Here is a 1,153,433-nt window from a genome sequence, read left to right as displayed (position 1 = left end):
ACTATTATTATTATTATTATTATTAATTTAGTGGTTTCACAGTGGGATTAATATATAATGTAACTAACACTTTCTTTTTAAAATTAAAATAATAAATAACTTTCATGAAAATGTAACAATCAGTCGTTATAAACAGGCATACATCATTAAATAATACAGTTAATTTTTAATCATTAGGAAAACCAATTTTCGTACTTCACTATTTTATTTACTTCATTATTTTAATTTTGTTTCGCATATTTTCTTTGGCTTTTTTATATTTTCTTATAATATCAATATTACGGAATCATCAATAGATGGACAAAAAATAATATTTAAAAAAAAACACAATTCTGAAAAGGAGGTACTTTAAATGTGAGCATTTATTATTTTAGTATACTATTGTTTCTGGTTTACAATAAATTATACCCATAAATTCCTTGGAAATTACTCGAATTTTATATAATCTTCCAGAGATAATCAAAACAAATACTTTTCATAAAAAATCTGATCTGGACACCACATGGCTCCCTTGTACGCCTATTAAATTACAAATACAATTTTTTTTTTAAAATGAAATACATGAAATCTTATTTCATTAATAACTCTGATGTTTTTTTCATTCTTTTTGTTTCATATTATTCAATTGTTAGTTTAGTATTATTAAAGTTTTTTTTTTACAATCAGAGGTTAATGATTATTAATAAATCAATATATTGATATAATTTAGAGCTAGTGTGGACTGTATTTTTGATGAGATGGTACATGATGAAATGAAGCAATGCTATGTTCTTCTTGAATCGTTATATTTAATTTCTTGTCGACCTTGACATTTTGATTGAATTACAATAGTTACATTACACTTAAGAATGCATGACACTTTAGTCATATATGAACTTGAACATTATCAAGAAACTATTAGTCCCCTTGGATTTAAATGAAAACACGACCGCACTGTGCGGAATTCTTAAGTAGAATATAACTAAACTAATTGTCCATCCGAACGAAATGAAAAATGCGACCGCACTGGGCGGGATTCTAACTTAGCGTGGTCATATTAGATTAACTCGCCGGTCAGCGCTAGTAGATGCTAGAGTGCAGCACCAACCGGCTCAACATGGAACGGAACATATATAAAATTAAAAAAAAGTTAAAAGAAAAGGAGATAAAATCTGATTCGAACCCACGTGCCTTCCCCTTGTAAAATCGAAATATTTCCTTAATTAAATATTTATTTGGCTATAACTCTGGAACCAATGAAAATAAATACCACTTATGATTTTTCGTTGAAAATTTCTCATTGAGAGCTATTTACTGCAATTAAGAAAAAAAAAGACAATTCCAAATCAATTTTTTTTTTGTATTTTGGGCTCTTTTGGTTCTGTTGATTGCAATCAAAATGGGAGGTGCATAACTAGATGTTACAACAGTCCTAAATCCAAAATTTCGATATCTTAGGCTAGTCGTTTTTGATTTATGCGAGGTACATACGTATGTACAGAGTTATGCCGGAACTAGTCAAAATGAATTCAGAGAGGGTCAAAATGGATATTTCCGTTGATATCTGAAAACCTAAATTTTTCGCGATTACAATACTTACTTGTATAAAAACGAAACAACAGTTCCTCCTTTTTTACTGCCTCTTTTGTATGTTCAAATTGGAAATGTTATTATTTATTTTATCAGAAACTTATTGATGATAAAAATTAAATCAGTTTGGTTAGTAATCATACAAAAATAATAAATACATTTTTCAATTGAAATAAGACAATCGAACTTAAATAAGAATACGTTATGATTCCTTCATTACTTACATTCCTGGCAGTTGTAATACAGTTTATTTAACAAAAAATAGGAAAACAAAATAATCATGCCAAAAATCACCTTTCACTTATTTTTATCAAACAATCGGGAGATCATAAAATGTTGATAAAAGTAAAAGTTATACGAGAGGAGTTCTATTCGTTCATTTCTGTATGTGTCTGTTTTGACGTTTACTTTGATAATTAACTAGGGATTGAGTGAACCAAAAGGTTTTAGATTTGACATGGTTACTTCAATATACGGGATATTAATCCCATTAAAGTTTGAATTTTGTGTCTCAACGGTGTGGACTGAATAGAGTAGATCATGTGTCATATTTGAGGCCATTTGCCGATAATGTTATCAACGATGTTGCTAAATTATTTATTTATATTTTGATTAGTTTCTGTTTATAAAGTGATAACCAAATATATACTAGCTATTTACCTTCTTATTTTAGTAAAAAAAAAGTATTTTTTTAGGCTATTTTCTCCACTTCATATCTGTTAAATAGATATATATGTCTATTTTAAACAACTGTAATTATTCTTATATTTAAATGAATAACAAAAATGTAATATTTATTAGAAATTGATGAAAACTATATTTTTTCTGAATTATTCAAAACGAAAATAATATTTTCTTTATTTAGAAGTACAGAATTAACCTTATTTTAAAAGTTTCTTCCGAATGGTTATTTATTATTTTCATTATTACCCAAAAATAATTTTTTTTAAATTTTGATAATTTATTTATAAAAATTAATCCGGTTGTTTTTATGTTGCACTACATACGGAAACAAGTTACCTGTCTTATGATACTGTGAAAAAAGTACCTAATTTCAAGAAATATTTTCTTAAAATTTTTAATTGCGAAAATATAATTTGTATATATTTGGTTTTTATTTCTATTAATATATGTTTATTAATAACTATACTGAACGCGTATTTATTGTAACATCTAAATTATCATACATATTTAAAATATGTGCACATGTGTGTGTGTATGTGCTCGCGCTACTATAATTCTAATGGTAGCCAATAACTTAGTGCAAGACAAACCCATTCCTAAACGTGGCATTAAAGAAAGAAACTTTGGTTTCTACAACTTGAACCTCATATTCTTTGTATAAGCTATGCTTAAGGTTTTTCAAAAAAGCTCCCCATCGTCCGATTTTGCCCATTAACGAACTGAACCGAGACTTTGGATCGTTATATGTTATGTATCAATTTGAAAGTGATTGTCGCATTTTAAATTGACGGTGGTTTTGGAGTCTGGGGGATGTAAAACGCGAAAATATGTCAAAATTTTTGCGGAATTCTAATCATAGTAACCTTTACAATACGTAACTTTCTTATGAAATCTACCTAACATTGATTCAGCAAGAAAATTAACTGATATTATTGGCTCTCTTTGAAATGATCAATATTGACTTAACCTGAAACATTGGAAAAGCGATTAATTCAATTTCTATGTTATAAAAATAGGGGATGAGATATGGAAGTTGAAATATTTTGCTTTTTTGCCAAAGTTAGATTTATCGTGAAAACTAGTTTTGTAAATATTTTTCCGATCTTTTTCTGACAATAAATAAACTTTCTAATCGATCTTTATTGATCATTCTTTTGAAAGAATATAAATAATTATTATCTCATTGAAACTTCTCTTTAATTAATAATGCTACTACAAATTTAAAGTTGTGATGTGAAAAAATAATACAAAAAAAATCAATAATAAAAACAATTGTAAAAATTAAAAAAACACGACAGGAAAAAATTAAAAAAATCTTTTTAAAAGAAGTAAATTCAACCAAACAAAACAATAAATAAAATAAAAAAAGATAACAAGGTATTTAAATAAAGGAGTAAACATAGTTATGCTTTTTATAAAAAGCAGATATAAAAACTGTGAAGCTTTCTATGAGAAACTACAGCACAGCCTCCAACCTATAGAACAAACATACTCAAAACCTTATAAAACTGTTTGTCCTATATATGATCAATACTCGACTGATTTCATTAAACAGAATTAATAATAAATAAATGAACGATTACGTTGTAGATATACTAAATTTTAAGTTTATTTTTTTATTAAAATTGTTTATGAAAATTATCTCTTTTCAAAATGAACATGAAAATATTTTTTTTTTTTGCTCAATAACAAGTATACAATCGGCTCTCCTGCGGAGCCATAAGTAAGTTTCCTGACAAAAGCACGTGATAAGAAGGCCCTTAAAGAACCCCCAAAATAAATAATACACAATAAACAGTTGCAAGCAAACTTAAAGTAAATATGAAATTTTAAGCTCAATCAAAAATCACAAACCAACAATTCCAGCACCATATAGTCCACAAAACAAACATTAATAACAAATAAAAAAGAAAATGAAAGAGAATTAACAAGAAATTAGATACACCACTAAACTTGACGGTGTTAGATTCCAAACTGTTACGCAGACTCTAAGTCGATACATAGGACGTCTCTGCTGTTATCGAGTCGATTAATTGCAAAGTGGTTTACATGATTCTCAAGCCTCTGCAGGTATTTGACATTGCGCTGTTGTCCAATCTCACGAACCGACGGGAGCTCCAGATAATCCTGAATCTCATCATTCCGCGTGAATCACGGAGCTTCGGTAATTACCCTCGCTACTATGTTCTGAAATCTTTGTATAATTTCCACTTTACTAGTACTAGCCGTTTCCCACAATTCTACATCGTACGTCCAGATTGGGCGCAGGATAGCTTTATAAATTAAAATCTTGTTGTTTAACGTGAGGCCTGAGTTCCACCGTAGCAACCAATGAAGTAGTCTGTACCTTGCGTTTAGCTGTTTCCTCTTCATCCTCAGTAATTAGAAAAAAGAATATATAAAACCTTTTATAGAAAAATTTTCTTACGTACAAATACAGATTGCATTTTTTATTTTTCATAAATTTATTAATTTATAAGTTATTATTATTATTATAATTTTAAAGTTTATTAGTTAAATGAAAAATTACAGTGTCATTAAACTTTTAGTATCAATTAGATTTGTTTTTCATAAATATAAATTATACTTTTAATAAAAAAATTTCTAATTGAAAAAAATTGTATTAGTTTAAAAGTTTCTGAATATTGAATTTTCAGATTTATTGAGTTAAGTTAAGGTTACACCCATGTAATTACAGGCGTGTTAATTATATAATAACAGAATGGTGATATAACTTGTTCGGCCTAGCGATCTTGAACTGTTAATCTTTGTATGGGAAGTCAAACATCAGCCCCCTTTTTTCACCATAAATATTACCAGAAGGTACGAACAATCACCTTTTGATTTTAACAAAGAATAAACAAAATATATAAATGTTTTTAATACATTTTCCCTTTATTCTTTGCAATTAAGTATAACACAACCCAAAGGGAGTGTCCATATATTCAAACAGGCCTCCCTCCCTGCCTGCTATATCCGGGATGACAGATCGGTCCGCCGGTTGGATCTTTCCTCCGTTTAAAATATGTATTAACCAACTTATTTGTCACTTTTTTCTTTTGTTAAACTTAAAATTAAGAGCTTAAAACAGAAGATGAAAATGACTAAATACGATTACTGTTTTAAAATGACCGATTGAAATTTAATATAGATAATAAGTTCCCGTTTAAATATAAATGTATTACTGCGTAAAACTGGGTTAAGTGTTTATTAATGTTTATGTCTTACGGTTTAAAACAGTAAATGGCAGCTCTTATCTTACACAAAGTAATTGCTTTGCAGATGATATTAGTTTCACTATGTCTGAGTTTAACAACGTAACTTATTGTCAGATAACATACAAAAGAAAACCCATTTGTTAGGTAGCATAATTTATGAAGCCGTTGAAATGCGTTGAGTATCTTGCTATTATTAAAGTATACATACAATATCATTTTATACAATATAATATTATATCAAATAATATTATATATATATATATATACTACATTTACATTCAGTGTATTGTGCATACTGAAAGAACAATACTTTGTCACAAGCTTAGGATATAGTTTTAAGTTATTATTTTAATATTCCACTGTTTTATATAGAGCATTATGTTTAATAATGATACATCATTCTTTTGCAACTGTGATTATCGATATACTTTTTTATATATGGTAATCTTATATAAATATCATAAGTTATTTATTTGTTCAAAAAGTAATTTAAATAAAATATACTGATTCAAGTTTTGATTAAAAATCTACATTGCTTGAAAGGAAAGAGATATAATTTGAATATGATATCTGTTTCTAACTGTTCAAATCCAATTTTAAAAATAAGTGCATTGCATTAGTAAACTCTGAATGATACATTTTTCACTGCATATATTTTTGCAGGGCTAATTTATTTATCTTTTTAACTTGTTAAAGACATTTGAAGATGATTATTTTAAATTTAACAAGAACTTCTTCCCAATTCGATTTTGTTCGTTTTTTATGTTAAAGCTTTATTTTAACTAAAACAACAATTTCGGTGATTTTTTTATAATTATTTTAACCAGATAAATAAAATAAAATATTATTTAAGATAAAAGATTTATTCTTTATATAGTAAATTTGAAGGAGTTTTCGTTTTTTGGTACTTTTTTCGATATTGTTTATTGTAACATAGTTTTATGCAGCCTTATGTTATTCTTAGTTTCAAAATATTTTCAATTTTCACAAGAAAAATTTTGTTAAAACAATATACATATCCTTTATTTTCCAAAACTTGAGAACATTCACAGAACTTTATGAAGTTGTTTTTTTGTCTTATATAAAATTTTAATAAAGTACAAACAATAAACACTGGCATATATATATATATATATATATATATATATATATGCGAGTGAATTTTTTTTTTTTTGTAACTTGTGGTGCTACCATTAGGTGTTACTTCAGAGGATGACTAAATGACAAGTTTTTTAGCGCGTATAAATGCTACGCCTGACCGGAATTCGAACCTGTGACCTCCGAATGAAAGGCCGATACGCTATCACTCGTGTCTCAGAGGCCGGCAACATTCCCATATTTTTTTCCTGGAGAGGGGAAGAATCCCATTTACGGACAGAGTGTTGGACTTGCTAACAATAGTTTCCTCAAGATCTTGTTAACGTAGGTATGTGTACCTGCGCTCTACAAACGAAACCTCCACTTCATCAATTTCCCTCCCGGGGACCTGCAGTTAAGCATAAAACAGCCCCGGGAGGTGCCTTCAACCATGACAGCTCGACTCGCCGTCATCCGAGACGATAGGATTTTTTCTTCGTGCCCCCGTCTTTAAACTCGAGAACGGGATAACCAGGCCTGACTATGTCGTTTCTGGGCCCCGCCCAGAAAAAAATCCCATATTTAAAATTGTTTAGTTCATGCACTGTAGTAGTGTATTTAATATCCACGAATTACTTTTTTTTTATCAAGTCGCAATTTCCTTACTTGGTGTTTTAAACGAAATTTATTTTCATCCGAAAAAAATATCCTTTCCTAAAACTTGAAAATTACTTTTTTTTCATTTTATTTTACCCGCAATATTTTTAAGTAATTCCAAAATTCAGGATTATTAAGTTATTGATACTTTTTTTTGTTTTTAATTAATTGTTGTTTTATTAGTCAAAATTTAAACAAAAATGTTGAATAATTATTTTTTTTTACTATCAATGCTGTCATGAAGTAAATTTTTAAATAAAAAAAAGATTTGTTGAATTAAACTTAAATTTTATTATTTAAAAAATTCTGTGCCGTTTTTACTATTGGGAACATAATTAATTTATTTTTAAAAAAATTATAAGATATTTCTTGCAAGAAATTTATTTTTAAGTTAGCAGTATTTCTTTTTCTCAAATTTTTTGTGTTTTTTTTCTGAGATTAAGCCCCATCTTATAGCATCCTTGTATTACCCGATTAACTATTTTTTTAACCGTGAGTGATTTTTAAGATCGATATTACTTATCAGAGAAACACTGATCAGGATTCAAATCCGGGTCCTTCCAGATGAAGACGAAACACATCGCTAATATTCCGGTACTATTCCTATCGCCACAACACCCCCTCCGTTCCTAGCCCTTTATGGGCTTTTCTGGAGGTCATCTTTTAGACCCTATAAACTTGACAACACAACATAGTCATCAGTTTGGTCGTCTCTGTCAGAATGCCACAGATTAAAATGCCTCGGCTATTTGCATTAGTGTATTTACACAACCTACTGTCGTCTATTTATGACCTCTTCCAACCACGACCACCTTCGGTAATTTACAATCCTCAAATATCAAATTAACCGATTCGCGAAAGTGCGATCACCTCGCCTTCCTCTAACACTGAAAGTTTCAGAAAAAACTCTTCCTACATCTCAACTTCAGTTAGTCTATGCGCTCGAATACCTGGTTGAGTCGTAAAGAACAAAAATACTATCCTCATACCAACAAAACAGGTGTTGATCGCAACAGTGACAATTTTATCCTACAATTTAATTACTCAAAGTCCTCTTGAATTATATAAAAATCAAGAAACATATTCAACAATTTTATACCCACAAATATTTGTTTTAAGAAATATTTTAACGATTTTCATGAATTAAAAACGATATGATATAAAATATAAAACAGCAACAAAGAAATAGTGCTTCCGTTTTTTGTTAGATATATTCCACAAGATGTTTTTCGAAAATTACACAAAAGACATTCATGAAATAATAACGAAAAAAATTAAGAAAAAAAATGTGGTTGTGGCTTCACTTTTATATCCTCAACTTACTTTTTTATGCCCTTTCCGTAAACTTCTCCTAGTAAACAAATAAAACGGCAGTAGATTTATAATTTTACAAAATATTCTACAGAAATAAGAGAAAAATGAATATATTCATAACCTCTCACATAAAAAAAATATTATTTCCAATTAAGATGCATTGAAAAAACTTACGAATAAGTTCACATGTTTATTTTTAGGCAATTAATAAGGTTTTGTAAAGTGTAAATTTCCTTTTCATTCCTGTTTTATTTATTTATTTTTAATGTAAATATTTTTCATTTAAAAATTTGAACATAAAATATATACAAGTGTGTATTACACTGCGATATAAATATCAGTAAAAATTCAAGGCAATGAACAAATCTATATATAAAACATTACAAGAAACGTTTGCTATGTAGCATTACAATCGATTGCAATTTGTCCGCTTTACGTGAGTATCTGTTCAACGCTTTTTATGTCGACTTTTGTCGACGATAATCAGTTCCACATTTAATACAATATTATGGTCATCGCGTATCAGTCGGCTAGAGGAAATCACCCTTTACTTACTACGGTTAGTTTAAACTAGGTTAATATATGGTTTTCTCATGTCGTTCACTAATGATACCACATGTATCTATAGATAATTGTAATATAGCTTTAGGATTCTCTTCGATTGTGGCATTTAATAAAAATCAGACCACTCACAATTGATTTTATTTTTAGTAAAGCCGAAATTAATAAAAAATATAAATTTCTGAAAACATAGAAAAACATTTTTTTGTTGTAATATTAAATTTTTTTTCAAATTGGACTAGGGACATTTACATTTCCATTTGTATTAATTTAATTTATATATATATGTATATATATATATATATATATATATATTTATTTATTTATCTGAAAATGTTCTTACGTTTTATTAATTTATTTTGTGATTGTTTATTTTTAAACAGACAAAAAAAGATGAAGGTTTTCAATTCTGCCTACACCTCTTTTTAATCTATTTTAAGAAGTAACAACGATTTTTAATGGAATAATGAAACGTATTCAATGATATTTTTTGATTATAATTTTATTATGAAAACGTCTTTATTAATCCTACAGCAAATATTTTATCACTGAGGTGTTAATTTATTTAATAAATGTAAAATTATTTTCATAAATAGATGGATTTGAAGATTGTGGTTTTCGTTAACGGTCAATATTGGTTTTATACCAATATAATGTAATTCTGATATTGTATAATTTTTGTAAAAAGTCTAAAAAGTTAGAGAGCTTGAGTACACGTATTTTTTTATTATGTACTGTATATATAATATATATATATATTTATTCCTGAATAACCTTATTTCATTTTCGGTAATAATCTTCTTATCTTACTTTCATGTAGTCTTTTTTGTATTTTTGTCAGGACGCAGATTATTCGCGTTTAGTAGATTTTCTTTATATGACTACCCATATTTTATTCTAAAGTAAATCTTTTAAAAATATCTAACAGTGTTTAAACATTTTAAACAATTCTAAGGATTGTTTTTAAATTGGCTGCGGCATAAAAAATGTCAAAAATAAAAAAAAAAATATTATTATTTTGTTTTAATGCGGTTTCTTTTACAAGTTAAACTTTTTTTAATGTAATTGATTTTTTATATGACTTCTTTAACCATTTTTCTTGGTTTAATTTTTCTGTTTTGGTGGTCTTTCTTTACAACTCCTTAATATTGTTTTATTTTTCTTCCATTTTATACCGTAATTTTAAATCATTTTCTTTATTTAAAAAAAAAAAAAAAATTGTACCTGTAATATATGTGGTTATATGTGTGTCAACAAGATAATAAAGTCTATCCTTTTCGTTCACTTTTAAAATGAAAAAAATCATACAACAAATTTCTTTTTCTACTTTTCTTCAAAAACAAAAAATTACTATTTTTTTTTGGTTTATTGATTGAAATGAAATACATTTTATAATTATTTAAATTTTATAAAAACCTCGATTTTTTTTTTTTTTATGTTATTTGGTTTGGTATGAAAATTTTTTTCTGAATTGTAAAAAATTATAAATCTTACGATATTACGACCTTAATAATTTGTTTATAGTGAAAAAAAAACTTTTTATTCTTTACTGATTTTATAACCAAACGTAAAAAAAATATTTTTATAAGAAAAATATGTTCTTTGATGAAAAAATGCAAGTTGTTTCTTTCTATGCAATTCTTTATTCATAAAAACATTTGAGAATTTCTTTTATTTTTTCCCCCATTCTAGTACTTGTATAGTAACTTAATTGTTAAAAAACAGATAAGCTACACGTGCGAAATAAATTTTATACATTTTCTACAATGTTAGAATATAAATTACAGTATTCAATCGGGATTTTATTTAAATCTGGTTTGAAATAAAGGATATACAAAAAAAGACATTTATGATAAGTATATAACACAAAATAGGAAATATATATGTTTTTTTTTTACCTCCTGGACCACCGTTTGCTATAACCTCAGAGGAAGAGACGAATGACAATTTTTGTAGCGTGTGAAAATGCCATGTCTGACCGGGATTCGAACCCGGGACCTCCGGATGAAAGACCGCGGAATATATATGTTAATGAAATAGTTTTATATAGAAATTATTCGTAAGACAGTAATTTTTTTTTTTTAATACTATATTGATTTTCATTTGAAGAAAAAGTACTATTGGTAATGCAAGCGACTGTACGAGTATATTAATATTAATAAACAGTTGTTTATAATAAATAGAGACCGTATTATCAGTAACATAACAAGTTTACATATGCTTGCAAAGATGCATGAAAAAATGCTTAAAATATGCATGAAAAGTGTCAAAACATGCAACTTTAAATAGTAAAAAAAATAATAAATTTTTAGTGTTTTCATTTCAAAATCAGCATACAATTTGTAAGTAGTTGAATAACATATCGATAGATTCGATAATTAACAATTATTTAACATTTTGTACTTTTGTAAACATGAACAGTCAGAGGTTCTGTTCCGCGACTGCTAAGTGCGTTCTAAGAGCCGTGCAAATAGGTTTAGCCGGCTACAAAGTAAGATTTCATATATTAACAAGTTACCCTACGACAAACTATTATAAACATAGTGAAAATATGCTTCATCACTAATTTTAAGAAATATATGCAATAACCGGTGAGAATGGGCGTAATATGCAAATGCTAATAATCCGGTCTGTAATAATAAACATTTTAAGTTACCAACTTTTAAATTACCTGCAAATGGTTTAACGAAACTTTTTTTCTATTCCTTTTTCCATTTTTTCAAATGTCCTAATCGCTTTTTAAAAAAAAATATATATGATTTTTTAGATGTTTCTTTAGACACTTGACAAATCTTTAATTGGCACTTGACAAGGTTTAATTGTTTAATATGGGGAAAATAAAAACCAAACTTCATTAGTTAGAAAATATACTGTACTTTTTTAATCTTTCGTTTGATAATAACGATAATGTCTTATGTTACATCCAATACCTTTAAATAATCGAATTTTTTTTGTTTTGCATAAAGATCTAATTTTATAATCCGTAATACTAAAATAAATTACATACCATTGTAATAAAACCTTACACCCATCAAAAGTTTCTTTTCTAAAATAAAAATAACGTTTGTTTTAATTACTTACTACTGCAGATTGAACACTCGGTGTGTAATTTAAAATCGCCATTAGCAGAAAACCGCACTGAGATTCAGTGGTATGCAAGCGGTTGCAGTGGAAAAGTAATACGGACTTTCCGGTAGTAAAAGGAGTGTTAAACATTACTACTAGGATAAATCTTGACAAAATATTTGTCTAAACTTTAAATTTATAATGTAATAAAAAAGTAATTTAAATGTAACTTTATTTTCGCAGAAAAATATTGTAATCCAGATTTTTAATTACACAAATTTTTAAACAGAGCTATTACTAAAGATTAATAAAATAAAAATTTATAAATATAAAAAACGTTTCTTAAAATAGAATTTTTAATGATATTTAATCATATGCAACGAAGATAGATATCATAACATGATAGGTAGATAAAAACGATGAGTTGCGTCACTTTTATTAGGTTTCATTATATGCGTTACATTCGTATACGGACGTTTTTAGTAGAATTATTTACAGAATAAATTGGTGGTATTTGGTATGGAAGCGTAACGAAAAGAAATTAATTTTATTAAGGATTAATATAAACAATTGAGATAAATAAAAATGTTATTAAAAATATAATACTCCTTATTGCAATGGTTTTACATAGATACCGTTAACTGAATATGGAAAAAAATTCACGGTGATCAAATACAGTAATTATGAAATACACAAAAACAGCATTACCTTATTATAATATGAAATGATTCAGAGAGAAGGGACATATGAAATTTATGTTGGTAGCTCTGGGTAAGTGTTAGCATTGAATAACTTTTAGAAACCGTCTCACAGCGTCTTGCCATTTATATTATTCATAATGGATGTTTGGAGGGGTGCGAAACTGCTTTGGTCATCGAAGCTTTTTGTGGCAAAAAAATGATAATATGAAGACTGCGCATAAAGAATTACGCCGCCAGTTTAAGTTAGGACGCTACAATCATGTATCGTCTGCACATATAACTAACATATGAATTGAAAAAAACAGATTTAGCAATAAAATTGACCTCCAGGCGGTGTGCGGACTGTTGGAGTGCCGAATAATATCGAGATTGTTTGATCTGCCCTCGTAAGACTCACATCGTACAATTAGTCATCGGCATGTGTCTTTACAGTTGGATAGTTTGACTGTTTGAAAAATACTGTTACAAGACTTACTTTACCATCTGTACAAGTTACAGATCGCCCAGGAACTGAAACCGAATTCACATAATCCGCCATCAATTCTTTGAATGAATGTTTGTAATGGTAATTACTTTAACAAACTCTGGATATCGGACAATGCCCATTTTCAACTTAACGGTTTTGTTAATAAACAAAATTTTCTTTTTGGGCTTTTTTCCGTATTTCTTTAATTACAAGAATATTCCAAAATGCTACAATAGAGCCTGTTCCACAACAAGTTACAATGTGCAGGGTGCAATATCATCGTATGGCAAAATTAGGTACATATTTTTTTTTTTAAAAAAAAGAGCATGCCCCACGACTACAATCACATGAAATCGATACTTTTAGTCACGGAAAATCCTTATTGCATAAAACTACCGAGATTTCCACAAAATAATTGCAACGTCTGCTTTCAACATAATGATCAACCTCACACGCAGCACGAATATCGATTGCTGATGTTTACTAATTGTTTGGCGATCATATAATTTTGAGAAATGATAACATTCGTTGGCCTACCAGGTCTCCTGATTTTCCGGTATGCGAATTTTTCTTGGAAGGTCATCTTAAAAGCAAAATCGTAGTAGGTCGATTGCTGTTCAGTAATCTGAAAAAATTATAGCCTATCAGAACAAATTGCTGATACTCATGTTAAAATGTTGCGTCGAACCGTGAAGACTTTCTGTACGAGACTGCAGGAATGTGTACGCGGAGACGGAGCTAACCCACAAGTTGTAATTTTTTTTAAATTATTTTTTTTATGTACTCATAAATTTCATGTTTTTCTACTTAAATTTTGTTAATAAATTTACTAATATAATTTTTTCATAAGAATGTTTAATTTTCAAAATTTTCTGTTTTCCTAAATTACTGTATAAAAAAGGTTTGGAGAAAGTACAGATAATAATTTCATAAAGCAAAGATTGAGCAGTGATAAAGCATATTAAAAAATGCATATTTCTAGATTTATCATAATTATTATGATTAAAAACCATTTTTATAATAATTTTCTTAACGTAAAATAGACCAATTACTCGATTTTTTTACGTGGTAAGCACTCAGATAACCAATTCATTACTTTTTCCCGCTTTAGGTATATTATACGTTTATTAGTGTTAATAGTTATTAGAAATGTTACTTTAGTAATTTAAAATTTAATTTTGTAATTAAATAGAATTATTGGTTTACCATCACCAATGATTGTTTTTATATTTTTAATTGAAGATTCAGCTTTTAATGCCATGTTTTACAGAATAAATAGGGTCCCGCTTGATCTGAATATTTATCGCAGAGAAATGAATTTCATTAAATATTAGTTTTACTTGAAAGTCTAGAAAGCGCATATTCAAAAGAACCGAAAAAAAATTAATGAATGTCACAAACAGGTTAATTCTCTGCTGCGTTTTTATTTCAAAACATAGAGAAAAGGAATTAAAGAAACAATAATGAAAATTGCGTATTACCTTCTGTATAACAAGTTTAAGAGTAATTTTAAGCGGATATTAATGTAAAAATTGGCTACATCTGGATAAATAACCTCTATCCTCGAAAAGGATAGAAAGAGTGGAAATTTATAAATTAATTTGTAAAGAAAATAATTTGATTTCGGTTACCTAAAATAAATTTAAAGAAATGTACAGGTAGAAATATGGAAAAATTTAGCTTATTATAAAAATAAAAGATAGAGAAATCGGATGTAGCCTAAAACTGTATAAAAATTAGTTTTAAAATTAATGTATTAAAGTTTTACAGCATGCTCATAATTAATAGGAATTTGATAGTTGGAAATTTACATTATTAATGGCATAAGAAACTTTACTAATGAATAATAATAATAATAATAGACGACAAATAAACTAACAACATTTTAAAATTATAAAGAAATTTTTTGTAATATATTTTATCATAAGCATCACACGATTATTCCCTTAAATTTTTTTCACGAGAGGGATGACTTGGATTGCGGTGGACAATATAATTTACTGATTTATTGATTTAGGCTGGTTTTACGTCCTTCTTGTTTTTTCTGCATTTTTAACGGTACTTCTTAGCCTTTCGTGAACATTTGTTTTTTATTTTTGTACTTTTTTCTACTTTTACTTTACAAATACACTTTTGTAATTAATTAACATATCTTTTTTATGCGAAAAGGCTAACTTAGAATAACGCAAACACCACTTTTTTCTAGGTTTTCTCTTTATTTTCATTTTTCCGGCATGGGTTCATCTTTCCTCATCTGTCAATTTTATTCCTTTTCTATTTTTTGTCTAAATAGCGTTTATAATGTGGTTAGAAGTTTAATATTATTTCCTAGACCGAAGATGAATTAAATCTCGTACCTTCTTTGTCACCTCATGTATTTGGAATTTCTGCCTGTTCCGACATCCATCTTTTCTTCGGCCTCCTAACATATCTTCTCTCTCTTGACTTAAGTTTTATTGCAAGCAGTTGCAATCGAGTTTCAGGCATTTTTTGAAGACGCATATTCAGCTTAACTTTTTATTATCATATTTCATCCTATTGTATTGTGTATGTATTTCTTAGTTCATCGAGAAAAAATTCTGCTCCTTTCGAATATCTTATTTTAACAATCTGTCCGATCTCTTACAACTATTGAAAGAAATGTCATATTTTTTCTAAGCTTCACTTCCGCTGGAAATTGTTATAGCCACTGTTTTATAAAATTTCAGCTTAACCTGTTGTTTTGATCTATTTCGTACTATTTTATGAATCGCCCTACATATTAAATTTTGTTAAAATTTTCTTAATATCGAAATGGCCTTCTTTATAGGGATGAAATCCTAAATAATTAAGGGGGATGACGTGATCTAATGCGATACCAGTTTATTAATTTTTTTTTGGGCTTTTTAAATATTTCAATTTAAACGGAATAACTTTAGTATTGTCAGCAGAAAGCTTTAATTTAAATCCTTTTAGTTTTTTATTCCAGGGAAAAGATCCTTTAGAAATTATTTTCACTACTGTTTATCAATTCCATGTCAATACCAGATAATTCCACTAAAATATTTATTTTCAGTCCAATATCTAAACTACCATTCTTCTTTTTAGTTTTTGAAAATATAATCAATATATATTAAACAGTTTAGAAGACGATGAACATCCGTGCCTTGCTGCTTGTTCGTTTTTGTTTGGTTATGTAGTTTTCCCTTTAAATTTTTTTGTACAATGATGTCTTTATATATTCTTTTAATGGCATTAATTAAATTCAATTGAGAACCCCTTACCTCTAAAATTAAATCGATTTACATTTTCAAATGCTTTGTCAATAAAATATGTTACATTTTCAATAAATCCAATGTAATATACCTAATTATAAGTATAAAACTATTTTTAAAAGCAGGATATCCTGAAATAAAAAAAAAAAAAAAAATAGTTAGACAGGTAATGTGTCTAAAAACATCTGAAGAAAAATTTGGTAAATGTAACAATTTTGTCCAAAAGAAAAAATATTTATGTTGATAGATTGTATCTTACTTTTCGCAGTGGGTTATCTTCTAATATAAAACAATAATGCAAAAATAATATAAATATATTAAATATAGAAAATTAAAAAAAGGTAGTAGTGTTAATAGATAAAATAATATCTCTTAATTGATGCAAAAACAATTTAATTTTGAATATGTCAAGTTTAGAAAAGTTTGTATTAAATCAATCAGCTAAATAATAATTCGAAAAGATTGAAGATTTCAGCAAATAATTAATATATGTCTAGAAAACATTTTTCTTTTTAACAATGGGGAATTACATATTGCAGTATTAATAAATTTGTAATATTCATTAATTTTTGACAAAAATTAATGAGATGTTAGGTATTACTCAAATTATTTATTGTCAAATTTTTTTTTATTTTATTGTTTTCAGATCAACATCGTATGACAAAAAATACTATAATATACTAGTTATGACATTAATAATGAAGTTGGTTCTACTTAATTAATTATAAATATCTATTTGACAATTTATCTGTTAAACAAATTTGTTTTAAGAAATGTATCAATATTTATTCTTGTTCAAATAATTAAATAATTTTTTTACAAGTGATGTTAATCTGTATTAAAATTGTCGTAACAAAAAGCCTATTATAAGTTGATGAAAGTTTACCACAACAAGTAACGAAAACGTTTTGTTATTGTTATAACTTTAAGACAGAAAAGATGTGTTGAATTTTGGTTTTGGTTGTTTTAGAATGTTGTTATTTATGTACACCCTCAGAAACCTATGTAAAAAAATTAAATTCTTATAAATAAATTAAAACTTCAATTTATTTTTGTTTTAACAAATAGTATGCGAGTCATGTTGATTTTCTCATTCCTTAGATTTATAAAATAAATCTCAAAAACTTATAAAAACAATTAAAACTTTTTCTTGAACAATAATTAAACTTCTGGTTTTGAACTGTTGACTTCACGATTTATATCAGATGTTTTATTAGAACTTTAAATTAAATACTTTGTACATAACTGACAGTTAGACAATCATATATATATATATATATATATATATATATATATATATATATATATAAAATCTTAAAAATTATATTTCGTTATCAACTTTAACAGGTTTTGAAATTAAATTAAAGATACATAATCGTTTGTACTTGAATGGCTAATAATAACCTTGTAACATCATAAATAGAACTATGAATTAAGTAAAATTTATAAACCGGGTGTCCTTAAAAGGTGAGCTCAAACTCTAGGAGGTGGTTCTATTAACATACTGAAGAAAAAATATCCAGTGAACATAGGTCGGAAAACGCGCACTCTTCTCTCTGACCGCTACTCTGTATTTTTTTATGAAAAAAAATTATTTTTCAAGAACTGTTGGAGATAACGCAATAAAATTTTGTACTTTTTTAAACTAACATTTTTTAATGGGAAAAAATACCGACTCTTCGTTGACAAATTTAAAAATCGCGTTCTTTAAAAGTTTTCAATCTTATATATCTTAGGAATTATTAGATTTATCAAATTGTGTTGTATTATAAAATTTATGAAGCATTTTTTTTTTAACAAAACGACGCCTTATTCGTAAAATTCCGACCGCAGACAACAGAGTTTTATATACAATTTGATAAATCTAATAATTTCTAAGATAATTAAGATTGAAAAATTAAAAGAACCGTCATTTTGAAATTTTGTCAACGAAGAGTATGGTTATTTTTTTCGTATTAAAATAATGTTAATTTAAAATATAGTACAAAATTGTATTGCGTTATCTCTAATAGTTCTTGAAAAATAACTTTTTTCTTAAAAATCACAAAACGTTGGACAAAGAAAAATATGTGTTTTCGGACCTATTTTCAATGGATATTTTTTCTTCAGTATGTTAAATAGAATCACTTCTAGAGTATGGCCTCACCGTTTAAAATTTTGGTCACACCTGTATAAATTTTATGTACAGATTTTGCATATAAAATTTAGCATTTTCCTAATATTTAATTTTACAATATGATATAGTGTTCGTTTTATGATTATTTGGATAAGTTTTTCACAATCAATAAACAACAATTAATAACTTGAAAATATCAGCTTGAAAACGTCGAAATTTTTTTTTTTTTTGAAGAAAAGTGAAACTAAAAATTTCAAATTGTAGAATCTCAACTGTGACTTGTAATTTTAATATAATTGACTTTAAAGCTAAGGAAAAATAAGTTTCAATTCTCTTTCTATCAATTCTTCAAGATTTTTTATTTGATTTTTTCCTCTATTACTTATATTCGTAATTGAAACAACATAAAATCTTTGGGTAAGGTTTTATAGCGCACAAAATTGTGGCTATTTAGTTTTTAAAACATTATTATCCCATTATAGAAGGAACTTTTATAATTTTCGTTTTTATGAATGATGTTTAGCAAAAGTCATATTATCAGAACAACCGTCATTTTTTTTTTACGTAGTTGTTTATATTTTTAGAGAGAAAACAATTGTATTATAGAAAAATTAATTGCAACTACAATTCTAATCAGTAAATGAATTGGTAAATTATTTCCAATATTCATAAAGTTCTCGAATAAGATAAATCAATTAATTAATTGGGAAAAATCTAACCAAATATTTCTTAAAAAACCTCAGCTGGACTGGATGTAAGAGTGAACACCTGCCTATAGTAAATCTAAATGAATAATTGTTTTCGTAAAAGTTCATAATAATTTAAATTCAGAATAACCCAGCTTGTTTAAAACTTTCACGCCTGTTGGTGAAATTAGAAATTCAAACGCAACTATTTAACAGTTTGATTGCAAGCACCATTTATATCTCATTGTCTAATGCTAATCTTCAGAATTATTGCTAATATTATAAATTAGGCTTTATTATTGAACTTTATGAATCTGTAGTAACAGTTTGCATGTAATATCTATTAAATGTTCGAATTATATTACGCAAATGTTTTAGTAGGATTTTCGGGCACAACTTAAAAAAAAAATGATTTATCTTAACGACAAATATCATTAAACATCTTTTTTTTGTAGTATTCTTTCCCAAATTTGAATAAGATTTAGTTTTTTATTAATTAAATTTACCTGAAGACAAAGAAAGATTAGGTAATTAACAAAATTCAATAACAAAAAATATTATGCTAGTTAAATATAGACAACAAAAACAGAAGAATTTATTGTTAAAAAGAAACCTGAAAATTGTCTATAAAAATTATAATTAAAATCAAAATATTTATTTTAGTAAACAATTTTACGATATAATTGTAAAGTTCAGTAAAAATAAACAGTTGGTACAAGATATTTCCTTTCTTATTACAAATGTAGGCGTTAAATAAATAAAAAAGATAGATATTAAAAATTAAAAAACACGACTGCGAAAAAGAAAATCCTTAATTGACAAACATTCTTCTATAGGAATTTACTAATACAGGATAATAAAACAGCGTGCCGGTTACATTTTTGTATATAATATAATTGTTTTTTAAATCTTATAAGTTTATTTAAACATATATATATATATATATATATATATATATATATATATATATATATATATATAGAGCCTACTACACTCCCGATAACCTAAGGATTCCAACGCGGGGTCATACATCTAAATCGGTTCAGCCGTTGAGCAGCTACGGGGGAACAAACATACATGCATACACCCTACATACCTTACAGTCCTTTTTGGCAGTCGCGTAAAAACACATTTAAAACAACTTCACACGTATGAGATACAAGGTTTCCAAATTGTTCAGAATGAAGCGTTGAGATGCAAGTTATTCTAAAACGACTCATTCATGTGGTTTAAATTTATTTTTCTTGTTCTGTTTTTGTTTCTGATTTAAACACCCCTAAGGTAACCAGTCCGGCAATTAAACATCAATAGGTCACCTAAGGGTGTCGTGGCAGCAGCCTGCCCTCACTGTCTAGCCCCCAGTAGAGGCATCCCGCCGGGGTCTCCCTAGCGTCATCAGGACACGCCAACTTCCTCTTCTGAATAACTAGCCCATCCTCCAGCCGGAGAGCTGCCCTTCCCGTCGTCCCTAACATACGAAGCACCACGTATGCGTTTCACACATCTGGTATTTACCCCATGCGACCCGTCCTCTCATACCTTGAGAGTCCCCTATACCATCGTCGGGTAGCTCCGACCCCTCATTCTTGCATGTGGATGAACCAGAACACCCTAGACATGGGGGCTACCTCCCTAGCCCTAGTCGCCAGGCTTCTTCCATGCTTCATCATTTCAGTAGATCCCCTCAATTCAAGACTACACAACAGTCAGCCTGCAAACCACACGCTGTAATCTGACTCCTTCTTCCGCAGGATCACAACAATCAATCCTGCAACCGTCTTCGATTGCTATGCACCTCGTAGCATGTAGAGTATGTGTCCTCCGCCGTGATCCTTCCTAAGCCCCTTTAGTGCCTTGATCTCAACCCATCTGGGTCACTTATAAAATGTGTGCTCCGTAGTATCCACTAGTCCACAATAGATACAATTAGGGAATTCCCTTTTCCGAAACCTGTAGAAGAACAATCCGAATCCTCCGTGACCAGAGAGGAGCTGGCAGACGTAGTAATCAACATCCCATGCTTCCTCCCAACCACTCCTTCAGCCTTTGAATAATCTGATGGATCCAAGCTCCCGTATTCGCGGTATCCCACCTCTCCTTCCACTTCTGAAATAGAAGGGCCGCGGAATCAGGCTGCGGCATTTCCTCATAGACTCATATCAACTGTAGAGCCCTCATCGAAATGGCGGGACACCCACCAGGACTCTCGCAGCCTTCTGACGTGGTTCTGTTTACCGCGATGATTTTCATCGTGGCCCTTCTCTGAAGCGAGGCCAGCCTTCCTTCATTCCTTTTGACGTCTAGGGCTTCACACCATACCGGTACTGCGTAGAATATCACGAAGATCACCGCCGCCACGTTTCGCCATTCTTGATCTCTTCTTGGTACCCATCAGTTTGCTCAAGGTGGATATCGCCTTCTTTGCCTTTGCAGCGACCTCAGCTCTATGTTTGCCGTACCGGCCAGACCTATCCAACCACAGCCCCAAGTATTTCACTTGCGGTAACTCCGTTATCCTGAATCCTACCATGATTTCAATTTCACGAGTTCGTCGCCGATCCACTTTTAAATTTATTTAAACATATATATATATTTATATATATATATATATATATATATATATATTATATATATATATATATATATATATATATATATATATATATATATATATATATATATATAGAGAGAGAGAGAGAGAGAGAGAGAGAGAGAGTGAGAGAGAGCGTCTAAAATAATCTGGGTATAGTAAGGATTCCAATTCGGAGTCATATATCTAAATCGGTTCTGCCGATGAGCTGCTGCAGTGGAACAAACACATACATATATACACCCTAAATACATTGCACTCCTTTTTGGGTAGTCCTGCAAAACAGTCCCTTTCTTTGCCTTACAGATTACATTTAACAATATTATATCATATAAAATATTATAAAAATTAAGTATATATTGTACATTATTATTTATACACATGTTGATTAAGATATCGTTGCTTCTACATTATAATTTATAATATTTAATTAGTGAAAGAATATTTAATTTTCATCCAGAAGGTTCTTGGTTCAAACAGTTGTAATTTTTCATAATCTAAAAACAATAAAACATTAAGAAACTGTAATTTGGCGTCAACCTCTTCTTTTTACTTACTTGTACGATGTAAAGGAAGTATTGTGATCGTGAAAAATTACCGTTTTCAGATTTCAACGGAAATATACATCTTGATCATCCCTGAATCCATTTAGATTAGTTTCGACGTAACGTCTGTACGTATGTATCTCGCATTACTCAAAAATGATTAGCGATAGGGTGTTGAAATTTTCGATATAGGAGTGTTGTAACATCTAGTTGTGCACCTACCCTTTGACTGCAATCGACTGGACCAAAAAACCAAAAAGTCCAAAATCAAAAAAAAATTGGATTTTAGACTTTTTCTTAACTGTAGTAATAAGCTCTCATTGAGAGCTTTTCAAGGATATATCATAAGTGGTATTTATTTTCATTGGTTCCAGAGTTATAGCCAAATAAAATTTTAATTAAGTATTTGGATGTTACAAGGGGACGGCACATCGGTTCGAATTCGATTTCATCTCCTTTTTTCAACATTTTTTTTTTTAAATTTAAATATATTGATTTACTAATAATTATTATCTCTGATTGTAATATATTTTACAATAAATAATTATTCAATAATAACAATAAAAATAAAAAAAAATTTGAAAAAATACCTGAAGTTATTAATGAAGTAAAATTGAATGTACTTTGCATTTTAAAAAATGTGTATATGTAATTTAATAGGCCTACAAGGAAGTCATGTGGTCTCCACATCAGATTTTTTCTGCAACAATTTGTTACAAAATGTAAATATTATTTCTAAACTTAAACCAAAGCATCAAATTCACCAATCTTTGAAAATTGATTTATTAATCGTAGTTTAAATTTTCATAGTTTTATTAATTAAAATTTTTTAACCATGTCTATTTTCTATAATACCTCATTATGGGATTTTCTGAATGAACGTAAAATTTCATTAGTTGTAAAAGGTGTTATCCTAGGATGCACAAATATAGGTTGTAAAGGATGTAACATATTTGTCTCGTGATTTACTTTCTTTGAAAGTAATAATAAGTGAATAGGGAATCATTTTTACATTTATCTACTATTCGCTGATCGAACGGTTTCGATCATTCGCTGAATGATACATATCACTGCAGACAACTTTAGTCGTATCCCATCCAAGTTACCTCTATCGTATCTAGCGTACCAGTGAAAATGGTAGACATCTTTTTTCTTAGACTGTTTTTTCCTTGCTAAGTTATGCGACATAAGCTGGTTACTCTTCGACCTATCCACAAACGACCTTATTTAAATTTTTTTTCTAAGGCAGGAAGTGACAGGGATGGATCCAGTAACAAAGTTCAGAGGTTAGTAATATCAGGTATTGATATAATCAGCAACAACGCATCAAATACCTTTTTTATTTTACTTTTATTTGAGTCCATTATTTCTGTAATTAAATTATTTATTCTCCTAAAACTTCTTTAACAACAATCAGGTTTAGCTTTTTATAAAAAGATATCTGCCACTTTTTGATTTAATTTATTTAAAAAATGCATAATTTTGATTGTTTTCTTTCTAATACACATGTTTTTTTAATTGGATGAGGTTTCCTGTTAATATTAGTCTGCTATGCAAGTTACATTTCGGTATTATTATTAAATGTTACCTATTCAGTAAATATTTAACTTATTTAATTATGAACTAACATGATATTTGTCGCACTCTCGTTTCCAACATAATACAATATATATATATATATATATATATATATATATATATATATGCAGCATTAGTTGGTTGGAACTCTGATTAGCATCGTCCATTGTTCATAAGGTGACTGTTAACATTATTCTGTTAGATAACTTTGCATTAAACAGGTTAGCATTTGTTATTAATTAAAACCCATCAGCAAATTGTCTCTGAAAGATAAAACCAGATACGTATATTTTTAAAAATTAGTTGTATGTCAACTATTCTATTTTCATTATTCAATCCATATATTACGTATATATATATATATAAATCTTGTGGTTTTTTTTTTGAGTCTGTTACTCTTTACACAAAAACTACTCAACTATTGCGCTGAAATTTTGCATGAACATAGGTTTTACACCTTGAAAGAAGACTATTATCGTTACGAAATGGTCTACAGTTTCAAGATTATGGCTGTTTTAATGACTCTATTAACAACCAGATTATGTTTTTACCGATATTGAACTTTATTTTGGGCAGACCGTTGGTCAAATCAGAGACCATTTACAGTATTTGAATGTAAATTTTCCAAAAAAAAAGTTTACTTAGTCTTTTTCTCTATCTTTTGATTATCAATTAAATTAATTTATAAGTGCTACGGTGTACGACGAAGCGGTTCAACCAACCACTGCCATGCGACGCGACTGGCAGCATCTATCTTCGGTTACTTGACAAAAAAATATTAAATAAAAAAATAATAAAAAATGAGAAAAAGTATGGTCACCTCCTCATGGTTTGTTGGGTAACGTTTTTACCCGTAACTCGGGCGGTTAACCTGCTGTATAACTAGTATTTTTAAGATCGGGTCTGCTAATCTAAAACCTGCATACTTCAGATCGCTCAAAGTTTCGAGTCCTTTGTTTACCACCTGTAACCGGCTTTAATTTTTATTTACCAGTATAATTCTCAAAAGTATAAGTATAACGAATACAATGAGGGTCCTGTTTGGATGGGAAGGGCTCACCTCGCTCATCCTGAACAGCTCGTAGAGAATAGAATGGTAATGTCATTTGTAGGACAGGATTATTTTATGAATTTTAGCGGGTGAAAAGTATTTTTTTTTCATGTGATTGTGTCTTAATATACTTTTTTTTGAATGTTTATGACGAATTTGATACGAGTTTTATTGATTATCAATAAAAAATAATAATTTTAACGTTAACTTAAGAATTTGGTTAGAAAGGTTATTATAGATTGGGTGTGTTCATTAGAAAAAAGGGGTAGCTAATATTAATATTTTCAGTTTATAACTGTACGTTAATTGAGGTAAGTCATACAATATATGTAATTACATAATTTGAATTATTTTATTTTTTTAGAAATAATATTTAACTGTTAACTTCACATTAGCTCGCGGGTTATGAAATGTTTACCTTATTAACAGCAAAGATGTTCAAAATAATGAATTATTAATAGAACATCTCAAACGACTCTGTTTTTAATAATTTATTTGAAGATAAATTACAATAATTTAAATAATTTACGTTTCCTCAGTACCAGGTAAATCTATATAATTATTCTACGTCATTGAAGTTTATAAACTGCAGAAATGTCGTTGTGAAAAGAAACACAGGTAAAGTGGGTTGAGTTTTATATTTCTTTTGAAATGCGTTTGAAAGTTTGTTTCCTCTTTTTATTTTCTATATATTTTATTTTCACCGTAAAGCAAAATATAAGACTTCTTAAGAATCATGATTTGGGTTGGCCTCATGCTATGTTACTGAAAAAAGTCTTGACTTTTTATATGAATTTTCCATTTTTGTTCTCCGTTTACTACTAGTAGCTATTATAAAATAAAATCATGTATAAAAGGAAACACAAACAAAAAAAAGGAATATCCTTTGATTTACAAATAAATAAAAAAAAAACATTTTACTTCTAAGAAAGAATATTCGAGAAAATTAAAGTAGAAATTCTTTAATTACTTTTCTTTGTACAACTTCTTTAATAATTATATCTATTACTATTCTTGCTACTAATTTTATATTACTCTAATTACATTTTTTTAAGTTAATTAATTTTAAAAAGAACAATAGTCTCAGGTTATATTCTCTTAAATTAAAAGTAATTTTATGATAATTAACGTCATTTTATAACCTATTTATCTGGCTGTGAAGAACAAAAAAAAAATATTTTTGGGAAATAGAAATTAAAATTTCCCGAAATATTTAATACTTTTCTGACTTTACCCAATTACTACAAGAAGATGGAGGAAACTTTTGGTTAAATAAAATTTGAGAACACCCTTCAAATGGTTTGTATTAATTGAATGTACTGCTTGATCTTTAAAGCACTGAGATTAACACCAGTCTACAGCGAAACAAACATAAATTCATAGGCGAGGAAAAAAAAATACGAAGAGATGAAATAATTGTAGATGAAATAATCTACCTTTTCTTTTTCTTTTTGTAACATTATTAACCATATTCGTGCTCCTCTCTTCACAATGAATGTACGGTTCTCTTATATTGGTTTTCAAGTGTTTATAGTCTAAACAATTGATTAAATAATAAAATAGTAAACAAAATAATGAAAGAACTGGTAGATTAAATTTGATGATTATTAAAAATCACATTATTGAAAAATTCAAAATTAAATAAATATATCCATGTTGAATGCGAATATTATTAATAAAAAAAAAACAGTATTATTATTATTAACACGCAGTGACCCATCGGGTTGGTCTATTCAGCTATTTAACAGCTGATTTTCCGAGTTAAAGGTTCTGAAGTTCAAATTCTAGTAAAGCTAAGTTACTTCTACAGAGATTAAAATACTAAGCAGTAGATACTGGTGTACTTTGGTAGTTGGGGTTCATTTAACCACACGACTCAGGAATGGTCGGCCTGAGTTTATAAAATACTACAACTCATTTACATGTCATATGTAAATGTCTCATCTAAATGGCTGTTGAACAGATTGCAACGTACACATTATGTATAGAAAATAAAAATAGCAATATCTGAACAGCTGTAATAGAAGCTTGGCAACCCATCTTGTATCCATATGACTGTCCAGTTAACTAGTGGTTGTTTAGAAGACTAGTTCATATTTTTTCCGCATGCAATGTTAACTTAATCACGTTGTACTTAGTGATACAATAGTAAATATTTGTAGAAAAAACGATTACTTTAGGTAACTATGGTATTTTTTAAGCTAAAAATAAATAAAATTGTTTGAAAATCGCAGTCTTGTGTATATATTGTTTCGTAACAATATAATGGGCAAAAAAATAGTTATTTTAAATATATATGTACTATATTAACTGAAATTTTTCATGAAAAGAAAAATTAAGATATGTATTTATTTTTATGTGAGAACAATAATTTAAAAAAAAATCCATATTCTGATTAAAATCAATTAACATTTTTTTAGTAAATATAAATAGTAATTTAAAAAATAAATAATTTAGAAAATAATTTAAAATTAAAAGTTTATTAATTTATTAATAATTTCAGCACTTCAGTGATGAAAACATTTTCTTGTGGCTAGGCTTTAAATGATACTACTGTATCGGCTTTATAAATAATTACTAGTGTGCAAAAATAGCTGTAAATTACGTTTGGATTATATATTTCTCATTCCATATCCATCACCTAATGTTGAACCACCAGGATGAGATGTTGTATACCTCCTTGTTAATCTACAGGTATTCAAGAAGACAGCCTTTATTTGGAAAGGTATAAACGAACTTGAAGTTCAAAAAGACCTTTATGGATTATGTAGCCAGTGCGGAATCTAACATTTCGCATCCAGCAGAATAGGAACAACGTGTACCTCTTTCGGGTTTGAGATCTCCTTCATTCACAAGATCACAAGATCTCCTACCTCCCCACCTTATCACTATATTTCTTTCCCTAGTTGCTTTCCAATGGAATAGCAACTTCTATAGGCCAGGTAGTTTTTCCTGCTTGTTTGTGACTATAATATCAAGCCTATTATGTTCCATTGAATTATCTTTGAAAATCGTAAGATCATAATAAGCAAGGTACTTGCGTTTTCAAATACAGATATAGTGTACCGAAAGTATGGAACGGAATCTTCACATATTCACACATCCAGATATCAGCTATATGCTCATGTAATAACATGGCCACGATGCTGGAACGACTTGTGTAGTCTTTCTCAGCCAAAACCTCCTACCCGCTAATTACATGTTCAGCTTGTTCTGCGACAGAGACGGCATACATTTGATTCAACTCCTTCCACTATACGCTTCCTGTAACTGAGGGTGCTAACGGCTTTATCTTTTATAGCAGATAAAAGTCCTCAGTTCTAGCAAACTGGCCACCTCCCTCCGGCTAGAGAAAGGAAGGACATCGACCACCTCTCTATCCGTAAGGCACCCAATTTATTGTGGAGCTCTTCTCCTCTTTATCCAGCCACCTTTTCATCAACCTGGGAATCTCAGCCAGGATTTGGAAATCATCCTTGTTTACGTGTAGTGGATTTAAAAGAGAATCACCTCTCTGTGATTGCTCCTTTTCTCTAAATAAATCCCTGAGGTTCTGAAGCTAATTTTGCATGTAGCTCAAGGAAATCAACAAACCCTATCCCACCTTTCTTACTGGAATATATTATTTCTTTTTTCCGTATTAAAAGAATAGTATTAATATTATTCGTTTAATATGTCAAATTTATGTTAATTTGTCAAATTTTGTAAGTTTGACCCGCCAAAAAATTACAAACATGGTTTATATATATATATATATATATAGAATCAAATACGTATAAGACTTTCAAAACTATTAATTTTAAGCTGAATTAGCACTGATAATTCCACTTAACGTTGTTCAAGTGGACTACTTAGTCGAATATTCAATCATTTTACAATATTCAGGTATTAGAATATTGATTTAAAAAATCTAAAAATAATAATTTTCGTTAATAACGTTTAGAAGATATTCATCTGTATCATATGGATTATAATAAATAAATTTCAGTTTCAAAAAATAAGTAAGCCATAAGATATTTTACCATTTTTTAATGCTGTAAGGACGTAAAAAATTAGAAATCAAATGACTCCCTGCTTCCTGTTTTTCGCAATAAAATTAAACTTATTCACTTATTTTTTCATAAACATAATTGAAAGTGTGTATATTATATGTATAATTCATAATAAAATATATGTATATATTACTCACGTTTTTTTTGTTTTTCTTTTGAGTAGAAAAATGAATATGCTTATAATATTTTGATATACTTTATTTGTATGCTCTTTATATTCATTTGACTGAAATGATTTAGTTATGTTTGCTAATCTTACATGTTTCCTTGAGTAGAGGATTTAGTTAAATAAATAATTTAGCATCTTATACTTATTAATATGGTACTAACGGGTTTTTTCTTGCCTGCACTTCCTCTATATTGTAGTCTAGTTATAACTGTTGAAAATTAAGATTAAAATTTTGTTTATTTATTTCTGTTAATTTAAAACTATCATCTCGTTGTAGTTTTAAACTCCATTTTTAATGTTTTATCTTTATTATTTGAAAAAAATAAGATTAGAATAGAATATTTTATAAAACGTTTTACAGTATCAGATAAAGTTTACAAAATACGTTTTGTTGAAATTCCACAAAAGCATTTCAGCAATACATTGTAGAGAAAGTTTGAATTAAGTTTCCTTTATTGCTGTAAAGGAACTCTTCTTTTATTTTCGACTGAAATAAATCAGATTATACTTAGTAACGTGAATAGTATAGAGTAGTTTTATTTTTTGTTTTTTTTTTATGTTGACTATTTTTTCATTTATTATTTTATTACTGTATAGATTTTTTTTATAAAATTATAGAACAATTTTTTTTTTTGTTCAGCTGATGAATTAATTCAACATAGAAGCTTGTGAGATAATTTACAAGAACCTTATATTTTTCTTTGTAAAAATAATATTCGTAACGTATGAAAAATAACATGCCTGACCGGTATTCTAACCGGGACCTTCAGATTTTTTAATTTAAAAAACATTTTTATCCTTTTATAAAAAGTAAAACGTTAATGGTTTTTAAAGCAAAACACCTTAAAAAATTGCTAGTTTAGTGTAAATTATCACTTTCATTAATACTTCAATTTGCAACTTAATTTTTTCTGCATAATTAGTGTTTGGATTAAATTCTTTATCATTGTATCACATGAGTTTATATTTTCATTGGCGGTGGTGGAGGGGGGATGGACAATATGTAAGACCGTAATCGCGGTGAGGGATCTCTTTGGCGTTTCCCATTTAAGGCGTGGACCAGAGTCCAGAGTGCCAGAGAAAAAGACCAGAGTCCCGGTGGGGCATCCCTTCGGGTCCCGTCAGTAGAGGCATGGCGTATAATTTAAAGACCGGGTCCCGGCTACCTGTGGGAAACTTTAATTTTTGATGAGGTAATTTGAGGCGATGGCACCCCTGGACAAGAGCAAATGTTTAATTGCGAATACAGCTCCGGGGGGGAGGGGATAAACCAATTATGTACTTTTTTTTTGTCTTCAGTCATTTGACTGGTTTGATGCAGCTCTCCAAGATTCCCTATCTAGTGCTAGTCGTTTCATTTCAGTATACCCTCTACATCCTACATCCCTAACAATTTGTTTTACATATTCCAAACGTGGCCTGCCTACACAATTTTTCCCTTCTACCTGTCCTTCCAAAATTAAAGCGACTATTCCAGGATGCCTTAGTATGTGGCCTATAAGTCTGTCTCTTCTTTTAACTATATTTTTCCAAATGCTTCTTTCTTCATCTATTTGCCGCAATACCTCCTCATTTGTCACTTTATCCACCCATATGATTTTTAACATTCTCCTATAGCACCACATTTCAAAAGCTTCTAACCTTTTCTTCTCAGATACTCCGATTGTCCAAGTTTCACTTCCATATAAAGCGACACTCCAAACATACACTTTCAAAAATCTTTTCCTGACATTTAAATTAATTTTTGATGTAAACAACTTATATTTCTTACTGAAGGCTCGTTTAGCTTGTGCTATTCGGCATTTTATATCGCTCCTGCTTCGTCCATCTTTAGTAATTCTACTTCCCAAATAACAAAATTCTTCTACCTCCATAATCTTTGTTTTAGGAGGAGAAATTCTAATTTTAGGAGGAGAAATCTTTGTTATTTCTACTACATTTCATTACTTTTGTTTTGTTCTTGTTTATTTTCATGCGATAGTTCTTGCGTAGGACTTCATCTATGCCGTTCATTGTTTCTTCTAAATCCATTTTATTCTCGGCTAGAATTACTATATCATCAGCAAATCGTAGCATCTTTATCTTTTCACCTTGTACTGTTACTCCGAATCTAAATTGTTCTTTAACATCATTAACTGCTAGTTCCATGTAAAGATTAAAAAGTAACGGAGATAGAGAACATCCTTGACGGACTCCCTTTCTTATTATGGCTTCTTTCTTATGTTCTTCAATTGCTACTGTTGCTGTTTGGTTCCTGTACATGTTAGCAATTGTTCTTCTATCTCTGTATTTGAACCCTAATTTTTTTTAAATGCTGAACGTTTTATTCCAGTCTACGTTATCGAATGCCTTTTCTAGGTCTATAAACGCCAAGTATGTTGGTTTGTTTTTCTTTAATCTTCCTTCTACTATTAATCTGAGGCATAAGATTGCTTCCCTTGTCCCTATACTTTTCCTGAAACCAAATTGGTTTTCTCCTAACACTTCCTCCACTCTCCTCTCAATTCTTCTGTATAGAATTCTAGTTAAAATTTTTGATGCATGACTAGTTAAACTAATTGTTCTGTATTCTTCACATTTATCTGCCCCTGATTTCTTTGGTATCATTACTATAACACTTTTTTTGAAGTCTGACGGAAATTCCCCTTTTTCATAAATATTACATACCAGTTTGTATAATCTATCAATCGCCTCCTCCCCTGCACTGCGCAGTAATTCTACAGGTATTCCGTCTATTCCAGGAGCCTTTCTGCCATTTAAATCTTTTAATGCTCTCTTAAATTCAGATCTCAGTATTGTTTCTCCCATTTCATCCTCCTCAACTTCCTCTTCTTCCTCTATAAAACCATTTTCTAATTCATTTCCTCCGTATAACTCTTCAATATATTCCACCCATCTATCGACTTTACCTTTCGTATTATATATAGGTGTACCTTCTTTGTTTAACACATTATTACATTTTAATTTATGTGCCCCAAAATTTTCCTTAACTTTCCTGTATGCTCCATCTATTTTACCAATGTTCATTTCTCTTTCCACTTCTGAACACTTTTCTTTAATCCACTCTTCTTTCGCCAGTTTACACTTCCTGTTTATAGCATTTCTTAATTGCCGATAGATCCTTTTACTTTCTTCATCACTAGCATTCTTATATTTTCTATGTTCATCCATCAGCTGCAATATATCGTCTGAAACCCAAGGTTTTCTACCAGTTCTCTTTATTCCGCCTAAGTTTGCTTCTGCTGATTTAAGAATTTCCTTTTTAATATTCTCCCATTCTTCTTCTACATTTTCTATCTTATCTTTTTTACTCAGACCTCTTGCGATGTGCTCCTCAAAAATCTTCTTTACCTCCTCTTCCTCAAGCTTCTCTAAATTCCACCGATTCATCTGACACCTTTTCTTCAGGTTTTTAAACCCCAATCTACATTTCATTATCACCAAATTATGGTCGCTATCAATGTCTGCTCCAGGGTAAGTTTTGCAGTCCACGAGTTGATTTCTAAATCTTTGCTTAACCATGATATAATCTATCTGATACCTTGCAGTATCGCCTGGCTTTTTCCAAGTGTATATTCTTCTATTATGATTTTTAAATTGGGTGTTGGCAATTACTAAATTATACTTCGTGCAAAACTCTATAAGTCGGTCCCCTCTTTCATTCCTTTTGCCCAGCCCGTATTCACCCACTATATTTCCTTCCTTGCCTTTTCCAATGCTTGCATTCCAATCTCCAACTATTATTAAATTTTCATCTCCTTTTACGTGTTTAATTGCTTCATCAATCTCTTCGTATACACATTCTACCTCATCATCATCATGGGCGCTTGCAGGCATATAGACGTTAACAATCGTTGTCGGTTTAGGTTTTGAATTTATCCTTATTACAATGACTCTATCGCTATGCGTCTTGAAATACTCCACTCTCCTCCCTATTTTCTTGTTCATCACGAAACCTACTCCTGCCTGCCCATTATTTGACGCTGAGTTAATTACTCTAAAGTCACCCGACCAAAAGTCGCCTTCCTCTTCCCACCGAACCTCACTAATTCCTACTATATCCACGTTTACCCTATCCATTTCCCTTTTTAAATTCTCTAGCCTACCAACCTTTTTTAAGCTTCTAACATTCCACGCTCCGACTCGTAGAATGTTATTTTTTACTTTTCTGGTGACCCCTTCCTTAGTAGTCCCCACCCGGAGATCCGAACGGGGGACTATTTTACCTCCGGAATATTTTACCAAGGAAGGCGCCTCCATTATTGCTTTTGAAAATGCAGAGCCACATTTTCTTGGAAAAAAAAAACAGCTGTAGTTTTCCATTGCTTTCAGCTGCGCAGTACTCAGAGGACTGAGTGATGTTGATATGGCCGTTTAAGTCATTGTGACTTACGCCCCTAACAACTACTGAAAGAGCTGCTGCCCTCTTTCAGGAATCATTCCTTAGTCTGGCTCTCAACAGATACCTCTCCGATATGGTTGCACCTTCGGTCCAGCTACTCTGTATCCCTGAGCACTCAAGCCCCCTCACCAACGGCAAGGTCTCATGATTCATAGAGGAGGAAATTATGTACTAAAAAAAAAAAAAAACAAACATATTTTGTTTTTAATAATTAAATTGAATTCATGCTATCCGCTTTTCATTTCTGTTCTAAGCTGATCTTTTAACCTCAAAATATTACATCCTACATCTTTAAGTTTCTGTTTTCCAAACTTTGTCTTCTTGTGGAAATCGTCTATCACCAAATTAACCAACTAATCGTGGATGTCGTAATTCACGGTCAATCAAATATTTTGTCTGTCTCAAAGATTCTGCCACAAATTTCTCTCTTCTTGTATTCATCTTTTAAGACCTTTTAATTTCCATTTTCATTGTCCGATTTAATTATGAATGTCCTTCTTTACCATCATATTTGAGAAATTATTATAATTTCTTTCTATTTCCACCGATTTCCATTTTCATTACAATAAAGAAAACACTTCACATCAACATTTTTAACAATTTTCCACTATAATATTTATGTTTGATAATAGTCAATTCTTTTTTTCTTTATCATTCTGCTATCAGTATCTGTACAATTTTGCTTATCCTTCTTAATTTTACTGCTTAAATAGCAAAGGATTACTAATAAATAGCTGAATTCATTTATTTTGAAGTATTTATTTCTCACCTTTTATATTTAATCAATTTATTTATTTATAAATAAAATTAATTATTATTTATATAATAAATTAATAGTAACTAGTAATAAATTACGAAATAATCAACAACTTATAAAAATACTTTTCTCATTAAAAAAGAAACATATTGCTCAATTCATAAGAATTGTGTAACAAGAAAAAAAATATTTGCATGGACTGGATTGTCTTGTTATGTATACAACGAAATTATATGCATTAAAAAATCGCCTAAAGGCAATTGAATTTACGTGATGTTTACCGACCGATATTTCGATTTCAGTTTAAACAGTTAAGAAAAAGAAATATACGCTTTTACTAATATTGTTTTTTATACTTTTTTTTTTTTTACCAAAAACAAAATATTGTTTCAGAAGAATATAAGATTCTATATTTTTTTCAGGTTCTTAAAAAAACGGTAAGGTATAGTAGCAAAAGTGCTTATTCAAAGAAAAATAAAATAATATATTGGTTTACAGAATTTCTTTAACTTTTAATAAATTAATATTTTCTTTTGTAATATTTTTTATTAAAAAAAAATTTAGGAAACAAATATAGAAAATAAGTAAAAATATTAGTAACAAATACAACAATTTTTTTTTCTACAGTGTAGTGTACATGTGAAACTGCAATTTTATTTATTTATTTTTCTTTCAATTTATTATTTGTCTAACATTACTACTAGGAAAACCGTCTGATTTAAAAAAAAATCACTTCTAATTAGTTATACACAACTAGTCTTCTTTTTTTTTATAAGTTTCATATTCCGTAATGCAAGAATAAATATACTATTTTTACACAAACACTAAATTATTCAGTTACATTTTCAGATTAAAAATATTTTTAATAAAAGAAGAAAGTGGATGAGTCGGAGTAACAAACACTATTTTTCAAATAATATTTACTTTTAAACTATTACAAGCTTATTTAGTTTAAAATTACATTGAAGTTTTTCTCTGTTGGGGTGATAATTTTTATCTTTATATATATTGAATATACAATATGTATTATTTATACATATTGCATATTTATGATAAATAAATAAAATACTTTTTTATTCTGATTAGTACATAATAAAAAAAACAACATAAGCCACACGATCATGTTTGTGTTCTTGATTTCAATGCTTGTATTCACTATTAATTCTGATTACGTAAATATAATATAAAAAACATAAATTATAATATAGATGTGATAAAAGTTCAAATAATTATATAAAATATAAATATATGAAATGATGTTAAAATAAATACGCATAATGTAAAAAAAAAATATTACAAAATAATCTACAGTTTAGAAACCTTTATTAAAATTATTTTCATTACATATTTATATAAACGTTGAATGGGATGTAAAAATATCAAGGTATTTTTTTAAATTATTTTTATATAAAAATCCATCGACAGAATAATAATGTTTCTGTAAAAGAAAATTGTTCAATTATATTTAAAATAAATAGGTGAAAAGACTTTGTCAAATGGTTAAACAGCTATTTTTTTTTTTTTTAAATACCAGCGGAAACACAATAAGGCCCTTTCTTGTAAGCAGAAATCTTGTGTTGAGTTACACGAAAACAGTTGTCTGGTTTGGTTGGGGTGGATATTGTGTTTTTTTTTGTTTTTTTTTAATAAGTGACAATTTAAAAAAAAAAAAAATTATTAACATTGCAAAGATTATCCATTTATATGTTATTCCTATTATGAATTATAGGCGAGAAGCGGAGTTCTGTAAAAATCATTTTTTTAAATGGAGATACAGCCAAAAACGTTTTCTATTATTATGAAATTTTGCTATAAAGTTACTAGTTGGAATTTTATATATATATATAAATACATATAAATTTATAGTTTAAATCTGGTGGGTATTCTTTTTCTTAGACCGAGTTTAGGGGTTTATGGGTTATAGAATGGTAAGATGGTGTGCAAGAAGTTTTCATCGCCAACCCATTAGTTCGTTGTTTCCCTCGATTCTTAACGTTTGACCTACTCCGAATGACACCAAATGCATCGTTTGCTACTTGTTATGTACTTTACGCTTTTCATTTATTCTTAAAGCCTAAATTCTCCTACTACTGAACTACGGAACACTATTTAATACTTAACTTTACGGTGTTTTTTTATAAACTTACTTATTATCCCTTTGATAAAATATTTAAAAAAAATTAGTACAAAAGAAAAACATCAGAAAGATTACAATAGGGGTCGACGACCCCTGAAATGATTTTGATACTTCATTACAATAATACTATTATTTTTAGCACTGGCTACATCTTTTAAATGTCATTATTCGACAATTTATTTTTATTTTCATATCAATAGTTAAATTTTATTGGAGTTGTCAGTTCGTTTAAGTCCATTAAAATAGGATCAAAGCCAATTGTTTATAGAAGTTCTTGGTTAATAGATACAAAAAAAAATGTATGACTAATCCGTGTGTTATAACACATGGATTAATTATAATAACAATCTGTAAGGAAACTTAGAATTATTATATGAATATATTATCATTCAAATAGGATTCAATGAAATATTAAAATTTGTATACTTTTTTTTTAAATGAATCTGATTGATTTTTGGCCATTAAGTTTTTATTACAATACCTCCGAAATGAAAGGAAGAAACTATTCAGGCAAAAATTTAATTTGGAATTAATGATCCTTTTTGAAATTATTGTGCCAATTTATTATACCTATCTTATTTCTGATAACATGAAATTATAATGTAAAAGAAATATTAAGAATATCTGTTACAATTTATTAAAGGGTTTTTCTATGTACAATAAAAGCAAGTGGAACAATTGAATTTTTTTATAACTTTTTTAAAAGCTTGTTATATTTAAATAAAAGAAAGTTACTTTGTTAAATTATACTTTTTTTTTTTTTTTCATTAATATACGTTGTTAATTAAATTTCTATTTTATTAAATTAAATAGAATAGAGTTTTTCTTATTTATTTAGTGGATTTTTTATATTTATTTTATAAATACAGGTATATATTTTTTTATCAGATGTTGCAAGGTTTTTAATTAAAACATTTTCTTTTTTCAATGGTTATCTTTCATAATGGTTTGTATTTTGATTAATTTTTTATTTTTAATATGGATATTTTTAATAAAAAATTTATTCTGTTACTCTCATAGAAAATAAAAGGATCATTTTTAAATTCAGTATATATATATTGCTGATGTCTATATTAAATGTAACATTTAATGAAAATATTAGACAAATTTTCTACTAATAGTAAAAAAAAAAAGTTTGTTTTAGTCTGATTTTTAACATTTTAGTTAGTATATGTATGTATATATATTGTTATTCATTTTTTAACAAAAAATTAAGTAATTTTTTAAGCACGGTCCGTTGATATAAGTATATAATTAAAGTTAATATACAAAAAACCGCTTACCATCAATTGAATTCGAAGCGTTCAAAAGCTTTCGAAATTAAATTCCATTTTCAGGAACTCTAATATTCATCCTATATGAAGTAATAGTAATAGTAATTATACTATATAATTATAGTATATACTATATATGTATATAGTAATCATACATGTAGTAATAATTAAAACTTCACATGTAAGTTATAAAATTGCTGGTATTTGCTTAAAACATAATAGCCGGTTGTCATGTTTTAAAATTATGTCAACGTAAATGTCTTGTCAATTTGGTAGCCTCAATCTGCGCACTACAAGTGCGGAAATTGCGATTTAAAATACATCGGCATGATCAATAGATAATTTTCAATAAGAATAAAAGAGCATTTAAATTATATAAACAAAGGTCATACAGATAAATCAAATTTTTCAAAACATATTGAAAACAGTAAGCATAATTATGACCCAGACAAATTTATTAAAATACTCGTTTACTTTAAACGTATATAATTCTAATATTTTAGAAAAATACCAATATATTTACATAATAATAAATTAATAAACAAACAGATAAAATTTGATAACGACGTTTTGTACAGGCAGGTATCAAATAGTAGTAATAGATTATGTTGGTCAAACTGATCCACATCAATTTCAACACAATAGTTGAGACCACCAAACTGAAAAGACGTTTACGTTGACATAAGTTTATAACGTATGACGACCAGCTGTTATATTTTAAGCTAATACCACGATTTTTTATAATTTATATGTTAAGTTTTAATTATTATTATAAATAGGACGAATATGAGAGTTCCTGAAGCTGGAATTTAATTCCGAAAGCGCTTGAACGCTTCGAATTCAATTATTGGTAAGCGGGTTATTGTATATTAACTTAAATTAAGTTTTAACAATTTTATAAAAAATAACTTAAGAATTTCGTTACTTTGTTTTTAAGGTAAAGCAGAAGTAATTGAATTTTAACACGTTGCTTAGCAGCCGTTTATGTAATTGTTAGTTGTAAAAGGGCATTCATAATCATTCTAATGGAATTCGTTTACAAACAAAGCGAGGTAATCAAAGTCGTAATTTATGTACAAAAGCAAGTACTAATGGAAGTTTGAACGACTGAAATCGAGTCGAATTTAAATGCTTTAAAAATACATTTACTCTTATTTAGTAATTGACAGTAATGTAACGAATTTAAGAAATTTGTCATCGATCAATTTTAAACTAATTAATTTAGCGTTTCTCAACCTATGGGGCACACTCCCCTAGAAAGGATGATAACACAAAACGGGGGGTGCGAGCTTATCGCAAAGAAAATATTGTTAAAAAAAGTTATTAATTTACTGAAAGGAAAGCAAAACAAAATACACTCTGACATAATAAATAATAAAATTCAAATATAAAATGATATAATACACTTGTTAATAGGATTGTATCTGCACAATGTATTTAATAATTAACTTATTAATACTAAATTAAAAACAAGTTTAATAATTATTGGTGACACCATTGGGCCTGTCTTACAAAGCAAAGTTTTCGAAGGAAGGTGAAATATTAGAAATAGACACTCTTGAGTTATTTTTTTACATTTAGCTGAGATCTATATTTTGTCTTCAAGGGAGGCACCACAGAAAATTCGGTTTCACAAAGGTAGGATGTTGAAATTGGTAATAGTATACGAAATGCTCTGGCTTTCAGTGCAGAAAAAAGTTCATCATCCACCCCTGCCCAAAATTCAAAGTGGTTTGTTACTAAATTGTCATTTGATTTCACCACATGCCGTGATGTGTATGAAGATTTCTTCTTTGGCAGTTGAGAGCTCTTCAGGAGTATTTTGAAATGGACCCACTCGTAATTTGCTACCAATTTGTCGTCAGCAAGAAAATATTTTTAAAAATTCTTTGCCAGCATGGCTAAATAATTTTCAATGGTTACTAAAACTACTATTACATTTTGTTCGTCAGCCTTTTAAATATTAACACATTCATCCACATTTGGTTTTTTCTTTAAATTTCTGCTCCACAATTCCAATTTTCTACATAAAACATCAACTTTATCACTCGTATCAAATATATATATTTGTTCCTTACAGTTGAAAATTCAAGGTATTTCTCGAATATGTCGACCATGTAGCTCGATTCCACACAAATAAACCACTTCGAAAATTCTCGGTTTTCCTCTTCTAGAAAAATGGCGATTTCATCTCTTTAATTCATAAACACGTTGCAGAAGTTTCCACGTCATAATCATCTTGCCTCGCAATAAAGTATTAGCGCTGAATGTACTACACCCATGTCTTTTAAAGTGCAGAAAATATTCTTGATTTTAGGGGTCTCTTTTTATATAAGTTATTACGGTTACAAACGTAATATTACGTTAGCACAAATATTCAGAACAGGACATATTTTACTTGAAGCCTGAGCTTCTCAGTATATCATGCAATGTGTTCAGACACAGTATGGGGAAGATTTTTGTTTCACAAGTTTTGCCTGCATACTTTGGAAATTTTCAGAAATTGAACGAGCACCATCAATGCATATTCTGACGCAATTTTTCCACTCCATGTTTGCCTCGTTTAAAAAAATTATTTAAAATAACAAATAATGCGAGTGCTATTGATTTGATTTCTACTGGTTTTCAGACAGGTCGATCTACTACTGACATACCATCACAAAATTGAACCTAAGCAATTAAATCAGCATCTTTATTGTTATCTGTTGCCTCAACAAGCCGAATCGAAAACAATTTGTCACGCAACTTCCCGAAAAGCTGATGCTGTACATCTTCAGCTACATTACCAATTCGACGGGTAGCAGTATCATTTGATTGATGTATGGACTGCAATTATTTTGAAAAATTATCTCCATAGTTATTACAATCTCAATTGCAACAGTCAAAATAAGCTCTTCACCAACGGTGTATGGCTTTTTACATCTGGCTATTTTATATGAAACTTTATAAGAGCTTTTTCTTTCACTCAAAATTTTTTTTTATAAAAATTATTTTTGCTTTTCATATGATTTTAATTTTAATTCGAAGGATTCTCGGGGTTTGTTAATGTACTTACAATAAAGCGTTTCCAAATGTCGTTTATATTTATTAGGTTTCATGTTGCCTGCAGCCAAAAGTTTTGAGCGAATGACACGTAGGGGCCTTTCTTCTTCATTTATTTGCTTATTGGTAAACCCAAAATTGATATATTCTTGATTTTATTTCGGAACCACACTCTTCTGTGCACTTGATGCTTCACTATCGTCTAATGCTCGCTAACGTCCACTTAAAAATTTATCCATGATATTTTATAAATCTACTGCCGTGAATATTTAATACCGTGAATTGCAATTAACATACAAATTACAACATACACATTCACGATAGATTTATTAGCGATAGAAGGATAAACTCGACTGACTGGCTGAAAACTGGACGAGGTGTAGCATTTATACACATTTTCGCAGACGGTCGTACAAACGTTCGAAAATTTTCGAGACAAATCCGAGCTTCTTGCGAAGCCGCGAGAATGTCCGATATGATGGACGTAAGACACAGAATAATAGAGAGGCAACTATTCTGCTTTTCTCAATGCAGCGGATCGGTGTTGCCAAATATCAATAAATTTACTTATTCTTGTAATTTTTAAGGTTTGTAATTAAGGTTGTAGTGTAGATTTAGCGTTAAAAGATATTATTATTGCTTACATTGTTATTGTATGAGAGGGGGGCGCCATAAATATTATGATTGAAAATTGCAAATACTAAAAGGTTGAAAAAACGCTGAGTTAATTTTATCTTTAGAATAAATAGGGTGTATGCATAGGTTTGCATATATGTGTGTGCCTGTGTGTAGTTTGTTTGGGTGTGTGTTCGTGTGCGCGCGCGAACGCGTGTGCGTTCATATAACTTAATACATCCTTGGATGTAGTTTTAAATCCCAGTCTAATTTTATTAATTAGAACCCAGTTAACAAAATTTCAGGAAACAGATCAAGTATCTGATTTCAATCGGAGATTGGTTACCTAATAGGGTTATAACCAATCTCCTTTGAACTTCCGTAATGCACGACAAGCACTAACACTTTGAGCTAGCCCTGAGTGCCCATATAATTAGTTCTACGTAATTAATATGATTAGAAAGCGGTTAATCAAAACCTTAATGTTATTCGCAAGTTTATTTTTATGTAAATTACAATTTTGATTGAGAATTAAAATTAAAAATGTTTACAACTTATTTAAAATTTAAAAAGTAAACAATAGTTTACAAATTTTGAGGTTTATATTTTTAATTTTGTTTAATTTTGATTACCTCTAAGAAAAAAATGTTGCCTATTAATTTGAAATAAATTACACCTACATAAATATAAATAAAAACATTACTACTAAGATCATATCTTAATATACCTTTAAACTTGAAAAAAAAAACATATATAACCAGGATATAAAACAGAAAAAGAAAAATTTAAGAATTTGAAAATAAACATCAGCAAAGGTATTACTAAAGAAAATCAAAAAGAACAAAATTAAATAATATGTTAAAACAAAAATAAATACGTTCGTTAAGTGTAGATTCATTCCACCGGGCTAGTCTAATGGTTAACTAGTCGTCGCAAATCAGTTGTTTAATAGCTGATTTTCGTCGTCGAACGTTCTTAGGTTAAAATCTTAATAACATTTAATTGCTTTTATATGGATTTGATTACTAGACAGATACCGATATACTTTTGGAATTCAATTAACCACACGTCTCAGGAATGGTCGGCCATTGTCTATACAGGACTACACCTCATTTACATGTCATACATATCATCCTTATCTCATTGGTCCGTGGGAAGGGGGTTGATTATTATTCACTGGTTGAATAGATTGTAACGTACATATTAGGAAAATAAAAAAAATGTAGATTTAGTTGGTGTATCGTTAAACAAATCTTAAGTCTGTAAATTAAATAAATTATTATAATAAATTTACTTAAATCTAATATTTCACCAAATCCATTGCTTTGTACCATTTTTAACACGACCAAAAGAAAGTTTCTTTCTTCGAATGTTACCATAATTTAAGAGACTTTGCAATGAAAAGTCTCTTAAAAGTTTCCCGAACGAACATTCTTATATTATATATATATATATATATATATATATATAAAATTATATGTAATAGTATTTCATTATAATATAAATAAGTTGAGCAATATCGTTATTGTATATTAAGGTTTCTAAAGTCTTAAAGGGATTATTTTTAAGTTTTGAGGTTCCTTATGTCGTATTACCGCTATTAGATGCTCAATGAAATCAGTAGTCACATATTATGTTAATCATAATTTATATTTTTACATGACTTGGTTCCTTTTCAAATCTGTAATATTTAGATAGTTGCACATTTCTCTAGTTTTAAATTAATTTTTTTTTAAAAGATCTGCAGGTGAGGTAAATGAATTTATTTCTGTTTTAATAAATTTCTATTCGGGTCCTATACATTTTAAGTTATTATAATATATTTATCTCGTGTTTTGGCTGTTTTAAAGCTTTTTATTTCAGTTATAAAAAGCTATGTATTCTGCCATTGTGGTGTTTTACATTTGATTTGCGAAATATGTTTCACTCATTTTTTATTAAACTTTAACATTAGTGCGTTACAACTCGTTTGATAGCTTACACCGTTATTGCGTAATATGATTATTAAAAATGTTTATCTTGGCGGCCATTTTAAGGTGAATCCGACGACCTATCGCGGTCATTAGTTTATTTTTATAATCCTTTGACGACGGTTAATCCGAGACAAAAAGTGTTCATACACATCATACATGCATACTGAATTCAATAACGAATTATTAGTTGGTTGATTATTATCAGTACGTTAGATCTACATTAAAATATAACCAAATTTTATTTAAATGAATTGAACGTAAATGTAATTGGTTTTATTGAGCAAATGAGATATTTTACATTTAAATCCAATGAGAAACTTTCTTACTTTTTTCTGTTTAGCCTCCGGTAACTACCGTTAAGATAATACTTCAGAGGATGGTATGTATGAGTGTAAATGAAGTGTAGTCTTGTACATTCTCAGCTCGACCATTCCTGAGATTTGTGGTTAATTGAAAACCAACCATCAAAGAATACCGGTATCCACGATATAGTATTCAAATCCGTGTAAAAATAACTGGCTTTACTAGGACTTGAACGCTAGAACTCTCGACTTCCAAATCAGCTGATTTGGGAAAACGTGTTCACCACAAGACCAACCCGGTAAGTTATCCAATGAGGAGCTGTTTAAACTAAACCCCACGTTATTGATGGAGATCCGTTGAACCACGTCCGTTTCCATTCTCTTCTAATCCTAGCTCAACTTTTGTGATCTTCATCACTGCCAATTCCTAATAAAATTAAAAAAAATTATTTTTTACCTTTTTTTGGACTTTTGTTTTTATACGTTTTACTGATTCTTCTAGTATTTTTTTTAAAATTATTTATCTCTCATGATAATAAAATGTTCCAACCAGTTAGTTTTTCTACTCAGAATTATTCTGGTTTTCTATCTTTCGCTCCTCCTTACTTCTTCATTTTTCATATCTTTTTTGTTCACTTAATCTTCTTCTCTCTACTTCAAGTTGAAATTTCAAATACTTCTAAATTTTTCTTTTTTTCTTTATTTTAGGGTCAAAATTCCACATCCAAACAGAACACTTCACAAGACGGTTCTTTAACTCTGAATCGATTTTACAACACAACGATTTTATTCTGAAAAAAATTCTTGTTGATTTTATCTCCTTTCAATTTTTGCCTTTCAAGTATCTTTAAAACAAAATTCTGTATTCAATATTATTACTTAAAAGCTAGACAATTTTTTCATATTTAATCCATAAAAATCATAGTAAGAGTTGTAAAGTTAATGAACAAATAATTGTTATACCTACCATCCAAAAATATTTCTCGTCAACTGGCTTGGTTACGTAAAAATATATTTCAGCTTTATCACTGTTACATCTAAATAACGTTTTTGAGATAGCAATATATTTTGCTGATTCACATTAAAAATAAAACGGTTTTATAAATTGCTGTTTTCATTTTCGTCGTTTACACCGTTATTTGGTAGTATTGTCGTCCATTATACTTAATGCATTTGCAATGAAATATTTATTGAATCATTTTGTTTTTTAGCATTTGTATTGAGATCCTTTATGAAACAATGTATATCCGGTGCGAGACGATACTGGATTCAAAATTTATCACAGCGAGAAAAAAAATTATCGCATTTAGAAAATAGGTCACACATATATATATATAATATACCAACTCCATTCTAATTCGTTTATTTCAAACAAAATAACGAAATCTATTCTATTCATAAAACATACGCATTGGTTCTATGAAAAAAGTAACTTTTTAATATTTAATAAAATAGCACGCTTAGTTTTGTTAAAACCCGTAAACATTTACGAAGACAGGAGTCAATGAAACATTTTTTTCTATTCTCGTAATATCTTTAATTATCCTAAACTGTCAGCATCATTTTCTTTCTTTAAATGTTTATCAAGCTCTTTCTTTTTTAGGGAGGTTGTTGAAAACAATTTCTCTTCGAAGTGTATCTCCTGTTCGTCTTTTTCTTTCATTATTGGAAGAAATATAATTCTACCTTCTTTAACATTATTAGCTACTTTATTATTTATTTTTTCTACCCATCTAATTTCATTTTAATTTTCCTCTACATCTAAATATTAAAAACATTTGTTTTCTCTCTTTTTCAATCTTCATTTTTCAGAACCGGTATAAAACGTACAGTTATCACCAAGAGAGTTCAGTTTCTTTTTGAAAATTCATTAAAATATTCTATAAAAAAAAAAAAAATAATATTTACATAATAAATTACATGTAATAATAATAATAATGTAGAACAAAAAAATAATGTTGATTAAATATAAAAAATGAAATAAGAAGAATGAAATTACAGTTTTAACTACTAAAATCCTGACTGAATTAATCTGAAAATTACGAAATTTCTTGTAAAATAAAATTAACCACTAATTATTCCTAGTACTTCAGAGAGAAATATTGTGCTACTTAGTCTTTTTTGGCTTTTTTTAACCCAGGACCTCATCCTGATGTCCTGGGTTCGAATCTTGGTCCGGCATGGCATTTTCACATACGCTACAAATCATTCAACTCATCCTCTAAAGAAATACCTAACGGTGGTCCTGGAGGTAAAAAAAAATTTGCTACTTGAGATTTATTTTTGAGAACTGTTTGGATCTCAACTGGTACAATTTTTTTAAGTTTTTGTTTTCAGAAAGAAGAATTACTTCCTTTCATCAGCTTACATTAATTCTAAATAAATCCTTTATCATAATTATTATTAATATTGCTGTATATTATTATTTATTTCTAACTTTCATACATAGCTGTTGTTAAGTAAATATTTTCTTTTATATTTAGAGTTCATAAAACACATTACCCATACCTCCTCCATTGTAATTTATACATATATTCGTTTTTAGTGGCTGAAGAAAGAATATTGATTTTATTATTTACTTATCAACAAAATGCATCGTCTCAGTGATGGATTTGTGCCCCAGATTGTTAGCGTTGAATTTTCAGATACTAACACAAATGTACGTTCATACACGTGCGCCATCGCTCTGACACACACACACACACACACACACACACACACACACACACGCGCGCTCGCGCGCGATATTTAATCATTATTATTATGATGATGCACAGTTTAATCAAATTTGTAAAAATATATTGAAATTAAAGAATCTATACATTAAATAGCGTGCATTAAAACGGCGTTGTGGTAGCATCTCGGCCTTTCTTCCAAGGTCCCGTATGCTACAAGAATCAATTTCCATATTCCCATGTTACAAACGACAAGTAGTTAATTTACTTACAAAAAAAAATTCTGTTGAGATTTCGTGTGATTTAAACCCAGTTTATTTTGTTAACTTGCTAAATATCATCTTCTTGGAAGATTTCGTATTAATTTTATTAGGAAAACTTTAGTCTCCATTCCTTTCTATTTTTTTCTAATTTTTTAGCTTCAATATTTGTTATAAACTTTAACCGAAACAGTTATTTATTTTATATATTTAATTTTTTTTTAATTTCCTTAGTTTAATGCCCTCTTACCAGGTAACAAAATATGAATATATCGTGTTTTTAACCATAGGGTTAAAAACTACGGTATAGACCGTAGTTTTCTGCTTACACAATTTTACCACGATTTTCTCTTTACGTTATTTTTTTTTTTTTGTGAAAGGATATTTCATTTTGATTTTTACAAGTGTGGCTAACTTTCATTATTATTTCAAATACATTTCCATTTTGATTTCCCCAGTGTCGTAGGTTTGTTTTTTGCTACAAAGGCTCTTATTTTCCTTAAAAATGTGATTAAAAATTTTTCGATTTTCGGTAATTTATGAAGATGTGATAGATGACATCCCTGTCATCGATACGATGTTATTGAACATCGGGTTATGTTATAGATCATTCAGTTTGGTTCCTATTGATGAGATTTGCAATTTTATATTCATTATTCTTAAATTGTGATATTCTCGTTTAGTGGCGGAAATGCATTTTTTTTTACAATTTATATTTAAATCATAGAATGATATAAATGTACCATTTTTCGATTTGGCTCTTTTTAAAGTAACAACCCTTAATAAAACTTATAAATTTAATTTATTAAGATGATAATTTTAATTACAAACTGCTAAGTTTAATAAAAACACACGCACGAACGCAGGTGCACGCGCACGCATACACACACACACATGTATATATATATATATCAACAAACGTATTTTATTTTTAATCATTAATAAAAAAGAATAAGAAATTCGATATTCAAAAACTGTTGCTAAGTGATTAGCAGTATAAGATTCTAGGATATTATTAATCATTTTTAAATGAAACTGAAGCGAATTAGTTCAATTATTTTTAATAACACAGAAAATAAATAATAAAAGACCCCAAACGTGACTGTTCTGGTGACACTGAAGAAAAAAAAGCCTATGGTGACTGTTCTGGTTGAAACAGTACAGTCACCGCAACTTTATTCAGAAGTTGTAAATTAATTAAATCAAATAATTATTCAGATGAAAAATTTCAAAGGCTTAGGCGACTTTTTTGGTTGTTCAACTAGTGAACAATGAGAACCTATCCACAAACTATTAAAAGAGGATGATATGCACGTCATGTAAATGAATTGCAGTCTTGCACAGACACTCCGGCGCACCATTCCTGAGATGCATGGTGAGTTGAACTCCAACCTCAAAAGTATTAAAATTTGAAAATATAAGCTGTTAAGAAATAGATTTGCGAGACGTGCTTACCACTAAATCAAATGATATTTGCTGTTATATCATTTTCTTTTACTAATGTTCTAAAAGAAATTGAATATAGAAAAGATTTTTGAAAATTTATAGTTATAATTGAAACGGTTTTATATAACTTTTTCTTTTTTTTTATTACTTTTAAGACCATAACTTTTAATGACCATGGAAAACCATTTCCGGTTTTCGTTGGGTTATGTTTAATTCCTCCATGTCTTTCTGTACTTCGTATAACAAGTTCGGTCTGCTTTTCTTGTTCCAGAAATGTTCGATTATCCGTCTGATAAGTCTGGTCTCTTCCGTTCTGAAAATATGTCCTAGAAAGGAAATTCTTTTCTTTCTAAATTTATTAGTTATCGGGATGATAGTTTTGTAAATCTCTTCGTTTGGAATAATTCTCCAAATCCCGTCTTTTTTAACGTTTTTCCCGATGCATCGTCGTAGAATCTGTCTTTCAATCTTTTCCAGTTTGTCGGTAAACTTTATCTGGTACGGTCCAAATATGGTTTCGCATCTGTAAAGCATTTCTGGTTTGATAACTGAGTTTTAATATCTTATTTTTGTGTTTATGGACATATATAACTTTAATTAACTTAATTTTATTTTTTTATGTTAAATTTTCATATATTCCAATCACAATCCCAAACTGCAAATGAGACACGATTACTTCGCAGAAAACTGTATTTTTCAATGGAATCAATAATAATTATCATTTAAATATTGGACATACCTTTAAAGTGTTTTAATATCATTTAACTTTTAAGGGAGATAGAAAATAGACGTAGGCAAATTTATTAAACTTTAATTACAAACTGCTAAATTTAATAAGAACACACACACACACACACACATATATATATATATATATATTCATAATATGTATTAAAACATGTTAAACAAGTGTCTTTATTTTCAATTATAAATCAAAACTATTATTAATTGTTAAAAAAAAAATAAGAAGAAATTCATTATTAAAAAACTGTTGCGTATAATATTGCAGGATATTATTAATCATTTTAAAATGAAACTGTAGGCAAATTAGGTCAAATATTTTTCAGATGCAGAAATTCCAGTAACGATTTCTAATTACACCGAAAATAAATAATAAAATCTTTAAGGCTCTGGTGACTGTATTGGTTGTAACTGTACACTCACCGCAGTTTTATACAGATTTTTTAAACAAATGAAATCAGTTCAGATGCAGAATTCCCGGTGAAGATTTTTAATTACACAGAAAAAATGACATAGCAAAGATTAGACAAGGTGACTGTTCTTGTTGTAACAGTACAGTCACCGCAGTTTTATTCAGCTTTTTTAAACTAATGAAATAAAATAATTATTCAGATGCAGAATTTCCAGTAAAAATTTTAATCACAGATAAAAATTAAGAAGGGATAATAAGCTTAGGTGACTTTCTGGTTGTTCATCTAGTGAACAATGAGAACCTACCCACAACTATTAAAAGAGGATGATGATATGTACGTCATGTAAAGGAATTGGATTCTTGCACAGACAATCTGGCTCACCATTCCCAAGCACAGGCTTTAAGTTCTGTCAAATCCAGCCAAAAAAACAAACATTTTAAGTTTTCGTTATTAATAAATTTTTAACTATAAAAAAACATTTACGTTCATTCTTAATGAATAAAACGCTTTTAAAATATGTTTTTTTACAAATTTTCTAAAAGAAATTGTATATAAAACAGCAGATCTTTGAAAATTTATGCTTTAAAAATTTTGAACTTGGGTTATGTACCTTTTATTCACGTAATTCTATTTTATTTATTTTTTTTTTTTTGCTGTTAAATTTTCATACATTCCAATCAAAATCCCAAACTAGGAATCAGGCACGATTACTTGTCAGAAAACGGTTTTTTTCAACGGAATCATTTCTAATAATCATTTGAATATTGGATATACCTCGAAATGTCTTTCGTTATCATTTAATTTTTAAGGTGGATAGAAAATAAATGTAGCCAAATTTACTGTACTTTAATTACAAAATACTAAATTTATTAAGTATATACACACATTCGCGCGCGCACGCTAACACACACACACAAAAAATACATTTATGAATTTAAAAAAAGTAATTTACAAGTTTTATATATAAATAAAATAAGGGTATTTTTAATTCAAAATAGCATAAGTAATTTTCAATTTTTTTTTATATTATTTATTTTAATTTCATGTTGAATTTTGGTATCTCACTTCTCTGCGGATGAGATAAAGAAATCTCTATGTTAAAGAAAAAAGTAAAATAAACAACTTAATCTATTTTAAAGTATGGTAGAAGTATTACGGTTGAAGTGAAAAAGAAAATGCTTTTAAGTAATCTGTGATCTGTAAGGCATTAAAACATAAATTTCCATAACAACAGACTATCAACTACCATTAAAATACTCCTGCATGATAGTCAAATAACGTGTGGTTAAAGGATCGTATCCAATTACCCATTACTCCTTTTTCTTCTTTATGTATTTTATATAAAAGTAGTAGGCTTTTTTGCATAAATGTTCTACATGCCTTTCCTTTTTTTTGTATATTATTTTGTTTGCCTAATGTGAGTTATTTTATTAACAAAATAATAAATTTCTACTGCATTATAGGAATATTATATTTTCCCATTTTATCTCATTTTTCTATTTTCCACATTCCTGTCTCATTTGAAACCTTCCTGTATAGCCAGTTAGTGTGGAGAATAGAATTCCTGTTTCTAGATCAGAGAGTCTGGAATCGAATTCCATCAGGAATTTCCCGCGTATAATTAATTACATCCACCTCATCTTTTTAATTAAAATACTTTTGGAGATTATGTAAAAGATCTTAAGAAAGATAAAATGAAAATTTCATTATTTTCATTTATTTATTTTTTTGTTTTAAATTTGAGACGTCCGACGGTTGAAACGAGTCCATGCACTCGACTTAGGGTCTGTGTAACAGTTTGGAATCTAACACCGTCAAGTTAAGGTGTGTCGTATCTAATTTCTTGTTACTTCGCTTTCTCCTTATTTGTTATTAATGTTTATTTTGTGGACTATATGGTGCTGATATTAATGGTTTGTGATTTATGACTGAGATTGAAATTTCATATTTGACTTTAAGTTTGCTTGCAACTATTTATTGTGTATTATTTACTTTAGGGGTTTCTTAAGGACTTTCTTATCACGTGTTTTTGTCAGGAAACTTACTTATGGCTCCGCAGGAAAGCCAATGTAATTGTTATTGAGCAAACAAAATTGTATATTATACGAGCAATGGACCAATGTTATTATATTTCATCAATTAATTTTGGTTTCCACCAAACCAATAATATCTTGAAAAAAGTTGATCTTATATTGCTCTCCTTTGATTGTACACCTCGCTTTTAAATTTGTCCTTTAATTTCCTATTACTACTACTACTACTATTGCTGCTGCTGCCGCCGCCGCTGCTGCTACCGCTACTACTACCACTACCGCCACCACCACCGCCACCACCACCACCACCGTCAAGTTTGTGTGATAATGACCTCACTTCATCTGTGCTTTTTTATAAATTTTCTGTTTCTGTACAGAACCTTAGTCCTGTACACCAGTAAGAGGCAAAGGTTCAGTGTTGAAGTTGATTGTTAAATATTCTGCCGAATGAACTTATTCTTATCATAAAATTACTACTTTAGCCCATAGTTTCCTTAATTTTTTTCATAACTTTTGACTCCTGATAATAATCAGACTTCTATATTGGCTCTTGCTAAATTATTGATGGAAATTTGAAGCGTTATCTCGGTTGACCTTCTGTTAATCTTAGCAGGTTGATACGTTCCCCGATAATTAGATTCGGTCCTTTCTCTCTGAAGATTCAGAACTTACTTTTTCAATTTCCTAAGTAATAGCGATACATATTTTTGTTTTTCTTAATTCTTCTTTGAATAATGATAATTAATAAAAGTTTTCTTGACTTTTAGTAAACTACTGTTGTTTTTTTTTTATTAGCAGGACACCAGAGTTAGCATTACTGATAGACGATAATTCACATCCCATCTTTTTGGCCTCACTCTACTAACAAAATTAATAGTCCCAACAGAAAGAGATATTGCAATACATTTATTCGAGTCTTCTTTTAATTTAAAGAGAAATCCCGTTATATTTATCTCAGATTTTCCCCATCAGGCATTCCTGTGAAAAACAAGTTGTTTTTCCTTGGTATTGAATCCAATAGAAAGAATTTTTTTTTTTAATTTTAGTTCGATTTTTTTGCACTGTTTTCGTCCTTCACATAATCAATTTTAGTATAAAATAAATTACATAACTCCATATATTTCATTTGTAATATTATTAAACTGATTATTTATCTTTTCTTGTTGGTGACTCAACAGTTTTACTTCATTAGTTGTAATTTTTTAATAACAATTTTTAATACTAATGATTCATTTATTTGTTGCGAGTTTTGTTCTTTACATCTTTAAGTATAAACCTCTAAAAATACTATGCTTGATACTTCAATATAACTGATTCATATAGTTTTTTAAACAAGTTTTCAACTTAACCGTTAGTTAATAAATTTATATTCTAACTTCTCTTGAGTTTAATTAAAATGATTTATGTTCTTTCATGAATTTTTAATTAATATTGTGTATCATCTAATTTTTAGTTTTTTTTTTTATAAATTCCCGTTTGTTCTAATCCTTTGAAAGGATGTTGGCTTATATAGAAATTAAACGAAAAGGAAATTGGATTGTATTATCTGTTAAAGAATCATAATGGTTTTATTTTATAAACAAAGAAACACCTAATAAAATTTTGGTTTTTGTTAATTAAAATGTAACTTGACAAAGCATTAACAATGGTATTTTACGATATACATTGTATGTTATGATAACGGTAAATTGAATATTTTCTTTTCCGTTATTTCATAAATTTTCTCATAATTTTAAATATGTTTCTTTCGTAGCACTAAATGAAAAACATAATCTGATTTCCATTATAATAGTATATGAAAAGTAATGTTAGCTGCTTTGTCTGAAATGTGAATAAAAATAATCTCAACAAAAAGTAATGCGAATTTATTTTATTACTCTTACAGTTCATTTAACCTAAATTATTTGAACAGAAGGATTTTCTGATTGGTTTATTTTTTCGTGACGGTTAAAATATAACACTTAATTTACATGAAACTAGGTAATAAAAAGAAATTTATAAATTATTTCATAGGAATCGGAACAAAAATAGTTGCTTTTCTTTTATATTTACGTATAAGTCATACTAATCATTCCATTTCAGTCTTTTGTTTTAAATATACTACAAACAAAATTATATCATCTAATATTGTGTAAAAAAAACATTTATTATTCCACTTTTTTTGTTGGAAAATATTGTGACTAGAATAATGATTTCAGATCATTCGAAATTTTTAACTTTCTAGAAAGTTTTGCGTCCTTTCTAGTAATTTTATTTTCTAGTAATATAAAACAACATTATACAACTCAGCGACATATTTTTTTTAGACTTAATAACATGGAAGCTTTACAAAAAGGCGTTCAATTTTTATTTATTGTTGAAGGCGTCCTTCTTTTATTTACATGTTTTACCAGGTTTTCTTCTTAATTTAGGTGAGATAGATTCTCTTAAGCAACATTTGTGCTAATATTAATTCTTTTTTATACTTCATTTAATGATTGAAGAGGAGAATGGCAAGAAAATTTGAGGGCTTATCTTTACCTCAGCTTGGAGATACAATATGAATAATAACTGAAATTCGCAACCCCTCTACAACAACTATTAATTTATAACACACAGAAATAATAACTCCAATATGAATGAATAACTATTATATTGCAATAGAATTAGTGAAAGCCAGTTGTTTGAAATTGGTATATTTAAAATATTTGGTAGATAATCTAATTTTCTAAGTATTTTTGTCGTAGTTAATTCTTAAGTAGAAGAGTAAGTACGGAATAAAATTTTCCCCTCTTAAATTTTTGTCTCAAGATCTGACAACCGTTCCACCGTAATTCTCAACCTTACAACGAAGTATTAAAAATATTTAACTGTATTAATCAATTACTGATACGTAGAAGTCTTTTATCAGATTTATACATCAACTACTTCCTAAGATTTTAAGCTGATTAGAGACGATACACAAACACACTCATACACTATATTTCCACAAGAATGTAATGAAATTTAAAATTGTATGAAAAAAGATACAGAAACCATCGGTGTCTTTTCAAAAGAAAATGACATATATTTAGTTAGAAATTAGAATTTGGATTTTAATTCTTTTTACCTTTAGATTTAATTATAAAATAATTTTGTTAGTTTCGAAAATACATTACGTATTAAACCCACCGGCTTAATCATCGCTGTAAATCAGCTGATTTCGAAGTCGAAGGTCTGATGTTCAAATCCTAATAAAGGTATTTACTTATATTCGGATTTGAATTCTAGATCGGGGATAACGGTGTTCTTTGGTGGTTGGGTTTAAATTAACCACACTTCTCAGGAATAGTTGGCCTGAGTTTGTTCAAGATTTACTGGTACAGTTACATTACACTGATAATTCGCTAATGGCTTTAATTGTTGATGCGACTATAAAAAAAAGTACTGAAAAATAATAATTTAAGTATTCGTTTTGAAAATGAAAAAAGTTGAGAACTAAAACTTGTAAAAGTTTCGTTCCGGTTGCAAACTCAGCCGACTGAAGCAAGTATCTACGTCGTTACTACACTCATGCAGTACAAGCGGGATAGGAAGAGGTCTAACTAGATCGCTGTTCATATGGAATAGCTTTATTGCATATATTGTTGAAAAATTTGTAGAAAATAGTCGTTCATATGGTACTAATTTAATTTGTTATGTACGAAATTTCATTTATTAATGCATGGAGCATATTTATTCAAATACTATGAATTTATAAATTTTTATTCATAACAAATGGTAAAGGAATGTTTCATGTTAATCGTTAAAGCAATTTTTTTTTATTCTATATTAATCAAAGGAATCAAATGCAGTTTTGAATTAAGTGCACATATGTCAAAGGATTTTCATTTTTGTGTCTTATCCTGTAGCTTAGGAATGAGTTTATCTAGTATTTAAAAGGAAAAGTGTACACTCTCAACGATCAAAAAATAAAAAAATGGGTGTGATTTTTTAATAATTTCCTTCAAAAGAAAAGTCATATGATGTACGAAATTTTAAAGTGTTTAAATTTGTATAAATTAGAAGGTTTCATATATTCATTTACGAAGCATAGAAAAAGATGTTGTGTTTTGGCATTTTCCGGACAATCATCTTCGTATTTTACTTCCCGTTATAACTTCATCTCTGTAGTTTTTGGCGATTATCGATAAGCCTTTTACTTGTCTGAAAATTATTTTCATTTCTTTTAAATATCAATAAAAATCCATTTTAGTTTAATGATAAATAAGAAACGATGTTTTAATGTTTCCCCCTTTTCTTTACTCGTCAATCTGTGGAAAAATCACCCTTTTATCGCCATACACTAAATCAGAACAAATTACGAAGTACAAGTATGATGGGTAAAATTCACTTATTTTATCAATAAAAATATTTTAACATTTACGCAAGAGTAATTTACAAAAACCAACTTTCATTACGATGCACGGCCGCTGATACTATTACTGTGATTCCAGCACTGTAAAATTTTCAAAAACGGATCGGTTTTCACAAATCAAATTCAGGTAATCAGCTAATAATAAAAAAACAAAGTCGTTGAATGGAGAAATGTCTTGTATTATCTCTATCTTCAAAGATAAGATTTAAAATACATTTTTTCGTTCTCTTGAAATAGATTTCGCTGTATGAAATTGTTAATTTTTATCGTTTGTATAAAACGGAAGATAATCAATCGCTTTACGAGTTAAGCTAAGCTCAATATTTAACATCTGTTTTTAGATGTAATAGTGGTTATTAAGTAGCACGTATCTAGTGCCTTCTACGAAATATTACGTTATTTGACTGATAATGAAAACAGCCAACCACAATATAAATCATTTTCAATCAGTTAAATGTAAATACAGTTAAACATTAAAAAATCATTTAGAACAATCAAGGATTGAATTTTTTTGATTAACTTGAGTACACAAATTTACACTGAACCAAGAGAAATACAAAGAATTTACACAAACTTATTACGTATTTAAGTTGGCAAATCGCCCTTTTGAACGATTAACATCATACCCAACCATTCAGCAGAACGAGGTACTGAACGGTGCTTCATATCTGAACCAATAACAAGACTACGATTCTATCACTCATATGAAAATATAGGTATTACAGAAACAGCCCTAACTACAACACAGTGTTCGTTTTACAAACTTTAAAATATTATCTTGTTAAGAATAAATACAGTTTTAAAACCTTTATTGAACTTTTAAGTAAAGAATTCTAAGCCTATTCCATTCCGTTCAGCTAGTACGATATTAATGTAAATTTTTATAAGAAGAAACTGTATCTCTATAAATTGCATACCACCAGATATTATTTTCTTACATTTCTGAAAGTTGATATGATAATTGTTTATCATTTGTTAAGTACACTTGAACAAGAAACAAAACTAAAGTAATGAAATATAAAAAGGTTTGTGTCGCCGCCAATAACACATTTTCTACTTAGCTTACATGTACGTCATTAAATATTTACATATCCCCAGGTAGTTTTTTCTTCAACGATAACAAATCATATAACTTTTTTACTTTCTCTTTTCTTTTTTCTTGTTTAATCTCCGGATCACCGTAAGTATTTCTTCAGAGGATGAGATAAATAATTTTGTAGCGTGAGTGAAAATGTCAGCCTGACCGGGATTCGAACCGGGGACCTCCGGATGAAAGGCCGAGATGCTATCACTAGCGCCACGGAGGCCGGCAATTTTTTTTTCTTTTTACTTTCTCTTAAAATAGTTTCACTTTACGAACTTATCTTAGTTTATCTTTTTCTTCTGTTCGAAACAGAACGTAACCCCTTTACGAGGTAAATACTAAAATAATTTCTCATTTTCTGAACTTTTTCGTTTAAACATATTTAAAATTACGCCTCATTTTAAAAATCAAGCATGCCACTTGCATTATTAGAATATATTCTATAAACGTACTTATTTTAAAACTTTGTGTAAATAATTTAACATATTTTCTTTTTTCTAATGGAACTTAAAAATATCGAGTGGATCTTAATTAAGGGTAATCGATTTTAAGTATCGTGTGCACGCGTGGATATACATGCACACTTTTATTTATTAGCGATTTTTCCCAGTTCTCATTACTTCATGGCCTATTGATTCATAAATTATATACATATTTTCTAGCATGTCTTTTTTGACATGATAGCAGTACTTTCTATTTATTCTTTAATACTCATAAAAATCTTATTAAAAAAAAAACAATTGAAATCAAAATATTTTTTTTACTTTTAAGGGAACTGTTGTTGTATTCACACTTTCATTATGTTCGAAAGTAGCACATAATAGAAGATAGGGATTTCTTTTTCTATTGTTGAAGTTACTAGGGGTGTATAGTACCGTTACATTTCTTTTCTGTTTTTCTTAGGTTGTGTTGGTACTGCTTGAAACTTACTTTCAAAAACTTCCATTTCTTTTTTTATGTTTTGCCAAAGTGAATGGAATGGAAAAATATCTAATAGCTATTGCTCATAACTTGAACTTCCTAATGAAATAATATTCAAAACACCGGTGAAACATATAAGCGTAAACAATACGCAATTTAAAAAAAAAAAAAAATTAAAAATTTTTAGGAAAACGCATATTAACGAAATGTTAGCTCTCCTGGTAGTAGAGTGAAAGATAAAACCATAAAGTTTCGGAAATGTTTTTGTCTAATGGAAACCTACGATCGCTGAAAGAAACAAACCAGTATAAATGACTCAAAGTTCATCGTTAATATGACCTGATGACCGCCCTTTACGTGTTTTCACTTGTACAAATGCGCGCTACATCTGTGCTTTTATTATGTCGTTTACAATCACCCTGTCTTAAACATAACATGACGAAAGCTCATTGCTAACACAACATTTCATTTGAAGAAACCAATAACATTAATAGTAATACTGTTGAACCTCATAAGCAATTCAGCTTACAAGAACAAAGCCTTTTTAATAACCTGTAAATACAGATGAACCCAAGGTAAAGCAGTTTTTTTTTTTATTTAATTCTGTGAATTAACCACAAAAATCTGATTTTAGCACGGTAATTTTTAATGCAAGAATCTATGTACCTTTATTTCGAGGTCTTGAACTACATTATAATTAAAAATATTTAGTTTTTCACATAGCATTGCATAAAACATAAACTGACTCTTGAGTTAAAATAATGATTCCGTAGTAAGATAATTATAATATATATATATTTTTTTAAATTAAATACAAAATTACATTATTAAATTACATAATAACTACTAATTGAAATTGTAAAAAACGTTAACACTTTGTCAATTACAACCGTTATGTGGATATGCCATTACTAAATTTAATTGGAAAAGGTACAATCCTCAAAAATATAAATGTAAAAATAGATGATCGTTTTGATTTTTAGTATCGAAATTAGTATATTCTAAAGAAATAATAGATAAAAAAATATAAATACATAAGTAATCGAAGAAATGAAAGAAACAATATTACACAACTAATAAACAAGACTTAATAATTAAGTAATACTTAAAAAAACTCTAAACAGAGTATTAGAACAGCCTTCTTAAAATAAAATATATGCAAATACCAGTTTTAGGCTATTCTACTCAAAATTTAAAAGTATGGTTAAAAATATCCATACTACTGAAATCATTAAATCAGCGTGGCAAAAACAACCTTATTCACTCCCGTTATGAATGGTTGAATAAGAAAAAACTTACCACAAGAAAGAAAAAATAGAAAATGAAATTTAAAACCAATCAAACAGATATTCCTTCCCATGAAAATAAATTTAAGGGAGGGGATAACTGCTAAATGTTTTATTAATAGAAATCTACCACAGACTTAAATGAATAGATTAAAAAATTCTAAAAGGAAATACAATATCAGATTGTAATTCAATAATGAAATTAATTCAAGTTTATCAAAGCAATTTTCTCATGCCATCTGGGAAATCGTGTTCAAGAGACCTTTAGTCCCAACCAACAGAAGAGACCGGTTCATCCAATCTCAGCTGAGGTTCATCCTACCTCAGCAGATCTGTGAGGCGTACATTGTAAAATGGTCCGTAAACCACTTGCTCATAGATTGCCCAATGTTTGGTTCTGTTCGACAAAAATTAGACCGAGTTTAGATGTGAAGTGTTTACTAAACTGGAAGGACTACATTAAAAGGCTGTTGCGTTTTTTCTCTCATAGTGGGATGATTTCACATTCAGTGGTCCATCTTTGTTATTTCTACTACATTTCATTACTTTTGTTTTGTTCTTGAATGTGAAAATAGGAGGAGAAAAGATCATGGAGGTAGAAGAATTTTGTTATTTGGGAAGTAGAATTACTAAAGATGGACGAAGCAGGAGCGATATAAAATGCCGAATAGCACAAGCTAAACGAGCCTTCAGTAAGAAATATAAGTTGTTTACATCAAAAATTAATTTAAACGTCAGGAAAAGATTTTTGAAAGTGTATGTTTGGAGTGTCGCTTTATATGGAAGTGAAACTTGGACAATCGGAGTATCTGAGAAGAAAAGGTTAGAAGCTTTTGAAATGTGGTGCTATAGGAGAATGTTAAAAATCAGATGGGTGGATAAAGTGACAAATGAGGAGGTATTGCGGCAAATAGATGAAGAAAGAAGCATTTGGAAAAATATAGTTAAAAGAAGAGACAGACTTATAGGCCACATACTAAGGCATCCTGGAATAGTCGCTTTAATTTTGGAAGGACAGGTAGAAGGGAAAAATTGTGTAGGCAGGCCACGTTTGGAATATGTAAAACAAATTGTTAGGGATGTAGGATGTAGAGGGTATAATGAAATGAAACGACTAGCACTAGATAAGGAATCTTGGAGAGCTGCATCAAACCAGTCAAATGACTGAAGACAAAAAAAAAAAAAGTGGGATGAAGAACGTAAGTAGCGGTTTTTTCGTTAGATCTCTTACGGAATACCATATGCGTAGTGTAAAATTACTAGTGGTGGTGTTACAATATCTATTACCCATTTAATATTCTTTTTCTTGTTTGTTTTTATTGTTTATTATTTATGATCATACAGTTATATTTACGTCGCTAATGACTGTAATTGTTGATGCAACTATAAATAAACGTATTAAAACGAAAAAAGTTTCTCATCTATTTAATTCTACTTATTATGAATATATATTTTTTAAACTTCTGTATTTATAAATTAATTTTGTTGCTAGTTTCCAGAAAATTCTGATGTACCATCGATTCTATATTTAAAATAAGACTAATATACCATTATTTTGGTTCTAATATATTTTTTTTATTTTCACAGCATAATCTCAGTTGCAAATTATTGTCTAAAAATAAATTTACAGAAGGATTTAGTTTTATCTGTACCCTTTTTGATAACAGAAACCAAGTTCCTACTCATGAACACAGTTAAAAGAAAAACTCTAATCTTAAACGACGAATAATACGCAAGGATTTCCTGTGATTTCGCAGATCATCTATTTTATTATTTAGCGATAACATTTATTAAAAAAAAAAAATATTTTTTTTATATGGTGTTTTCTTGTTTTTAAATTAATTTATTTAACTTTTTAACATAGTATTTCGTAAGTGTTAAAATTTAGGAAACAATTCAAGTTAGTAGTTTTTATGTAATTTAGTTTTGTATTTAAGTGTTCAAAAAACATAATATATAAGTTTCTCTTTTTGAAGTCACTTTTTACAGTCATATAATGTTTTCTAACGATTCTACCCAAATTGCTTGAAAAACCTTTCTCCGGAGGCTGTGACCTATCTTGGAGCGAGCGGAGATCAAACCAGATCATCAATTTTACTTCACAAGTGGACACTACCACTTATAAAGTTTTAACCATCATAACCAGATTCTTGGAGAAGAAGAAGTACTGATCAGCAGCGTTTTTGGATGTTTAGCAAGCCTTTTATAAGGTCTGGCTGCCTGCTTCGCTGCGTAAGCTAAAAAAAGGCATTTTACGTAGTCCTGTGGAGTAACCTGGATGGATGCTTTTCTAAAAGTAAGATCAATCAGAAATTATATGGTTCCTTTGATAAGAAGTTGAAAGCTTCTCAAGGCTGTCTTCTGGGGCCTGTTCTTTATTCGATTTTCACAACGACCTTCTTGCTTCGGATTACGTCACTATCGCATCATTGTTTGTAGACGACACATCTTTTCTAACTAATGATGAAGATCCGAATCAAGCCATCCGATCCAAACTTGATTCGAATCAAGATCCGAATCAAACTAGGCCCTGGCTAACGAAATAGAAAATAAGAGTGAATCAGAATAAATCGAGCCATGTGACATTTATGATTAGAATGGGTATTGTTCACAAATCCATCTGAATGGCGTCTACATCCCTCGCACGGATCTGATACCGCACCTTGGCTTACATTTGGATCATCGTCTGATTTGAAGGGCCACGTGGTAGAAAAGAGGAAACAGCTTAACATCAATTACAGGGAACTAAACAGATTACTGGGTAGAAACTCACGGTTATGGTTATCTAGTAAATCTAATAAACTGTTGATCTGCAGAGTTATCCTTAAATCTATCTGGACGTGTGGTATCTAGCAATGAGGTGCGACGAGTAACAGCAGTACTGGAAAATTGAAAGATACCAAAATAAATTGGTGAGGACTATAGCAGATGCGCCATGGTTTCTTAGGGGGTCGAGAAATTCATGACTATCTAGTCAACCTTCTGTTTACGAAGAAATCCAGAAAATTGGCTAGCGGTATAAACAGAGGTTAGACAAACTCGTAAGTTATCTGGCAATAAATCTATTGGATAATAGTGATGATATCTGGTGACCAAGACGTTTCCATGTTCTGGATCTGGGAGATATAACCAGAGGAGTAACCTGGAGAAGGAACATAGAAGGGAATGAATGTGTAGTGAATACTTTGACAGTATGAATTAAAGCTATTTCTATTTATTATAGACAGATATTTGTTTTATCTATAGTGTTGTATTTATATATTGAAATTGATAACTTTGTTTTTACTTTTTTCTTTCTGTGATTTATTACTAGTGATGCGTTAAGTATTTTTTCCACCCTATCCCCCGAGCTGGATCCACAACAAAGCAAAGCACAGCCCAGGTAGTAGTCTACTCAAACGGGCCTCCCCGACCGCCGGCCATAAATCTAGTCCAACAGGTGAGCCCGGCGGTTAGATCTTTGTTGTGTTAAGTATTGAACTTTACATGGACCAAGTGTTTTTCCTATATATGAGGTGTTGAACCATTGTATGCTTTATTAGGAAGTTTCGTCGGAGACCTATCTTCACGTGATTATCATGAATAAAATTTACTTATGGTCCCTAATGAGGTACCGATTTTAAGTGCTGATGTATAGAGAAAAAAATCTCGTACTTTCAGTATTTTGATTTTTAAACTTTAATCATAATCTAATATAGAAATATATAATTTAATTTTATTCATTATAATTTAGATGTTTTTACTGTTTTCTTTTTATAATTGCTTGCCATGACATACTATAAATAAAATAACTTTTAAAAACAAATAAATTATATAACAGGATTTTGCCGATGAATCCGATATTTTTTATAAGGATAAATACATAAACTGGTGCGAGCACGATTGACTGTAATAACTAGATAGGATAATAGCTTAAATATAATTAAATCAAAATATTAATTAAGCTAAATAATATAATACGATGCTACATATTAAAAATTCAATAAAAACTTATTTAAATTTACAGCGTCTTTTCTTTTAAGAATCAGACCGAAACGGTTAATATAGTTATAATTCTTTTTATTGTTATTCATATAAATTTGAATGATCCATTTAAGTAAAAAAGATATTATAGCTTACGTAAATACTGTAGTAGCATTAGGTATCATTAACTACAAGCATTGTTTTTTAAATCTTTGTAATAACAATTAAAATACACAAAATAAAATGTAAAAATTAAAAGTATGAATCATTAATAATTTTATCAAACATGGCCCGTTGGTATGATTATATAATTAATAATTAAAAAACGTTATGACCATTATGAATTTGATTACACAACTACACGTTTTGATGTTAATACACCATCATTAGGTTTAAATTATATTAATTTTCTATAAATGTTAACAATTTTTGCCACAAATTCTCATTTAGTCTTTTTAAAATATTCCTTTCATCAATTAAAAAACTGATTCTTTTAATATGACACTGTCACCATAGTAAAGCAAATATTTTTAAGATATATGTGTGAAAAATCAATATGTACAATCCATTCATTTATTGACCGAACGAATGATTTCCTGTTTTAACTTGTTCTTTTGAGATATAATCTCATTATGTGAAGCTATGAAAGCCGAACATGATTATCGATTTTAATAAAATGTTTCCCTAGACTCTTTGTTTTTATATGGATCGACATATGTAACAATCATTTTTAATAAAATTCTCCGTTTAAAAATGTTGACCCTTTCTTAGAATGGATTGTGAGCTGTGTCAATGGTAAAAGATTCCGTCCCCATGTCTTTTCACCTACAGACTGAACACATGGTTTCTTCTCCATTTCTGCCTCACATAACATTTATAGTCTATCAGGGATTCCGCATAAGATACGTCCCAATTTCATTTTACTCCATTTTAAATGTGAACTCAAAGAACGTTTTCATAATAATTTACAATGTTGTGCGTAAACTATATTATATACTAATCCTTAAGTATGTTTGTTTTTGATAACCTTATTTTTAAAACACTTTATTTCTAACATGTATCTATATTTGAACAAAAAACATTAAGGATAAACGGAAATTCCTCCCATTATATCTAATTATTATCACATTCACTGTTGTCTGGTGATCATAGAAACAGCGATTATGATATTTCTAATATTTCAAAATTAAATTTGTCAAAACCTTATTTTTTGGTTGAACCTTTCATAATCGATTACCATCGATGTTACGTTTCTTAACTTATTTTTACTAATTTTATTCAGTTTCGTTGTAAGATCCAGTTGGTTAAAGTTTATACAAAATTAAGGAGGAATTATATTTCGCAAAACTAATATATTTTTTGAATGAATACTGAATAATTTATGACGAACTCAAAAAATGTGACAAAATGTTTAACCTGATAATGGAAATATTACCCGAAACACGTTAGATATTAAATCCGCATAAAATATATAATCAAAAGAAGTAACGTAGTAATAAGGAAAATAAAAAAAAATAAGTTTAATTTTACTTCTTGTTATCATACCTATAAAAAAGCAACTTGGAAAGAAATGATGAGTAAACTTTTTTATATATGACTGAGTTTTACACAAATAAGTAACACAAACTTCTTTGTATGTATAAAGTTTACACTTAGGATGAATAAAATATATACTTATTAAAACTGCTAAGTGAAGCTGGAGATAAAAATTCACTGGTTCAAAGATGTGCAAAATAAATTGTAAACAGACCGTAAAGGAAAGTAATACGAGTGTAATTGCTTTCCAGCTTCTTAGTATAAAGTTTACTTGTTTCTGTACTGCTTTCTCAAACCATGTTACGTAAGAAAATTTATAGGCCTACATAAATCTACTGTTCAACAGAAAAGCCATTTTTTTAAACATACCTCCCTTTTCCTTATCGTTTATTAACGGAGAATTTAATTTGTATATTCTTTCTCTTTGTAATACGTATTTATTCCCACTTATCTTTATGACTTGCATTATTAATATCACTGTTTATATTATATCTTTATGTATAGTGAAGAAATTTCTTTAATTACTGTCGAAAAGCTAAATGTAAGTTTCAGAAGTTTGAATCATTTAATAAATTATTTATTTAACTATTCACAAACCAAAAAATATTCATTTTAATATATATACATATATATAATTATTTCCAATAAACCCTAAAATCAGTAACCAGCCATAACGAAATTTGAAAGAATATAGGTAATATCAAAGGTCTGTATTTCAACAGTTAGATAAAAGAACCTTTTAGAATTTCACTTACAACGACCCTATACATCTATAAAACATAGTAATTAATTATATTCTATATATTCCATAAACCAACAGTTATGTTTAAAGTTTGCGTCTGAAATATGTTAATGAACACAACCACCTCTTGCCATGTATGTGAGAGATGAAGTGAATTTTTTATTATCTTACGAGCAGGTTACACGTCGCGACCTCGGAAGTTTCATCGTTTTTCATCACTGAATAAGTGAAAAGCAAGTGCTCGAAACAGGCATGCACCATCTCCTTTGATAGATTTAACTGTTTGGGTTATTAACCTGTCGTTGACAATTTATTTTCAATTGACATGTTTATTCAATTTTTGAAACACTACACTAACCTGTTGAATCATAAAAAATCATGTCTTCTTCTTTCTTAAATTTTCATAAACGATCGGTAGGAAGAAGCAACACCAACAAATAAGAGCCAGAAGAAATAAACCATGAATAACAACATTAATAATAAATTTAAATTAAATTAAAAAATTAAATTGTTAATAAATTTTACTACTGCAATCCATTCATTCAATATTGATTGATCCTAAAACACAAATATTTTCGACACAAATAAATCGATACTGAAAATACTATCGATTATTCATTTGAACCCCTTAAAATCAAAATTTCGCAAAATCCTTTCTTAGTGCACGTCTACTTAAAAATACGAAGGTACCCTGAAAATTTCAAGATTCTACCTATAATAGTTTTGGCTGTACGTTGATTATGAGTCAGTCAGTCAGGACATTCTCTTTTATATAGGTGTTCTTTCTTGGATGGTGTATTTTTATAAAATTAATGTTGTTTTTATTCCAGTTTAGTCTAAAAGAAAAAAACAAATTATATTTTTAAATAATGATCTTTAGCCATCCCGGCATTTTCAACTTATCTCTACTCAATAAAGAATTTCAAAATATTTGGATGTGAATTATATATTTTATTATTAATTTTCTATTTTCACCATTCCACTGATCTCCATGACGGATTAGTACCATCCGGCCTTTCATCTGGCCAGTTTGAATCCCGATCAGGCACGGCATTTTTTATACGCTACAATTTTCATATTCCCATGCACATGTTTCAAGCTTATATGGTAAATTAATCTTCCAAAAAAAAAAAAATATTAAGTTATTAATTCCTTAAACAAATTATTGTACTTTTCGGATTTGGAATAGAATTATGTTAAAGCCTGTTTCTTTATTAACAAGAACTCAAAATTGTAGAATATTTAAAAAAATAATTAATTCAAATTTTATATTAATTATAACCAATAAACTAAATACTGTCTTCGAATAAAAAAATACAATTTTTCCAGTGACTTTTAAATGATTTAATTTTTACGTGAAACAATTATTTTGTTTCTACGTGATCAGGAGTCAAAGTTTTACAAAGAAATCAAAGAAGTAGTTTGGGAGATATTAAAAATTGATCACTGTCAAATGATTTACGTAGCTTTCGTAACTACATGCCTCCTACTAGATTGCTGTAATCACATTTTTTCTCATACATACTAATAACAGTTCAGTGATTGGCAGAGACATCACTTACCTGAACACATATTTGTAGTACGAATACCGATTGGACATAAGTAATATCTTCAATTGTCCATTAATGTTAATTTCTCGTTTAGTAATTGGCTACGCAACATTAGATGGCTGTTCCTTTCCGAATTCGCACTGTTTTCATTTATTTCCCGATTCGTATATTACCGTTACAAACACACTTATACTGATGTACTGATATCGAGCACTGTTTAATTGATTTATAGAGGACTTTCTACTATCAATTCTTATTCTTACTTTTGGAAATATTTTTACCGTTTATCTTACATTAAAATTCCAACAAATGATTTCAGCCATTTCGAATGTGTAAAATTTATTCCTTTGTGCACTTTTTTTTTAAAAAATCAGTCAATATTTCATAAAAACCTTTATCATTATTTAATGCACTATTTTATTTTATTTTCCAAATTACACAAATTTTCCACGGGTAGTTTTTATAAATATAACGAAAGTGACGGTTCATATTTAGTGATATGAGTTGGCATAAGAGACATCATACAAATAGTTAATCTTAATTAATTAAAATTTATATATTATATTGTATTTATATGAACTTTCTTGACGAAGTGTAATTATTTTGTTTTAAATTTCTTTTCCAATCAATCAAAAAAAAATTACATGCTTAAATTTACATAGCTGCTTTATAAAAATTTTAAACGTCAGTTGTTTTAGAGATTAATTTTTTTTGTACTTTTTTCGACATCCGTCATATATATAGTTTTTTAGCTCTCTTATACATTCTCCTACATTGTTTTACTGTGCCGCTTCTTTTTTTCTTCCAACCACTTTAGGTTAGCGCATTCTTTCTTTTCCTTTTAGATTCCTTCGAATTCTAAGATTTTTCCCTATCCAATCTTCCCTTAGATCCAATCTATAATACCTTAAGATCTTTTTTAACTTGCTTGATTCGTTTAACTTTCGTCTGTTGACCATTTCGCTACTTTCTTTTTCCTGTTTAGCCTCCGGTAATTACCTTTCAGGTAAAACTTCAGAGGATGAATGAGGATGATATGTATGAGTGTAAATGAAGTGTAGTCTTATACAGTCCCAGTTCGACCATTCCTGAGACGTGTGGTTAATTGAAACCCAACCACCAAAGAACACCGGTATCCACGATCTAGTATTCAAATTCGTGTAAAAATAACTGACTTTACTAGGACTTGAACGCTAGAACTCTCGACTTCCAAATCAGCTAATTTGGGAAGACGCGTTCACCACTAGACCAACCTGGTGGGTTTCATCATTTCACTTGTCAAAAATTCTTTTCCCAAGTCTGTTTGAATTTATTCTTCTCAGAGGTCCATAAAATACCAGTCTTTATTTACGTATTGCTTCTATTCTATAAACTCCCGGTAAAGAACGTCATCCTTCATTAATTTCCAGCTATCTTTAGTTTTTCTGGGTTTTGAGATTTTCTTTAATGTCTTTCAGGAAGTTCTAGTTTATCTATTTCCCCGTGGTTGAGAACTACGCATTCTGCCGTTTAGAAAACTCCTGTCGTATACCCTGGCTGATCTTGTCCATCCTTGAGATTTGTTTCTTATTGTATATGTCCTTCGTTAGGCCTTAGGATTTTAGAATCTTATTGTTCCTGACGATATTTTCTTCCTTTTTATCATAAGATTTATTTGTACCATAAAATTCTATAATTTAAAAATAATTTAATTTAAAGTACCGATTTGGCATTATAGATTAACAACGACGTACTTTTTTCAAACGATTGATTTTTTTTTAAGTAAGCGCGACAGAATAATAGAGGGGGTGATACTTAACGTGGGATCATATCCATAATGTTTCACGTTATTTTTCCGGGAATTTTCAAAAACATTTGAACGAGATTGTAATTTTAAAGTTTCTCAGATTTTTTTTTTTTGCTAAACCATATATACTTTCATTAAGTTACATTTAATAAGGATCATTGTAAAACAAGTTTTTAGGAAGCAGTTCAACTCATCAGATCTGTTACGTCTGTCATATAATGTATGAATAAATACCTTTGAGTGAACTAGTCGATTATTTTTTAGGGAATGCTGTGTTTTTTCTTGCACACTTTTACTTAAAATCAATTACTACTTTAAAAAGCAAAAATGAAAATATTTTACCTATTGTAAAAGATAGAAAATCACACATCTTCACCCCTAAATCGATTAATATATTTTGTAAAGAATACTCTAAAAAAATATAAACAAGAAAATCTATAAACCTTTTAAAAGACTTGCGTACGATAATATCTAACGAAGATTATTCGTTTTAGTGGTTAATAATAACAATGAAATACGATAACGGGAATAAAAATTTGCTTTTACGTATTTTATATTGTAAACAGCATTTGCTGCTCCTATAAATTTTCCAGTAGTATATTAATGATGGATTGCGGACACTATAATTTTCCAATTTATCATGTATTTCACAATTTACGAGATTTATATAAATTTTTTATCATCATTTCAAACCAGTAGGATATTTGTAGTATCAATTTTTCATACTAGTCATTGCTAAATTTGGTCACTCTTTTCAACACTTTCTCACCAGTTTTATTTGCTGGATTTGTGATTGATAAATTTTATGTGCAGCATAAAAAACACCAGATTATAATAATTATGTTATTGAATCATAACTGAAAAAGACGCGATGTGAATAATTTATAATGGAATTTGAAGTTTCTCTTTTATTTTTAAAAATACGTGCTGTTGTTTGTATAAAAAATTTCAGATTTGTATTATTTAATAAAACATTATAACTTTTATATATATATATATATATATATATATTAATAAATCATTTTCACATTACATTTATGTGATAATGCATTTTATTTTACGCTGTGGACAGTTTGCAGTAAGTTTTTAAATCAAATTAAATTTTAATTTTTCTTAAGTTATAAAATTAGATCTTTTTTATTAAAAGTAGCATATTAATTTTAGAATTATATTTATTTTTAAATTAATTTTATTGAATTTATTCCAATTAATAAGTGAAAACAGTATAAACTATAGTCAATTACACCATTTCTTTTCATATATTTTGTGAAAGTCTAGATAAAACGATTTAACTTATTATCTATAAAAAAAAACAATAATAATTATACTTTTATGAATTTTTATAAAAAAAAAATAACTAAATAAAAAGAAACAGTTGTCGATCTCCTTGGTGGAGTGGTAGAATCTCGGTTTTCATTCTGAGATTTCGGGTTCGAATCCCGATCAGGCATGAAATTTGCATACGCTACAAAATTCCATTTCTATATTCCACGTTGGAAGTCTTTCCAAAGCTTTTTGTGTAAAATTTTCATTAACCAAAAGAAAAAATATTTGTAGATTTAATAATCACAATTTAATTTTTTTTTTTTTTGATAATGTCAGCAGTATAAACATTTACTGATAAACTTTTATTTTTATTTTGAAGTTATTTATTATTATTACTTTTAAATTTTAATAGGATATTCAATATTTGTTATGTCGTAACAATTGCTGCATAACAGTCGAAGAAATTCTACAAATTACTAGGTTTATCAAACAGTTAAAGACAAGTGCTCCGTATAAAATATTTTTGATCATTTTTTATTTCTCTGCTGTACTACATTACATAACACTGTGGTATAGCATACATAGTATACTACACTGTATGTTGTTTTTATAGTATAGGACTATGCCGTATATTTATACTACACCATATTTAAAGTATAGTAGTTCATACAACATAAATATGAAGTATGCTAATCGGGTCAGATTTTGTCCGTCATTTTTTTATAAATTTTGCCGTTTAATGATGACCTCAAATAAAAAGAACAGATTTGACCTCAAAATAGATGAACCAGTTTGGATGAAATTTTCAAGATGATTTTTGTATACGAAGAAGCCTTTATGGAATTTAATTTTGGTTACAGTTGGTCAAGGAGTAAATTTTATCGAATATTAGATGAATTTTTCCCTATATTATTTGTCCGTTAGATAACAAAGATACTTTCTGATAGTGATTGGTCTAATTCAACCCGTTATGTACGAACAGATGATTCCATTACATAAGTATATCACATTGGTAATGTTTGATCAATTTCAAGCAATAGAAATCAATAATTGTGGGATAACTTTCTCCCATTTGCGCATAACTTTCCCAACTTCAACGTAAAAGTTATTTGGCTCGTTGCCGGCTTTTTTTTTACTTATTCTCCTCAACGATTTTTGTAATTAAATTAAAATGAAAGTGAACCATGAACGGGATAATAAAGCGCCAGATTTAAATGAAAATATACTATCGTTTTAGTTCCCCGACAAAGAGGTTCATTAATTTTAAAAAACGGTTTTTTTATTGTATATAAATCTAATCTTCCGATTTTAAAAAGTAAATTATTTTGCTCTCCACTACTATAAAATTTGGCCGTTTTTAGTAATAAGATTTTACCGATTTTATAATTTTAATCTGTAAAGTTATTTACGGTTTATATATCCTTTAAATTTATTGGTCTTTTAAATATACTGTAAAAAAAAATTGCATAGGCTACCTTTGTAATTTTAAAAATAAATAAACATCTTGTACATTTTCACAAATTTGCAATTTGTATTATGGTTAAATGGCACGTACATTTTGTTTATTTAATAAACGTGACAATACGAAAAAAAATCCGAATAAATTATCCAGCAAATTTTGTTGAAATTACAAGTTAAAATTGTAAAAAGGGAAATTTTGAGGGGAAAGCTACATTTTTACCACTTTTGATTTGTTGGTATTTGTAGATTGCCCAAGAAAGGAGATACGAGAGGATAGAATGAAGTTTTCGATACTGGTGCTCCTACTGACAAAGTATAAAAAACCAATACGTAATAATGTAGAGTAAAATAATTTATTTAATCTCAGAGTCACAAGCAGTAGATTGTTTTGAACTTCACGGTTATAAGGAAAAAAATTGAAGTAGTTTAAATATTGACATAACCCATTGGATACTAGAATTGTTAATATAACAATACTCATACAATTTAATTAAAAATCCTTTCGAATTATACGTTTTTCCCTCCAACTGAAAACACTTTTAATTGAAATGAAATTTCGATTATATCAAATCTATATTATTTTGAAAATAATTACGCTTTACACACACAAATACGTACTTACAATGATGAGATTTTCAAATGGGAATTAAATATTTACCTCCTTCTTTAATTCAGTTATACCGTAAAGAAGGAATTTAAAAAAAAGTTATTTTACTCTCGAACTATGTTCTTAAACTCACATTTTCATACCTTCCCTTACTTTATTTAATTCTTTCAATTTTTTCTCTTTCATATTTATTTCAATTCCAGATTTAAACTTTTTTAAAGATTGATTCACATTTAAAAATATTAAGAATGTATAACTTATAAGATTTTACTTACACTGAAATGACACTGTAGTTTTTCCATTATTTGTCCAAACGCAAATTTAAATCTTATTTACTTCATTCAGGTTTTTTTTTTATTTCACAGTATATAGTAATCACTATATATTCATGCAATTAAAAAAAAAGAAGAAGAAATCTGACAACATACAATATTGTAATAAGTTTTTTAATACGTAATTTAAAAGAACATTTACCTTGACGTTGTAGAAAAGCATTTAAGCTTGTCGTTGAGTGAAATATCTGAAGCCAGTAAAATTGGCCGTGTTAACGAGATAAGCTTGGCGTGCAGTGGACAGCGTTGATTTATTACAGCATCTACTTCGTTGCCAATCACATTCGATATCATTCTCTCACTCTGACACGCTCTCATTGGTACTTATTTTGATACTAAGCACACACACGCGCACCCGCGCGCAAACACATATGGAAATCTGTTAATTTACACATTTCTTGTTTTGATAAGTTGTTTTACTCTGAAATTGTACCGGATTTTTAATTTCGCAGAAAATATATTTTGTATATTAAATCTATTATGTATATATTAAAAAACTCGTTAAAAACTTTTAATGCATACAAACCATTTCTAACGAAATGGCATAAAGTATCAAAATAAGTTAAAGCATTAAATGAATAATTAAATAACATATAAACAACTTACTAAATTCTATTGCCTAGGTTTACGCTTAGCCCATCCTATCTTTCTTCTTTTATCCATCTTCCTGAAGGCTCTATGTTGAGTGCGAGGGTGTCTGAGGATTTGGAGAGGGATTCTTCTGACCCTCCGCAATAAATTACGGGAGGTGTTTTACTGCCTACAACAGATGATACCGACTCTAATGTTGTGATTAGCAATGCATCAGAGTCCGGACTTAAAGCACTCCTTACTAAAGCGTATGGGGCAACATAAATGCTTGCCCACTAGGTTTAAAGACCTCCGCGCTTTCGGAGGGGCTTCAATGTTAGTTTTTCAAAATCTCTTTCTTCTACCAACTTTACTCCGGCTTCCCAGATCCTTGAACGTTTATTTTCTCAATGGTTGGTTTGCTTATGCATTTGCAGAAATGCAAATTTCTTCATTTGGCTTCACTTTAGAACTGGTCAAAGGCTCGATCTTTGGTGAAAAAGAAATCCTTATTTTAGTAAAATCCACTACCATCTGTAGAGATTTATGACTCGTTTCTCTAACTTATCTAACTTCCAATTTCCCGTTAATGATGCGTTCGACCTTTTTAGAAAATGCTTGCAACAGTTCAGATACTACTCCCTTGTTTTAAAGGAACCTGCAGGAGCTGAAGCAACCTGAGCATAAGACGCAGTTTTCGGCGATCTACTAATCACAATTTTCTTCGCATCGTAATAGCTGACCATCTGTACGGTCTTTACCACCTCAATTGCTACATTCTGTTTATAAACTAGACAGTTACGCGATCCATGGACTGTTACTTTGTGCCTATAGCAACTGAAATACAGATGTAGATCCCTGCACGGGTAATCGGGTGCCACGACTCACCACACATACAGATTTGTTTTCTTGTACATCGCGCTATTGTTTGTGTAAATTTCATGCACCCAAAACACCGAAATGGTTTTTGGATAAATAACCAACTTTAACTTTTCTGGACATTTTCGTTTATTGAAAGTTATGACATGCGACATGGAGGGTACTTCTCCATTACGTTGTGTGTTCAATCATCGACAGGCTATGAGTCCTTGTTCGTGAAGTTCACCAATGATTTCATCCTCAATGCAGTTTAACAAGTTGTAATCCCTGCCAAGAGCCGAAGTGACTGACTCACATTGAGCGGCACAAGACTTCGGCAGATCTAAGCTCACAACAGCCTACCCTCAATCCGGCTCCGCAACCGGGAAGAAGGATAATACTCTCCGTCCGCACTCAGCCCAGCTTCAGCAAAAGATCATAGTCATGCCTTCCGCCACCACCGCAAACAGCGAAAACGAGAAGCACAACCGCAACTAGCTCGGACAGCTCAGGTTAGCCCATCCCGTTTTCCACAGGGAACTCGTGAGGAGTTCCATTGCCCAGTTGGCCGACATAAGTGAGGGTACCGAAATACTGTGTCGTTACTCGCTCCGGACATGTTTTTTTTTTTTTTTTTTCTACTCTCCCCGACCGGATATCCAATTAAGTATACTCAGTCGGAGAGAGTGTCCTTTTACTCTCAAAGGAAGCGTCCCCCACCCGCCGGCTATACGTCCGGCACGGCACGTTGGCCTCCCCGGTCTCGGATCTTTTGTTTTACATTGCCTGCCTCTAATCCCCGGCTTTAGAGCCAAGGTCCGGCTATGCCGTCCCCCAGCGCCTCAGCAGGGAACCGGGACTCGGTCTTTACGCCTTTGGCCTCTAATCGACAGCGCCGACCGCACAAAGAGCCTAGGCTCCCGCAGGGACGACCCCGCCGACCTGGACTTGGTCTTTTATTTTAACCCAAACTCAAACTCCCCTGGAGTTCACCCCCTTCTCAGGTACCCGCACACCAAGGCGTACAGGCCCTCCATGGAGTGACTGTCCGCCCTACCCTACTGTTTATACTCCCATTCTTCTGTCTTCATCCTCTTTGGCCCGCAGGACCTCCCCGGTGAACCTGCGGAACCATTCCCAGATCTCATTGTTGTACCCCAACCAGTTTATGAGATTTTCTGGTGTAAGACCATTAATTACTATTTGACCTCTGTTAACGGCCCATCGTGGTCATATGAACAACGTATGTTCGGCATCGTCGTTCTCTGGACAATAGATGCACTGCGGGGTGGCTCTCTTCCCGATCCTATACAGATACTGACCGAAAGAGCTGTGCCCCGACAGTAATTGTGTCATGTAAAAATTGACATCTCCGAGTCTATTGTTATTCCAGGTTTTAATATTAGGGATTAGGCGTCTGGTCCATTCTCCCACTCTGGAGCCTGCCCACTCTTCTTGCCATTCTTGTTCTATAATCCCTTCCATCTCTTCTTTCGACATACCGCTGTGTCTGAGGGTTCTGGCTTTTATCTGAAGGTCTATGGGTAGGACCCCGGTCAGTACGCACAGCGCGTAATACGATACCGTACAGTAACTAGCAGCTACACGCAGCAATGCCAGTCTATGGACACTTCTCAACTTCTTTTTATTTCGCTGTATGTTCATTGCCGCCCCCCATATGGGAGCCGCATACAGTACCGCCGAAGTGATAGCCGCGGTTATCAATCTTCGAATAACCATTTTAGGTGTACCGTGATTTTGAAATAATCCTCTTAATCCCTTTACAGCAGGAGTAACTCTCCCACAAATCATATCAATATGCTTGCTGAACCTTAAATTTTTGTCCAGAAGTACCCCCAAGTATTTTGATTCTTTTACTTCATCAATTCTCTGTCCTCTGATATTTAGATTCACTCCGGACATGTGCGTATTACTATTTGTATTCAGTACGGGTGTTAATATCTAATTTTGCATTATTTATTTAAGAAATCTTGTGTAATCATTAAATTTAGTCTACTAGAGTTTTTGATATTTTATCATTTATCTCGCTGCCTGTTTAGTGTTTACATGTTAAGATGCTAAATCAGGAAAAGTTCGAAAATATCAAAATAACATTCATTGATGACATATATAGCAATCTCATTTGCTGTAAATTACTTCAAATATTTTTGGCGTGGCATGGTAAATTGGTTGTTCTGTAGGTTTCTGTTGATTGCAGTGCTGTACCGATCAGATACAGACACAAACATTATTTGCTCATACAATAATTTATATTAAATATTTTCCTTTACATAAATTATTTTATTTAGTAAATTTGATAGTTGATTAATTTCAATTATGATTAAAATCATTTATTTCTTTAAATTTTTAATTGTATTTTATTTGGATCGCATGAACCTTTCATTAATTTATTACTGTTTAAATCTGTTATAGATTTTGCATTCAAGTTTCATAGATTTAAAAATTAAATATCTATATTTATTTCATTTCTCTTAAAATACTGAATGTTTCAATATATCTAGGTTATTCTATCCAACATAAAACAACGTGGTTAAAAGTTTTTTTTTTTTGTATTTTTATTTTTACAAAGGTTACCTTCTTGGAAATAAAATAAATAAAAAAAGTTGATTTCATATTCAAGATGCCCAAGTCATTTTATCTCTTTTGCGATTTAAGCGTTGTCTCTTTTGTTCGTTATTTCTTTTCATCATGAATAAATCATATCCCTATTTAGACATCTTTTTCTGTTACGGTTGTCTAGTATCTGTTTTTTCGTATTTTTTCATTTATATCTTTTTTATTCCGGATATATTGAAAGAAATTATAAATATTACTGTTTTTGAATTTATGAAAAGGTATTTTCTTTTAGATAAATAAATACTATAATCATATATATATATATATTTTAAATACGTAAAAACACTAGGAATATTTAATTAGACATTTCGTGACCTTATAGATAACATCAAATTAGCTTCGGATTCCATACTTACAAAACTCTAACACTAGACTTAAATGATACTATTGTGATTCTAAAGTAATCCGATCTTACAGAAATTCCCGTTATGTATAAATACATTGCAAGTTTATATTTTTGAAACTACTTACTAATTTATACATAGCTTTGTCAATTTTTTTTTTTTTTTTTTTTTTAGTTTCATTGGTTTATTGCCCTCCCCGTAGCTGGACTCACAATTAAGTATTTACTTAGCTCGAGGGGGTGCCATCGCCTCAAACTACCTCGTCGGAATCTAAAGTTCTCCCCAAGTAGCCGGGACTCGGTCTTTCTATTATACTAATCAAGATACTTCGACTTTACAACTTACATACCACGAATGTAAACAACAAAATTAACAATATAAGATCTGTGTTACTAAGATAATTTGCCCTTAACAACCGTAGGCTAAGTTATAAAAAAATCAAAAATAAACCCCGTAAAATTAGCTTAAACAACAACAACAAAATGTTAATAAACGCAAACAGAACTTTAAATTAAATGAAATAAAACAAAAATTTTACAGTATATAAAATCGCCGGTAACAAAAACAGCCCGCTAGGCAAACTAACCTAAACGGAACTAACTTAAACAAACTAGAACAATAATCGCAAGAAAATGAAACAAAGCACGAACGAAATAACTCAAAACAACAAACGAAACAACTAATAACGAAAATAAACAAAAAAACATAAAGTATGGACTCAATGAAAATGTTAAAACTGAGAGCGCTATCGACACGTCTTAACGCCCAGATCTTAAAACCCCCATATTCCATTAAGTTTTACATATATTTATGTTTACTGTATTGTGTTTTAGATTACACCGTTATATACTTACATAAAGTTAAAAATTCAATATTGCAATATTATTACATCAAACATCTGAAGTATGATTAAAATCCGTACAGTAAAAAGAAAAGTTAAATTACAGAACATAACAAGTTATTTATTTTATATTTAATGTTGTTAAGTTATCTGTATCCGTGTTTCTTACAAATTCTAATCCTTGTAAAAACGAACTTTGTTTAATATAATAGATACATCAATTTTCGCTTCAAAAATAAACACAACTGTGATGTTATTTACATATTTTTTAACGAGTATAAATGGAAGATTTTGTCATTATTTAAAATTCAAAAACAATTATTTTGTCCAGCATATTGATAAATCATAATAAATAACACGGTAACATAAAAGAAAATATAAAAATATATAAAAAATGTGTTAAGAATAGGTACAGGAATTTCAAGCAAAGGGGAATATTATCTGAAATCTTAAGTAAATCATTTATACATACATATATTATTTATATATATATTATTTTGTAACTTATATGTTCCTTCCGTATTTTGCAATGGACAATAAAGAAAACGAAATATGTAACAATTTTATGTAATTTTATTCGGTAATTGCCAGTAACATAGTAATGGTAAACAGTACTCATCACAGAAATTTATGGAGATTGTCAGAGATATAACAGTGTGACTATTCAGATATTTACTGTCTGAAATGTATACAGTCAACTGACCTTATATTCGTCTACAATGGTTTTACTATATTTACTCTGCTATATATACATTTTTTTTTGTGATGACGGGCATCGACTGCGTTGTTTACTTTGCCCTATGAGAAAAATGCCATTTCTGACCGGGATTCAAACCGGGACCTCGGGATGAAAAGCTAAGACGCTACCATTCCACTACAGAGATCGGTATTATTATTAAACGTCTAATCGTTTAAAAAAAAACAAATTTATTCAATATTTATAAATAAATTCTTTTTAACCGTTTCTTGAGGCATATTTAAACCGAATATTGTAAAAAGCAGTTTAAAATATTTAAATAAAATGTATCATTTCGCACTTAAATAAAACTTTTAACACTTATTTCTTATATTATACCTTAAGTGGTGTTGAAATTACATCACTTGGAAAAATATGTCCCGCAATTTTGTAGATTATCCTCACGTAAAATTAAACACAATAATATCGTATTAAGGTACAATTTTAACGTGACCTACTCGTAAAAACAACTTTCCTATCTAGTAATTTATAAAATTAATTTTTCATGTGACATATTAAATATAGTACAGAAGGAATTTTGGAACGAAAATCTGTTTTGTTTTGTTTTTTTTTTTAATAAATGTTATTGCTTATAATAAGAAAATTTAACAATTTTCGATATGATGTAGTAAACAACTAGCTTATTTTTCTTTATTACAAATGTAAAACTTTTAAAAATTATAGGAAACTGCTATAAAACATTTTTTACCTAATTGGCCATTCGAAAAAAAATCAGGATGATGATCATAGTATGGGATATCTTTACTTTTCTTTGTAAATATATATTTAACTAAATTTCTATTTAAATTATAAAGTTCAGTCAAATAACAAAAAATTAAGTTTTTGAAAGAAAACTTATTTCTTCGTTAAAAAAAAATTAAATTTAATAACAAATTATTACTTTTATCTATACGAAGTTAGTGGCACAACCCCTTAATATATGAAGTAACATACGATATTGGTATAATAACCATGTTGGTTTTGTATAAAAAAACACACGAAAAATCATTCTCACACACACACACACACACACACATATATATATTTTAGAATATAAAAAATGGTTTTATTGTTAAAACTTTCAAGTGAATCTTTTTTTAAAAAATCTACTTTATAAAATAGACGAGTATATATTTTGACAGATTTTCCATTATATATTAAATATAAAAGTTTAAGGTTTTCCTTTAATGTTGTATGTTTTATTGTTATATTTTTTTATTGTGAATCGTTTCCTGTTTTTGTCTTTGATTTTTCTAAGAATTTTCATGTCTGTTATATATCATTTTTTCTTTATTTGAGTTTTTTTTTCCAATTTCTTTATACTTTTTTCTGAAGTTCATAGGATGTAGTAAGACTATATATTTTATTATATTTCATTTCAAATGATTGTGTCAAAAACACTCCACCGGTTTTGGTAATGTTATTTTGTATATTATTTACTTTAGAACTTGATGTTTCACTAAATATTCTGCCTATGCTTTCTTTCTATTTGATAATATTACTTGATAAATTGTAGTTTTGTAATTATATAAATGTATTATTTAAATAAGATGACATTACAAAGAAGAAATTTGATTACAATCATGATTTGCTTTTTATTTGTAAAATTAAAAGTGGACAACAAAATTGGCAATACTTTCTTAGCATTGATTGTTTATTCTTATATTGTGTAAAAATATATATACATGAAAAAAGTTACGTACGATCTCTTTTTTGGGGTGGAGGTAATGTACGATGAAGTTTATTTGTGAAATTCTAATTTTAAGTTAAAATAAATCAAAAAAACTATCAAAAATTAAAAACGTGCTTTTGTTTTTATTTTTTCTGTTACCCGAAATTCAAAATCACCTTTAAAGTTTTTTTTTTATTCTTCTTTGTTTAATATACTAAATGAAAGAAACTAAGAAAGTTCCATAAAACATGTAAACCAATAAAAAGTTACCTTAGAGTTCTTATTTGGTGGTTGAGGGTGGATGAATTATGAGATCATATATTATTACTAAAAAATATATTATTTAAACCTTTCATAATATTAAAATTTAAATAAACCAAAAACGTTTCGAAAGTTAAAAAAATCGATATTTTAAAAATTGATCGGCTCCCCATTGCTAATATTCTCTCTAAAGAATACTACGCTTGCAGTACTACCATGCCTAGGAAGATATAAAAAAATTATACAACACATGCACTAATTAAAAAGATAACTTTTTTCGATTTTGGTGGAAGGAGGAATTTTGGAGCAATTTTTTTTAAAAATTGGGAAGATAAGCATGCACGCTTGTAGTAAGCTTAATATAAAGTGGAATTATGTTTACAAAATTTTGAGAAAATTTACCCCAAAGAACTGTCTCACCTTACCTTTAGAGATATTGACTCCAAAATTGAAAAAACTTTATATAAAACTATATATAAACGAGTCATTGTAAAAAATTTAATCAAAATCGGTTCATCCAGACAAAAATTATTAAGCTTCAAATACGCCAATGCAAGTACATACATGTATACGTACAATGCATTGTTTTACACGTTTTACAATACGTACGAACGAACATTACTCCCCACTTTTCCTTGTTTTTTTTTTGGGGGGGGGCCGGATCGTGAAACATCGAGAAGACCTAAACCCCATTTTTTGACTAATTACCATACTTCTTGCATTATAGCTCTATTGCAATGATAGAACAGTAAAAATTATTATTCTATTGTTTATATTATAGTTAAACTGTAGGATGGTTGTTACAGTGAAAGAATCTCGACTGGATTGGCGGTCATAATTCAAATACTACCAAATTCGCCTACTTTAAATAGTATGTAATTTAGCATAAGCTTCTTGTTGATTGTTTAGAGAATGAAGAAATAGATATTATGTAAAATAAAAATGATATATAATATAAAATTATATTCTAAGTCTTTAAGAATATATATATATTTTTTTTTAAATTAATCTTACTACTTTCTTTTTTTAATGAATTTATACAAGAATCCGTAAAATGTTAAGAAACATCTTTTCCATAAAAAAAATCATTTCTAGTAAATTATATACGCAATTGTAGTATATATAGCCTATTTGATTTCAACTCAAATCGCTCTTGAACTCATCAAAGCCCAGCTTATCTACACGTAATCCCACAGTATTGCCACTTTGAAATGGTTGCTTAAGACCATTAAAGGATAACTGCCGCAATGAAGATCGTTTATGTTAAATCACCTGTAATTCAGTGTTGTTTTAGGTGTTGTAGCAACAAGTTGCATTTATGAGGAAGAAAACCGTCAGTATGTAGGCGTGTAGTTGTTACTTAGATCTCTTGCTAATTTTTATTCATTGTGTTTTTAACCATTTAAAAATGTACGCTTTTGAGACTGTAAAGTATAAAGTATATTTTATAAAGTTTAAAGTATAAAGACTATTTTAAAGTACATTTTATTTTCATTGTCTTTTGACAAATATTTGAATTCAGAATGTAGTAATACTTCTTTGTCCTAGTTACTAATATTAACAAAGATTATATATCTTTTAATTAAATTCTTGTGTACTCTTTAAACGTCGTGTAGGCTGCAGGTATCACAAAATCATATGAATTCATTTCATAATTGTTGTGGATCCAACAGTCATGTCAAAGTGTCTCAAAAATCTGTTATACAAAAATGGCTGTTTTCAAATTTTTTAAAATTTTGTTCCGTTTTGTTTTATGATAAAAGTTTTTTTCTGTTTTGATAGACTTTAGTAATTAAATTTTCTCTGGATAAATTCATTACAAGCTTTTGTAATAAAAGTTTCGCATTTATTTGTCATTTAATAAAATTATTGTACCTCAAACCTAAAACAAAACGTGTTTTTCGTTAAAGAATTTTTCTGTTTTAGGTTTGATATGGTAAAAAATATGGAAAATACAATTCTGGGTCATGTTTTATTCATTTTTTTTAAGGCAAGAAACATAAGAAAAAATCAGTTTATCCCTTATATAACGCCTTAAAAAGTTTAATATATCCTCATTTCACTGAGGGGAATTGAAATCCGATGAAATTTTTTACTAGTCGTAACTCGATACCAAAGCGTTTTCGAATATTTGTTTGTATGATATTTTTCCTTTATTCATGCTCTAGCATACTCTAGAATCAGTTTGCAAATTTTTATTCCCTTTCCTCCTTAATCACTCCATATTCCTTTATTTATTCTTTTTTTTTTTTTTAAATGAGCATTTACTTTATATTTCATTCTTTTAGAGAAATAATTATCATTATATATAAACTATATAATACACAGTCTATACCTCCTTTCAATGGTTTTTTTGTCTCACGGCTATGCAGAAATTTATCATAGTTGTTATATTGCTCAAAAATAAATATTCCAAACTTTTTTTTAAATTGTCGTTTTATTTTGCGAGTCGCTATTTTTTTTTGTAAGAAATAATAAAAAAGTTTAATTTATTTTTAATATTATGTTTATTGAACTTGTTTTTTTATACCTGTTTAAGTTTTAATCAAATCGGTTGTTAAATAAGATGCAACCATTTAAACAAATAAAACTTCATCATGAAAAATATGACATTACATTGTTAAAACAAATAATAAATAATTAAAGTAGCATTACAGCTAAAATTTGTTTAATATTACTACGAACAAAAAGAGCTAAAAAAGTTGATCTACGTGGCTGAGTAGGTAGCGTCACGACATTTCAAGCGAAGGTCCGGGGTTTGAATCCCGGTCAGACATGGCATCTTTTCATACCCTAAATATTCTCATCGGACTAATGACAATAGTTGTTAATTTCCGCTCCTTCACAATAAAAAAAAAATAATAAATAAATAAAAATTGTTGTTTTTGAAAAAAAAATTGTTTTAAATAAAAATAAATTTCATAAAAGAAAAGGTTTATAAAGATTAAATATATATATTTTATGAAATAGCGGGCCGTCATCAGCAGATTTGTCATTAGCCTGGTGAAAATTGGTAGCGTATGAAAAGATGCCACACTTGACCGGGATTCGAATCCAGAATCTCCGCTTGAAATGCCGAAACCCTCTGTGACCTACTCAGTCAAAATATACTTTTAATTAAATATGTATTGGGAGTTTCAGCTAAATTAAATTGCTCTTAATAAATATTCTTGTTAACATTCTCTGAATGGTTGTTTTTAATTCAAAATAATGTAAATGTCTAAGGAAAATTGCTTCTAGGTATTTTACAGTATAATACAGCACCACACAATATAAGATAAACTCTACCGTTACCTTGTTATGTAACAAAGATAAACAGTATTAAGTAAGGAAAACAAATTAGATTCTAAAATGATTCTAGTTTACATTACAGTAGTTATTAAGGGTAATGTGGCCAGAAACACGAGACCTTATATATCTATTACCTTATATATCTATTGTATTACTATAATTAAAGTTTTAATGCATTGTATTAAACTTTTATTACCCCTACTAATTAATTACGAGTTAATAAAATTTTAACTATTTTATCGTTCACAGAAAAACATTAGAAATAATTTTTTTTTTAATATCTATGCTGTTTGATATTTTTAAGAGTATTTAATTTGTGGCTTTTCTTTTCCGAAGAAACTGGTTTTTATTGAAAGTTGTAATAGTAAAAGTACTGAAATGCAATAAATGTGACATATTTCAAATATCACCACTCAAAAAAAAATCTAAAGAATTTCTAGTTTGTTACGAAACAAGAATGTCTTTTCTTATAATCTTCTTAAAATAAGGACTAGATGATTTAGCGTTACGTAGCATTCTATTATTGAACTTATCAATGCTGTACACATTACATATATTAGTATTTTACTAATAATTATTACAGAAGTAATTATTTTGATATAACGATTTATATTAATTTTTCTTGAATATTTTCTAGAAAATATTTACATTTGATTTTTAAAAAGATACAAAAAAGAGGGTTTTCAATGCTAAAAAAAATTATGTATGTAATATTTTTTATAGAAATTTTTTGGGTAGTCCCGATCTAAATCCTATCCAGATGGATGAAACACTTTGTTGCATTGGATTGTGGAATAATGATACGTAAATCTTACGTCATTCTGGTACGCCTCGATCTCGATTGAGGCGGTGCTGGTGGTGGCTTGGATGCCGTCACTTCAACAGCTGTTGGTGACTCGTGCACAAGTTTATCAGGGTATATCTAAGGACCATGCCAATGCAACTGTCTATAGGGATTGGCAAGCGAGATGGGATGCGTCCACGAAAGGGAGGTAAACGCATCGTTTGATCACGCACATTGAGCTGTAGGCCGGGAGGAAGTTTGGTGAACTGGGATTATGGTTGACACAATTCTTGAACGGACTTGGGGTCTTTCGTTCATATCTGTATGGATGAAGAAGAGCTGAAGACCCCTTCTGCCCCTACTGTCGGGAAGTAGACACACCTGAACATGTGGTATTCCAGTGCCCGCGGTGGGACGAGGAACGCCGCGACTGTACTGCCGTAACTGGGCATCTCGAGGTGGGAACCACTCTTGGAACGATATTATGAAGTTTGGTGGACTTCGACACTGTGACGGGTTTTGTGTCGGGAATACTGCAAATGAAATATCGTGAAGCGAGGGAGTGAGGAACAGCTCCGAATGGAGCTGCCGTTCGCCCGTGCTTGCACTGGTGGTTGGTGGTGAGGAACTGGGGGGACTCTCGAGCCGCTGAGCTAAAAGACTGTGGACCAGCGGGGCCGTTCCTTCGGGGGTGTCCCCGTTAGAGGCGAAGCACAAAGGACCGAGTCCCGGTTGCTGAATGATGGAGCCCGAGAACGGCATAGCCGGGCCTGGCATTTCCCTCATCTGGCGGTTAGAGGCGAAGGCACCTCCCGGAACCGTGTTCATGCGTAATTGGGGGTCTGGTTCCAGGAGGCAAGGATTAAAAAAAAATAAATAAAAATAAATTCTCGTAGGGCAATATGAGAAAATTTCAGAAAATTAATTGGAAAAACTAAGGTAAAACAAAAAAGCATATTCCCACACTGGAGAGATCCTTACCTCATGCTCGATAATTTTTACATTGTTTCCCTGCATTATTTATATTATTTTTTGTAACTAAACAGATTTCTTATCTTGATTTTTTTAATTTTTTTGAAGCAAAGCTTCTTAACGCAGGCTTCAACTGAGAATAAACGTACGTCGTGAAAAAGCGTCACACGTTTAATGATTCATCTACTATGTCTACCGTGTGCCATATGTAGATAAACGCGTTCGGTAAGCTCTCTCATTAGCTCTATCTCTCTCTCTCACTCTTATACACGGATTATGCGTATATGCGTGAAATAAATATGTAAATAAATATTTTTATAATTATGTATTTCATATTTTTAATTAGGTTAGTTCATATTTTTTATCAATAAAAAATTTTATCAGTTGTGTAAATTGCGTATACAATATTTTGCACCATTAATAATTCATATAGATTTGCGTAAGAAGCTTCTCTTCAGTCGGGCGTCCACGTACCGACACACTCGTTTTTATTTTTTAATCTTACCGTTTTCTATAAGCTTAATCACGTTTTAAATAATAATGACAAAAATACTTGTAAATTTAAAAAAAAAAGTAATAATAAAACTGAATCGAAAAAAAGATTTTTTAATGATTATTTAAATTTTAACATTTTTAAGTCCTGTTTAATTGATGTTAAACATTTAAGTTGTTGGTAGATGTTTTTAATTTGGTACTACTTCTAACAGTTGTTTAAAAACCAATATCTGTAGCTACTTACTGGAATATTTTTTTACCAAATCTTTTTATAATTCATATTTTAATACATTGTGGTTCTTTTTTTCACATTTCCTGTCGGTTTTTTAAACCCTCCACATAAAACATGTTATTTTATTATCTTAAAAACAGAAGATTTAACTAAAAAAAAATCTCTAAAATTACTAATTTTCTATGGTTCAAATTTACATATAGAAAGCTGATAGACTAAGTTTAATCTTCTTTAAAAATGAATTCGCAATCAAGATTAAAAAAAAAAATGTAGCTAACAATGTCAGATAGATTAATTAATTGGCCAGGCGTAGGTTTTCTTCTAGTGAGTGGAGGCAGAGTACAATTATTTACATAGAAAAAGGAACATTAAATTGTTACTCTATCTATCCTGAACCATTTTTTTATGATTGTGGACTATGTAGAACATTTATGCACCCTCGGTTATAGTTGATTTTTCTGATAGTAATAATCCACGTTAACAGCTTCTGTTTGTGACGACCTGAATATTATCATTTTAAACGGAGAATATTATCTACATTTTGAATCGGCGTACTGATTTACGACAATATGTTTTGCTCAATAAAGAAAACATCGGGGAACCTTTTCAGTTTAATTGTATGCGTACACGAAATGGTTGTGATACTTGAGAATGATTATTCCTTTTGTCGAATTTTTATTTCTGTTAGTTATATCTTACATGAGATGACATTAACCTACGCACGTACCAATAGGTATGCGGGTCATCTAATACCGCGTGTATGACAAATCACCTCTTTCTACCTAACAATTAAAATATGAAAACGCGTTCTAAACTACTACTTCCGGTGATCCTAGAGCAGTAAAATATCTTAAAGGTAAACAATTTTTCCTACTCGTTTAAATGTCAGCAAGACGAGAAATTTTTTTCAGAGAAAAACGTTAATAAAATATACATAAACGTTTTTTTCTGTGATGGAAGAAATGTTGTGTGAAAAATCCAATATGTAAAAATTACCTGAATAAATTAAAAAATAAAACTAATTGTAAGCTAACTAATCTTTTACTAATATCTAATGAAAATCGTTCTAAATTCTAAATAAAACAAGTTTTATGGTTTTCTGAGTTTGGAGTAAGAAAATAATCTCATTTTTTATTACATATTTTTCTACTTATGATTAAGGAAACATTACCCAGTAGATGGTAAATGTTTGTTAAAAGAAAATACTTTCATTAATCTGAGAAAAAGGTTGCCGTTTCTAAGACAGGAATCCGAAGTAGATTTTTTAGGTTTTGTATTATTATCACTAAATTTATCTTCCATTATAAAGGACATACTTTAATTGTACGTAAGATAATTAAAAATGTATTACTTTTTCTTTTGTTATTATTGTTTTTTAAGTAAACTAACTTTATGTAAGGGTTGATTTTTTTTATAAATTTGGATTTCAATACTATTCTGACCTTTCAAAATTCAAGCATAAACATAGCCCATATTTTTAGACAGTATTTACCTATAATTACAACTTTATTGATCGCAATTTATCATCCTTCTTTCTTTTTCCTGTTTAGCCTTCGGTAACTACCGTTTAGATAATACTTCAAAGGATGAATGAGGATGATATGTATGAGTGTAAATGAAGTGTAGTCTTGTACATTCTCAGTTCGACCATTCCTGAGATGTGTGGTTAATTAAAACCCAAACACCAAAGAACACCGGTATCCACGATCTAGTATTCAAATCCGTGTAAAAATAGCTGGCTTTACTAGGACTTGAACGCTGGAACTCTCGACTTCCAAATCAGCTGATTTGGGAAGACGCGTTCACCACTAGACCAACCCGGTGGGTTGATCGCAATTTATCCTGAGATTTTCCAACTGAACTTAATTAGTGTCCTCCTTGGGTAGTTTGTTATTGTATAATACTCAACTATTATCGTCAATTTCTTGTTACTCCTTGTAAAATTGTGAAAGTAACAACAGTAAACGTGAAAGCAAAATGAGTTAAATTTGCAAATTCTGATTAAAAAGAACTAAATGGGCATTATTCTTCTATTTTAAATCTAATGTAATGTTTTATAAAAGTTGAATATTTTTTTAATTTTATTTACCTACGAATACAATTATTTGGTTAACCATATTAGCGCACGTTAAACTAGATATATTAAGTTCAATTAAAAAATATTTATATTGGTACTTCAAATGTTAACAAAATTGTGTGTGTCTAAAAGTATATGTTAAAAATATATATTATCATTACGATTATTATTATAACTTTCCATTTTTTCTTATTAAAAGATTGTTTTATATCTTGAAAAGAAACTAGCGAGGTTTGCTAATAAATTTTGTTTACTCATAAACTAAAATAATTACTTAATTATAAAATAATTTTTTGTCAATTTTAATCATTAAAAATACGTTTTAAAAATAATAGCATAAGGGAAAACTGAAATCAACGGGCTGGAAGGGAACCATACAAAAGAAAGTGTTTGTGAAGCAGGAACTGATTTGAAAATTCTTTACTGAGAAAAATAAATGACTAAATAAACAATCAAATAAAATAAATAAAGAAGGAAAATTAAAAAAATAATAATTTAAATGGACAAGCAAAATGTTAATTGGAAAATTAACAATGAAACGTCAAATACCTTTTATAAATAATTTTCCCTGAAGTAATTTTTTAACAATCATCAATAGATACTGTAGAAGTGTGTACAAAACACGGATTGATTAAATGAGAAAAAAAATTACGTGTAATTCGTTTTTCAAATGTTTCGTAAGGTATGTAATTATTTTTCCATTTATTTATTTATATTTCATTTAAATACCATTCCTTCAATAATTAATGATGATGATTTTTAAGTAATTGAAATGTATTTTCTATTTTAATTAAAATTCTTTGTTAACGGTATTTTAACGTTGTCTTGTTTCCTTATATACTTCTGTAACCCATTAGCACTGATCTTTCTTTGCAAGCAATATTTTATTTTTTTGTTTTTTTTTTATTAATACGTAAAATATTTTGTAACCGCCACAAATAGATAACCATAAAAAAATATTTCATTATAGAACAAAGTAAAGAAAGAAGATTTCCCCTTTCAACCCAAGCTGGAAAGTATCGAAATGTTCATTCAAACTCAAATAAAAGTCTGATTGAATTCATGAATTTATATTTGTTTCAATTTCTATCATATGCGTAAACGTCATACATAAGTAACATAAAGTCTGCGCCTAATCTGAATCTCCAAAAAATGCCACGTAATGTGCATAATCAAGTAGAAAAAAACAAATCGTTTCACGGAAATTACTCAAACGCATCATTAAATGACATAAACTAAACTTTGCGTGAACGAAAAATTATAAATTCTTCATAGCAAGTATCTGTATTATTTTAAGTACCCCAAAATTATGTAAACATTTTTAATTACTCACATTTTCAAATTATGTAACTTATACGTTTTACTCACATTCTCATGAAATACGTATTTTAAAAGCATCAATAATTTCTTGCTATTTTTCTAATATTCAATATTCGTAAATATTTTAAAAATATTTTTTATTTTTTTATTATTGAACCGTTATTTTTAAATTATAATAATTATTTTTACATAATATTTGTTCTTTTTTTTATAAAAATGACTTTTTTTGTAATATCACTTGAATAATTTTTTTTTTTATTCTGGGTTTCTGATATATAGGTTTTGTTGTTCATATTTTTGTAAAGTAAAGGCTTATTTAGGCGCGCCATGCTCTATTAGACGGGATTGAAAAACTCTGGTCAGTCAGGCTCTGAAATGAAATACTCGCATAAACTCTAGTGAGACGAGTTTAGCCGAACGTAGAAGAGTGTTCAGGCTAGAGAATAAGTCTAATCTGCCAGGCTCTGAGGTGAAACGCTCATTCGGTCAAACTCGGTTCTCCGTATTTGTCCGAACGAGAGAGACACGGTCAGTTGTGCGTGGCTTCTGTTCTGGGCTGTGTGTTTTTTACGTCCAATTCATTTATTGTTGTTCGATGTAGTTATAATCATTCGTGTAACTACTACACCTATATTTCAGTGGTGTACACGTTTAGTTTATCATCATTGTAATACTGGAAAACATTATTGAAAAATAATTTAAACGTGTATGTAAGTAAATTTATATATTTCTTGTATGTATGAGTGCGGCATAGTATAATATTTCAGAGCATACTATTTGTTACAAATAGCTAATTCATGCACTTCGTATGTGTATATATATGTGTGTGTGTGTGTGTGTGTTATTCGTTTAACTTTATACCTATCTTTTATCGTATACTTTTATTGAATTATCGTCCTGAAAGAAAAAAAAAAATATTAAATTCAGTTATGCGTGCGTTAAGCAACAAATGTTAAGGTACAGTATTGTAGCAGAAAATACAGAAAAAATGCTCTAGATTATAGGATGTTTGCTGCAATTCCGGCAATATTACTGCACCTTAAAATTTTCTTCTCAATGCACTCCTTATGTATGGAAGTCAGTTTATATATTCTCATGTATATGTGTTATTATAATATTATAATAATATATAATATAATATTATTTCAAAGCGCATTTTTTTAAAATTATGCACAGCTAATTTTGTGCACTCCGTACATAATATATAAAACCTTTCGTATCATTAAAAATCTATTATTCTTTTATTTAATTTTTTAGTAAACTAAATGAAATCTCAATCGTGTGGAAATAATTGGATTTTTTAAATATCTAATTTTCAATTTTGTACCGTTGTCTTGAATAAAAATTACATATTTAAGTTGTAAAAACTAATTCGTGTAACCAAGAGAATCGAGCAAAATAATTTTTGAAGTTAATTTAAATCTAATTCAAATTTTTACTCTTAGCCATTTAATTAGTGTAATTAGTTTCTTCTTTCGCTTCAATTGTAAGTGATTCTCTTAATAATATCATAATTCTTACAACACTTTTAATTCTCTCTTTTAAATATTCTAAAATTATTTTAAAGTATTTAACCTCTATACTAGATTTGCTGACAAATTAATAGATGACCACTCAACCTAATCCTTTATTAGATACATAAAAAAATGTTTTATGCTCCGATTCGTCTTAAGGCTTAATTTTTTGATGCGTTATCAATACGTTTATTTGTTTAAACTCTCCAGTTAAATCAATAAACAGAAGTTTCATTCTTTTCACTTTCGTGGTATCAAAGCTGTAGACCTACGATACAAGAAGTAAAATATGATAATCAATCAAAAATGGGGTTTGGGATGTTTTTGTTACTCTTGACTTTTTTTTATGTATTTTCTCGTAGTTCAAAATTTAAAAAAAACAAAAAAAATCTGGTAAGTAACTTACCGATTTACGTATGTTTGTTTGGTGGCATCTTTTTAGCTTAATAACTTTTGACTGGATAAACCGATTTTGATGAAACTTGGCCAAGACTCAGTATGTGGTACAATTTTTTTTTTTTGGTAAAAGTTTGTGTTCAGTATCTCCACAAGATGGGGTAATTAGTTTATTTGGGATCAATTTCCTCAAACTTTTGCAACACAACCCCACTCAATACATGCATATTAAGCTCAATACACGCTTGATATGCTTGTTGTACAAATTAAAAAAAAAGTCTTAAAAATTCTCCTCCTTCCTCAAAATATCGATAAAAGCTATAATTTATTTATTACGTATTTTTTAATGAATTTTTTTAGTCTTCCTCAGCATAATAGTAATGCAAGTAGCCCAAAAAATAATATTTTGAGGGCAGTAATAGGAGCGGCGGAGCCGATCAAATTTTAAAAATATAAATTTTTTTGAATCGAAAAATTTTTTCATGGATTATTTTTCCACTGTATAAAAAAAACCAATGCCATGATAGGTTAACAACTTTCTTTCAGTTTTGTTTTTACCATTGTTCGAATTTCATTATGTCGTAAAGCGCAACATTTCAAACCAGTACTACCAAGCATGTATAATGGTTACTTTTTTACACCAAGCTTAATTTATCTATGTTTTATAGTTTTACTACATAAATAATACTTTTTTTTATATTTATAAATATTTTGAAATATTCATTCACTAACGGAAACCAAAGTATCATGTTGCTGTTCCTCACCTACAGTGGAATGAAGAAATCAATTTGTGGTTTTTGTCTTGATTTATGTTATCTAGTTTGCGTTTGTTGTTGCTTGTCATTGTTTATTCTTTATTGTTCCTGTTTCTTTATTGTTTATTTTTGTTATTTATGATCATTTAGTGTTATTTTAGTCACTAATGACTGTCATTGTTGATGCAACTGTAAATAAAAGCATTAAAAAAATCACATTTTTCATCTTTTTCATTTGTTTTTAATTTGTCACTTCTACCTCCCCTATTTTTTTCTTATGAATTGTAAAATAAAACTTAAATGAATTAGAAAGTAAAAAAAAAAATACAATAAACAAAAAAATTACAAAAATATATTTGATTACATATAAAAAATTATTTTTTAAAATAGCCTTTATTTAACTAATACTAATATTAATAAAAAAAGGAAAAAAATTATAAAAACCCTCTAAAAAGTAAAAAATAAGGATTAAATCAATTTGAGAATTAAAAAAAAAAATATATAAAAATGCACTGAAAAATAAAAAATAGATTATATAAATACCTAATAAATAACCAATAAATAAATGTAATAATTACTAAATTTTAAAATTATAAGTAATGAAAATATTTAGTTAAATAAAATCGTGGCGCAGTTTTTATAATTTATTTAAGACAACAAAAAGTATATACATATACTAAACAACCTCATTAAACAAAAAATATATTTTAAAATACAGTAAATGCCTATAAATACTTATTGGATAACATTGTTATAAAAACTGTGCCACGCTTTTATTTAACTAAATATTTTCATTACTTTTAATTTTAAAATTTAATAATTATTACATTTATTTATTGGTTATTTATTAGATATTTATATAATTTATTTTTTTAATTTTAGAGGGTTTTTCTAATTTGTTTCCTTTTTTATTTAGTTAAATAAAAGCTTTTTTAAAAAAATAATTTTTTATGTGTAATCAAATATATTTTTGTAATTTTTTTTTTGTTTTTTTTTTAAGACTAAAAAAAAGAAAAGATATATATTTTTACACATCGAAATTATAAACGTGTACCAAATTTCAATAATTTTCATACGATAGTTCATGAGAAATGAAAATTTTCAACTAAATGCATGAATTTAGCGTAGGGGTAGCGCGTGTGGGTGGGTCATATCAAATTCCGACATCGTAGTGCTGTATTGTCATTGAAGTTACATACGTGTGCCAAATTTCATTGATTTTCATACGATAGATCAAAAGATATAGCAGTTACAAGATTTGATTATTCCTAAAGCGAGTTAAATAAAAGCTTTTAAAAACTATTAAATTTAATATTAGTAACTATCTTTTAAAAACAACAGATGGAAAAAAAATAGACGAATATATATATTTTTTTTAAATAAAAGAGTTCATTTAGATTAATATAACAACGCAATATTATTTTAACAAAAAGAGGACTCAGTTTGTATTAAAAAAAAAATTACAACTGCTATTAAGTAATAAATAGACGCGGAACTATATACTTAATTGTAGTATTAAATTTTGTATTAAATTTAGTTCAAAATTCATTTTTCCATCATCCAAAATAGAATAAAAATGCATTTTAATTTAAGTTCTTTGTTTACAGTTTTTTATTTTTTATTTTGAGAAATAAAAAACCTGGAAATGCGAGAGTAACCCCTCAATTTATTTTTAATCCCGATTTATAATACTTTACTAGGAATGTTTCGGATTTTTTATCATTAAAATTTGTTTAAAAGAAAGAATGTTTTAAAACTCTCTTGAAAAAGAAAAAATGTATATCAAAATAAACTGGCTTGAGATATAGAAATAATTTCTGACAAAAAAGAAGTGATAATAATAATCATAGAATAAAAATGTTGCATTAAACATTTTAACTAGAAAGATTTTTAAAAGAAACTGACATTTTCTTCTGTCATAATTATATTTTGTTTAATGGCTTTATCTGTAATATATTTTTACCTCCTATTAATTTAATGCCTCAACTCTCTTTTTTTTAATAAAAATGACTTATTTGTTTATAAGAATAAATACTTTTCTCTTTTCAGTTTCCTCATTTTAATTTTAATTTACCAAGAATTGTCGGGAATTCATAGAGATGATAAATAATACATTTAACTATTATTTTTATTGTGTTGTCCTAATTATTATTTTCTATTTTGTTTACCGAGTTTTTGAATAAAAGTACGGTATTACTTTTTGCTGCGTAATTAGGGGGGATGAAATTGAATTTTCCGTTTAGGTTTTGGTGTATGAGGAGCACGGAAATACCATATATAGAGTATATATTTTTATATAAGGGTGTCACATATAAAACGCAACCCAACCTTATATTGGTAGGTATTGAAATAATAAAAAGGCATGTGTAAATGTAAATGTAATTTTTATTATTACCATCCATTACCTTACATTAGTAAATGTTGGAAGTGGCCGCCATCTTCTTGAATACAAGCTTCAACTCTTTTTACAGCGTTTCTTGCAACTTTTTTCAAAGTTTGTGGCTGGATATTTAACACAGCTTGTTCATTATTGACTTTCAATTGTTCGTGGTTTGTTGCTGTAGGCTTTTTCTTTGAGGTAACCCCATAGAAAAAAATCCGCCGCAGTCAAATCTGGAGATCTTGGTGGCCACAAGCCTCGACCGATAACACGATTACCAAAGAATTCCTCAACGAAATCAGAAGTTGAACCTGCGTAGTGCGATGTCGCACCGTCATGTTGTAACCAGCAGTGTCTGTCTTCCTCTTCCAAGAGTGCAATGAACTGAAATAAAATATCCTGATATCGTTCTGCATTAATCGTGTACTCGAAAAAAATAGGACCGATTATTTTCTTCCGCGATATCGCGCACCACACGCCCAACTTCTGCGCGTTTAATTGTTTTCGTGATAAACGAGGGGATTTTCAGCACTCCAAATTCTACTGTTTTGGCTGTTTACGTAGCCATCCAAATGAAACCGTGCTTCATCTGTGAAAAATAACGAATCCATAACATTAATCCCTCACGCAGAAATCGACGGAACCGTTGACAATATTGTAGCCGTTTTTCTTTGTCGGGCTCAAGAAGTTGATGAACCGTTTGAATGCGATAAGGTCGTAATCGTAATTGTTTGGTCGCCCGATGAACAGTTGATTTAGACAAATTAATTTCAGCACACAAACGTCTGATCGATTTATTTGGCGAGGCGAGTAATCGGTCTTTGATTTCAGTGACTGTATCTGTATTCAACACTGACGCAGATCTTTTGTGTTCCTTGTTATTAACAGAACCGGTCTCTCTAAATTTTGCAACTAACCTTAATACTGATGTTTTGTTAGGAGCTGGTTTATCTGGATACTTATGGGGAAACAAATCTTGCACTGCAACCGCTGATTTCGTACTGAAGTACGACTCAACAATGAAAACACGTTCATCTAGCGAAAACACCATCTTGTATCTAGGAAAAACTGAACGTTATGATTGCATTGTTGTTACTATCGGTAGTGTTCTACTGCGTCGCCGTGATGTTCAGATGTTGGACGAGTCCATTTCAGTAACGAGTAGGGGAGTAAGCTTGACTTTTGAAATTTCATGGATGAGTACTTGATGGGTTGCGTTTTATATGAGACACCCTTTTATATATAAAATTATAAAACTAACTGGCTCCAAAACTACTGGATCAATTTCATTGAAATTTATATATGATGTAGCAGTGTATCTGAAGTTATGCGTGTGAAAATTTGATGAAGATTGTTTGATTAAGAGAGATGTTATGATAAATTGTTCCAAAAAATTTGAATATTGTTCCGCTCAAAAATTTTCAAAATTATGCCGATCAATTGCATTGAAATTTAGATATACTGTAGTAATTTATCTGATGTTGTGGATATAAACATTTTTTAAGATTGGTAGAATCCTTCTACTATTAGCTTTTAATTATTTCGTCAAATAACAGTTACAATAATTTGATCTTCTTATAAACAGAAAATAGATTTTAATATTAAATTTAAAAAAAAAAAATTATACCTCTTCAAGTTTTCTCATTAATTCTTCAGATAATGTTAATACTTCACATAATATTTTTTAAGTAAAATAACAAATAATTTAATATTTAATAATTTTTAATATTAAAATATAAAATCAAAATTAAATGCTTCTTAGGTTTTTAATGACATCAGTTTCAATAACAATTAGAATTGCTGAATGCTAAAAAATAGTAAATATGCAGGAATTTTATTCTATCTAATGTGAAAATCCTTTAGTATATCTATGTAAAACTTTTGTGGTTATAATTATGTAAAAAATATTTATAATAAATTTAGATTGTTAAATTTTTTAGATACTTTAAAATTAATGTAATAAAACTATTTTTTTAATTTTTAATTTCTATAAAATTGAATATTCAAGCAGTAATAAAATTACTAATGAATAATTTTTAATACTTACGAATTAAACTTATATTTTATCTTTCATGTTTTCCATACTTTTTGGAATTCCAATCTCAAACTATTAAAATTGTCTTGAAAAACACCTTCCCCATTCCGTATCTTGTAATAAAAAAAAAGATTAAAAATAATAATAAGCTTTGTTTACACTGTTACCTTCTGGTTTAAGTTTATACTTAGTATAGATATATTTTAAATGTGTTTAATATATATATATATATATACATATACATACAGAAAGCAAGAGACTGAATGCTGAATGAGAGAATCTGTGAATGATTACAAACATATTAGGGATATGTTAACTTATAAAAGCTGAAAGATATAAAATAATTATATTGATTTATAGAAAATAATCTAGATATTGAATAATCTAGAATAAGAAGAGAAACATTTAAGAACAAGAAAATTTCATTTAAGAAAGTAAATAAAAATATCTAATAAATTTTATACGAAATATAATGTGTGATTTATCATAGAAAAATTATTGTAAAAATACAATAAAAAAAGTTGATAAATTATAATAAACTAAACATCTTCAAAATTAACTTACACTATAGCAATCTATATGTAAATTACCTACTTACAGTATCAAGCAAGCGAGAATGAAATCTGAATGTGGGGATTATCGGCTATATGACAACAAAGAGGAAGAGAAACAATTCAAACTCAACAAATCAGTCGCTGTTTTATGTGATACATTTGTAACATCAATAGTAAAGATGAAAGATTTCAACTAACATTTTTACTTACTAAATAAGTTTGCATATCTGGGTTCTCACTTCTGCTTACTTAATCAAAGCTTTGTTTAATCCTTTCATTTATGTTTGTAAGTGATGGAAACACAATGTTCCAGCGCAAGGACGGGTTATTAAAAAATATTTCTACCGTAAGCAAGACATATTTTCTCCTACATGTTGGTTGTAATGTAATAATAAATCTAATTAATTTTAATTAATTAAGTATTAATTAAACTTTAGTTAATATACACAATTTAATATTGTTTGGCGGGATGGTAGTTGTGTCTTTATTTTTCATCTGGATGATAATAGGTTTAAATCCCAGTCAGTCTCAAACGCTAAAAATGTGTTTCTTATCAGCGGTCGTAATTGAATCCTCAGTCAATAGTTGCTTAAAAAAGGAAATAATATTAAATTATGTCACACTAACCATGTATAGAGTCCACCAATAGAGGAATAGACAATCGCTTGCTCTATGACATCAATGACGTCACACAAAGCCAATACCAGCGATGCCATTAATCTATAACATTAATTTTTTTTGAAAGCGTCTAAGCTTGAATGATACTAAAACCAATTTTTAAGCAATCCACATATGTATATACTGAGCATTGTGAAGTCAATGTATGAGTATGTTCATATTCGCGTAACCTTATAAGTGTCTGTTTACTTCCAGCGAATGAAGATGTAGTTTTACTAAACTAAGTTATTCATGCTTGAAAAGTAATTATATGAAACTTTGCTTGGTATTTCGTGTACTTTCTGTGCAATGTGCTTAGTTCAGTCTCCTAATTCATTACAAGCCCACAAAGTTGACGAAATACATAATGTTTAATTTTGTTGCAAACGCTGAAATTCAACCTATTTTGGTTATTTTAATAGCCAGAAGATTCACTATTCAAATCGAATATAAAGAATATTAATTTATAACTTTCGAAAAAAAGATTTATTTAAACAATCTGTATAAATAAATATGTAAATGTTCGTTTGTTCAAACTCTTAAATTCCGAAAGTTTTTCACCAATTTCTTTGAAATTTTGACACAACGTTGCATTCGAATACACGTATGTTTTATATACCTACTTTTTATGTACCTAAGATATCACACCTGTGGTGACATGTAAAAACATGTTTCTTTTTTTAAAAAAACTGTTATACTAAATATTTTACGATTCCATTTCAATGTTTCCGATATGTGTGTTCACTATAGATTAATAAAATACTGGACTGATTTACACGTGGGGAAAAAGGGAAAAATCAGAAAATCGAAAGAGGGAATAATAGGAAAAGGGAAGAAGAGAAAATGGAAAAAAGAAAAAAAACGGGATAACGGGGAAAATTAAAAACGACAAAGGAAATGGAAAGGGGAAAGGAGACAAAAGAAAGGGGAAAAATGAAATAAGGATAAGAGAAATGAGGGAAGGAAAGGAAAACGGAGATGTGAAAGGAAAAAGGAAAAATGGGAAAGGGGCAAAGGAAAGGGAGAAAGAGAAAAGGGCAACAAGGAGAAAGGGTAAAAGGGATATTTTAAATTTTGTGAAGTTTCGTAATGTTCATTTTGTTGATGTTTTATCAAACATTCAATTGTGTTCCATTTTATCTATGTATCTAAATTTCTATATATACTCTAGCAATAGCGAAGCAATGCGGAGTCTGCTAGTAATTTTAATAAATTTGTAGAAAATTAACAATATGTAACGTAAAATTTAATAATTTTTAATAAATAACAAAATTGTTATGTAATTAAAATTTAACTAAGGTTATGATTTTAAGGTATCTATTTATAACAAACTGTACCCTAATAGAAATTCAACTGATTAAATTTCACTTTGAGCAGCTCATAAAGGTGCGTTGAACCATTACTCTTTTCTCAGCGCAAGAACGTTTGATTAAAGCTACGCATTATTTCATCCCATATGTGTTAATATTACAACATTTCGGTTATTTGCACTTATTTTACCTGAAATTCGTATAAGAATAAATTGTGTTACTTATATTAATGAAAATAATTTATAAAGTATCGTACAAAATTCACGAATTCAGATTTAAATTAAATATGATGCATCTGTGATAGTATTTTTTTTTCTTTTTTAATTCCAGGTTTAGATTTTCAATCAAGGGTAAATTTTTATTGATATTTGCAGCCTTTGTTTTAATTCTTAGATTGAATATTTTTTCAAGATAAAAGATTAATATATATATATATATATATATATATATATATAGATTAATATAAGTAATGGTACTTTAATTTTAATCAATTTTTAAAAATTCTTTTTTTTACCAAAATAGCATTTATAAATTAGGAAATAAATGTTTATATTTTAATAATTTTAATATTGATTTGGATATTTCAACCGTTAAATTGTAAGCGACATTAATCACAAGATTCGTCCGATAAGTACCACAATTCAATTCAATATTTTTCTTACATCGGATAAAAACCAAGAATCTGTAAACAAATTCACTAATAGAGCTCCGTCACAAAATCAAAAAAATTAAAACGTAGAGTAAATCTCAGGTCTCTACAAATCAAGCTAACCTCCAACTAAAACCTAAAGAATATCTTCTAAAACAAGGCATCAAGAATAACGGAAATGCACAGGTAATAAACAGGAATGATCCAGTCAGAGAGAGATTTCGAGATAAGTATTTCAAGGTTTTCTGTACGGGCAGTGATGATCATTCATCCAAAAATTCTATGTAGACTGGGGTATCCTTACTGAGCACAAGATCAGTACATTAATTATAAAAATGTTTTCCTTGATCACCTTAAAAATTTGCTATGGAAAGCTTAAAATATCATCTAGAATCGTCTAGAAAAAGGCTAGGTTTTCCTTAAAAAAACTCTCACGTATCTAAATAACAGTGAATATTTAATTAGATCTCTACCGAAGTGGAGAATGATATTTAACATTATTCTAACTTTTACTACTGGGAAGTTTTTTCTAATCACTCTTCACCTATTGTTGGTGATCTACGAATAAAATTTACTATTTTTCACCGATGCTAAGTCTTTTGTAACAGAGAAAACAACTAACAGACAGACTTTCTTAAATATAGAAGGAACAAATATCATTGTACTCGTATGGTGTGAAATGTATGTATTGGAATGACGTGTGTACGTGCGTATGACATATATATCATTGCATATATAAAACAAATGCCATTAAAGGAATAATTTATTATGTGATGTAAATACAAAAGTGTTTTGTTTACTTTGAAAAGAACCATTTTTGTTTTAATTATACATTTTTGTGTTGTTCTCTTTATTTATATTGGTTAAATGGTTTAGTGAAAACTGTTAATTTTATTAGAGGTCGTTTGAAACGATAGGTTTTATTGAATTTTAGAAAATTAAAATACAACGATATTGTACAATGATATTATAATGAAATTTTAATATCATTGTACATTGTATATCATTGAAATGAAATTAAAATACAATGATATTTATTAAATATCATTTAATAAAAAATACATAAATAAATAAAAGTATAGTTTAATTTTTATTTAATTTTAAATAATACCAGCAGTAATTAATATAAATCGCTTTAATTGAAACCGTGTGGATGTTCTCCCACCCTTTTTGATAAGGAGATAACCCCCCCCCCCAACCTGAAAAGTCACTTTTTCAAATGTTACCAACTCTAAACACATTTGAGACAACCAACTAATATTTCGTTCATGAGAATCCTACCTACCTATATTTCATGTACATTAAAGTTTTTATAATAGCGTGTAATATTATCCCTGTTGCGTAGAAACTAGAAATTTCATAATTATTAGTGGCGGGAAATAAAACGTGTCACTGTCTGCGCGTTGATCTATAACTCTTGTGAAAGCCAGTGCATAAATGGTGATGTTAGAAGTCAGCTTAATTTAATCTCTACTATTAATATGAGAGGTAACAGTGACTGTATTACACGTAATCATTGCTGATAAATAAAATAATTCTTAAAATTTCGTAAATTACCTATTCAATAACTTTTTTCCCTATGTAAAACTAATTAGCTCTATAGGAATATTTTTTTTTTTTTTTTAAGTAACTAATTCATTATTAAATCCCTTTAGCTGTTAAATTAATTTCATGTGATATTATAAAAAGAGTTATAATAAAACTAATTTTAATAATTAAATAAAAAAAAAGCAAACATATAAGTGAAGCAAACGCTCACTCTTAATAAGAAAACTCATTAAAACAAAAGCTTCTCTTTTTTTTTTTAAGTGTTTGTTGACTGTTAAAAAATGTTCAACTATATTTACTTTTTACTTGTGTTACAATTTTTGTAATTAAAATTTTTTTTTGTTAAATAATAAAAAAAAAAACAAGCTTATTTCTATTATAAAAACAATTTAAATAACATTCATATTTAAAAGAAAAAAAAATACGTTATAAGAGTAAAATATACGCACGTTAACTCTTGTGCGTGCACTGGAAAAATGTACGCGTGAAAATAAGTATAGATGTAAGCTTTCATCGGAAGATTTATATAATTATTTAATTTTGTGCTATGTTTTATGTTGCTTCATCTACTACAAATTAATTGCAATTAACTATGCTTTGTGTAAATTTATGTGTTATGAACAAATAAAATGCATGACATTTAATTATAAATTAATAATTGAACTTCTATTTAAAATATTTATATAAACAATAGTAAAACAAATTAAATAGTAAATGTTACAAGGAATTTGATAGTAGTCTACTATCGCCTTGGGATGTTAAAGCGTTCGTTTACTATGAATGCAATCCGCGGGCTATACACTAGATACCAACCAATTTTCTCCATACTTCAGATTCTGTGCTCGTGGGAATTGGTTACGTAATATTTGAGGCTAACAGCTCAGGAAAATCTAAAAAGGTTTTCTTAGAATCCTTTACCTTAGGCATTTATATAAATATATATTTTTTAAAAATAACTTTATATATTTATACATATATATATATGTAGAATTTTATTATAAATATATTATGTAATTTTCTTCTAATTATTATGTCTTCTGGATTCTTGATTTTTCAATGTAATTTATGTTTAAAAGTTTAAATATCTTAGTTTTTTAAAGTTTTAATTTCATCTAACATTGCCATTTGCGTTGATACTGTTATTGTCCCACTGGAATCTTCGTATTTTCTTTCAGATTATTCAATCCTTCGATGTATTACTTCAGCACTTATTTTTAATAGTACTGTCTATAATATTCCTATTAATTTTTTTAGGTGGTTTAACTACATAAATATATCTTACAATGTAATAAATTATTTTATTTTTTCTTTATCAGCTAAATGAAAACAGATATAATATAATATGGCCTTATGTAAAATCTTTATAAAGACAAAAAATCCCTTTCGTCACGCCGGAAGGCGGAGGTAGATTTCACCGGTGCTAATTAGGGATTACAAAAAGATTTCCACTTAATGTCAAAAAAATTTCAAATTTACTCAATATGACAACGGTTGCATGTGGAAAAACGTTTCACATGTTTAACATACGACAAGCCCCATCTTCTTACAATTCCAGCAATATATTGGTGATCCCTTTCCGTAAGGGTTGGTCATATCACAAATTGTTACAGACAAAAGGTAATGTTTTTAGGTAATGTTTAGAGGACTAACGACCACTTCAAATCGATTCGATATTGTTCCTATTAAGGGAGGTACGATATTTTTTTGTCTTCGAAACACAATTTTTTCCACCCGCTGGACCAGTGGTTGGTGATCAAAAAATTTACGTAGATATTTTAGGCCCTTATATAAAAAATAGTAGGAAGTTCAAACGAATCGATATTTTACTTAATAGGAAAGTTATAACGATATAATTTTTTTCGAAAAAGCCCCCCCCCCACTATTTTCACCCCCATGATCCGATTTTTTCCATTAACGAACTCGACCGACATTTTGGGTCGTTATATTTTATGTATCAATCTAAAAGTGATTGGCGCAAAATTACGGCAGTTAACGTGTCCACAAAAAAATGAAATATATATACGAGGTGCGACAAAAAGTAATGAGACTGATTTTTCTTTACAAGATGTGGCAACCCTGCAGCTTGCGTAGGCACACTATCTTTGACCTTGGTCTATAAGCTACTTATAGTCCAAGCGGCACATTGATGCAACTGCTCAGTCGTGAGTTGTGCTGTAATAAGTGAACACGTGTTTGTGTCCCTCGTCACTGCTTTTTGGACATCTTGTGATGTTTGAAAATGGTGTCCCTTGACCGCCATTTTGACTCTAGGAAATAGAAAAAAGTCGCACGGAGCGATATGTGGTGAATTAGGTGGCTGTGGTAGTACTGAAATATATTTGAGGTTAAAAATTGCTGTAATGACAGAGCAGTATGGGATGGGGCATTATCGTGATGCAGTATCCAATTATCAGCAATGTTGGCACGGACACGAAGAACTCGTTTACAAAGTCTTTCTAAAATTTCTTTGTAGAAATATTGGTTAACTGTTTGTCCAGGAGGCACCCATTCTTTGTGAACAATTTCCTTGGAATCGAAGAAGCACAGAAGCATGCATTTCACTTTTTACTTTGACATGCGAGCTTTTTTTGGTCTGGGTGATCCCTTTGAGCACCATTGCGAACTTTGGCGTTTTGTCTCTATATCGTATTGAAAAAACAAACCTTCATCACTAGTGATAACACGGCTCAACAAATCTGGATTGAATTCCCTTTGCTCTAACAGATCGGCAGCCACATTTTTCCGTATTTCTCGCTGTTGTGTGAGATTTTTGGGGACCATTTTTGCACAAATCTTTCTCATACCAAGATCTTCAGTTAATATTAGACGAACCGTTTCTCGATTGATGTTCAGTTCTTCTGCAATTATTTTCACGGATAATCATCAAACAGATCGTACGATTTCACGCACCCTGGTTAAGTTGACATCTGTCGGTGAGGTTGATGGTCGTCCACTGCGGTCTTCATCTTCAACATTCGTTCTGCCTTCACTAAAAATTTGCTTCCGAAAAACTTGAGCTCTTGACATAACCTCCTCTCCAAAAGCCTTCTGAAACTTACCGTAAGTTGTCGTCGCGTTTTCACCCAATTTAACGCAAAAAGAAATGGCATATCGTTGCGCAATATTTTGCGGTTTCATTTCTGTGACGAGAGACACAAACACGTGTTCACTTATTACAGCACAACTCACGACTGAGCAGTTGCATCAATGTGCCGCTTGGACTAGAAGTAGCTTATAGACCAAGGTCAAAGATGGTGTGCCTACGCAAGCTGCAGGGTTGCCACATCTTGCAATGAAAAATCAGTGTCATTACTTTATTGTCGCACCTCGTAAACAAGGCGAAGTCAATTATTAGACACAGTATAGTTTTAAATTTTATTACAATACAAATTGGAAACTTACATGTACATTATTTTTCAACATAATCCCCTTGCATTTCAACGCACCTGGTCCATCGTTGCACAAACTTCCTGATGTCCTCATAAAAGAAGGTTTTCGGTTGAGCTGCGAACCAGCAATGCACCGCTTCTTTCACTGTTTCGTCCGTGGTAAATCGACGGCCTCTTAATGCCTCTATGAGTAGACCAAACAAATGGTAGTCAGAAGAGGCAAGATCAGGACTATACGGAGGATGAGCCAGTACTTCAAAGTTGAGTTTCTGGAGCGTTTCAGCAGTGTGGGCGGCAGTATGTGGACGGGCATTGTCATGCAACAACACAACACCTTTCGACAGCAGTCCTCGGCGTTTGCTTGGAATTGCAGGCTTCAGCTTGGCAGTAAGCGCACTGTTTATTGGCGTTCCCTTTCCTCAAAATGTTCCAATACTGGGCATTGTGAGTCCCAAAAAACTGTAAGAATCTGATTTCCTGCGGATGGTTCGGTCTTGAACTTTTTTTTGTAGGGCGAATTTGGATGTTTTCATTCCATACACTGCCGTTTACTCTCCGGCTCGTAATGATGGACCCATGTTTCGTCAACAGTGATGATTCTGTCTAAGAATATGTCCCGTTCGTTGCCATAGCGATCCACATGTTTTTGGCAGATATCCAAACGTGTTTGTTTATGCAACTGTGTGAGTTGTTTTGGGACCCATCTTGCACAGACTTTATGAAAGCCAAACCTGTTGTGAATGATTTCGTAGGCAGAAACGTGACTAATTTGCAGACGACGAGCCACTTTATCAATAGTTACTCGTCTGTCTAAGAAAACCATGTCACGTGCACGCTAAATGCTTTCCTCATTTGTGCCGGTAAACTGTCGTCCGGCTCCTTCGTCGTGCGTAACACTTGTGCAACCATTTTTGAATTTTTCAATCTATACGTAGACACTCTGTTGCGGCAACACACTGTTCCCGTACTGTACCGAAATCTTCGATGAATTTCGGCCCCTGATACACCTTCCGACCACAACAACGGATCACTGAACGTTGCTCTTCTGTGGTGCAAACCGAAAGCGGAGCAGCCATGATTAACGGCAGGGCGGCGATAATGGAACTAACCTAGCAGCATCAAACCTGCACAGATATAACAATTAAACCACGCATGCGTCATATACGCAACACGACAGTACTACCAATATAAACAAAAATATAATTAAATTGCGGATAATAATTGACTTACCCTCGTATATACGAGGGTAAGTCAATTATTATCTAACTATATATATATATATTAGCAATTAGTCATTCCCATGATATACATTATGAAAGTCTTCTTCCTCCTTTACGGCTTAGAATTGATTAGCCTGTTCCGGCACCCGTCAACCTTTTGGACTGGCTGAATCTCTCTGTCTAATCTCTCTAAATCCGGTTTATAGTACCACGCACGCAATGGCAACCTTTTCTTATTTCCTGTTTAGCCTCCTGGAATTACCGTTCAGGTATTACTTCAGAGGATGAATGAGGAAGATGTGTATGAGTGCAAATGAAATGTAGTCTTTTACAGTCTCAGTTCGACCATTCTTGAGATGTGTGGTTAAACGCAATGGCAACCTATGTTTAGACATTCGTAACGGGTGACTCGTCCATCTTTCTCGATATGTTGTGATCGTTTCGTTGTTTGGTTGTACGTTATTCTCTTCGCGAATGACTCATAACCGTTTACGCTCCGCAGGAATCTCATATCTACCACTTGAATACGGGAAATATCCGATTTTTTTTTCGTACACACTTCACTACCGTGCGTAAATAAAGGAATGGGCATTGTTTTATAAGATTTAATTTTCGTATCCTTCTTTGTTTGACCTTTCAGAGTAAAACGTAACGATCCAAAAACCCGCTGACAGTTTATCCAATTCTTCATTTATATCTTGTTAATGATCGAAGGACATGTCATACCCTAGATATTTGAAGTGACTTACTTGCTCCAGAATTTCCCCATCGATGATTATCTTGGAACGTAAGGGCTTATCCAGATTAACCCTTATATTGATTAGGTCATCCAGATAACCTGGGCAACCTTTTATGATAACTTTTTTAAAGACCCTTATTTATCTTCCCAACTATCATCACATCTTACGCATTAGAAAGTCCTTGTGTTTATTAAACTCAAAACTTTTGATACATGTTACATTGAGCTTAATTAATGTCGCTGTCTCATTAATTGGAGTTGAGAATAAATTTACTTAAAAAAATAATTTTTTTTTAATTTTTTAACAGATAAAATTAAAGAACATATAACGCGGTTTTGTATAAGTATTCAGAAAAATCTTATGTGGGCAGCACGCGGATTCCTTGTACGTCTATTAAATTACATATAAGCATTTTTAAAAAAAATAAAAGTGCATACAATTTTATTTAATTAACAACCTCTGATTTTTTTTATTGTTTTTATTAGATTATTATTTATATTCCATTTTTTTTATAATCATAGGTTACTAATTATTAAAAAAATCAATGTATTTAAATTAGAAAAATTAAAAATAAAAGGAGATGAAGACTGACTAGAATCGATGTGTCTTTTCCTAGTAAAACACAAATATAAAATATTTCATTAATTAAAATTTTATTTGGTTTTACTCCGGAACCATTGAAAATAAGTATCATTTATTATATATCGTTGTAAATCTCTTATTGATGACTTATTGCTGCAGTTAAAAGTCCAAAACCAAAATTTACGGAGTTCGGACATTTTTGGTGCAGATAATTGCAATCTAAAGGAGATGTGCAAAACTAGATGTTACAGAAGCCCTAAATCCAAAATTTCAACATCCTACGGCTAATAGTTTTTGATTTATACGGGATACATACGTACGTACAGACGTTACGCTCAAACTAGTCAAAATGAATTCAGGGATGAAACCTGAAAACCAAAATTTTTCGCGATCACAATACTTCCTTTATTTCGTAAAAAGAAGTCAAAAAAGAAACTATGTGAAATACTCCTTGAAACCGCGTCAAAACACTCCATTCAAATATATTTGGGTACATCACATTTCATTTTCAAAATACCTTACTATGAAAGGCACTCAGATATACCTGTATTATAAATGTAGTTTATTCCGTACCCTTAAACTGGAATATATTAGTTTTATATTATTTATTGTTAAATTTATCGAAACCGATTTTAAAAATTGTATTCTATATTTTTAATATTTTATTATTTATTTAACTATATTTTTCAAGTTCTTTTTTTTGTTTGTTGTAGTAATATTTACAATATTATTGTAATATAAGTACTTTTATTTTAATCGATTACCTTTTTGTTTTGAGTCCATTTTTTTATCCCCCCCTGGAGCCGGACTCGCAACTAAGCATTTACACAGCCGCAGGGGCTGCTATCGCCTCAATCTACAATAGTTCTCGACTAGGTAGTCGAGAAATATTGTTCCCCTGAAATAGCCGGGACTCTGTCTTTTAATTGCACTCCGTGCTTCTAATGAGAAACCCCAATGGGATCCCCCACCGGAACAACGGTCTTACTTAAGGTAATGGATTACGTTAGGAAATTATTCTGCTATTTCTAAAATATAAATATTTGCTGGTTGTCATATTTTAGCATTCAAATGAATAAAACAATACTATTAATTAACTAACAGTAATAATCGACTAGAATTAGCAATAAAGTAGATCTCGTTAAGGAGTAAATCTTAATAAAATACAATACTACAGTTTATTTATTAAAAAAAAAATTGAATCATCAAAAACAAAAAAAAATGAGTGACAATAAAAAATAAAAAAGCAAATTAGTGACAATAGAAAACAGTAAAGGTTTTTGAATAATAATAATAAGCCACTACGTACTAAAATATCAGTATTACCTTATACACATACACAGATCTGAAGTCAGTATCAATTATAATTGTCAATAAGACATCTAATAGGTTTCTCAAAAATATTTGAGTGTAATATGATTATAATAACGCTGTATATAACTTTTAGGCTAATTTTATTAAAATTAAATTAACTGGATATAAATTAATTTTGATAAATATTTATAACTGAAGTTTTATATTAATTATTAACGATTGTTTCTTACTTACTAAGTTTCAAGAGATTAAATGATTTCTTCTAGTTAATGGAGAATTATGCATCATTTATTAAACAAATTTTTTTTTATATAACTACCTTTTTTGACAAAATTTAAATATATAGAACAGAACTGGAAATGGATAAAAAGAAATAGATAATAGCTATGTACAGTAAACAACCAAAAACAAACATACAAAATAAACTAAACAAAATCATCGGTTCTGTTATTGGATAATGGATATTGTTATTATTTGTGGATAATAGTGAACAGATATTTTTGTTGATTTGTGTGTTCATACTTATTAGTCGGATAAACATTGACAAAAAATCTAGTTTTTTAAATAATAATTTGTTTTTGATTAACAGAAAGTAATCTTAATCAAGATTATTTGATTTTATTATGAAAATTAACGGTATAGATTAATCTTCATAGTTTGAAATGTAGAATCAATAAATAATAACTTTATATTTTTTGTGATAGTAATATACATTTTAAAATATTTTTTAATCAATAAATATATTCAATATACCTTTCTGCTGGCAATATACCCGTATACAATATAGTATTTTTCTCTCTGGCATATTATTCGTTATTGAAAGTAATTTAAAATTATTTGCTATAAATATACGGGTATGTTGCGTGAACCATTTAATGATTTATAAGTTAAATTACACTCGCTAAAATAATAATAATGCTTCCAAAGAAATAGTGTAACTGGTTTAATTTTCTGTGTTATTATTACAACTTATATATTATGTCATATATTATTTTGAATTTTAAATTAAGTGTAATCAACAGACTCATTTTTATCTTAATACAAATAAAAATGTTAATTAAATAAAAATAATCTAAAGTTATTTTTCTGAATATAATTAAGGAATTTTTTTTAATGTTGTAGATAGGTACATTACTTACGTATAGTATCTGTAACAGGCAGAAAACATGTTGAATTACGTATTCTAAAAAAATAAATAAGTAAATAAATAATTTTGATGAAATGATTTATTATTTTACTAATCATAACGTTTTATAAACAATCTCTTGCGCTTAAAGATTTTTCTAAGAATTTTCACGATATAATTAATACAAAACGATATAATTTTTTTTAATTGTAAAAGTATTAATCTTCTTTCTAAAGTAATCAAAGTTTGTTTCATTTTGTACAATTAAAAACGGGAATATGAAAGAAGGAAAACTAGAATAAAACAATTTATATTATTTTATTGTTTGGTTTAAAAAGATTTTAATTATAAAAAAGGAGCAATGAAAAATTTTGCGTTTAAAACTTTTATTTTAAGTCAACTGTAAAATAATTAAGTATTTTAAAAAAATTTCAGGACTAAAAAATTATTATAATCTAATAGTTATAAATTTATTAAAAACTGGGTGATTTTATATATATATATATATATTTTTTTTTTTAACACGATTCTACTGACTTTTTTACTCTAATGAGAAGCATTATTTTACAGCAGAAAGGGCTACACTGATTTATCGCCTTTCCTTAGTTCCAGTCTTTCTTATGATTGTGACGCATGTCACTGAGGTACAAAAGACTAGTTGCTCTAAAAGTAATTATGTTCACAACATAGTAATTATATGTGGTGAGTAGAATGAATGTTTAACAAGTAAGACTAAATATCACTTGCAGTTCAGTAAGCTTGGCATGCTGATATGCAACATTATATTTGACACGATATACAAAGAAACGAGAAATCATTTCATTCCTCACTTTTCTTAATAAGCGTAGGTTTCCTGTTATTCTTGAGTACATCATTGTTAGAAGTTATTTATGACTTTTATCAAGTCGCAACAACCATTATGCATTTAATAGTCACCCAGTATTGGATATTTTATTTGCAGACTTTGTTAAAAAACCATTATGATTAATTATTTAAATTTTTATTTAATAATTTCAGAATATTGGTTGGTTTGTGTGCGTGTTTACATTTGCGCGTATGCCTGATTTTATATTTTGTCTTGTAAACCAGTAAAGCGTCTTTTATTTAGTTCTGAATAAGTACTTTTTACCATAAACTTAAGGCTGATCGTATTTTGAATAAAAGTTAGGTGCTTAAAACAATTCAATAAATTTCAAATTTTTTATATGATATTTACAAATAAATGATTTGTTACAAATAATATTTTTGGCATTTTTTAAGCTTTCTGTTAGTGTAAACTTGATAATTATAAAACGAGAATATCACAACCATATAAGATGGTAAAACTGCTTACTTTAAATTATATATATTAACAAGCCCTTTTGTACGATTTCCATTGTTAAAGTTTTTATGGACTTGCTATAAGTTCTGACGGCATACCGAACAAAGTCATACGAGGCAGTGTGTGTGTACTGACGGGTGTTCCTCCCATAGATCTTTTAGTGCGGGAGAGAATCGATAGGCACGCTGGAGTGGCCACTGCCTTCACGAGGGCGGCGACTCCATAAACTTGGCAAGAACGTTGGCGGACCTGCGGGATGATGGAGTATACTAGGAAGGTAGTCCCGGACCGCTAATGTGGGGGTGTCAGGATCGGCATACCCGGATCTGGCGGCACAGCAGTAGGGATTAGAGACAAGCGAAAAACGAAAAATTCAACCGGCGGGCCGACCTGTCATGATGGATGTAACGGTAAACGGGGAGGCTCGTTAGAGTTAACAACACCTCCCTTTTCTCACTTTCTTACCTTTTCCTGTTTACCCTCCGGTAATTACCTATCAGGTAATACTTCAGAGAATAAATGAGGATGATATGTATGAATGTAAATAAAGTGTAGTCTTGTACAGTCTCAGTTCAACCATTCCTGAGCTGTGTGGTTAATTGAAACCCAACCACCAAAGAACACCGGTATCCACGATCTAGTATTCAAATCCGTGTAAAAATAACTGATTTTACTAGGAGTTGAACGCTGGAAATCTCGACTTCCAAATCAACTGATTTGGGAAGACGCGTTCACTACTAGACCAACCCGGTGTGTTTAAGGATACCCCCCTGGGATAAGTTGTACTTAATTGTGGATCAGCCCAAAGCGGGGGGAGAAAGAAAAGAAGAGAAAAGATGGTTTTTTACGAATTCATAACAATCTTTATGTAATTCAATGTATATTCTACATAATATTATATTCTATAATGTATCAAATATAATTGATGCACTATAGATCAATATATTTATCACATCAATTCTATTATTGAAACTACTTGTATGAAACTACTACTACTACTTGTATTCTGTTTAGAGATTCGGGAATTTATGTATTGGTTTACCTCATGATTTGTTATGCATTGCAATTTTTGTTATTAGTTTGTAATATTTATAATTTTATAATTTTTTTAAGTTACCGCCTTGCAGTATTACTATAAATGGAAATTTTTTGAAAAGTTGGCAAGTACATAAATCTATAAAGCTGTTTTATGCAATATAGCAGGTGGTGCAAAAGAGCAAATAAATTTTTATTAATTTATTTCGATGAAAAATTATAAACTGTAATTTTTAGAGAATTTTGTAAGCTATTGGTGGAACACTACATTTGACGAATATTTTCCATTGTCTGCCACACAAAATCCTGCCTCTCTATACGACGTACGAGGAGGCCAATTGATAGAGGTTCATTGAAACTACCCATTCACCAAAATGTCTCGTAAAAGCTGCATACTGAATCTGACTGTGCAGTGGACACTGGTAAAAACAGCAGATCGCAGAAAATTTAAGTTGTATGCTTGTTTCTCTTAACACTTGCGGTCGAAATATTCCCGTTCCCCATGTTCCAAAAATGTGACCCAATATCCTTTAGGATGTAATACGCTTCAGACTGTACCTTTCAAGTAGATATAATTCTCTCTGGTAAATAACGTTTGAATTTACAGATCTCCATATACGTCAATCTTGTTGTTAACAAAGCTAAAGCGACCTTCATCGCTCATTATCAAACTATGCATAAAGATTTTATTTTCTTGTGCAAATTCTTGAAACTGTAGGGGTTAACTTAGGGGTTATTCAAGGTCTCTCGGCTTGAATTCTTATATGAGTAAAATTCTGTATGAGAACGGTCATAATTTCTTTACAATTCGCTGCAATAATTTTCGAGTAATGTTTAACTGAAAGAATATCTTCCAGTTAATATTTCTTTGTACTCCTCAACACTACTCGTTAAATATTCTCTTCAGTTCGGATTGTACGTGGTTTTCCGGATTTTCGGAAATCCCTTACTGAATCCTGCTATCGAAAACCTTCCACCAAGTGTCTAATTATGTACGCGGAAAATGAATTCCTTAAGTTGAACTGAGGACAATGTTTTCGTTGAGTCTGTTTTACTACATATTGATTTTCAAAATAAAATTTTATGTGTTTTGTTTGCTGAGCAATCTGTATCTTACCATTAATTCCCCGTATTTCCTTTATTTGGTCTGAAAAGTTAATGAACAAAAATCAGTTAAATTTAAAAAGTTATCAATTTTTCAAATCGCTTCACATCTTTTCCGTCAACTGTATAATTTATATTGATTAGAATCCAATAATTTAAATGGATTAGAATCTAAAGATTTAAAGTCGAGAAAGAGTTACTTAACAAATAAAAAAAATGGTGATAATGTTTTTTTTTTTTAGTAATTTTAACTTTAAGAACAACATTTATGAATATATAATAAAGTCTAATCAATTTTGAAATATAAAAACAAAAATATATAAAAATAAACAAATACAAAAAAATCGTTGGAACAGATGGAAATAAAATAAAAATCTTCTTTTATTTAGAAAGGTATTTTTAAAACATTAATTTTCAGTTATTTTTTCATATTTGATACGTCCTCTTGTAACAGATATTCTAGTAACGTGCTTTTACATTAAAATATGAGTTAGGTTTTAATTTTTATCAAAGACTATTAAATACAAGAAAAATTGTAACAATTTAATATATTTTACTAAAGTAGCTGTCATTGTAATTTATATGCAGACAGGTTATATTTAATATAATTCCCTCTGGGAATTATAATTATAATTCTGATGAATTATATTAGAATATTAAGCTTATTTTTAACAAAAGTGATTATTATTTTTTTTTTAACTTACGTCATCTAAAAATGACTGTAGGAACAGGTAACATAACTTAGTTACATAAATACAACTGTAGTAACATAAATTACTTTTTATCAGATTCCTTATTCATTTGGTTCCCTTTTAATATGTAAACGGCTGAATTGATTTTTTAAAATCCTGTATCAAATGTTTCCTAAGTCCGATTGGAACAACGGATCTAATAGCCTAAGAAGACATAAGAATTATAAATGTTTTAAACTCAAGTAAGGAATTAAATTAAATTATTCGGATGAAGTAAAAAATCTTTGTTAGTTTTTTTTTTTTTATTTTTTACTTTGTAATTTAAATGAGTATCAACTTATTTTAATTCAGTGGTTGAATTATAATGTATTTTGAGTGGTAAGGAGACTCTGTATTACTTGAAAAACTTCTCGGTTTTGGATTAGGTTTTTATACAGGCATCAAGTAAAATACAGAATCCGGAATAAGTCCGGATCCGGAGCTTTATCCACCTAACTATAAATATAAGGATGCAGTAACTTTACACATTGCCACATCCTTAAAACAAATCCACAGGCATCCAACCGTGAACCAAACAGCGATACCGGCAACAAAGGTATGAAGGAAAAGGGAAATTTTTTAGCCTTAATGGTGATCAGTAACAAGTAGAGTGAAAAAAAATTTTTACACCTGTATAGAAATTAAAAATCTGTTACAATTTAATTACATAAAATTATATAAATTCCATAAAAATGAATACGTCAAGCCCGTCCTAGGTATTATTGGGCTTATAGTTTTAGGTTAATACAGTAATTTTCTAGGGAATGAGAATAGAACAATATATTTTTCCGCTGAAATATGTACCCTAACATTTTGGATTTTATTCAAATACAGTGGAAGCATATTATGAAATAGACTAAAAGTAAGTGTTTAATTTAGTTTGTTAAAACTAAACTAAGCATGTGTCTGGTATATAGTGTTAAACTGTTTATAATATAGAAAAAAATAATGAAAATCATTTACAAGATAAATTCCGCTAAAATTAAAGAGATTATTAGTATGATATTATCTGAATGTAGATCGCCAAAAAATTGTCTCTTTTAAACAATTTTCAAGACATTTCATAATAAAGTGGAGCGTATGGCGTATGATATAATGGTGTATGTGTTAAACAGGATAATAAACTGTATAAATAATACTTTTCGCTCGCGTGAGTTACCAAATCTAATTAAATAGATTAACACAAATATATATAAAATTAACACGCACATCAAATTAAATTGGCTACTTTGAATTGCTAATATTTAGAGTAATAGGCAATTATTTGTTACGTGAACAGTGCGGGTTAGCTTGGTATCATACAATCCAATTTATTGCGTGGATGGACACTATCCTTTGTACAAAATATTTCTTTTAAACTGAGCAAATATGCGGAAATTCAAAACGAGTATGAGTAGTTTTAAATCTCTTATTTTTGTATAATTTATAGTCGTTTGATATCGTGCATTTTTTTTTACAAATGAAAAAAATTGGTTCTCAAAGAAATTCTTATTTTCTCCAGTAAATGTAAATAAAAAGAATTTCATTAACATTTCACTCGATTCGTAATAATTCAGCTTCCTGAATACAATATCGGGCTTCTCTATGAGAAACTCTTCTTTCACAAGAATTGTTAATATATGGAAATATTCAACTTACTACTTTTAAACAATTCAGTTAGGACTTCACTTAGAAGTAATTAGTGAGACGTAATAGTTGTATTAAAAAAAAAAAATCATATTCATTTTTTATTGTATAAATAATAACGATAAATCAATTAACTCGTCAAAAATTTGCAACCGCAGCATTAAAAAAAATTCCAATTAAACGAATAAAAAAAAATTAATTCCATCAAGGATAAATGTTACATCAATGTTTTTAAATTTTTTTCGTTGAACATAGGATTGAATTTATTTGTCAGATGAGATTTTATTAATTTATTCTTTTTAATCTGTACGTAACACAATTAATTAATTAAATATTAGGCTCATAAAGTAATAATTATTAATTTTATATATCTTGTACAATAATTCTCACCAATTCATATTCTGATGGCATCTACCTCGAAAGCTAAAATTAGCTTGTTTGAGAGAGTTTTATATATCATTTGCAAAAATATATATCTACATTTTATACCATATTTTTAGTTCGTTATACATATTTTCCAACTGCGGTTTTGTATTCAATATTCCAAGAATTTAACATATATCTGAATAATTTTCACATATTTGATCGATAGTTCTCAATTTTACTTCTGTTTTGTATCGATATTTTCAGTTTATTCCGGAGTATAATTTTTATTTTTTTTAGATTAGATGGCTATATGTATATGATATAGTATTAATTTTAAGGTTGTATTAATTCTTTATATTATGTATTTATTTTTCTAATGTATTCGTTGCAATCTCTTCAACTAGTGAATAATAAACAACTCTTCCCTGGCCAAATGAGATGAGGTTGATATTATGACATGTATGAGGTGTATTCTAGTACCGATTCAGTCTTACTATTCCTGTGACGTATGGTTAATTGTACCCCAACTACCAAAGTATACCGGTATCCACAGTCTAGTATTCAAATCCGAATAAAAGCAACTAACGTTATTTTGACTAGCATTTTTAAGTATCAGTATCATCGACTTCAAAAATCAGCTGTTAAACAACTGATTTTCTACGTTTTATATTTATTTTATATAAATAACATTTTTAATACGTACCGATCAATTTTTATTATTTTTTATTCCAATTTTGTATGATATAAATTTTTAATTTGCGAGTGAATTTTTTTTAATGATTAGGAAATAAATTAGAATGTGATATGTAAGTATGAGCTAAGTAAGTTTCACATCATCCAGATCCCAAAACCACCGTCAGTTCAAAAGTTTATACATACAGTTATATGTATATATTTCAATTTCTTGTGGACACGATAACTTCCGTAATTTTGCGTCAGTCACTTTCAAATTGATACATGAAATATAACGACCCAAAAATCTCAGTCGAGTTCGTTAATTGAAAAAATCGGACCATGAGGGTTGATATATAGGGCTTTTTCTAAAAAACAAAATATCGCTATAACTTCCCTATTAATTAAATTATCGAATTCATTTAAAGTTCCTACTGTTCTTTAGGTAAGGCCTAAAACTTACCTAAGTTTTTTTTGTGATTATCACTGACCATTGGCCCAGGAGATGGAAAAAAATTGGGTTTCGAAGACAAAAAAAATCCCTTAATAGGCACAGCATCGAATCGGTTTAAAGTGGTCGTTAGCCCTTTAGACATTACTTAAAACTTTCTTTTAAAACCACTTTTGATATGACTAACCCTTACGACAAGGGATGACCAGAATATTGCCGGAATTGTAAGAAGATGGGGCTTGTCCTATGCTAAACATATGAAATTTTTTCACAAGCAACCATTGTTGTATTGAGTAAATTTTAAGTTTTTCTTAACGTTAAGGTGGAAATCTTTTTTATTCCCTACTTACCACCGGTGAATTTACTGTCATATTTAGCAGTTAAGCAATTTACTCCGTTGCATTAATTCACCATATATGGCTTTGTTCTGGACTAAGCCTTTAAAATAGCTGCATTATAACTAATTTTTCCTGAAGTGTATATCAAGACGCATGCATCTGTTATTTACCGATAAACGTTGTCGTTATTAAGGTAAATGACAACATGAATTAATGTAAGTAAAAAATTACGAACGGAATAAAATATCAAGCCGTCTTGATGAAAAGTGAAATTTATTTTCAGAGGCAATGATCTTATCGTCGGTCATTTTAGTTTAAAAAATAATCATAATAATCAAGAATATCTTAATTTTTCTGATTTTTAAAATCATATTAATATATTCAGAAATTTTCTTAATTGTAAAATAATATCATTTTTATCAGTGAATATTTTTTTTACACTAAAGATTAAATCTTGTTTAACTGGAAGTTAAATCTAAGAAAATAACGAGTCGTAATAGAAAAAGTAAATTAAAAGTACTTGAAGTGAAAATAGTTAATTTTAGTGTAATGATAGAAATCCCTTCTTCGTTTTTCCCCATTCCATAAAAAACATAAAAATCATTTGTTCGTAATGATGAGAATTAAATCTCTTAGACATGATTATTAATTATTTTTTTTTTATTTTATTTAATTACATTAATATCTTTCTACTTTTGTAGACGCTTTGTCATCCAAAACGAATGTTTAAATCCCACTGATTAGGTACCTTTTATATTCTTCTTTTTCTTTCTTTTCCTCAATGAAAAATTAATCTAATAGAAAAAAAGAGGATGAAAAAAAGAAGGAGAAAAATGTGCGCGCGCAAGCGCGTGTTTATAAAAGAGAAGTAAAGAAAAGGGGGACTGAGCGAGAGGGATTGATAAAATAAGTAAGAGAGAATTATTGTACCCTTTTGATAAATGGAACGGTTTTCTCTTCAATTACTTTTAAGTAAAGAAAAAAATTTTTTAAAGTAATGACTACTAGAATTTTTCAGTTACTTACTTTTCATGTACGACAAATTTCTTCAAGTATGCTGACAAAATAATTAAAAAAAAAATTAATATTTTACTTTCATAAAGTTAGTTCTGTGAAAATACGACTATAATATTATACCGAAGTATGGAAATATGAACTAGTTTAGCTAACATTGGAAAAGGAATATAGTTTAGTATATTGTTCCTGATTTTCAAAAGTAAAATCAAAAATTCATTCTCTACTTTTTTTTTTATGAAATATGTATAATTACAATCATACAATCCATACACCCTTATATTTACATAACTGTCAAAAAAGGAGTGTAATGTATATACAGAGTATGTACTGTGACCATGTGAGTATGTTTGTTCGACCATAGCAGCTCAACGGCTGAACCGATTTAGATGTATGTTCCCGCCTTGGAATCCTTACGTTACGGGAAGTGAGAGCTCTCTCGCACTCACTCTCTCTCTCTCTCTCTCTCTCTCTCTATATATATATATATATATATATATATATATATATTTGTTTAAATAAATTAATTTAAAGAGTTTAAAAAATATTACATACACAAAATTATCACCCGCACGTTGTTTAATTATTTTATCCTGCATTAGTAATTATCCTATATTAAAGAACAATGTTGTTCTTTATTTTGGCAGTCATGTTTATTAATTATCAATTTTTTTTTTTTTTTATAGAAATAAACCCATAATTGTTGAATTTTTGGATTCATGAAATCAAAATTATAAGCACAAAAAAATCCGTGTGGAAGAAGGATTCTTAATTAATCAGTATTCTTTATTAAAGAAACTGGATTAGTTTTTCTTGATATACACAACAACAACTTTTACTCGCATTTTTTTTCATTCTTTACAAAACCTTCCTTACTGTTTAGAGGTGTATATAATGTATTATTTTTAAAAAATGGATATATCCAATTACTTGGTTACACTATTTTTTTCTATGTATTGTTAATAAGTTTTTAACGCATTTAAAGCAATTATATATAAGAGACTTGCTTTCTCTGAAAGTATTAATGTTAATATGCATCTATACATTCGGTTCATTAAAGAAGTTATCAGGAAAAACATTACACGCCTCACTTACCGTGATAAGTCTGGATGCTTATTAAACTTTTAAGAATAGCTATGCTATTTTGGGATGTCCATAGTATCAGTCAGGTTGGCTACGATAATATTTTTGTTTAATAAACTATCATCGGCCTACTGAAATATTTAGTTTTCTTAATTTAAGAAAAGAACCATACTGGATATTTATTTTTTAATAATTTTAGGGTAGTATTAATTATTGGAATATTTTACAAAAATCCACATTATTTCTTTATAATTTTTTCAGCTTACTTTTCACTCTATAATTGATTTTAAATCGACAACGCGGTTATTCACACTGTGTTTTAAATTATCTAGCTCTGAAGAAAATAATTAAAGTCCTCTTTTAAGGCCTTCTATTGTTCTCGTATGCAATATTCATGTAAATTTTTATCTTTTTACCTTTGCTTTTTTGGCTTAACTTATAGCAATTTTACAAATTTTTAAGATCTGATGGTCGTTAGTTTAGTTTTTATATATATGTAAAACGGTTAATTACCAACCTAATCCGTTTACTGTATATCATCAAGAAGTGGTTATTTTTAATAAATAAAAATATATTTCTGTTTCAGTCCAGGAAAATTATATAACTACGTTTTTTTTTTTTTAGTTTAGAAAAAAAAAATATTATTTAGATCAATATAGAAACTAAACAAGTAAATAAATTAATTTAAAAAAAATAATAATAATTTTATTTGTTTAAACTGCTTAATTCATATAATGAACTGTAATGTTAAGAGCGAAAATATTTGAAGAAAATGTTTTGTTTTAATTTACATGTAAAGGTAGCATTTTAAAACGGTGACAAGCGAAAACATTATTATGATGGTGGTTTGTTTGTTAAAATAATTATAGATTATCAAAATTCAATTACAATTTTTTTTATTTTCAACGAAGAAAGAGTTCGGTATTGAATTCAGTATGTGTATGTGTGTGAACACTTTTTGTGTTGGATTTTGATTTTTATTTCGGATTCAGATTAAGCATTATTAGAGGATTACAAAATTGCACGAATGGCTGTGATCAGCCATCGGGTTCACCTCAAAATGGCCGCCAAAATTAAACTTTTATAATAATAATAATAATAATAATCATTACGTAATAATGGTGTAAGCTATTAAATTAGTTCAAACCCACTATTTTAAGGTTTACTAAAATATACAATATATTTAAATATAAATTTTGTAAATCAAGTAATAGACCTCAAAATGGCGGAAACTAACTTTTTAATAACTAAATAAATCTATCCCATAAAATTGAAAAAATACGAGAAAAATATGTTATATTAACTTTGTATAAGTACCGTACATAGAAGTTAGAAGTAATAACTTTGTCAAAATGAGTTAAAAATCGAAAAAAAACAGTAATAAAAATAATATTCATTCGGGTCTTACTAGACTTTTCATTTATACCTTATTAATAAATCATTTCAATTCATGTTTATTATTCAGTAATAATTAAGATAAGTACGGTATGCATATTTTATAGATTAATAATAATTGCAGGGAAGTTATTTGAAATGTGGCTTGTATACCCATGGTTCAATATTATACGGCCGCGCAATGCGACGGAATCTGCTCAATGAAAATCCCCTCCTCATTTTTATATTTCTCTCCCTTCTACGTGTGTGTGGTAAATATGTTTGTGTATGTGTTAGTCATTCCGGATTTCTCTCTTGGTGAACTTCGGGTGAAGCTCCTATTACTTGCTGTACAGTTTTAATGAATTCCCATTGCAGTGACTGTTTTTAATAATAAGCAATCCCATATGAATTGCTGGTTGAACATTAAAGCTTAAAAAATAAAAATTTAATAAAAAACAAACCACCAGGAAGATTTTGTTTTCGTATAGTCTAGCCTTTATTTGTTATTATTTATATTAAATTGTAATATGCGGTTAATATTATGTACAAGAGTACATTTTAGGTCGTAAATACATGAAAAAACAACTAAGCAGTATCTCCACAATACCACAAATTTAATTTTTTTTAATTAATACAAATATTTATGGATTATTTGGACAAGAGGATATCGATTCCATAATAGTCGGAAACCAGTGTTTTTACAGTTTGTTGTCTGTGTTAGGAATTAACAACTAATAAATACCAACATATAATAATATTGCATTCAGCGCTGTTTAACGTCAATGGAATAGAAGATCCGGCTTTGTAAATACGTCTTCGTCAGAAAACATTTTACAAAATGTTTTCTGACGAAGACGTACTTGAAAATTCAAGATACCACCATAGAGACATTCACGTATTATGGAATAATCAGATTATAAGACGAGACAGTTTTGCAAATTTCCTTCGGAAACAGCCTTTAAAATTTATTCTTAAACTTTTGTCTTCTAAATTTTAAATGCAGAATTATTTTACTACACATATATTTTTCTTTATCACGGAGTTCGTTACAACTTCGTCGGTAAGAGGTAAACGAACTACGTTTACGGTTATAAATATGACCTAACCTAACAGTGAAATGAAAATGGGGGAAAAAAGCTTGAAAATATTATATTTCAGTTCAATTAGATTTGTAATAAAGAATTCTTTCAAAAAATATCTCGAATTAGACATTTTTTCCATTTGATGAACCGCGGGACTCGAATATGCCATTTTATTCACTTTTTAATGTAGCTTTACGAATCACGCTGCTAGCAGTACTTCATAGTACTAGGTAGCCTGCAAAAACTTGGTAATGTACTTGAAATTAGAAAATTTACTACAGCTTGTTTTAATAATAAATATACTCTGATGTAAATGAAAGTACTGAAGATGAAACAATTTTTTTAATTCCCATCACTTCTTTAAAAAAAAAAAATAAAAGTATTTTATACAAGAGATTATTATACTAGTTTTATTAAAAAGGGAATAAATAAAACGGAAATAAATTCGATTGGTAAAATCGAATTTAGTGATAAAAATCGATGGTTACATATACAAAGTAATAATGCTATATTGCATCACGGATCTTTGATTCGTAAAGGTCATTATACTATTTTTATGGTATGAAGTGAATGATATGGTTATCAAAAAAAAAAATTAGCCATGAAATTCAATTTGTTTGTTCTAGAAACGTAATAAATTTTAATAATAAATCCATAATATAACAATCTGTAATTCAAAAAAAAAAATAAATAATCTAACAAAACGCAGTGATATCCAAAAAATAAATTACAAAGAAATTGTAAACCGTACGGTAAGAGTCTCGCAGATATTTCTTCCGTTCAAAAAACAAAAATTTCTGTAATATAAATAAAAACTTTTTAACAAAACTATACTGATATCAAAAAAAGTGAGACACTACATTTCTGTTATCAAAATCTGTTATTAATTTAGAATTTTCTTTAAAAAACAAATACGTGTTAAATATATGTAATAGGCAGTAGATATACAATAATAGATAATAATCAATGTTTAAGCGGTCCATATAATAAGAAAAAAAAGAAAAATTTGTTACAAAACTCTTACCGGCTTGATTTCATTTATATGCAATAGATATCAGATTTACAGAAATAATACAATTGTTATGATTATTCGTTGTTTAATAAATGAAATCGGACTGGTAAAAGATTTGCAATAATTTTTTTTCCTTGTTGTATGGAAAGCATAAATATTGTTTATTATCTATTGTTTATTACATATATTTAACATGCATTTATTTTTAAAGAAAATTCTAAATTAATAACAGATTTTGATAATAGAAATGTAGTTCTTACCTTTTTTAATATCATTTCAGAATCGTTTTGTTAAAAACAGTTTTATTTATATTAGAAAAGTTTTTGTTTTTCGAGCGGAAGAAATGATATCTGCGAAACTCTTACCGTAAGGCACACAGTTTCATAATTTAAAAAATACCATTAATTATAATAAAATGTGTAATTTATTTATGTCGCATAATATATATTTACACTAAACACATTTTTTACATTACTTTAAATATATTTTACATATATTTAACAGAAAGTATATTTTTCATTCAGTTATTTACACTATCAACTAATGCGACAAACGTTTGATTTTTCTCTAGGATATTGCCCATTAGTATGTTTCAAAATTACATGTATTCATTACGTAAGTCCATCAATGTTTAATATTGAAGATAACTGTTTAAAATAAATTACAAATTAGCAATTTTTGTAAGTTTTAATCTGTGAATATTTTGGCTGTTCAAGCGGTTGTTAACGAGAAAATTTTATGTTTCTAAATTTTTTGGTATTTTTACTAAGAGCAATTAATTCTTTCACCGTTTTTATTTCAAAATATTTTATGATTTCTTGAAGGCTTAAAATTTGGTAAGATTTTTTTTCAAAATTCTCTTATGATGATTCTCTTCTGTGGTATATCTGTACCAGTGTGGTAAATCTTAAATATTTTGGCTGGAAACGAAGCATGTCAAGGTTTTATGCAATCACCGTATTCTAAAACTACATTTCCTACATCCAGACTGGAATTTATACATTTACACATCCAGACTGGATTTTATTTTCTAAGGAGATGTACGGTTTATTGATAACTACCTTAGTATTTCAATTCCTCTAACTGTGGAATATTTTTGATTTTTATTGTTAAGTTTTTGTTATGATTCTTTATTTAAGGTAAAGATTATTGTTCGCTACCTTAAGACTTATCATAACTGATCCGAAGTTTTTATCATTGATCTTAATTTCTAATTTGGACCCCATGGTTGTAAAATTTCAGGGGCTCGAGTAGATATATCACTATTATTAGTAACATACAAAAATATCGCCTTTCATGTTTCAGGAGATTAGGCACGTATAATTTTTATTTTAAAAAAGGGACCTAATATGTTCATTGAGGTATACCAGAATTTTCTATCAAATAATATTCGTAAAAAAAGGTTATAAAGATAAAATTATAATTAAACACATTATAAATCAGCATTAATGCTGCAATAATATTTCTGTAGCTCTAGATGCCAATTCTATTGAAAATTTTATTAACATCCATTTACACCCCTGAAATAGATCATCTACTTTTCTAGTCCATTCGCATAACATTTCCAATCTTATCATATTTCTCTTCCTTTTTTTTGAATGAATTTTTGAATCTGATAATTTTCTTGGAAAAGTTTTTAGAGGGATAAGGAATAAATTTTCGTAGAGTTTTGATTTAACTCGAGTAACTACGAGTATTTAACCAGAGTAACTGATTATTCTGTGTGGACTAATTGGCCTATAGAAGCTAGATTTTTTGGTTTTCGTTCTATCCTTAAGTATTATCACGGTTTTTCAACTTTTCACTGTTTAGAAAATTATCCAATTCGTAAAATCGCGGTTAAGGCACTCATTAAAAATTCTTTACTTGGGGAATTGAAATTGCTTAACATTCTTCCTAATATTATATCTTGGAATTTTATATTTTTTTTACAGTAGTTTTTTTAAACTTCCAGGAGTCTAAATGGCTTAAAAAGTAGTGCTAGCTGGTAAAGTACTTACGGTGTTCCATTATTGTTTTTTATTAAATTCTAATAATTTTTGTTTTAACTGTTAAAATATATTTATTAAGTGTTCTGCGAATGTTTTCGTAATTAATTTATCATATAGTGTACGTAAATGGATTGTGTTAATCTGTTCTGAAAATGTTGTGACCTTCAATAAGAAAACGTTTTTAGCAGAAGATTGAGAAAGATTCAAGATTCTATCTTTAGCTCTTAATTAGTTCTTGAAGTGTAAAAATCATCTCTGTTTTCAGTTTTTTTGCTGACTGATTCAATATTTCTGTTATTAAACAAAATGTCATACCAGACATTTTTAAAAAATTTGATTCATCGATGTTAACATGAAAATTATATATTTTAAAAATAGTTTATAACTAGAGATGATTTTCAGGCTGATTGTTATGTGACCTAATGAAATATTAATATGCATATTTCCTAATTTATGTAATGAATTACAATACCTTTTGTTCGTAAAAGAAACATAAGAACTTTGTTAATTTCTTCTCCGTGTTTTTCTATGATAATTATTATTTCATTTCTAACGCTTTGATCACTATTATTCCTTCCTAACCATTGCGTCTAAAATCTGTGAAATGTCTTTTTGGGATAATTTGAGTTGGTTTTAGAATAATATATAACCAAGGTACCTCTGACTCTAGTCTCTTTAAAGCGTCCAAACTGGAGTGATAGATATATTAATATGATACAAATTAATTTTGAATAATTAATAACATTTCAAAATTAATAGTAATCAAACCCATAAATATCCGAAAGCTACTTATTTTAGATGATAAATGCATATTTAAATATATTTAAAGCATTTTTAATTATAAAAGTTAATTTTAAGATTATGAACTGCTATTGTTTATCTAATTAAACGGCTGGTAAGCTATTTTCATAAAGCACAGAAAACTGTTGACGAGATGTAATTTAGGGAAGCGTGGACCTGTACTCAGTGACTATAATCATCTGAAGAAGAATAGTATTTGTTACTACATAATCTGGTAAACGCAAAATGGTTACCCGGTAATGAGTTTTGATAAGTTTTGACTTTGACTTTGATAAGAATATTTCCTGATCTTACTAAGATTTGAGAGTGGGATGGACGATGGCTACCTGGAAGCGAACTTGAATTTTATATAAAATGAATTATTTTTTTAAATTATCGACATGGATATTATTCCTGATTTTCAGTTCTGGAGTTTTAAAGATAAATTCTGAAAACGACACCATACATAAATCACGAAATTTAGAATTTAGTGAAGAATTCTGGAACCAGTGTGAATGAATAAGTAGAAATCATATCTTATTATGAAAGTTTTTACGTTATATATTGAAATTAAATCATAAAATATTTAAGAAAAACTACATAATTAATGTGAAAAAGAAACATAATAATTAATTCTTATTTAAAATCATTTATCCTAATTTAAGTAGGAAATGATTCATCGTTGAATCATTCTTTTCTAGTGACTATATTTTTCAATTAGGAAGAAAGTTAAGATTTTTCATATTTATTCCTAATTATAAAGGACATTTAGATAAAGATACTATGTTTAAGTAACAATTTGTAATGAAGTAAATTAGAGGTTATGGGGCGTTGAAAGATGTACTCAGACTAATGATAAAACTCACAATGAAGAAATCTTTTCTTTTATCACTTCTAATTATTTGTAAAGGAACGGAAAAGGATTTTTTCAAAACAATGTGGCTCAGTTCAATTTAGATGTAACACAGAAATTTTTTTAAAGAATCTTTACACCAATACTTTCATGATAATAGAATTCTCAGAGTTTCTGTGTTAACTACCCGTAAAAACACCCGTATGTGGGTTAAACTTGTAATTTATAATTTCTACATACTTCCTAATCTGTTAGGATAAAAATTTGAAATTCAGCAAAATTTGGATTTTTTTTACCTGAAAGGGTGAAAATAAATTAAGTATAGATTTCATACTCCTGTATATTTTGTGATAGAACCTAAAAATGGCTCTGAAAATAATTGCAACAATATCTCTGGAAAATATTCTCTTTTAATATTTCCTTATATAGTTACACTGCGTAATATGAATTCCCGTGGATATTTTTAACATGAAAAATTAAAAAAAAAAAAAAAAAAATTTGGCTTAGATGTTAAATATGAAATACGGTTATCCGAGATATTCTTTAAATCTCCCTTTAAAGGATAAAACTTGTTACAGAAGTCTCGTCTTTCCATTTTATATTCTAAAATTAATGGAAATACATAGGGAGGTAAGATTTAAAGTAGAAAACTTTTATAACAGCTAAATTTCCTTGAAATACCAATATATTGTTTTCTTTTGTCTAAATAAAATCTGTAATGACTAGATAAAAAATATTTTTTGAGCTTGGAAGGACTTTGACATACAAAAGATGAGGTTAAAATTTCAATGTATATCTACGTATAGAATGTTAACTTGAGCTAGTGAACATATAACCTTACACTGAATTTTTAACTATTTTTACCTTTAAAACGATATCACATTTCAAATATTGAAGCACAGTCATGTAGATATCGAATTAAATAAAAAAATACCTTCATACTTTACGATTTTTTGGTATATCTACCAAATATTAATGAAGTTTAATATTTTTAACGGTATTATGATCCTTTTATTTTCTTTTAAAATTAAGAGATATATTAACTAGATATTTTACTTTTAACTTACTTAATAGTTTAGTTAGTTAGAAGGCCTAAAGCAGACTATAATTTAATTAAACTAATATAATGTGTTCGTTAAATATAAGAGGCTGAAAGTTTTCACTTGATACAAATTCTAACTACGAGTAAATTTACCAAGTTTAAATTTTCATATTTATAAAGTTTTGTTGTTTGCGGTATTTTCTCTTATGACACATTAATTATTAGTTGAGTTACTTTGGGTACAAAAATCTCTTTTTGTTAAATTATACTTTGAAGTGCTAACACTGTTCAATGGATTCTTTTAGATTTAAAACCTACCCTCTCCATATTTTATAACACATCTGTCAGAATCAGTCTAAAACAATTTTATTGTACTATAGTTGTAATATTTCAGTACTGAATAATAAAACTATAAGAATTTTAGATTGCATAAAGATAATACTAGAAAAATCTGTCTGATTCTAGTCCTGTCTTAAAAAAAAATTAAGAAAACGTTTTCTTAAATACTGTCCATGTAAAAACTTATTCTTGTAATTTAAATAATTTTCGCAGTTTAATATTTTAAAAAGGAATAAGTACAAAACTGGAGCGCTAAAGAAATTGTAGGGTGTGGTTTAAGGCTTTGAATACTATTGTTCGTGGTAGAGAGTCCCAAGAGACATCTTTCCTTTCTTGATGCTTTTCAAATTTAGAAAACAGGATTTTACCAGAAGGCAAAATAACTGTATGCGTACTTACGTAAGCCTTCTAGGCTTACGATTGTGTTAGCTAAATTAGGTCTTATTCTGTTGTTAAATTAGACTGACAGTTCTCAAATGGGAAAATACTTTAAAAATCTATTCAAAGAAAGTAATTTTTACTAAGGGATTTAAAAAAAATTATAATTTTCTTTATTCAAATATAAATAATTTTATTGTAAAGTAATAGTAAAAGTAACTTTATCTACTTAATTTTTTAATGCACGATGAAATATTAGGCGTATTTCCTTATTTAACAAGAAAATAAAAAAAAAAAAGGAAATATGGATAATCTTTTAATGAGATAATAGCGGGCTTCAGTGGCACAAGTCATAGGGTCTCAGCCTTTCACCCGGAGGTCCTGGGCTCGAACCCCGGTCAGACATCGCATTTTTTATGCGCTACAATTTTCCATTCGGGCTAAATGATCATAGCAGTCGATACCCGCACATCTCATTAAAGAAAAAGTAGAAGAAGATATTAATAGAATGGTTAATATTTGTTTTCTTTTCACTCAATGAAATAAAACTGATAAACCGTATACCGATACCGCGCGCGTGCACACACACACACACACACACACACACACACACACACACACACACACACACACACACACACACACACACACACACACACACACACACACACACACACACACACACACACATACATACTTATATTTCTGTAAATTTTACTTAGACATAGAGAAGTGGAATGCCGCTACAACTGGGGCGTGGACAAAGAAGCTTATTCCTGAGATAGTACGTGGCTAGGAAGGAAACACGATAACGTAGGGTACTACCTGTCACAATTCCTCTGTGGTCATGGAAGATTTGGTGTATACTTACACAAGTTTAAAAGAACGGGGTTCCCAAATTGTGTATACTGTGGTCAAGAGGACACTCCCTGCCACACCTTTTTTAAATTTGCACGTTGGGAGGATCTAAAAGCTAGATATAACACAAAGAGATTACCTCAGAAACTACAACAAAGTATATGTTGAGAAGTAAAGAGGAATGACTGTCAATAGAGAGATAATAGAAATCGTGACTGAGGTTATATGAGCAAAGGAAGTGGATTACAAGAAGTGGGAGGAGTTACTTAAAGAAAAAAAAAAACGACCGAGACCCGGCTGCTGGTGCAGGACCCGGAAACGGCATAGCCAGGCCCGGTGTCCGTGGTCCTACGGTTAGAGGCAGAGGCAAGATAAAACTAAGGAAAAGATCTTGAACCCGTGAGCTGATCTGCCGTGCTGGACGTACTGTCGGTAGGTGGGGAGGGTCGTTAGAGTCGCAAGGACATCACTCTCCTGGACCGAGTAATACTTGATTGTTGAGCCGGCCCAGAGGAGCAGGAGAACACACAAAAAAAGTATTATTCTTTTACTTAGGCATAAAGAATATTATTTATATTTTTTTTCTTTAAGTTACGTCTTATAGAGGAAAGTATTTCACACTTATAATTGCTTTCTGTTCCGAGGGAAAGCAAAACAGAATTTAGGTTCAATTTTAAGGTATTTTTTTGAGAGCATCTCTTTTTATTTTTATATAAAAATATTCCCTAATTAAATGTTATTTTTTTATTGTTATTTATTTTTCTGTTTGCTTTTCCCTGAAATTTTTAAATATTGAACAAAATTTGGTTATATTACATCTAAATATAACATTTTACGAAGTTAGCTTTGGTAGTAAGAAACAATATATCATCAGATTCATTTAAAAATTAAACATTCTTTAATGGTTAACTTTAAAGCTTTTTTAACTTTTTAATATTAAATAAAACAAAAATTTCAAAGGATTATGTATATTATGAGCTATATTTATCCTATATATTTTCTTAGCGTTTAATATTTGACTTGTGTGTTAAAACTCCTTCAGCAATTTAAAATTTAGAAATGTAAAAATGGTTGTTGGAGTTTTGCATTAATATGAACATGAAAAAAAGAACAATTTTTAATTTTTTTTAGCATAAATATCAATAAGTTTTTGTTCGTCCAGACCAGTAAGATCACGTTTTCATTATAGTTTGGAATTTCTTCTGTTTTCCCAATATTTTTTCACTCTGTTGTTTTTCTTCCACTGTTCATATTTTTCCTTCTTTCTTTTCTTTCTTTTTCCTGTTTAGGTAACTACCGTTTAGATAATTCTTCAGAGGATGAATGAGGATGATATGTATGGGTGTAAATGAAGTGTAGTCTTCTACATTCTCAGTTCGACCATTCCTGAGATGTGTGGTTAATTGAAACCCAACCTTAATTTATAACTTAATTTATAATATTATGTAACAAATCTATCACGATATCACTTATGTTTTTTCCACCATTAATTTTTGTAATAGTAACTATAAGCAAAATTAGGAAAAATATTTTATACTGAATGTAGTTGAATTTTTAGGTGAATGTAGGAATGGATTGGACTAAGATCCCTTATATCCATTTATAATAATATAGAACTATATATATATATATAGTTGGTTATCTTTGATTCAATTCACTCTTCTACAATGTTATATATTAAAATGAGCTCATACTTTCAAGTTTCTTTTTCATAACTCACAAAGAGTCTGTGTGTCCGTGGAAAATTATGGAAATAATTAAACCGTATTCCGATTTATCCAATTTGTAGTGGAAAAATCACGGATAAAGTAGTGACAATCCCATTTCCGTGAAATGATAAGAAAGTGAGAGAAAAAAAATTACAAATTCCCATATGAATAAAATAAATTGTATGGTATTAAATCCAATGATTGGGTTAGCTCAGACTTCAACATCTTATAATTGCGACCTGTGTGTCCTTTGCATTGTTTTCATTCAGATCCGATCTTGCTTCGATGTGGAATGTGATGAAGGGCTAGCCGACTTTTTGTTACATTAGATATGTCCCTGTCTTCATTTTTCTGCTTTTGATTTAACGAACATGTACGGGTACGTCATTCTTACCAAAGATATAATGTGAATAGAAACAAGTTGAGTCTCACACATGTTTATTAACCGCGAAAGGATTTGTGGTACCTTACATTTACACATGAAAGTGATCATGTTCCCAGAAACATGAGAATGTTTCATTAAGTAAGGTAGACGATTTTACTTTTACCATTATTTTGTATATACTACTTGATTCAGGAGTAAAGGGAAATAATTTGGTAAATGATTCCAGAGCTTGAAATGAGGAAAACCTTCATACAAACCTATATTCGATAACACTTTCTTATCGAGTCACGTCTAGCAAAACATTTCAGTTCCCTCGTGAAATGACGTATACTGAAATTTCTAAGACGTTATATCAGGGGTAAACTTAATTTTTTTTTTTTGATTTTTTGGATCTGAAAAATTTAATAAAACAGGACCCAAAACTTTATTTCCTGTAGCTTTCATGACATCCAACGTAAAGAAGAAACATTCGTTGATGAAAAACACGTTCTTTGAGGTTTGAAGTACAATACCTTTGTTAAATAATTAACAAATGCGGAAATTGTATTATTACAACTTGTAGATAATTTAATTTTAAAAAGTATTGTAATAAAGTTTATGAAAAAAAAAATAAAACATAAAATTTTATTGGGAAAATCAAAACAGAATAAAACTTAACAGTAAAATATTATGAATTTAAAAAAAATTAAAAAGAGCCGCAATTAATAGGCTCTTTCATGGAAGAACAAGTCTCGTGGTGTGTATCGGTGTCAGTGGTGGAATTTTCAAACATTTATCGTAAATCAATACAGTATAAACCACACTGAGCATTTTTTTAAAAAGTAAAGTTATTTTAATTTTTCATATTTAAACTTATTGTACTAAATCAATGTTCTGGAAAATTGTTTTAAAATTCTAAATTTATCGTACTAAATACAGCTATAAATAACAAATGAAAATTACAATTTTCTTTAGCCACAACTCGATAACAAAGAGTTTTCGGATATAAGTTTGTATGAATTTATTTCCTTGTTTCAAGCTTTACAACCAGTTCCCAAATTATTTCTCCTTTCTCCTAAATCACTCTGTATTTTGCGAATAAGCGGAGCCTATACGTGTAGATCTCTGTAATGCGATCCATGTTTTCCTTATATCCTGGTGGTACTTCAATCGAGGAGTTAGACACAGACAGCATTCATCAGTAATTTTTTCATACCAAGTAATAACTTGTATTGTTTGACTTAGATAGATCCATCTGTAATTGTACTCCAAATCGTCATTGTACTATAACAGCAAAACACACATTTCGTGTATACTTACACACAGAATTTTTTTTGAGGTGTTCAGCATCATTTTCGATACTAATTTGTTGAAGAACGAGAAACCGTGGCAACTACATGCTCGCGGTTTTTTTCTTAAAAGTAATTGTAGTTGGTTTATATTTAATTTAATAAATTAAGTATCTTTATTTCATGATTTGTGATTTGAAAATAATTTAAATGTTTTACAGAATTATTAATTTGAATTTTTGGGTACTTTATTTTAACCTCCGGGACTACCGTTAGGTATTGCTTCCGAGGATGTGATGTGATGATTTTTATTGTCTGAAAATGCCATGCCTAACTGGGATTCTAACCCGAAAAGTTCCGGCTTCGAATCCCGAGACGCTACCACTCGCTCTACGGAGGCCGGAAATTTTGAGGTACTGCATTAAAATACATTGAAAAGAAAAGATATTAATATATTAAACAATCTATGTATTTTGTTATAATATTTGAACAATGCTTTTCTTTTCCAATTTTTTTTTTAATTCAGTGAAAATAAATTGTGAAAACTCTGCATGAGGAGAACTATATACATTCTGTTGTTAATTTAAAGATATAAGATTAATATTCCTTGCCTGATGCCCTTGATGATCGGCAATAAAATTAACTACAAATATAAAAATTTGCGACGTGCAAAAAAAAATTAGTGATAAAACATTTTTTTTTTAATACTGAATAACATCGGTTATCCATGAAGAGGACCGTGATTTCTAAAAACATTAATACTTGTAAATTTATTAAGAATAAAATTGGGAAGAAAATTATGAATTAATTTTTTATCTCATAAGTGAGGAAAAGGTGCATTATAAGAAATTGTATAAATACAGTAAAAGTAAAAAATTTTTAATTATCTGTAGATTTTTAATAAATTAAAATTTGAAGCAACACAGATTCACGCTTTTAATAAGGATTATGTATTCTGATTTATTGTTTTAAATTTAATTTATATGAATCATAATTGGGGTGTCATCAATGTACTTTGGTCATTGGTGGGTTTTAATTAACAATATTGTTTTAGAAATTGTCGTATTGAAAGGGAATTTAAGCGATTATCAGTAATTAGACGTACAATCTGATATGAAGCAAGGTGACATTAAAAAAATAAAGAAAAATATCATAACCTACAAAAGATATACGAGGTGCGACAATAAAGTAATGAGACTGATGTGAAAAAAAATGTTGCTTACCGTTTTAGTCATGTTTAGTGTTGTCTCCTTCAAAGTAGTTCCCCTCTGATTGAACACACTTATTCCAGCGCTTCTGCCATTGATGGTAACATTTCTGGAACTCATCTTCTGTAATATCCTCCAAGACCCTCGTCACAGCTTTTTGGACATCTTGTGTTGTTTGAAAATGGTGTCCATTGACCGCCATTTTGACTCTTGGAAATAGTAAAAAGTCGCACGGAGCGATATCTGATGAATAGGCGGCTGTGGTAGTACTGAAATTTGTTTTGAGGTTAAAAATTGCTGTACTGACAGAGCAGTATGGAATGGCGCATTATCGTGATGCAGTATCCAATTATCAGCAATGTTGGCACGGACACGAAGAACTCGTTTACAAAGTCTTTCTAAAATTTCTTTGTAGAGATATTGGTTAACTGTTTGTCCAGGAGGCACCCACTCTTTATGAACAATTCCCTTGGAATCGAAGAAGCACACAAGCGTGCATTTCACTTTGACTTTGACATGCGAGCTTTTTTGGTCTGGGTGATCCCTTTGAGCACCATTGCGAACTTTGGCGTTTTGTCTCTGGATCGTATTGAAAAAACCAACTTTCATCACCAGTGATAACACGGCACAACAAATCTGGATTGATTTCCGTTTGCTCTAACAGATCGGCTGCCTCACTTTTCTGTGTTTCTCGTTGTTGTGTGAGATTTTTGGGGTCCATTTTTGCACAAATCTTTCTCATACCAAGATCTTCAGTTAATATTAGACGAACCGTTTCTCGATCGATGTTCAGTTCTTCTGCAATCATTTTCACGGATAACCTTCGATCAGATCGTACGATTTCACGCACCCTGGTTAAGTTGACATCAGTCCGTGAGGTTGATGGTCGTCCACTGCGGTCTTCATCTTTAACATTCGTTCTGCCTTCACTAAAAATTTTATGCTACCGAAAAACTTGAGCTCTTGACATAACCTCCTATCCAAAAGTCTTCTGAAGCTTACCGTAGGTTGTCGTCGCGTTTTCACCCGATTTAACGCAAAAAGAAATGGCATATCGTTGCGCAATATTTTGCGGTTTCATTTCTGTGACGAGAGACACAAACACGTGTTCACTTATTACAGCACAACTCACGACTGAGCAGTTGCATCAGTGTGCCGCTTGGACTAGAAGTAGCTTATAGACCAAGGTCAAAAATGGTGTGCCTACGCAATCTGCAGGGTTGCCACATCTTGCAAAGAAAAATCAGTCTCATTACTTTATTGTCGCACCTCGTATTTCAAAAATATAAATAAATAAAAGTAAAATTAACTTGAGCTTGATTATAAAATATTATATCAAGTAAAATTATAAAACAGTTATGAAACCTTGATATCAAGAAAAAAAATTATTTTTTCTTATAATCAAAAGAAACTTTACACAAAAGTTGTTTACGGTATTTTAATAGCGAAAGTACATTAGTGTTAAAAAAAGGAAATATTATTTAATTTAACGCTTAAAGTAGTTCGTAACGTAATGTATTATTTCAAGCGTTATCTAAAATAAAATTCCTATATTTTTTTTTTTTAATTTCCCTATTAAAATTCTTCTTTCGACCATCTAGTTAATGGAAATTTCTTTATAATGACGCAGTTGCGAAATAATAGTCTTTCTAATAACAAAAGTAAAAAAATAAGGCCAACTTATTTTTCTACGTGTGACAGTTAAAAAAAACTTTTCTTCTATTGAATATTGATATTGTAATCACAATTCTTTATCAATTTTTTACTTTCTTATATTAATTTAAATGTACATATTTAAGGAACAAGTTAAATTAGTACGTTTATGTTCCTTTCATTATAAAGTTAATTAAAGTACACATTAATTTTAATATAAATCCCGAGGGAATAAATAGATAAAATTGTAAATTGACTACATCTGAAGGTATTTAAGCACTAAAGTAACAGCTATCTGTTTTGTAAATAATTAAAATTTACTAAATTTAGTTGTTAAACTTTATTTAATTTACGTATCAACCGGCTTTAAAGGAATAGTGGTGTTGATTACTGTTTTAAACTAAGACATTACTACGAGATTTTACATTTACGTAAGAATGGTTTTAGTTGAAGTAGAATTGACTGATTTGGATACAGGTCAATATCGTATTTTATACTATTTCTCTACACTAATTATTATAATGTATTTACTTAAAACAGAATTTACTATATATTTTCGTTAAAACACTGAAATATAAGCAACATTTCTTTGATATTTTATTCAAATCTTTTCTGTTTTTTATTATAACAACATAGCAACTTTACAATCTGTTCAGCAAGATAACTGAGAAATAAGTAAATGAGATATATTTGAACTAACATTAAGTTGCCACAGACCTATCGGCTTGTGACTTAATAATGAAATAGAAGACCACTCCGTACAGCCAGACCATAAATTCACCTAATTGAAACGATAAGGCAAACCAAGAATATTGTTCCTCACCCAGCTTGAAAATTCACCGATTGTGTTATCTAATAAATTGATCGCCAAATAATTCGGGTGCCGATCCAAACAATTTTGATACCGTAAGCTGACCAGAGAGATTTCCTGCCGAACGGTTCGCAACTTAAGATCATTATATATAAAGCTACTGCTTATGTACCAAGGTATGTTGAGCATTTTCGGTAGTGTTTTTGTTTGGTATGTCAATACTTCAAGTATGTCAATACTGGAACTGCACGCTGTACCGCATAATTCAAGTCCGTAAATTCAAACAGACATCAAAACGGATTTAATAATTTACTTTCTGCTGAAAGCTGAGATCTATGTCCTATCAGCCATTACATGTGTTTAATCTTGAGATCCAAGTGTTTCCGTTTAGAAATGATATTTTTCGCCCAAGTAAGTCGTCGATCAAGATGAAAACCCAAATATTTACAGTCTTGAGATCTCGGAATCGGAACATTGAAGATTGGAACATTCAAAACTAATGTTTATAATACTGTATACACACTTTAGCGTAAAATACCGTGCTAAACATTATATTTTTTAGTATGTAGGTTTAAAATAAGGTAAACTATCAGTTATATTATCTGAATTTATCAAAACTTTCTTTTAATAAACACTACTATAAGTTCATATAAATAAGAGAACAATTTTTTGTATTGTTTGTGTAAGTGCGCGCGCGTGCATATATCATGATCAAATATTTTAATACATAATTTTAATAAGAAGTTAATTATGCAAAAGTAAGAAATTCTTAAGATTACATTTTATAAATTTTAATGAAAAGATTATTAGAGAATATATAACTAACTTGCTAAATTAATTTTTTCCCATGATAAAAAAACTACAAGTGGAAAAGAGGATGGGTAGAAATAAATAAACCACGTTTTTACTAAGTAAAACCGCAAGTCATAATAAATTTGACACGTAAAAACGTTTATACAGACAGGCAGGGGATAGCTTCTGAATTTTCATAAGAAATAATAAAATATTACACAGAGGCTTTCTCTTTTACTGAAGTAAATTTACCCTGATATCTATTTTTTTTTTCTTTTTTGGCGTTAAAATTATTTAAACCATAATTTACATCAATTAATTACAGAAAATATAATTTAAAATTAAAATAATTACCTTATCATATTTAATTTTTTTTTGAATTTTGTAATAAAAATATTTTACTTAGAATATAAATAAATTTCCTGTGTAATTATTTATTCACAAAGCTGTTTAAAAGCTATAGAAAGCTATCAGAACTATTTAAATTTTAAGTAGAAGACTTGTAATAAACAATATTTTACTGTACAGACAACTTATTCTGAGTTGTTCAACATAAAACAGATCTAACTTTTGATAAATTCGAAATATAATTTCATAATATATAACTTTATTTGATTTTAAAACAGTTAAATTACCCTAGCTATATATAATTTTAATTATACAACTTTATAAAAGCATCGTGCTCTAATCAGAATAAAATAGCTTTGAATACAAATTGAAAAGAGTATATTATTACGATACAGTGGTTTCTAAAATAAATGAATGTTAATTTAAATAATTATTTTATTATTATTATACTCTAAAAATAATCTAATTAATATATTAACATTTCTAGAATTCTATTTAATAAAATAAAAATAAAAAAACATATTTCCTAAATGATTCTTGTGTTGGATTTCGTGTTGCAAGCTCTGAAATACATTTTCCTATGGATTTATATTTATATACATATCGGTTGGCTGAAAAGTAAAGTACAACACACTCTAAATTTTTTTATAATTGATATAACTGGATACGATTTGCGGCATTCTTCCTTGTACTGAGAAGTTAATACATTGAACGAATAGTTCAGTCTAGTTCATTTTTGGCCGCTGGGGGACGGGAGCAACTTGAAACTTTAAAAGGGGACAAATAGTGATTTGATATATCATTTTAAAAAGCTCAATGAAACGAGAAAATAGATACAATTCAAACTAAATTCTGAACACCCAGTCCAAAATGGCGTCCAAGAGTTTATTTCAAAGTGCTAGAACTACGGTTGTATGCTCCCCTTTAATTTTTTTGGTATCAGAGGTTTTCCGATTCTCTCATTAAAACTTCTTGGTAAGAGCTAATCCAGTACGCCCCACTTTCGATACTATAGTAATAAAACAATTGTTTTATTTAAAATCATCGAGATAAATCGATTTAACTGAAATTTAATTCTGATATTATCGATGTATTTTAACTGTAGGGTCTCAAAATTTACCGTCCTGAAATTGAACTGAAATATTTTTATGAAATAATAATTAGACATGTATTCTGATATGAAGCATTGTTAAATTTAAACAATACCCTTCATAAATAACTTCTTATGAAAAAAAAATGAAATTAATAGGAAAAAATCAATTTTATTCAGCTTGATAATAAAATTACTAAAAAGTAATCAAGTAACAATATATTATCCTTCTATTATAAATTTTGTGTGATGGTTTAATAATAAGATTAGTAAACCTAGTGTTTAAAACAAGGAATTATGTTTAATAGTAAAACTGTAAAAGTTGGTAAGCAGATCTATTTCAACCGTTATCTTAAATAAAATTTCCTTTTTTTAAATTCCACTATTAAACATTTTTCATTTAACTATATATCGATTCTTTTTTTGGAATAACACTACGAAGCTAAAAAGATTCTATGTAATGAATAAATAATATAGAAAAAGAAAATGAATCCATGCATAAAAATTATTGAGCCTCATTTTCTTCAATTTAATTGTGGGGTACGGCGGTTTGCAATTCCAGTATTGACATACTTGGACGCTACCAGACAAAAACATTGCAGAAAATGCTGCACATACCCTGGTATATAAGCAATAGCCTCATGTATAATTATCTTAAGTTGCGAACTGTTCGGCAGGACATCTCTCTGGTCAACCTACGTTTTTGAAATCGTTTGGATCGGCACTTGAATTATTTAGTGGTCAATTTGTTCGATAACACGATCAGTGATTTTTCAAGATTGCTGACGAACAATATTCTTGGTTTATCTTATCGTTTCAATTAGGTGACTTTATGGTCTGGCCATACGGAGCGCTCTACTATTTCGTTATTGTCACAAGCCGCTGGGTTTGTGGCAACTTAATGTTAGTTCAAATATATCTCATTTACTTATTCTTCAATTATCTTGCTGAACAAATTTTAAAATTTCTGTGCCGTTAAAATAAATAAATAAATTTCTTCAATCAAAACTTTTTCTATTAAATATTGATTATATTTAATTAATTGGAATTATATATAAAGTTTATTTTTCCTCATATTAATTAAACCGGGATCTTAATAAATAATATCCTTTGGTATATGCATCCTTTGGAATTTTTCTGTGGCACTAAAATTCTTAAGTTCTCATGTAATCTACTTCTACTTCTAACTTTATTCCGTTATTTTTGTCGATTATCTCTATAATTTTTTGAGTTTATATATAATTTTTTTTATTCTTTTCTGTTTAATTCTTTCAACCTATTACTTTTTATATTACAATTTCATGGTATTAAGTTATCACATCATTATTACATCATTTCAACTCTATAAGTTGTAATATATTCAGTTTTTTCGGTTTTTTTTTAATTTTATTTATTGATGTTTATACACAGACATTATTATAAAACAACCCTTGAACATAGTATTTTTGGTGTAAGAAAGTTATTCTTCATTTATTTTTATTTTTAGAAAAAAAAATGTTTCTAATCAAAAATTGGAAAATTAACAATAATTACTTTTAATTAAATATATAAATTTATTTTACAAAAATCAATGTTACCTTCTTTTTTAACCGAAATATTTACAGAAGTAGCAATCTGTGTAAAAAAATAATTGCAAAAAAATTATTAAAATAAAGAACTACAGGATAGGTTATTGAAATAAGTTTTTTTAAAAATATTTTTATTTATAGTCGCATCAACAATTAAAGTCATTAGTAACTCATCAGTATCTGTGTGAATGTACGGTAAACATGTAGTCTTGAACAGAATCAGGCTATTCCTGGGACTGTGGTTAATTGAGACACAACCATGAAATAACACCGGTATCCACGATCTAGAATTCATATACAAATAAAACCAACTACCTTTATTAGGATTTGTACTTTAGAACTCTTGACTTCGAAATCAACTGATTTACGATGGCGAGTTTTATCACTGGACAAACCTGGTGGATTGAGAAAAGTTGGAAAAGTAAATTACGCTCTAAAAACAATTTACTTTACAAAAATGTTAAATCTTAATGACAATTTCGATTAATAAACAATTATTTTTAGTTGATAGTACGGAAATATATACGTAAAAAGGTAGAAAAAAAAATTGGGGAAAAAGAAATAAGAACATTAAATGATAAATAAACAATATTTACGGAACACTATAAAACAAATGTACTTTTAACAAAATGTTTAAAATAAGGGTTTAAAAAAATAAATGTTGTCGTTCTAAGAAATTTTAATGGAATAAATTTGTTTTAAAATATCTAAATCATTTAAACCTTAATCCAGACTGCTCATCATGATTTAGTACAGTCTCTTTTGTAGGTTGGTTAAGAAAGATAAAAGACAGCTAAATGTTAAAGCAGTCAAGGGTATCTATATGCCGCCAATGAACAAAATTTTAACGAGGATGAAAACAGATTAATATTCTTATAATCGGAAATCTATACAAAAGGATTTTTTTTTAAATTTAAATATCCTGAAGCTATTTCTTATTGTTGTTTAACAATGAGTTTTCTGCTTCATTATTGATAAAATATATTTCTATTTCTATATTATATTTATTAAGCATTTTTAAAACCGCCGTTTCTTATAAACTAATTTTCGTGTCCAGTAATATATATATATATATTTATTTATTTATTTATTATTTATCTTCTTGCTGTGCGGAGGATAATCTATATAATTTTTATCTACACTTTCTCCGATCCTTCTCTACCGTTCTGATATAAGGTTATTTTACTGTTTTTGTTAAAGTACATTTGGTAGTTTTCTGTATGATTTCAGGGTTCTACGTAGTAAAACCGTTGAACTCAACTATATCTTTAATAAAACTCATTTCTCTATTATAAACTTTTCCTTCAAGTGGCACTCTGCTTTGTAAACCATCATATTAAAAGCTACATATTATGTTGGGAAAGTGAAAAGATGTCATGAAACAGAAGTGAAAAATGGTCATGAAAAATCGTCCGTTAGGATAAAATATATTTTATTATAGTGAATCATGCACTTATTTTTTTAAACCGTTAAATAATTAAACTGAAATATCTAGTTACTTGTTACTTAGCTTCTAATGGTGATACCAAATTACCAGTAATAGACTAAAGCTGGGAAAAAAAGTCAAGCTATAAGCTGATCGCTAGTAAAGTAGAAACATCATGCAACTGGCTTATTTGTGATTGTATGGTTAAACAAAATACTAAAAGCATAAAATTTTTTAAGATATATATCTATATATAATAAAGATATAATACATATATATATTAAAGCATTTATTTTTAAATTAAGTATTTTTTTAATGCAGATTAGTTTATTTCTTTTTCAGTCAGGCCAATTTATTCATTAAAAAAATTATTCAGGGCGTTTTAAAAAGCTTTTTTTTCCTTTATTAAACACTCTTACAAAGTTTAGACTGGCTTCGGTTCATAAAGATTGGTAGTAACTGTCAACCGTTTTTATAAAGATCTTTTTGTTAAAAAGAATACAATTTGTATTCTTAGAACACTGAATACACCTTACCAAAATCGATAGTACAATAACTAATGTACTTCATTTATTTATTTTTACCTTCATAAAAAAGCATATACATTTCAATACTAGTTATATCTTGTTAATGAGTTGGAAGATTCGCTTAATAGAAACAGTTTTATGTTTGTAATAAAAGTAATTACTCTTACTATCGAAATTTATTGATATTTTAAAAATTATTGTTTATAAAACCGTCCACGTTGTAATACTTTTTATATTTCCACTATTAAATAGCTTGCTTATTAGAAGGAATATAGCAAATTAATATTATTATTTTTTTTTTAATAAAAAAAAATTTTCTGCTTAAAATAGCTAACACTAGAAAAATTGCATGTAGTAGGAGTATTGTTAATCCAAAACCTTGCCAACTGTGAGAAACGTTATTTAACATTATCATAAAGCAGTTTAACAAGTTTTCATTTAAATATTATTTAAAAACATATTTTTCGAAAGTTTTTGAATTTCAATTATTTCCCATTTAATACAATTATATTGAATCGGTTACAAAAAAATTGTCAAAAATTGCTATTTATTAATTTATCCACAAATGTTATTAATGGCAAAGTGTAGTAAAATAAAATTACATTTAGTTACAGGAAATCGATTAAGAAATACTACCATTATTTTTTTTATAATACGATTAAGCAAGTCTTTAAGCTTTACACTTCTTGAAAAAAGTACAGTACAACGAGGATAGGGATAAAATAAAAATATTAGAGACCCATTAGCTCGTAGCAACAATTAAGAATGTTGATTGATGATTCGTAGGTATCCCCAACTATCACAGTTTTCCCTAACACTTCCAGTCACTACTAGGCTCTAACTAGCACTATTGAATATCCTCATGTTCACATGTTGTTACTATCTTTTTATCTCACCCTTTCTATATCGTTACTATGTTTTTTAACCTATGAAATCTGAAATCTCTCCTATAATCTGCTGAACTGTCAATAATTAGTTTACCCGCATTTTGGAGTAGATCTACTAAAAAATAATTAAAAGAAAGAGAAAATACGATGTTCATTCAACCGGTTATAAAAAAAAAAAATAGAATTTAACAAAAGAATCAATTTTGTAATTTTAACAGAAGAAAATACTTTTATGAAATTAATGTAATAATAAACGAATTAAATGATATAATAAAACATATAAATGATAAATTGAAGTCTACACGCGTATTTAAAAAAAGTATGCAATAGATAAAGTTGATGTTTTGTATGATTTAACAAAAAATATCTTGGTTTGATTTCTTGTCTTTATTGAAAAAAAATTCTTAATTTAACAAATATGTCATGCAGAATTGGTACCAGTACAGTTCAATGTATATTGTTTAAGAAATTATTGGATTTACATATATTGCGTTGGATCTTATGATCTGAAAACATGTAACAATATGTCTTCATAAAATATGAGTTTTATGAGTACGAAATTGTTTTTTTTTTTTAAATTACGTGAACTAAATCGATTGTTAGTGGGACAATTTACGATTTTTTTTTTTTTTATTGTAACAACACAGAAACTTATCTGTTTAGCAAAATATTGAAAAATAAGTAAATAAGATCTATTTGAACTAACATTAAGTAGTCACAGACCCAGCAGCTTGTGACTTAACGATAACAACGAAATGAAAGAAATGAAATAGAAGAGCATTCCGTAGAGCCAGTCCATAAAGTCACCTAATTGAAACGATAAGGCAAACCAAGAATATTGTCCCTCAGCAATCTTAAAAATCACTGATCGTGTTATCTAATAAATTAACCGACAAATAATTCAGGTGCCGATTCAAACGATTTCGATATCGTAGGCTGACCAGAGAGATTTCCTGCCGAACGGTTCGCAACTTAAAGATCATTATATATAAAGCTACTGCTTATGTAACAGGATATGTTTAGCATTTTATGTAGTGTTTACGTCTGATAGGGTTCAAGTATGTCAATACTGGAATTGCCTGCTGTACCCCATAATTCAAGCCCGTAAGTCCAAACAGGCTTCAAAAAGAAGTAATAGTATCATAATTATGATTTCCTCCCTGTTGTCACGTGTCAACAGGTAATGAATTCTTATTAGATATTTGCCCAGTTATGATAGTTTACATGTTAAAACTTATTAATTACGTAAAATAAGAACTATTCAAGTTGAATAATTCAGTAAATATGGAAATGTATTTATATATATATATTATTATTATTTTTTTAATTTCATTTAAATATTACTTAAAAACCTTCCACTGATTTCGATAAAACTCGTACATTTTTGAGTAGTTTTATAAAAATTGTTGAAATATCTTTCTTCTATATTCGGTCCTTATTTAGATGTGATTTAAAAATTTTGTTACAGTAATTGATTTATCAGTCGACCTTATAATATTTTCAAGATAGACATCAATTAAGTATTTTACTCTGAAATCACGTAGTTGCACAGTCGCGCTGATCCATTTGAATCCACCCATCCCTGGAAAGTAGACTTTTTCCTTTAATATTTTATAAGCACTCAGTTTTCTTTGACCTTCTATAAAAAATCATGATGCAACTTTTACAAAATAAAAAAAAAAATTTTATTAAAATTGTAAACAAGATTTTAAGAGAATTATTTATTATAATACAATATATATATATATATATATATATATATATATATATATATATATATATTTAAATCTATTCTAATTCGTATGAAAAATATAAATTAATAGACTAATCTATGGATTTTTTCATCATCCATATTTACTGTTAACAATACATATAGCTGTAATTTTTCCACCTCTAACTATTTATAAATTTTAATGGTAAGGAATGCTAATACAGTTTTATTATGAGTTTTATTTTATTAAAGCAATACGAAGAGCTCAAACAATAATGTAATCAAAAACGTTTTCTCCATAAAATAATTTATGGTTCACGAATTTTGGTTGTGTTATGCATGACAAAATTACTTCGCTGTTTTATTTTAAAAAGTATAAAATTATTTTTAAATAAATATGTTTTATTTTAAAAAAAACCGTGTAAATAATTAGTAAAATAAGTTGTTTTATGTTATTTCCTTAAAATAGTTTTGCTTTGATAGAAAAAGTAAAAAAAATAGTTGTCTTTCAGAAAACTGGCTGATAGGTTTAAATACGTACTTGACAAGTAATGGTGTGACTGGAAGGCGTAACTAATTTTTTCATTCGAATGCATGATAAAATATTTTAAAAACGTGAAAAAAGCTTAATAGTACTCGTTTCCAGAGCATCTTTTTACGTCTAAATAGAAATGCATGGAGTACGTATTATTTTGTGGGGAATTTTAGTAGCTATGAAATTAACTGTAATTATTAAGTTGAGGTGTGTTTTATGACGTGTTAATCATATGGCTAATAGAAAGATAAATTACTGTTACGTTATTTGTGCAATTTCAAGAAAATCTGGGATATGATACGTTTTATCAGAAGTTCCGTGGTACTGGGTGGGTTACAAAGGGCAATCTTGAGGTATTGCGTATTACAGACAGGCCAGCCCTAGCGTTTCTGCAGCTGTAGACAATCCCAAAATGTTCCGCCCCCAAGCTTAAAAAAAAAATTAATTTTTCCAAAGAAACAAAATCATAAAAAAAAATAACATGTTAAACAGAAAAATAAAATATAATTGAATTAAGACAATAATACTAACAGATTTACGGAAAATTGTTTTATTGAAAAACAGAATTCACATTTTTAACGAGCCAATAACATGGAACTTACAAATTAAAACTAGTATTTTCTATTTTCAGAGATAATTTAAATATACTTTTAAAACAACAATCAAACCTTGTACAATAATGATATTATTCTACTAATAAATTATAAATAATATTATTTTCTATATTCAAGCAATCGAAACATATTTTTGTGGATTGTGTTTATTTTCTTTTGCGCTTAAGGCGGTTTTGCCGCTCCTAAATTTTGCCGCGGTGGGCAGTCGCCTACCGTCTAGGGCCGGCCCTGATACAGAGGAACATGTGGTAGATGTAATTAATGGGAAAGATTGGAAAGTATTGGTGCGTTATGTATGGAATGAATGTAATATCGGATGTCTATTATATGAGTGAACTAATTTATAGCCATAATAATCCTTCTGGAGTGTAGTGTGTGTGGGTTCGAGTTGTACGTATTTTGGAAGTGTTATTGCATGATATGAATATAAAGTTAACAGCGTCATTTTAAAGCCTGGTATATTATCATACAATACATTTTGTTTTATTTCATTACCCATTACCTACTTTATTTTCTTTGCCTAACTGACGATTTTTTTGCGGTTAGGTGATTAGGAACAACGCAAAAATCATGTATTCAGATTTATTTTTCTTTTCTCCCAATATTCTTTCATTCTTTCTGTTTGTTTGGTCTTTCTCTCTTCCGAACATTTCAGTTTGGTGTGACTTCCTTCCCTACTGTTTCAAACTTAACTTTGTATATTTTTTGTCTGAATAGTTTTCTATCATTTATTTACTATTCTTGGGTCCGTAAATTTTGTATTTTTTAAATTTATTTGTTGTATGGTTGCTCTTTTGTTTTTGGAGTTTAATGAATATTTAGTTAATCTCTTTTCATCCATTCTCTACATATGACCACATATGTTTCAAATGACCTTTTTTTATTTATTTATTTTTCAGTATTTTTATCTATAATCGATTGCAAATGTTAAAATGATTCGCTAAGTAATTGTTAATTACTATTTATCAGAATTATTGTCTACTCACTAATTATTATACAATTTTAATGTAATAATGATTATATTGTAATACAATTACATTATTATATTGTGTAATTATTAGACAAAACGTAGTAGTTAGTCAATTACTTCTGACAGAAGTCCGACTGGCCACGTACAAAATTTAATTTACATTTATTTTGTTAGTGAATTCTATTTGTGAAATAAAATTTTATTATTATTAATAAAAAACAATTTAATATATAATTATTATTTTTTAATAATAGAAAATTATATTTCTAATATATCCCTTTTTACAATTTTAAATTTAATTCTATTATTACACTATATTATTTATTTAGTCTATAACCACTGTAATATTCTTGGGGAAAATATCTGTCTAAACTCAGTTACGTCCATTAGTTTTCAAATTTACCATTATCAAACAGACTAACAGAAATTTCAGATGAAGGTTAGTTAACACTATGAACAACATCAAGCTGTAGTAGTAACGTAAAATATCAGAATCGATATTAACGCAAAAGTAAGGTGTATGTAATGTCTCAACATGCAGAGTGAATTAATGGAACAGGTGCTTAAATGTAAGCTACCTTTATTTCTATGAATAGTACACAGCAAACATTGAGTAATCCGTACACTTAATTTGAAGTAGCTGCTATTAACCTCGTCAGTGTTTCATGAATCAAAAACGGGAGATGTTCAGTGTATGTAAGTTAAGACAGATAAAAGTTCTTTTAATTTCTCTCCCTATAAATTTTATAATAATTTTTATAACTCAGGATTATTTCCCCAGATATTTAGTTTAAAAAAAATTTGTTGTATAAATTATGTTAATTTTATTTTTATTTAAGGTACAATATTTTTCTGCGGATTACTATATTATTCACGATATATTATTGAAGAGCAAGGATTTTGCTAATTTTCTTATAGAATTTTAGAACTCAAAATTTTATTTAACAAATTTGTCTCAAAATTAATTGTGTTTTAGTTTAAATATGCAATAAAATATATTTTTTTTATTTTTATTCAGGGCAGCAGATTATTATGAAGAAAATATATTATTATAGTTTTCATCCAATCGTTACATTCAAATAAAAAAAAAAATTTTAAAAGACTCATATTCAGATTAATAGAAATTACTAATACAAAGGCATTATAGAGTTCATCATCATATCACTTAGTTTAGTTTCCAATAACACTGTTGGTAATGACAACCACCTTCAAATGTTATAAAGTTTCCTCTGCTCATAAACAAAAAACATAAAATAAATTTTATATATTTATATATATATATTATTCGTAGTAATTCTAGCCGAGAGTAAAAAGGATTTAGAAGAAACAATGAACGGCATAGATGAAGTCCTACGCAAGAACTATCGCATGAAAATAAACAAGAACAAAACAAAAGTAATGAAATGTAGTAGAAATAACAAAGATGGACCACTGAATGTGAAAATAGGAGGAGAAAAGATTATGGAGGTAGAAGAATTTTGTTATTTGGGAAGTAAAATTACTAAAGATGGACGAAGCAGGAGCGATATAAAATGCCGAATAGCACAAGCTAAACGAGCCTTCAGTAAGAAATATAATTTGTTTACATCAAAAATTAATTTAAATCTCAGGAAAAGATTTTTGAAAGTGTATGTTTGGAGTGTCGCTTTATATGGAAGTGAAACTTGGACAATCGGAGTATCTGAGAAGAAAAGATTAGAAGCTTTTGAAATGTGGTGCTATAGGAGAATGTTAAAAATCAGATGGGTGGATAAAGTGACAAATGAAGAGGTATTGCGTCAAATAGATGAAGAAAGAAGCATTTGGAAAAATATAGTTAAAAGAAGAGACAGACTTATAGGCCACATACTACGGCATCCTGGAATAGTCGCTTTAATATTGGAAGGACAGGTAGAAGGGAAAAATTGTGTAGGCAGGCCACGTTTGGAGTATGTAAAACAAATTGTTGGGGATGTAGGATGTAGAGGGTATACTGAAATGAAACGACTAGCACTAGATAGGGAATCTTGGAGAGCTGCATCAAACCAGTCAAATGACTGAAGACAAAAAAAAAAAAAAAAATATATTATTCGTTATTGTAATTATTTAATAATAAAAGCTAGAATATTGCATGAGTTTCCAGGTTATTAATACCCTAGAGGTAGGGAATAAATTTTAAGAAGTATTTTTATAAAATTACTCATATGTAGGTTAAGCATAACGAATTTGCTAAATTTAAAAAATTAAAGTCTAAAATAAAGAAAAATAAAATTTTCAAAAACTTTTTTGCGTTTAAGTCTAGGGTTTGTAATTAAAAAAAAAGATAAAAATATTTAAACCGGAGGATGGTAGATAAGAAGCAAAAAAATACACGTTTCAATTTTAAGCAATAGGGGTTTATTTTTTTATTTTTTTTTATTATTTATGTATGCATTGTAGATAAAAAATTTGTGTTAATGAAATTTTCTCTAAAATTGCTCTATAGAAAACTAAAATTGATTTATTCACGAAATCCTCCCATCTCCTAAACAAATTTTCAAAAATAATTAATATGATCAATTCCCGTTATAAAGAAATATTTGAGTCAAATTTGAAGCAAATCGGTGTGTTCAATCCTGAGATATAAGACCAAAAGCAGTGCGACACTATGTACATACGTGCTTACGTACGTACAGACGTTTTTGGTCTAGATGAACATGTTGGATCCTAAACGTAAAGATTTGTAAAAAAAACCGTGTGCCCATTTTTGACGTGATCACCATACATTCTCCTTTAATATACATGTTCTACCTATATTCATCGGTGTTATGAGAGGATCTGATGGTCTGGATTGGGTAGTGATTACGAAAGAGAGAAAATAAAAATAAAACAGCACATCAACATTATTTAAAGCTTGTGAAATTTATAATTACACCAGAAACGCAAGAAGAGTTTATGCATCAACTATAATAAAGGAAAACAATAGGGTAAATAACATTTGTGCTACAAGAACAGAAGACTTAACTAATAATTGAATAAACATTACATTCACAAAATAAAAAAAAGAACAGGAATTCAAACACATAATTAACTTACAACACGATAAAACATAGCACGACACTCTTACAGAGCACAACATTTTACTTAAAAAATAATCTAATTTTAATATTTATATATTATATCCGACAATACAGAAACAGCCGCGAGCAGTAAGTAAAAATTAAATAAAGTCTTCAGATAACTTAAATTTTGTAAAGAGCTTGACCCGACGATTTAATAACAAAAAAACTATGCACACAGCACCAAAGCTAACACACCCAAGGCACGAAGAGAACAGACGACAAAACAGCTGACATCGTCATTCGCACATAGGTCAGAATTGTAATAAACAACCTTGGGTTATGTTGTTTATAATACCATTCACTGATTTGTTGACAAACCCCAGCGCGTTATTGTGAAATCGGCAAAACTGTGGTTTCTCGAGCAACGTTGTGTCTCCGACCTTGAACAAAAACTGAAAAATCGGGAAAATAAAAATTAATATTTATGTACCAAACTTAATGATATTTTTATTATAAATAATTAACAATTGTGAAATAAATATTTAGTAATATAAATAATGTATATATATGTATATATATAAGCGTAAGAGTTGTTCAAGTTCAGAAAACGAAATGAATTTAAAATAAATCAAGAAAAAGGATCTACTTTTTATCTTCAGTAATAAAAAAGATAATAAAAAAACCAGAAATGATTGTCGATAACAAAAAAATAAATTGGTAAAGAAGGGAAAACGTCTGTTGTAAAGAATTCATGAAGAGTTAAAGTGAAACGCACACTCTGCAGTCAAACGGTCATTGACCTGGAAAAAAAAAGGTTAAAAAAAAATTGTGTTCAGAGTTATATGGTAAAAAGGACGCAAACGGTTAAGTATTTCTTTTTCATCTCATCTTAGTATAACCTAAGCATTTGGTATGGGAAGTGACACCTCATCTAAGATAATGGCTGGTTGGTTGGGTAAAACACACACCGCTCAACAATATAGCCTCTTTTCTTTATTCCAGATTCTGTTTTTTTCGTTTCTCTTTCCATACTTTTCTTATCTTTTTCTCTCATTTTATTTGCTTGAATGATCAAATTACATTTTTCTTACAACCCGTATCAAACTAAATATTGATGAAAGGTAGAATATTTTCTATTATTTATTTTCAATTTTACTAAATCAAATTTATTATTAAAAAAAAAAAGATCTTATGTTAACCCAACGGACCTTCATATTATTTTATTATAACGCAAACAAATATCGATTATGCTCCACTGCTGCTTCATTCAATTGCCGTCATCGGAAAATACATCGTTCTCTTGTACCATTCGGCTTCAATCACTCTGGGTTTTAGCCTATAGAGAAATTTATTAAAGAGCCAAAAATGTTTAAATATTATTCATTTTTTGACCGATTAGAAATCTTTGAAATATTTAACAATATAGATTTAAAAATCTTATTCTAAAATCTTTTTGATCCACTGAGTGAATTAAATCATACGCTTATTATACGTGGAAAATATTCTATATATTACCGTTTGAGAATTTATAGTATATAAATCGTATGAATAACTTTTTAATTTGTCAAAGAATGACGTCCCGGATATTTTGTATTTATTTCTTGAAATTTTCAGTTTTCGTGAGAAAAAAATTCATGGTTATAAAATCTATATGTTGCATGTAAATCTCTCAATAACAGTTAAACTTAAAATTACTAAAATTTGATGAGGTCATTCATCTCATCCTATAAATTTTTTTAAGGTTAAAAAAAGTAGTTTCTACTAAAAAAAAATTGTTGTGGTAGTTCGTAAATTTGAAAATTTATTATTTTTTTAAAAATAATGTTATGGGATAAACAGATAAAAGTTGTGTTATTCAAAATAAGTTGCACTTAAAGATAATAATATTCATGTGTATTTGTAGCTTATAAATAATGATGTATTATTTTAATTTTTATTAATAATAAAATATTTTTGTTAGAGAATGGACCAAAAGTTTTGACAAAATGAGTGAAATAGGACTGGGAACTAAAGGACTAAAAATTAACTGTTTAGCTTTCGCTGATGATATGGCATTATTAGCTAAAAACTGGAATGAAGATGAACAACAAATTAAATAATTAAAAACATAAGCTGCTAAAATAGAAATAAAAATCGCGTTTCAGAAAACGAAAATGTTGACTAATGATAAAAACTGTTCAAATTTTCTTAGGATAAATAATAAAAAAAAAAAATTAGCTAAAGTGGACAATTTCAAATAATTGTCGGAAAATGGATCAGTGGGAATTCTAGAGATAAAAATTTTTTAACAGTTAGACCTAATAAAATGGAATTAGTATTCCAGCTAATGAAAAACACATATAACAAACAGCTTTATCATGGAACTCAAAATTTCGACATTATAAAACTCTGATATGACGTGCCGGAAGCACTTTATGCGACAGACCGTAAGAATGTGCAACAAAATTTACTAGATCTACAAAGAAAAATAAAATTAAATTAAATTAAGTTTTAGTTTCTAAATTTAAAAATAATCAGATAAAATTAATTCCAAATAATAAACTTTATACTAAAATTGAAAAAAAATGTCAGACACGATAAGGAAAAGACGAATTGCATTATACTCCTTTTTATATAAAATGAATAAAAATAGATTGACTAAACAAATTTTTGATTCTTTCCAAAGTAAAAAGTCTAATGTGGACACCACACGAATTCCTTTTACGCCTATTACATTACATATACACTTTTTTTTTTTTGTAAATGAAAAGTTCATAACATTTTTTTTTCATTAATAATTCTGAAATTTTTTTCTTTTTTGTTGTTATTTTTGAATTACTATTCATCGTAAAAGTTTCTTTTACAATCACAGGTTAATAATTATTAATATATCAATATATTTAAATTAAAAAAAAAAAAAAAAAAAAAAATGTTAAAGGTGGTAAGTTCGGATTTTAACCGAAGTGCCTTCCCCTTGTAAGATCCAAATATTTCATTAATTAAACTTTTATTTTTTCACTTTTTTGTTGCTCCTATTTAAATGTTGGAACTTAATTTTTATTTAATAATATAAGACTTTTAAATTTAAAGATCTTCGGCTTCGGTCGGATTCAATCGGCTCCTTTCGGATGCACTCGGCTAGTAACGATTCTGTGGCTCCACCAAGAGTACTTAGGCAAGGTCTTTACTACATGAGTGGCCAGTTGTACGCCAGTTCAGTTCTATTTCTACAGTTTTACAATTCAGTTCGTTTCAGTTACAGAAATATTTACAATTACCATAAAACTGTTATAATTAATGTTATTATATTTCAATTATATTCAAACAATTGTATAATATATATTAATAATGATTCATCCACAATAAAATATCATAACAAGAAATCAGGACTTAAATTATTCAAAGAATCAGCGACAACTTTCAACAATCTCTAATGTAGAGACATTGAAAATTGATAGGTAATAACACATTTTTAATTACGTAATTCCCTATGAAGTTAGTACGGGTAACAAATTAAAAAGAAATTATTATAAACATTAAACGTTTGTTTTTACATAAAATTAGAAGCACCCTTTGAATACTCCTTATTCCAAAAGAGATATATATGTATATATATATGTAAATTCTTTGTAAAAATCATCGTATATAAGTATATTTAATGTTAATCAATTTTAAAAATAACAATTACTTCATTTTTAATGTAAGAAAAGTAAAATTTGTTAGTTAAATTATTATATTTACACTCAGTTAATTCAGATTAAAATATTCACGTACAAAGTAAAACAAATTTTTAATAAAATTAAAAGACTTGTCAAAAGTATCGTAATATTCTCTGAAAATTATCATTTATTGAACTATTCAATTTCCAATTCTACAATTAACCAATAATAGCCAACAAATTTTACCAATAATAGCTGACAAATTGTATTAAGTCCGTGCATTCCTGCTTCATTTCATTTATTCACAAAAAAAAAATTATAGTGGATAAAAATAAATTGCACGGAGTTATAAAATAAAGCATAAATCAATTGTTCACATTAAAATCTCATAAATACTTATGCTTAATAACTTTTGACTGGATCAATCAATGAAATTTTGTACAGAGACTTGTGTATACGAGATGGTTTTTTGGTAAAATTTTGCGACAAATTTTCCAAGGGATGTGATTTTTATAGGGTCAATTTTTGCAAATTTGCAAACTTTACATTAAGCTCAGCAGATGAGTGCATTCTTATCTTACTAAACACACATTTGCCTCAAAATTCTTCCTTCTCCAAAAATTTGAAATGCTGTATTTTTATTTATTGCATATTTTTTAACCGAGCTTTTTATGTTTTCCTAGGCATAATAGTGCAACTAACCCCAAAAAATAATTTTCTTGGCAATATTGTGGATGGGGAATTCGATATAAGTTTTAAAATTTGAAATTTAAAACTTTTTTCACATATCATTATTTTTCCATGATATAAGGTTAAAAGCCAATGCCAAGAAAGCTTTACAACTTTTTTGTCAGCTTTCTTAACTCGTAATTAATTGTATACAATTCTGATGTGATCTTTGTAATGTATAATATACCAATTAGAATAAAAATTTATTTGTATTTTCACATTATAATTTTTTAGCTTATCCTAGAGATACATTTTTACACACACATTTCTGTAGGTAACACGCGTGTGTGTGTGTGTGTGTGTGTGGGATAGAGCGAGTGAGAGAAAAGATTTTAAGATATTTCTAAATTAAATTTTTAATTTTAAAGAATTCTTAAAATTTCTGTACTATTTGTTTTATTACCGTCTAAAATCATATATTTACTTTTACAAAACCGGTATATTAAATTTAAAATTAAAACAGAAATATTACATGCTTCTTATAGAGTTTTTTCACTAAGTTGTAAAAGGAATTCCATTATTAGATTTTTCTTACCATCTTATATTACTTACATAACAGTAATATAAAATTTGTTATCCTTTACAAAATTTAACACAAAATAAACGTTTATTTAGTTTAAAAATAAAATTCCCGTTTTATTTTTAGATATTATAATTGTACATATTACAGAAAAAGGTTTTGATTATAAAATAGTAATATGTATATTGTAATCAACATCAAAATAATTTTATTTTTTTTTACATTTTACATATTTTAAACATAATTTCTCTTTAAGAAAAATACGGTTTCTCACTTGTCTATTTAGATAGAACGATAAAATCTACTCCCAATTTTCTCATTCTTTTTATTAGATGAAGTTTAAAAATTTGAAAATCAACCTGATTTATAAATGTTCGGAACCGCAAACAAATATGATGTCAACCTAACTCAAGATATAAAAAAGGTCACTCCTAAAATTGTAACAGCCATTTCAAGATTACATTAATGGTCGCCGGGCTTATTAATGGTAATGAGAAGTGAAGTGTTTTCCTATTTCCTTCTTCACTGAGGCAAACATGATATAGGTATGCCGAACTCTGAAATCCATGAGATGGAGAATTGTACAAGTGACAATTTCACTGTTCATTACGAGGACTTGCTGTGTAATGACCATTATTATTGTTGGATCAATACCTCTTGTACCACTGATGTTTTACATTCATCACAGACAAGAGAAACATAAGCGTAAAATATCCATACTTTTAGGAAACTATGCATTACGTATTAGCCTTTACACAGCATAGTTATAAGTAAATATTAAAATTGTTATTTCGTTAAAATTGATAATTATCTTTCAAGATAATACTGTAGTTATTTTTTTGGACATCCTAAAAACGTTTTTTGGCCAAATTTTATTATTTATATTTTTAAATAATACTTAAAAGCAAAATGGAAAATAAATATGTTACTTTAGTTACAGGCATTAAATAGGCATTTTCACAGTTACAGACATAATTTTCTTATGACAATTTGCATGAAATTATTAAGAAGATTGTTTGAGTTTTGATGGAAATCAAATCTCGCAACTCTTAATTGAGAAGCCAAAATGTCTACCACTTCCTGCCCACCCGCTTCTTTTTATCAGTAATATAACGTCTACTGTCATCTATTTTTGGAAGTAGCGCTGAAAAATTAACTCTCTATAACTTTTTTTTTTAACAGATACAATTTTATTTTATAAAGAATAAATTGCAATTTCATCCATATGTAATAGATTTTTAATTTAAATAAATTTCAAAACTTAAAAAAATATTATTAATTGTAATAACCACCTATTTTAGTGAATAGTGCAAATAAATTTACGTATATCTTCAGATATTTTATTACAAACTTTATTATCTAATTTTAAAATAATTTTTTTATAAACAGTTAAGTTAACTCTTGATTTACTCTTGATTTACTCTTGAATTACTCTTGATTTAATAACAAGTTACCAGATTTTATTGAACATCCTTTTCATCTATCAGCAAATAAAAAGTATAGCATTATTAAAGAAAAATAATAATACGCTGTGTAAAAAATGTTTTGATTAAAAACTAAATGATAAAATTATATTTTCACGAAGACTTTACAGAAAAATAATATGTAGATTTTTTTAAATTTCGAAAAAACTCTCCTACTTTTCTATTTTTTCTTTTTTATTTCAACAATTTTCTTGCCAGGAATACAACAGAATTTTTTTTTTTTTCAAATTTTCGGGACCTTCATTTATTCACTTTTGGGCAGCTTATATCCTTCCAGTAATTAATGACATGGAATTTAATATAAAAACAAGGTTTTCAAGTACGAAACTTGTTACTTATATTGTAAAACATATTCATAAATTTAAAATATTAACTTTGTTAAAAAAATTTGCCCCTTTTTTCAAAGCTATACCTTTTAATCATATAAAATAAAAAATCCCTTTCTGCACGCCGGATGGCGGATTTCACCGATGCTAAGTAGGTGATAAAAAAGATTTCCATCCCAACTCCATAGTGGAAGATATCCGCCTAGTACGTGTTCCGGCCGCCACCCCCTCCCCGTTCATAGCTCCCAAAAAATATTTCCACCTTAAAATTAAGAAAAACTTCAAATTTACTTAATACGACAATGGTTGCATTTGAAAAAAGTTTCACATATTTAGCATACGACAAGTTCCATTTTCTTACAATTCCAGTAAAATTTTGATCATCCCTTGCCGTAAGGCTGGTCATATCAAAATTTGTTGCAGACAAAAGTTTGAGGTAATGTTTAGAGGACTAACGACCACTTTAAACCAATTCAATACTGTGCTTATTAAGGGAGGTATGATTTTTTTTTGTCTTCGAAACCCCATTTTTTCCACCCCTTGGGCCAATAATTGGTGAGATCAAAAAACTTTACTTTGATAAGTTTTAGGCCCTTATCCAAAGAATAGTAGAAACTTTAAATGAATTCGATATTTTACTTAATAAGAATGTTATAACGATATTTTATTTTTTCGAAAAAGCCCCTCCCCCCTTTGACCACCATTTCCACCTTTGCTCTTTAACGAACTCGACCGAGATTTTGGATCGTTATGTTTTATATATCAATTTGAAAGTGATTGGCGGAAAATTACGACAGTTATCGTGTTCACAAGAAAGCGAAATGCCGGCCTCCGTGGCGCGAGTGATAACGTTTCGGCTTTTCATCCGGAGTTCCCGGGTTCGAATCCCGGTCAGGTATGCCATTTTCACACGCTACAAAAATTGTCATTCATCTCATCCTCTGAAGTTATTCCTAAGGTTGGTCCCGGAAGTAAAAAAAAGAAAAAAGAAATTGAAATATATATATATAAACTTTTGAACTGTCGGTGGTTTTTGGGTCTGGGAATGTCAAACGCGAAGATTTGTTGAAATTTTCTAGAAGTCGAATCATGGTACCCATTACAATAGGTAACTTTCTTATGAAATCTACCTAACATGCAAGCTTTTACTGAATTTAGCTAACAAAAGAAGCTTAATATAAATTTAATGCAATATTTAATTACAGTTTTTTCAGTATTTAGTTAAAAAATCTGGGAATTGTTTTGGAAAATAGCTTCCGGTTTATTTTATGAAACCGATAAATTAATTAATTGAACTTAATTTCGATTGTAAATAAATAGGATGAGTTAGTTTTTTTCTTTAGTAGTGAAATTTGAAAGGTTTAACAGTGTAATTTTAAACTGTAATATTATCTTTAAAAAAACTTATAAATTTCTACATTATAGATTTTTATTATCTAGTTGAGGATGTAGACAAAAATAAAATGATGTAATAAACAATAGAACTGGAAAAATTTAATTTAATTTGATTTAACAAAGTGCAATATTGTAGTTGAAGCCTAATGCTCTTATATAAGGATTTAAACAGAATTGAAGGAAATTTAATTCTCCGAGCAAACCAAGTGTGAAAGCTTTACTTCGTTTTCAGAACAGGAATAATTGGATTTTACTACTGTATGAATTCAAACCGCTACAAAAATCAAATAAAAAGACATAATTTCCAATATTATAGTAGCATATTTAGTATTAAAACACAATCTATATTATATATACATTTGTTTTACTATGATTTATTATTCAATAAGTTTCAATTACTTTGCTGTTTACATCGGATATGGAAAGAAAAATGTACGTAGTATGATCTGAAAGAAAGAGAGAATTATAACGTTCTGCACAATTCCATTAGATCTTTCCTTGATTTATTAGAAATAATCTCATAAAGACTAAACAAAGTACGAGACTCATATGATGGTTTTCCTGTTGCGTATATGTTTTTTTGGAAAGATCTAATTTACAACTAATTTATAATCATCAAAAGAAAATAATTTATCATAAACTTTTTAATGAAATTGAACTGAAGCTTAAACAATGGACGTCCATTGTTTAAGCTTCAGTTCAATTGATACAAGTTTATTGAAGAGGTTATACGTATAACCTCTTCAATAAACTTTTGTAAAAGATAAACTCGCAATTTACTCGTATAATAGAAGTATTATTAGCGAAATAACTGATTTTAAATCATGAAAAAAAATTTACAATACTATTAACGAGCATTCATTTTATCTCATTACTATATAAAAAGACGTCTTTCGTTTATTCCCAATAACCGTGAAAACTGCTGAACTACTCATTACAACATACTGTAGCTTTCGTATACATTCCGGAATGTTTACCATAATTCAAACCTCACCGGTCTTTTAATTATATAAATCATAGGTTAAAAAACCTAAAAATTAATAACCTAGAATTTCTTTTGCTAAATTTAATACCGATGTTTATATACACTGTTATTGTCAATATCAGCGATCACCAAACGTTTTTGATCGTGTATCCCTAAGACGAAAATAATTATTAGTTGTACTCCAATATAATATAAGTATGTGTGTATGTAGTCAAAAATCAAGTTATTTGTATATTTTCAACATTATACGAGTACAAACATTTAAAATAAATTTCAAAATTATATTTTGAATTGGAATTTAATGTGAGCAGTGGGATTGTACTTGTTTAGTAATATCAGAAAATTCAGTTTTTATGGGCTCTGTTAATGCAGTTCGAAGAACTGGGTCTAACTGTTATTTGTGTCAGTGTCTGGTTTTAATTGTTGTTATTACAGAAAACGCTACTTCATACAAGCGTGTAACTCCAAACGGTAAGATTGCATTCGTTGCTGTGCTTACTAAATTTAGATATTCGGTTTCAATCCCATCCACCAATTATGAATAGATTTTCCTTTAAATTCGAAATGTAACATTATTGTTTCACTCATGTCAATTAACTGTCCTAGAACTGCAATCGAAAGATGATTTTTACATTTTCAGCAAATGTTTTTACATTTTCAGTACCTATTAAAACTCTGTTTTAATTCTAGGAACATCTGTAAATAGGTTAAAAGATTTTGTTTCTAGGACGTGAAACCATACACTAGCGTTTCTGGAGCTCATCATCACAAATGCACCGGCTTTAAAGAGAATGCGTACGAAGATAGCAGGTTCTTGTTTAACGTTCCGAGGTATCTTCCCTCCAAAGTGGAGCGCTTTGCTTTCCATAAGTCTTCGTGCGCATGCGCTTTAAAGCTGGTGCATTTATGATGTTGAGCTTCCCAGACGCTAATGAAACCAGACACAAGGGCCCATGAGATGACCTCGCACTGCGAGTGTATGATGTACGATCATACACTCACAAAAGTGATCGTGAGCCTACTTCTTTGGCGTACCCCCATGTGTCACATTACGTACCCTCTTTCTTTTTTCTTGTTTAGCCTCCGGTAACTACCGTTTAGATAATTCTTCAGAGGATCAATGAGGATGATATGTATGAGTGTAAATGAAGTGTAGTCTTGTACATTCTCAGTTCGACCATTCCTGAGATTTGTGGGTAATTGAAACCCAACCACCAAAGAACACCGGTATCCACGATCTAGTATTCAAATGCGTGTAAAAATAACTGGCTTTACTAGGACTTGAACGCTGTAACTCTCGACTTCCAAATCAGCTGATTTGGAAAGACGCGTTAACCACTAGACCAACCCGATGGGTTACATTACGTACCCTCTGGGGTACGCGTACCCCACTTTGGAGACCACTGGTCGATATTGACCGTTGTTTATTTCAATATTGATTTTCGGAATGCCATTGTATATGAAAGAGTATTACTATCGTAATATACGTATAAAAAAAATTAATTTGATAATAAAGTTAAAGGGAATGACTAATATTTACATTATTAACAAAGTTTGATACATATTGAATTTCATTGTCAACATCAATTTCTTAAGAAATTTATTATGTATTTTACTAAATTTATTGATAGAACTCATCCTCACGCGAACAAAAAAAAACCATTTTAGATTTTTTTATTCTGAACTAAGAAATTTCTTCACGGTAAGCCATACACAAAATTGGCAGAAAATTTTACTTACAATTTGATATTAATATTTTCACAAATCCTGGGTCAGCGAGGTCACAGATAGGAAAAAGAATTTCTAGGGCTGCTGGAATTAATGATCGTGGACAGCGTGAATCTACGCTAGAGCGTTCTCAAATACTTGAAGAGGTGCATATATGATTGGCTCAAAATCGAGTTTAATCTTCGAGAAATATCTTAAAAATCAGCTTTTTAGTTTCATCATGAGACTGATCTGAATTTGAAAAATATTCAAATAGGTAATACGATTAAAATATGTAACCATTCAAATACCAAAAAAATGGAACAGTGAAACTTTTGGACTTTCCTATGATGGAAGTATTGACTTCAATATTTCCTGATTTCATTAAAAATTGGATTTTAGGAACACATCTTTTTTATAAACATATTATTTAATCACGGATTTAAAAAAAAAAACTTACATTTCATCATCAAATTGTTCTGCTTATATCACTTTATATATATTTAAAAAAATGTATATATATATATATATATATCAGTAGATATGTTAAATAACATTCAATGCAGAATTCAATGTAAATAATCAAACATCTAGAAAGTAGTTATAAACCCATGGGGTTTTCTGGGGGTGAACGCGTCTTCCCAAATCAGCTGATTTGGAAGTCGAGAGTTCCAGCGTTCAAGTCAGTTATTGTTACTCGGATTTGAATACTAGATCGTGGGGTTAATTAACCACACATCTCAGGAATGGTCGAACTGAGGCTGTACAAGACTGCCCTTCATTTATCACTCATACATATCATCCTCTGAAGTATTATCTGAAAGGCAATACTTCAGAGGAAAAACCGGAGTTTTGAGACTCCTGTTAAAACCGGAGTCTAAACAGGAAAAAGAAAAAAGGAAGTAGTTATAAGCATAGAAAAATAAAGAGCAATGAGCTTAGATTCAAAAACAACTATAAAATAAAGTAATCTATCCCCATTGCGTTCCAATCAGTACATAAAAAAATATATATATACATTTTAAAGAAAATGTTTGAAGAGGATTAAGTAACTAAAAAGAGAAAATAATATCATTAAGAAGATTTTTCCAAGAAACTAAAATTATTTCAAAAAATAATGTATGGTATGGATATATTGTTCGGAAAAAATTCAGTTTGAAATTAAATAAGACTAAGACGAAGGTAATAAAATGTAATAGGAAGGAGGATAATGAAGAACTGTATTATAAGATAGGGTAACATAATATACCAAAGTTGCAGAATTTTATTATTTAGGTAGTAAAATTATAAAGGATAATTATGGTTAGGTAGACATCAAAAGCGGATTGGTACAAAAAGGAGGATTTTCATACAAAAAGTAACTCAGCCAATATATAATGCATATCTGGTTTCTTCCTTTAGAAAGAGACTCTTGAATGTATTTGTGTGACGGGTCTTACAAATGCTATCGAACAGATATCGTAGTCCCTCGCGTAGTACTCTATAATAGCGAAATATGGTGAGTAAGAAAAAAAGATTTAAATGAATAAATACCTTTGAAATGAGATGTTATAAAAGGATAATTAAAATTAAGTGGATCAATAAAATTAAAAATTAAAAGTTCGAGCTTGAGAGGAAAGAAATTTGTAACAAATCTTGCAAGGAGATGAAAGTAAGTTGGCCATATATTAAGATATTACGGGAGATAAAGACTGGAATAAATTTGTTGATCAGAAAGGATAACATCAAACTAACAAACAAACCATCATTGATGTTACAGATATGTACCATACTAACAGGAGAATCCTTTGACTCTTTGTTACTTTTTTTATTTTTCGGCTTTATTGTATAGTAGGTTGAATTGAAGATAATTCAAAATATATTTTAATTATTTTTATCTTTGCGAATTTTAAAACGTTTAAGTTTCGTTCATGTATCAAGCTTTATTATATACATGAATATGTTCGAAACTTTCCTAAAAATCAGATTAATTGAGATTGTTTTAAATTAAGTAGGTGGAACAATATAACATTATATTACGGGAGAAATATACTTTTCATTTTTGGTTGTATGCTCCTTGATACGTTTTATAAAACATCTCCCAGTTTAAACTATTTCAAAATAATTCAACTCGTTACAAACTATTACATAAACACTTTTTTTCTTCTCTTTTACCCCGTCTCCCAGAGCCGAACCCGCAATTAAGTACAAATAAAGCTCCAGGGGGTGCCACTGCCTCAAATTACTTCGGAAGAACTCAAGGTCCCACCCAGGTAGCCGGGACCTGTTTTATCGATTAGTCGCCATGCCTCAAATGAGGGGGCCCCGAAGGGATCCCCTCACAGGGACCCCGGTCTTTATGCCTTACCTCTAGTGAGGAACCACAAGAGGGATCCCCAACCGGGAATACGGTCTTACGTTCCCTCCTCCTTGTCTTTAATGGGGAATCCCCGAAGGTATCCCCCACCGGGACTATGATTTTATTTACCCTCTCATGACCTCGTGGGACCACCAGAAGTCCCTGTCCACTAATCGACGATGAGACGCCGGAGTGGTGGGAATCATCCGGAGCGTCCCACCAATCCTGGATGATTTTATAAACACTAGATTTTTTTTCATAACTGTGTGTTTGTTTTGGCGAAATTTTTCTTTGCACAATATTATCGATTTGGAATAGACTGTATTAAGATATTTTGGTTAAACTTTTTGAAATAATATGGAATATTATTTCAAAAAGTTTAATATTGGGAAAATATACATTTCCCAATATATTTTCCCGAATATAAAAATTGGGAAATGTATATAACATATATAATTAATATGAAGTTTTTTTTTTAATAAATGTTGGCTGTTAAAATGAATACTCTCAGTTCTTATTAATTTAATCATATTTTAGTATGTAATATGACAAATAAAATATGTACAAAAATAGACTTAATTTAAAAAAAAAAACTAAGCGAGAGTTATATTGTTTAAAATTATATAAAGTAACATTGTTTGAATATCAAATTACAATTATAAAGATATTAACAAGTAATATAGTAATTTATTTATTTGTAATTAAAATGCACTTTGTCTGAGAAAACCACATTCCTGACTGTATACATCTTTCCTTTCTTTTTCCTGTTTAGCCTCCGGTAACTACCATTTAGATAATTATTCAGAAGATGAATGAAGATGATATGTGTGAGTGTAAATGAAGTGTAGTCTTGTACATTCTCAGTTCGACCATTCCTGAGATGTGTGGTTAATTGAAATCTAACTGTATACATCTATATAAACTTAAAATTACAAGCATTCCTTCCTGCTATCCAGTGAGTGGTCGCTCAATTAATCCGAAATCTAACTTCTTAAGATTGAAATTTACATACACTGTAATTAAAATATGAAATTTATACAGTTTTTATTGTTACAAAATTATCGCAAACTATCATTAAATGATATGATTAGATTTTTAATCCAATTATAACATACGATAAAACTTACATATACTGACAAAGATAATACTGATAGGCAGTATTAATATTACGGGCGCGCGTGTTGTGTGTTATGTATATATGCATCTGTGCGTGTATCTTATGGTGTTGAACTATTAAGCAAATGTAAATAATAATATAAATCTAATGATGTAAAATATTTTCCGAAATCCGTAACTATAACTGAATCAAGATTATAAATTCAATAGATAAAGTAGTTTTGTTAAGTTTTATTCCTTTGCACACCAAAAATATTTATTTTTTGTTATCATAACTTTCGTAAGAGAATAATGTTATATTTGTTAGAAAATACTGTTCAACCATGTTTTTTCTGAATTGATAATTAAGGAAATATATTTTCCAGAATATAAAATTTGGGAAATATATATAATAATAGTATAAATAAATGTTCCAAGACAGTCGAAGCATTAAAAAAAAAAAATTTATTTATTATTTGGCCAAGTTATATTAGATTTTTTACAAAAAAAAAAACAGTATCAATAAATATGGAATAAATAGAAACACTCCAATTCTTTTGATAAAATTCTGGATCACTTTTTTCGAACTGTTTTTTAATGCTGTCCTCAATAACTCTTTGAATTTCTGCTTTCAACTATTGTTTTGTCAGAATAAACGTTGTTAGTGGTTTTATTACTGTGTTATAATATCTGTTTCGCATTGATTATACATTTTTTTTCATTTATGTCCTTCGTCATAGTACATAGTTTTCATATACTAATCTAATTTCTTTTTTAGTGCTATTATATACACACGTGATTTCACATTTCATTTTTTAATCAAATTTGTTTTTTTTATGTTGTATTTATATATTTTTAGAATTTTTTTTAATCATTTTAAATCATGTTCTTTTACTTTCCCGTCTAGATAGCGCTATAGTAGAACTTTCTTTCTTTTTCTTGTTTAGCCTCCGGTAATTACCTTTCAGATAATACTTCAGAGGATGAATGAGGATGATATGTATGAGTGTAAATGAAGTGTAGTCTTGTACAGTCTCAGTTAGACCATTCCTGAGATGTGTGGTTAATTGAATCCCAACCACCAAAGGACATCGGTATCCACGATCTAGTATTCAAATCCGTGTAAAAGTAGCTGACTTTACTAGGACATGAACTCTCGATTTCCAAATCAGCTAATTTGGGAAGACGCGTTCTCCACTAGACCAACCCGGTGGGTTGCTATAGTAGAAGTATAGCTCTAAAAGGGAACGGATTGTAATCGGTACAATTTGGGCAAATGGTTTTTTTCACCGGATCTTGACATTTAGACACTTAAGGAGCCCATAAAAAACCGGATGGAAATTTTCCAGCTGTTACTGTTCGTGTATACATGTGTGTGTGTGTGTGTGTGTAGAGTGTTGGCTTCTAAATCACCTTATATGTCCAGAACTATTGGATCGAGTTGACCAAACTTGGTCAGATTACTTCTATACATGGAGGATTGATGCTATTAAATTTTCAACTTAAAAGATCAATGGGTGAGGCTGTAAAACAAGGTCACCCTCAGTATCTCGAGATTTCTCCCAATTTAGGTCATACTTTTTTTAGGCACATTTTTTAAAAATTAAAAAATTATATTAGCAAAAACTTTGAAAATCGTACCTACACCCCAAAAAAATTTGTTGCAGTCGATCGCTGTGTTAAGACATCACAGGTGAGATATAGAATTAAATAAATGAAAAATATTTAACGTCTAAAAATTAACTAGGTCTGGCCGAGTCTTAAACTCGATCGCCTGGTTGACGCTGTCACAAACAAATCAAAGAAACAAAGAATATAACACTTACATAAGGATACTGCCTAATTAAACTTCCAATATAACTACAATTATAAAAAAAGGCATAAAAAACCCAGAACCCAAAAAAAGAGACTTAAAAATAACACCTTAAAATAGAATTTGGTGCGTTAAATCTCGCGGCTATATCAGTCTACCAACCGTACAAGCGAAATTTATTCTATGTAAGTTATGAAATTACATTAGTTTTTTTTGGTGCCAACCATCGTTGTCTGTACCACCACACCCGCGCGAATTAAATACGGTATGCGCACGCGCTTTAGTTAGAATATTAGATTAAATAATCGAAAAAATATTTTATGTAAATAAACGGTAAAATTTTTTTAATTTAATTGTGTGTGTAAGCCGTGCATCAGAAACAATGTGGTATCAGCTTTTTTTTAGATTCTACTTGTATATGTATAAATATTTTTCTAAAACTTTTCATTATTTTATCATGCACCAGTGTGAAAATTAAAAGACATATATCATCCCCTTTCCTTAAACCAATACAGGTCTGAAATGGTTCACTGATTTCTCCCATAAAATTACATTTTGAAAGTGTCTCAATTTGTGCCAAATTAGTTATAGATTAAATTTAACTGTTTTTTATTAGTTCTTTTGTAGCTAAATATTCACCTATTTATGTTTATTTCAGTACTCATTTATTAAAGATAAAACCATTAATATTTTGATGGGACATTATTTTTAGGAATTTAAAAAATTCCATCTCGTAATTTATTCCAAAATTCTTTTACCTTTTCGGGTTTGTTTTATTATCCTGACTTATTGCGATGAGGCTGTTATTTAAATCATTTTATATTTAATGATATTAATGTTAGAAGAGATATTTTTTATTTATTTATAGCCTTAAAATCTGTTATCGAGTTTAAAAGTTTACCGTAAGATAGAGGATATGTCTAAAAGTCGATTGATTTCAAAATTCTTTTTCTGACCTTTCCTTTAAATATTTCGAACCCTCTGATTCGAATATATCATGTTCTAAAACTCTTATTTATTAGACTGCGATTGTAGACATATTATGGTCTTATAATTTTATTGTTAGCTATTTTACTTTGCCGACTTGTATTAAACAGTTTATATTAAATATACCGAAAATTTTTTATTTTTAAATGTTGAAAGAGATTTCGATTCTTCTGTTCACTTATTTACTTCATACTGTCAGGCATGCTGCAATCCGTTCACCTTACTTTGTCTTCGGAATAATTACATTTGTAAAAAGCCATTGTCATAATATTAAACGGTTTTTAAATCCAAAAGATAGGTTGTAAGCCTGGAAGATTCTCCTCTTTAGTTCTATTACTTCTTGAAAAACAGCTGAACTATCCAGTGTCACCACGAGGGGAACCCATCTCACTAGTTTGACCTATGAAAATCTTTTAATTTTCCTCAAAAGTTTTTTGGTGGGAGAAATTCGAACACCAGTATTTTTTTATATGTAGGAATCTACAAGTATTTCTATTGTTTATAAAGATATATTTTTTAAACTAATTAAATTATCTTTAAATGTACCAAATTTTTATTTAGGTTAATAAATTAAAAATAATCTGTATCACAATCCTAGAATTTTTATATGATAATTTTACATGTTGGCTTAAATGGCAAGCAATATTATTAAAACAAATAACATTCAAAGAAAAATTTTTTATATTTCTTTTTCGTTGTTTTATTCATTATATATTTTCAGCATATTTTCGAAAAAGTTATATTTAGGCAAAATAATACATATTTTCTTGTATTATTTTTAAATGTTTACATAAAACAAATTTCTGGGACTTCATGATATATATGTGCGTGCGCGCGTGTGTACATGTGCGAAGTTTGATATAAATAACAGCATAATTTCCTTCTGGTTTATGGTAACTGTATGTTTGTGTGCTAGGTTATATATATATATATATATATATATATATATATACACACACACAAAAAAATTATATAGCCCATATATAGTTTAAGGTTAAACTGCTGCTGCAAGGTTCTTATTATACGCAAAACGACATAAAAAGCACTTAGCATACGTGTTTCCTATAAATATGTCAGACTGAAAACGGAGTCCAGATGGGATAGAGTTTTCAACGTGCTTTGAATACTTGAGGTTACAAACAAGTAGTAATAAATATCATAGATAGAGGGAAATAACTCGCTACTTATTCACTCGGTTACGTAAAAATAAACTAAAAGAATTATTTAAAACCATTTCTTATAATAAAAAACGAGCTTTAGTAAATGTATTTAACAATAATTTTAAATGTTAGGTAATTTTAATTTATTTCGTTTGAAAATAATTTAGTCTACACTAATTTTATATTATTATTTAATTATTTCTTGTATACTTCATTATTTTCTATGCCTTTAAAAATAGTCATTTGAATATTTACAATAACAAAATAATTATTATTATTTTTTTTTACATTGCAAGCCATTTTAATAAAATTTAAGACATTTAGCGTGTTTACATACACAAATAATAATACGCACGCGTACACGCATAAAATTTAATGTTAATAACCAATTTTCTACGTACCTAGAATATAGAAAATTCAAATGCGTAATATACATATATATATATTTTTTTTTTATTTAATTGCCAAACTGTAACTGCCAAACCCGTTTTCGATTTTTATGAAATTTGCATTAACCTTCGTTGCTAGGTAGCTGAAACTACCTACGTATGAAAATTTTCCATAAAATATGCTCTCTTTTGAAATACCGGCTGCTATCTTTCCTTTAATGGTGAAATGAGAGTTTGATGTAGAGGAGGTTTCGCACTACGTCAACACATGTCATCCCCACCACTCTTAACGCGACCTACTCCTGACGTCATTTACCATTTTCAGTTTGTCTCAGCAGCTATCGTTTCTTTTCTTCATATTTAATTCTCCCGTTTATTTTTCAAACCATTCTTCTACTGCTGCTGTATTCAGTAATATTCAGCACGTAAATACTTACGTCGGTTTTCACTAAACTTAATTTTTTTTTAATCATTATTCTCTCAGGTCTCATAAGAAAAAAAATTGATAATATGGTAGTAGAAGTTTCTTTTATAAGTGAGATAGTTGATGTTCAAAGAAACAGTGCTTGTTTTTTCTAATGAAAAGATAATTTTTGACTAAATTTTAAACAATTAATTACAATCGATTCAGTTTTGTATTTAATTTTTTTCTTTTTTGTTTTGAAAAAGCGCCATCAACAGCCCCGTAGGAATTGATAGCATATGAAAAGATAGTTTTCCTGACCGGGATTCGAGCCCGGGCCTCCGTTTTTAATTTTAATTTTCACTTTATTAATTCAATTTCCTTGTAAACCTAAATTTATTAAAAAAGGTACAAAATAAACGAGAATTGTTCCCTACAAAAATGATTACAATATGTACTTCCGTGAATTAATTAAAGAAAAACAAACTTGTAAATTTACAAAAATTAATGATTAATTTCTCAGTAAAATACAGTGAATTTGTTTAATTTTATTTAAAAAATGAAGCTAATAATATTTTTTTTTCATAAATCTGGATAAAAATTACGATAATGTAGTATCATCTATTCATTTATTATAGAAGGATTTTAAAATCCTGATCAGTATTTCTACATAGTACAAAATTCATTTATCTTAAAAAAAAATAATACATTTTAATTTCTATGAATAGGCTAGAGTTAGACATTATTTATTATTTCAATAATTCATTTATTTTTGGTCATATTTGTGTATCAAAACTTAGGTTTTCTTTATTTGACAAGTCCGACATGAAAAGAAAGAAACATAGTAAAAATTATGACAAAGTAACGAACGTAAAATTGAACACTAGATGCAATTAACAGGCTATAATTAATAGTGCAATCTTTTGATGGCAAACCGATGCGAATAGAAACTCGTTAAAATGTTAAAATATTTCGTTCATTACATTTTTCCTACGAATAGCAGTGAAATTCCACGCGTAATATAAAATTATAAGTAGGTAATCACATTTTCTACCATATTCAAGCGCAAGAGCAGATAAAAAACGTTTACAAAAGTCGGATACTATATACTTACTCACACACTTTAAATTCACTTTTATGCAAAAAGATAAAAAAAAGTACACAGACCGTAAAATTCTACAGTAAAAGAGTATGAGTAATATAACTTTAGCACTCTTTTACTCGGTTGAGAAAATTTTATAGCTTAATGATTCTTCTTCAGTCTTGTACTGTTGCCAAATTTTTTTTCAAAAAGAAAGAACTGTATTCTTGATAGTTTCTGAAATCTTGTCACTTTTTTGATATGACTATGACAACTCGCAGAGCTGCTGTTGTAAAATTATGTTCAATAATTTATTTTTATTACGTTTTTTATTACTCCTTTATAAGTTACAAAACCTTTGAAATAAAATTATTTTTTTTATTTCAGATAATATAAATGGGATTAGTATCTGTAAATTGTTTTTATTAAATAAAAATATAAAATTTCTATTAAGCTAAAATAATCTTTACAGTTTTAAAATCAATTTTAATCAAACATATTTATTTCTGGTATAGATAAATTTTAAATAAAATCTTTCTTTTAGGATTTAGGATTATATAGTGAATTTTATTTACATTAAATTTTCATAATGATAAATTAACATTTTATTTTAATAGGACAGCATTTTTTACATGGTTGTCGTTTTGTTATAAAGAATTTAATTATTACTCCTTTTAAAAGCAAACTTTTGTAAATATCATATATTAAAAGAAAAAGGAAAGAAATGGATTGCAGATTCCGTCTGTTTTATAAATACGTGTGATTAATTCATTTAAGCAATAGGTTATACAAATGTGTCCTTTATTTTTCATTCCTAATAAATAATTATATAGTAAATGTGTTAGAAATCGAAGTTTTTTTTTTAATAATTAAGATAGTTATTGAATTAATTATTTGCTACAAAAGTTTTAAGAAGCGGGATAGGATTAAAGGAGAAGTTAATGAAATGTAAAGTATTTCTTTACTTGCATTATAATGAAGTAAATATACTTTAAATTTTAAATACCAGTAAGTAATAGTAGGGGTACAAAAATAAATTTTTTATTCGTAAAAAAAATATTTTTTTAAATTTATGAAATTTATTATTTGGAATCTAAGATTATTTTTGCACTGGCACATTACAAAGTACAACGACTTTTTCAGTTTTTTAATATAACATATCCTAAGACCAACTAACTCTTCTTGAAATATTTCGCCTAATTAAACTTAAATTAACCTAAAGGTAAAATAATATTAACTATACGAGTAGCGTGCTTAAGGAAATAAAACTGTAACTTTGAAGAATTGTTAAATTGTACAATTGTGAAAACGCAGGAAAAACGGGATACTTTTTACCTACAACTATTTGAAATTTTTACTTGTTTTCTTCAATAAATTTTGAATATATAATTCTTAAAAAAAAAAAATTAAGCTTAATATGTTATAAACTGAACTTTTCCATCAAGATTTTCCGTATCTGAACAAAATTGATTTTTCTTTCACCACAAATATGTACTGTAGTTGAACGCAAAAGTATTTTTTTATATTTTATCTGCTTTTTGGATATTACGTACCATTAAACGAGAAATAAATATCATTCACGTACACATTTCAGAATCTCCATCTGAAATGTACACTGTTAAATAATATTTATACTTGTCAAAAACTTGTTAGAAATGTGGCTTTTCAAAAACTTCCAAACTGGAAGTTTTTAACAAGACAGATATTTTTTAATAAAATTTCGGTATTTTTATAAAAAGGAAAATAAATAATAATTTAGTAATACCTATTCTGTAATCTATCCAGACCATGTGAAAATTAGTTTTGCTTCTTTTACAATTTTCTATCATAATTTCATCAACGAGGTGTATGTCTTTTGACCCATTTACATTTTGTTTATTGCCTTTTTTTTTTGGGTGGGTAGAGGTTGTTTTTTCTAGATGTCATTGTATTGCGTCTGATATTATTCCTGTTATTAACTGGAAGGTGGTAGAAAAACAAGTTATTGGCCTAAAGTTGCTTGGGATTGCGACCTTTTCTTCACCTTTTACTATTAGGTACGTCTTACCAGTTGTTAGCTATCTGTTTATTTCACTTTCCAGTAACAATGTATTAAATTACTCGTTGTTCATGGTTGTAGGGTGGTCAGATGTTTTAGCCAAAATCCGTTTAGCTTATTATTTCTCGGTGCTGTCCAGTTTTTTTTATTTTCTGGGCGGGTGTGCTTACTTACTCATGAGTTATGAGTAGTTCTTGTATGATTTACTCCAATAGCTTTTTTTTGGATGGGTAGAGGTTGTTTTTCCTAGATGTCATTGTATTGCGTCTGATATTATTCCTGTCATTAACTGGAAGGTGGTAGAAAAACAAGTTATTGGCCTAAGGTTGCTTGGGATTGCGCCCTTTTCTTCACCTTTTACTATTAGGTACGTCTTACCAGTTGTTAGCTATCTGTTTATTTCACTTTCCAGTAACAATGTATTAAATTACTCGTTGTTCTTGGTTGTAGGGTGGTCAGATGTTTTAGCCAAAATCCGTTTAGCTTTCTCGGTGCTGTCCAGTTTTTTTTTTATTTTCTGGGCGGGTGTGCTTACTTACTCATGAGTTATGAGTAGTTCTTGCATGATTTACTCCAATAGCTTTTTTTTGGATGTGTAGAGGTTGTTTTTCCTAGATGTCATTGTATTGCGTCTGATATTATTCCTGTCATTAACTGGAAGGTGGTAGAAAAACAAGTTATTGGCCTAAGGTTGCTTGGGATTGCGCCCTTTTCTTCACCTTTTACTATTAGGACGTCTTACCAGTTGTTAGCTATCTGTTTATTTCACTTTCCAGTAACAATGTATTAAATTACTCGTTGTTCTTGGTTGTAGGGTGGTCAGATGTTTTAGCCAAAATCCGTTTAGCTTTCTCGGTGCTGTCCAGTTTTTTTTTTTATTTTCTGGGCGGGTGTGCTTACTTACTCATGAGTTATGAGTAGTTCTTGCATGATTTACTCCAATAGCTTTTTTTTGGATGGGTAGAGGTTGTTTTTCCTAGATGTCATTGTATTGCGTCTGATATTATTCCTGTCATTAACTGGAAGGTGGTAGAAAAACAAGTTATTGGCCTAAGGTTGCTTGGGATTGCGCCCTTTTCTTCACCTTTTACTATTAGGTACGTCTTACCAGTTGTTAGCTATCTGTTTATTTCACTTTCCAGTAACAATGTATTAAATTACTCGTTGTTCTTGGTTGTAGGGTGGTCAGATGTTTTAGCCAAAATCCGTTTAGCTTTCTCGGTGCTGTCCAGTTTTTTTTTTATTTTCTGGGCGGGTGTGCTTACTTACTCATGAGTTATGAGTAGTTCTTGCATGATTTACTCCAATAGCTTTTTTTTGGATGGGTAGAGGTTGTTTTTCCTAGATGTCATTGTATTGCGTCTGATATTATTCCTGTCATTAACTGGAAGGTGGTAGAAAAACAAGTTATTGGCCTAAGGTTGCTTGGGATTGCGCCCTTTTCTTCACCTTTTACTATTAGGTACGTCTTACCAGTTGTTAGCTATCTGTTTATTTCACTTTCCAGTAACAATGTATTAAATTACTCGTTGTTCTTGGTTGTAGGGTGGTCAGATGTTTTAGCCAAAATCCGTTTAGCTTTCTCGGTGCTGTCCAGTTTTTTTTTTATTTTCTGGGCGGGTGTGCTTACTTACTCATGAGTTATGAGTAGTTCTTGCATGATTTACTCCAATAGCTTTTTTTTGGATGTGTAGAGGTTGTTTTTCCTAGATGTCATTGTATTGCGTCTGATATTATTCCTGTCATTAACTGGAAGGTGGTAGAAAAACAAGTTATTGGCCTAAGGTTGCTTGGGATTGCGCCCTTTTCTTCACCTTTTACTATTAGGTACGTCTTACCAGTTGTTAGCTATCTGTTTATTTCACTTTCCAGTAACAATGTATTAAATTACTCGTTGTTCTTGGTTGTAGGGTGGTCAGATGTTTTAGCCAAAATCCGTTTAGCTTTCTCGGTGCTGTCCAGTTTTTTTTTTATTTTCTGGGCGGGTGTGCTTACTTACTCATGAGTTATGAGTAGTTCTTGCATGATTTACTCCAATAGCTTTTTTTTGGATGGGTAGAGGTTGTTTTTCCTAGATGTCATTGTATTGCGTCTGATATTATTCCTGTCATTAACTGGAAGGTGGTAGAAAAACCAGTTATTGGCCTAAGGTTGCTTGGGATTGCGCCCTTTTCTTCACCTTTTACTATTAGGTACGTCTTACCAGTTGTTAGCTATCTGTTTATTTCACTTTCCAGTAACAATGTATTAAATTACTCGTTGTTCTTGGTTGTAGGGTGGTCAGATGTTTTAGCCAAAATCCGTTTAGCTTTCTCGGTGCTGTCCAGTTTTTTTTTATTTTCTGGGCGGGTGTGCTTACTTACTCATGAGTTATGAGTAGTTCTTGCATGATTTACTCCAATAGCTCAGCTTCCACGTGTTTTGTTCATTCGAATTTCTTCAAGTACTTCTTTTGGTTGTGCTGTATTTCTTACCAAAATTGTAAGGTATCTTTCTTATCCATTTCCAACTTTGGCTTTTCAGCGTCTCCATTTGTTACTTTATATAACTTCTGTCTGTTTGATTGAATAGCAAACAGTTTATAGCGATAATTCCATTTACGCGTCGTGTTATTTTTCTTGCAAAAGCTGTAATTTGTAGCTTTTTAATTTCAAGAACCTCTGTCACTGTTATTTTATTCAGGTGGTAGTTTTTCACAAGTACGGTATCGTTTAAATTTTTATTTTTCATTCCCTTTAATTTACTGGCATCTGATTTTTAACTTGCTAAAATTATTCTCTAATCTGACCTTTCATTTAGGTAATGTGTTTTCCTGTTCTTTAAGCTATTGATCATATATCCAAGCTCCTCAGTGAGAATTAATGTTGTACTGTATACCTACTGGTTTGTATCTTGTAACGACCTTGTATTTAATATTATTATTCACGAACAATAGTATTAAAATTATAAAAAATATATAAAACAAATTACCTTGTTAGTAAAACTATTAAAGTGCTAATTTTACTAGAACGTTTGCATTATTTACAGCTTAATTATAATAATTTAAAATTTTGAAAAAGGAAGAATTGTTCGAAAAATTTTGTAATAAAAAATTACTAATGAAAAATAACTCATCAAATTTAACGAAGAAATTTTGCAAAAAAAATCATAAAATTTTATTTAAACAAAAATTATAAGTGAAAAATTATATTAGATGAAATATGATTAGTATGAATTCTGAAAGATGATTCAAAAGAATCTATGAAAACAAGTATAATAAATGAATTGTATAAGTCAGAAGTGATATAAATGAAATCGATATTGGATGATATAAATCAAATAAGAAAATAATAAAGTTTGAAAGGATTATAAGAGAAAATTGTTTAAAACAGCAACAAAGAATAAAAGAAATGAGAAAATAAAAAACATAAAGAGTAAATAGATAAGAAATAATAAAGAAAAACGTAGTCAATCCTCGTCCATGAATAGCCATTCCCAGTAAAACTACGTATACGAACAAAATTTAAAATACATTTTTGGCACGCCAGAGGTGGGAGGTAGATTTCACCGGTGAAAAGTAGGGGATAAAAAATATTTCCACCTTAAAGTTAAGAAAAACTTCAAATTTACTGAATACGACAATGGTTGCATGTTAAAAAAAGGTTTCACATGTTTAGCATACTACACAAGTCCCATCTTACATTTCCTGCAATATTTTGGTCATCCCGTGCCATAATGGTCATATCAAAAGTTGTTTCAGGAAAAGGTTTTAGAGAGTGTTGAGAGGACTAACACTACTTTAAACCGATTAGATACTGTGCCTATTAAGAGAGGTATGATTTTTTGTCTTCAAAATCCCATTTTTTTCATCCTCTCGGCCAATGGTTGGTGATATCGAAAAATTTTACTTATATACGTTTTAGTCCCTCATCCGAAGACTAGTATGAACTTTAAACGAATTCGATATTTTACTTATTAAGTTTAATAAGAAAGTTATAGCGATATTTTGTTTTTTCGATAAAGCCCCTTCATTTCCACCCCATGGTCCGATTTTGCCCATATACGAATTCGTCCGCGATTTTGGGTCGTTATACTTTATGTTCAATTTGAAAGTGATTGGCTTAAAATTACGGCAGTTATCGTGTCCACAAGAAAGTTAAATATATGAATATACAAAAGTTAAAACTTTTGAACTGACGGTGGTTTTTGGGTCTGGGGGATACGAAATTTTTTGGAAGTCGAATCATGGTACCCATTACAATAGGTAGCTTTCTTACGAAAATAAAAAATGTATTGCTACTTTAAAATAATTTTTAAAGTGAATTGCTGAAATTTGTTCAATGTTTTTTAACATTACAGCATAAAAATGGAATATCTTATAACCTATGATTATAAAATGAACATTAATGTTATAAGATTTTACAAATTTTCAATTTGCCAATTAAATGTTAATTAAGTCTATATTACAGAAATGACTAGCACTAGATAGGGAATCTTGGAGAGCTGCATCAAACTAGTCAAATGACTGAAGACAAAAAAAAAAAAGATCGTGCCTAAATTTATAGTGTATAGTAATAAATGTAATATTTATGTATAAGCGTAATAATCTTTTCTTCGTTTTTGTGGAATAATACAGCGCGCGTGTGTGTATGTATGTGTAAACGTATTGAAAGAAATGAGAAGGCTAATATGATAGAAATTTGTGCTCAGATTTGACCTTGAAAAATCTGGATCAGAATCAACGCAGCGCTCATTAAAAATCGGTACTCACAATTAGTCTTTATTAAGATATTTTTTAATGATCATTATGTCTGGAAATATTTTAACAAATAGAAATATCCAACGAAAATCTAAAATATTTATCAAATCTAAGTAAAAAAAAAGAAAGTGAAGTAATTTTCTAAGTTCCTAGATATATCAGAGAATTTCCAGTAGGGTGATTAAAGGATGTACGTGGGGCATACAACTCATAAAGTGGTGGTAGGTTGGTACTTGGTCTTTTCTTCCTTTGGTTAACTTTAATAATGGAACGATGAGCGCATTCTTTATTGATCAGTTTAACATCAGCTGGACTAAACCAGAATGAAATTCCAAAAAAGAACTTTTCTTATTTAAAATAAAATTGACTTATTTTATACAACATTCCAACCAAAATATTTCATATTATAAAGTTTTTTTTTTTTTGTGTAATAAGTTAGTAATACATTTAACCTATAGTAATAATAATATATTTTTATTTATTATTTATTTCTTCTTTACCCCTTTTCTTTTCATTGCATGATTAAAATAAAAAGATTAAAATTAAAGAAAGTTTTCATTATTTTCTAACATTGAATGACTCAATTAATTCTGGTTTAAAAACTTTTCAATCGGTACTCAATTTAAAAACAACGTATTTCAAAAGAGTTGCTAATATCTTTAAGGTAATTAAAAGTTTTTCTCTTTTGTTATGGTTAATTTATATTATAAATTAGCTAATTCGAATTTATAATTTACCAATGAAAATTGCTAATAATTTTTATGCGAAAAAGTTAATAATACCACAATATTTTTATGTACATATTGTTTATAGTTGAAACGATGATGGTGAATTTAAATGAGTTGTTATATTTATATGTATATATATATATATATATATATATATATATATATATAAATATGTGTGTATGTGTATTATTTAAAAATCGGTTCAGTGACTCAACTTAGACTAACTTTGGAACACGTTCTTTTCTAAAAAAAAAGATAAAAGTCCGATTGCTTTTTTGACATAATTTTTAGAATATATACTTCTAAATGGTAAATTACGATTTAGAAATTTATATAGAAATTTAATAATCTATATAAATTTCAGGGCCAACATTTCAATTTTACTAAAATTAATTGGTCAATAAATTATCTTTACTTTTAATCGGATAACTCTTATGGACATACATGAGTCATAGTTTCTAATTTAACGAATTTGTTTAGGAACAGTCAATTAAATTTTGAACAAACCAAGTGTTATTGGGCTATTTATTACTTTTGTCATAGTACAATCAGCATAACGAGTAAATTTTAATAATTTTTATTTAAAATCCATTCGATATTCATTGTTTATAAAAATTTAGTAATTTTTTGACGATAATGAATTATTCTTCCAAAAAATAAAGTGCAGTAGATATACTTATTTTGTTCCGTTGTCCGATTTACCAAAAAAATCTTTAGGAAAAAAAAATTTTTTTCGAGGTTGTTTAGGGAAATCTTATTAATTGGGAAACTAAAGCAAAATACTTCTCTGTAGATTTGTTAAAAGTATGTTTATTCAACGAGTAATATATTAATACTAAGGGAATCACAGATTAATATTAAAAATTGCATAAAGAAAATAATCTATTGAAGGTTTTTAAAATTATCACCAAGTCATATAAATATGAAATTAGGCCGAGAAAGTATCTCATATTAAAAAAAAAAAAAGAATTGAAATTATTTTTTTAAAATTAGTGATGTGAGACGAGTAGTGCTGATTAATATGCAAAGCTTTAAAATCAACACTTCTAGCCAACAAAAATTCATATATTTTTCAATAATTCCTAATATTATTGGTAATAACGTGTACAACTAGATACAATTTCTATTCTACATGTTTAACATATATATTTATCAAATAAAGAATCGTAATTAATTATTTACAAAAATGTTTTACCTGCTTCAAATGAGGTGTTATCTAAGTTTAATAATTTCATTTTAATGATCTTCGTGGCGGAGTGCTAACGTTTCTGTTTTCATTCGGAGGTCCCGGGTTTGAATCCCGATCAGGCATACCCTTTTTTTATAGTAAAAAATTCATTATCATCCATCAGTAACTGTAAGTGGGCGTAAGACTGCTATTGCTGTATAAATAAATGAATAATTAGTAACCTCTTGGATTACCCTGTGCTTAAATTGCACATATTTATGACTTACGTACGGATAAAAAACTCCCACATTCATTAGATATCTTCATTCTAAAACAGTGTTTTAAAGCGACTTTTGCAGAAAGAGAATACATCTATCTCCAATAAAAGTAGAAAATGGGTTTCATCAATAAAATGTTTTTATTGACAAAAACATCAGATGATTTTTGTCTTGTAGTTACAGTTTATGTGTGTATATATATATTTCACTTTCTTGTGGACACGAAAACTGTCGTAATTTTGCGCCAATCACTTTGAAAATGTTACATAAAATATAATGACCTAAAATCTCGGTCGAGTTTGTTAAAGGGAAAAATCGGACCATGGAGGTGGATATGGGTTTTTTCGAAAAACAAAATATCGCTAAAACATTCTTATTAAGTAAAATGTCGAATTCGTTTAAAGTTCCTACTATTCTGTGGTTAAGAGCCTAAAAGATATATAAGTAAAGTTTTATGATATCACCAACCATTTTCCCAGGGGATGGAAAAAATGGGTTTTCGAAGACTAAAACGAACCATACTTCCCTTAATAAGCATAGTATCAAATCAGTTTGAAGTGATCGTTAGTCCTCGAAACATTACCTAAAACTTTTGCCTGAACAATTTTTTATATGACCAACCCTTATGGCAAGGGATAGCCAAAAGTTTCTTGAAATTGTAAGAAGATAGGGGTTGTCGTATGCTAAAAATGGGGAACATTTTTCACTTGCAACCATTGTTGTATTGAGTAAATTTGAAGTTTTTGTTAACTTTAAGATGGAAATCTTTTTTATCCCCTACTTAGCAGTGGTGAAATCTACCTCTGCCTTCCGGCATGCCAAAATGGATTTTTTTTTCAATCTAATCATGATTCTCATAGCTGAAATAATTTTTATCAAATCCAGGCCGCTGAATTATCTTTCTATTGTCTTTACTATTTAATTTTCATTTTGTTCTCTTAAATTTCTATTAACCTATTTGTTCCCTCCCTTAAGATTATCACCCGTGTTCATCCTTCTTCTCAGCTACTTCTATCGTACACTCTGCAATAAAATTAAATATTTCTTACGTCACTCAATTTTTCCTTCCTGTTTTATTCAATCCAGAAATGTTCTCTTTTTTCATTTTTAATTTTTGATGTTATCAGTAAACACAGTCAAGATTATTTTCTATATTTAGTTTTTCTTCAGGAAATTCAACTTTCTTTGTCATACAACACATTCATTTCATACTGCACATGTAATATTCCTTTCATTTGGCTATTTTATCTCCACTCATTCACTTATATATCTTCCTAAATGTCTCTCTTGCCTCCTATACCAAGCGGTTTTTTTTTTCAGTTTTCCAAAACCATGTAAGTACTGTTTCCAGTATTCTTTTTCCCGTTAAATTCCATTTTTTTTTTTTCTTATTTCCAGATATCTTTTTTTATTTTTTTTCAATTCGTATATTTCTTGAAATCAAATATTTCCAAACATACGTTACTCATACGTACATGCACGCATGACCAATATTTTTGTTCTGAAATCCCGGTTTTAGATTTATTGTTCTCAATCAATATTATACTAGAATTAAGACTATTAACCCAATTATGTTTCGATAGTTAACTTTGTTGGAATTAGGATTATCGCATTTGATACAATTCTAATTACTAAACAATCAAACTACATGAATATACCATCTAACAACATGAGCAATAGCGTATAGAATTTGTATACATAATCGTTCTAACATATTTTAAGGAACCATTCCTTCATTTTGATTTGACGTTGAATATGTTTAAGAAAAAAATATTCATAACAGTAAATGATACTTATTAATGTTAGTTATAAAAAATGTATATTTTTTTTTTATTTCACACTAGTATACAAAATCAAAATAGTGTAACAGCAATTGCATTATCTTTTACAAGATGTGAAAAGGTTAGTTGTAGTAAACATATTGTTGATAATAAATTTAATAAAAATATTCATCGTTTTAGATACCCACTGTACAAAAGTATAATCAATTTTTATTACAAATGATTGGCTTCTAAAGAGTTTTAAGAACTTTCAATTATTTTTTTTTTTTGTCTAAACCAAGAAGCACATTTACCAGTAAAATCAGCGTTGCCAATTCCTAGGCACATCAATTGTTAAGAATAAAAAAGAGGAGGATTATAGAAAAAATATTGTATTTCTTTATTTGAATATGTAAACACGAAAATTTTGATCTTGAAGTTCATTTATTTTTTAATTTTGTTTTAATCTATCCGGACTCTGCTCCCCAGAAATTCACGTATTTTAAAAAGAACGAATTATAATCGAACATACATTTAGTAAAAGGAATAAGGGTTGCTGTCACGCTATTTATTTACTCATTTAATGATTTTTGGTTACCAAATACTAATTTTTTTTTTATTATTATGCAGATTTGAACATACTTAATGACTTTTTAATAATATAGATATTTTAAAAACAGATTTACATAAACTTTTATGAGTAATATATTGACAAAATTTTGAAATATTATATTTATTACTACAAGTGAAGTGCTAATAAACATAATTAAGTGTTAAGATCAATTAATTGTTTATTTATTTTGAAAATGGTTAATATAAACTAACACAGTGGCTTGGGGAGATTGTGGTGGTAAAATGTTGAAATCTGTGTTGTGTAAATCAGGATCCTCATTGGATCTGTCATCGTTAGCAGAGACAGGTGAACCACCGCCTCGTGAAGGTAAATTAAGGAGAGTGTTTACAACTCATGTACGAAGACGTAGTAAAAAAAAATCAGCTGGCACTGGTACAGTAGCTAATTTCAATCTCAGTCGTATGATGAAAGAACCTCTAAGGGTTGTACATTCTGTACCATTGAGTTATTCTAACGGGTAAGTAATTTACTTCATTTATAATTTGTTTTTTTTTTCATTTTATGAATGGTGTAAATTTGTATTTATTTTACGTTTAATAAAACTTTGAACATAAGCTGTGTAATATAAAAGAATTATTTCTGGTGTACAACAATGTTTTCTCATTCAAAAAGTTTATGTTATAAAAACTTTACATTTATTTGAATAATATTTTTATTATTCTGCTAAACTGTACGTCACTTCTTCTCCTACTCAACCATTCCTCTTTGTTGTTTATTCGCTACCTTTCTCCTTCATGTTTTACTATAATTTTTTTTTAATTCTAATTCGTACTTTTTATTTATTAATAAAAGTGCATCTAAAAGAATCCGTAATGCTATGTTTTCTAACAGTGTTAAATATTTTCTTTTTCTTATATATTTATTATTATCCCAATTTGTATTTTATCCTTTATTATAATATTATTTTACCTTTTCTCTATCTTCAAACAAATGTCTATGCTTTGTTCTTCTATATCTTATAATTTGTCGATCATATTTGAATAAAGAAAAATTTCAAAGGAATTAGGCAAAGCCACGCTTATACCTACAGCTACAAAATAATCTTAAGACGTAACGTAACTAAACGCTAATCACCCAGGTTAGATTAGACGAAATAAAAGGCTTAAAATTAAGGATTTCCTTAATATTTAACAGTATAAGAAAGTATTGAGAAGGAAGGAGAATTATTTAGAAAAATTTAAATAGACGCGAATAGCACTTTTAGCTTTAGGGAAATAAAATTGGATGCGTACAACGATGGCTGAGTTTAGGCAAATCTGCATAGTTTAAGTAAAATGAATGAACTAAAACTAACGATTGGTGCTGCCAGAAAAATATAAAAGCCAGATCTACAGCGGAGCCAAACCTTTGTTTTAATAGTTACAACAATATTTCTCATGTTAATGAACTAAACATTAAAAAAATTTAAAGTTGAAATAAAATTATTATTAAATTCTACGCGGAATTTACGTTAAAAAGTTTTATTAAATAATATGTAGCATTTGATATTTTAATCGTAAAGATCAATTTTTTATATTTTATATAAAATTAAATATTATGTTATAAATTTTATTAAAATAAATTTATTTTTATTCGTTATGAACTTCAATTGCTTACAATTATAATGTATTTCACGTAATGTTTGAGAATTTTGTTTATTATAATAAAAGTTTTATTTTACTATTGAAGAAAAAGTTACGTAATTAACATTTTAATAAATTCTGTTTAGGATAATTTTTCATTAAAATCTGTATAATATAAACGAGTACGATATAAATATAAATCTTTTTGTTAATAGAAGGAAATTTCAGTGATTAGTCAAAGTTGTTTGAAAAGTGGAAATAGTTGTATCTTTTATTAAATATTATTTAGGAAAGATTATATCCCAGTAATTCGATTTTTGTGAGCGAAGTTTTTATCTGTAAAAGTATTTGTTACTTTTAAGGTAGCTTTAAAGAATTTTTCTTTAGAAAATTATATAGAAAAATTGTTTAATTCCTTTAATCTTTTAATTTATTAAAAATGTAATTAGTTTTTGTTTACTCTTTAATTTTTACTTCCTTGTACAAAGTAAAGGAAAGATTGTGATAACGAAAAATTTCGGTTTCCAGATTTTAACGAAAATATCCATTTTAACTAGTTTCGGCATGACGTCTGTACGTGCGTATGCATGTATGTATTTCGTATAACTAAAAAACGATTAGCCGACTGGACTTTTAACTGCAGTAATAAGCCTTCATTGAGAGATTTTCAACGATATTTGATAAATGGTACTTGTTTTCATTGGTTCCAGAGTTATAGCCAAATAAAATTGTAATTAATGAAATACTTGGATCTTAGGTTAAGGAAAATCGGTTCGAATCAGATTTCGTCTCCTTTTTTTTAAATTAAATATATTTACTTATTAATTATTAACCTCTCATTGTAAAAGAATTTTTACGATGAATAGTAACTCAATAATAACAAAAAATGAAAAAAATATCAGAAGTTTTTAATGAAATAATAAGATTTTATGTACCTTTTATTTAAAAAAAAATGTGTAAATGTAATTCAATATGGGTATAAGAAAGTCATATGTTGTCCACATCAGATTTATTTATTTTATGAGCTTAACAAGTTATAACTATTATCTCTCCATCAGTTCTCCAATTTCATTAAATTCATTGTCTTCTCCATTTGGTAGTTCTTTTTTTTGTATGAAAAATAGCAGTCCCAATATAAATTTATTATATCTACTTTTCTGTTGATTTCTAATTGTGTGTAGTTAATAGAAAGGGACTTGTAAAATCGAAATACGGTCATAAAAAAATGAAGGTTATTGTTGAGATCCAAGCAGCTCGTCCTCATTCTCTGGATGAGAATAGGTGGCTTTATATTCCATCAAGGTTTGAAACTAGTGTTATAAGAACTTTTAAGTGAAATATTTTTTTCAGTTTTGCCTCCGGAACCACCTTAAGGTATTACTTCTGAGGATGAATGAGGATGATATGTATGAATGTAAATGAAGTGTAGTCTTGTACAGTCTCAGGTTGATCATTCCTGAGATTTGTGGTTAATTGAAACCCAACCCCCAAAGAACACCTGTATCCACAATCTAGGATTCAAATCTTTATAAAAGTAACTGCCTTTACTAGGATTTGAAAATTTAACGGTGAGACCCTGGGTCGGCTCCGGTGTTCGTCTAGGTTGACCTGGGCCCCGGCTAGACGGTCAGATGAACGAAGTTAACCATGATTGGCTAGCCTAATATATTTTTATGTACCGGCAACAATATAAGATTTATTTATTTCAAATTTTTTTATTAATTATTATTTATTTATATTTCCATTTATAGATTTAACCACTCTTTTCAATTTTAACTGTGATTTTAGTACTGAAAAATATATTATTTATAAGTTACATAGAATATCATAGAAGCAAATAAAGAAATATAATAGTGTTCTTTTATGCCCACGAATGGAAGGAAGATCAAATACAGAAACATAAAGGACTGGTTTATTTTTGTTTGTATAAAAGCAGGAATGAAATCCTTTTTTCATATCATCTTATAAATTTATATAAAACTTTTATAGTATTATTATTTTTTTTATTAAATGTGGAAGTTGAATAAACATGGCTTTTCAACTTTATGATTCTCCTTTCACTTAATGTTTGTTAAAATTTGCGTCAGATGTTCACTTTATGTGTTGTATATGTCCTATAATAATTCAAATACACGCGTGCGAACGTGTGCAAATTATTAATTTTACATAATAATGCAATTATATGCATATCATCCTACAAACACATCTATCTAATTCAAAATCAATACTGTACGTCTGATAATTTGCCTTTGTATTTTACGTTTTAATGGTATTAGAGAAAATCACTTGTAAAATTATGTTTTATTGTATAAATCCAATGATTTATACTTATTATATACGTATGAGGCATTGATCATTGTAATTTATTTAAACTCAGAAAAACAATCTTTTGGTTAAAAGATTATGTTTAGATTATTTTTAATTATAATTAACTATTTATATATATGAATTTTTAAGGTCATTTGACTAAATAATCAAACACGGATGATAGCGATGTTGTGGTGAAAAAATCTACCAAGACGTTTCCTTTTGATTATTATAAAGGGTCATTCACGGGAACCGGATGTTTTTAAAATAATCATAAAAAATTGAATATTTACTTTAAAAAAGTTTTATTGGTACTGAAACACTTATTAAATCAAAGCATTTGTTACTTACTCATGAACGAAAAATTATGTCCGGCAAGTGATGTCCATTTTGGGCAATACATTGTTGTAGCCTTTCACGGTAACTGGCCTCAATTCTTTGCAGCATGTCTACATCAATCTGGGTGACGTGATGACGAATTGCCCCCACAGAAAAAAACCCCCACAGAAAAAATCACAACTACTCAAGTCGGGTGACCTAGGGGGCCAAGGAATGTCACCGAATCTGGAAACGATCCGTCCCGGAAACAAGTTACGGAGAACAGCCATCGTTGCCCTCGCTGTGTGCGCTGTAGCTCCATCCTGCTGGAATAACACATTTTGAAAATCGACTCCCCGGTTTCGTAACTCAGGGTGAAGAACGTAATCAACATCGCAATGTAACGATCAGCTGTTACAGTTACGGCAGCGTCATTTTCTTCAAAAATATATATTCTAATAACACCGACCTTTCCTATTGCACACCAGACAGTCACTTTGGGCTATGAAGTGGTCTCTCGTGAAGCTGATGTGGGTTTCTTTCTGCCCGATACCGGCAATTCTGTTTGTTGACGAAGCCATTCAGATGAAAATGGGCTTCGTCACTCATTAACGATAACAAATTTTCATTTTCTTCAAAAACGGCAAGCATTTGTCGACAAAATTGTAATCGCTGCGTGAAATCTTGCCCGTTTAACTGCTGCACGACAGCTATCTTGTAAGGATGGAAATGCAGGTCTGTATGCAGAATTCGTCTTACCGTACTTGTGCTCATTTGAAGCGCTGCTGAATGCCTCTAAATAGAGCGGCGTGGGTTTCTGACAATGGCTTCCCTTACTCGTTCGATGTTCGCCGGAGTGCTAGCAGTTCGTCGGGGACCCGGTGGTTTTTTCTTCAATATTGAACCGCTTGTTCGAAGGTTGTTTACCCGTCGCGATATTGTGTTACGAGAAGGGACACTTGCATTACGATGGATATTAAACTGACGGCGGAAATTTCGCTGAACAGCAGTTACGGATTCGTCGTTTCGCACAAAACTATCATACGCGTACATGGTTTGGTCTAGCGTCCACGGCTCCATCTCAACGACCAAAATGTAAATGCTATGAGCAAAGGAAACGTCAGACACCAGCCACGTTCCCCTCTCACGAACGCCTGAGTACAACCCACTTCAAAAACATCCGGTTCCCGTGAATGACTCTGTATCATTGTAATTGTGCAAAATACCACTAAACTGATGGTAAAAATTAATTATAACTTTACAAACGTTTTTACGTTGTTTTATCAACTACGACAAATATTATTTTATATTTTACGAGATTATAATTCTAAGATTTTTTTTATTATATATATATATATATATAATTTTTTCCATCAGTTCAGTGGTACTATGCACATATACAATAAGATAATAATCGAAAGGAAACGTCTTGGTAGATTTATTCACTAAAACATCGCAATTATCCGTGTTTGATTATTTAGTCAAATGACCTTAAAATTCATACGAGGAAAATCCATTTGTTACTAGTTGTCGTTAATGGCAGAAAATATCCTGCAATAATATAAAAAAGGATCATTTGGGCTATGAAATTTGTGCGTAAAGTTATACTCAGTCCACTGAAATACGTTTCCAATACTAACACCAATGTATATACAAAATGAAACTAAAACGCAATCAGAAACTTAGAAAGAGGTCGAAATATGTTGTATAAATAATAAAGCGAAACGTACTAGATGTAAAGCTTGATTAATCACATTCAAAGAATGGATATCGCTTTGATACCAAAAAATATATTCTGATTATCATTAAAAAGATTTTAGGAGTTAAGGACAGAATGAAGAAAGTTAAGAAGCTCGGTTAAGTGTTAAAGATAACGGAATTGAGGGAACATTTATGAGCAGAGCTGTTCTATCAGCACTGTAAGATATATAAAAAACAAATGAAAATACTTTTACAAAACAATCAAAATAGATTTTATTTTGAGATTACTTACTTGCTCCTGCCGACAATTTCCAAGTAACATAATTATACCTTGTGTTGTATCTCAGCTTCGACGAAAGCTCGGTTTGATGATTGACCGGAAACTCAGTTTTGCTGGCTAGCTTCGGGAAGCTACGGAAAAAGTTGCGAGAACGATAACCGCTTTCAGCCGGTCATGACGAATATCGGTGGTTCGAAGGCCAGAAAATAGCGACTGATGAGGTCTACGGTGCAATTCGTCCTCTTATACGGGGCGGACGAGCGGTCCCAGGCGTTAAGATTTGATAGAAACTGGAAACAAATCGCAGAGGTGCAGCGCACCGCTGTCTTGCGAGCCGCTTCCGCGTATGAGACGGTTTCGGAGCCTGCGGTTGCCGGCGTAATACCCATTGCTCTTTTGGTAAGAGAGCGCCTGGCGGCCTGCAGGAGGTGACGGGCAGACAAAGGCCTTCGCCGGGGCGGAACGGATTCGCGCGTTCCTCGCCTGGCAAGAAACTGGAACCGCGAGACCAAAGGACGATGGACCGCAAGGCTTATTCCTTGTCAGACCGTGGAATAAGTGGCGGCATGGAAAGGTTGAGTACTGCTTGACCCAGATTTTAATGGGTCACGGGTGTTTCCGCGCTTATTCATGCGATAGGGAAAGCGCCGACCCCTGAATTCCTCTGTTGACCTGGTATAAGAGACGACGCCCCGAGCACATCTTTTTCAAATCTGTTTAGTGGGCAGAAAGTCTAGGGACACTAGAGGCGGATCTAAGAGCACTGAGTCCCCACAATGTGGTTGCGATGGAGCCTCCGTGACCTGAACAGCTGGGAGAGTGCGGCCTGATTCTTTAGGAACATCCTCAGAACTTTGAAGGGCGACCTGGATAGTCCTGAGCTAGGTAAAAATCGAGTAGAGGCCTTCTCAGGCTAGGATAAGAGGCCTCGACCTGAAGTAATATATTAAACGGTTCGGGGTCGCGTCCTGGTAGAAAGGAAGGTGGTTTTAATCGGTAGTCTGCTGATGGTGGTTGGATACGACCACCAGTGGGAGTCTGACGCTCCATGCGTAAATGCATTTTCGCCTCCCCCTCACCAAAATATTATTATTTTTAGTGTTATTTATTTATGTGAGTATTTTCATTATGAATGCTATATCATTAGCATTGCTTCTGAGGTATGATTATACTGATGATGAATTGTTACCAAATGTGTCTAAAAAAAAACATGGCTTTAATTAGGCGAAATTTCGAGATATTGAAGGTATCGAGATATCTGCAGTATCATCCCTGTGACCTTTTAAGTTGAAAATTGATTGGCATCAATGCCCCATATATATATGTATGATCTGATCAAATTTTGTGAAAATCGGTCTAGTAGTTCTGGAGATATAAGGTGTTTTAAAGGCCAATACCGAATATACACACGTATATATGAACATTAAATCCGGAAAATTTTCATCCGGTTTTTTGGGTTCAAAACGTGTCAAAACGTGTTGATCCGGTGACAATACTTTCTCTTCTAGAGTTATAGCACTGCTATAGCGGTGTTTAGACGGGAAAGCGAAAGTAAACGGTAATATGTCAATCAACTTATGAAAATTAAGATTAAAGAGTAAAATAAAATTATTTTGTGATAATAAATAACATTTTTAAATATAAGCTGTACAGTAGATCAGTCGAACATTTTTATTAAACCTTGTAATAATTTCATATTGTGTTTTCTTCTTATTCACTTTAACAAGTAATGTAATTACAGGAAAATTCCATTGAAAGTAGAAATATTTTGCCTAATTATGTGCAACTAATATGATTCTTCTAAATTTACATTATTTCTTGCAGATTAATCTTTAATGAATAGTAGCAAAATTAAATACTTTCATGTTGTCTGATTTTCTTTTATTTAACCTTACATATACTATTATTTATTCAAACAGAAATATACTGAGTAATAAACGTTACGTAGAACGATTATAATGTTTTATATTATTTCTGTGTGTTTTCAATTATTCCTACAGAAAGCATACCATTCGTATGAAAATTAGATTTATATTTTCCATTACACTCATTTACTGTGCTTTTGCCGAGCATTTTAGAATTTTAATGAAATTTCTGTGGTAGATGTACGAATACAAAATCAAATAAATTAATTAATTAATGTGTTTTACCATTCTATTTATTTATGATTAAAATAACATATAATTTAAAAATTATTCTGATGAAAACGTCACATAAACGTAATTTATAATGTACTAATAAATCCCTAAAACTATAATTTTTATTTATAATTTATTTTAAATACTCGTATTTGTGAAATTTATAATACTTCGAATTTACTTTTTTAATTAATATAATTATTTAAAATCCACTTATTATTTTTGCAATCTGATATATATTATAAATTAGCATGAAATTTCTTTCTTTATGATTACGTAAAAGTAGTTTATATTTATCATGATAGAAATATTTTTTTTTAATTTAATTATAATGCTCTTGTTTTATGGTAAAATTTTAGTTATCGTATTTTAGGAATGTAATTAATTTAAAGAATTTGTATGAACGTTACAACCAAGAAAGGGATTTAATATTATCTTTATGCAAATATAAAAAAAAATCTGAAAAGTTTTATACAGCTTTTTATAATTCCAGGAAAATCCGGTAGAGTAAAAAAAAAAATAATAAAATGGTTTTTAAAAGTAAAACCACTTTACAAAAAAGAAAATTCTTTATCAATTTTTCTTCTTAAAATTTCAATTTTTAGAACTGAGCACTAAACACATACTAACTCTAACACATACTAACTCTAAATTGATTATTGATTAAAAAATATTGAAGTTTAGCGTAATATCCCAGAAGAAATATTTTTAACTGTTACTACGGTTTACTTGAAATTAATGAAAAAGGTTTTTTTATTAAAAAATAAGCTAACGAATGTATGGAATTGACATGAAGTTTGTTATTAAATGTTGAATAAAGACATCTCTGTTATGAAAATATTATTATTTCTTTTTCTTTCACTTAATTTTCTTGATTTTTTTGCGTAAACAAAAATAAATCTTTTAACAAGCGACTACTTTATGTATATGTTCAATAATATTCCACGATCATAATAGTTATAAGTCAAAAGATATTATGAGAAATACATAGTCACTTGTAACAGGCGGAAATAAGGATTGAAATAGTTTCCTGTTGGCTTCTTTATGGACTCGAATAGTATCCTGAAAATTATATTGACTGTAGTCGAACATCACTATTTTCAAGGAAAGTAATTGAAATTGTTCTTATTGTATGTTGGGTGTTTAACCTGAAACCAAATTAAAAATTTTAAAAAATATGAAAAACACTTTTTGTTGTTAAAAACATGGATGGTTAAAAACATGGAAATTTAACAATTCATGAGCTGTTTCATAAGAAAATTAAGTTATAACAAAATAATACTAATTAATAATTACAATATAAAGTGAAAAAAATCTGATTAGGACACTATATGACTTCTTTGTACGTACGCCTATTGAATTACATATACACGTTTTTATAAATGAAAAGTACATAAATTTTTTTTTCATTTATAACATGATATTTTTTCGTATTTTTTTAAATTTTTTTTTAGAATTATTTATCGTAATTGTTTTTTACAAATAGAGGTTAATAATTACTAATAAATCAATAATATATATATGTATATATATTTTAATATATTTATATTAAAATAAAAGGTTAAAAAAAATTGGCAATGAAGTCGGATTCGAACAGATGTGCCTTCCCCTTGAAAAATTCAAACATTTCATTAATGTAAATTTTATTTGGCTGTAACCTTTGAACCAATGAACATAGATCCACTTATGATATATCGTTGAAAAGCTCTCAGTGATGACTTCTTACTGCATTTAAGAAAAATTCTGAAATCCAATTTTGGAATTAGAAAAAGAAATTTTAGAATTATTTGGAAAAGGAGAGGTGCACAACTAGATGCTACAACAGTCCTAAATCCAAAGTTTCAACATCCTCCAACTAACAGTTTTTGAGTTATGCATATATTGAGATACATACGTACTTATGTACAGACGTCACCCTGAAACTAGTCAAAAGTGGATATTTACGTTGAAATTTGAAAACCGAGATTTTTCGCGATCACAATATTTCCTTTACTTCGTACAAGGAAGTAATAATGTCAAATTGTCTGTTTTGTAGGTAAACTTAGTTTTCCTTTGAAAACATCTTCCCCGTTTAAATTATATATAAAAAAGGGCTATGTAAAGAACTTCCTTTATTAAAAAAAACTGAATCTTTGAAAAACATAAACATAAAAAAAATATACGAGTCAACTTGAAAACTCAATTATTTTTATTTTTGGTAAAATCGCATAAAAATCGGTGGTACAACACTGATCTAAAAAAACATGCACAGTATGATTTTCTTAAAAGTATATGAAAGATCGTGCAATCTATTTAATATTTCTTTATTTAAAAAATGTTTGCTATTCACGAAATATTCTTACGCCTTTTTAACAAGTTTTTTAAGAAATGTACTGTATTACTTTCGGTTGTAAGTGATGAGCGATAAAAGTTTCCTTACGTTTTAAGGATGCGTACGAAAATACCATTCGCTTAAATTGGGGTTTCGTTATAATTAACAAAATAAAATTTACTGGCTCTAAAATCTCCAAATCGGCTTGATCAATTTTGTTGACGTTTAGATATGATGTTGTAATGTATTTGAAGTTGTGCATTTGAAAATTTAATGAATTGGTCGAGACGTTCTTGAGTTTCGCTCAATATAAGGTCGAAAAATTTGAGCGCGGCAAGTTAGAAGCGTTGTTCGTTATAATGCTGCATGTTGGAAAGTTGACGTTTATTTGTTTGCGGTATCTACGGTTAGCAATATTAAAAAAAAAAAAACCATTAAAATATTCAGACCAAATTAAATTAACGAAAAGTCTGTCTTCTGCGTAGAACTGAGCAAGATTTTTTTTTTATTTTCTTTAGGTTTCGATTTTTTGCAATTAATATATAGATAGATATTTTCATTCAGGGGGAAATATTTCATTTTTTGCCAAATAAAATAAAAATTACAATACATGTTTAAAACCGTAAGCTATTATTATTTGCGTTGAATTAAGATTAATGATTCTGTTTTATAATAATATTTATATTTTAAAGTTTATAATAATGTCTTTCTTTTTCAGGTTTAATCAAATTCTATTTTAAAATTTGAAAAAAATATATTCTTGACGAATAATTATTATTGATTATGAACAATATGGGCATTTATTTTTATATCAGTATCAATCAATTAATTTATTAAAGCATAATACATTATCGTATTTAATTACATAATTTTCTGTTGACTTTAATAATATTATTAGTTTCATTATACACCCTAAGTTTCTTGAATTTTAGTTACTATTACTAACTTCCTTCCTCTGAGATCATAAAGATCTTAACTCAAAAGCTAATTTAATTAAATATTTACTCTTCTCGTTTTCGAACTCACTGCACTTAAACAAATGTAGTATTCTCATGAATTCCTAAGTTGTTTAAAGTACTGAACTACAGCCTCGAATTAATGATGTTTTAATTCGAGGCTTTAATTCTTACTAAAGCTTGGATGAAACAAAGAGTTTCTAATTTTTTCCTCCGTAAATATAATTGAAATACGTTGAGATTTATTCCGATGAAGTAAAAAGACAGCCATGTATTTAAAAATTAGTTTTTTACACTAAGTAAATGACACAAGGGATAAATATTAAAAATTCAAAAACACAACTACAAAAAAACATTCCTTTTTAATATAGAATAATTAAAGAGCTTCCGGGTGACAATTTTGTATATAGCATTTGTATATAGTATAACATTGTTTTCTATTTTTTTTAATTTTATTTAAACACATATATATATATATATATATATATATATATATATTTAAATAAATTTAAAAAAATAGAAATATATATATAATATATAGTATATATCATGTGTATCATGTGACACTACCAGTAACATAATGATTCCAACCCATTACCGTTATTTAGATTACATCTAAATTGGTGGAAGAAACGTACGTACATACACCCTAAAAACATTAAACTTGATTTACGGCAGTCGTGTAATAAACTATTAGAGTATAAACCAAATTAAAAGTAGTTTAATTATTCAAAGGTCAAAATGTATTGCACTAGTAACAGCTGTTTTTAATTTTTACAATTTTACTGTATGATTCTTTTTTCAAGTTATTAATAAAAGATGATTTTTTTTTTGTTTTTCTTAGATGTTATGAGATATTTCTCATAATAAAATTTTCTACACGTTTTGATAATTAATTTTACACACATATTAGTCATTTAACAAAGTTATTGAAGTTCGAACATAAAAAAATATATTCGTCACAGAATTTTTCTTTTTTACGTTAGATATCATGAAAACTGCGGGAAATACAGTTCTGAAACCGGTTTTATTCGTTTTTTCAGGTCAAAAACCATAATCCGTCAATTTTTTTTTTAAACTTCCACCGTTAAGTATTGCTTTAGAGAATGAGATGAATGACAAGTAGCGTGTGAAAATGCCATGCCTGACCTGACCGGGATTCGAACGCGGGATCTCCGGACGAAAGGCAGAGACGCTGCCACTCGCGCCACAGAGGCCGGCCAAGTTTACTGAAATTTCACCGGGTGAACTGAAATCCACGCGAAAAGTATTCGCTAATCGAAACTCGATAACAAAAGCGTTTTCGGATGTGTTTCTATGAAGTTTTTTCTGTATATCAAGCTCTAGAATCAGTTTCCAGATTTTCTGTTTCCTTTTGAATCAGCTGCATATATATATATATAGAGTGTCATAGGTTATATATATATATATATATATATATGTCATAGGTTATATATATATAACCTATATATAATATATATATATATATATATATATGTAACCTATGACACTCCCTTTAACGTAAGGATTCACGCGGGATCATACATCTAAATCGTTTCAGCCGTTGAGCTGCTACGGTAGAACAAACATCTTAAGCTACATTAACCTGCTACATTCCTTTTTGGGCAGTGATGTAAAACGTTTTACCATTAAGGTCTATAATTCTGACATTTATTATTATCTGGCAGAAGAAACTATATTTTTGTAAACAAAAAATAAAAATAAATTGTACTGTAGATAGGTTTTCTGTTTTGCTTAATGTCTATTTTTTACATCTGCACAGAAGTACATTCGAACAATAATAACACTTCAAAAACGTTTCTTCAATTTTTACTTCACCTTATATAAAAAATATTTTTTTGTGTTAAATACTTTTTTATTCACAGATATTTTCGTTTTTTTTATTTTTTAAGCTTCTTTCAACGTAAAGTAAGAATTTGTAGAGTTTTACTAGTTCAGTTTTCCCTGTTTTGCTGAAATACTAAATGGATTGTTTTCTACTTTTATTTTGTCTCCTCAAAATAATTTTTGTGCAGACTATTGCCGATTTTGACTAATTTTTATTCTAAACTGAACTTACGTCCATGTAAAACGAAAAAAAATCCGTAATGTAAATTTCCTTTTCAGTAAGTTATAACCTTATCTCCATTCCATTTCCAAATTAAAATTTTTTTGGAATAAAAACAGTTAACCAATTTATATAGCTTATTTTTCAAGTAAATCTATATAATTGAGAATTTAAAAAAATGATATATCTGTTTTGAAAATTCGAATATAATGTCTGTATGGTTATGAAAAACAATCACTCTGACGTCATATTATATTCATGAATAGAAATAAATAACATTTTACGCTCTTATATTCCATGTACAATATTTTCCAATAAAACGTTGGGTGACGTCTTTTCCTAAGAACAATAAACCTAAATAGAAATCATATTATCTATTTATTCCGTGATCGAACAGTACTTGCATTCTTCAATTACTTAAAAAGAATATAAATAAATACAATTCTGTTTCTATCGCACTAATAGTTAATTATAATTATTATACGTAAGAAAAATAACCATCTTGACTACAATAGCCATTGCTTTTAAAAAAAATATCCGATAAATAAAATCAGTGATCCATAAACGATTACATATTAATTATATTATACAGATAATATATTATATCAATTATAATATATAGAAATAAACGTAAATAATAACGTTGATCATTTCATTATATTGGTTATATTTCGGCACACCGGAAGGCGGAAGTAGATTTCACTGGGCAAAATAGGGTTAGGCGAACTCGGATTGTACAAGCTCGTGTAAAAAATTGCTTTCCATGTTTTACGGAAACTACATTTTCTCATTAGACGACAAACTATTGCTAAATTTATCAACACTTCCTTATGATTTTTCCTGAACTGCTTGACAACACACCTATTTGAGGATTAGTTGAATATTTTAGGTTTTTCGCATTGTATTGACAAAAAAAGAAAAAGTTTTAATTAGAAACATGTATAAATGTAACAAAAGTTATGTTGAGAAGATGATTTGAAAGTACAATAGGCCTACATTACTCGCATTAAATATTACAACTTACGTTAAATACCTTGTTTGAATATACTGAACTTTTCTTCTTAAGTGTAGGCATATTTACACACTTTCACGTTAAGCAAGGAAAACGCACAGAAAAATCACACTTCTTGACAATAAAATATTTTCTCTTGCAAGAATTAAAATATATACATTGTACTACAATGGTGGTATATATACATAACAATGGTATAAATATATACTACGACAATGGTTTCATATGTAAACAAGTTTCACATGTTTAGCATATGGAAAGCCTCTTCCTCTTACAATTCCAATAATATTTTGATCGTCCCTTGCCGTAAGTGTTGGTCATATCAAAAATCGTTACAGACAAAATTTTTAGGTCATATTTATAGGACTAACGACCAGTTTAAACGGATTCGATCCTCTGTCTATTAAAGGAGCTATGATTTTTTTTCTGTCTTTGAAACCCCATTTTTCCACTCCTTGGCTCTTCTCCACAGAATAGTAGGAACGTTAAACAAATTATATATTTTACTTAATAAGAAAATTATACTGATATATTGTTTTTACTGGGTTTTTTTTTGCCTTGCCGTAAGGGTTGGTCATACAAAAAATTGTTTCAGGCAAAAGTTTTAGGTAATGTTTACGTACTAACGAACACGTTAATCAGATTTGGTACTGTGCCTATTAAGGAAGATATGATTTTTTTGTCTTCGAAATCCCATTTTTTCTATCCCCTGGGCCAATAGTTGGTGATATCCAAAAACTTTACTTAGATAAATTTTAAGCCCATATCCAAAGAATAGTAGGAACTTTAAACGAATTCGATATTTTACTTCATAAAAAAGTTAAAGCGACATTTTTTTTCGAAAAAGCCCCCCCCCCCCATGGTTTGTTGCCTATTAACGAACTTGACCGAGATTTTGGATCGTTATATTTTATGTTTCAATTTGACAGTGATTGGCGCAAAATAACGGCAGTTATCGTGTCCAAAAGAAAGTGAAATATATATATAAACTTTTTAACTGACTGTGGTTTTGGGTTGAGGGGTGTGAAACGCGAAGATATGTCGAAATTTTCTGGAAGTCGAATCTTGGTAACCATTACAATAGGTAACTTTCTTATGAACTCTACCTAAAAATTATGAAGCAAATTACTAAATTTTAAACTCGTTTCCTATGATATAAAGTAACTTTTTCAACATTTCAATAAAATGTAAATGTGAAATTATTATTTTGATATTACTAAAGAAATTAGCCACCGTGGTTGTCTAGTGGATAACTCGTCGTCGCCAAACAATTAGAAGCTGATTTTCGGTGTCGAAAGTTCTGAAATTCAAATCTAATAAAAGTTAGTTGCATTTATACGGATTTGAATACTAGATAGTGGATGATAGTGCACACTGATGGTTGGTGTCCAATTAAACATACGTCTCAGGAATGGTCGGTCTAAGTCTGTACAAGACTATAACTCATTTATACATGTCACCCTCATCTCATTGGGCCGTGGGTGATTTCCTTATTTTTCATTAGTTGAACAGATTGGAACGTATACTCGTACTTAGGAAAATAAATATATTGTTGAAGATGTTTAATGAACATTTATTTCTTCCGAATTCTTTTTCATCTTTTTTATATGGAAAGAAGGTGAAAATTTTATCATTTTACATCCTTATATATGTTATTTTAAAATTGGTTTTTCATTGTATTTCCTTTTTTATTGTAGAGTGTATATTTATCCGTATATAAAATATAGGTGAAAAATTAGATTGTACTCTTTACTACAATGTATTTCGGAGAATAGTATTTGTTGTTGTCATTTGTATTGTTTTGTTTTTACGTGACCTTTCTATAAGGATTTATTTACTTTATGTTTCATTTCTAATATTTCTAAAAGGATTTGAGTTCATAAAGTTCATAAAATATAATAATTTTCCCCCAACAAAAACGTGAGTAGAAATAAAATTCGATGATCAATCCGATAAAATTCTATCAAAAAGTTATATTTTAAAAAACTTTTCTAAATTATTTTACATCCAAACAAAATAAATTCAAGAAAAAATAATTATTTAGTTATGTAAATTATTATTTTTTAAATATTAAAGAATATTATTTCACTCTTAATAAATTGTAATATATTCCTGTTAAGGAACAGTTTGTTTGTTTACAGCTATGATACTTAAATATCTGATTGAGAAACTTAATGTAGTTGTACTGAGCTCAAAGTTGATCAGCACGTTACAAATTATTCTAAACCAATTTCAGATTTCTTATGGTTAGATATCTATAGTAATAGTTATCTCAGATGTATCGCGAAGGATGCCTCATAGAATAAATTAGTGTAGTTTTTCCGTTTTCTTAAAGGAATGTAACATAAGCTCCATAACGCGGTCTTTAAAGGGGTTGGATAATGCATTTAATAACGAATTGTTATTGATAAATCTCTTCCTTGTTTTTGTAAGTTTTGATGAATATTCTTTTATTATCTGCTGGATTATCCAATGATTTAAAAAATCAATATGTATTGTCTTTATACTTCTTAATCCAATGATTTGCTTTTACAATGAATTAATATAATTCCTTTTAAAAAAAAATTGTTTCAGCTACTTGAAATCTGAGACTTATTGAAAATAAATACAAGTACCAGCAAAATATTACGTTTTAATTTGGAGCCAACATAAAACATATTTAATGAATAATTAAAAGTGATTTTTTTTTTTAATTTATTTACTTCATTTTTATGCCGTTTTTACTCTGTTTAAAGAATTTTATTTTAAAATTGGTCAATGGAAAATGATTTAAAAAGATTTTTTTTTTATCGTCACCTGTAACTATAAGTTAGATTTAATAGTTAAATTTTTCTGTCAGTTTCCTATCCTTTCAACTCTTCTCCGATTTCAAGCTGTGTTTTCCCTTTCTCGTTTCTAACTAGTTTTTATAACTCACTCTCTCTCTCACTCACGCTCTCTCTCTCTCTCTCTCTCTCTCTCTCACTCTCTCTCTTTTCTTTCTAGATCTCTGCATAGTCTTGTACCTCTTTCTGTATACTTTTCTGTTCTTTGTGTTACTACGTATTATACCTACAATTATGATATTTTCTTTAATTTTTTAGAACCATCTGAATATAATTTTGTCTAAATATTTTATTTTTATATTTAAAAAGGGATTTTATTACAAAGTGGTATTTTATTTAACAGAATTTAACTATATCTTAAAGCATTTTAAGCTTTGAACACTAAATTCTGTTGGTAGCCGTTATTTCGAATTATAAATTCGAGATGAATTTACATTTATTACCTCACAATTTAAAAAACACAACAATCGAGGTTACATCTTGACGAATCTTTTCTTACAATTTTTCAACGTTTCGTGGGGATTGATCACTGAATATCCATCCTACATTTGTAACGGCCCAACAATAAAGGTTTGCATGTTATGTGATCTGGTAATCTCACGGGTTAAGAAAAATTCTGTTTTGATAACGTGGTCTGTAAGAAATCGGTTTACTGCTTTCATTCCTGTCTAGGCAATCAATCGATTGAAGGTGGAATTAAATTCAGGTTAGATAATTTTAGCCACATCGATCTTTTTTGCCACTGGCTGCGAAATGAAGATATCTGTTTTAATTCTGTTTCTCCATATTAGGTATAATATTTGGTCTAAAGGCTTAAATTAATAATTATTTATTTATACGTCTTCTGATTTTCATTATATTAGAGCCACTGTAATGATGTTATCTGGAATATCTTCTCGAAAAGTAATTAGTGTAGGCCTTTGTGGCGGCATACCGAAATATTATTGCGTTCAGATTTTCAGTTAGCTAGATTTTATTGGGATCTGTTTAAAGATTGATAATATGCCCTAACATTTTGATAAGATGGTTTTTTTTTATTAGTAAATATTTTTCAATCACTAGTTTATTCATTTTCAACATGAATACCCACATTTAAAAAAAAATTATTTTTTAAGATTATAATGTTGAAATAATGAAAAACAAAAATATAGAACTTAGGCAGGAAATCGTGTTAGTATCAGTTATATAAGAATCAGTAAACTGATCGCCCAATTGGCCAGCTATCTTTATAACTTATAACATAAAAGCTCTCTTAAATTAAAATATATATATAATGTATCTTGAAATATTGAAATTATTAAGGAAACGATTAATTTTACAATTGTGTGTACAAAATTCTGCAATATTCACTTACGTTGTCATGTTATACTTTGTTAGATTTAAAATATAATCATGAGATTTTATTTTGTTGCCAATGTATCAGGCAGGAACGGTTGAGATTATTAGTTTTAAAAAAATCTGATGTGGACACCACATGACTTCCTTGTACGCCTATTGAATTACATATACACTTATTTTTTTTTTAATAAAAAGTAGATAAAATTTTATTTCATTAATAACGTCTTATATTTTTTTCATATTTTTTTTTATTACTATTATTGAATTATTATTTATTGTAATATTTATTTAAAATCATAGGTTAATAATTATTAATAAATCAATATATTTAAATTAAAAAAAAAAGTTAAAAAGAAAAAGGAGAAGAAGTCGGTTTCGAACCGATGTGCCTTCCCCTTGTAAGATCCAAATAGTTCACTAATTAAACTTTTATTTGGCTATAACTCTGGAACCAATGAAAATAAGTACTACTTATGATATCGTTGAAAAGCTCTCAATGTGAGCTTATTACTGCAGTTAAAAAAAAGTCAAAATCCAAATGTTTTGGATTTTTTTGCACTTTTGGTCAGTCTATTGCAATTAAAAGCAGAGATGCACAGCTAGATATTACAACAGTCCTAAATCCAAAATTTCAACTTCCTACGGCTAATCGTTTGTGAGTTATGCGAGTTAAATACGTACGTACGTACAGACTTCACGCCGAACTTAATCAAAATGGATTCAGAGATGGTCAAAATGGATATTTCCGTTGAAATTTGAAAACCGAAATTTTTGCGATCACAATACCTCCTTTACTTAGGAAGTAAAAATTGGTCGAAGTGGTGGGAAAGTACTGATTGAAGCTGTCATTAATTGAGTTTCATATTTTACGAGTTGAATTTTTGGCTTATCAAAGTATAATACGATTGGAAATATAAATAAAAAATTTGCTGAAAATTTATTTTTTAATGTTAGTTTAACCGTGAAATTGAGTTATGATTATTTTATAAACTTATTTTTTTAACTTGAATTTGATTTCAATTTCAAATTGAATTTGAAATTGTTTTTTGTATTCTATATATATTCTTTCTGTATATCTGTATATCTGTTCTATTTCTGTATATATATATATATATATATATACATATATAAATGAGGCGTTACTGAAATAAAAATAGTTTTTTCTATTTTATTACTGGGAGAGGTTTATAATTTTTTTTATATAATAATAATTTTCAAAACTTATCAGACTAAGAATCGAATTTCTTAAATGTTTATATATTTTATTACTGTTTAAATAATCATTTAGTAAGATCGTTTAAAAAAAAGGTTTTTTTCGTTATGAGAGAGTGATCATTAACAGTGGTCATTAGTCTAGTGGAAACTTAGCGTATGAAAAGATGCCATGTCTGACAATGATCGAACCCGGGATCTCCGGTCGAAATGTCGAGACACTACTTACATTTTTTTATTTTTTAATAATAACAGTAACCTAAACTTTAATCTCTATGTAGACTCAAAAAAGTATAATAAAAAAATTGTTCTTATTTTGTTATTTTGATTTTAAACGAATATTAGATTTGAATATGTTGATCCCTCCATTAAAAGAGATTAGAAATTTTATTGATGGAACATTAAGGATTTCTCTTTCGATATTTAGAATTCATTTAAGAGTTCTGTTCCGGTCATCTACAAATATTACCACAAATCCTAGTTGCCTATTGCGAGAGAATTTCAAAACTAAGACTAACAGAGTTCGTACACAATTATTAACTTTACGTTACATAACCGAAGTGATATTCCATTATATTGGTAAACAAAAGCTGAAAGCATTAACATATATACTCGATGGATTATTAATGTGTTTTAATACTTAATTTATTACATAGTTATCAATGTTTGTTTTAACTAATCCTCGAATTTATTATTCCGATTATTTAAGATTTATTGAATAATGTTGCAGTTAAGGAATTTATCATAATTAGCTGTTATACAAATTTCCAGAATTGATTATTGTGTTGAAAAATGTTAGACAATTTTAGTTTTTTAAATTTACACATATTTTAAAAACTGTTCTAATATAAAAACCCGCGCGCCTTAAAAAAATTTTATTTTAATGATTGATTAAAATGAGAATTTTTGTGATAAAATTTGCCAGTTACTATGAAATAAATTGTTTGCCTGCTGATTCATTTTTTAATATTTTATTTATAAATTAATCATAGTTATCAACTTTCTTGAACCATTAAATCATTTTTCCAAATGGTTAGGATAATAAGTAGATTTTTATGTTTAATACATCGGTTCCTGCTTACTTTACAAATATTAATTCTAATTTCATAAAATAAATAATTTAAATCTATATCACTTAGAATGATTTAAACCGATGAAATTATAAATCTAAATATTACACGTAATAACATACAAAAAAAAGAACGTCCATTATTTGTTGAAACTCTGAATACTAAGATCACAAACAAATAGTTAAACAGTAAAAACGTATTATAGAGTATTATAGAGTACAGAAAAATTTAATTTACTTTTTAAATTAAATTAAAAATAAGAACAATAAAGTATCAGTCGTATTAAATAAAACCGAGTAAAATCTTTTTTTTTCTTTAGTTGTAAATTTATTTTATTATATTTTTTTATTAATTATATTAGATTCACCAATCAATTTTTTTTTTTTATAAATATTTTATTGAGAATAATGGTATAATTACTGAAATTTGACTGAGTAAGCAATAAATAAATTGGATAAGCAATAAACATGGATTAATCGTTAACCAATTATTTGAAAACAGTTTAATCTATAACTTAAGATTAATAAACCCCAATATTCTTTCAGCTACGTCTTTAGGATTCCATTAAATTAGTAAACAGATGAAAATGTTTATTTTATTTAATCGTGGAAAATGAATACAAATGAAGAGTAATGTTAAAGGATTATTTAAATTAATTGAAAAAATAGTCCAGTTATTGAAATAATAAAATAAAGATTAATAATAAAAAATATTAAAACTATTTCTTTAGAAACGAAAGTTCTAGAAAGATATACGTATTAAAAATTGGTTACATAATAGAAAAACTTTTTTCAACAATTTTGAAGCTAAACGTCATTATTGAATAACAGTTTGAAAACAATATACAGACATTTTTAATTTTAAATAAATTTTCTAAACATTTTTTCATGAAAGTTTTCATTGTAAAAGTTCTTTTATGTAAGAAGTTCATGGGCGAAGGATCTGTTTGATAGTTTATGTTTCATACAGTCTTTCTCTGTTCAGATAGATTTGATCGTACCTTATCATATAATATACAAGGGACGTTTGATCGTGGTGGCAAAACTGAAAAAATTTTGACCGTTTTCGGTGTTTTAAGCTGAATTTTCGATTTAAAAAAAAAAATTCCTAGGACAATAGTTATTTGTGTACTTTTTTATACTCTTTCGTTTATAGTGTTTTTTCTTTCTTTTTTTTTGTAATTAAAAATACTTAATATTACAATAAGTATTTATTAAATATTTACAATAATTTATTTAAAAATAATTATTATTTTTGTATAACTTATTGTAGTTTATTGATTGAATCTATTTATGTTCTTATATACACTTTTCCCAGTGTTTACTTATAGTTATTTAAGGATGAAACGGTCATCTAGATAAATATTTTAAACAATATTATTTATTGAAAGCGGTTCTTTTCTAGTTTATAAAATAAATAAAAAATTAGAAGAATTTACAGAAGTGCTTGGCAATTCTCTATTCTTTTCCGCTACCAGTTTTTTTTCCACAACCAGTATATTTACAATCGGTTCCTTAAGTGGAACCATAAGTTAAACGTTTGATAATAAGCACAACCTAAGGGGTTCTTAAGGAATTCCCATAAGAAGTCAATTTTTAATAATAGTTATCAGTAAGTGTTCATTAAAAAAAATGTTTCTGTTAGCACTTCATAGTACATAAAAAAAAAAAAAAAAAACACAAACCATCAACCGATAACTAGTCGAACAAAGATCAAAACAGTTAGTAGATACAAACAAAAAATTAATAAATAAATAAAGTAAAAAAAAAATAATATCACTAGATTTGGCGATAGTAACTGCAAACTGTCATTCAGTAGCTCCTAGGTTAAGCACATGGAGCTGTTTCAACCTTCGGATGTCGCTGCTGTAATCAAGCAGATTGATCGCTAAGTGGTTGACGTGATTTTCTAGCCGTCATTGGTATTTAACACTGCGCTGTCTCACAACCTCATGAACCACCGGAAGCGTCAGATATTCATGAATCTCATCATTCCTTGTGAACCATGGTGCCTCTGGTGTTCTTCCGGTTACTTTTTTTTGTAAGCGTTGTGTGATATCTACGATACTATTACTTACTGTTCTCCACAACTCCACACGATAAGTCCAGATTGGTCGTAGAATAATTTTGTAAATCAAAAATTTATTGGCCATTGTGAGATGTGAGTTTCCCCGTAGCAGTCAATTCATTTCCCTATACTTCGGGTATAGTTGTTTTCTTTTCATCCTCACGTGACACTTCCAGGTCAAACGCTGATCTAGCTGAAGTCCTAGGTACCGCACACTCTGTTTGTGGGATCAAGACACCAACCATGTACACACTGGGACGTTCACCCTTTCTCATGGCGAATGTGAAATGCTTAGATTTGTCCTGATTAACGTTAATCTTCCTTTTTTTCTGCCATGCGCAGACAAGGTCTAATGCCATTTGCAACTCCCGAGAGGCCAGTTCAGCCTCTTCGTTAAAGGCATAGCAGTGTTATCAACAAATGTGGCGAGATGCAACCTTTCGGGGCTGGAAGGTCCGCAGTGAATATTGAATATAACACAGGGCCTAGTACAGTGCCCTGTGGAACAGTCCGACCTAGTGTCAAAGAATTTCGATAACTCGAATAATTTGAATTGAACAACAAAGGTTATGAACGTATTTCCCCCTTGAAATGAGAAAACTTAATAGGTAACATTTTTTCCCAAAATGTGTAGTTTTTAAGATATAGATGTATCTTTAATGGACCTCTCTCTCTCTCTCTCTGTGTGTGTGTGTGTGTGTGTGACACACCCACACACATACACACACACATACACACACAGAGTGGTATATATCTTAGATTTTTATCTTTAATTTTCTTCTTCATATAAGCTAACCTAATCTTTATTGTTCCACAACATTTTTATACTCTTCTTTTCTTTTTAATACTGAACTACTCTTAAGCATCGTACACACGGTCTAAACACACAAATTTTCACATCCCGTAATTGTTTTACATCATCCAGCTACAAACTTTCGTTTCTTCTTCCAGTACGTTTAAAAAATTGTTCGTTTCTCAGTTTACTAATCCTCCTAGATTTTTTTCACTTTACTGCAACACCTATCGCATTGAAAAAAAAAAATAATACTGCATAATCTTTATCTGTTTTGATTTCCTGTTGTCTATGAATTTTATTGTCTAAACAAATACATTAATGAAATTTGTTTTTATTTTTTAATTCAATACAAATTAGTCACTACAAAAGCAAATTATCTTAATACATTTAAGTTCTTCTTGTTTGTGCTTTTATTTCTTTGTCGATTCGACATAATTTCTGTTAAAAGTAAACAAATCAACAACAAAATTTTAACGTTCTTAGGACGGAATAATGAGAATAACAGCGATCAATATTCATACAACGATCCAAGATAAATTACATTTATTCGAATTGATGAACGAAAAATTTTCACTGAATCTTTTTTTAGTACAAGTAAAATTTTTATTACACTTTAACTTGATGTAATTACCTATTTTATCTAAAAAAACTTTTATATATATCCAGAATAAGGTAGTAATTAAGTAAGTAGATAATAATAATACAATACTCTTTCACTATTTATTTTCAAATGGTGATATGATTTGACAAAGGTATGTAGTTGATTAGATACCGAAGTAATAATTTAACGAGCCATAATCTTTTAGATACTTCTCCTTAAAATACATGGGGAATTTTGAATTTTTTTAAAATGTACTACGTTTTATTTAAATTTCAGATATCCTTTATTTCTTTAAAACTGATTTTCAATGTTTTATATATATATATATATATATATATATATATATATATATATATATATAGAGAGAGAGAGAGAGAGAGAGAGAGAGTATTTATCATCTGAAATCTGCATACATACGTTAAAATAAAGCATGAAAAATCATATTAGGCTGTCTTCAACCCTAATTCGTATTAGGCTGATTATCCTTCAAATCGAATTGTAGACAATTCATTGGGTGTAACATAAAATTAAATATGTGATTGTATCGTTCATCTTCTATTATTAAAAAACCTAATTACCTAAATTTATAAATTAAAATATTTAATTTAATTAATAGAGAAAGAGGGTACCTTATAAAATTGCCCCGTGGTTTTATAAGGATTATTTCCATAGAAGAATTATTTCATTTTCTAAATTTATGAATTATTGAAGTACAAATTAAAGTAAAATAGATAACAGAATTGTAGATCGTAATAGATTGGTGGAAATTTTGACAAATAGCAAACGTTTTTACTAAATTACTATTATCGTTAACACTGTTCTACGGATATTAAATAAATATCCTCCTGTTTTTGTGTCTTTTTAAAATTTATTTCCGCATTTTTTAATTACAACAAAAAATTCTTTTTTTTTTAGAAATAAGGTCATCAAAAACCAGCATAAAAATAAGTCTTTAAATTTTCTAAGAAAAGTGTAATAGATTATTAGGACAACTGATTGTTAGGAGAAAAAACTTTCAGTTAAAGATGGAGGAAAACATGAAAGACTGGAAGTAACTTTTGACAGCCAAGAGGCTAACTGGAAACGGGTAATGTCAGGAATGAAGGAGAAACCACATGTTGGTGGTTTGGCCATTGGAACTTCTCTTTTACCACATCACTCGACATGAAAATCATCATTCCACTCTCCTCACCATTCTTTGAATTAGAGAGCTTTGGAGAGTGTAAACCTCCTCTTTATATCAACACATCACTGTCAATAAAAATTTTACCATAAATATTAAAGAACTAATTTTTATATTTAATAAAAATCGAAAAATTCGTTTGGCCTTGCATCACAGAATCACAATTAGATGAAATAGCAAAAGTTCGAGTTAATATAAGATATAGCTTCGCTCAGTTACTGAATGCATTTCGTCAATCTTTGGAAATAACTGATGAATTGCACACACACATATATATATATATATATTTTTTTTTAACTGTGTTTCCGCTAAATTGTTTAGGAAAAAAGTTTTATTACATTTTTTACTAACTTGGTCATATTATTGCTTTGTAAATTTGATTAAGAAAACAGAATATCGATTAAAAAAGTAAAATCGCGATTATTACTGTTTTTATTCATAAATAATTTTTGTATCCGTTATGTTTTTATGTCTTCATATATAATCTATAATTATATAATGGTTATAAAATTAAAAAAATACTAATAATAAGGAATAATATAATTATTTTCTATTTTATTTTAGTTATTATAAAGGCATTTTTATTATATTTCATTATGATGTAGAATAAATCCGTATTATAAAAGAAATATTTGGAATAATTTTTGTGATTAGACTAATAATAATATAACTCATGTCAGATATACCGCATATATATATATATATATATATATATATATATATATTATGTTGGTAAGAGGAGGTTAGTCCTTTAACTGTGTCTGAATTTCAACGGGGAAAGCCTTCTTGGTTTATGAGGTATTAAGGAAAGTCTTGAGGCAGCTTAAAATGAGAGGAAAACGTAAGGCCAGCTCATCTGGCGCCGCCAAATAACAGAAATTTCCCATTTTGTAAACTGTCATATTTCTGCCGTCACTTATTTCATCAATCGCTCTTCAAAACATCTTATTCAGTTATTCCATACTTATTTTCTTTCTCTTTCTTTAACCGTTATTTAGTTTATCCATTTACCTATTTTATATCCTTGTCATTGTAATTTATTCAATACTCAGTAGCAATGTCTAGTTGACAGCTTGACCTCTTTTTTTATTTATGATAGGCTATATTTTTCTTTCCTTAATTTTGAATACACCCCTTTATGACCTATACTTAAGATTTTCTAGTATATACAAAAAAACGATTGAGATTTTTTATACAAAGACCAATCTCTAGTTACAAATAAAAAATAAAAATAATTAATATTTTATATTTTCGCATATTTGATAAATTTGTGACTTTTTTTTACAAAAAACAATAATTTTTCTTCAAAATATCCCCCTCCTACTCTGTCACTCTCTCTGTCTCTCTCTCTCTCTCTCTCTCTTGCTTTCTGAATCTAGGTAAATACATTAATTTGAAGAATCAATCTGATAAATAACCCATTTCCTTACCAGAGTTATCTGTAAGAGAAATAATCTCTCAGACACTACGCCATAGTGATGTAAGACCAGTGGTGCTATACGGATGTGAAACGTTACAAGCAACCCGGAACCGATAAAAATAAATAGACAGATGAGCACTGAGAACAATCCTAGGCCCAAAGCAGATAACAGAAGGATTTAAACTGGAATCCCACCAATATTTCATTATTATTATTTATTATTTATTTTATTATTTTTTTTTTTAGTAAATGACATATTTTTAAAATAAGTATACTTTAAGACTGCCGATGAGCTCGGATACTTTTTTTAATGAGAAACTATTCCTATTTTATATTGCTAATTTTGATCAATTCAAAGTATACTGCCTTAGAAATACTATTTTTTTTAATTTTTAAACTATATGCAGGGAAGTTCAGTAACAATGAAAATTTATAAGTTATGTATTATCCGGAATTGGCCAACGAAATAAAAGTACGTTATTTTTTTCATTTTTTTAAAATATCAATAAAAAATGAAAATTGCAGGGCATGCAAGGTATCTTAATATTTTACTTATATATGAGTGTATGCTATTCTCAACAATATTTTTTCTCAAAAAAAAAATGAGTAAGTGAGAATGATGAGTGATAAGAATTGAAGTTTATTATGTTACCATGGGTAAGATAAAAAGCTGGACTTTTTAATATACATTATAATAAATTTTTGGTCAATTTTTCAAACAGTTTTTGAAATATATTTTAAATCAATAAAAACAACTAAAAATAAATATATTTAAAAAAATAATTATCAATAAGAAAGAAAAAATTATACGTCATGTTATAAAAATGCCATGTCTCGTAGATTTATCTTAACAAATTTCTATTCTTTTCTCTTCTTTTTCATATTACAGGCATTATGTTGTCTAGACTTTTTCCGATTCCGGTTTCCATCATTTCCTCGGTCTCTCCATTTCTCTTTTTCCCACAGGTTGATAAACTATAATACCTTACGGTGGTTTCGGAGGGTAAACAGAAAAAAAAATAAAACAGAAAGGTTGAAACCTCCACCTCACCAGCCCCCCTTCAGAGGCCGGAAACCGCATTTAAGCATTAGTCAGCCCCAAGAGGTGCCTTCGAGATCAGTGTCTTCAGAGTCCCCGCATCACTGTCGCCTAACCATGCAAGCACGAACGAACTTCAGCTCTGCAGAAGGCTGTCTGTTCTCCCTTCGCTCTCCAGTCCGGTATTCTACACTTCATTTCTTGAGGTTTTCGTTGGGCTTCTGTGTTCTATTGGATGGTCCACATATTATCGGGGAGCCTCGCCTCCTCATTTGAGTTGAGTGAGCCATGGTACCCTAGACATGGTTGCATCCCGTCTCTTTTCACTATCTGTTCAGCTGTCCATCCTGCTCCTTCTCTCGCAGAATGTTTGTGGTAGTTCTGCTACTGCAAGCCACTCTCTATCTCTCCTAAGCATATCCTCCAGCATAATGTCCGGTGTTGGTATGACCCCGGATAGACCCCGAGGTCTCTCCGTAGCGTCACACACTTTCCACAGTCGAAGAAGGTGTGCTCTGGGGTATCTATCTAATGCCCCGCAGTAGACACATCGCCGTGGCCAGTGAGGAGCTGTGTTAGGTTGTAGTAGTTAGCTCCTCACTGGCCACGGCAATTTTGGAGCTTTCCTGCACAAATTCTGCCTACATGCAGACCTGTATCCTAGCTGCTGGTATCCTGTCCCGCATCATCCTACTCAAGAGATTGCACCACCTTTGTCTAGTTTCTTTTATTCTAATCTGTTTTATTCAAATTTCTGTTCCAATGATATTTGTTCTTTGACAATTCATCACCATCTTGAATTTTACTCTTTTTTAATTTCAGTTAATAGAAATTCATCTTATTACCTTCAATTTTTTTTTAATCTTATTTCATCACAGTTCAGTATTGCTTAAAAGATTAGTAAATCCTTTTCATTTAGCAGGGAATTTTAAAAAAATATATAAGGAATTATTGCGTCCGGTATCCACGAATACTAGATTGTGGTTGTTCTTTGGTGGTTGGGTTTCAATTATCCACATCTCAGAAATGGTCGACCTGAGACTATACAAGACTACACTTCATTTGCACTCATACATATTATCTTCATTCATCCTCTAAAGTAATACCTGACGGTGATTCCCGGAAGTTAAACAAGAAAAAGAACAAAAAGGGAAATTTAAGCCTTTTTAATCTCTGGTCAATTAATAAATTCAAGAAGAGAGAATGTGCTGTTATATATCTCCAATACAAATTCGTTTACCTTAATGACATAGATTGATGAGTTTTAAGAAATTTATAAAAGATGATTTTACAATATGAACAGTGCATCTTGACAACGATGAATTCTGAACAACACTAAGTTTGGACATAGCGTTAACTGACGTTTATTTTACTATTAGTTTAATTTCAAGCCTTAAGCTTCACTTTAAATTAGAATGATTAAAGTATTATTGATATTGTTAAGATTCATCAATCATCACTAGCGTTCATAGATAATCGTTAGTTCTCAACATTTCAACGAATTCAATAACTCTCGCATACTTCCTGGATGACAAAATGTGTTTTTTTATATATATATATATATATCTTGACCATGTACAGATCATTGAAACATGTAGTTATCGTTTTGAATTGTCTAAATCGATTGAAGGATGGGAAAATATTAAAAAATCTGATGTGGACACTATATGACTTCCTTGTACGTATATTAAATTGCATATACACATTTTTGTTGAATTAAATTTTTGTTGACTTTTAAATTTATTTCATTTGAAAGTGAGATACTATTCTCCAATTATTTAATAAAAGTGGACAGTTACACGATTGCTAAAATATTAGTTTTTATAAACATCAAATATTTATACAATTATTAATTCAGCAATCTTACCTGAAATATTAGGTTAAAATAAAAGTCTTAATACTCTTTAAATAAATTGTTTACCAAATAATCCTATAATAAAAACTGATTATTCTACACCTTAAGGTCAAAATTAATATTTGTAATCATTATATAGGAGTTCACTAAACGAGATAGTTTAACTACTAACATTTATTTATACGACACAACAGAAATCTGAAATACACTCCAGAAATCTTGGGCATATTACGTGCATGTGAAAAAAAAATTCAAGTTACTTTAAATTGAATACAATTCAAAAATGTATTTTATTTTCTGTCAAAAAATAAAATAAAATAATTTTTTTATAATAAATATACAATTTGTATAAGAATTTGCTAAGAAAATACATAAATAATACGATTCTAAATTATAATTTTCAATTAATATTAAATAATCAGATGTTTTACCCACTCTATCTAATCACATTTCTTATACCCATATGTAATAATGCCTATTAAATTACATATTACATTTTTAAAAGTACATAAAATTTCATTTACTAGAGAAATAAAATTTTATATATTTATGTGTATTTTATTTTTAACTTCTGATTAAAAGAAAAGTTAAAAAAATTTTAAGCCTTTAAGCCTTCCACTTATAGATCCAAATATTTTATTAATTAAAATTTAATTTGGCTATAACTCAGTAACTAATGAAATAAGTACCACTTACGATATTTCGTTGAAAAGCTCTTAATGAGGGCTTAAGAAAAATTTAAAATCCAAATTTTATTTTGGATTTTGGGCTTAGTTGGACACTTTTAGATCAGTTGAGTGCAATCAAACGGGTGAGGTGCGCAACTAGATATTCCAACAGTCCTAGATCCAAAATTTCAACATTCTACGGCTAATCGTTTTTCAGTTATGAGACAGTTATACGTACATACACATACCTAATTACAGAAGTCACGCCGAAACTGGTCAAAATGGATATTTCCGTTGAAATTTTAAAACCGAAATTTTCCTTTACTTCGTACAAGGAAGTAAAAAGGTAATTTTCCAGTTTTTAAAATTGTTTTTTAATTTTTCTAATAATCTTGAAACCAATGATCTAATTCGTATTATATAAACAGTTTCGTTTGCTGGACAAGTTTTGCGTAATGATCTTTTAATCGATCATGAAGTTGTTGAGTAAAATGTAAAAAATCATCTTTATGAGGAAAATTACATTATCTAAATACCAGGTTAATTTTGGTTTAGTAAAGGACAAATTCGAAATTCAAATAACTGAATTCATAAAAATAATATTACTTCTATAAAATTAATTTTTTGTTGTTTTCAATATACACATCTTAATTTATTGTTGTAATAAATGTGTGCTTGTTCTGAGTAATCAATAACAATAAAAATCTATTGAAATGTTGGATTTAAAAGGTTAGCTATCAAGGATGATGCAAGATGAGTTTTTCAAAATACTAATTAAAATTAATAAATAAAGGAACAAACGAAGATTTCATTTTAAGAATCATTCGATTTTTTTTTAATTTAAAATTTTCATTTTACTAATAATTGTTTTTTTTTTTTAAATTGATATGATTATTTATCAGTTTGCTTTTAAATAAATTATGTTCTTTAAGTAGAATTACACCCTTTTAAAACGTGAACTAATCGTAATTTAAAACTATTAAAGATCTTGGAAAACTCAAAAAATTAGGCTTACAGTTATTAAACATTTTTTTTTTAATTTTGGTTTGCTACATCGATTATAATCAAAGGAAATTTTTCTACGACATTTCAGCTTAATAGAATATCAGAAAATGTTTTTTTTTATTAAAGGAAAAATTAAAAAAAAAGCTGATTACAAAGTTGTCAAACTTTCCTGGCATTGGTTATTTATTCTCATACAGTGGAAAAATAATATTTGAAAAAAGATTTAAAAATTCAAAAATCTAAATTTTTAAACTTTAATCAGCTCCCTCACTCACAATTTCTTCAAATCATTATTTTTTGGTCCGACTACTTTTATGCCTAAGAAGAGAAAAGATTCTGTTAATATAATTGATATTAAAATAATTTCGATTTTTGGAGGACAATTTTTTCGAAGAAATCTTTTTTAATATTAATATCAGTATTTACGCATGTACTGAGTTTAATACAGTGTAATATAAAGGTTTATGTTTGCAAAATTTTGAGAAAATTGACCGCAAAGAAACTATTTACCCAACATATTAAGCCAACCTTTCACCAATAAATTTTCTCATACGCCCGAGTCTTGAGTGCTAAGTTTCATAAAAATTGATATTTCCAGTCAAAAATTAATAAGCTTCAAATATACCAACACACGAACATTACTCCCTGCTTGTTTTTTTATTTTTTTTATTTTTGGGGACCCTGGGTCATGAAACGTGGAGAAATACAAAAACATCCATACTCCATATTTAGATTATTTAACCATACTTTACTTCTTGCAACATTGACTAGAGCTATGATGCCAGGAAAGCAACTAGTAAATAAATCTAAATTTCTATAAAATTTTATTTCATTCATCTACCGTGATTTTTTTAGTAAAAATTGTCTAAATAACATTTTATTTTAAACAAATGGTGCAATGAAATAATTTATTTTTAATATTTCCAAAGAAATATGTTTCAATAAATTCAGCATTTTTGTGTTATTTTCTTATCGAAATAATTTATCCAAATTCATTGAAATCAGATTTATATAAAATAGTTGGAAGTTAGATAACGTTGTGGAAATTATAGAAGTTGTTTACTGCACCATGAACTTAGATTTAATTAATTAGGATTGTACATGGTTTGCTTCAATACACTGATAATAACATTTCATAACGAAGTACTCATTCTCCACTTGCCTAGTTGTTTCATGCTAGAATTGTTTTACTTCCTATTTCAAACTCCTTCCTTTGTAAAATGACTTCTATAGAAACAAAAAAAAAAATTAACCTTTATATATATATTGGAAATATATATGAAAAAAGAGGGGTGAACTAAATTTTATGTACTGATAAACGTTATTCAAATACTTCTATAAACGTTTCCATAGTAACACAACGACTGAAAAGTTTTTCAATGAAATCTTTTCGCTCAAATGAATCGAATCTACTCAAATTTGTGTACATTAAAAACTCTTTATATATATTCAGTCCACTCTTCCAACCCTTAACTGTAATATATTTACTACTCTCGAACGTGAGTTTATTAATGAAGAAACGCTTGGTTAGCCAATCGATGTCGATCAATAGAACATAGTACGTTTAAATATCTATGTTAGAGAATATTTCAAGTTTCTCTTTATTCTATCTTTCTCTCACTCACTCACTATCTCTCTTTCTCTCTCTCTCTCTCTCTCTCTCTCTCTCTCTCTCACTCGCTCTCTCTCTCTCTTTTCTACCATCCCTTTTGATAGAAATTCATTCTGTTTTAATTAAATTATCACTACTTTATTTTAAGCTTTATCCATGCAAATTATTTTAATAACAGGTTGGTTTTACTTTCCTTTATCTTACAGTGTATAGTAAAAAGAAACACTGCTATCGATAAAAAAATTCCACCTTACTTGGATTCTCTTACTTTTTTTAAATTTTAACGTCTCATGAAGTCGAAAATATTAAAATTCTTCTTATAAACTTCAGTACTTACATCGAAACAGATTATTCAATTATAAACTTTCATATAAATAAAAAAAAGTTATAAAATTTAAACAATTTTTTTTTATATAAATGATTTAATTTTCTGTCATTATCAGGTATATAAGTAATTCAGGATATCAATTATTAACTGCCAATGTAATAATATATATTTAAAAGAGCATGTTATTTATTTAAAAATTTGTTGAAATTGGTATATCGAATATATTAAATAATATTTGATGTAAAATATTGCTGAATATATATTTTTTTAAATCTGCTGAATGAAGAAGTTTTTTTTCGTGAACAGCTATTGATATTGAAATTAGAAACCCTCTCCTTAAAAAAATATCAATGTTCAAATATTATATTTGTATTCATTCATGTGTTAATCTTCATTTCTCAAAAAGGAATTTTTTTCTTCATAGGATTTCAAAAAGTTACATTTTTATAATTGCGTAAATAAATGTACGAATCAAGTACCTTTATTCTCGTTTCATATTGAATACGATACATCTCTTCATTAATTTAATTAAATTACACTAAAACCATTTATATAGAACACGTATATATATCTGAAAATAATTTATATTTTTACATTATATCCTTTGGGATAAACTGAAAGATAAATTTATTTTAAATCTATTCTAAAATAGGAAATAGAATAAAACTGCTTTATTTTTTTATAGTAAAAAAATTCTGAACAGGATTGTGAAATTTCCTTGTAGATTGTTTCACTGTTCGTCATTCACTGTCAGAAAATGACGAATAGTGAATCTCACTGAAAAGTTTGTTTTTTTGTTTTTTTTAAATATGTGTAGAAAATTTCGTTGCATTAAAAGATAACTTTTTGAAAAAAATGTCCTATGGCAAGAGTTCAAAAGATTGTATATCAAGTAGCGAATAAATGGTGTTTCTCATTCATTCAGAGACTACTGTTAAAAAATGTTTATTACTGATGGTAAAATTCAAAAGTGATGAATAAAAATAAAATTTAAAATTGTTTTAATTCTCTTTAAAGTTCATATGAAAAAATTTTATTTCTTTTTAAACTTCAAAAAAAAATCACCAGGCTTCAACATAATTTGTTCAAAAATACTGAAAGAACTTCTCATAACGTTTTACAAATGTTGCAGTCATATTTAATATCTGAATACATCCTCAATCAATGAAAATTAGCTTAAATTATGTTTTTTCCAATCTAACAACCTAACCGAACCTAGTCTAATCCTCCAAAACCTTTAAATTAAACTTTGTTATACAGATTCATTAATTTATTACGTAAGGTATTTAAATTATTTAAAAGGTATACCCTATTAATAGAATTAACATATACACCCTATATGCGCTGGTATTCTACCGAGAAACGATGACACCAATATTTTCAGATAATAATGCTTCAATACAAGTTACAAATAACTTTTCAAAGAATCTCGTTGAAAGTTGACTAAAAACAGCGAATAAATTCAGATAAAAGCATTTTTATCAGCTTCACTTTTCATATAGCGAAATATCACGATACTTTTAAACATTATTCAATTTTTCATACTAAACTCAGAAAACTACATTCGAATACATCTGGATAGATAATTAAGTTGGAAAACTCAAATTTGGACAATCGAAGTATTTAAATCGTAGATTTAAATCTACGATTTAAATACGATTAGAACCGAGGAATTTAACTGCGGAATATGCAAGATGATTAACACAATGAAATGTTAAAACTGTTTAATCCCAAACTCTTTGGAAAATTACATAATCATCTCAAGACGTTGGCAGTTTAATTTAACCATGGAAGAAGAAATTTATTTATTTTTCTACATATCTTCTAAAATAAAATGATCGTCAAAATTGCAAAGCACTAAACTTCTTTTGTAACAATTAGCTGCCATACAAAAAAAAAGGTATAGAAATATACATTTATACAGGCATGCCTGTATAATATACATTTATATAGGTATGTATATATAATTCAGAATAATGAACTCTTTTAAACGAAACAATTTTTAAAAAGCAATTACGGTATAGTCTTTATGAAATAAAGCTTGTTTAATTACGTTTGACCTCTAAAAATTAAAAAAAAAATGGGTAATAATAGAGAGAAAAATATATAAACTAAACCAAAAAATTAACTTTCCTCAAATTCGCGTGTAGTTTGATAAGTAGTAAATTTATTCTTTAGTATTATATGTATGTATTTACTTCCTTAACTCTTTTGAATAAAGTAAAATTTTCAGGTGGTTAACAAGCGTACGGTTAGTAACAAAATTTAAAATGATAAAAAAGATTATGAAAAGAGGGTTTGCAGACAATAAGCGCCTTAGGTCAAGTAGTCATGAATAGGACAAAACTGAGGGTAGTCGTTGATTGAGTGCGTTGTATGTGTATGGTTAGTTATGTCGTCAAGATATTCTCACTGAAAAGACGTTTCAACAGACTACCGCAGTTTTTAACTGTACGAGTATATTGTATCACTCAGTGTAAAAACCAAAACTTTTTCACTAGTTTTTTTTTTAGATTTGAAAAAGTTATTTTTACAAAAAACGATGTTAAAATTTTTTTCTGAAATAAACGGTAATATTTAACATAAAAAAACGGTTTTAACCTATATATATCTTAATAACATTTTTTTAACAATATAAGTGACAATAACAGTAGTAGTTTAGCTGTAAAAAGATCGTATGAATGGAGGCAGTGATTATACGCATAACTACCCGAGAAAAAAATTTAGACATACTCGAATATAGGACAGACAGGTAGATTTTTAAAGTTTTTCCAAAGAACATAATATCAGCATTAAAACAACATTACGCAAAACTAAAGTTCCATTAAACATATCGTACACACAGTCAGTAACTTCAAAATAATACGAGTTACTTTTTTTAAAAACAACCACAAATTAAAAATATAGCAACAGCACAGTATAAAGTAGTAACATAAAATACTTCTAACTTTCATTCTAAGGAACAAAATAATTTTTGAAGAAAATCTTTAAACAGAAATTATTTCAAATACCAATAAACTCCTCTCTTTTTTTTGTTTAGCCTCCGGAACCGCCGTAAGGTATTACTTAAGAGGATGAATGAGGACAATATGTACTAGTGTAAATTAAATATACTCTTGTACAATCTCAGGTCAACCATTCCTGAGATGCGTGGTTTACCAGAAATTATTAAATTAAATCTATCTTTTTAAATCACAACAAAATTCTTGCTATTGCTATCTGTTTTTCCTGATATTACTATACCATTCAATCTATTTTTAAATATGTGTATGATAATGTCAAGAAATAGTAATGATCAAATTAATGCTTTAATTTGAAAAAAATAGTAAATAATGTTTTTTCAACGTTTTCTACTGGATATAACATAAAGCTGATGTAACAAAAAAAGCTGAGTAACATGAGCAATTCACGAAATAAACGTAAAATGAAAGTACATAAGGTTATTAAGCGAAATACTCTTCCGTATTTAATAATCTTCGTGTATAAATCAAAAGATCGTATGTTGCTGATTTGATTTCACAGGGTGAAACGTAACCTGTTTGGCAACACTGCTCCTATGAATTTTAGGAGGGCTCTGACAGCGGTGATTGAGTTTCGTAGGGCATTAGATTAAAAAACATAGGTGAAAAATGGAACTTTGTTCCACACAGCATCGAATTTTTTGTGTGCAACAGTTCCTTCTAAACGTGTCAATTTCATCCGTTCACTGAGAGTTTCGTTGGACATTTATCGCTGATCGGCAAATAAGGCTGCATCACAAAAAAATAATTGTTTGTTGGCGGATCTCTACAGAATAAAGTTCGTAGTCATTAAAACAACAAACGGTCCCCTGTAGAAATCGATCGTGCAAAAATAGCCTTAGAAAGAAATCCCTGTAGATCAGCGCGATGGTATTCCAAAGCACTTGAATTTTTCTGAGGGAAGTGTCCGACAAACTTTGCACCGTGATTTGCAATTTCACTAACATAAACTGCAAATCATTCAATATAAAAAACAAACAATAAGGTGTTTACGTTTAGGTGTTTGTTTTATAATTTTTTTTTGTATTGTAACTGCTGGTCTCAAAGCGTTTCGTTTCTGTAGTTGCAGAACAGATGGTACAACTGTATCACACGTACGATGGCCTCAAGAGGTGCCTCATCAGTGACGAAGAGATGAGTTGAGCAAATTGTACCTCAACCGTTCTATAACAAACAAAGCTGCTGGTAGATAGGGGACAACATGTCTTTTATTAGAAGACTTTTTTATAACACGTTTATTTATAACTAGAAGACCTGGAAGTACTTCGCATTTGCTTGATTTGAGTATATGTATAGATTAAATGAACGCATGGGAAAGTTTGATAAAACATTAACAAAATGAACATTACGGAACTTCAGAAAATTTAACCTTTCCCTTTTTCTCTTTTACCCTTTCCTTTTCCCACCTTTCATTTCTCCTTTCCCTTTCTTCAATTATCCTTTTCCAATTTTCTTTCTAACATATTCCCTTTCTCCGTAATTCCCCATTTTCCCTTTTCTTTTCCTTTTCCCTTTCCCTTTCCCTTTTCTTCCCCCGTTTATCTTTCTCTTATTTCCCTTTACCCCTTCCTCTTTCTCCCTTTTCTTTTTTCTTGTTTCACCTTTCCATTTCCTTTCCCCGTTTTTCCTTCTCCCCGTTTTCCCCTTTCTTTTTTTTCTATTTTTCCATTCTTCCCCTTTTACCTTTTTCAATTTTTCCCTAGTTGCTTTTCCGATTTTTCCCTTTCTTCCTTTTTCCCGTGCGTAAATCGGTCCAGTAGTTATTTATTCTATAGCGGACACACATCGGAAACATTAAAATGGAATTGTAAAATATTTAGTTTAGCGTTGATTGGTTTTACGTCCTACAAATAGCGGTGTTTTTCATAAAAAGTATGTTTTTACCTTTAGTAAAACAGTACTGTATACTGTACCCCTACTGCAAGTTATACGTCATTTTATTTATTAAAATAGTAATTATTAATTTGTTTTTTATTTTCTGTTTTAGGTAAGGAACATCATTCTGTATATCATTTTGCTGTTTATAATAAGGTAATAGTTCAATTTAAATATTTTATTAAATTATACTAAAATTTATTTTGAAATTATTAATAACTTAGACACAAATAATAAATAAGTTTATTTATTTTACACATCAATTCTTCATTTTATACGTAAAAAAATCTATTACTTTCGGAGAAAGAATTTGACAAACTATCACATTTTACTTTCTTTTAAAATATTCTTTCCTTGTTTCTTATTTATTTCTTATCAACAAACAGTTGATAAGAACAAACAGTATTAGTTTTCGTTAGAAAAAATGTTTCTTTTGTTAAAATAATCGCTTAATTTTTTATAATTTTTATTTAGCCGATTGTTCAACTATTTAATTAGAGAAGGGTTGTTATTGGTCAAAAAATTATTTCCTCGCGTCGCAATTATATATTTATCAACCTGCATTTGAAATCACCCTAATTCAAAGATACTAAAATCTTGTTTACAAATCTTTATTTTTAAATATGTACGCGTGCACGTGTGTGTTGATCTCGGTTTGGCTTTATACACAGGAATTGTTTGAATCCACTGATTCCCAAACTGTGCGCCGTGGCTTCCCGGGAAGCCATGGCCTCTTCACAGGGGCGCCGCGAAATATTGTAAAAGCTTCATAATTAATTGAACCAAGATATTTATAATTATTAATTTGATTTTAATAAAGTAAAAAAAAAAAAAAAATAATAATGAAGATACACGAGTTTTATTTATTTTTTTCTCTTATTTATAAGTAGTCATACTTTTAATGAGGGTAGGGTCCCATGGAAAAAGTTTAATTGAAAAAGTGCGCCGCGACTGGAACCACTGGTTTAATCTATTATCACGAAATATTTAAGGATTGAATCTTCCAGTATTATTATTTAAAATCCGTTTCAAATAAAAATTATATATTTTTTGGATGAAGTTTCTTAAATTGTATTTATTGATCCACTTTTGACCTCTGCCTTTTATATTGTAATACATAACTTTTTAATTACATAAATATACTAAAAAAATATGGATAATATTAATTTTACTTAAATATATTTCAATGTTTTAATTATTTAACTTTAATTTTTTTTCTACAACGTACTTGTACATTCACTGTATACTATTAATTATTGACTGCATACATCTTTGTATATGGCTGTTTTGTTTTACATTTATTACACAGTCCCCTTTTACAAGTTTCACTGATAATATAGTGCGACAGTAGGTCTTTCATTTTCTGTTCTGCTGCACTTTCTTCTCTTACATTATTTAGGCCTTCACTGCTTAAAAATAAGATATATTCAAAGAGACCCCGTAACGGGGAATTGGAGACGGTCCAAGTTTTATTTTTTAATTAATAAAGATATTAACAGTTATTGAAAAAGTGTAAAATCTCTAAAGGAATTTAACCTTATTAAAATTATTTCAAACGTGCGTATTTTAGCTTATCAACGTAATTTTAGTTTATTTTTGTCAGCAGAAAAATATCAACGAAAATATCATACAAAATAATATCAATGAAAGGTTTTTTTTGTCGAAAAAAGTTAAATTACAAGCACAAAAATGTTTTTTCTAATTTTTTTTGACACTTCTGACCTTATTTGTTAATTGCAAAATTAACATATTTCCAAAATATTTCAGTTATAATAATTAGAGTAGAATCGATTGCCAAACCTTGTAAAATTATTAAAGGATAATATACCACCAGCGATAAAAAAAGGATTTTTAAAAAATTATATCTTTCCTTAATTTGAAAATTGTTTAATATTATTTTTAACCACGACTGAACGCAGACGGTATATGCGTTTGGAATAAGAGGTGTGTATGTTACCATTTATCTCAAAAACCATTAGGCGATTTCGATGCGGTTTTTGCATTACATAGGTATCACTTCAAAGCAGGGTTTTGGATTATTTTTACGGTTATAGACCACCAGGGGGCGCTACAGTAATGCATAATGTTATAATATAATGCATAATGAATGCAGTAATGTTTTCTCTGAAACGGTTGGGCCGATTTGGGTACGGTTTTTTGCATTACATGGGTATGAGTATCATCTCAGAACAGGTTCTTAAATTAGTTTTACGGTTATAAGCCGCCAGAAGCACTGCAGTAGAAATGTTTTTTTCAAAACGGCTTTTGCGTGTTTCTAATTTTATTTTTTATTTAACGTTTATTTCGTTGTGGGTTTTTAAAAATGTTTAATTTCATTTACTTATCTTTAGATAACTAAATAAGTAAATAGAAAATAAAATAAGTACGGTCTTTAATAAAATAATGTTTATTACTAAAGGAGGGGTCAAATTTTAATTCTATTCAAATTCTGAAAAAATCAACAACCTAGTTCGTATTTACATTTTCGTGGAATTTAAATTCGACGAATACATTTTGTTAATTTAATAACAATAATAATATATTAAACACATTTTATTAATATGAATCAGCTATATTATATTAAAATTAATTATACATAATTGGCCATATTATTTACCTCAGTATAAATTAGACGGTATATTTTCATTATTGCTTTAAGTTGTACTACTCCAAAAATGTAACTACGATTACGTTTTTAACTAAATTATCTCAATTTTGAAACAAATATCACATTTTTGAAAGAAAAATGACAATTTCTTCTTATATAATAACTAGCCAATCAGGCCTTGCCTTGCTCGTCCTCCTGTCTAACCAGGGGACTGGTTAGACAACAGAAAACTGCATCCTAGACACCCGTGTTCATTAAATTCATACTTGTGAGAATAACGGTGATAAATAAAATTAAAACCTTTTCAATTTATAAAAACTATCAGAGTATTTTAATTTCTTTAGAGCAACACTTTGGTCAGTATACGACCCGAAATTTTGAATGATCTGAAGAATACGGGTTGCAAAATAGTCGGCATCCATCTTAAAGAGAGTAGTTCTGTCCTTCGCACAGGAAAAAATGTGTTTTACACGGTTCTTAGCGTTATCTGACGAACACCACTAGCATGTGATCGTAATTCATTCACATCTCTTTTTATATCTTCATTTTTTGTATTTGTGTTTTTTTAGTCAAGTAACCGGAAGCAGGTACAGCCAATCGCGTCGCATATATAGTAACAGTGACAGTGGCTATGATGTTTGCCCCGCCGTGCCATACACCATTGTATCCCTTGAAAGATCGAAATTAAAAAGCCCCAAAAGTGTTTTTAGGTATATGTATCTGAACAGTATTTGCAAACTCAAATCGAGTGAATATCTCGTTTTATTAGTCGGAAAGTGGGAAAATTTGTAACTATTGTTCAAATTTTTGTTCCATTTGTTCATCTTTTTCAAGGTAGAATTTCGAAAAATGTAGAAATTATTTTTTAAGTATTCGATTGATGATTACAAACATAAAAAAATCGAGTTGATATATTCATACCGAAAATATAGTAAGATTGTTACCCATTTTACCCTTTAAACTCGGAATATAAAAAAATGGTTCCTTAGTCTGCAATAACATTATAAGAAGGACGTATTTCTTCAAAGAAGATAAATTTGCGTCAATTTGTCTTCAGTAGTTTTTGCTGATTATGAGTCAGTTATGGGTAGATTATAAATTGGTTAGAACATTTTGTTTTGTATGTACACTATGTTAGGTATAGTGTGTACTCGCATTTTTTAATACACTAGTGTGCTATTGTATTGAACTGGATTCTTTACTTAGCATTCCTTGTGTAATTATGTGTACGGTCATAAAGTTTGTCTTTAATGAGTCTAGGGTATCAAATTATTTCCAAACCAGTTAACCTGTCCTGGCTTCGCCCGCGCTATATAGTTACTTGCATTTCCCGTCGCAGTCAGCGGATGTTTAATCGGTCAGGGCTTACTTCATTCACCCTACCCTTCTTGTCTAGCCAGGACAAGAAGGGTGAACTGTCCCCTGAACTCCCCTGTGTTCATTAAACACATGATTGATAGAATAATAATAATAAATAAAATTTAAAGCGTGTACCATTTGTAAAAACTATCAATATATTGTAATTTCTTCACAGTTACAGTGGTCAGTGCAGGACTAAACCTTGATTGATTTAAGAATATGGGTTCAAAACAGTCGCCCTCCATCTTAAAAATATCACTTATAACTGGTTAAGGTTATTTTTACTTGTACTTCGTACGGGTAAAAATATTTTTTGTCCGGTTCTTATCGTTACCCGACAAACACCATTGGGAAGTGACCGTATTTTGGTTCTAATTTTTTTTTAATTACTTATGTTTTTTTTAGTCAAGTAACTGGGGGTAGATGCACCCAGACGCGTCGTACAGTAAGTAATAATGACTGTGTTGGTTGAGCCGCCGCGCCATGCCGTACACCGTCGCATCCCTTAAAGAGTTGAGATTAAAAAAAAAAACAGGAAAATGGTTTTTAGATAATTACTTGAAGAGTATTTTATAAGCCACAGTCAAGTGAATTATCTCCTTAAGTGAAGTATCTCGTTTAGTATAATCAGAAACGGGGAAAATTTGCAAATATTATTCAATTTTTTTTTACCTTTCATTACCGCTTTCAAGGTTGAATTTCGAAAAATCTAGAAATTGGTTTTTAGATATTTACATTAAAATCACACACACCAAAAATCATATCAGTATTTTCGTTTGCTACCGAAAAAAAAAAATAGTAAATTTCATTTTTACTCTATTTTAAACTCTGGATTTCAGAAACTTCTTTCTTAGTTTGCGCTAACACTGTAAGAAGAACATGTTAACAAATTTTCATCAATTTATTTTCAGTAGTCGCTGGACATTGATAATAAATCAGAGTCAGTCGGAACATGTTCTTTTATATATATATATATATTTATTAATTAAGATACATACTCGTATTTGTACATACAAAGGATATATATTACCCTTTTTCAATTTATTGTATCCTATATTTTTTCATTTTCTTTTTTTAACTTTGATTTAATAAAATCTTTATTAACGCTCACATAAAAATGAATTATCCTATATTGCTATAAAAGTTGTAATTACACTTTATATGACCTTTACTACGTATTACAATTGAAAGTAATAAATTTCTATGTTTTTATGTATACATAAACATAAGAATTTTTTGATAAGAATTAACTATTTATCAACGAATTTATAAATCAAGTATCTTTTTGCGGCATTATTACTCTTGTTTAAGGTAAAATAGTGCTTTTAAATAACGTTATTAGCATAATACTATTAATTAATAGTGTAAAAATTTATTTCTTATTAGACTTATTTAGTACAATAAATTACATAACACTGATTATAAATATGCCAAACCAAATACATGTATAAAACTTTTCATTTTTGAAATGACTAAAAAAAGGAAGAGATTGTCAATTTGATTCAAATTATTGACTTGTTTGATTCTTTTGTTATGTTCAATTTTTTATTTTTATTTTAATTACTGATTTTAGTAATTCTTGCTTGAATTTTTAATTTATACCACAATTTCCTTTGTTAATACCATATTGAGTTTAAAATAATTAAACAAGTAAAAACAAATAAAAAAAAAATGTTTAATGAAAATTACATGATCTGTATTGGCAATTTGATGACAGTTTTTGTCCTAACAATGATATTGAACATATGACATATATTAGTTGCTGATTTAAAACCAATCTTAGTAGAAAAAATTAAGATTAAGTAGAGCAATCTGACACATAGCAAGTATGCGATCATTATTCCTTCATTTGGTGTTTGATTTTATAATCTAGCGCAGTTACTGATTAATAGAACTGTCAGTCGGAGAAAATGATTTTCTATAGGTTAATTTTATTAATCAGTAGACGGCGATAATACTACGCGATGACAAAAGTTGCTCTTCAACCTCATTTCATAGATGATTTGCCATATTCAATTATAAATCGTTAACAAAAATACCTATGGCCATTGTAAACGTTAGTTACAGCATAAATAGCTTCATAAAATCTTGTAATATATTGTATGAGGCTCAAAACTACTATACGAAACGAATCTTCGTTCAAAATGCATCTTTCTTTTCACCTATCTATAAATATTCTGTATCCAATAAAAACCATCAGTTTATTATCATTTTTATATTCAATAATTTAATTTGAATACCACATTTTAAATATGCTTGTATTTTTTAACATGTTAGGAAAATATATACTTTTCATAAAATTAAATTCAGTTAAAAAAAAAGTTAAGTGTCCTATGTTAAATATTATCTACAATTATTGAGCCTGTGGAGGCCAAAATTGAGAAGTCATTTATTATTATTGTAAAATAATATTATGAGACCATTTTTTTTATGAACTGCTGTTTTTCCGGCAACACCATATTCCTGTCGCTATAGGCCTCTTTTGAAACTAACTTAAACCATTCAGGGAGTTCTGCAGATACCAAAATAAATGATAGTATGACGGTTCCAAGTCCGGGCTATATGGTGGACGCATTAAAATCACTCATTAAAACTTTCTCAAATTCTGACGGATCGCTAAATATGTATGCGGTCTGACTTTGTCAACGTCCTATACAACGCCCTTTCTGTTCACCAGATCAGACCGTTTCTTTTGAATTGCTTGATACAATCGCGCTAATTGTCAACAGTACAGGTTTTCCATCTGTGAGTATAGGTCTATCGTTCTGCCTGGCAGCAGCAGTTCGTGATCACGATGTACCCTTCCAACCTCACAAAACGCACAACATAACCTTCCTGGGCGTTAGTGTGGGCTTTGCCGGAGACTTTGAAGCTTCTCCTCGCTTTGACCAAGATCTTTTTCGCATATTTTTGTCGTAAGTTATTCACTTTTCATCACTCATGATCAAGCACTTCAGAAATGGCTCGATTTAGTACATTTCAGAAAAGATTCGCAGATAGAAATTCGATCGAGTAATGTTTTCTGTGTCAGATCACGTGGTACCCAAATTATTTATTTATCTTTGTAGCCAGCTTTCTCCAAATGGTCAAATTGGTCACATTTTCCACCCATCTGATTTTCAACATTCTCCTAACTATCTATATAAGTATACTTATATATATATATATATTTTTTTTTATTTTTTTATTTGAATCCCCTGACTGTAATGATTCAATAATAAAAATTAAATTAAATTATTATTATTGTTATATTTTATTCTAAGAAGAAATCTATTACATACTAAAATATCTGTAAGCAAAATATAATTAACTTAAATTACAAAAGTTGTAAAAGAATTATTAAAAATGAATCTCAGTAATAAATTTTTCCCGAAAATTTTCAGTTAATTGTCTAAAAGAAAAGTTTAACTGTAATAAGTTACGTAAATTAAATTGTTGTACTTTGTTATGTTAGAGGTAGTAACATAAATATGTAACAGCTTTACTGCACAACGTCATATTGGTAACAGCTCTTTCCAGATTTTTTAATCAAAATACAATTATATGAATAAACGGTAAAAAAAAGAAAAATCGAAACGAATGGATCGTCCTAAAATACTCAAAAAAGTTTTTTTTGCAATTCAAGTCTGTAAAGCTTATAACGTTGTGGCAGGTAGGGCTTTATACAGCGGTACTGCACCAATTGGTTGTCATGGTAACAGGGTGACGCTAGTAGCAGCTCAGGGCTCAATGGCAGGATTAGAGAACCGTCAGGTGTATCCAGACACAGTATTCGTTCTATTGTCATCCCGCGGGATGTTACCAGTGTCTCTCATTAGCGGTTTCATCTGTTACGTAGGGAACTCAGTGTTTTAACCATCACATTTGTACCAGATCTCTCTCAAGCTCTCTCTCTCTCTCTCTCTCTTATTGCTCTTCTCTTTTCCTCTCCCTTTGACAATGTCTGCTCTTCTGTTAATAATATCTAAAAGTCATTTCCCTCTTTTACTGGGAAATTAATTTCATATTTAATCTCCCTGATAATTTTTAATAGATTATTTTGCTTAATGGAGTATTTTGTTTGTTAAATATGAGATGAATGTCCTTATTCATTGAACACTGATAAGAAACATAAATGACAACATTTATTAGTAGACTGAAACAAATTTTTTTAATGCATCTATAAGTATTGGTAGAATGCAATTTCCTATACAAGTTGATAACCGTCTCAATAAAATGAATGATTTTCATAGAATTTTATTGTAAATCAACTACCAATAAATCAAATGTAATTAACAAAATTAAAACAACAAATCTTTTGTAAAGATTATTTCCTTCCTTTCTAAATTATGGAAGGATAATTCTTAATGAGATAGGACATTTTTTTCAGAGTTTTAAATAGGGGTAGGTTATTATTTCATTATAAACAGAAATATTCAAAAATATATTTTATTATTCTTTTTAACCATTTCGAAATAGCAGTCAAAATTACAAAAAAATTTTGATTTTTTAATAATCAATATTAGAAAATAAAACTACTTAATAACTATGACTTATTTATTATTATCAATCCAGTATTGCAATGATTTTTTAATTCAAGTGGATTGTTTTCCAGTTGTGTGAAGGAAGCTCTAGCTTCTCCTGTTCTTAAAAAGGAAGATTCCCATTAAATTTCAAACTACATACCTGTAGCAGTGTTAGAATGTAATTTCAAAACTCTTTAAAAAAATTATCTTCTAATATTTATATTCTGCTCTGCCACCCAGTATCCTCGCTGTTTCTGAAATTCTACCTTAATTAATGTTAATGCATTTGCGTTCATAAGCCCTGAGGTCGAGAATTGGAAAGAGCGGATGTTGAAACTTACAAGAATTTTTAGAAGGCCTTTGACAAGGTATCTCAAAATTTACTTTTAAAAATCTATCTCATAAATATCCAAATCTAAGGATACCTAATAATTATGTATCCAAAAGTAATTTATCAGATTTAATATGTTAAGTTGGGTAAGGAACTACCGTTTTGTGCGAATGATTAAAGTAAAGATGTTGGATACGATTTCTTGTAGTATACTGCTCCATCTGCTGTTCCTCAGAGTTCTAATTTGGTTCCTGTGCTTTTCACTCTTTGCGTAAATGACATCGCAAACTTTATTCCTTCTAAGATATTTTCATTTCCGGATAATATCAAATTTTTTGCTAAGTTGAATTTTGTAGACGATCAGATGATTTTGCAGATTGCAGAGTGACATTAATAGAGTACATCATGTCTATTGTTAAAATAATGCCCCTCAGTCTAGAAAGAACTGTAAAAAGACATTGAAAATTAAATATTTTTATGAGATTGGTCATTGTGCAAAGAGGAGCAGGTTTGGTATTGGGTGTTTTGTTTGATTCTAAACTATTGTTCAATGAATATGCTTTTCGAAAAACATCTAAAGCAAGAAAATACCTAGAATTATTTTTATGAATCTATTGCTTATTTCAAGATGTTCGATCGATCCTTCATCTGTAAAACGCAATGTTTAGGCGAGTGCTTGAATACTACACTCCAGCTCAATAGAAACGATATTTATAATTTAATTATGCTATTAAGAGATTTTTTTTTCATCTTTAAAATACATAGGTTTTAGTGAAGTGTCTTTTGATTTAAGATCCAATTCAGTTTCCAGAATTTTTAAAGCCTTGAGTGATCGGTGACTTTTTCAGAATGTTATAACTGCTACTTAGTAACTCAAAGAAAACATTCTCAGTGACATAATTAATATTGGTTTACGAGGGGCTTATTTTAAACCCAGAAAGAATTTTTCTTAGGATGCAGCAGTTAATTTCATTGATTCCTTTGGCAATATGCTTAGAAAAAATTAATTTCTTGATTCTGTGGATGTTTTTGCAAATGGTATTTCATTAATAAATGAAGCCATGTATTATAAATTATCCGTTTTAAAATTTCTTAAAGTCATTATAGCTTGTAATGATAATTTGACCAAATTCTTAGCTCTGGGCCTTTACCTATATTATTATTATATATGAATTTTATATTATATATTACATGAATATTATTGATTTTTGTGTGTTTAATTATATTTATTTCTTATTCTTATTTTTTCGTATTACTATTAAGGTTTAAACTGTTTTTGTCGACTTTTTCCTTGAAAAAGTCAATCCTGCTACCCAGAATTTTATTTCAGTAGTAGGTTATGGACTGCTCAGAGGGGAGATGTGAATATAAAAAAATTATTACTCTTATTTAAATTTGAACTGTTTTTGGTGTACCAATCTTGACCCTCTAATATTTTTAATTTTTATTAATGATATTGCGGAAGCGATCACTTGTGATTATCAGTTGTTTGCAGATGACGTTAAAATATATTCTAAAATTAACAAGACAAATGACCACTGCAAACTACAACACTGTATTAAAAGAGTAGTCGCTTGGATCAAGAAAAATAAAAATGCCATTAAATCTCGACAAAATAGTTGGAAATTTTTCCGTAAGAGGAGCATTTCTGTTTTCAATTAAAAAGTGGATATCCTATGTTTCTTGAAGAATTACGGGAAGTTGTTTATTTAAGGAATTATAGGGATAATTTATTAAGTTTACCTGAAACGCAAATATTAACCAATTTTTTTATTTGTTTACGGTATAAAGACAATTTGGTACTTTCTGATTAAACGGAGGTCACCTGGTTTCAGAAGGAAGAATGACTTTTTTTTTAATATAATAAATTTATAAAATAAATATATATAATTATAATATAAATATAATCTAACCACCAAATATTTGAATTTTTTTTTTCTAATTAGAAATTACCGAAAGTTTATAAGAGAACATAATGTTATTTAAATTCACTGCTTAGTTTTGTTATCAGTAAACACACATAAGTTTTAATTATCAAAATTATTACATGCGTGGATTTGCTCACATGTATAGACTACATGGACATATTTATTTTATGTAAATTGCAATATAAAATATTGGTAATAATAAATAATGAATCTATTTCTATATTTTTCAACAAAAAAAATTGAATATTAGATTTAAAGTAACCTAATTTTTATCCTTACATTACTGTTATTTTTTAACAACATTTAATATTCTTTTTTGAACTTTTTAATATTTGTATGTTTATTTTTTTTCTCTGTTTATTTTATGAAATTCTGAATATACAATCTGCTTAAAAAGACTTAGAAATTTTTTCTTCTTTCATTCTCTATTCATATGAATTCCCTTTACTCTGTAGTAAATATTTAATAAGAATGTACTCTATCAAACTTGCAGAATTTTCTTTATGAATTTATTTCATAGCAGACTACATAAACATAAGACTATTTATGTACAGCAACTCAAAGAAAAACTTCATTAGTCATCCATTTTAAAATTCGTGTGACCACGTATTCACGTTACAGATGTATCTTTAGTACTAAATTTTCTGTTACAGTATTATATTTAAATAATTATTGTGATGTCAAAAATTGTTTTTTATCCATAAATTCAGATGGTTGTATATTATGTATAAAAAATAAGAATTATTATTAGTTTTTTATTTGCATTAATAAAAAGAAGTTCGTAAAATGAGCTAGGAAGAGAACGAATAAACACAGAAAAATCTCAACATTTCTGAGGGAACATATTCATCTTTGCCTGAAAGTCTACGGAGTACGGTATCAGTAAATCCTGTTAAGTTAAACTTCACTGATAAATATTCCAATAGGTTTATCTGATTGCTTTTTTTTAATCTTTCCCCCCTCCCCCAAGGGGCCGGATCTGCTTATCCAGCATAACTCTGCCCTGGGAGTTCATTTACTCTAACCCCTGAGTGGTCACACTGAGCCCAGCTATGCCGTTCTCAGCTACACCACCCAGGAAGGTTCTTACATGCCTTGTGTCTAATATGAGTCCCCCAAAGGGAACCCTCACCGGAACTCTGGTCTTACCATGTGCCTGCCTCTAACCGTCCAACTTATCTGATTGCTTGGTAAATCAAACCGTATAAAAAATATTTCTTTTGTTTAATTAGACTGTATCGTTATTTTCTTTAATAAATTTTTAATATAAACATTTTATTTAAAAAAACAAAAACGAACTATCATTTCGGGGGGTTCTTTTACTGTCCTTGTACAATATTGCTGTTTAGGGAGTGTATAACGTTCAGAGTTATGGATCCTCATCAGGCGCATTCCTTCCAGACCATACTAGATGGTACCACTACCATCGTGAAATAAGCTTTCGTAAAATAAACTGAAATGGAATGTGATGTAAGGAGAATGATACAATTATTCAACACTCAGAGTGTACTTTTCACCCTACTCATTTCAAAAGCATCTATTGTCAAAATGTACGGTACGCAATCCGAACATTCATCGGATTATCTGAACTTTCCGGCGATAGTTATTTTTAAATCATTCCCATCTATTCATCCAAAAATAACGAATACCACCACGATGAAAAGTACGATAGTCTCGAATCATCACTACTTAAATCTTATGGTCTTTTATTCTTTCCTGTTTAGCCTCCGGGAAATGCCGTTCAGGTATTACTTCATAAAATGAATCAGGATGATATGTATGAATGTAAATGATGTGTAGTCTTTTACAGTCTCAGTTCAACTATTCATCAGATGTGTGGTTAATTGAAACCCAACCATCAAAGAACACCGGTATCCACGATCATTCAAATCCGTGTAAAAATAACTGACGTTACTAGGACTTGAACGCCCAAATCAATGAAATGGTCAAAATAAAGGAAAGAAACTCCCCATGGTTAAGCAGTATATATAGGATTAACACACTTCCGTTCCGTTCCGTTCCTGATTAAAGGAGTTATTCGTAGTCAAATTTCTCCTCAATTTTGTATAAATAATTTGAAGGTACGTTCAGGAACATATGCCGACTACCTTTCTAAAGGAGTGGTGGCCTTTCTGCCGTTCATGCAGAACTTCTTGGGTTCAAATTAGTCATTTTTCATATGATATAAAATTATTATAAAAAGCTCATTAGAAATTAGTAGTTACTAAAAAAAAAAAGAAAAAAAACATTTGTCCAACGATCTATTTCTTTAATTAGTTTTCCATTAACTATTTGTGTATTTTTGAAATAACAAATATAAAAAAAAGATGGAAAATAATATTGGTCTGAAGTAATACACAGATATAAAGTATGATATATATATATTTATATATTTCATATATAGTATGATTTTTCAGAAAATCATACTAAGGATTGATTAATTGCATTTTGGAAGCATTTATGCTATTTTAAGTATCTGTAAAAGGGTCTTGTAAATAAAATAATTGTATAAATTTAATATCTTAACACAGACCGTAAAGTTATGAAATCAAATATATGCATATTAAGTAAAGTGTAAAATTATTTTATATTTTTACTTTTAAAAAAAAATTGAGTTCATTTTTTCTAACTGGGTAGATCGCTATTCATGAACGCTGGATAATCCTTTTTGAAACTCGTTAACTGATTTTTCTTCACCCTAACACCAACTCAGAAAGAAAGATTAAATCACAACGCTTTAATAAACGTTAATGGTTGATTATTACGAGATCTGTAGCTATTATATCCCCAGGCTTATTTCAGGAAATTGTACTTATTTCTAATACTCGCAGTTGAGATTATTACCAAATTTAATTGAATTTCTCTTTTTTCCACAACCTTACTTCCATCCTATTATATAATGGAATAATGAATTCTGTTAAAGTACAAAAAAATTTATTGATAAAATATACGTTGAATCAAAGTATTATTTTTTTAATAATTATGTTAATATTGTTACCGATTATCAGATAAAATGTTTAATTACATTGTATGAGTGAGAAAGAGAAGTATACGTAAATATACTTAGACAACTAGCACAAGCGAAACGAACCTTCAGTAAGAAATATAATTTGTTTACATCAAAAATTAATTTAAATGTCAGGAAAAGATTTTTGAAAGTATATGTTTGGAGTGTCGCTTTGTATGGAAGTGAAACTTGGACAATCGGAGTATCTGAGAAGAAAAGATTAGAAGCTTTTGAAATGTGGTGCTGTAGGAGAATGTTAAAAATCAGATGGGTGGATAAAGTGACAAATGAAGAGGTATTGCGGCAAATAGATGAAGAAAGAAGCATTTGGAAAAATATATTTAAAAGAACAGACAGACTTATAGGCCACATACTAAGGCATCCTGGAATATTCGCTTTAATATTGGAAGGACAGGTAGAAGGAAAAAAGTCTGTAGGCAGGCCACGTTTGGAATATGTAAAAAAAATTGTTAGGGATGTAGGATGTAGAGGGTATACTGAAATGAAATGACTAGCACTAGATAGGGAATCTTGGAGAGCTGCATCAAACCAGTCAAATGACTGAAGACAAAAAAAAAAACTTAGACAACTACTTTATAAATAATTTTTTTTTTAATTAGGGGATTATTCGGACAATGAGACTTGATGGTTATTGTGAAAAAATTTCCAGGAATGGGGACCTAGCGAGTTATGGGGAAGTAGGCTACTATTATCAGATAATAGAGCAATATTACCCTAATAAAAAATATTTACGTAATAGAAATAATATCATTAAATACCGTACTGATAAAAGCCAAAAAGAAATCTATACATTGTTACATATGGACTTGCACGGGCACACATACGTACTATATTAATTAAACAGAAACGAAAAGTTAAACCACCACTGACAAAAAGTTTTAGTTGAATTACACTTCGCAACAACGACACTACATAGCCGGCGAAATAATAACTGAGGTAATTGGATCTATTTGGTAACCAAAGAAGTATTTTTTTTTTATATCTCGCTCGCGTGATTGCGGTCTTAGTCTGTACTAACAGGCTATGCCAAGTCAATAAAAATACTATTATTGTTTCTATATCAAAGAGATATTTATCAGTGTTGCTTGTTTTGAGGATGAGTAATTTCTGGAAGTTTCTTTGTATGTGTATTGAGTCCTAACTGTACTAGGTGTGGTGTGAATGGATGAAGAGTAAGGGCTGTGATTGACATAACGAGGGTAATGATAATGATTTTTTTTTTTGAGTAAAAGGACACTTCCTCGGGCTGCGTATACTTAATTGGATAACCGGTCCGAGGGAGTAGGAAAAAAAAATTAGAAGGTGATGTCTGGTCTGTTAACGGGGATTGTTTTATCTGTATAAATGTTGATATCCCAGTACAGTTTGTATTTAGTATTTTTATTTTCAAGTATGGATGTTTGTGTGTACTCTTATATGTAGGAGGGATATGTGTTTTCGATGAGTTTGTATGTTGTGGCTAGTACTTGTGTACTACTTTACCTGCTGTGTTATGTCTGGCTGCGTATTTGGTTCCGGCTAGAGTTCTGCATCCATCTGTGATGTGTTCCACTGTTTGTTTTTCTTGATGGCATTTCCTGCATGTATCATTTGTGACGGATGGGTTATGTGCTTTTTATAATTTCGGGTTTGTGATTTCGTCTTGAATAGTAAATAGAAATCTCTGTTTCAGGGAAGAGCTGCTCTTCCTGTAACCAGTTATATGATTGTTTTTTGTTGATGTAGTCTTGTGTGACGTGAAAACTGTTTCCATGGAGGGTTTTTTTTTGTGATCAGGTGTTCATCAGGTATTGTGATTGTGTGTCTAGTATGCCTACTGAATGGCTTCTGTGGGATTAGTGAGGGGTGTGTAATGTTTGTCTTTTCTTACTATCGCTGTATGTAAGCTGGTTTGCTACGTTGAAAGAAATTCCTGTTTCTGTATTTCTATGATTCCTTGTCTCCTTCATTTCTCTCTATGCTGAATCTTTGTTTGCATGTGCTGGGGTGTGACATCCTGTGTTTAGTGAGTTCTGACTGGATGAGGATATGAATATTTTCTATATCTGATTGTGACCATTTGATGATGCAAAAGGAGTATGTGAGGACAAGTATGGCAAATGTGTATGGCAATTGGTGAGGTTTTTGGAATTTAATTTTGTTTTTAGAAGTTTTTATTATTATTATATCAATCGCATGACTTACCACCAGTTTTCAGCCCTTCAGCTGTCCGCTTTGTAATGGCAGGAAACGATACTTTTTTTTTTCTAAAATTATATTTTAGATATCGTATTTATATATGGTACTTTATAGAATTTTTTATATGTACTTTTTTTATATGAATTTTTTGGTATTTTAGATATTTGTATTATAAAGACATAAGACGGATAACTAGCTGTCTGCAAAAAGACCTGTTAATTACATTTGAGCTTAATATTTTTCATTTCATATCACCTATAGCTGAATCACCAGGATCAGATGTTATATACTTCCTTAATAATCTACAGCTCTCCAAGAGGCGGCCTTTTACATCGAAGAATAAACCAATTAGAAAATCAAAAGAATTTAATCCATTTTACAGCGAGTATCGCTCTCATTGAATATAATCCATGCATCTAGTAGAACAGAAACAATACTTAGCTCACTTGGTTCCTTTACCTCTCACTTGATCCACAAAATTCCACTTGATCTGTATTTCGCAACCTTTTCACATTATTTCTTCCTCAAATTGTTTGCCAGTGAAATAGCAACATCTTTAACCCACGTTATCTTTTATTGCTTGTCTATCACTATAATATCAGGCCTGTTATCTTCCACTGACTTATGTGTGAGAATCGAACAGTCATAATAAACACGGATCCTTACATTTTCAATCAAAAATAGAAGCTAGGAAAAGGAATCTTCATGTATTTTCAGGTACAGAGCTATTCATTGATGTAGTATTCATTCATTGTATTATTCATTGATCTTGGCCACGTAACTGTGTAGTCTCTCAGGCTGTAAAACCTACAATCGCTAATAAAATGTTCAGTTGATTTACTGGTACTAGCACAAAGACAACATTAGTCTGGCTCAACCACAGGATCATTCACTATATGCTTCCTTTTAACTGAGGGTGTTAACGACCTTATCCTGTCTGCAAATACATGGCTTTCAGCAACAGCTCTAGACCTTCCAGACATCGAAACGAAGCATCGCAGACCACCTCCTCAACCATTAGGCATTACTATTATTATTATTACCATCGTTATTATTATTATAAAAACAAAACTACTAGAATGGAGATTAGGAATTTTAGGTTAACTATGTTTGTACAGGAAATCATTATATATATGTAATAAGAATTGAAAATATTAGAGAATACATAATAATTTTTAATATTATTTTGAAAATAAGTTTAAAAGTGTACACGAAAATTGTTACAACATAATATTAAATACAAAAAGATTTATCGTAAGGAAATGCTTCACTGAGACTGGTAAACCAACATCAGAAATATTTGTTCCGACACTTCTCTATAAGCTCTTGTATAACATGAGAAGCTTGAAGCAATATTCTCTTCTAAAGAAAGTATTAAAGAATTCCTATTATAAAAAATAAATCATAAAATACAAGTTTAAATACACACATCGATTCTTATTTATTCCTTTATCATTAACAAAAATGTAATATGCAAATTATCAATACAAAACATCATAAAAAAATTACAACATCAAAAATTAAAGAATAATAAAATTTAAAATATATACTAACATTTTATTTATATAGATTTTCATAACCTTAAAATCAATAAACTGTATTCATATACAGATTGAGCGGGAATTAACTGCCTATTGAAAATTGTTTATAAATATTTAATACTTAACTAATTTTCATGAAACGAAAAACATTTTGTTCCTTACAATAGTAGAATTGTTATGCATTGCTAAAATTCTACAAAAGCACCGCTAATTTCCGTAAACGAATGGGAATGTTTGCGACAGACTTCTGTAGATAATCCAGTGGTACGTTTCAAGCACTTGGCGAATTCGCTTCTTCTTCCTTAGAGGAAGAAGTCACAGAGCGTTAGGTCAAGACACCTTGCTGGCAATTAAAGCGGACCACGATGTTCCAATCAGCTTCTGGAAAATTTTTTTCTAGCAACGCACGGACAGGACTTGCAAAGTGAAGCAGGGCCCCATTTTGCATGAAGATTAGGTCGCTGTAATTGGTTCATGTGGATACAATACCGTTAAGATAATCTTCAAGCATATCAAGGTACCGTTCTGCATTCATTATTTTCCGAATGAAATATGAACCCACAACCTTTGTGGATGCCATCCTGCACCCCACTGTGACCTTTGGGCTTTTGGCTTTTTTCAACAACCACCCTAGGATCCTCTGTAGCCCAGTAATTACAATTGTGCCGGTTAACAAACTCCCCCAACATGAAACACGGCTTCATCTGATCACAGGATATAACGAATATATCGGACCAGTCTTCATACCGAACAAGCATCATCTCTCCATATTCCAACCGATGATCACAGTCATCCTGCTGTAATTCCTGTCAGTAATGTGGTTTTCATGGACGAAAATTCAACTCTTTCTTCAGATCAGTTTTCAAAACGGATTGTATGGTTAAACCATTTTCACGAGATGCTTGTCTTTGTCATTTCTGAGGACTTAGTCTGAATCTTTCCTAAACCACTTGTTCATTTTCCTCCGTCCTGGATGTTGAGGGGCGACTGCGTTTTCTTTGATTTGAACCTGTCTCCATTAGCTTTGAATTGCAATTCCTTATGATCTTTGCATCTACCGAGGCACGAGGTCCTTCCACACTTCGCCACCATCTCTGTACTTGTACCAAGGACCGCCATACTTCGTACCGGGATGCCAGCTGAGCCCGCTTACGCAAGGTTAGACGTTGCACCAAGATCTGCCATTGATACCTGCGATGCATAAATGAGATATCATGTCATAGTTTCTACAATTGTAAGGAACAGAATACATTTTGTTTCTTGAAAACTGTTTAAGTCTTAAAAACGTTATAAACAAATCTCAATAGAGAGTTAATTCCCGTTCATAGACATAATCTTGCAAATGTAGATATTACACTAGTAGTTCTTTTTAGCTTCCAGGATCACCGTTAAATATTTCTTGAGAGGATCAGATGAAATGGCAATTATGTAGCTTGTGTAAAATCCCATTTTACCGGAATCCAGGAAGGACCGGGATTCAAACCCGGAACCTACGAATGAAAGACCAAGACGCTACTATTCTCGCCACGAAGGCCAGCAAGATATTATACTACTAGTTAAAACGGAAAATCCGTACATAATAAAGACAAAATTGGAAGCAATCGATTATAGTTCAAATACGAGTATATGGAAATTATTATAATATACACGTACGAAAAATTAAAATAAATATTAAACCAAACAGCAGTAAAAAAATTTTTATATAATAAAAAAAAAATAAAATACTTAGTATACATGTTAATTTTATTTTTCTTGAGATGGTAACAAGCTAGCTTTCGAGGGAGATTTTAGCTTTGAAGCCAGATACCCCATATTTTCGCTTCGGTGGGAAATGCCTCCAAAATATGAATATGTGGTAATTATTGTGCGAGATATAAATAAATTATTATTATAAAATGTTTAACAAACTTAATAATACTAACAAATTTAAATGGTAAAAGTGAAACAAACCATAGTATGTTCAATGTTATCCTATAAATATTTCTGTAAGATTCATCCATACCATTCTATAGGAATGCATTGTTTGAAGCAGAACATAACATTTTCGTATGATTAATAAACCTTGTCTTTATAGAATAACGATTTTTTGTTGACAATAATAGAGTTTTATGTTTCAGACAATGACCTATTTTCAAAACTACAATTACAGCACATAAATAATAACAAATTTCAGCAAATAATAACTAAATAAAAAAAGCAATGTCAGCAAATAAAGGTAGTCATTTATTAATCACAGATATACGAGTGAATTGAAAATAGTAATGCATTTTTTAAATTTTATTGTTATCATGTTAGGAAGTGTCAACAACGGGAATGCGAAATGACTTAGTCACTACTACTTGAGTTGATGTAAAGGAAGCAAGTCTTATCATCACTATAAATAGAAGTTAAAGTAACTTGTAACCCTCCGTTATTGTACAGGATTTCTTTAAAAAGAAGAATATACAAACTGAAAATATTAGCGAAGGGTAGAAGACTTTTTTTACGTAGTGTAGAATATTTTTTCGATAAATGGTTACACAAGATTTAACACTAAAAATTTTATTTTTAGCATTCTACAAAAAAAAAAAAGTTAAAGTTGTTCTAATTTTATGGTTGCTCTAATTTACTGTTATTTTTTTCTTACGTAACGTTCCCAAATTTAGACATGTTACAAGTTAAATTAATACTTTATAATGATCTAATGCCCTTGTACGTATAACATTTCCTCTGTTGTAATAGATACTAGTGTGTGTAATACGAGTATTTTCTTGATTGAAATTAAAAAAAAAAAAATAGTTCAATTTGTCACTGAAATTCAACCTAGCTAAGTCTTTTTAACGTTATTGACAGTTGAAAGCTTTTGTGTCAATCTAACAGAGTAGTAATAAAATTCTGATTAATTTCAATTAAAAAAAAACAGAAAAATTCTAATCATTTAATTTCTAATTACCAGTTTTTGTCTACCAATTACATATTTTATTGTGCCTTTCTTATTGATTTTATTGTATTTTTTACCACAGTTCTAGTAGTAAAGTTTATGATTTAACAACATATTTCTACTGAACGTTGTTTTTTTTTCTAATATATTTGATGGCATGTTTTATAAATAAATCAAGAAATATTCCTTTATATTTAGATGTGAATTATTTTACACTAACTGTTTGTTTGCATCCAGTAACTATAGTTACTACCCAATTACAGTTATTGTTTGTGATGATATTTTGGCATATAAATAATTTCAAGCCTGATCGAGATTAGAATTTAGAATTTTCCTGATTTACTACCACCCATTGGGCTTGGTAGATCAGTGTTATTGTAAATTGATTATAATTTAAAATTATAATATAACTTTTAAACTATTATTTTATTTTCGTAAGCCCTAATAATGTCATGAATCACATAGCGTAATAATATATCTCGCCAATAGATTTTAATAAAGGACTTTTTAAACATTTTTATTAAACTAATTTTTTTTTTTTTTAATTAACTTTTTTTTATACAATAACTCCACATAGTTTTAACTTCATTCAGTGAATCGATAATTTTTTGATTTAAAATTACAGATATAAATTAAATAGAAAAAAAATCTATGGTATCATTTGTATTAAAAAGCGAATAATGATCACTCCTGTTTAGAATGAAATTAATTAATTTCATATTAAAACTTTTCTTTTAATAAAATTCTTTGAAAGGATGATATCCATTTAAACAAAAACTTAGTCTTTTTTACATTGCTGAAATGTTTATTACTATAATTAATCTGATTATCTACGATAGAAACGAAATAAAATTTTATTCTAGTGAGATAAAAAAAAAACGTTCAATTATTTATACTATCTAATAAGTTAAGTGGTATTACATACTACATACATAGTAGAACTATTGTATTTCCACTTACGTCATCGATTTTCAACGTAAGCGTTTTATTCAAATGGTACTTCAGTTTCATCGGTTAAAAATGAACTGTCGTCTTACTTAAAGCAAAATCGATTGTACAAAAATAACGATCTTTGTTTTATTTTCTCTTCTATTCGATAATTTATTATGTTATTAACTTTAAAATTCTTTTTTTAACTGTAATGTAAAAAAAATTGCATAAATTTTTTATATCCTTCTGTATTATTTTGCATTTTAAGAACATCTGTGGGAATTGTGAAAAATTATTCATAAAGGTACCTTTCTTCCGCCTCTTTTCCAGGTTGTTCATTTTCAACTTTCATTAAATGTTGTAAAGGTAATATTTTAATTATACAGAGTGTCCCACGAAGAAACAGATAAACTTTCAGGACATGTTCTACTGGTGAAAATAATGAAAAAGTTTTTTATAAATATACGTCTGGAAACCTTTTGTTTTCGAGTTGCGACTAGCGAAAAATATCGCCCAGATTTCAGGTTTTCTGATAATAAATCCTACTGTAATTTTTGGGATCCAGATTAAGAAGTAAAGTTGTGGTTTCTTATGTAATTTGATCTGGGAAATAGGATAAAACAGGTCGTAGAACTGTAACTTAGCAGTTTTTAAGTTGATGTACCCACCTGGTTGGTCTAGTGGTGAACGCGTCTTCCCAAATCAGTTGATTTGGAAGACGAGAGTTCCAGCGTTCAAGTCCTAGTAAAGTCAGTTATTTTTACTGGGATTTGAATACTAGATCTTGGATATCGGTGTTCTTTGGTGGTTGGATTTCAATTAACTATACATCTCAGGAATGGTCGAACTGAGACTGTATGACTACACTTCATTTACACTCGTACATATCATCCTCATTCATCCTCTGAAGTAACATGTGAACGGTAATTACCGGAGGCTAAAAAGGAAAAAGAAAAGTTATCTGACGTAAAATACCAAATTCGGTGTAGGAAAACAAGTTTTTTTTTACCTTAATGTACGACTCGTAAATACAGCGAATAAAAAGCAAACAAAAACATAAACATGAATTTAAGAATTTCTATTATAAGCAAGAACAAATGTTTTTATTCATTATTATTTTTTGTGCTTGGTTCAGCAAACCTATATTTTTTTAAACTTCTATTATCTTTTGCTCTAAACAAATTGACGATTTTTTTTTATAATGAACCGCTGAATCATATTTAATGATCGTATTATGAAGCCAGTATAATACCTATTATATTTAATAAATTCAATTAACAACGAGATCGAAAAGAGTAGTAAAAGCAACAAGTTATTTTGAATATTTCATTCCGTTTGTACGGCCGCTTCATTTAAGTGTAGAATAGAAACAAAAACATTTTTTTGTGAATTGTCTTGTAATACATTGTAGTAATATAGTACTAAATTTTTCTCATCAAGTGGTTTATAAAATACGAATTTCCAAAGTAGTGTTTTCAATTTTCATGGCCTACAGGGTAATTTTTTTCGTTTTGATTCCAAATATTTGGTCATTTCTCATATTCTTTTTTTACATAAAAAATGTAAGAAATATTAAAAAAATTGTGCTTTGAATCAGTAAATGGATAAAATGAGCAAATCTTAAGTTAGTGTCGAGAATTTTGGTATGATTTTAAATAAAAATTACGTTTTTTATTACGAGAAAATACTCTTTAGTTTTTTTGTTTTTTTTAATGTAGGAAATCCAATAAGATTTTATTGTAAAAAATATATTATGTCATAAATTGCATTTTATAAGAAACTAGTAGACCTGGCAATGCTTCGCTATTGCTAAATTTAAGTATGTATATATATATATATATATATACACTTGGAGAAATTATTCAAGCTAATGGACTCGATGAGGCAGCTAACACGGAAAGGACCAAGTAATTAGAAAGAGAATACGGGATAACAAAAAATATCTACAACAAAAAACCTATATATCATAGGGATCAAAAGTAAGACACTACACTACCGTGCTCAAACCAGAGGCACTCTACGCATCAGAATGTTTGATACTCAGGAAAAAGAATGAACTGAAGGAAATGGAAATACGTGAAAGAAGAATCTGGAGGAAAATATTGGGACCAAGAAAACTAGAAGACGGATCTTACAAACTAAGAAGTAACGAAGAACTTAATAAAGGGAACAACGAACCGCTGACGTCGACAATGAGAAAACGAAGGGTCAAGTTCTACGGTCATATACTCAGGATGTCGGATGATAGGTTAACGAAGCGCGTCTTTAGTTTTTTAACAAATATGAAAGCGACTATGGATTGGGTAGTCGAAGTTAAGAAGGACCTCAGCGAACTACAACTGAACGAAGGCGATGAGTGTAACAGAACTGAGTTTAGAGATAAAATTAATAAACACATTTTCCGGAAACTTACATATAAGACTAGAACTGGGAGGCAGTGGACTGATGATCAAAAACAAGTTAAACGAGACGAAATGAAATTGTACTGGGATAGCAGACGGAAGACATCTGTTGTGCAAAAAGTTCAACGCGGTCCAAAGAGACCATAACGAAAGAAAAAAAAATAAATTATATAGATTAAATGAACACAATTGAATGTTTGATAAAACATTAAAAAACTGAACATTACGGAACCTTTCACTTTAAAATAGTCAGCATGTAAATAAATCTTAACTGGCTAAACAACAGCTCTACCTATCGGATTTAATTCAAACCATGCTCTAACCACAGCAGTCGATGAAAAATAAATTTTTAACGAAAAGATATGGCTGCAAAATCATCAAAATTAATACTGAAAATAAGAAACTTACAAATCATTACGGAACTTTACAAAATTTAATCTTTCAGTTTGTAAAACTCAGAATGTAAAAAAATCCAATTGTCAAAATAGTACTACCTATCGGACTTAATTCAAACTACTCTCTAAACACAGTAGTCAATCGCGATTTAGTCAGATGGAGGATTTTAATACCTTTAAACCTTCTCTGGACAACGCGAACCATGTTGCAAAAACCCGCGCGTAAATCGGTCTAGTATTTTTTTAATCTATAGCGGATACACATAGGAACATTGCCTTTTATATATATATAGAAGAAAGTTTGTTTGTATATTTATTTGATTCGTAAATATCTCGACACCGATGCCACCTAGCGGGTATAGTTTTTGCAAAAACTTTTCACGTGACTAATATACATATATATATATATATATATATATATATATTCTGAATATGAACCAAATCGGCCCATAAATATATTTTTTTTAAATATCACAATCCCAGCGCCACATAGCGGGTCCATTTTTTGCAAAAAAATATCTTTATTCACGTAACTAGTACACAGAATGTTTCTAAAATGGTGGGCTGGCTATACTTTTTCGGATTCTACTTGTAAAACTAAACAAAAAATGTTCTTAGGAAAAATGGCAATTTCTCCTTCGTTTTCCCTCTTTCCGCCATTTTCTATTTATATAAAAATTTATAAAAATCAAGTTCGGAGAGACGGATCACATTAATATTTGGTAAGAATTTTGGTAATAAAGTTTTAAAATTATCAAAAAATCAGGACTTAAATACATTCGAAAATTACAAAATGGCGGTTATGTTTATTTTTCAATCCGTTACATATATCTCTAAAAATATTAGTTTTATCAAAATTTATGTTATTTGCTAAATTATTAAGCCTTTTATTTTGAATGAAAAGAATTTAATTTTTTTCAAAATCAGTTAACAAATAGCCGAGTTATGGAAGAAAATTGGTGTTGTAATTTTGTGTTTGTTTTCATGTCCTCCATTTTACGTTGAATTCGATTAAATATTGTTTTTATTTATTGTTAATTCTAGTATTGTAAATTAGTATCAAATTAATAATAATTTGCTCACAATAATAGACCTAATAATTAAATTTTTTAGCAAAATATTAATAATTTAGCAAATAACATACACTTTTAAAACTAATATTTAAGGAGATATAACGGATTGAAAAATAAACATGGCCGCCATTTTGTAATTTGCGAAGTCCAGATTTTTTGCTAATTTTAAAACTTTATTACCAAGATGCTTACCAAATATTAATGTGATACTTTGAATACTCTCTGAACTTCAAATATCATTTTTTTCATAAAAATAACAAAATGGAGAACTGTGGGAGAACGAAGGCGAAATTGCCATTTTTCCTAACGATATTTTCTGTTTAGTTTTTTCAAGAAAGATCCGAAAAAGTACAGACAGCCCAACATTTTAAAAACACTTATTTTGAATTTGAGCTAAATCGGACCATAAATACAATTTTTCGAAATATCTCGCCGTCAGCGCCACCTAGCTTGTCTAGACTAATTCAGAAACCTTCGCAGGCGGATGTATAGTATAGGAATGCATACGGAACAAACAAATATTCATTTATATATATAAGATTTTTCTCTTATCGTCCCAAACAAAAATTTGTTTTATAACTAAACTTTAGTTCCACCTATTTGCCCATAATTCTTTTGTTAACTCGAAATTAAAATCCAAAATTTCTATATTAAAAAAAAAAAATTGTAAATAATATATGATTGAAAATAATTTATTGTTGACTGAGTAAATAGTATTGAATTAGAGATTTTTTTAGAATGATGTTTAAATTAAAAAACTTTTATCCTTATGAATATGCATAATAACTTTTTTAATTATTTATAATTTAGTTAACTAACAGTACACTGAATTGATTTGGAAATAATTATGCATTTTTCTTTAATATATTAACAAGTACAAAGAATTAAAGTAAAAAAAAAATCAAAAAACACGATGTTTACATTAATTTTTTAATTATATCATGCGATGATTTTTTTTTAACAAGCAGGAATGAAGGCAAAATTAAATAAAACTATAGAAAATTCATTTTTAAAAGGTTTCTGTAGTTTTGCATTGTGCATAACTTTTTTTTATTCTCCTAAATTTGGAAGTAAAGAATTTTGATATTGCAACAAAATAATCCAAATGTTATTAAAAAAAAAAAATCCATTATTAAATTGAATTTATACAAATGTGTATATAAAATTAGTTGTAGTTTCAAAATTAGGTACAGCGTATATTTTGTATTGTGCTCTATTCCATTCATAATAAACTACTTAACATCACGCTAATTATCACGCAACACAGCCTATAACTTTAATGTTATGGCCCTATTTATGAATCATAAATAAAAGCAGTTTGAAATACACACCTTTACAGTAAGCTATTAATGCAAACGTTGTTTTGTTTGTTAACAAGAATTGTGCATATAATTCACATTAGATCAATGAATAATATAGGGCAACACATTCTCCAATTAATTTTACATTTCTCTCTCGTTAGATCATTAGAGATCAACCTTTATTAGAAACATTTTTTTTTTTATATTTATTTTTTAATAAACTAAATAGGGATTTTTTTATAAAAAAATAAATTATTTACGTAAAATATAATTTTTTGTTTTTTATTATTAATATGCTTCGCTTTTCTATTTGTTACAATACATAACCAAGAACAAGGAATTCTCTCGGTAATAAAAAAAAGCCTGCTCCAATTTTAATATTTTACAACATTTTGAGTTTCCCTAAATTAAAAAAAAAAAAAAAAACAATAGAAAAATTCTGTTTAAAAAAATCTATACGCATGTATGTAAAACTGATATTTTTAACTACTTATATCTGCAATAGTCTAACTTGGAATCATCAATCAAATATTTAATCCATTTTTTTCGTCTCGTTTAATTGGAATTTTTTATCTAAACATTCATTTGTATTATTTCTCCAAGATATTTCAATTTTTTCACTGTTAATTATTATATATTCCGTCTTCAGGGAATCTTTGATGTTGGCCATCGGTTCTGTCTTTTTGAAGGAAATGTTGGGTCTACTTTTTTTTATGATTAGTCCATTATATGAGTTTTAAAGCTTATGAATGGGAATATGAAATGGAAATTTTGTAGCGTATGAAAAATGTCATGCCTGACCGGGATTCGAACCTGTAATCTCCAGTTGAAAAGCCGAGACGCTACCCATTTGTCACGGAGATTGACATTAATATATATATATATATATATATATATATTTTTTTTTAAATAGTTTATTAATTCTGCTCCGGTTTTGAGATTTTCCCAGAAAATTGCAATATCGCCGACAATGACTAGGTAGTTAATTCCAATTTCTTTAAATTTCAGACCAAATTTTATTTGGTAGTGTGTCATCTTCTTTTCCTAATCTCTTCTTATTTTATCTACGTACCGGTTTTCGGCCCATCGGGCTGGTCTAGTGATTATCACGTCATTGAAAATCATCTGATTTCTAAGTCGAGTTCTAATATTGAAATCTTAGTAAAGACAATTAGTTACTTTTATACAGATTTGAATACTACATCGTGGATACCGGTATTCTTGTTGTGGTTGGGTTTCAATTAACCGCACATCTCGGAATGGTGACCCGAAACTGTATAAGAATACACTTCATTTGCATTCATACATATCCTCTGAAGTAATACCGGTGGTTCCGACAGAAAAAGATGAAATCTCCATACAAGAAGATTTCATAATCTTTACCCACTGTCCTTCATATTATTAGTTTTATTTTCTACTATTGGCTTAAATCTACATTAAATTGCTTTTGACAAGATTTTGTGCATCAATAATTATTTATTATGGAGTAGTAAAATTTGTTATTATAGTTTTATTTTTTAGTTTTTGATTAATAGAAGAAAAAAGTTTTTTTTTTAAATATTTACAACATTAATGCCATGTTATATGTAACATATCAAATCCATTTTTCTTTCATTTTTTGAAGTTAGCGTATTACTTTTTAAAATTTATAACCCAACAAACGATGATAAATTGTAGGTAAAGTTGGTTGAAATAGTTAATGTTACTATACCGTTTAGTAATGTAATTTTTAGGTGTTCAAAAGAAGACTGTACATAGCCGAGTTACTATTCAGAAAGACTATCGGAGCAATAGATAACAATAAAATTTGATTAAAACTTTTAATTTTTTCCTTCCTGATTCCTGTGTATTTTTCAACCGTAAATCTATATATATATATATATATATATATATATATTTGGATAAATATTTAAATCTGTAAATTATTTTTTCAAGTATGGAGAAGTAGTCTTATTCAAATTACTTTATTATAATTACTTTTCTTTTTAGTAAATTTGTTTTATTTATTATATTCCATTTTTATTTTCTAGCTGCCAGAATTAAATTTTTTTTCTTGTCAGTTTTTTTTGGCAGGTAATGGAATAAATAGGATTCCTGTTTCTTAAATATAGTTGAATAAGCATCATTTCTTACCTTGTGACTCTCTCTTTTACAAGTTAAAATCGTGAAATCTAGCTTATAACTTTATCCTCTGTAATGAGTTTTCATTCAAGAAAATGTTCTTCACAAACTACTAATGATTTCCTTTATACTCTACCCCTTTTTAAATTCACTTAGGTTTTCCCGTATTGAAAATATATTGAAAATTTTATTCCAAGTTTTTAAAAGTATCATCATAAATGCCAACTATAAAGTGTTTTCAAAATTGTAATTTTTTTTTAAACGATTTATTCGAATGGCAAGTTATTTCAAACATTTTTTACAGGATTTAAGTAATAGTAAATTTCTCACCACTAACCATAAAATTCTATAAATTTACTGTTTCATCATATCAACGTGAAACATTTTTTACTATTTTTTTTTTCTTTATAAAAGGTAGTCTGAAATAAAGTATTCTGAGAATAATAATGTTCTATATATAGAGTGATTCAAAACGTTTGTAACTCACTTTCAGGATATGTGATATTAGTGAAAATAAAGAAGAAAGTTAATATAAATAGAAGTTCGAAGACACTTCGTTAGCAAGAATTTAGTGATTAAGAAAATATTTGTGGTTTTATATGAAAGCTGACTTGAGAGATTGAAAAAAATAATTTGTCCCAGAACTGTATTTTCAATAGTTTTTGAAAAATCTGGGTTTATAAAACACTATTTTATGTTGGACGTAAATAACTTTGTTCAATGTATTTATTACTAAATCCATTTTGTTATAAATACATAAACGATTTATATAAAACTTATTCGATTGAAAGTAAAATGATACGAATAAAATTATGAAAAACTAAATACTCATACCAAATTAATGAGTTCGGAAGTTTATGAAAAACAGAATATATCAAAATAAGGTAAATTTTAACTATGTAATTAAACGAAACAAAAATTTCATTACTGCAAAACAAAAGAATTACATTTCTTAGAAAAAAAACAAAAATAATAAAACCAACCGTTAATAAAACTGTCAATGACATAAATATTATCTTCATTTTCAGAGCTTGAATGTCAATACCCATAGTGTAATTGTCTTGGTGAAAAAAAGCGAATGATAAACACTTCATGCCTCACTTTAGATCAATTCACTTCTGAGAGTATCGTGGTCTAATCATTAATAAGAAAAGTGAGGCGTGAAGTGGTTAAAATTTTTTTATTATTTATTTCTTAATTTCTCCCAATAGGAATATTACTATTATACTACTTGACATTCGTATACAAAGCTTGTAAAATGAAGCTGTTAGCCTATAAGTGACATTTTGATTCTGTTAAGAGGGTCTATTAATATAGTGAACATCATTATTCTCAGAAAAAGTAAATGTAAATAACTCAGGACTTTACGTGCATCAAGTACATACGAAAAATCGAGTAGACAATGGAACAAATTAAAACTCTCCCTTCCATCGAGAAAAATGAGTTACGTACATTTTCTGCACCTAGTACGAACATTAGAGTGATTTACCAATTGCAATAAAGGAAGAATCTCGATATACCGGACCAAATAAATCCAAATAAAGAATGAAATCTAAAAAAATCCAGAACCATCATCTAATAAATAATTTATTAAATTAATAAAATCAGAAAACAAAAAAAAAATTAATTTTTTTTTTTATAATGATTTTAATAGTCACTTAATGATTTTATTATTTAAATTCATTAATGTAATGTAAATTCATTAATGACTGTAATGAAAGCAATGGGCTCTTTAACCAAAATATAGTAAATATAAAATACTCCTAATGAAAGAATATAGTTTAAAAAATTTTTTTTTGTCAAATAAAAATGATATTATAGTAATGTGCATCTTGTTCCACAAATATCACCAATAGTACGAAACACAATGCTAATAATAACAACAATAAAATCTTAATAATCATAAGAAAACTATCTTTCATAACGCAAATAAATAAAACGAACAAAAATAAATTAATGAAAATAAATAACCTGAAAAACACCATAAAATCCAGGATCCACTTTTTATTTATTAATTTGGTGGAATATTTTCTCACAAAGTAATTTTCAAACTAATCACAGAGGTAAAGTGGAAAGTAAGTACGTAACCTTTTTCAGACAAAATTTTAGTAATTAGTGGTGTTTTTAATTACATTTTATTAGACCTTACCATAAATCTCATTCTGTGATAAGCTGCCCGGGGAAGATTATAAACTACTGTGAGTGTAATCCTGTACTAATTTTCGGACGACTTTTCAATTCCTGGAGGCACTGGAATTTTTTGTTCTCGCATATAACTCGTTGAACTAGAAAATGAAAGTTTACGTTCATGTAGCTAGGATAGATTAATACCATTCTGTATAAAAATGCATGATCCCTATTAATTGTAGCTAGAATTGGTCCTGGTTCTTGAATAGGGATTCAGGAGCAGGTGAGCTACCTTTGGGAACTAGGATAATGTATTTCAAAAATTATTAAATTGTCGCATACAGATGCAAAGCCTTAAAAAACAACAAGATATTCGTTACCGTCATTTGATAGTTTCCTTGGATATTTTGGATTTATTGGTTTACTTGGCATTTCTCACGCCACCACCCCATTTGGTCGCCCTAAAGAATAAGACCAATAAGAATAAGTCTGTGCCACAAACGGCAACGGAGCCTCGAACAATTTAGCGACCAGTATTCTAAATAGCTCCTAGAGCTTACCTAACAGCATGAGCGGACTAAGAGCCGTGCCGTACACCACCGGCTTCCGTATCCCAACCGCTCACTTGTCATATATTAAAATAGATAGCCGCACCCCGATAACTACAAAAATTATATATGACATCCATTAATTTAAATTTATTTCGTGTAGACAGCAATTCGCTTCCACACCTAGGTGGCTGTATGCCAACAAGTACCTGTCCACCATATTAAACTGCTTGGAGCCTTAATTGGCTGGCGGTTAGCCACATATATATCTATAGGTTAGCTTCACACAGCAGTGCTGTAGGAGTCTTTACGGGGATAAATTAAGGATGCAGATGTAATAATTTAACATACAATTTAACAAATTTTGCAGTTACTAAAGTCGGGTGAAAATACAATATACCAACATTACTTTTGCTAACATCCCTCCATAAAGGAGTAAATTAAGGGTGCAAGTGTAATAATTTAACGTAATTCCTGAATTCCTGACATTGTCTATTGATGAAATTTTGCACAGTTCCTAAGGCCGGGTGCAAATACAATATTCCACCATCCCTTTTGCAAACATCCCCCCCCGTACAGGGGTAAATTAAAGGTAAATTAAGGGTACGGGTGTAATAATTTAACATATTTCCTGACATTGCCTATTGATGAAATTCTGCATAGTTACTAAGGTCGGGTGACAATACAATATTCAACCACTTTTTTTTGCAAACATCCCCCCGTGGGTAAATTAGTAGTGCGGGTTTAAAAAGCTGCAAAATCTGCAAAACGCCTATACGGGGTTTTTGGGGTCGCAGATGTCAAATATGATAGCCGTTTGACTTAAAAATATGATAAAAACTAGGTACAGGAGTTTTTGTGGTTTCAAATTTGACAACATTTCGTCATATATATATATATATATATGATATCTTTTAAAATCCAAATTAACCTACTAATTAAACTCATGAAGTATATGATAATTTGATTAAAGTATAACTAAAAAGTATAAAGCAAGTTTCTAAAATTTTGAAAAAAGTTTTGTAACGTTATTAAAATCAAAATTCTCTAACAAAAAAAATAAATAAATAAATAAAAATAGATTAAATTACAACACCTTTTGTTTATCTTTACTTTTTAATAAGTTTATTTATTTTCACTATCTTTAAAAATTTTTATTTTTGATACTGTAATAAAATGTTATTTTAAATTAATGATACTTACACGCTTGAATAATTTCATAACTCATGCTTGCCTTAAAGTGCTAAATTTAAAATAAATCATTTTCTCTCTTATTCCTTTCGCTGGTGCGTTACGAAACCTGAAGGCTTAGCTGATAATCGGGTAATACTAAGCCTCCTAATTCCTCAAGAAATTTAAAAGAATTCTGTTACCAACAAATTAGCGTATACTTATATGAATACTTGTCCAATTAATTTTGTTAAGATTTATAAGCTTATCTTTATATCCTTAAATCTTAAATCTCATACATATATATATATATATATATATATATATATATATATATTTTAAATACTTTTATTTATAGTCGTATCAACAATTAAAGTCATTATCGACTTATCAATAATGTAACATTACCGGTAAATTTGTAGTCTTGCCGACTGGTAACAACCTCATGCCGACTGGTGAGACGTGTGGTTAATTGAAAACCCAACCACCAAATAACACCAGTAACCACTATCTAGTATTCAGATCTGAATAAAGGTAACTACATTTATTAGGATTTGAACCTTAGAATATCGATTTCGAAATCAGCTGATTTACGACGATGAGTTTACCACTAGACCAGTAGGACGGTAGGTTCTCTTTAAATTTTACTTTATTTGTAATATTTTATTCAGCTCCCCATTTTTCTATAACGTCGTTTTTCAGAGATTTTATAATTAGATTTACTTTCACAATTCTGATTTTATATCCTTCTAGGGTCTCTCAGGAGAATTGCAGTGTAAGGTGGATTTTATTTTTTACATAATTTATTACATATTTTTTATATTTAATTTTTAATTTTTTAGAATTTACTTTATTAATTTATGTATGGAGGTATTTTGTAGTACAATAAGATTATAGTTTTTTTTTTTTTGTGTTACTATAAGTCTGTTGGGTGACATTTTTTTATTATTATTTGCATTAATTGGACCTAAATTAAATCTGCCGTGAATGGATAAATAAATACATTTCTGTTTTTTTTATATGATTGGGCAATTTAATCAAATATTTTAATTAAATCATAAACCTTTTTTTAACAAAGTTTTTCAATGGTGTAATAAAATAAATTTTCATTATAATTTTGAACTGTAAGATTAAATAAAATAATTAAATATAAAAACTACTTATTAATAGTTATGTTGTATTTTATTTTATAAAATTCTCTTTAATTCTTAACGAAAATTATTAAAAATATTATGAAAGAAGTTAAAATATTATTAAATCTAATCTGATTAATAACCTTAATTTTATTCAACTAATTATTGACTTTTATAACAAAGGATTTCATTTCGACTGTAATTTCAATTTCCTTTATTAAATTATTTTATTGTATATTACTTTCTATTGTGCTCGTATTACAAAAAGGATTATTAAATTTATAATTGTGTATGAAGTTGTATTAAATTTTGAGTACTTATTTTTCCACAATATTATATAAATATCGTTATATTCTGAATACTTTTCATGAAATACAATGTTTTTTCTTTTTGTTATTTTTCTAATATTTCGTTTTTAGTAAAACAATATAAATCAGATAATAGTTTGTAATTTTTCTTCTACTTTTACGGTTTGCCAAAGTTGTAGTACACCTTTCGTGCACGCGCACACACACTCACACACAGACACACACACATTTCATTTTCCTATAGTAGTTTTCATGTCTATTTCTTTAAGAAAATTGGTAATTGCGATGTTAATCGAATGACTTTTATTTCTGCGAGAAAGTTTTTGGGTGTTTGAAAAATTTAGTTTCATTTTTACTGAATGTGCAGTTTCTTCCATTTAAATGAGCTAGAGTTCTTTTATACTCTTGGTAAGTTTGGTTGAACATCTATATTTATTAAACATTTTTTTATTCTTAACAGTTCTTTTCTGTATTTAAACTTATATTTTATTGAATATGATTCTTTTATTTAATATTCATGTACTGCCGTGGATTCTTTAAATGCTAAATTAGGTAATATTTTATCCGCAACTGAGTTGGGACAGCGAATGTAATATTGTTTTTTGAAAGACGGGATACGTTAATTTGTCGCTTTATATCGTCTATCGTCATCTTTCTTGTGGATGCAACGTTTTCAGAAGAAAAAAGGTAAAAGAGGCATTAGTCGAAGTTGTTTCCGTGTGAGTAATGATGTTTCATAAGAACGTTTCATTTGTTTGAAGAGTAATATCACATGAATTTCCATGGGCTTAGGATACCGATAAATAATTACATATCTGATTTGATAAAATGGTATACTAAAAATTCATCTTATTTTTCATTTTTTCTAGTGCCATGGAGTGCGTATTTTTTTTCGAAAATAGCTATCTCGTTTCCAGGAATGACTTGCCTCATAACAGGTCACCTACATATAGCCTTTATAGAAATACCTTCTAATATATCACTTTCTTATCTCATATCATTTATCATCTAGTGTCCATTTTTATAATTTATGAAATACAGTTAAAAAAACAAAAATACTGTCCATCTGTACACAAAAAAGGAACACTTTTACGTAAGAAATAAATTCTATTTCTTACATTTAGTAGCCTAAAAGTCATTTTTTTACAATATGAACAGTACTTTTCAAATCTCTCAACGGTTTTTTTTGTCTTCAGTCATTTGACTGGTTTGATGCAGCTCTCCAAGATTTCCTATCTTGAGTGATTCATCTGATTTCGGTATACTCCTTACATCCTACATCCCTAAAAATTTGTTTTACGTATTCCAAACGTTGGCTACCTCCACAATTTTCCCCATCTACATGTCCCTCCAATGTTAAAGGGACTACTCCAGGATGCCTTAACATGTGACCTATAAGTCTGTCTCTTCTTTTAACTATATTTTTCTAAATGCTTCTTTCTTCATCAATTTTCCGCAACACCTCTTCATTTGTCACTTTATCCACCCATATGATTTTTAACATTCTCCTATAGCACCACATTTAAAAAGTTTTTACGAGTCGAAAATCCGTGATATAATATTGCACTTATTACTTTGTAAGTGTAACCCTCGATTTTTATTGCTAAATTCGATTTTATCAATCCAATTTATTTCTGTTTCCCTTTTTTAACAAAACTAGTATAATCTTTTGTAAACTAATCTTTAATTTTTTTTTTTAAAGAAGTGATGGGAATTAAAAAAATTGTTTTATCTTCAGTACTTTCATTTACACAACAGCATTTACTACTAAAACAAGCTGTATTATATATTCTTTTAAATTTTATTATTTCAAGTAGATTATCAAGTTTTTGTACGCTACCTAGTACTATCTAAGTACTGCTATCTAGCGGCGCAATTCGCAAAGGTACATTGAAAAAATGAATAAAATGACATATTCGAATCCAGCCGTTCATCAAATGGAAAAATAAACGTAACAAAATTCGAGGTATTTTTTGAAAGTATTCTTTATTATTAATCTAACTGAATTGAAATATAATGTTTTCACGCTTAATTTTTCACCATTTTCATTTCACTGTTAGGTTAGGTATTGTATAGAACTGTAAACTTAGTCCATTGACTTCTTCGCTTCCTACCGACGTTCTAACGAACTCCGTGATATATTGTCCAGTTTTCTTTGTTAATAATCAGTACACATAAACATGACTAGCTAGATAAAATTGTTAAACATATAATATTAATATAAATTTAAACTCAGATAATGTGAAGTAATATAAATAAATGTAATTAAAATTAATAAAGATTATATGATATCTAAGTGAACAAGAAGTATATTTATTGAACGTTTGAATTACCGGCAATTAATAATGTAGGATAATTAACATAACTTAGGTAGTGTACCGAGACCCACCGGGTTGGTCTAGTGGTGAACGTGTCTTCGCAAATCAACTGATTTTGAAGTCGAGAGTTCCAGCGTTCAAATCCTAGTAAAGGCAGTTACTTTTATACGGATTGGAATACTAGGTCGTGGATACCGGTGTTCTTTGGTGGTTGGATTTCAATTAACCACACATCTCAGAAATGGTGACCTGAAAACTGTACAAGACTAGACTTACACTCATATGTATCATCCTCTGAAGTAAGGATAAATGAGGATTCATCCTTACTTCAGAGGATGAAGTAAGGATTCATCCTCTGAAGTAAGTATACCTGACGGAGATTTCTGGAGGCTAAACAGGAAAAAAAGGTATTGTAGCGTGGCTGTGATTATCGTACATTACTCTATCCTTTCAATTAAATTTGATTGAAGTAGTCACAAACTTGCAGATTGTAGTGAAGATTTGCCAAACATAGGATCGGTTAATGTCAGAGTTGTTTAAATTTGCATGAATAACATCTCAGGATATGAATTACCAGTTAAAATTCTATCGAAGAAATAAGATTCCAGTTATCTTCTTTCGTGATATAAAATCAAACTAAACATTACTAAATCATGAAATCACGTTACTAAGTAAGAAATGAAGGTATTTTTTTTATTGTTTGATGAATTATTTCATCACAGAAGCTTACAAGGAAACTTGAACGGGATTCAAACACGGTACGTCCGGATGAAAGGCAGAGACGCTAACACTCCGCCACCGAGCTCGCTGGATTTTTAAAGCAAATATTAAAACTCAAAATATTCCACCTCTACTTCGAAAACCATGATTGCAAAAAATTAAATATTCACCACTTAGACTTCAGCTCCCAGAGAATGTTTCTTAAACCTATTCTGATTAATTTAAGTCTGAGGAAAGTAATTTTGGTTTTAAGACTATTTAATAATGTCTATGAAATTAGGTGTTTGTTTTATAAAGTATAACTAGTTCAAAATTTCAATTGGAGCAATGTTTCGAGTATTTATAATTTATATTCAGATTATTATGTTTGTTTTTTATGTAAAACAAATTGTTACGGATGTAAGATTTAGGGGTATAGCGATATAAAACGACTAGCACTAAATAGGGAATTTTGGAGACCTACATCAAAACAGTCAAGTGACTGAAGACAAAAAAAAAGTTCAGTTAATGCAGCTGTTGACCAGACGGAAATAGAAAAATTTGAACTCTGCTATTGAATTCTTAATGGAATAATTCCTTCGCAGTAGTCTTCTTTCGTTGACATTCCTAGAATTGGTTTGCGGTTGATCGCCACTCTTCCCGATTTTCAGTAAAATCTTAGTCTATGAAATCTAATATATATATATGTCTTTATTTTTTTCATTATTCTCTTTTTATTGATAATCCGCAATCCTAAAATGTCTTTTCTCATTCCCTGCCATTTCTGATCCCAGATTGATCATCAGTAAACAATTCTATTTTTCCTCAACTTCTCTTATTATTACTGGGGTCTGAAATTGAGATGCTTTTGATACTAAGATAATTGTTCTACACTGTTCATATTTTGTTACAGATGTTCATTTTCGTAGTGGTAAGATTACACTCATCTTAAAATCTGTAGATATCAGACTTTTTCTGTAAATTTTATTGAGGCTGGAATAAAGCAATTTTCAAGTTATCATAAGCGACCTTTATTAGATCTGGCGGTATATTGCCGATATGCCGTTCTGCCAGGATAATTCCTTCGGAATAGTATGCTAAGTTTACATCAACTCTGAAATCATAATAGTCCTGATATTTTATACTTAAAAAAACATTATTCCCAATATACAAACAAAACTGATCTGAAAAATAAGTAAATAATATTTATATATTTACTGATTATTACCAAAAGTAAATCCAAAAGTTCTCATCGAGTTTACGAAATTTAATAATTCCTCTTTTATGCAGAGTAAACCAACTTTACCTTCCTTCCCTACATACGTAGGAATATAATAAAAGACTGTTAATGTTCAAATTTGACGTGAAATGTACAGAAATTTTTGTTTGTTTGTAGTTTTATACCCGGTTTATATCATTAATAATGTGATGAATAAATTATTTAAAGCAGTAGCTAAAATATCATTTTTACCTTAAATAAATATCATCCCAACTTTTGAAGATAGAAGTTCTTTTGTAGAATAGTGCCTCATTAATTAACTCTAGGTATACGTTGTGTTTCTAATAGAATTAATCATTCCATTATGTAATGTGTTCACTGTTGCGAATATAAACACGTGTGCATGCGATTGAATATGTAAACAGATGCTTACACATTTTGTTTATAGTAGATCATATATATACAACCAAAATTGTATTACATTTATTAATTAAAGCATAGATACTACATATTTTAATTGTTATTTGAAGTATAACAAACCGTATCCCTTTTTTAAACCAGAAAATTGGCTCTAATTATAATAAACCTTAATTATGATGTTTCATTCTGTGCCGTTATATGAATATTTTCTCCTTCATACTAATTCTGATTAATAATAATCTTTTGTGGTATATATTTTTTCCACGTTGAGCTAATAAATTAATGTAATACCAAGGAGTTCTTAGTGTATAAAAGAAAAACCATCTATCGATTATCAACGTTTTTTCTTTTTTGCTTGATGATATCACCATATCAGACTGAAACTTGTGCAAGGGATGTGGAAATTGAATTTTGTAGCGTATGGAAAGTGCCATGCCTGACTGAGATTAAAACCCGGGATCTCCGGATGAAATACCGAGACGCTACCACTCTGCCCCACGTAGATCGGCAGTATTGGAAAATATCTCTGTGGTAATACCATAAAATTCTGGTGTTTTTTTTTTTTTAATTCTAAATGGTACAATAAATAAGTTTTAAATTCATTTCTATAATCGTTGATTTCTTTGAAACGTTATTTTTTAATAAATAGATAATTTATCCATTATTTTTCAAGGAAAAAACGATTTATATTTTGATAAGTTTTTGTTTTTTAATTTCCTCTTCAAAATAATTTTAAAAATTGAATCGAATTTTCCAAAAGTAAAATAATTTTTTTACCTCCTTGTACGAAGTAAAGGAGTATTGTGATCGCGAAAAAAAAACAGTTTTCAGATTTCAACGGAAATATCCATTTTCACCATCCCTGAATCAATTTTGACTAATTTCGGCGTGACGTCTGTATTTCGCTTAACTCAAAAACGATTAGACGTAGAATGTTAAAATTTAGGATTTACGATTGTTGTAACATCTAGTTGTGCATCTCCCCTTTTGATTGCAATCGACTTGACCAAAAATCTCTAATAAAGCCCAAAATCCATTTTTTGGGGATGTTTTAAGGATTCATTGAGAGCTTTTAAACGATATATCATAAGTGGTTCTTATTTTCATTGGTTTCAGAGTTATAGCCAAAAAAATTTTAGTTAAAGGAAATATTTGGATCTTACAAGGGGAGGCACGTCGGTGCAAATCCGACTTCTTTCTTTTTTTTAATTTAAATATATTGATTTATTAATAATTATTAACCTCTGATTGTAAAAAGTTTTACGATAAAAATAATTCAATAATAACAATAAAAAAAAGATTAATAATAATCAGAAGCTATTAGAGACATAAAATTTTATGTACTTCTAAAAATGTGTTTATATTATTAATAGGGGTACAAGGAAGTTGCGTGGTTTCTACATCAGATTTTTTTAAAAATAAAATGTAATAGTTTTTATCTTATTAAAAACTTCAATTTTTTTCATTTTATTTATATAAAAATCTCTCTTTACGTCTGTACATACGTGTGTGTGTATGTATTTCGCATATCTCAAAAACTATTAGCCGTAGGTTGTTGAAATTTTGGATAGGACTTGTAACATCTAGTTGTGCACATTCTGTTTTGATTGCAATTGACTGAACCAAAAGTGTTCACAAAAGCCCAAAATCCAAACAAATTTGGATTTTGGACTTTTTCTTAACTGCAGTAATAAGCCCTTATTGAGAGCTTTTCACCATCTATCATAGGTGGTATTTATTTTCACTGGTTCCAGAGTTATAGCCAAATAAAATTTTAATTAATGAAATATCTTACCAGGCGAAAGCACATTGGTTCGAATCAGAATTCATCTCCTGTTTTTTATTCTTTTTTTTAATAAATTTAATAAATTGATTTATTAATAATTATTAACCTGTGATTGTAAATAGATGTTTACGACAAATAATAATTAAATTATAACAAAAAAAAAATTATGAAAAAAATATCAGAAGTTATTAATGGAATCAAATTTTATGAACTGTTGATTTAAATAAAAAATGTTTGTATGTAATTTAATAGGCGTACAAGTAAGTCAGATTTTTTTTTAAATTTAAAACAAAGAATAACAAGACTACTTTAATCAAATTTTAAATATATGAAAATATTGTATCATAAATTGTTTTTAATTTTTCATATATTTCACATTTCCTTATTTTTCAAAAAAGAGATGTATTAATTTTAATTTCTTATTTTTTTAAGAACTGAAGTTCTTTATTCAGGTCTAAAAGTATTTTTTTTTAACATTTGTTATTTTTTTGTATTGATATTAAATCCTGAATGGATATTAAAACAATTTTGATCGACTATGGACTGAAATATGAATTTAAATTTCTAGCAAATTTTTATTCTTATGTTTAAAATAGATTATTCTAACAAAAAATCCTTAACACGGAATTATTTTTCAGCTACCCAAGGTCAAATATAATAAAATAAATTTCTTTAAAATGTTTTCAAACATCAATAACTGAAAGTAACATAATATAAAATATAATACTTTCGGAATATTACATTATTTTAGAGAAAATTATTATTACTGTTGATCAAAAATATCATAAATATACCACGATCTTTTAACATTTCATAATTTTTAGCTTCTCAATACAAAAAAAAAATATTAAAATCTTAGAATAAAGAATATCCCAAGAGGTGTTAATCAAACTTAAGGTATAATGTAATGACGTCAAAATAATAAAAATTATTACGTGGACAAATACTCTTGTCTCGTTCAAGTTCAAGTGGTCTGCCACTTTGCGTTTTGAAATGGATTTAGATAGTTTAATGAAATTTAGTTTTCTTGTATCCAATAATATCCTCTTTTAAATAAATAAGTTTAGAAGTTGTAAATTTAATCATTAAAAGCTCCTTAACTACTACTTTTACCGAATTACGTTTTATTAGATGAAAAGTTAAGCCTTTTATCATAAATAAAACGAAACCATATTTGTTTAAATCGATTGGTAAACGGTGATTGGAGACACGAATTTGTAATACTGAATAATTTTTGGGATTCACTTTAACATTTTTAGGCATATCTTAGTTGTTTATCAACAAATTAGGTGTAATTTTGTAATATACTAATATTTACCGAGGTATTTTTGATGAAAAGATTTATATAGCTGACATTTTGGAAATTTTGAAAGTAAAATTTTCAATATTATTTAGGGAAATAAAGCCAGATAAGCATATTTCTGCAAGATTTTTTATTTATTTTGATGTCCTGAATCAGTTCCTAATTTGACTAACACCTCCCGGACACTATAATATTATTATTGACAGCATTTATATTTGGAATATTAACTTGATTATTGAGAAGGATTGATTTTATTATATATATATGAAAACAATTTACAGATAGGCAGTTTTTGAGGGGTTCTATATTTAAAAAATTGTTGGAATTTATTTATATTTTACTCATGATCATTTCTAATGTCAGCAAAATATATCATTACTAATCAGTAATAAATATAACGGCCAATAAACTATTAGGCTTAAAGAAAACCAGTGCAATTTTAATTTTTAATTTGATAACACCCTTCCCCAGACTACTTAGTTTTACTTACTTTTCTCTGTTTCATTTCAGTGACGAGAGTATTGTGTTATTAAGTTTAGAGGTTCTAAAAGACAACCTCCGGTAAAACTCATCAATGCTAAGAACGGAGGTGGTGATGTGGCAACCGGAATTGTCAAAAAGCGGATGCCTTGTGACGATCCTGGTGTAATGGGGATAAGAATGTTTCAATTCAGTGACATGAATTTTAATTCTATTCCTAAAATAAAACTTCGGGAAAGTTTTAAATTGTTATCAGTAGAGTAAACTGTTAATAATATCCACACCTGTAAAAATAGGAGCATTATACAAGTTTTTTAAAACTTTTGTTTCAGTCTGTAGAAATTAACACATTTTTCCCCAGTGAAGTATTATTGAGATGGAAATAATTTACTCAGATACTAAAGAACAACCTAGCAATAACCTAAATATTCCCTAAGATAAACTTCACTAATATTCTCAATTATTCTGCCAGTTATCCAGATTTAATTATAAAAAATAACATTATAAACTAGATCCTTTTGTATGATTAACATCATCTGATTATATCTGTATGATTTTTAAATTCTTTCTATCGAAATTGTTTGATTTTTTTTTTATTCAGCATTCTTCTTCACCTCATTGAATTTCCCTTTTTCTTTTTATCATAAAATATATTTTTTATTTTTTAAATACCTTTCTTAATTATATATTATTCGTATCCGTTTTAATTTTATTATTAGTAACAAACTTTATTGTAATTTATTATCTCTGTAAGATTAATAATTATTTCAAAATATACTGTTTTAAACGATTTACTGAATCACGTACAATAATATTAATAATAAGTAAATAAAGTGCATTATAGTAAAAAAATGCAGTAAAGTGCATTATTTTTAACAGTATGTATTTAATAAAATAACGTACTATAATAAAGGCTATCTCTACAAGATTTCATTTCCTATTTGAATAAGGAAATGTGCATTAAATATACAGAACTTAATTTTATGACATAATTATTATAATCTTTACGTTGCTTTGCTTTACATCATTTATTAATAGAATTCAAATAACATGCTCACAAAGGTAACTCAAGTTGTTTGAAGAGTAATTGCATTGATGTTAAAGTTCAAAGTTAAAATACTATTATGTTAACGTCATAATATAAATTTAAGTTACAAATCAGTTATTTTATTAAACAAACCAGCTTTATATCTAAACATTACTTACGTTTAATATATATATGTAAATTAAAATTGCATGTCGTGAATTCTAATTTTATTTTCATTTTTTTCATAATTAATGAATATAAAAGTTAGCTAAAGTTGTTGTATAAATTTAAAATTTTAAAATTATTTATCTTAATGATTATCGTTCTTAATTATTATTTTTCTTAAATAAAAATTAATAATTATTGCATCTTATTTTGAAAGCGGACACATTTTCTAAATCGATATAATATCAGTAAAGTTAGTTAAAAAATAAAGTCTAGCGGGATACAGTGAGACGTTCCACGTCTGCATCTGACAATTCATTGATGAACATCTGACGAAATGATCTAACTTTCAAGTCCTTTTTCATATGGTCTTGCATTGTCACCCGCGGTATACGAAGTTGCCGTTTACGAGTTGATCTCATTTAGGATTGTTCAATGAAAACTGTAACACCAGCATAAGTTTCTACCAGCCTTAACTTTCGTCCACTCCGCGTCTTATCTTTAACACTGCCTAATTCTTACGCTCGTTTTTCCCATGCCAGCATTGGTGCTTTTTGTGGTGGCAGCTTATCAAAACGTTGTTGAAACATATCACTGATTAGCTTCATTGTTTGATTCGTATGTTGTCGTTCATGAACCCATACACTTGTCACTAACCGCTCCTCGACACTGTAACTACTCTTGTCAGCCATTTTAGAACAACTGACTTTTACTCAGTTTGTGACGTAAAAAACCGTTGCCAAACGATCCAAGAAAAATACCGCATGTTCAAAACACATAATCTAATTCATATTTTTCGTTAACTTTAGGAGTACGGTGATTTCCTGGTCACTCTGTACATTTGCATTATTACAATTTTTTCATTACCATTATTAAGATACATTAATAAAACTATACCACCCCTATATACTGGTGACGTAAGCTATAACAGTAAACAAATTTAAAGCCATCCTTAATATCAAGATCGATTTTTTTTTTAACCAGTTTTATATAAATAAGCCTGTGCGTGAATATTTGTTTGTATATGTACTAAAATTAAAATTAAAACCATGTCTTTTCTGTTGTACAATTCATGAATACATTATTATCAAATAAAGTTAAAACAAATAAAATTTCAGAAAGCTAGATTTTTTAACAACATCCTGTAAAAAGACGTACGACTTAATATTGTCAAATATCAAGAAAAAAATACTAAAAACTTTATGCATATATTTGCGTTTGTAGGTGTGTTTGTTTTTATAAGTTTATAAGAATATGTCGATGACACCAAAGATAACTTTGAAAGGGTGGATTTGATGAAGAGAACATCATTTAAAGGAAGTGAATGAAAAATTTTGAGATAAAAGAAGAAATGAAGTACTATTCGTCCAAGTGTATGTATAGATGGTTTGGGTGGGTATGAGTGGGTGGTTTGTTTTATGCGCTTGAACATACGGGCGAGAGAGAAAATGAGGAAGGCTGAAAGAGAAAAAGTGAACACTGAATAACAATAGCTGTGTCAGTATGGTATATGAGTTTTTATCGATTTGTTCTAATATAACTTCATTTGATTTCCTTTCATGTACGCAAAATATAAATCAAGGATCAATATCATATCAAACCATCAAAACGTGCCTTAAATTGAAATTTGTTCATTTTAAACCAGTATAATAAATTATTTAACCATAAAACCATTTCTACGATAAATTTTTGTATGTTGAATAATTTATTTGAAGGTAACTTGAATGAATATATTTCCCTAAAATTTTATAGCATTGAATATTTTTAAATAATCAAATTTTCTACAAAAGTCAATTGGTTAAAAACCAATTGAGTTTTATCAACTCAATTCAGAGTTCAGAGTTCATCAACTCCTTTCTAATAGAATGCTTAAATAAAATTGGGCTAAGCTTTTGCATTATCAACTGGGCATCCAGATAGATGGATAATTTCCCGTTACATATTTTACGCATATATAAAATTATTCATGAAAAATATATCAAATTTTAGGACATATTCTACAAGAATAATATAATGAATAAAGTTGATATGAACATAGGATCGGAAAAACCTTCATTATCAAGTGTCGACTGGCAAATGTTCGCCCTGATTTCTGTGCCTTCGGAAAAATTAAACCAAACTGTAATTCTTGGGACACAAATTAAGGGATAATCTAGTCATGTCATATGAAATCTTTTCTGAAAATTTGAAAATAACAGGTTTCAGAAATATATATTAGAACTTTTAAAGAAATCTCGGGTAAATTCAAAATATTCGAGTCGAAAAAAATATTATTTTATGTTTAACGTAAAATAATATGTTGAATGGATAATAAATACACGAAAGTTATAAATAGAACTTGTAGAGAATTTTATTATGAATAAATGCTATGAATACTGCCCAAAGAAACTGAAACAAACGTAAAAATTTTGTAATATATAAAACTCCATCAAAATCTGAGTTTTCTTTTAAATCCACTAAATTTACTTTTTTATTTGGGTCAAAAGAATTACAGTCTGGTTTGATTTTTCTGAAGGCGTAGAAATCAAGGTAAAATCTGTTACCAGCCATCACTCGCTAACGAATCGTGAACTTTCTTCTTTAGTTTCATCATTAGAACCTGCTCTGAAAGTTTGTAACATTGTTCCTGTATCACTCTGTATTTACATAAAGAATATAATACATTTCGATAATGGTATAAAGGATAAAATTCCTCATACTGCATTTTTGAATTTATTGGTAAGATATTTTACATTAATTTTACCAGATTAATTATATTTGATAAAATATTTCGTTAAAAGCAAAAATTCATTATACTAATCTAGGTTTTTTCAGAAACTCAAATCAAATTTCTAAAATTGTATTTAAAAATATAATTTTTATTTTAATATCACAAAATATCATTTGAACTCACCTGAACTCAGACACAGGCTACTTTAAAAAATACTACATTTTCTATTCTTATGAATAACAATCATTTTATAACATGGTTAGAAAGTGAGGGATGAAGTGGTTTCCAATCGCCTGTTTCATCGAGACAAATATGACATTACTTATCACCGTACCAAACTTACAGAGATTTATGTGGTCTTTAGCTCTATATTTCATACTTTTACATTATTTATTGCAGAAATAGGCTCTACACTAAGTATAATATTTTTTTAAAAAGAGAATCGAATACTCTCTCTTATATATCAGGTCCTTTTTAAAAATCGTAAAATGGTTTGGTAAAAATAGTGTGAACCAAAAATTAATTATAAAATTCTGATATAATTTAGTTACTGGTTTAAAAAAAATACAGCTGTAAAATTAATCGTTATTTAATTTGTAACTAAATGATAATGTTATTGACCATATAACGATTATAACCGGTTCGAATCTTGGTCAGACGTTCATTTTTCACATACTAAAATTTATATTTTCACACTCCCATGTAAAAGCTTCGTTGTAAGCACCTGTGGTGAAATAATTCGTCACCCAATAAAAAACCATAGACAAGCATCATGAAAACCAAATTTTTATTTATTTGACATGTGAATTAAAAATGTTATTTTTTTTTATTAATATGAATTTGTAACAACTTCTTTAATTATATATTTATAAAATATCGATACAATTAGTTCAGAAACAAAACAAGAATTAATTACAAAATATCGCCAAATTAATTTAAAAAAAAAAATTGCATTCCGTGATTAATGTTATTCGTTGTCACTTACACGTTTAGACAGGACAGGAAATAATAGGTTACTTTTGAAATAGATTTATCGAGGCATTTTCTTAAAGGACGTTAGTTGGTGTAATAGAACTTCTGACAAATTCACCTAGCTGATGCCAACTCCGGAAATTGTGCTTTTTAATTATTACATTAGACCATGTATTTTTACATAATCCAGACAAATTTTACATTTTAATATTCAAAACAAAATATTAAACTAAATAATGTTGGTATAAAAAAATCTTTTCATTTTATTAAAAAACGAAAATGTCGATTGTTAAAAAATAATAGAACTAAACTCTGATTCATGATATGTCAGTGACATATATCAAATCTTGATCTAATTTCGTTATAAAACAGTTTACAGGAATATAAATATATATGCGTTCACCAAACATCCGATGAAATAATAGTAACATACTGATGATTAATAATAAAAATACATGAATTCTCAGAGGAAATTCTGAAAATTGTTAACAATTTTAATAACCGAATGACGTAAGCACTACTTTGTAAAACATCGAATGAAATTTAAAAACAGAGAATATATATATATATATATATATATATATATATATATATGTTGTGAAATATATACAGTTGTTGAATGATAACTAATTTTTTGATGAATATGCAATCAAATGTACAATGACTTATTAAATAACATTAAATGAAAAAGTTGATGAAGAACATCGCACGTAAACTATTTAAAAAGAAAGTGAAATAAAGCTAAATTTTGCAAGAAGGAAAGTAGGCTATCACTTAAGCTAATGGAGCCACAGGAGACATTTCAACACTGTTATGGGAGTTTACAGTATTCCCCTGGGCCTCATTAAATAACGGCATTCATCCTTCTTGAAATTCTTTTATTTATTTACAAAAACGTATATAGATATATATTCTTTATTTTTATTACTGCCTTCTTTATTTAAAAATGTAAATTAAAGTAGAATATAAATCTATTGGATTTATTACTATTAAAACTACCATCTCTTACGCTTTCATTTGGTTATTTGCCATACCAATTCTACTTCTCTTTAGGATTGATAAACTATTTTTTTAGAACTATATTTATTAAATCAAGTTGAATGAATATTTAATCAGTAAATGTAATAAAAAATTTTACTCTTGGTCTCAAAATATTGGATCTCTAGTGTATGATATTTGTACGTATCTCTATTGGATATGTTTTTTTATTTTTGAAAAGATGTTTTCAATTATTACAGGTTTTCAAATACAATGTATTTTAACAGAAACATTTTAACTTCTTAATTCATCATGATCTATTAGATATAATCACAAATAGCAATTAATGTAAATAACATCAAATTCTGTTTCACTACAACAGCTAGCGATTAAGTGATTTATGTAAAGTGTCATATAACGAAATTATGAGTGGTGCTTAAATCTATGCTTGGTACTTGTGACCAATTATTAACTTTTGATAAATATTTATTTTTTAGTCTTGTGCTGCAATATTGATTCTCATTTTAATGCATTATAATTTCATTTGAAAGCCGTTAGAAAATGTTGGAGATAATTCGGAATCGTCATGTTTTTTCTCATATAAATAGGATCTTTCTTTGAATTAATAATATATGTGTAATTTTACATGTGATTTCCTGTTAAATTGTTTTTGTTTTTTTACAAATTATCATTAATATCAAAATCTTTTTTAATTTAATTTTTTTTTCTCTACTGTAGTTTTCAAGACAATTTTGGTAAAGTTTTTTCTATCAATTTAATGTTAAATAGAACATTCTTTTATATGTATAGATTTTTTTTTTTATGAAAGTAACAAAAATCCATCGTAGATAGATAGATTCAATTCAAATCGAATGCCAGTTGACTAGTTAGTTTACTATCATATTATGTCTAAATTACGAATTATATATTTTTTTCATTTCTATAACCAATTTTCTTAAACATTAGAAATTTTTTTCTAATTAGCTTATAGTAAAATATTCTGCATCGGTTGTCGTGGGGTTACAACTATATCAGGGTGATTCATGGAGAATGTAACAAAGTTTCAGAATATATTCTAATGGTGAAAATAAAAAAGAAATTTCATTGAAATATAGGTTTGGAAATGCTTCGTTTGCGAGTGTCAGCTGCAAAGATGTCACCCTGAATTCTGGGTCTTCAGTAAAACTAAGCCTGACTAATTCATGGAACCCAAATTAAGGAGCAAATTGATAGTTTTATGTGAAATCTAATCTGAATATTGAAGGAACCAGAAAACTGTACAGACAGTCCCATGATCTCCGTTTTTAATATAATTTACCAAATTTTTAATGTTTCCAATTAAATTATTGAAAATTATCCAAATTTTTTTATTTATTTATTTTTTAAAAATATATTAACTGAAAAAACGAGTTTTAATTATATTTTTCATTTTTTCCCAGTGAAATATCTGTTTGAAAAACGCAAATGAAAAACTAGCATCATTTATTTATGATAGGTTAAGTTACGTCTTATATTAGAGTTCTAAGTAAATTATCATCTTTATCAAAAAAAAAATCTTATTTAGATCAGCTGGTCTATGATCTATAACAGGTTATTCAAACTTGAATAAAGAGATTATATCTATAGACAATTCTGTGGTACAGAAATATACCACAGTTCCACATTTCATTGTGGATGAGAAATGCCAAATGGAAGTGTGGTGTCAGTTGTTCCTAGATTAAAATAAATAAGTAGATTTATTTACAATAAGAATAAATTAAATCTTGTAAACTAAATTATATTAAAGTAGAATAACACACAGGGTTGGTCCAGTGATAATACTCATGGTAAATCAATTGATTTCGAAGTCGAGGGTTCTTACGTTCAAATCCTAGTAAAGGTAGTTAGTTGTTTTTATTTAGATTTAAATACTAGATCATGGATATCGATGTTCTTTCGTGGTTGGGAATTCAGTTTAACATACGTCTCAGGAATGGTTGGCCTGAGCTTGTATTTATATTCCAGTATCTAATGATATTAATTGTTGATATGACTATAAATAAAAATATAGTAGAAGAAAATAGTACAATTTGAATGGAAATGATTTTAAATATCGCGTAAAAATTAACTTTTCTGAAGTAAGGAGTACAAATAACAATCCAGAAGAAATCTCTAAATATTAAAAAAAAAATAATATTAAAAACGGGTTCAGAATTTTGTAGGAGATTATTTTTTATTATTTATATTAATGAAACTAATGTTCAAGGAAAAAAATTGATGTGAACACCACATGTCTTCCTTGCACGCCTATTAAATTACATATACTCATTTTTAAAAGTACATAAAATGTTATCTCACTTGTGATTTTTTTCACATTTTTATTATTGTTATTATTGAATTGTTATTTATTGTATTTTTTTTACAATCAGAGGTTAATAATTGTTAATAAATAAATATATTTAAAAAAAATAAAAATAAAAAAGGGAAAAAGATTTTGCAAACCAAAAATTAAAAAAAATCAACAGGAAGAAAATTTTGCAAACAAAGAAAGAATAAAAACATTAAGAGAAGATGATTAAAAACATTAAGAGAAGATGATAAATATAAAGAAGAATAAAGTGTTAAGACCAAGGAAAGAATAAAAAAATTAAGTATTAAGAGAGGATGATGAATATAAAGAGAGAGAAAATCTGAAAAATAGAGAACGTCCACGCAAATTAAGAGCAGAATTATATCAAACCAAAGAGCGATTAAATGATTGGCAACAAAAAACAAATAAAAGAAGTGATGATCAATTCCGAATTGAGGAGAATATTGTCCGACAATATCAGAGTAATGAACTAAAAGATAAGAATTTTTTTGCAATTTATTAAAGATCGGGCATGTATGTCTCAGTGTTATTTTGTTCTTGTGAGTGTCTGTTTTAACTTTAATATAAATAAAATTAAACAGAAATTCCAGAATAATTAAATAAAATTAAACTAGAAAAATCAAAAATAATACGATTCTAAATTATAATTTTCAATTAATATTAAATAATCAGATGTTTCATCAAACATATATACACTTGATAATGTGTTTTAAAATTACATCGTATAAACCTTTTTAAAAGTATATAATATTTTATTTCACTAATAACTTGAGATTGTTTATTTCTTTTATTGTTATTATTGTATAATTTTATTTATAATCATGGATTAATAATTATTAATAAATCAACATATTTAAATTAAAAAAATAAATGAAGAAAAGCGTGACGTCTGTACATACGTAGGTACGTACAGACGACCCACCGGGTTGGTCTAGTGGTTAACGCGTCTTCCCAAATCAGCTGATTTGGAATTCGAGAGTTACAGCGTTCAAGTCCTAGTAAAGCCAGATATTTTTACATGGATTTGAATACTAGATCGTGGATACCGGTTTTCTTTGGTGGTTGGGTTTCAATTAACCACACATCTCAGAAATGGTCGAACTGAGAATGTACAAGACTACACTTAATTTACACTCACACATATCATCCTCACTCATCCTCTGAAGAATTATCTAAACGGTAGTTACCGGAGGCTAAACAGGAAAAAAAGGTACATACAGACGTTACGCCGAAACTAGCCAAAATGGATTCAGGGATGATCAAAATGGATATTTCCACTGAAATCCGAAATTTTTTGTGATCCCAGTACTTACTTTACTTCGTACAACGATGTGAAAATAAAAAAAAATATCTTCTTATTCAAAAGGATGATATTTACCATTGCATATTTCTGTAGCGTTATGTATAATTCAGTTATAAAACTTAATTAAGAATTTTCATTACAAAGATATTGTTCAGAGTCAGTGCATGTTATTAAAAATTTATTTAAGTCTTTCTATCAATTCACACAGCTCCTTTAGGATGCACTCAGCTCCTGACGATCAGCGGCTCTATACATACTACATAAGCCAAATCATTAAAACCATTAAAGGGCATTTAAATACACTTTAATGTATTAAAGTATATAATTTTGAATAATAATCTTGTATTATTCAGTCAAATATTAAAGGATCATATTTAATTATGAAGTAAATTATATTATATTATATAGTGAATTAAATTATAAATAAATAGAGTAATTACCCTAACTAAGGTACTACGCTAAGGTGTCCAAGACGGATATTATTATATTGACAGATGTTATATTTTTATACTAAAAAAAATATTTAAAATCTAGAAACTCTTGTGACCACCCGGCGTAATATCGAAAATCTCTACTCTCTGGTGTTTCCGATTACAATTTAAAAGATTTTGTACTGTTAAAAAGCCAACTACAAATTGTATAGGATTAATTTTTTTTTAGATCTATATGTAACATAGTTAAATAAAAGAATTATGTATAGTTCAATAAAAGAAATCGTAACATAACACATTTGAAAAAATTATTCAAAGTTTATTTCATATTTTTATGTTTATACATTTGTATCCTATTACATATACATTCCTGCGTAAGGGAATATTAGATTGAAAAATTATATTAATGTTATTGGTATAATAATCAAAAGACATTAAGCTCTTTTTTGTTTTTAAACAATTTGTCTATTGCTTCCGTAATAAACTATTAAAAGAAAAACCTATTTCTGTGGTAAAGGGCGATTTGGAGCTTTAAGTAACTTCTATCTGATACGGATTAGTAAGTTAGCTCGGAGGTGAATGACTCATTTATGTATATAGACTTAAACAAAGGCTTAATTATACTTTTGTGTAAGCCTACTTAATTCTTATTTCAGTTGAGACATGTAAGCCGACCTATTTAGCCAACCCTACATACGCATATATAACAAACTAGTATATTCCAACGAATTTTGTCATTAGTATGACAAGATACTAGTTCGCCCAATACCGATTCGTTAGTATCAATTTCTAGATTTAAATTTTAATTTAACTTTCGTTATTAATATTCGTTATTCAAAAAAAAAAATATTTACATGAGGTAATCAATTTTGGACACCGAATTATCTCATTCCGAGACGCACCCACCAGGGCCTAAAAGGTTTCTGTTACTTTTCGAATTTTTTTTAATAAAAAAAATATTATTTATTATTTAAGAAAACAAAAGTAATTGCCATTTAAAAAAAAATGATAATAATATTAAATGATATTATTATTATTATTATTACATTAAATTATTGCATTAAATCATATTAATTACATTATTATTGTGATTATAATTTAAAAAAAAAAAATATATATATATATATATATTAACTTTTGGGACATCATAATTAGGAGTTATTATTTACCAAACACTTTTTGTACGATAGCAGATTATACTGGGACCACTTTTATTATTTTTTTTTTTAAATTCCGGGACCATGGTTAGGTATTTTGCTTACAGAGGATGAGATGAATGATACTTTTTGTAGCATGTGAAAATGCCATGTCTGACCAGGATTCGAACCCGGGACCTCCGGATGAAAGGTCGAGACGCTACCACTCGCGCCATGGAGTTAAAAAAAAATTATTTGAAAAAATTAATTTTTTTTAAATAATTGCAAGAACGTAAAAAATTATAATTATTATTTGATGTTGAAAATATTAAATTCACGTAAACATACTTCTTTTGTGAGAGTTTTATTATTTAATTTAATGCCCTGAAAGAATACATATCTGTACAGAGATGTAAAAGTTGTAAAAAAAAAATTTTTACTGTGTTCATATTTTCCATTCGTTAAAATCTGATTTTTTTTAGTATAATTTTTCTTTTTTTTTTGAATACAGGAATTAAAATTACATAATATTTAAATTTTAAATAATTTATTTACTGAATATATATAAAGCATTCAACCTATATATGAAAAAAAATGTTTTTTTTCTTTGAGCTCTTTCATTTCTCCCTGAAATTTGGTTAAGTTTATTCGAAAAACAATAGAAAAATGTTGAAAAAAATTGTAATGTTAATTAAAGCAGTATTATATTGGTTTATTTTATAATTTTAATAAGATATATTTAAAATCGAGTTTTTTCAATTTTTAAAAATCGAATTCGCTAACAAAAATTAGACAATAATTTTTTTAACGTACTAAAATAAAAATATTCTTTAAAATATTAAATAAATAGTTGTTAGATTTTAATCCCGGTCAGGCATAACACATTTGAATACTAGATCGTGGATACCGGTGTACTTTGGTGGTTCGGTTTCAATTAACCTAACATCTCAGAAATGGTCAACCTGAGACTGTACAAAACCACAATTTACTTACGCTCATACATATCATCCTCGTTCATTCTCTGAAGTAATACCTGATGGTAAATCCCGGAGGCTAAACAGGAAAGAGGAAGTCTATCAGTAGCCGTCTACTGTATCAGCGAGATTTTCACTTGTTGGAAGAGTCCATTCCAGTCAAACGTTGGGTAGTTAATTCAACTATTATAGAAGGTTGATTAGTAGTTTGCGTTTTAAATGGGACATCAATATATATATATATATATATATATATATATATGTATATGTAATGAAATTTTATAAGTATTAATTTTATATTTATGATGATTATTTTATTAAATCTTTCAATTATATCCTTGATAATTTTTTTTTTAGTTCATTATTGGATAATTTACTTCATTTTTATTTTATTGAGTTATGTATTATCTCCAGAAACTATCTAGATAATTACTTTTATGAATAGCAAACCTCGCTTGTACTGAATGTATAAAATTGAGTTCTGTGAGAAGTAAAAATTAAAATTGTGTAGCACAAAATGGAAATACCCTATTTGTACCATTAGTACCCAGTTAATGTTCATTCCCTAATAGTAACACCATAAGGACTTTTGAAAGTATAATAGGTAATTATAATTAATTATAGGTAATTACGTAACTGTAATTTTCCGTAACTGTATATATATATATATATATATATATATATATATATATATATATATATATATATATATAGTTACGGACTCAGCACTGATTTTGAGGAAATTTGGAATATAACTTATTACGACTTACGTTATTCGTTTCAATTGAAATATTTCCCTCGAGTTATGTCCCCTGTAAGTTACACAGTAGTCGTACCCAAAATTCCTGAGTTTTTGCTACATATACGTCTAATATACATTATTTTCTGACTAAATAATTTTGTTTCAGTTAAATTTAGTTAACATTAAGGTATGATTTTGTTAATGTTAAGTTAGGCAGAAGTCTTGAATTGTGACTTCAAAAGATAAATAACAGTAAATTTTTTTCAGATTTATAAATTACTTACAATCGTAATCTAACATTACCCTAAATCAAACGGCACTCAGTTAAATTTCATTTAAACAAAGTTAAACACAGCGTAAAAAATATACATTGCATATTTATTAAAACCCACGCCTTAAGCTTAATCCAACTTAATTTAGTCATTAAATCTAATTTCACTCCTATTTAATTTCACTGAATTTAAATTGTTTCGTCCGAAAATAATGTATATTACTTTTGTATAGTGGTGAATTCCGAAATTTTTGGTTTGGGAATTGTGTAAGAGAGTTAACTTTGGGAAAAGGTGTTTCCGACGAATAATTGTAATTTTAACGAATAACTTATGCTCTATATAAGGTATATTCCAAAATCAAAGGTGAATCCGAAACTGTATGTAATTACATAATGGGTATTAATGATCATTTACTCTCGAGAAGATATAAATATTTTCCAAATTCTTTTGGTATCTTTTAAATTTTTTTTTATGAGTATAATAAATACAGTACATACAATAAACATACAGCAAAGCTTATAATTGCAAGACAAGCGGATTTGGACAAGTTGTATTGTCCACTGCTTAGAAACAGAAAATTTTTCAAAAAATCCTTAAACATATGTCTTTCTACCAATTAGCAAGGATTATGATGCAGAATTTGACAAAAATAAGAAAATATATTTGGCCAAACTGCTTTATAACCAATCAAATAGACGATATCCGAAAAGTTCTAGATAAAACAGGACATCATTTCTTTCGTTCAATAATATATTTATTAATGTATTAAACAGAATTTTATCTTTAGATTTTTTTTTTTAATATATATTATATATTTTTTACATAAAATTATATTAAACATATATTTCTAAAATTTATATTTTCCATTTCATTGTATCAGGGAAAATAGAATTCTTTTACTTTATTTAAGAAATGTTTCTTAAATATAAAACTAAATGGTTATAATACAACATTTTAAAAAATGATGACGGGTTTATTAATAAAGTATTATCTTTCAAATTTCAGCTTCGATAGAAAAACTACATAATTTTTTTTTTTTGGAGTTTGATCATGAGTATTAACGTTACTAAAAATTGTATAGCTTTAATACACTAAAACGCAAAGTAAATTTAGTATTAGATTATTAGTAACTGTAATGAATAGATTATTTATTAAATAGCTTGAAATTGTACGATTAAATCTGTGATCTGGTTATATAGTTACAACTATCCGCACACATATCGAGAAATTGGTTTAGAGGCACCACCACCTTTCCTATGTTTACCGACACGACGGTTCTGTGACCATGCTCTGCTAACAGCTACGTATGGTGAGTGACTAAGCTCCAATAAGCTTACCAAGATTACTCCTTCATCTATCTATGATACGGTTTCATATACTTACCGTCACATATGTAATCTATGAATTATTAGGTATTATTTACTTGATTTGTGTCTTGAATAACAATTCATAATTGATTAATTGGATTTGAATTGTGATACGCATTTCTTTAGTTTTGGTGGCTAATATAAAATAATTCAGCAAGGTTTTTAAAATTAGTAAAAAAACAGGTTGATTATTAAATTCCTTCACTAATACATTCATATTCCTTCACTACATTAAATCTTGTATATATTTTTATTCTGTGAAAATAACTTTTGATAGAGCAAATAATTTTTTTTTTTGTGGACGATAAATTGTAAAATGACTGAATTCATTTTCCTAAAAAGAGCTTTAAAAATTAAATATATTACTTGGATATCTAACAAAACGAATGATTATCTAAATTGATTTTTTCTTTTTAAATACTAAAATAAAATTGAATATTTGTTTAAATCCACTGAATTACGAGATAAATAAAACCATTTATTTTTTTACGTTCTCAAATTTAATAAGATATTAAAATACAGTTCTCTTTGTTTCATGCCTGTAATTAATACTTTAATTCTTTATTTTAATAATACATAATGATAATTTATTTAAATAATAATATTATTAATATATTATTATTAATTTATATAAATAAAGATAATTTTCTTAATACAAAATAGTTAATTTGCAAATTAATGCTAAAAATTCTTGATGAAGAATTTTAATTGAATCACTTTATCAGATATATTAATTTAACTTATATATTAGATTCCATATGCAGTTCTCCTTGAATATTCATATTTACGTAATATTAAATAAAATATCTAAAATATTTCTCATATCGTGGTAAACGAGAATTAAATTCTCATTAAAGGTTGTATAATTCCCATGTCTAATATGATTAGTAATTTAATATACTTAATAATAATATCAAAGTAATTTATTTCATCCTATTTTATCAATGGTACTACAATTTATGTTTAGTCAAGTGTCATTGTCAATGAGATATATTTTATGTTTTCCAATATTAAAATAGTAAAATACTTATTAAAATGCTAAATAATTAAAAATTATTTAAAATTTCTTCAAGCACTAATAAAAATAATAGAAAACAGAAGAAGAAAGAAAATTAAATCAAGTAATAACTAATTTTAATATATATATAAAGGTCCCAATTAAGCAGTGAAGTAAATTTAAAACAAAAGAATAAATTAAACAAAAACAATAATGTAAAAATAGTCTTTTAAACCTTTTAACTTTTAACCTTTTTTTAAATTATAAATGAAAATTTTCTTTTAAAAAATTATTTACGCACAAACAAAATCAAAAAACGAGAAGAATATACTTAACAAAAACAAATGTAGTACGTACTTTGGTTGAAATACAAAAAGATGATGAAAATAGATCTGGAAAAAATGAAAAGGAATGATAACAAAGTGTTAATTATTAATTTAATAGAAAAAATAAAGCTCAGACTGTCAATAAATATTTCATGTAAAACCTTACTGATAATCAATCATCAGTCACTATATAAATAAACCTAGGGACCACGGAAAGAAGGAGTTTCAGGAGGAGAAGAAGGGTTTCAGGAGAAGGGATTTTATACATAAAATATATAACAAAAACTTCTATTAACATAGTGGATCAACTCCATCATACATATTAGCTCATACATTTCCACCTGTATAAATTCCCACATCTTACATATAATTCTGCTAAACTCACAAAAAAGTATATATGTACGTAATCTATAAATCTATTTATTTAGAAAGAGGTCATACCATCTGTAACATAAAGTCAAAGTATCGTACGGAAATATATGAATCAAATTTAAAAAATTAAGTATATCTTTATCTTAAATAACGGTTTCCCCAAATATTTTACCCAAAAAATATAAAGTTAGAATTAGATTTTATCAATTAATTTAATAATAAGAAACACAGTTGATAATTGTTTGACTGGCATTTCTCCCTCACTGTCTTTGAAACTACTACTAAGTTAGCGGCCATTTTATGATTAAGATTCAATTTAAAACCAACTATGTTAAAATATTTAATAGATTAAAGATTGGATACGTCATGTTACGCTGATATCTGTCTAATTTAGTTGATGACTGGGTCCACCTTTACAGGGGAATAGATGGTCTACACTTTGTCGATGATAGCTCAATAATGCAGTCTCATCTATAAATTAAATTCCAGAAAGGTTTTCCACAAAGCTTTGCCTTAAATGAGTGGATAATTTTCCTTGAACTAGAAGTTCTAGGGTGATACGGTCTCTAACCATCTAATGTAACATCGATATTTATTAGGTATCATCTCTCCACAGGTTCAAAATTCATCAGCTGGTTGGGACTAAGCCAAACTTCTTTTAAATACTGGACAAAATTTCAATTGATTGATAAAGCTTTAAAAACTGTCGGTCCTTTTGTATGTTCTTTCGAAGCATGCCTAAATTCTCTTTCTAAATCTGGATTTTTTTTTAGAAACGTTTTAGATTTAGAAAAGGAAATCTAGAATGAATTTATAAACAGAGCTTAGTAGTGAAGTATTTCACTTATGCCATATTTCCAAAGTACTTAAACATTTAAAGTGTTTAAATTCTTAAACACTTTTTTTAGGCGGTATAGATAACGCAGAAAAATTTTGAACGTCGGTAGCGTCAGCTACAGCTTCCTCAAGAATATTTCACCAATCCGAGACAACAATTACATACCTCCTATCTTCTTCACTGTCTTTCATATATAATAGCAGCTTGTAATTTCACAATGAAATCCATTGTAGTGAAGCAGAAACAGTGCTGCAAACACGGCTTAAAAATCAAAAAATTACCATGAGACATAGTTACCGACCAGCACTCCGTAATGTTACAATGCCTAACAACGTTATTTGATATAAATGAAATAGAGCCGCTTAGTTAAAAAAAAAAATAATAAAACTTTTTTCCTTTTACTTTTCCTTATTTTAAAGAAAAGAATTATAAAATAAAATAAGGAAGTTAAAATATTAAAAAAAAATTATATATATATATATATATAAAATAAATATGTAAAAGTATCATTAAGTCATGTGTAAAAAGGGAAGACATCGTGTGTATAATGAACCTAAAGATGTGACTTTTTTTTTAGAAAGAATCTATAAATAATCTTTAGTTACCTGTTAAACTATATTTTTTACTTTCATGCTTCCCGTATTTTGCTAAATATATAAAGTAATAAAACTTAAATTTATCTAAATTAGGAAACTTAATATTAGAAGACACGCGTACAATATGCCCATCAAATTTTAAACGAGATTATTTTATAGAAAAATAATTTTGTAAAGTACTCATTTAATATTTATTTGTTGTAATTTAACATTTATTTACAGTGCTTCAGAGTAGGAGTATATTTTTAAAGTATAAATAACCTGATATATTTCCGAAAGCTGGGTTAAATGTCACCAAAGATGCTGTCAGCTGTGACAGATGGTCCACGTAACACTGAACAAATTTATTTGTTGACAATTGGAAATGAATTCTTGAAAATAGTTTTCTCTTAAAAAACATATATAAATAATATTTTTATATTTAGATATTTATATAATATGTATTAATATTATTAGTATCTATTAATATTTTATAATATATCTTCTTTTTCTTTTTAACTTTTTTTTTAATTTAAATATATAGATTTATTAATAATTATTAACCTCTGATTGTAAAAAAAAATTACAATAAATAAAAATTCAATCATAATAATAATAAAATAGTAAAAATTATCAGAAGTTATGAAATAAAATTTATATACTTTATTTAAATTTATATACACATTTTAAAAAATGTGTATATGTAATTTAATAGGCTTACAAGGAAGTAATGTGGTGTCCACATAAGATTTGGTATAGCATCTGATTATTCGTTTTTGTTTTCATTTTATTGATGGTTACAACATAATACTTTAAAATACATAGTATTAGTTAAATATAAGACATACATTTATTTAAAGAGTAATAAGGGACTATTACTCTAGCCTAATATTTCAGATAAGATTATTGAATTAATAATTTTGTAAACATTTGATGTTAATAACTAATATTTCAACAATTGTGCAATTGTCCACTTTATCAAAGAACTGGAAGATTGTATCTCACTTTCAAATGAAATAAGTTTAAATGAAGTGCAGCAAAAAATCTATATATGTAATTTAATAGATGTACAAGAAAGTCATGTGGAGTCCACATCAGTTTTCTTATTGAAGTAAGTTTATATATATATATATATATATATATAAACATAAATATTTTGTTTTTATTCAATCCTGTAATAAAAATTTATTTTATATCTTTAGTAATGATGAGAAAAGTAACAATTTTTTTTTTTAGTTTTATACAAATAGAAGCTGCTTAAATTATTTAAATACAAAAATTAAAATTTAAGAAGTATTATAACCTGATGATTAATTCTTTGTTTTTTGTACATTTAGCTTTTTTAAAAAAAAAAACAATGTAAATAACCTGATTCATTAAAAAAATTATTTCAGAATTTGGGATAAGAATCCTTCCAAAAAAAAAAATAGATACAAAAACATGAGTAGAATAAAGATAATAATGGTACAGCATATAAAATGGTTAAAAAAAATCAAAGGTACCCAAAATAATAAAAACCACTGGAATAAGTATTTGGTTTGATCTAATAAAAAGATTAGCTTTTAAGGATGACGAAAGAATTGTTTTTTTTTTTCGGACTTGAAAGTTTCAAAAATCTTATTTTATGTAATTAAGTATCTTACACTTTTAGAAAAATATATTAATCAGGATGCAGTAAATGTGCAAAGTAAATAAGTAGTTTCCCCAAGGAAGACTAGCATCTATACCTCCCAAGATTCGATTATTTCATTTTGCTACGAGATTGCATACTTATCAAAAGATATTATCAAAAGAAGGAGAAATTAAAAAAGTTGAACATTATCAGAATTCAGTGAAAAAATTGTCTCAATAACCACTCAAAATGAAGATATTTTGTATCAAATAAAACAATGGGGAAGGAAGTAGAATTTCATATGACAATATTATGAAAATTAAAAATTTTTCAAAAATATTATCAAAACATTTCCAAAATTGTAAAAGAATTTACATAATGATAAACTATAACCTAATGATAAAATAACTAATTTGTCAAGCCTGATTAAGAATTAAAACAAAGATGTGCAAAACGTCAACCAATGCCGTCCTACCAGTTATTTTAGAGTGTGTTAGGAATCGCAATTTTATACGATAACCTCTAGGGTTAAGGTTATTGAGTTTTTCGTAAAACTACATAATGAGATAAAGATGTTGGATAAGTACCAGATGCAGGAATAGCTTTTCCCATAAAAGCATAAAAATATTAAGATACACTATCTCTAGTAATTCCCAGGTCCTTAGTACAAACCCACCGGGTTGGTCTAGTGGTTAACGCATCTTCCCAAATCAGCTGATTTGGAAGTTGAGAGTTCCAGCATGTCCTAGTAAATTCAGTTATTTTTACACGGATTGGAATACTAGATCGTGGAACATTGAAACCCAACCACCAAAGAACACCGGTTATTCTTTGGTGGTTGGGTTTCAATTAACCACACATCTCTCAGGAATGGTTGAACTGAGATTGTACAAGACTACACTTCTTTACACTCATACATATCATCCTCTGAAGTATTTTCTGTAAGGTAATTACCGGAGGCTAAACAGGAAAAAGAAAGATAGGTCCTTAGTACAATTTTTTTTTTTTTTTTTTTTTAATAATTTTACCAAAATTCATTGAATACTATTTTTTTATGATGGCATTAACAAATGTGATGCCTACACATAGAGATATAAATAAATATCAAAGACAGTCCTACCCCAGGAATACTTACAGATCCTAACCAAGCAATGGTCATTTATTTGACTTCACAAAACTAGCTTGCTCAGCGTGTCTGCACCCAAAATGAGAGCAAAATTTTGCCAACTAATGATTTTACAGTGACCATTGTATCAGTTTTATTTAATTCATATTATTAACTATGAGATCAGAATTTTTGTACTCAGTATGTTTCTAATCAAAGAGTTTGTAAAGTTTAACCTAAATTATAAGATTTTATAAACTTCTTTTTGTGTAGATAAAAGAGCAATTTGAAAAAAATGTAAAGTTTTCCTTATTAAAACCTTTTTAAAAAATCCTTATTAAAAAATCTTTTCCTAGAACTGCATGCTTTGATGAAGTATTCAATAAAATTAAAAGCAATTCATCTAGACCTCAGAGTAGGAAAATAACTATTTATAACGTGTAGTCCAATAATTATAATTAGTAGTTAGTATTACGCCCTATTCCCAGTAGAATTCAATACACGTGGTTTTTGTAACTGTAGAAAACACATTAATATTCAAATCGAAAAATCGAGCAAAATTAGTATAATTTTAAACAAAATTTTTATGTTTTCATTTCGTCCATTATAGCATACTTTCTATGCAGAAATAAATTATTTAACTCTTTACCATTGTTTCAATTATAATTCTAATACTTGTATTATTAATAAACAGTTCACAAGGAACTAATTAAAGGTAGGAATTTTCAGTTAAATATTCTTGCCGATTTCTAAAGAATAGGTTTTTGTATTACTTTTTCTTAACGAAGTAAGAAATTATAAAATATATGTTATGAATCAAAATAAAAAAATTGAAGGTGTAGAGGATTAAAAGGTAAATGATGCGATGTTATTTTATACATCCTGATCACCGTAGGGGAAGACATCTGCCTTGTGAAAATCTCGGTTGTCATACCAACCTCTCCGTTCCAAGACCTGATGGGCTTTACCGGAGGTTGTCTTTTAGACCCTCTAAACTTAACACAACACATCAGTTTGGCCTCTGTCAAGATGCCATCGATGCAATGTCTCGGCAGACATTTCCATCAGTGTATTTACACAGCCTACTATCGCCTTCGTATGACCACTTTCAGCCACGATCGCCTACCATAACTTACAACCCTCAACTATGAAATTAACTGAATCGCGGAAGAGCGATCTCCGCGCCCTCCTCTAACAACCAAGCTTTCACACAAAAAAATTCCTATATATTTAACTTCACTTAGACACTGCACTCAGATCGTAACTTGATTGAGTCTTTTAATACCAAAAATACTATCCTCATTCCAACAAAACAAAGTATTGATCGCAGCAACGACAATTATGCACTACTATTCAGTTTACTCAAAGTACTCTTGATTCACTTGAAAATACAATTAACAGTTTATTGTTATTAGTTGAGAACAGTGTATTATAATGTCTATGACGCATATAAGTATAAGGTCGTATAATTAAAGAGGTATATTTTAGATATTAATTTTCTTTAAAATTAATGATGTTCACTATGGATGTACCAGTCCCTTGAGTAGATAATTAATTATCCGATTATTGTTATGGTTGATGTTTTTATTTTGATTAATATATATATATATATATATATATATATATATATATAGGTTTATAAGAAAATAATGACAAATCACTCCCTTCTTTCCTAGTTTGCTTAATATTAAATAGTTATTCTTGTTCATCAGTTGGCAAAAAATTATTACACTTTTCTGGATTTAGTTCTTTATTCTTATATAGTGAAAAATTAATGATTCATAAAAAAAAGTTTTAAAAATTAAAAAATCGATATTTATATAAACTTTGATCAGTTCTAAGATCCTGAAGTATTCAAGTGAATTAAAATCAATCCATCTAGACACACAGGAGAATAATGACGGAACATGTAATCCAATTATTAACAGTAGTTAGTATTGCACCCTATTCCCAGCTGAATTTAGTACTTGTAGTTTTTTAACTTTAGAATACACATTAGTATTCAAATCAAAACAATGGACAGTCAGCAAAATTAGTATTATTTTAAACAAAATTTCTATGTTTTCATTTCGTAAAGTCTATTAATCCCTATCAATATTCTTAGGTAGATGTAAAAAAAATCGGTTAACAAGTACGCAATAAATAAAAAACAGCTTTTTCGATTTTTTGAGAAGGTAAGAATTGGGGAATTTTTTTTTAAATTGCCCCCAAATTAAAAAAAATAATATTTTTAAATTGGTAAGACAACCATGTATTCATGTACTGAACTTATTATAAAGTTATGTTTGCAATCTTTTGAGTAAATTGACCCAAAAAAATATCTATCCCACTTCCTGGAGATATTGGCCTCAAACCTTTACCAACTTATTGCCCTATGTATATGAGTCTGTGTGCGAAATTTAATCAAAATCGGTTTATCTGATCAAAAGTTTTTTTTTCCAACTCTACTCCCCTGGGCCGGATCGACTGTGTGGTATTACGCCACCCAGGGGAGTGCCTGTTATACTCTAATGGGCCTTCCCGCCTACCGGCTGTAAGTCCGGCATGGCAGGTCGGCTCACCGGTCAGTTCTTTTGAGTCACAGTATTTTATTTTTATAATGCCCTTATGTATGTCGCACGCCATACCTTGAGCAGCCGTGACGTGGTGACTGGGTCTTCTTTTAATCCTTGATTTCCCACATCTTCTTACATCTTCCGACAAACCCTTGGAGTCCCCAGTGGAGCATTGGAACTGACACACCTGGGCATGTCAGCCCTCACCACTGGGGCTGTCCACCCTGCCCTAATTTATAATCAATACCCCAATTGTTTCTCATCTTCGCTCTTTTGTATGAGTATTTTTCTAATTATTCTTTCTGTTCTATTCCAATTCTCTTCGCTAGCTATCATGCTTAAGGTGGTTCTCTCATTTGCATTGGATAAGTCCACGTCCCGCTTATCCACCTCCCACCTAACGCATTCCGTAAATGTATGCTCAACATCATCATCTTTGCCACAGTACATACATGTCGGTGTCTGTCTTCTGTTGATTTTGTACAGATAATGGTTGAAACAACCATGGCCTGTGAAAAACTGAGCAGTATAAAAATTAACATCTCCATGTTAAGCCATTTCTTTAAATTGGGGATTAGCTTTCTAGTACGTTCTCCAGTGGTAGCTACATTCCATCTCTTTTGCCATCTAACAAGCATTCTTTCCTTAGCATCACGTGTTTCTACACCTTGTGTCTTCTCAAATCTGTACTGCGCTATCAGATCTATTGGAGGTACGCCAGCGATAACACATAACGCCTCATAGGAGACTGTCCTATACGCTGACACCACACCGAGCAACAACCTCCTATGAGTTTTGACCAAGCATGCCAAGTTCTTTTTAACGTGTAGTGAGGGCCACCACACGGGCACCGCATATAATAGCGCAGATACGACAGACGACGCTATTACTCGTCTTTTTGAGGCCCTTGGTGCTCTTTGCCTACTCATAATAACATTTAGTGCCTGTATAGTTTTATCCGCTCTCCGACATACATTATGTATATGTTCAGTAAACTCACAGTTTTTCTGGAACGTAATGCCCAGATATTTCAACTTATCCGTCTCAAGTAAATTCTACCCATTAATCTCTACATTAAGTCTCTGAATTTTCCTTTTCCCCGTGAATAGGATATATCTACATTTGCCAACAGACAGCGGCAACTGTTTGTTTCGAAGCCAGTTATTAATCATGTTCAATGCCTGGTTAGCCTTTTCTTGTACATCTATTGGTTCTCTACCGCTTACAAGGACAGCCAGGTCATCCGCATATGCGATAACCTCCACTCCTTCTGGGTATTCCAAGCTCAATACTTCATCAAATGTCAGCACACATAATAGTGGGCCCAAAACCGATCCTTGGGGCACTCCGCCATGTATTCTAAACTGTATTTCACCGCCGTGCGTGTTCGTTATACATTTCCTGTCATCAAGATACCTCGCCACCTGCCTCCTTAGATATGGGCTTATGCCTTTTGCTGATAATGCATTATGTATGTGGCTCCATCTAATGGAGCCGAAAGCGTTCTTTACATCCAAGGAGACAAGCAGCGGGACGCCTCTAGTTCTCCAAGTGCCTCTCTTCAGTTGTGTGGCCCAGTTTATTACTTTTTTGCCACTAATACAGTAGAGCGCCCCTTCCAAAAACCAAATTGGTTTTGGCTTATTCCTTGCCCTTCTTCTATCTCGCTTCTAATTCTAGCTGCGATCATCTTCTCTACCGCCTTACCTATATTGTTCAGCAGGCAGAGCGGCCTAAAGCTTGGCAGTTCTCGCTCTTCGTTATTTTTTGGAAGGAAAACAACCCTTGATTCCTTCCAGCATTCCGGAAATGAATCATTCTCCATCCCGTAATTTAAAATATCGGTCATTTCCCATGGTGCTTTTTGGACCAACCCTTTAAGAATGACAGAAGGTATTCGGTCAGGTCCTGGACTTTTCTTGTTATTGAGACAACCAATGGCACCAACTACTTCGGCTGGCGTAAACCTTCTACTCTCGTACTCCGGCAGTTCATCTATGATCTCTTCATTGCATGGAAACAAGTTTTCAATTTGCGCTTCTGCCTGATCTTTGCCCAATATGGGTAATCTTCTGCCAAATGTTTTTGTAACAATACGATATGCGTTACCCCAAGAGTCATTATCCAATTCTTTACACAATTTTTTCCAATGATCTTTCTTAGACTTTTGATAGATCTGTTCAGGTGCCTTCTAGCCTCTACATACTGCTGGGCTGCCGCTTCAAATTCAGGACCTCCCCTGGGCCTTAATCGTTGCTTCCTTCTTCTAGCTTTCTGTAGTATTTCTCTGAAACGCATTATCTCATTGTTCCACCAATAAACATGCCTTCTGGTATTGGAATTTCTCATTTCTCTATCCATTTCACGTTGTATAATGACAGTAACCAGTTCAGGCGTCAATTCAGTCATATTTTGAATTCTTTCAGTTACCTTATTAAATATCCGCTCAATCTGTTGAGTTGTAGGTCTTGAACAGATCAATCTGTCAGCAGCAGTGTAGTTGCTATCTTTAAAAATTAAACGCAGAGGAAAGTGATCGCTAGAAATGTCATCATCCAGGACTGTAAGTTCAAACTGATTTCTCAGGAATCTCCCGTCTATTATTACTAAATCTAGAATCGATAGATGACCACGGGCTTCAAATGTGGGAGTTCCATCATTTATACAGTATGATTAATACTGATTCTATCAGGTCTGCCATCAATTCTACTCTTCTGTTGTTATATGAACATCCTGCGAGCGTTAACTTACAGTTAAAGTCGCCCAGCAAAATAAATTTCCTCGCCTCTCTTGTCAGTATTGTATATATACTATCCAAGAATCTTCCATAATCTTGTATAGATATATTGGGAGACACGTATGCCACCGCCACGACAACGGAATCCATTTCAACAACTAAAACTCCTTCATCTCTTGATTTAAAGTTTAATGCTACTCTACCACTAAAATTCCTAAGAATGACATCGCCTACCGTGTCCACAATCCAGCCCGCCTTTGCAGATTCATGTATATTTGGTTCTGTTATTACCAACAGATCCGTGTCGTCCTTCATTGCAAGCTCATTTACCAAGTCATGAGATAATGCGCTTCTGTTGGCATTTACCATGAGAAATTTAATCATGTTTATGACATGTCCAGGCCCCAGTCCTGTGATCATGACTGCCACAATCAAGACAAATCTTTGGTTCATGACAGTCTTTAATCTTATGTTCTTTACTGCCACAATTGAAACATAAATCCATTCTATTAGGACCCCTACATTCCTGTCATTGGTGCCCTGATCCCCAGGATCTAAAACATCTCTCACTATCGTCCCTTATATAGGCACGACAGCTTACCCAACCAATACGGATTCTTTCTTCTATCAGCTTACAAGCAGCTCTATAAGATGTAACTACAGTAGCATTTTGCGTTTCGGCAAACCCTTTTCTGAGCGAGGTAATCCTCACTTCCTCGTTGGTCCCCACAAGCTTCGTGATGGCAGCCATTATCTCATCTCTTGTTGTATCCGAGTCCACGTCTCTGATATGGACCACAGTTCGTCTTCCAGCGCGTGTTCGCAGTTCGACCTGTAAGTCTGCTGCCCTTTCTCTTAGGTTATTGGTGAATTGTTCAGCATTCTGAGCCCCCAATATCCTCACATGTAGTTCGTCACTCCTACCCTTCCTGAGAGATATCACCTCTTTCGTTTCTTCGCTGTTAACAACCGACTTCATCGACTTCAAAAGATCCGCATATGACTTGCCAGCCGCCTTAACCACTACTGTTCTGCTGTCCGCAGCCGGAGGGGTGGTTTTTTTAATATGTGTCTGCCCTGACCTGCCTTGCAAGGTTCTACCCTCCGCGAAAAGTGTTAAAACTTTAACCGTCCCGTCCTCTTCTCTAAACAAGTAAGAAATTAACTTTTTCGTAAAATTACCAATATTATTATTTGGCACAATGAAAGCCACTTTCCTATTCTGAGCTATCACCTTTCGGAGAACCTTCAATATGACCTCTATTATTTCTTTTTCTGTGGCGTTGGAGTAATAGTATACTTTATATTTACGTTTTTTAATCTCTTCGTTATCTCCCAGTATCATATGCTCGTCCCTACGTATGTCACCAGCCTTATATCTTATTTTGCTTGCCTCCAGATCCTCATTTCCTCTAATTTTATTTATGTCGTTAATGCTACAAACGTCTCCCTCATCAGCAGATAATTCATTTACTGCGTTTAATTTGCTCCTCAGATGATTTGGCCACCTTTTAGGTAGCAGATCAAGCAATTGCTCGTCGTTCAGTTCCCTGTTCAGTATCTGCTCCATATCGTCCGCTTTGGTTATAGGATCCGTCTACGTGGCCTGTGTTATCAATGTAATTGGCTTAGATGTCTCTGTTAACGCATTCAGACCCTCAAAAATAGATTTGAGCTCTTGCTCATGTACACTAATGTACCTGGAAAGTCCTGGTCCCACGTGCTGTTTAAGAGCCACCATTTTGAGGCCCAACTGATAGATCAGGCTACCTAGGGTTTCCGGTAACTCTTCTTCCTCCTCAGAAGATCCTTGACGAGGTCTCTTTTTGCTCTTTCCTTCAGCCCTCTTGGGTAACACCGTCTTCTGCGAACTTGAGGCTTCTCTCATGTCTCCCTCAGTTGGGAGAGATCCTCTGCGTCTCATATTAGCAGCAATAGACTACTGAGACAATTCCGCTTCCGTAGAGTACCCACAAGGTAGGGTTCCCCCAAAAACTTTTCTGGGGAGGTAACGGGGAGGTAAAATGTATCAACCCAAATCTTGGGTCAAAAATTTTCGGGGGGTGATTTTTTGGGAGGGTCAGAAGATAGGAAATTTTCTGGGACGGATAGATATGTAGGTATAATGGATCTAGGATGAGCGGTACTCAAAATATTAAGGAAAACGTATTTCCCTAGTAAACTCTTCCAAGGACTCAGAAAATATTTCACTAATATAAAATATTTTGTGAAAATTTTCTAATTTGTTGTTTACTGTAAATAGATCACTTGCACAAACTTGTCGTTTAACTTAGTATAAAATTGCCTATCATAGGCAATTATATAACCTCAAAAAATGCTTAAAAAGCTATATAAAACAGTAATTACTCACTTTGGCGTTCACAAGTAGCTTCGACTGTATAATTAAAGTATATTACACTGTCACACACTGCTGTATTACATTATAATATGTAAAAAACTAACGCAAAAAACACTGTTCCTCTACTAAACAAAAAAAACTCGTAAAAAAAGGGTACGTCCGTATCCAAATAACTTAAAAATGACAAGCCATATTCATTATCCAAACCACTTATGTATCCGATTCACAAATCAATAATTAAACCAAAAAACCAGTCAAAAAACACACCGATCGCAGAGCAGTAGGTAACCACGTCCGTACTCGGAGAAGTCCACAACTCGACTTCAAAAGTTATTAAGCTAATCAAGTTATTAAGTTAATCAAAGCTAAGTTAAGTTAGTTAAAGCTAAGTTAAGCTAAGTTATTAAGTTAATCAAAAGTTATTAAGCTTCAAACACACGTACGTACAAAAATTACTACTTAAACTTGTTTTTTTTTGTTTTTTGTTTTTGGTGTCCTTGGTCATGAAACCTCGAGAAATGCAAGGAAACCCATACCCCAATTTTTTACCATACTTGACTGATTACCATACTTTCCTTCTTGCAGAATAGCTTTAAAGCATGTTGCCAGGAAATAAAATATATTCTGACATATATATATATATATATATTCTGTGTCATATCATAACAGGCCACGTACAATACTGACAGATCATAAGGCGACCATTTGCTCAATTATAGTCATGCGATCGATCACATTTAGCTCAGACTGATACTTCATGAATATTTCTGTTAACTAAACGTTAGTTATTAAAATAAGTACAATTTTAACATTTTTAATAAGTAAATTTTTAACATTTTAACAAGTTCAATTTTAGATTGATCCTAGATTTGCAGTATTACTGAGTAGCTTAACATAATAGTAATTCGATTGTGATAAAATTAATTTATTCACTAGTTAGTGGATGGGAATTTCTTTCGATATGAAAATTATTTACATTGCATCCTTATTTATTATTCTTTCATTTAATTTTTAGCTAAAATCATAAATATTTTAACAGTAAGATTACTAGATAACAGTAATATTATAGTAAGTAACAGTAATATTAATAGTAAGATTTCTTGTCCTAAAGTAAAATATTAATATTTGCTACTTTATTATACTACAATTAATTAATTAGTACAGTATTTTAAAATAATAATTTTATGAATTCATCGAAAATGTCATTACTGCTATTGTTTTTTTTTTTTAATATAGAATGCGTGGGCAACTTTCTGTTGTAATCTCGTGTGTTTTTTTCTTTTTGTTTTATTTTAGCTGCTTATATGTAAAGTAGTATAAAAGATTTTATTTTTTAATATTTTGTCCTGGAAAAATATTATATCTTAGCATTTACTTTTGTTCTTTTATCACTTTTTTATATACGTTTTATGAAACATGTTTTTAATTATAAATAATTAATAAACTTTAAACAACTTTCAATACCGACTACAATTCCTGGGTTAAATGAAGTATATAACTTAATAAATTTCTACTCCTTCTCTCTCTCTCTCTACATATATATATATATATATATATATATATATATATACACGTGCATTCTTTTTAGCCTTTCTGAAGGGTACTCACTAAAACACGCCAAAGTCTAGTTCACAGTTCAAGTTTGTTCAAAACTTAACCGACACTTCATCCTTTATGGAAATTGGCAATTTTAGATTTCATAGAAAAATTAATATAATGAACATTTATATAACAACTTACATAATTACATCTAATAAACTAATATCATTATTATTGTTGTTGTTATTTTTATTATTTTTATATATTACTGTATAATAAAATGCAAAGTTATACTTGCATAATTTAATACATTATTCGGCATTTTTAATGAGTTTGTTTGACCCTAAATTTTTCAACGCTAAATAACAAAGCTTACTGGTACTAACTGGTATAACTTCAGTTTCTGAATACATAAATTGAGTTTCTGTAGACTTTATTCGAACCATTTTACTCAGAACCTAATTTTTTAAAAACTTTGATTAAAATTTTTATGTCTTTAATACCCATTTACCCTTCTCGGGAATAACATAATGTAAGCCCTAATAGTAGGGCTAATAGTAAGCCCATGGACAGACTAGGTTAAAAACTCTGTTAGTAAATATATCAGCTACGTCGCAATCGGGTATAGTTTTTATCACTTCCACTTAAACGGACAAATCACAAGAATTGTGTAATACGAGTAAAATAATTTAAATTTTGCTAACGAATGGTCAGGGATGAGTGTGAAAGCGAATGTTCTAGTTATCCATTTGATGATCGTAATAACATGTTTGCAATTGAGTTTTAGTGTGTTTATTGGTAGTGAAACTGCATCAGTTTCTAATAAGAATAATCAAAAATAAACAGAAATTGAATGTGAAATCCCAATTACGATTTCAAATGAAACAAAAATTAACACACGTGTACCTCAAGATAACCTAGCAGGCTTTCAGAACTCTGGTAGCATATTCTTATTCTCTCTATCTCCAGCTGTTACCTGCAACTTATCGATAGTGCAAAAGGTTATTTGTAAAGCCAGTAACGCTGGCCTCCGTGGCGCGAGTGGTAGCGTCACGGCCTTTCATCCGGAGGTCCCGGGTTCGAATCCCGGTCAGGCATGGCATTTTTACACGCTACAAAAATTTTCATTCATCTCATCCTCTGAAGCAATACCAAACGGTGAACCCGGAGGTTAAAAAAATAATAAAAAAGGCAATGTAGTGCAGCACATGTTGGCGAAAGAGTTATGTTAGGTCGCGTTAACACAATAATAGTACTCAAACGATAAAGTTCTAAAATTAGTTTACGCGACCGAAGTATGTGCTGACAGTTTACTGAAATCGCGTAAGCGCGATGGCATCTCGAAAACGATAACTAAGTTCTTTTACTCCAAACATATAATTGTGTGATTTTCGACCCCAAACATTTGTTTTATCCTATATTTCTCAAAAACTAATGAAATTACTGGTCTGGGACCTATTGTTTTCAATTTTTCAGGATTTAATACAAAACCATTAATTTTCTTTCTTTATGTAAGTCCCAAGAATTACATTTTGACTTTATTTTACCGAAGGCGTAGAAAACAAGATGAAATCTTTCGCAAGGTTATACTCTCTGACAAAGCATTTCCGAACCGCTATTTATACGAATTATCGTTTTTTATTTTCACCAGTAGAACATCTAAAAGTTAATTGTATTCTTTGTAAATCACTCTGGATATTAACTTATTCTTATTATCATATATATAAGTAATATATATTATTTTTTAGATAAGATTTCTGTTTTAAATAAAGCCTAACAAGTTAAACAGATTACTTCAACAGTTTAAAGTCTTTCAATGTTAACTAACTCAAGAATCTAAACATTTAACAATATTAAAAGAAAACATTTTTTCGTTCTTGAAATTAAATATTGCATTTACTCTCTCCTCTTTCGCCCTCTTTTTTTTAAGTATTTCAGTTAAAAAATAGTGACTTCAAAATATAATTTTCTCAGTTTTCTTTTTCGGTTTTACAATTTCTCTTTTACTATTATTCTTATTTCTTTTCTTTGAAAGGTGATAATGTTTTTCTGTTTTTTCCTTGATTATACAAATAACCAGAGGTGAATGACTTTCTTTTTACCTATGTAATCAAACTGTAATACAAAACATTTCTTTATAAATTTCCCCTTAAAAAAATATATCATGACAAATAAAAAGTATTTCAATAACGTTCTTCTGAAGTATTATTAAGAAATAATACTTCAGGAGTATTACTTCTTAGTAATAAGTAATTGAAAACAAATAATGAAAAATAGAATCCCTTTCAATTTTGTTTTTATAAAATTAATTTTTAAAGATCATTTTATTAAAAAAATATAATTTCTTAGCTCTTCTAAAAACTGAAAATTTAATTAGCAGATATAGAGGTAAAATATAGAAAGGCAAAACAGATTTAGAATTTAGTAAATATTTGAACTGTACTAAAAACAAGTTCTTTAGTAATTTAGCCTAATATTAAAATTGAAAAAATAACTAAAATTAATTATTAATTAAAGTAGTAATGGTATATTAACTTAACAAAAAGTAATATCTGTTTTTAATATTAAATGTTGTTATAATTAAATTTTTATAATAATCATTTGGTCCCAAAACTGAATTTTTTTGGAAATCTGCAGTAAAAGACAAAATATTGCGGATAAAAAACACACTTTATTTTTATTTTTACGTTAGGCATGAAATAACTTTGTTAAATGCGTAATAAACATATGAAAGTTTTAATGAAATCTTGTAGATAATTTGATTCTGGATAAAACTCTATAAATAAAATTCACAGAAATTAAATACAAACGAAAGAATTTTAAAGTTTATTAAACACAAAACTTATCAAAATGTGGAAGATTTTAAGTAATTATTAAATAAAACAAAATTTTCAACGTTATAAAACAAGAAAATAAGTTGTTAGTCGCGTTAACACAATGATAGTACTCAAACGATAAAGTTCTAAAATAAGTTTACGCGACCGTAGTATGTGCGAAATCGCGTAAGCGCGATGGCAGTCCCGAAAAGGATAAGAAAGTTCTTTTACTCCAAACATATAATAGTGTGATTACTTTGGTAATATTACTTCAAATAATTTAGACAACCCTAAAAATAATTAAAACAACTACTGAAAATAATCTCTGTCGCAGTGGATGCCGCACTCTGCCTGAAAAATAATGTTTTTTGATGGCTTTCCGCATTTCAACAGGGTAGTTTTATATTATTCATATAGCACATAAGATAGTGGTGTTTTTTGAACCCTTTTACCTTTTACCTCAGAAATCTCGAGAACTACTAAAATTACAATTGTGGGACCAGTTTTTTTTTAGATTTCATAAAAAAAACCTAAATTTACCACTTAACTTTTGTGCCAAGAATTGCAGTGTTGTTTAATTCTACCGATGGCGCATAAATTAGATTTCGTTCTCCAGCCGGTACTCGCTAACAAATTGTTTCTGAACTTATGTTTATATGAACTTTCTTCTTTATTTTCATTAGTTTTACGTTCTGAATAATTATTACATTTTTCTTGGAGATATATATATATATATATATATATATATATATATATGTCAAATTTATTATGTTCTTTATTTCATATCTTTAATTTGAAATTTTTTATAACCAATTTTAATATATCTAAAAGAATTTTTTTTTTTAATTTTGTTTAACTTTTGTTTATAATTTAAACTTACCTTTAACTAAACCAATTAAGTTTAATTATAAGTGGAAAAATGTAATAATAATTACATTAAATGATCCATTAACTTAAAAATATTTTTAAATAATAAAAAATTATTCGATAGAATATTTAAGAAATCCTATTTTGCTCTCATGTATGCGTTAGTGTGACATAGAAAAGTAATATATTCAGTTATATTATATAAATAGTCTTTCTTTATTTTCGAGTGTAATAAATATTAAATCGCATCATTTAAAATTATATATCAAAATAAATTTATAAAAAGCTTCAATTAGCTCTGATAATTCCAAAGCACACACTTTGAAGCTGTTATTGTATAGTAACATTACGGTAACCATGGAAACATCACGAACATATTATTTATAAGTATTTTCTATTTTTCTTAAGTCTTTTAATGAATAAAGTGTTAAGTATTACTAGTCTTCCGTGAAAAATATTAAATATAATATAAAGGAAATTTATTGAATTAGGTCACGAGAAATAAAAGTTTTATATATATTTTTTCTTTAATTTTAACTTATTATTGATTTTTCTTCTGATAATAGGTGTTGAAATTATTATACAAAATTCTGTCTGATAAAGACAATCCAATGAAGCGAAAAAAAATTCTAATTGCTATCATTCTTATTCCAAAAAAAATCTACCGAAGACAATGATTATTTTCCGTGATAACATGTATAAGAAATTGAAATATTTTTGGTTGAAAATTATCAATTTTTAATCTATAAATATCAGCAGTTTATGTGATGTTACGAAACTGTATTTTTTAATTGAAAACATTGAAAATGAATTATTAAAAAAAAAAAAATTATAATCGAAAAATATAATCTATAAAGCAATAAAAAGATTCTATCTAATAGAACGTATGTAAGAAGCCAGCAGAGTATTTAAAAAAAAAAAATTGTTTAAAAATGATTAAAGTATAATGAAAGATTGACATTTTGAAAATCAATTTTATTTAAATTTAATGAACGAAGCCTGTAATTAAGATATAATAATAATAAAAAAAAAAGTATTTACAGAACATAGAAAAGGTTAAGCAAAAAGTAGAACCATGAGAATATCACTTCTTTCTTGTTTCATTTATCTTTTTCCATGCGTTTCTATTTTTGTCGGTATGGCTTCGTTTTTTCTCATCTATTTTCTTCATGTTCCTTGTTATTCTGTCATATGAACTTTTATATTGTAAGTTATTCTTCAGAATTAATATCGACTGCAGCAGTCTTCAATCAAGCCTATCCTTTGGAGGTCCTCTTCCATAGGTTTAATGTTATTTGATTTGATTTTCATCTTCCACACCTTGTCAGAGATTTGGTTAATTTGTTTAGATGTATCCTGATCATATAACTTTAACAAATTTTACATTTTCTTCCTTATTGCTGTTTCTGGGTCTCTTAATTTTGGTAATTTCCTTGTTACATTTCAGTCTGTGTTCTTCCTTTGTTACCTTTGGACCATGTTTTTTCTTCTTAAGCTTCTTTTGATCTTAAGCAATTTTTCAAGGTTGAATAGGTGTAATGTTTATATAATAACTGATCTTAGGAGTAATACAGTTATATAATGTCAAATTTTCGAGATCATGGGAGATTTTTTTTAATTTTAGATGTCTTTGGTGATAAATTAATCATGTGTCATTTTAATATTCTATTTCTAGGAAAGGTTTATTTATTTATAATTTTTTTTTTCAGATTAAAAAAAGAACTGAAAATTTATGGTTATAAAATTAAAATATAGTAAACTAAATTTGTAAACTGTAATTCGTAACTGAAATAATATCAGAACAGTGCTTGGAATATAATCTGTTCATATCTTAATGAGTTTCAAAACTAAATCAGATTAACTCATTATCTCGTTGTTATCACTCTAGGCATCGTTCAAGGACAGTCAAAGTATTTTAATCGATAATTACAGAATGAAATATTTAGCTTAAATTTTAGCTACTTGTAAAATTAAAACGTTTATAGAGGTTGTTTCGATTTTTTTGAAAATTATAATAATTTTTTTCGAAAAGTATTTAAACGTTTAAACTTCACTTTAAAAAGACCATTAATAATACAACAAATTAAATACGTAAAAAGAATTTTTCTTCTTTAAAGAATAAATCTCTTAAAATAGCTCTTCTGAAAAAATAGTATTTTTCAATTTATTATAAAAAAAAGAATAGTAGGAACAGTTTATGAGGGATAAGAATTAAAGGTAATCTAATTACAAATCTGTAAAACGAAAAAAAAACTATTGTGGACACCTCATGATTTCCTTGTACGCCTATTAAATTGCACATACATTTTTTTTTTTTTAATGAAAAGTATATAAAATTTTATTTCATTAAAACTACCGATCTTTTTTCTTTCATTTAATATTATTGAATTTTAGTTATTGTAAAACTTTTAGACAATCTGAGGTTAATAATTATTAATAAATCAATGTATTTAAATTTACAAAAAACGTTAGAAAAAAAGTAGATGGAGGCGGATTCGAACTGATGTGTCCTTGTAAGATCCAAATATTTCATTAATTACAATTGGCTATAACTCTGGAAGTAATGAAAATAAGTACCACTTATGATAATCGTTGAAAAGCTCTCAATTAGAGCTTATTACTGCAGTTAAGAAAAATACCAAATTGGACACTTTTGATCCAGTCGATTGCAATCAAAAGGGAGGTACAAAACTAGATGTTACAACAGTACTAAATTCAATATATCAATATCCTACGGCTAGTCATTTTTGAGTTATGCGAGATAAATACGTACATGCATACATACAGTCATCTAGTACAGCCGAAACTAGTCAAAAATTGGTGGATTCAGGTATAGTCAAAGTGGATAATTAATTCCGTTGAAATCTGGAAACCGAAATTTTTCACGATCACAAAACTTCCTTTATTTCGTACAAGGAAGTAAAAAGTAATTAAAAAAAAATAAGGTAAAATCTTAAACACCTTCCTAACGAAAATTTTAAATAATTCAAACGCAGTTCTAATCCTTTGTAAAAATATACACATTTATATATATATATATATATTTTTTATATGAAAATTTTAATGAAATGTTTCAAAGAATATTTATAGAATTCAGTATTATTAATTTTAAAACAAATTTTTTCTAATATAACGTTATCTTGTTCATCTGGAAAACGTTTTATTTATATTAATTAAAACTCTCTTTTCACTGAAAAATAATTTAATAAAATAAAAGTATAAATAACTTTCACAGTTAAATTCTTGAAATTTTTATCGAGATTTCATTTTCAGTAATAAACAAAAACTTATTAGATTTTGAGAAACGCTTGGAAATCCACTTTGTAATTATTACAGATATAAAAATACAGCGCAAATTATTTACAGTAAATAACTCTAGAGTAAATTACTCTTATAGACGTCTAATTATTGCCTTGATAAATATATTGAAGCAAGACGAAGAAACAAATTAAACTTAAACATTTGTTATAATTTTCTTGAAAATTCCAGATTGAATTGAGAGAAAATATATAAATTTTTTTTTTAATTTTTAACGAAAGAATAAAGTTCAAAAATTACTAAGATAGATTTTAATACAATATTTACACAATATTAAGAAAGAAATAATTATATATAATAATATAACTAAGAAAATTAACAAAAGGTATTTGTAAGAATTAAAAGTCATGTTATTTTATTATTTAAATCTCTTTCTTACTAAATAAGAAATTTTAAAACCAATATTTGTACGTCTGGTTGGTGAAGTGTTGAAACTGAGGGTACTTCTGTATAGAATTACTGTACTACGTAATTTACAAAATGTTAAATAAAAGTATATATTCAAAATCTAGTTTTCCGTCTAGAGTACGAAAAGCATCCGTCTCTTTGATTCATATTTTGTGTTGTTTTATTCAAGGACATTAGGTTTAAAATTATTCCAGACAGTTCGCTTTTATCTCCACTACCGAGTATAGACTCTAGTATACGAATATATTCGGTTTCGTCATCCTCAACCAAGTGCTGGATCTCATCAAGTAGAATATGTAATATAAAAGTTAAAAAAAGAAAATATAAGAAATTTTATACGTATATATAGCTGGTATATTGTACCTACTAGCGGTCAAAGCGAATTTTTAAATGTATTTTATTAATCTTGAAAGAAATTTATGTAAAACTTTGCACAACAGCATCTTTGGCTTTATATCCATTATCAACTTACCCATGAAATACTATCTACCAATTCCACGTTAAAGTAAACAACTCTATTACAGAACAGGCTACGTAAAAAAACTCATTTTAAAAACGTAAAGCTAATTTATACAAAAAATTAATTCTGTAGTATGGTAAATTCCCGTAATTTGAAGAAAACATTCGTTATAATCTAGATGTCATAAAAACTTTTGTGATAGGTCTAGTAAACTTTTGAAGTACCAAAACTTAAAACTTTGAACTAAGATAACAAAACTTTAATTATAAATTTCAACCTTTTCATAATATGTATCTTATTATTATTAATATGACATTTTAGAAGGAGAAGTTTAATATTATGTACTTTATATACAAACAGACTTGATTATCTGACATATAACTTATATACCTTAATGAACAATATTTTACTCCTTGGATTAATACAAATGAAGAGTACGAAGTTACGAGGTAATAAAAAAGAAGAAACCTGGTGATTATGAGGAAAATCAATGATAAAAAAAAGATAAAACTAAAAGTGTACGAAATTGAAGGTACAATATTTTCTTTATTTAAATACAATAATTTATTTAAATACAATAGTTACTTTATTTAAATTTCACTTGATTACTTTTATAATTAAGATTTGTTTAAAAAGGCGCTTATTACTCCTTGAAATGTCATAAACACCTTATTTTATTAAAATTATTCATCTGTTATTTCGTAGTGAAAGTACGATTTTCATAGTCATATAACTTTGCATTTTTGTAGGAAATAGAAAATGGTGCGTATAGTTTTGCTTTCTGAAATTTATAAGGAAACTATATTATTTGTAAGATTTTAATTGTGTGTACATTCTTTACTTTAATCAATGAGATAGCCGAATTAACCTATAGGCTAGTAAACTGTAAACAAGGATAAGCTGACTGCTTGCTGGTTTGAGCGACGATAGGACGGCATCTTCTGGGCTTTGCGTAATAACTAGAAAACACGGATCGCGGTGAGTTCGAATAGAGACCCCCAGGAGATTATCTCAGGAATTGATGGGAAAAGCCCCATAGAAGTATTTAGATATATGATGGACAACGAGAATAACTGGAGGTGGCGGACTTAACGGGGGGATTATATCACAAAAGGATGCGGATGAGAGGACACTAGGTTTTTAGGGATAGTGATAGGGAAGGGCGGACAGCTCCAGTGGTGAGTGTCGGCATGCTGAGGTGTGCCGGCTTCAAGGATCCACTGGGGACTCCATGGAAATTTAAGTTAGGGGAATAATTGTAAAATTAAATTAGAGAAAAGAGAAAAGACCCGACACCACGTCAAGACAAATCATGGTATGGCGTGGTGTCAGAAAAGAGGGCAAAAATAAAATAAGTACTCAAAAGAACTGACCGGCGAGCCGACCTGCCATGCCGGACATACAGCCGGTAGGCGGGAAGACTCGTTAGAGTATAGCAGACACTCCCCTGGGAGGCGTAATACCAACCAGTCGGACTGGCCCAGGGGAGTAGAGATAAAAAAAAAGAAGAAAAAAAGGAGATTATCTCAGCCACCGGATTGGTCTAGTGGTGAACGCGTCTTCCCAAATCAGCTGATTTGGAAGTCGAGAGTTCCAGCGTTCAAGTCCTAGTAAAGCCAGCTATTTTTACACGGATTTGAATACTAGATCGTGGATACCGGTGTTCTTTGGTGGTTGGGTTTCAATTAGCCACACATCTCAGGTATGGTTGAACTGAGAATGTACAAGACTACACTTCATTCACACTCATACATATCATCCTCATTCATCCTCTATAGTAACACCTGAACGGTGTTACCCGGAGGCTAAACAGGAGAAAGTAATTCCCTTTTAGTGTATGTAGCTGGTGTAGCTGAACTGATCAAGGAGATAGTTGGCCGCGTGCAGTAGTTCTTTTAATGAATTCTGTCCAGTACATTTTCACGAACAGGTACCGTAAGATGTTATTAGAAATACGTATGTGTGCCTGCGCTCTACCAACTAAACCTACTGTTTCACCAACCCCTCCTCCCAGGGCCACACCCGCAATTAAGCATTATCACGGCCCCAGGAGGTGCCATCGCTACTAACTACCAGGATGAAATAGTACCAGGACCGGCTATGCCGTTCTCAGCCGTCCCACCACAGTAGCTGGGACTCGGTCCTTTATTGTCATTGCCTCTCACCCCGGAGAGGGTTTCCTCGCCGGGTCACGATCTTTGCAGTTCAGGGATCAGGAGTCCCCCTGTTTCCTCGCCACCACCCACCCGAGCAAGACCGAACGAACAAGAGGGCAAGCCCGGACGAGCGACTTCACAGAGGGCTGTCCCCTCAACCCCTCGCTCCTAAGTCCTTTGTTGCATTACTCCAACGACATAAAGTGAGATAGTAGAGAACCAGTGTTTACTCTCAAACAATGTTCTCAGTGTTCAACGGACCCACCAGCAACTCTCATGTCTTTGATTTGATTACTCTCCAGACTTTGATTTCACTACTCATAACATGTTATAATGCTTCCCTACAAGGCCATCCGGTATATAACAAACAGTTTCAATAGAATCCTGAGAACAATGTGTTTTCCATCTGAATGGTAGGTCCCGAAGCCAGGTAAACTTCCGCATGATGCTACTTCCTATAGTCCGGTATGTCTTCTACCGGTACTGTCCAAGTTATTTAAAAAGCTGTTTCTCTGGAGGCTATGGCCTTTTTTGAAGAGGAGGAGATTGTACCAGATCATGAGTTTGGCTTCAAGAGTGGACACTCTACCACTGGACAAACGCATAGACCTTTTGTCATCATAACCAGAGGTTTCGGGGAGAAGTACTGCTCAATAATATTTTTGAACGTTCAACAGGCCTGTGATAAAATCCCTCGTATAAGCCAAAACAGAACCTTCCTCAGCCATTGTACTCAATTGTGTGGAATTGCCTTTACTAGAGATCTTCCTAGGTTAACTTCAATCAAGAATTATCTGTGTTCTTTTATACGAAGTCGAGTGTTCCTCAGAGTTCTGTTCTGGAGCCTGTCTGTAATCGATTTTGACATCATACCTTCTTGCTTCGAATTACGTCACTGTCGCATCGTTTGCAGATGATATGAAAATCCTAGCTGATGATCCGAATCAAGCCTCTTTTAAGCTATAATCAGAGTTAGACAAGATCGACGTGTGGCTTACGAAATGGAAATGAGGGTGAATCCGAACAAATTGAGCGATATGACATTTTCGATAAGGAAGGGTGATTGTCTCTGTGTCCACCTGAATGGCGTCTATATCCCACATGGGTACCTTGGCCTACATTCGGATTGTCGCCTTACGTGGAAGGGTTACTTGTTAAAAAACAGGAAATTGCTTAACATCGAGTATATGGAACTAAACTGGTTGATGGGCTGAAACACATAGTTATCCTTAAACCTATCAGAACCTACGGGATCCAGCTACAGAGTACGACGACGAGTAATAGTAATATTGAGATAATTCAAAATTCCAGAATGAATTGGTGAAGACCACAGCAGGTATCGCGGTTTGTTAGAGGTAGACTATTTGGATTTACCTTCTGTTTACGAAGAGACCAAGCATTTTGCTCTCAGTACAAACAGATGTTACACAAACATGTCAATTATCTGGCAGTAAATATGTTGAACAATAGCGATGACATCAAGCAACGTAACCTTTCTATGCGATGGATCTGAGAGATGCAACCAGAGAACCATGACCGGGAAAAGGAACCTAGGATTGGGAACATAGGATGAGCCTGTCACTGTGTAATGAAAGTCAATATGATAGTCTAGAAATTATACATATTTTATTACCGACAAATATTCTGTATTGGTATGATTTTTTTTATTCTTTTCTACCGGCGATTTATTTCTAGTGCTATGACAAGTATTGACCGTTACTTGGACCACTTGGCAAGTACTTTTTATATATATGAGGTGTTGTACCTTTGTCTCCTTTAATGAGTGGTTTTGTTGGGGACCTCTGATCATTAATCAAATTTACTTACGGTTCCCTGTGAGGTACTGATTTTAAATACTGACAGATAGACTAAAACAAAATTATTCTAGAATCCTTAAAGTAATAAAAAAAAATAAAAATTTGATAAAAATCTTAAAAATACGTTTTTATGGATATTTAATACCATACTTTTAAACTGTTTTAGAAATTTTATTTTTAAAGCTATATCATATCATAAATCAAACCATACTGATTTATAGAAATAAATTTATACTTTTTGAGATTAATAAATACCTGTCAAAACAAAATCGTACGAGTAAATTTGCCAAAAATTAAAATATTGATGCTTAATACTAGTTACAATAAAGAATATTTGTGTGCGTGAAGAAATTCATTATTATTAAACAAGTAAACTTATTATGTTGTTAAAAAAGTTTGGTTTTGTTTTAATTACCTATATAAAGCTAAAAAGAAGTTGAAAAAACAAAGAATAGAATATTAAAAATAAAAAAAAACAACATATGTAGGTTAAGGGTGTACTAACTAGGATGAGATTAAAGGATTAGTATTTTAGGGGGGAAAAGAATGAAAAGAGTACGGGCAAATAATCAAGTTTATAATGACAAAAAAAATCAAACAATGAAAAAGATTTGTTGTCTGAAATGATCTCATATATTCTTTTTTATCGCAAACTAGGAAGTCTGATAAGCAGTTATTTCTCTCTGTTGTATAATAAAAACAAAGCACATACTTACTAAAAAATTAATTTTTAAATTTACTTTACGTTATATGAAATTTCCTTTCTCTATAAAATCCTGGTGCATATCAAATTAGTGGATTATTATTTTAAATATATTATTAAATGATGTAAAATTTATGTTGTTAGAAATATTAAATTTATCATTAATGTTATAATGCTGAATTGTGTAATTAAATTCTGTGCAGTAGAGTAATTACAAACGTAAAGAGAATGTAGTAAGAAAATCGTTAAGGACACTGATTTTTTAAAAAAATATTTAGTTACTCTTAATTATTAATCTCTAGCAGGTTCAAGTAAATTAAATGTTTGACAGAATGTAGGTGATATAAACGTGGGCTATTACATTTTTATTTTTTTCTTCTCTTGAAAATATCTAAAAAATAATTGGTCTCTGCAAAAAAAAAAAAATACTGACGATGTTTAAACCTTACAAATCTTTCTGCAATTTGATATTTTGTCTTATTTCATACGTTAAAAAATAACCAGGTTATAGCATTATATTTTATATTTATTTTTAACCCACTTCTCAGTTAAAACGGCGGGTAAAAACTAGACTTTCGCTGTTAACTTTACTTTAGGCTCTAAATAAAAAACATTTTAAATAAATAATAGAGAAGAATTACAATATAAATGTCATTTTATACAAATCCTTTAATAAAATTTACAGATCTAATTACAAAATTTTAATAAAAATTTCTTAATTTTTTTTGTGATTAACTGGCGAATTCACTACAAAAAAAAAAAGCATATATATAATTTATTTTTAATATAAAGTAAAAATGACTGTTATATCATTTTATAATAAAATGATATTAATATTAATTAATATTATTGTTTAATTTGACAAAATATCAAATTGCAGGAAGATTTGTAAGGTTTAAATGCCATCAGTACTTTTTTTTGCAGAGATCAGTTATTTTTGGATATTTTCAAGCGAAGAAAAAAAAATGTAATAGCCCACGTCTATATCACCTACATTCTGTCAGACATTTTTTTTACTCATATTTAATATTTAAATGTGAGTTGTTTCCGAACATTCTTTTATATTTTGTCCTTAATTCGATCCATTGCGATGGGATTAGTAAGAAAGGAATGGAAATTGTAGGAAAATAACTTCACTAAATTTTTTACTTCAAGTTTTTTCCTTTGAATTGTAAAGATAAACGTAAAAGGTTAGCATAATAAATTCTCTTTCATAATGAGAAATAAAAAATTCATAAACTTCAATATAGCATAACCCGTTATTTTTTATCGAAAAAAAAATTAAATAGCTAAAAAGTTTTTAAGCTTAAAAAATTCTCAACATTTTTCGTAGAATTAGTTTTTAAAATATTAGCAAAAAATACCCTCATTTTCACATACGATCTCTCTACCAACTTTTGATCCCGTTACTGCCAACTTTTTTCACTACCTCTTTGGTAGGACTTCCAAAAATCTTAAAAATTTAATAAAACTACTCAAATCAAATTAAAAATGTCAATGACCTTAATTACTTCTGAATTCAATGTTATATGGTGTTAACGTAATTTTATATGGATAAAATACGGAAAATGAATATTTATATTTGTTCCGTTCCACATCGAGCCGTCCGGTGCTGCGATCTAGTGGCTGCGGGCACTCACCGAAAAGTTAAGCCGTACTAGCATTCTACGTTAGAATCCCGCCCAGAGCGGTCGCATTTTTCATTTCGTCCGGATGGACAATCAGTGTTACTCATAGTTACTAGCATTCGAAACTCGAATCTGATCCAAGGCGTTCACGTCATACTCTTAGTCCGGATGGACTCCATTTTTTGTTTGGATGAACGTTAGCTTTAATGTTTTATTTAATTTAAATTTTTTTATTCTTATATGTCAAGTTATACGTTACGTTACAATACATTTCGTTAACTGTGAATCCGACAATTCATAAAACCATTATTCAAAAAGCAACAAGGCGTTGTCTTCATTCATCACCTTTGAATATATAGTCCTACCTCGCTCTAAAATCTACCAATATTAATTATTCTTTTAAAATTGGATTATTTACTTCTAAAAGTTTTAACTTAAATCACAATTTGTGGTTTGATGAAAAATAGCCTTATGAAAAGTATTAGACATTGACCTGTAAGTAGTGTTTAGTACCTGCTACTTTTCGTACTGATAATCGAATATACTCAACTGACATCAAATCGGTTGGTGAACTGATTTACATAAATAATAAAATAATTTTAAATCAGCAGTAACTAAATACCGAGTTATTTATTGATAAAAAATAATATTTTTATTTGTTTCCACCGACAAATCATCAATATAAAAAAATAAAATACCTCAGTATTCCAGTTGATGTTAATTTAAGTTTGAAAAGTCACACAATAATTATGTCAAGATAAAAATGCTTGTTTACCTGAGAATTTGTTATAAGTTCAGAACTCTTTCTAATATTTATTTATTAAGAATTCTCTAGTCTCAATTATTAGTTCAAAACTGGAACATGGATAACTGATTTGAAGTAATTATTGTACTATTTTAAAGCCTCTAATTACTCCACAAATGTTATTTATTACAATTATAAAGCGTAGAATTGAACATGCGCGACTCTTATTTAGAATGCATAGGATGGCACCATTTTGGAACATGTATATCTATAAAGTAATTAGAGAGTTTTTTGATAGAAGTAGTGAAGAAGGCAAAAATGAAAGAGAAGAAATTCAAGCATTAAGATAGTGTTGGATGAATTTGTACTTAGATCGAGAGTAACAATTTATAAAATGTTTTACACGTATTTAATTCTAAAGGTTTTTGAACTAACTTTGAATATTACAAAAATTGTCAGGACTAAGTTCCTGAAAATGGTCTCAGTCTCACTTTTCACCAGGAAGATGTTTCTTCTTTCTATGATACTACATATAAAGTTGAAAGAATTTTCCAATCTCTTAATACTATTACTAATAATTATTTATAATCGTACAGTAATTTACTAGAGTTATACCTACACAATTTGTATTTTATTATAATTACAATAAGTGCAAGTTTGTTACTGTAGATCAGTGTTACTGAAATTCTGTAACGAAATTCATTATAGTCGATTGGAAAATTCAGTGCGTACCATTTCAAACAGGTATCGTCATCGGATGACTTCTTATTAGTTCTTAATCCTTAAAATGTATGTGACGGATAGTGTTTTGTAATTTTTATATTGTGTTAATTTTAGAAAATAATTACTACTTAAAAAATGTATTACTAAAGGGTTTTTTATTTCATTTCCTGAGATTACGTTTTTCTCATCATTAGTATGAGATTAGATGATGCAATTTCTACATTCCTCTTTTTTAATAAAATAAAGAGAAATATAGAAGATAACAGGGTATTTTGAACTACAGAAGATGCTTTCTACATCATAATTATCTCAATTGTCTGCAAGATATTCTAATCTTTGCCTTCTTTTACTTATTTTATTTTGTTCTTTAAACAGCTTCTTTCCATAGAAACCTTAATTTTCCTTAATTCATCTTAAAAACCTATTCAATTTTAACTTTATCAACCCACCTAGTTTTATCATTGTAAGACCACGTTTTATAACTTTCTATATTTTATTATACTGACTTTCTTCTTTCTTGGTTCTTTTATTTCCTAAAACACCAAATTTTATACAAATACCTTACAGAATCTGTTTCTAATTACTAAAATTAAGTTTAATTCATGAAAATTACTTTGCTGTTTGAGTTCTGTCTTCTGCACTAATTTTACTTTGATGTCTACAATGCAAAAGGAATTTGCATTCCTTTTATATTTAAATCGTTTTTGTATTTTAGTGAAAAGTTGAAATATGAAATAGAATCCTAGAGCTTTAATTTGTATATAAAATGTTAATCGTTGTCTGTTATCCTAGCGTATTCAGAGATAATAACTTTTTCATCTTTAGATATATAAAATGAAAATATTTATTACTAAAATAATTTACAAAACTTCTATGAAATTAATAACAACATAAAATTAAAATAAAAAAGTTGTATTTATTTGTAATAAAATTGTCTTTCTAACGATAAAGATCATTGAAAATGGTAAAATATAAATCCAAAAAATGAATACCAGCTGATGGATGGTGATAAAATATGTCAATCATTTTAATTCGTTATATGTACAGTAGGTTCGGAAACGCTTCGTAAGCGAGTGTCGGCTGGCGAAATATGCTGCTCTGATTTCAGTGCATTTGTTAAAATTAAACCAGACGGTAATTGGACCCAAAATTAACGGATTAATTTATTGATGTTAATGAAATACGGCCTAAAATATCTAAAAATATGTATTGTTTTGAAAAAACTGAGATAAAAGCCAGACGATTGGGATTGAAAAACATAGTATTTTGTTTGGCGCAAAGAACCTATTTTGTTTGGCGCAAAGTAACCTTGTTAATTGGGTAATAAACACATAAAAGTTTAAAACAAGATTTGTACAAAATTTAGTTTTGAGTAAAATGATATAAGTAAAGTCCACTGAAACTAAATACATACGTAAGAAGATTGATGTTTATTAAAAACAAAATATATCAAAATGTAAAAGATTTTAATTAGGTATTAAACAAAACAAAATTCTTATTACAAAACAAAAGAATTAAATAGTAAAAAAAAAATAAAAATCGCTTAAAAATACTTTTATACAATTTATTAGTTATATTTAAATCTAATTTTATCTAAAAAAAAATAACATAAGTTGGCAATACTTAATTAACTTAATTTAAGTTTTTCGTACTTAATTTTTCTGTACATTTGAACAGCAATGAACATTTAAATAAATGAACTGAACAGTGCGTGTATGCCGTTATCTGACCGTATCTTATAAATTTTCCCACGAAGAATATGCAGACATCTTTGTAGATAAGAGCTCTGCAGTGAAAACACTCGACCTGCATAGTGAGAATATCATCAAAGATTTCTGAATAGAAGCATAAGTAACAAAAGAATTTTTTACCAAAAAATTACTAAAAATACATCTTTGGGAATTTTTTTTTTTTTTTATTTTAGGACAGATTTCATATAAAATTACAAAATTTATTCTTTAATTTAGGTCCCAAAAATTAAAATTTTACTTAGTAATACAAATGATCCAGAAATTAGGACGAAATCTTTTACCAGCCGACACACGCGAACAAAATGTTTCCGAATTTATATTTGTATGAACTTCCTTTTTTATTTTCACCAATAAATCAGTAGATCTTATTTGAGAGTTTGTTACATTCTTCATAAGTCACTACATACATTAAAGTATCTGTTTATGTAAAAAAAATACAAGTTAACTAAAGATATGAAACTTTTACTTTTCGTTAACAAAACCATTTAATTAATTGTATCTTAGCATCAAAGTATAGGTTAATTTATAAAATTATTTTTTCATTTACTGCTTCATTTTTCTTCCACATTAAGTTCTTTTACAAAAATCTCTTGCTTCGTCAAAAAGATTTTATTTTGGAATTTAATTGAAAACTTAATGTTGGATATTAATATTACAGAAAGCTATATCTCTGTAAAACATTATTATAATAGATCACAGATAAGGAGTTTCCTCTTATTACTAATTAATTAGATAGCAGACCAAATACGTAGATCATGATCTTGATCTAGTATTAGTACAATAATACCTAAAGCACAATAGGATTGTGTTCTATAAGGATGAATATATACACTGTATATACACAGAACATATGTAGAAGGAGATACAGTAGGACTTCTCTACAGATCTGCAATCAATCATGCATTAACTAATAATTTAATTGATAGTAACACCATCCATAACATTTATAGACTAATTAAAAACTAAAATTTACTACTAACAGAATAATTAATTTTACAATTAACAATAATAGCATTTCTATAAATTACTTAATGAAATAATATATATTTTTATATACCAATTTTTAGGCTTTGATAACAAACAGTTTTAAGATACAGTAAAAATTTGTGGCTGTAATAAATTTCTATATAAATAAAGGATTGCAAAGTTCTACAGTAAATTCGTTAATGCCCTTTGACCTATAAAAACGAATTGAAGAAAATATTCAAAGAGATTTCGTTAACTTATTTTCTAATTAAAGTAAAATAGAACTCTTTTTTAATAAAAAAAAACTTAAAATGAAAGTGAGAATTTTTATTAATAATCTTTACTGATTTTACATATACATATGTTTCAGTAATACTGATACATCTTAAAGTTTATGGTGTCTTAAATATTTTATTTAGTATTAATTGAAATAATTAATTATAACTTATAATATTTTACGTGTACTTTATTAATAGACCAGATAAATTTTACAAATTACAATAAATAAATATTTAAAAATAAAAATAAAATGATGAAAATAAAATTGTAGAATTTATAATTGTGTAATTGAAAAAAATTGGGAAATATTTTTCAATGATAATTTTCGACAAATTACTGAATTTTTTGTAAAAAAATCAAATTTATTTAGTTCAATATACCATCCACACTTTTAAATTGGCTGATTAAAAATTATGATAATAGACTTATCTCTTATAAATTTTAATATCTGAATTAGCTTATATAATAAAGATATTATGAACTTGATAACAAAACCAGTGTCAACCAAAGTAGTACTAGAGAAATGCAGTAGAAGTATTTTAGAATTTTTATTTAATTAAAATTAATGTAATAATCAACTAAGAATGTGCCTAAGCACAATTACAGAAGATTAATGCTTACAGATATATTACCTGTAAAAGAAATAAAACGATCTCATTAGATAAAATAGCTTATCTACGGTCCAAATGAATCAAAGGTAAAATAATTTAATGTATACATTTTGTTCAAATATGTTATAAATCAGGATTTTATTCTTAAGATGAATTTCGGTGTCAATTGTCGATTCCTCCAACATTTCTATCTTACTAATTTCCAAAAAAAAAAGGTCATTACTACATGGGATCTACTTCCTCGCTTAATCCTTTTTTTAGTTATTCTCTATATTTTTTTGCAATTTCCATTCTTTCTTCCTTATATGGGTATAAGTGTATGTCTGTTGTATGTGGTTACATGAATAAATGGATTTCATCTTCCTTTATGAAATATTGTAAATTCAAATTTTATTTGTTTAATAATATAAATGAATGAGAAATTTAATCATTACTTCATTACCGTATTTCTTATATATATATATATATATATTGTTTTATTTAATATATATATTTATATATTGAATGAATTACCTTTTATTCCGTTGTATTTAAAATTAAATTTCTCTTAGTAAAATATTTCATATTCAAACTAATTCAAAAGCAGCTTATTTAATTTATTTGTTGTTTGATAAGCGTGGCTTACCATGATGATATTTCTATTACATTACTGAACTAGATTAATCATATTATATCAGATCGAATTTGTATTATTTGTATAACAGATCGTTTTGTATCATTTAATAAAATTAATTTGTATTACCCATATTTTTATAAAAAAATGTGGCTGTTTAATATTTTTTAAATTAATTTTTAAAATAAATGAAGCGTTTTATATTTTTAATTTTTTTTCCTCATAATTATGCCACATAATCTTGAGGCTTGTAAGTGGGATATAGAGATGGGATTTTGTAGCGTATGAAAAAATGCCATTTCTGGCCGGAATTTGAACCCGGGACCTCCGGATGAAAGGCCGAGACGCTACCACTCGCGCCACGGAGGCCGGCTATTATATGTATATATAATATACATATATATATATATATTATGTACTATATTATATTATGTATGTATAATATTAAAAGAAAACAGAAAATTAAACTTTTAGTTACGTTTAGAAGATTTCTTTATGGAGAATTTATTAAAAATTAAAACTGACTCGGTTAATGATGTTTTAGAGTTTCAATCCCCATCGGCTGTAATTCAAAACTGGGTATTAATATAGAAAGCACAAACATAAAGTGTAATTAATACATATTACAAATACTTTAGTTTCCAAGTTGCCTTTTCTTAAACCCCTGAAGGGATTTTCCAGTTATACAATCACTTATACGGAAATTAAAATGTACAAGCCACTAATAGAAATAAAATAAGAGTAAATTAAGTTACAAAATTAAATAACCAAAATCTGTTTTCAATTTTAGTTAAATTCCATGGAATAAATGTTTAAACAATTAGTTAAGGGTGTCAACCTTAAAGGATTATATGATACACTTTTTAAGTTTATTGATTTAAGAAAGCAAGAAATATGATGAATGAGTGTCTCAAATTCGATATGATATATTTCGATTTGATACATTCGAATTGATTTATACAGTTATAATATGAAATCTATTACTTAAAGGTTTTTTTTTTAATAAAATGACAGAGATGTCAACCGTTAAATTGTTTACTGATATTGTTTGTTTTACCGCTAAAACATGATTTAATATCGACCGTTTTTAATTAGTTATTGCTGCGTATTATCATCCTTGTGTGTGTGTTTTTTTTTGTACGCACGTTTATATATAAAGCACCCGTACCAACATTTTTATTTGGTATTTACTTTATAAAATAACTGTCCAAAATATAAAATAAAGAACTTCATACTTCAACAGAACAGATTTCATGTTTTATTTATTATTGTTTCGTGAGAGTGCAATTTGGTATTATTTGATTTCATTCTGTTCTCTATTTTTTTGGTAAACTTATAAGATCAACGCAACAGTTATTAACCTTTTATGTTTGCATATCCCAATCACTGCCTTCCTCTATCATCATTGTAAAAAAAAAATTATTTCTAAATTTATTGAATTAGACGTCTTAATATGTTTTATATCTTTACAACATGGGATGCCGGGCCCAACTTAGGTATTATCACAGCACCCCACGAGTCTTATCACCATCCGCGTCTTCATTGCTGGCCTCATACCTTGAATTTGTCGGGATCCTGCGGTTGCTTTTTTTAACTTCGAATTCTTGGGGCCGGGACCTGCCCCAAGGGAGACTCAGAAGTCAACCCTGGCCATCTTGAGCAAACTTGGTTTTTATCTTAAACAACAACGTGTACACTGCGTACCACAATCGTTCGGTTTGTAGCATAATCCCAATGATGTTCTCTGGGGTAAGCACGACGAATTCTCTTCTGCACACTTTCCTAAGTTGCAGAAACCGATGCACACGATTACCGTGTGTTTTGCGGTGACCTCCTCAACGCAGTTATCGCAATCCGCGGAGGATCTCATCGCTCGCGTGCACAAGTATGCTTTAAAAGATCGATGGCTGATAAGAAACAGAGTCAACTCGTACCCTAGTTTCTTTATGTTTTCGGCACAGCCATCTCTGGACGTTTGGAATCAGCCTGTAGGTCCATCTGCCATTCGTCGGTTGACCCTATCTCTCCTGCCACCTGCAAACATGCGATGCCTCTGCACAAGTGCAGGGAAGTGGGTTACCTTACCCACTTACCTGCACAATTCCTCCTCTTCCGAACGAGGAGATCCAGAGGCACTATCCCGGCCACTACGCCGTCGGCACCAGCTAAAAGATGGTCCTGTACCCGCAGCATACCCGAAGGAAGACAGCCCTTTGCACCTGGTGAGAAATCTTCAGGACCTCCCACTCTCGATCGTGACTGACCAGTCTGGAGCTCATACAGTACTTTCGACAGCATCACCTGATAAGATCCTCCACTTCGATGTGCGGGAACCCCCGACGTTGGTCATTATCCGACCGATCGTGGAGCCGTTTGTTCGGCTTTGACCGACACTTCTTCAACTTGTCTCTGGAAAGCGACTTTCTACACCCCGAGGTATTTCACTTCAGAAATAGGGTGGACTACCATGTTACCGATCCTGAATGAAATCAGGGTCAGCATACGCCTACCTGAGACTACGACCATTTGAATCTTCTCTGGTGATATTTGATCTCGTGCAGGCGTGAAACAATTATGTTTATCACCTCGTTCCAATACCCATCACCACCTGTTCAGACTTCACCACGTACCAAGTCGTTGGCGAACCCGGTAAGGGCCGCCACATCGGGAAGCGCGACGGACAGGAGGACTTCGTCAATCTCATTATTCCACAGTTATTGCTGGCCTCACTGCGGTGTTCCAACAGCGTTGGAACACCGCAAATCATCCTGATCCGTACTTCTTCCTCGGCGGAATCACCTGTCACTGATCTTTCGGAGAGGTAACACCAGATTTTCCTCCTCAGGTATAGACCAATGCCACTGCTCTTCAGTGACCAGAATATCGCGCCCCACGGTAAATTGTTGAATGCATTTTTTACATCAAACAGAATCACCGTCGGAATCAAACGCGTATGCCTTAAGTCTGAACTGCCCTGCCGGATGTTGGTTCTGCGTGACTCTAGATATGGCATCTACAGTTGCCTTTGCCGAAGCCAAACTTGAGGTCACTAAGATCCCCAGTTAACACCAGTTGGTTGTTGGCAACTTACTCAGGTAATTGAGCAAGCAGCCGGCTTAAAGAATACTGGTTGGCTGCCTTGCCTCTCCTCTTTCCTGAGGAGCACAAAGCGGGCGGACATCCAGGACTCTGTAAACCCGACTTGTTCAGTTGAACGTCTGGACGGACTGAATATAATTTTTGAGCACGCATGTTACCTGTGGTAGGAAAGGAAAGAGAAGACAAATGCGTGGTGGGTAAGAAGTATTGTAAATGGAATGGATTTTTAGCCGACTTTTTAAAAATATATAAACTTATTAAAAAATATAATATATTTGATATATATATATATATATATATAATTTTTACGTATAAAAAATACATATAAATTAATAAATTTTTTCGATACATATTTACGTTTTTAAAAATAGTGGCTCCTTACTGCTTCGTAATATGTAAATATAATATATATATATATTAGTGTCAAAAACGTAAATATGTCACGGAAAAATTAATTAATTTTTGAAAATATTCTTTTTTTAATTAAAATTTGATCATGCCTTTTTCTTCTCATTTGTTCATTACCAATTTTTTCTTTATTACAATTTATACATTTTTTCTTAAATCTTAATATAATAATAATTTTAAAAAAATTAATAAAATATTTTAACAGTTTTAAAACATGATCAAGATTTCTTTCTCTTACAAAGGTAAAAATAATAACAAACTCTACTAAGATAAGAATTTTAGATGCAAGAAGATATCATTTTTCATTCTGTTTCCAGACTTCATAAAAGGTTTATGTTAAATGTTCATTGCAATGTTACATCGTAGAAAGTTATTAAACTGTCAAGTACACTTATTAATATCATTTTATATTAAATGTTTTTGATCTTTTAACTTTAAATTTTGCTAATTTTAAATACTTTTTTCATCTATAAAATAATTTCTTTCAAAAATTAATATTTTTTATGAATTTTATTTTAACAATGTTAATGTAAATAATAATTATTCTAATTATTTTTATTTCCTATAAATATATATTGCTTTTATAATATTTCTATATTTGTTAAAAAGGAATTAACTATAATTCATTTTGGGTGTTGAATGAAAAATTTGCTTGACAGTTTTCTTTCATGAACATTCCTTTGTTAAATAAAAATCGATCACATCATAATACAGTGTATATTAATATATATATCTATACCTTGTTTTACAAAAAAGAAAATCAGTCATACGTTCTAAATACTTCGTTTCAAAAAACATTCGCTTTTTAATCCACTTGCGTGAAAGTCTGAATTTTTTTATATTATACCATTTTATTTGCTATTTTGTGGTAAATTATTTTACCACAGTTAGTACGTGTACCAGAGTTAACGTGGTTAAAAATCCAGAAAATTTATCATTACACGAAAAGAAAAAAAAGGTATTGCTGATTGATTAAAAAAAAAAAAAAACAGAAATTTAATAAAACCAAAATGAAGTAGCTTTGGAATATACAAAAATGGTATACAAAGACAAATGATAAACGTTTTATAAGAGACTACTTAAATTAAAAACGTTAAATAGGATGGATGTAAAACATCCATTACCTGAAAAATGTATAAGAATAAAGCAAATAAATTTTTTTCCTACTTAATTGAGAATTATACGACAAATTTTGTATCTTTACATTTCAAATTAATTAAACATAAATAATATTTTATAAAATTAAAAATAATAATTTTAATCACTACTCGGAAGTAAGTGGTATTCACTAACACTAGCTGCCATTCGGAACAAGAACATTCGGGATGTCTTTATTGCAAACATCCTATATGTTCACTCTATATGTATTAAAACAAAATGGGACAGCGATGTTTATTTGTATGGAATCCAGGGCACGCTGGAATCCTAGGAAATGAAAACACAAATAAATTTGTCAGTATCTACCAGTGTGACAATATGGACATTATTCCTATTCGTGTGACAGTCTGAATACGGAAGATCACCTTCCAGTATTCAGAACTTATGCCACTGGTTCATTAATGTCTTTCAACAAATACTTTGTTAGTGTGATCAATTATATTCTTATTATATGTAATTTATAACAGATCTAAAACACTAAGTAAAGCTTACATAGCTCTTTTTATATGTTTAGCCCCTAAGGCATTTAGAGTTAGTTTCTGATTTGAATTCACAATCATTTATTTCCTCCTTCAAAAGATTTATTTCACGGAGTAGGTATACCTGCTAAAATATTTTCTGATAACGGTGCTAACTTTCATTCTGATATAAATATTTTGTACAATTTCTACCAACTTTTAAAGTCAGACAAATTTAAAATAAATATTCAAACATTTTCAACATTACAAGGGATTATCAGAACTACGTAGATTAATGATTAGAAAAGACCATACATGAAATTTAATACAATTAAAATTTCGTCATATAAATGGAAGAACGACCCAAAACTGACTCGCCGAGAAACAATATGGCTATTTGAAATAAAAATCTGTTAAGAATAAAGAAAAATTATGCTTTGTTGGCTTTTTGTTTGGTAACCATCATCAGCATTATTTGATCGGTTTGGTACCTTTCTCTATTCCTTTTTGTATTCTGTAACTGTTTAACTTTAATTAGTAATCAGTAATTTATTTTAATATTCCGGTTTTTGTTTTTCTCCGTAATTTTTACCCTTTACATTACTTCCTATCATCAGATATACAAAACTTTATTTATTTACTCCTTGGTGCTGTAGATGATATAATACCTCGCCTTCAACAACTAAGCCTGGAATGACTCCCGTACAGAGTGATTTAACACTGGTTACCTCTTAATACAATTCTGTCACAAAATGTCCTTTTACCTATTCATCGAATCTTGTATTTCGGCTAAATTTTAAACTCTGTATACATGCTTTTGAGAATTACTCTAATTCGTATATCTATTCCTAATATTAGAAATGTTCCTCTTCTGCATAAACGTGAAGAAAGTAACCTTGTGGCTACCAGACTTTGTTTCCTTAATTTTGATTATCACCTAATTATTCGTATATCATTAGTTGCTTCACATTCATTGTAATGTTACATAATATTCCAATTCCTTTTATATAATATTCTCCTACAACATTTAATATCACTTTATCATCCTGTTTACATTTCATTACTCGGTTTTTCTGTTAACGTAAATTTCTCTCTACAATAAATCCATGCCACTTAATATTTTTTTCACTTAGTTTTAGATTTGTGTCAGTTGTATAATCATCTGCAAATTATATAATTTTTTTGTCTCTCCTTGAATCGTGACTCCATCCTAAAATCTGTCATTAATTATTGTAGCTACTTGTAAATACATAAGGAATTGGTTATATATATTTCCTTATATTGTCACTAAGATTTTAAATACTTTTTCATTTTTATATTCCGTTTGAATTTTTGTTAAAATTAAACAAGATTTTACTGTTAATAATGAAAAAGAACGACTGCATAAAAAAAAACGAATAAAAATAATAATGTTCGGCCAGTGAAGATTACATTACAAAACAGTGTAATGTAAAATGGCTAAACATGGAGAACCTGATTGCAGACATTCTAAAGAGGAAAGAAAAGGATTACAGAGAATGGGGGTCAGACTAAAGCCCGGGTGAAAGGCGTGGGGAGGAAGGACAGCTCCCTGTTGAGCTGCCGTTCGTCCGTGCTTGCACGGGTGGGTGGCAGTGAAGAAGCACGGGAATTCCCGACCCCCGAGTCAAAAAAAAAAATTGGAGCAATGACCGAGTCCCGGCTGATGGGGCGGAGTCCCGGGAAGGGTGGCATAGTGTGGCCCAGTTATCCTCGCCTCTGATGTTAGAGGCAGGCAATTTAAAATAAGAAGATTTGGAACCCGCAGGCCGACTTGCCGTGCCGGACCTACAGTCGGCAGGCGGGGAGGTCCGTTAGAGTTGCAAGGACACGCTCCTTGACTCCTTGACTGAGTCATGCTTGACTGCAAATGTGCTCCAGGGGTATAGGGAAAAAAGTGTAATGTCGAATTGCGGAGCCTCTTAATCACAGGCCTTTGCCAATAGACCAGTAAAGGCTTAACGCAAATATGAATTGGTTAAAATATTTAACTTTGTTAAAAATGCGCTTGTACTATATAAACTTCCCGTTGTCTATATCTTGGAAATGACATTGTTCTTCATTTCGTTCGACTTTACTGCGTTATTTTAAACAGTATAATTTATTTTTTAATTTTTATTTTTAATTATCAAATTCTAGTTCCACCATAGTCTCTTTTGAAATCATTATAAGCTATTAACATCATCATTCAAACCTTTTTCTTTTTATACGCCTTACCTACAACTTCTAGGCTGCTTTTTCTTTCCTTAAAAATGGTGTTTCATCCATACCGCTGATAATAAATCATTCTATATTTTATTTCTTCTGAAATTTCTGTTTCGTATGTGTATTTCTTCCCTGTATATTTTTTGTAATATCATATAAAGTTTTGATTCCAAATAATAATTTTTTTTTCATTCTAATGTTGTTTTTTATATATTTTTAATTTTTTGTACTGCAAACTATATTGGTTACTTTAAAATATCCATCGTTATGTGAACTATCAAAAACTCTGTAATTGTTGGAACAATGATTTTTTGTTAATATTATTAGGAATATTAGATAGGAAATAAATTTCTTACCTTTTATAGATTAAAATATTGGAATATATCTAATCGAAGTATTCGTAATGGATTACTTTGTGCTAAACCAGACGGTAAGAAATTCTTCTGTTACTGAAGCCAGGGCTTAAATTCAATGTGCTGAATTACTTTTTCTTCTTCGATAGGATATTTTTCTTGACGTTCATCACTGTATAAAAAAGACCAGTGGTACGTAAGCACCGAGAAAAAGGTGATGTGGCCTGGAATCCTTCTATTCGGAAATCTTTGATGGTATTCTTTCTGTACAGCTCATGCGTTTCCATTGCATAACCCATATATAAAAATAACGACAGAGTATTCTTAATTGAAAAATTAATAAGCTGTTGTTAGATTATGACATATATGCACTATTCCATTCACTTATTTAAAGCTTTGTTGTTGTTTGCTACAGAAAAAAAATTAATTGCTAGGATCAGATGTTATTCCTTCCAACTATGAAATAAATTATTTCAAACAAATTTAGATAAGATCAATTATTAATTAGCTTTATATATGTTTAATAATGCTTTTTAGTGATGTGTTGTTTTATTTGATTTTTGTGTTTTTTTTTTCTTTTACTTTTGATTATTTTTTTAAATATTTTATTCTTTTTTTATGTAATATTAAAAAAATGTTGTTTCTTTTAATATCTAGTTATGTGTTTTTCACCAATTTAAAAAATCTATTTTACGCCAGATATAAAGTAGGGCGTTTTCTGTTCCAAATCTTTTGCCTTACACCCTAGATTTATCAAAAATTCTAAAAATACACTTTTGGGACTTATTTATTTTCCAATTTTTCAGGTCATAAAACCATTAAATTTACCATTAATTTGGATCCCAAGAATTACAGTTCGCTTAATTTCATTTACTGAAGGTGTAGAAATCAGGGCAATATCTTTCACCAGACGACACTTGTCAATGAAGCGTTTCTGAACGCTTGTTTATATAAAATTTTTTTCTTTATTTTCACCAGAAGAATATGTCCTGAAAGTTATATTCTCTGAATCACTCTGTATATTCTTAAGAAATACTACTTATAGACTTAAGTTATTCCGAACAACAGGATTAGGGTCAATTTCGAGTCAAATAGTTTGTATCCCTATAATATGAAGAACGCTTTGAAAAAAGTTTGAAATTACATCTATTAGATAAACAGCTGTTGCACTGTTCTTAACCAATTGTTTTTCATCAGAAAACTGTTATGTGAAAATATAATTATTTAAGAAAATAGAAAAAGATTTTTAATTCGAAAATATTGGTTCTTTCTTGTGACGGCGAATACGTGAACAATGGGTTTGACTGTCTGGGTAAGTCACGGAAAATAAATTTAGTAATTTAATTATTATAAATTTGTTTAAATGGGTAGTTTCCATTATTGTAATAGTAAAGACTGAATTAAATTTTCACCTTTAATTTCCCTTTAAAAAAACATAGTCTATGAAATCAATTTTTTTTAAATATATATATATATATTTTTTTTTTATTTTAAGTAATATTACTTAATCAATTTAATTTAAAGTTACCTGTATTATGTAGCACATGTATTTTTATCCAATATATGACATTGAAATTCCAGAGGAAAAGGTGAAATATGTGCGGTAGATAAATTACTTTTAACCACGACATTCCAAATATAACGTCAACAATTTCAGTTATTTCTTCCCACCGCTTTACTCCTAATATTACCTTTTCCTTTCCATTATCTTTCTCTTACTATTTTTTTATAATTTTTCAGCCCGATCTTCCTTATCCTGTATATAATTTATGAAGTACAGTATGAGTAAAATTCAATTTTTCATCGTTTTATCTTTTAAAATTTTTTTATGAATGGCATTCAATTTCAATTTTTCAATACATATTTTTCTTTTATTCTAATATTATGATTAAATTTAAATATTTACGATACCATTGAATTTTATTAAAAATTTTTTATCACCTTATTATATTACACCTATAATTAATACTGGAAAATATATATCACTTTATCTATCACTACATCACTTTATATCACTTTATCTATCTGTCCACTGTGATAAAGAAGTTTGAATTTTATCCATGCTGGAGGAGAAAGGGGATTTGTTCCTAATGTTCTCACCATGTGGCAGGCTACTCACAATTCAGAAAATTATCACAACCAAATGAACATGAGTAATTATATGAGATGAATCAGTGAAAAATTATTACCTAACCTTCCTAAATAACCAAAATGTGTTCTCGTAATTGATAATGCCTCTAACCACAACGTTTTAACTGAAAAGGTATTTATCAGCATCAAAAATGAAATGATATTTTAGCTTAAAAAAAGGAATAAGAATTTTTGAGAGCTTCCTTAAACCGCAATTGAATGAAATAATAAAAATCAAACAAACAGAGATTCGCGCGCTACCTTTTGGATGATATGTTAGAAAAAGAAGGCCATAATGTATTACGTCTGCCTCCATATCATCCAAATTTAAACGCAATGGAAATGATGTGGGTAGAAGTAAAATAGTACATTCGCGTATCAAAATACGGAATTTAATATTGAATGAGTGAAAAGTATGTTTGATGAACAAACCAATTAAATGGGACCAGAAGACTGGGTATTTTTTTAATCACGTGATAGACATCGAAAATGAATATCGATCGCAAGAGCCTTTAATAGACAATGCTTTATAATCAGAGTCAGTGATAGTGACATTTATACGTCTAGTCGTGACGAATAATTAAGTAGTTTTGAAGTAATCTAACGGATGTTTCATACATGCAAGGTAATTAATTAAAGTAACGGTAATATGCTATTTATGTTAGTAATAATAATTACATTAATAAATTGCAAAAACAGTAGTTGTGTTGTTTAAATTAAAAACACAGCAATTAATTTAGTATAAGATATTTTCAGGTTAGTTAATAGCGCGGTAAGCCAGCTGTCAGCATATGTGCACAGCAATACGCCACCAAACAATATATGCAACAATATACAACCAGACAATCCATGCTTTAAGAATTTTAAACGGTTATGTTAACTTGGAAATTTTACTTTATGTAAAATATAAAATTTGATTAATTTCTTTGTAAAACATCACGATTTCTAAAATTTCTTTCCGGTTTTTTTTTTTTTTTACTTGGAATAATAAAGTAAGAAATTATTACCTAAGCTGATAATATGTATATGTTGGAAAATTTTTATTATAGTGTAATATATAAAGCTATATTCTAATTTATTTACGTTTTTTATAAATATATGCAAGTACTATAGACCCAGCCAGTATTTGCACTCAAATTTGAGGATTTATAGAAATAAAACTGTCCCTCATATTTCAAAACTAATTACGTTAAATTTTGATTATTCGGTACTATGTTTGCTCATAGTAAGCTTTTATTTTTTAATATTTTTTTAAGATGTGTTACTACGATGATAACGAAAAAACGTTCGTTTTTTTTGTTGCTTATCTAATCTTTGATCACTTGCTAAAAAAAATTACTGAAGCAATTGCGTTCATATTTTTACACAAGCTAGCCTGTTCTATTACCTTATTGTTTAAGAAATTTCCTATCGGTATTATTAACAGTTTTTTAATTGTTATTCAGTTTGTAAAACAAGATTATCTTTGGAAATATATGACTTACAAACAAGGGACAAGGTTTATTGCCTTCAGTGTTCAATAGTAAAATAATATATATTGTTTAAACTTATTTACAAAAAAATTGTACTGTTTTATCATTCCTCACATCATTTACTGTTAAATTTTTCTCAAGATATGTGTATTTTTTTTTTTTAGTTAAGTGTTACTTTTCTTTTTCTTTTTTTTTATAAAGCTGTCTTTTTTTTTTTTTTTTTTTTGTCTTCAGTCATTTGACTGGTTTGATGCAGCTCTCCAAGATTCCCTATCTAGTGCTAGTCGTTTCATTTCAGTATACCCTCTACATCCTACATCCCCCACAATTTGTTTTACATACTCCAAACGTGGCCTGCCTACACAATTTTTCCCTTCTACCTGTCCTTCCAATATTAAAGCGACTATTCCAGGATGCCTTAGTATGTGGCCTATAAGTCTGTCTCTTCTTTTAACTATATTTTTCCAAATGCTTCTTTCTTCATCTATTTGCCGCAATACCTCTTCATTTGTCACTTTATCCACCCATCTTATTTTTAACATTCTCCTATAGCACCACATTTCAAAAGCTTCTAATCTTTTCTTTTCAGATATTCCGATTGTCCAAGTTTCACTTCTATATAAAGCGACACTCCAAACATACACTTTCAAAAATCTTTTCCTGACATTTAAATTCATTTTTGATGTAAACAAATTATATTTAAGGCTCGTTTAGCTTGTGCTATTCGGCATTTTATATCGCTCCTGCTTCGTCCATCTTTAGTAATTTTACTTCCCAAATAACAAAATTCTTCTACCTCCATAATCTTTTCTCCTCCTATTTTCACATTCAGTGGTCCATCTTTGTTATTTCTACTACATTTCATTACTTTTGTTTTGTTCTTGTTTATTTTCATGCGATAGTTCTTGCGTAGGACTTCATCTATGCCGTTCATTGTTTCTTCTAAATCCTTTTTACTCTCGGCTAGAATTACTATATCATCAGCAAATCGTAGCATCTTTATCTTTTCACCTTGTACTGTTACTCCGAATCTAAATTGTTCTTTCACATTATTAACTGCTAGTTCCATGTAAAGATTAAAAAGTAACGGAGATAGGGAACATCCTTGTCGGACTCCCTTTCTTATTAGGGCTTCTTTCTTATGTTCTTCAATTGTTATTGTTGCTGTTTGGTTCCTGTACATGTTAGCAATTGTTCTTCTATCTCTGTATTTGAACCCTAATTTTTTTAAAACGCTGAACATTATATTCCAATCTACGTTATCGAAAGCCTTTTCTAGGTCTATAAACGCCAAGTATGTTGGTTTGTTTTTCTTTAATCTACCTTCTACTATTAATCTGAGGCCTAAAATTGCTTCCCTTGTCCCTATACTTTTTCTGAAACCAAATTGGTCTTCTCCTAACACTTCTTCCACTCTCCTCTCAATTCTTCTGTATAAAATTCTAGTTAAGATTTTTGATGCATGACTAGTTAAACTAATTGTTCTATATTCTTCACATTTATCTGCCCCTGCTTTCTTTGGTATCATAACTATAACACTTTTTTTGAAGTCTGATGGAAATTCCCCTTTCTCATAAATATTACACACCAGTTTGTATAATCTATCAATCGCTTCCTCACCTACACTGCGCAGTAATTCTACAGGTATTCCGTCTATTCCAGGAGCCTTTCTGCCATTTAAATCTTTTAATGCTCTCTTAAATTCAGATCTCAGTATTGTTTCTCCCATTTCATCCTCCTCAACTTCCTCTTCTTCCTGTATAACACCATTTTCTAATTCATTTCCTCCGTATAACTCTTCAATATATTCCACCCATCTATCGACTTTACCTTTCGTATTATATATTGGTGTACCATCTTTGTTTAACACATTATTAGATTTTAATTTATGTACCCCAAAATTTTCCTTAACTTTCCTGTATGCTCCGTCTATTTTACCAATGTTCATTTCTCTTTCCACTTCTGAACACTTTTCTTTAATCCACTTTTCTTTCGCCAGTTTGCACGTCCTATTTATAGCATTTCTTAATTGCCGATAGTTCCTTTTACTTTCTTCATCATTAGCATTCTTATATTTTCTACGTTCATCCATCAGCTGCAATATATCGTCTGAAACCCAAGGTTTTCTACCAGTTCTCTTTATTCCGCCTAAGTTTGCTTCTGCTGATTTAAGAATTTCCTTTTTAACATTCTCCCATTCTTCTTCTACATTTTCTACCTTATCTTTTTTTCTCAGACCTCTTGCGATGTCCTCCTCAAAAATCTTCTTTACCCCCTCTTCCTCTAATTAAAAGCTGTCTAATTACAATATTTGTTGACCATTCTCATTTAAAAAAGTTTAAATATTTTAAAAACTACCTCCTCTATTTTTTTGAATGTATTAAACATATATATCCACATTTTTATTTCAGGTGAATTTATCCAATATGGCAACGAACATAAATGTTTTAATTGCTACTCCTTTTGTTACGACATTTTTTAATAGATAATATCGCTTTACTAAATATGACGACTTCATAGTAAAATACAACTTCATTAAAAAAAAAAAAACATAAGCTCTTATTTTATAATACAATGTTTTGACTATTAAATCGCACTGAAAACGTCTGCAATCAAAAATTGGTACTGAATATACACATGCAAATAAAATGACAATGAAGATTTAAGGTTTAAATTTACCCAAATAATATTATTATTATACTTTCGGGTTATTCTAGTGGTTCAACACATCATCACTAAAATCAGCTGATTTTTGAAGTCGAGAGTTCTAAGGTTCAAGCCTTTGTAAAGACAGTTGCTTTTACATGAATTTGATTGCTAGACTATGGATACCGGTGTTCTTTGGTGGTAGGGTTTCAATTAACCACATATCTTAGGAGTGGTCGTTCTGAGTCTGTTTTAGACTACATGTTTATCGGTACATCTACACTTACATTGCACTACGTGAAGCCGGCAGTAGCTAGAAAAATGGTTGAGAAAACAAACAATGTTATCACTGGTTGACTAGTTTTGCTTAAACCGAAATCATATAATTTTCTTATACCGTTAATATTTTTAGTAGCATTTTGAGTTACCGATAAAATCTACGTATTCTAAGAGTTACAGTAAGTTTTGTAGAATTTATCACGTTTTATAATTGGTTCCCGTAAATTAAATTTAGAAAATAGAAAGTTTTTTATTTGTCGTTCATTTATTAAAATTAAATAATTTTTTCGAGATATCACAAATATAATAGAAGATTACATTGTTTCATAATTTTCGTTGGAAATGATGACGTCAACTACTTGGTATAAAATCAGAAAGTTTTTATATCTTACTAGCAAAGTTATTGTTTTAACGATAAAACTCTTTAAAGTGTTATATTAAATAAAAGCTTTGTTTCATATTAATTTGAAAAAGATTTAGACGTAGCTTTTTAATGAAAACTTCATAATTGGTTGGTTGAAATATTTGTTCTACGTACATTATTTCAGTACTTAAGTTATATAAAGAAGTAATAAGCGAAGAAAATAAAATTATACTGCTACAAATAAAATATTTTATAATAGTTTTTATTTTAATTTGAAAAACTATTTAATAGTAAAATAAGCTTTATATTATTATTATTGTTTTTTTTTTGTTTTTTTTAATTAATCCATATTTTATCAATAAGTTTTTCAATTAAAATTTGAAATTTTATGTAATTAAAAATAATTATACGATGCAATTATTTCTGTTAACAGTATTTCAATTGAAAATCTCTCTCAAATTACTTAGTATATTTTTATATTTATGTTTACCGATGGTAAGAGTTGATTTATAGGAAATTCATAACTCTTTACTGTATAGTTCTTTTTTTTACAGATATAGACTACAATTGAGGTTTGTTTTTGTTAATTAATGACAGTCAGTGATAGAAATAATTGTTGTATTGGCTGAGAGTAAGGTTGGGAGTTTTCATTATATGAATTGACAGGGTTGATCCAGTGCTTGTTAAAATGGAAATACTGAACGAGTCCGGTTACTCTTTTTTTATTATTTTCTACTTTGTTCTCATCACACTGGTTGGTTACCGTCTCTCTTTTTCTTTCTGTTTTGTTTAAACAGATCAATGTGTGTGCACACTACTTCTGTATTCCTTTTTACATCCTATTTCAGTTATTTTTTTCCTTTTTTGTTAATTATTCTTAAAAAGCAAATAAATATATAAATTTACAGAGCTAAAATTCTACTGGATATTGTATATTGTTATTTTTTATTTTCTTTCAGTAATGATTAAAACAACAAAATTATAATAAAAGTTATTAGTAAATTGCAGAAAAATTAATTCATATAAGGATTTCTATTATTAGCATATTTAGATTAATAATTTTTTAGCTATTAAAATCTCATCTTCCACTCACTTGCTTAACCCAGTTCTCACTTCAATCCCCATGATTATAGGTCAAATCCCCTCGTAAGTCATTGCTGAGGATATGGGGATCTGAGTAATCCTTGATATAATCCCTTAAGAAAGATTACTTGTGGACATGTCCAGGAATTCTGATTGCTGAATAATAAATCTTATAACCAGAGTGTCTGGCAGCCTAATCTCTTACAGAAAACAAATACAACTCAATTTTTTTTTAAAGTCAACGCATTTAATTTTTTTTTTTAATTTGAAAAGAATTTATGTACCATCTTTAATCATTCACCTTTTGTTTTTTTTTTTAATTTGTTTTTTTATGAATCGATATTTTAAATGAGAAGTTATCAATTCAGTTACATTCTAAAGGATTCTAATGTTTTAGAAGGTAGAATAAACATTATCAGCGGCAGTAAAATGTTGAATATATTAACGATTCTGTTATTTATTTTCTATTATAAAAGCGTCTAGACCTTTTTATTAGTTCTATTCTTATGTAAAGAAACTGATTTTCATGGAAGTACAGCCTAGTTATTTTGAAAATAATTCATTCACACACACACAGTAGGGCACTATATGCATGTGCGTAAATAACACTACAATAGCAAAAATAACGTTATTTATGCTAGGTTACATGAGGAGTGAAGTGGTTTCCGGGTACTTTCTTAATTGGATAAAATATATAACTGCATTTTTGCATGATAAATACGCAAAAATATCAGTTCTTTCTAAGTGATTTATTCACTACACATACTAGCAATATTGTATCAATTACTCCCTTATTTGCAGCACTGCAGGTGTTTTATATGGGTTACTCTTACAAAAAATATTAGGGGAAAAATTCTTAAAATGATATTACTGTTGACAGAAATACTACGTGTAAGTTAAAGAAGAAACTTATTATTTTTGAAACACCTAAATTGAACTTTGTTATTAATGATAAATAAAGAAGAAAAAAGTAGTTCCATATATATTTTTAGTTCCGTCTATGATCCTATGAATCCAATCGTATAGACAAATTTTGGACCAATTTCGGTAGTTTTTCTCTTTGAATGATCACAATATCTGCTGTATCAAACTTTTTCATTGTATATTACATATGTATAAATCTTATATTAAGAAAAAGTGATTTACTTGTTATAAATTTGTAAACATAGCCTGCAAATTCTAATAATATAAGCAAACAATAAAATTGTTTGAATTATTTTAAAACCTGTCAAAACAATTGCAAAAATATTTAATTTAACTTAAAGATAATTGTATTATTAAAATATTACAAAATAGTTTTAAAATATTTAGGTTTGAAATTTGATTGTGCCTAAATTCCTCAATGGCATAAGCTATTAAGTTTATAATTTTTTGTTCTTTGATATTTTATTATTTTAAATCCCAGACTGATATAACAAAAAAAAAAAAGATTGTTCATATAAAGTAATTTTTTATAATCCAGTCTACAACTTTCTTTTATGTCTACAACTAAACTCTTCTTGTTACTAATAAAAAATACTAAAAAAAATAATCTTGCCTTAGCTATAAGAAATACCATCCTTTCAAATAGTACATGTGACACAATTTATATTACAAAAAATCTACTACGCCGATCTCTGTGACATTTTTCATACGCTAAAAAATTTCCATTTCATATTGTCATGCACAAGCTTTGAGCTTATATGGTGAATAAAAAAAAATCAAGAAAAAAAATAGGGATATAGAAAAGAATGATCATATTAAAAAAAATTAAATCAAAAGTGAGTATAGATATTTCACAATCCTTGAATACTCATAACCTTGTGTAAAACTATTAGGGAGGAAAATTTAGTCCAAATAACAACGCCGTTTTAAAAGAATCGTCATAACCTACTAATATAACTGATTTACTATTAATATTCATTCAGCAAAACTATAATATAATAGATGCCAGTTACTTCATCAATAGATTTTAGTTATTTCTACTGTTCCTTATAATTTTAAAGACATAATTGTATGTTATTAAGTCGTTGCCACTACTAGACAACAAAAGTTAGCCCACCGGGTTGGTCTAGTGGTAAACGCGTCTTCCTAAATCAACTGATTTGGAAATCGAGAGTTCCAGCGTTCAAGTCCTAGTAAAGGCCATACAAGACTGCACTTCATATCATCCTCATTCATTCTCTGAAGTAATACCTGATGGTAATTCCTGGAGGCTGAACAGGAAAAAAAGGGTTATAACTATAAAGAGAACCTTAATATACTAGGGTAGCATAGACTGAAACTACTCGGTTGAAAAGAGCAATTATATTACATTTTTCTGTTCTTCACTCATTTAAAAAAATTAAATTGTTGTTAAACAATCCGTTAAACGCATGAATAGGTTTGAGGTTTTGGTGAACTTGATTTGAACATGCTGCTTGAGTTGAATATATTTTACATGCTATACATTTTTTATCACTGCGTTTATACAGACTCTTTCAAGATATAAGAGAAAATTTGTTTTGTACATTAATTAATACTGGAAATAGTCTTTTATTATTGTATGCAAGTTACATTTAATTACTTTGTATTGTAAGCGGAATATTAATGTAGGTTTTAAATTTATATAATTATTATAGGTAACGTCATAGACAAATTCCATTTCCATAATCCCATTTATAAGCTTTAAAAAAGATTTCAACTTTTTTATATGCACTGTTTCTTATTCAAATTCAGCAACTGATGAAATAGAGAGAGACATAGAAGTAAAATCACATTAAAAGAAAGCTTATTTTAAATATATATATATCGGTTCACATTTTGTTTTAGTTTTTATTAAGAGTGTCTGTGCGTAAACGAATATTTTGTGAGAATTAGTGGTATGGTGTGTAATATTTTTTGAAAATCGAAACTGAAGTTATATTATATTAAAAAAAAAACAACTTTCATTTTACTTTTTTAACATACATATTTAATTAAATAAATATTAATACGACTTTTACACTTATCAAAAAAATATTACCAAAGAAAAGTTCACATGAGGTTTTATTTCTGCTAGACCATTTCATTTCCAGTTTCTTGGATTCAGCTGTACGCAAATTGTACACGTTTTTTAACCTATGAGAGGAAAAACTAAACATTTTACAATTACTAAATATATCCGTTATAAAATGTAAGAAGCTAAGTAACACTTCTACTAAAAGAATTCATAAAGATTGAAGAATGCAAATCGGAAGATTTTTAAAAATATAAAAAAATGAATATAATTGTAAACTTTCAAATTACGCTTCTGTAAAATATATTTTGTTACAGTGATTGTTCTTCCCCAGCCCCTTAAAAAATGTAATTCATTATGAAAAATATTACTTTTTTAACAGAAGTTGGTGTTTGTAATTAATATGTTGACTTAATGTCCATGTATCCTTAAATACATAAGAATTTGATTTGAATTTTTTAACGTTCTAGATATTTTTTTCACCTTTGTTTTTTCATAAAAGAAAGTTCTTAACAAAAGTTTATACTTAGAAAATATGAACTATATTACTAGTTTCCTACATATTTTATGAAAAAATATAACATTATCATTAGAATAAATTAAAATTTCTTGTTTCTTTTGCGACCTTAATTAACTAATTTATCTAACTATTTTTTTTTAAAAAAAGAAAAATACACGTTCACGTATGAATCATTTAACCAGTAAACACTTTTTTAATTATTATACTAACGTCTAAATGCAGGGTCATTTAGAAACGTTATTTTAAAGAATTATAAATATAGTGTAATCAAGACCTTTGAATAATTGCTGTATAACGATTCTCTTTGTATGTTATACGGTATGACTTCAGCGATTCAAACCAATAAACACTGTTTGCGGTATTTTGAGAAATGATGTGGTCTAAATTGTTAAATTATTAAAACTTCCGAAATCTGTTAAACCTTTCCTATGAATTTGTTATGTTTTTTATTTGTTCTTTTCCGGTGAAAAAAGAACTCTTTTATGATTTACACTCTCCTGCTTGAATTATTTACAGTATACATTTACGCAATTATTGTTTTATTTACTTATACAATTTATTTAATTTTTTTTTTATATTTTAGTAAATTATTACAATCCCGTCCTGTAGTATATAAGTTACATTTTGCTGCTAGTTTCAATGTATTATTTAAATTTATGAAAATTATAATAAATTCTAGAAACGTGGTCCTTTTTTAAATTTTGGGTTGCATAATTTTTTTTTTGTATGATAAATGTTTTTATGAAGCATAGAAAATGAGTTCAACTTGGGCTGTATTTTAATTTAAAATAGGTAAATATTGGAGCATTATATCTATTATATCTATACATAAATATCTTAAAATCCGGCTTTTCTCACGTCCGAATCTTTGCCAAAATTTTCTAATAAACCTGCACAGTTTTTAACTGATATTTCGAAATAAAACACTAAAAAATCGGAAAATTTTGTAATAGTTTAATAGGTTTAATACCTTATTCAACAATATTAACATGTATTAATATGTATAAAGGTCGAGAGAAAGACTGACTGATAACTATTGTTAATATTATTCCAACTGTTTTCCCATTTCGTCCAATGTTCACCAAAATATTAAGAAAATATAATTAACGTAAGTATAAAGATTATTTAATTAAATCAGATTGAATGAATTTCTTATTTTAGAAGAAATAGTTTTAAAGTGCTTTTAAAAGTAATTTATAATTTGTAGTAAAAACAAACAAAATGAAAAGAAAAATGTAATTAATAGATATCGTTTCAAATGTTATTGTGGGAAGGGGTTATAATCGCATTTTTAATAAATAAAAATTTTTGAATGCCAGTGAATAAATTACTTTTTAATTTTTTCTCACTCCTGTAATTAATAGTGAACTACTTTGAAAGAAACTTTCAAAATATTTACTATTTTTCATTATCCTAAACTAATTTTTAGATTAGTCTTACCATCCCTCATCTATAATGCCAAATATTTTATTTATTGTAAATAGTTTATAACATAATTGTGATGGAAGTCAATATTGTAGGTATATACTCTGGCGTAATCAAAATATCAGTTTCCAAAAAAAATAAAAATATTACTGAAAAATATTTTGGTCAAACGATTTTTATTTTTTAACAAAAAGATTAAATTATGTTATATATGCAGAAAAAAACCTTTTGCTCAATTCTGGGCAAGAATATTGATTTTTTCTTAATTAATTAGTTTACATATATATATATATATATATTTCAATTTTATGTTAAAAATAGATATCACACTCAAAAAAATGTTGAAGTTCCAATGTGCTACTTGCCCCAATCAAATATTTTTGACCTTAAATTGAGCGTAAATCAAGAACGGCTCAACACATCTTCGTAGGTTCTTTTAACTAACAAACTATCTTCGATAGATAGTTTTGTGTCTTATCTTGACGACCTGTCTGAGCAAATTACTGAACATGTGGGGAGGGCCATCCTCGTGGCTGCGAACTTTATCGATAAAAGTTTTCGGCGGATGTTGACAGCATCAGAGACTGCCACCTCAGTGATAGGGCGAATTCTCTGAGACTGGCGTGCATCAATGCGAGGAAAGGTCATTTCGACTTCGGGTATCCTCCTCCACGATTGATCTCGCCTTTGTGTTGGCTGATAAAGTTAATTAGTACGTTAATTGGAAAATCATCGAAACGGAAAGCCTGTCGGATCATCTCTTTATAGTATACGAGTCCGTGTACAGGTGGGTCGTGCCTTGACACGAATGTTGGTTTCCAAGAGGGAATGTGCTCGACTTCCTGACAGGATCTGCTCCAGGTTGACTGGGGTGCTAATGCCCACTCAACTAATGGATATCGTGCAGGATGAATGGGAAAGATCATGGGTGATGGTGCATCCGTTAAGAAGTATTTTTCGACGAGCAGTGGAGGAGTTGTTCCCGCAGCAAGCGGACCCGTATCGAGAGGAAATCGCAGCAGAGGGATTCGAGCCTTTTGGCGTTTGTGAACTAATACAAGAAGGACGGAGGATGAAACTACATAAGAGTCCGAAGCCGGACGGCATTCCAGTCGAAGTCGTCCGAATACTAGTTGAAGAAGTACCAGCAAAAATTTTGAAAATAATGAACGGGATTATGCGTGACGACTACATACCTACCCAGTGGAAGGAGTCCAAGCTATTCCTTTTCAAGAAACCTGGTTCAGGGCACTCATTAGATATATACCGGCCGAAGTGCATGATAAATAACATCTGTAAGATCTTTGAGCGAATGCTAGAGACGGCTTCGGGACGACATGGAGAACAACGGAGGGTTGTCAGGCAGCCCTCCGTTGTTCTTAATTAACTTAAACTTGGTTTAAGTTAATTTGTTGTATTCATTATTATTGGTTTAGTTTTATCTTTGTGTTTTGGTTTGAGTTAATATTTTGTGTTTTATTTATGAAGCGTTTAGTTTACAGTTATCAGTTTTCTATTTACTCTTTGTTTTGTGTTTTTATTCTTCCTATTGGTTAGTGCCTGTTTTACATCTTGGGTTCTCCCTCACTTAGTTAGGATTGTAGATCAGCTCAATCGGACGGTCCTATTTGGGAACTGTTAAGTTCGTCGATGGTTGGATCCGATTAAGGCGCGTTATACCGATGTGAATGTCGTTTGTGGGATTCGCATCAGTAGCATCTTGACAGTGGCCAGACTGGGATATATCTTGTGGTCTTAGAAGATGACCTCCGATAAAACCCCTAAGGGCTTGGTACTGATGGGGAGGGGTGTGACGGTCGGACCCGCCACATGGCGTGTCTTTCCTTCCGGGTCAAGCTGTCTAGCCAGAGGACTCTGTCCCTTGGATCCTGCTGTCTTCATTAAACTCATGCTTGTGAGAATAATAATGACAAATACAAATTTATAAAAGATATCAGTTTGGTCAGTAATGGACTCGAAACTTTGAGTGATCTAAAAATGTGGGTTTCAAAATAATTCGACTCGAACTTAAAAATATTAGTAATAATTGGTTATCTTAAAAACTCATTTTGTCCGGATCTTATCGTTGCTCGACAAACACCACTAAGAGGTGACCGTACCTCGTTTTTATTTTTATTTTTTTAATTACCTTTTTTTTCTTTAGTCAAGTAACCGGAAACAGGTACAGCAAGTTGCGTCGCACATACATTGACTGTGACGGTTGAGCCGCCGTACCGTACACCATCGCAGCCCTTAAAAAATTGAGATTCAAAAAACCCCGAAGATTGTTTTTAGGTATTTATCTGTAGTGTATTTTGCAAGCCGCAATATAGTGACTGTCTTGCTTAGTATAGTGAAAATGGGGAAAATTTGCAGTTGTTATTCAAATTTTTTACCTTTCTTCACCCTTTTCAAGGTCTAATTTCAAAATATCTAGAAATTTGTTTTTAGATATTTTCATAAACATTACAGACACTAGAGATCAAGTTGATGTCTTTATTTGTTACCGAGAAATTCAAATAATAGTAAATTTCATTCTTATTCCATTTTAACCCTATAAAATCTAAATTTCAAAATATTCTTTCCTAGTATGCACTTTCACCGTAAGAAGAACAAGCATACAAATTTACATCAATTTATCACTAGTAGTTTTTGCTGGTTGTTGATTAATCAGTCAGTCAGACAGGACAAATTTCTTCTTAAGTTCAGATAATATTACATTTATTTTATATCATTATATCTCTTTTATCATAAAAATTTAGTTCTGCTGTATAATTTATCTTTTTTACATAACAAAAATATCTCAGTATTTTAGTCTTCGATGTGATTTATACATTTTACTCAAGTGTATCAATCTGATATAAACCGCTTAAAAAATTTAATTTTCATATTTTTATTAAAACTGGTAGCATGTATCATCTAGAAACACACAAGTAATCTTGTAAAAAATAAATAATTTGAAATGCTATTATGTAATCTTAATATAAACGCAACAAATTTTTAACAAAAAACATAGCCATTCTGTGCATTCAAAAGGTTGCAACTCCCAGAATTATTTTAAAGTATTGTTCAAACTTTTTTTGGGGGAGATGACGGGCATAGACTGCATTGATCATTTTATCCTATAAGAATGGAAATTTGTAGCCTTTGAAAAATGCCATACCTGACTTGGATTTGAACCCAGGACGTCCAGATGAAAGTTTGAGACGCTATCACTCTGCCACAGAAATCGGTGATTTTTTTAATAAGGATCAAAATCAACGTGTGAGATTTAAAAACGAATAAACTGTTTAAGCTTGATGTTAAATTAAACTTTTTTTCTTTTTTTTTAATATCATATGTACTGTTTTTAAATAGAATTTCATTAAAATTAATTTTAAATTTTATAAACATTATTAAGTAATTAATTTTTGGTTCAAAGTTTTTAAATTAAAGGAAAAAACTTTTAAAACAAGAATATTTTTACTGAACTTTTAACAAAAGTTCAATGTAACAACTTATGGAAGAAAGTAAGTAATGGTACTTTAATTGAAGAAAAAGTGTTAAAGAAATTAATCATGGGAGGTTTCGTTTTACGCAGTTATTGAGAAACAAAAGGGTACTTTGTCTTTTACATTATATATTATCAAAATTTAAATATAAAGATATTGATGTAAGTTTTTATTTTAATTCTTTAAGTTAGTTTAAAGAAAATTCTAAGTTAAATGAATTAAATCTGTTTTTATTTCCACAAATTAATTCCTTTAGAAAGTAATATTAGAACAGGTTGGGAAATAGGAAAAAATAAAAGGAAAAATAGGATAGAATAAGGGAAGTAAAGGTGGAATGAGCGGTTGTAAGGAGAAGTAAATTAGTAAAAATCAGATTTAACTTTGTTGATTATGACTAATAAAATGTAAATAGAAATAATTGAAACTGTTATTAGTTATAAAATAAATCTTATTATATTTTCTATTTTTCAACTTTTGACGTTCATTATTTCAAAAATATAGAAACCTTTCTTAAAAAATTATGATTAAATTTTAGAAAATATCGATTGAAATGGAATGGTATTGACACTATTCGATATATCAATGATTGGACTGATAAATATTTAATTCTTCTCTTTTTTTAATTTTTAAAAAATTCTACCGCCCGAAATACTAAGAAAAAGTTTCTTTATTAAATACTACATCAACATAAAATAAATGTTTAAATTTTATAGGAAATAACCTTATTATTTCTTCTGTAAAAGTATAAAATATTACACGTTATATTGTAGAACTAATAAAATTACTTTGCTAAAAAACATACCACCAGGATATACCTATTTACCAGCAGAAATTACATTAAGTACTATATTGAAAAACAGCTACGTACAACAATAACTCATAGATACTCAAGACCTATAGTCGTTACACGCAACAACAGAATTAGTTTTTAAATAATCCCTCATTAAAAAAAAAAAAACTTATTTTGCGAATAGATAAAAAAATTTTTTTTTTTTTTTAATAATAATATATTCTGTTACTGTAAAGGAAGGATCACACAGCTGCAAAAAACTATCAATGTTTTAACTTATTCTTTAGTTCACAACTATACTTAGATTCCATTTAGTAAGATTCATTTGTCAAGTCGGGCTCACCTCCGCACTGTAGAATGGTTTTTGTAACTAACCTTTATTTGGATTCAAATAGTAAAAAAATAAAATTAAACTCCCGAGATGTCGGTTTTAAAACAGAAATTCCTAGGTTTATTTTTATTAGCGTAAGAATTTTTTTCTTTTGGAAATAATTTGGCATAAAAGCGAAAAAAAGCATTTTAATTTTACATAAAATTTCAACTTTTTTTCCTGTATATTATAACCACGTTTATAGTCTGAGAAACTATTATCTCGTAAAAATTCTTATACACAGTGTATACTCTTATTTTATTTCTTTTTCGTTGTTTATTATTTTTTTTACAGAATAAAATCTTCATTATGTAGTTAATATTCTTTTAAAGTGTTTTTTTGTAATCTAGGAAATCACTATTACAAATTTTGTTTTTCAATTTTTTATTTTAATTTGTAAAAATGAAACGTTTCAGAACGAGACAATTTTATCAAACAACAGATTTTGGAAGAACAAGAGAAGCTAAACGACTGATCAGAATGAGTGGAGAAAGATGTTTGAAAAGAGGAAGAGGATTGAATTTCTGTTTTATAAATATGGAAAAAGCATTTGACAGAGAAGAAAGAATTTGAAAGAGAGATCACTGGAAAGATAGGAGACTGATCAGAGAATTGTATATGAAACAAAAAGCAACTGTGAAAATAAATGAGAATCTCAGAGATTGGTTAGAATTAAGCAGAGGAGTGAGGCAAGGCTGCTGCTTATCACCAATACTATTCACCTGTATGTCAAGGAAATGTTGAAAGAAATATTTGATATCCAAAAAGGAGTAAGCATAGATGGTAGAAATATAACTTGTGTCAGATTTGCTGACGATCTGCTGATTGTAACTAAAGGCACTTTTACGAGGAATGATAAAAGCATTGGAAATAGGTATGAAAGAATATGGGATGAAAATAAATGTGAGGAAAACAAAAGTTATAAAGGAAAATGACAGAGAAGTATGGATCTTGTAACAGGAGAAAGAAAAATTGAAGAAGTAAAAACATACAGATATCTCAGAACAGTACTAACTAAAGACTGGAGGACTAAAGAAGAGGATAAGACGAGAACTGCAATTAAAAAAGAAGACTTTTTTAGAAAGAAAAACCTACACTGCAGTAACATGGATCTGAACCTGAAGAAGAGATTGGTAAAATACTATGTTTGGAATATACTTTTGTTTGGTGAGGAAAAAAAAATAAGATCGAGGCTTTTAAGATGGTCTGGAGAAGGATGGAGTAGATAACATGGGTAAAGAGAATAAGTAACGTAGAAGTATTAAGAAGAATAAATGAAGGTAGAACAATATTGACGTTATTCATAAGGAGGAAAGGAAACTTGATCGGACATATAATTTAATTAGGAGAAAAGGAATTATAAATACAGTTCTTGAAGGCTCCGTTGATGGTAAAAAAAGAAGAGGAAGGAAGAATTAATAAATGACATAAAGGGTAATGAAGGTTACATATGTTGAGGTGAAAAGAAAAGCGTGGATCAGAAAAAAATTGAGGCAACAGTGGTGCCAGTTTCCTACCAACAGGCAGAATACTACATGATGAATTTTAGAAAGTTGTTATTCGTATTGAATATTGTAATTAATATTTGCAGCTTGTGAGAAATGTTAGATCTTAACAAGGATTTAACCCCAGAATCTTATGAATGAAAGATTATACTACCACTCTACCTTGAGTACCAAAAACTTGGTCTTGAATAATTTTTGCCATAAGATATATTTAAATGTTTTATACATGAACAATGTTTCTATTATTTTGATTGTAAAAATTGACTACTGTTCAAGAATTTAGTGATAACATTGCACATATCAAAAGCCTAATTAAGTATCATTAGATTATAATGGCAAATAGATTTATTGTTAGATTACATCCGCCCAAGTAATGTATTCAGTGATGTTATCAAATGTTTATTCATAAAATATTCATGTAGTAATTTATGTGTACGGTGAAAACCATAAACAGAAACCATTCGACCATTATCATCACTTCATCATCAGTTTCATGACTATGCAAATTATAATTATGTATCATTGTAATGATTATATTATCTCAATTTCATTGGAGAATTTGTTATCATAAATGTAATCTTTGAATATGTACATACACAAAATATTATTATCTGTTAGTATGCTAATACGCATATGTTGATCTTTTATTACGAAATTACATTGCAACGTCAACTAAATATTCTAATTTTATTTATTTATAGTGTTTTTTACTTTGTAATTTTTAATTCCGGACTCCCTCAGAACGTCAAGCAAGTTGTCAAGAAACAAACAAAAATTAACCGTTGTTTGACACCCATAAAACTAATATCATATAATCTGTGAATTAGTAAATATAAACACCGCCTTATTTATGAATGTGTATTTTTTTTAAAAATGCATTTTAAAAGAATTCTAGAAATAACATATCTATCTCTATACAAAACCAAAAAACGCATAGTATTATATTTCTTTACTACAGAATATATTTATATATTCAATAAAAGGCATAAATGTTTATGTTGTTTTAAATAAAAATTATTGACAACTTCAAACGATTTTCAACTAGTATATTTAAAATTAAATAAAAATAAATTTAATTTAGAGTAGCAGCTTCATTCTTTCAAAGTTTAATATTATTTATATTTTGTAAATAATAACAAATAAAATTTATTTTTTGTGTTCTGAAATATTTTCCATTAATTCTTTTTTACTTATGTATTATCCATCGAATATTTTGGTCATCTATTAGCTACACCCTTTCTGTTCTTAATTAAATGTTTATTTTGTATGCTGCTTTGATCAAGCTTTTACCACGGTTTTACCCTTGAACTGTACTATGAGCCAGTGTTTTATCCACTGTTTTGTTTATCCACGCTGTAATTCAATTAATCATTTCTGACGTTATCCATACAGTGTATACTTTTGAACTGATCAAAATAAAATATTTGTATTTTATTGATATTTTTAACTTAATATGTTTTCATTAAATATAAAAAATTATTAATAAATAAATATTAATATATTTTTTATTGTTTCAGCTCAATTTTCAACTGAATACCGATATCTAATGATTATATTTAATGTATTATCATTAATAAAAAAAATTTCGTTATATTTTATAATTATAACCGTTGTACGCCTATTAAATTACAATTTAATTAAATAGGCATTTATTTTATTAATTAATAATAATTTAATTTAATTTTTTTTTGTCTTCAGTCATTTGACTGGTTTGATGCAGCTCTCCAAGATTCCCTATCTAGTGCTAGTCGTTTCATTTCAGTATACCCTCTACATCCTACATCCCTAACAATTTGTTTTACATATTCCAAACGTGGCCTGCCTACACAATTTTTCCCTTCTACCTGTCCTTCCAAAATTAAAGTGACTATTCCAGGATGCCTTAGTATGTGGCCTATAAGTCTGTCTCTTCTTTTAACTATATTTTTCCAAATGCTTCTTTCTTCATCTATTTGCCGCAATACCTCCTCATTTGTCACTTTATCCACCCATCTGATTTTTAACATTCTCCTAATTAATTTAATAGGCTTTTAGATTTATTAAATTACATATATACATTTTTTTAAAATGAAAAATACATAAAATTTTATTTCATTAATGACTTCTGATATTTTTTTCTTATTTTATTATTGTTATTATTGAAATATTTTTTATCGTAAAAATATTTTTACAATCACCGGTTAATAATTATTAATAAATCAATATATTTAAATTAAAAGAAAAAAAAATGAAGTCTGATTCGAACCGATGTGCCTTCCCCTTGTAAGAACTAAATACTTCATTAATTAAAATTATATTTGGCTGTAACTCTGGAACCAATAAAAATAATTAGCACTTATGAAATAACGTTGCAAAGGTCTCAGTGAGAGGAAAAAGACCAAAATCCAATTTTTTTTTGGATTTTGGGCGTTTTTGGACACGTTTGGTTGAGTAGATTGCAATCAAAAGGGGAGATGCATAACAACAGTCCTACATCCAAAATTTCAACATCTTACGGCTAATCGTTTTTTAATTATGAGAGATACATGCATACGTACAGACGTACGCCGAAACTAGTTAAAATGGATTCAGAGATGGTCAAAATGGATATTTCCGTCGAAATCTGGAAACTGAAATTTTTCACAATTACAATACTTCCTTTACTTCTTACAAGGAAGTAAAAATTTTTATAATTTTTAGTATATTTTATTCTTAACATTTAATTTCTCAGTACACTTCTTTTTATCACATTTCATTTTCACTGTTTTGCTCTTATTTATTTTCAACCTGAATTTTCCCTTTCTTATAAATAATAAATTTACTTAACTGATACTATTGCCCAGAAATTAATACTAATAATATACTAATATATGTGTGTGTGTGTGTGTGTGTGTGTGTGTGTGTGTGTGTGTGTGTGTGTGTGTGTGTGTGTGTGTGTGTGTGTGTGTGTGTGTAAGAACGGCCACATGATTTGTCTTATATCTCATACGATAAATTGGATAATTTATAGACAAATAACATAAAATGAAAAATTAAGAAAAACATTCGTATAAAATGTACACATTCAATATTATTATTTTTTAATTGAAAATGTTTGCAAATGGTACATAAGATACTTTTAGAGAGCTCAATTATCTGTAAAAAAAAAGATTAACATTAAATAATCATTGTTGGCTTATCCTAACTTTAATTAAAAATAATTTTTTTATTCATACATAATTCTAATTAATGTTTTAAACGCATTATCTTTTACTTTATTATATATTAAAATATTGACAATCAATATTTGTTTAACAATGTTTTGTAGTAAAACTTTAACCACATTGAGACAAAATAGGCTTTGAATTTACAACATGGTTTTAAGCTATTATTTCAGTTGTAAAGTTTTAAACATGTTTGACAGAGTTGAAGACCAACCCTTTATAGGTAGGTACAGTCATTTTCTACTGTTGCCAAATACTGCCACAAGCAGATGTTTACTAAAACCTCAAACTAAAACCGCCCCCCCCCCCCATTTTAATAAAGTGTGTTTCATTTACTAAATCCATTTTGAATTTGTAACACTTCGTAATTAATTAATAAAAATTGGAAAAAATATATTTATATAAAACATCATGTCGCGAGTGATTCATAGTCAACGCCCAGTAAACATTACTGAAGATAAATTGATGAACATTTTTATGAAAGTTCTTTTTACGGTATAAATGCACGCTAAGAAAGTTGTTTCTAAATTTCGAGTTTAAAGGGTTAAAATTGATTTTTAAATTAATTTTTTTTTTAAACCTGTTTATAGTTTTAATTTCTAAGTAACAGATGAAGATATTTATTTGACTTTTGATGTGTATAATATTAATGTAAATATCTAAATAAAAAATCTCAAAAGGTTTGAAATTCGACCTTACAAGGGGTGAAAAAAAAACCAGTTGAACAGTGGTTGCAAATTTTTCCCAATTCTGACTACACTAAACGAAATATTTACTCGATTTGGACTTAAAAATATTCTCCAGATAAATAGATAAAACACCGTTTTCGGGTTATTCTTTTTTTAATTTAGTTGTTTTAAGGGATTCGACGGTGTGCAGCGCGGTGGCTCAACCACCATAACCGCTGCCACTGTTACTGTATGTGGGACACGACTGGCTGCCAAGTAACCATATAACTCGAGCGAAGCAGCAACGAGAATGCTACTACTTATTTAATAAAAACTGCCTATGTTAAACAGAGATTTTTCGACGAGCTATAACAGTATTAATTTAATTTTACTTTTTTTTTTTACTAGTAAAAAGTAAAGCAAGTATTGTGATCGCGAAAAATTTCGGTTTTCAGATTTCAACGGAAATATCCATTTTGACCATCCCTGAATCTATTTTGACTAGTTTCGCCGTGACATATGTACGTATGTTACTCGCATAACTCAAAAACGATTAGCCGTAAGATGTTGAAATTTTGGATTTAGGACTGTTTTAACATCTAGTTGTGCAACTCCCCTTTTGATTGCAATCGACTGAACCAAAAAGTGTCTAAGAAAGCCGAAAATCCACTTTTTCTTAACTGCAGTAATAGCACTCATTAAAATCGTTTCAACAATATATCATAAGTGATATTTATTTTCATTATTCAAGAGTTATAGCTAAATTAAACTTTAATTAATGAAATATTTTGATCTTACAAGAGGAAGGCACGACGGTTTAAATCAGACTTCATCTCTTTTTTATTTAACTTTTTATTTTAATTTAAATGTATTGATTTATTAATAATTATTAACATCAGATTGTAAAAATATTTTACAATAAATAATTGAATAATAATAAAAAAAAATAAATATGAAAAAGTTATTCATGAAATAAAATTTTATGCAGTTTCCATTTTAAAAAAATATGTACGAGTATGTAATTTGGTTGGCGTACAAGGAAGTAATGTGGCGTTCACATCAGACTTTTTTGATTATAAGATATTTTTCTGCAACAGATTCTATTTATTCCCGATTGTATTTTTTTTTTGAAGAACACCAGTGTTTATATCTACACAAAATACAGTATGGGTTACTCACTATGTAAGTTATCCCTAAATTTTTAATTTTTGTGACATGCATCTTTCTTTAATAAAATAAGTAGAATTACAAAAGCATAAAACCATTTTTGGTAGTACAAGAAAATTATTTCTGCCGAAGAAATGTTTCTTTGAAATTATTATCCGATGTTTTTTTAAAAGATTGAATAGTGTTAGGTTCTCGTTATAATTCTCGTTTTTTTTTTTGTTTTCTACTCTCATCCGTGGCGGAATGGTAGCGTCTCAGCCTTTCAATTTATCTGGAATATCGTGGGTTTAAATCCCGTTGAGAGACGGAATTTTTCATTCACTACAAAATTACCATTCCGCAAAATATTCCCACTCCCAAGCTTAGATTATATATAGTGGCTTTATATAATCAATAATTTATTATTATATAGATAAAAAGAAACCATATTTACAACATTTTATTTAAAAACGTTTTCTTAAGCATATTCAATTTTTTTTACATCAGTATTTTCCCCGTCACCCGGATCCGCAACCAAGCATATACTAAGCTTCGGGAGGTGCCATCGCCTCAAGCTACCTCGGTAGAAATAGTGCCATACAGGTAGTCGGGACACAGTCTTTATTTGTGTGCCACGCCTCTAAGAAGTGGACGCCAATGGAGGAGACCCCTCACCGAGACTTCGGTCTTTACGCCCTGCCTCTAATGAGGAACCCCCAAAGGGATCCCCACTGGGACTATAGTCTTATATTCTCTCCCCGAAGGTGCTGCGAAGGAATCAAAGGCCATTCAAGGATGGTGAACGCCCAATCCTCCTACCCCTCCTGGATGGGTCTGTTCCCCACAGACACCCAACAGCGCTAAGCAGACGCCATATCTTATGGCGTAGGTGAAGTCTTACATCCCCGCTCCCCGGGTGCATGCCCATGCAACCTGAAGGAAGGACACCGAGTGGAGGATATCGGTGTAGGTCTTCTGCTCCGCTTTAACCACTACTGTCGTCGTCGGCGGGCTTGCCGGTCGTCTCCTATTGGTGCAACTGCTGTACAACTGTTGACACCAACAGTTTCACAAGATAAGTCTTCCCAACCCCTCAACCGAAGTACTCGACCTTGCGACGCAAAAGTTTGCCGACTCGTTCCGAAGGCCGTGAGAATCACACCTCTCTGCTGTGACCATCCTTCATAACTCGGGGCACCGACCGACAGATAATGGAGGCCACCTGCCGGTCCCCCGACCGCCTAGTCATTTATAAAGGCGTAGTCAGTGTGACCGATGTCAATCCGTGAACCAACACCGTCCCCGCACAAGTCCCGAGCAGAGTATTGAACCACAATGAGCCAGGTTCCTGATTCACGTCCCTTTTCCAAAAACCGGGATGATTCGGATGAACAGCCTCTGCCGCCAAGTCATCTATCCAAGCAAAACCTGTGTCTTCTTTGACGCCAGTGGTGTCCTCCACAATAACTGAGGGTTGCAAAACATCCTCAGACCAGCTCCGTAAAACCAGCCTCTCAAGATCTCCATCCATTATGCTGCGACACGGTCGTCAATCATACGACGAATCTCCGCACCAGACCAGAACGCAGACCGGTCCATTCCCACATCTGGGGTCTGCGAAGCTACATCCGTAATGATAAATTATTTCGGAGTACTCTTTACCGCCATTTCTCGCTGCATAGAGTTCCTCTCCTGGGACTACTCATCAATGTCATCAAGAACATCTCGGAACATATCTACCATTCGACTGATGCCATCCATGTTAAGAGAAGACTTTAATTTCCAATTTTGTGGTCAATGAGAGAACTCAACTCTTTTAACGTAACGTAAAAGAATCGCCATGTTATTTTCCAGTTATTTCATCCGCCTCTTAAGAACCCTTACCAGTGTCAAATTTCTGCTTCCCCTCCACCATTCGAGAGACCACTGGAGTCGTTTGTTTCCACAAACGACTGGAAGATAAAAAACTCCAGCTACTACCTTTGGATTTCGTCTTCTCTTCAACCTCCTGGGGAAGAGACGTAACCTCCGTTTCCCAGATGTCTTCGGGAGTCCCTGCCCCATCTCCATGTCACGGACCTTACCGGAAGAGGTGAAATCCTCTTCAAGGCCTCTACTTCTTGCAATATCCACTGCGGCCAAAGCCGGTAAATCAGCAGCCCCTTGCTGCCTTCTAGCTGACGTGACTTTCTTCATTTCTCGGCGCCTTTCTTAGAATCGCTCCTGGCGCCGAAGTTCCGTCACCACCATATCCGCTTAACTATCATTCCAACTGTTATCGGAGGGGTCCCCATGCACCAAAACCCCAACCCCCCTCCTTCCGGACCGTCTACACGCAACAGGAGTGATAACATCCCCAACAGGAGGGAACGCGACCCCGGACCGATATAGTTCGGTGATAATCCGCAACTAAGTTAAAGTTTTCATTAAAATTCGACTTAGTAACTCCTTCAAGTCAAATGTAAACGAACTTAGCAAACTAATGTTACCAAGCAAACAGCTTTGCTTGGTTACCGTGGACAAATCACACAATATAAGCATTAAACACTTATTTAAATTAAATAAATTAGCGAAACGGAAACTAAACACAAAATGAACGTTATCTAAAATAAAACATAACGTAATTAAAGTTAATGCAAAACGAAGAATAACGAACAGCCAAAAATAGTCCGGCGCAAATAAAATAAACTACAAAAAAAAAACAAGAACTCAGTAAATAAAGAACAAAACTACTAAAAATAACCCAAAACAACGAAAAACAAACATCAAAACTACAAAAGAAAAACGCAACGCAATAATAACCGCAGGTACGCAGAGCTAGGAAACCCGACTTGCATATTCTGTTTGGAAAAAATCAACACATACTGCTAATCGTTGTATCGGTACATAAAACAGTAAAGTAATCTAAAATAAGAAGTTGATATACACTACTTTTTAATTTTTAATTATATTTTCCTTTAGCCTCCGGTTTTTTCAAGTTTATTTTTAAATAATTTGTTATTATTTATTTAAAATATGGAAAGATTTTTACATAATGTAACTCATATGAAAATAAAACCTTAAGTAAGAAACAGAAAGATAAGAAATTTACTTTTTAATAAAAATATGATGTAAAAAATGTATCAAAATGACGTAGAGACTGGCACTGAATATCATAACAGTCATTAATGAGGAAATATTTATTGTGTTTTATTCTAAGTTTGCCAAATAATTATATAAAATGTATGCACGAAAATGCTTTCAATATCAATATAATATCAGATTATACGTCATTGCATTGTACTGATACTAAGCTACTAAGCTGTTTTAACGAAAACTGAAAGGTATAATGAGCTCGTCTATATAAAAAAATTTACCTTTTGTTTAAAACACTCGTATCTTTCATCTCTGGTCATTTTAATTTTCGTAACAGTAAAGTTGTCATACAAAAACTAATTGAAATCTGTCCTAAACCTAACTTTAACCCACTTGATCTATGAAATTTTCTATACTAGGCTAATAAAAGATGATGTCTGAATTTGAATTTTTATATTAGTCATGTTGGAAAAGTAAATACAGTTTCCATATATGTGCGTCAAACTTCTATATGTAAAGACAACTCTCGTTTTTTCCGTAAATGCACGTTAACATTCCCAGTTTATTAACCCTCCACAGACGCCATTTCAAATGCGTTTACAATTTTTTTCATAATTTAAAATGTTAAGGACACTTGATAGACCCGCCGATTGTTAAGGACTATTTGTTTTTCAGTTTGTAAATATAAGAAATCTGACATTTGCTTAAATTTCAGCATACCATATAAAAGATTATGGACTATGGTAAGCATACCGTAAAAAAAAGACAGTAACATAAAAAGGACATTATTAACCATGTAAAAGAAGCCTGCCTGGTAAGGAAGGTTCCTTTTGTGTGGTTAATATGATTGGATATATGCCCTCTAGCATATAACCACACGATACTGACGCGCGCGCATACACACACAAGCAATTACCAAGAAAAGTAAATCTCTAGATTTTCTTCGTTACTCTACTTTTACCGTAATTCTTAGCGAATCGACTTTAACTAAGTAAGTAACAAATTAAAAAGATTACTTTACTTCTGATGTGAAATTCATCCTAAATAATAAAATAATACCTCTGAGGTTTTGTTTTTCAATTCAGTAATACTAATAATGTTAATTATAATTCACCCCAATTCGATATAATACAATACCTGGGAGGAGAGATATCAAACATTCTTTACAGCTTAATTTCACTGAATTTTCTAGATGAAATGACGTTAAATGTTATGGTTATAAAAACAAAAACTCATATTTTAACTTTTTTTTTTTTTTTTTTTTAATTGATTATGAAAGTTACAGTGTTTGAGAATAGTATAAAATAAAGTAGTTGTGTTCTGTGTATCGTGTATTGGATTTTTCTGAATTAGTATAAAATTAAATTGTCACCTTTATAGTAGTCTATGGTAAAATGTAGTATTACGTACGATATATATAGAATATATCAATAGATATATTCGATACGTTAGATATATATATATAGTATAACGTACGATATAATGTTTGGTATATTGTATTGTCTTTTAAGTGTTTTAACATAATCTGCTTAATGTATTAATTTATTCTGACCTAACTAAAGTATTTACTTGCTTAACATAATCACATCTGGAAAAAGGAATACTGATTGACGTCACCTCTAGTTCTTTTACTTATGTCGAAGTAACAAGAAAAAGTAATTTAATCCACATTCAAAAAGATTTAAAAAATATTCAAAAATTACATCATTTACATCCATTCTTAAGAGACAAAGCCTTAGCCATTACTAAAAATCTCCTAATAATTAACAAAAATTATTAAAAAATGCATTAGATTAATTGATAATTCTAACTGAATTTTAAAAATAAATTTTTTGATAGGAGAATCATTAGATCTATCTAAATTCATTGACATTTCATATGTCAACTCACTTGAAGCAATACAACTTCCATTTCTAACAGCAAGGCTAGATTATAATACTACCAGATTATGGAAGAAAAGATTATCAAATAAGGGCTGTTCAAAGAATTTTTTGAAACCAGACACATCCTGGAAAATCTTAGTTTAAGTACTACAAACTCACAGTTCAGTACTGGAAATGTTAAAAGACAACATTACAACAATGCATTTAAATTTCATCGCAAACATCCTACTTCAAATTTTAACAAGATTCATAAACAACATAATGTTAGTTATTATTGTAGATCTAACATTAAACACTGCTTGTTTAGTAATTTCAATCAATTACAAAAATTCAAAGAATTTTTTAATTTATCCAATTATGTAACACAATAAATCTCATGTTTTCACAAGGGTTCATAGTAACAATCAATGTTACTCAAATAACTTATGTGATTTATGCCAACAAAGACACAACACTCATTCATACAGATAAAATTAACGATTCTAAATTAAGTAATGATAATTTTAGATGTGGCTATTGTTCACAATTAACAAAAATGTAATTTTATCTACTGCTGTATGTAGTGTAGATGATGTTTTTGGTCATTCTCATCTGTGTAGAGTCTTGTTTGACTCAAGCAGTCAATTAAACTTTAATTCATAAGTTTGCTCTCAAATTGGAACTTCAACTCAATAAAGAAGATTTGCTTATTTCAGTCATAAATATTACATTAGCCAAATCTGATTATAGTGTAGTACTTACATTGCATTCACGGTACAAAAACTTTTCATTCAAGATTCATTGTGCTCTTTTGTCTGATATAATTTCCCATTACCATGCAATGCTATTAGAAATGATTTTTATTTTGATGATTTTATTTCAGGCTCTAACTCTATTTAGATGGAAGCTATCCAACTAAAGTTTCTAATTTACCCTACCATTATGGTTTCCAATTTCATCTGTGGTTCTCTAATAATCATAATATTACTACTCCTGAGCATAATTTTTCTATTCCTTTAGCCCAGGAAAATGAATTACATACCTTAGGCATTTTATGGAACAATTCTACATACATATTTCAAATTACTCAATCTATTGATTCTAAAATTTATTTATTGCAGGAGTATTAGGTCTTATTGGTCCTATTGTTTTCTATCATAGGTTTTTAATGCAATCTTTATGGCAACTTAAAATTAATTGGGATGATTGCTTACCCACAACGATATTATCTCATACGTGACGTAAAAAATACTTCACATGTTACTAATTGAGAATATTGTTAAAATAATAATTTTATTGATTGATATTATACTTTATTATTGCCATTTATTTATTCTATTTTATTAATGTGCTTTAAATTGTGATTTATATTATGGTCATAAATGTTATATGTTATTATTATAATGTAATAATCTGCATATTTATATCTTGCTCATATGCTCTTACAGACTCTCTTATTACCTTCTACTCTACAGACTAACTATTATATTACACTTGCAAGTACATACATACTATACGCATGCATATATGTAGACAACACATAAAACATAAACACACATGCAACACAGATATTTTATATATATTAGATGCGATAAGTCACTAAATGTGTAATAAGTCATCATTACTTACGCTTACTACCAATGGTAATAAAAAATAATTGTAATAAATAGTAAAATGGTAGTTACAAATACTACCCAATGGTACCATGATAATTCGGGCCGCTGGACACTTCTCCTGCATCACAAACAACATATTTAAAGAAATCCTACTCTGTTATAAGATTATATGTACAAGTACCCAAGAATATATATATTTACATCTATTACAAAGTTATTAATATTATGATTATTATTCTTATTATTACATATTTATGATTCTCGTATCAAGATTATCATGATTATTTTTCTTATTGTATTACTATTTTTATACATTGTCTATTTTTATACATTGATAAAAAAATATAAGATATATATACTTGGTTTATCTTGCATTACTGATTCATATTGATGATATAATTTATATTTGTATTTGTATAACATTTAGTTACTTGATATTATAACTTAATTATATATTATATAATATATATATTAATATATTATATAATATATATATATATTTTTTTTTGTTTTTTTATATTCTCATGTTATTATAAGAAAAAATAACTTTTTTTTTGACGGGGGTATGTTCAGTTTCATTTCTTTTTTGTCCTCTTGTTTAATGTAAACATGTCCAGTCATTTTCTTCTTTCTTTATCGTTAATGAACCAGCTAATCTTAATTATTGTTAGAATTATTAATGTATGAATTTTTACTTTCCTTTACAATGTGAACCAATTAACATGAAAATATATATCTGTGCTAGACAGAATGTTTAATATTCTATAAAATATGTAATTAACCTAAATTTCATAATTTATTATAATGTTTTACTGATTTAATGTAAAATTAAAAAGGTAAATAAAGGATGTATTATTAACAACTTGTTATCCGGCATTGCTTAATGTACACAGTTAACACAACCAACAAATTTGTGGCTGGAATTGTTATATACAGTTAACATTTTGATGTTGATTACGGTTTATCTTTTTTAGCTTCATTCTTTATTACATGTTTCAGAACAGCTCCTTTGTCAAAAAAATTGTTCTGAAACACATCAAAAATAAAGGAATGAAACTAAGAATGGTAAACAGTACTCATCATAGAAATTATAGTGTTCTTAGCAGAAAAGATAATAATCATTATCTTAATAACAACAAGGTTCTGAGGTTCAAGTACACTGGACTTTGGACTTGATACAGGTGAACTTTGGTGGTTTGAATTAAATTAACCACACGTCACAGAAATTGTTGGTCTGAGTCTGTACATGACTGCATTAATTTACATGTCAGACATATCATCCTCATCTCATTGGTCCATGGAGGGGGATTGCTTATTGTATTCACTAATTGAACATATTGCAGTGTACATATTAGGGAAATAAAATTTATAAAATATATTAATAGTATTATAAAAATAATATTGTATAAAGATTTTTTTTTAAACAATCATGAATGAAGTTTATTAAATAAACTTTAAATAAACACAACCAATTTAATAACTATATCAAAACATTATTATTATTCCTTCATTGAATTGCTGGGAGACATAATGAAGTAAATTACTATACGTCTTGGAAAAAGCTCAAAATTTTTAATTTTCATACTAATCATCATAGAAAATAATATAGAGCAGGAATTTAATGGAATATATTTATTTTACTTTATTCTCAATTAAACAAAAAAAATATTAAGTTAAATATTAATCTAAAAAAATATTACTAAATTTTTTATAAAAATATTGTTAATTAAATTAAATAAAAAGCTTAATTTAATTAATTTTTACAAGGGTTTTTAAATAATACTCTGTACTAATGTAAATATTACTTAATTTATAAATATTTTTCAGTGACCAGTGAAGCTTCCTATTAAAAAACAACTTCAAATAAATTCCAAAAAAAAATTATTTTTCTTGATAGGTCCCTGGCCATTAACATTTTTATTTCAAATCAGATTTACATGGATTTCTTCATCTAAAATTACAAGTTAATAATGTTTATCAATTTGGATCCCATGAGAGTTAATTTTATACATTTTTTAAACTTTCTATAAAATCTAAAAAAAGTATTACTCCTTATATCATAGTCTAGAGATAGAGATACTCTGCAAGAAGGGTAGTATATTAATATCAGTCAAAAAATGCCATGGCCCATTTTTTTACTTTTTTTAATTTCTTGACATTTTATGAGCCAGGAACCCCCCAAAAAATAATAAGTGGGGTAATGTAAATATGCATTTTTGTATGGGCATTTGTGTGTTTGAAGCTTAATAAGTTTTCACTGGTGATATAGATTTTGATTAAATTTTGTTCAGAGACTCATATATATTGGGTAATTTTTTGGTAAAATTTAATTTTAATTATTAATAGGGTTAATGTGAATTATTGCTTTAATTTTAAAAAAGAAATTAAATTTTTTACTAGATCAATAAATAACTATATGATTTATTGTTTATTTTCATAAATATAAATATTTTTTTGTTTACAAATTTATTGTACTAGCTACTATATTAACATAAATAAAAATGATTCATTACATTTATCACCTACGTTATATTTTCAGCATGGTTTTTTTGTTCAGTTTTGTATATTTCACCCCCATTATTACACTAAAATATACTGTATTTAGATAGGCCAATAGTTATTGAAACAATATCTTCTTACACCTTTGCCTAATTTTTATGAATTAGATGCCAGCTAGAAAAAAAAAAAAACTATTATTACTCAATGTATAGTAACTCAGAACTTTACTAATGAAAGACACCATTCAGCCACATCAGTTTTTATTTAAATCGTAAATAAATTATTTAAATACATATTATTTTTTTATTACGATTGTAAGAAGATTAATTTTTATGTGAATTCTTTTTTTTCTAATTACATGATCGGAAAAAATTCACCGATCAGATATATATGTTCTGTTTTTAGTAACGTTTAGCTGTTGTAGTAGCTATTCCTACCACGTATAACGCTCCAAGCAAAGCAGTGTACATCTAGTTATAGCAATACCCGCTAGACTGCAGACGTAGTACTGTGTACAACGTTTTTAAACCTTGTTTTTATATTATCTACTAAACTTATAAAGAGAAGGTTTATTTAATTTGTTTTTTTATAAATAAACATTCTTCAAATGCAAATTTTATTTTGTGAATAAAGATCAAATGTACCTTACTGTAATCACTAGAAAAAAAAGTTATTTTCATTATTTTAAGTATTTTAAAGAATTATTGTTTACTGAATTTTTTGTACAAGTTTTCCCTTTACTATTTATGTATAAGTTATTTTTTACGACAAATTTATGTCAGTTTTCTAGGCTCAGTTCTATGTAATAATTATGTTTTTAAATTTCACTTTTTATTTACTTTTTTGTCCTCTTAAATTACACTTATTGTTCAAATTATAAGATTACATGTCATTAGAGTTCCTGTTATGTTGGAGCCATTAATTTCTAAGAAACTTTATATGCAACTTTTACCTAAAAGTCCATTTTGCAACTTCTATCTAAGAGTCCATTTATATTTTTGTCCAAATATTTTCAACAACCAATGTAACATATTTTGTAACAAAAAAAAAGTATAACTTTTACTTATAATAGAATAAACATTGATATATTGGGAGTTGTTAATCTTATTCCTTTATTTCACTTCAAATAATTTTCTTCAGTTATCACATAACACAAGCAAAAGTTTACGATATGACATTGATAAAGAAATTAACTTAGTTTACTAGTAACTTAACTTAAGTAACTTAACTTAGCTACATTTTTTACTTTTTGCTGAATCTAAATACTTTCTTTAATAATGTTAATTCTTAGAATATTTCATTAATATTTTTTATGTAGGATCAGTCAAATATAGATCGGGGATAATCTTAAAACTTTATATTGCTATTTTCAGTTGAGTTTTACCTTTGTTTATTTATTTATTTTTTTTGTTCTTATACAGTGTTATTTTTTTATTGTTTGGCAATTTATATTTTTTTATTTTGTTTTAAATTTAATTTTATTATTATTGAATCATTGTTGGATTCAATATTTTCAATTTAGTAAAAAAATTCACTAATTGTTATTCTTTAAAAACTTTATAACAATCTTGTATTCATGCATTAATGAAGTACCATTTTCACTATTTGATTGAAAAATTGAAACAGTGATTTTTTTGTTTTGTTTTTTTTTTTTTATTACAATAAGGAAAATGATTTTAATTAAACAGCGGTAGAGTAATGATGATTTGAAGTCAAATTCTTCAAATGTTAAAGAACTTCATCCTCTGAAGTAATACCTGATGGTGATTTCCAGAGGCTAAACAGGAAAAAAAGGAATGTTAAAGAACTGCAACTTTGTAATGGAGTTGAAGAACTGAGGGATTCATTAAATTATATATAAAAGGTAAAATACACTTAAATAAAAGAAAAGAAAAATGATCAGAAAGAATTCAAGACAAATATAAAAATGAAGTAATACTTTATATAACATGGATAGAAAGGACAGATTACAACAAATATACTCGTAGATTCTTGAAGGATGAAAGATAGGAGAAAACAACAAACAATACACAAATTCTTCATGGCATAATTGTACAAAATGTAATAGATATTTACTAGATAAAAAACAATAAACTGGTAATTTTTTTTATTTTTATTATTATTATGTGTATATCATAAGTGCAAAAACTTGAGCAGTTGTGTGCGCCTTTAATCACAAATTCCATCCATAAATTACAGCCATTCTTAAGAATAATACAAATTACAGGCTAATCTTATTAAAGAAAGTAAGTGGTTAAGTGGTTTCCCATTGTCTTCTTCATTAAACTGAATACAGTGTAGTATATCAGCATTCCAAGCCTTCTTTCTTTCTTTTCCCTGTTTACCCTCTGGTAATTACCTTTCAGGTAATACTTCAGTGGATGAATGAGGATGATATATATGAGTATAAATGAATTGTAGTCTCAGATCGACCATTTCTGAGATGTGTGGTTAATTGAAACCCAGCCACCAAAGAACACCGGTATCCACGATCTGGTATTCAAATCTGTGTTAAAATAACTTACTTTACTAGGACTTGAACGCTGGAACTTTTGACTTCTAAATCAGCTGATTTGGAAAGACGCGTTCACCACTAGACCAACCCAGTGGGTTAGCATTCCAAGCCTACTAAAATTCAACTGATGTTTAGCTCTACAAAAGGTACCTTCACTCTGTTCATCTCAAAGACTGACTAACAAAAACATTATTACTCGTAGAAAAAGCAAGTTTGATTGATTTCTGTTCTACCTTAGGTGCGCTTTAGACGCATTACTGACAAGAATAATTGGGACAGACAGTGTGTAGCAATAATACTAAATGATAATTCAATTTTTAATAAATTTGAAATATTACTCAATATATTGTATGATAACTTAATAAGTACATTTTGGTGTGTTTCATTATTATATTGTTGGTGATTTAAATTGTTGGTTATATTATTAATAATATATTATTATTATTTTATGATTAAATTTGTATTATGTTATTGTTTATATTTATATTGTTGGTTATAAGATAATATACAAATATTTTATAAAGAAAAATGAATGATGATTGAAAAATTTTACTGTTGGATACGCTTATGATATACTAGAAGCCAGCTTACTAAAAACTACTCCAAATAACCAAATTTTATTATGTAATTTTGTCGATTTTATTTAATATAAGTAATTAAGTGGAATAAATTATAAGTATTATGGGTATTTATGCAGATAAATTACTTAGTTTTATTTTGTCATAATTGCTATCATAGCAGTCTGATATTTTGTATATTAACATTAACAAATATATATAATAAGCAATATATATATATTATAATATTAAAATAAACAAATATATATATATATAAATCACAATAATATGCCAACGTAATATAATATTTATTTATTGTTAATATTTACGTTGCATTTTGTTCGACTAGTGAACAATAGGCATCCCCTCCTGTGGTCCATTGAGTTGAAATTGATACGTATGACACATAAATGAGGTGTACTCTAGTACAGACTCTTGCCGACCTTTCCAGAGACGTTTGATTAATTGAATCCCAACCACCAGAGTACATCAGTATCCACTGTCTTAATACAGAAATTCGTATAAAATAACTTTTACTAGAATTTGAATCTCAGAACCTTCAATTTCAAAAATTAACTGTAAAGCAAGTGATCTGCGATGAGTTTACCATTAAGCCAGCCTGGTGGGCTGTAGTATAACGTGTATTAAAATTTATTTAAAATGTAAATAAACATTCATCTCTTTTAATTTTTATTAATAATTATACAAATAAATTAATCTAAAATATTATTGTAACCTGAGTACTCTCTCTCTCTCTCTCTCTCTCTCTCTATATATATATATATATATATATATATATATAAATAATTTTATAATTTAACTAACCTGAAAAAAATCTATTTCTTCTAAAAAAATTAGAAAATCATTTTTAAAAAAATGACATTATATATTTACATTAAACAGGAAACTATTTAGATAAAAGGAAGCGTTAAATTATTTAGCTTACATCTAAAGTACATAGGTGTGTGTGAAAAATGGAAGCTTTAGATAAGGTAGAAGGAAAGAGCAAGTAAGATAGATTGATGAAGTGAGGAATGAGAAACTAATCAACAGGCTTAAAGAATAAAGAACATTTATGTGGGAAGTATATAAACAAAAAGGAAACGGGTAGAAGATGTGATTTGAGAATTGCATTGGAAGAATCAGTAAAAGGATAAAGGAATCAAAGAAGAAGAAGGAGTAGTTAATAAGTGAGAAACTGGAAACTACAAGAAGATGAAGGAGAAAGCTTGGTATGGCAGCGGTGCCATACTGGACCTATTGCCTGGCAGTATTCCAGGTGATGATGATGACGATGATTGTGCATAGAATCTGTAAAAAAAGTATTGTTTACTAATAAATCAACTATCAAAAATATTTTAATTAGGTTATAAATTTTTGTATAGGTTACCAATTTAAAAGTTTTAATTGTGATGAAAATTCAGTATATAATAAACCTAATTTTATATCTCTTTGGTATGCTCTCTTTACTGACCATTGTCAAGGAACTAATTGCATGTATGTATGTGTGTGTGTGTGTGTGTGTGTGTGTGTGTGTGTGTGTGTGTGTGTTTTTCATGTATACACACACACTCTCTATGTTTGCTCTCTTAGCATACTCATTAATGGTACTGACATTCGTCAAGGAAATAATTGTTTGTGTATGTGTACATACAATTAATTAAATATTATTTAATTATATTTATTTATATATATATAAATTGAAAGATTATTGTACATCCAATATTAAATAATTTAATGAGAATTTTATTATATTTATGAAATATTAATAAAAATATTATTAAAATAACATATAACTTCACTATGAAATATTTATTACTACATAAAGAGATGACATATTTTTATTATTTAATAAGTTATATTTTTAAATTGAAAGGATTTTAAAATTAATTTTGAATAGGTAAAATGAAACTTAAGTTGCATACTTCTTTTCTTTTAAGTACAGAGATTTTGTGTCATTTCTATTGTAATTCAGCTCTTATATCTCTCTCAATGTGAAACCTCTCTACGCAGCCACCATTCCTTTTTCTGCCCAGTAATCCTTTGAAGTGTATATGATGTATAGTACACAATACAGTATTTGAAACGTACTACTTTTTAACATTACAATAAACGAAGCTTACTAGAAAATATAGAAACTAGGTAAATAACTAACATTGAAAAAGGAGCTTTTATATATATATATATATATATAAAATGTATTCATATATATGAATACATTTTTTTCATGTTATGAAAGCTTTCATTATTGATTAAAAAAGTAAAATATATATATATATATATATATATATTAATTTATTAAATCAATTATTATAATTTTATAATGTACCAATTTAATGATTAAATAAATTAGGGAAAGCCTATTAGATAGGAAGCAATAAATTAAAGCATATTATCATAAATAATAAGTTATTAAATAAATATAAGTCTTATATCTCTCTCTAATATTATATATTTTATTTTTTAAATTATTTAGATGTAACCATCAACAAAATGAAAACAAAAACAAATAATCAGATTTTTCACCAGATCTGATGAGGAAACCACATGACTTCCTTGTACGGCTACTAAATTACATTTACACATTTCTTTAAAATGAAAAGTACATACAATTTTATTTCATTAATAACTTGCGATATTTTTTACTGTTATTACTGAATTATTATTCATCGTAATTTTTTTTTACAATCACAGATTAATAAGTAATAATAAATCAATATATTATAATAAAAAAAAGATGAACTCTGATTCGAACCGATATGCATTTCCCTTATAAGATCCAAATATTTCATTAATTAAAACTTCATTTGGCTATAATTGTCGAATCACTGAAAATAAGTACCACTTTTTATACATCGTTGAAAAGTTTCCAATGAGGACTTATGACTACAGTTAAGTCCAAAATCCAAATTTGTTTGGATTTTGGGCATTTTTGGATACTTTTGGTTCAATCGATTGCAATCAAAAGGGAAGGTGCATAACTAGATGTTATCACAGTCCTAAAAGCAAAATTTCAACATCCTACGGCCAATCGATTTTGAATTAAACGAGATACGTACGTATGAGTGTATATACGTACGATACGTACGTACGTATATACACTCATACGTACGTACAGATGTCACACCGTAACTAGTGAAAATGGATTCAGGGGTGGTTAAAATGAATATTTCCGTTGAAATCTGATAACCGAAAATTTTCGCGATCACAATACTTCCTTTACTTCGTAAAAGGAAGTAATAAACATGGCCGCCATTTTGTAATTTGCAATGATATTTAATTCCTAATTAATTGTTAAATTTAAAATTTTATTACCAAGACGCTTACCGAAGAAAAGAGGAATATGATTTCCCTATCCGAACTTGAGATAAAAATTTTTATATAAAAATAAAATGGCGGACAGCGGGAAAAAGAAGGAGAAATTGCCATTTTTCTTAAGGATATTTTTTGATTAGTTTTACAAGTAGAATCCGAAAAAGTACTGCCAGCCCACCATTTTAGAAACACCGTGTGTGTGTGTATATACACACACACAAAATATATATATATATATATTATATATATATTTTAAATAAAAAAATCCACGTATATTTTTTTAGATTACTAAATTTTTAATTTATTTATATAATATTTGAGATGTCTCCAAATATTTAGGATAAATTTCTTTATTCGGGGCCAACAGACCCTTGTTTATGTAATAAATATCAGTTTACTAAATACATGGATCAACAGATTAACACGTTTCTTATCAAAAGTCAACGGCAAAATGTTGTTCAAATAAGAAAACGAGTAATACGATTAAGAAAATTATTAAAAACATTACTTCTCAAAAGGAATAGTATTTAGAATAAAATTTTGTATAAATTAAGCTTATGTACAGTAACTGTTAGCCCTCCTGACATTTTTTTTTAATATTATCTACCAATAATTTATGTTTATTTATGTTTTGGTAGTTTTATGTCATTTATTCATTAAATTGGAATTATTTTTTCTTTAAGGTGCGATTTATGAGTAAAAAACCGTTTTTTTTTTGTTTTTTTTTTTATAGCCCATTGTAACACTGTCGGATAACTCTGATAATATGAATATTGTTAGATTCATTTTATGCTACACTAAATCAAAACAAAATTTATTTTGCTATGCTATAAAAAAATGAATATTGCATGTTTTAGAGAAGCGAAAAGTCACGCAAACAACGAACACGATTTTGTTATTTATTATCACCGTATAGAAAATCGTAGAGCATAAATTGAACGATTTTTTTGTGTTTTAAACTGTACCCAACTTTTTAAAACCTACAGAAAAAGATTGGTAAATTCTATTGTAGTGCAAATTTTTAAAAATAATCTTCGGGAAAAGGTATTAGTTGTGTAGAATTGTAATCATGTTATGTAGTTTTTTAAGTGTAATCCCAAATCAGAATGCTGCTTTTAAAATACATTTTCTAAATTATTGAAATTACTCCACGACTGGCAGAATGTCAGTTTCATGTTTCCATCCCTTATAATCATATTTGACATCTAACTTGAATTAAAAACTCAGCCAGATTTTCTAATCTAAATTGTTAGATTAGAAAATCTAACAATTTAGATTTTCTAAATTGTTAGATTTTAACAATTTAGATAAACATAATTTCATAGTTGTTGAACTATGAAATTATGTCATTTCATAGTTAAACAATGAAATGACAGAACTATAACCATCGCTCAATGAAATATAAAATGTGATTCTTCACAGTATCTACCAATTGAAGTGAAAGAGAAAAAGTAGACTCTTCATCTACCAAGAACGAGTTTTAAAAGTTCAAGTGGTAATACCAAAATGAGTATGAAGAATGGTGAAGATATTTTGTCTCTTCGCTTATCCCACTTAGCGCTTATTGTTTTTTTATGCCAAGATACAAAATAATATCGTATGGGTACGTAAGCTTGATTCGTGTCGATTCCTTGTTTGATTCAAAACGTTGTTTCACTAGATGATAGTCTCAATTTTTTTTATTTAAGTGTTTAAAGAATTATTTTCATTATCTCCGTGAGCAAACAACATTTCTTAAACTATTGTCCAAAGTAATATAGTTATGAATTATCGTAACTAATATTATTTTAAAAACAGACTTTTATAAATTGAGACTAAACACAAAGTTTAAGTTAATTCCAAAATAATACGTTCATCAAATTCTTGTGTAAAGTTTGTAAACTGTTAATTTAAGTAAAACCAATATTTTGTTTACGTTTTACGGTTATCTTTTTGCTTGAATAGATATAAATATTTTTCTCTTATAGCGTGCGGCATATTGCTTTGCACATAGGCTGACGGCTGGCTTGCCGCGCTATTAACTATCCTGAACAACTCTGACAATAGTCTGCATACTATGTAAATACGAGATGTTTTCGTAAAGAAATGGCTATCTAACAGTTCCATCCGCATTATGTTTCTATCTCTCTCGCACGCAATTTGTACAACTATATGCCGCCCGCGCTATAACTTTTTACAATGAAAAACAGGATGAACATAAATTATTAAGCGCATTTTTTGGGTTTCATAAAAAATGAACAAAGCGATGTAACGCCCGTTGATTTTTTCAAAAGTAATGTAAGTACTAGAGTTACTGATTGACCTTGAATGACCACGCTGACGCGATAGGGGGAATCATCAGTTGAGCAATGGGTACCGTGAGGAAGAAAGCATATCCGTACATAGTTTCATGATAGCGAGTCTCTTATTACTTTTAGTAAACGTTTTCGTTTATAGTACGGCCGTGATACTTCTAACGTTGGATTTAATTTCCAAAGTTTACTTCCAACAAGATGGCGCACAACCACCAATTTAGGGACTATCTACATTAGCAATTTTCTGGTCATTGATTGGCAGCGAGGGATCAATCCACCTGACCAAATCCTCTGACGTTAGGCCACTAGATTTTTTATTTGGAGATTTGTCAAAGACAGAAGGAACGCAACGAAGGTTGTCAACATCAGTGAACTAAAAAGAAGGATCGAAGTTGTAATTAATGGAATAATTCCAAATAATCTTCGTAAATGTGTGGAGTGAGAAATTGAATATCGTCTAGAAATTGCACGCGCCACAAAAGGTGGAACTACTTTGAAAGTATTAAGCTATAAAGCTTTATGAACAAAACTGTTTGAAATGCATATTGTCTGTTTGAGACAGAACAAAACTCTTTGATATGCTCTTTCAACAATGAAACAAGCGTGTAAGTAGATTGCTTTTTACTTTTATTTTTAAACACCTAAAATGTGCTGAATAATTTGTGATCACCAATATATGAAATATAATGTAAATAAATTGGAAAATTTATATTGGATTTTTTTGGCTTAAATCACTCTGTCTATGCTTAGGCGTAATGTTTACAATCGCGTACTCTTCCTGACACTTCTCTTCCAGAGATTTATACTAAAATAAGCTTATGAAATAAAGGATCTTTTACTTTATTAATACCCAAATTTATTTAATATCAGTTTATTATTATTTAATTTTTGTTTATATAGAAACAATTTATCTTCTCTAATATTTAAAACTGGAGTAAAAATTTCAACTTGAAATTGTAAAATTTTACTTCATAATGAACTAAATCAACAGGTTAATAAATAATAAATTCATTTATGAATAAAAGGGTATGGTTGAAATTGTTTATAGAATATTGAGTTCAAAAGTTTTCCTCAGGCATTTAAACTTTATGAATGAAAGATCATAAATTTTATTACTTAAACCTTGTTTCATTTTATGAATCTCATTAACTATTCCAGTTTTTTACAACCATTTTCAAAGAGGGACCATCGATAAATTACGTAAGCATAGGATTATAGTTTATAGACGGACACCCTTCCATTGCATGAAATTTCTTCTCATTTTAGAAGTTCCATTCCCATTTGGTTCTTACGTAATATTTACTTTTAGAATAAAACTAAAAAAAGGAATCATAAATGTTCAAAGTTTTATTATTATTGTTTTTGTATTATTTTTATTGTTTTGAACAAAAAAAAAATGTTTTTCATAACTATTTCTACCATTTTTAGAAGTAAATAAAGAAAAAAATTAGTTTTTTATTATTTACTTTTCAGTTAAAAGTAGGAAAAGTATATTAGGTTAAATAAAACTATAAATAAAAGGCTTGTAATATATATATATATATATACTAGCCGGCCAGATTTCGCTTCGCTGTCCTGACCGAGCCAGGAACCCGATGCGTTCGTTATTCTCATTTTTTTTGAGAACTTTCGAATTTATATGCTCGTGCAACCTTCAGGCGCTGATCTCTTTTGTCTTTGGTTTCTTGTTCTCATGATACCCATCAAAGCTTGCGGCACTTGATAATCGTCCTAGATTCGATCTAATCTTGTATAGCAGTGTGATTAAAACTGAAAAGACTGTATGGAGGAAAAAGAAAAATGAATAATGAAAGGGAACGTTACGTACAAAAAAAAAGAGGACACAACAAAAAAAGGAAGCTTTACAGATATTTGAAAAAAAACTAAATCGCAAAAGACAGAATAGTTATAACTATACATACTATAGTAGTGTGAATATTAAATATTTTTCAGAAATTAATTTTTAACCAGTAATTTTTCTTCATTGCTTTTCTGTTGCTATGCTGAAAGAAAGTAATTGAGTGAAAGGAGCAATTTTTGTTTCTTTAATTAATATTTATGATTCATAACTTCACCTCTAAGAGGACTAGGGTTTTAGCCTATCACTTACAACTTGCCCGGAGTAACCCGAATGTGTCGATAAAATGTGAAAGTAATCGGTCGGTTGGTTTCCATGTGATGCTGTTGCAAACAAACAGATAAAATGTCACATTTACTCGTATAAAAGAGTCGTTCGGAAAGTTCTTGGCTTAACAAAGAAAACCTAAGATTTTTCAGAATTGGTTTTTTTTTTTCAAAATTTTTAATCACTTTGCAATTCAATACACTTCCACACACAAATACACTTCCACAATTCAATACTTTCCACTTTTTTAATATCCTTAATATAATGAATGCGATTTGTCCAGTTCAGTAAAATAAGACGTTTTCTTAAGCTTTGACCTAATCTGAGGTGAATCGAACTTTTTCTTCAGGTTTGATCATCTTCATCTTCCAACCACTTCGAAGCTTAGGTTATACAGCTTTGCTGCTACAACCTGAGGTGTGTGCGCGCGGGCAGGCAGATTTGGCTTTGGCTTTCAGCTTTCTTTGGCTCTCTTTCATCTGCTGCTCCCACATGCTGTTTGATCTATGTCGTAACAGTGAACCAGTCTTTCATCTACTGTTATAAAACGTCGAAAAACTTAGCGGAATTCATTTATATAAGTCTAAACACCCAAAGTTTGAAAATTTTTTTGGCTGATTGTTAACAAGCGCTTCATCAATCGAGCGGAAAACTTTTTCATATACAAAACATCGCGTAAAATGTAGTAGTCATAGTCTATCAAGATGTTTACAATGTCAGAAACCTCGGGGAACTTCAGTCCGGAATCATTTAGTTAGGGCACGGTGAATTTTTATGACGATTTTATAAATCGTAGTGATTTTTGGGCTTCCCGTGGATTCATCGTCTTGCATGGATGTACGACAAAATTGAAGCTTACCAGCATACTTTTTGATCATTAAAAAAGAAAAGTAAGAATCCTTTAAAATAGAATATAATTTTTTTATATGTCTATTGAGACAAAGCACTTTTTTCCTGTTTAGCCTCCGGGAATCACCGTCAGGGTATTACTTCAGAGGATGAATAAGGAAGATGTGTATGAATTAAGTGAATTGTAGTCTTGTACAGTCTCAGGTTGACCATTTCTAAGATGTGTGGTTAATTGAAACCCAACCACCAAAGAACATCGCTATCCACGATCTAGTATTCAAATCCGTATAAAAGTAACTGCCTTTACTAGGATTTGAACGTTGGAACTCTTGATTTCGAAATCAGCTGATTTGAGAAGACGCGTTCACCACTAGACCAACCCGGTGGGTCAAAGAAACAGAGTACTTAAATAACTTTAAAACAGATCGAAATTCAATGTTTTCTATTTTTCAAAAAATGTCAAAACTCGTTTGCTTTAGTCGATGGTCATAAATCAGCAGTTAAACGCACTCACCTGAAACTTCGCAGCACGCCATCTAAAGGATCATGCTTGTTAAATTTCATAGTCATTTGTTCATACTTGCGCCTCATCTGTGTTAGGCTGAAAATTTTCCGAACGACCCTGATATATACTAGGTGTCGCAGAGGTTAGCTAAACTTAAGCGACTGATTTAGGACATCAAAATGAAATAAAGAATTAATAATTATTATTCCTAATGTATTCGTTGTATCCTAATGTAGGTGTAATCTTGTACAGTCTTACGTCGACCATTCTTGAGAACTGTGCGTAATTGAACTCCAACGACCAAAGTACACCGATATTAACCAATTTAGTATTCAAATCAATATAAAATCAATTAAGGTTACTACGATTTGAATGTAAGAACCTTTGACTTTGGAAATCAGCTATTAAACAAGTGATTTGCGACGGTGATTTTACCATTAGACCAGTTCCGTCGGCTAAATAAAAACTCATGTGGACAAATTTACTGTTTTCACTTTCTTCGTTAATTAATATTAAAATAATTAATAAAAATTTCTATTATTAGATATAATATAACAAGCAAATAATTGTCCGATAGATTGAATTTTTTCAATCTAACGATATCAGAGGTCTTGGGTTTGAATCCCCCGGTCAGGCATGGAATTTTTCATATGCTACAAATTTCCATTCTCATAGGGTAAACTGACCGAAGCATTCGATACCCATCATCTCACAAAAAAAAAAAGAAGTAATATCAGCTGTTTATCAATCGGGTGAACAAATTAGGTGCCCCTTTGTTTTCCGTAAACGATTTAATATTTTATTTAATTAAACATAATTCGATATAACTAATATTTAATAAGGAACAATTAATAACTAAAGGAATTAATGGCTGCCATTTTGTAATTTCCAAAAGTAAAATTTTTAAACGTATTTTTTTGTAGAAAATGTTGTAAAGTACACGTATGTCAAATTTCATTAAAATATATCATTCAGTTTTTAAAATATAAATTTTTATTGAAAAAAAAAACATGGCGGATAGAGGGAAAATAAAAAGAAATATGGTATTTTATCTAAATAAATTTCTCTTCGTAGTCTTCCTCTCTTCGAGAGGTGTTTTCCACCTGTCGGGACACTCTGAGTATAAATAACATTATTTAAAATAACGTATTCTAGATTGGTAATATTAATGTGTTACATATTTTTCAATCAACCAATTAAAACGAGGGTCCTAAAATATCAGAGAAAGAATTTACAAAAAAAAATTATTTAAAAATATAAAGAGAGCAAATTTAATTGGTATGTTATCATCATTATGCAACCCTGGTAAAAAACAAGTTATTCACTTTTATGGATATCAAAGAAAATTATTTTTAAACGGAATTGTACCAGAATATATTCATGTTGTTTATTTATTTATTTTTTTTTTAAATTAAAAATCAGGTATAAAGGTGAGTAAATTTATAGATAAATTAAAATTAAAGTTTGATTATGCTTATCTATAAAAGTAGATAATCAAAAAAGTTTTATCAGGGACCTTATGATATAATATTTAAAATAATAATTATTCCTATACCTCTCTCTTCTACACGTAACACGAAGTTTCTTATAGCCTCTCTTCCGTTCATTCTTATGTAATTAATGGGCTATCACAGACGATTAAATCATAAAGAATGAAAAATTAATGCTTGATTACAGACTAAGGTTATTAAATTCCTATCGTCAGATGTTATTAAAAATAATAAGATTCACATAACTGTAATATTTTGCAGTTAATATAATTTTCATCATTATGTGATTAAGTGAAATCTATCGATTGATAATTAAATTTTAAATCTGCCTACTATATACATATAGGTAAAAATCTGTAGAAATTCATTTTATAAAGGAAATTCCAGAAGAAATTTTATTTATAATTTTATTTACCACTATTTTATTTATTACAATGCAATTAAAGATATAATTTGTGTTTGTGTAATATGAAAAACTTTTTAATATTTACGATTACGCGTCCATCTCTTGAACTGAATTTATTTAATGTTTCAAAATCTGTTATTCCTTGTTTTATTCAATTATATTAACAAATATCCTAAAAATTAATTAATATTATTTGTATTAATTTAGATATTTTTAATAATTATTTTATTTTTCTATTAATAATTCTTGGATACTGTGTGTATGTATTTCTAATTTATTTCTTTTTTTCTTTTCAGGTAAGTCCAGTTATTATTTTCGCAAATCTTTATTTAATACATTGGATCGCAGTTATTAATTTTAATTGAAAAGTAAGAATATTTAAATATTAATTATATTAGCACGTTGTTATTTAATTATTTTTCGTATTACATCCCGTAAATATTCCCATGTTTTTTTATGTCTAAAATGTAGATCTTTAAGTTCTCCAGGTTTTGTGGTGAATCAGGTAATCTAAGGTATTGAGCATCGTCAAAATTCTTTATTTAGTTTCATCAGTTTTGTTGGTTCTTTGATTTGTTTCACCGTTTCTTTGTTTGATTGATAACATTATTTTTTTAGTGCTTTATTTGCTTTTTATGCTCTAAATTCATCAATATTCTTTTGACTCATCTTTGTATGTACTTATTTATGTTTAGTATATATTTATTTATACGGTATAAGGTATGCATAAACGTGAAAAAATTAGTATAAATATGCCGTTCTTTGAGAGATTTCAGTGGAAACTCCTCACTGGATTTCATGTTTTTTGATACAAATTTTGATACAAATCGGTTCCGGTGAATTGGAACCGATTTTTAATTTAACACTGCGGCCAAAAAAAATTGTTTAAATTATACTACGCCTATATTAAAGTATATATAATTAGTAATTAATACCTTTTTGAATATATTTTATATCTGTTATTATACACTGTTTATACGAAAACAAATAAATGTATTTTAATTCTTATCTTTTTTTTGTTTTACCTCCGGGTCCGCAGTTAAGCATTTTTCCACAGAGGATGAGATGAATGCTTTGTTGCGTGTGTGAAAAATGCCATGTCTGACCGGGATTCGAAGCCAGGACTGTTATTTAAATGTATTTTAATTACAACTTAATTCACGGTATCTTAAATTTCCTCGTGTATGTACAAGCATAATAGACTACATAGTAGTTATTCCGAATTAATCATAAAACGTAGGTTTCAAGTATAAATTTTTTTATGGATTATTGAATCACTTACAGTGTAACTGGATTGTTTTTCATATATTTCCTTTCATTTTTCTAAAAATTAATTCCTAATATGACATCATACCACCCTCAAAACAAAATTGGACGAAAAAGTCATGGTTGACTATGATTTCTTATTTTTATTTCTGAAAAGTGAAATAATAGAAAATCTAGTCATTTTCTATCAGTGTAGTAGTGTAACTGTTATTATAGGTTGTAATTATTAAGTCTATTAATCATCTAAGTAAAAATATGAGGGTTCTTACGTCGACCCGTATGTACTTTTCAGTTTCCGGCGGATGTAGCTAGAATTGCTATATTAAAGGGAAAAGTATGGTGATAATTTCAAAAATGAAGTATCAGGTTTTTTTTTTACAAATCTTAGTTTTAGAGTTTTACTAGTTCATCTATATATATATATATACACGAGTGCTTAAGTATTTGTCAAACTGCTTTTGGCCTTATACCTCATGATTGATCAAACCGATTTTCTTCAATTGGCTCAAATATTTTTATGTATGGGGAATTGATCGTATTCATTTTTTTTTTTCTTTGAGGGGTTGGGAGGATATTGCGTAAAAACCTCTAAAGAAAATCGGGGAAAAATTCGAAAAAATTCGATTTTCTTCAGAGTAATTTTAGAGAAAATTTTGTTATACCAAATTTTTTGTCGATAATGCATATATAAAATCCAAACTCTTTTTCAAAAATCAACCCCCATCACATCTTAAAATTGAAATAAATATTTTTGTGTTCTTTTTCTCTATCTCCCTTCAGTTTAGGTATTTTTCAAAAAATTTTTTCAAGTTTATACTTCATATATAATTTTTTCAAGAAATTTCCACAATTTTTTTTTAAATTATTGACCCCGGATGTAAATTGCAGAAAGGTTTTTTGTAAGTTTTTTTTACTATTTTAGCGTTTATTGAAGGAGGTATTAGATTTATAGAAAACTTTACTTATGGAAATTTATTAAGCTTAACCTATATATGAATATTTTTAGAAAAGGTTTTCTTAAAATTTATTTCCCAATCCAAAAAAATATATATGCCTTTTTTTATATTTTGGGATCTAACTCTTAATAAAATGTATGTATTTTACTTCAATACTTTAAAGTAATACACAACAAATTTTATTTATTTTACTTTATTACTCAAGCTATTAAAACTGAAGTATCTTTGGCATTTATATTATAGTTCGAACACAAAATGAGAAGTACTTTTTGCATACTTTCATAAAAAATTGTACTTTTTTTTATAAAAGTATAATTGTATCACGGCGTATAATACTTGATCGGCGTAGCCGATAATGTCATGCAATAATTTTCCACCTTTTTTCTTGAATGTTCAAACATATTTTGACGATTTTTAAAAATTTTTTAAGGGATATATTCCTTTAGTTCTCTCATGGTTTCTTTCTTTTAAATAAATTTTTTTTTTCAAAAGAGTAACATCGAACACTTATTTGAAGATATATTTTTTATATATTTTTCATCATTATATAATACTTAATTATTTTAACGAAATGACTGTAGACTGAAAACATTTTAATACTATATTTATTTTCGTGTAAAAAGAATAGTAATCGGAAAATTTGAAATAATATATATTTTCTACATTTCAGGCAGCCTTGCCTCATACTTCGTAATAATTTTTTAATATCGTTTTGTCTACATTACTTTTCTTATATTTATAAATCGGAGGTTTTTCACTTTTTATCTTTCTTGTGAACGATTTTTCATACAGAAGTATTTTTCTTTACAGATTAATACAAAAATTAATGAATGATCACTAAAATATAATGGAACAATGTAGAAAAATATTAAAAAAATATTATTTTTCAATTATTCAAAATGTTTTAATGTTTTGAACTCCGAACCAAATCACAAGGATATTCGCATTTAAAAAATATTTCAATTCGAATTTTAAGAATAACATTATTTCTAATTTAATCCCATTTTTTCAATTTGAGTGTCTTACTTATTTTATTCAATTTTAATTTAAAATTACTGGTGTAATGTTAACAGAGTTTAAAAAATAAAAATAAACATGGAATCAAGTTAGATTATAAGTAATTGTATATTTAATTAATAATACTAGTTTAGATTAAATAGTTGATAATACTAAAATTAATTATGGTTTTAATTAAATTTTAATCTTGAACTTGCAGCACCTAAGAACAGCTTACTATTTATGCTACCAAAACAATTTCATATAAATGTATTTATTTAAAGTAGTAATTTAATGATACTGTGTTTAATTATTTTAATCATTTACTTTAATATTAATTACTTCGTTTGATTACTGAAATTTATAATTTTATGTATCAGGTACAGTTTGTGAAAATTATCTTACAGTATTATTTATTTTACTTAGAAAAATATTTTCATTAGATGAAAATAAAAGTGAAATATAGAGAGCTCTCATTAAGGGGAATTTATTAACATTTATAAATCATACGCCCTTTTCATCATCACCTATTATTTTTGTTATTATAACATATTAGCCGCTCAGCTTACCATTTAGCCAAGGAGCGTAGCCTCTGGTCCACCGCTGTGTTTGTTATCGATATAGTTATGAGAAAAATCCTTTTAAATAACAATTATAGTATTCAATTATTCATGTTTTACAAGTACCTGAAAAAGAAACAAAATTACAAAAGACAGAATAGTAGTAACTGCGATAACTACAAATAAAAGCTACACAGGTCTTTTATGAGGAAAACTTCACAACTTCACCCCCCATGGAAGCTAGGGCCTCGATAATGAGACTTAAAATCTTTTCTGGAATAACTCAAATGTATCCTGAAACTTTGAAAGCAGTCGATCGGGTGATTTTTGTGTGATACTGATGCAAACGGACTGTTAGACAGAACCCGCCACAAAGGTTTGCATTTATATTTGATTTATACTATTTACTACATTGTTCAGTTAACAAAATCATTTTATCATCGATATTTATTATATTATACACTGTAATACTAATTTTTAACTACGTTTACCCAGAAAATCTAGACATAACTTTTTTTTTATGTTACGGTTTATTTAATCTAATAATAAACTACTTATTACAGGAAGTCTATCAATTTTAGAAGCATCTGGATGACAGGATAAACATACTCACCTGTTTAAGATATTATATTTAGCGTATGTAAACAGAAACTGTTGTTTACTACCTGTTATCTATATATAGTAACTTTCAAATTTAATTACAAATTTCAAAATAAAATACATTTACGTTTATCCTTTGTTTGTTTTAATATATTTTAACCGACTTCAAAAAAGGAGATTTTCCATTTATATTATTTGTGATTCCTGTTTATTTTTCCACCAATAACATTTTATTGAATGCATTAAATTGATCAAATCTAGAGAATGATCCACCAGCATTGCTGTGCTGTTGCTGAATGATAATGGGTCAATAGAAAGAAAATTAATGGTTAAAAATACTTTTCTACCATATTCTTCATGTAATCACTCTCGCATAAATCTTTTATATTCTGTCTATAGAAATTAAAAAGTTGTGTAAAGAAAAAATTGCTTCCCTTGTCCCTATACTTCTTCTGAAACCAATTGGTCTTCTCCTATCATTTCTTCCACTCTCCTCTAAATTCTTCTGTACAGAATTCTAGTTAAGATTTTTGATGCATTTAGTTAAGCTAATTGTTCTGTATTCTTCACATTTATCTGTTCCTGCTTTCTTAAGTATCATGTCAATAACACTGTTCATGAAGTCTGACGGAATTTCCCCCTTTTCATAAATATTACACACCAATTTGTATAATCTATCTAATGCTTTCTCACTTGCACTGCGCAGTAATTCTGCAGGTATTCCGTCTATCCTAGGGGCCTTTCTACCAATCAAATCTTTTAATACTCTCTTAAATTCTGATCTCAGTACTGTATCTCCCTTTTCATCCTCTTCCACCACCTCTTCTTTCTCTATAACACCAGTCTCTAATTCATTTTCTCTGTATAACTGTTCAACATATTCCACCCAACTATCGACCTTTTCCTTCAGACTATAAATTGGTGTACCATCTTTGTTTAACACATTATTAGCTTTAATTTATGTACCACAAAATTCTCATTAACTTTCCTGTATATTCCATCTATTTTACAAATGATCATTTCTCTTTCCACTTCTGAACACTTTTCTTTAATCTCTTCTTTCACTAATTTGAACTTCCTGTTTATAGTGTTTCTTAATTTCAATAGTTCCTTTTGCCTTCATCATCATTTGCATTCTTATATTTTCTCTATTCATTTATCAGCTGCAATATATCGTCTGAAACCCAAGGTTTTCTACCATTCTCTTTGTTACGCCTAAGTTTGCTTCTGCTGATTTAAAAATTTCCTTTTTAACATTCTCCCGTTCTTCTTATATATATTCTACCTTACCTTTTTTTACTCAGACCAATTGTGATATCCTCCTCAAAAATGTTTATTATCTCTTCTTCTCAAAGTTTCTATCTATTCCACTGATTCATCTGACACCTTTTGTTCAGGCTTTTAAACCCCAATCTACATTTCATTATCATTAAATTATGGTCGCTGTCAATGTCTACTGCAGGATAAGCTTTGCAGTCGACAATTGAATTTCTAAATCGTTGTTTAACCATGATATAATCTATTTGATACTTTGCACTATCGCCCGAATTTTTCCATGTGTATATTCTATTATGATTTTTAAACTGAGTGTTGGTGAATATTGCTAGGTGTTTAGGTCTGGACTATATGGTAGATGGTCGAAAATTTCCCACTTGAATTCTTTGAGAAGGTCTTGTGTCTTGTTGGCACAGTACGGTCATGAATCAAAATCATGCCCGATGAGACGATGCCTTTTCGTTTGTTCTGGATCACTCTGCGGAGATAATGTAAAGATTCACAAAAAACTTCCTTTATTATTGTTTTCCTCTGCTCCATAAAGTCAACCAACAAGACACCTTTATTGTCCCAAAAAACTATAGCCATTGTTTTCTCATTGCACAATGTACGCTTGAACATTTTGTCTTAGAGAAGTGTGCATCCACTGCTCAGACTGTTCTTTGATTTCTGAATTGTCATACTAGATCCAAGTCACATCACCAGTGATGATAGACTTTAAAAACCTTTCACTCTCATTATTGTAACACGTGAGAAACATTAAGGATGATACCATTCGCTGCGTTTTGTAATTATCACTCAACATTTTTGGGACCCAACATGCACACAGTTTCCGGTGTCCTAGATCTTGTCACAATTGTGTACAGAAAAGACCTTTAATTTCTGGGATTTCTGCAGAATATTCCCTTACCATAAACCTCCATTTGTCATGGGAAAAATCATCAACATGCTCAACCAGGTGTACATCTAGTGACAGACTTACGTCCGGCAAGGACTTACGGTAGGCAAGGATGCTTCTTTAAATTTCCTACACCATTCCTGTACATTACAATCGCTCAAAGTTTTCACCATACACTAGGCTCATTCTGTGATGAATTTCAGCAGCACTAGCTACATCCTTCTGGTTCCAGAAAACGTATCACACATCGCAACTCACACTTGGCGGGAGCATCAATCGTAGTAGCCATGTTCAATTGCCTATAGCTCGCATCAGACTGATACAATGGAGCCAGTAATGGCAGAGGTTTTGGTGGGGGGCAGTGCAATCCCACAACGCGCAGACTTGGCTCCCACCTATCTATTGTTTACTTAGATGCACAATCGAAGTTGAAAAAAAACAGTCCTTGTACATTCCATATTGGCTTGAGACAAAAGTCATATTTTCAAAGTACATTACAGTTGAAACTATTTGTAGTAAACAGTATTAATGAGAACAGCTTTATTTTTTTGCACAACTGAAATTTGTTCATACACTAAAAAAAATAATTAAATATGCCTATGATAGAAGTAAATGCTAATGCTAGTCAATATCAACAACAAAATGCTGAAATGCAAGCTACAATTGGCAGATTAAATCCGAGTAAACTCCGAGAAACAGCAAATAACCTTTGCCAGTCAGCAAAGCTCATTTACTACTCCACAAAATGTTACTTATATGTTACAATATGTTACTTAATTATGATTTAAAACAATTAGAAAATGAATCAGTCAGTCAGTAGTATATCTCTATAAAACACGAAGCAAGTATGTGTGAATTTGGTGTACAATTGGAAATTATGATTAAAGATAAGGTCATCAGTGGTTTAAAGGCAAGACCTATTCCAAATAAGAGAGTATAAGGAACATACCAAATTTTTCAGATATAGTGAAAATAGTTGGTGAGGGGGCTTGAGTGCTCAGGGATACAGAGTAGCTGGACTGAAAGTGCAACCATATCAGAGAGGTATCTGTTGAGAGCCAGACTAAGGAATGATTCCTGAAAGAGGGCAGCAGCTCTTTCAGTAGTTGTTAGGGGCGTGAGTCAGAATGACTTAAACGGCCATATCAACATCACTGAGTCCTCTGAGTACTGCGCAGCTGAAAGCAATGGAAAACTACAGCTGCTTTTTTTCCAAGAAAATGTGGCTCTCTGCATTTTCATGTAGCAATGATGGAGGCGTCTTCCTTGGTAAAATATTCCGGAGGTAAACTAGTCCCCCGTTAGGATCTCCGGGTGGGGACTACTAAGGAAGGGGTCACCAGAAAATTAAAAAATAACTTTCTACGAGTCGGAGCGTGGAATGTTAGAAGTTTAAAAAAGGTTGGTAGGCTAGAAAATTTAAAAAGGGAAATGGATAGGATAAATGTGGATGTAGTAGGAATTAGTGAGGTTCGGTGGGAAGAGGAAGGCGACTTTTGGTCAGGTGATTTTAGAATAATTAACTCAGTTTCAAATAATGGGCAGGCAGGAGTAGGGTTCATAATGAACAAGAAGATAGGGAAGAGAGTAGAGTATTTTAAAACGCATAGCAATAGAATCATTGTAATAAGGATAAAATCGACTTATAGAGTTTTGCACGAAGTATAATTAAGTAATTGCCAACACCCAATTTAAAAATCATAATAGAAGAATATACACTTGGAAAAAGCCAGGTGATACTGCAAGGCATCAGATAGAGTATATCATTTAAGCAAAGATTTAGAAATCAACTCATTGACTGCAAAACTTATCCTGGAGCAGACATTGATAGCGACCATAATTTGGTGATAATGAAATGTAGATTGGGGTTTAAAAACCTGAAGAAAAGGTGTCAGATGAATCGGTGGAATTTAGAGAAGCTTGAGGAAGAGGAGGTAAAGAAGATTTTTGAGGAGGACATCGCAAGAGGTCTGAGTAAAAAAGATAAGGTAGAAAATGTAGAAGAAGAATGGGAGAATGTTAAAAATGAAATTCTTAAATCAGCAGAAGCAAACTTAGGGGGAATAAAGAGAACTGGTAGAAAACCTGGGGTTTCAGACGATATATTGCAGCTGATGGATGAACATAGAAAATATAAGAATGCTAGTGATGGTGCAGTAGTAATGCTAGTGATGAAGAAAGTAAAAGGAACTATCGGCAATTAAGAAATGCTATAAACAGGAAATGCAAACTGGCGAAAGAAGAGTGGATTAAAGAAAAGTGTTCAGAAGTGGAAAGAGAAATGAACATTGGTAAAATAGACGGAGCATACAGAAAAGTTAAGGAAAATTTTGGTGTACATAAATTAAAATCTAATAATGTGTTAAACAAAGATGGTACACCAATATATAATACAAAAGGTAAAGTCGATAGATGGGTGGAATATATTGAAGAGTTATACGGAGGAAATGAATTAGAAAATGGTGTTATAGAGGAAGAAGAGGAAGTTGAGGAGGATGAAATGGGAGAAACAATACTGAGATCTGGATTTAAGAGAGCATTAAAAGATTTAAATGGCAGAAAGGCTCCTGGAATAAACGGAATACCTGTAGAATTACTGCGCAGTGCAGGTGAGGAAGCGATTGATAGATTATACAAACTGGTGTGTAATATTTATGAAAAAGGGGAATTTCCGTCAGACTTCAAAAAAAGTGTTATAGTCATGTTACCAAAGAAAGCAGGGGCAGATAAATGTGAAGAACACAGAACAATTAGTTTAACTAGTCTTTTTTTTTTTTTCGTCTTCAGTCATTTGACTGGTTTGATGCAGCTCTCCAAGATTCCCTATCTAGTGCTAGTCGTTTCATTTCAGTATACCCTCTACATCCTACACCCCTAACAATTTGTTTTACATATTCCAAACGTGGCCTGCCTACACAATTTTTCCCTTCTACCTGTCCTTCCAAAATTAAAGCGACTATTCCAGGATGCCTTAGTATGTGGCCTATAAGTCTGTCTCTTCTTTTAACTATATTTTTCCAAATGCTTCTTTCTTCATCTATTTGCCGCAATACCTCCTCATTTTTTTAACTAGTCATGCATCAAAAATCTTAACTAGAATTCTATACAGAAGAATTGAGAGGAGAGTGGAAGAAGTGTTAGGAAAAGACCAATTTGGTTTCAGGAAAAGTATAGGGACAAGGGAAGCAATTTTAGGCCTCAGATTAATAGTAGAAGGAAGATTAAAGAAAAACAAACCAACATACTTGGCGTTTATAGACCTAGAAAAGGCTTTCGATAACGTAGACTGGAATAAAATGTTCAGCATTTTAAAAAAATTAGGGTTCAAATATAGAGATAGAAGAATAATTGCTAACATGTACAGAAACCAAACAGCAACAGTAATAATTGAAGAACATAAGAAAGAAGCTGTAATAAGAAAGGGAGTCCAACAAGGATGTTCCCTATCCCCGTTGCTTTTTAATCTTTACATGGAACTAGCAGTTCCATGTTAAAGAACAATTTAGATTCGGAGTAACAGTACAAGGTGAAAAGATAAAGATGCTACGATTTGCTGATGATATAGTAATTCTAGCTGAGAGTAAAAAGGATTTAGAAGAAACAATGAATGGCATAGATGAAGTCCTACGCAAGAACTATCGCATGAAAATAAACAAAAACAAAACAAAAGTAATGAAATGTAGTAGAAATAACAAAGATGGACCACTGAATGTGAAAATAGGAGGAGAAAAGATTATCGAGGTAGAAGAATTTTGTTATTTGGGAAGTAGAATTACTAAAGATGTACGAAGCAGGAGCGATATAAAATGCCGAATAGCACAAGCGAAACGAGCTTTCAGTCAGAAATATAATTTTTTTACATCAAAAATTAATTTAAATGTCAGGAAAAGATTTTTGAAAGTATACGTTTGGAGTGTCGCTTTATATGGAAGTGAATCTTGGACAATCAGAGTATCTGAGAAGATAAGATTAGAAGCTTTTGATATGTGGTGCTATAGGCGAATGTTAAAAATCAGATGGGTGGATAAAGTGACAAATGAAGAGGTATTGCGGCAAATAGATGAAGAAAGAAGCATTTGCAAAAATATAGTTAAAAGCAGAGACAGACTTATAGGGCACATACTAAGGCATCCTGGAATATTCGCTTTAATATTGGAAGGACAGGTAGAAGGAAAAAATTCTGTAGGCAGGCCACGTTTGGAATATGTAAAACAAATTGTTAGGGATGTAGGATGTAGAAGGTATACTGAAATGAAACGACTAGCATTAGATAGGGAATCTTGGAGAGCTGCATCAAATCAGTCAAATGCTGAAGACAAAAAAAAAAAAAGTGAAAATAGCTAAGAAAAAGGAAGCTATAATATGTTACAAAATAAAATTAAGGATATCATTAATAAAATTAACACCAAAAAAAATTAAAACCACAGAAATGACAAATAATTCAAAATCCAAGGATGAACTACAAAATCCAAACCAATCAAATACAAAAGGTGAAGTTGAGATTAGGTGCAATCATTGTAATAGAATAAATGACAATTTTAGAAATTGTAAATATAAGAATATAAGTGCAATTTACATGGTAAACAGGCCATTTGGCTAAGGTTTGTAATGTTAAAAATTGGATCAAAAAGTTTGTCTAAAGTTGATGAATCCAGTTCCTTTTAGAATTGGGAGGAAATGAATTGCATAAATGATGATACTGGTCCTACTTTAACTTGATATCAGTGGTAAAAAAAAATCGATGAATTGGATTAAGGTGCAAGTCATTCTGCCAGTCTAGCAGAATGTTATAGAAGAAAGTTATCAAAATAAAACTTTAATCAATGGGTACTTCTTTGTTTAAGTATTATGATGGCTAAGTTGTTAAACCACTGGGTCAAATTACAGCTGAAATTTCTCATAAGGATAAACGTTTAACTGCAAAATTTTGTATTGTCAAATGAGTTTGCAGAGTGCTTATTGGAAGATAATTATTTAAGCCTCTGGTATATGAAATTAGAGAAATAAACAATACAACAAATGGAGAAAGTCAAGATATTGCTACGAAAATATAAATAGTTATTTGATAGATAACTTGGATGTTATAAATGTGAAAGGTAAATTTAAAAATCGGACTGAATACTTAACCTATCTTTTGTAAACCAAGTCCAGTTCCATTAACTTTAAAAGCGGGTTTTTAACAACTGGATAAAACATTAGAACAAAGAATACTTGGACTGAGTAGATGATGATTTTTGGTACACACCTTTAGTTCCAATTTTCAAACCAGAAGGTGATATATGCATATGTACTATTATAAAGTCATTCAAGATGTTAAACATCCTACACCATACACTGAAAAAAGTTTTGCAGCTTTGAGTAGAAGAAAAAGGTTTTCAAAAGTGAATTTATGTTTGTATATACCAATTGGAGGTGACGGAGGAGACTTCAAAATTGCTTGCTTGGAGCACACCAAAAGGTATAATCTTATTATGCGATTGCCCTTTGGTCTTAAGCCAACATATGCTATTTTTAAAGAACAATTGAAAAGATTCTCCAAGGAATACCTCATACAGCTACTTTTCTCAATATAATTGTAATTACAGATCATCTACGTCATTTGGAATTGGTTCTTGACAGATTGGAGACAGCTAGATTGAAATTTAATTTTAAAAAATGTAATCTCTTCGAAATAGAAATTAAGTATCTAGTTTACACCATCGATGTACATGTCGCATTATTTAATTCACAAGAATCCTGAGATGATGGCTGCAATGATCATATATTTAAAATATAATGATTTACAATCATCATTATTTGAATTTTGTTTTTCTGGTAGTCAACTTTACACTGCACATATTTGGTCTTTATTTAGTATCAATTTTGAATTATTTTTCCAATAACTTACCAATAATTTACCTTTATTCATATCTGCATAATTAAATGTTTCAAACTTTTTCATTTTTATAAAAATTTCAAATAAATGATATACCCTCAAAATGTATTATTTGAGGAAAGAACCATGTATGCATCATGTCCAAGTTAGGAACTACTGTTATTTTGCTTAACGAAAAAGAACGACGATTAAACTTGAAATTGTGATATCCCACAGAAGTCAGAATACATTTAAATATGCAAAGATTTCTGGTATTTTTTTCCAGATTCTTGATCTCTTTCTCATAATATCACAATTGTGTCATGATGTGCTCCATTCTAAGAACATAAAAAATGATCCCTCAGAATCCTTCAGAATTTAGAATACCACAATGGAGTTTACACCAGACTTGGAAAGCCAACGTAAACATGGTATTATCTGACAAACAGTGGTTTCCTCTAAATCATTTCAGGAATATAAATTTCCTGCGGTGACTGACAATTAGTCTGATGACTTAAGTCTTGCAGAGGATTTTGAGGATTTTTAGATCCTCTAAAAATCAACCCTTATTAGAAGATGAATATGATAATACTGGAAGTGGCTTGAAACAAAACTGCAGGGAGGTTTAATTTTTCTTTATTTATAAAATTACTTCAATAAAATTTGCTTTTCATAAAACTACAAAAGAGAAATTCAGAAGCTTTATGAATGATTTTAGTACAGAAATTTTTCATAATAATGTTGAAACTGTACAGATTATATATGAAAATTGTGTTTTATAAGTAAACAAAAAGTAATGTTCCACATTTTCCCAATTAGTAATAAAAAAGTAAAATAAAATGAATATTTATTATTAATGTAACAATAAAAGTTATAAAGTTCATTTACATAGCAACCATATAAAAATTATATTTCAAATATTTATTTAAATTTCTTATCAGAAGAATAGAGTTGCAGCTTGACGTATTTAAGTAAAGTTGACAGGATATCTTGAATACTGCAATCTGGAATAAGTCTACTATTATAATATTTTTACTTAGGTGAGCAAGCAGATTTATTTTTACCACTCTTATATTTTTTACTGTATTACACCTTTCTGTAAATGACTAATCTCTGTTCAAAGTTTTCAATTAAACATTGAATGTAATTTAAAAGATGCTGTTTTTAAACAAGAAATTATTTTCAAATTAATAAGTGAAACATAAAAAGCAATACCATGAAAGAAATAGTTAATAATAGAATGACAAAAAGTATTTTTACTAGTAGTATTACAAATATATATTTGTATAGAACTATTACAAAATATTTTTTCTAATAGAAGTATCACCGAATATTAAAAAAAAAAAATACATAATTGGCTTGCTGCAATGATATAACTTAATAATACGCAAGAATGAATTATATTTTTATTTTTTTTTACATATTTCCCTTATATCTTAATTATGATTTTTCATTACGAAACAAAGTTTTTGTTGATTTTTGTTCAGAGTACAGTTTTTAGGTTTTTTACAGGTAACAACTATATATTGAAAATAATTACAAATTAATGAAACATTCATTGATGATCATAATCATATGAGTAAAATAAATAATTACAGTTCAAAAATAAAATATTTTAGAAAGGCAATTAAAAAAATTGTTCTTATTTTAAATTCTCTGTTAATAATAAATATAGTTTTAAGTGTTTTTCAGACGTTAACTATCTATTGAATATAATTTTTATGTATTGATTAAAAATAATAAATGATCCATATTATGACTGGGAATTATTAAATTAAAAAAATTATGAATATAAAATTTTGAATGTAAAGTTATTAATAAAAAGCTATATGAACTGTGTAATTTTGAATTTTTGTTTTTACATTAACTTTATTTATTTCGGGTTATTCATTTTAATTTTTTTTTCAGATCTTATGTTAAAAAGTAAATTAAAATGTATCTTTCCAGTACTAACACTGAGTACATTACAAAATAAGAGTTAGTCAATATGAAATTATTGTTCAAAGTAATTATGAAAAGCTTCTTAAAGCGTGTTGATTATGAAAGTAATAAAAAATATAAAATGGTAAAGCTATAAAATAAGAATAACAGTCCACTTGTATATTTTACAAAGGGTGAGCATTGTTTAATATAATTTCTTTTTTTCAGGAAATTAACTTTTTCTTTTCAGGTACATATGAAATGAATGTAATATAAAAACAAATTATTAAATATACAATTGCTGTTTAAAAGTAATTGTGAAAAAATTAACGAGTGAGTGTCAACATATATATTAAGTTTTTGTTTAATGAAATTTCTTTCTTTCCAGATATTAATAATTTTCTTTCAGCTACATCTGGAATGTAATATAAATCAAATTAAGATTATAATTCAAAAGTGATTGTGAATGATTAAATATATTAATTATGAATCAAATGAAAAAGAAAGTGACTAAATCAAATGACTAAAGTGACTTTATATTCAGGTCACTAAGTTTTTTCAGATACATCTGCAAATAATATAAAATAAAAACACTGTTATTCAAAGTTATATGTAATGATTAAATAAGTTAATATTGAGAGCAGTAAAAGCAATTATGATGCAATACGTTATATGAGAGTTTTGAGGGAGAGAATGATAGATATAAACAAAGTTTTGTGCATATGTTTCATTGACTGAGAGAAAGTTTTCAATAGGGTTAAAAGGGATAAACTAATGAAATATTTTAAATACAGAATTGAACTGTATGAATAACTTTATTATGGAATTATGCATAGAATAAATGGTACAGGTTCTAATAAAAAAAATAGAAGCAGTAAAGATGGGAAGAGCAGTTAGACAGTGATGTTGCATGTCCCCAATACTTTTTAATATTTATGGAGACTAACTAATTGTGGAAGCTTTGCAAGACTTACAGGATGGTCATTATGAGATAGGAGGAAAAGAAATAGACAATTATATATTGCAGATGATAATAATAATGGCTACAACTGAAAGAAGCTGCAACAAATGATGGGTAGAATAAATAAGGTAGGAGAAAATACGGCATGAGAATAAACACTGATAAATCCAAAGTGATGAGAATATCGAGGACAACAAAAATTTTTATTCAGGTGAAATAATCGGAATAGGTTGTTAGTTTTAAATACCTTGTAAGCACAATAGTTGACTGGACTTTGGAAATTAGAAATACAACTGTAAGTGGTAAAATGGCTTTCAGCAAGGTTAGAAATCTGCTTATAACAAAATGTATACCAATTAATCTGTGAGATTTTTAAAATGTGTGAAAAGTTATGAAATGTGGTTATGAAAGAAATACTAGTTATCAACTGGCAAGAGAAAGTAATTAATAATTAGGTCTTCACAAATATAAATGTGAGCATGTTGGATGATTTGAATGAGAAACACGTATACTATAATTTAAAAGAATAAGGTTAGAACTATCATGATGGAAAATGCTGATTCTTGACACGATATGTCGATAAACAGTTTCATGAATGTAATATAAAAACAAATATTTTAGTATAAAATTACCATTCAGAAGTTATTGTGAAAGCTTCAGTAAACTAATTCTTAAAGCAATAAAAAATATGATACAAACTAAGGATGATTGTGGACGGTTGTACTGAGTGATATGTCTATTAAAACAATTAACATAAAACATACAACTTGTAAACAATGAATTGAAGAAATACGACGTACATAAAATGTAATTTTACAACGTTTTCATATTAGTTTTTTCCACAGTGTTTTTTATTTCTTAAAAAATACCTGTTTTTTATATGCAGATGTTATCTGCAATGAACATCATGCATGCAATGTTCTATATGCAGATGGAGAGCATATAAAACTCGGTTAATGACATGTACAATTTTTTAAAAGTACGTATTTTGTCTTGTAATTGTAACACATTTTTATTATGAAACATATTTATTTGAAATGGGTTATTTTGTGGTTATTTTCACGCTCCATATTTTACTACACCCTCAGTTATTTGTTTTATCTTATCTGAACTTTATCTACCTCTATCGGTTTTATCCTCTACATCACGCTATCAAATTAATTAAATTTTGATCGTCTTAATTTTGGGCACGGAGATATAGAGCTTTACAAGTTTCTGCTGTAAATTTCTCATCCTAATACTTTGTAGATTTTCATCTTCGTCCTGTAACACCGCGTTTATTTCTTTCCTTTTTGCTTTTCTTATAGTCGAATGTTTTTCGACCTTAACGCGCTGACCGTTTACGCAAATATTAAGAATTTGCTTTCTATTAAGTTTCTGCTTTTTTGTAACGTTTGAATAAAAAATTCTGAATAATTTATTCTCTTGTAGCAGATAGCTACAAATAAATATATTTAACGGCACGAATGGTCTATACCAATCATTGGTAAGACCATTTGTGCCGTTAAATATAATTTGTAATCGATTATTATTAATTAGATGGTTTAATCACATTTTATTAATATTTTTTTTAAGAGTGTGTCTGTTTTGACGTGATTGATTTACTGGTAGATCTGTAGAGTTTACTCATAAATCCAGATTTTATAGTTAGTTAGCTACAGAAATTTTTCTGTAGTTTTGCTTTATTGTAATAGCATAATATATAAATATGCTATTACAATATTATTATAGTCATGCTATGGTTATATATAATTTCTATAGTTAAGCGCAGGGACAGCGCCTAAACGCCGTCCCCAAACTCAAAAATTGTACACCCGGAATTTCATCTCACGGAATATACAACGGGCGTGGTCCCGGATACTGCCTTGATGATCACAGCACCCGGTGGGTGATTTAGACGCCCAATCAATGATATTTTACAACGAAAATTTTCGTTCTACCTTAGAAAAAACTACTTAACTTACATTCGAGAAGTTTCAATCTAAGATTTAAAAATCATTAGATTATCAATAGAAATTTAGCTAAAATATTAAATTGCTATTAAAAAATATATTAATTATTGAAATTTGACATTTAAACCACTAAAATTAAGTAAATTTACTAATATATGTTAAAATAATTTACTCCTTTAAGTAAAATGTAGTTGTGTTATTCTTCGCTAGAGAAACGACAGTACATTGTATAAAAATCTGCCAACTTTTTTCAGTTTAAAACTGTTTCAAATTAATCAAGTCGTAATAATAATTTTGATGAAATAAAACTACATATCATCGCAGAATAAGATTTTCTTAATGAATACAAATGTTTTCGATAAATATGGGATAATCTTTGTAATTTCACGTTTTTTAATTTGAAAATGTGAAATTTTGATCTTCTACCCGTTTACAAATCACGTCCCTAGATATCAGTTCTTGACAGTAGCGTATACTTGAAATATAAAATTTAAAAGAAATTTAAGGAAAATTTTAAAGCGATCATACTAGTTTTATTAAAAAAGGAATAAATAAAACAGAAATAAATTGGTAAAATGTTATTCTTTAATTCTATTTGGTAGCACTGGGGTCGTGATATTTCGAAAAATTGTATTTATGGTCCGATTTAGCTCATATTCGAAATATATATAAGTTACGTGAAAATACATATTTCTGCAAAAAAAATGAAAAAAATATTTTTATTCATGAAGATGGAGTGCTTTATATGATGAGAATTATGAAGTTGTTTTCTTTTTTTATAAAAATAAGAAGAATCTATTAACAGATGAAATAGTTATCGACAAGACTTGATGAATCGAAACATTCCCAATCACATGTTTTCTGATTTAGTATATATTCTTGGCTGTGGTACTTCAGTGGAATCATCTCTTTAAATTAGGTTAAATTTTTTTCAGTGCATTTTGTAAAATCATTTCAACTTGGATGCTACGTAGTATATTAGTTTCATAGATAATTTGAATTATAATTCTGATTTTGTCATTATTAACAATATCAACACAAAACAAAAATACTTTTTAATAACTTCAGTGCAACATAACCAATCATTTATTTTTACCTTTGAATAAATAAGTAAACAATGACAATGAGTAATAATTAATGTGTTTAATTAGGTCTTTATTAAGGTTGATATATATATTTTACCATATGTTTGTTTTCATATTAATTTGTTTTATCTACAGAGTGTTTTTTTATTTCCTAAAAAATATGTTTTTTTTTAGGAACACTTTCAATTTGCATATAGAAAATCTGCAATGTTCAATATGCAGATGGCATATAGAACATTTAAAACTCGGTTAATGACATTTAAAATTTTTAAGAAGTACGTAATTTGTCTTGTAATTGTAACACATTTTTATTATGAAATATATTTATTTGAAACGGGTTATATTTTATGATACAAGCTCCATATTTTACTACACCCTCAGTTATTTGTTTTATATTATATCCGAACTTTATCTTGACTATCGATTTTATCCTCTACATCACGCTATCAAATTAATTAAAACTGGTCGTCTCAATTTTGGGCACGGAGATATAGAGCGCTACAAGTTTCTGCTGTAAATTTCTCATCCTTTATACTTTGTGGATTTTCATCTTCGTCCTGTAACACCGTGTTTATTTCTTTCCTTCTCTTATGTCGAATGTTTTTCTGACCGTTTTACACAAATATTAAGAATTTGCTTTCTAATTATATTTTTGGTTATATTTTTGGTTATATACACCACAACAAATTTATTTTCTACTTGAATACTTTACTTGTTATTATCCCGCTACTTTGCAATTTCACTTACCTACACATTTTTTTAAATTTTCAGAAAAAATAGTGTCTGCTTTTTTGTAACGTTTGAATAAAAAATTCTGAATCATTTTTTCTCTTGTAAGCTCGTAAACATTCGTGCCGTTAAATATGATTTGGAATAGATTATTTTAATTAAATAGACGGTTTAATCACATTTTATTAATATTTTTAAAAGTGGCTGTCTGTGTATGTATGTATGTTTTGAAGTGATTGATTTACTGGTGAGAGATCTGTAGAGTCTACATCTATCTATCTTGGTCATTCATAAATGCAGATTTTTATAGTTAGCTATAGGAAATTTTTCTATAGTTTTGCTTTTATTGTAATAGCATATCATATATTATGCTATGGTTATATAATTTCTATAGTTATGGGCAGGAGGGACAGCGCCTAAACGCCGTCCCCCTAACTCAAAAATTGTACACCCGGAGTTTCATCTCACGGAATATACAACGGGCGTGGTCCCGGATACTGCCTTGATGATCACAGCACCCGGTGGGTAAGTTAGACGCCCAAACAATGATATTTTACAACGAAAATTTTCGTTCAACCCTAGAAAACACTACTTAACTTACATTCAAGAAGTTACAATCTAAGATTTAAAAATCATTAGATTATTAATAGAAATTTAGCTAAAATATTAAATTGCTATTAAAAAATATATTAATTATTGAAATTTGACATTTAAACCACTAAAATTAAGTAAATTTACTAATATATGTTAAAATAATTTACTCCTTTAAATAAAATCTGCCCGACCTTTTTTCAGTTTAAGACTGTTTTAAATTAATCTAGTCGTCATAAAAATTTTGATGAAATAAAGCTACATATCATCGCAGAAATAGATTTTCTTAATGACTACAGGTTTTTTCTCTAAATATGTAATAAATTTCGATAAATATTTGTAATTTCAAATTTTGATACTCTAACCCGTTTACGAATCGCGTCGCTAGATAGCAGTTCTTGATAATGATACGTAGCTTAACTTGAAATGTAAAATTTAAAAGAAAAATTTTAAAGAGATAATAAAACTAGTATAGTTTTATTAAAAAAGGAGAAAGTAAAACATATAAAATTGGTAAAATTTTTATTCTACAATTAAAACTATTTGGTCGCACTGGGGGTCGTGATATTTCGAAAAATTGTACTTTATTCATATTTTATGATTTGGCTCATATTCGGAATACATATAAGTTACGTGAAAATACGTATTTCTGCAAAAAAATGATAAAAAAGATTTTTTTCATGAAGATCGAGTGGTTTATTTGATGAGAATTTTGAATTGTTTTTTATAAAAATAAGAAGAATCTATTAAAAGATGAATTAATTATTGATAAGACTTGATGAATCGATTTCTCAAAACTTCATTGAAGATGAACTGACTTTTTTCTGGTGTATCTTAAACATTTGTTAGTCAAATTAATCGAAAAAGAATCAAGTTTTCGATATTTGAAACATTTTAATGAATAAATATACTTTTGTGTCTAATTTAAAAATTAGAAAAGCGTTACTTTATTATCTTGAAAATTATATTTTGATTTCAATGCACATTTTCATTTATTTTCAGCTCGCAGTATTATTAAGCTACATTTTTGCTCCAAGTGTTTCGTAAACGTATTCCGCAAAACGGTCTGAAAACTTTTCGGTTTCGTATACGAATTCTTGTTTAAGCATAATAGTCAATGCACCGAGATTTTCAGCAGATTCTCGTTGAAGCATTGATATTTTGCTCATCAAAATTGATTCTTGTTGAAGCATTCTAAGTTTATTTACTTTTATTTTTATTTTTGATATATTGATAAGGAATTTTAAGTAAATAATAATCTATTTTGAAAATAGAGAACGATTTTCTCACTACTTCCTTGCATCATGATGACGTGAAGATATTCTCAATAATCTGCGCCTAACGGAAATCTATATCAATCTGTTTTAGGTGTTTGCAGAAAAAAATTTTTTTTTCAATTTGATAAATTTAGTTATAATACTACAATAATTTAGTTTTACCTTGGATATTAAAACGGATAGTTTAAAGAAAAATAACAAGTTAAATCTCCAAGATTTAATACATAATTTTAGTGAAAAAGCCCCTTGTAGAAGGTAGATGTACTGTATGTGGACACACAGATTTCATACATAAAATGGAAATTCATTCTTTAGAAAAACTGTTGATCATACAAATAAAATTAACCGAAAACGACGCAGTATGTTTACGCAAAATAAATGAAACTAGAGGAATACAAAAGTGTCTAATGATGCTTGCAAACTATTCGGGAAAGAAATATAAAGTTTGGAGAAGTTTGGATAAATTCCAAATGGCATAATGATAATAACAACGGATATTTAATATATTCTATTTATAAATGATAATTTAATTGACCTTATCAAAATATCCCATTGTTATTTTAAAGTAAATAAATTAGTGTTTACATTTTCGATGATTTAATTCGTAATTCGTCAGTCTGTATTTCTTATGAATTTTTTTTTAAATGTACCACGGTTTTAGTTTTACATAAATGTTATTACTACATTAGAGTAGATTCATTTTTTTATTTGTTTGATCTGTTCTGTCGTCTACCGTTTCATTTCTATCTAGTTTTATTTGATTAAATGAAATGTTATTTTCGTCGTTTTCATTCTGTCATTATGGAAAAGAAAAGGAGCAGAGTCTGGAAACATTTTACTGAAGAATCGGAAAATAAGGTGAAGTGCGACTTGTGTTTCTCTTCATATTTTGTAAAAGGGGTCCAACCATCTATTTAAAAAAAGAACAGCTGCAGTAACTTCTATAATAGAAGACTGTCTGCAATGTGTTGCGTAAAAATTCGCTTATCGCCTTGATATTATTTGAACAGCTGATAAAACTCGGTAAATGATATTATAAATATTTTTGAAAAGTACGTAATTTGTCTTGTAATGGTAACACATTTTTATTATGAAATATATTTATTTGAAATCGGGTCATATTTTTTTTACTACACGCACCATCTTTTGCTACATCCTAGTTATTTGTTTTATATTATCTGAAATTAATCTTTCTACATCACGCTGTTATCAAATTAATTTAAACTGACGTCTTAATTTTGGGCACAGAGCTTATAGAACACTACATGATTCTGCTGTAAATTTCTCATCTTAAAACTTCATCATATTCTTTATTACTTTGTGGATTTTCATCTCCGTCCTGCAACACCGCGTTTATTTCCTTCCTTTTTGCTTTTCTTAAGTCGAATGTTCTTCGACCTCAACGCGCAGACCTGACCGTTTACACAAATATTAAGAATTTCCTTTCTAATTATTATTATATTTGGTGATACACCAACAAATTTATTTTACACTTGTCTTTCTCCCGCTAATTTGCAATTTCACTACCTATAAACCAACACGCATTTTATTAAATTTTCATAAAAACTAGTTTCTTATTATCCGCTTTTTTGTAACGTTTGAATAAAAAATTCTGTAACATTTTTCTCTTGTAGTTGTTATACATTCGTGCGTACAATATGTATGACTTGTAATAGATTATTATTAATATAGACGGTTTTAATCATCACATATTATTTATTTATAATTAAAAATTGCTGTTTAGAAATCTGCATTTATGAACAAGTTTAATAAGAGATCTTATAACAAAAATCACGTCCGTGTGTGTGTGTTTGTGCGCGTGTGTAATCTTGTTCATATATGCAGATTTCTCAAGTTAGCTATATGCGCGGGGACACTGCCTAAACGCTGTCCCCCAAACTCAAAAATTGTTTTCCCAGTTTTCCCAACACTGCAATCCGTATCTTCATTAAGAGATTAAAATAAAATCAATTTTTTCAGCAGAAAAAATTTCTGTTTTAGCTCTCAGTAGTAATTGGATTGTTTTCTGCAATTATATATATATAAAAATATAATGTAGTTACACTGCTTGACCACACCTTCTTTAAGTTCTTTGAGTAACGTGAGGATATTTTTCTTTTATTTAGTAATTTTCTAGGGCGTTTTGTGAAAGTTTATTTCATTTTTTGTTACCATATCATATTTTCATATTTTTTGTTTTATGTTATTAAATACATAATAATGGATTTAAATCCAAGTAAGCGTTCCAAAGTTTTTCTCATTCTGAGCACACGTATGATAACAAATAACCTCTGAGCGTGGCGTTGGAATAGGGACAGTGAATGCTATTTTAAAACAATTTAAAGAAATTGTTCCTTTTCACCGCAAGGAAAAGCTAATGTGACCGTAAAAGAAAACTACTGCAATACAGGGTCGGTTATTAGTGACAAAAAGTACACTTGATCCAGAATTACCTCCTATGCGATCTTCAACTTTCCGAGAGTACGGACATTCATCGGCAGGGGAACAGGTTCGATGATTGATATTGCGGCGGCCTCGGATAGAATAAGAACCGGAGTCTGAACCTGAAATCATATGGGAGAAGACTTCACAAGTGATCACCGGGGGATCTTGTTCGATATCCAAATTGAGAATGATGGAACAATCCAAGAGCTATAAATGGAAACTTTCGATGACGCAATCGCGGTTGTTTTCTGAGGCAGTTGCCGAAAGGATTTCAGCCAGATAAGAATGGAACCCGGATGACTTCTTGTCAGTACTACAGGAAGAATGTGTAAGACTCAGACCTAGACCAGACCGGACAAGGGAAAACGATTACTGGTGGTCTAAGGAAATTGCGGCCCTAAGAGCTTCAACACAAGCAGCCTGAAGGAAGCTCCAAAGAGTGAAGCGCAACCGCCCGGGTGAAGTTGAGGGAGCCGAAGTCCCCTACAAAAGAGCAAGAATACAATAGATGCAGTACAATAGAAAATAAAAGATGCAGTATAATAGAGCAAGAATTCATGTGCGGCTATAAAATCTATCTAGCGCGAGACCTGGGAGAGAATGGTGGAAGGGGCGCCCCTCCCACTCTTATTGAGAGCGCAGGTGCGGAAAGCTATCTCGGACCTTTTCCTGACGGAAGAAGTAAATCGGACCGCTGTCATATGTAACGAGGAAAGACAATTCTCCAAACATGAACTGCGCTGGGCGATCACTCGGATCAACACTAAGATAACTCCTGGACCAGATGGCGTGGACATACTTCTCAAAGGTCATGCGGAAAATTCACCCTTGGTTGGTACTAGACTCTAAACAAATCTTTGAGTACGGGCTGTTTCCCGAAGACGTGGAAAGAAGACATACTACTGTTCATTCCTCAATCAAAGTCGACTGACCGTACCCCGACTTATCGACCGATTTGTTTTCTTCTGCCCACTTTGGGCAAACTACACGAGTAGTTATTAGCTGAGAGAATCTGGTCCAAATTAAAAAAAACGGGAAGAGGGTCTTTTGGCAGCCCATTATGGGTTTATAAAGGGCAGGTCCACCGTAGATGCCCTTCGTAGAGTGGTGAACTGGATAGAGACGAACAGGGTGGAAACCAGGAGGACCAGAAAGATTCCTTTGATGGTCCTCCTGGATACTCACAATGCTTTTAATAGCATTCTTTGGGAGGTGGTGATGAAAGAATCGCATGACAGAAACATCAGTTCATATCTCCTGAAATTCCTCACGAGAACTACCCGTGATGACGGAGGAGGGTGAATTTAGGTTCCTGATAAGAGGGGGCGTGCCACAGGGATCTGTTCTTAGCCGCCCTCTCCTTTGGAAACTTACCTTTTATGGAATTCTGAGGATGCCATTCGTTGAAGTTAAATTAATCGCCTACGCCGACGACCGGGCGATGGTGTCAGGACGAGCGTGTCCTGACACGTGTCGACGACCACGTGTCAGGAGGATGAAGTGGAGAACTCGGCTAATAGAGCTATATATATTGTGTGAGCAGATGGTTAAGGTCACGATGACTGTAACTTGAGCCCAACAAGACCCAGGTGATCGCAGTAGTTGGACGGCGCAGAATTTGACGATTCAACGTTTTGGTCACCAAGTAGAAATGATGCCATTTGTGAAATACTTAGGTGTATGGTTTGAAAAGTCAGAATTACACCAACAGCACCTTCAGGAAATTTCGGATAAGGCAGGGAAAGTAATCAACTCCCTCGGACGGCTTGTGGGTGGTACGTGGGAACCGCTGGCAGCGAAGCGGAAGCTGTTACTGTCTGCGGCGTCCTCGATGGTTCTTTATGTGGTCCCCGCTTGGTTTTCTGTTTTCAATAGCCAGAAAAATGTGAGGAAGTGAAACGCACTCCAAAGAAGAGCCAACTTGAAAATCACTACAGCGTATCGGACGGTCTCCACCACGGCAGTGGGAGTCCTAGCGGAGGTCCCACCGATCCAGCTTCTGGCCCTCCAACGAAAGCGTATTTATGAAGAAATGGACAAAGACGGGGCTGGTGAACTTTTAATCTGAGAATGGCGAGAAATATGGGACTCTGCGCACAGACAGGCGCCTGGACGCGCCGCTAGATACGCAAACTGGTGTCCATGACCGGGGTGAGAGCATGGGGAGGTTGAATATTATACCTCCCAGCTCCCCTCTCCGGTCATGAAGGATTTGGTGACTAAGTAAATTCCGAAGAAAAGACTTAACCAGCTGTGAGTATTGTGAGCTTTTGGACTCTGCTCAGAATTACTTCATTGAATGTCCATTATGGGACGAAACCAGGGCGTCTCCAGGAAATCAGGCTGAAGGACGTCTCCCCTGATACTATTGTGTCATTCATGCTACGAGGCTCAGAGGAATGGAAGACGATTGAAAAACTGGCAAGGGACATTCTAGCAGAAACAGAAGACTATAGAGTTCGTAAAAAAAAACAAAAAACACCGAGTCCCGGTCGCAGGTGAGGGCCCAGGAATGATGTAGTCGGGCCTGGCTAACCCTCTCCTCTGGCGATTAGAGTCAGGCAAATGTGGAACAGAAATAGATTAAGAAGTAAAAGATTAAGAACCTGCCATTCCAGATATTATGCCGGTGGGCAGAAGCAGATCCAGCCTAGGTGAAGTGGAGGTCCACTGGGTTGGTCTAGTGGTGAAGGCGTCTTCCCAAATCAGGTGATTTGGAAGTCGAGAGTTCCAGCATTCAAGTCCTAGTAAAGTCAGTTATTTTTGCACGGATTTGAATACTAGATCATGGATACCGGTGTTCTTTGGTGGTTGGATTTCAATTAACCACACATCTCAAGAATGGTCGAACTGAGAATGTACAAGACTACACTTCATTTACACTCACACTTATCACCCTCATTCATCCTCCTTCTTTCTTTCCTGTTTAGCCTCCGGTAACTACCGTTTAGATAATTCTTCAGAGTATGTTATGTATGAGTGAAAATGAAGTGTAGTCTTGTACATTCTCAGTTTGACCATTCCTGTGATGTGTGGTTAATTGAAACCCAACCACAAAGAACACCGGTATCCACATCATCACCGGTATCCTCATTCATCCTGTGAAGTATTATCTGAACGGTAGTTACTGGAGGCTTGACAGGAAAAAGAAAAGAAAGGTGAGTAGTGGAGAAAAAAAATTAATTACCTTCTGTGGACTTAAATTGGAAATTAGCAGCCAGTGTAACAGATTTACCCATGGCAAACGTTAGACGATGATGTTTTGCGACTGATAAAGCTTATCAGCCAGCTGAAAAGCAATGTGCAAGAAAAGGCTTTTATGGGCCAAAGCACATACTAACTAAACCAAAGAAGACATAAAAAATGTTATGTTTTCAGACAGTCATATTTATATGTTCAGGGACAAACAGTTCCATATGTTAAAAAATCATAAAATGAAAATACATCACTGGCTCATATCCAACATTCAGTTAAAAATCCCCAGAATAAAGTGTCTTCGGGTTGTTTCACATTTGAAGAGCCTTTTTCATCACTTCCAGCAAATATGTTGAAAAGTTGTGAATATTTCAAGATTCTGTAGGAAAGGGTTCGGACACAACTTCAAAACAAATTTCCATAAGGCAATGGAATGTTCCAACAAGATTTGGCACCATACCATACTGGCAAAAGAGTGGAAAAACTTTTCAATGAATGAAACATTAAAGCAGCATGTGGCCAGGCAACTTTTCGCAATTAAAACCAACTGAAAATCTTTGGACAATAGTAAAAAACAACTCTCAAAAATGAATTGCAGCACATAAATTTACTTATTAAAGCTTGGCTTTATATTGGTCATTTCATGATGAAGAAATAAAAAAAAATGTGTACTACACTTGTTGAATCCATGCCAAATTGTGTACATTAAGTGATTAAGAACAAAGAAGATATTAATTACTAGATATTCTCAAAATTAAATAGTCTCAAATTGTACAAGTATGATTTATTTCTCTAAATAAAGTTACTTTTTATTAGATAATATCTGTGTTCATATTAATTTGCATTCTTCTGGAGAACAGTTTGTCAGATCTCATGACTGTCTAAAGGTATTAGGCTGTACAGTACTATGAAGTGAATATATCTTGCTGAACTATCATTAAAATTTAAACATATTTTAAAATCCTGGAGTCTTAACTGTGGAATTTTATGCCATTCAGGATCTTTTTCATTACCCACATTATTTTCATTGTCATCAAATGAACAGAAGTACTGAAGCCATCCTTATTTCCATTTTCTGACCATTTTTCCTGTAAAAAAACAACAGATAAATAAACAAGTGAAACAAAATTGGCAGTTAAAATATAAATATTAAGAACCTAACCTAAAATAAGAACTTAACCTAAGAACTTAACCTAAAATATTAATAGTTAAAAATGTTGCTTTTATTCCATTCACTGTTATCGTCAGACGTTCTATCAAAATCGTCTTTGTAACTACAGGTTAAGGCAAACGTCCCTTTTCTGAAATCAGTAGTGGTAAAAACCTAGGCTTGAAGAAAAATTAAATATCTTCACTCTTTGTATATTAGATGCTCAAAGATATGCCATTATAAATCAAGTATAATTATAAATATACGAATAATTAATGTAGTAAATACAATATAACAAATTACAAATTTCTAATTAATTTCCAACAAAACAAAAACTTATCATCACACTTTTATCAGTTATCATACAAATAATTGAATTCATTCGTTCAATAAAAAAGCTCTCAGGTTTAGAATTATAAGAATGAAATTTAAAAAAACTTCAATTCAGTCCCTACTCTTTAATAAAAATAAAAATTTTATGTTTCTTTCAGTATATTTACTTCAGTATTAAGATGCTAAAAGTACATATAGTTTAAAAAACATGTTCAATAGAATCATCAAACGTAATCTTCACAAAGCACCATGCTTCATTTTGCATTGTTGTAAAAAATGTACTAATTTTTATTCAGCTAAAGTGACCATAACTTGATTAAACACCTTTGATACAATGTGTAAAATGATGGTATTTCTTTACTATTGTTAATGCTTAGTGAGTAGACCATGTACAACTTCATTACATAAAGCTGTAAGAAAATGCCATTATACTAGCTGCATCAGCATTAATCAGTTGAGCCTGCTTTTTTGAAAAAGGATTCTCTTTTTCAGATTAATAATTTCTTTCGGGTCTAATATATTCCAAACCAGACTAACCTCATACACAACTCTGTTACAATATTTCTTACATGCATTTCCTTTTTCTTTTCAAATGGAAAAATTCCCAAACATAACTTGTTCCGTTCATCTCTTATCTTCCAATCTTGCCAGATGGCCATCACAATTCCACTTCAATATCTTAATTACTTAATTATTAATTACTACATCTGCCATTCTAGTATGTAGCTGTATCTTTTCACAATTATTCTACTTCTTCTTTGCACACCAAACACGCTTCTTTCCATTGTTTTTTTTTGTATGGATTTCTTCAGCAAAGTCCAAATTTGTGAGACAAGGTGTTGCACAACAAAATAATTTACCACTTTTTACTCAAGCACCTGGTTTTTTCCTAATAAATTTAAGGAACCAATATTTTTTTCAAAGCAGCTGCTATCCTTCTTTGGATCTCCTTTCTTTCTGACCTCAAAGTTCACCAGTTGCCTTAAATAGATGTTTGTTTGCCCAATATAGTTTTTTTCTAGCAGTTTTCTTAACACCACTTGTTGGAATATATTTTTTCCATTGTTTATTAAACCTGCTGCCTGACCTTAATTTTCCAATTCATTAAAAATTTCTTCTAACATTTCTGGAGATGAAGCCAATAGAACCAGATCATATGCAAACCTTATATTTGGTAATCTTTTACCACTAATATTAATGCCAATTTTTTTCTTTCCATTTTAAGTAGATTTCATCGAACGAAGCCGACAATAAAGGATCTCTCTGTTTTACTCATTTCTCTATTTTAACATATGAACCAATTTGGTCCATCACTTACTCGATGGATATATATCTTTTATTAAATTGAAATATTTAGGTGGCATATTGTGGAAGCTTAATGCTCTGTATAGGAATTAGTAGAATGTTTAGTGTAGTATAATGAGTGGAATCAAGAGTTTTACAATAGCACTGATAAATATACTTTTTTGTTTCCTAACATACAATACATGATTTTAATCTGTTTTTTATGCTGAAAACAAGATATGAACTCAGAATCTTTCTATCACCCACCATTTTTGAAAAATGTTTAAATTTTAATTAATGGATTTTTTAATTTTTCGCTCTATATTTAGTATTTTAAGCTCCTATATTCTATTTTGTTAGCTCATTTTTTATTGTTTAACTTTGTTAACATAATTTATAAGCTATAAATAAACAATACTTGAATATAATTAAATATAATAGTCACATATTATGACATCATACGTAATACTGAAGAGTGAGCCTTCATGGACAGGATTAATCATGTCTGTGCAGGTCAAAACATGTAGCTGAAAACACAGCTGCGTTGTTTGTATCAAGCACTGGATTTAGGAATGAATTAATTTTGTTCACTCTTCTTGCGGTCTTAAGTTTATTAAGTGCATTATGACAGTACAGTGTCATAATGTCTTGAAATTTTGTAAATGATGTGGATGCCTTTTGTTATGTATGTGGTGAGTTTACCGTAAAATCAAATAGAAAAAACATTGCACTTTAATTAAAAAAGTATATCATTTGTACTTTCACTGTAAAATTGGTGATCAGGATAACACGTGAACTCCTCATACAGTATGACAATTACAGAATAATTGTTCTGTATATTTAAGAGGATGGCTGAAAGGTACACGGAATGCTTTGCCATTCAGTGTACCTATGATTTGGTGTGAACCAAAGGATCATGTAACCGATTTTTACGATTGTTACTTTTGTTTAACAAGTGTGTCTGGAATTTTTAAAAAAATTTAAACATACCGTAAATATACTTCATTGCAATCTGCAATCAGACCTGTACCTCACAGTGAAATTATTACATTTCCTGAGCCACCTGTAAATGTATGTTTCGAAATCAGCAATGAAGAATCAGGCAGTACTGAAGAAGACAATGATTTTGAATTATCTTCCAATAAGCCACATCTTATATTACAAGGTATTATATTATATCACAAGGTAAATATTGATGAGCTTATGTTGCACTTAGAACAAGTTCATAAACCTGAGGACTGGCGCCTTTTCCTAGATTCGTCCAAGTGTAGATTAAAAGTGATTATACTACACAATGGTAACAAATATCCTTCGACACCAATCGCTTATGCTATTAATTTGAGAGAGGCATACGATGTGATGAAAGGCGTTCTTGAAAAATAAGTTATAAAAACATAGTTGGAACATGATTTGAAAATTGTAGCTATTTTGTTAGGCATGCAGTTAGACTATACTAAGTAAATGTGTTTTCTTTGCAAATGGGACAGCCGAGCTAGAGATAAACATTATGTTACCAAAGAGTGGAAGAAACGAGACAACTTAACTCCAAATGGGAAAAATATTATTCATGAGCCCGCAGTTGAACCCAAAAAAATATTTGAAGAATAGTCCCCGATCTTTGTACATCAGGCAAAAATTTCGAAATGTAATTGAAGGAAAAATTAAAGAAGGAATATTTGTTGGCCCTCAAATAAGAAAGTTGGTCAAAGATATGATGTGTAACTCGATGTTAAATAATGTAGAAACTGCAGCTTGGGCTTTATTTAAAGACGTTTAAAAATCTGACATTTACACGATATTGTTAATCAACTTCTTACTTAATACAGAGCTACGGGATGTCTCCTCGGAGACATTTAGGAAGGGTGGCCGAGACGTAACCGTACCCCTAGTGTTAGAACTAAAATTTTATAAAGAGTTATAAATGAAAAATGCGATATAATGAATTATTTTATTTACTCCCTTGACATATAACATTAATTTTATCGGTCCAATGGGTCAATATGTTCGCACTCATGTTGCACACACAATTCTATACGTCGCCACATCCTCGTGACATGCGACGGAGCATTTCTGGTGTTACGTTACGGAAGGCGTCCCTCACAGCGTTACACAATTCTTCATTTATGGTGTAACTACGTGCAGAAATGTGTGCCTCGATAATTCCCCATAATGAATTGTCTGGTATGGTGAGATCAGGACTTCATGGTGGCCATGGTAACGTAGCCAATCCAACGTCCTGGAAATTTTTTATTCAAAAACACGTAGACTGATAGAGAAAAACGTGCAGGTGCTCTATCCTGCTGCAACCATACTCGTTCCGTGAGATCCTTTTCTTTAATCTGTAGTATTAACCGTGCCTTCAACATCTCCAAAATGTTTGTGCATTCACTGGTCCGTCAAAAAAATTACAACACAAATGACCAGCTGATGCTTTTTCATACGGTCTTGCAATGTCGTCCACGGTATACGAAGTTCAGCTGATCGTTTACGAGTTGATTTCATCTGGGACTGTTCAATGGAAACTGCAACAGCAGTACGAAAGCACGCCTATCTTTAACACTGCCTAATTCAAATGCACGTTTTTTCCCAAGTCAACATTGTTGTTTTTTGTGATATTAAAGCATTGCAGAAACATATCACTAATCGCTTCATCGTTTGATTCGTAGGTTGTCGTTCATGAACACCCATACACTTGTCACTAACGGCTTCTGGACGCTGTAACTACTCGTATCAGCCATTTTAGCACAACTGTCTTTTACTAAGTTTGTGACGTAAAAAATTGTTACCAACCGACCCAATCGTAAATACCTTATATTCTAAACGCATTTCCTAACTCAAATTATTCGTTAAATTTAGGGCTACGGTGACTTTCCGGCCGCACTATAGTATCGGAATAGGCGGCATTCATCATCATCATCATCATCATTGATGTTGATTCAATCCGAAGACGCGTCTGAATGGAATTTTTTTGTCCATATCTTTTTATCTGTAACTTATCTCTTTACACCCGCGTAATTTCGTACTTTAGTCAAAATATTTAATAGCTTGTCCCTTATTCACTTATTATTCCTACATTTTTAATTCTATTACTGTTTTGTTTTCTGAGTAGTCTTCTTTCTCAGTAACTGTCTTGACCAGGCGACTATTCTCTTCAAAAAATGCTGATCTCTTCGTACATTATAATTCAATACTTAATAAATTTATGGCGTTTTGTGTGTTTAATATTATGTACAATTTTAGTTTTAAATCAATTCTGAAATAAGAATTACTACAAGTTTTGCAGTTGCATTTGTAGATTATGATAATACGAGTAATAATGTAATGTAGTAATTTTTATGCGTAAATACAAGAGTATATTACAAAGAAGCTGTGTGTATAAATATTACAATTACAAATAACTTCATTAATCATTTACATATTCATTCTAATAATGCCCGTAAAAGTCCTTTACCGTTAACTTAAATTCAAAAATCTTTCATTCTTTTCTTTTCCTCGCTTATCATTAGGACAATAAATATATAACTGTATTAAAGTAAAAATACAAAAAATTGGAATATTTGGCCTAAAAAAAGATTAAAAACTCCTGCTAGATGTTTAGAACAAAACTACACAGTTTTAGTGCCTCGAAAGTATATAAGTATAGAAAAAATTAAAGTAATGGAAGTAAACAATAAAGAGGATTTAGTTGTAGGGAGAAGTGAAGAAAGAATAAAAAAAGTAAAAAATTACAGATATTTGAGTTCTATGAATGGAAGAAAGTAATAGAAATTAAAGGAAGAATAATGATGGCAAAGGAAGCCTTCACTAAAAGGGAATTATTATATAGCAAAAGTCTGGATTTAGAATTGAGGAAGAGGAAGAAACTGCTATGTTTGGAGCATGGAAGTGAAGGACTACGAGGTAGAAGGAAAAAGAATTTGATTGAGTCTCTTAAGATGTGAATATGGAAAAGGGTGGAGTAAATAAGATGGATGGATAAAGCGAGGAATGAGGAATTGTGTGAGGAATAATGTACAAGATTAAAGAATAAAGATTACTTAGGCAAGAAGTATACAAATGAAAAGAAACCGGGTTAGGACGTATGGATAGAGGTAGTGGAATCTTGAGGACTGCTTCGAAAGGATCAGAAGAAGAAGAAAGAAACCGAAAAAGAAGGTTGAAGTTAATAGATCAGTTGGGTTACGGGTGGATGAGACAGCGGTGGCGTAAGGGACCTGCTGCCAGACAGAACACTAGATGAAGATGATGAGAGATTTACAAATACACATCTTCAAGCTGTCTTTTATCCTTTTATATCAAGAATCTGTTTCTTTTTGGGTTTAGCTATTCTTCAAAAAAAGGCAGATTATATGTGAATCACAAGGGGAATAAAACGAACATACCAATAAAAAGTATCTCAAATTTGTATAATTACCTCCTAAAGGGGGTAACCCCCCTTAAATTAACCTTAAAAACGGGAAAAGCTCGTAGACTTCAAATTTAAAGTCTACGAGCTTTTCCCATCCTAATCAAAAAGCCTTAATCGGCACGATTAATCTAATGTACTTCTTTCGATGGAATATGTTCAGCTGACACCTCCTTTTATTGAAACAATTTAAAACCGTAAAACAGCAGGGATGATCTATATCATCTGCCATGAAAGCTTACGGTTGCAGATGTACATTCGAAAAAGTCGCCGTATTCCTCCCTTCACCTATCATGTTGGATGTTAACTGAAACTGAGTTAATTATTCTAAAATCAACTGACCAAAAGTCGTTTTCATCTTTCTACCAAACATCGCTAATTCCTATTAGATCTATGTTTAACATATCCATTTCCCTTTTTAAATTTTCTAACCTACCAACTTTTTTTAGACTTCTAACATTCCACGCTCCTACTCGTAAAATGTTATTTTTTAATTTTCTGGTTACCCGTTCATTAGTAGTCTTCACCCGGAGATCCGAACGGGGGAATAGTTTACCTCCGGAATATTTTACCAAGGAAGGCGCCTCTATATTTCTTATATAAAAATGTAGAGAGCTACATTTTATTGAAAAAAAAAAAAAAACAGCTGCAGTTTTCCATTTCTTTCAGCTGCTCAGTACTCAGAAGATTAGTGATATTGATATTGCAGTTTAAGTTCTCCTGACTTACGCCCTTAACAACTGCTGAAAGAGCTGCTGTCCTCTTTCAGGAATCATTCCTTAGTTTGGCTCTCAACAGATATTTCTTCGACAAAGTAGCACCAATAATATGATAAGTCAAAAATCGATTATGAATATACTTTTATCAAATAAAAGATATTGATGCATCATTCATAAACACTTCTGAATAAGATCTGTCGTCATGTGGCTTATTTAATAGATTATTTGGTTTCAAATCTGATATAACTAATCTAAATAATGTTTTAACGCGGCTTAGGACAACGTAAACCTATCACAAAATTCTTTTCCTCCAAATTAATTATTGCCTTACTGAAATGTATACTTTAGAGGAGTGATTCTCAACATTTTTAGTTCCATGACCCCCAAAAAGTAAAAAAAAAAATGTATGTAATAAATATTTCACGATTCCCCTCTTCGTCCACCATTCAATGAAACGTAGTTACAACTGTGTAGCTGCGTTGATAGCAAGGGGTACGAACATGTATATATAAAGTGTAAAAACTTGAGAAATTTACAGGTTCCAATTAGATGGGTACGTGCTCCTTATAATTTGGTCTGCTGGCATAATACTCACAGTGAGAGCGTCATGTTCGAACATGCATATGATTAGTTTGAACACATCTTACTCTCAGCAGTATAATAAGGCGTAAGGGATTGCAGAACATCAGTTTAGTTTCGAATGCAAAGCGTGCATCCGGTACCTTCATTTAAGTTTTTAAAAGCGTAGTTTCACTGAAAATAATAATAATGGAGGTTTCGGATTTTTATTGTGCGGTCGAAGTCCTTAATATTGTTTTGTTTTTTTTTTTCAATTAGATTCTAATGCAAAATGGATAAACTTTTGAAAAAAACGAAGTGAAATATCTACATCCAGTGTTAAATTATGGTTTTACACCATTGGATGGAAAGCTACAGTGTTGAATATGGTCAATGTTGTAATAGGCGTGGAAGAAGCAAATATATTTAGCTTTCTAACGACGTAGAATCAAGCTGAATCGATGATATGGCTGCCGATCAATCAGATAATTCAGCATATGAGTTGAAGTGAATTTTTTTGTATTCAATTTGATGAATTAATATTATGGCAAACATTTCTTATGTTTTGTGTTGTATGAATGCGATAGGGACAGTTCACTCAAAGAACTTGTCATGTAACATGACAGTATTTTTTTGATGTTACTATAATCTGTAACATAAATTGGACAAATGTATTTTAGTATGTAGTGATAGTCCAAAGTAATGATAACAGGAAAGAACAGTGGATTTCTGGAAAAATTAAAAGACCGTCTTATACTAAGAACGGAATGAAGGCACAGCTTCCTTCACAGACACAAATTGGTGGCTCTTACCACAAAAAATATGCCGGAAAATTCAAACTATGCGATGAAATTGGTGAAAAAAAATCTCTTCTTTTCCATACAGAAGTCAGATGGTTATCGCAGGGGAAGTGTTAATCCGGTTATTGGAATCACAAGATGATTTAATAATATTTTTCCAGGATCAACAAATGCCATTCTCAACGTTTTTATAGAACAATGAGAATATGTTGTAGTTGGTTTACTTAACTGATATATTTTCGAATTTAAACGACTTGACTGTGAATTTACCGTAACGAGATAAAAAATTTATTAATGATAGACAAAGTTCATGCTTTTATTAAGAAGCTTGATATCTGGATTATTCACCTTCAAAACAAAAGGTTTGATATTTCCATTCACTTCCGATTGTATTGAGAAAAATTTGAATGAAGAAGACACAGCTGGATAGCATGAAGATGCATTCTCGTGAGATAAACATTCAGTTGGCGGAGTATTTCCTGGAAAATGAAAATGATTTCTCTAAGAGAGATGGGTACTGAATCCATTTAGTAAAAACGTAGTCGCAGCTGCTAAGTTAACATCTGAGATTCACAACTAACTCATCGAAATGTCTGCCGATAAAACGTTACAATTAAAATTCACGTCTGAAGATTTAGATTCTATTTGGCTTGCTCGTCGAATTGAATATGGAAATTTAGTCGCAGAAACATTGAAAATATGAATCCCTTTCGCCACATCTTACCTCTTTGAAAAGGGGTTTTCAAAGGAATCTCGCCTTTGTCACTTGAAATTCGCTTTTGTTTGTTTCTAACCTAGATCGACTTATGGAGAAAATTTTAAATGAAAAACAAACGTAATCAACTCATTTCTTTTTTTCTCTTTACATGTGTACTTATAAACGTAAGTAAAATTTGTATAATAGATGTTTTTTTTCTCATAAAATGATTTCGTTATTGTTTACTTGTAAGGCTGTAGGATAATTTTCCGACCCTCCTTTCATATAACCGTGACCCCCAGGTTTAGAAATGCTACTTTAGAGCTTATGCACTGTTACAACGCAGCTTAACACTATTTTGTAGCTTCCTACACTCTTTTTTTTTTTGTCTTCAGTCATTTGACTGGTTTGATGCAGCTCTCCAAGATGCCCTATCTAGTGCTAGTCGTTAAATTTCTTCCTACACTCAATAACTACATATCCTTTGCTTCCTTGGAAAGTTGCAGTCATAAGAATAATATATCCATTAGGGTGTCGAATATTTCTACCAATCCTATTATCATTGAATTTGATCAAAACTGAATCTGAGATTTCTCCATGCTCTAACAAATATAAACGAGTGTTTCAATTAGGAAATATATTTCAGTTTCAAAGAGGGTACAAAACTAAAAAGAGTAAAATTATTATTATTATTTTTGTTTTTTTATTGAACCGACTCTAAACGCTTTTTTTTAATTCCATTGAATGAAAAAAATTCCACTACGCTTCAATACAATTTTTTAAATTTATTTTTTGAAGTCAGCTCCAAATTTTAAATGAATTACAAGCACACAAGATGTCGAATATTTCTACCAATCCTATTATCATTGAATTTGATCAAAACTGAATCTGACATTTTTCCATGCTCTAACAAATATAAACGAGTGTTTCAATTAGGAAATATATTTCAGTTTCAAAGAGGGTACAAAACTAAAAAGAATAAAATTATTATTATTATTTTTGTTTTTTTATTGAACCGACTCTAAACGCTTTTTTTTAATTCCATTGAATGAAAAAAATTCCACTACGCCTTCAATACAATTTTTTAAATTTATTTTTTGAAGTCAGCTCCAAATTTTAAATGAATTACAAGCACACAAGATGCGGATTACTTAATTTGTTTGAATTTGGCGCCGACTAAAAAAAGATTTTTCAAGAATGTATTGACTTAGTGAAAATTTATGTTTATTTTGTGCAATTTTTTTAATTTATTCATTTTGGAGTTATTTCAATTTCTTTTTATATTTACTAATGTAATTTAATGAATGTAGATTTGTAAGTTTAGTATTAAGTATTAAAAATATTTTAATTATTGAATACAGTACTTGCAATGACAAATAATATCTTTGTTGGTCTGAATAACATAGGAGAGGGAAGCAGTAAAACCGCGTATTTCTGAAAACACTTACTGGACAGTTGCCACGTTTATTTCACATTTCCCCTTACACCAAATAATGCCTGTGTATGTATATACACGTCCTCACCCCAACCAACAACGGAATATGTAGTTTAATTATGGTGTAACCGCCGTTTGGCGCACAACTTGATTGATTTTGACTGGCACTAATCTACCTTCCAGTGCTAAAATAAATTTTTTTTTTTTTTTATTAGAATAGTTATATGTTAATATTTCGATTGTTATATGGACGAACCTACAATTTTTAATTTTTAGCATGCCTTTTTTGGTGGAGATAACAAAATCACGATTAGGAAATGTATTTTTTAATGTGATGAGGATATCTCTAACGTTTCGCCTCATTCTTCACACCTTAAAAATCATTGTCACGTGAAAAAAGTTCGTTTATCTGAAATTAAAAACATTACAAATATGTACATGCAAATACATAAAACAATAACGTCATTGTAAACAATAAATGATTAATACAGCAGAATATAATATTATAACTATTAACGACAATTAGTAGTAGATACTTCTACAAAACTGAGTTTTCGTTCTAATCAAACGAACAAAGAACCAGTAGGATAATTCAAGTGAATGTATGTTTACATTAACCACGTGAATTATAATGTTATTTTTGTAACTTCTTTGAAACTGAAATATGTTTCCTATTGGAAACGATGTTTTATATTAGTTAGAGGATGGAGAATTCAGTTTTGATCAAATTCGGTGATAATACGATGTATTTTACATAGATATAGTAATATCAGATATTTGTAAAAAAATATATTAAATTTGATACTTCCATAAATAAAACTGAACGAAATATTATTGTAATTTTGCCTATATATTATTGTTGTATGTAAAAACAAAAAAACAAATTTACATAAAATTTATTTTAAGATTTCATGATTTGTTAAATATATTATTAATGACGTCAATCGAATAATTCATGATGACATATTTATTCCGCTATTTCTTTATTTAAATTCTTTGCAGAATAAACTCACTTTCGAATTGATATTTTTATATTAAAAGATTTCTATTTTACGAAGAATTTTATTGCTCTATATTATAAAATAAAACTTTAATAATTCTATTTTTTTTTTTTTGTATATATCTTTTTCCTTAATGTGACCTTTCTTTGTTCGATTGACCTTTATGAATATACAGACAAATTCATCATCATTTATCATAATATACTGGTTATGAAATGTGTATGTAATTTAAATAATGTTAAATTTGAATAAACCATCATTGAGATGGATAAATAAATGTTATAAACTACTATTTACAAAAAATACTTATGTTTAACATTTAGCTTTTTATATTTTGGTGAAATTATTTATACAGATCGTAATTAATTAGCGCATATTTGTAACAATCACAAAATTTAAATAATTGTAATAGTTTATTTTGAATTTTTCTGCGCGTATGAAATTTGTAACATTCATAAAATTTAAATAATTAATTTTTAATTTGCCCGATATAAATGGTTTTATGCCTTGGGAAATGTAATATCAAAATGTATATTTGTTTATTTTTAAAATGATAATTCCAAAATGATTCTTCCTTTTTTTAAAAAAAAAGAGTAAAAGTCAGACAGTTACTTCCAGTTACGCAAGGATTGTTAATGAGAATATTAGAAACAAAAAATTGTTGACAGAAATCTTTTTTCTTGAGGTATTAATTTTGATAATTTTTTGCACCATCGATTTTTTTATAGATCTGTTGTAATTTAGGTTTATCCGCAATTGAAATGAATTCTTTCCTGTAGTTTAAATACATCATAATTATGACTCAATAAATTTTTTTGTCAAATAAATAAATTCCCTTTGTGTAATTTAATTAAATGTTGGCTGTATATACCCACAATACGTACTCACATATAGTTTGAAACCATTACGTTCTCAAATAAATATGACACAATAATTCTAAACGTTTATTAAAACAAATTAAATACAGAAATATAATAATTCAAAAGAAAAAAAAATTTAAATCTCATTCACAATATTCAAACTATACTCGTCAGGTAATTTCAAAAATACATCACCCCACGCGTAAAATACTAAACATGTCCATCTATTACTGGTAATGACGTAAAATAATTCATTAGGTAAAAAAATTTTAAGGAGTATTTTTATAGAAACATTTAATGGTAAAAAAAATCAATAATGTTTGTATTACTTTAGGTTGATTTTTATTTTTCAAGCTTTCGATTACTATAATTTTATTTACTATGTTGGTATGCCTACAGTTCAATTACTTTGTTTAACCTCCGGGTCTATCGTTATGTATTGCTTCAGAGGATGAAATGAATGATTTGTAGCGTGTATGAAATGCCTGACCGGGATTTAAACCCTGGACCTCCGGATGAAAGGTCATTCGCGCTGCAGAGGCCCGCGCGAGTTCATTATTAGAACTACAAATTTCTTCGTAAATAATATTGTTCCATCAGAAACAAAAAATAAGCTAAATTTCAAAGAAAATTTTATTTGAAATGAAAAATTAAAATTTTAGAGAATAGTCAACGATTTGATTGAAAAAAGTTGACAACAAAGTTTTTATACTTTCCCGGCATTGGTTATTTGTTTTTCTAGTGTTTAAAATAATAATATATGAAAAAAATTGATAAAATCTACATTTTTAAACTTTGATCGGCTCCTCCACTCCAAACATCGTCCTTAAAGTATATTATTCTGTGCCACTTGCACTACTACTATGCTTAAAGAGACAAAAAAAAATCGGCTAAACACATCCAATAAACAAAAGATAGTTTTTTCGAGTTTTGGGGAAGAGGGAAAATTTGAGGGCAAATATTTTTAATGAATGGTAAGATAAGCATGAACTCATGTACTTATCTTAATGTAAGGTGCGGTTGTTTGCAACATTTTGAGAAAATTGACCTCTCTTTTTCCTGTTTAGCCTCCGGTAACTACCGTTAAGATAATTCTTCAGAGGATGATATGTATGAGTGTAAATGAAGTGTAGTCTTGTACATTCTCAGTTTGACCATTCGTGAGATGTGTGGTTAATTGAAACCCAACCACCAAAGAACATCGTTATCCGAGAAAATTGACCTACAAGAACTACTATCCCACCCGCCTTAAGATATTTATCCTAACCGTATACCAAAAAATTACATTTTTCACGATTCTATGTCCCAAATTTCATTAAAACCAATTTATCCAATCGAAGGTTTTTAAGCTTCAACACGCCTAACACACGTACATACCTACGTACGAACATTAACTTACCTTACCACCACTTTTTGTTGTTTTTTGGGGTTCCCTGGGATCACAAAATATCAAGAAATTCAAAAATATTGATACCTCATTTTTTGACTGATTACCATACTTTCCTTCTTGCAGCATAGCTATGATCTCAGGAAAGTAATTATTCACTACAAAAAGTGTGATTATTGTAATGCCAAATATAGCTGATGGAAACAAACTGATACTATCACGTCGTTTAAATTTTTTTTTTTCCTAAGTTTGATTGTTTTGTTTTCCATTGGTAAATTATAATACTAAATGGATTTAAATCAAATAATATTTTGTTACAATTTTTAAAAAGTATTAATTTTTGAAATGTATCTATACAACATGCATCGGTTTTTAATATGAGTTGACTTCTGGATAATTCATAATTGAGTAACCTTACACCATTTAACGCTCAGTAAATTATTGTATTTTATTTAATTGTTTATTCATGTCCATTCTCTACTGAAGCGTACTTACTGCGACAAAAGAGTAACTTGAATCAGAGTGACTTGAATTTCAGTCATGTATGTTTTACTTGTAATCGTTATCAGATTTAAAAAAAGTTCTTGTAGCTTCTTGTTTTATTGTAGTTAATTTTTAATTAAAATTTCCTAAAATATATTTAAAAATTTGTATTTATTTTTTATCTTTTCACACTGACAATGAAATGAAACGTTTTCTACCGTGAATTTTTAATAAAAATAAAATATGCACAGATTTATTTTTGTTAAATAAATAATGGTTCGTTTATTTATTTTGTTCATTATTTTTTTCCTGAAACTGTACAAAATAGGTATTTCATTTTTTTTGTAAAATAAAAAAACCTTTTGTTTATTCTTTTCTCTGTGAAAGTTATATTAATTGAATTTTTTTCTAAATTTAAACCTAGGTTTATAGCAATTTAAATTAAAAAAAAAGAAAAATAAAGAAAATGTGATTCTCTACGGAGAAAAGTGTTGTTTTAAATAAAACAAAATTAAATCCTTTTAGAAGAATACCGAATAAAAAAAATTAGTGTATAAGCTTACAATTTTATGTTACTGCGCCCATTTGCGTGTAAATGTTTGGCTGTCAACTTTTTGTTTTAATGCCAGAGAAGTATAAAAAAATCTCTAAAATTAAAAAATACGTATCCAAATATTTTGTCAGCAATGCAATATATAGGTTACACTTCTTTATTAACTTATTTGATTTGAAAATGGGAAATACGTTGTGGTTCTGTTAATTTCATCCTTTTGTAGACTTCAAAAAAATAAAAATTGAGGGGTAATGAGAAGATATATAATCCAGAAAAACAAAGAAAACATTATTTAACAAAAAAAAAAATTAAATACATTCTGATACCATTCCTAAATTAGTTACGCGTTCCTTAATATTTAAACAATAATTTAATTCTTAATTTTTTAAATGAAAACAATTTAATTTTTTTTTCGGTAAAGATTCTCCACCGATTGAAATATCTTCCTTATCATTACAAAAAAAGTCATTACTTTTTTATTAGTTTGCATTTTTTGAAATAACAGAGTTCAAACATGTAACAAAACAATGCGTAACATTAACGCATTTCAAGAAATTTTTAATTATGTATTTCACCCCCTCCCACTAACATATGAAAGTGTTTTTTTTTTTATTTAACCTCCGGGTTTACTATAAGCCTTGCTTCAGAGGATGAGATGTAGCGTGTGAAAATAACATGGCTGACTGGGATTCGAACCCGGGACCTCCGGACGAAAGGCCGAGACGCTACCACTCGCGCTACGGCCCTTTTCTCATAAACTATTCTCAAATAATCTTTTATAAATTCGAGTGATTTACTTTAGAACCCGGAGCTACATTATACGCTTTCATCCGTTTGTTAAATCATAACCGAAATTGTTTGGATAAAACTAAAAAAAAAGAAACTTTGTTAGGAGATGAAATATGGACATCAGGTTACGATGGTAAAATGAAAAATCCTAAAAAAGATTAAAAGATAGGTAAATGACGGAATATCAGTAAATAATGGTGAGGTAGGAAAATTGGTTATTATTCCATTGTTAATACTAGTTAATACAAGGCTAACGATAATTTTACTAGTCTAGATAACTACTGCAAGGATGTTACATTGGCAGGCACGTAGCTAGGATTTTTTTTCGGGGGGACTATGGGGGCTGATGATGATGATATAATAATAATAATGAAAATCATTTTTTATTGAAACGGTTTTTTATACTTTATTGCGTTTAGAAAATAGAAAACAATTTATAGATTTAATACATAATTACTACACAAATAAGAATCATAATGTTAGTATGTAATTTTTTCCATAATCCACATTTATATTTCACACTCACACATTTACACTCCAATAAAAGTTATGAATTATTAGAAAGCTACTCGTCGATTTTTCTTTCACGTCATAACATCTAAAACTTCATCAGGATTAACAATAATATCTGTATGCACTGACAAAGAAACTAATGAACTTATGTTCCATCCCCCGACTTGTTTTGAATCTTCATTGTGGAGAATGAGTGTTCATTAGTATATGTTGATACTGAAAGAGTCGCTAAAACTTGTAAGAGATAGTGGATATTCAGCGAATATTCTTTATTGCAGTGATCCAATACTTCAATCACTTCTAGATCGAATTTTAGATTTAATGACTTTATCTCCTCGTGCCAAATAAGATATTCCGCTTGTAGGACAGATTCAGAACATTTATTATCATAGTACATCGCTAAGATTTATAGTTCATCCACTTTTCCAGGACAGCTGAATCTGGAAAAGAACTTGAAAACTTTTTAAAAAGTTAGCATTATCATTGAATTTAATTTCCAAATGCTCCTTCAGTGTATCGATACAGGAAATAAAACAAGATACTATGTAATATTCTTCTGTAGTCGTAGTATTGTGAATTTCTTCATGTACTTGTTTATTCGCGGAGTTTTTATTACAGCTTCAAAAATCTTGCGCGACAATTGTTCGGCAGTTACAAAAATATTTTTGAATAAATATTCTGCGTCATCTCGCATTCCTTGTTGATTTCACAAGCGAATAGCGTTATTCAACTCGATAGTCTTGTTTTGAAGTAACAATGATAGCGTAACATTAAAAACCAGTAATGAAACAATAAATTCACTTTTTTCTATTGCTGCGAGAAAAGCATAACCTTTATGCGATACGATCGCTTTTGATTCTTGTGAAATTTCTTCTAGACTCACGCAAATACATTCAAATAATTCGACGAACACATCAATACTCGTAAGACGCTCAATAAATTTAGTTTCACACAAGCCTATAAATCATTATTTTGATTTCTCATTTGGTTCATACATGCTCACTGCTTTTTTCAGCATATCAATTGAATATGAATGAATTACTACGAAAAAAATAGTTATTTTATCAAGTATCATACCGTTTTTATGTTAAATTGTTTTAATGTTAAAGTCTAATAATGACAATTTCGGGGAGCTTTATTACGCTTAGCTCGTGTGATTGGGATGCACTATGGAAATAAATAATTATGTTACAATGAAAAAAGTTGAATTTTAAATTTTGGACAATGTGTACAAGTGCAATAAGTAGGGAGCATAACTTGTCCAATATTTATTAATTTTTCTTTTTTGATGATGTATAGATGTTTTTCCATGTTTTTTTTTATCCTTTTAGCCAAATTCTAGCACATTTCTTCTATTATCCGTGGAATATTACACCTACTTATTCCCGTCGTAATCTACTTCATGCACGAATAAGTATTCATCTCAGTAAAATGTTTATTTATTAGCTCTCCGTAAAGTTTTTAAGGCTTCTCTATATTTTATTTATCAGCAACACAAAACCAAGGTACAATAAATACGATAGGTTAAACAATACGAAAAATTAGTTTGATTAGATTTTTTCTCGCTTGCACTACTATTATACTGCATCATTGGATGGAAATGGATTATACCATTCTTTTCAGTATTCAATCTCATATTTGTATAATCTAAATATGAATGAATTATTTAATTTTACTAAAAGCAGAATTTCTTTAGTAAAATCAATGAATATTACTAGCGTATATAAAATAGTAATTTATTTCCAGTATTGTATTATTTGAAAATATTTTAGGAAAACCGGTAAGTATATCTTAAATTATTCATTGATGATAAATTACTTTTTATCGATGCATATATATATATATATATATATATATATTTCTAAATATTATTCCCGTTACATAAATTGTTTATCAAATATATGGAAAGAGATTATGTTCTTTTTGTAACATTGAAGTTTCGGTAAATTTTATGTTACAACTATATGATTTATTGTTAATGTAGGACCAACCAAATTATATAAATTAAATTTAGCTATTGTTTTAGGATGGAATCGGAAAATATTATCGATTCATTGTATGTAATATTACGTAATCTTAAAAAAAATTAAAAACAGGAAATATTCATTGTTAAAATTCCGGTTTTGTTGTTGCTACGTCATTTTTGACGTAGAGTTATTCTACCTCTTACAATCATTATATTTAACTAATTCGCCTTTTAAATCATTTCTTCTGAATATATTATATCGACAATGACTTAATCAAAACATGCCTTATATTTTATTGTACTGGATACGTATGACAACTTTCTTAATTTTATTATTTTAATTTCATAATTTTTTTTAATTTTTATTAAATAATTATTTTAATTATGAAGGTAATTATTATTAAATAAATTATTTATCATAACGTGTATGTAAAATCATGGAATCATGCAATACTGCAGATTATTTTTTGTCGTATTTTCAATAATACAAATGCAATAAAAAAAGAAAAAAAATCCCTTTCGGCACACCTTAAGCCAAAAATAGATTTTACCGGTGTAGATAGGGGATAAAAAAGATTTCCACCTTAAAGTTAAGCTTCAAATTTACACAATACGACAATGGTTGCATGTGAAAAAAGTTTCACATGTTTAGCATACGACAAGCCCCATCTTCTTAGAGTTCCAGCAACATTGTGGTCATCCGTTGCCGTAAGGGTTGGTCATATCAAAAATTGTTTCAGACAAAAGTATTAGGCAATGTTTAAGAGGACTAATGACCACTTTAAACCGATTCGATACTGTGCTTATTAATGGAGTTATGATTGTTTTGTCTTCAAAATCCCATTATTTCCACCCCCTGGGCCAATGGTTGGTGATATCAAAAATCTTTACTTAGATAAGTTTTAGGCCTTTATCCAAAGAATAGATAACATTAAACTTTTTTCGAAAAAGCCCCCCCCACCATTTTTAGCCCAATCGTCCGATTTTGGCCGTTAACGAACTCGATCGAGATTTTGGGTCGAGTTATTTTTAAGGAACAATTTGAGAATGATTGGCGCAAAATTACGACAGTTATCATGTCCATAAGAAAATGAAATAAATAAATAAATATAAATATATATATATATAAACTTGCGAGGTGATGGCGATTTTGGGGTCTGAAGGATATGAAACGCGAAGATATGTCGAAATTTTCCGAAGTAGAATCATGGAACCCATTATAATAGGTTGCTTTCTGATGAAATCTACCTAAAATCTTTCTATATATCAATTCTATTTGGAGTGTAACTAATTGAAATTGAAAAATCAGACATTTCTGCTTATTTATAAAAAACGAGGTATAAATTTAAAAAATGGTTTATAGACATTTTTTAAAACGATAGCAGATTGCTCTCTTTAAATATATCGATTGTGTGAAAATGAATAGTCAGGTTTATGAAAAAATTATACATAAATATGTCAAAAATCGCAGAATTAGTAATGATGATATTAATAGTAATGCAAGAATTTTTTTTTATATAAATAATTTTATATATAAAAATTTTCAGTTTAGTTATATGAAGAAAATGTAAAAGATGTAAAAAAGAAGAGAAAGTAATAAAAAAAATGTAAGTGTCAATAAAGTGAAAAGGTTGTGTTGTTTAGTTTCAAGCATAAATTAGGGACAGGCGCATGATCAGATAAGTGAATACAGAGTATCTTACTAATAATTTATAAGAAGAAAGGTTTATCTAACAATGGCATTTAATATTATTTTCGTTTCATTTCATTACTGTGAAATTAATTGTAATGAAATAAGAAATATCCTTTCTTTTCGTACATGAACTAATATAATTCATTATCCTTTAAAACAAGAAACTTATTTGTTCCAGGTAATTGAGTTTAATTGTAAATAAGGCTTCTGCGAATATTTATTTTAATTTTACAAAAGACAAAATGACATTTATCTACTCGTATTTTAAAACTTCAATTTTTGTGCAGTTATTCTATATTTTTATAATAAAAGAAGCTTGCTTACCTGTTTATCTTTTTTATTTTTTACCACAAATTTAATTAGGATTCTAAAATCTTTCTCAGTCTTTTCGTACTGAAAATAATTTTTTATAATAGTTTTATTTTCAAGAATAGAGATATAACTTTAGTCTCCGTAAAAATTTAGACTATTCGTCTTATGGTGGCTAAAATAAACAATTAAAATTTGTTATTTTATTGGCGTGTTATAGTTTTTACAAGGATAAATAAAAAATATGTTAAAATTCGTCTCTTTCACTTCAGCTTTTATTCTATTCAATATCTTTGATATTGGTTTAGAACCTCGTTCAGAATATTGTAGACATCAGTTAAAAATAACCTTTTCTGGGTTTGATCAGTTGAAAATCAATTAAATGTTTTATTAAGCACAAATGTATCTTTTTACACTAACTCAAAGTGATTAATTATTAATAATTAATCTTTTTATTTTTTTAATTCAACGATACAGAAATAGATTTTTAATAAAAGAAAAAATAATAAAAAAAGGTGTTCTTAATTGGAGTTGTCTGTTAAAAATAAAAAAATAAAATTTAGAATTTGTACAATAATCTTTAACCTCTTCTGAATAAATGTGATTGTTACTTTTAGAAATAACAATAAGGATTCATTAAACCAACTTTGTATGTGTACGTGTGTTAAATATTTTTAATTAAAATATATATTTAATTTTATTTATTTTAGTTGCATTTATTTTAATTGTTCATGCTTGTTTTCTCATGATTTAAATTGATTCAGAATATTTTTAATTAAAATAGAAGTGCAGATTTAAATAATAGTAATTAAAGTATCGAATAAATGCTGCCATATATCTGCCCACGGTGCAAAAAAACATTAACAATTTTTTCTGTAATGGAATTGAATAATGGGGTTTTGAATGGTAGTATTAAATAATATCGAATTCTCATATTATAATGTTCATTATTAATGTAGGATTTTAATTACAACAATTTTCTGTTTTATACAATTTTTGATGACAGGCATGAGTTTCGTTAAAATTTTCAGAATTTCTGGGAACAACTTTTGTAAAAATAAATAGTTTAATTTTCCAAATTTCTGCAAATAATAAGGTGATTCTTGTTTATTACCACGTAAAATTTCGATGATTATCAAAAAAAAAAAACTTAAACATTTAATGATTTTATTTATACGATTTATTTATTGCATAAAATCAAAATTTGCATTAAAAAATGTGTGTGGAAATAATTTACCGCGTGAAAAATTGCTAAGCTTGGCTGGTATTCATACATGGAGCTTCACAATTTTTTCAGGTTAAAAGCAGTGAAGCTAAAAATGCTTTAATCCCTTTTCCCAAGAAGTCCATTGCAAAAATTCATCCCTAGGGAGTAAATTTTAAAAATATATAATTCAAAAAGTGTAGGAAGAATACTTTTAGAGGTGTAACTAATTATTCAGAAGGAAGTAGTTCAATGGTTTTTCTTTAATCTGTAATCTTCAAATGTAGAAAAAAGAACATTTCTTCGGAATAAAAATAAGTTTTTTCTCTAAAAACTTGTTCATACGAATTTTTAAATATTTCATAAGTAACCAAATAAAGATTTTATGTTACAAAGTATATTTATAGTATTTTTTTATTCAATAGCACAAACTCACATACTTAATCACCAAAATATTTTCAATACGAGGTATTGTTTGAAGAACCACTCAAAGCATTCGACGGCCTCCAGCCTCGTTTCCTCCTTTGATGGTTTTGAATGGGACTTGAGGCGTGACGGAGAAAAGGAAGAACTATTTGCTACTTACTTGAGAGAAGTTTTCCAACCGCTTAATATGCAGGGCCCTTGTGAAGAAAAAATCTTATAATTCTAGATCAGCTCGATTCCTTTGAGTCTACCTATTAAGCCCCGTTCTCTTAAGCAGAGGTTCTACAAGTGATCAGAAAGGGACATACTCACAGAACGCCCCTGGCTTTGACTTTTTCATTAATGAGATACTATTTGTGCTTTCTCATACCAAAGCCATCCAGTATATAATAATACCTATTAAATGTTATCCACCATGGGAAGGGATGTACTTCCCTTCTGGGAAGTAGGAGACTGGGTAAACCAGTTCATGATGTTTCCTTGTACAGGCCAATAAGCCTGTTAACTACTTTGTCGAAGGTATATGAGAGGTTATTTCTTCGAAGGATGTGGCCTATTCTGGAACAGAGTCATGTCATTCGAAATCATCAGTTCATTTTTTGTAGTGTGCACTCCACTACTGAGCAAACGCACAGAATTTTTAAAACTAGCATTAGGAGCTTAGAGAAGAAGAGATACTGTTCGGCAGCCTTCTTAGATGTCCAGCAGGCCTTTGACAAGGTCTGGCTGCCTGGGCATTTATACAGAATGAATAACCTAGTTGTTGGTTGCTACCTATACGAGCGTTTCTCTCAGGTAAAATATAATCAAGCAGCATTCTTGCGTTCTTCGACTCTAAGTTTGGAGTTCCGCGAGGCTCAGATTTTGGACCTGTCTTATAATGTATCTTCACCGCCGACATCCCGGTTGAAAGTGGAGTCAATGTCGTTTCTTTTTCCAAAGTCACGGCTATTCTGGCTGATGATGACAACCCAAATGTGGCCTCAACTAAACTGCAATCCGAATTAAATTTCAGCAGGTGACTGGAAACATGAAGATAAGGGTTAATCAAGCTAAGTCGAACCATGTGACATTCTCAATGAGGAGAAGAGACTGTTTACAGGCCCATCTGGATGGTATTTTAATCCCCCATACTGAAAGTGTAAGTACCTGTGTGTTCACCTGGATCGTCGTTTGACGTGGAAGGTTCATATGTGAGAGATCAGAAAGCAACTTAACATGAAGTTCAGAGAAGTGTACTACTGGTTGCTGGGCCGAAAGTACGAGTTATCTTTGTCTAATAAGCTACTTTTATGCTCAGCAATTTTGAAACAAATATGGACATATAGAGTTCAACTATGGGGCACGGCAAGCAAGATAAATATTGAAACCATAAAGCGGTTTCAGAAAGAACTAGCGAGGTGTATAGCTGAGGCGCTGTTGATTGCTAAAGACAGTGAAATCCAAGAATATCAAAATCTATAGTACGTCAAGGAAGAAATACCACGTTTCAATTTTAAATATGAACTAGAGGATGAGTGTATAGGTCCATCCTATCCACTCCTGCTGTGAAGTAGCACAGATAAAAAAGAAGCTGATCTATTATTTTCCAGAAAATGAATGAAAGGAAACTGGTAAAACACTGATCAGATAATTGGATAAAATTTACGATTAATTTTAAAATAAAAAGTAGTTAGATGTTAAATTGTTAGGTATTTAAAATAAGTTTTATTAATATGAAATAGTGTTCCAAGAAAATATGTGAAGATACTAATAAAGAGTAACTGAAAAAATAAAAAGCATCATAGAAAATTATTTGAAGTCATATTTTGTGTACGCATTAAATACAAATGCAGAAAATTCTGGGTACTTTTAAATTAATTTTTATTAGCTCTGTTTAAAAATTCACCAAAAAAATAGATTTGATTTCTGTGAAACGATTCTTTTTTCCTTTTTTTTTATATTTTTATTTATAGTCGGATCAAAGTGAATTGTAAGTCCATCAGCGAATTATCAGTGTAATGTAACTATACCGGTAAATGTGTAGTCTTGAACAGTTTTAGGTCGACCATTCCTGAGATGTGTGGTTAATTGAAACCCAACCACCAAAGAACACCGGTATCCACCAACTAATATTAAAATTTTAATAAAAGCAACTACCTTTTTTAGAATTTGAACCTAAGAACTCACGACTTCGAAATTAGCTGATTTACGACGACGAGTTTACTACTAGACTATATCGGTAGATAATTTTTTATTTTACGTAAATTACTAGAAATATGTTTTAAATAGATCGAGAATTAATTAAAAATGATAATAGATGTATTACGGTGAAAGGCCGAAATTAGAGAATTCTCCGGTGAATGTCGACACATATCAAATACGTCGTTGAGTGACCGAAATATTTGCTTATATTATTACATATTCTGACCTTTGCCGGCATATGTCGATAAAAACGAAGAAGCTCTTGTGGGAGTTGAAACGATAACTAGAAATTAAAATAAAATTAACCTAAAACCAATCTGAAAGGTAAATAGATTACAGGAAAACCCTCGTCTGATTACTTGATCGTGGATACCGGTGTTCTTTGTTGGTTGGGTTTCAATTAAACACACATCTTAGAAATGGTCGATCTAAGACTATACAAGACTACACTTCATTTATATTTATACATATCACCCTCTTAAGTAATACCTTAGGGTGGTTCCGGAGGCTAAACAGAAAAATAGATAGGAAAACCCTCATAAAAAAGTACAAATTTAAGCCAAACATGACGTACGTAACTTATAACGTTAATTAGACAAATTATGTATGTTATTCCCCATCACTGGAGGGATTATTCAAATTCACCGCATTTAGCAACTACTGATGGTGAAAGGTGAATAAAAATATTTTTATAAAAAATTGAACAAACGACAAATCATCTGACCATTTATTTGTATTGTTATCGTTCATCTGTGCAGTTAACATATTCTGTATATCCTGATTGGATTTCCCCAATTAAACTTTCAATTTATAAAATGCTGATAATTTTTATATATTCAGTGAATTTGATTAATCGCCCCTTATGTTGGAGAATAACATTTATAATTTGTATTTTTAACGTTAATTAAACAAGGTTAGCGTGTGAAATGAGCGCAGGTTATGTTTGGCTTAAATTTATAATATAATTTTTTTAAGAGGGTTTCTTATAATTTATTTACCTTTGAGATTGGTATCGGGTGAATTTTTTTTTTTAAATTTCTAGTTTCAACCACCACAAGAGCTTCTCTGTGTTTTGTCGACATATACCGGTGTAGGTCCGACTAAGCAAATATTTTTTGAAATATGGAAGTACGAAAACGTCTTTCACCGACGTATTTGGTGTGTGTCCACATTCACCGGAGAATGTCGACATTTACCAGATATCGGTTTTCCACGGTAACAAATGCATAATAAAACCCTTTCTTATACGCCGAATCATTTGGTTTAGTTATACGAAAATAATAGTACTATTGTCTGATTTAATATCGGTGAATACTTTATTACTAGTATTCTTTATAAATCAGAGATTAATTTTTTTTTATTAAAGGTTATACATTCATAAATATAAACGTTTGATAACTTAAAACATTTTTATTTATTAAATTATCTTCTTTACCTTTTTTATTTTAATAATATCGATTTATGATTCATGTTTATGGGTCCCAAACAGTGATCTGATAGCCCATTTTGTTACCTTGAAAACTCTTTCTGTCCAAAAATGTATTATTATATTTCAGATCGGAATGGATGCTGATGTAATTAATATTTAATAAACATAACAAGTATCGAGTTTCATTAAAAGGCTTCAAAGCAAGGGCATTCTTTTTTCTTTCATTTTGTGAATAAAATCAATTTTATTGTCCCTCGGTAATTTGCCATCTTACAAAATACCTTGAAATTTTATGTTATTGATTATAGAAATACTACCGTTATCATTAATGGAAACTCTACCAGCATGATTAGCAGTTGTACGTCTTCTAAGCATAATGAAACAGTTTCATCCATATTTAAAGTTAGTTTCCTTTTTCAGGCTAAGATGAACCGAAAAGTGATAATTTTATGAAATCATTAATGGTAGACCTGTTTATATATTTAACCTCTGATTTGTACCAGGTAATGATAGCTGAAGAAAAAAGATAAATAAAGAAGAATGTTTTGTTTTTGATTTCGGATTATGTTGTTATAATGATTGGATTTATCTACTTACGTATTTAGATACCCTTATCTAAACCAACAACGAAGTAAAGTAGTAAGTTTGGTGTCGGTAGGTTTAGTGTTGGTTTGTATACGGATAATCTCTGTTGACGACGCGACCTAAGTTAACGACGCATGCGTTAAAATTGTTTTGTTGGCGCACGCTGGTGTAGTCAAAGAATCACACAGTCCGACTAGACTTCAGTTCGCCTCCGGTAACTATTCCGATAACAGTGTTACTTTCTCTTGTTATCAGTTTAAATTATTATTACCGCGTAGAGTTCAACTCTATATTGAACGCACATGCAAAACGTCAAGTATAGTGTATGTTTTATTTCGTTTATTTATTATTTTTATTTCTATTACTGTTTGGTTTTCTAAAATATTAAATTACATTATAATTTTTTTTTTTTTATGGATAAACGTTTTTCTTTAGAATATTTAATTGTTTTTAAATTTTACAAACCCTTCTAAAGAAATAAATTTTCTCAGGAATACTTAAATATTGTTGAGGTTTATTAATTCCATTAGTTAAAAATTTGGTTTTTATTTCAATTTTTTATTTAAGTAATTTAAAATAGTAAATTTTATTTTTAATAAACAATATTACATTTACCTTTTAATTTGTTACATGTTTTTGGTTATTATTGTTTATTATTATTATTATTTTATGTTTCTAATATGTTGAATGTAACTTTTTCCATAAAAACTTCATAATTAATGATTTAACATCTGTTTTGATCTCTGCAACGCACGTAACTTGTTTTTTTTTTTTTATGAATGAGAAATCACTATATTATATCCTACAGTAAAATTTGATTAAAAAAACACTTGTTTTTCCCATTTTTATGGAAAGTGCAAATTGAAACTTATGCTTCAAAAATTTTTTGGTTTTTTTTTAATCTCAATATGAATTATTTTTATTCTTTGAAATACAGTACAACTTTTCTTTTTTTTGTAATTAAACAAATATATTCAACTCCGAGAAAAAAAATTACTTTATAAAAAAAAATTTATGTTCAACAAATTAACAGTTACAGTCTACTTCAGATAAGTTAAATTCATTTCTCTGGAAATGTTTAAAAGTCTTTTTGTAATATAAAAACACCATTTCTCTTTCATAAAATTTAAAGTAATTTATTAAGTTTATCTTTTACAATGTTATGATTAATGTAAGTTTTAATCAAAGATACTTAACAAAAACTTTTTATTTAAAAATTCACCTATAACACCCTTTTTTCTCGTCTTTACTAAAATTTAAATTTATTTTTTTTTTGTACTTTTATAAAAGAAATCAATAGTACTGAATATCCATTGGAGTATTTTTTCACTTTATATATATATTCTTTATTATACTTCTATAGATTGACCACAGTAATATAAATTAAAAAATTGATCGAAATATCCAATAAGTTTTTTTGTTAATTTAACAATTTTCATGTATATACAAATACTGTTTTATCATATTATTAATATTAATTTTTTTTTTTACGTTAGTTTACGGCCCAAGTCATTATTTTTTTACAAAGGTTATAACTTATTTTTAATGGAAAACCAGTTGAATTATGCATAAAAAACTAATAATATAAATTATATATATATATATTTTATATAATAATTGTAATAGGGCATTTTTTAATTATTATTTTACGTTATTTTATTATTTTTATTTTAACTATTTTCTTTAATTTATTTTATCTAATTATTTATTACATAATAAACAATTTCTTATATGTATACTTACGATCATTTTTGCATATTATATTCACTGTTAATTTAAAAAACAAAAAACTAATTAATTTCATTTTTATGTTTCTTAAATATCTTATACCAAAATAAAGGCGACATAATAAGAAAGTTAATCAATGTTTCAAAAATAAAGTAATTTTTATATTATAAAAATTTTTAAATGAAATATATTTATATTTTATGTAATTTTATTATTTTTTATAAATTTATCCTTTGTACTTTTATATGCAGTGCAAAAAAATTATTTTCTATTATCATTTCTAATATTCTTTATAATTACATTTTTTAGCGTATTACAAAAAAATCATTTTAAATAGCCAGTTATGTTTAGTTTTATTAGATAAATTTCCAAAGAAATAAAAAATAAAGGATTTCTGTTTACTTTTTTGTTCAATTTATGTTCTTATTAATTTTTTTTTATTTCTTTTTCATTGTTAATTTAAAATAATATATTATAGACTATAATCTTTATTTTTTATTATTTATATTTTTTAAATAATCTTTTTATAATTTAGAACTATTTATGCAAATTTCTATAGAATACGCTGAAATTACATGTAAATATTATATTTTTTAATGTTCTTGTTAAAAAAAAAAAATACTTGTTGCTCAAATAATCTGAATATTCAAAATTTTATTATTCGACTCTTATATTTTATATAGCAATATTTTATTATTTTTGTTAATTAGGGAACAATTCTTTAATTTTTTTTTATTGTTGTTAGAAGTGTAATCTATTACTTAAAATATTGATTATAAGCTTTAACAAAGTTACAATGTGTATAATGGAAAGATTAAATTAATATCAAATTACTACTACTCCCTCTAGAGATAATGGATTTTGAACAAGTATTTATGATAAAAAAGTATTAGCTACATAATTACTTTTACATTTTAGCAATAGGATAAAATTTACGCATTACACACACACGTTTGTATTTTTAAGTTATTTTGAATTAGAGTAGTCTATTTCAAATATAAAATTTAAAAAAAAAAAAAAAAAGATTTATTTATATTTTTATATATATATTTTGTTTTTTTTTTTTGTATATATTAATTTACTTCTAATATCATATTTATAAATTCAAAAATTTGTTTATTTATTTTTTATTTTGATTTAAATTACAGGTGTTAATTTTCTTCTGTTTTGTCTATCATAAAAATTACACAAAAAGTAATCAGTTTTGAAAATGTGGATTTTTTAGTGTTTTTATTATTATTATTTTTCGACAAAATAATCAAATTAAAAAGTTTATTACATATTTAAAAAAAATTTTAAATAATTGAAGTGGTTAAAGACGTATTACTACTCTACAGTCAAATTGAGAACAAGATTGCCTCCTATTGTGGAGTTCAATTTCATCTATTATGTTTGTATGTTATTCAATACAGAATTACTCTTTTATTTATTTTTTTTTTTTTATTTGCTTTATTTCAATGTACATAATGTTTTTATTTTATAATCTGTTATACTTATTATTCTCTTTATGTAATTATTATTATTTTGCATTTATTACTTTTAATTGTTTTCTTACATGATGTAGGATGCATATAGAACTTTTCTGTATATTTGTTTTTTATTTTAGTAAGAGTTATAGTACAAGGTTAAAACGTTTTTTAAAATAAATAGTTATTTAGGTTGAGATTTTAAAGTTATAAATCAAATTTCAGTTAAATCTTATTTTAAATTAAAGTCAAAATCTTAAGATGTAATAGCAAATCTTAATTTTTCCTTTCTTTTTTTCTTATACCTTTCGTTTTATCTGATCTTATAAACATTAAAAGAGACATATAATTTAACTGAGTCATGTATGGCTAAGTTTAGAACTCATGATTTATATGATAAACTTGTCCGTAGAATTAGCTTCGTATAAATTATTCCTTTACGTTAATCAGTGGGATTTTTTAAATAACAATTCCACTGAGGAGAGGGATTGCGCAACCTCGATACATTCATTCTCCTACAACTCGTAATACTTTAAGTATTTCCATATGCGCGCGCGCGCAAATACACACGCACACACACATATATCATATATTCAATTATATAATTGTATAAAATCAACTTTTAGGTTTTGAACCTTGTAAATCTCTAAATAATATTTTTATTTTCCAGTTATTCCTCTGAGGCGGAATGAACCTTTAATCCGAAAAATTCTGGATTTTAATTACGATCGAGCTTGAAATTTTTCAAACACTTAATTTCAATTTCATATTCCCACAGACGACCCTTGTGCTTATGTGGTGAAATAATTCATTAAAAAAAAAAAATGTTTTAGAAGTCGTATGTAATTCCTTAGCTTAATTTTTAAAAAAATATTAAAATATTAAAATAGTATTTTAATTAATTATTAATAATTTAGTAATTCTGAATAAACCAACTGAATAATTTACCGTTTTAGGTAGTAGGTTTATAATATTTGAAAAAAAAATTACACAATTTTTTTAAATGTTTTTTCTTATTGTTATCAAAAAGGGGTTTTCTTTTATTAACACTAAAATTTCTTTAAATATTTCTATTTTACGATATCACTCCAGAACTGTACCGTATGAATTTGTCTTTTTTCATTCCATACATTTACCTCAAGCACGTCAACGTTCACCCTTTATAAGGAACACTGTCCTCTTGTTTCAATCTTCAAATTTCCGATTCCAGGATCTCAGGACTGTAAATATTTGGGTTTCTTGACCAACCACTTACTTGGGCGAAACATATCCAATCTAAGCGGAAACGGTTAGATCTCAGGTTTGAAAAAGTACTGGACATAGATCTCGGTTTTCAGTAGAAAGTAAATTATTGATTTATAAATCAGTTTTGAAGCATGTTTGGACTTACGGGCTTGAATTGTGTGGTATAGCATGCGATTCTAGTATTGATCTACTTGAACGCTACCAGACAAAAACACTGCGAAAAATTTTAAACATACCCTGGTACATGTAATGGCCTATGATACATGTACAAGCAATGGCCTCATCTTAAGTTGCGAAGATCTTAAGTTCGGAAGGAGATCTTTCTAGTCAGCCTACGATATCAAACCCGTTTCGATCGGCACCCGAATTATGTGGTAGTCAATTTATTGGATAACACGAACAGTAATTTTTCAAGATTGATGACAAACAATAATATTCCTGATTTTATTTATCGTTTCAATTAGGTGACTTTATAGTCCAGCCTTACGGAGTGCTCTTCTATTTCGTTATTATTATTATTATTATTATTAGGTCACAAACTACTGGATCTGTGGCTGCTTAATGTTGGCTCAAATAGATCTTATTTACTTATTGTTCGATTATCTTGCTGAACAGATTGTAAAGTCACTGTATCATTACAATAATTGTTTATTTATAATCGCATCAGTGATAAGAGTATTTAGCGATTTAAATAAAACTAAGTGTTAATAAGTAATTAAGCAATAAACACCAAAAATTGGATAAAAAATATCGAAACAGGAACATGACCACTAGACTATTTTCACTGCGCACCTAGTACTCCATAAGAAATCTCACTTAAGCAAAACCGCTAAATTTTGTGCTTCATCCACTATCAAAGAGAAATTGCAACTGTGTTTTGATGTATTTCTTCCGGTTGAGAAAAGTCTTCGCCTCTGAACATAGGTTTAATTTACGACGAAGGTTCCCGAACACTAGGAGATCTAGGAGTAGATGTTTTACGGACCATTTTACATTGCGCACCTCACAGTTCTGCTGAGGAGATCCTAATGGATGGGCGTGCGTTATCTTTGTGCACCCAGTCCTCAGCCGGGCTGATATAGTGGTTAACTCGTCATCGCAAATCAGCTGATTTCGAAGTTTAGAATTCTAAGGTTCAAATCCAAGTAAAGCAGTTAATTTTATACGGATTTGAATACTATATTGTGGATACCGGTATTCTTTGATGGTTGGACTTTATTAACCACACATCTTAGGAACGGTTGACTTGAGACTATACAAGACTACACTTCATTTACATACATATCATCCTCTGAAGTAATCCTTACGGTGGTTTCGGAGGCTAAACAGAAAAAGAGAGTTCTCACCCGGGTTAGGATGACTTGGTATTTCTATTGTTTAAAATAAAAGGTACCTCGAAGATGTTCTTCCGGATGCCATGTAAAACAGTGGGAAAACTCAGCAACCAGAACTTATTCCATGGAGTACGTAGTTTGACACGAATTTTCTTCATGAAATCGCTCTCACACGTTAATTCCAATCGGAGCCCATTTTTGCCGCTGTCCTAGCAGTATCATCAGCTCGTTCGTTCCAAAGTATGCCGCAGTGGCCCGCGACCCTTGCGATTTATTTAATTTAATATTATTTTTATTCTTTTTAAATTAAATTAAACAGTCTTTTAAAGGTGATTTTTTTCTTTTAATCTATTTTCAGTTTTATTTACATTGTTCTCGGTATATAAAAAAAGAATATAGAAATTCAAACTCTATGATGCATTCAAAAAACATTTAGTATTTTACTTGACCGCAAATTTCATTTTGAAAAATATGACAACTCTTATAATTTCAGCTAATATGTTTAGTTGATTTATTATTTTTAATTAAATTTTTTTATTTATTATGTATTCCATTTTTTACACTGAGAGTGGGGGGAGAGAGAGATTTTAAAAAATGTTGACTTTTTTTTATTTAAATTGAAATCAAGAATTCTACCTTTCGTAGTTCTTAAAGGAAAATTGTACAGGGCAGCGTATGTTTATTATAGATGGAATTTTAAACTTCCTTTAATACGATATTATTTTTTTAATAATTTTTGCATTTATAAAACACTGCGCTTTCGTATCTCTAAATTTAATATTTTCTCTTCCTAATGGGTAATTTTTATTTTTAAGAACGTGCTTATTTTATTACTATTATATTGTTTCTTAGTTTTATTACGCATAAAAACGTACGGGATATATTCCATATTATAAAATAAACACAGAAATAGCATATGATCTTTATTACATAGAAAATTGCTAGAGATTTTCTTCTCTGTTTCTTGCTCTTTTCTTGTCCATTCAATTTCGGTAAGATCATAGATTGCTTGCTTTAACAAAACTTTTTTCCCCATTTTAATAATCTCTAGGAACTATTTTTCTTAACCTCTAATCTTCTTCTGCTTTCTCTAGTTAAATCTTTCTATTCTTCTTTTATATCTAGATTATTCGTATCTTACATTTATACGGTATATAAAGTTTTACGGTATACTTTTTATCGGATTTATTTTTACAGTTAGTTCCTAAACAGTTTATTTATCTATTTTTATCACTTTGAATCTATCTTATTCCTACCTTATTTTCTTAACATACTTTCCCTTCATTGGATTTTTTGCTGTTTAGAGATTAGCTCTTTTTTGTTTTTATCTTACTTCTATTTGTTTTTATTTAATTTTTAGTGTGCGTATCGTGTAATGAAGTACTATGGCACATTTAAGTATGTGTTTGTCCTACTTGATATAGCTAAGTAAATTATTATGGGACGTAGTCTACATTTCTAACAAAAGTTCTATGATTGGTTTCTATTTTATAGAAACATACTCAGTTTGAACACCCGGTAAAATAAACATTTTTTATCGGCAGTTAGCATTTTCGTAATTTTATTGGATCTTTATACAATATTGACCTTTATTCAACATTTTGACATTTATACAATTTTTTTTGTCTGCAATATGATATAAATCAGAAAATTTATTTTGTTAAATAACCACAAAAATTGTTTTTAATCTTATGAAATGATAAAGAATGTTTTTTTAAAAAAACGTTTTCTTTGAAAATGTATTACTATTTAATAAAAATAAGCGATTCTAAATTATTATATTCTTAGTGATACAATCGATATTTACTGTAATATTGAAAATATGAGATTTTAAGTTTCTTTCTTTAACAAATTAATATTGATGTACTATACGTTATATATTAAAAAAATTGGGCTAAAAATTTCCAGTCCGTCTGGGCATTCTACTGGACGGATCGGGCTGATTTTTTTATTATTCTGGTCGGAATGACCCACAAATATGTCATCAAGCATCATCAAAGCCCAAACATGAGTCTCTGTTGTAATCACTTAAAATATCCTCATTAGTATTTAATTGAGTAACTTTCCGATGTAATTACTTACAAGAAAATCCTTTTGAAAGTCTGTCATGCTTGAGGACGAACCTTGGAGCCATTCTGAGCAGAATAAAAAAAATATCAGCTTGAGCCGTTTAGTTGAACGACTGGACGAACGGGAAATAGGTTTTGAGCACGCATTTTACCTACGGTTGGAAAGGAAAGAGAACTAGTAGGTTGAGGGTGAGACGTGTTGTAAATAGAATAGGTTTATAGCCGATTTGTTTAAATATATAACATTACTTAAATAATAACGCAGCACGTGGAGCAGCACGGGTTCACTATTTTTTGGCCGATATTTTTAATTTAACATTACTTTGTCATAATAAGGCATTGGAACAGCAAAGGACCACTAATATTATAAATATAATTGGTGTATTTCTGTTTTATTTTATTGCTTACTTAATTTTTTCTTAATTACACTATAGAAAAATTAATTAAAAGAAAATATAATATAAATAATCTCTCTGTTTTTATGAATCATGTAATACTAGTCGGCGGGTTTAATGGGTATTTTTTTACATTACAATTAATACATAAACTAATACATCATTATTAATGTATTACTTATTCTTTTATTAATTCTCTTTGTTCAGGTTTACTTTATATCAGTTAACATTTTTTTTTTAAGAAACATAATGACGGTTTTAGTTTTCTCTCAGAGATAAAACTACTAAACGTTCCAATGAAAATTGATCTTAATAACTAAGTCTATTGTAATACACATTATACAGACTATCTGTATATTTTTCAGTTGATTATTAAGGATATCTATTTTTATTTATCAATTTTAAGTATTGTTTTATAAGTAATAATATGTATTTTTTTAAACAACATTATCTAACTTGTAAATATTGTATACAATGAAATTTTATAGTCCATAGCTAACATACTTTGACATATTGTATTATATTAACTAATCTGAAAAATAAACTGTGAATTAAATAATGTTATAAGCTATACGTCATGCAGTATCTTTACGAAAATTATAGGCGTCGTTACAGTTTTTTAATTTTTACATTTTCTGTTGTTAATGGATTCTGTTTCTTTAGATTACAATATGTTTAACGTAAGATAGTATGAGTATTATGGAAAATGAAAGTAGTGGGTATACAAGAAAAAAATTTAGGGGCGTAAATTTACCCACAACCAGACAAAAGTCATGTTTAATGTTTTTAACTTTATGAAAAAGGTGGCACAAGATTCTTATACATGTTCAAAAACGTGTCACACAAACTACGAGAATTTCACTGAGAAGCTTTAAAAAAAGTTTAAACGAAGCGAGAAAACTAATCCCAATAAAGGTTTTAGCATCCTAAAACAAATTCATAGCACTGAAAAAACTAAAACGTCCATGAGGATAACTTTGAAGCGTCATTCGTAAACGATTTATAATTTTCTCATTGATAAAGATGAACGTGTTACTCTTCGATCGCTATTACCGATCGTAAAATAGAAAATCAATTTTCAAGGAAGCCTTTGGTCCTTATAGCGCATTACCAAAGACAAGCGAATGAAATGGAAAAAAATATACACATTACAAACATTTTAGTAGAAAAATGAGAAAATCGGGAACTAAGGCTACGTTACTTAAGAACTATTGAACAGTTCCGTAACCAAAACAGATATATGATCTACACGGACGAATTCTATGTAAATGCCAATCGTACCAAACCGATATCTTGAGTGACTGCTGTGACCACAACCTTGGTACTCCAATTTCTAAAGGTCTACCTGCTTGCATTGTTCATGCGGGTTCTGAAAATGGTTTTGTTAAGAATGCGCTTAATATGAAAATACGATTAATATTCAAATCTTGAATACGCGAAAAGCAGATATGATCGATTGGCTTTTACAAAGTAAAAGTAACCAAAGTAACGTAAAGTATCATTTAGGAGTACAATGCTGAAACCATTACTGTACAATTTAATAAATTTGCATGAGCTGCGGGTTACATTATTTAATATCGATTCAGTTTTACCAGCAAAAGATCACAATGTTTTGAGATTGCCTCCTCTTCTCCTGAATTTAATCCGATTAAAAAAATTTGAGTGGTTTTAAAAGAGTACGTCGCGAAAAAAAAAGTTAATTATATATTAGATGATACTGTTCCATTAATTGAAGAACGAGCAAACACACGTACGAATGGCAAATGGAAATCAAGGTGCGACCATGTCAAGAAAACATAAACTTATTTGTTTCAAAAACCTTTAATAAAAAATGCCGTTCTAATTTTAATTATTAACGAAAATAGCGATAGCGATTTAAATGCTGATTCTAATTTAAATATTAGCATTATTGATATAAGCGATGATGAGTGATTAAGAATTGAAACATTTTAATTTTCTTTGGTAAGTAATAGTTCAGATCAATGATCGTAGTATAGTACATCACGTGACACTTTTCCATTGTTCTTTCTTTCTTCTCTTACGTCAAACACTTCCTTTACAAATTTATTGTGGTTTACAAAAAGCCCAAACACGTTATTATTTTGATTATCGTAGAGTGGTTTGTAAATTTTTGATATACTTTTTTATGCCTCTATTATTCACGTTAAAGGCATATAACAAAAGAAAAAAAAATGTGCTTCTATTGAAATACTAAAGATACTTACACGTTGTTCGCTACTTTGCTATAATATATATATATATATATATATATACGACAAAAGATATTTCGTAGCAGATTTCGAAGAGCAATATTTTTAAAACTTCTATATAAAAATGACAAACAGATATTTTACAAAATACTTTTAAGAATATTTACAGCAATATAAACATAATAATCAAAACAAAAATCTAAAAAAGCAATGAAATTTTAACTAAAGAAGAATTAAAATTTTAGTAGTATAATTTAATTACTGAATTTTAAATTTAATATTAAATATACATGTGATTAAATTTATTCAAAAATGTATAATTAAAAATTTATTCAAATACGGTTCTAAAGTTTAATTTTCTACATAAATGTTATAAGCAACTGTTCATAGCAACAGAATAGTTAATTTCATTTCAATGATTGATACTGTAGACCTATGTTTCACACAATTTTTTCTATATTTTTAATCACTTTTTATAGGTAAATTGAAAGGTTCTGATAAAACTTAGATTCCCTTATTACATATTTGAATATTGATATTATATAAATATAAAAAAACTACCGAATCTATGATATGCAAACAATAAATAAAGTTAAGTTATTACCCTTGACTTGGTCTAATCAAAATAGTTTTAAAAATTTAACTAAGAATTAAATGAAAAGATATAGAATCTACTAAAAATAGATGAATTTAAACCCTATCTTGGTTCATCCTCTAAAATTCTTATAAGACATAAAGCAGTTTTAATGTTAAGTTAATCAATATGCTACTCCAGTAGCAAATTATATGCATATGTACTACATACTACTATATGTACAAGGGATTCAAAACTATACGGCAATCTCTCGAGATTTGATTCTATACCTGAAAATAGGAAAAACGTTCGTACAAACATAGACCCGAAAACGTTCCGTTAGCGAGTTACGACTAGCTAAAGATTTCGATCGGCTTTCAGTTCCCCCAGTGAAGTGAAGACTTCCTGAAATTCTAGGGAGGTAAATTTATAACCAAATTGAGTTATTTCTTGTGGTTTTTGATCTGAAAATATTAGAAAAAAAAGGATCCCAGAACCGTACCACTATTATTTTTAAAGATAGATAACGTAAAACACAATTCATGTAAATTACTTAAGTAAAAATTGAATACAGGATATTGAAATTTAACTTTATTAAAAAAAAAAAACAAATTAAATTGTGAAAAAAAATTTTAACAGCATGAAATAAATAATTTTGTCCACAGGTTGGAAATAATAGCTTATCATTTATTTACTACTTTTTATTAATTAATTTATTTACATTGGTTGGTAATGTCAGCAGTTTCATAGATTTCTACGTAAACATACACTTAAATTTGAAACGATAGGTTAGACAAAATTAATTGTACTATTGTAATACACAAAATGTCATTAATGTTATAAGTATTGTTAAACTTATAAAATGTTAACTACTAGATAAACAAGAACAAAGCGTTATCAACTAATTGTTCATTTAAAATAAAAAATTCTTTCATTTCTTCCTTTCTTTTAAAATCACAAGGTCCTTATTTAAACAATAACAATGAAATTTATCTTCCTATTATATTTATGTTTAAACAAGAGGCTTATTAGTGAAAACTATTTGTGATAAGTTTCAAAATATAGATTTATTTCACACGCGCACAAACACAAAATCTATTATTATTAAAAAGCTAGAAACTGTTAGCTAAATTTTTCCCAAATACTTTGTACAGTATAAAACTTAATATAGTCTCCTATTGTAAAGTTGAATTTTTTTTTATTCTTCCTTGTATTATTTATTTTCTTATCCAAAAAAAAAGTTAATAATAAATTCCGGAGTTTGTTTGTTTTTTTTTCATATGGTAATTCTTCTCGTAATCGTTAAGTTGTTGTGAGAGTATTAATGGAAATATTATAGGTATTTTTTTCTTATGAAAAGATGTCAAGTTTAAATCAAAATTTGAACTCGCGATCTTTCGTGAGTAAACTCCAAATCACAAAATTTTGTTGAAATAGTACAGTAAAAAGAAACTACCTGAACTTATTGCTGTTATTAAGCCGAAATATTATCTGTTTAAAAATTATTAGAACTTTTCCTCTTAGCCATAAAATTGCAAATAATGGAAAAGAGTGTAGAAAACATTAAACAAAGATTGACAAATACAATAAAAGAATTTTTATGCAGAAAAGAAATTTACCAGCAACAAAATCTAGAAATTAATAACAAATATTTGTACTCATTGTAGAAATTTAATCTGAATAATCAAGAGCAGAAAACTACAACAAATAGATATTTAATTTATTTCTTCAGAGGATGAGATGAAATAACGATTTTGTAGCGAGTGAAAAATGCACGTCTGACCAGGATAAAAGTAAGGATAAATAAGATACGGCATTAGAGGAAAAACAAATCTTTAAATAACAATTTTATAAATTTAAAGGATAACAAATTTTAAAAAGTGTAAAAATAAATTTAGAAGTTAGATATTTTTTTTTGGAATATCTCCAATCGAGTAAATGGAATGATTAGATAGTAAAGAGAGCGAAATGGAAAAGGATATATAACTGAAATAAATAAAACGGATAGACAGACACTTTGGTACACTTCCTTCATTATAAAATGATGTAAAAGAAACTAAGCGTTATAAAGTTATAAAATTGGAAATAAGAATTTAAAACTGATCTCTTGCTAGTGCAGAGGACAGCGTAGTGACAAACACGTAAAAGATACTTAACGTAATCCAAACTATATTCTAGAAGCAGTATTGGGAGTACGTAGTATGATCGAAGATAGAGAAGAAATATTTAATGGTGGGAACAATAAAACCTAAAAATGCGATGTGAGAATGGGTATAAAGTGATAAAAGTAGCACTATAACAGTTTCCAGGTTAGAAATACTTCAGACAATTTATTAATAGAAATGTCGAAATAGATGAAAATAATAATATTAAATTTAGAAAAGCGAATAATGTTCTTCAACTTACGTTTAAATATACTTCTGGGAAAGGGAGAAGCTTTTAGGTAAGCCTATGTAACATGACAGTTATTTTAATTTTGTCAGTATATTAATCGGTTAAAGCTATTATATGTAGCTAAAAATTTGAAAAATAAATGGCTAAACGTACAAATAATAATAATCTTAGAAAAAAATATTTAAAAAAACGAAGAAGGATCGAGTTGACATACAGATTCGAGATACAAGATTTAACATACAGATTCGAATTAATCTTAGGAATTGAAAGGTGTACTTTAGGATAAGGAATGTACTGAAGAAATATGGTAAAAGTAGGTTGATACAAAACCGTACAAAAAAATTTGATGTGGACACCATATGACTTCCTTGTATGCCTATTAAATTACATATGTACATTTTTTTTAAATTGATAAGTACATAAAATTTTATTTTATTAATAAATTATGATTTTTTTATTGCTGTATTGAATTATTATTGATAGTAAGTTTAGTTTTTTTTACAATCCGAGTTTAATTGTTATTAATAAATAAGTATATTCAAATAAAAATAAAACGTTAAAAAAAGGAAATGAAGTTGATTCGAACCGATGTACATTCCCCTTGTAAGATCAAAATATTTCATTAATTAAAATTTCATTTGTTTATAACTCTGGAACCAATGAAAATAAGTACCACTTATTATATATCGTTGAAAAGCTCTCAGTGAGGGCTAATTACGGCAGTTAATAGAAAGTTCAAAATCCAAACTTATATGATTTTGATCTTTTTTGGACACTTTTGACCCAGTCGATTGCAATCAAAAGATGTAACAACTAGATGTTACAACAGTCCTAAATCCAAAATTTCAACATTCTACGGCTAAATCGTTTTTGAGTTATGCGAGAGATACATACGTACGTACGTACGTACGCCGAAACTAGTTAAAATGGGTTCATGGATGGTCAAAATGGATATTTCCGTTGAAATCTGAAAACCAAAATTTTTCGATCACACTAGTTCCTTTACTTCGTAAAAGGAAGTAAAATGCGTGCATGACTAAGGATGGATTAAAATTATGTTGGTGGATTGTGAATAAAAAGGATAGTTTGGCAATAATCCATTTGAAGGTCACTAAATATTGGACCACGTATATCTAACTAAATCACTATAGCTTTAGATCGAAATGATTTCAAAAAGTTAAAAAAAAAAACCTGATGACGCTGTAAGGTTAAAGAATAACGATAACGAGGATGTTAATTAATTATTTTTTTAAATAATTCACTAATATTTAGGACAGTTTTTCATAAGAAAAAAAAAACAAAACTAGAACGATTAAAATTCTTAACCTAATCTCAATCCACTTCAACGCAAATTAAGATTAGGTTAAAGTTTTATTCAACTTTCTTTGTGTTCACTTCATATTTTAATTTTTTTAATATGTTCAAAAAAAAATTACAAATAAATATTAAAGTTTAAAAAAAGTGGAAAAGATAAGTCAAACAAAAGAATGCATATATCTCTTTAAATTACTTTTTAATATGAAGTGTTTCAAACAGAGGAAGTGTTTTCATTATATTTTTCCAAACTTGGCAATAATTAACCATTTAATTACACTTTTTTCCAATTAAACTTTGTTCAAATTAGTAATATAAACTGAGTTTTTAATTAATAGTTTCAGATTTTAAGAATTAGGATTTAAAGGAAATTATGTCTTTGACAGTTTCCTAGAATAAAACCTTGAAACTTCTCAAGGCATTAAATCACAAAACATGGTGGCTAATCAGTTGTTCCTACTTCTTAGGGAAATGTTTATAAGCATAGTGAAAAGATGTTCTATTTTGCTGCCAAATAATTTTAATACCAGTCTGTTTAATAGCTTGGGAATAACAACTGGTAATAAATAAAGTTTTTTATTATCTCGTATGTTGAAGAAACTGCCTTAGCAAACCTTTTATTATGATTCTGCAACAAATATAAACAATGTATATTTTAACTATCTTCTCCCTAATTAGACAAGGATCTTCTCTTGACTGATAAATATTTTCATGACGGTAGGCCAATAATATTGAAATATACTTTCATCGCACTACTAAGCTATAAATATGAGTGTTTACTTCACAACCAACAATAAATCTCTCATAACATTTTACCTTTTTGTCCAAAACTTCTTCTGTAGTTCAAGCCCTCAGTAAACTTGTTTTGGGTGTTTCTATTTCAAAAAAAGCCTTTCTGGTTTACGTATGAAGTGCACTTTAAAAAACAAACAAGTTTTTCAACTAGTTTAAAACCAATTGTAGAGCATCTTCAGTATTTTCATATTTCATTCATATGTTAACGGTGTATGTAAATGAGAATTAGAAAATGTTTCGTGGAATTCCCTAAATACAACAGTAGTATGTATTATTTTTACACGAAAACTGTAGCGTAAAAAGTCGTTCTTGTCATGTTTACCTTGTTGAGAATAACAGCGTTTTAGTAAACCACAGTACGGGTACACATGTATATAGGCTACCTAACAAGAATTGAATACTACCAAACGGGTTTTGCGAAACAAAACCATAATTTCCCACAAATTATAAAATATTAACCTGCTTATTAAGGCAAACTATCATTCCGCTCTTTTTTTTGCAAAAAAAGACATTCATAAAAAAAAGAAAAGAACTTTTTAATTGTTACTTGTGTATTATTGCCTCTGAAATTTCAAAACATCAAGAAATACAAAACTTGAGAACGATATTCGTTAATTATTATTTTATAAAACGAAAAGATTAAAAAAATGTATGAGAAATTTCTACGAATTTTGTTCTTTCCCTAGAATATTTAAGTGTGTGTGCACGCGCGTGAGACCACACATACACACAATCGTTTGTACGTAGTCTCTCTCTCCTCCCCATCACTAAATCGCACTCTCTTTCCCACCCTCTCTCTCACTCACTCACTTTCTCTCTTTTTTTTTCTCTCCCTATACATTGACACAGTGACTCACGAAAAATGTAACATTCTTTCAGGATATGCCTCCTGGTGAGAATAAAAAAGAAAGTTAATATAAACATAGGTTCGGAAACGCTATTTAATTTCTTAAGATTTCTTTTATACCATCGTACTTACAATCAAATTCTCTAAAAGTATTATTTACAACTTTTATTATTATTATAAAATAGTGTTTTTCCACCCCAATCTTTTGTCTTTTACCCCACTACTAAAAACTACTAAAAAAACTTCAAGACCAATTTTTTTTAGATCACGTTTCATATAGAACTGCTAAGTTTACCCCTTAATTTAGGTTCCAAGTATTTCAGCTTGGCTTAATCTTACTGAAGCCTTAGAAATCAGGTCGGAACATTTCGCCAGCTGATACTCGCCAACGAAGCGTGTCCGAAGATATGTTTACGTGAACTTTGTTCTTTATTTTCTCCAATAGAACATGTCCTGAAAAATTGTTACATTTTTCGTGAATCACTCAGTATATAAAATTGACTATATTTTTAGAGAACTTATTAAAACAACTGCCAAAAAATATTCTTCTAGCTTAATATATTCTTCTAGCTTAAACATTTATTATCTACCTTCGAAAGTCCTTTTTATTTTTACATGTATGGCTTAAATCAAAATATTACTTCATTTTTTTTTTTTTTTTTTTACTTCATTAAATGATAATACTAATACATCATTCATTATATAGAATTCGATTTTTACACAAGATGACAATAATTTAATTCTAAAATATATTATATGATTATATATACAAATATGTTAGCTGTTCATACTCAACATATTAAGCAGATATTTACATAATGAACTCCAAAAAGAAAACATAGCTTTCTATAAATTTTACTTCATATTAACATATGTTAGTAAACGACTTTTACATGTTCATAGATAAGTTTTTCATAGGTATAAATTCATCTAGTTAAGTCTCTGCGTTTATCATTCATATCATCCTCTGAAGCAATATCTAACGACGGTCACGGGAGTCTCTGCATCAAAAAAATTCCTTTTTATTTTCAAAATACGATTATAAAATTAAGCATATAATTTAATTATTAAAAAGTACATTATTATGATCTATATTTAAAGGAATTTTTTTTCCACCAACCAATTGATTTTTTTACTATTCTTATTGTAAAAAATAATTTTTTCGTAATAAATTATGTAACTGACAAAAATTTTCTTTTAATAAAAAAGTTTTTTTTCTACTTTTTTTAAAAAAAGGGGGACACGTAATAAAAATTGTCATATAATTAACAGACAATTAATAATTACTTATTATTAATAAATTTTTATTAGCACTGACGATTGATACTAATACTACTTTTAATTCTATATATTTAATAAAACACGTCTATTCATTAAAAACTTATGTTTAATTATAAACTTTCAATGACATGTTTTTCTAAACTGAATCACTTTTGTGTATTGTAAAGTGTGATCAACTTAGTAAATTTATCGATGAGAAGGTTTTAAAACATAATTTAATATATTGCTAATATAAATTAATACGTAATAGTTCATTATTATATTCATAACAAGAATTTAACTAAATATTTAATGTAGAAAAGTTATGATTAAATCCAATAAACTATTACCGTTTGATCATTGTATAATAAGGAATTTCAACGATTACATATTGTAAAAGGTTTAACAGAAGAAACTTGTTACTTTAATTATTATTTTATTTTACTCATGTATTGATTTATTACAGAAGCTTGTACGTGGGATTTGAAAATGGAAGTTTGTAGCGTATGAGAAATGCTATGCCTAACTGGCATTCGAACCGGGGATTTCGTATGAAAGGCCGAGACGCTAGCACTCCACCACAGAGATCGGTATCGGGTTTAAATTATGAAAATTAAATTTTTTAATTAAATACTGTTCGTTAGAATCCTTTATTAGAATTACTTATTAGATAAAATATAATACATTTTCTATCTGCAGAAAACTGTTCTAAGAAATAATGTAGAGAAAAGGTAAAAATAGTATCATGGGATAATTAAGGTAGTAAAGATAACAATGTGTTGTAAAAGAATGGATAATTAAAAGTTGAAAGAATATACGATAAAGTTATACCAATTCAATGGCATGTGAAATGATTACCAGGATAATATTATCCGGATAATAATCATAATATTATCAGGATGAAATGGAAGAAATGAAGAAAATAATCCAAAAATCTGAGGTTTCACAAGTAATAAAAGATATGAAGCTTTAAAAATTGAAAAATGTACTGGTATAGATGACACTTTCCAATAAAAGGGATTCTTTTAGAGCGCTTGCAATGTGAGTTGATTACTGTACCACTTACGGTAAAGAGTATCGTGAGCCATATGTTGGCGAATGAGGTAAAATTCCGTGCTGTATCTGATTTTATCACACGGGTCCTTCAACAGAAGGATAGGGCAACGAGGGGATGAGGGACAGCTTCCTGCTGAGCTGCTATTCTTTTGTGCATGCACAGATGAGTGGCAGTGATGAGGCACGGGGACTCTCGTCCTCTGTAGAAAAGACCGTAGTCCCGGCGAGAATGCTTCTTTGGGTGTTCTCGTTTGAGGCAAACAAGGCATAAAGACCGAGTCCCGGCTTCTAGAGTGAGGGAACAGGAACGACATAGTCGGACCTGGTAACCCTACTCTGGGAGTTAGGCAGGCATCAGTAGATAAGATCCAGCCGGCTTATAAAAGGACACTTCCCCGTATTGTGTTATGCTTCACTGTGGAATCCGATTCGGGGTAGGGGGAGAAAGAAAGAAAAAAAAGGATTTGTTTCTTTATGAAGATGGGCTAATAGAGATGGTGAAATTTTAAACCTTCGTATTTAATACAACTGCTTTTGAAAATTCTGTACAGAAGACCTTACTAAAATTATATACGCGTATCAAGTAATTAGTGACGAAAAATGAATTTAGAAGAGGCACAACGATGCATCTACCTTATTAGTGATTGGACTGTTTAATAATAAGCTAATAAGAGGATAAAAACTAATGAAAATTAAAATCTTATATTACCAACATTATAATATTTACTATTATTTTGTTATTACTAAACACTACATACAGTTAACGGAATTTAAAAACATTCTGTATAGTATAATGAAGACTCGCCGGAAGCATAATATCGTGTCATGTTTATAGACAAAACATTTTACCCAGTTTTCAGTTTTACTCCATTAAACATCGTAATTATAAAATACAATTAAAGGCTGCTTATTTACGATGACGTGTTAGATTTAAACACTTGTGTTAATAGGACTTGAAGAGAAATGTAAACAAATTTCAGCTCACGCAATCCAGCATTTACATTATCGTTATTGTCATTACTACACTATTATGCTATTTTATAAACCCAGTTGGATAAACCTTTTAGATGCAAAATCTAAATTCATATTTATTACGCAATATCATATAAATCAACAACAGGAAAAATAATATGTTATTGATCTAACCTGAATTTGTTATTGTTAAAATATTTACATTTAGTGAACACTAGTATAAATAATATAACGAACTAAAAAATTTGAATTCACCAAGCGAATAGGTTTTATGTAATCAATAATTTTACCTTGCTTTTACTTCTGAATCAATAATCATGCCATTTTTTTTTTCACAAATCAAGTAAAAAAGCAACCTTTTAATATCGATTATTAATAATTGATTGATCATCCTTTTTCTTTTTTTTTTTTTTAATAAAAATTTCATGAAATTTTTATCAAATAAAAAGTTTAGTGTTAAAGTTGTAAAAAAAATGGTGTAGTGATTATAAAAGATTAATAGTTCGATTTTTAGTCAAAAATATAATTTTTCAATCATATAAAAATCATCTCTTGATTTATATAAAAAAATTATTGATAACTGGAAATTAAGAGTTACTTATAAAATGTAGAATACAAATAAAGCGAGCTGTGCTGAATAATTATTGAAATAATTTAGAAAATAAGATTACATTCAAAACACGGTTTACAAGAGTTTTTTTATATTTGAAATTAAATCTTGACAACCATTTCGATTATTATCAAATAATCATCATCAGTTGACACTCTGGATAAAAGTATAAATAAAAAAGCAGATGTTACAATAATAATAATAATATAAAAGGAAATAAATAAAGATTGATGATAATTATAAATTTAAAAAGAGTTCCTACAAAGAGATATAAAACAACTTTTATCAGTTCAGAAACACGAAATAAAAAGTGTAAATTTAGCTTTTAAATAAGTAAACCACCAATTCAGACCACCCACTTGAATAAACGTAATTCTGTTATATAGGAAAAATAATTCTCTTATCCCAAGAAAAATAGTGATATATGAGCATTAAACGAATCAAAGATATATTCCAGCGCATATATAAAATTTATCGTATGAGTGATAATTCAGTGTTACTCGTTATAATGTAACTAACATATAATAATATCTCAGAGATGATCAACATGAGACTGTACAAGACTACACTTCACTTTCACTCGTACATATCATCCTCTGAAGTAATACCTGACGATGATTCCCGGAGGCTAAACAGGAAAAAAAATTACAATATAAAAATAAAATAAAAATCAACCTTACGAACAATTTATATTATGTCACTAGCGTAAGAGGAAGAGTTACGTAAGAATCACAGTTGTTAACAACTAACCCACCGAGTTGGTATTGTGGTGAACGCGTCTTCGAAAATCAGCTGATTTCAAAGTCGAGAGTTCTAAGGTAAAAATCTTAGTAAAGGCAGTTACTTTTATATGGATTTGATTACTAAATCGTGGATACCGATGTTCTTTGATGGTTGGGTTCAATTAACCACACATCTTAGAAATGGTCGATCTGAGATTGTACAAGACTACACTTCATTTACACACATACATATCATCCTCTGAAGTAATCCCCTGACGGTGGTTCCGAAGGCTAAACAGAAAAAAAAGTTGTTAACAACTGAGACACTCTTATTTAATTACTTTTATACAATGATGACCAGTTGTTATAATCTTAATATTTTATAATTTTTTAATTTACGTTTTTAATTTTAATGTTTTAAATTACGAAAAATTTCTCTCCTGAGGATGGTCTAATGACCGAAAGCGCCATAACAACAGTACCATGTTTGAAAAATTTAATTCAGTGTTATGATTGAAAGCCTTCACAAAATTATAATTACTGAATTTCAAAATAAAAAATTGGTTCCCTATTGATATTCAACGATAGAGTTTCCATATCAGTAGTGATAAAGTAAGTTTCTCAAAATTTTAATCGCATATACATTAAGCGGAGTTTAAAAACTATCTTTTATACTTATGTAGTTTTGTGACAAGTTTCTAGACAACAATGGGCTACAACTGATATCTCAGGTCTTCTAATACGTTTGTATTAAGACAAAACGCTCCTGTAATTTAATTTCAATATTTTCTTTAATTTGCCATATATACGAGTACATATTAGTATTCCCGTATCGGCTTCACCCGCGATATATGGTTACTTGGTTTTCCTGTCGCGGTTAATATGTTTTTTATTCTATGTTTTTTAGTCAAGTAACCGGAAGCAGGTGCAGCCAATAGCAAAGCACATTCAGTAACACTGACTGTGTTTGTTGAACTACCGCCCCGCGCCATACACCGTAGCACCTCTTAAAAAATTGAAATTCAAAAAAAAACCGAAAATTGGCTTGAGATATTTTATCATAAGTGTACTTGCAAGCCTAAATCTAGTAAATATCTTGTTTTTCCCATCCCGGAAATGGGAAAAATTTGTAATGATTTTTCGAATTTTTTTTTAACCTTTTTTTCACCCATTTCAAGGTCGAACTTCAAAAAATCTTTGATTGATTTTTTTAAATAATCACATGAAGTTTACACACACAATTAATGAAATTTATATTTTTATTTCCTACAGAGAAATACAAAAAATAGTTTGGTTTAAAAAAAATCCAATTTATCGTAAGTAATTTTTCTGGGCGTTGATTAAGGATCACTGACATGATCTATTATATATATATATATATATATATATATATATATTAAACTTTAATTATTTCCTTTAGAAATAAATTTATAAATTGCTCTGCCTTTTCCAGGGATTTAATTTTATTTTTAGCATTTCCGAGGACAGAGTCCACTTTCTTGCACTTAATACTAAACTAAATGTTATTAATAAAGTAGTGATGGTAAGTTGTGATTTGATAAAAACGTTTTTTTCTTGATGCTCTGCGGAGGGTAGTATGTACGTTTTATCTCTGTTCTTTTTGCAGTAAAGTGTGTTCCTGAATTTGTTAACCTTTATTTTTATAGTTGTTAAAAATCATCTATAAATGTATCGATTATATGAAGGTTACTTCTATCTTGAGTAATTAATGTTGGTAGATTAAAAGTTCTCTTTAAATAATGACATTTTTAAAATAATTAGTATTTTTTCACTCTTTTAATCCGTTCTCTATCTTTCAGAAATTAATAAAATTCTCTGTCATCATTTTCTTATTTGTGATTAACATTGTTTTGTTTAGATATACATTTTCTGTTTTTTTAATTAGATATTTGAAATCCAGAGGTACAGAAACTTTAAAAAAAAAGTTATTTTGTTATTTATTTAGTTTGAGTTGAAAGATCTGTTTGATTTTTCGTAGATTGTATAATATTTATTTTTATGAGTAATGTTTAAGTATATTTTAAATCTATTGCCCTTCAATAAATAGAACGATAAACTATTATAATAATGATTATAAAAGACAGAAATGAGATGCTAGATGTAATTACGATGAGAAAATTTAAACACAATTAGACTTTATAGCAATGATTTATAAGTGGTTGAGAGTAAATTTTACAATTGAACCAACAGATTAATGATCAGTTTTAGATAATGAGGCGAGAACAAAGTTAATCTAATTATGTAAATAATCGATTAAAACTAAAATTTTCATTTGGAATTTGATATTTATTTATCTACTAGATAAAAATGTAATTCTAAATTGTAACAGAAGCTCAGCTGTTTTATGAGTTATAAGATTGCTTTTTTATATTTTTATTTTATTTTCTAATAATTTTATCTAGACGAATTGCTTTTTTAGTTATATTTACAAAAATAACTATTTTTAGTATTATTAGACCATTAGCAGATCTGCTTAACAAAAACTTGGTATAGTGCAGATATTGTTGGTTGGAAGCCTACACTTGTAGTAAAATAATATCTTCAGCTATACAAATAAATATATGTGCAAGTGCGCATGTACACCTGCTCATACGCAAATATATTTATTTCTGTTCTATATAATTACACATCATAAAAATAATAGTTATTTATATTTATTATATAAAACTAATTAAAATTTTCAATTTATAATTAACTCTCTGACCTACTTTGTCGCATGTTGTCTTTACAAAAAAGGGTATGTTATAATCAGTTATTTTTTAAAACATATATTTTTGGTGATAAATAATTTGTCATTCATTAATATATTTATGATTCATGTTATTACATAAATATATAGTTTATTAATTCAAATTTTCAGTATATGTCATTTGAATAGATCAAAATAACATTAAATATTGTCGAACCCGTAACCTGAAAAATGTTGACTTGCTTGTTAATTTTTAAATCGTTTTGTTTAAAAGATCAATGTTGATAAACACGATAAAATAACCTAATTAGAATACACTTTTATGGTAAAATTTCAAAATACTGTAGTTTACAATGTCTAAAATATCCTTGAATAACTAACTGATAATCAGTTAATTTATGTAAATTACTGTTTGTGTTAAAAACCTCATTTAGTTATATTTTTTGATAATTGTTATTTTCCTTTATTTATTATCATTTTATTTATCTTTACTTTCGTTTTCAAAAAATAATAATATTGCATAATAAAGATAAATTTTTAAGTATAAGTACTTAAAAATTAAGTACCGGGTGATTCAAAAAGGACTTCACAAATTTAAAAGCATATAAAAATTTATTTAAATAACTTACATATTCGGTTGAGGTCTCATTTCACAGCAAAACACATCAAATTTTGACTCGTGTAGTTCATTAGTACTGAATTTGGCCACCAGCGCTGTCACCAGTTCTGTTATAAATGGATATATTTACTGGAACGGTACGTGCTTTAACTGCAGTTTAACGTAATTTTTGTAGTGAGTACGGTAGGGAGCCTCCTAGTAGGCATACAATTTACTCTTGGCACCAAACCTTCATTGAGACAAGTTGTTCTGTTAAACATACAAAAAAATTCCCACGACGCCCACGCGTTCCTGAAATTCTCTTTTCTGTTTAGCATCCGGAACCACCGTAAGGTATTACTTTAGAGGATGGATGAGGATAATATGTATGAATGTAAATGAAGTGTAGTCTTGTACAGTCTCAGGTTGACCATTCCTAAGATGTGTGGTTTATTGAAACTCAATTAATAAAGAACATCGGTATCCACGATCTAATATTCAAATCTGTAAAAAAGTAGTTACTTTTATACCCTTGTAAAGGCAGTTGTCTTTACGAGGGTTTGAACAGTAGAATACTCGATTTCGAAATCAGCGTTCCTTAAGTTACCGTGGAACAACTCGGAGAAAGCTTTGCAAATAGTCCAAAGAAATCAACTCGACGAGCAACATGTGATACTGGTATCCCACTGTAGCGTATTACGTAAACGATTGCACTTGAAGGCATACAAGCTAACCATGGTTTAACACATTATAAATGACGATAAAATTGCTCCGCTGCAGGTTTGTGTGGAAATGATGGATTGAATTGCAGAGAATGAAATATTTAGTGATGAGTCAACGGTTCACATCAGCCACAAGGTGAACACCCATAACTGCCGAATATGGAGTAGCGAAAACCCTCTTGAAACTTTGCAGCATATTCGTGGTAGCCCTTACGTCAATATTTTTTGTGCTCTAAGAAAACAAAGATTGTACGGCTCGTTTTTCATCCAGGAGATACCATTTAATAAATGGTATCATTTTTTGGACATATTTCAAAATTTTCTAATTCCTTAAATAGACGATGATGTCCGAGATGAACGCCATTACTATCAACAAGTCGGGTCACAACCTTACTAACGTCATAACCTTACTAAGTCCGAGATTTACTTGATACTCATTTTCCATATCGGTAGATTGGTCGTGAAAGGTCCAATAGCCATTTTGCTCCCCAGATTTGACCCCGCTAGAATTTTTCTTGTGAGGTATCATTAAAAGTCGGATTTATATATCATCTTTGTCTGCTGATCTTGTTGAGCTAAGACTTCGAATTAACGACACAGCTGCAGAGGTAGCGTCTGACTTGAAGAATATAGCCTGGAATGAAATCGACTTCAGGGGGGGATGTATGTCGCATTACAAATGGAAGCCATATCGAACAAAAGTGAATGTTGGGTGACAAACTTGATATGTTTTTTTTTTTTTATGAAATGAAACCTCAACCGAATCTGTAGGTTACCTCAATAAAGTTTTTAAACTTGTGAAGTCCTTTTTGGATTATCCGATGGTTACGGTAGCTTGAGCATTTTTTATACTCAGTTTTGGACAGATTCAGTATCTGCGCCCTTAAAATATAAATAAATATTTTTATTTTTTCTTTCTTTACTTTATATATTTGATTGTGAATTACACATTATTTTTTACGTGGAACATTAGTAGAAATTCATTTCATTGAGTTTTTAGACATTTTTAAGCTCAGTATAAATAAAATGAGATATTCATTATTTTAGATGTGTTCAACCAGATTTTTCTTTTAATTTTGTGGAAAAAACTTGTTTTAATTGAATAATAAAGCAAAAAAACACAATAATTTTTTTTTTTAAATGCAAAAGTTCTGGGGAAAAAATGAATTTATACGTGTATATATGTTTTTACAAAAATTGTTAAACTAACATAAACAAGTTTTGTAATTATAATTATTATTGATATCTAATTCTCTCTCTGTGTCTCTCTTATTCTACGCATCTAAATATCTAAATAGATTTCAACAGTTTACTTGAGTAAACAAACTCTTAAACAAGAGTGATTTAAAAATTCATTATATTTGTGCATGTATTAACCGTAGAATCAGAATTCAAAACATTTTCGCAACGAGAGTAAATTAATTTAATATTACCTCACCATTTACAAATAATGAAGAGGTAAATTAAAATCTGCTGTTGTTTTCTTTTGTTACGTACATATAACTTATATTTTTTTTTAACCAATTTTTCCAAGACAAAAACGGTATTAATTTTGCTCACATGGTGGGAATAGGGATGAAAAATGTAAAGAAAATTAATTTTCTTATCATTTTGAGGTATGAGAAGTACGAAATATCATACATTTAAATTGTGGTATCTTTATAATAATATTTATTTATAGGCTTATCTATAAGATTTTGTGGCTCGAAAATCTTCAAAAATAATAGAATCTCTTTGAAATTTGGATATGCTGAAGTAGTTGTACATGAGAAAATGTTATTAAGATTGGTTGGTCATTCTTGAATTACGCTCAGTTTAAGATCGAAAAAATTTGAACGGGGCAAGTTAGAAAATATGTAATTTCATATTACGCATATTATATATTTTCAAATTATGAAAAGTTGGTATTGTGCAGTTCTGCGGAAAATAATGATATATGAAAAACGTTTAAAATGTTTTTCAAAAATTTGTATTTTTAAACTTTGATAGGCTCCCTACCCCAGTATTGTCTCCAAATTTTTTTGGGGGGGCCTCTTGCACTACTAATATACTTAAGAAGACAGAAAAATCGGATAAAAATTATGCAATAAATACCAAGTTTAGTTTTCTTCGACGTTTGATGAAGTGGGAAACTTTCGGAGCCATATTTTTTTTAATGGTGAGATAAGCATGTACTGAGTTTAATAATATAAAGTGGGGCTATGTTTGAAAAATTTAAGAAAATTAACCGCAAACCTTTACCAACAAATTGACTCACAAAACAATGTGCCAAACTTCATCAAAATCGGTTTAACCAGTGAAAATTTAAACACGTGTAAATCGTATGTAGGAATATTACCTTCCAGTTTTCTTGTTTTTGGGTTCCTGGGTCATGAAACGTCGATAAACACAAAAACTCCATTCCCATTTTATGAATGATTACCATAATTTCCTTCTTTCAGCAAATTTTACCGGTATGACGCTAGGAAAATAAATGTCAAATAATTGAAAAATATTAATCTATCACCTGATACAAACCATGAGAACAAAACCTTCTTCATATTTCTGAAAAAATGTTTGATATGACCAACTCTTACGGCAAGGGATGACCAAAGTATTGCTGGAATTGTAAGATGCGGCTTGTCGAATGCTGAACTTGTAAAACGTTTTTTATATGCAACCACTGTATTGAGTAAATTTGAAGTTTTTCGTTGCTTTAAGGCGGATATCTGTTTTATCCCCTACTTAGCACCGATCAAATCTACCTACGCCTTCCAACGTGCCAAAAGAGATTTTGTTTTAGTTATTATTGGACTATTAGTTATTGTAACACTTTTTTACAATCGCGGGTTAATAATTAAAACAATATATTTAAACTAAAATTTTTTTTTTTTTATAAATTATGAAAAAACAGGAGAAAAGGAGATGAAGTCTGATTAGAACCGACGTGCCTTTCCTTGTTGATCCAATTATTTCATTAATTAAAATTTTATTTTGCTTTAACTCTGAAACTAATGAAAATAAATACTACTTATGATATATCTTTGAAAAGCTCTCAATAAGGGCTTATTACTGCAGTTAAGAAAAAGTGCAAAACTCAATTTTTGGGAGGATTTTGGTCTTTTGTGGTCACTTCAATCGATTGCGATCAAAAGGGGAGGTGCACAACTAGATGTTACAACAATTCCAAATCAAAAATTTCAACATCCTACGGCTAATCGTTTTTGAGATATGCGAGATACGGACACACGTACGTACGTTCAGGCGTCTCGCTGAAACTAGTCAAAATGGATTGAGGGTTGATCAAAATAGATATTTCCGTTGAAATCTGAAAACCTAAATTTTTGGGAAAATTCTTGCCTAAATGTTTCCTTAACTTCGTACAAGTAAAAGTATCGGTCTAACCACGAAATGTTTTTTTTTTTTTTTTTTTTTTTTTACACTTAAATATCAGTTCAAAACTGATTTACAGAGTTTCCGAAATGTAATGTTTCCCTAAATAAGAGTACCACGTGGATCACAATCAACAAATGATTGAACTTATGATTAAACTTATGATTGAACTTATGATTTAACTTATTTTTTATTTATGTTGGCAGCATCAAAAACTAACAAAGTTTTTATTGGTGAATTCCATGTTTAATTGTTAATAATACTTTTTATTTCCATATCTATTAAAGCTTTTGATTACTTATTTGTTTTCAGTATGTGACAATGGTTTTATAGCAATATTAAAACTAATTTAGGATTAAATTGAAATAAGAGTGATTCTTCCCGTTATTATGAATCGTTTTTAATACGAAACTCATTCGAAAAGATATAGCACGATTTATATATTTTTAGATTTATTTTTTATTCTTTTTTTTTGTCTGTATAATGTTTTCTAAAATGTTTGTACTGTGAGCATATTAACATCTACTATAATCAGTTTATGTTACCATTTTTTCCTTTATATGTTTCCTGCTATTTATCATTTGGTTATTGTAACCTCTCTTTCTGGATAAATAGTTCAAAATTGATGCGTATCTTGTGAAGTTATTATATAGCTTACTAAGAATTCTATTCAATTAGTTTCAATGACATATTACAGTGACCATCAAAGATATTGTGGATAAATTAGGTTAGAACCCATACTCTAGTGATAACACAAACGATATGTATTATATCTATCATTCTTAGTTGACCTATATAAACATCGTACTGTATACAAAGGACAACCTATTAATTAGATAGTAAGCTAAATTAGTTGGCAATACTTCATTGTAAATTAGCTTTTACGCATAAGTCTACTTCTACATTAATTTTCTTATTACAAGTTTTTTTTTTTTATTAGGTGTAATATATATTGGTACTTGATAATTCCATAAAATTAAGAAGTAATTGTGAAATAAATAGTTTTATTAACAGTTTGGTCCAAATTTTAAAAATTTATTCTACTAAAATTAATGATTATAAAAATATTCTCCTCAATAGACGGAATACATTTTAAACCAATCAGATTTTTTTTTGTGAATATTGATTTATAATTTTTATCGATTTAATTATATGTACTAAATATTTTAAAAATGTACAATATTATATAAATATTATAATGCTATATAAATATAATATTATATAAATGATATAAAATAAATAAAAGATTATGATGTTCGTCATATTTGTATAAATGATTAGAACTTGATATATGATGTACGGGAAGTAGTTGAAACAGTCGCTCATAATTCGCAAATAAATAGAGATAATCAAATTTATAAAACTGCATTTTATTTTCTGCAACAGTTATATTTATTTTTACACATAGTCACCATTTCAGCCACACATTTCTCCTAAAATGAATCAGTTTTCTGATTCAATTAACAAAGAATGCTGACGGTCTTTCCTTGATCTACGGACGCGATGCTTTCTTCAGCTCATCATCTGTAGGGAAACGAATACTCTTAAAACCCTTCTTAATTTCGGAAGGAGGTGAAAATTGCAGGCAGCCAAATCTGCTTGATGAGTATGGAGGGTTTGGAATGTGTTGAAATTTCAAATTCACAAGAATCTCGGCGGTTTCATGCAATTATATGGTCGAGTATTAATCCTTTATGAGCATAAATGTCTCGTTAACAAAATTAATATCGGAAATCAAAGTTATGTAATATTTATTAAGTTTTTCTTACATTGATAAGAAAAACTTAATAAATATTAAGTTTTGAAATGAAATGAAAGAGCAACTCAAACAGTTATTTAAGTGTTCAGTTTGTTACTATTTGTCACACGGTACACCTCCAACCGATAGGAGAGTTCATCCCATACTTTAATCAGAATGTCTGGAGTAATTGCTTCGACAGCTGCTTCAGTCCTGTGTCTCAAGTTGGGTAGGTCAGTTGGTAACGGTGGTACATACACTTGATCTTTTATAAACCCCCAAAGTAAAATTTCGGACGAACCACACGGGGTCAGATCGGGGTAACGTGGAGGCTACGGCAAACAAGCCCTGTCATCTGTTCCAGGTGACTAAACCAGCGGTCGAAGAGAATTTCATTCAACCAATCACGTACAACGTTGCATCGGTGAGGAGGTGCACTATCTTGTTGCCAAATAAAGTTCTGTGGTTCATACTGCAGTTGTGGAAAGAGCTATAGTTGTAACATATCAAGACAACTCATTGCAGACACATTGCTTCCGCAGAAAAGAACAGGCCGTGAACTTGCCGTTAGGATACGGCATAAAAAAACATTCAGTTTTCGGGAGTCTCGTTCACTCTACAATATTTCGTGAGGATTCCTAAATACGCATTTTATAAGTGCTTACTTTTCCATTAACATGAAATGTTGATTCATTACTGATAACGACACGATAAAGAAAACCGTCATCGTCACGGTGCATGAATTCATTTCACGAAGCTTGCGGGCAAATCATAATCTGTAGGCTTTTGATCTTGTAACAGCTGTAAATGATACGGACGCGGTTGTAAACGTTTCCTTAAAACCCTAAACTCAGACGTCACTGGAAATTGCTGAATCGCGGTTAGCCTTCCTAATGGATTACCTAGGGCTACGCACAGAAGACTATCTAATACATCCAACATTGTCTTCGGACTCACTTGGTCATCCTGTACTCTTCCCTTTACAAATACAGTAAATTTTTTATATCATCTTCGATGTTATTTTCTCTTGGGGGTTCACAACAGAATTTCAAACGGAACGCACATTGAACGATAATTACAGATTCACACTTTGGAAACTGCAAAACACAGAACGCTTTCTGTTGGGGAGTCGCCATCTTTGCTGCTAGCATTTTCAAGCGGAAGGTACAGAAAAAGGTTTATGAGCTTGTACTTATCTAAATTTGTTTGAGGTGCTCTTTTATTACATGTACAATTAATCAATGTGCGTGAAACTTGAGAAATATTACATAGCTTTAAAACCCCGAAATTCAATTTGAAACACTATTATAGTCGACCCGGCTTCCAGGTAGCCACGTATACGTTTTTGGAATTCTAAGACACTATCAAGAAAATCGTTTTTGGAAAGGATTTTTTACAGTTCTGAATCATAGTTAAAGTATTTAACGTACTTTGCCGATTTTCTTCTGGTTCGTAATGTTGGGCACGGTTTGTCACAATATCGAAAAGGAAGTCATTTCCTTCGTCATGATAACGTTTAAAAGATGTTCACAATTACCTTTCGTTGTTCCTCATTCTTTTCTATGTTTTTCCATGGCACATACCACGAATGAATTTTACAGTACCCCAGTCGTGCAATAATGTGTCCTGTCCGTTCTTTTGATGTGCTAAACTAGGTGGCGATATGTTGCGACGTTCGTTATGGATCGATTCATTCACCTCATTCTGTTCATTTCTCTTCTATCACAAAAACTGCCCTATAACTGCGAGTTGATCCTCAATGTTCATTTTACCAGCTTCTGATGAAAGATATTTTATTATACCTTTCTCACAGTTCTTTTATCAACAGTTTCATCAAAATTAACGGTGTTTAGATGTCGATGAATGTCATTAGCGTCCAAATTTTTCGCTGTTAAATTAATTTACTGCAAGTAATTTTAGACGTGTTGACATATCAGGCGTTCTTGACTTCATAATAATGGCGACTGACAAAACTGAGGGGAAGTGGGTAAACGAGATTTGGAACGGTAGGTAGTAGGGGAATGAAATTACAAGGTGATAGCACCTGCCTCTTTGTAGAACATTTTGCTTCTCCCGTTACATTTCAGTGTGTATGATATTTCAGCTGCCCTTCATATATAAGGTATAAAGTATAGATTAGTTTAGTTTCAGAAAGAACGTGGCTAAAACAAAAGAGATTTTGAGTTAAATTTTCTTAAAAACATCTTCAAGCAACCTTAATTTAATTTAGAATGTCTCAAAAAGTAAGATTAAGTAAAATGTAAGTAAAAGATTAAGTAAAATGGAATAACATAATAATAACTAAAATTGGATTAAAATAAACAGAGAAAATAAGAGTTATTTTGAAAAGTAACATATAAAATTCAGGAATCAGGCAGCTGCCTGTCTACCAAAAAGTAATACTTTAAACATTTTCATTGTTGATGTATTTGTGATCCTATTAAAATTAATTTATTGAAAAAATTAGGAACGAAAACCACTTAAATAGTTCTATTTAATCTTGAAATTAACAAGCTTATAACTTAATAACAAAATTATTAATAATTCCTGTTCAAAATTTAATTTTTTTGCGAATTTCTCAGTATGATATTATATATTTCATCGGGAATTGTTAATTTTCTTCTAAACTATATCGACAGTTATATTTTCTAACGTAATCATCTATATAAACGAAAATGTAAAAGTTCGTTTGTTCAAAATCTTAAATAGAATGTTCTTTACCGACTGCTTTGAAATTTATACACAACATTGCATTCAAATACGCGCGCGTTTTTATATATCTACTATTTATATACCTAAGATGTCACACCTGAGCAACACACGCTATACTAAATATTTAACGATTCCATTTCAGTGTTTCCGATATGTGTGTCCACTATAGATTAAAAAACTGCTGGACCGATGTACGTGCGGGGAAAAAGAGAGAAAGGGAAAAATCGGAAAAGGTAAAAGGAAAGTAGGGGAAAATGAAAAAAGGCTAAAACGGGGAAAAGTAGACAGAAAGGGTGAAGGTATAAGGGGGAAAGGGAAATAAGGGAAAGAGATATGAGAAAAGAAAAGGGGGAAAAGAGAGAAAGGGTAAATGGAAAAAGTGGAAGGTTACATTTTATAAAGTTCCGTAATTTTCATTTTGTTAATGTTTTATCAAACATTCAATTGTGTTTATTTAATATATATATATATATATATTCTCAAATCTAGCAATAGCGAAGCATTGCCGGGTCTGCTAGTTTCAATTAAAAGTATCTTCATCCGAATGTATCATCTATCAAAAAAATGTTCTATATGCATTAGAATTACAAAGATAATTTTATGTTCACACCCCAGTAATAAAAGTTGTTCTCCAAGGGTTTTTATAATAGTCATTTAATAAAAGAAAGAAAGTTGCTGTTATTTTAAGAACTAAGAAATTAAGAATCAAGAATTAAATAAAGAATAATTTAAATAAATTAAAGATTAATTAAATAAGTTAAATTTTGAATGAAGAATTGATAAATAAGAAAAATCATTAAATATAAGTGTTTTAAATTGTTGATTAAGTCTGTTTAAAAACGTTTATCATATCTACGATTTTATAAAACTAGTATTACATGCAATCAATTACACTACAAGTTTATTAAAATCTTTTTTCGGTTTCTAATTCATTTGTGTATGGAATTCTATGATATTTTGTTATTTTTCAGAGTTTTTTTTAAACATTAATAAACCTTTTAAACATTGTTTGAAACAATGCACCTAATTTTTTTATATTGTTTAATTATGTAATTCTGTTTTAATAATATTAGCTAATTTAATATCACTGTATTAAATGGTTACAAATTATCTGTAATTGTTTATTTTTTCTTAATTATTTGGCAAATGTTTTACAATTTCATTGTTCATTTTAAAAACAAATTAAAACGTTTTATTAAAGATAATTTGATGATTAAATGTAATGAAACGTCTTAGATATCATAGCTTCTTTTATATTTCTTATTTCGTTTATCTTTCGTCATTTCATTCCCCGGAGAATAATACTACTATTATCTTATAACAATTAGTGTATATATTTTCATTACGTTTCCTTATCTTAATTTTTAACTCATTATCTTTTGTGTTCAGTTGCAAAGAAAATCAAATAAAAATTCTGATATGTTACTAACTAAAATTAATAAAATTACCCTATGAAAAAGAAATGCTATTTTAAAAACGTGACCTACAAATAAAATCTGTAAATGGAAATAACTTTTTTTTTTAATGTCGATACAAATAAATAAATAAATAAAGTTGTCTAATATACAGTTAAGTATAAAATTGACACAGTAATTTCGTTTTTATACGCCTATAAACTGTAGGAAATATAAAATTTATTATAGAATTAACGACTGGAAATCTTTCACTTCGTAAATGGAAATGTATTTCCTGTCTATTATTATTAACAGACAACGGAAATTTTGAAAAGGATTTTGTGTGTAGGCCTAAGTTCAAAATTAATAGTGGATAGTAGACACGTAAAATATTGAGAATATATTTATATTTCAGCAAACTTTAGTAAGGGTAAATTAATTTTATTGTATTAAAATCTTTTGTTTTTCAAAACTGTTTTATAAAATTTTAAAATATTTCAGTTTATAGTTTATACAATTTTTTACTGAATTAAAAAACTTATTCTAAATGTATAAATTAATTGGGAGAGCTATTAAACCATTACTTGTTTCTAAAAAAAAACTTATCAAAGACAGCAAAAAATTGATAAGTTACCGAAATTTCTATAGATATGTTACGTTGTAGAATGAAAACATAAAAAATCAACTTGAACAATCTGAAGTCAAAACGTGGCCAATTTTAAAATGTAGTGATAAGAATTTACAATTTTGTATGTACAGTTAAGTGTTATTTCATAAACTGCTAATTTTGATTAATATTTTACTTCCTTGTTGGAAGTAAAGGTAATCGCGAAAAATTTCGGTTTTCAGATTTCATAGGAAATATCTATTTTGACCATCCCTGAATCCTTTTGACTAGTTTCGGCGTGAAGTATGTATGTACGTACGTATTATTCTCGTATAACTCAAAAACGATTAGCCGTAGGATGTTGAAATTTTGGATTTAGGACTGATATAACACCTAGTTGTGAACCTCCCCGTTTGATTGCAATCGACAATCAAAGTGTCCAAAAAAGCCCAAAATCCAAAACAATTGGATTTTTTACTTAGTTTTAACTGCAGTAACAAGCTCTCATTGAGAACTTTTCAACGATTTGTCATAAGTGGTACTTATTTTCATTGGTTCCAGAGTTATAGCAAAATAAAATTTTAATTAATGAAATATTGGGATCTTATAACGGGAAGGTACATCGGTTCAAATACGACTTCATTTCCTTTTTTTTTTAAATCTTTTTTAATTTAAATATATTGATTTATTAATAATTATTAACTTCTTAGTAAAAAAAGTTTTACAACAAATAACAATTCAATAATAACAATAAAAAAAATAATAATATGAAAAAATATAAGAAGTTTTTAATGAAATAAATTTTTTTGTACTTTTCATTTTAAAAACTTGTGTATATGTAATTTAATAAGCGAATAAGAAAGTCATGTGGTGTCCACAACAGATTTTTTAAACAAAAATAAGTATTTATTTGTTTAAATCGCCTTTTTTTGACTCGCTCATTAATAATGGCATTATGAATTACTCTGATGATTTTCTTCGGTCATGTTATTTTTTTTTTTTTTACGGTTATGATCATGAATCAGGTAACAGTTTTAATTTTTTATTGGAAGGATAAACGAATAATTATCCGTTCGAATTCCGGTTAGGCAAGGCATTTTTTATGCGCTACAAATTTCCCTTTGGACTATGACCGTAGTAGATGAGCCCGTAATCTCATAAAAAAAAAAAAAATTATTATCAGTTTCCACTGTTATAATTGGCCTTATACAATTACGAATTATTAACTTTAAAAAAAATATATATATATACCGATAAATTACTTAAACATATACAAATTATTATCCCTGGTATTTCATACTGTAGTCCCACATAACTAAAAATCATGCACAAATATATAGAATCTTTCTTTCCCATTTATTGGCATTAGTTTATCTAACCATAAGTAGTAGATATCTAAAAGATAAATATCTCATGTAAGTATTCCTAGTACAGGCAATTTGACATCAAAATAGGCTGTATTTGAAAATCCTTACCTACCGATTGATCTTTTGTCCATGCGTTAGGGGTGATGAGGGAAGCTTAACTCCAGATTTGTAACATCCCCCTCCCTAGGATTTTTGAAAAACTCAAAAAGTTTTTGAAATGCGTTTTTTTCTGAATCGATGCAATTCAGAGAAAAGTTTATAAAGGAATTTCTCTTTTTATAAACGAGGTATTGCAAACAGTATTGAAAAATATATTAATAGATATATTTATACATTTAATTCCTTTTAATTCTTACTTTTATTTATTTATTTCTAAAATGAAATTTGTCATCAGAAGTAAAGTTACTTACGTTTTCATATTATCCTACGCTATTTCATATTAGCCTATGCTATATTGTATTTTTCTACGCTATTGTTGTTGGATCAGTCTAATATTTTCTGAAACTCTTTTTTTATCTCATTTAATAAAAAACCTATAATATTTTAAAGAATAAAACATAAAATCCCGTAATTTTATTTAATTTTTCTGCCATTGTTTAAAATAATTCTCCTTTAATTTATTCTGTAACATGATTTTCATAAAAATACAGTATTTCTAGAATTAATTTCCTGATTTGTTATGGGTTTTATTGAAAATTTTATTTTTAAAAAATTAAATTATTTACGACATTACACTTCATTGTTTTAATGTAACCTATTACAGCAAGACAAGTAAATATATATTTTTAAAACGGGAACACATATGGCTCTCTTTTACACATCATAAACATGTACTCGTATACATATATATGAGGAAATTGGTTGCAGGGTCACGGATAAATTTTCAATGTGTAAATGTCAACTGCTATAATTATACAAAATGCTGTCTCTATATGCCTGCGGTAAATTAATAAATTATTCGTAAAAAATATTACTCATGAAACTTTTGAAATCAATTTAAAACAATACGTACGTGAATAAATAAAAAATTCTGTTACCTCCATTTGATCACTGATTTTTATATAAATAGCCAACAAATACAGTAAAATTAATATATTAATAAATATTTATTTCTCCCTGAATTCTTATCGCCCATCTTTCAAGGATTACTTTGGAATTTATCGTTAATCTTATTAAAAATACATCCTTACCAAATTTTATAAAACCTATGATATTTTCACTAATTATAACTGTAAAATTAAAATAATAGTACCTTTTTTATTTTTTATTTTTAACCTCCGGGACCACCGTTAGGGTTGCTTCAGAGGATGAGATGAACGACAATTTTTGTAGCGGGTGAAAGTGCCATGCCAGACCGGGATTCGAACCTGAGACTTCCGGATGAAATAATAATACCTGCATTTATTTATATTAACATCTAATATGTCCTTTCCTACACAGAACAACCTGGACGATTTGTAGTTCAGCGTAGTGTTCCCATATAAGCATGGATTTTCCTTATTTTCACTTTTTTTTTATCTGGTAGAAAAGGGTTGCTGCACTGTATGCATATAAATAAAAAAGTAAATGTTCGTTTGTTCAAAATCTTAAATCTCCAAAAGTTTTCACCGATTGCTTAGAAATTTTGACACAACGTTGCATTGGAATACGTGCGTGTTTTTATATATTTACTATTTATATACCTAAAATTTCACACCTGTAACAGGTAAAAACATGCTTTTTTGAAAAACAGCGGTATCTTTTGGATGTAAAAGCAACACAAGGTGTACTAAATATTTTACGATTCCATTTCAATCTTTCCGGTAAGGAAAAGGGGATACGGGGAAAGGGTAAAAGGGAAAGGTTAAATTTTTTGAAGTTCCGTAATGTTCCTTTTTTAATGTTTTATCAAACTTTCAATTGTGTTCATTTAATCTATTATATGTACTCAAATCTAGCAATAGCGAAGTATTGCCGGGTCTGCTAGTTTATTAATATAATTAATCAATTCAAAATCGTTTAACAGTAATATGTGGCTTCAATATTGCGTAAAAATATTCTATTCTTTTAAAGAATTACGAGCTTTAAATATTAATGTATTTCTGTAAGTATCTGGAGTGATATTGATAAATTTATTTCTCTAGTTTTGTTTTTTTTTTTTTTTGTTGACTATCTTTGAAAAGATCATCCTTTCCTATTATCCATGATATTTTGATGATTATTTCCTATTATCCTTTTCCTTATCCTTGATCTCTTTTTCCTCCTTTTTTCTATAAGTTTTGTTTAAAAGATGGTGCTATACAGAAGTTATGACAAAACTAAAGACACATTTTTTAGTTAATACAGATGATGTGAGGGTGAAGTGATTTACAAATAATTATCTTTTGTCGATTTATAAAAGTATAATAAAAATTATTGAAGGTTATATTTAGAATCGATTCTGTACACTTTTATTATGGTACTTGTGGTGATTAAGAGAAGGTGCTTGTTAAACAATAGGATGTACAGGAAGCAGTACTTGAATAAATACATATTCAGCTGCTATATAAAGGAAAAAGGTAGCATTTAGTGGATTTATTTAGTTTTGAATATAATTTTACTCGATTATTTTTTTATGATATAAGAACAGAAATGTAATTCGAAAAGCGGTTGTAACAAGCTGTTAATCCTAAGTTTGAAAACTATTTCAATATAATTTTAACCTTTGAACTATATAACAAGCTTTGTAGGTAATAATATAAATTTTATGTAGTTATTAAAGTCAAATAGTGTTTGTTTTATAGTTGTAGTTGGATTTTATAGTTTAGACTTTTAGTGCAAGTAACCTAAAATTTTATTGGAAATTGTTTTTATGTATTTAAAAATCTTTTTATGGGTTTTTAACTTTATTTTCCTAGCAATTTATTTATTTTAACTATTATGTTTATACCAAATATTTAACACCGTCATCATCATCAAACATTTCTATTCTTGGTTAGTTCTTCACTCTATCCTTTTATCTTTTCATTTTTATTTTCAATTTCTTTTTTTAGGTAATTAACTTTTATTAATTTTTTTTTCTACGGTTTATTTTTTATTCTATTTATATATTCTAGATTGTGACGTAACCATTTTATTTTTCCTTCTAATTAACGTACTCAGTAATATGCTTCATTCATTTATACGAGTATCTATCCTTCACAAATATACATTTTTATTTAAGTAAAAAAATTATTTTGAAGTTGTTTGCTACAGTAATGCTGTAAAGCTTACTAAGCATACTTGATTTAAATATTTTATTAATTTTGTTGAATCTGTTAGAATGTTTTCTTATTTCTAAAAAAATTGGATTGAAACAATTTAAACCAACTAATTAATTTTGTAATCATAATTTTTATCCAGTTAAATTGCCACATTAATAATAATTTCCATGATAAATATTTTTAAAAGTATCATCACTTTAATTTTAATTAATTTAATTTTTTAGCTTTATTTTCCAACAAAAAAGGTTTGCATCTTAAAGTAAGACATATTCTTTATACGAGTATCATATACTAAAGCATGTTTAGTATTTTTTTTGTGTGTTTATAAATGCATTATTATATTACAAAATTACTGCATCTTCTTATTTTAGTTTAATATCTTTACGTTTTACGAATTTGAATGCTGCATGCCATTTTTTTAAATTGATTTGGCCATTTTTATCATTCATAATTAATTCTCTTATCAATAATTTTAGTAAATTTATTAATGCAGTAGTATTTGAAAAAATATATAATATTTTGTTTTATTGGACCAATTTATTTACTAATTTAGTTCAGTTAAGTAGATATAGCGTAACAATAGAATAGGAGGCAATCTATGTTATCAAGTTTCGTGTGCAAACGTGCGTGCTTGTGTACAGCTAGTGTCAAGATTGCGTGGGGGAGATAAGGGTCAGCGTACTAGACTTCTTGATGAGCAATCTGGGCCTCCTAAAGTTCCCCCTGGAAGGGATCGTTCGCGTTCTTTGTGTGTTGAACGTTTGGCATCACTTCTACGACCTGGATATGATCCTGCTACACTTGCTGCACGAGATCTGAACTTACATGCTTTACAACGTAGAAGGGCAAGTTCTGCTATGTGAGTACAAAGAAAATGATTAATAGATAAATTTAGCTTTAATTTTTGTTTTGTTTTTTAACTTATGTTAGAGTAAAATGTTTTTCAATTAAATATTATAATTGCATTTTAAATATTAAATATACTCTGTACAATGAATGTATTATGCGAATATAGTCATTGAAAGAAAATCAAGAAAAGAAAGTAACAGTTTAGAAAACATAAATATCTAAAACATTTTTATTTAAAAACAAAATAAATCTTATCAATAGAATCTAATAAAAATAAATTGAAAAAAAACGTATGAAACGAACAAAAAATGTTTTTTATCTATCTTGATAAATTTATAAATGAAAAACACTATCTACTCATAGAATGATGCAATATTAATTTGGGTAGTTCAAGTTAAAAGTGAATCCTTACCTTACATATAGTGAAATTACTTTAAACTTTCTGAAAATGGCTCTTAAATTGAAAAAATGAAGACAAATTCTAGAAATACTAACAGTAATGTTATAGTTCTAATTTTTTTAGTTATTTTCTTTTATTTTACTTTTATTGCTATTTCCTAATAAACATAGGCAATGTATATGAACAAAATATGTAAATTAATCTGTTGCTCTACACTATAAGTCCTAATTTTTCTTGTTGCCGTGTCACATGTAAATCACCTGAGGTACAAGTGGTACTATGTGAGGATTACTTTCTTTGTTATTAGTGATATTTTCACTGTATAATCAGTACAACTGATAAAGGACTAAACGGCTATATCATTTCAGTAAGCTTGGCAATACCATTGCATAACAGTTTGAATCAATGAAAACACAAAAGCTCAAAGTAGACAACGAGACACCACCTACTCACTCCTTATTTCGCCTAAATCCTGGCATAGGATGACCTTTAGAAAGCCCCTCCCGCTCTCGTAGTTTCAGTTGCAACTATATCGTGGGCCAGATTGCCTGCAATCTTTCTACTTATAGCCGATTACATAGTTGCATCTTATTGCTAACCAGAAGATTACGATTACCATAAGATATAAGCGAACTTTTATTTTGTTCATCTTGTCTATTTTCCAGAATAAATTTTATGGATTATTTTTTATATAATGTCAACGGTTTTTATAATAAAAATATGTGGATAAAAATCCATTATTTGCGATAAGTTTTCAGATTAAGTAGCCCTCAGTTTGCCCTTAAAACCATCCCATTGAAAGCAATAATGTTAAATTGTTAAAAGTATTAATGTGCTTATCATCATCATTTGTTTTTGGTTAGAAATTAAGATTTAAAAAAATTAAATTCAAGGCAAAACAATTTCAGTACTTTCTTTAATTTTAATTATTTAAGTAATCAACCATGTAAACATAAATATAAAATTAATAAAGTATATAATGGAATAATGAAGCCATACAATTAATAAAACAAAAATTGGTATAAGCTCGGCAATTCATTTTTCCTAGTTTTTTTCAATTCTGAAGAAGCGTGTGTAAACCCCCCCCCCCCCCACAAATTCACACTTTTCTTATCAACCTTGACTGACCTCTTCAGTTCAGTGAAGCCAGTCAAACGAGCATAAATATTTATTTTTTTTTTTTTGTAATTCTTATTTCTAGGTTACTCATTAAAAGATTAACAAAGAATTCACAGAGGTTGAATTATGATCCAACGATATAATTATAGAAATTAGCTATTAAATTAGAAAGAGCTTTTTTATAATCTGTTTGCATTTTCTTTTAATGATTTTATGAAGTATGTTATGCAATTTTAACCATGCATGTTAAGAGCTGGCCAATCTCTATAAAATTTAACTGTGATGACAAATACAAGAATACTTACAATTTAGTTGAAGTTTCTTTAGATTATAATTTTTTGATGTGATTTTTTTTTTTTTTTTGTCTTCAGTCATTTGACTGGTTTGATGCAGCTCTCCAAGATTCCCTATCTAGTGCTAGTCGTTTCATTTCAGTATACCCTCTACATCCTACATCCCTAACAATTTGTTTTACATATTCCAAACGTGGCCTGCCTACACAATTTTTTCCTCCTACCTGTCCTTCCAATATTAAAGCGACTATTCCAGGATGCCTTAGTATGTGGCCTATAAGTCTGTCTCTTCTTTTAACTATATTTTCCCAAATGCTTCTTTCTTCATCTATTTGCCGCAATACCTCTTCATTTGTCACTTTATCCACCCATCTGATTTTTAACATTCTCCTATAGCACCACATTTCAAAAGCTTCTAATCTTTTCTTCTCAGATACTCCGATTGTCCAAGTTTCACTTCCATATAAAGCGACACTCCAAACATATACTTTCAAATTTTTTTTCCTTACATTTAAATTAATTTTTGATGTAAACAAATTACATTTCTTATAATGACTAATTATATTTCTTTTGATGTGATGACTATTGTGAAAGCATACAGGTCAAAGATGTGGATGTGATTTTTATATAAATAAGAATTGGTATGATTTGTATGGGCACGTGAAATATAATAAAAAAGATAATTTTTTTTTTTTCAGATTTCCAAGATTTTATTAAGTAGTGTTTTTTCAAGGAAGTCATATTCTAAGAAATCCATATTTATAGCTATAAAATTATCATTTATTTTTTATATATTTATTTTCTGAAGACAAATAATACAACGGATTCTATTAGTTCTCTATCTGAACACAAAAAAAAATTACATTTATTTATTGTGCTACTTTTAATTTTTTTTTAGCATACGAATATTCTAAAAAAGAAAATCAAATATAAACTGATATATATGTAAACTGATAAACTCGTATGTGCGGAGTTTTTAAATTTTATTTTCCATATGTGTACGTGCAATCTGTTCAACTAGTAAATAACAACAAATCTCCTAAGACCGAATGAGATGACAATCATATGTATGACATGTAAATAAAGTACAGACTCCGGTCGACATTCCTGAGACGTTTGTTTAATTGAACCCCAACCATCAAAGTACAGCGTACTACTGTCCAGTATTTACTTCCGAATAAAAGCAACTAACTTGTACAAAGATTTGAATAATAACCCACCGGGATGGTCTAGTGGTGAACTCCTCATCACAAATCAGCTGATTTGGAAGTCGAGGGTTCTAAATTTCAAATCCTATTAAAGGTAGTTACTTTTATACGAATTTGAATACTAGATCGTGGATGTCGGCGGTGTTCTTTGGTGGTTGGTTCAATTAACTACACATCTCAGGAATGGTTGACCTGAGATTGTCAATTTTTTCTTTGTTTTTTTTCTTTCTCTCAACTCTCCTGGGCCGGACCAACTTGGTGATATTGAGCCGCCCAGAGGATTGTCTTATAACTCTAATAGGTTTCCCCACCTGCCGGCTATATACCGGCATGGCAGGTCGGCCTACCGGTTAGCTCTTTTGAGAGAGTAATCATTGATTTTTGCCCAAGTTTAGACACCACACCATACCTCGTGTGTCATGGTGTGGTGCCGGGTCTTTTCCTAAATCACTTATTTTCCTTAACCCTATCTCATACCCTTGGAGTCCTCAGCGGCTCATCGGGACCGACACACCTCGGCATGCCGACCCTCCCCGCTGGGGCTATCCACCCAAACCTAACTGCAACTAATAGCCCATCCGTCGCTCATCTTCATTCTTTTTGGAGATAACCCTTTTAACAAAGACTACACTTTTTACATTCATACATATCCTCTGAAGTAATAACTTATGGTGGGAGGCTAAACAGAAAAAGAAAGGATTTGAATACTATAATAACCATCGATTCAAAAATCATCTGTTAAACAACTGATTTGAAACGAGTTAATCACTATACCAGTGATATATATATATACAGATATATATGTAAATTTATTTTTCATTTAATTTTATAAAACTTGCAAGTATGTATTAAATAATGAAAATACATCTATTTAGCTAAGAATTTATTTGATTAAGAAAATAATCACCACCATTTTTAATATCTTGTTTTATTTATCACGTAATAAAATCGTTGTAAGGAATAAACTTACAAAAAAAAACGGTCAATAATTAAGTATTATTTTTTCAAGTAAATTTAAAAAAAAATTGTTTTTGAAAGTTAGTAGGAAATGTATTAAAATTACAATTTTTAAAGTGATGACATTTTTTATGTTAATTTTGAATATTACAAAAAATTTATGGAAAAAATAGACTTTTTTATGGCATAAATAAATATTGCGCTTATTTCTCAACATTCTGATTATCACACGAACTGATTTATAAAAGTCGCATTGAAAATAACGTTTCGTCCTGAATTAATTTCTGAATTCTCTTAATTCATGGTTTGGATTAAATTTAGGGAAATTATTAAATTACTTTTTAAATGGAAAAATAGTCCAAATCGATCCAACTGTCCGAATATAGATACGAGTTGCAAATATCAACATTGAATAGTTTGTAAAAATTTAATGACGCATACTTTGAAATTTTCTACCATTTCGATGATAGAAAATTTCATTTTTCATGTACCGTAGAACCAAAAAGAGAGTTCTGGTCATCACGGAAAAACATGAAGGGGCATTTTTAGGAAAGAATTTAGGATCCTTACAATCTCATTTTATTTCCATTGTTAAATTACAATTTTTTAAAAATAAATTCACATCAAGTGAAATATTAATTAGAATATTTAAAAATAAATAAAAATATTTGTTAATTAAAGACATAAAGGAATACCATATTTATTAATTTTATTATCATTCATGTAATATCGAGAATTTTGAAAGGAAAGAATTGCTTGTCACCCTGTAAAATTTACGTTTAACTTTATCAAGATGAAAAAATCTGATGTGAAGACCACATGACTTCTTTTGCGCCTATTAAATTACATATACACATTTTTTTAAAGTGAAAAGCACATAAGATTTTATTTCATTAATAACTTCTGATATTTTCTTTTTTTTATTGTTATTATTGAATTATTATTTATTGTAATTTTTTTTTTACAATCAAAGAAAAAAAAAGATGAAGTCCGATTCGAACCGATGTGATTCCCGATATAAGATCAATAAATCATATTTAATTAATTAAAATGTTATTTCGCTATAACTCTAGAACCACGAAAATAAGTACCAATTATTATTTTTTTTTTTTGTCTTCAGTCATTTGACTGGTTTGATGCAGCTCTCCAAGATTCCCTATCTAGTGCTAGTCGTTTCATTTCAGTATACCCTCTACATCCTACATCCCCAACAATTTGTTTTACATACTCCAAACGTGGCCTGCCTACACAATTTATCCCTTCTACCTGTCCTTCCAATATTAAAGCGACTATTCCAGGATGCCTTAGTATGTGGCCTATAAGTCTGTCTCTTCTTTTAACTATATTTTTCCAAATGCTTCTTTCTTCATCTATTTGCCGCAATACCTCTTCATTTGTCACTTTATCCACCCATCTGATTTTTAACATTCTCCTATAGCACCACATTTCAAAAGCTTCTAATCTTTTCTTCTCAGATACTCCGATTGTCCAAGTTTCACTTCCATATAAAGCGACACTCCAAACATACACTTTCAAAAATATTTTCCTGACATTTAAATTAATTTTAAATGTACCAATTATGTATATCGTTAAAAACCTCTCAATGAAGGCTAATTAGTGCAGTTAAGAAAAATTCCAAAATCCAGATGATTTGGATTCTGCGCTTTATTGGGCATTTTAGTCAAGTCGATTACAATTAAAAGGGGAGGTGCACAACTAGATGTTACAACAGTCCTAAATCCAAAATTTCAACTTTCTATGCCTAATCATTTTTGAGTTATGCGAGATAAATACGCACATACGTGTATGTACGTACAGACGTCACCCCGAAAATAGTCAAAATGCATTCAGGGATGGCCAATTGGAAATTTCCGTTGAAATTTGAAATCCGAAATTTTTCGAATTTTTTTATTGTTATTATTGAATTATTATTTATTGTAATTTTTTTTTACAATCAGAGAAAAAAGGAGATGAAGTCTGATTCGAAACGATGTGGTTCTCCGTATGAGATCCAAATTTTTCATTAATTAAAATTTTATTTTGTTGTAACTCTAGAACCAATGAAAATAAGTAACATTTATTATACATCGTTGAAAAGCTCTCAATGAGACCCTACTACTGCAGTTAAGAAAAATTTCAATATCCACATTCTTTCGATTTTGGGATTTTTTGGACACTTTTGGCCCAGTCATTTACAATCAAAAGGGAAGGTGCACAACTAGATATTACAACAGCCCTATATCCCAAATTTCAACATCTTTCAGCTAATCGTTTTTGAGTTATGTAAGATACATTCGCACATACATACGTATAGACGTCACGCCGAAACTAGTCAAAATGGATATTTCCGTTGAATACTCAAAAACGAAATTTTTCGCGATCACTTTACTTCGTACAAGGAAGTAAAAATTCTCAATTTTATTTCGGAATTTTAAAGTATTTTAAAGTAACATAAAATAAAACATGTTTGTTAAAATGATAAGTCAGGTCTGATTTTCGCTCCATTACAGAATTCCTGTTGTCCTTAGACAAATAGCACTTCTGGTGAACGTAGTTGCCAAAAACTGTTGTCTTATATAATTTAGTATAATTCTCCCTGTATTATAATTATTTTTGAAGTATTTCACAAATTTTATCACTGGTTCATTTTAAAGCCTATAGGAGACAAGGTAAACAGGCAATATCATAATTATAAATCTTTAAATCGAAATAAAATACAATGATTGTTAAATCCAAAAAGATTACACTAATTGAATTATTAATCGTTATTAAAAAAATTATTTTTATAAATTTTTAAAATAATATTTTTATTACTTTCTTTTAAATAGCCAAAAAAAAGAAAAATATATGAAATTTAAAAGTAAGGAAAAAATGATAAAAATACTATTGTGTATTCATAATTTACAGTCATCAATTTCTTCATTCTATTCAAATTACACAGTAGGATTATAAAGCCAGCATATTATGTTTTGTTTATACTGAAAGTAGTTCTGGGTCAATATTAATTAAAAAGTTTTAATGTTTAAGCTAATTTATAAGTAATAAAAGCTGCGGGCTACCACTATAATTAATTGTCATTACCACCATGAACAAATAAAGTTTTATGCTAACTTATTTAAATTAAGTTATATATTTCAAAGGAAATGATAACATTACAAAATTTTAAAAAGTCAAATCATTATACAATATATACATAACCTATTTTTATTATTTAAATTATATGTCCTTGTTTGATTATTTGTGTTAAATTTCTTATTTCTTAAATTGTTATGATGTTATATTAGAGTTCACAGCAATATACTCAAATAATAATAATAATTTACATACAAATTCTCATATAATAATTCACATACAAATAAGAGTATTTGAATATATATAAAAAGTTCATTTTCAGAAATATATTACCTAGTAATACTCCCTCCCTCTCTCTCTCTCCTCTCTCTCTCTCTCTCTCTCTCTCTCTCTCTCTCTCTCTCTCTCTCTCTCTGTGTGTGTGTGTGTGTGTGTGAGAGTGTGTGTGTGTGTGCGCGCGCGCGCGCGCGCAAACACACACACATATTGAGAACATAATCCAGCACACGACGTGAATATATCTTCAATGTAATTATTATGTAATTGTATAATAATTCATAATTGCTTTTTAATTTGTATAATTCCCTCAGAGCATCCGATAATAATCGTACTGGTAGACTCAAAAAGCTAACTCTATGAACTTTTTTAATTTGATAATAATGTGCTGTTTATTGTATTTACTAAAAATCTTTTTTTTAATGCTCAAGTGTAACTCAGGTGTTCATAGAGCTGAATGAAATATATAGGGAGTTATTTATTTTAAGAAGATGACATTTATCTCATGGCTATTAGCACATTCTGCATTCCATAAAGAGATTGGATGTGATCTACGAAATCTAGGTAATTAAATATTTCTCTGTATTTTTTTTATTAATACGTACATGTGTGTTTGAGACAACTAAAATTATAATAGGTATAACTTTATACTTTTTGTCTTTATGTGTATCTATTTTGGTATAATGTCCTCATTTATAACATGTAGGAAGTTGTAAACTTAAGAATGTTCTTTTCTTGAACGCATATATGTTAGGACGTATATGTTTTGAACCCGTGTTTTCTGTTAAACATTGATGTTTTGTGAACTGCGAATTATTATTCTGTTTAATATTATTATTATTTATCAATACGTTTTTTGCAATCGCCAGTTAAAAACCTCTTCATAGGGTTGTCTGATGGAATAACCAAATAACTATCGGGTTGGCGGTGACAAGTTACTGAAAAATGTCAGCAGTGGTGTGTCGAATTTCTATTTTGATATCCTCAATTGTTTGTGGTTTATTAGTATACACTTTATCTTTAACATAACCCCAAAGAAAAAGTATAAAGATGTTACCTTGGCGGCCAGTTCACATCACCTCGCTGCGAGATAACACTACCATTAAATTTTTCTTGCAATAACTGCATTGTTTCATTGGCAATGTGGCATCATGTACCTCTGGTTGTATGTCTTCCACATCCATGTCATTAATTTTAGGTCATAAAAAATTTTAAATCATTTCACGATATCGAACTTCATTGACGATAATGGTAATGGTATCTCCTCATCATCAACTCTCACTACATTTTGCTTTTTTTCTTTGGAGAGAAAGCACAGGACTCTAAAAAAAAAAATCATCTGCAAACCTTAAACTGGTAATGTTCCTTCCATCTTCTGATTCTCTCATCTTCTTCTAGAGCATTTTTTTTTTCTCGAATTTTCGGTATATATATTAAATGAAGGGTGTTGTTGGTGGTGATATTCTTGCTTTACTCCTCTTCCTTGGTCAAACCATTCAATTTTATTTTCATAACCGTTTTCTTATTCAAGACCAATTTCTTACTTTCTAATTTACTCTTTTGCTTATTAATATTTCGATTAATTTATTCCAATTGACATGGTTGAATTCTTTTCAATAACTATAAAACGTGCACTTATTCGTTTCCCTCTATCTAAATATCTTTCTTCAATAATTCTTTGTTCCCTTCCCGTACGTAAATCCATATTGTTCTTCTACAAGAACATCTCCTTCAAATTTACTCTTTTGTTCAGAACTCATAGAAGAATTTTTACTAAATGCAATATTAAATTAATTTTTCTTATTCGTAATGTGATTGCAAAACTCTGGATTGGAGTGGATTTTATCCATTCTGTCATATCAGAGCTTGCCTAATCCTGATTTAAAATTTTTATTTTCCTTAAAACTAAGTAATATTTAAATTCATAATCTATATCAAAATTTACGTAAATTATACTCAAATTACCTAAAACCTAATATACTTCAATTAAACAAGCAGTACACTGAAAAAAAAAACAAAAAAAAAACAGTTTTTCGTGACTTGTCTTTTTTTTATATAACTTTACCCGGCCGGCATTGTATGAATTAGAACAAGTGTTGATTAAATTGAGTGGTTTTGTTGTTGATTTTTATTGTCATCTCTTTTAAATGTATAATATTTTTTTAACCATTATTGCTATAATTTTTTATTTAAAAAAAATATTTTGTTATCTTTATATTTAATTAATTTTATTTACATTTACTTTTATTTTTGTTTTTTTTTATTTTACTTCTTTATTTTTTAAGGTGATATTGAATTAATGGTAGGAAGGGGAATCCCATAGAGAATAACTGTGTTACATTTGCTATATTTCTATCTTTTTTAATTGTTTAAACAATCTAATTAATACTCATCCATACGTATAAAGTTTAATTGAGAAGAGTTTTTTTACACATTTTATTTAATAATGGCTTTTTATTTTCAAGAAATTCTACTACAATATTTTTATAGATATTTTAATATTCGTGAGTATAAACCTAATTTTTTTCCATATCATATGATGTAAATAATTCGGTTTTCTAAAAATATTTATTTTCTTCGAGAATAGTAATTTTTATCTGAAACACTAGACCGGAGATATATTTTTAATTAGTTACTCTTTCTTAGAAATATACATGTGTAATATGTGTAAAGTATTTTTATTAAAAAAATAACGTAAGAATTTTAATGCTTCAACAAATACTGCCAGCCATATATATTTTACTGTTTTTAATGAAAAATTTTAAGCTTCACCACATGAATTAATGAAATTAAAAAAAATCATTTCTGTGATAAAAAAGAAATATTTTCATGCCCGTAAAATTATTCCATTATTTTCGTAACTGATTTCTTTTTTAATGAGATAAGTAATGATTTAAATTTAAAAAATTATCAATTAAAATTTATTTTACAATTTTACGAATGGCTTAATTTAAAAATATCCACAATTTTATTATTGAAAAAGCGTTACTATTGTGCAAATGTAATTATACTCATTTTCAAAATTTTAACATTTAGTAACAAAGAAATAAACGATGAGTTAATTTTTTATTTATTTATCTATACAATATATATATTGTGCAATTATACTCGTATATACATATGGACATTATCCGGCATTGTAGGTAGATTTCATAAGAAAGCTACCTATTGTAATGGGTACTATGATTCGACATTGCAAAATTTTGACATATCTTCGCGTTTCACATCCCCAAACCCCAAAACCACCCTTATATATATATATTTCACTTTCTTGAGGAGACAATAACTGCCGAAATTTTGCGCCAATCACTTTCAAATTAATAAATAAAATATAACGACCAAAAATTTTGGTTGAATTCGTTAATGGACAAAATCGAACTGTGGGGGTGGAAGTGGTGAGCTATATCGAAAAAACCAAAATATTTATAACTTATAACTTTATAACTTACCTAAGTATTTATAACTTTCTTATTAAGTAAAATATCAAATTCGTTGAAAATTCCTACTGTTTTTTGTATAAGGGCCTAAAACTTATCTAAATAAAGTTTTTTTTACATCAACAACAATTGGCCCCGGAATGAAAAAAATGGGGTTTCGAAGACAAAAAATCATATCTCCCTTAATAGGCACAGTATCGAATCGGTTTAAAGTGGTCGTTAATCCTTAAACATAACCTAAAAAAACTTTTCTCTGAAACAATTTTTGATATGACCAACCTTTATGACAAGGGATGATCAAAATGTTGCTGGAAATGTAAGAAGATGGGGCTTGTCGTATGCTAAATATGTGATACTTTTTTGACATACAAGCATTGTCGTATTGAGTAAATTTGAAGTTTTACTTAACTTTAAGGTGGAAATCTTTTTTATCCCCTATCTACACCGGTAAAATCTATTTTTGGCTTAAGGTGTGCCGAAAGGGATTTTTTTTCTTTTCCTGGGTCATGAAAAGTTTAGAATTGCTAAATCGTACCCCATTTTCCGACTGATTACTATAATTTCCTTCTTCCATATCTCTGCAGTTATGATGATAGCTAGCTGCTAGGAAAGTAAAAATAAATATATTTTTGCATTTCATAGAATCGTATTTCACTCCTGATTGTTGTAGTAATTTCTCTACCTCGTTTCTCTGCATTTTTTTCCGTACTTTTATGAATTCAGTTTTTTTCTTTATTACATTTCTAGTGAAAGAGTTATTTTTTAATGAAAAAATGGACTTGAAGAAGAAACTGTTAACGAAAAAAGTTGTTTATTCTTTAAATTTCGAAATTTTGAAGTTAAATGTTTTATGGTTAGAAGATTGCTGGTGTTTTAATAATTTCCTTAAACACTAATACTGAAATGTCAAAATTTAAGAATTGAAATCAATCATTACTTTCCTGGTTATATGTTTATAATGTACAGAATTAAATAGTGTATGCTGTTCAGCAGAGGTCGACAACCTTTTTGTCAGTAAAAGTGAAAAATAAATTTAAAAGTTATTGGGAGCGCATGAAAAGTTATTGGGGGCGTCATACTATTATGCAATAAGCAGATAGATTTGCTTTTAAAGTCAATAAAAAAAATTGTTCTTCCATGTCAAAATTGTTCTTCCATTGTCAAAACAATAAATTATTTTTCTTTTACAATTATTCATGATTGGTTATTTACAAAATCCATTTAACCAGTACGATACGTATTTGATAGTGAAAAGCGCGACTGTCTTGCGTGATATGGTTACTAATAATACTTAAATATCAAAATATAGTCAATAATAATAACACTCAAAACACGTAGCACTCAGAATACGGTAACATTTTATCAAATATGTCTGAACCGAGAATATTCCTACGTGCTAAGTAGCAAGTGTGTCGTATAAGTACGTACGTGTGTTTGTCTGTTTTTACTTGACATTTCCAGACAGGATATAGCCATTTTGATGAAATTTGGCACTATAATTTCTAGATTAGCGGATTGGTGTCATTTTATTTTAGTTACAGTTGGTCAATGTAATAGGGAGACAGATATTTTATTCAAACACCCATAAAAGGAGTAGTTAAAAAAAATATTATTATTTATCTTTTATCGATTCTGGGTTCATATTTACATTTTTTTACGTACTAGATAATTTCAGTACATTTGTATATCACTCTAATTTTTTGCTTGGGTATTTTCATACAAGTGGGAAAGGTAATAAGCCTATTTTGTTTATTTTTGCTTTTTTCGTCAGTTATCATTTTGACTATTATGTTCAGGCCAGGTAAACAGAGTTTTATGAATTTTTTACAGTGATTTTTTAGTATGGGTCACTGATGTATAGTTTTGGTTACGATTGGTCAAGGGGTTAAGGAAATGCGATCATCGTGGTTCCCGGATCTAAAAATCTACTCAAAGACTGGAGTACATAATTACATATGACTAGAGTACGTAATATATATATTTTAATGTTCCAGTTAATTTTCTTCCTAAGTAGACTATCGACGGCGAAGTGCTAGCTAGCCAGAATTGTAGAAATTCGCATAGTTTTTATTAATCTGTACTTAGCCTTTTCTAAGTCGATTTTATTTATTTATGTTATTGTAAAGTAAAATATTTTATTTTATTCTTAAAAACTTAACTGAGAGATTTTTTAAATAGTCAAGTACTCTGTTAAAAGGGGCAACTGAAAACACTCCCTCCTACCTGAAATATTACGCTTGGGGTCACGCAAAAACAAAAGTTAATTTCTTTTTTAGTAATATATTTTGTTTTATTATTTTTTTTACAAAGACAGTATATTTGTAAATAGATCGTTCAATGTAATAAACAATTGAAAAATATTTAGCATGAGTAAGATATAATAGTACAATTTCTAAATTGCTATAAAAATCAATATGATTCTTTTTTTCTTTTTTGGTTAAAAAATAGAAATTAGTTAGTATTTATTATTATTTTTTTTTAGTATTTATTATTATTTTTTTACTTGAGAAATGCGTAAGTTTATATATTTTTAAGCGTAAAAAACCCCGCCCTTATTACTTTCTGTTCCAAACCAATCTCATCTATTCACCCATTGTTGATTCCTATCTAATTTCTCTAAAATCGTTCTTTATTTTATTGATACATTTCCTTCATAAAATAAGCCTATAATTTAACAGACTATATATTAAAATACTCTCTTTGTAACAGTAGATTTATACTAGTGAAATAAAAAGGCATTATGGCTGTTGATAAAAGGTAGTCATTTTCTAATTAGTCTCTTGTTCTAATCAAACTTTACTTACCTATTATTCTGAATATTAGTATTCTGCCTTTACTGATAGTTATTTATCGATTACATTCTGTAACTTAGTTAACTGATTTACAAAAAAATTCAATGGTAAATAATATTTATGAAAGGTTATTGTACAACATATTCTTAATATATTTAATACACTATTTCATGACAGAAAAGGTATATTATTCGTACATTGTTTTAAATTATTTTTCTTATGGTCCTTGCCTTTATATGACTATACAGCATTAAATTCAACTGAACCTCAAGAAAACGAGGCCATATGAGGTCGTCTCTTCAGTAGTTATCTTCAATACGAAGCAAATAAACAGTACTTTTGATGAAAAAACTGTTGGTACCTTTCCACACTTGAATATCATTATATTTTGGTGGGCTTGAGATGTTTGTATGCAACGGTATATTCGGCTCAGTAAAAATGCAATGTGAAACTACTACTCTCTCTTATATTCTTAATAAACTTCGTAATAGATACTTCTTATTTTTGTGAAAGATTACGAAAATGTTTGTCTAAATTATATAATTATATATAATGTATAATTCTGTACTTTTATCTCATTTCAGAATGTTTACTAATATTATTGTTATGGAATAAACTGTAACTGTGTGTCAGAATGACTGAAGGGTAATCTTTTTCTTAACTATGAGATATGTAGAGAACTCAATATCCGACTAAACCCAATATATTTTAACTTTTACAATATGTTTTCACAGATTCTTATAATAACACATCCTGGTCTAAGATCAAGAGATGTAACAAGCTACAGATGAACTTATTAAAAGCATAAGGGATGCAGTTAATTGACTCCGATTCAAAAATGTTTCACTACGTGTAGAATGATTAACGAATAATGTAAAAAAAAAACTTGTTCGACTGGTGAAAATAATGAAGAAAATTCATATAAACATATATTCGGAAACGCTTCGTTACCGAGATGGCTGATGAAAGATTTCGCCCTGATTTCTATGCCTTCAGTAAAATTAAACCAGATTGTTGAGACCCAAATAAAAGGGTAAATTTAATCATATTATATGAAATTTCATTGTAAAAAAAAAATTGTAAAAATTAAAAAAAAAAATAAATTCCAGAACTGTATTTTTAGTAGTTTTTGAAACGTCTTAGGTAAAAGACAAAAGTACGGGGATGAGAAATACATAATTTTATGTTTGGCGTGATATATAACATTGTTAAATCAGTAAAAGTTAAATAAAGCTTGTAAATAATATTTCGAGTATAATGGTGTGAATAAAGTCCACATAAATTAAATACAAACGTAAGAATTTGAAGTTTATTATAAATAAAACATATCAAAATGTGGAAATTTTTTACTAGGAATTAAACGAATACCTCCGTAGTAGCCTCCGAAACGAATACTCCGGCCTCCTTGGCGCGAGTGGTAGCGTTTCGGCCTTTCATCTGGAGGTCCCGGGTTCGAATCTATGGCATTTTCAGCATTTTCACACACGCTACAAATCATTCATCTCATCCTTTGCATCAATACCTAACTATGGATCCGGAGGTTAAACAAAAAAAAAAAAAAAAAAAAACATATTAAACGAAATAAAATTGTCAATATTGCACAATCATCCTATATTTGAAAATGTTTGGAGTATATCAAATACAAATCAATGAAAGTACGAATAAATATGGATAATTGAAAATAGCCTGATCTATTTCCGTAATTTAGGTGATACCTACCAACTGTTTATATATATATCAACCAAACTCATCTTCAAAGAACATCGTATAATTAGGGACATGGGTTCACAATTATATTTTATCAACATCAAATATATTTTTCTTGTGGGCATGCGTGTATGAAATTAAATTTCTCAATATATAACTGTTACAAAATGAGGATTAATATAAAATAACTATGATATAGCTACAGGGTTATATTTTTTATTGTTTTAATATAATATTAAATTGTTGTATAAAAAATAAAAAGATTAGAAAAACTTTTTAGTTAATAGTCAAAGTTAAAATGCATATTACGAAAGAATGATTGAAGGAAAATAAGGAGTTTTAGAAAAAGCGGTAAGGGCAATAATGTTAAGAGTCTTGTATCAAGAAGATGCAGTATTCTTCTGTCAAGTCAGCAAACTAAATAGGAGTTCTCTGACTGAAGAGTAAAAGACAGACGGTAGGGTATAAGAGGGATGACTTTGTTGCTAGTGATGTGAGAGGATGGGGAGTCGCGTCGTCAGTGATAGGCGAGACTTACTGTTATAGAAGCTGTAAAACTCCCAACCTACCACAACTTAAATCATCATCAATCCTTCGTTATACACCTGCTACTGTTAATTATATTCTTTTAAATGAAAAACCAACTAAAAACAAAAAAAAAACCTTTTATTAATTAAAAACCTTATCTAAAATGCTAAAGACGTGAAAAAGATTTAATTTAAAAATTTTACCTAACTTGTTACATTAAATAAAAGTAATTAATTAGTAAATTGCGCCAATATATTCTGTAAATGTAACTTTTTATAATATTAGAAATAGAAAGATGTGTCTTTATATATCTGTTTACTTCATTAGTTCAAATTAACAAAAACTTTACGAATAAATATTTTAAATCATAGCTTTTTTTAAGTACATTTATATAGAATAAACTTTATTAATGTTATTTGAAGAATTTATAGCTGCTTAGTAAAGAAAAATGTGCTCTATCTTTAACAAGTCGACTGCCAAGGTCAAAATTGATGATTTTCAATAAAAGTGAAAATGAAACATCTACCTCTAATCGTTTTTGCTATACTCGCTATGAGAGAGAAATCTGTCTCTTAGTGTTATTCATGTTTTTAAACGCCGAGTTAAACATTATGTTTTTATTTGTTTTGAAATATTATAACGCAAATAAAATACGTATATTTTGGAAATTTTCATGAGCATTTTTTTCAAACCGTGTAAAATTCTAATCTTATTAAAATACCATATAAAGAACCTTTAAGAATATAATATTGTATTTTAATATTTTCTTTTGATTTTCATTCTAAAATTTAGTCTATTCGTCATTTTATAATAATCCATCTTCCCAATGAAAAATTCTTTTCTCTTGTAAATGTAATGAATTAAGATTTGGACATATATTTTTATTATTTTTATCATTAAAGGGGATTAAAACTGAAATGTTATATAATATATATAAAATTACACAGAAAATAATATTTTTCATCTTTACTGGTCTTGGATTGTCAGGCTAAGATGAATGAAAATATTTTTCACGGAGGTCAGTTCGTTAATTAATTTTTTTTTTGTTTCAAATAATTGTTTTTTTTTTTTAATTCTGCAACTTTTAATTTCAAAGGCTCAATCTTTGTTGAGATAGTTAAACATATGAATATGTGAGAATATCTCTTTTGGAATTGTAAATTGTATTTTTAGATGAACTATGTTTGTATGTTTCAGAATATTATTTTGTTCTCTAAGTATCCAGTAGTAACACCACAAAAAAAAATCGTTATTTATGTTTCTTAAGATTTAATGAAATATTTCAGACACGCAATTTTTTATGTTAATATGGGATTAAAAAAAATAAATTTTATTGAACAAGAAGTGGTCTTTCGTGATAACTTGAATAAAATATAAGTTTGGCTGTGCTTGCTCGGGACTACATTTACTGAGTAAAGTCAAGATTGAACAAAATTTACAGAGCGCTGAAATTTAACAGTTTTATGGCCTAAATAAAGCCCATGCATTTTTCTTTATTTACTAATTAATATTTTATTGTTTTTTTTTTTTTAATTTCAGTAAATAATATAAGAGTAAAAATAATGTTGATATTTTATATATTTAAACATTGATTTTTTCATTTTTTTTTTTTGCTCTAAAACAAAAATTTACTATCGGTTTCTCCTGACGAAACCATAAGTAAATCATATGTTAAAATAGCACATGAGAGAGGATCAATCATTGTTGACCTCTCCCCACGAAGGCAAACAATTAATGATTATAATAACAGTAATCGTTCATCAATGAATGGACGGGGACTCCTGTGCAGCACCTCTGAGGGAGGGAATGTAAGACCGTAGTCCCGGTGGGAAATCCCCTTGGAGGTTCGCCATTAGAGGCAGGGCATTAAGACCGGAGTCCCGGTGAGGGGACTCCTTTGGGGTTTTCTCATTAGAGGCGTGGCATTTACTGCAAGACCGAGTCCCGGGTACCTGGACGGGACCTTGTGTTCTGCCGAGGTAGTTTGAGGCGAAGGCCCTCCCCGGAGCTTAGTTATGCTTATATGCTGTTCCGGCTCCGGAGGGCGGGGTAAATGAAGGTGAAAAAAAAAACAAAAAACATATTTATATTAACAACTAACATATGTTTATGACATTTTGTCATACATTATTGGGTTCTAGAACTTGTCTAACGTATGGACTACCGGAGTACAATACATTCAGTTCACACCCGATATTTTTTATTAAATAAAAAATCCTCATGCACATATGAACACAATTAGATAAAAGAAAGAATGAAAAATTAAACACAGAACAAAATAAAGAATATAGGAAAATAGAGAATTCGACAATAAAAAAAACGTTCAGATTAACTCAATATTGTTTGAAATTTTCTTTATCAACTTAGTAAAAAAAAAAAATGTAGAATACTACTTTTGAACGATTTCTCAATATCTTTGGTCAAATGTTTTTTTTTTTGTTCTAATTAAGCAACTTTAAATTCAAAGGCTCAATCTTTGTTTATATAGTTAAACAAATGAATATGTGAAACTATCTCCTTTTGAATTGTAATTTTTTTATTTGAATTTCCTGTGTGTAGTTTCAGAGACGACCTATTTTTAAAAAACTGATAAAATCACTTACTTTTTTGTTTCATTAACAGCAATAAAGTTTAAAGTAAAGCAAACGGGGATTTTTAAAAAATTCAACATTTTTTTAAAAAAATTTTTAAATCTTTTGTAATCTAAATTTTAATCAGGACCAATATGTTAACAACTGCCAGTTTTCTTAGAAAGATATATACCATTCAGGAGAGATGCTTGAGAACAAGAAAGCAGAGAGACTAGATTAATTAAAGCAATATTAATTAATAAAACTGTAGATTAATTAAAGCATTAACTATTTTAATATTTTTCAAATCTGGCTCAATTTATTTATAATAATCTTCCATATTTTTACAAATTTTATTTATTAGGATTATTTTGTAATTTATAGAAATATACATTAGCGTACAATCTACATGTATTTACAAAACATGATACGGAAATTTTTGAGTATAACATTATCCTATGACAGGCTTACCAAGGAAAGTGGCAAATGAGGTAATTTCCCGATACCTTCTTTGGTTTTTTATCAGAATGCCATGTGACTGCCATGTGACACAGGTAATGTTTTGTCGTATAATTAATACGGCCTTCATTCTGTTCCCAACAGGAACTAACTGTTGAACATCATTATGCCTTAAGAAAGTAAAGGAAGTATAATGTAAAACAACAAATAAATTTAGCTTTATCGATAGTGAAATAATGCATTACATCAACTTCTTCCAGAGACCACGGAACCAGCCCCATCGGGATAGTCTAGTGGTTAACTCGTCATCGCAAATCAGTTGATTTGAGAAGTCGAGAGTTCCAAGGTTCAAATCCTAGTAATGACAGTTAACCACACATCTCAGGAATGGTTGATCTGAGACTGTACAAGACTACACTTCATTTATATTCATACACATCATCCTCTGAAGTAATACCTTACGGTGATTCCGTAGATTAAACAGAAAAAAGAGAGAGACAGGGAACCGACCAGAGAAAAGTTATGTTTTTTTAAATTCATTCATTAGAGAATCAAATTTTTTAAAATTAAATATTCATTTTTTTAAGAGCTGATTAAAGTACTGCAGCGGTTACTGGTGTTCAGAACAAATTTTGACACCGTGGTAATTTGAATTCCATTTATTAATGTTTATTTTGTAATAGAATTCGCTATAAATTTCTTTTCAATTTGGTAAAAAATCCTACAGTTTATTTTTCATGAAAAAATTTATGAAATTTATTTAATATTACGTTATCTTACATAACCTGGTTTGATGTTACTTAATTTACTCTATTTTAGTAGCTACAGCCTAACCGCCAAATTTAGACACTTTTATGAAATTTATTTTTCAGTATATCATAAATATTATAGTTATGCTTTATCGAGATACGAATCCAAGATCTTGCAGAAAAAAGGCAGTTCTTATAAACGAATTAAAACTATATTAGTTAAAGTATTGATTTTTATGGATTTCGTTTTAAAAATATATTCAAATTATAAAAAGTTAAAAAATATTAATAGTGAATAATAAACCGCCAACAACACAGAAGAGAGATAATTTGTTATTCTGTCACGCAAAAACTACTCATCCGATTGAGCTGAAATTTTGAAGGAATATAGATTTTATAACTGAAAAGAATATAAAACTATTATCCTTACGAAATGTTTCACCGTTTCAGTTGGCGGCCGTTTTAATGGCCTTGCGGTAACAACCGGATTATGTTTTTTGCCGATATTCAACTTTACTACGGCCAAACCGTTGATCAAATCTAATTTAGAAACCACTTGCAGTATTTGAAATTAAATTTTGTATAGGAAAATTTCTTTGTTTTTCCGATTTCTCTTTTGGTTATCGAGAAAATTAACTTTAAATGTGCAACATTGTACAATACGGAGCTAAAGCAACAAAGCCACCATGCGCGCGCGACGCGAGGCACTGCTACTGGCTACACCATCCTCTGGTTACTTGAATAAAAAAAGATGAGAAACAAAGTTTCACCATCACGTTTTCGTGGTGTTAGTTGAGTAACGTCGTAAAAGCCCCAAAATACATTTTTACCCGTTTGAAGGACAGGTAAACGGTTATAAAAACTATTTTTAAGATAGGGGCGGACTATCTGAAACCAACAAAGGTCAAAGTTTCGAATCCTGTGCTGACCTAACTGTTCCTCTGAAGAAATTACAATGCACTGGGACTTTTTATAAATTCAATAGGCTTTAATTATTATTTATCAGTATTATTCTTGCAAGCGTAAGGATAATGAATGCAGAGGGGATCCCAGACAACTAGAGTGGTTGAATACTGGCTAGACGAAATGGGCTCGCTTCGCTCACCCTGGCAGCTAGCCGGATATAAAAATAATCCATGTTAATTCGATATACACAGATCCTGAATTTCATAATAAAGCTTAATTCAATATTCAGTAGTAATAATTTAATCAATAATTCTAATTTTTATCATCAGCTTAGCTCTTTCGTTTTATTTTAAGTTTATATCGTATATCATATAAGTTTAGACTTGATTTTATATATTTTTTCTAATCTAACTTTTGAAATTTCATTAGCAAATAATATCTAAATCAATTTTAGCGTTCAAAATTTTTTTTTCATTCAACGAATTAAAAATAAAATGATAAAATTTATAAAATAATCTATCACATTTTTATTTACATAATTATTTATAGTATTTCCTATTTTAAGAATTCAAGGGGAAATATTGCAGGCCATCTTTACTTTTGTACGGATTCGATATTTGAACCTGTAAAATAGAATACTTAAATTAGACTACTCACTAGAGGTTGTCTTCTTTGCTAATTCATTTACCAATAGGTCACGTAATATTATTAATAAAAAGGATTTTAAAAATTGCAACATAGGTAGAAAGGTAAATAAAACAGAATAAACGATTATATTAAACCGTTCTATTTACAACTACAGGTTGACATAAAATCACCGCTATCTTCCGTTTTCAATGAGTAATATTGAGTTATCAAATGACCAGAATTCAGTCGAAATGGTTATTCAATGTTTTATAAAAATCTCTAGTGTTATTGTTTCACTGATAAGCCAAGTTTTGGCTTAATGTTTGAGTAGTATATATGTAAATCTCGCACATACTAGATAAACACATATAACTTAGTCAACGCAGAGATAAAAATTAATTTTTTGAATTATTACAAAAAGATTTCTTTTAGAATGGGATCAAAAGAGAGTTATTTATTTTTAGCAGTTGATTCAAATTTTTTAAATCCTATAACCTATAAAATTCTTATAGGTCATCCGTTATTCTTCCTTTATTTGATATTTATCTTGCAGATATTTAATCTTTTCCTTGGGTTGTCATACGAAAATGAGATTGGCTTACAAAATTAGACTGCATATGAACAAAAGTATGGAATTTAAATGAATTTTTTCATCTTCAAATAAAACAAATATTTGTATCAATCCCAATGCTCAATTATGTCTAAAAAATCTTAGAGTGGATCAAATTGCTCTCAAACCAAATCCAGTAGAAACAACCGGGGGAAACAAAATAATTAGGACAACAAGTGAGCTTGAACAACTTCAAATAGCCTTTTTTGTTTTCAGTCATTTGAATGGTTTGATGCAGCTCTCCAAGATACCTTATCTAGTGCCAGTCGTTTCATTTCGGTATACTCCTTCAATCCTACATCCTTGAAAATTTGCTTTACGTATTCCAAATGTTGCCTGCCTGCAAACTTTTTCCTTCTACCTGTACCTCCAATATTAAAGCGACTATTTCAGGATACCTATAAGTCTTGTCTCATGTTTTAACTATATTTTCCAAATGCTTCTTTCTTCATCAATTTGCCGCAATACCTCATCATTTATCACTTTATCCACCCATCTAATTTTTAACATTTTCCTGCAGCTAAAAATCCTATGTATAGGATTTTCAAATAGCTAAAAAAATAATTGATTTTCCTTATAATACTATAGACTTTATCGAGACCTTTGTTAAGATTTCGTTAAGGAAAACCATTTCCTATTTTCGAGATTTTGTGGTCTCTCCCTCTTCTTTATCTGTTTAGCCTCCGGAACTACTGTAAGTAAAGGTATTACTTCAGAGGATGAATGAGTATGGTATGTATGAGTGTAAATGAAGTGTTGTCTTGTACAATCTCAGGTCGACCATTTCCGAGATGTGTGTTTAATTGAAACCTATTCAGCAAAGAACACCGGTATCCACGATCTAGTATTCAAATCCATATAAATATAACTGCCTTTACTAGTATTTGAACTTTGGAACTCTCGACTTTCAAATCAGCTGATTTGGGAAGACGAGTTCACCACTAGACGAATCCGGTGGGTTAGATTTTTTGGTCTTTCTTTTTCCTGTTTAGCCTCCGGTAATTACCGTTTAGATAATAATATTCAGAGGATGATATGTACGAGTGTAAATGAAGTTTAGTCTTGTACAGTCTCAGATCGATCATTCCTGTGATGTGTGGTTAATTGAAACCCAACCACCAAAGAACACCGGTATCTACGTGGAGATAGTCAACCGAAGTATAATCCATTTACCCAGAATTCAAATGAAAGACTAATATAAAAGTTCTTTCTGAGAAAAAGAGTATTGAATTAAAAAAGTAAGTTTAGCCTGGTTTTGAGAAATAAAAGATTAGTTGAATATTTTTACACAAAGTTGAAAAGATAATTTTCTGCTTATTACTAAAATCTGTACAATAATTTCACTGTTAAAAACGAGGAGATAATTTCCTTTGTAACATAGGTAATAATAAATTTAAAAGAAATTTATTCTTTTGCGATTTATTTCTGAAAGACTAAAAAATACGTTTTTTTGAATTCCTTTAAAGTAGAAATATTAGAAAAAGAAATTTCTTGAAATTCGTTACAATATAATATATAGGAATAGAAATATCATTAAAATAACCCTTTCATTTATAAATAATATTTCCTTGTTAACATATGTAATTCTGCATGTAGCAAAATAAAACAGTTTTAAAATGATAATAAAATTTCTTCACTTTAACAAAAACATTAATTAATAGTTATTTGTTAAAATTAATTTTTATTGGCTTGCATGTATATACATTATTTTAATTAGTTAAAATAAGTTTTTATTTGCACGTACAAAAATTAATTTTATTAAACAAAGTTTTTCTCGGCATTTTAACGCTGTGACTAAAAAAAATGAAGAAATACAAAAATCTTTTGAGTGGAATATTTGACGGATAATCTTCTTCATTGAACATTCTGACATCTTAAAAAAATAAAAATGGAGAAATCGTAATGAAACCAATTACGTGTCTTCTTTCCATTGTATTTAACTAATAATATATTTATTAAACTAATATAATAATTAGTTTAATAAAATTCAAGAGAAAATTTAACAAAAAAGCTTTCTGTATAAGCATAATGCGCTACACGCACATTACGTTAATATAATACCTATATTCAATATTCTTAGAAAGGGATCAGATTATAAATGTATGTCTACCTAAAATAGCTTGCGTATTTTGGTAATAAACTTTTTTGTACTGAATGAAAATATGATGATGATTGAGTATGTGTTTGTTTTCTGCGTCCGTATGTATGAACTGGTTATGTGTATGCCTTTACATATAAAATTTAACCTACGTTTGGACACAATATATCATTTTTGTAGAATAAATATTTTAAGGAACATCAATTTAAATTTGTTACTAAGTTTAGAAATAAATATTGCGTACATGTTAATAACAGTATACGTCCATGTTAATAAACATACTTATGATAACAAAAAGAGTAAAAACTCTATTATGTCATAAGCACTATCATCACCTGAGTTCAAGAACTTGTCCAATCTATGGACCTCATGTGTCCAACACGTTTGGTGCGCACACGATGTTTTTATCTAAAAGATCCTTACGTACATATTAACACAGGTAGATAAAGGAAGGAATGAAAAATTAAATATAGACAAATAAAAAGCTGACAGAATAAGTGAATATAGATAAAATGCGAAGCAAGAATATGACAAACAATAAATTTTGTAAATATTACAAATTTAACAAAAAATTTCTTCTTTATTTTTTTTAATACAATATTTTTACATATCAGTATCTTACTTCGAAGTCTCAGACAATGCCCCTAACAAAATAAAATTTATAAAAATTTTTTTTTTTTTTGTTCAAAATCAATTACAATTACAATCGGCTCTCTTGCGGAGCCATAAGTAAGTTTCCTGACAAAAGCACGTGATAAGAAGGTTCTTAAGGAACCTCCAAAATAAATAATACACAATAGTTGCAAGCAAACTTAAAATCAAATATGAAATTTCAAGCTCAGTTATAAATCACAAATCATTAATTTCAGCACCATAGAGTCCAATTAATAACAAATAAAAATAAAAAGAAAGAGAAGTAACAAGAAATTAGATACGACACCACTAAACTTGACGGTGTTAGATTCCAAACTGTTACGCAGATCCTAAGTAAAATAAAATTTAAAATTATCAAGATTCATATTCATTTGAACAAATTATTTTAATTTCAATTAAATACCAATTAATTATTACAATAAATTATATTCTGTTTTATATAAGTGATTCACGAAGATGATAAAAAACTTTCAAGATATGTTCAACTGATGAAATAATATAAAGAAGAATGTTCATTTAAACAAGATTCAGAAACGCTTAGTTTGCGTTGATGGCTGTCGAAAGATTTTTCCCTGATTTCTGAATCTTCCGTAAAAACCAGACTGTAATTCATGATACCCAAATTAAGCGGTAAATTTACTGATTTTTTTTTTATGAAATAAAATAGAAAAATAATTAGATTCCAGATATTTTGTTGTTTTCGAAAAATCTGGGGGGAAATACAAAAGATTAGATACGAAGATTACACTATTTTTTTGGTTTCTCATAAAATGACTTTGTTATACGGATAATAAACACATAACATTTTTTAACTAAGAGAATTTGATTCTGAATAAATTAGTATGAATAAAGACCAGAAAACTGTACTTTCTACCCTTTCGGTTTGTGCAGAAATCAGAAGAAAATCTTTCGCCAGTCCACATTCGTTGACGAAGCGTTTCGGAATGCATGTTTATATGGACTTTCTTCTTTAAGTGAAAAAACAACAGTTTATATGATAATAAAGTTTTACTATAAGTTATATTAAATTTAAAATTCCCAAGATATTAGAAATATCTGTGTTATAATTCCCCGTTACTTTTCGCAATGAAATTGCTGTATCATTACAAATAAGTTTTCCTACAATCTAATTTTTGTAAATATTATGATCATTTTTTAAGATGATTAACATAAACGGAATTTATTCATATATTTTTGTAAACAATTAAATCTCTACAAGTGTTATTTAAAAATTTATCTGTTTATTACCATTTAACAAAGCTATTTTACGCCAAACATAAAAATTGTTTGTTTTTCACGCCAGATTTATTGTTTTTACTTCAGATTTCTCGAATTGTACTAGAAGTATAAAATTTTTGGACCTATTTTTTCCAATTTTTCAGATCAGATTTCATATAAAATCACTAAATTCACCGCTTACTTTGGGTCCTAAAAATTACAGTCTGGCTTAATTTTATCGAAGCTGTAGAAATCAGTACGAAATTTTTGCTAACTATAATACTCATTTACGAAGCTTTTCGGAACATATGTTGAACTATATATGAACTTTATTTTCACCAGTAGAACAACATCTGAAAATTTGTTAGATTCTTTATGAATCAGCTTGTATAATTACAGTTTTTTTTAATAATTATTTTAATTATAACAAAGTCTTGCTTACTAAAATATGTAAAATAGCAGTTATAAACGTGTGTGTGTGTGTGTGTGTGTGTGTGTATCCAGAGTATTTCACAAAGATAGAGAAAGATGTTCTGGACATGTTCTATTAGTAAAAATAAAGAAAAAGATTCATATAATGATGGGTCTGGAAACATTTTGTTTTCGTGTTACCGTTAACAAAAAATATTGCCCCGTCTAATTCGATTCAATTCAACTGGGTTTTGGTCATAAAAATTGAAGAAGACGGATTCCTAGAACTGTATATTTAGTAATTCAGATTAAGGTAGAATACAAAAAATTGTTGAGGCAAAACACCATCTTTTAGGTTCGAAGAATAATAACTTCGTTAAATTGCCTGTAAACAAACAATATTTTTCAAAAATGTTTCAAGAGAATTTAATTATAAAAAAAATCTGTAAGTAATGTTAACTGAATATGAATAAGAATTTAAAAAATACGATTTTTTTTTTTAGAAACAAAACAGATAGAAAGCTAGTAGAAAAATAATCTAATATAATTTTAAACCAAACCAAGAATCATTTCAGTATTAGGAAATATCTCGAAACAAATTAATTATTAAAAATAAATAAATAAAAAATTAAATAAGATGGTAGTTTAATAGAATTATTATTTAAATTTCATTGTTGCGTTAAAAATATTAAGAAACGAAAATTCAGTATTTAGAAATATTTTTAAATTATTCTTTAATTTACTTTTTATTTTATTAATGTTTTCGTTATTATTTTATCTAAATTATCATTTAAATATATAGAACAATCCCAATACCTAATGTAGGTATAAGACATGAACAGTAAACTGCAATTTCATTCAACGTAAAAGTTTCACATCACGAGAGTGTTAAGTAATATCCTGAAAATTGAAGGGTGTAGTAAAAACCAACAGTGGAAATCATGTTTAATAAACGAAAACTTGTTTCAAGAAAGCGTGCAGTAAACCAAAACCTAATAGTATGACGATTTTAATTTAATTTAGCGCAATCCAATCGAGAAAAAACACTTCTTTTTATTTTTAACATAAAAATGAAGTAAAAATAACTTTTAATACAATAATTAGAAAATTGAGATTAAAAAAATATATTTATACTAAAAATAAAAATTTTTAAATGTACGTTATACCGCTGTATTAAAATTTCATCAATTTAAACAGAATAAAATTTTGTTACCTGAATGTATTTCTTCAGTACCCGATAAACTGCTCTCTGTTGAACTATTGTAATTTTTTTTCAAATTCATCACAATATCTTCAATAATATTTTCACACAAACAGTCCGCTTCCCTTGCTTTTTTTCTTCTTTAATTACATGTTCAATACAATTTTTCCAAGCATTTGCATGCACTCTATTTAACACTTTTTATCAATAGATTTTTTACACCATTTAACTTAATTGTTGTGTTATTATTCCTAATGTAGACTTTGACTTGTACCCATATCAATTCATTCCGTAAAAATTTCAGTTGTGGAGAGGAAGACGCAATAAGATACAATTTTTTAATTTTTCTATTTCATCTACTTTATAATGAATATATTTTGGTTTAACTGGCTTTACTAATCTTATATGTTCTACTTTTTCCTTATCTTTGATATACGCGATTTTTTCGAATTTTTTTGTTTAACCATTCCGCAGTTTCCGATTTTCAAGTTGAAGAGTTTGGAATTTTGTCAGTTTTTAAACAATAGTAGGTCACGTTATATATTACTATGACGGATCCTACAGCAACAATTTCGACAATTTTTTAAACCACTGCATACAGTCTTGGGAAGATTCAAATACCCATAAACTACCATTCAAAAACTCATTTTCACTTTCTATGTGCGTTACTATTTATGTTTAATTTTTACAGCCTTGGTTTTCATCCCAGTTGACAAATTTCATAAAAGCGTCTTTTGCGCTCTTTATTTATTTATCCACCCATACCTTTCCCGTACACGGCCCTCATAAACCAAAGTTTTACATAGATAAAAAATTACCTTACCCTCATCACAAAGTTGCGTAATTTCTCATAAATGGTTCCTACGCCATATCTTCGTGTTCAATCAATAAAGAATTATTTTTTTTAATCATGAAACGAAAATTACTTCTAGAGAAAGTTGGCACTTCAGAATCGGTATTCACAGCATTTAGTATTTTATCCAAGTTAGGAAGCTCGTTATAGAAATAAAACGAATGAACGTTTTTTTCTGATAGGGTTTTAATAGAATCGTCAAACTTTTCAATCGTTTTCACATGCTTTCGAGTCTTTTTAGTTCTGCATGTTTACCGTCAATTTTGTGTTTCTTTATTATTTTAAAACTTGTTCTTCCGCTAACGCATGTTGCATTACTTGCTTTCCGAGCAATGTCTCTGACTGCAGTTTCAGGTTTATCTTGTTTTAAGGTTATACTTACGTTATTGATTGTTTTTTTCGGAGTTACTTAAGGGTTTGCGCGGTTTCACGACAGAATCATTCAATGTGAAAACCCGATTGGCACAAAAATACGGAATAAACTAAAATTAATGAAAATAACACTGAATTAAACTGTTAAAAAATTAATTATAAAACCGTATCGTACCGTATGAAGTAACACGATAACACAGTCTGAAATACTTTGTTTCACTGAACTGAATAATGGTGCGAAGCATTACAAACGGTGTTATCGTTATTAAACACCAATAACAAAGACTCAACAAAATTTTAAATTCTTATTATCTGCTTGTCACAACACCAGACAAGTGATAGCTTACAGTACATTATTATACGCATAAAACAATAGTTGTACTTGCACGTGGAGGTGACAGATAATAATTCATCTAAACTATTGAGATAGAACTCATACATGCTGAAAATTCATATTTATATATGCTACACAGTTCGTGACACAAGGATTAGTTCCAGTAGATGACCAAACTTAAAAAAAACATTAGGTGGAGCTGTATTATAAGTGCTTGGCTTATATTAGCCAATGAATATAGAAATCAATGAAAAAAACAAAGTATTATTTTTTTATTTACGGAAAAATATTTCTCTCTGCTCAATTAGCGCGTGTTTCATTCCTTCTTGGACTTATATTACAGCAGCAAATTCAGTTTTTATTAAACTTGAAGAAAAAGAGGATGATGTTTTGATTAAAAGTTTTGCTAAATTTAATAAAAAAAATTATTAAACTTAAGGAAAAACTCATGTGAAAAAATTTCCTTCTTAAGGAAAAGAAGACCTGGGCGAAATTGTGTTAAGACTAGTTAACACTACTAGTGTAGATTACAATTATTGGAAAGTATATATTAATTTACTTTAATAAAATAACATAAAATGTTAAAAATATAATAAAGTAATAATTTTTTTATAAGATGTGAAAAAAAAATTAATATGAAACTGAACACTGTGAATATAATTTAATATACTTTGAGAGATGTAAAGAGAATGAAACAATGGGTTTAATGACGTCATGCCTACTGACGAACTATCCGCTGAGAGGATCGCTGTGTTCAGTTTAACTGCAGTGTTTGTGTAGGTCAAGAGTAAACTCGCATCACATCTGTTTCTGTTATAATATGTATTGCTGTCTTAAGACTCATGGTGTAACGTTGATGGAATTATGTAAAATAGTAGTAATTTGTAAACAGTGTTCACTAAATTTACGGTGTTTAGTTTTCTGTCTTTCCATATTGATGTATATGGTAAATTAAGCTTTATTTTTATTATTTATATTTATCTTTTTTTTTTTTAATTTATTATTAGAAATTTGTTTTAAATATAAGTTACTCATTCGTCTACGTTACTTTTGTATATATTATTTAAAACTTCAGAGGGTTCATTAATCAAAACAAGGAATTGCTATTTTTTTTAAATTTATTGTTTTTTAACAAATTATCATGCAATTAGAGAATATTTTTTTAATATGCTTAGGTTATTTCTGCAGATAAAAAACGTGTTCTATGTTCTTTTGATTGAAATTAAAGGTTCTGTGGACTCATAGATAAAAAAATTCACTGAAGATGGAAGTAAAAACGGATATGAATTAACTTCCTTTTCTTTAATTGTATAATTAGCATTTATTTAACTTAACTATTATCAGTTTTTAATTACTTATTCTCCTTTTTGTAATATATATTCAAAGATAAGTAATTTACAAAATATCTTCTTATACAAATAAATGTTTGTTTTTTGTTACCAAAATTGAAACAGCAATATATTGATAGCCTATAATTAAATAAAAAGTTATTTCTACTATACTTTTGTTTAATAATAAATATTATTTTTAATCTTACAGTATATATTATGAACATATTACAGAAATTATTATTGCTTTTAAAGTTTAAATAAATATATACATTGTTTGTCCCTAAAACTTAATAAGGAAGATTAATTTGTTGTTTTACACTATCTGTACTGAACGTTTTAATGCTTTGATGCGTGTAATTCACCTGCGGAACAAAAATCCTGATTTTTATTCTCTGAAATAATTATATCACTTTACCGCCAGTCCTATGAGGAACATAGTGAAGGTTAAACATTTAAATAGTAAACATTTCCTGTATTTTGGTTAGCTTATCATGCTTATATGTAATTGTATGTTTTGTTTTATTAATAGGCACTGGGAAACCACTTCATTCCTGATTTTCTTTCGTTAACATGTTATGGAATGTTTTATGCCAATTTAGTGTTATCTCATATCCCACGCGATGTCACCTAAAAAACTTTTAGTTATGATTTTTTTTTAATAAAAGATAATTCATTTCTCATTTTTAATTAGTTCAGGAGTTTGTTATTCAGTTGTAAATGAAATATAAAGAAAAAAAATTAGTTTTACCAACCCTATTATAAACATAATTACTTAAATTTTAAGTGAATTCACAGCGTAAAACAGAATTAAACAAAAAATGATACGATTTAAAATATCAGTAGTAAACAGTCGCTGATTTCATTAGCTATCACAACTCACATATATCAAATTATATACAATTTATGTGTAGCTATGATATTAATAATGACGTAGTATATAATTCTCGTATTAAACCCATAATGATTTATGTAATTTTGTGTAGATTATACACAATGCAACAGAGCAATTCAGAATTCATAAACGCTATACATATATATATATATATATATATATATATATAAACGTAATTTATGTTGTATAGCTAACCTATTCTGTTCATAACATAAAATATGAAAGTAATAAGTCTTAATTTTAAAAATTCTAATTATCTTTTAACCTAGTTTATTACATGTTCCTTGGTTTTTTCTTGAAAATAAATTATTTTAATAAATAATATATTAGATGAATTATTTACTTCCCTTTATCTTCCGTTACCGCCATTTTATACCACTTTAAAAAACCGAAGAGGTTCTTGATTTCAAAGGTCAAGTGGATTAAAAAGTAAAATAAAGTAAAACATCTACTACCATTATTGATCCATATTAACATTCTGCATAATATAAAAATAAAAAAAAAGATTTTAAGCAGAAAAACATAACTGTACATACTCATATTTTCCAATGCTGCTTGTCTGAAAAATTAATCTGTACTTTTATCGAATGCCGGTGCCACTGCATATTTGTTTACTCATTTTATTTCTTTTTAACTATATACAAAGCTCACATCACAGTTGTTTCTAATAGACAGCTCTCCCACACAACCTAATATAAAATATTTATCATTTTATTTAAATGTAATATATTTTCGTCTATTTAATTGAAAATTGATTTTGAAATTATTTCAAAATTGCAGATAGCATTAACTCATTTTCATTAGCAGTATTTTTTCCATATTCTTATTTTATTTTTATTAAGAAGCATATTTCTCAGATTTTACTTATCTTGCGAGTGAATTTTTTTTTTTCATATGGACAGTGTTTTTGATAGCCAACCCGTGTTTTATTGGTTAATTAAAAAAAAAAAATTTTCTAACTTTCTAACATCAAAAAAACAATTAGATTTAAAGAGTAAATAAATAATACCTTCAATCAATTATAGGCTGAATTTTTTAAGCCACTTCATTTTTTTAAATGAAAAACTGTAAAATAAACTTAAAAATATATAATAATAAATTCATCATTAAAAGCATACAATAAATAATACTTCTTTATTTTTGTAATTTTAACTTCAAGTATCTGCTAAAATAAGGATTATGTTGTTGGTAGTTATTCCTAATTTGGTTCCATTTTCAAAAAAATTAAATTTAAAGAAGGATTGTAAAAGAATTTGTTTTTAATTTTTTGTGTCTTTAGTTTTTTACTGTTAATATTAATGAAGCATAGTTACCAAATAACGCTTACACATATTTATACACAATCATATGCAGCAGGTATATTTATTTTAATAATAATTTATCGATTGTTTATATTTTTCTAACGTGTACGTTGCAATCTGTTCTATTAGTGAATAGTAAGCAATCCCTCCCCGGCCAAGTGAGATAAGGGTGATATGTATGACATAAATTAGGTTATGTCTTGTACAGACAAAGACCAATCATTTCTGAGATGTGTGATTAATTGAACCCCAACCACCAAAGTACACCGGTATTCATGTTTTTGTATTCAAATCCGTATAAAAGTAATTTGCTTTTACTAAGATTCGAATATCAGAACCTTTGACTTAAATTCAACTATTAAAAAACTGATTTACGAGTTAACCACCAGACTATCCGGTTTGCTAATTTATAAATTATAATTACCATTTATAAATTTGAAAATAAGATTTTCCTTAAAAAAGAATTTTATCAAAAATTTTACTTAAATTCAAACGTCATTGGTCATTTCGGGTTTTACAAATGGTCATCAGTAAGACATTACGGAAAAGTATAATTAGGTAAGCTAACTTAAAATAAAATAAAAAATTGACAAATAGGGCATAAAAATTTTCTCAAACAGGTATTTTTACTGAATTAAAAAAAAAAAATAAAGAAAAATAGAAATACATATAAATGTTTATGGTGATTTAAAAGTACAATTTCTTTGTTGAATAATATTGCTTATTATTGATTTTTATTTTCTAATGTGTTTGTTTCTTTAATCTTCCTCCGAAAATTATAGGGCTGCGCTCATTTATATCCTTTTTATTATGATAAGAATTGAATTTTTCAGCGTGCACAAGAATGCCAAGCCTGGCATGATGGAACCAAGACTTTTTAGGATGAAAGGTTCAGACATGACAATTCATTTCGTTTAAAAAAATCGAAATGGCCAACCATGTTTATTACAGTAAAAGTTTATACGTTAATTAATTAAAATTTGTGTTAGTGGTTCTTGTGAGTCTTAATTCGTTTTCCAGAATGTTTCATTATTTGTTTATCATAACTCTTTATTTAAAAATAACATTTCTAAGCATCATAATTAAATATCGGAAATTCACTACCATAAAAAATAAACAAACTTACTATTTATTGAAATATTTAAACAATCATTGGATAAGTTATAATTAAAAACAAATTATGTGTATCTATTATATTAATTTTGTGTTCTGTTATTCTAAATATATACGACTTTCCTGTCATCAAAGCTATGCTGCAAGAAGGTAAGAATTGTAATCAGTAAAAAAACAAAAGGGGGTATAGTTTTTTTTATTTTTCGACGTTTCATGACCCAGGTATCCCAAAAACAAAAAGAGGTGAGGGTAGTGTGTTTCAGCTTTTGACTGGATAAACCAGTTTTGATGAAATTTGGCTAGAGACTTGGGTATACGGGACAACTTGGTAAGATTTTGGGGTCAATTTTCTCAAAATTTTGCGAAAATTACCCCCACGTTATATTAAGCTCATTTTATGTCTAAATGCTTATTTTAAAGTTTAAAAAAAAATTTGCCCCAAAACTCTTTCTTCCCCAAAAATCGATAAAAGTTATCTTCTTATTTATTGTACATTTTTAACCGATTTTTTTTTTGTTATCCTAAGTATAGTAGTAGTAGTAGTAGTAGTAGCAGTAGCAGTAGTAGTAATGAAAGTGTTTGTTTGAGTACGTGTAGATCCACAACGGTTGCACTGGTTTTTTTAAGTAGTTCAAAAAATCAATTATTGCTTGTTTATTTTGTTAACGGCTTAAAATAAATAAAATGGCAAACGATAAACTCTAATTTGAAAAAATCTGATATGAAGACCACATGACTTCCTTGTACGCCTATTAAATTACATATATGCATTTTTTTTTAAATTAAAAATACCTAAAATTTTATTTCATTAATAACTTCTGATATTTTTTCATATATTTCTTTTTTTTATTGTTGAAATATTATTTATCGTAAAAAATTTTTACAATCAGAGATTAATAATTATTAATAAATCAATATATTTATATTTAAAAAAAGGAGATAAGTCTGATTCGAACCGATATGATTTCCCGTTGTAAGATTCAAATATTTCAGTAATTAAAATTTTATTTGGCTGTAACTCTGGAATCAATAAAAATAAATACCACTTATGATATATCGTTGAAAACTCTCAATGAGCTACTGCATTAATTATTACTGCTGTTAAGAAAAAGTCCAAAAACAAAATTGTTTGGATTTTGGACTTTTTTTGGACACTTTTATTTCAGACGATTGCAATTAGAAGGGGAGGTGCACAACTAGATGTTACAACAGTCCTAAATCCAAAATTTCAACAACCTACCCTTAGTCGTTTTTGAGTTATGCGAGACACATACGTAAGTACAGACGTCCCACCGAAACTAGTCAAAATGGATATTTCCGTTGAAATATGAAAACCGAAATTTTTCGAGATCACAATACTTCCTTTATTTCGTTCAAGGATGTAAAAAAATTGAATTAAATTTAGTATTTGATTCCCTAAAAAACAGCTCATAAAAAGTTACAACATTTAAAGGAATAGTCTCGAAAATATTAAAAAAATAATTTAAATAAATCTGAAAATCATTTAACGTATCAATAGGAATTATATAATTTAAAGTAAATCGTTGGAATTTTTTTTAAAGAAATAGTTCAACGTTGGTACATTAAAAATCCAAAGAATAACGAAATTTTTAATTGAATTAATAAATATGCCTTTTTTTTATTAGGCCAACTGATTTAAAAATATTTTGAAAACATTTCATTTTCATGAATTTGTAGCGTTGAAAACGTACCAAATCGAAAAAAAAAATAGAACCATTTCAACTAATATGAGGCACCTATTTATTTAATATTTGTACTTTTATACTTATTTTCGGCCTTTAAAATTCCGTATAAAAACAATATGAATTCTCTTTTTCATGTTCATTTAAAAAAATTAATTTAGCAAAATTATGATAGTTTTTCCATTCATTAAATTAAAAATAATATGTAATATCAAATGTAAAATGCTGCATTTTATTAGTTAAAGGGTTATGTTAAAAAGCGAATCAAAATCATGTCTATTTCAGCTTGAATTTTTTTACAATCCCCCTCTGTTTGATTGTCAATTTATCCGTGCGTAGTTCTTTGCGCTGCCTTTTTACCCAATCTCCGCCCTGGAGTATTTTCATTTATGTATTGACAGTCATTGCGAATTAATTCATCAAACGCTTACCCCAGGTAAAACGAGATCTGTAACAGCTGCGGGACTAAATGGTTATACAGAGAGGTAAATGAAATGTCAATGCTGCTTTCTGTTTAAACGTTGTTGACACTACGATTTCATTTCATTTACAGTTCAGTTCACTACACTGTATTTACAGTGTTAATATGAAAATAATTTAGCATCTGTTAGAAAACAAAAATACAGATCTCTGTTAAATGTTTGTCTTCAGTAAACTGTAAATAATTGTTTATTATTCCGTAGTAAAATTTTTTAATTTTTTTCCTTCTCATTTTTGACTTATTAAGAAGAAAGAATATTTAAATAGTAATTACAGTTTTCATGTAAATTGTTTTTTTTTCAAGGTTTGAACAAGGTTTTTTTCGAGGTTAGTAAAAAGTGCTGTTACCTTAAATTTTGTTAGCACAGAAGATCTTAATAGTGTACCTGTATCTTAATAGTCGAAATTTTCGTATATGTATATACCTTACACATTATTTGAAAAGGAATATGTAGACTGAAATGGGTCATACGGAAGAATAACTGCAAGATGCGACAAAATCGGATATTATTTATTCTAAAATGTCTAAAAATTGAAACCTTTCCTTATTGCATGCTTCATTGCTCTCCCAAGAATATATAGGTAGCTTATATAAAATTGCGTAAATTTAGATTTTTATCACCTATGACGTGTATTTCATTCCTAGTCTAAAGAAAACTTTTTTAAACAGTTTAAATTATTACACATTTTTCTAATGAATAATTTTCTTTGGGTTTTCTAACTGTCGCAAATTTTTTTTTTTTTATATATATTTGGGCAAAATTTTAAATACATAAAATTCTGATTATTATTAAATATATTAGGAAAAGCATTAATCATATTTTCGTATTCTTTCTCTTATACGTCAAATTCGTACCTTCAGGTTTATGAGTGAATTCTTTGTAATTATATTTTCTTTCGTAAATGTTTTTTAAACTACTGATAATTTCACGAAAACAACCTTTCCTTAAGAATCATGCGAGCATATTTTTTAATTAATGCTATATCTGATGGAAAATAAAAACCGATTTATAGTAATCTTCTGTGGATACCAATGTACTTTAGTGGTTTTGGTTCAGTTAACTACAAATCTCGGGAATGGTTGGTCTGCATCTGTCGGACTACACCTCATTTACAAATAATTCATATTATCGTCAACCGATTTGTTCACTAGTTAAATAAATTGGAACGTACACATTAGGGTTAGAAAATATGAAATCGTCTTATTTTTCAGATAGTAATTCGAATTTACTTGGATAATATCAGTTGATAATAGCCAGTACTTTATAAAACTATGGTTATACTGCAGTATCTTCATTTCAGTAGACCAAGCAACTATAAAACAATTTATTGATGTATCAGGAGAAATATATTTCGAAGATGTCCAACAAAAAACTAACGATCTTAAAAGCAATGGAACCGACAGTAACAAAAGACCACAACCAACTTCTTTCACAAGCGTCAGACTGACCGCTTCAGCTGACCGACAAACAGTGTCTGTCAGTTGAATATGATCACTACTATTACATCATCACAAAAGAAACGAGTAAGCAATCAGGTCCCATATTTTTTGTATTATTGTTATAATATATTGATTAGTCTTCAGAATATCTTTACTCAGAGTCTAAAAAAAAAATGGGCTTTAACCATTCTACATGAATGGTAAATTAAACTGCTATTTTAATTATATTTTTTGTAATTAAAAAGTTTGCGTCGACAAATTTGGCATTAAAAGTTCAACTAAAAGCGCTTAAGTTAAAAAAAAATTAATCTGACAAATTATTTTTATCTGGCAATAAAAAGTTTTAAAATCCATCCTGACCTAATGTAGTGCATGACAATAGATTATTTATTCAGAATTTTTGTAGAAGGAATTATGCTTTTTTATATATTGTTTAATATAAGTTTTGAACTTATTTATATGGGAAAAATATCAATAAAAAAGTATGTTTTATCCGGGGATAAATAAATGTTCACGACACACTCATAGATTATTAGTACCTATATTCAAACAAATTGGCGGTAGCGATCAGGGAAGTAAGTTTAAGCGTCGGATCATTTTTGTTCCTAACAGTATATATATATATATATATTTTACATAATAATGGATCTTTTTATCAGTCATTTTTCAGTTGTTGGAGTTTTGAAATTTTCAGTTATTTTAACTATTTTTTTCTGGAAAATCCTGAATTTCTAATTAAGTTGCTTTTATTTGAATTTTTGTACAAAAATATTTTCAGGTATTTTTATGTTTAATTTTTTACGGAGATTTCATAAGCTACCTATTGTAATGAGTACCATGATACGACTTCCGGAAAATTTTGACATATCTTCACGTTTCACATCCCCCAGACTCCTAAACCACCGTTAGCTCAAAAGTTATATATATTATAAATATACATTTAAATGTAATTTAATATTTCACTTTCTTGTGAACACGATAACTGCCGTAATTTTGCGCCAATCACTTTCAAATTGTTCTTTAAAATTAACTTGCCCCAAATTCTGGGTCGAGTTTGTTAACGGCCAAAATCGGATCATGGGGGGGTGGGCTTTTTCGAAAAAAAAACAAAAAAAAATCAGTATAACTTTCTTATTAAGTAAAATATTGTATTAAGTAAAAATATATGTTTAAAGTTCTTACTTATTTTTTGGGGCCTAAAACTTTTATAAGTAAATTTTTTTTATATCACCCAACCATTGGCCCAGGGAGTTGAAAAAATGAAGTTTAGAAGACAATTAAAATCATTAGTAGGCATAGTATCGAATTGGTTTAAAGTGGTCGTTAGTCCTCTAAATATTACCTAAAAGTTTTCACTGAAACAATTTTTTATATGGCCAACTCTTACGGTAAGGAATGACTAAAATTTTGATGGAATTGTAAGATGAGGCTTGTCGTGTGCTAAACATGAAACTTCTTTTAAATGCAACCACTGTCTTTTTGAGTAAATTTGAAGTTTTTCTTAAGTTTAAGGTAAAAATCTTTTTTATCCCCTACTTGGGGTAAAATCTACCTCCGTCTTTCGACGTGCCAAAAGGTATTTTTATTATTAAACAAGAATTTTGTCTGCGTTTTTTAAAATTTTATGAAACTGTTCTGTAAAGCTGTTCTGTGAACTTCCTATTACAATGATTACTAACGTATTATTGTTATTATTTTTAATTTAATATTTATTCACCCATTTTAAAAAGTTTGTTGGTAATTTAATCTACAGTTTTAAGCAACAATAAATTGTTTTAATGTAGTTTGCTTAGATGAATAACCGTTTGTAAACAGCTGTCGTAGATTCGCACATGTGGCGCTGTGTTATTGATCTCTATAGGCCTATGTACGATACTGGTTACTAATAGTAAATCTATGTAATAATTTCAGATATAGTTATCGATTCTTAAAGATAGCGTCAAACATGTAAATATGTTAATATTAATCGTGTTTTTCACAAATACCTTTTAAAATAATTAAAAGTTAAGTTCGTTTACGTTTAACCTATACTTACATGTATAAATATTATTATTTCTGGTATTATTCAAATAATTTAAACGATCGACCCTAGTTGTTAACTATTAATTTACTAAAATAGTTCTTTTTCATAATACAATAATAAAAAATATAAAAAAAAGTAGTAAGAAAAATATGTAAAATCCTATCTTATACTATCATTAATTTGCGTGCTACTATATATAAATTCCATAAATAGAAAGATTGTAATGATAAAAGGGATTTTATGTTTAACTACTTTTTATCAAATTATTATGCATCATCTCATAGAGTTTAAAAATAAAAAAATAAGTCAAAACGTTTTTAAATGAGTAGAAAGGATAACCAGCATGCAATCGAAAACTAAAACACATTTACTATTTAAATTGCATTTTTTTCATTTCCTTCGTAAGTTTTTATATGAATTAACGACATTTTTTCTACATAATGTTGCGTGAGTTTTTAGCTGCGAAGTATTTGCGTGCGGCTGTAATATTAATAGAATAGTGTAGTCTTTTCATTGAATTTGTATGTGTAGGCTAATATTTTGAATAGAATTTTTAAAACTTTTTCTAGTTGTTAATTAAATTTGCTATAAAATATTTAAAGTTATAATGTTGCTTGCAATTATTAACTTAAAATTATAAAATTATTATTATTATAATATGGAGTGTGATAATAAACAATCGGAACTATTTATGTTTAGCTTTCGCTTCATTTACAGCACGGTGGATAAATATCAATACCTAGGGCTGGCCACGTGGTCGACCACAAGCTCGCAGAGGTCCCTTTGCTCGCCATTCCCCTCTAGCCAGGACCCCTTTAGTGTTATTTACCTCCATGGTTGTGAGAATAATACTGATAGGTAACAATTAAATTATTCAGGCTTTATAGAAACCTGAAAAAGAAACTAAATTACAAAAGATTGATTACTAGTAGTAACTATTACAACCAAAGTCCCTTTGACGAGGAAAACTTGATAATTTATTTCTGTTGCTATGATGACGGAAATTAATTTAATTTTTAATTAAAATTTAATTTTTTCCTTTAATGAATATCGTGAATGGACAACTTCATCCCCAAGGGGGCTAGGGCCTCAGTCTATGACTTAAAACCTTCCTTGGGATAACACGAATGTATCTTACAAATTTTAAAAGAATTGATCGGTGCTTCTCGGGAGATGGGAGAACGTGCAAACAAAAAATCAGACACACTGACAGAAAACAAACTTTCGGTTATATGAATAAGAAATAATGAGATAAAAGATAAGCTAAAAATACCAGATTGTGGCTTATAAGAAATGAAAACATAACCTAGAATCGTTTTGGTTTGTAGAAACCTACATAACCTTATAGCGGTTATGGCAACCGCTATAATTAGTGTTTAGTACAATATTAAGACTTTTTCTCTTAATTTTTATAAAGTAATTTTTTGATGAAGAGATTTCTTTTTTTATTCATTGTTCTCAGAATTAATACTTTATTTTTGCCAAAATAAATCCGTTAACAAAGAAACAATAATTAAATTTGTTTTCTTTATCTCATTATTATTTATTATTTAAAGAGACAACATCTATTTCGTTTATTCCTGATAACCACGAAATCTAACCGTTAAATTTAATCTCATTGTCTGTATCGATTGTTGTATTCATCAATATCGACTACTTCAGTATGTTATGTGATTTACTAAATTTAATTTCATTGTTTGTAAAGGATAAATTTGCATTATTATCATCGTACTGTACATAAAAACAAATTAGTTCGATTATAAAATTAAAGGGAATAGTGATTATCTACAATCAACAAGTTTTGGATGGTTTGAGACATATTAAATTTCGTTATCAATATCAAATTCTTCAAAAATTTATATGTTTTACTAAATTACTGCCAAAGATCTTCTTCTTTCTTTTACCTCCAGGACCACCATTAGGTATTGCTTCACAGGATGAGATGAGATGGCAATTTTTTAGAGTGTGAAAATGCCATGCCTGACCGGGTTTCGAACACGGGACCACCAAAAGAAAGGCCGAGACGCTACTACTCGCGCCACGATGTTACTCGCTGCGATCTTTTTTCGTTTCCCTGTTTAGCCTTTGGGAATTTACCGATCAGGTATTACTTCAGAGGATGAATGAGGATGATATGTATGAGTGTAAATGAAGCGTAGTCTTATACAGTCTCAGTTCGACCATTCCGGAGATGTGGAGTTAATTGAAACCCAACCACCAAAGAACACCAGTATCCATGATCTGCGATCTTCTTTTCTTTTTTTTTCCTTCATCCCTGGGCCGCGGACATCGTCATATGAAGCCATATGTGTGCTTGCGTCGGTCCCGCCGATAGAACTTCAGATCAAGAGGAGGAAAGTGAGAGCGGAAGGGTGTAGTAGAGCTGAGACCGAGGCGATGACCCGACAGTGGTGGAAGGAAGTATGTGCAGAGACTAACGCTGCGGCCTGGACCAAAAGGTTAATAAGTGATTTGGACCAATGGCTGGATCGCCAACATGGCGAGGTGAACTTTTACATAACACAGGTGATGTCAGGTCATGGATGTTTTGGTTACTATTTAAAAAGATTCTGTAAGAGAGACACACCCAACTGCGACTACTGCCAGGAGGTGGACGACGCAGAGCATACGATGTTCGAATGCTGGAGATGGGCACAATACAGACAATTCATAGCAGTCAATAACCTGAACGCGAATAACATAGTAGAGTGGTCGCTAAGGAGGGAGCAGAACTGGAACGTTTTTAACAATTTTGCCGGTACGGTTCTTCGCACTAAGGAAGAGGAGGCGCGACGAAGGAATCGTTAGGTTCAATCGTAAATAGGGATAGGTGGACAGCCCCGTCTCTGAGAGCCTGTATGCCCTGGCGTGCAGGTTTCGATGAGGGGACTGGGACTCCGGGGAGATTTCGCGGGGATAAAATTAAAAGACCTAGACCCGGCCGGTGTGGCTGGTTTTGGGGGTGCGCGCACTCCTTGTGCTGGTTGCACCGGCTTGAGGCAAATGATCTGCGAGAACTCCTCCTCACGCGAACAAATTAGCACTGCAGATTTTTATGTACTGAACTTTGAAATTCCATCAGAGAAGCGATACATGGTGTAGATTTGACTTTCAATTTGGTATTAATATTTTCATAATGCCTTGGTAGGCGGGGTCACAGATAGGAAGAAGAACTTCTATGGGTACTAGACTTTATTATCGTATATAACGTGAATCTTCACCACAGCGTTTTCAAAATTTGAAGAGCAACGTACACGCTCGGCTCAAAATCAAGTTCAGCCTTCGATAAATGTGTCAGGTCTCAAACCAGATTTGATTATCACTCTGAATTTAAAAAATAATCAAATAATTAACAGAATTAATTAATGTTACCATCTCAGTGGTAAAAAATTGAATGATGAAACTCATCATGGACTTTACTTTCTGATAGAAAAGTAGTTTTTGAATAACTTTAATATCATTCTGATTTCATTAAAACTCTAGTTTTGGGAACACATCTTGTATCTAATCATTTTATTTTATCCACTAATTTGTGAATAGCGATAACTCTGAGAACAACAGACAACAAATAATTATTAAAAAAGTTATTTTAAATTGTTGAAGTTCTATATGCATATAGCGCGCGCAAAGCCGCGACAAAAGGTAGCAGTTTGATTATATGTAGTATTATTATAATTGTACAGTAATATTTATGTTAAATATATACGTTTTGATAAATCTTTAATTTTTTTGAATCCTGAAACTAAAAAAATTGGTTTCTACAAATTATTACAATTACTCCCAATTTTTTTATTAAACCTAATCTTTTAGTACGATAGAAAATGTATGGTACAGACTTATTTTTGGTTAAAACTGAGATAATTAGTTTAATTTCAATTAAAATTTGCTTTATATAGGACACTATATGCAATTGGGCCTGAGGTTGATGAAAGAAAGAGTATTAAAACTAATTATAAATACATATATTTGCTTTATTTAATCAGGAAAACCATTTGAAAGAGCAAATTGGAGTATGCTTTTGAAAGTTTTGAAAGCTATTGACTATGAAACTGACTTTAGACTAGAAGGATAAAAAAATAATTAACAATTTATATACGAGACAGAAAGTAGTATTTAGAATAGAAAATGATAAAATAGGGCATATGGGCATTGAAGGAGAAATGATATAAACTTCAACAACAGTTTTCAGCAGCAAGTTTTCAACAGATATACTGAAAACTAGCAGAGAAAGAATTTAAAAAAAACACGAGACGTTTGAGTGGGAGAAAAATAACGTTAGTAGAGTCAGACGAGAAAATAAGTGTCATAAAGAAAGGAAATTTAACAGTTCGGAATGAAAATATACAGGAAAAAGAAATTAAGAAATAGCTATAGAGAAGGTCCGGTTAATAAAAGCTGGAAAGAAAGATATTAAAGTTATTAAAATATTTGGAAAGTTTATGGTCTTGGAATGAAAAAAGAAAATCTGTGATGGAAAAAGATTTCGAAAAAATGAAATTACTTGCACCAAGGAAGATCCCGTTTGAAATAAGTAAGTATTTGGTTTTCCGAATGGATGGTTATAGTTTCAAAATTTGATTGTTTGTTTAGTATAGAAAATAAAGTGGACAGACAGATTGAGAAAGGAGAATATAAGGAGGAGTATAATTTGATGAAGATGATAAGGTAATAAAAAGACCTTGTGCGTAGCGTATCCTATTTGGAAATTGTTTTCAACCAAGGAAAATATAGGGGAAACTGGAGCGAATGAGAGGAAGAGAAAAAAGAAGAATTGGGATACTTAAAGGAATTTGAATAAAAGAATACTACAAAAGGAAGAAAAATGTTTAAAAAAAGTAGAAAGTTCATTTGAAAACTGGTCAAAAATCAGATTTACAAAGAAAATAATTATGCTTTCTCTTTTTCAACTATAAAAATTATACTTCGTGTTTAATTAACTAATATAAAAATCTAGCCTAATGTGTGGATATTACATTTTTATTTATTTAATTTTTTGCATTTAGTTATTTTACTTTATTAGATTTAAATTTTTCTCGTAAAAACATTTCACAAGTTTCTTTTCTTTTTTTCATACAGATAACGTTTTTCTCTTTAGCCTATAACGAAAAATGGTCCGTGTGTTATACGAACGAATAATTTATACTCATAACTGTAGAAGAACTTACATAGGATGCTTTAAATGAGGTTTTTTGTTATAAAAGGTTTTAGATATTTTAAAATCATTTAAATGCTTTGTTTAGTAGATAATTTAAAGCGTTCTATTGAGAAAATTCTTTCTGACTTTAAAAAAAAAAATATTTTACTCAGCTTTTATTTATTTACGGTTTGTAAAAAATTACATTGAGTAACGTGTTAACTAAAAAAAAATATATACTCGTATATGTATGTAAATGTACACACGCGCGCGCGCGCGTTACAATTTTAAAGTTTTTAACGAATTTTTTTTAAGAAAATAATATTAATACTTCACAATGAATGAGTAGAACTTCGTTGAAATTTTTACGTTTCGAGAGTAAATGTTGAATAAAAAAAATTAACTGTTTTACTTCCAGTAGCGTGTCTGTTGTCCGGTCGTTATAGTATCTATTAATCTAACTTAGATTGCTGACGTTTTAATAGACGGTTAATGACCTGACCTTATCTGTATTATCATTTTAAAATTTCTCTTGGGAATAACAATATTGAAATCCGTTTCTTCCACTTAACTACAATGTTATTCAAACTTTATTAAATTTATTTTTGACTGATGTTTTTGTTTTATTTATTAAATTATCATTTGCTTTGGTACATGTATGAGTAGATATACAAAAATAAATTATTATTACATAAAATTTTGTTTTAGTTTCTTAAATTATTATTTTTATTACTTTTTTAAGTTTGGTGTGCGTAAAATTTTGTTTTAGTTTCTTAAATTATTATTTTTATTACTTATTTTTTAAGTTTGGTGTGCGTGTCGTTTCCTTACTTTTTTCCTGTTTAGCCTCCGGTAACTACCGTTTAGATAATACTTCAGAGGATGATATGTATGAGTGAGTGTGAATGAAGTGTAGTCGTCTTTGTACATTCTCTCAGTTCGACCATACCTGAGATGTGTGGTTTATTGAAAGTCCAACCACCAAAGAACACCGGTATCCACGATCTAGTATTCAAGTCCGTGTAAAAATAACTGGCTTTACTAAGACTTGAACGCTGGAATTCTCGACTTCCAAATCAGCTGATTTGGGAAGACGCGTTCACCACTAGACCAACCTGGTGTGTGTTCGTTTCCTTACTAGAACTATTTTACTTAACAATTGACAGACGAAGTAATTAATCATAATTGAAAACTATAGGTACGTCTTGTGGTATATACAGAAAGCTTGGTCCCTCTCTTGGCCGAAAATACTTTTCTTTAGAGAAGAGTTCTATTAATTTTAATAATAAGAATTTTTCTTTTTAACACAATAAAAATTAATTCTATATAAATATTTTAAGTAATAGTCTCTGAAAAAAAAATTATTTTTTTAAGTGTAAAAAGTATTCTTTTTTTATATTTTTATCTGGTTTTGAGGTTCATTCTTTTAGAGGGAAAATATTTGATTTAAATTAGAAAAAATGCTACAATTTTTTTTCCAGATTTATTTTATTTATGTATTATTTTCGTGTATAAATACAATAAAAAATCTTTTTTTTTTGTTTCGTGTACAAGGAATCTGTTAATTTTAATAATTTTTTTGACTGATGAATTAATTCACCACTAAAGTTTACAAAGAATATTGTTCGTGAAATATTAAGATAGAAATTTGTAGTGTATGAAAAATATCATGGCATACCAGAATTCGAACCCGGAACCTCCGAGTGAAAGGCCGAGATGATACCAGTCCGCCACGGAAAGTTTTATAAATTAATTTTTTTTATTTCATTTATTTATTTTAGGTTTCATTTTTGAGTTTATATTTACTTTTACTAACTCCTATACATGCTACTCGCGACTGTTTAATATTCCACATTCTGTCTATTTTTTTTAATTTTGTTGAATTTTTTTTATTTTCTTGCGTATAAAGTACATTTCTAAATAAAAAAATTTGGCACAGAAAATTTATGAGAATGTTTTTTTTAATCAGTAATCAGTTGATTGCTTTATCTATTCTTCACTCCTTATATTATATTATACTAATCTTTTAACCTCAGCATATTTATTACAACCAAGACCCTGAATCATATTATTTTGTTTTACCTGATTTAATTCATTATATAATCGTCAATCTTTCTCACATTAACTCATGTTTCACAATATAAAGAATAGGATTTTTTAGCATTTTAAAAATGGCATGCTTTCCAAGATTCAAACACGGGACCTTTCATATGAAAAGCTGAGACGTTACACTCCGCCAAGCAAATCGGCATTCTGTTTTATAAATTATATTCCAGCCTTTGTCTTCATCTGCATTTTTTTTGTCTTCTCAAACACTAAATAAACTGAATTCCGATGTCTTAATATATTGTTAAAAAATCTAGTTCATTTTTTAAAACGATTCTGCGCAAATTTCTTTCCTCTTCTAATCGTCTTAAGACTTGTTCATTTAGAATTTTATCAACCCATCTAGTCTTCGAAATCCTTCTGAGCATCATATTTAAAGTCCTCTATCATGTTCCTTTCTGTTTTTCCCAATTAAAGCGTTTTCCTAAATTAAAGCGTTGTACTTTACACAAATATTTGAAGGAATTATTTTCTAATGAATACTTCTATATTTGATTCTTAGAAGATTTTTTTCTGCAGAAAAGTTGTCCGCTCATGCCAATCGGGTTTTGTATATGTATTTCATTGTCTATATTTTCTAATTTTATTCCCTACATAGAAAAATACAGTAACTACCAGTATATTTTATCCCTTTAACGTTATTTTTAATTTTTCTTTTGTTTTCACATTTATCTTCAAACTAAATTTCTCTCTTAGCTATAAATCCATGCAATGATTTTCTTTTATTTTTTTCTTCTTGGATAGTTATTCACCTCCCAAAATTTTCTTTCAAGTATATACGTACTGTTTTGTTTATTTACAAGTTAAAAAGCAACAGGAAGAAATTAAATCCTTTTCTCACTCCTTTCTGAATCAGAATTTGATTTCTTCGTTTCTCTTGCTAAATTATTATTATTATATTCATTATAAATAACCTTTCTCTACCTGTATTTTACTTTATCTCCAAGAGTATTAACTTTAAAATAGTTATAGAAAATTTTAATGATTTTTTGTAGAATAACACAAACGATCTGACAATTAGTCTATTTTTCTTCCAATTCTTCTTCAATTGAAGGATACAAAAGAAAGTTCAACTTTCGAGAAATATGTTAGATCTGAAATAAGCTTTTGATTATCTCCATGAAATTGTATATCTGAATTTGAAAGATAATCAAATAGTAACATAATTAAAATATGTAACGATTACAGTGCCAAAATTAAAATTATGAACTTTGCTGTGCTGGGAGGAAAAAAGTAACTTCATTATATTCTTGATTCCATTAAAAATTTGTTTTTGGGAATACCTCTTTTATAATTATTTTAACTAGTAAGTTGTAAATAGTGATAAATCTGAGCCCAACAGCCGATACGTAATTACTGAAAAAACTATTTCTAATTGTTTATGTTCTTTACACATAAAACGGAATGAAGCTGCGCTAAGGGAATAGTTAATATACAAGTATAAATATTATTACGTTTTATAATATTATTGTACTCTATTATTTAATTATTTTTTCTAGAAAGTTTTACCGTTATGATTAATTATATAGTTAAATAACAATCTTATTTACATTATAATCGTATATTTATTTATATTAGTAATAATTAAAACTCATATAAAATATTCTTTAATATTATTTGACATTTAGTATTACATAAACTTGCATTAATAATGAAAAATTGAGTTTTCTCGTAATAGTGGAGCTTCTATTTACTTTAACGAATTATGACGTAAAATTGTAACTCTTGTTGGTATCGTTTTTCTCAATTTAATACTGCAACTATGGTCACTGTTTATTGTCTGTTTGAAACTGTATGTGTGTGTGTGTGTGTGTGTGTGTGTTTTCAAATATAAGTTTATATGATATAAAGTTCTTTATTGAACTTTAGCTATATTACATATATTTTGGATTTACCACGAATTATTTTTTTCCCATCTTTTTCTTCTGTATATTGATCTATTTTCTACAGTACTACATCGTACTGCTGCAGATAACAGTTGCGTGTATAAAAAAATTACAGTTTATACGATATATTTAGATTAATTTTTTATCTGATCATTGAATAAAATTAAATTTCGTTATATGCCTGGTACCCGTATGAACCCTTACATCTTCAGAAAAACCTTCCATTGTGCTACACAAGTTAGCTATTATATCAATGTTTACCTCAAAATATAAAACTAAAATAAATATACTGCTCTTAACATTATAGTTTTATATATAGGGCTATTTTAATTTTTTTACGTTTATTTTCCTTTCTAAAAGAATAATAAACAGTTTTAAATAAATATTTATTATATATAATAAAATAAGCATTATAATTCTAATTAGTTTCATGGTACTTCATTAGATTTACATAATAATATTTTGGTACACTTAATTAATTCTTAATATATTTCAAGGCGCCGGTCTCCGTAGCGCGAGTGTTAGTATCTCGGCCTTTTATCCGGAGGTCCCGGGTTCGGATCCCCGTCAGACATGGCATTTTCACACACGCTACAAGTAAATGATCTCATCCTCTGAAGCAATAACTAACGGTTGTTCCGGAGGTAAAAAAAAAACATATATGTATTTCAAGGTAAACATTGTAATCATGATCTGTTCAGCAATCAGAAAGTTTCTAAATACAATAAAACTTTACTAAAGGACTGCCAAATAAAAGTTAGATATAACGTAATTTAACAAAAATTAATTTTATTATATTTTTTTTACTGATTTAAAAAAATATATATATGTAAAATTACTCTCCGTGTGTTTAAATGTAACTCAAATATCCACAAAGTTAAAAATAATTATAAAAAGTGGCAAAGTATTGCATGATTTCTACCCAGCTATGAATAATAAAAATTAAACGAGTTAGAAAAAAAGCTTAAAACAGAATATATTTCTAAAAATATTAATAATGTACTCATATACTTACGTATGTATATTTTTGTTTTGGTCTAGCTAAACTAGTTGGACCCTAAAACATAAGATTTGGAAAAACCTCGATATCCTACTTTTGACATCAACCACCATACTTTCCCTTTTAATATATACCTGTTATTAACTTAGGATGAACGCTTTTCAGCGAATATATACGCCACTGCATACATTTAACAAACTACATGATTATATTTAAAGTTTGATTCCGTATATATGCAATTTCTCTATCCTTTTTATCCGCTCCTTAGGAAAAATAGAATTTTCTTACCATAGTTCATCTTTGATATCTTCTTCTTTTTTTTTTGTCTTCAGTCATTTGACTGGTTTGATGCAGCTCTCCAAGATTCCCTCTAGTGCTAGTCGTTTCATTTCAGTATACCCTCTACATCCTACATCCCTAACAATTTGTTTTACATATTACAAACGTGGCCTGCCTACACAATTTTTCCCTTCTACCTGTCCTTCCAATATTAAAGCGACTATTCCAGGATGCCTTAGTATGTGGCCTATAAGTCTGTCTCTTCTTTTAACTATATTTTTCCAAATGCTTCTTTCTTCATCTATTTGCCGCAGTACCTCTTCATTTGTCACTTTATCCACCCATCTTATTTTTAACATTCTCCTATAGCACCACATTTCAAAAGCTTCTAATCTTTTCTTCTCAGATACTTCTATTGTCCAAGTTTCACTTCCATATAAAGCGACACTCCAAACATACACTTTCAAAAATCTTTTCCTGACATTTAAATTAATTTTTGATGTAAACAAATTATATTTCTTACTGAAGGCTCGTTTAGCTTGTGCTATTCGGCATTTTATATCGCTCCTGCTTCGTCCATCTTTAGTAATTCTACTTCCCAAATAACAAAATTCTTCTACCTCCATAATCTTTTCTCCTCCTATTTTCACATTCAGTGGTCCATCTTTTTTATTTCTACAAAATTTCATTACTTTTGTTTTGTTCTTGTTTATTTTAATGCGATAGTTCTTGCGTAGGACTTCATCTATGCCGTTCATTGTTTCTTCTAAATCCTTTTTACTCTCAGCTAGAATTACTATATCATCAGCAAATCGTAGCATCTTTATCTTTTCACCTTGTACTGTTACTCCGAATCTAAATTGTTCTTTAACATCATTAACTGCTAGTTCCATGTAAAGATTAAAAAGTAACGCGTCTGGTTTGATATCTTCAAACCAGATTAATTGCGATTCGTCATGTTAAGTCTATTTGCTAATGCTCTACAGGGCATTCATGTCCTTTCATCATTTTCAAGTCTTTAGTTTAAGTATTTTACAGATATATCCTTCGAAAGATATGAATACGGAAATCTGCTGAAATTTAGTAGAATTTACAATCGGACTACCAGTAATATGTCAACTGACAACATTCTGGAAGCTCTGTCTTGTATGGTCTAAAATGTTTCCTTATATAGTAAGTGGATTTCTGTATGTTTCTTAGTTTGGCAATAATGATGGTGTAACCGGATATCAGAATTTCCTAACGTTGTCTTTGTTGATCTTACTCCGGTATCTGAAAATCGAGAACTAGTCCTACGTCAAAAAATGTTGAGAAATATATAGGCTTTTTCAACTCATGTTTCTCTTTTATTTTTTTATATGTTTGACTTTTACGATCCGACGTTTGACGGAAACTTGTAAAGGAATTTATTAAAATCAAGCACAATTGAAATAAAATGTAATAGTTGATTTGACTGTAAAAAAATTTTGGCAAACTTCTGCACATAAATCAAAACTCTACTTATCAAAAAAATTATCTACAGAATGAGTCCAAATTTCACGGCAATTTGGTAAGCATCTCTCGGGAGATGATTCTAAAGCCAAAAAAAAAAAGTTCATATAGACATAGGTCAGAAAACGGTTCGTTAGTGAGTTTCGGCTCGCGAAACATTTAACCTTGCTTTCTGCTTCCTCTGTAAAATTAAACCGTACTAAAATTCTTGTACAAATCGAGGGGTAAATTTGGTTCTCCAAATTTGAGTTTTTCATCTAAGAAATTGAATAAAAGTGGTTCCAGACCTCTGTCCCACTTAGGTTTTAAGAAAAACGGGTTACAACACGAAAACGTTTTTTAAGTTTGGAATAAAATAACTTTGTTAATTTACCAATAAGCAAATACAAATCTCTAGTTAAGGAGATAGAGAATTTAATTCTGTGATAACTAATATAAATAACGTCTATTAAAATTTAACTCAAATTTGAGAACTTCAACTTTAATAAAAAACAAAACACACAAACTAGGTCGGAAAAGTGATAGGATTTTAAAAAAAAACAATTTATATACAAATACTAAAAATTATAAAAATAAATTTGAAAGATCCTTCTAAAACATATTAGAAATTGTTTCTTTTTCATAGGCTGGCAAAACAGCTGATCAAAAATAAAGTTTAGTGTCAAGCTAGCATTTGAATATTCATTTGAGTGGTGTTTGTGCTATTTTTGTTCGGTCAGTAATTCACAATTGGTGATAGCAAAAAAATTTGTTTTCATTAGAAGTACATAAAAATGGGTTGGCTGCTTTGCGTGAATACCGGGAAAAATTATCCATAGCGAAGAGTACTGGATCATGAAATATTTGAGGCTTTGGAGAAGCCAGTTCTAGAAACAAGTGTGCTGGTCGTATGATTCGATGCTGGTCGTGAACGTTTTGTAATGCCATCGCTGAAGAAGCATTATTGAATGCGGTACAATTTTCTCCTACCTCAAACACAAAAAGGTTGTCACATCTCATTCTTGTTTCGGAATCAAGTGTGTGGCGAATGTTACGGAAGCAACAATTATACCCATTTCGTACAACATGTGTACAAGAGTTATTACCATCTGATTTTGATAGACGAATGAAATTCTGTCGATAGTTAATTAGAAAAGGTCATCCCGAGTTTCTAAGTAATATTATAATTACTGATGAAGCTTGTTTTTCAAGAAATGACATTGTAAATTATCGAAATAGTCACACTTGGGAAGAAGAAAATTCCCTTTATACTGCTTACTAGTGATTTCCAATACACTTTTTCGATTAATATGTTGTCTGGTCTTCTTGGGGATAATCTAATAGGTTTTTTTTTCTTACCGCCTAGTCACAATGGAGAGCGGTACTTGAAATTTTTAGAAACAAATATGATGGAACTCTTGGAAGATATTCCACTTGCAGATGGAGTGCAGATGTGGTTTCAATGATGGCGCACCTGTTTGCTCACTACTGTTGTGATGTGATGAATCATTTAAGTAATATATCTAGTAAGCCATGGATTGCTTGAAACGGGCCAGTAAAATGTCCACCTCTATATCCCTATTTCTCGCCAGCGGACCTTTCCTTTGGGGTTGGATGAACTCGTTAGTCTATTCCATTCGTATTACCACACAATAAGAATTGAAACATCGTATAATAGAAGATGGAGCTACTATTAGGAATAATAATGATGCTGTTAGACGTTGTCGGCTAGGATGGATTCGCCTAGCTGAAGTATGCATTAAACAGAATGGCAGTTTTTATTATTTTTTTTTTTTTAAGTTACGACTCAAATTTATTTTTTAGTTTTAATAGATATTATTTACATCAATTTTAGCAGAATTAAATTCGCCACAATGTTTATGTTGTATTTGTTTATTGGTAAATTAACGAAGTTATTTCATTCCAAACCTAAATAAGTGCGCTTTTGAAACAGGTTTTTCGTGTATTACCCCGTTTTTCTTTAAACCTAATTGAGATAGATGTCCGAGACATTTTTTATTCAATTTCTTAGATAAAAAACCATAAGGAAGAACAAAATTTACCCCTCGATTTGTACCCGAAGAATTTTAGTTCGATTTAATTTCACAGAGTGAGCAGAAAACAGGACTAAATGTTTCGCGAGCTGAAATCTCTCTAACGAACCGTTTTCTAAACTATGATATATGATATCTTTTCTTGTTTTTGGCTATAGAATCCATCTCCCGAGATATTTTCGTGCAATCTGGAAATCACTGTATTGTCATATCTCATCATTTCAGTTCGATATTATTTTTTTAGTATATTTAAAGTTTATGTTTTCTGTTTGATAATTACGTGAAAAAGTATTATTCAAAGAGTGAATGAAGCCTTAAAAAATTACTTGCTGTTAAATTTCCCAAAATTTCAAGATAGTTTTTATTTGGCCTACTGGCCAAACTAATTTATTCCTACTTTAATTAATTTGAGATTGAAATTCAGTTAGAAAACTATTACAAATAATATAATATATTAAGAGATTGTAATTTTAAATTTAGAAATACAAAACAAATTTTGATATATTAAATTATAAAAATAAAAGCAAGTATTTTAAACGAAGAAAATATAAATTTATTTATTTACTGGATTTTATAAATGAAGTACGTCATCCGGTAAAATAAATACTGTACTTTAAACACAGAAAAGTTCTTTCCTAAATCCTTAATGAGTAAAACTAAAAAAATTAGGATCTGCATAATTATTCTATTTTTACAGAACTACCTTCCGTGTTTTTTTCTTTTTACCTCAGGTGGTTTGTTACTTTTATATTCTTTTGGAAGGTGGTTTTAAATGTGTTTCTTTTCTTTGTATATTTTTAATAACCCAAATCCTTTTTATAAAGGCGTCCATTTCTATTGTTCCATTGGTCGTTTTGAATTTGTAAATACTCGTATCTAAAAAATATGTGAGATTTCTATCTTGCATTATTAATTTTTTTTTTTCGTAAAAATTGTATTTATATTCACAAAAAAGGAGTAGAAAAACTTCTGTAATTGGTATTTTAAATTTTAATATATTTGTATATTGTTTCTTTTGTATTATCTCTCAATTTTAATGTTTGTTTAAAGAAAAAAAAAATTCAGTTACTGATTTGTTTTATTTTAAATTACATCTTATTAATCTTTTAATGACTCTCAAATTTTCTTGTTATAATAATTTGATAATTTAATGGGTATTTTAACAAAGTTATTTTATCAAATTTTTAACTTTTATACAAACACAAAGTTAACTTTTTTAAATTCTTGCAGATATGAGGTTATTTTAAAAACTTCATCCACGTAGTAGTAGTAGTAGTAGTAGTAGTAGTAGTTTGTTATTTTACTCAAATGCGAGAAATTATTTCATTTGAACATTAGTTTTACGTGCTTTACTTTTTAACTTTCAGTCTTTTTTTTTAATAAACATTTATGTCTCAAGAAAGTATTTTACAATAAAATTGGTACATATATTTACATTAAGATTCTTTAATAAACAAATAAACGTGTTAATAAACAGTAAAATAAGAAATCATTGAAAAAACTTTTAAACAAATACCTAAAATTTAAACTATATCATCACTTCAGCTGTTAAACAGCCAATATCAGTATATACTGAGAAATTAGTACGTGGATAAAAAAGAAAGAAGATCAATAGTGATAATAAATAAGTAATAATAATAATAATAGAAGTAACTTAACAAATAAGCAATAATTTGTTTATAATTACTAATAGTTAACGAAACGAGTATTACTACCACTGTTAATAGAATACAAAAAAAGAAGCAAAACAGTGTTGACCAAAATCACAAGAAACACCGTTTTAGGGAACTCCCATAAAACGCTCAAAAGCTGTTCATTTGAAATTCTTGAAAACTGTTAACAATTAGACTGTTTAAATTCCAGAACTAAATTGCTGATTTGATCTTAAACAGTCGTCAATAAACTTTCAGTAATTAATTTATAAAAAAATAATGAAATGATATAGTTAATAAAAATTAAATAACAATTTAAATAAACGAACCATTATAAAATAAATATATCTACTTCTTTAAAAAAAACTTTAACGAAAAAATTACTATCGTTTTAGGCAATTCCAATTAAAAGCGGCACGATATTAGCGTAAAAATAGCTGAAAACTTCAGACCATTGAAACTTCACATTCAGGCTGTATCAACACGATCCATCCTCGTCAGGAACTTTTATTCACTATTTTTACCGCAAAATTGACGCCGATTTCAATTTTGATAACCTAAACTCTTACAAAGGGTTTGATAAGTCGAAAATTAACTTAAGAAAAGTAAAGACATCATAACTCCTTAACCACTCAACAGATATCACCTCCCATTAGCAAATATTTTAAGTACTCGCCACTTGTATAGGGTTGAAACATTGACAGGACAAAACAAAATTCATGATGCCCTTCGAGTAACAACACGCTAAAGAATATTTTAAAAACCAGTATATTAATTATACTACAGCTACATCTAAGAAAGTAGCTTATATTCTAGTAAATGTAAACTATAAAACTAAACAGGTCAAAGAGCGGAATTTATGAATTGATTTCTAGGTTTTACAGTAATTATAATATTTATACAAACTAAAAAAATATGGGAAATAAAATAAAGTAGCATTTGCTTATTATACTGAGTATTTCACAAAGAATATAAGAAATTTTCAGGACATGTTCCAAGATGAAAATATAGAAGAAAGTTTGTAGAAACATAGTTTCGGAAACGCTTCATTACTGTGTCGGCTGGCTAAAAATTTCAACCTAATTTCCACGCCTTCGGTAAAACTAAACCAGACTGTAATTCTTGAAACTCTCAATTGAGGGGTAAATATAGTGTTTTTACTTGAAATCTGAATTGAGAAATTGAAAAAAAGATTGGTCCCAGAACTGTACTTTTAATAGTTTTCGGGAAATCTGGGATGAAAGAGAAAATATTGGGGTCAGAAACCACACTATTTTGGCGTAAAATAATGTTGTTAAATGGGTAATTAAAAGGTAAAAGTTTAAAAGAAAAATTGAAGAGAATTTGGTCCTGAGTAAAATGGTATGAAGAAAGATTATTTCTGCTTGTATTACGGTCAATTAAAATAGATTTTTGGGAAACTTATCTGAAAGTGATACAGCTACGTCGCTGCTGAAGAGTTTTGGAGGAGCAGAATCTAATAGGTTTTTGGAAATTTTAGGGTTTATAAATAAGTTTTTTGAGAAGGTTTTCTACTATAAGTTTATTGAAAGCTACCAATCAGCCGATCTCCGTGGCGGAGTGATATACTTTTAGCTTTTCATCCGGAGGTTTCTGGTTCGAATCCTGGTGAGGAGTGGCATTTTTCATACGCTAAAACGATACGATGTGAATGCGCCCAATCTTCAGCAATTCATCAGCTAGCGGAGGCGGAACCGCCACTTTCGTCTCTCAGAACAACGAGCTCAGGAAAAGGACATCTATTGCTACCGAGTCCCCGGCAATGTTTCGTATGTCTCGCAACAGATCCTCCACCGTGGTAAGGTCGTCGACGTCCTTCACCAATAAATCGATCCGTCATACGCCCCTACCAGCCATCACTGTAGTACTTTCCACTTATCCATGATCTAAACATTTAGATTATTGGATCCTTCCTATCCTACTTGAGGGTTGTGTATTCATAGATCGTGGTAGGCAATCTGAGTTGAGATTTCTATGGTTCATACTATTTTTACCACAAAATTAATGCCGATTTCAATTTAAATGGCCTAAAACTTACTTTTTTTTTTGTTAAATAGTGATTTTTATTTATTTTATTCCATAACATTGGTTGAAATACTCGATATATATTGTTTCTAAATATTATTTTACTTATTTTTATATTTAGTATTATTATTATTAGTTTTTTCATTATTTGTTTCTTCTTTTTTTATACCCTGAGAATCCATATTATATTTCGATACTCAGGGTATAAAATATTCATACAGCTGAGTATGAATCGATATTCATAATTATTGAATAATTAAAATAATCTTGTTTAAGATTTTTAATAATTTTTTCTTAGTAAGTGAATAATATTATAGATTTATTTTTTCATACTACAAAATAGTACCTATATTAATTCCAAAAATAAGTAAATATTACTTTCAATTCTAGTTTAGTAAAATTAAGGATTTTACTGTCATAAAATGATAGGAAATAAGTATTTAAACTTATTTCCTGACGTTTTAAACGTCAAGATGTGGTGAATAATAATAAAATATAACGCATTTATTTTGTAATAAAATACAGCTTCTTTGAGTAAAGTAAAAGTAACAGAGATAAACTTAAAATAAAAAAATGATATTGCTAGTGAATCTTAGTATATATATATATATATAAAACACACTCGCCTACCAAATTTCACATCAAAGTATCTTTTCCTTAACGTGTTCTTGAAGTATGAAATTCTGTTATAAAAATAACAAGGTTAGATAAATGAGAAATTAAGTGTTTCCGGAAGTCTGCTTTTAAATTTTTTTCATAACATTATGTTAGGAAAAGTTTGCCGAAAAATTGGACTACAGCTTTTTTATATTCCTTTTTTTATAATCTGCGTAACTTTGCAAGTGCTTTTATTTAATAACATACTTTTGGTTTTTTATTCAAAAAACATGTTACACCTACTGTCCGCTATGTTTATTTTATTTTTCTTTACTATAATCAGAATGTTGCTTCGTGACACTTGTATAATTAAAACATACTAATATCATGCAGTTTGTTGTTATTATAAGTTATAATGTTCGGGTTGATAGCTGTTAAAGAAATTTATTTACCTGTAAACAAAAGTAATGTTGGTAATTTTTGTTGACTGAGCTAGATTTACTTCTGTTCGTTATTACTCTTTTGTTATTATTTGTGACAAATTATTATTAAAATTAAATCATATTTCTGACAAAAAAAAAATTATTAATATTGTAAAATAATCTATATTAAAATTTTTGAATAAATGATTTTTTTTGCCGAGTGTTTAATTTACAGTCGGTTCCAATTTATCTGAAACTTAGGTAAATTTGAATACAAAAAAAATTACATGCAGAGCGTTGTTTCCATTGAAATCCCCTCAAAGAAAGATTTTTTTGTTTTTTTTCTCCTTATTAATCACCCCGGGTGTAACCGGCATCACTTTTCAGCATTACCTTCTAGTTATTCCCGTAGTGACGTGGAAACAGATTGCCCCACCCTAGCTTAGCCCCGTTCCCAACGGGGTCTTCCGTGCATCAAGACGTTTCGATTTTCTCCTCTGGATAACCGAAACGCCCCTCCACAGGGAAGCTATCCAAGAACTGTTTATGTATGCATATATAAACATATCTTAAACAGTATTCATAAATATAAAATAAACAAGTGATACAAAGATAAGTCCAAGGAACTTTGATAAAATTCAGAACATAAAAAGCAAAGAAAACAACAACAAATAGTCTTATCACACAAAGAATTACTAAAAAATCAAAAAGAAGCACGAAAGTAAGGGACGAAACAAAATGAAAAAGTTTGATGACGCATTAAAGCAATGCAGCATCCATTCCTACTTAACTAAAATCGGAAATCCGCCCTTCCGGAGTAAAACGTTTTTCAAATTCAAGTTTTTTTTTTTCTGTATCGACAGAGTTTTATTTTAATTCAACTTAATTTGTGGAGTTAGATTTATAAATTCAATACCTTGACGTAAATAAATTTCTGTTTAATGCAGTTTCTGAAATAGTTATGATCAATCATTCTACAACCCTACCACTTCAGCAATCATATATATTGCATTTGTAATTTTTTTAAATTACATTTTAAATCGAGAAAAGGATTTATTAATTATCCTTTTTGTTTTTATTTCATCTATTTCTTTTTTTAAAGAGTTAAATTTAACTTCAAAAGAGATTTAAATATTATGCAGAGGAATATAGTATGGAAATTATTTAGCGTATGAAAAATATTAAGTCTGATAGGATTGGAATATCAATTTAAATCTGTATTGACTAATATTTTGATAGGTCGTCATTAAAAATAGAGAAAGAGAATACGTTGAAAAATTTTCCCAGTTCAAATTTATCGTTCTTTCATTTTTACTAAAAGATTTTTGTTTAACATATTTTCCACATGGGCGTACTTATAAAGTAATTTAACTTAGCGATTCAAAGGATAAAATGAACTAGAACGCCAAAACAGTTTTGATATTTTATTAAAAAAAAAATAAAACCGGTTAACGTAGAATTTATTGTACAGAAAAGCCAAATGATCCTTATATACGACGAGTTCTTTCTGGTATAAATTTTTAATCGCTTAATTGATTAAAAATCCGTTTAATCTATAGTAATAAGTATTTTTATCTATTTTTTGTCTGGAATATGCATACATACATAGACTCCTATCTACACGTTCACCGACGTAAAATTAAAATAAAATTTCGTTACCAAACATTGAATACTAAAATTTTATGTGCTAATAAATCTTGAAAATCTTTCAACATAATTATGACAACTTTTGTCCTCAATTATCTGTTTCATACAGTCCAATATTTGCCCTTTCCTTATTGATTTTTACGTTATATATCTCTCTTCATAACCTAGTTTTTTTTGTCATTAAATGATTGTTTTAGAGTTCTCTTTGATCTTTTTTTTCTTAAGAACTCATAATTTGAAATTATTTTAACCAAAATAATTTTCAAGATCCTCCTAAAAACCATTCTCAAAGGCCTGTATTTTTATTTTTTTGTTTTTCCTCTGGTCTATGTTTAACAAAACTCTGTTGAGTATATAACAAGAGCTTTATTTACATTCTACAGAAATATGTTGAAGAATTTCCCTAATTCTTAAATTTATTTTTAATATTAAAAGGTTTTTTGGGGGGGGAGAATCTCTCCTTGTTCATGTCAATCTGCTTTTGATATCTGCAATATTTTTTTTTGATATTTTTCGCAAATAGCAAATCTGTGTAACTTCTGGAATATTACGATCACCTGTCGTAATATTTCATTCTTCGTCCTGTTTATTTCCATTTTATATTAATTAATTTAATTTCTTTTCACCCTAAATTTTTTTCTTTGCAATAAATCCATACTATTCTGATTTTTCTAACGTAGTTTTGGTTTCTGCCAAAAGAACATTGACGTAAATGAATCTCAACGTATTTATTTCTTCTTTTTGGACAGTTACTCCACTATGAAATTTTTCCTTTAACTATTATGTTACTTCTGTATAAATTGAAAAGCAATGTGGAGTTGTCTCAGTTTTTTAAGACAATAGTGTAGTCTCAATTAAGGAAGTTGTCACAGTTTACTAAGACAAGGATGTATTCTTATCAAATTAGTTTAAAAACTTTTGTTTTCTTTTCCTATTTTTCATATTGTTCTTTTTTGATGAGCTCTTTTAATGTTGGTGTATTCTAAACAACAATGCAATCTAATAAATTCATTTTTTTTATAGAAGAAATATTTGAAGTAATGAATTATTAAATTAATTTTTTTTTTACAACCATCATCTGTTTTTTCTTATTTTTCGTATTTTGTTTGACTGGTACTAAGGTTTCTTTTCTTTCTTCATTTGGTATTTTTACTTATATCTTTTTTTACTTAAAGTATTTGTATTTTAATGAAAAATGTCTATTAGAATTTTATTTCCGTTTAGTATTATATCATTTTTTTATAATGTTTACGAGTATTATGATGGCTTTTTTAAGCCTGTTTAAAGTTGTCATGTTTTTTTTTGTTAATATTCGATTTATGATCTTCTTTTATAAAGTAGTTGACAAATGTGAAATCTGTGTTTACCAGTATATTGTTATGTTATATGCAGTTACTGAATATATTGTATCGTGGTCTAAAGATAAATCCCGTTTTTATAGCATAGAGAATATTGTGAACTCAGAACAATTAAATTTATGTTTTAAAGGTGGATTATTTTATTGATTTGATGATTGTATTCTGAATGTCATGGTTTATTTTTCAGTAAGGCCTGAGTGCATTTTTTTAAAATGTATAACCTATTTTCTCTCGTTCTTTTATTAATATTAGTGTGATAACGTTTTTATTCTTGTTTCATACAGGAATGATTTAATATTTGTGTTGATGTATCAATTTGTTTGTTCTAAATATGTTATAACAGTTCTTTTTTTTTGTTCTATTTTATAAGAGTATTTCAAAGTATAAAATGATACCCACCAGTCAATAGTCACAAAAGCGACAGCAAGCATTCAGTGCGACATAAATTGTAAAACGATATTTTAAAATAAATACAATTCAATTTTAAATTAAAAATGAATAGTTTTATATAATTGTCACTGTTGTCAAAAACACTACATATCTCAATTAAGTTTTTAATTATACCATGAAATAAATTATTTTATTACAATACTAATATAGCTGAATGTTAATTACGCTTTTATATTTTCCTCTGCATAAAAATAACTGATGCTTGAATTATTACGATACGATTCGACATCATATAATTTATTTTTCTCCCTATTTAGCAGTCGGCATTCTATTTAAAACTCATATATATTTTATCAGTTAATAAACAATTATCTTGGACCATTTCTACAGAAATACCTAGATTGCTAATGAGTGAATGTAGTTAAATAATTTGTTGTATATAGAAATTATTATTAATTATTTTGGTCGATTGAATTTTTATTATGACGTTTTTATTGTATCTGACTGTAATAACATTTAAATTAATACTTTTGCTTGGTAATGGCTATTACTGTTGTTAATTTAATTATTTAATTTCCTTATGAATTTGAATTAATTAATAACATAACTTTATCAATAAAATCCTGAAATTGTACGTACTCTAGACATTTGAAATGTTTCTGGAGAAAAATACAATTATACGAGTATATTTTGTGTTAGTAAAAAAAAAAGTAATTTTATATATTTCTTAATCATCCTTGAAGAATAGTAATATTAAATTCCATAGAATATTTAGATGATTGGATCATATTCAAAGCGTCGTTCAACAGAAAAAAAAACCAGCGATATTCAATGATGTCGTAAGGATCCTTCATTTTGTACTTTTATCAACTAAAGATAAAAAAAACTCATTCTCGCTGTAGAAAATATCTTCAACTAGTGTCACTTTTAATGCTTTGAATTTCAAGAAGTGAAACACTAACTTCCAAGAAAAACGTTAAATATAACAAAGAGAGAAAAACAATTTATAAAACGATAAATGGAACTATTCAAAGTTTGGATTAAAAGAATCACACTTTGTTGTAATGCAGATATTTCTATAGAAATTAAAATGACCTCTATTTTTGAGGTCTTATCTCCTCATTACGAATTCTTGTTCTATTTACAATCACTATAGTTTTAATCAAAACTATAACTCATTTGATATGGCTATAAGAGGGTACATAAAGCCCTTAGTATTGCTTTTAATAAATATCTCTCTCAATCTCTATCCCCCTCGCTCTCTCTCTCTCACACTCTTATTAACCTAAATCTAATTCTAATCATTTCTTCCTTAGAAATATGAATTTAAAATAGATATCTAACTGACCTAAATTTATGTTATAATGATATATAAATCTTTCTCTATTATTTAATAATGAATAAATAATTATTATTCAACCGGAGTTATAGTTGGTTGAAATTTCAAGGGAATAAAATTTAATTTTTTTATCTATTAAAATTTCCTTAGTCGTTATAATTATGTTATAATATAAATAAAATAAATAAGAAAACGTTTTTAAATCTAAACCGGAATCAGAACGCGGATGGATGGTTTATCACCAGTAATACTCATTTACTGTCTATTAAAAAAATAATTAACTATGGAACGAACAAATAGAAAATCAAAATATTAGACAAGTTAATCTTAGAAAGGAAAAATTGAGTTAAAATTATTTAATTTTCCCAGATGACCTTGCAATTCTTTTACACTATCTGGGATCGGTAAAAGTGCAAATCAATATCTTAAATATAATAGTTAGTTAAACAGAATTAATTACATTACTTGGAAGACAAAAATAATGACAAACCATAAACATTTATTTTCTTAATTAGAAAAATGAGCAATACAGAAAACAGAAAAAACAGGTCTGAGTTTCAAAAACAGAAAAAGCTTACGGAATCATCAAAAATATATAAAATAAAAAATTCTTATCAAAACACTTGAAAATTAAAAATCGTAATACACCCGCTAATAAAATCAGAGAACTTGTATGATTTGAGTTCTTAAAAATGAATAAAAATATTGAAAGTATAGAAAACAAAATACTGGGACCCGTAAAAGATAGAAAGACATTTAAATTTAGAAACAGTGAAATATATCAAAATACGAAAAAAGCGAAGATTGATATTCTTTAGCACCTTATTAGAATGAGTAAAAACAGATTGAGTAAGCAAATTTTTTATTTCTTCTATAATAGGAAAATATTAACTGGATTGTTGAAGAAGAAGAAAAAACTTAAATTTTAAAAACTTTAACCAAAAAAGATATTAAAAATAGAAAATAAAAGGGTCAGATGAATGCAAAGAACTACATGAGAAGAGAATTAAAAAGCACTGAGAAGAAAGGAAACAGGGAAAAAGAAAAAAGTGAAGGAAAATTGGAATATGATTTTAAAGAGGCCAATATCTAAAAGAAAAAAGATTAACAATAAAAAAAATTACTTATATATCTAAAATGTAGAAATAAAACTCGGTTATTATAAGTCTAAGCAGAATACTAAGTGTAGCTTAAAATACAACCTACAATCTTAAAGCAACTTAACTGAAATGTTCAACTTTATCCAGTTTATCCTCTTATATAAAATAGAAAAAGATAAAGATTTTATACACTGTACAAAAGAAATTTTGTAAATTGTTAATTATTTATTTTTAATTCTTTTTATTTAAAATAATTTTATAGAAATTCATAATTTCAAAACGCTATTTGATATTGGTTTATAGAAATAAACACAAAGATCTTTTTACTGCTTTATGTGAGTATCTGACAGCGTTTTAGAGTTTTAGTAATATTTAAAATATTTTATAAAAAAAAATTATCCTATTAATATTAAATATTAAGTTTTGCTAATTTTATTGAAATTTTGTAAAAACAAATTATACTTATATTTCGGTTGAATGATTATTCAACTAATGATCATATCGTTATTTTATCTGAATTTGAGATAAGAAAAGCTGCCTTTTTTTAACATAAGTTTTTAATTTTTTTCGCTTAAATTGATATAAGAGGAACAAACAATAAAATTATGTATAAGAGTATATTTAAACACTGTAATTGGGTACTTAAAACTTAATTTTTTCTTGATTTGCTCTGTGACAAAAAATTGTGAAGAAAATTTAAGTTCCTTTTTTTATTTACAAAACTATTTCATAAAATCATTATTTTCCTTTTGATTATATTATTCTCGAATCACAAAGAAAGTGAGTAATTTATAATATTAATTTTTAAATTCTCAGTATTATACGCCATTTTTTGGTAATTTAAGCATTAAGATTTGTAGTAAAGATAACGTAATATATTAAGATAATAATAATAATTTAAAGCACTTCCTACATCAAAATTATTATCTCTAAAACGTAAATGCCAATTACCAGAATTTTTTTGAACTTCGTATTTATTCGTAATAATAACAGTTTTATGTAATTTAATAAGTTACTGGTAATGAATGAAATAAAATATATGTAATGTTTAAGTACTAATATATCTTTGGAGTTATTCAAACTTTACTGTAATATTCAAACTAATCTATGAGTTGTCATACTTTAGAAATTGATACTTTATCTTCCTTAACTATTGTTTACGAAACTTCTTAAATTATACGTACTACTTTGATGTATCTTAAATTATGCATAAATTACAATAAACTACACGAACTAATGGAGACATAATTATTTACGCTACGTGCTTACTTTTAAATGAATGAATCCTATAAAATTGAAGTTAAGGCTTGTTTACATATCAAAGACCTGTACTCCTGCTTCTTTTACCCTAAAAGTTATTGTGAGATATATATTACACAATAATTTTACTTCCAATAACTTTAACTTTACATATATATTTTTAAATTTATCTAGTCCTAAGACCCGTAAAAAATAATTTTGAAATAATTATTAAAAAAAAAAAAAAAAAAGAGTATAATTATTGTGAAAAATTTTACTTCCTTGCACGAAGTAAAGGAAGTATTCTGATTGCGGAAAATTTCTGTTTTTAGATTTCTTCAGAAATATCCATTTTGACCATCCTTGAATTCATTTTGACGTGTTTGGCGTGACGGACGTCTGTACGTACGTACTTATGTATCTCGCATAACTCCAAAACGATTAGCCGTAGGATGTTGAAATTTTAGATTTAGGACTGTTGTAACATCAAGTTGTGCACCTCCCCAATTGATTGGAATCGATTTGGCCAAAAATGTTGAAAAAAGCCTAAAATCCAAAACATTTGGATATTCGACTTTTTCATAACTTCATTAGTAGTAACCGTCATTGAGAGATTTAAAACGATGTATCATAAGTGGTACTTATTTTCATTGATTCCAGAATTATAGCCAAATAAATTTTAATTAATAAAATATTTTGATCTTACAAGGCACATAGGTTCGAATTCGACTTCATTTCCTTTTTTTTTATTTTTTTAATAATTATTTATCTCATAGATAAATAAATAAATTATAAATTTTTATAATAAATAATAATTCAATAATAGCAATAAAAAAAATAAAAATAATCAGAAGTTATTGGTGAAATCAAATTTTGTGTACTTTTAAAAATGTGTATGTATAATTTAATAGCCGTACAAGGAAGTCATGATGTGTCCACATCAGATCTTTTAATACTGCTTTCAAACTTCTAATAGACTTTAGGTGCATTTCAACATTCAATTTTATTTATTTTCGGGTTTTTTTTTAAATGGACTAATCCAATCAATTAAACGAAACCAATAATCAAACACAGCCGTATTGAAGTCAATAGGTACATCCCCCCCATTTATTTATAAATATACATATAGATTAATAAAAATTAAAAACAATTGTTGTATATCATAGATAATATATTTTTCACTAATTATCCATTAAATTATATTAAAAATCAGTTTAATAAAAAACAAATGATTTAACTTTTGTAAAAATGTAAACGTCGACCAAATACAGTAGGCGTGATTTATAAAAATCAGTCATACGTATATGGAAATAATAAAATCCAAGATAAAATATCCTAAATCACTGTTTCTGAACTGATAGCCGCAGAAAACTTTTACTAGTCTGTGAAATTTATATTTATTACATAGTTCTACAACCTTTGAAAGGATTATTACCTGATTTTTTTAATGGCAATAATAATGCACACAACTGAGAAAACCGATCACTTGCTTACCGCACAACTGCGACTTTAAAGTACTGTCTGATTGTTTTAGGTAATTAGTCTGCGAATTACTAAAACAAAAAACTTGCACTTTCTTCAGTTTGGTATGTTATTTTTTGTATGGTCCACAATACAATCTTAAAATTTTTATTGGTCCGCAGTATTAGTGCGCACTATGTTGAGAAAACTGTTCTAAATAATACAATTTTTATTAACTACATCAACAAAATAAAAGAAACTTATTTTAAAATTATTGACTAAGTAATACACAGTTCAACTTTAGTAAATTCGACTTTAGAAAAATAATATTGAAATTTGAAATAAATTTTGTTGTAATATTAGAATAAGAAAATTAATTAGTTAGAAGACTTAAGTCAACATTATTAAAGCAAGTATTTATGTACAGGTTAAACGGAGATTCAGAAAATCCAGAATTTGTATTCAATCTTTTCATTAGTATTATTAAAGAAATCAACAGAATAGAACTCTTTCTGTTAAAGAAAACCTTTTAATTTTATTTTTTAAATTGTCTGAAGATATTTTAAATGATTCCGTAATTTATTAAAAAATTCAAAGGAAACGTAATAAAGCAGTTTCTCATAAGGCTAAATATTAGGTTGAGTTATACGAAAAAAACAGTTTGTTAAAGGTATTATATTATTGCTGTTTAAGAATAAGTAATTATTTTTTTAAGCAAAGATTAAAATTTAATTTAATAATCTTAGCATAGTTGAAATTTATAAAGTTACACTTCTTGTGAAATTGAATCTCATTAGGTATAGCTCATAAATCCACCGGGTTGGTCTAGTGGTGAACGCGTCTTCGCAAATCAGCTGATTTCGAAGTCGAGAGTTCCAAGTTCTAATCCTAGTAGGCAGTTACTTTTAAATGGATTTGAATGCTAGATCGTGGATACTGGTGTCCTTTGGTGGAGGTGGGTTTCAATTAACCACACATTTCAGGAATGGTCGAACTGAAACTGTACAAGACTACACTTCATTTACATTCATACATATCATCATTCATCCTCTGAAGTAATACCTGAACGGTAATTCCCGAAGGTTAAACAGGAAAAAGAAAATATGGAATAAGAGAATATATACTGTTATTTTACGTACAGAGTAATCACAATTTTAATGAAAAAATCTAATCGGCGGGCTGACCTATCGGACTAGACTTATGATCGGTGGACGGGGATGCCAGTTTGAGTAGACAACCCCCTGGGCTGTGCTTTGCTTTGTTGTGGATCCGGCCTGCGGGGTAGGGAGAAAAAAAATCACACTATCAAATCTCAAAATAATCAGTAATAGTCGCTCAGTAAATATATCGCACAATAATCACACAATAACCGAATATACACATACAGTCACGCGTTCCAAAAAAAGTACTGAACCACAGAACTACAATTAAAAGAAAATTAAAAATATCCAGTATGGAATAAGAGGAACAAACCGGGTTGGTCTAGAGGTGAACGCATCTTCCCAAATCAGGTGATTTGGAAATCGAGAGTTCCAGCGTTCAAATCCTAGTAAAGACTGTTACTTTTATACGGATTTGAATACTAGATCGTGGATACCGATGTTCTTTGGTGGTTGGATTTCAATTAAACACACATCTCAGAAATGATCAACTGTATAAGACTACACTTCACTTAATATTCATACATATCATCCTCTGAAGTAATATCTGACGGTGATTCTCGGAGGCAAAACAGGAAAAAAAATTATGGTACATAAACTAGTTATGCCTGCAATTAACTACGCCTAATAGGTGTCCGGGCTAAAGTCATACAAAGTAATAGCTTATATTAACAGAACAAGTTAATATAATAATTTTTATTATTTTTATTTTATTTTATTTTATTTTTATTTTTATTACAGCAACTCGTCAATGTTTAATGTAGGTTAGTCAAGTTCATTTCGTGTACCTTTAGTAGCTTGGTCTAGATTATAATCTAACTCTTCCCAGACGTTTAGAAATATATGCGGCGTTATTAGACCAACAACTTCAATATTTCTCTGTTTTAATTCACCCAAATTTCGAACTTTTCTTTGGTACACACAACTTTTAATAAATTTCTAAGAAGTCCATGGGAGGATATCTGGGGATCTAGGTGGCCATCCTCGTTCGATCCAACATACAAGAAACGTATTGTTCAAGAATATGGTAATATCTCGATGAAAGTATGTTGGAGCACCATCTTGTTGGGAAGTCTGCAGTTAAGTGAGGAAAAGTAAAGTTCTCATGTGTGTTTTGACATTCATGAATTCTTATGACTGTTCTTGTTTTATATTAAGCTAATGGAACTGTTCTCTGATTTAATGTTATGTATGTTCTTACGTGAAATGTTCTATGTAATTTTTTAGAAGCTTCGATATTGAAGCCTTTCTACATGTGATTGTAGAAATATCCATACCATATTTACTTACGGTTTCTGTAATAGTGTAACCAATTATAAATCTTATTTTAAACCTGTAAAATTAAAAAAAGAAATACTAAATCAAATATAAAGGAAAATAAGTTATTTTATTTTTTTTTACGTAATTACTGAAAAAAAAATTATACAGGAGATATATCCGTCAATGTATACCCGTGTCAATGTTTAATGGGTAAAATATAAGCAATAGTTTTTAATTTAGTTATCATGAAAATGAAATATAGTAATTTAACATTCGGTTATTTTACATGAAACTGAATAGCTAATTCTGAGGAAGAACCACAGAATTAAAATGAAAGGAAAAATTAAATTATTAACTTTTCAATAGATAACTGGGTAAGTTTTATCGCAGCAAAACATACAATTTTCATTATATATATATATATATTTTACGCTACAGAATCGGATAAGTATTATCAAATAAATTCTACTCAAAGAGCTGAATTAAACATAGATGTGTGCTTCTTCTCCAACAAGACGCATATATTTGATAAAAAGTATATTTTTAACTGACAGCAACTTTATGAAAGTTTTAAAACTCTTTTTAGAGGTTTTTTATAATTCCAGAATATCATCCCATATTATTAAGATGTACACGTATTTTGATCAATTTTTTTATAGCTCTTCGATACTACCGCTGTATCATTAACTTTATTAATAATATAATATCTTTATTAGTATAATTTTATTAATAAACATAATATGTTCTGAAGATTTAAAAAGGTAGAAAAATTTCTTTCGGTAATGAATTTTACTTATGATGAAAATTATTTTGGGTAAAACAGTTGTTTGTAGTGTAGTCTCGATCAATCAACCATTCTGAACCGGATAATTATATCGAATTATAAGGAAGTAATGTAGAATGATTGCCTTATAATCATGTAAATAAAAGTTTTAACTATTAAAAAATTCTTTTAATATACATTTTTTTTAAATTAGAAATTTATCAATTACAAAGATTATTATAAATTTGTAAATAATTAAAAAGATTTTTTCCTGCAATATTCCCTCGTGAATAGTACAACGATTTTTTAATAGTTTATACAAGGTAATTATCGTCTCGTACGTCAATGTAGTATGTGGAAACATTATTGTTAATGCTCCCGTTTTTAAAAAAGTAAACTAGGAACCCCTGGGGGGTATGTTAAAATTCTAAATCATTTTTAGTATTCTTTCGATACTAAATACCTTTATCTAATTTTGGAATTTTGTTTCATTGTTTATTAATGCATGTTAATATTTTTTTTTTTTTTTATAGTACATATATTTTGAATATTATATGGAATATCATAAATTTGAAATAATACATCATTTGGAATTTCGTATTATATAAATTTGGAATACTTTATATTAGAATATTTTATTATAAAGAAACGTATATTCCTTTCGAAATGTCTTAAGTTCTAATCCACATCAGATCTTCAACAGTACGTTTATTATCTTATCCACATTTCGATTTACTACTTCTATAATGTGGGGTTGTCAATTTCTTTCACAGTAAAGTAAAAACACTAAGAAATTATTCTACTATGTCAACCAGATAAACATAATCTTCAACGAAAGAAATAAAAACAATAGAAAAACTATTCGGGAACAGGTTTTTTTTTGTTCTTAAATCATATTTCGTCAAATCGAGTTTCGCCTCTTCTCAATTACCTTAGTACCTTCCTGGGTGATTAGGGCTTAATCCGAAAATTCATCGGAATTGGGTTCTCCACGACGTTCATAATATCTTCTTCACCGGCTGGATGTTAAATAGTTGAAAGAACAACTGCAAGTACAGTTGGATTAACCTTCACACTGTCATTTCTAATTCATGATCCACCTGATTTCTTAAGTGAAGGGAATTAAGGCCGTTGAAATTTACTCTTGGCCTTTCATAAGTAATAGTAATCACTTTTAGAAGGTGAAAGATTACAGAGGTAATATTTAAACTTTCTCCTTAAGTCATTAAAGACTTTAGCACCGGTTTTAATCTACGAGCACTCTGAGATAGAAGATTTAAAGGATTCCTTTCCTCTGGACTGTAATACTGTCATTTCCTCCGTAGACGCCTCTTCGTTGAAATGAGGTCTACTATCTCCCATGCTTGTCTCCACGCGTTGGTTGCCAAATTGACTCCTGCAATATCGAGCTCAGGTGTTCGGTCGCGTAGTCTATATCAGCCAAACATTTCAGCTCAATCGGTACGATCAGTTCATCCTGGATTCGGTCCTCTAAGACTCCCAATCTCTTTTGTTATTATGTAGAATCGGGGGTTTCTTCTTCCTAAATACCACCTTGCTTACAGTGAATAGGACCAGTGAATGATCAGACGTTGAGTCGTAGCTAACACAGAAATATGTACAGACGATATACCGGAAGTCACATAAAAATTGAATAAATCCGGTATCTTATTCAGATCCGATGGCCAATATGTCGGTAGTAATCCGGAGAACATATCGAGCTACATGTCCATAACCCAACCCCTTAAACCTACACCTCGGGTTGTTGTAAGTCGTGATCCCCAATGAACAGGTTCAGAATTTTGGTCCTCAACCGCAATGAATTCGGGGAATAATTCAGTTGAATAATACATACATATCGTAGGAGTGTAGTAGTAGTCGATAGTGTGAGACACCCGAGCCACTCTCAAATTTAAATTAATGTCGTTTTGATATCATCACTACTGAAATTCAGCAAGTGATGTTGTCTTATCGTATTCCTTATATGCAGGTGGGAACATGCACCATATCCCCATGTGCCCTACCGTCTGGATGGTGATTCGTATATATAGGGTAACCCTAAGGCGAAGATAGTTCGATCGATAAGCAACATAATGCTCCAGTTTTTCTATTAAAATCTCTATGTTTAAGATCAGTTTCTGTAATCTGCACTTGGGATCACCACAGGCATTCCAACCCACCTGCGGCATAAGATCCGAAATTATTATCCGATTGGGTGGTTGGATCTCTAGATCTCTATCGGCCTAAAGAAAGGAAATTGGCATTGCTTAGATGAAATGAATTTGACTGTTTCTCCTAGGGCCCGTAAGAATTAACATTTCCTTTGGAGCGTAGCATTTTCTGCTTATCCTTTTTTTCCAGGATCTTCTTATAAATCCTATAACCTCTACAATTTGCTGGATTATCTGAATGGCGGAATGCGCGAACAGCAGGAGTATTTCGTTTCTTCTAGGACACTATTTCATATATCCTTCTGTACACTTCACACACAAAGGTCACACACAATTTTTCTTTGTATGTCCCGATTGTACATCTCGCACGTTGCACTCCACCCGGATCTCTTCATGGTCCCTCGAACGTGACGCTACTGTTCGCGATGTCTATACATTGAATATAACCTAGTAGTTATCATTAGGCTGAAGGTTCGGAAGAATGTATGTAGACAACGGTTCTTTTGTGACACGATGACGGACGTTTATTATACTTTGTACTCTATGTCTTTGTTCTTCAGTTTCATTGATAACGTCAATCGGAATTGAATAATGGAGGTTTCTTAGTACTACTCAAAAGGCGTCCTCATCCTTTCAAATAACGTGTAAACGATTAGCGCATCAACACTATTATTTTTTTTTGTAGATATCTACGCGTTTCGACATCACACGAAACTGGTTAGCACTGACAATTTTTATATAGTAGTCACTTTTGGAGACTCTATTAGTTTGTAGGGACATATAGAGGATAATCGGATTCCATAAAAGACAATGGGAGGTGGTTTGACGGCCTCCTTCCGGTATGTTTTATCATTGGTCTCTTACATCGACAAGTCCTTATACCTGCTCGACAAAGTAAGTAGGTTGCGACCTCACTGACAGTCCGCGTCGTTTTCAGGTTACGCAGCAATGGAATTGTTTGCCATGATGGAAGTCCTGATCGAGAATCTAACTTATCAATGGTGCATTCGCTATCCGAGTCCTTCAGAATGCGAAAATATTGTCTCGAATGAGTTTATGTAGGGATAACTTCCTAGAGTCCCTACCCGAAGTTGTTAAAAGATCCACGTTTTCTACCAGATAAAAAGTTAGTTCCACCAGTCATAATTTATCTGGCGTCAAATCGATCAGGTGACAGCTGATTCATGTTTATATATTGATAGGTTATGAGTGTAACCCACTAGCTAGTAAAAACTAAAATTCTAACAATTAACCATAATTTTAATTATATAATGCGATTCCAAACCCAACATAATCATCTACAAATAAACTTTACTGTTAATAAACACTCATAAAAAAATGTAAATAACTATTAATCAAGAACAGTATTTATACGTTACAATTACCAATCAATCAATAACATCTGTTATCATTTTTAAAATAATATAAAAAAGTAAATAAAATAAAACAGGGAACTGGTTGAATGAAATAAAATTATGGATAACTTAAATTAATTTGATTATCGAAATTTTGCCATAATAATTGACCCAACGAAATAAAAACCTCCTTCCTTATAATTACATTTGGGATAACTTTTTTGTCGTTAACGGAATCGGAAATTGGTAGTTAATTTTAACTTTCGAAGGTTTTAATTACATATTCTGTTTATTTTCATATTTAAATCAACCGCTAATCGAGATATCATTTTTATAAGTGTATATGATTATAATTTATGTGTTTTCTGATTTGTGTTTTATTAATTCATTTTTTTTAAACGTAGTCAATTAATAATATTCTCTATCTTTTTCAGGTGAGTGTCTTTGCAAAAAATAACTTTCATGTAATAATATTACTCTACCTAATCGGTAAGAATTTATAGAATTTTTTTATTATATTTTCTGTTTTACGATGACAAATACAATAGAGTTTAGTTTAACCTAACATTAGTAATTTTTTATGTGAGAAAACTATCTTTTTTTTATATGAATTACGTACTAGTGTTTTACAGTATTATTGATATGAGAATACATCGTAATATTATTGATATGACAACTATATAGATGTATAATTTATAGTATGAAATTCTAATAATAGATAGTTATTGTTACACTTTAACTTTTGTTGCATTTTTAGATCTAGTAATAGATGACTGTATGTAATGTATTACAATATATTGATTGTCTTATTATAGCTTTACGATCTGTTTAAACTTAACTTTATAACAATAAATAAAAGAAATAAAACAATTCACCCGAGAATGTTAACAAAGTATTAAAACTGTTTACTGTGACATGTAACAACATAATTGTAATATTAATTAAATCATTACTTACAAATAAAATTGTAAACAACAGGAAATTACAATTTTTTTAGAGTAACGGGTCTACTATTTTTTTTTTTTGTAGCTTTTTTCCTTACTCCGTGGGCTGGTTCACTGTGAAGAATAGCACAGCCTAGGGTATTGTTCACTCTAACGGATCGTTTCAGTGCCTACCTCTAACCCTAGGGCAAGATATCTAAGCCCAACTATATCGTTCCTGAACCCCACCCTAGGGGCCGGGACTTGGTCTTGACGCCAATGCCTCCAATGTTTAGTATACCCCAAGGGGAGCCCACACCGAGTCTCAGTTTTTTAACAGCTGCCTGCCTCTAACCGGGCTCCCCGAGAGGACCCCAGCCGGGGTCTCGGTCTTACCAGCTCGAGGGCAACGGAGTCATCACGTCTCATCGTCGTCCATCCCGGTAAGCCTGGACAAACGACGACTCCACAGGAGGCTGTCCATCACTTCCTCTCTACTTCGTCGTCCCTGCCTTTGTGTTGTAGTATCGTTGTTATATATTCTGACACAGCCCTGAATTTTTCGACTCCAGATAGAATCTTCGGTACAATCGTTTCTACATCGAGGGATCCAGTTATTTGTTCGCGGTTGCCTCTTTCGACCATCCACCGTCGACATCTGAACACAACATGTTCAGGGGAGTCATAGTCTCCGCAATATAGGCACTCAGAAATGATAGCCCTCTTCCTTCCGAAAAGATATGACCTGAAGAGCCCGTCCCCGTTAACAACTAGGTTAGCTAGAAATTGAGTTGGCCAAATTTGCGGTCAATCCATGGTGCAAAATGTTTGATTAAGCGGTGGGTCCAACGCCCCGTTTATGATAGATCTCACCTCCTCTGCCTCCCTCTTATCATGCCTGCCAGAGCAGTTACTTTGTTTCCTCCCCTAATGACGTCACACCGAATCATGGTTGAGAGGGGGAACTCCAGCCATAACTAGAGCAGCCTCTGTTGAGAATGAGAAGTAGGCAGACGCGATCCATAAATTTTAATTTTAATATGTTCACGTGATTAAATATATTTCATTATAAATTTAAGTAAAGTACGATTAGTTTGACAAAATTGTATTAAAATATTTGGAAAACAATAAAATGTTTAGTGAAAAAAATAATTACCCAAAATCTAAAACTGGAATCGTTTCGATTGTTAAATGATTATCACCAGTAGACACCGAGCACTTAATATCTAAAAGACGTAATGAAGATGCAATTGCTCTTGACGAAATAATTCGTCTCCACGTTTTTGTTGAAAACTGCCTCTGACGGAAGAATTCGTCATTATGAATTGACCTTTTTTTATTCTGCTATTTGACGGATAACTGCAACATGTGTGTCTAGTTCCATTTTTACTCTAATTTAACAGTGAAGCATTAGTAGTATATCAGTTCTCTATTCTATATGTCTTGTTTCATATCCTTCTGAACAGTTGTTACCATATGTTTGATTTCGTTGTTTTGATCGTTCTGTAAGTTGCGTTCATGTTGGTTTCATTGTTTCTTTGTGTTATTTATTGTATTCTTTTATCGTTTTTATAATTTTACTATTATTTTCATGAAATGTTAAGTCATATTTTTACTTCCAAATGTTTATTTCTGTGGATATGACCGTACGTAAATAAATATAACAGAGTTGTTTAGTGTAACCTAATTTTAATAAATTTTTACGAGAGTAAACTATCATCGTGTTATTATTTGAATTAGTTACTAGTGTTTTACAATATTATTGATATGACAATTAGGTATTGTAAGTGTTATTTATTAGTACAACATGGCCTGTTCATCTCGTGTAGATAATTATATAATTGAACTTTTAAATGATTTTATTGATATCGATTCAGATAGTGATTCTGATTTTCATGATAAGAAATGTACTTAAATAGGTCCTTAAATTAGTTTATTTTGACATATTTCATTGCATAAATCAAAAATATGAAAAAAAAGGCAAAATGCAAAAAGGCAAAAAGGCAAAAGGTTTAGTGAAAACCAAAGGGCATAATAATATGATTTTCCGCTGAAATAAAAACCGGTAAGGAGTTAAGCAAATTTAAAGTTGCAAATAGCAAGAAATGGTTGCTTCATACATCCCATCCACGAAGTACACGTCTAGCCTCTCTCTATTTTAACCGAACACATATTATCCCATCCAAAATCCAACTGTAAGAATGTACTCTTCCTTTCCATTCTCAATTCATTATTATACTCCTGATGTTGCCTTGAAATTTAAATTCACTCCAATATATATCTTGTGGTCTTTAAATCATTTGTTCCCTTACAATTCTGTTTAGTTTCGGTAATGAAAGCCATATCTATCTCCTTTTCCTCAAGATCCCAACGGATGAGGATGTTGCAGCTCCTTCCCTACAGTGATCTTATATTCCACGTGCTAAGCAATAATTTTTCCGATATCTCATAATTCTTAAATAGACGTTTCCAATATTTTGCCAGAGTTTCACTCCAGTTATTTCTCTTTGGATTATTGAAAGTATTTAAGTGTCCCGAAATAGATTGCTAGTTCAGTTACGGGTAATTCCGATGGTAGGGCTGTTATCCCCAAACCCCTGAAAAAGGCAATGGGTTTAAATTCGGAGACCCAATTCCTAGGTTCATTGGCCACCTTCGCCGGTGGGAATTTCTTCCTCATCCGTCGATGAGACCGTTAACCATTTCCTCTTCGCCTCAGTTAATCCGCAAGTGATTATTTGATAAATGCCTAAATATATTCATCTTATTCACACTTGTTCTACATATCCGCAGGACCATTTCCCGTCAGTCATATGGGAAGCGACGTATTAGGGTTGAGGCTTTCTATCCCAGTAACTCTCTCAAGGTTAAGCATAGAACCTTCTAAATTCAGATCCACACCCTTACTCAGCCTGACCAGGCAAGGATCAAAGAGTTTATTATATAAACATTTATTCTTAATTTAATATGAAAGTGAAATTATTTTTCTTGATTTAGTATATCTTTAAATATATTTGTATTGGAAAAATTTCCCAAAAAATTTATACTTTAATTCAATAATTTCCAAATAGTGAAATTTCCGTATGTTTTGTTATGTTCTGTGAAAATAGATTTTTTTAAAGATTCTTTGTTATCGCAATGCATTGTCTTCAACAAACATGTGTGCAAATTTTAAGCCTCCTATCTCATTTGGAAGTAGGTTAAATATTGCTGGCAAAATTCTGTACATCCGGCCGTGCGACACGTTGCACAGAACAAGTTAAATAAAAGCGTATAATAAAAACCACTTTAACAAAAAGTACCGTGTTCGGTTATAGTTAGATTTAAAAGTATGAACGACTGAAAGTTCTCTACTCGAACTGCCCAACATGACCTAATAGACGCTCTCTCTGTAGGGATTGGATAAGAAAAATATTTTCTCAAAAAACGATAAATATTATATCAATTGAGCACTGTAACAAAGTAGTGACGTCTCTATTTTTCATCCAGAGGTTTCTGGGTTGAAATCCTAATCAGGCTTGGCATATTTTCACCCGTTTTTCTATAAAACACATTTCTCATCATAAAAAACTAAGCTATGGTAATTTTAATTGGGTGTTGACATAGTGGAGAAAGAATAATATAATATATAATAAATATATGAACTTTAAACCAATAAAAGAGGTATCACCTTCTAAAAGGTACCTTTCATGTTCTTACTACTTAAAAAAAAATTATTCCTAAAAAAGACTTTTAAATATTAATCCCCTTTAAGAACAATAACGTTTTTGAATCATTGTTGTTACACTAAGTTTCTCAGCTATATCATTTTTTTATAGTAGGAAAATTTTTTAAATTTATGTGTGGAGTAAATTAAAATTATTTTTTTTATAAATTTTAAATATGTGAGCAGTAGTTTCTAGGTTACGGTGGTCTAAGACCAGTTTATTTGGTCTTATAAACTTACAATGAGCCAGATAATCCTTTAATTTAATTTAAAATCTTTCTTTTATAATTCGAGAAAACTAGAATTCTTTATATCATAAGAAATCAAACTGTTATCCCTTCCCGTAAATTTTACTGATGAAGGTTTAAAATTAATGCAAGTTTATCCTTGAGATACAGTTTTATGTATAAGAGATGTACATAGTTAGTCGCAATGGTAAGCCGAGTCAGAAGTTAGATGTATATTACTTTTAACCTATCTTTACGGTTTTGACTGGAATTGCCTTAAACAATATATCATTGTTTTAACAGGAGATTTTATTTTTAATTTATAAACAATAGTAGAAACACTCATTTTTGTATTACTAAATTATTGTTTATTTATTAAATAATATTATTAACTATTACTATTTTACTAGTATTTTTTTTTTTTTAATTTATAAATGATTATTTAATAATTGAAATGATCAGTATTATATTACTATTGTTAATAGTTTTAGATAAAGTAAATTTTTTGTGCGCGTTTCTTTTTTTTCCTGGTTTATTACAAATAAAAATGCATTATTTTTACGAAAATGTACTAATACGTGGTGATAGTTTCTACTGTCCAAAAAAATTTTTCAGTATTATAAACAATACACAATTATTATTAAATTTTTTGTAAATTTTGGCAAATTAGAAATTTCTTTTATCCTTAAAACTAATTACGTAAAATTAGGTTCGTATCAAGAGAGAGCAGCCATATTTTCAACGTAATGGAGTTGTTTGTTTTATAGAAAAATTGCAATTTTTACTCAAGGGAAATATTCCAAGTTATTTTGTATAAGAATAAATGCGTATAGAGATGTAAGATATTCCATGGAAAAAATTCTTGACTAAAGGCTAAAAAAAATACATCATGTACAGATAGATATTTATCATTATATGTTGTTTATTTTGTAATTTACTTACAGTAATTAAATTTAGATTTAAATATATATATATTTATATATACTGGTTGAAAGAGGTTTGTATTAATTAGAAGCTTTGAATTAAATTAGTAGCTTACGTTACTGATAGAATATAATTATATAACCACTTCTTACAGGTTGGTTAGAGTTTATATCAAAGATTATATTAACTAAGATCCAGATAAAAAAGGGGTTGTAGTTTTATCTAAGTTTCTTGTTCTATGTATAAACATTAAAATCATACGGTTCGTTTGATCAAATGATTGGAAAGTTTCAAATTATAGAGATTTCAATGTAGCACTTTAGCACTTTATGTGTAAAAACTGCAGTCAAAATTGCTTCAGATGAAAGGAGATGTACTACTTTTTTTTAGATTATTAAATATTATCCCTAGAGAGGAATTTAAATAAAATAATAATTCTAAATCCTGTACTTGAAGGCTACAATTATAAAATATTTTTAGGTACATCGTTATAAAAGTTTGTGCTAAAATAATGATAATAATAATAATAGAGAAACAATAATTTACCTGTTATACTAAAATAGTTGTACTATAATGAATTCCTTATTTAGTCTCCACTTAATCATATCATGGCTGCAGGGGCTAAAATTCATTAAGGAAAATGTTTCTTAGTTTGGTATAAACATTCACGCGTTAAGTTAAAACGCGTTTAGAGTTTAGTTAACTCTTAAATTTTTTCTACTGACTATCACCATCATTTCTTCAAATTTACTACTGGCATTTTGTACAGCCTAGTGTACAGCCTTATTATTAACTTATTGATTACTTATATAAAGTTTAAATTTAAACTGTTTTCTAAAAATATATATATATATATATATATACATATATATATAATTTTATATTAGTTTTTTATGTTGATAATTAAATAGAGGCATTGAAAGCGGTATTTGAACTCTGTGATAACCAACGCGAAAGAAGAAATAGCCTTCCCCATTACATACAATACTGTTTCTCCTAAACTAGCCGCCAACTGACACTACATCCAATGAATGGGATGGGAAGCAATATACCGTCTTTGAAGCAATCTTCTCTTTGCTGTTCAACCATACAGAATAATGTATAAACCTGATCACTGGCAGAACAATATCTGCAGCATTCTTACACCATTTTATAACACCAATATCATATACGTCATTACTGTTTCATAAGGAATGAGAGATTCGATATCTGATTTGGAGCAATAAACTCTCATTCTTAAACTATTTATAATTAATTTTTAAAACAAATTAAATAAACTGCCGTACACAAATATTTGTGATTTTTTTCATTGTCTTGAAGAAGACTTTCCAGTATCAAAGTTGAAATTTGTTTGATATTCTCTTCCCAGTTACATATAGAAAACATAAATTCAAATAGGTAATATAAGAAAACGGGGAAAATTAAAACAAAAAAAATTAAATTTTATGTTCAACGTAATTTAAATTTTGATAGATTCTATATTTTTAATTTTAATACAAAAAAGTGACGAAAATATTTGAAAAAAAAACCGGAAAGATTTGGGATTAACAAAGTCTACCATTACTGAATTTATTTTTTCTTAATTGTTCAATGCGAGTAAGGTAATTTTTATTTCTCATATTAAAAAGACAATTTTACGCAAAATATGGAAAGTCACGTAATCCACGTAAACTCGCTCATGAATAGTTAACGACATAACGTAGCTTTGCTGTAACCCTTTAAGTCTTCCAACGTGATAGTGATATACTAACATATTTTAAATAAAATAAGAAACATCAGATATCTTGTTGGAATACTTTTTCAAAATATTTATGAGAAAAAATTTTGGACTGAAAATACCAAATCTGATGAAGTTAAAAATTGTTCTAAAACCTTATTTTTTTATTTTGGGAAAACATCTTTGGATAAGATAAAATTTTATTTTTTTTAAAGAGCTCAAAACTGATACGAGTAAAATTTTCATTAGGTCCAAGTTCAGCCAAGGAATTACTTCCTCATCTTTTGTCACAACATTCGTTTGAGATCGCGAATACAAATTTTAATACCATTTATGCTCAATATATGGAAACCATCGTGTTCCCATAAAATTTTGAAGATTTTGTTATAGCCAATCGTTAATTATTATTTAAAAATTAACACTTAAGCGCGAACGCGTACACATTCACACACAAATAAACAATTGGGATTAACGCCTTCTTTTTGTTTTTATCGATGTTTTCTCAAGGCTCCTTGAATTTAAAAACTTTGAAATGCGTTTTTTTTTAATGCGATATCCTTTTTTTTCTCTTATTTTAGTATCTATATTATAATTCCGGGAAAGTAAAAATACATAGTTCACTGGAAATGGAAATTGAATTTTTGAGTTTTCTTGGTCTTTGTTTTTCGGGTATAAATTTATAGTAGTATCTCTATACTTTTTGGCAGATTCCTAATCAAATTTTAGTTAGATTTATTGCTTGTTATAAAACAATTTAACTAAACGACTTATTTTAATCGTTGAAACAAATTTAATTTTAAGTTTATAATACTTTAAATGATGAATGCACAGACTATAAATTTTTTACACGATGTTCAAATAAGGTTTCCCTATTGATGAAACGAGAATATTCTGTAAAGTAGAATTGAAGAATGATTGTCAAACTGTATACTGTAATGCTGAACTGAAATTGTTCCAGAAATATATACATTTTTTATCCTATTAAAACCATATAAAATTAAATTTATATGGAAAAACATTTGATAAAATTAAGAAAAGTCTTGTTTTAGAAACAATTAATATTTGATTAAGATCTTTATATAATAATATATTGAAGAGATCACATCAACAATCGGTGCTGGGCTATTGCACGGAAAAACGAATGAAATTGATTTTACAGTTTCTGAATAAAAATAAATCACAGTTAACTCTTTATAATAAACGTCAATAAATTTGATTTATCATTAAAAAAAAAATAAAGAATTCTATAGTAATCTTTGCTTAGAAAATCAGTCGTTTTTAAATGATTTCATAAATTTTAAATTTATTCTCAAGAAAATATCGACAAGAATTATCTATCACCCAACTATTTACATTAATTCAATCATGATTTATCTTGCTTAATTTGAAGTAAATTTATTTATATAATAAATTCAAGGAAGCACAATGTAAACGAGAACCATGAATAAAATAGGTTACATTTTCTTTATGTTCATTTTAATTAAAGGTTTATTTAGTTATGTAAATGAAACAATTATATATTTCTATTGTTCTTAAAGTAGGAAGTAGGAGAAACCGAGTATTGCAAATCTGTAAAAGACAAGTTCGTTGCTAAATACAGCTTAGTTGAGTAAATTAAATGAGTAGCATACAATTAATTCCTAATATTTCTGTTAATATTTTATATACAGAATATTTCCCAAATGTAACAAACTTTCAGAACATTTTCTACTGGTGAAAATAAAGAAGAAATTTGTGTAAATATAGGTTGTTTGGCAACGCTTCGTTAGCGAGTTTCGTCTGACGAAATATTTCACCCTGATTAATGCGCTTTTGGTAAAATTAAAATAATTTTTGAGGCCCTAATTAAAGATAAAGGTAGCAACAGTTTTATATTAAATGTAACTTAAAAATTAAAAAAAAAAAAAAATAGAGTTGAAATTTTTTTTTCATTTAATACCAAGGTAAAATCTACCACATTTTGATGTGTTTTGTTTTTATTAAACTTCAAAATTCTTGTTTCTATTTAGTTTCTGTGGATTTTTTCATAGAATTTTATTTCATAATCAACTTCTCTAAAAATTGTGTTTAAAACTTTTATGTATTTATTAACCATTTAACAAAGTTATTTTACACCAAACATAAAATACAATATTTTTCTTCCTTAATCTTTTGTATTTTACTCTAGATTTCACAAAAACCACTTAAAATACAATTATAGAATCTAATTTAAAAAGGTGTTCAGATCAGATTTATTATATAATTACTAAATTTTTAACCCTTAATTTAAGTCTCAAGAATTACATTTTTATATTTATCACAGGCACATAATTCTGGACGAAATCTTTCACCAGGCAACACTCGCTAACGAAGCGTTTTGTAGCATGTTTACATGTAATTTCGACTTTATTTTCAGAGTAGTACGTGTCCTGAAATTTTATTATATTCTTCACTGCTATAAGTTAATTTTATCATATTTCAAATTACGGCGATGTTATTCCTACTAATAGTTTTGATAAATGTGAATTTACTCTTTTTACCGTTATACTTATAGGTGTTTCAATCTGTATAACAAACAACTGTCGTTATATATCTTCATTTTGCACTTTTGCACATTTTGCACAATTTCTTTCGTTTTAATTTTATGTTTCTTTTTTGCTCGTATTCATCATTGTTATTATAAAGTGTTTATTTTTCTTACGCCATATATTTATTTAATTATTTACTATCTCATATTGTTATAACGTTTATTTTATTAGCAATAAAAAAAAAACTTTTAAAATATTCAATAAAAATTGTTTATTGTACAATAATTTAACATTTGTTTAATTAATGAAAATAATATAACAAAATAAAAATAATTTCCAAAAAAAAATTTATTGCTAAGTGTTTGTAATGTTATTTAACATCTTATTTTTGCATCTCACTAATTAATAAAAAAATTTAATTAGAAAAACTAGGTCGTCTTTTTTAATTGTACATATAATACTGATAACATCTTGTAAAATTTTATAGCCTTACCTAATAAAATAATTCTGCATGAAAAATAAGCGAGTTGAAAAAATAATATACCGAACATAATTACGAGACAACTTTTCCATTTTTTTTAAATTTTAATTCTTTTATATAATAATAATTATTATTATTATGATGCTGCCAGTCAGTAAATGTTATATACACGCGCGCTAAAGCAATTAGGGAATTAAGCGCAGGTAAGCACTTTATGAAACTAAAAAAAATTGAAGAACGAATTTCATTCAAGATATTGTCTTTTCTCTTTTCCTGTCCCTCTACATTCTATGTTTTCTTTCACGTTGCATCTCCTTTTTTCTTCTTACTCAGTCTGTTTAATCCTGTCTTCCTACTGTTACTAAAAGAGTGTTCCATAACTATTAAATTACGGCGCACAAATTATGTGTACTCAAACTTGAAGTTTAAGAATGTTTTATTTTGCTAATTAAATCATGTTAAATGTTAATTTTTTTAAGATATGTTAATTATAGTGAAAACAAAATAAAATAAAAAAAGATGTCTTTTATCTCTCTGTTGCTTTTTTTAGCCTCCGGGATCACCGTTAGGTATTCCTAATTTTATAGCGTGTGAAAATTCCGTGCCTAACCGGGATTCGAACCCTGAACCTCGGAATGAAAGGTCGACCGGGATGCTACCACTAGCATCACCGAGACTGGCTGTATTTATTTATTATTTTGTTCTTTCTTAAATGTAGTGCGTAGTTTGTATTCAAGTTTGTTCTTATTATTCCCATAATTAAGCATTAGTGTTGCCTATAATATAAATAGTATTTATCTGCAACCAGTAGTAAATTAGCATACACAGTTTATATTGTTTCTATGGTGTTAATTTCTTGGTGCTATCTCATTATCTCAATTAACCTCAAACAAAAGTTCGTTATTTTTAATTAATAAAAAAACATATCACAGGTTGATTACCGACGATATACGAAGAAAATTTATTTTTCTTTGCTTCTGAACATTTTTTTTTATAAAATAAAAAATTTTTACAAATGTTGTAGACTTTTTGTAATAAGTATATCAAAGGTGGAAAACATGTTGATTTCGATCACTTGCAACTAAAAATAACCACTCGACCAAGCAGTCAACCAATTCTATTACCTGATGATTTTTTTTTAAATTTCAGATCGGTTTCTTAAAATGAAAAATATAAAAATAGCTCTCCGTATTGATTTAAAAAACCGTATTATTTTGAATGTTTTACGACGTACAGAATCGTGACAAGAGCTCGTTACTAGTGTAATCGTTACTTTCTATTCATTTATTTATTATTTTGTTCCTTTCTATTCTTATTTTTTTTAATTTTTACTTTACTGTTTAGCGCTATAAGTGTAGAAGGGAAAGTAATGTAATCGGTTTAATTTTGGCATACGCTGTTTTCACTGGATCCTTGACGTTTTGACAACCAAGGTACCCAAAAAAAAAAAAAAAACCGGATGGTAATTTTTCTGGATGTTAATGTTAGTATGTACGTGTGTGCGCGTGCGGTTTTGGCTTCTAAATTATCTTATATCTCAAGAATTACTGGACCAATTTTTACCAAACTGCGTCAGATTACTTGTATATTAAGGGGCATTGTTGCCATTAAATCTTCAACCATAAAGGTCAAGTGGGTGAGGCTGTATAGCAAGGTTACACTTAGTATCTTGAAATTTCGACTAATTACGGTCACATTTTTCTTATGCACATTTATTAACAATTAAAAATTTCAAAATTGCAAAATGCACTCCCACTACAAAAAAATGCTCTAAACTTTGAAGCTTTGTTGTAATCGCTGTGAAGGTTGTTTTTCTTTGTGGTTTCTTCTGTTGTGGACTACGCATATAAATTAATCTTTATTGTATTGGGAGCCCCAAACCCTACCAAGCGGCCGGACCCAACCAAAAGTCATGCATTTTTTAATATTTTTCTTTCCCCTTTTTATTGTAATTAAGACTGCTTAAAAAAATATTTTTTTATAACATTTTAACTTTGACTCCCACTTTTGGGTTTGCGTAAAAATTAACAAACATGGTCGTGTCCGATATCAATTTACACATTTTCAAGGATGCCTGAAAACGATTTTAATGTTTAAGGTTGTTGCAATAGATGCTTTTTTTTAGTAATACCAGATTTAAAATTTGCGGATTTAACCTAAAGCCAATATTATTTTATTATAATTATAACGTGGAATTTTTTCAGTACGTCATTAATATATTAATTATAGTTTATTTATAAATAGCCGCGAGACGGGAAAGTCCTGCAACTGTGTTGTCAGCTTTTTATTTATAGTAGTTTATGTAAAGTATTACAGTAAATTGTATAGATCACTTATTTTTCATAATCTGACATGTCATCAATAATTCGCGTTCTGATTCGGTGTTTTAAAGATAATAATGTTGGGCTGAACTTTTGGTATTTCTTCTGAGTTATATTTTTTTTGCAGTAATAAACTTCAATTTTTTGAATCTGTTTTACATATTATTTTATAAGTCAGGTATGTCAAAGAATGTAATATTTATTTACAGATATCTAAAATCACATCATTATTTCCTTTTTATTCGAATTATATTTGTTTAATTTAGTTATTTCAGTTTTTTACGTAGCCTAAAAAATTAGCTTGAGTTTATATTTAACTAGCAATGTACCACTTGCAACCAGTTCCACTTTATCACATAATTTTTCAGATATTTAATAAAAGGATTTTGTGGGGGTTCCAAAATAAAACTTGGTTAATGAAAGCATGTCTTTTTTAAACAATTTGAAGTTGTTTGCATCAGGAGTTTATGCATTATTTTGTAGTTTATCAACTGATCAACCAGTTAATGTAATACTTTTCGTGGTTGTTTCTAAATCAGCTGCCCTCTAGTTCAATTACCAGGAAGGATCTGGAATGTGTTCACTTTTAATTCATCTCACATCTTTCTTGTTAAAATATCAGTATAATATTTCCGAGGTTCTACTATTAACATAGAAATAATCAATAAATTTTTAACTTCTTATGCTTTAAAAGATTTCTTTTCTATTAGTCTGATATCCCATCTTTTTCTGCTTCTTCTGATTGTTCCTTCTTTTCTTGTTCTTTTTCTTCTACCAACCTTCCTTTTTTCTTTTTTTCCTTTAGAATTTTCTTATTACCCAGCCCTTCCTTTCCTTCTAAATTCTTTTCTTTCCTGTTTCGAAAAAAAGTATATCAGTAGTTTTCAGGTCGGGTCCACATTAGTAATCGATAATAAAGTTTATAAACATAAATTTGAAGATCGAAATAAAAAAACTTTAAATTAATTGTTTTTTTTTTCAATCTCCATATATATCAAACTTGGCTCCCTTTCCTAGCAGATATTTCTTTCTTGAAATATTGCTTTCTTTAAGCGTAATGATGTAAGCTATTCAAGTACGATTTCACTAAGAGATATTCACTACTTATCAGTATTCAGCTGATTTACCATTATTCATGCAATCTGTTAAGTTTTAAAACGAGCAATTCAAATGATTCGAATATATTAAAAGCGCAATTGTAAATTATTCATCATGTATATTAATGCTATTAGATGTATTGTCTTTTACAATACTTTGATAAAAAGTACCGATTATAATGTAAAGTATTTTACATATTAAATATTTACTTTACATCACTCGGTTTGTACCTGAATGGAAATGTAGTGTAATGTTTACGCAAGCCAATGCAAGTTTATTTGTGAGCATTTATACATAGAACAATGCTAGACAGCCTCTTTTAACGATGATATATGACTAGTTCATTTTCTAAGACTGACGCCACCTGCTGCAGCAATTGTGTAGTCTACCGTTCGTAATCAATACTTTGGAACAATGTCACTGGATTTTGTAATGTTACTATTTCTATTTACATAATTATCTTTTCTTAATAATATTTTATTTTTATACAATAAAGCATACTGAAGAAAAAATTATAACTTAGAAATATTAACTTATTACGGTTAAAAACAATAGTTTTAAGGAATGCTTTCCAAAGTTTCCTACTAAGTTATTACCACATCAGATAATTCCGATAAGAGAATATGAAATACTGTGGATTAAGTTGTACCGTTATCTCAGGTTGTTCATTTACTAAATGTACAACCAATATCAAAGTCATCAAAGGTTAAGTGAATTTATTTTAAGAGCTCATTAAAAAAACTATAGTAGATAATAATATCAAAAATTATTAATTGAAACAACTATATAATTACGTGAAAATAATTTATCTGAAAATTAATAAAAATCAGGATACAAATTGAATTTTATTTATTAAGAAATATTTGTCTTCAGAGACTAATTAAGTTATAGATTCTTTCGATAAGGGAATACGTGAAAATGTAGTTCTATTCAAAATGAAGTAAAGTAACACAGGAGCCCTCAGAGAATTATAGTATGTCCTTTGGTTTCTTACTATTTATAAATAATGATTTTCCTGAAAACAACAAAACATTATTACCCTCTTTGCAGATCTGTGAATCTCAACAAAATCAATTATTTTGTAAAAGAAGTACGTAACAGATTTAAAAAAACTGTGAATTAATATTTTTATTTTTATTTTTTTAAATCATCTATTGGATATATTTTTATTAATTCTGAATATGGATAAAATCAATATAATGAGCTTATCAATTAGATAACTAAAATTACTAATAATGTAAATTTTTATTTTCTTTTGATGATAACTTTTCTTAGGATGACTGAAATGATTTCTTATGCAAGGAAATAAAGCCAAATTGTTCCTTAGAATTCTTTAATCAGCTAGCCATTTTAGCTTATTTTTATACTAGGTGATTCAAAAAGGACTTAACAACTTTAAAAGCATACAAAAATTTATGCAGATAAATGCACTTGAAGCCGTACAAACTAACCATCGTTCAACACATTACAGATTACGACAAAGTTGCTCGGCTGCAGTTCTGTGTGGAAATGATGGATAGAATTGCAGACAACGTTACATCTTTAGACAATGTGATTTTCAGTGATGAGTCGGTAAACGTTTCATATCAGTAGCAAGGTGAACATCCGTAATTGCTGAATATGGGATAATGAAAACCCTCATGGAACTTTGCAGCACATTCGTGATAGCCCTAAGGTCAATGTATTTTGTGCCCTAAGGAAACAAAGACTGTTCGGCCCGTTCTTCTTCCAGGAGGTAACCATAAATGTTATCGTTTATCCATATAAACGCTATAAACTTTCTTTCCATTGCTTCAACATTTTCTAATTCTTCAGTTAAATGATTATGATGAAGATGGACGCTATTATTACCAGCAAGACGGGGAACCACCTACCGCCTACAAGTCCGAGATTTTCTTGGTACTCGATTCCGAGATCGGTGGATTGGTTGTGAAGGTCCAATTGCATGGTCATCTCACTCCCCAGATTTGACCCCGCTAGATTTTTTCTTCTGGAGTTTAATTAAAGATCGGATTTATGAACCTTTGCCTGCTGATCTTGTTCAGCTAAAACTTCGATTTAACGCCGCAGCTGCAGAAGTAACGCCTGACTTTCTGGCTACAGTCTGGAATGAAATCGACTTCAGATTGAATGTATGTCGTATTACAAATGAAAGCCATAGTGAATGTGGGGTGGCAAACTTTGTGTTTTTCTATGACCTCAGCAGAATGTGTAAGTTATCTCGGTAAATTTTTATATGCTTATAAAGTTGTGAAGTCTTTTCTGAATCAGCGATATTCTCGTACATCAGTTTGAAGTAATTAAAATGTTACATTATGGAGCTACTTCCAAGGCAGAATGAGTTTTGAAAATTTAAAGAAAAATCTTTTACCTTTGTTTGATGATTGTAAATTATACTTTATTTAGGTTGATGTTTAATGTTTTAAAAATGTCAGCCTATTAAAAAAAAAAATGTTTCTCGGCTACAAAAAAGAAGATTATCATTCATTCCATAAAGATAACAATATAATAATTTTTTAAAACCAATCAAGAGAACTATTTTCGCTTTTCATATAATAATCATTCGGCATATGGTTCTTTTTCTAGTTTAAATAAATTACCTAACCATTTAAAAAGAATTTCGATCTATTTATAAAATCTAAATAATTCCATTTGCAAAGATAACTCTGTTGGTAAGCTTTTATACTATAACACATATCTGAATTTTCTATATATAGAATAATGTAATTGAATACGTAATCAAATATTTATCAAACAACACTTTCAGAATTTCTATTTTAATCAGTATTATTGTTATTTATATACTATCTCCAAACAGGTGATTGTTATTAGTTATTATATTCTTTATATAAATATAATTATATATATATATATATATATATGTACATAGTGCACATATATATATATATATATATATAACGGGTGAGTCATATAAAACTGGTCTCAGCCGTCTGATACAGTATCTTCTGACACAGAATGTATCGGAAGATACATTCTGTGTCAGAATTTAATTTTAATTGTTTGTCGCACATGCGTATTAATTGAAGGTTATTGACTTACGCATAAACTTTCAACGGATATATCCTAGAAGTAATTTTCCTGTAAAATCAACAATTGAAGGTTTATTGAAAATTGGCGAATAACCGGCTCTGTTATCAATGCGAAGAGAGTGAAACAACCAACTGTTCGAACTCCGGAAGTTGTCAATGATGGAAGGAGTCCTCACGAGTCAACGATTAGGCTAACAAACGAGGAGTTTCTCGAACATCATTTCGGCATATACTTCACGGTTTACAAATGAAAGTCTATCTTGTAAGTGTTTTGCATGAATTAAAACAACATAAGGGTAAACTAGTAATATCCGAAAGGATTAGTCTACAAGAACAACCCACAGATGTTGCAAGAGTTGAAAGACAACATATGACAAGAGATTGTCGGGATTCCAGTTGGAAAAATGCAGAAAGATTTTTTGAACATGATTTGCCTCGCTAAACTTTGTATACCGGCTGGTGGTGAGCATTTTGAACAGACTTTAAAACTACATTGTATCATTGTAAACTTTCTTTTTTCCAAAGCACTGCAATCGAAAATCAATAAATGTATATAATTTAATATTACCGTTTGCTTTTCATTTTTAAATCTTTATTTCCTGGGGCTGGTTTTATTTGAGCCACCTATATATATATATATATATATATATATATGTGCACTATGTACTGTAACGAAAAACGTTTTTACTGCTCATCAGTTTTATTACTTTCTGGCATCATAGCTTCTCTACAGCTGTGCTACAAAAATGAAAGGGAAGTTATCGGTAAAAAATGGGTTATGAGTTTCTTTGCATTTTTTGATGTTTCATGACCCAGGAACCCCAAAAAGCAAAAAAAAAGTGGTTGGTGTTATTCTTATGACTTATACATACGTATGTACCTGTGTTGTGTTTAAAGCTTAACTTTTAATTGGATTAACCGTTTTTGATTAAATTTTGTACAGAGATTCGTGTATATGGGGAAAATTGTTGTAAAATTTTGGGGTCAATTTTCTCAAAATTTTAAAGCATAACCCCAATTTATATTAAGAATAGTATATGCAAACCTGCTTATCTTGCCAATTAAAAGGATTTTGCCCCAAACCATCTCCTTACCCAAAAATCTTTTTCTTTATTTCATATTGTTTAATTAAAATCTTTTTTATGTCTCCCTAAGCGTAGTAGTAGAAGTAGTAGTAGTGCAAGTGGCCAAAAAAAAAATAATTTTTGAGCAATATTAGTGGTAAAGAAGCCGATCAAAATGTAAAAATATCGAATTAAAGCATTTTTTTGTTTATTTAAGCTTTTAATAATACTAATGCAATAAAATTTCATCATAATTCACCTCCTCCAAAAAAATCTTAGGTAATTTTTCATTGGTTGTACATTTCAGTGGAATTTTTTTTTTTAATTTCTTTCATTTAACAACGTAGACATCAAAAAAGTTTCTTGAGAGGTGATTTTGGGGGTGTGAGGGAGAAAAACAAAGTAAACGGTATAGATCATTTTTTTTCCACTATATAAGAATAAATAACCAATGCCAGGAAAGTATAACAACTTTCTTTTCAGGACTTTTATAGTAGAATAGTATACCTTCTCGCATCATAAACGCATAAAAAAGTAAACCTTTTAATCTGATCGGTTCATAATAATTTGTTATTAAATAGATCACTTTGAGAATGCATAGGTATGCTATCTCAGGAAGCGTTTGCGCATATTGATAAAAAGAAGTAAAGGTTAAAACTTAATCAGGTCAGTATTAGTAACAATAAAAAAATATGTGTAGTTTCAGACCACGTTAAAAATTAAAAGTATGAACTCATTAAAAAAATGTTGGAGTGGATATATATATATATATATATATACACTAACATATATACGAAAAGTATATATATATGTGTGTATATATATATATATATATATATATATATATATATATACACAATATACAACATAAACTAACAATAAAATAAATCATAATTTAATAATTTAAAAGCTGTTAATGGAAATATTTCTTTGTTGAGGAAGATGCAGAAAGTTCATGATTTTTCTTCTATTTTAAATGTTTATAATTTAAAAATTCATCGACAGAGTAATATTGTTTCTCAACAAAAGAATCCTGTAATTTAATTTTAATAAATTGGTAGGAAGATTTTTAAATGGGAACGAAAACAAAATAAGGGTTTTTCTCGTAATTTGAAGTATTATATTGATTATACAAAAACGTTTCTGCTGTTTGATTTGATAGAGATGGGATATTATTACTTTTTAACAAAACACATGGGTAAATTAAGATTTTTAGTTAAAAAATATCGGTCAACAATTTATATTTATGTACACATGTATATTTGTGTAGGAGTTTGGGTTCGTAAATTATAAATGATTAAAGTAGTAAGTAGACCATAATAGAACAATCATAGTAAACTATGTTAAGTATAAAAAAAAGTCTGATAGATTTAAGAAAAAAAGGTTTGTCGTCAGTTTCATTAAATTATTTATAGCTTTCAATTTTGTGGATTTAATCAGTAATGTATTTTTATTTTTTAACTGTGATTGTTCTTTTTATTGATCTTAAAGTACATAAACATACATTTATAAATTAAACATTTTCTTGTGGTGAGAAAATGTTTACATCACAAGAAAATGTTTAAAAATCCGAACATAATTTAATTAGTCTTATTTTCCTTTATTTTTCAGTTCTGCACTTCATTTAGATCTATTTTATTAAGTAGAAAACGATATTATCTTCTTTTTTTTTAAATAAATTTACAACTAATTTTATATTAATAAAACAATAAAATCTAAATAATAAATTTTTATTTCTTTTTTAATAAAATGATTTACTGATTTGATTTATTTTAATTTATACTCCAGGTAAACTTTAACCAAAACGATCAGTCCACAGCCACGTGTGCTTACAATAGATTATATCCTTCGTGTCAGTAACCTTTTCTAACCCTTTTTTAATGTAATTTGTCAATCAAATATCACACCATTCCTTTATATAGCAAAATAAATGCTATAAATGAACTGTACACAGTAGTTATTTATTGTTCATCATTACTGTCAAATGAAACAAAATAAAATCATCAATCTAATATTATCTTTTATCTACCCATATAACAACTATATATGATTACTTTTTGTTTTTTATTTTATTTTATTTTTCCAGAACAAAGATAAAGTATTACTGTGATTTAAAATGTATTTTACCGGTAGAAATCTTGTACTTTTTCGACATCTTTATGCCCCTACAAACTCGAAGTACTAAAATCAAGGATTAAAAATTTGCGTGTGCCAATATTTTTTTTAAATCATTTCAGAAACCGTAAGCTACATTTTTAAAATTTAGTGTGATAGCGTTGCTTATGTACTGGAGGATATATTTGTTGAAATAGTGGGGTAATACTTAGGTGGTACTTCGGGGACAACCCACCGGGTTGGTCTAGTGGTGAACGCGTCTTCCTAAATCAGCTGATTTCGAAGTCGAGAGTTCCAGCGTTTAGGTCCTAGTAAAGTCACTTATTTTTACACGGATTTGAATACTAGATCGTGGTTACCGGTGTTCTTTGGTGGTTGGGTTTGAATTAACCTCGTATCTCAAGAATAGTTGAACTGCGACTGTACAAGACTACACTTCATTTACACTCATACAAATCATCCTCATTCATCCTCTGAAGTATTATCTGAAAGGTAATTGCCAAAGACTAAACAGGAAAAAGAAAGATACTTAGGGGACGGGTAGCCTTCCTGAGGAGGGGTGTCTTAGCTGTCCAGAAGAGGGAGTCGGGTCGTCCTTGTAATCTAGAGGGGACTCCGGTGAATGACCTCTGGGTTGGGCCGAGATAGAGGGTGCAGGCTGCTGCCACGACACTCTGAGGCGACCGAGTTATATCTAACCGGCGGGACTGGTTGCCTTGGGGTAGAACGGACTCTTAGTTTATTTGCATATGATTTTTTTTTTTTACTTTATAAAAAAAAAGTAATTAAAAATAGGAAAAAATTAGATTATTCTTATTCTTATGACGCCTAAGTGAGACATAATTAGGGTTAATATATTTTTTTAAACGAAAGTAGTTAAAGTGGGAATAGATTTCATCTTAAGAGCATAAAGGTAAAATTAATTTCCCACTTTATCTCTGAAGGCAAGATTAAGTCTAGGCTTACGAAAATGCCAGTAAAGTTCAGTAATATAATTTTATTACAGTCAATTAATCATGACGTGGAATATTTCTGAGTAATGTTCTAAATTGAATGGTTTTAATATGAGTAAGCTAATGCAAATTCTCGTTTATCTCTTTTTTTTATAAGAACGTAAATTAAACATTAAGTGTTACCGATACGGAAATTATGGAATCTTAATTTTTATTTTATTTAATTTCATTTATATTCTTTTAAAGACGAATATAATAGAAAATAAAAACGTTAAGAACTAATAAAAACTATGAGATATTTTTTATTTTCGAATTTTTTTATCTATTATTAAGTAATAATTTAAAAATAAATGTAAATAAAAAAACCTTAAAAAAATCAGGAATAAAACAGTTATATAAAGGGCTAAATCAATTTTTTTTTGTTATAGAATGTTAAAAATTAAAATTTTAAAAATAAAACAATCTTCCATTGAACAGAAAGCAGATGATCTCATAATAATTTTAACTCTTTGCCGGAATTAGCCATCTTACCTTATTTCCATTTTCCGAATAAGGGTTTCATTTTATGGCAGTTGATGCCCAAACAAAAAATATGTTATTGAAATTTCTCTTATATTTTATTTCAAAAATCGTTTTAACAATTTCAAATATGTATAATATTTCTAATTGTGCTTATTTTTAATTTGTTAAATGTTTTTTTTTTTTTTTTTTATAATTTACTTATACAGAATTTATGTTAATTCATCTTTGATTCATAGTATCTGTTTACTATACTTTTTTTTGTTTTTTAACCTTTCATTTTATATTTTTTTTCCATCTCAATAAATACTGTATGAATACCGAGAGCTCAAATGCATCCTTAAAAATTCGGAAATCTATTTAAAAGGAAGAGTAATTTCAAAAACTTGAAATTCGTATGATAAATATTGCAGTTTTTTATTATTAAAAAAATGTTATATATACGGATATAACAAATACAGTACTTATCGGTTATACGGAACCCCTACTGAAGTTAGTTATCAGATGGCGCCACTGAAATGCTATATTGAAATAAGAAAATAAATAAATAAAATTATAAATATAATTTAATCAAACTTAACCTTCACTAGCGAGCGAAGCGAGCGTAGTTTAAGTTCGGTTAGATTATATTTATAATTTATTTATTTGTTTTATTTTAATACAGTGTTTCAGTGGCGCCATTTAAGAACTAACGAACTACTGGGGGTCCTGTAAAACCGATAAGTACCAAAGATAAATTTTAGTTTTACTAGAAATTTAACAACGCAGTTTGTTAGCTCAAATACTGCTAAGCTTTGAAAAAAGTAAGGTGTCATTTCATTTATTTGTAATTCTGTACTTTAGTTGTTCAAGTTATTTTTGGTTATAAAAATACAATATATATTAGTATATTTATTTCTAAGCCTGTGTATGAAATTCTGTTGCTCGAAAATTTACTCGAAAATGCTAAAGTTGTGCCTGTGAAAATTTTATGAAGAGTTGGTGAGTTGTTTTTTGAGTCCAGTTGTTCTCAGTTTAAGGTCACAAAAATTTTAGAAGGTTGGTTCCTTATAATACTGCAAGTTGGAAGGTTAATGTTATCAATATTGTTCGGCTGTATATTGAGGTAGCGTTTAACTACTTTGAAGGTCATGATGACCGAGAATGAATTTTTTATCTTAAGGGTTATATTGACTGTGTAATGGTGTATTTCTTAAGCACTGAGTAGCAGTGGTAAGCGATTTGAAACTTGATGCTTGTATGAAAGGCTAAAAGTTTTTTTAATCTTTGGTTAGAATGTTTTGTTACTTTTTCAAAAAGAAACAAAATAAAATAACGAAATTTCGGTCTTCTTGCGCAGAATTTTTTATAGTTCATATTTAATACAAATATTTAGGTCATATTTAATCATCGGTCGAATTCGATCAATTTATTTATTTATTTAGCGTAACATCAATTAAGTCAAAAATTACAAACAAAGATTTAACAAATTAATATAAGCTACTGATTCTGGAGTCGCCATCTGGAAATCTTCAGGATTCCCTTCATAAGCTGTCCTAGGGCAAACTTCTGTGATGTGTTTAACAGTTTGATTTTCACCACACTCACAAAGGGGCGTCGGTGTTTTACCCCATTTTTACAGGAAATAGGTGCACCTACCATGCTGAGTTCGTATTCTGTTTAGCATTGACCATGTCTTACGTGGCAAGTCAAAACCCCGCGGCCTTTGAGTAATATATGGGATTTGGTTATTCTGCTTTGTGGTCCATTCTTGACGCCAGGCGTCAGTTAGGTTAAATCTGTCCTCTGTGGCAGCAATTGCTGTTTTGATAGGTGAATTTCTAGATCGAAGACGACCACGATTGATATCTTCAATGTCCTCATGTATTGGTAGGTTTCAATTGTCCATAATCTTCTTATACTCTCTTACAAGAGCGTTCATACGGCGCAGGTTTGAGGGTGTATGTGGCTCAATACCGGGAGCCATTCCACAGGATAGACCTGATAACCCCGGCAACCATTCTCATAGTGTTATTAAGTTGAGCATCAATTCTATGAACATAAGGGCTGTTAAGCCACACTGACGCACAATATTCAGCAGCCGAGATGACGAGGTTCAGAGCCGATGTGCGCAAAGTGGAAGCCGATGCTCCCCTCGTTGTGGAGAGCATTGTAATTAACATATTCGATCAATATGTTAATGAGATATTGCTAAATAGAAAGAGCACAATTATTAGAAAAGTTTTTAAGAAATTATCATGTAATGATAAACGACCGGACTGATATGTGTTTAGCGAATTGTTTTTCTGTTTCTTTTTTTGGGACATGTAGTTTTTTTTTATGAAATTACGAACACAGTTGTTTTCTTCCTTTATGTTAGATATAATATTTATAATTTGTTTTTCTTTTCTTCCCTATTAATGAATCCATACATCATTGTATATTTTGTTATAACATCGATGGTTTCTGGTAACTTACATAAGTAACTAGTCACTAACGAAACGAAATGGCCATTTTCAAGAATAAAAATATCTCATTTATCATAATTATTCAGGAAAGGGAGGAGTGAAGTGGTTTTCCATTACTATTTTTACTAAATAAAATATATTAGTTGCATAACAGTGTGCCAAGCCTTCAAACTGCAAGTGGTATCTTGTCTCTATATTATTATTGTGTTCATTGAAGCTGGCAGTTTATTTGTTAATCCAGTGGTCCTTTATTTATTCTAATTCTTTTCTACTTTCAGTTAAAATAACATTATTAGTGAATCTGAATTCAGATTTTTTTTAAAAGTATTTAAATACTTTTTTATACAAATATTTTTTTATATTTATATATATTTTTTTAAATTATCAATCAATGGAATTACCACCTTAGAAAGGAATTTACAAAATAAACTAATCAAATAATGTTTTTGTTTAATATTTGAAAAATGTTACAATTGTTCATTTTTAAATGGAATTTTAGTCATGGCCCCAAACTTTTATTTTATATTAAAAAAAGACATACCATTTTATTGAATTTAAATTATTTTGGTTGATTTTAAATTCTTTAAATATATACACATGGTTATATATAGAACTTAATTTATTTATTGGTATTTATAAAGCTTTCATTACTTTTATAAAGGGAATTAAGCGTTTTTGTGAATGAAATTTTGAAAAAATTTCTTAGTGAAAATTATTTTAACTTTATCTTTTACATTTCAATTCATTGTAATGCCGTATAATCATAAAATTTTGTTTCTCGCCTTAAAATTAAACTAAATTTTTAGATAAACAATTAGTTAAAGCATTATAATTGCAACTTAAGATTAAAATTGATTGAGACTAATATAAAGGAAAATTTGTTTGCTATAAATATGGAAGTTGTAACGTAATACTGCTTGGAAACTGATTAAAAAATTAGTTTATTAGAAACAAAAATTAAAAAAATTATTGTAAGTAATATACAAGAATTAGATGTTTGGAAAATTTACTTTATAAAAATAGTGATGCAGAAAATTTATTGTTGAATAAAATAAGGGAGTATAAATAAAAAACACTTTTGGATTTTTAAAATTACTAAAAATAAATTTAAAAGTTTTCTATTCTAACAAAATAAAACGGATAGCCATCCACTACATTTTAATTTATATGGGAGTATATCTGTTTGATTGGTTTAACAGGCTAAGATAATTTCCATCCTGAAACCAGGCAAATACGGAACTGATGCTTCTCACTACCGACCAGTACCGCTACTCAGCATGACTTATAAGCTACTAGAAAGGCGTATTTTAAATCGCATTCAAGAGGCTATTGATCAAATCATTCCCGCCAAGCAAGGTTGCGTTAGGTAGCATCGGAGCTGCCGCGATCAGGTCTTAACATTGACAATTCTAGTAGAAGCTAGATTTCAGCGAGGTCAAGTCTGTTACAGTTTTTGTGGATCTTACGGCAGCTTATGACACTGTGTAGAGGAAGGGATTGATGTCGAAGCTTATTGAGGTCATCCCGTGTCAAAGGCTGGCGTTTCTAGTGAGCAACATGCTCTGTGACAGGTGCTTTAAGGTGGTGTTCCTGAATGGATGGGTTAGCAGATGGAGGACTCTGAATAATAGCCTACCTTAGGGATCAGTACTGGCCCCCTAACTGTTTAACATGTATATCCATGATATGCCAGACACGGACTCCTTGAAAATCCAGTATGCGGACGACCTAGCATTGGTCTTCCATATTAAGAATCTTATGCACTGTGGGAGTTTGCTGACAGGTGATCTGAGAAAATTGAGTGATTACTTCCATAAACGGAGACATCAGCCTAACCCAAATGAGACTGAGGTTACTGAATTCCATATAAATAATAAAAAAAGCCCTACAGAAACTATATGTGACTTTTGACGGAATCGGAGTGCCACATAATAACAATCCAATATATCTGGGAATCATTCTGGATCGGTCCTTTACATTCAAACAACAGCGCATCAGATTATCTGAGAAACTTGGCTCAAGAGTGAATCTATTTCGGAAGATTGCCGGAAGCAGTTGGGGTGCGTACGTCAATACTCTTCGGTTTGCTGCACTCTCTCTTGTGTATTCGGCTGGTGAATATTGCGCCCCTGTGTAGAAAAACAGCGTCCACACAACAAAGATTTATGTGCAGCTCAATGAAGCCATGAGGATTATCACTGATACTGGTAGATCTACTCCCATACAGTGGTTGCCTGGCTAATATTGTTCCGCAGGATCTAAGGAGGAAACCAGCTAAGGTAAACTTGCTCAAGAGGATCACTTGTCATAAGAACTCTCCCTTGTACGATGCCCGACAACTCGGCTGAGATCGCGCAAACCGCCCTGAGCTGATTTAGAAAGTATGAATTCTGTTGACGTGGCCTCCAAGTGGTGACAACGCTGGAATAAACGTCTACCCAACAATGCTCACGTGGTTCAAGATCCAACAAAGAAGGATGGGGGATTCCAACTACCGCGCCAAACCTGGTCGGGGCTGAACCGCATTAGGGATGGTCAAGGGTGGTGTGGTTACACCTTGAAGAGATGGGGTTTCCGCCCATCTACTGATTGCGGAGCAAAGGAGCAGACAATAGAACAAATTGTTACGGAGTGCCCACTTCGAGGGTTTGATGGTGATCTGGGAACTCTACATCAAGTGATTCCAAGTGCTCTGGACTGGTTGTCAAATCTGGACATTTCTATCTGATTGTGGATACTTTACGATTCTGTACTTGTAACTATAAGATATATATATATATACTGGTTTAACGTTCCTTTTATCTTTTGATCAGTTATTATCTTACTGTATAAAAAGCAAACATAAAGTTGGGGGTAATCAGATTTAAAGATTTTAGTACTTTGGCTGGATTTAAGAAGTTTGATTTTGATGTTTTAACGGGGATTGCCTAAAAAACCAATAGTTGCGTGTAATTTCAGTTTTATTAATACTATTAGAAATTCTCGTTTATAATACCGTTGTAGGTATTCTTAATTTGATAGTTAGTATTTGTTATTTTCTTCTTTTATTTCTTTTTTTTTTTATACAAATTGTTTTTTTTCTTCAGTATCCACTTATGATTATAAACGTTTAACAAAAAAAATGACCATATGGTTTTAAATATTAAGTAATTTCTTTTTTTTTTAATGAAAAATTTTAGCTTTTATTTGTTTTTCTAACCATTTAAATATATATACATATACGTATTTTACTGCTTACATAAAGTGTTTATTTAGAAGTGTTTTATTTATGATTAAATGAATAACATTTGAAAGAATATTAATGTTTTCATGTATAAATTTTTTATGAGATCAATAGAGAATTGTTTGTTATAACATCTCAAGGGAGAGTTTAGTATGGTATGTAGGTACCGTACTATAATAGATGCAAACACATTTCAACGGCGTTGTCTATACATAGTTTACAGTACTGTAGTAACAAATCCCTAACGTAGTGGCTCCGACATGAATAACCGCATTATATACACCGTACTGTTATTACTATTATTGTATTCTAGTGGAAAGAGTGAACGTACGTCTTCCCTTCTTTATCCTTTTACGTTACATTGCATAACACTTTATAATCAACCCTACCACCATGTTATTCATTAGTTCATTGAACGATTAAAACGTAGATACTAACTTGTTGATTTTAAGTTCGATTTTCGTGTTCATGGATATTTATCCATGAAGACGAATATTGCTATCCATCACTTATGAAGTAGAGGCAAAATTATTCCCAGCTACTCCAGCTACCATTTATTACTGAAAGCATAACCTTTGTCAAAATTAAAAATAAAACTTTTCAAGTATTTTTGGTTGTAATTAATTTTCTAAAATATTTTATTAAAATTTACCAAACAAAGAAAAAAAATAATAAAATAAAAAGAAACTGTTCCTGCAAGGTGAGATGAGAACTGCTTTTAACATTTTTTTGCTAAAATTCATCCCTGCGTTGTAAATTGTATAAAAAAATAACCAAAGTGTTACCAAAAAGAGAGTATAATTATAATTCCCCTTTTAAAATTTTTTAGGCGTTGTAAATTTAAATTACCCAGGAACATTCGTCGAATCCTGGCCAACGATAAAAGAAATTTTGGACCGGTTATTTTTATTTCTTATAAATATTAGTATGTTAGATACCTTTTAACATTGTTACGAATTTCGTTAAGATTTCGTTTTAATTTTTTCTTTGTTATCAGAGAAAGAGCCTTTTGCACTCTTCTCGGAGTTTGACAGTTTATTTTATTTTAATTTTATATATATATATATATATTTTGTTTTTTTTTAATATATTATTTATTTTAAGATTTTACGTATGATAGTAATTTTAATTAATTTTTAGTATGTTAGCTATGATAGTAGTTATATATTTTGGGTTTAATATTTCAGTTTAAAATTTTTATTTGTTCATTGTTTTTCAATATTTTAGAAAGTTTTAAGTATGTTTTTAAATTCGTAGCTTAAGTTTTTTTTTTTTTTTTAATTTTGTTGTTAGATTTTATATTTTATCTTTGTTTTCCGGGCGATGATAACATGTAAATGTTTTTCGCCCAGAAAAAAAACTTAGGTAATTTTTGTACATTTTTTAATTTCATAATTGAGGATATCTTTTAATTGTTTTTTATCTCTTAAGTGTACCAAAATGATATCAATTTTGTGATCAACGTACGATATTTTCTACTTATATTTTATTTATTTATCTTGTAAATTTAATAAAAGATATTAATAAAATGTTGTTAGTTGTTACAAGAAAACCATTGCTTAAATTTTTCACAATTTTTTCCACAAAAAAAATTAAATTTTTGTTTTTATTTAATGAAAATCTTTTTCTTTACTCATCATGAGGAAGTAATCACAAAAAAAGATAGTTCAACGAGGAAAATAACTATTCAAACGTATATATACTATTTCATATTAAAGTTTCATTTTATTTTATTCTATACCTTAATAAGGTTTTGGAAAGTAATAACACTGCCTTCAAGAAAAACGCAAAATAATTAAACACTTTAATCAATACTCTTTCAATTTGAACTTTTTGAAATCGTTCCCTAATCTGTATCAACTATATAATTTGATGCTGAAATCAAAGGCTTGAAGTTTAAAGAATAATTTAAAAATAATGGTTTGTTTATTCTTTGCTTACTTTTTGAAAGTTTATTTACAATCGAGCGTTTTTTCTTTAATATTTAAAAATTAATTATTATTGATGAGCTGACAAAAAATACATCCAGATTGAAAAAAAGCAGTTCGTAGAAAATGCAAACCTAGGTAGGTTTCGTAGAAATTTCTATTTCTTTTCGTTTCTATTTCGTAGAAATAGAAACCTAGGTTTTGAAAGAATACACAGAGTGCATCAAAACTATGATAAGAGATGCATAATGATACTGGATAAAGCTCACTGGAATGCGCTTGATAGTATGCTTTTTTTATTTTTATTCATTCCCGTAAATCTTCATTCATATAAAATGTATAATTAGAAAATAAATTTCCAATCTTTTTTAAATCTAAATTTTAATTTTAAAGAACTTAACATATTTAGCAACCAAATTTTAAGAAATTTTACAAGAAAACACTTGGATATCTGAATTATATTAGAATATGTATCATTAGGCAATAAAACGGAGGCGCCGGCCTACGTGGCGCATGTGGTAGCGTCTCAGCCTTTAATCTGGAGGTTCCAATCGAACCCCGGTCAGGCATGGCATTTTCACCGTCTATAAAAATGCCATATCATCTCATCTTCTGAAGCGATACCTAACGTTAGTCCCGGAGGTTAAAAAAAGAAAAGAAAGCTATAAAAATTAAATTTTGAGCAAATATTGGATTTAAACAAATAAACGATATCTGTTTTTGGAGGGTTGATGGCAGGGCCCGGATACGGCATAGCCGCGCCCGGTGTCCTGGCCTTAGCGGTTAGAGGTAGAGGCAAGATGAAAATACGGAAAAGATCCGTAACCGGTAAGCCGACCCTTCCATGCCGGCCGTACTGCCGGTAGGCGGTAAGGTTCATTAGAGTAGCAAGGACACTCCCTTTGGCTGAGTAATACTTGATTGTTGAGCATCCCAGAGGAGCAGGTGAACAACCCAAAAAATAAATAAATAAATAAAACCTAATATCTTTAAATAAAATATCAAAAATAAATATCGAATTATTAAATATAAATATTTTGATATTAAATAACTAATATTATTTAATATCTTTAAATGATTCTTTATTTAACGTTCCGGGGTGAGTTATGTCTCGATAACAAAATTCATCGATAGAAGAGTGAGCTAGTTTTCTTTTCTGAATACTAAAAGCAAATAATTATTGTTTAAAGTTATTCATTGATTCTGTAATTATTTTACTTGTTTATGTAATATAATCACTTTTCGTTTCGTATTAATTTTTATTTGCTATTGTAAAGTTTGTAATAAAACCAGAATTATACTTTACAATTTATAATTTACTTATATACATAGTAATGTATTGAAGAGTAAATAAATTATACATTTGTGAATTTTTACCTAGGCTATCCCTCTCAAGATCCTTGTCGAACCACTAATACACGAATATTATATATACACTCATATTTTATTTACGTTTTGTTATGTATTTATTTATTCATCACTAATCCCCCTTATAATTACTGAGAAGGATTCCTGCAATTACTGACAATGATGTATAATAATTGAGGTGTACGTCAAAATTAGATTGTTTTGGGTTTGTAAACGTTTCTATTCATAAATTTTAATCAATAACCGTTTACTTTATCTTTTGTACATTTTAAATAAAATTCATTTACTTAACTAATTAAAGAGAAAGAATATTAAAAACATAAAATGGAAGAAATATTTTTTCTAACGTTTTTATCATAAAAGATTCATTAATCTGCGTGTTTTTACAGTACAAAAAAAAAGAATAAGAATCTAATCTTTTTAATTCGAAATTTAAATGTAAAATTGACTTTGTGCTTAAAATAAACTCTATTTTTATCTTTAATATAAAAATACTGTTATATTTTTAAATAAGTGTCAATCAGTTTTTTTTTTAAGTTAAGCTTAACAATTCAATGATTGGCACGTTTACCGCGTTTTAAGTAAGAAAAAAAAGGCTGGTAAATTATAAACATTAGAGTGAGCTAAAACGGCTTCTTTTTAAATGGATTTCTATCGTATAATTCATTAAAGTAAATATAAGAGAAATCACTTACACTAAAGTCGATAATTTACTTACCGTTAATTAGATTTCTTTTAGATAAAAGTAGAATACTAAGTTAAATTTCTTGTGTAAAATTAATTTGCATATTTCAAAGATAACCTGCTTAATACCTAATGTTTCATCAAAGAACAGTTTATCAACAATAGCTCGTGTATCCTTTACTAAATTTAATTAAATTATAACATTAAATTTGTTTTTATTAATAGATTATATCGTGTTTGCGTTATCTTCAAAACCTGATATCGTTTTTTTTTCTTTTTATTATAGAACCAATATTAATATAAAAGTTAAGTAACGTTTAGGTGATTAATAATGGTAACCGTTCATTAATATTATAATCGTATTGATATCCGTTGCTTACGTCAGAAATAATAACTGCTCTCAAAAATACTGTGAAAGTTTTTTGACTTTATGCCATTAATATTTAGGAAAGAAAACGGCGAGTTATTTAATTTTTTACGAGTTATTTACTTGACATTTTTGTGAGGTGTTTCAACATATCTGAAGATGATGAAAAAAATTCGACATGATTTTTGTACTCAGCATATGGTATAGAAGACCTGTTTTTGTTCCATTTCTTATTTTTTCCTGTTGTTCAGAAAAATATTGTGGGTATAGTTATTTGTATTCAATCTGGTCGACACCTGTAATAATTACTAAACTTTATTAAATTATAATTACGTAGGCTATGTTGTATCCACCCGATACTTTATTTGGCATACGTGGACAGAATATATATTTGTCTTCCTTATTACATTTACTATTCGTAATGATTGTAAAAGGAGATCCTGGATTATACAAAATTTGTTCTCATCTGCCTTTTTGGAAACTTTTATTTTTGTTCTGATTGGTGATTTCGAAGTCGAAAATTACTATTTTCGGTAAGGGAAAATTTGTCTAGCTTCTTTCTTTCTTTCTTTTCCTGTTTAGCCTCCGGTAACTACCGTTTAGATAATTCTTCAGAGGATGAATGAGGATGATATGTATGAGTGTAAATGAAGTGTAGTCTTGTACATTCTCAGTTCGACCATTCCTGAGATGTGTGGCTAATTGAAACCCAACCACCAAAGAACACCTGTATCCACGATCTAGTATTCAAATCCGTGTAAAAATAACTGGCTGTACTAGGACTTGAACGCTGTAACTCTCGACTTTCCACATTTTTTTTTTTTTTTTGCCCTACATCCCTGAGCCTGACATCCAATTAAGCATACTCGATTCTGGGACGTGTCCTTTTCGGATCTTTTTTAATTGCCTGCCTTTAATCTCCAACGTAAGAACCAGGCCCGGCTATGACATTCCCAGCCCCCCCCCCGCCGGAGACCGGGTCTCGGTCTTTCCTTTTGCCAACCTCAAACCGACGGCGCAGGAGCCGAAGCCGCTAAAGCGTATCCGGGAACCCACACCGCCGGCCGGGTCTCGGTCTTTTCATTCATTCCCACCTAACGGACCCCAGGAGTCCCCGCTCCATCACGGGAACCCACACTCCAGGGCATGTGAGCCCTCAGGAACGGGGCTGTCCGCTCAACTCTACTATAAACTAAACCCTCAGTATCCCACTCGTCTTGCCTCATCTTCTTTTATTCTGATAACTGTTTTTGCAAATATTGTAAAATTATTCCAGTTTCCGGACATAGCCAAGAGCCACTCCGAGAGCTGCTCCGGTCGGGTATGCATCACTCCTGCATTTATACGTTGTTCCTCCCATCGTCTGCACTCAAAAATAGTGTGTTCGGCATCGTCAACCGCATCGCAGTAACAACAGATTGGTGAATCTCTCCTGCCAAACCTCTGCAGGTATTGTTCAAACGCACCATGTCCCGACATGAGTTGCGTTGTATGGTAATCCTATTCACCATGAGAGCGATCTAGCCAAGCATCCAGGTCTGGGATAATTCTTCTTGTCCATGCGGCCACTGCTGAACCCGCCCATGCCACCTTCCATTGTTCTCGTATAATAGAACTGGCCTCATATTTGGCTACACCGGACGCCCTTAGTTTTCGTCCTTTAATCTGCAATTCTATCGGAGGCACCGAAGAAAGCACGCACAGTGCATCATACGATAACGTTCGGTACCCCGAAACTACCCCCAGAAGCGACTTCCTATGACTGCTAGTAAGTTTTCTTCTGTTGCGCTGGACATTAACCGCATCAGCTCAAACCGGGGCGGCGTACAACAGAGACGACGTTATCACCGAGGTGATAAGTCGCCTCTTCGACGCACGTGGAATTCCTTATCCCGCAAAGAGACCTCGCATGGCACGGATTGTTGTTTCCACTCTGTCGCAGATCATGGCCACATGGCTACATTTGTCTAGATATCTATCCATAAAGTTACGTTATTTAGATTTCTGTGACTAAACTGAGAAAAAAAGGTTTTCGTTAAAAGAATTAAGAAACTACTTTATTCTTATTATTGTTCAATCAACATAATTGTGAAGTTGAATTTTGCCTTCTTTTTCAGTCATTAAAGAAATTAAGATAGTTCTATCTTACTTTTTCGACGGCTGTTGCAGTGCTGTGAAAGTTTACAACTTTTATGAAGAAATTCTATAAGAATATCACATCCCAGTTCCTTTCCGTTCTATTTTAAATTTAAAAAAAAATTGCAAAAAATAAACTTTTTTTTTTTTTTTTTACAAATAATGAACGATTTTACATGGTGTAATGACAGTAAGAACACTTGCGTTTCATTTGTTGATTAATGCCCCAAAATTTCATTAGTGTAACACGAATGATGGACTAATGTGGTTAAATTTTTCTGTTCTGGAAAATCATTGCTATCCATTAGACATCGACAGAATAAAAGAAATAGCTTAAAATAAATACGGTTTTGTTGAACTCAACCTAAAAAAATTAATACAAATATTTTTTTCCATAGTTTATTTATAGTCGCAAAAACGATAATAGTCATTAGCGACTGAATTATAACTACATGATGATAAATAATTAAACAATAAACACAAACTAGAACAAGAATACCCTAGAACGGAAACCCACGTTACCAACCTGCTAGGGACTAATTTAGCGAGATGACTAAAGCTGGATTTACACATGTAATACTGTGTGCGATCTGTACCGTAACTGTGTCATTACTGTTTCAAATGAAAAATGGTCTAACCCATTTAAAATCCGTAGATAGGCTGTTTTCAATTTACACATGTAGGCTGAACGCTACCGTGCTCAGACTGTACGCTCTTCGACTGCTTCGAGAGGATTCATAAATGCCGTGACAGACGACAACCCGAAGATTAATCATTTTTCATGTCAGATTTATAACGTTTCAGTTAATTTTTGTTTGCACTAGGACCTTTCGTATCGCATCAACTTGCCATGGAACCTTTCCTGGTCCTTCAAAATAATCATTGAATTTTATACGAATTTCCATGGCTTCTGTGGTACCACGGCTTCCGACATGTGGAATGGAAATAAGTAATGAAATTAGAGCAGATTCAAAATCGTCAAGCGAAAATTAAAACTGTATTCTTGTAAGAAATTACATAGAACTCAAGCAACCTTTTCTGCGTTTTCAGGCTTCATCTAACAACGCCCGTAGAATACGCGGAATCTTTACACCGGTTGGCCAAAGCATTTTCTAGGTACCCCGGGCTCTTGATAGACGATAATTAAATATTTTTTTATTTTCATTTTTCGGAGAAGAAGATTTTGGTTAGGGTCGTAGTAAATATTTCTTAAGAGGGAAACCTTCGTTTTCCACCAGCACAAAAGACAATTGATCTGAAGTTCCTGGTAGTGGTTTTGGTGGAGATATATGCAGCGTTCTTTGATCTAAATGCTGAACTAGATTCGAGGTTCTCAGAATACCGCCTTCACTAGATTTCCCGTATCCTCCTACATCCACGGCTACAAACATGTAATTCGCATCAAATATAGTCAGCAACACTAAAAATGAACCTTTGTAATTAAAATACAGTGAACCGCTATTTGGAGTTGCTTGTTCGTTCCCGTCAGTCCCACCAATGCAATTTGGGAATGGACAATAATAGTTAAATTCTTCTCCAATTTTCTGTATAAATTATAAACCAAATAGGTTTTTTGTTTTCTTCCGTTGTTCTTTTTGTACGAGTTCATATAAGCAGCAGGCAATAATTACGTCCCCTTCATCACCATCTATGATACAACCTTTCCATCTACGAACAAGAGTACTAAATTAAGATAAAAGGAATATGCGCCCTGAATTTCAACAACAGTAATCGGAGTTCGATACGAGCATAGTACCATATGTGTAAATTAGGACGGTCGAAGTCAGTAACGACACGGTAGCGGTACAATACGCGCACAGTACTACATGTGTAAATCCACCTTAAGAAGTACAATGGATACACATACAATCTACACAAATGGCTCTGTCTCGGCCGACGGATGTGGCTATTCAATAACACTCGCTGACAACGAGGTAATATGTAAGCTTAGCGCCTAGTTCTCTGTGTTTTGTAGATAAACGATTTGTAGCGTATGTGAATGTCAAGCCTGGGCGGAATTCGAACCCGGGACCTCCGGATGAAAGGCCGAGATGCCACCACTCGCGCCAGGAAGGCCGGCTGACAAACTTAAACTTAGACCCTGATAAGTGTGTAGAGTTCTTCCTTTTATTATATTATTATTGCATTATATTTCATTGTATTGTACCCCCCTCCACCATGGACTACCCTTTCATCATGAAAGAAGTTAAATTCAAAAAGCTTCCCCCTTCCGTTTAGAGCTAGGTATGTTCCTCTTCCCAACTTCTTTTTTCATATTTACCTGTAGATGTTGCGGATCAGCAAAAGTTTTATTTTTTAATACGAGTATATCCTATACCGAAAAACCACACGGTAAAGATCACACGATGTCAATAGTACCTTCCAATCCATTCCGGTAAGTTACTGTTATGAAATTTTCGCTAATTTATAACATGCGATGGACCACAATCTTATTTCCAAATACTATTACCGTTTAACGCTTATAAAGCGTCACTTTCCGGCTCAGGAAAAACAGTTTCGCATAACATATCAAAATATTTTACGATACCGTAAATAAAGAGATGACTTAAAATTAATGACCGCATTATCGCGGTTATTAAATGTGGGTTAGAAGTAATCCGATAAACATTGTTGTTTTATTTATCATGAACTGTTTCAAGAAAATTTCCTTTTTTGGAATTGTTTGAAACTTATCTCACTTGATTTCTAACTCAAAGTTTTCAGTAACGATTACATTTACATTTACTTGGATTTCCAGTTTTCATTTCAGTTGTCTTTCAAAAATCCTTTCCGTTTATTTTTTGGAATTCATTTTAATTAAATCTTCGTAAACCATGATTATATTGTTTTCAATTTCGGCTGAAATTTTTAAAAATCTAAATAAATTTCTTTGATGGATCTTGTTTTATTTCATTTTTGTTCTGAAACTTTTCAGAGAATTCTTTTTACTTTAGTTTGAAAATTCTTTATTTCAGTTCTTATAAAGGCTAGACATTCTGTTTAATAAAAACTTTCTAGTAAAATGACTGCTTTTTAATGCGATTACTTTGTCTTTTTAGATACTTTTTCTTTGAGCAATCAACCTTTTGGCAATATTTTTAGGCTTATTATATAGTATTGTTTTTATTTTCTAAGGTAATTATTATTATTTTTTATTTATTTTTATAACTTAATTCTTTCGAAAAATTTATTTTTACTCCAATGTTTGTACTTTTTTCCGTTCGAAACAACAAAATTTTTGACGTTTTGTTATAAGTAGGTTTTTCAAAGGATCTTTGTAATCCTCTTGACAGCTTCTTTTAATTTGGTAATTTAAACCGTTACCATTTACAAATTATTTTCAAACAGCTAGTTTTTATTATTTTTATATATTTTTTTTTATTCCAAATTTCATTTATGGGTTTTTTTTCTCTCAAAAACAAAATTAATTAAATGAAGGAGAATACAATCTTGTTTTGACAGGTTTCTAATTTTTAATTCCAAATGGTTTTAAAGTTTCTTTCATAAATTTAATTTTCAATGTGTTTTTCAAGCTTATTTAATTAAATTTTGTGATTTTTTTACGTACTAATTTAATAAATTAAATTTTATTTATTTAAAAACTAATTCTAAGGAGAAAAATTATAAAAGACATTTTAAAATTAACAATTGTAAGACAAAAAATTGTATAAATAGGGTTTTATAAGTTCATCTAATATATTATTTGCATGCCAATCACCTTATTTTGGGTTGAAATTCCTGAAAAACAAAACTGTGTGTAACGTATATATTAATTATTACTGGTGTAAATACTGTGTAATATATTATTAATATTTTTAATCTATAAGAATATTCGTATAGCATGATAAAATATATAAACAATCCATATAAAGAATGAACTTGTAACCCCTAATCAAGAAAAATAAAGAAAATAGATATAAACAAAAAAGTATATTAATAACTTCGTCACGAAATAACAACATTATATATTTATATGTGTGTGTGGATACATATTGTGTGTTTTTGGTTTTATTCCTATAAAATTATTATAACAATTGGATACAATAAAGATAAATACTTACTGTATAACTTCGCTATTAGAAAAAAAATTAATTTTGTATTTTGTGAGTTACTTATCATATAATGAATGCTTACTAAAAAAAAAGTACGAAATTTCTGCTTACTGTCTTTTCTTTAACCTCTTGAGACATTTTTCTCATTCCTTCTTTTTCCAAGTCGTTCAATTTACCAAAATTGGTGGTAGACCGTCAATCCTAATATTATACTGTATATTTGGAGATATGACCAACTTTTAGAGACGATAGAGTTTCATTTATATAAAAAGAGAATTTTTTTCTCTTTGTTAAAAAGAAACTATATATATTTCCCCAAGGTTGTTTTTAAAATAGTTACGAAAGATTTCTCTTACTAATTTGAACTTTAGTGTAGTATAAAAATTAAACTTGTTATTAAATTATAATTATCTAATAAATCACATAAAATAGATAGCTGAGCATTCAAAATTTCTTTTGTTTCGAAAAATTACAGATTTATTAAGTATATTTTATTTGTATTTCAGTAAAAGGAGGAGGTTAGTTCTTAATTTGACTTAATGGTTTCTTTAAAATCGATTTTTTTTAATCCAATTCATTTGTGTACGACTAATTTATTTATTTAGCTTTCTTTTTTGATTAATATTTGATTTTGTGGAGGAAATTTCTCCAGTGGCCCGTTGAAAGTTTTTTGCAGATAATTTAATAGTGTAAGACATTTTAAACGAAAAATTGAATCGTTTACATAGGCGATTAATTTCTTTGAATAGTATACAGATATTTTCGTAGAAAAAATTAAAGAAATTTATATGTAAACTTTTGCAAGAAATATTGATAATCTTGTATTTAAGCGCATCTTAGCTCACAATCCGTAGTAATGTCTTTACCTATTATCTTGTTTCTCATCATTCTTTTTCATGTATTTATTTGTGCATCACCCCCTCTCTGTGTGTGTAAGTGTGTGTGTGTGTGTGTGTGGGCGCGCGCGCGCCCATCACACGCGACTTATAGTATAATGAATGCTAACTACAAAAGTAAGAAATTATTAAGATGCAGGTTTCGAATGGCTGTACGATACGTAAAATAGAAGTATTAAAGCCAATGCAAGCATCAGAAATACATAAAAAATAAAATAAAAAACTAGAAAACAATTAAAAATAATTTTTTCATTCTTCTTTAAATTTTTATATTTTGAAGTCTATTTCAAATTATGGTTTAAGTCCTTTTTAGTTTGGCATTGACTTTAAAAATACCAAATTTAATCTCAAAAAACATTATTATTTTTTTACTTTTCACGGTTTTTTGAAAAGTTATGGTCTCGCTCAAAAATAAAATATTTTTTGTTTATAATTATTTAATTTAGCCAGTTAAATCAAATTGATTTATTAAAGCTGTTGTATCCTATTTAAATAAATAAAAGAGTGGTGACCATAAAATATTGTTGGAATTTAAGGTATGAATTAAATAAAAATTAAATCTTTATATATATATTTCTTGTGTGCGTGTGTATGAAAGTGAACTCCTAAACGGCTGGACTGATTTTGATGAAATTTGTGTGTGTATTCAAGGGAATTCGAGAATAATTTAGATTCACAATTTGTTCCACTGGAAAATGTTTTTTTAATTAATTTTTTATTTATAAGTAGTTGTTGATTTTAGAATGTTTTACATTGGATTCGGTTTTACCATTGTTTATTAGAATATTAAATAATATTCTATTTTAATTTTAGTTTGTCCCGACAGTTGGTGCTGCGATCAAATTGAGAAAAATATTTCGTAATTTTGTGTTATTATTGTGTTACAAAAAATCGCGAGAAAACAGTTTTTTAATAAATCAGATGGAAATGTAAACAAAGGAAAACCAATCAGATCAATGCAAGATGGCCGCTGTCAAACACAACGACCAATCACAAAGAGCCCGTATGGCCGTTGCCAATGTAAACAAAATCACAACTGAATAAGTAACAAGTAGGCAGCACTGCGATCGCGTTTAGAATTGTGCGCGTATTGAGAAATATTATATTATTATTTATTGAAATAACGTTTTAAAGTGTAATTAAAAAATATACATTGTGCAAATTTGTAAGGTACAGTATTGAAGTGAAAATGTTTTTTTAATTTATTTATGTGTTGTTGATCTTGGGATGGTTAAGGTTCACAATTGGGTCCGGTAGGCAGCGTTTTTTAATTTTTGGTTTATCAGTCAATCCCGGTAGTTGGTGATGCGATCGGATTCTAGGAATTTTTTTTATTATGTTGCTTTTTCGCTTATCAGTTACTTGCGGCGTAGCTTAGTTCTTACATTAAAATTCGTATTTAGAGAATAGTTTGAATTAAATCCGATAGGTAGTGCTGTTCTGACAATTGGATTTATTTACATTCTGAATTTTATAAAGTTAAAGGCGAAATTTTATAAGGTTCCGTAATGTTTTGTAAGTTTCTTAATGTTCAGTATTAATTGTAATGATTTTGTAGCCACAACACTTTTCGTTAAAAAATTATTTTCCACTGAATACTGTGATTAGAGAGTGGTGTGAATTAAATCCGATAGGTAGTGCTGTTGTTTTGCCATTTGGATATATTTACATTCTGACTTTTATAAAGTGAACGGTTAAATTTTGTGTGAAATTCCTAATGTCCAGTTTTTTAAGGTTTTATGAAACTTTCAATTGTTGTCATTTAATCTGTATGTATACTCAGATCTAGCAATAGCGAAGCATTGCCGAGTCTGCTAGAATTGCGCGCTTATTGAGAATATTATATTATATTATTATTTATTGAAATAACGTTTTAAAGTTTAATTTAAAAATGTACATTGTGCAAATTTGTAAGGTGCAGTATTGAAGTAAGTATTTTACATGATTTTTCATAAATTTTAATGATGTATACACGTGCATTCAATAACAATCAACTTAACCTACAAATTTAAATTGTCAGTTCTCATTTGATTCTATGCAACTTATGAAGTATTGAACGGCTCTTTCAAAATAAATATTTAAGTTTGTAAAATAAATTATAACATTTATAAAATTTAAATATAAGTTACTTATAATATGGTTTAAAATATATTTAAAAAAATTGAATTTATAATGTTTTAGCTGATTAATTTTAAAAAAAGTTTTCTAAAATTATTTTTAATTTAAAATTATCTAAAATACGGTAAAATAGATGTTAAAATAAAGAATGAGAAAAATGATAAAAATTTCTACTAAAATTTTAACTACGTTGCTTTTTACAGTGCTTTAATTTTTTTATTAATTGATTAATTAAGCTGTTACATGGTTATGAAACATCAAAATTATTAAATAAAAAAAAAAATATATTTAGAAGATACTTTTTTAGAATGATGTTAAGTGAAAATTAGTAGTAATGTGGATGAAAATGTATTAATTACACTTATTACTAATTTTACGACGTTTCGATTTTTTAATTCAGTTTTCATCGGACATCCCAATATTTAGTGAAATTAACCATACTACCATAATTAATCAATAAACCCATTACAATAATACAACAATCCCAAACTGATAATATCATACTAATAGTCATTTTAATGAAATTTAGAACCCATTCCTGCTAATTTTAACTTAATTAAGTTACTTATATTTATGTGTGTGCATTTATTACTGAATAATGCCTCGTCAGGACAACGTCTGTCGGGTCTGCTAGTATTTATATCGTTTTAATACTAGGTAAATATTTCCATTAATAGTCTTTTTAGTTAAGAAGTAAAACCCAATTAAAAGAGTAATACTAAAGCAAATATTAACTATTGGTGTATATTACATGCTATTTTTAAGAACTCAATGTTTGTGAATTTTGTGTATTATCACACCCATTAAAGTAAAAAGTATCTACATCCTTAAAAGTTTCATCACTAAAAAATTGATTCGTTTTCACTAATTTTCTTAAAATTTCTACAACTAAGTGAAAGTGGTTTTTTTTCTAATCAGATGATTTTATTTCTTCCAGTAGCTTATGTTTTTTATTAATACACTTACAAAGTAATAGTTTCAGTATTACATCACGGATTTTCGATTCGTAAAGGTCTATAAATCTAATTTTGCGTTTATTATAAAAGGAAAAATATGTTATGAAGTGAATATTAACAAAACAAATTGGCCGTGAAATTCAATTTGTTTTATTCTAAGACAATAAATTTTAATAATAAATCCGTAAGATAACAATCAGTAATTCAAAAAAGAAAAATCTGACAAAATGCAGTGATATCCAAAAAAATTACAATAAAATTGTATACCGTACGGTAATAGTCTCGCAAATATCATTTCTTCCGCTCAAAAAGTAAATGTTATCATTAATTAAATGTAAATCTTTAAAAGATTCTATACAAAATTCATCAAACAGCTGATAATAAAGACTGCATAGATATATTATACGTGAAAGATATATTTCTTGCAGAACATTTTATTTAAGATTTTAATAATTTTTTACTATGATCCTCCTGATCATAGTAAAAAATCAGGATTATAAATGAAATCTTTATAATTATTTCACTTCATGATTTCAGCTTCAAAATAATATTTAACATAAAATATATTCTAATAGTCCACTTTTCAAAGGTTATGGCTTATATATTACGTAAAAAAATGTGTATCTGTGTGTTGGATGTGGGTAGGCGAGTGAACGGATGATTTTATTTTGAAAATAGTGGATTATATATATTGTTGAAAAGCTTTGTTCTCAACGGGCAAACAAGAAACTTAGTCGTATGCTTCGTAAAAGCTGATAAAAGAAAATTCCACAACACCATTGTTAAATTTCCATTTCATTACTTCTGTTCGGCCCTCGATGTCAAAATAAATCCTTTACACCAATATATTTTCTCTCTTTTTTAAAATTACACCCACCGTTAAATCAAATAAATTTTCATTTCGTCACAATTTGTTCATAAGTGTGTATGTAAAGATTGAATTACATTCGTGCATGTGTAAAAAAAGAAATTTTAATACTTATATCCGACTTTAGTACTAGTTATAACCGGCTTTATACGTTTGATAAATGGTGTTCAACCTACTGCAACAAATGTGTGCTCTCACTGGCTTGTTAAATATTTGATACAAAGAAAAACGAATACTAAATGGCTGTTGAAAGAAAATTGGGAGATAAAAACGTTCAAGAGCTATTTATAAAAGTAAAATCTATTTTAGTATAGTTTATATCTAAATGTATTATTGAATAATTATATTATTTTTTCCTTTATTACACCTTAAATCCCCTTTATTGTTTATTAATTGTTTTATTTATTTCTTTTTTTTTTCATTACTACGTTGTTTTTTGCTATTTATATTTTATTCCTAAATATTTATAGTTTTTTACTGTTTATCAGTGTTTATTTTTTCTGTTTCTTTTAGAGAATAAATTCATGAATAATATCATTATTAATCAGATGTCATATAAATAATATGGTTATATATCGGTTTTTTTATCATATCAGTATATAATATTGTTTAAGTTTATGAAAATAAATTATTGATCCTACGGCACTTACTATCAACGTTTTTGAAGAGTTAATTATTAATTTATTAGTAAGTTTTATGACTTAATTTTCACAACTGGTCTCCCTCTCCCATTCACCCTCCCGAGCCAGAGAGTAGTCCAGTTATCCTTTAACATTTTAAGAATTATTAGAGATATAATTGAAAAACTTAGGGATATTTTAATTTAAAATCCATTCTAAGGGAGAAAGTATGAAAAAAATTGTTTTTGATTAAGAGAGGGATGAAGCTCATAAAATATTTGTGAAATAATTTTTATAGCAAAATACAATTTTTGTTTAATAATAATAAGAAGTACATGATAAATGGTTTTTAAGGTACTCCCATAATCCTTGCAAGTCGATCCATAATAATAGTTATGATTAAGTAAGCAGTATCCTTAAAGTTCTTTAGAAAAAATATATTTGCCAACATTTCATAGTCCATAAAAACAAACAGTTAATAAAAATAAAAACAAATAAATAGTCAATAAAAAAGTAAATAATCAGGCGAAAAATAAATAAACAAAAATAACATCATTAGATTTGGCGATAGTAACTGCAAACTGTGATTCAGTAGTTCTTAAGTCGAGCATATGGAGACGTGTGAACCTAGGGATGTCACCACTGTTCTCATGCAGATTGATCGCTAAGTGGTTGACGTGATTTTCTAAACTTTACTGATATTTAAAACTTTGGTGTCACACAACCTCGAAGCCGTCAAGAAGCTCAAGATATTCATGAATCTCATCATTCCGTGTGAACCATGGCGCTTCTGCAGTTGTTCTTTTTACCTTATTTTGGAAGCGTTGTATGATATCTACATTACTATTAATTACTGCTGTCCCACTAAATCCACGCCATAAGTCCAGGTTGGTCGTAGATAACTTTGTAAATCAGAACTTTATTGGACAATGCGAGGTGTTGAGCTTCTCCGCAGCACCCAATGCAGTTCCCTATACTTCGCGTTCAGTTGTTTTCCTTTCATCCTTACGTGATACTTCTAGATCAAATGCCGATCTAAGTGAAGTCCTAGGTACCGCACACTCTCTGTTTTTGGGATCAAGATACCATCCATGTTCACATAAGAAGAGTTACTCCTTCTTATGGTGAATGTGACGTGCTTCGATTTATTTTTTCTGCAATGCGCTAACAAGGTCTAATGCCATTTGTAGCTTCCGCGAGACTAGTTCATGGTCTTCGTTAACGGCAAGGATAGTAGTGTCATCGGCAAATGTGGCAACGCTGCAACCTGCCAGGGTTGGAAGGTTCGCATTGAATATTGAATTTAGTATAGCACCTAGTACAGAGCTCTGAAGGACACCCGACCTAATATCGAATAATTTCGATAACTCATCTTTACATCTTACCTTAGAGAGAAGTCTCTCAAGATTCGGTAAGATAGGAAGTCTGGATTAAGGAAGTTTTAATTTTAATTTATAGAGCAAATAAAAACGTAACAACATAGTGCATTAAGTGTTAAATAAAAAATCTAACTAATTTGCATTCAAATAACGAAAAGAACTTTCTTTTAACCGTAAATCGTTAAAGTTAACAAAATATTTTTTGATATTTTTATTTTATTTTATTTTTGTACACTAAACGTTTAATTATATTTATATTTTTTAAATGCTAATGCAGAAATCGATGTTATTAAATTTCTTCTTTGTTTGGTTAAAGTGTAAAATTTCATTAGTTAGAAATGCTTTCTAACCATATGATCATCTTAATTACTCTCTTACATAAAAACAAAAAAATAATTAAGAATGTTTATGATTCATTTTTTTTATCAGCATAAAGGTTTAACAAATTATTAATTTGATATGATCGTATGGTTAATATGAAAAAATTTAATCGTAAACTTCCCAAAATCAAAAAAAAATTAAAACAATTATAAAAACTTATTTTTTATATTATTTAAAAATTTCTTATTTTAAACATTATTACTTAATTACTTATTTCATAAGGTCTTTTTAAAAAATATATTCACTGACTCGTAATACAACCCGCGGCTATTCCAAACTCATTTAAAAAATATAATTTTAACAAGTTGCACTAACTCCAGATTGTAACAGTAAAAAGTTATGAAACTTTTCTTATACTTATAATTTTAAGATGGTATATTTTTCTTCTTTACGTTTTCTATTTGTTCGCTTTTGTTACACCTTTTTAAAAGTATTTTCAAAGATTTATCGCCAGTATTATTTTTGATGGTACTATTTGTTTTATTTTGTAAAAAATATAACCTTCTGAAAATCCATAAAACTAAACAAATATAATACCTCTTTGAAGCGTTTATTTCTTCTTGGCATATCTCGATGGTATCAGTTTGCAAATCTTCATCAGTACGAATACTATATGGCTTACCCGCCGGAAGTGGTTCTGATATTTTTTAATTTGTTCTTTAAGTTGTTTCCTTTTTTCGATTCTCTTTTTCTTTTTGGAGATGTCATTAGAATTTGTTTACGTAAGTCGTAGACTCTTCTTCATGCAATAAATTTAAATTACGCTTGATTTTATTGTTGTATAATTACAAGCAATATTTTTAAGAACTTACAATTCCTGCTTAGACTAATTTTCCAAGAATTTAATTGAGTCAGTTCAAATAATACTCAAGCTACTTTATAAATTTCATCGTTATTGATTTAACTGTACTCGAGCTGTTGAGCCTAACGTATCGCCAGTTAATTAATACACACGCAAAGGATTTTCTTCTTTTTAGTTTTCTTGGGGGTACGTTAAATCAATCACATTTTTCTGTTCTTTACCTTTCTTTTAGCCTAGTATTGTTTTATTATTTCCAATCTTTCCTTTGTTCAGAGAATAGGCTAGGTGACTGTTTTTGAGAAACAGGTTTATATTATTCTTCACGGTCATTTTATTAAAATATAAGCATTATAACACATAAACTATGTATTTTGCATTTCTATAAACCAAATTAAATTTTTCACGCCAATACGTTCCAAACTGTCATGGCCTCTCGTATGACGTCATGCCTTACAAAAAAATCAGATGTTTAGTGTAGTGTTTCAGTATTTCCAAAATTACTAAGTCTAAAATGAATTTCAAGTTTTACAAGTACTTTGTTGTGCCTCATTATGAATTTACTACCATTAAAACTCCAAACAAATTGTTTATTTAACTTTGTATATGTTTTTTAAACATATACACAGTTAAATAACTGTGGATGGACTGTGTAATAAACAAATTGTTTATTTAACTTTGTATATGTTTTTTAAACATATACACAGTTAAATAACTGTGGATGGACTGTGTCGGATGGACTTTATGTTCCTGGCATATTTTACATTTGACTATATATTTTGCCATCACGCTTTAGCTGCACGTAACTTATAGCACCATCTCCATACGATGCTCTTGAGGACCTAAAATCATTATTATAACTATTTATAATATCGTATCATTATTATGAGATACGTTTGTCTTCTGACAACTACTCAAAAACAATACGGTAAAAATCCGTTATATGCCCACTTAATAGCCGTCCGCTTAATAGCCCGTCGACCAATAATTAGTTAGTTCTTAGATGGAACACACGCGAAAAAAATGTGTTTTAAGGAAAAGTTAACAAACCACATAGACCGTCATAAACAACAATCTGACGTTTTACAACACATGCGCTCGGATGGTGTTTTTATGTCACGTGACCAACGGGCTTTATTTTTACTTACTTATTTCTTGGAAATATTTAATAATCTTATGTAAAATAACAAATTAGGTTCATTTTCAATATTTTTAGATTAAGACCCATTGTAGAAAACAAAGGTTTTCCTTTACTGTCATCTAATCTATTGGATCAGACATTTGGTTTTGGTTTGGAACGTCGTTATCTTGTCCTTTGTGATCTGTTTGGCGGTTTATGTCTTGGAGCATGCTTTCTGTGTATTGAAGTGCCATTAGATCTTTTTCTGTTTGATTAAACAATCTGGTTTAAATTTTTCTGGTGGAAATAATCAAAGATTTGTTTGGTTAGTCTGTTTGATCTCATTCTGAGGATGTGATCGTAGAAGTCGATTCTTCTTTTTCTTATTTTGTCTGACAAGTTTTGTTTTTTTTTTGGTATCGGTTTAATTTTTGATGATAGTTTGTTGTTTTGAAATTTGGAGTCTAGGATTTTTCTTAAGATTTTCCTTTCTTTGATCTCCAGTCTTTCGATTGGGGCGTAGTTTGTCATGGATAATTTTGAATACGAAAATAATTTCTTTTTTCCAAGATTTTCATATCGTTTATTTTTGGTAAATATTTTTTGATTTCAAAACCATAGGTATTGTAGAATTATTTTCTCAATACTTTTCATTAAATTATGTAACCAAACCCCTCAATCGGTCTAGTGGTGAAATCAGTGGATATAATACTAGTACATTGGTGTTTGATTTTTAATTTACTTGGCGGAGTGGTAGCGTCTCGGTTTTTCATCTAGAGGTCCCGGGTTCGAATCCTGGTCAGGCATGGCGTTTTTCATACTCGACAAATCTCCATTTCGTATTCCCATACAGAAGCTTCAAAGGTTATATGTTGAATTAATCACCAAAAAATAAATAAATACATTAACCACACATCTCAGGAATGAACGGCCTATGCAAGACTATACCTCATTTACATGCCATTCATATCATCCTCATCTCATTGAGGGCCATGGGATTGCTTATTGATTACAAGTTGAACAGACTGCAACGTACACGTTAAGGATTAAATTGAAATTGTCGCCCAATTTTTTTCCGCTGGGAGAGGAAAATGAAAGATTTTTTTAAAATGATTTACATAGAATAAATCCCTTTTTTCCCTGTTTAAAATTAATTTCCTTTTATAATTCCTGTTTATAACTCTCTTTTCTTTTTCCTGTTTAACCTCCGGTAATTACCGTTCAGATAATACTTCAGAGGATGAATGAGGATGATATGTATGAGTGTAAATGAAGTGTAGTCTTGTACAGTCTCAGTTCGACCATACCTGAGATGTGTGGTTAATTGAATCCCATCCACCAAAGAACACCGGTATCCACGACCACGATCTAGTATTCAAATCCGTGTAAAAATAACTGACTTTACTAGGACTTGAACGCTGGAACTCTCGACTTCCAAATCAGCTGATTTGGAAAGACGCGTTCACCACTAGACCAACCCGGTGGGTAAATCAATTCCCAGCTGATTTTGATCAGTTATTGATAGTATACATTTTACTGAATTGATAATTAAATTTTTTACCTTTAAAGTATCAAAAATTAATCGGCTGTTAAATAAATTAAGTAATTTTTTAAAGAAGAAAGTTAGGAAGAAATGATTCCTGGTTAATAAGTAATTTTTATCTACTTCTGTTTAGGCTATAATCTTACGATTATTTGTCTTCTTTATAGTTTATATGTAGTGTTATTCAAACAATATGTATTTCTATAAGTTTTTCTCTTGTTTTAAATTATTACATAAAAGATGAAGTATAGTTTTATTTTATTATGGTTAAAACGTTATTAACCTTTGACCGAAAAAAACTATATTGATGATGCAATCTTGATGAGAATAAAATGTTAGTTTAGATTGTTTAATTAGTTATTAGTAAAACGGATTTCGCGTGACTTAATACGAAGTTGGGATAATTTAAGGTTATAACCAAAATACTTTTGGTTTATTCAGTGTCAAGTGTTTATTTTATGTCTTGACTTGATGATAATGTTGCTATAATTTAGATAAGATAAAAAATTTGAAAACCAAATAATTTGTGTTACGTATTTTAATACAATGATAACAATCTACCAAAAAAAAAATCATACATTAGAAAAATTTAACAATAGATATAAAATTTAATTTTTAATTTTATTGTGCAGGTAATTAGTTTTAAACTAATCTGTAACCCCTTTTTCATTCTGGATGTCTTATATCAATAAAAAAAGGTCATTCAATTATATAATTTGTTTTAAAAGTTTACCTCATTTCATTTTGAACATTATACGACCAGTGTAGTCTGGGAAAACAATATTTAGGAGTTGAATAGTTGTTACTAGCAATTTAAAATAAATCTATTTTCTTCTTGAAGATAAAATAAACTCTAATGACATTACCAATAAATCTAATCTTTTCATACAGTAACTTTTTTTCTTAAACTCTTCTATTAACAAAGTAATAAAAAGATTCGGGATTATTTGAGCACAAGATTTTTTTCCTAATGTGCACGTTGTAATCTATCTGTTGTAGTCAGCAATAAGCAACTCCTACCCTCACTACACATTGAGATGAGAATGACATGTAAATGAGGTGTAGTCTTGTACAAATTCAGGCGGACATTCCTGAATTGTGTGATTAATTGAACTCCAGCTACCAAGGTACACTGTTATCCATTGTCTAGTATTCAATTCCGTATAAAGGCATGTAATATTACCTAGCATTTGAACCTGAAAACATTCGGATTCGAAAATCAGCTGTTAAACAACTGACTTGCGACGATGAGTTAACCACCAGACCTAGTGAGCTAGAATTTTTGAAAAGATCCCTTTTAAGCGAATAAATTTTACGAGTTTTTGAGCGAGTATTTTGAAAATTATAAAATATTTTATTTGTGGAAATATTTTGTTTTAATTTATGGTAAATTGAATATACTTGTACATTCATAACTTCTTTGTTATTGAAATTTAAGATATTTTCCTTTTTAATGAAAATTTCTCTTTTTTTGTTTCGGGCTATAACGAAATTCCTATAACGAAATCAATGTTACTGACATAAAAAAATCTTTCTCTAGAATTTATGTTCAAAAAATTCACTGTGGATGTCAGATTTTTACTATTAATTTCGTTTGTAATCTCTGATCTAAAAATAGAATTGTATCAGTTTAAAAAAGGTAATGTTTCTTTTAAAAATAGTAATATGGTAAAAATTTAATATTTTATTTTTAATAATTAAACTATTGTATATTCATTCAATTTACAAATAAACAAAATCTATTTCTAGTTGTTTAATAATAAATAATTAATAAAACGTCTGATGTGGACACCATATGACTTTCTTGTACGCCTATTAAATTACATATACACATTTTTAAAAGTACACAAAATTTTATTTCACAAATAACTTCTGTTTTTTTTTCATATTTATTTTTTTTATTGTTATTTTTGAATTATTATTTATTAATTTTTTTTTTCAATCAAAGGTTAATAATTATTAATAAATCAGTATATTTAAATTAAATAAAAGGAAATGAATCGAATTCGAACCGATGTATCTTCCCCTTGTAAGATTAAAATATTTCATTAATTAAAGTTTTTATTTGGCTACAACTCTGGAACCAATTAAAATAAGTACCACGTATGATATATCGTTGAAAAGCTCTCAGTGAGGGCTTATTACTGCAGTTAAAAACCCAAAATCCAGTTTTTTTGGATTTTGGGCTTTTTAGACATTTTGGTCCAGTTGATTGCAATCGAAAGGGAAGGTGCACAACTAAATGTTACAACAGTCCAGAATTTCATCAACCTATCGCTAATCGTTTTTGAGTTACGCGAGGTACGTTCGTACATAAATACGTACGTACGTACGGAACTCAACGTCGAAACTAGTCAAAATAGATTCAGGGGTGGTAAAAATAGATATTTCCGTTGAAATCTGAAAACTGAAATTTTTCGCGATCATAATACTTCCTTTAATTCGTACAAGGAATAAAAATGTTTAAGTAATTGTTGAATTTTAATAATTATTTTATTTTTTATTTCTTTTTAAAATAGTGCAAATATATAGAAATCATGTGTCTTTCTTATAATTTTAATCCATGTTAAAGAATTTTTTTTTATTGATCACCAGTCTGTGTAGAAGAAAGATAACCACAAGTTTTTTTTTCTATTTTTATTTACTGAATGAGACCTTTAAATTGAGGTAACCTAAGGAGGATATTGGATTGAAAGGTAAACTTACCACTTACGTAAAAATATAGGTTTTCTAGACCGGTAAATGTTTATAAAATCTGTTAGTTAGAATACTAACTAACAGAATTTACACATATAAATTGTGTATATGTGTAAGTATTCTGTTTTTGTTAGTATTTAAAATCTATCTAATCGTTATTTTTCTTATAAATTACATCATAAATTTAATCATATACTGTAATATTTATAAAGTGAAAATTAAGAAAAGTAAAAAAGTTAAAAAATTAAGAAAGTAAAATTATCTTATAAGTAGGACTGTTATTTTGAAGAATTTTAAATCTTTTGTTTTATTGAATAAATATTTGTACCTAGTTATATTTTTAAAACTGTACGCATTTTCATCAAATATTGGCAGAGTGAAAGGAATGCTATCATTATCAATAAACTTCGTCCAATTAAGGACACTGTTCACCTGGAGCTCGTTATGTAGGAATAACTGTCGTGAGGAGGTTATTTTTTGCCGTTTCCGAATAGGGCACAGTAGGCTCAATCATGATATCGGACGACTCAGATGTGCACCAGTTTGTGTTCGTTGCGACTGTCAACTGACGTTACACTACATACTTGTGGACTGTGTCTCTTATGTGGCATTGCGTCCAAAATTTACGTTTGGGGCTAACATCAGAAATATTTTTTTAAGCGATAAACTATGTTATCGAATGTTTTACGATTTCTTAAGGCCGTACGTTTGGATTCGAAAATTTGATTATTCGTTCAATCTTTTTGTCTATTTATACCATTTGGCGTATGCCCGATGATATTTTTGCTCCTTTGAGTTAAATTTTAATTGTGGTTTTATTTCGCTTTTAGCATATGATATACACGTTTTCAATCTATACTGATTATACATTAATTTTTTTTAATTTTCAGGTTATATCATTTAAATTTTAATTTTTTATTATATAAATATCGTGTTCGGGCGCTGATGATGACATTTCGATTTGCACACAGAAAAAAAAATTGGGTAAAATAATCATTCTTTAAAAGAAGAAAAAGTAATTTAATTTAATTTTAAACATTAAATTTCTGAAAAGAATATAAAAATGACTGAATGTTTAATTTTACTAAATTTTATTATACCAATACTTTGTTCAAGTATCTTAATTGATTGTTCATGCATTACAAAAATAATGAAATTACTGTGCGTTTCTTTTTTAATTTAAAATGTTTCATATTATGGGCTAACTTTTTTCTAGAAGTATTAATGGATTACAGTGCAAAATGATGTAGTGTAGGAGTTGGATTACTAGAATATTCAATTCTAACATATTTTTCCCTTGAGACAATGTATAAAATGCAATATTACTCGTAGAAATGAGATAGATTATTTTTGTTGCAAAACTCTACACTTTGTAGTATTTCTTATGCCTTGAAAAATACATTAAAGATTTGATACAAGTGGTCTCTAATCAGAGTTGCTTTTTTGAGATTAATGATGTTCATTAAACAATCAATACATTTGGTGAACACGTATAGTTGCCATTTATTGGAGTTTCCTTTCTTTTTCCTGTTTAGCCTCCGGTAATTACCGTTCAGATAATACTTCAGAGGATGAATGAGGATGATATGTAATTGAAGTGTAGTCTTGTACAGTCTCAGTTCGACCATTCCTGAGATGTGGGGTTAATTGAAAACCCAACCACCAAAGAACACCAGTATCCACGATCTAGTATTAAAATCCGTGTAAAAATACGTGACTTTACTAGGACTTGAACGTTGGAACTCTCGACTTCAAATCAGCTGATTTGGGAAGACCCGGTGGTTTGCCATTTGTTGGACTGAATAATCACAACCCACCGGGTTGGTCTAGTGGTGAACGCGTCTGCGCAAATCAGCTGATTTGTAAGTCGACAGTTCAAACGGCAAAGTCCTAGTAAAGACAGTTACTTTTATACGGGTTTGAATACTAGATCGAGGATACTGGTGTTATTTGGTGGTCGGGTTTCAATTATCCATACATCTCAGAAATGGTCTACCTGAGACTGCACAAGGCTACAGTTCACTTACTCTCAAATACATCATCCTCATTCATCCTCTGAAATAATACCTGACGGTAATTACAGGAGGCTGAACAGGGAAAAGGAAGGACTGAATAATCATAAGTAATTGGCTTAGCATATTATATGAAATATTATTTTCAGCTCCGTAAAGAAAGCAACGGAAAATCTCTTCACCTTCGCTACCCTTTGCAAGCGTAGAACAAAATTCTTATGTTGAAAATCACTATGCCGTTTTTAGGATTGACTGTCTTGGGTCACATCGCCTTCAATTTTTACGGTTACGGTACTTTTTAAGAAAAGATTTCTTGTATCCAGGTTAAGGGATAATAGGTTAATTGTTGTAAGTTTGAGTTTCTATTGGAATATTTTTTTTTTTTTTGTTAGCAAAAAGTATATGTTTTTTTAATTTTAAAGATAAATAATCTTGAAGTTTAATTAAACTTGCCTTTTTGCGAGTTATTATACTGATGAATTTATTTGCTGTAAAATTTAATTAAGTTTAATGAAAAAACAATTAAACATTTTTTTTGTTTATAAACATTAATGTGTGTGGTAGTTGGATTGACATAAAAAGTGGATCCAGACCGTATTACTAATGGAATATTGAATGTCTTTCTCTTATATTAAACAGGTTCAGAGAAACAAATCCTAGGAAGTAATTACTTTGTATATTGAATAAAATAAACTAGTAGGCACCACGTAAATAAAATAATAGTCGATTTCCACCATCTACTATTCAAGTACGAGATTAAAAAATGAAAAATGTTTTGTAAAAATCCCTAAAAATAGGCTAATAGGAAGGCCTGCCGTAAGAGTCTTAGAAACTTACATTATAATCGATCACTTTTAAAATTTTTACATCAAGTGTAGCGAGTTCTACTTTCAGCAAGGTAATCTGTCTTAAAAATATATTGCTGGTCTAAAAAGAATAAATATTTACAACCCTTTATTTAAGGAAAAAAATTTCTCCTAATCATCCAAAATGGAATGTGACATATACTATACATAACTAGAATATAAAGAAGATTTTGAAATAGAAATATATATGAATACTTAATTTATGAAACCAATATACAGGCAAGAATGAATTTTCCAGAGAAGGTTTTATTTTGTAGAAAAATATTCTTGCTTATTGACACGTTAACAGATTTATATAACATGAAAAAAGATCTTCAAGTTATTTATGAAGAAAATTACAAATTATCTTTTTAATATGGTGTAATTTATCAAATTTTAATATTCATGACATTTGACATAAGATTAAAGATTTTTTTTTAGTGTTTGAAAATAAATACGTGAATTCTACTTACGAATGCGGATTTCCGGGTTCGGGTAATCTCACACGACGTAAGATTAAAATAATTTAATTAAAGTCTATTGATTGGATAATTTCATCGTGGTCTGTTTCTGTATATTGTGAACTGTAAATGTTCTACTAAATTAGAGAAAAATTTCGATAATTTTTTAAATTTCTGTACGAAATGTTATTTTCATGTATATTTTACACCGAAATGTAAAGTAAAACGTTTTTATGAAACTGGGTACATTCCTTTTGATTCCAAACGGCTAGTCATATATTATACTTGCATGAATTATACTAACTTACCTTTTAAGTTGATGAATTTTATCATAGTATCATTGCTATGTCACATTTATAGTAAAGAATTTTTTTTTTTTTAAATATTTCAGATAAAACGATCTCATAGGTTCAGTCAATAATATGAACGCATTTTTATTTATCTTGTAATAATTTCTTTAATTTTTAATTCAGATTATTAAATAAATATTGCAATATTAATTTAATTTTTAAATAATTTTATTTATAGTAGCATTAATAATTAAAGTCATTAGCGACTTATCAGTATAATGTAACTGTCCCGGTAAATTTGTAGTCTTGAACAAACTCATAGACTACTAATGAAACGTGTGGTTTATTAAAACCCAACCACCAAAGAACACCGGTATCCAGTATCAACTATTCAAATCAGAATAAAAGTAACTACCTTTATTAGGATTTGAACCTCAGAACTCTCGACTTCGAAATCACGACTGATTTACGACAACGTATTTAATACTGGACCAACTTGATGGGTAAATTAATTTAATTATGTGAATTGAAGAACATAAATGCTTAAATAAATTTTTCACATTTAAATATTTAATAGAAAATTAATTCCTGTTATTTAAATGTTTATTATTAATCCTTTTTTCATATTTCTGTAAATATTATGGAGAAAACTTTCAAACTTTTTTTTAAATTTTTTAAACTATATCTGTTACTAAATAAAGATTTTCATTAGAGTAGATCGGGTAAGAATAAAAACGATGTTTAATACTTTTTAAAAAACTGAAATAACCGTTTGATAAATAGCTCATCTTTTTGTTTTACAATTATACAGTTTTGTATAATTTTTAATATAGATTAAATATTTTTAATATAAAAAAAATTAAATAGACTAAATTTGTAATATAAAAATTAAGAAAAATATAACTTTATGTTTACTCATATTCTCTCGGTTCCGAATACCAACCGTGATTGGCAGGTTGCCATATTTTGTTATATTTTCACATGATAATTAGAAAATTTATTTACCCAATTTTTCTATAATTTATCATTTTCTATTAATGTAATATAAATTTTATAATTTAATTTTAATAGAAAAAAGTGTATTTGAATCCACATCGAAAATAATCTGTTGGAATTTTTTTTATCCTAAATAGTTTACTTAATTTTCACTTGAACTTTTATTTTAGCTAAACTTTAACTTTTATTCTCAAACTCAGTGGTTTTTTTAATCTTGTATAAATTCAAAATCGTTTCATAATTCATACTGATTTATTTTAGTTTTATTAATTTAATTATTATAAGATTATATCATTTAAAATTATGTAATTATAAAAATTATATACCTGAGAAATAAATAAAATTTCATGGTATTATATTATTCATAATGAAGTATACTCGTAAATGCTTTTATTTTATAGTCGCCCTTCAATCAAATGTTTGAATAACTAAATAATTGCTGTTTCACTAATCCATTATCATTATTTATAACGTGTAATTTTAATGAAATATCGATTATATTATTTTCTTATAATGTATCTATTTGTAGAGTTTTGTCTGACTGATTTTAAAAATTACTTTCGAAAACGTAATAAAAAATTAATTACTATTCTACATGTGTCATTTGTGAAACTTTTTTTAGTTGTATTGTTAATTTTGAATACGTTTAAATGATTTGGTAAATTATTAAAAAAAATTGTAAGAAATAACTTATCTTTTCTCCGAAGGAAATGTAGTTTTAATATTACATTATTTATTTTTTTATAAAAACTATTTATTTCTTTATGTAATATTTTTTGATTATTCTTAAATTAAAATATTAATGCTGTTCTGCCTGTACATTACATTTTTATTTCAATAAATTCCTCGATAAGTGAATAACAAAATTTAGGTTCGTTTCTAAATAAGTAAAAAAAAAAACTAAAAAAAAATTCTCAAAATTAAAAAAAAAAATTATATATAATAAGAAATTCAAATTTTATCTCTTTATTTGTAGGCCTACTGAAAGGAAAAAGAAAGTAGGGTTGTCGAATATTATATGTTTTTGAACGAAAATATTAAATTAGAATTCTCTTTCTTTATGCAAAGAAAGTCATATTTGTTTTTAAAGCGTCCACATTCATTGTATTGACAACTATTTCTATTATTTAGAGAAAAAAGATTGATGAACTAAAAAAAGTCCCGGAATATTACCAAAATTGTTTCAGTGGAATTCTACAAAAAAAAAAAACAAATTATGTATTAAATATAAGCTCACAAATAAAAACTGTAAAGAATGAAGAATTGAACAGGTAAAAAAATAAATACAGATAAATAGGTATTTTTACATACAATCATAAAAGTAAAAATGAAATAAAAACCGTTTAGTTATAAAAAAACTATGGTTATTATTCCGGCCTCCGTGCCGCGAGTGGTAGCGTCTTTCAGCCTTTCATCCGGAGGTCCCGGGTTCGAATCCCGATCAGGAATGGCATTTTCACACGCTACAAAAATTGTCATTCATCTCATCCTCTGTAAGCAAAGTACCTAACGGTGGTCCCGGAAGTTTAAAAAAAAATAATAAAAGTGGTCCCAGTATATTCTGCTATCGTACAGAAAGTGTATGGTAAATAAATAATAAACTCCTAATTATGATGTCCTAAAAAATAATATATAATTTTTAAAATTATAATAACAATAATAATATAATGTAATAATATGATTTATGATTTTTTATGATTTAATATTATGATTTTTTTTTTAAATGGCAATTACTTTTGTTTTCTTACATAATAATAATAATTTTTTTATTAAAAAAAATAAGAAAATTAACAGAAACTTTTTAGGCCTTGGCGAGTGCGTCTCGGAATGAGATAATTCGTGTCCAAAATTGTCATTCATTTCATCCTCTGAAGTAATATGTAACGGTGGTCCCGGAGGTTAAAAAAAATTGTAAATTGCAATGATTATTATGAAGAAATTATTGGAAACGTCTTGCCAAGTATTACATCTGGAGCAAATTTTTGTACGGATGTGGAAAAAACTGAAGGAGTCTGAAATTTGGTTATGGATGAGATTGTAAAAGAATAGATGAACAAATTGAATGAGAAAAGAGGTTTATTCAGAAAAATTCAAAGTAGGAAAATGATTGATGAAGACATTGATAGAAGATTAGTAGAAAGTGCAGAAACAGACGAGAAAAAAATTAAAAATCGTAGATGATCTTAAAGGAAAAAAGAGGAATCAAGGACAAAACCGTTTAACTTGAAATAGGAATGAATAGAAATTAATACGGTGAAAAGGACTTGCTTAAAGTTAGATGATTAATGATGAATAAACTCTATCAATTTTTCAAATTGATAATATTTTTTTTTGTACAATGAATCATGTGAGAATATATTTTAAGTGAATGTAAAATCTGGTTGGCATTTTCAAATAAAAGTTTCTATAATATATAAAATTCAGATACATCTTATCTGGGAAACGTGAGACTGGAGTTACTCTTTTTTTCTCAACTTCAAAAAAGGTATTTGGGTACAAATATTATATTATTACAACTTACAGTTGTAATAAAATATTTATATAAATAAACAGGTTTACAAAAACTAAAAATAAAAATATTATTTTTAATAAAATGCAATAATTTTTGATGAATTATATTTTTTATATATATTGCATAATATTATGTAGGTAAATTAATTAAATTTTTACTCTAACCTCTACGTTTTTTTAATATATTTATTTTACTTAAGTGCTGTTATTTTTAATCAGTTGATAATTCAAATGATGGGAAAAATATTAAATAAATTTTGAGGTGATGAAGTTATATTTACGTTTAGTATGATAAGCGTTATAATTACTGTGCTTATTATTTCATCATCACAACAAATCGGGAAATAAAAACAGATGTAATTCATAGTAACAATAAACTATTAATAACTTTTATATTTTTATACATTAATTAATATATATTAGAGTATTTTTATCATATATTTATTTCATTCTGATAATAATAATAAAAGCGGAATTTTATATTTTATAAAAGTTTTCATTTTATATTTTCAAACAAAAGTGAACTATTTAAGTTAAATAAATATAATTAATAATAATAATTATTAGTTTTGTTATTTAGATAATACTATTTAAAGATAAAGTTAAAAGATAACGTGTTAATTAACAGATTATTTATGCTGAAACTTATAACAGTGATTTCACTATTATTATTAATAAAAATAGCCGTTCACGCTCTTATCACGTGTCTTCAGTTTAGGATTGGTTGATTTAATCGAATAATCCGAAAATTTTCATATACCTATTGCAACTTTCTTGATTTGGAGCCCGTTGACCGCTGCATCCCATATTCATGAGCATAACTTATTTTATTTATGAATCGTCGACCTAGTTGTTGTTAATTAGAAAACAGAATGGTAGTCGGGTAGAGTCATTAGAGTTAAAATATAACCATTTGTAATAATAGATACATTATTGTAGCTTAACCAGAATTTAATTAAGGAAAAAATCTAATCATAATGGAGACAAGAATTTCCGAAAGAAAACTATGATTTCACCTACGAGCTAAAAAAAATTATTCTATGCATTTCATTCATTATACTTTTTCAACATGTAATTTATGGTAATTAAATTATAAATGGTTTGGTAAAATAGAATTTTGGTAAACCGCAGAAACAAAAATATTGCCTTATTTTCACAGTATGGCCTAAATTTCCTAAATAAGATTTTATTTACGTAAAAAAATACGTAAAATTAATATTTTAGTTAAGATATTTTTAAGCAATAGTTATTTTATAATTATATTTATAACACGGGAGAATGTTAATTTCGTGGAAAATATAAGAAAAAACATAAAGTAATCCTGTGAATGAATTTACTTAGACCTAGCTTATACGAGGACTCATTGTTGCATGTAAATGTAACATGAAAATTTTAATTTTTTTATTTAATATATATTAGAAAAATAAATAAAATTAGTTTCGATTAATAAATGTAAAATTAAATTAAAACAGTTGAAATATGATTCTATTTTTTAAGAGATGGATCTCTTAAAAATGGATCAAATTAAGCTGTACGAATTTTATCTCTGCAAATGACGTATAGAAAAATTTGTAATATTATTAATCTCACTGAAATATTAAAACTCAACTGCAACTGTTTCGATTTGAATAAATTAATAATTTATTATTAGTAGCATCATCACGATTTTCAGACCGTCAACGAATAGTTTATTTGAAACTGTTATTTAAAAATAGATCTTAAATTACAAAAAAAAGAAAGAAAAGTAAATTGAGTTAATTAATAATTAAGTAACTATAATGACAATGACAGTTAATTATGGAAATAATACTAAGGCAGTTCCTTATTTTAAGAAAATACTTTACGATATTTCAATTATAAAGATGAATTACAGATATTATTGGTTTAAACTGCCCTTATTATTTAATTGGAATAACAACCTGTACATAAAGAATTTTTTGTTGTTGTTAGTTCGTTTATTGTTCATTGCTAAATATATTGGTATCAAATCCCCGACTTAAGTTAACTACCACAAATCGTCCCTCCTATCACGCTGACCCATTCACCAATTAGAAATCACCAGTAGTAATCAACGAACAAGAAAGAGCTTTCATCTGTTCCAGCAGCAAACATTTAATCTATTAGAAATTATTTTAACGACTACCATTCGTAGATGGTTAAGTAAAACTTTCATTTATGCTAGTGATTTTACGGTTAAATTTTCGTAATCAAATTAACATTTATAATATTAAGATAATATTTAAACTGAAATATTTAAAATACTGGATGTGGATCGAATAAATCCGATCAGTTAATTACCTAACTAGATTGTGCGGTTATCGCGGGAGAATGACTATAGTCAAGTTTATTGCGTTACCAAAAAACCTAGCGCTAAGAAATGTTATGAATATGAAATTGATTTTGAAGATGATATATCATTGAATATTTAAGTAGTGCGATGATCAAATAATCGTTAATGTTTGATGTATACACCTGTTTCATTGATTATCAGAAGCCATTTAAGAGAGTACAACATGAGAAACTGGTAAAATTATCGCAAAGCGATTTCTTTTATAGATAGGAATATTTTAAGAATAATCGTATTTATATATTGTAGTCAGGTGAACATTTAGTGAATGAATTGGAGAAAGTGGTTAAAATTTTTCAGGCCTGGTTGCATATTAGTCCTTTTCTCATAGGACTAATATGCGACTAATAGCGTAATCTAAAGATTACGCTAAATGTAAAGATATTGAACAGTATAATATACTGTAATGAAACAATTATTTTTGGCGCTAAAATTATAAGGTCTTCAATTAATCAGATGGTGTAGCAGCAAGGAGGAAAAATAAGATATCGATGTTAATAAAACAGAATTTATATTTATCAGCAAAAACAGCGTCGCCGATTTTCATCTCAATATTCATTACAATGCATTGAAACAGTTAACAGGAACGTGTATTTAAGCCCTGACATCACGTGCTGCCACGTGTGTTCATTCAGTGTTCAGTGTTCATTCAACAAATAAGGTTAGGAATGTATTTATCAAAATGGTTGTACTTTTTAAAAGCCATCATTTGATATTGAATAACAAAATGAGATGCTCAGGATGTATTTTTATATAGTTTTTATTTTTTCCTATGTAGCGAAATCATTATTACTAATGGAAGCAACCAAAAAAAAGACTTCAGCCTTTTATAGTATGCAGAATATTTATAATTTCATGAATAAAACATATTAAAAACGGTAAAAATACTAAAAATAATTGTAAAGGAACCAGAAATAATTAATAAACCGTTAAAAGTGGGAATGTTTCAATTGTTAAACCTCAAAATACGAAACTGTGATAAAAATTAGGTTTTAAAAATATCCAATTTAAGAATCTTTATGGTTTTTAATGTCAACTCTTAAACTTTTTTGAGTAACCGCGGACAAAGTGACAGTAACCTTGATGACAATCAACAACTGATATGGACAGACGTAAGAATTTATGATGCCCACCTTGTTTCATCCATAGTTAAAATAGTAGAATAGATCAAAATAAATAGATAAAATTTCAGTATCTATTTCAATTCTTTACGCTTCTTAATTTTCTGCTCCTCCTTAAGTTCCGTTGGAAAAATTAAAACAAGAAACATAAATACATTCCGAAGAGATTTATCTCATGATTTGTCATAGTTTTTTGCGCATATTAGTTAATTTTTTTCTTTATAAAAAATCCGAAATTTGTATCTTTTTCGATTTTTTTTTTTTTAACACAGGCTAAATTTTTAACGGCTTTTTTTTGTACACCAAACAATAATTTTAAATATATATATATATAAAACAAAAATGTTTGAAATTAAAAAAAAAAAACATTTTTTTAAAAGAAAACTGCCTCTAAAAAATCGATGTAATAACTAATTTATACAATTAATTTTGACGTTTGATATTTAAGGTTGATAAGTAGCTTGTTTTAAGTGGTGCACCAAATTCAGAATGCCGAAATTAAATATTTATATATATATATATATATAGAGAGAGAGAGAAAAGTACATTAGTAACCTTTTAGTATATTTATTGAAGTTTTACTTTCGTAAAAGTTTATTCCTTTATAAAAGTTAAAACGAAAACAATGTATTATTTCAGACAATATAAAGCAAAACTTTAATACGGGTTGATGTCTATGAGAAAATCTATAAGTTTATAAGAAAACCACTTTGTAGTTTGGAATTCTTAGTTTAAAAGGTTAATATTTTTCAATAATGATATTGTATACAATTGTATAAGACATATAAAACTGAGTAATATAGATGTAAAATACGTTATATTTTAGAATTCCTTTTTATTTTTTTCGTACTTATACATTCTTATAAATTAACAGTAACAATATGCAAAACATCTACATCAGTTAAAACGTTTAAAATATCACGTAATAATTTATTTTTTAACTAATGTTTACGTACGTAACCTATTTAAAAAGTTATAATGAATATGAAATACGTCATGGCATGTATTTCGAATAAAGTAAGTTGGTTTTTATTCATGTCATGTGTCCTTTTATTTCACTTATACCTTTCAGTGTAGATTAAATATGTAAACGGGTAAACTGTAGCGATTTACTTGTGTGAAAAAATCTATGATGGAAATAATTTGTTGGTTAAGTTTATTATTTTTTTTTTTTTCAGTTTTACTGCTTATTACCAATCATCAAATATTCCCCTAACAGTAATGATAAAAATAATTTTAGAACAGTTTTGGATTGTTGAGAAAAACTTTTTGTTTATTGCTCCCTTTGTTTAGAAACCCAAACTAAAAAAAATAAATTAATCGATGGAGGAGACTGAATCCGTTATTTGATGAAAATCAATCGTAATGAAAAAAAAAAAAAATCTGTGTATTCTGTTTGTAACATCTGAGGATACCGAAACAACTGTCTTGATTTTTTAAATAAATTTTATGAAAATCAAAGATAGTAACGTATTTTGCTTATTTTCGTTTTATTATTTTGGCTTTTTACAAAAATGTATCATTACCTATATTCGGTCATAGTTTTTAAAAGATCGTCCAAAAAAAGACAGGTATTGTTTGTTATTTATTTATGTACAGGTTTTTTAGTTAAATTTTTTGCAACTTCAATTAAAACAGTTTCAGCCAATGTCATTTTTAGAATAACAGACTCAAATCTTAATAAGTAACTTGTTATTTTGTAATAATTCTATTTTAATCGTATATTTAAAATATTTAAAATGAACTTACATCAACTGAAATAAAGGTTAATATTTCCTCGGTGTTATTTGTATTATTTATTATTGTATTAATGAGTTGAGGTTAAATATACGCTTGAAGTATTGTTTGGAAAGAATTTGCGATAATCACAATTAAAATGGAACATTTTATTAAAAATAAAAATATTTAAAAAAATTCCTTAAAAAATCATTATAACTACCTTATTCTAACCGTACTAACTTCTGGAATCCTTTCTGATATGATGTGGTTATATAATGATGAAGATTGAGTTGGAATAAAATTTAATGTAATTGAAGCTTTAAGCATGTTCTAGGATGAAGGGAACTCTAAAGGAAGATAAATTGCATGATGTGGTACCTTTTCTGCAAAGATATTGTCCTTGCTGAAGGTTCGTTGAATATACCAAATATGATATTGAACTGATGCAATTTGTGTAACTGTTGAATGTAATTTTTCAATAGATACTTGTCAACGAGTAAGCTGATAAAAAGTTTTATTATAGACGTCTACTTAAATACACCGTGAAATAACAGTGAAGAATAATTATAAAATTCTTACTTATTCAACGTAGTATCTCTCTTAATTAATCATATATAATATTTATCACTGTTTATTCGAACACTACACCATGTTATTCATAATGATTTTACGTGATGTTACAGATAAGGTCCTTCTCACGGAGAATTACTTCTTAACCACTACTCAAAACCAGATGTTTCGTTCTCTTTATATTAGTATGGGCTTAATGTTATCAAAACAGAATAATCCAATCACTGCATTTATTATTTATTTTAAATCATTTATATTATTAGAATATAATTACGTCCACATCGGAGTTTAAATATATTCCTTGTTAAAATTAATTAAATAATATATCAAATAAGTTTGTAATCAATAATTGTCCCAATTTTTTTATATCTGTACCTCTCTTGAAATACAGTCATACTTTCTTTTTTTTTTTATAATTATAAAAGCCTAATGATACGAATTTGTTAAAATCTCTTTTATAAACATTTATTTTTTATACATAATAAATGGATACACTCAAAACCTTAAAAATCTTCAAGGCCATTAAATTTATATTATACTAACAATAACTGGATTTTATAAGTGTAAAATTTTCTTCTTATTAAAAAAATATAACACAATAGATATTATTTATATCTGTTATTGATACTTCATAAACTTATTAACTCTACTTGTTTGTACTGTTGTCTTTTTTTGATAATAATTTTTTATGTTCAACTCCTCCAGAAAACTAACGGCAGATTTTACTGTTGATTAATTTGCTGAAATTATTAAATTTAAAAATATCCTTAGGGTCTAATAATGCAGATTAGGCTAATTTTTATTAAACGCTAAGTAACTCGGAAGTATTAAAAATTTATTCAGAAAGCTATAAGAAATGTTGGTTCAAGCAAATTCCTCATGAACATGATGGAAAATATTTCACTGATTTTCAAAGGTTGCCTAAGTTATCTATTTTTAATGATTTTTTTTTATCTCTACTTGTAATCCGATTAATCTTCTGGTTACTAAATTGTGATTTACTTTACACTCATTTAAATCCTGATCTCATTAATTTCTACATAGTTCAGTCACTGTCGTCTGAAACTCACTTTATTCGAAGAAAAGTACGTAACTTTCGGTCGCTAGGTGGAATTGGGAGTGGAAATAAATTTTCATCACGTTTTTGGGTGCCAGTACGAAAATACAATTTATATATATATCTGCAGCTAGTGTGTATATATATATATATATATATATATATGTGTGTGTAAGCATGCCTTAGGCACGTATCTAGGCCATCCAGGCGGGCGGCGTCTCGGAATGGGATTACTAGGTGTCCAGAATTGATTACCTAATGTGTAAAAATATTTTTTGTTTGAAAGATAAAAATTGATACAATGTAAGTTAAATTAGAAATTTACCTGTTGAAATTGATACTAACGAATCTGGATTTTCCGCTAGTGATCGATACATTCCGGTGCTAAGGTAAGGGGAAACGGACACACACACACACACATACAAATGCCCTTTAGTAGGGTAGAATGTATATGCATATACATATATATAAACACATGTTCATATATGTAATATAGGCCTATGTATAAAATTCTGTGGCTCGAACATCTCCAAAACTACTAGATTAATTTCATTAAAATTTATATATGCTATAGTAGTCTATCTGAACTTACGCTAGTGATAATTTGATGAAGATTGAATGAGTTGTTCTTAAGTCGAAAAATTTTGTGCAGAGCAAATTAAAAGCGTGGATCGTTATGATGCTGCAAGTTGGAACGTTGGCGTTTCTTTATCTGCGGTATATATTGTTTGCAATATTAAACCAAATTAAAAAAAATATTAAAACCAAATAAAATTAACGAAAAGTCTTATCTTCTTGCGCAAAAACTTTTCTTTTTTAATAGACTCAAAGAATTTCAGAAAAGTATTATTTATTGACACCAAGTTTCGAGGTAATATCAGGTACTAAATCTATCAAATTCACTAGTTATTTTTTTTTTATTCAGTGTTAAATTTTACAGAAATCCTGTATTTTTTCCAATTTAATAAATTTAACTGTGTCGTTTAATTTTGTTATTTTATTCGATAATAACTAATGGAAAATACTTTATACTGCTTAATCAAACTAGTATGAATTCTGTTATACGTGCACAAATCTGTTGTAAAATATCACAGTATAGATCACAATTTTTCACATCTGTAAATGTCGTATTACACAATATTCATATAAACATTCATAACACCAGCTGTAAAACAATTATCAAAAAACTACGCCTCCTAAGTATCTTGGAACAATCTGGATTCGATTTCAAGTTATAAAATTGAATGGATTCATGTGAAATAATTGACTTTTTCTTTTATTTTTTAAATTAAGTTTTTTCATTTATAATTAGATAAATGTACGTAATTTCATGTAATTATATATAACACAATCTGTAAAAATTTATAAAAAACGTTATATTTATCAGGTATGTATGGAAAACGTTGATGCGATTTTGAATGAAAAAAGTATTAATTATCAAAATCAAAACAAGTAAGTCTTAATTTTACTTTTTTAAATCAAAATAAGTAAAAAGGAAACCAATTTAACCGGTTTCGATATACCATTATACCGTCTATATATCGACGTATGGTGTAATGATATATAGACAACAAATGTTTACAGGTATAACTTGCTATTATTGATCGGAAATGTAATTTATACATTATTAAAGTTTTATTTTGTATTATTTAAAAAAAAAAATACAATTTTTTTTTTTTTTTTTACTATCATTGTGAAAGAAAATTAACGTTATTAAATTTTATTTGTATAAAAGATTTTTGTGAGTGATTATAGAGAACGGTACTCAACTGAAGCCGGTTAACAGACAATTTGTGATCTTATTTTAACTTGATTAACTGTATTTTAAGGCGTGGGTTGTGAATTATAAACCTACATTATCAAAAAACTACGCCTCCTAAGTATCTTGTAACAATCTGGATTAAGAAATTATCAACAGTTACATTATCCTCGTAACTTTTTACATATGTTTGATTGTTAATATTTGTAGGTGACCTGATTCGACATACAAGTCGCTCATGTAAATTATGAAGTTATATCCAGAATAATAAGCATCTAATGCCTAGCATATTAGAGAATAAAAGGAGTGAAATAGTTCCCTGTCATCTTATTCATTAAGGTGTATATATATATATATATATATATATATAAATATAAACTTTGTTGAACACCGATAATAATCTGTTAACAAACGTAATTTCTTCTAGTTTATCATTTCTCTTCACCATTTTAAAAGATTTTTTTTGTAATAATTTTCTTTCGTGAATTGAAATATGATTTTGAATGTAGCTTGTTAACTGTTGATATCAATATAAAGTTTCCTCGTAACCTTTTACATATGTTTGATTGTTAATATTACTGTATGTGACAATGTGTGTCAATAAATTTAACAAGCGATTTTTCTTCTTTTTTTTTGTATAATTGCCACATATCTTTAAACTTTCTTTCAGCGAAAGAATATATTCTAAGAAATTGTTATATTTGACAAAGCATATTAGTTCTTAATAGCTGAGCAACCGTAAAAGATCCTGACACTTTTGTAGAGTTATTTTGAAAACAAAAATTTCATTAAATTATTTAATGTTCCAGGTTGTTAAAATTTTTTTATAGGTCTACATTTTAATTGCAGTAATCATTGTTTAGTTTATAAAATAAACAATCCAGTTACTTTTTAAATAAATAAACATGTTTTATTCGAGAATATTAAAAATCACTTTACTGAATATGGTTGGTCCTGGCAAGTAAGTTCGATATTATTTTAATCTTTTCTTTAAATTTTCGAATTTTTATTTTAGGTAAAGATAGCATTTTATCAATGTAAATATTCCTAAATGAGAATTAAAAAATTTATGAGTTTATTATATGAAATTTTTTTTCGATAAAATAGTTTCATTAAAATTTTAATAATACACAAACGTCATTCTGAATTTTAATGTATGAAAAATATATCTTAAGTCCAATCATAGTGTGTAAGCCAAGGTGTTATATTATTTAAATTTTATATTTATATTTTCTTTGAATTATAAAAAAATCAAATATTATAAATATATAATAGGTAAATTAAAAAAAATATACGTACAAAACTTAATATTACAAACCGGTTTCCTTAATTTATATTTAATGTTGTTTGTAGTACCAATTTGTTAATAAATATTTAAATCAATTAACTGACAAATATTTATTTATTTTAATTAGATAAAATATATGTAAAAAATTAACACTGTGACACGCAGTAAATATTTAACTTTTTTATTCAACCCTTTAAAAAATATCTGATGAAATAGTCCGCTCTTAAATAAACATTACAGGTCCGTACGTATTATTCTACTCTCTAAAGAACTGAACAAAAAACCACAAAAAATGGAATTTTTACTGACATGTCCTGGAAATCCTTAGGGACATCACTAGCACTGACCTCTTGTACTTGTATAAAAAAAAAAGTTCTATATACAGATCATTCATTTTATTACGGAAAAATGTTTTAATTTGTTGCTTGTATTTCCTTAAAAATATAACTTATTTAAAAATCTGCAGTTTGCAGTCTGCAGTACATATATTTAATAAATAAATTTAATTTATATATATTAATAGTTAGGTTCTCAAGATATTTTTCTGAAAAACTAAACACCATAGAAGATAACAATAAAAATTAAAAAAAGAGGTTAATATTGGTAACGTAAAAATAAACTGACGCAGCTTAATTTTTCTCTTTACTCTGGGAAGGAAAGATAGAGAGTGAGTGATTGAGTGAGAGAAAATCAGAGAGAGTTAGAGAGAGGTGGTAGAAAAGGAAACTTTATAAATGTTTTATCAGATCTCCCAGTGGACTGTAATAAAACGATACTGTAATATTCTGTTAAATTTTTAATAAAAGCACTTAATAGTAAACAATAACAGAAATAAAAGATTTTTTTTTTATATTTACATATAACATTACAGATAAAAACAAGTTAATGAAACATAGAAATCTTTTTTAAAAAACCCCTACAAAAAGGCCAACACAAATTCAAAATAGATATAAAACTTTTTCCCTTAAATATGCATAAGAAAAAGAAATTAGATTAAATTTAAAAAAACAACTGTAAAAATAAATTTACCTTGTTTATATTCCTTCCATGAGTTTCCTTATAAAAAATATTAATTGAATGATTTAAGCAGCCTACATTTAAGATTTTGAGCACGCTTTGGCAGCGCGTTCTAAAAGATTGAACAGAATCGTGTTCAGAAAATTTCATTTAAAATTATACAAGTTCTGTCCTGGCTAGGAATATGCGTTCTACATGCAAATATACACGATCATATTAGCAATAATGAGTGGTAAGCGGGGTTTTGAAAACTATAACATTCCAGTTTTCCAGAAAAGACAATTTCCTTCAAAAAAGGAAATTCGAATATGGCGGACTGCAACACTAGCGTTCCTTGTGGTGACGGGGTACTATTGACGCAGTATGCCTACTTTGCATGAGCAGCTACATTAGTTTACAGCATTTTTTGGGGGTGCAAGGCAATAGTTCTGTCCGATAAAAAATCGGTCCTATAGTTCTGCAATAAAATCGGTCCAATATTTCTTGAGATATAAAGTGATTTAGAGGCCAACACTGAAAGCAACACGTACATACGAACATTAACATCAGAAATTTTGCATCCGGTTTTCTGGGTTTCTTAGGTGTCAAATGTCAAGGTCCGGTGAAAATCGCATATGCCCAAATTAGACGGATTACAATACTTCCCCTTCAAGAGCTCTAGCTCTACTATAGCGCTATCTAGTCTGAAAAGTGTATAAAAAAAACACTTTTTTTCAGAATAAATAATTTTTTTTCTTTCAATAAAAGGTTTTATTGACAAACTGATTCTTTTATCTCCCTGACATTCTTCAAAATTAATGACAACGTTATTTTTAGCAAAATTAAAATGATAAAATCATTATTTTATCATTTTAAAATTTAAATCAAGTATATTTAAAATGAAAATTAGGATGTAGAATTTTTTTAATTTAAATAAACATATTATATAGTTTTCCACATTCCTTTTTTCACTGTAAGGTATAGTATATTTAACATTTGGTTTTGTTTTGACATAACATTTTTTATCAATTAAATTTATTATTAAAAATATTAAATTTATTATTTTAAATTAATTTATCAATTAAATTAAAAAAATAATAAATTCGGAAATTAATATTTAATGTCATCTTATCTTGTATTAATTTGTATGACAAACCGAAACGTTTTCGTCGTTTAAATTTCCTTTATATTCCTATCAAAAATTTTATGGTATTATTATTTTAATTGCATAGATTACTTAGAACTGTAATATACATTATCTCTGCGGAAAATCGTTATTTTCACCTAAATTCAAGCAAGTTTTAACAACTTTTTGTTAATATTTAAACTTCGTTCATTTAAAATCTCGTTTCTGTTTTTATGTGTTTAAAGAGAAGTGTTATAATCTAAAAGTGTTGTATTTAATTTAAATCTTCCATCGTATAAAATTATTGTTATTATAATTTATGATATACTCGTACATCTATTTAATATAACGAAGATCGTGCTGCGTTAATTATTTATTTTATAATTATCATTTTGAACTTTAATTTATATTATAACCAAACGTATGATGAGATTATGAATTTCATGTTTATTAATATTGTATATGAATAATTAATATAATGTAAAATTATTTTCGTTTCGTATTTTAATCATATAAATGAGATTTTACTACCTTTTTTTTAAAAAAAAAAGTAGTTGCATTATAAATATTAATATATTAATTATAAAACCACGATAAAATGCTTTTAAGTAATTATTTAAGAGTAGTAACGATTATGATCTTAAAACTATATTTAACAATAAAATAAAATTTCTTCTTTTAATTAATGATGCGTATATTTATTTATTGCAGTATTTTTTTTTTTTCATTTTATTTATACAATCAATAGCAGCAAGGAATAGATGTCAACATTATGCAGCTAAATTCTATCCAGCGTTATCGAGATCTACACAAACTAGTTTAGTTTATGGATAACAGTTTGCGTTGTTGGCATTTTATCTTATTTCACATCCTTTTATCATTTTATGAGACGTTCTAGATATTGCTTACTTTATTGTAATAGATTACATCTTGTTTATAATTCATTTTATATTTTACGTCTTCCATCTTCTTCTGAAAAAAAAAATTGGATTATGTTTAACTTTTCAATAATTTTTCATGTTTTTCTCCAGGTTCTTAACCAATAATTTCTTTCCTAATTTATTTCTGTATAAAGCATTACGAATCAAAAATCGGTTATGTAATATTGCACTTATTACTTTGTAAGTGTAACCCTAGATTTTTATCGTTAAATTGGATTTTACCAATCGAATTTAATTCTGTTTTATTTATTCCTTGTTTAATAAAAAGAAGCTAATATAATCTCTTTTAAACTAATACTTTAATCTTTTTTTTTTTTTAAAGAAGTGATGGGAATTAAAAAACTTTTTTACTTTCAGTACTTTCATTTACATTACATCATGAACTATTAAAACAAGCTGTACCATATTTTCTTTTAAATTTTATTTCAAGTACATTATCAAGTTTTTGTACGTTGCCTAGTACTATCAAGTTCTGCTACCTAGCGGCGCGATTAGTAAAGGTACGTTAAAAAATGAATAAAATGACATATTCAAGTCCCGCGGTTCATCAAATGGGAAAAAAACGTTGTCTAACAAAATTCGAGGTATGTTTTGAAAAGGCTTTGTATTACTAATCTAATTGAACTGAAATATAATGTTTTCACGCTTATTTTTTTCCTGTTTTCATTTCATTGTGAGGTTAGGTCATGTTTAAAACGGTAAACATAGTTCGTTGACTTCGTTGCCTGTAACCGAAGAAGTTGTAACGAAGTCCGTGATATATTATGAAATTGCAACGTGTGTCAAAAAACTACAATTAACCTTTTCTTTTAGCGTAAGTTAGTTAGTTTTTTATAACAGCGTATAAATTACAAGCTTTATTACCAGATTTTTCCTCCAGATACCAGTTCTTATCTCCTACCAAAATAAAATCGTAAGTGATGATTCAAAAGTTTTTTTTTTTTCAAAACGTTTATATTTTATTTCATACATATTTTATCTGGTCAGGCTAAAATATGTATGAAATTGTTTCGCTCACCTGACTATCTAACCACGGGCTCCCCCTGGACCCACAATGCGTCCGTCATCTTCATGTTATGAGAATATTAAATATTTTACAGATATTAATTAACAAAAAAAAAAAAAAGAAATAGTAATTTTATTTCATTATATTTCTGTTTTAATGGTGACAGAAATATAATGAAGTAAAAGGATTAATTTTTATTTCTTTAATATCTTAACCTCCAAGAGAGCTAGGGAGGCATCAATCTTTGACTTATAACTTTTCCTCAGATAACACAAATGTATCCTGAAAATTTGAAAGCAAATGTTGATTCTTGCCTGCTTGATGCTATGATGCAAACAGACACATCCGCATATTTTCGCATTTATATATATGTCATACGTATAGTTTTATTTCATACATATCCTATTTTGTAATTTATTTGCTTTATTTCTTGATCAATAACGTAATTTTCAAAAATTATAATCAGCAAATAAATTAATAAAGCAATTTTTCTGGACGTCTTCAACGTACGATACCGTTAATTATAAACCGCTCCTAATGAAACTTTACAGTATCGCCAGAAATTTCTGTCTTATGAACATTGTTAAGGCAGTACTGCAGAAGAAAAGATTTTATATAATTCTTGAAGGTAAGAAAGGTCCATGGAGGAATCAGAATAACGGCTTGCCGCAGAATAGTTTATTGTCCCACGTTCTACATAACATTTGTACAAACTATCAACCAAACAATAGAAAAGTAGACGATTTATGTACACGGATAACACAGCAGTCGCTGCTCAGGATAGTACTTTCGAAGAGGTCGAAGGAAAATTAACAGAATACATAGTAGAATTAGCAGATTACTGTAAGGAAAATCATCTGACATCAAATGGCCCCCAGTAAGACATCTGTTTGCGCTTTACATCTTCGAAATAAAGAAGCAAGAAGGAAACTTAATGTAGAATGGAGAGGATCTCGGTTGGAATATTTCAGCAATCCAAGATGGTTAGTAGTAAGAGTAAACCGTATCTTTTTTTTAAACAGTTTTGCCTGGACTTGAAAAGAAAAAAGATTCTCGCGAGAAATAATACTATTCGCAAGCTGATACTTTCGACATGGAGGAGTGTTTTGTGGCACGGCAATGTCTCTTTTTTGTGGCAGGATAGTATGCAGTCCCAATATGGAAAGCAATTACACACGCTAGAAATGTCGATGTGAATTACACAGTGAGTATTGTAACCGATTGTCTGAAACTGACACCAGTTCATGAGATTTACCTTTAGATTTTACAGCACCTCCTAGAATTAGACGGAAGCTGGTAGGAGAAAAGGAAAGGAAAAAACAAATGACAGATACTAAACCTCTATAAATAACGATGTGTCTGTCAATTCTCGGCTTAAATTTAGAAATAGCTTCGTTCAGAGAACAGCCCTTCTAAAGTTTCCACCTAAGATCCGACGCAAACAGTTGTGGAAAAAATATTGCCAGATATTAAATGGATATATAACCCACATCATCTGTTGAGAAAAAGGAACAAAAAAAAAAAGGATCATTGTAGAGGATAAAACTCCCACATAGTACTTGACTGAAGATGATTCGACTTAGAGTGGCAAGAAGTCAAAGTAATATAGTGAAGTGGGGATGTACAGACTTTGGTTGGTGTGATTATGGGAAAATTCGGACAAGGGTAATATATGCTCCTTTGCCTAAATATAGGAGAGCCTTGCATACGTGAGGAATTACTGGTACCAAGTATCAATTACTGGTATTGGTCTAGTGGTGAACGTGTCTTCCCAAATCAGCTGATTTGGAAGACGAGAGTTCCAGCGTTATAGTACTAGTAAAGTCAGTTATTTTTATACGGATTTGAATACTAGATCGTGGATACCGGTGTTCTTTGGTGATTGAGTTTAAATTAACCACACGTGTCAGGAATGGTCGAACTGTGATTGTACAAGACTATACTTCATTTACACTCATACATATCATCCTCATTCTTCCTCTGAAGTAATATCTGAACGGTAATTACCGGAGGCTAAACAGGAAAAAGAAAAATGACAAGGTGATTAGAGCTGCTGCTTATTTATTTTTCTTTATAAAGTCTTACTTTAATTTTTATTTATAAACTTCTACATTATATCTCAATAATTTTCCAAAACATTTTTTAATCAAAATGAATTTTGAATTAAAATCCGGTTGATTTACGATGTTTCGAATTTTTTAATTTTTCTTTCCATTTAGTAGCACTCAGTTTTATATTCAAAATACGTTGTACAATACTTATAGATAAATATTACAAGCGGTTTTGTTTAAATTAATTTAATTTCATTTATTTTAGTTTAACAGAGTTCATTTGTAAATAACTTAACAATTTTTTTCTGATTTTCATTCTCTCAAGAAAAACAAATTACTTTTGAATAAATTCAATGTCTGATATCTAAATTAAATACTTATTTTTAATTTTAATATAAAAAGTTAAATGAAATATAGATAAAAATGTATGTAATACATTTTGTTATAAAAAAATCTTTTCTATTTTTTTAAATTTATTTTCTAATTGTTATTTTTAACTTACAGTTAAATTCTATTTTCTAACGTACTGAATGCCATTTTCAAATTATTTATATCTTTTACAAATTTAAGGTTTTCTTTCTTTTTTATTATTTTTTTTGTAAATAACTATTTAAATTTATTATAAATAAAAAATTTTAATAATATAAAAATTTAATTTTTATTTCAGTTTATATCTGAGCTCGATTTCTTGATATAAATTTGACCTGTAAAAAATCTTATAATGATTGTTAGAAAATACATTTTGCTGCAGTGCGCTATTCAGTGTTGGTATAACAAAGAGAATAATTTTGGATATGAGCCTAGTCAGTAAATGGGAACTCAGAGACAGTTTAGTCTCTGAACCAACAAATAAGATAGGATGAAAAAAGTTCATTCACTTGGTCTAGACAAATGAAAATCAGAAGTTTTTTGGAGTAGGAGTAACGTTAAAAATAATAAATGTTAACAATTTTTTCCAATATATATATATATATATATATATATATATATATATATATATATTGATATATTTATTTTTAACTCATTCGGTAGACTGTTTTAAATCAGTTCTTTTCACTACATAATTGTAAGAATGGTATTTTTTTGTGTCATTCGAACTTATAAAAATTGAAGTAGAAATGAACTGATAGTAAAAGTTTAATCATAATTTATAAAAAAACAAACAACTTATTTATTTCAGGTTTCAGTACTTCAATACCGTTTCAATTTTATATATATATTGTTTTACTGTAAAGTGCAATAAAGATGATTGATTTCTTATGTTTGTAAGAGAAAATACAAAAAAAAAATATATCCTTTTGTTAACTTTTTTTCAGCCAGTGAAACTTAAAACTAAAGTTATCATCTTTTTGCTTTTCAATAATTCTTCACTTTTTTAACTTTTTTAAAATATAATAAAGTGTATGATATAACAAAAAAAAACCGTTTTGACTTATTTATTTGCCATTTTTATTAGATTTAAGAAAAAAACCCATATTGTACTTTAAACTTTTATTAATCAAAAGTTCTGTTGTAAAATATGAAAAGTATTGTAAATATTCAATAAACTTTTCTTATAAAATTTTTATTATTTTGAGATATTTATATTTTTCCAATTAAAGTTTTAATCAGAAAGATAATTATTTTCTTTCTAACTATTTACATTTATTTATTATTATATTATACCGTTTATTTATTTCGTCTATTTATATTTATTTTAATTATATGTATCAATTATGAATGGATAACTACTATCATTCTTATATGGAATAATAGTTTTCAAACTTTAATTTCAATTTAAATTAAAAAAAAAAAAAAAACGGATTGCTATTTATTTTAATATTTTTTGTAAAGGAATATTTGTTTTTAATAATAATATTTTTATAGAAAAATGAAAAAATAGAAATTTTTATTTTTTATTTATAATCGCATCAACAGTTATTAGTGACTTTTCAGTGTAATGTAAATGTACCGATAAATGCGTAAACCTTAAACAACTAAGGCCGATCATACTTGAGACGTGTGATTAATTGAAACTCAACCACCAAAGAACACTAATATTCAAATCCGAATAAAAGCAACTATCTTTATTAGGATTTGAACCTTAGAACTCCGGACTTCGATATCAGCTGAATTACGATTATGTCATTTACCAGTAGACCAACTCGGTGGATTAAAAATCTTTGTAATGTAGGAATTTAGTTAAAGAGACAGAATTTAATGAAGAGTTAAAAAAGTTTATTTTCTTTCAACTTTTTAGGGTTCTGTTTTTGAGTTGATTTTGTTAATATTTTTTTCTAATTTTATTTTGTTTTATATTGATTTCTAAAGAGTTTTCAGAAATTAATTAATTACGTCTTCAAATAAACGTTAAAAATACGTATTTTAAACGTTAATAAACGTTTAAAATATTGTCATTAGCTGTAATAAGTGCATGTAACAGTATTGACATCACTTTTATCGACTGCTGAAGAATTTGCAAAAGTTCATTTTTTAAAGATGGGATGAACTTTTCCTTTTAATAGTCCATAATTTTTATTAATTACGTATATATTTTTTTGCATAGCGAAGAAAAACAGATTTGCTAATTAAACTCTCATTTTAACACTATTTCAACTTTCCTTTTTTTTTTGTCTTCAGTCATTTGACTGGTTTGATGCAGCTCTCAAAGATTCCCTATATAGTGCTAGTTTTTTTCATTTCGGCATACCCCCTACATCCTACATCTCTAACAATTTGTTTTACATATTCCAAACGTGGCCTGCCTACACAATTTTTTCCTTCTACCTGTCCTTCCAATATTAAAGCGACTATTCCAGGATGCCTTAGTATGTGGCCTATAAGTGTGTCTCTTCTTTTAACTATATTTTTCCAAATGCTTCTTTCTTCATCAATTTGCCGTACCACCTCTTCATTTGTTACTTTTTCCACCCATCTGATTTTCAACATTCTCCTATAGCACCACATTTCAAAAGATTCTAATCTTTTCTTCTCAGATACTCCGATCGTCCAAGTTTCACTTCCATATAAAGCGACACTCCAAAAATATACTTTCAAAAATCTTCTCCTGACCTTTAAATTAATTTTTGATGTAAAAAAATTATATTTCTGACTGAAGGCTCGTTTCGCTTGTGCTATTCGGCATTTTATATCGCTCCTGCTTCGTCCATCTTTAGTAATTCTACTTCCCAAATAACAAAATTCTTCTACCTCCAATTTCTTTTCTCCTCCTATTTTCACATTCAGTGGTCCATCTTTGTTATTTCTACTACATTTCATTACTTTTGTTTTGTTCTTGTTTATTTTCATGCGATAGTTCTTGCGTAGGACTTCATCTATGCCATTCATTGTTTCTTCTAAATCCTTTTTACTCTCAGCTAGAATTACTATATCATCAGCAAATCGTAGCATCTTTATCTTTTCACCTTGTACTGTTACTCCGAATCTAAATTGTTCTTTAACATGGAACTGCTAGTTCCATGTAAAGATTAAAAAGCAACGGGGATAGGGAACATCCTTGTCGGACTACCTTTCTTATTACGGCTTCTTTCTTATGTTCTTCAATTTTTGCTGTTGCTGTGTTTGGTTCCTGTAAACTATTTCAACAAAAAACAAAAATTATTTAGTTTTTTATTTTCAACTTTAATAAGTTAAATGCAGTAAAATTTGCTATTCTCTTATTTTGAGTTAATTACAGCTAGTATAAGTTTATCAATGATACATTTGGAATACAACAATCTCAGTTGAAAAATTAGAAAAAATTTCATATTTTTTCTTTGTTGAAAAAGTATGAAATTTGCCTGTAAGTATGAAATTTTAACTACTTAAAACTTATATTATTAGAAAGCTAGCTATTTTTGAGGAATGTAATAGATAAGATGTCATTCTTAAAAATAAAAATAATAAATTATTCGATTATAAAAGGAAAAACTTAAGTTGTAATAAAAGGTTTATAAAATTTTACGATGAGTGTAGTATGAAGGAAATTCTAATTTTAAGAAATGCTCATACTATTAATTTCTGTTGCATTTTTAAACAACTCAAAAAAAAAAATTAAAAATTATTTAATTTCATTTATTTATTTTGTATCTTCAATCTGTATTTTCATCAAATTGACAGGATTTAACGAATTCTTTTGTACCTTATAAAAGAAGTTCCTTTGATTGTCGCATTAAAAGGTTTTTTTTTTTTTTCATGTAACTTAGTAGAATTTTTTTATAGTCTACATTCGGAGTAGACTGTTTAAGATATCAACATTGATTAATGTAAGATTAGTAAAGCTAAATAATAAAATATATGTAATACATCGATGTCATTCTGACATCAAAATTATTTTCTTGGGAAAATTAGTTGAAAAATATAAGGTAAAGAAAATATTAATACATACTCCTACATACCAGAAAGGAGGTGTAGTACAGGAATGGCTGCGGTTGTTTACATCATTTTTCTACATTCAATTTTCTTCTTTGCGTTTTTTTTCAAACTTTTTTTTTTCATAAAGGCAGGATGTTTCGTAGGCGTATTCATAATTTAAATCAAAACATAATTTAAAAATGAATAAAACTGACTTGAAAAAAACGAAAAAGTAAAATAAAATTAATTTTTCATTAAATTTAGGTTTTTTTAATTTATCTGCCAATTAATGCTATTAAATTTTCAGTAATTGTTTACAATTTGTTTTTGATTTCAAAGAGGCAGAATTTAATGAAGAGTTAAAAAAGTTTTTTTTTTCACTTTTTAGTATTTCTGTTTTTGAGTTGATTTTGTTCATATATTTATTTAATTTAATACCGATTTCTAAACCGTTTTCAGAAATTAATTAATTAATTACCTCTTCAAACTTAGGAAATTTCATTACATCTATTATTTTTACACTTGGTTCTACTAAATTATTCTTTTTGTGTAATTCATTTATTTTTTTTAAAATGTTGATTTTTAAGAATTTTTATTTAATATCTCTACCTGATAATTTCAAACAACTTTGTTTTCAATTTAAAAAAAATTAAAATTTTTATACATTCAATCACTCGAGCTACCTAGATAAATGATTTGATACAAATAATTGAAAAACAATGAATTTACTGGAAAACAATATTATACACCAGCCATATTAGGTGTCCCATATAAAACCCAACCCAACCTTATATTGGTAGGTATTGAAATAATAAAAAGGCATGTGTAAATGTAAATGTAATTTTTATTATTACCATCCATTACCTAACATTTAGAGTAAATGTTGGAAGTGGCCGCCTTCTTCTTGAATACAAGCTTCAATTCTTTTTACAGCGTTTCTTGCAACTTTTTTCAAAGTTTGTGGCTGGATATTTAATACACCTTTTTCAATATTGACTTTCAAGTGTTCGTGGTTTGTTGCTGTAGGCTTTTTCATTGAGGTAACCCCGTAGAAAAAAATCCGCCGCAGTCAAATCTGGATATCTTGGTGGCCATAAGTCTCGACCGATAACACGATTACCAAAGAATTCCTCGACGAAATCAGAAGTTGAACCTGCGTAGTGCGATGTCGCACCGTCATGTTGTAGCCAGCAGTGTCTGTCTTCCTCTTCCAAGACTGCAATGAACTGAAATAAAATATCCAGATATCGTTCTGGTTTAATGGTGTACTCGAAAAAAATAGGACCGATTATTTTCTTTCGCGATATCGCGCACCACACGCCCAACTTCTGCGGGTGTAATTGTTTTTCGAGATAAACGTGGGGATTTTCAGCTCTCCAAATTCTACTGTTTTGGCTGTTTATGTAGCCATCTAAATGAAACCGTGCTTCATCTGTGAAAAATAACGAATCCATAACATTAATTCCCTCACGCAGAAATCGACGGAACCGTTGACAATATTGTAGCCGTTTTTCTTTGTCGGGCTCAAGAAGTTGATGAACCGTTTGAATGCGATAACGCCGTAATTGTAATTGTTTGGTAGCCCGATGAACAGTTGATTTAGACAAATTAATTTCAGCAGACAAACGTCTGATCGGTTTATTTGGCGAAGCGAGTAATCGGTCTTTGATTTCAGTGACTGTATCTGTATTCATCACTGACGCAGAGGTTTTGTGTTCCTTGTTATTAACAGAACCAGTCTCTCTAAATTTTGCAACTAACCTTAATACTGATGTTTTGTTAGGAGCTGGTTTATCTGGGTACTTATGGCGTTCATTTAGCAAAAACACCATCTTGTCTCTAGCAATACACTGAACGTTATGAATGCATTGTTGTTACCATCGGTAGTGTTCTACTGCGTCGATGTTGAGATGTTCAGATGTTGGACGATTCCATTCAGTACCGAGTAGGGGAGTAGCTTGACTTTTGAAATTTAATGGAAGAGTGATTGATGGGTTGCGTTTTATATTGGACACCGTGACAAGGTTGAATAAAACATTTTAAAATGACGATAATATATAAAAAGGATTTTAAACTAATGAATGTTAAAAGAAATTTATTTTTTAAATATATTCAGATGCAATTAACTTTATGTAAATCATTTAATATTTATATTTACTGTATATTTCTTATTCTTATTTTTATTATTATTATTATTATTATTATTATTATTATTACTACTACTACTATTATTTTCTAGATATACAATAATATAAAACGTAGGTTCATTGTAAAACATTCAACAAAAGACATGAGATCAATGGACTACGGAATGAGAATCAGATTGAAATACATAGTTCGATGAAAGCTCTTTCAGAAAAAAGAAAATAAATAAATAAAAAAATACCAAAAAGAAGGAAAATCTTACTGCCATCGACATCTCATTTACTACATGATTGATTTATATTAAAAAATCGTTTAAAACTGAAAGATTACATTCTTATATAAAACAAAAAAGAAAACAAAAAAAATAGAATAACTTTTTTACATCTTACTTTCTACATTCCGTTTATTTGATGTTGAATGTAGTTCTGTTTATATAGAATGTATTATATCAACGTTTTTTTATTATAGAATTAACTTACTTGAACTATGACAGGGTAAGTGAAATCTGTATGATTTCTTTACTACTTTGATAATTTCCATTTCTTTTTTCGTGGGTCATATTAGTAATTTAAAAATGAAGATTTAGATTATTTTTGTTCGTTAAATATACACAAATTTAACTGTAAGGAATCTGTAGAATCAAACACTAGGCTGAACAAATCTTAGAAATGAAAATATTTGATCCTGAAAAATGGTCTGTTTCCTCGGCTGAAACTAAAGCTTATCGCTGACGATTTATCATAGATCCCAAAACCAGCTTTTACTAGTTTTTCAGTTAGTTTTATAGGTTATATTTCTCAAGCATGATCATAACGATCGGTTTATAATTCAGTCAGATATTAGAGTTTCCCAGTATTTTTTTGGTAGGACCTCATGATTCTGGGAATCATTTAGTATGCACGCTCAGAAATCGTCACACGTTCCACCACTTATTTTAATCACCCAGTCAGTTGAAAATCTATAAATTTTGTAAAATATCACGACATTATACGACGTATTATATAATTGTTTTAACGATAGTCACACCCTTTCCTAATATTTTTTTTTTATTTATCGCTTAAATTGATAGATTTACATCACTTTAGTAAATTATTAAAATGACCAGTTAATGAAAGTGCTGTCACGATATTTGGATAATGTAATAGTAGTATTTAAAATTTGATTAACGGGATGTTCGTAATGTCAACGTTGCCTAACTACTGGTAATGTAATAGTGTACAACATAAAATTATTATCTCTTATAATGCCTTTCTGTTTCTGCCTCCCTTTTTCACTCTGTCTTCTTCTCTCTTGCACTCTCTAAGCCTCTCTCTGTTTACCGTCGCTGTCTTTCTCTTTCTTGTCACTGTCACTCTTTCTTTGTCAAACACACTAATCATATTTTCTGTCTCTTTCCCACCTATTTTTCCATGCAAATAAATGTGTTCAAGCATTTCATGTTTAAATTACTAGAACAGTGTTATTTATTCATTGTATTACCGCAGTTATTAAATTATTTGTTTGTTAGTCATTTAACAAAAAGAATTCTTTTGGTATTTCACAAGTTAATTTTAGAATTAAATTACTGATTTTAGTTTCATTTATAATTTACAGATAACGATATTATTTTTTTTTTTGCAACATTTTTAACAAACTTATGTTTACCGAATTTAAAAAAGAACATGTTTTAAGTAAGTAAAACGATAAATAAAAAATTATTTAAATCTTTTACTTGCGTATTACGTCCGAATTAAAAAATAATTCTGAATGATTATAACAATTATTACTACATTTTTCCGAACTGTATATAAATCAAAGATAACAATAAAAAAAGTACAGTATCAAGGAGTGCATTCCTTAATATATAAAAGTTTTCTTCTTTAATTACATGTGTTTTTTATACCCCCGGAAATAATTGTTTTAGTTAAATTTTAACTTTTACCGCATAATCTGCAGATATAATAATAATCAGTCTTATTAGTATTGTTTAAATACTAATGTATTGTTTAAATACTGATTATTAGTATTGTTTAGATAGCATTAATTAACATTAGATTAAATAACAATGTAAATAACTTTAAATTAAGTTTGTGCAGATATTACTGTTTGTACAAACTTAATTTAAATTTTAATCATCTAATACATAAATTTTCACATTAGTTATAAAAATAAAGGAAATCTATTTGCTTATACAATTTAGTTTTACACAGAATACAAAAAGACTTTGCCAGCAAAAAGAAAACTTCATCGCTGGCAATGAATTGAAATGTTCATGCCATTATTTTTTTTCTAGTCTTAGTTTGTATCGTCCTAAATTTAGGTTTTGCGTATCATAATCTTTTAAAGAAAATTCAGGTAAAAAATAAAATACATTTATTTTAATATTTTTATCTGAAGGCTAGACTAGATTTTATAAAAATCTAGTCTAGCCTAGATTGTATTGAAGGTGCAGATATTCAACTAAATTTTAAAACGTTCAGTTTGTCGTGGGAAGTTTTAGGTTGTATAAAGGGGAATTTTAGGTTTTATAAAGAAAATCCCCAGAATCGATAGATTTATAGATTCAGTGTACTCGTAAAAATAGAATACCTATTATTTTAATTCAAGATGTGTAAGTTTTTCCGAATGAGAAAATTAGTAATTCTAATAATTGTTAATGAATTAGAGAAATAAAGAATACGGAATAAAGATAATTTTACCGGATTTAGGAAGATTGATTAATTTCTTTCTATTTTTAATCGATGATTTTTAACCACGAAAACTGTATTTATTTTTAAAGAAGACATTATGTTATAGTTTGTCATAAATCATTAAAAAACAAGATATATTTTTTTTCAGGTTACCGAAATATTATAAAATTAAAAATTAAACTTTAGATATCTCAGAAAAGTAAGATTGATAAAAAAAAAAGTAAGTTACCATACATAAAAGAAAAATTACTATAGTTTGAAGCCATTTATTCCCAAATAAAAAAAGTAAAGTCAGGAGTCTAGTAAATATTTTCCAAGTTATTAGTTAATTCTTATTCATAATGCAACAAAACGTGAATTCATTGACTTCATTAGTAAAACATTTCTGCCGCAGCATCTTTTTTCACAACGTTTTAAGTGCATAATACCAATTTTTCACTCATTTATAAACATAAAAATTATCAAACTTTTCATGCGAATATTAAAAATAATATATTTATTTTTATTAACTTTTTGTTTCTTCAAAATTAGTTTTGTTTGGAAATAATTTTTTTTTAAATAATTTAAATAACTATTACGTAAAATGTTTTCTTTATTAGAAAAAAAGACCGTCATAAATCACTTCTATTTTTTGTTCTGTTTACCCTGAAATATTTTATATACGAGTAGAATTCTTTGCAAAAAAAAATTCTATTGTTAAAGTTTAATCCTAATAGTGAACAATTTTTCTTTAATAAAATAAATGAGAAAATGGTTTATAATAATAACTAGTTTGTGAACATAAGATAAAATTTCTTCCAGTGTATAATATGTATCCCACTACCCTATTTTATAAAACCTTTTTACTTTGAAACAATTTTTTTACAGTGTAAACTAAAAAACAAATTTTCAATGTTAAAAAAGTGTTGTATAGTTTTCAAAAATTACACTTAAATAAACTTTGGTTGTCTAATAAATTTAGTTTAAAACTTAGTGCCAAATTTTTTACTAAAAATCAATATTTTAAATGGGATTTTCATGTTATGTTATTTTTTTTTTTACTAAAGAAATTTATGAAAATAACTGTTATGAAAAGAAAGTGTAACCAACCATGAATTATTTGAAGCAATGTTAGCGTCAGATTTATTACCAATTCTATGAATAAAAGAAAGATTATTATATTTAAGGTTTCTGTTTTATAGTCCAGATTTGTATATTCTGCATAAATAATTATTATTTTTACCTTCCCGGCAAATATAACTAGAATAGCTAAGGGGTAAGTGTGGTGATCATCTAAAAATTAGGTATCGGGTATTTTTGCTTATTTTTACCTTTTAGTGTCCAACCAGTTCATCTAGACAAAAAATGTATATACGAGGTGCGACAATAAAGTAATGAGACCGATGTGAAAAAAAATGTTGCTTACCGTTTTAGTTATGTTTAGTGTTGTCTCCTTCGAAGTAGTTCACCTCTGATTGCACACACATATTCCAGCGCTTCTGCCATTGATGGTAAAATTTCTGGAACTCATCTTCTGTAATATCCTCCAAGACCCTCGTCACAGCTTTTTGGACATCTTGTGTTGTTGGAAAATGGTGTCCCTTGACCGCCATTTTGACTCTTCAAAATAGAAAAAAGTTGCACGGAGCGATATCTGGTGAATAAGGCGGCTGTAATCGTACTGAAATTTGTTTTGATGTTAAAAATTGCTGTACTGACAGAGCAGCATGGGATGGTGCATTATCGTGATGTATATACATTTGTATGAAGTAGTATAATATACAATGTATGCATTTAGGATGATTGTTACTTCTAATATTTTTGTTACACTTTTAATATTGGTTTATCGTCTCTCTTATATATTCATAAAAAAACATTTATCTTTATCACTTTTTGTGGTATTTTCTTTTATTTCTCTTTATTATGTTTCTTGCGATTTCTTTCTTTTCTGGACCATGATCGATATATAAGTTATAAGTGTTAATAGTTTTTTAAATGATTTTAATGAATTGTTAATTGTGAATAAGCTATTAAAATGGTTATTAGAATTTCGTATTTTTCGGTAATGTTCGGGACTGATCGGATGTCAGTATTGGAAGGATTCCTCATAAGGATTTACACTTGCATCCATTTAAATTCAAGTAGTGATCGCTGTAAATGAGATTGATCAAGTGAATCGAATGACTTTATATTAAGGTTTTTAGGAATCTTATAAACGTTTTGGTTCTTGGAAACGTTAAATTTCAGGCGGCCTATTCCCTGAGATATTTCACCCAATTAAGGAACTATCAGGTTGTAAAGGGATACAATTTCTAATCTTATCCAGAACTTTCCTTCTGTCTTTTGTCTTCATACAGGCACCACAAAAATATGTGATAATGTGGTGTCCACCCCCAATGTAATCGTGTAACTGTCCATTTTATGATAAAACTGGAGGATCGCATCTCACTTTCAAATGAAATAAGTTTAAATGAAGTGCAGCAAAAAATGTGTATATGCAATTTAATAGGCGTACAAGTAAGTCACGTGGTGTCTACATCAGTTTTTTTTTTTTTTTAAATACAAATTAATAAAAATCGTAGGTTTTATTTGCTTACATGTCTCATTCTCATTAAACTTTTCGATAGGTGAACACTAGATATAAAATGCATACAGGCTTTTCCAGGCTTTTGGTATGACAAATGATGTGAACGATTTTAAAACATCGAACAGTTCCAAAATAGTATTAACTTATCGATTAATTAAATGCTATAATAAAAGTTTTCACGCATCTCTACATTAACTTGGTGTCTGTAGGCAACTGGATCCTTTCTTCACGTAGTTAATGTTCCTGCAGCTTATTAAATAATGAATCACAAACCAGAATATGTTGTTAAGTACATAATATCAGAATTATTAGGCCGTGAGAGGCAATCCGGTCAAACTGTTACTGGTCTGGTTGGCTTCGAACCGTCTACCTTCCATGTTGGAAGGCAAAGGTTTATCCTCTGTGCCAGACCAACAGATTTTGAAACGATTGAAAACAATCATTCATATTTAATATCACCCATAAATATTATTGAATAAAGTCTGCTATAGAAAATTATCATTTTATGCAAATTTTTTTTAATCTATTGATTTTTTACACCGCATTTAATAAGTTTTAAAAGAATTTTTTCATCCTTCAGACTTACAAATTTATATTTGTTTCTGTCAGAATTTTATTTTCGTATTTTAAATCTGTTTTATAACAAATAATGAGGTAATAAAACATTATTAATATAATTTTTGTTTTTATATCACAAAATCAGGGAACGGACGGCACAGATAAGCTACAATTTTGCATTATATACGATGTGAAAATAATTGAGTAATAGGCCGTGAACGGATGAATTCTCTTGAACTATAACTCTGTATGTAGTTTGTACATTTACAAACTGACCAAAACGGTAATTATTCGATAGATTAAAAACCGCTGAATGTCAACGTTATTTTACTCCTATTTTCCATTTGAATAATGGTTAGATAATTACTTTCGGTTCACCTTTAATTTAGTTTCAGTCATAACTGTTGTTATTCTCTGTTGTTTTAACTAGCTGTATTTATACACACCCACGCGCACGGTCGCACTTCTACAACCAGAATTCTATTCAAATTCCTATTACATACTTTAACAGCTTTAAGCTATATTTTATTTTAAATTAAAATAATGCGTTATGAAATGATTAATGTTTGATCACATACATAGATATTAAAATTCAAAAGGATTTAGTAAATGAAAAAATTACACCTACCTAAAATTTATTGAATAAAATAAACTGTAAATTGAATAACAATAACCAACAGCAATTAAAAAAAAAAAAAAAAAAAAAAAAAAAATTGAAAATAAAACATTTTTTTTTTTCAATGTTTTACTTTTACTTTTTGAAGTCGAGGTTAAATAAAGGGAAATTAGTTATTGGCAATTGATTTTAATATGATCCGACTAAAAATGTCGAAATTTAATGAGGAATGAAAAAATAATTATAATTTTTTCCCTTTCATATTTATATGTTTTTATACTGTAAATTATTTTAATATCTTTTTAATTTTGTATTTATTTAAAACATGTATACTGCAACTTTCATGAAAAAAACTCGTTCGAAAGAAAGGTATAGGTTTAGAAACCTGTACCTTTATAAGAATTAATTATGCATATAGGGCACACTAGGCTTGCTCACTCAAGGGTATGAAACAGATTCAGCAGTTTGTGCTCGCTGCGACTGTCGACTGATAGTGCATCACATCCTTGTGGATTGTATCTGTTATACGGCATTGCGTCGCAAGTTTAAACTAGAGCTAACATTTGAACTATTGTTCGCATGGGTGTTTCTTCATGCCGTTGCTTTGTTCAACCGGCATCAGTAGTTTATTTAAGAGAAAGACTTCTACCTCTCTGCTGTGGGAAGCTACCGGAGAGTTATGGCTGGCCATCAGCCAATTAAAGCTCCAAGCGCTTTAATATTGGTGGACAGGTATTCGCTCGAATTCAGCGACCTAGGCGTGGCAGTGAATTGCTGTATTGACGAGATTAATTTAATTTATTGAATGTCATATATATTTTAATAGTTGACGGGGTGCGCCTACTCATTTTAGAATATATAACAAGTGAGTGGTGAGACACGAAGCAAGTGGTGTGTAGCACCATGCTTAGTTCACTCACGCAATTAGGTTAGCTCTAGGATCTAGTTAGAACACTGGTCGCTGAATTGATTCGAGGTTCAGTAGCCGTTTGTGGCACAGACATTCGGTCTTATGCTTTAGGGCGTCCGAATGGAGTGGTGGCGGTAGAAATACCATACAAATCAATCTATGCGAACTATTATAGGCGACAATGAAAAGTGTTTTACGATTTTTTAGGGCTGTCCGTTCATACTCAAAAGTTTAAATTATGTAGTGAGTTTATGCCAAATGCTGTATAGCAGTTGGAGATTTTATTATTTTAATTAAGATATGTAATGTGATACATCTTTTTTTATTACTATAAATATATCGTGTCCGGGCAATAATAAAGCAAAAGGGTTTTTCACCCAGGAAAAAACCAACAAAAAAAATTAATTATTAAGAATTAACCAGTTACCATTAAAAGCATGAACCCAAGCTTTCTGTATGCGATAATTTTTATCATTACTTAACGTATGCGGGAATATATTTCAATAAGATACAGATTCAAAGGATTTTTAAAAAAAAATTTATTAAATTACTTTTTATAATTTTTTAAAGCAAATTTTCATATAAATTTTATTAATTTTCTTTTTTCATTGCCAGGAGAACATCAAATTATGTATTATTACCCTATAAAAAACAGGCACTAGTTATAACGAAAAAGAAATTTTTCTTAAAATCTTGGAATCATTAATATGAACCATGTAATTTTACGTTTAATTACATTTTATTACTACTATCCCGATGAATGTAGCAAAATTAAAGGGAAGATTTTGGTGATCATGTCAGAAACGGGATTTCAGCTTTTTTATAAGCAATCTTTACGTTTTAAGTTCAAATCAGTTCGTATGTGTGTCAAACTGCTTGTTGTGGTCTTATGTCTCAGGATTGATTGTACCGATTTTCTTCAAATCTGGTTAAAATATTTATATATACTTATATACATTTCTATATTTCAATATTTATCGATGATCATAATAAATTTTTCAAACTTCTTTATGGGAGTGAAGGTGTACCATGAAAAAACTAATTCGATTTTCTTAAGAAGCATTTTATAGAAAAATTTATTAAAGTAAATTTGTTATCTACAGTTCATATCTAAATAATCCAAAAAAGAAACTTCAAAAAATCAGTTCCCTCCTCTTAAAACTGTTTTTTTTTTATTTCTATCACGTTTTCGTTTTAATATTTTTCCAAAATTTTTTGAAGGTTTAAATTTCATATATAAAACTATCAAGAAATGTCTAAAACTTTTTAAGATTATTATTCTCTTATTTTATCTTTTATTGATTGGGGTATTAGATTTATTTATTAAGCTTTACATATGTATAAAAATTTCTTGAAATTTTTTTTTATATTTCCCCCTCTAAAAAAATCTTTTTTTGGCTCTATCTTTTGTAATATTTAACATATTTTTTTGTCTTTGTTACTTTTAGGGCAATGAAAATTTACTTAGTTTTGCCTCCTATAATAATTATATTCCGGAACCAAAATAAAAGCAATTATTTTTTTCATTACTATCATAATAGTTATAGGTATTATAGTTTTACAATATTTTTAAACAATTCTTTTTTTCAATTTATTTATTTATTTTTTTTTTTTGTTAAGGATCATTTTTGTTTATATAAAAATGTTTTAAGAAATTGTCCTAATAGAGTTAGGGAGCTCCCAAAATCAACTTTTTTTTGTTTGAAATTTGGAAATTTTGATGTTAATCTTATTTGGGTAATCATTATAATCAGTTAAAAAAAAAAAACAATTGATTCGTCGGTCCCAAAATTAAAAAAAAATAATAATAATTGTTTTTCTTTACGTTTAAAGTTTATTATTAAAAACGAAGACTTTTAATGATTGAATTGCAAGGAATGATTGAATGACTTGACCTCCTCTTTTTTAAATCCGTTAAAAAAAAAAAAAATGTTAAATAAGGTTTATTTTTATTAAAATATGTTAAGACTTGGAAGAAAGTCAGAGGCCCCTACGACTCTTGTAGTACGTTACATCAGCACTGATTATGCTTTATGTAATAGCTCATGAATGTTTTTCATAAGGATCAAAACATCTTTCAAGTTACTTAAAATATAATCACTCAAATACGATATGACGTTTATACCCTGGTAGTTAGGTAACGATAAAGGAAATAAAGTCAATTTAGTAACCGAACAAGGAAAAGTTGTAGTTGATTGGAATTAATTATATTGTTTCTGGTAAAATGTCATGTACAAGCAGAAAACATTTGCAGAATGATGTGTGATACAGTTTAGTGTACTTTTCAACCTACGCGTATTAATTAATTTTATACAGTTCACAACACAGCCATACAACAGTAGCTAACACAATAATTTTCCCATTTCCATCTGTACGATATCAGTAACTAACATTTTCATGCAGACCCCAGTATAAGTTTATAACTTTGAAATAATTACCATATAATTTAAGTATTATTATTAAATTGGTTTACTAAGAAGTAGGAAGTACAGAAAGATTATTGGTTTGATTTAAAGTGAAAATGTTTCTTATATTTTATTTTATTTGAGGTTGAGTTGAAGTCTTATAACTGTAAACTGTATTTTATGTAATATTACACTTATTAATTGACAACTTACATGCTAACCCTACTAATATTTATACATGATCATAATATGTTCAGAATGTCATTTCCTCGTTTTTTTATCAAGAATGGAAATAGAATTCTTTAATATCTCAAAAATGCCGCCTGACCGGGATTCGAACCCGGGACCCCGGATGAAAGACAGTGTTGTTACCAATCAATCCGCCACGGAAATCGGCAAAGCATATCCTACCTATTCCACGCATATCCCAGCTTCCCCTTTTTATTGTTGTACGGGACTTCAACATCAGATACTTACTGTTAATACTTCCAAATTATTAATTAATATTATCTATATATAAAAAAAGAACGAAGAGTGAAATGTGTAGCAGATTAAGACAGTTTGGTATTTAAACAAAATATATGAACATGAAAGGCTGTTTTAAGTACTAGATTTATTTTTAAAGCTGTCTTAAAAAAATACTATATTAATATTTAAATGTTTTTTTTTTTGAACTTGAAACAAATAATAAAAATAAGAAATGTTAAAAGAATTTATGAAAAATAATTTAAATGCAAAACACAATACTATTTACAATTTATGAAAATATTTTTAATTAAAAAATCTGATGTGTACAACACATGATTTCCTTGTATGCCTATTAAATTACATTTATACATTTCTTTTAAAATGAAAAGTACATAAAATTTTATTTCGTTAAAAATTTCTGATATTTTTTTATTTATATTTTTTTTTGTTATTACTGAATTATCATTCATCGTAAAATGGTTTTTACAATGAGAGGTTAATAGATTAATAAATCAGAATATTTAAATTTAAAAAAAAGGTAAAAAAAGGGGTGATGACTGATTCGAACCGGTGTGCCTTCCCCCTAAGATCCAAATATTTTCATTAATTAAAATTTTATTTGGCTATAACTCAGGAACCAATGAAAGTAAATACCACTTATGATATATAGTTGAAAAGCTCTCAATGAGGGCTTATATACTGCATATAAAAAATCCTTTTTTTTTGGATTTTAGGCTTTTTTGGAAAATTTTGGTTTTACCAATTGCAATCAAAAGTGGAGGTGCGAAACTAGATGTTATAACAGTCCTAAATCCAAAATTTCAGCATCCTACGGCTATCCTTTTTGAATTATGCGAGATACATAAGTACGTACTTACAGACGTCACGCTGAAAGTAATCAAAATGGATTCAGTGATGGTCAAAATGGATATTTCCGTCGAAATCTGGAAACCGAAATTTTTCGCGATCACAATACTTCCTTTACTTCGTACAAGGAAGTCAAAATTATTATTGTTTATAATGATTGAAATTCATTAAAAGTTGAAATTGTGTATATGAAGCGGTTAGCTTTACAACAAAAAGGAACATATTAATTTATTGCTTTATACAATCAGTCCCTTATAGCTGTGACATATGTAAAGCACCTGAGGTATTAGTGTCACCATTAAAAGTTGCTTTATTCTATCAGTAATGAGTTTCACTATATAACCATTCTCTTTGTCAAAAGTATCATTTTTAAGACTGAATATATTGCTATGAGCTGCTATGTTGAAACGTAACACGATATTTTCCTCGGTGAAGAAGCAAAGTGGAAACCATTAACTTTTTTCTTTTTACATTTATTAATCTTAAGGATGGTTATACCATTTTTAGGAGTGACTTGTAACTCATGTCATGAGACACACAACCTTTACGGTTAAGGCATTAAACATAGAAAACATTCATACATTTATCATTTGGCATTTATGCAATTACCTTTCGAAGAAAGATTTATTCGGGTTGCTTACTTTATTGGAAAATGGTTGTGAAATTTTTTAAATGATTTCTTTTATTACAGATTCCCAAGAGCTAATAGGTTATGGCATTTATTAACCGATGTACAATATACGTAATACTCCGTGGCGCTATTGGTAGTATCTCAGCCTTTCACCCGGTGGTGCGGGGTTCGATTCCCATCAGGCTTTGCTTTTTCATACGCTACAAATGTAACGTATTATTAACGAACATACAAATACTCGTATTATATTATGTAATTTATTTTTTTTTTTTATTGTTTGAAACTTTTTTCATTGTTTGGATTATAAATTTCTAGATAATAGAAATTTTTCTAATGTATTGCAAGATGTATTGATAATTAAAAAATCTTCTTATATTAATATAACATCTTCTGTAATTTATTAGTAAAATTATTTAAACAAAAATTTGGATATTAAATTAATTCTTTCTATTTATTAAATGTATTCGTTGGATTTTAGGTGATAAAATAATTAGGACTACTCTTTTTATCTCATTTTTCCTTTTCTTTTGAATACAATCCGCAGAATACGTTGTGGTTTAACGAATGTCACATTTGCATAATACAGTAATATAAATTTATTTAGCTGAAATTGAAATAAATATTCAACTCATAAAGAAACGTCAAACTTCATTATTTCAAATAATAATAATTATAATTCTGAATTATATTTAGAATTAAAAATAAAACTAATAATATATATATATGTGTGTGTGTGTGTGTGTATAAAACATGGATAATTGTGGCTGTACTGATGATGAAGATGATTATAATGTTAGTTTTAAGTTATATAAACTTCTTGAAATTATAATTGAATTGTTAATTAAGTGTCAGCTTTCAATCAATTTACTATCAACATTTCACTGAAACAAAGTGCTATTAGATTTAATTTAATCTAGAATAGTTAAATCCGGAGATCACTAATAACATTGATTCAACTTTATTTATATTACCTGTAAAGTAAACAGGAATTTACAATTTATGGAGTAGTAAATCTTAGATAAATTTCAGTATTAATTATAACGAAATATAATTAGTTTTATATCTTTGGTTATAAAAAAGATATACTTAATACGAAAATTGTAATTTTCTTAAAGTACATAAAAGTGTAATTAATCACACTGGATTTATATTTAGTTTTTGCAGAATTCATGAAAAGTTTCTAAAAAAAAAAAATTTACGAAATAGTTTTTACATTAATAGATAATATATTAATTTAAAATATATATATATATATATATATATAATTTTATTTTTTATTATTCTGTTTATTTCTTTTTTTTACTAAAATTTAACTAATGGATGGATAAAAATTGTAAGTTTTGATTAATATACTTTATAAAAAGTATAGGTTAATAAAGGATAAGGTTAAAGTATAGGTTATTGAACGGATCCAGTTGTGCAGTCGCCCAATTGCGGAAGATTGGGAGTGGTTATGGGAGTATATAACATGTTTCCAGTCACCATGCAGCCAATCAGGCATTCAAAAAATTACCCGCCCACCATCATCGAACAAAACTTATTATGATTAGTTCTTAGACACTTTTTGTATATTATACGTAATGAAATTAAACACATTTATACTGATAATGGTTTTAAACCTAAATTCTTGGCTAAGATTTTAAAAACAGTATTTACACTATAAAAATTACATGGATTCATACACAATTTCATTACAACTTGATTACGTTTATTTTGTACATTTAAGTTGAATTACCTAATGTGCTAACGTTTTCAATCATTGAATATTATTTGAAAGGGAACTACGGTCAAAATCACAAAAAAATCTTTTATTAAGAAAATTATATTAAGTTTTATATTTTTCTTTGTAGAAATATAGCATCTTTTTCGGAATTCCCCCACTAAAAAAAAAAAAATTAACTAATGGGCCAAAAATCGATGTATTTTTAATATCCAATAAGAATTAGGTGGAGTTGTGCATGTTTTAAAATAGCAGGAAATATTGATATTAACAATAACCCGGTTGGAGAAATAACACACTAACATGCTCTTTATACCAACCATTTTAAACATCCTCCATATTAACATATTTTACATATCAAAAATATAAGCATTATTGCTTATAATTATAAATATAAATATAATAAAAGAAAAATTAACCTGCGCTGGCTTCGATCGCTAAACTCGACTAATTATCAGTAATATTTTGATTATTTAAATAATAAATAATTGCCGGCCTCCGTGGTGCGAGTGGTAGTTGTCTCGACCTTTCATTCGGAGGTTCCGGGTTTGAGTCCCGGTCAGCATGGGATTTAAAAAAAAATAAAAAAAATAATTGCAGCAGTAATTACTGAATTTATTATTTAAATATTCAAAAAATTACTGTTAATTAGTTAGGTTATCGAGCGAAACGAGCGTGCGTTAAGTTTGGTTAGATTATATATATAAAATAAATAAATATAAATGGTTATATTTGGTTACTGGGTTATTTCTCCAACCTGGTTATTGTTAATATCAATATTTCTTGATATTTTCAGTTATCTCCAGGTGAAAAACTTGCAAAACTTTAACGTGGGGGGGGGGGAGAAACGAAAAACTTCCAATTTTTATTTTTTATTTTTAAACTTGTATATTCCCACCTAATTCTTATTGGATATTAAAAATACATCGATTTTTGGCCCATTGGTTAAAAATTTTTTTTTGGGGAGGGGTATTCCGAAAAAAATCCAAAATCTGTTGCTACAAACAACAAAATCGATAGTTTACGATACATTTTTTTCACCGAATCTATCTACAACAACAAGATTATAATAAAAAGATATTTATACAAGAAGAATATTTTTTCGTTTAGAATTTTAGTTCTTGTCTAACTTCTATATTTTATACCGATGTATTAGAAAACTATACGATGAACTTAACGTTTTTCTTTTAGCATGCACCACAAAAATCCATCCTTCCAACGTCATTTTTGCGGAGAATAATTAGACTTTTGTTCATTTCTACGACGTTTCCTTCTTTAGCAGGAAAATACCTAACGTAAATATATGTTTTGATCATCTTTCCTTTCAGATGTTTCACTTTTTTCGTGGAATTCTATCGATGTCGAATTTTATATAGCAATGTATAAACGTACAGTTGTTATGAAGGGTATCCATGATCCTTCTAAGCAGTAAACTAATCATAAGACTTTTTAATCATTAAACGATTTCATGATGCACTTCCATCATTTTCAATGTTCCAAAATAAAATTTCATATTGTTTTATTCTTATAGTAGGAACTGTTGTTTTTTTTTTTTTTTTTGATCCTAGAGGAATGCCTTTAAATAATTACCTAAACCTACCTAAATAATTAAAAAAAAAAAAACAAAAAAAAAGATAAAATTAATGTAGACATAATAATAAACGCAAGAAAATATAAATAAATTGTGTAATATATAATACGTTCGCTTACAAACTGCCACGTGAAAACTAAGTGAAATTAAATGAAACAGGATTTTACTCGTGTAGAAGAGGGGATTGACAACAGATAATTGCCAAAATTAGTTAAAAATTGTACTTTCAAAAGATATATGTAATTATTATTCCTTAAAATCTTAAGGAATTCGATATTTTAAATCATAATATAGGGGTTGAAGAAGACCCCGTATTAAATTTCGAAATATCTTTCCATGATAGATCAAATAATTTTTTATTTAACTTTTATACAGTGAAAAAAAATTTCTTTAACTCCTTCCTAACGGTGTAAACAAATTAAAAATAATAATTTATATTTATATTAAAATTGTTGATTATTTAAAAATTTTATCAAAATACATATGATATTACATTTTTAAACTTACATTTTATACTGAAATAAATGTCAAACAATATATCTTTATTTATAAATGAAAAAATATAGGGCGCAGCCTTTTAAATATATATAAGAACTAAGCAGAAAACAAGTATAAAATAAAATACAGTTCTGGGAATAATTTTTTTCATTTTTTCCGGTAAGATTTCATTACAATTATTAAATTAATCACTTAATTTGAATCCCTAGAGTACAGTCTGGTGTTATATTACCAAAGGCAAAGAAATCAGGGCGAAATTTCCCACAAGCTATAATTCGAAAGGAAATGTTTCTGGACCTCTGTTTATATGAGGTTTCTTCTTTATTTTTACCAGTAAAATATTTCCTGAAAGTTTCTTTCTTCGTGAATTACTGTAAACAGTACTGAAAAACAAAAAATTTCAAGCATAATTAAAAAAAAAAATTATCATCTTTACCGTGTTATTTATTCTTTTACTTTAAAATTACTCTAAAGATAAAACAAATAAATATTAGAAAAAAATTGTTTTTTTTTTGCTGCAAAACTATTCGAAAAAACATATTTATTCGATGATTTTGCAAAAATAATACACGTAGTTGAGAAACGTTTATTAAAAATGACTGAATATATATTATATTGACAGCTATGAATAGTTTCACTGTAAAAAAAAAAATATTTAAAGTTAATATTACAAAATTGACTTTAATATTGAAACTGTAGGATATCTCTTTGGGAAAAAAATGTTATTTAAAAAGAGAAAGATATTATTTCCACTTCAATGGAAAGTTATTGCTAGTGCCTTAGATCAGTTTTACAAGGTAAGAGGAACATGCCTTCTTGTGATAGAGTACTTGACAAGTTATTTTCGTGTCCTTTTTTGCATTCTCAGTTCGTATGTTATACGTACACCGTGTTTCTACGATCAATCTTTGCAACATATTTCCTGATTTTTCCTTTCTTCTCTTTGACAGCCAATTTTATTTATCGTACAAAAGGATAATGCATTATTACATCTTCGATTTCTCATTTTTCTTTCGTTTAAACATTTTTCAAAAGTATTCGTAAAACAAAATCTGGATAGACGAGCTGTACTTACGCTGCTTTATTTACTTTTAATAATGAACTCTTTGACTTAATTTTCATTAATATTTTAATTTTCCTTATTAATCATTTTTGTGATGAAAATTATAATAAAATGGGCATTTAAAGTATTTTTTTAAAGTTCATTTTTTTTTTACAAAATAATTTTTCAATTAAAGATTTATATTAAAAAATATTAATCTATAATTTTCGTTAAGAGTAGTAGCTGTAATAAGAGTAAAAAGGAAAATAAATAACCTTTAATTCAGGAGTAGAGAGATGGGAGTGGGAAAAGGATGCAGTAATATATTATTTTTTTATTAATTCAACATACAAGCTCAAATATTGAACTTGTAATTGTCCATGAGAATATAAGATGGGAATTTTATAGCGTATGAAAAATCTTTTTTTCAGATTGTACATATAAAAAAAGCAACATAAACTGAATGACAGATTTCAGTGGAATAACTTTCAAAAAGGAAAAAAAATACAAATTTTAAGTTCATCTTTGTAAAAATTCATGACGGAACAACATGAATTTATTTTATGGAGACAAATTGATTCAGTAAATAAAGAAGAATTAAACAAACAATTAAGTGTAACCGAAAGACGGATGATAAAAAATTCATTATTACGATTTAAAGGCAAAACTATAAAACTGTAATTACATGATAAACTATGGAATTCATAAGGAAGACAAAAGTAGAATGCCACAAGCAAAGGATAGATTTAATGAAGTAAAACTTTTACTTGTATCAAATATATAAGTTACCGTGAAAGACCGAGATAAGAGAATGTCAATATTCTCCGGTGAATGTCGACATATATCAATTATGTCGGCGAAAAACCGAAAGATTTGCTTATATTACTCGTATTATACCTTCGTCGGTATATGTCGACAAACACAGATAAACTATGGTGGGGGTCGAAACTATAACTATAAATTAAAAAAAAAAGATCACCCAATAAAAGTCTCTAAAGTAAATAGATTACGTACAAGAAACCCTTGTAAATCAAAAGGAAATTTAATTTCAAGCGAAATACAACCTACGCTAGCTTCGCCCGCTAACCTTGTCTAATTAAGATTAAATATAAAAATTATAAATGTTATTCTCTAACATTGGAGGCGATTAAGCAAATTCACCCCGAATCTTTTAAAAATCAAATTCACGATTTTGGAATTTTCCTATAATAAGCTATATTTGTGAAATTGTTTCACTCAAAATTGATTTTAGAGAAAGATTTTTAGAACAAAAATTAAAGCTTGTGAAATTTATAATAATAATAATAATAATAATACCCAAAATCTATTTTTTAAATTTTATTCGCAACACTAATTTTCTCTACCGTTGTAAGAAAAACTAATTTTACTTAGATTTAGTTCTAACGGTTAAGACATAGGGGTGTACTTAATCTCTTAAATGGTAATATTGAAAAAATTCAAATAGATTTCTATAGCGAATGAATGTTCATATCAATAACATTTTATCCCAGTATTAATTAAATTTAAAATATTTTCTGCAACGTTTTACATTCGTTTGAAATTGTGTAGTTTTTTAATTTCTTATATATATATATATAGAATTTAGCTGGAAGATTAGGTATTTCAATTATAGGGCTAACATACACTTAAATTTATGGAATAGTGCGGTATTTACTGAACCGATTAGAAACCACAAGAGTAAATAGAGAACTTGTGGTCAAGGGTCTCGGTCAGGTCATACAGCATTCCCAGTATGGCTGAAATACCGAACGGCTGTTCTACAGAGCACTATAACTTACCACCATCAATTCAATTTTCACGTTATTTGTCAAAATATTTTGTTAAAATTATACTTTTTTATGATAACAAAATATATAATTAAGTTGTTTTTCTCAATCATATAAATATGATGACATATTACTGTATGATAAATGACGTTAATGTCTACAGTCTTTCCAGGTAAATTTTAGACTAAAGATTTAGAAAATCTTTTTTTTGTGGTAGTAACAATAAGTTATATTTTATTATAAGTTAATAAATTTCGGAGAAAAAATTGTTACAAAAAACAACGACGTATCAATTTCATAGTTTAAAACATAAAATAAGATTTTTTTTTTACTCTTTTACCGCACAAAAAATCGGTACTCCCAAATGTTATGCAAAGTAAATATTATATAAAACTCATTTCTTTTGATTCAAAGGAATATAAAAACTAAATAAATATTGAATTTTTAATAGGTGAAAAATAAGTAAAATATTTCTAAAAGTAATAATTATTATTTTTTTTATTGAATTCATAACTTATAGTCCCTTACACCCGTTAACTCAAAGTTAGAGTGCCCTAGAGTACCCAAAAAAAAATGAAAAGAAGAAATTACTCGAAAAACTGTTCAAAATAAAACTTACATATTTTTTACTGTGTGTAAAATAAACCACATACAATGATAACAACTTGACAGTGAAAATTAAGGCTTTAATACTAATATAAGCTAGAACTGGCTTAATAAATAAGACAAAAGAAACAATCGATACCATTAGGAAAAACATGTTTAATTTTTCAAAACAATTTTTTAAAGATATTAAGAAGAAGACTTCTGCATCAACTGAACAAAACGATGCATTCTCGCACTAACATTTGACATTCCTAAACTGAAGTTAGCCTTTACAAATTTTGTTGATAACAAAATACAAAGGAACAAGTGCCAATTCCTCAAGAGAAACCACATTTCAAAAATCGCAGAGTACTTCATAATAAGAAGAAAAATCATAGATCCTCTCTGTTTCAAATATAAAAGAGATGTATCTGAAGAGAATATTGACAAAGTGTAATCCCTTTTTACTTCCTTGTACGAAGTAAAGGAAGTATTGTGATTGTGAAAAATTTTGGTTTTCAGATTTCAACGGATATATCCATTTAGACCATCCCTGAATACATTTTTACTAGATTTGGCGTGACATCTGTACGTACGTACGTACGTATATATCCCGCATAACTCACAAACGATTAGCCGTAGGATTTTGAAATTTTTTATTTAGTTGTTCACTTCCTCTTTCAATTTTAATCGACTGAACCAAAAGTGTCCAAAAAAGCTCAAAATCCAAAACGGTTTGAATTTTGGACTTTTTCTTAACTGCAGTAATAGCCCTCATTGAGAGCTTTTCAACGATGTATCACATAAGCGGTACTTATTTTTATTGGTTCCAGAGTTATAGCCAAATAAAACTTTAATTAATGAAATATTTTAATTTTACAAGGGGAAGTTTTGTAAGATTCGAATCCGACTTGATATACATTTTTTTTTTTTAAATATGAAAAAAAAAACAGATGTTATTAGTGAAGTAAAATTTTATGTACTTTTCATTTTAATTCAAAAATTATAACAGAGATTAATAATTATTAATAAATCAATATATTTAAATTAAAAAAAAAAGTTTAAAAAAATGTATGTGAAGTCGGATTCGAACTGATATGTGTATCAGGTTAGATTTGGTTAGAGATCCGACACGTTCTCACTTACACCACATAACGATGTAAAACAAAATTAGTATATAAACTAATATAAAATGCTGAATCGGAGTACACCACAAAAAAAAAAGTGATGCAATGTGGTGTACGCTATAATGCAATTATGTAACTGTCCACTTTATTAAAGAATTGGAGATCGTATCTCACTTTCTAGTTTTAACACCGTCTTCTTCACTGAATTAAATGCACAGTTGGATTTCAGTACGTCAAACCGGGTCTTATTTCGAAAACGAAAATGTCTTTAATTTTCAGTTCTACATTACCTAATGTAGTTATGAACAGTCGCTGCCAAGTAACGGCGAGCTTGGAGTGGCTACGATTATTACCGAACGTAGTTGCATCGGTTTTACGCTAAGAGACGACTAATCATGGTATACCAATGTTTCATAGATCAATTATATAGCAGTGATGTGCGGGGTAATAATCGCCGTTACGTGGACGCTACTGTAAATTATTTATTAAGTAATAACATATAAATTAAATTACTAATGTTTATTTTATAAGTCATTGTAGAAATTACTTTTCATCCTTCTTATCATATTTTTATCTTGGCTGTGTACTAGTCGGTGCAATTGATTATTTCAATCGTACTGCGTGTGTTTGTATGTTGTCATCGTTGAAGAATTTTCATCCGACCAGAGATTAGTTCTGAATATTTTGATTAATTTTAAACTTATATTATCATAGATCATCTCAACAAAAAATCAAAAGTGCAAAATTATAAAATAATAATTATTTTATATTATATTTATATGTACAAGAATTTTGTATGCGATTTGTCACTTTTATAATTTATTTGTGCAAAAAATACGTTTAATTTAAATTTATTACGTTTCAGGAATACAACAAAATATAATTTAAAATATATGGATTTAATATTTATATCGATTACCTTTAATGTAATTAATTTATACATAAATTACAAAGCAATATTTTTCGTTTATATTAATTAATTTTTTTTTATCTAACTTCATTTATTTAAGTGTTTAATGATTAAACTCTTGTCAGAAAAATATAATACAAAAAAATTACAATCTGATATATAAAACTATATATTACTTTCTATGAGACGTTATTTTTCACGCAAAAACTATATAATACAAAAAAATACAGTCTGATATATAAAACTATATATTACTTTCTATGAGTCGTTATTTTTTCACGCAAAATCTACTGAACCGATTGAGCTGAAATTTTTCATTAAACTTATTGTTATACCTACAAACAATTTTGCCGTTTCAAAATGGTGACCATTTTAATGTCTTGCGTTAACTAACCGATTTTGTTTCTTGCCGATATTCATCTATATTATGGCCAAATCTTTGATTAAATCGAATTTGGAGACTACTTAGTATTTATCATTAAATATTTTTACAAAAAAAAGTTTATCTTTTTTAATATCTTTTTCACTTATCGATAAAATTAGCTTTAAAGGTGCGACGGTATATATCATGGCGGCTCAGCCAACACAGTCTTTGCCACTGTTACTGTGTGTTTGGCGCTACTGACTGTACCTGCCTCCGTTTACTTGACTAAAAAACATACAAAAAAAATCTAAACAGAAAATGGTAATCCAAGTTTGGTTATATCCTCATGCTGTTTGGTGAGTAACGCTAAGAACTGATCAAAATACTTTTTTGCTCGTACGTAGGATGGGTAACCGGCTATAACGGCTGTTTTAAAACGAGGAATGAATATTTTAAAACCCGCGGTTTTGAGTAGCGTCCTAACCAAACTGTTCCTCTGATTAAATTACAATACATGGATAGTTTTTATAAGTTGAACAGGTTTTCATTTTTATTTTTCGATATTATTCTCACAAGCAAGAGAATATGAACACAGAGTGAGCCAGGAAGCGGAATCCTTTGCTAGACGGGAAGGGCAAGCGAAACGATCTCTGATCGGCTAGTATAAAATAAAAAGGATACATTTTGATTTGATTGTTTTTATTACATAGTTTATTTAGACAAATGTCAAATTCAAATGGGCTATGTGTGAACCAAATGAAACTTAACTTTTAGGATAACTTATAGAAACTTAACTAATGCAATTTATTTTAAATAAACATATGTACTTTCACTAATTTCATTCTTTTAATTTGTAGCCTAAAAGAATTGTTTATTTTTTTTTTTTTGTAAATCGACAACAAAAAAAAAGAAGATTTTATTCGCTTTTATAAATAAACCACATCACTATTTCGATATTAAATTAACAATAATAGAATATTTATGTGAACTAACAATATAAATTATCCGTGTTTTTTTTTTAATTAGGCTTTTACTACTGGGTTTCTTGTAAGGAATTTATATTGCTAAAAGGAACTTTTGCTGTTTACTTGTCGTTAATAAAATTCCATATTTATGATGTCATATTTTTATGTATTTTTAATGCTGATATGAAGATTAAACATAAAAAGAAATCGATTATTTAACACTGGCTTTATTTGTAATATCATCGTTCATTCATCGCTTTTAGATTGTTTGTGCTCTGGGTAACATATTTAAAAAAAAAAAATATTTACATTTAAACTCCCATGTTACCGATTAACTTTTTGTTATTATTTGTTTAAATTAACGATATTGTGTAATAACTAGTCTAAATTATGAATTAATTCAATTTTTGAACAATAATTTTATGTTTTTAACGAAATGAATTCAGATAAAACGTAGGATTTACATAATAATAAATTTATCATTCTTAGTGATTTAGTAGATTATTAAATTTCTAATAATTTTAAAATAAAAAAAACTAATACAAATTCATAACTATTTTGCTTCCTAGTTTTAAAATTTAAATAATTAAAAAACTGTTTTATAGCTGCAGTACTTGTCAAGGTGAAATATTTTTATGAGACCAATATACAGATGTAATTAGTATACTTAAATATTTATTTAACTGGAAAATTGAAAACAGTTTTTGGAACTTAATATACTAAAATTACTATTCTTACGTATATATATTTGTTAAAAACCTTTTTCATTTTTATAGAAAAGGTAATTATTATTATTATTTGCATGATATACTTTTACAAAGGTTTTGAAACTAAATGTCCTCTGAAAAAAGCAGATTAACAAATATGCCCCTTTTTCTGATATGAAAGCGTACTTTTATATCAGAAAATACTTTTACGTCTAATGTACGTCTATCGCGTACGTTAATTGTAAATGAAAAAATTTTAAATTGTATATTGAAAAGTGAGAGAATCGTCTTGAAATCTGTAGGAGGGCTAAAATGAAAGTTAACATCACAAGTTATACACAAAGTATAGTAAACACCTACCCGTTCATAAAATAATATAAAGTTAATTAAAAATGTATATTTTCATGAACGGATTTTTATTTCTTTTTAAACACCTGCTTCATTATGAACGTAAAATTAGATATGTTTTTATTAATCTTTATTTATAGTAGTAAATGTAATTTTTTTTTAATTTATGTTTGTTGGCATTATAATCTTTCAAATTATAAAAATTATTTTTCGTCTGTTTTAATACCATAAATTTATTTTTGAAATCAAATTAATATAAAACACAATGCTTAGAGCGAAATCGTATGAAATTCTATGTTGTAATAACAAATACCAGAAATATAAATAAAACGCTTCCGGTAAAATTTACAGAAATATAAATATAAGAAAAACTATAATTATGCTGATTATATTATGAGAAATAAACTCGTATTTTCTAGTTTAGGAAAAAAATTAACATTTTTCGAAGTGTATAGTGTTATAACAAATTTAAATACCTCTCTTACTAATAAAAAAAACAATGAAAAAAAATGAATAATTATTAAAATGTGAATCATTCATAATTTACATTTTTAAAAATTATTTTAAATATATTAAAATAGTAGTTTCATTATCTACCAATAGATTGTAGCAACAGCAAAAAAAAAAAATAATTTCGTTTTCTTTCAGTAATTGAGATAATATAATCAGTTCTGAGTTTTAAAATTTTACAATTTTTTTTTTAATTTGTCGAAAAAAAACAACATGCCGAAGTTAGTGATTTCTAAGAAAGGATTTGATGGGAACAAAAAAAGAGAAAGCAATATGTGATAAAAGTTAAAATAATTTAATAAATAAATGTGCCTATATTCTGCTACCAAAATGCAATTATTTATTAAATTATCTATAAATATAAATTATACGGCCACAAACTGAATAAGATAATTATAAAAAATAAATTTTCTTGAATATGTAATCTGTTTTTAAAGAAGCTTATGATATATGAATGTAAAACAAACAAGTTACTTCAGTGTTCAAAAAGTTGAAGAAAGTGCTTTTAGAAATTTTAAAAATAAGAAAAAGAAAATGAAACTGAGTTGTAAAATTTAATTAAGGTTTTATTATTAATCATGGCCCGTTGGTATTTATATAAATTAATTACATAATAATTTCCACTTACCAACAATTTTTGTTATATCCGAGCGTTTTCGGATATTAATCATCATCAAAAACATTTATGTGTTACGCATTATAATTATTTCTGTCAGTTGACGGACAACATCGATATTAGTTTTACCTTTTTGCTGTATTTTTAATTTTTGTTTTTAAAATTGAAAATTAATTTAATATATTAATTTGTGAACGAAATAATTATAACGCATAACACATAAATGTTCTTTATGATGGATTAACATCAGAAAGCACTCGGACATAATAATAATAAAAATTGTTGGTAAGTGGAAATTATTATATAATTAATTAATGTTTCTTTATTCTTATCAATCCCTTGATGTACTTCACAGGTTTTTTTTCACGTTAATATTTTAACCTAAACATTTTCTCACATCCTCTTTTAAACAATTTTTTAACTTTAATAAAATTGTTACAAGACGCATGTCAGTTAGTGTAAGTTTTAGTTTTTCAGAAATGGGTCTTCGAAAGTGGACTGATTTCCTAACCTGATATCATAGTAGTAAAAAATAAGTCGTACTTATAATCACTGTTGTGGAGACCAAAACAAGAGGGGATATCCTGCAAAATCTGATTGAACGAGTTCCACTAGATATTACGTTGGCGCCACATGAATACGCCAACGTATGAGTCTAGCGTAGATCTCGGTAAACCACACTCATTGTAATTCCGTCTTTTCGTTGCTGCCCATAAACTCTCTACTGTGTTTGTGTGCACACCGGTAATTAAATCTTGAAAAGTAACCGAGTGATTAATAGTTTGATGTGTAAAAATTGTAACTTTGTAAATAGGTATGTCATCGTAACTCGAACAACAATCTGAAATTATGTTGGTTACACTTCTAATAAACTTGTTTATAATACGTACTTAGTAACGTTTCTTTCGGTCGGTCGGGGAATATATATACACGAAAAATTCTTTTGTTTCTCTAAAAATTCCCGCAAATATCCACTTTTCTTTCTTTTTCCTGATTAGCCTCGGGTAACTACCGTTTAGATAATTCTTCAGAGGATGAATGAGGATGATATGTATGAGTGTGAATGAAGTGTAGTCTTGTACATTCTCAGTTCGACCATACCTGAGATGTGTGGTTAATTGAAACCCAACCACCAAAGAACACCGGTATCCACGATCTAGGAAGTCCGTGTAAAAATAGTTGGCTTTACTAGGACTTGAACTCTGGAACTCTCGACTTCCAAATCTGCTGATTTGGAAAGACGCGTTCACCACTAGACCAACCCGGTGGGTCAAACCGCAAATATCCACTGCTGGGTGTAAACCGTCCACACTTTGTATTTTCGCCTTGAAGAAAGGTTTAATCTATTTCCACGTTCAGACCAATCCCGTTCAGACTAATCTATTTGGGTTACGGAGTACCATGTCAGCACACACTTATTGTACAAAACCTTTCCAATAAGTTCAGTTAAAACTTAAAAATTGTATATTCCCTGATCCATGTGTACTGGAAATAAAAAAAAAAATATTTTATAATTTCAGTCTGCTGGATTACAGTCACGTACTTAATCGAGCAGAATTGCAACAACTCGCCTTTGAACAACGCCATTTATCTTCCCTGTCTCTTAACGAAAGAGACATATCACATGGTCCTGTACACGAAACCTAAGATTATGTAAAACCCCTTTGGCTTCTAAAAACGAACAATTTGTCGTTTATCTGGCATCTCACAGATTAAGCCAAACAAATCCACCTTCGATAAAAATAAAAAAATAGTGATAAGCATAGCAGACACACCCAGTAAACGATTGAAATAATTGACTTCACCGAAAATTACACAGCCAGCTATAACTGTGATAAGAAAAGACAGGTTGAAATATAAATTATTACAACGACAGATAAGATAAACATTAGCAGTTTAATATCGTATTTTATTATTTCATCCATAAATAATTTATATAACGATATTAATTATTTAAAAAATGAAAATTAACTAACGTGTCTGCTTTCGAAATAATACCCAGAAAGTTTTTAAAGATAAAGAAAGAGCTCTTAAACTAAAGTGTCCCAAGCTAAATTTTTAAAATCATTCCCTGATAGTTTTTATACATACCTATGCTAATTGTTATTCCTGTCTGTATTTAAACGATTTTCAATCCCCCTAAAAGAATATTTGTGTATTCAAATAAACTATCTATTAATTTTGATGTTTCAAAATACAGGCACAATATTATTTGATCACCATTTCATCGAAATATTACTGAATGATTTTTTAACGTTACTTCTTTTTTTCTGTTACTAGTACAGTAGTATCATTTATTGGAACTGCATGTAATTAATGTTGTATGTAACCGAACCTCTCCTCAATCGTTCTACTACATTTTTCCCCTACGTGTAATATGCAAATTCATAAAAAATTTAATGAATCTCCATATGAAAGGAACCTATTCCTCTTCTGTTGTCATGGTTGCGCTATACGTAACAACAAAGTTGACTGTTACCGAGAGATAGTAGATCAATGTTACACTCGGGATTATTAATAACAACAACAGAGATTTCTGTAATTATCAAAAATTTGAAATCATATATTGTCGCATGTTCACGACTCGATCAAGATATTGAATGATTGACGATTGAAAATATTTATATAATTACAATTTATTAGTTTAAGAACATAAATCAAACAATAGAAATCAATAATAACAATAGTAATAATAATAAACATCTCACAATAATAATCAGAAAAATAACAATAATGGCAACAGCAAACAATATTAATTAATAAGAAATATCAGTAATAAACAAATAATAATCGTAGTAATCATGACAACAACAACAACAACAACAACAACAACAAAAACAATAAAATAATAATAATAATAATAAACAGTTATTACATACAAAACAGAATCTAAAGTAATCGTCAGAATTTATTTACAGGTAGTTAAATATTGAAAACCAGAATTCATTCACATTGACAAAAGACATTAGCATTACCGCTAATCTTAATACTTTTAACCACTAGTCTTGTATTACCAACAGTCGTACAATAGATAAGACAAGTAGAAAGTTCTTTTACTGCAGATACCTTTACTAATAAAACTACCCTAACAATTTATTAATGAAATTTATTACATTATCTCTTTCCCTTACAGTCGAACAGTAACTCACTGAACCATTTCTTGTTTTCATTTACTGTCCACACTGGAATTACTTGTGACGTCACCTTAATCGCGTCGGACGGGTACGCATTAGAAATCCTTCATTGCCCTCCTTGCAGAATACTCTCGCTTCAAACTCGCATAATTCCTCGCTTAAAAATTTCGCAGAATTCTATCGTAGCACTCGCTCGCAGATTCTCCTTGCATACTCACATCTTGCAGAACTGATTTCAACTCGTCTTCCCTGGAGTATTTATAATCGTATCCTCTTTAATTGAGGACCAGACCCAACTCGAAGAAAAAGAATGATCGTCCGCCCCCACATTTTAGTAAAATGTGATTTAAAATATACTTAGTCCGGTAACCCCTTTTCATTGAACAACATCTGTTTAGGTGTGTCAGCGGGCAGTATTACAAAGTAAGATTGTTAAACGGACCTGTCAGCTTTACTAAAGATGTTTCTTTTAGCCCGTTTCTCGAGTTCTCCCCTTATTATATTTTCTACTACTTTCTTCTTAATTAGCAGGAATCTATTACTCAGGTCTTTTATACCGGTCTTGTTGCAATATTTAGATATGTTAAAATTCTTTTTATCCCTTTTAATTATTTTAATTTGACAACATTAATTTATTTACTTCCATAATTATTTGTTTTCTTGTGTTTAAGCAATTACAGGCTGACCACCTAATTACAGTCGTTAATGAGAGATGGCTTTTTTAGCGTGTGAAAAATGCCAATTATAACGGGTATTCGAATTAACGATGTACCGAATGAAAGTCAGACCCGCTTTTACTCCGCCATTGAGGTCGGCCAAGTATAATTATAGGAAAACTTTTAACGTGATGAAAAAGATAAAATGAGTAAGATTAGTGGCTTAAACGTTGATATATTTATTTCTACTCGACTTAAATTGATTTAGGATATAATGACTAACTGTAGCATAATAGTTTAGCTTAGCTTATAAAGAAATTACCTTTGTTAAAAAAATAAATTATAAATATATTTTTATTATAAAATTTTATAGATATTTTGGTATTTCTTTGGACATTGAAAATTGAAAAAGATTGAAAATTAAAATTATTATTTTTGACAAATAATATATATTTTTTTTAAATTATAAATATTACGGACGGATATTTTTTATCAGGGAACCTACATATCTGAAGAAAAAATTCAAAGCAAACTCCGAGGAAAGCTGTCGAAAGGCATCATTTTGTTCCATGATAGTGCCTATCCGGACATGTGTGTGCATACTTCTGCCCACACATTTGAAAACTTCTAGAAAATCACGAGTTTCACGCATAGACTCTTCCTCCATGTACTCTTGACATCGCGCTCTATCATCATTATGTATCAGTCAAGAAACATTTTTAGGCTGTCGGTTCACCACCTAAGAAATGAAACATGAATGGCTTTATTCTACACCAGAAATGTTTTTTCGAAGAGAATAATGAAATCTTCTAACTACGGGAGAAGTTTTTTCGTTGAAAATCAAGAGGACTATTTTGAAAAATGACAGTATTATAAGTTTTTAATTTTTTTTCGGATAATTGTTATTGGTTCATGGTGGTTATTTTAACAAAATTATATATTTATTCATAAGTATACGTTTAGAAATATTTCTTTAACTTCCTTAGAATAAAATGTTTAAATTTCATTAAAAAATAAATTTATTTCGTTTTTTTTTTACAGGTGAGTGTTATATAAAGTACTTAAGAATTGTTATGGAAATATTATTGCAGTAAGCGGTAAGTGGAATAATGTTTTATCTATCAAGCTACATTGTATATTTATTTACAGTGTACATTCATTTAGAGCCATAAGAAAGACTTGAGACAGATAATCTATCTCAGCCGACTGCTTTGTACTTAAGCAACAGATTAATGTAATCCTTTCTGCGCTGAAATATTGCGTTATATAGATTGTTCCAACTCAGCGGAGGAAATAAACTTCATTAGTTAAATCCTTTACTAGATCCTTTCATCCCTAAAAATTTTCGTATTTTGTTCACCTTTTTCGCCCCCTCTCATAATTTTGATATAAACTTGAATTTCTAATTGGTGCATCTCTTCTTGATAAAATTTGCTGACAATTTATGTATTCTGTAAATTTGACGTCTTCATTAGAATAAGCAGATTCTTCATGTAACTATGCTGTATAATAAACATCATTACTTTCAGAGCAAGAAACTCTGAATAGTCCCACTTGTACTTCGAATGCTTTATATTTATCACACTCATTAGAATGACTGTGAGAGACTGTGTAATAATAAATTAATTTACCAATTTTTGAGCGAAACAATGCATTACACACTATACACAACTGTTTCCACGCACCAGGGGAAAAGTGGTCTTATTATTATTTATAATCTACTAATGTAACATTGAAACCATATATTTTAGATACATCATTAATAAAGGAAATCTAAAGCCGTAGTCTTTGTAAAGATCATTCCGTCTGTTATAAAATGTGATAAAGGAAACTTAAAAACGATTATCCATCCGAATTTCAGGATTTATTGACGTTCTAGGAGTCCGTGAATGAGTAGTATAAATTATAACCATTATATTTCGAGTTATGGTTATTGCATTAAAAGGATCGTTCGGCTGCTTTGCATGAAAATTTTTCGGGAGAAAGGAAAGAACATTTAGAATGTGTAATATCTCGAAAGAGTTTAGTCATTTGAAAATTTTACTCGTACGTATTTTTAAAATTATCTGAAATTAATACATATCACCAAAATATCACCGAAAAGATTAAAAAAGATTTCATAAAAGTCCCTCCTCATCGTTATAGATTTCTTTTTACTAATTTTTGTAATTTCTTTCTGTTTTTGTCTGCGGAATTCAAATTTTTGTTTTCTAAAAATCGTTTTACAAAATCTATCATTATGTTGTATAGTCTAGTAAATTATTATTGTTCTTTGTCCTTTTATTTCCAAATATAAGGCATAAGTTTATTATGCTATTCTTTCATAATTAAAACTAATATATAATTTGAAATTAATATATATATATATATATATATATATATCATTTTGAATTATATATACTTATAGACAGAGCATCTTAGGACAGAATTGAATTTGTACTAATTTTTTGTAAATTTTTATTGAATTATCAAAATTTCAATCTTTATTCTTAATTAATATTTTTTACATCTTTGTCAGATTTTTTTTACACGTTTCTGTTTAGTTGGTAATCAGATAGGCTTGCTTGAATATGCTATTGAATATTACAAAAATGATTCTATGTTATTTTGATTCGAAAGTATATTTACTACAGACTGATATAGAATCATATTTTTACGTAGCTAAAAAGGAAAGTAAAATAAGCAGACAAAATATGGTTTATGATACTTTTTTTTGCATTTCTCGAAATTTCATGACTTAGAGATCCCAAGTTAAAAAAATTAAAAAAAAAACTCGGCGTTAATGATCGTAAGCACGTATGTACTTGTGTTGGCGTATTTGAATTTTAATAACTTTTGACTAGAAAAACCGATTTTGATGAAATTTGGCAGAGAAACTCGTATACATGAGACAATTTTTTGGTAAAGGTTTGAGGCCAATATCTCCTGTGATGGGATAGATTTTTGGGGTCAATTTTGCTTATCTTACCATTTAAAAAAAAAATTGCTAAAAAATTCTCCCCCTTTCCCAAAAAACGAGAAAAGCTATCTTTTTATTTACTGATTATATTTAACCGAATTTGTTTATATCGTCCTAATCATACTAGTGGTGCAAGTGGCCAAAAAAAAATAATAAAAATAAAAAATTACTTTGGTGGGCGGGGAGGCGATGAAAGTTTAAAAATATAGATTTTTTCAATTGGTTGAAACATTTTCAGTCTTGTTTGGTCTTGCTTTGACTTATCATTACCATTCAAGGAACACCATCTCATTATAACGTAATACTGGATTTAAAAAACATCTCTTAACAATGCCAGAAAGTATATCAGTTTTATTTTCAGTTTTTTAAATATCATTTGTAATAAATTATTTGAAATTCAAGTCGGCATAATTATTTTAAATAAAATATCATCCATATAAATTTTCATCATGAAAAATTATTTTTCTTAAATTTTGTATTTTTTTTTTTACTTTTTAATTTGACTCAAATATATTCAATGAAAAATATTTTAAATGAATGTATTATTGAATCATTAACTAAATGTTTGACTTTTTTTTTGAGTTACTTATTATGTTTAAAGTTTTTATTTTTACAACGTGATAGATATTATAATCAACTAATGTTTATTTAATACTGAAGAACAGTGGTATAATTATACAGTCAACAAAAGAACGACCTAATATTCAAAATTATTCCTAAGCGGAAGAGATATCAGCTTATTCAAATATGTATATATGCAATTTAATAAACATGCTAACGCATTTATTATAGTTATTGTTTTTTTTTTTTTTTTTTATTTAACGTAACAATAATTAGAGGAAGGTAAAATACTACGAGGAGGTATTTATTTCAAATGTAAAGATGTATGTTTGTTACTTCTTTTTCTTTAACTAATCAACCAATTTTTTACCAAACATTACAACGATACTCTTAAAACATTTTTTCTCAATTACATAAATCAATTGTATTCCAGAATACAATTAACTAAATCCGTATTTATAGTGAAAATATAAAAAACTGATATATTATGCAAAGCAAGACAATAGTTTAAAAAAAAAAATAATAATAATAATATAATCGATAAATTTGATTTTATTCAGGACAAATTTGTATTTGACAGATATTGCTTCACTTGGGAACAATCGCACGTGATATGTTTAAAATCAAGAATCTTTAAATTATTACCTATTAGCCTTTAATAATCCAATATAATTTTATATAATATCAGCAACTTACGATTACGTTTGTTGTAAATGAAATAAAAATAATAGCCGTCATTATACTTAGCTTTAAAGGTTAACAAAAAAAAAAAATTATACTTGATACGAGATATTGAACGGTTGATAGTAAAGAAATTGGAGAAGTACAATGTTCTGGAACAGCTTTACTGCGATAAATATTTCTTTTCAGTGATTTATGAGCGTAAAGTTATCAAATTTCGATCGGTTTTTTTTAATATAAAACTTTTGCTTGTTATATTTTTCCGCTTGGGTTGTAGGTTGCATTTCCATTAAAGGATTAACAGAATAAATCTTATCTATATAGTTAATTTTTATATTTATAAATAATTTTTAAAATTTATTTTTTATAATTCATTCTACAGACAATCATTATTTCTCTATTATTTAAATAATCTCTTATCCGATTAGGTTCATCTACTATAAATAATTGTAAAATGATAATACAGTGATCACATTTAAATTTATTTTTATTAAATAATTTTGAAGCACACTTCCTTGTTAGAGAACAATAAAAGCCAACTTTATTTCCATTTTTTTTAAAAGATTTTATTTGTCTTTTAATAGCCGTTCAGATCTATATTTTAATGTTGAATAAATGCAACTCACTGTTTTCATAATTAATAACGACGATTGTGTTTATTAAAGATGTCAGAATATTTCTTTAATAAGAATAATATTATTATACTAATTATCATTCTTTTACAATATTTTCTTTATCCGACATTTTTCTAAAAATAAAAGAAATAAATGCGTTTCTATCTTAATTATAACTCGAAAAGGCATGGTTTTTCTTGCACTGGATTATGAAAAACAAATTTTGTAACTATGAAAAGTGACAGCTAGGTTGAAGTAAATATACCGGTGTGGTTATCAGTGTTTTTTGGTGGCTGGACTTCAATTAACCACACATCAGAAATGGTCGATCTGAGGTTGCACATCATTCTCATTCATCCTCTGAAGTAATACCTTACGGCGGTTCCGGAGGCTAAAATAGAAAAAAAATTCATTATGAAATAAATCATTTTTTTATTTAAAAAAAAAAGAAGATATACATGAATAATTTGGCGATATATCTTTTGTGCTACATTGATAAAAGGCTAAAATTTCCTGCATTACATTACTGATAATTGGTTCTATAATATTTTAATTTTTTTAAACTAGTTTCTTATAGCATGTTTTATATTTCTTTTTATTTTTGTTTTCCTAATGTGTACGTTGCAATCTATTCAAATAGTGAACAATAATCAACTCCCTCTCACGGCCCAGTGAGATGAGGATGGTATGTATGACATATAAATGAGGTCTAGCATTCTATAGACTCCGACCGACCAGTCCTGAGACTTCTAGTTAATTGAACCCCAACCACCAAAGTATACCGGTATCCACTATCTAGTATTCAAATTCGTATAAAAACTAACCTCAAATAGGACTTGAACCACAGAATCTTCGATTAAAAAACTGATTTAAAAATATATATATATATATACATATATACATACCGTTTTTTTTTTGCAATTGTATCAGGTGGAGACCGGACCCGCTTTTAAGTTTAACTCAGTCCCCACCTTGCAAAAGGTCACCACCTCTGCAACAAACACAAGCAAACTTGCAGAGGGACGACCAGGGATCAGACAATTTTACTCACACTCGTCAGCCACCCTACCACAAACAATGGCCTCCACCATAGCAGCTACGGCTTTCCACGCAGCCTCCGACTCGAGCATCTTGGTAACCACGCTTTCAACCACCAACTTCCCGAACTCCTCGACTATTGGGCGCCGTACGTCATACCAGAACACCACGTGTGCCGGGGAGTTGACGACTGCACAATACCTACATAGGGGAGAAGCTCTTTTCCCAATCTTATGCAGGTAAGCTCCAAAGCAACCGTGGCCACTCAGAAACTGAGTGAGTTCATACGACAGGTTTCCGGACTTCCTCCTTATCCAGGTCTCGATGTCTGGGATGATGGATCTCGTCCATCTACCTGTCTGCGACACCTGCCACCTCTCTTGTCACTGCCCTATAAGTCAATCGCGAGCACACTTGGCAAAGCACCCCGTTGTCTCATCGCTCTCTCCTCCACCATGGGACTCGGGTGCGGCACCCCGGTGATGACAAACACGGCCTCGCTGGAAACCGTCCTATAGGCACGTGTGCACTTGCAAAGCCAGCACCCGCTGCAAGCAGTCCAGGAGCTCCCTGGCCCGGCTAGTGCTCAGGCCCCTAGCCCAAACCGGTACCCCGTACAGGCAGACCGACCATGCCACCGAAGCAAGAAGTCTCCTTCTTCCGGTGGATGGGCCACCCCGATTCCGCATCAGCTTGGCTAGGGCATCAGCCGTTCTCCTAACCTTGCTTACTGCTTCTCGGACATGCTCCTGGAACCATCTCCGTGGTCAAACCACACTCCAAGGTATTTTACCTTACGTGAGGTCAGGATTTCCGTCGCACCGGTAAGTCAAGTGCTGGGGTCAAGTTTACATTTCCCGGCCATGACCACCGCCTCCGTTTTCCGCTGTGCAAGCTTCAGTGCCCTCGTAGCGAGCCAGTCGCTCACCATACGGATCGCCGTAGTGCCCTTCTCCGCGACTTCCAGCTCTGTTTTGCCGACAACAACCAGTGCCAGATCATCAGCAAAACAACTGCAGCGACCTCTTCCGGGTACGCGATCCTCAACACACCATCACAAGCAGTATTCCAGGCCAAAGGACCGAGTACCGACCCCTGTGGGACATCAAACACCACGTCATATGAAACTGACACCCCCTCCACGCTGGCGACCGCAAACCTGTCGCTCAATATTGGCCGACCAACCGCTTGAGGTACGCGCTCACGCCACGCACCTCAAGTTCATCCATAAATACATATACCTAAATGGCTTTAAAATTCAACCTTTTTTTTTTGTAATGTGTACGTTGCAATCTGTTCAAGGTACACATTAGGGAAAAAAATTCAACTTTAAGACAATTTTTTTAAATATTTTTACTTTAAAAATCATCAGTAAATATTGATGATGTCATAATTTTCGATAAAATTTTATTATTGTTTTTTAAAATGAATTTTTCCAACAAAAAAATAGTTTTAATATTTTTGAAGAATATAGACTATCTAATGGAAGAATATCTAAACAACTTGGAATTGATATTTTCGCTTTTGTAGATGATTTACCACTTTTAGAAAAAAAGGAAAATAAAAATATGCATATAAGATATGTTTACAAATTTCGTATGAAAAAACAGAATCGCTATCCTAAACTGAAATTAAAGTATCAGAGAACAAAACACGCATATAATTAGAAGAAGTAATAACCCTATCACGAAAGAATGATAGTGTACAGAAAATGGAAATCATTTTCTGATGGAACATCATTCAGTTGGAAACCGTTATTATAAAAAATTCACATCAAAAAAAGCCACATTAAGACAGTAATCCTTCCAGCAGCCTTATGTGATTCAGAGACACTGCAAATATTTTCTAGTAAAAACCTAACCAGAGTTCAAAAAAGAGTCCTCAGAAAAATATATTATCCAAAATGTAAGGTTGAAATGTACCGACTAAGAAAAGCAAAAAAAATTATATCAAGAAATAGAAAGTATCGAAATAAAAAGAAGGAAAAGGATAAAAATCTACCGACATCTATATAGAATGAACAGTAAGAGACCAGCAAAGATATTTTTAATTTTATTAATGAAAAAAAAGAACCATGTTGGTACAGAAGTAGATAAACAAATAAGAAATAAAGATATAAATTAAAGATAAGGTAAGATAATATAAGATAAGATATTTAAGATAAGAATTAAATTATCTTTAAGATAAGAATTAAAGATAAACAAATATTTAAATATGAAGAGATATGTAGGAAATTGATTGATGAATCTTAAGTTTTAAGAAAATACAAAACGTAAAGAAATTGTCAGTAGAACGAGGAAAAAGGAAAAAACAAGGAGAGATAGTAAAGAGGTTTCGGAAAAAGAATAAAAGCCATATTATGTAAACATGTTACAAACACCTTTGGACCACAGCCTATATGAACGAAAAAAAGCTGTAAAAATTTTCAGTACGGGAAAAACTCGTTGAAAATAAATGATTAAACTCTCTAACGATAGAATTATTAACATCATTATTTCTAAATTACTGTGATATATTCGTACAAACATTAATTAACAACGCATCCTGGTATTACGGTTTTGACGAAGTCTTGTATTTAAACGGTTAAATTTACAATATCACATTTTAGAGATTGATTGTTTATCAAATGACAACTTACGTCGGGCATCTACAGTTCCCAATTAAATAAGGATGCTTCAAAAATTCTGGGAACTTTTTATCTTATAACATGACTTTTTCATCCTGTTCTATAAATTGATATTCGTAATTGTAATTTTACGCAAGAGAGTTCGGATATTTTATTAAAGGAAAATTCGCTGTTTTTTTTAATTATTGATTTTATTCTTTGTTACTACTCTACTTTATTTATTTTACTAAAAAATACTATTTAAAAACTATTTGTTTTTTTAGTTTTCCAGTTGATGGTTATTTTAGTGATTTGAAATAAATTATTTGTGATAACTATTTTTATAAACTAAACGTATAGAATAAATATAAGAAAACAATTTCTTGTTTTGTAAAGAAAAATTAGTTTAAAATTTATAAATCCCATTAGCTGAAGATCAAAAATTAAAATAAAACACAATTTCAAAAGGTGGGATTAGAAATTCGTAGTATAATTAGTAGCGGAATAATTAATGTAATTAATTAAAGTTTTCTTCGTTTTTTTCTTCTTCTTGCAAAATTGATGTTACGTAATACATTCGATGCTTTAATAAACAAAAATATTACTTTAAAAATACTTTGGGGTAGAATAAAAAATATAATTTACTAATAAAATAATTCATAATTTTATCACGTTATTTTTATATATGTTAAATTTTATACAGTAATAAATAATATTAAAGTATTTATTTTTATTACATAATACTGTACGGTTAATTATTCGCTGTACGCAAGAAATCCATAATTGCGTATTTAGGAAACCCATATATTATTTGTTGGTTTCTTTATAAGATACGTGGGTTATTTTTTTTCAAGACCCGATCGGTCACAAAATTAAAACCACAGTGAAAAAAAAAAAATTTGTTTGTAATAAGTACTTACATAGTTACGCTATTTCTCTACATAGTCGCCACTCCTATGTTGACATTTGTCGTAGCGTGGTTTCCAATACCCTCGTCATAGAACGGAGCCGCCTGTGTTTCTACGCTGGTCTGCAGTTCGATGTCTGTGCCAAAATGTTGTCCTCCTAGTTTCATGTGAGCAAAGAAGTGATAATCGGATGGAGCCAAGTTCGGACTGTATGGTGGATAATCAAACACTTCCCAACGAAAACGCTGCAGTTGCTTCTTTGTTACAGCTGCAGTGTGCGGCCAAGCATTATCATGGAGAAAGATAATGCCTGATGATAACATTCCTTTCCGCTTATTCTGAATTGCCCTTCGTAGACGTTGAAGAGTCACGCAGTATGAAGCTGCAATGATGGTCGTGCTACGTTCCATGAATTCCACCAAGAGAACTCCATTCCGATCCCAGAACACAGTAGCCATACACACATTCTGTTGGGGAAATTTCGCTTGAACGTCTTTGGTTTACTGGGAGAATAAGAATGCATCCACTGTTGGGATTGTTCTTTTGTTTCTTCAGTTTAGAAATGGACCCATGTCTCGTCCCCTGTGACAATTTTGTTAAAAAAATCTTCTCCTTCATTGTGGTAGCGCTGGAGAAACATTAAGGAGGCGTCCATTCTCATTGTTTTGTGATGGTCGGACAGCATCTTGGGAACCCATCTCGCACACAGTTTGCGGTACTGAAGTCTCTCACTCACAATGGTGTAGAGAGCTTACCTTGAAATTTCAGGAAACGAATCGCTCAATACAGAAATTGTGAACCGACGATTTTCTCGAATAGCCTCATCCACTCGCTCAACGAGATCATCAATTGACACTCGCTTCCTTCCCTGAAGGAAAATATGTTCCGTCAACTCGTTATCACGCTTGTTCTGAATTTAAAAACCATAAAAACTGATATACGATTTGTGATTTTTTATACGAATTTTTTAGGTAGTGTTTATTTATAAATTTGTATATGTTTATAAAATATAAAGTAATTAACATTATTCAGCATTAGTAAAAAAGAAAACAATCATTTGAATGGTTGTCTTTATATACATACAGAGGTGGCGGCTTAAATTTTCTGTTTTCTGAAAAATTCTTCAATGAAATTCAGTACTATACAGTTCGCGGTGCGTTTAGTCATTAAATTATTAATATTTGTGGTTTATAAACCATACAGTAACATTAAAAAAAACGAATGTTATATTTCATCAATATTCTCTTACTAAAAAAAAAGAAGAGAAATCCAGTTGTAAATAAAGAAACTATTAAATGTAATAAACATAAAATTTTTCCTGTGATAAAATATATACAATAAACATTTATTGAACTGAAATGGTAACAATTTGGATGTGAAAATTTGACCGTTTCTAATAAGAAATTAATATTTTGCCTGAAAACATTCCCTCTTTGCAAGTAAAAAAAGAAGTAAAACTACAGTAATATGTGAATTCGCATATTTAAATGAAAGCTTACAGTGTAGGTGTAAAATGTATAAACTTGGTTTTATATAAATATAAAGTAAGTATCGTTTATAGTCACGTCGAATAAAATGATATATCGGATATAGTGATCAAAAAGATTTCTCTTGCTATGCTGTTAATACATAAATTCAGTTTATAATTATATCGGTTGTATGGACATACGTAATTATTTAATGCATCAGTCGGTTGACTGTTTGAATATTATTGTACCTTTCAATTCTGTGCTAATATTTTAATCTCATACACCGTAATTTTATTAGTTTTAGAGGAATTTGCAGTAAAAGACAAAAGATTATGGTCAAAAAACACTATTATATGTTTGGCGTAAAACTTTACTAAATTAATAAACTCAATAAGTTTTAAAAAAACTGGTACAAAAATTCTGAATAAAATGGTATGAATAAAGTCTACAGAAAATAAATATAAATGTAAACTTTGAAGTTTATTAAGAACAAAACATATCAAAATGTGGCAGATTTTAACCAGGTATTAAACGAAACAAAACTGTCAGTATTTAATTTCATAACAAAAGAATGAAATACTAGCAAAAACCTTTGTAAAAGGAGTTTTGATGTTAATTTTATACTCTTTTCATCTCAAGTTTTTGTGTTTATATATTTTCTTTGTAGAAAATTAAAATATATCGTACGTTGATTTTATTTTTAAATAAACTGCTGAACATCCTCCGCTATAGTGTATAAAGCACTCTACCCGTGATTTTGGTAGCGATGAACCTATGTGTATTATATAAATTTCTTATTTTCATCAGTAGAACATCTTCTACCTATCTTCGTGGCGGAGTTGTAGCGTCTCGGCCTTTAATCCGGAGGTCCCGTGTTCAAATTACGGACAGGCAATGGATTTTTCATACGCTAAAAAATTCCATTTCCATATTCCACGTACAAACTTCAAAGCTTCTGATTAATTCATCAACCAAAATAATAAATAACAAAAAAGAAATTCTTCGTGAATCGCTCTGTATGTAAGAGGTTTTGTACAAAATATAATAATATAATATTGTTCAGTTTCATGTCCTCGTTATTAATGATAAACAAACTATGTAACTCTTTTCTTCTTATTAATGTAAGGAAAATAAATATGTTAATCTAGTTGAGTTCTGCAGCTGTTTTATAATATATATTTTGTCTTTATAGTACTATTGTTAATTAATTCAGTTCACGTAAAGATGCAACTTAAACGTGAATCTAAATAAAATACTTCTTAAATTATAAATAATGTACATGTACACCATAATTAACCTCAACAATTTTAGATAAGTTACTAATAATACAATATTAAAATAAACGAAATGTATCTAAATCTGTTATAAATTACATATAATAAAGATATAATTGATCACACTAACAAGGTATTTATTGAAAGACATTAATGATCCAGCGGCATAAGTTCTGAATACTGGAAGGTGCATTTAGACACAGTTATTCGTGGATACCGGTGTTCTTTGGTGGTTCGGTTTCAATTAACCACACATCTCAGGAATGGTCAAACTGAGAATGTACAAGACTACACTTCATTTACACTCATACATATCATCCTCTGAAGAATTATCTAAACGGTAGTTACCGGAGGCTAAACAGGAAAAAGAAAGACACAGTTATTCGAACATATATTACCTCATATATTCTCATTTATCTGCTTTTTATATTATTATATTTGCCTTCCTTTAAAGGTTCTACCTTCAATATATACCTCATCATCAATTTAATTAAATCTGGATTTTTCAGTATACGACTTACTATATAACCTCGTTACCGACTTTAGAAAATGTTTACTTAAATTTCTCTTCTATAATATTCGTCTATGATTTCGAAATCTACCGATCAACCTGATTTTCAATCTCCTTCTGTAATATTACATCTCAAAGGCCTACATTATTTTCAATTTTTTCCCCACATTTTACTTCACAAAGCGCTCCGTACAAATAATTTTCAAATCTTTTTTAAATTTAAATTTTATTTCAGAAGATTTCTTTTCCATATGAATACTTTCTTCCTTGCTTATGCCAATTTGCTTTGATGTTTGCAATATTTCCTCTGTACTTGTAATTTTACTTCTAGATAACAAAATTCTGTAACCTCTAAAATATAAAGTTCCCTTATTTTAATATTTAATTGCTCATTTTACTGCTATTTTATTTTATCTCATATGCTTACTTTTTACTTTTTTCGAATAAAAATTTTTCTTTTATCAATAAATGTATTTTGTGCGAATCTGTGTATAATGGAGATTTGCCGGTTGAAGCACATACTTTAAAGAATTGTATTAATGAACTGCGAGATTCTGTCGCTATGTGAGCTGGGTTTGAACTGAATAATTCGAATCAATCGAATGAATAATTTGACAAAAATAAGATTTTTTTTTTTAAAGATATAGTCGAATTATTTGGAGATAACTTGGAATTATGTGGAGATAATTTGAGCAAATTGACAACACCGTAAAATTTCATTACATAACTGATCAGCGGTTACAGTTGGAGTTTCCTGACTCATTTTTTTTTCTAATAAAAGAAACTTATCATTAACTAGTCTAAACACTTCTTTTTTTATCTCTTTGGATAGTTAATTCACTCTCAATGTTTTCCTTCAATTCATATATTGCTTCTTTATAAAACAATTTTTACACGATGAGGACAGCCTATATTTTCCTCTTATTCCGTTCTGAATTTGAGCTTTCTATTTATCTTTTGCTAATTTACCGATATTTGTTAAGATTTTATATGTTTTTTTGTTATGTTTTAATCAATTTTTTTAAAAATGTTAACGTTTTGTTCTGTTCTACATTTTCGATTGTCTTTTCCAAATCTACGAATTCCACGTATATTCTTGTAAAGTATACCTTATAAACTTAATTTGACGGCATGTATGGCCTCTTTTGTCATAACTATCTTCTTTCTTTATCTATCATACCTTCTACAAAACGTTCTACTCATATATAAATTATTATCCTAGTTAATACTTTTTTTAAGTATGATATGATAAACTGGTTATGTGATAGTTCTTACATTTGTTTATTCCTAATTTTTTTCTATGGTAACAATTGCAATTCTTTTTAAAATATTGGGGTAATTTATCCTAAATAAAATACACTCTTAACTAATTTTAGAAAGAGATAATGTAAAGAAAGTTTTATCTATAATTTATATAAACAAATTATTATTATTTTGTGTTTTATGATTAAAAATTCAGATATACCCGATATGTAAGTACCTGTTTGAAATCAAACTTATTGTACACCTTCTTGTACAGATTCACAGAAAATTACCTAACAAGTTCACATCAAGGATATACATTATATGTCCCAGAATCTCCAACATCCATCTAGCGAAATTGTTATCAAAAGTAGTAAAATCCAAAATGGGGAATAAAGGATCAAGAGTAAGGTAAAAGTAAGTCGTAGATAATCAGAAAGAACGACGTAATCACGGAAGAACCATTCAACGAGATAAACACCATAAAGAAAAGTGCTTACAAAAATTGCGTGCTAACACCCGGGTTAACAACAATGAACAATTAATGGCTGTTGCCTATAGAAGCGATATAGTTGGAACTTTATTTTGGATATAGTTGAATATATTTTCGCCACTTTGACGCCTTCTTACGCAATAGTCCGATATTACTCTGTAGGTAATTTTTGTCGACATACTTTGTTCCATAAAAAACATGACATATTTCTCAGCTCAAATATCTCATTAATTTATGTGTTACCTTACCTTAATGTTATTAAAGTTGGTCCTTATAACTTTACGGAAGGTCTCCGATTCTGTATCTTTTTATTAATTTCATGAAGTAAATTTTGAACTAAAGTATTGAATAATTCATTTGTTATTCAGTTGACCACTTTCTTGAAACCATAGTACGCAAATTGCTTTCTCCTGCACGGTAGGCGTTACGTTCTCCTGCTGTTACATCACCCAGGCGTGTTTATTCAAGGTCATCAGTACCTCCATTACCTACCCTTTCTTTTTCCTGTTTAGCCTCCTGTAATTACCGCTCAGATAATACTTCAGAGGAGGAATGAGGATAATATGTATGAGTGTAAATGAAGTGTAGTCATGTAGTCTCAGGTCGACCATTCCTGAGATGTGTGGTTAATTGAAACCTAACCATCAAAGAACACCGGCATCTAGTATTCAAATCCGTATAAAAATAAATGTCTTTACTAGGACTTGAAGGTTGGTCTTCTCGATTTTCAAATCAGCTGATTTGAGCAGACGCGTTCACCACTAGACCAACCCGGTGGGTTCCATTACCTACCCTTTCTTTTTCCTGTTTAGCCTCCGGTAACTACCGTTTAGGTAATTCTTCAGAGGATGAATGAGGATGATATGTATGAGTATAAATGAAGTGTAGTCTTGTACATTCTCAGTTCGACCATTCCTGAGATGTATGGTTAATTGAAACCCAACCACCAAAGAACACCGGTATCCACGATCTAGTATTCAAATCCGTGTAAAAATAACTGGCTTTACTAGGAATTGAACGCTGTAACTCTCGACTTCCAAATCAGATGATTTGGGAAGACGCGCTAACCACTAGACCAACCCGGTGGGTTTCCATTACCTACCGTATTTGAAAAAAAAATCAACGCACGCTATATTGCTTTTTCATTAACTCCTAAAATGTGCTAAATAATTTATGTTCACCTGAATATATATATATATAAATAAATCTTTCTAGAATTATGAATTTGTATTTTTTAGTTAAAGAGGGTGTCATGAAACATCAAGATCTGCAAAACACTAACTTACAAAATTAGATCCAGTTAACTTACATTATTTTCACAGTATACCTATACTCAATTAGAATAATCACTAGTCTCATTATTTCTATTTCAAAGAATTTTAGTAGAGCATTATTTTACCTTTGGCTTAAAAATGTCTTATTTGCTACAAATCGACAACAATACTTTTTGTAAACGTATTGTATATACATTTTTTACTTTAAATTATTCTCAAGGAATGTACAGGAGAAAGGATAAGATTTTTCGAACCCTTTGTTGGTAGTTGCATCGATATAACCAAAATACGTATATATTTTTTAAATATAATTATAATGTAATTTATAAGATCTAATAAAGAGTGATTGAAATGTGAGAATTTCTCGTTGTCGAATTTTGTTTTTTTAATTTTTTTGTATTATGTATTTTATAACAAAGAATGAGCTGCCCAATTGGCTGGTCTTCTAATTAACTCGTTGTCACAAATCAGTTGTTAGCAATTGATTTTCGAAGTCGAAGGTTCTGAGGTCGGAGTCCTAGTAAAAGTTAGTTACTTTTATTTGGATGTGAGTGCTAGGCAGTGGATACCAGTGTACTTCTGTGGTTTTTCTTTTCTTTTTCTGTTTAGCCTCCAAAACCACCGGTTTTCTGTGTAGCCTCGTTTAAAGGAAGAATGTGGATGATATATATGATATATATGAATAAAAGTAACTGTCTTTACTACAATTTGAATCTTAGAATTGTCAACTTCGAAATTAGCTGATTTGCGATGACGAGTTCACCACTTGACCAACCCGGTGGGTAAGTACTTTGGTGGGGGGTTTTTTTTTACCCGGGCCGGATCCTGTAGTTAAGTATTACACAGCCCAGGGGAGTTTCCTTTACTCCAACGGGCCTCCACGTTTCGGCCCGCCAATCGGATCTCACTTTGCGGCCGCTTCAAATCCCCGGAGTAGGATCCAACAGGCTATGCCGTCCCTGGGTTTCCATTCCAGGAGCTGGGACACGGCCTTTATGCCAATGCCTCTAACGGGGACACCCCGATTGGGGTATCCCCACCGGGACTCTGTCTTTTTCGCTCATCCCCGAATTCTGTCTCTTACCTCGAGTCCCCTGATTCTTCTCCTGAAGAACCCTGCAGTAGTATCAAAATTCTTAGGGCTCCGCAACATGGTGGCGATGATGTTCTTCACGCTGAGCGATCCGGTAATCGCCGAACAAGCTAGGCGGTAATCAACCACTTTGGTGGTTTGGGTTCAATTAACCACACATCTCAGGAATGGTCGGCCTGAGTATACCTGAGTACAAAACTTCACCTCTTACATATCATACTCATCTCATTAGGTCATGGTGCAGCAGATTGCAACGACATGTTAGAGCAAAAGAGAATGAGCTATCTTAAAAAGTTATTCAAAAAAACGCTTAAGTATTATAGACTACGCTATAATATAACATTCATTCAGTGGTGTTATAATCTTTACAGAGATTTTTATTATTTTTATACTGTTATGAGCATTTTTCCCTTTACTGTCCAGTTTATTTGTTTTAAGAAACTGTAATCTTGAATCTTCGGTAGAATTGATTTTATAATTATTTTTCTTGACCTACTATCCGTTCGAAGAATCATTTTAAATACTCAGAATATTCAAATTTATTATTTCATGTATTTATTTATACTTAAATTAATATGGACTTTAATAAAATCAGCATTTTTTATTTTATAATTACTTGTATATCTGTTGAAATAAAAGCTTCGGTTTCCTTTAATTATTCCATGCAAATTGCTCAAGTAGTTTCTGTCTTTACCCATGGATTAACTAATCTACACATTTTTGGAATGATTTATATGATATATTATTATATATCGATCAGAATTAAAAAAAAAAAAAACACATTATTTTGAAAACTTTTTTAATTGTTTTATTTTTTACATAAGTTTGTATGCTAATTTAACTATTTCATAAAAATGAGTTAGTAGGAATTATTCTTGAATCAGTTAAGTAAGAAAACTTATAGTTAAAATGAAGAAAGAGTTATTTTAACCCATTTGTTTAGTAAAGTAGCTAATTCTGTAAGGAATAAAATTTATTTTGTTTTAACAAATTCAATTAAATTTACATATTAGTTTATTTTTATAAGTAAACATCTAAATGTTTGATAGGTATTAATTTAATTAAACTTTAAATTAATTAATTTTGCAAGTAAGATATCACTGTTTTAGAATTACCTTACTCTATTTGCCAACTCGGCAAATAGAGTACGGATATTTATCTAATATTATAAACGTTAATGAAGACGTGTAACCTCCAATTTAGTGAAATTTAATAGTTTTACACGTGTTTAGTTTTCTTTCACGTGATTTACCTCCGATTCTATTGTTTTCATATATTCTGACTTTGAATTAATCGTCTTTTGAGAAAATTTGTAAAAATTTAAAAAAAATTACCGTATCGTAATGGATTTTCCTTTGACTAATACATTTTTACCTACTTTAGCAGTAGCGGTTACGTCATATTGATTTTTTCTAAAGAGCTAGTCTTGTAAAGTGGTAATGTCGCTTTCACTTTATTCATATGTCGAGATTAGGACCTAGTTCATTATTAAACACCATATACAACCAAATTGTAACAAAAAAGCTCATTTATTTGTCATGAATTAAACTAAGTATAATACGGAATAAAATAATAACATAAATATTCTCTCCTATACGAGATGAAGGAGTTCTCTCACTGACTCATTCATTTTGAAATGCAGAGGCCTTCGATTTTGGTAACACGTTTGCCAACAACGGTTCTCAAATATTTAAGACTATGGTTAATACGTTATGATATGTTTTCCGCTTTGATATTATTTGATCGAGTTGAAGATGAAAGATTACTGGACGAAAGTACAACATATTATATTATCAGTATATACATTTTACTGTACGCGAAACCGCAGAATGGCTTACCTCGTTGTACGTCAACGATGAAGGTAATGCAAGATTTATTTAAACGGCTGTTATTAATTAAATTCAAAACATAATAAATTGTGATATACACATATATCGTAGGTATCGATTTTATATATATATATATATAAATTTATATATAAATTTACCTAAAAACATGCTTTTATTGAAAAACAACTCTATCTGTTGGACGTAAAAGCAACACACGCTATACTAAATATTTTACGATTCCATTTCAATGTTTCTGTTAATGTGTGTCCGCTATAGACTAAAAAACTACTGGACCGATTTACGCGTGGGGAAAAAGGGAGAAAGGGAAAAATCGGAAAAGGAAAATATCTGAAAAGGTAAAACGGGAAGAACAGGAAAATGTAAAAAAGGAAAAACAGGAAAAGGAAATGGAAAGGGGAAAGGATAAAAAAAGGGGAAAGAGGAATGGAAAAGGGAAATAATAAAAAGAGAAATGGGGAAGGAGAGGAAAGGAGGAAATGGAGAAAAGGGAATACGGTAAAAATGAAAATGGAAAAAGGAAAATAGGGAAAAGGAAAGGAGGAGAGGGAAAAGGGAGAAAGGGGAAGGTTAAATTTTGTGAAGTTTCGTTATGTTAATTTGGTTAACGTTTTATCAAACTTTCAATTGTGTGCATTTAATCAATATATATACGCAAATCTAGTAATAGCGAAGCATTGCCGGGTCTGATAGTATATATGTATACACACACACACACACACACACACACACACACACACACACACACACACACACACACACACACACGAGGGACGGTTGAGATGTAAGCACATAGAAACGACGAACGGAAGAACAACTTAATGTCGCAAAAAGCGACTAATGCTGCCATTTTGTAGTTTCATTCCCATATTACTAAGATTACAAAACTCGTTGACTTACATTCATAATTTTTTCCACATGAACTGGCTATGTATTAATCATCACTGCCATTACAGAAAGCAATTCTCATTAGTAACACAGACCATTTAAATGCATTAAAGTCATAGGAACAAGTTGGACAGTTGGTGGAAAGCCTTGATTTTGTAGAAAAGAATGCATCTATCTATGCATAATTTTCTTTTAGTAGGGTGTCAAATTATATTACATTGGACTTTTGTAATAAACGATTAAAACTTCATACTTTCAATGCAAGTACCTTTGATTGAATTTATATTTGTTTAAGTAAACAAAAAAAAGAATATCATAATTTCATAATGTTACGTTCAAATTTTGCCGTCTAGTGCTGCTACCTAGCGATGGCTAGAGCTCCCCGGCAAGCTATTGTCATACGATGTCCTTTGTCATAATACAGGAAGGAGTGTTAATTATGATGTAGCGACTTCTATTCATACGGCGCTAGAATCTGACCCAGAGCGGTCGTGTTGTATATTCAGTCCGGATGGACACGCATACTAATGCTCGGATGAACGCTTATTTTATTTGTATACTTATATGTTGTTATTAAGTTCAATTATATGTATTACGTTACATGTTACACGTTCAATTATATGTATTACGTTACATGTTACACGTTCAATTATATGTTATCGAAATGTCAAGACGACAAGAAATTAAATAACAACTCAATAAGCAACAAGGCGTTGTTTCAATTCATCACTTATGCATCTACAGTTCATACTCGCTCTAAAACCTACCACAAAGGTTTAATGGTTCTCCACATCGCATAGGATCTAACACATAATTACAGTAAAATATATGCAATAATGGAAATTTCTGTTTGATTGGTTTAAGGTTCGTCTATCATTATCTCCTTTGCTACGAACGTTTACCTTATTTAGCGGTGTGTAACGGGTATGTATTAAATCATGATTGGTAATCTGAGTTAGAAATTTCAGTCGTTTAGTGTAGTTTTAAAGTATTTCCATTTACGTATACCATTGGGATTTTCTAAATCAAGTCTTTTATGATTTTTACTTTTAACGCTATTAGAGATATTTCTTTATAATGTTTCGTATATACTGTTAATTAATACTTTTTATTATTTCTTCTTATTTATTATTTTTTTATTCATTTTTTACTTTGTGTACATTACTTTCTCCGTATTTATTGATGATCATTGTTTAACAACAGAAATGGACATTTAATTTTAGACTATTCTTTACTTTTTGAGTGTTTCCTGTGAAATTTTCGAAAATTAGGATTAAAAATAAAATATTTCCATTATCTAAAATCTCTGTATTATATAAAGAGACTTTTTTTTCGTTTATTTTTGGTAACCACAAAAACTACTGAACTAATCATCACGAAATTTTAACTGTAGCTTTCTTACATTTTCCAAAATGTTTACCACAGTTCAAACTTTACCAGTCTCATTATTATATAAATCATAAAATCATAAATAAAAGAAATATGTATATAAAAGTACATAATATATCTAGAACTTCTTTTTTTAAATATAATGTCATTTTTTCTATATCAATTATTGTTTATATCAATATCTACTTCTTCAGATAGTTATTATACTAAATTTAATGTCATTGTCGTCTATAAAAGATCAATTCGTATTATACGTAAAAAGATATTTGATAATAAAATTATCGTAAATGACCACCATTTTACACTTTTTAACAAATGAAAAGTTGTTTTTCATCCAAATTAATCTATTTTATCCGATAAGTTCAATGTATAGCCAAAACGTGAAGAGCAACAACCCACATACAATTATTAAACAAATTATTTCCAATTTCGGAAACAGCGCCGGCAAAGTTGCGATGGGTAATGCTAGTTTAATATAATTAAACTAAGTAAACTTTAATCAATTTTGTTATGATTTCTCAAAAGTACACCATAAAGAAATTTTTCAAACCAATATATTTATTCCTAAAATTTTATATAATTCTTTCAATCCATAAAATTATTTTATCAATTATGCAGTTATTAAAAACTACTTATTCTAGTTTCGTATGACAATATTGGGGTTCAAAAATTATTTTTTTTTTTAGTTTAAAAGATTGTATCTTACAAAGAAAAGTTATCAGAACTTATTTTTCACGTAATACTATACCTAAAGGATTTTTTCCGTCTTAGGGGAAGTTCCATCTTATAAATAGAAAAATAGGTTCTAAATGAATTAATATCTAATTTATTTTGTAAGGAATAATGGATTTTCTTTTTCGTGTTTTGTTTTTCATAACAGTAGATAATTAGAGTGATCGTTAACTAGTGAACGAGTAATGAATTTACGAATGAATCTATGAGAATCAGTTATTGAAAAAAGAGAGGGATTGCTGCTGTCAGCAGTTATTTAGGTCCGTGTTCTCCTTCATCTTAGGCGTTTGTCTTCATACCATTAACCTTTAACATTAACTGTTACACAACCTCTTTCCCTTTCTCACCCGCAGTTACACCTCTACTGCTTTAGTGAGAATAATGAGTTAAGGATATTACAGTACGAAAGGAAATGTTGGGCATTTACTTTACTCCTACGTTGGTTGTTAGGGAGGTTAAAATGCTTTCAAAGGATATTATTCAAGTTCCAACAGAAAAAATCACTAAAATAAAATTTAAACAAATTACTTTAAATAGTTTTGTTTTAGATTAAAACACTGTTTCTTTAAAACTATTTCAGTTAAATCAAGTTGCTCTAACTAGAAGTGAATTACTTCATTGTATATATTTCTATTTAAAAAAAAATGTGCTGAATTGAAACATTTCTAAATTTAATTTTCATTATTTATATACGTACACGCAGGATTCTATATAGCTTCTATATTCAGAAGGCAAACAAAAATTTACTTTAAATGAAAATTTATATCGCATAGTTTAGTAGCATAAATAATCTTTGTAAAACATTATAATTTTTGTACGAAACATAAAATTAAATAAAAACAATAATTTAAGTTTCACTAAACCCACCTGATTGGTCTACTTGTAAACTCATCGTCATAAATCAGCTGATTTTGAAGTCGAAATTTTCACGTTCAAATCCTAATAAGGTGTTATTTTTATTCGTATTTGAATACAAGATCGTGGATACCGGTGTTCTTTGGTGGTTGGGTTTCAATTATTCACACATCTTAGGAATGGTGGGCCTGAGTTTGTTCAAGACTAAACATTTACCGGTACAGTTACATTACACTAAAAAGTCACTAATGACTTTAATCCGTCCTAGCGGGCCTACGACGGAACACGGCGGAGGACACAATCGCCTACGAGGCGATTGTGATGATACGAGGTGCCGAGCCATGGAAGACGGTTGCGGGAATTGTTTCTGTCATCCTGTGGAAGAAGGAATCAGAGTACAGCGTGTGGGGTGTGTAGTCTTGTGAGGAGATCTATTGTTTTCATGAGGGGATTCTACTGTCTGGGAAGAAGAGTGGCGATGTCTAAAACTAGGGAGGTAGCCCCACGCCTAGGGTGTTCTGGTCCACCCACATGCAATAGTGGGGGGTCGGAGGTATCCGATGATCGGAGACCCTCAAGGCGTGAGAGGATGGTTCGCGTGGGGTAAACACCAGATATGCGAAACGCACGCCTGGTCCTTCGTAGTTTAGGGAAGGGCAGTATTCCAGCTGAGGGATGGGCTGGCTATCCAGAAGAGGAAGTCGGTGTGTCCTGATGATGCTAGGGTCTCCCTAGACCCCGGCCCCGGAGGAATGCCTCTACTCAGGGCTAGACAGGGAGGCATACTACTGCCACGACACCATTAGCTGACCGAGTTATGCTTAACTGCCGGACTGGTTGCCTTAGGGGTGATTAAATCAGAATCAAAAAAAAAAAAAATTGTAAATGCGACTATAAATAACAGTAATAAAAAAAAACAAACAAAGATTTACTAATTATAATCTAAAATCCTTTAAATTAAAAATAATAATCTCATTATTATACGTGTAAATTTCTTAAAATACGTGCAAATATTTAATGTATTATTAAACAAAGCTTAATAAAATTTTTCTGACAAAATACAAATTTAAATATTGTATTTTTTAACAATTTTGTTAAAATTGCTTCCATTTAAAAAGATTTAATTATGCAAGTTATTACCAATATGTATTACAGCAAATATTGCGTAACCTAACATAACGAGTGATTTATTTTTCAAATTAATGATTTTTTTTAATAATATAACAATTTTTTAATTTTAGGATTATTTTTTTAATTATAGACCTCGGAACTAAAATGCAGAATTTTTTTTTTGAAAACCTTTTAAAGGGCGTGTTAGATTTAAAGAGAATTTCACATAGCAAATTTGTTTTGCTTAAACTTAGATGAATATTTTTATATCTTAAATCTTATTACCCACCTATAAAAAATAAATAATTTTTTTTTGCTCTTTGCTCTAACTCTTTTAATTGTTATTATTAATAGCCGGAATAATCATGCAATACTTTACTAGCTTTTTTTTAAAGAATAACTAATGGTAAGCAAATTAATTGGTAAGGCTAAAATCAACATTCTTATCTCCGGTAGAGCGGAAGTAATCTTGTTGAATTACGTAGAAAGTTCAGCAACGTCGTTGCCAGATTTTAATTTCTTTTTTTTTCATTATATTATATTAAATTAAAACTTAGACATTAATTTAAAGGTCGATTTAATTTAATTAATTAAAATGTTTCTGATAAAAAATTTTACTCTCAACACCACGTTTCCTGTACGTGTTTAATAAGAAAAATCTACATTGTTATAAACTTTTGTAAATTAAATTATCATCAACTTTAACTACTGACTTAGGAAATGTTATTACAACAAACTAAATTATTAGTTTATGGTTTATAATAATTCCGAAAGTAATTAAAATAACACAGTTATGTTGAAAGTAAATTAATTAATTATATTTTAGTTTTGCGAAAATAAAATTACAATTCAATATCTTTGTTCAAGTATATTTATTCATATTTCTTCTTTGGTTAAGTGTTTCACACATTTGTTTTGTTTTCAGCAGTCTACCTAAAAAAAACAAAAACAAACTTTCTAATTTTATTTTAACGTCTGTATTCTTAGTTGATCACTTTTTATATTTTTATTAACGATGACACGTTTTGACGTACTTTTAATTCACCTCGGTTTTAATTTCATAAAATTAAAAACATTTTTATAAATACGATTATTTTTCGAATGTAAAAATAATTTCTTTTTTATTTTATTAAAAAAAATATATACTAATAATCAAAATATCAATGAAAAGTAACCTAGATAAAAATGAATGCCATTAATATCGATTAAAAATTAAAAATAATAAAGAAAATAACATCTGAAATAGAAACTCATTTCGTTTTTTAACTAGTTTTACATATATGTGTATAAATTTATTCCCTCAGATTATTAGCTATTGTATTTATTATAAAATAGACATGTAGCAATAAGATTCGCTGCACGAAAATTTGAATTTTTTTAAATAGCTTGAATCAACAGTTTACGAGTCAATGATTTCATTATATTCAACATTTTTGTCTAAATCAGTGGCTTGTCGATAGACAATTTAAACGTCACATTTCATATAATAGTAAATTTCGTTATATGTCATATAAATTCATCATCAAAACGGTGCGCTTTTTGACATTACACTTTAAAGAAAAAGTGTTAAGTATAAGTAAAGAAATTCTCAATAAAAGCCTTGAAATTAAATAAGTTAAAGTATTTTTAGTTGGAAAAATTTTGAAAACCTATAAAATTATGTTTAGAAAATGTATTCAAAGGAAAATTCTGAAAAGAACTCATTTCTTACGTAATATCATAGTAGCGGAAATAAACTAACGACTGAAGAAATTGACTTCTGAGCTATCATTGGCTTGGTTGGAATGTAAATCATGACTGAAGTAGTGGGGAGTGGATTGATATGGGAAGAAGTAGTTGCGAACACTTTTCTAAGGCATTTAATTTGTATATAATTTTGAACGGAAAAGAGTTGAAAACACTCTTCAGGAAAGTTTACGACAAAACTTACGAATTTTACATTTTTCAAAAAAATCTCTACTTTTCTGTTTCGGAGGAAATTATTAAATTAAAATGTTCGATTTCGATATTTTCAAAAGTTAACGAATAAGATTTTCGGAATTAACGGTAGTTTTTCTAAGAAATATGTTACTTTAAGAATTTCTGAAAATTATACTTGAAAAAAAATTTCTAAAAACATAAAAATTATATAAAAATGTTATGCTTTTATGCAATAAAATTTTGAAATTATTCTACATCACTCCAAGCAAAAATCCAATTACAAACAATTATTCTTATACATTCTAAGATCAAAAATTCTATTTAAAAGGCCAATTGCGGTGACGTTAATTGAACCCCCAAAAGTGAACTAAAAATATCTTCTTTTTTTTTCTTTTTAGCCTCCGGTAACTACCGTTTAGATAATTCTTCAGAGGATGAATGATGATGATATGTGTGAGTGTAAATGAAGTGTTTGTCTTGTACATTCTCAGTTCGACCATTCCTGAGATGTATGGTTAATTGAAACCCAACCACCAAAGTACACCGGTATCCACGATCTAGTATTCAAATCTGTGTAAAAATAACTGACTTTACTAGGACTTGAACGCTGGAACTCTCGACTTCCAAACCAGCTGATTTGGGAAGGCGCGTTCATCACTAGACCAACCCGGTGGGCTGAACTAAACGTATATAAATTGTTAAATGTTAACTATACATCAGTTATGGTGCTAAATCATGAAAAAAGCTATATTAAATTTTTAAAGCGAATCTCCTTTATTTTAAACATTTTAACACGCTTTATTTCTATTGGCATATCTAGAAAATAATTTTTTTTATTGTTCTCATCCAGTTTGGAGGTTTGGGATTAATGATATCCAGTTGAATGTTTTTAAGTTTTCAAATAGTAACTATTTTAATCAGAATAGTTGGGTTTAAAGATTAAAAGCAGTATGTTCATTTTGTTAAGCTGAATAAGAAAATGAATATACGCAGTGATTCACGAAGAATGTAACAAATATTCTGGAAGTGTTCTTCTGGTGAAAATAAATAAAAAAGCTTTTATAAACATAGGATCGGAACCGCTTCGTTTGCGAGTGTCGGTTAGCAAAAGGCTTTGTTAATGCAAAGAAATCGGTGCGAAATATTTCGCCAGCTGACTCCCGCTAACGAAGCGTTTCAAAAGCGTATGTCTACATTAACTTTCTTTTTTATTTTTACCACTAGAACATGTCCTGAAAGTTATACATTCTTGTAATTCACCTTAAATATTTATTACTTTATGAATAAAATATGAATTTATTAAAATAATTATAATCGTGCTTGATTTGCTATTTCACAAGAAAATTAGTAGCTGGTTCCTTGTAAATCAATCCAGTATAAAACCCACAAAGTCAACGTTAAAGTCGGTTGTTCCGAAACATCTAAATTGAGCCATGTCAATGACAAATAATAATTTGTAGGCAGTTAACGAAGATTAGTGGTCGGAGCCCTTTATGAAAGCGCACAACTTATGTCTTTCTAGTCTAAACTATATAAAACCTAATTTTTATTGACAATATTATAATTACTAGCATCTTCATCGCTGCTTCACCCGCACTGTATTTTTATAGAACCTCAAAAATTGGAAATAGTTTTTAGTAATTATGTGTGGGCTGTTTCTCACAGGGTTGTAGCTATCCACTACTTACCTGATGAAAGAAATTAATCTGGATAAATAACAACTTCTAAATTAATCTATTAATTGTTATAAAATATATAAATAATCACCAATCACTTTAATACTATTACCAAACTAATTTGTTTTTACGTATGTTATGATACTAATACAAAATGTTTTTTTATTGACAATGACATTAAATTTAGTAAATTTCATAACACTGACATCGTTCAATGGTCCCAAAACAAAGTGCTGAGGAACATATCAGAGGCGCCGTGGTTTGCAAAGAACAACCCACGATTACCTAGGAATACCGCTCAAAGTATGTACTTAAGCTTAACGTGCACGAAATGTTTTGGATCTAGAGGCTGTTGTGCGGTGAATATCGTCCTTTTCTTGCTGAAATTTTTACTGACTATTGTTTATGAATTATTTTAGTTCAGGAATATGAATTCTTTTGTTCCATTTTTTATGAATTGTTTAAGTTTACTGAATTATTTTGTTCTGTGAATTTGGCTTTGTTTCTTACATGTGACCAGAATTAATGTCTTACATGTCTCCTTTGTTTCTTATATTTTATTTGTGAAAATTTGTTATACTCAATTGCTTGCCCTGTTTTGTCCATTTAACTTTATTGTTCTTTGTAGCTATGTTAACCATTTTATAGCTTGGCTGTTCTTTATAGTTAATTTTTGAATTATTTGTACTTTGTTACGCATAGTTATATTGTTTCATTATTTAGGAAATAACTGTCTGAAGAAGTCGATATTGACATAAATAATGATCGAAATAGAAATTATCTATCGATATAGAAAATGATATATTTTTATTTACTAAAATAAGTTTTATTTATTTTCCTAATGCTCCAATCTGTTCAACTGATGAACAATAAGCAACCCTCCCCTATAGTCCAATTAGATGAGGATAATATATATGCCAAGTAAATGAAGTGAAGTCTACTATAAACTCAGGGCGACTCCTGAAGCGTGTGGTTAATTTAACCCTAACCATCAAGATACACCTGTACCCACTTTCTAGTATTCAAACCCGTATAAATGCGACTAATCTTTACTCGGATTTGAACCCCAGAACCTTCGACTTTGAAAATCAGCTGTTAAACAACTGATTTTTGATGACTGGAAACTACTAGACCAGCCAGGTAAGCTACTGAAATAAGTTCAAGATTTTTTATTTAAGATTTATAAAGTAAGATTGGTGAGGTTTGAACTATGGTAAACGTTCCGGGAAACGTAAGAAAGCTACCATTAACATTTTGTAATAATTGGTTCAGAAGTATTCGTAGTTATCTGGAATTAACGGAAAAGACGTTCTGTTTATAGAGTTATAGTCCAAAATAAAATATTGTAATGATATTTAAACAGATAACTTCATCTATTATTTTTCGAGTTTTTCTATCTTTTAAATATATTGCAGGTGTTTGGTATGCTAAACTCTTAACTTTTAAAAATTATCGGGTGAAACTAAATACTCGTTAATTTACTCGAATATCCATATGATATTCGAAGTATAATACGATTGCTTGTTGTACATAATTAGTGAGAAAAGTCTCACTAAATCTAACAAATATGTCTATAATTATTACCGAGTAATCAAATTTTTTACGTATTGTAATTTATTACGTTTTAAACTCATTACAGTGATATAGTTTAACTAATGTAGCTGGTAGTATATTCAATTATATGTTGAATATTAAAAGACTAGTTGCTACATAGTTTTTTGCCTAATCTTCTTGCAAACTGTGACAGCTCACTTGGTTTTGCAGAAGATGATTGGCTAAAAGAATATATCTCCAACAGGATTCTCGGTGAAGAAAGGCTTTTATCTATCGCATCAATATATATATATATATATATATATATATATATATATATATATATACATATATATAATTTAATTTTAATTAATAAATTCAAATTGGAGTGGGAGAGTGTTGTAAGAAACGGAGTGAGAGAAGTAGTTAGAACATAAAGAATTATAGAAATGAATAGAAACACGTGATTTTTTCTGATTGGTTAAATATATTTTCTCAGCACTTTGAAGATAGGCTGTTGTTGTAGATTATAGTAAATATACGTTCACTAATAAAATATCGCAATGTATTGTAAGAATATAAATATCTGACGAAAAGAAATACAAGACGATTTCAATTTCTATATTAAATTGCATACTTGAAATAAAGCAAATAAAAATACTTGTTATTATGTAAACAAGTAATATTTTATACTAATAAAAGTCAATACACCAGTTATTCTACTCAGTTGAATTCTATCATAATTTTAAAATAGAGAATAAAATATGATTTAGTAAGTGCGTCTTTTAACAAAAATATTCATAATTTTTTTGGTATATTAAGGTTCATTACTTTTCCGGGAAATATAGCTGCAATAGCTATATTAAAGGAGAAAGTATGGTGATCGTGTCAAAAAAAAGGGATCAGGTTTTCGAAAATCATTACGTTCTAGGGTATAGTTATTAGTTCATCTAGACCAAAAATACAAGTATGTACATATGTTTTTGGCTTCGCATCTCTGGATTGACCAAACAGATTTTCTTCAGATTTGGCATAAATATGGGGGCATTTCATGTTATTTTTTTGTTTTAATTCCTTAAGGGGATGGAGGAATATCGCGAAAAAAACAATTTTGATTTACTTCATACCCATTTTAAAAAACATTTTATTGAAGCAAGTTGTTTTACCTACAACGCATAAATAAACACTTCCAAAAATACTTTTTTTTTAAAAATCAGCCCCCCCCCTTCTTAAAATTAAAATATATATTTCTTCCTTAGCTCCATCCCCCTTTGATTTTAATAATTTCAAAAAGTATTTGAAAATTTATTCCTCATATATAGAGCTATCAATAATTGTTTACAATTATTTAAAATTACAGATCCCGGACCTAAAATGCAGAAAATAGAAATTTTCTTTTTCATTTTTCATCCTATAATAAAGGACAAAATGTAAAGTATAAAGATAAAATAGGTGTTTGTTAATACTTTTTTTTTTTTTTTAATTTTACAGGCTTAGAATTAGTAAAAATTTATTTAAGCAAATTTGTTAAGCTTAGCCTATATATTAATATATTTAGAAAACTTTTCCTTAAAATCTATTAAAAATATAAATATTCTGTTCTTTTTTGGCCCTTACTCTTTTGATTTTTATTACTAGTAGCCTAGAAAATCATGCAATACTTTGCCAACTTTTTTAAATATAGCTACATAAAACATATGTAGGTGTTGGTATTTCATTTATGTAGGTGTTGTCTTCAACCAAATTCAGGGTTGAATCTTGACGTCCTTTCATAGTCACTTCCATTCTTCTTTACTCAACTTTCTTCAACTTCTGATCTATTTTAAGCATAGATCTCCTATTTTATTTATTATTCTATTACGTGATCTTTTTTCTTTATCTGATTCCTGCTGTACCCTTTCATATATTGAACATTTATTTTTCTTTGATTTTTAAATTAAGAATATATTCATTCCTTTATTTAGTCTGTACTCATTCGCTACATGTGTTGATTAATACATAAAATTTTATATTTTTACATTTATATCAACTCATGTAATCCGTTATTTCTCAATATTCCCGATTTATTATTTTTTTTACCGTTTCATTCATCTGAGTATGAAATATTTATAGGTTTTCATATATTCCTCTGTAAAATCTTAATTTAAAAGTACGAATTTTAATCTTTAAATTACATTGACTGTGTTCAGTAACTAATTGGGTATGAGACTCATATTAGGAACCATATAAAAAAAGTTGAATTTTTCGAGAAGTCAAAAGATAATATCAACAAGAAATTTATAGTTTTTGATACTTCTGGAAATGTAAGATACTTCAGAATTAAAGTAATGTAATTTTTTCACTGTGTATGGCTAAACAGAGAAAACTAAAGAAGAAGAATCTTAAGATAAGAAGTATAAAAATTTTATGTTAAATACGGAGACCCACCGGGCTGATTAAGTGGGTAACTCGTCGTAAATCTGTTGTTTAACAGCTTATTTTCTATGATGAAGTTACTGAAGTTCAAATCCTTGTAAAAGTTAACTGATTTAAGACGGATTCGAAAAGTAGACAGTGGATACCGGTGAACTTTAGTTCTTGGGGTTCAATTAACTACACGGCATGGTCGGCCTGAATCTGTAATCTTTTGGCCGTGGTGGGTTGCTTATTCTTCATTTGTTTAACAGATTGCAACGTATACACTAGGTAGAAAAAGATATATTTTAAAATACGGAGAGCAATATTCACTTCGTAAATTTTTATTTTCATTCTCAGATTTTAGTAGATTCTGCGATACAAAAAAGGTTCTACTTAATTTTTTAGCTATATCAGTTAAATATAAAGAATATTCATAAGTAGTTAGATTAATAAAATATTAATAATTAATAAAAGACGAAGTTAAATTTGGAAAATTATTGGAAGCTATTCATTTTCATGCCACTCATCGTAGCTTTCCTCTAATAAAATCACATTAAAACGAGGATTAAAGCACAAAACTCCAGCCTAAAACTGAAAGATAATATTGGAAACGTAGTCATTAAAAAAAGTGTAGATATTATACTATTTTATTAATGTTACACAGTTTTGTCTTGTGTGCAAAAATATTTAAATTCAAAAATAAAAAATTATATATCATGAAATAGCAGTGTTTCTTATTATCGGGTGTCAAGAGTGTTACTTTTTAGTTGCTTTTAGATTCAAAGGTAATCGTAGAACCTTAAGTCTTTAGATTTAACATTGAATACATAATAATATCGATTTGCAGAACTTTTTATCTTTTTTTTTTTTTTATTCATAGTTAGGGAGAAAATAGTTGTAAAGGAGTAGAGTTACATTCATGTGGAAATGCGGAAGTACCGACAGAAGCCCTTTGTTGTAAAAGACGCTTAGGGGAGCATCATTTCCTGCAATTACTACTTTACTAGCATCGCTTTAAAGCCACTCAAACAAGCAACTGACTGGTATTGCTAAATATTATTAATAATTTCACGAATATTTATATTATTTTATAACAGATATGTGTAACTTAAAAATTTGTAAATGAATTGTTCACCTTCTGAATGAATTTTTTTTAGAAACATTTATAGTGAGTTTTATCTATTCATTTTAGTTATATTTTTATTTTTGAATAGTTCATTTTTATCCTCAAAATTCATATTGGAAAGAATATTATTAGTTAAACAATTTATCGATTTATAAGAAATTATTTAGGAAAAATATCCAAACCTAAAACTAATCTGTTCGGTAAAAACTATCCCTGCGATAAAATTTAAGTATATCACTTGGTACTAAAAAACCAAAGTTGTATGTAGACTCTTTCCTTACTAAACGTATTGAAAAATATAAAATTTCAAATTCCACAACTAGAAGGTATTAGTACTTTTCTGTTTTTAAAAAATTTCAGGCATTTTTTATGTATAAATTTCCAAAATATAGTCGTAAAACTCAGGGGATGGGCTTTCAAATTGAAAATAAAACCCAAATTGAATTCTTCAGTAACTGAGAACAAGTTAAAAATCAGTTTGTTTGGTATGGGCATGTATGTTGAATGTCAGATAAGAGACTGCTAAACAGATTGCGTAATAGAGTACACTTCGTTAGAAAGAAAAGAGGAAGGCCCCCCGAACAAGATGTAGGAAGAGTATTGAAAAATGTAAAATGGAAGATTTGGGTTTACTGGAGGGCGATAGGAATGGTAAAAGGTTATGGAGCCTAAAAAAAAATATGGCAGAAGCAGTAAAGTGTTGCGCAAAAAAAAAAACTTTTTTTCCAGACCTCTCATACTATCCTAATATATCTATAATCATGAAATAAACGAACTCAAAAATGCTTAAATCTGAAAAAAATGTTAAAAATTGCAGTGGTTGGTAATTTATACATTTATATATGGTCTACACAAAATTGTGTACGTAAGTTGTTTGTTCTGTATGAATGTTTGCACGAGTATTAACATGTACTGATTCACGAAGAATGGGACAAACTTTCAGATATGTTTTTTACTGATGAATATAAAGAAGAAACTTTATACAAACGTAGGTTCGGAAACGCTTCGTTAGCGTGTTGGCTGGGCTTATTTTCGGGATCATGGATAAAATAAGACTTTATTATAATTCTTGGATCTTAAATTAAGTAGTAATCTTTTGTGGTTTGATATGAAATTTGACTGAAAAAGTTGAAAAAATACATCGAAATACTGCTTTTCTTTTTAAAGTTCTCGAGAAATCAGGAGTAAAAGACAAATGATTGGGGTCGAAAAACTACTATTTTATGTTTGGTGTAAAATAACTTTGTTAAATAATTAATAAACAAATAATTTTTTTAACAAAAAATTGTCGAGTATTTGATTATGAGTAAAATGGTGTGAATAAAGTCTGTAAAGAATAAATACCGATGTAATAATTTAGAAGTTAATTAAAAATAAAATGTCAAAATGTGGCTGATTATAAATTTTTACTACGTTTCTAACGGAACAAAATTTTCACTATTATAAAGCGTAAGAATTAAATATTTAAAAAAAATAAATAATCTATATTTGAAATAATATCGCTGGAACAGCAGTATAAACCTATAACCATAAATTAGGTTTGTTAACGTGAGGTTTAGAGTGACTGATTCAATTTTTTTATGTCAAAAAAAAAAAGGAATGAAGAGATACTGAGGGGTTGATATATATATGAAAGTAATATTGAGATTAATGAAACTTTTGACCGTTTCATTTTAGAGAAATGAAAACTTTTTATTTATTTTTTCCTCATCGAGATGTTACAAAAATTTGAATTGTATTCAGTTTTATTAAATATTTAGGGATTAACAATTTTTTTTTTTATAAATAAAAGTTTCATAAGGTTTCTTCTCTAGTTCCAAATTATTGAATTGAAATATTTTTTTCTCAAAAGGATGTGTATTAGATTTAAATGGTTTTTAATCTTTATTACAAGGTAAAAGAGTTTTTATTTTTTTCAAATAAAATATTTATTGCTTATTTTTTTTAAAAATATTTCTTTAAAAGATGGTATACTGTGTAGCAATTATTTTAATACCCGTATGTATAATATCGCGTGTATGATTTAAAATATTAGATTATAGAATAAAAAGTACGTGTTTATTTATTCATAGTAATTTCAGTTTTAATATTTTAACAACTTCTACGATGTGTTTATCTGATAAATACGTTGAAATGAAACGTCATTTTAATATTCGTATCAAAAAAGTCAAACGACCGGTAAAGTATTATATGTTTTTTTTAATTTTTTAACAGTACTTTGACAAAGAATTTATTAAATTCTAATTTTATAATTTTCCATTTATTGATTTAACAATTCATTCTACGGTTTTGAAAACTTAATTACTTTAATAAAAAGATTAGTTTTATTAAAAAAAGATAAGCAAGATCGAATGATTACAAAAGTTTACAATGTTATAATTCGTAAGGTGTTAAAAGCTTTATTTACGAGTAGTACCGTGAAAGTTCATAAACCTTACTGGTATATTACCTTTCACTTGTTTTATAATTTATATTTTTCATTCTTCTTAAATTTTATTTTTTTGTATATTTTTTCTTTGTATATATACTAATTGCCGAGGCGTGCCTAGGGCACGCCGTCCGGGCGGGTTGCCCTGGCCGGCGGCTTCTCGGAATGGGATTATTAGGTGCCCAAAATTGATTACCTCTTGTGTAAAAATATTTTTTTTTTTGAACGTAAAAAGTGATATAACGAAAGTTAAATTATAAATTTAACTCCAAAAATTGATATTAACAAATCGGGAATCATTATGGTGCCTACTTTTTGGTTATAGTTCATTATTTTACGAAGAAAAACAATCACATAAATAAAAGAAATATATTAATATATATTTTTCATATATATCGATATATAATAATACAGCAAGTATACACCTGACCACCACGAGACATGCATGAACGAATCTGGATTTTCCGCTAGTGATCGGTGCATTCCAGTGCTAAGCTAAGGTGGACGGACACACACACAGACGGACACTCATACGTGTAACCTTTAGTAGGGTAGGATATATATATAATATTTTTTTTGGTCTTCAGTCATTTGACTGGTTTGATGCAGCTCTATAAGAATCCTTATCTAGTGTCAGCCGTTTCATTTCGGTGTGCATTCATTGTTTCTTCTAAATCTTTTTTACTTTCAGCTAGAATTACATCAGGAAAATCGAAGCACCTTTATCTTTTCACCTAGTACTCTTACTCCGGATCTAAATTGTTCTTTAACATCATTAATTGCTAGTTCTATGTAAAGATTAAAAAGTAACTAGGATAGGGAAAATTCTTGTCGGACTCCCTTTTTTATTTCGGCTCCTTTCTTATTTTCTTCAATTATTACTGTTGCTGTTTGGTTCCTGTAAATGTTAGCAATTGTTCTTCTATCTTTGTTCTTGAACCCTAATTTTTTTTAAAATGCTGATTTTTTATTCCAGTCTACATTATAGAATGCCTTTTCTAGTTATAAAAATGCCAAGTATGTTGGTTTGTTTTTCTTTAATCTTCATTCTACTATTAATCTGAGCGCAAAATATTGCTTCCGTTGTCCCTATTCATTTCCTGAAACCAAATTGGTCTCCTAACACTTCTTCCACTCTCCTCTCAATTCTTCTGTACAGAATTCTAGTTAAAATTTTTGATGCATGACTAGTTAAGCCAATTGTTCTGTATTCTTCACATTTATCTGTCCCTGCTTTCTTTGGTATCATGATTATGTCACTCTTTTTTAAGTCTGATGGAACTTCCCCTTTTTCGTAAATATTATACGTCAGTTTGTACCCGTATCCCGTATCTACAGATATCCCGTCTATTCCAGGAGCCATTTCCCATTTAAATCCTTTAATGCTCTATTAAATTCGGATCTCAATATTGCATCTCTCTTTTCATTCTCTTCAACTTCCTCTTCTTCCTCTATAACACCTGTTTCTAATTCATTTCCTCCGTATAACTCTTCAGTATATTTCAACCACCTATTGACTTTTCCTTTTGTATTATAAATCAGTGTACCATCTTTGTTTAAGACATTATTAGATTTTAATTTATGAACCACAAAATGTTCCTTACCTTTCCTGTATGCTCCGTCTATTTTACCAATGTTCATTTCTTGTTCCACTTCTAAACAGTTTTCTTTATTCCACTCTCCTTTCGCTAGTTTACACTTCTTGTTTATATTATTTCTTAATTGTCGATAGTTCCTTTTGCTTTCTTTATCATTAGCATTCTTATATTTTCTACGTTCATCCATCAGCTGAAACATATCCTCTGATACCCAAGGTTTTCTACCAGTTCTCTTTGTTCCGGCTAAGTTCGCTTCTGCTGATCTAAGAATTTCCTTTTTAACATTCTCACATTCTTCTACATTTTCTACCTTATCTCTTTTACTCATATCTCTTGCGATCTCCTCCTCAAAAATCTTTTTTACCTCCTCTTCCTCAAGCTTCTCTAAATTCCACCGATTCATCTGACACCTTTTCTTCTGGTTTCTAAACCCCAATCTATATTTCATTACCACTAACCCCAATCTATATTTCATTACCACTAAATTATGGTCGTTATCAATATCTGCTCCAGGGTAAACTTAGCAGTCGACGAGTTGATTTCTAAATCTTTGCTTAACAAAGGTATAATCTTTCTGATACCTTACTATATCGCCTGGCTTTTTCCATGTGTATATTCATATATTATGATTTTTAAACTGGGTGTCGGCAATTACTTAAATATACTTCGTGTAGAATTTAATAAGTCGGTCCCTTCTTTCATTCCTTTTGACCAGCCCGTATTCACCCAAAATATTTCTTTCTTGCTTTTTCCAGTCCTTGCATTCCAGTCTCCAGCTATTATTTAAATTTTCTAACATACCAAACGTTTTTAGACTTTTAACATTCTGCGGTCCGACTCGTAGTACGTTATTTTTTTAATTTTCTGGTGAACCCTTCTTTAGTAGTCCCTACCCGGAGATCCGAACAGGGAACTAGTTTACCTTGGGAATATTTTACCAAGGAAGGCGCCTCCATCTTTACTACATGAAAATGCAGAGAGTTACATTTTGCTTGGAAAAAATTAGCTGTAGTTTTCCGTTGTTTTCAGCTGCTCAGTACTCAGAAGATTGGGTGATGTTGATATGGCCGTTTAAGTCCTTTAGACCTACGCCCTTAACAACTACAAGATTTGCTGTCCTTTTTCAGGAATCCTTAGTCTCGCTCCCAACATATACCTCTCCGATATGGCTGCACCTTCGGTCCAGCTACCCTGTATCGCTGAGCACTCAAGCTCTCTCACTATCGGCAAGGTCTCATGATTCATAGAGGGAGATATGTATTATATATATTTCTTTATCCCTTTATGTAATCTTTTATTTGTAAGAGTAAAAGACTTCTTTTAGTATAATAATTTTTATTGTACTAAAATTTAATTTTTGGGTTTTATCCAATTTTTGAAGGATCAAAATAAATAAAATACTGCAGTGTTTTTCTGATGTCATAGAGTAACATTTTATTGGTAAACATCCTTGTTTTAAAGTTCTTAGTATACACTAATTTATGTTACATAACTATAAATTAAGTATAAAAGGTAAAATATCTACTTCTCCTGTAAGGGTATGTTACGCCACTCTGCGATTTACTTTAATGAACATAACAATATTTCTCCTTAGGATTTTCCCTAAAAAAAAAATAAGAGAATTATTTATATACCAAAAAGACTGGTTTACTAAACAATTATAAATTTAATTTCTACTAAATTCTGCAGAAATAAGATATTTTTGTTTTGCATAGTTGGTATAAGTAAACCTATATTAAGTAGCTAACGTTTTTTGCACCTTATGAGTAGCAAGCATGAATTGGAACTGAGAATAGAGTAATGTTTCCTAAATTACCGGTGGAAATTAAAGAATATGATGATGTAACTAAGTTATTTCAAGAACAAATTCCAAATATTACTGCGCCAAACAGACAAGGTACCTAAAAAGATTTGAGATCACTAAATGCGTACATGATTTAGCGAGAAGTGGTAGATCCAAAATGGCTACATCTGATGAAACCACAATAATTTTCGTTCAATGAGTTATTCAAATCCCTAGAAGATCTGTAGGGAAAAGATCACCTGCGTATGATATTTCACACAAAAAATTACATTGTATTCTAAAATTATTGAATTTGAAATCTTACCGATCGCATCTATTCATCTTTTACAAAGTTCTATAGATGTTTCGAACGGTTTCTAATGAGTTGCGAGGCAGAACCAGAATTTTAAAACCGTATTCATTGGACAGATAAAGCTATCTTCAGATCGAATAGTTGTGTTTAATCGCTATAACAGTATCTACTAGAATGGCTCAAATTCTCATTTTGTAACGCAACACAGTTAAATGTTCCTAATATAATTACTTGAGCAGGTATTTAGAGTGCGGCATAGTGGACCCAATACTTTTTTAATGACACTTTTTTAACTGGAGATTCATATTTTGAAATACTGTAAGATGTAATGTTTATTGAGTTTACAATATAGCTCATTGTTTGAGAAGATAAAATTAATTCAGCAATAAGATACTTCCTCAAAATTACCATTTACTGATTCAGGAATTCTTGAAGAACAGTCTTATTGAATGGATCGGGCGGCAAGGTACAACAGATTGGACCTCAAGGTCATATAACGTTTCACTTTTAGAAATCAATAAAAATGGTGTTTTTTTTTTCACAAAAGCCTAGAAATTTGGAAGATTAAGAAAAATTATTGAAGTAGAACTTAGCAATTTAAACAACAAACGTTTGTGTTCTGGAATTGTTTAAAACAACCTTGTATGTAAACTGTATATTAAGTTGAATGGCTTATATTTTGAGCAGCTTCTGTAGGTTTTAAAATATCAATAATTGTAAGTAATGAAAACAGAATATTGTAGTATTTCATGTTGTTAACCAGTACTGATTTATTTTTGTTTTTCTTTTCTCGATAAAGCGACTTCTGGGATATATGAATATTAAAGAGAAATATGTCTGTGTATGATCGCGCTCCTTAAAATTTCTTTGTATTAATCATTATTGTTCAGCCTTCTGAAGCGCCAAATTAATTATGTTTATGTGTGTGTGTCTGTGTGTGTATATATGTATATATATATATTTAAAACAACATTCCGTGACTGATTCATAATTAACCCCCAGCAAAAACTACTGAAATAAATTAATGAAACTATGTACGTATGCACATTTGTTTCTGGCTAATTGACTAAAAACAAAATAAAAGAATTAATTTTTTTTCAATTTGAGAAACGAAGCGGTCATCTCCTTGTGATTTTGTCCAGTAACGGTAGGAACCGGGAAAAAAAAATTTTTACCCATACGGACAAATAACCAGCTATATCTAATATTTTTTAGATGGCGGCCGACTATTTTGAAACCCGCATTCTTCAAATTCCTCAAAGATTCGTGTCCTGTACTGACCAAAATTTTGCTCTGAAGACATTACAATGTAACGATATTTTTTTATAAATTGAAGGGCTTTAATTTTTATTTATCATTATTATTTTCTCAAGCATGAGTTTAATAAACACAGAGAGGTCTAGCAACCTTGGCTTGGGTAGCTTAAAGGGCTCGCTTCGCACGTTCTGACCGCGAGGGAAACACGAGTAACGGTTATGTATATATATATATATATATATATATATACATATATACGGACTCAAAATTGTTTTGTATTCTTTAAGAAAAGTAAATAACCATTTCGAAGAAACTGTATATCTTTTATTCTCTTATAGTTAACCATATTTTTCAAAAACTCACAGAATTTACATAACAATTAATTTTGTTATACTAATGTAACAATCTGATACTATTTTTTACTTCATTGTAAAAAGTGAAGGAAGTATTGTGATTGCGAAAAATTTAGGTATTCAGATTTCAACGGACATATCGATTTTGACCATCCCTGAATCCATTTTGACTAGTTTTGACGTGACGTCTGTAAGTACGAACGCATAATTCAAAAACGATTAGCCGTAGGATGTTGAAATTTTGGATTTAGGACTGTTGTAACATCTAGTTGTGTAACTTCGTTTTTTATTGCATTCGACTGGATCAAAAGTGTCCAAAAAGTCCAAAATCCAAAAAAAATTGGATTAATATATCATAAATTTATTATACAATTTTATTTTAATTATAAAAAATTTCGATATATCATGATTTATACTTATTTTCATTGTTTCCAGAGTTATAGCAAAATAAAATTTCAATTATGAAATATTGGGATCATATAACGAAAGGCACATCGGTTAAAATCAGACATTTTTTTATTTTTTATTTTTTTTGTTAATTTTTACTTTTATTTATATATATGTATATATTGATTTTTTTAATAATTATTAACTTCTGATTGCAAAAAAAAAATTACAATAAATAATATTCAATAATAAATAAAAAAATATATAAATAAATATCAGAAGTTATTAATGAAATAAAATTATATGTACTTTTAGTTTTATAAAAAATGTGTACATGTAATTTAATAGGCGTACAAGGAAGTCATGTGATGTCCACATATTATTTTTTACTAACAATTAAAATAAACAACTAAGTTTTTTCCGTCTTTATATAATTTTATTTAGTAATAATGTGGAATATATAATTTAAGGAATGGCATGTTTTATAAATCAATAAAATTTGAGATTTTATTACTACCAATTAATATGATAATATTTTACAATATGTCATCTAAATTATTTATTATTAACTATTGATTTGAATATTATACGTGTAATATTTATGTAGTAATATATTTTCTAATAATGTAACTGGAATGATATCCTTTATTGGAAAAGTTTTCAATTCAGCTGCCAATCTTATGTTTGACATCAATATAAAAGTTTCTTGCCGTTTTATTACGCTAAAAGATTAAGAAGATAAAACTTGGCGGTAACGGTGAATGAATGCGTATATAAATTTATATATCGATAGATTATACAGTCGTGTCCTTGAGCACAACAAAAACATTTTTTTTGCCATATAAGCAATATATTTTTGACAGGACGTGTGGGAAAATATAATAAGTATGAATTAGCATAGAAAACGACATTTCCGTATTTCATATATCTGTTTTCTTATGATATTTTTAAAAATATTTCAACTTAAAATTTTCCAAGATTCATTGAATTTCTTCATAATATTTGATTTGAATTTACTGATGAAATTTTGGATATTTTAATTTTTTTCTTCTTTTTAAATAAATTAAATGATTATTTGGTTAATTGGAAAATAGTTTCTGTTTATATTAACTTATATATGTTATTAAATAATCTGTAGAAACAGAAGAATAAATTACAGTTTCGAAACAATGAAATTATAAAGATTAATTACACCAAAAAAAAAAATTATCCAAAAAAAAAAAGAGAGAGATTTCATTTGGTAAATGTATCATATCTTTAGTAATAACTATTAAGAGTCTAAAATATTCATAATTTATCCGTAATCAAATGCATTAGGAAAAAAAACAAAACGTTTTATTACTTTGAAACATGGTATTTTAGGAAGAATTGTAAAATTAAGTAGATACAATTTCGAAATCAAGTCGAATGGAAGAAAATAACTTGTTATTTTTTTTTATCTCCTTTCAACAAAAATGATCGCTTACTGTTCGATTTAAAATAATACATGCGTTTATTTTAGTTTTTAGTAATGCGTAAACATATCCATTACACTGTAGCTGATTTCATAATGGAAGGTAACATTGTTTAAAGGAAATAAAAATAAACGTTGTATAAAACATAAACAAAAATTAATGCTAACTTGAGGCCTTTAGAAACAAGAAAATATCGATTTAAAAGGAAGTGGAGAGTAAAAAGATTTCGTTTTATTTTCTAAACCCAAAGTACTATCTCATATCATCATACTACGCCCTCTGATATACAGATAAATTCAGACGAAGAAGCAACACCTTTATTACGTACTGCACAGGAACTAGAAGTAAAATTCTCTCTAAGTTACAATGGCTAATTACATTTACACATTCGATGCTTTACTGCATTAAATCTATATAGAAGATTGATTTGGATATTATTATACAGGAGGAAATTATTAAATTCCCTTTTGTTGGAATTTATATATATATATATATCTACTTATAAGATAGATTTGTAAATTAATTTTATTCAAATAAATCTAAATATATTTAATTACAAAAATTTATTTTTAATGAAAACTAGGCTGATGATATTCTCAGTATTTTTCCCTGTTCGTTCATAAAAAAATAATTTATCAGAACGTTCTGATTCCAATTACATATAAAATATATTTTTTTTTAATACAGTCGTTTCTTTATTATTAAGCCTATTTTTTTATTCAATTATTTTAAAAAAGTTTTCTTGGCGAAAACTTGAACAAAGTTTGAAATCTACTTAAATAAAATAAAATTAGTGTCCCATTGTCTCATTCAATTTATGTAATGTATGAGTATTTTAACAACCGCGAATGTATCTTACAATTTACTTAAACAAAGTGTTTAGGAAAAAAAGTTGAAAAAGTTAGTTTCGATAATTTTAGATTTCTAAGCTACTTGTTAATTAAATAAGTTTAGCCCCATGTTTACCAAAATTATTTTTCTGTTGAAATCAATCTGTGTTAAAACGCAAAACAATATTTGAAATAGAAAGAGTATAAAATTTGAGAAGAAAAAAAAAATTATGTGCCTTATAACAACAAACATATTTATATGAATACTATCATGAAAATAAGTTATATAAAATAAATAAAAAAATTGTTCATAGTAGAACCATAAAATAAATCTTTTACTAATAAAATAGTAAATTTTATTTCTGTAAGTAATTTATCATATGATTTGTTTATATTTTATAAAACATCTTTTTATTATGAATTTATAAAACTATAAACTTCGTTTTATTATTATGTACCTATAATCTATAAAAACGATCAGTACCTTCTAATTTCTTCAGCTTCAGAGCAACAGTTGGATTAGCACACAGGACCCACTAAACGGTTTTTAGATTTCCCGTAGCGGCTTCGCTCGCGAAACACATAATCGGAATTACAAACATAAATTACCATCATAATGATACCAGATCTCATAAAGATTGATTCAATGCCGGTAGCATAAAAGCGCAAAATTAAAAAAAAAAAATGCTTTTTATCACTTAGAATATTAAAGTTCAAAAACTCAAAACGTTATTGAATTTTTATCTCAAGAATATTTTAAACTCCCAATTCGAATGAATATCTTGTATGGTTTAATCGGAAATGGAAAAATTTGCAATCATTGTTCGAGATTTTTTATCTTTTTTATCCCCTTTCAAGGTCAATTTTCAAAAAAATCTAGAAATTTGTTTTTAGATATTTACATGAAAATTACATATACCAAAAATCAAGTTGATATCTTCATTTCTTACCGTAAAATTAAAAAAAGTAAATTTCATTGTTACTCCATTTGAACGCTCTAAACTTGGAATTTCTAAAAATCCTTTCTAAAGTGTGCACTTACACCGTAAGAAGAACTATGTACAACTATTCATCAATTTGTCTTCAATAGATTTACTGGGCATTGATTACTAATCGATTATGACGCCTCCCTAAATATAAACTGATATATTAATAATTCAACGACTCTGTTGAACATACACTTTCCAATGTCCTGAATGGGGCCGGCCTCCATGGCGCGAGGGGTACCGTCTGATTACTCCCGGGGCTGAGTAATGCTTAATTGCGGGTCCGCCTGGAGGGGAGTCAGTGAGATAGGAAGTTTAGTCGGTAGGGCGCAGGCATACATACGTACTCTTAGCAAATCTTGCGGAATCTGTTAGCGAGCCCGACACTCTGCCCGTAAATGGGGTTCTTCCGACTCACCGAAAAAATAAAATTAAATTTTGTATCCACGATTGTAGTATTTTTCATTTCAAGGTACTTCAAACGTTAAGAAAAGAATAATATATTAATACAATTAAATCTATTTATTAATATTACCAAAATGTTTTTTGAATTTTGAATTTTTTTCAAATGATATGGATTTTATTTTACTTTTTGATCTTTCGGTGGGTAAAAAAATTAACGCTGTAAATTAAGTGCGGATTTTTTATAATAAAACATCATGACAATATAAAAATCTTTTAACATAAATTCAGTAGAATATTATTCGGTACATTATTAATTAATTCCAGCGATAAACATTAATTTTAACGGTTTACTCTGTAATTTATAATATATTATTCCCAGTATGGCGTTAAAATAATTAACTAATATAAAGTTATTACATTTTAATATGTACTATAACTTAAATCCGTTTTACTTTAGAAGTTAATTAATTAATTAATATGATAATTAATCAGATTGTGTTAAATTAACTTACCATTACTACAGGAATTACTACTGAATGATTGAGTGGGTTTTAATATTATTACATAACTGGACTAGTTATTCTGTAATTATACTACTCGAATTATACTATTCAAATTCCAAATTTCCTGTTTAAATTAACCTTCCTACTATTCCAGCTAATAATGTGATATGCTTGTCATAGATAACATAAGTAAAATACTAATTTTATATTTGATAATATTAATTATAATAATTGAATCAATTTTATTGTATTTATAATTCAGAAACGGTTGTTTAATAGTTCAGTTACAGAAATTCCTAATTAATTGATACAGTTTATGTATAATATTATTATCATCTTCATTGTCATTTTCTCAAAACCACCATCAGTGGACACTAGAATTAGTGTGTATATATAAATATATATAAAACTAGCCAATCAGGGCTCGCTTCTTTTAATAACTTTTATAATCAGAAGTAGAAATACTTTGTTGGTAATGTTTTGTAAAGTATGATTAATTTAATTATTTAGGCTACATCTTACTATAATTTTATATTTTATTTTTTAAATGCGTATACACACACACACACACACACACACACACACAAACACACACATACAGACATACAAAAACACATACACACAGAGAGAGAATTTTACTATTAAATTTTTTGAGGTTTTTTTTTGTTTCAATGTGTTATTCTAGAGAGGGTATGAGTTTTTGGATTACACAAGTTATAAGGTTATTATTTTATATATTCACTTTTTATTATTTGGTAGACATTTTATTCTTCACAGTGTAAAATCGATCTTTGGGTTAAACTATACCTCCTCCGGCAAGTTCTTCAAGTATGGATCAGCCTTTCGCTGTGCCTATCGATAAGAATGGGTCGGAAACCATTAGTTATGGTGCATCGCCGTCTAAAAAACGTGAATCTTTGTCGGCTTCTAGTAGATATTCAAGAAAACAACTCTCGTCATAAACTTATCAAGAACGATGTTGTACATCAGATACATCTATCTGATGACAGCGAAACCAAAATTTACAATATAGAACCGCATGTAACACCTATACCATGGAAAACTGTGCCAAGTTTGCGGGTATGTAACATTTGATTTATCCTATCGAATAGTTTTCGATAGGACAGGATAGGCCTATCCTGTCTTATTCCATCAGGAGATCATTGATCTCCTGATGGAATGGACCAACGTGGAAACCGATCGGAAGGATGCAATTAAGCCACCACATATAGCCCTGTTCGGGATCAATGATATTATGAGGCTATTCAAATTAATCTAAATAGTAGTCAATAAATGCAATAACAATATTAGAATATTCAGCTTTAAACAGCTACGCATTGTTTCAAAGGATATGGCAGCCTACAAAAAGATAATTGACTTGGTGGGGGAACACCAACTGATGGTGATGGTGATGGATTTTGACTAGTTTCGGCGTGACGTCTGTACGTACGTATGTACGAATGTATCTCGCATAACTCATAAACGATTAGCCGTATGATGTTAAAATTTAAGTCTAATTGTGCAGCTCGCCTTTTGATTGCAATCGACTGGACCAAACGTGTCCAAAAGAGTCCAAAATAAAAAAAAAAATTGGGTTTTGGAGTTTTTGTTAACTGCAGTAATAAGCCCTCATTGAGAGCTTTTCAAAGATATATCATAAGTGGTTTTTATTTTCATTGGTTCCAGAGTTACAGCCATATAAATTTTTAATTATTAAAATATTTGGTCTTACAAGGAGAAGGCACATAGGTTCGAATCAGATTTTACCCCTTTTTTTAAACTATTTTTTTCTAATTTATGTATAATGATTTATTAATAATTATTAACCTCTGATTGTAAAAAGATTTTTACGATAAATAATAATTCAATAATGACAATAAAAAAAATATCTGACATTATTAATGAAATAGAATTTTATGTAATTTTCATTTTAAGAAATATGTATATGTAATTTAATCGGTGTAAGGGAAGTCATGTGTTATACACATCAAAGTTTTTTAATAATTAATAAATCATTTTGTTTTGTCATTACTATCACATTGTTTAACTTTAAAATATCTCTGTCAAAAATGTCATATTATCAATAATTCTATTGTTCTCATTTTACCATGTTCGAATATTAATTCTATTTTTTTTTTAAATTCAATTTCCTGGGGTAGGCACAACTGATGAAAAATTTCATTTATTAAAAAAAACTTCCTATTGGTTATAAAATATATTTCATGGGGGTAAGAACTAAATCATTTCAAAAAATTACATAACTTATTAACAATGTAACGTATCGTAGCAATTATTTACAGACACAAATATATTATATCAAGTACAATAATTTTTTGTAAACCCTTGATTGAATCATCTAACTTAAAAAATTATAGAATTTATAGTTTACTATCTAGAATGTTATATCATTATCATCATCTGGTATATATAGAATTTTTTTTTCCGATTTCAAAAATTAAGTTTTAAAAATCGAACTGCGTTTTAATGTATATAAAAATAAAGTATCCACTTACTAACAGTTGTGAATATTGACTATCTGAGCTCTTTCGGATTATTCCTTTATCATCAGGGGTTACTGACTAATTATGAATTTTATAATGGTGCATATAAATTTTGATAAATGGGTATTAAAATTAAATCTTTCTATTTTTTTTTCTTAGAAACTCTAAATAAATATTTTAACTGTAATATAATAAAATAGAATGAAAATATACAATTTGTTTTGTTTTATAGTTTTATTTCTTTATTCTTCTCTTAATACTATTTTCCCTACAAATAAATAAAATGTTTTCCACCTAGAACAGTCGTATTATATGCTCAATTTTATATCCTAAAGTGATTAAATCGTTTAATCTGGATGTTTAGTATAACATTACCTCACTTATTCGATTGTTTATGTTTATGCTACGATTATGTTTTTCTACAGTAATTTAGAAAAAGCCAATAAACGATTAACTCATAAAAAGACAAATCTACGGTTAATAACCAATAAGAGTAACGATGTCAGAGCACTTAAGTTCGATTGGTTGTTTAATTCCCCCACTTTTTCATCATGCTTACTTATTTACTACTTTTTATATTCATCGGCTAAACCAGTAAATAATATTAAATAACTGAATAGAAAGAAATCAGTTTTTACAATTACTTTTTATAAGAAAATATATTCACGGTACTTTTATTATAATAAATGATCGTATATTAAAATAGATTATTGCGGTTGAATTGGTGTGTTAATTACAGTTGTTGGTAAATTATAAATATAAAAGTTAAACTAGTATATATATATATATATATATATATATATATAAGAACAAAATCATATCCAAGTAGTGAAATCAAAATTCTGTTAAAAATACCACCAATGAAACAAATCTCATTACTGGAAGTATATAGGTGATGGGGAAATAAATATGTAAACCTCTTTCATCATCGTGACATGTGGACTGTAATTATGATACGTGTTATTAAATTTGCTCATGTAATTTATATTAAATAAACGTTAAAATTGTCACCTGTTGTGGAAAAACAGAAGCAGCATTGAAGCTTACTGCAATAATGATTAAAATTATTTGAGGTTTGTAACAAAATAAATAATTTATTTTAAATTTGATTTGCTTTATAATTTAAAATATTTTAAATCTGGTTTACTTTATAATTAAAAAAAATAATCATCTTTATATATAAATCAAAATGTTTTAATGGATTTTCATTTTATCGATTTTTTTGTTGTTTTTGTAGCTTGTTTCCCTGCCTCCTTGGGTTGGATTCCCTAGAGCAAGGTATCCCGACTATGTCTTTCCTGAAGGCCGACCTAGGGGCCGGGAATTGGTTTGACGCCAATGCCTCCAATGTAAGCATCCCACAAAGGGGCTCACACCACGTCTCGGTCTTTAAATAGCTGCCTGCCCTAATCGGGTGCTCCGAGGGAGCCCCAGCCGGGTCTCGGTCTTAACAGCTCGAGGGCAACGGAGTTCTCGTGTCTCGTCACCCATTACGGCAAGCCCGGATGAACGACGCTCCACACGAGGCTATCCATTACCCCCTCGCTATCACGTCGTCCCTGCCTTTGTGCTGTAGTATCCTTATTATATATCCTGACACAGCCCTGAATTTGTCCATTCCAGATAGAATGTTGTTTTATAATCATGTCGACATTGAAAGGTCCACTTAGTTGTTCGCAGAAAAATGTTAAAATTAAAATAAAATGTTCGCAAATGTTAGCTTTTTAAGCTAAAATTTTATCGATGTTAGCGTAAATTTAATCACCGATCTAAATAATTATTTTATTATTAATTTTATTGAAATTAGTTTTAAACGTAAATGTATCCAGATTACTGCTTTATTGGCGAGATCAGTAAATCTTATAGAAAGGGTTTCGTACTTTAAAGCTTATTTTTTAGTCATATCTTTAGAAATAATTCACATTCCTTACGAGGCTGCTGAAAGTTGTCGTTTTATATTTTCTTTTTATTTTACTATTTTATGGTTCCCATAAAGTTAATTAGAGTTCTCGAAAGTAAAACTAAAAAGCAAAACTAGAAAACATACTCCTCCCCAAAAAAAAGAATCAAACCTGAAAAATCCTGAAAGTTTGTTTATTTTGATTGCCTAAAATTATTGAAAAGGAAGTATATCGTTACTTTTATGACAGTAAAATGACTTAAATTTGAATTGCCCTTTAAGTGAAAAATAAAAATAAATTTGGATTGCCCTTTAAGTGAAAAATAAAAATAAATTTGATCTTTTAATAATAAGATTTGAAGTTTTATACCCAAAACACAAAAAAAAAGATAATATATTTTTTGAAGGTGAGAAGGAATAATTTTTCCCAAAAATGTCTATGTATAGGATTTACTTAACAAATTTGCTTAAGTAAAATTTTCCGGGATGTATAATTTTGGAATATTGTACGCATTTTTTGATAGCCCATTTTATAATGTACAAAATACAAAAAACCTTTTTAAAAATATTAAAACCGAACGGGGTTGAAAAGAACATTTATTTAAATTTTAAGAGGTAGGGAAGATTTTTTTTTGGAATATTTTTTATTTTTTTGAGCAATTTAGGTTACAAATTTGCCAAAGTAAATATTTTTTTAAAATTGCATTTGACGAAAATGTAATTTTTTCACGATATCTTCCCATTCATGACCGAATTTTTAAAAAAAAGATCATATGATCATTGCCCCATATATGTATATTTATTTGAACAAAATTTTTAAGAAAATCGGTTTGGTCAATTTGATATAAGACCAAAAGCAACATGATACACATAGGTACATACATACACAGATTGATACGTATGCACATACCTAAATATGTATTTTTTGTCTAGTTGAATTAAGTTGTACCCTAAAACGTAAAAATTTGCAAAAACCCTAATTTAAGCCTTTGATACCCCACTTTTAATATGTTAATTAAATATACTTTCCCTTTAATATAACTATTCTAGCTACGAGTATATTCGTCGGGAAAATAAAAAGGTTGATGGTCATTTTTGTATTTCATTCTTTAAAATCACAAAAAACCGTATCAACGCACCAGATGATATAATTGTTGTCGAGATTAAACTTATAATTTTATTGCACGATAATTTTTTAAGGTAGGCGTTTGATGAAATTTTATGCAATAAGGGCTGTGAAAAATTATTGTACTAAATATAACATTAAAGTTACGTCTATAAATAATTACTATGAAATGTTTTGTTTTTATATTGTCACAGAATTCTATACAAAAATAAAACAAAAAGTTATTTTTTAGTGAGGATTTTATTTTTAAGAAACCATGTGTCTATTTTCTTGATTTGGATCTGTTTTGTTATTTTAACTGGATTATTTGTAAACGACGTAACCTATTATTACAAAACTTGTGAACTTATTTTAACTAGACGTTACTATTTAAATAATTCGATAATGTTAACAGCGGCATCTGCTATTTCTTTACATAAAATAATTGCAAGTTTATCCCCATTAATAAAAAATAGATTATTAGCACTTACTCGCTCAGTAGGTACTTACTTTGCCGGCCTCCGTTGCGCGAGTGGTAGCGTCTCAGCCTTTTATCCGAAGGTCCCGGGTTCGAATCCCGATCAGGGATGATATTTTCACACGCTACAAAAATTATCATTCATCTCATCCTCTAAAGTAATACGTAACGGTAGTCCTAGAGGTTAGAAAAAAAGAAATAAAGGCATCAGACATATAATATTGGGGAAAAATTAAAGTCTACCATTTGAGCACTTGTATTTATTTTAAATGTTCAGGATGGATTTTATCATAAAATTGTAAACAAATTTCGCCAAAACCTTCTTACTTTTACAGAGAAATTAATTCCCACCTATTTTCGAAGCAGTTTTTTTTTTTTGAGATTGATGGATTTTTGTAAAAAAATATCAGAAATATAAGAATTAAACAAAATAATATTTGGATCTATTTCGTGCGCAGTACTAAAAGTTGATTTTGCAGTGATCTTTATCAAAAACAATCATCTAAATTAAGGACACCCAACATAAATTTTTTCAATTAAAATATATGTAATCCTTGCAGACGTTTCCACTATATATACATACATACATAAAATATTCTATATGTTGGTGAAATATTAAATTTTCATTTAATAATTTAACTAAATAAATTTACACTTCAGTTACGAATGTTTTTTAATTACAAAATGAAAAAAATTCTATTGAAAAAGAATGTGTAATCTTTGAAACATATTTTTAACTATTTTTCAACAGTTTAATAAATAATTAATTATATTAATAAAATAATTAATTTTATAATGTATAAATAAACTGTGAAGCTCAATCTTGTACTCATAGTTTCACCACCTAAAGTGAAATTTCTGTAGCGTATACTTTTAGTTGATATTTCCGAATTTATTTTCATAGAGATATATTAATTTTTTCTGATTGAAATTAGTTTGAGTTTATCGATTACTAAGCTCTTGCTCTTTTTTTTGTGTATTTAGCTGTTACATTTGTACAAAATGTGTATCATAAAAAATGATTAATTCATTTAAAAATTAAACCACACAGGAAAAGTACTAAAGCTAAGTTTTTTATTTTTTAATACAAAATATTGAATTTTCGCTAAACTTGTTCTTTTTTCACGAAGAACACATTCAAAGTTAGAACTTTAACAAATGATATGCATGGTTGGAGCAAGCGTTAATATGTTTTTTAAAGATTCAAAGAATTAATTAAAGAAAGCTGCATTTCTACTGGTTGTTCAATAATCAGTTTATTTAAAGATTTCTATAATTAAAATGAAGTTTACACATATCAGAAACTTCATAACAACTGTTCGTCAACAAGAAGGTTCATGTTACCGTGAAGATATAAATATAATTACATCCAGGAGTGAAAAATTTATTCGTGATAATTTTTTTATCGTTGAACTTTTAAAGTGATAATAACCTTTTGCTTTGGATAAAAATCCCACACGTATAAAGTACACACGTAGATGTATTTTACTGGAGAATTCTATTAAAAGGGATTAAATAAAATTAAATTTTCCAGTTGTTAGTCATATTAAAGTACTCATCTTCTTAATAATAATTAAATAATCAAGAGAGGGAAAAAAGAAATGGCAAACAGCAGCATTATATATTTAAATAAAAATATCTGCTGTTATTTATACAATTAGTAAAGTGCAGAAATAAAAATTAAATTGTTTAAAATATTAATTAAGATCTACAATATCATCTCTAACTTTTAACTAAAAAGTCACTAAATCTCTGTAGTAAATTTGAGATTTTGATATATGGTCCCGAAAGAATTTTGAAGATTTTATTCGATGTTATTTGAAAATGTATACTTAAGTAATTATCAAAATAATTCCTCAGACTCATTGGTCAATTTGCTGTTTTTTTTTTGTTTTTTTATGTATTTATGTTTTTTTTATAATCGATAAAAATAATGTTGTTTCGTAATTGCTTGGTATCGTATATCGTTTCAGCTAGATCAGTTCTGCGATTGGTCAAAGGAATTAGACATTGTGGTTGGTCAGAATTCGATATATTCAGATTCATTCACACTCGATGTACTCTAATAAATTCGGTGAAGTGATAATTTAAAAAATGTGGTATGATTTTTTCGAATTATGTGTATTCCAGTTGTCTTAACTATTCAAAGTTGTAGTTGCTCTAGACTTGATGTTTTTTAATTGGTCAAGTATATTCAGTATACTGATTGGTTAAATAAATGGGGTATTATACTTGGAAATCGGAGCATTCTGGTTTATCTGAAGGATGCAGTATTAGAATTCTTAGAAAGAGTTCCAAGTTTGGTCTGCTAAATAACCACTAATATGTATGGTTTAAATTTAGGGGTATTCTTTTATAATTATATATCATTTTATAACGACTCATTTATTTTTCTTTTACGCGAAAAAATTCTCTGTTAGTTATATATCTTAGATTATTGTTCTTTAAACTTTTTTAAACATTGTTTAAACATGTGTAAACCTATTTATACATACAACAGTAGTTTTTTCTCAATACATTCACTACTTAAGTGGAAGCTTGGAGATATGAAATGGAAATTTTCTACCGCATAAAAAATTCTATGCCTGGAATATTTTTTTTTATAACCTCCGTGACAACCGTTAGGCATTACTTCAGGATGAGATGAATAACTAATAGCGAGTGAAAATGCCATGCCTGACCGGGATTCGAACCCGGGATCTCCGGATGAAAGGCCGAGACGCTACCACTCGTACCACGAAGGCATATTTTTATATCATACAGAATGATTCACGAAGAATATTACAAATTTCAGAATAAATATATTTAACTGATAAAAATAAAAAAAACAAAAGGTCATATAAATAGAGGTCCGATACACTTCGTTAGAGAGCGTCGGCTGGCGGTAGATTTTGACTGAAGTGACAAGAAATTGATTTTTGACAAGAAAAAAATTAATTAGAATTAGAATTTTGTAATGTTGAAAATTTGTTTCAGTTATAACTAATTAAAATTTGCTAAATTTTTATAAGTTTTTTCTTTAATAAAGATCAGTATTCTTGCAGTTATATTTAGTTTCTATAGATTTTAATCGTACCATTTCTTTCCAGAATCAAATACTCTACGAGGTTTTATATCAATAAGTTTTATGTGTTTTGTCGCCGAATGGCTTCGACGGCACGTAACCCATAACATTGTGGTGGCCCGGAAAAGAGCTGTTTTTTGCGTTAGCTCTGAGAAGAGCTGTCGGGTCCGGAAGCTGGTCTCCGGCGAAGTCCGGGAGTTACGGCTCGTCCATTGAAGTCCGACCGGGCTTTGCCTCAGTGGCGGTTGGGTCCCCACTACAGCGTGGCAGGGGTGGCCCCCAGAGCCCCGCAGCGTCGGGTCGGAGTCGGTCGTCCTTCGCCGGCGCGGCAGAGGCGGTTCTCCCCGAGCGATTCCACGCTTGGCCGGCTCCTGTTGCTGAGTCTGCCGCGACCAGGGCGATTGAAGCCCGGCGAGTTGGAGCTGGAGCGGAAAGGTAGCGTCCCCATCCAGCGGTTCCCTCGGCGGGCCAGTCAGGGCTGCTGCTCCGGCGGGGATGTTGGCATCCGCCGGGAAGTCTCATGTTGCGCCGACCAGGGAACTTCTATCTTCTAGGTGGTGGTCGACGATGAATTGCAAATTCACTCTCGTGCAAGATCTTTTATTGAAGCGTGAGAGTGGCGGGGCTGCAGCTCTACTATGGTGAGAGAACTGCGCGGTGGAAGTGATGCTGTATCAGCGCGTCCATATACTGTGCGCCCCGCTCACATCGTTGCTACCGTTATTGCCCACCAATATTGAATTAGGCATTTATGTAGTAACAGTTTATTACCCGTTTAACAAAGTTATTTAACGCCAATCATAAAAAATAATATTATTTTAGAACTCACACTCTTTTGCTTTCAGCCCAGATTTCTTGAAAAATATTAAAAATACAGTTTTAAAAGCTATTTATTTCAATTTTTCAAATCAGATTCCAACAAAACTACTAAATTTACCCCTTAATTTGGATCTGAAAAATTACAACCTAGCCTAATTTTACCGACGACGCAAAATAGGGCGAAATCTTTAGCTAGTTGACTATCGCTAACGAAGATACGCAGATTTATATGTAATTTCTTCTGTATTTCCACCAGTATTTCTATATTTCGTAAAAGTTTGTAACATTCTCAGGAAATCAGTCAGATTATGAAAATAATATTGATTATGTTTATATACGCCATGAAATTCATTTGGTCACTTTTTTTTTAATTTACTTCCTAGGAAAAAGGGAAACTTGGAAAAAATAAGTTTTGAGAAAATAAATTCTACTAGCAAATTCTAAAACTAATATAATTAGTCATTTTTTAAATAGTTTTTTAGACCTGTCAGGATAAGTCAATAAATTTTATATTTTATTATGATTTTGTTTTAATCATTACAAATTCTCATATATATTTTAACTTTGCACATCATTTAATGTGTTTATTAATTATTTCTACATTTTAGCTGATATGGATATGATGTAACAATACATTTGTTTCAAAGAGACCCATATGTGTTCTACATAAATTGGAATTTCTGTGCGTTGTATTTATTTTCTATATATATGTATATTAGAATTCTCATTTTCTAACTAAAAGGTGTATGATTCTTTTATGTGTGTATTAATTGATATTTGAAGAAGGTTTTGATGTAAATTTATGCATCATATTCCACTCTTCGGTGAGCAGTAAATCTTATCCTTAGAACGCGTTGTATTTTGCTACGTATTATATCGTTTAATAAGATTTTGAACTGCTAACTAATTCAAGCTCACTGAGAGTGCTGTGTGGTTCCTACTATTGTATGCTGAACTACAGTGTATTTTGTCTAATTCGAAATAGAATTAATTAATTAACCCTAATTAAATTAGTTAAAGAACAGAAGAAAATATTTCCATTTTGTGTTCATAACATATTCATTAATGAATAAATGAATGTTCATGGTTTCTATGTGCACGCGCGCGTATGCAGGGGGATTCGAAATTGGCTGAGCATTACAAATCTTTAACAAATAAAAATTACTATATCAATAATCACTTTTTCAAAATTATTCATAATTTATTTAAAACTTCGATTTCCAGAGTAATAGAAGACGATAAACAAACCAGTCACAGCATACATTTATCCTCACATATCACAGTTTCCACAGAAGTTTCACCGGCTCCCAACGCGTGACTACCAAAGTATTCAATTCTATATCGTTTAGATTGATCATAAAATACTAATTTCAAAACAATCTGAGTAAAGTAATAAGAGTGTATGTAACTATTCAGAAATCAGAAATTTTCAATTAATCACGATACAGAATTAGCATGAGTTTTCCTAAACAAAAATGTTTTCAGTTCGAATGAATAAAGATAAAAAATTTAGTAAGCGTACAATTCAACATTTCAAAACCACTTATAATTTCAGTAAACTATTACATTTAATTTAAAACATTAACTATTACATTTAATTTAAAACAACACGTACAACGTTTTTTTTGGTGATATCGCCATATAAGCTTAAAACTTCTGCGCGGGATTTGAAAATGGAATTTTGTAACGTATGAAAAATGCCTCGTTTGACCGTGATTCGCTACCGGGACTTCCAGATGAAAGACCGAGACGCTACCACTCCGTCATGGTGATTGGCGGAGTGTATTGTACGGATTTAATACTTTTCGTAAGCGATAACCAAGAAGTTGATAAGTTAGAGTTTGAACCGTTTATCGGTTTTATTTCTATTTACTAATTTTCAGTGGAAAACGGTTTCGTTCGATTATATCGAAGTTTGATTGTCATTTCTGTTTTTTGTTTGTTAAGTCACAAGAGTTAAATTAGCGTTTAGGAAGTGTAGAGTACATTTTAAGCAAATTTCGCCAAAAAAAAATCTTCTCTTTTTTATTTAATAAACTAAAGAAACCTGTTATGGATATGGAATAATTAATGGATTACCTATTAATTAATTAATTATATTAATGGATTAATATTATATTAATTAATGGATTAATGGAAACCTATTGAGGATATGGAATAATTGGTGGGTTGTTTACCATAAACCCGCCTAGTTAGTCTAGCGGTTAAACTCGTCATCGCAAAATCAACGGATTTTTGAAGTCGAGATTTCTAAGGAGTCCTTGCAAAGGCAATTACCTATATATAGATATGATTGATACCAGTGTTTTTTAGTCAATTAACCGCATGTCTAAGGAGTGGTCGATTTCTTCTTTCTTTTTCCTGTTTAGTCTCCGGTAATTATGGATATGTATCAGTGTAAATGAAGTGTAGTCTCTTGTACAGTCTCAGTTCGACCATTCCTGAGATGTGTGGTTAATTGAAACCTAACCACCAAAAAACACCGGTATCCACGATCTATGATTCGAATCCGTGTAAAAATAATTGACTTTACTAGGAACGCTGGAACTCTTGACTTTCAATTCAGCTCATTTGGGAAGACGTGTTCACCACTAGACCAACGAGTGATACATCTTGCTACGTCAGGCCTAGCAAGACGGTAGCGGTGACTGTAAATTGTTAAGCGTAACACATTACCCAGACCCGGCAATTGTTGGAAAACTTGTTGGAGAAAATAAAACAAGCAGGGTTTTTCTTTACCATAAATCAATTTGAAATATTTTTACTTGCTCATTGATTTATTCGTAGTGTTCTACCATTATGGCAGGTCCTGACACGACTACTGCTTTCCACCTTGTTTTATCGTTTGCTACCCTCTTTATTTCCGCATATTTTCCCTTTTCCATAAACCCTTCATTCGAAATCATTTCCTCCCTTTTCTTTTCCACCAAGCCTATCGCATTCAATAACAAAAACCTTCTTCTCAAACAGTGACCTAGCCGGTTCCTATTTCCTATTCTTAATCACATTTAGCATTTTCCTGTTCTTTACGAATTTCCTTAATTTTTTTTTTCATTTTCACATTATTGGCTTACCTTATTACCTAAGGCTTTACCTTATTACGCTTTATCTTATATTTTTAATAAATTCCCTAATAATAAAATACTTTGTTTTAACCAAAAGTATTTTGCTTTTTTGATGAAATTTGAAATAATAATTAGTAAGTAAAAATGAATTGTTTGTGTATTCATTAAAGGTGTACTTATTTAACGACCTATATTAAACGTGTTTACATTAAGGTATGTAAGTAAATAATCAACAATTTATATTTTATATTATTTTTTGTTTGTATTGTAAAGATTTAATTTTTTTTTCATATTCTTCATTGTTGCATCACTGTTATTTCATAAAATGAATATTTTTATGTATTAATATGAAACACATTTGGGGAATATTACGCATTATAATGAATTTAAATATTTACGAGAAACTTGGCTGACATCTGATGGGAGAGATAAAGTAGTTTACGAAAAAGGTTAAAGGTGTTAATTATTTTAAAAAAACGTTTTATTGTGTCTTGTGGTATTACTAGATTTTTAAAAGATTTTAAAATAAGGGAGTTAAAGAAGTCTGGAATGGAATGCAAAGTTGGCGGGAGTTTATTTCTCCCTACAAATCGCGGAACCTGGACAGAGTCCCTTGCTGCTGGATGATTCTAATCGGGCGTGTTTTTTTTTTAAAGGTTTATTTTTAAATGGCGGGTCTAATTTTTCAAGTTTTGTTTATTATTATTTAGTATTTTAAAGAAGTCTACGAAATAATTTTTTAGTTGTCACATGCGTCAAACGAATCTAGAAAAATTTTGGTAAGATTTGAATCTATAATTCATATTTAGATTTTTCCTTTTGTATTTGCTTTGGTGGGTTTGATTTCGGTAATTGTTTAGTTTTTATTTTACCAATGTAATATTTATATGATTTTTTTCTAATTAAAATATATTTTATAAATAAAGACAGATTTGAAAAGTCAGAATGAATTTTCGGAATACAAAAATTATTTTTTAAAAACATTTAGATCTAGGAATAATAGTCATCTAATAAAAGAAGAATTAGAGAACGACCCAAAACAGAAAGGCTTGCCGATTGGATTGTTGTTGATAATGGTCGCAACGAAACACGTTGAAACACGTTGCAATAATAATAATATTACGAAGTACAACCACTTTGTTTTTTATTTGTAATTTTTTACTTCAAAATGCTACTTTTATCAAGGTTTACCATGGTTTCACTTGTTCATTTTAGGCAAATGCTTAAGAAATCCATTTTTTTTTTTTAATATGTAGAATAGAAAAACTATTTTTCCAGACGAATCATTTATTTATCAAAAGTTTTTATCTATGTCTAACATAAAGTTTGTATTTTTAAATATTAAAAAAAAATGTTCATTTTCGTGAAAGACTTTAAAAATCTGTTAGTTGATACGCTTAAATAGTTCAACGAAAAGGTTCATATGCTGTTTATATCACAAAAAAGTAATTTTATCGTAATAAATATTCATGAGGAAAAAAGATATGTAAAAATGGTTCTTTTAGCAGTAGCACATTTGCAGTTAGTGTGAACATTTTTTATTCGTGATGAAGATTGAAGATGTCCAGATCTTTAGTTACAATGTTATAATAACATATTATGTAATTTATTTTTGAATTTAGCTAAATGTATATCGGTGATAATATATGATAAATATCAGATTCATTCTGTGAATGCATGTATTATCCTACTGGAGTGTAACGAGTATAATATTCATTATTTTCCTACTCACACAAAGCTCACATATCATAATGTTTTATGTACGGTGCGGGTAGTTCATTAAACTTCAGAATTAATCGATTAAATGGAATTGTTTAATAATGTATGAATATAATGTGCTATACAGTATTAATGCGGTAACATAATTAGTAAAATATCTGGTAGATGTTCACTAATAAATGTGTGATCGATTTGCAATCCTTTAATTTACATCGATTTAGTACCCTTAGGTATTATACAGGCATTATGTACTCATACTTGTTTACCCGAATTAAACGAATATTTTTTTTTACATGACGTTTCATATAAATAGCTGCTGCCATTATTTGTTAAATAAAAATCTGATGTGAACAACAGCATGACTTGCTTGTACGCCTATTAAATTAAATTTCACATTTTTTTTTTAATGAGAAGTACATAAAACTTTATTTCATAAAAACTTCTGATATTTTTTTGTTGTTGTTATTATTATTATTGAATTATTATTCATCGTAAATTATTTTACAATGAGAAGTTAAAATTATTAATGTATTTAAATTACAAAAAAAAGTTATAATAAATGAGATGAAGTCTGATTCGAACCGATGTGCCTTCTCCTTGTAAGATCCAAATATTTCATTAATTAGAATTTTATTTGTCTGTAACTCTAGAACCAGTGAAAATAAGTACCACTTATGATATATCGTTGAAAAGCACTCAATGAGGGCTTATTACTGCAGTTAAGAAAAAGTCCAAAATCAAAATATGTTTGGATTTTGGGGTTTTTTTTGGACAGTTTTGGTGCAGTCAATTGCAGTCAAAAGGGGAGGTACACAACTAGACGTTACTACAGTTCTAAATCCAAAATTTCAACATCCTACGGCTGATCGTTTTTGAGTTCTAAAAACCTAAACTTTCGTAATCACAATAACTCCTTTATTTTCTACAGATAAATAATATCTTTATTTAAGTAAGTTGAAGAAATTGTTAATTAATGTTCAAATATAACGTGTTGTTTAGTTTTAAATTGAATTTTTAAAAACAAATATGCACGACATAATTTATTACATTTGTGTGTATATATATATATATATATATATATATATATATATAAAATAGCATTTGCTCACTATATATGGTTACTTGCGTTTTTTGTCCGGTCAGGGGATCCCTATCTAAGCAGACCCCTCTGCCTACCTAGGCAGGAAGCAGGTGTTCATTAAACTCATGCTTGTGAAAATAAAAATTAAAGCCTGTTCAATTTATTAAAAATATCAGTGTAATGATTTGTGTAATTTTTTCAGAGCAATAAGTTCGTCATTACAGGACCCACAAATTGGTTTTTAGGTTCCTATCGCGGTTTCGCTCACGAAATACATAATCAGAATTACAAACATAGATTAAAATCACAATGTTACCAAATCTCATAAAGAGTGTTTTAAAAACTGTAGGATAAAACAACATAAATTTAAAATAACAGTTTATATATTTTTTTAAACCGATTTTTTTTTTTAACCTTTAAAATATTAAAATTACAAAGAAAGCCCGTAAATGTTTGTTATATATTTATCTAAAGAATATTTGAAAGAGCAAATCGAGTTAATATCTCGTTCAGTAGAGTTTGTAATCGTTTACTTATCTTCATCCCTTTCAAGGTGGAATTTGTTTTTAGATATTCACATGAAGATTAAACACAAAAAAATCAAGTTGATACCTTCATTTGTAGCCGAGAAATTAAAAAAAAAATAGTAAATTTCTTAGTTACGCGATTTTACTCTTTTAAACTCGGAATTTCCAAAAATCCTTTTGTTAGTATACACTTACACCGTAAGAACATACATACAAATTTTCATCAATTTGTCTTTAGTAGTTTTTGCGATGATTATATATTAGGACTTATTCTGTTTTATATATATATATATATATATGTGTGTGTGTGTTTGTGTGTATGTATGTGTGTGTGTGTGTGTGTGAACTTAAACGTGTGTGTAATCAAATCGTTAATTTAACTTTGCTCTAAATGTCCCTTTTTTATTTTTATTTAAGAAGTGCTTTTATCTAAAGAAGTTAAATCAGTTTGTGAGATCACTTCAAAATGTTGAAAATAAACTCGAACATAATAGATAATAGTATCAAACATCTTACAAACATGAAGTTACTGTCTTATTGACGTACGAATAAATTTTATTCTTGACGACCGATTATTACAAACAGAACAGTTTAATTTTAAAAACGATTATTGATTTGAATTTAAATTAACATTCCTGAAAATTCCTGAAGATGGAGTAACAGCTCCGAAAGTACTAGGATTTACACTTTCTAAATTGTTGGTAAGTGGAAATTTAATTCATACAACTGTATTAATACCAAATGTACCAAATGCTTAGTAAATTAAAACTCAACATACATCACTATTTACTTTTATAATTTACCTTTTATTTATAATTTATTTTTTCTTTATTGCTGGAAAAATATAAATAAAACATTCAATATAATAATTTATCAGTTACGCTTGACTGCTTCTCAAACCTTATTGCAATACTTACAGTACAACATATGTAGTGCAATATTTGTACAACAGCAGTGTAAATAAAGACGACATAAATTTTGGTAATTCTGATATAACATGACGAGGAGAAAAACTCTGATAACTGTCTTTGTCTAGGAATTATTGTTTTCATGTAGAGTAGAGGCAGGACAAATATTCGAATGTAATTCTCAGCTATTTTCGTATTCATAGTACTTTTTCAAAAATGGAGTAAACATCATTATTTGATTCATCGCTTCACCTCTATTTTTACCCTTTAGCGGTTGAATTAATTTTTTTTACTTATTTCTAACAGAGTTTCACTTTAGTAAAACTCCCCTTAAATATTTTTATTTTCTAAGACAAGAGAGGGGTGGGTGCGTGAATGAAGAGAGATATATTTTGTGTTTATTTAGAGATTTATTCCGTTTACATTTACTTGGGTAGATATTTATTAGAAAAAATCGAAAGATTTATAATTTACTTTTTTCTTTATTATTTGAAAGTATAAGTTTAGATTGCGTTCATTCTTTGTACTTGGAAATTTGCTTAAAAAAAATGTTCCAGATGTCATTCGTTATTTTTACAAATAACAGAATTTATCAAAACACTTTTTTATGTTCTTTTTCTCAAAAAGAAAAATATGTACATGTAGATCAAGTGATTTTATACTTTAATATTTATATCTCATATTTTAATTTAAAAAAATACATTTTTAATATATTATTATTCTGTGTACAGGGGTCTAACTAAAGCTCAACCTTAAGCCAGAACAGAGTTAGGTCTACTGTTATTGACAGTTTTCATATGATAGACTGTCAGAACCATGCTGTACGACGCTTTAGTAGAAATTTCACCTCTAAGTTCGGGTCAAATATGGTATATAAATTTGTTAATCATACTAAAATATAACCAAATTTTGTATGCCTAGAAATTTTATTTCTCCAGAAACTGAGTTTTTAAAAATAATTTCCGGTAAATTGTAAACTTATAATCTTTATTAATCAAACTGTTTTTTTCCTAAACCGAAGAAAATGTTAATTCAACAAAAAAAATTTAATAATATAAAGCCGATTTTTTTTTTTTTAATTTAGCAACAACTGAAACTCAATCTCAAGGAAAATCAACAAATAATTTAATAGAAAAGTTAAACGATTAAATTAAAATTGGATTTCGTTGTATAAAATAACTTTTTTTATTCTTATCTTTAGCCTCAGTAATTATTAGTACTTTGAACAGTAGACTTTGCTCAATTCTTTTTTTTAATTTAACAAACTGAGCTCTAAAAATGAACTAAATTAAGTGAAGAATAAAAGTAAAAACTAAGTTCATAACAGAATTATTAGTCATATTTTATTAAGAAAAATTATTTACATAAATAATGTTACTAAATTAGCAATGTCTTAAATACTGTTTCAGGAACACTGAATTTCAATGAGTTATGATTGTCAAAGAGATATACTTCCACTCTGTATTCCTGGTTTTTATTTTTTTATGGTTGGTGAGAGGAGGATTAATATACGTTTTTATACTTTTAAAGTTTTTTTAACTGCAGTATTTACAATAAATACATATTGAGGATAATATTTATTAAGTAATATGTACAAAGAGAACCTGCTAGATTGTTATTACCATTATTATTATTATTATCATAAAATATACCCATCTTGCATGAATATCCAGAAGTCTCCAGACATTTCATAGAGCTTACTGGATTCGGGGCCCGTAGGCAGCCAGGTTCCTTGTTCGTGACGTTTTAGTAAAGTATAGACCTGAACAAACTCAAACTGACCATCCCTTAGACCTGTTGTTAATTGAAACCCAATCACCAAAGAACACAGGTATCCACGATCTAGTATTCAAATCCTTGATAGATGGTAATAGAGAGCTAATAATCGCGATTTTCAACACCGGAACTTGCAAATTTTATAAAACAATTGTTACTACATACACGTCTTTTGCCTAATAGCATAAAAAAAAAACATGATATTCCAAAAGATGTAATTAAAGCAGGACTAAATTTCTTCTTCTAATATGGTATTAATTCCTAATTACTTTAAATTAATACTATTTTTGTAAAATAAAAAGTTTTTTTAATTCACTGGACAGCTATTTCTATCCTGATAAAGTCTGATTTAAATAAAAAATAATTATAAAAATTCAAGTTAAGAAACGATTAAAAAAAAAGTATAATTTCATATTTTTTAAGGGTAGGTGCTTTGTTTTCTTTATTAAAGACGTTTCAATTTTATTTCTAACACTGTTTAATAAATATTAATAAATACTTTAATAAGTAAATGCTGATCTCCATGACGGGAGTGGTAGCGTCTTGGCCTTTCATCCGGAAGTCCCAGTTTCGAATCCCGTCAGGTATGACATTTTCCAAACCTTATAAATTTTCATCGAGCAATGACCGTAACAGTTGATACTGTAAAACTAAAACAAAAAATTAAGTGTAAAATACGCATTCAAATAGAAAATACTTACTCTTTTTCCATACACACACCACACGCGCGCACACACACACACACACACACACACATATATATATATATATATTTACACAGGTTTTTTGGAATGAAATTTAATTTTTTTATCATAGTAACTTACGTTAAAGATTTGAGAGGTGAAATTTTTTTGACCGATGTATACTTTCCTTGTTAGATTATAAACGTAAACTGAAAGCGGGAAAAATGATAATAAAATGCCAATTTTCATCTAATTTCAATTTTTTCTTATCTAATCAAAATCTTTTATTCATAGAATTTCGAAGAGAAAATAAGTCTCCAAATAGTATAAATTTGATGTACATAACGTAATCATGTATGTATGTTAATAATGGTTTATCTTAAGCATCAGTTAAAATTTTTCTGTAGTAAATATTTATAGATGCCAAGTTTCAACATTTTAATTTTAATTTCATTATCAAATTAAAAATTTAAATATATTTATTGCTTTGTTATTTAATTTAAAAAAATAATATCTTTATTTTTTTAATCTATATGAAACAGAATTCTGATTTTATTTTACTCTTTTGTATTTTATATATGTTATATTTTACAACTGTATATATATATATATATATATATATATATATATATATTTAACAACAGTAAGTTTCAGAAATGAGTTTTACTAATTACATTCGGTTGAATTACTTTTTTTTTACCTCCGGGACCAGAGCTAGATATTGCTTCAGAGAATGAGATGATTGATTTTTAGCGTGTGAAAATGCCATGCCTGATCGGGATTCGAACCCGGGACCTCCGGATGAAAGTCTGAGACACTACCACTCGAGCCACAGAGGCCGGCTACTTAACGGTTAACCTATATTATAATCTCAGAATAGCGTATTTTTAATACGTTAAAGTATTTACGGTAATGTTCTGTATATGATTATTTTCTTGACCGTACAAATGTGGTAACAAATAATTATTTTAAGTTTTGTTCTATTCTAATTATTTTAAAATAAATTTATTTTATATAAATTAATTCTTCGTGTTCAATTTTTATTTATTTTTGTTCTACCACAAAAATATTGAGTTTTTATGTGGAATTTAAAAAAAATGATTTACTAATGTGGAGTTTTTACATGGGATTAATTAATAAAATAACTTAAATATTTGACTTCCTCTTCTTAGGCCTACCATAGTTCTCTTTATTATCTGAACACAAATTCCGAAAAATACTTTCTACTAAAGTTTTCCACTACAGTTTTTTTTTTGTTAAAATTTATTTCCACTAATTGGTAACAGCCGCCTTATTAAATCTAAAAAAAACGTGATTCATGTTAGCAAAACTATCGTTGTTTTATTTATTTATTTTTTTTCATAATTTATTCTTTAATCTATCATCGGTAAGTAAAATATATATTTTTCAAATGGTCCAAAAAAAGGCATTTGAAATTAACAACAAAGAAAATAGTTGTGAAGTTATTTTTTTAGTTAAATTTCTGTGAAACATTCAAGTAAACTATATTTTAATCTTGAAAATATAGTTTAGTCTAGAAAATATAGTAATCTTCAAAAAACAATCAGTCTTCAAAAAGTAAACGTCTACTTTATTTTCTTCAATTTTTTCCTACTGAAATCTTTCATTAAAAACAATCCTTACAGGATAAGTCACAAAAACAACTTCCTTTCTTTAAATTATCAGTCATATATATATATATATTTTTTTTTCGTTTTTAACAATTAAAAATACAGAAAATTTGTTTTAATTTTTTTCCTTCCAACCTTTTTTTTTTTGTAATACGAAATTAAAACCTTTTTTACGAATTTAAATGTTAGACAAAAAAAGATAAACTCTTTTCTTAATCATAATTTTCAATTGAAAATTTGAAATAATCCCATTGTTTAATAAAACAATGCCTTGTTTCTCGGCAGCTTATCTATTAATGCATTGTTTAACTCGATTTATCTCAGTCTTTCTTATGTCTGTGATTAAATTTCGGATACAATGGTCGGTAAATTGCTTTATCTGAGAGAAATAATCTTCTTATACAACCACTTCATGAATGGACTAAAATTGTTATTTTTAGGACGTTTCAGTATATCTGTCATGCTGATATATATTGTAAAATCAGCTTAATGAAATGTTCAAAAAAGAAAAAATTGTTTCTTTCTCATCTTTGTTAAGCCTAGCATGAAACAATTAGTGTTTTTAAGAATGGTTGAGAATGGCCATTTTCAGGGATACATTATTTTATATGTCAGGTTGCCTATAACTATTTTGTTATGGTACGTAACAAATATGCTGTTTTAAAGTTATCAAAGAGAGTTGCAAAACATTATTTTAAAGATTTAAATGTACTACTGAAAGCTGCAGATGTTATATTGTTTTTTTTTAATACGATGTAGTAAATTATTTTAATACTTTTTTAACAAAAATTAATATTTTAGAATCTTTTTATTTCAACTGAAACAAAACATGAAACGTTTTTTTGAAACTTGATAATTTAAAAAGAAAAGGTAACCTTAAAGTATCAAAAATAATAGTAAAAAATAAGTGTAATAATATAAAATATCATTTATTGTCAGTAAATTTATAACGTAATTAAAGTAAGGTCTTACAAAGCTTGTTTGGTTTCGTTGCGTTGAAGACGAATCTGAACAGAAAATAAATTCTAAAAAATTATTCTTGATTTTGACAGAAAAATTACAACATATTACATAAATGTTAAAAGACCTACAGAAAATCGAAGAAACAGAGGTTAAACTCTAAAAACCTGAACATAAGAATAGTGAGAATAAACGTTTTCGGTAAAGAGATAAAGTTTAGTCCCCATGATTTGCAGTCCAAACTAATAACAAAAATGGAAAATGAGAAAGGATGATGATTTTATTATTCATGTTGTTTTCATCTCCCTTAAAAAAAAAATCAGTCGAACGTCTGAAAATATTTTATTAAATCTGTTACTTTTTTAATATTTAAATTTGAAAAATAAAAATGCATTAGGAAGAACAAATTTTTCTTTTTGATTTCAGTACTAGCCAAATTTTTGTTTTTCGATTATAAATTCTTGCTTTGTAAAACATTTTTTTGAAAGATATGTTTAGTATTTAACGTACATTATACAATTATAATATAGTTTTTGTCATCAAAATTTATTACGGTTATAATACGTATTCCCATAAAGAGCTTATGTACTTACGTACGTATTAAACTTAGAATTTTTACTTTTATTTAAATTAAAAGGTTAATAAAAATAAACTATTTTCAGAATTTGTCTAAATTTTTATTTAATCTGAAAAAAATCGTAATAAATAATTTTAAAATTGTCATAATTGTAAAATTAGTAATAAAAATAAAAATATTTTAAAAAATTAAAAAAATACAAGTATTTTAAAGCCGTCTACTATTTTACTAAAAATGTACGTGTTATAAAGATTTTTTGTTGGATAAAGTAGAAAGTAATATTTATTTAAAGGTTAAAATTGTTACTGAAAAAAGGTCTTTATAAATATTACAATTACAAGTATCTTTCAACCACAATTATCATTATAGAAAAACAGTACTATAGATATTAATCAGTTTATAACGTGCGTTACAAAATGAATATCGTGGTATTAAAATTTATTTCTCAAGTTTCACGTACGTTGACTAATTATATATGAATTAAAGAGCAACTCAAACAATTTTAGATGTGCGCAAGCGTATAAACAGTTCCCTGTAGCCTTCATTTGAAGTTACTAGTAGCAAAGATGGCTACTTCCCTACAGAAAGCGTTCTGTGTTTTGCAGTTTGCAAAGTGTGAATATGTAATTACGTTCAACGTGTGTTCCGTTGTGATCCTCGGATGGACAGTAAGTTTCATAGATGGTATAAACAGTTTCAAACCACTGGCTATATTTGTAAAGGGAAGATTACAGGACGACCTAGTTTATCCAAAGGCAATGTTAAACATGTAAGATTCTCTTACATGTTTAACATTCTGCGTCTGCGTGGATGGTTTTAAGGAAACGCTTAAAATTTCGTATTACATTTCTTCAGCAGACAAGCACTAAAGCCTACAGATTATGGTTTGCGTGCTAGCTTCGCAAATGAAATGACGCGCGGTAATGATGAAGACTTTCTTTATCGCTTGGTATTTAGTGATGAATCAACATTTCATATTAATGGAAAAGTAATCATTCATAGTGGGAATAAAAAAATCCTCACAAAATAAATGAAGAAAATAATAAAATTGCAGTGTGAACGAATTCCCGACAGCACGTTTACAGGCCGTTCTTTTTTACGGAAGCAAGTGTGTCTGGAATGAACGATCTTGATATGCTACATTTATGGCTCTTTCCCATGTTACAATAGGAGCCACAGAACTTTATATGGCAACAAGATAGCGCGCGTCGTCACTGGCATAATGCTATACGTGATTGGTTGAATAGGATTCTCCCCGACCGCTGGGTCGGTTGCCGGGGACCAGATGGCTTCCACGTTAACCTGATCTCACCCCTGTGCGATTTTTTCTTAGTGTTTATAAGGATCCAGCTTATGTGCCACTGTTACCACTGACCTACTTGAGACAGGATTGAAGCAGCTGTCGTATCAATTACTCCAGAATTGCTGATTAGAGTATGGGATGAACTTTCCTACTGGCTGGATAGCTGCCGTATGACAAATGGTGCTCACATTGAATACCTGCTCTTTCATTTCATTTATAATGTATCAGTGTAAGTAAAACTTAATCAGTATTACATAACTTTAATACATTATATTAGTATCCCCTTCGCGGCTTTGTCCGCTCTGTACGATTGTTTCCCGTCGCGGTCCGTTTTTTATTTTATGTGTTAAGTCAAGTAACCGAAGGCAGATGCAGCCAGTCGCGTCGCATTTACTGTAGGAGTGGCAGTGACCGTTGGTTGAGCCGTCCTATACCTTCGCACCCCTTAAAAAAATCGAAATTCAAAAATACCCGAAAATAGTTTTCAGATAGGTATCTGAAGAGTATTTACAAGCCCAGATTGACTGAATTTAGTCGGAATCGCGGGGAATTTGTCATCATTGTTCAAATTTTTTTACCTTTCTTCATCCCTTTCGATATCAAATTTCAAAAATCTAGAAACTGGGTTCTAGATATTCACATGAAAATTACACAAACCAAAAATCAAGTCGATATGTTCATTTGTTACCGAAAAATTAAAAAAATAGCAGGTTTTTAAAAATCAATCTTAACTCTTTAAACTCAGAATTTCAAAAAAAATCCTGTCTTAGTCTGCACTTACATTAAAAAAATAACGTGTTTAGAAAGTTTCTTCAATTTATCTTCATATTTTTTGCTTGGCGTTGATTATATGTAGATCGCTCACGACATGTTTTGTATATATTGATAACCAGGAGTTCAGATTTACACGATTAAAAAATCTGTTATTCGTCCCATAATGTAAAATGTTACATTATTCAATATAAAATTAAAGGATAATTTTACCAGCATATCATTTTCTAATTATAATTATTTTTAATAAAATTTGTTGGTTTAAAAGTAAAATGGTGTTTTAAATTACAAATTCTTTACGTAATTTTATACATTTTACACTATGAAGTTACTATCTCTGAACTACTTTTACATACCGTTTAAATTCACTTAAAATAACTGATGTGTAATTAAATCTGTAATGGCTAAAATTTAACGTTAAAAAAGATATATAATATTATTTCGTTTCCATCACATAAAGTAACATTAATGGATGTTTATGAATTTGTGTGTCTATCTATGTGTGTTTGTGTGTTAATTAAAAAAGTATATATGAGATTCCGTGGTGATTGTTTATTTTGTAGACGGAACCTTTACAACATACTTGTTTGTATTTTATTATGAACATTAACTCATTATATGCACGTACTAAAAATAATTAAAAGTTTTAATTACTATTACAGAGAGGATAATGAGAAGAATCTGATACGTTTCTAATGAAAAATGTAAATGTTTTTCCATCGAGTAACATTTTGAGGTAATCCCAAATGTAAAAATCTGATGTGGACACCACATGATTTCCTTGTACGCCTATTAAATTACATATACACATTTTTTGCTGCACTTAATTTAAACTTATTTCATTTGAAAGTGAGGTACAATCCTCCAATTCTTTAATAAAGTAGACAGTTACACAGTCAGTTACATTGTGGTGGAAACCACATTGCATCACAATTTTTTGAAGAGTCCGTATCAGCATTTCATAGTAGTTTAAATACCCTATTTTTTTCACGTTGCTCAAGTTTGTATGTGGTATAAGGGAGAACGTTTCGGATCCTCAACTATGCACGCATCGGTTCGAATCCGACTACAATACATATATTTTTTTAACTTTTTTTTTTTTAATTTAAATATATTGATTTATTTATAATTATTAACCTCTAAAAAAAAAAAAAAAATTAAATTAAAATGAAAAGTTCATAAAAATTTGTTTCATTAATAACTTCTGATTTTTTTCATATTTTTTTTTTATTGTTATTGAATTATTATTTATTATAAAAATTTTATTACAATCGGTGGTTTTATATGAAGTTTTATATGAGCAGATGTCCTTTTCTTTTTTTTTTTCATGATTTTAATGTAAACGTTTACAAGGAAAACAATGGGGAAACTCACTTCTCGATCTTGTTTTCATGTTATCAGGTATGAGCCTAATGTGAAGGCTGTTATTATTAGTGTTTTCGCCATTAATTTTAATAGTATTTTTTTTAAAGTTTATTATTGGATGTAATTCTGGTGATAATACGAAATGAAAAAGTTATTATGGGGCATTTTACTTCGTTTTATTACTATTTCGACTTTCCCAGTTTTTCAAATATGAATGCTTCTAACTCGAACACGAAGTCATCTTTCGAGAAACGATTTCCGTCATCGCATTTCTCATAAAATTTTACATTTTTCAGCCAAATACCTATACGCAAATTGACTTTCGACCGGCAAATAAGTTTGTTGCATACCAGCGTCAGTTTCGTAAAAGATGCATAGTGTATCCGTTCCTGGTAGAATATCACGCAGTTGCAGAAACTCAATGGCATCATGTTCATTACTTGACAAATTCTAAATATTCATGTTAAACGTTGGTAGCGAAATTAAATTGTTTTCATTAAAAACATACAGATCCAACTCTTAAGTAATCGGTTTAGATAAAGATGCCTAGTTGAATTTAAGTCGTTGTGATAAGAAAACTTAATCTTACCTTAACTTTTATAGTTGCAGACATTTAATCAAATAGTATTCCTACATTATTAAAAATAAATAAATTTGGATTTAAACAAATAATCAGTGCGAAATAACTATTTTTTTTTATCATATATTATATTATGCAGATTCTTATTTAATTACTCGAAACGTTCATTTATTGTGTTCAATGAAAATATAATTTTAAACACATTTTTGTTTTGTTCCTTTAATAAAATAATAAAAAAATAATTTTTAACCGGTGCATTTACTATCAAAACTTTACTACTGTTTTTTATTTCATGAAATTATATAAATCGTATGGATAAACATTCATATAGAATCATATTGAAAATTAAGTTAATGCTTACATTATTTTATTAGATAAATAAATACAGTACACGTCTATTATTATTTAAAATATATTTAAATAAACATGAAAATTCTTTTTAATACTAATAAAAGCGTAACGATTTTAATTAAAACCATTAGAATAATTTATTCTTATCTTTATAAGTTATTCTCATCGTAATTAATTATCGTTTCTTTAGGCAGTCAAACAATACATATATATGTATATTTATTACGTTTGTACATAAGAAGTGATTTTAGCATGGTATTATTATATGAATATTGTTTTATAAAGTAAAACAATAAAAATAAGTCTGAAAAATCCTATAGATGTAATTGTAATAATTTATGCTTGAGTTGCTGTATATACCCGTACACAATAACCCATGGTTGTTTTTGTTAACAGTAGATTTATAATTAATTGGATTTAATTTAATATCGCTTTGTACTATAAAAGAGCACGTGTCTAATCATTTTATCTTCTACTCGTGTACTTTGATCTTTATCTATTGAAATGAAAAAAAGTAAACAATTAACTTAATTGTTTTATCAGTGCTTTTAGTCAAAATTAAATATTTTTTGAATAGTTAACAATTATTTTTTTAATAACAAATTAATTGAAATTTTAATATTCTATAATAATAAAAGTTATTTAATTATTTTACTGTGTTGTGTCTTATTCTGCAATGCCTATGTACATATGTATGAGATAATTTCGCCGCTATACCTTACCGCAAATCTTAACCGATTTTGACGAAACTTGAGTGAGTGATGTAAACTTATTGGGAATAGAATCCTGTTGATTTTAAAATCGTTTACAGGTACCGGAGTTAAATCCAAAAAAGGGGTTTTTTCATAATTTTTAGTTTTTTCGTTCTACTGGGAGAAATTTTTTACCATTTTGATGAAACTTGGTTGGATGATGTAAACCTACTAAAAAGATAATGTATTGATTTTTCAAACGAATCGATTCACAGAAATCGGTTCATGTTGTAATTTTAAGGGTGACACGTTAGAAAAGTCAAAATTAAATTTTTGTGAGTACCACTAGGTGCGAGTTGGTTTCTCAATGGTCCCAAAATATCAAATTTGTTGCCCAAGTTAGACTGTTGCGAGTACCGCCAGGTGTGAGGTAGTTTCGCTATAGTACTTTAGTTTCGCAATAATTCAAAATGTGATATAGTATGAAGAAAAGAGATTGGTGTCCAAAAAACCCTTTCTTTCTTACCTAAAACTGGAAATTCGTTCTTCTGATGCACGTACTGCGACATCTCAACTTTTTTATTTCAGACACATACTTTATAATTCGTACGAAGGTTATTTTTTTCAAGGTCCGATCGGTCACGAAATTAAAACCACAGTGAAAATAAAAAAAAACTTTTATTTGTAACAAGTACTTACATAGTTACGCTATTTCTCTACATAGTCGCCACTCCGATTTAGACATTTGTCGTAGCGTGGTACCAACTTTCCAATACCCTCGTCGTAGAACGGAGCCACCTGTGTTTTCAGCCATGTTTCTACGCTTGTCTGCAACTCGATGTCTGTGCCAAAATGTTGTCCGGGAGTGGGCCCGGTTCCTCCCTCGTGGCTATTAAAGGCAGGCAATTGACTAACGGGTCCCAGTCCCTTTGGTGATGGGGGAGGGGGCTACGGAAACGACATACATGGGCGTGGTTAACCCTCCCTGGGGATTTGAGGCAGGTGATTTAAAGATCCAACCCGTGAGCCAACCTACCATGCTGGACGTTCTGCCGGCAGGCGGAGGGGCTCATTTGAGTTAAAGGACACTGTCCTGGGCTGAGCTTTACGTGATTGTATCTCCGGCCCAGGGGTTTAGGCAATGAGAAGAAGAAAAAATTGAATACTATCCTATCGTTACCGCAAGCCATTAAAACGGCCCCCATCTTATTACAGTAACATATTTCGTAACGGCAGTAATCCTTTGTCCTTTGCAGGTGTAAAAACAATGTTCACGCAAAATTTCAGCTTAATCGTTGAGTACTTTTTATATGAAAGAGTAAGAGATTCACTGACATCACTAAATTTTCATAAATATACAACAGATAAGTCAGTTGGGATTTTTCAATTTATATTATTATTATTATTTTCTTAAACCAATTTTCCAACTATTGCCGGGTCTTGATGGTGTGTGAATGGGTAAATGCAATTACCGCTAACGACTTGCCAGGCCTGACGTAGTTGTAGTGTAAATGTAAATGTACCGGTAAATATTTAGTCTGGAACAGACTCAGGTCGACCACTACTGAGACGTTTATTTAACTAAAACCCAACCACCGAAGAACACTGGTACCCACAGTGTAGCAGTCAAAGCCATTTAAAAGTCAACTGTCTTTACAAATATTCGAATCTTAGAGCGTTCAACTTCGAAAATCAGCTGATTTTACGATGACGAGTTTAACCACACTAGACTAACCCGACAGTTACTTTTATACAGATTTGAATACTAGGTCGTGAATAGTGGTGTTCTTTGGTGGTTGAGTTTTAATTTACCACACATCTCAGGAATGGTCGACCTGAGACTGTACAAGATTACACTTCATTTACATTCATAGATATGATCCTCAATCATCCTCTGAAGTAATATCTTACCGTGGTTCCGGAGGCTGAACAGAAAAAGAGAGAGGAGACTAACCCGGCAGATTGTATTTACGAATAAAATATCATTTTATGTCGATCATTTCTTATCGATATTAATAACTTTTACAGTGCCAATTTAATATTTAATGAAGTAATAGCTTGTAATCACATCTAGCATTTTTAGTGAACAAACTAATTAATCTATAGGACGTACCAATTTTTTTTTTTTTTTTTGGAATTATATTTTATAAACTTGAATGATGTACCTATTAAGAAGATTTACGGTTATAATTTATTATTTTATTTTATAAATACAAAGTAGTTTTTTAAGTAAAACTATATGTATTTATACATATATTTCATTTTAATTTCACTGCTGTTAATAATGGTTTTGTGTAATAAAGAAAAATGTTGTCTATTAAAATTTAGAATTTTATAAACTTTAATAATTCGTTTTTATATTTTAACCTATTGGTTTAGTTTGTGTTTTTTTTTAAATTATTTTTCTTTAAATGGACGTTATCAGCATGGAAACATTTTTCAACCCTTATCATAGAAACGAGGGATAATATATGAGTTATGATGTTCTTATTCCCCTACTTCTAAATATGAGTTATTTTTCTAACTTTTTACAGTTTTAAACTATCGCTCTTCCAGGTCACATTAATTTTATTTTTTAAACGTATACGTAAATATTATTTTTTATTGTTAGTTCTTTTTTTAGTTTATTATTTTTCATAAATTTTTTTTTTTGGTCTAGGTTAAACTTTTTATCGATTTTTTTATGACGTCCTTTATTTCATTTACTCTTTTTATTAAATTTTCGGATGATGAATTTTTTAAAATCCGTTTTTCCTTCCTTGTTTTGTTTCCTTAACAAATTTTTGTAACCTTTAATAATATATTTAAACACGTTTATCTAGAGTTTCTTCAGATAATTCTTTATGAATTTCTTATTTGTCTGTTAATTTTAATAGTATCAAACAAAATTGGATAAACATATTAGTAAAGTAATAATTCTTTAATTCTCATCTAATTTTATTTTTACGAGAGGTTTTAATTTTCAAGTATTTAGTGGAATTGTTGAGAAATATTTTTTTTTTTTTAATTTTTCATTAATTCGTTTAAATAATTATGTTGTTGTAAAATATAATTTTTCAGTAAATTGGTTTATGTTATTACTTTTCTCAACAATTGTTATCTAAATATTTCCTCTTACTCCTAAATGTGTTTAAATTAGAATAAAAGTGTTTTTAATTAAATCTTAATTAAAAGTTTTCAGATTTTTGTTTGCTTAAAACCTGATGCAAGTTTATTAATTAAACTTGCTTACTTAACTACAAAAGAAATTTCATCCTATAATAGTGTAAAGAAAACGAAGTTTACTTATCAGTTTTTCGAAACCTTTAAGAAACATTAAAGTTCTTTGGCAGTTATTTTTTTATATTTCAAATTAAGAAAAAAAAATCATGTTTTCGTAGTTATACTTTCCTATCATTAGAACTAATAGACTTTAAAAAATTGATTCATTAACCTGAGTGAATGAAGTGATATTTGAATTTTATATACAATCCTTTATTAATTCCCCTCCATGTTAAATACCAGTATATACTCAATTACAGCTAATCTTTTTAATTTTTTAAAACAAGAAACGAAATTTTCACTTGTTAAAATATGCCAATTCTGACCGGGATTCGAAACTAAAATCATTTGAATAATACCTGAGAATTCTCCCCACTTCATCACGGAGATCAGCAGTGGTTGCTTTACTTAATGCTATTTACAAAAAAATAAATAAATAAACAGTAACTGGTATATGTACAAACCAAGCTTACCCTGGTATCTAGGGATCTTCATAATAAATAGTTGAATATTAAACATGCAAATTTATTATTGAAATTAAAACTTATACCATATATTTTAACCTTTTTTTATATTAGATAAAACATATTTAAATAGATGGTAGGCATTCGGGAATAAAAATTTAAATCAGTTTTAATAAAACCAAACATAGACGTAAGGTCTAGATAGTCTAAAGAAATTTTATTTATTAAAAGAAATTCCTTTTATTTATTGATTAGACCAAATTTTGATCGGATTGACATTACTATTTAAAATTATATAAAATATTATTAGGTACGATGGGTTGTTGAACCCATTTGTGCAGTATGTAACTGCAAATTGCCCAAGAGTCATCAGTTTTATTTCTTTTTTTCCAATAAGAAATGAATGTTCAATTTTGATTATAATTTTAAAAAATTTAACCTTTTTTTTGATTTTTTTTATAAATAAAGAGGTGTTTTAAATCAGTTACAATAATGTATCTCTGGATAACCCAAATAAAATTTTTAATCTGAAAAATGAAATTTTTTATGTTGCTGTTTTAGTAACTTCATCAGAAAAAAAAATGTTAATCTTTAGTTGGATACCAGTTTTAGATTTTTATATATATATATAATATAAATATATATTTATATATATTAATATATATATAAATATTATATATATATTTTTACTTTCATAGAATAAATTTTATTCTAATTGCAAACAACTATGATTAGAATCCAAAAAATTTAGAAAAGTATGATTACTACTACTATATGTTTTTTTAATAAATATAACTAATTCATTCTAACCTAGAAAACTTTCAGAAAAAGATAAAAGAAAATAAAAATTATCTAAGGGGATAGCATATTCAGAAGGAGATAATTTCTTAAGAAACCAATCAATTATAATAAAAGGAATGATTTCCTTAAATAATGATCTAGATATCAAGAAACAATATTCCAACTTTACATGCGGCCGGATGTTTATATTACTTTCGAAAAAAATTGATGAAAAACTGAAACAACATTGTTTCTTCCCATTTACGTATTATTTTCTCAATGTGATAATAATTATTGGAAGCCAAGATTGTTCCTGTAAGAATCATCTTGTCTTCTCTATGCTACTCGTTTAAAAAGTTTTTTTTTGTTTATCTGTAGGCTGGAGGCGGCTAACCTTTAACATAATAATTCCTCGACGTGTTGAAAAATAGTGATATCAATAACAGTATATTTATTATATTTTGAGATACAGCGTATTATATTTTATACTTTGAAGTAAATTTTTTATTTTTAATGTAGATTTTATAGAAACATCAAACGTCTATCATATTTTTTATAATATACTTTAACAAATATCGTATAAAATCATTTTTAGTATTTTTCCTCTTTAGTAATTTTTTATTTTAATTTCAACTTTTTGATTCTTTTCCTAGATAAATTGTGTGTGTTTATATATATATATATTATTACAGAATATTCAAATATTATATACGTATGATTTAATCTGCATCGGTTAATTCCAGTTGCCTAATTTTTTTTCATTTTCATTGGTGGTCATTATTATCGTTTTTTTTTAATACCATTAAAGATCAGTGTTGTAATTACTGTTCGGTAAAGCTTTAGAATTTAATTCACAACCAAAAAAAAAATTACAATTATTGATTAAAATATCTCGTTTTGAATGTTAATATTTAATTTTGGATACTGACTTTGTCATCTTTCAGCTGATTATGTAAAAGATAGGCTGGCTATTCTTTGATGTATTATGTATTTGAATATATAAATGTATGTATTCTTTTTATATCATATATTGATCGTAAAAAGTAAATAGCAGGACCTCCTTGAAAATGAATATATGTATTTATTATTTTACTTTTATTTCATGCCATCAATAAAATTCTATTCTGAAAGTAAGTCGGTAGGATGAGTATAGTCTTTGCCGTAAAGCCATTCTGACTAAGCATCTCAATAATTGAAAATTTGTACTTTTTAACGCAAGAAAATTTACTAAACGTTTCATAATTATTTCGAAAATTTTAGAAGTAATCACTTCTTATTGATATTTTTTAGTACAAGGAAGTATTGCAATCGCGAAAAATCTCTGTTTTCAGGTTTCAACAGAAATACCCATTTTGACCATCCTTGAATCCATTTTGACTAGTTTCAGTGTGACGTCTGTACGTACGTCTTTATCTCGCATAACTCAAAAAAAAGATTAGCCGTAGAAGGTTGAAATATTGGATTTAGGACTGTTGTAACATCTAGTTATGTACCTCCCCTTTTGATTACAATCGACTGGACCAAAAGTGCCCAAAATCAAATAATCTCGATTTTGGACTTTTTCTTAACTGCAGTAATAAACCCTCTTGAGAGCTTTTCAACAATATACCATATGTGTAACTTATTTTTATTGGTTCCAAAGTTACAGAAATATAAAAATTTAATTAATGAACTTTTGGATTTACAAGGGCCACATCGGTTCAATTAGATTTCATCTCCTTTTTTTAACATTTTTTTTTGTAATTTAAATATATTTATTTATTAATAATTATTAACCTATGATTGTAAAAAAGGTTTTTCAATAAATAGTATTTCAATAATAACAATAAAAAAATGAAAAAAAGATTCGAAGTTATTAATGAAATAAAATTTTATGTACACTTCATCTAAAAAAAAAAAAAAATGTATATGTAATTTAATAGTCGTACAAGGAAGTCATATGCTGGCCACATCGGATTTTTTATGTGATTGTTTTTCTTCATAAAATAATGAACTATAACTAAAACGTGGGCACCGGAATTCACCGATCACTAACGGTAAATCCCGATTCGATTTATGAATAATTATTAACCAGTGATTGTAAAAAAAAAAGTTTACAATAAGTAATAATTCAATTACAAAAAAAAACTAAAAAAAAAAAAATTTAATAAAAATTATATGTAATTTCATAGGCGTACAAGAAAGTTATGTGGTATCCACATCAGATTTTTATAATAGGTAAATACTGGTGATGAAGATAGTTTGACTTTTTTTAAGGATGTGTTTTATTTTAATTATTTTTGTACTTGGCATTAAACCAACAGACATCTGGTTTCATTAATAACAAGAACAGTAAATATTTAAGCCTTAATTGAACGAAGTAACCTTAATAATTCCATTGAATGTAATACCTACTTACACAAAAGCGTTCTTTTACAGTTTATTGGACAGTGCGGACCAGTCATTACGTAAAAATATAAGAATTTAGATGGAAATTATTTTAAGTAATAGTGTTTATTGTTAATATGTCATGCAATCCAGGACCTATTGGTAATTATGACATGAACCGTCTATGTCGGTCAAGTCATGATTACCAAAATAATAGAATTTCCAAATTTCGAATACAAAATTTTTCATTTTAGGAGCTTCCTTACTCCATGGGGAAAATTCAGGAAAAATATATTTATGAAGAAGTGATTCCTATGAAAAAAATTAATTTAAAAGTAATTAATTAAAAATATTGTTAAGGAAAATATAACTTTTATGATAGTAATAAAAAACTTACTTCTCATTTTGGATCCGGTATATAATATAAATTCCAAAGCTACTTTAATTCTATTAAATCTTTATGTGATGAAGAAAAGTTTAAATAAAACTTTTTTAATAAAAATTAAGAGTTAGAGCTAAATAATAAAAAAAATATATATTTTTTAGAGGTGGAGAATAAATTTTAAGAAGTATTTTTCTAAAAAAAAATATTTATATATAAATATATCGAGGTTTAAATTAACAAATTTGCTTAAGTATATATTTAACTTAATCTAATACCATCCTTCAATAAAAACTAAAAAAAAGAAATAGAAAATTAAAAAAAAAAAAATTTCTCTGGTTTATGAGAAAATTCTTTATTACTCTTGCCAGTTTTTTCCCATAAATTGTCTACTAATTTAAAATATATCTTTACCAATTTTTTTTAAATAAAATTAAATAACTTTCGTTAAAAATAATATGATTAAAGATTATTTTAACATGACAGTTTCTATGAATTTTTAAGTAATACTGATTAAAGATTTGTTAAACCTGCGTTTACCACATCTTTGTTTAATAGAACAGATTTGTTCAACATAATAAATTATTTGAGAAATAAATATGCATTCAAATAATTTATATTAATGCTTTCTGAATTTTAATGTAAATTAAAATTATTAAACTTATTTGTTTAAATTTTGGTAAAATTTTTTTTTAAATAAAACTTTTTTAGGAAAATTTTTTTATATACCCTTAGGAACCATTTTTAAAATTTGCGATTTAATATAAAATTATTTTAAGTTTTTTTATTTTCAATTTAAAGGAATTTTCCGTTTAATCTGTTTTCGGTATCGACTGTCTAAAAACTTCGTAAAAGTACATAAGCTTTTTCTCTTAAAATAAATAAGAAAAATTTCATGAACTTGTAGTTAGAATGTGTAAATAGTTTTTACAATTATTTTACGTATTTATATTTTAAATTGTTAGTGCATAATTTAAATACGCCAATTTTTTATTTTGTAGTTAATTGAATATTTTGTGGCGCTGTTCTTATCAGGTTTTTCCATAGTTTTCTCTTTCACCCATCAAGCAAATATTTTTTTCGTAAAGTAGTACACCTGCTCTTTTACAACGAAATCTAATAATTTATTATTACCTACCGATTGGAATGATAATATATTTATGTAATTACTAATTCAATCTTATTTCAGTTACATAAAAAAAAAAAATGGTATACTTTCTTGTACTCATCTTTTCCATTTTTTTGGAATACTTACATTATCAATTCATAAATATTTGTCTGTTCCTTAACAAAATTATGTCCTTCATGAACCTTTCAATAATAAGAATAAAAGCGTCCTCTGTTAGGCTTTTTCTGGAAAGGATGAACGGCTGGTAAAAGATAAAATTTGTACGATTTCAAAAGTATTCATATATTAGTATGAAGATCTCAAATTTAAGACATACTATACAGCTCTCTCCTGTTTTCAATTAGATTTCAGTTTCAAAAATATTAATTATATATTTGTCTTTTATTTCTAACGTGCACTTGCAATGAGTGTACTAGTGAGCACCCCCACTGGTCAGTGAGGTGAGGATAATATGTATGACATGTAAACAGGGTGTAGTTTTGTAAAAACTTAGGCCGACCATTCCAAAGATGTGTGGATATTTGAACCCTAATTACCAAAATACACCGGTAGTCCCTGTCTATAAATATACCTGTCTAGTCTTAAAATCCGTATAAAAATAACTAACTCTTACTAGGATTTCAACCTCAGAAGCTTTAATTCGAAAATAAGGTATTATACAAGTGATTTGTGACGATGAGTTTACAACAAGACCAGCCCGGAGGGCTATATTAAATATTCACACGAATTTTCCGTTTAATCTGTTTTCGGTATCGACTGTCTAAAAACTTCGTAAAAGTACATAAGCTTTTTCTCTTAAAATAGATAAGAAAAATTTCATGAACTTGTAGTTAGAACGTGTAAAAAGTTTTTTTTTCTTAATTTTGATTTACCATAAAAACCCGTTGTTGTGCGAGTTCCTCTTTAAATATCACAATATAATTTATTTATATTTTTTTTTATGGGGGAACTTCAATCGCTTTTATTTCAGCCAAATCCGATCTCCGTGGCGGAGTGGTAGTGTCTCAGCTTTACTTCCGGAGGTCCCGAGTTCGAATCCCGGTCAGGCATGGCATTTTCATGCGCTACAAAATGCCATTGCCTTATAGCACGGCCAAACTTCAAGCTTACGTGGCGATATCATCAAGAAAAAAAAGATCTTTTTGAATTTTTTTTTAGATTTACTTTTCATTTTAATCAGATATTTTATATTAGTACACGAAGTAACTTTTAATAAACTTTTTAATATATTTTACGTCATTTTTTCAGTTTTCGTATTCACTTGGTTCTTTTTCTTTTTTATAAAAAAAAATACCTACCCTGGGATATCATCAACAACTAAAAATTAGTTAAGATTAAAAAGTTATGATTATTTAAGATTAAGAGTAAAAATCTAAAGTTATGTTTAAGATTAAAGAGTAAAGATTAAGATTATGATAAGTTTCGATATTCTCTCTAAAAATAAGTTGTACATTCCCTTTTATTCCCTTTTTGAATTGTAAATTAAAAAGTAATAAGGGAATATTATTTTCTTTTTATCATCTTATATGTTAAGTTATCAGGAAAATTTGTTTAAAATAATTTTTTTTTTATATACTCTTAGGAACAAGTTTTAAAATTTGAGGTATAATAAAAAGTATTTTAAGTTATTTTATTTTCTATTTAAACTGTAGAATACGTATTGAAATAAAATACAGTTTTAGAAGAATTTTCTTTTTACGAAGTATTCGCTACAACGAAATTATTTTGGATTTAAAAGAAAATAAGTATATATTTGTGATATTTATACAGAAGTTTTGTAAATTACATAAAGAAGTCTTATTTATGCAGAGAGCACCATTTTATTTACATACATTTACGTAATTACAGTATGAGGGTCGAGTATAAGCATCAATCTTCCCTTGCTGTGTGGACACTTGTGTGTATGTATAATGCATTTATCTCAGTGAAAAAGCTGAATTAATCTGTTCCTTGCTTAGACTTTTATATACTTTATATGCCTCATAGCTATAAGGCATTTAATGGGCATTTGTTTTGTACAAGAGCCATTACGTAGCATTGCTTTATCTGAAGTAATGATGTTCAGTTTATAGCAGTCTGTTGTGAACAGAACGAATATGTTGCTTGTAGAAATTAATATCTTTTAAATTTTGGTGAGCTCAGAATAACTAACAGCATATTCAGCTTAGTGAATAAGGTAAAAAGAAACTACTTCACTCTTTTATTATATTTACCGAGTATGTCTGGTGTTTAATGATTATTTTTCTTTGTTACACCTTCGCGTTTTTCGTAATTGACTTGTTTTTCATGTCGGGTCACATCTATACCTATTACCCTATTGATCTCACTGATACTTTCAAGTACCAGTAATTTTTTAAATATCAAATTATCGTTAGATAAATATAATCTAATGAAATCTACAATAATTTTGATGTGTCTGCCATATCATAATAAAAAATATACCTCAATATGATGGAAATGTAATAGAAGAGTACTGTGAAATGATGACATTAAAAATTCCCTGGAAAGCTAGATATTTAAACTTTACGCCTACTTGATACTGTACAAGAAAAATAATTATTAATATCACCAATTATATTAGTTATTGTTGGATTCTAATTAACGGTACATACTGGTCTGATGAACATAATTTTTAACGTCACACATATGCGCGCGCGCTCAAAATGAGCTAGATCACTTCATGAAGAAGTAAAGCAGCTAGCTGTGAGTCCCCACTAAATAAAGCTACCTCAAATATTCTAGGCCTTTCCGATTTATTTTAAAAGTTACGTTAACATAGATAAATGTATTATATTTGTGTAACTAATATGATCATAATCTATTTTTGTAACGCATAAATCTGTTAAAGGAGCGTAAACATTCACTTACAAAAGTTTTGTGTTTGGTTAAAAGAATTTAATTTCCTTAATTATTTAAACATAAATTATTTTAAACTTCGAGTTAAGCTATTGACTCTATTAAACGAATACCTCCATTATCCGAACTTGCAATTTCCAAATATTTTATAAATTTAAATTCTTTGCGCTTAATTATAATGTCACTTTTATTTTAGACTTTTGTTTTCCCGTTACTGTTTATCAAATATTTCTGTAACCATAACAGTAGCTGAAAATCCAACTTAATGATTTTCTTTTTTTTGTCTTCAGTCATTTGACTGGTTTGATGCAGCTCTCCAAGATTCCCTATCTAGTGCTAGTCGTTTCATTTCAGTATACCCTCTACATCCTACATCCCCCTCCAAACATACACTTTCAAAAATTTTTTCCTGACATTTAAATTAACTTTTGATGTAAACTAATTATATTTCTTACTGAAGGCTCGTTTAGCTTGTGCTATTCGGCATTTTATATCGCTCCTGCTTCGTCCATCTTTAGTAATTCTACTTCCCAAATAACAAAATTCTTCTACCTCCATAATCTTTTCTCCTCCTATTTTCACATTCAGTGGTCCATCTTTGTTATTTCTACTTAATGATATAATTTCATAAAAATAATTGTTATAAGCAGCATGATTCAGAACTCATGTTATATTTGCTTGAATTGTATGAAGAACAGTAAGCCTCACATGCTAGGGATTCAAGGGAATCTACCATTCCTTTACAGATTACAGTACTTCTTATAATTTTAAAATTTGTTATTTATTAGCCTGAATATATTAATTTACATATCAGTGTACCATCCTACCGAAACTAAATTCCTATTTATCCGTAAAAATTATATCGCTATTCTTTCTATCAAAAGTCGTATAGTGGGATCGTTTTTCTCACATAAAGCAATTCTTGTGCCTCTTTTACCTCCGGTATTTATGTGTATTACAGAAAATGTCAAACATTTCTTTGGAAGGAATTGCAGTACTTGGAATGGTATCATCCGAGGTACAAAAAATTTAATTGCTTTTTCTGAGAGTAATGGTGTTAATATAAAAACAATCGCTATAACAAACAAACCCAAAAATTCTATCAGTGTATTGAAATTTTTATTGCTGTTTGCTCTATCACGCACTTCATTCGGTTGATTTAATCCAATCGTACACAATGTAAGCAGTGGGAATGTTTACATGATATTCGTAATTGACACTGGAAAATATAAATTAGTGATAGTGCTTTGAGGTTTATGGTTGAAAATTTGTTTCATTTTTCAATTGTATGAAATATTTGTGGTAGAAACCTCTTAATCTCAGAAATATCTTATTATTTTATGGAAACTGGAAATAAAATATTTAATATTAATAAAAATATAATACTATACTATATTTAAATTAAAGGAAAATATTTTCATCTAGTTTTCGAGGAAGCTTAAATAAAGTTGTTTTGCTGACAAGTAATCTTTTATTTCATGATAAGTTTAAGTTTATTCTATTTTAAAACCTCGAGATATAACAAAAAACACTTGTTGAGGTAATATATATATATATATATATATGTAGAAAAACTTTCATGTTTAAGAGGATTATAGAATCGAAGGAAACGAACGAGATATAAATAATAAAATGGGACGTAATTCACTCAAGAAATACGTTGCATTGAAAAATAAGAAATTTATTGTATATAGAAAGTGCTGTTATAATTCGACATTCCAGAAAGCTTTATGCGCTATTACAGGAGATTTACTGCATTCGTTAATACAACCATTCTTGAAATTTAAATTTTCTTATAAGAAAATGAATTATTCTTATAATATTATTGTAAAAACTTTTAATGTTGTTCTATAAATTTCTATTTTTAAAATTTTACATTATAAAAATTTAATAATGTTTCTATCCATCTACAATTGAAGAGTTTAGTTATTTATGAGATATATTTTAACAGAATTGCATATAATTAATTGGCTTTTTTTTAGGATGAAAATAAACTAAAAAGAGTGGAAGGTTTTCTTGTTGAAACAACACCCAGAACACATAAAACAAACGTATTTAATTTTAACAAAACATAAGTAAAATATATTTATTTTATATTTTTCAATGCAATTTATTTCTTCAGTGAATCACGTCCCGTTTTTCATTTATATCTCGTTCGTTTCCTTCGACCGTATAATCCTTTTAAACATGAAAATTTATTTACATATACTTGTGAATATATATATATATATATATATATATGTCTCAAAAAATAAATAAATATAAATCGCAATCACTACTTCATTTTTTCTTTTAATCACAAAATTATGATTATTAAATACGTGAAAAATGAATAAAAATGTTTTTACTTAATTATAAATATTAAAATTATCTAACAGTGTTTTGAGAAATACTTATTCGTAAATATTCCTTGATTATTAAAAGGTTTAAACTTTTGTAATGAGATATCGAACAAAATATTTAATAAAATGTTTTCAATTGTCTTTGCGATTATCCACAGTAAACTCTGCTGCTGTTTTAATTTTGGCGTCGGCTTTTATTATTATTGGCGATTTTATTCTTTTTTATTAGATAAAAACGTATAAAAATGTAGTCTTAAAGTGAAATGTGGTGTAATTTTAATTGCTTCCGTTCATTTAAAATATCGTTGTTGTGTATTTTTGTATGTTTATATGTGTTTTGTAATGTTAAAGTATGTTAAAATGTGGTTTTTGTCTCCTATGTATAAAATATCACAGTCCTTATCAGTACTGATAGAGATTATTATTTATTAGTTGGTTATTTATGTATTGGTTTCCTATTCTGCAGTAAAGTTTATTTGTGGTATAATTTATGTACGTTAATAGTTCTTTATTACAACAAGATGATATTATCATCAGCGCGTACTGTACCATTATGTTATTTTGTGAGCATGTGTGATGTCAGTGTATTTGGGTTTGTCCTATTTGTTGTAGAAAGATTTCAGCTAGGGCACATGAAATAGAGAAATGTATGGAAAGGCCGACAAATTGTGTGTAATATCTATTTTGTAATAATGTTTAACATGATTTCTGATATATGTTTTTGTCGTACTTTATTATATTTTAGATTGTTTTTAATAATGTCATTTTTTTAGCTACTGAGATGTTCGTGTATAAATTCGTTACTCAAATGATATTAATGTCGGTTTACTACTGAAAAAAAAATAAAAAGATCATTAACAATAAACCATAATGCAGTAATACGGTTAAGAAATGGAAAGAAAAACACGCCAGTCCCGTTAATAAAAAAAAAAAAAAATTTTTGTAAATATATTGCCGATCACCCTGACGGAGTGGTAGCGTCTCGGCCTTTCGTTAGATCCCGTGTTTGAATCCGGTCAGGCAAGGCATTTTTGCAAGCTACAAGCTCGATATTCAAATATCAGTATTTGTAAGTGGGCGTATGTCTGTTGTTGCTTATAAATAAATATGTTCGCTGATATTTTTAACCTGCTATAATTCTTTACAAAAAGTGTTATGGAGATGTGTGCAGTCTTTAAAAATGTCAACTGTGTATGATAATACATTCACATCTACAGAACGTATAATGAATAATGGTACTAAAGTGAACAACATTCTCATATTTATTTATTTTTGTTGTATAAAGAGCGTACAATCAAATGTTTGATACACTGAATATCAAACGTGAAATATGTTTCCCTGACGGTTACAAAAGTTTTAGCAGTAAAATCTTGACAATACGAATTACCCACGCGCTCTATAAGCTCCACGCTCCGTGCTAATTCACCGCTAATCAAAAAGCGCATTAATATAGTTTTCTTGGCATTCACCTTTAATATTAGATTAGAATTTAGATTTAAACTTATAGTAATAATTTTTTTAAAGTTGAATAAAATAATTCATTCCGCAAATAATTTCTGTAATTATATTAAATATTATACACATAGAAAAAGGTTAAATTTTTTACTCTAAAGAAATACTTGAAAATTCAATAATACTTTTCCAATCTTTTACATTTATTGTCTTATTGTAAACTAACTTATTATTAATTTTTTTTTTCTAATGATTATTTACTATTTGCAGGTAATAATTAAAATAAACTTTATTTACTATATCGTATAAACGAATTCTAAGAAATATTCCTGATTCATTGTCATTACAAGGAATGTATTACTTAAAAAAAATTGATATTTAAGTATCTCTTAATTATTATTTTAATTGTTACTGAATAAATAACGCTACTCAGATTTTCCTGTAACTTTTACGTAAAAAGATTTACTTCAAAAAAATCTTCTACATAATTATAACACCATTAAAACGATTATCAAAAAAATTGACTAATATAAATCGACTTTATAAAGAATAAACTAAGGTTTTTATTTAATTAAAGCAACGTTTATATTCTGTAAGTACAGTACTTAAGATAAATAAAAAAATTACAAGCTCTAAATATGGGCTTTTATTAATTGAATGAGTTATTTCGAAAAGACGAAGTTCAAAATCAGGAAAAGCAAAAAGGATTCACTCATAATTAAAAGCCAAAAGAAAATTGAAACTTATTTGTGTTAAATTATTAAGTGTAAGGCTTTATAAATTTTTAATTACAAATCTTTATCGATATTTTTATAACCGAAATGGCAGATTGTGGTAATTCTGGCGTTCTTTAACGTAATAATAACTCTGCCTCAGGAACAATTTTGGCATTGTTTAAATATGTTATCGGATTCAAATTTAAACTAAGATTCAAAAACTGTTAATTGCACACCATGCCTCTAGTGAGGTGACCCCAAACAGACCCCCCCCCCCCCCCACTAAGACTCCGGTCTTTACACCATGCCTCTAATGAGGAACTCCTAAGGGATGTCTTACCGAGAATACGGTCTTACTTTACCACTATCCTGAAGACACAAGGGAGTCCCCGTTCAGTCATCGAGAGTGGAACACCTAAGCGAAACTCATTTTTTGCAGTTGGCCCTAAACCCACGGCCCCCAAGTGAATATCCGCGGGAATTACAAAGTGAACATTTAGCTTCTGTTGGACAGTCTTTACGGAGATGCCCTTCAGCCCCACAATTAAAACAATTCCCCTTTTGTTGGGGCCACTGCAGAACCCTGCTCGGTGTCCTATACCCCAGGACCGATAGCATCATTTCTTGGCGGAACTCCTTGAGAACCGGCAAGACACCCATCCAACACGAAATTTGGCCAACCTTTAGCAGTTCCTCAGCCAGCAGAGGGGGGACTGCCACCGTCTCCACCTTGGTTTCCCCATACGTTAACCGCAGGGACAGGACATCAATTGTGACCGAATCCCAAGCAGTCTTTCTCATTTTACGTACCAATTCCTCCTCCAAGGTGAGAGCTTCGACGTTCTCTATCAGCAGATGGACACCCCGAACGTCCCTACCAGCAGTGACTGTGCAACCTTCCACCTTTTCCAGTATTCGTTGTTGTCTCAAATTGACAGCTACGTCACCTGTGTTCTGGACTCTTATGTGGAGGTCCCCCCTATGACTCTACGTCCCGAAAGAATGTTGGCCCCTCCCGGTATCACGGTATCCCTCACTTTCCGCGTACCCACCAAATTTTTTTCAAAAATGTTGTGCAAAAATTTTGTGTTTTAGAAAATATTTTGATGAAGTTACAAGAAATAGATTATCATAAAAAAAAATTGAAAACTTTATCTGCCTACTACATGATACGACTTAGGCCACCGTTGGATGACCAGATGGAACAAATCACCGTCATCAACCCCACTATTTAGTGCCAACCGCACACCCATACGAGGCTTAGGCACCAAGTTAACTTCATTGTCCTCCGTCTGCGAGGCCACATCAGAAAGAATAAGATATGTTTGTTTGGCCTCTTCCACCACGTTCACGGTCTTCACAGCCGCCCGTTTAGTCTCAACCGGCTGTCCCTCCAGGACATCCCAGAACATCTCTAACGTACCTACTAATCCATCCATATTGCGTGATCAGTATTTAATTTCCGTTTTCGTGTTCATATATTTATGAACTATCTCACTCATTTCTTTTACATGTCTAAGAAGTCATATATATTGAAGGCTATATTGAAGGCGAGATATTTCCTCCTCTTCCCTCCTCACCAATAAATCCCCCTTCTGCAACGGAGACCGCCTTAGTTGCCTCCTCCATTGGGGCCGATCCACAGGAATCTCGGCCAAACTTGTCAACCATGGAATGGCCCACAGTTGCCCCTCGAGGCTTTTTTGTTTTTCCGAGGGTGGGGAGAGAGCCGCAGCAGTCGCCTAGATTTTTTTCCACTGAAAGATCCTCTACCTCCTCGACAGCAGAAGCCGCTGAGAGAGGAGGAAAGCCAATTTGTAGCATTTAGATTTTAGGCTAAATTGACTAAACGTACACTTTTATTATGTTGTCATTTATTTAAGAAAAAATATAGTTTTTCTACTTGCGATAAAATGAAATTTTTATCTATTTGTTCCATCTGAAATATCTCGTTTAAAATAAGAAAATATACAAAATTAACAAAAGAATTCAATTTCGGCATTTAACATGAACATAAATGTTAAGAAAAGTAGAAAGCAGCTTCTACAGCTTTCCGAATTCATTGAATAAATTTTTGTCACAAGTTTATGAAATCTGCTATAAATTTCTGTTCACGCGTTAATTTGGGAATGTTTGATTGTATCAATGTTGTAACTCTGTTCACGGCGTAAATCCACATCAAATGAAGCAATCGCAGCTCGGGTGGCTGCTGGCATTCCCAATTGACTAAGAACTTTATTTGCAATAGCTAAGCACTTGTCTTCAATATTTATCAATGCTTCGTTGTAAATGCCTTCTGTAAATTCCATGGTCATATTGGTATTTGCTATGCAAAATATCCTCAGCCATATGCGATCGATATCTTTTCCATAACTCTGTGGGAGATGAAGGGAAGCAAGCGGTCAATATAATTGCGAATAATGCGCGAATTTGGTTTGGATGTGCAGTGTTGCACGCGTCATTAATCCATATATCCCACTGTTGGTCGTTTTCTAATAAATTCAGAGCTTGGTGAAAGGCGCAGCTCAATCACGACACGATCACACAAAAGTACCTCGATTAAAGTAAATATTTAATTCAGACTGTATAATAATCTGAATCAGATGCAAGTGGATGCTTTTTTTTTTTTTTTTGGTAATAAACAATGTAATTGGGAACAGGTATTGTTTCACATGTAACTGCGGTTGTCGTTAGCTAGAGTGGCGAGTGTTCCCCTCGCTTCCGGCAGATGGCCCGGTCACTGGTACACAGCTGACCGTTAAAAAAACTGTTTTCTCCCGGTCGTGGGTATGTGACTGATGCGAAAATAGATAAAAACAATCTTTGATGCGGGTTATATATCGTGCTAAAATTTGAGCTCAGTCGGTGCAGAACATTTTGAGTTTTTGAAGCGTACACAAACGAACTTAACATTTTTATATATAAAGATTTGTCGGCTGCGAAAAAAAAGCCCTTAAATCGTGCGAAAAAACACATCATTTTAAATGCTTTCAAAACCAGAGTAATCCTTACAAATTACAGAATAATCAAACGGCGTTGATTTCAGATGTTAATAAACTGCTAACGTAAGTAGAAGTTGTGCTGCTTCAGTGTACAACGTGATTATCGAGTATGAATCTACTATTGAATTACGGTCTCCAAAGAAAACAAAACCCCGCAGGTCAATTGAGAAAAAGGTGAGATTTTGATAAAAACGCGATTCGTAAAAAAATTACACGAATTTGAATTATTTAGAAATAGTTTAGCGGTGTATTATCGGCCATATTGGTAAGTCGTGTTTTTATTCGGCTCCTACGAATATGTTTGCAGGCCTTCGTGGCGCGAGTGGTAACGTCTCGGATTTTAATCCGGTGGTTCCGAGTTGGAATCCCGGTCAGGCATGGCATTTTCATACGCTATAAATCATTCATATCATCATCTGAAGCAATGCATAACGGTGGTTTCGGAGGTTAGAAAAAAAACAAAAAAAAAACGAATTCTTAGTTCTGTGGTTTCAGTGTTACTATTTGTGAATTTTGTTCTTTGATTTTACATAGCAAAGAACGCTAAATGACCAAAAAACAATTGTTTGGTCATATATATGTAAAAAAATAACCTAACAAAGGATTTTTTGGTCATTATGTAGGGATATTATTTTCTGTGTATTTGGTTATTTCGACTTTTTTTGTTTGCATAATGAAAGTATCTATCTGGACTATAAGAAAGTAGGGTGTTTTAATTTATTTACTGTAAGTCATCCTTCTTGGTGGCTTTTCCTTTTGTTTTGGTTTTTTTTTTTAATAAAATACAGATGTTTTAGCTGTTTAATATAATTCAAAGGAATTTGTTACTTAATCAGTTGTGATTTTGTTTACATTGGCAACGGCCATACGGGCTCTTTGTGATTGGTCGTTGTGTTTGACAGCGGCCATCTTGCATTGATCTGATTGGTTTTCCTTTGTTTACATTTCCATCTGATTTATTAGCCTCTTATTTATTAAAAAACTGTACAAATTAAAAATAGATAGATAGATTTCTTAAAAATAGATGAAACCAATCTTTAATGCGGATTATATATCGTGCTAAAATTTTAGCTCAATATCGGTGCAGAACATTTTGAGTTTTTGAAGCCGTACACAAACGAACTTAACATTTATATATATATATATATATATATACTAAATGAAAAAAATTGCGTTAATAAAAAGTTAACCTAAGCCACGTTTTTTTTTGTTTATTTTTTTTACCTTCGGGAACACAGTTAGAAATTACTTCAGAGGATGAGATGAATGACTATTTTTTAGCGTGTGAAAATGCAATGTCTGACCGAGATTCGAATCCGGGACCTCCGGATGAAAGACGGAGATGCTACCACTCATGCTACGAGGCCGGCAACGTAACCCACAGTTGTGTTTCCTTTACCGAACTTCATTAGTTATTCTGAAAAATTAATTTTACGGAGTTGACTAGTTTAAATCAACCAACCTCAGATTTCGCGTAATGCTAACCATGAAACTTGTTTTTCTTTTTTCTGAATTTTTACCATTAATTTTTCTACAGTTCGGTGTAAGTAATTTTTTATGTACATTAATTTGTAACTAATTTCAAAACAATTAGTTCTTTAATTTTATGGCTTTGTTACTGTAAATTTTATCATTAATTGTCACACTCCATCAAAATATTCCTAAAACATTTCACAATTCCTAATTTTTTCTCTGGATATAAGCATTCATGTCTAATTTCAAACGTATTTTGATGTCTTCCTTATCTGATTAATTCTTTGTAATTTTGTTTATAAAATAATATATTTATAAAATTTCTGGTAATAATAAATAATCTAAAGCTATTTTTGTTTATGAATTTGTTACAGTTCTTCCTCGAATGATCTAATATCAAGAAGAGGTGTTTTCAGTCGTCGTCATTATGGATCAGTTGAATTGGTGAGTATAATTTTGTTAGATAATCTAAACGTTATAAAATTATTTGAGGTAAATTTTTCTTTTAATATTTCAGATTAACGTAAATCAGTTTAACGTGGGGTAAATTTTCCATTACAGGTATGCAAGAATGTTTGTCGGTATGATACTTTTGCAGTTGTTTTCCGTAATTTCTGGAGATAGTGACCCAGTACTTAGTGATTCTTGTACTACTATATTTATTAAGCTGTATTTGGGAAATCACATCCAAATATTTATGTAAAATATTTCATGAATATTTGATGAATACAACTAAAAGAATACGATGTGATATTTTAAGGCTTCATTTTTGTATACTGTTATTTTGAATCGCTTAATAGAACATATTCTTTTGATGTACGCAAATCATAATTAATATTTTCAAAGAAATTTATTTAACCATATAAATTTTCTTTACGTTTTTCACTTATCAAAATTCTGGATATTCTTCCTTAGGATTTCAGACTTATCTGAAAATTTGTTTTTAACATTTTAGGGTAGGCGAAAGACATATCTTTCCATATCGAGTTCTAACTCCATAAAATGTAAAGCAAAAATTGTAAATAAAAATTTTACTTTAAGAATATTGTTAATAATGCGTATTTTTCAAGATAACTTTATATAAATCTATAGCAAATTAGACCATTTTCTGAATCTCATATTTGTTTTTTTTTTTTTTTAGTTTTTTTTTTGGCGGGGAGGGGAAATTGGTGGGTTATAATAATTTTCATAAAACTTACTGGATTAATTCATATAAATTTAAAAGTTAAACAATTTTTTAATACCGTTTATAAATGTGTTATGTATGTGTATAAAAGCTATTTTATTTTGAACGGAAATGTGAACCTTCTCCAACGGAGATTATTTTTTGTCATACGCTCAAAGAAGAGATTTCTTTTTAAAGATCTCAAGGGCAAAAATTAAACATAAAAGTTGTCATAAAACATTTATAAAATAAATTTTTGAAATTTCTAACGGAGGTTCCGGCTTTCTGATTTTAAAATTGGTTTCTTTTATCATTTATTTGTACCTAGTGAAAATATCATAAAAGATGAAACTACTAGAAAATGGTACAAAAATACTTATAAAAAATGTTGAGAATATGAAAAGTTACGAATTTTCAACGGAAGTTCTGTGCATCTCTTGTTAACAGGTAGAAAATATTTTTTTGTGAAATACATTTTACAAGGGACGAGAAATAAATAAAATTGTAATTAAAAATAAAATATTGTAAAAGATATTAAAAAAATTGTTCAATCCCGAGGGGTTCCATACATGGAAATCGCGGATGTTCATGTTGAAATGCTACACGGAGCGCTCCGGATTATTCAACTACTTATGAATATTTATAAAACAGATGAACCGCAACCTATTTCCTGGGAGAACTTAACTCCATGAAAATACGCAGTTAAATGAAAGTATATTGATTTATAGTCTGGTTAACAAAACAAGAAACCTGAGTTTGAGCTGTTATTATTTTATGAGCTATTATACATATATATATTACAATAGATCCGTTTTCGTTTACATTATTTTATCATAAAAACTTGCTTAAACAACAAGAGATCCGTTGTACCTCTAGTAATTTCATCAACAAAAACAAATGTTTTTAAACTTTTGTAACACAAATTCAGTAATGCCATCATTTATATATATTTTGATACATGGTTGAAAAGAAAAACTGAAATTGTAATTGATTTTTTCTTATTAATGAAAATTAATTTTAATTATGAAACTACAGTCGCATGATGCTTCCTTAGAGATCTATTCAGCCTAAGGAAGAGTTGTTCTATTCATAGTTGTAATATTCATCTAGCATAACCAAGAGCTCTGTGTTCTCATCACCATAATTATTATAGAATAATATACTATGTACAACATACATCAGAAACAACATACTTCCTATTAAATTTAAAATTTACATATATGCTGGCTTAGAGAATATGTATCCCTACACGCGCGCGCGAACACACACACAAAAGGAATAAATATATAATATTATTTATATAATAAAAACATTCGTGGTCTTCTCTTTACTCCTGTAAATACCAGGTTATCATTTGCTACGTAACAATATGTTACGATATATTACTGTTAATATTATGTTAAAAATAATTTAAGACTAAATTGATCTTTCCTTCAACAATGAGGTACTTTAATTTTTTTTTATTTCTAGTATCACACTTTCAAAATTGTATTAGCAAAATTAAAATATATATATTACGTATAAAATGTATTTATGTAAAAGGTTATAAATTTTGTGTGTTTGTGCGTGTGTAATGATACAAATAAATACACGTAGCGTATAACCATTACGTTCCACAAATATCTATTACAAAAACCTATTTATCCGTTACGTGTGATAAATTGAATACGATAAATTGCAACCGATAACTAACAACGAAAATATGAGATAAATAATTTTATTGTGTCAGTGTTTTTTTATTATGTGTCCCGAATTGACATGATAATTAAATTTATAAATGATAGAATTCCCTTATAGAACATTTTAATTAACAGAAAACAAAACTTATCATAAGTGATCATGTGTATACTCGTATATATCAGTGTTCCGCGAGTACCGGCCCATGAACAAATTGGCAACAAAAACAAGTTAAACTTTAAAAATATGAGAAAATAATGAACATTAAAAAATTCATTTAACGGTAATATAAAATTTATTTATTTTATTAATTAATAATTTTTTGTACATATACATTAGCGAATACTGCTGCATATTTAATTTGTTGAATACATTGTATTCTTTGGACAATTTAGCAAAAATAAGCTATCCCGCGACGCATGAAGTGTAATAGCCGAAGATATCTTAATAATGCCGCACTAAAGAGTGCGGCTTTAGGCGGTACCTTTGTTTCACGACAGCTATGCGCATGTTCAATTTATTGAAAACACTGCATTTACAGTTACATTCTTTACTTTACGCAGTCGACTACTAGTGTTATAATGAAGCGGTTTACTTTTAATTATTGCAAAAACATAAATTTTTATTCCTCTTAAAATGAGTAAAACAAGACAAGAAACCTTACATAATTTTTTCCGTACTGAAATTTCTACTCTCGAAAATGGAAATATAGAAAAGTCGAGTCAACCAGAAATGAATGTTCACCAAACAAGAAAAATAAATCTGCTTTCACAAAACTCTACAATAATGAGTACTTGAAATATGATTTTACTTTGGCCGGATTTTACGGAAGACTATATACGTCCAATGCGCATAATATGTAAGGAAGTTAAAAATAATGATTCCGTGAAACCTGCCAAAATGTTGCTACATTTAAAATCAAGACATCCCGATAGAACAAAAACCATTGGAATATTTTGAACGACAAAAACAAGAATTTAATCTCCAAAAAATAAAATTTAAAGAAACGTTTATTCAAAATCAAAATCGCAATTGAAATGTTCATATTTAGTTGCTCGGTATATAGCAAAAAAAAAAAAATCGTTCACAGCCGGAGAAAATTTAATTAAATCGGTGTTTGCAGTGAAATGTTTGGACCCTCAGCTGCAGATCAGATCAGATCAATTCCTCTTTCAAATGATACGATTAGTAGTCGAATTAAAGCTCTATCTGAAAATATTAATACCAGTTAATAAAGAGTTTTAAAGTATCACCAATTTTTACCATCCAGATCGACCAATTATGTGATATTTCTAAAAAAACTGTTTTGCTCTGTTATGTACAGTACACTGATTATTCTTCTGAAGAAATTAAAGAACAATTATTATTTTGGAAAGATTCCCATACCACAAGTTCTGAAATTTTTAATTCATTGAATTCGTATATTAATAACTTCCCCAAACTGGAAAAAATTGTATCGATCTGTGTACTGACGGATCACAAATATGGTTGGGAAACATTGTGGAGTAACAAAAAAAATTCAAGACTCATCGCCAGCACTTAGTAGCCAGAAATATCACCTGAATAAACTTTCTCCTGGAATCGGAAATAATTGTTAATTTCGTAAAGAAAAGCGATTTTAACTCTCGATTATTTGCCATTCTTTATCAAGAGGTAGGAGCAGAACACCAACATCTCTTCTTCACGCAGATGTAAGATGGCTCTCGCGAAGAAAAGTGATACCATACTTTACGAATTAACGTGGGGATATTTTTGAAAATAGTTCCGCTATCAAAAATGTTTTTCCAATTTGTATTGGATTGCGAAACTGGCATATTTAAGAGACATTTATATAAACGACATTTTTTTTTTTGCAGGGAAGTATAACAGTTACATTTTATTTATTTAAAAAAATTGATGCATTTAAAAAAAATAAATCTTGGTTAAAAAAAATTGGAGAAGATAATCCTAATGCATTTAATTCTTATTACGATTTTTTTACTAGACAAAGAAATTAATGGTTGATGATCTGAATGTCAACCAATCTGAGTAAGTCAACATTTATAGTCATTATATGATGAATTTGAAAAATATTTCCCTACAATCATAAACTTTCAGGAGATGAATTTACGGAATAACTAATCGTTTTATTGAGAATAATTGCAATAATATAAATTTAAGTAACGAAGACCAAGAAGGTCTCTTGGAACTGAGTTCAGATATAACATTAAAAAATAAATTTTTAAATAGGAATTTAATTAAATTTTGGATCGCAAAAAAAAATGAATATCCAAATTTACATAACAAATTCATGAAAATGCTACTTCCCTTTGCAACCACATATTTGTGTGAAGCTAGATTATTAGCTATGACGCTTATTAAAACCAAAACACGAAATCGTTTATCAATAAATTCATCTCTTTGATTAGGTTTAAGTAATTTACTACCCGACATTGAAACAATTGTGCAAAATGAGCAATAACAATTAGTTTTCAATATATGTTTGTAGTTCCTATCTTTAAATAAAATCTACTTTTATTTTTTCTTATTTATTTTCTGATTTTCATTTATAAATTGTTTTGTTCTTTATAGATAGAAATGATATTAATATTATGTATATGTAGATTTAATTACTAATGAAATAAAGATATGATTATAAGTTTTTTTTTGCTTGTCTAAAAATCTAAGCTGAGTTCCCTGTATATTTTTCTATAATTTTACCATTCCGCCATAAAAAAAAAAAGTTGAGACTGGTATTTATGATTAATGGACATACACATTTCTGTAAAATAATAATATGAAATGCATAAATCAATAACAAACTGGAGATATGACTGGTAACGACAATATTTATAGTTAGTTCGTCGGCAACAAATCATTTCTCATCAAGAGTTGGAAGAACCTACCTAAAATATATATTAATAATGTATAACGCTGAGCTGCGTATATTTTTCAGCAAAATGTCGAGCTCAACAAAATGTAAATAACTAAAAGTAACATTTTCACTTGTTTCATGCAAGAAACCTGGTGGGAAATTTATGTACCAACGATAGTGGGAAATTTATGTATCTTCCTGCCAATCGCAAATCTGGACAAAAGTCCCTTGCTGCTGTATCTTTCTTTTATGGGACGGATAATTATTTATTTAATGGCGGTTATAATTATTTTGTTTTATTTATGGACGGAATTATTTGCTGCGTTCCGATCCTTTAGACCGGGAAGTAATTGACTGGGCTTGATCTTGGGAGACTAGCCGCGTGTGAGCTTCGTTCTTCCGGTTTTATTCTCCATCATTCCGTCCCATGAAGTCCTTTCGGTGCTAGAGTCTTTCGGCGTAGCAGGAATGCGCCTTTCGGGAGCAAGGGTAATATGTATTGGAACGTTAGGTTAATACTATCAATGAATGTCACCTGTTTTCCAGTGAGATTATCATGTTAAGTATGCTGTAGTATATTTGGTAGAATGAATAACGTACCAGGAAACCAATTTACACCTCCCTTTTTCCAGTTAACCTGATATAGGATACTTGTTAGTCTTTGTATTTATGCTATTTTCCTAGAAACTGATATTTCATTTTAAGTTGCCACAAACCATTACGATTATGCTTCTTAACATACGACAAATCATTTACAAATAAAAAATAAATATGATTCTTAATTTATCCAATTAACGTATGTATTCTTTTATCTTATTTGTTAATCGAAATATATATTTTACAATACTTCTGTCATAATGAATTATTGGTCAACTTAGAAAAATCTGTACGAAACTTTTTCATATTACAATATTTTTTAAACTTCACTAAAATTTTATTACATCTTAGTACTTCAGATTTATTTATCGTAAAATATGATAAAATATTTTTCCTGTACCAGCGTAAAGCTCATAACTTTAGAAGTAAGTATGTCACTTTTGTTTTAGTATAGTCTTTTTTGATTTATTTTCATCGGTTATTTCATATTATATTTTCTTTCTTTTGAAATTTTCTATCTCTCGTAGTACCTTAATTTATTTTTTAATGGATTTTAAAATTACTTTTTATAACATTTATTTGACATTTAAATTAATTAAAAATATTTTTAAAGTAGATATGTAATTTCAATTAGAAAAAAAAATCACGTAATATATTAATCGTTTATGCTCAATTTTATTTTAAACAAATTATTTTTATTTTGAAAAGTAATTTAATTTGAAAATAAGGATTTATAAGTTTTTAGTAGTTTTATATTAATATGTATAATGAATTTCAAAATTTTTTCAGAACAATTAAACTGAGTAGCATATATTTTTATTTCAATAAATAAACTTTTTTTATTTAATAAAATAAATTTAGCTATGAAAGAGGTTACATTTGTATGCCTGCTTATGGCAAGGTAAGCAAATCAATAAGCGACACGTCCGGAAATAGTAATGTGATTTTTTATCTTTATATAGCAGAATAACAAATAAAATATTGAATGAAAAACTTTTTTTCCGCTGTAAAACGGATGTAAAGGGTGGAAAATTTTAGTCGTAGACAAACAAGAAAAAGTTGAAAGGATATAGACTTTTATTGTCGTTTCCTTTGCATGCGTCATGGAGTCCGTTGTTAGTATTTTGTAAGATTTATTTAAAAATTAAAAAAAATGTTTTGAAAAATACTTCTTCAGAAATTTAAAGAATTTAAGATTTTTTTTTCTTTTAAAAATTGAGGCCAACGCCCAATAAATCAATAAATCAGGTTATCTCTTACTGCTGTTATATGATACATACAAATATAATATATCTACATGAAATTAGCAGTTCTGTAATAATATTAATCATAACATTAAGATCCTTTACTGTTATTAAATTTTAAAAAAGATGAATTTTCAACTGAATATAATATATTAAATAATTACTATCATAAAAGTTACTAAATCTGTCATAATATTATATTTAAAATTTCAATTGATATAATAAATAAGATACTAAAGGCTATAGATCCTTTAGTTATTAATTCTGTGAATATTAATGGAAACAAAGTAGAACTTGTAGAAAAATATAAATATCTTGGAGAGATCATTACTTGTAATTGTAACGAAAAACAAAATTGGACTGAAAGACTTAATAAATTATTTAAAGTGCTACAAGTAACCAAAAATACTTACAACAAAAAATCGCTCTCGATTAACACTAAAATTAGACATTACTAAACTGTGGTTAAACCAGTAATTACTTACGCGAGCGAGACTTTATTTAGATTAAATCAGTAAAATAGGACTGAACCTTTGCTTAAAGTTGAACGCAGGATTCTTAGAACCTGCATAACCAAAAAATATAAACGTGAAAATCAGTACAGATTATTGCCTAATAAATTTCTGTACGAAAACTTGGAATCTTTAATTGACACTATGAAAAAGAAGCGAATTTCTTTCTGTGCACACTTGTTAAGATTACCGCAGGATAGGATTACTAAGAGAATTATTGATCAATTTTGGTCTTTAAAAAATCCGCCATTATGGATCAAAGAAAGTAAAGAAGACATGCAAGAATTAAATTTGACTTACGAAGATTTACTTAATAAATCCGAAAAATTAAAATTTGTTATTAAAGATCCGAATTCCAACTTTAAAGTAGGAACTTTTAATTATACAAAAAGGGTTTATTCAGAAGAGGATCGTAAAGCAAGATCATTAAGAATGACTAAATATTGGGAGAAAGTAAAAGCTAAGAACTTAAAGGCCAAAAGATCGGCAAAAAAGACTTGAATTATTCTGACTAAAGTGGTCCTTTGCGGCCTTAAAAGTAAAAAAAATAAAAATAAAAAAATAAGATACAGATTATATAAAATATTAGAAGAAATAATTTAATTTTGCTAAAAGAAATGTCTGTTACGTAAAAAATGTTTTAACTGAAAATGAATTCCTAATTTAAGAAAAAAATATTTTATATAAACTCTTTTTAGAGAAAGTGAAATTGAAAGGAAAAATGAGAAAGTTTTTAGAAGGATATTTTGAAATAAGTAGAATCTTTGAAAATTATAAAGAAAAGGGAAGAAACATTCAGGTTGAGACGTAGTTTGAATGTAAATTAACTTCAGCGAAGGATCACAGAAGGAAAATGAAAGAAAGAAGCGTAAGAAGATGAAGAATTAAAGAAACCAGGAAGTGAAGAACATATGAGAATATGAAGAAAGATGCTAAGGATTAAAAAATGGAGGATGTTGGGGTGGTTAAACTTATCTAAAGATAGGTCTACCAATGAAGAACAGGGATTTATCCCAATAATCTAATAGATAAGTTTCATGGTTCAGCAAAAAAAATAAAAATTTCTGTTTATTGACAGGCAAAATATTTTTTTTTTAATACGGCGAAATTAAAACTGAACAGAAGAAATTTGTTTGAAGTATTTAAACCACAAACAACTCTGATCATACTCTGTTCTTAAATACTCTATTTATAATAATAATACAAGATAGGTTATACTATACTAAAAAATTATTGAACATTTCGACATCAAAAATGATTTACAAAAAAATCTAATAAAATCAAAAACTAAATAAAACATTTCGATTAAAAACAGTCATCAGCTGTAGATAATAAAGAAATAGTATACACAAAAAAATCAATAAAATAAAAGAAAAGACGATAATAATAATACAAATTAATAATTAAATAGATTGAAGTTTAAAATTTGTTTGAACCTATATATTTATAAATTCTGGTCTCAAGATATATCCATATAATATTGATATAATAATAATAATAATAATATTGTATTACAATATTATATTATTAATAATAATATATTATAATAATATTAGTCAACTTATAAAGGCTATGCTTATCTAAATCTCTCTTTCCATTTCTGCAGTCTTCAAGCCGCTTTACTGTTGGAAGTGGATTCTCCTCTCTATGCTCTTGAAGAAACCAGCTGTAAGATATCCTCTTGTTTTTTCCGTAATACTTTTTCTTCAAATATATTTATTAAAAATTGATTATGCTGTAACACATGAGCAATCAATTTTGTTCTTCTTTGTTCGATCAAGTTTCAAAGAAAACTGTTTTCGTTCACTTCTAGAACGTTTTCGTGATTTTTTTTTTTATCCACTTGGCTTTCTTTCGTTAATTTCTTCAAAATCTATATTTCTATCGCCTTAAACCTCTTTCTTTTCGTTTATCCGAGGGTCTACGTCTCACATTCTATCATAGTCTATACAAATTTTTACCGAACTTTTCCTGACTTCCATGCTTTTATGACTATTTATTATTACTTTTTTTTTTTACTTTAGCTAATGCTATTCTTTTAATAATTTCTGTCCGATATTTATTTCCATTAGACCTTCCGTAGGTAGCAAAAATGTTCAACCTCATCGAAGATCATACTGTCTAATTTTACATCAGTTTTTTTAATTTTTTTTTTTCTTTTCTATCACTATTATATTCTGATTGTTAAATCTTCATTTTAAAATTTTCTAGAATTTTAGACAATGTTTTTAGTATTTTGTTCATATTTTTTTTCAGATTGTTTTATTATTATTATTATTATTATTATTATATCATTACGAAAGTGGGTACTATCAATACGTTCCATTGATTTTAATACCTTCGATTTTTTCTTTCATTTTTGTGATTGTCTCTTCTATGAATGAGTTAAATGAAGTAAGGTGATAGAGGCCAAATTTATGTCATTATTAAATTTATTAATAACATAATAATCAATTTTATTGACTGCTCTTCAATAAATGTATAAGTGACAATTGTTTAACATTCGAGATAAGAATTCATTTTTCAATGGTTTTCTTATGTTTGAAATCGTGTACAGATCAAATTTAGTAATTTTTTTTTCAAATTTATTTATTAAATTTTAATTAAGTTATTTGTAATTTCTTGAAATTATAAGAAACTGACATTTCATTACCAATAAAACAGGTGAATGTGATCAACGTAATTCCTAAAGGCTTTCTTTAAATTAAACTGATATTAAACTTATTTTTTTCTATGATTCATAGCTCTTCAAACATATTAATTTTTCTTTCATGGTATAATGGAATAACGAACAACAATTTTCTCGAAGAAACCTTTTTTCCTAAACTGTTACACTGAATACAGTATTCTTTTATAAAGCCAAAACCGATGATTATGTGAAAAATAACTCTATTATTCAGTTATGTCTCGTCATATTCTTTAGAGAGATTTTCTTCAGTAGTTTTCTCAGTACAAGCCACCTAATTTCTGAAAAACGCATTTCGCCAATAATAATATTCTGATAATTGTCTGAGTAGCCAGAAGGTAACTGCACAATTTGTGTAATTATAAACTGTACAATTCATAAAATATGATAATTAGCACCAAAAAGCCACTTTTTATATACAAAGCTAAATACTATTTTGATTATAAATTTATTAATAACTTATTTGGTATAACGTAGTCTAGGCTCATGTAAAATAATGTTAAATTGTGCAGTTTCTTTTGTAAAAATCAGTTAATTATTTATAAGTGTTCTAAGTATAGATATTATTAAAAGAAAGGTATATAAATTATTAGTTTGCTAACCTAACGCTACATAGAAGTGTGAACAACTGAAGAAAAACTTAGTCTTCTGTCAATTCTCTTACTTACTTTATATAATGAGAACAAAGGCTTTTTATAACTCGTTATAAAAAGGAATTTATTTTTTTACTTTTCTAGATTTCAGGGGATGAGCTAAAGGAAGTAAAATTGTATACAATTCTCCTAAGAAATAAAGACCAGATACTCTGAGAAAGACGGGGTAGTTCCGTTTATATCTAGTAAAACAACGTAATGAAAAAAAGTCACTATGTAGGTAGACTTTCCGTTCTTATTACAGTTATTTTATATTAAATATTCGTCGTTAGTCTTGAAGGGTTTTCGTTTTGTTTGCTTTTTATTTTATTTTTTTAATATACTATAAAATTGTGTTTAATTATTTATACATTTATTTATTTGATGTAATTTGTCCTGAGAATTAGACAAGAAGGTAATTCTACTATAAATTTTTACTTTTAAAAATAGAGTAGTATGTATATACAGGCATTTAATGAAAATGTTTTTATTATCTATTTATACTAATTTATATTTTCCTTTTGTATTAGGATACATTATTTTCTTTCTCCATTTCTTAGTGCCTGAGTACTAATATCGGCAGTAATTGTAATTGGATTATTTACTTATATTAGTACACATATACAAAATAAATATTTATAGTACTAGATTAATACTTTGCAGCGTCTATTAAAATGAAAGCACTGGAATCTGTTACCTTACGACACTAATAAAAAGTTGTTTTATCTTGACATTTATGCGTCACTACATCTAGTCCGTATTTTTATATCGATTTTGAAAATGTCATGGGCTATCAAATAGAGCAGTTGTTTTATAAGAAATTGTTTTTTTATGATGTGATATCTTATAAAAAATTCATTTTTATTTGTTTAATTGAAGTTGTTATGAGATATAACAATAATGATTAAACTTCTAGCTTAATTCAAATATTTTCACAAGTAATTATAATTGACAAAAAAAACCTTAAAATTAAACAAATTAAATTAAAACTTCATTTTTGTTTTAGGTATTAATTTAATAAAAACGAATATACCCGTTTAATTATTTCCGGGTATATTGGTGTGATTGTTCTGAACTACGAGAGGTTATCTTCTAAAGTAAAGGCCGTTTTATTGAATTCTGAAAACTTTATAAATATTTTTTTTTCTCTTAAACTACATACCTTATATTAGTCTCTATATAATCGCCACATGGGTTAACATATTTATCGTAGCGATAAACCAGCTTCAATACACCCTCGTCGTATTTTTCTGCCGCCAGTCCGTTTAGCCACTGATTAACAGCATTTTAAAGTTCATCGTCACCCGCGAATTGCTTACCACTCAAAAATGCTTTCAATTTCCCAAACAAATGGTAGTCAGAAGGAGCTAAGTCCGGACTATATGGTGGGTGAACGTAAATTTCCCATCCAAATTTTCTCAGTAAATCAGACCTGCATCATGTGGACGTGCATTTCGTGCAGCAGGACGACGCCGTTGGTCAGCCACCCACGTCGCCGATTTTGAATGGCGCGCCGTAACTTACGTAGAGTTCTGCAGTAGGCTTCTCTATTTATAGTCGTTCCACGTAGCATTAAATTAATCAGCAGCATACCAAATCGATCCCAAAAGACTGGCTATCAGTTTGCGTCCAAATGGCTGTGGCTTGATGGTTGGTGATTGAGGATGACGCCATTCACTTGATTGCCGTTTTCTCTCTTACGTATATTACGAAATTCATGTTTAATTGCCAATAACGATTGAATTAAGGAACTCATTACCTTCTTCTGTATAGCTCATCAAAAATTCCAAAGCAGATTCCATTCGGATTTTTTTGTGACGTTCCGTTAAGACGTACGGCACCCAACGTGCACAAACCTTTTCTGAAGCGTAAATTGTCATGAAGAATGTGACCAATAACAGCTATTGAAACATCAGGAAAAAGAAAGACCAGGTCGGAAATCGTTTAGCGATGATCTTTTCTGATTTCATCATCGACGCGTTTCATCAAGTCCTCGGTGATTATCGAGGGCCTCCCGGAACGTTCTTCATCATTTACATTAATTCAGTTATTTCTAAATCTTTCACACCATTTTCAGACGTTTCTTTCATTAATTATATTATCACCGTACACATCAACCAACTGCCTATGAATTTTTAGCCGGCTTACCGTTTTCATGGTTTAACGTTTAACGTTTTCATGGAGTACCGTTCATGTACTCCACAGTCGGCGGTAACACCGATTTTCCTATTCATTTTATAACGAAATAACTCATACGTAATCAAAGATACTACAACCCGACAACTTACAGACAACAATGCAGTTGTCTGCATTGTTGCAGACAATGCATTGAATGGTCCCAGGTCGACCATTCTCAGGAATGGTCGACCTGGGACTGTACAAGACTACACTTCATTTAATCTCCTAGCAATACATTACTAGCGTGGGCATGAATGACACAGGTTCGCCAACCTTAAGAAGAAAAATTTTGCTGCGGTCTTTACTTTAGAGATATCTCTCGTAGTTATAGTCGTCTCCGCTAGATAAAGTCTTCATCCTTCCAAAAATAAAAAACGTCAGTCACTTATCTGTACAGTTATTAAGTTTAACTTCATTATTAAGATTTACCATCAAAAAATTGAATAAAAGACAAAATAACAAAACTCAAAAAAAGGAATTTTTTAACGGCATGCTTCGGCTTGTCTTCGTGATTCTAATTTTACATGCTGTTATCATAACTTGGGCGATACTGGATAAACCGTTTTCCACTTATAGGCATTTTTTTTCTAAAGCATTTGTTTGTCAATATTTAAAAAAATAAATCTGATATGTTCAATTTGATTAGAGTAAGAAAATTTAACCCACCGGGTTGGTCTAGTGGGTACGCGTCTTCCCAAATCAGCTGATTTGGAAGTCGAGAGTTACAGCGTTCAAGTCCTAGTAAAGCCAGTTATTTTTACACGGGTTTGAATACTAGATCGTGGATACCGGTGTTCTTTGGTGGTTGGGTTTCAATTAACCACACATCTCAGGAATGGTCGAACTGAGAATGTACAAGACTACACTTCATTTATACTCATACATATCATCCTCATTCATCGTCTGAAGAATTACCTAAACGGTAGTTACCGGAGGCTAAACAGGAAAAAAGAAAGAATAAGAAAATGTGAGCAGTTATAAATAAAACAAATAATTCGTGGATCAATTGATATTGGTAAACAAATTTTATTAAATGTTTCAAAGCGAGAAAAGTTATAATTTATTCAAGAAAATGATTATCTGGCATAATTTATCGAGTACTGGTCCAGATTGTAAAATATGTTATTACGTATAATATTACAGTATTCGTATGTAAAATCGGGGACCCCGGAACCCCTTCCTCCCATGTGGAAAAAGACAAAGTCGCGATGGGGACGCTCCTTCGAGGATGTCTCCATTTGAGGCATGGGCGTCAAGACCGAGTCCCAGCTTCTGGGGTGGGGCCCAGGAACGACATTGTCGGGTCTGGTTACCCCCCCTCTGGCGGCTTGAGGCAGGAAGTCGAGAGTTCCAGTATTCAAGTCCTAGTAAAGACAGTAACGTTTATACGGATTTCAATACTAGATCGTGGATATTAGTGTTCTTTGGTGGTTGGGTTTCAATAACCACATATCTCAGGAATGGTTGACCTAGGACTGTACAAGACTACACTTCATTTTACTGCAGAGGAGTCATCCTCTGCAGTAATACCTGACGGTAATTCCCGAAGGCCAAACAGGAAAACAAAGACAAGAAGATAAGATCTAACCGGTGGGCCGACCTGTCATGCCGGTAGGCGGGAAGGCCCGTTAGAATTTTATGGACACTCATTGGCCTGAGTTATACTTCATTTTAGTCCGGCCTAAGGGAGTAGGGATAAAATAAATAGGCCTAAGGGAGTAGTACAGAAAAAATTATCTATTTTATTTTACCAAAAAATTAAATATAAAATTGAAGAAAACAAAATATATGAATAGAAATTATTTTGAAAAAAATACATGTTAATTTAGCATCAGATTTTATAAGCGAAAATTTACGAAAAATTTTCGTTTATAAACGAAATTTGATAAATAATGATAACAAATAAATTGTTAGTACAGTTTATTTGAAAGGCCTACTTGTTATGGTTCGTAAAATCTTTTGTAAAATATTACGTATCTTAAAGGTTGAATTTCAACAACAAACGTTTTTTGGTTTAAGAAATCATTAGATTTCCATAAAATTAAAAAGAAAATCATGATGCTACTTCTTGAAACCCAGCATATTCTAAATGAATTTTTTTCATCTTTAAAATCGAGGTATTTATAAAATGAAAATGAAGTGTTATTTGGAGAATTTCATGACAGTCAAATGTGTTCAGGGATTCTTGCTTTTACGGTTAAATATTAAAAGCTTTGTCTGCAATAATATCTTTTCTTTTTTTTTTTAGTACAAATGTAAGAAAAATTATATTAAAAATATTATTTTTAATTGTTTGGGTAAGGAAATAAATTACTTCAGAATTTATGTAGTTTCCATTAATTGTTATATAACATTATGGTTTTGAATGATAAGATTTTACTAGTGAATTCAACTAATATCAAGTTATAATCGAACTTAGAATATTATAGGGGATTGACCTCATTGATAGTAAATTGAGTTGCATTCGCTTAGGGAATTTGAGATCAAAACAGTCTTCAGAAACCGAAATACAGTAAAATGAGATATCGGAGCGTAAGTCTTATTAAAGTTCATTGCAGCGTATACAAATTTGTTTTTTGAATATACATTAGTTACGTATACATTTTACATATACATTTTACGTATACATTTGAATATACATTAGTTACGTTTCATCTTTTAAAATGTAATAATAATATTTTATTATTATATACTGAACTGAATTTTATGAATTATGTTGAACTGTATTTATTGTAGGAAAATCTCGTTACATAGCAGAAATTCTGTTTGTTTTGTAAGCGGACATTTTGAGATAAAAAAGGTAATTTAAATACTTAGTGTAATGTAAGCCTCCCGTTTTTCTCTGTAACGATCATTTATTGTACTCTTTAATTTACTTTTTCCCTATAAATTCATCTCGTTATCTGAAAATTACGTAGTAAAAAGCTTTTATTAACAAAAATACATGCATATTTCTAATATATGCAAATTATTGCAGATGTACAACAAAATTACATTTTTACGAAAATTTTGAGACTGATTAAACAAAAAGATTAATTCATTTAATGTTCTTTTAAACAGTTCAGTAAAGATATTATTTGGCAAAATTATAATCTCAAAAATCTCTCTTACAAATAAATTGTTCTTTTGTAGAACATATATCCAAATCAATAGATGTGATAAAAATAACTCTAAAATTAATATATCAGCTATAAAAATTAAGCATTGTATTCCATGAACCACATTTCAAAATTTATATTTTTATTTACTTCAGATCTTATTCACATGACAACTATCTCGCAGATTCTAAAAATGACTTTCAAAACGTTTTGTATAATTTTATTTTATTAATTTTTGTGTGGAATTACATTTTTATTTTTACTAACAGATAAATTTCAAAAAAATTATTAGTTTCTTTATTAATTTTTTATATGTAAAATTCGTAGAACTATTGACTGTCTCTTTAGAATTACTGCCTAGAAAATTTTTTTAATTAATAAATTATTATGTTACTGAAATAAAATAATTTAAAAAAACAAGAAATTATCAAAATCTTCATAAATTATTACTGGACAAGGATCAATATATTTACATGTAATTCTTTTTTATATTTTTTGTAAGCCTACTCGCGCGTACATATTCACACACCCAAAGCATGTAAGCTCATTTCATACCATGAATAAGAACCCGTTATTCGTACAAATGTAGCAGTATATTTAAATGTAGCAGCATAGCATTCATAATTAATACACATTAACTACTTTTTTTATTAGACCAATTATTATTTTTGTCTTGCTGTTTAAAATTAATAAATCGAATAAAAGTCTGCTCGCTTACGAGCAATTCATACAAGAAAATTATGAAACTTTTTTTGTGGGAAACTCATACGTTGTATTAATTTAACTCATCTATCCTGATATCTATAAACAGTCATGTGTTATAACATAATACAAATAAACAATGCACTGTTCTAACCAATTAGGAAATATTTGGTACTTAATATGTGGGCGCATAAACATTTAAACGAAAATTAAACCTTCAAAACCTTTGACAGGTTTACCTACTCCTCAATCAGCATGGAATATGTATTGGCTGTGTGTAATAAATATTCAGGAATAAATAAATAGTTTACCATATTAACTATTTATACTTTCAAAATCTTACGAAGTTGAATAAAAAAAATTACTGAAATTTTTCTCATTAATAACATTAAATTAAATTAATTATTCTGAAACATATGATCCTCCTATAGTAAATTATTCCTATCATCATAAATCGAAATCCATAAATTTCAGCTCACCATAACATATATTCATTTTAGTGTATCATAGATCCAAGTGAATTTTCATCTGTCCCAACATGATACAATTTCGAAAATCGCAACACTGAATCGTTCAGAAAAATCGGAATATACCGATTTCCAACCAACTGTAATACCGCATTTTCAGAAGAATAAATATATTTAACCACAATCGGAAAATATTATTTTTATACCAATTGCAGTATCAGATGATTTTAAACAACTAAAATACACGCAATTCCAATAAATCACGGAATGAGTTAATCAGACCAATAGAAAAACACGAAATCTATACGGATATTCATATGTACTTTCTTCAACCAATTACAGTAGTAAACAGTAATGACACTACGTACCAATCAATTAAGAGTTCACATTACTTTTTTCAGTTATAAGAATATATGTACTATACGTGAGCTGAAATTGTCCCTCGCCAACTGGTGTGCTCGTGTACTAGTCGTATTATATACTGATCTGTTGTTTATGCATTTTATATACAAATGTCATGTTATCAGTAATTGGATGATATTATCTGGTTAGTACAACAAAACCCGCTCGCCCGTCCCGCCAAAGCCAGCCGTCAGTTTGACAAGCACAGATAATTTTTTTTTTTGCGTCTGTTTTTTTTACTGCGAAAAAAGGTCTCTCCCGGCTGACTTAGTGTATTGTTGCCAGTTAGAAAACAACAGTTTAGAGCAACAACGATGCGTATTTTCTTTGATCATCACTAAAACAAACTTTCCCACAACGGCGAATAAAATCTTTTAAATTTTAGTAAGCTCTAAATTCATAATCCCTACATTATTACATTTGAGTTTATATAGTACGACTTTAATTTAAAATTTAAACGGAAAACTATGTTTTAAATTTTTAATTATTGTGTTTTTAATTTTAAATATTATTTAGTGGTTTTCCTTAGCTACAAATCAGAAGATAATGCTTTAGCAGAAGTCTTAAGTTCACTTTTCAGCGGTTTGATTTTGTTTACGATCTACTTCTTATACAACCAGAAATAGTTATTTCTTTCCTAATATGTGGATCTTAAATTTTTATTTTCACTTTACCTCTCTAGCTTACAGCGATATTGTTAAATTAATATTAATAAAGAATACGATACATTTTACTTGTTCAACACATACGAAATAAAATATTTTCCTATAAGGTATTTTTTTTTCTGTTACATTCCCTCCTAAAACCTATCTGCAAATATATTTTTATATTTATATGGTTTTCCGAAACGGAAGGTTTTAGAGGTTTTTTTTTAGTATTTGGAATCATTTCTCATAACCACATATACAATTTGTATATCCACAAAATTTTGAAAAATCTAAAATTTCTTTATTAGATTTATCGTTTTCAAGAGATTTTCTTTTTTTATTATTTGATAGCCTTTTAGTGGTTATAACAAAAATTATATACTCGTATCTCCAGTTCCAGAACCATAAAAGTTTTGGGGAAAACACTGTCGATGATTCTATAGACATTTCATTCCTTTTTTTTGTCTCCAGGCATTTGATTGGTTTGATGTAGCTCTCCAAGATTCCTTATCTAGTGTCAGTCGTTTCATTTCGGTATACCCCCTGCATCCTACATTCCTAACAATTTGTTTAACATATTCCAAACGTTGCCTGCCTGCCCTTCAATTATTACTGTTGCAGTTCGGTCCAGTAAATGTTAGCAATTGTTCCTCTGCCTCTATACTTTTTTACCCTAATTTTGTTTTAAAATGCTGAACATTTTATTCCAGTCTCCGTCGGTTTGTTTTTCTTAATTTTTACTTCTACTATCAATCTGAGCACTAAAATTGCTTCCCTGGTCGCTATACTTTTCCTGAAACCAAATTGGTCTTCTCCTAACACTTCTTCCACTCTCTTCTCAATTCTTCGGTACAGAATTCTAGTTAAGATTTGTGATGCATGACTAGTTAAGCTAATTATTCTGTATTCTTTACATTTACCTTCTGCTTTCTTCCGTATCATGACAATAACACATTGAAGTCTGACGGAACTTCCCTGTTTTCGTTAATATTACATAGTTTGTAGTTCTACAGGTATCCCGTTTATCCCAGGAGCCTTTTTCCCATTCAAATCTTTTAATATTCTATTATATTCGGATCTCAATATTGCATTTCTTTTCATTCTCCAACTTCCTCTTCTTCCTTTATAACACCAGTTTCTAATTCATTTCCTCCGTATAATAATTCAATATATTCCACCCACTTATAGACTTTACCTTCCGTATTATAAATCGGTCTGCCATCTTTGTTTAACACATTATTGGATTTTAATTTATGTACCCTAAAATTTTCCTGTATGCTCTGTCTATTTTACACATGTTCATTTCTCTTTCCACATCTGAACACTTTTCTTTAATCCACTCTTCTTTCGCTAGTTTGCACTTCCAGTTTATAGTATTTCTTAAATAGTTTCTTTTACTTTCCTCATAACTACCATTCTTATATTTTACACGTTCATCCATTAGCTGCAATATATCGGCTGAAACCCAACGTTTTCTACCAGTTCTCTTTGTTCCGGCTAAGTTCGCTTCTGCTGATTTAAGAATTTCCTTTTTAACATTCTCCCATTCTACTTCTACATTTTCTACTTTATCTTATTTACTTAGACCTCTTGCGATGTCCCCCTCAAACATTTTCTTTACCTCCTCTTCCTCAAGCTTCTCTAAATTCCACCGATTCATCTGACACCTTTTCTTCAGGTTTTTAAACCCCAATCTACATTGCATTATCACTAAATTATGGTCGCTATCAATGTCTGCTCCAGGGTAAGTCTTGCAGTCAACTAGTTGATTTCTAAATCTCTGCTTAACCATGATATAATCTATTTGATACCTTGCAGTATCCCCCGGCTTTTTTCACGTGTATATTCTTCTGTTATTATTTTTAAACTGGGTGTTGGCAATTACTAAATTATAAATCATGCAAAAGTCAATATTCGGTCCCCTCTTTCATTTCTTTTACCCAGCCTGCATTCACCCACAATATTTCTTTCCTTGCCTTTTCCGATGCTTGCATTCAATCTCCAACTATTATTAAATTTTAATCCCATTTCATGTGTTTAGTTGTCTTATCAATTTCTTCGTCTACAAACTCTACCTCATCATCATCATGGGCAATTTTAGGCATATAGACCTATCCATTTCCCTTTTTAAATTTTCAAACCTACTAACCTTTTTTAGGCTTCTAAATTACGCCGACTCTTAGAACGTTATTTTTTTAATTTTCTGGTGACCCCTTCCTTAGCAGTCTCCACCAGGAGATCCGAACGGTGGACTAGTTTACCTCCAGAATATTTTACCAAGGAAGGCGCCTCTATCTTTGTTACATGAAAATGCAGAGAGCTACATTTTCTTAAAAAAAAAACAAAAAAAACATCCGTAGTTTTCCATTGCTTTCAGTTGCGCAGAATATTGAGTGATGTTGATATGCCCGTATAAACCTTCCTGACCTATGCCCTTAAAAGTTACTGAAAGAGCTTCTGCCCTCTTTCAGGAATCATTGCGTAGTCTGGCTCTCAACAGTTACCACTTCGATATGGTTGCACCTTTGGTCCAGCTACTCTGTATCACTGAGCATTCAAGCCCCCTTACCATTGACACGGTGTAATGTCTAATATTAACGGTCTAATATTTTGTATCGTTAATTAATACGTTGTATACATTCTCGTGAGGCCTTGCTTATATTTAATATACTTGATTATAACAATTTTTTTACATTCATAAAGGAACCTGTTAGACTTCTCTAAACAAAAAATCATTGTTATTTGCTTTTTATTTTATTTAGATTTATATTAAAATCTGTTTTTTTTTCATTATTTGTTTTTTATACTTAATTTTAAATGAGATATTTTACTTTTTCTTTCAAATTTTTATGTATATTTTCTGTTAGCATCATTCTTTGTAATATTTTAACTGTTTATATTATTTTTGTTTATATGTTCTTGTTCTTTTTAATTATAGAATGAGGGGGGTAGTGAGCGATAATTCTTATTTTGTTTCTTGGAAATCCCCACCCCCACAAAGAAAGCCGCTATATTTACACTTTCAGTGCTTGCTCTGATTCCGTAAGATTTAATGAATTCTTTAAAAAATACAAGATCTCATGATTCCTTGCTGGAAGGTATTCCGTCATTCATCTTTTTCTTCTCTGATGATCTGACAGAACTAAAAAGAACAGCACACGCCACGTTCGTCTACTCTTTGTTTTATCGTTAAATGTTTTATCTTGAACCATTTTTCAATCTCCTATTCTTTTATTCTCTTTCTCCTATTTTTCTTTATTCTTTTTTCTATTTTTGTTTTGTGAAGTGTTTTTGTATATGATGTGTCCAGTTAAATAAAGGAAATATTAAGACAAGCTTCACATGAGTAGAAGAGATAACGTTTTCTATTCTTGAAAATTTCCTGTACTTCCATTTGACGTTTATGTATTCCTCTTGGAGTAAATTTCAAAATACTTAATTTATTATTAACTTAAACTTAACCCACTTTATTCATAAAGTTCAAATAATATTTAATTACTTAATTTAATTACAATAAAAGTACATAAGTACGTAATAATTACTAATAATTATTCATTATTATTATTATTATTTTTATTATAAGTGAACTGTTACATAAATTTGTGTCTTTATAAAACTTCCATCTTATTATTTCCTCATTTTAAATTATTTCTGGAAATTTCTGATTTATTCGTATAATATAATTAAAATATTTTATAATATATTACAGGGGGGACTCCAACCCCTGGATCCCCGGCGCTAGGTCAAACCAGGCTAGTCCTGAGGCCAATCCAGGGGCTCCCCGGGGCTTTTAGCGATTACGGGGCCGAACTCAGGGCTGCAGAGTTTGCCATTCTCGTCTGGCCAGGGGGCTCCACCCCCTCGACATTGGAATTTAATAAATTAAGTATAGCGCTCACCTGGAATATGATGTAAAACAGGTTTTTACAACTTCGCTTTATCACGTTTAGAGAAATACCTAAATTTGATATCGCTTAAAAATATTTGTATTTTAACAATCTATGTAATGTACTTTTATTAAACAATTATTTATGGGATCATTAACACAAAATTTTATGTACAAAATGTATAAATCATTTTTGCTGAAAATATAATAATTTCAGTTAATAAAATATGTAATCCACATTGGTTTTTTTTTTAAATTGAAGAAATCGTGAAAGAAGTAAACTTATTGCGAAGTAAAGCTTTCCTTTTTTTTGTAAATTTCACTCTATTTACTTGGTCTCTAATTTGAAATAAGCAGCTATATATTTAGAAAGTATATTTCGTTCACGGAATTTTTACATTTCAAATGTATTGAAATCATATTCTTTAAGAATTTGGTTTCTGAAATTTCTATAGTCGTTCTCTTCTTTTCATCATAACAATTATTCTATTGCAAAGAGTTTCTGCTTTTAGAAGATTTATTAAACTATTCTCATTCCTTATCGTTAAGAAAATTAAAATCAACTTAAAACTTTTTACTGGATTACTAATTAATTGTTTATTATTTAAAACCACTTTCCTGTGATTAAGATGTTAATTGAACTTCAATACCAGTGATTGTAGGTTTGTTTAATATAATAAAAGAATCGACAAGTTTGCTTTTATATAATTTAAACTTTATTTCGTTTATTTAAACGTAATAAAAAAGTAAAAATAAAAGTAAAATAATGTCGTATTTAATTTGTTTTTCTTTAATCGCTTTGTAATCAAATTATATATAATGTTACTCGGTCTCACCTGCATGTTCTGGACCTGTGTCCCACATTCCACATTTGAATTTGAAAAAAATTTATTTTAATTTTACGTAATTTATAAAGATATATTTTATTGCAAAAAACACACACAAACACACACACACACACACACACACACACACACACACACACACACACACACATATATATATATATATATATATATATATTTAATTTCTTTAATTAAAATATTTTAAAAACTCTGATGTGGACACCACATGATTTCGTTGTGCGCCAATTAAATTGCATACATACTTTTTTTTTTTTTTTTAATGAAAAGTACATAAAATTTTATTTTATTTTATTAATAACTTCTGATATTTTTCATAATTTTTTTTTATTGATATTGAATTATTATTTATCGTAAACATTTCTTTTACAATCACAGGGTTAATAATTATTAATAAATCAATATAAATAACTTTAAAAAAAAAAAGGAGACGAAGTCTGATTTGAACCAATGCGATGAACCTACCCTTCTTAAATCCAAATATTTCAATAATTAAAATTTCATTTGACTATAATTCTGGAACCAATGAAAATAAGCATCACTTATGATGTACTGTTGAAAAGCTCTCAATGCTTATTACTGCAGTTAAGAGAAAATCTAAAATCCAAATTTTTTTTGGATTTTGGGCTCTTTTAGTTCATTCGATTCCAATCAAAAGGGGAGTTGCACAACTAGATGTTACAACAGTCCTAAATCCAAAATTTCAACATCCTACGGCTAATTGTTTTTGAGTTATGGGAGATACATTTGCACATACATACGTACAGACGTTACGCTGAAATGACACTAGTCAAAATGGATTCAAAGATGATTAAAATTGATACTTCCGTTGAAATCTGAAATTTTTCGCGATCACAATACTTCCTATACTTCGTACAAGAAAGTAAAAATGAAGGGTCTCCTAGAGACTATAAGAAACAGATAAATTGTTTGCCGAATCACTTTTACTTTCTCGGCAAATATAATTAGAATAGAAGAGAATATAACGGGTGCAAATGTCAGAAATGTAGTATCGGTTTTTTTTATAATCTTTACGATTTAAAGTCCAATTAATTGATTTAAATTAATAAACTGAATGATTGTCCGTACATTTGTATGTATTTGTGTCGCACTGCTTTTGGCCTTATTTTTCAGGATTGACCTAACCCATTTTCTTCAAATTTGGCTCAAATATTTTTATACGTGTTTTGGTGATAGTAATTTTTTTTTACAAAATTGCTTTAGCAAATTTGTTACCTACCCTGATTTTTTTTTTCAAATAGTTTATCTTGGGACACCTTAGATCATTTATGTATTTGCGGTTGTTTCTTTTTTTCTACCCAGTACTCTGATATTTCTTTTCTTCAGAAAATTCATCTCTGTTGTTCTTGCGTTTTGGCTCTTCGTGGAACCTTTTATTTTCATCTTTTATTATTCTCTTTAAAATTTCTCTTTCTCTTATAATTTCTTCAGTTATCTTCAGTTAATTTAGGTCTTCTTGGACTTGTACTTGCCTTTAGTTTTTTTTTACTTTGGAAGAAATCAAAAAAATTATTTAATCTATCTTCTGTTATTCTAAATAAATGGAAGTAAAATGCAACTCACAGTGTGAGGGTTTCTGCCACAAAGATTGCTCTGTCTGCCTTCGGTTTTACTATTAATTTTTTTGGTTTTTTTTTGTATTTTTAACAACATATACAGGGCTATCAAAAAATTTCTACAATTTTTTTTAAAATTATAAACCCCGGACCTGAAACACAGAAAGGTTTTTTGAAAATTCTAGCGTTCTTGTTTTAGTCTTTACTGAAAAAGGTATTAGATTTAGAGAAAACTTTACTTAAGCAACTTTGTTAAGCGTAAACTGTATATGAATAATTTTAGCAACATCTTTTATTAATGTTTCTCATCTCTAAAATAAATAATATTCTGTTTTTTTTGCGTCAACTCTCTTTTAATATTTATTATTAAAAAAAAATTTCTTACTTTTCTTTGTCACTTTAAGGACAATTAAAATTTAAGTAGTTTTGCCCCCCCCCCCCATAATATACCCCGTACCCAAAAAAATATGCAATTTTTTCACTACTATTATAAAATATACTCGAACTTTATTTTTACAATATTTTTATGAAATTTTTTAACGATTACTTCTTTATAAAAATATTTTTAATAAATTTTCCCCACAGAGTAAAGGAGAACCCTCAAAATTAATATTTTTTTTTATTTGAAATTTTAACATTTTGATGTTTAAATCTTATTTTTGTAATCATTATAATCAATCAATAAATTGTTTAAAACTTTTTAAAATTTGGGAAATTGCTTTTTGTTACTCATATATAAACGTTATGAAAATTAAAATAAAACTTTTAATGAATGAGTTGCAAAACTTTTCCGACATTGTCGCAGAAGTTTTGCAATGTAAAAGCTATGAAAATGACTGGACCGGCGTAGCCCCGAAAGTCATGCAATACTTTGCCAACTTTTATATCTATATATGTACTTGTATATATTATTGATTAGCCTAAAACATAAAATTGGTCATGTCTTTCGTTTTATTTATAATTTTAATCTAATACTTCTATTTATTTAGAGGATGTTATCGAATATAACATCATAATATATTATTATGTTTCTTTCTTGTAGTTGGACTTCTATATTCGATTATCATATGTTTTCTTAATATATTATATTGTGATTAACCTTTTCCTATTTTTCCTTTTTTATTGTGCGGTGTTTGTTAATTTTATTTTTTAATTTATTTTTTATTTTATTTAGTTTATATATTGTTGTGTGATACTTATCTCACGTATTAATATTAGTTTATACATTGAAAATGATTGCTTTCGAGCGCTAATAACGAGCCTTTGTTGTGTGCCCCCCCCCCCCCCACAAAAAAAAACATTCTACAAATATTGTAATCCTAAAATAGTAATTTCTTTTAACAATCTCTTCAATAATTAAATTATAAAAATAATTTTTCAATTTCTAGTAACCATACAAATAACAGCGTGCTATTTTTTTCTTGATTCCTTTATATTATTAGGTAACAAATTGTATAACTTCGGAGCCACAAATAAATAAACATGTCTATACAGTTCTAGTTTTGACAAAGGTAACACAAATTTATCATTTTCATTTAAATAATTCTTGACGTATGTGTGCATTACACTATACATATTTACAACATTTATAAAAAACTTTTAGGACTCTAAAACCATACAAATATCTTAAGGGAAATTTGATAAGTTTTTAAAAAGTGGAAAAAATTCGCTTAATCTATTTTTATGAGAAATCATCTAATTGCAATTTTTTGTGCTTCTAATAACGGCTTTATATATTAGAAAAATACATCCCCAACAAGTTATGCCACACATTAATCTTGATTTTTATCAAGGAGTGATACAACATCTTTTTTGTAGTAACTGTGTTGTAAAAAAATCTTTAAGATATAGAATTTATATATACTTAATCTGATTTCATTTTTTATCTTATTTATGCGTTCCTTCCATGACACAGATTCATATCTACTCCCAGATACTTAACTTTATTTACTTACGGTATAGTTTGGCATTTACATTTTTTTAGTCTATTTAAATTTTAATAATAATATTAAAATAAGTTTTATTATTATTCTCCCTTATCACTAGAAAATAAATGTAAGGTAACTTTTGATTGGTTGTACATTTTTCAGGGTAATCTTTTTAGTTTCTTCTATTTAACATAGTAAATGTAGACAAATCAAAATATTTTCTTGGAAGATAATTTTGAGTATAGGGAGCAGAAAAAAGTAAAATAAGATAGGTTTTTTTTTCGTATATCATTATACGAGTAGTAAGAATATAAGATATATTCCCACTATATAAAAATAAATAACCAATACCAGGGAAGCATGAGAACTTTCTTGTCAGCTTTTTTCTATGTAAAATTTGTAAATATAGATCTATTGTAACAGATTTAGATTTGGTTAATTGCTTTTGTACAGATAAAACTTAAGTAATGTTTATTAACAAAATAATCACACTTGTTTTTATTTTATTATTAAGGCATCCAGAAGATCGGTTTAAAATATAAACAAAAGCCCAATTAAATGTTTCTATAAATATATACTGAATTTTTTTTTCTTATTATCTATTTAGGTTAATGTATAAACAACAGGGGAGTTTGATGTAGAAAAGAATGGATTGCAATGTTTTAAGAAGGCTTAAAGTAGGGTTATAATAGTTAGAGTGCTTCCTGTATCTCAACGGGAGGTTTAAGAGTGTTTTCAACTGGTGGTAACGCCACATGTGGTCATTCTATTTATTATATTATGTCCAGGTCTATATCTGTTGTATTGTAATGCGTGTACCATATTATTACCGTAAATTGAAAAAAAGATATAATTTCATTAATTTTTTTATTATTATTGTTATTAAAAGTGAGAAGTTAAACAGGCTATAAAATATATACGCATATAAATAAGAGAAGTCCTTGGCGATTTTCTAAAGAATCGAGTATTTGTAAAGTATGTCCTGAAATCCGAAAAAGTGATATTTAAAAAGTATCCTTCTGCTATTAATTTATGTATAGGCTTTTCCAATTGTCCTTGAACCAATATTTGTGAATTAATTTCATTAAAGTTTGTTACAAAATCAAATTAACATGAGAGAATTATTCCTAAAGAAACAAAACAGCAAATACAATACCTTCCGACAATTATGATTACATACAGCGCTCATTTTTAAGCACTCCTTAACATTGACCTAAAAAATTCTGTATCGTTATACTTCAGTTAAAAGTACTTATCTACCGCTTTAACACTTAAAAAATGAAATCGCATCACATTTTTGAATTTTCTGTAGTGTTCAATATATTTTCTCGTGTTTTAATCAAACACCATATTTTCCGTAAATCCTTTATATGTAAACAAATAAAGAGAGTGTGATCTTATCGATTTATTCATAGCTGGCTTTCGTGACGGACAGCTGGATTTATCCGGGGATCCCGGGTTCGAATCCCGATAAGGCATTTTTCATATGCTAAAGAAATTTCATTTCCGTATTCATGAAAATGGAATTTTTTCACGTACAAACTTTGAAGCTTCTTGGGTGAATTAATAATTTTAACTCAAAAGAATTAATTTAGAACTTAATTTTAACTTTTGAAGTAGATTATAAGAAACAATTTTAATTTTCCCACTGATTAAGCTCTCTCTGTACTGCCAATATTTTTGTCGTTGATTTTAGATCATGAGAGTACCCTATCCTCTTTTATTCAATAGACTCGCTGTTTGCTGTACGCTGGAAAAGATGTTTTAAATCAGTTTTACAAGCAGAAATTCAAAAAGTCTAAAGTTTAACATTTAAATTTTCTGTTAAAAAAATTCAAAACGAGGTACATCACATTAATTGAACATATAATGATGTCAAAATAATTAATTTCAACTAGAAAATTCAAAAATTGTAAGAAACATCCCAAAATTTGTGTATGTAATGCAATAAAGATAATTTTGGTGATTAAAATTATATCATTGATTATTAGTTCGTTTGAAGTCTTTGTTATAATATAAAGTGTTGTTTTATTTCTAAAGGTATTAGATGACACACAAAATTATATCATAAAAATGATTAAAAACAGAAATTTCATCTATTTTTATTGATTAAATGTTAAACAGTTTAATTAATGCGTGAAGGCTTATGACTCTTAACTTAATGATTTAAACTAGAATTGCATTTTAAATATGCTCTCGTGTATTTATAAAGCTGTTTTAAAATATATACATGTGAAGGCACATATATAATACACACTTGGGCGCATATATATATACACCCTAAATGAAACATGCACACAGACTTCCCTGTAAAATTCAGTTGTTAGTCTTTTGTTTTGGTAATTTTTTATGCATGTACTGGTAGGTGTATTCTCTTTAGTCTTAGAGCGAAAAGGAACAGCGAATTTAATTTTGTTAGCTGAACTAAATCGAACTTAATTCAATTGAACAAAATACATTAATAATACAATCTAATTCTTTTTATCTAAACATTTTTTAAAGAAAAAGACTTAATTTAAAATAAAGATAAATATAAATTCAACAAATAGAAATATACATATTTTATTAGTTTTATTTATAGTCGCATCAACAATTAAAGTCATTAGCGACTTAGTATAATGTAACTGATAAATTTGTAGTCTTGAACAAAACTCAGGTCGACCCACTACTGAGACATGTATTTAACTGAAATCCAACCACCAAGGAACACCGGTATCTACGATCTAGTTTTCAAATCGGAATAAAACTAAACTAACTACCTATATTAGGATTTGAACCTGAAAACTTCGACTTCGAAATCAGCTGATTTATGACGACGAGTTTACCACTATACCAACCCGGTGGGTTAATTTCTTTTTTAAATCGTTAAAAAAATATATAATTGAGAAAAACATTCTATACTGATGTTAAATAATGAAATTTACTATTTACAAATTTCAATGATTATAAACAACCTCTTTCTGTTAAAAAAACAATTCCATTGTTAAATTAAACATTTAGAATATATGATATTCAACTCTGGAGAATTTTCACTTCTGGATCAATTTTTTTTCTCGAGTTTGACTGACTAAGTACTGCGTGAAACAAGATCTCTCTTTCTTTCGGACGTTTTCTTTTCTGAATACTTTATTATATTACTTTGTTTTTTACCTTCATTCTTCTGACCACACGTTATTAGTTTCTTTTTTTTTCCTTCTCTTGAAAACTCTTGAAATGTACCTGTATTCTCAAGTTGTTCAGATACTTAAATTTCTTTTAGGTTTCTTTGAACCACTGAGGTCTATTTTGCTCTCCGTTCTTTCTATTTTAAATGCGGTTGAACATTTTTTTTGTGACCTTTTTAACATTCATTTATTTTTATCATTCATTATTTATTATTCATTCCCAAAATGTGGCCGAAGAATTTAGCTTTTCTTTCCGGATGACATTTTCTCACTTCATTGTATTTGTAAAGATCTTTATTACTTCTGAATTTATATTCGTTTTCACCTATTTTCAAAATTGATCCTAGTATTTTTCTCAATAATTCTTTTCTATTTTTCTATTGGATTTATTTCACGTGATTTAAAACTGAAGACGCATTCTGATGCGTACAAACCGTCTACCTTTCAGTTAAATGTTCTTTTTGTTAAGTTGTAGGCGAATTTCTTTTTTCTCGTTCTCGTTTGATTGGGTGTTTTACCAAAACTATTAATTTGGATTATTTCTCTCAGATAATTAAAGTTATTAACTTTGTTCATTTTTCCGTAAAAAAAATTCGTATTTGGTCATGAATTTCGTCTTTTCGATGAGAATTTCTATCCCTACTTTGTTTGGGATTTTCTTAATGGAATTTTCCTGTTTTCCAGCCGTTTCGAAATTCTCCGAGAAAATTGTGATGTCGTCGGCAAAGTCTAGGTAGTTAATTCCAATTCCAGTCAATCTTTGACCCAATTTTCGTACTTGTAGTGTGTTCTGATATTTTTAATTTTCCTTTCCCATTTATTTGTTACTGTCAATTTCTTATTTATTTTACTTTTAAACAAGATATAAAAAATATCGAATATTTCCATAATAAAAATTGATCCCCTCTCTGCATTTTTTAATTTTTTATACATCTATACTTCTTCCCTTGTAATCTGAATACTAAAATATTGATTAAAACATTCTATATTCAAGGATATTTTATGAGTATTGGCATTTATTTAATTTAAGAACTTGGGGACAGTTTGATCTAAATCATTAAATTTGTTATAAGTTTGTACATTAAATTGATTCTGTTAATTTCTTTTTAAATAAATAAATATTTATTCTGATCGGTACATAAAAATATATTACGTAGATGAAGTCAATAAAAGATACATAATAAATATAAAAACAAAATATGAAAGATATATTTGTTTAAAGATCATATTAATTACTAGCCTGACCGTCTAGTCAGGTGGCGAAGCCTACTGGATCCCCACACGTTCGTTGCTCTCATGGTAAGTAGAATATTAAATATTTTACAGATATTCATTAAACAAATAAAGATTAGTCATTTTAATTCATTGTATATCTGCTGCCATGGTGACAAATATAATGAAATAAAAGGATTTATTTGTTTTCTTTAATTCACAATTTCACACCAACGGGGCTAGGGCCTTGATTTATGGCTTATAACCTTTCCTGGGATAACAGGAATGTATCCTAAAAATTTGAAAACAATCGTTCGGTTGGTTCTCGTGTGATGCTGTTACAAACAAACAAAAAACCGGACAAACTTTTACATTTATAAATTATATTTAAACACAAACGCATTAAATATAAAAAATTACCACAAAATAATTCACAATTCAGAAGGCACTATTAAAACTATTTTGTACATATATTTATGTACTGGATGAAGAAAAGTCAAGTTTTACAATCATCTTTTAAATATTATTAATTAAAAATTAATCGCCTGTATAATTATGTTTCCATAAAAGAAAATCTTTTAATTGCATTTTGAATAAATTGGGGGGAAGATATTATAAATGATTCCGTCATTTATTTTTTTTGTTCCTTTTTAAGGCATAGTATTGTAATGAATTATACAAAACCAGTTCTCTTGTCTGATAGGCAAAAGTGATAGTTATTTTTTAAAAATAACTGACCATTCTTTTTAGTAAAGATAATTTATTCATAAATGTAAACACAAGATTATCAACATGTCTACTTTTTCTACTATGATATATGTATTTATATTTGTACACATATTTTTATCATTAAGAGCCATAATATGTGGAGAAAATTTTTAAAAAATACATATACAATTAAAGTAACGTAGAGAAAAAGTTTTTTCCATAGCGGTCATGGTTTGACAGGTTGATGTGAAAATATTTCTCACAGTAGTAGTAAAATTTAAATTATAAGCCTTTGTTAATGGGAGTTTGTTTTAAAACGCTTACCAAACAAAGTACGTTAGAGTAAAGTTAATACAATAATTTAAAATGCAGAGGTTGATATTATCTATTGTTGTTTTATAATCAGCTGATATAATTTTCTATTTCTTTTTTGTGAACAGTTAGTTATTTTTGGTTATCTGTGTATTTTATTAAGATGAAATGATTTTAAACACGTAAAAAAAGACTTTTATTATGGAAAATTTTAACTAAATCTTTTTTTTTTGTAGTAAGAAACTTTTCAATTGCAGTTACCGTGTAAGAATGTACCGATTAAATCTTCAATTCATCGTTTATAAAGAAATATAGAGGGACTGGTTCTGTTTGCAATTAGAGAAATAACCGGAAACGTTCAGTACTTAATGACGAAACAATAGAAAATGTTAGGGCAAGCTTTTTAATCTCACCTAAGAAATCATTATGAAAACTTGTGCAAAAAAAAAGGAATTTCTCTGTTTAGTACCTTTAAAGCTATCCGGCTACTCAACTTAATGCCATACTGAATTCATATCACGTGACTGACACCCAATTGATCATACTGCTAGGCTCCATTACCGTCAATAGTTTAATCAGTTTGTTCAAGAGAGCATTAAGGTGTTTGATAATGTATTTTTTACAGATTAGGTTTGGTTTCATTTGAGTGATTATGTTAACAGTCGGAATGCTACTGGTGGAACAACCCTTACGTCATTCATTCATGACCTCTATACCCACAGAGAATTGGTGTATGTTGTATAATTTCTAGACAAAAACTGACTGGTTCTATATTCTTTAAGACACTCTAAATGATTCCTAAGACACTCTTAATGCAGACCACTACCAAGAAATTATAACGCAGTTTATTGCAAATTTTGAATAAATTGAGAGATATTCGTGGTTTCAACAAGATGGGGCCACATGTCACACGGCAAGAGCAACAATGGACCTTTTTGAGAAAATTCCTTGATGAAAGAGTAATATCGACTGGCTTATGACCAGCTATGTCACCTGATCTCTCTCCTTCAGATTTTTTTTCTCTGGAGATGTCTAAAATTTTGTGTATTCACTAATAATCCACACACTATTGAAGAATTGAAAGCCAACATAACTCTACAATTACGAGACGTTCGAAGAGGTACACTTCGAAAATTTGCACGGAATATGAATAAGAGGGTAAAGGCTTGCATTGATAAAAATGGTGGACACATTCAACATTTGTGATTAAAAAAAAAATCTCAATATTTTTTTGCATAAATAATCGTAATATTTATAATTAATGACATTAAATATAGCATATTATTACTTTTCTTTAAATTGGGTTGCGTTTTAAAACAACCTGTGTATATAGATACCTTATGCAAATGATGATAATTAGCTTAACTTTTATTTACACACAGATATAAAACCAGGATTATGTCAGCTATGTTAAGATGAGAATTTAATTCTGTAGACCTGTATTAGTCTGTAATCTATACATTAGGCTTTCATCCTACAACAAGTATACAGTAATTAAGTTATAATGAGGAAATAATAATTTAATCATCTTACTACTGCTCTTTCTTTTATAAAACTTTTTCTGTTTTATTCAAAAGGTTTTTACCTTCGTAAAGATTTATTAAAATTACCAAAGTAAAAAATATACACATCAATAATGACTAATTCATGTCGTCTTAACTTTAGTACTGTTTGTTTTTGATTTCTTTAATTATTTTTCCCTGAATGAATTGTCTATTAGTGTGGAAACAGTTTCTAAATCTTAAGAAGTAACTACCCTGTTCCTACAAAAAAATGTTAAAACTTTTTTACTTGTTATTGGTTCAGTTTGGAAAACTTCATTTATTACTTTTTTTTTTTTATTCATCGTTCGGAGTGAAAATATATTATTGTAATTTTTCTTATATGGTTGCTTATAGCACCAAATTATACCTTTCAAGTTTTTATAACTTTTTACTGGTTTTAAAAACCAATAAATTGTTGAAAACTTTATTCCTATTTTTTTTTTTTAAATTAAGAAATAGATTAATTAGTCAGGTTTTGTAGGGTAATCCATTATTTTTATTACTAAAGAAAGAATTAATTTTTTTAATTTCTCTATCCAAATCCAGAAAAGTTCAGCTTTATTTTTTTGCGTAAATTTGTACTGTAAAAAAAGGAAGCTCTCATTCTGATTTTTTTTTTTTTCACTCAAACGAAAACAAATTATTGTTAAATTGTATTGGTTAAATTTACATTTATTTTAGTTCACTAATTAACGGATACAGAAATAGATAATTTGATTACTTAAAATATTGATCAACTATTTAAATATTTCAGATTGGTTGTAAATAGAAATTAATTGAAGATCAACAGAATGTATGTTGTAATTTAAAAATAAATATTTTTATTACATTTTTTTCTTTTAGAAAAAAGGTGGAAATGAAAATGGCAAAAGGGATGAGAAGAAAACTAAAAGAGAAAATATAATAAACTTTTGTTTTTTTAAAAAGAATGTTTATAATTTTATGTTTATGTTTTTCTTTAGGTTTAGCTAGTTTGTTATACCGTAGAATCTCGCTAAGCCCAGTCAAATTAGATTAAAAAAACGCCAATCGAGAGAAATAAACCCGGAAGTTTTGAAAATTGATACAGTTATTCCTTGTTACCTAAGTTTGAAGAAAATAAAAAGTCCGGGGGGGTAGTGCGTGAGATTGAGGGGGGAAGGCCTTTAAAGGTGACTTTTTTAGTTTTTTGTTCATATCTCCGATACCATGACTCGTAGCGAAATATTATACACATAAAAATTGAAGTTGACAACATTCCCTATAGAAATGCTTCGATGAATCCTACTTTTTTACGTAGGACCAACAGTTTCGGAAGTTTTCATATTTACTCATGACTAGGGTTCATTTTGCTTTGTTGTAAATGGTTTCATATGCATTCCTGCATAATATGCATAAAAAGAAATTATAGTCAACATTCAAATTAGCAATTTTACAGTGAAGGTGATAAACGATAGCCGTGACGAGAAGAAGAGGGGGGGGGGTTCACCCCGCACACGTCAGATCTCAAGCTCGGCTTAAATGTGATCGATGATGGATTTCTGTTACATCGCATTATGTGGAGTACAGACTGAATTTTCTCCGTTGTCTTGAACCAGTTTGTGACTTATACAAAGAGACTACGGTAAACGAAGCACTCTTGTGTTTGGTGGCTACATAGACTCCGTCAACGGCACAAATGTGCTGAACAATGTCGATGCACCACAAAGACGTCAGTTGGAATTGACTTCATCGAAGTAATAGCAGTGACGGTTCAGCAAGAATACTTTCGTGATAATGAGAAGATCAAGGCCAAGTTCATCAGTATGTTGTCTCAGAAAATGACCACCGAGGGAATTGGAAGTGAAACAAGCTGATGCTAATGCTGACACAACGATTGTGTGGTGTGGAGTAGCAAAAGCTACTTTTGTTTGTAGTTCTTCTTAACTATTACAATGACGCCTTGTTTCGTTGGCTGAATAAGACTAGTGACATTTGGTGGCAGAAATAAAGATTTAATTTGTCATCACTCTGCAGAACCTCCACACTTGAGAGTGATAGGACATTATCAATTTAAAGTTCTACGTTTTAATTAATTTAGAAACTTTTTAACTTCTGTCAGGCCTTAATATTATTTTAATCTATCCAGATACTTTATTTGACTGGAATAAGAAGTGGGAAATTCTTATAGTACAATATTTTTAGGGGTTTATAATGTCCCTATTGTAAGAAGCTGTAATTTGTGATTCCCAGTTCCAATTGAGCAAGGAAAAATTGTAATCTATTCTCTATTTTTTTTTTTATTCAGATTTTTATTGGTTTAAAATAATCTGTATTATGATTAGCTGTATTTATCGTAAATTGTTTGACATAATTTAAGAAATTTGTCACCGGTTATTGGATATTCGGATTATCGAGATTATACTGCATTATGCCAACCCCTCAGATAACCTTAGGATCGTGAGAATTTTCTTCTTCCAAATGTGCACATGGATTTTGTAAAATTTTAATCTTAAATAGGTAGTCATAAAACATATTTATTTTGTATTAAAATGCATTTATCTGACAAAAAAGATTCTGCCAAAACTATTATAACATAAATAAAAATTCCGTTAAAATTATTAGGAACTTATCCTATTATAAATCTACCAGAAACTGAAACCATTTTAGAATATGTGGATAAAATACACTTTCACCCCAATTTGAAGTAGGAGTTCTATAAAATATTACAAAATTGTTAACTATTTCGATTGATTAGCCGTATCAGCTTTTTATTAAATTATTAACTTTTCCTCAATGCTACAGTAGAGGTAATAATTTTAAAAAGTTCTTAAATTTTTTTTCAATTTTTTTAAAGCATGTGGTATTCGAAAAAGATGTCGTGCAGTCTTTGTTCTAACACTACACCATAATGTACAAATCTTTTTCCATTTAAATTACAAACTTTAACAAATTATCTATTTATTTATAAAATTCGAATAAGTTACAAAGTTAATACAATTTTTTTTCTTCAATTTTATCATTACATAAAAGATTAAACTTTAATTCAACAAAATGCAAAAAAAAATTCATTCAGTAACATTCTTTCCAGCTGATTTTGAAAAAGCTAATTTCCAGTAATAACAGTACTTTCTCAGTAATTTTAATATCCATATTGCAGTAACTGGAGGAGTGAGATCTTTACGATATCTAGATGATCCGTTTCAGTTCCAAACTCCTATACGATTTACATTTTTTCTGTATTCCCTCTGCTGTTCAATTAAATTTATTTGCAAGATTTTTTTATTGTTTTTTTTATTATGACTTTGGAGATGTTAGGCATGTGTTTTAATACTATGAAATAATATATGCAAAAAAAAACCTTTCCCGGAATTTAACCCGATCGAGAAGCCTTAAATTAAGTAATAGTTTAATAACCTATTTTATAAAACATAAATACGTGGTCATTTTTAACATTATAAGTTAAAAAATAATTTAACTGTATAAACTTAAAAAGTTAATTAAATTAGAAAGAAATTTTGACATGCAAATTTTAACGACTGTTTGATAAAATGCAGTTTAAGTAACAAGTTTGATTCCGTAATTGTAATGTATTCAGTCGTACTTGGTTTTTTTCTTTTCTAAATTAAATGGTCGGTTGAACTCTGTAGGTTCAGTACACTGTCGTTCTAGTAAATAAATCACTGTCTTTTCCTTACCACTTTGATTTTCGTTTTATTTGTAATACAATGTATTTCATTAAATTAGGTGGTTTTTGAAGGGAAAGAAGTAGTCATATAAAAACGTCAAAGTAAATTATAGAAAGCAGTATTATAAATACTGCTTTCTATTTTCCTGAAGTTTAAAATATTTAATAAAGGGAAAATTGTGCTACCGATAAAAAAAGATATGGATTTGTTGCAATCATATTCTCAACATTTGTGCTAAAGAATAAATAAAACTTTAATTCCATAATTCCTTACATATTGGAACGAAACTAATTTTTTATTTCAAGATAGCTTAAAAAACCTATTGTGGTAAATTTTGTGTTATGAGGTTGGTTTTCTGTTATTATTTGAAGGTGATATTAGGTGAGCGATGTATTTAGAAAATAAACTAGACTTTACGAAAATTCAAGTTTTACTTGTTTTTAGCTCGTAAAAAGTTTTCAATAATAAAACTTTTTTATTGTTATAAAAACACTTCTCTATCGCTAAAAGTTGGTTTTTTTATAGACCATTAATAAACCATTTTAAACATTTTAATCGCATATGCTTGTGGTTTTCAAAATAAAAACCAGCTATCAGTGATAACTCTAGTAAGTCTCATCCCGAACAAAGATTATTATTATTATTTCTGTCCTCTGAAATATTAATTCATTTCTAACAAGGTTATTATTTCTAATTTCTACTTACGCTAAGATAATATAATTTAAGCTAAAAAAAAAAGCTAATATAATATAATTTATTAATGTTTTTTGTGTCAGTTTTATGGTACATGTTATTTTTTCAACTATTAAAACGTTCGTTTTTCCGCCAATTTGGAGCCTTAGACTTGATTTACAAAATTTATATTTATATATTTTACGCATTTTAGTAAATCTTACATTAGTGAGTTTGAACCCACAGTTGTGATTGATTCAGTTTGAACTTGATAGCTTACATCGTTATTGTATTATGATTATTAATAATATTTTGATTCTGGCGGCCATTTTGAGGTGAACCTGACGACCGATCGCGGCCATTCGTCTATTTTTGTAATTCTCTAACAATGCTTAATCCGAATCAGAAATCAAAATCCGAAATAAAAATTTTCACAGACAAACATATTGAATACAATAACGAACTATTCGTTCTTTCATAATAAGTAATACCGTAGGAAATTCTTGGAAAACATAAATTATTAAAGCACCTCTTCATCACTAAAAATTTAATTTTTGTAGGATTTGATTTTTCTCATCTGAATTTCGGTGGGACTGATATTCTGATATGCATCTAATTGTTTGGCTTAGTAAAGATGGTAACGAACCATTTCAGGCATCGCTTTCTCTAGAAAGCCTGCCGCAGAACGGGTGTTATTCTTGAGAATCACTATGAAATTTTGAAGCATGACTTGCAGCATAAGAAGATAATGATATCAAACCTTTAATAGGCCCCTTTGTTCCAATAAAAAAATAAAAATAAAAAATAAAAGTGTAATATTTTTAGGGAAGGCCAGCCATAATTATACGTTATAACATAAATATAGATCTTTACAAAAATTTTATTGATACGTTTTTTAATTTATAAAACGTATTATAAAAAATAACATCTTAAAAAATTTTTGGAAAAAAATCATAACAGTACTCTTCCCCCTTCCTAAAAATTCGTTTTTCATAAATATTTCCAACTTTGACTATTTTAAGATAAACTTATTTTTGCTTTGTTACAGTCATTTATAAACAAATTCCTCAAATCTTTTTCGAGACTTACAGGTAAATTGTATCCACTTCCAATCTCCGCTAATAGCGTATAAATAGGAATTTATTTGCATCATATTTGGTTTTAATCTAACAAAAAACCGCAAAAATTATATGTATAATTTTTCCCACTAAATGAGGCAATTCCAAGTTATCTTAGGGCAGGACTGAGTTGTAATTGATTGCTATTTCGTACAATTTTTACTTCTTCAACGTTTTACTTAGATTATGTTAGAGTAATAATTGTTATTATTCACTACAGAAGAATTAAATCTATAAGGTTAGGTGGTAACTAGTTTAAAATCGTAAAATTGCGATTGTGATGGCTTGCAGCCAAAAAGAATTTAAAATATATGTCTGGATGCAATTATTTTAACGTCGATCGAATGTTCTTACACCACGCTAATATTAATATGATAAATAGGTGAAAATGAATTTGTGTAGCTGCCAATATACACATAATTTTTGTCTCATATTGCTAAATTCATTTTTTACAATGAGTAAATATGTTACATAAATTCGTTACCACTTAAGAAAATAATGTTTTAAAATAACTGAATATATGTGTCAATGGCAGGTATAATTCAAAGTAAAATAAAAATTAACCTGTTTTTCTTGAAAGTTATTAATAAATTTCTTAGAAAATATTTCAGAATTTGTTTAATGTTTTCTAATTATCCTAACGACATTAGTACAAGTTTTATTAGACTGACTGTGGTTATATCTTTTAATCGTTTTTAAATTACATTTATTTCATTGTAAAAGTATTTTTTACACGGCTGCCCAAAATGGAGTGTAACGTATTTAGGGTTTACGTATGTGTGTTTATTCCACCGTAGCAGCTGAACGGCTGAACCTATTTAGATGTACGGCCCGCTTTGGAATCCTTACGTTACCAGGAGTATCTTTGGCTATATAAATATATACATCTATATATGTTTAAATAAATTTAATAAATTCGAAAAAATTATACTATATACAAAATTGCCACTTGCACGCACTTTAATCTTAATTTATCTTATATTAGTAATTATCCTATATTAAAAAGTAATAGGTATTAATGTAATAGGTGATCTACCTCTGTAGTTAATTAGTTAGTATTTAGATGGCGCCACTGAAAGGTTATATTGAGATAAGAAAATAAATACAAAAAAAATGAATAAATGGACTAATTTAATGTAACCAAACGCTCGCTAACTTTGACTAGCGAGCGAAGAGAGCTGAGTTTGGTTAGATTATATTTATAATTTCTGTATTAATTAAATAGAAATAATTACATTTATTTTTAAATTAGTCCATTTATTCATTTTTTGTATTTATTTTCTTATTTCAGTATAGTGTTTTAGTGGCGCCATGTAAGAACTAACTAACTACAGAGGTAGATCGCCTACTACATCAATACCGAGCAATGTTTGTCAGCAATGACAAACATTGCTTTTTTTGGCAGTCAGGTTTTAAATTTTTAATATTTTCTCTTCTTAATGGTACCTGAAAAAAATCTCTTTCGGTACATAAGTAGGCGGAGGTAGATTTCACCGGTGCTAAGTAGGTGATAAAAAAGATTTCTACCTTAAAGTTAAGAACAAATTTACTCAATACAACAGTGGTTGCAAGTGAAAAAAAGTTTCACATATTTACCATATGACAAACCTCATCTTGCAATTCCAGCAACAATTTGGTCATCCCTTGCCATAAGGGTTAGTCATATCAAAAATCGTTTCAAACAAAAGTTTTAGGTAATGTTTAGAGGACTAACTACCACTTTAAACCGATTCGATACTGTGCCTATTAACGGAGGTATGTTTTTTGTCTTCCAAACCCCATTTTTTCCACCCTTGGACCAATAGTTGGTAATATCAAAAAACTTTACTTAGATAAGCTTTAGGCCCTTATTCACAAAATAGTATGAACTATAAATGAATTCGATATTTTACTTAATAAGAAAGTTATAGCGATATTTTGTTTTTTTTAAAGCCCCTTGCATTTCCACCCCGATGGTCCGATTTTGGCTGTTAACGAACTCTACCAAGATTTTGAGACTAGTTATTTTTAAGAAACAATTTAAGAAAGCGATTGGTGAAAAATTACGGCAGTTATTGTGTCACACAAGAAAGTAAAAAATATATATATATGTGCGTGGGTGTGTGTGTGTATGCGCGCGCGTGTGTGTGAAAAGGCTTTTGAGCTGACGGTGGTTTTGGGATCTGGGAGATGTAAAACGCAAAGATAAAAGTCGAGTCATGGTACCCATTGCAATAGATAGGTTTTTTTATGAAATCAACCTAATATAAGCTTAAGTAAACATAAATTAAATTCCCAAATATTAAAATTATATTTATTTAAATTCCTTTAAAATTTTACATTAAATTTAATTTTAAAACTAGCCATTTATTATTTATTATCCATTGATTTTTACTTAAAACGTTTGTGTTTAATAATAGCCAAAACCCAGATAATTTGATACACTCATACCATCATCTCATTAGAAAAAATTATTCCTCAAAATAAAAAAGACTGACAGATTTGTTATTACTATGGTTCTAAATCAGTTAGTCGTGGATTCGATTCCTAAAAAGGATCTGACATTTTTTCATCTATCATTGTAATTCATCTTATTTTCTTTATTTAAAAAAAAAACAAAAGAAAAACAGGAGTTTGTAATAGTTAAAAATTCAACAAAATTAAAAATGTATGCCAGATGACACAAGCAAAAATGTTGTAATCGAGCTGACATGAAATATTATAAATCATTCATAAAATTTTAATAGCAAATATAATAAAATCCCATAGCAAAGCGTACTGAGTAAAATGAGGACTCATATGATCCGTTCGTTGTCTTCTTTACTGAACTGAACATACAAAATATAAATTTAAATAGTCTACCAAAAAATTCAGGAAAATATTTAACTCTGTAAGTGATACATTCTGTAAGAAAGATTGAAACAGATAATATTAAACAAATTTTTGAAAATATTTTGTGCTTACCACACAACTAAGAATTCGTTTTTTGTTTTTTCTAACCTCCGAAACCACCGTTATGCATTGCTTAAGATGATGATATGAATGATTTACGCGTATGAAAATGCCATGCCTGACCGGGATTCCAACTCGGAACCACCGGATTAAAATCCGAGACGTTACCACTCGCGCCACGAAGGCCTGCAAACATATTCGTAGGAGCCGAATAAAAACACGACTTACCAATATGGCCGATAATACACCGCTAAACTATTTCTAAATAATTCAAATTCGTGTAATTTTTTTACGAATCGCGTTTTTATCAAAATCTCACCTTTTTCTCAATTGACCTGCGGGGTTTTGTTTTCTTTGGAGACCGTAATTCAATAGTAGATTCATACTCGAGTATCACGTTGTACACTGAAGCAGCACAACTTCTACTTACGTTAGCAGTTTATTAACATCTGAAATCAACGCCGTTTGATTATTCTGTAATTTGTAAGCATTACTCTGCTTTTGAAAGCATTTAAAATGATGTGTTTTTTCGCACGATTTAAGGGCTTTTTTTTCGCAGCACACAAATCTTTATATATAAAAATGTTAAGTTCGTTTGTGTACGCTTCAAAAACTCAAAATGTTCTGCACCGATTGAGCTCAAATTTTAGCACGATATATAACCCGCATCACGGATTGTTTTTATTTATTTTTCGCATCAGTCATATACCCGCGACCGCGAGAAAACAGTTTTTTAACGGTCAGCTGTGTACCAGTGACCGGGCCATCTGCCGCAAGCGAGGGGAACACTCGCCATTCTAGCTAACGACAACCGCAGTTACATGTGAAACAATACCTGTTCCCAATTACATTGTTTATTAACAAAAAAAAAAAAACGTATCCACTTGCATCTGATTCATATTATTATACAATCTGAATTAAATATTCACTTTAATCGAGGTACTTTTGTGTGATCGTGTCGTGATTGAGCTGCGCCTTTCACCAAGCTCTGAATTTATTAGAAAACGACCAACAGTGGGATATATGTATTAATGACGAGTGCAACACTGCACATCCAAACCAAATTCGCGCATTATTCGCAATTATATTGACCGCTTGCTTCCCTTCATCCCCCACAGAGTTATGGAAAAGATATCGATCGCATATGGCTGAGGATATTTTGCATAGAAAATACCAATATGACCATGGAATTTACAGAAGGCATTTACAACGAAGCATTGATAAATATTGAAGACAAGTGCTTAGCTTTTGCAAATAAAGTTCTTAGTCAATTGGGAATGCCAGCACCCACCCGAGCTGCGATTGCTTCATTTGATGTGGATTTACGCCGGGAACAGAGTTACAACATTGGTGATCTTCAGTCATATGTCCAATCAAACATTCCCAAATTAACGTGTGAACAGAAAGGCACTTATGATCGCATAATGCAAATGATAAATGACGGAGTTGGGGGGACCTTCTTCTTGGATGCGCCAGGAGGAACTGGGAAAACATTCCTCATTAGATTGATTCTAGCAACGGTTCGATCAAAAAATGACAATTATCGTGTTGCGGAATATTAATCAGCCAAAACTCTACAACGGCACGCGACTTGCATTTAAGAAATTGATGAATAACGTAGTGGAAGCAACGATTTTAACAGGGCCTTTCAAAGGTGAAGATGGCCTTATTCCTCGAATACCCATAATCCCGACCGATACACCATTTTAATTTAAAAGATTGCAATTCCCAATTCGATTGGCATTTGCAATCACAATCAATAAAGCTCAAGGCCAATCATTAGAATTGTGTGGTTTAGATTTAGATGCGGATTGATTCTCACATGGGCAACTGTATGTTGCATGTTCCCGAGTCGGCAAACCAGATAGCCTTTATATCTACGCAGACAGTGGAAAAACAAAAAAAAAATATTGTATATCCACAAGTATTGCAAAATTAAATTTCTATGAAACGTATGCTTTGTTTTGTTTCTCATTTCTCATCTATGCAACCAGAATGTGCCACAGCGAAGTGTGGCGGGTAGAGCTAGTATATATATATATATATATATATATATAAACAAACGTATTTTATTTTCATTATTAATAAAAAAGTATAAGAAATTCGATATTCAAAAACTTATACTGATTATCAGTATAAGATTCTAGGATATTATTAATCATTTTAAAGTAAAACTGAAGCAAATAGTTCAAATATTTTTAAATTCAAAAATTCAAGAAAATATTTTTAATTATACAGAAAATAAATAATAAAAGAACCCCTACGTGACTGTTCTGGTGATTGTACTGCTTGTAACGGTACAGCAGTACTGTACTGCTGTTCAGATATTGTAAACTAATAAAATCATACAATTATTCAGATGCAGAATTTCCAGTAACGATTTCTAATTACACCGAAAATAAATAATAAAAAAATCCTATGATGACTGTTCTGGTTGAAACAGTAGTCACCACACCTTTATTCAGAAATTGTAAGTTAATTAAATCAAATAATTATTCAGATGAAAAATTTCAAACGCTTGGGTGAGTTTTCTGGTTGTTCAATTAGTGAACAATGAGAACCTACCCACAAACTATTAAAAGAGAATGATATGTACGTCATGTAAAGGAATTGGATTCTTGCACAGACACTTCGGCTCACCATTCCTAAGATGTATGGTGAGTTGAACCCCAACCACAAAAATACACCGGTTCCACTTTCTGATATTTAAATCCGTATAAAAGAAATGTAATTTTACCAAGATTTAAATTTGAGAATATTTGACTTCTAATATAAGCTGTTAAGTAATTGATTTGCGACGAGTTTACCACTAAAACAGTCTTGTGGAATGGAATGCAAAGTTGGCAGGAGTCTATTACTCCCTACTTTATCGCAGAACCTGGACAGAGTCCCTTGCTGCTGGATCATTCTAATCGGGCTTGTTTTTTAAAAAGGTTATTTTTTAATCTCGGATCTAATTTTTCAAGTTTTGTCTATTATTATTTTAGTGAATTTAAGACGGATTTAATTGCATTCCAATCCGTTGTTAAACCAGCGTTATCGAACCCATTTCATGGGCCGACCGCGGAAGGCTAGGCTTATAAAGCCTGTCCTCCCGACGTAATTCCCCTTCAGACCGTCCACTGAAGTCCTTTCGGTGCTAACTCTTAATAGGCTAGCAGGAATACGCCACAACGGGGCACTACCTGTAAGGAGGGAGCAATGCGTCCGCTTTTCCGGAGGAGTCGCAATTGCTGGGTTATTATATCTTACTGTAAGTTTTGAAATAGGAGAGGTTGTGTAGAAGCTCTTCATCCGCTTCTGGTATGGCTGCCCTTCAGGACGCATCTCTGCTGGGCTCTGTACAGTCTTGTGGGCTATGTATTAGTAAAAAATAATTTGCTTAGACTTGGAAATATTCCATTCGCTGCAAAATATCTTTTCCATTTCCCAAGCACAAGCTTTAAGTTCTGTCAAATCAAGCCAAAAAAAAAATTTTCGTTATTAATAAATTTTTAAGTATAAAAGAATATTTACGTTCATTAAGAATGAACGTAATCTTTATAATATTATCCCTTCCTTCTATTCCAGTGAAAACCGAAATAATGCCTCGCAGAAAATCGAATTTGGGCCGTCGCACTCGCCACACAGAAGGATCAAGAAGACGGCTTTCGAATATTTTACTTTTTTATTTAAATTCATGTATTTAGTTAATATTATTAATTTTTAGCCACTTTTCAATACTGTCTGTCCTGTGTCTCATTTTTATCGAGCTGCAGCTATGAGACCCTCGCAGAAATGCCTCGCAGAATATCGAATTTGGGCCGTCGCACTCACCGCACAGAAGGATCAAGAAGACGGCTTTCGAATATGACTGAGGAAGAGCGGGCATCCGTACGAGAGAGGAACAGACTAAGCACCATCCAGATACGTAACGTGGAACCAGTAGAAAGACAAGCATCCAGGGTTGAGGATGCACGATTGCGAGCACGTCAGTCGCGTTCTGCAGCAACAGATTTGGTTCGTTTTCAACGGAATGAACGCGACAGGGTGAGGATAGCTGAAACACGAACCCAAAGAAGAGCTGATCTGAATCTGCAATACAATCGTCTTGCGTTCCGGTACAATCCAGCTGTTGATTATAGTTCAAGTCGGCATGTTGTCATTGGCCAGATAAGTCATGTCTGTACCTAATGCCAGGCTCTAAAGTTTAATAATGAAACGAAAGGGATGTGTTGCGCTGGCGGAAAAATCAAATTACCTCAACTTGATGCACCACCAGAGCCATTGAAAACTCTACTTGCTGGATCTACCGCTGAATCGAAGCATTTCCTATCGAACATCAGGAAATATAACTCCTGCTTCCAAATGACGTCATTTGGTGCGGAAATTGTGACTACTCAATTCATGCCAACTTTTAAAATCAAATATATCACAAAGCTGGCTCCCTGCTCCCGTTCACAGATAGTGACCATAAATTCCTTCAAATGTACTTCATTGGTGATGATACAGATGAAGTCGATGCACGTAGTGGAATACATACCTCGCTAAGAAAATCCATTATTTCGCAGCTACAGACGCTCCTTCACGAAAGGAATTTGGTGCGTTTGTTCAAAACGGCAATTGATATGATGCCATCAGATACTCACAAGATAGTCATTACCGCAGACAAAACGCCCGCTGGAGAACATGTCCGGAGATATAATGCTCCAACTATAGACGAAGTAGCAATTGTCATAGTCGGAGATCAGTTCCAACCTATAGATATTGTTCTGCATCGAAGAAACGATCAATTGATAAACGTCCCAGAAACTTCGCTGTGCCACAGCGAAGCGTGGCAGGGCAGCTAGTTTATAATATATTTATCACCTTTTCTAACAAAAGCATGGTATTACTTTCAGTCGCGCAGTGGGATTGAGGGGTAAAATTGAATATTCATTACGTTTGAATGTATGATGAGTACGAATATACCATTCACGCTTAAAATGTTGTAATTTTAAAAATTCAGAAATAACATTCATATATAAAATTTTGAGACTCGAAAGTCTCAAAAACTACTTGATCAATTTCATTAAAATTTAGATATACTGTAGTAATGTATCTGAAGTTTTCCGTGTGAAAATTTGATGAAGATTGGTTGAGTCATTCTTCAGTTGCTCAGTTTAAGGCCGATTAAATTAAAAGGTCAATTAAAAAAAAAACCAAAAACTTAGTTAATTGTTGATTAAGATTTTAACATTTACGATAGTTTCTTCTTAAATATGGCTTAAGAAGATGGAACGGGATTATTCTGACCTTGAACTTCAACTATTCTCTTATTTGTCACATTACCACTGTAAAGTTTTCTGTTATAATTAGATTGCTCCACAGGATATCGTACCTTTTACCAAATAACTATTTTTTTTTTCATAAATTTTTGCATTTCCTTTTCCGTTATGTAACTTTTCATGTATGGCTAAGTAAATTATTTTGTTTTTTCACACTTCAATCCATTTTAATAATATTTTCCTGCATTACTGATTCACATTTCATGTTTAGTTCATTACGAGTATACATACGGATTAAATACAATATAACCTTTGTTAAAAAATATTTAAAAAATATGAGTTAAAATGGCAAATGATGTTGGGATAATTGGTCATACAAGAGCAATAGAAGTACACCCGTTACATAAACTCGAAATCAATATTGACTGTTACATAAACTCTTACCGTGATATTTATGTATGTGTGTGTAGTTGTATTTACTCACGATTAACTTCATCGGATAGCCGCAGGGAGTCGCTAGAGACTTACTAGTTTAAATTAAACTATTTGAACAACTATACGCGTAGCTACTCCTTAACTTTGGCTTTAACAGACTATCAAGGGACAACCCTTTTTATAATCCCTACTATTAAAATAAAACAGTAGCTTTTTATTTTTATTACTTTTTTATGAGTTATAAAAATTAATAATAATAAATAGTTACGATAAATAATATATAGACCAATATAATTTTTAAATTTCCCTACAAACGAGTAATTTTATTAAAGGCAGATATACGATTGGCAATCGTACATCTGCCTTTATACTATTGTATTGCAGAAATTCATTGCAAAAAGAAGTTAAAATTACCTAAAAATGTAAATGCTACTGGAAAACGTATATTACGTGTCATAATAGTAGTTTTAGGAAATCTAGAAAGAGACACAGTCACTGACAGAAGTGGCAAAACCATTTCCTAGATTAACAACTATCGCATTGTAGGCTTATTAAATTGAAGTATTAAGTGGTTTCACGTTGTCTTCTTCATTGTATTTGAATAGAATTTTGTATATCAGCTTAATAAGTCGTTTGAAATGGAAGTGATATTCAGCCCTAGATGTCGAACCTCTTGTTCATCAGAAGGACTGGATGTAAAATGAATTTCAGTGTGCTTAGACAATACTATTCTGACATACATCATTTGTACCTCAGGTGTTTATGTGTCATAGGCAGTGTTAAGCAATAGATTAATGTACCCTTTTCTAAGGGGAAACAATGCATTTTACACAGTCTTTCTACTCATTGGGGAAGGGTAACAAAAAATATTAGATTAAATAACTGGCATTAAAGAAATAGTCAGTTAATACGTAGACACGTAAATGTTAGAAATAATTATCCATTTTTATTGTTATCCTTTCATCATAAATAGCGAGAAAAAAAATAGATTTAAAAAAAATATAGTAAAGATAAATACTTATCATAGTAAGGTATAAGAATAAAAATGTAAAATTGTAAATTGTAAAAGTAATAAAATGTAGTCAGTCTATAGACTGATCTACATATCTAGTCAAAATTTAACATTTAAAAAACAATTTTTTTAACAATATTTGTAACAGAATTAAAATTTAAAAAAAAAGAATTCTAATGTGGTTGGAGATTGACTTATCGGTTCCTTGTTAACCGACTTCAAAAAAAGAGGTGATGTCAATTCGACTGTATTATTTTTTTTTTTTTTTAATATGAGTTGTCACAATATCTCCGACATTAGTAAACCGATTTTGGTAATTTTTGTTTTACGGAAACAAAAATATTACTAGACATCGAAACTGTACACTTTCGGTATGGTCCCATATAAATTTTAACCAAATTTTATGATAATCTTAGGAAAAATATCACAAAAACCGAATGGCTCGACACCCTTAGCCGCTGACTGCTCGACATTACCTTGTTGCTCTGGTCCCTGTATGATTAGGATATTAATAATAATCTATATTGTTTTTCTTTAGTCTCCGTGGAAATATTCATGGAAATTCTTTCTCTACTTTTTTCCTTAAACCGTCATTCCTTTTATTTCTTTACTACTTTCTGCTAAACTCCATATAAGTATTAAACTTCCATTTAATATTTTTATATTGATGAAAAAATGTATCATCCGTAATTTCAAAATTATAAATATTTATATTATGCAATAATATATTCTAATTATGAAATATTATTAAATAAATAGTCATACAAAAAGCTCCCAACCGATATCACTCTGAATGAAGCGAGTTAAATATTATAATTATGCAGTAAATAATATTCTATAGTTATTATAAACATTTTGTTTTAACCGGGTAATTGGAAACCTTGTCCAAATGTCTATTCGCAATAATGAAACTTACAAATTGGATTACGCAACCTCATCACTTCTGTCGGAGCTTTCTCATCATCTGTTCTATTTAACAACTTATTTAGATCCAAATCTGACAAGGCGATGCCTTTAACTCAACTAAGAGTGTCATAAATCTCCCCTTGGAAAAATTATTTTTTGCTGAGGTTTATCACTGCCCTGTGAAGAGTTGTACCCTACAGTTTGTGAACAGTTACAGCCTACCTTAATATTACAGGTAGCATTTGCGCTCGACATCACCGTATCTCTTTTTTTCTTTGAATGTTGTAAAAACTAGTGGAATGGTTATGCAACTATCACATCTTTCATTCTAAGACCAATAGTCTCGTCATTAAATTTTATGACTTCAGCTTCCGATAACTCTCCTTCCTCGTATTTAAGCCGAGGCGGTGAGAACTTTACACATGAGTTTCGTTTGATAAACGTTTTTGTATTACTAGTACGGTGAGCATGACTCTCTAGACTTTCATTTCATAAGAATCGACTGTTGTACGTTCTCATTTGTGAGAGTCTACATTCTCGTTGTTAATAAATCTCTCATAGCATTTCTTTCTCTATTTTTCCTTAAACGATCATTTCTTTCACGGCAACTTTTCTTTAAACGTCGTTGTCTCATTTCAGCAGCTCGTTTAGTAGCCCTACCCATTTTTTAATTGTATAATAACTTATATATTTATAAAAGATACTACTAAAAACAGTGAAGTAAAATAACGTATAAAAAATAAAAATCAACCTCAATAAATAATAGATCTAAAAAGTTACAATTATATTTTTATTTATTAACTAAAGTAAAAGTATTTACAACAAATAGCTATTTTTGAAGTCAGTGCCAGCTAACACAACATAAAGATACGTAAAGTTAGTACCTCAACCGATCGCTGGACAGTTAAAGCGGCTAAACGGGATTCTCATATGGAAAATGGGATCTCATGAGCATTTAGGAGAGAGAATCTCACGATCATACCTCATCTCGAGTTCGCTAAGGCATATATACTTTGGTGATAGAAACATAAGTATTCTTATATCATATTTTTGTATGTCACATTTTATTGTTGTATTTTGTTTTTGTAGATCTCGTTTTGTTATAGTAAAACTTCTATTACCAATTTTGTGTTGTTTAAAATAGGATTTGTATTGTCGTAGGTTTTTATTTTTGTTTAACTTGTGTTGGCTAGCACCGACTTCAAAAATAGTTATTTGTTGAAGTCAGTTTTTATTTTTACTTCCTTGTACGAAGAAAAGGAATGACCGCGAAAAATTTCGGTTTTCATATTTCAACGGAAATATCCATTTTGACCATTCCTGAATCCATTTTGACTAGTTTCGGCGTGACGTCTTTACGTATCTATGTATGTGCGTATGTATCTCGCATAACTCAAAAACGATTAGGATGTTGAAATTTTGGATTTAGCACTGTTGTAACATCTAGTTGTGCACCTCCCTTTTTGATTGTAATCAAAATTAAAATTAAAATTAAAATTTTAATTAATGAAATATTTAGATTTTAAAGGGAAGGCACATCGGTTCGAATAAGACTTCATCTCCTTTTGTGCTTTTTTAACTTTCCTTTTTTTCAATTTACATATATTGATTTAATAATTAATTATTTACCCCTGAATGTAAAAAAAAAAATATATAATTAATAATACTTCATTGATAATAAAAATAAAAAAAAAAATGTGAAATAAAATTAGAAAGAGTAATCAAGGGACTTTTACTCTAACCTAGTATTTCAGGTAATATTATTTAATTAATAATTGTATAAATATTTGATGTTAATAAAAAATAATATTTTAGCAGTAACGTAACTGTTCACTTTTATTAAATAATTGGAAAATCGTATCTTACTTTCAAATGAAATAAGTTTAAGTGAAGTGCAGCAAAAATGTGTATATGTAATTTAATATACGTAAAAGGAAGTCATATTATGTCCACATCAGATTTTTTATATAAAAGGAAAGTCAAGCAGGATGTAGTTTCAAACCTGGTAAAGAGTTTACGTAGAAAGAGTAGTCTAATATTTTCTTCCTACTGAAAATCTTCACATAATTTTTTTTCCGTTTAACATATAAATTTAGAACTAGTTTTTCCTACAGCTTTGTATGTTTTACTTTTTTTTTATTTTTAAGTAGCGTCTGATTATGGGATTAAGGTGATTGATATATATATAGTGCAGCTTTCTTAATTCGGGACTCTATTAACATCTGCATCACTTGTTCGTATAATGAATGTACCTGCTGTTTTATATATATGGATCAACAGACCAGAACTACTTAAATTGAAAAAAATCCAAACGGAAAAGTGGTCCCGGATGAGTTTCATTTCTTTTCTCTCATTTTATATGTGTGTTAATTTTTTATCTGAAATTTAATTTCATATTAAATATAATGCTTTAGTTTTTACTGATTGGTTCAGAACAGTCGATAGAATCGATTTTGTATGTGTATAAATTTCATGTCGTTTATAAATTGTACGGTCAGTGAATTATTATATGCATTTATATTATTTAACTACATTTGTTCTAGTTAAAAACTATTGTTTAAATAGTGTAACCAAGATACCTCACGGCTGTTTCTATCTACATATACGAGTATATGCATCGATATATAGCCTACCGTATACTTCATTGATATTGACTAACAAATAAATGAGTTCAACAACTGTTGTTGATGGATAAGTTAAATAAACTAATCGAATAGTTAATACTGACTACGAGATGAATCGTAAATAATAATTACATTATTAAAATAGTTAACCTTCCGTTTTCCCCAGCCCGTCTTTCTAATAATTTATCAGATTTATTATTGACAAATTCAAATTATTAAGTTTTCCTAAACGTTTTATTGAACTTCTACAAGTCGAATTGAAATATTAAATATTTTTTTATAGTGTTAAGAAGTTTATTTTGTTATATAAAATTATAAACTAGATTTTTCATGTTGAAATAAAAATAAACACAAACGATGGCATTTTGATATTTTTTTTCCAATTATATGTCAATAAAAAGTAAATAAACAAATTATTTAATCTAGTAGTGGAAAAGATATGAAATTTTTATTGTTACAATTTTGTATATATATATGTGTATATTTTTTATAAGATTTTACAATCATTTTTATTTTTTATTTTATCATTTATTTCTTGTTGACAATTATTTTAATAGTCGTCTGCCAAGTTGGTAGTTTCATAAATACTCCGTTTTCAAAAAAAAAAAAATTAATCTTAGATAAATTCAATTCATACTACGGTTATAAAGTTCTTGTTTAAAGCTTAATAACTCGCTTTGCAATGCCGGTAAAAATTAGTTAGTTTTCGTTTTATTCCCCCATTCTTTTTTCATTAAACTACGCAATTTATTTTCATTACTGAGATTTTTCTTCAAATAAAAGTCAAGGAAAATTAAAGAATAGTACTCTTTATTAACAAAACATGAATTAAAGCCTCAGTAAAAGTTCATAAAAAAATTCTAAAAAGTATTCCTTAATTGCTAATATTGTGTCATAGTCATTATCAAATTTGAATCAACAGTTTTCCATTTATTGGCCAATTTCCAAATATCAGTTATTTCAATTACGAATTGATATGGTGATATAAATTGTTTTATTTTCTTTTAAATGAATATACTAGTTTCTTTTCTTGATTTTTAAAACTAAAAATATTATGCCTAACTGATATTGAAATTATTTGGAAAATAAAAATAATTGGAAAACTGTTTGTCTCATAACGACCAAATTTGGCGATAATAATGAAAAATATTAAGTTTTAGTTTGTTAATAAAGTATAATTTTAGGTTTTTTTTCAGATTTTGCATAGTAGTAAAGACGAATAAAGTTAAAAAGTAGTCAAAACGGGGTAATTTTCTTCCTTAGTTTCCCTTCAGTTTTTTCTGTATAAAAATAAAAATTATTGGGGAATAAAATTAGATTTAAAAAAAAAATATTTATCTTATAATGACAATTATTAAGCTTTTTAAAATTCATCGAAAAGGTATAATGTTGCTATTTTTTTATGTATAAATTTGTCTCATCACCTTGTACAAAAGAGACCATCATTGATGCCGTCCTTTCTTTACTTCTAATACACTAAAACAAAAAATCTCTTGAATAGAAGACAATATATTTTAGAACACAATTATTATAAAATTGTATTTTACAGTCAAATGTACTAACTATTTTACTTCAAATCAGGACGTTAGAAAAAAATCTTTTGTGAGGTTCATGAAAGGATAGAACAAAGATCTTTTGTAACAACAGCAATAAAACTTCATCTCCCTCAAAATGCTTTATTATAATAATCTCTCATTTTTCTAAGGTACTTGCACGTGAATACTTAAAGAAGGAACGCAGTGATATGTGAAATGTTTTATGTATTTGTCGCTCATCTTATCTGCCATTTAATTAACCATATTGTAATTGTCTATAATCTACAGAAAGAAAAAATATCAAAAAAACATATAATTAAAAACTGTAAATAAGTAGATACATAAATTAACGATTTTTATTTTTAAATTAACCTTAAAATAAAAATAATTGTCTGAGATAATTACGCGTACATTACACTGAAGCTTCTTATAATGTACCTTTTTTTATACCCTGAAGCTGGATAAAACAGTGTCATATCTGTGAAAGAAAATTCAGAACAAATTTTTTTTCATGCCAATTTTACGATAAAATCCTGAATTTTTATTACTAAATTTAATAATAATCATATACTAAAAGTGTATGGTAGATAGAAAAATTTAACTGCAAGAAAACTATACCATTAAAAGACCTAAAGTTATTTTATTTATTATTTTATCGCATTAAAAATAATAATAATAAAATTAAATTCTCTTTAGTAGTAGCTAATAAAAAATGTGAAAATTCTTCTCTTTTATGTTTTACTATATGTTTCCAGTATATAAATATAAAATATTTATTTATGAATAAACATGAATGGAAGTAATAAATACATCACGTACACTACTCTCATCAACTATCACTACCACTTATAAAATCGTTCAGCAAGAATGTCTTGAGAATATTCAACAGTAAAACCGGGAACGCCCGTAATAGTTACTCAGACAGGACATGAGGAGAAAAGAAAAATAACGGAAAAAATAGATAGGCTGAATTAGAAAAAAAATTGGTGGGTGTGTATATAAAAACTATAAAAATTTACTCTTTGCTTTATTTTACCTTTACATATCCATTTTTTTTTTCCAGTTGCCCCAAGTTGAAGCTCATGGAAACGAAATTCAAAGTCGACGTTTCAGAGTGGAGAATGGAGATTCTCTTGGAGAAAAAGAGGAGGTAATTATTAAAAATGAATAATTACAATTTTATTATTATTATTTATATAATTAACTATTTTTATTATATTATTATTATTTTACATTACTATGTATAATCAAATTATTTGACCCGATTTTAAAACTTTGGGACACGAGTCCTAACCAGGGACTTAGGAATCACAAATGTATAGTCGTCGTATTATGTGAGCAGTTACGAGAAGTGCTGCTTTCTGCAATTGCGATCTTGTTACATTTTGTAGGCCAATTAATAACGGTTCTTTTGGAGGTATGTTGGTAAAGTTAATAGGACGCCTATTAATATTGGTATTACAGTGGTCTTCTTTTTCCGTAGTAATTAGATTTCTATTTTTAACTCCTTGTATCGAGTTATTTTTTCAATTACTTTTCCTTGGAGCTGACGATCACCGGGATAGTGATATATACTATCCAAACGCGTTTTTCTTGAGCTACAGTGATGTTTGGTGTATTGTATACCAAGAGCCAGTTTACTAACTACAGTAATAATTTTTTAATTCTAAGTCCCAGAGGGTCTTCACCTGGTTATTTTCAACTATTTTGTGTGGCTGCTGTTCCCAGCACTTTTTGTTTATTTCTATTCCATTCTTCTTGCGTAAGTGCCAATAAATGATAGTGAATACGTTATTAGTCCCCTCAAAACAGTCCGTTTATGTGATCTTCTTGCAGCTGCAAATTAGTTGTTCAATTGTCTCCTCAGCCTTTTTGTTCAGTCGATATTTGCTCTCATTCTGGGTCTTATCAATTTTGGCTTTGATGTTATTAGTTCGCAGTGCTTAGTCTTTGCTGCTATTATAAGGCTTCCGTTTCAACTTTCCTTGCTTTAGACACTGCCACATTTCGCTGCTGTTTATATCCTCTTGGATGTTGTTAATTTACTGGCCGTGCAATAGTTTATTTAGTCATCTTTCTGTTCTGCGTTTCATCATTTGACCGACTCGTATGCTTTCTTACTTTGTTCACCTTTTAGAATCCCTTCTTTGAAGGCTTCCTTCAAACATTGCTCTTGACTTCCTTCAGTATATTCTTTCCTCACTTCCTTCAATATATTCCTACTCGCTTTTCTTCCTCTACCGATTACTGCATTTAAATCATTCCTACTCAACCTTTCATTCCTAGGCAAGTACAGTTTGTCAGTGTCACTTTGTGGGTGCAAGGCATAACTGTCATTATTCTTGATTTTAATACTGCTCTAATTTTCCTTATGTACTCCTTGCTTATTCTGGCTTTTGCTTTTTTGTGTTTGATTTTATTCACCTAAAGAATTCCTAGGTATTTGTAATTTGCTTCTTTTTGTTTTCTTTAGAGGGAGCCAGGCTTTTTATTTTATACTTTATTATTATTATTTCTAATTATCTGATTTATACCAAATGATCACTTTAAATTATTCATTGTATCTATTTTTATTGTTCTTTTTTTGCTTTTCATTTCCTTATTATAATAGTATGATAATGTTTTATAAAATTGCTAGTTTTATGGACTTGATGAAATTTTACTTTCATACGTAAATTTATTTTTTGTTCTTATCTTGTTAGATGGTTTTCAATTTTATCTATTATGCCCTATTGTGTAAAGAAATATATTTATAAACTTTACATTAAAATTGACGCATTGGTTTTTTATTGTTCTGCCACTTATCCCTATTTGAACTGCCTCTTCCTAGCTCCTGCTTTTAGATCCGTCTGGAGTAAAATGGACTAAAAAAAGAAAATTAATTCTAATAACATGAAGAAATAGGTCAAATAACTTTTAACAATATGTTGGATTATTTTAATCAAATTTTAGATTAAAATTACTAACCTATCTTTTAATAATTATTCAAGACATTGAAATAAATATTAGTGAAAGTTACTTTAACTAATCTCAAGATTTATAGCTTTAAGTTTTCTGTTTTCATATTTATAACTTGTAGAAAGTACATAATTCAACAAATAAATCGAAAAGTTTACGAAGAGTTATTCTACCAATTCTATTTCTCTAATGGTATGGTTGTTTTAGGATTTATCAGATTTCTCCCAAGAAGAAAACTAATGAATAGAATTTACCGTACTTCACGGAAAATTTAGAGAAATTAACATTTTAAATCAGCCAAAAGGAATAATTTTTCAGTATTTAAAATATAGTTAAAATTTTGATTAATATATGTACATCTTATTAAAATCATTTATAAATTTAACTTTAAGTTATTTTGCTTTATCATATTGAATATATATCATATTCAGTAAAATTTAGATTCTATCAAACACAAAAAAATAAGATTGTTATTAATTGCTTTACTTATCAACCCTAAATAAAACGGAATGTATACTACAAATAAAAATAAAAATTTTAACATATATATATGTATATATTTTTGTCTTCAGTCATTTGACTGGTTTGATGCAGCTCTCCAAGATTCCCTATCTAGTGCTAGTCGTTTCATTTCAGTATATCCTCTACATCCTACATCCCTAACAATTTGATTTACATATTCCAAAAGTGGCCTGACTACACAATTTTTTCCTTCTACCTGTCCTTCCAATATTAAAGCGACTATTCCAGTCGCTTACTTGGAGATATAGAATATCTCCAATTCTATATCTGTATTTGAACCCTAATTTTTTTAAAATGCTGAACATTTTATTTTAGTCTACGTTATAGAATGCCTTTTCTAGCTCTATAAACGCCAAGTATGTTGGTTTGTTTTTCTTTAATCTTCCTTCTACTATTAATCTGAGGCCTAAAATTGCTTCCCTTGTCCCTATACTTTTCCTGAAACTAAATTGGTCTTCTCCTAACACTTCTTCCACTCTCGATGCACGACTAGTTAAACTAATTGTTCTATATTCTTCACATTTATCTGCCCCTGCTTTCTTTTGTATCATTACTATAACACTTTTTTTGAAGTCTGACGGAAATTCCCCTTTTTCATAAATATTACACACCAGTTTGTATAATCTATCAATCGCTTCCTCACCTGCACTGCGCAGTAATTCTACAGGTATTCCGTCTATTCCAGGAGCCTTTCTGCTATTTAAATCTTTTAATGCTCTCATAAATTCAGATCTCAGTATTGTTTCTCCCATTTCATCCTCCTTCCAACTTCCTCTATAACACCATTTTCTAATTCATTTCCTCCATATAATTCTTCAATATATTCCACCCATCTTTCGACTTTACCTTTCGTATTATATATTGGTGTACCATCTTTGTTTAACACATTATTAGATTTTAATTTATGTACCCCAAAATTTTCCTTAACTTTCCTGTATGCTTCGTCTATTTTACCAATGTTCATTTCTCTTTCCACTTCTGAACCCTTTTCTTTAATTCACTCTTCTTTCGCCAGTTTGCATTTCCTGTTTATAGCATTTCTTAATTGCCGATAGTTCCTTTTACTTTCTTCATCACTAGCATTCTTATATTTTCTACGTTCATCCATCAGCTGCAATATATCGTCTGAAACCCAAGGTTTTCTACCAGTTCTCCTAATCCGCCTAAGTTTGCTTCTGCTGATTTAAGAATTTCCTTTTTAACATTCTCCCATTCTTCTTCTACATTTTCATCTTATCTTTTTTACTCGGACCTCTTGCGATGTCCTCCTCAAAAATCTTCTTTTCCTCCTCTTCCTCAAGCTTCTCTAAATTCCACCGATTCATCTGACACCTTTTCTTCAGGTTTTTAAACCCCAATCTACATTTCATTATCACCAAATTATGGTCGTTATCAATGTCTGCTCCAGTTTAAGTTTTGCAGTCAACGAGTTGATTTCTAAATCTTTGCTTAACCATGATATAATCTATCTGATACCTTGCAGTATCGCCTGGCTTTTTCCAAGTGTATATTCTTCTATTATGATTTTTAAATTGGGTGTTGGCAATTACTAAATTATGCTTCGTGCAAAACTTTATAAGTCGGTCCCCTCTTTCATTCCTTTTGCCCAGCCCGTATTCACCCACTATATTTCCTTCCTTGCCTTTTCCAATGCTTGCATTCCAATCTCCAACTATTATTAAATTTTCATCTCCTTTTACGTGTTTAATTGCTTCATCAATCTCTTCGTATACACACTCTACCTCATCATCATCATGGGCGCTTGTAGGCATATAGACGTCAACAATCGTCTTATATATATATATATATATATATATATATATAAGGCTATATTCATAAATATTTTTCTCTTGGTTTGATGTATGGATATTTTTTTATGTGACAAACGACCATTTAACTAATATATTTTGCAAGTAAAAAATATTTCCACACTTACTTTTAGTATTTTTGACTATTTTAAATTATAGGGCAGTATTGGTTTTATATCAAATTGTTTGGGTTCTAATTTCATTAGTATTTAGAAGAATTAATTGCTTACTTAAATAACATAAATTTATAGTTTAAAATTATTTAGTATATTACAGTCTACGTCCCAAACTGTGACGGTTTATTTGAGTTAGAAAAGTCGACCGTATCTCGTATATCAATCAGAATTTTTTACAAATGATTATTTGATCCAATTTTAATATTTAAAACTTTGATAATTATTTATATTTATTGAATTAACATCTAATTTAATAAATCAAATCAACATTACAGAATTTGGTGTATAATAATGTATTCAATCATTATTTCTTTAGTAAATATATTTTTTTTGCAAAATATAAAGCTTGCAGTTCGATAATCAGCTATTTTTTTTATTGTTGTGGAGTTCTTCAGACTTAATACATATATCCAGAGAGCAAAAATTCAAAATAAGAAATTCACGAAATTCCTCCTGAAGAACATTTATAATGAATATTAAAATCTCAATATATCTGAATAATATTATTTATTAGCTTAAAAATAGGTGTAAAGGCATGATTTATAATAATTATATTACAAATAAATTTTTAATAGCAATGGTGAAAATAATTGTAGATTTAAATTACGATTTTGAAAGATTAAAAAATTGGATGAACGAATGACATGATAAAAAACTCTCGTATGTTTGACCGATTTGTTTGACTGTATTAGTATGCGTTATTTTTTTTTTGATAGTTATAAATATAAAACAGTTAACTGAATTAAGAAATGGATTTAACTAATGGATTTACAACGAAACAGTAGCGAACAATCAGCCCCATCCTGAACATGACTTTCTTCTGTACTTATTTATTTATGAAGCAATACTACATAATAAAATTGCTTAACATAAAAAACGTTGTCTATTCATATAAAAAATAAAATACTAATTACAAAACACTATGTTCAGACTTCAAATTGTTTTTGTAGATTTAATTGGTTATTAGTAGTATTTCAATAAGAAAATGTTTCATACATACAAGTATATATATATATATATAAAAGTAGGTAAAATTGAATTGAAATGTTAGAAAAACATCATGTAACATGTTTTCTTTTTATTTTCATATGTCATCTGAAAAAGTCTCAATGTGTTTAGATGTCAGACATCATGTTTTTATACGTGAATTTACTTAGTTTTTTTCTATTCAAATAATATTCTCTTATTTTGGTATCAATGAAATTATTATTGTCAGAAATATTCATTTTTCGTTTTATGTTGTCATATTTCATGAATGTAAAGTATTTATAAAATAAAAGATGCACTATATGTCTATATTCAAAACGACATTTGTCGAACATATCATTTTGACTGTACTCGTATGTAATATATTTCATTGATTTAAAAGAAAGGGAGTAGTCTTTGAGTAGTCTTAAATTAAATAGCCAATTATTTAAAACTATTATACTTCTACGTACAACACAACGTTTTACTTGTATATATAAATTATAGAACTATTAAAGCAAGTATTAAAAATAAAAATTAATATTTAAAAAATAAACGAATTATTAGGTCATACCACACTGTAATTACTCGTATTATCAAATAATATAATAAAATCTATCTTTAACTAAGTAATCAGAATTATCAGCTTACTTTAATTTTCATCTTTAGTAATTAATTTAAAATTATAATTCATATTTTTAATAATTATACAAAGCTCTAATATTAAACAATTTAGACAAATTCTTTTTTTCTGTTTCGACTGATGAATTAATTCACTAATGAATTAATCTGAACTACAATTCCCGAAATCACCTTAGTATTTATTACAATCCCGTCAACTAAAATTGAGTTAGAAATTGTCAACCCACAATATATTACTGAGTTGCATTTTAAGTATCACTTGAAATGAATTTGTACATAAATATTTATTAATTTTAAACATAATATGCTATATAATCTAGATTAATTTTCTTTTTTTGACAAGAAAAGCTCTTTAATTAATTGTTTTTAATTTTTTTTGTTTCGTCTTATCCTTCTATTTGTCATATGAGCTTGGTTATTTGTGGTTTATTTACTATAACTGGTTTAAGATTGATTGAGTTTATTTCCTTTATAATTGCTCATGGGTTCGTTTCTTCTGGTCTTTTTTATTTAATTGGTATTATTTATGATCGTTTAGGTAGTCGTAAATTTTTCTTCGTTAGAGATCTTTTAAAGCTTTATTGATGTAACCTTACAGAAGATTGAAATTTGTATCGAATGAAAAATAGCATGCCTGTTCGGTATTCGAATCCGTGACTGCTAAATGAAAGGCGGAGATGCTACTACTCCGCAATGGAGATGGGCCCGTTATTTTCGTCCTCTTATTTAATTTTACTGACCGTAACCAGTTAATCCTAAAATTTGAAACGCCAGACAAATCGCTATACAGTGGCAAATATAATTGATCTCTAATCTATTACATATTAAACATAAATGTACTCCTCAACCCTATCAACATTAAAATTTATATTCAGTGCCTCCCCATTCAATTTAATATAAATTTCATATTTTTATAATCAGATTAATAAACTCACTCCTAACAAATCCTAATCTTCAAAAATTTTATGTTATTCAAAATTTTAAGCATTGTTTGACGAAGTATTTCTATAATTTTGCATACTATTTATGCTTTTATTATCTTCTTAAAAATATTTATAGGAATCCACAAATATATTATATAATATAAATATATTACTAGTTGTATTTCAAGTGATACTTACAATGCAACTCAGTTGTACAAAAATATATAATAATTTTCAACAAAATATACTGTATTAATCTGGATTACTATTTTGAAAGAAAAGCTCCTTAATAAAAAAAAGGACACACTATTTACTGCCTAAAAATGGATGAATCCACATATCTGCACTGTATATCCCGTAATTGCCCTCAAGAGTCTTAAATACCTTCATTTTGACACCTACTGGGATATTATTAATTTTTAATAAATTCTGGATAATATTTATAGCCCCTCAATATTATCTTGTATCCTTTTATATCTAACCAAAAAGAACCTCGGTGTCAATCAAACTCCTAAATACTTGAATTAACAGTATCAATATTTTTCTTCTAATCATTTCAATATCACCTCCTTTTAAAAATCACTACCTTTGACTCACCTAAATTTAATGGTAAACTCCATAATTTGAAATATTTACTTAAAAATATTTACTTAAATTGTCTATCATTTTTTTTGTTATTTACGGAGTTATTCTTTTACCAATAACTATATCGTCTTCATAGACCAAATATCGCAACACCGGCTAAAACGTGAGGATTTCCCCGAAATCCTCACGTTTATTGTTTAAATATAAAGGAAAAAAATCCGATGTGGACGCCACATGACTTCCTTGTACGCTTATTAAATTACATAGACACATTTTTTGATGCACTTCATTTAAACTTATTTCATTTGAAAGTGAGATACGATCCTCCAGTTTTTTTAAGTGAACAGTTACGCAATTGCATTGTGGTGGACACCACATTGCATCACATTTTTTTTTTTGTGGTGTCCGTGTCACCATTTTGTATTAGTTTATATATTTTTTTGTTTTCACGTCGCTCAAGTAGTGATGTAAGTGAGAACGTGTCGGATCCATAACCATGCACACATCGGTTGGAATATATATATATTTTAATTTAAATATATTGACTTATTAATAATTAATTATTAACCTCTGATTGTAAAATTTTTTGAATTAAAATGTAAAGTATAACATTTTATTTCACTAAAATAAAGTAAGTATTTTTTATTAAAATAAATTCATAATTTTTTTCTATTGTTATTGACTTATTATTTATTTTTATTTTTTTACACTCGGAGGATAATAATTTTTAATAAATCAATATATTTAAATTAAAAAAAAAAAGTATACGTATATGAAGTCGAATTCGAACTGTCTTCCCCTTGTAAGATCCAAATATTTCATTTGGTTATAACTCTGAGAAAATAATTACCACTTATGATATATTGTTGAAAAGCTCTCAATGAGGGCTTATTACTGCAGTTAAGAAAAATTTTAAAATCAATTTTTTGGGGATTTTGGGCTTTTTTGGACACTTTTGGTCCAGTCGATTGCAATCAGAATGGTTGTTCAACTCGATGTTACAAGAGTCCTAAATCCAAAAATTTTCATATTCTACGGCTAATCGTTTTTTAATTATTCGAGATGCATACGTACGTACAGATGTCACGCCGAAACTAGTCAAATTGGATATTTCGGTTGAAATCTGAAAACCGAAATTTTTCGCGATAACAATACTTCCTTTAGTTCGTACAAGGAAGTAATAGCGAAAATAATAAACACACTTGTTTTAGGCTTCTTTCTGGTTCTTTCGGGCTTCCTTTCTATTCCCTATTATCCAATTATTTCCATACGGTAACTTCTAAATTTCAATACAAACTTTGTGAAACTTCAGAAAATTTGCCGATATATGCAAACAAATAACACAAAAAATTGCTTTTCCGATCGAAGAATCAAATGTGTCTTAAATATCCGTAAAGAAGCAATGGAAATTTTCTCCTTTCCTTCTTGATTTTTAACGTAATTATAATTGTTAAATTTAAAACATTATCATTAGTACTACATCGTTATTTAGTAACATAAGTAGCCTATTAATATCTATAATCAATGTTTCTAAGCTTTACAGTAGTAAATTTGTAAACAACATTGGTTCAGTATACTTTTCAATTACTTCTTCATTCAAGATTTCTTTCTTTCAAAATGGCGTTGATTTAAGTTTTCTTGTATTTGTTTTGATTCTTTGCTTTTCTTTTGTAAAAAAAATATTTAAACAATTTAAATACTTAGGGGAAATCATTTAATGCAAATTAAAAGAAAGATCCATCTGGCAAAACAGAATCTCCAAAATAGAAATGCGCAAGGTTTAACTTGGCAGACCTGCAATAAAAAATGCCTTTCAATACACTCCAAAATTCATCTCTAAAAAACAGTTGTTCTCCCAGAATAAACTACTTTCAGATTAAAAATGAAGCTAAAACGGACCGCTTAATTAAAACAGATCCCAGAATCATCATAATTTGTTAAAACAAATATTACCAGTAGGTTCTGGCGAATTCCCATTAATGAAACCGTATACAAAGAAATCGACCTGATTATTAGTGCGATGAAGAAGAGAACAATTTCTAATTTTTTCCACATCTTAAGAACGTGTGAAGGCCGAATTTGGAAAAGAAATCTAGTGGAAAATAGCGTGGAAATTAAGAAGGATCTCGAAGAAATTCGTTTGAGGATCGGGGACAATTTCTACAAGAAAAAAATAAACAACACTGACAAAGCACACAGATTCACTATAGAAAAGACCCAAAGGCACACAATGATGGTTACAGACGAAATGCAGAAACAAACATCAGATCGTTTTAAAAAGTAGTGGCAGAACCGGAAGGTAAGGCAGTGCGCTCTTCGAAGAACACTGAAAATTGATTGACTAACTGATCAAAAGAAGAAAAAAAAGATAATTAATTTAAATGTTAGAATTTGGGGCCAATTTATTGTTGTTCTTATTTAATTTACTTGATTGTAGGATTTTAGGTTAATTTCAGTTTCGTATGGATCGTAATAAGGTTGGGTCTTACGTTTTATTTCAGCCTCTTTGGCAAAATGATTAAAATCGATAGACTTTGCGATACTTATTCAGTTTGAAAAAGTTAACACCTTTAATAAATTAATTCAAGAATTTTCCGGGCAAAAAAGTTCATATGGTATTATATTATATACCAGCATTTTTCCTTTTTTTTTTCTTTTCGTTTCAATTTATTATTAATTTCAACATTGTAAATTCTTCATGCATTTCTAATAGATTTATTATTCTAAAATAATGATGATATAGATAACAACAATAATATATGTAATTAAAATGTACTTATACGAATAAATTAGGCTCTTTTTTACTATTATATTATTTTGCATATTATTATTATTTTAAAATATAGAATACTCGGCCACTTAAACTTAGTGTGTATATTATTCAGGATTTAATCTTAATTAATAATAGAACACCCACAAAAGAATTATATAAGATAAAAATAAAAAGAACGAACTTATATAAAAATTATTATTCAAAATAAAATCATATAAAAATAACATCTCTAAAATAAAATCCAGGAAAAAAGAGAATTCATATAAATTACAGAAACAAAAATTATTGCACTTACTTAAGAACATGGCCTAATCAAACTTTCCCTCCTCAAAAATCAAATATCCTGAAAAAGCGGTCATTTTCTTAAATGAAATCCAGATATACTTAACGAAATAAATAATTATTAATTAATAAATAATACAAAGATAATTAAATAAATACCGGAAGAAACTAAAGGAGACTGATCCAAAGGAGAAACAGATGTAGCGAACAGAATTTTGATCTTGCTTCTGAAAACGCAAATCAAAAGATCTACCTTAAATGAAATATATAAATAATTAACTTAAAGTTCGCACTTGAGAGCAGAGTAAAAAAAAAATTAAGAAATTTACTAAGTGAAAAATTTCATTTTAAAGAATATTTTAGCAAATTCAGCCATCACGGAAAGTATATAAACAGTCTCTAAAAAAATGTAATATGCATCCTGTATTAGTATTTACTTACAAAGTTAAATATAACAACATACATTTCATCTAAATGTAACATTTAGGTGATATTCAATACCTTTACGCTGTTTACCATAAAGACTGATCGTACAGTGAATACAATTACTCTTAAAAAAAAAAGCAACTGATAAATTTCTTGTGAACTTCAAATAATTTATACTCGTTTGTAATTGCAGAACCAACAGAAGAAATGTCCCTTTCTCTCAAATTAATGAGAAGAGTTGGTCAGTGTTTTTATACACTGCTGAACTCAGAGGAAAACATTACTTTAAACATAAGAATTTATTAAAATTATAGTATTTTAAAATAAATAAAATAATTCATTGTAAAAAATTAAGTTAGATCGCGCGCGCGCACACACACACACACATTCACACCACACACATATACAATACTAGTACAGAAAAATGGTTCAACTTACTTCTTTTTAGTTGATTTAGACACTCGTTATTTATCACTGTCCAACGTTTTAGTAAAGGACTAATGGAATTTTAACTCTGAATGACCTGAGTAAACTGAATGAATTGCATTACAAAAGGTTTATCAATTTTGTTTTCATTTCGTGTTATTTTATGTTTTAAAACTCTGTCACGTTTGGTAACAATAAGCCGGGAAGATTATTAATAGCTTAAGCAGAATATTTCATAGATTAAAATAAATGAATATTTGTTGTTGCGTTTTTTTTTTAAAAAGACAGATATTTTATTCTGAAAAATATGAATTTATATATAAAAAATACTATTTTTAGTTTTTTAAATGGTTTATACCCTTCTCATCTCAGATTGAATGTAGCCTTTTACTAAAATAATATTTTTAATAAACGATCCTTCCGGTTTGTTAAATGATCCGCATCAATAAACGTATCGATTTAGCCTGAATGATTGATGAAGTAATCTCTTTAATAATTATTGTTTGCATCAATTTAAATTTCTTTTTTTTACCGTAACATTATAAAATATGCTACACGAAATTTTACTGTATGATACATTACCTCAATGAATTTTAATGCAAATGACATGTACTATATTTCTTCAGTCTTATTTTTATTATTATTATTATTATTATTATTATTGGGGTATTTTTTTATATCAAATAGAGAACTTGACGCAAATTTTGAATGATAAAGTTCATCTTTTATGTTAATATAATACAACTGAATTCATATTTCTTGATTATTTATCAGTGAAATTAGAAAAACTAAAGTAGAAAGAGCAATGAACAATCAGTTGCATTTTGAGATTTCTATTTTAATTGTTTTGTTAAGCAACTGTTAAAAAATACCGAAAATGGCAAAAAATTATTGTTCATATTATATTTATATAGAAATATTTTTATATTTACTCAGATTAAGAATTGATTATACAATAATTTTGCTTGATTAATGAAAAATAAAACAAAACAATATCCATCGATAACTTTATTATTTGAAATTATTAAGTACTTTTTTATTTGAAATTCATCATTAATGCTTAATCTTTTAATATACCATCTCTTCGTCTTCTTTTGTTTTACCCAGCTCTCTTTTCTTTTAATATATTTTTATAATATAAATAATCTTCTCTTCTAAGTATATATTCTACCTAATTGACCTTTAATAATTTTTTTTTGACTTTATTTATTTTATAACTTACTTTACTTCAACTTATTTTATTTTATTACTTTACATCTTTTATAAATTATTTTGTCAGAGTCTTTTTATCTTCTTCTACTCCCATATCTCTAAAACTTCCCGAAAATTTAAGTTGTTTTGCTTTCTCAAACTTCTCATTTTAGAACTATTTAATTGTACCTATTATTAATATAATATCTATATCTTCTGCTAACATCGTCATAACTTTTATTTAGAATACATTTATCTGACTTTCTTAGTTTCGTCGTAACTAAATCACATATTAACGCGTTTCAGAGTACAGTGAGTTTTGAAAATGGAATATATCCGAAACGTGTCAACATATGATTTGGTTGTTACAAAGCTAAGAAAGGTACATAATAAATGCTATATAAAAAGGCTATATAAAAACTATATTATTATAATTTATAAATAATTTAAGAGTTTATAATTGTCATTGCGAAATGTTTTTTTTATAATCGTATCCTAAACAAATGGATTACACCTTTTTTTTTTTTGTTATGAATCTGAAATATGTTATTTTTTTATTATTTATTAAGGCTAAATGATTAAAAAATTTATACGTAAAATTTTTTAAGGCAAAATAATTTTTTTGAAGAAATTTCGATTAAATTGAACATTGATAAAATATATGAATTTCAATTTTGGTAAAATTAGTTTAAAAACTCAAGAACAAACGACAAGTCACGTGTTAAAGTTAAAAAAAAAATCTGACTCCACACGAGTTCCTCTTACGTCTATTAAATTATATATATATATACTTCTGTTTTTTTTTTTAAATGAAAAGTACACAAAGTTTTATTTCATTAAACACTTCTGTTATTTTTTCTTTTTTTTTGTTATCGAATTATTATTATTCATCGTTAATTTTTTTTACAATGAGAGGTTAATAATTACTAATAAATCAATATATTTAAATAATAAAAAAAAATGAATTCTGATTCGAACCGATCTGCCCTTCTCCTAAGATCCAAACAATTCATTTATTAAAACTTTATTTCGCTATAACTCTGGAACGAATGAAAATAAATACCACTTATGATATATCGTTGAAAAACTCTCAATGAGGGCTTGTTACTGAAGTTGAGAAAAAGTTCAAAATCAAATTTTCTTTTGGATTTTTGGCTCTTTTGCACACTTTTAGTCCAGTCAATTGCAATCAAAAGGGGAGGTGCACAACTAGATGCTACAATCATCCTAAATCTAAAATTTCAACATCCTACGGCTAATCGTTTTTTATTTATGCAAGATACATACATTTATGATACTTACATACATGCATACATACTTACATCGTATGTATGATGTCATACATACTAACTTCGTTTGTACATACGTACAGACGTCACGCCAAAACTAGTCAAAATGGATATTTCCGTTGAAATCTGGAAATCGAATTTTGCGTGATCGCAATGCTTCTTTTACTTTGAACAAGGAAGCAAAAAAACTTTAAAACGAGATTTAAATAAGCGTGTACTAATTTTACAAGCAGGTATCAATATTATACTTTATCTTTATATCTCGAAAATATTAGTTTTTTCACTAATTTCAAAAAAGTAGTTTCTTAATTTCACCCGTAATTGTTACTCTTCTAGCACCATAACTCTATAATTATGCTACATGAAAGAAAGTATGGTAAAAAGTGGGTATGGTTTTTTTACATTTCTCAACGTTCCACGACCCAGGGATTCCAAAAAAAAAGTGCGGGGTAATATTCGTACGTACGGACGTACTGTTGGCGTTTTTGTAGATTAATATCACAGGATAAACCAATTTTTATAAAATATGGCACAGAGACTCGTGTATATGGAGCAAATTGTTGGTAAAAGTTTGGCGTTAATATCTCCAGAGAGGGTTTTTTGGGGGTTCAATTTAGTACGTGCTTTTATCAGCTCAGTACATACTTGCATGTTTATCTTACCATCTTCTTTTTAAATTTGCCGTAAAATTCCCCCTTCCCCAAAATTGAAAAAGCTATCTTTTTATTTATTATTTATTTTTTAACCAAATTTTATATTTATAGCCAACCAGGAGAAGTTCATATACAGGATTAGAAATTACGAATTTTAACTATTCGAAAATCGAACAGTTCACTCTTCAATTAATTGATTGTATCCTTATTATTAATATTTGGCTAACACCTGAATTAATTCACCACAGAAGCTGAAAACGTGTGAAAATAAGAAAACGGAAATTTGTACCGTATAAAAAATGCCATGCTTGATCCGGATCCGAACCCCGGATCTCCAGTTGAAAGTCTGAGATGCTACCACTCCACTAAATATGTCGGCAAATTTTATTTCTAATTTTAAGTACCATGATTAATATTGAATAAGACAAATATAAAATAATGAAATGAGCATTAAACTGTACTACGAAACCGTGAAACAATAAAAATGTAATTAAATTTTCCCCATATTTTTTTTTTCAAATTAAACTAGTTTCTTAATTTTTTGAAAAGAACAAATCTTACTCAAAAATTCATTTTTTTTGTAATTAGTTTTCTTATCTCAGAATATAATATAAAATTAGTAAAAACTGTGTACAATTGAACGCAGTAATACTAATAAAAATAGTTTTATACAGCTTGATATCATATATTACATCTAAGTAACTTTTTATATAAGTACAGTACTTCATTATTTCTGTCTGTAATATTTTATTCTATTTAGCTTAAGTTCATTTCTTGGAGACCATTTTTTTTTTTTTTTTTTTTTTTTTTTTTATCTTTTTGCCGTCAGACTCAACAGACAATTACATTTTCGGTTTCTTTCTCCAGAGTAATAATTTATTATCAAACGTCCTTCAAATTAAATATAGACTGAAGATAAAATATATTGATAATTTTTAATACATAATACTTATTATTTTGGATTTTATCATCTAAACACAATTTAGAAAAAGTCAAAGAAGAAAGCATTTAGATATCGTATGGGGATCTTATTTCAAAAGGAGACACTTTTCTTAATTTTCAGTTTTTGGATCGTACCGTTGTTATGTAATTATTGATGTAATTATGTAATTATTTGTAGATTAAGTAATAATATGCGTACTATGTTAAATTATACGTATGTATATTAAATTACATCTAATGTTTATATTTTCTGTCGTTGTAATTATAATTCAGCCTATCTTATTTTATCATGGTTATTTCGCTGACATTGTACTATTCGGTAGATTGAGTTGTTTCAATAGTTTTCTGCGTGTATTTTCTGTGCTTATTATTATTCGTTATTTTAGTTCGACATGGGTTTGATTGACTTAATCCTTGAGGTGCTAGATAAATAACATGCTGTTCGTTTTTTACGAGGCAAAGAGATTTTACATAATCCTAAGTTTTGCGTATAAGATCATGTACTCTTTTTTTATGGGAAAGGAAAGATAAATGGCATTGTGCAAATGCGAGTTATTGCAATTCTGCTAGTTTAAAGAGCGATACGTGGCTGCAATCCGGTAAACTATCGCTGGAATTTATTGTTTATTTCTTCTATAATCAAGTAATGATCTGAGAGCATAGACTAATTGAATTTAGATATAGGAAGAGCTTTTGTGTGAAACCTTCGGTGTTACGCGGGGATCGCGCTTAGACGAATCGATTAATTTGATAGTTGAAGATTGTATGTTATGGTAGGTGGTCGAGGTTGGAAGAGACAATACGAAGGCACCATACGAAGTAGGTTATGTATATACACAGATGGAAATGTCTGCCGAGATACTTGCATCCATGGCATCCTGAAAGAGGTCAAACTGATGACTGTATTTTGTTATCAAGTTTTAGAGGGTCTAAAAGACAACCTCCGGTAAAGCTCATCAGGGCTAGGAACGGATGGCTGGTGTGGCGACCGGGATCGTCACAAGCCGGGTGTCTTTCCCTACGTGGGTCAGGATGTTTATTTCCTGTATGCATTGAGTACAAATATATTACTTTATAAATTTCTAACAAAGAATTTGGTATGAGTAGTACTGGTATAAGTGACTGGAAAAAGTTTCTAAGAGACAAATGTATGCCGTCGTGTTATTTCGTAACTTAATTGTAATAGGCGGGAATGATCTGAACGTGAAAATAGACGAATCTCTCTTTTAAGGCAAGTACAACGTGAAAACGGATTTCCTCAGCAGTGAGTGTTTGCAAGAATTTGCAGAGAAACAAAATAATGTTTTGTACAATAATAATGATTGGCCTGAAAGTTTCTTATGAAAATACAGAAATAATGGCCATGGATTCTCTCTGTATATGCAAAGTCAAAGTTAACAATAAAGAAATAAAAATAGTTGAACAATTTAAATACTTAGGTGAAATCATTCACTACAGATTGAAGGAAAAACAAACAAGGCAAAACAGAATAACTAAAATTAAAAGCGCACCAAGTCTAACTTGGCAAACATACAATAGAAAAATGTCTCTCATAAATTCTCAACCCGATTCTTAGTACAATAGAAAAAAAAGGATTTCCCTTTTTTCCAAGTATTAAGAATGCCTTAGAACCGAATTCTAAAACAGCTGGTCACAAGGAACATTAACAAAAAACCTGTGGAAAATATGTTGGAGAAATCCGAAGAGATCTTCAAGAAATTGGCTTGAGGTTTGACGACGCCTGTGATAAGATGAAAATTAACTACGCACTTCAAAACAATAGATCAACATTAAAAAATTAGAAAGGCATAACAAAGTGGGGGTCACAGACTAGATCAGGAAGCAAAACACAGGACTGGCCCTATCAATCCAACGATTAGGGTATCTTTCATTGAGAGCGCGTCGAACGCCTAGGCTAAAGTGTGAGGACGCACCACTTGTTGAAACATTACAGTTACGTTACCTTCTTGTTCAATTTGGTCAACTTGCGGGAAAACGTACACTTGTAGCATGTCTAAATAAACATTCCCTGTGATAGTAGGCTCATGAAAAAAACAATGGGCCACACACGATGGGACATCAAACCGGTCCAGATATTTATTTTTGGGGAATCTCCGACATAGTCAATAATTTCATCAGGTAGTTCGGATCCCCATATTATACAATTATGCCGTTGACACAACCACTGACGTGGAAAGTTGCTTCATCTGCAAACATAATACGTTTTAAAAATATTTCGCCATCGTCAGTGTTATTAAGTACTTTACTTGCAAATTTAACACGTTTATGACGATCCGTAGGTTTAAGTTGATGTGTGTATATGTAAAAACCCTTTTGAGTTAGTGAATTTAAAAAAAAAGTACTCGCCTGATTATCTCTAGTAGTTTCTGAGACACGATTTTTAGGTAGATTTCATAAGAAAGCTACCTATTGTAATGGGTACCATGATTCGACTTCCGGAAAAATTTCGAAATATCTCTGCGTTTCACATCCCTCAGACCCCAAAACACCCGTCAGCTCAAAAGTTTGTATATATATGTATGCCGAATAGCATAGGCGAAACGAGCCTTGATTCAGAAATATAATTTGTTTACATCAGAAATTAATTATAACAAATGAAACGGTGTTGCGGCAAATTGATAAAGAAAGAAGCATTTCGAAAAATGTAGTAAAAGAAGAGACAGACTTTTATAGGTCACATATTAAGGCATCCTGGAATAGTCGCTTTAATATTGGAGTGACAGGAAGAAAGGGAAAATTGTGCACGTAGGCAACGTTTGGAATATGTAAAACAAATTTTTAGGGATGTAGGATTTAGGGGGTATACCGAAATGAAACGACTGGCACTAGATAGGGAATCATGAAGAGCTGCATCAAACCAGTCAAATGACTGAATACAAAAAATAAATATATATATATTTCACCTTTTTGGACACGATAACTGCCGTAATTTCGCGCCAATCACTTTAAAATTGTTCTTCTAAAATAACTCGTCCAAAAATCTCAGTCGAGTTCGTTAATGACCAAAATTGCACCATGGGGGTGGAAATCGGGGTGCTTTTTCGAAAAAACAAAATATTGTTATAAATTTCTTATTAATTAAAATATCGAATTCATTTAAAGTTTTTACTATTCTTTGGATAAGGGCGTAAAACTTATGTAGTTAAATTTTTTTGATATCACCTACCATTGGCCTACGGAATGAAAAAATTGGGTTTTGAAGACAAAAAAATCATACATCCCTTAATAGGCACAGTGTCGAATCGTTTTACAGTGGTCGTTAGACCTCTAAAAATTACCTAAAACTTTTGTCTGAAACAATTTTTGATATGACCAACCCTCACGAAAGGGATAAACAAAATGTTGCTGTAATTGTAAGAAGATGGGGATTGTCGTATGCTAATCATGTGAAACTTTTTGATTGTCGTATTGAGTAAATTTGAAGTTTTTCTTAACTTTATCGTGGAATTCTTTTTATCCCCTACTTTCCCCCTCCCCCTACTCGGCCCGTCCGGATATCCAATTAAGTATACTCAGTCGGGGAGAGTGTCCTTTTACTCAAAGGAGGCGTCCCCCACCCGCCGGCTATACGTCCGGCACGACAGGTTAGCCTCCCCGGTCTCGGATCTTTTGTTTTACATTGCCTGCCTCTTAATTCCCCGCTTTATAGCCAAGGTCCGGCTATGCCGTCCCCCAGCGCCTCAGCAGGGAACCGGGACTCGGTGTTTACGCCTTTGGCCTCTAATCGACAGCGCCGACCCCACAAAAAACCTAGGCTCCCGCAGGACGACCTCGCCGACCGGGACTTGGTCTTTTATTTTAACCCAAACTCAAACTCCCCTGGAGTTCTCCCCCTTCTCAGGTACCCGCACACCAAGGCGTACGGGCCCTCCATGGAGTGACTGTCCGCCCTACCCTACTGATTATACTCCCATTCTTCTGTCTTCATCCTCTTTGGCCCGCAGGACCTCTCCCCCGCGAACCTGCGAAAACATTCCCAGTTCTCATTGTTGTACCCCAACCAGTTTATGAGATTTTCTGGTGTAAGACCAATAATTAGTATTTGACCTCTGTTAACGGCCCATCTTGGACAGATGAACAACGTATGTTCGGCATCGTCGTTCTCTGGACAATAGATGCACTGCGGGGTGGCTCTCTTCCCGATCCTATACAGATACTGACCGAAAGAGCCGTGCCCCGACAGTAACTGTGTCATGTAAAAATTGACTAAATAATAAAATATTTAGTCTTATTTAAATAATAAAATAAAATAAATATTGTTCTATAATCCCTTCCATCTCTTCTTTCGACATACCGCTGTGTCTGAGGGTTCTGGCTTTTATCTGAAGGTCTATGAGTAGGACCCCGGTCAGTACGCACAGCGCGTAATACGATACCGTACAGTAACTAGCAGCTACACGCAGCAATGCCAGTCTATGGACACTTCTCAACTTCTTTTTATTTCGCTGTATGTTCATTGCCGCCCCCCATATGAGAGCCGCATACAGTACCGCCGAAGTGATAGCCGCGGTTATCAGTCTTCGAATAACCATTTTAGGTGTGCCGTGGTTTTGAAATAATCCTCTTAATCCCTTTACAGCAGGAGTAACTCTCCCACAAATCATATCAATATGCTTGCTGAACCTTAAATTTTTGTCCAGAAGTACCCCAAGTATTTTGTTTCTTTTACTTCATCAATTCTCTGTCCTCTGATATTTAGATTCACACTTCTTAATGGTCTTCTATCCGAGAGGACCAGGCAACAGGATTTATTAGGAGCTATTTCTAATTTGTTATCCTCCATCCATTCATCTATTGTTCTATTATCTGTCTTCTACTAATATTGCGGTATCATCCGCGTATCCTACTATCGATACCCCTTCGGGGTAGTTCAGCCTGAAGATTTTATCATAGAAAACATTCCATAAGGTTGGGCCAAGGACAGATCCCTGCGGCACCCCTCCGAATACCTGAAATATCGCTTTCCTTTCTAGGGTTTTGACCTCTATGAACCTATTTTGCAGATATTGATCTATCTGATTTACTAAGTAATTACTTATTTGCATGGCTTGAAGCGCCTCAATGGTGGCTGTCCAGGGGACCGTACCAAATGCGTTTCTAACATCAAGCATTATGATCATGGGAATTTTTCTAGTCCTCAATGTACCGCTTCTGCAATTTAATGCCCAGTTTTTTACCTTCTCGATTGCGGTCACCGTGGACCGTCCCTTTCTAAATCCGTATTGTTCTGGATGTAGACATTGTTTTTCCTCTCTAAGTCTATTTTCTAACAACCTTTCAACTACTTTTCCCATATTGTTTATGAGCGTGATCGGTCTATATGCTGTGTTCTCTTGAATTTGTCCTGCCTTTGGGAGGAAGACTGTTCTTGCTTTCTTCCAGCATTCAGGGAAGCTTCTATTTTGTAGGCCGTAGCTGGCTACGTCGACTATTTCCCAAGGTACGATCCTAGCTATTATCTTAATGATGGCCGCTGGGATGCCATCTGGGCCGGAGCTTTTCTTATTTTTTAATTTATTTATAGCTTCCATGACCTCTTTTTGTGTAAATCTTCCTCCCTGGCATTCTATCACCTCTCTATTATATTGCTCCTCCGTTCTGGGGAATAACTTTCTGATCTGCAACGCAGCCGTTTCTTCATTCAGTGTCTGAGCTTGTCTCCCAAGCCGCTTGGTTACTATTTTGAAAGCCTTTCCCCACGGATCAGCATTCAACTCCTCGCATAGTTCTAACCATTTCCTTCTTTTGGCCTGCTTTATGAGGAAGTTAAGCGTCTTTCTCGCTTGCCTATATTGCTCTGTCGCAATGTTACATCCTATTTCCGAACCACCTCTAGCTCGCAACCTCTGGGCCGTCCTCTTTTGTCTTTGCATAATTCTACGCTGTTCCTCTATATCCCTGGACCACCAGTAGACCATATTGTGTTTAATATTATTTCTCCTCGGTATGTTCGCCATCTCTTCTTTAACTATATTTTGGAATATTTCAGATGTTATCTGAGTACTATTTCTAATTCTATTTGCCGCATTATTAGCCACTCTATATATCTGTTGATCAGACAGTCTGATATTGTTATTTATCTGTCTTATTTCTGGCCGTTGCTCTCTGAAGTTAACAAAGATGGTTCCGTGATCGCTGGCTGTTTCGTCATTAAGAACCATGAAATCAGCTGCATCAGTGCGCATCCTTCCATCAATTATAACTAAATCCAGGACCGATTGATGCCCTCTTGCTTGGTAGGTGGCTGTCCCGTCATTAATACATGTCATTCCTATCGCTGCCAGCAATTCCTCCAGGAGTTTTCCTCTAGCGTTAGAGGAGACCGCTCCAGCTAGAACAGTCCTGCAGTTAAAGTCTCCAACGACCACTATTCTCTTCCGAGCTCGTATAGGTCAAGGAGTCTGTTCTTAAGAGATTCCCTACTGCAGTTAGGGCTGATATATACACCTATTATAATCTTATCGCTTACCTCAACAGCAATGAGTCCGTCACCTCTACCATACAGATCATAATCCACATTTCCAACGATCTTTCTAATTGCCACATCACCGTTCCCATCGGTCAGCCACTGTTCTCTGGCCGCCGAATACACATTTATCCCCTACTTAGCAAAGGTGAAGTCTACCTCCGCCTTCCGGCGTGCCGAAAGGGATTTTTTTAATTTGCTGCAACTTTTTCGATGACTCTGTACGATGACCCCGAACTGTATCAGGTTCTTCCTGTAGGTTTATTCACCTACATTTCAACTAACCTTCATTTAATATGTATGCGACGTAGGACTACAGTGTACCATACTACAAATTTATCTTGACAACTTATATGGAAAATAAGATTATTCTAAAAACAGAATAATTCAATTATTTACTGAAATATTTGTATTAATTTTTTTAAATTTATAATTGTAATAAGGCTTAAACCTGATAAAAGTTATAATAAAATGTATTTGTTTATTTAAATGGAATAAATAATACAAGTGTTTAATATATTAGTTTAAACATTATGTAAATAAAAAAATTAAAAAAATAATCTCGGTGTATCTATATATTTAAGAAATTGCACTATTTTGCACACGTTTCTATTAATTGATATAAGTAGAATAAACAATTAAAATAAACAGATACACGAAGGTATGGACTACTTACTGATTTTTTTGCTTAAATTTTTAAATACATGGATTTTTTTTTTTGTAATTCTATCAAACAATGAGGATTATTCAAATAAAAAATGTTTTTGAATATCAACGTAAATCATTAAGGATTGTCTGTTGTGTAATTATTAATTGTTGGTTACAAAAATATTATGTTCTATATCATATGAAACAGCCTGAACAAAATAATTAAACTTCATCATAATTTAAAGTATTTCTAACAAAACAACAAAGTTAAATTAACTTGCTTAATAAGTTAAAAACTTAATCTTCTGTCTTTGAATTGCACATATATTTTACGTGTGTATGAAATTTCAATAGTCTCTTCATTAATAATTAAAAATAAAAATCTTTTACTTGTCTGGAATGACCACATTTTTTTTGAACCCCAAAAAGATGGAAAAATAATTGATACAGTGCAGGCAAATTTATTGCAAAACTAAACAGTATGGTGAGAGAATAACCAAGATTAGTAGAAGGCAAAGTTAAAAAAGGGCGTGACCTTCACCCGTTGATTGATTTTAAAAATAATACATTAGAATACTTATTTGGTTTCATTGTCTTTGTTATGTTAAACTTTATTTAACGTAAAGTGTCTATTTTTAGGAGTAGGGATGGTATCCGTTTGAGGGTGACTAAAGTTAGAAATTCTGAATATCCGTTTACGGATCCACCCACTGTTCCTGGTTTTCACCTCCGCACAAATAACTTTTTTTGCGTAAATGTCACTTACATGCTTAACAACGTATTTAATTTTACTTAGATGTAAGGTAAAGATATGCATTAATAATTACCTAAGCAAAATTTTACTTCGTTGATACACGACATTAAATATTTACGCGTGATCTTTTCAAAATAACAGTTCTTTTAATAAAATAAATTGGTTAATTTTATATAAATTAAAATGTATGAATTTTTGGGTAACAGCTTATAATCAAAAAATTAACTATTTTGTAGATGAATTTAAGTTAACTACTTAAATTCAAAGGAAAAGTTAATTGAATGATTATAATAAAATATCAATTGGGAAAAAAATACAAACTGTTTACAAAAAGCTAGTTCTAAATTTAAATAATGAAAGTAATTTTTGTATAAACGCCTGTTTAAAGAAAATAAATTATCATACTGCCTCAAATTTACTTTTCAAAACGCTAATTATATAAGTAGTTGTAAGTAATTATAATTATTATAAATATAACGTTAGTTATGTTAATAATAATTTTTAACAAACTTCAGAAAAGAATGGGATTAAAATCTAGTCAATTAAAATAAAACTATTTTATTGTATTAAAATACAAAATTTTTAATATGTATTTTTGTACATATTCCACAATATGTAGAATTATGTATGTATGTTCCATATACATATACATATACACACATATATATATATATATACGTATATATGTATTTTTGTATGTGTGTTCCAGATATACTTTTTACTAAATGGATCGATCTGAAAGATTTGTTTTTTATTTGTGGAGAAAAATTTAAGCTAGCCAGAAGATTTAAAAAGAAAAAATCTGCATTGATGTTTTAGACATATTTAAACTGTTGTCAGTTTTTAATTTATTTACACCGGACAGTATCTTTGATATTGCTATTAATATTTATTAGTGAACAATAAAACTAGAATATTTTTATATATATTAGATATTTTATATATATATACATATATATATATATGTATATATATATATATATATACATATATATATATATGTATATATATATATGTCAGAGAGAGAGAGAGAGAGAGAGAGAGAGAAGTTCATAATTCTATTATTTCAGGAACAAAAATAACCTATAACAGTAAATTTTAATAAAAAAAAAATTATTTTCAATTTTCATTAAGTAAATGTTATTGAAAGAGTACAATTGTCTCTTATTTAAAATACTAGCTGCAGGGCGTGCCTACGCCTCCGCAGCTAGGCCCTCCGGGCAGGTTGCCCTGGCGGGCGGCGTCTCGGAATAAGATTAATGTGTCAAAAATTGATTACCTCTTACGTAAAAATATTTTTTTTGAATGATGAAAATTGATATAAAGTTAAATTAGAAATTTTACACTAGAAATTGATATTAATTAATCGGGATTTTCCCCTACTGATCGGTGCCTACTTTTTGGTTATAGTTTATTTTGTGAAGAAAAACAATCACATAAATAAATAAAAAATATGTAAAAAAAATTTAAAACATAACTCTTATTATAAAAATTAAACGCACTAAAAGTAAAAATTATTTTAGGACAGTACCTTAGAATGGATTTGACAACGAGCTTTGATGGTGATAAGTAAGATTATGTGAAAGTCGTAGATTTAAATTAAAAATTAGATGTTTTTTGCCAATTTTTTTTTTCTTTTGCGTGTTTGTACTTCACTCTTTAGGCCATTCATCACCATAAGAAAAAATTGGCAAAACATCTAATTTTTAATTTAAAGCTATGACTCTCACGTAATCTTACATATCACCATCAAAGCTTGTTGTCAAATCTATTCCGTGATACCGTCATAAAATTGTTTTTTTACATATTTTTTATTTTCTACTTTTTAGGCTTCATAAGTTTTGTACTTTACAGCTGCGCTAGCGCACAGGTTTGAGCGTATTTAGCGAAATATCGGATCGGTACGTTTTACGGCGTGTAAGTGCAATCAAAACATAGGACTAAACGATTTAATCTCCGGTTAACCAAGATCCGGTCGATAAAGAGTGTACCCGATGCGTTAAACAGTTAGCGTTCGACCTGCTGATACATACGCCATTTAAATCGTGAAAATCGGTTGAGCGGCTGCCGAGATTTAAGCCTGCGGCTTAAAGAACATGCGTTTCCTATGCTTCACCTTTTATATTAATTTGTAGCTTTATACTATCTTGGTCATTCTTATTATTAAAAATCACATAAAAATCCTGAGATACAAACTCGCACTAGTCACAGCTGCTTTCTTTGAAAGTAATGATACTCACTGTACAGCCTGTACTGCTGGGGTGTATGTACTAAGTGAAGGTGTTACTTATAATGCTAAATATATGTTACATTTTTGGTAAGTAACATGCAATAGTATTTTCAGTTAAATGAAAAAAGCTACAGGAGATCTTTTCGTAACTATTTCGTTTACAAATAAATATAAATAGCGCTTAGTTTTAATGTAAATATATATACTACTCGGTCGGGAATCCGCTATCTAGAACCCCGGGGCTCAGGTCGGCGCAGGCGAGTCCCGGGGCCACGGTGCCCACCCCAGGGTCGCAGAGCTCGTTTCACTCAACATTCCCGTGTAGCCAGGACCCCCGCAGTGTTCGTATGCGTAGAGCATCACGAACACTTCTCGTTGTAAAAGATTTCTTCTCCATATCATTAATGTTTACCATGATTGTGACGATTCCCAAAACGTATAAAGAAGTCAATTATAATGCTCTTCAATGTTTTACCCGTGTGTGGACTTTTGTAGACCCACACACAAGCTAATAAACGCATTTCGGTAGTGAATGCATTCATAACCATTACTTTCCACATTCGACTACAACTAAAGTCAACCCACCAAGAATGAACACACCGATTATCCCCACCACTAGGCTTATACTTCCCACCTTTTCCAGCAGCAGTGAGCGATATCAGCGGTAACAATTGGCAACAGTAGAGCCCGATTAAGTTAGATCTATTACAGTGTAAAAGGACTTACCACCCACATCGTACATATATTTACCAAAGTCGGTTTTAATACTTATAAAATTGGAAATTAACTTGTATTTATCAGAATATTAAAATTATATCTTTTAAAGATACGAAATAAATTTCTTTTATAAATTTTACGCTTTTTATATATTTCATTAAAACATATAATTAAAATTATATATTGTGATTTTATTAAAAACAGTTGAGGGGATGTCAATATAATAGGAGTGCCTGTGCGTGTGAAAAAAGTCCGTAATTAGCACTCAGTTTTATTTAGAATATAGTAGTAGTTTTTTAGCGGTTTGTTTTTTTCACCGTATTTTTAATGATAATAATATTAATATTTCTTTAATTCAAATTTTACAACGTAGTTAAGATATTAAAAATGTTCGTAAAAACTTTCTAGGCTGTTATTTAGTGAGAGCGTAAATTAATATTCACTGACCAACATTTAATGGATCAAGTGGCTCATTTTTTCCGACATTTCCTCGCTTATAGTATTTTATCTAGTTATGACATGTGTAAACTGAATTGATTTAAACTGAAAAAACTCATGTTATTTTGTGATACGATTCAAAGTACTTTAAGAATAAATATAAGGGAAAACGTCAAAGTGCTCAATAATGATTTAAATAAAATTTAGAGGGAAAGAATTGTCCGTAAGCCTAATACAGAGTGAGCAACATAAAACTGAACCCATAACGTAACCGCTGCAGAATCATTAGGTTATGTTAGAATGAAATTTTACGAATAATACCGATAAATTAAATAAGAAAGCATAAAACGTAAATGAATGTTGCATTTATTTACCTTCTTGTTACAAAAGAAGTTCAAAACGACAACCGTGTGCACCGATACACTTTTGTGCTCGACTGATCATCTTGAGAGTCGTCTGAGGCAAAACATCGTTGTCAATTGCGTTGATTTCTCGTTGAATATTCACCTTCAGTTCATCAATATTGTGGATATTAGATAAATGAACTCTCTCCTTTAAGTAGCCCCAAAGGAAAAAATTGCAAGTAGACAAATCTGTACAACAAAAGTGTTTTCGAGAAGCAAGTTGCAGTAATCAAGTCGTTTTGATTTGTCTGTCTCCTTCAGTTGAAACGCGATATGATTTCAATTTTAATTCGTGAAGAATTTTATGACAACATGTATATTTAACAACAGATTATTGGAATATCTTGCGTATTGATTTTTTTTTGGACTGACAGTAATTCTCCTTTCAGTATTGGCAAAGGCCTATGGAGTCCCAACAGAAGGTTGCCTATTTCATTTTGTATTTGAAATCGAACTTGTTGTACGCTATTTTTTAACTAAATCGTGTATGTTTTTCTTTGCTGGAATACAGGCATTCGGAAATTTTTCTACGAATACTTGACGGGATTCTTCAAACGATCCAGATCGAATATAGGTCTCAACTATAGCTATCCTCTCCTGGATTAATTGAGGCGTTTTACACAAACACAACTGTACTTACAATGCTGTAGTACAACAAAGCGTATGCTGTACTGACACCTGAAAAACGGCAGCAACAATCGGTTGTAACATATACATCCACTAGTCGCGCTAGTTGTGTGAGAGTCTTTCATAAAAAGTTTTGGGCTGTGATTTTTTTATGGGTTCGGTTTTTTGTTACTCATCCTGAATATTATGTAAGTTATCTTTTCGAAGTTAGGTAGGCTGGTCAAATGGTGGGGATTTGATGTTTATATCTGATTGGTTGCTTGATGAATGGAGTTGGAAATACACAAATACTTCCACGAACATCATTATCTTCCATAATTGGATAGTTGAGTACATTCGTTACGAGTATACGATTCCTTTGAATAACTGTAAATTTTCTTACTGTTACAAGATAGTATCTGTAAATATGAAAGATAAAAAATTTGAATATATACAGAATGTGAATTGTTGTAAAGATATAATTGGCTAAATTACAATGACAAAAGTATACCTAGTACAAGCCCAACGGGCATGCAGTGATGTAACGTTGATACGTCCCGTTCTTCGCCCCTCAAGATGTAAGGACACCACTCACAACCATAATTTCACTTTATTCATTCAGTTTTTTACTCTTAACTGTTGTTCTGAGTAACCTATCATACGAAATAAATAATAATGACCTCTTATAATTTTTTTTTTTAAATGATTAATTTTCATAAATATATATCGTATCAACTTTAGATGGAAAAGTGGAAAAGACATTGACAGAAAATAACAATAAATTATATACATTACTTCGAACGGTATGTACTTATACGTCTCTGGACCTGTGCCAGTGCAGCTTGTACAATCTAAAATAGTGAAATAATCTCAAAGAAATTAATGAATTACTGTGGTTCTTGGAAACACAACTTTTGTTGAATCTGAGAGCATTAATTGATGTTTTTTTAAAAAAAATAAATAAAACAGGCAGAAATCATGAACCTCTTACAATTACAAAAATATTGCAACTGTAATAAAAATTAAATAGCTTTTAATTAAAATCCATCAGTTATAATAAAAAAAGGAATGGTAAAGTATATGACAATAGATTTTTTTTTTGTGTTTCCATTGTAGTAAATCCTTTGTTAACCTATTAAATTTCTATAAAAGTTTATTCAGGAAAAAAAATAGTTCTCACAATAAAGTGAAATTCCACGAGGGCGAGTAATTAAAAAAACTGTTACCTTGTTCTGTAATCGACATGTTCAAATTGTTACGTAACAGAACCATACAGTGTACTCAATTTGTAGAACGTGTGCAGACATTGAAAATAAAATTAGTTGTCTGTGATAGCTTATGGTTTTTATTACCATACTTTATTATGGTGTAGTATGGTGATACTGTGTCCTGATTATTCTTAATGTTAATTTTGTATTAAATTGTTAATATTTTAGAGCCAAATGGACTTCATATTTTTTAAGTATTTATTATATTATTATTATTTGTTTTACTGCATCGTCAGGAAATAAGCCCGTTTTGAGCAGTTTGATTTAAATCTCACTGTAAAGATACGGTGTGTGTGTGTGTGTGTGTGTGTGTGTGTGATTGTGTGAATAGTTAAATATATCACTTTCACGGCACAGGCGCTGGGTAGCTCTGTTGTTTGTGAATAAATCTCAAAACTGCGTAAATAAAAATCATTAAAATACAGTATTCTCCTCTATTTTTCATTTATTGCCGATACATATGGCACTCCGTATATGAGTCCTGAACTTATAACTAACGTTTTTATATTTTGGCAACATATCATGTATAAATAATTTTTTTTTTACTTTTTTGGCATAAATTGTCGGGTAAAACAAAACAATATGTAAGGAGGTTTCCATGAGTGCCTCTCAACACGATATGATCTGTTTGCTCTATCTTACGCGCTCTTCTGCGAGTAATCAAGTGTGTATCTATAAATATGATGGTAGATTTAACTGTATACTTCAGTATAATATATATTATATTATATATGTATAACATATCTATATTATTCACAAATATGTAAAAAAATATTTCTTATCGATCCTTTAAATATTCTTATGGGTGATTCACGTGACTAGAAAGGTAATGTACTCGAATTTATACGACCTTATTTCACCGAATTAAAAATTATAATTTCTATTATTATTATTATTATTATATTATTATTATTATCATTATGTGTTTTAGATTGTTCTACATAAAATGTTTCCTGATTCATAACTAATGAGATGAGATAAATAAAAGTAATAAAGTGATTTTAAGTCGAAGTCAGAAATCAAAACCAGAAATGACATTTACGTCAAACCGGAATATTCTGGAAATTACTTTTATGACACTTCTTACTTTATATCTAATATTATTATCAAATTGATATCTATTTAAGTGATGTAATTATGAAGATATATTTGGCTTAGTTCTTATATAAGATAAGTTTGACAATATCTGATATTATTCTAAATCTTTAGTAACATACATTACATTTACATAGATTTTCTGTTAATCTTATACAATATATAACGTACATAAAAATGAAATCTTGTAGTTGTATGAGGTAATATCTATCTTCAGTAACCTTTTCAGTCTACCTACCCCCTCTCACCTACACACTAATTTTTATTATCTTTCTCATTCTAGGACTCGCACTCTCTCTCGCTTTTTTACATCATTCATCTTCATCATTGATATTTCGCTTCCGTGCATCCTCCAATGTAGGGGTTTTGATAACCTCATGCTTGAAAAATTTCATTCGATTGAATAAGCAATACAATTCGTTTTAAGAATAGAAAGCGTTGATTTTCATTCAGTCTAACAGAAATTGGCTATTCAAATAAATGGATTTTAAAATTTTTCTTTTAAATTATTAAAAAGCCTTATATGAAAATTTCATAATTTATTACAAAAATACATTTATTTACCCCAATTAAAAAATTAATAAGAAAAAAATAAAATCGATTTATTAAATATCATAGTGATAACGTTTTTAGACATGACATTATGCTACTCCTGAAAATGGCTTATGAGATGACATTAACTACTAACCATGACTTATCCATTTCAAAAATTACCAAATTTTTATGCGATCCTGTTCAGAATACAAAAGGAAAAAATGGTTTTTTACCTTATTTTCCAAATTGAATATACTGTTCCACAACAGTATGCCATGCCCGCCAAATTAGATAATATTTAAATCTGTCACGACATATTAATTTATAATTCTTAATCTATTAAATGCTATTAATTAGACACAAAAATGTTGGAAAATACCAGTATGTGCATTGAATTTAAGTTTTGCCTTTTTTTAATTGTGAAAATAACTTTAATTCAATAATGTTACGGATATAAATCTATCATTAAACTTTTTTTTTACACTCATTTATCTCATTTTATATTCAAGCTGACGACAATGAAAATAATGTTGTAATTACTCTTTTTACTATGTAATGATGTAATGTGTAAACCTTAACATTTTTACACGAATGCCCAAAAAGGAGTTTAATGTATTTAGGGTATATATGTTTGTTCCAACGTAGAATCTCAACAACTGAACCGATTTAGTTGTATGACCCCCCGTTGAAATCTTTTTCTTACCGGAAATGTCATAGGATCTGTGTGTATATATATATATATATATATATATATATATATATATATATGTATGTATGTATGTTTAAATAAATTTAGATAAAATTCTACTATATCAATCATTATATACAAAATTCTCTCCCGCACGCTCTTTAATTATCCTATATTAAAGAGCAATATTTGTCAGCAATGTTTTTTTTTTGGCAGTCATGTTTTTAATTTCTTGTACGACGTGAAAGAAGTATAGTGATCGCAAAAATCTTGGTTTACAGATTTCAACGGAAATATCCATTGTGACCATTCCTGAATCCATTTTGACTTTTTTTCGGCGTGACGTCTGTACGTATGTATTAACTAACGTACGTATGTATCTCGCGTAACTCAAAAACGATTAGCGGTAGGATGTTGAAATTTTGATTTTAGGACTGTTGTAACATCTAGTTGTGCACCTCCCTTTTTGATTGCAATCGACCGAACCAAAAGTGTCCAAAAAAGGCCCAAAATCCAAAAAAAAAATGGATTTTGGACTTTTTCTTAACTGCAGTAATAAGCCTCATTGAGAGCTTTTCAACGATATATAGTGGTACTTATTTTCATTGGTTCCACAGTTATAGCCAAATAAAATTGTAAAATAAAATGTTTGGATCTTAGGGGAGGCACATCGGTTCGAATCAGACTTTTTTCTTTTTTTTTCAACTTTTTTTTTCAATTTAAATATGTTGATTTATTAATAATTATTAACCTGTTATTGTAAAAAACGTTTTACGATGAATAATAATTCAATAATAACAACAAAAAAAATGAAAAAATATCAGAAGTGTTTAATGAAATAAATGTTTTTGTAATTTTATTTTAAAAAGATGTTTAAATGTAATTTAATAGGCATACAAGGAAGTAATGTGTTGTCTACACCAGAATTTTTAATATTTATCTCTTGTTACGTGACTTTCCACAACCGAAAAATCATTTTTTGTGTGATTTTTTATGATAATCACTACATTAGGTGAATAAATGATTGTCTAAGGCGATATTTATTCTTTATTGACATTTATTACACAGTTACAATTTGATGCTTATCTTTTTGTAAATGTTAATTTATAATTTTTTTTTACAAATCATATTAATGTAAATTTATAGTTGGATTATTGCGTTAAGGTTGCTAAAAGATTGTATAACTGTACTAAATGTGTATGCCTATCTGTAATCAATGAAAAATAAATTGTTATTATTTATAATGGAATTTCGTTTATCTGTATAAAATAAAGCATAAAATGTTTAATAGGGGTTCTACGTATGTGGTTTTACTTATTTTCTGACGAAAGTTTTTTTGCAAGTTAAAATAAGTTAGAGTTTGTTTTATTTTGTTAAATAAAGCTTTATTTAATGTGATATCAATTACAGAAATTTTATTTTAACTGATATCCAAAATACATTACAAATGTATAACTGAACTTTTTTTTTAACAGGATAAAACTAAACGTTTTAAACTTTCCTTTCGTGAAGTTTTAGAAACTGAATTGTAAAAACTTGTAGGATACGTTAATATTCTTTTTCTATGAAAGTTACAGCTAGAGCATTATTTTCAAATTAACTTTGAGTAAATTTTTTTAAATAAAATTTTTTAATCAAAAATGTTAAATTGCAATCTCTAGTTTTGTATAACTAGTTAAAAATTAATTCAAAAACTGATGGTAATCTTTTAAAGAATTTTTATATATTTTTTATTTAATTTTTTTCTAATTTTCTTTATTAATTATAAATGAATAAATATTTAGTTTTTGTATCACAGATTTATACCTAAAAAATATACGAGTAATTATTTTTATGTTAAAAATAATTTCAAACGGAATAATGATTAATAGTGTATAGTTAATAGGGCATACTTTTAGTATTTACTTTCTGTTTCCCAGGAGAATAAAATCAGGTTAGAATTAAAAAAGATTTTATTACAAAAGGGTAATTTTATTGTATTTCTTCAGTTCACTTGATAAATAAAGGGTAGTTTTACTTTATTTATCAACTACCCTCAATTTATTACATTTATCTTGAAGTTTTATTAAGGTTTAAAATCCATCGACAATGATGCAATATAGTTAGTATAAACGCAAAATAATTTTCAATAATTATCTATTTAAGCATAATAAAAATAATTAATTATATAACAATTTGTTTAATAACTATTTGTATTCTAACAGTAATTAAAACTGGAAAAATAGCCAAATTATTATTGAAGCAAATCAGTTGCACTAATAAATTCTGTAACCTAAGAACGCAATTTAATATATTTTTAATTAGCAAGAAAGAAGCCACAAAAAAGCAAAATACTCTTTATTTAACCACTGAAACGCGTTAACAAGACTATTCTCTTTCTTTCCTAATTTTATTCTTTTTCTTTCTGATGTTTCCGAATATATAAAATAATAACATTCACCAACAATAATATCATGTTTAGAGATAAATTTATGGTAAAGGTTTATAGATATTACAGTATCCTATATTTTGGTCCATTAGGTCTTTGATGACATTAATTTGAAGTTTAAACGTTCGTAATGATTAACCGAACCAAATTTCATAATAAAAAGCATTTTTAACACTTATCTGGAAACGTTTTCAGCCATCTTTCTTCAGTAAGACAAGAGTATCTCTCTCGTTATCTGTATTCAATTTTTTTTTTTACGTAAACACGCATTACAAATAATTTCGGAAAAACTGTGTGTGTCAATTTGAATTTTGTCTTGATGTGATCATGTAATACAACATAATTGTGTGTTTTTATATATATTTCATCATATTTAAGTTCAGTAAAATATTCTCCTTAATTTGTGTGTGTGTGTGCGCGCGCGCGCGTGTGTGTGTGTGTGTAAATATCAAAGTTGTTGCCACGTTGATGGATTTGTGTCTGTCAGATATTTAGCAAATCATTATAAACACAACACAATAATAAAATAGAGATAACGTCCCTGGATTATATAAATTAGATTGATCCAATTGCACAATGTTTTACTTTGGTCAAGTGGGAAGCAGTTTTAGACAAAGATGCAATGAACACTTACAACAACATAGAATTAACATTTGCTAAAAATAAATTTACGTCTTTTTAAATCTGTAAGGAAGTTAAATTTCTCTCAAACAGGATCTAAAAGTAATGTAGGATTATTTCGATTTATAATTTGCTCCAGGACTATATTCGCTTGATTTATATTTAATTTATATAGAGTACTTGTTTAAAAATGCGCTGGATCGGGAAAATGTTGAAAGCGCTAGTCTTCTCGCGTAGAAGTGTGTTAGTTTGTGGCACGGACGAATCAGTCATGCTTTTCCTTCTTGATGTTATCTTCGGCCATAATTTTGTTGTAGATCACTAATTAAACATATTCTGTCTGTAGATTCATCTATATAACAACTTAAATATACCTTTACTGTACGAACAAGGGACTCAGTTGTGTATGGACGTTAATCAAGACAATAGCATTAAATATATGTAACCGATTTTGGAATAAAAATAATGATTTTTAGGGAAAAAATAATCAGAATGAATTAACAGATGAATTAATAGTGTTCTTTCCCAGTGCTAGACGGGAAGAACCCATACTGAATTGTTTTATTAAGACTCATTATTTTTATTTTGTATTGTAGCTTTTCAAAAATCAGTAAGAATGGTTGTAAACGATGTTATTGTAAACGACGAAAATTATAAAACATTTATATATCATAGATTATTTCTAATTCTACCATACATACAAAATTAATCATTACAAAAATAATATCATACAAAACTCTAGGTCTAACGCAGCAAACAAACATGTGTAATATTAAAAAATCATATTTTTCAGGGAAAGAATAATATTGGGTAGAGATTTTAGATCAATCATTTTAGTGTTTGTCTAGATTCGATAGAATACTCAAATTCAGCAATAATCGATTTTAAATCTTGTTATCGATATCAGTTATCTTCGATAACTGTATACTCTCCATAATATATTCCCATATCGCTTGAATCATTTGTAGGACATTTTTATTTTTATACTAATATTATTATAGATATATAACAATTTTTGAAATGCCAAAAAGTAACAATAAGTTAGACAATAAATTAAAAGCTCATTATACCAACTGTATATTCCCACATGGCTTGAAACATTTGTGGAAGTTTTTATTTGTTATTTTTATAGTAATATTATTATAGATATATAACTATTTTTGAAATGTCAAGGGAATTATGTCACTTGGTAAAGTATTTTTTACTCAAGATGTTAGAAAGCAGCGATGTTGACAAAGATGCGATTAAACAAAGTTATGTCCATGTGACACTTCCGATACATGAATTCGCAACCAGTAACTGTTTATTTGTGCCACATTATTTTTATTACTTTGTTTAGCGACGTGTTACGTTTATTTAACGGTGGCGTTATATATAGGACCCTGAAATAATTTCTCCAATTTGTTTTGGAATTGTTGACCGCCTTGTTATTGCAGATTGTTTGTGATAGTGGTTTTCCAAGGAAAAATTTTCTTTATTGCTTGATGGATTGTTTATGTACAATCAATAATTAGATATAGAAACATTTCTTATGTTTAGCAGCAAATAAGGTCCATAAACCGCTGTTTGAAATATATTCGGCAGTCTTTACGGCTACGACGGAGAAAACAAGATTCAATTATTTCGGCAGTGAAATATCGATCTACGATATCTACAAAATTTATAAGTAATCTAGACGCACTCCGGAAAAATGATTCTCCGAGTCTGTGATTATTTTCCCTTCATTTCGAGTTTGTTTTCTTTCATAGTTGTCAACCGTGAATATATATTTATATATCCATGTACAGATGAATAGAATAATTTTGTTTAACGGAATATGCCTTCCCTCCGACGACGTTACGTTTCTTAAATCCACTTGCTTTTTACGTAGTTTTTACCTTAGCACCATCTCTTTGCCTTATAAAATAGTTAATAATAATGCTGTTTGTCCATGTTAAAAAAATCTGTCCTAATGTAAAACACCATACGTCTGTTAAAATTTCACCGCTTTTCCAAACTCTTTGTTTTCATGACCTAGTTTGCCAAAATGAAAATCGACATACTATTACACGTTATTTACTACTAATCAATAGTATTATCGAACAAGAAATGAACTACTGTAATGATTACAATACTGAGCATTACCGTAATCGTTATTAATGAGACATTTTATTGTCGGTTAATGAGACAACAGAATGGCAGTTAGATAATATGGATTTACTACCAGTGAAATGTTAGAAACGAAGAAATAAATCAATTTCTTTTTATTCGATAATAAACGTTACCATTTGTGATAATGTAACCCGTGAATAATATCAAATGTATTTGTGGGTGTGTGTTTGTATATAAATAATGGAAAATTTCAAATTTCCTTTATCAGAAATATTTATAAAACTATAATAATGTTATATTAGTATAAAAATAACAAATTCAAATGTTCTTCAAAAAGTTTAAACCGTATGGAATGTGTTTCACGAGATCCGGTAAATCTTTCCAATTCTCCGGATGGTTTCTGAGGAAACCAGCACATGAAGATTTTTGAAAAATTTAATTAATAAAATGGTTTCGAAAAACATAAACATCGTTAAACGATCGTGAAAGTTTAGTGGTAAAATCGTAAATCAGCTGATTTCAAAGTTGAAGTTCTCAGGTTCAAATCCTAATAAAGGTAGTAGCTTTCATTCGGATTTGAATACTAGTCGTGGATATCGATGTTGTTTGGTGGTTAGGTTTCAATTAACCACACGTCTCAGGAATGGTTTGTCCGAGCTTGTTCTAGACTACATATTTACCGGTACAGTTACATTACACTGATAAGTGACAAATGACTTTAATTGTTGATGCGATTATAAATAAAAGTATTTATTTTTTTGTAGTTAAAGTATGTTTTTAATCTTTTATACAAGGCGTTTCATAATGTTCTTCAGAGTTTTGAAAATTCATTAACAAAAAACTATTTCACTCATAAGAATAAAACAAGTACTATACGAATGAGTACTTAGTTTTTTCCACATATACTAGGCAGTTAGTAAACCATTTGCTCGCTAGGCGTCGCCAGTAGAGAAAATGGTTGACACGGGAAGCGAGATGTCGTTTTATGTGTTAGAATTTCACTTGTCAAAGTCAGTAATTTCTGTGCAACGTGCGTTTTGGTTGAAATTTCATAAGGAGCCACCAAGTGACAATTCAATTCGTGCACGGTAGAAACCGGTTGCTTGTGCAAGCGAAAATCAACCGGTCGTCCATCAACCTCAGAAGTCAATGTCGAACGTGTGCGTGCAAGTTTCATTCGCAGTCCGTCAAAATCGACTGTGGCTGCAGGCAGAGAATTAGGAATTCGGAAAACAACAGTGTGGAGAGTTCTCCGTAAACGTTTATTATGCAAACCGTACCATCTTCAATTAATCCAGCGTCTTTCTGATAGAGATAAAAGCCGTAAGTTTGATTTTTGTTTACAGTTACAGGAAAAGATATTAGATGAAGGTTTTCTAAACAAGATAATTTTCAGCGATGAAGCTACTTTCCATATTAGCAGCAAAGTAAACCGTCATAACGTGCGAGTTTGGGGAACTGAAAACCCACGTTTTACGTTGAAACGGTTACGTGAAAGATAAGGTGTTTATCCCACCAATGCCGCACGATATCGCTGAGCTAAAGGATCGCATAATCAATGCAGTCAACTCTATCGAAAATCACATGTTAGAACGAAGCTATCTTTTAAAGGCACAGATTTAAATAGAATAATTTTTCAAGAAACTAAGATTCATAGATCAGTGTATTGTAAACTTTGATTATACTGATGTATGTTAAAAAACGTATATTTAATTACTTGCTTTATATATTACCAAATCATCCGATAGATATAACTACTTTGAATAGACACAATTTACTGATGTATGTGGATGTTAAAGGAACAGGGTATGCTTGTAACAAAATAACTAATTTGCTTCTTGGCTAGTTTGTATTAAGTAAATTAACAAAAACTTCCGGTGAAATTAGAACTAGATGAGTAACTGTATTTCTTGATTAAGGTAAATTCAAATATTTACTAATAGTTGCAAAAGTAAATATTCTGAGACATATAATTAGATGAAACTTAACTATAAGGTACCGTTAAAAGCTCTCAAGTTTGTTTTCTAGTAGTATGAAATTAATTAATTTTATACGGATTTACAATCAGTTGTATGTTATTATTAAACCATAGCTACCTATTAAATATATGTTTGCTTATATTATATGTTAGGAAGTTGTTATTGTAAAATATTGAAGAATTGTAATTTTTTATTAATTGAAGTATTTTTATTTACTAGAAGTAACTTGCTGGTTGGTTCATTGATGCTTATAGACTCGCTTAAAACGCTCCCAGAATCTCAATGTTTCCCTTTCTTGGTATGATTGTAGTGGTTCAATCTGAGCGTGCCTCTATGGCTGCAATATGGGTGGACTTAGCAGCGCCTGTGATTATCCTTAATGCCGTATTTTGAACGAGGTTGAGGTTGCTTAGTGTGCTAGCGCTGGCTGAGACCATTACTTCGCTTCCGTATACTAGCAAAGGTCTTATGTACGACTTGTAGGCAGTCGTGAGAACATTCTGATTTTCACCCCACTGTGGCTTTCAGTTTTCTTAGTAGGCGGGTTCTTTTTACCGCCTTTTCCACACAGTGGTCCACATGGGGCTTCCTCAGTAAATGTCTGTCTAGTTGAGCCCCTAAATATTTGGATACATTACTTTCATCCAGTGCTATTCCATTGTACTAGAAATGGATCGGTGGTATTTTTGTTGACAAAGCGAAAAACTGAAAGGTGGTTTTTGACGCATTCACTGTCATTTGCGTTTTACCTCGCCCATTGTTTTAATTTTATCTGAGCCTCGTTTAAACAGACCTCGAGTGAAAAGATGGATATTGGTTCCTCAGAAAAGTAGTTCGTCTGTATAAAGGAGTGCCTGGACGTCAGAAAGACTTCTTACCGCATCCAGGATATCATTTATCATGATATTAAATAGCAAAAAGATCAAGACGGCTTCCTGAGCTAATCCTTGCTGTTGAATGCGAAATCTCGATGCCCAATTCGAATACCGTCCCTGGATCTGTCTTTGGGACAGGAACAACTTTATCACCTAAATATGTTCCAGAGATTCTCTGTCCGGCAAATTTATGTGTGGGCATGGGGCGTCAGCCGCCAGCCGGTGTCATAAGCGGCCTTCAGGTCGGAGATGTTTTTATATATGATATAGTTTTTTTTTTGCGTTGTTTAAACGGTACTGTCAATGTTGACAATTTCCTGTGGAATCTGTCCTTAATATGTTGTGTGAAATTGGTTACGTGCTCCGTCGTGCTGCGGTGCTTTCGGAATCCCGCCTGAACATCGTCAATCAATTTTCGTGCTTCAACAACTGATTTAGACGGTTTGCAATCATTCTTTCTGCCACTTTACAGAAAACACTCGTCAAAGATATTGGTCGATAACTCTCCACCTTATTGACTTCTCTGCCTTTTTTCAGAGTAGAAACGATTTCGGTTTTCTCCATTAATGTGGCTCGTTCTTTTCCCAAGTCAAATTTATGACTGCTAGAACTGTTTTCTTAGCGGAATTGCCAATGTGAATTAAAAACGTTCAGGGAAAATACCATTAATTCCTCCCGATTTCTTTTTTTTAGTCTGCAAGAGAGCACTCTCCAGCTCAGCAATAGTAAAGAGAGCACCAGACAGCTCCTAATTCTCTTGTGCAAGTGATGGCTTTATCTCCATGGGCACGGCTCACATTCGCATAGTGCTTGCATTAGGTATTAGCTATATCTATTAGATCAAAATTGATTGGCTCACTTTAAGGGTTGCTGCGGCATTGGAGAGTTGTCGTTGTTAAGCCGGGAGATATATTTGTGACCTTGGGTACCATTCTTCCTGAGAACCAATGTAGCAATAAAAACCCCGAAAGCAGAGTGCTTGGCTTTTTTTATTTCAGCGTGAAGCTCTGCTTAGTGTTTCCTAAGTGACCTGAGATCCTCGAATGCTTTGGTTCTTTCGGCTGTGCGGCGGCTGTTTTCTCGTCTTTTTCTCAGGTTGGATAATGTGGTATTCCAGAAAAGGTTGAAATTGTTTACCTGTCCACGGGATATGCACTGTTATGCACATTCCAGTAAGGCTTTATTAATTGTGTCGATAGTCTTTTTAGTAGAGTCAGATATCAGTACCTGAGAAAGAACCGCATCCGTGCACGTTGGGAACTTATCCCAATTAGCCTTCCTGAAATTCCAGCGCGGAGCCGGGCAGTTATTGTAAGGTGTCTTATCTGTAAGTGAAGTGACGAGAGGTTGTATGGCCGCATCCGCCGGCGTCATTGAGAAGTTTAACTTTTGTTTTACCAGAAATGTGAGCGTGAATGACAACCTCATCCGGCCTTGACGTTTGACCCGAAAATGACAAGAAAGTTGGCGGCGTTTCCAAAACCAACTGGTTACTATCAGTCACTTCTTCCAGAGACCTCCCAGGCACGGTGAGTCTTGGACAGCTCGATCTTGGTGAAGGACTGTTGAAATCTCCGACGAGAATACTGGTAGTCTGAATTGATGCTTCAACCGCTTCAAAAGAGGGGATATTGCCAGAAGAGTTGTACAGGCCAATCACACTTAAGTATTGTCCATTTTTTCACACCTCGACATTAACGACTTCAAGCTTGTCATCATCTTCCATTTCGTATAACACTCTGAGGTTCGTTGTTAGATTTTTCTTAACTCCAATGAATATACCAGAGGAAGTTTGTCGGCATCTCTTCATAGTTGCGATGGCGTAACTGTTTGTGTGATAAAACTCAGCAGTTTTCTATAAAACTACTGAGTTTGTAACTCAGCAAATATATAACCATCACCTTCTTGACAACATAAATAATAATTTTTGTCGATACAGTTTCAATTCTTCTCTGATGACCTTGTAAGTTGTATATGAAACAAATTATCTCGTAGTGCCAGATTTTTTTTCTTAGGAGGGAAAACTCCTTCTTCCCTAGTCTCGAACCCTGTGGTAGTGTGGGATTCTCCCGTGGCGAGCCTACCCACTAAAACCTCTCCTCCTTTATAACATAGAATGCCGGACTCACCTTACGGAATTATCACAACATTCCATGTGTTTTGAGTCACTGCACGCCCCTGTTGCTCGTCTCATACTTTTTTTTAATCCACGGGAGACTCAGAGTGAATTATTCACTTCTGAAATTCTTCCACTATCTTGCTACGGATATTCTTTACCAACATCGCGGACCCCGCGTGTTATGTCCGTTCGGTCTGCAATATATTCCCCATGATGTGATGTAGGGAAAGTAGACCGAATTCCCTCCATCAACTTTCTATTGCTGGAACCGATCGGATATGAATACCGTGTGTTCTGCGATGTTCTCCTTCACGCAATAATATCATTCTACAGAGGGTCTCAATGTCCGCGCGCACAATATACTTTGAAGCACCCAAGACCGGTAAGAATCTGGGTCACTCGTCCCTTAGTTTTCCGTGCTTTCGAACCAACCATCTTCGAAGTATGGAATTCACCTGTGTCTATCTGCCTTTCGTCAACTGATCCCATGGTATGCCAAATCACGTAGACAGTATTACATTTTATGATGAATTTATCAAATTAGTTGGAAAGTTCAAGAAATTTTTCTTTTGACCTGTCTTCTACGTGTTTGTTAATGAAACAAACATGATATGTTTTAATACTTCTTTATTAGCTTTTTTAACTTTAAATCACAAAATGAACAAAATGAATTATCTTATGAAATTTAACAATATATAAATGCATTACTTTCTGGATAAATTATATATAAAGGATTTTTACAAAAAAAAAAAAATTAATAATCAAGTAAAAATTTACTTTCATAAATTTTTAATGATTAAATAGAACATTTTTTTTTAATTAAACAATATTAGGTTTTATAATTTCACAGAATAATAATAATAATAATTAAAACAACATACACATACAATAATGTCGAAATCAGTAAAAGGGCCTACAAAGCGTTCGTTACTTTGATATATAACAAACAATTTTAGTTTCTCCTCAATAAATATTTTTGTAATTATTACTCTAAACTCAAGTCAAAAAAGTAACTATAAAAAAAAAAAGAATGTGTTAGTTGAACTGAGCTACATTAAAAATATTATTGTTCGTTTTTAATTTTAAAAACCATAGATTTAAAATTATTAGGCAAGAGGTATAATACGAAAAATAGACTGAAGATGAGTGGAGGTATTGGGAATATACTGTTCTCTTATTGTAAAGCAGTAAGGCTTATTGTAGACAGTGGTGGCCTACGCACCGGATATTACAGCACACAACTCCCATCTTGGGATACCCTTATTGTGTAACTTATGTTACATCTTTTATCCGTTGACTAACTTAGATCTGTGCAACCCAGATCAGACTGACCGATTGACCGTATAGATTTTTTATTATAGTTACATTAAAGTAAATCTTTATGTCCGTTTGTAATTCATAAATTTTATTATTATTCGATGTTGTATAGTAATAAAATGTTATATTGCAGGATCCGACCCGGAGAAGAAAAAAAATTAACGAAAATCGATGAAAACTTATGATTATTCTAGTCATTTAATAACTAAATCTTTTTACTCACGTTTATAAAAAAGTACGGTATTACTATCGGTCGCACGGTGGGATTGGGAAGGTGAAATTGAATTTTCTCTACGTTTTGAAATAGGAGTACGAAATTACCATACACTTAAAATATAATTTTCTTATATTTATAGGCTTACGTAAAATTTGTACTCCAAAATCTCCTACTAGAACAATTTCATTGAAATTTAGGTAAGCTGTAGTAGTTAGTGTATCTGAAACTGTGCATGTAAAAATTTGGTTAAGATAGGTTAGGTTAAGTGGCATTACTGAGTTACGCTGAATTTAAGGTCGACAACGGACAACATAACCCACCGCGTTGATATAGCGGTGAACTCGTCATTCCAAATCAGCTGATTTCTAAGTCAAGAGTTCTAAGGTTCAAATCCTAGTAATGGCAGTTACTTTTATACAAATTTGTATACTAGATCGTGGATACCGGCGTTCTTTAATGGTTTGGTTTCATTCAGTTAACCACACATCTCAGGAATGGTCGACCTGAGACTGTACAAGACTACAATTCATACATATTATCCTCATTCATCCTCGGAAGTAATATCTTACGGTCGTTCCGGAGGCTAAACAGAAAAAAGGGAGACAACGTAATAATCTCATTTTGAAATTATGTTGACTTTTTGTTCGAATATTCTTTATACGCGCTTAAGTATTGAGCCTCAATGGTGAGTTTAAACTTGATTTTTATGTGTATGGTCTACTTTAATTATTGCCTATTATTTTTAATTATTTCATCAAATTGCGGTTATAATAATTTAAATTTATTATAAACAGAAATACATTTTAACATTAAATAAATTTTTTTTAAATTAGCACGTTCTCATTTATTTGTCTTTTTTATATTCTTGGGAGAAAAAACATTAACATAAAATATTACACAATAAAATAACGAAATTCGTCTTGCGCAGAACGAAGCAAGAATTTCATAATTTCTTATGATCTCTTATTTCCTTATATAGATAGAAAATTGCAAATTCTTTAACATTTTTCCGTCTTTCAATCTCTTTCTTATGTATAACATGCTTTGAGAACAAATTTTTCTATCGTCAGACACAGTTATATTAATACATTATTGTAGATTATAATACATAAATTAAAATATTAAGAACCGGAAAAACCAAGAGAATATCTTTCATAAATTTATGAAATTAAATTCAGTGTTAGTAAAAATGTTTTATATTATTCAGTTTGAAGGAGATTCATAAATTCATTTAAGTAAAATTTACTAATAATAATAATAATAAAAATAATATTGTTATTCAAAATAAGATTAAATAAAATTAAACTCTTTCAAATATTTCACAAATTGTAAAAAATTATTTGATCGGTAAATAATTATCATTATCAGATATAGAGGTATTAATAAAGAATAATTATAAATATAAAAGTATACATACAGAAAAAAACTTCTGCGCAGTTCTACGCATTAAGATCGCAGTTTCGACGCCTTCACTATTTCGCAGTCAGGAACACATTGATTTTCAAAGTACAACGCATTATATACATTCAACTAATGAGTAGACATTACACACAAGTATCAAATGTTTAAACACTCACCACTGTCACTCAATGCATACGTTTAATGGTATGAAAAGTATACCGTTTAAAGTCAATAACCTCAAATTAAGATTAAAAAAGGTTAAATTAAGGCTGTTGTTTGTTGTCGACCTTAAATTGAGCATGACTCAAGAAGGATTCAACCAATCTTTATCTTTGCCGGCCTCCGTGGCGCGAGTGGTAGCGTCTTGGCCTTTCATCCGGAGATCCCGGGTTCGAATCTCGGTCACGCATGGCATTTTCACACACGCTACAAATCATTCATCTCATCCTCTGAAGCAAGACGGTGGACCCGGAGGTTAAACACAAAAACTAATCTTCATCAAAATTCACTGCAGCACATCTAAATTCTAGTGAAATTGATCTTGTAGTTTTGAAGATTTTTGAGCAACAAAATTTTATGCATGAATGTTATTTTCATAATCCTCATACCTCAAAACGTAAATTAACACCCCCCCCCCCCCAAATGCCACCGTGCGGCCGACAGTAATACCTCTCTTCGAAAATTTAGTAAAAAATAATATAAATAAAAAATTTTAAGTTAAAAATATTGCAGTTTTTCTTTTGAAATTACAAATCAAAAGTAAAGAGTTAATTTGAAAAGGTACCACTTAAATCCTCTATTTTCCGTAAATTACCAGTGAGAAAATTGGAGATCTGTTCTTTGTCCACTCCTCTATATGGTAGTATGAAATAAAACTCTATTCCAAGATCAGATATATAAAGTTTTTATCGTTATAGAAATATAATTACGTTATACAAAGTTTTGATAAGATAAATCTTTTTCTTAAAATGTTTTATTATTTTTTTAAATGTTATTTAAAAACTAGCAGACCCGGCATTTCTTCGCCATTGCTAGATTTGTTGTGTGTGTATGTGTGTGTATACACACACACACACACACAATATATATAGATTAAATGTACACAAATGAAAGTTTTTGCCCTTCTCACCCGAATCGGATTCCACAGTGATATATAATATTTCTTTTCATGAACTAATACATATTTTGAATATGATCCAAATCTGACCACAAATGCAATTTTTCCAAATATCTCAACCCCTCCGCCATCTACCGGGTCCATTTTTTTCAGAGGTTTCTTTCCATGTAAGTAACACCAAAATATGAGTCCAATCGGACCATAAATATAATTTTTCGAAATATTTCGACTCCAGCGCCACCTAGCGGGTCAACTTTTTGCAAAAAATATTACTTTTCACGTAACTAATATATATTCTTAATATGAGCCAAATCCGGACCATAAATATAATTTTCCGAAATATCTCAATCTCAGCGCCACCAAGCGGATCTATACGAATTCAGAAACTTCGCGGGCGTGCGCACAGCTCACCAAAGTTTCATCGCAGTTGGATGAATGGTATAGGAACGCATACGGAACAAACAAACATTAATTTTTATATAAATGTATATAAGACTACTAATTGTTTCGTCGCTAGACGAGATTAAAAAAAATATAAATTAATGTATAAGGTGAATTGAGCTTATTTTTACAGTTAGATAATTCGTCTTCTCACGATCCACTACCCATACCAGAAACAGTACAGTTTATTTAAAATCACGAAAAAAACAACTAAAATTCACGTCTCTTCCAAGATTATCAATTATCAACGATTATTCGTTCCAAATATTTTTTTGGGAATTATTCATTTATATAGTTATCTAATAATTACAATTACGATAATAATAATAATTATCGGTATTAGCAATTATTTCATATTTCCATAAATCAAAATTGTACTAGAATCAAGAATAAAGAAATAACTTAATTTAAAATTTTGATTATTTATTTTCTGCGTTAAAATTTTAAAAATTAAATCATCGTAACCCTTCGTCTTTCTATCAACAGCAATATCATAATATTACAGAAATTAAACAACGGAATTTTTTTAATTTTGTTATGTTCTTACTGTATGTTTCTCTGTTTAGCCTCCGGAACCACCGTAAGGTATTATTTCAGAGGATGGATGGGGATGAAATGTATGAATGTAAATGAAATGTAGTCTCATACAGTCTCAGGTCGACCACTCCTGAGATGTGTGGATAATTGAAACCCAACCACCAAAAAACACCGGTATCCACCATAGAACTCTCTACTTCGAAATCAGCTGATTTGCGACGACGAGTTAACCAACAGACATTTTTAATCTAAAAATAATTTTTTTTTTCTTATCCAAAGAACCCTTTCGGTATGTTTTCACGAGCTATATTTGTACAGTATATTTTTTAACACCACTCTAATAATTCAGCGTATAAAAATTTTCAGATTAAATTTAAAATAAATTGCTAATAATGTTAGTAATAAATTATCAAGTATTAGTTTTTATATTGCATACTTAACAGTAGTTCACATTTTATAAGTTTCATAAGGAATATTGTCACAAGATAGTTATACATTTTTTTTATTAATTCTGCTTATGTATACGTGTAACTCGAACAATTTTATTTTAACACAGATATAAGTATGCTCTTCCTTAGAAAATATTGTATTTTTTAAGTTAGTTTACCCATTTTTTATTTTCTTAAGGTATTCATTGTAATCGTAATTTTTCTTAAAGACCATTCTAAAAAAAATTCTACTAAAATTCAGCTTTATACTATTTAAAATTAAGAAATTTTGTGAGAAATTTTACTGAGAATTTTCAAATTTGTGTTGTACAAATAATTTAGTAGCATTATATTACTACACGATTTCATTGTATCTAAAGCTTTGGAATACATTTTGAAATAACATAAATTTGTTATTTTCTTTTACCCTAAAAAAAAGAATTTCCGAACACTTTATCCTGTAATTTCATAATTAAAATTTCATATATTTTAATGATGTCAAATTTTCGGTTTCTAAACGATGTATTAGAAATATATACGGGATAAAGGATTCCAGATATTCTTTTTTACCATTTTAGTGGTAGTTAAAAAGATGCAAAATCTTTACCAGAAATCGTTTTAGTTGTATTCAGAAAGTTAAATTGTAATTTCTAATACAGTTGGATTGTATAATGTACGGTAATTATAATGGCTATCCTTAATTAATCGGGTTAACCATTAAACATGATATAAAGAGAATATTCTGTATTTTTTAAAGAATTTTGGTTGTTTAATTATATGTAAAATTTTAAGCTGTCAAAAAATGTTCAGATTATAACAAGTTATTACTGAATTTAACTTTAATCCTGATTATCTCTCTAGGAAAAAAAGCATCATAAAGTTTAAAGTAGATTAATTTTCCCTTTCTAGGCAACTGCTTTAAATCCTTATTGAATAAAGGGTCAAATGTAATTTCACGTTTACGTTCGTAAAGATCCCTGTCGGAAAACATCTTCACTAAATGTTATCTTTCTAAAGAAAAATGAAGTTTTTAATTCTTCAAGTAAAGAAGGAAGCTACCGTGGTGCGAGTGGTAGCGTCTCGGCCTTTAATCTGGAGTTCCCGGACTTGAATCCCGGTCACGCATGGCATTTTCACACGATATAAAATTGTCATTTCATCTCATCCTATGAAACAATACCTAACGGTGATCTCAGGGGTTAAAAGAAAGAAAAAAGTAAAGAGGGAGTATTAAGAGTAAATAAATTTTTAAAGCTTTCCCACTGACCGGTGTAAAACTAAAAAAATGTTCGTTTCCTTTATTTCTCTAAAAGGATGGTTCAATATGTTTATCAGGATCGAATTCCATTCGAATTTATGTACGAGTAAATAACTAAATAATAATTCAAGATTACATGTTACGGCAACAAGTTATAAATTGAATTATTTTTCAGTCGCTGTTGTATAAGAGATTCAGGCTGAACATTCTTGATAGGATGATGACGTTAACTAAATTCCAATTAACAGAATGCTGATAAAGACGCGCGATATTTAAATCCAATTATTAGTAACTGTATGTTTCGATTAATTTACTTTCAACTAAAATCATTTAGCATCATAAAATAACTATAAGAAAGACGATGGTTTTGTTGATTCTTATTATAAATTAACCTTTTACAGTTTTTTTTTTTTTTTTTTTTTTTTTTTTTTTTTACTGGTCATTAAGGGTTTATCTAATATTGAATGTTTTATAATATGGTTTCTTCTTTATTTTTAATTAGAAGTAGGCTAAAAAAAAGAATAAAAAAGATGTTTCAGAATCTAGATCATTAGCACAAGATACAAAGAAGGGTTGATTAACCCTTCACTGAGGTATATTACAATCTATATACGTATATATTTTTTGCTTCAGCATTATATGTTCACCTTTTTTGTTTTACTTTTACCAGCTAAAAAATGTTATCTCTCTTAGAGCAGTCTTTTTGTATCAGCTATAGCAGTGAAAAATTAGTCTCGAATTTGTTGTCATCTTTGTTTACAAAGTATATTCTCTTCTTTTTTTTTCACCCAGTTTATTATCTTGATAATTATTTTTATATATTTACACATTAGTAAATTTTAAATGAGGTTACTAAATAATAACTTATGTTTTCTTTGTGTATTACACAATTATGAATAATTATTTGTTAAATTGATTTTTCTTTGACGTAGGTTTGCATATAGTGATTTTGTATATAACATACGCGGTTACACTAGTTTTTATTTGCAGTGATGGACATTGTAAATATTTATTTAACTCTTAAAATTTTCTAAAGCTATTAAAAACAAAAAAAAAAAATCTGGATTATTCTTATTTTTATATACTTCAGGAAAAAGTAAATGAAGATGGACATAAATCGTGTTGGTTAATGTCTGATAGGTTTTAACATTCTTTATTCAATTCTTAAACAAATTTATGCAAAAGTAAGGTAGTGAGTAATTTAAAAAAAATAACACCAAGGGAGATCTGTTCTTTGGTTAAAGTGTGTGTGTGTGTGTGTGTGTGTGTGTGTGTGTCTTACTATAAGTAAGATTCTAGAAGCTGAGGCCAGTGTGAGATCAATTCTAAATCTAAAAGTATAAATATTATCTAACCAAACTTAACCTACGCTCGCTTCACTCGCTAGTCAAGGTTAGCAAACATAGTTAAGTTTGGTGGGTCTTATAATAAACAAATAAATATATATATATCATAACCGATCATGGACAGATATTTATAGTGGTGGTCGTGTAACCCATGAGACCCAAAAAAATTTATATATGTTACTGTGAAAGACCGAAATTAGAGAATGTCAATATTTCTCCGATGAACGTCGAGACATACCGTATATGTCGGTGAAAGACCGAAATATTTGCTTATACTATTGTACAGAGTGGCCGGGAAGTCCTCGTACCCCCTAAAGTTAGATCTAGAAATTTGTAATGGGTTATAAATGAAAAATGCGATATAATAATGAATTATTTTATTTATTCGCTTGGTACATAGTAATAATTTTAACGGTCCAGTCGATCTGTGTGTTCACTATCGTGTGGCAGGCGAATTCTTCTATACGCCACCATCTGCTCTGTGATATGCGACCGAGCATTTCTAGTGTTACATTATGGAACGCGTATCTCACAGCATCATGCAATTCTTCATTTGTAGTGTAGTGACGTGCAGATACGTGTGCCCTGATTATTCGCCATAATAAATTGTGGTGAGTTCAGGACTTCATATGATAACGAACCTGGTGACGCTGGAGTAACGCGGCCAATCCAACTTCCTAGAAACTTTTCATTCAGAATCGCGCGGACTGATAGAGCAAAATGTGCAGCCATCCTAATGCAACCAAACTCTTTCCAAGGGATCCTTCTCTTGAAGCTATGGTATTAATCATGCCTCCAACATCTCTTAATAAGTTTATTCATTCACTAGTCCGTCAAAAAAATAAGGATCAAACAAATGTCGAGCTGTCATTCGAGCCCATATCATGACGTGCGGTGGATTTCTTTCTAACTCTGTCGTGTAATAAAAATATTTTTCGCCAAAAATAATACATTTTTGGCACGCAAACTGCGATAGATTGAACATTCGTCAGTAAAAAGCACCTTTTCAGAGTGCACTGCAGCGTGGAATTTTTCTAATAAAACCCAGCAGGAAGTAGCGCGTCGTTCCATGTCTGCATCTGACAGTTCATTGATAACATCAGACGAAATGGCCTAACTTTCAAGTCCTTTTTCATATGATTTTGCATTGTTTTCCACGGTATACGAAGTTCAGCTGATCGTTTACGAGTTGATTTCACTGGGGATTCTCCAATGGAAACTGCAACAGCAGCACATGTTTCTAACCGCATTCACTTTCGTCCACTACGCGGCCTATCTTTATCACAGCCTAATTCAAATGCACGTTTTGCACAAGCCAATATTGTTGTTTTTCGTGGTGGCGGCTTATTAAAGGTTTGCCGAATCACTAATTAGATTCATTGTTGATTCGTATGTTGTCGTTCACGAACCGATACACTTATGACTTTTTACTCAGTTCGTGACGTTGTAAAACACTGTTACCGTTGGACCCCAACGAAAATACCCTCGTTCTAAACTTAACTCATACTTCATATCCTAACTCATACTTTTCGTTTACTTTAGGGGTTCGGTGATTTTCTAACCACTTTGTTGGTACATTAGGACCTTCGCCAGTATGTTGACACAGATAAGTTTTTGTGGGGTCGAAACGATAACTAAAATTAAAAAATAATTGCCTATACTAATCTTTAAAGTTAATAGATTACGAGAAACCCTCGAAAAAATGGAAGTTTAAATTTAAGCCCCTATAACCTACGCTCGCTTCGCTCGCTAACTTCGTTTAATTCCCTGTAACTGTAGAAATAGCGGCCTATAGAAGTATGAGATGGAATTCTCTAATATAACCACAGTATGTAAGCAAATATGATATATTAGCACCATGCTTATTAATAAGATTCCTTACCACTTAATTCAGAAGAGAAGCAATAAAAAATTTTATCTTAACGTGGATCAAAGAAAATGGATAATAGAAATTTTCTTTTTTAAAACTAATAACTTAGCTGAAAACTCTTTTATGTAATATACTAAAATCTATTTAACCTTCTTATTGATTATCATTTATTTAACTTTAATGTTATTAACCTGGATAGTTTTCATTATTATTTCACCTTAATGATTTCTAGTTATAGTATGTAGTCTATTTATAGTTGTTATAATTATGGTATATTTTAATCTAACAGTTATAATAAAAAAAGGTTAACTTTTGTTATTATGGATGGCCATTATTATTTATTAATATTCAGTGTTGTATCGACATTTATCTGTCAATGTAACCGATGCTTATAATTCCCATAATGAGTTTTAATTAGTGAATCTAATACTGTGTATAAATGTCGTGCTTCATGGCTTATAATTGTAATATACTGGAAGTTTCTACTATGATAAATAATTTAAAAAATTGCGAAATATATAAAAAACAGATTATTCCCACCGGCGAATTAGGGTTTTTGTCCTTTTTTCGGTCGATGTCAATTAACTGTAGTTATGTTATTTATAATTTACTTTAGTATATTTAAGTATTTACGTATGAATGTATTTCTTTTTATTATTGACCTAACAACTCATGGACCCAACAGCTTATGGACCCAGCAGCTCTTCTCAGAGCTAACGCAAAAAACGGCCAATTCAGGACCACCACAAGGTTATGAATTACGTGCCGTCGAAGCCATTCGGTGACAATAAGTTATGTTTGGCTTAAATTTAAACTTCCTTTTTTTACGAGGGTTTCTCGTAATCTATTTACCTTAGAGATTGGTACTGGGTGATTTTTTTTTTTTTTTTAATTTCTAGTAATCGGTTCGACCCCATCAGAGCTTTTTTGTTAACATGTACCGGCGAAGGCCCGAATAAGCAAATATTTTGATCTTTCACGGACATATTTGGTATATGGTGTCGACATTCACCGTAGAATAATATCGACATTTACCAGATATCAGTCTTTCACGGTAACGTATATATATATATATATATATATATATATACTATCAATTAGTTCTAGAGGAAGAAAAAAAAGCGTTTTTTGCAGTTCTTTTAAAAATGTCAATGTATCTAATTTGTTTTTATTTGCCCCCTTTTTTGTAAATTTTTAAATAAATACTACTAAAACCAAGCCACGATGAACATTTTTATTTTAATTGTACATTTGTTCTACATTTTATAAAATATTTTTTCCAGATATTTACTAGTTTTGATGAATAGAAAATATTTTAATGAAATCGCCAATTATTTGTTTACGATCACCGTAGAAAAAAAAAATTATAAATAAATATTCAGGAATTTGTAATGTCAAGCTAAACTTTTTCCTTAATATTGAGACTAAGGACAATTTAAACGTTAAAAAACTGATATAAAAGCTCCGCACTTGTTCCACGAAAATGAATTTCTGCACTGTTATAGGGATAATCACGTTAATAAACTGATATAAAAACTCAGCACTTGTTCCACGAAAATGAATTTCTGCACTGTTACAGGGATAATCACCTCAGTGTAATATTTTTATAAGCCTAGACTTTTTTTGTATATGTTTTTTTATATTCACTAGAATTTAAGGAGTATATATAAAGTATTGTTTCAAAAAAGTAAAGGAGTTATTAATTTTTATCCTCAGTTGTTCACGCTTTTTTATGATTCTAGTAAATGTAAAATATCAGAGATATAAATGACACTAGTCAGGAACCGCACGCTTTAATTAAGAATAATAATGTTTATTACATTTTCATTTTCTGTAGAGTAATGTCTTCACTTTCACTAGTAAATTTCATTTACATTTTAGTAGGCTGATAACGCTAATGTTCAATGATATAGTCGGTTCAGAAAAGAAAACTCATTACTCCCAAATTTCCGTAGTAAGCCTAACATGAGAAACTAAGTATTACGCAAAACGGTTATACCGTTCTTGTTAATTACTTTTACACATGTCAGGTCGCTCACAAATATTATGGTTGTAGAATATATGTTAGAGAAAATTCATTATTTCCAAAAAATTTTTTGTTAGATTGAAAACAAAAATTATTTACAAACTATGCTTATGTTACTCGATCTGAAAACTTTACAAAAGAAAAAGTAACCTGTTATTTTTTTTAGAGATACTTCATTTGGATATTATAATAATAATATCACCAATATAAATATTATATAATTAAAAATATTTTATTAATTTTTTTTTTTTTTAATCAAAGATTGTTATCAAGTAGTAGAAATTAGATATAGTATAGTGACTGGAAGCATCTCGGCCTTTCATCTGGAGATCTCGGGTTTGAATCCCGGTCAGGCATGGCATTTTCACACACACTACAAATCATTCATCTCATTCTCTGAAGCAATACCTAACGGTGGACCCGTAGGTTAAACAAAAAAAAAGAAAAAGAAATTATATATAAAATTATAATTAATTTTATGATCAAAAAAATTAAACTATGAAAAATTATAAATTTATCTCAAAAAAAATGATAAACAATATTATTTTATTTTAGGTAAGATTTATTTTACCTAAGAGTTATTTTAAGGATAAAACGCAGTACTAACTGGACTGAGTATAACAATTTATATAATATATAAATATACATAATTTCATGTTATTACTTAAGTAAGATTTAAAGAGAGCACACATTTCTATTTTAGGATATTTCTATCATTTGTAATACCATCTCAAATGAGATACAAGTTATCAGAAAATGAATTTATATAAAGCTTAAGTGTATCTGTGTAGTTCTACTCGGTGAATACGAAGTATATAAAACCTTCTACACATAGAAATATTGTAAACACAGTAAAACTAAGCAGCTTGTCTCTATTATGTTTTGATTTTGTATCTTGAAATAACAGTACAGTGGCCATAGTAAAACAAGGTTTTGATTTAATTTAGCTTACGTGTGAATGGTTGTTAAGAAGTGCTGTGTGATGGAAAAATATTTGTAAAAGAGCTTACACTTCTTTTTTAAATTACAGCACAGGCAAAATATAAATATAAAAGAAAACTTGTAACGTATTTCACGGTAAGTTTTCACTTACCGTGAAAAATAATCTACAGTTTTTATTTCTTAACGTAAATATTTGGTTGTCGATAACCTTTGTCCAGGAATCTTAAGTGAAGAAGGATAGACGTGGATCATTTCTGAATTTTTTTGGAATAAAATTTTGTGTGTTTTGCAAATCATTTAAATCATGGTAACACAATAAGGTTTAACAAACGATTGGTTAATCGAAGAGAGCTAAAAGAAAAGTTCTTTTACTAAAGTTTCGCATTAAAGATTTTCAAATTTTTCGGCCAAAATATCCCCAGCCCTTTTTCGTACTTTTACTAAAATTTAACACATTTTTCCCCCCTGAACGTTAGTATCTGTCTACAAAGTTTGAAGAAAATAGTTCAACGGAGTCCAGAGTTATATGACCAGATAATGGTCAACAAATGTACGTACGTACTTTCACAAAAATGTCCGTCTGACAAAAATACATTTTTTTGGACATGAGAAAACTGGCATAAAAATGTTTTTGCGGGTTATTTATTTATTTAAATCTTTTTTTTTGCTTTGTTAAAATTTTTGTCTCCTTAAAAAAAGTTTTAGATTCCTTTTTTTTACCAATCTGTACTACTTTTCCATTACAGCTGTAGCAACGTATATTGTTACAGCCGGGAAAGTTTCCATTTTAAAGATTTAGAAGTATAAAAAATTCACACGGAGTATGCAGAAAGGAAGCGAGGATAGGGGATGAAAAATCATACATAACACAAGGACATAATATCGTTTTATTATGTATTTAATATTATTATAAGAATTTAATATTAGTATACTCAGCCGACCTCCGTGGCTGAATAGGAGTGTCTTAGCATTTCGGGTGGAGATCGTGGGTTCGAATCTCGGTTAGGCATGGCATCAATTTATATGCTACCAATTTCCACCGGGCTATGACTCATAGCTGTTGACGTCCGCCCTTTTATAATAAAAAAATATTGCATAGATTTATCTTATGACTTTGCATTCAGAACAAGTACACGTAGATTCAAAAATAAAGTTTGTTGCTTTTGTAAAATGAAGTACTAATTGTTTCTTGATTACTTATTCCTTTTCAATTTTTTGCTTCACAAGAGAAAGAGGTAAAACTGGAAGTTCAAAGGAAGGGAATTTCTACTATGTTTTAGTTATTATGGCTCTGTGACACATGCAAAGTACCTGAGGTTCAATAAATATCAATCAGGATTACTTTTCCTGAGAGTAGTTGTCATAATACAGCTTGTCAGACCCTCTCTTTCTTTCACTCTCCCCATCTAAGCATTTTTTCAACATTTTTATTTTATTTAACTTTACTCAGCGGTTCGAAAAAATTTTGTTAGAAAGATTGTGTTTCGTATTTTTTTATCCGAAAACAAAAACCGGTTTAAGGGTGTAGTCGTTGTAGGATTTAGAGCAGCAGCGTTGTGATGAGAGGAAAAATTTCAATTCATAAAAAATTGACTTAATCGTAATTTATTAGCTAATCGTTTTTTTTTAATATGTCTACTTCTGAAATAAAAAATTAAGAATAGGTCTGCTTACATGACTTTATTATGAGCTACTAAGAATAAGGACTCTCGTAAAAGATTTGAATGCTCCTTTGTATTAATTGTACTGTCTTAGTTACCATTGCCGATTTTTATTATAAATAATTTACTAGTATTTCTTCATATAATGCGTCGTCAACGTTTGAGTAAAGCTAAATAATTTGCTAAAATTAATTAATAATTAATAAAAAATAATAATTATTAAAATATAATTAATAATTTGTTAAATTAATTTAAGCTAAATTGTATTGCTTATAGTTTATCTTGTATAAATTTCATTAAAGAGAAAAATAATAATGCTACGGTTAGTAATGATCTAACAATAAATAGTGAAATTTTTAATTATTTTAATTTATCGTATCGGAAATCACGCAATCAATATTTGAGGTTAACCCATTAAACAGAAGGAATTTGAGCAGTTTCCAATCATCGTTTCAGATTACATCCACAGGCTAGTACCTACACATACACAACTTCCACTCTCCTGTTCGAGGGTTACTAATTAGAAAATTAAGCTAGCTCATTCAGTTAAGATTTTAAGCTCATAAATTAAAAAAAACAAACCTTTTTTGTAAAATGTTTTTAACATGTTAAAAATTAAATTTTGATTGTTGTATCAAACCACTTAAAAAAAAATTGAGTTAAATTCAAATTTTATCCGTATAAAATCTCAGAAAAATTCCACTATTTCAGTTTAATTCCAGACTAAGTAGATAAGCTACAAATGTATGAAAGAAAATTTTGATTTTTTTTTCGAAATTTACAATATTCATTTCAATTTTTAAAAGTTACTTTTATTGTCAGTAGACATCCAAAATTTCATAAGTATGTATAATTTAGTTATAGATGTTTATCCATCAGTCATTAAAAATGAAATAAAATTAAACTTTAATCTGATCGGAACATAATAATACATTACGCAGATCACATCAATTTAAGGTAAATTTAAAAAATAAAAACAATTTATAAAATAAAAATATATGTTTTTTAAGACCATATTAATTATTATTATTAAAATATATAATATTAACATTAAATATAAAAAATTACTAAAATAAATTCATAATTCAAAAGCCGCAATAGAAAATTATTTTCAGCTCATATTTATAAACATTTTATACGGGATGCAGATAGAACAAATTATTTTGTTATTATTCAAAAATTAATCAAAAGAGTTAATTTCATAAAAGAAAATCTTTTAATTATATTTTAAATAAATTGATGGGAAAACTTTTCAGGTGGTTTGGCAATCTATCGTAAATGGCAACGCAAGTATAATACGACGCTTCTCGGAAGATGAAGTTTTGTTTGAGTTATGCGAAAACAGTTCCGTTGTCTACTTTGGTAAAGGTGGATATTACTGATCGGTGTATAGAATTCCAATTAATGATAACAATAGTATCTCTGTTGACTACAAAGCGAAATTTCTGAGTTATTATATCTGTGGATATTATTATTTTTTAAAAATAAGTCACCATCTTTTTTAGCAAAGATTGGCACATTCATATAAATACAAGGATAATTTAACACATTTCTTCTTCTAGACGAGTGTTTACAGCTATAAAGGCCGTCTCTCTTATCCCAACCATCAAACTCTTCTATCCCGACAACTTTCCTCCTCCAATTCCTTTTCTCCATCACTCCATACATCCACTGCTTTGGAGGTCGTTCACGTTTCCTCCTCTCTCCTGCAGTCCTGTCGAACATCCTCCTAGGCCATCTATCTACATTCCTCCATTCACCGTACATGCCCATACTATTGTAGAAAATTAACATATTTAATTTTCTAAACATAGGTCTACACGATTCATGCTAATGGGGGCCAGGTAATGATCGACAGCCCTTTTTCTATCTTAAAAACTTGTACTTTTTGATAGTGCCCTAAGAGATGACATTATGTACGAGAATATAATTATGTAGGCGTAATGAATACTTAATGATGACAAGCTTAGGATTTTATTAAGGCTGTTCGAACGGGCTGTTGGGCCGTCATTTGTACATGGTGTACCGAGGTCTTTTCGAAACTATGACCTCTTACGCAGCGTCCGTTTGGGCGCATAGGTTGGAAAGAAATCGAGCACTTATTCAAAATTTAAGGAGTGCCCAGCGTAGATCCTTAATTGTATGCAATGGTGTTTTTAAAACAACCTTCTACGAGGCTACCACTGTATTGGGAAAGGCTCTCCCAATCGATTTAGTGATGAAAGTCCGGGCGGTCATGTGGAAACTGCGAATAGGCAGGGAGGCCGAGATATTTGGAATGCGGTTTCGCGCCGGGCCTGTACCAGAGCGGAACGGTGATCTCAATGAACCGGCTCTAAATTTCAAATAGTTGCCCATCACCCGCCTGCGGAGGAGGCTTTACAGCCTCGCGATGGATGCATGGCAGCAAGAATGGCACGCCACGACTAAGGGAAGATCCTTTTATAGATTTATACAGGATCTGGGGGGATGGTGTGTCTCTGCTTCGTTTTTAAGAGCAACGGGATCCCGAGTGCTCTCCAGCCACGTAAATTTAAACCAATATTTGTTTCGGTTCCGCCTGGCAGCTAATGAGCTGTGCGTCTGCAGACAGGTCAAGTCGAACGAACATATGATGTTCAATTGTCCAGCTCTTAGGGGGGCCAGAACTCAGGCCACCTTGTAATTTAGAAGTAAAGGGAAAAATTGGCGAGTCTATGTGGCGAGAGCCGCATTGTCGGACCGTGTGGGAGTTCCTTGATGCGGTTGCTTTGTTCAACCGACATCAGTAGTTTACCTAAAGGAAAAGACTCCTATCGCGCTTCTGTAGGAAGCTAACCGAGAGATATGGCTGATTACCAGCCAGATTAAGGCCCCAAGAGCTTTAATGGTGGACAGGTACTTGCTGGCATTCAGCGGCTTAGGCGCGGCAGCGAATTGTGTCTTTGACGAGATAAATTTAATTATTGATAGCCATATATGTTTTAGTAGTTGACGGGGTGCGCCTACCCATTTTAGTGATATATGACAAGTGGGCGGTGGGACACGCAAACGAGTGGTGTATGATACCACGCTTATTCTGCTCACGCTTTTAGGTTAGCTCTAGGAGCTAGTTAGGACACTGGTCGCTAAACTGTTTCGAGGCTAAGTAAAGGCTGTTCTAAGCAAAACAGTATGGTTTGGCATTGTTACAGACGAAATCGATTTGATTATCCACGAGAACTTTTCATGTAAGGTGTAGACTATTTCTACAAAATTAAATTTGTGAAATTAACCTTGTGTTTATATTTATGAATATATCATTTTTGCTAAAAAGACTTATTTTTTAAAAAATGACAATATCCTCTGAAATAGTAACAGAAATTTCGCTTTATAGACAGCAGAAATACTATCGTTATCATTAACAGAAATTTTATCCATCCATCAGCAATGTGTTACATCTATTACTGTTGTTTGAATACATATTATAAAATATTCAAATATTGAAGAAAGATTAAATTAAAATGTATAATAAAGTAAAATAATAATAAACGTAAATAAAAAGTAAAAGTCTTATCTGTGGGGATGAGGAATTACTGGAAAGAAAAAGAAAAAGCTTGAAAAAGAAATAAACGTATACTAAGCAAGAAAAAAACTTTGCAAACATAGTAATGAATTATAATCAATATTCTAATAAATAAAAATAAGCATGTAAAACGGCATTTAGATGTCTTTGTCTTGGGAAAGCAAACGTTATTAAGGTTTAGCTCTATTCAGGGAATTGGGAAGAGTTGAAAAGTACAAAAATCCAATTGAATTATTCTTAACCGAAATAATTCTGTTTTTATCTGCTGTAAAAATTACAAAAAAAAAAAATATATATATATATATCCATATATGAATTTATGTAAATATTGTTAAATAAGACCGTATTAAAAACGTACTTAATATTGTAAGATTGTATTGTATTTTATTTTAAAATTAAAAATTAGTATTTTTAATGTAATAACTCGTTTACAGATATTTGGATCTCCTAGTACTCCCGTTCTGGAAAATCCAGAATACCAGACAAGATGGTACTTCAAATACTTTCTCGGAAAATGTAAGTACTTATATTTATTTATTTATTTTTTAAATAGGGTACATAAATGTTATTTTTAATACATGAAAATAAATCCTTTTATAAAGCATTGTTTACATTGCATTAATAGTTATAGCATACTATTTACACCTATTTGATTATAATAAGTATTATATAAGTTCTAAAGTAATATTACCATAAAAGTATAGTAAACCTTTAATATAAGTTTTTTCCTACTATGTTTATATAAGCGTTTCTGTGATTGTGAAAAGTCATAGACTACAGCAGAACTTCTTCCTGAGTGAATTTAACGTATTTAAATAAAGTTTTACAAATTTATGAACTGCAGGTATATTTCTGAAATTTGTACTTAATTTGTATGTTTTATACCTGTTAAATATGTACTGATATTTATAAATTTCACCATCCAATTTTCATGATAACTGATAGTTAACTTGTTATTAGAAACTTACAGTAACAGTAACAGTAATGATGTTAATCTCTCTTTTCACACATATTTGATGCAATAATAATAATTAATTGTTCTTTAAACTTCTTTATAGATTTAGATTATTTTTAAAAACTTACAAAAATACAAATGTTCTCAAATCGTCTTACCTATATTTATTTTTATGAAGTTTCAAGTTTTTTACCAAATGGACCGATTCCAATGATTGTTTTTTTTTTTTGTTTTATAGGAAAGGTTTCTCTGTCGAAAGATTATTCCAATTAGCAAAATTAGACGATATTTTAATTGAATATTTATGTGATTTTTAAACAATATTTTGATTACAAAACAAAAAAAAAGGAGGTTAAATAATACACATTCCCAAATTCCAGAGGGAAGGCAAACTTATATTCCATTAGTAGTCTTTTTAAGTAATTTTTTGCATTCTTCTTTTTTAAATCCGTAAAGGTGCAGGTTTCTTCTCTTGGGAAATGTTTTTTTCACAAACGGGTCAACTATTTAGATACATTTGAAACCTTAAAAAATAATAAAACAAATTTTAAACGATTTTATATTTTTGCAGGAGAGTGACAACTTGTTTAATTTAGATTTTTTCAAGTACACGACAAATTAAGTAGTACAAAAGTTAACTGGAATTGAAATTATAAGAAATAATGTTTATTTAGAGGAATTAATTAATTTATATTTAACCTTTAAAATAATTAGGTAACAGTGATAAGTATGAAAAATGTAGAAAGGTAAAATCTGATTCAGAATAATGAAGCAAAGTCAGAGCCTTTTCGTATAGAAACAGCAGGAAAAATAGAAAAAAAAACAATAAAGAAGAAGGAATAATGATTTAGATTCGCTAACGATATTGATCTGTAGAAAAACACAACAAAAATGAGAAATAAAATATGAGAAATTAAATTTTGAAATAAAAAGAAAAATTAGATAACAGCGTTATATAAAATGTTAAACAAGAAAAAAAATATGAAAAAGACAGAAAAACTATAATCAAGAAATAAACATACGGAATGACAATATACAAAAAGTTCCAAACTTTTTACACCAACACAGCTAAATTACCTTTCCTCACAAAGTGAGGTAAAGATCAAAAGTGACCTGGTACAATAAAAAGACAGCTTCATGTGAACACAAAGTTAATCACTATTGTATGTAAACCTAAGCCAAAAATAGCACAAATATTCGTATTTCTTATAAATAAAAGTGAAACGCAGTATGTTTATAATATTGTTTGTGATTTCTAACGTAAGAAATGTGTACGGAAGGTTTCACATATACTCGTAAAGGAAGAAATAAAATCGCAACTTAAACATAAAATACAACAGATATATTAATTTAATCAAATTTATTAAGATATTTTTACAATTTTAATACATGAATTATCTTAATGCCACTTCTATGTAAAGAGATAACGTCCTTCTCCGTCATGAAAAATTATTAAACCAATCATTACAAAATTTTAACTGTAACTTTCTTATGACCCCAGGAATGTTTACCATAGTTCAATCTCACAACTACATAAATCATAAATAAATAACCTAGAACTTCATGTGCTAAATTTAATGTCAATCTAATCTAGCGGTGACCTGCGAGAACTCATCCTCACACGAGTAAAGTAGCTGTCAGTAGATTTTTATATCCAAAACCAAGAGATCCCATCAGAATAAGCCATACAAATAATTGGCATAGATTCATCTTTCTATTTGGCAATAATATTTTCATAATGGCTAGGCCAACGAGGTCACAGATAGCAAGAAGAACTTCTAGGGCTAGTGGAATTTATGATTGTAAACAACGTGAATTTACGCCACAGCGTTCTCGAAGACTTGAAGATCAAGTAGACGCTGGGCTCAAATCGAGTTCAATCTTCGAAAAATATTGTGGATCTCAACCCACACAACACATAATTCAAGACGATTATCACCCTGAGATTGACTATTAAAGATTTTCAAATAGGTAATATAGATTAAAATATGCATCCATTGCAGTGCCAAAAAGTGGAAGAATATTCCTGGTATTTGCTGACCCAGGGACAAAGTAGTTCTTGACAAACTTCAATATCCTCTTGATTTGATTAAAAATTCAAGTTCATTGTCCCTCGATTTTGGGAGAACATGTGCCCTATCTAGAATTTTTGGATAAATCTAGTAGTACAATAGCCTATCCTAAATGACATCATTTGGAACAAAAGATGTAAGGGAAGAGAATTTCATGTTTCCTTTAAAATACAACACTATCATTTGTTTAGCAGTGTACTTCCTAAATCTGAAAATATTTCCAATTTTTACAGGTTTATTTTATCTCTGAAACTAATCAAATATAAACCCGATTTTTAAAAGGGAACTCATTGAATCATTGCAAAACCTTTTGCATGATAATAATTGTTACATACAGAGTTACAAGTAAATTTGTGAATCGAGGTTTACTAATGAATTAAATAATTTGAAATTGTTCATTCATGCTGATCGGATTCCGGTAGGTGAACATAGAGGCCGACTTAATGCGTCTACAATTGATGAAGTAGCTATTATTAGTGGATGAAGCCAAAGGTACAAAGCATATATCGTGTTAAATGATCGTGATGGTCAATTATAATGTGCCCCTGAGCTTTATCGTTCTTACGAACCATTACATTAATATAATAATACCATATAAACAAGAAATATAATTTACCAAGAGATTGTTGTATACATTTCTCTTATTTTATCATATTTTATGAAATTTTATTCTACTTAAAATTTATTATTCATCAAAATTAATCTATTTTATTGGGTAAGTTATGAATAGCAACTCTGAGAGCAACAGCCCGCACATGTTTTCTTACTGGAAAATTATTTTCAATTTTTCAAGTTTTATGCACATTTAACGTAGGTGAAGCCGCAGCGGGGGATGCCAGTTATACATAAGAAATTTCACTCGATTATTAAACTTAATATATATTGGAGCATAACAAAGAAGATGTAAATACACTGAAAAATACTTTTATCCAATCCTTCGAATATAAACATCTCTTTTTTTTCAAATATGCGTTAAATGAAGCAATAAAAACTAATTTTTGTACGGAAGATATATTTACTAAAACAAAATTTTAAAAGCGTTGCACAGGAAATATCAACAAACGTTTTGAAAGATTACACTTAGTTTATATTATTTACGATAGATTTACCTTTCGGTAACATTTTTATCATGAAACAAAAACTGACGATTGAAATAGGTGAGAAAAATACGATTAGGATTAGCATTCTAAAAAACACATCAAATTTTAAAGTTTCTTTTTATCGGTCCGCGTTAAACAAACAAAAGAATGTCCCATGATTTACGTAAATTCTCAGTAGCTTCCAACATATTTCATACTATATTTAAATCAATATTTTAAAGTATAAATTTTTCCAAATTATCTATAATTGCAAATCTTTATGTTTAATGGAACACTAAGAAGTCCTGTCTTAACGTCTTTTAGAAAAATCTGATGTGGGGACCACATGACTTCCTTGTACGCCTTTTTTTTTTGTTTATTTGTTTAAACTCCAGGTCCACCGTAGGGATTGCTTCAGAGGATCGGATAAATGATTTGTAGCGTTGTGAAAATGCCATGCCTTACCGGGATTCCAACTCGGGCCTCCTGATGAAAGGCCGTGACGCTACCACTCGCGCCACAGAGGTTGGCTCCTTGTACGCCTGTTAGATTACATACACACATTTGTTTTAAATAAAAAGTACCTTAAATTTTATTTCATTAATAATTTGTGATTTTTTACATATTTTTTTATTATTATTGAATTATTATTTATCGTAAATTTTCTTATAAACAGAGAATACGAGTTTATTTTTAAAAAAAAATAATAATTTCTACCGCTTAGTTGTCTCATTTTTATAAATTATTAGATAATAATGAAACACTACTTTTTTTCAATTAAAAAAATGAAAAATCTGTCTTCTTGAGCAGAACTGCACAAGAGAATTTTTTTTACATAAGAAAGCGTACTTCTAGTACCTTTTAATTGATCGACCTCGCATTAAGTCATATTGTAAACCTAATCTTCCTGATTACTTTTTTCTTTTTTTTTACAGTGCATCAGAATTATGTCGGAATGGACGGTGAAAAGGTTCCGTTTTTTCTATCTATTGTTATCACAGATGCTAACAACCAATGCGTCCCTCAATACCGTGCCATTTTGTGGAAGAAATCTGTAAGTATTTTTTAAATAATTTTTTTTATCTGTGTACAATGAAAAAAAATATTTATTTACTTAATTCTTTTTAATTGTGGTGTTAACCACGAGAAAAAAGTTTCGTACTTTTTAGTCTCTGATTTTTTGAAACCTTGATCGTAATTTTTAGTTTCTGATTTTTTTAAACCTTGATTGTGTTCATATTCTCATTACTTTTTCCTTTTTTGGGGCATTTATAAACATTAGCAGGACAAGTAAATATAAAATTTAATTTCCCCATTCACGGTTAAATTATAATAAAAATTCCTTTCAACACAAAAACGAAATGTACTAATATGGCTTTTAATCCTATTTTTATCACACTCAAATATAGGAGAATTCGTAGCCAAAGTAAAGATAAAGTGTAGTTACTGAAGTTACTGGATATAACATGCGAAACTTATATAAGATAAAAACACTTTAAATGAAGACAGAACATATTCTTTAAAGAATATTTAAAATGTTGACAGTCAATGCTTCAATTACACTTTCATTATGAGATAAAATTTTATGATGTAGTATTTTGAAGTGTTTCCCTGGATGGTCAAACAAATTCCTCGCTAATATTTGTCTGTTCGTTGTTCAATATGAGTAACTTTGTTTATTTTAAAAATAAATTTACTTTTATGAACATGTAAATCTACACCACTGTACGTGTACTTTATGTACACCTTTCCTAGTAGATTATTTACAAAAAGAAACCCGCGCTGCTTTTTCATCATTATTACATTGTATGGTTTAATCGCCCTCAAATATAGAACTTAATCTAAATAGCCGTTCCCTTGTACAGATGTTTCGTTGTTTTTGTTGCAAATAAAATATACCGGTGTTAATGTTATAGATAATTGAAAGTTGTTATGAATACTTGGAACTACGTAACGTTTAAATTTAAATTGTTTCACTCGCGTTAAGAACCTCTTCTAGTTCAGAAATTGTATTACCAAAACAAAATTGATTATTTTAACTTTTAACCCAAATGTTTAAACTTCTCATAATTACATGATTGTAACGAAAGCGTAACTATTGCTCCGTTATTACAGCGACACCGGTGGAAACAGTGTAAATAAAAAACTATTTAGAAGTTAAAGAACAAAAATAGTGATACACTTTACAATTACATTAATGATTGTAAGGTATTCATCGATTGAACACCGTTGAGTTTGCTCCCATTTTATGTTTTATATAGAAATTTTTTTTGTACTTTTACACTTCTCAATAAGTAAACCTATCCTAACTTATATCATTGGTAAAAAATCCGAAAATGCATAACTTACTATAATAAAACTCTTTCAATGGAACTATAGTTTACTGGATTAAATTAAAATGTGTAAAATATATTTTAGAAGTATTTCAAGTTCTATTTAAAAATGTAATTTTTAATTTTATCTACTCCTCCATTCTATCCTTTGCATGTGTGTGTGTGTGTGTTTTTATATATATTTATTTTTATATATATATATATATACTTTTTAATTTAGGAACCTTACTTATGTGATATATGATTACAATGAAGCTATAATTAATCGATAAAGTAAGACAAAGAAATTAAACTGTTAATATTCAAGAGTCATTTACATTATACATACATAAACATAAAAAAAAGCATAAAAGGTAGTTTTTTTTTACAGCTGAAATAGACGAAGTTTTTTTGTATTAAAAAAAAACTGATAGGTTTCATTTCAGTCACTAATGAAACTTTAATTAACTTTTGCATAAACCAAAAAAAAAATTGATTTTGTTTTTTTTATAGCTAATAATAATTCTGATCATACTGATGTAAAGAGTTTTTTTTATCGTATCTGAAGAGAATTTATGAATAGCTTTAAAAGCTTTTCCGAATTATAAAAGTAGCAGATTTTTTTTTTGTAGTGCAATTCTATTAATCACGTCGTGTAAAATCATTGTAGTTCTTTATGTTTTTTTTTTGTTTTTTTTATAGTTTTATACAAAATAAAATTGTAGACTATATTACACATCGTTTCCTTTACCAAGTAGTAATTTTATTCTATGAATTCATACAGTTTTACCTTCAAAAATCTTCAAGTACTCTTTTATGTTAAGCTATTACACTAAGGAAAGTGCAAGATTGTACGTGTTCTTAATAAATAGAAATTAGGTAGTGGAAATAATATGTCTTCGCATACATAAGGGTTAGTTTCATCGTTACTGGACTGTACACCAAAAGAATCTTGTGCAATGATTGTTTCTCTTTCTACCTAATTCTCGTCCAAATGAACGACAAACCTCACCAACACAAGAAACTTATGTATTTTAATTAAATAAAAAATTAATTAAAAATAAAAAATTAATAAAAATTAATTATTTTTGACGCGCAGTAACTTCACTAGTGTTAAAATCAGTAACATATTAATTATTATTTGTATCTATAGAAATAAAGCTTGTTAGTAATTCCTTATTCATTTGTGACTTCTCGTGATTCAGCAAAATTATAGGTAAATTCTTTGAATAGTCACGGAATAGGTGATCTGAGTTTATTACGTATTAAAATTTATTTATTTATTTGTAAATGCCCCGTATTATACTAATTCCTTCATTTAAATATTAATATAAGCGGAAAACCAATATAAATTTAAATTTATGTTACAGATACAAAAATATAAAAATAATTTTTGTTATTGCTGTAAATATTTTATTAAAATCCAAATATGTTTTTAAAAAAAAAATTTGATTTAGGGTCGTAAAAATAGTAATTAAAATTATTGTCTTTTTTCTTGTTTCTTCCTGAAAAATGATTCCAGTAACGTAGTTATTTCCTGTTTAAATTAGAAAATTGAAATAAAAAGTAGGAAATGTTTAACGATGCATTTAATTAAAAGAAACATTTGTTAAGGATTAAATTTAAAAAAAGCGTTGATAGAGTTTTATGTTTGGAGGTTATTTCCGTATGTTTGTGAAACATCTGTGTAGAAGTGCACTAAAAAAGAGAGAATTATGGATATGAAGTAATGAAGAGAAAAAAACGAGGATAAAATTTAATCATAGTTCAAAATAAAAATGTTAACTGGCTGGTATATATCATGAGGGGGAGAAGGGTTGATTAAAACAGCGCTACAAGGAACCGTAGAAGGAAAAAAGAAAAAGAAAATACCGGTAAAGAGTGAAGATGATAAACGATTTAAAAGGAAATGGATTTATAATGAACTCAGAAATTTATCTGGAAATAGGAAACAGAAGAATGAAGACTAGTGCATAGGACCTGCCTCAGGACAGATAATCACACGGTATGATAACTTAAATAGATGCACAGTTTTTCATGATTTCTCTAAGGCGATAGACTATATTCTTAGATTATATTATACATTTCATTCAGTTATAATTTAAAAAAATAAATAAAATCAACAATTTACAAACTGTATACTAAAAATTAAATGAATACATTCCTAAATGAAACATTGATTTCATTCCAACGAATAAAAATCTCTTTAAAAAATCTTTAAATGCCTTATTATTTGACGGGATAATATAATTGTAATTTTAATGCTTAACTTAAGTATCATCAGACGTGATTACAGAAGTCTGGCCCGAGGAAAACCTTTATACTTATTTCGTTTGGTATACAATAATGCATGTAGTTTTGGTGTTTTCTAAACAAAAGAGTCTAAAAAATAATTTCCCTTATTAATTTTATTGTTACTGCGTGGAAATTACATTTTAATATACAATTTTTTCACGAACTTCTTCTAAACTTTCATGAACTTCTAAATTCTAATTACAAAATGATATAATACAGATGAGCTAACATGGTTTGTTTCAAGAAATTTTAAATAAACTTTCACAAACTGATTTCCTGTTTTCGACTATATTATTACATTATTATTTCCTACGCACGGTGCGCGCGCAAACACACCCACCACTGTAGCTAATTATGATATTTTTACCTTTCAGTTATTCTGTAGATTTTGTATTTGATGTTTGTATTAATATGCCGTTTCGTAGATTTGATTTTAAGTGAAATTTAAAATAATTTTTGTTATAACTATTTTGTCTAACAATAGAAAAGGATTGTCCATGACGTTATATTTGTGTTGTGGGCTGTGATGCTTGTCATACGTGATTTGCCATACTTTTCTCGCAAATCCACCTATCATAATTCCTTCTGAGATATCGATTTGTAAGAAATATTGGTACATTTAAGTAGAACAGAATTAAACAGAAAATATGACTATGTACGAGTGCCGCTCGAAAAATTCTCGACCTGACAAGAAAATAACATTTTCAGAAATTCTTTTTTTCACCGTCCAACTTGATATATTTAGATACTTTTTAAATAATTTTCAACTTTTTAATAGCTTCATTATTACGCGATATCAGAGTTGCGTCCAACTCTGCGACTTAAGGGTTGTCTCAACTTTGATCTCATCATTTGAAGTGAATCGTCGTCCAATAAATCATTTGAAAAAAAGTACTCGCTGGGAGCCAAATCCAGCGAATACGGCATGTGGAAGCACTTCGAATGGTAGATCGTGAAGTTTTGCAGTAAAAATGCGAGACGTGTAAGTAAATGCATTATCTTTGTGAAAGAGCACTTTGTTTTTTGGCCAGGTGTGGACGTTTAGCCTGAATAGCCCCCTTCAGTTAGTCCAGTTGTTAAATCGGTGATGGTTCTGCCTTTTCCCGTATAATCCATGAGTACCACACTATGCGAATTCCAGAAAACCGTAACTGTGACTTTATAACTTTTATAACTGGAACCGTTTTCGCTTTCTTTGGCGCACTTTCAACTGCTCCTACCCACTGTTTCAATTAATTTTGGTCTCTGCGAGTAATAGTGAATCCATGACTCACTATCCGGTGAAACTCCATCATCCATTCATCTACGATTATAAAATTTGAAGAAACTTAGCAAAATTCCGTTTAAATAAGTTTAAACATCATTAAGAAATGTTCAGTTGAATGCGTTTCAGGTCGACTGTTAATAAACGTGGAACCCATCGGGCGGAAAATTATTTCATACCCAAAACATCGTACAAAATGTAGTGGACACGTTCTATCAAGATGTCTGTATTGTCAACAAGCTCGCTTATCTTCAGTTGGCGATCGTTTAATTTGGTTTTGTGGATTTTTGTGATGATTTAGTGGAACGTGTCTGTATTTATGTATCCCAAATTTTCATCATCTTGAATAGCTGTACGACAAAATTTTAATTCAGCAGCCCACTTTTTTAACATCGAAAACGAGGGGAAAGAATCCTTTGAAGTAGACTTTTTCTGTCTGTCAGAGTTAAAACTTTTAAAACAATGTAATTTAAAACAGATTGATCTTCAGTATTATCCATATTTTCAGAAAATGTCAAAATTTCTGCTTTATTCCATTATCTCATACAAGTTACTAAATTCACAAGTCTGAAACTTAACAACACTCCAGCTAAAAGTTGATATTTGACAAATATCGTAGTCTTTAGGTCATACTTGCCCCATCTCTCTGGCAGGCCGAAACCTTTCCGAATGACCCTGGTATTTGCTTGCATATACGAGATCTGTAAATAAAGTAATGAGACTAGTGTTTTTTGGCAGCCAAAGTGGTATCACTGTAAAGTTATTAATAAAATTATGGTTATATAAACAGCTGATTTATGTTAGGTATTAAGATTTTTAATCTGTAGTTGCCATGTGAGATGTAAACAAAATTTTCGTGAAACGAGTTTTTGTTGTGCTTTACAAAATTGAGTGATACTAATTATGAGCAACGTTGTGCAATCAAATTTTGTGTTCAACTCGGTGACAATGCTATTGAAACTTTTTCAAATTAAAAAGGGCATATGGAGATAACGCTCTGTCACGAGCCCAAGGTTTTAGGTGATTTAAAGCATTTTCAGAGCATTTAAAGCCGGGAAGAAGTTGCGAACGACCCACACTTAGGAAGACCGTTAAAAGTCAAAAAGTGACTACAGTGTTGAGCGAATCAGAGATTTAACACGGTACGACCGGCGATTGACTGTCAGAATGATTGCAGAAGAATTGAATTTAAACCATACCGCAGTTCATCAAATTTTGACAAAAGAATTGGACATGAAAAAATTTGTAGAAGATTGGTCTCAAAAAATCTCACTGTTGAACAGAAAAACAACAGGGTGGAAGTGTGCGATCACACTTCGCCCTAGATCTTCTAGGGCGAATTTGTGAAAATCGAAATATAAATACATTAAAAAAAAAATATTAAATGTGTTAAAACTTTTCGGAACACAGTTGTGGAGCAAAATTAATTTTCTTCCTTGTACGAAGTAAAGGAAGTATTGTGATCGCATTTTGAAACATTTCGATTATCAGATTTCAACGGAAATATCCATTTTGACGATCCCTGAATCCAATTTGACTAGTTTCGGCGTGACGTCTGTACGTACGTACATACGTATGTATGTATGTGCGTATGTATCTCGCATGACTCAAAAACGATTAGCCGTAGGATGTTGAAATTTTGGATGTAGCACTGTTGTAACATCTAGTTATGGACCTTCCTATTTGATTGCAATCAAAATTAAAATTAAAATTTTAGTTAATCATATATTTGGATCTTAAAGGGAAGGTACGTCAGTTCGAATCAGTCTTCCCTCTTTTTGTTATTTTTTAACTTTTTTTATTTATTTTTTTATCTTTACTTTTTTTAAATTTAAATATATTGATTTAATAATTATTAACCCGTGACTGTAAAAAGTGTTACAATAAATAATAATTTAGTGATTAAAAAAATGAAAAACATTTTTAGGGAAATAAAATTTTATTTAATTTTATAAAAAAATGTGTAAATGTAATTTAGTAGGCATTACATATGTGTATATGTAGTAAATCTGGTGAAACATCTGATAATTTAATATTAATTGAAAGTTATAATTCAGAATCTTATTATTTTTGGATTTTCTTAGCAAATTCGTATAAAACTTTTATATTTATTTTTAAAAAAATAATTTTATTTAATTATTTGACAGAAAAATAAAATACATTTTTTAATTGTATTCAATTTAAAGTGCTTGTTGAAAATTTTTTTTCACGTGTGTAATATGCACAAGATTTCTGGTGTGACGTATAAATAAAAGTTAATAATAATTAAACTATTTCATTTAGTCAACTCCTGTATATTGGTTACAAATACTAATTTTAACCTTACGGTGCGGAATAATCAGTTTTTATTATTGGATTATTTAGTAAACAATTAAAGAGTAATCAAGGGACTTTTACTCTAACCTAATATTTCAGGTAAGTTTGTTGAATTAATAATTGTATAAATATTTTATGTTAATAAAAACTAATATTTTTAGCAGTGGTGTAACTGTCCACATTTATTAAAGAATTGGAGGATCTTATCTCACTTTCAAATGAAATAAGCTTAAATGAGGTGCAGAAAAAATGTTTATATGTAATTTAATAGACGTAAAAGGAAGTTATGTGGTTTCTATAATAGATTTTTCCTCCAAACTAATGTTAAAATCAGTCTACAATTAAAAACATAATTCATTTGGGAAAAGACAGAAAGTAAAATTAAAAATTATGCATCAAGCATAAATTCCAGCTCTGAATTTTTTTTGGCAATCGACTTGGTATTACAATTAAAGTAAAAGGCAAGTAAAAATGATCTTTTCTTAATTAAAAATGTAATTATGAAAATGTTTCCAGAGCATAGTAATTGCTAAATCATTGAAATAAACTCCTGCAGAATGTTAGAAAAGAGGGTTTTCAAAAAGCCACTAACTGTTTTAAATATAATCGATAGCCGCTGAAGCTTTTTCAGCTTTTATCTGCTGAAAAAATTAATTCTTTTTTTATATTTTACACCTAACAAATAACAAATAGAAATTAACCAATATTGAAAAAAAGATATCTGGCAAAAAATCTAACATCTGCAAAAGACCATAGAAAGTGGAATATTCCCAATCTGTTCCAGTTGACAAAGCCCTTCACAGTGCATATTAATGCAAAATCTGATAGAAGTTTTTACTGAACTAGGTAAGAAGGAGATTTGGTGTTTGATAGTTAATTTATTATCGATAATTATTATCATTTACCAAGTGTAATTTAGTTGCAATTTCACTATAAAGATGACTTCAGAATCAGTTAGCATAAAAAACAAAAAAAAAAAATTTACTGTCAGATATTAAAAAACATAACGTAAAAAATATAAAATTCACGAGTAGAAACAGAGAAATGAGATAATGAGAAACATTGATTTGATTAATATTAATGAGTTCAATCTAAATTTGAATCTATCTCTTTCTGTTTTCCAAATAGTTCTCCAGAGCAATACATTGCTATGTCAAAATTTACAGACTGTGAATTAATCTCTGTGTGTGTGACACACACACACACACACACACACACACACACACACACACACATACACGCATGAGTATAAATTTATATAATGTATGTAGTGGTGCATTAATTATATGGTACGCATGATCCAGTTTACCATATAAAGGATGTAAAACAATTTATTCGTAAGATTAATACAAGGTGAATTGAAATATCTGTAAATAAACTTTGCATCTCATATTATAACCCATACTCATATTGCTGATATGATAATAAATTTATGTAGAACAGTAATAATATTCCGTAATTCAATTAATATCAACAACTTCGCTGAATATTACAAATTAATTTTCAATTTTTGGTACTATTTGCCAAAAGAAATGAAAATAACCTTACATTATGTTACATGATTTTGTTATAAAAATCCACAAACCATTACTTCATTCAAATTCTTGTAACTAAAATAACTGTAACACATATACTGAAATTATACAGTAGTATTTTTGTAATAGAATATCCAGCAACTATTTTTTTTTTTGTCTTCAGTCATTTGACTGGTTTGATGCAGCTCTCCAAGATTCCCTATCTAGTGCTAGTCGTTTCATTTCAGTATACCCTCTACATCGTACATCCCTAACAATTTGTTTTACATATTTCAAACGTGGCCTGCCTACACAATTTTTTCCTTCTACCTGTCCTTCCAATATTAAAGCGACTATTCCAGGATGCCTTAGTATGTGGTCTATAAGTCTGTCTCTTCTTTTAACTATATTTTTCCAAATGCTTCTTTCTTCATCTATTTGCCGCAATACCTCTTCATTTCCAAGCTTCACTTCCATATAAAGCGACACTCCAAACATATACTTTCAAAAATTTTTCCTGGCATTTAAATTAATTTTTGATGTAAACAAATTATATTTCCGACTGAAGGCTCGTTTTGCTTGTGCTATTCGGCATTTTATATCGCTCCTGCTCCGTCCATCTTTAGTAATTCTACTTCCCAAATAACAAAATTCTTCTACCTCCATAATCTTTTCTCCTCCTATTTTCACATTCAGTGGTCCATCTTTGTTATTTCTACTACATTTCATTACTTTTGTTTTGTCCTTGTTTATTTTCATGCGGTAGTTCTTGCGTAGGACTTCATCTATGCCATTCATTGTTTCTTCTAAATCCTTTTAGAAAAGGAAGATTAAAAAGTAACGGAGATAGGGAACATTCTTGTCGGCTCCCTTTCTTATTACGGCTTCTTTCTTATGTTCTTCAATTATTACTGTTGCTGTTTGGTTCCTGTACATGTTAACAATTGTTCTTCTATCTCTGTATTTAAACCCTAATTTTTTTTAAATGCTGAACATTTTACTCCAGTCTACATTATCGAATGCCTTTTCTAGATCTATAAACGCCAAGTATTACTACCAGCAACTATTACTAAGTTATATTACATTTGGTTTGTTTCATCCTAGACAAACATAATCTATTAAAACTTACTATAACTTATGTAAAATGTAAAGGCGAATCCTCTCTACAAGCTGCCTCTACTTACCTCCTGTAAACCAATCCTACAACCCAGCATGTGGAAGACTTGCACTGCTTGCTACAAAAGTAAGACCTCCACATGATATTGCTTGTATTTGTTACACTGATAGAAAAAAATTTTTTTGATGTGTCTCTAAGTGTGATACCATTTCTTGAATTGTTTTTTGCATACATTACAGATCTGTAAATATAATTTTTACATCACCCTTAGTTTTAAATAAACTACGCTTAAAAAAAAATTAAGGGAAAATATAGTTAAAATTTGTAAAATTTATAATTTTGCATGGCCATACCTGTTTGATTTTTCTGATGCTTTTCTTTGTAAATAACCTCAGGCACATTCCGAATTAATGTCCAACAGTAATTGGTTAGCATGTTAGTATTCTATTTTTTCTTTGTACTGGCTTTCCATCACCGAAATATCTTGGTGGAAACGTTCACCATATTCGTCACTTACATCTCCGAGGTTGTCCAGGAAAAAATCCAAATGTGACTGGAGAAAATGTATTTTCAAAGGCATATTGCATCTCATAATTCTATATGAAGTACTAAGCTGATGTAACATTATCTTGGTAATTGTCGGATTTTTGTTTGCCGATAAACGTCTTTAAATGAAGCCCAAGTTGCACTTTCTACATTATTTAACATTAAGTTAAATCTTTGATCAACTCTCTTATTTGAGGACCAACAAATATTCCTTCAATTTTTCTTTCACATACATTTGGAAATTGCTGCCTGATGTACAAAAATCCAGGCCATTCTTCTTCATTGCTTTTACAAAATTTTTTATTAGTCCTAGCTTGATATGGCGAGGAGGTAAAAATATTTTATTGGGTTCAGCTAAGGGCTCATGAATAATATTTTCTCCATTTGGAGTTAAGTTGTCTCGTTTCTTCCACTCTTTTGTAACATAATGTTCATCCCTAGCTTGGCTGCCCCATTTGCAAAGAAAACACATGTACTTAGTATAGCCTAACTGCATGCCTAACAAAATAGTTATAACTTTCAGAACAGCTATGTTCCAGCTAGGTTTTTAAAATTTATTTTTTCAAGAATGTCTTTCATCACATTGTATGTCTCTTTCGAATTAATACCCCAAGCGATTGGTATCGAAGGATATCTGTTGCTGTTGTGTAGTAGAACCACTTTTAAACTAAACTTGGACGAATCTATGAAAAGACACCACTCAGGTTTATGAACTTGTCCTAAGTGCAACACAAGCTCATCAATATTTGTACAATAAACCAAATTATTTTCATCAATAAAGTACTGAGAAAGTTCTTTTTGTTGGCTTCGAAAGCCTGAAATTTTTGTATTTTTTTAAGTAAATTCCAATCTTGCAGTCTTTATGTTAACACTTCAACTTGGTTTTTTTGATAAATTTAAATCCCTAACAAAGTCATTTAATTCATCTTGTAATGTAAGATGTTGCTTTTTGGAAGATAATTCAAAATCAAAATCTTTGTTGTCTTGTTCAGTACTGCTTGATTCTTCATCGCTGTTTTCGAAACATACATCCAAAGGTGGCTCAGGAACTGGAATAATTTCACTGCGAGGCACAGGCCTGATTGTAGATTGCAATGAAGAATATTTTACAGTATGTTTAGTTATTTTAGAAATTCCAGACACACTTGTTAAACAAAGGTAACAATCGGTTATGATGATTTGGTTTACACCAAACCATAGTTACACCAAATGGCAAAGCCTTCCATGTACCTTTCAGCCATCCTCTTAAATATACAGAAGAATTAGTGCATACTATTTGAGGAGCCCACGTCTTATCCTGATCACCAATTTTACACTGAAAGTACAAATGATATGCTTTTTTAATTAAACGTGTAACGTTTTTTCTATTTGATTTTACGGTAAACTCACCACATACATAACAAAAGGTATTCATATCGTTTACACAATTTTGAGGCATTATGACACTGCACTGTTAATAAACTTAAGACAGCAATAAGACTGAAAAAAATTTATTTATTCCTAAATCCAGTGCTTAATACAAACACAGCTGTGATTTCAGCTACATTTTTGACCTGCACAAACATGATTAATCTTCTCGATGAAGTCTCACCTTCAGTATTAGATATGATGTCATAATATGTAATATGTGACAATGATATGATTTAATTCTTTGTTTAGTATTGTTTATTTATAGCTTACAGGTTATGTTAACAAAGTTAAACTGTAAAGAATGAACTAACAAAATACAATATAGGAGCTTAAAATGCTAATTATACGTTGAAAAATGAAAAAAATCCTTTAATTAATATTAAAACATTTTTTTAAAAATGGTGGGTGATAGAAAGATTTTGAGTTCATATTCATTTTCAGTATCAAAAACAGATTAAAATCATGTATTGCATGTTAGGAAACAAAAATTATATTTATCAGTACTATTCTTATTTTTTTAGTATTGTTTATTATACCATATTCATTTTTTCTCCTCTTATTTATTTATTTAAATTTGTCTTTTAATTATTCATTATTTATTTCATCTGTGATTTATTTATTTGAGATACTATATAATTTTTTTATGTTTTACCTTTATAAAATATAGTTTGAATTAATGTTCTCATTAATTAATTAAATTAATTTTATGTTATTATAGTATGAACTTAATATCTTGTTATAACTTGTTAATTTTTTTATAAGAAATTTAATAATGATTATAATTACATTACTTTTACTCACATTTCTTTAACACTTTATTTATTTATGTATTTTTTTATAATTTAATATTTTTATTTTGTATTTTTGTAGGCCTACAAAGCTCAAAATATATTTTTTATTGGTGCGTACGTGCTATTTTGAAATAATTTTCTTAAATAACTATGTCACGTCAAAGAAAATCATAACATTATAGCTTATAATAGATAAACAACTCATTTTATTATATACTTTTGTATTGCATCATTGTTACTATTTATTTTTAGCAAAATTTTTAGTTTAAAATATTTCAAAAAATTTATACTCATACTTTTAAGAAATAAATTACTTCATATATATCTTGCACAAAATAATAATTCTATTTGTAATAGCAAATTACCAGAACTTATTTTGTTACTATAATAGTGATGTCAAAATTAAATACATCATTGCAAATTAATGGGTGTGACTTTGGAATACACTACATTGGCTGTTGGTGTGAGGAGAAGTCTCTGAGTGATGTTAATAGTAGCAGAGGGGATGCCAAAGCGCACTACTGACCCGCCTTCAGAATATTAAATGCACCACCATAGTTAATCAGTTCCATTATAATACAAATGTATTATCCGTAAATGTTTTTAAATCAGTTGATTATTAGTTTAAAATTAAAAAAAAATAAAAGTTAAAATTTACAGAATTGAAATGCGTTTATTGTTTACTTTCTAATATATTTTCTTCAGGTGTTTTTAAATTTTATTTTACTTTTAGTTAAGTTTTTTTACAGAAACAATATTGGATTGTTATTACGAATGAATTTGCAGAATGTAATTACATTCTGTAGATACATCGAAATGATTCACATATTTCAAGAAAATTTTAACATATTTTATTTCAGTATGTTGCACACATTAACATATTTTAAGATAGGATAGTGTATATAAAATTAACTCACCATTGTTTTAGTAGAGGGTATTATTACATCACAAGATCAAGTAACAAATTTAAGTAAATTCATTTGTGTAGTTTGACTGATTGATTCATATTACGAGCTGACATTCTGAAATTGACAAAAGAGGTTATGATTTTGAAAAGGAGATTATGATTGAACAACTAATTAAATATGTTCCCATTGTTGCTAACTTGTCCTTCAAAAAGTTCCATTGTCATTCAATGAATTGTGTTTTCTGTACATCAATTTGTCTTATTATTATTGAACGTCCCTCATATATTTCAGAAGTCGAAGGATATCTTCTCCAACTTCGGTGAATGCAGCCTATTGGTAGTTGAATCTCTTGTTTGTGGAATCAGTATATTTGTAACTTTTTACCAAATCACAAAGCCCTGTTGAGTAGTTGCTAATAAAACCCAACAAAAGAATGCTGCCCATTGACAGTACGAAAGGGTGATGATAATGAAATACAACCTGTATAATTTACTACCTGTATAATTTATACTAGATCGTGGATACCGGTGTTCTTTGGTGGTTGGGTTTCAATTAACCACACATCTCAGGAATAGTCAAACTGAGAATGTACAAGACTACACTCATACATATCATCCTCATTCATCCTCTGAAGAATTATCTAAACGGTAGTTACCGGAGGCTAAACAGAAAAAAGAAAGAAAGAAAGAAAAAAGAAAGAAAGAACCTGTATAATTTGACCTTTTGCTATCAAGGTTTTATCTTGCTATCAATTTAATACAAGAAAAAAGTAATAACTTGTCTTTATTCCCTGATATAAAAGTACTTTTATTTTAATTTATATGCCTGTGTTATCAATGATATTTCATCATTGGGATTATTAAACTCTACTACTAAGAAATGCCCCTTAGTAAACTGATATTCCTATTAGTCTAAGCCTGGACAAAAACTTTGATAATATACTTTACAGTAGTCTGTACAGTACTTTACTATAAAGTAAAGTAAATAAAAGCAAGTAAAGTAAATTAAAAATTGATTATGCAGTAGCTGTGTTATTTATTACATAGAATAGAATTCTGAAGATAAATAAAAAGAATTTTGAATAGTAAGGTTGTAGATAAACATATAAATAGATTAAGAACCAGTAAAGAATAGCAAAAATAAGAATATTTGAAATCATGAGATCTCCAAGCAGGAAGTATAATTTGTCATATCTGAAGAAACTAAAACAATGATCATATCAAAACCAGAACTTGTTGAAGAAAAAGTTTTATAATTCTTATGAAAGTACTTCAAATAAATTAAATTCTCCTTATTTATAATCTTTTTTCTTTTAATAATTTTGTTTTGTAGAGTTTTTGTGAATTAAATTTAGAAATTATATTAAAAACAGCTTTTAATTTGTTTTGTTGTGTGAAATTATTATTTTTTTTATTTTTTTCAGGGAGCACAAAAAATTTCATTGCCGTATTCTCCTAATAAACCGATGTCTGTTAAACAAATAATAAGGTAAGTATTATTTTCATTTTCCTTTTAACATTTCTAAGCTTTAAAATATCACAAGTAAAACTGACAGTTTATTTCCTTCTACCAGTAAGAAATACTTCATGTGAAAGTATATTAAATTCTTAACTACTGTGTTGAAATTAACTTATATAAAATATAATTTTCTTAGGGTTTACAAAATAATTATGTATTGTAATTGGAGTGAGTGAATGAGTAAATAAATTAAAAGCAAAGAAACAGAATGGAAAAAAATTATGTAAAGCAGAGAAACGTATTGGACCATCAGGAGAAATTTTTTAATTTAATTATTATCGTTGATTATGAAACAGACTGGAAGAATGAATAAATAAATAATAATAATAATAATAAATATATTTTAAATACAGGATTATTATTTGTTAGGTTGAAAAGAAAGAAACAGGTAAAGAAAGAAAAACTGGAATGTTTTAAATATAAGACACGAGTATATATATATATATAGTGTCAGCTCTTTGGAATGGATTCTAAAAATTTTATATCTTTGTTATGTACTCTAAAGCATATTTTTATTTCAATGTGATTAGTTTAATGGTAGTAATATAAAGTACAAACTGAAATTTAGTTTACTGTATTTGCCATACATGATTTGAACTTTTTTTCTTTTTTTTAATAATGATCCAATTGGAATGATGTTAACCTCTGAAACTATTGAAACTGCTTGATTTCTAAAACCCCTTGAACAACCTTGAAAGTACAAGATTGCAACCCAAATATTTTATAACTTGCCATTTAAGTTATTAATCTAACAGAATCACTTAAATTTTACAATACAAGATATAGTTCCAACTTTGAGCATTTAGTAGCTGTAAGGGAAATAACACAATTTCTTTTTTTATTTGAAAAAGTAGTTAATTATATTTGATCTTGTTCTGATGAGAAATTTAAAATGTGATGCAACATGGTGGAGTTATTTAAAAATTTTTAAATACCCTTCCTTCTATTCCCTAAAAGGGGAAAACTTTCATAATTATCACACAAAAGTTGAAAATTTAATCCATAACTCTTATTGTTGTAACTCTCTATCTGAAATGACTTCAAAATTATAAAGGAGTTGCGGTACTTTTACAAACTCTTTCTCACTCTCTCTCTCTATATATATATATATATATATATTTTTTTTTTAAAGTCATGATACATTTTTATTTATAGTTTCATCTGATTTGACCAATATAGAAAATCTAAAGTAAAAGAATATGAAATGTAATTTGATGGTGATGTAAAGTTGCACTTCCCAGTGTTTATTTCTTTAACTCTGGTTAACAATCATACATGTTTAAATTAGACAATGTTTTTCTCCCAAATGTAGATTTAATAATGTAACATTTTTATAGGATTAACCTACATTTAGCATATGTCACATAATCCAATTTAAGTCTCATCATCCTGTTTTTAAAATTGAAAGAAGAGATAACCAAAAAAACAAATAAAGAAAATATTCTACAAGATATTTTCAAACTATCTTTGCTACTAATATAGTCCCAGATTACTCAAAACTCATTCTAAGTTTTTAATTTATTCTGCACTGATTCTTTTTCAATTTTGGTTAATATTTTCATTCATACACTAATCAGAACTAAATCTAACTGAAAAAGCTTGTGATCAACAGGCTTACTTACAATTATATCTTGAATGTATTAAATCAATAAATTTTCCTTAGCTTCATTATACATAATTTCTAAATGTGAGCTGAAAAATACTTCTAATTAGATATTTTTAAAGAAATTTCTTTTGCTATTCAGGAATTTCTTATTAAAATAATCAGGTATTTAAAATAGCTTGTTTATTTTAAATAATTTCTTTTTTACTTATTTAGGATCCCCTTTCATAATATTATTGCTTTAACTAAATAAATTTTTAAGTATGCTTACATTAAACTGTAAATATTAACAATCCTATTAATTTGAGAATTAGTAGGCATATATATGTGTATATCAGCTAATCATGTAAAAGATAAAATGTTTAAATGTCGTATGCTAAACATGTAAAACTTTTTTCATATGCAACCATTGTCATTGAGTAAATTTGAAGTTTTTGTTAACGTTCAGGTAGAAATATTTTTTATCCCCTACTTAGCACCGGTGAAATCTCTGCCTTTCGACATGCTGAAAGGGATCTTTTTTAATTTGAATTTTAAACTTTTATATTTTTAATTTAAACACGCAGAATCAAATTGCATAATAAAAATATTTAAAACTTGCTTCAAAATATTTCCAGTTATCTTTGCAACCATTCTCAGTGATTCAAAAAAAGATGTATATCTTTTTACACAAGAAGAATATGATGCATGATCAATCTAAAAAGTGGTTGGAAAGATTTAGCGCTAGCATATTTTGCTACTGAAATTTTTGGCAGTACTATATAGATGTCCTTGGCCAACAGTTATCAACTAGGAGCCAGTTTCTTTTCACTCAAGAACATATTGTTTTGTAAATTATACAACAAAAAAATATGCAATAGCGAATTCATATATCTTTACCACATCCAAACAAATATTGGACATTCAAGTTAATGGCTGGTGGAAATTAATTTTTTATATTTACAAATTAAAAGATAAACCTTGAAAGTTTTATAATTGGTGTTATCAGTTTTCTTAAACAATAAATTAAACAAATTATTAAAGTAAATGTACAGATAATTAATAGAAAAGTAAACTAATTTATTATATACAACATTATAAAATGTCTGTCCCTTTTATCTCCCTAATGAATTATTACTATTCTTTATACCTGTAAACCATTAATTATTCTCTTCCATTAATTATTCTTATCCCTGTTTATTTCTTATTTAACTTTAAATTATATTCAGTTTTATTTTATTCACTACAATAATGTGAGTAGTATTGTTTTGAATAAAACATACTTTTTTACCTAGCCAGTGTTTAAAAATTTCATTACATATTTAATCATAAAAAACATTCTTTTTTTATTTAATGTACTGTCTCATTAAATCAGTAGGTAAAATATGCAGTAGAAATACTAATTTTATAAATTTGGTTCGTGGTTGAATTTTTTTATGTTGGCTTGATATTTTTTCAGTTGTCATTTAACTTATTTTTCATTTTGTAAATAAATATTCGTGCACATCTTCCATTATTCAAGACTTCTTCCTTGAAAAATAAATAAATTTCATTAGTAGATTATTAATTAAATTTTGAAATTCATGTCAATTACTTGAACCTAAAACAGATTTCTGATGTTACAAATTAATTTATATACATACTCATAAAAACTAAAAGTATCTTTTTTTAGATAAATGATACTTGTACATGTAAGATCTAAAATTAAATAGAAAAAATACAAAAATAAATAATCAGTAAAATAGAGAAGTGGTAAATCTTATCTAGACATGAAGAAGTAAATAATGTATAAAAGGGTAGATAAACTGGAGTTGTTATATAACTGTATGCTAAAAAAATTATTCTATATTAATGAATGGTTAAACCTCATACTAATGAATAACCAATATTCTAATTATCAAATAAATATTCATTGTAATATTCTAATATACTAAGTATACTAATATTACATTCTAATTTAAATATTACACTCTCGTGCGCGCGCGCGCGCGTGTGTGTGTGTGTAAGAAATATTTAAACGTATTATGGACTGTAGTTGAGAAAACTTTTATTTACATTTTTCACTTCATCATGTTAATATCAGATCTCAAAGTCAAAGTAATTTTTATAAAACATTGATTTGTGTCTGTTTCTGCCCAAAAATATTTTGAATGTACATAGAAGCAAAAACCACAGGATTAATTTCAGTTTAAAGTAGACAACTCAACTACTCTAAATCAGTTTTATGCCCCATAGCAAAATTTTCATTCCTGAATGATTTATTTCTTAACAAAACCTGAGATACTTACTGTTTTATGACCAAGAGGCAACAAAATGATCAAAAAGTTAAATACTTTTTATTGAGCATCTAAAATTTATCAAATTAGCAGTTCCCAATATGTAATGTATGGAATATGTATCAAAAAATTTCCAAAGATCCAACTTGCTGTCACTAAAAGTATTTTGTTTTCCCAGCTATTATAGAATATAAGAAAAAAATAAGGATGGTCTTAAATTTTGCTTCTCCCTAGATAATTATATTTTTAGAATCATAAAAATAGAGTATCAAGATCTGTACCACATATGCAAAATTCTGTTTCTGTTATGGGGGGGAATATGTTATATGAGAAACTAGAGAAACCCAAATTAAAATGTAATGATCTCATTAAAATATTAACATAAAATTAACAACCACAGTTATCTGTAAAGTAAAATACATTCCCTTAAAAGTAAAGTAAAATAAAGTTAAGTACATTCCCTTGGTCAAACTGAGAATGTACAAGACTACACTTCATTTACACTCATACATATCATCCTCATTCATCCTCTGAAGAATTATCTAAACAGTAGTTACCGGAGGCCAAACAGGAAAAAGAGAGAGAGAGAGAGTACATGCCCTTAAATTTATATAAAGCTAAATTAGATTTGATATGAATATTACACAATTTTATGTGATTAATATCATATCCCTCCTCGACCATCTTTTCTTTACGAAAAACAATTTTAAATCTTTCTTTTTCATTGATGTATATGAGTTGTTAACCTAAAAGACAATATATGAATAAAAAATTTTAAATCTGTTTATATTTAACACAAAAAGAAAAATTGTAAAGAAATTAAATTTGTAAATAAATATTGAACTGGGTTGATTTCTTGTGATATAGGAAAGAAAAATAAGATTTATTAATGTAGCTTTAAATTTTGTAGCCAAAAATTTTATATTGATTCTTATCAATACTATAAAAAAAGTACACATTTACAAATTCCAACCATTATATTGTAATTGAATATGTAAGTATGTAGAGGATTAAGACATAACATGTAAAATAAATAAAATTTTATTTTTTTCCAGCAATTTTCCAAATATGGAAAAACTTGACAAAGGGCCAAAAGAAATTTTTTCTCCTGATATACAGAAAGTAAGTAAATCCTATATCTGTAAAATATAATTAATTTTCTTATAAGATGTACAATTTTACATATATAACAATTTAAATGCTAAAAAAAAATACATGTATATCACTGAGCAATTTAAAATCAGAAAAATGAATCTCCATTAAATTTTTTTATAATAACCATAAACTGATGTAGCAGAGTACAGTGTGTATGATGGAAATAAAAGCGTGTTTGCACAAAGCAGACCTTTGCAACTATATATATAATTTTACTGCTGTAATTAATATAGTATATATATATATATATATATATATATATATTAATTATATAACTATATGTACTGTAACTATAATATATATTACTCTTTTCTCATAACATTAGGCTCATTCAAAAACCATGTATTCTGCAATAAAGTGTTTAACTATTTTCATAAATAGCAAAAATTCTTTCCACAATTAAAAGTTTGTTCAGGTAGCCCTGAATAAATTCAAGATAATAGTTATTGTACATGTTGTTATGAGGAAAAAAAAAAGATTCGTAATCAAGATCATGAAATAGTTAATAATGTTTACAATTTTATGAAGAAAGAAGTTATAAAGTTAGGAAAATTAGAAGATGGTAAACATTTTAAAAAATTTGCCATCTTAACAAATAACACAACATTTTCAAAGTCAGATATTAAAAAATTAGCAGAAGAAAAAATGAATGAAATGAATAATGATGATTGGAAAGGTATTGCAAACATGTAAAAAAAAACTGAAACTTAGTATAAGAAAATGGAACTGCTAATCGACGAAATGACGAGTAAATTTATCATACATTAGTCTAGATAGTGAAAGTGACTGTTTCGATGATGACAGAGAAGATGTGAATTGTGCAGGAACTAAGCATGTAATACAGATTTCAAGTCAGTGTTAATATTGATAATTATAGTTCAACCAATAATGAAAAAATCATACAAAAAAAGGATTTAAAAATTTAAAATAATAAAAGATTCTAAATAAATGATGTACAAAAAAGAACTGTACAGTAATATTTGTACATCTGATTTAGTGTAATTTATATACAGTGTACATTCAAGTCCTAGTTGAGATTTTTTTTAGTTTAAAAATACACCTAAATTTAAATTTTTGTTTTTGCAATCTTTATTTATTGAATTAATAATACTAATTACATAATAATGAATTGTAACTAATAAAACATGAAAATGGTAATATATTAAACATGTATAAATAAAAATACATCAATTATTATTGTTGTCTTATTAGATGGGTGTAAACGTTTTCAGGTTTGGTAGTAATGCAGTCTCAACCTTTTCTAACACAAACTTTTATTTTCATTGTACACACTACAGAATCATTGTATATAATGTAAGAGTTTGCAACAGAACTGGCTAAATAGATGTGGTTTCTTTCTACAATCAGTTTTTTCTTGTGGTTGTGCAGTGTTTAAATTGTGAATGGTACCAGCTATTGTTATTTGTATAATAATATTTACTATTCAAGTACATGTGAGGTAATCAGAATGATGTCATTATAAAACTGAATATTAAATATGTTTTGGTAAACTTGGCATGATAATGTGAATATTGAATTTTTTGAAAACTTCTTCACTCCTATTTGTTAGGTCTGACATAAAATGATTGTTCTTCTAATGAATGGTGATTACATCTTCATAACTGATTTGTGTCTCATTGACAGGTCACCTTTAATAATTATTGGTACTTAAGGTGAATTACTTATTTACAATTATTTAGAAACTCAAAGAAAAATGAAAATTCGTTTCAATGCAGTACTTTCTGTTTTATGAAGAAAAAAAACACACTTACTTCACTTGGAGTGTTGGGTATTGCAAACATTTTGTTTCTTTACATCAACAGATTTTTAGTTAAAATCTAATGATGAATATTTTACTGGGTTGATAAAATTGTGTTTTTTCTTAATTTTTGGCATGGTGAAGAGGATTTTAAAATTGTGTATTTATTACACTTTTTTTTTTAATCATTTAGGGTATTGTTTGGCTTTAATTAATAAAATTAGTGTTTCAAATTGTTTTAATGTGTATGGTGTGTTTATTCAATCTGTTTTCTTTATTTCTGTAATTCAGAATTACAATTTTGTTATTTTACAAATTGTTTTATATGCTTTGTCATACATTAACGTTATTAAATAATGAGCAAGAGAAATTCATAAGAAATTAAATCATGTAAATAAAGTTGTTATTGTTTATAGATGAAAACCATTAAATTTTACAGCTATTACCATTTATAGAAAAATGTATACAAATGAGAAAGGGAAAACCTTCTCTTCATTTATAATATCAACTTGAATTACAGAAATATTTTGAAATTACTAAATAATTATTAAAATCAGATCACATCATATGTATTTTTGTAATGTTAATTCATGTTTTAGCAGTATTTTCTAATTAAAACATGTAGTGTTTGCAAGCTGATATCTGAACAAAAGTGTTTGATGTAATGGTAGTTCACTCTAATTGTTTGGTTTAAAAGAATATGCTCTTTATGGTGACTAAGTTAAAAGTAGTTCATGCGAATTCAGTTTTTCATACTTCATTATAAACAAAAATTTCATGCCTGCTGCCGAGTCTCAATGTTCACCTCTCATATGAAATTTTTTTATTATCATTCCATCAATGAGGAAAACCTGGGCCCCAGAAACACCATCTATATATTTTTTTTTAATAATAAAAAAAATTACTTGATTATGGAGTTAATAATAAAACATCAATTAATTGGTATTTAAAAAAAAATTATTCCATAATTGTGTATATATTCTTTTTGAGCAAAATTATTTGTTTTTTATGTGTTAGTTCTTATTTATTAATAATCTATGAACATATTTATTTAAACATTAAAGTTGATGCTACAATGTTTCAATAATATAAATTACAAAATTCAGATATTATTTCATTCATAATCATGATGCCATTTGACAGACCACAAAGTGTAGAAAAATGAAATTATTATATTGGTGGAAAGAGAATAAAGGAGAGGGTCATACCAAATATAAAAAGGTAAACAGTTAGGAACTTTAATGCCCTACATTCACTTTAGGTGACAACTTGCACACAAAAAGTTGTTGCAGTGCTAAACTGAAGGAAATTAAACAAATATAATTTTGCAAAACTCACCTTATAATATTTGTAGTTGCTTTTGTGGTTGATGCTGCTGTAGATTTTATTCTGTCACCAGCAGATGTTTTTGCTGTGGTTTTTGAGTTAGGCGTGTATTAAAATGTGGTTGAAAATTGTATTGAGTTTGAATTGTGCGTGTTCATTTGGTATTACAGTGTTGTGTGTTTTTGTGTTTGTAAATGTTATATTCATTACATTTGGGTCAGTTTGGGTTTTTAAATATTTATGTTTTAAAGTTTTTACTGCCAACAGTCATTGGCAAAAAAATAGAGAAATATATATGTAATATCTACTTAATATTAATAATATTTAGACCATAATATTCCCTACTGCATATGTTTATTTAATATAACTATCTTTATGATTAATGCTTTTCAGCAGTATAATGTCATGAATGTCAGTCTTGTGGTATTGTTTTAAATACACAGAATTAAAAGTACAGTTAATAATGTAAAAATTTTTTTCTGGTTATATGTTATTCATATCATATATTATGCATTATCCATTCATGTAATCTGTTATTTATGAAACACTGTAGACTAAAATAATAATAATTAATTAAACATTAATACTAGAATAAGTGGTATTAAATATTCACACACCTAAATACCATCAAATCTCCCTATGTATATTTATAATATCATTTTGCTACTCTTTAAACCTATTTTAATATATATATATATATATATTTATTTATTTTATATATAGTTTATGTAAAATGCTGGGTAAACACCAAGCTGGTGTCTATCAACTTTTATTAATATAACGGTCTCCTGTATATGTGTGATGCTTACCAGCATTATTGAAATAATTTTTTTTTTTTTATTCTTTATAATTATTTCATACTTTGAATGCACATCATCTGTCTAAATAATTACAAAAAAAAACAAATCATAAAATAAATTATCAAACCCTGTAAACTTCTTACTCTTTTTATGTTAACCATTATTCATGGTTTCACAGCTTTCTATTAATCGGTATTTAGTCCTCCTCTATGAACCTTCTTACTTCCATTTACTAAATTCTATTTTGTTTTAGCAGTTCCTGTATCAGTCTATTTTTATTAATTGCATACCACAACTCATTATCTTCTTCCTCATTTTTTTAAGTGTTTTAATGTATAAAATATTTAGCTACATCATAAATAAATGATTTTTAAGACAAGAGTCTTTATTTAAATGTATTCAGTAAATGCTTGTGGTTAAATACCTAATTTTAATTTTTTTTTAAATATACCAATTAAATATATATACTTCTTAAATCAACTTAATTCAATTTAAGTTATCTTCAATTTAAAATGAAAGTTTTAAATTTTACAGAAGATACTTGATTTAGAGCAAAAACTACCTCAGATTCTGGTAAAGTTTTGTAACTTTCACATTAAATTAATGTTGTTTACTGTTGGTTCATTTAAAAATTGTTCTATGTAAAAATATTTTTTTTTAATTTTATTTAATCGTAAAAAGTAACAAATTATTTATATAATGTAATATTTATTAACTCACAATTTATTTATTTATTTGGATTATAATCCAGGTTTGGATTTATAATATGGGTTATAATCTATATTCAAGTAAAATCTTATAAAAGTGGGAATTAAAAGATGTAAAATACCAATGGTTGTAGGCACACTCTATGAACTGTTTCCCATAAATTAACCATCTTAAACAACTGAGTGCAGTGTAACTGCATAATGTTGACATTTATTAGAGCAATAAAAAAATCTACATAAGAATATTTCATTTACCGTTTTGAAAACAGTATAATGACCTCATTTGAAAATATTAACAATTGTGTGTGATAGTTGGTTGATGTATATTAGTCATGTGTTATTAAGGTAAATTGTGTAAAAAAAAGACATCCAAATCAATTTACTTAAATACTTGGATTTGTAAATCCAGATATCCATTTTTCAGGTACCAATTAATAACAGAATTTTTTGCTGCTATATCACATTATCTGTTACATAGGTCTGATAATAGTCTGTATTCATGAAAATTTTAAGAGTTCAGGAGAATATTCTAAAAAGACTTGATTTTTTGTAATCTTGCTTGTAAAAAGATCCCATATTTATTAGCCAATATTTCTTTATATGTAAAGAAATAGGAATATTGATACAAATATAAAAAAATAAATATTAAATAAATAATAAATAAATATTATATAAAAAATATTTGTTTGTATTTCTTTATAGGCACAGATACAAATTATATTTGTATGTAGTTATAGATGAAAGGACTTTTAAGGATCAATAACAAAACTGAATGAACAAAAAAAAGATTAGATTTATTCAAGAGTTGATCCAACATCAGAGGCACAGATACATTCTTCTTAAATACCCAACCTCATTTATCATTCTTTCATTTTACAACCTCAATTATCTAATAAATTATTTTAACTATTTTTCGTTATAGATTTTTACAAAATAAATTTCTGTTTAGTATCAAACTACTTGTCTTGACTTATAAGATTCTACAAATCTCTCAGCCCCAGTTCATGTTAACCATTCTCAACTTTAAATTCATAAGCCATCTAATGTTAGAAAATCTCCTGATGTACCATATTTCTTGGAGATCTGTTCTTTATCTTTCTTATTTTCCATCTTTCCTTTCAACATAACATTACCATTCTTATAAATGTATGTATAATTTTTTTAATTTCCTTCTAATTATTTATGATTTTTTTTATCTATTATGTTCCTTTATCAAACTATTTACATTGTCATTATTTCCTTTTGTATTAATTTGTTTTAATTGCAATTAAATAAGTTAAATTTTTTTCTAGTGTAAATTTTTACCAATTTTTGTTACTTTAAATTCATTTAAGTTTTGACTAAAAGACTGACACTAATCTTTGTTATCGATGTATAACACTCATATTTTTAATGTAGTATTGTTATAAATACAATCATATTATTGATAAATAAATTATTTAAAAATGGTGTATTTGTTTAATTTTAGGACTTACTGCTGTTAGAAGAGCAAGAAGGATCAGTAAATTTTAAATTTGGTGTTCTTTACACAATGCCAGGTCAACACAGTGATGACGAAATGCTCAGTAATGGTAAGATTTCTTCTTTTTAGTCTATGTTTTTTTTTTTTTTTACGGATAGGGAGAACTCAAAAGGTAGTTGTAAATTGTTATGAGAATCCAGATTCTTGCCTCTTGTTATGATTTGAATCTGGTAAGAATTAGGATTATCTCATCAGTATGGTTATACATTTCAATACCACATTTATCAACAAGTTCTATTTGAAAGGTAAAACAAATTCATTTGAAAAATCTTTGTAGCTCTTAGATTAACTAAAGTTTTTAATTTAGCTATGTTTGTAGTTTACTTGCCTGTCACTTTCTTCAGTAAGGCTCTAGAAATTTTATAAAATGTTAATTTATAAAAACTTTATTCATTGCTTTTATGATAAATAGACACATTTGAAATTATAATTAGATTAATTTAACTAGTTTAGTTTATTTTAATGTTAGAATAATAGTGGACTTTGTAATTTTAAACAATTTAAAGTCACTTATAAATAGAATTCTATTCTGTTTGCTTTTTCACAGCAAAAATTTTATATAAAAAATAATAATACTACTTCACCATAAAAAGATATTAATTGATTGGCAGATTTATTGGTGTGTACATTTTCATTTTATGGAAAACTGATCAAAGCATTTATAGCAATAACATTCTACTTTACAACATATTTATTAGTGCTAATTATTCTGATGCCACAAAGTGGCAGTGCTAGTAACTGACAGCTGTTGATAAAAACTAAAAATGGATCATATTGTTGAGGAAGTCTTCATCAAAGCAAGCCAGCAAGAGGACATTCCCTTACATGTTCTGAAAATTTACTGGTCTAAGAAATATGCAATAATCTTTTAACAATTTTTATATTGTTTTAGGATGTTGTATTATGCACACATTGATCAGCAGTGAAATGTGCTGGACCACACTGGACCACATTGAGTGGTGCTTCATTGTCACAAGCAATCTCTTTAGTCTTATTAACTTCTTTTTCTTTAATAACTAATAAAAATCTGATGTATAAATCCACTAACTTTTATTATATTATACATAAACATGATTTTATGTTTAGGTATATTCCATGCATTGCAAATACTGTTTTCTGCAAAGGCTGGTAATCCTGTGTTGTCTTCCACAAGTCAGTCAGGCTGGTGACTTAGAGATGAGAAGGAGTGTCTTGTTTCTTTACTGTTCATTGTGTGTTTGTTGCCTTTTAATGATTGAAACTGTATCTTTCTGTGTGAGCTCAGAATGGTAATAGCTTTAGAAGAGTGAGTATTTTTTTATTGGATATATATTCCACAAGCGTGGTGAGGACACACAGGATAGTGAAAGAACAATTTTCCATTAGATTTTCAGGTACACCAGTTCTTAAAAATGTAATGTAAGAGCACTAATCGAGAAATTTATGAAGATGGTATTAGAAAAGTACTATGAACCACTTGGTAGACCATCAGTATTCCACCAAGAAAAAGTGCAAGACATGTTAGCTACTATGCAATATAATTTCAACAAGTCTATGGAAATGTTGGCCTCATAGAAAAACATTGGTGTTGCAAGTGTACACAATGCAATTCATAAGAAGCTCCATCTCATCCCATATAAAGTGAAAATGGTTCAAAAGTTACTCACCCTAGACTGTTGTATGGTGTCAACAGTTTTAGCAGATAATTCAGATGATATTTTGGTCTGTGTTTTCTATGCTGTGAGGTGTAGTTCCATTTATTAGTGTATATGCAAACACAGAAATTGCATTTATGGTCTGCCAATAACCCACAAGCCATACATGAAATTCCTCTACATGGCTAGAAGATTGAGATAGGGATTGCAATATCTAAGAGAAGAATAGTTGGCCCAATGTATTTTTGCAGAAACAGCAAGTTCATCTCTTTATTATAAAATCATTCATCAGTTCATAGAAGAGCAAAGCAAAGATGAAATTAATAATGCTTGGATTTAACAACGTGGCATGACTGCGCATACAGTAGGCAGTCCATGAAGTTACTGCAAGAGGTTTTCACAGATCAAATCATTTCTAAGGGCTTATGGCCACCTTGTTTTCCAGATTTGAACCAATTCTTTGAACAAATATTTTTTCTCAGAATGTTTGCCAATTCTTTGAACCCAGCAGCTAGTTGAATGAGAAACTAGTATGCTGATCACTGCATTAATTGATCAGCCAGCTTAATTTAATACTCATATGAAAAGAGGTTTGGTACTGGTTCAATGCACTGCAAGCATTTTAGCTCTGCAAACAGGAATCTATCAATAATATTCATTACAATTACACAGTAGAAAAACATTGTAGAAATGACTATGCCAATAAGAACATGTCTGCAAAAGTATTGTAATACTTTCATTTATTAACCTAGAGTTAATCCTTTAATAAGTCTGTAATGATTAGTCTTGTTTATCCTTTAATACAGAAGTTCTGATTTCAAATCCCAGCTTAGGTTTGACATTGTTTAAACATTAAAAAAATACCCACATTCTATAATGTATGTTTCTTTGCCCATGTTTTTGATAAAAAACATGTTATTTAAAAGTTTAAAAAACTTTTTTTACTTACTGTACTAATTCCTCTGTATCTTCTAATGATAATAGGTTAGTACATTTGAAAAATGGTGTGAAACATTTGCCAACCATTTATGAGAATAATTTATTTTGCAGATTACTGATTTTCATTATTTCAAACCTATCAGTCTTGCATTTCCAAGTTTTCTATATATTTTCTCTTATAATTAAAATTTAAAAACGTTAATTAACTATACATAATTCATATTTCATTATTTGTTACTAAATATTTTTATTTAATTTTTTTTCATATTAAAATTTTAATTAATTATTCTATCATTTGTAACTTTTATTCATATATTAAATGCACTTCATGTTTTGAATTTCTGCATTATTCATGTTATACAATCAGGTAGTTAGTTGCCCTTATTTAGATTTAAATTCTAGATTTGGATACTGTGCTGTTTGGTGATTGGGTTTCAATTAACCATCCACCTCTGGTATGGCTGGCCTGAATTTGTGCAAGACTACACCTAACTCACACATCATGAACAAGGGATGCGGCTGGCTAGGGGCCAGCTCCACTATATCAGGAGCTGTCTTCAGCTATATGGGATAACTGGAGACTTCCAGATATTCATACAATAATAATTATATAAGATTCTTTTTATATTATCTCATAACTTTGTCACTGTCATCAAAAGGCTTTAATATGTAAGTTCTAATTTCAAATCCCAGCTCAGGTTTGAAATTGTTTAAACATTAAAAAATGTCTTCATTCTATAACCGTATTCTTAACACACTATCATAAGATTCACTTCCTAAAATTAAAGCTTATACAGTCAATTAATAAATGGAAAAAATAAATACAGTCATGACCAGTTGTTCATTGATGTCTTTAACAAGAATGGTCATTGTGCAATATCTGAGAATTGATTTCTATATGAATACAAATTTTTAAATCCAACTGCAGTAGGCATATATTAGCTTTTGAACAATTCCACCATGTGAAATTTTATACGCTAATTTCCAGTATAATTAAAAATAGAATCAACTTGTCACTAAAAGAGAAGGTCCTTAATTTCTAATCAGGAGTGAAAAATCACAAAAAATAAATAAAGAAGTAGCATATGAAACTAAAAAGTAAAGAATGTGGTAAACATTATTACTAAAATTCACAAAGGGAAAAACTTTTTAATGATAGTTTCAAAAACTAAAAATTAAAAAGTAAAGGTACATTGCAGTTCTTAAACTGCAATGTAAATTTTAAATTTTAATCATTAGTAAATTAGAGAAATGAGTAAAAGTTAATAAATGAATATAAAAGAAATATTAACAAATATTTTTCAAAAATAATTATTAAATAAAAAAATAAAACAGAAAAAGCATTAAAAAAGAATTTGCCCATGTTTGTGATAAAAAAGTTAATCAAAAGTTTAAAAATTTTTTTTGTACTTATTTACTTTTACGAATTCATCTATCCTTCTCATGATAATTTAAGTGCACATCCAATTTTACTACAATTTTTTTGTAAATAATTCTAGACTGCTTTTCCTTTGCAATTTTTAAAAGTAAACAAGAAGAATAGAAAAACTAAATAATTTAATATCTTAAAGATATTTCTAATTATTTGTAAATTTGTTTGATTTAGTTTATTCAAGTAAAATATTGACTTGTCAAATGGCAATCTTACACACAAATATAAACTTGATAAAGTTTTAAATGATATCTCGTATCTGAATATTATTGTGACAAAATGGATTGGGTCACAGGTGGTACAGCTTTCACTAGAATAGTAATAAAATGACTCTTTGTCTGTTATAAGACATTTGTGATATAAATTTATAATACTGCCTACTCTCTCACTCTCCCCCCTCAATCATTCTCTCTTTCTTTCTATATTTAGACACTTTATGTACAATTAAGTTTTCATGCTTACTGACTGTGATTAAAAGGATTTGCATAAATAAAAAAGTAACTGTTTTATTATGACTTTTTGTTCTATTTTCATATGCAATAAAATTGATGTAGTGTAAAAACTGATTTAACATAATTTTACAGAACTGAATAAACTTCTTATTATGAACAACATTCCACTGAATTAGAGATTAACCAAATTAAAAAAAAAATACATTTTTAAAAAAAATTGGTTGCTATCCTAACCACATACAAGTTAAATCGTGTATTTTTATTGACCCCAGAATCTATTAAACAATTAAATAATTAAAAAAAATAAAGAGAAAAAGTGAAAAAAAAATAAATAAAAATAGGTGCACTGTGAATGATTTGATATTTTAAACTGCTAGAATTCAAGTTTGATTTCTATGTTTTGTAAATAATAGGAAACATAAAATTTTTAGTTCACATTAGTCTTTTAATACTAACTTTTGTAATATAGCAATTTAAATTTATATAAATAGAATTATAAAAAAGAAAGCATTTTATCCAGAGAGTTCACTTAAAGTAACTAGTCTGTAGTTTTATAAACAAAGTTAGTTTAAAAACTGAAATAAAGAGAGTTTATGATAAGGTGAAGGTAGAAAAATTTAATTAAATGCCGGCCTCCATGGCGCAAGTGGTAGTGTCTCGGCCTTTCATCCATAGGTCCCAGGTTCAAATCCTGGTCAGGCATGGCATTTTTCACACATGTTACAAATCATTCATCTCATCCTCTGAAGCAATACCTAACAGTGGTCCCGAAAGTAAATCTAAACCGTGATGTAGTCCAAAGGAACTTTAAGAAAGAAAGCTGTAGTCTTTTTCGTGGAGATAAACCCAGATGTATACAATAGGCACTTCAACCATTAGATTTATTGTGAAACCACCAAATAGGAAGTGTGAGTCAGTCTGCAAGCAGCCTCCCTACCAAAAAACATTTGATGCTCTGATTTCATCACCAAAGTCCTGGCATTCTCAGCGTGAAGCATCTTGCAGGGTAAGTGTTCAGACTTGCATCTGTAGAATCAATGATATGACAAGGGAGGAAATCTACCCATCAACTAGGTTAGAGTAGTTTACCTTCTTGCTCTGAACCCGATGTCATAATCTTCAATTGTTAAACCTCAACATTTTACTGATAATAGTACTCGTCTTTAATATGCCCAGATGAACCTTGATGTCAATGGTCATATAAATAATAGATTTAAAACAGAATTTTCTCATTATGAAGAAAAAAGGTAGCTCCTAATCAACTTTTTGGTGAAAAAATAAAAATAAAAGTGGGATGAAAATTTGTTGTAAAGAAAATTTGTGATGAAAATTGAACTCAAATATAATTTGCTAGTCTTTGCCAACTAAATATTTGCTAATTTGTTTCGTTTGTTCAGTATTTTATCTAGTAGTTTAACTTTATGATACAGTTTTAAATTACCATTTTGTACCAGAATGCTCTTTTTCAGAACTCGGAAGCTGTGAATGGGATCAGTTTATTTCTCTACTTGGTGATAAAATACGTCTTAAAGGATGGGACAAATACAGGGGTGGACTAGATGTCAAAGGTATAAAATAAAAAATAATCTTCTTATTGGTGATCTGAATATTGATGGCACTATTTTTTTTTTCAACCTGTCATTATTGTTATTGATGAAGTTAGCTGTCAAGTAATTACTTGACAGTCACTGAGAACAATTATTAAAATTATTTGTGTCCAACATAATTTATTTAATTCCACATTATAAACTAACAACTTTTTTATTCTGTAAATAATTAAACATTCGGTGTAAAGCCAAACAGTTTTTGACTTAACACTGGTCTCAAACAGACGAACAGTGATGTAAATAAATGAAAGTGCTAAAGCTAATGATATGAATAGACTTTATAAATAGATTCATTTGCCTGAATCATCATGAAAGAAATTACAGCAGTATTTTAAAGTTTATCAACTTTAATACTATTAAGAAAAAATCTTTACAACATACAAGTCACAAATTATTCATAAAGTAATTTTTTTTTGTCAATACCAAGAAATGTACTTGTTGCAAGAAATTCACTGGAACTTTGTGTGCATTAAGATTCCTATAAGTCTTTGAAATTATTAAAAATGTTCACTAAAAGTTAAATATGCTAGGCAAAAACTTACATTTAAAAATGAACAAGAGTATTCTAATGAACCAAAAAGTAATCCTAGTATGCATTTATATAGATTTACAGCTTGCCAGGTGATTTTAACATCAGTTTTTCTTAATTACTTGTACCTATTTTTAACTTTAGATAAATTTTTCTAAACTACTATAGAAAATATCTTTGTCCTTTTTTTAATTTGAGAAAATGTTCTGTGTAACTGTATTTTTTGTATATCAAATACTTCTTTAAATTTTAATTTAGTTAAAAATTAATAAAAAAAGCATATATTTTTTTGAAAAAATTAAATTTCATCACATTGTAGACAAAGATGAGAAGAATAAAACAACCCCATGTAAATTTCTGGAGCAGTTTTTGAGAATAGTGTACCTAAATAAAAAAATCAACCACATTAACATGTAAAGGACAGGACTCCTTTATACATTACAGTAAATGTCCTTAAATATGTAAAGAATAAAAAATTGATTGCCAGGGTAATAATTAATTTGTAAATACTTCTGTGTTGTTCAAAGCGTTAGAAATAATGTATGATTTGATTTTATTTTCTGTTGATTGAGATGAGGTAACCATTATTTTAGTTAATCCACTTCTATCACATTACTTGTATAATAGAAACATAGATCAAAATTATATAACAAAAGTATAAAATATGTACATAAAGTTGTATTTTTCATTACATAAAAAAATATTAGAGGAAAAAAAATGGTAGGTGTTTAATGCTTTAGATCTATATTAGCTTCAGGTTTTTTGTGTAAAGAACAGTATAAATGAAGTATACAATGAGAAAAAAAAATTATAAATAACATTAATTGTAATGAAATGAAGTTAGTTTACGAGTATATATATATATATATATATATATATATATATATATATATATATATAAAGCCACATATACAGATTATTTTAAAACAAACGGTAACATGAGAACAGTAGTTGTACAGTTTCTCTAATTAATTAATCAACAGCAGTATAACTTATATTTGTCTAAACTTGTGTACATAATCAGTTGACAAACTTCCCCTTACCCTCACATCAGCTCTATTGAAATACATTTTCATTTGACATCTTTGTTTCAGCAAATCCTTTATTATAGCCTCCAGTAAATTTTGTTATTAAATTACCATTCAGTTTTATTTATGTATTACATAAATGATTATGTGCATCTGGAAAAACAATTTGAAAGTGCATGTATTTTTATTTTCTTCATTGGCTCTACGAATTATTTATTTTTGCACAATACTAAATGTTAATAAGTGCTCCTTGGTTAAACAAGATATTCTTTGATGTCTTTACAAATCATAAACTGTTGTATTTTATGAGTTATTACATTGCAGAATAAAGCAAAACAATAAAAAAGATTATTCAGACAAAAGTAATACATTTCTTTTCATTAGTCTCACCGAGAGTTTATTAATTAAAATCATTTTACCAAATTCTTACTATGGAACAGTCAAGCTCCTTTGCATTGAGCATCCTCATTAATTCTTTCTCCTTGGATGACACCTATCTGGGACTCTCTGTCGATAGCATTCTGACCATGAAAGCATACTCTTTTGTAGACATCAAACTACAATTACAGGAGATGCCTAATTTTGCAAGACAGTTTCTATGGCTTGATCTATCACATATCATAAGTAAAAATAATAATTCAATCATTTTGCTGCTTCAGCTGACTGATAGCACAGTAATCTTATGGTATCGTGTCAGCCATGAGATGTGATTGTCAATTATTTTGTGATACTGCAATACCTTAATTTACATTTTTGCTTGAAGTTGCATTTATTTTGAACTGGACTTCAGTGTTATTGGTTTATATTAAGTGTTATATTTTGATTGATGAGATTAAATTAAGGTATCTGCTAGAGAAATAGTTGGTTTAGGGTTTTTGGTTGATGGTTCAATGAAACCATCCTTCAACAATGAAAGTAACTGAAACCTCTAAACAAAGTACACTAGTAAAATATGTACCAGTTGTATGTCTTTGACAAGATATTGTGTTTCACAGGATTTCATCATAGAATAGTCACAATAGTTGACTGACAATATTGCTAACTGTTCACTCAGTCAATAAGGAGTACAGATCACATTTTGGAATTGTTTACTCCAAATTGCTGGAAGTAAATCAGAAATTTGAATAAAAAAATGGGTATTATTTTTAAAATAATTATTCAGATGAAAAAATTACTGTGGTTGTTAGTTTTCACATCAATAATCCAGAATTCTTTTTCAGGTGATATGACCGGCAAACATTCAGTTTATACGATTTATGAAGGTCATGAAATAATGTTTCATGTTTCTACGCTTCTTCCTTATTCAAAAGATAATAGACAGCAGGTAATTATTTTATTTTGTTTAAAATTCATTTTTCTTATTAATAAACATAAATTATCTGTTTGCCTTTTAGTAGAGTCTAACTGGACTCTATCTAAAAATATTGTTTCTCTGAAAATAATGTTAATAGATAAATTTGTAGATTGTTCTAATATTATTTGTGTAATACTTATTCAAATTTTAAAATAATATCACACTAAACTGAATGTTGACGAAAAAATTGTGCAGAAAAGATGTGATGATATATGCTGAAGAAGTTAATATTAAATTTTTACTTGCTTTAGATCATCTTTACTTTTTTTCATCTTAAATATTATACTTTTATGCATTTAAATATAATTATAATATTTATTTACTTATAAATAAGTTATTTAAATTTCTTTAAGAGCTATTCAATTCTCTTCTTCATATTAATTTATTTTGTTACTGTTTTCTTTTCAGGTTGAAAGAAAAAGACATATCGGCAATGACATTGTTAATATTATTTTTGTAGATGGAGGTCCATCACAAATGTCACAGTTCAATCCATCTTTTATAAAATCACAGTTTACACGTATCCTTTTAAGATAAGCTATCAGGAAATAAACTATGTAGTTTGAAAGTAAGGAGTAAAATTTTTAAGAGTGGTGTGTGTAACTTTCTTTAGCTGAAAGTATAAACAAAACTGCCACTACATATTGTAGAAAAACTATTCTAGGGAGGTGTACTCAACCTAGAGTTATGAGTAAATGAAAAATATACCTTTCTTTAAGTTGCTAATAGTGAAATAAGAGATATTCTTCTCTCATTCTGGTACGTTTTTGCTAGTTTATACATATACTAAATTTTATTTTAATACAGTGAAAATAAATTGTAAGATTCATTATAAAAAACTATTAGCAATAAAATTCTTCACATTTGACATCATGATTATGGATGGACTATGTTAACTTTTTAAGAAAAACATTTACTACTCCTCTTCCTGTTGATATTAAACCAACATGTGTGAAAGCAAACTACAAAAAATGTCAAGATTAGCTTTGTGAAAGATCATTCATTCCTAAAAAAAAAAGCTGTAACTGAGTTAGATTCTAAAGAATTGATTGTAATTAAATTTAGTAAATGTAAGTCTGCTACAGTACCATTTGTCTAAATTGTTTTGCAAAATAATTTTTATTAATTACTGAAATTTTCACTTACCAGTCGAGACGATATCAAAACAGAACAATAGCGTTTGGATATGCATTTACTGTTAATGACCGAACCTATATGTTTAGTCTACCTGGTATTATGAGTGTTTTCACTGCTGAACTTTATGCTATAAATAAGGTTTTGAATATCATTAACCCAAGTACCATCATATCCTTATTTTTAGTAATTCATTTAATGCTCTCCAAGCCTTAGAAAAGTTTTATTCCAGACATCCAATTCTCACTGAAATCTACAAGGCAATCACAGAGTTGAACCATCGCAACATGCAAGTGAGTTTCTGCTGGATCCCTAGCCACATGGGAATTTTGGGTAATGAAGGTGCAGATTCCACTGCTAAAGATGCATGTTGTAAACCATCCTTCACTACCTATGTTACTACGAGTATTTGGTTTAACTGGCATTTCTCCCGCCACCATCTCATTCAGTCGCCCTAAAGCATATGACCAATGCATATGTGTCTGTGCCACAAATGACTACTGAGCCTCAAACAGTATAGCAACCAATAATCTAATAGCTCCTAATGAGCTTACCTAACAGCATGAGCAGACTAAGCATGGTGTCATACACCACCGGCTTACGTGTCCCAACCACTTACTTGTCACAAAACTAAAACTAAAATCAGGGAGGCGCACCCCTTGTTATTATACTAAAAAGTTAGCAATTTCCTGTCACACCTAGGTTGCTGAATGCCAGCAAGTACCTGTCCACCAGGTATTGAAGTGCTTGGAGCCTTAACTGGCTGGTGGGCAGCCAATATGTCTAGATTAGCTTCTCACAGCAGCACGGTAGGAGTCTTTTACCCTTAGATAAACTACTGATGTCAGTTGAACAAGGCAACCGCATCAAGGAACTCCCACACAGTCCAACAATGGGGCTCTCGCCACACTGACTTGCTGTTTGTGAGTGGCCAATTTTCCCCCTTGACGTCTAAGTTTCAGGGTGGCCCGGTCTTTGCCCCCCCCCCCCCCCCCCAAGAGCAGGGGCAGTCAAACATCATATGTTCATTTGACTGGACCTCCCCACAGACAGACGCACAGCTCATCAGTTAGCAGGCGAAACTGAAACAGATATTGTTTTAAATTCACATGGTTGGTGAGCACCTGGGCACGTTGCCCTTAAAAACGAACTTGAGGCATACCATACCCCAGATCCTGTATAAATTTATATAAGGATCTTCCCTTATTCTTGGCATGCCATGCATCCGTCGCGAGGCTCTGCAGCCTCTTCTGCAGACAGGAGATGGGCAACTGAACAAAATTTAGATCCGGTGCATTGAGATCACCATTCCACTTCAGTACTGGCCCAGCTCGAAATCGCATCCCAAATACCTCGGCCTCCCGACCTCTTCACAACTTCCACATGACTGCCCGAACTTTCACCACTAAATCGATTGGGAGAGCCTTTCCCAATACGGTAGTAGCCTCAAAGGAGGTTGTATTAAAAACACCAGTTCGTACTAGGTTCAAGGCTCTGTGCTGGACATTCCTTAAATTTTGAAGTAGTGCTCTGTTCATATCCAACCTATGTGCCCAAATGGGCCCCATGTAAGCGGTCATGCTCTCAAACACACCTTGGTACACCATGTACATTTGACAACCCGACAACCCATAGTCTTTCTGAGTAATCCTTTTAAGTTTGTGCATCATGGTACATCACGGTTGTATGTGTAAGTTTGTACATTACTATAGAGTATATATACATCTTTATAAATTATGTAAAACTCACTCTTCGAGCAAAGTGGCAAATTGACTGGTCAACTACAGTAGATAATAAACTCCAGCACATAAAAGATTCTGTGTTGTCATGGGACTCCTCGTAAAGAAAAATTCATTGTGAGGAAGTGGTCCTCTGCCAATTGCAGATAGGACATACGAGAGTTACTCATGGGTATCTGATGTCAGCAATAAATGCACCAGTATGCATACGAGGCAACTGCCGCTTGACTGTGCACCACATCCTTGTGGATTGCATGCATTATGCGACCTTGCGTCATAAATTTAAATTGCCCATGAACAATTGTCGAATCCTGGGCAATGACAAAGAACTTTTAAATCGGGTAATTTTATTTTGTTCAACGTATTAATATTTTACTTAGTATTTAATAATGTTATTGTAGTTACAACTGTTTGTATTTTATATTAGTTTTATATTTATATTTTATATGTATATATTTTTTGAATATTAGCTATTTTTAAGATTTTATATGTGGTAATAGTTATAAATAATTTTTTAGTTAGCTGTGAGATTAGTTAGAAGTTTTCTTCCTTTTTTTTATTAATATATTAGTTTAAGTATTGTTTTATTTGTTTTAATTTTTATGTTTGTTTTTTAAGTTTTTTTTTTGGGCGATGTTAACATGAAAACGTTTTTTACCCTTCCCAAAAAAAAAAAAGGATAAAAAAGTTGAGACAACAATCTGATCTCATTAACTAGGCTAGACCAAATGCAAAAGTTCCTACTTTCTCATCTTCAGCATGATCACTATTAAATAAAGTTTTAAATGAATTTCTGAAAAGTTTTTCCTATTATTTTAATAAAACTTTTATGCATTATTGTTGTATGGAATTCCAAAGTTAGGAACTATTTTCAGTAGTACTACATAATTTTAATTTCATCATATTTCATATCTGAGCTGCTTCTATATTAGCTAAGTCTCAGTGATCAAACTTTAATAACTTATTACTAAATATAGTGTAACAAGTTCGGTATAATGGATCTGAGTAATGGATTCCTGCCAATTAAGAAGAATATAGTAAAAAATACAATAAAATAAATCCAGAAGAGAACTAAAAGGAATTCTTTTTCTAAGGGTAACAGGTCCATTTATAATAGTATCCAACAACACACCTATCATAAATATTGTTCCATGAGAAGAATTACCAGACTGAGTAGGAATTTATGGGAATATATAAGAACTCAAACATTGGTTCTCACGTTTTAAATTGAATCTGGTTCTGCAGGTCATGAGGATAAGAGGATAGGAGTATAAGTACTCCAGGAAAGACTAGTTTTAGATCAGTTTAAGCAAGGAGCTATTATGCAACTTTTGAGAAGCAAGTATTACGTGAAGAGTATTAAGTGAGTATTCTGCGAGGTGTATTCAGTGAGTAGTGTATGAAGCGAGTATTAGCATGTGTTTGACATGATTGTAAGACAGCGTTATCTGTCAACATAATTCCGGTGAGGACAGTGGGGAATGCAGAAAATTGTTTGGTGAGTTGCAATAGACAATTAGTGAAAGGAGTAAAGTAGTAAATTCATTCATAAATTACAGAGTAATTTTATTTGTGAACAGCAAAAGTTTTTGCAGTGAAAGAACTTAGTCTAATCTTATCTTTATAATAATACAATACCAGTCTGTTATAGGTGTAAATGTTAGTGGTCATGATAATGTCTTTTGTCAGTGGGACTGAATTCTGGTTTTCAATATTTAACTACCTGTAAATAAATTCTGACTATTACTTTAAATTCTGTTTTGTGTGTAATCACTGTTTATTATTATTATTGTGGTTATTTTTACTATTATTATTTGTTTATTAATTGATGTTTTTTATTATTATTATTATTATTGTTACTGTTGTCATTATTATTATTGATTTGTCTTAGTTTATTTATATTTTTAAATTATTAAATTGTAAATACAAAAACATTTTAAATTGTCAATCTCTCAATATCCTGATTTTGCCACGAACACGCAATAATATAAAGTTGATTTTATGAAAATTTGAGATTTTTGTGAGGTAGCCCTTTTAAATTATCTGTGATTGTATATAGCCAATTTTATACAAATTACAATATTCAGAGGTTTCTAAAACTAAGGAAATGGCTCCCAGGTTTCAGAATCCTTTAGGAAGTGTGTTAATGCAATGACTTTGCAAAATAAAACTTGAAGATTAGTCTTTTTTCCCAAAAATATTTAGTTAGGGCAAAATATGCTCTGGTTATAAAATGTAGTATTTTATGCAGATAATGTGGTTTTTCCTTGAACTTGGAATATTTAAAAATAAAGACATAATAAAAATTTCCACAAACCTCGTAACTTATGGTGTTCAACATAGAATGAAATCTTCTGGAACCAGAAATTACGTTGTTGTAAAAATTGACCATGTTCAATAAGTTCCATTTTAGGTGAACCCAGGATTAAAAGGGACTCCACTTATCTCTAGTGACCATTCCTATAAAATGTGAGAAATAAAAATGGCCTAATGTAGTACATGTTGAAAATGAAACATACTATTGAGGATTGCCTTATAAGAAATGACACCTGTTTACAACATATAATAATAGACTTATCCATTATCAGATAGCTTACCTTTTTTCTTAAATTTAAAACAAACCCCTTAAATTAAAAATTAAACTCCTAATAGAAACTAATAAATTATTAAGAAATAAAGCTATGTAATTAATTTTTAGTATCTGCCATTGTTTTAAGCAAGAGAAAAACTAATCTAAAATGCCATTAAATGATGATGCTTTTTTCAAGTTTAACAAGATTTTTGCCTATTTAATTTAAAAAAGAATAAAGGAAAGTAGAATATTGAAGAAAAAATAAAATAATTAAGTGGGTAAATCTGGGTAGAGTCATTCCCTTCTCTTTCTATTTATTTTTATAATAAAAAATGGACAAAATATTTTTACATAATTGATCCATAATAATTCTGAGCAGTAAGTATTAAAGCAAACAATTGTTGTTTGGTATTTCTGATTAGAGTACATGGTTGATTAAGCTTTTTAGACAAATAAAACTGCTCAAATGGTATTCTGGGTTCATTAATATCAATAGCATTGTAAAAATAATAATTGTTCATTGATTTTTAAATGTAATTTTGCTTAACATATATTTTCTAGATATATTTGCTGTTGTAAGTTACAGTAGTGAAGATAATAGTTATCGATTAGTTATTTATTCTGAAGAATCTGTACCTTTGTTTGGACCATCACTTCCTTGTCCACCAGTGTTCCATGTTTCAGAAGAATTTAGGGAATTTCTTATTGTCAAATGTAAGTACTTTTTTCAGACTACTCTGATATAACAATTTACATAAACATATATTTTTTATCTTACCTTAATTTTATCATGAAAGTACTTTTGCAGGATCCCACAATCTCAGTTATGATTGAATTATTTTATTATACTAAATATTAAAAATTCTAAAATAAACCATGCACATGATGCATTTAATTTTTAGACAAAAACAAGTATGATTTTTATTTATTTTTTTAAATTTAATTTTATATGTTCCATTTAAAACTCTATCCTTATCCAATCCAGTTGGTGTGTTCTGGTTTTTACCAAAGTTGAACTTTTCAAATTTGTGTTTAATTTTAATAGATGTTATTTACATCAATTTTCTCAGAATTAAATTCTCTATAGAGTTAAATAGACATTTTTATTTATTTATGCTAAGTTAACAAAGTTATTTTATTCCAAACCTAAAAACTTGAAAAAGAGTATTTTCCAGATTTTTTCCCATCTTTCTTAAAAACTAAGTGAGATATATATCTGAGACCACTTTTATTCCATTTTTTAGATCAAACACCATAAGGAAGCAAGGCCTATTTTCAATCATCATCGTCATACTTTTGTATTACAATGCATCTCTCAATTTTGGCAGATTAGTGTATATTGTTATATATTGTTAAGAATTAAGTACTCTTGTCTAAAATATATTTTGGTGCTACTTCAGACCTCAGAATCAGTTTTTAGAACATAAAAATGGACTGTCAGTTCTTTTGGGATACCTGTGTATATGATACATGTACAGAAATTTCTAATATAATAAAAATTCTGACATTTCATGAGTTTACATTTATGAAGGTGCTACCTTTAAAAAAACTTATTTCTTAATATTAACAGTATTCACTTGTTACAGAACATAATACTTTGACATCAAGAAAGAATCTTTATGGTTCATTTCTAATTTAAAGAAAGTTTCCTAATAGTCTAAAATTTGAAAGATTGAACTTACAAGATTTCCAAGCAGAATAATATTATTCTGCTTGAATTTTTTTTAAAATAATTCCAAGTGGATAAACCTGAATTTTAAGCACATTCATTTAATATTTACTTAAATTTATCCTCAGAAATGTACCAATTAACATTTTTGAAATTGTTATTTTATTCTGTACCAATTTTACTTACTTATTATTGACATAGTTGGTTCATTATTATTTCATATAATTAATAGTTTTATTTAACATATTAGTATGGACTACAACCACATTATAACTTTTATTTATTTTGATACTTGTAATGATACTCTCTAATTAACGTTTTCCCACAGTTTCCTTTGATCCATCCAGGCAAATTGTGGAGAAGTTCTTTTTGTTATCTACAGAATATCACACTATCATTCTTGACATAATTTTTAAATACAGTTGTTTTAACTAACATTTAATTTTCTTAAGATTTTGTGCATCATGGCTGGCTGGTGTAAAAAGTTATTTTTGTTATTATACATACATTAAAACACATTTCAGTTATTTACATCTGTATTAATATTACTTTAGATAAACATATTACATGTTCTGACTTTTTTCCAATAACAGATAATAAAAAAAATTAATGATATTCAAACTTTAACCCAAATTCTCATATAACTTTAGTAAAATTTTAATCACTATTATTACATTTTTTTTTAATTTAATGTTTGTTTGATTTGTAGTGATAAATGGTGAGAAAGCAGCATTCAACACCCCTACATTCGCTCAAAAACGAGAACGAACATTAGATATGTTAATCAAAGATCTTTATTCAGAACACATGAGTGATGTTGGCAGAGGGGTTGGTGTTAGTTGATTTTTTTTTAAATATTTGTAATTGTTAGTTTTAGTTTTAATTTTTTTATTATTACATTATTATGATGTTTGAATATTATTTTCTTCTGCTGAGTATTTTTATCATTTGTGTGAATATTTTAATATGTTGAAAGTATACAAGGACACAAATTTGTTGTTGACATCAAATAACAAACAATAATATATATTATCTAGTAATTCATGTAGTACTACAAAATGTGTGTTTAAGCAAACAAAAACAGAAACGTATAGATAGTTTTTAAGTGTTAATAACATTTATGTCATGGAAGGTTTGATGCTTTTGTATTATATGTGTTTTCAGACATATGTTTGAATGAATTTTTTTCATTAATTCAAGCTCTAGAATCAGTTCCCAAATTATTTCTCTTTCCTCCTGAATTACTATGTATTTTGACCTTGAAGCTGTGATAGATTGTTATTAACTTTGTAAAATGCTGATATATTTTTTTTAACCTGGCACTAAATTTAAAAAAAAATTATAAAAAATAACTAAAAAACTTTTTCTAGTATTTAGTATACTTTTGGTCAGTTATTTATGTCAGTACAAGTATACATATCAATAAAAGTAGAAATTACAAGACAAAATGAATTTCTTAATTTTTTTATTAATTTTTATTAAAATTTTATTAAAATCAACTACAATAAATTTTTGTTACAAAACAAATAATTCACATAAAAATATAATGCCTGTTACTTAAAAAAGATTTCTATTTCCCTAACAAAAATGAAAATATGCACAACTATGTGACACAAATACAAAACCAGAATGCAAAACAAGAAAAAGGTTGTGATTCAGATTGTATATTGTATATACTTTGCCTATATATTACTTTCTGTGGTTTAAATACAACCTACATCAATTGTCATAAGTCAACAAGTTCTGTGTCATAATTTTCCATACTGTGCCAATAGTATAAAAAGAGTAATCTTAATTCTTTATAAATATTTATCATAGAGCTATTTTATTAAAAATGGAAGCTTTTTACGTTTGAATTTTTACTTTAAAAAAAAAAAGAATATTATCAATTACTTAACAGTTCTCAGCATTTTATTTTAATGATAATTGTCTTTGTAGGTCCTTTACTTGATAGTCAATAGTTCTCGTTTATGTTCTAATTGTTTATATAAGTTAACTAATAATTGAGAAAATTATTGTTTTTATTCTTTATTCTCTAATTCTGTTCATTTGCAGAATCACCATACTATTTATAACTCTCCTGTATCAACTTATGTTAACTATCAACTTTTTTTTCATTTGTTTGATTTGACATACTTCATTCCTTTCTCTTCTAATTTCAGTGTGTATGGAATACTCTGTGTATTTAACTACCAGGTGGTACAAGAACTTCACAACTTTAAAAGCATGTAAAAATTTATTGAGATAACTTATGAATTTGGTTGAGGTCTCATTTCACAGAAAAACAAAGTTTGTCACCCAACATTCACTTTGGTTCAGTATGGCTTCCATTTGTATTGCAACATACATCCCGTCTGAAATTGATTTCATTCCAGACTGTAACCTACAAATCAGGTATTACTCTGCAGCTGCAGTCTTAATTCAAAGTCTTAGCTCAACAAGATCAGCTAGCAAGGGTGGTACATAAACCCGATCTTGATGGTACGAAACCCCACAAGAAAAAATCTAGTAGAGTCAAATCAGGGGAGCGAGGTGGCCATACGACTTCATAACCAATCCAAAGACCTGGGAATCTAGTATCAAAAAAAAATCTCAGACTTCTAGTTGGTAATGAGGTGGTCTGTCTCTCTGATAGTAATGGTGTCCATATTGGTCATCATCATTATCTAACTGAGGAATTAGACAATTTTAAGTCTTTTCCAGAAAGACAATGCCTTTATAGTTGCCTCCTGGAAGAAGAACAGGCCGTCTTTGCTTGACCTTAGGGCTATCACGAATGTGCTATAAAGTTTCATGAGGGTTTTTGCTACCCCATATTTGGGAGTTAGGTTGTTCAACTTTTCACTGATGTGAAATGTGAAATGTTGATTTTTCACTAAAAATTACATTGTCTAAAATCATTGTCTGCAATTCTATTCTTCATTTCCACACAAAACTCCTGCCAAACAACTTTGTCATTATCTGTACGTGCTGAAGCATGGTTAGTTTTTACGGCTTCAAGTGCAGTCATTTACATGATGAACATCGAGTTGATTTCTTCAGATTATGTGCAAAGGTTTCTTTGAGTTGTTCCACAGCAGATTCAAGGATACGTGGAACAACTGCCCTGGTGATTTTGTATGTTTAACAAAACAACCTGTCTCAATGAAGGTTTGGTGCCAAGAGTAAATTGTATGACTACTAGGAGGCTCCCTTTCGTCCTCTCTATGAAAATTACATTCAACTGCAGATTGGGAAACCAAAACACACAGCAAGCACCAGTAAATGTATTCATTTTTAACAACACTGGTGACAGTGCTGGTGGCCAGTTTCAGTACTAATGAACTAAATGAATTAAAACTTGATATGTTTTGTTATGAAATGAGACCTCAACCTAATCTGTAAGTTATCTAAATAAATTTTATATGCTTTTTAAGTTGTGAAGTCCTTTTTTAATCATCCAGTTCATAGTTTTGCGCTTCTAAATCAACTTCCTTTACCAAATTAACTTAATACAGGAATCAATGATTTGCACAATATAGTAATCCTTTTTAAAAGAAAACAAATGTAAATAAAAAACCTGCTCGCTAAATATGTAGAATTATCCTTTCAAGAGATCTGGACTTAATTCTGGGTTCATTTATTTATTAAGTTAGTTCCTCCTGTTTTTGAATATATACAAGTTTATCATATTCATGTTAGAATTTTCTTGAAGTTATACTGTGGTGTCAGTATATTAAAATTTCAGATCATCAACATGATAAAATGTGAAAACTTTTAAAAATTCATCAAAATCGCTTTCAAATTACTTTTGTCCAGTAGATGATTTCAGAGCAAATTATAAAATAACTAGAGTAGGGTGTATTATTATAAATTAGAAAAATGTGCTACTTAAAGTTATACAAAATTTGACAAAACAAAACCATATTATGAGAACAAACACAACAAAACAAATACTATTTGACCACATATAAGATTTGTCCAAAGAGAAACAAAACTTTTGAAAGGGTGTATCAATATTCATTCTACTAGCAGAGCTGCATAGTGGAATTCTTTAAGAATAATGGTCTGTTTGTCATGTCACTGTACATTGTTTCATTTCCAGTCTGCTAACATGAAGAGCAAACAACATGTTTGTATGAAATTTTGTTTCAAATTCAGTAAAATCTTAACAGAAAATCTGAAGAAGTTGCATATTTTAGGGAGGAATTTTGAGTTATATGCATATACTGATTGGTATGATTGATTTAATATCAAACATTTCATGTCACTCATGTGTGATGGTGATGTTGATGATCATAACATTAACAAAGGTTTTATTTGTAAGTGATATGGCACTTGAGGGAGGCAGCGAGGAAGAAGATCCTGAAGTAATAGATACTATACTATGAGAATTCTTCCATGTTTTGGAACTTTATATTCAATAGTTTTTAATGTTGCATAATACTGTTGCTCTAACCTATTTTCAATTTAACAATGGAGGAGAACTTCTTGAAAGGGATAAATATGATTAGTAAAAAAAAGTAAGATTAGTAAATTAAGTAAAAAAGTAATTTAAAAAAAAATTTCCTTCCTTTTTCTTGTATAAAAGGTATTTCATAACCATAAAAGATGGGTATCATTACCAAGTCCAACTAACTGTACACAACCTGATGCTTCAACATTTGTAAAGTCCCAGGAAGCATCCTGAAAATTGAAAGGTATTAAGAAATGATAAAAGGCCAAAGCAATATACATCAGTTTTTACAGACCATTAAAATTAAAGAACCTGAATCCAGTAAAACTGCATTCTGTTGAAATTGTCTAATGACCATGGCAGCTAGTACTAATTGAAAAAAATAAACAATGCCTCCTCCAACTCCACAAATGAAGGAACTGAATAATTTCCTTCAAAACACTCTTCTGAAAACATTACTCCACATATTTTGAAAGCAAGTATAACAACATTTTAACTAAAAGTTTAGATTACCGTGATGATATAAAAATATTATCTTACTTAATGTCATCTGTGATATACCATCTTTCAGTTGAAATAGATTCATTTTAAGTATGTAAAAAATTATTGATGTCAAAATATACTTATCCATTTAAAATGAATTAATAATATTTTTACTATTTTTACTATTTATATTATTAGCTCTTTCAATATATGTGACATTCTGTTATAATATACAAATATAAACTCTCTCGCCTGTATGCAACTGCTTAGAAGCTCATAATGTAACAGAAAGAAAAGATGCAAAATTTAACGTTGTTAAAAACATTTTAATGATTATTTAAAATAGATCAGGAATTTTTACCCTGTGTGTTTATTAATGCTATTCAAGTAAGTATGTAGGAAATAGCTGTACATACTATTGTTGATGTATCATCATATTTTCTTTTTTACTTTTTTATAAATCATCATATAATTAAAATAGTTACTTCATATCCTCCAAAAACATAAATTATCAAAACAAGAAAAACTGAACTGCTGAAAAGAAATTTTTTAACACTGAAAGAGTTAATAATAAAACATAATTTATTACATTTGTTTTATTATTGCATGCATAATATTATTTATGTATTTATTACAGATTACTAATCTTTATCAACAACAGCTGGTCAGTATATATGTTTTTTCAAACACAATACTGTAATTAATTTTACTTGTTTACTATTTGTATGTAGAATCTGCCCACCTCTTGTTTCTTTCTCTGAACTTTTTTCATCATATCTACCACTATCACTGTTACTGTTAAATACTTTGATTCTTTTTACAAGTTATGTATGATCTGGTTTATGTATATATTGTAGCTGTTGTGTGATGCTTGTGTTAGAAACATGCCAATGGATGCTCATTAGATGCAGGTCATAGATTTCAAATTAACAATTTTATTTTGATGTGAGATGAAATTGCTGTTAAGTATATTTTTTAAAAGTATACTTACATAAAAATACACTTTAAAAGTTTCCACAATATTCACTCTCACTTATTTAATTACTCTAGAAGCAATAGGCTGATGCCTGTTATAGTTTCTTGGTGTTGTATAAATTTTGTAGTGTTTGAAAAATGCCAAGTCTGACTAGGATTCAAGCCCAGAACTTTCCAGATCGAAGCCAAAGACGTTACTGCTCCTTCATGGAGGGATGCAGCAGTCATCTGTTTGTGATTTTTTTCTTCAACATGATGAAATGTGATATACAAAGCAATTAAATTTTAAATGATTCATTTTTCAAATAACATAATATCCTTTCCAAAGGTCTTTGATTAGCTTGTATGCTGGTTGTTGAATATTTTGAAACTAAAGAAACTGTAAGGATCACAGAAGTGAATGAAAAAGAAAATATCAAACGATAAAATAAGTGTAGACTTAAAAAGAAAATATCAAGAAAGAATTTAGTAATGTCCTCATCTATGATAAAAAAACTTGTTGATGAAACAGAACCTTATAATATAAAAAAATCTTATTTTCCTTTAAAATTGTAAGGTTATATTAAAACTTAAGTTGATATTAAGATAATAATTACTATTATCTTTTCTTCTAAGAACACTATAATTTCTGTGTTGGTACTTCTGTTTACCTTTCATAGCTTCATTTTTTATTATATGTGATGCGTTTTGGAACCATTCCATTGACAAAACTTATTGTATTCAAAGTACAATAAATTGTAACGTAACTTATGTTATGTATTTACATGTAAATTGTATTATAACTTAGAGTACAATAGAGTCATGTAATTTTTTTTTGTTGACAAAGTGGATTTTATAATCATTGGAAACCTAATAAGAATTTAAATCACTTCCAAATTAAAAAACATTCTCCAAACCCTTTTTAGCAATGCCTGCAAATAATGAGTGTTTATCGCAATCCATTGTAAATCTTCCTATACTGTACTTTATGTAATCTACCATCTATGATGCTGATCTTTATCTTTATTAATGATGCTAGTAATTATTTTTGTAAAGTGCAATGTTGTTTTAAATCTACTTTGAATTTATATAAAATAAAATTTGAGAAGCTTCAGGAGAATTTATTCCAGTAGTAATATTTAGGTTGGCAGATCTAAAAATGTAAATTGATTTTTTTTCAAATAATAATGAAGTTTGAGATCATGAAATTGAGATTTTAATGGACGTTTTCTGTATTAAGATTAAAAAACAGTTATGTTTTCAAAGAGACACAATTTTAAACAGATTTCTTTAAATTTTAGGTAGGTATTTTTATTTTATGGAGAAATTAAATTACTAGTAAACTAAAACTTATATTTTAGAAACAACAGAAATAATTTTTGAATTGATAATTTCTAATATACATTTTTATAATTTAACATTTTTAGTGTAGCCTTATAAAATTTTTCACAGTGCTGTTGACTAATTAAAACGCTATAGTCCTTTGTGCTCGCAGTAATCTGCGATCTTATATTCTGCACTTAATTTCCTTATTAAAATTTTAAACCAAATAAAATAATTTCTTTTTCTCAAAACAACCATCTAGGGTCAGCATTATGACTTTCACCTCCACTTTACTCTGTTATCGTCATCACTAGTTTATCAGGCTGGTAATTAGCATGCTCATCCTTGTGTTTTTAAGAACATCATCATCTAGTATTCTGCCTGCCAGCAGGGCCCTTATGTTATCACTGTCTCTATCCATATTTATCCCAAGCTTTTTCTGTTGTTCCCTTGTAGTTTCCAATATTCACCTCATCCTCATTAACATCATCCTTCTTTTTCCTCAGTTCATTTCTTCTTCTACTGATCCTTCCAGTGTAGTTATAAAGATTCCACCTCTTCTAAACACATGTCCTAACCAGTCACTTTCTTCTTTAATCATTTTACTTCTTCCTCATACCTCACTCACTTTATTCATCCATCTGATGTTTCCATATCCACATTTCAAAAGCTAAATCTCGTTCCTTTCCCTTGCTCTCATCATCCATGCTTCCAAACTTCAAACAACTTCAAAGCTGTGTGGAAATATTAGATGGAATTTGAAGAAACAAAGCCAAAATTAACAGCCAGCTAAAACTTTAGAAGACAATGGTTGACTCAGTATTTTTAAATGGCTGTGAGAACTGTATTGTCACAAAACACTCTTTTCTTTCTTTTGTTACTATACATAAATATTTCATACACAGTATTTGGCTCTTCCTTAACTTTAATTTGAGGCTTTTATTTTATATAAAATTTTGTCTTCTTAAGCCTTTTTTTTGTCATTGCTACCCTTCCTTTTATATCTATTGCATTCTTCCAGTTCTCTGTCAATATAGTCCCCACATATCTGTAATTTATTTTTTTTTTTATTCTTCTTTCACTTGACTTTACCACAAAATTCTCTTTGTTTTTTACTTCTATTACTTTAGTTTTTCCTATATTTACTTTCATTCCATACACTTCCAAACCCTTCCTCCAGGGCTGTTAACAATCTCTGAAGTGCATCTGTGCCATCAACTTGAATTACTGTATCTTCAGCAAAGCTTATGCATCTTATTTTTCTTCTTCCTCTTCTTATTCCTTCTTCTCTTTCTTCTAATATGTTTTTTATCTAGCATTTGGCTCTTATCAAATGTCTTCTCCAACTCTATGAAACACAGATTCACTCCTCTTTCACTCTTTCTCTCTCCAAATGTCTCCTCCAACCATCTTTAGTAGTCCTGTAGCATCTCTGGTCCTTTTCCTTATATGAAGCCAACTATTCCTCTCGCTGTATTCTCTTCCACTGTTCTTACCAACATTTGGTTTAGGACTTTTAACAATACTTTAGCAGCATGGTGTATTAAACTTATTGTTCTGTGATCTGTACACTTCCTAGTACCAGTTTTCTTTGGAATTTGTATCATTATCATTTTCACAAAGTTTTCAGGTCATTCTTCCAAATGGTATATCCTACTAGATAGTTCAAAGAAAGTTTCAAGGTAGTTCTTGTCAATCTTCATGAGGATATCTCAATTCTCAAGATCCTCCTAGTAATATAGTTTACTTTGTCTTGTAAGTTGATCTGTATTCTTTTTTACATCTACTTAAGTTTACCTTCAGTATGATGCCTGCATTATGATTATTTTGCATATCACATCATACCTGTTCCTATGCCTTCTTGTAACATTCCAAATGACAATGTCTGGATTTTGATTTTAATTACATATTTACATGAAAATCTTCTCTTTTCTTTATTTTCCAGTGTTATATGATTCATAAAAAAAATTACTGACAAAATAAATTTACCATTTTTAGAATCAAAATTATGTTATAGCAATAAACACATGTATTTTCTGTCCCATTTTGCACCAATAAATAAAAAGTATTTTTTCTATATTTCAATTTTCACGTTGTTTTTCAATGGTAATGCTGTACTTCAATGACCATTGTCATTCCCCATTTTTTACAAAGGCAGTAATACTTCACTTAATGGTACTATTTTTTTTTTTTTTTTTTATACTAACTCACATAAAACTTGTTGCACTGCATGGAACATACAGTTAAATAAAAAAAGTTTTTTTTTAAGTTTAAAATAAGATCATATAAATTACATATTTTATGTGATTTGATCTCAGTTTTAAATCTCACAGTACACTAGAGCATGATGATTATTGTAATGATTCAAATCAGTTTATTTAGGTTACCTTTCTTATTCTTTCCTGATATTACTGAAAGTCACTGTAGCTCTAACAGAAGGCAGTTATCTTCCTAAATAACAATAGATCCTGTTGAATGTCATTTTGCAAATAGAACAGGTAACTGTGTTTAAAAGATACTGGGAATTGCATAGTTAATTGATGAATAAGCATTAACATTTCTTTAGAAAATAAGTTTTACTAAACAAACAACTTAAAAAAAAAAGTTATTTTTGATACTAGTATGCAAACAGGTACTAACAGCTTGTTTGTAATAAGTCATCAAGTAAATGTAAATCATATATGTAAGTGTAAATATATTTATAATATATATCCATATATATATAAAGTTTATACAATACCAACAAGTAGTGATTTTTATCCATTAATCAACAGCAACTGCACAGGTGTTACTGATAAGAGTTAGTTTAATATATTATGAAGTAAAATTTACTTTCAATTTCTATCTTTGATTAATACAATTTCACTTTTATCAGTTATGATATAGTTGGACTAGTAGATTTGGAATATGTTTGCATACCTGATACTTTTTATTCTGTGACTCTAATGATTAATTAATTATTAAACTTTGGAATAACAATAATAATATGCCATCCAATAATGGGTTAGAATTATTGTCTCTTAGTTATGACAGTTTTTCTGTGATGCTGGAGGGCCCAGGTTCAAAAGCAATTAAAGGTAAGGTTACTTTTAATTGAGTTTGAATGTCTTGTTACCCTTGTAATTTGGTGAATGGAGTTCAGTAACTGTCACTCTCTCAGAATTAGTCAGTTTATGTTGGCAAAAACTTTGTTGTTCAGTCATACACTTCAAATGCCTAATAATTTGGGATAAAGATGATCCTTAGAAAGACCATTTTCTTTGGGGGTGCAATATTTTTTGGTGATGTATAGCCCAATTGGGAAGATCTTGCCTGTCTAAGACTGTTTCCAATCAAATTATGTTTTTTAAATGAATAACCTTAGTTTACAATCACTAATTTGCAGCGTTTATCAAATAAATATGAGCCTCCTAACACCTTGCAATCATCAAAACTAGACAGGACCATCAAACTGTAATATGGTTTACAGCAGCCTTTTGTTAGTATAAATTCAAAACAAAAAATGATAGTTGAAGGGTCCATGGTCATTACATCCATATGCATGGTGTTATTAAAATAGTACAGTGTGGACAGTTGTGATGAAATATGTACATTATTGACACAATGTAACATGATCTCACTGAGATTACATGTTTCTTGTAAGTAGATAAAGTTACACTTCTTAAACAGCTTAAGTTTGTTATTATGAACTTGAAACACAATCAGATTATTTTTAACATTTGATAAATAAATATAGTAATTTACTATGTAGTACTAATTAATGTAGTACTGTGAAACTTATCATAACCAGAATAATGTGAAAAAACATATCGTAGGTACAAATTTATTAAAAATTCCTGAAATGAGAAATTTCTTTTCAATTTAAAATTATAACACATATTTATTGAACTATAATTTAAATTACATTATAGTGCATGATATTTAACTTGGTCTTTGATATTGCTATAAAAATACAGATTTATAAATGAAAAATTTTTTCCTTTTCTAAGTCTTTTCAGTTAGAAAAAGATAATCGAATATATGAGTTTTAGACATGGGAGGTTTTACTGTACCTGTAACATAAAATTCTTTTAAGAAAAATACTCGAGAAGCAATAACTATTTATGCTCACTAGATTAATCTTTTTCTACAGTGAAAAATAAAACAATTCTAACAAAAGATTAGCAATAAGAAAAAAAATGATCTGATATATCAGCAGTTAGTTTTGTGGTGACTTATTCCATATTGACAGAAATGCCACATATCTTAGCAGTAGCGACAGTGAGTATTTAATGTTCACTGTTGAAAGTTTCAAAAGTAATTTTGTTGAGATCCAACAAGTAGAAGCAATTACCAAATTAAAAGCAATTACCTCATTAATCCAACATTTTTAATTTAACAGTACTATGTAAAGTTTGATGATGGATTACATGAAGGGGTTTCATTGGTGGGATTCCAGCTGTTTCAGTACTGAAATATGAAGTCTGTTCAGAAAATAACCGAAAATTTTTAATTACACACCAACAAAGATATTTAGTGACATGCAGTTGGCAGCATTGTGTTCCACTTAACCTCTTCTGTAACCACACATTTTTGAATTGTTGATATCTCGTTAGTTTTCATGTTATTGTTATTTGAGTGCAACGTGTAAGTGTTAGTATCGAATTTTGTATTAAGCTGGGGAAAACTTTCACAGAAACGTTTCAACATTTGAAACAAGTTACAGAGATGATGCTCTGGGTCGTACGTAATGTTACAGATGGTTTTCACTATTTAAAAGTGGTCGTCAGTCAATCGAAGATGACCCTAGACTAGGAAGGCCTTTGACTTCAACTGATGACACTCACATTCAGAAAATCAACAATCTGGTGCACGCAAATTGCTGATTGACTGCCAGAGAACTTGCAGAGGAGGTTAGCATCTTGATTGGATCATGCCGTGCCATTTTGACTGAAAAATTGAACATGCATTGAGTTGCAGCAAAGTTTGTACCTCGTTTTATGACTGAACAGCAGAAAGAACATCAAGTGAATGTTTGTCGGCAACTTCTTGAACAAGCTGATGACGATGGAAGATTAATGCGAAGGATCATAATGGGTGACAAAAGCTGGGCTACGATACTGAGACAGAATTTCAATCATCAAAAAATTGCTACTAACAATTAAACATGTTGCACACAAATAACAGTAACAGGAAAACTAAACAACAAATCAAAAAACAAGAACATGTGGTTACAGAGGAGGTTATGTGGAACACAATGCTGCCAACTGTCCTAAATATCTCCGTTGGTGCGTAATTAAAAATATTCGGTTATTTTCTGAATAGACCTCATATTTTGCTTTTTATGAAGCACTATTATCAATCAAAAATTTTAAATTAAAATAATAATGTTTACACAAGATTATTTTTTATATTGCAGACTATGTTAAACAGAAGAGCATTTAGTGATGTATTGGCAGATCCGCCAAGAGGTTCAAGACGGAAAGAAGAGGCAAGACAAGTAGAATTTGTTAGAATTGGCCAAGCATTAAAACTTGATACAATTATGAAAGGTGATGCACCCACCAGTCTTGCAACAACTGGTCTATTTAAACGAGCACCATGGGAACCTCATTGCTTTTATCCTGATTTTAGTAATGAAATTATTTGTGGTGATTCATGGGGAGAAACTCGTTTAGTTGTTGCTACTGATTCTGGTGTCTTTGTAGTAGAAGGTAATATTTTTTTTTACCTTGATTATTTACTATGAGTTTAATACTTAAGTCTCCAGTTATCCCATGCAACTTTCTGGATTTGGGGCCCAAAGACAGCTATGTCCATTGTTCATGATGTGTGAGTGAGGTGTAGTCTTGTACAGACTCAGGCTGGATGAAGCTAAAACATCTGGTTAATTGAAACCCAACCACCAAAGAATACATCCACAGTCTTGTATTCTAACCAGAATAAAAGCAAATGCCTTTACTAGGATTCAAACCTGAAAACTCTCGACTTTGAAATCAGCTGATTTACAATGAGTTTAACCACTTCACCAAGCCGGTTGGTTAGTTATGTTATCATCTCCTTTTAGTTAAGGATCTACCTAAAACGCAAGTTCTGCTTTTCTAAAATTTAAAGGTTTAAAAATGAATTTGTCCCATTTTTTATAAATCAAACATGTCCTAATTTTTAATGTACACATTCATGGTCAATGTATAAATAGATAGAAAAATACATAATCTTTTCTGTAATAAGAAGCCATAGCAGCTACATTATAAAATTCTCATAAAGAGCAGTTATACAATGAATCACAAACTTGTGATCATGCAACCTTCACTAGCATTCCCATTTACATCTATAAAACCGTCACCATTACTAATCAAGAATATATAGTTACATCTTTTTAACTGTTTACAAATGTATTGTGGGTAATTAAAAAAATTACCCTGAAATTGATGAGAAACAGATCAAAATGGTCAGTATGTTAAAAAGAAGTTCATTTTAATAATTACCAAAAAGTTTTTGACCAACTTATATAGATTTCTTCATGAAGTTGAGAATAAAATAAAACTAAAATAATAACTTTAATGAATTGTGTATTTTTATCGCTACAAATGACTGCAATTATTTAATCAAAATAGATTGTCTATAAAAATAATTCTCTGTCGCAAATCATCATTATTTTCTATAGTCAGTTTAAATATGTTTTATGGACTGTAATAAAAGGTATTTTTTTTAAGTAGGTACAGTTATGATATAAGTTCGCTGCAGCACAGCTGTCGTCATTTCATGCATGTACACTGAGTAACTACATTTACTGGCTTGCTACTGATGCCCATTACATGATTATTAGTCTTCGTTTACAGTTTCCTGAGCACGTTTAAAATGTCTATGATTATAGAGAGTGCTATCAATTGTGAAATATGTGCTGTAATTTGTTTCTTAAATGCAAGGGGTACGAAAGCAAACAAAATTCATTGACAGATTAGTGAAGTGTACAGGGATAATACTATCTGATGGAGTGGAGAGAAATGGATTAGGTTATTTAAAGAGAGCTATACTAACGTACATGACATGGCACGGAATAGGCCATCGTCTGTCATTACTGATGACCTGGAGCAGAGAGTAAATGTAAAAGACTGTGAGAATAGACTGTTTATGATTTCATCACTACATAATGAATCTCCTTTAATTTCACAAAGTATTCTCACTGGATACAGCAATGAAGGCGATCCGTTTCTAAGCTCCATTGTGATGAGACATGGGTGTCTTAGAGATTACACTGGAATCAGAACAACAGTTCATGGAATGGAGTCATTCAACATCTCTCAGGAATGTGAAGTTCAAACAAACACTGTCATTCCAGAAAATTATGTGTACAGTATTTTGGGATAGACAGGGGCCATTGCTTGTGTTGATTATTTTGCTTTGGTGAAACGATAAATGCCAAGATATATCATGAGACCCTGACTAAACTGCATTGTGTAATCCAAAACAGAAGGCATGTCATGCTCAGTATAGGAATCGAACTGCTTCATGACAATGTTCAGCCAAATGTGAGTGTCACAACAATGTCAAATCATCCATTCAGCAATGGGTTATCTTCTCAGACAGCAGATTTCTATGAAACTAGAATGCAGAAGCTATACATAATGTACATGATACACATGTGCCTTAATTAAAAGTGGAATTTATATAAAATATTTGTAAATTAAGATCCATCCAGCTTTCAGGTGAACATTAATTTTTTCAAAAAATATTTACTCGTTATTTTTATATCAAACTATATTTATTTAAAAAAAACATGCCTCATATGTTTGCTTTCACCCAAATTTTTTTCTACCCCTACTTTTTACTATTTTTCATTTCAGATGGTATTTCACATCGTCAGATATTTGATAAAGCAATATTAGTCAAACAACTAAATGTTGTAGAAGCTCATGGAATTTTGCTTTTTCGTGCAGATAAAGGTAATGCTTTAATTTGTATATTTTATTTATTTTTAACAATTTTGCTAATTTTTAAGCATGAAGAAAATTCAAATTTTTTTTAATTTTATAACAAAAGATTAATATTTTCTCAAACCAAGAGAATAATCATTCTTTAATAAGATCTCTTTTTTGTTTTATGTTAACAAAAACTATCAATTTTAATTTCAATTTTTTTTATTTAATTAAATGATCTTATAAAATGGTTGATTTATTATCTTAAACTTTTAACATAACTGTTAAACGTAATAACTAATCTTAAACTTTATTTTAATTATTTTTATACTATTAATATTATTTTTAATGTATATACCATAACACAATAAAAACAAAGAAGATATTTTTACAAAAAGATTAATTCTTTATTTTTCAATGAATAAATTTTTTCAGAGATAAAAATTATGAGTTCTTTTACACTGAATTATTAAAAATTACTTGTCTCATGAAATTTAAAACAAAATTTTTAATGAAAGGATTTAACAAATCAGTCTTAAATTTTTTTTTTATTTCATAACACATTTTTAATAATTTCACATTATTTATAAAAATAACTGAAAATGAAGGAACTCTACAAATTTTTTTTACTGGAATTAAAAAAAAAGATAAGTTTTCATTTTCTTATAATTGACTGCTTAATTGGATTCATTGATTCAAATAATACTATTAAATTTTATTAAAAAACAGTGGGATTTCTAACAAAATGTATTAATTTTTTACTTATAGTTCTAGTGTAAAGGGAAAGTTGATAAATTGGACCAAAATTACAATAAAAGTATTTTTTTTAACTCACGTTTGATGAATTTCAAATAACATTTTGTTTTTAATTAGTAAAAAATGGTGTCATTTTTTCCCAACTGATATAATTTTCTATTTGGTTTTTTAAATCTTCTTATATCTTATGCTCTTATCCTATTGTAGGAAAATAAGATGACTTACAGTACTGTATGCATACAGTGGAATAAAGTATGTACTATAAGCTACATACAAGTATAAGTGTTTGTCAGTTTCTTTGTGGCTTCTCAAACTTATTTAAGGTATGGACAGTAAGTTCAATTTTTACTGTAATTGTGGGAAAATATCATTGTGACCTTTGTTTGTAACAGTTTGTGGTAGTTATCAGTATAATGATTACAAAAGGCATCATTTGTCAAAGACAGTTGTCTTTAAAATCTATCCTGTTTTGTTAATGTGATATTCATTTATCCTGACCTCATTTATCTTGAAATATTATTGACTAACGGCCTTATGTGTCAAACATGAAGATAATTTTTACCATGTTCTGAAACAATAAATATCCTATATAAGACGAAATATAACAAGACGAAATATAAAATATAAGACGATATAAGTGAAATTGAAGAGTGAAATGGCATTTTGTTTCCTTTCTTCAGTGTACCCAATTTATTATTTTGATTTAAGTTAATAAAATACGAATGTAAATCCAAATTTCTTGCATAAAAGAAACAGTAATTTTTATTATTCAAATGTTGAGTTAAGGAAAACAAAATATCCACTTATAAATAAATAAATTGTATAATTTCTTAACTGAAATAAACTCAATGAGATGGTACTCCAGTCCACTAAATAACAGTTATAATACAAAATACAAAGGATTAGAAACTACTAATGACAAAAACACCAGAAATATTTCTTTTTTATTTTATAGCTTGAACTAAGTGAAAGACAAAATCTTAAATCAGTTAAAAATATTAACTTTTTGTTAGTAAATATGTTTAAACAAAGTTTAACAATGAGCAAATAAATATTTACACTCTGTTTACATATTTCTACAGTTTATATAGTTCTGATGTAATTGTATAGGAATTTGTACAAATGAAGTAAAACAATTGTGTGATGAATATTTGTTTTATTCACAGGTAGAGATAGTAAGATCCATGTATTCAGGTTATCAGACTTTGAAGGTGACTCGAGTAGTGGGTCAACTGGAGAAAATGTGAAAAGCCGTCTAGATTTAAAAGAACACAGGCTCGAAAGAACCAGAGGATGTAGTATGTATGCTGTTAGTAGACCTGGTGGATCTCATTTAAGAATGGTGGGTTTATAAAAAAAGAAAAAGATATTAGTAGATACTTTATGAAGTCATTTTCTGAATTATTTTCAGAAGTTATTCTCTAAGCAATATTTCCTCACATTTATCAGACTCATTCGTTTGTTGGTATTTGTTTATTGATCATATGCTACCTCATTTTTTCATTTTTTTATATTTCATATATTTATTTACTTCAGCATTTTCAGGCTGACACTCAGTTGTAGTTCTTACCTTTCCTTTTTTTATAATGATAGATAAAGAAAGTTTTTAGCTTATGAAAAATGCCTAATTTGACAGAATTCAAATCCAGACCCTTCCACATGAAAAACAGAAAAGCTACCACTTCACCACTGAGGTTGGCAATAAAAAAAAAATATTTCTTGTAGAATCAAGTATCACTACCAACAAAAATTTGATTCTATGAGAATATATTAGCAGATGGCTGATCCAAAAAGGAAATTATATATATATATATATATATATATATATATATATATATATATTATATATAAAATAAGTAAAACAAAAATAAAATCTCCTGGGCTCCATTTCTTACTGGAAATTGATATCTCCAATAATACCAGATTATTTCTCTTAGAACTTTCTTGGTTTAATCAAGAGAACTACCACTCTATTTAGAATTAATTGGTCAGTACTAAATGTTTGGGTTCCAAGCTCTAGTAACGTTTAAAAAGAAAAGATATTTTTATTAAGCTTTATTGTAATGAAGAAAATGGTTTCTAAACTGCATAGGCCTTAACTGCATATTACTGTTTTTATAAATACACAGAGCTCTCTCTTTTCAAAGCCACACGTTTTATAAAACATTATTGTGCTTGTTAATCTTTTTTATAATCCTCATAGATGCTGATCCTTTCTATATCTTTTTCTACAAAATTAGAATGAGGTTTATTTATAACAGTTAATGATCTCCTCTGCCGACCTCCATGGCGCAAGTGGTAGCATCTCGCCCTTTCACCTGGAGGTCCTGGATGAAATCCTGGGTTTGCCATGAGTCCCAGGTTTGAATTTCAGTCAGACATGTCACTTTCACACACTACTTGTCATTCATCTCATCCTCTGAAGCAATACCTAACGGTGGTCCCAGAGGTTAAAAAAAATAAAAAGTTAATGATCTCCAGCTTTAAATTTGACCCTGTTTGCCCAATTTTAATTTCATTCACTTTCATTTAAACTGTGGTTAATATTACAGTCTCACAGTCCTCTGAACTGTTCCAGAAAATAATTCCCTTAATTACAGCACAGAATAAAGAACACCAGAATGAGTTCATACAGGCATTATTTTTTATTTTGTGCAATAATTTTAAAAATTCTGATAACAAACCGCAATATTTCACTTTTTAATTATAGGCAGATATTTTATTATGTTTCTTACAGAAATTTTATATTATAGTCATAAATCTTAAATAATTAACGAATCATGAAATTATCATGAGTTAATAATACATAATTTTGATAAGAATATTAGCTATTTGAGTCTGATTAATATTAAAAGACAATATTTAGAAAGAATTATCCAACAAAATTATAATAATAAATGAACAACTACTTTAAATTAACATTTTTATTCATATAATAAGTCATCTGTATGTGTGTTTTTATGTGCCTATATTTATGGGTGCAAGGGATTCAAAGAAAATGTACGAGTTTTCAGTACTCTAGGTTCAGTAGGTCTGATTATTAACATACCCACAAAGGTGAAACTGCATTTCATCCGTGAAAAACACTTGATCTAAAATGCCAATGTTGCCTCTAATGAAAGTCTTTTAATCATTGACAGTAGTGAACCTTTTTAGCATAATCACCATTAGAGATAGCTCATGGAAAACATGCATTTCAGCATTTTCCTCACTGCAGTGTGGGCTGAACCTAGTGAAAAGTTATTTTCCCGGCTTAGTCTCTGCAAAGATTTATAAGGAGATCTTGTAACTGCCGCTTTAATGTCCTGTACAATTTGTGTTGTTAAAACTGATCTATGTTGGGTACATGTCTAACACTAAAACCTGTTTCATAAAATTCTTTAACTAACTACTAAATAACACTTTTCAGTGATGCTTCCTTTTCAAATTCCTTCCTGAACGTTTGCTGACACAACATGATATTCTGTCTCTAAATAAGTTTTCATCATGAATTCAATTCTTCAGTAGTTAACCATATTTTAACCAACTACAAATGATTACACTACCTCGTTCAAAAGCCAGTGCTCAACGCAGACTGGTAAAATACTCAAATGTGCAAATTAATAAACAACCCTCCCCACTCCAGTTCCAGTCATATCAATATCTACATTATTTTATCCATCTTACAACAATATATGCATTTTAACAAAAATATGCATTTAGTGAAGGGGTTCTAAACCCCTTGGGTGAAGGGGCTCCAGTTCCAGTCATATCAATATCTACATTATTTTATCCATCTTACAACAATATATGCATTTTAACAAAAATATGCATTTAGTGAAGGGGTTCTAAACCCCTTGGGTGAAGGGGTTCTTTTACTATGTATATGTGTATAAAATCATGTTCATTGTGCATGACACTAAAATAAAAGATTAATTTTTACAAAACTTAGAGGATTAACCTCCAGTGTGATCCCGGAAAAAAATTAAAATATTTATTGAGAGGCCTGATCTCCTGTTGACAAAAAACAGGTTTTTTTGGCATTTATTCACTTATGTACTTTTAAAAAAATAAGATTAATAGAAAAATATGAAAAAAATAATTTAAAAAATTTATAGAAATTAAAGCACATAAAATGAGGCACAATCTTTCATAAAACATTAACTCCATTTTAAAATCTGGTTATTCCAAACTTTAGAACTTGGAATTAGGGTTGTATCCCCCTTTTCAGTAGAAAATGTTTTTATGATTTACTTGCTGGAAATGTTTCAAGAAAAAGGCTAGAAGGAAAGAATAAAAACAAATAAAATTAAAATTAATTTTATGTGAAACATTTCCAGAATTTTAACCAAGAATTCCTTTCTGAATAATTGATAACTGATACCTATAGAAATATCAATAATTCATTTGAAACAAAATAAATATATTAATATTATAAAGTAATGAATGTATATAATTGCTCTGCATAAATGATTGTAATAGTTATTTGTTTTTTTTTTTCATTTTAATCCACAGGTCGTAAGTTTAGGAAGAAAGTTGTTGATTATGCAATGGAGGCATTCAGCAGCATGGACAGCATGGTGTCCTGCTTCTGACACAGACACTGTTGATGGTTTTCAGTTTATAAGGGTATAGTTTACATTCTCAAGTATTCAATTTTATTTTTATATGTATCTTAAACAATTTTTAATTTACATCAATATTTTTTTTTTATCATCCTACTAATAAACAGGATTTATTTATTTCCTTGTTACATGAAATTCTCCAGTCTTTTCTGTTCATTCTAACTTCAAAGAAAGAAGTTCAGAAGAAAAAAGAAACAAGTTCAATTTTAAGTAAATTGTGTTAATCCTACCGTCTTTAAGTTAATGTTACTAATAATTCTTGAGTTGTAAACAACAAACTTCATTTTTTTTTTCAAAATATGCTCACCAATTTTCTTTACTAGTCTATTGTAAAGAAATAACATAAAAATTTGATAAACTTAAATTTATATTTTTATGATGTCCAAATTAAATTATACAACATCGAAAAAAAATAATGCAATTTTGAATATAGGTCTCCAGTTGAGATGCTGTTTTATTATATCTATTTAACACTTCATTTTTGTCTTTCTCCTTATCAATAATGGATAAAAATCTTTTCTTTTCTAGTAAATCAGTTAAAATCCTGTTACTTTGATATATAATTTAATTGCCATGTCTAATTAAAAGTACTGATCACAAAAGATAAAACGCAATGCATTTGCTGAAATTTATGTAATAGCTCTTGCTTGTTATGAATCAATATAATAAACAAATACAATTTTTTTAGAAATCGCAGAATTTATTAGGGTAATTTTGTAGATCCTTCTGAAATCTTTTGCTAGCCATAACTTAAAAATAAACCACACTATGTTTATTGTGTATTCCATGGATGTACTGGTCCCAGAACACCATTCCAGTACTGTTTTTTTGTTGAATTAAAAAACTGTCCTTTCACATAAAACTTGTTCTAACTTAAAGCCAATAAAAATATAACTTAAATACCAGATCACATGAAAATGGATCTTGCTCTTGGATATCCGTAGGCAAACAGTGACAAAATAAGTCATTAAAAATCTAATTAAAAAATAAAAAAAACAGTTAAAACTCTTGACATGAAAAAGACAAGTTTTGCTTCTTATCAATGTAAACATCGAAATGAATTTGCATTTTTCATAACAGTGACATTTAGTCAGCCGCTTTTGACTGTGGACTATATTCCTACGATCTGCTACAATACAAAATTAAATGTTTCAGTACTGGAAAATTTACAAGAGCAACCCTGGTATACTCCCAAAACAACTGTTATGTCTTAGATCATTATGGCTGAACCCCCTGGAAGTTACTGTCTTTATTCTTTTCACTGAGGGGTACAATTACTAAATATTTGATTATTAAAAAATAAATTTTTTGCTTTAAAGACAAAGGATTCTTTTATTAACTCAAAAAGACAAAAAAAGGTTTTGTAGTACTTATGTTATATTTATTATGTACTAGTACTTTCATAACATATTCTTAATTTTGTCATACAGATTTTAGGATTGTGTATATCTTTTTAATAGTTAATTCACTGCATATGTTTGAAGCATCTGCATGTGCATTCAATGTGAAAATTTGTTAGTTATGAAAAAATCCTACCCCTCCTGGCATTTGAACCTGGGATCTTCCTGATAAAAGGCTGAGACACCATCACCCTCCATATTGATCAGCGTTTTATTATTAGTACAGTAATAATTGATGTTTTTAATAAATAGATTAAAAACATAAAAAAAAAAATTTAAATTTTTTTTTTTATTTATACAGGGAGATAAGTTTTAACATGTGTAAGTTGCAAATTGAAGTTCTATAATGACAAATCTTAATTAAGTATAAAGTGATCCACTGTTGTAATATCAAATTGTTGGAATTTCATTTCAGGAGATTCAAGTGTGTGAGCAACCGTCCTTGATAACGCTCGTAGACTCTTCATTAGCTGGATCTGCTGGCGGATCAGCTGATAATATGGTTTGCGTTGGATATAGACATCAGTTTGATTTAGTAAATGAAAGAACTGGAGAAGTAAGTCATCTTTTCTCTGTACAAGATGGCACAAAAGCTCATTTAGTTGCAGCTGTTGATCTTTATGAAGATGAAGAGCCTGAACTTTTATTATGCTACAATAGTAAGTTAAAAAATTTAATTAACAGACGTTAATTAAAATAAAAATGAATTTAATATTAGAGTTTTGTAATGCTATAATATAATGATTAGTTATGTTCTAAAATTACAAATTTTTGTTTGAAACATGGTTGAAGTTTAAAATAAAACTTGAAAAATGAACAATTATTCAAAATGAACAATTATTTGCATTATTTATAATTTACATCTAGTGTCTGTTCATTAATTATATATTGTTTTCATCATATTTTGTGGGTTTATAATTTAATTTTTTCTCAGATGTGATCTTGGTTTTATATACTATGTTTTTAATTTGGATGCTTTGACAGTTGCCTTTATTTGTATATCATGTTTTTACGAGGTGATTTGTGATACTTGATTTTGTTCTTTGTATTGCACTTGTATGAATGAGTAAATCCCATTTCTAATATAAACAACATATTAACAAACATAACAAAGATTGAATATATTATTCAATCTTATAGCTAAGAGGTTTCCTATCCTTTTTAAGGCAAGTGCCATTAACAACATTCCCATAAAATATGCAGAAAATTAATTTTCTTAAAAATCCTTCAGAAGAAAAATTCTATTAATCTGTTAATATATCTTATTAATCTCTTCTATTTAATATATAATAATTTTAAATTGAATTTCAATTAAAAGATCATATTACTCACAACTTTGAGAATTTTTTAATACTCATATATGTAATTATTTTATATAACAATTTTACAGAATTTTTTTAAGATAAGGTACTTAAAAACTTAGTATAGTCTTACAAAAAACCCAGATTTAACATTTTCTTTTAAGAAATACTAATAGTTTTCTGTACATTTTTTAATTTTATACTATTAGCCATTATTATATTCGTATTTTATAAAATATCAAAATGTAAACACAATAAATTATATGTACCTGAAATTACATACAAAATAATAAACTGTTATTAGAACAATAATTTTATTTTTAATATTTAGTGTATTTTTATCAAATATTTAGTGAAATCTCTTGTATTGAATCAACTAGTTTTTTTTTTTTTTTTTATCATGATTATAAATAATTAAAAGCAGGATGAATATTTTATCTGTTTTGATATTTACATTAAAATAAAATTCTTAAAGGTCATTCATAAGATGTGCAATTACCTCTTTTAATTTTTTATTTCATTATATCTTAATACTTACTTTTTATTATTACTTTATTTTAAAATAGTTCAATAAATTCTGTTTTACAGATACCTGCCATTTTCAGAAAATATCTGAAACAAAACCGACCACAGAATTTGATTTTCGCTGGAATTCTATACCTTCTTCTATTGGTAAATTTGAAACATTTTTTATTATTTTTAAAATATAAATTATTTTTCTAAATATTTTGTATGAGTAAATTTGCATTTTTCATTATAATTTTATCTTCTTCATTCGTTTTCTATGTATTTTCTATAAGAGATAACAGTTTCTTCAATAAAATTATAATACACCAGTCTGCCCTGGTTTTCAAGCAGTAGTAAATTCATATTTGTTAAAAAATCATTAGGTGACAAATTTATCTCATTGATAAGTTATTTATCATTGAACAATAGATGTTAGTACACTATAGCGATGAATTAAAATGTCACACCACTGACAAATTAAAAAGAAAATAAACTAAAATTTTTAAAAAATAAAATAAATTGAGCTATTTTAGGTTAGAAGTTCAGTATAAAATAAGGATTTAGTCCTGTAAAAATAGTGTATCCCCTTGACGAAATATATAATGAATATGAATATTATATTCTTACTAATAAATAGATGTCAAAATCTTTTAGTTTGTTTATACATTTCACTTGAAATAAAATAATAATTTGTATTCAATACTTCATTTATGGTTATTTAGTGCTTTTAAATAACTCAGAGTTAAAGAGTGTAGTACATAGGCGTAGCCAGGATTTTCTCCCGGGGGAACAAAAATAAGATAATGTTTTTTGTTAAAAAATGGTTTGATTTGAACATTTGAAAATGCTAAAAGTAATTAGTTGCAGTGCTATTTGAACTTATCTGAATCTTATTTCAGCACTAGCCTACAAGAATTCTTTAAAGTTGGGAATCAGGTGTTTTTCTTCTTTTTCCAACTTCTGAAATTTATCAACTTCTTTCATAAACTCATACACACTATTTATAGTTAGCCGGCCCTACCGTTTTATTAATTTTTTTTTTTTTTTGTGGTAGACTTAAGTTCACTCATAATTATAAACACTAAAAATACACAACCAATTATAAAATGTGATTATTTTTTCAATCAAAACTCGAATAGAAAGAAACAGAATTGCAGAAATGGTCTTACAGGATCAGTAAAGACAGAACTAGTTAATTGGATTATACTGAATCATTCAATAATGTAAGCTTATGGGTAATATTTATTTTTACATTTTTTTGGCTCCATTTCAAAACTATGAGCACATAGCAAACAATACAGCAATATTGTTTCTTGACATGATTCTAAAAAGGTGGCTCATTTCCTGAGTTATAATTCTTAGCTTGTCCATGTTTTTTTTTTTCATTAAATAAAATCACGGTAGATTATAAACTATGATTATAGATGTCAGAAAATTATAATTTTTGTTAATTTGTTGCATAGCATTTGTCTGAAAATTATAATACTTATTGAGAATAAATCTACATTTTTATAACATTTAAAAACAGTACCATAACATTTCTTTTTATGGCAAATTACTTAATAATTTATAAAGTATAAACAGCAGAATTAGAAAATATTTAAAAGTAATCCTATGCAGTAATATGAAAAAATAAGTTGTATTTATAAGCAAGCTTTGCTTCTGCACATGAAAACTAAACTGAATGTTTTCAGTTTGGAAAACAACCACTGTATTAGCCATCGTAGTCCAAGCTTCAAGATTCATTGGGGCAGCTTGTAGTTAAAAACAAAATAAAAAACATATGTTTTCAAATACAGCCTCATAAAAGGCATAATTCTTAAAAAGCATCCTTTTGCTTTGTAGGCATTATGAACTAACATTTAATTATAGTGACGTAGCAAATAAACTAAGCAAGTAATCTAAAGAAGGTTTTTCCAAAATATTATGTTTATTAGAAAACCAAAATTATCTAAACTATAAAAATTTTCTTCAATGAGTTTTTACCTAAACAAGTGCTAAACAAGTTTAGAAACTTGTTTAGCACTTGTTTGCATTTTTTGTCATGGATAATTTTAATAAATAAGTTTTTTTTTTTTAAACAATCTCTTTGCCCTCCAAAATGTTCTTTTATTTATAGCTTGTTACATGTTATTTATTTTATTTTATTAGCAAGGTATAATTATAGTTTATTAGTAAGTTTAGTAACATATAAATAACACTGGTCAATATAAAATTTGGAACTGAAAAGGGAGTAGGTGTTCTATGTAGTATTTTATATTCTGAATATGCATTCCAAAACAACCCATCACATGATGTTCTTAAGTTATAACCCCATAAATTTATTTGTTCTATCATTTGTGGAACAAACAATGCAAATAAGTTAGTATGTCTGTATGTAGTTGAATGATGTCATTTCATACCAAGCCAGACATGTCAGTGAGTCAAGTAATTAGTAATTCAATGTAATGAAATTCTTTTCATTTTAAGTTCAGGTCTTGATATGACTTACTGTTTTCTTTAGTTGTGGTAGTAGTTTTATCATACACATATTATAAAGATTGTTTCATAAGTGATGCCATATAATTTAGTGAAAGATTTTTATGGCAGAAAAATGTTTAATATTGTTTTATTGAATATCAAGATTTGTTAAGTTGTGTGTGCACGCGCATATGTATATATATATATATATATATATGTGTGTGTGTGTGTGTGTGTGTGTGTGTGTGTGTGTGTATTTCACACTTTGTTTTATTGTACTCCATGGTGAAACAATTTATGAAGTATTTTAAGTAATAAAGTATTTATAAATTAAATCTTAATTATTTTTATAATTAAGTATTTCTGTAATATTTCAGTTTACTTTCATTTATTAAAACATTACGATTTTACAATGAATAGAAATCAGGCTTGTAAAAATTTTCAAAATTTTTTTTGTTAAGTTTGTGGAGAATTCACCACGAAAATTCAACGAAAACCAGTATTGAATCTGCTGAAAACTACTTACAAACATTATTTTGACTGTCCCTTGGGAAATCAAGATAAATCCTTGGCTCCACATGTAGCATGCATCAAGTTCTACATTAAACTAACCTAATGGTTAAAAGGGAAAAAAAGAACATTTGCCTTTTGGCATACCTAAGATTTGGTGAGAACCTACTAACCATTATGATGACTGCTAGTTTTGCTTAACAAATGCTACTGGTTTCAATTCTAGCAATAAAAGCAGTATTGCATACTGAACTGTTTGTTCACCTATGGTGTTGATTTACTGATTCCAATCACTCCAAATTCTTGGAAAGAAATTTTTGATTCCTCAGAAGGCTCAACCGATGAATTCTCAACTTCAATAAATATTAATTACATCCCCAGAAGAATCAAATACTGAGCTTCACCTCATCACACAAGCAGAACCGAATGACCTAATTTGTGACTTGTATTTGTTGAAACAACATGCAGAACTCCTAGGTTCACGTCTTAAAGAATTGAATTTATTAAACAATTTTTTAAATTTCACTATATAAAAATCAAAACTAAAATTTACTGAAGTACTTTAATTTTTTCCTGCATGATGTAATGGGGCTAATGTCTGAATTGGACATTTAATATGTTATTCATGATTGGTGTTTATTTATAGTCTCATCAAACAGAAGGTTTAAAGTAGTGTTGTTGCATAACTCGAATAAGTTTTCTTCTATACAGGTAACTCATATAGGAATGAAAAAACATATGAAAATATTTAAAAAAATTTAAAAGCTATTAAGTGATGAACATTCATGGTGGATTATTGCTGATCTGAAAATGGGCTTCTTCTCGGTCTTCAGAGTGGCTTAACAAGATGTATGTGTTTCTTGTGTTTTTGGGATAGTCAAGCTACAGATAAACATTACACAGTTAAAAGACTGGCAAAAAAGAAATCAGTTTACTTCAGGAAAGGAAAATGTTTTCAATATTCCCCTTGTTGAAGCAGATCGTACTGGCACCTCTACACGTAAAATGAGGACTGATGAAGAATTTTGTAAAAGCATTAAATAAAGATGGTGATGGTTTTAAATATTTAGCTGAAGGTTTTCCACAATTAAGGGAAGCCAAATTAAAAGAGGAAATATTCATTGGGCCACAAATAAGAAAATTAATTTGTGACAATTTGACAGCATACTGAATCCTAAATAACTAGCAGCATGGAAGTCATTCAAAGATGTCGTTACTAGTTTTCTTGGAAACAAAAATGCTGAAAACCATCATCAGCTTATAAATGAATTCTTAGTGAACTACAAAAATTTAGTCTGCAGAATGTCATTGAAAATTCATTTTTTACATTCTCATTTGGCTTTTTCCCTTTAAACTTGGATGACATCAGCGATGAACAAGGAGAAAGGTTCTACCAAGATATATTGCAGATGCAACAACATTATCAAGGCAGATGGAATGAATCTATTATGAGTGGCTACTGATGGATGATAAAAAGAGAAGATGTCACTGAACAGAAAAAGAAAATAAAAAAAATAAATTAAGATAAACTAAGTGTCTGCAAAATAAAGGTAAGAATTTTAATTGTAATTATTTTTATATTCTGTTATTTTAGAAGTTTCTCAATATTTTAATGGTTCATAACTAAAATTCTGAGGGTGATGAAGAAAAACTGATTTCATCTTAAGATTCAGCATAAAAAATACATTTTAATTTATCTACTTTTATCTCGGTTTCAAATCATTTCTTTTTTTACCTATGTTATTGATGATTGAACAGGTGATTTCTTTTCCATACTCACATATATATATATATATATATACATATATATATATATATATATATATATATATGTGTGTGTGTGTGTGTGTGTGTGTGTGTGTGTGTGTGTGTATTAATATTTATAACTAACTACCTTAGTACTGCACATCACTGGCAAGTTAAATGTTTCCAGTATATTTTTAAAAATGTTGAATTTTTTTTTATAAAATTTTACCTGAAGAAGCTATTATTATGAAAAAAATATCAAATTATTAAGTAACTATTTTAAATCAAGTTATAATTCATAGCAGATGGATTGATTTATAGCAGATAAAGTAATAAAACAAAATGAATGCTCCAAAACAGCTAAATGATTTCCTACCATTAACTGTTTAAAGAAGAATCAATCTATTTTTTAGAAGGAACATATAGGTGTCAGTTATTATAGAAACTGAACAGATATTAAACTCCTCTTCTCTGCACTTCAACAGTCAGAAATGCCAAACTTTTCTGCTGTTAGCAGAATGTAAACTCCTTATGTAGATAGATAATATGAGTTAGCAAGTTGACTGCTTAAACTGTTTAAGAGATTAATATTGTCCTGCTTTTTTTGATTACTATAAAAGTTTTTTCTAATTAGAAATCCAATTTGAATGATATTTTAAGGTTATCTATTTAATTAAACACAGATTTGAATAGAAAGCTAATATTATTTTTAAAATCATATGAGTTACTTGTAAGCTTGTAACTTTTACGGACAAGTCACAATCAGTTTAAAACAGTAAGCAAATGTATCAATTTATTTTTAACTTACAGTTTAGATTCTCAATGAATAGAAGGATTTTCAGATATTGTTATTTTTGTTTATAGTCTGTGCCTTTCCATACATCCTTGCCTTTACAACTGATTCTATGGAAATTCGTCTTATCATAAATGGAAATCTTGTACAAACTATGGCAATGCCAAAACTTACACTTATCACATCTAAGGTAAGATAATAAAGCCTAGAACTAATTATGGATTTATTAATTTTAGTAAACTTTTATGATTACAAAATTATAATTCTTGAAATAATAACTGTGCAATAATTTTCTCATATTAAAAAAAAATTATATATATATTATACATTGTTTTGAATATATAGTCAGAGATTAAAAATGTATCTTTTAAATTTACCTTCATCAATAAAAATCCTTAATAATAATTAAAATGATTAATATAAGACAGATTTAATTAAAAGACTATATCATCTCTTAATGAAAAAAACAAAGATTAGTACTGATAAATGAGTGATCTTAGTAATTCAGGATGAATCATATTTATTTATTATGTTTATTTCATCTGCACTTTACCTCGTAAATTTATTGTGTAGCCAAGTAGGAAACAGAGTCAGCAGTTGCTTTATCAGTCTCAAAGGAGTATCTCAGCAGTTACCAGCTTCAGGTTAATTATTATTCCTGAGGCAGTGGAATAATTCCAACTTATCACCAATGCATACTTATAATACTGATAAATATATCCAGCTAAAGATATATAATTTAACTAGATTTGAACCATGCTCCTACAGGATTACAAAATGATTATCATATCAAGCAGCATTCACTTGTAAATTTTTCAGTACCAAAACATTTGATTTTATATTATAGCCAACCACAATATTATGATCCACAGCCACAAGTGGTTACATGACAATGTTATGAAAAATTCATACTCAGTATTCATTGATAAGATGAAAAACTTGTCGTTTTCATGTCAAAAGTTTAATTTTTTTCATGATTAAATTTTTAGCATCTTATTTTGTCACAGTTTGCCTACAAATATCCAAAAGCAAGGACTATTTTTGTGTGATCTGATTCTTATAATTTTGATTATATTTAACATAAAAAAAAAGTTTTATTCATTGAAATGGTCCAATTTTGATATGCCCACAAGTCTATAGAGTAACAAAAACTTAGTAACCTCTGAAGTGGTTGGTTTTGCTTGTCTCAGTTGGGCATTGTCTGCAGTTGGTGTTTTCAGAGAAATGTTTTACCTATGGCTATTGGTCCCAGTCTCTCAAATTTGGGTCTGCAAAACATAAGAAATAGATTACTGACTCACAATGCTTGCTAGTATTGTAGGATATATTTAAGTAGTAGTGTCCTTTGTCACACACCATCTAAGGAAATGATAGTATATTTCATTAAGAAATATGATAACAATGAATACTTAATATTAAAATAAAATATAGGCCAACTTTGTGTTAAAACAAATTTTATGTGAAAGGCAAAATTTTTAATTCTACCTAGAATGGTATTCAGCACCAATGCACACCTGATATGAACTGATAAATAGTAATTACATAATTCACTCCCATTAGTCCCTGGTTCTATTTATAGTTGTTGCAGTATACTTCAGCTATCAAAAGATGGGAGATTGTTCATAGTTCCAAATAAGATATAGTAGTACTCTATGTTATTAAAAACTCCTATCTGTAAAACCATAAATATCAAAACAATAGATCTGTAGAATATTATTAATATTTTCCCAAATACTATATTTTGGACAGGTATTGGCTGCACCAATAATAGGAAAGAAGATATCAAGAGTCAGAAAAAACTAAGGTTGGTGAAAAGGGCTACCTATAATTTTTCATTGGACCCAACTAGTTAAAATTCTTTTGTATTTCCTGTACAATTTCAGAATGAAGCATAATTAAGAAAATTGTAATATTAATAACTGTCCCTTTTTTGGAAGTTAATACTAAAATATGATTTATTCTATTGTTTTAGAATGATATATTTTTTGCAACAACAGCACCAGAATTTTTCCAGAGCCGTACAGAAAGACTTCAAGTTGATCAGAAAATTGAAAGAGATCCTAGTATTTCCCCACCTTCTTCACCACATTGTGAGTAATATTAATCATTTCTAATTATTTTTCTCATATGTAATATTTTCAAAGTTTTTATTTACATAATTTAAAATAATATTTATGTTTTACCATTAATTATTTTTTATTAATCTGAAAAAAAAATTATGTATTTAACAGTGTCATAGGCTCCTGAGAATCTGTAATTCAGATTCTTTGAAAATTTATTCTTGATCTGCATTGAAAGTGTTGTCTATTATTGATGAACTGATTTTTTTTAATCAATTTCAATTTATTTAATAGAATTACAAACACTGTGTATTTTTTAAAAATTGGCAGTATCAGAGTGTTAATTCAATGATTTAAGAACTTTATTTTGATGCAACAAAGCCTTCTTCAAGTTTATGAAAATAATTTCCCAGTCCCTCCTGCTCTTTTATTTCTATATTTAAAAAAAGACATAATGAAACCTGATCTATTTTATATATCTTTTGCTTATGTATTTGTTTGATTATTTTACTATTGTAACTATTGTTGATCATAGATTGATCTCATTTTAATTTGATTATGAGTAGTGTTTTTTCTGTTAAATAATTCAAGTTTTGGAATGAGGAAATTTTTATTTGATTCCTCAACATGTTGTAAATCCTTCAGATCTTAAGAACTGATGACTGAAGGTTTTTGTAATACAATACAATTAGTTTTATACAACTTTTCAGTTAGACTTGAACAAATATTTACTAGTAATTATAATATTACTTATTAAAAATAAAATATGTAATTCTTTTTTAATTCCTTGCTTTTGTAAACATTGTACTTTCTATTGTTGTTAAAATTGTATTTTTTTATTTTTTTTTTATTTTTTATTTTTTTTAATTTCTAAGATTGTTTCATGCTTATTTAGTAATCATTAGTGCAATTTTTAAAGTTGATTTTAAATTTGAATTTTAGTTTTATTTTATTCTTATTTTTATCTGTGTAATCTCAGAAATCTATATACTCCAGTTAACTACAAAATGACTGCTAAAACAGAAGTACTCAGATTAACTAGATTTACATATCTTAGAATAAAATGTAGTAAAGGTCTTGGTTTTATTAACAAATCCAAATCACACCTTATGTGTACAGATTATTAATATTATAAGTACTTTTTAAATTAAATAAAGAGTTTAGAATCTGGAAGTCCATTTATACATTTCAGTACCAGTTTTGCTTTTACTAGTTGTCAGTAATTATGTACCTTCTAAAATAATTCTTAAAATATTCACACAAAACTCTGATTAATTTCTTTTCTATTCCCGAAACTATTTTTGAGTTTTGATAATATTAGTATTAAAATAAAAACAGAATTGATGGTGAGATGATTGGTAATTATGTACCTTCAACATCTTGCTCAAAAAAATCTGTATTCGTTGTCCATACTAATGCCAAATTATATTGCCAAATTATTTATACAACAGTTGTTCAGAAATTCCTCGGCCCAAAAAAAAAATTAAAAAATTTTAATTTTTTTTATTTTACAATGTAGTTTGAAATTCAATACGTTTAGACCAAGACTTTCCAACTTTTTAATACCCTTGGTACAATGTGATTTTCCAAGTCTGCAAAATGGATGATTGTTTAAACTTTCACCTCATCATTTGAAGTAAACCCTCACCCAATCAGCCACTTTTTTAGGTTTGGAAAAAGAAGTAATTGCTGGAAGCCAAATCTGGCGATTACAGAACTTGTGGAAGCACTTCAAAGCACAGGTAATGGAGTGTTGCAACATCCCAAGATATGTGTATAGTCCATTATCATGGTGAAAGAGCACTTTCTTTTTGGCCAGATCTGAATGTTTAACCTGAATAGCACCCTTCAGTTTGTTCATTAGTGAAACGTAATATTTCTAGTGTTGTCCTACCTTTTTCTGGGTAGTTCATGAGCCCACACTATGAGAATCCCAAAAAATGATAAACATGATTTTTCCTGCAGATGGAACCATTTTTGCTTTCTTTGGTGTACTTTCATTTGCTCCTACCCAGTGTTCCGTCTTTGGCATGTAATGGTGAATCCATGTTTCATCCGAGTTTCTATGTACATAAAATGTCAAAGAAACACTCTATGGAATTGCTTTAAATAAGTCTGAGGTTGAATAACCTCACTCGAATGAGTTTATGGTAGACTAACAAATACAGCACTCATCGAATAGAAAACTTTTTCATACCTAAAACATCGTATAAAATGTAGAGGATACGGTACATCGAGATGTCAGCAAACTTGCCTACCTTCAGTTGGCGATCATTTAGTATGGCATTGTGGTTTATTTTTTTGATGATTTTGTTGATCCTAGTGGTTTTTAGGTAGTACAAGTTTACATCATTTTGAATGGATGTACAATCTTTAAATTCAACAGGCTACTTTTTTATGGTTGAAAATGAAGGGGAAGTATCCTTTAAAGTGGAATCTAATTATTTTTCTAAGTTCTAAACCTTTTAAAACAAGTAGTTCATAACCGCTTGAACTTCTGTTTTTTCCATTTTTCTGAAAATGTCAAAACTTATTTGCTTTATTCTGTTCGCATAAATAAGCAACTAAATGCACAAGACTTGAAACTTTGCAGGATGTGGAAGGATCATATGTAATATAATCTTAGTCATTTAACCACACTTGTGCCATCACTGTTTCAGGCCAAGAACTTTTTAAACAACTTGGTATTAAACGTATTACAAAAATGCACTCATCACAGAGTTTATTAATTGACTTCATGATAATTTTTTTGCATTTTCTAATTTTTCATTTGATGTAATTAAACACTTATTTTTTTCTCTGTAAAAATTACTGATGTACTGAGAACATATAGCTGCTTCCCACTGTAGATTAATTGAAGAATTTTGTTTTTACGGGTACTATTAATAAATTACCTGTATATTTATTGGGTTTTAAAAATGAACTGATACTATATAAGCTACATACTATAAATATCAATAGTATTACTATTGCATTTTAACAATACCATTCTAATTTTAATAATAATAATAATCATTTTAAATTTTATGTCTAGAGTATCATTTCTATTAGTTTACATTCAAAATAATCTTACAAAAGAAGTATAATGTATAACTGTTCTATAGTTTCATGCTAATCAAGTGAAAAATGATTATTTTTGTAATTTAATTTTATCACACAGTAGAATTACTGTTTGAATCTTCTACTATAAATGCATCAAAATAATAAAACTTATGCAGGTTGTATAATTTTACATCATTACAGTTTTCATAAAGGGGTGACATAGACTCCCACCTCAAGATAAAACCAGCATCTAGTGCTATATAACATCGCAATTTGCATGTAACAAGTTCTTTTATTTATTTTTCTTCTTAAACATTACTGTTATCAATAAAGAGAGTTTTTGCTTAATTAGTACTACAGCTTAGAGAAAAAAATCCTGATGTAAAACAAAATACATTAAGGTTTAGACTTGCTTGCTTTAAATACCTGTAAGCTTTTTTGCTATGCATAAATTTTGTGTTTTTTTTAACAAAGAAATAAAAAATACAGTACAAAATATTTTTGTACTTATATTATTCCATTCAAAATCATCAAGAATTTTTTCACATATGTTTTTCATTTATTTTAAAATAAAATTAACAGTTATTCAGTCATATTTTTTGTTTTTTTTTTATTGTACACTTTAAAATTTAATTTATTTAGTATAATACTACATCAGTTATCCAAACGAAATAATAGTTGGAAGGAAGAATCCTCAGGAACTTAAAGTTAGATAAAATATAGTGAAATGATAGATAAAAAAAAATGCCAATCCTATTATGAAAATGATATTTTGCAATCTTTTGTGTAAATAACATAACCTAGTACTGGTAAAGGTTAATTTATTATTGCTTCTGTGCAGCAGATGATTTTGTTGGTAATAGATTAATTTGTTTTTAACTGATCTAATTGTTCAGAAACATTTTATCAGCCTGTTACTTGTTTTTAATAATGAGGCAAAATCTAAAATTTCTTACTTTTGGTCATAATTTCAGTACATTTAATTTCATTTTAATCAGGAAGAAGAGAGTTGTTGATAAATAAAACTGTAAATTATAACTTTTTTTTAAATAATAAAGATCTCATGCACTTCTGCTGAACAGTAAGTCGTACCCTTATCACCAAACTGTTCTACTAACTTACTTTTACATAAATATTTTCATCACAAGAAATTCTTCATCTTAACTAATTTCTTAGAAGGTCCTTATTTCCTCAGCATTAGTTCACTTTGATATACAAAGAGCAAGCCATGAAACCTTTAATCACCACCACTATCTGATTATTAGGGTAAATTGAATCTGAATGAAAAATCTCCAGACTGTCTGTTATTAGACTTAATAAGCTTCTTCCCTTTATTTTACTAGAAGCTGACATGAGAAAAGGAAAAGGTAAAATAAGGCAAATTTTTTCACTGACAAAGTTTTTGTTCAGTTTATTTAAGTATCCCCTTAATAATCACATGATCACATGAATTATCATAAAGTGATTTTAAACTTAAAGAGCAAAGGAATTTCCTTTACTTGGAAATATTTTTGTTAAAGTTGATGTTTTTAAGTTACATGCGGTATTAAATAGAATGTTGAAAATTAGGTGGGTTGTTAAATTTTGAAATGATAATGTTGCAACAAAATAGAGTGAAAAGAAGCATGAAGTATTTTCCAAGTATAAGAAAAATACTAGCTATAGTTCATATACTAAGTGACTCATAGTTAGTTAATAATAGAAGGAAGTATAGAAGGTAAAAACTTTAAGAAGAGATGAAGGTTAAAATACAGAAAAAATAAATAAATTCAAACTTTAGAATGTAATAAATGTTGAAGTTAAAAGGTTAGCATAAAATAGAAAAAAGAAAAACAATACATCAAATCATAAAGAACCACAACCATTTGATTGTTATTCAAGGGTTGTTATTCAATTTGATTGTTATTGTTATTCAACCATAGCCATAAAGATTTGTGTAACAAACCACTACCACAAGTAACATAGCTAGTCTCAAAATAATGAGCATCTAATGCCAGTCTTACTGGGGAAAGCAATAATTTTTCCATTGCCTTTTTTACTAAGCCCACAAACTACTGCACATCAGCATGCCAAACCCTTTAAAATGTAGTTGATATTCAGGCTAACAGATGACAGTTACATTTTGTTCTTGATAAGGATTGGCTGTGTCATGAATAATATTACTCAGTTGTACATTCAACACAGTCATAAGAAAGACTGAGATCATAATGTAAGTTTCTTTACAAAATTTATTTTTTAAGACTAATTTGCAGTTAGCAAATGTATTGATCGTATGAAAGGAAAATACAAAAAGGATGGTTTATTTTATGTAATAAATACATAAATCTGTTGAGGAAATATATATATAACGAATACCTAATTTTTAAATTTACATTTGGATAACTGTTGTTTAGATTGTATATTTTAGTGATTTAAGTTATTTTTATGATTTTGCTTTATTTAATAAAATTATTTATGGGACAATATTATTTTTTTATGGTGTGCAGTATCACCGGAAGCACGACCATTTCGTCTATATCGAATACCCCTGCATGCTTTAAGCGGAATGGTAGCCCCTTGTGAACGAAGATGTCCTACTCCATCACCAGAACCTCCAGATCCTTTGGGTAAAGGACCCCCACCACAGATCGAGCGGTCAAACTCAAATAAATTATGTCTTCTACCAGAGCCAAATTCTTGCTCCAGAGGACTGAGTCGCAGTTGTTCATCATCACCTACGCCTCACACTAATTGACTCAGTTGAGTCCCATCTCATCTCTTATCCCATTGTGTCTTTCTTCAGCCTGCATCTTGTGGTTTTTTACTACTTCTCTGTATATATACATTACTATTTATATAAAAATACTATATTTATATACACATAATCTACTTTCTTAAACTTATGATATAAATTTATCATTTTTTGTAAAATTGTTAATATCGGACACTTAGATTTTTTATTTGTAAAATTTCAGAAGTGGTCCAATTGGTTTTTTATTTTTTAATACTTTCAAAAAAAAATTTTAAAGTATTTTTATGATTTTAATTTCTTCATAAAAGTAAAATTATTTTTAAATTTTATGTATTAAAATAAGTGTATTCTGAAATGTGATTAACAAAATGTGAATTTATCTTAATGTACTTAATATATTCTAATCCATTTTAGAAATTACTGATAGATATTATGTATAATTATACCATAATTAATTGATGTGTTAAATCTGTTAAGTACAGGTTGTGATGAAAAAGATGGGACTCAGATTTTACGACAAAGAAAAAATTTATGTAGAAATAATATTACTACATATTTTGAGGAAATGGGTATTTTTAGTCTCACTTTTTATTAATATTATAAAAAAGAAAAAAAAAATAATATAAAAAGTAGGTTTTTCTGTGATTACAGCAACTGTTTATTTTTTTTTTCTGGAATGATAAATTATATTGAATATTTGTAATTATTGTATTTTCTGTAAGGTAAGAAAAATCAAGAGCCTGTACTAAAAAGCAATATTGTTTATTTATCATAAACAATGTTGATTTATAGTACTCTTTCTAATATGTTCCAAAATGGTTGTTACAAATAAGAAAACAAATCAATCATTTAAAAATATGTAGCAATTCATTTAATTTTTCTATTAAAATTTCACAGCTTTGATAGTGTAACATCATTAAAATCAAAATATTGAGATATTTTACCTTAGAAGTTCACTGTCAAATAAAGATTTAAGTCCTGAAAAAAAGTATATTTGTATAGATCTGAAAATATTTGTATTGCATGTAGTATAGGTTCCACTTTTAAATCATAAAATATTTTTCATTCCAGTAAGTGATTCCTCATGGTAAAGCTAAAAGAAGTAAACTTCTTATATTCAGTTATGCATAAGTTTCTGAGTAGGTATTAATTAATTTTTTTAATACATAATATGATACATATGCATATACATTTTAGAGTGATAGATTAATTTCAGAAACATAAACAAATAATAAAGAATTTTATTTTCTATTCTGAATGTATAGTTACAATCTGTTCAACTTGTGGAATAAGCAATCCCATGACCCATTGAGAAAAAAAAGATATGCAAATGAGGTGTAGTCTTGTACAGACACAAGCCAACCTTTCCTGAAATGTGTGGGTAATTTATCAAAAAATTTTTCATTCTTCAGTTTACTTCAAAATTTATATAATTTGAACAAAAAAATTGACTCCATGAATCTTTTATTTTTTCTATCAACATAAAAAAATTAACACGAATCAAGTGTTATAATAATTATCCTGTGAACACTATTATAAAGTGATTAAATTTTATTTATTAATCTTTGAAAATGAAACCAGTTTACTTATTTAGTATTATACAGACAAAACACTGTTACTATTATTTCCCTTCAGAAACAGTCCCTAACTATTTAAAACACTGTACCTAAAAAATTATGTTTGTAATTTGGACATTATGAAAAAATTTGTAAATTGAAAAACTATAAGGTTGCAAAATAAATCCGTCAAACTGAAAGTTATAATGAAGAAAACATCGATGACATAAAACCAATCTGAATTAACTTGTATTAATGCCAGAACCAAATTTCCCACCTATGTTACCTCAGTAACAAGATTTCACCAAAAATCCCAGCTTCATAGGGATAAGTAATCAAAACACAAGATCCCATCTGATGTAAAATTTTCATACATGAAATCTTGATTTTTTTTTCCTTAGTATTAGATAACACTCCTACTAAATAATACATTGTACAAATCACATTTAATGCAATATTCTTTTAAAAGATTGAAAATGCTAAATTCTAAGTTAGTTCCTTACAGAAAAGTAAAGATACTACCAATCTGTCAAAAATAAAAAAAGAGTATTTATTTTTGAGTGTTAATGATAAAAAAATATCATTAAAACTAAGCTTGAGACTTTCAGATTCAGATCCGTCAATCAGTTAAAATCTTGTAGTAAATATTGAAGGTCACATGGCATACCTAGTTTTTATAGACATTAACATTATTGAAAGGATCTCATTCTGGTTTTCCCAGTACAGTCCTAGAATTTTACCTTGCCTTGGCTTTTGTTCCGATGTTCCAAAAATATTATTGCAATAAGCTATAATGCCTCAGGAAAAAAACACTTTTAAGCGTCTTTTTCCTGAGGCATTATAGTAAAACCTTTAAGGAGAAAAGTAAAACCTTTTAAGGTTTTACATTTTCTGATGTATAGTGTGATTGTTTTAAACTGCTTGATACACTGTTTGCCAGTTTGATTATTAAACTTGTAAGATTTTATTTATAAGTTTTACTATCTTGTTTTGTTTTCATTCTAACAGTACTATTGAGAATTACAGAATATTGTGGTTCACATTCAGAATTGTTTTAATCTTTGTGCATTTAGTAATAGTGACTGCTGTACTTATTAGCCAGTAAAGAATATTGACAGCATGAAGTAAAACAACACTGGTTTGTTGCACCCAGCATATTTAATTTCAGTATTCCTATAGAAATTAGTTTACTAAATCTGATTTTGGGCATTATCTTTTCCTTATTACTCATCCTTTAGTTTCTGGGCTGCTATTCCCTGAGCTCTTCCAGGTATTGTGAAACTATGAAGTTGTAAGAATGAGGTTTACTGGCTTACTTTGAACCAAATAGCTAATTAATAGATATTCTGTTTTAATTAATTATTATACTTTAAAACATACATTTAAAATTGGTACACACACAGTATTTTGAATTGTGGTATTTTATTTTTTATATGACTCCTGGTCCAATTCCTATTAAGGTCATATATTGGTTTTTCATATTAAAATTATGAGATCCCATATTACTGGTAAGGGAAACATAACAAATATCAATTCTTTATAAAAACTATATAAATTTTTATTGCGTTTCTGAAGTTCTGTATTTAAGAACAAAATTACATTAATTTTAGTGTTTTTTTCCCTTGATGATTGTCACAATCACAATTATCTCAAAATAACTTAGAAATAAAGGTTTACATAATTTATATTACAATTTTTCTCAAAAATCTGTTTTACATAATCATGGTAATTACAAATTGTAAATTACTGATAAATAACAATATAAAATATACATGTAGATTGATAACGTAATAATAATACTGAAATCCTACAATAATACAAAATACTAATTAATTTAAAGTGATAGTGTAACATACAATGGGAACAGCAACTCCAAAAGAAAATTTATAACTTACACTGTACATTTCTTCCTCTCTTTCATCTTTTACAATTTATAAATATGATTTGTATTAAGATTTTTTTTTTCTTCATGAAACGATAGAATTTTAGTCTCAGAGATAGGCTGGCTGATTAGGTTATAATAGATAAGTACATAAGGAACCATTCAATAATTATGAAAACATCTTACAGGAGGGAATTTTTGCTTTGCTTACTTTTTCTGACAAGGAGCAAGGGATTCTCAAATGCTTACAATAGACAAAACAGAGAAAGCAAAATCATTAAAAGTTCTTATCAATAAGTATTTTATGTATACCATAATAATAACCCTAATAAATAAATATATTTTTTCATTACTTTTAAATCATTTCCAATATGTTTCATGAGGATTTGGTTATTGTCAAGAAAATTCTAGACCTGTTCCAAAAAAGTTTTAGCAATTTTGACATGTTATGTTAATCTCAGATTTAAATTTCAATATCCTATTTGTGTCTAAATTTAAACTACATAATTTTTTTGAGTACTGTATTTGGTAACTATTACTTCAGAGTAGTATGTACATTAATGAACAAGTTTTTATCTATAGTAAAATAAAAGGAATAACTAGATGTAGAAATTTTATGTAAAAAAATGTATGCAACAATATAATAAGGATGTGTGGTGATGGCTCACAATTGTTTACAAAAGGGGAGGGGATAAAAATCACAAGTGCTTATGTAACACATGAATAACCCCTAATTTACATTTATTTAAAAAGATCATGCCTAGTAAGGAAAGGTAATATTAATCCAAGAAAAGCTAAAAGATACTTTTCTGGCATATGTAATTTAAAATCAAAGTAATTCTCAATAAAATCTTATTTAAAAGTGCATAAGATTAAAAAAAAACCTTCTGAAAACCTGTAGTAACTTTTTGAACCAGCAATTACAAACAAGTTGAAGCCTATCTCAGAAATAAAATCAAAGCTTTAATTTGTAATGCTTTAATTTGCATTAGTTGTAATTTCACATAAATATTACTACTTATATGTGAAAATAATGTCAACAACATCATTACATTATAATTATATATATATATATATATTTGTACAGGATAATTTAAAATCATTTATCCACTTTTAAATGTTTGTGTATATTTGAAGTTCACAAAATGATTATTGACTTATCAGTTAAATGAATGACTATTAATACACACATATCTCATATAAAAGTGATTCATAAAACTTCTTTTAGTAATATGAACATTATCTAAATGATAGTCAAATTAGTACCAATTTTTTTTCATTACATCGTTTGTCACTGTCTCCAAGACAAAAAATAATCCAGATTTTTATCTCACACTGAATCGTGGGCTTTTCTGTGCTCCTTGTAAACACCATAATATATTTCACTTTACCAGTTAAACAAAAACTAAAATCTGAAGAAAAATGATAGTATAGTTGTTAACAAAAAAAAAAAAAATTAAATTTTTTAATATGTTTAACAAAAAAAAATTAATTAAAAAAAAAACAAAACAAGAATTTGTAATATGAAGAGGAATAATGAAAAAAATAAATTTTCAATTACATATCAAATGACCATAGCAATTAAGTAGTGTTTTTAAAAAAAGATTAGTACTTTTTTACTTGTTTTCTCAATAAAGAAGTGGATTTCTTCTTCATAATTTCATAGAAAACATTTTTTGTAATTAATAGGACAGTTCAATCTATTTAGACTAGATAGGACCAGATGCTTCCCAGATAAATGAAAGATCCATGTAAAAAAGAAATATCAAATAGCTTACTGAAGTGACAATAAACTTTTAAGTGTAAAATAACAAAATGATTTTTAGTAAATATATTAATAATAAGTTCAAACTATATTTACCATAAGATCAATTTTGATGAAAATATGCCTATAAAGCAGAAAATAAGCCTACAATTTAGTCATTACATCACTATTATTTCTTTTAACAAATTTGAGCAAGTTGAATGTGTTGTGATTATAACAGATTGTATATATGTTAGTAGTTACAATTGTAATGGTTATGGGCGACCTGAATCAGGAAAAAGTTCATTCCCAAATATGGCAAAGCCTTTTTAAGAATAACAAATAACCAATGCCAAGGAAAGTGAGGCATAAACTGGTTTCCCATTACTTTCTTCTCTGACCCTAATTCGCAACAGTTACACTTATAAACAAAATTTCATAATATATGCTTGCTTTATGCTTGCATGTAACTTCTCATAACTAGCTGATGGGTTTATAATCTTATATTTAAATATGTTCAAGCATATAAATGTATTATTAATAAACCAGTAAAAATAGTAAATAATACTGTGCTGATTTAACATTTAAAATTGGACCAAAATTATAGAAGAGATAGATGGGGTTCTGAAGTTTCATAAGGAGTAAATAATGTATTTATTTAAAATATTAAAATTAGTACATATACTCCAAATATCCAGGTTAACAGACTCTTCACTGAATAAATGAGGATAAGTTGTAATCCAATGTGCTATTTGTTTCTGCATATAAAATTGTCACATATGATACATTATAATAATGTAATTATTCTAATATGGTAACTTATTAAAATACTCATTTTGGACATATTTATTTTCATTTTTTACACAAACAATATAAATTTATATAAACAGTCTTTAAATTGATAAATTTAAGGATGAATCTATTCAGTAGGTAATTTTGAAATTCCACGTTTAATTATCCTGGGAACACTTTGTTGAGTAAAATTGCTATTTTGGTTTTTATCCATCAAAGCACTAATGCCAGTTTTGAAATTATTTTTAACTGAATTATTTTTTTTTTATTTCAGCAAAAAAGACAAAGGTCTTCAAAAAAGTGGGGACCTTTGTGCAATATCAAATCATCTGTAATATTATAATTATAATCATCACTCCAATCTCTGTGGCGGAGTGGTAGCATCTCGACCTTTCATACACTTTTTTCGTATACTACAAATTCCAATTCCATATTCCCACATACAAACTTCAAAGCTTTCACGATGAATTGTTTCATCAAGCAAAAACTTTACATGAAGCTCATTATAACTATTATTAAAAAACAATTAATATTGCTTTTAATTTATAAATTTTATTATTTTATAACATATTTTTTCTCCCTCTACTTCATGGTTATATTATCAGTTTGGATCTAAATCTAATATTTTTATTTAATATGTATGACAATAGTTAAATTATTCTAATATTAAAAAAATAATAATAAATATAGTTTATGTAAACCATTAATTTGATATAAGAATTACTTGTCTGCATCAGAACTTACCATAACTTCTATTATAAATTCTATTGCAAGCAAAAAAGTATTAAATCTATTAAGTGGCTCTTTCATCCTGTTGTCTTCGAATAATATGTTCGAAGACATATTAATTATTCTGACACTATGACAATAGTGTCAGAATTTGATCGTGAAAATATTTGAAAATAACACAATACACTTACTCCCTGTAACACAGTAGACATTGAGATCTACTGCAGGCATGTTACATGTTGTATTATGATTTAATTATTGTCAGAGCAGTTTAAGAAACTTATAAAACATTATTATACAACAAAAAGTTAGTAAAATAAACATTAAATAGCAGACTCTGGAGTAAAATACATTTTGTTACATTTACCATTGTTTGTGTTTATTAGGAAAAATGTATAATTGTAATTTAGCAATAATCTGTAGACTACTTTATCTAATCTTAAAATGACCTATATGTTAACATTAAACAGAGTTTATATAAGTTATAACTGCATAAAATAAATTATATACTAAATTTGCTTTTAGATGAGGTTAGTTATTTTAGTTAAGATTGGCAGAAAAAGAGAAAAATGAAATTATAATATTAGTACAAATAAATAACTCAGCTCATTACATCCTAGGGGCAGAATAAAATTGTTTTTTTTAAATTAACTATTTTTCATGTACTACTTATTTCATCAGCATAGTTGAATAATTTCAGATATGTATCCTCGGAATTAATTTTAACTACAAAATAAATTTAAAATGTTCAATTTTACTTCACTGACTGAGATATTAAATAAATATCTCTGCACTTAAAATATTATAAATTTATTTTTTGAAATCAGTTTTGAAGAGACATACATCTCTGTGACAGAACTTAACTGAGCTAATGAAAAACTGAGTGAAAAATATTAAACTTAACTAAATAAAATTACCATGTTTTTTAAATCTTTTCTCTAAAAATCTAAGTTTGGATCACAGTTTGTTAAACAGTATGTTACTCAGATTAATTGAAAATCTTCATACCAAAAAATACTCAGATTTTGTTTATTTGAACTCTAGGGCATAGAAAATGTTTAAATATATAATGAAACTAATTTTGACAGCTGTTATACACTAAATAAATAATATTTCACTGAAATTAGTTCATAATTGTATATTATATAGATCAAATCAGGAATCCAAAGGTATGCTATTCCACAATAAAAAAAAAGAAACTCCCTAATCATCTACCCAGAAGACTGAAGGAAAATCATTGGAAACCCCTTGATAAGGGCATAGTTAAAATCCAAATTAATACATACTATTAGTAATAAAATAACACAGAATAATAGTGATGCGAATATGTGAAGATAATAAATAAATCAGTTCTTCACAGTACAAAATAATTTGAAGGTCTCAAGTGTTGTCAGCATGTGAGTATAAATTATTTCAATACAGTGAATAAGGATGCAAATATTTACTTTTATTTAATAATTAATTATTTATTAAACACCTCATAATAGAATAATTTTGTTTTTTTTAAAGAACTTTTTTAATTTAATTTTAAATGATTTGGTCATAAAATGATTAGATAATTTATTATTAAAAATGGTAGTCAAGATCACTTTTATAGTTATCAAGAAAAAATCTTCACAATATTTCCAAATTACTGAAACTCTAATAATAATAATTAAAATATAAATTTTCCTCCTAGAAAGTAACAGAAATATAATTAGATACTTTCTTTTAAGCCAACTACCATGTTTGCAAAGATATTCCTTTTGCCAAAATTCATAGAAGTGGATATTGTTAAATTTTAGGAATAAATTATTTTGATGTACATTAGAAATATAATAAATCAAATAATTAAAACAATTAATTTAATATATATTGTCTATATGGTTCATATTTGTCCTCATAAATAAATATTTTAAACTTTCGTATTCTGTAACTACACAGAGAAAATTGTTATAATAGCTTGAAACAACCTTAACTAGAAGCAGATTCAGATTCCATTTTGAAACATGTCACCTTTATATTATAGGAACCATAAAGTAATTCAATAAAGAAAATCAGATTTTATTCTTTCTCTTTAACATATCTTATTTAAATAAGATGTAAAAATAGATAGCTTACAAGAATAGAATGAAGCAATTTCCATAATAATATACATATATTTCTAAATAACAATAAAATATATTTTCAGAGAAAATAAAAAATAATTTTTTTTTAATTATCTTTATTAATAGCTTTGTAACTGCAAAATAACTGTGATCATCTAATATTTTATGAGAGTTTTGATCTTGAAAGCTTTAATAACCATAGAAATTACTTTTAGGTATGAATAAACTACCCAATGAATGTTTATTATCACAGAATATAATTTGAATGTTTCAAAAACTTCCATTCAAAACTAAAATTTAACTTGTTCTCTTTTATTTTCATTCATAATAATTGTTTTTTTTAACTTTATTAGATTTACAGTTTCAACTGCTGTGAAACATTAGAATTAATTTGTAACATATAAACTTATAAATACAATAATTTAGTTTAAATTTTAATTAGTACATAATGAAACATAATCCATAATAAAATTTAATTTTTTTGTACAATTTATTCAGAAGTATAATTATATTTTTTAATAAGTACTGTAACATAATAAGTGGATACTTTAAAAGAATGTGTCATGCTATTGAATAATGACATTAAAGAAGTCCCTGGTCAGATGCAAGGAAAAGTTTTCAAAAACAGCTTTTTGTTCTTGTATACTGATTCCCACCTTTACCAGTTCGGAGTCATAGCATGGTCTATCTAAGAGTATATAAAACAGCAAACTATACCTTTGCTAAAGCATATGAATAAATGTTTATTTAATAAGCACTTTGATTGAATAAAAATAACACTATTAAAAATATAAAATATTTTAAATTATTTCTTTTGGAGCTAATTATGTAGCTCCTTCATTAATGAATACTGCAAATTGTTAAAATACTGTTGGTTACAACTCGCTTTCTACATTTTAACCAGTAACTATACACACCTTCAGTGAAATTCTTCAGTGTATCAACAGTGCCCACTGTAACTCATACACCTCTGAAGAAGGAACTGCATTTTTAGTTCTGAAAAGATACTAGCACAGGTAATCCTGATAAATTTAAAATTATATTTTATTTCATTTCATATGTATGCTATTTTTTGACTGATGATTTTTTTACGTCATGTATTTTATTTAGGATGTTTGAGTTCATAGAATGAACTATTTCAACAAAAAATTGTACATGAAAATCTAATATACTATGTTATATTTTTTTGTTTTTCTTGAAAGAAATTTAAGAAAAGAGAACTTAACACTTTTTTATATATATGCTAAGCAATATTTACTTAATAGCAATATATTGTGGTGAATTTTTATAACTTTTGAATTATAATTGTTATCTATAAAAAAAAAGTAATAATCAAAATTCTGAAACTAAATGCGTATCATGTTTATGCCAAAATAGTTTAAGGAAAATAAAGTAATAAATTAACTAATTAGAATTATTCTAATAACGAATTAGTTATTAGTATTAACTAATTAAAATGAACAAAGTTAATTCTAATAGGCTTTATTTTAGGTACTTTATTTAAATTTTAACAAAATTATGTTCTATAGATTACATGTTGTAGATTTTTATTAACATATCTGTATTAGTATTATAACATTTTTAAGATCATATTTTTCTCCTCCACAAAACATAAAATATTTTTTACTATATTAATTATAATTGTTTACAGGATTTATTTTTCATTTTACATTTCACAAAGCTTCATCTGTGCTTATTTAAACTGGACTGTTAAGTTATATTTATAAAATAATTAAATATTTTGTGTGTAATTTAATATTTAGGTTAATAGAGAAAATATTATTTAACTATTTAATATTGCATCAGTGGACTACATAGGTTAGATTAGGATAGAATTTGGATTGAGTAATATTAATCTGAATTATAGATTGTAAACAATGAAGAGCACGTCAAAATAATTTTCTCAGGTTATAAAATGTCATTAAAAAAAATTGACCTTATGTAGTAGAAAACAAGAACTTATTATTGTTTAAGATTTGAAATAATGGAAAAAAAAACCTTTTTTAATAATCATGAATTTAAATTGTTAAAAATTTCATTTTTTTAATAGAAAATCGTTTATTCATATTTCTTCAGAAAATGCTCTAAAATAAATTTTTGGTACCTTTAACACACAGATAATATTATCACTGCAGCAAAAAATGTTCTTAAATGTGAAAACTATAACAATAATGTTTTAATATTTTCAGTTTAAATGTTAACATTTATTTTAGTTGAAATGAGTCCGTTTTCATTTTAATATTATACAAAAGATAGTTTATTCCCTTCAATAGTCAAGTGAGTTTCAAACATTTAATTTTTTTTGAAACTGTCAAGAAAATTTTAATACTACATCCACCACTTTAATGAAAACATGTTTTAATATTTTTGAAGAAAGTAATTTTAAGACTAATGTAATGCTGAAAATAATAAGAATATTAAAAACTAAAAACAGGACAAATTTATTCACAAATTGTGCAATAATATACGCTTATATTCTGTAATATCTCCAACTATAATAGATGTTTTTATATAGCCCACTAACCATGTGAGTAAAGAAAAGTAACAGACTGATGATTAATCCATGTAGCCCTGACTTTATATACATCTCATATACTGTTAGCATCCTGCAGTAATTTGGTGAGTTAGCAAGAGTATAAAACCATAAAAATTTCACTAAATTCTTGCTATCTAGACTCGCAGAAAACTAAATGTATCAAAATCTTCAATAAAAATATAATACAAACCTGTTTTCCCAGACTTTCAGTTATTCAAGACTGACCCCTAGCAGTTATAAGAAATTTCTATCAGTAATTTTGAAGAAAAGAAAATGGAAACATGAATAATCCGTGTAACTGCTACAAACACTTTTTAAGTATTAAAATATCCAGTATTTGGTAATGCAAAACACACTATTAGAAAGTGTACAATGAATTTTCTGAAAATTATTCATTTGCTTTTCCAACAATACTGCATGTTTTGCTTGGGTTGAAGTTAGTCTGGAGAAAAATAACAAGATTAATGATCATATGGCTGAACAGTATGTTTACTTTTGTCTCTACAATTATGTAAAAGTTACCTTCCAATGTTTCTGTTTGAACTCTAACTGCCTCTGTTGCAATATTACTATTATGAGGAATAATAGTTTACATTCAGCATTAATATGGATAAAATGTTAAATACCATCAATGTAAATAATAAAAAAAGCACATTAAGAGTAATATCTAAGCAAAAGACTTTCAGTGATGTAGACCAAGTAAATCAACTCCTTATTACCAGATTTCTTAACTGGTAATCATCATAACTCAGCTCATGTACAACAGCTGGTAATCATCATCAAAATATGACAAAACTCGGCTTAAAAATCTATGAAAATTTCTAAAACTACTCAATTTCTAAATTTTTTGAAATATATTTCCAGAAGATATTTTCATTTTGAGCTTATTTAAATGTATTGATTTATATTTACCTTAACTATCTTCTTACCATATTTAGTATTAAATAAGAACTGTTTTTGTAGTTATTAATAACAACCAGCTCTGGTTAATTAAATAATAACCATTAGAATTTAAGATTTTCTATGTTTAAAATTAATTTTGCATCAATTTTGTATCAAATATTACAATGTTAATCCTCATACAGTATAGCCTTTTGCTGTGCTGAAAACATCTTGCCTATTGTAATAAGGTAAATACATAAGTTTTGTAGGGCATATAAAATAGTATGTGAAAGATTTCTTATTGATGATCATTTCAAGCTTTTCAATGAAAAATATTTACGTTAGTGATCTAAAATTTAATAAAAATTAATACTTCCTATAAAATGTACATATATAATTAATTATTTTCTGAAAGCAAGATGATATTTTTATTTTTTATAATTTAGTATAGTAAATATTAGAATTCATTAAACAAAAATAAAAATAATTTTTATTGCTAATTTTATTGGTTTTCAGGGTAGAATACATAATCAATCTGATTAAAAATTGAAATTGAGCAAACTGAAATAATATGTATACATATTAACATTTAAAATATATTTGTACTTGGCAATGTTATTTGTTTGAAGTGATCAGGTCAAACCACATTTTAGATTGAAAATAGTTTAGGTTGCACATTAGAGAGATTGATCATGAAATCTCTCATAAAAATCTTTTTCTTTTATTTTAATCAAAAAGAGCGTAATTTAATTTTTTTTTAAATAGTTTCTTGCGAGTAATCTGCAGAATTATAGGAAGTACCAAACTCTTGGTTATATTTTAGGATTAAAGGTAGCTGGAAAACAGAACTCATTGGAACAACAAAGAGATTTATATGAATATACTTTTGTTTGTTTAGAACTCCGTCTTTAGAAGAAATAATTATTATTGAATAAACAATACAAATGTACTTAAAATAATTTTTTATAGATATGAAAAATAAATTTTTGTTTTTCAGAATCAATTTTTTTAATTTTATATACATATAATTTTAAAGAATAAAATGAGAGAGCTGTCATAGCATATATCTAGCATATATAGCATATATCATATATACATGTATATATTATGCATATATATGATACACTATATATATATTAACACGTTGGACAATAATTTTGAAATTGGTAAAAAATTCCGAAACCTTGCAGCGTGTTGAAAAGCATTAAAATGATTTTGAGAGAAAATTGCAAAATAGCCCATAGATTCCAAAATTATGATGGAAAATGACTGCCCAACACCTTAGCTTATTTCACTTTTCCCAACATATTGCTAACATTCAACAAAATTACACTTTATTAATTATCCAAGAAAAATAAATACCTATCCCTTTAGAAATATTTTTGTTATTTATGTAAAGATATTTTCTTACAGAAATGATTTGAGAGTCTTTTGTGAATTAAAGTTTTAGTGACAAAAATCCAAAATTATTTCACTATTATATTGTATATTTTCATTCTACTATGAATGTCCATAACTTTTTAATGTTCACAAAATACACTAACTACTTACTTTTATTGTCAATTAACATGTATTAATATGCAAACTTATACTTGTAGGCAATCTGACACAAAATACATGTAATTCCAAAAAAAAGATAATTTATCCATTCTAAATAATAACAAGCTTCCAAGTCAGGCTTTCTAGGAAGAAAGGGTTGGAGTGGTTTCCCATTGCCTCTTAATGAGTGGAATGTGATATTGTACTTCAACATGAAAAGCTCACCAAAATGTAAGTAACATTCAGCCCTGCATGATACTCTATTTAGTTTAGAGATGTAGGTTGAAAATCATTACTGTAATGAAAGAAACTGATTAAAATGCTTTTCTTGTACCTCAATTATTTAACATGTCTCAGAGTCATAATAAAGACTACAATAGATAGTTTAAAGCAACAAATTAATTATCCATTTCTTTCATGAAACAATTCATACATACAGCTTCCACTCAGCTGGGGAATTACGTCAATTAATTAAGCTTTTATATAACTCTGTACAGATATTTTTGTATTGTAATTGTAATTATACAATATTCTTGAACACTGAAGAATATTGTTTTCTAGGTGTATTTCATTTCAAGAATAACATTTGACAAAATTGTGCTTTGCTGATTAAGAGTAATAAAAACTATAAATTTATAAAAATATAATAAATGTGTCTAAAATACACCGTAAGAAAAAACCAATCAATGTAAAGATATCAGTTGCAGAAAAAATATTTAAAACAATATATTTTTCAACATTATATGTATAAATTTTGATTTGTTAACATATTTTTTGTATAAATTTAAATTGTGTTACATTTTAAAAACAACAAATGTTATTCTAAAACATTTAGAAAAGACGAAAGATTAAATAAATTATTTTCTAATATCAAATTAAAAAATTGTATGTTATTTTACACGTATAAAATATTATAAAATTTCTGAATGTGATTTAATAAATTGTAAGTTTTCTTGTTACTGTAAAAATAAATATACTGTATTTAGATGACTGTAAAAAAAAAAACTATAATAAAGTTTGTAACATCTGTTAGAAAAATAGTTTAAATATATAAAAGGCCTATCTCTTGTTAAAAAATAAAAAGTTAATAAATCTTCTATGTTTATGTTGTTATAGTGTATGATATAAAGATATATAATATATATGTTAACTTTTATTATATCTAAGAGTAAAAAATATAAATTATTATATTATATACTATTAATTAAGGGTATTTGCTGGTTTAAAGCTTTAATATAAAAGGAGTTAATTATAATTATTATTACATCAATAAATAATCATTATAACACAATATATAATTATATATCTGTATGTATATGTATATTCGGTAATTGTCCATGAAATTTCTTCATTATACACTGTATGTGCATTATTTTACCGATGTTTAATCTCTCAACTTTATTATAAACTTTCTTCAACGATGTTGTATTTTTATTTAAGTACATTATTCATTATTGTATTATTTGTAAATAATTTTTCTTTCTTAATTTGTAACTGTAACTTTATGATCAGTGTGATAATTTGTTTAAATTTAATTACTGCTAATTTTCTTACTGAAAGTAGTTTTTATCCACTAAATACAAAGAACTTAAAATTAAATATCCTCTTGAACTTTAAACTTTCCACAACATTTTAAAGATGTTCCTTATACAAATACCAAAAGTAGTAGTAAAAAATAATTCAAATATGACCAAAAAATGTAACTAATATAAACTATTCCTTTCTATTTTAAAAAAGTATGAAAAACCATGATAGTGTTGATGAGTACCTAATAATGTTACTCAATAAACTACATAAGTATGAGTACCTAATAATGTTACTCAATAAACTACATAAGTATATTTTATTACAAACAATTCCAAGTTTAATTTTTCAGGTATTAAAAATAATAAATAATGAACACATTTATATTAAAAAAAAAAAAAAACTATATGAAATTATAATTATATTTTATGTAATTATTAAGATTGAATACAACTTATTTAAAGATGTATGAAATACTAAAAAAAAAAAAAAAAAAAAAAAAAAAAAAAAAAAAAAAAAATATGAAAAACTATATAAATTTTATTTTAATTGGATAAGAAAATCTAAACTGAATAATTCATTTTCACTCCACAGGTATAAAGTAAAAATAAAATTTTATGTTTGCCATAAAAGATGCATAATGATTATTTTCAAATAACTCAAAGAGAATATTGAAAGGACCAGACAACTTCCTGTATCATTTTTTATAATAGACCACAAGGTATATCTGCTGGAAGAACATACAGGTTCTTCCCACCCAGATTAAATTTTCCAGTAAATATTTTTATGCATGTTAAGAAAAGACCCTATCTTTTTTTACTAGGACTATAAAAACAATATTTATGGATTTAATTTAAAGTTAATTTTCTTTATGTTAAATTATAGAAGTTATCTATTTTAGTTTAGTTTTAATATAAGTTAGATAATTTAATATTTATCATCAATATTTCTTGTTACACACCAGTAACTTTATATCTATTCACTGTGAGTAATTAGAGAGAAACTTTTCATCTAAGTTATAATGAAACAGTTCTACTTATAACAAGTACCACACTGATCAAAGAATTAATGGTACATTAATAAATTAATTATTTTTATTACAATTCAATAAAATATTTTAAAAACTATAATTAATAAATTTTATTTTGAAGTGGTGTCTTTTTTATTTCACTAGTTAATTATACTTCCAGATTAATTTTAATTACTATAAATCAATGGTATTCATTTTCTCTGTGCTAATTTTACATTATTTGAAGAAGTATTGAGAACACTGTATCCTCCATTTTCTTTGTTTTCATTTAATATAGTTATATATTTGATTGTAAGAAGTAAATTTTATTCATATTTAAAGTCTGAACTGCTTTGGATATGAACAATATTATACTTTTTGCTGAAAATACACCATTCAATTGATAGTAAACTAACATAGTAACAAAGTATAGTTGGACAGAAAAAATAGCTGTGCAACTTGTTACTTTTTATATTAAACAGCAGTAAAAGAGATTTCTAATTTATTAAATAAAGCCATTTCATAAAGGAAATAAAATAAACTTTCATACTAGACCTAATATACTAGGTTTCATACTATAAGTAGTTATGATGCATAGGTAGCTTTTTGCATAAGTCTTAATTTTTAAGTATGATGCAAAAGTAGTGTACAAAATGCTGGTTTTGCAAGAGGTGAAAAACATGCTAACTTAAAAAATTCTATTTCTATTACTTTTGGATTAAATTCAATATCAATGCAACTTTAAAACAAAGAAAATTTTGTGAAATTTAAATTTTCAATAAAATTAATAGTTTTTAAATATTTTCAAAGAAAAAACTGCTGTTTTACTTCTTTATGTTTGATATATCAAATAGTTTTTGCCAGTATTTCTGGCAGTATTAGAACATAACATCTGTGATCCATTCTAACAGTAAATACTGTACTTAATTTTGTAAAATTTCAGTTAATTGTTCATCATTCATTATCCAAGAAATATGTAATTTTCTCAAAAAGATTCATATTAGTGTTGCTGCTTCTGACATTTAACACTAAAATATCAATGTCAGTTTCTATAACTAGTTAAAGTTTCACATTATCTGATTTTTCAGAATATTCCTATACAATAACAGGATGAAATAGTAACATTGTTATTGTAATTTTTATTTTTTTATTATTATTCTGGTATGATATATTGTGCTTTTTTGTAACTACCAAATGTGAAACAGTCCCTGAACAGAATCCCTCCTATTACACCACATAATTATCTGAGGGTAAATAACTCTAGTGCCATATTGATAGCAAAAACTATCTTGTGGTTTATTCTGGCTACATTGTTGCTCCTTTCAAGGATACAGACTCCCCTTGAATTGGGTAGCATGTGTGAAAATATACAACTTAACAAAAACTGTTCAGTGGAGAATGTCTTCTATTTACACCAATATGTTCAGTGTTATTTGCAGAGTATGTGCATGTTTCATCATAACACATATTATGATTTTCTAAGAATTTCTTATTTTTTTTTTAATTATCATTTGTGAATAACTACAAAACAATTTAGAGTAGCCTATTAGTTTGCATTTGCCAATGATTTTAATACTCATAAAAACTACTACTAAAGATTGGCTTTATTTATAACTAATGAAAAATCCAAAAGTAGTTTTAATGCAATAGAAGAAACTATATAGAAGTTAGAAATACACTTGTTTCAAAAATTTGGTGATCATTTTTTCCAAATACTCACTTCTGCCTTACCACTTATCTACTCAAGAGATGATTGATAATTAAACTGTATAGATAAAGTTTGTAAAATTGTTATACTGAAAAAGATAAAAAAAAGATAAGAGAGCATTTTCAGTTGAATTACTCATAGATAGCAAAATTTATTATTTGTCAAAGTTTACGAAGCAGTAAATAATAAATGTGTAGCAATTCTATTTGAGGTATCTGAAGTAGTAATGGCATTGCTAGTAATATATTGAAGAGGATAGTGAACTATGACAGGATGTTGTAGGTAGCAAGAAGTCAATGATCCATTCCTACCCTATGCATCGACAGTAGTTTATTACAGAAATGTTTTGTGTATTTCTCCTTAGTGCTTATCTAACCTAAGAAATAAATAATGCCTAGCCTTTAGAACAATGGTCTTATGCATATTATTTATTTACAAGGTATGGATAAATAAGAATTGTGATGTTATGGTTTCAGTGTGTAAAGCCTAGTTTTGAATTGTAAAAAATTGAAAGTTTTTTGCAATTCTTGGTAAGTGAGAAGCATAAAATAAATGTGCTTCACAATAATCACTAAACAGTTAATAGTTAGTTAGTTGTTCATCTCACTGCGTAAGTCTGACAAGTTGTAACCTTATTTTTACAGGTTGACTTCAGTAGTTTTTGGATCATTGAGAAAGGAAGTGTTCAGAGATAAAGGACAGTTACATTTATGATACTGAATAAAATATTTCAAAAACTACTCCCAAAGAGTCATTACTTTTATAATGGGTAATTCTCGTTAAGGATAAAACAATTGGTCCCTTAACAGATAAATTAGTTAAATAAGTAACTACAATATTACAGAATTTGATTCTTGGTTTGATTTGGCGTATATTTCATCATTCACAAAATTCATGAAATAAAAGTTTGAATTCATGCTTGTTTGGGTTGTAGGATTCAACCACGTTTCATAATTTATCACATGACAGTTGAAACTAAGGATTATCATGTGCCAATTGAAACTAAGATTAGCTGGTTTATTTGAAAATTACAAAAGAAAATATTTATCAAGGTTTAGATCTACAGAAATTATTTCATCAGATCTGCAAAAATTCACATAAGATTTAACACCACATAAAAAATTTGTAAGTTTTTTGAAAACAATGTTCATTATGCAAAACAAATTTGCTCTTCAATTACCAAATCTGTAACTCAACATCTAACATTCCAGTTAAAGTTACTGATTATGGCTGTTAGAAATCTTCACTGCTAGGGAAACTCAAGTAAAATGAAAGTTTTGAAAATAATTAAGCATCATTCCAAATTTTAACAAGCAATCCTTAAAAGAAATCACTTGTAGAAAAAGGATCAAGAAAATTGTGAGGTGTAATTAATGAAACTGTTTATGAACACAAAAACTACGAGTTATAATAAACTGTTTTTTGGGACTGTTAAGATTTTGTTCATGACAGAATAAAACGCATACAAAATGATAAACTAAGTGAACAGACACAATTCAAAATCCAACCAACATTTCATCTTCTATTTAAATATTTCCCTAATTAAAACAATCCATCACTAGTTATCACAACTGACAGCAAAGTGAGAAGAGCAGCAGTAATCTCTGACAATGATCAAATGGAAAACATTTTGAAGATAATTTGGTTTAGTTTATTGTTGCAAAATATATTATAATTACATCAAAGGATCATAATTTCTTTTAAATATTAATGCTTGTTTAGGATAAAATAATAGTGTACCGAGTATTATTTACCAAATGTCTCTTTTACAGTTCGGGCTTTGTTTGTGTTTGACATATTTCTCCTATTTTTTTTTTTACATTTTCATAGTGCTCGTTATAATGAGCAAAATCAATATGATATTGATAAACCCACCGAGTTGGTCTAGTGGTGAATGCATCTCCCCAAATCAGCTGATCTGGAAGTTGAGAGTTCCAGTATTCAAGTCCTAGTAAAAGCAGTTACTTTTATATGGATTTGAATACTAGATCATGGATACCAGTATTCTTAGGCTGCTGGGTCTCAATTAACCACACATCTCAGGAATGGTCGAACTGAGACTGTGCAAGACTTCACTTTATTTTCACTCATACATTTCATCCATTCATCCTCTGAAGTAATACCTGAATGGCAATTCCCAGAGGCTAAACAGGAAACTAAAGAGAGATTACGATATCAATTTACTAGATCGTGGTTACTGATGTTCTTTGATGGTTGGGTTTCAATCAGTGGCATATAGGCACTGTGGAACTGCAACACTCCATATTTCCACATTTCTCTTTATATTTATACAATATGTAATCCTTAAGTTTAATGTCTGTAGCCTTACCCCAGTTTATGAAAAAGATACAATACTTTTTGTATTGAACTGTGCACTTCACAGTTCCAGCAACACTCAACACCCAAACGTGGTGTTTGGGTGTTGAGTGCATGCACACATAAGAATGCGACAGTGCTCTCTCTCCCTTGCACGTGAGACTGCAAGTGAGTGAGAGAGCACTGTCGCCTGGCGTGTTGGTGGAAGGTTGGTTTATTTTTACTCGCGTGTGTGTGTGTGTGGAACGTTCCTTGTTCGTTCCCTTTTCTAGTTTAGTCGTTGGAAGGAATATAAAAGTAATAGTTGTTTTTTCGGTAGTGATCAGTAGATGGCGGAAAGTAAGGGCTTTTTGATTGAGAAGGTAATTAGTAAAAACTAATGTATTTGTTTCTGTGTACATAGAAATTTAAATTAAGCGCGATTGGTTTATAGTGTTTTAAGCGGACATTTTATTAAGTTATCTAATAAAAATAAAAAATATTATCCTTATTTACATTTTAATCGTTTAAACCGAATACGGGTTTTAAGCACATTCTGCGTATTTTAAGCACAATGTGCTAAAAAAGAGAAAGATGAGACGTATGATATCGATAATTTTAGATGAACAGCATCGATGTAATCAGAACTGTAGTAAGCATGTCGCTTGTTAGTTATTAGGGTTAGAAAAAGGAGGGTTTGAGAGGTGAGTATTGTAGTTTGACGAATTTTTGTTATTATTTCTATTGCATTTTATGAATGACTACTATATTTTCCCCTAAGAAAATTGAAATGAATAATATTAAAAATACGTAACATAAATTTGTACAGTTACAAGCTTTCATATATAATTTTGTCGTTTTGTGAAACCAATGTTTTTGAGGTTAAATTGTTTTTCACTTTCAGCCTAACCTGGCATTCAATTAAACTTACTTACTTACTTTTCCTGTTTATCCTCCAGGAATTACCGTTCAGGATTACTTTAGAGGATTATGTGTATGAATGTAAATGAAGTGCAGTCTTGTAAAGTCTTAGTTCGACCATTCCTGAGGTGTGTGATTAATTGAAACCCAACCACCAAAGAACACCGGTATCCACGATCTAGTATTCAAATCCAAATAAAAATACCTGACTGTACTAGGACTTCAAACGCTGGAACTCTCAACTTTCAAATCAGATGATTTGAGAGGACGCGTTCACCACTAGACCAACCCGGTGGGTTGCATCCAGTTAAATTGTAAACACAATGTTTTTGTTTTTTGCCATTTTGCTGATACATATTTAAAACAGTGCACATTCTTGTTGTGTGCAACAAAGATCCTTTGTTGTTTTATCATTTTTAAAGAATGTTATATTAATGTGTTCTAATTTATAGAATCAGAAGATGTATCAGTGAAATTGAAATGAATATTTTTGTAATTTTAAATGTTAACTGTCAGCATAGTGCGACAATTTCACCATTTATCGTTTATAGTTTGTAAATAACTAAATTTTTCTATATTCTTCTAATTTTTTTTGTTTGTTTCAGACTTGCATTATATGCCAACTTCTTTTGATGTGATTGTTGGTAGCATAATACTTATAAATCAGATAGGAGCCAGTTTTAACCGTAGAATCCTAGAAAACAAAATTTTATCTAGACTTTTGTTTTAAATCCTCCAATTCTTCCCTCTCCTCAAGCAGTAGAGGCCCACACTTCCGGCAGTGCTCTCCCTCATCAGTTGCATTTAAGATGCCATGATCATATGTGATTAATGTGCTTCTGTTAGTTTTTTAGATTTTCTTTGTATGTCTCTTTGCAACTCTATGTGCCTAATAACGAAAAGAGTTTTTATACACCAGTTTTACGTAACAATAGTGATAGTGTCTTCTTTATGTCATTCTTACATATGCTATGAAAACTTGCAATTTGTCTTCTTAATTTTCTGAGGATTATATCTTAAGTCTGTCTTGACACCTATATCAATCTCAGTCTGCCTCTTCTTCTTCCTACTGTTTATGTCTAAACGCCACCATTGGCAACCTATCTTCTGTCATTATTGAAAGATGTTTACTTCATCACTTGTTACTCTCCCTTATTCACCATTTATCTAATCTGGCGCAGCTCTTTGTAGCTCTTGAAAATCTCATCTAGACGTCTGAATCAAACCACCATCCTTAGTTGAACAAATCCATGTTTCACTTCCATATAACGTAGTAGCCACCGCAACAATTCTATAGAACTTCATCCTGGTATCTACCCTGGTTTAATTCTTCAGATGCTGATGATTAGCATCACATATTGCACTGAACTTATTCACCTTCTGTTGTACATCAGTATCCTTTTTGTATGATACATCACAGCCCAAATATTGAAAGTGTTATTTGTTTGAAAACGTTCCCATCAGTGTAATGAGAATCTTGCTTATTATTGGTTTCACAGCTAGAAAAGCCACTACTTTTGATTTTTGCAGTGATATCCATAAATCATATTCCAATAATAATGTATTAGAAAGTGTAATACTGCTGTTTGAAGTTCCTCTTCTGGCTGAAATGTTACTTTGTCATTCACATAAAACAATGCACTTAAAATCACATCATCAGATAGTTGTACACCAAATTGAAATCACTCCTGAAGGGTGATTATCAGTGTAAATATTAAAAAGAATTGGGGAAATACAACATATATGTCACATTACTTTACTTATCATAATAGGTGATGTTAATTCCTTTATGTGTTGTAAAACAATTGTTTCCTTATATAAACTCTTTATAGTGTTAATAAGGTGTTTAGGGATATCTCTTTTCTTAATCGTCTCCAACAGTGGATTTTATGATGCTATTAAAAGCTTTTTCAATATCAATGAAAGCTATATGCATCTCATTATTATATTATATTCTATTCTCTTCTTTTATCTCTTCTATGGTGAACACTGCATCTTTTTTTCCTGTTTAGTCTCTGGGAATTACCGTTCAGGTATTACTTCAGAGGATGAATGAATATGATATGTATGAGTGTAAAGTTTGGTCTTGTACAGTCTCACTTTGACCATTCCTGAGATGTGGTTAATTAAAACCCAACCACCAAATAACAACGCTATCCATGATCTAGTATTCAAATCCATATAAAAGTAGCTGCCTTTACTAGAACTTGAATGCTGGAACTCTCGACTTCCAAATCAGCTGATTTGGGAAGATGCATTCACTACTAGACCCACCCGGTGGGTTGAACACTGCATCTATGCTCATACATCTTTCCTAAAACCCATTTGCTCTTCAAGCAATAGACAATCCGCTATACTTTTAAGTCTGTTATTTGTTATTACTCTGGCAATCGTTTATAATCTTCTTTTTTGAAAATAGAGATTACCTTTGCGTTCTTCTAATGTTACAGCATAAATTAAAAACAAAAGGCAGTGTACAAATCAAGTCAAAACCACCATATTTCAAAGTTCACCATTTACATTATTAAACCTGAAGCTTTCCTGTTTTTTCAAAATTTCACTTCTTCATAGAAAATATATTGATTACAGAGCTTTTTTTAATGATACCTTGATTTCAGAGTGAACATTGCAGTAATTAGTAAAACTAAAAAGAGATTACAAGGCTCTTTGTTTGTAGATGATTCCTATTTAATGCTGCAAACGTGCAGTTTTTCATACGTTTTAGTTATGTGGTTTAGTGATCAAGTTGTATAAACAAAAACATCCACTACCTGACAATGATGATTCAAAATTAGCTTCATTTTTAATATGAGGTATTTTTCCCAAAATTAAGCATATATGTATATATTATATATATAGGAGCGTGTAAATTAATCCGAACACAGTGAATTTTTTGTTTATTTCTTTGTTGTGACTACACTGCTTGACCACACTCATTCTTTAAGTCGTTTGTGTAATTTGAGGTTATTGTTATTTGGTTATTTAGACATTTTTTGTTTTAAATAATGTTTTCTGAAAGTTTATTTCATTTTTTATTACAAAATCATATTTTCATATTTTTTTTATGTATGTCTTGAAAGGCAAGTGTGGCTGTAAAAGAAAAATTACTCCATTACAGGATTGGTTATTAGTGAGAAAAAGTAAACTTGAACCAAAATTATCTGCTGTTGACTTAAATCAAGAATTAGCACCCAGTGGAACAGATTAACACGTGACAAATGTTAGATACCGATTTATTGTAGTTGGAAGGAAAGCTCCTTGGCCAACCAAAAGGAGCTTTTAACACCAGCAATATGCAAAAAAAGGTTATTATGGCCCAAGCACTTGCTAACTGCACTAAAGAAGACTGGAAAAAGTTTATGATTTCCAACAAGTCACAATCAGGGACAAAAGGGTTCCATATGTTAGAAAAGCACTGGATAAAAATACATACCGGCTGATATCCAACAATCAGTTAACATCCTCAGAAAAGAATGTTTTGTGGGTTATTTCACATTTGAAGGCCCTTGTGGATACATCAAGATTCTGAAGGAAAGGGTTGTGACAACTTAAAAACAAATTCCTACAAGGCAACATAATGTTCCAACAAGATTTGGCACCTTGCCATACTGCCAAAAAAGTTGAAAAATTTTTTCCATCACCAGTGAACTACCCAGACTTAAACCTAATTGAAAATTTGTGGGCAATAGTTGAAAAACTACTCTCAAAAATGAATTGACCATAGAAATTGACCTCATTAAAAAAAATAATATTGGTTTGGTTTCATGATGAAGAAATCATGTGTAATACATTTGTTGAATCATTGCCAAATCATGTAAGTGAAGTGATTAAGAATAAAGAGGACATATTGATTATTAGATATTCATGAGTGGGACACTTGCTGATGATGTCGGGGGAACTTCCATTTCACTACTAACTTCACACATGTTTCTCCCCCCAACCAGCTGACTGCGCAACACCCGCACTATGTGCTGGCCAGCTCCATAAGCTGGAGCACTCGAGGAGAACTGCCGGGGCAAGATGACCGATGCTGACCCGACACTGCAGGGGCTCTGGGAGGCCACTACTTTTGTGTGGACAATGTAGTGGGAACTCAACTGCCATTAATGGGAAGCTTGGTCCGATTCCAATGGACGAGCTGCAACTGCCCGACTTTCACTTGTCAACCCGAGCTGACTTTATTGCAGACCTGCGACTGGACTCAACAGCCCTTCTCAGGGCTTCCTCAGCACACACAGATGGCCCTTTTCTGGGCTACCACAAGGTTCTAAAGTGCCTTGTGTTATCGAAGCCGGTGGGTGATAATATATATTTGTAAAAACAATTATAAGTTCTTTGAAATAATTTTTAACTAGCCGATTGTACAAAAATTAACTGGTCTTAAATTTAACACCATAATTCCAATTACCCATATATATAAACCACTTTTTTCTTCTATGTATTAACTTATTCCATGATTAAAGTACATTATTTCCATATAATTATTTTTTCCAGGCATTTATTCAGTAAATTTTCAATGATCTGTGATAAGCAGTCAAATAAAACAGGAAAAGTTTTCTGCCAACAATCTGATTTGCATTTGAGATATACATTAAATGCAGGACAATGCTACAGGTAAATTATCTCATCATTATTGTACATTATTCATTTGTAAACTGAATAATTACATTTTTTAAATTTTGTTTATTCAATTGATGCTTTATTATTATTTTTTTTAAATTTGTATAATACTATATTTCTGCTTTCAGATGGAGGGAGATAAAACATGATCATTGGATTGGTGTATTAGATCACAAAGTATGGATTCTTTCTCAAAATGAAGATTTTATTAATTATCAAATATTTACTAATGAAAATGAAAGTAACAAATCAGAAGAGATAAATTTTGATGTGTATGATGAAATGCTTACAGATTTTTTTAGGTTAAATGTTTCACTTAAAGAATTTTATAGTAAATGGTCTAAAGATGATCCATTTTTTAATAAAATTTCTGAAATATTTTATGGAATTAGAATTATGAAACAAGATATTCTGGAATGCATTTTTTCATTTATATGTTCCTCAAATAATTTTTTATCCAGGTTAGTAAATTTTTTTATATTTACATTATAGAACTGGATGTAGGGTTAGTACCCTATTTAGTTAAATGGTTAGACCTATTTCAGAAGTTGGGCAATACTGCCTAGTCTCTTGACTTTCCCTTCACTGGAATAGTCAAGCCCTATCCCTAATAACACTTGTACCTTTTTATCCTTATCTCCACTTACTCAGGTGGAACGCAAGGGGGTAGTAACTTTCTGCCTTAGTAATTTCCTGGGTTGGGCACGGCATGATTCCCCAATGTAGACAATATATATTCTAATATAAATGTAAAATATTCCTTCATTAAAATTTCATCTTTTCTTTGACGAATGTTGTAAAAATTTTTACAAAAAAAAAAAAAAAGTATATATAAAAAGTTAATGAAAGTAAAGGAAATCTGTTATGTGTAGTTATTTTATCAGACAATACAATACTATTTTATCAGAGTTATAGACAATGTGTACATTAGCTGATCGTCAACTTATTTGCCCAAAATCGATTATCACAAACAACCTTGCCCATGAGAATTTACAAAATTCATAAAATCTTTTTTGCTAACTATCAAGATTTTTTGTACTGGACAAATAATTTAGTCATTCTATACTCTCATTCCAAAGAATATTCAATAACTAAACAGAAAAGAAAAAAGATATTTCAAACATACATATAGTCAGATATTTTTAAATTATAAATAAAGAAAAAACATAGACTCAATTCATTGATCAATATGAAATATTCAGTTGTACAAAGAAATGTACATATTCATCACCTTTGGATTCTATGAATAAAGATGAACACAAAAAATGTGTTCAGCTTTTTATATAAAATGAAAGAAATGGTGATTTCCCATTGTTTTCTTTGTGTTGATCATTTTGTGTTTTTTAAAGTAAGATTTATATCTAAAGTTAAAGATCTGATTGAGGAATCATTATAATATTTGGGTATATCATTTCTTTACACCAGCCTTCTCTAATAGATTTAAGAAATTATTACATAAAACTTATAACAGTTTTACAATTGTTTTAATGGTGATTGATGGTTTAATTACTTCTTCTATTAAATATAAAATTTTAATTGATGGGATAGCGATGAAAATTAAAATAATTGCTGGCATTGTTGTTCAGATTATATTGTTGTTTCTATTATTTGATTTTCTGTTAGCAGGCTATTTGATAATTTATCTTTTGTTATTGTTATTATTATAATTGTTACTGTTATAAATAAAATCATTTATTAAATGAATAAAAACATAAAAATAAATAAACATTAAGTGACTGAAAGAAAGTAATGGTCTCTTAAACCAAAATATAGTAAACATCGAATACTCTTAATGAAATACGCTAGTTTAAAAAAGAACATTTAACTGTCAAATAAAAAATACATATAATGTGCATCTTGATTCCACAAATGTCCCCTATAATATGAAACATTATAATAATGACAACAGCTACAATTATAATGAACATAACAAAGTTATTCTTCATAACAGATATAAACAAATTTAAAAGTTAACAAATTTCAAAATGGCCTTCACAGTTATTTAATTTTTTATATCTCAGTAATCAACATTTGTATAAAAGTATGTTTTGCTAACTAAGCCTTTCATTGATAATGCAACTGAAACAGCTGGATTTTTTTTGAAAACTTGTCAACAAACAATGCAGAAAATTGTTTGAAAATAATTTCTACCATTTTACACTATCTGTTCTTAACAATGAGTGAGTGAAAATTACCATTAGAGTAAAACAACAGCTTGATAAATTTTTACCATCACAAATAAAGAGCAGTTTTATTTATATTTGAAAATTATTAAACATAAACTTTAAACTGATATAAATAATTGCATAATTGTTTGATTTTCTATTTCGCTTTGATTTCTGCACTTCATTAATTAATTTATTAAAGTAACATTAAAATGTAAAAATTAACGATTTTTTTACAGTTAATGTTTCTTTAAAATTTTTATATAATTCTGATGTCATAACCATTAATCGAGTCGTTGGGAGACTTAAACGTACTTAGAGTGAGTGTGTTGTGTGGGATGAAGGGTGCTTAATTAAATTCCTGAGTGTGGATTTGTAAATGGTGATGACCACTTTAATAAACCTGAGGAACATTGACTAGACATTTTTCATGTAAAAAAAAAATGGTAAATATTTTTTTTTTTAACTGCTTATCTTTTAACCTTTTTCTCATGAAATATAAAACAAAATTATGACCCAATGCCATTTAGCTGGTTGCTTTAAAAAAAAAAAATATATATATATATATATATATGTGTGTTTATATTTCTAGCATTCATAATTTTTTATGTAACTTATTATAAAGCTTCAAATGAATGCTAAATTTCTGTGTGGGTTTATATCATTTGTTTAAATTTCAATAACTCAACAACAAAACAAATGACAAATTTCATTACAGCTTTCTTTCAAAAAATAAAAATCTTTTTTATAAATGGTTCTAACTTATAATGCTAAAATTACAAGGGCTCTAAAGTAATAATTATATTTTTATATATATTATATAGATATTTATTTATTTTATTAGATCAACCAAAGTACAGAATAAATAAAATTGGATGACTTATCTTATTACACTACGAGTATATATGCAGGAGCGCTTTCACAATTTACTCGCATCATCAGCTGTATTATATATTTATCTCAAATTGCATTACAGACTTAGTAAAATATAGTAACATATCATGCATTTATTTATTTTATTTGAAATTTAAACCTTTATTTTTTTTAGTTACTTTACTTTAAACTTTTATTCAGTTAAATTAAGAATTAATATAAAATTTAAAAATGTGACGTCAAGGCATAAAATCAAATTAAATTAAACATTAAATCAAATAAAAATAAGTTTTAAGTAAAGTAATTATGCATGTCGCCCATTTAACTGAACTTACGTTACGATACTGACTGAAACAATTTATACATCACTATCAAAATAGATGGTGGTGCCATCTACTGTAGCTTTTAAAATACTGTTCCTTTTATTGTGCCTGAAGGTTGAGCATATTAAATTTAATTTTACATATATATACATATATATATATATATCTTTCTAAAAGGTCTCATGTCTAAAATGTAATCACAGAATAGTAGGGGTTAGACATTTTAGAGAAATAATACATTATATATATATATATAAAACATAAAACTAAATTTAATATGATCAACCTTAAGACAGAATATAGGATGACAGTATTTTGAAAGCTGCAGTAGATGGCACCACCATCTATTTTGATAGTGATGTATAATTTATTTCAGTCATTATAGTAAAGTAAGTTCATAAATTAACAATTAATATAATCCACCTTACCAGCACATTGATGTGTTTTCTAGATCTTTTGGCTTACTTTGGAGTATGCTAGTAGGACCGGACAGTCATGATTGTTTTTAAATTTTAACTATGATTTTTTAAACGTTTGACTTTAAATGCCTTAATTTTCACTCCTGATGATGGCTTCCAAGTAAGCCAAAAGATCTAGATAACACATCAAAATGCTGGTAAGGTGGATTATATTAATTGTTAATTTATTTATTTAACATATTGGTAATACCATGTTAAAAAAATTGATATTGTAAATAAAATTAAAGTAAGTTCAGTTAAATGGACAACATGCATAATTACTTTACTTAAAAATTACTTTTATTTGTTTTTAATTTTAATTTGATTTTATATGTCTTAACGTCATATATTTTTACATATGCAAAAATGTGTACAATTTAATTTTAATTTAATTTTTAATGTTAATTTTAATTAATTATTCATATTTTTAAATTTTATTTTAATTTTTAATTTAACTAAATAAAAATCTATATAAATAACAATGTAAATGTTAGTTTGTTCAAAATCTTAAATCTCAAAAGTTTTTCACAGATTGCTTTGAAACAAGCTTTTTTTAAAAACAGCGCTCTTTGTTGGATGTAAAAGCAACACACGCTATACTAAATATTTTACGATTCCGTTTCTGATATGTGTGTCCGTTATGGACTAAAAAACTACTAGACTCATTTACACGTAGGGTAAAAGGGAGAAAGGGAAAATTCAAAAAAGGTAGAAGGGAAGAAGATAAAAAAGGGGAAAAGAAATGGGGAAATGGAGAAAAAGGAAACGATGGGAAAGGGAATATGGTAAAATGAAAAGGGGAAAGGTTAAATTTTGTGAAGTTCCGTAAATTTCATTTTGTTAATGTTTTATCAAACTTTCAATTGTGTTCATTTAATCTATATATATACTCAAATCTAGCAATAGCGAAGCACTGCCGGGTCTGCTAGTTTAAAATAAAAAATAAAAAGTTGAAATTTTAAATAAAATAAATAAATGCATGATATGTTATATTTTACGAAGTTTGTAATGTAATTTGAGATGAGTATGTAATATATAATGCATATATAATATATATGAGTATGATGTGAGTAAATCGCAAAAGCATTCCTGCATATATAGTGGAGTAAGGTAAGTCATCCTACTTTATTTAGTCTGTACTTTGGTTGACCTAATAAAATAAATTTATTTGTATATAGTAGAAGAGTATGATTACACCCTTGTCGTGTTCTTGAACTGAAAGGGATATATTATTGTCTTGCAGTGGCAGCACTGGTTGTGTTGTCTTCATGCTCCACCAGCAGAAATTCTGTACAACATTCAGTGTGTGTGTAGTGTTATTGTCAATATGGTGTGTTCTCTAGAGGTTTCATCCAGCATAGAAGTGCATTCAGTAGCCCGATTTTTGTGGGCAAAAAGTTACAATGTTGTGAAATTCATCCCCAAATTGTTGAAATATATGGTTAGAATGCAATGTCATGCCGCATGATCACAAAATGGTGCCAAATGTTCAGAAACGGAAGAACAAATGTGAGTGATGAACAGCATGCTGGATGTCCAATTGCAAACACGACGGATAACACAGAATGCGTAAATGAAATGATCTTGAGTAACTAGCGCATTAAAATTAGTGAGATTGCAACTGAACTTAAGATCAGTAATGGTAGTGTGTTTGTGATTATTCATGATCAGCTTGGTTACCATAAGACGTGTGCACCATGGGTGCCACATCTGTTGACCGACAACCACAAACATCAACATTTTGCATCTGCTCTTTCTTTTCTTCAACATTATTCTGGAACTGATCCACAGTTTTTGAAATAAATCATTACAGAGGATAAGAGCTGGGTGCTTCATTACACTCTTGAGACTAATTGAGCATCACGTGAATGGAGACACAAAAATTTGCTGCAGCCAAAAAGTGAAAACATCCCCACATCTTCGAAAGGTTATGCGGACAGTATTTTTAGATTCTGAAGGAGTTTTTTACAGTGAATTTATGTGCCGAGGAATAACAATCAATGCTGAATCATACTGTGCGTGTTTAAAAAAATTGCGTAAAGCCATTAAAGATCGAGTTACTGCAAAAATTCAAGTGGGAAGTGTGGTCTCATCTGCCTTAAAGGCCTGACCTGCAACTTCCACTTGTTTGGTCCTCTCAAGTGAGACCTGGAAGAGGAGCGCTAATGATGATGAACTGAAGGAAGTGGTCTTTAAATGGTTGAAGGAAATTGTTGGATGAAATTTTTGTGAGAGAGAAATTGAAAAACTTGTCACAAGGTATGAAAAGTGTTTATGTGTTATGTTGAAAAATAGATAAAAATATGTTGTTTTTTATTCAATAAAAAAAAATTGTCTTATACAGTAAATATGTGTTTGTTTCATAGAAGGGATTTAATTTACTTTCCGATTGTCCCTCATATTTCAGTCAGGATTACTTTCTTTATTTTTAATTAAAAATAATTTTTATTTGATTTTCTTAAGAAACTTTATACTGTAATTAAATATAATCATTAAAAATGGGATCAGTATGTTCCAACACCTATTTTTCCAACAATTCTTGTGCTTTGGAATTTTACTTGATCATGAGCTCCTAGAGATAAAGTTTCTCTTAATCTTTCTTGCAGAATTTCAAAAAAAACTTTTCACTTATTCTAAACGATGATTAGTAAAATGTTCTATATGCAGATGACGCACTTCAGATCTAACATTATGGTTTTCTGTCTCTATCTGGTTATGCCACTATTTTCTTTGTTTACTGTCATTTTCTTGTAGTGATCCGATTCTTACTAGAGACTAAGTTTTGGAAATATTACAAAAATATTCAATATTAATTATTTAATGAAAAATATATATTATATTTTTAAATTATTTATTACTTATTATGTTAAAGCTGTTCAATGAAATCTACTAATTAACTTTTTATTTGTTTTATTTCAAACTTTCAGGCAATTCTGTTTTCAAAAAGTGGATCTAAATAATTGTATGAAATGTTTGGTAACTAGTGGAAATCAAATTTTCTTTGTATATACAAAAATATTAATAATACTGATTGATGATAACAGGAATAAAATTTAATTATACTTCACTAAAATTTTAATTGAACTGTACATTGAAATTTAATTAAAATTTTAAATAAATTATTTTAAGGTAGTTGCAATACAATATTGTTTGTGTTTATTATTTCAGAATATCAGCTATGGTCGAAAAAATTTGTACATTTTACGGTGAAAAAATTTGTATAATTGATGGAAATGTGTATTATGATTTTCCAAAAATAGAAAAGTTAGCTCGGTCTGGCGTGAGTGAAAAATTGCGTGAAGCAGGTTTTGGGTTTCGTGCGAAATATATTCAACAGGCTGCTGAAAAAATAATTACTTTTGGTGGTAATGACTGGTTAAATAAATTAAAATTATTAGACTATAAAGATTCTAAAGCAGAACTTATGAAGTTACCCGGAATTGGTGCAAAAGTGTGTAGTTTTTAAATTTTTATACAAACTTATGTCAAGAATTTTTATGTGTGTGATATGTGTGTGTGTGTGTGTGTGTGTGTGTGTGTGTGTGTGTACACTAAAATTATTTTTACATTACTAGAATGTATGATATAATAAAAGTTTACTATATTTTATTGTGTGGCCATTGTTATAAGAGAATTCATTAGAGTGAATTCCTGAATGATTATATATATTTTAATACATAAATTAAAATTTGGAAATTACTTCTTGATGATCTGTTTATCTATATTTAACAACATTAGATTTTATTATGCAGTGAATTATTTTACATTACAATACTTAGGCAAACCCTTAAAAGTTACTCAATGATTGATAGTAGTATTTAAAAATGTTTTTAATAATTACAAATTATATACAATGACGACTCATATATATTATTCACATTTACAGTATGTATAATGTGTAAATAGAAAGGTATGCATTTGGGATAGTATAACTCATTACTGTATAAACCAGCCAATTTTATAATCAGTGTTAGCAGTAAAGTTAAGACAATTTTAGCGCAGTAAACATTAATTCTTATATATGTAGAGTTGTCAAGCCTTATCAATAAAAAATTTTTGATAGAATACAGAAACATTTAGAAAATGTACTTTTTATTTAAAAGTGGTACTCTAGATGTTGCGCTACAAGATTGTATCTGTTTAGTCTGTGTAGTAGGTTAGTGTCCTACATTCAATAACTGAAATGTAGTTGTTAACACTTCTTTAAAAATAATAATTAAACCAGTTAATTTGTTTTAAAAGAATATTAATTTAAAGAATTTAAACTAGATTAAATTCTTATTTTTACGAAGATTAAATTTTACTGAATTTGTTTACTTAATCTTTTAACTAATACTATCTTCATGCAAATTTGAGAAAGATATTTAAAATATTTATTTTTTTTTGTATTTCTGAAGCCTGTAGTTTCAGGCTTACAGAACCCAACCATCAGAGATGAATAGTTTCATTTTTCTCTACTTTCATAATAGATACGTTATTTAACACACACTTGACACAATTTAACAAAGATCTGGAATTTATAGTTTTTCCATTGTTGGGATGTTTGGTAATTTTAAAAACATTGAAGAGAATATTTTTCTATGTCACTTTTTTTTGTTACTGTTATAAAGAGCAAAATTTTTTTGGTAATGTGGCTTTTTCCGTAGGTTGCTGATTGTATTTGTCTCCTGTCCTTGGGCCATTTACAGGCAGTTCCAGTTGATACGCATATATTTCAAATTGCATCTCAGTATTATCTGCCTCATTTGAAAAGTGTGAAATCTTTGAGTAAAAAGGTTTATAATGAAATCGGTGAACATTTTCGTTCTCTTTATGGTCCTTTTGCTGGATGGGCCATTGTTGTGAGTATCTTGGTTATTTTAGTTTATAAAAATTATACTAAAGTTTCACAACTTAACATACATATAAACCTTTCCTACAGTGAGATAATATTTTTGTTGCAATATTTAATTTACTTAACTCAGACCTCATTTACTATTAGTAGTAGAGAAAATAAATGATTGTCACTTTTGCCATCTTTTACTAAATCATCGACCACTATAGACAGCTGTCTCTCTCTTGCTGAATACCATCACTCTACTCTCATAATCATCTGCAGCAGTTTCCTTTTATTTTAGTATTATAAACCTTCAACCCAATCTGATGAATCTTTTTCTTCAATTCTCTCTGGGAACTAATTCTCTTTATTTCTTACAAAGCAACTAGATGATTTGTAATTTGAGTGTGTAACTAATCAATTTGGAAACAAGTTTGATGGAGATCTCTTAAACATGTATCTCCTTTTATATTATGTAGGTTATTAAATTATTATTTTTGCCTCTTGTAGATAAAATACTAAAAATGGTTTTTTCAAGCTTGAAAAATATAATTTATGCTCTTCAACTCTTGGATTATTTTTCTAGTCATCATTTTTCTAGTAGTGTTACAAAAGAGTTTGGTATTGTCTTTGTAAGTATTAAATACCTCTAAAACCACTGACTTTCATAGTAAATCTGACAAACAATGGAAACTATGCAGTGCAAGGTATGGAATTGGTGGGTTCAAAAAAGTCTGGAACTTTAACACAAGTCAGGAAAACCATTTTTGTACAATAGGAACATTTTGCTAGATTATAGACGTGTATCTTTTCTTTTAAACACAGCTACAAATTCACTATAGAACTGCCAGTATCCTTGGCATTAATTGCAGTTTCTTAGGATAGATAATCATAGACTATGTATTCTAATATGAAATTTTACTGATAAGTAAAACTTTTTAGGAAAAGTTTTGTAAGATGTCTTCAAAAACTTGTTTTTAGAAGTGAAATAATACATCCAGGTACATCACAATTGAAAATATGTCAGAAAGTAGATCTCCATCTTTTTGATGCATTTCCAGAAACATTCACACCAAATTCATCATTATTGCTTATAGCATCACTCAGTATATATGTCATCACACACGTGCCCATGCACACACATTACAGTACAAATTTTGAAGACAACTTATGAAGCTGTTCCCAAAAAGTTTTACTTACCTGTAAAATTTCATATTAGAGTACATAGTCTACCGATTATCTATCCTAAGAAACTGCAATTAATGTACAGCACATCAATCATGCGTTAATATATTTCTAACCAAATAGGGTTTGCAGAATTCTAATTACTATTAAGTACAAATATAGTTGTTTTTCATATTGAGGAGATTTTATTAACAATATTTTTTTTTTACAGATTCTTTTCTGTGCTGATCTGCGGCAGTATCAAACGTCCTTATCACCATTTAAAAGAAAGAAAAAGCGTATTGATGAAAAGCCAAAGAGGAACTAATTCTTTGAAATAAGTTTGTAAACTGTAATACAAATATGGAAAGTATTTCCTAAATCATGTATTGCTCACTGGATATTTATAAATTCGCAGTAATTATTCTGTAATTAAATTATGACATAATATTTTACTGGGGCCTTCGTGCCCCAAAATGAGAAATGAAAATGTTGTATTTATTAATTGGTAAACTTTATTATTTATTCTTTGAATACAATTGATTAAGTTTTACATACAAAGTATTACACTGCCATTTGGATTGAAATAAAAAATCTTCATAATATTTGAAACAGTTAATTCATAATCATTTATATATGAATGATACCAACCTAATGTGATCTGCAACAACAAAATGATATAGATACAAGAAAGATGTACTGTGTCACATGAGTGAAGTAATTAATATATTGCCAACATTGTAGATTTGTTCTGTACTCATCTAATAATTGTGTTTTCATAATCTGAACAATAAGTATTTGTAGTACTGAATTCATCTAAAAATGGTTCACTATTATAAATTCAGAACTGCCTCTAAACATAAAGCTAATCAGACATCCTCCTAACTACTTCAACAGGTCATTGAGAGAAGTTTTATTCACATCTTAAGTGTATTTATTTAATAGAACAATAAAAATTTATTTTAGATATTAATCTATAACCAAAATTCTTCTTACCTTTAATTAAAACTTTTTTCAAATAATTTAATATTCCATTAACTTATTTATAATGAAATCATAAAATCAGATTAATATACCTGAGAAATCCCGTTTCTTATTTATATTGTTATTAAAAAAAACATCAGCTGTCAAATATTAACTATGATAACTATAAAAAATTAAAAATATCCAATACCCAGTTTCACTGAAAATAATGAAGTCCAGTTTATTCAGAACATCACTTTAAATATACAGTGTTAAATATGTAACTTCTGGATTATAAAATCCATCAATGATATACCACAAATATTGCTAAAAGAAACAATGACCTACATCATCATCAAAATCATTATCATCATCATAAATTTAAAACTAACCATGTTGTTTGCAGTTAAAACATATGCTTTACTATAAATTTTTCAGTAAGCAAATTGTTTCAATATGCAAATTTAATGTAAACACACATTCGTCATTAAATGTAGCCCTGCTTTAATGTAATTGAATAAATCCTTAAAATGAGATGTCCAGGTTCAACCATCAATTTATTGCTGGTTTTTTGTTATAGTTTTATAGATAATAAACCCCGTATTTTACTTCAATAAATCCACACTTTCACAGTGTAAATTTAACTACAAACACACAACCATACTTGAAAACATGACCACACAATCAACCGCCAAATTAATTCACAGGGTAACCGTCCACATGGCGGTTGAACCTGAACACACTATACTTCATCCAACATTTATAGAATAGTCAACAAGGTCTTGTAATCCTTGTGGGTGGTTATTGAGTAGTCTAATATGCGATATTGGTGGCCGAATATGTGTTGTCATTCGTTAAATTTTTATCGGCATTCCTGGTCTGATTAGATAGTAAGCAAAGTAATCTGTGAGGGCAGTTAGCGATAAGCATAATCTGGGATATAGCAGGTAGAATATGTGTCGTCATTGGTTTAATTTTTATCGGCTTTCCTATTTTGATTGGATAGGTAGTAAAGGAATCAAGAGGGCGGATAATGATTAGTGTAATCTATGCTATTGGTGGTTGAATATGTGTTTGTCATTTCAAGCTGTTTGCAGTTAAAACATATGTTTTACTATGATTTTTTCTGAAATTCAACTATTTCAACATCTACTTTTAATGTGAACACACATTCATCATTTAAAGTAGCCGTTTTTAATGTATTCAAATAAAACCATAAAAAGAGATGTTCAGGTTCAACTGCCAATTTTATTGTTGCTTCTTTGTTGTAATTTTCAGGGGAATTCAAGCCCGTGTTTTACTATGTATTTTTCAATAAATCCACTCTTTCACAGTTTAAATTTATTTAGAAAAACCTATTCATCCTGGAAACATGATCACACACTCAACCGCCAAAAAGGTTCTAATGGTCAAAGGTCAACATGGCGGTTGATTGCAACGGTTTTTTTTTTTTTAGATAGTCAGCAGAGATAAAGTTAGTGATGTAATCTTTGTGGGCTGTTAATGATAAATGTAATATGCTTTATTGTTAGCAGAATATGTGTTCATTGATTTAATTTTTATCGGCTTTCATATTCTGATTATATAGTTAGTGAAGTAATGAAGAATCCCTTGATGTCATAGACAGTCTATATTATGTTTTAATAAAATAGATTTATAACAATCTTTGGATTGTGTTGCAGAAGCTGGTGGTGTGAACTTTTTCTTTTATATTTTATTCTTGAGAGTTTAAAATTATTTTATAAGAAAACGTATAGTATAGGATGAATGATACAATTGAAATTAAAGAATCCTTTCTCATCAGTATAATTTCAAGCGTTGATACATATTCTCATCAGGAAATGATGTCAAAAATTAACTTTTTATCTACCAAGGTTTTTTGTTATGGTTATTTGCAATGTGGCGGCAATATTAAAATAAGATTGCTGTTTAACCCATTTCTTCCCAAAAGAACAATTTACAAATTTTTCATAGTTTTTGTTTCATTTTATCTACATCTTTACTATATAGTTGAAAAAATAAGACATGAAAGAGAAACTCGTATGTGTAGTCTTTGAGTAATGTTTGTGTAATGTTGCATTAAGGCAATGTTGGGAAATGATGTAAAGAGTAAATAATATGACTGATAATTATGTAAACTAATTTTATTAGTAGTAATAATAATAAATTTTAATAATAATAATTTCAGTTCACACTGTTTTCTATATTTATAATTTTACTTTTCAGCTACCTTGTGAAAGTTTTTAAAGCAGTCCATATGTAAAAACACTTGGCATTTCTTACAAATATAAACAGTTTCATTAAGCACACTTTATAGCTTCGTCTTGCATTTAGTTTCATTTCTGTCTATAATGTAGTCAATTTTGTCTTTTCGTTCATTGTTTGGTAAATTTGTTTTACTTAATTTTTTGCTGAATGACGTCCAAAATAAGGAACCATTGGCTTGTCAGTTGAAATTTCATGAGAAAACACCCCAAATTTGCTGAATTTGACATTCGATTCATTATAATATGGGTGGAGTTTTGAAAATTTGTCCGATATTCTAGTTTTGTGTCTGATAAGTGGATGTACTTTTTTAATTTCATCAGATCTATTTTGTGACATTGTTTCTCATACAAGAGGTATACCTTTATCAGGATCTTTACTCCAGTACACTTTACATTGGAGTTGATAGCCCATCAGAATAAGAATTCAAAAAAAAACGTTTTTCAAGTCTGCAAGAGTTAAAGCTGTGGTTATTTTTTCCTTAGCATATGAGATAGAAAACTCAATAATTTTGTCCAGGAACACATCAAAAATTAAATTGAATGTTTGAAGAACTGTCAGACCACAAATTGTTTTTTTATTTTTTTCCACAAGTTCATTTATTTCATTATCATATGGAATTTTTTATGTATTTGGTGAAGAATTTCCCCAATTTGGACATGGTATAGGTTCCTTGACTTTTTGTTTTGCTATTTTATGTTTTGTTGGTTCAATACTACAGAACTATGGATTTCAGAAAAACCAGCAATTTCTGAAGAAATGAGATCACCCCAATCGTTGATAACAATTTGGTTACCAATGTTTTTTTCATCCATATTTTCATTGACATCAGGTGGTATTATAACTACTGAATCAATACTGCATGCTGCTTCTTCTTCCTCTATTTCATCAAATGCTACAAGCAACTCTTCTGCTGTTCTGTAATATTCTTGTTGAAAACTCATAGTAGAATATAGTCATGTAATTTGTCAATATTTGCATGCTTATAATTACGTCTCTTTGATAGTAACTCAAACTACACACTGGAAACTAATAACTAAATTTATATTATGAAATAAAGTTACCACGCATTAACAATTTAATCCTCTAAATAAAACTGAAAGATGTATGTAAAGTAGCTATGGTAATGATTTGATCAAGGCACTACACATGGCAGCTGTATCCCAACTAGCTGTAAATTCCCAACGTTGCGCTAATGCAACACTTGCACATTACATTGAATATCTAAGAAACCCAAAACTCAGTCATAACAGAAATGACTCGGCAAAACTAAACTTAATAAGAATAACTGAAAAAAAAAAAAAATTGGTTCTAAGAATGTACATACTTTTATTTCTTACGACAAAAAAGCAGATTCTGAATGCATTAGTTTTATCATTATTCAAGTTCACATAACAAAGGAAATATGTATAAAATTTTTTACTAAAACACATCAATAAAATCTCTATTTGTTTTAGAATTAATAACACAAATCAGAATAAAAGTTACACATCACAGAAAAAAAATATATATTTGTAATTTTGTACCGTTTCGTTTGCGCAACGTTGGGAAGAAGTGGGTTAAGCCCCCATTTATTGCATTAAACATTTTTTGTCCTAAAATATTAACAACAGTTGTTTACTATGTAGCAAAACAATTTCAGTTAACAACAGATTAGAAAGAAAGCTTTTTCATTAAAACTGATGAGAATATGATTTTCTATTAAAGAAAAAGATAGTCACTATAAGGCAAAACAGCTGTACAAACTACAGTCTGGCAAATGAAAGAGTGCACCTTAACTCATATTTTTATAATTTCATCCATTATTTTATTAATGGTGGATTTTTTAAAAATTGCTATCTCTATATAAATGTTGCATTTATTGTTGTTTAAATAAGTATTATATAAACTAATGTAGAAAGGCACAAACACAAGTTTTGGTATGGTATATATCTTTTTAGGATGGTTTGTTTAGAAATCATTACAGTCTAAGTTTAGATGCATTCTTTCATTTGCTTAACTGAAATAGAAAATCTGCATTATATTGTATGAATAATACTGAAATTTAATTATAAAAAATAAATGTTATATGAAAATGATTCTTTAAGAAAGTTGTTTATAATTTGGTACTACTGAACAACTACTTCCATTTAAAAACTGTGAGAAGTACTTCTCAACCAAGAATTACCAAATCATATTTCAGGTAGGGTAGGAAAAAAATTCTTAAAGTTTGGAGCATTTGATGTTTTTAAGGAACATTATCAGGATTATGAGAACTATCTAAATCTGTAGTAGACTTTCAATTAACAATTGTATAAAGTGAAGGTTTGTGAGTATTTACCAGACTTATCTATTCAGATGTGATTAAAGTTACTTGTGGTAAGGAAGTGGTTATGACAAACAAACATTATTTTATTTCATATTAGAATAATATTCAATTTTTCAACCAGTAAACCTGTTAATAAAACATCAAAAGAATTGCTAGAATGGATTAGGAAATATTTAAGTATTCTAAACATCTTTATTCCTGATTTTCTTGTGTTTGATAGCTGAAAGAATATCTTGTGCAAAAATAATTTTCACTTTAAGAAAGAGTAAAATGTGATGTGATAAATTCGCAAAGATAAGTACAGAAAAATGTTTCTGCATAAGGGTATTTTATGTTGAATAAAATTTTGGATTTGATGAAAAGTAAATAATTCATTATTTTTAATAATTACTAGATGTATTATTCATACTGTTACCAACAAAATTACACTAACTTAAAACAAATATTTTTCGCTTACATTAGACTGTTAACTTTCCCGCTCTACCTGATGGGTACTCTCCCCTTCTTTTTTAACCTTGATTTCTTCATCTATGTTATCTAAGGGTGTCATCTTACCCTAATAGATTCTCCAACCTGATGATGTCAATGTTTCCTTGGTAACTAGTACGAAAAGGAGTGCTGCCTTCTGGATAAACTACCTAATTTCTTTCTTGTGGTGATTGCACAAGATAAGTCACAATGACTGAAGTACTTTTCATGTAATGTCATGCACCCTAATTCAGCCTTTCAATAAGCCAATACATAAATGCTTTCAATCATTCTCATGGACTTCCTCAGTGACATAGTACATTTCACTAGAGATGCAGCTGAAATTATGCTAAAGAAGAAAAGAACTAAGAATTAAATTGTGACTAAGTATGAATTTTCTCAATTCTATTATTATTATTTTAGTGGTATTCTTATTAAGTATTTTCTGAAGTTACTGTTTGTGTAAAATATATCAATAAAAATGAAACAACAAATTGATAAATGCTCAGAAATATGATTTATTACGCACTAAAAATATATTTGATAACATTTATAAAAAAGTCATATGTTGTTATTTAATTTATAAGCCAAATAAGAAGCATTTTGCCTTTTAAAACTAGTACCTTCAGTAATTAACAATTCATTAAAAATAAATACTTAAAAAGTTTATATTATAGTATCTTTATAAATACAAAGAAGTTTATGAACTTTTACTTTATTTTATATTATAGTTTTTATTTGTTATCTATTATAATAAATACTGGATGTTTTTATTTTTACTTCATTAGTATCTGGTGTCATTCTAAATTGTAGCAAAATTAATCTAAAGCAGAATAAAAAATATCTGAAAAAAGTGCATGCATTATGAATGTTTTCATCTCATTTGTTAGTATTTGGGATTACAAAAGAATAAACAGCATTTTATAGAGTAATAATTTTTTTTTGTCCTGTACAAAATGTAAGTGATGTCACATCTAGAGATGCATCTTTTTATGCATAAAGGACTTATTATAAATGTTAAATAGAAGTTTGAAATATTTTTAAAGTCAAATAAATGATCATTATCGAAACTACGACAATTTCAAACATATATTTTGTTTTTCTCTTAATTTTTTTAGAAACTTTTTTTGATCTTATTTATTTTAAAACCCTTATTTGAACACATTTTAATTTTTTTACAAACATTGGGATTAATATCATGGTTGTGATTATAATTTAATATATGTTTAAGTATATTATGTTTGCTTTACTTTTTTTTTATTTTATAATAAAAGTATAAAGACACAGTCTTAATTTATGTTAGTGTTTTAGTGATTTTTTTTTAATATGGTAGTCTACAGATCTTTTATTGTGTGTGTGTGTTCCTTTCAAAAACATGTGAAGAAATGTCCTGTAGTAAGAAAAGAATAAAGTTTTTTTATTGATAAATGTAATTCTCATTTCATCTCCTTAATACAAATAAAAATTAATAAACCATTTTTAACATATAATTAAAGATTAATCATACTGAAAATATTTAATTTTACATGAATTTTTTAAGTGGCTGTTGTTTGGCTGTTGTCTTTATTTTAGGTATTATTGCAATAGAAATATATCCTCCCTTAACTACATTTTGCTTGTTGGTTTGAGTGTTAATAAAAACAAATATTCATGCTTAAAAAAGGTTTACAATTTAAATAGATTAATAACCATTATATCCATTAAAGAGTATTAATTTGTAATTTGGTTGTGTCTGAACCTGACGCTGAGGTCGTGGTCGTGGTCGAGGCTGTGGCTTTGGCCGAGATGGTCTTCGTGGTACTGACATTTCCGTGCATGATGAGGATAAAACCTGAACAGGTGATGATACACAATTTAGATAATTGTCTCCCGATCCAATATGGAATATATTCATGAAAATAAAAATGAATAATATTGCAATCTTCATGTCACCTGAAATATAAGAATATTTTAGATAATTCATTATAATTGCATTTAGATACAGGTTAGATCTTACATCAGAATATTTTCTGAACTAATTAATTGTCTGCTTCATTTATGAGTTATTAGTTATCAAATAACCTACATTATTATTTGATGTTGTGAATTTGTTCTGTGCTGTTTTTAGTTAAATTTAATGTTTTTTTGTAAATTTAAAAAGTAAATTTAGATATTGCTTTTTAAGAGGTGTTTAAAAATCTTGATCTCTGTAACAGAAAAATGTCATGCAACATGAAAATTTCACAAATAGCACATAACGACCAAGATCTCAAATATTTGATTGATATAAACTTTAAAATCTGATTAAATTTGACAAAAACAATATGTAAAATGAACATACACAATATAGATTAAACATATTACTCAGCCACATACTAATGGAATTTTTTAACTTCTTGAAGAGGTTGGCCATTAAAAACAGTGTATTAATTAATTCCACTGGTGAAGAATCCAAAATAATTAATCCAAAGAATCTGACAGAACAATTTTCACATAATTTCATATTAAGTTCTTATTTATGTTCTGTTAATATTATTATTAAAAAATTAAAAATATGTGCACCAATATATATATTATATGAAACAAACCATCAAAATACAGTAAGTTAAACTCACCATATTAATTCCAATAATCAATTTTTGCAGGATCCTGCATCTTCAGTTGGTATTGAATTCTATATTTACATTAAAACATACTGTTTTATAATTTGTGAATTTGTCAAAATTGTTACTGTTTAATAAATTTTGAAATTTCCATACATTAGAGGTAAGAGTACATAATATACCTCTAAGTGTTTGCTTTCACCTTCTGGTTAATAAACTGAAAACTCTCATAGGATATAATACGAGAGAATAACTTATTTTCCCTTATACCACCCCTGTCACCAACTATTTTTATCTCAAGCCTTCTCCGTTCACCCCTGGTAATTTCTAATTTTTACCTCTTCTATTAACTTCATCCTTTTCACACTTCCTTTTTCCTTCTACTGACCCTTCCTACACAATGTCTTTAACTTCTTTCATATAAATATATATATAAACTATATATGTATAAACTAAATATATAGATATTTAAAGTAAATAATGAAATAGTAAATAAAAAGTGATTATAATACTATGTAGATTGGAATATATAAAAATGCTGAATAAAGTAAATTTAAAAAACTACCATAAAAAGCAAAAAACATTAAAAGGTTATCATTTTCCAATTTTTCTTTTAATTCCAAATTAAACACAAGCAGTATTTTTTTTTAACATTTAGAGTACAATTTTTTACGGAGTTTGTTATTTAAGATTATTTTAGTTTCCATTTTTTTAAATAAAGATATGAATTGGTCTTTAAAAAAATGTTGTTTGTATGCAAGAAATATACAGAGGTGAGACATGAATTTTAGTAAACAAATGAATTCAGAGAATTGATATAGAGACAGGTACTGAACATGAGCTTTAAGTTTTCTAACTGATTTTCCTGAATTCTGACATGAAAGTATTATCAGAATGACAGGGTATATTTTATTATAGTATAAAAATCAAAAACAATAATCATTAAATCATTACAAAAGAAATGTAAAATGTCTTCAAATGATTTATACAATCATTTAAAATATTTTCTTTAAAATACTTTCATTCAGTTTATACAGGAAAAACTGAGAATCCTTGCTTACAAAAAAAAAATAAATAAAAACATTGATATTTGTCTATTTTGAAGAATAAGTATTGTGTGTCTGTGTATGTATAAAGGAGGAAATAAATTTTTGAACTGTATGCAAATATGCATATCTTCCTCCCTTTTTAATTATTTTTTTAAATCTTGAAATTTTAGAAAGTAGTAAACTAGTGTTTACCTGCTGTGTAAATGTTGGTGGTAGCTTTTGCAATTGTACTAGAATGTTTACATTATTCCTTTTTTTAATATCTAACTTATAATAAGAGCTCTATTAGGCAAAAAGATTGTTTCTTGCCACAAACCCTTTTTCAAAATACCCCTGTTTTCTGAATACAAATAGCTATATAAAAAATTTTATTACAACTGACAGGTAGGTTTCCTACCTGTACCGAAGATCCTTCTGGACAATGGATGTGGCCAGTAGTAATGATGTGTATAGGGTATCATGTGAGTAACCTGGTGGTACTCAGCAAGCGTGCCGTAAGGAGAATCTCACCAATATGAGTAGGCATATATGTGAGTGAAAGCTAATCTCTGTTTGTGGCCTCTGGTGTACATTGCTGCACCACATGGCATACTCCCTGTGGAACAATCGACGTAGCTTTCCAATCACAAATAGTTTGGGCAATAGGCGCAGCCAGTAGAGATGACATGAGGTGTAGGTATAACGTGGTCCCTTTCGGGGACAGAACACCCTCAGTGGTTACTCATCAAACGTTGCAAAGGGGACAAAGAAGCCCATAGGTGCGGCTAATTGGTGCCCCATTATGGCACCGATCTCTTAGTGGTAGTAGCACTACTACCGATCTCTTAGTGGTAGTAGCGCTACTCTACGGGACCATCACTGCTGAAACATTTGTACACGACCTGACAAGAGTTAAAATCACCCCAAAAAATGGCATAGCCATTTCCAAGAACAATAATAATATTCCATGTTGTACTATGGGTGTTGTACATCACTGTGATAAGACCACAAAAAAATGCAGATGATATTTAGCTTTGTATGTAACACTTTGACTCTTACCACATTTAGAGTAGGAGCATTAGATTCAAAACATGAATACAGGGGAAAAATTTTCTTGGATCAGACAGGTGAAAAGGTCCCTAAGCTTGCCTCAATTAAAATATTCTCTATTTTTCTGTTTATCCTCCAGAAACACTGTAAGGTATTAATTCAGAGGATGATATGTATGAATGTGAATGAAGTGTACTTTTGTTCAGTCTCTGGTCGACCGCTCCTGAGAAGTATGGTTAATTGAAACCAACCACCAAAGAATATCTGTATCCATGATCTAGTATAAAAGTTTACTAGGATTTGAACCTTAGAACTCTCGACTTCGAAATTAGCTGATTTGCGATGACAAGCGAGTACAATTTACATATTTTTTTTTCCTGTTTAGCCTCCGGTAACTACCGTTTAGATAATTCTTCAGAGGATGATATGTATGAGTGTAAATGAAGTGTAGTCTTGTACATTCTCAGTTCGACCATTCCTGAGATGTGTGGTTAATTGAAACCCAACCACCAAAGAACACCGGTATCCACGATCTAGTGTTCAAATCCATGTAAAAATATCTGGCTTTACTAGGACTTGAATGCTGGAACTCTCGACTTCCAAATCAGCTGATTTGGGAAGACGCATCAACCACTAGACCAACCCGATGGGTCTCAATTTACATACTAAAAGTCGAAAACCTCACCACCATTACGACATTTGCTTATAAACAAAATAAAATTTAAGAAAAATTTATTTTTTAACTGTTTTGGCAGTAGGTCGTTAAATATTGATTTTACAGAAAAAAAAAAAATTGTGTCAAAAATGCAGAGCGGAAAATTCTACACAAAGAAGTTTGACATATTCCGATCAGATCAAAAATACACGAGCTAGCGCAGTAAACAGTAGCGCTCCACATACTGCCTTTGCGAAGAAATGAGGTAGCCGGCGGTACCGTCTCAGTAAGCGCACGCGATAAACAAGTGCCTACAACTTTTGATCTATAGATAATGCAAAATGTCATCGATGAATAATTACTTTTAGTAAATTTAAAAGAATTTGCTACATTTAGGAATAACATAGTATAATGTCAAGTCGAAGTATTTTCAAATTTGTTTATCAATGGCTAACAAATCAAAAAACAACTATGCGAATATATTCTTAAAGTAATTATTTATGAATGCAGTAAGGTTTCATAGCAAAATATATTGACGTTTTTTAAATATCACTAATTTTATAATCATTATATTTAAAAAAACGTACTTTAGGACTTTCATTAAGTACAAAAACCAATCATAATTTTACGAAATTTTAAAAAATTTTACGAAATTAAATATTCAACAAAAGCAATAGTTAGGAAACAATATTTACTTTTAGGTAGTAATATCGGTTTTACGTAAATTTTAATTTTTGACTTAATTTTGTGAGCATAATATTTGTAAAATGCGTCAATGCGCACCAAACAGTGAAAAGAGCAGTAGAAATAAATGTTTTTAAAAGTTTAAAAAAAAAATAGATTTTTGTGTTAAAATTGGCAAAGTTATCCAGAAATATATACTTTATTGAATACTAACCTTCAATTTCATTAGTCTTATAAAAAATTTTCAAAAACTAATCATTCTCACGTTTATTTATTTGTCTTATGAAAATAGGTTTTTGTGTAAAATTTTCCGTTTTATAGCTTTTTTTTGAAACATATTTTAATAAATTCAGTATTTATTTAACAAGTTACAATCGAAAAACGGGACTACGACACGTTTCCATCGATATAGAGTAAGCTATTTTACTTGATCCACCCGGATATTTCAAAGTTTTTTTTTTTTGGTAACGCTCTCGACTTTTAGTATGTTAATTGAGACATTCTTAGGGGCCTTTTCCACCTGGTCTGATCGACAGGAAAAGTTTGCCCTTACATTTATGTTTTGAATCAAATGCTCCTCTAATTATATTAAACACAATTATTCTCAGAGTAAATAAGTCCTAAGAAAAATGCTTTCATATGTTACAGCTATAAAAAAGAATATAATACTTAGTGTAGAACAATATATAAATGGGATTCTGTAGAAACAATGCTGTATATTTACTGTTTCATCCCATGTATTTCATAATTTGTATTAGTGAATTTCATATCATAAAATATATGATGTCAGATAAAACATGCATTAATTATCCTATTAAATATATTAAATAATATTTAATCATTTTTTTTTTTAATTTTAATTATATTTAATAATAAATTATTATAAAATTCTGTGTATAATAATTTTTATTTGAATTTTTGTAAATCAAATTAAAAAAGAAACAAAATTATAAGTACCTGATAGTTCTAATTAAAAACCGACGATTATATTTACTGAGAAAATAGAAATAACTAACAAATTAAATGAGATTTATATTGTATAGCCAACTCTAACAGAAGCATGCGGTAGGAATACTTAGCCAAACGCAAAGAATTATGTTTATATTAAGGTCGACTAGTCTTTTTATACTGCTGTGTATTGGTACTCGATTACGACTTGTGCGATCGACTTTACTAGTAAAACCAGTCATTTTTATGTTTTTTCTTAACCAGTTTGCTGATTTTCTTCATTGAATTTTTAAACTTTTATACTTTCATATACACTCACTCGCATCTAATAAGTTTCATTTATTCTGGTAGTAAGCTGTGATGATTACATAAAAAAATATTGATTTATTTTATTGTTTTTTTTTCATAAAGATAAAATCGTTTTTAATTCCGATAAGTAGATTGGATCTATTACAGTTCAATACAGGACTGATAATATCATTAAAGGAAATGTTAACATCATTCGATTAAAAGTAATTCTTGTTTCTATATCTTAGTTTTGAAGTTTGGAAATGAATTTACAGAAATCTACCATAATATCAGGTAACTTTGCACATTGTTTTAAAGCTAAAACTGATTGGATAAAAATATTTTTCTTTTATTATTTTCTTTTAATTCACTTGTAAAGCATATCTGTAATATTTTATGAAAAAAATAATTATTTCCCATTCATAGGCTTAAATTTTTATAAAATATGTATGTAACAATATTACAAAAAAAAGTTGACTATTTTTGGGGATTTCCCTTTTTGTTTTAACAGCTTACATAATCACTAAAATTATTTAAATATAGTGGTATAAAAAATAGAATGATATTACCACTTAGTATGAATCTGAGATATTGTTGTCGTGCAGCATAGTCTATAGTACGTATTTTTTCCTGATAAATAACTATTTTACTAAATTGTTAAATAGGATTTCCAATTATCAGCATATCACAAAATTAAAATCTTCTAGCAGCGGGAGACAGGTGTGTTCTTATTGCTTAGGTATTCTTCTAGAGACTAAAAATACCACATTAATAATGAAAAAATCCCCTAACATAATTACTAACTGTAATCGAAAGAGTAGTACTAAAAAATAAATTATATGATGTCGTAAGGGCGGTGAATTAGCTCAATTACGTCATTTATCCCACACGTAAATTTTCAAAACTTTTATTTCAATTATATTCTTTGTAATCCTCTATAATATCTAGGTTCTGTGGAATCTTGATTAACCACAGCAATTATTGCAGCGCCGATTACTTTATTTAGCGATAAACGGGATCTACAGACTTTCTCTTTAAGTACTATTTATTTCGGTTGGTGTCAAATGTCGCATTTCATATCATATGTAGCGTTATAAAACCCAGATTAACTGACCAAACTAAGGTCTTCTTTAACTTGCTGTTTCGTCTCTGTGTTTTGTGAAGCAGTATTGGTAAGGTAGGTTTTCCGATTCTTATTACAATTTTCCCTTGATATCTTTCAACAATTTGGGAAAACGAAACGACGTATGTGTAACAATGTTTCGTCAATTTCTGGTACCAATTGTAGACCATTATTTTTTTTAGATAACAGAAGAGCATGACAAAAGAGAAAATGTTACATGTTTTATGTTTCATTACATATAATTTTGTTAAATGTTTTTGCCGACTATAACTAAATAACATTATGAATTTAGCGTATTAACAACAACGAAAAGCTTCAAAATGTTGAAAATTTTTAACTGTTTCTTGAGTTGTGATTTTTTAACACAGCTCTACCCCAAATGTTTTCCTTTTTGTCCTCAAAACACAAAAATAATTTTAAATAAATCGTTTAAATAAATAAATCGGTAGCGTCTCGGCCTTTCATCCGGAGGTCCCGGGTTCGAATCCCGGTCAGGCATGGCATTTTCACACACGCTACAAATCATTCATCTCATCCTCTGAAGCATGCCTAACGGTAGACCCGGAGGTTAAACAAAAAAATAAAAAAAAATAAAACATTTATATAAAGAAGTATAAATTGTTCAAACGAATGAATCGTTCGAGAAGTATAAATCATTCATGCGCTGCGCGCAACTGCCTGGCGCACCACTTGGTCCGCTTTTGCTCTGCGCCAGTTGCAGCTAAAGTAAAAATTTGAGCACATATATAAAACCTGAAAAACGCGTACCAGAACTTATATAAGCTAATCAAACAAATCTGCGATAAGTGCCTCTAAAAGAGATTTAAAATTTAATTACAAGATTTCATTATTAAATCTAAAAGATTTCTTATCAATCATAAACAATTATAAAATAATGTAAATTTTTAAGTCTTTCCTTCTTGTAAATGATTGGGCTAATTCTTTTATAATATGTTTCTTCTTCATTTTCCATTGATAAGAATGAATTACAGTTCGGATACTAAAAATAGTTGTCCATTATTTATTTATTTATTTAAAAATATGGATGCTTTCAGTTTTGAAGACTAGTTCATTTTAAGATATAAAGATGCAGTTTTCTTATCAGTTACAGTTCTTTGAGCTGCTAATTAATTACTTTCAACTACTGTTAAGTAAGTACAATCTTATCTTATTAATAATTTGGATAGTTCTTTTTTCTATTTTTCTTCTTCATTTTTCAATGGTAAATGTGTATTACAATTAGGACACTAAAAATAAAGTGTAAAAATAGTTGTAGAATAATTAATTATTAATAGATGTAGAAGTATTCTTAATCAATTCAACGTTTTGGGTTCTTAACATTTTTTAAAGTAAATAAAAATCCGGATATTTCACTTTATTATTTTTTTCATAAAATGATAAATTGGAGAACTGACTATTCAAATTTAAATTGCCATTGTTAGATATAAAATATTGTGGTATTGTTATTAAATAATACTGATATTCACAAATCACCATCTTATATGAAAAAAATAAAAGAGTGAAAAAATTAAAACTTTGATATAATCAAGGCCAAAAAACACACAGATATCCTTTTAAATTTCACCAACCTAAGTAAATCTTAAATCAAGTCCCAATAGCCTGAAATGCCCGTAGACACGCGCACTGGCGACGAATACCTGGTGGTAGTAACGTTGCCGCGTGGTGTGAGGAGGAGGGGTTTTAGTGATCACTGCTACGGCAGGAAACCCACATACACAGCAGTACGAGTTGCTGGCTCGTCTGGTTGCAGATTTTACCTCCTACTACCGAAAACAAAAAAAGAAAGTCCTAATATTATTATTGGGTATCTAAAGTAACTGCCACACCACAGAAGTAATTACCGCGGATAATCAAGGTTTCAGATACCAAAATATTGTTATTTAAAATTTAATGTATTTGAAATTTAGTTAAAATTTATATGTGTGGGATGTTGTAAAATACTTAATTCACTACCTTTATGATATCAAACAATTTATTTTTTAATAGTGTGTTAGTGATTATCCTTGGATATTTTGTTCCTTATTAATGTTATTTTTTATTTTTTACTTTATTTGTTAATATCAATCGTATGCAGGTTGTAGGTCCACTATATAATTAATTACCAGTTATACTAGTTACTAATTTATTTAAATTGTAAACTCCTTGAAGCAGGAGTGTTTATATATATTAATAAAAAAGCTTACAATCAAAGTGTAATTGATAAAGAATAAAATCCTACTGTGGTAAATGATCTAAAATAAATATTAAAAAAATAAAAGATACATAATATATTTCTCATTATAACGAATAAATAATAGTCAAGATTTAAAAAAAATTGAGGTAAAGTTAATCATCAAATGTAATAAATGATTAGTTTTTTCTACATATTTAGTTTATATTGAAATGAAATAATTTATTAACTACAAATCATTTCATGAACATTTTTCATTTTTATTAAACAAAGGTCAATTATGACAGAGATGGACAATAAAAGGTGGGCGAGTGATAAAAATGGAATTGAGCTTTGTCATGCAACCATGAACTACAAAATATTTTTTATTTTACGTCATAGTTTGCGTTTTGATGAACGACCCGACTCCAAAGACGTAAAACTGATAAATTACCACCAATTCGCAACTGTTATGATCAATTTGTTTCAAACTGTAAAACATGCTATTCACTAAGCGAATATGTGACAATCGATGAAATGCTGCACCCATTTCGCAGTCGTTGTTCCCGGATACATTATTTGCCTAATACGGAAAATAGGGGCCAAAAAAGGATGTATTTTGCGATGTAAAAACATTTTATACGTCTGAAATCGAAATCTACTGTGGAAAACAGCATGATGGGCTGTATAACCTTTCAAATTCGGCTATTGGTGTGGTGAAAAGACTAGTCCAACCAAATTAAAACACAAAACGGAATATTACAACAGATAGTTATTACACCAGCGTAATGCTTACAGAGTATTTATTGACGAAAAATCTAACTCTTTGGGAACTCTACGAAAACACAAACAAGAATTCCGCCAGAATTTTTGCCTAGCAAATCCAAAGAAGTTACTTAGTGTCTCAACATACAGTTATCAACCACACAAAGTTCTGCTTTAACTATGCATGACACTGCAAAAATAGCTGAAAATAATAAACCAGAAATTATGAACGATTATAATCTACAAATGGTGGTGTGAATGCTGTGGACAAATTTTGTGCTTCCTATTCGATGTCAAGAATTACAAAACGCTGGCCTTGTGTTGTACTTTATAACATTTTGAATATAGCTGGGATAAATGCGCATGTAATGTACTGCTTCAAAAAATTGAGTGACAAAAATAAACTGAGAATTTTCCTAAAACATTTATCATTGATGTTAACAAAGGAACACAATATGCAACAAGCTAAAATTATTTCACTTCCTAACGACATTTCTGCATTTCTGAAAGCTAATTATGCACAAAATGTTCTAGAAGTACCCTATGAATGACGACCCATAAAACGAGGAGTACGCCGTCTTTGTTCTGTTGAAAAGCAAAGATCTTCTGCTTCAATGTAATGTAGTAAACGTAATTAATTTACCTGCAAAATAACAAATTTCAGCGGTACAAACTGTGTTACAAGTGCAAATATATTAGTTTCGACTCCCACTATAAATATAAATAATTTTTATAAAGATGTTTTAATGATGATAATTTTGAGAGGTAAATAAACAATTTTTGGGTTTAAGTGACAATAAACAATTTTTGTGTTTATGTTAAGCAATTTAAGTACGCAAAACTTTATTTGGTATTCTGTATAATTAAAAATGTCTGTCAATTTTTCGGTCTACTTCAATAAAAACATTATAATTGCTACATAAATAAATTTCAAAAGGAAATTCTTTAATTTTTACTATAAAATATAGTTTTCTTTTGTTAGACGTAAAAAGTACAACACGTGCCTGCTGGTACAACTGCGTTATGAGCGCCTGATCGAAGGTTCTTTCGCTAGTCTGTTACACACTTATTTTCCGAGCAAAATACTCTGTTCTGACTGCAGTTCAAGGTTATCTTGCTATAAGGTTATATGTACGTTGCTGATTATTTTTTTCTAAGCTACTTAAGGGTTTCGCGGTTTATATTTCACACCAGAATCACACGTTATTAAAATCCGATTGGCACAAAAACACAGAGTAAATTTAAATTAATGAAAATAACACTGAATAATGATGTTATGAAAATGAATTAACAAAACTATTGTACCGTAAAGTATAACACGATAACATAAATTGAAATACTTTCTTCTACTGAAATGAATAATGGTATGAAGCATTGCAAATGATGATATTGTTATTAAAATTCAATAACAAAAATTCAACAAAATTTTTAATTGCTTATCATGCAACGACGCTGGCGCCATGGCATGTCAAGTGATAATTTACAGTTTATTATTATGCGCATAAAGCAATAATTCCACTCGCACATGGGAGAGACAGAATGATTTAGCCTAAACTACTGAAATACTACTCATAAATGCTGAATTGATATTTAGTTGGATGGTTTCGTGAGAAAAGGATTTTAGATCATAGATTTGTTTTGATTTTTTTTCTGGGTGAAAAACGCTGTCGCGTTATCATAGCCCGTACAAGATATATTAGTTAAAAAAACTAAAATCCAATGTAAAAATACATATTAAAAGAAAAATGCCTGTAAGGTATGCTAAAAGCGAAATAAAAACACAAAGATATATCACATTATTAATCTCAAAATAATAAGTAAAATCTGCTATACCGTAAACGGTATAAATAGCTGAAACATACTACGGTAAATTCAAGTATTTGAATATTAACGGACGGCCCTAATAAATCGTAAAACATAAGTAAATATATTTCATTATCCCCTAGTACAGTCCGCATGTTTAGGTCCTAATATAAACTTTCGACGCAATGCCGCATAACAGAAATATTGTACATGGATGTGTGTGGTACACTGTTACTTGGCAGTCTCAGCGAGCACAAACGGGTGCGTCTGCTTGAGTCATCAGTAGAGACCGGATTATATGCAACATAAAAAACTTGAACTTAAAGTATGCGACTTTAAATAATAAAAAAATAGTAATCTATTTTTTATTTCAAAATCAGAATAAAATTAGTAAGTAGTTGAATAACATATCGATAAATTCTATAATTAACAATTATTTAACATTTTGTTACTTTTGTAAACATAAACAGTCAGAGGTACTGTTCCGCGGCTACTAAGTGCGCTCTAAGAGCCGTGCAGCTAATAGGTTTGGCCGGCTACAACGTAAGATTTCATTTATTAACAAAAGTACCCTACCGAAAACAATTAAATTTAGTGAAAATATGCTTCATCACTAGATTTTAAGGAAAATATGCAATAACTGGTGAGAATGGACTTAATATGCAAATGCATATAATCCTGTCTCTAGTCATCAGATATCCATGAGTGAGTCTATTGTGTCCTACTCGCAAACGGCAAATAACCTCCTCTCGACGGTTACTTCTGCATGAGAAGCTCCACGGTGACACAGTGTTCTTAATTGGGCGAAGTTTATTGTTGATGGTAGCAGTCCATTCACTTTGCCACTCATCAAGAACCACCCTCTTCAGAAAATAGACAAGATCATTCGAAGCAAGGTTCTTTTGTCGCACTATCAGCCTATTCATTGCCTGAATACACAGATAACGTAAAGTTCGAAGAATATTATATTTGTTCCGAAGAAAAACGGCATTTTCATTGCAATATTTTGTAAAAGTTAACTTCATTTAATTATATTAGAAGAACAATATATACTTATTGTTCTTTTACCTATTTTACTATTAAAAAATTGTGCTTGTGTTCTATTAAAAAGATTACGGTTTAAAAAAAATATAATTTACTTAGTTGCAGACCTCTGTAAATAATGTTTTTTTTTAAATTATAGTAGTAAACACCTAAATGGTATTAATAATCATAACCATGAACCATGTATAATAATCTATATCCCTTCAATAATTTTTTTTTTAATGTTTTGACAACACTGATAAACATAATTTTTGTTTCCTAACATGCGATATATGATTTTAATCTGTTTTTTTTTTTTTTTATTCTGAAAAAGAATATCAACTCAGAATCTTTCTATTACCCACCCACCATTTTTGAAAAAATTTTTAATTTTAATTAAAGCATCTTTTTCATTTTCCAACGTATAGTTAACATTTTAAGCTCCTATTATTGTATTTTGTTAACTCATTTTTTATTATTTAACTTTGTTATCATAATTTATAAGCTATAAATAAACAATACAAGACAAAGAATTAAATCATATAGTCACATATTATGACATCATATATAATACTGAAGAGTGAGCCTTCATGGACAAGAATAATCATGTCTGTGAAAACACAGCTGTGTTGTTAGTATTAAGCACTGGATTTAGGAATGAATTAATTTTTTTCATTCTTATTGCCATCTTATATTTGTTAATAGTGCAGTGTTATAATGCCTCAAAATTGTGTAAATGATGTGGATGCCTTTTGTTATGTATATGGTGAGTGTACCATAAAATCAAATAAAAAAAACATTACACCTTTTAATTAAAAAAGCATATCATTTGTACTTTCAGTGAAAAATTGGTGATAAGACATGGGCTCCTCATATAGTATGCACTAATTATTCTGTATATTTAAGAGGATGGCTGAAAGGTACACAGAAGGCTTTGCCATTTGGTGTACCTATGGTTTGGCGTGAACCAAAGGATCATGTAACTGATTGTTACTTTTGTTTAACAAGATGTCTTAAATTTCTAAAAAATTTTAACATACTGTAAAACAACCTTCATTGCAATCTGCAATCAGGCCTGCAGCTTCAGTGAAATTATCTCAGTTCCTGAGCCACCAGTGAATGTATGCTTTAAAAGAAGCGGTGAAGAATTAGATAGAACTGCAGAAGACAACGATGATTTTGATTTTGAATTATCTTTCAATAAACCACATCTTATAGCACAAGGTGAATTAAATGACTTGGTTAGGGATTTAAATTTATCAAAAAATCAAGCTGACCTGTTAGGATCAAGACTGCAAGGTTGGTTTTTTGTCTTTTCTTTATTTTGATTTGATTTTTTTTTTAAATTTACTCCAAAAAAATACAAACATTTTGAGCAATTGAAGGTGACAAAAGGAACTACCTGAGAACGTTCGATTAGAAAACAATGATTTGGTTTTGTATGTTGACGATGGTCTCCTGCTGTTCGAGGGAGGCTCGTGGACGGAGGTTGAATACCAAGCCACTCAAGCATGCAGGATAATCGAGCTAAAGAATCATCAACATAACCATTCGTTTAGCTCAGAAAAGACCACGACGATGCTTCTCAAAGACCGTTTGGCTGAGAGGGGGCTAGTCAGCAAAAACCCAAAAAATTACCCTCCCCTAAAAAAAATCTTTGCCAGGTAAAATCCATCCGTTTCTAAGTGTTTCACGCCATTTCCTACCTATCAAGCATCTGTCCCAAAATACCCAATTCAAACAAAAATGTGAAACGCCTACAAAACTAAAGATTTGGCCTGGCGAAGAATTTTTTTGGGGGGGAACAATTTTTGGGGTTTTTATAGAATTGGCGTCAGAAGATAGCAGAGACTCGGATCGGTGGAGATCCTGGTGCGTTTTGGTTTTTTACAGGTATTCTGTCTATTCCAGAAGCCTTTCTGCCATTCAAATCTTTTAATGCTCTCTTAAATTCAAATCTCAGTATTGTTTCTCCCATTTCATCCTCTTCAACTTCCTCTTCTTCATCTATAACACCATTATCTAATTCATCTCCTCCGTATAACTCTTCAATATATTCCACCCACTTATCAACTTTACCTTCCGTATTATAAATCGGTGTACCATCTTTAACACACTATTGGATTTTAATTTATGTACCCCAAAATTTTTATTTGTCATAATGTATTAATATTAAATATTAATACATTATGACAGCCCCCTTATAACATGCACAACACTTACTGTTTAAAGAATACTTCTGTACCTTCCGAAGAGGTCAACACAAATCGGGCCGACCTTCGTCTTATGATACTCCTCTGGATTATATCTCTCATTCCCAAAGTGGAAGCACACAACCACCAGATGTTTACACAGTACAGCTGTGTGTCGAAACTGACGGCATCTGTAACAACGTTGAACATCTACAACTTCTTTGGCCTTACGCGAAGAGAAGTCAGCAAACAACCTGCCCTCAGACAACCTGCCTTATAGTTCAGAACTCATCTTGAAGACAGCAACATGGCTGACTGTAGTCTCCTATTGGTCGTGGTGGGAGGTTAAAATTCAAGCCACCCATGCAAGCAGTTCACACAACCTAAACGATCATGCGGCGAGTCGGTGTATCGATGACTCGAACATGAAATATATTCCAAGTCCTCTTAGAGACAATTATAATGGGGATCAGTCTTTCTAATTTTTCTGACTTCCTGTTCGTCTAAGACAAAAACCACTGCGGATCTCCACCAATCCGGGTCTCCGCTATCTTCTGACGCCAATTCTAAAAAACCCCAAAAATGCCCCCCCACAAAAAAATTCTTCGCCAGGCCAAATCTTTAAGTTTGTAGGCGTTTCACTTTTTTGTTTGAATTGGGTATTTTGGGACAGATGTTTGATAGGTAGAAAATGGCGTGAAACGCTTAGAAATGGAAGGATTTTACCTGGCAAAGATTTTTTTGTGGGCGGGTAATTTTTGGGATTTTTTGGATTTGGGGTCAGGAGATAGTGGAGGCCCGGATCGGTGGAGATCCTGGTGCGTTTTGGTCTGGGACGAACATGAAGTGAGAAATCTTAGAAAAAGTGATCCCATTATAATTGTCTCGTTGAGGACTTTGAATAAATTTTGTGTTCCAGAAAACTATACGCCGACTAGCCACCTAGTCGGCGTATACAAACGGTCTTTGAGGAGCATCTTCGTGGTCTTTTCTGGACTAAACGAATGGTTATGTTGATGACTCTTTAGATCTATTATCCTGCATGCTTGAGTGGCTTGGTATTCAACCGCCATCCACGAGGCTCCCTGGAACAGCAGGAGATCATCGTCAGCATAATCCACGCCCCGAGTTGAATAAACTCCACCGCTTACAATAACTGACCTACAAACTGCCCTGCGGACAACCCTTCCACAGTATTTCCCACAATTCATGCCTGCCAACGATTTTGTTCCATTTAAACAAAACTCCGTATTCCGTCACCCTACCAGCTTAGGTGGGCAACTCTCCAGACACATTAAATATCTGAAAATCATGTTGTTCTAATAAGATCTGAATCAATTCACTGCCATCATCGGAAACCGCAATTCTTCGAAAGTGACATCATTCACATCCGCACAAAAAGGGAATAGACTGGCAACTGAAAATCATTCGATTTTATACCAGTCCTCAAGATGACGATCTGCAGGATATCTAAATTGAAAATATGAACTTGCAATGTACAGATGCAAGTTCTGTTCATCCACACGGACAACAACGTGATGATCAATTGCGAAATGTAGATCTTCCGTCGGACTTTGTCCATGCCATTCATTGTTTCTTGTAAATCCTTATTGTTCCCAGCTGGAATTACTATGTCATCAGCAAACCGTATCATCCTTTTCTTCTCACCTTTACTCTTACTCCGAATTTGAATTGTTCTTTAACATCATTGACTGCTAGTTCCATGTGAAGATTGAAAAGTAACGTGGATAGGGAAAAAATTATGCTAATTATTGCATAGTAAAAATTTCAAATTATAAACAAAAAATTTTAAATTACGATTAATAGAATGAGCCATTTCTTTTAAACTACCAGTAGGATTAAAAAGAAGATCAAGTGTTAATGGAGTCAACTGTTCCATTGCAGCCCATAAACTAGCATTTGGTTCTTTTAATTTATGATTGTTCATACACTCATCTAAAAATGCAAAAAGACCAGAGACATTTTGTTGATTACCCCACATCTGTTTTACTGGAGGCCTTTAAAACAATGAAGATGACATTAACACTGGCAGTTGCTAAGATTATCATTAAAATTAAACATATGTTACTTTTAATTCATGAAAGAATTATTACAAGCTTTGGAACTGTTTCCTTCTGTTAATAGTTATGCTGATCTAAAATAATTTTGAAAAATGGTTTCACACAAATAAAAGATAGAAATATGAAAAATACACAACACATCATTAAATATGTTAAACAGATTAATTAACTGCTAAATGAAACTCGACAGAAGAAGGAACTTATATTATCTTTCAAAAGCTTATGAAAGAATAGGTCCTTTAATTGGAAAATGATTTAAATTAATTTCTGCGATGGTATGTAGCTTTATTTCATCAAAATTTTTATTACGACTTGATTAATTTAAAATAGTTTTAAACTGAAAAAAGGTCGGGCAGATTTTCCTATACAATGTACTGTCGTTAAATTACGTACTGTCGTTTCTCTAGCGAATAATAACACAACTACATTTTACTTAAAGGAGTAAATTAATTATTTTAATATATATTAGTAAATTTTACTTAATTTTAGTGGTTTAAATGTCAAATTTCAATAATATATTTTTTAATAGCAATTTAATATTTTAGCTAAATTTCTATTGATAATCTAATGCTTTTTAAATCTTAGATTGTAACTTCTCGAATGTAAGTTAAGTAGTTTTTTCTAGGGTTGAACAAAAATTTTCGTTGTAAAATGCGTCTTTTTGGGTGTCCAACTCACACCGGGTGCTGCAAACACAAGTCGCACTTCGTCTTATTTTCCGATTCTTCAGTAAAAAGGTTCCAGAATCTGCTCCTTTTCTTTTCCATGATGACAGAATGAAAACGACGAAAATAAAATTTAATTTAATCAAATAAAACTGAATAGAAATGAAACGGTAGACGACAGAACAGATCAAACAAATAAAAGAATGAATCTACTGTAATGTAGTAATAACATTTATGTAAAGCTACAACTGTGGTACGTACATTTAAAAAAGAAATCATAAGAAATACATACTGACGAATTACGAAATAAATAATTGAGAATGTAAACAAACATTAATTTATTATTAACTTTTTAAATAACAATGGGATATTTTGATAATGTCAATAAAATTATCATTTATAAATAGAATATATTTAATATCCATTATTATCATTATGCCATTTAGAATTTATCCAAACTTTATATTTTTTTCCGGAATAGTTTGCAAGCATCATTAGACACTTTTTTGTGTTCCTCTAGTTTTTTATTTTGTATACACATACTGCGTCGTTTTCTTCTATTAATTTTATTTGTATGATCAACAGTTTTCCTAAAGAATGAATTTCCATTTTATGTATGAAATCTGTGTTTCCACATACAGTAGTACATCTACCATGGGGTTTTTTCACTAAAATTATGTATTAAATCTTGAAGATTTAACTTGTTATTTTTCTTTGAACCGTTTTAATATCCAAGTGTAAAACTAAATTATTGTAATAACTAAATTTATCAAACTGAAAAAAAAAATTATTCTTCAAACACCAAAAACAGATTGATACATTTCCGTTAGTCCTAGATTATTGAGAATATCTTCACGTCATCATGATGTAAGGTAGTAGTGAGAAAATCGTTCTCTATTTTCAAAATAGATTATTATTCAACGAGAATCTGCTGAAAATCTCGGTGCATTGATTATTATGCTTAAACAAGAATTCGTATACGAAACCGAAAAGACCGTTTTGCGGAATACGTTTAGGAAATACTTGGAGCAGAAATGTAGCTAATACTGCGAGCTGAAGAAAATGAAAATGTGCATTGAAATCAAAATAAAATTTTCAAGATGATAAAGTAACGCTTTTCTAATTTTTAAATTAGACACAAAAGTATATTTATTCATTAAAATATTAGAAATATCGAAAACTTTATTCTTTTTATTCGATCAATTATTTGACTAACAAATATTTAAGATATATCAGAAAAAAGTCAGTTCATCTGCAATGAAGTTTTGAGTAATTAAATTTTTAGAGTGTTCACAGCAAGAATATACTAAATCAGAAATCATATGATTGGTGAATGATCGATTCATCAAGTTTTAATAACTATTTCATCTGTTAATAATAATATTCTTCTTATTTTTATAAAAAAAACAACTTCAAAATTCTCATCAAATAAAGCACTCTATCTTCATGAATAGAAATCTTTTTTTCATTTTATTGCAGTATGTAATTTCACGTAACTTATATGTATTCCGAATATGCGCTAAATCGGAAAATAAATACAATTTTTCGAAATATCACGACCCCAGTGCTACCAAATAGAATTCAAGAATAAAATTTTAACAATTTATTTCCGTTTTATTTATTCCTTTTTTAATAAAACTAGTATAATCCCTTTGAAATTTTCCTTTAAATTTCTTTAAATTTTATTTCAAGTATACGCTACCTTGCACTATCAAGAACTGCTATCTAGCGACGCGATTCGTAAACGGGTAGAGGATCAAAATTTCACGTTTTCAAATTAAAAAAACGTGAAATTACTAAGATTATTCCATATTTATAGAAAAAATTGTATTCATTATGAAAATCTATTTCTGCGATGATATGTAGTTTTATTTCATCAAAATGATTATTACGACTTGATTAATTTAAAACAGTTTTAAACTGAAAAAAGTTGGCAGATTTTTCTATACAATGTACTGTCGTTTCTCTAGCGAAGAATAACAACTACATTTTACTTAAAGGAGTAAATTATTTTAATATATGTTAGTAAATTTACTTAATTTTAGTGGTTTAAATGTCAAATTTCAATAATTAATATATTTTTTAATAGCAATTTAATATTTTAGCTAAATTTCTATTGATAATCTAATGATTTTTAAATCTTAGATTGTAACTTCTCGAATGTAAGTTAAGTAGTTTTTTCTAGGGTTGAACAAAAATTTTCGTTGTAAAACCCGTCTGTATGGGTGTCCAACTCACACCGGGTGCTGCGATCATCAAGGCAGCATCTGGGATCACGCCCGTCGTTATATTCCGTGAGATGAAACTCCGGGTGTACAATTTTTGAGTTTGGGGATGGCGTTTCGACGCTGTCCTTGCGCATAACTATAGAAATTATATAACCATATTATAACTATATTATAATAGCAAGCACTAATTTATATATATATAATATGCTAATAAAGCAAAACTACAGAAAAATCTGCATTTATATGACCAAGATAGATGTAGACTCTACAGATCTTACCAGTAAATCAATCACGTCATAATAGACAGACACGTTTAAAAATTTAATAAAATGTGGTTAAGCCGTGTCTGTTACAAATAATAATAATATATTATTAATAATCTTGTTACAAATTATATTTAACGGCACGAATGTGTGTGTATAGCACAAGAGAAAAAATTATTTATTCAAACGTGTTTACAAAAAAGCAGAAACTAATTTTTCTGAAAATTTAATAAAATGTGTTGGTGTTTAGGTAGTGAAATTGCAAAGTAGCGGGATAATACAAGTAAAGTATTCAAGTAGAAAATAAATTTGTTGGTGTATTATTATAACCAAATAAAATATAAATACATTTATATTATGTTAAGAAAGCTGATGATGTAGAGTGTTCTATAAGCTCCGTACCCTTTAATTAATTAAATTGATAACAGTGTGATGTAGAGGATAAAACCGATAGAGGAAGAAAAGTTCGGATAATATAAAACAAATAACTGAGGGTGTAGTAAAATATGGAGCTTGTATCATAAAATATGACCCAAATAAATATATATCATAATAAAAATGTGTTACAATTACAAGACAAATTCCCGTACTTCTCAAAAATTTTAAATGTCATTAACTGAGTTTTATATGATCTATATGCTCTCCATCTGCATATAGAACATTGCACGCATGATGTTCATTACAGATAGAACATCTGCATATAAAAAAACAGGTATTTTTTAAAAAATAAAAAAACACCGTGGAAAAAACTAATATGAAAACAAACATATATATATATATATATATATATATATAAGAAAACGTTGTAAAATTACATTTTATGTACGTCGTATTTCTTCAATTCATTGTTTACAAGTTGCATGTTAGTATGTTGCTTTAATAGACATTATCCACTCAGTACGACCATCCACAATCATCCTTAGTTTTTATCATATTTTTTATTGCTTTCAGAATTAGTTTACTGAATCTTTCATAATAACTTTTGAATGGTAATTTTATACTAAAATATTTGTTTTTGTATTACATTCATGAAACTGTTTATCGACATACCATATCAAGAAACGGCATTTTCCATGATGATCATTCTAAGCTTATTCTTTTAAATTGTAGTATACATGTCTCTCATTCAAATCATCCAACATTCATATCCTCCTTCCCTCACTCCAGCAATTTTCCTTCAATTAGTACTTTTTGAATACAATCATGACTTAGGATGTGGCCTGTCCATTAGCATTCTTTCTTTGTATTGCCTTCATCATACTCACATATATATTTGTCAAGACCTGATTATTAATTACTTTGTCTTGCCAGTTGATACCTAGCATTTCCTTCATAGCCACATTTCAGAACTTTTCACACATCTTACAAATCTCTCAAATTAATAGGTATACATTTTGTTATAAGCAGATTTATAACCTTGCTGAAAGCCCTTTTACCACTCGCAGTTCTATTTCTAATTTCCACAGTTTAACTTCCATCAAACTATTGTGCTTACAAGGTATTTAAAACTAACAACCTATTCCGATTATTTCACCTGAATAAAAATTTTTGTTCCCATGTATTCCCTCGATATTCTCATTACTTTGGATTTATCAGTGTTTATTCTCATGCCATATTTTCTCCTATCTTACTTATTCTACCCATTATTTGTTGCAGCTTCTCTTCAGTTGCAGCCATTATTACTTGGTCATCTGCATATATAATTGTCTATTTCTTCTCCTCCTACCTCATAATCACCATCCTGTAAGTTTTGCAAAGCTTCCACAATGAGTTAGTCTCCATAAATATTAAAAAGTATTGGTGACATGCAACATCACTGCCTAACTGCTCTTCCCATCTTTACTGCTTCTATTTCTTCTTTTAGAACCTCTCTCTTTTTCCTGTTTAGCCTCCGGTAACAACCGTTTAGATAATACTTCAGAGGATGTGAACTCAGACAACCTGCCTTATAGTTCAGAACTCATCTTGAAGACAGCAACATGGCTGACTGTGGTTTCCTCTTGGTCGTGGTCGGAGGTTGAAATTCAAGCCACCCATCCAAGCAGTTCACACGAACGATCATGCGGCGAGTCGTTGTATCAATGACTCGAACACAAAATATATTCCAAGTCCTCTTAGAGACAATTATAATGGAGCCCTCCATTATCTCCTGACGCTCAATATAAAAAACCCAAAAAATTACCCCCTCAATAAATAATTCTTCTCCTAGACAAATCTTTTCTTTTGTAGGAGTTTGTATTTTTAATTGTGAACTATGAGTATATTCTGTAATAATTAGATGCAATATGTGTCATTGATCATTTGTAAAATTTGTTTATTGTAATAGTTAATATTGTTACTGTAACGAAAATAAAATTAGATTAAAACCACCACACAAACATGAGATTTGGTAATGGAAGTTTTGTGTGGTTTATGTATTTTAAAACCCCAAGAACAGTTCTACATATATTAACTGGAACCTATATGTCTTAAAAGAGCAAAGAGAAATGAAAACAAAAATTGTTTAATTAAAGCACAGTAAAAATTTTAAATTATAAACAAAAAATGCAGAACAGCTCTTCTATTTCTAATTAGTTATTATTAAGATGGTTACAAAAATATCTACATAACCATTTTGAGAAATTTATAATTTTTATGTAAAACTAGATGAACTAAAAGTAACTTAATAACTTTTCAGAAATATTCGTAGGATAATAATGGAAACATTTGGTTTAATACTTATGCAACAATAAGAGTACATAATAGTCAAGGAGTTTTTTCTTTTATTTATTATGTAAATTATAAAGGTATACTACATCATAGATTTGTGGTAAATATTACTAAGTAAGTTTCTAAAAAGATTATTTGTAATGAAAATTTCATAAGCCCTTATTTATCTCTAAGCTACTGTGTATATAGTAGTAGCCTATATGTATCATCCAGTTAAAGGACCATTAAATACAAATGTTCTTGTTACACGTAGTTATAACTCAGGAAATCTGAAGTTTATAGAAATAAAAATGTGTATTCTCACCTATGATCTGTATGGTATATGTAAACAATCTTTTTTTCTGATACACTCAGTTGTAAGTTTATGAATATACTAATAAATGAATTTTCAAATTTTTCTGTTAGAAAGAATGAACCTTTCTTCTCAGTGTTATACTAATCTGAAAATCCATAATATTGACAGTATGCAGTACAGGTAAAAAAAAATTATTTAAATAAAAGAATGAAACCATTACTTCCATAACTCAAAATTTTATTTAAACATTATTCTTTTACTTTTAAATAAAAGTGGCTACAAACATATTGAATAATATTTAAAACATACAAAGACGAAATATACAAAGACATTTTGTATTAAAAATAAAATTACATACACACAAAACAAAATTCTATATTTAAAAATTATAGTTAAATCACACAAAATGTATGTGGAAATTATTTAATTAAGTTTGAATTAAAGAAAAAATACAAAATTACCTTTTCAATATATAAATAAATAAACACCAATCTGTTATTTGCAACTAATTAATCATCAGTTAAATAATATCGTTTAATAACATTACCTTTATGAATATTTGCAGCAATAGCAATATTAATTAAATTATTTTCTAGAAAATAATCACTAGTCACAATATTTGCTTTATTCCACCAAAGATTATGACACCATTCTGTTAAATTACGATTAATAGAATGAGCCATTTCTCTTAAACTACCAGTAGGATTAAAAAGAAGATCAAGTGGTGATGGAGTCAACTGTGCCATTGCAGCCCATAAACCAGTATTTGGTTCTTTTAATTTAGGATTGTTCATACACTCATCTAAAAATGCAAAAAGACCAGAGATATTTTGTTGATTACCCCACATCTGTTTTACTGGAGGCCATAACCAACTGTTTTCTGTAAATAAAATTAACAGTTACTTACATCTTAAAATAAAGTTATTTGTAATAGGAAAATAAAATAAATAGATAATCTAATTAATTACCTTTAAAACAATGAAGATGACATTAACACTGGCAGTTACTAAGATTATCATTAAAATTAAACATTTGTTAATTTTAATTTGTGAAAGAACTATTACAAGATTTGGAACTGTTTCTTTCTGTTAATAGTTATGCTGATCTAAAATAATTTTGAAAAACAGTTTCACACAAATAAAAGATATAAATATGAAAAATACATAACGCATCATTAAATATGTTAAACAGATTAATAAACTGCTAAATGAAATTCTAAAGAAGAAGGAACTTATATTACCTCTCAAAACCTTTTGAAAGAATAGGTCCTTTAATTGGAAATTTTTTTTTGTTGTAATTTTCAACAAATATAAATATTTGTCTCTAATTTATTTGTTAAAAATAAATCACCTATGTAAATAACATAGTCAAAATTGTTAAATGATTCACTTTCAAAATATTGAAACTTTTCTTCTATAGTAATACTTTTTTTTCTGTTTAACCTCAAGGTCCACAGTTAAGTATTTTGCTTCAGGGGATGAGATGAATGATTTGTAGTGTGTGTGAAAATGCCATGCCTCACCAGGATTCAAACCTGGGAATTCCGGGTGAAAGGCTGAGATGCTATGTCTCAGCCTGTGGCGCTAGTAGCGCCACGGAGGTAGGCTCTGTAGTATTGTTTGGAGCCAATTAACAACACCTTCTTCAGTGGAATCATTAGTTACACTGGGAACTCATTATTGGTAAGATTACTAAAGAAGTGTTGTAGATTGATTCCAAAGCATCCTATGAAAAAGTTTCAGTGGTGCAAAAATTGCTATTTAATGACAACTAAAAAATTAACAGTGGTTGGTACAGCTGTCATGTAGTTATTGATTTCATTGTGATGTGATGGGAAGGCTTTCTATGAACTGGTTTTTTAAATTTGTCAGTCTATTATCAGTGGGTAATTTTAGAAGAAGTTCGGGGAATATGCTCCCAGTAAGCCCAGTATCCATAGGTGGTATTATGACTTAAAAGCGAGGGATGCATCTATAAGCGAAAGCCAACTGGCTGTCTGCCAGTAAGCAAGGTGACTATAGAGCATGTGAGAGAAAGTTTTGTATGAAGTTCACAGAAATCCATAACTGGAACAGGATATCCCAAGGTTTAATTTTCGAACAAGATGGACATCACCCTGTTCCTGCTTGAATAGTGGTCTGAATAGACATCTGCCAAAGAGATCCACTGGGCGAATATAATTTTATTTATTTTATTATGTTTCAGTATGGAAAATATATTTTTTATTGTGCCTGTCTATTAAAAGTTATACTGGAAATTTACTGACTTATAAAGGAAGTTTTAAGACCTGTAACCTTTCATCTTATACAAATGTAAAAATAAATGAATAAAAATACCCAAATACTTCATTACTTCGATTTTCAGAGTCATTAAATTCATTGAATAGCATGATAAAACATGGTAACACTTTAAAAGAAATCATTCACTTTCAAATTTCCATCGGTTTCTTTTTGAGCTAAATTACACAGCTCCTCTTCAATGGAATTACTGATAGCACTAATGTTTATGAAACCCCACCTTAAAAAGGTTAGGAAATTCCTTCAATATGCAACTGGATCATATATTTGAACTGCATTTATATTTTTTATTTTTATTTTACAGGAATAAATACAAATTTAGTGGGTTTGTAATTTTCAAACTGTTCAAGTGTGTTATTGTGTTATCATAGTTTTTATGTGCTTTGGGGAAAATTTATGTACTGAGATTAATGTTTTTGTGTGTATCCTGTTTCTACAATGAAATTTAGAAAGGCTAAATGAGTGTGATTCCTGCACATGCCTTCTGTGGGTGAATGAACTTCCAACTCTCCATTTGTATACTCTTGTATTACACTGCTTGTCATTGAATGTAATTTTTTTATGATCCTGAGTACTCTAGTTCTGAGATATGCACTCTTTTTATGAGGAATTTTTTTTTTTTTTTTTTTTAGTAAACTAATGTTTGGTGTATACTAGTATAATGAATTTTTCTCATAATTGTTTCTATTTTCTTATTACAGTTGTCATCCCAAGAAAAATTCCCTAAAAAATTTAAAGAATCAGTCCTTACTTTAACATTTTTCATTTCCATTCTATAGCCTTTCATTTTAATATATCTCCTACTATTCTACTGTTTCTAATTGCTTGTAACAATATGATTTTTCCTGAAATTGCTCTAACTGTGAGTCAGAAGATGTTTAACACAACTCAACCATAAGGCTTCAAATTAAAAAGATGGAAATGTTAAAAAATAGATTCTCTTATTGAAAGAATAATGTTATATAAACATTAATGTTAAAGAAATGTCAGTGTCCCATATGCAGGAACCCATAATTGTGGATTTGTTTTATCATCTCATTGATGAAAGATTGCATATTTTGGCAGAACAATACGAAATGAAAAAGAGAACTCTAAAGCACAAAAGGTGTTCAGAGAGTGTCTAAGATACTGATCAGAGGCGGATTTACAATGTCCCGCCTATAGGCTGAACCAAATTGCTGCCTATACTATAATTCTTACAAAACCAAAAATAGGTCATAGAATTTATTCTCAATGAAAATTTTAATCATATTACCAAATGAAATCGAATTCTCAGTGTCACATTCAGTTAATAAAACTGCTAAACTATTGAATCTGCTTTCAAACATACTTGGGGGTAAGTTTGTTTGAATTTGTTTCTAGTATGCAAACGAATGTTCCGAAGAACAAGTTCTTACTGCCATTGATTTGTAAATTCTTAAAACTATATCGATATTAGGAAAAATATCAAGCAGATTCTGATCTACAATCCAGTTGCCTGTATTGTTGATATTTACAAGTTATTTTTTTTGTTTTCTAGTGCCAAATACTCTTTGAGGTGCAAGATCCCTTCAACTAGATCATTTGAAATATTCTGTGAATAAACTTCACCTAATTTTAACTCTTCACTCCTTATTTCTCCAATTTAAAGAGAATGTACAAAATTTTGAACACTCTGTCGTACACACATTTTCTATGGTCCAATTCCAAGATTAATCGATCCACAATTGTAAGGAAACCGTTTATTTTGAAATCATCCTTAGCACTGAACAGAACTTCTTCATCACTGTTGCTTTAATCGAAATGTCATCTTTCTCTTTCTGGTACAACCCCACCCTGTGATGCTTCCGGTTGCCACCCCACCCATTCCTAGATTCCTAGCACTGATGGGTTTAACTCACCTTTTGCCTTCGCTGCAAGTCTCATCCAGATATCTTGAATGTCCTACATTGTTGACTTCTCGCTTGTAGTTTTAGTTCTGCTTAAGTTAAGTTCTGCTTAAGAGAGGTTAGAAATTTGGCAAAGTTGATACTTCGTCTTTAGTGCGATAAAAATTTCCGCTTTTGAAAATTTTCTGCCGTAGGCTATAACCTAGCTAGCCTATTTAGAAATCTTCCATTGATACTGATATAATATTACAATGAAAAGTTTAAAGAGAAATATTAAACAAGCTTAATGCAGAAAAAAAATTCCATAACAGCAGTTCCAGTCTCTGTTAATGACCTCAGCTATATTAATAAAAAGTTCTCATATGAACATTAAAGTTAAATATCATCAGGCACGATAATGAATGGATAACGATTGTTTATTTACATCATGCTACTTGAATTACATAGGATTTCTGAATGTAAAAGTTTTAAAAATACTCTCATCCCCTAGTCCAGAAACATGGGTAAAAAAAATTATGAATAGTACTTTCAGTTCCACAGCTACAGGACCTTTGTCCTGTTTATAGCGTTTTTCGCCATCAAAAAGAAGAAAAAAGAAGCTACAAAACACTCTTGGTTTGTTGCTGAGGCAGTAGTAATTATTTTTACCCATTTGTTATATAAAATTTCTTTGTGGTCCCATCCCCAATGCCCAGCCTTGTTATCCATTATTAATAAATATTGCACTTAACAATAGGAAAATATAGTAGAAAAATTTATGAAACTTTATATAGCTTTCATGTATAAGTAAGAGTTAATTATGAAAACTGCACCTAGTTCAACTTTACCACAAGTATTTTAAATTAAATTAAGTGAACTGGAAAAAATTATACGTGTACCTTTCACTACAGCATCATTTCCATATGATATAATCAATGTTCTATTCTGTTCCCATATTTTATCTAAAGTTGGCCAAGTTCCAGTGTAAGGTAGAGTAAAATTACCAAGTTCTCTTTGTAAAAGATCAACTAATCTATGATGACGATGATGACGGCCAGAAAAACCAACTGGGAAACGATGTAAATCAAGTATTACAATTTCTTTTGGTGCAGATTCAAGAAACAGACGTATATCTTGTAATACTGGAAGCAGAGGACGTACTTTTAACAAATCATGATTAATCCAAAACCTAAAATAAACCAGTTAAACAAATTAACAAATTATAAGTACTAATAAATAAACACATAAATATTTTTAAAAATGTATTTTTTGAATAAAAAATACTGAATTTAAATTCCAGAGTATTTTCAGGAGTTTTATAAATCATTTTATTTTATATTACAGATCTTAAAAAACTGGTTTAAAAACTGTTGGCATTTATAATCTGTTTAAAAAATATAATAAATTAATAACATATAGATTGAATGAGTAATTTTTATATACCAACAGCTAACCACTGTGATTTTACCAGTGTTTTAATTGTCTTTATTTTATTTTTATAAATACCAATTTTTCATAGAACATACTATAGTACATAATAATTATTGACTGGTTAATACTATAGAAATAATACTTGTCAACACTACAAAATAGTAATAATAATAATAATAATTGAACATATACTACTGTCATATAAAAACAAAATATTTATATGTAAGTCATTACAATCTGCTCTGAAAAAGTATTCATACAGCAAAAATTACATTAATTCAGAATGTATTTAGTATAAACCCAAACTAAATTATGAGTAATAAAATTCCCAATTAAGGAATTTATAGAAATTGCATAAAAATTTGTACAGAACAAAATTACAATAAGATGAGACCAATAATATGGATAAAATAAATAGAAATCAGTAGCATTCTTTTAAATCTGGAAATATTTTTTGTTATCTTTGTTAAAAAAAATTCTCCTAAACATTAAAAAAATAAAATAAAAGTACTTGCTGAATTTCATTGAATAAGTTGTAAGTACATCATACATATATGTAAATGAATTATGATAGGGACAGTCCTATTAAATTCATATGTAATTTTTAAAACTATTTAATAATTTCATTATTATTATTAAGTCATGTTCTCATAGCTTATTTATCTTTAATAACAAATAATATATGTTTCAACTTTTTGACTTTTAAGGTAAGATAGGTCAATTTTTATTGAGTTTTATTTCTACTTTTTTGTTATTTAAATCAGTTCTTCCCACTGTTTTAATGAAAATATTTTAAAGAATGAGTTATTATTTATGGACCAGATGCATAATTTTCATGTATTAAAAGGTGTTTAACATTGTACCTGAATGACTTTCTTTTATGAGTTACATTGTTATATTTAGTTTCTCAATAAACAATCCAAATGTCATGAATTGTGAAAAAGTCAATATGAGTAAACATATGCTGATAAAAAAAAATTATTCATTATGGTTATTATTCAATATTAAGAATATTATAAATAAAGAATATAAAACCATAAAGCTGTTCAAAAGGTTTATTTTAGAACTATATATAACAAAGCACCCATAGCAAAGCAACATGAAGCATTTTTCCAAAAAAAAAAAACAAATGTATTTTTCAAATCTACAATATCAGTAAAGAGCTCCTTAGGAAAAAATATACGATTATTTATGTGTGGTGTTGCTTGAAATTATCTAACATGTGTTTTATTTTTTATCTCTTCTTCCACAATTTAGGTCTATGGATGCAGGTCAGGTCATATTAGAGTTAGAAAGATGATCTTGAAGCCAGTTTATCTTAGGTGTATTTCAGTAAGGAGCAACTTGTCTTTGAACCTACGTAGGGATTTTTGAATTCCCTGTTATTGAAAATATATATATATATATATATATATATATATATATATGTGTGTGTGTGTGTGTGTGTGTGTGTAAGGTCTTTATTCTAGGTTACTAAGTCTGGATGTTAATTATGTCTTATCATCTTCTACCTCTCCACTATTGATCTCCTCCATCTTCCATGAAACCCATCACTCTCTCTTGATTACTCAATATATAGTTTCTTCACATTTAATTTGACTACCTTTTAATTGCTTTTCTTATATTTTTTTAGGAGTTTTACACCTTTCTTCCTCTTCACTTTCCAAACTATTTAAAACAGTGTTTCTCATTTTTTTCTCTTCAGTTATTCATATTCAACACCTAATGTTACAGTTTCTCATCCCTGCTCACTACTGATCTAAAAAAATCTGTTTTCTCCCACTAGAACTCTAACCCACTTCTAAGACATTACCCATGTTTCTCTCCCAAGTTACTATAAACACTAAGGTCAACTAATCTTTCATAAAATACAATATGATGCAAATAGGGTTAAAGTATTAAATTAAGACAAAATGAGCAATTCAAATCTTGTTTCAAATGTTTACACTTTTTTTTTAGATTGCAATTTTGGTTTTACCCAAGACATACTTCAGTAATTAGAACTATTTTGCAGCCATCAGTCAGAAAACACCATCCTTGAGTCAGTTCACAGGCAACCCCCACCCTGATACATCAAGAATGGCACTGATTTTTCAGTTCTTAGGATTCTTCTCTATGGAAAACCTTCAGAATTGCACTCACAGTTGATAACAGGAAAGAAAGGACCAAGATTAATGAAAAGGGATAAGTAAAAGGAAGGAAGGCAGGAAAAAAAGAAGGTATTTTATTGTTTGACACAGGTCCATGATATCATACATTGACATGAGCTGAAACCTAATAGTCTTTTATGAAGAGTGTTGAGCAAGAAAGGATAGATTATCAAGTAAGGAAAGAACTAGACAAATAGTGAAATAAGGACTTCTGGAGAAAATTTAATCTGATATAATTATGTACAAGCCTAATTAATTAATATAAATGATATAAGTAATGCCACTTTATTGTAAGCAGATATCTGTAAAAATTGATATTTTCATTACTTGGTGTAGTTGATTAAGTCCCCAATCACTCTGTAATGAAATTCATAGGAGCAGTATTTCCCAAAAAATGTCATTATTCACTTTCATGCAGTCATAAAAATTAGTTATAAACAATAATTAAGTAAAAATAATACGTAACCTACACATCTTCGTGACTAATCTCTTCAGAACCATTGCTTCTCCTTATAGGATATATTCCAACTCTAATATCAATATACCTAATCCCATATACCAATTGACTCCAAATATCTTGATCTTGTGTTAGAAGAAATCTGCCAATTGTGTCTCTCTGACTAAGTGAATCTCCTCTACGATGACATGCTGAATTGTGTGTGCCAGGAATGAAAAGTGAAGTTAGTGATAGCTCTCCCAAAGATAATCTATAAATATTATAAATAGTTTTATTATAATTGTGATCAATTACATTAAAAAAAAATTCTATAACTCTATTTATTAAAATAATCATAAACTCTGACTGTTTGAGATGAAATTACTTTTGGTTAAATAAAACACAATCAAAATAACTAAAAGTAGAAAGTTTTCATATGTTGAAATTTAAGCCAATAAATTTCAATTGCTCAAGTGTTTGTTCAGTACAACACAAAAACGATGTAAGCATTTACAGGAATTCATTAAAAATTAATCTATTTAAACTCTAGTAGTAATTTATATGAAAAAAATATTAAAAAAACTAATACAACTTTGTAGCAAAACATAAAAAAATTTTATTTAGTAACATAGACAAGATATAAGGACATAATCTGGGAACATTTTAAAGATGTCATATAATTTATAAATTATCCTCCAACTTTCAATTTCAATCTTTGGTTTTTGATATTTTTAAATTAAAAGATACTTTTCAAGAAGAAATTTTGGTATTCACTACATTTCAATGTATGATAATCAGCAGACTTGCTCAAAGATGAAAATACATATAACATAACCTTTTTCTTAGTTTTTAAAATTGTTGCCTTGTTTTTCTTCTTCTAAATACTAATTAAAGGTATGTTGCAGGGTACTGAGAATAACGAAGTATATAAAGGAATAAAAAATTATTTATAGAGTATCAAATCATGCTTTATGAATTGATTGATGAAACTGTAATACCTTCAGTAATCTTGAACATTAGAGACATTTTGAAGGTTGAAATTTTTCACATGTTCTCAATTTTTCAAAATATTCATTGAATTTTTGTTAGAGGTCAAGACCATTGTACATTAAATTTCTAATTTGGTAAATTAGCATTTATTAAGATAATTCTTTAAAATTTTTCAACGTAAATCATTAATTCTAAAATAACATTTAAAATATTCTCTTAAAAGAAATAGAAATTTAATACAAAGCACTACTACAAAACCACTAAAAACAATCAGTGAGTTACCAAAACATATTTTTAAACTGAAATCAGTTAGATTCATCCTTTTTTTTTAAAACAAGTATATCAATATAAAAGGATTTTAAAATTTTGATTTTTCCATAACGTTTAACACAGAATAGAATTTCTACAGTCTCATTTGTTTATGTTCAACAAATAGTAAACATCATGAACTTTCTAAAATGGTTATTAAGGCAAAACATACAGCAAAAGGAAGCTTGGAAACAAAGAGATCTCGTACTGAGCTCATTTTGCTAATGAGGAGCACCGTATTAGTTAAGAAAAATTTAAAAAAATTTTTATTTCAACATATTTTTTGTAAGTGTAAAGTTAAAAGTGCTTCTTCCAATTTTTAAATTTGTTAATATTGATAGGGTACAAGAAAAGAGTTTTTAAAAAGAAGAAGAAACTTCTTTCTAGATTGGAATGGTTTTAAAATTTATAATGGATGTTATAATGAACTACAGTAGTAGTAGTAATGAACTGCAGTATTACTCGAAGAGTAATACTGCCTAAGATTTGTAAAACTGCTGGTGGTAGCACTGATAGATCAAACCAGATCTCAAGTGGTTATGATATTAATTCATACATGAATTACTATAAAAAAAGATAATTTATAAACAAAATTAATAAGTAAATAAATATGACTTCTTACATAAAATAAACAATAAAAGAGAATTTTTTTTAGAATTATATAATAAATCATTAAAACCTGTTATCAAACATCCAAGTAGGATGAATCCGAATACACTGAATGTGAACAAGATTATCACCCTGATATGCTCCTATCCATAAAGGTAAACAATGCTCACCAGGTGTACGGCGTGCATCACTATTTTTATCCCAACCAGATGGAAATACTGGTGTTCCTAAACTAATATTACTTTCCAAATAGCCTTCTGGAAATTCTTTTGAAGTGACCTGAAATACTAATAAAACAATTACCTTAATAAACAAAATGATACTTATAGTACTGTTATGAATTACCCTGTAAAAACAGTAATATGAAATTTTTCACACATGTCGCATTTCTTAGTATGCGCGCGTGCACACACACATTAGTTGAAAAATTATAATGAACAACCCAGCACAATAAAAAATATATCTAATACAAATTAATAACTAATACATCTACACTTACATTCAACATTTTTCATTATATTGGAATAAAGAATAAGAATACCATGAGAAAAAAAATAATGCTAATACACATAAACCATCATTTTTACAAAATTATAAAAGTTTTGAGAAAGATTATTCAGAGATACAAACAGAATACATAACATATTAAAAAAGCTCACATAACAGATATAACATCCCAAATGTAAATTAAAAATGTTGACAGAATTTAATACAACATTTGAAAACTAGATACATATTCAGATAGATGCATGCATAAAGAACATACAGAGTGTCCCATATAAAACGCAACCCAACCTTACGTAGGTATTGAAATAATAAAAAGGCATGTGTAAATGTAAATGTAATTTTTATTATTACCATCCATTACCTTAAATTTAGAGTAAATGTTGGAAGTGGCCGCCATCTTCTTGAATACAAGCTTCAATTCTTTTTACAGCGTTTCTTGCAACTTTTTTCAAAGTTTGTGGCTGGATATTTAATACAGCTTGTTCAATATTGACTTTCAATTGTTCAAGTGTTCGTGGTTTGTTGCTGTAGGCTTTTTCTTTGAGGTAACCCCCATAGAAAAAAATCCGCCGCAGTCAAATCTGGAGATCTTGGTGGCCACAACCCTCGACCGATAACACGATTATCAAAGAATTCCTCAACGAAGTCAGAAGTTGAACCTGCGTAGTGCGATGTCGCACCGTCATGTTGTAGCCAGCAGTGTCTGTCTTCCTCTTCCAAGAGTGAAGCGAACTGAAATAAAATATCCTGATATCGTTCTGCAATAATGGTGTACTCGAAAAAAATAGGACCGATTATTTTCTTCCGCGATATCGCGCACCACACGCCCAACTTCTGCGGGTGTAATTGTTTTTTGTGATAAACATGGAGATTTTCAGCACTCTAAATTCTACTGTTTTGGCTGTTTACGTAGCCATCCAAATGAAACCGTGCTTCATCTGTGAAAAATAACGAATCCATAACATTAATTCCCTCACGCAGAAATCGATGGAACCATTGACAATATTGTAGCCGTTTTTCTTTGTCGGGCTCAAGAAGTCGATGAACCGTTTGAATGCGATAAGGTCGTAATTGTAATTGTTTGGTCGCCCGATGAACAGTTGATTTAGACAAATTAATTTCAGCAGACAAACATCTGATCGATTAATTTGGCGAGGCGAGTAATCGGTCTTTGATTTCAGTGACTGTATCTGTATTCAACACTGACGCAGATCTTTTGTGTTCCTTGTTATTAACAGAACCAGTCTCTCTAAAATTTGCAACTAACCTTAATACTGATGTTTTGTTAGGAGCTGGTTTATCTGGGTACTTATGACGAAACAAATCTTGCACTACAACCACTGATTTCGTACTGAAGTACGACTCAACAATGAAAACACCATTTTGTCTCTAGCAATACACTGAACGTTATGATTGCATTGTTGTTACTATCGGTAGTGTTCTACTGCGTCGCCGTGATGTTCAGAAGTTGGACGAGTCCATTTCAGTAACGAGTAGGGAAGTAAGCTTGACTTTTGAAATTTCATGGATGAGTGATTGGTGGGATGCGTATTATATGGGACACTCTGTATAACAAATACTACTTACAAAAATAGAATGAACGTGTGTGTGTGTGAAATATAAGCATGATATCAGTTTGGATATAATCTACTTTTTTTAAGCATATTGCTTTTTTAGGGAGATCTGATTGACAATCACAACCTATAATGAAAATACAGTACCTTTTTGAGACTCCAAGTCAGAAATTTCAATTATAATATTCTGACAAGTTAATTATTTGCTTACGATACACTTTAAAAATACTAAATAATATTTTTTAATACCTGGTTCTGAATCTGTAGGATCAGTTGTGAAAATAGCAACTTTGGTGTATAATTCTGGATCCCAGTGCACTTGCAATTCTCTGTCAACTAGAGTTGATCCATAAATTGGAATGCGATACAAGGATGAGACTGTCAAATATACTGGATCTATGTCTAGACCATGTGCTATGTTTAAAAACAAATAAAAAAAAATTCTCATTGTTATTTCCTTTTTTTATATGAACAATAATAATTAATAATAATAATAAAAAAATGAGAAACTGGTCAACTTCAGGACATGAAAGGTTACAAAACTTCTGGTTGAAAAGATTACACCCTTTGCATCTTAAGATAGCTCAAGCTTACATGAAGATACTGCGAAATAGTCAGACCCCATAGTGGATGACTGTAGGTGTAACTATATGATACCAAAAGGAGCAGGGGAATAGAAGATTCCCTGAGGAACTATTGGCCCATAATATGTCTACCAGTGATGTTATTCACTTCAGTTGTCTCAAAAAGAATATACACATATCTAGACAGGAGCAGGATGCTCCCAGAGGAGCAAGAAGGGTGCCAGAGAGGTTCATATGGATATGAAGAACTGGTCCCTCTAGATATAACAATAAGCAGTGGTGCTAGGGGGAAGAGGAAGAACTTGGTGGTGGTTGGAATGACTACAAGAAAGCCTTCAACAGTGTGCCTCATAATTGGGTCCTGAGAGTTTTGGAGATGTTGAAGATTGATCCAAAGAACATCAGAATATGCCATCAAAATATGAGGTTTGACTATTAATAAACAATCAGGTCGGCACCACCAGAACAAGAATGCTCTTCATACAGGGGGGTATATTCCAAAGTGACTGATTATCACCTCTACTTTTTTGCTTAGCACTAGTACCCCTCATGTATTGTCTGCAGAGTACTCTATTTGGATATAGAATGCAGAAAGACGAGGAACCCATTTCCCATTTATTTTACATGGATTACTTGATGCTACTCGCAAAAAGTTCAAAAGAACTTGATGGGATGAGCCAAATTGTCCAAGAATATAGCAATGAGATTGGAATGGAATGGTATTCTGGCTTGATAAGTTCATGAAGGTCATTCTCAGAAGAGGAACCAGGTTCGAAAAGCTCAGAGAGGATGAAGAGATAAGAATGGCCATAAGACAGCTAGACCATGTAAAGGTATATAAATATCTGTATATGGAAGAGACTAGAATCAAAGACTAGGATGTCAAGCACAAGCACTTTCCTGTTCTTCATGTCTTTAATAGCTTATTGCTATAATGTAGTGAAAATTGGCCTTCCAAACCTAAATAGAAAGAGAATTATGGAAATGTGTTGACAAGGAAAATAGCAAGAGTAGTTTTTCTTTTAAGAAGTAAGACAAGGAGACTGGTAAAAAAGTCATTTTGTTGAACATTTCTAGTTTACTATAATTGATAATTAATAAAGACCACTTACAATAACACCAACTCATAGACTTAATATAAGACTCACTAATTCATGTATTAACTGTTCCAATCCATGGATTCATCATCAGTAATAAAATACTATATCAAGCAACGCATTATAATTGTTACATATACAAGGTGTGTGAGAAAAGTAATGAGATTGGTAACACTGCGAGCGATCTGGCAATGCTGTGTCTACTGGTCAGTGCTAGACTGGTTTGTTCATCCCTTCCACATGCTCAGTACGAGTTTCAACTCCATTCAGCCAACACATTATTTTTGACAGCACCATCAGTGAAGTTGTCTGGTCTCACGCGAATCACTCTTTTCCTGAGCCTTTCAAGAACACCTTTGTAAAACACTTGGTTGACAGTTTGTCCTGGAGGTACAAATTTTTTATGCACGATACCCCTACTGTCAAAAAAGCAAATCAGCATAGTTTCATTTTTTCGGCGTGGAGATGACGGAGTGTGCCACTCTTTGCTTTGCCACTTTGTTTCAGAATCGTACTCAAATATCCAGGATTCATCACCTGTGATCACACGATCGGAGAATTCTTGGTCATTGTCAATCCTCTCAAGAAGATCAACACACACATTCCTTTGATTGTCCTGTTCTGTTGTGAGGTTTTTCAGCACAAATTTCGCACAAACTTTTCATGTCCAAATCATATGTCAAAATTTGATGTAGGATGAAAATTTTTAAATTTAACTGTTCACTCATCATTCTTATTGTTAACCGACGGTCTGATCTCAAGAACCCTCACATGCTCAATGTTTTCGTTAGATTTTGAAGTTGAAGATAAGTGGGTGCTTCATAATGACAACGCCCCGTATCACAAAGCCATTTCCATCACGTAATGTTTTACCTCAAAATGCATTCCTACAGTTTCTCAACCCCCATATTCACCTGATTTGAGTCCTTGTGACTTTTTCCTTTTCCCGAAATTGAAACATGTCTTAAAAGGACATCATTTTGGAACTCTGGGGAACATTTAAAAGACTGTGACCGACCAGTATAAACCCTACTAGTTGACCCTACCAGTTGAAGCCTTCCAGCACTGCTACCAGGAGTGGGAACAATGACTCCGCCGGTGTATTGCTACCCAAGGGAACTACTTTGAAGGGGATAATATTGTTGTTTGAAAAAAATAAAAACTTTGGTAAGTAAAAAGTCAGTCTCATTACTCTTCTCACACACCTCGTAAAATTTGATAGTTTTCATGACCAGTTGGAGATCAGTTATTATTACATTTTGTGATATGACCTTGCTCATGCATTATTTCAATATTACTTCTCTGCTTGATTACAGTGACTACAATATTTTGGTCACTGGGCTCAATTAACAGCCACTCTCTCAAAACTGGTCAACCTAAGCAAACCAGATTAACTGAAAAAAATTAATGTTATAACTTTTGGAATTATAATTGTGAGAAAGATTTAAAAAAAATTATATTAAGAAAAAGATAAACTAACAGAAAAAAATACTTAAAAAATAACCCTTTTCAATCCAAACTTTCATTTCATATGCATGTGTCATTGTTTGACAAGTGTTTGACTATTCTGTTAAAACATTGAATTTTATATAATTTTTCATTTAATATCTTAAATAGTAATAATCAAAGAATATAAAATTTAAGAAAGCTCTGTTTCTCTACTGCTTTAGCCTTTTATAAGTGCTAACTAAGAGAACAGGGATTATGTTTTAATATGCAATAGACAAATTACACAAAATGTGATATAATGAATAAATGATGGTATGAACTGGTTTTTCAACTGAAAGATTCAAAGCCTAACTCTTGTTGGGCTAGTTCATTTTATATGCTATAAAAATTAATTTTTCACCAGATCATAAAAAAATAAATAAAATATAATTATGGTGTCTCAAACATAAATAATGTTCTAAATTTGTCTGAAAATGTTTTTTACTTGACTAATTACAAAGAAACTTGGCTTCATCTTCTGTATTTTTTGCATATTTTTTCTGATAAAACTTTTTCAGCATGTAAACTTGAAGCATTTTTTTCAATTAATAAAACTGAAGCTGCACATACAGATTTGAGATTAATCTCTTAAACTATAAAACATAACTATAAAATACAACTATAGAACTCAACTACAAAATACAAATAGTTATTAATTAAATTTTAAAAATAATACAGATTGTTGTATTTTTTTAAACTCAACTAAACAATAGTAGTGAAAATTTAAAACTGTTTTATTTCCTTATAGATTATAAAAATATTTAGGAAAATTATTCTTCACTTATGAAATGAAGAATTAATTACTAATCAATAATGACAGTATTTATTTTTTGCAATATATTTTATTATTTTACCCATGTTTTGAATATAAAAGAATTGCAATAAGCTTTAAAAACAGAAAGTAAATTACAATACATTACTACTTTTCCAATTATTTCAGTATTGTTTTAAGCATCTCACAGCTATTTTAAGTATCTCTAATCAAAATTGATTATTGCATTCAGATATTTAATAATTTTTTTTTAATGCAATTAAATATCTACAATCTGTTCCCTCAGAACAATGAATAGATGATTCATTAATGAATAGATAAACAATAATGAATGTTAAACAATTAATAAATTACTTATAACTGACTTGAAGGAGAAAAAGCCCAATGGGAATTTGCTCTTCTATATCCCATTTATTCTTTGATTAATGAAAAATTATAATATTCTAAAACAACTGTCAATGAATGAAATTGAAATGAATTATTTGTTGTGTATAAAAAAATTCTATATTTGACTTAGATTTGAATCCACAATCTCTGGATGAAAGGCAGAGACGCCACCACTCCACCATTCAGCAATATTTAGTATAAAATGATTATTATATTTGGAAATACTCTAGAATGGTTAGATTTAATATAAAATTATATTTACTGAACATAATGATTAACAATATAATTCCCTGCTTAACAAATTTATTATAAATTAATTTATTGCTATGTTTTATTATTGAAACAAAAAATCTATTTTATTTAAATGGTTAATTAACTTCCAATTAATTGTCATAAAATAAAAACAGTATTTTATAAGTAATGCTTGAAAAATATTACCTAAAATAGAAATTATTAATATAACATGGATTATTTCCTGTTTTTATTTCATTAAAACTAAACATGATTAAAATATGTATAATATATATTAAAATATATTTTCTAACTATGAATTTAAATAAATACAGAATAATATGGAAGGATGAAAGATGGAAAAAATCAAAAATTAACAAGGAAAAGCTTTCATCTAGAAAAAAATGTTATCCAATTAGATTAAAAACAGGTAATTAGAACATTTGAAACGTATGGTTGAGGATTTAGGATGAAGTACATAATTTTGAAATTAATCCAAAGAACTGGTGAATAGCATTAAAACTGACAAATGTTTGACCGGCTGCACTGACCGGCTGCACTGTTGTTGATGGTGCTTATCTTAAAATGGTTAGGGAAACCTTGCGTTTATTTTAGATAACGTTAGGTGTTTTTGAAGAAAAGCTTAAGATGGACATCTTTAACAACAGACTAACTCCATTAAGTTAGTGGGTCCACTGGTAACTCTATTCATGAAGAAGCTGAAAATATTAGGCCTGAAAAGATATGAGAAATGATTTCTTCTTTTGAAAATGAGCCATTAATAAATTTTAGTGTATTTACAAAAATGTTATCATGTTATCACGTTGATCAATATACTGTTGTTATAAATATAAGTTGTTTATATAAATTAATACCATAACATAAAAGTTTACAGTTTTTAGTGTTGGAAATGAGAGGTCAGAAATTATGTTGTTTTTCACACTTTCAGTTTAATACTTTTAGTGGTCTTAGTTTTAATTTTAAAGTTATTAAATGGCTTGTTTTCAAATTAATGGACTATTTTCTTTCAAGGCTTAGTAGAAGTAATTATTAGCACTTTCTTCAGAAGGATATCTGGTGGCAATGTAGTTATTGGTCCTCATCTTAAAAAAAATTAACGAATCCAATGGCTAAGGGTTAAGGTTAAGTATGTTATCAAAAAACACATTTGAATAGATGATAATAATATATAATACTTAAAGATAGTGCTGATAGATCTAAAAGATGTATATAAAAAATACTCTTCTTTAATTGAATGCTAGCTGTTTAATATATAATGATTTTTAACATTTTATAATGTTATAAAATTTTATCAGTAATTAAATCAGGAAATATGATTCCTGCATCATATTTCATAACAGAAAGTAATGTAATTTGTTTTCCTTTAATTGCCATTTTTCTACTATTCTTGATGAAATTTAAAAAAATATTCTTTTAAAAAAGGGTATAAATTTTTTTTTATAGAAAAATTTTGAAATGATGAAGATACATTTCTACTTAAATACATCATTTTGTATCAACCTAGTAACCTTTCAATAAGCTTGCCTAACCTTACCTTTTAAAGTAGATAAAAATTATTACTTCTTAAATTATTTATAATAATAATTTCATTTAATAAATAATCTAAAAAAAATGCATCAAAAAAATTTGTACACAGTCTGTGAACTTTGAAAAAAATGTCTATGGGTTGAATTTTTCATTGTTCCTATCAAATTATTTAGTTTCAATATTAGAAATTGTACTTGTATCGCAAACTGCATGTTAATCACAGTGAAAGTAATTACAGGCCAAAGTGGTTTGAGGACTAGACTTCTATATGGTAAAATATTAAACAAGTTATTAAAGAATCATTACTATTCAAATGAATCTTAATCACTATAATATTAAAAAAATGATATTCAAGAGCAGATCAAGCATGAAAGGAAATACGAAGTTTGTAAGTAATATGAGATGAATGTATGAATACATTATGCAGCTGATGATGCAAGTAAATTGCAAAAGTGCTCCTGCATATATAAAAATATAAGGTATTGTGGAATAAGATAAGTCATCCTATTTTATTTATTCTGTAATTTGGTTTATCTCATAAAATATATATATATATATATATATATGAGTAATCTTTGACCCCATGGCAATAATTTCTATCATATTCTGTAACAGCTGCCAAAGTAATGAGAGACTGAAACTTTCCAAACATTTCTTCAAATGAAAAAAAGTAAAAAAAAGTTCAGAATTGATAAAGGAAATTTGCGATTAACCCTACTGTTCTATTCAGATCAATATGACCTGAGAGAATTTTTGTCCTTCTGTAATTTCTTTTCCACTGAAGATTTTGCTTTAGGTCATTAGGACTTTATTACTTTTATTTTGAAGCCTTTGGCCAAATGATTGTTTTTATAATTATTTTTTATTATTGCCTATTTTTTAGTTTTATATTACTTTACTTTTCAGGTCAATATAACCCAATGCATAATTTATGTTGTTTTACGTAATAAAAGGGGGTTGGGGATATGTAATTGTGTGTGTACAGTATAATGTCCCTGTTTGCTTGGAAGTTTGACATGATTGAACTTATATGTATTATTACATCATCATCATCATCAATTATGAAACACTGTTCAAATGAAACAAATGATTCATAAAAAAAAGAATCCAAGCATTATCTAACTGAATATGTTTATAAATTTTACACGACTGTTGTAATTATGCAAGTTTCAACATAATGTTTACCACATCTGGACATGTCACTTGCAGATATAACAGGCATGTTACTATAAATGTAGCTGCAAATCATTCAATCTATTTAGTCGATTTCACTGTTTTATGTAGTACAATATGAATGTGGTAAATCAAATAGAACAGGGCAAAATTTAAGAAAACATAGCAGTTTCTGATAGTGAAGAAGTGTCAGAGACTGTAAATCTTGCAAGTGCCGAGAGTTATAGTGATGACTGATGAGGATAGTGATGTCTGATAGGCAAAGAAATTCTATACCAAGCACAAGTATACTTTCTTAAGAAGAAGAGATTCAATGGAAGCCTATGGAGCCTTTACAACAACAGATGGCTAGCTGTCCAAAGCATTATCAAAAATGTACCTGGTGACATGAATAACATACTTGATGAGTTGGTTTCATGGTTTTTTCAATTCTATCAAAAATGAAGAAATAAAATTTACTAAACGAGGTGTCTCGAGTTTATGGAGAAAAATGGAAGAATTTAGACAAATTCTCATTTCAGGCATAATTTGGCATTCTGTTAGTGGTGGGGATTTATAAATCCCATAGGGAATCAACAACAAGCTTATTGGATCCAGATACTGGTCATCCCATATTCTGAGCAACTATGTCCCTTGAAACATTTTGTTCAAAAACTTGAATTTATGTTTTGATAATAAATCAACATTTCAAGAATGAAGGTGTACAGATAAATTAGTTCTTGTGCATGAAGTCTAAAAAAAGTGGGTAGAAGTTTTACGAAAATTAAATTATCCTGATGGAAATGTACAATTAATGAACAATTAACTGGTTTCAAACAATGTATTCCCAGCAAACCTGTAAAGTATGGTGTAACGATATGGACATTATGACGTAGTAGTAATTCTTACCCACTGGAATAGTAGATTTTTACTGGAAAAGAACCAGCTGGCCAACCAGAGAAGAATCAGCGAACAAGAGTTGAGTGGGATTTGATTATTGACGTTGAGATCACAATGTTCCAATAAATAACTTTTTTAAATCTTATAATTTAGGGCAGCTTCTTCTAAGTTGTAAAATAACTAGGCTTGAAACCAAAAGAAAAAATAGGAAAGAATCGCCTGTGCAAATGACAAATAATTATGTTCACAGTTCATCTTTCTTTTTTGCTAATAACACAATAGTAGTAAACCATATTCCAAAAAAAAAAAAAAAAATGCTACCTGTGAATATTTTACATATTGGAGTAGAGATAAGTAAGTACAAGAACTGATGAAACCATGAATCATTTTAGATTATAATGTTACTATAGTTGTAGATATGCTTGACCAACTTGTAGCCATGAATACTTGCAAATGCAAAAGTATTGGCCAGTGATAATAATTTTTTACAACATGGCTGATATATCTGCCAATTCATATGTTCTTTGGACATCAGTCATGCAATTTCCTTTCGGTCATGGTGCATTTAGAAACAGACTGCAGAAATTTGGCCTGGTAGATTCTGGGATGTGTCCTCAATGTGGACAATTGGATGACAACTACCATGTTCTTTATGAGTGCTCAAAGTATGAGTTAATCCACACAGAGACCATCTGTCAGTTTGATCTTATCGGGTTGGCGTTGGATCTCTGTGTAAACTGGAGGAGCCAGGCCAAATGGGCAATAGTGGAGAGTTTTAGTGTGTACTTAGCAAAGGAATGGATTGTTGAGGGAACATAGAGCTCTGCTTGGATTTCTTCTGTATTCCGGTTTTGTTGATGTTTTTTTTTATAAATTATGTTTTTGTTGTTTTTGTTCTTTGTTTTGTTTCAATGTTACTACTGTATTGTTATTGTTCCATGTAATATTTTTATGTTTCATGTTGTGTGTTGAACTCACTTTTACCTTCTACAGGTAGGGTTCAGTTCCATTGTTATTTAGGTTCTTTCAATCTTACTTAAGACTTGGTGAGATGTATTTTGTTTTGAATTCATTAAAAAGTAGTACACCGATGGGAATGTCAGTCGTGGTATTTGCATCGGTGGCATCCTGGCCGAGGCAGACTGGAATATGTCAAAAGCTGAGGTTCGAAGATAATCTCCGGTAAAGCCCATAAGGGCTAGGAATGGAGGGGGTTGCAGAGGGTGTTTTCCCCTACAGGGGTCAGGATGAATATCATCAGTCAATCCAAACTGGAATAACAATTCACTAACCAAAAGAAGATTTTATTTGTAACAATTTGGAAAATCATTTATTATACCATATACAAAATCAAGAAAATACAAGCCTAGAATATTGAATTTGCTAAATATTATGAAAGTAACACAAGGACAGGATAAAATGTTGCCTCTCCCAGGAATTTCTGATGGGGAATTACAGGGATAAAACCCACACTGTGCAATTTTTGTCCTATAAAAAATGACAATAAAATGAACATTATTTTTTTGTAAATATAGCAAACATTTATGCTAGCAACACATCACTTACTATTGTCTTAACTGTAAATAAAAATACTTTTGTAAGTTCACCTTATATTTACATACTTTCAAATAAAATTTTAAGACTAATTTCAAGTGTAATTTTTATACTGTAGCCAATTTTTCATTTAATTAATGTTTTCATTCATTATATTTAGAGTTTTAATTTTATTTGTTAACAATCATTTGATGTCTATTCTCTATAAAACTTTAGGCTTCATATTTTAAAATAGTAATTTTGGATTTTAATCAATTTATTATTCATTTCATAGGTTGCTCTGATCAAGGTTTTACAATGGTTTTCCTTGACCTTTCCAGGCAAATGCTGGGGCAGTTCCTTTTTCATATTCAAAGAATAGTATATCTATTCAATCTTAAAGTATTATTATGTACTGATCAAAATAAAAGATTTATTTATACTTTTAAATTACTACTGCCAACCATTATGGACAAATTGTAGACACATTTCAATAATCTACTTATTTAATCTGGTTTGGCTTATTTAATTTTTTTAAATAAAAATTTTTACTTCATATCACAAGAAAGTAATTCATGATTATTTATTTTCTTCAGAAACCATGAAACACTCAAAATATTATAATGGTGATGATACTATAAAGAATTTTGTGTTTAAAAAATATTAAATATTCAAACTCAGAACATTCTGATTGGAAGGTTCTTCCAAATAAAAAAAAAAAAAAAATATATATATACTGAACAAAGATATATTACTATTCTGATATAGGGTTTGCCCAATTATTACAAATTAGAATATTAAACATTTTGATTTTAATCCTAATTTTAGAAATTACATTTCTTATCAGACAGTATGCCTAGTTACAGTTTTGTAATATTAATCATGCCAGTTTCAAATTTAAACAGTGCTATTAATTGAACTTCAGTAACCATAGAAAATCTTAAACATGATATTCAAATCCTTACAAAAATAACTACCAAGAATAATGTTTTTGTTAAGAATTTGACCTGAGTTTTGCAGGATCATGAGTTTTTATTGTTAACAGATGATTGGTAATGATGAATTTATTGTTTATTAATTATAAAATTTATGGTGTATTTAGAGCTAATATAATTACATTTTGTTCAAAGTATTTTTGGTAAAAAAATTAATACAAATAAATGATCAACACATTCTTTTAATTAAGTTTTTCTTTTACACTTTTAATTAAAAAAATAATAATGGTATAAATGAAAATTATTTTCTTTTAAGGATTAATTTTAAATAACAGCATATTAATAAAATAAAATATATTAAGTTACGTGAACTTTAAAAAAAATCGATTATTTTGTAAAAAAAAATGTTTGAAATATAAAAAAATATTGTTGTAATTAACCCATAATAAAAATAAATAATTAAATATAATATTTTATTTCTAGGATACAATTTCTAAATTATTTATTAATAAAAATACAAGATTACTACAAATAAATATATATATATATATATATATATATATATATATATATACACACACACTTTTTTCATATTAAATTAATAACAATGATAAATCTTGTGTAATACTGACCATTAGAAAAGATTATAAAATAAACAGTAACAGTAAACGTTTTAATTTTGTTGCAAGTATTCTGTTCATAGCGGTTTATTGTCATACTGAGCAATATTGAAATATTGTATTATGACGTTTAAGACCGAATCTAAAGATGTGTACTCATTCCTTTCCTGTATACACACTGCCCTCACTGAACAAATCCATACCACGATGTATTACTGCATTAGAGTCGGCTGTGTAGTAGCCAATCAGCGGTAATTGGCTAAATACCTTATTTCCTGGTCCATGAACAATGTGTGGGATATATCCGATACATTACAATGACTGTCATGTAGGTTACAGACTATCTGGAAAATGTAAACATGATAATCTTTCTTGTAAATTATACTAAATTATAAAATAATAGCATCAAAGATATCAACTAGTTCTTTTAGAAGTCCATTGCAGGAACGGTTAAGGGAGAATAGGGGGTAATATCTTTCCCAAATTTTATAATAAAATATTTAAAAAAACATTTGATTAAACAAGCATCATACAAAATTTAAAAAACTAATAAGATTTATAAATTTAATTTAAATTTTAGTCTTGATTTTTCACTGAATAGTAGTACATCTCAACGATCTACATACGTGCTTTAAGTTACTAATTTACAAATTTTGTTTGGAGAATAGAAAGTCACCGCTAAAACTAGAAAAATATTGAATATGAGATGTTCTCTCTCCACCCACACCATGGCCTGGATTAATCCCTTACTAAGGAAAATAAATATAACTTATATTAAGAGTTATCATTTAAGGAAAGAAAACTATAAGATTTTTGGGAAGAATAAGGTATTGGAAAAAAAAACAAATCATTTCATTACTTCTTTTGTCTACGCCAGTGGTAAAATTAATTATACGGAAAAATTAAAATGTAATTAAAAACTTAAAGAAAGTTTTTACTCAGTTTATGCCGGGGTGCACCCGTAAATTTTTCAGTACCGGAACGTTTTGATTTAGCACCCGCACTATAGTACACCGCAAGAATATAGTCCACATGAGAATGTTGTGAAAAATTACATTCATTTCGAATTTGACATTGATAAAAAGCAAAACTTAGACTTTAATGTAAAATGTTTAACTTTTTTCGTGTATTAGATTTTTAGTGACTTTATCGCCGCCTGCCTACGGATATCCAAAAGCAAGGACAATTTTCGTGCGGTCTGATTTTGATAATTTAGGATTTATTTTTTATCGGCTTTAAGTTAAACAAATTTTATGAGAAAGGATAATTTTTTATTTCTCCCAAAAATCAATACTGAACTGGGATACCGATACCAGTACACCTCTGAATTAAAATTTTTTCCGTGTATATAAGCCATTCTCGGATAAACGAAGACCTTTTGTTTGCAACTACAAGCTCATAGCTAGAAATGATGAATTCTTAAGTAATTCTGTTAGAATTTAATACAATTCATCTATACTTAAAGTTCACATTTTCGTTCTTGAGTTGAAGCAATTTATAAGGCATTGTTCATAATAGATGAGATTATTAATTTTTTCTTTATATTATCTGTCCTGTTCTTTTTTTAGCTGTAACACACGTAAGGAGCTTGAGATACAAGAAGCATCAGTCAGAAGGTGCTCTATCTGAAAGTAATAATATTTGTTATATAGCAAGTCCGTGAAATGAACAAAATGAAGTGGCAATGGTAGGACTAAATTTTAATTACATTTCAATGAACATGTCTTAGTGATATAAAAAGGTAGCGGGAAACCACTTTCCTTAACTAGTCTAGGATGGAACTGGTTGTTAAAGGCTATGCTATTTTTATGAGTGACTTATAACTCATATCAAGTTACTTATAACAGTTACAGTTAATATACATGAGTATCTAAAGATTAAATTAAAAAAAAAAGTTGATGTGTAGCAATACTTTTTTGTGTTATTAATCGCTATACTTACAAGTGACATACGTTTTAGCTGTTCGTTGAATTTTTTTATATAATATGTTTGTTTTTTAACAGAAAAAGAGCTAACAACAAAGCTGCTATACTTTCCTGGCACTGGTTATTTATTCTTATATAGTGGAAAAATAATGATACATGCAAAAAATTAAAAAATCTATATCTCTAAACTTTGATGGGCTCCCCCAACCCAATATTGCCCCCGAAGTATTTTTTAGGCTACTGTATTTTTTAGGCCACTTGCACTGTTACTACGCTTAGGAAGGCAAAAAAACTCATTTAAAGAATTGCAATAAATAAAAAGATAGCTTTTTCGATTTTGGGGGAAGAAGAGAATTTGAGGACTAATTTTTATTAAAATTGTATGGTAAGTATGTACTAAGTTTAATATAAAATGGGGTTATGTTCCAAAATTTTGAGATAATTGTCCCCAAAAAATAACTACACCATCTTCTGGAGATATTGACCCCAAATATTTACAAAAAATTGCCTTACATACTAGCCTCGGTGCCAAATTTCACCAAATCGGTTTATACAGTCAAAAGTTAAGTTTAAAACTTGCCAAATACATACATAAGTAATACGAACATTACCATTTTTTTGTTTTTTGGGGTCCCGGGGTCATGAATATCGAAAAATGCAAAAAACCCATAACACCATTTTTTGATTGATTGCCGTACTTTTCTTTTTGCAGCATAACTCTAGTGCTATGATGCCAGGGAAGTAAAAATTAATATATTATTTGTACATTGTTTTTTTCGTAAAAAAAAAAAAAACAGAAAAACACTTTCTGAGTAATAATTATACTATATAATCAAACATGTTTAAAGTATGATGTTATTCTTATCTCTTTTGTACCAAGTCCCAAGGATTACAAATAATTATTCAAATTCAATTTTTGGTAAAATTATTTACTATTATCTAAAAACACAGCAGAAAAAACTACATTAAAAACTAAATCTTCCGTTAAAAGCATTATAAAATCTTCCTGTATTAGATAGCTGAAAATGCCACTCTATAAGTGAAATGTTTATGAATAACTGAATAGAAAAAAATCACACATCCGAACTGTCTGAGTCCAGTAATACTATTAAAATAAGTTAAGAGTCGAGGCCGATAAACGTTCTGCAGCATTTAACAAGTTAACTCGCTCTGAGTTAACAACTCAGGTTAACTCGCTCTAAAGTTAACAACATGGATATATATTTCGGTAAACGTAAAAAATTTTCAAAACGTTAAATTACAAAAAAACCTTAAAATTGTTATCTACAATGCATACAAAAAAAACCAAATTTTTTTTCAAAAAAATTAACCCCCCTCCCCTCTAAAGACTATACTGTACGTACTTTGTTCTTTTGTTATATTTCCCTTCGGTTTAAATATTTTTCAAAAACGTTTTGAAAGTTTATATTTCATATACTATCAAGAAATGTCTACAACTTTTTAAAATTGTAAACCCGAAACCAAAATGCAGAAAAGTTTTTTGAAAATGTTATTTTTCTTATTTCATCCTTTATTGAAGGAGATATTGGATTTTGATAAAACTACTTAAATAGATTTTTTAAGCTCATCCTATGTATGAATGAATATCTTTAGAAATATATATATTTTTTTTAATTTATTCCTCATCTCTAAAAACTTTATTGTTTTTTTTGGCTCTAACTCTTTTAATTTTTATTTCGTAATAATAGCCGGTAAAATCATTCAATGCTCTGCCAGCTTTTTTCACTGCTTTTGAAAATTGTTAAATATCGATCTGTCACGGTTAAAGCCCTCTTTTTTATTTTATATTGTCTAAAATTTATCAACACGTAAAGTTTATATACATAATATTTGTGGGTAATATTGCGCGTAATATTTTGGATCTATACCCTGTATTATTGATTTGGGATTTTTCTCTTTTTGGTGTGAATCGCACAAACAAGTAACATAATATTTTAGGCACCCGAAAAACTCTTTAATTATAAAATGCAACAGTAAAAATCTTGTTTTCAAACCTTTTCTTTCGAAGATTATTTTGTAGACGTAGAGGTATTATATGACACAATTCACAGAGCCAACCTTCTGGATGGAGTGGTAACATTTCTGCATTTAATTCAGAATTGTAAAAAAAATTCAATCAACTTGAATTTTTTCTAGCTAAAAAGAATAACAATTCACTTTTTTAATTTTTAATTTTGATAAATTATGTGAGGTTATTTAGTGAATAGGGTTAAGCAATATCCACATGAAACCTTTAAAAATGTATGTAATTTATTCAGATAAAGGTGCAAGATGGTTCACAATTTTTTATTAAGAATTATCAAAAGCAAAACTGAAAGAATATATTTTTACTCTGTTTTTCTATGGTTAATGTAAGATTATTATTTAACAAATTATTTTAGTGATAGTGTTTCAGCCTTTTATTTGGAAGGTCCTGGGTTCAAATCCTGATGAGGCGTTTTTCATATACTATAGAATTTCCATTTTGTATTCCATTCTTAAACAAGCTTTGTGATTATATGATGAATTAATCATCAGTTTAAAGAGGAAAGGAAGTAGTTGGGTCGATGTCCAAGTAGAAATTACCTTCAAAGGGCAATTTATTAAAATACACATGTGTTTGGTATTTTTCTTCTTAAAATTACTAAAAATACAGTAGATTTATAGAATTTTTAAAATTATTTTGAGTAGATTGGGGGAAAGGCATCTAATATAAAAAATCATCGTTTTATAAAAACACCATCCTTAATTTGGGGAATTACTGATGCAATTTTAGCATGCAACAATGCTACAGTAAACCTCAAAATGGACCTTGTAATGATTACCAAGTACCAAAACCCTACAGTCTTTAAAGCAGTTTAAAAAAACTGTCTTTCTGTAAAATATTACAGTCAGAAAAGCATGGATGAGTAGTGAAATTTTCAAAGACTGGTTCTTTAAGAAATTCATTCCTTCAACAAAGAAATTTTTGAAAGGAAATAATTTACCCAGAAATGTTTTGTTGCTAGATAATGCTCCCACACGTCCTGATGCAGAGGAGCATCAAAACGGTGTGATGTTAAGGCACTGCCCCCCCCCCCCCATGTGCCAACCTATAGATAAGGGCATTTTGGAAATGATAATAGTAACTATTGCAGGAAGCTACTGTTCACAGTAATAGAAGAAATTGAAGGACAAGACATAATTGAAATGCAACAATGTAAAGATATTGCTTATTGGGTTGCATGGACCTTGGCTGACATAAGGGCTACAACAATTGTCAAATCATGGAAGAAGCTGCTAGGCAATGAAAAAAGTATGGAAACGGGAAAGCAGAGATGAAACCGAAGAAACTATTCTACCTTTAGTGCAACATTTCACTGGATGTGAGAATGTATCTTTGCAAGAAATTGAAAGTTGGATGAAGGATGATGGATGATCACTATGAAATAACTGATAAAAAATTTGTTGTTCCTGTCAATTGCGTTGACAACAAAATTAAAGATCAAGATCAGTCATCACTGTTGAAGCTCGCAGAATTTCTCAATGACGGAATTAAGGCTCTAGAAGCGGCAATTAAATACAATGAGCAAAAAGAAGCTACAGGAATCAACATAATGATGCTGCAAAGATGACAAGAATTGTCAGTAAAGAAATTGCACTTGTCAGGAAAGTAGAATAACTCAAAAATTTCTTTCAATCATTACAGGACTGAACTTTTGAAGTACTGTACATACTGTATTAAACATCAGACCATTCTGCAACTGTAATTTCATTTTTTCATTAATCTTTCCTGTTTTGTTGAAAAAGATGATTATTAGGTTCGAAATGTGTAAAATTTATAATGTAGTTTGTCATTTAATAGGCTTTATCTTAACACCTCCCGATTATCCGATGTCCTGCTGGCCTGTTTATGTAGGATAAGTGAGACTCTACTGAATACATATATACATAAATAGCAAAAGATGATATTTTGGAATAATATTCCTGTTCAGGAATTAGTCTTAATTTGTGAAATTTTCAGCATCACTTTATTTTTTATTGCAACAATTTTTTCAGTAGCATTTCATTTAATCATGTCCATCACTAATCCTGCTGATTATGAAGTATTTGGATCAATCAGTGACTGGTATTAAAATAAAAACAAAAATACTCACACTGCTTAAATTCATCAAAAGATTGAAAAGTACAGAGAAAGTATAATGAACAAGGTAAATATGCAGAAATGGTGTCGATTATTTATTATACGGAGGACAAATAGGCATGATGAAGCAAGATCTGGGTCTCCATTTGTCATCACAAATAGTTCTTTAGGATCAGAGAAATATTCTGATTGTTATGTGCTTCAAGACACACCACCAAAATCTTAAAAATGTTACAGTACATTACACACTGAACCTTCAGAATTGGCGGCTCACTAAGGAGGTATGTCTGTTCCAAACCAATGGATGTTCTTATGTTAAAAATATATCCATACAGTTGCAAAGCTTTTTATGAGAGGTACTGAAGCAACCAAAATACAATCCTGAATTTGTTCTTATTGTAAAATTAAAGATATTTTTGAGCAGAAAATTGTCACCAATTAAGACGAGAACCTACTGTCACCAACGAACAAATGAGAGGATTTCAATAAGAATTTTGTGAAGCTTGTTTCCCAGTATCAGAAATGTGTTGTCAACTAGGATTGTGTTGAAAAATAGTTTGACAAATAGTTAAAAACAAGAATATTTCAACCAACAATAAATTACTATTAGTTTATAACTAAATGATTCTGACTTAAAAATACATATATGTATATAAATATAGATTTTTAAATGATAATTAACCTAAAAAATTGTTTGATTACAACATGTACAAATTTATTAAAACTAAGTAATTATATGCACAAGTATTGACGTGTTGCACACCTTTATTTAAAAAATAGTAAAATAAAAACATTAATACAATTATATAACTTAAAATAAAATTATAATAATAGTAATCTTAGTAATAATTAAACAGTAATATAATACACCACAAATAATACTTTTATTATTATAAAAAATATCTTAAAATTTAAGTTGGAGGTAGATAAACTGCAAATTAAATACAGTCGTATATTTATGAACAAAATATGTATATATTCTAAAATAAATAAATAATACTAATTTATTTTAATTACTGTACATTAACTAAAAATATAACTATAAGGATTAATATAAATTTATTTTCCTTTAAATTTGCACTTTTTATTTCTGTAATACTTAGTTTATAATACAAATTTGAAATATGGGCTAAGATGTTGAATATTATCAAATTTTGTATCAATATAAAAAAAGGTTGTACAGAGAAAAGATTATAAAGACATTGAAATAAAAAAAATGAATGAATAGAAATAAGTTTATTATAAACTTATACATTTAACATTCTATAAGATAGGAAGAAAAAATTAATAACTGGTTAGATATTGTAAAAATAATTAAAAAAAAAATCATACTTTTTAACGTATTTTATACTTTTTGAAATGCCTGTGGAACAGGCAGTGAAAACTATTAGGAAAATAAAGAAATTAGAATTGGAGTGACAAGAAAGAAAAGAAATGTATAAGATCTCTTAGTGATATAATTTTATTACTAAGAATTGCAAATTATACTACAAGTTGCTGAACTTCATACGGACAGATAAAATTTTAAGTAAGACTGAGGAGAAGAATGAGTACACTGAAAATGATGAGAAATCTTAGGAAATGAATAGTGTGCATTGATAATTATAAGATGATGCATGATTTTGAAGATGGAGACAATGAAGAAACAAGCAGAAAATGAGAAAATTAAGTAAGATATGCAAAATATTGAAAATAATCATCAGTGATTTTACTGAAAAATTGCAAATACAGGTTAACAGAATAAGCAAAATGGATTGAACAGTGCAATATAATGACATATATCTATAGAAATGAGGAAGAAGTGGAACATGATGTTAACAGTGATACTAGTTAAATTATTATTATTGTATGTTTTATATAGTTTAATTCATTACATGTGTTGTGTGGTACAGAGGGTTACGGCAGGCCTTCCTCTAAAGAAAACTGATAGTTTGAGGCCTAAAGTGATAAGTTATATTTTAATTTTTTGCTCCTTGATACTCTCTCCCAACATACATTCTGTTGTCTACTTTTGGTAACAACATATTTTGGCCTAAATATCAAAAGCTAAAAGAAAATCTCACAATATATCTACATGCAGCTACCTGCAGAGCTCGATTCAACAAAGCTACATAGTATCTGTCAAGACTTCTGGAACATATGAATAAGTCAATTAAAGCCAGCCATGATGTACAGTCAGCAGTCTTCATAAGTTTTTGATAGTACATTAGAGATTTAAAGGACATCTCATTTCTAAAATAACTCGTGCTCCAATGAAAACAGCTAGTTCTTAACTTTTCTTTCTATAATTTTTTAATAATCTCCAATAATTGAGTTATGCCATTAGAACAATCATGTCGTAATAAATTAGAAGTCATCTGACACAAGAAGAAGTCTGGATATGAGAAGTTAATCTGCCAAGTGGGAGGGTGCAAGACACAAGGGGAGTCCAGTTCTGTATAAGGAATTACTATTGATGTATGCAGATTAAGTATGCTTTAAGTTATATTATTTTTAGTGCTACAAACATTATTCTTATATAATTTAACTATTGAAGTCTTGCAACAAAAATATATATAACATATTTGTCAGGAACTGTCAAGTTTTGTTATATAAAAATACCAAGATATTTTTTAAATATATCTGCTTCAAAGAAAAATACTCTTTTTCTAAATAAGTATGTACTGTAATACTCAGTGATGATATAAGTTAAATTATGTGTAATAAACAATATCCTTTTGCCGTTAAAAATAAAAAATAATGACTTCTCTTTTTAAAAGTGGAAAATAAGTCTGTTTTAATGAAGGTATATTTAACAATGTATAATAATGCAATCTCATTATTTTTATATGTTTCAGTCGGTTGATGTCATAATTACAGAATTACAATGACATGGTACTATAAATATCTTTAATAACAAACATGATGTACTATATTTAAAATCACAAAATTTATAGACAATAAGAAAGGATGGATTAGAAATCTAATGAAAACCTATATCAGTAATTTGCTGAATTAATTAACCCATTAATCTTAAAAAAATATGATGCCAAGCAAACACTAGTTTACTCTGTTTTTTAAGGTGAAGGAAAATAAATAAATTCTACTGTTCATAACTAACAAAAACCATATAGGATAAGAACTTTCTAGATGTTATAATTTATTCAAGAAATTACAGTCTCTTACATGATTACATAATTTTCTTTTAGGTATCAACCTAACTGTAAAAAAAATCCACATGCATTTCGCATTGTATAATTAGTACAGAAACCTATTAGGAAAATCATTTTCAATAGAATAAAAGTATAAAATCTACTTATTAAATAAAAATCAATTTCAAATTACAAATCTATAAGTTATTTCTTAAAATATTGAGGATTAATACTAGTGAAATAATGGTTATTGTGAACTTTAGCACCAGCAAATACATTAATTTTCATTATTATTATTAGCACATTGCTGCCTATACAATCAATGTTATAGTAAAATAAAATTCATAAAAAAGTTTTTACTAAATTTTAGCATTATTAAAATGTATATACTGTTTTATTTTTACATTAACAAGTTATAAACAATATTTTTGTATTTCATTATTAAGAAACATTAATGATTTATGTTAAATGAGCAAAATTTGACATACAAAAATCTCTAACACTAATTGCCTTAGTATGAATACAATTTAAAGACAAAGAAAAATAAAATTCTGAATATTTTTTTGTAACTTTTGTTTAATCTTTTTACTTAGACAATAAGTTAGTTAAGCAGTATAAAATAAAACTTTTACAATCTCATTAACAATTATTTGAAGTGGTGGATAAGGCTAAAGCTAGCCAGCAACCCTCACGATACAAAAGGAAAAATAAAAACTGAGGTTGTTGGTAATAAAACAATGGATAAGAAATGCCATATAAAATTAAATTAGAATGTACTGTATTTTTGGAATTTAATATGTTTTATAATGAAAGAGATTATATTTAATATGAGGTGTTGTCGAGCAATCAGCTTTAACTGAATGAAATAGTGATAAAGCTTCAGTAAGTTAATGTTTAAATGTTGATACGTTGTTTATTTTTTTTCTTTATTAAATTATAATATATAAAAAAATCAAATCTGTATTAACCCACCGAGTTAGTCTAGTGGTGAATCAGTTGATTTCAACATCAAGAGTTCTCAGGTTCAAATCCCAATAAAGGTAGTTTAGTTGCTTTTATTAGGATTTGAATACTAGATGGTGGATACCGGTGTTCTTTGGTGGCTAGGTTTCAATTAACCACATGTCTAAGGAATGGTCAGTCTGAGTCTGCTCAAGACTACATGTTTACTGGTACAGTTGCGCTACACTGATAAGTTGCTAATGACTTTAATTGTTGATGTGACTACAAATAAAATTATAAAATAAAGATGTGTATCATATAGAATATTTAAATATTTTAATAATACTACCAGTATTAAGTATAATACTCAAGACAAATATAAATTTTGGAATGATATCTAATTGTTCATAAGTTAGGGAAAATTTTAACTTCACACTTGAATCTGCGATCACTTATTTATAAAATATAAAAATGCAAATGATATAAAATCATACATAGTATGCATGATTTGTGAAGAAAATCTACTTATAAATTATGCATGTAGATAATAATTTAACAAAAATTACATCATGTATTTGGCATACTTTGGCAAAAATAAAGTAAAAAAATATTAAAATACTAAAAAAAAAAAAACGCAACACAATGTACTTTTAGCTACTTATAAAAAACAATCATATTATTAATATATACATGAATTTTTATTAATCTATTTACATATAATTTCATAATTGGCTTAATATATAAATTTATAGATTTTTGTAATAACCTAACCTAAACTAAAAACTTAATATACAAATTCATAGATTTTGTAATAACCTAACCTAAACTAAAACCTTAACTTTAAAACATAATAATTACCGGTATATCTGTTTAACAATTTAAATTACAAACATATATTTACAAGTAATATAACAATATTATGGATATGGTAAAATATTAAATGAACATTCTTTAACAACTCTTAGAAAAGTTATATATTTTTTTCTGATCTTAATAATACAAAAATTACTGAAGTTTTTAAGATTTACTGGTTGGCAGGATTTTCAATAAACTAAAGTATTATGTGCAGTAGTAAAGAAACAAATTTTTTATTTATATGTATATATATATATATTTTTTTTGTCTTCATTTGACTGATTTGATGCAGCTCTCCAAGATTCCCTATTCAGTGCCAGTCGTTTCATTTTGATATACCCCCCCACATCCTACATCCCTAACAATTTGTTTTACATATTCCAAATGCTGCCTTCCTGCACAATTTTTTCCTTCTACCTGTCCCTCCAATATTAAAGCGATTATTCCAGGATGCCTTAATATGTGGCCTATAAGACTGTCTCTTCTTTTATCTATATTTTTCCAAATGCTTCTTTCTTCATCTATTTGCCGCAACAGCTCTTCATTTGTCACTTTATCCACCCATCTGATTTTTAACATTCTCCTATAGCACCACCAGTAATCCTGGTTGTAAATACATCAAAATTATGAGTAAATATTATTATTCAATCCAAAGTGTATCATGGTTAATTTTGGAAGTGCAAGTTCTACTGTTCTGATGTAAATATATTTAATATATTGCTGGATGCTAATAAATAAATATATATAAATAATTTATATGGAAAAAAGGATTCATAATTCATTTGCATGTTTTAGAGAGAATGTTCTATAATTTTTAGGAATCTTGTTCACCAAAGAGCTGAAAGGAGTTAAAAAAATTCCAATAAACATTTTGATGAATAATTCTCATCAAATATGCAATTTGAGATGAGAATTAATTAACATTGTACCTATTAAAATATTATTCTAATTTTATTATTAACACATGTATTAGTAAAACACACAATATTTTCAATAAAATATTTTTTTTTAAGTAAAATAATTTTACTTTAAAATATAGTTAAGACTTAAAAAAATAATTAGATAATTAGAGTGTGTTTTATTTTACATGTCAATGCGATTATTAAATAACATTACTATTCTCAGTCATTTATCCAATAATGCACTAAAATAAATTTGCCTGAATACTATAGGATTGATGTTAATGTATTATTGAGTAGGAAGCTCAGTAATGAAAATGGTCATGCTAACTCTTTCTTACAATAAAATATCAAGGTCAAAATAATCATATTATTTCTCTTTGTTTATTAAAATGATAAATATTATCTTATTTAAATAAAGAAATATATGTTATTTCATTTAATTAACCAACATATTTTTAATTTATATGCAGTTTAATTATTTCATTATTTTTAATCAGACAAATAACTTATTTATACTAATCTACACAAAATTATATGAGATTGTTGTATTAATACTATTATTTTAAGTATTTAAAAACATATTAAACTTATTTAGTTTCATTAATAATAACCATTTTCTGCATTCTTTAATAAATGAACTTAATAAAATATTTAAGATAAATGAAAATATAAAAAAATGGGGAAAAAATTTTAATCTTTAAATATAAACATTTTAGCATTTGCTGATCTAGTAATTTTGCCAGAAGACATTATTAAATGTGAAAATCAAAATTCAGAAATAAAAAACATGCAAACAAAATTAGTTTACAAATTTCATATGAAAAAAATAAATTGTTTTCTAGTACTAAAAATAGAATTGCAGCAATAAACATTTCAGTATAAGACTCAACCAAAAGATTTAAAAATTGTAAATATGTTCATTAAATAATTACCCTGAATGTTTTAGGAAAAGAAGAAATAAAAGCCTAAACACAAAAATGGAAGAGTTTTATAATCTTAAAAGAAATACTTACAATACAAAACCGCATCAAAACACACAAAATGAAGACACTATAAAACGATAGTTTTATTGAAAATGTTATGTAGTGTGGAAGAAGGCCTACAGAATTTCCCAGGAAATAATTTATTAAAGTGGAATAAATCATTTTAAGAAAAATCAAAATTACAAAACTTTAAAATAATATTTATAGATTAAAAAAAATTACAAAAAATAGCCCATACAATGATAAAAAGAAAATTAAAATTTATGGCTACTTTTTAAAATGGATGAAGCAGATTGACAAAACAGATATTTAACTTTTCTGAAAAAGGACAACCAAAAGCTAATTTAAAGAGATTGAAAAAGATTAATTAAAAATAAATTTATTAATGTAATTTAAAAAAAAAAATTAAAAAGAAAATTATTAAATAATTCCAAACATATAATTTTCATCACAGTATTTCAGAAAACTAGTAAATAAATCTAAATTTCTAGAGAAACAGAAATGGAAACATAGTGAACGGACTGAAAAACAGAGAGAAAAGTTAATAGAAAGGATGATAGAATTTTGAAGAAGTCAGATGCATATGCATCTTACGCATGAAGCATATGCTTACCACCTTACAAGGTGCAAATGTGATCATTACAATGGCTACCTAATAACAAATAAAATTGTCCTCAAATATCTTGAAAGTTTACAAGTAAATAAGTTGTGTTCAGATAACTTGAAAGCACTATTTTAACCACTAAGAAGGAATCTTTTTTCTTTAATGTTTTGTCTTATTTTAATTTTATATAATGTTTCATTTTTTGAATGAATTATTTTGATTATTTTATAGATTTTTAGATTTGAAAAAAAGTATAAGAATTATTCATTCCGTTTTACTAATTAAAATTTTAAGTCTAATTTTTCTATGAATTTTCATTTTATTTTCTTCAGAATGATCAAAAAGTTGGAGAAAATTGCACATTTTGAAATAAAACTTCAGTTAAGTAAAATCATGTTATCTGACACTAATATTCCAAAAACTGAATTATTATTATTAGTCTATTCTACAAGTATTAACTCCTTTACATTTGTGCATCACGTGCTTATTTGCTTCTATTCAAACTGCTTTTTGTTTTGTTGAAATTAACATTTTATTAATAAGACTTTTCAATTTTACATAAAATAAACAAGATCTTCTTGTCAAAATTATTCTAAACACATTATTAAAATATATATATTTCAAAGTAAGGAGCTGCCTTTAAATTAATTAAAAATAAAAATAACTAAATGCTACTGTAAACATTTATTTTCCTTATAATTTTTTTAATCAATTATATATTATGTAATATATGAGGGATATCTCTAAATTAAAGACTGCTAGAAAATTTCTCTTCTTAAGGTTGGGGAACCTGTGTCGTTCATGGCCATGCTAGGAATGTGCACACTGCATTATTGTTTGTAATTTGTCGCTTTGTAGTATATTTGATTACGTGTGAGTTATTAAGTTATAAAATGAATAGGAAAATCGATGTTTCCGTCGACTGTGAAATCATATGTTTTTTAAACTATCAAAACGTTAAGCCCGCTGAAATTCATAGGCAGTTGGTTGCTGTGTACGGTGATAATGTAATGAATTAAAGGAACGTCCGAAATGTGTGAAAGGTTTAGAAATAACAAAATTAATGTGCATGATGAAGAATGTTCGTGTAGGCCCTCATCGAGCAATCACCGAGGACTTGTTGAAACTCGTCATTGATGAAATAAAAAAAATCGTCGCTCAACGATTTCCGACCGGCCTTTCTTTTTCCTGATGTTTCAAGAGCTGTTATCAGTTGCATTGTTCATGTGACCATTTAGGTTTCAGGAAGGTTTGTGCACGTTGGATGCTGCACGTCTTAACGGAACGTCACAAAAAAATCCGAATGGGATCTGTTTGGAATTTTTGATGCGCTACACAGAAAAAGGTGATCGAGTTCCTTAATTTAATTGTTATCGGCGATGAAACATGGATTTTGTATTACACGCCAGAGAGAAAACGGCAGTCAAATGAATGGCGTCGTCTTCAATCATCAATCAGACCAACAAAGGTCAAGCCACAGCCATATGGACGCTAACTGATTGCCATTATTTTAGGATACTGCAGAATAATTTCATGCCAAGTGAAACGACTATAAATGCAGAAGTCTATTGCGAAACTCTACGTCGGCGCGCCATTCAAAATCGGCGACATGGGCTACTGACCGATGTCGTTGACCTGCTGCACGATATGCATGTTCACATGTTGTGGGTCCGACACGTGATTTCTGAAAAAATTTGGATGGGAAATTTACGATCACGCACCACACAATCAGGACTTAGCTCCTTCTGATTACCGTTTGTTTTGTTCGGTTCCATCTGGCAGCTGATGAGCTGTACGTTTGCAGGAAGGTCCAATCGAACGAACACATGATGTTCGATTGCCCAGCTCTTGGGGGGTCCAGAACTCAGGCCACCCTGGAACTTAGACGTCAAGGCGGAAAATTGGCCACTCACAAGCGGCGAATCAATGTGGCAAGAGCTGCATTGTCTGTCTGTGTGGAAGTTCCTTGATGCGGTTGCTTTGTTCAACTGACATCAGTAGTTTAACTAAGGGAAAAGAATCCTACCGTGCTGCTGTAGGAAGCTAATCGAGAGATATGGCTGGCTACCAGCCACATTAAGGATCCAAGCGCTTTAATGGTGGGCAGGTACTTGCTGGCATTCAGCAGCCTAGTGTTGGCAGTGAATTACTGTCTTTAACGAGATAAATTAATTATTGATAGTCATATATGTTTTAGTAGTTGACATGGTGCGCATACTCATTTTAGTGATATATGACAAGTGAGTGGTGTATGGTACCACGCTTATTCCGCTCATGCTTTTTGGTTAGCTCTAGCAGCTAGTTGGACACTCGTTAAACTTTTTTGTGGCATAGACATTTGGTCTTATACTTACCCCAAACAGGGTGGTGGTGGGAGAAATGCCAAGCATACCAACCAAATCATTTGTTTGGGAATTTGAAAGAATTTTTGGGTGTTAAGCAATTCGCAGGAGACGATGACCTTAAAACTGTTGTTAATCAGTGACTAACTGGACGGCGGCAGAAGAATATGACGAGGGTATATTGAAGTTGATGTATCGCTTCGATAAATATCTTAATTTATGTGGCGATTCTATAGAGAAGTAGTATAAGGTATGTAGTTTAAGAGAAATAAAAAATATTTATAAAGTTTTCAGAATAAACTTTTTTACAATGAAACGGTCTTTACTTTAGAGATAACCTCTTGTACAATTTTGATGGGGATAAATACAATGAAATTATATCAATATAACAAAAAAAAAATCTTGAAACCTACAAACATCAATTACTTTTAAATTAAAATATGAACAATGCAGTAGTAATAGAACATGTTATGAGAATTAATGAAGGAAACAACAAATACAAAACCTATCATTCTACCCTGTAAACTTTATTAAATACATTCTACTATAGAAAAATACAAGCAACAAAAAAAACCTAGTTTTGTAAAAGCTTGATTAGCTTCCTGATTGTATGGAGTTTCTAGATATGATGAGTTGAGCTATGCAGCTAAGAAAAACATTATAACTGGAATACATCTGACAATGGAATGACAAAAATGATCATTTATCAGACTGACCCTAACTCAAGAGTAGAAAGGGTCAATCTAACCAAATAGGTTATTTAATTTTGTAACAAAAGAAATAATAACAATAAATAAACCATATAATTAATTAATTATATTTTCTATTAAAATGCCCTTTTTCAACAACAATGAGAAAAATAGAATTAAAATAACTGAATTAATAAAATTCACTATTATTTTTATTACATGAATTCAATTAATATAATGAATGAATGAATAATTCTTTACTTGGAATTGATGTAACCTAACTGTTAGATATATTGTAGCTATTTGATATATAATAATTATTTTTATAAAGCTTAATTCTTAGATAATCAACTGCACAAACAAAACATTCATCTGTAAAATTATATATAAATACTGTAGCCTACATACAAATTATTTCAAAATATTGTATATATGTTCAATTACAAATATTACATATATATTAATAATATATAATTAATATTATATATATTAATCTTGTATCATTGATAACTATAAAACATTAGACATTTAACAAAATATAATTAATAAATATTTGAGCAGGTAAAGTAAAATCTAACAAGGAAAATGAAAACTTGTTTGAGATCAATATGAGCCACTATAAAGAAAAAAAAAATGGTTATGGTAAGATGTCTGTAACAAAATTTTGGAATTTCCAGTGGTGTATTATTAAGTTTATACATTGAATTACATTCCCTGCTGTGTTGAAGCAGTGTATGTAAAACATTGTTTCACAATTAATAGGGCATAATTATTTGTTACTTTAAACCAACTGTTCAGTCTTTTTTATGGTTGTGAATCATGTAAAGCAGCTAACGTTCAAGAGGTACCATAAGAGTTGCTTTCACTTTGAGTAATAACAAATACAAAAAAGCTAGTTCCTATGGTGAAAAGAGCAAAGGCATCATTTTCAAGGACAAATATCACGTATGCTGATGTGCAACCATATATTCCAGTCAATGAAAAACATAAAGAGAAAGTACTTTTCCTAGTAAACCTGGCAAGGGTCCTTGTTATTCTTCGTAATGGCCTTGTAATTTAGAAGAATCTTGCAACTCATGTCAGACGGCAACCTGACATGGCTAAAACTATTATGATTATAAAACGTAACAGATACAGTGGGAATTTAGTTAATGGTTCATTAAACAAAAAAAAAAGAAATCAAAATAAAATTGATTTTGTTTCTGTTTAGCAATTATGTGACAATTTTGTTAAATAAACTATCTAGAAATAATATCCATTACATAAAATATGATTTAAAAGTAAATAATAATGTTTGAAAATTATTTGGTTTATTTTTAATTAAAAAATAAAAAAACTACTAATAATTCAACTTGTGAAAGAGCTATAAAAAATAAAAATTTCATTTGCGGGTGATCCTAAATGCATAATTTATCATCCCACAGGCTTTTAATTGTATTGTCACTATGTCAACATCACTGCCATTATTAACGGATTTAAAAAACAATAAATTTTCATATTATAAATAAAGATCAGACTACTATTTTCTCTATAGGGGAACTGATGTTCTCTTAAAAATTATATGCAATGAATTTTATGGGCTACCCAGTTACTATTACTATAACATTACTACATAACATATGTTAATACTTAACATAGATACTGAACTCATAAGAGTTCAGTATCTTTGTTACTATGTACTTGCTGATATAAATCAGCAAGCCTCAGCTTTCTCATGAACACTGTTAGGAAAAACCAGTTTTATTTATACAATAAACATTAAGTACTACTATTTGTCTTGACCATTAATAATACTTTTTTTAAACTTCCCAATATTCAAAAAATGTATAGAATGGATTACTTGTTCAACAAAAAGCACATATAGTGCTGGTACAAAGATTTATGGTATTGAGTTTATAAAACAATGTGAAAGGTGGGTCAATGACTAGTGTTGAATGGTGGAGGGGAAGGCTAACTGCAAATCAATATGGAAAATTCATTCCCCTATTATAAATAAATTATCTCACATTACAGCCTCATACGGTACAATCCACAAAATTAAAAAAATCTAGAGCTGTTTGTTAAATCTAAACTCCACAACACAGAGGTATGGAAAATAGATAGTTTACTGAATGTATTTGTTTAAACATCCAGAGTCATGAGATAATTTTATTTAACACATTTATCATTATTTTGGAAGTGATAAGAGTTAGGCAAGTAAAGAAACAAAAAGTGAAGGAAAATTCAGAATGTTTGTTTTTAAATATGAACACAAATATTATTAAGTTGTGATCAGCAGCGAACCTCACCACTAATGACATGCACAAAGTGAATAGGAGTGCATTAAAATATTTTTTCTATTCTGTATTTTATTCATACCCTTTACTATTTTACTAACAAACTACACATAATACATTTTTTTATGACAAAGATTCAAAATTTGTCTAATAAAATATTCAGCTAAAATGAAATCACATCAGATAAGCTAAGTGCTTTTTTACATTAATATATCAAATATTTTGTTCTATATAAAAGCTATAGCAATCATTGCAGTTGCTTTTAAATAAGAATGAAAACATTTGATTGATGTTTTTATAAGATAACAAATCTTTTGTTGATGTAATGTATAAAAGTAACTTTTCTGTATTTTATAGTGGCTCCTCTGATAACCAACAAGAATTAACTATTAAACAAAAAGTAATACAATACTAATGTATCACTCTTTTTTTTTTAATAAGTAGAGTATTATAATTATATACTGCTGACTAAATTTTCTTACACATTCATTGACTTTGGTTTATGTTAGTATTATATTAATTCGATTGTTGTGTCAGTAAGTTGAGCAATTCTTCATGATCCATATTGTTCAATGTATGCATATCTATTCCTAATGCATTTGCTACACTTACCATGTCTAATCCAAATGATTTAAGGAGTTCAATAAAATCCATCTCTTCTCCTAAAAAAAAGACACTAAGTGAAAAACAAACATAATTTCAAAAAGTTTAAAAAAATTAAAAACATAAAACTGAAAATGAAATTAATATTAAATTACAAATTTTTATAATCTATTTTTATGTAAAAAAATTAAATTAATAAAAAAGAATTATTAAATAAATAAACAAGTCATTCATATTTGTTATTTTTGTTTAAGAGTACTGGAATTAAAGTTGAACTAACCCTGATAAATATAAATTACATTTGTTTTATGTAGAACTTTTTATTAACTCTTAATGCTGAATTTTGGGCCCTAAAGGTTCTACTGTTCTACTGTACGGCTTTGGTTGAGAATGAAGTCTGTATAACTTACTGACTCCGGGTCCTCTTTAAAATGTTTAATTAGCCATAATCCATTTGATTTTTCTTTTGGAAGAAAATAATTAATTCAGTCAATATTATAATTTAGGAACAAAGAAATTTCTGTTCAGTGGATCCCCAATTACTGCAGTAATAAAAAGGCAAAATCATCTCTTTTCCATGAGATTATAAGAGTTACATAAAGAATGAGCTATGATTCCTATGGTCTATAAAGAATTCTTTTGCAAAAACACAGATAATACAATAAAATTTAATTAAAAATCTCTCCCATCAAATAGTACAGGAAGTTTCTATGAAGAAAATTCTGGAAATTTAACAGTGTGGAGTAATATACACATAAGGATGAAATTTCAATGGTTTAAGTCAGAAGTTAATCAACATAGGATGCAGTTTCATTGCAATTTTAGAAAGATACTTTAGTACAATTCAAACTATTTCTTACCTGTAAATGGATTATGTAATTTTGGACACGAATGATTACACTGTGGCCAAGAGCATCTTTCTATCAGCCTGAACTGACAATGGTGCTCTTTCCCATTAGGTGATCTCTGAGGTCGAACTCTCCCACCCTTCCTTTCTATAAAAAATAACAGTATATTAATTCTGGTGCATATTAGGGATTTATGAAGAAATAGTAAACATTACAGGAGTACATAAGAAGAGGCTTAATACTGAAAGAAACTGGAAACAATGTTATTTTATGTTTAATGTACTTTGAAATGGTTGTGAGATTTGAACTTAACAAAAAGAAAAAATGAGTGGAGAAGATTGGAAAAAGAAGGAATATGGTAAAGATCTGGTGGTTGAACAGGTAGGACTTTTTTTGTTTTTACAGGGTATTGAACCTAAGGGTTGCTGTTATTTGAATACAATATTTTATTATAAAATAATACACAATAAACAGTAAACAATAAAAAATACGACAGAATAAAAAATATAACTTTGATAGTGTGCAATTATTACTAAAATTGTATCATATAATCTAATGATTCAGGAACACTCCTTGATTCATCTCAAGAAGTAGGAGCTTGAAAATTGAAAGTTGTGAAGTAAAATAAAATTCTTCCAATGGTCTGGCTATATTTACATAAGTGGTTGATCACAAAAAGTTAATCTACATTGGTTCCAATTTTTTTCCATTGTTTGACACTAATTAGTTTTAATAACCATGTCAATTGACATTATTTATAAAATAAAAAACAGCAGTTTCAGACAAGCAATAGAGGTAGGTGTATAAAAATTATTTGTAACCTGCGATGTCAGGGGGAGGAAAAATCTCATTTGATGGTACACACATCAAGAGAAGATTGTAAACCAAGCTTTTTTATCACAATATTCTGCCTAATAAGACATGTTCAGGCTTTAATATTATTGTGATATTGCTTTAATATTTCAGATACTAAAGGTATTTTAATACCTTTCAGTATATATTATTAAACATTATTTTTTTTAAGTTAAAAATACTTTTTTTCAATTATCATAAAACTTCATTTAATGTATTCATTTTGTATTTCAGTGTAGTTAAACAAAACAAATCAGTAATTTAATGAAGGGTAAACTTCCACAAAAATAATTAAACCAATAATATAAAATGAAGTAAATCTCAATTAGCTGAAACATTTTCATAAAGTTTCATATTATACCTTTATGTTTCTTTCCACGGTTTTTATTTCGATTTTTTCTACGTCTTCTTTTTCGTTGAGTAGCTGGAGCTGTACTATTTTGACCTCCTAACCGTGTATGTTTTCGAACTGATTTTCCAGAAATTTTCAGGGGAGCATCAGACAGCATACTTGTTGAACTACAACAGACAAATATGTAATTTGTGAAAATCTTATTTAAACAATTTTAATTGAAAACAATCATTACTTATAATTAAATACTAAACATTCCATTAAGTCAAGATAATTTGTGAAATAATTGGATTGTTCTAATTATAATGTCAATCCAAAGAATTATTGTATTATTGTATACTTACATACTCTGTTTGGAAAACAAAGTTATGTTCAAAAATCTCTTACAAAAACTTTAATAAGAATCTAAAGCTTAGATGGCAATTTCCACTATGAAAAATTCATCACTATTAAATTGAAAAGTACAAATAAAAAATGTAAATAAATAATTTAAAAATGAAGAAATAATAATAAATATTAATTTACAAACAGTTTGTATGAAATCTATAAAAGGACTGTTATAATGTTACTTATTATTTTAATCAACCTCAATAGAAAGTATATATTTAGCTTAAAAACTCTTAAAACATTTAAGAGGAAGGATGATTTAAATTTTGGAGGTTTAATAAACATTCACACAAAAACAAATATATTACTGAACGCAATATGAACATATAATTATTACTCACATTCTTTTGCATTTTTCAACATTTTAAGTACATTACACTGCCCTCAAGAAAAAAAAAATGGAATTTGGTTTTTGGTACATTATCAACAATCTTTATGAGATTAACCTCTCAAATGAGAGGTTAATCTCGTAAAGTTTTGTATTTGCTAATAAATATTAGCAAATACAAAACCTTTTCAAGGATCTTGCCAATAACCGGAAGTAACGTCAGAGGCCCATACGACGAACTAACAGCAGGATCCTTGTTGCTACCTTTAAACAACAATTTCACAATTCCTTTCTTCCAACACACAGGGAAGTATCCTTCAAACAACAATTTATTAAATACATGACTGACAACTCTCACGGTAACCCCAAATGAGCGTAGATGATCCACTGTTATTCCATCAAATCCTGGGGCCTTACACCTACCTGAACTACAAATATCTTGATGCATCTCAGTCTCAGTAATCTCCAAGAACACTGCACCGCCGCAGAACTGAGCAATCTCTCTCCCCACCTGCAGATGGTATGCTCCATAACACCTGAATTGTCTAAGGTGATGTAATCATCTTATTAACTGAAGTGTATTAAGAAAAATAAAATGTAAAATGTAAAGCCATATTCACTGATCCAATCTGTGTAATTATCTAAATTAAGAATACTGTGTATGGTTCATTGGATCCTGTTTACATTTTGTAGCATCCAATACCAGGACAATTATTATTGTAGCCAGTATTATTTTACTGCCAACAGTATAAAGCAGACAGTTGGGAGTTCATTATTTTGGCCAATAATGTGCAGCGATCATATCAGTGCAACCAATCAGAATGATTTTTATTATTAACCAATACTGTGTGTCCAGTCAACCAATAATGAGTCTCTTATCACTGCAATCTGGCATCTCTTTGAAGAGTGGACCTGGTTGTACAAAGAGAATGGTTATCAAAAGAAAAACCAGCATTACATCCTGGAAAGACCTGAGAAAGAAGACTCTAAAGGAAGAAGAAGTTGGTTGCGTCACTAACCTGACTGTCCTGTTCAGGCTCCTTACTCTGGCTGCTGGATGACACACTATAATGAATATTTTTAAGTGCTACCCAAAGTTTATACTCTTGAGCTGGACCAATTGTTACTGTTTTAAACACTAGAAGCTTTGTGCAATCTATCAAGTGCCTCTTGTGCACCCTAATATTTTTGGTGACGTAAAAATATATGCCAAAATCATAATAGATTGCTAAAATTAGAAAATAATAACAATAATACTGTTTTGTTATAATAAACAAACAAATTCCATCCTTAGAATAGGAGATCCATCAACCACAGTGAAAATGTTGCTATTTATAAAATTAATAATGAAAATTAAAACTTACTTGTCAAATGTCATCCCATTTCGTATAGAAAATCGTGTCTGCATTTCCCAACATCTTAAAGCTTGTGTTAATGATACTTCATCTATTTTAAGTAGTTGCCAGTCTCTTTTTGTGAGAACAGAATGTGATATGCAAGATGGAGCAAACACAGACCTAAAAATAATTAGCAATAATTTTAATTGAATAATAAAAAATAATTTGCAATGATTTACCATATAACAATAAAATATATTTTTTTAATATATGTTAGAAAATGTTTACACTTGAATGATGACTCTTTTTCACATCCTAAAATTTAAGTATTTCTTTTTACCTGAAAGTATTATATGAAGTTAATAATGTAATCTAATTTTGAATTATACTTTTTGAGTATTTTAAGAGCCTTAATTATATAACCCACATTGTAACTAACACCTGCTAATAACAGAAATCATAATACAATTTGGATGAGTTCATTATAATTAGATATTTTTATGGAAAAAGATTAAATGATGTATTTTTTCAGTATATAATATTATAAAATGGGTCTTCTTTATAGTTTATTCCAGTAATACCAAAATGGCAATGAATAATAATCTTAAGAACCCAAGCCACTGATAGGGAAATTAATCTAATGTTCTAAAATTTATTACGCTTCACTATATAATATAAAAAATCTTTTTCTAACAAAAATTATTTTGTATCTCAATAAATGTTCATAGTATAGGAACCACTAACATATTACATAACATAACAATGATCTTGTCACGTTTAACTACATGTAAAATGGAACTGGATTTGTTTGATATGATGAAACATTTCCAACACAAAACCAAAAATATTTTAGAAGTGCAAAATTAATATAAATAAAAGTTGGTGCTCACTAAAAGGGTTCTGTGCTTAATTCTGCATGAAATCCTAAACAACAATTTTGAAATTTCATAGAAATTAACCAATACTCCAAGAGGTTGCAATAATTATTTAACATCTTCAAAGATGACTAAAGTGATTTAGGAATTGCATTTAAATATATTTAATTTAAATCATATCATGATATTGTTATAAAACAATATCATAAATATAAAAAAGAAGCTATAATACCAACTGAAAAAAGCCAGCTAAATAGGTTGATGGAAATAAAGAACAGAAAATGTAAAGTTTAGATCAGTTATAAATTTGGAAACTAAATTTCTGAATGTAGCAGTTAAATCTGAAAGAACAAGTACAAATGGAATTGATAAGGCTAATATATTTATGAAAGAAATATTATAGACAAAATATAATTAACTTACATTATTTTTTACATAGTAGACGCTGAAGTCAACACAATTTTTACTTACTGTTTCACTATCTTATTTAATACTTTTAAATAAAAAAATCAACTAATAGTGATTTCAAACATCCATCAATCTTCTTCTTTAACCAACATCATTTTTAAACCTGTGCAACAAGAACAGCGCTTGTGCAAAAAAAAAGTAAAAATCACATGATGTAAGGTCAGGACTGTAGGAAGGATTATCAAGATTTTCCTGGTGAAATTACTGGGCAATCAAACTGTTCATCTGAATATTTAATTTGAACAGTTTGATTTACTAACTGAGGTTAAGCATTATAAAACATCCTGCTAGACAGCATTCCTTTCATTTTTTTAATTGCTTGTCTAAGATTTTTTATAGTTTCATAGTATATTCCTGAATTAAAGGCAATTCCACAAATCAAGATGAAATCAATTTTGAATTCCAGTCAATGGAATCATTACCACAGGATGTAGCTATATGTTACGTTCATTGTTATGACTAGTCATTTTATCTTTTCTTAATGAATGAAAATGCCACTGCAATTATTGTTTTTAAACGTGGCATATCCTACTTCTGAGTTGAAACTTACATTTTAAATAAGAGCAATTAAAAAGCATATTTAATCATATTTGGAAGTATTTTTATTAAAATTGCTTTCAAAAAAATTACAATTGTATCTATAAAGTTATACAACAATAATGACAGCATACTCAATATAACATTATAATAATTAAAACAAAGCTTTCAATTGAAAAATGACACTTACATTAATGTGAAGGATGAATCTTAAGTGTTTTAACAAGTTTGTTAATATCAGGCTCGAATTTACTTAAAAACAGCCATATTTGATAACATGCAGCCGACTTTTCTCTTTGTTAGCAACATTGCTACAGCATTAAATCCACATTCAGACAAACACAATGATGGGAATGCTAGCAGAAATCATTGAGCAATTGACCGTAATCCAGGATATAGTTGCGGGATTGGGTTTTGCAATCCCAAAATTCTTGATAGCCATTTTTGAATTTTATTTTTATTTCTTTGTTTGTTGTCAGTTCTATAAGTTGTTCTTCTAACTGGAATGATCCTGCTTTATTGACATTTGAAAAGGAATCCAAATCCAGTATGTTATGTTCATATTTAAATGTCCTGGAATTGTTCTTTGAAATCACCGTGGAGGTTCTCCAAGTATTGGCAGTAAACAAGTCGTTATGGTTGAAGGATATTGCTGACAAATTAGAGACATTATTAAATTCACATCTGTCAATAATTTTCTTGTGTAATAGCAGTTTGGCTACCAGAGCAGCAACAACATTGTTTTAATCAAGTTCAACTTGTCACCTTGAAGCTGAAGATTAACATCACTACACAATTCATATACATCTGTCAAATACGCAATATCATTCTTTGATGTAATGAGGTTGTCGCGCAACTCTGTCTTTGTTTTCCAGGAGGTCTATCACAGTCAGATTGTAAAATTGAATCAAACAAGTACCTTTTGACAGCCAGCACCTATATATTATGATAAAAAATGATTGTATTCAATCTGTTTTAATTTTGCAACCACGAGGCTTAGAGAAACGACTAAAAAAGGAAATTAAAGCTTGATTCTACTTTTTGACAGAGCACTTGAGATTTCAAAAATCATCAAATTAAAAAAAAAATCAGGGAGAAGTAAAGTTTTAAAAATTGAAAGTTTTTCTTTGTTTGATCGAGGGCATGGGGGAAAACAAATTTTTTCAGTAAACTGCATTAAAATCATTTAAAAGCTCAAGACTAACTTTAATTTCTTTTTTTGTATGTCTCTATGATTTTTCTGAACTGAAATATTTCACTTGAAAGAGAAAAGGCTACTTTTTTCTTTAATGCTACTTATCTCCTGATCTAAGCAACTTATCGATACAAATAAATATGGACATTAAAGGGTTTTGATCTAGCTTTAATGATAAATTGTGAGGTCTTTAATGTAGCATTGCAGTTTTTGGATTTTATTCATTTTGTGCCGAGATATTGAAATCTTTAAAGATTGAGACTGTAATCATGATCTTGGGTTAAGCTGAGAGCAGGTGATACATGTTGCAGTCTCAATCTTTAAAGATTTCAATAACAGCACAAAATGAACAAAAGCCAAAAACTGCAACCCTGCATTAAAGACTTCGCAATCTGTCATTAAAGCTAGATCAAAACCCTTTAATTTCCATTTTTATTTGTATCAATATGTTGCTTAGATCGGAGATGTGCAGCACTAAAGACAAAAGTGGCCTTTTCTCTATAAAGTGGAATATTTAGGTTCAGAAAAATTGTAGACGTACAAAAAAAGAAAGAAATTAAAGCTAAAGTCTTAAGCTTTTAAACAATTTTAATACAGTTTACTGAAAAGATTTCGTTTTCCTCATGTGCTTGATCAAACACGAAGAAAAACTTTCAAATTTTTTAAGCTTTTCCTCTCACTGATTTTTCTTTTAATTTGATGATTTTTGAAATCTGAAGTATACTGTCAAAAAGTAGAGTATTCAAGTTTTAATTATTTTTTTTTTATTCATCTCTCTAAGCTTCTTAGTTGCAAAGTAGTTTGAATATAATAATTTTTTATCATAAAATATAGTGTCCCTTTAATTTTGTTGTACTAATGTAGTACGTATTTAATTCTAGTTTGAAATATCAGGAAAACATAATTTTTGCCTTTTTTTTTAATCAACTATCACCTTCCTAGACCACCTGAATGCTTCCAATTTCCTGTAGGCCTCTACCGCCTCCCGCTGAAGGTTTCCAGTGCCCACAAGGAGGCATTATTGCCCACTTTGAGAACAAATAAAATAAATGATGCTGTTATCTGGATTTACTGTTAATTGTAACATTTGATCTATAAATTACAAATCTCTGCAACAGAAATGCTTTTTACTATTAAGAACTGAATAACAGCCTAAGTACTGAGTGAAATTATTTATTTTAGAAATCAGTATACCTGATTACGTAGAGCACTTAACAATGTAACGGTACTAGTATGATCAACATTTATCTACTAATATAAACAGATTTCACCCTTGATATCCATACTTCCATCATTCTAATTTGGAGAATAAATTGGCAGCAAGTTTAAAATAGATATTTAATAAAAATTATTTTCTATTTAAGTAATTCATTGATCACAATTAATTTTTAATGCACGAATCTGAAAAAAACCAAAATATTCTATCTTAATAAATAATTTAGTTTTTTTTTTTTTTAAATAATCATAACTTACTTAACATTGTGAAACGTATGACGTAAACTATCACCCATTTTATGTATGTAATCCCATTGCTGTTTAGTGACTGGTGTACCAACATTATCAGCTGTCATTTGAGCTTCATCAAATAACCATTGAAATACAAACAACGGTGCTGAAAAAAATTAATGATTTTTAAGGTATTTCTAAAATAAAATTTATAAAATTAAATGCATTCAGTTAAAATTAATGTACCCCTTTTGTTGAGAAAAACTGTATTTTACATATTGCCTCATTTTACATATTGCCTTATTTAACATAATACAATTTTTTATTTATTTTGTTTTTTAAAATATACAACTAAGTGCAACAAAATTCACCTTTAATTTATTATATTAATACTGGTCAGTTTGATTCTTCTTATATTTGAAAATATAAACTTACTATAATTACTGAAGTGCTATTCTTAATATTGGGTCTATTTAAAATTACTCTGCAGCAATAAACTTTTTTTGATAGAAAATATTAATCCATGTAAAATATTTCAGAAAGAAATGGAAAATAGAATAATAAACCAGTAACTTACAAATTAATTAAAAATAAAAAAAGAAAAACACAAATAATTAAATTATTTTTGAGGATTCATATTAGTATTTATACAATGAGGTTAAAAGATTAGTTCAGAAGTGAGGGGAGTAGGGAATAGCATTAAGCCAGTCAACTTATGATTCAATAAAAGGTTTCATGGACAAAATTAGAAAGAACAAAATAAGCCTACAGTGCAGCCAGATTTTATATGTTTAAGGTTATATAATTGCTGAAATTAAATAAATAAAAATTTATTAACTAAAATACATGAGAAAACATTAAATTTTTTGTATAGTCTGATATTCCAATATGTTTCCCATTATTAAAATTTCAATAAAGAAAATTTGAACATATGCCAATTACATATTTTATAAATAGAAATTATTGTTTTTCTATAATTTGAAAAGTGATAAGACTAAAAAGATACTGAGAAACATAAACCATCAAATCTGGATAAACAAAGTTCTCAAACTGTTTGGGGCTATGCCTCTTTCCAAAAGTCCTTTGCAAGGAATATCATTAAAATCTGAAAGTATATTTTTGAAGTGCTACTAGAACTTTTTTTGTAGCAAACTATTTTGTTTACTTTCTATATAAATAGTTGGTTTGTCACAAGTTATTATATCTTTCATGGAATTTATAAACTTATTTGTGTTTGAATACAAGAAAGCTTGTCCAATTATTGATTTCCTCTAAATGTTTAATGAATAAATTAAACATGATAATTTGTGTAATATGAATATCATATAACTTTATCCAAACTTAAATTGACCAGCCCTTTTATTTGGTATTAATTGAGCCTGAAAAACTTGAAAGTATGTAAGTGAAACTACATTTTTAATAATATTATCAGATTTGAAAATAAAGTAAGTATTAAACATTCAGATCCAATTTACCAACTGAATTTTTACATGTATTAAAGCATGGGTTGTAAAATAGCAGAACAGCTGATTGGTAGCAAATGCTTAACAGCATATTTGTTTACGTTAATAAAAAAAACTGATTAAAATTTATGGGCAGTTTTTTATCATGACTAATTTTTATTTTTAATTACCTGTAAGAGTCTGGTATAATCTATAACCAAAGTAACATCTCCATGGTTCATGAATAAAATGTGTTTTACATGATGGTGGGACTCTACCTTCCCATAAGTTATAACCTTTTTTTACTGCATCAACTGGTGCTAAAGAATCAGTTTCTCTTGAAAATGGTGCTCTGTCTAAGAACCATCCAGAATCAGAAACACCATATACTGCAATATGTGGATAATCATTAAGTTGTTTTTGTACTGGTTCCAGATTCAACATAACTCCTGTACCCCCTGCACTATCAACAAAAGTACATAGTAAAATAATTTTAAATCACTTAAAATGCTAAGTTAATTAAATTAATTAGTAAACTGAAAACATAAAAATAATTCAAGAGATAAGGGAATGTCAGTTTCCTCTTCAAAGACAAAAAGACTGATATAAATAGAGATGGCTGAGGCCCAGGACTTTCAATAATTTTTTTTTTTTATCAAACATGGTTCATTGGTATGATTATATAATTAATAATTAAAAAACCCACTTACCAACAACTCTTTTATATATGTTCAAGCACTTTCAGAATAAAATTCCATCATCAGGAAATTAAAAAAAATTTTTGTTATAATCTTATTAAAACTAAAATTACTTTTTCATGTAAATTTGTTTATGTAACGTAATATAATATAACAGTGGTCATCATAATTTAAAATTATGTCAACTTAATGTCCATTAGTCAGTATGAGTCTCTACCGTTATAAGAGTCAATAAGTCTTTTATTCACAATATCAAATAAAATCAGTGTATAATTAATTTACATATAAATAAATATATATGTTGAAATAGATGTCAAAAGAAATAAGTTACATTAACTTATAAAATGTTATCAACAATAAAATTTATCGATTGCTTTGGTGTATTTATAATTTCATCAAATATATATTTATAACTAGCAGACCCGGCAATGCTTCGCACTATTGATAGATTTGAGTATATATATATAGATTAAATGAACGCAATTGAAAGTTTGATAAAACATTAACAAAATGAACATTACAGAACTTCACAAAATTTAACCTTTCCCTTTTACCCTATCCCCCTTTTCCTTTTCCCCAATTCCTTTTCTTTTTTCTCATTTCCCCTTTCTTGTTTTCCCCTTTTTATTTTTCCCATTTTCCCCTTCTTCCCTTTTACTTTTTTCAATTTTTCCCTTTTACAATTTTCCCCTGCGCATATATTGGCCCAATAGTTTTTTAGTCTATAGTGGACACACATATCGAAAACACTGAAATGGAATAATAAAATATTTAGTAGAGTATGTATTGTTTTTATGTCCAACAGATAGTGGTTTTTCAAAAAAGTATGTTTTAACCTGTTACAGGTGTGACATCTTAAGAATACAAATAGTAGGTATATAAAAACATGCACATATTCGAATGCAACATTGTCAAAATTTCAAAGCAATCGGTGAAGAACTTTCAGTGATTTAAGATTTTCAACAAACATTTATATTTCTATTTATATAGATGTTTGAAAACAGATTTTTTTTTAATAAAATCTGATTAAAACAAGATTAACTAACTCACTGAGTTGGTCTAATGGTAAATTGGTAAATTGCAAATCATCTAATTTCAAAATTGAGGTTCTAAGGTTTAAATCCTAATAAAAGCAGTTGCTTTTAAATGGATTTAGATGCTAGATCATGGACACCAATGTTCTTTGGTGGTTGGGTTTCAATTAACCACACGTTTCAGGAATGTTTGCCTGAGTCTTTTCAAGACTACACGTTTATCAATACATTCATTCAGATCTTGACGAGTTGCTAATGACATTAATTGATGATGTAACTATAAATCAAAATATTAAGAAAAAAATTAACTAAGGAGACCTTTGTATAATAAAATTATCTCAATCATGGAAATAAGATAACTATTCCATCCTATTAAAATCTATTGGCAGATAATTAAGCTATTTTCTGGATCATATTTGAATATATTTTCAACACATTTTTATATTAAATGAATTTATTCCAATAAAATTCATAAATGAAAATGATTGCATTTTTAAGGAAATAAATGTTCCTTTAACATAAAAATAAAAATGAATAAATCCATAGCCTCTAAGTAAAAGAATTTTCCATTCCTTTAAATAATAATACTGGCATAATTTTTTTTTTTAATTTAAATATAAAATTCTTAAAACTGAAAAGAAAAATGAATTAATAACAAATTTAATTCTTACATTTATAACAAAACAGGTTTCTACAAGAACAAAACTGTGAAAAAAACACACTTTCAGGAATATTTACAAGAATTTAAGTACAATAAACAAAAATGTAACTGTGCTAAACACATTAGGGAAAATCAACAAGTATTTTTAATAGTCGAAAGCATGCCAATATTGGAAATCAGTGTAATGTATTAAAATCTTTTACAATACATCAACGTAATAACTAATTAATAATACAATAAGAAAAAACAATGGTTTCATAGTTAGTAACAGTAAAATAGATAATTTTATTTAAATGATTGGGAAAGTGAATATAAATTTCTACTGTTGTAATATTTATAATCAATTAAAAGTCTTGAAAAAGCCAGAGGCTTTGTGTGAGTACTTGAAGGAAATGACTAAAAGCTGTAAATAAAAATTAATTTAAAAGTATTTAGAAGAATATGCTTTTGACAATAATGTGATTATCTGCTTATAATTTATTTTAAATAAATAATATTTATAAATACAAATATCTGCAATTTAATCATTTTTTACAGAATTTATTAGTTGCTTAACTATAATCAATATATACCATATATATTTGGTTATATTGTACCAATAAGTGGTTATTTAAAAAAATTTCAAAGAAATAGTCTCACTAGCAACAAAACAGATTTAAAAAAATATATATTATTTAATAAAATATTAAAAACTGGGTTTCATTTCAAGAGTAGTATTACATGTACCTTGGAAAACCTAAGACAATTTTAAAGAAAACTTTAAATGGGGAACCTACCTTTATTTTGAGATATGACATTTCCATTTCTGATGTTCCTTTTTTTCCAATGTGGCAGTAGACATAATTTCTTCAATAGTAATTCCTTTTTTTATGATATTTTAGAAAAAAAAGATCACTTTACGGATTTTTTTTTCTCGTTAGCACAACAGACAATTAAAAAATGTTGTTCACCATTTTTGGAAAAAAGTTAATGAAACTTCTGTTTTTTTATCACCTTATTTGGTAGAACACATCATTTTACAACTTTTTACTCACATTTTTTCTAAGTTCCCCTTACTAAATATAATCAATTAAAGCTGGTAAAAGTCATTACTAAGAATATATGAGAAGAGAATTTGTTTCTTATTTGCTTTAATAAATCACAATGAAAAGATAACATCATGGTATATTGTATTTTTTTATGTATATTTTTAGGTTAAAATACATTTTTGTCACAGACTAATTAAAATAACTAGTTCAAATAAAGGAAAAGTTAAGTTACACACAGTTGTTTTTTTTATAAAAACACCTTGAGCAAGCAAACAGCTTACACATTACATTTTGTTTACAGAAAAATACTAAAATACTGTATCATAAAAAATCAAAGATGAAACAGAAAGTAGAATTCTTTGATTCATGTGGAGATTCATAACATAGGCTCAAAATGCCCACCATATTGCACAAGAATGTGCTGTTCTATAAATATCATTCACAGCCTGCTCAAAAGCCTACAGTGAATGTCCAAAATTTCCATTATTCCAGTCATCATTTCTTCTACTGAAGCGTAGCAACTGGTTTGCTGTTTGTCACAATTTGATTTTTAAATATCCCATAGCTAAGTTGAGGATCAACGAATCTACGGGGTCTTGCTGGCCAATCAGTGACTATAATGGAAAATGGGTAGTCCCCAATAAAACATTTTATTTTATTTTATTAGGAAGGAGCATTTTTTCAAAAGCTTTAAAACTTTTATTCTTACGTATTCTGATTGTCCAAGTTTCACTTCCATATAAGCTACGCTCCAAACAAATATTTTCAAAAATGCTTTCCTGATATTTGCAAATTAAATTTCTGACTGAAAGCTCATTTTGCCTGTGCTATTCGGCATTTTGTATTACTTCTGCTTCATCCATCTTTAGTAATTCTACTTTCCAAATAGTAAAATTCTTCTACTTCCATAGTCTTTTCTTGTCCTATTTTTATATTCAGTGGTCCATCTACTTTATTTCTACTACATTTCATTACTTTTGTTTTGTTCTTGTTTATTTTCATGTAGTAGTTCTTGCGAAGGACTTCATCCATGCCATTCATTGTTTCTTCTAAATCTTTTTTACTCTCGACTAGAATTACTATATCATCAGCAAATTGTAGCATCTTTATCTTTTCACCTTGCACTGTTACTCCGGATCTAAGCAAATATGCCGGATGAAGCAAATCAAAGAACTGGAAGAAAGAATAAACTAAAGAGTTTGCCATGACATTAGTAGATGTTGTGAAGGATTTTCCACAATTATTTTTCTTCTCTTCTTTTAATGTATGTTTTTGATAAAGGAAATGAGGTGAACAAACTTTATATGAACTGCCTTGCAACTGATTGAATCCAAAACCATTTGTTTTACAAACAAGCAAGGTGAGAATTATGCCAAAACCATCAGTTATCATTAGGTTTTTGTGTTGTACTATTGACAACAAAGCTTAGAAGTTTTATAAGAATCTTAGGTTATATAAAACCTAATCTAAACTATATTATCTGAAATAATTACCTGCTACCTGCTAATAAAAGGGATGATGCATTTTGTAGACCAAGCAAGAGTAAGTCTTGTACAACTTGTTCAATTATCAAAGCTCCTTGGAAAATAAATCTTATTTCTTGCTTTGGTTGTGACTGCCCACTCCATGAGTCACTGGAGCAATAAGGTATAAATCTAAAAACAAAAAAACTTCATGCAGCAATATACTTATATACTCATAAAATAATATTACAGTTATTTATGCGCTTGAGGTTTCCGTTTCTTTTCTGCTTTAGTGTTTTAATTCACTACGTTACAATAGTACTACAAGCAGTAATGATTAACAGGGAAGTGAAACCATAAAAAAAACACAGATATACTGTCTTCTCTTAATTTGTTTATTTTTATTTCACATGTTCTAAAAGTACTTATCAACAATCTTTTTATTAAAAATAAAAATTGCTATTGTTTTTATTGGGGAGGAGGTTCAAATCCTGAAGAAACATTAAAAAATTATGTAAATTTATAATAATAGATTTTTGAAGTTCAGGGCAAGATCTAAACTTCTCTTTTACAATATGATGACAAATAAATGGTTTATGGTTAATGAAAAATAAGCAAAATGATACAAAAAAAGTCAAGTATTTACGAAGAATTAAACCATAAATTTACAGCACCATATCCAGAAAGTTACCAATCAATATTATAAAAATTTATATGTTGGCTTAAAGCAAATTATACTGAATTGTTCATAAATGTCCTTCAATCATCTGTAATCAAGCCTGTTGCGATCAACTGCAGATGTGTTTTTATATGTTTCTAACATTTAAAATATGAAAATAAAAGTAAAACTTCACTAAACTAACATTTTTACCAATGCACTTACTGATAAATACATTTCATTTCACAGTGCATTTTCTGATTTTATTTCTTTAAAGAATGGACTAATGTTAATTATCTTATTCTGTATCTAAAACAAAATTGAACAGAATTTTGAAATTTTATTCTTGAGAAAACTTCAAAGTAATTTCAATTTGGAGATGTTCTTCTCCAATCATGTTACGTTTGGTATCTGCTTTTATATTATCTATAATACAGTCACATACAACAATTCTATAAGATGCTAAGTTCCAACTACAAATTATAATTTTATATTTGACAGTACTGTATTAGTATAAACCTATTTTAAAGACTGGACAATCTTTTTAAATTATGAGTCGCTATATAATAATGTTCACTGAAAATCACGTAATATTTTTCAGTTTTACTTACACATGATTAGCATTCCACCAGTGTGGATTTTCTTGAGGATCAGGAGAAAGTATGCCACCCACTGAAAAAGATTAATAATTATGGTTAAAAACCAGGATTATAAAAATTATGCAAATTTATGATAAGTTTTTGAGTCCTGAGCAAATTGTGTGCAGCATTTCTTGCAATCTATTTGTTGCAAAAACAACTGGAATGCCTAGAATTAATAGCAGAAAAAATGAAATATGGGTAAAATCAATTTTGACATTTTTTATATATAACAGTCAATTTTAACATGATAGACATGTATGAGCGTGACCTAAAAATTATTTTTCTTTACAGATTAGATACTAATTGCGTATGTGTGTATATATATATATATATATATATATATATGTAATTTAATGAACTAAACACGTTCTTCCACCTCTGGTGTGTATGAAACATTATCTCTTAACAAAAAAGAAATGCACATTAGTCTGTTATTTTACATTGTCTGTTTCTGTTTTTTTTTTTTATATTTACAACACATGTAAAACATTTGAGGTACAAGACACTTTACTTTGTAGTTGTTTTCTCTCAGAGTAATGATGTTCACCATACTGCTAGTCGTTACAGTAAACAGAGTAAAGGTATCATTTGAACTGAACATTTCCCACTTTTTTGTGCAGCTAGATGTCAATGTGACAGTTATATGAGTAGTTTCAATAAAGAAAACAATGAGAAATGAATGTGATCCTCAATTTTATTAATAAGCCTAGAATGGGATGCTTGTTATTTGGAAAATTGCTATGCTAGTTTCAGGTATGATCTGTTTCATCTCAAGTCATTGTAACCTTTTTGGTTACAGTATAGTTCATAAGACAGAAGTCTATTTGGAAGGTTAGATGATTACATTATTATTATTTATTTTTTTAAGATTGCCAAGTGGAAAATTTTGATTACTCTTTATTAAATGTTTGATTTGTAGTTAAAACAAAATTATATTATCAGAATTAAGGGAAAGATCAGTATATTATCTGCATTTTGTGTTAATATATGTTTTCCTTCTGAAAAAAACAATACAATGTCATTACACCGTTAAAATTCAAATTTACTTATCACAGGTTTTAATTAAAATAGTTGCTTTGAAAATGTTTTATCAAATCTCAAATTGCACAAAAGTAGACTCAAACATTTCTAAACTAATTTAAAACTAAAACCTATTAAGATTAAAAATTATATACTGGGTGATAATTTGAAAAGTTACCACATTTATTATTCAACAGCTATCATTCCCATAGTATTTTTGTTGGCAGGCATGTACACCAGTCTCGGAAGGAACCTTTTTAAAATTATTTTCAAAGGGGTGGAACCCACCCTCTCCGCTACACCTACTCCAACTCAAAAATCTTAACTGGCAATGACAACATTTAATTACAATAATTGACAGCCAAAAAAAAATAATGAATTTTGGTGAAAAAAAATTAAAATCCACCCACTCCTTTGCATGGTAGGTGTGAAAACAATTTATGGTAGAGAAGGCATATTGGTTTGAATCAGATTTCGTCTCCTTTTGTTTTTGTAACTTTTTTAATTATTTTTTTAACTTTTCTTTTTTAATTTGAATGCATTCATTTACAATTATAATTATTAACCTGTGATTGTAAAAAAAATTACAATAAATAATAATTCAATGATAATAAAAAATTAAAAAAAAAATTATTAGTGAAATAAAATTTTATGTTCTTTTAATGTGTAAATGTAATTTAATAGGCATTACATATGTGTATATGTAATATATTTGGTGAAACAACTGATTATTTAATATTAATTGAAAATTATAATTTAGAATCATATTATTTTGGATTTTCTGAGCAAATTCTTATTAAACATGTATATTTCTTTTTAAAAAAATTATTTTATATAATTACTTGACAGAAAAATAAAATAAATTTTTGAATTGTATTCAATTTAAAGTGATTGTTGAAAATTTTTTTCACTTGTGCATAATATGCACAGATTTCCAGTGTGTATTACAGATTTCTGGTGTATCGTATAAATAAAAGTTAATAATAATTAAACTACTACATTTATTGATTTCCTGTGTACTGGTTACAAATATTAATTTTGACCTTGCGGTATAGAATAATCACTACTTATTATTGGATTATTTGGTAAACAATTTATTTAAAGAGTAATCAAGGGACTTTTACTCTAACCTAATATTTCAGGTAAGACTGTTGAATTAATAATTGTGTAAATATTTGATGTTAATAAAAACGGATATTTTAGCAACTGTGTAACTGTTCACTTTTATTAAAGAATTGGAGGATCATATCTTACTTTCAAATGAAATAAGTTTATATGAAGTGCAGAAAAGATGTGTATTTATAATTTAATAGATGTACATGGAAGTCATGTGGTGTCCACATCATTTTTTTTAAATTTCAGTGTAACAAAAATAACTATAAAATTATGTGATATTACTTCTTAAACCATTTGAAATAATCATAATCTGTGGATTAAAACTGAAAATTATTTTTTAAATTACCAACACAAAATTTTATCGTTAAGTAAAATGTTTTCTAAATTTTCAAGGGTTAAAAACTTATTTTTTTTTTTTAAATGAGACGATGTAGCTTGTGACACTTCACTAGAAGGCCCTTTGAATGACAAGTTCAAATTAAGTACATATAAAATAAAAATTGGTTCACTGGTATTGAAGTTGTGATTAAAAATGTGGGTTTTTTAGGTTATGTCGGGATACAGTGTTACTGACCCAAAACATTAGGTTTGAAATCATCTGTTCTTGTTAAAAATATGGGTTTTATGTTTCTTCAGCATTGAAAAAATTTACCAGTAACCACAGCATTATAACATTGGTTAAAGATACAAAAACCAATAATAAGGTACCTACTTCTCTGCTGGTAACATGTTGAAAATTTTATTACCAGATAAACTTAATGATTAAATAAAAACTACTCCATTAAGGAATAATTGTTAATAAAAGAATAAAGCTTAAATCATTCATTAGTTAATTTTGTTATGAAGATTTTTAACAGTAGGCGTCCTAAAGAAATAATAAATGAAACATATTTTTTTTACCACAATGAGATAAACGTATGAATTTTTAAATCATTTGTTCAATAAGATTCCCATTTTCCTGTAAGCAATAATAAAGTCTTTGTTGAAATTCACATCTTACTTTTATTAAAGTTTCTTTAGTTACATCCCTACATGCTCTTACAGTTTCATTTTTCAACTCTTGTACGTTATTTTAAATGACCCCACAAAAAAAGTCCAGTGGTGTAAGATCAGCATATCCTGCTGGTCAATCAACTTTTCTCTTCTACCTATCCAATGCCCAGGAAACATTCGGTCCAACCATTGTCAAACTGAAAGTGAACAGTGAGCAAGTGCTCCATCTTGCTGAAAGTGAAGCAGGTCTTCGTTAAGTAACACGTTTCCATTGTCATCTAACTGATTTTCTAAGGCTTGGACTATTAGTGGGTGAATAACTTCATCTAGCAACTGAAAATACTTTACACCTGTCAAATTCACATCAATAAATACTGGACCAATTATGTTATCACTGTAAATTCTACCCCACATGTTTATTTTTTCAGGATGCTGCGTGTTTCCAACATTGAAAACATGAGTATTTACATCGATACAGAAATGGCAGTTATTAACAAAACCATTTAGAAAGAAGGTGAATTTCAGAAAAACAAATTTTTTGTAAACATTGGATTGGCATCTATTAATTGAATCATTTCTTCACAGAATTCAATCCTTCTGTCAGTATCATTCTCATTAAGTTCTTGATACAGATGGATTTTATTTACAAAATATTTATTCAATTTTAATGTAGTGAAAACAGAACCATAAGAAACCCCAGTTTTATGGGATATTTTACGAATTGAGCTCTGAGAATTTGCTACTACATTTTCCCAAAATTTCAAACAAAGTTAATTCATCTTAAAACCTTTTACCCTGCACGTTTCTTATTTATGACAGATCCCATTTCTTGGAAGTTTTTTACACGTTTTACAATGTAAGTGTGTGAAATATCTTTATTTGGATTCCATTCATTAAATGCTTGGATAGTTCTTCTAGCACATTTATTTTGTTCTCCATATGTAAAAATTTTAGATCAGTTCTTTCTTCCAGACTGTAAGTAATTTAGTAAGACAAATTTACTAAAGACAAAAAATGAAAGACCAAATGATAGAACAATGACACAAGCCAAATGCCAATTTTAACTAAAGAACACAACAATTTAAATAAAACATCATGAAATAAATACAATAAATACTTTTTGTCACTAATTACATTCAATACGAAAGAAAACAATTTGCCAAAATTTACCATAGAAACTAAGATCTCAATAATTGGCAGAAAATTATAACCTGTTATAACAAGGTAATCTATTTTTCAACATGTTACCAGCAAAGAAATAGATACCTTATTATTGGTTTTTCATATGTTTAATTGATATTATAATGCTGTGTTTATGGCATGCTTTTCAATGCTGGAGAAACGTAAAACCCATACTTTTTACAGAAACTGATGACTTCACACCTAATGTTTCGGATCAGTAACACTGTATCCCAACATAACCTAAAACACCCACATTTTAATCATAATTTCAATATCAGTGAACTAATTTATATTTTATTTGCACTTAATTACTTGTCATTCATAGGGCCTTCCAGTGAGGTGTCACAAGCTACATAATCTCATTTTTAAAAAAATAAGTTTTCAACCCTTGATAATTTAGAAAACAATTAATGGCAAAATTTTGTGTTGATAATTTAAAAAATAATTTTCACAGTTTTAATCCATAAATTACGATTATTTCAAATGGTTTAATTAGTAATATCACATAATTTTATAGTTATTTTTTTTGGACTGAAATTTAAAAAAAAGTATTACCCCAAATGGTTTTTCACACTATCAAGTGAAGTGGTGGGCGAATTTTAATTTTCTTTCCACTAAAATTCATTATTTTTTTCGGGTTTCAATTAATGTAATTAAATGTTACTATTACCATTTAAAATTTTTGAGTTGGAGTAGGTGTAGCGAAACAGTGGGTTCCACTTCTTTGAAAATAATTTTAAAAAGGTTCCCCCGGATAATGGTATACATGTCTGCAAACATAAATATGATGGGTCTGTTGAACAATAAATGTGGTAACTTTTCAAATTATCACCCAGTATACATATCAAAGCAGAAATAGAAATAATGCACCATCTCATCTCCTCTTCAAGAAATTGAACATATATATATATTATATATATATATATATAATATATATATACACATATGTATATAATAAAATAAATAGAATAGAATAGAACAAATATAAATTTAATATTATAATAAATATTATATATAATATCACAGTAAGATTTTGTATTCTCCATTTGTAGTAACACATTATAAAGTTATGAGAATAGATGATAGGTTTTATAAAAGTCTATATCTAAATCTAAAATCTATCATTTTGTTATAAAAATAGATAAATTTTGAGAGTATATATGTACTTTCAATCAACCTGTCTCTCAATTTCATATCTCTAGCCATCACTCTTATTTCTACTCATTATAAATGTGAAATATCATTACACATTTTCTCCTCTTTTTTCTTCTCATTATTACATAACTATGTAATACAAACAATATTAAAGAAAATGTAAAACTTTTCTATCTAATGAATTTTTATAGTTTATAACTCACCACTGTTATACAATTAATTTTAATATGCACTTTATTTTTTGAACATAAAATGTTATAAATTGTTTGAATATTTTACATAAATGTTAATTTTCTGTCATTATTAAAACTACAATTTTTGTTTAATGTAAAAAAAGGATGATAATAAACTGAACACTGACCTACCATTTCTGATGTCTGGCCACTGAACTGATGACATAAGATGTCTCATTCGCATCCATCTTATATGACAACTGCGTTGATCATAACAGTACCAACCACCTAAAATGAGTTATTAGAATCATTTGAAAAACCAATAACTGGATTTATGTTAATAAATAGAATCTATGCTATATATAGTACATGTTGTGAAGTTTTGAATCAGTTGCCACTAGGTACAAGAGTAATCAAATTGCTAAAAACTTGGATAATATGGAACTAATATGAATTCAACAAACTTATTTTGAAATTCGTTCTACCAAAAATTAACAGTAAAAATGAAATATTATTTTACTGGAAAACATCCAACAAGAACATATTAACAATTTTTGAAAGTGGTCATTATACTACAACTTGTTCTTTCTAAACAATATATACATTGTCGCATGTTCGCGGCTCGATCAGGATATTGAGATTGACAATTTATAATATCTATATAATTACAATTTATTAGTTTAAGAACATAAATAAAACAAGCCAAATCAATAATAATAATAATAATGGCAATAATAATACCAAACAACAATAATAAAACAAATAATAAAAATAATAATAATCACAATAATAATAACAACAGCAAACAATAATAATAAACGACAATAAAACAAATAATAATCATAGCAATCAGAACCACAACAATAAAAAATAATAATAAGTAAACAGACAGTGATTACATACAAAACAGAATTTAAAGTAATCATCAGGGTTTATTTACAGGTGGTTAAGTAATACAGTCCCACTGACAAGACATTAGCATGACTGCTAGTCTTACCACTTTTAAGCACACTGCTCTTGTATTAACAACAGTACAACAGATAAGGCAAGTATAAAGTTCTTTTACTGCAAATACCTTTGCTGTTCACAAATAAAACTACTAACCTAACAATTTATCAACAAAATTTAGTACATTATTATCTCTTCACTTATAGTCTAACAGTAACTCACCAAATCATTTCTTGTTTTCATATACTGGAATTACTTGTGACATCACCTTAATCGTGTCGAACTTAATTCACTAAAAATTCACTCCTTCACTGACCTCCTCACAGACTCACATCATACATCTCACTTAGACTGATTGTCAACTGGTCTTCCCTGGAGTATTTATACTCCTATCTTTTTTAGCTGCAGGACTAGATACCAGTTGAGTGTGAGAACGATCGATTGAGCTCTTTCATTTCCATGCACTCTTAACCTGGTCCGGTAACTTCCTCACGGAACAACATTTGTTTAGGTGTGTCAATGGGCGGTATTACAAAGACGATTGTAAAAGAAACCTGTTACCTATAGTAAAAGGGTTTCTTTTAGTCCATTTCTGGATTTCTCCCATTATATATTCTACTACTTTCCTCTTAATTGGTAGGAATCCGTTACTTAGGTCTGTTACAATAGTAACTTAGTCTTGTTACAATATAAATTGTGGTTGTTTTATAACACTGATCAAGGAGAATGATGTCTCAACATACAGAATCAAGTTGTTACTAGTCAAATGGTACTCTTTGAATAACTACTTACCAAACAGTGACCTCCAGGTGCAATCTTTTTGGTGGATTGCCCTACCTGTGAACTTGTCTTGGTACTTAATTTCCTGATTGGTAGTTGTAAAATAAGCTTAACTAGCAGATGTGGTTACCTGGTAAAGTTGGGCATCCTAATTTACTACAATCAATATTAATTCAGTAACCTAAAAATTCAACAGTTAGTATATATAAAAAAAAATCAAGAATTATAAATATATTTCACCAATACTGGTCCTCTAGTTTTAAAAATTAGTTCAGGTAGTTGAAAAGCCCTAAAATTAAATCAGGAAACTTATTAAACAAAATTCCAGTTTACTGAACCCTTGATTTTAGTCAAAAGTTAAAAATTTACTTAAAGTAGATTTAAAAGAAAAAAATAAATAAATTTACTAAAAAATTGTAATAAAAACTAAAAAATAATGTATCTCAATTCTTCATTAAATTTTGACTTAAGAAGCCAGCAATAATAACCCAGTATTAAGAATTATGATGGTATGAAATGAATAATGTCTTCAATTGTCTTCTTAAATTACATAATCAATTTTTGTTTAAATCTTCTACTGAAGTTATGGGGAAAACTTACTATAGTACTAGCAAAGGAACTATCTCAATAAAGTAAAAAGGGATCACTGAAAGTCAATTTGCTGAAAAGAAAGATCTAAATGTAACATTTTTTAATTGAAAATCGTATTTTTATAAAAGGTTTTCAATAAGCTGATCAAAAATCAATTTAATTTGGTGTTGTTTAAAATAACTGACCAGTTACATCAGAAGATATTCATAAAACTGAATTATAAAATAACAATTACATAGATAAGTAGTTTCTTTTTTTTCCAAAGATCCCTATTGTAACATAAATCAGCTTGTTATAGATTATATAAATCTATAAGAGTAGAATTTAAACAATTATTTACTATAACAAAAAAATAAATTTTTACCTACCTTCAAGAAATACTATCCAATGCTTACTGCTCTGACCTTTTCTGAAGTAAAATCTGTTTGGACAAAATTACGTTTTTAGTTATAGGAATAAAAAATGCAAGATTACCTTTCCAAATATAATAATTAGAGAACTATAAAACTATATTTTAAATGTTATTTCATCATTCAATAAATACAGACAGTATGTTATTTCATCATTCAATAAATACAGACAGTAAAACTGCTAAATATGAGATTTGGTCCAAAATGTTTAAATTTGTTACAGTTGCAAAAATTTGCAAAAGCAGTTTCTGGAATAGCTGATTAAATTTTAATATCACACAAGGAATTTGTTATTATTTTTTATTTCATTTTCCTCATAAAATAAATCCTTCAATTCAATAATGAATTCTTGTTTTTATTGTAAATCTGCAATACCTAACAATGAAGCTGCTTATTTAATTAACTTTGATGAATCAATCTAAAGATTCTAATCAGCCTGTATTTTTGTTGTAAGTATTTTTTTTGTTTAAATTATTATTTCTATACCACCCATTTACTTATACCATCCATTTCTGATCTTACTTTTTAAATCAATACTTTAGATATTGATTTCATTTATAATTTTTATTCTAACATCTTAACTTCTGACAACATGCTACATCACAACTGAGGAAAAATTGCATCATTCAGTGGAAGAAAATTAATATCTTACGTAATTATTAATTTAAACACTTAATTGTACAGGTCACTAAATCATCAAATGTACAAAATTATGATTCACTGAAGAAATCTGAGAAATACAGCCATTGCTGTCATTAGACAGTAATGGCTATATTTCTTGCCATACCAAAGCGCAATTTAATATTTTATATGAATGACAGGACATAGAAACTAAAGTATTAATGAAATAACCTGTTAAAAGAATTTTCATTCACCTTTGGTGGTATTTTCATTGCTGATAAATAACCAAATCTATCATGATAACATTACAAGATACAAAGCGCTGTTGCAATATAAACAATCAACCTATTAATTATTAGTATAATAATACATATCTTCTTAATATAATTATACACTTCTTTTTTTACCCTTTCACTGGGTGTCTATAAAGACTGGAGCAGACAATCAATAAGATATGCTGTAAATTATATTGACTGAGAGCAAAATTTATATGGAATAATGCAATGTGAGCAATAAGTACCAAAATACTTGCAGACATATAATACACTTAAGAATTGCTACTCTAACTGTTCATTTGAGAATTATATTTTTTTAACCCATCTTTAGTGTAACAGGTAGTTTACATAACAGATTACAATATTAATGAATATTGTTCTCATTTTGACAAAATAAATTATTATTGTGTAAGTATTACCACAATCAAAATCTTCATATGCTGCTAGTTAAATATGACTGTTGAAGTTAATTTTCTTTGTACTTTAAATAATTTTTGTGGTCTCATCCTGACCCCCAAAGGAGAAGATCCCACCATGTGACGATTCCAGTTGCCACACCACCCCCTTTGTATGTAGCCCTAATGGGCTTATATACAAAGGGGGGGGTGGTTTCAGAAGGTTATCTTCTGAAAACACAGATTGAATAACATCTCTTAGTTAACAGCTTGTGCTCCGTCAGGATGCCACCAATGTAAATGCCATGAATGTCATTTCCATCGCTGTAAGAATCTACTATCAATAAGCACAAAACAAAACCAAATAACAAACTACCCAAATGAACAGAACAAAGTAGAAAAAAATATTTAAATTTTGAGCTATAGCCAAACCAACGAAATAACAAAACAACAAAGTGCCTATCTTGGCGACAAGAGAACACCTAAGCAGTTCCTAATCACCCAGGTAACTCAAACTCCCCATCCTATATACCCTTCACAACTCTCTGAAAACTGCCCTGAAAACTGAAGAATTTTCTCTCAGACCTCAAGATGATGTTCAGCAGGGTCCTAATACTGGAAACAAGAACTTACAACATAGATGTAACAGAACATATAGATGTAAGTTCTGAATATCAACCCTAACAACAAAATGATGATTGTTAGACAGGTACTGCAAGATGACACAACTTATTTCTCTTCTGAACAAGACAGCGAACATGCTGTCTGAACCACAATAAAATTGTTCCCATCCCACAAAATCCAGCAGGTCACCAGATGTAATACACGGATGTTGCACCAAAACATCTAGCTTACAACATAAGGCCACTTCACCTAACTCGATTTTAACAATATAAGCACCCTGTGCATTCAACTGACCAAAACTAACCTTTAAGAAAATACATCTTGACATCTCTCAAATATGATCCAAACTCCTTGCTATCGACAGACTGCTTATGATCTTTCCTCAACCTCTTATAATTTATATACGATGGAAGATCAGCCTTTTTGGGACAGTCCTCATGCTTATGTCCTTCCTCGCAGCAGTGGCCACAGATAACAGGCAGATCAGAGAACTTAGCTCTGCAACCATACCAAAACCTAAAACACTGTTGAACATTGACGTAATCCTTAACTGCAAGAATTAAATCAATGAACAGCCTCCATTCAGTGGGGAAGGTGTTCAAGAATGAAGGACCCACCTCAAACACCCCATGGTAGCACTCTGCATCGCACCTACCTGTTTTAAATAAAAACCAGCACTCAGACTTAAATGCAGCCTTATCCAACTGGGTGGTCTGCTCTCTAATGAGAGACATCAGCTCATCCTTAGCTAGATACCAGTCAATATCATAAACTATCATTCTCGAACACCTCTTTCTTTTTGGATTGGCTCTCATGTCACTTTTCTCGACCTTTAATGAGTTCAATATAATTTTGACTGTCTCCTTATTATTAGCCACCTCAACAAGCCTCTTCTTAGTTTCTCTTATGCTTCGAATTGTCAGGTTTAACCTCTTTGATTGAAGAACGGCTTGAAATTCATCTCTCACCTCTTTACTAGTTCTGGTATGTCCTTCTTTCATATTAACAAATAGGACCTCTGGTCCTACCTTTCAAAGCCAACCTTTCAAAGCCAACAAACTGGCCTCTTGCTTCTCCTTGATAACATCTGCATAATATTTCCTCTGGGCCTTAAAAGGCTCAACAACCGGCAAAGGAACAGTCTCCTTAACCACCAGTTCCTTCACCTGGACTGGCTTAGAGGCCAATGCCTCGTATCTTTCTGCCTATGCAGACATAAAACACTTTCAATTGTGGGTCAATTCTCACCTTATACTAGTTGAAACACTTCTGGGATTTTCCAGAAAGGCCATCAGCTGCTTAAACTGCTCATAAAAACCTTCCTTAAAGGCACCAAATTACCAGAATAACCTTTTGATTTCAGAAAATTTTCAGAACATAAGTAAGTTGTAAGTCTGGTATAACAACATCTTCCTTTACTAGGCTCGAAGTCCCTGCCTGAACTTTCTTCATCACCACCTGAAGAAATAAAAATCTGACAAAGCTCACTACTTACCTACTAACTTAAATGGGCGAACCCACAAATGTGACAACTGTATCTATGAATACCAGATTAATTCCTGTATGATCTTTCCATCCATTGCATACACACAAAAGCTTAAGAGCTAAATAAATTTGGTTAGTTATCAGCAATGAAAATACTACCTATGCAGGATGAAAATTCTTTTAACAAGCTATTTAATTAATACTTCTATTTGTGTGTCCTGTCATTTATGTAAAATATTAAATTACCTTTTGCTATGGCAATAATGCATTACATTAAGAATGCTATGTTGCTGTCATTAGACAGCAATGGATGGACAATATAAGATTTTCTCAGTGAACCATAATTTTGTACATTTGGTGATTCAGTTACCTGTATTTATGTTGTTCACAATGAAAAGTAAAAAAAAGTAGTATTAAGTACACTATGCTCTTAAATTGATTTAAAATTTTATTATGATTTTTTACCATAAAGTAACAATAGGTCTCTTCTTTTTGGCCTACTGCAAGCCTATATAACACCTTATTTCAGATATTTTTCTCTAACACTGCAGCAATGCCTCAAAAATATTCTTTTCAAGTAATCTACTGCATACAGAATTTAAACTAGATTTAATTTTTTTCTTGGTATTTATTTATAAGGAAAAAACTACAAACATATCGTTACACCTACGGAAATAGATATTCCCAAAAAATATAATATTATTAGATATTGAATTTACATATATTATATGAACCACTAGTCTGCATTTGTTAAAATCACCAACTGTACATGGAATAACCATTATTCTTTCACCTGTTGAGTGTGATAGGACTTATGTTATTCCATCTCTCTCACACAAAAACAGGGAATATTAAAATGTAGGACAAAAAAGTTACATCCATCAGTTTGATTTCACATTCATTATTCTATGGTGTCTTTGAAAATGTAAATTTAATTACAGTAACATGAAAACATAAGCTAATATGCAAAGCAATATGGATGTTCAGTAGGATCATTACAGAACATCTAACGGTATTCTGAATTAAACAGAAAAACTATAATGTAATCAGTTCATGGACACACATTTAATATGAAATAATGGCATGTGTCTCAAGAGAATATTTTCTTTTCTTCAAAATTACATCAATCTCGTTACTACTAAGAAAGTTAAATTCTCTTTCATTTTTATCTATGATTAATATTCATACAGAGCATTTTTTTGGATAATCTTTTCACATAATGACTAATATATTATAAAAAAAGTTAAAATAATGAGGAAAACTGGATATTGGATAAGTTTTCCCAAATAACTATAAAACATATTATGTTGACCTTAAGATTTCTCACCCAGCAGGGGAGCCATCATTGCAAGTTGCATTGCCAATTAAAGGAACTCTTTGTAAAGCTTTATGACGCTCTTCAGCTGAATTACATCCTTCTAGCAACTGTAACAATAAAATCAAATTAAATTAATAACATATCCTAATGAATGGATACATCTGTTGTTTAATTTAATACATTTGTATATCAGTCCTAAGTATAAACTAAGAAGGTAATCTCACCCGACGTCCCAAACAATGTAATAGCATAGGAATGTATAATGAAATGAACTACACTTGTGAAAAATGGTTTTGACATTGTTCCAAATCCTAAAACATATTACGATTAAATTATAGCGTACTGGCAATAATTTAATTTATTACTAAATTCTGTTTATTGAGCAGCATGAAAAAATCTGATATCAATTTTAAATTATTAAATATTATATAACTCGCATTAAAATTAAAAAAATCACTCATAAAAACCAACATCTTAACATAAACAGTATGAAATTTAAAAATACAGAATTTGACAAAAAATGTATTAAAGAGCAGAGACATTTAGATCAATTGTATTACTAGATTATATACATAAGAATTTCCTAACTTTTTGAAAATATAAGGTATATTCACAACATTGCTATACAATGAAGCTGATAATTAGCTCCTAATAAGGCTTTATGAAAAAATAGCTCTATTAATTTGAATATGAATCTAGTATTTTATAATTCAATCAAATTGTATGATCTTAATAATCAATTTAAACTAACATAGAACTTTCTTTAAAAACCTAACCCAGATCTAAAAATCTTTCTATTTAAGAATATGCAGTCTTCTATTTCACTTATGAATGTACAAATTTACTTCTAGTGAAGTGTCTTTAATATAAATTAATAAAAATAGAGTAAAATAAACAATAACAACACAAAAAAATAAGGCATAAATAAGTGGAAGGGATCAAAATTTGTATTTTACATTTCACATTTTTAAAAATGTATAAAAAAAATGACTTAGCATTACATATACATTTGTGTGAAGATTGCTTTAATCTACTAAAACGTTTTGCAAAACATATATTATACAATGACAAAGCATGTAAAAACTTATTATTTGGAAATTTATTGTCTCTACCTTTTACAGAATAATGGTCAAAGTTATTATCCAATACTACAGTTAGCTTTTCAATTCAATGGAAACTGATATGTTTGAAAATTATTACCAGAAAAAATGTCTGATCATTTTCATTTTCCCCAACAGCAATTTTCTTAATTACTAAAAGCTATTGCAGCTAAACACCCTTAATCCTTAAACAAGGGTCTAGATGAACTCTATTATTTGCATGAAACAATCTATTCTGCAATTAAAATAATGTGTGCAGTATACTTAGAATAGTTTGAATGATTTCTGATTCTATCATTGTAGATTGTGTTTCATAAAAAGGTTTAACTATTCTTTGACAAGATTTTATTCACAAAAAAAGGAAGTAATTTAGTTAAATTATTTTACAGTGAAACAATGCTTTTATTGAAAACAATAAAATTGTTGCGTCCCTGAAAAATGTCCTTTTGATTCAAGTAATTTCATTTCATTTTAAAAAGTTGTTAAATCTTTCACTATGCATATGGTATTTTCAATAGAGGTCAATACCTTGGCTGGTAATAGTAAAACATTTTTTTTGCTCTTGAAAGAGTTGTAAGTAATGAATAGTTGAGGCATAATTCTTAACGTTTTGCTCAACTGAACATGCCATGTTTTTCATTAAGATAATTTCAAGCATACTTATGAAATTATGGATCACTACTTTTTATTTATTTTAATTTACTTTTCTGTAAATATAGTACAGGTTTCAACACTATTCTTTATAGCTATAAAGTGATGGATTGCATCACAATAAAAAAAATTATTTTATGTAAATAAAGTGTTTGAAAATTATGTTTATTTTGAAATATTATTTTATAGAATTTCTTTTTCTGTTAGTGTAAAATTTCAGCCAGCTCTCCTACAAAATAAAATATCTAAGCCAACAGAAGACAAACTTCTTTGTTGAATACATACTCTGACCCAACAATTAAGAGTAACGTCAATTCAAAACTTAAATCTTTTTTTCACCAGGATTAACATCTTCTTGGAAAGTGTTTCTTGATGAAACACTTTTTTTCATGAACTTTGTGGTCAATGTTTACATTTATCCACAATAGTCTTGGTTTATATCCATATTATATCAGTTAAACAGCAAAATACTGCATTTTAATGTATACTTTCTGAATTAGTATATTTTGAAAGTAGGCTACAAATACAGCTACATTTCATAAACAGAAATTATTTGATTTTTCTTCTTGAAAATTTAAACAATAAAAAAATCAATTACCTTAATGATTTTATTAACAGAACTATGTTGAAGAGGAGCTGTTGTCTGTGTTAAAGAAGCAAGATTTACAACATTATTGGAATCATGACGGGTTCCAGAATTTTTGTGTATATATGATAAACCTAGTAGTACATAAACTGTTGTCTGCAACAAAACAAAAAATAAAATTAATTATTTCTATTATTTTATGAGATAAAAATTAATTTATAACATAATGAGCATTTATGTTGTAAATTGATTAACAGCAATAAATGGCACACTTTTAAATTAATGTTTTTCAAGAATTCATTTTGGAACTAATTATCAACACTTTCTTTAGTGAAGTTTTCAGAAGTACTGTTAAAGTGTCTACCTTTACAAAGCCTATTTCATCTTCATTTTACTTACTTGTTTAATATGTTAGTTCTTATTCAATTTAGTAGATATGTAAATTACATTGTTCAAATAAGATGTGTTCAGATCATGGTTTATATCAAATTTGCGTGTTGTTAATATCTTTATATATGTGAATTGTTTCTTTATAGTGTGTATTGATGACATCTTGTACAAAATAAATGTACAACAATTCTCACATTTCTTATATCCACTAACAAAATACACCCAAATTTCAGCGCAGAAAATGAACACAAGAAATCACACTAAAATTCCTTGAATACACCACAATTTTCAAAATAGATCATAAAACACATTTTTAGATTATTAGATAACCTACCAAATCTTATATACTTATCTGCAACTCATCTATTAACTACCCTACCCAGAATAAACATATAGCTTTTCTACATGTTATATCAATTAATGCGTGCGCGTGCACACACACACACGTACATGCAGATACTTATCTCTGACAATTCCACTGGTACATCTTAATTGCTACCAAAACAATAGAAAATTATTCTAATTAAAATACAAAACTAAATAAGAAAAAACATCATGTTATAGAAAATAAATAACACTGGAATGCATTAATAAACAGTTGTACAAAATTTTCAACATTTTTAGAAAAGAAATTTATTTTATTTCCAAAACAGGAAAACTACACAAGACCACACAATAACATTCTTGCTGACAAATACACCAACAAAATATTTGCAAATTGAACTGCAGTGATTACACTAAGTAGTGGAAAAGGTGGTTGAACATATATAACACACCTGTGCGCGCGCGCGCGCGCGCACACACACACACACAAACATACATTAATAAAATTAACTTTAAAAAATAATTTTACAGAAACAGGATACATTTACAAACAAATTAACAACGATATGGAAAACTTTTTTTAGACAGCTTGTAAAAACTAAGATCTCAATACACTTGAACAATATAAAATTTATAATCATCATAAATTCAACAAATATAATAGATTAAATGAAAAAGAAGACATCAAATATATGAGTATTTGATTACATACTAAAATTGGACAAATCTTTTAAAGGCCTTTGTTAAAGGCATTATGTTAACAATTGTTAACATAATGAAATTGGAAATTCAAAAAACGAAGATTTTAATAAAAAATGATTACAATTTAGTTTCTGCACTTTTCTATGAATTAGATCTGAAAGGTCCTTTTGAAAAACAACTTGTTTGAAAACGAGTATTTTATAAATTTTTTGCAAATTTTAAAATATTATGTTTTGTTTGGTAAAAAAAACCTTATTTTCTAAATATCTCAAAAATAAGGGCTTTTTCATCTTTTTGGAGGTGCCAAAGAGCAGATCATTTTCAGAATTATTGAAACTCCACAGCACAATAACTCAAAAAAAAATTCTGGAAGGTTATTTCATAAATTTGGAAATTGAGGAATTTTTAATTAATTACTTTTTTTTAATAAAGATTATTTTACTATACAATAATTTAAAAAGTTTCTTTCCTTTAGTGCATCGCCCTACATGCCACTATTAATGACAGAAATAATATTTTATTAACTTGTGTGGGAGTCACATAAAAACCTTTTTATTGAATATCACAAAAATATTTTATACATAAAACCATCGCATATGACATGAAGTTAATTTTTATTTAATATTAAAAAGTTTCACTGTTTTTTTTAAATTTTATCTTAATTAACAAAAGAGTAAAAGATAAGTTCACCAAGTGAGAGTTAAAAATTTTTAAAATGATGGCCTTTAAATTTTAATGTTACAGATTTTTGCAAATTGTGCAAATATTTTTTGGTTTTGTTTTTTTTTGGTTTTGTGGTTTTGAATTGGATCACATCATACTTTATGATGTGATCCAATTCCTTCATTTTCAAACAATTTCTTTTTTGTTTTTTTTTTTTTATTTATTGATAATACTAAAAATAGCATGTATCATATCTTAAAAGTAGAAATTAATCACTTGATTTGTAATTCTAGTGGTAAAACCAAAATAGTATCAGTTAAACTCAAACCATTGATCATTAGTCTTAATAATAAATGCCTAAAGGATTTCACCATCATAAAAATAATAATGTACATAATTTAAAAAAAAAAAAGTGTAAACATTATTCATACGCATTTGTATAAGTTAAAATAAAAAAAGGGAATGTGTTACTAATAATATATTGCTGTTAACTTATATATCATAATTAGATTTTATTGTTAAATTCTAATTTAATAAGGGTGTTTGAGCGGAATCAAACACCCTTAGAAATACTTTTACATACATTTGTTACATTTTAACAAACATTAAGGGATCAAGTCATACTTACAACAATGTAGACAAAAATAAGTGCAACATAAACAAAATTAAGTGTTTTAATTTATATAACCAACCAATTTTTATTAATTAAACATATATTCTCATAATTATTTTACTTCAAACTCCAAGAAATAACATTATTATGATAATATAAAAGCTGTAGCCTTAAAAAATAATACATCATATGCATAATTTAAAAATTGAAGCACAAAAGAAAAAACATATCAACTTTGTTGATGATACCTTAGAGCACTCTTTACGAACTTATCCAGTAAAAACTAAGGCAAAATACAAAACTCTAAACGTGTTCAAAACAATAATAAACAGAAAAAATTCATTATGTTTTTACCAATTGTAACCAAAGAATTAAAAATCCAGCATCAATATTCATCTGTATTTTTATTTTCTATTGCTAATGTGTATGTTGCTTTCTGTTCTACTTGTGAACTATAAACAATCCTATCACTCATTGAGATGAGGATGAGATTTATGGCACGTCAGGTGTAATCTTGTACAGACTCAGGCTGACTATTCCTAACATGTGTTAGAAAGTGTGGTTAATTGAACCCCAACCACCAAAGAACACCGGTATCCACTAAGTAATATTCAAATCCATAAAAATGTAATTTACCTTTACTAGGGATTGAACCTCAGAATCTTTTCCTTCAAAAATTAGTAATTAAAGGCTGATTTCTAATGGTGATTTTACCACTTGAACATCATGGGTCATTTATTTGAATAAATAAATAAAAGTTTTCTAATACTAGATTTCACCTCAACTTTTATCTCTGATTAAAATTCAAAAATGAATGAACATAAAAAAAAATAACTACAAGGTTTTTAATATCTAATTAAATATTCACAAATTCTAGCCAAAAAAGTAAAATCATTCTATATACATCAGGATTAACAGAACCATGGTTTTTAAACCTCTATCGTACCACAATATTGATCTGTCTTATAACCTTAGTTTACATAATATTCCTCATATTCCTCCATAATATATCTTCAGATTAATAATAGAAATTCTTAATGAAATAAAAACATAACATTAATATGTATGGATAAATGAAACAACGATTCATAAAATAGATTACATCAGGATTCACTTGACATATTGTAATTGGCTTCATAATCATAATGCAGTAAAAATGAAAACGATACGAACATTCATAGAGTATAGATTCAAAAATTCTAACTGAAAAAGTAAATGCAACAAATATCCAGACATCATATAAACAAAACAACCTTTATTTAATTGTAAATTATTTCTCAATATCGACTTGTCTCTTCTGTAACCTTATTCACAAATTTGTTTCATAATATCTTCAAAAGAAAAAGATTACAAATATTCTTAATATCCATTTGAATTTCATTTTGTTAAAAAGTAAAAAAAAAAAAAAATAAAACGGAAGAATTTTAAATGTATAAAGGACAATATTGTTACTTGATTTTTAATTTATGGTAAAATAACATGATTAGTCTATTAGTGTAATTAAAAATAAAATTTATGTATATAAATAAATATATATATATATATATATATATATATACATTTACATAAAACCTTTTTTTTTTTTTTTTGTAGCAGCTTTATAGTTGGAGTATAATGTTAGTATAACTACCGTTACTTTTTGTTTATGATAAAACTGTATTATTATGTCTTTTTAAAACAGATAAAAATTGTAAGACCTACATATTTCTGTAAATAAATTTTACTTTTTTTCATCTTTATTATTTTAGTCACGTCATACTATACTACTATTTTACTGAAATACTGTGTCTGGTAACAGGCTATATAAGAAATAATTATTATACAATATGCATAAAAGCTATTTTTAAATATACAAATTTAAAAGTTGTTTTGTATTATATATTTAAATTATACATTAATGTTAAACAATACTTTGCTAATTTCTCTTTTGTTTTTTGAGCATATTGAATGTAAGATTTTTTATAGTAGTAGATTTATTCCTAACTGTATTTTATATATACACACACACACACACACACACACACACATACACACACACACACACATACACACACACACACACACACACACACACACACATACACACACACACACACACACACACACACACACACACACACACACACACACACACACCTGTAGCAGAGGAGAAACTGCTAACAGGCGCGTCTCCACGTGTGGATTGGAGAAGCCCTCCCTGCCCCTTAGGGGGCATAGGGTTGGGGTGAAATAAAATAGCTCCCGTGTACAAAACTCCCCAACAATGGGTTGGTCATAACATCTGACCTGCTAAGAAGAAGATTGTTCGCTGTTATAACACACTGGGAGTGTTCGTGACTGTGTCGATGTCTGTTGTCGATGCAAGTTTATGACTGATGTGAGCTTGCTCTGCCGACGTGTAAGTTATAGCAGTAGATCTGGAGCCAGCCACTTCGGGCCTTGATCAGGAAGTACGCAGTGAGTGTTAGAGATCGGAATCTTCACCGCACCGAATGAGTCCAGTCCGTCCGTGAATTCCGGGACTGGCTAAGTGTCGACTGGGCCTCAGGGAACTGGGGTAGGAGTATTATCTCCGAGGGTACACCCGTTCCTAGTTATGACAACCCGCTCCTCTCCGTACGATGCGCTGGTAAAACTAAAACTAAAGTATGCAGAATTTCGAAAACAGACAAAAATTAGATGATGCTGGTTTGCACAGCAAAGTAGACCCCATGGCTTTGCTGTCAGGAAATGTTACAGGGAGTACAACAACCGTGTCAATGGAAGTGGAAGGAGAGTCGGGTGACGCTCATCCAGTGGGTGAAAAACCCATCGCACCCGCCGTTATTCCAAGAGGGAGAATCAATTCACTACCGACCGTCACTGGCCAACAGTCGCCGATGGAGCGGCTCGGTGGCAAAATCGAGAAGCTTGTTGATTTCATTGAAGACAAGAAGAACGTGCATCATGAAATCAGAAAACTGGTTAAGTCCATTGCTACGGCATATAAGTTAGCCAGCAAAGCACCGCAGATGATGGTTTCAACTACCCAAACATCTCCGCGTGCCATGCCAGAGCAAAAATGCCAAAGCAGTGACGTGACTCAGTTGACAAAGATAACCGGAGCCGAAGCTAATGGAGGATTAGTTTCGGAAGACAACGGAAAGAGTCTTACTGCGTCTGGGAAGAGAAAAGAAAGAACTTCTCCAGACACTGATAATAAAGTCAAGAAAAGGAAAGACTTAAAACCCAGCCCGCTGCAGAAAACGACAGTCCAGAACACCGAAAAGAAACGAGAAAATGCTTGGCAGGCAGTCTTGTCTAAAAAGGAAAAGAGGAAGCAAGCCAAAGAACGGTTACCAAAAGAACCGGCGCACAAATCTCGGCCGGAGCCTAAGCGGAAAAAACCGCGAAAATTCACCAGGCCGGACGCCCTGATTATCCGACCTGTTGAGAAGGCGAAATATGCTGAGATACTGCGTCGGATTAAAAATGACGTTCCACAAGAGCAGGCACGGGACGTAGTTGACAAGGTCCAAAAGACGAATGATGGAAACATGCTCATTACGCTCTCCAGGAAGAGCACAGACAAAGGACAAGCTCTAATGAAGACAATAAGGAGCATCCTGAAAGAAGAAGCCGACGTCATCTGTAAAGGTCCAGAGGAACAGCTCGAAATCCGGGACATTGACGACGAAACAACCAAGAACGATGTCCAGAAGGCCTTACAAGAGGCAGCTGGCGATGACTACGAAATACCTGGAGAGGTCATTAAAATTCGTCCGGCCTACAGAGGCACACAGACTGCTTTGGTACGATTACCAGCAGCAACAGTGCAGAAGATACTCGGAGAGAGAGGCAAGATACGAATTGGCTGGGTGAATTGCCGTATCAGAACAGTGAAGACTCCACTACGATGCTATAAGTGCTGGCACTTTGGACACACTACTGTTCAATGTAAAAGCGAGGTCAACCGATCTGGGCTTTGCATCAAATGTGGGCAAACAGGTCATCAAGCTGCTCAATGCCCAAATAAGGTGAAATGTGTTTTATGTGCGGAAAAACCTGGTTCTCAGGATACTGCTCACCGGTCTGGCGCTGGTCGGTGCCCGGTCTTCCAGGAAGCACTCCAGAAGCTGACAAATAAACGAACATGAAGATACTGCAGCTCAACATTAATCACTGTGAAGCTGCGCATGATTTGCTCATGCAGACAGTACGAGAATTGAAGGTTGATCTTGTGTTTCTATCGGAGCCATATAAACATCTCACCGGGCAACCATGGGAGACAGACATCACCGCTAAAGCTGTCATTTGGTCCTGTGGTAAACTCTCCTTCCAGAATGTAGACAACAATGGCAGCGCCGGCTTCGTAGCAGCATCAATAGATGGCATCCGCTTCTACAGCTGCTACGCACCACCTAGCCTCTCCATTGCTGAATTTACTGACTTCTTGGATCGCCTGACCGAAGACGCGAAGCAACCGGCGATAGCCGGGGACTTCAACGCCTGGGCAGTCGACTGGGGTAGTAGGCAGACTAATGCACGAGGAAGAGAGCTACTAGAAGCTTTTTCTACACTTTTAGTCTTGCTCAACAGTGGTGACAGGCCGACCTACACCAAAGGTGACGCAAGCTCGATTGTGGACCTCACTTTTGTCAGTGCCAGCCTTGCTAAAGGTAACTCCAACTGGAAGGTACTAGACATCTACACTGCCAGTGACCATCATGCTATACTCTGGGAAACGTCTAACGACCAGAAACTCAGAGGGCCTAATAAGCCATCTAACATCGTTGGTTGGAAGGTGAAATCCCTAGACCCAGAAGTATTGATAACAGCCCTCGATAGTGATCTATCCCTCGATAGAGACTGGATGTGCAGAAGAACATACTAAGGCCCTGATGATGCGAGTAACACAAGCTTGTGATGCCAGTATGCCTCGCAAACGTGTTATCAATTCAAGACCTGCGGTACACTGGTGGAACGATCACATCAGCAACCTTCGTAAAGAGTGTCATAGGAAAAGAAGATTATCTCAGCGTGGCTATCAACGACCCAACTCTGCAGTGCTGATTGCAGAGTATAAAAAAGCTCGTCGTGAACTCAATAAGGCCATAAAAGAGAGCAAAGGAAGATGCTGGAAAGAGCTCATATATGAGGTGGACAAAGACGTGTGGGGCAGGCCTTATAAAGTGGTCATGACCCACCTGAAGAAACAACAAATGCCGTCACCTACGTGTCCTCAGCTCCTTCAGAAAATCGTCACTGCGCTGTTTCCACAGCAACAAAGTCTCGATTATCAGTTAACGCCAGGCGAACTAGACGACATTCCACCTGTCACTGAAGAAGAGTTGCTGGAGGCCTGTAATCGTGTAGGAAATAATAAAGCGCCGGGATTGGACGGAATCCCGAATATAGCCTTGAAAACCATCATAAAGGCAGCACTAGCATTATTTCTAGACGCGTACAACGCATGCCTCAAGGAGGGGACTTTTCCTCGTAAGTGGAAACAGCAACGGTTAGTACTGTTACCTAAAGGGAAGAAACCGCCAGAAGAACCGTCATCTTACAGACCACTCTGCATGCTAGATACGGCGGGTAAGATATTTGTGCGTATCATCCATCAGCGAATAGATGCAGTGGTTGACCCACTCCTGGCAGATAACCAGTATGGATTCCGGAAAGGACGATCAACCCTGGACGCGATCAACCTGGTTGTCAATACGGCCAAGGAGGCGATCGCAGGAACTAGATGGAAGGGTGGAACGAAGAAGTACTGCCTGGTTGCTGCCTTAGACATCAGAAATGCTTTCAATTCCGCTAATTGGGACTGCATCATGCAAGCTCTCGACGAGAAAAACGTGCCAGTATATCTTCGCAGACTAGTGATTAGCTATTTTATAGATAGAGTGCTGAAGTACGATACAAAGAATGGTCCGAAAGAATATGATATAACCGGTGGTGTGCCACAGGGCTCTGTTCTCGGTCCACTTTTGTGGAATATCATGTATGACGGGCTCCTGAGATTGAAGTTTCCAAGATGTGTCAAACTGGTAGCGTATGCGGATGATGTTGCCGCAGTGATCGTCGCCAAGCACCTCGACGAGATTCAACAGCTGTTTGACATTACTTTTGAGAAGATCAACCAGTGGATGGATACAGTTAACCTTCAACTGGCCAAGCAGAAGACCGAAGCAGTGCTTATTACCAGCCGAAAAAAAGTTGAAACAATTAAGCTAAAAGTCGGTGACCAAGAAATTACATCACAACCTCATATACGATATCTGGGAGTGATGCTTGATGCCCGACTCAACTTCAAGCAGCAAGTAGAACACGTCTGTACGAAAGCGTCAGTAGTGAGAGCTAGTCTCGCACGATTGATGCCGAACGTCGGAGGCCCAAAGCAGAGCAGAAGGCTACTATTGTCATCAGTAGTAAAATACTTTTCCCTTTTTCATGTAAACTTATAGTGAGAAAATTTAGCAAGGTATTGAAATACTGAAAAAACCTGTGTAATTTCCAGCATGTACTTTCTTATTGTCGATTTTAAAATAAAAATCATTCATATATATATATATACATAAGAAAAATACAATTAAATTCCCTATTAAATTTGACAATTTTTTTTCCGATAATGAAAGTTTTTAAAAATCTTCAGCTAAAATAATATTGATTTTTCATTATTATCCTGAATATAGGTCATTTAATTAATTAGTAAATTAAAACTGGGTTTCAATATAGCTTATAATACAGTATAAGTAAATCTTTTAATTTTATTGTTTATAAAAGAGTTATTTGTTTAAACATTTTTTTTATAGGCATATTTCTTTGGTCACTGAGTATATTCTCAGTAACCAAAGTTCTTTGGTTCTGAGTATATTTCTTTGGTGATTTGTATTTTGTAATTAACAGCTTGTAAAATTCTATGAACACAGTCTTTTTTAATATCAGAATCACAAAATTATTGTGCCTGAGAATTTCTTTGGGGATCATATAAAGGTTTGCATTACTAAAGCGGAATTTTCATTACCCATAGAGGTTTTACTTCGGCCAGATCGCCCTTTGTTTACATTTTCCACAGTTCCATTAACTTCAAACTTGTAAAAAATTTTTGCAACTGTTGTTCTCATTGGTTGTGGTATTTCAAATTCCATCGACCAATGCTTTCGAACCTCTTTAAGAGTATCAGTTTTCCAATAACACTTCCAAATTCACTTACTATGGTAAAGAGATAACTAAATTTTAGCCATGTTTGGTATGGAATAAATAACATACAATCTAGCAACAAGTAACAACAGTGAAAAAACAGATGTTTTGAACTATCATCTGATATGGTTTTGTCATTTCTATCCCTGTTCAATATATTTTCCTGACACAAAACTCTAAAGATATGCTGCAAGAGGGAAAGTACAGTAATCAGCCAAAACAATGGGGTATGGGGGTTTTTACATTTCTCGACAAACCATGAGCCAAGCACCCAAAAAAAGAAAAAAAAAAGGTGGGTGCTAAGATTCATATGTACATGTGTTGATATGTTTCAATCTGGATAACTTTTGACTGGATAAATCTGACTGGGGCAGTTTGTTTGCAAAATTTGGGGTTAACATCACCAGGGGTTGACAGGACAGTTTCATGGAGACAATTTTTTCAAAATTTTGCAAACATAACCCCCTTTATATTAAGCTCCATATATGCGTGCGTGCTTATCTTATCATTTCAAAAAAAAATTGCCCCAAAGTTCCCCCTTGCCCAAAAATAAAAAATCCTATCCTTTTTATTTTTTACATATTTTTTAACCAATTTTTTTACAATGTTTTCCTAGGCATAGTAGTAATGCAAGCAAACAAAAAAAGTTATTTTTAACAGACAATATTGGTGGTGGGGAAGCAATCCAAATTTAGAAATATTTTTTGAATTTTTTAAAACTTTTTTGGATATTTTTAAATTTTTAGTAGTATTAAAATAATAAATTTTTGGTAATAATATTACAATAAAATTTCATTATAATTCACCCCCACCCCTAAAAAAATCTTACGTAACTTTTTATTGGTTGTACCATTTTTAGTGAATTTTTTTTTTTAGTTTCTTCTATGTAACATAATAAAAAAGTAGAAATATCAAATTAATTTCTTGGACGGTAATTTTGGAAGTGGGGAGCAGAAAAAATAAAATAATTCTGATTTTCTTGACAATAAAAGTTCATCATAAATTACCACCATACCAAAAAAAAAAATCTTAGGTAACTTTCTTCATGTAGAATTATTTTTCCACTAAATAAAAATAATCAATCTCAGAAAAGTATTACAACTTTGTTGTCAATATCTAATATGTATTACACATATATACATATATTAGTAATGTGTATATATATAGTATGTATATGTACTTTACAAACATGGTTTTAGTTTAATAAATAAATAAATATATATATATATATATATTAATTTTTTTTTTTAATAATTTATAATTTTTAAATAGTTTTTTTTTTACTTATTTTTTGTAATTTAAGATTTCTGACTGATTATCTAAAGAAGATTCTACCTAGGAGTAGATTTAATATTTTTAATATGTAATGAAAATATTTGGATAAAAACATAATTTTTGAAAAAAAAAGAATTAATGGTGGAAGGTATATATATATATATATATATATATATATATATATATATACAAAACTTGAGCAAATGAATTATCCAACACTCAAATGTAAAAAAAGGGTATAAAATAAACGTTTTCAAAAAAACTAAAAAAACAACTTAAAGTTTTCATATAAAATAATATTCTTGTAGAATGTTTACTAGACATATATATATATATGTGTACATATGTACACATATAGTTTAAATGTGTGTGTGTGTGTGTTTTTAATTTATTTATTAATTAAACTAAAAAACATAAAAATATACTTTTAAAAATGTATTAAATTTTTGTTTCATAATGTATTAAATTTGCTTCACTTAGATACATGGAAATTTGATGAATACTTAACTAAATTTTTATATATTATTTATTTAGTATTCTTAAAACCACATTAGCTGGACCACTCTTCCTTTCTTTTTCCTGTTTAGCCTCCGGTAACTACCGTTTAAATAATACTTCAGAGGATGAATGAGGATGATATGTATGAGTGTGAATGAAGTGTAGTCTTGTACATTTTCAGTTCGACCATACCTGAGATGTATGGTTAAGTGAAACCCAACCACCAAAGAACACTGGTATCGACGATCTAGTATTCAAGTCTGTGTAAAAATTGCTGGCTTTACTAAGACTTGAACGCTGGAACTCTTGACTTCCAAATCAGCTGATTTGGGAAGATGCATTCACCACTAGACCAACCTGGTGGGTCAGCTAGACCACTCTAGAAAAACCTGACATCAGAATCATATTGGATTATATTTCCTTTTATTTATTTTAATATTTTATTTACACTTATTTTAGATTGATTCGAGACTTAATCATGAAAACAGCTAGTGTTTTAATAGTAATAAAATTAATTATTTATTCTTTAATTATTTTTATTCCCTTTAGATTTATTGTTTTTTGTATATATACATAAATATTCTCAAAATTGTTAATTTTATTTTTTTTCCAAGGTATTGTCCTCAAAAAAAAATCTTCCACACTAATGTTTATATATATTCAATATGTATAAATGAATCTAACAAAAACACTGTAAATCATAAAAATTTGTTAACTCTTTTTTTTCAAGAATAAATAGAAATAAATAATTAGAAAGTGCAGGATGGTTTATTTACTAAGAGGGCTGGCCTGAGCATGTGCACCTTTTAATAAATAGCCGTTTGTCCTACCAGATGCAGAATTTTCAGAATATTCAGACTAATATAAAAAAAAAAAAACTAACTAAAAAGTAGTAATTTTTTCCTGTAATTGGTTATTTATTCTTGTACAGTGGAAAAAAATTAATACATGAAAATAAACGAAAAAAAAAATTTTAAATAGTAAAAAAATTGATAAACTTTGATAGGCTCCATTACCCCTAATATGGCCCTTAAAATATTTTTTTTCCATTACTTAGACTACTACTATGCCTCGTAGGTTAAAAATATGCAATAAATAAAAAGATAGTTTTTTTAAATATTTTTGTAAAAGGGTAATTATGGTAAAAAATCTTATTAAAAATGATAGGATAATCGTGCAGTAGCTTTAATATAAAGCAAGGTTATATTTTTAAATTTTGAGTAAATTGATTCCCAAAAACTATTTACCCCACCCCCTGGAGATATTGACCGCAAAAGTTTACCAACAAATTGCCTTTGTACAGACTCTTGTCTGTACAAAGTTTCATTAAAATTGGTTTATCCAGTCAAACGTTATTAAACTTCAAATACACCAGCACATGTACATATGTACATATGAATATCATCCCCCACTTTTTTTTTTGGTCCCTGGATCATGAAATATAAAAAAAAGGCAAAAAAAACCGTACCACATTTTTTGTCTGATTACCATACTTTCCTTGTTTCAGCATAGCTCATGAGATATGATGCCAGGAAAGTAACAGAAGCTAAAAATATGAAATAATATATTACTATATACATGTGCTGTTACTGGCATGTATAATACAACAAAAAATGAATTAATTTTATGAGGAAGCTATTATAATAACAATAGAGTTCATTAGAATGAATTCTTAAGTAGAAATGACAATTTGTTTTAGTATTAGAAATTTTTTATTTAAAATTTGTAAATTATTTTTTGAGTTTTGTTCTCTAATAAAATTACTTTTATTATTCATTCTTTGTTCAGCAACATGGTTTTTGTTACAAAGTGCATTATTTATTTGCGCACTAATATATAACAGAATTTAAAAAAAAGTTTTAGTCGTTCAGCGATTATAACAATCTAAAAAAATGTTTAACAAATTAATGTTTACAAATTACATGATGATGAACATTTTGAACAACTTAACTCTAAAATGTATTAAAATGTTATTTTTATAATCAATGCAGTAAAGTTAATGTAGTTTTATCTTGATATTTATTTAATATAAAAATATTCGGTTATCGGTACGAAAACTTGAAAAAAAAAATAATAAAAAATAGTTTGTATGTAAAAGATGTTGTTCTAGTTGCATCGCTTAAGGCGCGTGCGCGCGCGCACACACACACACACACACACACACACACACACACACACACACACACACACACACACACACCTTGGTGTTTATATATTTATATATATACATCCATTGCATTCATTCAATTCCATCACATGAGAATAATATTTAGGAGTAAACACGTTTCCGATAAAAGATTAAGTAGATTGGATACATTTTCAAATATGACGGCCGAACCGTATTATGTATGAAACGCATTTTTAATTACGATTTACTAAATAATGTTGAAATAAAGGAACTGAAAATCAGAATTGTTTGTTCTTATTATTTTCAGAAGCACCTCTTCTTAGGGTAATCTGATTCAATTATTAAAATGAAAAAATGAATGATTTGAATAAATAATATATTAATCTTTTTGGTGAATGACTAAGGATTATTGAATGCGTAATGAGTACAAAGAAGTATGAAAATACTTTGTACTACATGAGAAATTTTATGCCGATTAATTAATTAAAAATAAAATATTAGACCCACTTAATTTAATTTTAAAATTGCTGCTGACATTTAAACTTTTTTATTTTATTTTAATTAAACTGTATAAATTTAGATATATTTTGCAGAATTTAATTTCGTTGTTTTTCTAATTTTGTTTAAATGATGAAGTATGGGCAACATCAGTTGTATTTCAAGTATGTTAATGTTTGACATCAATCTGAGATGACTTAATGCCGGGAGCTATTAAGAGAAGAGGCCAAAAAATATACGTAAATATAATATAAATATATATATATATATATATATATATATATATATATATATATATATATATATATATATATATATAGTTGTAAGTAATGGCTGACTCCGACTGTAGAAAACATAGAACAGGTTCCGGAGAGTGTCAACAAGCTCGTGTGGACCCCGCTACTACTGGAAGGCAGGCAAGCCGGGCTCATTTGCAAGCGCGGCAACATCAAAGGAAGAATAATGATAACTCTGGCTCCACCCGGCTTCTTCTAATTGCACGCTAAACAAATCGTCGTTGATTTCCGCCCCATTCTACTTATCGGCTGATTTATGCCCGGCGTCTTCACAGCCGAAACTCTCCATAACATGATCTGCTATATGGGTCAGTCCAACGCGTATTAAAGAAGTTAACAATTAGCTGTACAAGTTTAAAAAACAAAATTTATCTACTTCAATACTCAGATTTTTATTTTTTATTATACATTTTATAATAGATAAAATATATTGTTTTAATATTATTAAACGTATTAATATTATATTGTTTAATATTATTAAACGGCGTTATTTAGGCCTAAACTGATTATAATAATAAACAAAAGAAATTATGATTAATAAATAATTTTTTTTTGTTGCGTCTGTTTTTTTCTTGACGAAATATCAACATCAGAATGAAAATTATAACAATTTCAAATGGATTCTCATTGGTAGTAAACAACAAACTTTCTTTTACACATATACAATGATTTAATTTTAAAATTTAAAAAAAGATTAACCATTTAAAATATATTACTTAATAAATATGAAGAATGCTTTTGTAGTGTTACTACATCCTCAGATAATATTATTTATTATTATTATTAGTTGAGGATGTGATTATTACTATTATTAATATTGGTAAAACCATCAGATTAAGTAGTATAAGAAAAAAACCAAGTTTTGTACTGGTTCGTAGATTATACGATTAAAACAACACTCAAGTGGTTAACATTAAGAATAAGTTTATAAGTTAGCAAAACTATAAAAATACATTTATTTTATAGAAATGATAAATTTATAAATATTTTTTTCAAAAAAATTAATAAGTTTAAGTTTGATATACATAAATTTTTAATTTTAGTTCGGTTTAAGCAGAAATCTCTTCGAACAAACTTAACAAGAAAAAACAAATAAAAGCAGTAAGTAATTAAGAAAAAAGTAATAATCATTTTTAATAAAATAATATATTACTACTAGAATGAAATATGCTAATCAGCCGAAGTGAATTTTCAATAAAAACAATAATGTGCTTGCTTTAACATCTACTACATCCATATCTTAGTTTTTTTTCAACCTGTGGAGCGCAACCTCCTAGGGGGGCGTGATAACACTAAATGGGAAGGGGGGCGCGAGCATATCGAAAAGAAAGTATTATTAATATACTGAAAGGAAAGCAAAACAAAATACATTTTGGCATAATAAACAATAAAATATACATTACACTGGTATAATACACTTATAAGTAGGAATGTATCAGTACTGCAAAATGTATTTAATAATTAACGTATCAGTACTAAATTACTGTTTACTGTTAATTAAAACTAAATTACTGTTAATTATTAATGACTCTCTTGGGCCTGTCTTACAGACAAAATGTTTCGAAGTAAAGTTTATTATTAGAAGTAGACACTCTGAGTTCTTTTTCTATATTTAGCTGAAATTTATATTTTGTCTTCGAAGCAACAACCGCAGAAAATCCGGTTTCGTAATGGTAGTATGTTGAAAATGGTAATAGTATACGAAATGCTCTGGTTTTCAGTGCAGAAAACTCAACATCCACCCCTGCACAAAATTCAAAGAGTGATTTATTACTAAATTGTCCTTTAATTTCACCACTTGCCGTGAAGTAAATGCAAATTTTTTCTTCGGCAGTTGCCGAAGAAAGAGCCCTTCCGGAGTATTTTGAAATGGATCTCTAACCTACTCGTAAATTGCTACAAAGTTGTCGTCAGCAAGAAAATACTTTTTAAAATTCTTTGCCGGCATGGTTAAATGATTTTCAATGGTTACAAAAACAACTTTACACAACTTTCACATGTTGTTCTTCAGCCTGTAAGTTTAACACATTCATCCACATTTGCAAGCATGTCTAGGTTTTTTTGCTTTAAATTTCTTCTCTACAATTCCAATTTTCTACTAAAACCATTAACTTTATCCCTCGTATCCAATATATGTATATTTGCTCATTTGGAATTGAAAATTCAAGGTACTTAATTTCTCGAATATGTAAACCACATAGCTTAATTTCATCACAAATAAACCATCTCGAAACTTCTCGGCTATCTATCGGTTTTCCTGTTCTAGAAAAATGGTTATTTCATCTCTTAATTCATTAATACGTTGCAAAGATTTCCCACGTGATAACCATCTTGCAATAAAATAGTAACGCTAAATGTACTGCACCCATGTCTTTACAAAGTGCAGGAAAGATTCTTGATTTTGGGGTCTCATTTTTATATAATTTACTACAGTTACAGCCGTCGTTAGCCCAATATTCAGATCAGGACTCATTTCTTTGGAAGCCAGAGCTTCTCTATGGATCGTGAAATGGGTCCAGAAACACTGTGGAGATTTTTGTTTCGCCAGTGCTTGTATACTTTGGAATCTTCGAGAAATTCAACGAGCACCATCGGTGCATATTCCGACGCAATTTTTTCACTCTATGTTTGCCTTGTTTATAAAATCATATAAGATAGCAAATAATGCGAGTGCTGTTGCTTTGATTTCTACTGGTTTTCAGACAGGTAGATTTTCTACTGCTGACATACCATCACAAAATCGAACATAGGCAATTAAATGAGCATCTTTATTGCTATCAGTTGCCTCATCAAGCCGAATCGAAAACAATTTATCACGCAACTTTCCGAAAATCTGATGCTATACATCTTCAGCTATATCACCAATTCGACAGGCATAAGTATCAACTGGTAGAGATACGGACTGCAATTGTTTGGCAAAATTATGTCCAAACAACTACAATCTCAACTGCAGCTGGCAAAATAAGCTCTCGCCAATGGTGTGAAACTTTTTATATTCGGTTATTTTATATAAAACTTTGTAAGAGGTAAGTAAAGTTTTTTCATTCACAAAGTTTTTTTTTAAAATTATGCTTGCTTTTCATATGATTTTAATTTTAATTCGAAGAATTCTCGGGGTTTGTTAACGTACTCACTATGAAGCATTTCAAAATTTCGTTTATTAGGTTTCATGCTGTCTGCTGCAAAAACGTTTGAGCAAATGACAAACAAGGGCCTTGCTTTTCTTCTTCATTTACTTCAGTACTGGTAAACCCAAAATTTAAGTATTCTTGAGAATATTTTGATGATTTTATTTTGGGAACCACGGTCGTCTGAGCACTTATTGATGATTCGCTATCGTCTAATGCTCGCTTACACCCACTTAAAAATTTATCCATAATTCTGTATAAATCTACTATCGTGAATATTTAATACCGTGAATAGCAATTAGCACGCAAATTACAACATACACATTCACGATAGATTCGATAGCGATAGAAGGATCGAATTGACTGAGACTTGCTGAAAATGAATGAGGTGCAGCACTTATACACGTTGCGCAGACGGTCGCACAGACGTTCCAGAATGTTTGAAACAAATCGGAACTTCACACGAAACGGCGAGAATATCCGATATGGTGGACGTAAGACAGAGAGCAACAGAGAAGCATCGATTCTGGTTTTATCAATGCAGTGGATCGGTGTTACCAAGTATCAATAAACTTAGTTATTCCTGGTAATTTTTAAGGTTTGTGATTAAGGTTGTCGTAGTGTTGCTTTAGCATCAAAATATTGTATTCATTATTATTGTATTTGTTATTGTAAGCAGTTTCAAATCATTTAAAACCATCAGATTTTAATAATCTAATTCAGATTGAAGTCAAATTTTTACCACACATTCATTCTATCATTTACCGTTTATTACACGTTCGCTGTGGAATTATTTTAATCGTATTTTATAGAGTGCTGTCCCGGTCCCCGGAGACGGAACCTACCTTGCATTTAGTGCGGCTGGGTTTGACTGAAAACTCACCTCAGTGCGGCTGTTTTTTTTCTTAAAGTGATTTTTTTTTCAATTATTCTAAAAAATAAGCGACTTTAAGGGTTTTTTTGTAAATATTTACCTTCCAGTTGTCGGCGGTACGAAACGTACTGTGGTTACGACACATTACTTAGTTGCGATTCCTACCTCCGAGGTTAGGATCTAGCTACTATTTAATTTTTTTTATAAGTTATGAACGCCGAATAATTCGGTTTTTTTATATTTATCAAGATTATTTGTTTGAATAATAGTTGGTATCTGGTTAGACCCAATGGTAAAAAAAAAAAAATTCATATAGTTCTGATTAATAAATTACAATTGCTTATTTATACAATTGTCAGCAACTTTGTAAGCTGACAATCTTTACTCTGGTGTATCTCTGACAGAGAAATTATTAATAATGAGAATTGCAAACTGCGGTATCTTGCGAAGTAATGAAAAGGAGTCCCCAAAGAAATAAAACAAATGAAATCAAAACGTGGGAAAGGTCTAGAATAGACGTCCTAAAAGTCTAGAAAGGAGGTACTAAACGTAGCAGAAAAGTATAAGTAGATTCTATAGATAGCGTTATAAGTATCAACTGTGTTCCTGTACCCAGCGACCGGAACCGCACTATTGCTAAGATATGTTCCATATTCTAGGGATGGGAAACGCATTACAATCAAGACATCATAACATCGCATTTGACTGAATAACCTTCCTTTCTTTTTTCCTGTTTAGCCTCCGGTAACTACCGTTTAGAGGATGAACTACTTCAGAGGATGAATGAGGATGTATGAGTGTAAATGAAGTGTAGTCTTGTACATTCTCAGTTCGACTGAGATGTGTGGTTAATTGAAACCCAACCACCAAAGAACACCGGTATCCACGATCTAGTATCTAAGTCCGTGTAAAAATAGCTGGCTTTACTAGGATTTGAACGCTGGAACTCTCGACTTGATTTGGGAAGACGCGTTCACCACTAGACCAACCCGGTGGGTCTGAATAACCTTCCTAGCATCGGGGTCCGGAACTCCAGCAAACGTGTTAAAAAAAATTTGTTTTGTTCGTTCGGATCATTAAGGATCACGTTTGCATAATAGTTGGGAACTTCTTTTATTTTCCCAATATTTTTTTTCACTCTGTCCACTTTCTTTCTCCTCTTATTCTTCTTCTCTGGAAACTTAGATTCTCTGATTAATTTTCTAAATTGGTCTCTATTTAAACAGGTTTCTTAGGAGATTTTTAAACTTTTAAGATAATTTTCTACTTCTTTAAACCAATTAGTCTTACAAGTTCTACTGTTATAAAAATTAAAAATATTTGTTTTGTTAATATGTTTTAGTTCATTCTGTATAAACGCCCATAAAATTGTAATCTTCTTTTCCGGATGTTGTCTTATTTTTTCTGTATTTTTATAAATTTCTGTTTCACTTTTTAGTTTATAAATTCCGTCCTCGTAATCGGGTCTATGTATGTTTTCTAAATTATTTTTTATATTTTAAAAAGGTCTTTATCCGAAAAATTTTGTAAACAATCGGCGCCATATAATGACTCCGGATGAATAACTGTTTTGTAATGTCGTAGTTTAGCATTATGTGAAAACGACTTTTTATTGTATAAATTCGTGTTAAATAGAATGCTGATGCTATTTTCTGCAATCGCTTTTTTAGTGCTTTCTTTTCTAGAGTGTTTGGCATTATTACTTCAAGATATTTAAATGTTGATACTATTTTATTTTTTGATTTTGAAAGTTTTTAGCGTTTGTAATTTATTTATTTTTATCATTGGAGAACTATTTTGTTTTTTAAATAAATGTCTAAGATATTTTATTATCACATTCACTTAATTTTTGGACTTTAATACGAGCGTCGTCCAAGTCTTTTGAAAATATCGTGTTATCATCTGTGAATGCTAATAAGGTTTTGCTTATACATTTTTTTTTATATCCCATTATAACAATTTCTACAATATTTAGTTTTTCGAGTTCTTTCTTCCATTCTCTAATTATTTTTTTCTAGAGTGCAGTTAAAGATGATCGGAGAAAGTCCGTCTCCTTGTCTGACGCCTGTTTTTATTTCAAATAATTCAAAAAGAATCATTAACTTTTTATTAATATTTTTTTTTTTTTATATTAATTTATTTAGTTATTCTTTAATTTATCTATTTCTGTTTTTTCCGCAGATGTAATCTACTGTTTAACAATCTAAATGGCATCTAGATTTAGATTTTAACGTTAAAAAAAATGTAAATGGTTTTTGACAGGAATTTTTCTTCCAATCTATTTATGAATTCTTTACAAATTAATATATAGAAATATCAAATAGGTAATGAATAATATAATTTTTATTTTGGATTTAAAAAATATAACTAACTGAGGTTGTTTCTTTACTTATTCAAACTGTAAATTTAATTATATACTCATATTCTATCCGTTAAACGTAATAGAATCAAGACTTAAATTTTATTAAAACCTTTTTTTCATAATAATGAACGAAAAAATGATTAAAGGTAAATGGTAAAATTATAATGTAGGCTACTTTAATGTTCTGATGGCAACATTAACTAACAACTATAATAACACAAAAGAGTCTGCAGTGTACTAGGTACTGTGTTAAAACATTAGTCATGCATTTTACAAAAGAATAGCCGCACATGAAAACTGTACAATAGTAAAATTATTATTATAATACACAGTAATTCGACATAAAGCTACGTGTTAACTGTTTTAATAAAGAAAAGAATGCTTTGGTGTAATAAGGGTATATAAATTAAAAAACAATTTTAAATATTTTTCACGGTATGAATTCATCCTCTGTAAACAACTATTATATACAAGGTGAACTATATATTTTTCAATGAACTTAAGCTTAATAGTTTACTTAATAATAATAGAACAGTAGAATATTTATATTTTATTCTGCAATCAGTCTTCTGTTAATTTATGCTGTTTAATTTTATTATGAGAATTTTCTTTAAATAGACTAAAGAAAAGTGCCTTTTTATGACTACTTTTATGTCGAATAACTTTTTAATTATTCTTTCAAATTTGGGCATTTTTAATCGGTGGTTTTTCAGTTATGAATGATTATTAAAAAATTAAAAAAATCAGGTAGAAAAACATATGAATTATAATTTAATTTTAAACTTAAGGATTAATTTATTTTAATAATTATATTTTTATTTTAAACAGTATAATATTTATTGTAAGAGGAAAATTATTATAAAGTTATTTCTAAAACCGATTTTGCCTTAGTTTATTTTTTATTTTCCTAATGTGTACGTTGCAATTTGTTTAACTACAGAACAATAAGTAACCCCCCTCCCACAACGGCCCAATGAGATGAAGATAAGTATAACATATAAATAAGGTGTAGTTTTTTTACAAATTCAGGCTAACCATTTCTAAATCGTGTGGTTAATTGAACCCCAACTACCAAAGTAAACCTGTATCCAATATCTAGTATTCAAATCATACAAAAACAACTAATTTTTACAAGGATTTGAACCTAAGAACCTTCGGCTTCGAATATCAGCTGATAAACAACGACGAGTTAACCACTAGACGATAGTCCCGTGGACTTGCGTCTCTTAAAAAGTATTTTTTAGTCAAAATTTTCTGATTAAACTTAAGTCAAAGCCTGAATATAATATATATATATTCTCGTACATTTTTTTTAGCTTCCGTAACAATACTATAGAATCATTGTTCACATATATAGATAATTGGTATTTTTTTTATCTATTATTTATAAATTTAAATACTCCTTTATTATTTATAATAAACATATTTATTTATACATAGATATTATTAAGTAATACATCTATATATATGTATATGTATATGTACTTTTGCTTAGAATTGATCTTAACTGAATCAAAGGAAATGCTTTAGAATCCATAGTTGACCATATATATCTATATATAGTTTAAGTGAGAAAACAGATTTAAAAAAAATTGCATTTCAAGAGTAATATACCAAACTCATTTATCATATCTGTAAATGAGACTAAACACCTATACTCTGTTATATTTTTGAACTGAAAATTTTGAATCCGAATCGAGAAATTTTATTATTTTTATTAAGCAAATTTAAAAAAAAAATTAAAAACAAACATAAGAAAGTATGATAACTGATAAGACAGATAGATTTTTAATTTTTACATAAATCAATATAAATATAACAAATTTATAATGTATTCAATAAAAAAAGGATCTCAAATTCTACAGGACTTTTATTTCTATAAAAAAATATTTTCGTTTGTTTTCCAGTTTCTTCATACAAAAAAATCTAAATTTACTTATTTTAAAATATTATTTTAAGAATATAGTTAAATTTATTTAAAACAGTTAATAATAATAATAAAAGAAAAAAAATGTTTATAAATTTTACTGTTTTGTGTTTAACATACGATGTCTTGTTAAAGGAGCCGACTGTTTATTACAGTACTTTGCTGCTACCATAACTAATGGGAGGTATTCCTTCTTCCATCTGGAAAGCGTAAAGAATAAAAATTATTCCTGAAAGAGACCAACACTTATTGATGGTAATTATTAAAGGAACCAACTGATTAGTTTTCATACAATTAACAAAAAAGAAAGCCTGAAGTTTTTTAACAAATATTATGTACAATAAGAAATAGAAAAATGTGAGTATGTTTTCATTTCACTTTTATTTTCTACCAGTTTACTTTCAGTCGGTTTTTTTTCTTTATTCTTTTATAAAGAATAAACAGCTAAGTTGAATTTATTACAAAAAGATGCCTAATTATTTATTTTATCTTCAGAATGCTAATCTTATATCATTTTCGTGTAAGCCAAAATGACGGACATCGACTTTAAAAATTTCATTTTTTAAGGTTTGCTTCTGAATAATAAAAATATTCTCTACAATTCTCTGTTTACTTTTTCAACATTTTTATGTAAAAGGTTTCAATAAATTAAAATAATTTAGTAAAGAACAAGTTCAATGCAAGGAATATTTTGCAGAAACTTATTTTGCTAATTTTTAATAAACGATTTGCTATTAATCAGGAGTGCGCTCGTAAATTTTCAAATACCGAAACGTTTGATTTTGCATTACAGCAGACCGCAAGAATATAGTCCACAGTCACAGGGGGCTAAATTAAGAAAAATGCACATTCATTTCGAAGTTTACATTGATAAGGAGATTTACCTTTTTCACGTCAATCGTTTACTTTTTTCACGAATTAGATTTTTAGTGACTTATTTTGTCACCGTTGCCGATAGATATGTAAAAGTGAGGACCACTCTTATTAGGTCGGATTTCTTTAACCCACCAGGTTGATCTAGTGGTGAACGCGTCTTCCCAAATCAGCTGATTTGGAAGTCGAGAGTTCCAGCGTTCAAGTCCTAGTAAAGTTAGTTATTTTAACAAGGATTTGAATACTAGATCGTGGATACCGGTGTTCTTTGGTGGTTGGGTTTCAATTAACCACACATCTCAGGAATAGTCGAGCTGAGACTGTACAAGACTACACTTTATTTGCACTCGTACATATCATCCTCATACATCCTGTGAAGTATTATTTGAAAGGTAATTACTTTAATTACCTTTCAAATAGCTAAACAGGAAAAAGAAAGGGTAAGGTCGGATTTCTATAATCCACCGGGTTGGTCTAGTAGTCTAGTGGTGGACTCGTCTTAGTAAATCAGCTGATTTCGAAGTCCAGAGTTCTAAGGTTCAAATCCTAGTAAAGTCAGTTAGTTACTTTCCACACATTTTAATACTATATCTTGGATACCGGTGTTCTTTGGTGGTTAGATTTCAATTAACCTCACATCTCAGAAATGGTCGACCTGAGACAGTACAAGACTAAACTTCATTTACACTCATACATATCATCCTCATTCATCCTCTGAAGTAATACCTAAACAGAAAAAGAAAAAAGGTCCGATTTTTATAATTTAGGTAGGTTACACTTTTTATCGGTCCATAATTTGGTAGTAACACTTTAATAAAAATAATAGTGAAGTGATTGTTAGGAATCATACCAAATAATTTTAATATGCATAAAAATATTTAATAATAAACATTCAAACCACTTAACATTTAAGAGTTTGAAAATTCAAAGTTCAAAATGTTTTATTTATTGAAATAGTCCAATTTCGATACGCCCACATGTGGTAACAAAACTTAGTAACCTCCCAAGTGGTTGAATTTGCTTGCCTCATTCATTTCCGGTTCGGCATCATTTGCAGTCCGGTTTTTCGGAGGCATGTTTTTAAGTCTCAGTCTCTCAAATTTGAGCCAAGTTTTGATCTGCTAGACGTAAACAAACGGTTACTGACTCAGTATAGGATATGTTCAGACAACACCATTGTCCACTGCCAAACACCATTTAAGGAAATAATATATTTCATTAAGAAATATGATAAGAATTAATACTTAAAATAAAAGGATATCCCAAAATTTATATTAAACCAAATTTTATGCGAAAAGAACAATTTTTTATTTCACCCAAAAAAGCAGAACCGTAACCACGTTCCGGCAACAGTGCACTCCTCATATTAATTGAATTAGAGAAAAGTTCAAGGTAGAAGAATTTGGAAAAAAAAGTTGCTTGGTTAATTTATATTTTGAAATATAACAAAGCATCAAACGCTTTAATAATAATAAAATCTGTGCGGTGGGTAAAAACTGTAATCAAAGAATATGAAGGATTCAAAAGCCAGTTTTCGATTAAAAGATTAACTTTAAAAAAAGAAGAAAGATTTCAAATCTAGCAAATGGAAAATGACAAAAAAAATGAAATCACGATAATCTAAAATATCTAAGTAGCTTTGTTAATACGGGACCAATGTTTTGTTGGTTTCGTAATACGGGATTCATATTTCTTATTCGTAAAGTATTGGCGTAATATATTAAGTTTGGTAGATCAGTATGTGTTAATAAAATTACAACCTAACACTCAATTACGGCCTGGATAGAACCGAAAGACTGACAGCTACAGTTAAAATTTAATTAAAGGTTAGTCTTGAATCTGAAGACCTTACAAACGGAAAGGCAAGCGTTTAGCCGCCGTGTTACTCCGCCATAAAAAAATTATTCATCATAATACATTATAGACGATCAATTTTCTTTATTTAAAAAAAAAAACTATATAAAATCTTCTAAGTAATGCTAAAAAATTATTTTAATAACGTTTATTTAAAGCTGCAGCATTTATATATGAATTAACCATCGGAGTTAGTACTGCAGTAAAGAAAGAAAGATCATTACTGCAACAATTTGTTTGGATAAGGTCGGTGCAAGGTGAAAAGGAAAAAAGAAAACGGTTATTAATAGCTGTTTTAAATCATTTGGCGGTACCTTTTTTGCTTTTATGCTTTAATAATGTATCACTTCTGAAAATATTCCAGCACAAAATTAACTGGCGTGAATAAAAACTACCTGTGTAAACCACAAGTTGACCCAAATCCGTCAATCACTTTTTACAGCCCCCTTTATACTGATATGCTCTTTTATTATTTCTCTATACGTTGTATTGTTACATATAGAATAAAAAATAAATTAAAAAAACAAGCAGTTAATATACAACATAAACAACAATATTGCATTTTGTTGTAAAAGTCAGTTAAGTTATAAAAAAAAGAAAAAATTCTTGCGTAGTTCTGCGGAAGAAGACCGACTTTTCATTATATTACTTTTTCTTCTTCTGAAAAAGTAGGAACTCATTCAATCAAAATGAAAAAAAACCTTTGAACCCTACACACAAGCATTAATTTTCAACTCACCACTGTGACTCGCTACATAAATGCGTATTAAAAATATACCACTACACAATCAACAGACCCTTAGATAAAAAAAACACACACTAAAGTCATTATGACCTTCAAACTATGTAACGCTACTTAAATACGCCGAACAATATTGCTAACAATAGATACCGCAGATAAACAAAAGTCAACGTTCCAACAGCATCAAAAATAACTCGCTTCACATTTACCCGCTAGAATTTTTTCGATCTTAAATTGAGCGTAACTCAAGAGCGATTCAACCAATCTTCATCAAATTTTCACATGCACAAAATCAGATACATTACTAAAGCATATCTCTAAATTTCATTGAAGTGATCAAGTAGTTGTGAAGTTTTTCGAGCCCAAAATTTTATAATTTTAGACAAAGGTTTTTTATAACTCAATTTAAATGAATGGTATTTTTATACTTCTCATACCTCAAAACGTAAAGATAACTCATTTTCACCCTCCACTCCCATCATACTACCGAAAGTAATACCATACTTTTTTTTTTAAAGTCGGTAAAATAAATATTTTCAAAACTTTTTATATATATCCTACAGGCCACTATTGGGACAATGTACCGGATAATATTTTTCTTGTCAAAGTTATGTATATTGGTTTGAAAATTTAATAATGTTTTCATTTATAAATATCACATCGAAAACATAATAACTCTTATTTATTATTGTTAAATAAATGCATTTACTTTGTGTATGTAAACATAATAGTTTTTTTTTTAATGATTATTCTTAAGTGAAATAGACAGTATCAAATCGGTTTGAAGTGGCCGTTAGTCCTCTGAACATTATCTAAAATTTTTGTTTGAAACCATTTTTGATATGACCAACCCTTACGGGAAGGGATGACCAAAATATTGCTGGAATTGTAAGAAGATGGGGCTTGTCTTATGCTAGACATGTGAAATTTTTTTCATATGGAACCATTGTCGTATGAAATCTTTTTTATCTCCTGCTTAGAACCGGTAAAATCTACTTCCGCCTTCCGGCGTGCCGAAAGGGATTTTTTTAAGTATATATTTTATAAAGTAATGTTTTAAGTAAATTTTGGCATGTACATTTGTAGGAGATTATTTTAAAGTTACGATATATATATATATATATACATGCATGATTTTTTGTGGTTTTAATTTAATGATCAGATTTTGGATTAACTTCATAATTTTATAAAGTAATGAATTTTAAGTAAATTTTGGCGTATACAGTTGTAGGAGATTACTCTAAAGTTATCTTGTATACATTTATGATTTTTATAGTTTTAATTTAATGGTCAGATTACAGTTTAACTCATAAAAAACGTTTATAAAAAAATGTTCCAAAGGATTTTCATTTTAAAATAAAATTTGATAAAAAATTTCAAATAAAATTTGAAATAAATTTCTTTGTTTCAGTATTCTATAATACTGAAACAAAGATTTACATTAGACCGTTATTGTCAATAATGTAACATATAATCGTAAAATTGAAATAAAATATGAGTTTTCTTTACAAGGTTAAAGATTGCAGCGATAGCAACTAATAATAAATTTAATTAAAAAAAAAATAATAACCTGAAATTTAAAAAAAAAAAAACAAGATAGTGTAGATGCTAAACAAACATTATTTCCTTGTTAGTTTATTAAAATATATATAAAAAAATCTTATCAGTAATTTTATACTGTTTGAAAAGTAATATTACTTGGGCAGAGTTAAATTATTGCGTTAAGATTCCGCTTTTGCAGCACTCAGAGTCGGCCAAGATCAGAAAGAAAGGAACCGAGTCGTTGAACAGACGGACTTAAAAGAGCCGGCTCTTCTAAGATATTAGCTATAAAAATACTGTAATACGTGTAATATAAAAAAAGCTAACCTGGGAAAACATAGGTTTATTGACTTCATTGCTTTGCGGCTAAAGGAAAAGGTTGGATAGGCACAAGACAGTCTATTATATTTTACTTATACGGCTTAATTGCTGTTATAAGTTGAATTAAAAAAAGATTAAAATAATTATTATGATTTCTTTTTAATATTATTTTTATAATCAATACTAAACTACTTATTGATAAGTTATTACACGTCAGGTGTTATTATTGTCGTTATTACTGTAATTTAACTTTTAAATGCACCCACAATCTTATATTGAATATTAAAAATTTAGGTTACTAAAATTATGACTGATAAAGAATATTATAATGTTACACTGCATAACGTATTTTATCAAATTATTAGTAAAAAAAAATTAAATCCAATATAATCATTACACAAATTAAAAAAAAAAAATTAATTAGACACCTTTGGTTACTGTTTTTATTTACGGAAAAGAGTCAAGGGTCAAAAGTTTTTTTTTCTAAATCATATTTGTTTTATTTTTTTGCCCCCTATAATATTTTTATGAAGTATATTACCACGAGTAAATCATAAAAATTTATTCCAGCAATGTGAGGAGATTGAAATAATCTTTGCTGAAAATTACAAAAAAAAATGTCTCTAAGGGTAATTTATACGAAAATTAATTTGATTTTAATTTTTTAAATAGAACAGTATAAAAAAATTCCCAAAAAGAAATTGAAACCCACCGTCGGTCCAAAAGTTCAAGTAATTTTTTTTAAATATTATTTTTAACTTTTGCATTTTTGTTGAAATATTTCTTTAGCATGTAAATTAAACAAATTAAAATAATAATAAAAAATCTGATGTGGAACCAAATAACCTTTTTGTACAGCCATTAAATTACATATACACATTTTTAAAAAAAATAAGTACATTAAATTTTATTTCATTAATAACTTTTCATATTTTTTTGATTGTTATTTAATTACTATTTGTAAAAATCTTTTACAAAAGTTAAAAATTATTAATAAATCAATATATTTAAATTAAAAAAAAATAGAAAAAAGTTAAAAATAAAAGAGATGAAGCCTGATTCGTAGGGAGTGCCTTCCCCTTGTAAGAAAAAAATATTTCATTAATTAAAACTTTATTTGGCTATAACTCTGAAACCAATGAAAATAAGTACCACTTGTTAATACTGTTAAAAATATCTCAATAAGGACTTATTATTACAGTTAATAAAATGTCCAAAATCTCATTTATTGTTTGATTTTGGGCTTTTTTCGGCACTTTTGGTCCAGTCGATTGCAATCAAAAGAAAAGATGCACAACTAGATGTTACAACAGTTCTAAATCAAAAATTTCAATATCCAACGGCTAATCGTTTTTGAGTTATAAAAGATACATACGCACGTACAGACGTCATGCCGAAACTAGTCAAAATGAATTCAAGGATGGTGAAAATGGATATTTCCGGTGAAATCTGAAAACCGAAATATTTCGCGATCACAATACTTTTTTTACTTCGTACGAGAAAGTAAAAACCAAAAAGTTGGAAGGATTTAACTTTTTGTCAGTACATAGATTTGTCTTTTTTTTTTAATTTAATTTCGATAAAATAAACGGTAAATTTTTTTTCGAGTCACAGATAATGATTCTAAATGAATATGTAACGGACAACTGATGGACTTTTATTCATTTACTTTGTTTTTTAGTTAAATAAAAAAATATATATATATAATTTACAACTTACGTTAAACCTGGCTTTCGGTGAAAATGTATACTTTCGTATAAAAAGAAAAATGAAAAAATCGAGGTAATGCGTACAAATTGAAATTTAAATAAGAAGTGCGTCATATTTGAATGAATTTATATTTATGTATTTTTTTAACAGAAAAAATTACTATGTGGAAAAATGTATAAAAATACCGTTAAAAAGAAAAAAAAAACGTTATAAATAGAACAGATTCTTGGTGTTAACATATTGCTCGATCAATTATCGAGTCATCTTGAAAAACTTAGGCATAGAACTTTCTTAAGAGTATCAAAAAAAAGGTTTTATTATCACAATTCTTGAAACTCCTTCTTCGTTAAGAACAAACCTTCTACTAGTAGTTGTATGAGTAGAAGGCCTCACTCATTTTATACTGAATTTAAGAAATTCAGCTTTACAATGAAATTAAATCCATAAGTTGAAATGATAATTATGAACTAAATGAATTTACCGACCGTAATTAGTGATGGAAGTTTTTTAGCTACGTCAAAAATAATGTTATTGAATTAGTAATGTTGTACTCCTACTATTTCCAGGGATATTGGGTATCATTGGGTGATTATGTCAGTTTTTTTTTTTAATAAGATATTCAAGATGAAAATGAGAAAAATAATTTATCACTGAAAATCAAAGTAAGAACTAAATATTTAATAGTATACTGAGAAAATATGATCCTGTACATAGGTCTTAAGAGACAAACTTTACATTTAAAGACTGAGTAAATAATAAAAACGAAGTATTTAATGCTGAGAAACGGACTAGAAATTGTGGTTGAAGTCAGGAATACATCGCGACAAGAGAAGTAACCGTGATCTGATAGCTTGGTGATAGAAACGTTTCCTACATTAAAACTTTTCATTCCTTTCGGTGTAAAAAAAACCTATATTTTCAAAATACGGAATTTTATGAGAGTTGTTAAACAAACATCATTCTACAAAGAATAAGGAATCTTTGCGCAAAATTTCATAAAAATCGGAAATCTGCTAAGTCGTAAATCAGTCAGAAATAAAATGCTAAAGTTAAAATAGGAGCTCACTTCGGTGGGTCAATTAAAGTGTATACAATACCAAGAAATTACGTTTTTACTTTCCAAACTAAAAAAAAATTAATATAATTTTTTTATTAAATCTCTACATCTTGAGAACAATTTATCCATTTATAATAAATTACAAATAAAAAAATCTTTATATACATATTTCTTGTGTGCGTGTGTATGTCACTGAACTCCTCCTAAACGGCTGAACCGATTTCGATGAGATTTTTTGTGTGTTCAAGGGGATTCGAGAGTGGTTTAGATTCACAATTTGGTCCACTGGAAAATGTAATTTTAATTAATTAATTTATGTGTTATTGTTGATCTTGGGGTGGTTAAGGTTCACAATTTGATCCGGTAGGCAGAGCGTTGCAATCGCGTTTTAGAATTTTTTTTAATTTTTGGCATATCAGTCAGACCCGTAGTTGGTACTGCGATCGGATTCTACGAATTTTTTTTATTTTGTTGCGTTTTCGCATTTCAGTTACTTGCGTCGTAGCTTAGTGTTGTTATTACATTAAAATTCGTATTTTTAACGGACTACTGTGTTTAGAGAGTAGTTTGAATTAAATCCGATAGGTAGTGCTTTTCTGACAATTGGATTTATTTACATTCTGACTTTTATAAAGTGAAAGGTTAAATTTTATGAAGTTCCGTAATGTTTTCTAAGTTTCTTAATGTTCAGTATTAATTGTAATGATTTTGCAGCCACAACCCTTTTCGTTAAAAAATTATTTTTCACCGAATACTGTGATTAGAGAGTGGTGTGAATTAAATCCGATAGGTAGTGTTGTTGTTTTGCCATTTGGGTTTATTTACATTCTGACTTTTATAAAGTGAAAGGTTAAATTTTGTGTGAAATTCTTATGTTCAGTTTTTTAAGGTTTTATGAAACTTTCAATTGTGTTCATTTAATCTGTATGTATACTCAAATCTAGCAATAGCGAAGCACTGCCGATTCTGCTAGAATTGCGCACTTATTGAGAATATTATATATATTATTATTTATTGAAATAACGTTTTAAAGTGTAATTAAAAAATATACATTGTGCAAATTTGTAAGGTGCAGTGTTGAAGAGAGTATTTTACATGACTTTTCATGAATTTTAATGATGTATACACGTGCAATCAATAACAATCAATTTAACCTACAAATTTAAATGGTCAGTTCTCATTTGATTCTATGCAACTTATGAAGTACTGAACGGCTCTTTGAAAATAAAAATGTAAGTTTGTAAAATAAATTATAACATTTATAAAATTAAAATGCAAGTTAAAATAATTATAGTTTAATATTTAAAAAATTGAAGTTATAATTTTTGTAGCTGATTAATTTTGTAGAAATTTTCCTAAAATGGATTTTAATCTACAATTATCTAAAATTTGGTAAAATAGATGTTAAAATAAAGAATGAGAAACATGATAAAAATTTCTTCTAAAATTTTAACTACGTTGCTTTTTTACAGTGCTTTAATTTTTATATTAATAGATTAATTAAGCTGTCACATGGTTATGAAACCTCAAAATTATTATATTAAAAAAATGTAGGAGGTACTTTTTTAGAATGATCTTAAGTGAAAATTAGCAGTAATGTGAATGAAAATTTATTAATTACACTAATTATTAATTTTACGACGTTTCAATTTTTTAATTCAATTTTCATCAGATATCTCAATATTGAGTGAAAACAGATATTAACCATACCATTACTTATATATGTGTTCCCCCAACCCCTTCTCAGACACACGTGTGTCTGAAGGTTAATAATTACGTGGAGTAAATAATTACTGTTTACTTCTTCCACAAAAATCGCCGCCCCAAAAACCGCGATCGCGAATAGGTATCACCATTTGTAAGTTCCCTATTACCTTCCTTTCCTTTCAAGAAAGAAGAAAGAGGGATCGAGCCCAGCAGCCATCAGCCCAGCAGTCGCAAGCCCAGCAGCCACCTGCCCAGCAGCCACTGACAGCACAGAAGAGCGAAGAAACCTGCACTTTCCCCCGTTCAGCCCTTCGGGGCTTCGGGAATTACAAGGTTAATGGCATGTAACTTCGGTTACTACCAATTCTTGGAAAGTGCAGGCCAAAGAAGAACGAAGAGGTCTTCGGGAGAAGATGAAGATGAAGAAGAAGGAAGACCACCCACTCGTCTCAACATCACGGACTGGAGTCCGGAACAGAGCCCAGCAGAGATGCGTCCTGAAGGGCAGCCATACCAGAAGCGGATGAAGAGCTTCTACACAACCTTTCCTAATTCACAACTTACAATCAGACAAAACAACCCAGCAATTGCGACCCCTCCGGAAAAGGGGACGCATTGCTCCCTCCTTACAGGTAGTGCCCCGTTGTGGCGTATTCCTGCTAGCCTATTAAAGAGTTAGCACCGAAAGGACTTCAGTGGACGGTCTGAAGGGGAATTACGTCGGGAGGACAGGCTTCATAAGCCTAGCCTTCCGCGGTCGGCCCATGAAATGGGTTCGATAACGCTGGTTCAACAACGGAATTGGAATGCAATTAAATCCGTCCTTAAAACACTAAATTAATAAACAAAACTTGCAAAAATTAGACCCGCTATATAAAATTAACCAATTAAAAAAAAACAAGCCCGATTAGAATGATCCAGCAGCAAGGGACTCTGTCCAGGTTCTGCGATGGAGTAGGGAGTAATAGACTCCTGCCAACTTTGCATTCCATTCCATATATGTGTTGTGCATTTATTGCAGAACAATGCCACGTCAGGACAACATCTGTCGGGTCCGCTAGTATTCTATATTTTTTAAATTTAGTTTGCAAGAACTATATAAAATATATGTAAAATATATATAATTTAAGTTTCTTATAAAATAGATTTGATCAGAGGCTTGAAACATTACTAGAGTATACGAAAAATGATGCTCTAAAATGACACCCTTTCAGTTTAAACCTTACTGCTCACTTAATAACATTTTACACCTTAAAACTTAATTTTACACTTAAACTTTAATTAATTTTACACCTGAAACACATTAATTTTACACCTGAAACTTTTTTCAAAGTTCAATAACTTAGAGGATAAAATAGGCAAATGTAGGGGATAAGGGATAAAATACCAATTCGTCGATTTCTTACAGGAGTGGTCTCGGACTTTCAACCAAAGATTCCGGGTTCGAATCTCGGATCAAAGACATTTTATAGGCTAAAAAATTCCATTTCCATAAACAATGAATAAAATATAAGCTTTTGTGACGATATGAAAAACAAAAAATCATTCACTAATTGATGAACATTAGATGAACATTATTACATTTTTTCAGAACAACTACTGAAAAAAAGGAGGAAAAGATGTGATATTTCATATTCAAACATCAGTGCCATAATACATCAGATGAAGCAATCGAGATTATTCTTGGTAACAGTTACAAAGAAATTCCTTCCAAAATTTTGAAAAAAATTCAAATTTGATTTGATTTAATTCTTATTTCCCGAAATCTTGTTTTAAAATGCACTCGCGAAGAATATACAAAAAAAAATAATTTATTTAAGAGTAACAACGGAACCTCTGATCAAATTTCATATTTACGATAAATATATTTCTTCATTTAGAAAAAAAATTACTATGCAGTTCTTATTTTTAACTAGTCTTGTTAAATTTAAAATAAAAAAAATTTTTTTTTTTTTTTTCTTGCACACTGTCTATGTTACGTTTATTACAGTCTCGTTTTTAAACATTTGCACATAACTGTTTTTATCGCTCCTATATTTATCGAGATTAAACTTAAAAATTCATTAATAATGCATCTTCATAAAAAAATTATCGACTGAAAAAATCTTTTATCAGCTGATCAAAATTAAACATCAAAAAATTATAATTTATTTTTTTGTAACCTGTTGAAAAGTATGTAATGTTTAATTAATATAATAATGATAAAATATACAAAAAAAAAAAATAGATTACAATAATCTCTCCTTCAAAATAACAAAGGAGAGCATTTTGTACCTATGAAAATGGAATAAATCTAAAAACAGAGTTATTGGAATATATATAAACCTATTTAAAAATGTACAGACCACAAAATACTAAAACAATGTTCAATAATTATTTATAAAAAAAGCAATTTGTTTTCTCTGAAAGTATTGATGTTTATTATTTTGCCAGTTTCTATGGTAAACAGAGTAAAGGTGTTATTTGTAGGACTTATATCATCTACATTTCAGTTAATTTATTATAATGATATGCTCAACAAATGACCAATGAGATAATTATACGGCTCATTTTTTCTTAATTTAGAAAAAAAGACACACTATACAGTTTTTGACTCAATCAAGATGGCAAAGGAAAATTACTTTCGCCAGGAAATAATGGGATACTTATTATTTTTGAAGATGGTAATCATTTTTTGGGAATTACTTGAAAGTCATACCAAATGACCAACAACCATTATGATTACGCCACTTTTAACCCATACATACAAACATAATTTTTACAATAACTTTAATGGTTTTGTCATATAAGTAACAGAAACTTGGAAAATTAGTCTTACTACAGAATTAAAATTCTGTTTGGTTTAGTTTTTACCTCTAGAAACTTTTTCTCTGGAAGAGCAAATTCGTCAATTTAGTTTAAAATCATAAGAATAAACATATATGCTTAATTTATTAATTATTTTGGTAAACAGTTTAAAAAATTTATATTTTTATTCAAATACCTTACCTATAGGGTTGGTTTAGTCATGAAATAGTCACCCCAAATCGATTGTTGTAACAGCTGATTTACGAAACGAAAAGTTCTAAGTTCAAATACTAGCGAAGATAACTTCAGTTCGTTTGATTTTATTAAATCCATACTTTTATACGGATATGAATGCTAGAGAGTGGGTACGTTTGGGTTCAACTAATCACACATATAAGGAATGGTCTGCTTGAGTGAACAAGACGACACCTCATTTTCGTACCTTATATAGCGTGTCCCATGAATGAGTATACGCTTGTGATTTAGTATCACGCGCCCATTGCCCCACCGATTCTATTGAAACTTTACAGACCTTTTAAGGAAGGTTTTAAAAATGTTTTGTCAAAATTTCAACCTTCTAGAATTTATAGAAACAAAATGGCGGGTTTCAAATAAAAACATCAATTTCAGATAAACCACATTTTTTTCATACAAAATAGCTGGTAAAAAATGATTAAAAACAGATGATATATTGTTAAACAGCTGTTCAAAATGAATAAAACCAGTTAATAATTAGTCATAACCATGACATATTGTTCCAAAGTTAAACGTATTAGAATGTACATACATTGGAAATAGAAAATATAAAAAAATAAAATGCATATGGTCTGAGTATATCACCCTAAAGAAAATTCATTGAGAAATAGATCTCATCAGTAAACAGTTTACGTTAGCTCATCGTTAAGTTTTACTGTAATATTTTATCTATTAAAATTTTAACTGGGTCAGAGATAAATTAGAAATCTGGAACTTTTTCCTTTTTTGAGAGACCCCTGTTAAAAAAAATTGATATTTAATTAACAAAATTAAAATAATATAAACTGAGGTTAAAAACTTTTCCTTGTTTTTGTATACATGCAAATAAATTAAAAAAGAGTATATATCCATATTTTTAAAACGTAGAGTAACTAAAAGACTAGTGTGGGAGGGGCCAGAGATATATGGCTCGCGTGCTTACTCATGAAGAACAAAATTTTGTAATAAAGTTATAGTTTTGATTTGAGAAACCAAAAACAAAAGAAAATTTAAATTATATTATTATTATTATATTAAAACGAATAAGACTATTCGTTTTAGACTAATCAACCAATTATGAAGTTACGAAGAAGTGTTAATTATAAAGCAAATTTTTTTTATTGTATTAATGTATCAAATTTGTGTGAGCTGTGCGTGCTCAAGCACTCATTTCTGTTTCTGCGTAAGAGGTTCAATAGTTTAAACTAAACATATTCTTTAAAATAAAAAAAAAACCGTTGTAAAACAATTCGTCAACTTCGGGAATTCAAAGTGGATTTGAAGGACGATACAGAACGGCAACGTGACGGGACAGTTAAAAAGATAATTGTTTATATAATGGAATGCCACACTAAGTAATGTCAAAAGTAATTTTAACATCAACGCTTTAATTCATATTATAACATAAAACAACTAGGATTTACTCCTACAACGGCAATCAACGTGTTACTTCAAGCATTGTTTTTACAGCTAATAATTCCCTTATAAAGTTATTATAAACATCTGTAACTTAATTTTTATTATTACATTTCACTCTTTACAGGACTTTTTTCGCTCGCTCTTTTTCTATGATAATTTAAAATTTGTTCTAACGTTCAATGAAAAAAAAATTGTATTTATAAAATTTTACCAACAGAAATGCAAATAATTAGGTAATTTTCTATAAAACAACAATAAACATAAAAATACTGACTCAGAAAGCTTAAGAATTTTTAATAAATTAATAATATTAAACAAACAACTTTATATCCTTAAAAAAATTCATCAATTATACCGATCAAAAAAATTCTTTGGATTTTTTTTAAGCTTAATGCAATTTGTTTATGGTTAATTTTCTTAACGCCAGTTACAAAAGAATTAAAAATTCTTTAGATACCGATATTTTTAATTAAAAAAAAATAAAATGGATTTACTAATCTGTCTAGAAGTAAATTTATATAGAGGTAATTTAGAAAAGAAATAAACTCATTACAAAAGAATTATGGAATTTACAACATTTTTTATATAGATAAACTGAAGAAAAACCTTCGTTTTATTCTAATTACTTTATTTGGATCAAGGACTAAATACGTGAAATCTCCATTTTGTGGTACATATACAGAGTGTTTCTAAAATTGTGAGCTGGCTATACTTTTTCGGATTCTGCTTGTAAAACTAAACAAAAAATATCCTTAGGAAAAATGGCAATTTCTTCTTCGTTCTTCCCCTGTCACTTTTTTGTTATTTTTATATAAAAATTTATATCTCAAGTTCGGATAGATGAATCAAATTAATATTTGGTAAGCGTCTTGGTAATAAAATTTTAAAATTAGCAAAAATCAGAACTTAAATACCTTCACAAATTACAAAATGGCGGCCATGTTTGTTTTTCAATCCGTTATATCTCCATAAATATTAGTTTTATCAAAATTTATGTTATTGCTAAAATATTAAACCTTTTAATTTGAACAAAATGACATTTTATTTTTAAAAATCGATTAACAAATAGTCGAGTTATGGGGAAAAAACTGATGTAATTTTGTGTCATAATTATTAGGTCTATCATTGTGAGAAAATTATTACTTAATCTGAAACTAATTTACAATACTAGAATTAACAATAAACAAAAGCAATTAATATTTAATTAAATTAAACGTAAAGAGGAGATGAAAACAAACATAAAATTACAACAATAAATTACAACCATAACTCGGCTATTTGTGAACCGATTTAAAAAAAATAAAATGTAATTTTATTCAAAATAAAGGGCTTAATATTTTACAAAAAAAAAACATAAATTTTGATAAAACTAATATTTATGGAGATATATTATTAATGTGACTCATCTATCCGAACTTGAGATACAGATTTTTATATAAAAATAACAAAATGATGGACAGGTGGAGAAGGAAGGAGAAATTGTCATTTTCCCTAAAAATATTTTTTGTTTAGTTTTACAAGTAGAATCCGAAAAAATATAGCCACCCCACCATTTTAGGAACGCCCAACATCTATTCTGGCTTAAAAAGAAAATTAAATAGCTGGGCAGTTATTTAATACTGTATCTTCATACACTTTTAAATAATGTTTTAAAAAGATTTAAGTAAAACATTTCTTATCTTATTTACAACCTTTTTAATATAATTAATTATAAATATATATTTTTTGAAAACTTCCTTAAGTTAACCCCTAAAAGTACACTCCAAGAGTTCAGCGCCAATTATTGAGCGGTTTGACGTAACGTGAACAAATACAAACAACAATGAATTTGGATATATTTGTATGAAAAAATTTTAATGGAAGTGCTGAGAGAAATCATAAACGTAAAATTCTAATCCAAGTGAAAGATTTATGGTTAATGTTTGTCATAAATTGATTTATTGTGGCCTAATTTTACTATAAGAGTTTAGAGATTATAGTTAGAGATTAAACGTAATATGGAAGCAGATCCTATCAGTCCTGCATGCAACTTATCATACCTTCGGGAAACGAATGAATTTTTTCGATGACTGATGGAAAACTGTGCCCAGGAGAATTTTTGTTAACTAGCACCGATAAAGAACTTAAGAAAAAAATTCACTTTTAGGCGAATGATTATAACTTTTATAAAGCTGTCAAGAGTATTCTGTAATATTAAAATATGGCCTAATGATAAAGCAGCTTAAGAGAGATGGAGATGGAAATTATTAAACAAAATAATAGAAGCAGATACTAAATCTGAACATTACAGGTAAATTACGGTAATTTTAATATTTTAATAATGCAACCTTTACTAAACTGTTATCATGTGTATACATTTTCTAAAGTAAGCATATTCAGGTTCTTTTAAACGTAGGTTATAGAAAAAAACTAAAGGTCAATCGGAAACAAGCATATGTTACTCAACTTGTTTTATATAATTGTTTACTCGGGAATTTTAATTTAAAATAGTTAACCTCTGATGCAAGATGTAGGAGAATTAGTAGAAGACAAATGTAAATACCTATAGTAAAATACATTACGTCTTTTTATCATTAGCAATATAGAAAAACAAAAAAGAGACTTTTATAATAAAAAAAAAAATCCTTTTGGCACGCCGGAAGCCGATTTCACTGGTACTAAGTAGGGGATAAAAATGATTTCCACCTTAAAGTTAAGAAAAATTTCATATTTACTCAAAACGACAATGGTTGCATGTGAAAAAAAATGTCATATGTTTAGCATACGACAAACACCATCGACTTACAATTCCAGCAACACTTTGGTCATCCCTTACCGTAAGGGTTGGTCATATCAAAAATTGTTTCAGACAAAATGTTTGAAGGACTAACAAGCACTTTAAACCGATTCGATATTGTGCCTATTAAGGGAGGTATGATTTATTTATGACTTTGAAACCCCATTTTCTCCATTCTCTAGGCCAATGGTTGGTGATATCAAAAAGCTTTACTTAGATAAGATTTAGGTCCTTATCCAAAGAAGAGTAAGAACTTCAAACGAGTTCAATATTTTACTTAATAAGATTTCTATAACGGTAATCTGTTTTTTTTTTAAATCCCCTTATTTCCAACCACATGGTCCGATTTTGCCCATTAACGAACTCGACCGAGATTTTGGGTCGTTATATTTTATGTATCAATTTGAAAGTGATTGGCGCAAATTTTATTTATATATATATATATAATACCGTTTAAACCACCGTTTGAAATGACGGTGGTTTTGGGGTCTGAGGGATGTGAAACGCGGATATGTTTCCGGAAATTTTCCGGAAGTCAAATCATGGAACCCATTACAATAGGTAGCTTTCTTATTATATCTACATATTATTTTCTCTAATGTTAAAAATCACACTATTAGCTATTTAAATACTACGTACTTTAAGTAAAATAAAAAATTAAATTACATCTTTTCCTTACAATACTTTTAAAATACCAGACAAAAAACAAAAATTTTAAGATTCTTAAAATTTTAGAAAATTTATTTATTGTTTGTTATTATAGTAATTTTCTAATTTAAATATGATCAGAAGTGCTTTTGGTGAAGATTTTTACAAATGTTTTACTTTTTTTCCGTGAGGAGATCGTATTTTATGATCATCTAAAATGGATTTTTCTTTATAAAATTTCCTTGGGCAATTTTGTATGTTCATATTTATTGGGTTCTTGAAACTACTCATATAAAAAATATGCTGACCGACTTTGATTTTTTCATTCAATGAATTACGCAATACTAAATCAAATAGAATTAATTAAACCAATATTTCGAAACTAATAATAGCTTATAATATAGTTAATTGATAATGAGAGCTCTTGTTATAAAAAAGCAAGTTTTTTTCTAATAATTCAATGAAAACAGCCAGAAAGAATAAATAAAAAATTCGGAAAATTTGGTATTTAACAAAAATTTATTAACATTTCATTAAAATTTTATAAATTACCATGTTGGTCTAGTGGTAAACTCATCGTCGTAGATCAGCCGATTTCAAAGTCGACAATTCTCAAATTCAAATCCTAACAAAGGTTATTACTTTTATTCGTATTTGAACACTAAATCGTGAATACTGGTGGCCTTTGGTGGTTGGGTTTCAACACGTCTCAGGAATGGTCAGCCTGAGTTTGTTTAAGACTATATATTTACCGGTACAATTACATTGCACTGGTAAGTCGCTAATGACTGAAATTATTGATACGACTATAAATAAAATTAAATTTAAAAAAATAAATTATAGAAACCTTTTTTTATTTAAAAAATTTTTAAATTTACTCTTTCTAAGAAGGATTGAGAAACAGGCTAATTATTTTTCAATATGTTTCTAAAACTTTCTTGATGTACTTATTTTTAGGATAAAATTTTTAAGATTTAAACTGTAATCGTGCCCTGGCTTACAAAAATAGTAACGTAAGATAGATTTATTAAAAAAAATATATAAAAAAAAATAGTATGGTTATGTTGAAAAATAAATCTCGTTAAATAAACTAAAATATTTTCTTAAAAAATTAACAAAAAGCAAACATTTCAATATTTTGAAATCTGGACTAACTTTAAAATAATTAATAAATAAATAACCCTAACTTTGATACAGATTTAAAAAGTCGAATCTTTAAGAAAAATAATTATTTTTAATTTTCAGATGTTTTTTAAAATCATTTTATTAGTCATTTAAAAAAACGCTTATGTGAATAATCTTAGTTTGAATAGAAAAAACAAAAGAAAAGGAATGATGTAAAAAGACATCACTTTTCCTATAGTGAGCTAAACATTTCTGGCATGCAAGAATATACATAATTTCTCTTTTTTAAGTTTTCTTTTGCAATTTTCTTTAATTTCCGCGTGAAAATACTTTGAATATCAAAATGAATCAGGCTCTAAATAATAATTAAACCAAATCCATTATTAAAATTTACGAATCTTATACGTAGCAAATAAGGTTTCCTTTAAAACAGACTTTCTACATGTTACCTAAACTACAATAAGATCAAAAGATAAAACTTCTTTTATAAAATTTAAAAAAAAATCACCGAAGTCGGTCTGTTTGGAGAACAGTAAGGTTTGAATAGATATTAAAAAAATATATACAAGTCGAATTGACAACTCCCTTCTTTACTGGAATATTAGTAAAACAGATAGATAAAAAAAAGTGTTAAAAGAAAATTTTTCTGTAAGTGGTCATTTCCTAAATAATTTTTACTTTAAGAAATTATGTTTATTATTGAAGAAAAACCCTTGAGAGCAGAGATTATTCTCCAGTTTAAGAAATTAAGGTTATAGTTTAATAAATATATAAATCAATATGGAAAAAATAAAGTACTTAAATTAACATAAGAAAAATTTTAATGGTTAATAAAAACTAAAACTTATTTAGCAAAAATAAAATGTAATTTAATAAAAAGTTTTCACTGTAATGATTTTTGAGAAAACTGATTGTACTTTCATTTTCAATCTAGCTATTATAGGGTATATATAAAGAGGCAGTATGTAGCAATAAATTAATTAATTTCAAAAAGATATAAGACCTTTTTTGTTACTCATTAATTAATTTAATTGAAATATACTTATTTTTTTAAAATAATAAAAAAACGAAGTTCAAGAATATCTATAAAAATGTTTTATAATGAAACTTGATTTTTATGGATAAGCTGAGAAATACAAAAATGATTTATTTGTCACCTTCGTATTATATTTAATAGCAGAACAATAAATTACATCCACCGCAATAGTAGTAGCAAGGGGCAGAGATGCTGTGCACCAGTCACTTTTTAAATCACTTTTTATTTATTGGGGCGGATGTTTTTGTAGTGGAGTGTATAGTTCCAGTTAAGGTGTGCATGCGCAGTGCCTTCACCTTTCCCTTTGATGTTTGCCGCCAAAAAGAAAAGAATGAGTGCCGACCCCCATAATCACTGCCCTGCTTCTCAGCTACAGGATGCCCACAAAGTAAGGCCTCACTTCCGGAACATCATGCACGTGTGCGACTGTGGTACACAGTGGCTGCTTGCGGTAACTACTCGTCTCAACTCCTATCAGGTTTACTCTAATACTAATACTACTAATAATAATAGTAATAGTAGTCGTGGAATCTGGAATTATTATTTGTAATTTTTCTTATGACCTTAACACTTCATCGCAACAATAACAAAAGTAAAATGTATCACTTCCTGGACGTAACTATTACTAGTATACACCAATCTAAAAAAAAATCTTGATAAATAACAACTAATAATTATAAAAAGAATCTTAAAATATTTCTTTAAAATTAAATTACTCGTTTGATTTTAATAAAACGTAATACTTTCTATTTTTTTAACTATCTAACATTTAGCTAATAGTTAATTAGATATTTTACATAAATTATTCGTTTCATAATGTCAGTAAATAAAATTACGCAAAAAAACCACGATAAATGCGTTTAAAATTAATTAATAATTTTAAAAATCTAATTTTATACTTTATTAAGAAAAATAATGGCCCAAAAACATTAATTTTTATACATTATATTTCATTATTTTAATATACTTTCAAAAGGAAAGCATATGAACATATAGATAATATTCTAGATCTTACAATTTCTTTATGCAAAATTTTATACATATGATCTGCCCAATTTTCGTATGATAATTTTTTTTCAAACTAGTTAAAAAATAAAAATCTACATTTACGAAATACATCATATTTTCCTGATTACGCCAGAAGGAGTTTAATATATCTGTTTCTTATTTATTAAACTTTTTTTTTTTACCACCTTTATAATTCTGAATAGTTACAATAATTTCATAAAACAAGTATTAGGCATTATTTTCAGTCCTACGATTTAGAATGATTATCGTTGATTTTAATGAACTAAAACCGATAAACAACAGAAATCATTTTTTCTTACAGAAAATAATTAAAATTTATTGAAGGTTACCACAAACAAACAATTAAATGGCTTGAAAAGAAGATTTCGATTGCTTTGATAAGGTTTCTTATTAACATAATATCCGGTCGGGCAAGCAAAGCGAGATCCGACCGTCTTTCTTTGCTCGCCCAACTGTCTAGCAAGGGGGCGCAAACCCTTGGACCCCTGCAGTGTTCGTTACCTTCATGGTTGTGAGAATAATACTGATAAATAACAATTAAATTATTCAGATTTTATAGAAACCTGAAAAATAAACTAAATTACTAGACATAATAGAAGTAACTATGCTAAGTAATGTACACAGATCTTTGACGAGAAAAACTCTACGACCTATTTCAGTTGCCATTGTGACAGAAATATAATAATGAATTATATGGATGCACTTTTTTTATTATTAAATATCGTTAATTCACAACTTTACCCTCAACGAGGCTAGGGCTTTGATCTATGGCTTAAAACCTTCCCTGATATAAACCGAATGTATTCTGGATGCAAATCTTAAGGAGATCGGTCGGTTCGTTCTCTCGTAATGCTGATTGTTACAAACAAACAGAGAAAGTTTCACGTCTATGTACGACACACATTCATAAAGTAAGGTCCGTCGGCTTATATTTAAATATTAGCGAGTCTGAATACAGTTTCACGCATGGAGGGGCATCTATCGGAGACTTACGAAGCAACTGCAGTTGTTTTGATAAATTAGTAGTTTGCCTGCCGGTGAATGCAGATCGCAATGTCCGCGACAATCGCTTCTCCTGTCAGTTGTGAACTGCGCACTGTGATTCGATTTTTGTGTGCAGAAGGATCTTCAGCTGTTGAAATTCATCGGGAGTTGTGCCTAGTGTACGGATCTACAGTAATGAATAAAGGACAGGTTAGACTTTAAAGTATTGAGACATTAAAAATGGCTGCACAAATGTGCATGACGAAGAGCGGAGTGGCAGGCCCAGTACTCAGACCGATGAAATCATTGAACAAGTGAACTGAAAACTGCGATGTGATCGGCGATTTACGATTAGTGCTCCGTTTGATGAATTTCCGCATGTTGGACACACCTCTATCTACACGATTGTCAGAGAAAAGCTCGGATATCATAAAATTGTGTGCAAGGTGAGTACCGAAAATGCTCACCGACCAACACAAAGAGCAAGTTATGTGCAGTGTACGAGCGTTTTTAGACCGCTATCGACAAGATGGAGATGATTTGTTTTCCCACATTGTTATTGGTGACAAGACCTGGATATCTTATACCAACGCAGAATCGAAACAACAATCAATGCAGTGGCCCCAAAATCGAAAGGAAAAGTTTAAGCAATCTCTGTACTCGAGTCGAAAAATATTAGCTACCGTTTTTTGGGACGAAAAGGGCGTCATTTTGGTTGATTTCATGGAAAGTGAATCAGCAATTACAAAACGCTCACCAAACCTCAGTTTGGTGAGCAATCCAAAATCGACGATGAGGGAAACGGTCGTCCGGCGTAATCCTCCTTCACGACAATGCGCATCCTCACACCGCTGCCTTAACCAAGAAGATTCAAGATTTTCGTTGGGAATGTTTTGACCACCCTCCATACAGTCCAGACCTTGCACCTAGCGACTACTTCCTCTTCATGTATTTGAAAAAATGGCTTGTTAGACATCGCTTTGAAAACGACAAGGAATTCAAGACTGCCGTTGTCAACTGGTTCAATTCCCAGGCGGTGAACTTCTATGCAGAGGGGTTAAAGAAACTGGTGAAGCGTTACAAAAAGTGCTTAGAACTGAATGGCGATTATGTGGAAAACTGAAGTAGATATGTAGTAAACTGTAAGTAAAACCTTTTCTTACGAGTTAATTTTTTTTAATGACCAACGGTACTTTATGAATATGCCTCGTATAAAATATGCACGTATTTGCATAACTTTCTTAAAATGGAACAAAACCGAGGCTTTTTTTATGTGTTCTAATATATATATATATATATATATATATATATATATATATATATATATATATATTAAATAATAATTATAATATAATATTTACACTTCTTTTTTTCATATGTCAAAGTTACAGGCATATAGCACCCGTGATAAAATTAAACATTTCAATTTCTTAAATGTTATTTTATAAAGAGCCATATATCAACTTGGAACATACAAGGTAGGAAAAAGAGAAAATTCTGAGTTGCATAGAGTATTTATCCTATTATAAATCCAATTAAAATGAAACGTAAATGAAAATCCATTTACACGAAAGTCGCTAAGAAAAAGAATATATGTAAGTATGATCCAAAGAACAGAAATAATTAATGATATCTCATGAAGAGATCAGATAAAAGTTTAGGATACTGTAATAGACAGACGTCACGAAGGAGAAGAAAAGTTAAAGACAAATAAGAAGATAACTGAAAAAAGAGGAAACGAAAAGAAGAAAAAAGCAATAAGGAAAACAGAAAAGCGGATGAGGATGAAGAATAAGAAATAGCAAAGAAGACAAGAAAAAGAAAGTAAAGGAAGAAGGAAAAGAAGTTAAGAAAGCGAAGGAAGGAAAAAAAGGAGTGAAAGGAGAGAGACGAAGAGAACAAAACAAAAAGAATACGAGGAGGAAGTGAAGAAGAAGAAGAGAAAGAAGTTGATGAACAGGAAGTCGAAGAAGAACGAGGATAAGATGAAAAAAGATTTATGATTTGGTAAGATATAAAATAAAGAAGAAAAATAAATCGACGAAGAGAAATATAAACAAATGTTGAATCGTAGATTAACTCCAATACTCTTGTATTTTACCCACCGCAGGTTTAAAATTCTGAACGAGTACTGTCAATTTTAATCCTAACATTCAATGTACACCGGTTACACATAGATTCGACTAAAATTACGAATACTTATGCATTTTGCTAGATTAAATCCAGGGTCAGCACTATCACAAGTAAATTGAAATGTACCTGAAAATAATAACATAAACATATCTCCTACATACACCAGTAATTTAAAAACGAATTAATAACGTACATTCTCATGGTTGATCGATTCCACTCCTTAGTTCTTTCTCATTACCCTCCCAAAAAATGGAACGAATGGAAAGAACATTCTTATACTCATATTGTCATAATACAATTGATGTCATAACCATGGTAATTATACATGACCTGAGATGAAGTCTTGATAATATCTGGAAACAGGATAGCCGTGCTTACAAACTTAGCCTCCGGGAATCACTGTCAGGTATTACTTCAGAGGATGAATGAAGATGATATGGGTAGTGAAGTGTAGTTTTGTACAGTCTCAGGTCGACCATTTCTGAGATGTATGGTTAATTGAAACCCAACCACCAAAGAACACCGGTATCCACGATCTAATATTCAAATCCGTATAAAGGTAACTGCCTTTACTAGGATTGGAAAGTTGGAACTCTCGACTTCGAAATCAGCTGATTTACATTCACCACTAAACAAATCCGGTGGGTTTATGCTTACAAACTTTGTTTCTTTTTCCTGTTAAGCCTCCTATTACCTTACAGATAACACTTGAGAGGATGATATGTATGAGTGTAAATGAAGTGTAGTCTTGTACAGTCTCAGTTCGACCACTCCTGAGATGTGTGGTTAATTGAAACCCAACCACCAAAGAACACCCTATCCACGATCTAGTATTCAAATCCGTGTAAAAGTAACTGCCTTTTACGTATGCTCGCTAGTCAAGGTTAGCGAGCGAAGCGAGTGTAGGTTAAGTTTTCAGTTAAAGGTTACCACTTTTCAGTTAAATTCTAACCACTAAGCGTTTATCTACCACAAAAAACACTCCAAAACCCGACTCTGTTTTTTCTATAATAGATTTCAGTAAACTGGCCCAGAATGTGCGTAACTTATTCAAAAACATTAAACTTTCTTTTTTTCCTGTTTAGCCTCCGGTAAATACCGTTTAGATAATACTTCAGAGGATGAATGAGGATGATATGTATGAGTGTAAATGAAGTGTAGTCTTGTACAGTCTCAGTTCGACCACTCCTGAGATGTGTGGTTAATTGAAACCCAACCACCAAAGAACACCCTATCCACGATCTAGTATTCAAATCCGTATAAAAGTAACTGCCTTTTACTTATGCTCACTGGTATCCACGATCTAGTATTTAATTCCGTGTAAAAATAGCTGACGTTACTAGGACTTGAAAGCTGTAACTCTCGACTTCCAAATCAGCTGATTTGTGAAAACGCGTTCACCAGTAGACCAACCCGGTGGGTTTATGTTTAGAAACTGGATTGAATAAATGGCACTCAATAATGCCAAGCATTAGCAAAAAAAAGAAGTTAATTAATTTTCTGCGATGCTATCTTATTGACTTTATTATACTATTTTTGTTCATTCGTAAGTCAAGACCATCAAAATGAAAGAAATATTTATCTTGAAAGTTTTTAATTTTTCACGACGTAAGCTAACTGGATAGTAAACCAAAAAAAACAAAATAGTATGAGATATCAATTGAAGAAATGTAATTAACAGATGACAATTATAGCTAGTTTGTTACATAAGACGTAAAGTTTTCTGAACGATTTTAATGTTGAAAGTCTTATAAAAATGTAAATATTATTTATTATTTATCGTAAAGTTTTATTAAATAAAAATATTTACAATAGATTAAATTTATTTGAATTTATATTTTTACTAATAACTTCTACAGATATAAAAAAATTCATATTTTACATATTGAAAAAAATTATGAAAAACAATGTAGTTTTCTTTTTGTAATTTTTTTTCTATTTTTTCTAATATGTACGTTTAAAACAATTCAAATAGTAAAAAATAAGCAACCCCCCCCCCACCACCTAAGCCCCAATTAAATGAGGATGATGTGTATGACAAGTAAATTAGGTGTAGATTTGTATACTCAGGCCAACCATTCCTGAGACATTAATTGAAACCGAACAACCAAAATAAACCGGTAGCCACTGTCTATTATTCAAATCCATACAAAAGCAACTAACATTTAGTAGTATTTGAAACCCAGAACCTTCGAGTTTGAGAATAAACTGTTAAAAAACTGACGAGTAAACCACTAGATAAGTAAAAATCTCATAGTGTTAGTATAACAATTACTCCGAAAAATTAGTGCGGATCAACTGTTATCTAATGTTAAAGCAACCTAATCTAAATATAATTTTAGGTACCTTTAACCGATTTAAAGTAATAACACAATTTAGTTTTTGGGTTAATTTTTTGTTCATTATCACCCAAAAATAATATGAGAATAACTACCCAAGTATAATTGGGCTTACGGCCTATGTGAGAAAGCATAATCTTCATATAAAAACAATAGCAAAGAGTTCTAGTTAAAGAATTTCAGTATATTTACCTAATCTTACTCCGTAATTATATCCTATCACTGATAAAATTATTTATGATTTTTACAGTAAATCGGTTAAAATTATCAAATAACATTCAATATTTTGGTTAATAGAATATTTCTTTCCTAGGAAGAATTTAGAAGAGTTCTCATGTAATAAGGTCATACCAGGGGAATTTACAAATTGGAAGACAAAATCTGATTATACATGTCATTAGAAGTAAAATGCTTCAGAAGTGAAGTCAATTGAAACTTTTGAGAGATTAATAATCCCAAGATACGAAGAGAATACTTTTCGTTTATCAATAAAAAATTCATTTTACATTTTATAAATATTAATCATTAATAATCAAGTCATAAAATAAATATTTAATTTCTAGCTTATTAACATTTCGAGGCGGGAAAAAAGAATAGAAAAATAAATACGAATATTCGAAAGAGGGAAGAAAGGATGTTAAAAATCCAGAAGAAAAAAGTAATTGGTTGCACAACCAAGCTAAATTACTGTAATAAAGACGAAAAAACTTTGACAAAAGGAAAGACAAACAGGAAAACAAATATGAATAGAAAAAGTGATGAACGATATCAGGAAGAATTAAAAGAGGAGCAAACTTTTCAGAAATTTAGAAGAAAAAGGAGACAAACTAGATATTCTACACGGGAGCTTCACAACCGAAAAGAGAACATTTAGAAACTAGAAAAAGTACTCTTCCTTGTTTAAAAAGTGGAATAGAGGAAGGAGAAGAAGATGAGAAAATAATTTCCCCCCAAAAATTTGAGGTAACTAACGAAATGAGGAATTAAGAAAAATTCATTCTTTGAAATTTACATTTTGCCGTATTTTGATGGTTTTAAAATTATTAATGGAGGTATATTTTCCTTCATTCAACACCATATATAACCAAACGCAAAAAAATCTTGGATGTATAAAAAAAAGCTGACAACACAGTTTTTGGGCTTTCTCGTCACACGGTTTTTTTTGGTGCACGGCTTTTACACACACACACACACACATATACAGACAGAGAGAGAGAGAGAGAGACACTTAATTTAAAATATTTATAATTTGTTTTAAATATAATATTTTTTGTTTATTTAATCCAATTATTCTAACTAAAGCACGTGCGTGTATTTAATTTGCGCGAGTGTGGCAGTACTAGCGACCACTTTAAGTACTTTTTTACACTTTAAATATTATTCATTTATTTAATTCTACCGCTCACCTGTGAAATTACAAAAAGCAGACGACTACAGCTCGCAAGTGGTAGCGCCTCGGCCTTTTATTCGGAGGTCCCGGGTTCGAATCCCGGTCAGGCATGGCTTTTTCACACACACTACAAATCATTCATTCCTCTGAAGCAATATCTAACGGTTGTCCCGGAAGTTAAACAAAAAAAAAGAAAAAAGACGACTACAGAAGCTGTATAAGTTAGTGCTATACTTGTACTCCTTGTGGTGAGAGGGGATATTAATGACGCAGTATACCCACTTAGCCACTAGTTTATTTAGATAATTTTTAGGGGTGGGGATGCGATTTTGCAAAAACGTTTTTGTAAATATTATTATTTTTTAATTGTTAACGAATGTGACTAATAAAAATAAGATCTTAATCACGGGAAATTTCGAGATACTGAAGGTGACCTTGCTTTACAGCCTCACCCCCTTGACCTTTTAAGTTGAAAATTTAATGGCATCAATGCCTGACATATAGAAGAAATCTGACAAAGTTTGGTCAAAATCAGTCTAGTAGTTCTGGAGAAATAAGGTGATTTAGAGTGCGACACCAAACAACCATATGTACATACGAAGATTAACATCCAGAAAATTTCCATCCGGTTTTTTGGGTTCCATAGGTTTCAAAACGTAAAGATCCGGTGAAAACTTTATATGACCAAATTGGACCGACTACAATACTTTTCCTTCTAAAGCTATAACTCTGCTATAGCGCTAGACAGGAAAGTAAAAGAAAATTATTAGAATTAATTAAAATTTGAAATTCTTTAAAATTTTCAATTGGTAAACAGTTTTTTAGATTGAATTAAAATAGATCAAAGCTGTTCCATTATAGGTGATGAATATCGAGATTTGTCTATAATTATATAGAACACGCGCGCGCGCACATACACAAATGGATGTCATAATTATCTCTTGATTTATATGTAAAAGAGAGTACTACATAAAAAAGAAGGTTGCAATAAATGACTATGTAAAACGAATAGAAGAGGATGGAAGAGGAGTGACTAATAAATATAATACATTCATTATAACAATAACGAAAAATGTTTAACATTAAATGTAATTTTATTTTTGACGAATAATATAAAGTGTAAAAAAAAATTAAAATAAATCACATTCGGCGATTACAAAGAAGAAATTAGATAGACTATATACAATTTATAATTTATAGTAATGAAGTTAAAGAACATTTTAGACAACAAATGTCTTTGTCGGAATGTAAAACCACAATTATTATACTATTTATGAAAAATAACACGCCTCACCCATTTTAACAACTATTAATCATTACACATGAATAGTCTATATAATGGTAAATTATTGTATCGAACAAAAGGTTAATAAGTAAAATACGTTGTAATAATAATAAAAATATAAAGAAAAAAAATCAGTAATTAATGTTATTTTTTTAATTATTTTATTTTTTACACGTTAATCATACCGTATTTCAGATTAATTACGAATACAATTTAATTATCATAAGAAAATCATAATGATATTAATTGTTAATCGTAGTACTCATATTAACTGAAACTACTCTTTGATAAAATAAATAATAATTTATAAACAAAAATAAGATATTCTGTAGAAGCAGGATGTCATCACTCAGTAATAAATGTGGGCTAGTCAAGGTCGCGAACGTAAAGAACGTAGTTTTAATTCGGGGGAGGGGGTCATAGTTGTCATGGAAACGTATTATCAACCCACCTTGCTGTGTAGTAGTGTGTGTTTATACAACTTACCCCCAAAAAGTTCTCGCTCAATATTCAGACTGTTCAGATTGCTTTAAATTGTGTTAATCTTTAAATAGGGCTGATTATTTCCCTTATGAATTTCTTTCTTTCTTGATTTTAACTGGAATAAGAAAAATCTAATGTGAACACCACACGACTTCCTTGTACGCCTATTACATAAACACATTTTTTTAGAATGAACAGTACATAGAATTTTCTTTCATTAATAACTTCTAATAATTTTTCTTTTTTTTGTATTGTTATTGAATTATTATTCATTGTATTTTTTTTCAATCGGAGGTTAATAATTAATAAATCAATAGGTTTAAATTAAAAAAAAAAGTTAAAAAAAAAGAGGAGTCGAACTGAAACCATGTGCCTTCCCCTTGTAAGAACCAAATATTTCATTAATTAAAAGTTTATTTGGCTATAACTCCTGAAACCAATGAAAATAAGTACTACTTATGATATATCGTTGAAACGCACTCAATGAAGGCGTATTACTGCAGTTAAGAAAAAGTCCCAATTATCCAAATATTTTGAATTATGGGCTTTTTAGGACACTTTTGATTCAGTCAATTGCAATCAATATGGGAGGTGCACAACTAGATGTTACAACAGTCCTAAATCAAAAATTTCAACATCCTATGGCAAATAGTTTTTGAGTTATGCGAGATACATACGCACATACGTACGTACTTACCTACAGACGTCACACCGAAACTAGTCAAAATGGATTCAGGGATGGTGAAAATGGATATTTCCGTTGAAATCTGAAAACCGAGATTTTTCGCGATTACAATACTTCCTTAAATTCATACAAAAATGTAAAAAGATTTTATTTAGTTAGTTCTAAACGCAATAATGGAATCATTGATAATGATAATAAAAATGGAAAAAATTAAGTGTGAATGAAAGAGTTGGTAGTATATTATGATACATTCAGTGAGAAAGGGAAGTTCTTATTGTTAAAAATTAAGAGCAGGCACAAAATACAAACGTATTCTGTTTTTCCTGATAAAATATGATGCTTTTAAAAGATGAAGTTTCGAAGAAAACATAAAAATATTTTTACTTACCTAATGAGAAGCGTACGAAATATTCAGCAGTAATAGCATATTCCTGAATTGGTATGTAACCAAATAATAACCTACACGGGTTGATTTTAAACAATTCAAATGAATGAAAAAATTTGAAAGTCTTATAATAGTCCATTTTAATCGTAAAAATCTTAAAAAGTATATTTAAACGATTATACAAAACAGCTTCCTTATAACCTATAAACTTATGCAATTACATAAAAATTACTGAAATCAAGTATTCCATAAAAAAAGTAATAATAGCCTGTTTTTTTTAAAAAAAAAATGCAATTGGAAAAAGAATTCAGTTAACTTGTGCTTGGTTGTAATTTTTCTCATAAAAGGAAAGTTACATTGTGCATAATATAATATAAGCCAAAAATCTGGAAACAGTCTTTTGAAGTTCCTTTCTATAATTCAAAAAATTTGTCAACTTCGTCGCTAAACTTTCAAAGTAGAGCAACTTGAACGAAAATACTAAATCTGGAGAAATTTTAAGATTTTTACTAAAAATCTTCATTTTTGAATTTGGAAAACTTTTGTAAGAGAAAATTTTCATATTTTTAAAAAGCTCAAAACTAGTAGAAATAGAATCTTCATTAAGTCCATACTTGACCGAGATATAACCCCTGACCAACCTTCTACCTCCACATTCCTCTAGAGATTATTCAAAATTTAATAGATGAATTTCCAATTTTATAGAAGTCAGTAATTTCAACACCAAATTTCAACAATTTTGATCCGGTTAACCCCAGTTAATTACTCCAATAGAAATATATATAAAGGCACATATACACATTTATAACCCATTTCCCCTTGTTACAATATAATATGTATTATAACTATCGGCAAAGCAAAATAGCTTAAGATAAAATAACTAAACGTAAATGTGCAACTTGAAGCGGAGGAAGAAGCTTCTGAAGAATTTTAAGGGCTAAAGGGGAAAATCCCTGGATTATTACGTCATTATTAAACTAAAAACACATGACAATGTTTGATGTAACAACAAACAAAATTTTCAATATTTTCTAAAGGAAGTAAAATCGAAATAATAATTTTCAGTAGAACAGGAGAAAAGAAAGTATGGATACAGATCAAATTGTCAAAAAACTCATCGTGGAAAAAAGTTAAATTAATATATTATAAAATTTAGTAAATAAAATAAAATAATAAAATTTTGGATTAATTATACAAACAGAATTAATACTTTTTAAAACACTGAAAATTTATTTCATGCCCTTGTTGTACATTGAATACTTTTTCCAAATTAGGAGTGTGATTTACTATAAACGTTTAATCGATATAGAAACTCACTGATAAAGGTTGAAAGTTTTCCCGCCTTGTTACATTTTACGACTGAGAAATAGACAACTACAAATTTTTTTTAATTTATTTATTTGTATTATTAATTCACCACATAAGTTCGAAGCTTGTGCGTTAATATATGTAGGAAAAAATATTTTAGCGAATGAAAAATGACTGATAGTGTTTTGAAAACGGAACCTTCCGGATGAAAAGATGATATTACTGAAATTTTTTATTGGATTAATTGGACTATAATTATAGAAAGTAATAGATCAACTACTTAAAATATAGGAAATAACAAAATATAATGATAATGAAGAATATAAATTGTTCGATCAGTAATGAAACAAAAAAACGGGTTAAATAATTTTTTTTTCTGGTACAATTTGTTATCATTAGAAAAAAATACATAAATATCTGTAAAATTAATTGTTTGTAAACGTACTTCATAACTAAAAGCAAAAGTAAAAACTATCTTTAAAAAAAAAACACAACAACAAAAACAAATAACGGTGTTTGAACAGTATAGAGAGATTGAATCGTTTAGTAAACATTTGTGAAAGTTAAATAAGCAATTACGTGATAAATGAGTAAGCAAACGAATAAATATTTAACTAAAATTATTGTCTGTGAATATAATAATAAAAAAGTAAAAAAAACAGATTTGTACGTTATAAAATTTGCAATTAGCTTTGATAAGCCGTTTACATGGATTTGAATACTAGATCGTGGATACCGGTATTCTTTGATGGTTGGTTTTCAATTAATCACACATCTCAGGAATGGTCGAACTGAGATTGTACAAGACTACACTTCATTTACACTCATACATATCATCCTCATTCATCCTCTGAAGTATTATCGCAACGGTAATTACCGGAGGCTAAACAGGAAAAAAGTAAAGCTTTGATAAATCGGCTTCTATGGCGCGAGTAGTAGCGTCTCGGCCTGTCATCCGGGGGTCCCGGGTTCGAATCCCGGTCAGGTATGGCATTTATACACACGCTACAAATCATCCTCTGAAGCAATACCTAACGGTGGTCCGAGATAAAAAAAAAATTACTTTGGTAAAATAAATTTCACTTTTAGAATGATATTTAAATCGTTTAATTAATTTTATAAGTTATAATTCAAAATTTTAAAACTGTAGCAAAAGATAGTTCTACAGATTTTTTTTCTTCTCTTTCTAAAACTTTTAATGTGTATGTTATTTAAATATTTCTGTCAAATTTTATCACTGTCGAGTACTACATCAACTTGTGTTCTAACAATACATCCTAGTCTAGCGAAACTAAGTATGTGGCAACGTCTTATATCACTACACGAACAAGGAGCACAGCTACTTAAGAATCTTAATAAAAAAAAAAGTTAAACTACATATATTAGAAATTTCCTTATTATTATACAATTCCATCATAATTTTTCATAGAAAAAAGTCAGTAGTATTTCCATCATCAATATATTTTGTAAAAAAATAATATATTATGAACTAATTAGAAAGAAAGCATTCTAAAGAGTTGAACAAAGTATTAGTAATGTCTGTCAGTGATTACTGTAACGAAATTTTCATTCTAGAGAGAGAAAATCACAAGAAAACGGACAAACGAGATCTTTTACTGACATAGTTAAGCTTCTAATGAAAGGTCGAGATATTTCGTTCACTAAAAAAAAATTATACAGTAACATGATAACCGGTAATACCACTTTGTTACTCACTTTTCTTACAAAAAAAAAGAACTATTATCACTTAAATATTCATTAATTGACACTTCACGTGGTTATACTCATTTCTCATAATGCAAAATGAAACCGTCATTTTTATTCTTCTCCAAGCAAGCAGGTGCATGTTTCGTTTAAATTTTTTGTCATATGGCACAAGCTATCAGGGTTCAGAAAAAAATTAGGATATGTATAAAAGGCTATGTTTAATAAATTATGCATTTAAATATACTAGAATATGAATATAATATAGTAATGATAATAATTATTAATTATATTGGTGGTTATACTGGCATGCCAGTATAATCCTGGAGGACAAACTACTGTCTGATGGGCGAGTTCGGATTGGGTGGTGGCCTGTCGAGTGGTGCGTCGTACATCCGACAACCTTTGCTTCAGATGTTGGAATCTAGACCACAGGGCGAAGTTCTGTTCTGGCCCAGACAGAAGCGGCCACTGATTTACATGTAGTAGGGCTGGCCATTTACACAAGGACTGCCAGCAGGACCCTAAGTACTTATCCTGCAAGTCACAAGATGGCTCTATCAGCATCTGGAACTACTTCTTCGTAGGAACATCATGGTACCTGATGGACAGCTCCATCCGGGAGGGGGTAGCAGGCCTCGGTCTCCCGCTTACGATGATCAGGTGGGGACTCCCTTGCAGTACCGTTGGGAGAAAAGTAAGACCTAGTCCCGGTGGGAGATCGATCAAACGAGAGTTCCCCATTAGAGGCAAGGCATAAAGACCGAGTCTCGGTGGAGGGATCCTTTGGGGGTCCCCTTATTGGAGGCATGGCGCCTAAAAGACCGGAGTCCCGGATACCTGGCGGGAACTTTGTTCCCAACAAGGTAGTTAAGAGACTACTCCCTGGCATCCCTCGGAGCCGTGTTTATGTTTAGTTGCGGAACCGACTCCGGGCGGCGGGGAAAAATTATTAATTAACAAAAATAACATTAAAGGTAATTATATTTTTGTGTATTATTATGATGAAGGGTAAACGTAGTAATAATTACAGCTGAATTACGATCAAAAATAAATAATTAACATATACTTTAAAAAGATACAAGAAAATAACTGTTATCATAACCACTACCCTCCCAAAAAAAATTTAGTTGAAAAGAGGCCCAAAAACAATTGCTTGTCGTGAATACCAACAAAAACAGAAAAAAAATTATGAATAATATAAACTCCTTTCAAACAATTACAGTGTAAAGGAAGGTATCTCTCAAAAAATAATTGGTTGCCTCTAATCGGAAAAGATTTATATACTAAATAAATGAATACTATTTGCTAATCTCAAAATTATCTAAAACACATTTCTTTCCTTCAAACGCAAAGAAAAGATATTTAATAAATTAAGTCATGAAAAAACTTGAAAAAAATTAACTTGCCAAGGGGCTGTTTCAATTACAAAACAATAAATAGCAAAATAATGCTGTATTAGAGAATTTTTAGAGTAGTTAATAATTTTCAGTTTCGTTGAATATCAATTTTTTTTTTTTATTTGGAGCAAACAAATGTTTTTTAGGGATACATTCACACTGTAAGTGTTTGTCAAGGGTTTGTAACAGAATTTTTCACCGTTTTTTCATATCATTCTGTTTTTATTGGTATTCAGAACAAACAATAGTATTTGGGCCGCCTTACAACTAATTTTTTTTTTGGGGGGGCTGTTTTGTTTTTTTGAGGGGTGAACAGGAGATTCACTAACACTTTAAAAATGAAATTATTTTTTTACGTTTGTTGTGATTAGCTAATTTGTTGTTAAGAGATGTGTGTAAGAGGACTGTACAGAAAGATAAAGGTTGGAATTTACGAAACAGATGATTAACAATGTAAGATGCAAGTAATACAGAGTAGACGTAATACCGATCGGGTTAGTCTAATGGAGAACGCGTCTTTCTAAATCAGCTGATTTGACATTCGAGAATTCCAGCGTTCAAGTCCTAGTAAAGGCAGTTACTTTTATATGGATTTGAAAACTAGATCTAGGATACCAGTGTTCTTTGCTGGTTTGGTTTCAATTAACTACACATTTCAGGAATGGTAGAAATGAGACTGTACAAAACTACACTTCATTTACACTCATACATATCATCCTCATTCATCCTCTGAAGTAATAACTGAAAGATAATTCCCGGAGGCTAAATAGGAAAAAGAAAAAGGAGTAGATGTAACATATATATTACTTTTTTTATTTTTGATTAGCAGAACAGAAAGGAATGACGAGTAGCAGTAAATCTGTCAAATGATTTGATGATTCAAAAAAGAAAATCATTTTATGTATTCTAGAATATATATATATAAATAAATACAGAGCGTACCACAAAATTCGACCGGGACTTTCATAACCCATTCTACTCGTGAAAATAAAGGAAAAAGTTCATATAAACGTTGACCTAAAATGCTTCGTTTGTGAGTTACGGCTAGTGAAAAATTTCGCTCGGATTTCAGCTACCCTGGTGAAATGAGGGGTATTGAAATTTTAGGACGTTAATTAAGGGGCAGAATTGAAGATTTCTTATGGTTTTGTACGGATTAAGAAAACCTCAATTTTTTTTAATTTTAAAAACCTTTTGTATATTTGAACACGATTAGCAAACCTGCAATATAATATTCTATGGTATTTGTAACAAATGTCTTATAAAAAAAAGTTTAGAAAAAAGAAACTGTTTTTTCATTATAAGTCTTATTTTATGGATTGTCATAAAAACTTGTAGTAGGATTTAATGTTTAGTATTTTTTTACGTTTATTAAATCGACATTGTTCAAGAATTGTTACAAAAATGGATACGCGCACACACATACACACAAAAGAAGGAATGATGGGTCGGATGGGAGAGAGATAATTCTTGTAATTTTAAGAGACATAATAGTGGTTCTTGGTAATTGAGTTCTTTTTTAATAATCGATAATTTTTATTCAATTTTAATTTATGATAATTGTAAAATTAAACAGAACTCATTCAAACTGTACGTGAAAATAGATATTTATAAGGAACTCTTCTTTTAAATTTCCCGCCTTTCGGTACGCTGCAATTACTAGATCCCCATGTTCGTCTTACCTTATTGCTTCTGTTCATATCAATTCAAATAGTTTTATACAATATTTTAAACTGTTGAACTGTTTTAAAAGTAGTAAAACCCAGTAAAACGAATTTAGAACAAAATTAATGTAATTGGTGAAGTTACATTGAATATATTGAACGTTGAATAATGGTATGGTTTATAATAAAATATATTAGAAATAATTACAAGATCATATTAAATCATTGTCTGTTTTTAATGACCATAGCTTAAAGAAAATAATTAATATGTTATTTTAATTACGCGGTATAATTTATATAAAACATTTAAAAATATAAAGAATGTTAATAGAACATTATCGGGCAGTACACGAAATATTTAAAAACGACTAATTTTCATTTAAAAATTATATTGATTGTAGGCTAAAGTATTACTTATAGCATTTCAATCACATGATATACTAACAGAGTATATCTTAGTATAAAGTTATTAAAAAAAAAATCTGATGTGGACACCTCATAGCTTCCTTGCACACCCATTTAAAATACACACAGACACATTTTTTTTTTTTAAATGAGAACTACAAAAAATTATATTTCACTGATAATTTCTGATTTTTTTCATATATATATATATATTAAAAAAATTACAATATATATATATATTTTATTGATAATTGTAATTTTTTTTACAATCAGAGGTTAATAATTGTTAATAAATCAATATATTTAAATTAAAAAAAAATAAAGGAAATAAAGTCGGATTCGAACCGATGTGCCTTCGCCTTGTAAGATCCAAATATTTCATTAATTAATGTTTTATTTGGCTATAACTCTGAAACCAATAAAAAAAAGGACGACTTATGACATATCGTTGAAAAGCTCTCAATGAGGGCTTATTACTGCAGTTAAGAAAAGGTTTTTGGAACTTTTGGTTCAGTCAACTACAATCAAAAGGGGAGGTGCACAACAAGATGTTACAACGTACGTACTTACATCGGTGTGATGTCTGTAAGTACAGACATAGTTTCGGTGTGAAACTAGTCAAAATGGAATCAGGGATGATCAAAATGGATATTTCCGTTGAAATCTGAAAACCGAAATTATTTGCGATTACAATACTTTCTTGTACGTAGTACAAAAAAAAAATGAATAGGCAGTCTCAACAATGTACTCAGTATACCATGGTCAAGAGTATAGTGGTTTCCTGTGTTTCACTATTGAACCAAACTTATTTTATAGTATAGAAATTTCGGCATGGCACGCTCAGTTTATACAACTCTTCTACAAATGGATCTATTATTCTGTTTACTGTAAGTACTGGCTGTAGTATGGTGGACATATTTTCTCAAAAAAAAAATTAAAAAACTTCTTCCCGTTCCCATGTATCACAGGTTTAATTACACATCTGGATAGATATTCTTGTAGTCTTTACACAATAAATTATATACACTATCTTTACTCAGTATGGAAAATTAAGGCATTATAAAATTAAACAAAATGTTTACCACTACTCAACAAAAACTTTTTTTTATCCTTACATATATTTTTCAAATACAAGTGTAATATGTTGATTAGAAAAATATTTAACGTAACTGAATTCAATAACGTTAAAATTATAAAAAAATTGTTAAAAAATAATAAAATGACAAATTTAAAGTAAACGTAAACAAACTGGACTAAATATAACAACGCTTCAACTAGTTCATACTTTAATATAATTGCGTTATTCTTTACTCACTACTTACTGTTACTGTTTTGACAACTTAACGTAATATTACACTTCGGAAGCAGCACTTCGTTAACTTAGCAAAAGTTAATAAATTTATTCTTCGTGATGAATTTGTACTTTATAAGATTATATATGTTGACATCGATTTTACCATTCAAAATTTCGAATTTATATAGTTGGTTGCATTTTTTTTAGATATTTAGGAATTAAATATTATTTTAAACTGTTACAAAAGTATTTTTATAAAACATTTTATTTAATGGAATATTAAATATTATATTAGTACTGTTAACCTTCCAACTACCACAATGTAATCAATGCTTTTTTTCTTACTGAAAGATGAGATAATCTATTTAAAACATCGTTACGCATTATCACATAGAACTGTGGTCCGCATAGGTTTTCTTACTTGATAACCAGTTATAAATGATATTAAATTCAGTAAATTGTGTTAATAATCATTTCCTCATTACTCACACGAGATCCTCAGAATTCACTAAAATTCTAGGATTGTATAATCCTAGCACAATTTGAAGTTGGGTACCAAATGAAGGATAAAGGACACATTCTAAAAAATGCGATTAAGATATAAATATTAGTACTTAAGAAGTTTTACTGTACATAACATTTTCCTCCTAAAATTATAATGCAATTGCATTAGTTAAAGATTACTATAATTGATGTAAGTATAATTTAAATTTTTTTGGGTAATTATTATGATAAAATTATGGAGGTTTTACGTTAGCCTCCTGTTTAAAAGAATTTATTCACAATAGATTTAACTTAAAATTATTCACGCAGGTTTTCGTTCTCTGAAAACTAAAAATTGTTTCACCTACTATCCATTTTAATACAAGATTTAATTTAAAAACAATATAAAAATAAGTTCATTACTTTTTAATTAGAAAAATGCTCAAACTGGCTATGTTCAGTGAATTAATAAGTATCCAAAAAATATTTTTGTGCAGTCTTTTGTTGAAGTGTTGAAATGAAAAATATCGATTAATATTTCTAAATAACCAAATAAGTAGTTAGAATATAACTGTAAATTGATTTTCTATGTACGTTACACCTACTTAAAGTAAAAAAGTTTCAGATTTACATTTAATTTTTGATAATATATTAAAAAATTGTACAAAGAATCCTAAAACATTTCAATTTAATTTATTCTTTTTAAAAATAAATCACCGATAATTTTATTATTTAAATATGTTTAATTACGCTTGACAATAAAAAAATCTACATTAGGATGAAAAAGTAAAATTTAACCCCCAACTTAAGACATGAAATTTTTATTTTCATTTCATAGGTATATTATAGAATTAGTTAAAATGAATATGCAAGTTCGATAATTCTTCAGAACTTTATTTTTAACCCAGTTAAATATGTAATAACTTTTAACTAGTTATAAATGGCTGCTTTATTAGTGTATTTTACCGTTGGGTTTCATTTAACGACTTATCTTTGATCTAATACTGGAAAAGACTAATGTTAACAAAACTTTAATTTGGCTTTTTGTGTACAGTATAGTAATATAATCTCAAAATAAATTTAAAAAAAAACAGTATGTTATAAAATATAAAACATGACTCATAATTTACAAAACAATTTATATAAATATATTTTATATGGTCTATATGTAATAAAAAATCTTATTGCCTTATAATAAAATTTATGGAAAAGAGTATAAATAATAATAGAACGATGAAATAAATATAGACCGGAAAAAAGTTGCGTTTATAGTAGTTTTATATACGAGTATCTCTTCTTACCTGAAAAGAAGACCACATGGTTTCTAGCAGACGGACTGCCGCTAACTGCACACGGAATCTGTCTCTACCTCTGACCAGATAGCACTAAATCCAACTTCTTATAGAACAAAATTTCCCTCTACCAGATTTACACACGCACTTCGTGTTTAGCGCTATTACCTTCTTTACAGTAACTCGTACGATTTGTTCAACTTTGTTATTGTTATACTTTTTGTTTTTAATTCTTTCCGAGTAATTTTATTACTGCGATAATAATGATAAAATTCCAATTTTTAGAAGGATAAGTATTCAATGTAATCAAGTTTTTACGATTACAGTTAAATAAAAATATTTATTGAAATAATTTAATAACTGTAAACATATATTAAAGTACCTTTAATGAATGAAATGGAATAGTATTTCATACAATTACAAATACATGCTTTATTATGAAATAGTTAGGATAAATATACTAATATATTTATCTTTATTAATTTCTTTAATTAATTTCTTTCTTTATTAATTTTTTTTTGACTCGATATCACCACATAAGCTTGAAGCTTGTGCGTGGGATATGAAAATGGAATTTTGTAGCGTATTAAAAATGCCATGCCTGACCGGGATTTGAACCCAGGACCTCCGGATGACGCTACCACTCCGCCACGGAGATCGGCAATTTCGATTTTAATTGTTTTTACTTCTTTGTACGAAGTATTGTGATCGCGAAAAATGTTGGTTTTAAGATTATAATGGAAATATCCATTTTTTATCATCCCTAAATCCATTCTGACTAGTTTCGTATGTATGTGCGTATGTATCTCACATAACTCAAAAACGATTATCCGTAGGATGTTTACATTTTGAATTTAGAACTATTGCAACATCTAGTTGTACACTTCCCCTTTTTATTTCAATCGGCAGGACCAAAGTGTCCAAAAAAAGCCCAAAATCGAAAAAAGCTAAGCCCTCATTGAGAGCTTTTCAACGATATGTTTCAACGATATGCATAGCATTTTTCATTCCCTTTAAAAGCGTCATGGCGAGCGACCAGTCGAAAAATTCAACCAAATTTTTTCCCAAGCCGCTCACTTGCTAAAAAAAAATATAAAAGAATTTAAATAATTTAACTTCAATATATATGTATGATTAAAAGTGAATTCCAGTTCGTTCTATAGTGTATGTTTCCAAAAGCTTTTTACTTTCACTTAATGTTTTAAAAATGCATTTTTTTTACAAATTTTTATGCCTGTTTCTTAGCATTTTTAAGAAACAGAAATTAAGAAATTAAGAACGTTTCCTAAATTTTACAATTAAATTGCTCTTAACTTTTAATAAAAACAAAACAAAGATGTTTGTAATTTATATAAGATGTGTATTTCTTTAAACAAAAGTTCATTTCTTCAAACAAAAGTGGTACTTATTTTCACTGGTTCCAGAGTTATAGCCAAATAAAATTTTAATTAATGAAATATCTGGCTCTTACAAGGGGAAGGCACATCGGTTCAAATCCAACTTCATCTCCTTTTTTTAACTCTTTTTTTTAATTTAAATATTAAAAATTTTAATTTTAATATTTTTAATATTTGATTTATTAGTAATTATTAACCTCTGATTGTAAAAAAAAAAAAACAATTACAATAAATAATTATTCAATAATAACAACAAAAAAAGAAAAAATATAAGACGTTATAAACGAAATAAAAGTTTACGTACTTTTATTTTTTTTTAAATGTGTATATGTAAATTGATAGGCGTACAAGCAAGTCATGTAGTGTCCACATCAGATCTTTAAAAAAAACAAGATCAGCAATTTCTATTTTAACTGGTTTTAAGAAAAAAAAACAATACAAACAAATACTCTAAATTCAATTTGTATATATATATATATATATATATATATATATATATATATATATATATATATACATATATATTAATTTTAAATCCTGATTCTCTTCCCTCAACGACGTCTCCGTCTGCTCGACGATACGCTGCAGCGGGGACAGCGTCGCCGTAATATATATATATATATATATATATATATATATATATATATATATTATGTGAATAAATATTTCATTTTTGTATATTTAAATAAGATAAATGTTTAGAATCAAAATTTTCATACGCCCTAGTTTAAAGTAGGTATGCTGTTGTTAGAATTACGGCAAAAAAAATCTATATAGAGTCAGTGACCAAATTTTCATAGCAATAACACTCTATCGGTTACGTTTCTTCACTTAGCTTCCTCTTTTCATCTCAAAGTAATTCAAAACATATTTGTCCTATACGCTTAATGCGTGTTAATTTTAAGAATGTTCAACTTAAAGCAGAGGTATACTTAAATAAAATAATATATTTACAAATGAACGTAGAGCTTCTGTTAGGAGTATTGTACATCCATTTCTAAGTCCTTGTCAAAATATTTCATCAAATCTTTGAAAGGCATAACTATCTGGATTTTTGTACGTGATTTACGTCCCATGTCAGTTCACCTACAATCAATACAGATAAAACATAGAAAAACAGATAGATATTAACAGAACATATTTTTTCTTCTAAAAAATAGTAATAATTAAAAATATTATTCATACATCTATCGGCTTTAGCTGTCATTACCATTTTTATCAAGATCATAATCTCTTATTTTATCGAGAAAAAAGATTAGTAAAAAGAAAAAAAATATTTTTGATTGCTAAGTTTTTTTAAGTAAATACGAGCAAAAATTGATTGTATCTGACCGGGTTTGTTCCTCAGTTAGGCATAGCATTTTTCATTCCCTTTAAAAGCGTCAAGGCGAGCGACCAGTCGAAAAATTCAACCAAATTTTTTCCCAAGCCGCTCACTTGCTAAAAAAAAATATAAAAAAATTTAAATAATTTAACTTCAATATATATGTATGATTAAAATTGAATTCCAGTTCGTTCTATAGTGTATGTTTCCAAAAGCTTTTTACTTTCACTTAATGTTTTAAAAATGCACTTTTTTTTACAAATTTTTATGCCTGTTTCTTAGCATTTTTAAGAAACAGAAATTAAGAACGTTTCCTAAATTTTACAATTAAATTGCTCTTAACTTTTAATAAAAACAAAACAAAGATGTTTGTAATTTATATAAGATGTGTATTTCTTTAAACAAAAGTTCATAAATACTCAAGAAAAAATTAACATTAAATTTATTTTATACATATATAAACTTAAAAATTATAATCTAGACTATCAGGTATTAAGACGTTATAAATAAAAAAATAAAAAATAAAAAAAGGTTTTTACAAGTGTAATATACATTTTACAATCTGAAAAATTCTCTATTTATTAAAAATATTTCCCTCTTGGTAAACCTGCTAGGCGGTAATTTCTGATTAGACGGTCCGTTGATTTGAGAGATATTTGGAAATTACTGTAGGTAATTTCTTCTTTGACAATAATAGTGCCTTTACTTGTTTTTTGTTTTGCTTTAAATTTATTTTTGCTGCAGGTAAAAAATATGACCATTATTTATTTATCCGTCAAGATAATTGTCAAAAAATATATACGGAAAACAGAAAACTTTTTTAGATATTTTTATTATTTATTTTTTAGGTTTATAAAATAGTTGAACTTTTTCGACTATCAAAATATAATATCTAGTGTTAAATACGTGATAGAATATATTATTTCTCTATGAAAAAATAATACTTTAATTTTTAGTTATATTTGGGTTACTTATGTTATAATATTTTAGGATCTATAAAAAAATTGCATATAAAAACAGAATTTTCTTTTTGTATGAACGTGGAACTTACTCATTTATGAATGAATAGGACTAATTTGTAAAACGATTATAGATTTGCTGAGTCCATAAAAGTGGTTTTGAGGAAATCGTGATTTTTGTCTATGAATACGTTTAACTATATCTTTAATTAGGATCTAAAGAAAATAAATTCTCTTATATCTAGCAGGCATATCAAAGATATTGGTTTCTTAGTCTATACAGAAATTATGGTCTTAAAAATAAAATGTTTGAATTTTAACCTAAAGTGAAATTTTCGGATAGAACTTTCTTTGAAAATAAATTTAATTATTTTTATTAATTGCAGCTGCACTCATAAAAATGTTTATCAAATGCAATATGTAACAGATGGATTGAAAGGGACATTTTTGTGTTTCTCGTCTGTTAATGAAAATTATTTTTCCCCGATTGTACTGAATGAAAGTATATTTTATTAGAAAATTTACTTTCACCAAAAATTAAAAAAATATGTATTTCTTATTTCAGCCGGGATTTTTACAGCTTTTAATCACATGGTTCGTTTTATTTATTAAAAGGTCTAGTAAATTGTATTTCCCATCTGTTTATTCGTTTTTGCTTAATGAGAAAGCACTACCAGTTTCTTGTTTATTTACAGTGTCCCAGGAAGAGGTATATGCTTTTGATTTAGCATCACTTGCCTATTACCACACCGCTTCTATTGAGACTTTGCAGACCTTTTAACGTAGGTTCTAAAATGTTCTGTAAAAAACTTCAAACTTCTAGGATTCATAGAAACAAAATGGAGTCTTTCAAATTAAAACATCAATTTCAGATAAACCACATATTTTATTCATTACAAAATAGCTGGTAAAAATGATTAAAAACAGATGATAATTAAAAGTAGAGTAATAGTAGAGTAACAGCTAGATAATTTAGTCACGGTTATAACTAAACTATTAACTTGTCTTATTCAATTTGAACAGCGTTTGGACAGCGTACATCATGTGGTTTTAATCATTTTTACCAGCTATTTTGTAATGAATAAAAAATGTGGTTTATCTGCATTTGATGTTTTTATTTGATAGCCTCCATTTTGTTTCTACAGAGCCTAGAAGTTTGAAGTTTTTACAGAACATTTTTAGAACTTCGTTAAAAGGTCTGCAAAGTTTCAATAAAATCAGAGGGGAAATGGGCGAGTGATACTAAGTCAAAAGCGTATACCTCTTCGTAAGAAATACTGTATTTTCCTAATTAAATTTGATTAATATCAAAAAGAAAATAATTTATTTAAAAGGATTCACACTATTTAAAATCATTGTAAAAAAATATATATTAAATAAACAAAATTACATTTTTTAAAATAAATTTTAAATAAGCCAGTTTAAAGAAAGATTATTCTGATAGTACAATAATTACAGTATATTTAAATTTAAATTAATGCAACTAAACAATTATTATTGCATTTTTTACTTCATTATACTAGTAAAGGAAGTATTGTGATCACAAAAAATCTCGGTTTTCAGATTTCAACGGAAATATTCATTTTGACTAGTTTCGGCGTGACGTCTGTGGGCAAGTACGTACGTATGTGCGAATGTATCTCGCGTAACTCAAAAAATATTTGTCATAGGATGTTGAAATTTTGGATTTAGGACTGTTGTAACATCTAGTTGTGCACCTCCACTTTAGATTCCAATCGACTGAACCAAGTGTCCAACAAAGCTCATTGAGAGCTTTTTAACGGTATATCATAAGTGGAACTTATTTTCATTGGTTCCAGAATTATAGCCAAAAAAATTTAATTAATGAAATATTTGAATCTTGTAAAGGAAGATACATCGGTTCGAATCAGATTTCATTTTCTTTATTTTTTTTAACTTTACTTTTTTAATCTAAATATATATTGATTATTAAGAATTATTAACCTCTGGTTGTAAAAAGTTACAATAAATAATTATTCAATAACAAAAAAAAAAAATCAAAATTCAGAAGTTATTAGTGAAATAAAATTTTTTGTACTTTTAAAAATGTTTATACATAATTTAATATGCATTATTACATATATTTATATGTAACAGATTTGGTGAAACATCTGATTTTAATATTAATTGAAAATTATTATTTAGAATCGTATTATTTTTGGATTTTTCTACTTTAATTTCTGTTTAATTATTCTGGAATTTCTGTTTAATTTTATCTGCATTAAAGTTAACTGCAGATTGACTGAAAAATAGACCCTCACAAGAACAACATATACACTGAGGCATATATGCCCGATTTTTAATAAATGCAAAAAAATTTTACTTTTTTAGTTCATTACTTCTCTGATATTGTCGGACAATATTCTACCTAAGTCAGATTTGATCATCATCTAGTTTATTTGTTTTTTGTTGCCAGTCATTTAATCTCTCTTTGATTTGATATAATTCTTCTGATGATAATTTGTGTATCCCTTCTATAGTTTTTCAAATTTTCTCTGTCTTTACATTCATCATTCTCTTTTAATCTTTCCTTGGTATTAATGTTTTCTTCTTCTTTATATACCTCTTTATCTTCTCTTAATATTTTTATTCTTCCTTTGTTTGCAACATTTTCTTCCTTTTTTCATTTTCATTTTTTTAACTTTTTTTATTTTAAATATATTGATTTATTAATAATTAATTATTAACCTCCGATTGTAAAAAAAATTACAATAAATAATTCAATAATAACAATAAAAAAAAAGTAATAAGAATTCAGAAGTTATTAGTGAAATAACTTTTTATTTACTTTTAAAAATGTCCATATGTAATATAATAAGCGTACAAGGAAATCATGTGGTGTCCAGATGAGACTTTTCTTTACTATGATTTCAATAGCTCCAAAATTTTCTGAAATAAAGTGGACCTGATTGATAGAATTTAATGGATAGGCATTCTTGTGACATCAGCTAGCCAAAGATGCTAGCAGTGCGTTACTTAAATTGATAATAAAATCCATTTAGTTATAATAATACTTTGGCGTTTACACGATTATCAATGTTTTAAAAAAGTTAAAGTTTTCAGACAGGCTTTTTCTTTTTAATTAAAAATATGTTTTACTAATCTGTTACTTTAATTCTAAGAGTTTTAACTACGAACGGGAAAGTTCCATAAATCCAAACCAAAGTACAAATATAATAATTTAAAAAATTTATATATAATTGACCATTTAGAATTTACAAAACACTTCTTTCTTCTATCAGTATTATAATAATTAAGATAATAACTCAAAAAAGAAAAAAGTAAACAGTTCTGTTATTACGCGTCTATACTTTTCTTCTAAATAAAAAAAATCTTGCATGTTTCCATGGACGTATCTTCAGGCTCATGTTATTTACATGCATTCATTCTAAGAAAACATCAATATACTTTAAAAATGAAACAAGTATAATTCTATTTATCATAACATGCGAATATTTTGAAATGACATTTAGAATTTTAATACTCAAATTGTATATTCCATTAAATTTTTCTAGAAAGTCAGAAGAAACTAATTAATACAAATTTCCGGGAAAAATGTTAAATTACATTTTATTATGTAATATAACTCATCGATAATAGTTATGAAGAGATTACCTACATTTAAATTTGTCTTCGTTCTAACCTCATGTGAAAAATTAACTTATGGATTTACAGGTAAGTAATAATGAAAATACCGCATCCATCAACAGGCAAAAGACGACTATTCGTATTTATTTCTGCTACAAACTAATTAGCCGTGCATTGTGCAGTAATGTTTTTATTATATCATTATATTTATCTATAAATAAATACATTATTTATACTTACTTTATTTTTAATTTATTATATTACTAGCATTATGTGTCGTGATCAGTCAAAACTTGATTAAATTATTTAAAATACTTTTATTATTATTATTTTTTTGTTACAATGTGCTTGACAGGTGATCTATAGTCCCGGAATATAAGTGTACTGTACACATTGCTCAATCTCTTACGAATTAGCTACTGTTTGACGAATTAGTTAAAGGATGATCATACCGTCAGTTTGTTTACATCATGACAGAACTAAAATAAATAAGGTGTAATAATAATTCTGTGTTCGGGAGATGGTTAAGCAGTATAAAATTACTTTATCTAAAGATTTTTTTGTTTTAAATCGCGTATGAAAAAAAAATTTCTTTATAATTTTTAATTTTATAAATATTTCTAACCTCACTGAGATGGCGAGTAAGATAGTAAAAGACATTTGATTACTAATTAAGCCTCAAAAAGAATGACTTTAATGACTTTAATGACGTTAATAACTTTGGTGGCCATAAATTACATCGACCAGGAAACAAATATTGAGAAAATGTCAAATTTCCGCAAGATAATACTCCTCGATAATTCACTGAAAATGGAAGAATTACTCATCTTTGAATAAAATTTTAATGGGAAAATTTTGAAACACTGTTCTCTTTTCATGTAATTGCACAAATACCTCACGTTCTTTCTTTATTTGCCAATGGAATAACCACAGATCTTTGCTAGTAAATCTTAAAATCTGGTTGTCATTTTTTGTTTTCCTAGTGGTAAAATTTTCTAAGGCATCAAAATGCAGGAAATAGAAACTTACTATAAGTTCTATACTAGCTGAATATCTGTAATTGTAAATATAACATTCCCAAAATAATGTATAATTTCTTTCTTTTATTACAGACTTCAGTCGTATGTTTCTTACCTAACTGAAAATTAATAATTTTGATTTTCTTCTTATTTGATGTGCATTAATATTTTTTAAATACTTAATATTATCCTTATTTTTTAGAAAAAAACCTTAAATTCATTACGAAAAATTATAAAATTAAAAGACCTATTTCTAAACTTTTATCAAAGTTTACCATAATATTTTTTTTTTTTGCCGATCTCCGTAGTGGATTGGTAGCATCTCGACTTTTCATCTGGAGGTCCCGGGTTCAAATTCCGGTCAGGTATGTAATTTTTCATACGTTGCTGTTTGAGACGAATTGATCATAAAATATGCGAATTGGTGCTAATTTTATCAGTTTTACATCTTTCGAGTAGGGTCGTTTGTCATCAAAACGAAAACTTACTAAATCACTGCTATGGTCTTTTCGCCCACTTACCTTCGATGCCCGTACCTATCAGAAAAGGATTTTTTTTCCCAGTGTTTTCAAAGCCGTTCATTTAAAACTATGTCAACAGAGTACTTCAACTAAGATAAAATTTAGAACAAGCGCGAATTATAACCAGGAATAAAATTATAAATAAAAATATGTTTACTATAAAGATATCAGTTATCATTACAAAATATTAATTTAATTAAAAAATTATTTCAACATTACATAAAATTCATGGCAATAATTTATGTTTATAACACTAAATTAATTATAATAAAACTTAATAATTTAGTTACCGTTATGAAATTTGTTGTCCTTTTATAACGGAATAAAAAGTAACAGTTTTTATTACATTAAAATCTCATCATAAATTTTAATAAAATAGAATTACGTATTATTTATATTAATTTAATAAGATTTTATTTTTATAATTAATTTTAATAAATTTTCATTTCATATAAATATATATTACTTCAACTAAGCAGTTAACATTAAAAAAATTACCTTTTTCAAGGAGAACGTACTTTCCAAGTTTAAATGCAGTTAAATAAAATTCTTTATACGTAGTAGTAAACACTTCAGCATGTTGTTTAATAAGTTGTTGTTCTTTTAAATATTACCTTATTACTTTTATTACGTAAACTTTTTCTGTTGTACTGTTTGAATTTTCTTTTCTCTGATAATTTATCTAAAGTATCTCTTAGGTGATCTAGGTTTATCTGTTTTGTAATTAATTATAAAATCTACTTATTTTTAAGTTACTAAATGAATTATAATAAATTTTAACAAAAATGACATAACATAACAAGTATTGTTTAACAGTGACATCGCAAAATGAAAAAAAAAATACTAGTATTCTCACCAGAAATGAATGAAATCATCGAATTTAGAAATTAAAAATCTAAATTGGTCAACTCTAAAACAATGTTTTGTTCTTTTGTCTTTTAAATTACTAATTTCGAAAAGATTTGAAAGTTGAATGAATTGGATGGTCGTTCATGTATTTTAGTTAACCCTTTAATTCTTTCTTTCACTGTATTAAGCCAAATATTACTGTGTAAAAATACATTTTTAATACACCAATGTGTATTAATATATGCTTAAAATTTTAAACAAATATTTTATTTTAAAATGGATGGTTCTAGAATTTCAATTTTATAAAATTTGATGTAATTAAAGTTTAAAACCATATGTCCAGAAAGGTTTAAAATTAAATTATGTTCAGCCATCTTCGATTGATTTGAGAGTTGAGATAGTTTCTTAACCGACAAACTAGTAAATATTTCTCACCATTAAATTCGAGTTGCTTTTTCTCATTTTCATGTGCTTTTTCTAAGTGAAACGAAGACCTAGGTGCATTCCCAAATATTGGAAATTGCGGTAACCCTATGTTATTCACCATCAGGACACATAATATTAGGAATAATGTATGTAATATGTAGAATTTCTTTGTATTAAAGTTAATCCTTCATTTGTTTAAACATTCTTATAAAGACGTAAACTGCGTATCTGAGTAATGTGAAGCTAATACTAGTTGCTACCATCAACTAAAATTGCGGATACAATATACTGAATAACAAGCAGAATGAAAAACAAACATAACGGACCATGAATACTTTCATTGGGGTATATCTGAGTTGATTTTGCACAGCTCAGATATATTGTCCTAAATTTTACATGAAAAAATTTGTCTTCCAAATAATATTTCAAACAATCTAATAATTATGTGGCAGCAACACTTTAATTTTATAAAATAATCCCGCACTCAAATATTGTCTAAAGCCTGGAATATGTATATATAAAAAAACTAAAAAAGTAATACTCTTTATTCTGGATTGCACTATGAATTAGAGTGCTCAAATATTGTGCGAATTAAAATATCATAAAAAGAATTCACTTAAAAAATTTGGCTCGGTTTACATTTTTTTTTTGTAGTGTTTTTTTAATTTAAAATAAACAAAAAATGAACGCTGGTTTAATTTCATGTAACAAAAATTATTTTCTTACGGTTAGCTGGAATTTGAACATAGTTTTATTACGTTTTTCTAACATGGCACCGTTGGTAAAATATAATTATTATATTTAATATAAACTGCTTACCAATATATTATTCGTTTTCCTCAAGCGCTTTCGGCTATTTTGCCATCTTCAGGAGGGATTATAATTTGTGATTGAAAAATATATAAAGTATAAAACTCACATATTTAAACTATGTACATAACAATTGATCGTTATTTTGTAAAATTTAAAAGTTTTAAGTCAAATTACTACGTCAGTAGAGTAATAATATCACAACTGTTATCTTACAGAACAATTAGCTAAGTATACACATAACAACTGTGATACTACCACAATATAGATATAGTTGTTTTGACTTAAGACTTTTACAACATTTTTTTACTTTTGCAGAATGACGTTCAACTTTTATGTATAAAATTTAAATATGTGGGTTTTATACTTTTATATATTTCAATAAGTTATAATCCCTCCTGAAGATGGCAGAATAGCCGAAAGCGCTTGAGGGAAACGAATAATATATTGTTAAGCAATTTATATTATATACAGAGTTATCATAAAAGAATGGTGCGGTTTTGAACATAGTTTAAATTAAAACAGAATTACTTACAGTTTATGTTTTTTATTTTTCAAATTTGTTGTCTCAAACATTTTTTTACATAATTAATAAATTTCAATGTAATCGCTCGACAAATGTCCAAACGATACTCAACTTCTCTCCAAACATTAGTTAACATTTCTTCGTTAATGGTTGTCATTGCTTCATTAATCCTGTTATTAGCCTGTAATTTCAGTTTTTTATGTAAAACTTTTTGAACTGTTGATTTTGGAATACCTAATTCGACGCCTCGACGGGGGATGGACTTCCCAGGACATCTAATTGCCGATTGTCTAATTAGTTCAACCGTTTCGTCTGGTACACTTGGTCTGCCGGTTGATTTCTGTTTCTTAACTGATCCAGTTTCTTCGAATAGTTTGAACCAACGTGTTATGTTATTTTTGTGTGGTGGATCTCTTCCGAATTCACGTCGAAACGCACGTTGAACTAAAATTACTGATTTTAATTCAGCCATCAATAAAACACACTTGCTTTGTCATGAAACCGCATCATTCTTTTATGATAACTCTGTATAATAATCGTAAGTTTTATGTTTTAAATATTAAATTTTCACTGGTTATTCTTGATTTACGAGGAATTAAAAAAATTTTTTATATTTACACTGAGCTGAAAATTTAGTCCTGTTTTTTCAATCGAAGTGCCGGCTTGCTTTGGCGGCTGGGCGAATGGGGTTTATTGTACTATCTAACCGGATGACATCATCAGATTACTAACAAAGTGACACATTTGTATATAAAATGCAAACACAACAGATTAGTACAATTCAATGACTATTACACTAGACACAACAGTTTGCGAGGAGCAAACTTTCAGCTCACGTATTGTTCAATAGTACAGACTTCCTGATTTATTTGATAAAATAATACCATCATTAACAGATTCCGCACAAATCGGAAATTGAATTTAAAATTCTTCACACGAATTAAGTTAATAAATTTTTTAAAAAACTAGTAAAATTTTTCGAAATTCTTTTTGAATAGTTTAAAACGATATAAAAATTACTATAATTTTCTGATAGTAAAAAGTTTGATGACTATTATGAACATTTTTTAAGGATTATGTTAAAAATAATACTTTTATGATATACTAATCGGATGAGAATTATTTTTCACATAAATAATAACTAAAACGTATATCATTTTAATGTTCTAAACAAAAAATAGAAAACTTATAATCAAAAACCCATTATAGCTGATGTTCGGTTAAAGATCTACCTTGGATATTAAAAGAAGTATAATCATTTTACAATAAGAAATTGACCATACCCGAAAAAATTTTAATGAGAAAAAAATTAATATTATTATTATGTGACGATAATTTTCTTTATTGTATCTATTTTATGAAGCTATCATTTTCAATATAAAAATAAATAAATGAAGATTTTAATTACAAATAGACCGATGTTAATGAATTGTAAGTGTGTTTAATTACAGATATTACAATTACTTAATATTATTTAGAAATATTGAATATTTATGTTTTGTTTGACATTACACAAAATGTAAAATAAAATTTCATATCAAATAATTTTCAATAAAGATAATCGTAAATAAATGACATTCTATTTTCTCATAATTTGTCTTTACCATAAAAAAAAAATAAAATTTGGGAAATATATATCTTTTTCGAAAATAATAAGAAAAAGTTACAAAAACATTTTTGTTTTTTTTAATGGAGGGGGGATAAAAAACAGTTATTTACATTATTCCTTAACAAAATTGTTTATTTCTTTTCCTAAGTTCCAATTTACTTAAAAAATAAATATGTACCTTTTTTTTCTTTATCAGGAAAAGTTATATCTGTATGAATTATATTTATAAAAAAAAATTGTGAAAAACACTTTCTTTGTAATTTTTTTCATCATAGTTTATTCAGTTCATAACTAGGATTTCAAAAATCCGTTAAAAAATAGTTACGTCCTAATTTTCATCCAAAAATAAATAAAAGTATAAAATATGTTCAAATAAACAGGATTAGATTTTATAGTTTTTACTTTTTACCTGACAGGAATACTGTGATTTAATTAATTGTTTGATATGTTGGTTGTGTTCTTATGTCTGAAGAATGACTGAACCGATTTTCAATAAATATTTTCATTAAATGGTTCTTTTCAAACGAGTGTCACGAAATAGGCTATATACCAATTTGAAGAAAATTAAAAGGCATAATGTTAATTCAAATTTTCAAACTGAAAATCAGAACTAAAATCAAAATAGTTGAAATTCATAACAATAAAAAAAAGAAAAGCGAATTTAATGAATATTCATAATCATACTTTCTTTTTTCTGTTTAGCTTCTGGTAATTACCTTTCAGATAATACTTCAGAGAATGAATGAGGATGATATGTATGGGTGTAAATGAAGTGTAGTCTTGTACAGCCTCAGTTCGACCGTTCCTGAGATGTGTAGTTAATTGCATTCCAACCACCAAAGAACACCGGTATTCACGATCTAGTATTCAAATCCGTGTAAAAATAACTAACTTTACTACGACTTGAACGCTGGAACTCTCGATTTCCAAATCAGCTGATTTGGGAATACGCGTTCACTACTAGACCAACCCGGTGGATCGAATATTCATAATCAGCCAAGTCCAACCTGCACAGAAGGTAAGTTTGACCATATGTGTATGTGTGTGTTTTTTTTATATTTGAAATTTGTATTGAAGAAAAGCAAGAGAAATAAGACCGCATGCTACAAGTTTGAATAAAAATAATTTATTTATATATATTTAAAAATAGTTTGAAACATTCGTGAATCGTGCGTGATTAAGGTATCAAATTCTTAATTGAGCAAAAAAAAAGAAGATAACAATCTTATGAGTTATGAGTGTCAATTCAAAAAAAGAAGCAATTTAACATTAAAAATATTATTTAGCTTTTTTTAATTTATTATAAATAGTTTTTAGCTAAAAGTTACTGCTACCTAAATGATATGGTTTTCTTATTCCGTTATAAAAATCTCTTTTTTATTTTGATAAATTTCTTGACGTATGACTAACTTAATTAAGATGGCATGAAATATATGTTTTTTTAAATAACAAAATTGTTATTTTTTATTTGTTATATCTACAAGTTATTTTTTTACATCTATTTTTATTATTTTCCCAGTTGAAAAATCAAACGAAAAGTGTTATTTAATTGTAATCATTAATAATTTGAAATAATAGTAAAACAGTTTATAAATTATAATTTCGGAATTCTTTGTTTTTGTTTGTTTAACTGATACATCTGAATGTTTTCACATTTCGTTTTTTCATATTATAATTAGATTGAATTTGATAATATAAATAAGTAAAATATTACATTAGTTTTACTATTTTATTTTAGAAATAAAATTTATGAAATAAAATATGTGCCCGGATGCGTGTATGCAGATGAAACAATATTAGTTTTTATCAATTAGTAACCATTAAGTGTAGACTACCAAAGAAGTTTGAACTGAGCTGAATATTTTCCTACACTATTTAATCCACGGTCCTCTTTGGAGAAAAGAATTGTAATAGTTTGAATAAAAGGAAGCTAACCTTTACAAAAGTGTGTGTGTGTGTGTGTGTGTACACGCTCACGCTTGTTGTAGTATGGCATAGTGTGGATGGGGGCAGGAGTGGGGTGATGGTTGGTTGCCTGAGCCCCTTATCACGTGTCGGCGAGATGAAAGGAGGCCTCTCTTGTTTACATAATAGAAGAACTTCAAAAAGGCCGACACACGGGGCTCCAGCGCTGAACAGGGAAACCTGTAATCACTATTTTGCAATATCACACCGTACAATCTGCTTCTTCCAGCACTCTTTGCATATCATCAATGCTTGTAACTGGACCGTTCACAACGAGAAATCCTATTTATTTCAAAGATTTTGTTGCCCATGATGGTCCTATTTATTCTTCTCGACTTATACTATAAAAGTAAGGTACTATAATAACAAATCTAATTTACATTAAATTCTGAAAATTATGAACCTTATTAACTATGCATAACATTAACGATATCATCTGTTACCTATCTCATTATATATTTTTACTTAATGTTCAACAATTTTTACAAAACACCGTATAAATTTGAGTTTTTTAACATTAACACACTTTTTTTGGATGTAACACACTTTATATATATATATATATAATATAAGCTACAAAATAATAGTAATAGTAAAAAAAAACCTTTGATAACTTTTATAAAAAAAATAAATAAATGATTTTCAACTTATTTTTATACATTATTATCAACATCATTTTATATAACATTTAGTTTGTTATATTTATTATTTATATTTTATAAATATTAAGAATAAATGAAATTCATAAGAATAAAAAAATACAAGCGAATTTAATGAATATTCATAATCATCCAAGTCTATTCTGCATATCAGATCAGTTTGACAATGTGAGTCTGTTTACAATTATTGTGATATGACGATAATAATTGCACATAAACTGGCAAGAAAAAAAAAATCACTTCCAAAAATAGCACTGTAATTTCCAAGAATAATAATTATCTCATGTCATACTTACTTAGGAAAATGAAAAACGGTTTCCTCTGGCCCTCCTCGCCAAGTTGAACGTACTGATAGATACAACTAAGACAACTTCAGTAAATGCAAATGGTGTCTCTACTAGTGACATCTCACTTTGTTCACCATAACATCTATTCATCAATATATTCAGATTATATAATTTAAATCATTACTTTCAAAGAATACATCTCTGATTAACGGCTTTAAATTAGTGATTATTATTAGGATAGAGGTTAACAACAGACTATTTTACCTCTTTCAGTTGTTAAACAACGCATTATAGTCATTTTCCCAGCATTATTGGAAATATTTATTAAAATATTACAGCGTGCTTCAAAATGAATAATGGGGTTTTAAAGTTATGTCATATTTATACAGTTTTACTTACATTGATAAATTATACATGAAATAAAAGAGCAATTAAATTTTTTTTTTTTTATAAGTGTTTAATATGAACTCCATTTGTCACAAGGCACACATCCAGCCGGTGGAGAATTTATCCCATATTTTAATCTGCAAGTCTGGAGTAATTGATGCAACAGCTGCTTCAATCCTGTATTTCAAGTCGAGTAGGTCAGCTGGTAACGGTGGCACATACAGTTGATCCTTTACAAACTCCCAAAGAAAAAACATTGCACGGGTTAGATCGAGCGAACGTGAGGCCACGGCAAACTATTCCTGTCATCTGGTTCCCGGCGACTGATCCAGCGGTCGGAGAGAATTTCATTC

General features: G+C 29.0%; 5 protein-coding genes and 1 long non-coding RNA gene across 10 annotated transcripts; 3 read left to right on the top strand and 3 right to left on the bottom strand.

The window, feature by feature from the left end:
* The first annotated feature begins 419,317 nt into the window (after window positions 1-419,317).
* On the top strand, window positions 419,318-933,375 carry LOC142328128 (GTPase-activating Rap/Ran-GAP domain-like protein 3). Of its 3 annotated transcripts, none has more exons than XM_075371662.1 (25): window positions 419,318-419,442; window positions 421,996-422,241; window positions 459,193-459,410; window positions 734,381-734,450; window positions 789,251-789,337; window positions 849,271-849,352; window positions 853,878-853,996; window positions 868,839-868,903; window positions 873,847-873,913; window positions 880,007-880,109; window positions 885,987-886,085; window positions 888,902-889,005; window positions 889,444-889,555; window positions 895,042-895,194; window positions 896,859-896,977; window positions 901,705-901,731; window positions 908,743-909,037; window positions 911,171-911,269; window positions 913,165-913,340; window positions 916,493-916,606; window positions 918,418-918,661; window positions 919,892-919,975; window positions 925,391-925,509; window positions 927,292-927,409; window positions 932,908-933,375. In XM_075371662.1, the coding sequence occupies exons 2-25, from the start codon at window positions 422,236-422,238 to the stop codon at window positions 933,153-933,155; spliced, it is 2,928 nt and encodes a 975-aa protein (XP_075227777.1). In that variant the 5' UTR covers window positions 419,318-419,442; window positions 421,996-422,235; the 3' UTR covers window positions 933,156-933,375. The 3 variants fall into 3 exon arrangements, with proteins under 3 accessions (XP_075227777.1, XP_075227776.1, XP_075227778.1); XM_075371661.1 differs by having other exon boundaries at window positions 896,859-896,983; XM_075371663.1 differs by lacking the exon at window positions 901,705-901,731.
* A 20,294-nt stretch (window positions 933,376-953,669) lies between these two features.
* On the top strand, window positions 953,670-975,301 carry LOC142327336 (N-glycosylase/DNA lyase-like). Of its 3 annotated transcripts, none has more exons than XM_075370284.1 (6): window positions 953,670-953,818; window positions 958,851-958,970; window positions 959,105-959,437; window positions 965,964-966,246; window positions 967,442-967,636; window positions 969,008-975,301. In XM_075370284.1, exons 2-6 carry the CDS (start codon window positions 958,873-958,875, stop codon window positions 969,101-969,103), a joined length of 1,005 nt encoding a protein of 334 aa, XP_075226399.1. In that variant the 5' UTR covers window positions 953,670-953,818; window positions 958,851-958,872; the 3' UTR covers window positions 969,104-975,301. The 3 variants fall into 3 exon arrangements, with proteins under 3 accessions (XP_075226399.1, XP_075226398.1, XP_075226400.1); XM_075370283.1 differs by lacking the exon at window positions 953,670-953,818 and adding an exon at window positions 953,825-954,139; XM_075370285.1 differs by lacking the exons at window positions 953,670-953,818; window positions 967,442-967,636 and adding an exon at window positions 953,825-954,139.
* LOC142327337 (uncharacterized) lies at window positions 975,278-981,857 on the bottom strand. The gene is made up of 2 exons (XR_012756960.1): window positions 981,736-981,857; window positions 975,278-976,711 (listed from the first exon to the last, which is right to left on the bottom strand). It is a non-coding gene; the product is annotated as an uncharacterized LOC142327337 (long non-coding RNA).
* A 17,694-nt stretch (window positions 981,858-999,551) lies between these two features.
* On the bottom strand, window positions 999,552-1,022,943 carry LOC142327857 (PI-PLC X domain-containing protein 1). The gene is made up of 6 exons (XM_075371210.1): window positions 1,022,741-1,022,943; window positions 1,011,731-1,011,895; window positions 1,009,471-1,009,687; window positions 1,007,527-1,007,763; window positions 1,004,375-1,004,664; window positions 999,552-1,000,211 (listed from the first exon to the last, which is right to left on the bottom strand). The coding sequence occupies exons 1-6, from the start codon at window positions 1,022,823-1,022,825 to the stop codon at window positions 999,841-999,843; spliced, it is 1,365 nt and encodes a 454-aa protein (XP_075227325.1). The 5' UTR covers window positions 1,022,826-1,022,943; the 3' UTR covers window positions 999,552-999,840.
* A 19,073-nt stretch (window positions 1,022,944-1,042,016) lies between these two features.
* Notum (palmitoleoyl-protein carboxylesterase notum) lies at window positions 1,042,017-1,077,606 on the bottom strand. Its single transcript, XM_075372010.1, has 13 exons — window positions 1,077,571-1,077,606; window positions 1,073,789-1,073,932; window positions 1,071,449-1,071,546; window positions 1,066,680-1,066,732; window positions 1,064,185-1,064,280; window positions 1,058,324-1,058,384; window positions 1,057,085-1,057,246; window positions 1,052,362-1,052,633; window positions 1,050,756-1,050,894; window positions 1,046,235-1,046,387; window positions 1,044,165-1,044,322; window positions 1,042,964-1,043,098; window positions 1,042,017-1,042,162 (listed from the first exon to the last, which is right to left on the bottom strand). Exons 1-13 carry the CDS (start codon window positions 1,077,604-1,077,606, stop codon window positions 1,042,017-1,042,019), a joined length of 1,653 nt encoding a protein of 550 aa, XP_075228125.1.
* A 2,994-nt stretch (window positions 1,077,607-1,080,600) lies between these two features.
* On the top strand, window positions 1,080,601-1,081,341 carry LOC142328302 (uncharacterized). Its single transcript, XM_075372009.1, has one exon. The coding sequence runs from the start codon at window positions 1,080,601-1,080,603 to the stop codon at window positions 1,081,339-1,081,341; it is 741 nt and encodes a 246-aa protein (XP_075228124.1).
* The last annotated feature ends 72,092 nt before the right edge of the window (window positions 1,081,342-1,153,433 follow it).

The sequence above is a fragment of the Lycorma delicatula genome, chromosome 7, assembly GCF_047948215.1.
Source record: "Lycorma delicatula isolate Av1 chromosome 7, ASM4794821v1, whole genome shotgun sequence".
Classification (NCBI taxonomy): Eukaryota; Metazoa; Arthropoda; class Insecta; order Hemiptera; family Fulgoridae; genus Lycorma; species Lycorma delicatula.
Note: the sequence above shows the minus strand (reverse complement) of the source record. Positions and strands in the feature narration are given on the sequence as shown.

Coding starts and splice junctions, on each gene's coding strand:
- LOC142328128 (XM_075371661.1), top strand. Junction 896,984..901,704: donor ATGTTGGCAGAGGGGTTGGT/GTTAGTTGATTT, acceptor TATTTATTACAG/ATTACTAATCTTTATCAACA. Junction 918,662..919,891: donor ACTTTTATTATGCTACAATA/GTAAGTTAAAAA, acceptor TCTGTTTTACAG/ATACCTGCCATTTTCAGAAA.
- LOC142327336 (XM_075370284.1), top strand. CDS start 958,873: ATGATCTGTGATAAGCAGTCAAATAAAACAGGAAAAGTTTTCTGCCAA. Junction 958,971..959,104: donor AATGCAGGACAATGCTACAG/GTAAATTATCTC, acceptor TTCTGCTTTCAG/ATGGAGGGAGATAAAACATG. Junction 967,637..969,007: donor TTGCTGGATGGGCCATTGTT/GTGAGTATCTTG, acceptor TTTTTTTTACAG/ATTCTTTTCTGTGCTGATCT.
- LOC142327857 (XM_075371210.1), bottom strand. CDS start 1,022,825: ATGACAATAAACCGCTATGAACAGAATACTTGCAACAAAATTAAAACG. Junction 1,011,896..1,022,740: donor TTTTATAATCTTTTCTAATG/GTCAGTATTACA, acceptor TTTTAAACATAG/CACATGGTCTAGACATAGAT. Junction 1,009,688..1,011,730: donor TCCTACAGATTCAGAACCAG/GTATTAAAAAAT, acceptor TTGTTTTATTAG/TATTTCAGGTCACTTCAAAA.
- Notum (XM_075372010.1), bottom strand. CDS start 1,077,606: ATGAAGCCAATTACAATATGTCAAGTGAATCCTGAT. Junction 1,066,733..1,071,448: donor AATGATGGCTCCCCTGCTGG/GTGAGAAATCTT, acceptor TTGTCCAAACAG/ATTTTACTTCAGAAAAGGTC. Junction 1,043,099..1,044,164: donor CCGTGGAAAGAAACATAAAG/GTATAATATGAA, acceptor TATTTTTTATAG/AAAGGAAGGGTGGGAGAGTT.
- LOC142328302 (XM_075372009.1), top strand. CDS start 1,080,601: ATGAAGATACTGCAGCTCAACATTAATCACTGTGAAGCTGCGCATGAT.